Consider the following 1,153,433-nt stretch of genomic DNA (forward strand, 5'->3'; position numbering starts at 1 on the left):
TCCTTCCGTTAGTGTTTCCACTCCGCTGTGATCGCTGTGGATTTTCGTAGAGTGTCTTTATATGTGTAGGAATATGCGCTTTCCCTGTCGGACACCAGCTGTCGCACCGTCATATTAAATTTAGGCAACACGCTCCCGCTCCTTCCACTAGTTTCCACTCCGCTGTGATCGCTGTGGATTTTCGTAGAGTGTCTTTATATGTGTAGGAATATGCGCTTTACCTGTCGGACACCAGCTGTCGCACCGTCATATTAAATTGAGGCAACACACTCCCGCTCCTTCCGTTAGTGTTTCCACTCCGCTGTGATCGCTCTGCATTTTCGTTGAGTCTCTTTGTATGTGTAGGAATATGCACTTTCCCTGTCGGACACCAGCTGTCGCACCGTCATATTAAATTTAGGCAACACGCTCCCGCTCCTTCCACTAGTGTTTCCACTCCGCTGTGATCGCTGTGCATTTTCGTTGAGTCTCTTTGTATGTGTAGGAATATGCGCTTTACCTGTCGGACACCAGCTGTCGCACCGTCATATTAAATTGAGGCAACACGCTCCCGCTCCTTCCGTTAGTGTTTCCACTCCACTGTGATCGCTGTGCATTTTCGTTGAGTCTCTTTGTATGTGTAGGAATATGCGCTTTCCCTGTCGGACACCAGCTGTCGCACCGTCATATTAAATTTAAGCAACACGCTCCCGCTCCTTCCACTAGTGTTTCCACTCCGCTGTGATCGCTGTGCATTTTCGTTGAGTCTCTTTGTATGTGTAGGAATATGCGCTTTACCTGTCGGACACCAGCTGTCGCACCGTCATATTAAATTTAAGCAACACGCTCCCGCTCCTTCAATTAGTGTTTCCACTCCGCTGTGATCGCTCTGGATTTTCGTAGAGTCTCTTTATATGTGTAGGAATATGCGCTTTACCTGTCGGACTCCAGCTGTCGCACCGTCATATTAAATTTAAGCAACACGCTCCCGCTCCTTCCGTTAGTGTTTCCACTCCGCTGTGATCGCTGTGCATTTTCGTTGAGTCTCTTTGTATATGTAGGAATATGCGCTTTCCCTGTCGGACACCAGCTGTCGCACCTTCATATTAAATTTAGGCAACACGCTCCCGCTCCTTCCACTAGTGTTTCCACTCCGCTGTGATCGCTGTGCATTTTCGTTGAGTCTCTTTGTATGTGTAGGAATATGCGCTTTACCTGTCATACACCAGCTGTCGCACCGTCATATTAAATTGAGGCAACACGCTCCCGCTCCTTCCGTTAGTGTTTCCACTCCACTGTGATCGCTGTGCATTTTCGTTGAGTCTCTTTGTATGTGTAGGAATATGCGCTTTCCCTGTCGGACACCCGCTGCCGCACCGTCATATTAAATTTAGGCAACACGCTCCCGCTCCTTCCGTTAGTGTTTCCACTCCGCTGTGATCGCTGTGGATTTTCGTAGAGTGTCTTTATATGTGTAGGAATATGCGCTTTACCTGTCGGACACCAGCTGTCGCACCATCATATTAAATTTAAGCAACACGCTCCCGCTCCTTCCGTTAGTGTTTCCACTCCGCTGTGATCGCTGTGCATTTTCGTTGAGTCTCTTTGTATGTGTAGGAATATGCGCTTTACCTGTCAGACACCAGCTGTCGCACCGTCATATTAAATTTAAGCAACACGCTCCGCTCCTTCCGTTAGTGTTTCCACTCTGCTGTGATCGTTGTGCATTTTCGTTGAGTCTCTTTGTATGTGTAGGAATATGTGGTTTACCTGTCGGACACCAGCTGTCGCACCGTCATATTAAATTTAGGCAACACGCTCCCGCTCCTTCCACTAGTGTTTCCACTCCGCTGTGATCGCTGTGCATTTTCGTTGAGTCTCTTTGTATGTGTAGGAATATGCGCTTTACCTGTCGGACACCAGCTGTCGCACCGTCATATTAAATTGAGGCAACACGCTCCCGCTCCTTCCGTTAGTGTTTCCACTCCACTGTGATCGCTGTGCATTTTCGTTGAGTCTCTTTGTATGTGTAGGAATTTGCGCTTTCCCTGTCGGACACCAGCTGTCGCACCGTCATATTAAATTTAGGCAACACGCTCCCGCTCCTTCCACTAGTTTTTCCACTCCGCTGTGATCGCTGTGGATTTTCGTAGAGTGTCTTTATATGTGTAGGAATATGCGCTTTACCTGTCGGACACCAGCTGTCGCACCGTCATATTAAATTTAAGCAACACGCTCCGCTCCTTCCGTTAGTATTTCCACTCCGCTGCGATCGTTGTGCATTTTCGTTGAGTCTCTTTGTATGTGTAGGAATATGCGCTTTCCCTGTCGGACACCAGCTGTCGCACCGTCATATTAAATTTAGGCAACACGCTCCCGCTCCTTCCACTAGTGTTCCCACTCCGCTGTGATCGCTGTGCATTTTCGTTGAGTCTTTGTATGTGTAGGAATATGCGCTTTCCCTGTCGGACACCAGCTGTCGCACCGTCATATTAAATTTAAGCAACACGCTCCCGCTCCTTCCACTAGTGTTTCCACTCCGCTGTGATCGCTGTGGACTTTTGTAGAGTGTTTATATGTGTAGCAATATGCGCTTTCCCTGTCGGACACCAGCTGTCGCACCGTCATATTAAATTTAGGCAACACGCTCCCGCTCCTTCCACCAGTTTTCACTCCGCTGTGATCGCTGTGGATTTTCGTAGAGTGTCTTTATATGTGTAGGAATATGCGCTTTCCCTGTCGGACACCAGCTGTCGCACGGTCATATTAAATTTAGGCAACACGCTCCCGCTCCTTCCACTAGTGTTTCCACTCCGCTGTGATCGCTGTGGATTTTTGTAGAGTGTTTATATGTGTAGCAATATGCGCTTTCCCTGTCGGACACCAGCTGTCGCACCGTCATATTAAATTTAGGCAACACGCTCCCGCTCCTTCCCTTAGTGTTTCCACTCCGCTGTGATCAATGTGGATTTTCGTTGAGTCTCTTTGTATGTGTAGGAATATGCGCTTTACCTGTCGGACACCAGCTGTCGCACCGTCATATTAAATTTAAGCAACACGCTCCCGCTCCTTCCACTAGTGTATCCACTCTGCTGTGACCGCTGTGGATTTTCGTTGAGTCTCTTTGTATGTGTAGGAATATGCGCTTTACCTGTCGGACACCAGCTGTCGCACCGTCATATTAAATTTAGGCAACACGCTCCCGCTCCTTCCGTTAGTGTTTCCACTCCGCTGTGATCGCTGTGGATTTTCGTAGAGTGTCTTTATATGTGTAGGAATATGCGCTTTACCTGTCGGACACCAGCTGTCGCACCGTCATATTAAATTTAAGCAACACGCTCCCGCTCCTTCCACTAGTGTATCCACTCCGCTGTGACCGCTGTGGATTTTCGTTGAGTCTCTTTGTATGTGTAGGAATATGCGCTTTACCTGTCGGACACCAGCTGTCGCACCGTCATATTAAATTTAGGCAACACGCTCCCGCTCCTTCTACTAGTGTTTCCACTCCGCTGTGATCGCTGTGGATTTTCTTTCGTTGAGTCTCTTTGTATGTGTAGGAATATGCGCTTTCCCTGTCGGACACCAGCTGTCGCACCGTCGTATTAAATTTAAGAAACACGCTCCCGCTCCTTCCGTTACTGTTTCCACTCCGCTGTGATCGCTGTGCATTTTCGTTGAGTCTCTTTGTATGTGTAGGAATATGCGCTTTCCCTGTCGGACACCAGCTGTCGCACCGTCATATTAAATTTAGGCAACACGCTCCCACTCCTTCCACTAGTGTTTCCACTCCACTGTGATCGCTGTGGATTTTCGTAGAGTGTCTTTATATGTGTAGGAATATGCGCTTTACCTGTCGGACACCAGCTGTCGCACCATCATATTAAATTTAAGCAACACGCTCCCGCTCCTTCCACTAGTGTTTCCACTCCGCTGTGATCGCTGTGGATTTTCGTTGAGTCTCTTTGTATGTGTAGGAATATGCGCTTTCCCTGTCGGACACCAGCTGTCGCACCGTCATATTAAATTTAGGCAACACGCTCCCGCTCCTTCCACTAGTTTTTCCACTCCGCTGTGATCGCTCTGGATTTTCGTACAGTCTCTTTATATGTGTAGGAATATGCGCTTTACCTGTCGGACTCCAGCTGTCGCACCGTCATATTAAATTTAAGCAACACGCTCCGCTCCTTCCGTTAGTATTTCCACTCCGCTGCGATCGTTGTGCATTTTCGTTGAGTCTCTTTGTATGTGTAGGAATATGCGCTTTCCCTGTCGGACACCAGCTGTCGCACCGTCATATTAAATTTAGGCAACACGCTCCCGCTCCTTCCACTAGTGTTCCCACTCCGCTGTGATCGCTGTGCATTTTCGTTGAGTCTTTGTATGTGTAGGAATATGCGCTTTCCCTGTCGGACACCAGCTGTCGCACCGTCATATTAAATTTAAGCAACACGCTCCCGCTCCTTCCACTAGTGTTTCCACTCCGCTGTGATCGCTGTGGACTTTTGTAGAGTGTTTATATGTGTAGCAATATGCGCTTTCCCTGTCGGACACCAGCTGTCGCACCGTCATATTAAATTTAGGCAACACGCTCCCGCTCCTTCCACCAGTTTTCACTCCGCTGTGATCGCTGTGGATTTTCGTAGAGTGTCTTTATATGTGTAGGAATATGCGCTTTCCCTGTCGGACACCAGCTGTCGCACGGTCATATTAAATTTAGGCAACACGCTCCCGCTCCTTCCACTAGTGTTTCCACTCCGCTGTGATCGCTGTGGATTTTTGTAGAGTGTTTATATGTGTAGCAATATGCGCTTTCCCTGTCGGACACCAGCTGTCGCACCGTCATATTAAATTTAGGCAACACGCTCCCGCTCCTTCCCTTAGTGTTTCCACTCCGCTGTGATCAATGTGGATTTTCGTTGAGTCTCTTTGTATGTGTAGGAATATGCGCTTTACCTGTCGGACACCAGCTGTCGCACCGTCATATTAAATTTAAGCAACACGCTCCCGCTCCTTCCACTAGTGTATCCACTCTGCTGTGACCGCTGTGGATTTTCGTTGAGTCTCTTTGTATGTGTAGGAATATGCGCTTTACCTGTCGGACACCAGCTGTCGCACCGTCATATTAAATTTAGGCAACACGCTCCCGCTCCTTCCGTTAGTGTTTCCACTCCGCTGTGATCGCTGTGGATTTTCGTAGAGTGTCTTTATATGTGTAGGAATATGCGCTTTACCTGTCGGACACCAGCTGTCGCACCGTCATATTAAATTTAAGCAACACGCTCCCGCTCCTTCCACTAGTGTATCCACTCCGCTGTGACCGCTGTGGATTTTCGTTGAGTCTCTTTGTATGTGTAGGAATATGCGCTTTACCTGTCGGACACCAGCTGTCGCACCGTCATATTAAATTTAGGCAACACGCTCCCGCTCCTTCTACTAGTGTTTCCACTCCGCTGTGATCGCTGTGGATTTTCTTTCGTTGAGTCTCTTTGTATGTGTAGGAATATGCGCTTTCCCTGTCGGACACCAGCTGTCGCACCGTCATATTAAATTTAAGAAACACGCTCCCGCTCCTTCCGTTACTGTTTCCACTCCGCTGTGATCGCTGTGCATTTTCGTTGAGTCTCTTTGTATGTGTAGGAATATGCGCTTTCCCTGTCGGACACCAGCTGTCGCACCGTCATATTAAATTTAGGCAACACGCTCCCACTCCTTCCACTAGTGTTTCCACTCCACTGTGATCGCTGTGGATTTTCGTAGAGTGTCTTTATATGTGTAGGAATATGCGCTTTACCTGTCGGACACCAGCTGTCGCACCATCATATTAAATTTAAGCAACACGCTCCCGCTCCTTCCACTAGTGTTTCCACTCCGCTGTGATCGCTGTGGATTTTCGTTGAGTCTCTTTGTATGTGTAGGAATATGCGCTTTCCCTGTCGGACACCAGCTGTCGCACCGTCATATTAAATTTAGGCAACACGCTCCCGCTCCTTCCACTAGTTTTTCCACTCCGCTGTGATCGCTCTGGATTTTCGTACAGTCTCTTTATATGTGTAGGAATATGCGCTTTACCTGTCGGACTCCAGCTGTCGCACCGTCATATTAAATTTAAGCAACACGCTCCCGCTCCTTCCGTTAGTGTTTCCACTCCGCTGTGATCGCTGTGCATTTTCGTTGAGTCTCTTTGTATGTGTAGGAATATGCGCTTTCCCTGTCGGACACCAGCTGTCGCACCGTCATATTAAATTTTGGCAACACGCTCCCGCTCCTTCCACTAGTGTTTCCACTCCACTGTGATCGCTGTGCATTTTCGTTGAGTCTTTGTATGTGTAGGAATATGCGCTTTCTCTGTCGGACACCAGCTGTCGCACCGTCATATTAAATTTATGCAACACGCTCCCGCTCCTTCCACTAGTGTTCCCACTCCGCTGTGATCGCTGTGCATTTTCGTTGAGTCTCTTTGTATGTGTAGCAATATGCGCTTTACCTGTCGGACACCAGCTGTCGCACCGTCATAATAAATTTAGGCAACACGCTCCCGCTCCTTCCGTTAGTGTTTCCACTCCGCTGTGATCGCTGTGGATTTTCGTAGAGTGTCTTTATATGTGTAGGAATATGCGCTTTCCCTGTCGGACACCAGCTGTCGCACCGTCATATTAAATTTAGGCAACACGCTCCCGCTCCTTCCACTAGTGTTTCCACTCCGCTGTGATCGCTGTGGATTTTTGTAGAGTGTTTATATGTGTAGGAATATGCGCTTTCCCTGTCGGACACCAGCTGTCGCACCGTCATATTAAATTTAGGCAACACGCTCCCGCTCCTTCCACTAGTGTTTCCACTCCGCTGTGATCGCTGTGGATTTTCGTTGAGTCTCTTTGTATGTGTAGGAATATGCGCTTTACCTGTCGGACACCAGCTGTCGCACCGTCATATTAAATTTAAGCAACACGCTCCCGCTCCTTCCACTAGTGTTTCCACTCCGCTGTGATCGCTGTGCATTTTCGTTGAGTCTCTTTGTATGTGTAGGAATATGCGCTTTACCTGTCGGACACCAACTGTCGCACCGTCATATTAAATTTAGGCAACACGCTCCCGCTCCTTCCGTTAGTGTTTCCACTCCGCTGTGATCGCTGTGGATTTTCGTAGAGTGTCTTTATATGTGTAGCAATATGCGCTTTACCTGTCGGACACCAGCTGTCGCCCCGTCATATTAAATTTAGGCAACACGCTCCCGCTCCTTCCACTAGTGTTTCCACTCCGCTGTGATCGCTGTGGATTTTCGTAGAGTGCCTTTATATATGTAGGAATATGCGCTTTACCTGTCGGACACTAGCTGTCGCACCATCATATTAAATTTAGGCAACACGCTCCCGCTCCTTCCGTTAGTGTTTCCACTCCGCTGTGATCGCTGTGCATTTTCGTTTAGTCTCTTTGTATGTGTAGGAATATGCGCTTTACCTGTCGGACACCAGCTGTCGCACCGTCATATTAAATTTAAGCAACACGCTCCGCTCCTTCCGTTAGTGTTTCCACTCCACTGTGATCGCTGTGCATTTTCGTTGAGTCTCTTTGTATGTGTAGGAATATGCGCTTTCCCTGTCGGATACCAGCTGTCGCACCGTCATATTAAATTTAGGCAACACGCTCCCGCTCCTTCCACTAGTTTTTTCACTCCGCTGTGATCGCTGTGGATTTTCGTAGAGTGTCTTTATATGTGTAGGAATATGCGCTTTACCTTTCGGACACCAGCTGTCGCACCGTCATATTAAATTTAAGCAACACGCTCCCGCTCCTTCCGTTAGTGTTTCCACTCCGCTGTGATCGCTGTGGATTTTCGTAGAGTGTCTTTATATGTGTAGGAATATGCGCTTTCCCTGTCGGACACCAGCTGTCGCACCGTCATATTAAATTTAGGCAACACGCTCCCGCTCCTTCCACTAGTTTCCACTCCGCTGTGATCGCTGTGGATTTTCGTAGAGTGTCTTTATATGTGTAGGAATATGCGCTTTACCTGTCGGACACCAGCTGTCGCACCGTCATATTAAATTGAGGCAACACACTCCCGCTCCTTCCGTTAGTGTTTCCACTCCGCTGTGATCGCTCTGCATTTTCGTTGAGTCTCTTTGTATGTGTAGGAATATGCGCTTTCCCTGTCGGACACCAGCTGTCGCACCGTCATATTAAATTTAGGCAACACGCTCCCGCTCCTTCCACTAGTGTTTCCACTCCGCTGTGATCGCTGTGCATTTTCGTTGAGTCTCTTTGTATGTGTAGGAATATGCGCTTTACCTGTCGGACACCAGCTGTCGCACCGTCATATTAAATTGAGGCAACACGCTCCCGCTCCTTCCGTTAGTGTTTCCACTCCACTGTGATCGCTGTGCATTTTCGTTGAGTCTCTTTGTATGTGTAGGAATATGCGCTTTCCCTGTCGGACACCCGCTGTCGCACCGTCATATTAAATTTAGGCAACACGCTCCCGCTCCTTCCGTTAGTGTTTCCACTCCGCTGTGATCGCTGTGGATTTTCGTAGAGTGTCTTTATATGTGTAGGAATATGCGCTTTACCTGTCGGACACCAGCTGTCGCACCATCATATTAAATTTAAGCAACACGCTCCCGCTCCTTCCGTTAGAGTTTCCACTCCGCTGTGATCGCTGTGCATTTTCGTTGAGTCTCTTTGTATGTGTAGGAATATGCGCTTTACCTGTCAGACACCAGCTGTCGCACCGTCATATTAAATTTAAGCAACACGCTCCGCTCCTTCCGTTAGTGTTTCCACTCTGCTGTGATCGTTGTGCATTTTCGTTGAGTCTCTTTGTATGTGTAGGAATATGCGGTTTACCTGTCGGACACCAGCTGTCGCACCGTCATATTAAATTTAGGCAACACGCTCCCGCTCCTTCCACTAGTGTTTCCACTCCGCTGTGATCGCTGTGCATTTTCGTTGAGTCTCTTTGTATGTGTAGGAATATGCGCTTTACCTGTCGGACACCAGCTGTCGCACCGTCATATTAAATTGAGGCAACACGCTCCCGCTCCTTCCGTTAGTGTTTCCACTCCACTGTGATCGCTGTGCATTTTCGTTGAGTCTCTTTGTATGTGTAGGAATATGCGCTTTCCCTGTCGGACACCAGCTGTCGCACCGTCATATTAAATTTAGGCAACACGCTCCCGCTCCTTCCACTAGTTTTTCCACTCCGCTGTGATCGCTGTGGATTTTCGTAGAGTGTCTTTATATGTGTAGGAATATGCGCTTTACCTGTCGGACACCAGCTGTCGCACCGTCATATTAAATTTAAGCAACACGCTCCGCTCCTTCCGTTAGTATTTCCACTCCGCTGCGATCGTTGTGCATTTCCGTTGAGTCTCTTTGTATGTGTAGGAATATGCGCTTTCCCTGTCGGACACCAGCTGTCGCACCGTCATATTAAATTTAGGCAACACGCTCCCGCTCCTTCCACTAGTGTTCCCACTCCGCTGTGATCGCTGTGCATTTTCGTTGAGTCTTTGTATGTGTAGGAATATGCGCTTTCCCTGTCGGACACCAGCTGTCGCACCGTCATATTAAATTTAAGCAACACGCTCCCGCTCCTTCCACTAGTGTTTCCACTCCGCTGTGATCGCTGTGGACTTTTGTAGAGTGTTTATATGTGTAGCAATATGCGCTTTCCCTGTCGGACACCAGCTGTCGCACCGTCATATTAAATTTAGGCAACACGCTCCCGCTCCTTCCACTAGTTTCCACTCCGCTGTGATCGCTGTGGATTTTCGTAGAGTGTCTTTATATGTGTAGGAATATGCGCTTTCCCTGTCGGACACCAGCTGTCGCACCGTCATATTAAATTTAGGCAACACGCTCCCGCTCCTTCCAGTAGTGTTTCCACTCCGCTGTGATCGCTGTGGATTTTTGTAGAGTGTTTATATGTGTAGCAATATGCGCTTTCCCTGTCGGACACCAGCTGTCGCACCGTCATATTAAATTTAGGCAACACGCTCCCGCTCCTTCCCTTAGTGTTTCCACTCCGCTGTGATCAATGTGGATTTTCGTTGAGTCTCTTTGTATGTGTAGGAATATGCGCTTTACCTGTCGGACACCAGCTGTCGCACCGTCATATTAAATTTAAGCAACACGCTCCCGCTCCTTCCACTAGTGTATCCACTCCGCTGTGACCGCTGTGGATTTTCGTTGAGTCTCTTTGTATGTGTAGGAATATGCGCTTTACCTGTCGGACACCAGCTGTCGCACCGTCATATTAAATTTAGGCAACACGCTCCCGCTCCTTCCGTTAGTGTTTCCACTCCGCTGTGATCGCTGTGGATTTTCGTAGAGTGTCTTTATATGTGTAGGAATATGCGCTTTACCTGTCGGACACCAGCTGTCGCACCGTCATATTAAATTTAAGCAACACGCTCCCGCTCCTTCCACTAGTGTATCCACTCCGCTGTGACCGCTGTGGATTTTCGTTGAGTCTCTTTGTATGTGTAGGAATATGCGCTTTACCTGTCGGACACCAGCTGTCGCACCGTCATATTAAATTTAGGCAACACGCTCCCGCTCCTTCTACTAGTGTTTCCACTCCGCTGTGATCGCTGTGGATTTTCTTTCGTTGAGTCTCTTTGTATGTGTAGGAATATGCGCTTTCCCTGTCGGACACCAGCTGTCGCACCGTCATATTAAATTTAAGAAACACGCTCCCGCTACTTCCGTTACTGTTTCCACTCCGCTGTGATCGCTGTGCATTTTCGTTGAGTCTCTTTGTATGTGTAGGAATATGCGCTTTCCCTGTCGGACACCAGCTGTCGCACCGTCATATTAAATTTAGGCTACACGCTCCCACTCCTTCCACTAGTGTTTCCACTCCACTGTGATCGCTGTGGATTTTCGTAGAGTGTCTTTATATGTGTAGGAATATGCGCTTTACCTGTCGGACACCAGCTGTCGCACCGTCATATTAAATTTAAGCAACACGCTCCCGCTCCTTCCACTAGTGTTTCCACTCCGCTGTGATCGCTGTGGATTTTCGTTGAGTCTCTTTGTATGTGTAGGAATATGCGCTTTCCCTGTCGGACACCAGCTGTCGCACCGTCATATTAAATTTAGGCAACACGCTCCCGCTCCTTCCACTAGTTTTTCCACTCCGCTGTGATCGCTGTGGATTTTCGTAGAGTGTCTTTATATGTGTAGGAATATGCGCTTTACCTGTCGGACACCAGCTGTCGCACCGTCATATTAAATTTAAGCAACACGCTCCGCTCCTTCCGTTAGTATTTCCACTCCGCTGCGATCGTTGTGCATTTTCGTTGAGTCTCTTTGTATGTGTAGGAATATGCGCTTTCCCTGTCGGACACCAGCTGTCGCACCGTCATATTAAATTTAGGCAACACGCTCCCGCTCCTTCCACTAGTGTTCCCACTCCGCTGTGATCGCTGTGCATTTTCGTTGAGTCTTTGTATGTGTAGGAATATGCGCTTTCCCTGTCGGACACCAGCTGTCGCACCGTCATATTAAATTTAAGCAACACGCTCCCCCTCCTTCCACTAGTGTTTCCACTCCGCTGTGATCGCTGTGGACTTTTGTAGAGTGTTTATATGTGTAGCAATATGCGCTTTCCCTGTCGGACACCAGCTGTCGCACCGTCATATTAAATTTAGGCAACACGCTCCCGCTCCTTCCACTAGTTTCCACTCCGCTGTGATCGCTGTGGATTTTCGTAGAGTGTCTTTATATGTGTAGGAATATGCGCTTTCCCTGTCGGACACCAGCTGTCGCACCGTCATATTAAATTTAGGCAACACGCTCCCGCTCCTTCCACTAGTGTTTCCACTCCGCTGTGATCGCTGTGGATTTTTGTAGAGTGTTTATATGTGTAGCAATATGCGCTTTCCCTGTCGGACACCAGCTGTCGCACCGTCATATTAAATTTAGGCAACACGCTCCCGCTCCTTCCCTTAGTGTTTCCACTCCGCTGTGATCGCTGTGGATTTTCGTTGAGTCTCTTTGTATGTGTAGGAATATGCGCTTTACCTGTCGGACACCAGCTGTCGCACCGTCATATTAAATTTAAGCAACACGCTCCCGCTCCTTCCACTAGTGTATCCACTCCGCTGTGACCGCTGTGGATTTTCATTGAGTCTCTTTGTATGTGTAGGAATATGCGCTTTACCTGTCGGACACCAGCTGTCGCACCGTCATATTAAATTTAGGCAACACGCTCCCGCTCCTTCCGTTAGTGTTTCCACTCCGCTGTGATCGCTGTGGATTTTCGTAGAGTGTCTTTATATGTGTAGGAATATGCGCTTTACCTGTCGGACACCAGCTGTCGCACCGTCATATTAAATTTAAGCAACACGCTCCCGCTCCTTCCACTAGTGTATCCACTCCGCTGTGACCGCTGTGGATTTTCGTTGAGTCTCTTTGTATGTGTAGGAATATGCGCTTTACCTGTCGGACACCAGCTGTCGCACCGTCATATTAAATTTAGGCAACACGCTCCCGCTCCTTCTACTAGTGTTTCCACTCCGCTGTGATCGCTGTGGATTTTCTTTCGTTGAGTCTCTTTGTATGTGTAGGAATATGCGCTTTCCCTGTCGGACACCAGCTGTCGCACCGTCATATTAAATTTAAGAAACACGCTCCCGCTCCTTCCGTTACTGTTTCCACTCCGCTGTGATCGCTGTGCATTTTCGTTGAGTCTCTTTGTATGTGTAGGAATATGCGCTTTCCCTGTCGGACACCAGCTGTCGCACCGTCATATTAAATTTAGGCAACACGCTCCCACTCCTTCCACTAGTGTTTCCACTCCACTGTGATCGCTGTGGATTTTCGTAGAGTGTCTTTATATGTGTAGGAATATGCGCTTTACCTGTCGGACACCAGCTGTCGCACCGTCATATTAAATTTAAGCAACACGCTCCCGCTCCTTCCACTAGTGTTTCCACTCCGCTGTGATCGCTGTGGATTTTCGTTGAGTCTCTTTGTATGTGTAGGAATATGCGCTTTCCCTGTCGGACACCAGCTGTCGCACCGTCATATTAAATTTAGGCAACACGCTCCCGCTCCTTCCACTAGTTTTTCCACTCCGCTGTGATCGCTGTGGATTTTCGTAGAGTGTCTTTATATGTGTAGGAATATGCGCTTTACCTGTCGGACACCAGCTGTCGCACCGTCATATTAAATTTAAGCAACACGCTCCGCTCCTTCCGTTAGTATTTCCACTCCGCTGCGATCGTTGTGCATTTTCGTTGAGTCTCTTTGTATGTGTAGGAATATGCGCTTTCCCTGTCGGACACCAGCTGTCGCACCGTCATATTAAATTTAGGCAACACGCTCCCGCTCCTTCCACTAGTGTTCCCACTCCGCTGTGATCGCTGTGCATTTTCGTTGAGTCTTTGTATGTGTAGGAATATGCGCTTTCCCTGTCGGACACCAGCTGTCGCACCGTCATATTAAATTTAAGCAACACGCTCCCGCTCCTTCCACTAGTGTTTCCACTCCGCTGTGATCGCTGTGGACTTTTGTAGAGTGTTTATATGTGTAGCAATATGCGCTTTCCCTGTCGGACACCAGCTGTCGCACCGTCATATTAAATTTAGGCAACACGCTCCCGCTCCTTCCACTAGTTTCCACTCCGCTGTGATCGCTGTGGATTTTCGTAGAGTGTCTTTATATGTGTAGGAATATGCGCTTTCCCTGTCGGACACCAGCTGTCGCACCGTCATATTAAATTTAAGCAACACGCTCCCGCTCCTTCCACTAGTGTATCCACTCCGCTGTGACCGCTGTGGATTTTCGTTGAGTCTCTTTGTATGTGTAGGAATATGCGCTTTACCTGTCGGACACCAGCTGTCGCACCGTCATATTAAATTTAGGCAACACGCTCCCGCTCCTTCCGTTAGTGTTTCCACTCCGCTGTGATCGCTGTGGATTTTCGTAGAGTGTCTTTATATGTGTAGGAATATGCGCTTTACCTGTCGGACACCAGCTGTCGCACCGTCATATTAAATTTAAGCAACACGCTCCCGCTCCTTCCACTAGTGTATCCACTCCGCTGTGACCGCTGTGGATTTTCGTTCAGTCTCTTTGTATGTGTAGGAATATGCGCTTTACCTGTCGGACACCAGCTGTCGCACCGTCATATTAAATTTAGGCAACACGCTCCCGCTCCTTCTACTAGTGTTTCCACTCCGCTGTGATCGCTGTGGATTTTCTTTCGTTGAGTCTCTTTGTATGTGTAGGAATATGCGCTTTCCCTGTCGGACACCAGCTGTCGCACCGTCATATTAAATTTAAGAAACACGCTCCCGCTCCTTCCGTTACTGTTTCCACTCCGCTGTGATCGCTGTGCATTTTCGTTGAGTCTCTTTGTATGTGTAGGAATATGCGCTTTCCCTGTCGGACACCAGCTGTCGCACCGTCATATTAAATTTAGGCAAGACGCTCCCACTCCTTCCACTAGTGTTTCCACTCCACTGTGATCGCTGTGGATTTTCGTAGAGTGTCTTTATATGTGTAGGAATATGCGCTTTACCTGTCGGACACCAGCTGTCGCACCGTCATATTAAATTTAAGCAACACGCTCCCGCTCCTTCCACTAGTGTTTCCACTCCGCTGTGATCGCTGTGGATTTTCGTTGAGTCTCTTTGTATGTGTAGGAATATGCGCTTTACCTGTCGGACACCAGCTGTCGCACCGTCATATTAAATTTAAGCAACACGCTCCCGCTCCTTCCACCAGTGTTTCCACTCCGCTGTGATCGCTGTGGATTTTCGTAGAGTGTCTTTATATGTGTAGGAATATGCACTTTACCTGTCGGACACCAGCTGTCGCACCGTCATATTAAATTTAAGCAACACGCTCCCGCTCCTTCCGTTAGTGTTTCCACTCCGCTGTGATCGCTGTGCATTTTCGTTGAGTTTCTTTGTATGTGTAGGAATATGCGCTTTCCCTGTCGGACACCAGCTGTCGCACCGTCATATTAAATTTAGGCAACACGCTCCCGCTCCTTCCACTAGTGTTTCCACTCCGCTGTGATCGCTGTGGATTTTCGTAGAGTCTCTTTATATGTGTAGGAATATGCGCTTTACCTGTCGGACACCAGCTGTCGCACCATCATATTAAATTTAAGCAACACGCTCCCGCTCCTTCCGTTAGTGTTTCCACTCCGCTGTGATCACTGTGCATTTTCGTTGAGTCTCTTTGTATATGTAGGAATATGCGCTTTACCTGTCGGACACCAGCTGTCGCCCCGTCATATCAAATTTAGGCAACACGCTCCCGCTCCTTCCGTTAGTGTTTCCACTCCGCTGTGATCGCTGTGCATTTTCGTTGAGTCTTTTTGCATCTATAGGAATATGCGCTTTCCTTGTGGCACAGCAGCTGTCGCAGCGTGGAGATCAATGTAACGAGCGCGCTAACGGACTTTTTCCTAGTCTTTCGATGCCGCTCTGCGCGCTGCGCACATTCGTTGTGTCTCTTTGCATGTGTAGGAACATGCGCGTTCCATGTGGCACAGTAGGTGCAGCACCGTAGAGATCAATGTAAAGACCGCACCCCTGCTGCTCCCGTTAGTGTTTCGTAGACATTGCGATTCTTGCTGTGCATGTTCGTGACCACATTTTGCATATGAAGAAATATGCACGTTTCTTGTGGCACAGTAGGTGTTGCACCGTCGAGATCAATGTAAGAACCGCGGTCCTGCTGTTTCCGCTAGTCTATCAATGCTGTGGTACTTGCTGTGCATGTTCGTCGTGTGTTTTTGCATGTGTAGGAATATGCGCGTTACATGTCGCATAGCAGAAGTCGCACCATTGCGATCAATGTAACGAGCGCGCTTGCACCCTTTTTGCAAGTTTTACAATGCCGCTCTGCGCGCTGTGCATCTTCGTGGTGTCTCTTTGCATGTGTAGGAATATGCGTGTTCCATGTGGCACAGCAGGTGTAGCACCGTTGAGATCAATGTAAAGACCGCGCTCCTGCTCTTTCCGCTAGTGTTTCGACGTTGCGGTGCTTCTTGTGCATGTTCATGGCGTCTTTTTGCATATGTAGGCATATGCGCTTTCCCTGTGGCACAGAAGGTTTCGCAGCGTGGAGATCAACGTAACGAGGGCGCTCGCACCCTTTCCCCTAGTTTTTTGATGCCGGTCTGCGCGGTGTGCATCTTCGTGCTGTCTCTTTGCATGTGTAGGAATATGGGTATTCCATGTGGCACAGCGGGAGTCGCACCGTTGAGATCAATGTAAAGACCGCGCTCCTGTTCTTTCCGCTAGTGTTTCGACGTTGCGGTGCTTGCTGTGCATGTTATTTACTTATTCAAATATTTATTTGAAATATTTATTTGAATATTTTGAATTATTTATGTTCGTGGCGTCTTTTTGCATATGTAGGCATATGCGCTTTCCCTGTGGCAGAGAAGGTGTCGCAGCGTGGAGATCAACGAAACGAGGGCGCTCGCACCCTTTTTCTTAGTTTTTTGATGCCGCTTTGCGCGCGGTGCATCTTCGTGGTGTCTCTTTGCATGTGTAGGAACACGCGCGTTCCATGTGGCACAGCAGGTGTAGCACCGTAGAGATCAATGTAAAGACCGCGCTCCTGCTCTTTCCGCTAGTGTTTCGACGTTGCGGTGCTTCTTGTGCATGTTCATGGCGTCTTTTTGCATATGTAGGCATATGCGCTTTCCCTGTGGCACAGAAGGTTTCGCAGCGTGGAGATCAACGTAACGAGGGCGCTCGCACCCTTTCCCCTAGTTTTTTGATGCCGGTCTGCGCGGTGTGCATCTTCGTGCTGTCTCTTTGCATGTGTAGGAATATGGGTATTCCATGTGGCACAGCAGGTGTAGCACCGTAGAGATCAATGTAAAGACCGCGCTCCTGCTCTTTCCGCTAGTGTTTCGACGTTGCGGTGCTTGCTGTGCATGTTATTTACTTATTCAAATATTTATTTGAAATATTTATTTGAATATTTTGAATTATTTATGTTCGTGGCGTCTTTTTGCATATGTAGGCATCAGGAACGTAGCCAGGGGGGGGGGGGGCTTATGGGGCTTGAGCCCCCCCCCGAAATTTTTTCGTGCTGTCATGCGCCGCCGACAAAAACAACTCTCGGCGCCGGAAATCATGCTCGATTTTGTCTAGAATGTCCTGAATTCACGTTTCGAAAAGACATTTTAGCGCAAACATTGCGAAATTGGGCTGGATTTCGCGGAAACGCCCATGCATCGGGAGTCACATATCGTAACGCAAGGAGCCCCACCGAGCACAAAACTTCAAGGGCGTTTTGGTGGCGAGCGAGCTGGTCTCGGCATCTCGTGGAGGCCGCGGAATCTACGGAGCGCTTGGATTTCAATTCTGAAACTTTGTGGGTATAAAGTTCTGATAACATTTTGATGCGAAAGGTGCATTCACATTTCCAAAGTCATGCTTTAGATGTTCGATTCCGGAACTTTGTGGGTTTAATGCTGTTGTAAACATTTGACGCCAAAGGTGCATCGACCTTTCTAAAGTCATACAACGGGATACAAGTTGACAAAGCACGCAGCGAGGTCCGATGAGACAAAGCGTTGTGGTGGTTCATTTGTGCCATCTGGTCACAGAAAAGAATATGAATTGTTTTTTCACCTGCGCCAAAGCATCCATGTCAAGACACTAAAGCTACCATTGTAACTAAGTTGTTATTTATTTTGCTACCTAGACTTTTATTCGCGAGGATACATTAGGCCTCTTTCTCATCTTTTTTTTTTTTTGTTCTTGCAACCCGCGGGCTGCCGATCCAGCCAGAGCGCATGCGTTTTTCTCGTGCTGCATCGACAACCGCGCGGCGCACTTGGATGCGCGTTCGTTTTTCTCTGGCCGACTGCAATTTCACCTGGCAGAGTTTTGGACGCTTTCTGGCTAGCAGACGAGAAAAAGAAACAATGCATAGTCGCTCGCCGCCAGCACTGCGGGGACTCGACGGATTGGAACGCGTTCGCTTGTGTGCGCAAGGGAGAATAGCGGGGAGGAAGCGCGCCGCCTTCTGTCCCACGCGATACATTTTGGGAGTGGAGGGAGGGGGGGGGGTGGCTGTGATCTGTGAATCTGTGGCTGCGCAACCTGTTTATTTGCCTTGTTTGACGCATTATATTTAGTGACTTTTTCTTAGGTACGTTGATTTATTGGAGACTTATACGTATATTTAAACATCTTGTTGCGAGGTTTTCTGTATATACCCAGTGAACTTTGTTTCCAGTGCGAATTCTTGCCCTGTATCACGCTGTATCTTCACATTTGTATATTCAATGTATCTTCGCATTTCTAATGTACGAAGGCGAGTCAAATGAAAGTGAGACAAGCCGCCCCGCGCAATAATGGTTCGGTTCATTATTTTCGAGGCATGCACGTAGCACATACAAGTGACATTTACATTTACATACATTTACAAGTGACATGCAGAGGTGAGGTTAAATGTTCTTTAATGTTCTCATACACTGGGTTGAACAGAGTTACGTGACATAATGGACACTCCAAAAGTAGAACAGCTTGGTATCGTGAGGTTTTTGACAAATGAAGATGTTTCCCAAAAAGAAATTATTCGCCATATGGCTGCTGTATGGGTTGAACATTGCGTTTCATTGGCCACTGTGAAGCATTGTTGCAAACTGTTCAAAGAAGGACATGAAAGTTACAGACAATCCATGGCCGGGCCAAAGCCACCGTGCAATCATCCCCAACACAATTGAAAAGGCCGTGGTTGCTCAGTGGCTGTGGTGTTGGGCTGCTGAGCACGAGGTCGCGGGATCGAATCCCGGTCACGGCGGCTGCATTTCGATAGAGGCGAAATGCGAAAACACCCGTGTACTTAGATTTAAGTGCACGTCAAAGAACCCCAGATGAGGGTGAGGACATTTTGTCAGCAATTGTGACCTGGGATGACTCATAGTGCCGCTACTACTAGCCTGAAACACTACGCCAAAGCTTACAGTGGAAGCATTGAATTCACCACTCCCAAGGAAAACAAAGGCCGTCATTTCTGCCGGAAAGAAGTGTTGACTTCTTTTTAGATAGTTAGGGGCCATTATTCATAGAATTTTCTAATCCTGGAGAGACTCTAAATCGTTTCAGATATTGTGAAAGGTCGGATCGGCTGCGTGTCGCAATCAAGAACAAACGAAGTGGAAAATTGAGCATGGGGAACATCTTGCTTCACAACATTGCCCATTCCTACGTCGCTGATGTGGTTAATACAAAACTGGCAAAGTTCAAGTGGGAAACGTTGCAACATTCCTCATGCAGCCCAGACCTGTTGCCTTGCGTCTTCCACATTTGGTAAAATTTGAAAAAGACTGCTCAAGGGAACCAGATTCGTGTCGGAAGATGACGTGTAGTCATTTACAGATTTTTGAGGCAGCAACCCAAGGAGTGTTATGAGACGGGAATTACGCGACTCGTTAGTAGTACAAGTGTCTAAATACTCATGGTAACTACTTTTAAATGAAGTACCCCCGTTTATCATATATTCGCATTGGCTCACTTTCATTTGACTCGCCCTCGTATATTTTGCAGAACTCCTGCTTTTTTACATGTGCTCTCTGTTGCGACTATAATTTCGGAGCAATTGCTCGCAATACACGAGCGGTGACAGCTGCTCCTGCGCAATACATTCTAACAAAGGACAGCGTCATTGAGATTTCCCCCTGATCGTTGCGTATGTACGAAAATGTAAACAAGGTTGTTGAATGACAGATTATATATATATATATATATATATATATATATATATATATAGATCTTTCGACTAATTCTATAAGGAGGAGGCCGAGCTGCAAAGTGAGCCCCCCCCGAACGAAATTTCTGGCTACGCCACTGGTAGGCATATGCGCTTTCCCTGTGGCAGAGAAGGTGTCGCAGCGTGGAGATCAACGAAACGAGGGCGCTCGCACCCTTTTTCTTAGTTTTTTGATGCCGCTTTGCGCGCGGTGCATCTTCGTGGTGTCTCTTTGCGTGTGTAGGAACATGCGCGTTCCATGTGGCACAGCAGGTGTAGCACCGTAGAGATCAATGTAAAGACCGCACTCCTGCTCTTTCCGTTAGTGTTTCGTGGACGTTGCGGTACTTGCTGCGCATGTTCGTGGCCTCTTTTTGTACAGGTAGGATTATGCCCTTTCCCTGTGCCACAGCAGGGGTCGCAGCGTGGAGATCAATGTAACGAGCGTGCTCGCGCCCTCTTTCCTATTATTTTAATGCCGCTTTGCGCGCTGTGCATCTTCATTGTGTCTCTTTGTAGGTGTAGGAATATGCGCGTTCCATGTGGCACAGTAGGTGTCGCAGCGTGGAGGTCAATGTAACCAGCGCGCTCGCGCCCTGTTTCCTAGTCTTTCGATGCCGCTCTGCGCGCTGTGCTTGATGATGATGATGTGCGTGGTTTAGTGGCGCAAGGGCCAGATATGGCCAAAGAGCGCCGAGACAGTGTTAGTGATTTCGCGGCGGAATGATGGGTCCTGTGAAGATGGGACTTGGCTGTAAAGTGGTCTAAATATAGTCGCTGTAAATACGTAAAATCTACGTGCTATAAAATTATGGCGATGACTAATGACGAATATTATGAACATTAAAATCCATCGCAAAAGAATGACGCAGAATAGAAAATATATGAGATGGTAAAAATTCCTGGAGCACTGTTGCCTCGCCGGAGCCCTTGAAACACAAGGGCCTAGAGGCACGTGCTATACGAAAGAACTATCACAGCGGCATCCTCTGAAGACAGGAGACGCTACGAACATGTGGGGCTAACAACATGCAAAACAACATCTTTCAGATAACTTAGGACTGCGTTGGTGTCAAATAGCGGTTCTGGGCCGAGTAACATTACTGGATGAAGTGGAATGTGCTGCCGGTATGCTAAGGGAAAATGTTTCTTTCTTTCAGATTCGGCTTTCCGGCACTCCACGAGGACGTGGAGGACGGTAAGCCTTTCCTCGCATCTACCGCAGATTGGAGGGTCATTTCCGGTGAGTAGGAAATTATGGGTGCCAAATGTGCGTCCTATTCTGAGACGACAGAATAGGAAATCTGTTCGGCGTGATTTTGTTACAGAGGGCCAGAATCCTAAGTTCGGCTTTATCACGTGGAGGTTATTATTTGTTTCCGCGTCCCATATGCGTTGCCAGTTGTTCCGTAGTTTCCTCCGTAAAAAGGGCTTCAGATCTGTGACAGGAACTGCAGCGGTGGGATTAGCAGAATGCGATGCAACTGACGTGGTCATCTGGTCCGCCAGAACATTACCTTGGATGCCCCTATGACCTGGCACCCAGCATATGATGACGTGCTGGTTACCTATATACGCTTTACACAGAACGGAATAGAGTTCAATTATAACAGGATTTTTGTGCTTACAGAACGACATCAAAGACTTCACAACACTTAGGGAGTCCGTATATATAACTAATTTTTTGAGTTTTGATTTCCTTATATGCTTCACGTTCGACAATATTGCGTGGGGCCTCAGCCGTAAAGATACTAGCTTCCGGATGCAGCACGTCGGTTTCCGAGAAGGATGGACCGACGGCGGCATAGGACAGCCCGTCGTGTGACTTCGATGCGCCTGTGTAGAATTCCGTGCAGGAATGTTTATACTGAAGTTCCCGGAAATGCATTTTGATTTCAATCTCTGGAGCGTGCTTTGTAACTTGAGTGAAAGATGTGTCGCATTGTATCAGCTGCCACCCCCAAGGAGGTAGCAGCTTGGCTGGATGCATTAGGCGAAGCTCGAGGAGTGGAACATGCATTTCTTCACTAAGCTCCCTCACACGCAGCGAGAAAGGCTGTCTTACGGAGGGACGATTGCGAAAGAGTGTAGAAGATGTCATGTCGTTCACGGTATTAAAACACGGATGTTGAGGATTAGAGTGGACTTTCAGAAAATATGTTTGGCTGATGTATGTTCTCTGCAGATGAAGTGACCACTCATTCGATTCTGCATAAAACTTTGTATGGTACTCGTTCTGAAAGCGCAAGTGGCCAGTCAAATTCCTAGATGGTGGACTGGGTCTAGCATCTTTAGTGCGCTCGGGGCGGCAGAGTGATAAATCACGGCATCATAGTCTAGTCGTGATCGAATAAGGCTTTTATAGAGATTCATCAAACACTTCCTGTCACTACCCCATGTAGTCTGGGATAGAAGTTTCATTATGTTCATTGTTTTTAGAGATTTTTCTTTAAGATGTTTAATTTGGGGGATGAGGGTGAGTCTGTAGTCAAGCATAACACCTAGAAATTTGTGCTCTTTGTTTACAGGTATCTGTTGTCCACGCAGTTCTATGCAAGGATCTGGGATAAGTCCTCTCGTTCTTGTAAAAAGAACACAAGAGCTTTTGTTAGGATTGATCTTAAATCCATTCTTGTCTGCCCACATTGAGACTTTGTTCAGGCCATGCTGTACTTGTTTCTCGCACGCTGCGAGGTTACAGGACTTGAAAGCCATCTGTATGTCGTCCACGTAGACAGAATAAGAGATTGCCGATGGTAATGAAGCGCGAAGCGTGTTCATCTTCACGATGAAGAGTGTGCAGCTGAGCACGCCTCCTTGGGGTACACCGATTTCTTGCGTAAAAGGACGCGAAAGTACATTACCGACTTTTACCCGGAAGGTACGACTGGACAGATAGCTTTCTATTAGATTTAGCATATTACCATGGATGCCCATTTCTGAGAAATCTCTTAAGATTCCGTAACGCCACGTCGTATCGTACGCCTTCTCCATATCGAGGAATATGGATAAGAAAAACTGTTTATGTATAAATGCGTCCCGGAGATTTCCTTAAACACGTATGAGATGATCGGTTGTGGAGCGCCCTTCTCGGAAGCCGCACTGTTAAGGATCAAGTATTTTGCTCTGTTCAAGGAAATGTATGAGTCGCCGATTTATCATTTTTTAGAACACCTTACAAATGCAACTTGTGAGGGCTATCGGGCGGTAACTTGCCACTGAGGAAGGGTCTTTGCCTTGTTTCAAAACAGGGGCCACGATGGCTTCCTTCCATGCGATTGGAAGGTACCCTGCATCCCAGAGTGTGTTGAAAAGTGTGAGTAGTGTAACTTGCGTATCATTGTGTAAGTTTTTGAGGATTTCATACATGATTCTATCAGATCCTGGTGCGGAGCTCTTGCATGCGCTCAAGGCAGCTTTTAATTCGGCAATGCTAAAAGGACGGTTGTAAGGCTCATTCTCTCGACATTTTCTTGTTAATGGCTTACGTTCTTCTATTTGTTTGTATTTGAGAAAGGATTGTGTATAATTTGTTGGACTTGACACGCTCTCAAAATACTCCCCAAGTGAGTCTGCCTGGTCTTGCAGTGTATCGCCCTGTGTGTTTACCAGAGGGAGTGAATATGTTTCCGCCCTCTAATCCTATTAACCCTGTTCCAGGCTTTGGCCTCATCTCTAAATGAGTTACTACTCGATAAAAACTTGTGCCAACTTTCTCGTCTGGCCTGTCGGCGGGTTCGCCTGCGTTGGGACTTTATTTTTTTAAGGTTGACAAGATTCTCAGCAGTGGGAGAAGCGCGCAGCAACCCTCCCGCCTTGTTCTGATCCTTACGAGTCATCCTACATTCACTGTTCCACCACGGTACACGTCGTTTGCATGCCAAACCAGTCACTTCGGATATGCATTTTGATGCGGCATCTATTATAAATGCTGCAAGATACTCAACAGCGGCATCAATATCTAAAGAAGACATGTCAGCCCATGAGATGCTAGTGAGAGTTCGAAATTTTTCACAGTCGGCTGTGTCTATCTTTCACCTAGGAGCTTGCGGAGGATATTCGTTTTCTTTAGATGTTCTTATCAGTATGGCGAAGTGGTCGCTCCCGTAAGGATTGCTCGCAACTTCCCATTCGAGTTCGGAGTATAGACGGGGAAACTATACTAAGATCAATTGAAGAAAAGGTTGTTTGCTAGAGGGTAATATGTGGGTTCCTTCTTATTCAGCAAGCACGCACCTGAAGAAAAAAGGAACTGTTCAGCAAGACGACCTCGCGCGTCTATACGAGAGTCGCCCCACAGGCAGCTGTGCGCATTGAAATCGCCAAGAACAACATAAGGTTCTGGCAATTCGTCTACAAATGACTGAAATTCGTGTTTGTTTAATTTGTAGTGTGGGGGTACGTAAAGCGAGCAAATGGGGACGAGTTTATTTAGAAGAACAGCTCGCACCACCACTGCTTCAAGGGGCGTTTGTACCTGTGAACGCTGACAGGAAATACTTTTACAAATCAAAATGGCAACGCCGCCTCATGATACGACAGCATCATCGCGATCTTTGCGAAACTTGACATACGATCTGAGAAAGTTTGCATGTTGTGGTTTTAGGTGTGTTTCCTGTAGACACAGCACTTTTGAATTGTGTTTTTGGATAAGCTCTTGCACATTATCAAGGTTCCTAAGAAGACCTCTGACATTCCATTGAATTATTTGAGTATCCATATTGGAGGTCAATAGGTGCTGTGTGTACAGAAACAGAAGTAGTGATTATGGAAATTACAGAGATTAAATTACAGAGCCCTTTCGAGGCCCTGTAACGGGAGTTTTGCCCTTTCTGGAGCGTTCGAGGGAGCCTCGCCGCTCCTTAGGCGCTTGGTGCGCCTTGAGGATTGGTGTTGTGTCCATGGCCTCTAGTGAGGCTCCGGACACGTGCTCTTGCGAGCGAGTTTTCAGAAGGAGTCCCGCCTTGGGAGGGCAAGACCCCTGCACCCACCAGCCCGGAGGTCGATGGGGCACCCTGTGGGATTTGGCTGCGCCGGCTGTTGCCAGCGCTGGAAGTAGCCGGGGAGGTTGGGGCAGCCTCGGCTGCACCCACCTTCGGGGTCGATGGTCCCATCTGCTGTGTTGACAGAGCAGCGCTAGGTGCAACCGCCGCGGGGGCAGATGGCGTAACTGCCGACTCACTGCCTGTGGGTCGGGCAGCCGCCGCAGGCCGTTGTGACGCTGCCCCCTGACGCGCCACATTGGCAAAGGTTTTCTTGGGCAGGTACGATACCCGCCTGCGTGCCTCCTTGAATGAGATATTCTCTTTTACTTTGATCATTACGATTTCTTTTTCTTTCTTCCTGGAGGGGCACGACCGCGAGTATGCGGCGTGCTCCCCGTCACAGTTTACAAGTGGAGAGCGTTCTCACAAGCTTCAGAGGTGTGTTCTTGAGCACTGCATTTTGCACAATTTTGGCGGCCTCGGCAGCTCTGCGAGCTGTGACCGAAGCGCTGGCATTTGAAACATCGGAGTGCGTTTGGCACGTACGGCCTAACACGGAGCTTGATGTACCCGGCCTCGATTGATCCGGGCAAGATACTTGATCCAAAAGTAATTAATAGGTGCTTCTTCTGAATCTCTTTACCATCCCGCCCCATCTTAATTCTTTTGACATTGATAACATTTTGTTCGCTGAAGCCCTCCAGGAGTTCCGCTTCAGTCAGCTCAAGCAAATCATCATCTGACAGAACACCACGGGTGGTGTTCATTGTACGGCGCAGGGTTACTGTTATGGGGGTCTCCCGAAATGACACTAGTTGCGGTAGTTTCTCATACTGTTTCACATCGCGGAGCTCCAAGAGGAGGTCGCCGCTTGCCATCCTCGACACTTTGTAACCTGCACCAAAAATATCAGTTAGGGCCTTTGAAAGAAGGAATAGTGAAAACTTTCGCACTGCTTTGTTTGTCTTTTCGGAACGAATAACGTGGAAGCGGGGAAAGTTCTGGGTTTGGCGTCCCAAAAACTTGAAGACAACTTCGGTGCGCCCTCGTTTCTGAGGGCGATCAGCAACGGAGGGGAAAGAAGTTTCCATGAAAAATATATACATTCGGCAACAGCGCCGACCGCCCACCACGGAGTCCAACGTGGGGACGCGGCAGAGCTTGGATACAAGTCTGCACGACGCCAGTCGTACGCCATCACTATAACCGAATATGGTGTACCCAAGGTTGGATAGCCACACAGGGTTAACCCTTGCCGCCAGGAGAACGGAAGTAAATGGAAAGGAGAAGAAGACAGGAAAGACAGAAAGTGAGAGAGGAAGATGAAGATTCGAGGAGGGAGAGACAGGAAAAGGCGACTGCCGATGTCCTCCAGGTGGGTCAGTCTCGAGGTGCCGCCTATGTGAAGCCGAGGCCGAAGAGGTGTGTTGCCACCGCCGGGGGGCCTTAAAGGTCCAAATACCCAGCATCGGCTCAACCCCCAGGATCCCCTTTTCCCCAGACATGGCTAAGCCGCGCATGGCTACGCGCGGGAGGGTCCAACCCTCGTGTGCTCGGGTACGTGGTGTCGCCACACACCGAACGCCTGCTGACGCAGACGCCCCTGCGGGGGCGCTGTGCATCGACGTGGTGTCTCTTTGCATGTGTAGGAATATGCGCGTTCCATGTGGCACAGTAGGTGTCGCAGCGTGGAGATCAATGGAACCAGCGCGCTCCAGCTCTTTCCGCCAGTGTTTCGAAGTTGCGGTGCTTGCTGTGCATCTTCGTAGTGTCTCTTTGCATGTGTAGGAATATGCGCGTTCCATGTGGAGCAGCGGGAGTCGCACCGTTGAGATCAATGTAACAGCGCGCTCCTGCTCTTTCCGCTAGTGTTTCGAAGTTGAGGTGCTTGCTGTGCATTATCGAGTCGTCTTATTGCATAGGTAGGAATATGCCCTTTCCCTGTGGCACAGTAGGTGTCGCCACGTTAAGATCAATGTAACGAGCACGCTCGCGCCCTCCTTCCTAGTCTTCCGATGCCGCTCTGCGCGCTGTGCATCCTCGTGGTGTCTCTTTGCATGTGTAGGAATATGCGCGTTCCATGTGGCACAGTAGGTGTCGCAGCGTGGAGATCAATGTAACGAGCGCGCTCACGCTCTTTTTCCTAGTCTTTCGATGCCGCTCTGCGCGCTGCGCACCTTCGTGGTTTCTCTTTGCATGTGTAGGAATATGCGCGTTCCATGTGGCACAGTAGGTGTCGCAGCGTGGAGATCAATGTAACGAGCGCGCCCACGCCCTTTTTTCTAGTCTTTCGCTCTGCGCGGTGCGCACCTTCGTGGTGTCTTGTTGCATGGGTAGGAATATGCGTGTTCCATGTGGCACAGTGGGATCGCACCGTTGAGATCAAAGTAACGAGCGCGCTCGCGCCCATTCCCCTATCCTTTTGATGCCGCTCGGCGCGGTGTGCATCTTCGCGGTGTCTGTTTGAAAGTGTAGGAATATGTGCGTTCCATGTGGCACAGTAGGTGTCGCAGCGTGGAGATCAATGTAACAAGCGCGCTCCTGCTCGTTCCGCTAGTGTTTCGAAGTTGCGGTGCTTGCGGTGCATGTTCGTGTCGTCTTTTTGCATAGGTAGGAATATGCCCTTTCCCTGTGGCACAGCAGTTGTCGCAGCGTGAAGATCAATGTAACGAGCGCGCTCGCGCCCTTTTTTCTAGTCTTTCGATTCCGCTTTTCGCGCTGTGCATCTTCATGGTGTCTCTGTGCATGTGTAGGAATATGCGCGTTCCATGTGGCACAATAGGTGCCGCAGCGTGGGGGTCAATGTAACCAGCCCGCTCGCGCCCTGTTTTCTAGTCTTGATGATGATATGTAGTGTTTATTGGCGCAAGGGCTAAGTGTGGCCAAAAAGCGCCAAGGCAGTGGTGATGAGTACTGAATGGACTAATGGCTGATGTGACATGGCTGTAGAGAGGCCTAAAACTGGGAGCTATAAGTTGCATAAAATACACAAGGAATAAAAATATGAGAATGGCTGAAGTAGGGTATGCTGTAAGTATAGGATGTACAGCAATGTTATAATAGTTACATGAATAAAAATGGACAGGTGATTGTTGTTGACAAATAGCACAACAGCCTCAGCTGGTCCCTTGAGTACAAGGGCCTGGAGGCGTGTGCTATAACAAAGGTTGACATCGCAACCGTGGCTTCTCGCAAGAGGCCGTGTTACGAATTTCTTGCACAGAAAACGTGGAGCGTATCAACGTCGTTTAAAAAGGCTAACGTAGATTGCATGTGAAATAGCGGTTCTCTGTCTAGAAACAGTGCCAGGTGAAGTGGTATACACTGTATATATGCTAAGGGGAAGTGTCTTTTCCGCTCGACTTGTGTTTCGCTGCATTCTAGGAAGACATGCTGAACACTGAGTGTCTCCCCACATCTACTACATATTGGGCGTTCTCAGCCAGTCAACAAAAAGCTAGGTGTACCGTAACTGTGCCCTATTCTGAGACGACAGAATCGGACATCACTTCGTCTGGACTTGGTCAGTGATGGCCAGTATCCTAAATGTGGCTTAACTGTGTGGAGTTTATTAAGGATTTCAGCGTCCCATTTATGCTGCCAGTGGTTTCTTAGTTTTTTTCCGTAAGTATAGCTTTAGGTCTGAGACCGGAACGGCTCTGGACATGTTGCAAGCTTTCGTGTCTAAGGAGGTAGCAATTCGGTCTGCCAGGACGTTACCTTCAATACCTCTGTGTCTAGGCACCCAGCATACCGTTACGTGTTGGCCAGAGGCATAAATAGTGCAGAGAGAGTAAAGATCTGCAATTACTGTATTTCTGTGGTTTAAGCATGACATCAATGTTTTCACAACGCTTAATGAGTCTGTGTATATGACCGCCTTACGTAGTTTTAACTGTTTGATGTGTTTTGCAGCCGACCATACTGCATACGCCTCTGCTGTAAATATGCTTGTTTGAGGGTGCAGAAGATCGGACTCAGAAAAGGATGGGCCGACGGCTGCATACGACACGCCAGCATGTGATTTAGATGCATCTGTGTAATATTCTGGACACGAGTATTTGAACTGTAATTCTAGAAAATGCATATGAATGTGGGCCTCTGGAGCGTGCTTTGTTACCTCCACAAATGACGTGTCGCAGTCAATGATGCGCCACAACCACGGCGGAAACGGCTTGGCAGAAGCCATATTAGACGATTTTCATTAATAGGGACATCCATTTCCTCGCTCAACTTTCTCACACGGATCGAGAATGGCTCTTTGGCTGTAGGTTTGTTATGAAAGAGCGTTGAAGATGTCATATTGTTTATGGTGGGATAACAAGGATGATTTTTGTTAGCATGTACTTTCAGAAAATAATTAAGAGTAAAATATGACCGCTGCAGATCGAGCGACCATTCATTAGATTCTACATAGAGGCTTTGAATCGGACTCGTCCTAAAGGCACCGGTGGCGAGGCGGATACCAAGATAATGCACAGGGTCAGCATGTTGAGAGCACTGGGTGTAGCAGAGTGATACACCACAGCACCGTAGTCTAACCGCGATCGTACAAGGCTCCTGTAAAGGTTCATGAGGTATTTCCTGTCGCTTCCCCATGCTGTGTGTGACAGCATTTTTAGGATGTTCATTGTTTTAAGGCATTTAGCTTTCAGATACTTGATATGAGGGATGAAGGTTAGTATTGAGTCAAGTATTATGCCTAAAAATTTATGTTCAGTGTTGAGTGTTATGTGTTGTCCATGCAGCGTAATATCTGGATTTTGTATCAAGCCTCTCTTTCTAGAAAAAAGTACACAGGAGCTTTTGAGGGGGTTTAGCTTGAAGCCATTTCATTTGCCCATTTTGAGACATTGTTCAGTCCGAGTTGAACTTGGCGCTCGCAAACTGCAAGGTTACAAGACTTAAATCCTAATTGCACATCATCCACATATATTGAATAAAACATTGAAGATGGAATGACATTGTGAAGGGAATTCATTTTCACAATGAAGAGTGTGCAACTAAGCACGCCCCCTTGTGGCACGCCAGTCTCTTGAGTGAAGAGCCTGGACAAGGCATTGCCCACTCTAAACGGAATGTGCGGTTAGTCAGGTAGTTTTCTATCATGTTTAACATATTGCCCCGTGCGCCCATTGCAGATAGGTCTCGCAGGATTCCAAATCGCCATGCTGTGTCATAGGCTTTCTCCAAGTCCAGAAATAGAGAGAGAAAAAATTGTTTGTGTATTAAGCCTCTCTAATATTTCCCTCAATGCGAACAAGGTGGTCTATTGTTGACCTACCCTCCCTGAAACCACATTGAAGGGGATCAAGTAGACGGTTGCTTTTCAGGAAATAGATTAGATGCTGATTTACCATTTTTTCATATAATTTACACATGCAGCTCGTTAGTGCTATCGGCCTATAACTATTGGCTAATGCGGGGTCTTTGCCTTGCTTATGAATTGGCATGACAATCGCTTCTTTGCATGAGGATGGAATATGCCCAGATACCCACATGGTGTTGTAAAGAGACAGAAGTGTCTTCACTGTTTCTGGATGCATATTCTGGATCATTGCATACAATATGCGGTCACCACCTGGTGCTGAGTTGCTGCAGGAACTGAGAGAAGCCTTCAGTTCAGCGAGACTAAACGGACGGTTGTACGGTTCATCTGCTGTGCATTTTCGTTCAAGGCGCCCTCGCTCCATACGTTCCTTTAACTTTAGGAAAGTTGGCGCATAGTGTGATGCACTAGAAATATTTTCAGAATGCTTGCCCAGGAAATCTGCTTGATCTTTCATGGTGTCGCCTTGAGCGCTTGCTAAAGGAAGCGGTTGTGTTTCCCTGCCCTTTAATCTGTTCACTCTGTTCCATACCTTACCCTCATCCTTGTACGAATCGATACTACATATGTACCTTTCCCAGCTTTCTCGCTTAGCACGTCGACGTGTTCTCCTGCCCTGTGATTTTGCCTTCTTGAAATTAATGAGGTTCTCCGTAGTTGGAGAGTCACGAAGCAGGCCCCAAGCTTTATTTTGTTTTTTCCGTGCCTCTTTGCATTCTTCATTCCACCAAGGCAGATGACGTAAGTCCGTTAGTTTGTTTGATGCATTTTTCAGCGGCGTCAATAATAAAGCGTGTGAAGTATGCCACAGCATCATCTATGTCTAAAGAGAGCAAATCATCGCGCTGTAAATACGTCATGTTTTCAAAGAGTTCCCAATTCGACGAGTCGATTTTCCATCGGGGAATCTGTGGAGCGGGATCAGCTCGTTTTGTTAAAGTTAAGAGAATAGGGAAGTCGTCACTTCCGTAAGGGTTATTTAGGACCTTCCAATCAAGGTACGTCATTATAGATGGAGAGGCTATGGTTAGGTCTATTGCTGAATATGACTTATGTGTGGTGCTATAAAAAGTGGGTTCTTGTTTATTCAGCAGAACCGCACCGGTACATAAAAGAAAGTCTTCTACAGGACGCCCTCTTGCATCGCAGCGCGAGTCGCCCCAAAGCGTATTATGGGCGTTCAAATCACCAGTTAAAATGAATGGCTCGGGGAGTTGATTGACAAGCGTTTCAAGTTCCCTTAGTTGCACATGATGTTCGGGTGGTACGTAAAGTGAACAGACCGTAACCTGCCTACCGAATAGGATTGCCCTAACTGCTACTGCCTCAAAATTAGTTTGAAGGTGGAGGTGTTGGCAAGCAACTGACCTCTGAGCTATAATAGCCACGCCACCAGACGCGGCATGGCCATCATCGCGATCTTTGCGGAATAATGTGTATTGTGTTAAGAAATTTGTATTGTGTTAAGAAATTTGTATTTGATGTTTTCAAGTGTGTTTCCTGAACGCAGAACAGCCTAGGATTAAACTCATGTATTATTTCCTTGATGTCATCTAAGTTTTTTAGAATGCCACGGGCATTCCAATCGATAATTTGTACAGCCATTTTATTGGGATGAGAAGTGTTCTGGGTTCAGGTGTGTAGTGGTGTATTTTAAGTAACAGGACCGTCGTCTGGCCCTCTTATGGGTTTTTTGGTTGTTTTGGCGACCTCGAGAGAGCCACGCCGGTGTCTCGGCACCAAACGTGCCGGTGTTGTGTCCATTGCCTCCTGGGAGGCAATGGATGCCCGCGCTTGCGGGCTCCTTGTTTGTTTGTCAGACCTCGCCTGGCGAGGCGTGGTCTTGAGGCCCGACGTACCCGGGGTAGCCGGCCTCTCTGTCTTGGTGGGTGCAGCAGATTTGACTACTGCCACCTTGGGGGCGGGGGATGCTACAGCCAACAACTCGCTGTGCGCGGGTTGGGCAGGTGGCGAAGGTCGGTGCGGCACTGCCCCCTGACGCGTCGCATCGGCATACGTTGTGGTATGGAACGGTGAGCACCTTTTACGTACTTCATTGAAAGAGATGTTCTCGTGTACTTTAAGAGTGATAATTTCCTTTTCTTTTTCCAGTTGGGACATGATCGGGAGTATGCTGGATGTTCACCATCACAGTTTACACAGTGAGGTGTCGCTTCACACTTGTCTGAGGCGTGACCTTGAACTCCACATGTCGCACATGTGAGTTTACCACGGCAGCTCTGCGATCCGTGGCCAAATCTTCGACATTGGAAGCATCTTCTTGGATTAGGGATGTATGGTCTGACAGCTATCTTTGTGTATCCGGTTTTTATTGTTTGTGGCAGATCGCAAGTGGCAAAAGTGAGGATCAGGTGCTTTGTTGGAATTTCTTTATTTTCTCTTCGGATAATGATTCGTTTGACGTTAGTTACATTTTGCTCTTTCCAGCCCTCTAACAGCTCTGTTTCGGACAAGTCGATGAGATCTGCATCAGATACTACACCGCGCGCTGTGTTCATAGACCGATGAGGGGAGACGGTTACAGGAATATCTCCAAATGCCACAAGTTTGTTTAGTTTGTCGAGCAGGTCCCCGCTCGACATTTTGGTGACCTTATAGCCTGGGCCAAGTGCATCAGTCAAACCTTTTGCAACAAGGAATGGGGATACGGTTCTAGCTGGTTTTTCCGTTTTTTTGCTGTGAACAACTTGGAATCGGGGAAAAATTTCTTTTGGTTTGAAGAGGCTAAGAATTTCATCGATGCGTCCCCTCTTTTCAGGGTGGCGATCAAGTAGACGTGGAAAACCAGGTGTTCCCATAATATTTCGGTCATTTTCGGCGGCAATGGCGGCCACCCACCACGGAGCCCAATAGGGGGACGCTGTAGCACTTAACGTGTAAGGCTGCAGACGCCAGCCGTGCATTGCTGCTATAACCTAATATAACATACCCAAGGGAGGGCACAAACACAAGGTTAACCCTAGCCACCTAGAAAATTAGGAAGTGACGGAAGAGAATGGATGATAGGACACTAAAAGAAAGAAGATAGGAAAGAAAAAGATTGAAGAGGGGGACAGGAAAAGGCAACTACCGATTTCCCCCGGGAGGGTCAGTCCGGGGGTGCCGTCTATGTGAAGCATAGACCAAAGGGGTGTGTTGCCTCCGCCGGGGAGGCCTTAAAGGTCCAAACACCCAGCATCAGCTCAACCCCCAGGATCCCCCTTTCCCCAGACACGGCTAAGCCGCGCAAGGTTACACGCGGGAGGGTCCAACCCTCGTGTGCTCGGGTACGTGGTGTCGCAACACACCAAACGCCTGCTGACGCAGACGCCCCTTCGGGAGTTTCCTAGTCTTTCGATGCCGCTCTGCGCGCTGCACACCTTCGTGGTGTCCCTTTGCATGTGTCGGAATATGCGTGTTCCATGTGGCACTGCGGGAGTCGCACCGTTGAGATCATGTAATCAGCGCGCTCCTGCTCTTTCGGCTAGTGTTTCGAAGTTGCAGTGCCTGCTGTGCATGTTCGTTGCGTCTTTCTGCATATGTAGGCATATGTGCTTTCTCTGTGGCACAGAAGGTGTCGCAGCGTGGAGATCAACGTAACGAGCGCGCTCGCTCCCTTTCCCTAGTCTGTTATGCCGCTTTGCGCGGGGTGCATCTTCTCGGTGTCTGTTTGCAAGTGTAGGAATATGCGCGTTCCATGTGGCACAGCAGGTGTAGCACCGCAGAGATCAATGTAAAGACCGCACTCCTGCTCTTTCCGTTAGTGTTTCGTAGACGATGCGGTATTGCTGTGCATATTCGTGGCGTCTTTTTGTATAGGTAGGAATACGCCTTTTTCCTGTGCCACAGCAGGTGTCGCAGCGTGGAGATCAATGTAACGAGCGCACTCGCGCCCTTTTTCCTAGTCTTTCGATGGCACTTTGCGTGCTGTGAATCTTCATGGTGCCTCTTTGCATGTGTAGGAACATGCGCGTTCCATGTGGCATAGTAGGTATCGCAGAGTGGAGATCAATGTAACGAGCGCGCTCCTGCTCTTTCCGCTACTGTTTCGAAGTTGCGGTGCTTGCTGTGCATGTTTGTGTCGTCTTTTTGCATAGGTAGGAATATGCTCTTTCCCTGTGGCACAGTAGGCGTGGCAGCGTGGAGGCCAATGTTACCAGTGCGCTGGCGCCCATTTCCCTAGTATTTCGATGCCGGTCTGCGCGCTGTGCATCGTCGTGGTGTCTCTTTGCATGTGTAGGAATATGGGTATTCCATGTGGCACAGCAGGAGTCGCACCGTTCAGATCAATGTAAAGACCGCGCTCCTGCTCTTTCCGCTAGTGTTTCGACGTTTCAGTGCCTGCTGTGCATTTTCGTGGCGTCTTCATGCATATGTAGGCATATGCGCTTTCCCAGTGGCACAGAAGGTGTCGAAGCGTGGAGATCAATGTAACGAGCGCGCTCGCGCCCTTTTTGCTAGTCTTTCGATGCCGCTCTGCGCGCTGCGCACCTTCATGGTGTCTCTTTGCATGTGTAGGAATATGCGTGTTCCATATGGCTCAGCGGGAGTCGCAGCGTTAAGATCAATGTAACGAGTGCGATCGCACCACATTGGCTACCCAAAATCACATTCTTTGCGGGTGCGAGGGCTTACCGCCTCCCAGGTCGCTCCTGCCAGCTCCCTCACAACAGACGTGGGAAGAGCTGCTCAGAACGCCGGATGAAAAAGTACAAAAAGCCCTCGCTGCCTGGGCCGAAAGGGTCGCTCCTCGTGAGGGGCCATTCAAGGACTCGGGCCTGCCAGATCATACCTGAGCAGAGTCTCAATAAAGTTGTTACCACCACCCCACTCCCTTACTCTTTTGATGCCGCTCGGCGCGGTGTGCATGTTCGCGGTGTCTGTTTGCATGTGTAGGAATATGCGCGTTCAATGTGGCACAGTAGGTGTCGACGCGTGGAGATCAATGTAACCAGCGCGCTCCTGCTCCTTCCGCTAGTGTTTCGAAGTTGCGGTGCTCACTCTGCATGTTCGTGTCGTCTTTTTGCATAGGTAGGAATATGCCCTTTCCCTGTGGCACAGCAGGTGTCGCAGCGTGGAGATCAATGCAACGAGCGCGCTCGCGCCCTTTTTCCTAGTCTTTCGATGCCGCACTTCGCACTACGCACCTTCGTGGTGTCTCTTTGCATGTGTAGGAATATGCGCGTTCCATGTGGCACAGGAGGTGTAGCACCGTAGAGATCAATGTAAAGACGGCGCTCCTGCTCTTTCCGCTAGTGTTTCGAAGTTGCAGTGCCGGCTGTGAATGTTCGTGTCGCTTTTTTGCATAGGTAGGAATGTTCCCTTTTCCTCTGGCACAGCAGGTGTCGTAGCGTGGAGATCAATGTAACCAGCGCGCTCACGCCCTTTTTCCTAGTCATTCGATGCCGCTCGGCGCGCTGCGCACCTTCGTGGTGTCTCTTTGCATGTCCAGGAATATGCGCGTTCCATGTGGCAAAGTCGGTGTCGCAGCGTGGAGGTCAATGTAACGAGTGCGCTCACGCCCTTTTTCCTAGTCATTCGATGCCGCTCGGCGCGCTGCGCACCTTCGTGGTGTCTCTTTGCATGTGCAGGAATATGCGCGTTCCATGTGGCAAAGTCGGTGTCGCAGCGTGGAGGTCAATGTAACGAGTGCGCTCACGCCCTTTTTCCTAGTCTTTCGATGCCGCTCGGCGCGCTGCGCACCTTCGTGGTGTCTCTTTGCATGTGCAGGAATATGCGCGTTCCATGTGGCAAAGTCGGTGTCGCAGCGTGGAGGTCAATGTAACGAGTGCGCTCACGCCCTTTTTCCTAGTCATTCGATGCCGCTCGGCGCGCTGCGCACCTTCGTGGTGTCTCTGCATGTGCAGGACTATGTGCGTTCCATGTGGCAAAGTCGGTGTCGCAGCGTGGAGGTCAATGTAACGAGTGCGCTCACGCCCTTTTTCCTAGTCATTCGATGCCGCTCGGCGCGCTGCGCACCTTCGTGGTGTCTCTTTGCATGTGCAGCAATATGCGCGTTCCATGTGGCAAAGTCGGTGTCGCAGCGTGGAGGTCAATGTAACGAGTGCGCTCACGCCCTTTTTCCTAGCCATTCGATGCCGCTCGGCGCGCTGCGCACCTTCGTGGTGTCTCTTTGCATGTGCAGGAATATGCGCGTTCCATGTGGCAAAGTCGGTGTCGCAGCGTGGAGGTCAATGTAACGAGCGCGCTCACGCCCTTTTTCCTAGTCATTCGATGCCGCTCGGCGCGCTGCGCACCTTCGTGGTGTCTCTTTGCATGTGCAGGAATATGCGCGTTCCATGTGGCAAAGTCGGTGTCGCAGCGTGGAGGTCAATGTAACGAGTGCGCTCACGCCCTTTTTCCTAGTCATTCGATGCCGCTCGGCACGCTGCGCACCTTCGTGGTGTCTCTTTGCATGTGCAGGAATATGCGCGTTCCATGTGGCAAAGTCGGTGTAACAGCGTGGAGGTCAATGTAACGAGTGCGCTCACACCCTTTTTCCTAGCCATTCGATGCCGCTCGGCGCGCTGCGCACCTTCGTGGTGTCTCTTTGCATGTGCAGGAATATGCGCGTTCCATGTGGCAAAGTCGGTGTCGCAGCGTGGAGGTCAATGTAACGAGTGCGCTCACGCCCTTTTTCCTAGTCATTCGATGCCGCTCGGCGCGCTGCGCACCTTCGTGGTGTCTCTTTGCACGTGCAGGAATATGCGCGTTCCATGTGGCAAAGTCGGTGTCGCAGCGTGGAGGTCAATGTAACGAGTGCGCTCACGCCCTTTTTCCTAGCCATTCGATGCCGCTCGGCGCGCTGCGCACCTTCGTGGTGTCTCTTTGCATGTGCAGGAATATGCGCGTTCCATGTGGCAAAGTCGGTGTCGCAGCGTGGAGGTCAATGTAAGGAGTGCGCTCACGCCCTTTTTCCTAGCCATTCGATGCCGCTCGGCGCGCTGCGCACCTTCGTGGTGTCTCTTTGCATGTGCAGGAATATGCGCGTTCCATGTGGCAAAGTCGGTGTCGCAGCGTGGAGGTCAATGTAACGAGCGCGCTCACGCCCTTTTTCCTAGTCATTCGATGCCGCTCGGCGCGCTGCGCACCTTCGTGGTGTCTCTTTGCATGTGCAGGAATATGCGCGTTCCATGTGGCAAAGTCGGTGTCGCAGCGTGGAGGTCAATGTAACGAGTGCGCTCACGCCCTTTTTCCTAGTCATTCGATGCCGCTCGGCGCGCTGCGCACCTTCGTGGTGTCTCTTTGCATGTGCAGGAATATGCGCGTTCCATGTGGCAAAGTCGGTGTCGCAGCGTGGAGGTCAATGTAACGAGTGCGCTCACGCCCTTTTTCCTAGTCTTTCGATGCCGCTCGGCGCGCTGCGCACCTTCGTGGTGTCTCTTTGCATGTGCAGGAGTATGCGCGTTCCATGTGGCAAAGTCGGTGTCGCAGCGTGGAGGTCAATGTAAGGAGTGCGCTCACGCCCTTTTTCCTAGCCATTCGATGCCGCTCGGCGCGCTGCGCACCTTCGTGGTGTCTCTTTGCATGTGCAGGAATATGCGCGTTCCATGTGGCAAAGTCGGTGTCGCAGCGTGGAGGTCAATGTAACGAGCGCGCTCACGCCCTTTTTCCTAGTCATTCGATGCCGCTCGGCGCGCTGCGCACCTTCGTGGTGTCTCTTTGCATGTGCAGGAATATGCGCGTTCCATGTGGCAAAGTCGGTGTCGCAGCGTGGAGGTCAATGTAACGAGTGCGCTCACGCCCTTTTTCCTAGTCATTCGATGCCGCTCGGCGCGCTGCGCACCTTCGTGGTGTCTCTTTGCATGTGCAGGAATATGCGCGTTCCATGTGGCAAAGTCGGTGTCGCAGCGTGGAGGTCAATGTAACGAGTGCGCTCACGCCCTTTTTCCTAGTCTTTCGATGCCGCTCGGCGCGCTGCGCACCTTCGTGGTGTCTCTTTGCATGTGCAGGAGTATGCGCGTTCCATGTGGCAAAGTCGGTGTCGCAGCGTGGAGGTCAATGTAACGAGTGCGCTCACGCCCTTTTTCCTAGTCATTCCATGCCGCTCTGCGCGCTGCGCATCTTCATGTTGTCTATTTGCATGTGTTGGAATATGCGCGTTCCATGTGGCAAAGTCGGTGTCGCAGCGTGGAGGTCAATGTAACGAGTGCGCTCACGCCCCTTTTCCTAGTCATTCGATGCCGCTCGGCGCGCTGCGCACCTTCTTGGTGTCTCCTTGCATGTGCAGGAATAAGCGCGTTCCATGTGGCAAAGTCGGTGTCGCAGCGTGGAGGTCAATGTAACGAGTGCGCTCACGCCCTTTTTCCTAGTCATTCGATGCCGCTCGGCGCGCTGCGCACCTTCGTGGTGTCTCTTTGCATGTGCAGGAATATGTGCGTTCCATGTGGCAAAGTCGGTGTCGCAGCGTGGAGGTCAATGTAACGAGTGCGCTCACGCCCCTTTTCCTAGTCATTCGATGCCGCTCGGCGCGCTGCGCACCTTCGTGGTGTCTCTTTGCATGTGCAGGAATATGTGCGTTCCATGTGGCAAAGTCGGTGTCCCAGCGTGGAGGTCAATGTAACGAGTGCGCTCACGCCCTTTTTCCTAGTCATTCGATGCCGCTCGGCGCGCTGCGCACCTTCGTGGTGTCTCTTTGCATGTGCAGGAATATGCGCGTTCCATGTGGCAAAGTCGGTGTCGCAGCGTGGAGGTCAATGTAACGAGTGCGCTCACGCCCTTTTTCCTAGTCTTTCAATGCCGCTCTGCGCGCTGCGCATCTTCATGTTGTCTATTTGCATGTGTTGGAATATGCGCGTTCCATGTGGCAAAGTCGGTGTCGCAGCGTGGAGGTCAATGTAACGAGTGCGCTCACGCCCCTTTTCCTAGTCATTCGATGCCGCTCGGCGCGCTGCGCACCTTCTTGGTGTCTCCTTGCATGTGCAGGAATATGCGCGTTCCATGTGGCAAAGTCGGTGTCGCAGCGTGGAGGTCAATGTAACGAGTGCGCTCACGCCCTTTTTCCTAGTCATTCGATGCCGCTCGGCGCGCTGCGCACCTTCGTGGTGTCTCTTTGCATGTGCAGGAATATGTGCGTTCCATGTGGCAAAGTCGGTGTCGCAGCGTGGAGGTCAATGTAACGAGTGCGCTCACGCCCTTTTTCCTAGTCTTTCAATGCCGCTCTGCGCGCTGCGCATCTTCATGTTGTCTATTTGCATGTGTTGGAATATGCGCGTTCCATGTGGCAAAGTCGGTGTCGCAGCGTGGAGGTCAATGTAACGAGTGCGCTCACGCCCCTTTTCCTAGTCATTCGATGCCGCTCGGCGCGCTGCGCACCTTCTTGGTGTCTCCTTGCATGTGCAGGACTATGCGCGTTCCATGTGGCAAAGTCGGTGTCGCAGCGTGGAGGTCAATGTAACGAGCGCGCTCACGCCCTTTTTCCTAGTCATTCGATGCCGCTCGGCGCGCTGCGCACCTTCGTGGTGTCTCTTTGCATGTGCAGGAATATGCGCGTTCCATGTGGCAAAGTCGGTGTCGCAGCGTGGAGGTCAATGTAACGAGTGCGCTCACGCCCTTTTTCCTAGTCATTCGATGCCGCTCGGCGCGCTGCGCACCTTCGTGGTGTCTCTTTGCATGTGCAGGAATATGCGCGTTCCATGTGGCAAAGTCGGTGTCGCAGCGTGGAGGTCAATGTAACGAGTGCGCTCACGCCCTTTTTCCTAGTCTTTCGATGCCGCTCGGCGCGCTGCGCACCTTCGTGGTGTCTCTTTGCATGTGCAGGAGTATGCGCGTTCCATGTGGCAAAGTCGGTGTCGCAGCGTGGAGGTCAATGTAAGGAGTGCGCTCACGCCCTTTTTCCTAGTCTTTCAATGCCGCTCTGCGCGCTGCGCATCTTCATGTTGTCTATTTGCATGTGTTGGAATATGCGCGTTCCATGTGGCAAAGTCGGTGTCGCAGCGTGGAGGTCAATGTAACGAGTGCGCTCACGCCCCTTTTCCTAGTCATTCGATGCCGCTCGGCGCGCTGCGCACCTTCTTGGTGTCTCCTTGCATGTGCAGGACTATGCGCGTTCCATGTGGCAAAGTCGGTGTCGCAGCGTGGAGGTCAATGTAACGAGTGCGCTCACGCCCTTTTTCCTAGTCATTCGATGCCGCTCGGCGCGCTGCGCACCTTCGTGGTGTCTCTTTGCATGTGCAGGAATATGTGCGTTCCATGTGGCAAAGTCGGTGTCGCAGCGTGGAGGTCAATGTAACGAGTGCGCTCACGCCCCTTTTCCTAGTCATTCGATGCCGCTCGGCGCGCTGCGCACCTTCGTGGTGTCTCTTTGCATGTGCAGGAATATGTGCGTTCCATGTGGCAAAGTCGGTGTCGCAGCGTGGAGGTCAATGTAACGAGTGCGCTCACGCCCTTTTTCCTAGTCTTTCAATGCCGCTCTGCGCGCTGCGCATCTTCATGTTGTCTATTTGCATGTGTTGGAATATGCGCGTTCCATGTGGCAAAGTCGGTGTCGCAGCGTGGAGGTCAATGTAACGAGTGCGCTCACGCCCCTTTTCCTAGTCATTCGATGCCGCTCGGCGCGCTGCGCACCTTCTTGGTGTCTCCTTGCATGTGCAGGAATATGCGCGTTCCATGTGGCAAAGTCGGTGTCGCAGCGTGGAGGTCAATGTAACGAGTGCGCTCACGCCCTTTTTCCTAGTCATTCGATGCCGCTCGGCGCGCTGCGCACCTTCGTGGTGTCTCTTTGCATGTGCAGGAATATGTGCGTTCCATGTGGCAAAGTCGGTGTCGCAGCGTGGAGGTCAATGTAATGAGTGCGCTCACGCCCCTTTTCCTAGTTATTCGATGCCGCTCGGCGCGCTGCGCACCTTCGTGGTGTCTCTTTGCATGTGCAGGAATATGTGCGTTCCATGTGGCAAAGTCGGTGTCGCAGCGTGGAGGTCAATGTAACGAGTGCGCTCACGCCCTTTTTCCTAGTCATTCGATGCCGCTCGGCGCGCTGCGCACCTTCGTGGTGTCTCTTTGCATGTGCAGGAATGTGCGCGTTCCATGTGGCAAAGTCGGTGTCGCAGCGTGGAGGTCAATGTAACGAGTGCGCTCACGCCCTTTTTCCTAGTCTTTCAACGCCGCTCTGCGCGCTGCGCATCTTCATGTTGTCTATTTGCATGTGTTGGAATATGCGCGTTCCATGTGACACAGTAGGTGTCGGAGCGTGGAGGTCAATGTAACCAGCGCTATATTTATTGTAAGCCTCGCTGTCACGCCTTTACCTCCGGCACTCCCTTTACTGAAGCGCAGCACTGTCTCTTTATTGGTGTCATGATGATGATGGTAACGGCAGCAGTAAGGGTGGTTAATGCTTGTCCCTTTGATTCCTGCGAGTTTAGTGGTACAGAATATGGCACGTTCATACAGCTGTGCAAGATTTTACGCTTATGGTGATTTGTTGGAGAGCTAATTCGTCTTGGGACATTTCAATGATGTGCGCCATTGTGGCTTAATAACTAGAGCATTGGTGAGGTTGAAGACTGGTTGTATTGGTATAGAAGCTTGAAGTTGAAATGCACAACAATTCGACGGGACACAAAGAAGAGAAATACACACAGCGGAACGCTCTGCTGTGTGTGTTACTCTTCTTTTTGTGCCGTCGATTTGTTGCGCGATCCAACTTCAAATAGAGCATTGGGCTTCTTTGGTGCAGGACTGAGTAAGTGTGAGCTATTCGACACCATGCCAGTGCCTTACCACACAATTATGGAAGTGTGAATGTTTGCAAACAAAGCTTTGCTTTCAAATTCACCTGCTCATGTAATACAGGCACTTATTGAAGGAAGCGTCATACAAAAATAATGGTGAAATGGATGGCCTTTGAAAATTTGTATGTTGACACTAATGACATAATAGGTGCCACACCAAACTCGACAATTGTACTGGACAGAGCCGTGTGTTTTCTATGTGAAGCAGAAGCTTCCATTACATGCTGTGCAGATAACCAAGCTCAGTTTGTTTATACGTGTTACACAACATTCACTGTAATCTGTTTTTGATTCTAAAGAAGTGCCAAACACTACCTATTTATTCAAGCATGTCATCGAAATATTTGGGCGAGACCTTTTTACAGCCCCTCATAATGGAAGTGTGGCCAGCCAGCTTTGCTTGCGTGCCTTTATAGGTTTCTGTTCCTGATCATTGTGTGTTATCAAGTTGATGAAGTCTATGCAACCAGTGCAAGGCATTACGTGATTCTATAGTCGGATACAACTTTAGGAGGCCATAGAATCTGCACTTCAACGGCAGGTGGACACAAGCCTGCACCAATTTGCACACACTCTACACTGACGTCGTGCCGCTGGACGCACTGATACCCGCTCATTGGAGAGGGACTATTTATTTAGACGTGGAGGCAATCGGCTGCTGCGCTTTGGTCATCTGGGCGGGGCCTCTCCTGTCTTGTGAAGTTGTATCCGACTAGAGGATGCCGCTTTCATACAACACAAAAGGGCAAAGTGTACAATTATTTGGCCTATGAAATGGATACATCACAAGTGAGCTATGCATGGGCTTAAGTTGTGTGGAAATTAGTACATGCAAATGTATGACATTGTTAAAGAATAAGTGGTATCGAACATGCATGTAATGACCCGTCTAAATCGGGGAGTGTTGCATTCATATGCACAGCCCATAGGTGATAGCATTATTAAGCTCATGCCGTTTCCTGTCTTTTCATTGTGAAATACACACACCGTTCATCTTGTGGCTAATCAACACCCGCTGTATTCTTGCACATAGAAAGAACAAACGGCACAATGACGTATATGCTGCAATAGTGTCTTTTTCATTTACACGGTCCAAGAGTGGCACAGGTTGTCTTACGTTTTTGCCCATTTTAAAGAGACATCAAGTGCATGTTACAAGTGTCCCAATATGCACAGCACAATGTTTGCTGCAATAATTTTATTCATGCTCTTGAATAATAAACAAAATAATAAACTGAAAGCTCCTTTAAAAGGTGTGTTCTGGGGGCTCGACTGGAGAGCAGTGAGGGCACTGATCCTACTGTTGCAGAGCAGCCCTCTGGACCTTGCCAGACTCTCAAGAGCACGTGCGTGGCGCTCGCCTAATGCCACCAGGCGGTTGAGTGCCTCCAGCAGCAGAATGTTTTGCTGCAAAAAAAAAGTGGATTGTTGGAATGAATGAAGCGCATATATACCATTATTTACAAATAAAAATGCTCATTGCACTATTGGTACTAAATGCCCTTAACTGTATGCATAACTGTATGCATAATAATACAATTTGTCGGGACAACGTTGCTTTATTTTTCATAACTGGGGTTGTTTTTTTTTTCAGAGCCAATTGTAATGTTTATTAGTGTGCCAGCAGCTGAGGTGTCCTCGCACCTTCACGCGTCTCTACTGTCAGCACCACAAACCTATTTTTGTTCACTGCAAAACCAATGCCGCTTCCTACAATCCCGTCTGATGCGAGCTGATTGCATCCTATGCCTACAAACATCATATTTTTGTCCAATTACGCAATTTTCTACCATCCTCGGCTGCAGTTCTCTCTCCTTGATATCCATTCTGTCACACTCATGTAATCACCTGTTATGAATTGGCAACAAGTGAGTGAAGACGTGCATGGCCTGCCCGCCGATTCCATTTTTTTTTTCTTAATCTAAACTAGCATATCAGTTGCCACGGTTTACTACGCCACTGTCTTCCTGCCTTAATGCTATCTCCAACAATTTTTGTTACTTCGATTTCTGTACAGTCCTCGACTTCTCAAGATTTTATTGTTAAACTCCAGGTTTATGTCCCATATTGCATAACCGGTAGAATGCAATGATTCTAAACATTTTTCAAGGATGTCGGTAACGTGGCGATCACGATTCGGTAATGCCTCCCATGTGCTGTTCAACCCATGACATTTTTGTATATGTTTCCTGCGTTATGTCAGTACCTGCTATTGATATTTCACCTGGATAAAGATACTCTTCCATAGATTCTGCGGGCTGAATGTGACTGGTGAATTTCTGTTATCTCACCAAGTTAGTTGTCACCTTTATCTTTTCCATATTTTCGCGGCCCTAAGTGCATGTAAAAGCACGAACACTCATTGGTTCTCAATGCATTTTTTAAACTGCTGGACATTCAGTTCGTTGCAACGAAAGTGACTTAATCCGTGCACTATTATTCTGCTAAATATGAAACAGTAGAAATATACTTATCTGAAGTTTGTCGATGTCTCCTTCACTGTGTTGGCTACGAGATCCATCGTCGGCACCACCTCCTTGTCGCATCGTAGCTATATCGGCTGTCTTCCTTTTACACACACTATGCGATATTCGTGACGCTCGCAGTCACGCAGAGTGGAGGAACTCAGCGCACTCACAGAAGCAGCACCGGATAAGTTTGTTTAGGATTGCGCAGGGAACAGTAGGTGCGCGTTGCGATCTGTAAAATCGCCGAAGCTATTGACAGTCTTTCGGGGTTCACGGAACGATTGCTCACGAAGGAACAGAACTATCCAAGAAATAGTGGTCATCGTCGAGCCTGATCACTACGTCGCGCACTGTACGAGTTTGTTTACACTGGGCCTCTTCGATGTTTAGCCGCCATGCTCGCCCGGTGAATGTATGTGATGACGCCACCAGAGCGTTCCCTCGTGGTATAATGCGAAGCGTACTAAATTCCAAATTAGTCTAATACACATTCAGTGTACATCTTGTAAGCTTTAAAATACTTTTAAACCACGTTAAACTAACTAATAATATTGTACTAAATCTATATGTTTTATAACTCGCTTGTGCATGTAATGCACCCGGTGGAACAACAAACAAGTGAAAGAAGGCGCGACCATGCAGCGACGGTATGATCACGTGTGCGCCAGTTTGTCGACCGCCCAGAAGGCAACACCCAAGGAATGATAGCCACCCAGAGTGAATCTAGATAAACCAATTAAACTGGAGGCTTGTCGAAAGATAAACTGTGTCTCGGTACCATTTGTGCTTTCATCTAGGGGTGTCGCCAGAGCTCGGGAAGATCCCGAGTTTCGCCAAACTCGGCGCATCCTGCATAGCACCCCTGGATACACATTCATTGCATCTCGATATTTCAATTCTAGACACGGCTATATCTCGAGCGCAGCGTTTGGGGTCGTTTTCTGCGAATAAGACCGTCCAATAATTGTTATGTTCTCTGTATTTAGGATTAAAGAGAGTATCCGTTTTCAGAGGGCAAGGCTAAAAGGCTCATGTGTATCTGTGGGCGAACATTTCTGTAAAACTACGAGGCAACTGCGTAAAAAAACTTATCAATTTTGGAAACGCCAGCAAACAACCCTTCACACTTCGTCACAACAAAATTATCAACAGAAAACCGCATGCCTACTGTGCAGCCATCGATAGCGTCGGCGAAATTTATCCGTCCCTAAATATGTACGCGGCCGTAACTGATTCTACAGTCACTCAGCTGAATGCTTCCTCATAGCCATCTGTTGCACGCCAGAAAGCGCAAGACGTATCCATACTCTTCACTAATGCAGGAAGTGTACTCCACAAACCTGTAGCACTGTCGTCCGCCACTGATTCTTGTTCAGCTGATATTGTTAACATTACTGAACCGTGGCTGTCCGCAAAAATAAGAAGCAGTGAAATATTGAATTGCGAAAACCCTTAATATCTGTACCGATATGACCGCGGCACTCAATCAGGAGAGGGAGTCTTCATAGCTATCAAGCATGCTCTTGTGTCACAAAACATTCCGCTTGTCTTATGATTAGAACTTGTGTGGGTACGAGTGATCCTCGTTAACCGGGAGTTTATTTTCTGTGCCTGTTATAGACCGCCTGCTGCTTCTATTTCTTTTTCTCACGAACGCCATGATGCAATTAATCATCTTATTATTAGATACCCTACGTAACTTTGTTTATGCTTGGAAACTTCAATTTTCCCAATGTTGTGTGGTCGCACGACTCCGTTACTGTTAAACCAAGTTTACCGAACTTTTCCCAATTTTTAAACATCCGTCTCGATTTTCATCTAAACCAACTTGTACACTCCCCCACGCGTTCTACACAGACTTCTGCCAACACACTGGACCTTATTCTTACCACTGCACCCAAGTTGGTTTCTTCCCTAACTTTTCTGCAAGAAATAAGCGACCCTTTAATGATCGATCGCCTTCACTCTTAAAAGCGCACCTTAGCAGTAAGAAGAGCTCAAGGGCCCTATAACGTAAAACTATTCCAATATGTTTTTAGTCCAATCTCCTGACGTCAAATTTGCGTAACCGTCCACGCAAGCATAGGAGGTCACGTTTGTTTGCTTGAAAAACGAATAATATTGACTACACTGAGCGGCTTGTCTTATCTAATTGGTTGACAAGAGGCCAGGAGCATGCTCAAGTGGAGAGGGATTCGATGTGGCCGAGCCAGTGCACTGAAAATAGATAACCGGATGAAGAGGGTGGTGCCGGCGTCTGCGATTGGTCCGCTTTCCTTTACTTAGCTTGCGATGGTTCGTCGACAATCGCGGCGGCATGCAATGGAAGCTTAAGACTGACGCTAAAACGAATATTAAGCACAGAAAAGTGGGCAGCACGAGGCCGTAAACGTGACGAAAGTGCTCGAAAACATTGCACGGCCACGCAAAAACTTTATTACGCCCAAATAAACCCATGCTCTCCGGTAGGTGCCAGTAGCGAGTGCCTGAGCGATCGGCGGCAGCCATATTTTATTCCTTTTGGAACGGGGCAGCCTGTGGCTATTCCGAAGAAAATTAAGTTTTGTTCTGCATATTAATGCATCTTTAAAGCGTACACGTCACTTTGGCGCAGTGAGTCTTTGCGGTTTTGTGACGTCGCGTGAGAGGCAGGTGAGGCAGGTTTCGCCGCGCCAAAAGCTACAAATCGTCTTGATCACTGGTCCCATTATCGCCACATTGTCGATTAATTTTGTTCGGCATCAGCCAATGCCAGACAAACTTTTCTGAGCTATACTCTTCCAGCGTTTCTGGTTTCTATACCCCGAAATTTTGGTCCGTCATCGCTAGTACTAAAAAGGATGTCATGCAGTTATTTCAGTCTGACGTACCTGTTTTGCCTCGCGCGTGCTGCGATACCTTGAACGACACCTTCTCATTTTTTCAGTAGTCGCTTGCAATTGCTGCGCCATTCTTATCCCACGCAAGTGTTCCACCTATGAATCCCATTTGACTGTGTGGGCGTCGGCAATCTTATCAGCAATCTAAAAATTTCTTCGTCTTGTGGCCCTGACTCCATAAACTCAAAAATGCTAAAATGCAATGAATCATTTTCATCGGTTATTTTGGCGAAGATTTTTTACCAGTCTTTACAGGTTTATACCCTGCCCAAAGATTGGAAAGTGGGAAAGGTGGTCCGGGATCATAAATCAGGTGACGTCCATTCCGATAATAATTACCGTCTAATTTCCTTAACATGCATCCGAAGTCAAATGTTGAAGCATATAATTTATTCACATCTTATGAATTTTCTCGAGACCAACTCTTTCTTTACCAATGCGCAGCATGGCTTCAGGAAATTATTTTTCTGTGAAACGCAGCTCCTTTCTTTTACCAACAATTTGTTCAATAACGCGGATCAGAAAATTGACAGCGACTGCGTATTTCTGTACTTCTCGCAAGCTTTCAATTCTCTTTCTCACGATTTACTTACCTTTAAACTTTCCCTTCTTAATATGAACCACAAGGTATTTGAATGGCTAAAGGATTTGCTTTTTAACAGGACCCAGTACGTAACCACTAACGAATTTTGTCCCAGACCTTGTTCCGTAACATCCGTTGTACCACAAGGCTCGGTACTCGGTCCATTGCTTTTTCTAATCTGCATTAGTGACCTTCCTGACTGTATGTCTAATTCAACCATTAGGCTGTTCGCGGACGATTGTGTCATCTATCGCAAAATAACTAACTTTAGTGATTCTGGTAAGATACAGGACGGCCTGCAATACAACTGGTGCAAAAAAGGCTAATGCGGCTTAACACAACTAAATGCAAAAGTATGCGCGTCTACTCTAGCTCTTCCTCTTGTGATGTATTCCCATATTCTAATAACGGTATTACCCGGTCGGTTGTTAACTACTAGAAATATCTCGGCCTGTATATTACTAGCAACCTTTCATGGAATATGCATGTTGCATATGTCGCTAACAAGGCTAACCGAACGTTAGGCTATTTCAGACGAACCTTTGAATCAGCACCAACCTCACTAAAGCTTACTCTTATATATATAAAATACTCGTCCGTCAAAAATTAGAATATGCTTGTGCCATATCGGACCCTGTTCATGCCAATATTGTCATTTCCTTTTAAAACATTCAGAACCGCGCTGCCCGTTTCATTCTCTCAAATTATTCCCGTCATTCCAGCGCACGTCCATCAAAACACTAGATCTACCTGACCTTTCGTTACGTCGCAAGTACTTTCGTCTCTGTCTTTTTCATAGCATATATTACTTCAACCCTTCCCTTAGAGAAACTCTTTTCACCACGCCAAGGTACATCGAGTCTCGCATCGACCATAAACACGAAATTGAAGTGCCATCTTGTCGAACTAACTTGTGCCATTCTTCCTTTTTGCCAAGAACAGCCATTGAATGGAACGGCCTTCCCGCCTCCAGTCCCAATTGGTGACACCACTGACTTCAAGGTCGCCATTCAAAGTGCCCTATAGTTTCATTTTCTATTCTTGCCCTGTACTGCAAATATTGTATATTCTGACCGCATCTTTCTGTTGTGCGTAATAGGCCCTGAAATTTATATAAACTAAATTACAGCTTGTGCTACGCCAGTGAAAACAGATGCATAAGCCACTGGTTGCTCCATACTTCTATGGTGTTCAACTCGCGCTGTAGAAGCAGTTGATTGTTGCTTGAAATTATGCGGTAAACTAGGCTCTGTCATCCGCCTTATCGAAGATTTAAAAAGTTACACTTTGGTGCGAAAGGCGAAGCTTTGATTGTGATGTCAAATTAGTAGATGCCTGCACAAAGTAAGGTTAGTAGTTTTATCAACCGTATTGTAAGCATTGGCTTGATAACTAAATTAACAAGAACCGTGCCGCGCGCGCACAGGTAAACGTGAACACATCTCCCTCGATAATCTCGGAAGCTCGCTGTCAAAACGCTGGAGTGAGGCTTCAGCAGCGAGCGAATTCACCTTTGCGTTGCCTCTCGCTTCAACGCGAACGAAGCATGAAAGCACACGAAGCTGTCCAGACTCGGCTCACCCTGTCCACATCGAAGAACGCTTTGAAGATGAGGCCCGCGCACTTTGTTCACATCGCAGATCGCTTTCAAGATAGGGCGGCGGCGCCATAGGCAGCGGCCGCCGAAGTCTAAGGACAGAATACATGGAGCGAACTTTCACGACGAAGTTCGGGCGGCAGAAAATCTGCCGCGGCGCGACGCCGTATGTTCGTCGGGCTGCGCTACATTCATATGCCGATGTAGTTTAAAGAAAGCGGCGATGCTATGCGTTGTGGCAACACTGGGCAGGTAAACAACTTTCGGCTCCTCCAACTCCGCGGCTCTGTTCTGTGGCTCAACGCGCGCGCGGCCGAAGCAAGCAGACCCGAAAGTAGCGCACGTGAGCTTGTCTAACCATGGCTGTTATTAACTTGTTAAATTCCAGCCGCGCCGCTTTGGATGCCATGACTACGAAAAGCGGGAGACCGGCGTGAACGATAGAGCGGGATCGGGATACACAGACAAGCGGGGAAGCCTAGCCGGAAGTCGGGGCGGATAGTGAGACCTGATTGGCTCGCTTTGGGGCGCCGCTCGTTTGCCGCTTCCGGTATTGTCGCCGCCCGACGAACTTTTCTGCGCCAGCTGGATCGGCGGCGAACGACGTTTTCTCCGCCGCCACGCGTCGCGCGTACGCCGCCGGGCGTTGAACGCCGACTATTCGTCGCATATTCGCTCCATGTATTCTGGCCCTAAACGCCAGCTCGGTCCCTCCCCTCCACCGAGGCCTCGCGCGAAGGAAGATGGCACGCTTCCTCCCTGCTGTCCCCCCTCGCGCGCGAGATTGAACCACGGTCGTCGGGTGACCCTCGCAAGTTTCACTTGCACATACAGCACATGGCGCGCGATGATGATGTTGTCATGCTTGGTCTTTATACGGAACATCGCGGTGACGACGACGGCAGAAGTGCACCTGATGGTTTCATATAATTGCTATAGCAACAAAGCAAATGAAGGGCTAGGCCACTTATGCTGCTCGCGATAACACTTGGGTGACTGGAGTCACGGTGCCCACCACAGTGTAATCTGAAAGGCCAGTAAGAAAGGAGCGGATCTACTTTGTGATTAGTGAATGAAGTATGGGGCTAGAACGTTCGATTATTTGTCGTTCATGAGGTACACGATCAAAGCTTTTATGAAAGCTAATTATGAAAGCAGACTATATTGATGTATGAATGGAAACAATTTTACTTTAAATCCAACAATGTTATGCGACCCGGGCTCAGGTCTCCCATGAGTGTACTTCGAGGCCATGCTTCGTCGCCGCCTGTGGTGCCTGCTGGATGGCCCACTCTTGCCTCTTGAGGTTGGAGCTGCGCAGAGCGGCAGCCCACTTCGATGCAAGAGCTTCCGGCATTACTGGCATATTAGTTGATATAACACGACACTCCAATAACATGTGTGAGAGCGTCACTCTAGTTTCCTGACATAACACGCAAAGAGCACTCGAGTATTGCGCGGGGAAAATGTGCCGCTATGGGGCACCGGACTGAGGAAGGTTTGTGTCTGCAGTTGTCGCCAGACGACTGCCTGGCGACGTTTCAGTCTGGGTTGAGGTGGGGGCAATGTACGCCTGCCTATAGTTGGTAGTGCTTGGTGATATCATGGTATCTGACGAAGCGTTCTCGTGTGTTTCGAACCAGGAGTTCCGAACTCAAAGAGGGGGTCTCAGATTCTGCGCGGCGGGTCAGTTCTCGCGAAGAGCGGCGCGCTACCTCGTTCAAGTTAGGGGGCACTCGTCGGTGCGCGTGGCGACATGCGCTGGGGACCACATGATCGCGGTGCTATCGAAGTGTTGTCGACCAGCTTTCCTTGGGATCCGGAGAGCTTCGGAGAAAATGGACCCCCGCAAGCAGTTACGAAGTGCGGATTGTGAGTTGCTAAGAACTATCTCGAAGAGGGGCTCGGTAAGCGCAAGCGTAATCGCTATCTCTTCCACTGCTTCTGGGTATTCCGTTCTGACACTACACGCATGCGTAAGCCGGGAGCAGGCTATATAGACAATATTGATATATTGTGTGTTCTTGCCCCGTAAATAGCTGCTTGCACCAAGCGAGATTGCGTAACTGAGCCAGTTCTGGACGTTGTACATCTGCCTCGTAGATTGTGATGTAGTCTTAAGTAATGCGTTCATCGTGATGTGGGGTACTATGGTTTTGTTTGTGTGCTACTCTGTCTGTGCTTGCTTCTTTACAAGTGTCTGCTTCCCCAATAAGCTTACTGGGAGTCAGCACCTTTGTATTTCTGTCTGTCTACCCGTAGGGAGCGCTGTGCTTGTTTAGCGATTGATTACCCATGTGCCCAACTCACGATCATTGCCACTAATTGACAGAGCAAAGCTTTTGAACTTTCGAGCTTTCGAAGTTTGGCAGCAGTGCGTGCGGTTTCTACAACGCTCATCAGTCATTTTTCTGTAAAGGTGCACTTTTCGCTCGGCGCGATCCATCGGCTTTTGCGTGGGTGAAACAGCGCAAAAAAGGCGCAGTTTCACCTGACGAAGACATGCGCCGTTTTCGGGGGCTAACTCTGCACTGCTATGCCGCAGGATCAGCTGGTGTACGTGGACGTCCCCGCGCCTGCGTTGTGGCCCACCAAACAACTGGACGCTGCCTATTTATACTGACTACCCTGCGTATTTCCTTCAGTTTGGCAGCAGTGCGTGCGGTCTCTAGAACACTCACCAATCATTTTTTTTGTATAGGTAAGATTCTTATTACCTTTTCAAGTCCTGCCATTGCTGCTGTATGCATTGCTGCCAAACAGGAATACCATTGTTTCCCGTAAACCTTCTGTCATGGCAAGCGGGAAGGATGTGGGTAAAGCATTCGAGGATTTCAAACGTGAAATCCGTGCTGAACTTCGCTTCTTCAAACAGAGTGCGGAACACTGCAGTGAAAGCTGTGAAAGTGTCAATGCGCTCACCTTGGAAATGAAGACTTTACGTGAAGAGCTTGTCGCAACGCTGTATAGCAACGAAAATCTCGCTGGTGAAAATGAACAACTACAGATGGAAATTAAAGAATTGGAGCAGTACTCACGGGCTAACAACCTTGAAATTTAAGGTGTGCCTGATGAGGGAGTGCCTTTTGACACTGTCCAAGAGATTTGCGCAGCCATGGGTGAGCCGTTGGCGCATGATGCTGTTGACATTTGCCAGAGAGTTGGAACAAATAATACTGGCGTAAAGAATATTGTGGTATGTTTTGTGCGGCGGGACAAGCGCAATGCTGTGCTGGCTAAGGCGAAGAAGGCGCACCTGTCTACGGCAGTAACTTGCTTTAGGACAACTGGTCCTATATATGTCAACGAGCACGTTACAAGGCAGGGCAAGCAGCTACTGGGAGCCGGAAATGCAAAAAAAAACGAGAACTAAGATGGAGGTTCGTTTGGACGCATGGCAGCAAAATTTTCCCAAGAAAATCAGAATCATCTGACATGTTAAAGATTGCCTGCCGAGAAGATCTCGATACAATTCAACAATAAAGTTGGCGTTGATATAACGTATTTGTTTTAGAGTATAACCCAACAGAGTTACGGCTGCCATGGCAGAATGTAAATACTACGACACTGAAAACTTCAACGCTGAGGTGTCGTCTACATACTTAAGTGCATTCCATTTTAACGCTCGTAGCATTAAAAATAAAATGAACCGCCTACGCGTGTTTGCGACAGCCTATCGGTAAAATTTGATGCCATATTCTTCTCAGAATCCTGGCTTTCTGCAATCTATATCCCACCAACAATGCCCGGATATAATTATCACGGAATTACGCGGTCTGCTAACCATAGTGGAGGTATATCTCTGTACATCAAAAATCTTATTGCTTGCGTTGTTGTTAATGAACTAACTTCTATTACAGCCACTATAGAGTGTCTAGTAGTAAGAATTAAGAATGTTGCTATTGCAGCAGTTTATAGGCCACCATTGTTTATTTATTTATTTATTTATTTATTTATTTATTGATACATACTGCTGCCCCTTTATGGGGCTATTGCAGGAGTGGGTTAGACAAAAAGAAGTCATACAAAAACGAACAAGTAAACAATAACATATTAAGAATTCACAAGAAATAAGACAGATGGCACAAATGAAACTCAATATAACAGCAACACTGAGAGTCAGTACAAAAAGAGGATAAGTCAGTTAGGACGTAAGTCCGAATTCTTTGAGTTCATGGAAACCTTGCTGCCTAGTGTACACTCAATGCGCACATCCTTTTCAGTAATGTGTGATGTGAACGTCAATATGCTCAGGGGTGACGCATCCAGTTAATATTTTCAAAACATCCTTCGTACTTTTCCCTGCGCAAATCTGATTACGTTACCTACTTGAACTGGAACTAGCGCCACATTTCTTGATATCTGTATCGCCAGCCTTCCTTGCGACCAGCACTTAACTGGCGTTTTCTCCCTTGATATCAGTTATCATCTCCCTATTTTGACGTTTATACTAGTAGCCCCCAAAAAGCACAATAATAACGACAACCCAAGTTATCGCGACATTGACTCCGCTTCGCTCAAGAATGTTTACTCTGATACTGAACTGATAGCATGGGACAATGTTTACACCGAAAGTGATCCCAATCAGGCCTATCGTATCTTTCTCAACAAAATCATAGCCTGCGACGAAAAATATTTCCCTTTGATACATAACACCAAAAGAAGCAAAATAATACGCAAGCCTTGGGTTACAAACTGCTTGCATAAGAGAATAAAAGCGAAAAACAAAATGTACCATAGATTCGTTCAATCACGTGATGTTGTCTTGCTCACAGAATTCAAATCATATCGCAATAAATTAAACGCCGATTTATGAAAAGGCAGAGATCTCCTACTATCAGTCCCTGTTTGCTAAAATATACAACAGTCCAAAACAATTATTATGGCAGGAAATAATTAATTTGTCTAATAACTCTAAGGTTCAGTGTTCAATTAATATTGCAGCTTTTGCTCAAGGCAAGACGGAATTTTACGCCCTAGCAGAAATGAACTAATTTTTGTCCAATGTTGGCGACTACGTGTTCTCCGAATAGCCATAGTGATTGTACTAAAACGCCATTGTTAGCACGTACAAAATTGGCTAATTCAATTATTCTGTCTCTGGTTAGTGCACAGAAAGTCACAAATTTCATTAGCTGAATTAGAAACAACGTCGCCACCGAGTTGCATGGCCTGAGCGGTGTCCCTATTAAGCATGTGGCGTCTATTATAGCCTTACCGCTGACATTCATAATTATTCATATGTCGGAGACTGGTACATTTCCCTCTGACCTTAAACTGGCACGTATAACCCCTGTTCACAAAGGTGAAGCCGTCAGCGATATAGCAAACTGCCGATTGATATCTGCTCTGCCCATCTAGTCCAAACTTTCTGAGAAAGCCATTCATACACGACTCAAAAACTTTCTCACTAAATACCGCATTGTGACTGATTCACAATACGGCTTCCAGAAAGAGAAATCTACTGAAATGGCATTATTACTAATGAAGAATGAAATTCTTAGCAACATTGAAAACAGACTTTTTACAGTGGGTTTACTCATTGATTTAAGGAAATCATTTGATTGCGTAAATCATAATATTCTGCTGTCAGAACTGCATGACTAGGGTATACGTGGCGTCCCGCATGATCTCATAAAGAACTATCTTTACAATTGAAAATGGTGTCTGAAAGTCGATGGCTTGTCATGTCCGACTACTGTGTTAAAATACGGGGTACCTCAGGGGTCGATTCTTAGGTCCTTATTGTTTATACTTTACATCAATGATTATGTGATGTGCCTAATTCTCCAAAACTAGTCATCTATGTTGATGACACTAATATTTTCTTTTGCGCACCAACTTTAGCCCACTTAAACACAATCATAAACAATTACCAAATTAAACTTGAACAGTGGTTCAACTCAAACAGGTCAACGTTAAATATAAAAACACGAAATATGTTATTTTTAAACCTCTGAACCAACATAGTGACTTCGAACTCCCCCTAAACTTTCAAGAAATGGCCCTGCAGCGCGATGCATCTCAAGAATGTTGGGGGGTGTGTTTCGAAGAAACAATGTCTTGTAAGATGCACGTTAATAAGCTCACGATTGAATTAGGCAAAGCAGTGGGTTGCCCCCACAGACTGAGGGAATTAATTCCGATTTGACTACAGAATGCAATATATTTTGCTAATTTTTATTCGCGTCTTTCATATTGCACTTCAGTTTGGTACTACAACGACCACCCACTATAAGAAACTGGAGCGGCTCAAAAAGAATTTACTGAGAATCTTTGAGAACTTTGATGGATACCCGAGCCCACTGGTCTCCTACTCATTAAACCTAATATGTTTAAAGCATCTAAGTTATACGATTATAAACTACATCTTTATATGTATAAAGATAAACTTCCAAACGATACAGAACATTCCCCGTATAACTACAGCATATGTAACAGGCTAATACTAGTGCCGCGTACATGTACAAGTAACCGTAGATCTAGGCAGGATTACTGCATACCAACACTATACAACCTCTTAAGGTCTCACATTAATTTCAGTGCCCCCTCGGCACGTTTAAATCGGAGGAGCGTGATTATTACTTGATGGAGTAATGAACTTGTTCTCATTTCTCCTGGCAGCTACATTTCCTGCAATGTCTAAGCATTCTGTGATACTGTCCACCATGTATGCTGTATCTGTATCAAGCAAGTTCATTTATACTTAACAATGACTCTATGTACTTACAGTTGCCCTAATTTGTGAAATCCACTGCCTGTTGCTCTCTGTAGGACCCCAGGTTCATCTTTAGCTTAAGCTCCGAGGTCCGGTCAAGCTGTCTGCGACAGCTGTTTGCCTGGGGGCCCCCAACTAGTGTGTTGGAAAGAAAGTGGATTCTCGATTCTGGAACTTTACAAAGCGTGCTTGTTTCGCATAGGTAAGTGCAACAGTGATAGCCTAATACAAATATTTTCTGCCTACATTGAAAAGTGTATGTATCGGAAGATAGCATAAAACTTGGCGAGTTGGTATACCATAACTTCATAATAAATGTGCAGTTTATTGTGACCATCGTGTACCAGCGCTTTATGGGGAACTGTTTGCATGATCGCTATGTGTGTATAATAAATTATGGGGTTTTACGTGCCAAAACCACTTTCTGATTATGAGGCACGCCGTAGTGGAGGACTCCGGAAATTTCGACCACCTGGGGTTCTTTAACGTGCACCTAAATCTAAGTACACGGGTGTTTTCGCATTTCGCCCCCATCGAAATGCGGCCGCCGTGGTCGGGATTCGATCCCGCGACCTCGTGCTCAGCAGCCCAACACCATAGCCACTGAGCAACCACGGCGGGTCTATGTGTGTATATGAGAAACTAACTTCGACCACGTGAAGAATACTACTTATTTTGGTTTATAACAAACTCAAGAGTGCGCTGGCTTGAAATACTAAAACGAATACTACGGAGCATAAAAGACTATGCGTACATAGCAGCAATTTTTTTTATACATTGTCATACCTATAAACATGTAAAATAATTAAAAAGCAGTAAAACACAACTCAATTCTCAGTTTGAAGGATGTACTTCTGTTTTGTCGCCGTTGTGCGTACTGTGCTTCCGAATAAACAGGCTCTCAAAATTAGACTCAAATCTCTACTCTTTCACCCGCTGGTCATAATCCGATGATCTAAAAACGCTGCCTTTCTTCAGTCGGGAAATGTTGGCAAATACATCTAATTCTTTTGTGTCGGCCTAACCATCACAATAGGTACGTTATTGTTTAGTGCATTCACGTCCCCAATAAATACAGGAGCGGTTGCCTACTGGAGTACGAGCTAAACTGCAACCTGGTAGAGCTGTACACTCGCTAATGAATAGGTGGCCTTTGGGAACGTGCACCAAAGGAATGGAAAGTGCAGAGAAGCGATAAAAATGAAACTTTACTAGCTTTTTAGCTTTAGTAGGTTTTTTTAGTTTTTTTATTGATAGAAACCCATAGCATACTGATTATTCTGAGTGTAATAATCTTGCATATACGAATAGCCCGGTAAAACGTCTTCAAATATCTCTGTCTTTCTCCATTCAATGGCTGTCTGTAATAAATGAAAACGAGATAAGGACAAATATGATGCAGATATCATGTTCCCTTTGTAATTCTTCCAATAAAGATGCAATCGTTTTGCAAAACATCTTACTGATATCCAGAAATAAGTAGGTATGCGATAGATTCCGAGATCAATTCATAGCTAATTTGAGATATCTGGAATAGCCCTTCTTCCACAATGGTCATAAAATTGGTCTTCATCAACATGATGTTGATTGTTACTAGTAACCCATTTGTGCAAATAAATTACGGGCTTTGGTCAGTGAAACATTTTGTGAGGGGGCTTCACAAAATTTGCTGAAGGGAAGGATTGTAACATTACACAATAAAATGTAACATAGCTTAGCACGAACCAATTGTAAAAAGTACGATGTTCTATAATGTATACCATGCATAGCTCATTTGAAAGAACAGCTTGAAGAGCTGTGCACAGGCTAATTATGTATGTGTATATGTAAGTGTGTATGTATGTATGTATGTATGTATGTATGTATGTATGTATGTATGTATGTATGTATGTATGTATGTATGTATGTATGTATGTATGTATGTATGTATGTATGTATGTATGTAAGGAGATTGAGCAATGTTACAACGTAGACAGAAGAAGCATTCATTTCAATGATTTCGGCCGGTGGCCTAGTCTTAATCAGGTTTGACAAAAAAGTTGCACATAGACCCTGGCAGCAAGGACACCAGACCACATTTCAGTGTTCCCTGAATGTGGTAAGCCTAGCATTTTAACGCAAGATACAGTTGAGACTATTCTAACTTGCAGATCTAAATATAATCACACCGACTTCGACAGCAAGCATTATCGGCAAATAAACGGAACTACCAAGTGAACAAAGAAGGCTACTAGTTACGCTAATAACTTCAAGGCACCCTTAAACGTTCTAGGGTGGTTGCTTGGGCTAGTTGGTAATTCTTGATAAAAAAAAATGACGTACATCGCAGTGTATATCGTCACTCGCAGTCCTTGTCCTTCGCGCTGTACGTCATGTTTTAAAAGTTCCTTTCTTCGAACATTTTGATATAAAACGAATTTTCTTGAAACGGTTCCTCGATTAGATATTCCTTGTACGGCCCGCCAGTGAACACTGCCCCTTTCACTCCACTTCTAATTTCAGTTCTTCGCACCCGTCAACTTGCTTCACGCAGAATTTTTCCCGAAATAGTTTTCAATTTCTCGACGGCACTTTGTCAGTGGGTGGAGGTCGTGTTTCCACATCCCTCTATAAAACGCCGACACATCGTCAACGATATCATCATTTCAATAGACGCCATCCTCACCACTGCAAAACAGGCTGCCCTACACCCAATCTCAATGATACAAAACAGTCTGCACTGCATCCGCACAATTTGAAACACGAGCGAAGGAACGGAAATCCGCTCTTTGACGTGAGAAATATTTCCAATGAATAGTAGACAATCCATTTCCGCGCGCTCGCATTTGACGTCGGCTATGTGTACTGCGAGAATTAGGGAGCAAAAACAGCACGTAATCTCATCCGGTCACATGCACTGCCTGTGCTGCACGAGTCACTGCCATTCACGATGAAAACTTTAACATCTTCAAACAGAGTGGCTGTCTGGCTACTATGTTCCAGTGGCCACCTCATGTAATATATAGAGAAAAAAAAATTGTGACGTTCAGCGTCAGCGTATGGGTGTCATTTCTATATTATTGCTGTCGCAGTTATATGGATACTTCAGGCTCATTTCTGCGGTTGCCGTCGCCTCGATGTTCTGTATAACGTCCAAGGGCGATAACATTGACCCCGCGCGCAGTATGCTGTATGTTCCAGCCTTCGACAGTAAGCCGAGGATAGCGGTTCGATCTTGCGTGTGCAAAAGTAGAAAGCGGGCAGGCAGCGCGCCGTCTTTCATTGCGCACATAGTTCCGAAGGAGAGGAGAGAAGAGGGGGGGGGGGGGGGGGGGGGGGGGGCGTTGGGCTTCGCTAGAAACTGCGTATTCCGCACCGGTGGGTGCATTGTGTTGAAAGCGATCTGCAGAGGGTAGGTCTACCGACATCCTATAGCTGCATGGGCACAGTGTTCTCGCCGCTGAGTTTGCGTTAAAGCGACAGATTACCCGAAGGTCAGTCCACGCGCAATTCTCTTCACCTCCAGGCGCCTCCCTCGCTGCCTTGCTGCGGGGCTTCAAATAGACATTCGGCGATTTCACTACCTGGCCAGTTCCGGTGGCGCGTAAGCGTATATGTTTAGCGGAGGAGGGAAGAGAAAAGTAGAAGGCAGGGAGGTTAACCACAATAACGTCCGGTTGGCTACCCTACACCGGGGGAATGGGAAAGGGGAAAACAAGGATTACAGGGAGAGAGAGAGAGAGAGAGGAGGGAAGGAAAGAAGGAACTTGCGGCGAGTTCGCTGACGCGTGTGGTCTTACAGAAATTGCATTAAAAGTCACAGATGGTGCACAAACCCGTCGTCCTTAAGAAACACAAAAGCGCCTTCACCGCTTTATGGGCCGATGGGCGATGGGGGCGGTGTTCCAGCAGCACTTGCACAGAAAGCGGCCGATTGTCCAGTTTTTGAAAAGCTTTGGCAAGTTCTTCTCTCTCAGGGGTGTATCGTGGACAATCGCACAGCAGGTGGTCGATGTTTTCTTCCGTGCCACAGACCTCGCATGCTCCACTGTCAGTCACTCCAATTAATGTAGAGTATGCCTTTGTGAAGGCAACTCCTAACCAAAGGCTGCAGAGAAGCGGAGCTTCACGTCGAGGAAGTCCGAGTGGAGGTTGGAGTTGCAGGGAGGGGTTTAGTCGATGCAGTCGCGTAAGTCGTAAGTTTGGCGAGTTCCACTCGGTCAGTGCGAGACTGCGTGCCAGGTGTCTAAGCTGCCTTGCAGCGTCAGTCCTCGAAAGCGGAATTGGAACGCTGTGTTCTTTTGATGTGCTGTGCGAGCAGCATTATCGGCACAGTCATTGCCACTGATGCCACAATGACCAGGCACCCATTGAAAAACGACCTCGTGACCTTTTTGTTGGACATCATGGTAAAGTTTCACGACTTCGTATGTCAATTGGTCATGACATCCGTGTCGGAGAACTGACTGCGTGCACTGTAATGCCGGTTTTGAATCGCAGAACACATCCCATTTTCTAGGTCTTTCAGAATCAATGAATTCCAGTGCTCGACGCAGGGCCGTTAGTTCTGCCGCCGTTGAGGTCGTGACATGCGATGTCTTGAACCGCAGTGTCATTCCTCGAGTTGGTATAACCACGGCACCAGAAGAACTGCACGACGTAGTCGATCCATCGGTATAGATGTGCATGTGGTTGCTGTACTTTTCATGCAGAAGAAGTAAGCTCAGCTGTTTTAGAGCAGGGGCCGGTATATCTGTCTTCTTCTGTAGTCCCGGAATCATGATATGTACTTGTGGACGGCTCAAACACCACGGAGGAAATGCTGGATTGGCCGCAGGTGCGTACCCTGAAGCAAACGACGCACGATGTGCACTGACAATACCACTAAATGTCGAGCAGGGCCTTGCAGCAGTGAGGCTCGCCAAGTGATGGGAAGGGGTCCTAGCATAATGCCTGAGATGCATACGCATCGTCTCAACGGTAATGTGCGGCGTGATTGGGTAATCCTGCGCAAAGGCAATGGTTTCGGCCGTTGATGCACTGCGTGGTAAGCCAAGACATATCTTAAGGGCTTGGGCTTGAATACTCTAAATCGTTCGCAGGTTAGTCTTGCAGGTGTTGGATATTGCAGGCAGGCTGTATCGCAGGAATCCAACGAACAACGCCATGTACAGATGTAACATAGCGTGTATAGATACTCCCCAACTTTTTCCTGCAAGGAACCTGAACAGGTGACAGATAGCAGTCAGCCGCTTTTTCACGTAATTGACGTGCGGAGTCCAAGACAGGTCTCTTTCAATTACGACTCCCAAGAATCTGTGACATCTGCTGTATGGTATAAGTAGAAGCACCAATTGTGATAGCGTATAATAGACAGCTATAGGAAGTAAGGAAAGTGGTTTGGACAGACCTATAATCTTGTAAACATTCGATTACTAACTAAATAATTGAGCATGGTGCTACACGAGCAAAGGCGAACGTGAGTGCATATCACTCGATGGTCGCGGACACTCGCTGTTTAAACACTTGCCTGAGGAAGAGTGGCAGCAGCTATGAACGAATTGCCCTTCGTGGTACCTGTGGCTTTAACACGAACTAAGCGGCGAGAACACAGCGCATACGAAGCCATCAGACCTCGCGTCCCTAGACGCAGTACCAATCGCAGATCGCTTTACGAATACTGCCGTGCGGCTGCCCTCAGCCACGTTATACGCAGGCGACAACGAAGTAGAGCGCCCGTTTGCTGCCTTGCTGGCGACAGATGGCGCGATTGCTCCAGCGCAGTCCACCCTTGCACGTGCGATATCGAGCCCATATATTGCTCGGCACATCCTCGCACGCTCAGACTCGCACCCGCAGCATACTGCGCATGACCGCAACGTTATCACAGATGGATTATCTACGCAACAGTGGCGGCGACGACGGCGGAAACTTACCTGGAGTATCCATATATAGCTAGCACATTAAATTTGAGACTTGTTTGTTAGTGCCAGAACCGAAAAGCCCAACGTGCTCACCATTTGTCAACCGTGTGGCAAGCCTTGCTGCAAGGTTTCTAATCAGGTAACACACAGGGCTGAGGTGTGGCATTCAGCCTTTTAAATTGTCTTTATTTATTTTGATAGCACACATTCACCCGAAGCCACCGTAATAGGGAAGGGCGAGGTTACTATACAAAGAATTAACAAATAGCGCTGATGTAAGTCGTATGCTGAGCTCCAATGAATAAGAAATGCGTGATAACAAAATCGAAAAAGAAAGGTAACAAGCGCAAGCTTCAGAGTTGCCGCTTGGAACATCATGCATAAGGCCGCAAAAGAGCTACGTAAAGGATGGCATATTGCCACCTTGTTTTGACGGCGTACAATAGCACGCTGTCAAAAGCGTGACCTCGAAATGTCAATATTTAACGGGGCTAAACAAGTGCCACTGAAAGCACAACAGCGGCGAGCATTATCGGCGATCGTCGAAATCTGATTTTCGAATTAAGCGCGCCGCCTTTTACACACACCACTCGTTGGACATTCAAGCACCATCGCTGGTGTCCACTCGCCTTCAGATTCTACTAGATAATTCGTGTCGAACATACAATCTGCGCATACTGATTACGTAACGTTACGGGAGAACATACCGAACAGATAGACTCAACGATAGCATTCGACTAATTTCCAAATCATGGAGGCGTCTCTTGCGCTAACAAATAACTTTCAATTCTTAGCGGGTGAAATGCGAACCCCAGAAAAACATAAATATGTATATCTACTCGCGCTCGCCACCTTAAAGAAATTCATCATCCTCTTCGAAGAAGGCCGAGCAGGAAAGCTGCGGTGCGTTTTGACTGAATCGACGCATGTATGTATTGTGTGCTAAGGGCCATGGCTTCCGAGCCAGTGGCCAGCTGAGGCACTCAGAGACGACACAGGTAGCATGAGCGATTTGAGAGAGCTTTACTGCCCGAAGTAATAGGTCAACTAAGCTGCTCCTTGGTCGTCGTTGCTCGCACTCCGGCCTCAGGCAGGCTGCACGTGGCACAGGCGTTGCAGCCAGGCCCAGGTGGTGATGATGGCGGCTCAGCAGCGCAGCCATGTGACCGGCGTCCCCACACTGCCTCCTCCCCTGCGGATTGCGGACCTATGTCGAGGAGATCCTCCATGGGCGCTTGTGGCTCAGGTGGAGCAAGTGCCTCCGCACCCGGCAGGTGCTTCTGGAAAAAAAATTCCTCTCGGAGGCGTGGTCCCAATGACTGGAGGAGAGGAACAGTGGCCTCTCCACGGGGCCTGGCTTGGTGGAGAGATCTCACTTGATGAGTGCGCCGGGATATTTCCGGAGTGCGCCATAAGGAGCAGAGTATGCGGGCTTCCTCTGGTGTGTAGAGTGGAGGCTGCTCGGAGGGATATCTTTATTAGGAGAACGCTCCGGAACGACAAGGCAACCAGCTCTGGCGACTCCCCGATGAGCGGCCGTGGCTGCGGCACCCAAGGCAGCCGCGACACCCAACCAAGGAAGCTGTTCGCGTGATCAAGGGCCGTCCAGGTTGCGACGGTGCGGCGGCCACCTGGCAGGGAACGGCGAAAAGGATGGAGGTGGTAGGGAGCACACCATCAGTTGTGGATCCGTGCACACTGGTGGTATTGGGGTGGAGAGTGCAACATCTGAAATATGCGCAGCGCATTGCACGAAATTGCTGGCATGGCAATGCTATTCGGAAACTTCAGAAGTCGAGCTTGACATCTTGCAGCTTCAGTGTTGAATGAGCCAGTAAAGGGGCTCATGAAATTACCGTGAGGCTTAAGAAGGGAGCGAAACATAGCTTTTCAGCTCCGAGACATGCACTGGTCCAACTATGGTGCCGGTTGTGGCGTCTTCCAAGCCGTAAGATAAAGTACCAAGCTTGCGTGAAATTTCAAATGGACCATTCCAACAAGCCGCTAAAGACGCCGAAACACTCTCAGCCGAGTTGCTCAAACGATGCGGATGACGTAATACTAGGTCACCTGGTTCATACCAAACCTCACTGCGGTGCGGGTTATATTGGCGTGTTTACCCCGCCCGAGCATCATTCAATTGCTCACGAGTAGCAGTGACAGTGGTTCTAAGCTTCGTACGTGGTGCATTCACGAAATGACGATTATCGGAATAGGCCAAATATTTTAGTACCGAGGTATGGATTAGTGGAAATGAAATTTTCTTACCAACTTTCAGATGTACAGGTGTAAATCCCGTGGATCTGCTGATCGTGGTACGCGTCGCAAATGCCATTTCCGAAAGCTTAGTGTCCCATTCCGTGTGATCGATGGCATGTGCCTTAGTTAAAACACGTCGGCGAGCTACTTGGTTAGAATTCATGGTAGAGTATCTACGCGCGACTGTACGAGGACGTAGGAAAAAACGGTTACAGAGTGCTTCACTTGCAACTATAGATTTTATTTTCGGACGCATCGATTAATATATACCGTACGAGCGGAAACAAACGTAACAGGAAAAAAGCATTCAGACGTGAATTTCGATAAACCGCACACGTGTGCAAGGCATGGGGAAAACATGTACTGCAGCGGTCACAAAGATAAACCGAAGAATCGTATCTACTTTTCAGATAGCGATACCGAACACTTGCTTACGCACTTTTCCTCTAATTTTGCAATCTCGTAGGGCCATCTCCACAATCTCCCTCGTCATCCTGCTATGAGCCCTATACAGAATGGAAGTACTTTCATACATGAGCTTGCAGGAACAATCTCGGCAATGAATGCCCAAATGACCCGAGATTACCCTACTGACGTTATATGGTCGCTCTTTTAATCTCTTATTGATGCATCTGCCGGTTGGACCAACATACGTTCTTCCGCATGAAAGAAGAATAGCGGCAAAATCGGGGGTGGACGTGGTTTTCTTTGCCCTTGAGCGCCTACAGAAGCTATGCAAAGAGGTTAACACAGAGAATAACAAAGGCACGCATGTTCTACTCTACATCGCAAACAATTTGTAACCTGTACTCATAACGTTGTCTATGCCATTCCACTTTCATGCGGAAGAACGTATGTTAGTCCAACCGGCAGATTTATCAATGACAGATTAAAAGAACGTCGATTCGACGTCACGAGGGTAATCTCGGGTCATTTGGGTTATTCACTGCCGAGATTGTTCCTGCAAGCTCATGTCTGAAAGTATTTCCATTCTGTATAGGGCTCATAGCAGGATGACGAGGGAGATTGTGGAGATGGCCCTACGAGATCGCAAAATTAGAGGAAAAGTGCGTAAGCAAGCCTACGGTATCGCTATCTGAAAAGGAGATACGATACCTCGCTTTATCTTTGTGACCACTGCAGTACATGTTTTCCCCATGCCTTGCACAGTTGTACGGTCTATCGAAATTCACCACAGAATGTTCTTTTTTGCTGCTACGTTTGTTTCCGCTCGTGCGGTATATACTTATCGATGCGTGCGAAAATAATATGTATAATTAAATGTGGAGCGCTGTGTCTGTGCATGTGCCTTAAGCATTTACCTCAGGTTTCTGTTGATGCATTCGCTTATATTAGCCTGCAGATGGTATGACGTTGTCTGTTTGTGTTTGATGCCGAAAGCAGAACATGTCTTCACGAATGTGCGACTCGGTAAGTAACTGGCATTGTCGGTTATCAGTTGCGGTAGGAAACGGAAACGCGAAAAGACATCCAGGAGACAGCGCCAATTGTTCCGTGAAGTGCATGCAATGGGTATAAGTCAACCCACTTCGTAAAGTGCTCAGTAACCACCAATAGGTAGCGGTTGCATAGCGAAGTAAGGGGGAAGGTCCCATTACGTCGGACGCGACGATATCCTGGGGGTTTTGACTAAGAACTGACTGTATGAAGCCCGGTGGCAGACTACCACGTGGTTGTACTTGTTCACAAATTGAACCGCTTCGTGCATATCGTAAAACGTCCTGCCGTATGCCTGGCCAAGTATCAGCCTGACATAATTTATCATAAGTCTTGCTACCAGAACTGTCACCAGCCATATGAGCGTCGTGAAAGAAACTAATGAAGGCTGTTCTGTGACTTTTCGGGATGGCTATGCGAAATGGGGCGTTACCGTCATCCTCGTCAGTTAGTGGTATTTACCGAAGAAGAAGGTAGTCGGCAGTGAGTACATAAGAATTGAAATCACCGCCCAATGGGCATTGAAGCTCCCTCGGACGTCCGCATAAGATCTTAACGTCCAAGTCCTAGAGCAGTCGTCCTGGGGACATCCAGTCGATAACATTCTCGGACTAATGTCTACATCCACTTCTCCTCTTGCGGACATCCTTAGGTCATTCGTGCTGGACATTCGCCAATGTCCCGAGCAGGACTTCGTTCGGACATGAGTGACGAACTGCTCCGTTGTTGAGCATTTCTGCACCTGAACCGGCCTTGAGTTCATTCAAGCTAGCCACAGCTAACTTTGTTCAGTAGAGGCATCAACTTTTGTCGGCGAAATATCAATGAGTACTCAAACATGCAGCATAATATAAACCAAATTCGATCCAGTTCTGCCCACTCATGGGATTTTTTTCTTCTGGTGAAGAGCATACTGGTACCCACGGAGGCAGGTTAGTGGACTGGTTCTAAAGATCGTAAAAGCTACCAAGCTTGTGTGACCGTCTCATTATTGTTACTTGCAGAGCCACAGAAACATTTCTGTGCTTACAGTGTTTGCGCGCTATCAAGCCTATCCTTTTAGGACCATCGCACTCGCCAGATATCGATGTGACCAGAGACCGACTGTCCCATTGTATAGTTGACGTCCATTTACGACGCTTCTCAAATATTATTAATTAACAGCAGCCTCTCATTTGGAAACTTCGGAAATATTTCTATCATCTCTAAAAACGCAGAAAACGCGTCGCAAGCATACCCATTATGCTGCCAGCGCAATTTTTTCTGAAGCTTAGAATACCCTGCATTTTTTTTTCGCGGGAGACTATTTCTTTTTATCGTGCGGGGCATTCTTCTGGCAGTATTTTTCGAAGTGTGTGTTACAAGAAGGCTCAAGAGATGGCGCCACCATCCCGCACGTGCTGGCCGCGCGCCCCTTCTGAATGGGCATTTGCAGCCGACTGTTCGCAGCTCACGCATAAGTGTTTCATGTATCATAGGCTCTGACAATTTCGAGAAGCAAGCGACCAAGCGACGACAAGAAGATTGTGGCGCTCCAAGCTGATAGCTGGTCATCAGACCACCTGCCGAGCTGCCTCATGGCTACAGCTTGATCGCCTTCCATCGCGCAGGCGATCTGCGCCTAAACCCACGCAGACGCGGCTGACATCGCACGCAGCGCCCTCCACTCAGTCGCCTACAACAGGGATCGTCCACAAGCACCGAACGGGATTTGCAGCCGACTGTTCGCAGCTCACGCATTATCGTTTCATGTATCATAGGCTCTGACAATTTCGAGAAGCAAGCAATCAAGCGACGACACGAAGATTGTGGCGCTTCAAGCTGATAGCTGGTCATCGGACCACCTGCCGAGCTTCCTCGTGGCTACAGCTTGATCGCCTTCCATCGCGCAGGCGATCTGCGCCCAAACCCACGCAGACGCGGCTGACATCGCACGCAGCGCCCTCCACTCAGTCGCCTACAAAAGGGATCGTGCACAAGCACCGAACGGGATTTGCAGCCGACTGTTCGCAGCTCACGCATTATTGTTTCATGTATCATAGGCTCTGACAATTACGAGAAGCAAGCGACCAAGCGACGACACGAAGATTGTGGCGCTCCAAGCTCATAGCTGGTCATCGGACCACCTGCCGAGCTGCCTCGTGGCTACAGCTTGATCGCCTTCCATCGCGCAGGCGATCTGCGCCCAAACCCACGCAGACGCGGCTGACATCGCACGCAGCGCCCTCCACTCAGTCGCCTACAACAGGGATCGTCCACAAGCACCGAACGGGATTCGCAGCCGACTGTTCGCAGCTCACGCATTATTGTTTCATGTATCATAGGCTCTGACAATTTCGAGAAGCAAGCGACCAAGCGACGACACGAATATTGTGGCGCTCCAAGCTGATAGCTGGTCATCGGACCACCTGCCGAGCTTCCTCGTGGCTACAGCTTGATCGCCTTCCATCGCGCAGGCGATCTGCGCCCAAACCCACGCAGACGCGGCTGACATCGCACGCAGCGCCCTCCACTCAGTCGCCTACAACAGGGATCGTCCACAAGCACCGAACGGGATTTGCAGCCGACTGTTCGCAGCTCACGCATTTTGTTTGATGTATCATAGGCTCTGACAATTTCGAGAAGCAAGCGATCAAGCGACGACACGAAGATTGTGGCGCTCCAAGCTCATAGCTAGTCATCGGACCACCTGCCGAGCTGCCTCGTGGCTACAGCTTGATCGCCTTCCATCGCGCAGGCGATCTGCGCCCAAACCCACGCAGACGTGGCTGACATCGCACGCAGCGCCCTCCACTCAGTCGCCTACAACAGGGATCGTCCACAAGCACCGGACGGGATTTGCAGCCGACTGTTCGCAGCTCACGCATTATTGTTTCATGTATCATAGGCTCTGACAATTTCGAGAAGCAAGCGACCAAGCGACGACACGAAGATTGTGGCGCTCCAAGCTGATAGCTGGTCATCGGACCACCTGCCGAGCTGCCTCGTGGCTACAGCTTGATCGCCTTCCATCGCGCAGGCGATCTGCGCCCAAACCCACGCAGATGCGGCTGACATCGCACGCAGCGCCCTCCACTCAGTCGCCTACAACAGGGATCGTCCACAAGCACCGAACGGGATTTGCAGCCGACTGTTCGCAGCTCACGCATTATTGTTTGATGTATCATAGGCTCTGACAATTTCGAGAAGCAAGCGATCAAGCGACGACACGAAGTTTGTGGCGCTCCAAGCTGATAGCTGGTCATCGGACCACCTGCCGAGCTGCCTCGTGGCTACAGCTTGAACGCCTTCCATCGCGCAGGCGATCTGCGCCCAAACCCACGCAGACGCGGCTGACATCGCACGCAGCGCCCTCCACTCAGTCGCCTACAAAAGGGATCGTCCACAAGCACCGAACGGGATTTGCAGCCGACTGTTCGCAGCTCACGCATTATTGTTTCATGTATCATAGGTGAGTGGGTTGTGACGAGAGCTTCTTCAACTTCTTTACTGTTTAGGCTACAAATCCAGGGTGTCGTTTGATTCACCATGGGCATTGATCTGTGTACTTACCGTGGGCGGATAGGCCGCTTTGTAGCGCATGCCCATTTTGCCAGTGGCTGTTCGCCAATATGGCTTAGGCCTGCCTTGGCTACTAGTTGCTGGCGCATGGGTGGACGGTGTTCCTTGGTTTTGTTTTCTATTGCACATTTGATACTCTGCGCTGGCGACGTAGAGACCAACCCAGGCCCGGATAAGGTGGACCAAGTTCTCGCGCTTGTTAAAGAGTTAACGTTGTCAAATGAAAAATTTCAGAAAGACACTTCAAAAAAACTAAAGGATATTCAAACGAGCGTCACTCACATCAAAAGGCGACCCAGCGTTGACGAAGAGCGACTGAAAGCAGTCGATAACCTGTGTCATGACGTCACCACCGTTAACTCAGTCATTCAGGAATCGCAAGAGCAGCTGAAGACCATAGAAACTAAACAGTTGGAGCAGGCCAATCTGGTTGTTGATGACCTAAATAACCGTACGCGCGGAAATAACCTAATATTTAAGGGAATCCCGGAAGAACCAAAAGAAACATGGGTTGACATTGAACGCATCATCAACCAGTTTGTGCTAACTAAGCTAGGCTTCAATGCAGGCGAAATAGAGCGAGCCCACTGAATAGGTCGACTTAAAGCAGGTCACATCCGACCGATTGTCGTGAAATTTCTGAGTTTTAAAGACAAGAGCATCATTTTAAGAAATGCTTCCAAATTGAAGGACCTGCAAAAACCACGCGTGTGGATTAAACAAGATTTATCGGCCCGAATGCAGCTCATCAGGAAAACACTCAGAGATTTCGCACGCGAAGTACGTAAGCCTAACGAAAGATATACTGTGGTCTACGATAAACTTCTTCTTGGAAGCAAATGTTACACCTTTGATTCATCTCAAAACAAAGTAACCTACCTTTCAACGCGCAATGAAGCCGAAGTATGTCGGCTGAGTGAGCAACCTACTGTTGGCGCACAAGGGGACGAAACTAACCAGAATGATTGACACAGCCATGCTAGTCAAGGTGATTCATTGTCACTCCTGGTGTGCAACTTTCGAAGCATGTTTCACAAACAAGACCTGCTATGTGCATTTATTGTGGCTTGTTCTGTAGATATTGTTCTTGGGACAGAAACTTGGCTTACACCCGATATTGGGGACAACGAGTTGTCGCTCTCTAGAAACTTTACTATATTTAGAAATGATAGGGTGGGCGCACGGGGAGGCGGTGTTGTAACTGCCGTGAAATCTAATCGATGTGCTCGCGTTGTTGACACGCAGTCAAATATTGAAATTTTGTGGATTTCATTTGAGGTCTGTCCCTCTGTGACTTGCGCATGCGACTCTTACCATCCGCCTGATTCTACTTCTGAATTCATCGAGAGTCTTAATCATTCCCTAACTATAATCCAAGACAAGTATCCAACTTCACCTATAATCCTCGCTGGCGATTTCAACTACCCCACAATAAATTGGCAGACGTGTACGCCCCTAGGTTGCGCAAGGAAGAGCGAATGCAAGGAATTTCTCGATGTTCTTTGTTCATTTGATCTGCATCAAATAGTTTGCAAGCCAACACGTGGAAACGCTATTCTAGATCTAGTCCTCACAACCAAACCGGAAAATATGCTTGTTCACGTCCTTGAATGTATGAGCGACCACAACGTAGTACACTGTGAATACCTTTTACAAAGTAGTAAACCAGAAGAAGCAACGAAATCAATTTACGCTTACTCCCGTGCAAATATCGACGCGATTCTTACAGAGCTGTCATATTTTTCTGTGTGGTTCTTGGAAACCATGGCTTATCGCAATACAAATGATAACTGGCTAGCTATCCGAAGAAAGCTTATTGAACTGAAACAAAAGCACGTTCCCAAAATTGGAATAACGTCATCAACACAGAGCACATGGTTCACGTCCCCAGTGAAGAGAGCAATAAATAAAAAGAAACGCCTTTACTCTAAAGCTAAGTTGTCCCAGTCGGATGGTGGTTGGCAGCGATACCGAGAACAATCAAATAAATGTAAAGCTGAAATTGAATCACCTAAAGACAAGTTTTTTAACGGTGACATCGTCAGTAGGTTAATGAACAATCCGAAAAAGTTTTGGAAAGTAATTAACCCTAAACACTCTTCTCAATCCACTATACCAATCGTTAATAACGGTGTGCTACTCTCACCATCTGAAGCTGCGACTGAATTAAACTCGTTTTTCAGCTCTGTATTCACAAACGAAAATCCAATTCCACCTGACCTTACGTTTCCTTCAATTAACTCATCTATGAATGATCTCATAATTACACCAGAGGGAATGGAATCGGCCATCGATCGACTTTCGAATAACTCAGCGCCAGGTCCAGACGGCATCTGCACAAAGATGCTTAAAATGACTAAACCTATAATATCTCCCGTATTAGCCGCCCTTTTCCAGCAATCAATAAATACAGGAATTGTACCAGATGACTGGAAGGTCGGTCGTATCACTCATATTTACAAATCAGGTGACCGATCAGTGCCCTCAAACTATAGAGCTATATCCTTGACTAGTATTCCATGTAAATTACTTGAGCATATCATATCTTCCGCGGTTATGAAATCTTTATCTGAACATAACTTTTTTTCTAACAATCAGCATGGATTTCAGCAAGAACGCTCTCGTGAAACACATCTTTTTGAACTTATAACTGATCTTCATCAAGCTGTTCACGATTCCATAAAAATCGATGCCATATTTATTGACTTCAAGAAAGCATTCAATAAAGTTCCCCGTTCTCGCTTAATGATGAAACTTAGCCGGCTTAACATACGTGGTAAAATTGTTAATTGGATCTCAAGTTTTTTAACCAATCGCTACCAATTTGTTTCCGTAAATGATCACTTTTCCGCTTTAGCACAAGTTAAATCTGGCGTTCCTCAGGGATCCGTACTTGGCCCGATCTTATTCTTAATTTACATTAATGACACCAGTAACAACCTGACCTCAACAGTTCGGTTGTTTGCAGATGACTGCGTTCTTTACAGACAGATTATCACCTCGGACGACACTAATATTTTACAGGCCGACCTAAACAAAATTTCACTTCGGTGCGAGCAATGGCAAATGGAAATTAATGTTTCTAAAACAAAAACAATGACATTTACCAGAGCCAGTAACGTTCACTAAGTTAATATTTTATGAACAGCATATGCATAGAGAATGTATCTGCATTAAAATATTGGGAGTCCATTTAACTTCTAACCTTACATGGAATGATCACATTGATGAAATATTTTCGAAAGCAAATAAAACACTTGGATTTATTACGAAATTTGTATTTAGCAAATCAGTCAACTAAATTATTAGCTTGCACAGCTCTAGTTTGCTCAAAGATTGAATACGCTTCCACAATATGGAATCGAAATCAGACTTACCTTATAAACAAGCTGGAATCTTTACAAAATAAAGCAGCACGTTTCATCACTAAAACATACTCTAGAACATCCAGCACCACGGCTCTCAAAGAGTCCCTCTAATTACCCTCTCTAGAAACACGACGACTGTTAGCACTGCTTTCTCACTTCCACAGATTGTATCATACCTCGTCATCCTTTACAGCATCCCATATCAAACCCCCACAAAAAATATTCCCCCGCCTCGCCCATCCCTTCAAAGTGTGTCCCATGTTTGCGCGTACGAATCTCCTGCGACAATCACCGCTCTTTCTTGCTATTTATCACTGGAACAAGCTGCCAAAAGAAATTTCTTCTATACGTGATCATGACTCATTTGTAAGTAATTTGAAGCGCAGCTTTACGCATGTTGGGTAAAAGCAGAATTTTATGCCTTTGAAGCATTGTAAGTGTATCTACATGCTTTGTACGGAGTGTTTTTCTTCAACATGTATGCAATTCTCTAACCTTTTTTTCTTTGTATAGTTTCTTGTTGTATTCGGTGATGTTTACCACGGTGTTCTATATTGCCTTTCCCCCCTAATTGTGTTTGAAATATCCTGTTGTTACCCCCCCCCCCTATGTAATGCTCATAAGAGCCTTTAGGGTATCTGAATAATAAAAAAAAAAGCCCTCAGCTCCCACCGTCGCGGCACCCCTCCTCCTCTATGAACTCTGAGCAGACGAAATATCAAGTTGCGTCTGGCTCTCCCGCTCCTCTCTTGCTCGTCGGCCGCCGCCCCGTCTCAAGACACTCTACTCTCTGTACCTCCATGTAACCACACCCATTCCTGTGTACTCCATGTTTAATAAACCCAGTTAACCTCCGTTAACAAAAGTCCAGTGTTCTATCGTCCTCTATACGAGACATACGAGTCCTCTATACGTGTCAGAAGTGGGGTAGTTCTAACGTCAGCCCATCAGCAATGGAGAAGATTCCTGCACCTGCGAAATTCTACTCCAGAGGAAACGCTGCGAAACAATGGCGAGCCTTCAAGCAGAGCTTCACGCTGTACCTCAAAGCAACTAACACAGCCAGATCACCATCTGACCGGCAAGTAGCACTCCTTTTGACCGTCGGTGTTTCTTCACTGCTTGATATCTACAACACTTTGGACTTCGGAGGATCGACTGAGGAAAGACCAAACCCAGAATTTAACTACGGATATGTCATCAGCCTCCTCGACGCGCATTTATTACCGAAGCACAACGAACTGCACTCGCGATACATCTTCCGAACTCGCATGCAACGGGAGGAAGAGCAGTTCGACAGCTTCGTAACAGATTTGAAGCTCAAGGCGCGCGATTGTTGATTCGAAAACGAAAGAGAAAAAGTGATCCGCGACCAGATCGTCTGTGGTATCCATGACGAAAAAGCCCGTGCAGACATTCCCAAGTTAGACGATCCGACCCTAGAGAAGGTTGAAAAGGTGTGTCGAGCACACGAAGCAACGAAAATTCAAATGAAGGCATTTAAAGAGGGTACTCCATCAAGCAGCGAGACAGTGCACGCAGTGAAAAAATTCGTCCATCGCACCAATGCCAACTCGAAAAGCGCGAAAGGAAAACCACAGAAAGCTAACGTACCAAAATGCAGGTATTGCGGTGGTAGCCACGAGCGCAAAAGAGAAACATGCCCAGGTTGGAAGCAAACATGCAGCAAGTGCAAAAAACGAAATCACTTCGCGGCAGTTTGTAAAAGCAGCAAGGTAATTGCTGGCGTGGCAGTAGATAGCGAGGATGAAAACATACTGGCAGTTCAAAGCCACAAACCAGGCTCAGTTCACACGTCTCTGAGAGTGAACGGAACACAAGTAAAGTTTCAAGTGGAAAGCGGTGCAGCTGTTGACGTCATCCCGGCGAGACACGTCAGGCAACAGCAAATACAACCGTGCACAACAACACTGCGAACGTGGAATGGAAGCAAAGTTCACTGTTCAGGCAAGGCGCAACTAGATGTTACAACCGCAAACGGACAGAGACATTCTGTGGCATTCATAGTGGTTAAAGATGACTTCACTCCTCTCATCGGAAGATCGACAGCTGAGAAAATGGGTCTGATAACCATAGACTATAACCTTGTGGCTGGAATCGACGAAATTCCAGAACAAACTTTTACTCATCACATAGTGGAAAAATACCCAGATGTTTTTGGAGACACTCTAGGAACACTTCCGGGAAAAGTACACTTGGTGACCAAGCCAGATACGCTTCCGAAAGCGATAACAAGTTGCAGAGTGCCTGTCAGCATTAAACCGCAATTGGAACAAACATTGGCAAGCCTGGAAAAAAGAGGTGTCATTAAAAGTTTAGCAGAGCCAACGCAGTGGGTGAGCAGATTGGTTGTGGCAACCAAGAAAAATTGTGAAATGCGAATATGCATTGACCCACAAGCACTAAACGAGGCTCTCGAACGAGAACGCCACACATTGCCCATCCTCGATGATGTCCTGCCCGATCTTGCCAAAGCCAAAATCTTCTCAAAACTAGATTTGCGAGAAGGCTACTGGCAATGTTCTCTCGATAATGAGTCAAGTTTTATGACCACATTTCAACCACCAAAAGGTCGTTATCGATGGCTCGGCCTGCCGTTTGGACTCGCGGTAAGCTGCGAAATTTTTCAGAAAAGACTTCAAGTGGCAAGTCCTTCACTTGAAGGACTTAGCGGAGTTCTCTGCGTTGCAGACGACATTCTTGTCTATGGAGTGGGCGAAAATGAAAAAGATGCTGTCAAAGATCATGACAAGAAATTAGAGAGTCTACTCCAGAGATGCCGACAAATCGGAATTCGTCTCAAGAAAGAAAAAACTCAGCTCAGAGCCTCATCAACAGTCTGCCTGGGACACCTGCTGACAAAAGAAGGACTAAAAGTTGATCCAAATAAAGTCAAGGCAATTGACAGAATGCCATAGCCAGTCGTCGTCCAAGGAATACAACGCTTCTGCGGAATGAACAACAATCTCTCCAGATTCTTGCCGAAAATTTCGCGTGTATTGAGCCATTGAGAAAGCTCACTGTCAAGGATACACCATGGCACTTGGGAAAACCGCAAGAAGAAGCATTTCAAAAGGCAAAAGACGCTGTGACAAGAGCTCCAATTCTGGCCTTCTTCGACTCACGAAAGCAGTTAGAAATTCAGTGTGATGCAAGCAATCTTGGACTCGGAGCAGCTCTTCTTCAAGACGGACTGCCAATCTCGTTCGCCAGCAAAGCACTTACACGGGCAGAAAGCCGCTATGCACAAGTTGAAAAGGAAATGTTGGCTATCGTCTTCGCATTAAACAAGTTCTACCAGTACACATTCGGAAGTGAAACAAAGATCAGCGATCACAAGCCGCTACAACCGATCCTGAAGAAACGATTGCATCAAGCTCCAAGACGACTACAAGGCATGATCCTTCAGACGCAAAGATACAACATTGTCATCGAGCACAGACCAGGCAAAGAATTACTTTTGGCTGATGGGATGTCACGTGCGTTCCTTCCCAACGAAAGCAATGAACAAGAACATCAACGTCTTGCACTACCTTCCTGTGAGAAAAGAAACCCTGGAAAAGATTCGGTCTGCGACTGAGAGAGATGAATAACTGCAAAGGTTGAAAGCCATCATCTTGTCAGGTTGGCCACAAGATAAGCGTCAACTACCCCAAGCTACGCGCATGTACTTCACATACAGAGATGAGCTTACAGTTGAAGACAACCTCATTTTCAAGGGATTACGTCTAATCGTACCAATTTCTCTGAGAGGTGAGATCAAAGCAACGCTTCACTCATCACACCTTGGGATTGAGAGCTGTCTAAGACGCGCTCGTGAATGTGTCTTTTGGCCAGGAATGAATGCAGAATTAAAAGACCTCATCGCAGGGTGCGAAGTGTGTCAAAAGCACGCACACTCCCAGCAACGAGAAACTCTCTCCTTACCCAGAACCAAGCTATCCATGGGAGCGAGTTGGATGCGACATTTTCGAATTGAACGGAAATAACTTCTTGATCACAGTGGATTACTACAGCAACTTTGGGGAAGTGGACCAACTGAAATTAATGACCTCCACTCAAGTAATACTCAAACTAAAGTCTCACTTTTCAAGACACGGAATACCAAGAATCCTGATAATTAAGCGACAACGGACCACAATTCACCAGCGAGGAATTCGACAACTTTTCGAAAAGCTGGAACTTCGAACATAAAACGTCAAGCCCAGGATACCCGCGTTCCAATGGAATGGCTGAATCAGCCGTAAAGACGGCAAAAATGTTGCTCAAGAAAGCAGAAGACAGCCACTCAGATCCGCAAATGGCGTTTCTTGATTACAGAAACACTCCGCTGCAAGGACTCAACGCTAGTCCAGTGCAATTATTCATGAGTCGCCGCACTAGAATGACTTTGCCAACACCATCGGAGCTACTGCAACCTAAAGCAGTCGGCGTGAGAGAGAAAAGAAAGGCGAAAAGGCAAAAAGCAACGCTGTACTACAAGAGACAAGCCAAGGATTTGCCGAGCCTAAGCGAAGGTCAAAGTGTCACAGTTCGACCACTGAAAGGCAGCACATGGGTCAAAGGGACAATAACTAGAAGAATTGACGAAAGGTCGTATGAAGTTCAAGTTGGTGAAAGCGTGCTGCGAAGGAACCGAGTATTTATCAGACCACAACCTTCCGCGACTGCCGACAAAAGCCAACAAGAACAGCCCGACACTACACAGCAACCAGAAGAGGATACCAGCGCGACAAATCAGGCAAACCGCACCACCATCAGGCATCAAAGAAACACAACACTTCCTAAGAGGTTCGAGGATTTTGTCGTCGGTTGAAAGGTTATCACCAAAAAAGGAAGGATGTTACAAGAAGGCTCAAGAAATGGCGCCACCATCCTGCAGGTGCTGGCCGCGCGCCCCTTCTGAAACCTCCGCTCCCACCGTCGCGGCACCCCTCCTCCTCTATGAACTCTGAGCAGACGAAATATCAAGTTGCGTCTGGCTCTCCCGCTCCTCTCTTGCTCGTCGGCTGCCGCCCCGTCTCAAGACACTCTACTCTCTGTACCTCCATGTAACCACACCCATTCCTGTGTACTCCATGTTTAATAAACCCTGTTAACCTCCGTTAAGAAAAGTCCAGTGTTCTATCGTCCTCTATACGAGACATAACGAAACAGTGTGGATCGGCAGAATTTCACTGGTGGCATCAACCCTCTTTTGTTTACACTGCTGTTGTGACAGATAACAACACAATAATAATTTCCAGTCATCCGAGGAGGCGCCGTCGAAAACAAGAGACGTTTCGCGCGCAGCGCGATCTAAAAAAAGCGCGGGCGCGACCTTGATTGGAATCGGCGAAAACGTACACCTGTGGGAGGTGCAATCGTTCGCCAGGAGAGAAACGAGCGCCATGTGAGCGCTGGCGTCTAGGATGAAACTTGGCGCGCGAGAAAGGCGCGAAGGCGAGCGTTTCGCGCGTTTATTGTGAGTGCATAGGCGCTATTTTCAGTTGTCACTACGGCTGCGCAAGGTGCTTAAGGCTCTTGTTTCTTTCTCCTGGGCTCCTGGCCGGGTTGGCACCGCAGAAAAGTTAAGCTGAAGCGTGCCTGGACTTTACGCTATACTATGTGTTGTCGGTTTGGTCTACAGTCCACATATGCGCAGTAGTTCGCGTGAGCGGCTTTCTTTTAGTCGCATATATGCAAGGAGGTGCTACTGTACGCGATTGCTTGCGGTCGCATATGTCGCTGGGAGCTGCTACTCACTAATAATACTCTGTAGCGCGCGTAAAGTATGCAGAGAGCTCGCAAGATATTTGCTGAAGAGACAGCAGCGCGGGAGACAAAGAAATCCTTTCAACTTCTCCATTCTCCATGCACAGGGCAGGAGTGTTCTCCGACCAGTCCATCTGTTTTTTCGCAGTCCTTGTGCAAACGGTTGGAAACTGTACCTTGTGTTAACGTGAACGAAATCGTTCAAAAACCCGAGTCGTCAGAATATGACACACTTTCAAAAGACTCCACATTCTGTGACAGCGAATACTCCGGGCGATTGAGATTCGGTGCGGATGGCTTTCGAATTCGTGAGTCAGGTAGCAATGTATCCATATTTAATTTCTATAGTCACACATGATAAAATTGAAAATTTTTATATTAGCTGGTGAGATTGCAAATGTGGCATTTAATACAAGTAATACTTCGGGATCTCCTAAACATGACTACTGGCTTGTAAATGCCTAAACATCCGGCACAGCTGTATAATTGAGCCTTTACCCCACCGTCAAGGCATCTAATTACTAAAGAAATCCTAAAAGTAGCAGCTTTGCAACCTAGGCTAATTTGGAGCAAAATTTTAAAATATGCGCACTGTCAGGTGACTAAGTTTACACTATTCACATTAAACAAACTAGGATCATAGAATAGTGTTTGCAGTCTTTTGCTTCGTAAATTGGTAACTCGTTCCATGGAAGAGTGAGTGAGTAAAGACTTTATTTGAAAACAAGGTATTGACGGATGACCTTCTTGTTAGGCAGCCACGAGTCCATGGAAGAAATATTTTTAATTTTGTTTTGGCGTGGCTGTTGCAGGCGGGTAATTTTTGAGCTCAGAGCCAGGTTTCTTAATTTATTATGTAGCTTTCCTAGTACAAAGTAGGTGTTTTGCCACATTATAGTGGTAACAACATTGATATTTTATTACTGGTCACAGTTTTTGAACTTGTTTAAGCGTGTGTTCTTTCTTCAGATGCGTTATGCCATTGTTGAATTCACCAAAACTGAAGAAGTGGAAGTTGTTACTACAAGTTGGATCTCCGACGACAGGAGTTGTTGGCAAACTCACGCAAAGCCCGAAAAGCTTACTTCAATGGTGAAAAAACCACACCCGGTGGAATGAACGTGGTAACAGTTGGACATTTCTGAAAAAGTGTTATTGGTAGGAGCCATGTATTGGTATGGTGATTTTTTAGAACAAACTGAGAGTCAAAACTTGACCATTGCATTGTCATTTCTTGTTCATCCACATACGATCATGCACGTAAAAAGCTGAATAAATGTTAGTTCACATCGGACCTGAGCAGTGACCCTGACATGGTTCAAAAAAGACGCCCCCGAGCACCATTTATATACGCGGACTCGGATTAAAGTGGCTCGCAACGTTCTCCAAGCTCTGTGAATCAGCTGCGAATCCCAGAGGTTCCCGAAGATTTTCCGCCGAGTGAAGTAAATGTAGTCACTACAGCTTTGTAACGCAAAAAATATAGCTGCTCTAAATTAAATATAATGATTACTTTATTCGTACGATGGTGCCCCTTTAAAGCCTTCTTGTAATTTATGATTGCTTGCTATGCCTAACATCTGTGAATGTGTCCCATGTTTTGTCCATCTATGCAAGAGGTGTCTTTGGGGACAACACTGCCATTCAGGTTCTATGAGCCTGAGTTCATTTGCTGTTTCCAAGGTATTGCTAGAATTTGGAAAAAAAAGGCATGGTCCAAATAATTTAGGTCTCAGCTATGTGATATTTTAGGTGTGAGGATTGCCAGTACCGTTATGTTCCTTAGTCATTACTGAATGTAGTGAAATGTGATAGCGTACTGATCGCCAACTTTTTTTTTCGGGGATTGGACGAGCCTCACCTCACGATTCATTCACGGTAATGAAACAGTGAATGCCTGTGCTCTCTTCATGTCTCGTATTCCATGTGGCATTATGAACTTTTTTTTGCGTGCTCCCGGATGTTAAGGTGAAGAATAAGTGTATTGTAGTGAAATAAGTGTACCATGCTTTTGAAGTACACTGAGGGCTACACCTGGTCCTGCCTACCTTGATGTTTCTAAATATATATTACCGATAGGGGTCCTTAGTAGACATTTTTTATTTCATTTCATATGTGTTTGCCTAGAGTTAGTGGCCATGTTGTGATTCAGAAGGGTTATAGGGATGGGGCGTTTGTGTGGGTGCATAGTGTGCTCTATATGTTGGAGGCGGGTGGAAATTAGCGAAAATTGGTTTGACAAGGGGGTTAGAGCGGTTAGAATGGCGCGTTGTATCTGTTCAGTAAATATAGTTGCGATAGTAGATTTGATCATTTGTTGCACGATGCGACGAATACGTGCATCTAACTCCTCTGACAGAAGGTCTGTGCTCAATGGGGAGGGCTGCGGAGTGGGGGCTGTCTCTGGGAGAGCTGTACCACTCACCTTTAAAGGCGTAGACTGCGTCTGTCGCTGGTTAGGTAGCGCAGGCAAGTTAGGGCCGTCAGCAGCAGGCTTAGGTTTAGGTAGTTGCTGCCACGAAGGACGGCACGGATCGTGTTGATCACATTGTGATTTAGCTGTCTAGCTCTGCCTGAAGTCCACCTTCTGCTTCTTAGCGGGCTTCGGTTTCTGTTTTTGCCGATTTTGACTTGGCTTGCGGTTGTGACTTTGACTCCGGTTGCGACTGCGGCTACGGCTATGGCTGAAGTCGGTGTCGAGTGCCGAATACCGGTTGCTGGTTGGCACGCCGGAGTCTTCTCGAGTAGGCGGTCGTGAGAGGCGTAGGCTGCTTGGTGATTTGGATTCATGCGTGTCGATGGTTTGCGTCGGCGAAGTGCCTCCTCTGCAGCGCGGCGGTGTGGGCAGTTTGCGTCCGTAGCCGGGTAGTCACCCCCGCAGTTGCAGCAGCGCATATCGCACTCGTGAGGAGTTGTTGACAGGTGAGTTCCAAGGCGGAAATGTTGCCCACAAGATCTACAGCACGAATATGTCGAGGAGTTGGCGCAGACATCATATCTGTGTTTCAAGCTGTAACAATGCCAGCACTGAAGGCATTTCGGCTTGGGTGGGTGCAGCCGGTAGACCGCTGAAAACAGGATGGCGCTCTGTGGTATTTCAGGGCCCTCTACCGTGATGGTGACAGACGCCGTCTTGCCAAGTTGCCGAAGAGACGGAATTTTTCGGCCCGGAATAAGGCATTCTTCCCGCACGGCATCTTCACAAAAGGAGAGTGGTACACCATGCAGGATGGCGCGGGCGTTCTGTGGGTCGTTGGCGCAGTACGCACTCACAAGGTGTGATTTTCCGCAGACATCCGCAGACTGTAAGGCGAGTAGTTTGGTGGTGGCGGATGCACGGTACGTGTCGATGGCGATGAGGTTATGAATGGTTCAAATTTTTATGACTGTGTCCTGCCTCTCGAACTTAGCAAGGTGGGCCGCCCGACGAATTTGTAGGCTCAACTCGATTGTTGTTACCGATGAGAGGTTGAAGCTATCGGCCAACCTCACAACTATGGTGGTGGCCTCGTCCTGCCGTGGTGCTGAAGGGGTCACGCACGTGAATTATCCCTGCGAAACGTCACCAAAGTACATGCCCTGTGGGTTCATCGTGGTGGATTGCACAGGCTGCGATGCAGTCGTAGCTGTCGAGGGCGGCGGATCCATGCCGAGCACGGCAGCGGCGGCGGCGGCGAAGCGCCTGCAGTGCGGGGCGGGGTCGGGGGGCCCTGTTCTGGGGCCGGCCGAGGCCACCGATGTTTAGGCGAGGTGCAGTGCGGCGGGCCAAAGTTCGTCCAGCGATGACAGGGAGCTCTCAGAGTTAAGCGGAGCTCTTGTTGCGCACGTCCGTTCGGGGCGAGCACTTAGCGCCGATCTTGAGGGCGAGCAGAAAGAATTCTGCGAGGGTCCAGCATGGTCTGGCTGAGGGCCTGTGTTGTGGCCACCTCTATGTATTCGTAGCGTACTATCGCGTCGGTTGTCCTCCTGCAAACGCGCAGTAGCCGTTGTATTCGTGCCCCCAAAATGCAGGAGCTAAGGCCCGGGATGAGAGGAATGCTTGTAAGTAGGATGTTTTCGTGGTATGTACGGTATTGTTTGGGATGAGTCAGGTATTTTCTACGCCATGTATGTAAAAGCTAACTGCTTTGGTCTGTAGTGCCCCCAATTCACCACTTTGGCAGGTTTCGCCTCTACACGAATTATTCGTATACATATTTATATTTATTTATTGTTACCCTCTGGGCTTACAAGAAGCATTATAGAGGGTAGGGGCTTTCGTAAATCAGTACATATGAAATAAATAGAAGGACAAGTGAATAACATAGTCATATCAAAGAAAATACAGCAACTACAGGTAAATAAGCACAAAAGTAACACACCTGAAAGAAGCACTTAAAAACGAAGCAACAAGAATGGGAAAACGAAAACATGGAATAGAAGCAATGAAAGAAACGATAGAAATAGGTGACAATACGGTAGTGACGCAGTTTTGAAGTAGGTTTATAATTCGTTTGTTAGTGCTCTGCGAAAACGGTCTATACCTGTGATAGCGACCAGTGACGCATGCAGGCGGTTCCACTCAAGACATGTTCTCGGCAAGAATGAGTATAAGTAGGTGACTGTTGGCTGCGCAAGTACGTACATGAACTTTGAAGCGATGATCGACTCGTGCGGAAATATAAGATGCTGGAGTAATGTACTGGGGCTTGAGCTCGTGGTTATGACAGATGTTGTGAAAGAGGGAGAGACGAGATAATTCTCTTCGGGAAGAGAGAAGGGGAACGCGAAGAACAAGTTTCATGTTGGTAACGCTAGCAGTACGATGACCATTGTTAAGAATGAATCGGACCGATCTATTTTTCACACTCAAGGATATTTGTTAGAGAAGCATGCCCGGGGTCCTATATCGAGCATGTGTATTCGAGGTTAGGTCTGAAATAAGTGACGAAGAGTTGTTGTTTTAGTTTCGGTAGAGCTGAAGAAAAGTTACGTCTGAGATAGCCAAGCATGCGGTTAGCTTTCGACATAATGTGTCTTTTCCATGAATGTGGCTTTTTCATATACACTCCGAGATATTTGTAAAAAACTACTGGGTCAAGGGGATATTAATAGGTATGTAAGTGGGGCAGGCTGACTGGTTAAGGGAAATTTTCATTCTTTTGCATTAGGAGTGTTTAGTTCCATTAGCCAAAGCGTGAACCATGCAGTAGTGTTATCGAGATCATGCAGGAGCGGTAAAATATCGTTAGTGCTTTCAATTTTGCGGTGTATAACACAGTCGTTAGCAGATAGACAAATGGAACATGCGATTTGGTTAGGAAGATCAGTGATATGAATTAAAAAAGTAAGGGCGCTGAAACAGAGCCTTGAGGTACCCATGAACCGACCGGAATTTCAGGAGAATCATTACCATTAATGCTCACATATTTTGTACGGTTAGAAACCCTCGAATCCAGTTGGAGACAAGGGGATGAATGTTTAGCTGGCCGAGGTTTTGTAGAAGTAAGTGGTGGTTAAGTCTGTCGAAGGCTTTTGAAATCTGAAGATATACAGTCTACTACAAATCCAGCGTCTAGAAAAGTATGGAGACCGCTACAAAATGTTAACTGCGCTTATGAGAAGGACTTACAGAACCCATGTCGACTGTTATGAAAAATCCTGTTTATTCCAAAATGTTGACAACACAATGTTGACAAGACAAAATGTTGACAAGAAAATGTGTTCAAATATTTTACATAGTACTGATGTCAAGGAAACAGGTCTTATTTGTATGGGTTATGGGTGTCGCCGGACTCATCAAGTGGAACCGCCTTGCGTTTTTTTTTTTCCAATCTCTAGGTAAGGAGCTATCGTTGAGTGATTTTGTAAAGCTCAGGTATAATATAATGTAACTATATTCGGTAGTACCCTGCAAGAATTTGGACATAATGCTATCAATACCGCACGAAGAGTATCTTTTTGGATTGTTCATAATGCGACGGATACCAGATGAGTCGAGTAAAATCGGTCCCATTCGAAAAAAGCTGAATGCTATGAATGGTGGAGAACTGCCAGAGTGAGTGGGACAAAATGAATGGGTGAAAGCGATGTTAAGTATAGACGCACAATGATGGCTTGGGATTATTTCGCCTAATCCAATAGTGAGTGTTATAGCTTGAATGTCGCGGCTTTTCACTACGTTCCAAAAGCATTTCGGATTCATTTTGATTAACGATGGAAGCGTAGTGTTATAGAAATTAAACTTAGTTTCTTTTAAAAGCATTGGGGCAGACTTTTGCTGCGACAGCATAAGCGGACCACTTGTCAGTAGTTGACTGTTTTGCAGCACGGAAAAGTCTGACTTTTTTGTTAGGTAGTCGGTTAAGGTGTCTAGTGTACCACGGCGCATTATATCATTGATAAACCTTACTTAAGATAATTTACTTGTTTAGTGGATGCATTGCTTTACCTTTAAATGATGGCCACAATTCTTGGACTGATGCGTCGGTGTAAGATATAAAAAAGCTGTAGAGGAAGAAACAAAGATGGGTGTTAATAGCGTCAAAGTTAGCTTTAGTATGATCTCTGGTAAGTTTGAAGGGTTTGCTCCTTTTAGCGGTTGGTACAGAGATAGAAAAATGTGTCACGTCGTGATGCTGAGCCCGGGCAAGTGAGTTATGTTGATACAACTGCAAGGCATGACATTAGTATCAAATCTAATAAGGATGATGTCGTGGAAGTAACATGTGTAGGAAGACGGACTAGTTGGGATAAGCTGAAATCCAAACATGTCGTTGGGAGGCTACTAGATTCGGCGGAAGCAGGTTCTGCAAGCGGACATAAATGAGACAATTGCATTGATGGAAAATTCAAATCAAATAGAAGAAAAACTCGTACACCGGGAAATCGGGCTGAAATTTGGCTTAGGAAACCATAAATTGCCTCTCAAGAAGAACTGTTGAAGTTAGGCGGGCGGTAAGAAATTCCAAAAACCATCCTTCTAAAAGAAATGGTTGTACAAAACCACACTATTTCTAAATTGTATGGAATGTTCAAAAGAGCACATTCAAACCATTAATTCATGGCAAGGAGGACACCACCCGTTCTCTCAGAGCGGTCACAACGACATACGGTGAATCTTTTCTCGCAGTGAAAAAGTTCACGGGTTGAAATTTTGTGAGATAGCGAAGTTTCAGTCAGCAAGATTACACGAGCATCTGTATCATTAATTAAGGCGTTTAGACTGCCGCTTTTCAGGATAAGACTGCGAATATTGCCGGAAAGCACAGAAAGCACTGACGGTGTGCCACCTCCCCTCGCACTGTCCTAGCTAGCAGCAGAGTAAGCACGGCCGGAGCGGGTCGCTCTCGGGGATAGGGCATCAGCACTTGGCGAAGTGGTGTCGGATTGTAAGGAAGGTGCTTCGCAGACGAAATTCTCGGAAGCATCATACATGTAGCACTTTTTGTTTGCATATAGCCTTTTGTGCTGCAGTTTGAAAGGCGTTTTTACACCAAGGCCGGATTCCGCGAGTTTCTTACGAGCGTGGCTAGTTGGTGCGGAAAAATCTTCAGTAATGCTGATGCAGCTACCCTGCAGGCAGACCGCTTTGATAACAAGAGTTCTTTTGATTTGAAGCTAGGAAATTTAGCAATAAGTGGCCAATCATTACCTGCTACATATCTGCCTATTCTGTGCGCACGTGCTATGTCTTCAGATGCTAAATGAATGTCCAGCTTTTCACAGGCCATAGCGATAAGTTTTTCTTCAGACTGGCAAGCGTTCTCGTCTGAATTGTCTTATATGCCGTAAAACAGAAAGTTGCCTCGTCGACACCTATCCTCGGCTTCGTCAATGCGGCCTCGTAGCTCAGCCGCCTCTCGATGCACGCAATTTAGCGATTCACGTATGTTAGATAGCTGCTGCAGATTCGGAAAATGGTTAACCCTAGTTTATACACTTTGCAACCGCACAGTGATGTCAGTTACAGCAGCAGAAACTGTCTCGCGGAAAATCTTAAGATCCGCCATTGCCTGTGACATACTGGATTGATTAGATTGGGTTCTAATACAGCGCTCATTTGTCTCTTTGATCATCTGAATTAGTTCGGCAATGGCCTTCTCAGGCCCCGGATTTTCTTCGGTGTCACCGCAAACAAAAGTAGTAAATAACAGAAGGGTTTCAACAATGCTTCTGGGCACGGAAGCACAACCGCAAATGGGTCGTCAGTCTCGTAACATTTACAAGTTAGGAGAAAGGGTTCACCAACCTGCACAACAAAAAAGATGTGCTGTGAGTCCTTCATTCTGCTTGTGCCTCCGTGCCCACTAGCGTGGTCGCAAGCGTAGCGTGGTTTTAAACTGTCCGTTATTGCACATGACAGCGTCGCTGACGCTGGACAGCGTTTCTCGAGGTTCGGGCAAAGAATGACGTCCGAAAGGACGGGCGCTGCGCTCTCCAAGGCACGTGAAGATTCAATGGCGGCGCAGTTGATAACCAGGCGTGTCAATGTCGAGCTCCAATAAGGGATTTGGGCATTAGGAAGCGTTCGATGATCCGGGCCATTGCTTCAAAGGAGGCCCAGAAGCTGCACAACAAAAAAGGATGCGCTTTCAGTCCTTCATTCTGCTTGTGCCTCCGTGCCCATATGTTACTACCAAAATGACACTTGCTTGTAATTAAATTTTTTCAACTCACGTCGTCCGGCGGAGCTTTGTAAGAGAACTACTGCTGCTTACCTGGTGACAGAGCGTTGGATGAATGCAGAAAAAGCCAGCAACGAACATTCATACAGAATAAAATAAACATTTCCTCATTTTTCAAGGCGCCTGCCGTCTTTACGAAATTGCACGTGGCAGATATTCGATGGAGGCTTCTGAAGATCGTTCGCAATCAGTTTTAATAATAAAACGATTTCGCACGAAGATCGCGCGAGGTTGAGCTGTAGAAGCCAACGAAACAAAAAAGAAAGCCGATCAGCACATCATGCGTACCATCTAGCGTTCAAAACACGCGCGTCCAAAACCGAAACCGTAAGTGTGGTTCAGCTATTAACGCTGACGGCTTAGTGCGCTGCAGTCAATTCGGCCGCAGGGCGCTATGGAAGTATCCGCTCTCGTACAATTTCTTTCTCTAGGGTATGGCGATCACTTGGCTGCAGCGTTTACACAGTCCAGCGGGTCGCCTTGCTCGCTGGATATTAACATTGCAAAAATATCATTTTACCATCGAACATAAAACTGGTGCACAAAACAAAATGGCTCACGCACTCTGGCATGCGCCTTTGCCAGAGCCTTCTTCTACCCAGGAGCTACCTTCTCTCGCGCTGCTGCTGCCACAGACCCGCGATGGGGTGGCTGCCTTGGTCATCAGAAAGCGCGTCAGAAGTACTTCAGTTTGGCCTAGTTGGTGTTTATTGCATATCATATTGACCGAAAATAAAGATGGGGACCGCGGAAGAGAACACGAAAACCGCCCGTGTCGATGTTGTGTTCTCTTCCGCTGTGCCCGTGTTTATTTGCGGTCAACATGATATGCAGAAAGCGCCTCGCCGAGGCGCAACAGAAAGACGGCCTCTGCCGGCGCGTCCTCGCAGAGCAAGGTGGCTCTTGTGCGCAAGCGTCTACCGCCCAATCGGCATTTGAACTTCTCTGGACGTCCACTGGACTACCGGTTACGTCCTATCTTGGTCATCCATAGGACGTCCGCAGATCACCTAAGGGCGTACGGCGGACATCCACAGGACTACCAGGCGCATACTAATTGACAGTCCGAGGGGTGTCCCGCGAATGGCTAGAATGGATATACGGATGTTCCACGGACGCAAGAATTTGTTTATGTTTTCATTGCTAAACGTCCGTCAGACATCCGTACGACGAACCGTGGACCATTAAGGGATATCTGCGGGATGTTAATTTTTATTTAAACGAGCTGAATAGTACAGTTAGCGTGAACATTGGCCTTCTGTAGGATCTCTGCTGCAAAGGTGATGCAGTACTGACATGTACCAATGAAAATACAACTTGCACCCATGGAACACAGATTCCAAAGCAAGCTAAGTTTACATAAAATAGAGAGACAATCACTTTCACATATATTTTTATTCATTTCTAGTACAAAAGCTCGATTTAATACAGAGAGACGCTAGTAATGCAAGTGTTACAATTATTCAAACACGTAAAGAACTGGTCACGAGACAAGATACTGCAAACTTATAAGATTCAGAGACAGAATGCATGTGACCGTACTGCATTATAATAAATGTGAATAACTTATTACCACAAACGAAGACAAAGGCTGCAGGTGACAGCTTTTACAGCAGTACATTAAAATTTCCATCCTCCAATTGCTACAAGAGTGAAGTGAGATCACATAATATAAGAACGTGAGAAACTAACAATCCACTGCACCTAGAAGGGTTTGTTAAAAATGCATTTGCTACTTGACCCCTTTTAAGTAATTAATTGACAGTGATTCGTTCTCATGCATAGTATGTATTTATTAGTATTTATGTATGTATTTTGTTGTATTTTATAGTTTTTTACCGTGATTTTGATGATAGTGCCGCTTGCTCAGTTCCCTCCTGAGCGTTGTTTCCTATTCTATTCTTCGTCTATCTTTTCTTCCTCTTTTCCCTCCTTTGCATGATGAAGAGTTCCTCACACTTCGTTTGCCCCCGCCTTATGTAATGCCTCCGCGCCTTTAAGCAGAAGGTGGACTTCAGGCAGAGCTAGACAGCTAAATCACAATGTGATCAACACGATCCGTGCCGTCCTTCGTGGCAGCAACTACCTAAACCTAAGCCTGCTGCTGACGACCCTAACTTGCCTGCGCTACCTAACCAGCGACAGACGCAGTCTACGCCTTTAAAGGTGAGTGGTACAGCTCTCCCAGAGACAGCCCCCACTCCGCAGCCCTCCCCATTGAGCACAGACCTTCTGTCAGAGGAGTTAGATGCACGTATTCGTCGCATCGTGCAACAAATGATCAAATCTACTATCGCAACTATATTTACTGAACAGATACAACGCGCCATTCTAACCGCTCTAACCCCCTTGTCAAACCAATTTTCGCAAATTTCCACCCGCCTCCAACATATAGAGCACACTATGCACCCACACAAACGCCCCATCCCTATAACCCTTCTGAATCACAACATGGCCACTAACTCTAGGCAAACACCTCCGATCCCAACTCCACCATCTCCATCTCTCACGATATGCCAATGGAACTGTCGTGGTTTCAGACGCAAGAAACAACATCTCCTGCAAGATATTGACACGTGTACTTATCTTTATCGGGCAACCATGTTTCACCGCCTAACAAATGTTATCGGACAGCGCGGGACGCGCCTGCATGTATCCGAAGTTTCTGCAAAGTTATCGATGCTTCTATCCGCTGTCCGTTGCCGCCGAACCTTGTGTTATCTGATTTCATCGCGTGACTCGAATGTTGTAGAACTTTGTGGAAGGCACGCGGGTCCAAACGATTAGTCTGGAACATTCGACGACTGCTCTATAAAAGCCGACGCGCTTAACCCGCTGATCAGATTTTCGACGATCGCCGACTGTGTTCGCCGCTTTCGTTGTGCTATAAGTGTAGCCTGTTTTGTGGGCACAGGTTCGCCCAATAAAAGCTAGTTTTGTATTCCACCGTACTGCTTCTTTCGTCACCATCACTACCACGTGGCAATATGATATTCATGAAAACAGAACCGGATATTCATGTCCAGGCATTCTGGACATTCTCCTTCGGAACTTCACAGCAACGCACAAGTGTAACTCAATGGGAAATTTTTTTTTCTAAATTATATTTCAGGATATCGGTCGTGGGTCAAAAAGTTTCACCTGAATACAAGAGGGTAGTCCCTTCTAGCAATATATGCATTTTGGCACTTAGTCGGAACATTGGTGGTGCGTTAAAGCAGTTAAAGCAGGTCAGAGAGGGGCGGTGAAGTCCCACGACAGGAGGAAATATTGTTTTGCACCCTCCCACCAGAGGGCACATTGGCTTGAAGAAGCGCCAAATTTAAACCATAAAGCGACTTATTACAGTTGGCATTGAAAAGGTAAAGGTAGAGGGAGTGTTATGCAGCCTGTTAGCACGCGCAGTTTTATGAGAAGCAGCCGAGATGGTACTGAGTGGTTATGCCAGTGCATGTCTTGAGCGTGCCTGGGTATGGTTCTATGCGCGTGTTCGCTGCGTTTATGAGTGTGCGGGCGTTTGCCTCCGTATTTGCGTTTGCTTGCGCGCGAGTGCGTGTATGCGTGTGTCAGCGTTCGCGAAGCGTGTGAGCGTTCGCGGCGTGTGTGCCTGCCTGCGTGTGTGTGCGCGCGTGCGCGCCCTTGTGGTGCATGCGTGGGCGCGTGTGAACGTGTACGCGTGTCAACGTGTTTTTCGAGTTTCGGCATGCACCATTGCAAACAAATGTGTGCGTGTTTGTGTGCGCATGGATGTCTGTGCGTATGACGGATGGAGAGAGAGTACGTGCGTGTGAGGGAGAGTGCGTTTGTGTGCGATGGAAGCAGAGTGTGTGTGTGTGCGAGGTAGAGAGAGCGTGTGCATGCGCGAGGAAGAGAGAGTGTATGCGTTTGTGTGCGTGACAGGGGAGAGTGTGTGCGCGTGCTACTACCTCCGTATTTGCATATGCTTGCACGCGAGTCTGTGTATGCGTGTGTGAGCGTTCGCGGCGTGTGTGCATGCCTGCATCTGCGTGTTAGCGCATGTGTGCGTGTGCTTGCCTGCTTGCGGCGCATAACGGTGTGTGAATGTGCACGTGTGCGACCGTGCGTGTTGGTGTTTCAGCATGCGTGCCTGCAGACATAAGTGTGCGTGTTTGTGTGCGCATGGAATACTTTGCGTGCGGTGCGTGCGATGAAGAGAGCGTGTGAATGCGCGTGAGGAACAGAGTGTGTGCTTGTGCGAGGGAAAGAGAGTGCGCGTGTGTGTGTGCGAGGGTGTTTGTGTGTTTGTGCATGTGAGCGAACCATATTCCTGCTTACACCTACTCTTCGAAACAAACGCGATATGGAGACCATTAAAACCCGTGTTTAAATCCACGAGACAAGAACAAATGACGCTGCATTTGTAGCATTATCTCTTTCTGAAAGTGAAACCGACAAAAAGAAAAGCACCGGTGACGTCAGTATTACCGCCCTTGGCTGGCACGGTCTGCGGGCCGATCAGTCACGTGATGCGACGTCACGGCCCGCCGTCTGGCGCAGGGCAAATCCACACGGCGGACCACCATAGCAAACGGCAGAGCAGACCAACCAGCTACACTAACGCTTTTTCGCGTTATCATTGTAATTATTCCGGCTCGAGTCCCACGAAGGCGGGAACTGCTCAACGAGGGATACAAAAAAAAAGCCTCCTCGTCACTCCAAGAGGACACGGTGTTTAAAAAAAATATATCTGCTACACGCACGTGTAGGCGGAACGGCGTGCATGAAACGACTGGCTTGACTGGCTTTTGCTGAGCCGAAAACTAGATTGAATTTGGCTGAAGACACTCTGTTGCCGGACAACATACGTTGGCTACGCCAAAATTGCTGCGGTTTGCATGCGGTGCGCCGCCAAAACTGAAGCGGCAAAAGCCTCGGCGATTTGTTGGACCGCAAGGGCCGCGGTCTTGCGCGGGCCAACGGCGGTACGCACGAACTGGTGACGTCCTATCACGTGATGCGCGGACCGCGGTCCAAAAGAGCAATTTGGTCCACCGTGTGGATCGGCCTTAAGAAGCTGCCAAGCAGTTCAACTTCTTTGTTTTGCTTCCGTCGGTGGCAGCGCAATGTCTTGAAGGCAATCACGCGCTAAATCTGCACTGTCATTCAATCGTTCATCGTTTCTGTGACCAAGCACGCTTTCGGCAACACACTTTCGTTGCTACATTGACATTTAAACTTTAAACGGCTTGCCTTCGGAAAAATAATGTGAATAAAAATCAACAGTCGTCTGGCCGCAAGGAACATGCTCAAGGAACCGTGCCATGCATGACAATATCTCAAAAGGCTGGAAGCAGCCGACTGGCTGCTCGGCTGGCATTAGCTCTTACGGGAGCATGCTTAAATAGCATATATTCGCTCAACTACACAACGTCGAAGACAGGCTCCAAACTGCTCATTTGCTTTAGCCACCCAAGATCAATTACTTTAAAGACAATTAACATACATTCGTGAATTACGCACACAACTGCTCAACTTGCTCCCTATCCAGGAGTTACCATCTGAACACTAGAATGATAACAATAATGTCCGGAAGATTTACATTGATATATTTCTAAAAATTTGATGCCGTTAAAAAGACCGCCTGCATATTGATAGTACAGTAGGCATCTAATAGAGCAGGCGCGAATGCTGGGACAGGTTTTCTTGGCGCAATTCAAGTTGATGAAGTTAGAACACATGCATCCAACCGTGCATCTCTGTCTTTACAATGTATTCTCCTACATTGTACAAGAAACGCCTCAGCGCTATTAGGGAGAGCTTATTTGCTCTCCCTAATAGACTTCTGAGCATTCGTAGCATCAGGCGTGGTTTCCTGGCGTCATCAGGAATGAAAGCAGCACATACCTAGGGCCCAAGCAGGTAGACTACCTCCGCCACTAGGTCGGCGTATAATTACAGACAGACAGACAGACAGACAGACAGACAGACAGACAGACAGACAGACAGACAGACAGACAGACAGACAGACAGACAGACAGACAGACAGACAGACAGACAGACAGACAGACAGACAGACAGACAGACAGACAGACAGACAGACAGACAGACAGACAGACAGACAGACAGACAGACAGACAGACAGACAGACAGACAGACAGACAGACAGACAGACAGACAGACAGACAGACAGACAGACAGACAGACAGACAGACAGACAGACAGACAGACAGACAGACAGACAGACAGACAGACAGACAGACAGACAGACAGACAGACAGACAGACAGACAGACAGACAGACAGACAGACAGACAGACAGACAGACAGACAGACAGACAGACAGACAGACAGACAGACAGACAGACAGACAGACAGACAGACAGACAGACAGACAGACAGACAGACAGACAGACAGACAGACAGACAGACAGACAGACAGACAGACAGACAGACAGACAGACAGACAGACAGACAGACAGACAGACAGACAGACAGACAGACAGACAGACAGACAGACAGACAGACAGACAGACAGACAGACAGACAGACAGACAGACAGACAGACAGACAGACAGACAGACAGACAGACAGACAGACAGACAGACAGACAGACAGACAGACAGACAGACAGACAGACAGACAGACAGACAGACAGACAGACAGACAGACAGACAGACAGACAGACAGACAGACAGACAGACAGACAGACAGACAGACAGACAGACAGACAGACAGACAGACAGACAGACAGACAGACAGACAGACAGACAGACAGACAGACAGACAGACAGACAGACAGACAGACAGACAGACAGACAGACAGACAGACAGACAGACAGACAGACAGACAGACAGACAGACAGACAGACAGACAGACAGACAGACAGACAGACAGACAGACTCACTCGAGATGGCTTAATTATAGGCAAATAATGATATCTACGTTAATAACAACTGTCTGGGGGAAACATTGGATAATTTTTTTCCATAGTTCGTAACAGATGGGGCAGTGCGGACCCGATTAGATCTGGGTTGAGACGGAAAATTTCGAAATTTTTTGGATGAGTGCGTTGCTGCAAATATATTGATTGTATAAGGTGAATTATAATAAATCCTTCCGTTTTACGAGCAAAAATGACGATACGATTATGAGGCACGTCGTAGTGGCGGGCTTCCGAATAATTTTGACCACCTGGGCGTGCTTTCAACTTCCACACAATGCACGGTACACTAGACTTCTTGCATTTCGTCACCGTGGAAATACCATCGCCTCGGCTGGCATTCCAACCCACACCCTCGGGCTTAGCGGCGCAACGCCAAAGTCACGGCTTTAGGGTGGCTAGAAATGTGAGGCGTGAAAACCGGCCTCTCCAAACTTGTCTGGATACGCGATCACTTCAAAGTGGCACTGTTGTCGGGGGGGGGAGGGGGGGGGGGGCGACTGGAGAACCGTGAATTTGGGTCCGATTTATCTTGCATGAGTAATTGACAAATCGCGCTGCAGAAGGTCCCCCGACTGATGTATGATGATAACAGTCTGCCACTAGCGGACAATGCATGTGATTTATACACTTGCGAATATTTGTGGCAAGGCAGCGACAAATCCAGGCCATAAGTTTAGCACAGAAAAATCGGGAAGTGTGATCTTTAATGAAAAGACGAAGAATTACATGGTGTCAATTCAAGAGCAAGTCACACGCATAGTAAAACAATGTATATACTTATGCGTATGTAAACGGTGTCCCACGTAACTTGAGCCAAACATTAAAAGTATGCAAATGCAACGTAGCTGAACAGACTCAAGGTAATGTTTGCCATCGCTTGGATATACTCAGATATTTTTTTTTTCTTTCGACCTAATTAGATAATTAGCCTCGATCAATTAATAAACTTCTCGAATATTATAATTAGGTGAAAATTGTCAATGAGAAAATTGTATAGCAAGATGAAATCTCCCGGTCAAGCAAAATATGCAATACCTCATAGCCCCGTAAGGTAGAGGCTACAAACGCTCAGCAAAGTGAAGCGAACAGTGCTTAAATTCTTTCCCAAACACGCATACAACATACAGAACAGCATGTCGAAAAATCCGAAGATCACGGTCTTCCGTGATCTTCCGCCTTAGCGACTACGACAACGTAGTCCCTTAGGACCAATGAAAGTTTCTTGTCTGTCTGTCTGTCTGTCTGTCTGTCTGTCTGTCTGTCTGTCTGTCTGTCTGTCTGTCTGTCTGTCTGTCTGTCTGTCCGTCCGTCCGTCTGTCACTCTGTCTGTCTGTCTGTCTGTCTGTCTGTCTGTCTGTCTGTCTGTCTGTCTGTCTGTCTGTCATCAATAGCTCATAACCCCGTGAGCAATGGCTCATGCCCCAGCAAGCAAGCAAAAATGCAATGACTCATAGTCCCGTAAGGTTCACGGCTACTCACTTTGCGTGAATTAGCTGCGATGACACTACCTCTGTTGTCGGTGATTTCAATGTGTATGTGTGGGTACTTAAAAGGGAGCGGTTACGCCTTCAGTATTGCAGACATATCCCTTGCGATGCCACACTGATCCGGCCCAACCGACCACCCAGCGGCGTACGTGCATCGATTTAACATTATCAAGGAATGTGATTGCAGTTGCGAGTGAAATAATGACGACCCATCAACACAATAAATAAGTTTGTTCCTTTTGTTCAAAATAATGTGTGACCTCCGTCTCCTGTGCTAAACAGCTTCGCTGGTCAACCACCTTCGCGAAGTCGAATGGCTCATGATGTTTTTTACTTTCTCTTTGTGAATGAGGATAGCTATTTATTTATTTATTTTTTATTTATTTAGCAAATACTGCCGGCCTGTATTACAAGCCTTAGGCAGGAGTGGGGTACAGAGATAACAGGAACAAAGAAAACGTACATTGCAACAAAAGAAGCAAACAACGAGACTCGGCTGGAGTGCAAAACACAGTTGAATCAAAAAACAAAAGGCTCGACTCAAAACAAATTGCATGTGTGCCCTATTGTCCATTCAGGGCTTGTAAAAACAAGCTCACCGTTTCAGAACTGACCACGTTTCCAGGCAGATCATTCCATTGAACAATGGTGTGGGGAAAAAATGAGTATTTGAAAACATTTGTTTTGCACGAGATTGCGCCGACTTTTTTGGAATGATAGGAACGCGTAGGGCGGTGGGTAAGGGGCTCAACTAGAATGCCTTCCTCTAGTTTTATTTTATTATGATAATATAAGTAAAATAGTTTTAGTCGTTCGCGGAGACGTCGGAGGTCCAATTGTTCGAGTCCTGCAGTGTTCATCAGGGCTGTTGGGCTGATATTCCAGCTGTAACAATTAAATATAAACCTGACTGCCTTGCGTTGGACATTTTCTAGTTTCACTTTGTTACTCTCAGTCCAGGGATCCCATACTGCCGCAGCATATTCTAATAGCGGTCGTACATAGGTTTTATAGGCTAAAAGCTTTATTTCTTGAGTAGATTGAGCTAGTGTTCTCCTCAAGTAATGCAGTTGTCTTAGGGCTTTTTTTTCGATATACGAGATATGTGCATTCCATCGAAGATCAGAGGTTATGTGAATTCCTAAGTATTTAAAGGTATTTACGACTAAAAGAGGTTTGTTGGCTATGCGATATGTAAAACTTAAGGGATTCTTTTTACGTGTGACAGTCATTGCTACGGTCTTTTTCAAATTCACAGTCATTTGCCACGTCGAGCACCAGTTTTCAATTGTAGGTAGGGAATCGCTTAAAAGAAGTTGATCGTCAGGACTAGAAATTTCTTGATAAATTATACAATCATCAGCGAACAGTCGCAGTTTAACATGTATGTTTTCAGCAATGTCGTTAATGAACACTAGAAAGAAAAGGGGACCTAGGACAGAGCCCTGCGGAATACCGGAATCCACTGGGACCGCATCAGAAAGGACACCATCGACAACTACACTTTGACGCCTGTGCGAAAGATAGGCTTCAATCCACGAGAGAAGGCAATCGTGTTTTAATATGGGTTTTAATTTTAACAATAATTTATGATGTGATACGCGGTCAAACGCCTTCTCGAAATCAAGAAAAATGATATCGACTTGACTTCGCCTATCTAATGCTGCTGCCAGGTCGTGGACAGTTGCAATCAGTTGAGTAATAGTGGAAAGACCGCGACGGAACCCATGCTGTCGGTTATCGATAACGTGATTCTCCTCGAGAAAATTGGTTATGTGTTTACAGATGATGTGTTCTAGCAGCTTTACGGAAGTACACAGAAGAGAAATCGGCCTGTAGGAAGAAGGTGTTGACGGGTTTTGTTCTTTAGGAATCGGAGTAATTTTTGCGAATTTCCAATCTGATGGCAACTCTGAGCGTTTTAGCGACTTCTTAAAAAGTAAGGTTAAGTACCTTGCACACCACTCAGCATAACGGACTAGAAAGGTGTTGTTGGTACAGCGTATGTTATTTTTATTTTTTTTGTAGCGCAAGCCGAACAAGGACAACACACGGGCTGTATGACGTTTCGAGGGTGTATATATAGCGACGAGAACGGGAAATAAATCTGTTGAAAGTTAGCGCTGTGTGTGAGATGTGCCTTTCTGTTGTCCTTGTTCACCTTGCGCTATAACAAAGTAAGATTTCTCTGTCTCTCTTTCTTCGTTTCTTTATTTCTTTCTTTCTTTGTTCTCTCTTTCGTTCTTTCTTTCCTTCCTAGGTTCTTTTTTCCTCTTGTTTCTTCATTCATATTCAGCCATTGCATCTTTGCTTGCTTACGACGCTATGAGCCATTACTTATGCCGTTCTTCTTTCGGGTATGAGCCATTGCTACGAGCCACTTGAGGCGTTCACCTTAATAAACCAATATTTCGTGCGCCAATGTAGCGGTGCAGTTTGGGGCTGCTTCCACCACGGGCGCTAGGTCGGAACTAATGTTTCCATTGAGTGCATACGTATATCTGCATTAATTCTAAAAAAATCACGGTATCTTTTTCTTTATGTGTTAACAACAGACAGTTAAAATATATTCCGCAAAGCACTCATCCCGATACTTCAGTGCTTTTGTTCTAACAAACACGTGCGCGCTACTGTATTTGATACAATGTACTAAAAAAATTTCTATTGATTTCCGCCAGGCAGCTGTTTTAATTCTTAATTACGCCATGAAACCGAGCCTGATGCCACCAACGGTCATATATGTAATCGGGAGCGCGCACAATTTTCTCGCACACCTTCTGAGATGTAACGTAGCGCTGAAGGGCTTCTTGTATAGCGCAGGAGAGTCCATCGTAAAAGCAGAAGTGTACTGTTGGGCGCATGTGCTTAAGTTTATGAACTTGAATTGCGCGAAGAAAACCGTTGAAGCATTCACACCTGCTTCATGTGAAGCGTACTGCACCATGAATATCCAGGCAGTTATTTTTTACCGGCGCCAAACCTTAATAGAGCACTGTAAATCTTGCAGACACTATTGTTATGATTCAAGCACTGAAATTGGTAGCCTCTAGATACGGAGTAAGTTGAGCAGTTTGTTTGCGTAATAAACGAAGGTGCGACAATTAAATTGTCAATAATTGGTCTTAGGCGGCTAACGCACATGAGTAGCTTGGAGGCAGTCCTCGAGATTATCTAGCTGAGCGAATAATTATTAAACATGGTTCTGTTTTAGAAATGTTTTGCAGATAAACTCTGAAAGCATAACTGACGCTGACAAAGAACGTCTTTAAGGGCGACCAGATCGAGCCCAGTCTTTTGCGATAATGTGATCAATCGCATCGCTCCGTGAGTATGTTCCTTGCGGCCAGTCCGCTTTCGATGTACATTTTTTTTTTTTTTGAAATCAAGCAGTTTAAAGCTTTAATCTCAATACAACAGCGAAAGTGTGCCGCCGAAAGCTTGCTTGGTCGAAGAAGGGATGCACGACGCAATGATGGTGCAGATTTAGTGCGTCATCGCCGTCAAGAGGCAAGGAAGATAACGAACGTGAACCGCTCGCAGCTCCTCGCGAGACCATGCCGATGATGATGGTGCCATCGAGACAAAATACAGGGCGGCAATACTGACTGCACAGGCGCTTTCACTACGAAGCTGTGTACCTCTGCCCCGAAATGCATTTGTCGTGCCCAGGGGCAAAAATGTTGGCCGATCCTGGAAGCTGTGGAGCATCGGGCTGTCATGCGGCGGAGGTGAAGCAGGCTTCAAGAGCTCCGCGCATAATAATAATAATAATAATAATAATAATAATAGTAATAATAATAATAATAATAAAGATGCATTGTTTCACGTCGAAGCGTATGCTGGAATCATTTGTGAACCGCACATGGCCTCACGCGCAGAAGGCATTGTCGTATATGTAGAGGAGGAAATGTATGTACAACCATACAACATGACTCGTAAGAGGAGAAGGGCACCGACTGTGGGGTTGTGTGTGCCGTACAAACGAAAGACGGAATGATGATATCCACTGTCTATATATATTCAGGCACACTCAAGTGTGGTAATGAGAAGTTCGTGACTGCGCACATTGCATTGGTTAAAAAAATTAAATTATGGGGTTTTGCGTGCCAAAACCACTTTCTGATTATGAGGCACGCCGTAGTGGAGGACTCCGAAAATTTCGACCATCTGGGGTTCTTTAACGTGCGCCTAAATCTAAGCACACGGGCGTTTTCGCATTTTGCCCCCATCGAAATGCGGCCGCCATGGCCGGGATTCGATGCCTCGACCTCGTGCTCAGCAGCCCAACACCACACATTGCATTGGTTAGCCACGATGACACTACCCTTGTGATCACCATTGGAGACTACAATGTGGGCATTTCAAAACCAGAAAAGAAATGGTTCACTGAGTTTGTGCAAGAAGAATTTGGTTTGAAGTGCTACAACAATCCAAGTAACTCAATTAGGTAACAATGATTGTGCATAGATTCTACTTTGGCCAAGATTCTGTTAAGGTTGTAACCAGACCAACCCGTATATATCACAGTAATCGCAAAGCTATCGTCACTACCATTACCAAATGGTGAAAATAAATACATGACCCCTTGTCTAATCCTGTGCGATGTGCCACAGCTTAGCTGGTCATCCATCTTCACAGAGTGGAATGGCTCCTGATATTTTTTTTTTTCTTTTTGCGTAGGTTTCGCTTTGAGAAAGTGATAATGGCATAATGGCAGTGCCATTCGTTCTTGTCTCTGTAGATATAAATAAGATTCAAGTAAGCTCTATATCCGTGCCGTGCTTGCTTAGTGTCTGTGGAGTTGGGCTGCTAAGCACGAGGTCGCGGGATCAAATCGCGGCCACGGCGGCCGTATTTCGAGGGGGGCGGAATGCGAAAACACCCGTGTACTTAGATTTAGGTGCCAGTTAAAGAGACCCAGGTGGTCGAAATTATTACGGAGTCTCCCTCTACGACGTGCCTCGTAATCAGGTTGTGTTTTTGACACGTAAAAACCCCATATTTTTCATGTCTATATATCATTTGCACACGAGTAGGAGCAAGTAACGAAATTCTAGCTTCTCACACACCCCTATAGACACAAAGAGATATTCACCTCTCTCTCTCTCTCTCTCTCAAGCACACAGACACACAGATAACAAGCACGTTTGCCTCCATGCACATTTTCACGCCCCCACGCATGCACACACGAAGAAAAATGTGCGCACGCACGCACACACACGGAAATGCACGCACACACAAACGCACGTATGCTCGCAGACGCACAAACGCGCTCGTGCGCACGCAGATTCAAATACGGAGACACAAGCACGGGCGAACACACAAACTCAAGCGCACGCGCAAGCACACTGAAGACGTGAACACGCATATACACTTCCTCTCCCTCCCTGCTGCCTCTCAAGACGCTACTGCGGGATGAGGGAACCACACTTGCTCTGCAATTACAGTTCCAACGCCAGCTCTAATAGATCGCCCTTATTGTCTGAATTTCGTGCTTCTTGAAGTCAATACAGCTATGTATTTATCTACACTGGTTACACGAGTGTAGTTAGTGTAGGAAGTCGCCATTTTTTACACGCTGTAGAATAGTTTAGCTTCGCGTACCTACACGAAGTCATTTTTTGTAGTGTAGCATGAAAACCACACTTTCTACACTGAGCTTTTCATAAATGCAAGCAGCGGATGTCAAACAATATTGGTGATATAGCGACGATACTAAATAACCCGCGGTGGTTGCTCAGTGGCTATTGTGTTGGGCTGCTGAGCACGAGGTCGCGGGATCAAATCCCGGCCACGGCGGCCGCATTTCGATGGGGGCGAAATGCGAAAACACCCGTGTACTTAGATTTAGGTGCACGTTAAACAACCTCAGGTGGTCGACATTTCAGGAGTCCCCCACTACGGCGTGTCTCATAATCAGAAAGTGGTTTTGGTACGTAAAACCCTTAATTCAATTTTTAAGGATAGTAAATACTCGCCGCAAAGATCGTAGCGAAGTGCTTGCGTGACCATGCATGTGTCACAGACGGAGGTGAGTTAATCTTTCAAGAAGGTAAAATGATCTTACTCATGGATGCTGCAGGCTGTTTCAGACTGCGCGCTGACTTCGTGAACTGCGCATTCGCCATGTATTTAGCAGCAGTTTGTCTAGATTTGTTCACGACAGAAAAATCGTACACTGGAGTTTAGTTTCAGGGTAGCGTGATGTGGGCAATGCTAGGTCGTCTGCGTCGCCGTGAGTCCCCGATACCAGCCTGTGTGACGGCGATCCCTGCAAGGGGCGATCGCAAGCGGCTACAAGTAAAGCTCGATACGACGCTCCCTTGGGTCTTGCCGCTGCTAACACGTAAGTATACAGCCGGTAAGTGCGAAGTCAGGTGTTTTTCGTCTGCTGATACAGAAGACGACACGCGGCGGTCTGCTGTTATGGGCTACAGCCCGGCGAGCCAAGTGCAGCACACGACGTCATAACTTCTGCCCAGCACTATACTCGTCTACACGAGCCTGCGCGAAGTGAAGGTTAAAAAAGATAGCCCTAATTTTCCCTCTCTCGGGAGGGTGGAAAACAATCTGCTCCTGAAGTGAAATGTGACTTCACCGCCGATGCCTGGCCAAAACATTCCCTTAACGCACCACCGATGTTCCTACTAAGTTCCATAAGCGCATATTTTCTTAGAAGGGGTTGCAATGCCGACAATCGTCTCGTCGCAGTCCCGCGTCGTTTTCCAGGACGTGCAATTTTGATGTCGATGAGTGGTTCCAAATGTGCAAGAGCATCAGTGCCCACAACAGGTGGTACAAAAGTGTTATGCTCGCTCACATAATTTTCTACCTGAAAGGAATACCATGGCTCTGGTTTCGAAACCACAAGGAAGAACTGACGAGCTGGGAGCAATGTAAGCAAAAGCTCCACGAGTTGATCGGGAAACCTGTTGGCCATCAGCGAACTGCGCAAAGGGAACTTGGGTCCCGCGTAGAGGTGTCGACCGAATCATGTGACATACATCCAGGAACTTCTCGTCATATGCAGCAAGGTTGACGAGAGCATGTCAGAAGAAGACAGAGTAAAGCACGTACTGAAGGGCAAAGCAGACGACACTTTTCATCTTTTCGTGCATAAGATTTTTTCCACCTTAGCCTACGTCATTAATGAATGCCGACACATAGAAGAAGCAAAAAGTCGTCGCATCGCGCACCAGTTGATCCGTCTTCGAAATACGGATACTACGTCTTCGTGCGAGGACTTTCGCTCTGCAAATCAGCCGTCAACGCCTGAAAGCCTCGTCCGTATCGTTCGCCGGAAGATCGGAGCCGCGGCACCGGTTGGCTTCCAGACCTCTTCGAACTATTCTCGACTGACGATTTCCCTAGTGCAGTCTGTTGTGCGCGACGAGTTCGCGCACATTGGAATTCAGTCTCTCTGGTCCGTCAAGCGAGCGGACACCTACATTTTCCTACAATCTGTTATTCGCGAAGCCAGCACCCCTGTCGCCCTTCTCGCTACTCAGCGGAATGGCGAACATACGATGATCGGCCGATATGTATCAAGTGCCGGCACGTTGGCCACATTTCCCGCCACTGCCGCAATACCTGGATGTCATGCCAATATCAGTCTGCGCTGCAACCTTACCGCCACTCGCCAGGTACTTGTCTATCACCGCAAGATTCGACAGAGCCATACAACTATTCGCAGGCGTCCTCATCTACACGGCAGAGTCGTTCAGCCTCACCACGACGACCCCTGTCTCGCTCACCCACTATTTGCCGTTTTGCGTCCCCCATTTACCACCACTCTACGTGAAACTGACGGGTCCAGTTTCGAGAGATGACGCTGCTAGAACGACCGGGATTGCAATTGCTCTACTGATTTTGCCGATGGAAAGGAATTTACTTGATGTGACGTAGATGGTGTCCCTGTCGCTCCTCTGCTTGTAACAGGCGCGCCATCTATGTGATGAGCGACCAGCTTCATAGACAGCTCATGTACGCTCTGACACCTGCGGCGCCTTGTCTTGTGCGACTCGCTAGCGTAAGAACAGTGGCCACAATAGGAATGTGTGCCGCTCGCGTTGGTGTCTCTGGTCGCCAAACATCTGTTTTGTTTACTGTTAAGAGTGTCCCCATGACGTTATTTTAGGCCTTGATTTCCTATCCGCTCCCTCCGCCTTTATCTACTGCTCCGCTGGACTTCCCCTTGATTTACTTTCTCCTGACCCTCCCGAGGAAGTTCCCAGCAGGCTCTGCTTTGCTGAGCACATTAGACTCACCCCACAAGCCATAACCTGCGTCCTGATTTATACAGCTTCATCTGTGCCTGATGGTGACTGTGTTGCGTCTCCTCTCGCGGAAGTCCTTCTTGCTCATCACGTTGCTCTTCCGCAAACCTTTGTCAGTATCACCAACAACTCTACCCGCCTTCAGCTCGTCAAATTCGCAATCAGTGACCACGTCCTACCACAAGGCATAGAATTAGGTACGCTGTCTTCCTCCCAAGTTTTCCTGTTTTCAGCCTCAGCTGGCTATATTACGTCGTCTCCCGTTAACTCTACTTCTTTGCCGGCTGTCCTTCCTCAGCTCACAAACGTTTTTGCTCCCGAACTTCCGCCTCACCACGCCAACTACTTATGCCAGCTGCTCTCCGCCGTAACCGGCTTTTTTTTGACACTACGGTTTAGTTCGCGTGATTGCCACCACGTGGCGTACTGACCTTAAACTTTAAAACTTCCCGCGGTGACGCGTGACGACGTCAACAAAACAAAAATAAAATAATTAAAAGCTATCCCTGCGCATTGAACTTCGCCACAATGCTTGTCCCGCCGGCGTTATCAGTGTTCTTGATAAAGCATAGGCGCTCGTCACCTGCAAATTACTCGTCATCCTAAGAGCGTTTAGTCACGACGAGCAATGTTTGATTCCCGGCTTTTGATATGGTGTTTTTCTTGTGGTTCTTTTTTCTCTTCCTTTTTATTTTTATTTTTATTCTGTGGAGTAAATAAGCAAGCCTAACCGTCAGAAGCACTTCGTGGCAGCCTTTCGTCAGTCGGCACGCATTGTTAACGTCCGAACATCGCAGAGCGTCTACTAGAGACGCCATCGTGGACGGATATTGATTTTTACCTATCGAATTCGTTAAGGTACACACAATTATATCACTAGCGACTTTGCAATGCGCACTCATGGACTACCGTCGCAGCTGTAAATCTATATGTGCTTAAGTATTAAGACATATACATGGATATGTTGGTTTTTCACATTGACACAAAAGTCACGATACAAGAATTGAGCAAACTGTCCTTGTGACGTCGCAGGGTGTGAGATCGGGCTAGTTGGTATTCCATGCTGAAGTGACTAGCGCAAGAGTGGACACGGGACACAAAAGCGGGCGACATGGATAAGCGCAAACTTCCAACTGGGCTCTTGTCCTTGTAGCCTCTTTAGTGTCCCCTGTCCACTCTCGTGCTAGTCACTTCAGTCTGTGTCGTCGTCCGTTAGCATGCTATGCATCGATGCTTCCATCCGCTGTCTACACTCTAACAACAGTTTACACCCTTTGGGTTGCCCCTTCTGCCACACAAAGATAATCGTCATCTGCCTTGATGCGTTTCCTTTCTTTATCGCTGCGAGCCCGGAACTTTCCAGTAACGAACGGCACGCGCGTTATCAGCATAGAACAGTTTACACCCTTTGGAGTGCCCCTTCTGATAACGCGCGTGCCGTTCGTCACTGGAAAGTTCCGGGCTGGCAGCAATAAAGAAAGGAAACGCATCAAGGCAGATGACGATTATTTTTGTGTGGCAGAAGGGGCACACTCTTAGAAAAATTTACACCCTTTGGGGCGTATCTTGTCCCACAACGATAATTGTCATCTGTCTTGCCCGCGTTTCCTTTCTTTAACGCTGCGAGCCCGGTACTTCCCAGTCACGAACGGCATGCGCGTTATCAGTGTGACGCAGCATTCTCGACAGGAAAGTAGCGAGCGCCGAGTTTCAAGAAAGGAAACGCAAGCAAGGCAGATGACGATTATTGTTGTGGGACAAATATACACCCCAAAGGGTGCAACCGTTTTAAGAGTGCAAGCCAAAGGGTGTAAACTGTTCGTAGAGTGTATGACTGAACCTTGTGTAAATTGATCGCATGTGTGCGCGACGCGAATGATGTATAACTTTGTGGAAGGCACGCGGGTCCCAGCGATTACACTGCAACATTCGACGACTGATGTTTAACAGCTCGATCGCCGACCGTGTTCGCCGCTATCGTTGTGCTAAAGTGCAGCCTGTTTGTGTGGGCACAGGTTCGCCCAATACAAGTTAGTTTTGTCTTTCGCAGTATTGCTACTGTGCTCTTCAATGTCACCACCACGTGACAATATTTTGTGGGCGAGTGTACACCACACCATTCGTGAGCACTGATGCTGCGCATACAGCTATAGCGGGTGGATGAGCTTGGCGATAGCGCTGTACAATGGCGCTCGTACGTGCGGCGTCATATCTTTTCTAAGCGAAGGACAAAGTTTTTGATGAATAGCGGTACATTTCCAGTATGATAGGCGCACTTGTTTGAAGACCCTCTAAGCAGACTTGAATCATTTTTATAGGGTTCGGAGCCTAGAACGGTAGAAGACTTGAATAGTTCGCTCAGGCGCAGTTCGCGCCTGCTTACTGCGGTGATCCCATTAGGACATTTGATTAGTTTCCTGAATCCGTAGCGCTCGGTCGACATCGCGTAGGAGGAAGTATGCGATCTGAAGGTGGGCGACGACCACCGGAAGTTCGAGTTGTGGCGAGATGACGGTTCCTCAGGTGACCAATAAAGGAACGGGCACTGCTCTTATCTGAGCGACGCTGCAAGGATTGTCGTGCCCCGGGGTGCAATACGAGAAACCATATTCCTCAACTACTCTAGTATTGTCACGTGGTGGTGACGTTGAAGAACACAGTAGCAACAGTGTGAACGACTAAACTAAATTTCATTGGGCGAACCTGTGCCCGCAAAACAGGCTACACTTATAGCACAACGATAGCGGCGAACACAGTAGGCGATCGTCGTAAATCTGATCAGCGGGCCAAGCGCGTCGGCTTTTATACAGCAGTCGTCGAATGTTCCAGACTAATCGTTGGGACCCGCGTGCCTTCCACAAAGTTCTACACCATTCGCGTCACGCGATGAAATCTGATAACACAAGGTTCGACGACAACAGAGAGCCGGATAGAAGCATCGATAACTTTCCAGAAAATTCGGATGCATGCAGGCGCGTCCCACGCTGTGCGGTAACATTTGTTAGGCGGCGAAACGTGGTCGCCCGATAAAGATAAGTACACGTGTCAATACCCCCCTATTAAAAAGCATCGACCCGATGCTGCATACAAACTAAAGTAATAAAGAAAACACCCGTAGCAAAGAAAACAAAATGAGGAAGTTCGGTAGCGTGCGTAAAAGGGTTTCAGACGCACCACGTGGACCACTTCAGATCGTGCGCGGCGCCGCTGTGAATGCGAAATTCCGTCTGGCACGACCTCATAGTCCAGTGCGCCAATACGTCGAATGACCTTGTAGGGTCCGAAATAGCGGCGCAATAGTTTCTCACTCAGTCCTCGTCGGCTTATCGGGGTCCAAACCCAAACGCGGTCGCCGGGCTGGTACTCGACGAAGCGTCGTCGCAGGTTGTAGTGTCGGCTGTCGGTCCTCCGTTGGTTCTTGATCCGTAGGCGGGCGAGCTGTCGGGCTTCTTCGGCGCGCTGGAGGTAGCTAGCGACGTCAACATTCTCTTCGTCAGTGACGTGGGGCAGCATGGCGTCGAGCGTCGTCTTCGGGTTCCTGCCGTAAACCAGCTTAAACGGCGTGATCTGTGTTGTTTCTTGCACCGCCGTGTTGTAAGCGAAGGTTACATACGGCAGCACCGCCTCGCACGCCTTGTGCTCGACGTCGACGTACATTGCTAGCATGTCGGCGAGGGTCTTGTTCAGGCGTTCCGTGAGACCATTGGTCTCCGGATGGTAGGCAGTTGTCCTCCTGTGGCTTGTCTGGCTGTACTGCAGAATGGCTTGGACGAGCTCTGCTGTAAAAGCCGTTCCTCTGTCGGTGATGAGGACTTCTGGGGCACCATGTCGCAGCAGGATGTTTTCGACGAAAAATTTCGCCACGTCGGCTGCGCTGCCTTTTGGTAGAGCTTTAGTTTCAGCAAAGCGGGTGAGGTAGTCCGTCGCCACGACGATCCACTTATTCCCGGATGTTGACATCGGAAACGGCCCCAACAAATCCATCCCAATGTGCTGGAATGGTCGGCGGGAAGGTTCGATCGGCCGTACTAATCCTGCTGGCCTTGTCGGTGGTGTCTTGCGTCGCTGACACTCTCGGCATGTCTTGACGTAATGGGCGACGTCGGCGGTCAGACGCGGCCAGTAATACCTTTCCTGTATTCTCGACAGCGTCCGGGAGAATCCGAGGTGCCCAGCGGTTGGACCGTCGTGTAGGGCGTGCAGTATTTCTGGACGCAGCGCTGACGGTACAACAAGAAGGTAGCTGGCGCGTACTGGTGAGAAGTTCTTCTTCACGAGCAGGTTGTATTGTAGCATGAACGAAGACAATCCCCGCTTAAATGCCCTAGGGACAACGTCGGTGTGCCCTTCCAAATACTCGACTAGGGCTTTTAGCTCCGGCTCTCCTCGTTGCTGTTCGGCGAAGTCTTCCGCGCTTATTATTCCAAGGAAGGCGTCGTCATACTCGTCATCTTGCGGCGGCGGGTCAATGGGGGTGCGTGATAGGAAATCAGCATCTGAGTGTTTTCGTCCAGACTTGTATGTTACAGTGATGTCGTATTCTTGTAGTCTGAGGCTCCACCGTGCCAGCCGTCCTGAAGGGTCCTTTAGGTTAGCTAGCCAACACAACGCGTGATGGTCGCTGACCACTTTGAATGGCCTGCCATATAGGTAAGGGCGAAATTTCGCTGGAGCCCAAACGATGGCGAGGCATTCCTTTTCGGTTGTAGAATAATTGCCTTCCGCTTTTCACAACGACCGGCTAGCGTAAGCTATCACGTGTTCATGTCCATCTTTACTCTGGACTAGGACGGCACCGAGGCCTAGGCTACTGGCGTCAGTGTGGATTTGGGTATCGGCATGCTCGTCGAAGTGCGCAAGTACGGGCGGCGACTGCATGCGTCGTTTTAGTCCTTGAAATGCGTCGGCCTGCGGCGTTTCCCATTTGAACTCGACGTCACATTTAGTTAGCTGTGTCAGCGGCTCAGCGATGCGTGAAAAGTCCTTGACAAATCGCCTGTAGTAGGCACACATGCCAAGAAATCTACGCACTGCCTTCTTGTCGGTGGGCTGCGGGAACTTTGCGATGGCAGCTGTCTTCTGCGGGTCAGGGTGGACTCCAGACTTGCTGATGACGTGGCCTAGGAACGGAAGCTCATCGTAAGCGAAGCGGCACTTTTCTGGTTTCAGAGTGAGCCCTGATTACTTGATGGCCTCTAGTACTGTGGCAAGCCGCCTAAGGTGATCGCCGAAATTTCCGGCGAATACAACGACGTCATCCAAGTAAACGAGACAGGTCTGCCACTTAAATCCTGCTAAAACCGTGTCCATCACGCGCTGGAACGTTGCAGGCGCCGAGCACAGACCAAATGGCATAACCTTGAACTCGTAGAGGCCATCTGGGGTGATAAAGGCGGTCTTTTCGCGATCTCTTTCGTCGACTTCTATTTGCGAATAGCCAGACCTGAGGTCCATCGAGGAGAAGTATTTAGCGTTGCAGAGTCGATCCAATGCGTCGTCTATCCGTGGGAGGGGGTATACGTCCTTCTTCGTGATCTTGTTCAGACGACGATAATTGACGCAGAAACGTAGGGTTCCGTCCTTTTTCTTCACCAGGACAACAGGGGATGCCCACGGGCTTTTCGACTGCTGGATGATGTCGTCGCGCAGCATTTCGTCGACCTGTTCTCTTATAGCTTCGCGTTCTCGCTGCGAAACTCGGTAAGGGCTCTGACGCAGTTGCCGAGCGATCTCCTCGGTGATTATGCTATGCTTGGCGACTGGTGTTTGTCGAATCCTCGATGACGTCGAAAAGCAGCCTTTGTATTGTCGGAGCAGACTTCTGAGCTGCTGTTGCTTAATCACGGGGAGCCTTGGATTAATGTCGTAGTCTGGTTCGGGAATTATGGTCTTCGGGGTAGATGCGGCGGAATCCGAGAGGACAAACGCATTACTGGTTTCCAGAATTTCCTCGATGTAAGCGATCATCGTGCCCTTGTTGATGTGCTTGAACTCCTGGCTGAAATTTGTCAGCAACACTTCAGTTTTCCCTCGGTGCAGTCGAGCATTTCCTCTTGCGACGCAAATTTCACGGCCTAGCAGTAGACGTTGGTCGCCTTTGATGACACCTTCTACATCAGCGGGTATTTCGGTGCCGACCGAAATAACAATGCTGGAGCGAGGCGGGATGCTTACTTGATCTTCGAGCACACTCAAGGCGTGGTGACTACGAGGGCTCTCCGGCGGTATGGCTTTATCTTCCGACAGCGTTATTGACTTCGACTTCAGGTCGATGATTGCGCCGTGTTGGTTCAGGAAGTCGATACCGAGAATGACGTCTCGTGAACACTGTTGGAGGATAACGAAGGTGGCAGGGTAAGTCCGGATATGAATGGTTATTCTGGCCGTGCAGATTCCAGTCGGCGTAATCAGGTGTCCTCCAGCGGTGCGAATTTGAGGGCCTTCCCATGCAGTCTTAACCTTCTTCAACTGGGCGGCGATGTGTCCACTCATGACGGAGTAATCAGCACCTGTGTCCACTAAGGCGGTAATTGCGTGGCCGTCGAGAAGCACGTCGAGGGCGGTGGTTCTTTGTCTGGCGTTGCAGTTAGGTCTTGGCGTCGGATCACGGCTGCGTCGTGTTGAACTGAAGCTGGAACGTCGCGTCGTCAAGTCGTCTTTCGTCGGTGTAGTCTTGGCTTCCTGACTTCGTCGGGACGGCGGCGTGTCGTTATTATGTCGTCGAGATGGTCTCTTCGTCGTCTTCGTCGGCGGCGGAGGATCTTCGTCAGTTCGACGAACAGCAACCGCACCTCCATCGGTTGCTGCTTTTAGTTTTCCGGATATGGGCTCGCAGAGCGGCCCCGGGCTGGGCCGGAGTATGGTCGGCGTTGCGGCGACAGGTAGCGGCCTGGTGACGGCGAACGGGACGGTCGTCGGGAGTTCCACTGAGTGGCGGCTAGGTAATCGGCGATGTCACGTGGGCGCTCCCCAAGCTGTGGACGCGGCGCGTTGACGGCGAACCCTTTCAGTCCCAAGTCGCGGTATGGGCATCGGCGGTACACATGGCCCGCTTCTCCGCAGTGATAGCAGAGAGGGCGGTGGTCGGGGGCTCGTCAAATCTCCGTCTTCCTCACGTAAGTGCGGTGGGCGACGGGTGGGCGTGCTGGTGGCGGCGGCGGCGGACGACGGAATTGCGGCGTTACAGGGCCCTGGCGCGGTCGCGGAGGGGTGCCTCGACGGCGTGCGACGGCGCCGTAGGTCATTGCTTCCGGATTGGGCTGTAGTGATTCTGGTTGCACCTCAGGAACTCCAAGCGATCGGTGCACCTCTTCTTTCACGATGTCGGCGATCGAGGCCACTTGAGGCTGCGACGAAGGCAAGACCTTGCACAGTTCTTCGCGCACAACGACCCTGATGGTCTCGCGGAGATCGTCCGTGGTCAGTGATTGAATTCCTGCGTAGTGGGTAGAACTTGTACGGCGGTTGAATTGCCGGTTCCGCATTTCGAGTGTCTTCTCGATGCTGGTGGCCTCGCGAAGAAACTCTTCTACTGTCTTCGGTGGGCTTCGTATCATTGCGCCGAAAAGTTCTTCCTTCACACCACGCATGAGAAGTCGGACTTTCTTCTCCTCGGGCATATCCGGGTCGGCGTGGCGGAACAGACGGTTAATTTCTTCCGTAAAGATGGCAACGTTCTCGTTAGGTAGCTGCACTCGGGCGTCCAGCATGGCTTCGGCCCTTTCCTTGCGCACGACACTCGTAAAGGTGCGCAGGAAGCCGCTACGGAAGAGGTCCCATGTCGTCAAGGTCGACTCCCGGTTCTCTAACCACGTTCTGGCGGCATCTTCTAAGGCAAAGTATAAATGCCGCAGCTTGTCGTTGGAGTCCAAGTTGTTAAATGTCGCGATTCGCTCGTAGGTCTCCAGCCAGGATTCTGGGTCTTCAGTCGCTGCTCCATGGAAGGGGACGCTGGGGCAGCCATTGGGGTTGTTTTGACCACGATCTTCTTTTGTCGACTCAGGTAGAAGTCCGTGCTCGGGGGGCAGTCCTTGCAGTCTGCGGCTAGCACGCTGGTCTTCGGCGATGTTGGTTTTGTCCTCGGGCTTCGGCCTTGGATCGCGGCTTTGCGGGGGCGTTCGGTACATGAACGCACTGGCACCTCCACCAGATGTCACGTGGTGGTGACGTTGAAGAACACAGTAGCAACAGTGTGAACGACTAAACTAAATTTTATTGGGCGAACCTGTGCCCACAAAACAGGCTACACTTATAGCACAGCGATAGCGGCGAACACAGTAGGCGATCGTCTAAAATGTGATCAGCGGGCCAAGCGCGTTGGTTTTTATACAGCAGTCGTCGAATGTTCCAGACTAATCGTTGGGACCCCCGTGCCTTCCACAATGTTCTACACCATTCGCGTCACGCGATGAAATCTGATAACACAAGGTTTGACGACAACAGACAGCCGGATAGAAGCATCGATAACTTTCTAGAAACTTCGGATGCATGCAGGCGCGTCCCACGCTGTGCGATAACATTTGTTAGGCGGCGAAGCGTGGTCGCCCGATAAAGATAAGTACACGTGTCAGTATTGTGTCACTGGTCGCCCCGAAGGAAGCCACTGGGGGCCGTACACAAATGGTGAGGGATAAATAAGCAAATGTCTGATACCAGTGTTAACTGGCTAATGTTTCGGCGGATTTCAAAGGCACAGCGACCGGATATGCCACGGTTTCAGAAAGAGCCAACGGCATTGGCTCGAATGGTGGTGCACGGGCTGCCCGAAGTGCTTCGGCAGCCTACTATACGATGCCGTGCCCGATTGTTGCAACTAGGCACCCTATAGCCTCGGTCATGCACGAGAGAAGGTGCAGTCAATCAAACTCCTGCCTGAGCAAAGTACACCTCTTATTACCGAGAGGCTGGCCAGACGGTGGCTCGTCTCTTGGAGAATGCCGTCTATACACAACGCATTCATTGGAAAGCTATAGGAAGCTTTGTTACGCGTGATAAACACATTTAATTTTTGGCGATAAGCATTTTGAAGGCTTCGTCGTCTATTTCATTTATTATACGCTTCATTTTAGCCCTCTCGGGCATGGTTCCGTTCACCTGCTTAAAAAAATAGACAACGTCTTCAAAGCGCGAACTTCTCACTGGCTGGCTCTCTTCTTCCGCCAAGGCCTTATTCATTACGAAACTGCCACACAGCAGTGCGGCCGCTGGCCTCTGCGAATGGGATCTTGTAAGCTTTCTGGTTATAAGGTTATTCACGTCACAGTTTCTGTACCGGCCCCTCCTGTCGTACCAATGCGTAGTTTTTCGATGTACTCATTGATGATGCCTTTAAAAATGCAGGTTACTGCTGGCGTTTCGCACCAGAGCAGCTGAAAACCGGTGTCACCGCAGGCGGTTTAACGATGGTGCCATTGGTAATCGCAGCGGGTATAATGCAGCTTCGGAACTTTACAACTGTTGCATTTCTTAAGGTCTTTATTTACAGGGTCCTAATAACGGCAGAGGTAAAGTTCGGTACGGAAGGTTTAGCGGGCGAGCAGCCTGAACCCTCCCTATGCGTAAATGCCCTATGATGCGCTACGCTAGCCAGCGGTTCTTCTTCCTTACATTTGTCCACTGGAGAAAAAGACCCATTTAATTGGTGGCGCTGGTAAGCAAAGTTGTATGGACAGTGTAGAAAGGTTTGCGACTTCAAAAGAAGAGAAAGGGAGAAAAACCAGTGGTGGCACCTGAAGCGTAGTTCTTCAGACAATGTTCCAGTTGATATGGCTGGACGTGACGTATTGGTCGGTCCACTGTTAAGAGAGAACACGCGCCCGCGTGACCCATGCTCCTCGCAGCACCATGTACGGGGAAGCAGCGAAAACCAAGCGCATGCGCGAAACGGTGCAGGGATGCCGCGCGTCGTCTGCTGCCCCCCATCGCTTCGTCCGCGTGGCGTGCGGCTGGCTGACCACAAGTCTTGGGCAGCGATTGCAATGGGCGCGAGCTGAACGATCATAGTTGCACTTGTCTTGCCCGCCATCTGGATGCTCAGAGGATAGAAATGATGAGCTTTCAGAACATCGTAGGCGACATGAAGCGCTGTTTTTCTGGAGGAAGCTTTGCTTTCGGACGTTATCGCACAACCGATTGAAACGCACTCACTTTGTGCGTGGAGCGTGGCGCTTGACTCAACGAGCACGAGTCACAGCGCAGTTTCTTTTGGGCACTGTTCCGCACGTCAGCGATGTATGGTTACGGGGCGTGTAGTCTGTCGAGTTGCTGGCAGATACGAAAAGCCGTGTAAAGCGACCGTTGGGAAATAAGGAAACGTGAACATGTCTATAGTCATTCGAAAGTATCGCTCGTTTCTTCCAAAATGATAATGATGGAGTGACACTAACCTAATGATCAAATACATAAAGAAGACTTTGCAGTTACGGACGGCGTTGTGAATGTGTTTCCGTGCGTGGAATGCTCACGCGAGGCACAGCACAGTGACGTATAACCTTCTCCGAAACTTAGTTCTGCCGCTGCTTATTCGCATTCTACGGTACTGTATAGTAGAAATGAGTGCACTTATGTGCTTTCTACGTCTCATAAGTGGCAGTGCATGAAATGGAACGCTTCTCTTTCAAGCTCGGGACCCTTACGATTTCAGAGCAGGCCGGCATTTGCCGCCGCCCGTGTCGTTTCGCGCTCATTTTTTTGCCGCTGTCCTTACATGGCGCTGCGCAGAGCTACGCGCTCGCGTGTTCTCTTCAACAGGGTATGGGAATGTACACAGGCGAACCAAGACTGGAATGCTCCGTCAACCTGTTCGTTATACGAGGATACATACGAAGATTGATGCTGAGCACCTACAACAATTAGCTGGCCGGCGGTGCTTCGTTACACATTGAAGGCTACCCCAGGCCTCCACCAGTATAATGGGAGTGTTATTCGTAGTTCTACGCAACCGTGGGGCAGGAAGCAACACAATCAGTCTAGGCATGGTGAAATAATAATTTTGTTCCAATAACGACTAATCGTGCATCATTCTATTATTTGTTTCGATGGATTGCTTTCGATGCAAGCATTTTCGTCGATCAATTGATTGTTCGAAATTTTTGCAGGGCACCTTTAGAACGGTTGAAACACAGTTGAGTACGTTTGTAGTATCCTGTTTTCATATTTGAGAGGTAAAACCAAGTTTGAAACACAATGGTATAAACGTTTAAAAAGGAAAATCTTTAGCTTGGTAAAGACTAAATATAGTAGGCACTAGTGAGTTTTGAAAAGATAAACAATGTATGTTAGAAAGTGGCACTTAGTGTGCAATTAAATAAGATACATGGCCCATAGTGAATTCAGGCACACAACAGTTAAACAACAAATAAGGAAAATGGCAAAAGTCAAAGGTGAATTCCAACTGAAGAAAGCTACCAAAATTCTAAGAATTTAGACACCCACTGGCAAATTTCATGTTGCCCTACCCCCAAATTTAACTTTGCCGACCCCACAATTTCTAGTTGGCCCACACACATATTTATGTTGATCCCACCCTCAAATTTAAGTTGCCTCCCTCCCCGATGTTTGATTTGGCCCACCCCCAAATCGAAGTTGGCCCTCCGAAATTTCAAGTTGGGCCACCACCAGATTTCAACTTGGCCCACCCTCAAATTCCAACTTGCCCACTTCCAAAGTTTAGCTGGCCCATCTGCAAAGTTCAAGTTTACCAATCCCAAATGTCAAGTTGACCCACCTTGAAATTTCAGTTGGCGCATCTCTGCTATAACCTTTCCGATGCATTTTCTAAGCATCCCTATGTATCTCTGTGGGTATTCTCTTCTGAATTTAGTTTTGCTTTAAATAGTTCCCTTTCGCTTAAAAGCTACCAATCATCTACAGTTACAATATCGTATTGATTATATGTGTTAATTTTGCAAATTACATATTTTTGTGCACGTACAACGCATTACAGTTTTCGCATCATAGGGTCCCGGAGCTCGCCAAAGAAACTTCCGCTTGAAAAGCTTAAGCTTTATTATGCAAAACATTGCAATACGCACGTGGGGAAAGAAAAAAACACGTGTTTAGGACTTTGAACAACGCGATTTTTTCTGCAGAGCAAAGGCACGTACGTTGGTTGGGATGTTTGTGTGAAACTGACACCTTCTTTGAATGAACATGCAACCAGCGTGCAAAACAGACGCTCGCACGCTGTAGATTTGCCAGAACCGACATGAACTCCATCGCTACGCCAACACACGTGCTCCAAACAGGCGCGCACCTTGGGCCGCGTCATTAGTGGACTGCGCGGCGATCAACGACTCACTTGCTGCGGTGCGGCTTGAGCTGCAAGGGCATGTCTCCGGCCGGCGTGTGCGGCGCGAGGAAATTGAGAGGGCTCGGCATCGCTTGGGACTGAGAGAAACAGTCGTCGGCCGCACAGTCACTGCTCGCGCGCCTGCATTCCAGTATGATTTCAAAATTTCCGCGTCAGTCCTGTCTAAGCCTCGAAAACGATTAATCGAACAGGTCGAATCGATTAAGCCAAATAAAAGAAAGGCGGACATCCATGAATATTATTCGTTTTGCGGGCTACGTTTAATTGATTAATCGATAAATCATTCATCGGTATTACCAACCCTAAATCAATCAGCGCCACCAGCTCGACATCGAGCCACCCGCCGGTCACGCTGGTCAGCGTCACTTGCTTTTCCTTCATACCACACTATTTTCGTTGTATTTGTAGCGTATTTTAATCTGCTATTGCATATTTCAGCTTTCCCTGTTTCTACCTCGACAGAACGGCGTTACCAGCGCCTACGCAGTTGAGCGAAGAGAAACACGAGAACGCGCGTTGGACCTTCTTGTGCCCCCGTGCGTATCTGCACCGAACGCGCTTAGCCAATGCTTGCCAACGACTCCGCATCAACCCCCTTGTAAAAAAATATACCGTGACGGCGGCCCCATGCACGCATTTCTCAGTGAACACACTCGCAGCCTAAGCAAAAAATATTAGCTGCCCTATTAAGGTGTGCGGACACTAATACTAAACGCTCCTTGTGGGCTGTATGAATGCGCTACGTAGACGGTCATTTTGTGAGATAACAGTATGTATCAGTATAGAAAAAAAATCTTACCATAGTGATCTCTAGAGCAGAAGTGTTGTCAGCGAGACTGAAGTTCTTTATGTCAAAAAAATCTACGGTATCGGGCATAGGTGAAACGTTCTTAAGAAAAATAGGCTCAGGCTTGCTATTTGGCGTGGCCAACTTCTTTTGTTCGGCAAGGTATCGTTCTTTCAGAACTAACGGGCGCACAATGAACTTCTTTTCTTTTACAAGAATGTGGGCTCTGACATGCTTTTCGTCTATCGCTGCAGTTAAAAATCCTTGATCATTATACTTGATAGCCGCCCTGAAAAGGAAAAAGAAGGCATTTAGAGTTTATGTGTCCACTACATTAGTGCTACTTAAATAAAGTGTAAAACGCACTAAAATATTCGAGTTCATTCCGCCCTGTGAAGATGGTGACCAGCGGAGCTGTAAACATCGTAGTAAGAAATGTTCGCGATCACTGGAAGGTCGTTTTCAAACCACGATCGGTCAGACACACGACAACTCAAGCCAAGCGTTTTGTCCGCCAAGACTCGGCGTAATCGCGCATCCGCACCACTGCAAGCATTCCGAGCGTGGTACCTCCGCGGTTACGCCGCATTGTTCGCAAAGCAATTATTGCTACGATTAATTACTGCGCGACTAATTCCGTTCGAGCTTGCCGCCTACGGGCAGCCTCCTCGGCACCCTGCTGGCTGGTTCGTGCCGCCAGCCGTTTACGCTCGTGTCTGCAGTCCCGAAATGGGCCTCTTGTGCAGCTTCAACAGGACGCACTACATGCGGCCTCCCCGTACCCGCACACGCAAAATACAACCTGCCTGTTCGGTTCAACGCGCAGGCGCGGAAATGCGGCAGACGACTTATTAGCAACCACCCGTCGCACCAAATGATCGATACGCGGCACGGCCATTACCGCTCCCACGGCGCAGCGAAACCCAGCAGCTGGCTGGGTTAGGAGCTGGGGTACCAGTCAAAACGCGTCCACGTTTCGCGACACCTTGAACGCTACCGATCACCATGAAATCGTTATGGAAGCCCGGTCTACCGTACACCGGAGAACTGAATCCGAAACGTCTGTCCCAGAAAGTACCCGTGAAATTTCGCTCACTTCTTCTCGTCCAACTTACTCGCGTGACTACCTCGCGTTGCCGCACTCTCCGCCTCGCGGCATCCGCCTTCCTCTCGAACCCTCCTAGACCAGCTTAAGAGGAAGCGTTAGCTCGGGCCCAACACCGACGCGGCCTATTCAAATACATCTAAAATGGAAAAACGTTTTTATCAAATAACCCCTGGACCAATTTTAATGAAATTCGCAATATTTAATACAGCAAGTTAAATTCTAGTGACTGCAAGAAGCGGAATTTCGATTTCCTGATTTTTGTTAACATATATTCAAAAATTCTACAGTTTGGAAAAAGTAGAAGTATGAAGTTTACAAAAAAAAAAAAAATAGCGCTGCATCAAGAACAGATATCGGGGTTCTGTAATTCGTTACGTTGTGTACGAGGGTTCTGCAAAAGCTGCATTTCAGTATTACTAAACCTTTTGAGATTGATGTGTAAGATATCAATATTGTCCGCTTTAGATGTACTATTATTTGCAATTTACATAGGTTTAATATCAATTTTCATTCCCGATTTACGCAGTTGTAAACTTGGTAGTTCTGTTTACGGAACATTTTATATTTTTCCCACTTTTTCATCAAAAATTCACAAACTAAATAAAAGATTAGAGAAAAACAGCCACTAGAATCTAGGTTTTTCTTTGAATTACAAGCAATCTCGCCAAATTTGGTGTAGTGATTGCCGAGAAAAACGGATTCTCTCTTTAAATTATTTAGATAGGAGCACCCAAGCTAAAGCTTCTTCTTAAGGCTTGCGCCATAGAATAAAGAACCAACGTTAGAGAAGGGAAACTGTACGTTCCACAGTGATACGGAAGTAAGAACCGGTAGCGCATGGAACACCCGCCGTGGTTGCTCAGTGGCTATTGTGTTAGGCTGCTAAACACGAGGTCGCGGGATTGAATCCCTGCCACGGCGGCCGCATTTCGATGGAGGCGAAATGCGAAAACACCCGTGTACTTAGATTTAGGTGCACGTTAAAGAACCCCAGGTGGTCCACTACGGCGTGCCTCATAATCAGGAAGTGCTTTTGGCCCGTAAAACCTCACAATATATTTTTTTTTAGTGCATGGATCTTACCGGGGGCGAGGGTAGTTGTGATATTTGTAGCCGACGGACGCGCTTTTCCAGGGCTCCGTGGCGGCGACTAAATCAAAAGTCTTTTCTGCATGATTTAAGTTTGCTTCTGCTCCTGATTTGCAGATTTTGTTAGCTTTAATATAATAAGTGGGTAGTTTTCTTTTTTTATCCTTTTTTTCGTGCATGCGATTGTGTTTCGTGTATATTTGGTTTTGCAGGACATTCGGAGCGTCGTTTTGCGCCACATGTTTCTGTATGTGCAACCGAAGGGGACGTTAAACCTTTATAGCTTTAAAAAATGGTTTAGAAGTAGCCAGACTCAGAGCTAATAGTGGTTTTACTGTTGCGCATTCGTATTCGGAATATCGCTTTGTTAAATCAATGAGAGCGTGGCCGCGTGGTTGTACACGTGCGAACATGTGTCGTAGCTAAGTCTGCGCGACATTTTTTTCGTTCTAAAGCTTTCGTGACAATTACTTTGCAGCATTTTAGGGATTTATATACTGTGTGTATCGGCTTTTGCTAGAGGGCTTATGCTCTGGAAGCACTGGTGCTTGCATTAGAAAATGGTAAGAGCAACACATGGCAAGAAATACGGCAAAGCGTTCAGTGTGCGGAGGGTCTTTCAAGGTAGAGAGGACGGATAAGAATGAAGAAAAAATCAAGTCAGTCGGCACACACAGTGATGTCGACGCTACGGTCAAGAAAATGGAGGATTTTCAGCATGAAGTTGTGAAACATTTCGACGAGCTCAAAAATGAGCTAAATATGGAGCGTGATGCACGGAAGGTGGTGGAAAAAATACTTCAAGCAGCCGGGGAAAAGCTGAACAGCGCCGCCATTGTGAATGAGAATGACCGCTACAATGAAACGCAGTCTCCCTACGTGACAGGAGAGGGAGTTTCAGAAAAGCACGTGGAATGCAATCAATGTGAGGAGGGGGTAGCTGGAAAGAGCGGCACCTGCCTTGAGGACTCAACGCAGGACTCAATACCCCTTGTGAAGTGAGAATCATGCGGAAAAGGAAAAAGGGAAGAGGGGAGAGGTATGAGAGAGTGAAATGGTGATTATCGCCCACGAGTCAAACCTGGCTAGGGGTTCAGAAAAAATTGTAGAGAGGGTGAAAAGCAATAAAAGAGCGGCAGTATGGATATTTTCAGGGCGGACACTGGGTTCTGTCATGGAGCGAGCAAAAGCACAGCTCGCCAAAAATGCCTACGTGTGCAACCTTGTCGTAGTAGGATGTAGGCTAAATGATGCCCTAAACAAAAAAGGGAGAGGACTAGCCCTGCGCTTGGCGAAGAGGGCAGACGACTTGCGTGAGCTCTCCCCTCAGTATCGATCATGGTGTTGACGATGCCGGAGGTGCCTTTACGTGAGAGTAACATACAAAGACCCGTAGTGGCTGATAATGAGGCCAAATGGAGAATGAGCTGAGCGAAATGTTTTGAGGTCGTAGAAGTAAATAGGGAATTGAGAAGGTGTGGTGGTTTGCAACGTGACGGGATCTACTTCAATAATAGACTTGGAAGTGAAGTGGGCTGGCGACTTCCTGGTCGGAGGCCATCAGGAGGCCAATGTAGGTAGTAATGAAGAAGACACCCCATGGAAACCTCGGATTAGCATCGCCGTTAATAAGGGAAGAAGGAGGAAAACAAGAAAGAGAGCTCCCCATAAAAATGCAGGGCGACAGAAGAAAGGAAAAGTAGGTAGAGATGGAGGAGCAGTTACATAGAAAACAACTAGAGGTGTATGCGGTTACAGAAACGCACCTTAGGAGGACTGTGGTTTGAAGGGTGCAACAGAACCAAATGGGAAAGAGAAGGGGAGTAGGAATACTCGTTCATCAGGGAGTCTAATGTAAAAGGGTAAATTCAAAATGTCAGGAGTATATTTGGTTATCAGATACAATGAGTGTAAAGAAAACTTGGCTGCCGGTAACGTATTTTTGGACCCGAAATAAATGCACAGAGCAGAATCAAGAGTTAGTCTAACGTCTAAGTGCCGATATTAAGGGTTTCGTGAATGGTACTGAAATTATCCTATAAGGTGACATGAATGACCGCATAGATGATCTAGATGGCTATACCGACAACGACGGGAAATCAATGCTAGATCTGTGTGAGCAACATGACCTCGTTATCGCGAAAAGAGGGCCTAGTGTGAAGGGCAGGTCACGTGGGAAGTAGGGAATCGGAAATCGAACATCGACTACTGCCTGATGACAGAAGGCATACATGATGAGTTAAGAGAAATGTTCATTGACGAGGAAGGATATAGCAGCATAGGGAGTGACCATAAACGCATAATTTTGAGAATGGGATATGTAGTTGGGAAAGAGCGCAAGGTGCTCGGAATGGCCTGTGGAAATTTCAACTCTGAGCAACTAAGTATAATCACAAGGATGGGGGAATAACTTCGCAATTGGCCAAGAAATGAGTGAGAATATAGTGAGCTCCTAAGTGTAATAACGACAGAAATACGAAAAGAGAAGCAGCATGCTCGTTGGAAAGAAAGAAAAAAAAACCCGAAACTCTGGTAGAACAGGGGGATACAAGAAGCGCTCGCTGAACGACAGAAAGCTTCATGAGAGGCCAGGCCGGCAAAAAAAGCGCAGTTGTCGTAGGATGAAGAAGCCAGTAAATGGGAAATATACGCCGAGAAAAAATGTATAGTTCAAACAGTGGCGTAAGCAAAGAGAAAAGGTGAAAGTGAACGTTTGTTGTCAATACGTGAGAAAAAGAAAGTCGCACCTAGAACATTTTGGAACCACATAAACTTATTAAGCAAGACGTCTGGAACAATGCAAGAACTATCCTAGACAAAGACGGAAACAAACTGGAAGTGGACGTGGCATTAAATTACATACGAAAAATATCAGCCGAATCTTTCCAAGGCAATGGCGAGGTTTTGAGGAAAAAAAGAGCATAAGAAGGAAACAAATAGAAAAGGAGCTGGTGCTTACAAATTTCAACTAGTAGACAGCCGAAAAGAAAATTCCAAAGCGCACAGTCACAAGGCTAATGAGGTTCTCATGAGGCTGATTAATAAACTAGGACCGAAAAGTGAGGGAGCTCTGTTGAAAGCAATATAAAAAAGTTTTAAATGTAGGCGAATACCAGACACTTGGTGGTAAAGTAGAATCGACTTAATTTACAAATATAAAGGAGAGAAAGAGAGAATTGACTCATATAGACTGCTGACCATTAGATCAGTAGTAAACAGGATTGTAAGGGAGGCTATTAAATGAAAACTGCAATTAAGGCTAGAGAATAATGGCATTCTGGGAGAACGTAAGAATGGCTTCAGAATAGGCACGCGTCTGCATGAAAACTCGTTTACCCTTACTCAGTCTACTGAAATATCTAGGGTAGAAAGGATACCGTTACATGTGGCCTTTTTAGACATTACAGTAGCGTATGACAACGTAGCAACATTTAGTGGAATTTTCTGGACGAGGAAGGCTTGGATGACGATCGATTACACCTTTTGATAGAGATTTACCTTGAAAATACCGTTTGCGTTGAAAGGGAAGGGATGAGAATAGAGGAGAACGTTGACATCTACAAGAAACTGAGCTGTGGGTGGCCTCATCCCCACTGATGTTTGTGATGTACGTGGTGAGGATGGAGAGGGCACTAGAAGGAAGTAATATCGGGTTTATACTCTCATACAAATAGGTGGGTACAGTGGTAGAGCAGAACCTTCCAGGTTTGTTTCATGCGGAAGACATGTGGAGGACAAGTAAAGTGACATGCAACGTCTGTTAATTATCTGTAGGCAGCAAGGCGAGAACTTAGGTCTGAAATGTAGCGTTAAAAATCAAGCGTTTTCAATGAAAGTGGGAGGTGCAGCTGATCGGCGATATTCTGATGGGACAAGAAGGTCCTGTCCAGCAAATAGGTCGTGCAGCCACTGCCAGTGGCGTCCTGGTATAAGGACACCACCCATTCGACCTCAAGAGCAACGACCTCAATGGTACAATTAAATGTTTTCTCTTCAATGAAAACAGTGAACAGACAGTGTCAATTCAGGGCTAGAAAGCACATCTTGTAAAAGAATATAAATGCCTTGGTATATGGATAAACGAAGGCAATGGATATATAGAAAGACAGGAAAAACTAACAGCAAAGAGAAAGAGAAATGCAGCCATAATGAAGCACAGAGCGCTATGGGGATGCAATAGTTACCAGGTGCTCCAGGGTATGTGGGAGGGTGTAATGGTTCAAAGACTTACTTTTCGAAATGCGCTTGTGTGCTTGAAATCAGGGGTAAAACCAGAACTCTATGGCAACCAAAGGTCAGTGGGACGCCTCGCTTCGGGCGCTCACAAGAAGACTACAAATGAAGATGTGCACGGTGATATGGGTTGGACAAGCTTTGAAGTGAGAGAAGCTCAAAGTAAAATTGATTATGAACAGCCACTCTGGAATATGCAAGAAAGTAATTGAGCTGGGAGAGTTTTCAGGTATTTGTACAGAAAAACATTGATTCACATTGGAGGAAAAGAACTACGAAGCCTACCAGCAAGTATGCGACCTATATGGTGAGCCACATGGCGACAAATAATATTATTACGCGAAGGACGAGTCATGAAGACGAGGATATATTTGCAGGTTATATTTACAACAGAGGTTGCAGCGCTGACCGGTTAGATTCACAGCGCGAGCGCAGTTCGTTATTCTTCCTCTTTTCTCGAGTGATGGCGCCCACGCGCCTCGTTCAAACAGTCAAATACCACACGCCTGTAGCATAATCCCCCGGCGGCAGAAGCGACGTCCCGGAGCGTCTAAATGTCATCACAGGGAGGCTGATACTGCTTCAGTCGTGTAAAGTGCACAATACCACTGAACTGGGAAGAAGATGGGGAGTGAGGGGCAATTTCATAAGTGACGGAAGTCACGGCATGAAGCACTCGGTACTGGCCTGTGTAACGAGACAGCAGTTTTTCTGACAGACCGGCCTGACGCGACGGAGACCATAGAAGCACCAAAGAACCAGGCGGGAAGTGCACGTTTTGGTGTTGCCGGTCGTACAAATGCCTCTGACTCTTTTGGGATTTCAGAATGCGGTCGCGGGCACTTTTCCTTGCGTGGGTACAGCGGGCGATGGACTCAAGTGCATATTCACTAGTCGCGGCCACGTGAACAGGAAGGGTTGTGTCGAGGGGCAGTACTTGTTCTCGGCGGAACAGAAGGAGCTGTGGGGAACAACCGGCTGTGTCGTGGGGCGAGGAATTATAAGCAAATGTGACAAACGGTAGAGCGAGGTCCGAGTCAGTGTGGTCTGAAGAGACATATTTCGCGAGCATGTCTGTGAGAGTGCGATTGAGACGCTCCGTGACGCAATTAGTTTGGGCATGGTATGACGTGGATAGCTTGTGCCTCGTAGCCAAGGACTGCAGGATGTCCGAGATAACTTTTGATAGGAATGTCGGGTCACGGTCTGTGAGAAGTTGTCGCGGAGCTCCATGTAATGAAATCCCGTCGCGTAGAAGAAAATCGGCAACATCTGTAGCGCAGCTTGTAGCAAGCGCTCGCGTGATGGCGTAGCGCGTGGCGTAATCCATGGCTACAGCGATCCAACTGTCTTCAGAGGCAGAAAGAGGAAAAGGGCCAAATCCAAACCAACCCGAAAGAATGGTTCTGCGGGAATGTCGAGTGGTTGAAGATACTCAACAAGGCGCCTCGATGGTGTCTTGCGTTGCTGGCATTTCGCACACGCAGCCACGTATCTTCAAACGAAGCGAGAAAACCCTGTCCAAACGAAGCGTCGGCGGATCCGGTCGTAGGTACGTGACACACCCAGGTGACCGGCAGTGGGGAGGTCATGAAGTTCATGGAGAACAGCCTAGCGAAGTTGTTTTGGGATCACAAGGAGTACTGGAGGGCCGTCGGGGTGAACGTTGTGGCAGTAGAGTAGGCGATCTTGAAGTGTGAATTAGTGAAGGAAACTGTGGGCAAGTGACGATTTTAGGCGGTCAATGATGATACGCAAGGACGGATCACGGTGCTGCTCGTCGGCGACATAGAGCAGTGGAAAGACAGAGAGGACACAGGCTTCGGTGTCAGTATCAGACGTAGATGTATCGTCCCGAGCTTTCCGCAGTGAAGCATAGACACAGCCAGTGAACCGTGAACCCCAGTTTTTATTTGAGCGTCGGTATTTATAGCGCACTCAGTCCGTAAGAGGGGCAGTGCGCTATTGTACATCTGACAGCTGCGTGATGACGGCTTGCGCCCACTTCTAGTGCGCATGCGTGCGATGCGATACATCTTCCCTTCTTACAGACGTCTGGGTCGTTTCAGCGCCCGTAACCGACTTGCTTGGATTTGGATTCATAGGCCAGATGTTCTGGTGGCCTGGATTGCCTTTGCGATCTCCTAGGTAGCGTTGGAGGCGGGATTTGTTGTCTCTCTGTTCCCACGCACTCCAGTGGAGACGCAGGTGGTGGAGCATTTGTGCTGTCATACGACGTGGTATCTTGTTCGTCGTCTGACTCGCTTGCTCCCATGTCGGGACTGCAGCCTTCTTTTGTGGCTAGCAAGTGTTGGCGGTTTCGGCGTAGTGTCTTGTGGCCCGCTGTGCGGACATAGTGGGAGCGTGGTCCAGCTGGTGCCGTTACCTTGGCTTTCTCTTACCATGACGTTCCCTTGACTCGCACGACGTCATTTTGTTGAAGGGGGGGGGGGGCAAGGCATGATGCCTCCGATTTGTTTGCTTGTGCTTCGTTGTATGAACTACTGGTTCCGGTGTGAATTCCGGTAGAAGTGTGCGCAAACTCCTTCCTTGAAGCAGTTCGCCAGGGGACTGCCCGTCTTCAAAGAGGATGGATCTGTAACTAAGCAAACCAAGCCAGAAGTCTTCGGTTGTTTCGGTGGACGTTTTCAATATCCTTTTCATCACCTGCAGACCTTTTTCTGCTAGTCCGTTTGAGCGCGGGAACAGGGGACTTGCAGTCACATGCTGAAAGTTGCACAGCTTAGCCTTTGTGAAACACTTCGCTGGCTGAGGAAATACCGAAAGGAAGTCGCAATAGACAATACTGGCCAAATGGCGTCGCGAACGTGCATATTTTCGATGAATCCCCATCCAGCGAAATTTGATGGAATCCAGCATTGGCATCTAAACGTGAGAAAATTTTCGCACCTATTAGTTGCGCCTCTATGTCCTCTCGACGAGGCATCTGATAGTGCTCACGTTTTAAGCTGTGATTAATTTTCCTCGGATCAAGACATTTCCTTAGCTTGCCGTCTTTTTTGCGCACGATGACTAATGGACTTACCCAGTCTGTTGGGCTGCTAATCTTCCGCACGAACCCCGATCGTTCCATCCGGCCCAATTCTGCACGCAGCGGCAGCTTAAGAGACAGGAGCACTCTTCGCGCTGGCTGGACGATGGGCGTAGCATCTTCGCGAAGCACAATTTTGCATTCCCGATGAAGGCGTCCAGTTCCGTTAAATAGGTGGGAGAACTGCCGGGCTGTTTCTTCGGAGGTGGTTGTGGCTACAGTGTCAACGTTCCGCTGAATTAAACCAAAGCGTTCGCTGGCCGCCAACCCCAGCATGGCCTGATGGTCTTTTTCACCACGAACTGTGCACTTTCCTGCCGGTCAGCAATGACGAGGGGTGCCGAGAACTTAATAATTGGCTCCGTGCTGGATAATTCCGCCGTTGTTCGAGCGCAGCGCCGCGCCATTTGACTGAAGCGTACCGACATTTACCTTGCGATAAACTGGTAGAGGCACGAGGTTCGCTTGGGATCCGGTGTCAACCTTGAATGTAACGTTCCTTTCACCTATTAGGGCTTTCACAAGCCAGTCGCGTCCCGTCGAAACAGTGTTTACGGCTACATCCAAGACGTCTAAGTCATCGTCTCCTCGCTGCACTTAGCCAATATTAGCTCTCCCTCTGTAACACGGGGCCAAATTATTTGGCCTGTTGCACAAACCTTGCCGTATGCCGGGCAACGCCTTGGCGGATGCATTCGGTCGCAACGGGTGCACCTTGCTGGCTGACGTGGCACCCTTTTGCTCGCAGTTACTGAGTCGACTTCAGGTGCTTCCTTTGTCCTAGACCATATCTAGTTTTTTCGAGCTGAGGTTTCGGCTGCTTTGCATAAGGCGAAAGCACCTTTCTCGGATAAATTCTTTTCTCTGAGCATTTTTTCCCGCAGCTTCGGGGAGTTCGTTTCGAAACCGATTTGGTCCCGAACCATGTCATCGGTTAGGGTACCGAAATTACAGACCCTGGCCTGTTTCTTGACTTCTCCTAGAAACTGTTCGAACAGTTCGACCTGTTGCTGCACACGCGTGCGAAACACGTACCTTTCGTGAACTTCGCTTTCCTGCTCGCTGAAATATTCCTGGAATTTGGCTATGACCGATTTGTAGGCCTGTTTCCTTTCCGTCTCAAGGAACAACAAGTTGTTGCAGATCTCTATCGCATTTCCCCGTGTTACGCTTAGAAGGAGTGCAGTTTTTGTCGCTTCCGACTTTGGTTTGTCAGGTGAAGTTGCATCCAAGAAGAGTTCGAACAGCTTCCAACTTTTGCCCGGTGTCACCCGATGTGTTTAATGGTTCCGGAGGCTTGACGCTTTCCATGACTGCTGAAGGGGGATCCAGGACGTCGGTCAGCAACTGGCCACCATTAGTGGAATTCGTTAGGAGCAGGATTCCCCACTTCTGAATCCATGTATCGTCCCAAGCTTTCCGCAGTGAAGCATCGACACAGCCAGTGAACAGTGAACCCCAGTTTTTATTGAGCGTCGTTATTTATAGCGCATTATTAATCTGCAGAAAACTAAAGAAATGTTTAACAGTCTCAGAGGAGAATAGCAGTTTACAATAGGTAGCGAGGCACTGGAAGTGGTAAGGGAATACATCTACTTTGGACAGGTAGTAACCGCGGATCCGGATCATGAGACTGAAATAATCAGAAGAATAAGAATGGCCTCGGGTGCGTTGACAGGAATTCTCAAATCATAAACAGCAGGTTGCCATTATCCCTCAAGAGAATAGTGTATAACAGCTGTGCCTTACTAGTACTCACGTACGGGGCAGAACCCTGGAGGCTTACGAAAAGGGTTCTACTCAAATTGAGCATGACGTGACGAGCTATGGAAAGAAGAATGATGGGTGTAACGTTAAGGGATAAGAAAAGAGCAGATTGGGTGAGGGAACAAACACGAGTTAATGACATCTTAGTTGGAATTTAAAAAAAAAAAGAAATGGGCATGGGCAGGACATGTAATGATGAGGGAAGATAACCAATGGTCATTAAGGGTTACGCACTGGATTCCAAGAGAAGGGAAGCGTAGCAGGGGCCGGCGGAAAGTTAGTTGGGCGGATGAGATTGAGACGTTTTCAGGTACAACATGGCCACAATTAGTACAGGACCGGGGTAGTTGAAGAAGCATGGGAGAGGCCTTTGCCCTGCAGTGGGCGTAATTACTCTGATGATGATGATGATGATGATGGTGATGATGATTTATAGCGCACTCAGTCCGTAAGAGGCGGAGTGCGCTATCGTACATCTGACAGCGGCATGATGACGGCTTGCGCCCACTGCTGGTGCGCATGCGTGCGATGCGGTACAGTAGAGGTCGCCTCTTCGACTGCGTAGCGAGAGGCAATCTGCGTCCTCGTGTTGGCGTCCCGACTTGTAAGTCACTGTGTAGGGATATTCTTGTAGTCGGAAGGCCCAACGACCGAGCCGGCCAGTAGGATCCGTGAGTGACGAAAGTCAACAGAGCGCATGATGGACTGTGAGTGCTGAGAAGGGCTTGGTCATATAAATATGGGCGGAACTTTGAAACAGCCAAGACGAGAGCAAGACATTCGCGCTCGGTAATCGAATAGTTGCGCTCTGCAGTTGTCAGGAGCCGGGAAGCGTAGGTTATAAGACGGTCGCGTCCGTGTTGGCGTTGCGATAAGACGGCGCCGATCCCATAACCACTGGCATTGGTTTGGACCTCTGTAGGTGCGGACGGGTCAAAGTGGGCTAAGACCGGTGGATTGGTGTGAATCATGATAAGGCGTGAAAATGCGGCAGCCTGAGGGCAACCCCACGTAAATACACGTCTTTCTTCAGAAGTTCAGTGAGTGGCCGAGCGATTGCTGCGAAATCTTTCACGAATAGTCGCAAATAAGAACAGGTCCCCACCAAGCGCCGGACGTCTTTGACAGATTGAGGCACAGGAAAAGCCATTACTCGTCGAACCAACTCCGGGTCGGGTTGTACTCCGGAAGCGTCGACGAGATGGCCGAGTACGGTAATCTGGCGGCGCCCGAAGTGGCACTTAGATAAGTTTAATTGGAGCCCAGCCTTGCGGAAGACGTCAAGGATAGCTGCGACGCGCTGTAGGTGCGTCTCTACTGTAGGAGAAAACACAAGGACGTCGTCGAGGTAACAAAGGCAAGTTGACCATTTGAAAGCTTGAAGCTGAGAGTCGATAATCCGTTCGAACGTGGTGGGGGCATTGCATAAACCGAATGGCATAACCCTGAATTTGTTGAGGCCATCTGGAGTGACGAAAGCGGTCTTTTCTTGGTCTTGCTCATCGACGGAATTCGGCCAATAAGCAGATCGATGGTCGATGGACGAAAAGTATTTGGCACCGTGACGAGAATCAAGAGCTTCGTTGATTCGTGGTAAACGGTAAACGTCCTTTTCAGTAATTCGGTTTAGGTGGCGGTAATCAACGCAAAAACGCCACGTGCCATCTTTCTTTTTGACGAGTACCACCGGCGACACCCAAGGACTCGACGAGGGCTCAACAATGCCTCTAGCGAGCATCTTGTTTACTTCTTGCTGAATAACTTGCCGCTCTGCCATGGACACGCGATACCGTCGGCGGTGTATGGGATCAGCATCACGAGTATTTATCCCATGCTTAACAAGGAACGCCAGAACAAGTGGTCGATTGTCAGGGTCAAATATGTCGCGGTAGGAAATAAAAATGTGATATAGGGCTGCTGCTTGGTCAGGTCGGAGGTCCGGAGTGACCATGGGACGTATGGGCCGTCGAGGTTTAAGGCATCCTGCAGGTAATCGGGAGGAACTGGAGACGCGTCGGTTGCAAAAGCAATGACGTGGTTGTCGGTCACTGACCGGAGCGTGGCCACCGCTATTCCCTCAAGTAACACTTGCTTCGTGTGGCATAGAGATGTCGCGCGCCTGGAGGACATCACGAATAAGTGTGACGACGTACCCGCCATCAGGCACGGTTGCTGTTGAGGCCAATTGGACAAAGGTTAAGGATTTTGGAGGTAAGCGAACAAATGCTGTAGTGCAGAGGGTGTTCGGTTGTTCGGGGGGAACGTCTGAGAGAAGATGTAGCTCGAGGCACAGCGTACCGGTGGCACAGTCGATGAGGGCAGAATGCGTCGTCAGAAAGTCGAGCCCGAAGCTTAGGTCGTGAGGGAAACTGGTGAACATGGTGAACAGCACTGGAACTTGGCGACCAGCAATTCCTATGCGTGCAGTGACATACCCCTGACGGCAACAGAGGCGCCATTGGCGACGCGTACGGCTCAAGTGATGGTAGGCTTAAGAACATTTTTGAGGCGTGGACATAGGTTAGCGCTCATTATGGACACTTGGACTCAAGTATCAATGAATGCTGTCAATGCAACACCATCTTCGTCTACTTCAATTAGGTTCGTGTTAGTGAGGAGCGTCAACGGAGTATTTGAACAGGACGAACGTGATGCAGCACTTCCTCCAAGAGCTGCATGGCCTAGTTTTCCGCCCGTGAGGGTCCATTGGTCGGCGACGAATAGCCGCGTGGCTTGGGCGACGGGAACGGGCGGCGCTGAAGGGACGGCGAGCGAACAGAACTACGACATCGACGGATGCGCCAGAGGAAGGAGGCATACGGTGAGGAGGGTAACGGTGCGGGTCGGGATATGGGCGAGGAGACGGGAAAAGGAGCTTGAATACGGCGACGTCCTGGAGGTGCTGCAGTCGTGAGCGACATGGCCAATGCGGTGGCAACGGAAGCAAATGCGCTTGTCGTCCGGAGTTCTTCACTCAGTATGGTCGCGGAATCTGGGAGTGGAATACAGGTCGTCGGAAGGCGTAGCAGTCGGCATCGATCGGGCGTCAGGTCGGGAGACGGAGCAAGCAGCAAGAAAACCTAGGTTTGCAAATTCTTTCCGCATAACTGGCTGAATGAGAGAGATCGCTGGGGCTGGTTGTTCAATGGTGGGGTCAAGTGGGCGTTGATGGAACGGCGCAAGATTTGTGGCCTCGAGCACGCGGTGAACAATGCAAGTGGCGTGGTTATTTAAGGGTGTTGAAGCAGCAAGGTCGAAGGCAAGACGACGTCGCAGCTGTGTTAGGGAGCCGGGAGAACTGTGGAACGAAGCGGCGGCGTTTGGCGAGCTCAAAGTGGCGGCATTCCTTGACAATGACGTCGATGGTGGACACATTCTTCAAAACCAACAAGTTGAACGCGTCTTCCACGATCCCTTTGAGTATGTTGCCAACTTTGTCAATCTCGGCCATTTTCTCGTCGACTTTCCAGCGAAGAGCGAGCACGTCTTGTATGTACGAGACATACGATGCAGTAGAAGAGTGAACTCGGGTATCAAGCTCTTTTCTAGCAGCCAACTGCCGACCGGTGGGATTTCCAAAGAGGTCGCTGAGCTTCTCCTTGAAAGCATCGCAGCTAGAGATCTCGTCCTCGTGTGTCCGGAACCAGACACGAGGAGTCACGGGAATAGGACATTCGCTAGCATAATGGTAGTGTCCCAGCGGTTGTTTCGGCTAACGCGCTCATACAAGCTGAGCCAGTCCTCAACGTCGACGTTATCGTGGCCGGAGAATATGCCAGGATCGCGGGAATTGGTTATCGCAACGTACGTTCTTTTCGGGGTCGCAGGAGTAGAAGCAGACGAGGTGTCATCACTGGGAGTCATTGCGGAAGGCAGGACGGTGTGGCCGCTTCTGAGCACCGTGGCGAGGACGGGGAACGTTCCACCTCCACCACAATGTTACCCGGAGGGCGAGTCAGTAAGACGAGCAACAATTTACAGGTTATATTTACAACAGCTGTTTCTGTGGTGACCGGTTAGATTTACAGCGCGAGCTAAGTTCGTTCTTCCTGCTCTTTTCTCGAGTGATGGCGCCCACGCGCCTCGTTCAAATAATCAAATACCACACGCGTGTAGCAATATCGAGCGGAAAGTAATAGAAGCTGAGATAACCTCATGGGAAGCTGCAATGGAAAAGAAACGTGCTATGAGTAACTACTTAAGAGGAAAAAACGAAATGAGGAAACGAATAATTTGAGAACTCAAAGGGAAGCTCATTACTTTTCGAAGAGAAATCAGGATCTCTACGAACTAGCATTTATAAAGCGAGATATAAGAAGGAGGAAAAGCATGTGCCTGCTGCGGTAAAGCTAGGGAAGCAATGGAGCATATTTTATTAGAATGTCACAAGGTCTGCCCAGCCGTAGATTTAGGCATCTCTGGCCTCTTGAAACCCTTGGGTACAGTGAAAGCAGTGGCAACGAAAATGTATCCACAGTGTAGATTAGTAAGCGGTGATCGGAAGTTTGGTGGAACTAGGGAAATGAAAGATGAAGGCGTGCAAGAACAAAGTTTACATTGGGGTTCAGAAAGTTTGGTTAAGGCAATTCATCGTTCTTTTTCCTTTCTTTCTTGCCTTTTTTCAATATAGCTAGGACATTAGGAAACAATAAGAACTGGGGGATTAGAGTTAATGGAGAATACTTTAGTAACCTGCGATTCACTGATGATATTGTCACGTGGTGGTAACGTAGAAGAACACAGTAGCAATACTGTGAACGAGAAAACTAACTTGTATTGGGCGAACTTGTGCCCACAAAACAGGCTACACTTATAGCACAACGAAAGCGGCGAACACAATCGGCGATCGTCGGAAATCTGATCAGCGGGTCAAGCGCGTCGGCTTTTATAGAGCAGTCGTCAAATGTTCCAGACTAATCGTTCGGACCCGCGTGCCTTCCACAAAGTTCTACACCATTCGCGTCAGGTGATGAAATCAGATAACACAACGTTCGGCGACAACAGACAGCCGGGTAGAAGCATCGATAACTTTCCAGAAACTTCGGATAAATGCAGGCGCGTCCCGCGCTGTGCGATTATATTTGTTAGGTGGCGAAACGTGGTCGCTCGATAAAGATAAGTACACGTGTCAATACCCCCCTCTTAAGAAAGCATCGACCCGATGCTGCATACAAACGAAAGTAATAAAGAAAAACACCCGTAGCAAAGAAAACAACAAAATAAGGAAGTTCGTCAGCGTCCGTAAAAGGGTTTCAGACGCACCACGTGGACCACTTCAGATCGTGCGCGGCGCCGCTGTGAATGCGAAATTCCGTCTGGCACGACCTCATAGTCCAGTGCGCCAATACGTCGAATGACCTTGTAGGGTCCGAAATAGCGGCGCAACAGTTTCTCACTTAGTCCTCGTCGGCGTATCGGTGTCCAAACCCAAACACGGTCACCGGGCTGGTACTCGACGAAGCGTCGTCGGAGGTTGTAGTGTCGGCTGTCGGTCCTCTGTTGGTTCTTGATCCGTAGGCGGGCGAGCTGTCGGGCTTCTTCGGCGCGCTGGAGATAGCTAGCGACGTCAAGATTCTCTTCGTCAGTTACGTGCGGCAGCATGGCGTCAAGCGTCGTCGTCGGGTTCCTGCCGTAGACCAGCTTGAACGGCGTGATCTGTGTTGTTTCTTGCACCGCCCTGTTGTACGCAAATGTTACGTACGGCAGGACCGCGTCCCACGTCTTGTGTTCGACGTCGACGTACATTGCTAGCATGTCGGCGAGGGTCTTGTTCAGGCGCTCCGTGAGACCATTCGTCTGCGGATGGTAGGCAGTTGTCCTCCTGTGGCTTGTCTGGCTGTACTGCAGAATGGCTTGGGTGAGCTCTGCTGTAAAAGCCGTTCCTCTGTCGGTGATGAGGACTTCTGGGGCACCATGTCGCAGCAGGATGTTTTCGACGAAAAATTTCGCCACTTCGGCTGCGCTGCCTTTTGGTAGAGCTTTAGTTTCAGCAAAGCGGGTGAGATAGTCCGTCGCCACGACGATCCACTTATTCCCGGATGTTGACATCGGAAACGGCCCCAACAAATCCATCCCAATCTGCTGGAATGGTTGGCGAGGAGGTTCGATCGGCTGTAGTGATCCTGCTGGTCTTGTCGGTGGTGTCTTGCGTCGTTGACAATCTCGGCAAGTCTTGACGTAACGGGCGACGTCGGCGGTCAGACGCGGCCAGTAATACCTTTCCTGTATTCTCGACAGCGTCCGGGAGAATCCGAGGTGCCCAGCGGTTGGATCGTCGTGTAGGGCGTGCAGTATCTCTGGACGCAGCGCTGACGGTACAACAAGAAGGTAGCTGGCGCGGACTGGTGAGAAGTTCTTCTTCACGAACAGGTTGTTTTGAAGCGTGAACGAAGATAATCCACGCTTAAATGCCCTAGGGACAACGTCGGTGTGCCCTTCCAAATACTCGACGAGGCCTTTTAGCTCCGGGTCCCCTCGTTGTTGTTCGGCGAAGTCTTCCGCGCTTATTATGCCAAGGAAGGCGTCGTCATCCTCGTCATCTTGCGGCGGTGGGTCAATGGGGGCGCGTGATAGGCAATCGGCATCTGAGTGCATTTTTCCGGACTTGTATGTTACAGTGATGTCGTATTCTTGTAGTCTGAGGCTCCACCGCGCCAGCCGTCCTGAAGGGTCCTTTAAGTTAGCTAGCCAACACAACGCGTGATGGTCGCTGACCACTTTGAATGGCCTGCCATAGAGGTAAGGGCGAAATTTCGCCGTAGCCCAAACGATGGCGAGACATTCCTTTTCGGTTGTAGAATAATTGCCTTCCGCTTTCGACAACGGCCGGCTAGCGTAAGCTATCACGTGTTCATGTCCATCTTTTCTCTGGACTAGGACGGCACCGAGGCCTAGGCTACTGGCGTCAGTGTGTATTTCGGTATCGGCGTGCTCGTCGAAGTGCGCAAGTACGGGCGGCGACTGCATGCGTCGTTTGAGTTCTTCAAATGCGTCGGTCTGCGACGTTTCCCACTTGAACTCGACTTCACATTTAGTTAGCTTTGTCAGCGGCTCAGCGATGCGTGAAAAGTCCTTGACAAAGCGCCTATAGTAGGCACACATGCCAAGGAATCTGCGCACTGCCTTCTTGTCGGTTGGCTGCGGGAACTTTGCGATGGCAGCTGTCTTCTGTGGGTCGGGGCGTACTCCTGATTTGCTGATCACGTGGCCCAGGAACAAAAGTTCATCGTAAGCGAAACGGCACTTTTCCGGCTTCAGAGTGAGCCCTTATGACTTGATGGCTTCTAACACTGTCGCAAGCCGCCTAAGGTGATCGTCGAAATTTCCGGCGAAGACAATGACGTCATCCAGGTAAACAAGGCACGTCTGCCACTTCAGTCCGGCTAACACCGTGTCCATAACGCGCTGAAACGTTGCAGGCGCCGAGCACAGTCCGAATGGCATGACCTTGAACTCGTAGAGGCCGTCTGGCGTGATGAAGGCAGTCTTTTCGCGATCTCTCTCGTCGACTTCTATTTGCCAGTAGCCAGACTTGAGGTCCATCGACGAGAAGTATTTAGCGTTGCAGAGCCGATCCAATGCGTCGTCTATCCGTGGAAGGGGGTACACATCCTTCTTCGTGATCTTGTTCAGTCGACGATAATCGACGCAGAAGCGTAGGGTTCCATCCTTTTTCTTTACCAGGACTACAGGAGAGGCCCACGGGCTTTTCGACGGCTGGATGATGTCGTCGCGCAGCATTTCGTCGACTTGTTGCCTAATAGCTTCACGTTCTCGCGTCGAAACTCGGTAAGGGCTCTGGCGTAGTGGTCGAGCGCACTCTTCGGTTATTATGCGATGCTTTGCGACTGGTGTTTGTCGAATCCTCGATGACGTCGAAAAGCAGTCTTTGTATCGTCGAAGCAGAGTTCTGAGCTGTTGCTGCTTAATCACCGGGAGACTTGGATTTATGTCGAAGTCTGGCTCGGGAACTACGGTCGTCGGGGTAGATGCAACAGAATCCGAGAGGACAAAGGCATCGCTGGTTTTCTGAATTTCCTCGATGTATGCGATCGTCGTGCCCTTGTTGATGTGCTTGAACTCCTGGCTGAAGTTTGTCAGCAACACTTTCGTGTTTCCTCCGTGCAGTCGAGCGATCCCTCTTGCGACGCAAATTTCACGGTCGAACAGCAAACGTTGGTCGCCTTCGATGACGCCTTCTACGTCAGCGGGTGTTTCAGTGCCGACGGAAATAATAATGCTGGAGCGCGGCGGGATGCTCACTTGATCTTCGAGCACACTCAAGGCGTGGTCACTACGAGGGCTCTCCGGCGGTGTCGCTTTATCTTCCGACAGCGTTATGGACTTCGACTGCAGGTCGATGATTGCGCCGTGTTGGTTCAGGAAGTCCATACCGAGAATGACGTCTCGTGAACACTGTTGGAGGATAACGAAGGTGGCAGGGTAAGTCCGGTTATGAATGGTTATTCTTGCCGTGCATATTCCAGTCGGCGTGATGAGGTGTCCTCCAGCGGTCCGAATTTGAGGGCCTTCCCATGCAGTCTTAACTTTCCTCAACTGGGCGGCGATGGGTCCACTCATGACGGAGTAATCGGCTCCTGTGTCTACTAAGGCGGTGACTGCATGGCCGTCGAGAAGCACGTCGAGGTCGGTGGTTCTTTGTCTTGCGTTACAGTTAGGTCTTGGCGTCGGATCACGGCTGCGTCGTGTTGAACTGAAGTTGGAACGTCGCGTCGTCAAGTCGTCTTTCATCGGTGTAGTCTTGGCTTCCTGATTTCGTCGGGACGGCGGCGTGTCGTTATGTCGTCGAGGTAGTTTCTTCGGTGTCTTCGTCGGCGGCGGAGGATCTTCGTCAGTTCGACGAACAGCAACCGCACCTCCATCGGTTGCTGCTTTTAGTTTTCCGGATATGGGCTCGCTGACCGGCCCCGGGCTGGGCCAGTGTAGGGTCGGCGCTGCGGCGACAGGTAGCGGCCTGGTGACGGCAAACGGGAAGGTCGTCGAGGGCTCCACTGAGTGGCGGCGAGGTAGTCGGCGATATCGCGAGGTCGTTCGCCAATCTGTGGTCGCGGCGCGTTCACGGCGAACCCTCGGAGTCCCATCTCCCGGTAGGGGCATCGGCGGTAGATGTGCCCGGCTTCTCCGCAGTGATAGCAAAGCGGGCGATGGTCAGGGGCGCGCCAAACGTCAGTCTTCCTTGGAATGCCGCGTGGGGTGACGGGTGGGCGTGCTGGCGGCGGGGTTGGTGGTGGACGACGGAACTGTGTCGTCACTGGGCCCTGCCGTGGGCGCGGAGGGGGAACGTGACGGCGGGCTACAGCGGCGTATGTCATCGCTTGCGGCTGAGGGATCGGCGATTCAGGGGCTACTCCGAGTTGTTGTTGGAGCTCCTCACGTACAGCGTCGGCAATCGAAGCCACTTGAGGCTGCGGTGACGGGAACAGCTTTTGTAGTTCCTCCCGCACGACCGCTCGGATAGTCTCGCGCAGGTCGTCGGTGGCCAGTGACTGAATTCCTGTGTAGTTGGTAGAGTTCGTGCGGCGGTTGAATTGCCGGTTCCGGATTTCGAGTGTCTTCTCGATGCTGGTGGCCTCGTGAAGAAACTCTTCTACGGTCTTCGGTGGACTTCGTATCATTGCGCCGAAAAGTTCTTCCTTCACGCCACGCATGAGAAGGCGGACTTTCTTCTCTTCGGGCATATCCGGGTCGGCGTGGCGGAACAGGCGGTTCATTTCTTCCGCGAATATGGCGACGTTCTCGTTAGGTAGCTGCACTCGGGCGTCCAGCATAGCTTCGGCCCTTTCCTTGCGCACGACGCTTGTAAAGGTGCGCAGGAAGCCGGTACGGAACAGGTCCCATGTTGTCAATGTCGACTCCCTGTTCTCGAACCACGTTCTGGTGGCGTCTTCTAGGGCGAAGTATACATGCCGCAACTTGTCGTCGGAGTCCCAGTTGTTGAAAGTCGCGATTCGCTCGTATGTCTCCAGCCAGGATTCCGGGTCTTCAGTTGCTGCTCCATGGAAGGTCGGTGGGTCCCGAGGTTGTTGCAGGACAACGGGGGTCGCTGGGGCAGCCATTGGGGCTGTCTTGGCCACGAACTTCTTGGTCTTCTCAGGTAGAAGTCCGTGTTCCGGGGGCAGCTGTTGTAGACGACGGCTTACTCGATGGTCCGTGACTACGTTGGTGCTCTCTTTACGGTCCGGGCTCACGGTTTGTCGGGGGCGTCCGGTACATGGACCAAAAGCACCTCCACCAGATGTCACGTGGTGGTGACGTAGAAGAACACAGTAGCAATACTGTGAACGAGAAAACTAACTTTTACTGGGCGAACTTGTGCCCACAAAACAGGCTACACTTATAGCACAACGAAAGCGGCGAACACAGTCGGCGATCGTCGGAAATCTGATCAGCGGGTCAAGCGCGTCGGCTTTTATAGAGCAGTCGTCGAATGTTCCAGACTAATCGTTCGGACCCGCGTGCCTTCCACAAAGTTCTACACCGTTCGCGTCAGGTGATGAAATCAGATAACACAACGTTCGGCGACAACAGACAGCCGGGTAGAAGCATCGATAATTTTCCAGAAACTTCGGATAAATGCAGGCGCGTCCCGCGCTGTGTGATTATATTTGTTAGGTGGCGAAACGTGGTCGCTCGATAAAGATAAGTACACGTGTCAATATTGCCTTGCTTAGTAAATGAGGGGACCGATTGCAATGCATGCTCACTGACCTGGAGAGGCAAAGCAGAAGGGTGGGTCTAAAAATTATTCTGCAGAAAACTAAAGTAATGTTTAACCGTCTCGGAAGACAACAGCAATTTACAATAGGTAGCGAGGTACTGGAAGTGGTAAGGGAATACATCTACTTAGGACAGGTAGTGACTGCGGATCCGGATCATGAGACTGAAATATTCAGAAGAATAAGAATCTGCTGGGGTGCGTTTGACAGGAATTCTGAGATCATGAACAGCAGGTTGTTATTTTCCCTCAAGAGAAAAGTGTATAACAGCTCTGTCTTACCAGTACTCACGTACGAGGCTGAAACCTGGAGGCTTACGAAAAGGGTTCTACTTAAATTGGGGACGACACAACGAGCTATGAAAAGAAGAATGATGGGTGCAAGTTAAAGGATAAGAAAAGAGCAGATTGCGTGAGGGAAAAAACGCGAGTTAATGACATCTTAGTTGAAATCAAGAAAAAAAAATGGGCATGGGCATGACATGTAATGAGGAGGGAAGATAACGGATGGTCATTAAGGGTTACGGACTGGATTCCAAGGGAAGGGAAACGTAGCAGGGGGCGGCAGAAAGTTAGGTGGGCGGATAAGATTAGGAAGTTTGCAGGGACTACATGGCCACAATTAGTGCATGGCCAGGGAAGTTGCAGAAGTATGGTAGAGGCCTTTGGCCTGGAGTGGGCGTAGACAGGCTGATGATGATGAATAGCTTGGTGGCGCAACGCATCACCCACTTGCTGAGGGGACTCTCATAGCATCCATCCATCCATCCATCCATCCATCCATCCATCCATTTATCCATCAATCCATCCATCCATCCATCCATCCATCCATCCATCCATCCATCCATCCATCCATCCATCCATCCATTCATCCATCCATCCATCCATCCATCCATCCATCCACCCATCCATCCATCGAACCATCCGGATACGTGATGTTTGTATCCGGTTGCTCCCTGGCGGATACGAAAACGTAAGTTTTGTGCGCATGGTTGGAGCTTGCTTCTGTTATTAATTTGCAGATTTTTTTAGCCTTTAAATAGTAAGTGACTGGGTTTCTTTTTTCTCCTTTTTCGTGTATGCGATTGTGTTTCGTGTATATAAGGTTTTGCAGGACAGGTGGAGCGTCCTTTCGCGCCACATGCTTCTGCACGTGTAACCAAAGGGGACGTTAAACATTTATAGCTTTAAAAATGATTTCGAAGCGGCGAGACTCAGAACTAATAGTGGTTTTACTGTTGGACATTGGCATTGGCAATATTGCTTTCTTATGTCAATGAGAGCGTGGCCGAGTGGTTGTACACGTGCGAACATGTGTCTCGTAGCTAAGTCTGCGAGGCATATTTTGCTTCTAAAGCTTTCGTGACAATTATGTTGCAGCAGTTTAAGGATTTAAATACTGTGCGTATCGGCGTTTACTAGAGGGCTCGTGCTCCGGAAGCTCTGGTGCTTGCATTAGAAAATGATAAGAGCAACACATGGCAACAAAGACGGCAAAGCGTACAGTGTGCAGTCTTTCAAGGTAGACGAGAGGCCGGATGAGAATGAAGAAAAAATCAAGTCAGTCGGCAGACAGTCCACGTTAGGGTCAAGAAAATGGAGAATTTTCAGCATGAACTTGTGAAACATCACGACGAGCTCAAAAATGAGCTAAATATGGAGCGTGATGCACGGAAGGTAGTGGAAAAAATACTTCAAGCAGCCGGGGGAAAGCTGAACAGGGCAGCCATTGTGAATGAGAATGATCGTTACAATGGAACGCAGTCTCCCTACGTGACAGGAGCGGGAGTGTCAGCAAAGTACGTGGAATGCATGCAATGCGAGGAGGGGGTAGCTGGAAAGAGCGGCACCTGTCTTGAGTTCGCCGCACAAAAAAGCAGGAGCGCAGGGCTCAATTCCCCTTCTCAAGTCCGAATCATGCGGAAAAAGACAAATGGAAGAAGGTTGAGGTAGGATAGAGTGAAATAGTGTTTGTCGCCGACGACGCAAACCTGGCTAGGTTCTCAGAAGCAATTGTGGAGAGGGTGAAAGACGATAAAAGAGCGGTGGTTTGGGTACTTCAAAGGCGGACACTGGGTTCGGTCATGGAGCGAGCAAAAGCAAAGCTCGCGGAAAATACCCATGGACGCAACCTTGTCATAGTAGCAGGCGGGCTAAACGGCGTCCTAAACAGAAAAGGGTCAGGACTTGTCCAGCGCTTGCCGAAGGGACTAGACAACTTGCGCGAGCTGTCCCCTCTGGTGCAGATCGTGGTGTGCACGGTACCGGAGGCTCCTGTATTTGACAGAAGCGTAGACTGCTATCATTATTTCATAAAAATGTCCATAATTCAGCGCCATCAGTTCTCCTTCTTCAAGTTCCCCATTACAGGTCACACCGGCTGTGCAATCAGTTCATTTTCATGCGCATCTACGGAAAGACTAATTCATTTAACTACTTCGCTATTGCAAGAGCCATTCGCCTTTGGAACAATCTTTCTAGCGCCATCGCTTGGCAAAATGGCAAAACGCCATCGCTTATGAGAGTGACTAGGAAAATTTGCGGCATCTTCTAACAACGCCCTTTTCAAACTCTACATAACCTAACGTGTTATTTCTTCTTGATTTTCCGATTATTATTTTGCTAGTATCCCTGGAAGGGGTAGCGCAATATGACGAAGACAGAAGGCAGGAACACAAAGGACAGTGCTGTTCGTCCTTTCTGTCTTCGTCACATTGCGCTACCCCTTGAAGATGTTCAACCTGTACCAACTCGGCCAAATGTCGATCCTGCTATCCCTTAACTACTGTTTTGTTATAGCCATATATGTCCCGCTCGCTCTGTTTTCTTTTGATTATATTTTACTTTGTGAGAGTTTCTTGTTCACTGACCGCTCGTGTTCAAAAGCATTCGCTTTGTCCTGTGTACAATTTTAACAATGCATTACTGTGTGTTAGTGTTTCTCTTACACTCTATGTTTTCTATGTGTGTTCACATATGTGTCCTAATTATTGTATAATCTTTGAGTGTACTCTCCCTCCTTACATAATGCCTCTAGCGGTCTCTAAGGTATGTTTCAATAGATAAATAAAGGAGCTGTAGTCGCTGCTAATGAGGCTATATAGACAATAAGTCGAAAGAAAGGTTTCGAGGTTGTCGAAGTAAGCAGGGAAGTGAGAAAGTGTTGTGGTTGCCAACGAGACAGGATCCACTTCAATTGCAGGCTTGGACGAGTACTGAGCTGGCGACAGGTTACTTTTTTGGGCGGGGCCCACGGATGCTCAGGAGGTCTGAGTACGCAGTAATGAAGAACGTCCTTTAGCGGAACCTCATAACCGTGTCGCCGTCAATAACAAAAAAAATGAGGGAGATAACAGAACTCGCTATGCAATAAGCTACGTAAACATGCAGGGTGGCAGAAGAAAGGAAAAGTGGGTATAGATTGAGGAGCCATTAAATACAGAACAAATAGGGGTTTATGTACATACAGAAACGCACCTTAAAGACTCGGAAGAGCCGCCAGTCAGTGAGATTATGTTTGGGAAGGGTACAACAGAACTAAATCGGAAAGAAAGGGAGAAGGAGACGGAATGCTCATTCATCAGGAAGTCAAATGGAAAAGAGCAAATTCAAAATGTCAAGAGCATCGTTAGTTAATTAGGTACAAGGAGTGGAAAGGAAACTTAGCTGGGGGTGACGTATTTTTGGACCGGAAATTATTGCACAGAGTAGAACCAAGAGTTAGTGGAATGCCTGAGTGCTCATATTAAGGGTTTCGGGAACAATACCTCAATTACATACAAGATATACATTACATACAAGATATACATGGCTACACCGACAATAATGGGAAGTCAATACTAGATTGTTGTGAGCTACATAACCTCCTTATCGGGAAAACAGGGCCTGATTATGACGGGCAGACAACATCGGAAGTGGCAAAGCGGCGGTCGACAATTGATTATTGTCTGACGACAGAAGGAATCGATAACTTGAGAGAAATGGTAATTGACGAGGAAGGGTATAGCAGCATAGGGAGAGACCTTAAACGCATCATATTGAATGTGGGTACGCAGTGGGGAAAGAGAGCGAAGAGCGCAAGATCGCTAGTCCAAATTTGGACACTTAACGAATATGAAATATAGCCACAAGAGTGGAGGAAGAACTTGACAAATGGCGAAGCAAAGAGTGGGAAAGAGTGGGAGCTTCTAAGTGTAATAACGATAGAAATACAGAAAGTGAAGCAACATATTCTTTGGAAAGGAAAAAAAAGAAACCCACAAGCTGGTGGATGAGCCAGGTACGAGAAGCGATCGCCGAACGACAGAAAGCATCGCGAGACCACAGCCAGGCAAGAAAAGCGCAGTCGCCACAGAATGAAGTAGCCAGAAAATAGGAAACATACCGGAAGTAAAAAAATCTATGCTTGAACTACTTGCGCAAACAAAGATAAAAGGTGAACGTGATCGTTGGTCGTCAGAAATGCGTGAGAAAAAGAAGGCTGCTTGTAGGATATTTTGTTGTTCAAGCATGATTGCTTGAACTGTATATGTAGGAATTTAATGATATATTGCCACCCTGCTAAGATCTTGTAAAAGGTCAAAGTATCTATAAATAAATAAATAAATTGCGAGCTATATTTTACCCCTTCATCTTATTCATCTGTATATATTCATCATCATGGCCAGCGTCATCGTCTTCAGCGCGCGAGCTGCGAAATAAATCGTTGCGGCTTAACAGCCGTCTCGCAAGTGGTGGAGGCTGCTTTCGATCCCTTGGTCCTCTACGCCTTCGAGCTTCCCTGGAGCTTCGTTCAGGCCGCCACTTGCTCCGCCATTCCGCCAGCATGCCCCAAAAAGGTCCTCCAGGAGCCTCCGGCGTCACCGTCTCTGCCGCGCCGGCCGTTTATCATGGACCGTCAGCACGCGGCAGCGCGATCCCACCATGTTTGCTGGCCTTCGTAGGGACGACGTTGATGACTGACTGGACAATTATGACCGCGTGAGGAAGTCGAACCGGTGGGATCACATCAACAAGCTTCGCAACGTCGCATTCTGCCTCACTGACGTTGCCAGGACTTGGTTTCTCAACCACGAGAGCACCTTCCCTGACTAGGCAGCATTCAAACACAAGCTTCGGCAGATTTTTGGCGCTCCCACCGTTCGCTCTGAGGTCGCCAAGAAAAAGCTTGATGGACGCACGCAACTTCCCCGCGAAACGTACACCTCTTATATCGAGGACGTCTTCGCCCTTTGTGGCCGTATTGACGCCCTCAAGTGTGCCCTAAGGTCCGAACCTGTGCTTTGTCATTTCGACAACGGCGCACCCACTCTTCTACATACTGACGCCAGCGGACACGGTATCGGTGCTGTTCTTCTGTAACGTCAGCAAAATGCTGAAGAACGTGTGGTTGCATACGCAAGTCGGACGCTAACAGCTGCAGAGAAAAATTATAAGATTACCGAGCAAGAGTGTCTCGCCGTTGTTTGGTCCGTCCAAAAATGTCGGCCTTATCTGCACGGCCGCCACTTTACGGTCGGTACTGACCACCACGCCTTGTGCTGGTTGGCGACGCTAAAGAATTTAACGGGACCTCTCGGCCGTTGGATGCTTCGTTTACAAGAATACGACTTCGACGTCACCTACAAGTCTGCAAAGAAACACCAGGGTGTCGATGCTCTCTCTCGTTGTCCCCTACCACCGTCTTCAAACGCTGCTTCCGTACCACCTTTCGTGAGCAAACCGCAGGGCGCGTCGCCTGCATTCCCTTCGCTCGCTGCTCTCGACCGGCTCCCATCCAGCCATCCTCATAAGTTTGCCTCTAGCCAACGTAATGACTCCTACTGCCACTCCGTTATGGAACGTATTCGCGGATAATCTCGCACACCTTACGGTCGGCTCCGTCGGCAGTTGAAGAACTTGAAGATCACAAATTCGATATTATACCGGTACGTGTTTCATCCCGAAGGACACCGTTGGGTTCCTGTCGTTCCCCGATCACTTCGGGCCCAGATGTTGGGGACCTTTCACGACGATCCCACTGCCGGTCACTTTGGTTTCCACAAAACCTATGAGCTAATTCGCAGCCGCTTCTCTTGGCCTGGACTTGCAACCAGCGTAGCGAAATACGTGGCTTCCTGTTCGCTCTGCCAACACCGCAAACGACTGACATCACCTCCGGCTGGACTGCTCCAACCTGTCTCGTGTCCTGAAGCTCATTTCGCAGTCGTTGGTATCGACCTCTATGGACCGCTACCCTTAACCACAGGCGGTAAACGATGGATCGTCACAGCTGTAGAGCACTTGACACGGTACGCTGAAACAGCCGCACTATCTTCGCGATCCGCACAGGAGGTTGCAGCCTTTTTCTTGGAAGCCATCTTTTTACGGCACAGAGCCTCACGTGTCCTTTTGAGTGACCGCGGCAGGACGTTTCTCGCTAAACTTCTCGACGATGTTCACCGTGCGTCCAATACCATCCATAAAACGACTTTCAGCTACCACCCTCAAACTAATTGTCTCACAGAGCGCTTTCATAGCACGCTGTCCAACATGATGTCTATGTACATCAACCCTGACCACACCAATTGGGATGCCATTCTACCATTCGTCACTTTCGCATAGAGCACGGCCGTCCAACGCACTACGGGGTGCTCGCCCTTTTTCCTTGTGCATGGTCGCCAACCGCTCACTATCCTCGACGTTTCTTTTTTCTGTGTCCCCATGCCTTCGTCCACGTCAGTGTGTGAGCAGTTCGTTTCGCGCATTGCCCGGTGTCGGGAACGTGCCCGCCTCAACACCGACGCCAGTCAACAAGACCGCAAAATTCGCTACGATACATCTCACCGTGTCGTTTCCTTCCACCAAGAAGACGAAGTGTTACTGTGGACCCCAGTTCGCGCTCTTGGATTGTGCGAGAAATTTCAGTCCCGTTTTATCGGGCCCTACATTGTTCGGGAACAGACCTCGGCAGTTAACTATCGTGTCACTCCAGTTGTTCCGCCTTTGGGCGGTTGCTGCCATGCCACAGAGATTGTGCATGTATCGCGTTTAAAGCCTTTCATACGGCGTTGAATTTCTTGCCATAACGAGCGTAACCAGCGGCCAGGTTGGCCGCTTCCACGCGCGGGGGAATTTGCGTGAGCATTATTTTACCCCTTCATCTTCTTCATCTGTATATATTCATCATCATGGCCGGCGTCATCATCTTCAGCGCACGAGCTGCGAAATAAACCGTTGAGGCTGAACAGCTGTCTCGCAAAATAAATAAATAATAAGTATATAAATGAATGAATAAATAAATAAATAAATAAATAACCACACAAAATGATTAAGCAGGATGTCTGGACCAATACAAAAACATATCCCCGACGAAAATGGAAACAAACTGCAGGGGGAGGTGGCATTAAATTACGTCAAAAAAATAACAGCCGAACTTTCCCAAAGCAATGACTATGTTGAAGTTGAGAAAAAAGGGGGCATGAAAGAAAACCAGATGGAATACAGGCTGGTGCTAACAAATTTCAACAAGAAGAAAGCCGAGGAGAAAATTCCGAAGCGCACAGCCAGAGGGCTAGGCGAGGTCCACGTTAGGCTGTATGTCAGATGGTGCCGAGTGTTGTGAACGACAGCGAGAGCAAGGGAGAAGTAAAGGTGTCCACAGCAGAGATTAGTAAGAGGCGATTGGGAGATTGGGGGAAGGAAACTAGGGAAACGACAAAGAACGGACACGCGCAAATGCAAAGGGGGTAAGAAAATTTGGTTTTGGGACTTGATCGTGTTTTTGTTTTTTTTTAATCTAGGTAGGACATTAGGCAGTATGATAGCAAGAGCTTGGTGCGGCAACCCACCGCGCCGTTCTAAAGGCGACGCACATAATATTCATCCATCCATCTATCGACATAGGCAGGAAATCAAGAAGTCAACAACAATACAACAACATAATCTAGACGAAAATAAAAAAAAAAAAAACTGGAAGGGGAGGCGGCAATAAATTACTTCCGAAAATTAACAGCCTAATCTTTCCAATGCATTTCCAATGCAATCACGACGTTGTATTTGATGAAAAATGGGCATGAAATAGATCCAGATGGAAAAATAACTGGTGCTGACAAATTTCAAGTGGGAGAAAGCCGAAGAGAACATTCCTAAGTGTACAGCCACAGGGTTAGACATGGTTTGCCTACAGGCTGATTGTTGAAGTAGGAACAAAAAGTAAGGAAAGTCTGGTGAAAGCAGTGGTAAAAAAACCTTAAAAGATAGAAAAATACCAGATAGTGGGCGACAAATAGAATGAATTTAATTTACAAAGGTAACGGGGGAAAGATAGAATTCACTCATATAGACCGTTGACCATTACATCCGTAATATACAGGTTAGCAATGTAGGCAATAAAATTAAAGCTGTAAGCATGGGCAGTGAATAATGGCACTCTGAGAGGACTTCAGAATTGCTTCCGAATAGGCAGACATTTGGATTATAACTTACTTTTTCTCACTCAGTGTATTGAAATATCAAAAGCAGAAAGTAGACTGCTATATGTGGCCTTTTTAGACATTGCAGGAGCGTATGAGAACGTAGACCGCAACATTTTGTCGGATATTATGGTAGGGGAAGGCTTAGGCGACGATTGTCTACAGTTTTTGAGAGAGGTGCACCTAGAAGATATTGTTTGCGTTGGCTGGGAAGGGATAAGAAGCGAGGAGAAACTTGATATCAACAAGGGACTGAGGCAGGGGTGCCCTTTATCCCCTCTGCTGTTCATTATGTACACGGTGAGGATGGAGAGGGCACTAGAAGGAAGTAATATCGGGTTTTTCTTACAAACAGGCGGTTACAGTAGTAGAGCAGCAGCTTCCGGGTTTGCTTTATGCGGATGACATTGCGCTTGTAGCCATCAAGCCAAGTGATTTGCAACGTCTGACGATTATCTGTGGACAGGAAGGCGAGAATTTAGGTTCGAAATGCCGGGTGAGAAAATCAGGTTTTATTGTATTCAATGAAGAGAGTGAACGGACAGTTGGAATACAGGGCCAGGAAATACGTCTGGTAAAAGAATATAAATATCTTGGTATATGGATAAACGAAGGCAATATATATATACATATATATATATATATATATATATTGCCTTCGAACAGAACGAGGATAGCCCCCTAGAGAAAATACGAGGGAGTTGAACGTGGAGTCCCTCCAGGCGCTGTATAAGTGGAAGCAATTCCGGGTCATCTCGTTGTTGTTGAGCAATTTGTGACGCGCCAACAATACCAAGGAACGGGAAATTATTTTCTTCTGACACAGTTGTCTCGACGGGTGCGCGTGACAAGCAGTCGGCATCGCTGTGTTTCCTCCCGGATCGGTATACGACAGTAATGTCATACTCTTGAAGCCTAAGGCTCCATCTTGCTAGTCGTCCGGATGGATCCTTGAGATTCGCCAGCCAGCAAAGCGAATGGTGGTCGCTGACTGCTCTGAATGGTCTACCATAGAGGTACGGCCGAAATTTACATATTGCCCAAATGACTGCAAGGCACTCTTTCTCGGTTGCGGAGTAGTTTGCCTCTGCTTTCGAGAGCTTGCGGCTGGCATAAGCAATTACTTTCTCCTGGCCGTTATTCCACTGCACCAGTATGGCACCGAGGCCGACGTTACTCGCATCGGTATGAACTTCAGTGTCGGCTGTCGCATCAAAATGGGCAAGGATTGGAGAAGCTTGCAGGCGTTTCCTTAACTCGTCAAAGGCGTCTTGTTGTTCGCTTTTCCACATGAAAGGTTGATCTTCTTTTGTCAGTATTGTAAGGGGCTCAGCAATGTTTGAAAAGTTTTCCACAAATCTTCTGTAGTATGCGCATAAACCCAAGAAACGTCGCACTGACTTTTTGCATGTGGGTGTCGGGAACCTCGCAACAGCTGCTGTCTTTTCGGGATCTGGCCGAACGCCTTCAGCACTGATGACGTGTCCGAGAAACCGAAGTTCATCGAAGCCGAATTGACATTTTTCCGGCTTAATTGTCAAGTCTGCTGCGCGAATAGCTTCTAATACTAGTCGCAGGCGCTCTAGATGTTGGTCAAATGTGGTGGAAAATACGACCACATCATCCAAATACACTAATCATGACTGCCAATTCAATCCTGCAAGCACTGAGTCCATCATTCGCTGGAACGTTGCGGGCGCGGAACAGAGGCAGAATGGAAGTGCTTTAAATTCGTAGTGGCCATCAGGGGTTACGAATGCTGTCTTTTCGCGGTCCTGTTCATCCACCTCTATTTGCCAATATCCAATCTTGAGATCCAGGGAGGAGAAAAACTTTGCACATCGGAGCCGATCTAACGTATCGTCGATACGCGGAAGGGGGTACACATCCCGCTTGGTTACGCTGCTCAGTTTACGGTGGTCGACGCAGAATCGAAGTGTGTTATCTTTTTTCTTAACGAGCATTACCGGAGACGCCCATGGGCTGCTGGAAGGCTGAATAACGTCATCTGAAAGCATCTCCTCTACTTGCTTCTTGATGATCTCCCTTTCTTTTGGTGAAACTCGATACGGGTGTTGGCATACCGGTCTTGCGGCGTCCTCTGTTATGATTCTGTGCTTCGCAACAGACGTGCGCCGTACCTTAGAGAAGCAGTCAGAAAAATCATTTATCAGGGCATATATCTGTTTCTTTTGGGCTTCCGGGAGTCTCGGGTTGACGGTAATTGATTTGTCGACACTGCAGGTTCCTGGCAGGGCAGTTCTGTCGCTTCACAGAACTCGTGGAAATAGGCAATAACTGTTCCTTGTGCGATGTGTTGGAATTCATTACCGAAATTTGTAAGTGCGACATTTGCACGGCCATCGCTTAACTGAACAAGGCCGCGAGCCACGCAAATACCTTTGTTGGAAAGGAGCTCTATGTTTCCATCCGCTATGCCTTCGCGGTCGGAAAATCTTTCGTTCTCCACAAGAACCATTATACTGCAGCGTGGCGGCGCAGTTACGTCATCATCAATGACGCGCAGTGCAGCGAGACGTCGCTCCTCCGATTCTTCCACAGGTATAGCTTGTTTTGTCGAGAAAGATACACTGGACCTACGTAGGTTAATTATGGCGCCGTTAGCTTGTAGAAAATCCATTGCCAATATAAGTTCCCGTGAACATTCTGGCAGTACAATAAAGTCAGAAACGTAAGTGAAGCCTTTTATCGTAAGTCTTGCGATGCATCGACCAAGGGGCGTAATAAGATGACCGCCTGCCGTGCGTATCTGCGGACCAGTCCACTTCGTCACAACTTTTTTAAGGTGCTTCGCCATCTTGAAGCTGACTACCGAATAATCAGCGCCGGTGTCGACTAAGGCTTTCAGCTCGCATCCGTCTATTATCAACCGCAAATCTGACGTAATCGTTTCGTTCCTGCACCTGTAGACTGGAATTGTCTCGTCACCGCACTGGAATCGCGTTGGAGGATCTTCGTAACTCTGGTTATCAGCGGCCTCGCCTCCACAGGTCGCTTGCTTCAGTTTTCCTGGTGTGGGCTTGGTGAACGACGCCTAGGCAATTTTGGAGACGCGCGTGGGCTAGGCGATCGGTAGCGCATGGGCGACGGTGATCGTGGTTGACGTTGACGAGGAGTAACGGGGCTTTGGCGCCACGACAAGTATTCCTCGATCTCCGCTGGCCGTTCACCGTTTCGGCGGCATGGTGCGCTTAAGGGAAAACCCCTTAACCCAACTCGACGGTACGGGCAGAACCTATACAGGTGACCCGCTTCTCCGCAGTGGAAACACAGAGGTCTGCGCTCGTGGTCACGCCAGACGTCACTTTTCCGGGGCCTTTGTTCCACAAAACGAGGTGCACTGCGTGCTAAAGGCTGATAGGCAGCCGGTGGTTCCAGTAGACGAGGTTCACTGCGTACTGTAGGCGAGTAGGGAACGGTCGTCGCAACTGCTCCACCACTGTGTACCGCGGGTTGCCTGAGTACGTCGGCGTACGTTGGGATGCGCCGCGTCGGCTGTGGCTCACGCTCTGGATCCCGTATGACGTTCCTGAGTTCGTCCCGGACAACATCGATGATAGATAGTGCAGCTGGAGCCTGAGGTATCTGCAACTTGTTGAGCACTTCCCTGATCACTGACCGGACAAGCTCCCGCAGGGCTTCCAGGTCGTTTGCCAGGCCTCCAGGGAGGACATGGACAGGTGCGCAGCTTGCCTCACGGTTATATTGCCGAGCCCGCTGTTCCAGCGTCTTTTCGATGATCGTTGCTTCACATCTGAACTCGGCGACCGTGCGCGGTGGGTTGCGGCCGAGAACTGCGAAGAGTTCCTGCTTTACTCCACGCATGAGATGGCGCAGCTTCTTATCTTCACTCATGGTGGGATCAGCACGCTTGAACAGGCGGGACATGTCCTCGATGTACATCGCCACGTTCTCGTTTGTGAGCTGGTTCCTGGTTTGAAGTGCGATTTCAGCCTTTTCTTTACGATCCGTGCTGGCGTACGTCGCTAGCAGTTGTCGTCGAAATTCCTCCCAAGAGGTCAAAGAGGGTTCGTGGTTTTCATACCACGTTTTTGCGAAGTCTTCCAAAGCGAAATATACGTTACGGAGCTTCTGTCTCTCACTCCATTCATTAAAGCTCGCCACTCTCTCGAACAGTTCCAACCAATCTTCCACGTCTTCGAACGAGTGACCATGGAATGTTGGCGGCTTGCGAGGTTGGCTTACGACTAGCTGTGCCGGTGTTACCTGGGTAGTCATTGTGGCGTGGTCCGTTGTGGGAGTTTCTCTTGGCAAGAAGAGAAGAGGGCCGAATTCGGGCGAGTCACCTCGAAGACGGCGGCTGGTCCGCTGGTGTACAGGTGTCAGTTCCACGGGATGGACTCGCGGGTTGTCGGGGCTACGCTGACTTTCGTTCGTGGGGCTTCGACTCATACCCCGCACCTCCACCAGAAATGTAACGATGTTAGTAAAACAAGGATATTTATTAAAGGTGAACCTGTGCCCACAAGTAAATGTAACTGCGGTCGTGAAGAAATCCGCGGCAGTCGCGTTCTCAGACTGGGCTCGAATCGTCTTCCTTTTCTCCTCGCGTGACACCTCGTGCGCGTGGCGCATGCGAGCCGGGTCCAACCGGCTGCCCGTGCCACGAAGATCGCTGCCTGTCGTAACTGACCAACACCACTGTACGGCGTGCACAGTGCCCAATGCAAAGGGCGCGCAACTTGAATGTCACCAAGTTTGTCGTGGCAATATGTATATATATATATATATATATATATATATATATATATATATATATATATATATGGAAGCACAGGAAGAAACTACAGCTGTAAAAGGGAAGAAACAGGCAGCCCCAATGAAGCACAGAGCGCTATGGGCATAAAACAGATACGAGGTGCTCCGGGATATGTGGAAAGGTGTAATGGTTCCAGGACTTACTTTTGGAAATGCAGTTGTTTGCTTGGAATTAGGGGTACAAACAAGACTCGATGGCATTTAAACGTCAGTGGGACACTTCGCATTAAGCGCTCACAGGGAGACCACAAATGAAGCTCTGCAGGTTGATACGGCCTGGACAAGTTTTCAAGCGAGGGAAGCTCACAGTAAAATGGATTATGAAGAATAGCTGAGGAATATGGAAGAAAGTGAATGGACTAGAAGAGTTTTGAGGTACTTGTACAGAAAAAAAAACATTGATCCACAGTGGAGGAATAAACTAGGAAAATTACCCGCAAGTACGCGGCTTGTAGGGGGAGCAACACCGCAACAAAGAACGTGAACGTCAAGCGGAAAGTCACAGATGCTGAAATAATCTCATGGGTGGTGGCAATGGAAAAGAAACCTCCCATGAGTAACCACTTAAGAGGAAAAACGAATTCATGCAAGAAACAATTTATCATAGCTAAACGGGAGTCTACTTTTCGAAGCGAGATCAGCATGCCTGAGAACAAGCACCTATAAAACGATATACAAGAGTGAAAAAGAAGCATGTGCTTGCTGCGGTAAAGCTAGGCAAACGATGGAGCATGTTGTATTAGAATGTGAAGATGTCTGCCCAATGGTAGATTTAAGAATCACTGGCCTCCTTAAAGCCCTTGTGTTCAGCGAGAGCAGGGGGAATGTAAACATGTCCGCAATGGAGATTCGTAAGAGCCTACTGGAAGACTGGTGGAGGCAAAGTAGGGAAACGACAAACAATTTTGCAATAGGGGTTCAGAAACATTAGTTATGGGAATTCATCGGTTTTCTTTCTGTTCTCCTTTTTTATTCCCCACGTCCCGTTCTCCACGTCCCGTTTCAAAGGGGACGCTCGTAACATCGATCCATCCATCCATCCGTACATCCGGCGGAAATGCGTTTTTACTGAAAAATCCAAAATGGCCGCTTTCTAGCGGTAGCGTGCGCAGATACGTGCCGTGCTCGTATTCCTGGCTTTGCGGCTTGCTTGAGTGCCTTGGCTGCCGCGTAGCTGGTGCGTTCTAATTGCCAGGAAAGAGAAGAATCTCTACTCACACCCATACAAACAAGCCACAAGTGAGTGAACAGGACGTGCGACTTTATCGGCAGATGACAAGGAGTGCAGCTTCTCGTACAAGAGCACAAATAAAATTTTCATATTGACATACGCTAAAGCTATTAACACGAGCTCGTAAACAGCTTACTTTCGGCGTTGCACATTATGGCCTGGTAACGAGCGACAACCAGCCGCGCAAGCAGATGGGACTGTGTCCTACCTGTTGGCACCGAAAGTCCTTGTTTAAGATAAGCAACTTGCATTGCGATGCAATCTAGTGACTCGGGCATCTACAGCCGCGGCCAACCCAGCGACTAGGACTACCCTGCATTTTGAAGTTACTTTCTTTCGAACATGGTCAGTTTAATTTGTGGGCATCACCTTCGGCATCCAATTTTTCGGGCTTTTCCACCAACGTGGCTATCAACTTCCTACACTTCAGACCATGTAACCACGTATGCTGGTCTCCGTTCACGCCACATCAAGGTCGATGAAGGCCCACAAGCCCCCGGCTGCAGCAGGGAAGGGCGAACAAATTACGGTGCGTTTTAATTAGGAGCCTCTCTGACTGTGTGGGCTGCAAAAGCAGACTTTTACTTCGAGAGACTGTTTTGCAATGCAACTGACCATGCCGCAACATACGAGAAACATAACACGGCAAGCATGATCAAGTGAGACTCGGCATTCAGTCACCGCATAAGGTTCAGACAATACACCATACATTGGCAAAGATCGACATGACAACAGTAAGCATTCACACACCATGGGTCGCTTGCGGCACATTCAGCCATCCGACTGCAAAGGGCTTGCCTTTCCCGCATACGGCAGTCTGGTAAGGAGCGGCAACCAGCAGCGCCAGCAGATCGGACAGAGCATCCCCCGTGTTTTGCACCATCAGTCGCCGTTGAAGATGAGCAACTCATATTTGCGTGACTAAGGCAGCTGCTACCACACGAACGCAGCGACATGGACTTCCGGCATTTTAGCATTAACTCCTTTCCAACGTGCAAGATTCTTTTTGTTCTTTAGGCGGTCGCTTATGTGTTGCTCACACTTGGTGCCCCAGCTGCTCTCAATGTGGGCATGGTCGGTTTTGTGGGCATCACCATTTTGAAACCACTTTTGCAGGCCTTTACATCCATGTGGCTATAAGCTTCATATACTTCGGAGCACGTAATCACGCATGTAGTCTCAGTTCACGCCAAATCATGGCCGAGGAAGGCCACAAAAACATTTCCACAGGACTGCAGCAGGAAAGGAACGAACGGGGGAACCAATCACGATGCGTGTAAATTCGGAGTCTACGTCACTGTGCGGACTGCAAGAGCAGGTGTTTACCTCGAGAGACTGTTTGCCAATGCACCTTATGAGGCTGTCGCATACCAAAAACACAATACGGCGACCAGGACAAAGTGGGACAGCAGCGAAACCAGATTCTGCAATTAATCATTTCAGTGCAGCATGCGCAAAAACCCAGGCTATCGATCAAGAATAGAAATCTCGAACGAGACCAGGAATATAAAATGGGAATGAGAAAGCTTGCATTCAAGAAAGAGGCCACTACCCTGCAAGCACTGAATGCCAATGACATTAGGAAAAGCCAAATGCTACATACCACACGGTGCAAAGATTGCAAAGAATGCAAGACACACACCAATTCCGCATTAGCTATTTCAGGACAGGAATTGCACATGGCAACGTACAATAGAAAATACTGCTAGAGATATGCTATGCTACTAGACAGTGATAGGTGATAAATAGGAGCAAGGAATCGATTCACATTTATGCTTGGTTAAGGAAGAGGAATAATCTCTAACCAGAATGTTGAATGAAAAAGCTTGTGTTCATTGAAAAAAAGTACTTGGCACCAACGTAACTTGACAAGACCAGGAACCTGTTTAAGGAAGGACAAGCTGACGGAACTCTTTTGGCCAGCGTCGTTCGTGCTTGTTCAGATGTTGCAGGTACATGTGAACACGTAGAATTTTTGTTGTTGAGGTACCTGGATGATTCCGTCAATATCCCTGCTGTTCGAATGATTTCTGAGGCTCTTTTCACTCTTGACACAGTCCTCCGTAGGCTTGATATCTCATCCGAATACTTCTGAGAGAGGTAGAGAGAAATAACGTTTATTTGCAGCCGCAAAAAGAGTCCTGAAGCGTCAAGAATCTTCCTGTCTCTTTGGCTTGCCCTTCCCTTTTCAGCTGGCTGATGCTCCTTGGAGCTCGGCGGTGTCCAGGGCCATGCGGAGGACTTCTCTTTGATCGTCTTCCATCGAGCTGGTAATTAAAGTCTCATAGTATTGTCTATCAGTTTTTCGTTTATTGTATCTAGTACATGTCCACATGTGGATCATGTCCACCTTCGCCTCGCAATGTTTGCAGTTCATGTTTTCAGTGTTACCGTGCCATCTCTTCAGAATTCAGGGGTTGCAGATCACCCCCGCTTGGAGTTGCCTCCATGTTATCTCTTTTTGCTTACTTATTTTTATTCGCCTCTGGCAGTGTTTTCCTTCCCATTCTATAATAAGTGAAAATTTCGCTGTAAGTGTTTTCAGTTTTCAGTTTCGGTTTCGATTTATTATTCTTTAAACACAATGAATTCCTAAGAGACAATATACAGACGAGGGTTCCAAAGTCAAAGGCAGCAACGGGACCCTCGGTTAAAAATATCGATGGAGAGATGCATTAAAGAAAAGCAAACTAACTAAAAGAAACAAACACTATCGCGAAAATACAACATAGAAATGTAAGATAAATAAAAACAAATTGAATGTATGCAAGCTTATAGTGCATAAAAAAGTCAATAGATACAGATGACAAATATAGTGTAATGATTGACGTAAACTTAGTTACACGTATAAAGCAGCCTAAGGGCATGACTAAATGTATGAAAGGATGAAGATTTTATGCTGATGGGTAAAGCATTCCATAGTTTTATAGCAGCAAATGATGGTGTCATTTTTCTATAGTTAGAATGAACCATATGTAGTAGAAAATTGGAGTTACGTGCAAAGGTGGTGTTGTTGTTATTGATGCGGTGCCTGGAATCAATGTATTGGTATGAGAGCTGTTCAGTAAGTAAATTATAAAACATAATTATTAGGTCATAGTTGAACAACTTCGCTACAACAGGGATGTTATTTTCATGAAGTAGTAGAGTAGCACTCGCGACAAACCCACTGTTAGTGATAATGCGTATTGCTTGGTTTTGTAAGTGCTAAATGGACGAGATATTACAGTTATATGTGTTTCCCCACGAAACAATGCGATAATTAATGTGACTGTGAATGACGGCAAAGTATAATGCTAATAATGCGTCTTTAGAGGAATATGTTCTTGACTTGATTATTACTCTAATACCGAAGTTACACTTTTGCTTAACGAAGGCAATGTGTTGAGAAAACTTAAGGTTAGGATCTAATTTGATGCCCAAAAATGATACACAGTCAGCCACGGGACCATCTAGAGTTATCTCAGGCAAGCCAGGCAGTATTCTTTGGCTAGAACGGAAAATACAAAATTGAGTTTTTGAAGGATGGATAATTAAATGATTGGATGAAAACCAAGCGCATATGGTAAAGCTCATTGTTTAGTTCAAGAATTAAGGTTGTTAAAAATGTTTAGTTATTTAATTTATTTATTTATTCAGAATGCCCCTAAAGGCCCTCTCGTAGGAGGGTATTACATAAAGGAGGCGGGTGCAGTAACGCATACAGATATAATAAATGAGTAATAAGTAAAAAAAAAACTAAAAAAACGGGAACTGCTAAACTATAATTACAAAAAATGATAATACAAGGCCAATAAGATTGTCGTAGTACTAATATTAATCAGAAGTGTACAAAAGGAGAATACGAATCACAAGTACACAAAAATGGAGGGTAATTGGTTCATAGAAAACACTCAGCCAGGCCATTATTATATAACAAATCAGGGAACACAACACATGAACTTAAAAGGAAAAGGCAAAACACCGCAATAAAAATAGGAACAATAACTATAAAGATATGCATGTTATTCAGAAGACAAGAAGATTTTTAACGCCATTTGTAGTGTAAAAAAATGGGGGGGGGGACATGACACAAGAAAGGTTTACTCACTTTCATAAATGATTAGAAGTTTCTGAAATTCATTTATGTCGGTGACGGTTGCGATGTTTGATGGCAAGTTATTCCACTCGGTTATGGTGCGCGGTATGAACGATCTGGCATAAGTTACTGAGTGACACCTGAAGGGTTCGATTTTAAAAGAGTGATCATGGCGGGGACGGATGGCAGGGAGTGGCCTAAAGAAGTCCTCGCGAACTGATGCGTGATGGTAAAGTTTATGAAGAAGTGATAAGCGAGCGATATTATGGCGACATGATAACACATGCAGTTCAGCACGATTCTTCAATGAAGTGACGCTTGTGGGACGTGAGTAATCCGGAAAAATAAAACGCACAGCATGGTTCTGCAGGGCTTCGATGTCTTTAATATTGTATTCTTGATCGGGATCCCAAATGGCTGAGTCATATTCTATTTTAGGACGAATTAAAGTAATATAAGCCAGTTTACGTAAGTGTGATGGGGTGTGTTTCAAGTTACGTTTAAGATACCCAAGTGAGCGGTTTGCTGAAGCAAGAGCGACGTTAATATGGCAATGCCAGGACATGTCAGCCTGAAAGTTAGCTCCAAGATATTTTTACGTGGTCGTAAGTCCTACTGAAGTATTATTTAGCAAGTAAGGCGTTGAATGCGAGAAGTATTTTTAGTGAAATACATTAACTTAGTTTTTGAACGATTTAGTGTCATTAGCCACGTTGTGCATCGTTGTCACGTTGTCAAGCATCGAGATAGTAGTGTCCTCTGCGTATAGTGCACAATGTGCCGAGTTAAGACACGTGGGTAAATCATTATTACAAATAGAGAATAGTAAGGGACCTAATATGGAGCCTTGTGGTACACTTTGGTTAATAACTTTAGTATCGGGATAAGTACCTCCTGAAGAAATTGTTTGTTCTCTATCATGCAAGTAACCTTTTAGGAGGTTTCGTAGTGGACCGGTGATTCCCAGGGCTTCTAGCTTAGTAAAACGTATGTTATAATTAATTGTATCAAAAGCTTTAGTGAAGTCCAAGAATACCGAGGCAACGAAGTTACCCGTATCAATTTAGTGACGAATGTAGTCGGTTAGGGATATTACAGCCAAGTTAGTCGAACTGCCAGAGCGAAATCCAGATTGAGAAAACTGCAACAAATTTGTTTAGGTAATTATTTAGGCGCTTACAAAATAACTTCTCAACAACTTTACCAATCGACGATAGAATAGAAATAGGACGGTAGTCAAACACCTCCGTTTTATCACTCTTCTTATGTACAGGAATATTCTTAGCCCTTTTGGCGAAGTGGAAAAAATACCACATTTACAATATTATTAATTATAGTACAAAATGTATCAGAAATAAGCGGTGAAACAAGTTTTATATGAAATCAAGAAATGGTATTTAGGCCACGGCTAGTATTCTTTAGAGCTAATACCATGGAACGTACCTCATCTGCAGTTACGGGAAAGAGAAAAAGAGAATGATTGCACCGATAAATGGGACGAGTTGTAGTCATATGACGACTGCTGTATACATTATAGAAGTAGTCACGGAAAATATTTGCTATGCTAGAGGAATCAGTATGAGTTTTATTGTTGTAGTTTATTTTATCAGCAGTATTACCGGACTTAGGTAGCTTCATGAACGAATTAAGAAGTTGCCATTGTTGTTTTGGAATGTTCTTGTGTATTGTCAATTAATTTTTAATACTTCCGTTTAGACTTCTTTAGCAAGTTATTCATTACAATAATTTTTGTAGCGTCTCGCTACGCGTACATTAAGAGGTTACTTTTTAGTCTTTTTGTATAGGTTTTCTTTTTTTCTCATACTAGTCAGTAAACCTCTCGTTACTCAAGGGTTACCGGAAAAGTTTAATGTTTCTTGCATCTGACGGTAGCGGCGTTAACGCGGAAGGCTTGTAAAAAGATGGAACAAAAATTTTCAAGACTTTGACTGACATCGTGCGGGTAGTTAATTAAAGACCACTCAGTATTTGTTATAGTTTTAACAGAACTATCTCGTTCAAAATTTTAGACAAAGTAGCAAGGCTCGGACTGAGGTATCTCGGCCTGAAAGGAGACGAATATTTGGAAATGGTCTGTGATCTGAGTATCTATGAGACCAGAATTTGGAGTTGGCGCGATGTAGAGCACGTTCAAGAAGCGTGCTGGTACCATGAGTAGAACAGCTAGTAGGAGAGATAATTAATGATTCCAGTGCGAAACCAGCAAGACAGTCTGTATAAGCTGGTACACTTCCGTTGTCGACGTCAAGTTGATGTTAATATCACCGACAATTGGGACTTGCTCATCTTCAAGGGAAATGCTTTTCACAACTATGGAGAGTTCACACAGAAAATCAGGGATAGATGAAGTAGGGGAGCGGTATACACAACCAAGAATAAAACTGTTAAGATTATGAGAATTCAGCTGTGTGTCAGTTTTAATCCATACCGCTTCACAGTGAATTACATTAAGAAAAAGATCAAGCCTACGTTTATATTTAATATGAGGTGAAACAAACATAGCGAAACTACCGTATCGAAACGAAATAGGATGGCAGTATTCGGCTTTGTATGGTCAAAAAGCGTGCAAATTGCTATCCGCATTATTAACCATGTTTTCGATACGCAAATGAATGAAAACGAATGATTAAGTGACTCAGTAAATGCAGTAATGGTGTCGTGGTTCTTGTGCAAAGATCGCGCATGGATATTATTACGATATCATCGAGCGATGCTCAAGGGACGAGCCGCCGCGAGAACGACGACGAAGTGGGTCTGTGCCCTTGGCGCGGGCGAGTGTCGTCCTGGTGATCTGGCTCCAGTGCAAATACACTGTATATAGCCTCTTTCATCTGTGTTTTTCCACACGTAACATTCTGGTGCAGGTCAGAGATCCCCGTCCTCACCACGGAACTCCGGAGTGGTCGGTACATCGAGCTTGTCACCATGCCTCCCGGTGACGAGGCAGCCTCTGCAACGGCTTCGGCTTGCCCTACTGCTCCAATCATCACGGTCGCCCAACATCGCGACCCTGGTGTGTTCTCTGGCCTGGATGGAGATGACGTTGACGAATAGATCAAGCTCTATGAACACGCCAGTGCTAATAACAGGTGGGATCCAGCGATCATGCTCGCCAATGTCATCTTTTGTCTCGGCGGCACCCACGCGTGTGGCACCAAACGCATGACGACGAGATAAACAGTTGGGACAGTTTCAAAGAAAAGCTCCGGGAACTGTTCGGCGACCCCATAAGGCGCATGGCAGCCACGAGAAAGGCTCTTGCGTCTCGTGTTCAGACATCAACAGAGCCGTACGTTTCATACATCCTCGACGTCTTGGCTCTCTGGCGCAAAGCTGACGATACGATGTCTGAAGCAGATAAAGTGTCGCATGTGCTAAAAGGCATCGCCGACGATGCTTTCAATTTGCTTGTTTTCGGTCACGTCTCGACTATCGACGCCATCATCAAAGAATGCCGTCGCCTTGAACAAGCTAAGAGCCGCCGTATCACACATCACATCACGCGGCTACCCAACACTGCTGCTACGTGGACATGTGAGGGTCGACCGCGTCAGACCACCCCCTGTGACGATGTAACCCGTATTGTTCGCCGCGAGCTCGAGGCCGCCTGTTTGCCAGCTTTCTCCGCGACGCCTCCCGATCCCCAGCAACCACGATTGCGCTGATTCAGGCCTTCGTCAGACAGGAATTTGCGAACATGGGTCTCAACTCCGTGTGTTCATCGTCTCCGCCCACCGTTCCCCAGTTCTCTAGCAGCCCTCCTCGTCCTCGGCAGTCCTTTTCTGCCACACCTCACCGCAACCCGTCCGAATTACAGGCCGCAACCCCTGATGACAGGCCGATCTGCTTCCACTGCTGTCGCATCGGCCACGTCGCTCGTCACTGCCGCAACCGATGGCCACCGCCGTCTCGGATATACACCGCCGCTCATTCACGCCCCTCTGGACCTTCTGTTCCCTATGCCACCCGCCATGAACCAATTGCCGCTGATGCTGCTGCCCCGAACCTTCGCTACAGCCGCTCTCCCTCACCTCGATGCCATCAGTCTCGTTCGCCCCAACCCCGTCGCTCCTCTTCGTCGCCTATCGCCTCCCGGATCCAGCCGGAAAACTAGGCGCTGCAGCTTCTGGAGGTGAAGCTGCGTGGTCCACCCTGCCCTCAAATCCTCTGCTCACGTTACACACGAACCAAAACCTTCTTGATGTTGACGTTGATGGCTATCCTGTCACGGCACTCATCGATACAGGTGCGCATCTTTCTATTATGAGTGCTGCCTTCCGACGACGACTGAACAAGCTCCTCACCCCAGCGTCGGCACGCGTCGTCCGCGTTGCGGATGGCAGTACTGTGCCTATCATCCGCATGTTTACGGCACGTGTCAGCATCGCCGCCCGCCACACTCCTGTCCTCTTCACCGTGATTGCTCATTGCCCCCACGACCTCATTCTCGGCCTCGATTTTCTCACCGCTCATTCCGCTCTTATTGACTGCTCTTCCAGTACCCTTCGCCTTGAGTTCCCGATTCTCACCGAACCTACTGACACACCCCAGTGCCACCTACGCCCCACCGCCTTTATTCGCCTACCGCCAAAATCAATAGCCTATATTGAACTCTTGTCTTCCCCCCGAGTCCCTGATGGCGAGTACCTCGTCACTCCTCTGCCCGACATTCCCCTACAGTATGACGTTACCGTGCCTTACAGTATACTTACTATTACTGCGAACCGCACTTTCATGCCTATCTTTAACTTTGGATTGGCAAAGCAAATTCTACCGCAAGGTATTTGCCTTGTCAACGTTGATTGTCTCGGCAACCACCACTTGGCAACTTTATCGACCGATGCTTCTTGCGAGCTTAGGAGGCCCGTCCTGCCACCCTCGGCCGCCGATACCAAGATACAGGAAATGGTTGTGACGGATCTGTCTTCTGCGCAGGCTGAAGACCTTTACCAAGTATTATCGTCCTGCAGAGATATTTTCGACTTCGACGATCGCCCTTTAGGCCAGACGCTCGCGGTCAAGCATCGGATTCTTACTGGCGATGCTACTCCTATTCACAGACGACCGTATCGAGTTTCTGCGTCGGAACGCCGAGTAATTCAAGATGAAGTGAAGAAAATGCTCGATGAAAACATCATTGAGCCTTCATCGAGTCCCTGGGCGTCACGTGTAGTGTTGGTTAAGAAGAAGGATGACAGGTGGCACTTCTGTGTAGACTACCGTCATCTGAACGACATTACTAAGAAGGACGTCTACCTGCTCCCACGTATAGACGACGCCTTTGACTGCCTCCACGGTTCCAGCTATTTCTCTTCCATTAATCTTCGTTCTGGATACTGGCAGATTTCTGTTGACGATATGGACAGAGAAAAAACCGCGTTCATCACACCTGATGGCCTATACCAATTTAAAGCAATGCCGCTTGGATTATGCAACGCCCATACCACCTTTGAGCGTATGATGGACTCCTTGCTCCGTGGTTTCAAATGGTCCACATGTCTCTGCTACCTCGACGACGTCATCGTCTTCTCGCCCACGTTCGACACTCACCTTGAGCGTCTAACAGCTATACTTGATGTACTTCGAAAGGCGAAGCTGCAACTTAACTCGTCGAAATGTCGTTTCGGCCGCCGCCAAATTACTGTTCTGGGCCACCTCGTTGACGCTTCCGGAGTACAGCCTGATCCTGACAAAACTCGCGCTGTCCGAGACTTTCCGGTTCCGAAGACAGCCGCAGACGTTCGAAGTCTTGTAGGGCTATGCTCGTACTTTCGTCGTTTTGTTCAAGATTTTGCCGCAATTGCTAGGCCCCTAACTAATGTTTTGAAGAAAGACGTACCATTCTCGTGGAGTACTGCAGAAGCCGCCGCCTTCTCTCGTCTCGTCACTCTTCTCTCCTCACCACCCATTCTCGCACACTTCGACCCTGGTGCCCCTACGCAATTGCGTACAGACGCCAGCGGTCATGGCGTAGGTGCCGTCTTAGCCCAACGTCAGTGTGGCAAGGATCGCGTTATTGCTTACGCGAGCCGCCTCCTCACACCATCGGAGCGCAACTATTTCATTACGGAACGAGAATACCTTGCTGTAGTCTGGGTGGTTGCGAAGCTCCGTCCTTACCTCTACGGTCGCCCTTTTTCCGTAGTCACTGACCATCATTCTCTCTGGTGGCTCTCAACCCTAAAAGATCGTACAGGCCGGCTTGGTCGATGGGCTTTGAGACTACAAGAATTTTCGTATTCCCTGGTCTACATGTCTGGCTGCCTGCACCAAGACGCTGACAGCTTGTCGGGTTACCCTGTTGACGACCCTGACTCCTCCAATATTACCAGTGCTGCTTGTGTATTCTCTGTGTCGTAGCTGCGTCATTTCGCCTACGAGCAACGTCGTGACGCTTACATCAGAGCACTCATCGACCGTTTTGAACACTCTCCGGCCGACGCCACTCTACGCCTCTCGGTCCTCCGTGACGGTACTCTGTACCGTCGCAACCTTCATCCGGCCGGCTCTGAGTTCCTGCTTGTCATACCTAAACACCTCCGCTCAACCGTTCTTGAAGAGCTCCACGACGCACCAACGGCAGGACACCTCGGCGTATCTCGAACCTATGACCGTGTACGTCGCCATTTTTTCTGGACGGCCCTTGCCCATTCCGTACGATGTTACGTCGCCGCTTGTGAACTTTGCCAATGACGCAAGAAGCCTTCCCAGCCCCCCGTTGGTTACCTGCAGCCGCTCGACATTCCTGCCGAGCCCTTGCATCGTGTCGGCTTAGACCTTCTCGGTCCATTTCCGGAATCTACATCAGGAAACAAGCGGGTTGCTGTTGCGGCGGACTACGCGACCCGCTACGCCGTAACCCGCGCTCCTCCGACCAGTTGCGCAACTGATGTTGCGGACTTCCTCCTGCATGATATGTTGATTCATAGTGCTCCGCGTCAATTGCTAACAGACCGTGGCCGTACGTTCTTAGCCAAAGTCATTGACGACATCATGCGTGCCTGCTCAATACAGCATAAATTTACCACCTGCTACCACCCTCAAACGAGCGGCCTCACTGAGAGTTTGAACCGCACCCTTACAGACATGCTATCTAAATACGTTTCAGACGACCACCGTGACTGGGACCAGGCTCTACCTTACATTACATTTGCGCGTAACTCTTCCCGTCTCGAAACTGCTGGCTTTTCGCCTTTTTATCTCTTGTATGGCCGTCAACCGACACTACCACTGGGATATGAAGAATAGAGATATTAGAATATGTAAGTAGTGGTTTGTCTCCGGGTGGTAACAGCAAAGATATGATGAAAAGTATTTAGGGATGTGTGTGTAATCAGTCCGCAGGACAGGAAATGTATCAGTAGGCTACGCCTGCGCAAAGATGCGAAAATCAGCCTCCTAATTTATTCGGAAGACCCTGCTACCGGTTGTTTTACGGTTATTAATCTGGCAATGTTGAGTCCATAAAAACTGCCAACTGTTCTCTTTTTTCAGTGCAAAGACCTTGCTCAATGAACCTTTGTTATCGACTCTGAGGTGTTCGTTAATGTAAATGGGACTATCTGTACTACCCGAAAAGCCAATCTGGCAGCATCGTAGAGCATATTTGCGATCCTTGCGAAGAAATTAATTCTTCTTTTCACGTGAACAAAAACGAACAATGATGTTCCTGTCCGACATCTTGCTGGCCACACAATAAAGTATGTCAATATCTTCAGAAGAAATTGGGCACTCAATTGCCTCGGCAACCTTCTTGAAGATCGCAGAGCATTCCTCTCCTATGATGATGGAATGCCTTTAATTTCGATGTTATTCATTCCGCTGTATTGCTTCACCTCTGCAATTCTCTTGGTTAAAGCTTGATTCTGAGAAGTTAACGCTTTGTTAGTAGTTACCAGTGCATTGAATGTCGCTTTGAATGTGTCATACTATTCGATCATGAAACGCACGCTTTCGGCTAGAGAAGTAAGGTTGCCAGTTCCCTGATCGTCAAACCTCTTCCCAACCTTGGCAACCATACTGTCGGCAAGTGCATCAAGCTTATTGTTAAGCAGCGATTCCAGATGCTCAATTATTTAGCGAGTTCAGCGTTGATGGGCATCGCAGAAAACATACCAAGAACAAGAGACACGCTTGTGAGCAGCAGCCGCAACAATAACATAGGACCCCTCACAGTGAAAAGTATAAAAACTAACCTGCAGCAAAAATATAGGCTGGTTAGACTGCGTCTTGTTTCGTTGCAACCACTACTCAGTAGTGAAGCCGCTGCCGGGATGGTCCCCTATATATGCCCCTCCAGCCAAGTAAGCGCAGGCGCCGTAGGTCCGAGTCCAGGAAAGCACAGTCAGCCTGCTGAGTGTGCGCAGTATATACTCTGCTAGGTAGCTGGCAGGATGAGGCCTTATTCTTTTTGTTGGGGCTTCCTGGCTGGCGAGACTGCATTGGTGTTCCGGTAGAAAAGTTCTCGGGCCAATGCGCGCGCTTTCTCATTGCCTGGCAAGCCTTCGTGGGCAGGACTTCATATAAGGTTTGCTAATTCATCTGGCGTTGGTCCTTTCTCCAATATGTTGAGTGCCCCTTTGGAGATTCTCCCTGTAGTATAATTCCTGATGGCTGTTTTGGAATCTGACACTACAATTCTGACTCCTTTTTGAGTCAAAGCTTCTCTATGGCCCCCTCCTCTCCAACCTCCATTCTGTTATGCGCGGTTCTTCAGCTCTTTGAGTTTTTACCGTTAGCCTGTGTCGTCACTGAGACGAAACCTGGTCTGCTTTCATATTCAGCTGCATGCGTACAGAAAACGCCTTCCTTTTTATCTAGCGATTTTCCTAATGCCTTAACCCGGACTTTTCTCTTATCCTGGTAGTGAATGGCATGCATGTTCTTCGGGAATGGTCGTATGCGTACGCAGCCTGTGATTTGTGACGGAATGCCTCCCGTGTTTCTTACTCTGTTGTGGCTTTTGTATCCTAGTCTGTCTAGAATCCCCAGACCGCTTTTTCTTCTCATTAGTCTCTGGTGCTGGGAGACTAGTGTGGCTTCGATCAACTCTTATAGGGTGTTTGGAATGCCCATGTTTATTATCATCTGCGTCGATGTGCATGGTGGCAGGTTTAGGGCTGTTTTAAGTCCTTTCCTAATGAAGATTTCTATCTTGTTTTTCTCGGCCCTTGTCAGATAGGGTAGGGTGTTGCGTATGTGATCTTGCCGATCGCGAATGACTGTACTATCCTAATAGGTTAGCGTCCCTCATGCCTGCCTTCTTGTTGGCCAATCTTCTGAAGAGTCGAGATGTTTAGCTTACGCTCATTCGAAGCTTTCTGATCGTTTCCGTATTTCTTTCGTTTTCCTGAATCTGTAGGCCTAGCACTCGTATACCTTTTACGTCTGGAATCGTGTCCCCGTTAACCGCGAGCTTCATCCCTTGGTTAGGGATTTTCTTTCGCATTTTCTGCCGACTGATGAAGAGAACCTTCGACTTTGTAGCTGAACATTTATGTCCGGCCTTTTGTAAGTTCTCTTCAATTCTATTGATCGCATTTTGCAGCGTTTCTTCTATGTGGGCGTCACTGCCTCTATTTATCCATAGGGTGATGTTGTATGTACGATTCCATTTATTAAGCACAAGTAATTTCCCTTATATTGTCCTACTAGGACAGATAAATACCCAAGAAAGTGGATGGGGAAACGGTGCCGTGGTAGCTCAATTGGTCAAGCATCGCACGCGAAATGTGAAGGTTGTGGGTTCGGTTCCCACCTGCGGCAAGTTGTTTTTTCATCCACTTTAATTTCCAATAATTTATCGTTTCATTATTTCATTTATTAAACGCAAGTAATTTCCCCTATGTTTTCCTTGGTGTCCGTGTTTATTGGCTTTCTATGATATGAGTAATAAAAATCGGACCCTGACTACGATCATGCTTTAGAAGCTATTTGCGCTGAGACTTCCCGTCGACGCCTCCTGTGAGTCTTTTCGGTGTGACAAATGTACTGACAATGACATTAGGAAAATGATCGCCTCGAATCTCACTCCTGCGGAGGCTGAACAGCTCTGCAGTCTATTGCTTTCCTACAAGGTTACATTCAAGGTATAGATATAGGCGGTAATCCTCCCATCCATCGGCGATGTTACCGAGTTTCACCTTCGGAGCGTCACATCATCAAAAGAGAAGTCGACAAGACGCTAGCGAAAACATCATTGAGCCATCGTCAAATCCCTAAGCGTCACCTGTCATGCTGGTTAAAAAGAAGGACTGCTCATGGAGATTCTACGTCAATTACCACCACCTCAACCGCATCACGAAGAAGGACGTCTACCCACTACCTCGTATCGATGACGACCTCGATTGCCTATACGGGGCACAGTATTTTTCGTTCATCGACCTACGGTCCGGATGTTGGCAAATCACTGTCGATGATCTAGATCATGGAAAGACCGCCTTTAAAACGCCTGATGGTCTTTACCTCTTCAAAGTTATGCCTTTTGGGCTATGCAACGCTCCGGCTACCTTTGAGCGTATGATGAACTCATTACTCCAATGATTGAAGTGGTCAACTTGTCTCTCCTACCTAGATGATGTTATTGTGTTGTCACCCTCATTCAGCACACACATTGATTGCCTTTAAGTTGTACGTGCCGTTTTTCGCAAGGCCGATCTACAGCTCCACTCCAAGGAATGTAACTTCGTCCATCGGAAGATTACTGTTCGTGGACACCTCGTCAATGGAACTGGAATCCGACCGGACCTAGAGAAAAATCGCGCCATCAAAGAGTTCCCTTTTCGACAGTCCACAAAAGATGTCCGAAGTTTTGTGAGGATTTGCTATTACTTCCGCCGCTTTGCTAAAAATTTCCCCACCATAGCACACCCTCTCACAGATCTCCTGAAGAAAAGTCTGCCGTTCTCATAGGGATTCTCGCTGGCCGCCGCCTTTTCTCGCCTTACTACCATGCTCACCACCCCACCGATTCTAGGACACTTCGCTACTTCAGCTCCCACAGAGGTGCGCACCGATGTCAGTGGCAGCGGAATCGGTGCCGTCGTGGTACAACTTCAACACGGCCATGAACGTGTAATCGCGTACGCTAGCCGTCTTTTGTCAACTGCGGAGCGGAATTAATTACTCTCTTACTGAGCGCGAATGTTTGGACTTTGTGAGGGCAGTAGCGAAGTTCCGCCCCTATTTACACTGCAGGCCCTTTTTTATTCTAACGGACCACCACGCCCTCTGTTGTCTTTCGTCCTTAAAAATCCCACAGCGAGGCTTGCACGATTGCCTTTGCGGCTACCAGAATATTCCTATTCGATGGTGTATAGGTATGGTCACCTATAAAACCACGCCGCCAACTTGTCCCGTTACCTTGTACACACGCCCGCCACGCCGACGCGGACGCTTCCGCAAGTGTTCTTTCCATTTTTCAGCTTTTGGACATGGCCAACGAGCAACTCCATAACGCTACTTTGAGGACCCTCATTGACCGAATGGAATCTGCTCCTACTGATCCATCGTTACGGTGGTTCGTCCTCAACGATGGGATATTATACCGACGCGGTTTTCATCATGACGGTCGTCCCCTTCTGTTTGTCGTTCCCCAACACCTTCGCTCAACCGTGCTTCAGGAGCTTCATGACGCTCCAACTGCTGGACACCTTGGGCCTGCTCGCACTTACGACCGCGTGCGCCACCAATTCTATTGGCCCGGTCTCGCACGCTCCCTACGGCGCTATGTTGTTTGCTATGCTATTTCTTCACGCCATGATACTTTTTCTTACTTTCTCTCCTTTTTCTTACTCTTCGGCCGTGACCCTGTATTACCGTTCGACACTTCACTCCCCTTGATACATGATTCGAGGACCGAGTATGCCCGCGACGCCATCGCCCACGCTCACTATGCGCGCCAGCTTGGCAGTACTCGTTGGTTGCCATCGCAGGAATCTGAACGGCATGCTTACCAATCGCCGCCATCCTGACAGATATTTCTCACCAGGCTATCTCGTGCTACTATGGTCCCCTTGCCGCTCAATGGGGCTCTCCGTGAAACTCTTTCCGTGCTACAAAGGCCGTTACCGCGTTCTACGTCAAGTGACCAATGTCACTTAGGAGATAATCCCCGTGACCACAGTCATGCCACCCAGTTCCACATCACCTGACGCGTACACGTCTCTCGGGGCTTAAGCCTTACTATGCCCTTATCTACGGTCCTGTCAGAAGCACCGGGACAGTGCTTCTTCTGCCGGGGGTCGTGTTACGGTGGGAAAAGACAATGTCGTCGACGGTGAAGACGACGAAGTGGCAACAGCCTCTCTGTATTCTCGTCTGCTGTTTATGTACGCCTTGCAAATAAATCGTGTAAATTGGTTTATGCCCGTTACAATATACACACTAGAAGATATCATAAATCATACTGCAGGTTCCACAAGCAAATGCATGGAAGTCATGAAGCTATTCGAACTGATGCATTCTTTTTCTACACGAATGTGATGCACGGCTTCACTACTGCAAAAATAAATGGCCTCCGGTAAGCCAAACTGAACGGTAAGAACATTTGGAGCCAACAGGTAGGAAATATGCGTGAAATATTATGCGTTCAACTGCTTAACACGTCAAGTTCAGCACTTTTGCTTCAATTTACCAAAGGGTTATTCGATCTTGTGGACGAAAGAAGTGGTCAGTGGACCAGAAAAAAATATATTGATAAGGCTACTCACTCACCCATGGCTACGGCTACAACGAGATGAAAAATGCGACGTGCGTTCCGATATCGATCTCTTTTGTGATTATGTGTAAACGATGGCCTCACAACTAAAAGTTTATTTCGGAAACAGCAACGGAAGGTCCTGCTTACCCATATGTAATGCAGCATCTACTTCGTTAACTTGTCTGCGCCTGTAAGTTAACGGGACGAGTATTACATAACGATTGAAGCAGCGATGTTAAACGACTCACCGGCATTGCCGTCCCCAGTCGCCGCAGAATCGAACTCCCATTTCGATGCAGACCTGTTCCGCGTGGTTCACGACCGGAACGTAGCTTTCGGGCTCACGTCTTCCCTCGCAAGCACGTCACTACACGCCAAGGTAAATAACGCGAGATATTGGAGCGGAATAAACTGCTTTGAGCACAAAATAAGCAACCAGCATAAGTGTACGAACCAATGAAATTGTACCTGCCATGCACGGGAACGACCGCCAAAAATTTAAATCCAGGCCAGAGGTCACGTGGCTGGTCGATGATGCTGAACATTATTTTGCGTTTACAATGGAAGGAATAAAGACAGAGTAGGTACTCAAGAGTACAATGTATCACGAGGAATAATAATTTTGTAGTATTTAGTCATGTAATAAATACGATTAGATTAGTGTCGGAGAAAGTTTGCAGGTTAAAATTCGTCTTACTACGGCGGCTCTAGCCGGAGATATTCTACTCAGGGTGAACGTTTTTTAGTTTGTGCACCATACCTGATTTTTTAACAGCGCCGCGCGGTCGAACTTTTCCGCCCTCTGTGGTCATTTGTTGAACTTGAGAGTGTGCGGGGCCTGCCTGGCCTTTCTGTCGTGACGTCACTTCCTCCTGTCATACGGGCAGAAGCATGGAGGAGGGAAGACTGAGAAGGGGCCATGAAGTCACTCTGGGAAGCTAAGTGAAGCCGGAAGTGGGCGTTGCTGCGCCATCATCTCGGGCCTAACGCCCCTTAAGCTTCGTAAAGTAGCGCCACACGTTGAAGAATGCCGCCTCTTACTCGCGCTCTCTAGCCGAGGCCGAAGCCGCGTCGCTATTGGTCTAATGGGATCGCGTGGCCCCTCGCGCCGACTTCGTTTGTATACAGTCGCGGTTCAGCGCCATTCTCGCTTGAGAAGCGTCTACGGAGTTGCGAGGAGCGCATGTCGGCGCCGTTGCTAGTGTATGCTGTTTCGTTTGAGAACGCTTTGAATTACGTTTTGTGACAAGTGCGACGTCGCTTCACGGCATTTTCAATCACTTTAACCTGCTGCGCCTTCGTATGCCAAAATAGTTACAGGAAAGACAAGAAGCTCTTCTCGATACCGTCCGGTAAGCGCTACGGGTTAGGAAAACATGGTTTCATCGAATTGGGAGGAAACACATCAGACCAATATTCTCCACACGAGGTAGTTGCGAGTCTCGCATAGTATGGTCCTACGCGACGTGTATTGTGTTTATTTATACAGCACGTGGTCGTATTTGGTGCGCTTAATCGTATTGAACGTTAACAGGTTCGAATTCATGGGCATGCGAGGCTGCGTGCGAAAACGTGATTTCGAAACCTTCAATAATTAGTGCCGCGCTTTTGACAAAATTTGAGACTCGAGCGTGAAAACTAATCTTAGGAAAGCAAGTCTGTGCATTTTGTAGTTACTAACTAGCCTTGTGTGAGCGAAATACTTTGTTTGCTTCTTTTGTTCGTGTTGTTCATTGGCGGTAAGAAAGGAAAAGTGTGCGTGCTCTCCCGAAACCGCGTTCTTCGCCAAACGCCAGCATCATAAGTCTTTGAGACGAACGTCTTAACTTATGCCAGCTTTAAAGTGTGTGCATGTTAAGATGCGGGGGTGGAGCACTCGATAGCAAAACATGCGGTCACTCACTCGTTCACTGGCTGGTTTAGTCGTCGTTCGCTCGTTCTTTTAGTCCTGCGCTTAATCGTTTGTTCAACTATAAGCTCGTTCGCCCCCTATGTCTCTCAGGCACATGTAATGGGCCTAAATACGAAAGACTGCGTAATTTCAGTTACCGCGATTTCGGCCGCGTCATATTGCAGCAGTTTTATTGCGCGGTCATCATTTCACTAAAGTCATATCTCGAAAATGCTATTTCGGAGCGAGCGCAACCGTCCTCAATGCATGCACCTTAGGAAAACTCTGATCGCGACAAGTACGTCACTTCGTGAACGGACGAGCAAACGCACGCCGAAATGTTATTCGTGGTGAGTCACTAATCTGAAAAAATAATGCACTTGTTCTAGCCTGAATGAAGTGCTGTTACCAAATTCCCGCGTTGTCAACGAATACTAAAAAACTGGGGTGCTATGCAGGATGCGCAGAGTTTCTCGTTCACCCGAGTCTTACCCGAGTTTGCTCGACGGCAGTCAGTGAAAGGAGACAGCGTGAAACGTGCAAATCTACAGGCAAAACATATGTAGAAAAAACGCCGCGTATGACAACATGAGCGCACCCTGTGCGGCACGCTGCAACCACGTTTCAAGCGCAGAAGGCTGCACAACGAAACGCGCCAGCGCCACGTATTGTTATCAACGTATTATCGCATCTAAGAAATCCCGCGATTGTCACGCTGTCTTTCTGCACACTTGCCGTGGGCCGCTTGCCACACCTTTCCTGTGCGCGTGAAGGGCGTTCCTCCTCTTCGGGGACTATCTTTCTATCCTCTATCGAATGCGAACAGGGTACATGCGGTGACCTTACACCTACACTTTCGCACAAACGAATACGTTAAGATACAACTAATAAAACAACAAGCATTTTTGTTTCTTTAAGTGTCTGTTTTTCGTTTCGAATGCTAGAAATTTCCGATGGCAAACGGAGATCGAGCAAATTATTAAATTTTGCACTTCTTGCCACGACTGGCGACAGTGAGGCGAAAGCTTAGAAGTGGATACATTGAAGAGGGTCGCACGCGCTAGGGAGTTCATACGGTGACAAGTTGCCTAGGGGCGCTGCAGTGCTATTCTTAATAAAGTCAGTCATGACCATTCTTTCTCTATTAGGGGATTGGAAACGCAGCGCCGCGTTACGGTTGTTCATCGTAGGCGCTTCACTAGGCTATTAAGGCCATCCGTTTGACAACAAAAAACGACACACTAGTCATAGATCGGGAGCAACGGCTATCGCTGCAAATTGGGGGTACGTTATTTAAGGGTCCGTAGTGACGCAGTGCAGTGAAAATGTACCAGTTTATCTTTGTGCGCGAAGCCTCTGCGATGCAGTGCGAAGAAGTGCTTGCTTCACAGAGACACAATGCATCGCTTCTGGTTGCTTGCCCAGTGAAGGTGCCACTGAGCGCATGCACGCAGTATTTGAGTGTGTTGTGCACTCCAAGGTGCTTACAGATTACCTCTGCTGGAGCCAGCAGCGGTCGCAGATGCATATTGCAACGACGCCGCAGCAATCGCATTTCGCCAGGTGTGGGCTCTGCACTAACACAACCAGTTTTATTAGTCCAGCGCCTACAGGCTGTCAAAACTGCCAAATGTTCCGTTGAGTGTCGGCCGCTGCTTTTTGCGCTCGCGCTGATGCACTGCGGGTAGGTTCTGGGCGATGCCGATGCGCTGCTTTTCGTGAACTTCCGGTGAAGGGCACCTTGCACCTAGCGGCTCGTCGCGGCAAGTCTCCGGGTTAATGCTGCAGTGGGTAGCTGCGGGGCTGCTTCCAATGCTGCGCCACTTGCAGGCATCCAGTGAAGGACACCCTCATGCCTAGCAATTCCTTACGGTTAGTCTTAGGCTATCTTCAACAGAACAAACAGTTTTATTTCTCCAGCGCCTACTGGCTGTCACCGCTGTCAAATGTTGCATTCAGTGTCTATTGCTTCCTTTGTTACTATCGCTCAAGCACTCTGGGTAGCTTCCGGGTGATGCCGATGTGCTGCCTTTCGTGAACCTTCGGTGAAGGGCACCTTGCGCCTAGCGACTCGTCGCGGCAAGTCTCCGGGTTAATGGCGCAGTTAGTACCTGCAGGACTGCTTCCAATGCTGCGCCGCTTTCAGGCTTCCATTGAAGGACACCTTAGTGCCCAGCAATTTCTTGCGGTGACTCTAAAACTATCTGCAGAACAACAACCAGTTTTATTAGTCCAGCGCCCAGTGGTTGTCACCGCTGCTGAAATGTTCCGTTGTGTGTCGACCACTTACATGTGTACTCTAGCTGATGCACCGTCGGTAGCTTCCGAGTGATTCCGATGCGCTGCCTTTCTTGAACCTTCCGTTAAGGGAACGTTCCACCTAGCGGCTCGTCGCGCCAAGTCTCCGCGGTAATGGCCCAGTGCGTAGCTGCAGGAATGCTTGCAATGCTGAGCCGTTGACAGGCTTCCAGTGAAGGACACCCTCGTTCGTAGCAGTTTCTTGCGGAGAGCCTCAGGCTAGCTGCAGTACAACAACCAGTTTTATTAGACCAGCGCCTAGTGGCTATCACCGCTGCCGAAATGTTCCGTTGCGTGTCGACTGCTTCCTTTTGTACTTTCGCTGAAGCACGGTTGGTAGTTTCCGGGTAATCCCGATGCGCTGCCTTTCGTGAACCTCCGGTGAAGGGCACTTTGCATCTAGTGACTCGTCGGGGCAATTCTACGAGTGAATGGCGCAGTGGCTAGCTGCAGGGCTGCTTTCAATCCTCCGCTGGTTGCAGGCTTACAGTGAAGGACACCTTCGTGTCTGGCAGTTTCTTGCGGTGGGTCTCAGGCTATCTGCAGTACAACAACCTGTTTTATTAGTCCTGCGCCTACTGGTTGATACCGCTGAAAATGTTCCGTTGAATGTCGAGTGAATGTACCTGAATGTTCCTTTTGCGGGGGACTTTTGCGGGGGACTTTGCGGGGGATGTCATAATCCCGACAGTATTCCTCGTATCGCAGGATAAGCGGACTAATCATGTTTGGTTTATTTGTATAATCTAAGCGTGAGCTGCACAGTGTGACGATGTTGTAGAATTTGGGTTGTTGTGAGGATCGGATTCTGAATATGTAGGAAAAAGCTAGTAGCGCTCTGCGATGCTGTAAAGGAGGCTCATTACATTCAACATGTAAGCTCTGGACAGGCGATGTTCTGTACGCACCGCATGCCAGTCGTAGTCCTAGGTTATCAACTGGATCAAGTCATCGGACGTAAGATATCCTGGCTGAACCATATATGATACTACCGTAGTCTAATATGCTACGCACCAAAGTGCGGTAGATGTGTAGCAGGCATTTACGGTCAGAGCCCCAGCGTTTACGGGAGAGGATTTTTTTAGAACATTAAGTGCATTTTTCGCTTTGATTTTAATACTATCGATGTGTGCGAGAAAGTTCAACTTTTTATCAAACACAACACCCAGAAACTTGTGTTCTCATTTTACCGGTATATTGGCTTGCTGTAATTTAAGGATGGGATCTGGGTGTAGGCCTCCTTTTTGTGTAAAGACAACACTAATAGTTTTTATGCGTTGCATATTGCAATCACTCAGTTCAGCCCTTGGGCGCGGCCGGGCAGCCACCATTGGGGGTATGAGCCATCATAGTGGCTCATACCCCTACACTAGAGTTTTATGCGTTGCATATTGCAATCAATCAGTTCAGCCCTTGGGCGCAGCCGGGCAGCCACCATTGACATTTAGCGGAACCACGTGACGTGACGTCACGACAGCCGGAGGAAAAGCTGGGCCCCAACTCGCGTGCAATAAGCAACGTATTCTTGGCTTAACCAAGCTAAGCCTGGCCATTTTTTTTTCACTTGAGAAGCGAAAGCCGTCTTCAGATGCCCACTGCATTAGTTTGTTTAATGTAATTTTACCTACGGGGTAGCCGAGTACCTAAGCCGCTAGTATACTCGGCTCGAAATTGCCGGCTAATCCTCGGTTCCGGAGATTGCAGTTTGAATGGAGGCAAACTGCGAAGACGCCCGTGTGCATCGTAGCGCACGGTAAAAATCGCCAGTTGGGCAAAATTCTCCGTAGACCTCCACTACGGCGTCCGTGGGACGTAACCCCCCCCCCCCCCCCATCCCCGCGGGGGCGTCTGCGTCAGCAGGCGTTTGGTGTATTCCGACACCACGGACCCGACCACATGAGGGTCGGACCCTCCCGCGTGTAGCCGTGCGCGGCTTAGCCGTGTCGGGGGAAAGGGTGATCCTGGAGGTTGAGCGAATATCGGGTGTTCGGACCTTTAGGGCCGCCCGGTGGAGGCAACACACCTCTTTGGCCTCTGCTTCACGCAGACGGCAGCCCCGGACTGACCCACCCGGGGAAATCGGCAGTCGCCTCTTCCTGTCTCTTTCTCCTCGAATCTTCGTCTTTCTCTCTCACTTTCTGCCTTTCCTGTCTTCTTCTCCTTTCCATTTACTTCCTTTTTCCACAGCGGCAAGGGTTAACCTTGTGTGGCTATCCTACCTTGGGTACACCAAATTTGGTCATAGTGATGGCGTAAGACTGGCGTCGTGCAGACTTGTACACAAGCTCTGCCGCTTCCCCTCGTTGGGCTCCGTGGTGGGCGGTCGGCGCTGTTGCCGAGCATGCACATTTTTCTCATGGCAGCGCAAGCCTCTATTCTCTATGATCGGCGTCTGAAGAGATCCCACACCGAAGCAATGTTCCAGTTCTCTTTTCGGAGCAACGCTCCAGCATTTCCCAAGTTCTATGTACTGCACAGGGAAAACAACGTACCAGTGAGAAAGCTCTCTCCATTCATAGTGACCAAGTGTCTAAAAGAAAAAAACCGGACCTACATAGAAAGCCTCAAAAATGTCTAGCGGGGACCTCCTCCAGAACGAAATGGCAAAGATCAAGCGCAAAAGCTCACAGAACTTACCAGTATTGGTAACGCAACAGTGTCAATTTCACCGCACAGAACACTAAATACAAGCAGGGGTGTGATATGAGAGGAAGATTTTATTGGCTTAAGCGACGAAGAACTGCTGGAAGGTTTCCAGGAACGAAATCTTACCAAAGCCCAAAGAATTGTCATCCGCAGGAACGACCAAGAAATTCCCACAATACATGTTATACTCACCTTCGGAAGAAGTGCGATGCCTACCTCGCTGGATGCTGGTTATGTAAAGGTAAATTTTAGACCATATATCCCGAACCCTAGACAATGTTTCAAATGCCAAAGGTTTGGACATGCTTCGCATGCATGTCGAGGACGAACTACTTGTGCTAAGTGCAGCTCCAACAATCATCAAACTGACAATTGCACCTCTTCCCCACTTTGTGTTAACTGCAAGTGAGATCATCCAGCTTATTCGCGGTCCTTCCCTTGCTGGAAAAAAGAAAAAGAAGTTATTGCACTAACTGTTAAAGAAACAATCTCGTTCTTCGAAGCCAAAAAGCGACTGTCGTCGCTTTCGCGACGCAGTTATGCCGATGTGACGAAGGTGGGGGCATCGTCACAGAGGCCTGAGGAGCCCTGCGAGCCCACGCCCTGCGAGCCCATAGTGCCGCCTCCCGCCCCCGTGGTGGAAGCAGCCAGTGCTGCTCCACCAACTTCGCAGGCCCTGCAGACACCAGTCCCGGCTAAGATCAAACTTACCCCAAGGCCCGAGACACGTGTCTCGGCGCCAAACTCTCGGTCCTCCAGCGCCTCAGAGAGAGCGATGGAGGTCGAAACAAGAACCCCGGTGTCATCGACACCGAAGGACAAGCGCTCTCTCGAGCGCGATAAGAGGGACAGAATCCCAATAACCACCCAAAATAAGAAGGCTATAACCTAAGGGTTATAGCTCCGTTGTATCTGCCTTCTTCAGATTCATGTCGCCTAACATATTTCTTGTCGCTCATTCACTCGTTAATATGATTTCTTACCCTTCAATTTTATAATGGCTTTTATGATCCATTGGAATTGTAGAGGTCTCTTACATAACTTAGGTGACATAAAAGACCTGTTATTTAGCTTCCCTCCCGTAGCATTATGCTATTATGGGGCAGTAAAACATCTGACACCAGGGGACAGACACTGTAGATATTATCCTGAAAAACGAAATATGCCATTTAAACAATGGTGCGGCAACTTACTGCTCCCAAAGCACAGGATCTGTGACCTGTCTAGATATCGCGCTGTGCACTCCATGTCTCTTGATCGATATTACATGGAGTCTTATTAACAATCCTTATGGCAGTGAGTACATGCTCGGATTTATTAAAAGAACATCTCCTTTCCCTACAGTATAATTAAAATCACCCCGTTGGAAACTCCATCTGGCAAACTGGCCTCTCTTCAGCGAGGCCAGTCTGGATGACATGTCAGATGATCAAACGATAGACGAAATGAATGAAAAGATTATTACCTCCATACTTGCTGCAGCAGAACAGACGATGCCGCAATCCTCTGGCTTAATAAAGGAAAAAACTAAAACCCTGGTGGACGAGTGAATGCATACAAACTAGAGAAGCACAAAACAAAGCATGGGGTATCTTTCGGCGATACCCAACACAAGATAAGCTCCTATATTTCAAAAAAGCAAAGGCGAACGCCAGGTACACGCGTAGGCAATCCGAAAGACAGTCTAGGTAAACGTATGCATCCTCCATCAATAGCTCAATAACACCCAAAAGAATGTGGGATCAGCTTCGTAAGTTTAGAAGCGAGTACGCTCCTTATACGATCACCATACTCTCATCTCCAGGTACACAAACGATTATACAAGAACAAGCAGAGATATTAGGGCAGCATTTGCATAACATATCAAGCTCACTAAACTACTCCACTGAATTTCAAAAGTATAAACAACAACCAGTTTTATTAGCCCTGCGCCTACTGGCAATCGCCGCTGCCATATATTCCGTTGAGTGGCGAACGCTCCCTTTTGTACTCTCGCTGATGCACTGTGGATAGTTTCCGTATGATGCCGATGCGCTGCCTTTCGTGAACCTCTAGTGAAAGCACCTTGCGCCGAGCGGCTCGTCGCGGCAATTATTCGGGGTAATGGAGCAGCCGGTAGCTGTAGGGCTGCTTCCAATGCTGCGCCGCTTTCAGGCTTCCAGTGAAGGACACCCTCGCTCCTAGCAGTTTCTTGCGGTGACTCTCACGCTGTCTGCAGTACAACAACCAGTTTTATGAGTCCAGCGTCTAGTGGCTGTCGCCGCGGCCGAAATGTTTCGTTGTGTGTCGACCGCTTCCTTTTGTACTCTCGCTGATGCAGGGCGGTTAGATTCCAGGTAATGCCGATGTGCTGCCTTTCGTGAACCTCCGGTGAAGGGAACCTTGCACCTAGTGACTCGTCGCGGCTAGTCTCCTGCGTAATGGCGCAGTCGGTAGCTGCGGTGCTGCTTCAAATGCCACGCCGCTTCCAGGCTTCTACTGAAGGACACCCTCGTTCGTAGCAGTTTCTTGCGGTGAGTCTCACGCTATCTTCAGTACAACAACCAGTTTTATTAGTTACTTATTACTCTCGCTGATGCACGGTTGGTAGCTTCCGGGTGAAGCCGATGCGCTGCCTTTTGTGCACCTCTGGTGAAGAGCGACTTGCACTTAGCGGCTTGTCGCGGCAAATCTCCGGGTTAGTGCGCAGCGGGTAGCTGAAGAGGTACTTCCAATGCTGCGCCGTTTGCAGGCTTCTAGTGACGGGCACCCTCATGCCTAGTAGTTTCTTGTGGTGAGTTTTAGGCTATCTGCAGTACAACAACCAGTTGTATTAGTCCTGCGCCTACTGGGTGATACCGCTGCACAAGTTCCGTTGAGTGTCGACCGCTTCCTTTTGTACTCTCGCTGATGCACTGTTGGTAGCTTCCGGGTGATGCCGAAGCGCTGCCACTCTTGAACCTCCGGTGAAGGGCACCTTGCCCCAAGCGGCTTGTGACGGCTAATGCCCGGGTTAGTGGCGCAGCGCTTAGCAGCAGGGCTGCTTCAAATGCTGCGCCACTTGCAGGCTGGCAGTGAAGGTCACCCTGTTGCCCAGCAGTTTCTTGCGGTGAGGCACAGGCTATCCTCCGTACAACAACCCGTTTTATTATTCCTGTGCCTACTGGCTGTCACCACTGCCAAATGTTCCGTTGAGTGTCGACCGCCTCCTACCGTAATCTCGTGGATGCACTGTGGGTAGATTCCGCGTGATGCCGTCGCGCTGCCTTTTCTGAACCTTCGGTGAAGGACACCTTGCATCTAGTGGCTCGTCCCAGCAAGTGTACAGGTTAATGGCGCAGTGGTTAGCTGCAGGGCTGCTTCCAATGCAACACCGCTTTCAGATTTCAATTAAAGGACACCTTCGTGCCTAGCAGTTTCTTGTGGTGAGTCTCACACTATCTACAGTACAACCACCAGTTTTCTTAGTCATGCGCCTATTGGCTTTCACCACTGCCAAATGTTCCGTTGAGTGTCGACCGCTTTCCTTTTTAATTATTCTAGCTGATGCACTCTGGATAGCTTCCGGGTGATGCCGATGCGCTGCATTTCGTCAACCTCCATTGAAGGGCACCTTGCACCTAGTGGGTCGCCTGGGCAAGTGAATGCTTTAATGGCACAATGAGTAGCGGCAGGGCTGCTTCCAAAGCTGCGCCCCTTGCAGGCTTGCAGTGAAGGACGTACTTGTGCCTAGTAGTTTCTCTCGGTGAGTCTCAGGCTATCTTCAGTAGAACAACCAGTTTTAGTTAGTTAGTTAGTTTGGGTTTAATGGCACAAAGGCAACTAAGGCCATGCTGCGCCAGACACAAGACAAAATGAAACGCTACGTTAGAGCAGGTGAACCTGCATTACATTATAGTTGGTGTAAATGACAAGTATTTTCTAAAATGTCGAACAGGTTAGCAAATGGGACTAGGGGGTGATCTCCTAGTAATAGGGCAGGGTGTAATGGTGTGTGCAAATTATACAGGCTGTGTAAAAACCTCCGTCTAAGTGTGTCCATGTGTGGACATCTTATTAGGATGTGAATGACGGTAAGAGCTTCATTGCATTTTCCGGAACTTGGTGGGTTTTCTTTTCGGAGAAGAAAACTGTGCGTCAGATGTGTGTGCCCAATTCGAAGTCGACACAAGATCACCTCGTAGAACAGCTGCTGGTGACTGCATGATTTCCACTCACCAATTATAGGTTTAATAAGATGTAGCTCATTGCTTAAACAATTGTCCCAATGGCGTTGCCATTTTGATGTCAAGGCCTTCCGAATCGCATTGGCACTGTGTTTATAAGGAAGTGCTCTATTTTGAATGTTTTTGTAAGCTGCCATTGATGTGCATTTATCCGCTGTTTCGTTACACAGTACCCCAACATAGCTTAGTACCCAGAAAAACCTAATTGATCTGCCATATTTGTTTGACGATAATGCGTTCAAGATATCGCCTAACAAGGGTTCGCTTTGGGATTTCATGTGTAGAGCCTTGAGCAAGCTAAATGAATCTGGGTATATGATAGTGTTTTCAAGTTTATCAGCAATGATCTTTTGAACTACCGTCCATATTGCGTACACTTCGGCTGAGTAGACAGAGGCATGCTGAGGTAGTCGAATACTTGTTTCCCAATTTTCTGTTACGGCCCTCTCACCCACGTGTTTTTTCGTTTTAGAGCCATCAGTATAAAATTCCATGTGATCTTTATACTTGTTTTGAAGAACGTGGAATTCTTGTATGATGTGTTCATGTGGTGTGTCTCTTTTCTTTAAACGTGTTAGTGTCCAATCAGCTAACGGCGTGAAATCACATCACGGGGGCAAACGTTCTGGCTGTCTGGCAACCTGGAGGACTTTGCGGGGGATGTCATAATCCCGACAGTATTCCTCGTATCGCAGGATAAGCGGCCTATTCATGTTTGGTTTATTTGTATAATGTAAGCGTGAGCTGCACAGTGTGACGATGTTGTAGAATTTGGCTTGTTGTGAGGATCGGATTCTGAGTATGTAGGAAAAAGTTAGTAGCGCTCTGCGATGCTGTAATGGAGGCTCATTATATTCAACATGTAAGCTCTGGACAGGCGATGTTCTGTAAGCACCGCATGCCAGTCGTAGTCCTAGGTTATCAGCTGGATCAAGTCGTCGGACGTAAGATATTCTGGCTGAACCATATATGATGCTACCGTAATCTAATATGCTACGCGCCAAAGTGCGGTAGATGTGTAGCAGGCATTTACGGTCAGAGCCCCATCGTTTCCGGGAGAGGATTTTTTAGAACATTAAGTGCATTTTTCGCTTTGATTTCAATACTATCGATGTGTGCGAGAAAGTTCAACTTTTTATCAAACACAACACCCAGAAACTTGTGTTCTTATTTTACCGGTGGTGTGGCTTCCTGTAATTTAAGGATGGGATCTGGGTGTAGGCCTCCTTTTTGTGTAAAGACAACACTAATAGCTTTTTCACTTGAGAAGCGAAAGCCGTTTTCAGATGCCCACTGCGTTAGTTTCTTTAACGTAATTTCACCTACGGGGTAGCCGAGTACCTAAGCCGCTAGTATACTCGGCTCCGGAAATTGCAGTTTGAATGGAGGCAAACTGCGAAGACGCCCGTGTTCATCGTAGCGCACGTTAAAAATCCCCAGTTGGGCAATATTCTCCGTAGACCCCCCTCCCCCCCCCCCCCCCCCGTCAGCAGGCGTTTGGTGTGTTCCGACACCACGCACCCGAGCACATGAAGGTCGGACCCTCCCGCGTTTAGCCGTGCGCGGCTTGGCCGTGTCCGGGGAAAGGGGGATCCTGGAGGTTGAGCCAATGCCGGGTGTTCGGACCTTTAAGGCCGCCCGGCGGAGGCGGCCTTAGGGGTCCGTACCGGGGGAAATCGGCAGTCACCTCTTCATGTCTCTTTCTCCTCGAATCTTCGTCTATCTCTCTCACTTTCTGCCTTTCCTGTCTTCTTCTCCTTTCCATTTACTTCCTCTTTCCACGGCGGCAAGGGTTAACCTTGTGTCGCTATCCTACCTTGGGTACACCAAATTTGGTTATAGTGATGGCGTACGACTGGCGTCGTGCAGACTTGTACACAAGCTCTGCCGCGTACCCTCGTTGGGCTCCGTGGTGGGCGGTCGGCGCTGTTGCCGAACATACACGTTTTTCTCATGGCAGCGCAAGCCTCTTTCTCTATGATCGGCGTCTGAAGAGATGCCGCACCGAAGCAACGTTCCAGTTCTCTTTTCGGAGCAACGCTCCAGCATTTCCCAAGTTCTATGTACTGCACAGGGAAAACAACGTACCGGTGAGAAAGCTCTCTCCATCACTAGTGGCCAGTTGTCTAAAATAAAAAGTCGGACCTAGATACAAAGCCTCAAAAATGTCAAGCGGGGACCTTCTCCTAGAACTAAATGAAAAAAAAAATCAAGGTGGGTAGCTGCAGGAATGCTTCCAATGCTGCGCCGCTTGCAGGCTTCCACTGAAGGACCCCCTCGTGCCTAGCAGTTTTTGCGGTGTGTCTCAGGCTATCTGCAGTACAACAACTGTTTTATTAGTCGAGCGCCAACTGTCTTTCACCGCTGTCAAATGTTCTGTTTAGTGTCGACCGTTTGATTTGATCTCTTGCTGATGCACGGTTGGTAGCTTCCGGCTGATGCCGATGCGCTGCCTTTTGTGCATGTCCAGTGAAGGGCACCTTGCGCCTAGCGGCTCGTCGCGGCAAGTCTCCTGGGTAATGGCGCCGTCGGTAGCTGCGGCGCTGCTTCAAATGCGGCGCCGCTTCCAGGCTCCCGGTGCAGGATACCCTCGTTCTTAGCAGTTTTCTGCGGTGAGCCTCCGGCTATGTGCACTACAACAACCCGTTTTATTAGTCATGCGCCCACTGGCTTTCCCCGCCGTCAAATGCTCCGTTGCGTGTCGGCCGCTTCCTTTTGTACTCTCACTGATGCACGGTTGGTAGCTTCTGGGTAATGCAAATGTGCTGCATTTCGTCAGCCTCCGGAGAAGGGCACCTTGCACCTAGTGGCTCGCAAGGGCAAGTGAACGCGTGAATGGCGCAGTGGGTAGCTGCAGGGCTCCTTGCAATGCTGCGCCGCTTGCAGGCTTCCAGTGAAGCATAACCTGTTGCCTAGCAGTTTCATGCTGTGAGTCTCAGGCTATCGCGGTGAGTCTCAGTCCAGCGCCTAGTGGCTGTCACCACGGCCGAAATTTTCCGTTGAGTGTCGATCGCTTCTTTTTGTACTCTCGCTGATTCACGGCTGGTAGCTTCCGCGTGATGCCGATCATCTGCCTTTGGTGGATATCCGGTGAAAGGCATCTTGCACCTAGCGGCTAGTCGCGGCAAGTCTACGGGTGAATGGCGCAGTGGCTAGCTGCAGGGCTGCTTTCAATCCTGCGCCGCTTGCAGGCTTCCGGTGAAGGACACCCTCGTGTCTAGTAGTTTCTTGCGGTGAGTCTCAGGCTATCTGCATTAAAAGAAAAAGTTATATTATTCCAGCTCCTACTGGCTTTCACCGCTGTCAAATGTTCTGTTCAGGGTGGACCGCTTCCTTTTGAAATCTCGCTCATGCACGGTTGGTAGCTTGCGGGTGATGCCGTTGCGCTGCGTTTTGTGCACCTCTAGTGAAGGGCACCTTACACCTAGTGGCAAGTCGCGGCAAGTCTCCGCGGTAATGGCGCAGTTAGCAGCTGCAGGGCTGCTTCCGATGCTGCGCCACTTTCAGGCTTCCAGTGAAGCAGACCCTCGTGCCTATCAGTTTCTTGCGGTGACTCTCAAACTACCTGCAGTACAACAACCAGTTTTATTAGTCCAGCGCCCAGTGGGTGTCAACGCGGCCGAAATGTTCCGTTCTGTGTCGACCACTTTTGTATTCTAGCCGCTGCACTGTCGGTAGCTTCCGGGTGATTCCGAGGCGCTGCCTTTCGTGAACCTTCGGTTAAGGGCACCTTGTATCTAGGGGCTTGTCGCGGCAAGTCTACGGGTTAATGGCGCAGTGGGTAGCTGCCGAGCTGCTTCCAATGCCTAGCCGCGTGTAGGCTTCCAGTGAATGACACCCGCGTGCCTACCAGTTTCTTGCGGTGAGTCCTAGGCTATATTAAGTAAAACAACCAGTTTTATTAGCCCACCGTCTACTGGCTGTCACCGCTGGCAAATGTTCCGTTGAGTGTCGACCACTGCCTTTTGTGCTCTCGCTGATGCACGGTTTATAGCTTTGGGGTGATGCCGATGCGCTGCATTTCGTCAGCCTCCGGTGAAAGGCACCTTGCATCTAGTGGCTCCTAAGATCAAGTCAATGCGTTAATGGCGCAGTGGGTAGCTGCAGGCCTTCTTCCAATTCCACGCCGCTTGCAGGCTTCCAGTGAAGCACACCATCGTGCCTAGCAGTTTCTTGCGGTTAATCTCAGGCTATCTTCAGTGCAACGACCAGTTTTATTAGTCCTGCGCCTACTGGCGGCCGGCGCTGCCAAATGTTCCGTTGAGTGTCGACCGCTTCCTTTTGTACTCTCGGTGATGCACTGGGGCTAGCTTCCAGGTAACGCCGATGCGCTGGCTTGCGTGAACCTCCGGTGAAGGGCACCTTGTACCTAGAGGCTCGTCGTGGCAAGTCTCCTGGTTCATGGCGTACTGAGTAGCTTCAGAGTTGCGTCCAATGCTGAGCCGCCTGCAGGCTTCCAATGAAGGATACCCACGTGCCTAGTAGTTTCTTGCGCTGAGTCTTAGGCTCTCTGCAGTACAACCAGTTTCATTAGTCCTGTGCCTACTGCTTGATACCGCTGCAAATGTTCCGTTGAGTGTCGACCGCTCCCTTTTGTACTCTCGCTGATGCATGGTTGGTAGCTTCCTGGTGATGCCAAAGCGCTGCCTTTCGGGAACCTCCATTGAAGGGCACCTTGCACCTAGGGGGCTTGTCGCGGCAAATCTCCGTGTTAGTGGCGCAGTGGGTAGCTGCAGCGCTGCTTGATATGCTGCGCCGGTTGCAGGCTTCCACTGAAGGACATCCTCGTGCCGAGCAGTTTCTTGCGGTGAGTCTCAGGCTATCTTCAGTACAACAACCAGTTTTATTAGTCCTGCGCCTACTGATCGTCACCGCTGCCAATTGTTCCGTTGAGTGTAGACCGCTTCCTAGTGTAATCTCGCTGATACACGGTTGGTAGTTTCCAGGTGATGCCGGTGCACTGTGATTCGTGAGCCTCGCGTGAAGGGCACCTTGCGCCTAGCGGCTCGTCGCGGCAAGTCTGAGCGTCAGTGGCGCAGTGGTTACCTGCAGGGCTGCTTCCAATGCTGCGCCACTTGCAGGCTTCCAGTGAAGGACACCCTCGTACTTTGCAGTTTCTTGCGGTGACACTCAAACTATTTGCAGTACAACAACCAGTTTTATTTGTCCAGCGCCCAGTGGTGGTCACCGCTGCCGATATGTTCTGTTCTCTGTCGACCACTTACTCGTGTACTCTAACTTATTCCCTCTCGGCAGCTTCCTGGTGATTTCAATGTGCTGCCTTTCCTGAACCTTCAGTTAAGGGCGCCTTGCGCCGCGCGGCTCGTCGCGGCAAGTCTACGGGTTAATGGCGCAGTGGTTAGCTGCGGAGCTGCTTCCAATGCTGAGCCGCTTGCAGGCTTGTAGTGAAGGCCACCCTCGTCCTTAGCAGCTTCTTGCGGTGAGTCTCACGCAATCTGCAATACAACAACCAGTTTTATTAGTCCTGCGCTTACTGGTTGATACCTCTGCAAATATTCGGTTGAGTGTCGACCGCTCCCTTTTGTACTCTCGCTGATGCATGGTTGGTAGCTTCCGGGTGATGCCGATGCACTGCCTTTCGGGAACCTCCGGTGAAGGGCAACTTGCACTTAGCGGCTTGTCGCGGCAAATCTCCGGGTTAGTGGCGCAGTGGGTAGCTTAAGAGTTGCTTCCAATGATGAGCCGCTTGCAGGCTTCCAGTGAAGGGCACCTCAAACAATGTTAAATGTTTCTAAAATGCAGCGCCCCCTGACAGCCCTGCTTTATTGTGTTGCGGCTGCGCCATGCCTAGCGGGCAATATATAAGGGGCCGCAGTAGTCGCGTTTGTTAATAAAGATGTGAGTTCGTTACTACTTGGCGTGCTGACCTGTTTTTTGGGTGGCTGCGCTTCGCTGGCCATACGCAACTGTATCAACTGGCGAAGAGGTGAAAAGGACTTCTACTGCTTCGCGCACTACTTCCGAGCCTGAGTGCTGCTACGATACTGCTACTTCGGATTCTGCTCCTGTGATGGATGCCAGGGACTTCGGCGCTAATGAGACGCATCCCTGTTTTACCGCTACTACTGCTACCGCGACGAGTTCAAGTTACTGCCCATGCTGCTTTTGAAGAACCCCTTCTTGTATACTACTGCAACGACTTACACTACGCACTTCAGGCGCTACTACGGAAAGCGTCGCGTCATGCTGCGACCTATTCCTCGGCATTAGAACGGCTGAGACGCTACGCGGACGCTAACCCTACTTCTAACGCTTCTGCGACGCGTCCACTACGTCCACAAACACCAGGTATGCCGCGCCTGCTCCGTTTCAAGTGAGTCTACGTTCCCGCGCGGTTCGACCACCCGCTTCAACATGCCGAATTTCGGCAGTCTCGAGCCATTCGAGGGCGCAGGAAATGACTGCGCCTGCTATGTGGACCGACTCGAAGCATTTTTCGCGGCGAACGATATCGCCAAAGACAAACGTCCGTATTTATCAGTTGTTGCGGACAGAAGACGTGTGCGTTGCTTCGCAATTTGGTGAAACTCGACAAGCCGAGTGACAAAACGCTCCAACAGATTCTTTTGGTTCTTGGAAACTAGTATTGCCCGAAGCCGTCTGCAGTCGTACAGCGTTTCCGTTTCAACTCCCGCGTTCGCGCGGAAGGCGAATCTATAAGCGAGTTCATTGCAGCGCTGAAAAGCCCCTCTGAGCATCGCAACTTCGGTGCCGAACTAGAAGGCATGATACGCGACCGTATTGTATGTGGTGTGAACAACGCAGGCATTCAAACAAGATTGCTGAAAAAAGCGGACCTCACTTTCCAGGATACCGTGCAGACAGCCCTAGGAATGGAAGCAGGAAAAAATTGGCTAAAGGCTTAGCTTGGTTAAGCCTGGAAGATTGCGAAAGCAATACCCTTGGCTGCGCCTTGGCTCGGCTGATGGTGTGGACGTGGTTGCCCTTTGTTAAACTTATGGCTATACATAATCTGACATAGCGCAAGGCAGCGAGCCGGGGAGATTGCACAAGCTGACCCTAACGGGACCTTTTCGACCCACTGCGTATCGTCAGGCTACGAGGCCGTCACCTGCAATTGCTGCGGGGGTGGACACCTTGCATCTGAATGCAAGTATGTGAAGTCCGTCTGCAATTACTGCCACAAATGGTGTCATCTGGCGAAAGTTTGCAATACGAAACGAAAGGACAGCCAAACCCGAAGCAGCAGTCCTCACGAGCAGCGTTCGCCCACTGCCCGAAGTTCGCAGGCGTCCAGCAACCTCCTTCGCATGCACACTGTAAAACATGAAGATCCCGCAGCAGTTTCGCCTTCAGAAGTCTGCGACATGTCGCATATTAACTACGCCGAACCGCCTCGGCCTTTCACCGTCACCGTTGACGTTTGCGGCAAGCCGCTCCGCATGGAAGTGGACACGGGGGCAAGCGTCTCCGTCAATGCCAAGTCGCGGCTCCTACAGCTTCTGCCTTCGGTTAATGTGCAGCCGTCGCAAGTGTTTCTGCGAAGCTATTCCGGGGAACTGAAAAAGTCGAAGGCAAGGTTGACATCCTTGTGAAGTTTCATGGCAAGGAGGCGGATCTACCCATTTTTCTGACCGAGGACAATTCACCTACTCTGCTAGGACGCAACTGGATGCGCGAGCTCGGCATCGGCCTCTCCAATGTTGACGTAAATATACATGCACTTTCTGACTCCAAACACCTAGTCCAAGACTTTGCAGAGGTGTTCGAAGAAGGTCTTCGTACGTACAAAGGTGCTAAAGCGTCATTATATGTTCCTTCAGATGCCCCACCTCGGTTCTTCAAGCCACGCCTTCTGCCATATGCCTTGACAGATGGAGTCACACAAGATATACAACGATTAAGAAGAGATGGCATCCTTGTTCCAGTGAAAACATCCAGGTGGGCTGCACCTATTGTTCCTGTGGTAAAAAAGGATGGGCGCATCAGAATATGTGGAGACTTTAGTGTCACCATCAACCCAGTAGTGACAGTGGACAAATATCCAATTCCAAGGATTGAGGACCTGTGGACTGTCCTTGCAGGAGGTGAGAAATTCACCAAATTGGATCTGCACGACGCGTATAAGCAAGTAGTACTTGATGAGGCCTCCAGAGAGTGCGTCACAATTTCTACACACATGGGGTTGTTTCAGTACACCCGCTTGCCTTTCGGAGTGCCGTAAGCTCCTGCTATATTTCGACGTGAGACGGAGAACTTGCTGAGAGGACTACCACATCTGGCCGTCTATTTCGACTACATTCTTGTCACAGGTGCTAATGATGCTGAGCATTTGAACAACCTTCATGCTGTGCGTCGCAAGCTTCAAGAATCTGGCCTCAAAGTGAAACTCGAAAAGTGTCAGTTCTTCGTACCACAAGTGGAGTATCTTGGGAACATCATCAGCAAGGAAGGCCTTTCCCGAACGTCGACAAGGTGGCTGCCATTCTGCATGCCCCAATGCCAAAAGACGTCAAAGAACTTCAGAGTTTCTTGGAACTTGTCAATGTTTATCGACGTTTATTGCCTAATCTTTCTGCACTTCCTTCTCCCCTACACTCTCTTCTTTGTGATGAAAAGAAATGGGAGGGGGGGCTGTATCAGCAAGATGCATTCACAGCCTGCAAGCACCTGGTGGCCTCAGCTCCAGTTCTCGTGCATTTCCGCCCTGACACGTCTGTGTGCCTCAGCTGTGACGCATCCCCTTATGGCATAAGTGCAGTTCTGGCTGCAAAGCTGCTGATGGTCGAGAACAATCCATTGCATTTGCCTCACGGAGCTTGTCAAAAGCAGAACAAAATTACAGTCAACTTGACAGGGAGGCCCTCGCACTCGTGTTTGGTGTAGATCGGTTCCACCAGTACTTGTGGGGCTTACCGTTTGAAGCATACACTGACCACAAGCCACTTCTCGGACTGCTGGGTGCCAACAATCCTGTCCCTGTGCAAGCCTCACCAAGATTAGTCACGTGGGCTCTCAAGCTATCTGCGTACAAGTAGGCACTTGTATACAAGCCTGGAAGAGAGCTTGGCCCTGCTGATGCTCTTAGCAGACTGCCACTACCTAACGACAGCACTACACTACCTGCCCCTGCCGAGATTTTCATGTTGGAAGAGGCCTATCCACGACTTCTTTCCCCTGCTGTGGTGGCACGAGCCACCAGGAACGATCCAGTTCTGGGTCACGTTGTGCATTCTGTATTGAAAGGAGAGAGCGTTCCAGCTGGGCCAGAGTGGAACCCTTTCAACACAAGAATCTCAGATCTGAGTCTCCCTGAAGGCTGCCTACTATGGGGGTCACGAGTAGTAATTCCCAAATTTCTACAGGCCTAAGTTCTTGGAGGACTTCACGCCAGTCACCCTGGTATAGAAAAAAGCAAAATGATTGCCAGGAGCCATGTCTGGTGGCCAGGCATAGACAATGACATTGCCTACAGCGTGAAAAGCTGCGCTACGTGCCAGGCTCAACAACGGGCTGCGCAGCCGGTCCCACAGATGCCGTTTCCGCACCGACCCTGGTCACGGCTTCACATTGATTTCGCGGGACCATTTCTAGGACACACGTTCTTAGTCATCGTGAATGCTTTCTCGAAGTGGATAGAAGTTTTCCCTGTGTTATCCACATCTGCAGAAGCTACCATTTCTGCCCTGAGAATTGCATTCGCTTAGCATGGCCTCCCTGACGTAATAGTTTCTGACAATGGCCCTGCGTTTACCAGTGCAAAGTACCTTGAGCTCTTAACTCGAAACGGAATACGCTGCATGCTTGTACCACCGTGTCACCCCGCTTCCATCGGTGCAGCAGAATGATTGGTACAGACTGTTAAGAACAAACTCAAGAAGTCTGGCTCTGGCGACTTCAAGACACATATTTACAGGTTTTTATTTCATTATCGGACAGCCCCACATGAAGTAACTGGTCGAACACCATGTGAGCTCCTAATGGGGAGAATGTTCAAGACTCCGCTGGATGTCCTGCGGCCTAGCCTACAAGCATCGGTGCTAATAAAACAACTGAAACAGAAGTTGAATGCTGACAGAGGGTCCCGGTAGGCTCCATTACTCCAACCAGGAGATAAAGTGTATGCGAGACACTTCCGCACAGGTGCACCATGGGTACCTGCCAGTGTTTCAGACGTCAATCCACCGTCGGTCCAGGTTCTTTGTCAAGACAGTTCGACATGGAGCCGACACAGTGACCACTTGCGCCTGGCGCGGACAGCGCGACTTCGTCCTGCTGGAGCAGAAGTTTCTCCTCAATTGGAGCGACCGCCCATCCATTCTGCAGCTGTCCCGGATGTGCTTCATGAGAGAGAACCAGCCATACATCTCCCAGCTGCCCCCGACATGCTACGTGAGGAACAGTCGCCGGGAAGTTTATCTGGAAGTAACTGGGCCGTGGACAACCCTGTCATGGCTGCACCTTGCACTGCACACTTGCGCCGTAGCACAAGAACTCGAAAACCAGTGGTCAAGTACTCCCAGTAGCATATATCTTAAGAGGGGAGGAGTGACACAATGTTTAAAGTTTCTAAAATGCAGCGCACCCTGACAGCCCGGCTTTATTGTGTTGCTGCTGTGCCATGCCTAGCGGGCAATATATAAGGGGCCGCAGTAGTCGCGTTTTGTCAATAAATATGTGAGTTAGTCACTACTAGGCGTGCTGGCCTGTTTCTTCGGTGGCTGCTTATCGCGGGCCATACGCAATTGTATCGTGCCTAGTAGTTTCTTGCCGTGAGTCTTAGGCTATCTGCAGTACAACAACCAGTTGTATTAGTCCTGCGCCTACTGGGTGATACCGCTGCACAAGTTCCGTTGAGTGTCGACCGCTTCCTTTTGTACTCTCGCTCATGCACGGTTGGTAGCTTCCGGGTGATGCCGAAGCGCTGCTTTTCTGGAACCTCCGGTGAAGGGCACCTTGCCCCAAGCGGCTTGTGAAGGTAAATGTCCGGGTTAGTGGCACAGTGGTTAGCTGCAGGGCTGCTTTAAATGCTGCGCCGATTGCAGGCTGGCAGTGAAGGACACCCTGGTGCCCAGCAGTTTCTTGCGGTGAGGCACAGTCTATCTTCCGTACGACAACCAGTTTGATTAGTCCTGCGCCTACTGGCTCTCATCACTGCCAAATGTTCCGTTGATTGTCGACCGCCTCCTACAATAATCTCGATGATGCACTGTGGGTAGATTGTGCGTGATGCCGTCACGCTGCCTTTCGTCACTACCATCTAGCGGCTCGTCGCGGCAAGTACACAGGTTAACGGCGCCGTGGTTAGCTGGAGGGCTGCTTCCAATGCAACGCCGCTTTCAGACTTCAATTGAAGGACACCTTCGTGCATAGCAGTTTTGCGGTGAGTCTCACACTATCTGCAGTACAACAACCAGTTTGCTTAGTCATGCGCCTACTGGCTTTCACCGCTGCCAAATGTTCCGTTGAGTGTCCGCCGCTTCCTTTTGTAATCTATTTGATGCACGGTTGGTAGCTTCCGGGTGTTGCCGATGCGCTGCATTTCGTCAACCTCCGCTGAAGGGCACCTTGCACTGAGTGGCTCGTCTGGGCAGGTGGTTGCTTTAATGGCGCAGTGGGTAGCTCCATGGCTGCTTCCATTGGTGCGCCGCTTGCAGGCTTGCAGTGAAGGACACCCTCGTGCCTAGCAGTTTCTTGCGGTGAGTCTCAAGCTATCTGCTGCACAACAACCAGTTTTATTAGTCAAGCGCCCCGTGGCTGTCACCGCTGCCGAAATGTTGCGCTGTGTGTCGACCGCTTCCTATTGTACGTTCTCTTAAGCGCGGTTGGTTTCAGGGTCTTGCCGATGCGCTGCATTTCGTGAACCTCCGGTGAAGGGCACATTGCACCCAGCGGCTCGTCGCGGCAAGTCTACTGGTAAAAGACGCAGTGGGTAGCTGCAGGGCTGCTCCCGATGCTGGGCCGCTTGCAGGCTTGCAATGGAGGACACCCTCGTGCCTAGCAGTTTCTTGCGGTGAGTACTAGGCTACCTTAAGTACAACAACCACTTTTATTAGCCCAGCGCCTACTGGCTATCACCGCTGCCCAATGTTCCGTATACTGTCGATCTCTTCCTTTTGTACTCTCGCTGATGCACTGTGGATAGCGTCCGGGTGATGCCGTTGCACTGCCTTTCGTTCACCTCAGGTGAAGGGCACCTTGCCCCTAGCGGCTAGTCGCGGAAAGTCTCCGCGATAATGGCGCAGTGGATAGCTGCAGGGCTGCTTCCAATGCTGCGCCGCTTGCAGGCTTCCACTGAAGGACACCCTCGTGCCTAGCAGTTCTTGCGGTGAGTCTCAGGCTATCTGCACTACAACAACAGTTTTATTAGTCGAGCGCCTACTGGCTTTCACCGCTGCCAAATGTTCCGTTGAGTTTCAACCGATTCCTTTCGTACTCTAGCTGATGCACGCTTGGTAGCTTCCGGGTGATGCCGATGCGCTACATTTCGTGAACCTCCGGCGAAGGGCACCTAGCATCTAGCGGCTAGTCGCGGCAAGTCTGCAGGTTAATGTCGCATTAGGTAGCTGCAGAGCTGCTTCCAATGCTGAGCTGCTTGCAGGCTTTTAGTAAAGGACATCCTGGTGCCTAGCAGTTTCTTGCGGCGAGTCTCAGGCTATCTGCAGTACAACAACCTTTTTATTAGTCATGTGCCTACTGCCTGTCACACCCGCCAAATATTCCGCTGACTAGGGACCCCTTCATTTTGTACTCTCGCCGATGCACTGTGGGTAGATTCTGCGTGATGCCATCACGATGCCCTTCGTGTACCTCCATTCAAAGGCGCCTTGCACCTAGCGGCTCGTCGCGGCGAGTCTCCGGGTTAATGGCGCAGTGGATAGCTGCAGATCTGCTTCCAATGCTGAGCCGCTTGCAGGCTTCCAGTAAAAGGATACTTCACCTCGATGGTCCGAATAAATGTTTTCTCTCTCTCTCTCTCGTGCCTATCAGTTTCTTGCGGTGAGTCTCAGGCTATCTGCAGCACATCAACCACTTTTATTAGTCGTGCGCCTACCGGCTGTCACCACTGCCAAATGTGGTGGCATCGCTGTCTTCGCGACTTCTCTCCCCTTCCTGATCAGTGTAGTACGCGATATATTTCTATGGCTTTAGTTCCATAACATTTATCTCGGAGAACTTTGTAACGTTATTTTTTGTGGGCTAGGATCGCGAAGCCCGCGTTACGATACAAGCCTTGATATTTGGGCAAGCGTAGTGTGTCGTTTAGGGTTTTTTTCAAGAGCTAAACACTTTACTGAACACCCCCCCCCCCCACCAAAAATAATGTACGGAGTATTGTATGGATGGATAGCATAATTGATGGTAGGCGTTCCAATATCAACTATGCATGCAGGTTATTTCTAAAAGAAAAAACAGAACCTATGCTCACGTGCAACACGTGTTCTCATGTAGGCATGACATAACACTTAAAAATACAGGGCTAAAAATTTAAGGCCACGAGCTCATACCAGGTGCATTTGAACGTGCAATACTCTGGAAGAAATTCTGCCTAAATAAGAACAAAAACAAACAAATAAAAGACTGCGCGAGCGGACAAAAATGAAACAGAGATCCAGCAGCAAGAAGAAATTTGAGCATTCGCTTTGGTTAGATAAGCAGTATACTTTGCTACATAGCTTAATATCTCTAACAACAATTTTCCTATAGGTAGCTCATTGTTACTTGTACGCCAACTTACCGAAATAAGCGTTAACCATACAGGCTGCTACTTTTCGATAGGTTGAACTTATATTCTTAACTACAATAAAAGTCCACGTAGATTTTTCTGTTCAATGACCTGTTAGTCTGACTGACGCCGCGACATGATGGCACATAAAAAAGAACCAGCAACACAATCTATTTACGAGTACATGAATATTGGCTGGGTTGCGTTTGGCAGGCCTTCTCAGATCATGAACAGCAGGTTGCTATTATCCCTCAAGAGAAAAGTGTATAACAGCTGTGTCTTGCCAGTACTCACGTACGGGGCAGAAACCTGGAGGCTTACGAAAAGGGTTCTACTTAAATTGAGGACGACGCAACGAGCTATGGAAAGAAGAATGATAGGTGTAACGTTAAGGGATAAGAAAAGAGCAGATTGGGTGAGGGAACAAACGCGCGTTAATTACATCTAAGTTGAAATCAAGAAAAAGAAATGGGCATGGGCAGGACATGTAATGAGGAGGGAAGATAACCGACGGTCATTAAGGGTTACGGACTGGGTTCCAAGGGAAGGGAAGCGTAGCAGGGGGCGGCAGAAAGTTAGGTGGGCTGATGAGATTAAGAAGTTTGCAGGGACGACATGGCCACAATTAGTACATGACCGAGGTTGTTGGAGAAGTATGGGAGAGGCCTTTGCCCTGCAGTGGACGTAACCAGGCTGATTATGATGATGATGATGATGATGATGATGATGATGAATATTTCGGTAGTACGCCTGCTCATTTTCCAATTTCTTCCACAGCATTTCGTTTCGATGTGGTCACACAGTTGAGATAGAGTTTTGAATGGTAGCCGAGGAAAATAAACCTTCGCTTTTAGACCAAGTTTACACAATTGAACCTTCACCTGACACATGATTCACTAAGGGCGAACATGGCAGGGCATCATCATCATCATCGTCGTCATCAGCCTATTATATGTGCACTGCAATACGAACGCCTTTCCCTGAGATCTTCAATTGCCCCAGTCCTGCGCCAACCGATTCGAACTAGCACCCAGAAATTTCCTCATTTTATCGCACCACCTAGTCTTCAGCAGTCCTCTACTGCGCTGCCATTCTCTTGGAACCCATTCTGTGACCCTAATGGTCCAACTGTTATCTAATCTGCGCTTTACATGACCTGCACCTCGCCATTTTTTCTCTTAATGTCTATTACAATATTGTCTATACCCGTTTGCTCTATGATCCAAACCTACTCTTTTTCTGTCTCTTAAAGTTATGCCTAGGATTCTTCGTTCCATCGCTCGTTGCGCGGTCCTTAACTTGTTCTCAAGCTTCTTCGTCAGTCTCCAAGTCTCTGCCCTATATGTCAGCACTGGTAAAATTCACTGATTGTACACATTCCTTTTCAATGATAATGGTTAGCTTCCAGTCAGGAGCTCAAGGTGTCTGCCGTGTGCGACCCAATTGATTTTTATTCTTCTGTGAATTTCTTTCTTATGATCAGGGTTGCAGGTTATTAGTTTGCCTAAGTAAACGTTCTTCTTTACAGACTCCAGATGCTGACTTGCGATCTTGCACTCTTCTAACCTTGCCCGGTTATTTATCATAATATTTGTTCTTCTCGATAATAATCCTCGACCCCACTCTTACACTCTCCCTGTTAAGGCACTCAATCATTTCTTTTAACTCGCCCGCAGTGTTGCTGAATAGAACAATGTTATCGGCAAACCGAAGGTTGCTGAGGTATTCGCCGTCGATCGTTACTCCTAAACCTTCCGAGTTTGATAGCTTGAATACTTATTTCAAGCACGCAGTGAATAGCATTGGAGAGATTGTGTCTCCTTGTCTGCCACTTTCCTTATACGTATCGTTCAACGTTTCTTGTGTAGAGATGAGGTGGCTGTGGAATCTCGGTATATATTTTCCGGGGTATTTACGTAACCGGTCTGTACTCCTTGATTACGCATTGCCTCTATGTCTGCTGGTAGCGCGAGACTATGGCACGCCATAGGCTGGAGCAAACGCGTGTACTTCTCTAGGTCAGGGCCCTGGTGAACAGAAGTCTCGCTGTCGAAATGATAACTTCAGGTTAAAGCTTCACTTGTATTGCCACTCCTACTGCCTCCGGAAAAAAATATGCGAATTAGGAAGGCCACGAGCACTTTCTCGAGAAACACCTTACGTTGATGCCTATAGGTAAAAATAAGCATGAAACCTTCACTGTGACCGTTCAGTATTTATTAGGCTTCTCATTAGCTTAATACATGCTAGAAGCTACTCACGGATTACTATCTCTCGACGATATATCCAGGTAGAGCTTCATTCCAGGTGCCAGAACGCCAGGCATTGGGAAATGAAGGCCACTCTGTAAAAGAGAAGAACATTTATTGAGTGTAGTATTTTCGAAGTAAATTTATTTCTTATACATTTTTCTTCTTCATGGTTCATTATCAATGATTTAGCTGACGAGTGCTCCCTCAGCGCCTCCATAGCTATCGGCTGTTTCTTACAAGTGACGAGGAATGTCCGATTTCTTAATATATCGAAAATACGTTGCTGTCAGCCTTTGCTAGCGATAAGACTAGTCCTTGCCTGAAGACTGCCGATGCAAGGGCCATATTCTCTTTGTTTTGCGTTGGCTTTGTGAGAGCCCTTCATGGACATGTATGTATGTATGTATGTATGTATGTATGTATGTATGTATGTATGTATGTATGTATGTATGTATGTATGTATGTATGTATGTATGTATGTACGTATGTATGTATGTATGTATGTATGTATGTATTGTAGGAGTTGTAGGTCGTAGGGAGGACCTGGCTCTTCGTCGGGATAGGAGTACCGGATTTAGTTGCATATCTACATTAGGATGTTGCAGTACATCAGTCTAGCATGACAGCGAGAGAAAAGCACACTGCTTACGAGCACACTAGCAGCCGACAAACTGCTCCTTGTATACACTCTGTCCTCTCTAGGCCCCTAGGTCAGGGAAAAACGGCAGTTCACCGCCGATTCGTAGCGTCCAACGTCATCGTAGTCGACCCGCCTTTTTCGAGGTGGGTTACACACAATTCCGCACAGCTTTCACTGACCACGCCGTGGAGAGTGGGTTCTCGTGGTCACGGTGCTTGACCCGAGCAGGTGCTTCTTAATTCCCGAGCTGACCTCATACAGCGGCCGCCTCTGCTGTCCATTGTCTCGCGTCTTCAAAGGCTCATGAGAAGGCGCCGCAAAGCATCTTGTTGTAGCGGCGGGTGCCGCCCAAGTACACGAACTGCTAGCAACCAAACAATACCCCGTTTATTGCCACATACAGTCATATATATACACATAGCGACACTGGTGCCTCTGGCGGCAGGTGATCCCCAAACCGGAACCGAAACCTCATATACCACTGCAAAACGTGTCTTTCTGTACTTAGTGTCCATAGCGGTCTGGAGGTCGTCTATTCCTTCATGGCTGTACCCTACGCTGAGGTTCCGATGCTTCTGAGAAACCACTGGCGGCAGGCGAAGTCTCTTCCGGCTCACAGCCGGTCACTGGTGGCATAGGCGGCTGCTTCGCAGCAGCCACAGCTGAAGTTCCGGTTGGCGCTTCTGAAACGGGTCTCTCCAAGGTAGGCGGTGAGCTGCTTTCCCTAGCGGTGTCATTTGTGTCACTCCTTTCCCCCCACCCACAGATAGATGCAGAAGCTCGTGGCATCCTTGACAACTTTGAAGCGTTCCACGTTTTTCCATCATCAAGTTGGAAAGACGATTGCCCCTGCTTTCTTATCACTTTTCTTGGGCGGCTAAAAGCCAGGTCACCTGTAAAAGCAGTTGTTTGTCTGCGTACTCGTACAAGGTCACCAACATTCACTTTGGTTTCCCTTGCGGCCCTGCGAGCGTCTCTGTATAGTTTACTGGATTGCTGCTTTTGTTTCACCCGTTCGCGTAGGCGGTGGAGCTCTGAAGTAGGGTCGGTTGCAAATAGTGCTGACGGATACCCAACGACATCGAGCCGAGTCCTTGGTAGACATCCATGCAGGAGAAGTGCTGGAGCAACTGCAGTTGTGGCATGCGACGTACAACGGTGAATGCGCAAGTATTCTGTTACCGTTTGGCGTAAGGGACGCTGCTCGAGTGTAGCCACTTGAACAAAGCTTTTAAAAACTCTGTTGAATCGTTCTACCTGTCCGTTTGCTTGCGGGTAGTATACGGACGAATGCCGCAAGCGGATGCCGCGATCCTGCAGAAAAGCTTGGAACTCTCGAGATGCAAACTGTGGCCCGTTATCGCAAACAATTTCCTCTGGGTAACGTTCACGTGCGAACACTGACACCAAGAATCCTGTTACTGTGCGTGTTGTGGCTTGGTTGCGAAAGTATACTTCGGGCCACTTAGAAAAGTAGTCGACCAGCGTGATCGCATATCGACAATCGTGTGGTGCTCTCTCATATGGGCCAACAATGTCCATGCCAAGCTTTAGCCACGGTTCCTTTGGTAAGGGGACCGGGTTCAATGGTGCAGCCATAACCTTCGTGCTCTTGTCCGCTACCTGGCATATACTACACGTTTGAATAGCTAGCTCGACTTGCCTGTCCATGGCTGGCCACTAAAAGTTTTCTCGCAGACGTGCAATTCCAGGGTGAGCCTCATGAGCAGCGGTAATTATCCGCGCTGTAAGTGATGCGGGAACCACAAGGCGTTCGCCACGCAAAATCAAATTGTCCACTACTGACAGTTCATCGCGAAGTTTGAGGAAAGGTTGAAGCTCACCCGGCAGAGATTTTTGCGCAGGCCAGGACGATTCAATGTAGGCCTTGGTTGCAGATTGCAGTGTGCTGTCTTCCGACTGGGCCTGTTGAAACTCTTCCCTGGTAATGCAAGAAGATATAAGGGCAACTGATACAGTTTCATCTGGAAAAGTCTCTTCTTCCTGAGGAGGTGACGCAGGGAGACGAGAGAGCGCATCTGCTACTCGATTTTGCGAACCCTTCCGGTACTTTACTGTATAGTTGTACTGCAGTAGGCGCTCCGCCCACCATGCTATCCGCAAAGGACGCCTTCCTGGCCCTTGAGTAGACAGCAATGCGACCAAGGCTTGATGGTCAGTAAGCGACGTGAAATGGCGTCTCCACAAGTAAACATGCCACTTCTCGCACGCCAAAACACACGCAAGCGCTTCGCGTTCTCCTACTGAATATCTCGTCTCTGCAGATGAAAGCGCTCGAGATGCGAAGGCGACAGTGTGTAGTTTCTCTCCCTCCACCTGTTGGAGAACCGCTCCAAGCCCACAGTCTCAAGCGTCAATGGAAACAACAACTGGAAGAGATGCATCGAACATCCGCAGGATTATGTTGGACGCAAGTGCCTCTTTGATCTTTCGAAAACTGGAGTCTACCTCGCCAGACCAAACAAATGGTTGCCCCTTTCAAAGCAGAACGCGCATCGGTTCAACCATATTGACACGTGTACTTATATTTATCGGGCGACCACGTTTCGCCGCCTAACAAATCTTATCGCACCGCGCGGGACGCGCTTGCATGTATCCGAGGTTTCTGGAAAGTTATCGATGCTTCTATCCGCAGTCTGTTGTCGCCGCACCTTGTGTTATCTGATTTATTCGCCTGACGCGAATGGTGTAGAACTTTGTGGAAGGCACGCGGGTCCCAACGATTAGTCTGGAACATTCGACGATTCTGTATAAAAGCCGACGCGCTTGACCCGCTGATCAGATTTCCGACGATCGCCGACTGTGTTCGCCGCTTTCGTTGTGCTATAAGTGTAGCCTGTATTGTGGGCACAGGTTCGCCCAATAAAAGCTAGTTTTGCCTTTCACAGTATTGCTACTGTGTTCTTAACGTCACCACCACGTGACATCTGGTGGAGGTGCTTTTGGTCCATGTACCGGACGCCCCCGACAAGCCGTGATCCAAGCCCGGACCGTAAAGAGAGCACCAACGTAGTCACGGACCATCGAGTAAGCCGTCGTCTACAACAGCTGCCCCCGGAACACGGACTTCTACCTGAGAAGACCAAGAAGATCGTGGCCAAGACAACCCCAATGGCTGCCCCAGCGACCCCGGTTGTCCTGCAACAACCTCGGGACCCACCGACCTTCCATGGAGCAGCAACTGAAGACCCGGAATCCTGGTTGGAGACGTACGAGCGAATCGCGACTTTCAACAACTGGGACTCCGACGACAAGTTGCGGCATGTATACTTCGCCCTAGAAGACGCCGCCAGAACGTGGTTCGAGAACAGGGAGTCGACATTGACAACATGGGACCTGTTCCGTACCGGCTTCCTGCGCACCTTTACAAGCGTCGTGCGCAAGGAAAGGGCCGAAGCTATGCTGGACGCCCGAGTGCAGCTACCTAACGAGAACGTCGCCATATTCACGGAAGAAATGAACCGCCTGTTCCGCCACGCCGACCCGGATATGCCCGAAGAGAAGAAAGTCCGCCTTCTCATGCGTGGCGTGAAGGAAGAACTTTTCGGCGCAATGATACGAAGTCCACCGAAGACCGTAGAAGAGTTTCTTCACGAGGCGACCAGCATCGAGAAGACACTCGAAATGCGGAACCGGCAATTCAACCGCCGCACGAACTCTACCAACTACACAGGAATTCAGTCACTGGCCACCGACGACCTGCGCGAGACTATCCGAGCGGTCGTGCGGGAGGAACTACAAAAGCTGTTCCCGTCACCGCAGCCTCAAGTGGCTTCGATTGCCGACGCCGTACGTGAGGAGCTCCAACAACAACTCGGAGTAGCCCCTGAATCGCCGCAGCCTCAGCCGCAAGCGATGACATACGCCGCTGTAGCCCGCCGTCACGTTCCCCCTCCGCGCCCACGGCAGGGCCCAGTGACGACACAGTTCCGTCGTCCACCACCAACCCCGCCGCCAGCACGCCAACCCGTCACCCCACGCGGCATTCCAAGGAAGACTGACGTTTGGCGCGCCCCTGACCATCGCCCGCTTTGCTATCACTGCGGAGAAGCCGGGCACATCTACCGCCGATGCCCATACCGGGAGATGGGACTCCGAGGGTTCGCCGTGAACGCGCCGCGACCACAGATTGGCGAACGACCTCGCGATATCGCCGACTACCTCGCCGCCACTAAGTGGAGCCCTCGACGACCGTCCCGTTCGCCGTCACCAGGCCGTTACCTGTCGCCGCAGCGCCGACCATACACTGGCCCAGCCCGGGGCCGGTCTGCGAGCCCATATCCGGAAAACTAAAAGCAGCAACCGATGGAGGTGCGGTTGCTGTTCGTCGAACTGACGAAGATCCTCCGCCGCCGACGAAGACGACGAAGCAACCATCTCGACGACCTAATGACGACACGCCGCCGCCCCGACGAAGTCAGGAAGCCACGACTACACCGACGAAAGACGACTTGACGACGCGACGTTCAAGCTTCAGTTCAACACGACGCAGCCGTGATCCGACGCCAAGACCCAACTGCAACGCCAGACAAAGAACCACCGACCTCGACGTGCTTCTCGACGGCCACGCTGTTACCGCCTTAGTGGACACAGGCGCCGATTACTCCGTAATGAGTGGACACATCGCCGCCCAGTTGAAGAAGGTTAAGACCGCATGGGAAGGCCCTCAAATTCGGACCGCTGGAGGACACCTCATCACGCCGACTGGAATATGCACGGCAAGAATAACCATTCATAACCGGACTTACCCTGCCACCTTCGTTATCCTCCAACAGTGTTCACGAGACGTCATTCTCGGTATGGACTTCCTGAACCAACACGGCGCAATCATCGACCTGCAGTCGAAGTCTATAACGCTGTCGGAAGATAAAGCGACACCGCCGGAGAGCCCTCGTAGTCGCCACGCCTTGAGTGTGCTCGAAGATCAAGTGAGCATCCCGCCTCGCTCCAGCATTGTTATTTCGGTCGGCACAGAAACACCCGCTGACGTAGAAGGCGTCATCGAAGGCGACCAACGTCTACTGCTAGACCGTGAAATTTGCGTCGCAAGAGGGATCGCTCGACTGCATGGAGGGAAAACTGAAGTGTTGCTGACAAACTTCAGCCAGGAGTTCAAGCACATCAACAAGGGCACGACGATCGCGTACATCGAGGAAATTCTGGAAACCAGTAATGCGTTTGTACTCTCGGATTCCGCCGCATCAACCCCGACGACGATGGTTCCTGAACCAGACTACGACATTAATCCAAGTCTCCCCGTGATTAAGCAGCAACAGCTCAGAAGTCTGCTCCGACGATACAAAGCCTGCTTTTCGACATCATCGAGGATTCGACAAACACCAGTCGCCAAGCATCGCATAATCACTGAAGAGTGCACTCGACCACTCCGCCAGAGCCCTTACCGAGTTTCGCCGCGAGAACGTGAAGCTATAAGAGAACAAGTCGACGAAATGCTGCGCGACGACATCATCCAGCCGTCGAAAAGCCCGTGGGCATCCCCTGTTGTCCTGGTGAAGAAAAAGGACGGAACCCTACGTTTCTGCGTCGATTATCGTCGTCTGAACAAGATCACGAAGAAGGACGTATACCCCCTCCCACGGATAGACGACGCATTGGATCGGCTGTGCAACGCTAAATACTTCTCGTCGATGGACCTCAAGTCTGGCTATTGGCAAATAGAAGTCGACGAAAGAGATCGCGAAAAGACCGCCTTCATCACCCCGGACGGCCTCTACGAGTTCAAGGTTATGCCTTTCGGACTGTGCTCGGCGCCCGCAACGTTCCAACGGGTGATGGACACGGTTTTAGCAGGTTTGAAGTGGCAGACCTGTCTCGTTTACTTGGATGACGTCGTTGTCTTCGCCGGCAATTTCGACGATCACCTTAGGCGGCTTGCAACAGTACTAGAGGCCATCATGTCATCAGGACTTACTCTGAAGCCGGAAAAGTGCCACTTCGCTTACCAGGAGCTTCTATTTTTAGGCCACGTCATCAGCAAATCTGGAGTCCGCCCCGACCCGCAGAAGACAGCTGCCATCGCAAAGTTCCCGCAGCCCATCGACAAGAAGGCAGTGCGTAGATTCCTTGGCATGTGTGCCTACTACAGGCGCTTTGTCAAGGACTTTTCACGCATCGCGGAGCCGCTAACCCATCTAACCAAATGTGATGTCGAGTTCAAGTGGGAAACGCCGCAGGCCGACGCATTTCAAGAACTCAAACGACGCATGCAGTCGCCGCCCGTACTTGCGCACTTCGACGAGCACGCCGATACCGAAATTCACACTGACGCCAGTAGCCTAGGCCTCGGTGCCGTCCTAGTCCAGAGAAAAGATGGACATGAACACGTGATAGCTTACGCTAGCCGGTCGTTGTCAAAAGCGGAAGGCAATTATTCAACAACCGAAAAGGAATGCCTCGCCATCGTTTGGGCTACAGCGAAATTTCGCCCTTACCTATATGGCAGGCCATTCAAAGTGGTCAGCGACCATCACGCGTTGTGTTGGCTAGCTAACTTAAAGGACCCTTCAGGACGGCTGGCACGGTGGAGCCTCAGACTACAAGAATATGACATCACTGTAACATACAAGTCCGGACGAAAACACTCAGATGCCGATTGCCTATCACGCGCCCCCATTGACCCGCCGCCGCAAGATGACGAGGAAGACGCCTTCCTTGGCATAATAAGCGCCGAAGATTTCGCCGAAAAACAACGAGGGGACCCGGAGCTAAAAGCCCTAGTCGAGTATTTGGAAGGGCATACCGACGTTGTCCCTAGGGCATTTAAGCGTGGATTATCTTCGTTCACGCTTCAAAGCCACCTACTCGTGAAGAAGAACTTCTCACCAGTCCGCGCCAACTACCTTCTTGTTGTTCCGTCGGCGCTGCGTCCAGAAGTACTGCACGCCCTACATGACGATCCGACCGCTGGGCACCTCGGTTTCTCCCGAACGCTATCGAGGATACAAGAAAAGTATTACTGGCCGCACCTAACCGCCGATGTCGCCCGTTACGTCAAGACATGCCGAGATTGTCAGCGACGCAAGACACCACCGACAAGGCCAGCGGGATTACTACAGCCGATCAAGCCTCCTCACCGACCTTTTCAGCAGATCGGGATGGACTTGTTGGGACCGTTTCCGATATCAACTTCCGGAAATAAGTGGATCGTCGTAGCGACGGACTATCTCACCCGCTTCGCTGAAACTAAAGCTCTACCGAAAGGCAGCGCAGCCGAAGTGGCGAAATTTTTCGTCGAGAACATCCTGCTGCGACATGGTGCTCCAGAAGTCCTCATCACCGACAGAGGAACGGCTTTTACAGCAGAGCTCACGCAAGCCATTCTGCAATACAGCCAGACAAGTCACAGGAGGACAACTGCCTACCATCCGCAGACGAATGGTCTAACGGAGCGCCTGAACAAGACCCTCGCCGACATGCTAGCAATGTACGTTGACGTCGAGCACAAGACGTGGGATGCGGTCCTGCCGTACGTAACATTCGCTTATAACACGGCGGTACAAGAAACAACACAGATCACGCCATTTAAGCTGGTTTACGGCAGGAACCCGACGACGACGCTCGACGCCATGCTGCCGCACGTCACTGACGAGGAAAATCTTGACGTCGCTTCCTATCTCCAGCGCGCCGAAGAAGCTCGACAGCTCGCCCGCTTACGTATCAAGAACCAGCAGAGGACCGACAGCCGACACTACAACCTCCGACGACGCTTTGTCGAGTACCAGCCCGGTGACCGTGTTTGGGTTTGGACCCCTATACGCCGACGAGGGCTGAGCGAGAAGCTCTTGCGTCGCTATTTCGGACCGTACAAGATCATCCGACGTATTGGCGCACTGGACTATGAGGTCGTGCCAGACGGCATTTCGCTGTCACAGCGGCGCCGCTCACGACCTGAAATTGTCCACGTTGTGCGACTCAAGCCGTATCACCAGCGTTGACGAAGTTTGGGACTTCGCATAACTGACCTTTGGACTTGATTTCTTTTCGTTGTTTTGTTACTTATGTTTAATAAGTGTCCTTTTGTGTTTCGCTCTCTTATATTTGTAGCATCGGGACGATGCTATTTAAGAGGGGGGTATTGACACGTGTACTTATATTTATCGGGCGACCACGTTTCGCCGCCTAACAAATCTTATCGCACCGCGCGGGACGCGCTTGCATGTATCCGAGGTTTCTGGAAAGTTATCGATGCTTCTATCCGCAGTCTGTTGTCGCCGCACCTTGTGTTATCTGATTTATTCGCCTGACGCGAATGGTGTAGAACTTTGTGGAAGGCACGCGGGTCCCAACGATTAGTCTGGAACATTCGACGATTCTGTATAAAAGCCGACGCGCTTGACCCGCTGATCAGATTTCCGACGATCGCCGACTGTGTTCGCCGCTTTCGTTGTGCTATAAGTGTAGCCTGTATTGTGGGCACAGGTTCGCCCAATAAAAGCTAGTTTTGCCTTTCACAGTATTGCTACTGTGTTCTTAACGTCACCACCACGTGACAATATCGGCAAAATTGGGAACGAACCTAGAGTAGTATTCGACCAGTCCCAGGAACGATCGAAGGGTGGCTGTATTGGTGGGTGCCGGTGTATCCTTGATGGAAGCAACCTTTTCCTCCAGCGGAACAATACCACTTTCTGTGATCTTGTGACCCAAAAATGAAAGTTCCTGCGTATCGAAGGTACATTTGCTGTTCAGTTTGAGTCCTGCGTCTTTAATGCGTTGAAGCACTGCTGCAAGGTTATCTATGTGCTCCTGCCGGCCCCGCCCGAAGACTATTATGTCATCTATGTAAAAGAGCACGCCCTTACATCCTTGCAGGACTTTCGACATCATACTCTGAAATGCAGAAGGCGCGGAAGCCAGTCCGAAGCACACTCGTTTAAAACGAAAGAGGCCTTCGTGAGTTACAAATGCGGTCAAATCGCGACTCGCAGGGTGAAGCACGACCTGGTGGTAAGCTGATGCGAGGTCTAGCTTAGAAAAATTTGTAGCCCCCACTAAACTATGCAATACCTCTTCTGTATGAGGAAGGGGACAGCTGTCTATTACGACAGCTTTGTTTGCTTGTCGAAGGTCTACACTGAGGCGAATACCTCCCTCTTTCTTCTTAACGACCACAATGGGTGACACCCATTCAGATGCCTCCACCCTCTCTATCACGTCCAGGTTTTCCAACCGATGGAGCTCTTCCGAGACCAATGGTCGTAGCGAGAGCGGAAGGCGCCGAAGTTTGAATTGCACTGGCTGCACCGTGGATCGCGTTTTGACGTGATGCACAAAACCTTTCGAGAGGCCAAGGCCTGGATAGAAAAGAGATCCAAACTCGCCAACTAATTCCTTTGGGAGGTTAATATCCTGCACGGCTTTCGTCGGGTCAGGGCGCTGTTCCCTTCGAGAATTAGAAGTTAACGTCGTTTCAAGGCATTGCAGAGATGGCCCATCAATCTGTAGACTGAGGGCCTTGATGGCATCGATACCCAAAAGTGAGGTGCCTTGTTCTACGACGTAGAAAAGAAGGCTTGTTGTGCTAGCTTTGCACGTAACGTCAGCGAAGAAACAGCCACGAACCGGAATTGGCTGTTTTGAATAGTCCAGTAACCGAACAGTCGGGGCAAAAGTACTTGGCCTTCCAAATACTGCTTAAAAAGATCGTGTGCAACAATGGAAACTGACGACCCAGAATCTACAAGGAAAGTTATGCCCGCACGGCCAATCGAAACTGTGACGTGAACAGCGGAGCGAGCGGCCGTCATCACAGCCAGAATGCTCAAAACTTCCTCGCTCGGAGAGTCTTGGCTGTCTACCTCACGCACCGTAGCGGAGCCTCGTTTCTGGCAAACAGAGCGGAAGTGACCCATGACACCGCAATGGTGACAACGCTTGCTTTTGGCTGGACAGCGAACTGATGCTGCATTGTGCTGGGATGAACCGCAGCGGTAACAATGAGACTGGCGGTTGTGCGACCGCTTCGAGCTCTCGTCGGATTCTGGTGTACGCGTAGGCGTATTTACACAAGTATTTATGCGTCCAACATCTACAGAAGGAAATTCTTGCACATCATTGTACGCCTGCTCAAACTGCCTTGCCAGTAGTACTGCTCTAGCGAACGAGAGAGACGATCCTTCAAGCAGAAGACGCGCGCGCAAGCTCCGAGACGAAATACCAGCAACGAACTGGTCACGCAGCGAATCTTCTTCGACAGGAAAAGAGGATGTAGCAGAAAGCTCCCGCAATGCAGTGATGTACTCATTCACTGATTCACCAGCTTGCCGAACTCGCCTACGGAAACGATGCCGTTCGGCAACAACATTGCTTGTTGCCGAAAAATGAGCGTGCAGAGCGGCGACTGCGATATCGTACGACGACACTTCGGGCCTTGTGTCGCCTGTGCCCTTGCTATCTTCCGACGTTTTCTCAGTAGCAGTTTGCTCAGCGAGCTTGACGTTGTCCAACGATGGAAGTGGTAATGTATAAAATATGCGCTGACCTTCTACGCCGAGGCTGTGAAGAAGTAGTGCTTTGCGACGATCCGGCGTGCAGTCAGAGGCTCCCAAGCAAGCAGGTAGTTCTCGAAGATGCGGAACCATTGCGGCCAGGCAACAGCAGGTCGACCAGGCACAGGCAGGAACGGGGGCGGCGGCGCGAGTCCAGAAATGCTCATGGCGCCGGAAAGCAAGCGGCTAAAGTCACGCCCCCCGAAATGATCCCATCCTCGTCGCCAATGTTGTAGCGGCGGGTGCCGCCCAAGTACACGAACTGCTATCAACCAAACAATCGCCCGTTTATTGCCACATACAGTCATATATATACACATAGCGACACTGGTGCCTCTGGCGGCAGGTGATCCCCAAACCGGAACCGAAAGCACATATACAACACATCTGCTTCCAGGAACTCCCCCTGCTTCAGTCGAACCGTGAAGGCGTTGGCGATTTCATTAACGATAGTTGGTCCACCGATCGCGTTTAGTCATAGCGACGCCGAGGGGTGCTGACGCGGCACATCGTCGTCCCTACGAAACGAGTCACTGCGCCAGGTGGTGAAAGCTTCCATGGTCTCTTCGGGGAAGCTCTCCACGGTCGCAGCTGCAGCTGGCTCAGAAAATCTTGGATGTCGGCACCTCTGCACGCCGTTCTTAACAGCTCCTCCATGGGCCGGAAAATCTCGACTGGCCAGTGCTGACAACCACTGGGCAGGAAGAGAATGGCTAACGAGCAAGAATACGGCTTTGCTCTCTGCAATCCCTGCGCACTTGGAATGTTTTAAACCATCTCATAACAACCGGCACAGAAGAGTCGAACCCGGCAACAATATTACTGCGCGTGCAAACGCCCGGAATCAGCTGTTAACCTGCCAGGCTTCCTATGAAAATTTCAATGCAAGCCGCTCAACTGGGAACCAAAAATTTTGAACCCAGAATTTTGTGCCGCCAAAACGAGCGTTCGGGGTCCCCCTGAGTTTAACCAGATCTCACTGTCGTGCTGCACAAGATCAAAAGTTTACGCAGAACTAAACCGAAGGCTCTCAACCACCAATACCCGAACCTAACTTAAGCAGCCTCACTTGACGAACATCCTGTTCTTACCCTATCGCAGTGGCGTACATATCGCACGTACTGGTGCTACTGAACAGTCTGGTCAACTCCATAGGTACGTAATCATATTCGCGCTAGCATTGTGATCCCTTTTCAGAACGCGTACTTGGGTCGTACGCAAACCTTTCATCCAACTTACGTTTCTTCCTCTAGTCCATACCGGACACATTCCTTAAACGAACAACAACACTCTCGTGACTTACGCACTCCGCATAACTATTAAAAAACTGCGTCTTCTCATAACTTGTTCCACGCACGCTTACGAGAGAAGTCAGAACGCGGCCGCCATCAACACACATGAGCAACTCAGTCATAAACCTTCTGCTTCCTTACGTCTTCACAGGACACGAGCTAATGGAACTCAGAACGCTTCTCAGTGCAAATTATGGACTTAGTGAAAAATCTATGCGCTAAACCTTAGAAAATTCTAAAACACTTATATAAAAAAAGAAGGTTAACTAATACACACGCGCGTTACCATAGGCCTCTTACCGATAACCTTGACCTTCAGGTTACCCACAAAAAAAAAAAGAACGCCTATCTACTCATTAATGAACACCTCGCGAAACACAGCTTTACATAAAACGCATCTTTCAAATCTCGGAGCTTCTCAAACAAAACATAACTAAAGCTCATACCTAACATATTGAAAGAAACTAGTCTCAAATCGCGAAAATTTTCTAATGCTCAAAAATAAAACAAAACAAGACGTTTCACTTCTACGGAAGCTGTCTTGGCCTCCCGTTACAAATGTTTACGTCTTACTCATACTTTTGAGCCGTAATCGAGGTGGTCACGGTTCGAAAGCTATTCTGGCTACCCAGGAACAACAAAAGGACTGACACACTATCAGCTCCTTCAAGATACCGTCTCCTGCCAATTTGCGTCCTGACGCCAGGCTTTCATCATGAGCTCGACTGACCACGTCACGACTCCCTACCACCTCTTCTCCTCTTGCCACCTTGCGCTCCTTAGCACTACTTGCTGCACCCCGAAAAGAACGACGGAATGACGAGGAACGTAACTGCCCCGTGCCCTTTGTCCGCGTCCATGCAGAACATGCTTCTCGGTCTCTTTTTGACCGGTGGCTCGAACGTGCTTGATGGTCACACGTCGTCAACGACGACCGCATCTTTCTTTTCCTCGCGCCCTGCCTTTTTGCGTCTGTCGCCGTCTTTGACTGCGCTACATTAGCCACCGCATTCCGATCTTTACGGCGCTTCTTTCTACGGCGCTTTTTCTTCGAATTCCCTTTCATGCCGCCTTCACATGCCTCTAGCTGGCCTGTACACATCTCGTCGGCCCGGATCGCTCTTCTACCCGCACAGTCTGAGTGATTTTGATTTAAATCAACTCTCACTTTGCGACGACTGGAGGACAGCCCAACCCACTCTGGAACAATGCAGCAGTCTTTACTCGAGCTATGCAAGTCGCACTCTTGCGAACTGCCCTCTACTGCATTGCCCCGCTCACGCTGTGCATCGGCACACAGCTCGCCGGTCTTGATCGCTGTCTCACCCGCACAGTCCGAATGATTCCTAACTAAATCATCGCTCTCGTGGCTACCTAGACTGGCGGACAGCTGCACTGATCCCTGAACAATGCAATTGTCTTCCCTTGAGCTACGCAGCTCGCAATCCTGCAAACTGCCCTCAACTGCATCGTCCAGCTGGCACTTCCCTTCGTCAAGCAGATCTGACTCGACATGGGGGCTCGCGTGTGTCGGGTCAGCAGTACTCTCTGCTTCGCTAGCAACCTCACTAACATTACAAGGGGTGACACGCTCGGTGACTGTGCCAATTCATTCACAGCTGCCCTAGCTGCCGCTAGGGTGCTCTGTTTGCACAGCACCTCGTCGCTCTCACTACGGCCCTTAACGGCCTCTGTTGCCACTAAGGCATCGTTAGCTGCTAGCACTTCGAGTTCCTCTATGAACGTGCTGTTAATCTCGCAGGTGCTACGCCTTCTCTCGCCTTTCGAGCAAAATGTGCCATCTATTTCCTTCCGTTTTTGCAGCGTGCTACCTACAGAATTTTCAAGCCGTTGTTGACTTCGTGCTTTTAACTGCTGCAAATCTTGTATCCGCTTGTTCACTGCTGCCATTTCTTTTTCGAGCTCTTGCCGTTTTTGCTCACGTTTACTCTCGCGACCTTGACGTTCTCGCTCTCGCTCTTGGTGCTCTTGCCTAATTGATTCCTGTTCCTGTCTTTTGCTTAGAATTTGTTTATCTAGTTCTTCGATGAGTTTCAAATTATTGCCACTTGGCAAAATAGTTTTACAAATTTCTGCTTCCGTCATGTCCTCCTCTACGCTTACCTCGACCTCTTCGCACAACCACAACAGGTCAGCTCTCGTCAAACACAATAGGACCATGGTCGCAACTTTAAGCTTTGGCTCTGCTGTCACACAATACTTGCTGCGATACCCACGGAAATCAGAATACAAGTAAAAGATCTGCAGCGAATCAGATCTACAAACACAGAGAAATTGAAGCCTGGTAAATGTTACAGCCAAAACCAAACGCTTACCCACTCAAGCAACACAACATCACGAGTCCTTCTCCGCCGTATCCAGTCAGTTGCAAGAGGTGGTCAATCCCAAGTCACCTCCAAATTGATCGGGATATCTCTCGGTCTTTATGTGCCAAAGTCCTTGAGCTCTCATTGCTGTGTGCGAGTCGTAGGCTGATCTCACCGCTGCCATCTAGTTATAAGGGCTGTGGTTAGGGTTGTACTATGTGGTAGCTGGCCCATGCATGCCGTCGTCCAACTTATCCACGCTGAAGACGTTGTTGAAAGGAAGGACTGCTTCTCATTCAGAACGAAGAAAATGGGTTAGTTACATATATTTACATTAAAATATGAGATGCATAAGTCTCGCAAGACCGCAAAGAGGTGCACGAAGCTCCCACCACGAGGCACACAGCCCAAGCATCAAGCACATACCGCTTGTCGAGCACGAGCACGAGCACTCTGCTCACGAGCACCCTCAGCAGCGTCACTGCCGCTGCTTATAAACACTCTGTCATCCCTAGACCACTAGGTCACCGAAGAACGGCAGTTCGCCTCCGATTCGTAGCGTCCAACGTCATCGTAGTCGACCCGCCTCTTTTGAGGTGGGTTACACACAATTCCGCGCAGCTTTCACTGACCACGCCATGGAGAGTGGGTTCTCGTGGTCACGGTGCTTGACCCGAGCTGACCTCGACCCGCGTCTTTGGAGGTGGGTTACACACAATTCCGCGCAGCTTTCACTGACCACGCCGTGGAGAGTGGGTTCTCGTGGTCACGGTGCTTGACCCGAGCAGGTGCTTCTTAATCCCCGAGCTGACCTCGTACAGCAGCCGCCTCGGCTGTCCATTGTCTGGCGTCCTCAAAGGCTCATGAGAAGGCACCGCAAAGCATTGCTTCCAGGAATTCCCCCTGCTTCAGTCCAACCGTGAAGCCGTTGGGGATTTCACTAACAATAGTTGGTCCGCCGATCGCGTTTAGTCATAGCGGCACCGAGGGGGTGTTGTCGCGGCACATCGTCGTCCCTAAGAAACGAGTCACCGCGGCAGGTGGTGAATGGTGAAGGCTTCCTTGGTCTCTTCAGGGAAGCTCGCCACGCTCGCAGCTGCACCTGGCTGAGAAAACTTTGCATGTCGGCACCACTGCACGCCGTTCCTAACAGCATGTATGTATGTATGTATGTATGTATGTATGTATGTATGTATGTATGTATGTATGTATGTATGTATGTATGTATGTATGTGTGTGTGTGTGTGTGTGTTTGTGTGTGTGCGTACGTACGTCACCATTTTCCCACCGACCTGGATCACTGAACCGTTCATGTTCCACATTTTAAAGCATCGGTCTGCTGTGCTGACGGAACAGGTTTTGAAACAAACCGTCGGATCAATCTCACTCGCTCACTATGTGTGATTGTGTGGATATGAGCCGCTTTTTAATGAACCTCTGTCATGGCGGCATGGGTAACTGTAGGCGAGGGGCTAGGTGGATACCACTGTTCAGTTAAACTCTTTGACGCATATGTTGAACCATAGGTATCTGTCAATCGCTCTTTGCTGGCCTCCAATCAAGCATTTTGAAACCAAGTTGGGGCCCTGGATAAGTGCCACTAAGGGTGCGCCGATCTAGAATGACAAAAAAAATTGTTTAAATTTCCACGATTCTGCGGGAAATCGAACTATCCTAACAAATGTTCTTTAAGGACAGCAACTCGACGCGTCAGCTGGCCACACCTCCAAAGTTTTCTGAGTATGGGCCACTTTTAATGCGTTAGCATTCTTCGCGTACTTCACGTACTTTTCCGGGGCTATCTTCACTATGTGCGTTTGAGTCACTATGTGTCACTATGTGCGTTTGAGTATAACCGCTTTTCCGCCTACCTGGCTTATAGGTAGTCCGTGGCCGAATGGGTAACGCATCGGTATTGAGCTAAGAATGGCTGTAGTTGAGCACGTAGTGGAGACGAGTACCAAAAAGGAGACACACTAACACACGGGCCTCCGTGAGCCGATGTCTCTCCTTTTCTGCCCTCGTATTTTTTACGCTCTGAACTACTGCCATTCAAGATGAACAAACAAGGCTATATTGCCACACTTGATAAGGTAAGAGGGTCGAAAACCAGCCATCGGACATACTTGGGTGATTTTCTTTCTGGCCAAGTGTATATATGTGTTGCCCTTCAACGCACATCGTTCACCCTGTCAGTAGCTGACACTGTTTGAAGAAACTATTTGATGGCGGCTTGGAGGGCTGTGTAGGTTCCAGTCTGTCTGTGCTAGCCTTGAACGAACCTCTCTGATGCCAAATCTGGTCATTAGGTATGTGCCATTAGGTATGCACCACTCTTCTATGGATGTATTTGACACCAAATGCGCATCTGGAATGTGCCACTCTACAATGGCTGAAAACATCCCTCAAATTTAAGTGATGTTGAACTGAATCGAACCCACGTAACAAGGGTTCTTGAAGAGCAGCAATTTGATGAATTCGTGGGCTGCATGACTAATGTACTTGGTTAGCCCTGGTTATCAACAATCATCTTTATCGCCGACGCTTCAACCAGCGTCGCTTTCAATACGCTTGGTGTGTAGCCCTGTTCAATGACCCCCACTCCATCTTAGGTCACTGTGTGTGCGGCAAGCGATGGAACTTTCTCTACGATCGCACGCATTAGTGCAGCACGCTATTGATGTCAGAGACCACGAGTACATTTCTTGGCAGCGCAAGAAGCTTGCACACAGTTTCCACAAAGCGGCACAGCAGAGAAGCACCCTGACACGACTTCGACCGAGCGAGGTGGGTCTCCCCCCGCCGCATTAATGACGAGACCTAACCTAGCTCTATAATTCAGACCCATCACGTCAGACGACATTGAAAATGGCCAATCGGATGATCAAAACGAGAAGAACACGTATTCACATCACTGGCTAGGTGACTCGATCACAGTTCCGCGCGGCTTTGCTTTACACGCGAGCAGCCTTATAAGTTATCTCCCGCGCATATGAAATGGAATCAGCCAACAGACAGCTTTATTGTCCAGGAAAGCGGTGGCGCCTCCATAGAACAAGTGGTCTACTCCTCGTGTTTTCTTAAATCATTGTCCGAGTCGGTTGAGGGTGCGCCCATGGAGGTACCAGTGCTTAGTGTTCGCCCACTCCTTTGTGCTTTTCTCGAAATGTGACGTGAATGGCCTCCTCCCCTTTATGACCTGTTTGTAGCCCGTGTCAGCTGAGGAGGTGACAGAGACCGTAGGTTGTTGCTTTCTCGTACAGGAGGGCTATCAGCTCGACAAGTAAAAGCGGGAAGGAACGTTGCCTGGAATTGAGATACCGAATTACAAGCGATCGTAACACCGACGGCTGCATAACAGCGTTCGCAACGCACCGGCGTGTCATGCATTTCTGTGGCTACGCGCTGGCTTTGCGGCCGTGCCGGTAGATATTACCTAGTGTCCTTAGTGAAGCTTTAAGGACGAGCACCACTGCAGTTCACGTCTTATTCATAATCTGTTTTGAGGGTACCACTACGTTGTGTAGCTGTATTAGTTCATCGCTAAGCGCATTACCGCCTACACTTATCGTGATATGAGTTCTGACGAATTTTCCTTGATCACTTGTAAAGTAAACGTATGTCTAGTAGTAAACTATCACCGTCACCATCATGAGTCCACTTACAAGTTCACTGCACGACTAAGCCCTCTCCCAGCTATCTGTAATTACCCCCGTATTGCGCTAGGTGATTCCAAATTGCACCTGAATTTGCTGATTTCATCGGCCAGCGTAATTTTCTGCCGTCCTCGACTGCCCTTCCCATCACTTGGCAGCCGCTCTGTAACTCTTATAGTGCATCGGTTATCGGCCTACATGGCTATTACAACACTCTAAAAACGTTTACACCTTTTGGGTCCTCTCTTCCACATTGCGAGCCCGGTACTGCCTAGTCACGAATGGCTTGCGCATTATCAGCATGGCAGAGCATTCTCGCCAGGAAAGTAGCGAGTGCCGAGTTTTCAAGAGAAGAAACGCAGGCAAGGCAGATGACGATTAGCGCTTGGGAACAAGATAAACCCCAAATGGTGTAAACTTCTTTTAGAGTGAAGGCCTGCCCACCCTAGTGATATATTGGGATATACAGGAAGTTACAATTAAATTACAAAGAACGCGCTTGCGTTCTTGCAATTCCCTTGGACCAAGATCAAGACCAATTCAGGGGACCAAGAACGCGCTTGCGTTCTTGGTCCCCTGAATTCGGGAAAAGAGTTAATGGAGAATACCTTAATAACTTGCGATTCGCTGATGATATTGCCTTGCTTAGTAACTCAGGCGACCAATTGCAATGCATGCTCATTGACCTGGAGAGGCAAAGCAGAAGAGTTGGTCTAAAAATTAATCTGCAGAAAACTAATGTTTGACAGCCTCGGAAGAGAACAACAGTTTACGATAGGTAGCGAGGCACTGGAAGTGGTAAGGGAATACATCTACTTAGGGCAGGTATCGACCGCGGATCCGGATCATGAGATTGAAACAATCAGAAGAATAAGAATGGGCTGGGGTGCACCTGGCAGGCATTCTCAGATAATGAACAGCAGGTTGCCGCTATCCCTCAAGAGAAAAGTGTATAACAGCTGTGTCTTACGAGTACTGACGTACGGGGCAGAAACCTGGAGGCTTACGAAAAGAGTTCTACTTAAGTTGAGGACGACGCAACGAGCTATGGAAAGAAGAATGATAGGTGTAGCGTTAAGGGATAAGAAAAGAGCAGATTGGGTGAGGGCAAACTCGAGTTGATGACATCTTAGTTGAAATCAAGAAAAAGAAATAGGCATGGGCAAGACATGCAATGAAGAGGGAAGATAACCGATGGTCATTAAGGGTTACGGACTGGATTCCAAGGGACGGGAAGCGTAGCAGGGGGAGGCAGAAGGTTAGGTGGGCGGATGAGATTAAGAAGTTTGCAGGGACGACATGGCCACAATTAGTACATGACCGGGGTAGTTGGAGAAGTATGGGAGAGGCGTTGCCCTGCAGTGGGCGTAACAAGGCTGATGATGATGATGATGATGATGATGATGATGAAGCCTCTGCCATATATGTCAGCACTAGTAAAATGCACTGATTGTACACCTTTCTTTTCAATGATAACAGTATACTTCCAGTGAGGAGCAGACACTGTCTGCCCTGTGCGATCCAACCCATTTTTATTCTTCTATGAGTTGCCTTCTCATAATCAGGGTTCCCTGCGAATAATTGACCTACGTAAAGGCACTCGTTTCACAGACTCTAGTAGCAAACTGGTGATCCTGAACTATTGTGCCCTTGCCTGGCTATTCTTCATCGTCTTTGTCTTGTGCATATTAATATTCAAACCCACTCTCACACTCTTTCTGTTAAGGTACTCAATCATTTGTTGTAGCTCGTCTGCAGTGTTGCTGATTAGAACGATGTCATCGGCAAACTGAAGGTTGCTGAGATATTCAGCGTCGATCCGTACTCTTAAGCCTTCCCAGTTTAACAGCTTGAATACTTCTTCCAAGCATGCAGTGAATAGCAATGGAGACATTGTGTCTCCTTGTCTGACGCCTTTTTTATAGGTATCTTCCTATTTCTCTAGAATTAAGGTAGCTGTGGAATCTCTGTAGATATTTTCGAACATTTTTACGTAACTGGTCTGCACTCCTTGATTACGTAATTCCACGGTGACTGCTGGTATCTCTACTGAATCAAATGCCTTTTCGTTATCTATGAGAGCCATCTATAGAAGCTGATTGTCTTCTGGAGATTTCTCGATTACCTGATTATTGACATAAATTTGATCCTTTGTAGAGTATCCCTTCCTGAAGCCAGCCTGCTCACTTGGTTGGCTGAACTCCGGTGTTGCCCTTATTCTATCGCAAATTACCTTGGTGAATATTGCCACCTGGTATTGACGTATAAAGAACACACTAGCAATACTGTAGAAGTCGAAACCAACTTTAGTTCGCGGAACCTGTGCCCACAAAATCAGGCTACACTTAAAGAACAGTGACAGCGGTGAACACAGTCGGCAATTGTGAAAATATGATCAGCGGGTCAAGTGCATCGGCTTTCATACATCAGTCATCGAATCTTCCAGAGTAATCGCTGAGAACGACGTGTCTTCCACAATGTTCTACAGTATTCGCGTCGCGCATACATGCAATTATATTACACAAGGTTCGGTGACAGACAACGAATGGAACCATCGATAACATTCCAGAAACTTCCGATACGTGAAGCTGCATCCCAAGATGTGCGATAACATTGTTAGGTGGTGAAACGTGGTCGCTCGATAAAGATAAGCACGTACACTTGTCAATACCCCCTTGTTAAAAACCACTGGACCCGATGCTGCAAGCAAACGTAAGTAATAAACAAAAACACCCGTAGCAAAGAAACAACAAAATAAGGAAGTTTGTCAGCGTGGGTAAAACGGCTTAAGCTGCACCACGTGGACAACTTTAGATATTGCGTGGCGCCGATGTCAATGCGAAATGCCCTCTGGCACGACCTCATATTCCAGTTCGCCATTACGTCGGATTTCATGCAAGGTCCGAAATAGCGTCGCAATAGTTTCTCACTCAGTCTTTGTCGGCGTATCGGGGTTCAAACCCAAATACGGTCACTGGGCTGGTACTCGATGTAGCGTCGTCGTAGGTTGTAAGGTTGGCTGTTGGTACGCTGCTGGTTGTTGATCCGTAGGCGGGTGAGCTGTCGGGCTTCTTCGGCGTGCTGGAGATAGGTGGCGACATCAAGATTCTCATCGCCGCTGATGTGCATCAGCACGGCGTCGAGAGACATCGTCGGGTTCCTGCCGTAAACCACCTTGAACAGGGTGATCTTTGTTGTTTCTTCCACTACCGTGTTGTTAGCGAAGCTTACGTACGGCAGGACGGCATCCCAGGTCTTGTGTTCGACGTCGATGTACATTGCTAGCATGTAGGCGCGCGTCTTATATAGAGGCTCCGTAAGACCATTCGACTATGGGTGGTAGGCAGTTGTCTTGCTGTGCCTAGCCAGACTGTACTGCAGAATGGCTTGGATGAGCTCCGCTATAAAGGCGGTTCCTTTGTCGGTGATGAGGACTTCTGGGGCGCCATGTCGCAGCAGGATGTTCTCGACGAAAAATTTTGCCACTTCGGCTGCGTTACCTTGGGCAGGTCTCTCGTTTCACCGAAGCGGGTAAAGTTGTCCGCCCGAACGACGATCCACTTATTTCCGTTTGTTGACGTCGAAAAGGGTCCGAACAAATCTATCCCGATCTGCTGAAATGGCAGCAAGGAGGCTAGATCGGCTGTAGTAATCCCGCTGGCCTTATCGGTGGTTTCTTTCTTTCCTGGTCATGTTTTCCTGCACAAGCTGATTAGTTTGTTAGGTGCAGAAAAAACCAGATCAGTGTTACCTCGGCGAGCGATTTTGTTTAAGTTGTGCGACAACCGGTGGATATAAGATATCGCTGTTGGTCTTTTTTTCTAGTGGTTACTACTGCCTTCCGCACGTTCAGAAGTCCCAGATTGCTGCACTTGCTTAAGTATTCCCTCTGCAACTGATGCCAGAACATGATTGGGATAACCTGTTTCATGTAGCTGCAAGGCCTGTTGTCTGAACGCTTCGTCAGTGCAATGATGGCATGATTTAGTAAGTGCGTTAGTAAAACACATTTTCGCAATTCCTCTTGTTACCCGTTTAGAATGGGATGAATGATATGACAACAACGTTTGTTTGTCCTGGGACTGTAGCACCTGCAAATTAGATCATCCCCGAAGGTAAATTTAACATCAAGAATCTTGATCTTTCGTTCTGTGGGCACTTCGAACGTAACTTCTAGTGAACAAAGGCACTCACGTATAATATTACTAACAGCTGAACACTCTGTGTCAGAGTTGTCTAGCTTAACATTGACAAACACTATAACATCATCACCAAATCTAAATATTTAGATTTGCTGATGATTTGCAGAGGAAGATACTTTACCCAAAATTGCTATGCTTGAAGGGATATCCCAAGGCAACTACAAAGTTTGAGGTACCATTTAAGTTAGGCGATACTACAGTTGTGAGAAAAAAGCCATATACTATGTCACGGGAGATGAGAATTTGGCTGAAAGACGAGTTTCAAAAGATGTCGGATGCACAGATAATTCGTCCATCCAGGTCTACATTCGCGTCATGCATCACTATCGCAAGTAAGGAATATGGAAGCCTCCGACTCTGCACGGATTACAGGCAAATTAATAAGCAGACAGAGCTTTTTCGTTTTCCTATGCCACGAATAGACTCTATCATAGACGAGACGGGTGGCTGAAGAGTGTTGTCGGATATTGATTTATGTAAAGGATTTCGGCAAGTTCCACTTTCTGAAGAATACAAGAAATACTCTGCCTTCATAACGCCTTTTGACATCTATGAGTATAATGAATTCCCGTGTTGGCTGAAGAACTCACCCGCTTGGTTCTAGAAGATGATGAATGACATCTGCGACCGTTTCTCTGGAGGTTTTGTAATGTGTAAATCGATGATATATTCATTTACTCTCGCAATGAGGAGGATCCCTCAGAGCATCTGTCTAGTGTACTTCAAGCACTCAGTGATGCGGAGCTCAAGTTTAATGACAAGAAAACTGAGTTTTCCATAGCAAAGTTGTGTTTCTAGGTACAGTATTTGATGTCCAAACCAAGACAACAAAGCAGGAATCAGTCGAACTAATCTCAAAACTGCTGAAACCGTATGACCGACACTCTTTGCCGGTATTTCTCGGCCTTGCGGGGCATTTTCGGGTTGTCATTAGAGGTGATGGCACCAAAACAAAGTGCCTCACAGAAACGACCAAGACGAATGTGTCATTTCGGTGGACAGCATAGCGTGATTTCGTTTATCAAAGCCTCGTGAGCATCTTTTCATCTGACCCAATTCTGACGTTTCGAGACTTCAAGTTGCCCTTCAAGCTGAACACCGGCGCTTCTGATTACGGCACAGGCGCAGTGCTTTACCAGAGGGATACAGAAGCTCCAAGGAGCCGGCAACAAAATGTCATACATTCTCGAAAGCGCAACTGATTTGCACGACTACGGAGAAAGAAGCTTTGGCAGTCCTAATGACCGTGCGCTATTTTAGATCTTACCTGGATGGCAGGAGCTTCACGCTCTTTAGCGATCACAAAGCCTTAGCGTATATCCTTAACCTCGCAGAGCCTAGAGGAAAAATTGCGCGGTGGGTGAGTGAACTCCAGCAGTTTGTGTTCGTGGTCCATTACTGACCTGGAGAACACCTGAAGGATGCAGACGCACTCTCCAGACTTGCGGTAACCCCAGATCAGGAGACTGTCAGCGCAACTCTGCTGTGGGAGGGAACTGAAGAACTGGAGTTCCATGATGGAAAGTTCGTAGTCCCGGAAACAATGGTGCCTCGAATCTGGAGATTTTATCAATACTCCCACGGCTCTGGCGGGCACGACAGGTTCTGGCAAACTTATCGCAAGATTCTCCGGAGTTTCTCGTGGAAACACTTGAGAGACGGCGGCCAGCGGTACGTCCAGTCCTGCCATCAATGTCAAGTCCATAAAGTACCTTCACAGAACAGATGAGATTGTCCTAGCTTGACATTTTGACATACCGTTTGAAGTCATCCAGGTGGATTTTGCAGAGTTTAATAAAAACGCTACAGGAGCAAGAAAAGCACAGTCTTTCCTAGTGGCAATAGACCAGTGCTCTAGAATAGTGGCCGCACGATCGCTTAAGAAAGACGCAAATAGTGTGATTGCCCTTTCGACCTTTGGAGCCCAGAGATGTTTAAGAATAGCAACGTAGTAATATCAGACAATGGACCAGCATTTCTAAGCAAGTGTCTGCAAGAGTGCGCGAAGGAACGAGGAGTTGATTTGCGGCTCTGCGCGCCCTACCATTCTGCAGGAAATGACATGGATGAAAGAATCATACGAGACTGGAAACAGTTTATTTCCATGTGTCTCAGTTTCAAAGGCAGCTGGAAGTGCTGCTTGGAGGCCGCTGTAGCTCATCACAGTAGGTCGCACACTGCGAGTATTAACTGTAGTCCCTATTTCGCAGCAGTTGGAAAGACACCGGTGCTCCCTGCTGAGCAATAGCTTGGTATTGCTGACCACCTGCAATTGTGCGAGAAGCGGAAAACTGCGGATGGCTGCCAGCGACACCACGAAGATATGAAGAGGCAGTTCGACCACTGCCGCACACGCGGATACGCCGTATACAGCTGAACGATTTAGTACTCTTCAGAAAAAGTCGTCCGGGTACGACGCAGGTGTACATGAGACCGTATTGCGTAGTGCAAACTGCAGTGCAAGAAGGTGTTCTCAAGAAAATTGGTTGCGTCGACGATGAGGGCGTACTTGCGTTTGAAACTATTGGGAACGTATTAATGTATGATCCCAGGAGGCATGAGTCTCCAAAGAGGGGGAGTGTACGTGGACGTTGCGAAGAAGTTACAGGGTGTCTTAACGAAGACGACGAAGGGACGGGAGTGGAGAATAAAGAAAACGGCTGACACCATAGCCTATCCCTACCGTGTATTATTACAAGTGATAATGGGACTTATAACGTGAGAAAGACTGAAGAAGCAGTAAAAAAATGGACGCAGGCTGAAATCACCTAGAAGAAATCTTAGCATAGGACAGAACAAGATGTGTGTACTGCAAGATAAGCAGGGCAATATCATATGCAATCTTGAAGGTATGTTAAAGGCAGCGGAAGAATTTTATATTGACCTCTACAGTACCCAGAGAAGTCAGGATAGGTGCAATCGAAACAGTAATGAACAGGATGCAGAATCTCCTTTTATCACTAGCGATAAGGTCAGAAGGGCCTTGCAAGACATGAAACGGGGAAGAGTGGCTTGAGAAGAAGGAATAGCAGTCGATTTAATCGGAGATGGAGGAGACAATGCTTGGATAACTGGTGGCTCTCTATACGAAGTATCTATCGACTGCGAGGGTCCCAGAAACCTTGAAGAATGCCAACATTATACTAATCCACAAAACTGAATACGGTAAAGAATTGAAACATTATATGCCCATTAGCTTACTCCCAGTATTATCTAAAATATTGACACATGTACTTGCTGATCTTTATCGGCTGACCACGTTTCACCGCCTAAGGAATGTTATCGAACAACGTAGGACGCGCCTGCATGTATCGGAAGTTTCTGAAATGTTATTGATGTTTCCATCCGCTGTCTGTCACCGAACCTTGCGTAATTTGAATGCATGTATGCGCGACGCGAATAGTGTAGAAATTTGTGGAAGACACGCGAGTTCCAGCGATTACTCTGGAACATTCGACGATTGATGTATAAAAGCAGACGCACTTGACCCGCTGATAAGAATTTGACACCCCGACTGTCGCCGTTCCTTAGGTGTTGCCTGTTTTTGTGGGCACAGGTTCGCCGAATAAAAGTTAGTTTCGTCTTTCACATGATTGCTAATGTGTTCTTTATACGTCACTACGACGTGACATCTGGTGGAGGTGCTCTTCGTTGATGTACCGGACGCCACCGACACGCCATGATCCAAGCGGGGACCGCAAAGAAAACACCAGCGTAGTCCCGGGCCATCGAGAACGCAGCCGGCTACAACTGCTGCCCCCGGAGCACGGTTTTCTACCTGAGAATACCAAGAAGATTATGGCCACGACTGTTGGCTTCGCGAACAGACGCAAAGAAGTGTGCGTCTTTCACCTTCGACAAGCAACTACCAAAGAGCCCTCATTATCAGGAAGCAGTGGCTTTTATAGACTGCATCGCGAGTGCACCAGTGGCGCTGTAACTGCTGACGCTGCCTAAGCTGGCGAGCTATATTATCATGCATCTTCCTCTCTTATTATTTTTTTTTGTTGAGTGAAGCCACTTTCGTTACGACGCTTGAAATCGATCTGGAGGAACCACATACCTTCCGCTTCGTGTGTGATTGTGACAGGGATCGTTAGAGTGTTGTGCGCTACTTCTGTCATCATTGCCTATTGATGGTGATCCCGCTGTCAGTTGCGTTGTTCCTCGGCTGTCTTCTAAACTAGCCGGAGGCAGCGGGACGAGATGAGTGCGATTTCAGCGTAGAGAAGTTTCCCCGGAATCGACCCAGCGCGATCTGGGCTCGTCAGTGTTTCCTCAAACGACTCCTTCTCTTCGGAGGCCTGCAATCCATACATGTGTTCCTTCGGACAGTTCGGGCAGATCGCACACTCCGTGGCGTCGGTCGTGGTCTCTCTCCTGGCGCTGACGCTGCGACCTCTCGAAAGCTGCCAGTTCTTGCAAGTCTGGTTTCCGAGGCTGGAGGCTTTCGCTGGACGTGGGCAGGGCCGTGCGCAGTCATCTCCTCATGAACTGCTCGGCGGGGCTGTATCCGTTTTTCAGTGGGCTTGTCCTGTAGACCAGAAGAGTTTGATAAGCGTCAGCAGTTTTCTTTAAGGAGCCCTTGATAATTTTCACGGCGGACTCTGCCATTCCGTTGCTCTGATTATAACGAGGGCTAGACGTCACGTGTTGAAAGTTGTACTCTGATGCAAACTTCGAAAATTCAGCGCCGAAGGCTCTTGAGAATTGTGGCCCATAACCAGAAACAACTACTTCCGGAATCCGGTGTCTGGCGAAAATGGATTTGCAGTGGTTTATTACCACTGATGAAGTTAGGTTATTCAGCGCTACGAGCTCCGGGTATCGTGAAAAATAATCCGTGATGATCAACCACCATTTTCCCTCAAGAAAGAATAAATCCATCGCAATGCGTTGCGGTGGCCTATCTGGAAACTTAGTCTGTTGCAGAGGCATCTTTCGGTTGGTGCCCTGCTTGAGGAAGCTGTGGCAGTTCTTAACAAGTGGTTCTTTGTCCGCGTCGATACTTGGCCACCAAACTGAGCTCTTGGAACGTGCCCGGCACTTGTCAATGCCGAAGTGTCCCTCGTGAATTATTTTAAGGACGGGCTGCCATAGTATCGATGGGATCACTATCCGAGAGCCACACATGAGCAGGTTTTTAACAACGGCAATGGTTTGCCTCACATTCCAGTAAGGCTTTGGGTCAACTAAACGTAACAGCGCAAACATCTAAGACAAGCCAGAAAAAGAAAGACACGACGCACACTGGCACTGATTCCGTGTCTGGCGAAAATGGATTTGCAGTGGTTTATTACCACTGATGAAGTCCGGTTGTTCAGCGCTACGAGCTCCGGGTAGTGTACCCGGAGCTCGACAATTCCTTTTGTGGCTCGTCTTAGATGTTTGCGCTGTTACGTTTAGTTCAGAAGTATATACCAACTAGGCCCAAATGAATTGTTCCTGAAATTCCTTTGGGTCAAGCCGGCTTGGTCTCGCCGGCTTGGCCAGACTTTTGTACACAGGTTGATAAGAGCTTCACATACCGGGTCTTGTTCTTGCTCCTGGGCGATAAGCTGTAAACTCGGCGCTGTTACCGGGACTGACGAAGTCACCAATCGCAGATAGCCCTGGATCTCGTCCTCCAGTTCCAGCGATTCCGTTTGTGGAAGAGATGACCGGAAAAGCGCATCCGCCACCCTCAAGTCCCGGCCTAGAACATACACAATGTCATGCGTGTAGCGCATCAAACGCATGCGCATTCTTTGTAGCCTCCGTGTTAGTTCGTCAATTCCTTTTGACTAAAACAAAGATAGGAGTGGTTTGTGATCTCTCTCGAGGCTAAAGCGCTATCCTATGAGATAATCACGGAACTTTTAACTAGCCCACACGAGGGCAAGTCCTTTTCGATTTGGGCGTATCGCCGCTCGGTGGTTGTAAGAGTTCTGGAAGCATAAGAAATCACTCTGAATTGACCGTATTTTTGCCTTTGGCGCAGGACAGCTCCAAGACCGTATGATGAGGCATCTGCTGTGACCACTGTTTACATGTTGGAATCGTCGTTTCCTAGAATAGGGTCCGATGAAAGAAGAATCTTTCACGTCTTGAAGACGGCTTCCTGCGTGGGACCCCACACAAAATCACGTCTTGAGCTCATCATGTACGAAAGAGGCTGAAGGACTTCCGCCATGCGGGGCACAAAGCGGGCCAGATAATTTGCCATGCCCATCACACGCCGTAACTCTGTCTTGGACGTCGGGTGTGGCATTTCTGTCGCCGCGTCAAGCTTTTGCTTATCGGAACGCACTGCGTTGTTCCCGATTGTAAGTCCCAAAAATGAAATCTGCGTGACACTGAATTCGCACTTATCTCTGTTCAAGGTAATGCCTGCTGTGCGGAGGCGGTCCATCACTGCCCGAAGCCACTCGTCATGCTTCTCTTGCGTGGCACCCCAAATAATCACATCGTCCATGTGGCAGACGACTCCCTCCTGTCCTGAAGGAACCTGTCCCGTTCGTCTTAGAAAATGTTTGGGGGCCGACGGAATTCCGAACGGAAGTTGGTTGCAATAAAATCGTCCTAACAGCGCGATAAAAGTTGTGTATTTTTCGCTCCCTTCGCTCAGGGGTATCTGCCAGAAACCCGAGTTCGCGTCGAGTTTCGAAAACGTGCTGGCTCCCCGTAGCATTCCGATGGTGTACTCGACGGCTGGGACGGGATGCCATTCTCGTTGAACGTATCTGTTGAGTTCTGTGAAGTCAACACAGATTCTAACAGCACTTGGGGCTTGGGGGTTTAAGAACGACAGCCATAGGTGCGCACCATGGAGTAGGCTCGGTGACAGGAGAAATGACGCCTAGTGCTTGCAACCGCTCGAGCTCTTGTCTTGTTTTTTCGAGCAAAGGCAGGGGGACTCTACGTGGGGACGACAGCGCGAAAGGCTTTGCTTCCGGATTCAACTTGAGGTCATACTCTTCTTTGAAGGTCCCTAGTCCCTGGAACACTTGTGGAAAATCAGATTAGGGGTCGAGTTTCTTCACTACGTTGATTTGTGGTAGTTCCCAGAGCCTTTCTATCGCTGGTTTCCCAAGAAGAGGGGTCCGGAGGCCTTGAAATACGTACACGTCCTCCCGGCTGCTCGTTCTCGAAAACGTCGTATTCATGGCAGCCATACCAGATATGGCAAGGGATTTACCATCAGGTCCCTGAATCCGGCGCTTTGCTGGTTGAAGTTTAACCGGGGGAAAGATGCGAGTGAAGAGCTCCGCCCGAATGACCGTTTCGTCCGCGCCAGAATCTATTTTAAATACCACATTCGAGAATTCAACAAGAACGGAAACTTCCCACCAGTAAGTGGATGAATGGAATGCAACTCCGAGGAAGCCTGGTTCCTCGGTCCGGTTTTCGACGTTCCTGACAGCTCTGGTTGATCGGCAAACCGCCTCGAAGTGTCCTCTTTTGTTGCACTTTCTGCAGACTGCAGCTTTCGCTCGACAGGACGCTCGACTGTGCCTGTTTCTTCCGCACCAGCCGCATGGTTCGGGAAGGTTGTTTCCACTTTCAGGCGGATGCTCGTTCTTTCGACCTTGTCGCGTACTCCTCTGGGACTGTACTTGGTGACCTTCCTGTTCTCGTACGCGGTGAATCTCTGCCTGCTGTTGGTTGACGGTCTCGTGCTGTCGTGGCACCAACAATGATTTCTGTAGTTTTAGGCCCGGATCGAGTTGCAGAGCTCTCTAGATCGTAAATTCTTGGAGACCCACCACGAGACGATCTCGAATTAAATCCTCCTGCAGCTCCCCGTAGTCGCACGTGGAAGCAAGCGCGTGCATGCACTAACAAAATCATCGACGGATTCGCGGTCTTGTTGCGTTCGGGTGTTAAACTTGACCCTTTCCTAAATGATGTTCCGTCGAGGAACAAATTATGTCTCGTACTCTCGCAGTACAACCTCAAACTAGGCACAAGCTTGAACGTCTTGAAGATATCCTCGGCTTGATGTCCCATTAGATACACCAATGCATCTACTTGACTCTCTTCTGGCTTCCCGTCTAGTCCAGACGCAGTTCGGAAGCGAAGAAATCACTGTTTCCAGGGAGGCCTGTCGTTGGGTGTTACGAAGCTGAAGGGCTCGGGTGGAGCAATTTGAAACAAAGCGATCTTACTTGCTATTTCCTTGTAAGGTACCTGTTGGCGTGTCCGGCGTCTGGCACTGTTTAGTGGGCCCACGGCGTCCTCGTTTCAGGGCTAGTCTGACGTCCGAGAGCCGTGGTGCCTCAGATAGGTGGGCGCCAATTCTGACACCATGTTTGCGTTAGGAAACGACGCAAAGAAGCAAGACCTGTACTGCGATTAGCACGAACAGCGGGGGCTTAAGCGACGACAACCATCGTTTTAGTGTAGAGTTCGACAGCAGACTCCAACTAAAAAAAAAAGAACATCTGGCAGTACGCGTTGATTTCGAGACAGACCTGCACAGCAAACAGCGTGAACAACATGGCCAAATTAACATATGAAGCGCAACTTTCGTGCCTGAGCCCAGCAACGCTTTCAACTACAGCGAAACGAGTGCGCCAAGCAATGTGCGCGACATCATAATAAAGGCTGCCGAACCAGAAGAGCGAACGGTGAGGCTGAGACAACATGAAGCACGGCTTCCGCAGTAGCGAGTGAACGTTTCCAACTACAACCAAGCGGAACGTTATTTAGTTCGAAGAAAGGCTGCAGACACTTGCGCTTCTCACCAAATGTTCCGAAAAAATACGAGGGACTTGTGATGAACGCTCACTTACCTCACAAATGCGCGGGTCCCGCGCATTTTCAAAGTTTGCCTGGCCGTTCCTGTGCTGCTGAATCTTTCGGCGAGCCGCGTTGCTTCTACGGGATGAAACGATGAACAGTCTTTTCCCCTAACCTCCTTGATGGTTGCACCTATAAGCACAATACAGCCTAGGCATCGCCGCAATGCCTAAACGGCGCCAGCGCTAGCGAAACGGTCTCCGCCAAAACTCCGCTGACAGAAACGAACCAAAGCGCGATTTTGATACTCGGGAATCACGCCGTCATCATCTAGCGACCAAAAAAACGCGCGCTATTACTTGACCGCAGCGCTTCTACCAATAAGAGGGTCAAATCTCCGGAGGCGCTGTAGGCGAGAGAGATAGCGACAAAGTTCAGAGGAAGTCGCTACATTTAGGTTTTGTTCAGGGACCTTAGGTGGCAGTAAAACCCCTTGATAATTTAAAAGTAGCGACACTCTTTGAACTCTGCCGCCGCCGCGCGACCTCCTCGCCTCCTCCTCGCCCCCGGCGCGTTCCCCGGCGGCGACGAGTTTTGCCCCCGTTTTCCTGCACGACGATTGGTCTCCCTGCCGTTGCCCTTGGAAACGCGCGGATCTTGAGTTTTGCTTGTGTTTTTCTTTTTCGTTCACGCCATTTTCCTCCTGAGCACGGCTGGCTCGGCGCTTTAGCTCGGCGTAGCGAACGTTATACGCTATGTTTCCTGCTATATGGGCTAGCGCTATGCCGGGCTGTTGCGCATATAAGTGCAGCAAGAAGCCTGAAGATGGTTATGCCGTTTTTATTATACCACAAGGAAAGCGTGACGGCTTGCGCAGGAAGCAGTGGCTGCATGACATTGGCCGAAAGAACTTTGTTCCAACAACAGTGTTGTTTGCGAGCTGAGGCGTCCTTCTTATAGCTCGTAGCAAAACATCCCGTAATGCTGCATTTTTTTTTTCATTCTTCCGGCCTGCTCACCAGCGTTTTTGTTGCGGTTGTCCTCAGTATGCTTAATATTCTGGGGCGGCTCCATCACCTCGCATGTCGCTAACTGTTGTTATTCAGTCGGAAGTGCAGCATTATAGATTCTGCTTTGCGCCCTGAAAAAATTAGTGGCGAGTATACCCGTGGTGTTGCAGGTGATGAGCGTTAGCTAGTCAACATCGAATTTTTTTTTAAGTTTTAAGGCGAAAGCCTTTGGATCTCTATGTTTCAAGGTCGCGTTGTAAACTGGAAGTATCATGTGACCCAAGGAAGGCCAGAGCTGACCCAAAACATGTTCACCCCTGTATAAGAGAATGATAACCCAAGTTAATTAATCATTAGTGATTGACATAAGGTGGATTAGGGAGGATTAAGGTTGATTAGAGTGTGTTGAAGAAGATTAAGGTGGATTAGAGTGCATTAAGAAGGATTAGGGTGGGTGGAGGTGGATTAAGGCGGATTATGGTGGATTAAGGCGAAAGGTTGATGAAAGGGTATTGAGACCGATTACGGTGGATTAGGGTGCATGAACAAGGATTAGGGAGGATTAAGGTGGATAAAAGAAGGTTAAGGTTGATTAATGTGAATTAAGGTGAATTAGGGTTGATAATGAAGGATTAAGGCCGATTGGGACGGATTAGGGTAGATTAAGGTAGATTAGAGGTCATGGAGCTGGATTAGGCTTGATAAAGGTGGATTAGCGTGGATTACGGTAGATTGGGACTATTAAGAAGGATTAAGTTGGATTAAGGTGCATGAATAAGGATTAAGGCGGATGAAGGAAGATTAAGACGGATTATGATGAATAAGGGTTGATAAAGGACGAATAAGACCGTATAGGGTAGGCTAAGGTGCATTAGGGGCGATGGAGTTTGATTAGATTGTATTCAGGTGGATTGGGAGTATTAGGTTGGATTAAGGTGGATTAGAGTGGACTAAGGTGAATTAGGGTTCATTGAGTATTAAGACCGATTAGTCTACCATTATCCTCCTAATGCACATTAATCCACCGAATCCACATTCATCGACCTTTATCCTCCGTCATTCACTTTAATCCACCATAATCCACGAAAGTCCACCTTAATGCACCCTAAGCCACCTTCATCGACCTTAATCTACTCTAACTCTCCTTAATGCACTTTAATCCTCCTTAATAAACCCAAATGCTTCCTCATTCACATTAATCCACCCTAATCCACTACAATCGTATTTAATTCACCTTAATCCACCTGAATCCACATTCATCTACCTTAGTCCACCCTAATCCTCCTTATCGTCCTTCATTCACTTTAGTTCACCCTAGCCCACCATAATACTGCTTAATATAATAATATTCTTTATTTCTCTCTTTCCACATAACACAGAATAATGCACCTTAATCCTTCTTATTCCACCCTAATCCACTATAATCGTCCTTAATGCACCTCAACGCACCTTCATCCACCCTAATATACCTTCATCTACCTTAATCCAACCTAGTCCTACTTTATGCACCCTAATCCACCTTCAGTCACCCTAATGCACCTTCATCGACTTTAATCCACCTTATTCCTTCTTAATACCCCCGAATTCACCTTAATCCAATCACTGATCAATCATTACTTTGCTAATCATGAATCATCTCTTATACGCGGCTGCACATGCTTTGGTTAGCTTTCCGCCTTCCTTCGGTCACGTGATATTTTCTGTAGCTCACAACGGGACCTTGAAACAGAGGTCTAAGGCTTTCGCTTAATAAGCCACACACAAAGGGATGTGTCACAAGCAATAGTAGATCAGACGCACGAATTAAATCATCTGATCACGTGGCAGAAAAATTGTCTGGAGTATAGAACTCTCCTCAAAGCTCCCATTACATCGGTATACCCCGTTCATACGGCTTCAAGAAAAAACCAACCTCCTCATAAACGTTGCCTCCAGCATTATCGATGCTGTTATTAGCATTTCTAAAAATTTTCAACCCTATTGGGGCGCGCAACTGGCCCAAAATAGCACGCCTCAATAGAATCCTGCGGCCCGTCCGCGGGAGCCCAGGAGGAAAAGCGCGCCGTGCGCAGCCAGCGGGCGAGGAGAATCGAGGACGAAAGCACCGTGAGGAGGAGAGCGTCGCTACTTTCAAATTATCAAGGGGCTTTAGGTGGCAGAGGCAATTGGCGCCATCCATCAGGAGGGCGGGGAAGCAACTCCGCCTGCCTTGCACGGCCTCCTAGATCGGCGCGCTTGGCGCGCGCCCTTCCAGGAGGCAGTGTCCTTTCGACTCTTTTCTCTACTCCTGTCCTCTTGCCGTCTCTGTGAGCTCCCTCGCCTTCGACTGTCACCGCGCGGCCGTCGGCATCGCGGCAGCTTAGCCCGTTGCATGGTTATATGTTTCGTATTCTGCTGTTATCGGAAGCGTGCGCTGCTGTGCGTTCACCGGCGGGGGTAGTTTCGTCAGCATAGTAGTCCCTAATATCTGTGTGCTGGTGCTTCACGATGTCTCATCCGTTTCACGACTCGCACTGATCGTGCATTGTGCAGTGGTATACGAATACCTCAAAAACAAGCCATGCTGGCCCGACTACCGTGTGGCGCACTTCGGTGTTGATTCGCTTTTCTGTGGCCCAGTCGCATTTCGCCTGGCAGAGTTTCGGGCGCTTTCTGACTAGCGGACGACAAAAATAAACAATGGTCGTTGGCCGGCATCACGGTGGGGGCTCAACGGATTGCAACGCGTTCACGTGAGTGCAACCTCACCAGAAAGTTTTGTCTCTCCGGTGTATGATACCAAGCAGTATGCGTATGGTTCTCTGTGCAGCAAGCGTCTCGCATTTTATTCGATATTCCTTCGGTAGCCACATTAGGCGCGCAAAGTAGGCATTTGATTGTGGCCAACATGATTTCATTTGCATTTTCTTTTTCATTTCGGTGCCCCGCCTTGTAAAAGAAAACAGACATTGTTGCAGCGCAGCTAATTCTCGCATGGTGAAATTTCGATTTTGTTACTTCTTTTACCGAATGCAATGGGCTACGGGACGCTTCAGTTGCCGGCTACTCTTCTTATATTATTGTGGTGCCAATTGTATGCACACTACTGGCGCATTCCTTCTGTCACCATCACGTTCCGTAAGAAGTCCAAGGGCGACAACATCGGCAACGCGCGCCGCATGCTGTATATGTGAGTGAAGCGTAGGGGGGCGGGGGCGAGCCGACGATTGGTGCTGTTACGTTTCGCCTACGACGCGCGGTATAGCCGGCGTGGATGCAACGGACGCCGGGGCTTCGTTCAAAGCGACGGACATTTTGGCCCGTTCAGCGCCGCCGATACGCCTCCCCGCCAAGCGCGTCCAGGCATGTTTCAATGCCACGTGTCTTCAAGTGTGCGTGTGTGTGTGTGCATGTTGGTGCCCACGCTTGTCAAAGCGCGGCAGCCGGGGAGAGGAGCTCCCCAAGTGTGAAGCGAGGAGGTCTGACCGGCGCCGGCCCGGCGGATGCGTCACTACACTCGTCTCAACCTGTCTCTCAGCGTATCCGTGCCCCGTCACGTGCGCCTCTGACGAGACGTTCCTTCTTGCCCTCAATTGCGAGAGTATAAAAGCAGCTGCCCCCGGACGCCAAGAAAGAGGCTCCGATTTCTTCCGTTGAGTAGCGTGCTCTCCCGTCTCTCCACTTCGGTCGACCTGACCGCCCGCTCTTTTGCGATGCTAGAATAAACAATTTGTTCTGTTACCAGTAGACTCATGCTTTGCCGAGACCTTCGGATGCTTCCATTTGTGCCCCAGGCCGCCAGGCAAACGCTACCCTTGGGGCTTGCGACCCATTTGCAACAGCTCGTGCCAGCGGTGCAATTGCAACAACGGGTGTCAGCGCTGAGATTCCAACAACTGGTGGCAGCGGTGGGATCGCGACAATGGAGGCCAGCAGCGAAGATGTGCGGTTGACTGTATGCTGAGCAGCACAACGACCATCCGGGAGCAGTGCAACGAGCCCTGTGTGATGACTGGTTGCCTGCAGCTGAACGACTGCACTGAATTCTTGGCTGCGAGGTTTGGTGAGTGCGGGACTTTCTTCTTCTGAGTTTTGCCAGGCTTTTGTTAGTGTCAGAAACAGAGCTGGTAATTGTGGTTGTCGTTGCTGCCGGGTTAGTTTGCGGCAAGACAATAGTAGTCAGTAGAGAAAGCAGCATTCAGAGTAGCCATGGATTGGAAGTCGTTGCGCGAACCGAAATTGCTGGAGCTTGCAAGAGAGTTGGGTCTGGATGTCTCAGACAAACTCAGAAAACCAGAACTGCTAAGGGCTATTCTTGAGTTAGAAGCTGAGGATGACGAGCTGTCGGAATGCCTTGAGACCACGAGGAGAGGGAGACGGCAAAAAGACAGGAGCGCGAACTTAAAGAACAGAAAGAGAAACAGGAGCGCGAACTTAAAGAACCGAAAGAGCGAGAGCAACAACACAAAGAAAAAGAGCGCGACCGTCAACACGCCTTGGAAATGAAGCGTCTCGAGATTGAGATGGAACGCGCTCGTAATGGAAGTCAGGCACATGGTGCAGGAGAACGAGTATTGTTCAAAATGACTGGCCTGATGCGGCCGTTTAAGCTTGGAGAGGGCATTGGTTGTTCCTGGTTAACTTTGAGCGAACGTGCGAGAAGCAGGGGTTCTATCGGGAAACGTGGCCACAGCGCTTGCTCACTTCGTTACCCGGCGAGGCGGCCGACGTAGTCGCTCGCTTGAAGAGAGAGGAGGCAGAGGATTTCGACAAAGTGAAATCGAGTCTGCTAAAAAAGTACAGGCTGTCAGCGGAGGCGTTCCGTCGGAAGTTTCGGGAAAATGAGAAAGGCAGAAGTGAGTCATATACAGAGTTTGCCTATAGGCTTATGTCAAACGTGCAGGAGTGGCTCAAAGAAGAGAAAGCGTTTGGTGACCACGAGAAAGTTCTGCAGTGTTTCGGGTTAGAACAGTTTTATAGTCGGTTACCTGAGAACGTGCGGTACTGGGTCTTGGATAGGCCAGACGTTAGTACAGTGGCTAAAGCCGCTGAGCTAGCCGAGGAGTTTGTGACGCGTCGGGCTCGCGGAGCTAAGGACGGTCAAAAGGGTGAATTTGGCTCGAAGTTTGAGAGGCCGAAGTTCACACACATGAGAGCAAGGGGGAACACACGTAGTGCGGATGCGAGTGAAAGCAGTCCGACCGAACCTAAGGAGACGGCGGCAGCCGAAGCCGAACGCAGAAAACGGTTCGAGATGAGGCAAGCGCGCGTGTGTTATACGTGTCAGAAGCCGGGTCACTTTTCGGCGCGGTGTCCAGAAACATAAACAAAAGTCGTGTTTTTGTCGTTATGCAGCACTGACGAGAACATGAAGCTTCTCGAGCCTTACATGCGAGACCTCCTCGTGAACGGGAAAGAGTGCCGAGTGCTTCGCGATTCCGCAGCTACATTGGATGTAGTTCAGCCCTCCTACGTAGAACCCGATATGTTCACGGGCGAGTGCGCATGGATCAAGCAAGCCGTGGAAGCTCATAGCGTGTGTCTGCCCGTAGCAAAAGTGCTTATTGAAGGACCTTTCGGAGCGCTTGAGACGGAGGCCGCAGTGTCATCTATGCTGCCCCCCCAGTACCCGTACCTATTTTCGAACAGGTCCGATCACCTCCTGCGCGAGAAGGGGCTTTTGTTTGGTGAGGCTAGCATTCAGGCCTTAACCAGATCGAAGGTTCGGGAGCTCGCTGCAAAGGCGGTAGTTGCGGGGCCGACGTTGTCGAACAATGAAAACGGGTCAGAGGCGCAGCAAGCTGATATTCAGAGCACGTCCGAACTGAACAAAATTAAGCCTGTAGCGTTGAAGGCACCAGATACTGGAGAGGAAATGCCCGACACGGGAAAGTTGGAAGAGTTATCTGCAGATTTGCTCATCGCACCTACGTCAGACGGACTTAATAGGTTGCTAAAAGTCAGCCGGTCGGCTTTGATAGCCGAGTAAAAAAAGGATGGCAGCCTAGAAAACATACGCTGCAATGTCAAGGAAGATATCGCCAAGAAAAATGCTCATTTTGTGGAAAGAGGTTGGGTCCTGTACCGGAAGTATCTAGACTGTAGGGGAGTGGAGTTCGATCAGCTGATCATGCCTCAGTGCTACCGTCAGGATCTGTTGCGCTTGTCGCATGGGGGTTCGTGGTCCGGACACCTAGGAGTTAAGAAAACTAAGGACCGTCTCTTGCAAGAGTACTATTGGCCAGGGTGTTTTCGGGACGCAGACCACTTTGTGAGGATATGTGACACCTGTCAGCGGGTGGGCAAACCAGGGGACAAATCGAGGGCGCCGTTGAAGTTGGTACCTATCATTACGGAGCCTTTTAGACGGCTCGTTATTGATACAGTGGGACCTCTGCCGGTAACAACCACGGGGCACAGACACATGTTGACTGTGATCTGCCCAGCGACAAAGTTCCCTGAAGCAGTGCCGCTTAAAGAACTCAGCTCAGTTGAGATAGTCAATGCACTACTGTCGATATTTGCGCGAGTTGGTTTTCCTGCGGAAATCCAATCAGATCAGGACACAGTGTTTGCTAGCCCTTTGACGACAGCCTTTCTCGAAAGGTGTGGGGTAAAGCTGTTAGACAGCTGAGTGTACCACAAAATGTCGAATTCCGTTGAGAAGCTCCACTCCGTCATGAAGCGCGTGTTGAGAGCATTGTGGTTTGAACAACAAACTGACTGGGAGCTGTGTCTGCCTGGGATGATGTTTGCATTGAGGACCGCGCCGCATACGGCTACGGGGTTTTCGCCAGCTGAGCTAGTGTACGGTCGCTCGCTGCGTTCTCCGCTTCGCATGCTTCGAGACGGATCACTGCCCTCTCCAATGGCTGCAGACCATCTCTTCCACAAATGGCCGCCTCCTGCGCTGGAGCCTCGCTTTGCAACAATATTCCTTTGAGGTGCGTTACAAAAAGGGGAGTCTCAACGGTAACGCCGATGGCTTAAGTCGAAGCCCCTAACGTAGGAATCAGCCTCAGAGTTGTTTGTTACTGATGTTTTTCTTCCTGAGGCAGGATTTTTAACATATTGCTTTTGTTTAGTGTTTCAAAGTGATGACGTGCTTTCTAGTGCAATTTTCCAATTTGTGGACGCGTTCTGAGTGCTGCTAGACTACTGTAAGGAACTAGGCAGTGGTATAAAAGGGGAAACAGCCTGGCAGGACTTGGTGAGGGTTGTTTCGTGCTTGCTGACTGAGTGGTTGAGTTTCGGCGTAGTTCTAACGCTTGCCGGGAACGAGAACAAAAATGTCAACTCTTCCGAAGTCACTTTGCAGTGTCCTGTGTGAACCTGAACGAGAGAACGAGGCCTTCTCTGTGCGCTGCGCTCAAGAAACGCCGAAGGACGCCGGACTTCGGTCATGAGCATCATCGAGCGACATCCCTCCGGACAGCGGATGCAGTCCCCTGACCATCGGGATCTCCTTCCCCCGGCGGGGCGGTCTGTTACGTTTCGCCTACGACGCGCGGTATAGCCGGCGCGAATGCAACGGATGCCGGGGCTTCGTTCAAAGCGGCGGACATTTTGGCCCGTTCAGCGCCGCCGATAAACCTCCCCGCCAAGCGCGTCCAGGCATATTTCAATGCCACGTGTCTTCAAGTGTGTGTGTGTGTGTGTGTGTGCATGTTGGTGCCCACGCTTGTTAAAGCGCGGCAGCCGGGGAGAGGAGACCCCCAAGTGTGAAGCGAGGAGGTCTGACCGGCGCCGGCCCGGCGGATGCGTCACTACACTCGTCTCAACCTGTCTCTCAGCGTGTCCGTGCCCCGTCACGTGCGCCTCTGACGAGACGTTCCTCTTGCCCTCAACTGCGAGAGTATAAAAGCAGCTGCCCCCGGACGCCAAGAGAGAGGCTCCGATTTCTTCCGTGGAGTAGCGTGCCTCCCATCTCTCCACTTCGGTCGACCTGACCGCCCGCTCTTTTGCGATGCTAGAATAAACAAGTTGTTCTGTTACCAGTCGACTCATGCTTTGCCGGGACCTTCGGATGCTTCCAGTTGTGCCCCAGGCCGCCAGGCCAACGCCACCCTTGGGGCTTGCGACCCATTTGCAACAACTCGTGCCAGCGGTGCAATTGCAACAACGGGTGTCAACGCTGAGATTCCAACAGTGCTCAGTGTTGTGTGCACAAGAGAGGAAAGCGGGGAGCAAGCGCGCCACCTTCCATCGCGCACGATCCATCGGTGGAGGGGAGGGGTGGGGGGCTAGGATTCTGTCATCTGTAAATCTGTGTTTGCGCGACATCTTTATTTGCCTTGTTTGACGGATTATATACAGTGACTTTTTCTTAGATACCTTGATTTATTGGAGACTTATAGGTACATTTAAATATCTTCTTCCGTGGTTTTGTGTATACGTGCAGTGAACTTTGTTTCCAGTGGCACTTTTTTGCTCTTTCTCAAGCCGTATCTTCGCATTTTTATATTCCCTTGTATCTTCGCCTTTCTGGTGTACGAGGGCGAGTCAAATGAAATTGAGACAACCCACTCCGCACAATAACGGTTCGGTTTTTATGTGCCAGGCATGCGCTTAGCACACAGGCATCTCTCATTTACAAAAGTGACAGTCAGGTGTGACGATAAATGTTCTTTAATGCTCTCATACAATGGGTTGAACATGGTTGTGTGACGTAATGGACGCTCCAAAAGGTGTCGTGAGGTTTTCGACTGCTAAAGATGTTCCGCAAAAAAAAAAATGAGTTGCCGTATGACTGCCGTGTACGGTGAACATTGCATTTCATTGGCCATTGTGAAGCGTTGGGGCAAACTTCGAATTCAGCAGCCCCAAAGAAAGCAAATGCTGTCATTTCCGCCGGGAAGGTGTCGTTGACTTTCTTTTTCGGTCGTCAGAGGCCATTACTGATCAAATTTGCTAAATCTGGAGAGGCTATCAATCGTTTCCGATATGGTGAAATGCCGGATCGGCTGCGTGTCACAATCAAGAACAAACGACGTGGAAAATTTACGAATGGGGTCATCTTGCTCCTCGACAACGCCCGTTCCCACGTCGCTGATGTGGTTAACACAAAAGTGGACAAGTTCAAGTGGGAACAACCGCCAAACAGGCCAGATATGTCGCCTTGCAGCTTCTACATTTTGGGGCAATTGAAAAAAAAACAGCCCAAGGGAGCCAGATTCTTGTCGGACGATGTCGTAAAAGAGTCGGTTACAGACTTTGAAGCTGCAGCCCAAGGAGTTTTATGAGACGGGAATGACGCGACTCTAGTCAGTGGGACAAATGTGTAAATGCTGGTGGAGACTAGTTTTAAATAAAGTACTTCGTTTGTCATATATTCGCATTGGCTCACTTTCATTTGACTCACCCTCGTATATTTTGCACAACTCCTGCGTTTTATATGTGCTCTTTTTTGCGACTATAATTTCGGTGCCATACAATACACGACCGGTGACAGCTGCTCCTGCGAAATACATTGGAACAAAGGACAGCGTCATTCAGATTTTTCCTTGGCGGTTGCCTATGTACAAAAATGCAAACAAGGTTCTTGGATGACAAAGTTTCATTAAAATATTTGTCCTAAACTTGTTCATTCAATGGCCTTTACAATTTTTATACCAGCGACATGCACTGCTTTGCTGGTTTCGAACTAATATAGTTCTAAAGTTCATGTGATATTTTATTTACTTATTAAACAGACAAAAAGCTGGAACCACTGATATAAGTTATTTCGGGCACAATTTAGGGACATACGAGTATATTCTTTTATAAAAAGATATATATTGTACTTGTTTGGACATTACGTAGCGTTCAAGAATTCGTTTCCAGCATCCTTGGAAATGGCAAGGCAGTTATTATTCAGCCATTTGATCCCTCCGCAAATTCAATAAGGAGGAGGCCAAGCTGCAACGTGAGCACCCCCCCCCCTCCCCTCGAACGAAATTTCTGGCTACACCACTGCTCTCTAGTTATTGGAATTGGAGGGATAGCTCATGCAGGCGAAGCTTACTCACAGCTGGGTCCCACACTTTTTGGTATTCTGTGGTGACGCAGTGTGCTTCCGTAACCAGACTGCCTGCCATTAAGGCACCGAACAAGTAGTTCTTCACCCACATTACTGATAAATTTTTCCAGTCGATGAATTTCTTTAAGCGTTTTGATATCATAATTATACCATCCACTGTAACCTGGAAAAAAAAAGCATTTCGTTGGATATTCGCCACTATGGCCCTAGTCATGTAAACAAAAAAGCACTTCAGTGTACGTATCTCTGAGGCGCTGTTTATCGCGCATATTATATCTCGCAGCACGAATGCCTCTCCTATAGATGCTCTTCCCGGTGTCATTTCAATCCACCTTCTGCATGGAACTTTCTCATCATATCATTATGTAACAGTATAGAGACACGTATCTTGAAGCATGTATCCTGCACTCCACTTGCAACGCACCAGAGAATTTTCGCGCAAGGTAATCACAACTTTCCTCGTAAACCGAAATTTTGTTTTCCGCAAGGTACATGACAGCTGCAGGCGCACCCGAACCATTCCCAGGAATCTCATAGACGGCTTCCACCAATTAGCACAAACGCTTGTCAAATCCCGGAAAATTGCCGTCATATTGCAAAACGTCACTACAAGTTAGATTGGGCATCGCATTTCCAACTGTGACGCCAGCAGACGTTATATATTAAGAAGGTCGAGTGGCTTGACTGTTCCGTAAGAGACGCTACACACCAGCTGCATAAAGTCGCGTGCGTAAACCGTCGTCTTAAAAAAAAGCTGCCCTTGCTTAATACGATGCTTCATAAGCTAGCAAAGAAGAACAAGCAAATGTTCTCGCACCAATTATTCGCCAGGGCATGAATTTGGACCGCGTCGACAAGGTAATCTGCACAATGTAAACACTGGGTGGGGAGCGGGGCGAGGAGGCACAGCCTAATTGAAGGGAAGCAAATGCTGGGCATAACAAGTTACGAGGAGAACTTCAACTGGACGAAAGTGGCTGAAATACACTTTGTTATCGGGCATGTGACATTCATGCACCGACGCTTGGATTCTGGTACTAAGTGTAAAATTTTACCTTTACCTTTACTTTTTTGCCTGATATTCACACACCACACTGAAATAATGAAGGTACGCTTTTGCAAGAATATTTTCGCGGTCCCATCGATGAGGTGTTCCCCTTTGCCCCTCTTTCAGTTGCAACATGCGCTGCGCAAACTCGAGAGGAAAATGTTTATTCACGCTGAGGCTGTATCATACAAAGATCCGACGTTCTTTCTGATGTGCGTCATAGCTCTGTAATTTCGCTGTGTTGACCTAATATTCATTATTGAGCTCCAAATACCACACCGTTCGAGCGAATTTTATGTCTTACATTACCGCATTTCGTTAAGACACCACTTAATTAGATGACCCACTTCACACAAGTGATTGCTGGCCCAAAGTGTCTTCACAGTGAGCCAAGCATTAGCTTATTGTAACTGCGTTCAAGTCACGTGTAGCATTTAAGAAATTGTGCAGGTTACGAAGCCATAATTGATTCTATGCGAATCGAAGCTTTCGCAGAGCATGCAACTGCATAAATCCGTCCACTTCATTTGTGCGTATTTGTCGTAAAGAAAGTGGCGTGTGTAGCTGCTCTCACATCACACGTGCTACGCAATGTGACATGTAGGCTTGCATATTTGAGCGCCGCAAAAGACGGGGACGCGAGTGCTTGTTCTGGTTTCCTAGTGAAATGGCGCAACCCATTCTGGGGGATTGGCCATGAATCGGGCGGCGAACGACCTGTTATAATTTTTTGGAAATAAATTAGGGTGAAATGAAATAACTTGAATTAGGAAAGAACAGCGCCAGTTGGTGCTGTTCCTTCCTAATTCAAGTATGCGCCATCTAGCCGAAATGAATGTTGTTCTGAAATGAAATAAGTATCTTGCAAATGGTATTTAAAGTGTCTATTGTTACAGGTATGAATAATTAGTTATCTAGATATTTTGTGTGAACATTATAAGTATTTAGAAGAATTCTAACTTGCAAGTAGTTTTGCCTCACGCAGAAAGATCCGGATGGCTCCACAAACGTTCCTGTGGCTGTAACCCACTACGGTAGCCCCAAAGGAAAGATTTGCAGGAAGAGTCAAATTCAAGCCAAGCTTTTGTAAGGGTTCTTCTAAAAACATTTTCCGTTAAATAAAGAAATGGCGGCATGTCACAAAGAAGTGTTGCAGAGATTCATACTCATTGCATAAAAGGCACAAGGGCAATATAGCCAGACCAGACCCGTGGAGGTAAAAGTTCAGTGGGGGGACTCGGCACCGTAGTCTTGTAATCGTTAGTTGAGTTTTTCTAGAGGTGCACCATTTGCTGCTCGAAGGAAAACTGAGATGTGGGAAATCACATGTTGGCAATGAAGATTGCGCGAACTTATTTGTACTAGTATATTTTCTGAATCGCGCCACAGTGATGAAAGCTGACGAAGGTAAAATGGGCATTATAGGATCATTCTGGTATGCTACTACGAGTGTGTCTGCATATTCGTTTAAGGCTAGTCTTTTATGACCTGACACCCGAATTAAACGAACCAGACGTAAGCGTCTTGGGAGAAGCTTTTAATGAATTTGACAGTTTGGGGGCGCTTAGTGAAGAACAGACACGCAACCAGTTAAGAATATGGGTTATCACAGGGATGGCGGTAATTTGCGCAAAGCTGAGAGAATGGCCAGTAATTCCGCCTGAAAGGTAGGCACAAAGTAAGGTAGCCGAATTGAAAAGGACCAATTTAGATTTGTTGATACAATTCCCACACCTGGCTTTTCTTCACAGACGGAAGCATCTGTTGCTATAACGGTCTTTGCATCGAGGCGTGCAAGGTGGTCTTCCAGAATAGTGTTGAGGTATTGATAGGAAAGATGTTCAGCCCTATTTTGGAAAAAAATATAATCAAATTCAATTTTAGCATGTGGAACCGAGGAATTTAGTAAGACCACCTCGCATAGGTGAACGTTTAATCGGTCCAATAGTTTTTGAGCGAAAACAACTTGAGGGAAACGTGAGTGATACCACGGATAGTTAAAACATGAGACCAGTTCATTAACGAAAACATATTGCGATCTCCTCTGTGGTGACCCATATATCTTTAGAAAAGTATGTACTAGCTGTTAGGATATTAAATCTCCCATAGGACGGTACCGGGGCTACAGGAACGTTGTTCAGTCTGCTGCGCAAGAGAAGCCGACCAGGTAGTGCTTACCTCGACGGGCGAAGAAATAGACATCAGTCTGGTTTGCCTAAGTCATTCACCGCGCGATATCCAGCCGCTCGCCAAGAGGGTACGCCAAGACACCAGGAAGGGGACTCTCCAGTGAAACTGTTCGCGGAGTCACAGGGCAAGAATCATCTGCCCTGTTCCAGGGCAAAGGAAACCAGAGGTTGAAAGAGCCGCTAAGAAAATTAGGGGTAACCAGGTACTTCTGGTACGCAGATGACTTCCTTGTCTGCCTACCTGCAAAAAAATTTACTGAGAGCTATAAGGACGGTATGGGTATGGGTATGAACAGCGATGGCGTAGAGCTTTAATCAATATAAGAAAAAAGAAATGGTGCTCTGAAATGGGCGCAAACTTAAGGGCACTGATCTCAGCATGGGTGAGGATGTTGCCCCGGCAGTTATGGACGCCCGCAGCAACTTGTTTCCTTTGCGAAAGCCAAATCTGTGCCATTTTCTTTGAGCCTTAAAACTATTTTCATTGGTTCTAAGCGCTACGTGTTCGATGACGCATCGCAAACAGTGAAATAAATATAGCGGTCATCACATCATCAAAAAACAAGCATCCCCCTCGAACGAAACCTATAGCGCATGTTTCCCTTTCAATGATTTATACTAACATACGAAGCTTCATTCCAAAACGAGAACACATGTCTAACCTCATGCTGTCGTCCAACAGCAACGTTCTTGTACTCGCGGAAACATGGCTTTGTAACGAAATCTATGACTCGGAAGTGTTGGCTGATTTGCCAAACTTCAGCGTCTTTCGAAAAGATCGTGCCGGGACAAGAGGAGGAGGTGCGCTTATTGCCGTTAGCCAACAGTTATCGGGCTCTCCTATTAACATCACATCAGTATTAGGAAACTGTTTATTCTATGCCACGCCACCCCACAGTCTATAATTATAGGGATATGTTACAGGCCCCCTCGCAATGGCGCCAACTTCGCTCGTAATCTAAACAATGCACCAAATGTGGTTTTCTCTCGCTATCCTATTGCCGACCTTCTTCTTTTTGGAGACTTTAACTTACCAGACATTGATTGGCACAACACAGTACCCTCCATAGTAAGCCAAAACGAGGCGAGAGATTTTCTCGACGTTTGCCTCAACTTTAATCTGACACAACTCATATTAGAGCCAACGCGCGTCAGCCAAGACACTGCAAACATATTAGATTTAGTACTGCTCAACCATCCAGACAGTTTGTCGGCCATCACCTTTCTTAGAGAAATTAGTGATCAGAAGGTCACCCATGCTTCTCTGCGCTTTGCTCCAGCTCTGTGGCAGAAGCGGCAGAAACTATACCCTTATACGACAAAGGTAATTATGATGCAAATATGTGAGCATTTACAGAATTTTCTACCTTCCTTCCAAGATAAGTTTCATAACTGCAGCTTCATGAAACTTGGCAGATATTCAAACAAAAAATAAACAACTTAGCGAACCAGTTCATACCCAAAATCACCTTTCGAACGCATGAACAAAAACCATGGTTTAACAATTCGTTAAAGACTAGAAAACAAACAGAAACGCATGTATCGTGGCACAAAATGCAGGATAAACACGTGTGCATGGGAAAAATATTACCCTGCTCAACGCGCATACCTATCAGTGATTCGCAAGGCGAAAGATGCATTCTTTGGTGATGACCTTCGGAAACTTTTCATCAATAACACAAAAAAAATCTGGCACGCGATAAACCATCAAGAAAGGCACAGTGTAACACTTACCAATGAAGGAGTAGAAACAGTCGACGATGTAGAGTGCGCGAACCTTTTTAATGCAGCTGTTGTCTCTGTATTTACAGAAGAGCCTACCACGTCCCCTTTTTCTTTGCGTACTAATGAAACAAGCGTAATGCCAACCATTACATTTTCCCCAGATGGTATCTCATCGTTAATTCACAATCTCAAACTCACATCGTCAGCCGGCGTGGTTAACATTAATTAGAAACTTTTAAAGAATACTAAACATGTCACCGCGGTGTTCCTGTGTTTGCTATTCTCGCAGTCACTTTCAACTGGTGAAATACCACATGACTGGAAGGTGGGGAGGGTTGTTCCCATCCACAAAGTGACAGGAATTGCCCACTTAATTATCGCCCCATTTCATTAACGAGTGTGCCCTATAAGCTCATGGAACACGTCATGTGCACAGAAATCATGAAATTTCTTGACTCGAACAAATACTTTCTTTCTTGACAGCATGGGTTCCGCAAAGGCTTTTCCTGCGAAACACAACTGGCCATTTTCCTGTATGATATTCATAGCAATTTCGATTCTAACCTCCAAACAGACGCGATATTTCTAGATTTAGCAAAAGCGTTCGACAAGGTACCATACCAATGTCTACTACTAAACCTTTCTCTTGCGAACATTCACCCCGACATTTTGCAGTGGATTGAAGCGTTCTTGACAAACCGATCTCGGTTCGTTACAGTTAACAACCGTGCATCTAACCACCTACCAGTGACTTCCGATGTACCACAAGGATCTGTTCTTGGACTCCTACTCTCCTTAATATACATCAATAACCTACCCCTGCACGTGTCTTGCAACGTTTGTTTGTTCGCAGACGACTGCGTCATGTATCGAACAATTCCTAGCACATCTAATCAAGACTTACTTCAGGAGGACATTAACTGTTTACAGCAATCGTGCGACCGGTGGTTAATGGAACTTAATCCTCAGAAATGCAACTTGATGGTATTTTCTCGTCGGCGCGACCCATTTCCTTACCAATACACAATTAATAACATTCCCGTGTGTGCTGCGCAGTCTTACAAGTACTTAGGTGTTACTATATCTAACGACTTATCTTGGCTTATACACGTCAGTAACATCATTTCATCTGCTAACAAATCACTGGGTTTTCTCAAGCGTCAACTGAAACGTGCCCCCAAACATGTTAAACCACTGGCTTACCAGTGTATATTCCGACTGAAAGTGGAATATGCATGCGCCATATGGAATCCACATATCTCATCAACGCACTCGAAGCCGTTCAAAACCGCGCCGCAAGGTTCATCCTTTATAATTATATATATGACTAGAGCATATCTTACTCAAAGAAAAAAATTGAATTTACTTCCCCTTTGTACGCGCCGGCGCACTGGAACCCTTTCACTTTTCCATAAGTTTAATCACAGCTCGCTTAATCAACCACCCTATATCCTCCCCGCAGCCCGAAAATCTCATCGTACACGGCACACTTTTCAAGTGGGCCGCCCTCACATGCGCACTGTCATCGTTTCCGCCTCGTTCTTTTGCCAAGCCGCTACAGATTGGAACAACCTGACCCACCAAATAGCCGCCATCATTTTCCCTGGTACGTTCATGGAGAGTGTCAGTGCGCACTTTTCACAATGAAAAGGACTTGTGTTAACAGATTTATATGCTCGTGCAAATTTAGTTTGTATTATTTAGGTCTATGTATTTGCGCTGACGTATGTAACACTTTAGCTCATGTAGTTTTTTGTTGTTGTCTGCGTGTTCAGTTCTGTATTATGAAAATCATGCGCTAATGTATTCCCACCTCTTATGTAATACCCCTATCAAGGGGTTTTTAAGGTAATAAAATGAAATGAAATGGTAGAGCATCCGCCTCACGCGCAAGAGGACCGTTGCTCAAAACCCGGTGCCATGCCAATTTCCAATAGATTAAATAAAATCCGCGTGTTGATAAAATTGTATAAACAGACCTGGAGTGCGGCCTGGTCCCGGTGTCTAGAACCGGTAACGCACTCCCTCATCAGAGCAGGATTGGCCACCCTGGTGCAGCACTTGACTACAACCTCCTATATATATACAACAAATCAGATTTTTAAAAAAAATTTGGGGTTTTACGGGCCAAAACCACTTTCTGAATATGAGGCACGCCGTAGTGGAGGACTCTGGAAATTTTGCCCATCTGGGTTCTTTAACGTGCACCTAAACATAAGTACACGGGTGTTTTCGCATTTCGCTCCCATCGAAATGCGGCCGCCGTGACCGGGATTCGATCCCGCAACCTCGTGCTCAGCAGCCCAACACCATAGCCACTGAGCAACCACGGCGGGTGACAATCCAGATTGGGTGAGGAACAAGCCGGAGTTAATGACATCTTAGATGAAATCAAGAAAATGAAATTGGCATGGGCAGGGCATGCAATGAGGAGGGAAAATACCCGATGGCCATTAAGGGTTACGGTCTGGATTCCAAGAGAAGTGAAGCGTAGCAGGAGGCAGCAGAAAATTACGTGGGCGGATAAGATTAAAAGTTTCCAGGGATAGCATGCTCACAATTAACACATTAGCGGATTAGTTGGAGAAGTATGGGAGAGGCCTTTGCCCTGCAGTGAGCGTAGCCAGGCTGGCGATGATGATGTAAGGACGAGGCGCTCAGGCTGTTTCACAATCAACAGAGCGGGCTGCAGCTAAGGTGCGAACTGCCGAGCTAGGATACCCTTCAATTTTTAGACTTGAATTTATTTTTCACAAATAGCACAAATGCATGGGCTTGCAAGATGAGAAGCGAAAAAAGAATTTTGCTATATGACTCGGGGCGCTCAAAGCTAGGGAAGAGAAACGTTGCTATTGCGTGCCTTCTGGAGGCTACATGGAAGTCACGAGAACCACTGTGGATATCAGTGTTCGGATGCAGAACGAGCGCCTGAAGAGGAATAAATGCCAGCATCACTTCATCGCTTTCATCATGGATGGTTTGCTGCAAGGAAGCTCTGGTAAACAAGGTCCCAATGAAGATACGAGGGCCAAACCTTTCATAACCATGCCCTTCAAGCACACAGCATCACGCCGACTGAAAAAAGTAGCTGCTAGGTATGATGTTAGAATGATCCTGACGGCAGCGCAAAAGCTAAAGGGATTGTGTGCGAAACTAAAAGCAATAGCCAGAGAAAGGAACACTCGCAATTCATGCACAACAAACCACAACAAAAGAATTATTGACTGTACGACGGGAGCGGTCTACAAGATAACGCTGTCATTTGGGTTTGGAATAGCAGCTTGGGCTTGTTGATTTTCCATCGATGTATTAACAGCGCAAAACATATACGGGACACGAGTCGAGAAGACGACACCACAAGCACTGACTTCAAACAACGCTTATTTGAACGAAACACGGCTTCTTATACCTTTGTTCACACGTGTCACAGCCACCTATTTGCACATCATGTGAAACAGCCACTTCTTGGCAATTAAGATAATGATTGTGCGTGCAAAAGCTCAAGTTCCTTTTTTGTTAGTGACAACGACGGCGTGCTAACGCATTGGTCACAAAGTGTAGCAATCTCTGCTGCCTGAATTATCTCCCGAACCAGCTGGTCATTGTGTTTTTCAGCACTTCACAGCATCTGCATTCTGCGGCACAAGCTTTAGAAGGGCAGTCTCTGACGTGGATACCTAGATTCCTGTTCGCCTGCTCGATGCTAAGTCTATGTTCCTTTAGTCTTTCGTCGGTGCATCTTGAAGTTTGCCCTTGTGGCGAATCCTGTTTCTCGAAGCTCGACCGGCGTTCCTATTGGGTAGCGTGGCGTTGTCGGTGGGCTGCAGGCGTCCGGTAGACCATGGCGACCAGGCGAGGACGAGACGATTTCTAGAGCGAAACTTGCACTTTTTATTCAAAGGTTGGTGAAGGATAAGAGGAAGAGAATGAGAGATGATAATGAGTACATTGCGGGGTCCCTTAAATAGGCCCAATAAAATCGTAGGCGGGATCATGCACACGTCAACGTCACGTGGCATGCACTGAGTCCCCCTTGTTTCTTTTCGGCTCTTCTCACTTTCCTGGGCAATGACCTTGCGTGGCTTGTATCCAAGATCATAGCAAGTGCAACTTGTTCCAGCTTCCTGAGATGCTGCGTAGCTGCGCTGACTCTGAGCTGCGAAGAGGTAGCAGAGCGCGTTAGGCAATGTGCACTGGTCATCGCCGCTACTGCCAAGTGTGAGGAATACGACAGGGAGTTTCCTCATATAGACTGCTCTTGCGTCGCTGAGAAACCGCTGCGGCATATCGCGTACGTTGCTGCCTGAAGACCTTGGGTGGCTTCCATTTAAGATGATAGCACGAGCAACTTCTCCCAGCTTCCTGACATGCTGCGTAGCTGCGCTGACTGTGAACTGCAAAGAGGTAGCAGAGCGCGTCAGGCAATGTGCACTGGTAATCGCTGCTGCTGCCAAATGTGAGGAATACGACAGGGAATTTCCTCAGCTAGCTGGCTCTTGCGACCCTGAGAAGCCACTGCGGCAGATCGCGTGCGTTGCCGACTGAAGACCTTGCGTGTCTTGTATTAAGATAATAGCACACGTGCAACTTGTCCCAGTTTCCTGAGATGCTCCGTAGCGGCGCTGACTGTGAACTGCAAAGAGGTATCAGAGCTCGTTAGGCAATGTACACTGGTAATCGCCGCTACTGCCAAATGTGAGGAATACGAGAGGGAATATCCTCAGCTAGCTGGCTCTTGCGTCCCTGAGAAGCCACTGTGGCAGATCGCGTGCGGTGCCGACTGAAGACCTTGCGTGGCTTGTATCCAAGATGATAGCACGTGCAACTTGTCCCACCTTCCTGAGTTGCTCTGTAGATGGGCTGACTGTGAACTGCAAAGAGGTTGTAGAGCGCGTTAGGCTTAGGCAACGTGCACTGGTCATCGCCGCTACTGCCAAGTGTGACGAATACGACAGGGAATTTCCTCAGATAGCTGGCTCTTGCGTCCCTGAAAAGCCACTGCGGGAGATCGCGTACGTTGCCGACTGAAGACCTTGCGTGGCTTGTATTAAGATGATAGCACACGTGCAACTTGTCTCAGCTTCCTGAGATGCTCCGTAGCTGCGCTGACTGTGAACTGCAAAGAGGTATCAGAGCGCGTTAGGCAATGTGCACTGGTCATCACCGCTACTGCTAAGTGTAAGGAATAGGACAGGGAATTTCCACAGGCAGCTTGCTCTTGCGTCCCTGAGAAGCCACTGCGGCAGGTCACGTGCGTTGCAAACTGAAGATCTTGCGTAGCTTGCGTGCAAGATAACACCACGTACAACTTGTCCCAGCTTCCTGAGATGCTGCGTAGCTGCGCTGACTGTGAACTGCAAAGAGGTAGCAGAGCGCGTCAGGCAATGTGCACTGGTAATCGCTGCTACTGCCAAATGTGAGGAATACGACAGGGAATTTCCTCAGCTAGCTGGCTCTTGCGACCCTGAGAAGCCACTGTGGCAGATCGCGTGCGTTGCCGAATGAAGAACTTGCGTGGCTTGTATTAAGATGATAGCACACGTGCAACTTGTCGCAGCTTCTTGAGATGCTCCGTAGCTGCGCCACCTGTGAACTGCAAAGAAGTATCAGAGCGCGTTAGGCAATGTGCACTGCTCATCGCCGCTACTGCCAAGTGTGAGGAATACGACAGGGAATTTCCTCAGCTAGCTGGCTCTTGCGTCCCTGAGAAGCCACTGTGGCAGATCGCGTGCGTTGCCAACTGTAGATCTTGCGTAGCTTGTGTGCAAGATAACAGCACGTACAACTTGTCCCAGCTTCCTGAGATGCTGCGTAGCTGCGCTGACTGTGAACTGCAAAGAGGTAGCAGAGCGCGTCAGGCAATGTACACTGGTAATCGCCGCTATTGCCAAATGTGAGGAATACGAGAGGGAATTTCCTCAGCTAGCTGGCTCTTGCGTCCCTGAGAAGCCACTGTGGCAGATCGCGTGCGGTGCCGACTGAAGACCTTGCGTGGCTTGTATCCAAGATGATAACACGTGCAACTTGTCCCACCTTCCTGAGTGGCTCTGGAGCTGCGCTGACTGTGAACTGCAAAGAGGTATCAGAGCGCGTTCGGCGATGTGCACTGGTCATCGCCGCTACTGCCAAGGGTGAGGAATACAGCCTGGAATTTCCTCAGCTAGCGGGCTCTTGCGTCCCTGAGAAGCAACTGTGGCAGATCGCGTGCGTTGCCGACTGAAGAACTTGCGTGGCTTGTATTAAGATGATAGCACACGTGCAACTTGTCCCAGCTTCTTGAGATGCTCCGTAGCTGCGCTAACTGTGAACGGCAAAGAGGTATCAGAGCGCGTTAGGCAATGTGCACTGCTCATCGCCGCTACTGCCAAGTGTGAGGAATATGGCAGCGAATTAACTCAGCTAGCTGGCTCTTGCGTCCCTGAGAAGCCACTGTGGCAGATCGCGTGCGCTGCCGACTGAAGGCCTTGCGTGGCTTGTACCCAAGATGATAGCACGTGCAACTTGTCCCTGCTTCCTGAGATGCTCCGTAGCTGCACTGACTGTGGAGCGCGTTAGGCAATGTGCACTGCTCATCGCCGCTACTGCAAAGTGTGAGGAATACGGCAGGGAAATTCCTCAGCTAGCTGGCTCTTGCGTCCCTGAGAAGCCACTGTGGCAGATCGCGTGCGGTGCCGACTGAAGACCTTGCGTGGCTTGTATCCAAGATGATAGCACGTGCAACTTGTCCCACCTTCCTGAGTTGCTCTGTAGATGGGCTGACTGTGAACTGCAAAGAGGTTGTAGAGCGCGTTAGGCTTAGGCAACGTGCACTGGTCATCGCCGCTACTGCCAAGTGTGACGAATACGACAGGGAATTTCCACAGGCAGCTTGCTCTTGCGTCCCTGAGAAGCCACTGCGGCAGGTCACGTGCGTTGCAAACTGAAGATCTTGCGTAGCTTGCGTGCAAGATAACACCACGTACAACTTGTCCCAGCTTCCTGACATGCTGCGTAGCTGCGCTGACTGTGAACTGCAAAGAGGTAGCAGAGCGCGTCAGGCAATGTGCACTGGTAATCGCTGCTACTGCCAAATGTGAGGAATACGACAGGGAATTTCCTCAGCTAGCTGGCTCTTGCGACCCTGAGAAGCCACTGCGGCAGATCGCGTGCGTTGCCGACTGAAGACCTTGCGTGTCTTGTATTAAGATAATAGCACACGTGCAACTTGTCCCAGTTTCCTGAGATGCTCCGTAGCGGCGCTGACTGTGTACTGCAAAGAGGTATCAGAGCTCGTTAGGCAATGTACACTGGTAATCGCCGCTACTGCCAAATGTGAGGAATACGAGAGGGAATTTCCTCAGCTAGCTGGCTCTTGCGTCCCTGAGAAGCCACTGTGGCAGATCGCGTGCGGTGCCGACTGAAGACCTTGCGTGGCTTGTATCCAAGATGATAGCACGTGCAACTTGTCCCACCTTCCTGAGTTGCTCTGTAGATGGGCTGACTGTGAACTGCAAAGAGGTTGTAGAGCGCGTTAGGCTTAGGCAACGTGTACTGGTCATCGCCGCTACTGCCAAGTGTGACGAATACGACAGGGAATTTCCTCAGATAGCTGGCTCTTGCGTCCCTGAAAAGCCACTGCGGGAGATCGCGTACGTTGCCGACTGAAGACCTTGCGTGGCTTGTATTAAGATGATAGCACACGTGCAACTTGTCTCAGCTTCCTGAGATGCTCCGTAGCTGCGCTGACTGTGAACTGCAAAGAGGTATCAGAGCGCGTTAGGCAATGTGCACTGGTCATCACCGCTACTGCTAAGTGTAAGGAATAGGACAGGGAATTTCCACAGGCACCTTGCTCTTGCGTCCCTGAGAAGCCACTGCGGCAGGTCACGTGCGTTGCAAACTGAAGATCTTGCGTAGCTTGCGTGCAAGATAACACCACGTACAACTTGTCCCAGCTTCCTGAGATGCTGCGTAGCTGCGCTGACTGTGAACTGCAAAGAGGTAGCAGAGCGCGTCAGGCAATGTGCACTGGTAATCGCTGCTACTGCCAAATGTGAGGAATACGACAGGGAATTTCCTCAGCTAGCTGGCTCTTGCGACCCTGAGAAGCCACTGTGGCAGATCGCGTGCGTTGCCGAATGAAGAACTTGCGTGGCTTGTATTAAGATGATAGCACACGTGCAACTTGTCGCAGCTTCTTGAGATGCTCCGTAGCTGCGCCACCTGTGAACTGCAAAGAAGTATCAGAGCGCGTTAGGCAATGTGCACTGCTCATCGCCGCTACTGCCAAGTGTGAGGAATACGACAGGGAATTTCCTCAGCTAGCTGGCTCTTGCGTCCCTGAGAAGCCACTGTGGCAGATCGCGTGCGTTGCCAACTGTAGATCTTGCGTAGCTTGTGTGCAAGATAACAGCACGTACAACTTGTCCCAGCTTCCTGAGATGCTGCGTAGCTGCGCTGACTGTGAACTGCAAAGAGGTAGCAGAGCGCATCAGGCAATGTACACTGGTAATCGCCGCTACTGCCAAATGTGAGGAATACGAGAGGGAATTTCCTCAGCTAGCTGGCTCTTGCGTCCCTGAGAAGCCACTGTGGCAGATCGCGTGCGGTGCCGACTGAAGACCTTGCGTGGCTTGTATCCAAGATGATAGCACGTGCAACTTGTCCCACCTTCCTGAGTGGCTCTGGAGCTGCGCTGACTGTGAACTGCAAAGAGGTATCAGAGCGCGTTCGGCGATGTGCACTGGTCATCGCCGCTACTGCCAAGGGTGAGGAATACAGCCTGGAATTTCCTCAGCTAGCGGGCTCTTGCGTCCCTGAGAAGCAACTGTGGCAGATCGCGTGCGTTGCCGACTGAAGAACTTGCGTGGCTTGTATTAAGATGATAGCACACGTGCAACTTGTCCCAGCTTCTTGAGATGCTCCGTAGCTGCGCTAACTGTGAACGGCAAAGAGGTATCAGAGCGCGTTAGGCAATGTGCACTGCTCATCGCCGCTACTGCCAAGTGTGAGGAATATGGCAGCGAATTAACTCAGCTAGCTGGCTCTTGCGTCCCTGAGAAGCCACTGTGGCAGATCGCGTGCGCTGCCGACTGAAGGCCTTGCGTGGCTTGTACCCAAGATGATAGCACGTGCAACTTGTCCCTGCTTCCTGAGATGCTCCGTAGCTGCACTGACTGTGGAGCGCGTTAGGCAATGTGCACTGCTCATCGCCGCTACTGCAAAGTGTGAGGAATACGGCAGGGAAATTCCTCAGCTAGCTGGCTCTTGCGTCCCTGAGAAGCCACTGTGGCAGATCGCGTGCGGTGCCGACTGAAGACCTTGCGTGGCTTGTATCCAAGATGATAGCACGTGCAACTTGTCCCACCTTCCTGAGTTGCTCTGTAGATGGGCTGACTGTGAACTGCAAAGAGGTTGTAGAGCGCGTTAGGCTTAGGCAACGTGCACTGGTCATCGCCGCTACTGCCAAGTGTGACGAATACGACAGGGAATTTCCACAGGCAGCTTGCTCTTGCGTCCCTGAGAAGCCACTGCGGCAGGTCACGTGCGTTGCAAACTGAAGATCTTGCGTAGCTTGCGTGCAAGATAACACCACGTACAACTTGTCCCAGCTTCCTGACATGCTGCGTAGCTGCGCTGACTGTGAACTGCAAAGAGGTAGCAGAGCGCGTCAGGCAATGTGCACTGGTAATCGCTGCTGCTGCCAAATGTGAGGAATACGACAGGGAATTTCCTCAGCTAGCTGGCTCTTGCGACCCTGAGAAGCCACTGCGGCAGATCGCGTGCGTTGCCGACTGAAGACCTTGCGTGTCTTGTATTAAGATAATAGCACACGTGCAACTTGTCCCAGTTTCCTGAGATGCTCCGTAGCGGCGCTGACTGTGAACTGCAAAGAGGTATCAGAGCTCGTTAGGCAATGTACACTGGTAATCGCCGCTACTGCCAAATGTGAGGAATACGAGAGGGAATATCCTCAGCTAGCTGGCTCTTGCGTCCCTGAGAAGCCACTGTGGCAGATCGCGTGCGGTGCCGACTGAAGACCTTGCGTGGCTTGTATCCAAGATGATAGCACGTGCAACTTGTCCCACCTTCCTGAGTTGCTCTGTAGATGGGCTGACTGTGAACTGCAAAGAGGTTGTAGAGCGCGTTAGGCTTAGGCAACGTGCACTGGTCATCGCCGCTACTGCCAAGTGTGACGAATACGACAGGGAATTTCCTCAGATAGCTGGCTCTTGCGTCCCTGAAAAGCCACTGCGGGAGATCGCGTACGTTGCCGACTGAAGACCTTGCGTGGCTTGTATTAAGATGATAGCACACGTGCAACTTGTCTCAGCTTCCTGAGATGCTCCGTAGCTGCGCTGACTGTGAACTGCAAAGAGGTATCAGAGCGCGTTAGGCAATGTGCACTGGTCATCACCGCTACTGCTAAGTGTAAGGAATAGGACAGGGAATTTCCACAGGCAGCTTGCTCTTGCGTCCCTGAGAAGCCACTGCGGCAGGTCACGTGCGTTGCAAACTGAAGATCTTGCGTAGCTTGCGTGCAAGATAACACCACGTACAACTTGTCCCAGCTTCCTGAGATGCTGCGTAGCTGCGCTGACTGTGAACTGCAAAGAGGTAGCAGAGCGCGTCAGGCAATGTGCACTGGTAATCGCTGCTACTGCCAAATGTGAGGAATACGACAGGGAATTTCCTCAGCTAGCTGGCTCTTGCGACCCTGAGAAGCCACTGTGGCAGATCGCGTGCGTTGCCGAATGAAGAACTTGCGTGGCTTGTATTAAGATGATAGCACACGTGCAACTTGTCGCAGCTTCTTGAGATGCTCCGTAGCTGCGCCACCTGTGAACTGCAAAGAAGTATCAGAGCGCGTTAGGCAATGTGCACTGCTCATCGCCGCTACTGCCAAGTGTGAGGAATACGACAGGGAATTTCCTCAGCTAGCTGGCTCTTGCGTCCCTGAGAAGCCACTGTGGCAGATCGCGTGCGTTGCCAACTGTAGATCTTGCGTAGCTTGTGTGCAAGATAACAGCACGTACAACTTGTCCCAGCTTCCTGAGATGCTGCGTAGCTGCGCTGACTGTGAACTGCAAAGAGGTAGCAGAGCGCATCAGGCAATGTACACTGGTAATCGCCGCTACTGCCAAATGTGAGGAATACGAGAGGGAATTTCCTCAGCTAGCTGGCTCTTGCGTCCCTGAGAAGCCACTGTGGCAGATCGCGTGCGGTGCCGACTGAAGACCTTGCGTGGCTTGTATCCAAGATGATAGCACGTGCAACTTGTCCCACCTTCCTGAGTGGCTCTGGAGCTGCGCTGACTGTGAACTGCAAAGAGGTATCAGAGCGCGTTCGGCGATGTGCACTGGTCATCGCCGCTACTGCCAAGGGTGAGGAATACAGCCTGGAATTTCCTCAGCTAGCGGGCTCTTGCGTCCCTGAGAAGCAACTGTGGCAGATCGCGTGCGTTGCCGACTGAAGAACTTGCGTGGCTTGTATTAAGATGATAGCACACGTGCAACTTGTCCCAGCTTCTTGAGATGCTCCGTAGCTGCGCTAACTGTGAACGGCAAAGAGGTATCAGAGCGCGTTAGGCAATGTGCACTGCTCATCGCCGCTACTGCCAAGTGTGAGGAATATGGCAGCGAATTAACTCAGCTAGCTGGCTCTTGCGTCCCTGAGAAGCCACTGTGGCAGATCGCGTGCGCTGCCGACTGAAGGCCTTGCGTGGCTTGTACCCAAGATGATAGCACGTGCAACTTGTCCCTGCTTCCTGAGATGCTCCGTAGCTGCACTGACTGTGGAGCGCGTTAGGCAATGTGCACTGCTCATCGCCGCTACTGCAAAGTGTGAGGAATACGGCAGGGAAATTCCTCAGCTAGCTGGCTCTTGCGTCCCTGAGAAGCCACTGTGGCAGATCGCGTGCGGTGCCGACTGAAGACCTTGCGTGGCTTGTATCCAAGATGATAGCACGTGCAACTTGTCCCACCTTCCTGAGTTGCTCTGTAGATGGGCTGACTGTGAACTGCAAAGAGGTTGTAGAGCGCGTTAGGCTTAGGCAACGTGCACTGGTCATCGCCGCTACTGCCAAGTGTGACGAATACGACAGGGAATTTCCACAGGCAGCTTGCTCTTGCGTCCCTGAGAAGCCACTGCGGCAGGTCACGTGCGTTGCAAACTGAAGATCTTGCGTAGCTTGCGTGCAAGATAACACCACGTACAACTTGTCCCAGCTTCCTGACATGCTGCGTAGCTGCGCTGACTGTGAACTGCAAAGAGGTAGCAGAGCGCGTCAGGCAATGTGCACTGGTAATCGCTGCTACTGCCAAATGTGAGGAATACGACAGGGAATTTCCTCAGCTAGCTGGCTCTTGCGACCCTGAGAAGCCACTGCGGCAGATCGCGTGCGTTGCCGACTGAAGACCTTGCGTGTCTTGTATTAAGATAATAGCACACGTGCAACTTGTCCCAGTTTCCTGAGATGCTCCGTAGCGGCGCTGACTGTGAACTGCAAAGAGGTATCAGAGCTCGTTAGGCAATGTACACTGGTAATCGCCGCTACTGCCAAATGTGAGGAATACGAGAGGGAATTTCCTCAGCTAGCTGGCTCTTGCGTCCCTGAGAAGCCACTGTGGCAGATCGCGTGCGGTGCCGACTGAAGACCTTGCGTGGCTTGTATCCAAGATGATAGCACGTGCAACTTGTCCCACCTTCCTGAGTTGCTCTGTAGATGGGCTGACTGTGAACTGCAAAGAGGTTGTAGAGCGCGTTAGGCTTAGGCAACGTGCACTGGTCATCGCCGCTACTGCCAAGTGTGACGAATACGACAGGGAATTTCCTCAGATAGCTGGCTCTTGCGTCCCTGAAAAGCCACTGCGGGAGATCGCGTACGTTGCCGACTGAAGACCTTGCGTGGCTTGTATTAAGATGATAGCACACGTGCAACTTGTCTCAGCTTCCTGAGATGCTCCGTAGCTGCGCTGACTGTGAACTGCAAAGAGGTATCAGAGCGCGTTAGGCAATGTGCACTGGTCATCACCGCTACTGCTAAGTGTAAGGAATAGGACAGGGAATTTCCACAGGCAGCTTGCTCTTGCGTCCCTGAGAAGCCACTGCGGCAGGTCACGTGCGTTGCAAACTGAAGATCTTGCGTAGCTTGCGTGCAAGATAACACCACGTACAACTTGTCCCAGCTTCCTGAGATGCTGCGTAGCTGCGCTGACTGTGAACTGCAAAGAGGTAGCAGAGCGCGTCAGGCAATGTGCACTGGTAATCGCTGCTACTGCCAAATGTGAGGAATACGACAGGGAATTTCCTCAGCTAGCTGGCTCTTGCGACCCTGAGAAGCCACTGTGGCAGATCGCGTGCGTTGCCGAATGAAGAACTTGCGTGGCTTGTATTAAGATGATAGCACACGTGCAACTTGTCGCAGCTTCTTGAGATGCTCCGTAGCTGCGCCACCTGTGAACTGCAAAGAAGTATCAGAGCGCGTTAGGCAATGTGCACTGCTCATCGCCGCTACTGCCAAGTGTGAGGAATACGACAGGGAATTTCCTCAGCTAGCTGGCTCTTGCGTCCCTGAGAAGCCACTGTGGCAGATCGCGTGCGGTGCCGACTGAAGACCTTGCGTGGCTTGTATCCAAGATGATAGCACGTGCAACTTGTCCCACCTTCCTGAGTTGCTCTGTAGATGGGCTGACTGTGAACTGCAAAGAGGTTGTAGAGCGCGTTAGGCTTAGGCAACGTGCACTGGTCATCGCCGCTACTGCCAAGTGTGACGAATACGACAGGGAATTTCCACAGGCAGCTTGCTCTTGCGTCCCTGAGAAGCCACTGCGGCAGGTCACGTGCGTTGCAAACTGAAGATCTTGCGTAGCTTGTGTGCAAGATAACAGCACGTACAACTTGTCCCAGCTTCCTGAGATGCTGCGTAGCTGCGCTGACTGTGAACTGCAAAGAGGTAGCAGAGCGCGTCAGGCAATGTACACTGGTAATCGCCGCTACTGCCAAATGTGAGGAATACGAGAGGGAATTTCCTCAGCTAGCTGGCTCTTGCGTCCCTGAGAAGCCACTGTGGCAGATCGCGTGCGGTGCCGACTGAAGACCTTGCGTGGCTTGTATCCAAGATGATAGCACGTGCAACTTGTCCCAGCTTCTTGAGATGCTCCGTAGCTGCGCTAACTGTGAACGGCAAAGAGGTATCAGAGCGCGTTAGGCAATGTGCACTGCTCATCGCCGCTACTGCCAAGTGTGAGGAATATGGCAGCGAATTAACTCAGCTAGCTGGCTCTTGCGTCCCTGAGAAGCCACTGTGGCAGATCGCGTGCGCTGCCGACTAAAGGCCTTGCGTGGCTTGTACCCAAGATGATAGCACGTGCAACTTGTCCCTGCTTCCTGAGATGCTCCGTAGCTGCACTGACTGTGGAGCGCGTTAGGCAATGTGCACTGCTCATCGCCGCTACTGCAAAGTGTGAGGAATACGGCAGGGAAATTCCTCAGCTAGCTGGCTCTTGCGTTCTGAGAAGCCACTGTGGCAGATCGCGTGCGGTGCCGACTGAAGACCTTGCGTGGCTTGTATCCAAGATGATAGCACGTGCAACTTGTCCCACCTTCCTGAGTTGCTCTGTAAATGGGCTGACTGTGAACTGCAAAGAGGTTGTAGAGCGCGTTAGGCTTAGGCAACGTGCACTGGTCATCGCCGCTACTGCCAAGTGTGACGAATACGACAGGGAATTTCCTCAGATAGCTGGCTCTTGCGTCCCTGAAAAGCCACTGCGGGAGATCGCGTACGTTGCCGACTGAAGACCTTGCGTGGCTTGTATTAAGATGGTAGCACACGTGCAACTTGTCTCAGCTTCCTGTGATGCTCCGTAGCTGCGCTGACTGTGAACTGCAAAGAGGTATCAGAGCGCGTTAGGCAATGTGCACTGGTCATCACCGCTACTGCTAAGTGTAAGGAATAGGACAGGGAATTTCCATAGGCAGCTTGCTCTTGCGTCCCTGAGAAGCCACTGCGGCAGGTCACGTGCGTTGCAAACTGAAGATCTTGCGTAGCTTGCGTGCAAGATAACACCACGTACAACTTGTCCCAGCTTCCTGAGATGCTGCGTAGCTGCGCTGACTGTGAACTGCAAAGAGGTAGCAGAGCGCGTCAGGCAATGTGCACTGGTAATCGCTGCTACTGCCAAATGTGAGGAATACGACAGGGAATTTCCTCAGCTAGCTGGCTCTTGCGACCCTGAGAAGCCACTGCGGCAGATCGCGTGCGTTGCCGACTGAAGACCTTGCGTGTCTTGTATTAAGATAATAGCACACGTGCAACTTGTCCCAGTTTCCTGAGATGCTCCGTAGCGGCGCTGACTGTGAACTGCAAAGAGGTATCAGAGCTCGTTAGGCAATGTACACTGGTAATCGCCGCTACTGCCAAATGTGAGGAATACGAGAGGGAATTTCCTCAGCTAGCTGGCTCTTGCGTCCCTGAGAAGCCACTGTGGCAGATCGCGTGCGGTGCCGACTGAAGACCTTGCGTGGCTTGTATCCAAGATGATAGCACGTGCAACTTGTCCCACCTTCCTGAGTTGCTCTGTAGATGGGCTGACTGTGAACTGCAAAGAGGTTGTAGAGCGCGTTAGGCTTAGGCAACGTGCACTGGTCATCGCCGCTACTGCCAAGTGTGACGAATACGACAGGGAATTTCCTCAGATAGCTGGCTCTTGCGTCCCTGAAAAGCCACTGCGGGAGATCGCGTACGTTGCCGACTGAAGACCTTGCGTGGCTTGTATTAAGATGATAGCACACGTGCAACTTGTCTCAGCTTCCTGAGATGCTCCGTAGCTGCGCTGACTGTGAACTGCAAAGAGGTATCAGAGCGCGTTAGGCAATGTGCACTGGTCATCACCGCTACTGCTAAGTGTAAGGAATAGGACAGGGAATTTCCACAGGCAGCTTGCTCTTGCGTCCCTGAGAAGCCACTGCGGCAGGTCACGTGCGTTGCAAACTGAAGATCTTGCGTAGCTTGCGTGCAAGATAACACCACGTACAACTTGTCCCAGCTTCCTGAGATGCTGCGTAGCTGCGCTGACTGTGAACTGCAAAGAGGTAGCAGAGCGCGTCAGGCAATGTGCACTGGTAATCGCTGCTACTGCCAAATGTGAGGAATACGACAGGGAATTTCCTCAGCTAGCTGGCTCTTGCGACCCTGAGAAGCCACTGTGGCAGATCGCGTGCGTTGCCGAATGAAGAACTTGCGTGGCTTGTATTAAGATGATAGCACACGTGCAACTTGTCGCAGCTTCTTGAGATGCTCCGTAGCTGCGCCACCTGTGAACTGCAAAGAAGTATCAGAGCGCGTTAGGCAATGTGCACTGCTCATCGCCGCTACTGCCAAGTGTGAGGAATACGACAGGGAATTTCCTCAGCTAGCTGGCTCTTGCGTCCCTGAGAAGCCACTGTGGCAGATCGCGTGCGTTGCCAACTGTAGATCTTGCGTAGCTTGTGTGCAAGATAACAGCACGTACAACTTGTCCCAGCTTCCTGAGATGCTGCGTAGTTGCGCTGACTGTGAACTGCAAAGAGGTAGCAGAGCGCATCAGGCAATGTACACTGGTAATCGCCGCTACTGCCAAATGTGAGGAATACGAGAGGGAATTTCCTCAGCTAGCTGGCTCTTGCGTCCCTGAGAAGCCACTGTGGCAGATCGCGTGCGGTGCCGACTGAAGACCTTGCGTGGCTTGTATCCAAGATGATAGCACGTGCAACTTGTCCCACCTTCCTGAGTGGCTCTGGAGCTGCGCTGACTGTGAACTGCAAATAGGTATCAGAGCGCGTTCGGCGATGTGCACTGGTCATCGCCGCTACTGCCAAGGGTGAGGAATACAGCCTGGAATTTCCTCAGCTAGCGGGCTCTTGCGTCCCTGAGAAGCAACTGTGGCAGATCGCGTGCGTTGCCGACTGAAGAACTTGCGTGGCTTGTATTAAGATGATAGCACACGTGCAACTTGTCCCAGCTTCTTGAGATGCTCCGTAGCTGGGCTAACTGTGAACGGCAAAGAGGTATCAGAGCGCGTTAGGCAATGTGCACTGCTCATCGCCGCTACTGCCAAGTGTGAGGAATATGGCAGCGAATTAACTCAGCTAGCTGGCTCTTGCGTCCCTGAGAAGCCACTGTGGCAGATCGCGTGCGCTGCCGACTGAAGGCCTTGCGTGGCTTGTACCCAAGATGATAGCACGTGCAACTTGTCCCTGCTTCCTGAGATGCTCCGTAGCTGCACTGACTGTGGAGCGCGTTAGGCAATGTGCACTGCTCATCGCCGCTACTGCAAAGTGTGAGGAATACGGCAGGGAAATTCCTCAGCTAGCTGGCTCTTGCGTCCCTGAGAAGCCACTGTGGCAGATCGCGTGCGGTGCCGACTGAAGACCTTGCGTGGCTTGTATCCAAGATGATAGCACGTGCAACTTGTCCCACCTTCCTGAGTTGCTCTGTAGATGGGCTGACTGTGAACTGCAAAGAGGTTGTAGAGCGCGTTAGGCTTAGGCAACGTGCACTGGTCATCGCCGCTACTGCCAAGTGTGACGAATACGACAGGGAATTTCCTCAGATAGCTGGCTCTTGCGTCCCTGAAAAGCCACTGCGGGAGATCGCGTACGTTGCCGACTGAAGACCTTGCGTGGCTTGTATTAAGATGATAGCACACGTGCAACTTGTCTCAGCTTCCTGAGATGCTCCGTAGCTGCGCTGACTGTGAACTGCAAAGAGGTATCAGAGCGCGTTAGGCAATGTGCACTGGTCATCACCGCTACTGCTAAGTGTAAGGAATAGGACAGGGAATTTCCACAGGCAGCTTGCTCTTGCGTCCCTGAGAAGCCACTGCGGCAGGTCACGTGCGTTGCAAACTGAAGATCTTGCGTAGCTTGCGTGCAAGATAACACCACGTACAACTTGTCCCAGCTTCCTGAGATGCTGCGTAGCTGCGCTGACTGTGAACTGCAAAGAGGTAGCAGAGCGCGTCAGGCAATGTGCACTGGTAATCGCTGCTACTGCCAAATGTGAGGAATACGACAGGGAATTTCCTCAGCTAGCTGGCTCTTGCGACCCTGAGAAGCCACTGCGGCAGATCGCGTGCGTTGCCGACTGAAGACCTTGCGTGTCTTGTATTAAGATAATAGCACACGTGCAACTTGTCCCAGTTTCCTGAGATGCTCCGTAGCGGCGCTGACTGTGAACTGCAAAGAGGTATCAGAGCTCGTTAGGCAATGTACACTGGTAATCGCCGCTACTGGCAAATGTGAGGAATACGAGAGGGAATTTCCTCAGCTAGCTGGCTCTTGCGTCCCTGAGAAGCCACTGTGGCAGATCGCGTGCGGTGCCGACTGAAGACCTTGCGTGGCTTGTATCCAAGATGATAGCACGTGCAACTTGTCCCACCTTCCTGAGTTGCTCTGTAGATGGGCTGACTGTGAACTGCAAAGAGGTTGTAGAGCGCGTTAGGCTTAGGCAACGTGCACTGGTCATCGCCGCTACTGCCAAGTGTGACGAATACGACAGGGAATTTCCTCAGATAGCTGGCTCTTGTGTCCCTGAAAAGCCACTGCGGGAGATCGCGTACGTTGCCGACTGAAGACCTTGCGTGGCTTGTATTAAGATGATAGCACACGTGCAACTTGTCTCAGCTTCCTGAGATGCTCCGTAGCTGCGCTGACTGTGAACTGCAAAGAGGTATCAGAGCGCGTTAGGCAATGTGCACTGGTCATCACCGCTACTGCTAAGTGTAAGGAATAGGACAGGGAATTTCCACAGGCAGCTTGCTCTTGCGTCCCTGAGAAGCCACTGCGGCAGGTCACGTGCGTTGCAAACTGAAGATCTTGCGTAGCTTGCGTGCAAGATAACACCACGTACAACTTGTCCCAGCTTCCTGAGATGCTGCGTAGCTGCGCTGACTGTGAACTGCAAAGAGGTAGCAGAGCGCGTCAGGCAATGTGCACTGGTAATCGCTGCTACTGCCAAATGTGAGGAATACGACAGGGAATTTCCTCAGCTAGCTGGCTCTTGCGACCCTGAGAAGCCACTGTGGCAGATCGCGTGCGTTGCCGAATGAAGAACTTGCGTGGCTTGTATTAAGATGATAGCACACGTGCAACTTGTCGCAGCTTCTTGAGATGCTCCGTAGCTGCGCCACCTGTGAACTGCAAAGAAGTATCAGAGCGCGTTAGGCAATGTGCACTGCTCATCGCCGCTACTGCCAAGTGTGAGGAATACGACAGGGAATTTCCTCAGCTAGCTGGCTCTTGCGTCCCTGAGAAGCCACTGTGGCAGATCGCGTGCGTTGCCAACTGTAGATCTTGCGTAGCTTGTGTGCAAGATAACAGCACGTACAACTTGTCCCAGCTTCCTGAGATGCTGCGTAGCTGCGCTGACTGTGAACTGCAAAGAGGTAGCAGAGCGCATCAGGCAATGTACACTGGTAATCGCCGCTACTGCCAAATGTGAGGAATACGAGAGGGAATTTCCTCAGCTAGCTGGCTCTTGCGTCCCTGAGAAGCCACTGTGGCAGATCGCGTGCGGTGCCGACTGAAGACCTTGCGTGGCTTGTATCCAAGATGATAGCACGTGCAACTTGTCCCACCTTCCTGAGTGGCTCTGGAGCTGCGCTGACTGTGAACTGCAAAGAGGTATCAGAGCGCGTTCGGCGATGTGCACTGGTCATCGCCGCTACTGCGAAGGGTGAGGAATACAGCCTGGAATTTCCTCAGCTAGCGGGCTCTTGCGTCCCTGAGAAGCAACTGTGGCAGATCGCGTGCGTTGCCGACTGAAGAACTTGCGTGGCTTGTATTAAGATGATAGCACACGTGCAACTTGTCCCAGCTTCTTGAGATGCTCCGTAGCTGCGCTAACTGTGAACGGCAAAGAGGTATCAGAGCGCGTTAGGCAATGTGCACTGCTCATCGCCGCTACTGCCAAGTGTGAGGAATATGGCAGCGAATTAACTCAGCTAGCTGGCTCTTGCGTCCCTGAGAAGCCACTGTGGCAGATCGCGTGCGCTGCCGACTGAAGGCCTTGCGTGGCTTGTACCCAAGATGATAGCACGTGCAACTTGTCCCTGCTTCCTGAGATGCTCCGTAGCTGCACTGACTGTGGAGCGCGTTAGGCAATGTGCACTGCTCATCGCCGCTACTGCAAAGTGTGAGGAATACGGCAGGGAAATTCCTCAGCTAGCTGGCTCTTGCGTCCCTGAGAAGCCACTGTGGCAGATCGCGTGCGGTGCCGACTGAAGACCTTGCGTGGCTTGTATCCAAGATGATAGCACGTGCAACTTGTCCCACCTTCCTGAGTTGCTCTGTAGATGGGCTGACTGTGAACTGCAAAGAGGTTGTAGAGCGCGTTAGGCTTAGGCAACGTGCACTGGTCATCGCCGCTACTGCCAAGTGTGACGAATACGACAGGGAATTTCCTCAGATAGCTGGCTCTTGCGTCCCTGAAAAGCCACTGCGGGAGATCGCGTACGTTGCCGACTGAAGACCTTGCGTGGCTTGTATTAAGATGATAGCACACGTGCAACTTGTCTCAGCTTCCTGAGATGCTCCGTAGCTGCGCTGACTGTGAACTGCAAAGAGGTATCAGAGCGCGTTAGGCAATGTGCACTGGTCATCACCGCTACTGCTAAGTGTAAGGAATAGGACAGGGAATTTCCACAGGCAGCTTGCTCTTGCGTCCCTGAGAAGCCACTGCGGCAGGTCACGTGCGTTGCAAACTGAAGATCTTGCGTAGCTTGCGTGCAAGATAACACCACGTACAACTTGTCCCAGCTTCCTGAGATGCTGCGCTGACTGTGAACTGCAAAGAGGTAGCAGAGCGCGTCAGGCAATGTGCACTGGTAATCGCTGCTACTGCCAAATGTGAGGAATACGACAGGGAATTTCCTCAGCTAGCTGGCTCTTGCGTCCCTGAGAAGCCACTGTGGCAGATCGCGTGCGTTGCCGAATGAAGAACTTGCGTGGCTTGTATTAAGATGATAGCACACGTGCAACTTGTCGCAGCTTCTTGAGATGCTCCGTAGCTGCGCCACCTGTGAACTGCAAAGAAGTATCAGAGGGCGTTAGGCAATGTGCACTGCTCATCGCCGCTACTGCCAAGTGTGAGGAATACGACAGGGAATTTCCTCAGCTAGCTGGCTCTTGCGTCCCTGAGAAGCCACTGTGGCAGATCGCGTGCGCTGCCGACTGAAGGCCTTGCGTGGCTTGTACCCAAGATGATAGCACGTGCAACTTGTCCCTGCTTCCTGAGAGGCTCCGTAGCTGCACTGACTGTGGAGCGCGTTAGGCAATGTGCACTGCTCATCGCCGCTACTGCAAAGTGTGAGGAATACGGCAGGGAAATTCCTCAGCTAGCTGGCTCTTGCGTCCCTGAGAAGCCACTGTGGCAGATCGCGTACGTTGCCGACTGAAGACCTTGCGTGGCTTGTATCCAGGATGATAGCACGTGGAACTTGTCCCAGCTTCCTGAGATGCTCCGTAGCTGCGCTGACTGTGAACTGCAAAAAGGTAGTAGAGCGCGTTAGGCAATGTGCACTGGTCATCACCGCTACTGCTAAGTGTAAGGAATAGGACAGGGAATTTCCACAGGCAGCTTGCTCTTGCGTCCCTGAGAAGCCACTGCAGCAGGTCACGTGCGTTGCAAACTGAAGATCTTGCGTAGCTTGCGTGCAAGATAACACCACGTACAACTTGTCCCAGCTTCCTGAGATGCTGCGTAGCTGCGCTGACTGTGAACTGCAAAGAGGTAGCAGAGCGCGTCAGGCAATGTGCACTGGTAATCGCTGCTACTGCCAAATGTGAGGAATACGACAGGGAATTTCCTCAGCTAGCTGGCTCTTGCGTCCCTGAGAAGCCACTGTGGCAGATCGCGTGCGTTGCCGAATGAAGAACTTGCGTGGCTTGTATTAAGATGATAGCACACGTGCAACTTGTCGCAGCTTCTTGAGATGCTCCGTAGCTGCGCTAACTGTGAACGGCAAAGAGGTATCAGAGCGCGTTAGGCAATGTGCGCTGCTCATCGCCGCTACTGCCAAGTGTGAGGAATACGGCAGCGAATTAACTCAGCTAGCTGGCTCTTGCGTCCCTGAGAAGCCACTGTGGCAGATCGCGTGCGCTGCCGACTGAAGGCCTTGCGTGGCTTGTACCCAAGATGATAGCATGTGCAACTTGTCCCTGCTTCCTGAGATGCTCCGTAGCTGCACTGACTGTGGAGCGCGTTAGGCAATGTGCACTGCTCATCGCCGCTACTGCAAAGTGTGAGGAATACGGCAGGGAAATTCCTCAGCTAGCTGGCTCTTGCATCCCTGAGAAGCCACTGTGGCAGATCGCGTACGTTGCCGACTGAAGACCTTGCGTGGCTTGTATCCAGGATGATAGCACGTGGAACTTGTCTCAGCTTCCTGAGATGCTCCGTAGCTGCGCTGACTGTCAACTGCAAAGAGGTATCAGAGCGCGTTAGGCAATGTGCACTGGTCATCACCGCTACTGCTAAGTGTAAGGAATAGGACAGGGAATTTCCACAGGCAGCTTGCTCTTGCGTCCCTGAGAAGCCACTGCGGCAGGTCACGTGCGTTGCAAACTGAAGATCTTGCGTAGCTTGCGTGCAAGATAACACCACGTACAACTTGTCCCAGCTTCCTGAGATGCTGCGTAGCTGCGCTGACTGTGAACTGCAAAGAGGTAGCAGAGCGCGTCAGGCAATGTGCACTGGTAATCGCTGCTACTGCCAAATGTGAGGAATACGACAGGGAATTTCCTCAGCTAGCTGGCTCTTGCGTCCCTGAGAAGCCACTGTGGCAGATCGCGTGCGTTGCCGAATGAAGAACTTGCGTGGCTTGTATTAAGATGATAGCACACGTGCAACTTGTCGCAGCTTCTTGAGATGCTCCGTAGCTGCGCCACCTGTGAACTGCAAAGAAGTATCAGAGCGCGTTAGGCAATGTGCACTGCTCATCGCCGCTACTGCCAAGTGTGAGGAATACGACAGGGAATTTCCTCAGCTAGCTGGCTCTTGCGTCCCTGAGAAGCCACTGTGGCAGATCGCGTGCGTTGCCAACTGTAGATCTTGCGTAGCTTGTGTGCAAGATAACAGCACGTAGAACTTGTCCCAGCTTCCTGAGATGCTGCGTAGCTGCGCTGACTGTCAACTGCAAAGAGGTAGCAGAGCGCGTCAGGCAATGTACACTGGTAATCGCCGCTACTGCCAAATGTGAGGAATACGAGAGGGAATTTCCTCAGCTAGCTGGCTCTTGCGTCCCTGAGAAGCCACTGTGGCAGATCGCGTGCGGTGCCGACTGAAGACCTTGCGTGGCTTGTATCCAAGATGATAGCACGTGCAACTTGTCCCACCTTCCTGAGTTGATCTGGAGCTGCGCTGACTGTGAACTGCAAAGAGGTATCAGAGCGCGTTCGGCGATGTGCACTGGTCATCGCCGCTACTGCCAAGGGTGAGGAATACAGCCTGGAATTTCCTCAGCTAGCGGGCTCTTGCGTCCCTGAGAAGCAACTGTGGCAGATCGCGTGCGTTGCCGACTGAAGAACTTGCGTGGCTTGTATTAAGATGATAGCACACGTGCAACTTGTCCCAGCTTCTTGAGATGCTCCGTAGCTGCGCTAACTGTGAACGGCAAAGAGGTATCAGAGCGCGTTAGGCAATGTGCACTGCTCATCGCCGCTACTGCCAAGTGTGAGGAATACGGCAGCGAATTAACTCAGCTAGCTGGCTCTTGCGTCCCTGAGAAGCCACTGTGGCAGATCGCGTGCGCTGCCGACTGAAGGCCTTGCGTGGCTTGTACCCAAGATGATAGCACGTGCAACTTGTCCCTGCTTCCTGAGATGCTCCGTAGCTGCACTGACTGTGGAGCGCGTTAGGCAATGTGCACTGCTCATCGCCGCTACAGCAAAGTGTGAGGAATACGGCAGGGAAATTCGTCAGCTAGCTGGCTCTTGCGTCCCTGAGAAGCCACTGTGGCAGATCGCGTACGTTGCCGACTGAAGACCTTGCGTGGCTTGTACACAAGATGATAGCACGTGCAACTTGTCCCTGCTTCCTGAGATGCTCCGTAGCTGCACTGACTGTGGAGCGCGTTAGGCAATGTGCACTGCTCATCGCCGCTACTGCAAAGTGTGAGGAATACGGCAGGGAAATTCCTTAGCTAGCTGGCTCTTGCGTCCCTGAGAAGCCACTGTGGCAGATCGCGTACGTTGCCGACTGAAGACCTTGCGTGGCTTGTATCCAGGATGATAGCACGTGGAACTTGTCCCAGCTTCCTGAGATGCTCCGTAGCTGCGCTGACTGTGAACTGCAAAAAGCTAGTAGAGCGCGTTAGGCTTAGGCTATGTGCACTGGTCATCGCCGGTACTGCCAAGTGTGAGGAATACGACAGGGAATTTCCTCAGGTAGTTTGTTCTTGCGTCCCTGAGAAGCCACTGCGGCAGATCGCGTGCGTTGCCGACTGAAGCCCTTGCGTGGCTTGTATCCAAGATGATAGCACGTGCAACTTGTCCCTGCTTCCAGAGGTGCTCCGTAGCTGCACTGACTGTGGAGCGCGTTAGGCAATGTGCACTGCTCATGGCCGCTACTGCAAAGTGTGAGGAATGCGGCAGGGAAATTCCTCAGCTAGCTGGCTCTTGCGTCCCTGAGAAGCCACTGTGGCAGATCGCGTGCGTTGCCGACTGAAGACCTTGCGTGGCTTGTATTAAGATGATAGCACACGTGCAACTTGTCTCAGCTTCCTGAGATGCTCCGTAGCTGCGCTGACTGTGAACTGCAAAGAGGCATCAGAGCCCGTTAGGCAATGTGCACTGGTCATCACCGCTACTGCTAAGTGTGAGGAATAGGACAGGGAATTTCCTTAGGCAGCTCGCTCTTCCGTCCCTGAGAAGCCATTGCGGCAGGTCACGTCTGTTGCAAACTGAAGAACTTGCGTAGCTTGCGTGCAAGATAACAGCACGTACAACTTGACCCAGCTTCCTGAGATGTTGCGTAGCTGCGCGAACTGTGAACTGCAAAGAGGTAGCAGAGCGCGTCAGGCAATGTGCACTGGTAATCCCCGCTACTGGCAAATGTGAGGAATACGACAGGGAATTTCCTCAGCTAGCTGGCTCTTGCGTTCCTGAGAAGCCACTGTGGCAGATCGCGTGCGTTGCCGACTGAAGAACTTGTGTGGCTTGTATCCAAGATGATAGCACGTGGAACTTGTCCCAGCTTCCTGAGATACTGCGTAGCTGCGCTGACTGTGAACTGCAAAGAGGTAGCAGAGCGTGTCAGGCAATGTACACTGGTCATCGCCGTTACTGGCAAGTGTGAGGAATACCACAGGCAATTTCCTCAGATAGCTTGCTCTTGCGTCCCTGAGAAGGCACTGCGGCAGATCGCGTGCGTTGCCGGCTGAAGACCTTGCGTGGCTTGTATCCAAGATGATAGCTCGTGGAACTTGTCCCAGCTTCCTGAGGTGCTCCGTAGCTGCGCTGACTGTGAATTGCAAAGAGGTATCAGAGCGCGTTAGGCAATATGTACTTATCATCGCCGCTACTGCCAAATGTGAGGAATACGACAGGCAATTTCCTCAGCTAGCTGGCTCTTGCATCCCTCAGAAGCCACTGTGGCAGATCGCGTGCGTTGCCAACTGTAGATCTTGCGTAGCTTGTGTGCAAGATAACAGCACGTACAACTTCTCCCAGCTTCCTGAGATGCTGCGTAGCTGCGCTGACTGTGAACTGCAAAGAGGTATCAGAGCGCGTTCGGCAATATGCACTGGTCATCGCCGTTACTGGCAAGTGTGAGGAATACGACAGGGAATTTCCTCAGATAGCTGGCTCTTGCGTCCCTGAGAAGCCACTGTGGCAGATCGCGTACCTGTCCGACTGAAGACCTTGCGTGGCTTGTATTCAAGATGATAGCACGTGCAACTTGTCCCACCTTCCTGAGTTGCTCTGGAGCTGCGCTGACTGTGAACTGCAAAGAGGTATCAGAGCGCGTTCGGCGATGTGCACTGGTCATCGCCGCTACTGCCAAGGGTGAGGAATACAGCCTGGAATTTCCTCAGCTAGCGGGCTCTTGCGTCCCTGAGAAGCAACTGTGGCAGATCGCGTGCGTTGCCGACTGAAGAACTTGCGTGGCTTGTATTAAGATGATAGCACACGTGCAACTTGTCCCAGCTTCTTGAGATGCTCCGTAGCTGCGCTAACTGTGAACGGCAAAGAGGTATCAGAGCGCGTTAGGCAATGTGCACTGCTCATCGCCGCTACTGCCAAGTGTGAGGAATACGGCAGCGAATCAACTCACCTAGCTGGCTCTTGCGTCCCTGAGAAGCCACTGCGGCAGATCGCGTGCATTGCCGACTGAAGACCTTGCGTGGCTTGTATCCAAGATGATAGCTCGTGGAACTTGTCCCAGCTTCCTGAGATGCTTCGTAGCTGCGCTGACTGTGAATTGCAAAGAGGTAGCAGAGCGCGTTAGGCAATATGTACTTATCATCGCCGCTACTGCCAAATGTGAGGAATACGACCGGGAATTTCCTCAGCTAGCTGGCTCTTGCGTCCCTGAGAAGCCACTGTGGCAGATCGCGTGCGTTGCCAACTGTAGATCTTGCGTAGCTTGTGTGCAAGATAACAGCACGTACAACTTGTCCCAGCTTCCTGAGATGCTGCGTAGCTGCGCTGACTGTGAACTGCAAAGAGGTAGCAGAGCGCATCAGGCAATCTACACTGGTAATCGCCGCTACTGCCAAATGTGAGCAATACGACAGGGAATTTCCTCAGCTAGCTGGCTCTTGCGTCCCTGAGAAGCCACTGTGGCAGATCGCGTGCGGTGCCGACTGAAGACCTTGCGTGGCTTGTATCCAAGATGATAGCACGTGCAACTTGTCCCACCTTCCTGAGTTGCTCTGTAGCTGCGCTGACTGTGAACTGCAAAGAGGTATCAGAGCGCGTTCGGCGATGTTCACTGGTCATCGCCGCTACTGCCAAGGGTGAGGAATGCACCCTGGAATTTCCTCAGCTAACGGGCTCTTGCGTCCCTGAGAAGCAACTGTGGCAGATCGCGTGCGTTGCCGACTGAAGAACTTGCGTGGCTTGTATTAAGATGATAGCACACATGCAACTTGTCCCAGCTTCTTGAGATGCTCCGTAGCTGCGCTAACTGTGAACGGCGAAGAGGTATCAGAGCGCGTTAGGCAATGTGCACTGCTCATCGCCGCTACTGCCAAGTGTGAGGAATACGGCAGGGAAATTCCTCAGATAGCTGGCTCTTGCGTCCCTGAGAAGCCACTGTGGCAGATCGCGTACCTGTCCGACTGAAGACCTTGCGTGGCTTGTATCCAGGATGATAGCACGTGCAACTTGTCCCAGCTTCCTGAGATGCTCCGTAGCTGCGCTGACTGTCAACTGCAAAGAGGTAGTAGAGCGCGTTAGGCTTAGGCTATGTGCACTGGTCATCGCTGGTAGTGCCAAGTGTGAGGAATACGACAGGGAATTTCCTCAGGTAGCTTGTTCTTGCGTCCCTGAGAAGCCACTGCGGCAGATCGCGTGCGTTGCCGACTGAAGACCTTGCGTGGCTTGTATCCAAGATGATAGCACGTGCAACTTGTCCCAGCTTCCTGAGATGCTCCGTAGCTGCGCTGACTGTGAACTGCAAAGAGGTTGTAAAGCGCGTTAGGCAATGTGCACTGGTCATCACCGTTACTGCTAAGTGTAAGGAATACGACAGGGAATTTCCCCAGGTAGCTTGTTTTTGCGTCCCTGAGAAGCCACTTCGGCAGATCGTGTGCGTTGCCGACTGAAGACCTTGCGTGGCTTCTATCCAAGATGATAGCACGTGCAACTTGTCGCAGCTTCCTGAGATGCTCCGTAGCTGCGCTGACTGTGAACTGCAAAGACGTAGCAGAGTGCGTTAGCCATTGTGCACTGATCATCGCCGCTACTGCAAAGTGTGAGGAATACGGCAGGGAAATTCCTCAGCTAGCTGGCTCTTGCGTCCCTGAGAAGCCACTGTAGCAGATCGCGTGCGTTGCCAACTGTAGATCTTGCGTAGCTTGTGTGCAAGATAACAGCACGTACAACTTGTCCCAGCTTCCTGAGATACTGCGTAGCTGCGCTGACTGTGAACTGCAAAGAGGTAGCAGAGCGTGTCAGGCAATGTACACTGGTCATCGCCGTTACTGGCAAGTGTGAGGAATACCACAGGGAATTTCCTCAGATAGCTTGCTCTTGCGTCCCTGAGAAGGCACTGCGGCAGATCGCGTGCGTTGCCGGCTGAAGACCTTGCGTGGCTTGTATCCAAGATGATAGCTCGTGGAACTTGTCCCAGCTTCCTGAGATGCTCCGTAGCTGCGCTGACTGTGAATTGCAAAGAGGTATCAGAGCGCGTTAGGCAATATGTACTTATCATCGCCGCTACTGCCAAATGTGAGGAATACGACAGGGAATTTCCTCAGCTAGCTGGCTCTTGCGTCCCTCAGAAGCCACTGTGGCAGATCGCGTGCGTTGCCAACTGTAGATCTTGCGTAGCTTGTGTGCAAGATAACAGCACGTACAACTTCTCCCAGCTTCCTGAGATGCTGCGTAGCTGCGCTGACTGTGAACTGCAAAGAGGTAGCAGAGCGCGTCAGGCAATGCACACTGGTCATCGCCGGTACTGCCAAGTGTGAGGAATACGACAGGGAATTTCCTCAGATAGCGGGCTCTTGCGTCCCTGAGAAGCAACTGTGGCAGATCGCGTGCGTTGCCGACTGAAGAACTTGCGTGGCTTGTATTAAGATGATAGCACATGTGCAACTTGTCCCAGCTTCTTGAGATGCTCCGTAGCTGCGCTAACTGTGAACGGCAAAGAGGTATCAGAGCGCGTTAGGCAATGTGCACTGCTCATCGCCGCTACTGCAAAGTGTGAGGAATACGGCAGGGAAATTCCTCAGCTAGCTGGCTCTTGCGTCCCTGAGATGCCACTGTGGCAGATCGCGTACGTTGCCGACTGAAGACCTTGCGTGGCTTGTATCCAGGATGATAGCACGTGCAACTTGTCCCAGCTTCCTGAGATGCTCCGTAGCTGCGCTGACTGTGAACTGCAAATACGTAGCAGAGCTCGTTAGCCATTGTGCACTGGTCATCGCCGCTACTGCCAAGTGTAAGGAATACGACAGGGAACTTTCTCAGGTAGCTTCCTCTTGCGTCCCTGAGAAGCCACTGCGGCAGATCGCGTGCATTGCCGACTGAAGACCTTGCGTGGCTTGTATCCAAGATGATAGCTCGTGGAACTTGTCCCAGCTTCCTGAGATGCTCCGTAGCTGCGCTGACTGTGAATTGCAAATAGGTAGCAGAGCGCGTTAGGCAATATGTACTTATCATCGCCGCTACTGCCAAATGTGAGGAATACGACCGGGAATTTCCTCAGCTAGCTGGCTCTTGCGTCCCTGAGAAGCCACTGTGGCAGATCGCGTGCGTTGCCAACTGTAGATCTTGCGTAGCTTGTGTGCAAGATAACAGCACGTACAACTTGTCCCAGCTTCCTGAGATGCTGCGTATCTGCGCTGACTGTGAACTGCAAAGAGGTAGCAGAGCGCATCAGGCAATCTACACTGGTAATCGCCGCTACTGCCAAATGTGAGCAATACGACAGGGAATTTCCTCAGCTAGCTGGCTCTTGCGTCCCTGAGAAGCCACTGTGGCAGATCGCGTGCGGTGCCGACTGAAGACCTTGCGTGGCTTGTATCCAAGATGATAGCACGTGCAACTTGTCCCACCTTCCTGAGTTGCTCTGTAGCTGCGCTGACTGTGAACTGCAAAGAGGTATCAGAGCGCGTTCGGCGATGTTCACTGGTCACCGCCGCTACTGCCAAGGGTGAGGAATACACCCTGGAATTTCCTCAGCTAGCGGGCTCTTGCGTCCCTGAGAAGCAACTGTGGCAGATCGCGTGCGTTGCCGACTGAAGAACTTGCGTGGCTTGTATTAAGATGATAGCACACGTGCAACTTGTCCCAGCTTCTTGAGATGCTCCGTAGCTGCGCTAACTGTGAACGGCGAAGAGGTATCAGAGCGCGTTAGGCAATGTGCACTGCTCATCGCCGCTACCGCCAAGTGTGAGGAATACGGCAGGGAAATTCCTCAGATAGCTGGCTCTTGCGTCCCTGAGAAGCCACTGTGGCAGATCGCGTACCTGTCCGACTGAAGACCTTGCGTGGCTTGTATCCAGGATGATAGCACGTGCAACTTGTCCCAGCTTCCTGAGATGCTCCGTAGCTGCGCTGACTGTCAACTGCAAAGAGGTAGTAGAGCGCGTTAGGCTTAGGCTATGTGCACTGGTCATCGCTGGTAGTGCCAAGTGTGAGGAATACGACAGGGAATTTCCTCAGGTAGCTTGTTCTTGCGTCCCTGAGAAGCCACTGCGGCAGATCGCGTGCGTTGCCGACTGAAGACCTTGCGTGGCTTGTATCCAAGATGATAGCACGTGCAACTTGTCCCAGCTTCCTGAGATGCTCCGTAGCTGCGCTGACTGTGAACTGCAAAGAGGTTGTAGAGCGCGTTAGGCAATGTGCACTGGTCATCACCGTTACTGCTAAGTGTAAGGAATACGACAGGGAATTTCCCCAGGTAGCTTGTTTTTGCGTCGCTGAGAAGCCACTGCGGCAGATCGTGTGCGTTGCCGACTGAAGGCCTTGCGTGGCTTGTATCCAAAACGATAGCACGTGCAACTTGTCCCAGCTACCTGAGATGCTCCGTAGCTACGCTGACTGTGAATTGCAAAAAGGTATCAGAGCGCGTGAGGCAATGTGCACTTGTCATCGCCGCTACTGCCAAGTGTGAGGAATACGATAGGGAATTTCCTCAGGTAGCTTGTTTTTGCGTCGCTAAGAAGCCAATGCAGCAGATCGCGTGCGTTGCCGACTGAAGTGCTTGCGTGGCTTGTATCCAATGTGATAGCACGTGCAACTTGTCCTAGCTTCCTCAGATGCTTCGTAGCTCCGCTGTATGTGAACTGCAAGGAGGTAGTAGAGCGCGTTAGGCGATGTGCACTGGTCATCGCCGCTACTGTCAATTTGAGGAATACGACAGGGAATTTCCTCATATAGCTTGCTCTTGCGTCCCTGAGAAGGCACTGCGGAAGATCGCGTGCGTTGCCGACTGAAGACGTTGCGTGGCTTGTATCCAAGATGATAGCACGTGCAACTTGTCACAGCTTCCTCAGATGCTGCTAGCTGCGCTGACTGAATTGCAAAGAGGTATCAGAGCGCGTTAGGCAATGTGCACTGGTCATCGCCGCTACTGCCAAGTTTGAGGAATACGACAGGGAATTTCCTCAGCTAGCTTGCTCTTTCGTCCCTGAGAAGCCACTGTGGCAGATCGCGGGCGCTGCCGACTGAAGACCTTGCGTGGCTTGTATCCAATATGATAACACGTGCGATTTGTCCCAGCTTCCTGAGATGCTCCGTAGCTGCGCTCACTGTGAATTGCAAAGAGGTATCAGAGCGCGTTAGGCAATGTGCACTGGTCATCGCCGCTACTGCCAAGTGTGAGGAATACGACAGGGAATTTCCTCAGATAGCTTGCTCTTGCGTCCCTGAGAAGCCACTGCAGCAGATCGCGTTCGTTGCCGACTGAAGACCTTGCGTGGCTTGTATCCAAGATGACAGCACATGCAACTTGTCCCAGCTTCCTGAGATGCTGCGTAGCAGCGCTCACTTTGAACTGCAAAGAGGTAGCAGAGCGCGTCACGCAATGTGCACTGGTAATCGCCGCTACTGCCAAGTGTGAGGCATACGACAGGGAGTTTCCGTTTTATAAACTTATCTTGCGTTCCTGAGAAGCCACTGCGGCAGATCGCGTGAGTTTCCCCCTGAAGACCTTGCGTGGCTTGTATCCAAGGTGATAGCACACGTGGAACTTGTTCCAGCTTCCTGAGATGTTCCGTAGCTGCGCTGACTGTGAACTGCAAAGAGGTATCAGAGCGCTTTAGGCATTGTGCACTGGACATCGCCGCGACTGCCAAGGGTGAGGAATACGACAGGGAATGTCCTCACATAGATTACTCTTGGGTCCGTGAGAAGCCAGTGCGGCAGATCGCGTGTGTTGCCGCCTGCAGACCTTGCGTGGCTTGTACTAAGATAATAGCACACGTGCAACTTGTCCCAGTTTTCTAAGATGCTCCGTAGCTGCGCTGACTGTGAACTGCAAAGAGGTATCAGAGCGCGTTAGGCAATGTGCACTGGTTATCACAGCTACTGCCAAGTGTGCGAAATACGACAGGGAATTTCCTCAGCTAGCTGGCTCTTGCGTCCCAAGAAGCCACTGCGGCAGATCGCATGCGTTGCCGATTTCAGATCTTGCGTGGCTTGTATCCAAGATAATATCACGTGCAACTTGTCGCAGCTTCCTGAGATGCTCCGTAGCTGCGCTGACTGTGAATTGCAAAGTGGTAGCAGAGTGTTTAGGCGATGTGCACTGGTCATCGCCGATACTGCCAAGTGTGAGGAATACGACAGGGAACATCCTCAGCTAGCTGGCTCTTGCGTCCCTTAGAAGCCACTGTGGCAGATCGCGTGCGTTGCCAACTGTAGATCTTGCGTAGCTTGTGTGCAAGATAACAGCACGTAGAACTTGTCCCAGCTTCCTGAGATGCTGCGTAGCTGCGCTGACTGTGAACTGCAAACAGGTAGCAGAGCGCGTCAGGCAATGTACACTGGTAATCGCCGCTACTGCCAAATGTGAGGAATACGACAGGGAATTTCCTCAGCTAGCTGGCTCTTGCGTCCCTGAGAAGCCACTGTGGCAGATCGCGTGCGGTGCCGACTGAAGACCTTGCGTGGCTTGTATCCAAGCTGATAGCACGTGCAACTTGTCCCAGCTTCCTGAGTTGCTCTGTACCTGCGCTGACTGTGAACTGCAAAGAGGTATCAGAGCGCGTTCGGCGATGTGCACTGGCCATCGCCGCTACTGCCAAGGGTGAGGAATACAGCCTGGAGTTTCCTCAGCTAGCGGGCTCTTGCGTCCCTGAGAAGCAACTGTGGCAGATCGCGTGCGTTGCCGACTGAAGCACTTGCGTGGCTTGTATTAAGATGATAGCACACGTGCAACTTGTCCCAGCTTCTTGAGATGCTCCGTAGCTGCGCTAACTGTGAACGGCAAAGAGGTATCAGAGCGCGTTAGCCAATGTGCACTGGTCATCGCCGGTACTGCCAAGTGTGAGGAATACGACAGGGAATTTCCTCAGGTAGCTTGTTCTTGCGTCCCTGAGAAGCCACTGCGGCAGATCGCGTGCGTTGCCAACTGAAGGCCTTGCGTGGCTTGTATCCAAGATGATAGCACGTGCAACTTGTCCCTGCTTCCTGAGATGCTCCGTAGCTGCACTGACTGTGGAGCGCGTTAGGCATTCTGCACTGCTCATCGCCGCTACTGCAAAGTGTGAGGAATACGGCAGGAAATTCCTCAGCTAGCTGGCTCTTGCGTCCCTGAGAAGCCACTGTGGCAGATCGCGTGCGTTGCCGACTGAAGACCTTGCGTGGCTTGTATCCAAGATGATAGCACGTGCAACTTGTCCCAGCTTCCTGAGATGCTCCGTAGCTGCGCTGACAGTGAACTGCAAAGAGGTTGTAGAGCGCGTTAGGCTAAGGCAACGTGCACTGGTCATCGCCGCTACTGCCAAGTGTGACGAATACGACAGGGAATTTCCTCAGATAGCTGGCTCTTGCGTCCCTGAAACGCCACTGCGGGAGATCGCTTGCGTTGCCGACTGAAGACCTTGCGTGGCTTGTATAAAGATGATAGCACACGTGCAACTTGTCTCAGCTTCCTGAGATGCTCCGTAGCTGCGCTGACTGTGAACTGCAAAGAGGTAGTAGAGCGCGTTAGGCTTAGGCTATGTGCACTGGTCATCGCCGGTACTGCCAAGTGTGAGGAATACGACAGGGAATTTCCTCAGGTAGCTTGTTCTTGCGTCCTTGAGAAGCCACTGTGGCAGATCGCGTGCGTTGCCGACTGAAGACCTTGCGTGGCTTGTATCCAAGATGATAGCACGTGCAACTTGTCCCATCTTCCTGAGATGCTCCGTAGCTGCGCTGACTGGGAACTGCAAAGAGGTTGTAGAGCGCGTTAGGCTTAGGCAACGTGCACTGGTCATCGCCGCTACTGCCAAGTGTGACGAATACGATAGGGAATTTCCTCAGATATCTGGCTCTTGCGTCCCTGAAAAGCCACTGCGGGAGATCGCGTACGTTGCCGAGTGAAGACCTTGCGTGGCTTGTATTAAGATGATAGCACACGTGCAACTTGTCTCAGCTTCCTGAGATGCTCCGTAGCTGCGCTGACTGTGAACTGCAAAGAGGTATGAGAGCGCGTTAGGCAATGTGCACTGGTCATCACCGCTACTGCTAAGTGTGAGGAATAGGACAGGGAATTTCCTCAGGCAGCTTGCTCTTGCGTCCCTGAGAAGCCATTGCGGCAGGTCACGTGTGTTGCAAACTGAAGATCTTGCGTAGCTTGCGTGCAAGATAACAGCACGTACAACTTGACCCAGCTTCCTGAGATGCTGCGTAGCTGCGCTGACTGTGAACTGCAAAGAGGTAGCAGAGCGCGTCAGGCAATGTGCACTGGTAATCGCCGCTACTGCCAAATGTGAGGAATACGACAGGGAATTTCCTCAGCTAGCTGGGTCTTGCGTTCCTGAGAAGCCACTGTGGCAGATCGCGTGCGTTGCCGACTGAAGAACTTGCGTGGCTTGTATCCAAGATGATAGCACGTGCAACTTGTCCCAGCTTCCTGAGATGCTCCGTAGCTGCGCTGACTGTGAACTGCAAAGTATCAGAGAGCGTTAGGCAATGTGCACTGCTCATCGCCGCTACTGCCAAGTGTGAGCAATACGACAGGTAATTTCCTCAAATCGCTTGCTCTTGCGTCCCTGAGAAGCCACTTCGGCAGATCGTGTGCGTTGCCGACTGAAGGCCTTGCGTTGCTTGTATCCAAGAAGATAGCACGTGCAACTTGGCCCAGCTTCCTGAGATGCTCCGTAGCACGCTGACTGTGAACTGCAAAGACGTAGCAGAGTGCGTTAGCCATTGTGCACTGCTCATCGCCGCTACTGCAAACTGTGAGGAATACGGCAGGGAAATTCCTCAGCTAGCTGGCTCTTGCGTCCCTGAGAATCCACTGTGGCAGATCGCGTACGTTGCCGACTGAAGACCTTGCGTGGCTTGTATCCAGGATGATAGCACGTGCAACTTGTCCCAGCTTCCTGAGATGCTCCGTAGCTGCGCTGATTGTGAACTGCAAAGAGGTAGTAGAGCGCGTTAGGCTTAGGCTATGTGCACTGGTCATCGCCGGTACTGCCAAGTGTGAGGAATACGACAGGGAATTTCCTCAGGTAGCTTGTTCTTGCGTCCCTGAGAAGCCACTGCCGCAGATCGCGTGCGTTGCCGACTGAAGGCCTTGCGTTGCTTGTATCCAAGAAGATAGCACGTGCAACTTGGCCCAGCTTCCTGAGATGCTCCGTAGCTGCGCTGACTGTGAATTGCAAAGAGGTATCAGAGCGCGTTAGGCAATATGTACTTGTCATCGCCGCTACTGCCAAATGTGAGGAATACGACAGGGCATTTCCTCACCTAGCTGGCTCTTGCGTCCCTGAGAAGCCACTGTAGCAGATCGCGTGCGTTGCGAACTGTAGATCTTGCATAGCTTGTGTGCAAGATAACAGCACGTACAACTTGTCCCAGCTTCCTGAGATGCTGCGTAGCTGCGCTGACTGTGAACTGCAAAGAGGTAGCAGAGCGCGTCAGGCAATGTACACTGGTCATCGCCGTTACTGGCAAGTGTGAGGAATACGACAGGGAATTTCCTCAGATAGCGGGCTCTTGCGTCCCTGAGAAGCAACTGTGGCAGATCGCGTGCGTTGCCGACTGAAGAACTTGCGTGGCTTGTATTAAGATGATAGCACACGTGCAACTTCTCCCAGCTTCTTGAGATGCTCCGTAGCTGCGCTAACTGTGAACGGCAAAGAGGTATCAGAGCGCGTTAGGCAATGTGCACTGCTCGTCGCCGCTACTGCAAATTGTGAGGAATACGGCAGGGAAATTCCTCAGCTAGCTGGCTCTTGCGTCCCTGAGAAGCCACTGTGGCAGATCGCGTACGTTGCCGAGTGAAGACCTTGCGTGGCTTGTATCCAGGATGATAGCACGTGCAACTTGTCCCAGCTTCCTGAGATGCTCCGTAGCTGCGCTGACTGTGAACTGCAAAGAGGTAGTAGAGCGCGTTAGGATTAGGCTATGTGCACTGGTCATCGCCGCTACTGCCAAGTGTGAGAAATACGACAGGGAATTTCCTCAGGTAGCTTGTTCTTGCGTCCCTGAGAAGCCACTGCGGCAGATCGCGTGCGTTGCCGACTGAAGGCCTTGCGTGGCTTGTATCCAAGATGATAGCACGTGCAACTTGTCCCAGCTTCCTGAGATGCTCCGTAGCTGCGCTGACTGTGAACTGCAAAGACGTAGCAGTGCGCGTTAGCCATTGTGCACTGGTCATCGCCGCTACTGCCAAGTGTAAGGAATACGACAGGGAACTTTCTCAGGTAACTTCCTCGTGCGTCCCTGAGAAGTCACTGCGGCAGATCGCGTGCGTTGCCGACTGAAGAACTTGCGTGGCTTGTATGCAAGATGATAGCACGTGCGACTTGTCCCAGCTGCCTGAGATGCTCCGTAGCTGCGCTGACTGTGAACTGCAAAGAGGTATGAGAGCGCGTTAGGCAATGTGCACTGGTCATCGCCGTTACTGGCAAGTGTGAGGAATACGAAAGGGAATTTCCTCAGATAGCTTGCTCTTGCGTCCCCGAGAAGGCACTGCGGCAGATCGCGTGCGTTGCCGACTGAAGACCTTGCGTGGCTTGTAGCCAAGATGATAGCACGTGCGACTTGTCCCAGCTGCCTGAGATGCTCCGTAGCTGCGCTGACTGTGAACTGCAAAGAGGTATCAGAGCGCGTTAGGTAATGTGCACTGGTCATCGCCGTTACTGGCAAGTGTGAGGAATACGACAGGGAATGTCCTCAGGTAGCTCGCTCTTGCGTCCCTGAGAAGGCACTGCGGCAGTGCGCGTGCGTTGCCGACTGAAGACCTTGCGTGGCTTGTATCCAAGATGATAGCACGTGCAACTTGTCCCAGCTTCCTGAGATGCTCCGTAGCTGCGCTGACTGTGAACTGCAAAGAGGTAGTAGAGCGCGTTAGGATTAGGCTATGTGCACTGGTCATCGCCGCTACTGCCAAGTGTGAGAAATACGACAGGGAATTTCCTCAGGTAGCTTGTTCTTGCGTCCCTGAGAAGCCACTGCGGCAGATCGCGTGCGTTGCCGACTGAAGGCCTTGCGTGGCTTGTATCCAAGATAATAGCACGTGCAACATGTCCCAGCTTCCTGAGATGCTCCGTAGCTGCGCTGACTGTGAACTGCAAAGACGTAGCAGTGCGCGTTAGCCATTGTGCACTGGTCATCGCCGCTACTGCCAAGTGTAAGGAATACGACAGGGAACTTTCTCAGGTAACTTCCTCGTGCGTCCCTGAGAAGTCACTGCGGCAGATCGCGTGCGTTGCCGACTGAAGACCTTGCGTGGCTTGTAGCCAAGATGATAGCACGTGCGACTTGTCCCAGCTGCCTGAGATACTCCGTAGCTGCGCTGACTGTGAATTGCAAAGAGGTATCAGAGCGCGTTAGGCAATATGTACTTATCATCGCCGCTACTGCCAAATGAGAGGAATACGACAGGGAATTTCCTCAGCTAGCTGGCTCTTGCGTCCCTGAGAAGCCACTGTGGCAGATCGCGTGCGTTGCCAACTGTAGATCTTGCGTAGCTTGTGTGCAAGATAACAGCACGTACAACTTGTCCCAGCTTCCTGAGATGCTGCGTAGCTGCGCTGACTGTGAACTGCAAAGTGGTAGCAGAGCGCATCAGGCAATGTACACTGGTAATCGCCGCTACTGCCAAATGTGAGCAATACGACAGGGAATTTCCTCAGCTAGCTGGCTCTTGCGTCCCTGAGAAGCCACTGTGGCAGATAGCGTGCTGTGCCGACTGAAGACCTTGCGTGGCTTGTATCCAAGATGATAGCACGTGCAACTTGTCCCACCTTCCTGAGTTCCTCTGTAGCTGCGCTGACTGTGAACTGCAAAGAGGTATCAGAGCGCGTTTGGGCGATGTGCACTGGTCATCGCCGCTACTGCCAAGGGTGAGGAATACAGCCTGGAATTTCCTCAGCTAGCGGGCTCTTGCGTCCCTGAGAAGCAACTGTGGCAGATCGCGTGCGTTGCGGACTGAAGAACTTGCGTGGCTTGTATTAAGATGATAGCACACGTGCAACTTGTCCCAGCTTCTTGAGATGCTCCGTAGCTGCGCTAACTGTGAACGGCAAAGAGGTATCAGAGCGCGTTAGGCAATGTGCACTGCTCATCGCCGCTACTGCAAAGTGTGAGGAATACGGCAGGGAAATTCCTCAGCTGGCTGGCTCTCTCGTCCCTGAGAAGCCACTGTCGCAGATCGCGTACGTTGCCGACTGAAGACTTTGCGTGGCTTGTATCCAGGATGATAGCACGTGCAACTTATCCCAGCTTCCTGAGATGTTCCGTAGCTGCGCTGACTGTGAACTGCAAAGAGGTAGTAGAGCGCGTTAGGCTTAGGCTATGTGCACTGGTCATCGCCGGTACTGCCAAGTGTGAGGAATACGACAGGGAATTTCCTCAGGTAGCTTGTTCTTGCGTCCCTGAGAAGCCACTGCGGCCGATCGCGTGCGTTGCCGACTGAAGGCCTTGCGTGGCTTGTATCCAAGATGATAGCACGTGCAACTTGTCCCAGCTTCCTGAGATGCTCCGTAGCTGCGCTGACTGTGAACTGCAAAGAGGTATCAGAATGCGTTAGGCAATGTGCACTGGTCATCGCCGTTACTGGCAACTGTGAGGAATACGACAGGGAATTTCCTCAGATAGCTTGCTCTTGCGTCCCTGAGAAGGCACTGCGGCAGATCGTGTTCGTTGCCGACTGAAGGCCTTGCGTGGCTTCTATCCAAGATGATAGCTCGTGGAACTTGTCCCAGCTTCCTGAGATGCTCCGTAGCTTCGCTGACTGTGAATTGCGAAGAGGTATCAGAGCGCGTTAGGCAATATGTACTTATCATCGCCGCTACTGCCAAATGTGAGGAATACGACAGGGAATTTTCTCAGCTAGCTGGCTCTCGCGTCCCTGAGAAGCCACTGTGGACGATCGCGTGCGTTGCCAACTGTAGATCTTGCGTAGCTTGTGTGCAAGATAACAGCACGTACAACTTGTCCCAGCTTCCTGAGATGCTGCGTAGCTGCGCTGACTGTGAACTGCAAAGAGGTATCAGAGCGCGTTCGGCGATGTGCACTGGTCATCGCCGCTACTGCCAAGGGTGAGGAATACAGCCTGGAATTTCCTCAGCTAGCGGGCTCTTGCGTCCCTGAGAAGCAACTGTGGCAGATCGCGTGCGTTGCCGACTGAAGAACTTGCGTGGCTTGTATTTAGATGATAGCACACGTGCAACTTGTCCCAGCTTCTTGAGATGCTCCGTAGCTGCGCTAACTGTGAACGGCAAAGAGGTATCAGAGCGCGTTAGGCAATGTGCACTGCTCATCGCCGCTACTGCAAAGTGTGAGGAATACGGCAGGGAAATTCCTCAGATAGCTGGCTCTTGCGTCCCTGAGAAGCCACTGCGGCAGATCGCGTACGTTGCCGACTGAAGACTCTGCGTGGCTTCTATCCAGGATGATAGCACGTGCAACTTGTCCCAGCTTCCTGAGATGCTCCGTAGCTGCGCTGACTGTGAACTGCAAAGAGGTAGTAGAGCGCGTTAGGCTTAGGCTATGTGCGCTGGTCATCGCCGGTACTGCCAAGTGTGAGGAATACGACAGGAAATTTCCTCAGGTAGCTTGTTCTTGCGTCCCTGAGAAGCCACTGCGGCAGATCGCGTGCGTTGCCGACTGAAGGCCTTGCGCGGCTTGTATCCAAGATGATAGCCCGTGGAACTTGTCCCTGCTTCCTCAGATGCTCCGTAGCTGCACTGACTGTGGAGCGCGTTAGGCAATGTGCACTGCTCATCGCCGCTACTGCAAAGTGTGAGGAATACGGCAGGGAAATTCCTCAGCTAGCTGGCTCTTGCGTCCCTAAGAAGCCACTGTGGCAGATCGCGCGCGTTGCCGACTGAAGACCTTGCGTGGCTTGTATCCAAGATTATAGCACGTGCAACTTGTCCCAGCTTCCTGAGATGCTCCGTAGCTGCGCTGACTGTGAACTGCAAAGAGGTTGTAGAGCGCGTTAGGCTTAGGCAACGTGCACTGGTCATTGCCGCTACTGCCAAGCGTGACGAATACGACAGGGAATTTCCTCAGATAGCTGCCTCTTGCGTCCCTGAAAAGCCACTGCGGGAGATCGCGTGCATTGCCGACTGAAGACCTTGCGTGGCTTGTATTAAGATGATAGCACACGTGCAACTTGTCTCAGCTTCCTGAGATGCTCCGTAGCTGCGCTGACTGTGAACTGCAAAGAGGTATCAGAGCGCGTTAGGCAATGTGCACTGGTCATCACCGCTACTGCTAAGTGTGAGGAATAGGACAGGGAATTTCCTCAGGCAGCTTGCTCTTGCGTCCCTGAGAAGCCACTGCGGCAGATCACGTGCGTTGCAAACTGAAGATCTTGCGTAGCTTGCGTGCAAGATAACAGCACGTACAACTTGTCCCAGCTTCCTGAGATGCTGCGTAGCTGCGCTGACTATGAACTGCAAAGAGGTAGCAGAGCGCGTCAGCAAATGTGCACTGGTAATCGCCGCTACTGCCAAGTGTGACGAATCAGGGAATTCCTCAGGCAGCTTGCTCTTTGGTCCCTGAGAAGCCACTGTGGCAGATCGCGGGCGTTGCCGACTGAAGACCTTGCGTGGCTTGTATCCAAGATGATAACACGTGCGACTTGTCCCAGCTTCCTGAGATGCTCCGTAGCTGCGCTCACTGTGAACTGCAAAGAGGTAGCAGAGCGCTTTAGGCACTGCGCACTGGTCATCGCCGCTACCGCCAAGTGTGAGGAATACGATAGCGAATTTCCTCATATAGCTTCCTCTTGCGTCATTGAGAAGCCACTGCGGCAGATCACGTGAGTTTCCGACTGAAGACCTTGCGTGGCTTGAATCCAAGATGAAGGCACGTGCAACTTGTCCCAGCTTCCTGAAATGCTCCTTAGCTGCGCTGACTGTGAACTGCAATGAGGTACCAGAGCGCGTTAGGCACTGTGCACTGGTAATCGCCGCTACTGCCAAGTGTGAGGCATACGACAGGGAGTTTCCGTTTTATAAACTTATCTTGCGTTCCTGAGAAGCCACTGCGGCAGATCGCGTGAGTTTCCCCCTGAAGACCTTGCGTGGCTTGTATCCAAGGTGATAGCACACGTGGAACTTGTTCCAGCTTCCTGAGATGTTCCGTAGCTGCGCTGGCTGTGAACTGCAAAGAGGTATCAGAGCGCTTTAGGCTTTGTGCACTGGACACCGCCGCTACTGCCAAGGGTGAGGAATACGACAGGGAATGTCCTCACATAGATTACTCTTGGGTCCCTGAGAAGCCACTGCGGCAGATCGCGTGTGTTGCCGCCTGCGGACCTTGCGTGGCTTGTACTAAGATAATAGCACACGTGCAACTTGTCCCAGTTTTCTAAGATGCTCCGTAGTTGCGCTGACTGTGAACTGCAAAGAGGTATCAGAGCGCGTTAGGCAATGTGCACTGGTTATCACAGCTACTGCCAAGTGTGCGAAATACGACAGGGAATTTCCTCAGCTAGCTGGCTCTTGCGTCCATGAGAAGCCACTGTGGCAGATCGCGTGCGTTGCCAACTGTAGATCTTGCGTAGCTTGTGTGCAAGATAACAGCAAGTAGAACTTGTCCGAGCTTCCTGAGATGCTGCGTAGCTGCGCTGAATGTGAACTGCAAACAGGTAGCAGAACGTGTCAGGCAATGTACACTGGTAATCGCCGCTACTGCCAAATGTGAGGAATACGACAGGGAATTTCCTCAGCTAGCTGGCTCTTGCGTCCCTGAGAAGCCACTGTGGCAGATCGCGTGCGGTGCCGACTGAAGACCTTGCGTGGCTTGTATCCAAGATGATAGCACGTGCAACTGCAAAGAGGTATCAGAGCGCGTTCGGCGATGTGCACTGGTCATCGCCGCTACTGCCAAAGGTGAGGAATACAGCCTGGAATTTCCTCAGCTAGCGGGCTCTTGCGTCCCTGAAAAGCCACTGCCGGAGATCGCGTGCGTTGCCGACTGAAGACCTTGCGTGGCTTGTATTAAGATGATAGCACACGTGCAACTTGTCTCAGCTTCCTGAGTTGCACCGTAGCTGCGCTGACTGAACTGCAAAGAGGTATCAGAGTGCGTTAGGCAGTGTGCACTGGTGACCGCCGCTACTGCCAAGGGTGAGGAATACGACAGGGTATTTCCTCACATAGATTACTCTTGCGTCACTGAGAAGGCACTGCGGCAGATCGCGTGCGTTGCCGACTGAAGACCTTGCGTGGCTTGTATCCAAGATGATAGCACGTGAAACTTGTCCCAGCTTCCTGAGATGCTCCGTAGCTGCGCTGACTGTGAACTGCAAAGAGGTATCAGAGCGCGTTAGGCAATGTGCACTGGTCATCGCCGCTACTGCCAAGTGTGAGGAATACGACAGGGAATTTCCTCAGATAGCTTGCTCTTGCCTCCCTGAGAAGCCACTGCAGCAGATCGCGTGCGTTTCCGACTGAAGACCTTGCGTGGCTTGTATTAAGATGATAGCACACGTGCAACTTGGCCCAGCTTCCTGAGATGCTCCGTAGCTGCGCTGACTGTGAACTGCAAAGAGGTATCAGAGCTCGTTATGCAATGTGCACTGGTCATCACCGCTACTGCCAAGTGTGAAGGATACGACAGGGAATTTCCTCAGGTAGCTTGTTCTTGCGTCGCTGAGAAGCCACTGCGGCAGATCGCGTGCGTTGCCGACTGACGACCTTGCGTGGCTTTTATCCAAGATGATAGCACGTGCAACTTGTCCCAGCTTCCCGAGATGCTCCGTAGCTGCGCTGACTGTGAATTGCAAAGAGGTATCAGAGCGCGTTAGTCAATGTGCAATTATCGTCGCCGCTACTGTCAAGTGTGAGGAATACGACAGGGAATTTCGTCAGGAAGCTTGCTCTTGCGTCCCAAGAAGCCACTGCGGCAGATCGCATGCGTTCCGATTTCAGATCTTGCGTGGCTTGTATCCAAGATAATATCACGTGCAACTTGTCGCAGCTTCCTGAGATGCTCCGTAGCTGCGCTGACTGTGAATTGCAAAGTGGTAGCAGAGTGTTTAGGCGATGTGCACTGGTCATCGCCGCTCCTGCCAAGTGTGAGGAATACGACAGGGAATTTCCTCAGCTAGCTGGCTCTTGCGTCAATGAGAAGCAACTGTGGCAGATCGCGTGCGTTGCCGACTGAAGAACTTGCGTGCCTTGTATCCAAGATGATAGCACGTGCAACTTGTCGCAGCTTCTTGAGATGCTCCGTAGCTGCGCTAACTGTGAACTGCAAAGAAGTATCAGAGCGCGTTAGGCAATGTGCACTGCTCATCACCGCTACTGCCAAGTGTGAGGAATACGACAGGGAATTTCCTCAGGTAGCTTGTTGTCGCGTCGCTGAGAAGCCACTGCGGCAGATCGCGGGCGTTGCCGACTGAAGGCCTTGCGTGGCTTGTATCCAAGATGATAGCACGTGCAACTTGTCCCTGCTTCCTGAGATGCTCCGTAGCTGCACTGACTGTGGAGCGCGTTAGGCAATTTGCACTGCTCATCGCCGCTACTGCCAAGTGTGAGGAATACGGCAGGGAAATTCCTCAGCTAGCTGGCTCTTGCGTCCCTGAGAAGCCACTGTGGCAGATCGCGTGCGTTGCCGACTGAAGACCTTACGTGGCTTGTATCGAAGATGATAGCACGTGCAACTTGTCCCAGTTTCCTGAGATGCTGCGTAGCTGCACTGACTGTGAACTGCAAAGAGGTTGTAGAGCGCGTTAGGCTTAGGCAACGTGCACTGGTCATCGCCGCTACTGCCAAGTGTGACGAATACGACAGGGAATTTCGTTAGATAGCTGGCTCTTGCGTCCCTGAAAAGCCACTGCGGGAGATCGCGTGCGTTGTCGACTGAAGACCTTGCGTGGCTTGTATTAAGATGATAGCACATGTGCAACTTGTCTCAGCTTCCTGAGATGCTCCGTAGCTGCGCTGACTGTGAACTGCAAAGAGGTATCAGAGCGCGTTAGGCAATGTGCACTGGTGATCACCGCTACTGCTAAGTGTGAGGAATAAGACAGGGAATTTCCTCAGGCAGCTTGCTCTCTCGTCCCTGAGAAGCCACTGCGGCAGGTCACGTGCGTTGCAAACTGAAGATCTTGCGTAGCTTGCGTGCAAGATAACAGCACGTACAACTTGTCCCAGCTTCCTGAGATGCTGCGTAGCTGCGCTGTGAACTGCAAAGAGGTAGCAGAGCGCGTCAGGGAATGTGCACTGGTAATCGCCGCTACTGCAAAATGTAAGGAATACGACAGGGAATTTCCTCAGCTAGCTGGCTCTTGCGTCAATGAGAAGCAACTGTGGCAGATCGCGTGCGTTGCCGACTGAAGAACTTGCGTGGCTTGTATCCAAGATGATAGCACGTGCAACTTGTCGCAGCTTCTTGAGATGCTCCGTAGCTGCGCTAACTGTGAACTGCAAAGAAGTATCAGAGCGCGTTAGGCAATGTGCACTACTCATCACCGCTACTGCCAAGTGTGAGGAATACGACAGGGAATTTCCTCAGGTAGCTTGTTCTCGCGTCGCTGAGAAGCCACTGCGGCAGGTCGCGGGCGTTGCCGACTGAAGGCCTTGCGTGGCTTGTATCCAAGATGATAGCACGTGCAACTTGTCCCTGCTTCCTGAGATGCTCCGTAGCTGCACTGACTGTGGAGCGCGTTAGGCAATGTGCACTGCTCATCGCCGCTACTGCCAAGTGTGAGGAATACGGCAGGGAAATTCCTCAGCTAGCTGGCTCTTGCGTCCCTGAGAAGCCACTGTGGCAGATCGCGTGCGTTGCCGACTGATGACGTTGCGTGGCTTGTATCCAAGATGATAGCACGTGCAACTTGTCCCAGCTTCCTGAGATGCTCCGTAGCTGCACTGACTGTGGAGCGCGCTAGGCAATGTGCACTGCTCATCGCCGCTACTGCAAAGTGTGAGGAATACGGCAGGGAAATTCCTCAGCTAGCTTGCTTTTGCGTCCCTGAGAAGCCACTTCGGCAGATCGTGTGCGTTGCCGACTGAAGGCCTTGCGTTGCTTGTATCCAAGAAGATAGCACGTGCAACTTGGCCCAGCTTCCTGAGATGCTCCGTAGCACGCTGACTGTGAACTGCAAAGACGTAGCAGAGTGCGTTAGCCATTGTGCACTGCTCATCGCCGCTACTGCAAACTGTGAGGAATACGGCAGGGAAATTCCTCAGCTAGCTGGCTCTTGCGTCCCTGAGAATCCACTGTGGCAGATCGCGTACGTTGCCGACTGAAGACCTTGCGTGGCTTGTATCCAGGATGATAGCACGTGCAACTTGTCCCAGCTTCCTGAGATGCTCCGTAGCTGCGCTGATTGTGAACTGCAAAGAGGTAGTAGAGCGCGTTAGGCTTAGGCTATGTGCACTGGTCATCGCCGGTACTGCCAAGTGTGAGGAATACGACAGGGAATTTCCTCAGGTAGCTTGTTCTTGCGTCCCTGAGAAGCCACTGCCGCAGATCGCGTGCGTTGCCGACTGAAGGCCTTGCGTTGCTTGTATCCAAGAAGATAGCACGTGCAACTTGGCCCAGCTTCCTGAGATGCTCCGTAGCTGCGCTGACTGTGAATTGCAAAGAGGTATCAGAGCGCGTTAGGCAATATGTACTTGTCATCGCCGCTACTGCCAAATGTGAGGAATACGACAGGGCATTTCCTCACCTAGCTGGCTCTTGCGTCCCTGAGAAGCCACTGTAGCAGATCGCGTGCGTTGCGAACTGTAGATCTTGCATAGCTTGTGTGCAAGATAACAGCACGTACAACTTGTCCCAGCTTCCTGAGATGCTGCGTAGCTGCGCTGACTGTGAACTGCAAAGAGGTAGCAGAGCGCGTCAGGCAATGTACACTGGTCATCGCCGTTACTGGCAAGTGTGAGGAATACGACAGGGAATTTCCTCAGATAGCGGGCTCTTGCGTCCCTGAGAAGCAACTGTGGCAGATCGCGTGCGTTGCCGACTGAAGAACTTGCGTGGCTTGTATTAAGATGATAGCACACGTGCAACTTCTCCCAGCTTCTTGAGATGCTCCGTAGCTGCGCTAACTGTGAACGGCAAAGAGGTATCAGAGCGCGTTAGGCAATGTGCACTGCTCGTCGCCGCTACTGCAAATTGTGAGGAATACGGCAGGGAAATTCCTCAGCTAGCTGGCTCTTGCGTCCCTGAGAAGCCACTGTGGCAGATCGCGTACGTTGCCGAGTGAAGACCTTGCGTGGCTTGTATCCAGGATGATAGCACGTGCAACTTGTCCCAGCTTCCTGAGATGCTCCGTAGCTGCGCTGACTGTGAACTGCAAAGAGGTAGTAGAGCGCGTTAGGATTAGGCTATGTGCACTGGTCATCGCCGCTACTGCCAAGTGTGAGAAATACGACAGGGAATTTCCTCAGGTAGCTTGTTCTTGCGTCCCTGAGAAGCCACTGCGGCAGATCGCGTGCGTTGCCGACTGAAGGCCTTGCGTGGCTTGTATCCAAGATGATAGCACGTGCAACTTGTCCCAGCTTCCTGAGATGCTCCGTAGCTGCGCTGACTGTGAACTGCAAAGACGTAGCAGTGCGCGTTAGCCATTGTGCACTGGTCATCGCCGCTACTGCCAAGTGTAAGGAATACGACAGGGAACTTTCTCAGGTAACTTCCTCGTGCGTCCCTGAGAAGTCACTGCGGCAGATCGCGTGCGTTGCCGACTGAAGAACTTGCGTGGCTTGTATGCAAGATGATAGCACGTGCGACTTGTCCCAGCTGCCTGAGATGCTCCGTAGCTGCGCTGACTGTGAACTGCAAAGAGGTATGAGAGCGCGTTAGGCAATGTGCACTGGTCATCGCCGTTACTGGCAAGTGTGAGGAATACGAAAGGGAATTTCCTCAGATAGCTTGCTCTTGCGTCCCCGAGAAGGCACTGCGGCAGATCGCGTGCGTTGCCGACTGAAGACCTTGCGTGGCTTGTAGCCAAGATGATAGCACGTGCGACTTGTCCCAGCTGCCTGAGATGCTCCGTAGCTGCGCTGACTGTGAACTGCAAAGAGGTATCAGAGCGCGTTAGGTAATGTGCACTGGTCATCGCCGTTACTGGCAAGTGTGAGGAATACGACAGGGAATGTCCTCAGGTAGCTCGCTCTTGCGTCCCTGAGAAGGCACTGCGGCAGTGCGCGTGCGTTGCCGACTGAAGACCTTGCGTGGCTTGTATCCAAGATGATAGCACGTGCAACTTGTCCCAGCTTCCTGAGATGCTCCGTAGCTGCGCTGACTGTGAACTGCAAAGAGGTAGTAGAGCGCGTTAGGATTAGGCTATGTGCACTGGTCATCGCCGCTACTGCCAAGTGTGAGAAATACGACAGGGAATTTCCTCAGGTAGCTTGTTCTTGCGTCCCTGAGAAGCCACTGCGGCAGATCGCGTGCGTTGCCGACTGAAGGCCTTGCGTGGCTTGTATCCAAGATAATAGCACGTGCAACATGTCCCAGCTTCCTGAGATGCTCCGTAGCTGCGCTGACTGTGAACTGCAAAGACGTAGCAGTGCGCGTTAGCCATTGTGCACTGGTCATCGCCGCTACTGCCAAGTGTAAGGAATACGACAGGGAACTTTCTCAGGTAACTTCCTCGTGCGTCCCTGAGAAGTCACTGCGGCAGATCGCGTGCGTTGCCGACTGAAGACCTTGCGTGGCTTGTAGCCAAGATGATAGCACGTGCGACTTGTCCCAGCTGCCTGAGATGCTCCGTAGCTGCGCTGACTGTGAATTGCAAAGAGGTATCAGAGCGCGTTAGGCAATATGTACTTATCATCGCCGCTACTGCCAAATGAGAGGAATACGACAGGGAATTTCCTCAGCTAGCTGGCTCTTGCGTCCCTGAGAAGCCACTGTGGCAGATCGCGTGCGTTGCCAACTGTAGATCTTGCGTAGCTTGTGTGCAAGATAACAGCACGTACAACTTGTCCCAGCTTCCTGAGATGCTGCGTAGCTGCGCTGACTGTGAACTGCAAAGTGGTAGCAGAGCGCATCAGGCAATGTACACTGGTAATCGCCGCTACTGCCAAATGTGAGCAATACGACAGGGAATTTCCTCAGCTAGCTGGCTCTTGCGTCCCTGAGAAGCCACTGTGGCAGATAGCGTGCTGTGCCGACTGAAGACCTTGCGTGGCTTGTATCCAAGATGATAGCACGTGCAACTTGTCCCACCTTCCTGAGTTCCTCTGTAGCTGCGCTGACTGTGAACTGCAAAGAGGTATCAGAGCGCGTTTGGGCGATGTGCACTGGTCATCGCCGCTACTGCCAAGGGTGAGGAATACAGCCTGGAATTTCCTCAGCTAGCGGGCTCTTGCGTCCCTGAGAAGCAACTGTGGCAGATCGCGTGCGTTGCGGACTGAAGAACTTGCGTGGCTTGTATTAAGATGATAGCACACGTGCAACTTGTCCCAGCTTCTTGAGATGCTCCGTAGCTGCGCTAACTGTGAACGGCAAAGAGGTATCAGAGCGCGTTAGGCAATGTGCACTGCTCATCGCCGCTACTGCAAAGTGTGAGGAATACGGCAGGGAAATTCCTCAGCTGGCTGGCTCTCTCGTCCCTGAGAAGCCACTGTCGCAGATCGCGTACGTTGCCGACTGAAGACTTTGCGTGGCTTGTATCCAGGATGATAGCACGTGCAACTTATCCCAGCTTCCTGAGATGTTCCGTAGCTGCGCTGACTGTGAACTGCAAAGAGGTAGTAGAGCGCGTTAGGCTTAGGCTATGTGCACTGGTCATCGCCGGTACTGCCAAGTGTGAGGAATACGACAGGGAATTTCCTCAGGTAGCTTGTTCTTGCGTCCCTGAGAAGCCACTGCGGCCGATCGCGTGCGTTGCCGACTGAAGGCCTTGCGTGGCTTGTATCCAAGATGATAGCACGTGCAACTTGTCCCAGCTTCCTGAGATGCTCCGTAGCTGCGCTGACTGTGAACTGCAAAGAGGTATCAGAATGCGTTAGGCAATGTGCACTGGTCATCGCCGTTACTGGCAACTGTGAGGAATACGACAGGGAATTTCCTCAGATAGCTTGCTCTTGCGTCCCTGAGAAGGCACTGCGGCAGATCGTGTTCGTTGCCGACTGAAGGCCTTGCGTGGCTTCTATCCAAGATGATAGCTCGTGGAACTTGTCCCAGCTTCCTGAGATGCTCCGTAGCTTCGCTGACTGTGAATTGCGAAGAGGTATCAGAGCGCGTTAGGCAATATGTACTTATCATCGCCGCTACTGCCAAATGTGAGGAATACGACAGGGAATTTTCTCAGCTAGCTGGCTCTCGCGTCCCTGAGAAGCCACTGTGGACGATCGCGTGCGTTGCCAACTGTAGATCTTGCGTAGCTTGTGTGCAAGATAACAGCACGTACAACTTGTCCCAGCTTCCTGAGATGCTGCGTAGCTGCGCTGACTGTGAACTGCAAAGAGGTATCAGAGCGCGTTCGGCGATGTGCACTGGTCATCGCCGCTACTGCCAAGGGTGAGGAATACAGCCTGGAATTTCCTCAGCTAGCGGGCTCTTGCGTCCCTGAGAAGCAACTGTGGCAGATCGCGTGCGTTGCCGACTGAAGAACTTGCGTGGCTTGTATTTAGATGATAGCACACGTGCAACTTGTCCCAGCTTCTTGAGATGCTCCGTAGCTGCGCTAACTGTGAACGGCAAAGAGGTATCAGAGCGCGTTAGGCAATGTGCACTGCTCATCGCCGCTACTGCAAAGTGTGAGGAATACGGCAGGGAAATTCCTCAGATAGCTGGCTCTTGCGTCCCTGAGAAGCCACTGCGGCAGATCGCGTACGTTGCCGACTGAAGACTCTGCGTGGCTTCTATCCAGGATGATAGCACGTGCAACTTGTCCCAGCTTCCTGAGATGCTCCGTAGCTGCGCTGACTGTGAACTGCAAAGAGGTAGTAGAGCGCGTTAGGCTTAGGCTATGTGCGCTGGTCATCGCCGGTACTGCCAAGTGTGAGGAATACGACAGGAAATTTCCTCAGGTAGCTTGTTCTTGCGTCCCTGAGAAGCCACTGCGGCAGATCGCGTGCGTTGCCGACTGAAGGCCTTGCGCGGCTTGTATCCAAGATGATAGCCCGTGGAACTTGTCCCTGCTTCCTCAGATGCTCCGTAGCTGCACTGACTGTGGAGCGCGTTAGGCAATGTGCACTGCTCATCGCCGCTACTGCAAAGTGTGAGGAATACGGCAGGGAAATTCCTCAGCTAGCTGGCTCTTGCGTCCCTAAGAAGCCACTGTGGCAGATCGCGCGCGTTGCCGACTGAAGACCTTGCGTGGCTTGTATCCAAGATTATAGCACGTGCAACTTGTCCCAGCTTCCTGAGATGCTCCGTAGCTGCGCTGACTGTGAACTGCAAAGAGGTTGTAGAGCGCGTTAGGCTTAGGCAACGTGCACTGGTCATTGCCGCTACTGCCAAGCGTGACGAATACGACAGGGAATTTCCTCAGATAGCTGCCTCTTGCGTCCCTGAAAAGCCACTGCGGGAGATCGCGTGCATTGCCGACTGAAGACCTTGCGTGGCTTGTATTAAGATGATAGCACACGTGCAACTTGTCTCAGCTTCCTGAGATGCTCCGTAGCTGCGCTGACTGTGAACTGCAAAGAGGTATCAGAGCGCGTTAGGCAATGTGCACTGGTCATCACCGCTACTGCTAAGTGTGAGGAATAGGACAGGGAATTTCCTCAGGCAGCTTGCTCTTGCGTCCCTGAGAAGCCACTGCGGCAGATCACGTGCGTTGCAAACTGAAGATCTTGCGTAGCTTGCGTGCAAGATAACAGCACGTACAACTTGTCCCAGCTTCCTGAGATGCTGCGTAGCTGCGCTGACTATGAACTGCAAAGAGGTAGCAGAGCGCGTCAGCAAATGTGCACTGGTAATCGCCGCTACTGCCAAGTGTGACGAATCAGGGAATTCCTCAGGCAGCTTGCTCTTTGGTCCCTGAGAAGCCACTGTGGCAGATCGCGGGCGTTGCCGACTGAAGACCTTGCGTGGCTTGTATCCAAGATGATAACACGTGCGACTTGTCCCAGCTTCCTGAGATGCTCCGTAGCTGCGCTCACTGTGAACTGCAAAGAGGTAGCAGAGCGCTTTAGGCACTGCGCACTGGTCATCGCCGCTACCGCCAAGTGTGAGGAATACGATAGCGAATTTCCTCATATAGCTTCCTCTTGCGTCATTGAGAAGCCACTGCGGCAGATCACGTGAGTTTCCGACTGAAGACCTTGCGTGGCTTGAATCCAAGATGAAGGCACGTGCAACTTGTCCCAGCTTCCTGAAATGCTCCTTAGCTGCGCTGACTGTGAACTGCAATGAGGTACCAGAGCGCGTTAGGCACTGTGCACTGGTAATCGCCGCTACTGCCAAGTGTGAGGCATACGACAGGGAGTTTCCGTTTTATAAACTTATCTTGCGTTCCTGAGAAGCCACTGCGGCAGATCGCGTGAGTTTCCCCCTGAAGACCTTGCGTGGCTTGTATCCAAGGTGATAGCACACGTGGAACTTGTTCCAGCTTCCTGAGATGTTCCGTAGCTGCGCTGGCTGTGAACTGCAAAGAGGTATCAGAGCGCTTTAGGCTTTGTGCACTGGACACCGCCGCTACTGCCAAGGGTGAGGAATACGACAGGGAATGTCCTCACATAGATTACTCTTGGGTCCCTGAGAAGCCACTGCGGCAGATCGCGTGTGTTGCCGCCTGCGGACCTTGCGTGGCTTGTACTAAGATAATAGCACACGTGCAACTTGTCCCAGTTTTCTAAGATGCTCCGTAGTTGCGCTGACTGTGAACTGCAAAGAGGTATCAGAGCGCGTTAGGCAATGTGCACTGGTTATCACAGCTACTGCCAAGTGTGCGAAATACGACAGGGAATTTCCTCAGCTAGCTGGCTCTTGCGTCCATGAGAAGCCACTGTGGCAGATCGCGTGCGTTGCCAACTGTAGATCTTGCGTAGCTTGTGTGCAAGATAACAGCAAGTAGAACTTGTCCGAGCTTCCTGAGATGCTGCGTAGCTGCGCTGAATGTGAACTGCAAACAGGTAGCAGAACGTGTCAGGCAATGTACACTGGTAATCGCCGCTACTGCCAAATGTGAGGAATACGACAGGGAATTTCCTCAGCTAGCTGGCTCTTGCGTCCCTGAGAAGCCACTGTGGCAGATCGCGTGCGGTGCCGACTGAAGACCTTGCGTGGCTTGTATCCAAGATGATAGCACGTGCAACTGCAAAGAGGTATCAGAGCGCGTTCGGCGATGTGCACTGGTCATCGCCGCTACTGCCAAAGGTGAGGAATACAGCCTGGAATTTCCTCAGCTAGCGGGCTCTTGCGTCCCTGAAAAGCCACTGCCGGAGATCGCGTGCGTTGCCGACTGAAGACCTTGCGTGGCTTGTATTAAGATGATAGCACACGTGCAACTTGTCTCAGCTTCCTGAGTTGCACCGTAGCTGCGCTGACTGAACTGCAAAGAGGTATCAGAGTGCGTTAGGCAGTGTGCACTGGTGACCGCCGCTACTGCCAAGGGTGAGGAATACGACAGGGTATTTCCTCACATAGATTACTCTTGCGTCACTGAGAAGGCACTGCGGCAGATCGCGTGCGTTGCCGACTGAAGACCTTGCGTGGCTTGTATCCAAGATGATAGCACGTGAAACTTGTCCCAGCTTCCTGAGATGCTCCGTAGCTGCGCTGACTGTGAACTGCAAAGAGGTATCAGAGCGCGTTAGGCAATGTGCACTGGTCATCGCCGCTACTGCCAAGTGTGAGGAATACGACAGGGAATTTCCTCAGATAGCTTGCTCTTGCCTCCCTGAGAAGCCACTGCAGCAGATCGCGTGCGTTTCCGACTGAAGACCTTGCGTGGCTTGTATTAAGATGATAGCACACGTGCAACTTGGCCCAGCTTCCTGAGATGCTCCGTAGCTGCGCTGACTGTGAACTGCAAAGAGGTATCAGAGCTCGTTATGCAATGTGCACTGGTCATCACCGCTACTGCCAAGTGTGAAGGATACGACAGGGAATTTCCTCAGGTAGCTTGTTCTTGCGTCGCTGAGAAGCCACTGCGGCAGATCGCGTGCGTTGCCGACTGACGACCTTGCGTGGCTTTTATCCAAGATGATAGCACGTGCAACTTGTCCCAGCTTCCCGAGATGCTCCGTAGCTGCGCTGACTGTGAATTGCAAAGAGGTATCAGAGCGCGTTAGTCAATGTGCAATTATCGTCGCCGCTACTGTCAAGTGTGAGGAATACGACAGGGAATTTCGTCAGGAAGCTTGCTCTTGCGTCCCAAGAAGCCACTGCGGCAGATCGCATGCGTTCCGATTTCAGATCTTGCGTGGCTTGTATCCAAGATAATATCACGTGCAACTTGTCGCAGCTTCCTGAGATGCTCCGTAGCTGCGCTGACTGTGAATTGCAAAGTGGTAGCAGAGTGTTTAGGCGATGTGCACTGGTCATCGCCGCTCCTGCCAAGTGTGAGGAATACGACAGGGAATTTCCTCAGCTAGCTGGCTCTTGCGTCAATGAGAAGCAACTGTGGCAGATCGCGTGCGTTGCCGACTGAAGAACTTGCGTGCCTTGTATCCAAGATGATAGCACGTGCAACTTGTCGCAGCTTCTTGAGATGCTCCGTAGCTGCGCTAACTGTGAACTGCAAAGAAGTATCAGAGCGCGTTAGGCAATGTGCACTGCTCATCACCGCTACTGCCAAGTGTGAGGAATACGACAGGGAATTTCCTCAGGTAGCTTGTTGTCGCGTCGCTGAGAAGCCACTGCGGCAGATCGCGGGCGTTGCCGACTGAAGGCCTTGCGTGGCTTGTATCCAAGATGATAGCACGTGCAACTTGTCCCTGCTTCCTGAGATGCTCCGTAGCTGCACTGACTGTGGAGCGCGTTAGGCAATTTGCACTGCTCATCGCCGCTACTGCCAAGTGTGAGGAATACGGCAGGGAAATTCCTCAGCTAGCTGGCTCTTGCGTCCCTGAGAAGCCACTGTGGCAGATCGCGTGCGTTGCCGACTGAAGACCTTACGTGGCTTGTATCGAAGATGATAGCCCGTGCAACTTGTCCCAGTTTCCTGAGATGCTGCGTAGCTGCACTGACTGTGAACTGCAAAGAGGTTGTAGAGCGCGTTAGGCTTAGGCAACGTGCACTGGTCATCGCCGCTACTGCCAAGTGTGACGAATACGACAGGGAATTTCGTTAGATAGCTGGCTCTTGCGTCCCTGAAAAGCCACTGCGGGAGATCGCGTGCGTTGTCGACTGAAGACCTTGCGTGGCTTGTATTAAGATGATAGCACATGTGCAACTTGTCTCAGCTTCCTGAGATGCTCCGTAGCTGCGCTGACTGTGAACTGCAAAGAGGTATCAGAGCGCGTTAGGCAATGTGCACTGGTGATCACCGCTACTGCTAAGTGTGAGGAATAAGACAGGGAATTTCCTCAGGCAGCTTGCTCTCTCGTCCCTGAGAAGCCACTGCGGCAGGTCACGTGCGTTGCAAACTGAAGATCTTGCGTAGCTTGCGTGCAAGATAACAGCACGTACAACTTGTCCCAGCTTCCTGAGATGCTGCGTAGCTGCGCTGTGAACTGCAAAGAGGTAGCAGAGCGCGTCAGGGAATGTGCACTGGTAATCGCCGCTACTGCAAAATGTAAGGAATACGACAGGGAATTTCCTCAGCTAGCTGGCTCTTGCGTCAATGAGAAGCAACTGTGGCAGATCGCGTGCGTTGCCGACTGAAGAACTTGCGTGGCTTGTATCCAAGATGATAGCACGTGCAACTTGTCGCAGCTTCTTGAGATGCTCCGTAGCTGCGCTAACTGTGAACTGCAAAGAAGTATCAGAGCGCGTTAGGCAATGTGCACTACTCATCACCGCTACTGCCAAGTGTGAGGAATACGACAGGGAATTTCCTCAGGTAGCTTGTTCTCGCGTCGCTGAGAAGCCACTGCGGCAGGTCGCGGGCGTTGCCGACTGAAGGCCTTGCGTGGCTTGTATCCAAGATGATAGCACGTGCAACTTGTCCCTGCTTCCTGAGATGCTCCGTAGCTGCACTGACTGTGGAGCGCGTTAGGCAATGTGCACTGCTCATCGCCGCTACTGCCAAGTGTGAGGAATACGGCAGGGAAATTCCTCAGCTAGCTGGCTCTTGCGTCCCTGAGAAGCCACTGTGGCAGATCGCGTGCGTTGCCGACTGATGACGTTGCGTGGCTTGTATCCAAGATGATAGCACGTGCAACTTGTCCCAGCTTCCTGAGATGCTCCGTAGCTGCACTGACTGTGGAGCGCGCTAGGCAATGTGCACTGCTCATCGCCGCTACTGCAAAGTGTGAGGAATACGGCAGGGAAATTCCTCAGCTAGCTTGCTTTTGCGTCCCTGTGAAGCCACTGTGGCAGATCGCGTGCGTTGCCGACTAAAGACCTTGCGTGGCTTGTATCCAAGATGATAGCGCGTGCAACTTGTCCTAGCTTCCTGAGATGCTCCGTAGCTGCGCTGACTGTGAACTGCAAAGAGGTTGTAGAGCGCGTTAGGCTTAGGCAACGTGCACTGGTCATCGTCGCTACTGCCAATTGTGACGAATACGACAGGGAATTTCCTCAGATAGCTGGCTCTTGCGTCCCTTAAAAGCCACTGCGGGAGATCGCGTGCGTTGCCGACTGAAGACCTTGCGTGGCTTGTATTAAAGTGATAGCACACGTGCAACTTGTCTCAGCTTCCTGAGATGCTCCGTAGCTGCGCTGACTGTGAACTGCAAAGAGGTATCAGAGCGCGTTAGGCAATTGCACTGGTCATCACCGCTACTGCTAAGTGTGAGGAATAGGACAGGGAATTTCCTCGGGCAGCTTGCTCTTGCGTCCCTGAGAAGCCACTGCGGCAGGTCACGTGCGTTGCAAACTGAAGATCTTGCGTAGCTTGCGTGCAAGATAACAGCACGTACAACTTGACCCAGCTTCCTGAGGTGCTGCGTAGCTGCGCTGACTGTGAACTGCAAAGAGGTAGCAGAGCGCGTCAGGCAATGTGCACTGGTAATCGCCGCTACTGCCAAATGTGAGGAATACGACAGGTAATTTCCTCAAATAGCTTGCTCTTGCGTCCCTGAGAAGCATCTTCGGCAGATCGTGTGCGTTGCCGACTGAAGACCTTGCGTGGCTTGTATCCAAGATGATAGCACGTGCAACTTGTCGCAGCTTCCTGAGATGCTCCGTAGCTGCGCTGACTGTGAACTTCAAAGACGTAGCAGAGTGCGTTAGCCATTGTGCACTGCTCATCGCCGCTACTGCAAACTGTGAGGAATACGGCAGGGAAATTCCTCAGCTAGCTGGCTCTTGCGTCCCTGAGAATCCACTGTGGCAGATCGCGTACGTTGCCGACTGAAGACCTTGCGTGGCTTGTATCCAGGATGATAGCACGTGCAACTTGTCCCAGCTTCCTGAGATGCTCCGCAGCTGCGCTGACTGTGAACTGCAAAGAGGTAGTAGAGCGCGTTAGGCAATATGTACTTATCATCGCCGCTACAGCCAAATGTGAGGAATACGACAGGGCATTTCCTCAGCTAGCTGGCTCTTGCGTCCCTGAGAAGCCACTGTGGCAGATCGCGTGCGGTGCCGACTGAAGACGTTGCGTGGCTTGTATCCAAGATGACAGCACGTGCAACTTGTCCCACCTTCCTGAGTTCCTCTGTAGCTGCGCTGACTGCGAACTGCAAAGAGGTATCAGAGCGCGTTCGGCGATGTGCACTGGTCATCGCCGCTACTGCCAAGGGTGAGGAATACAGCCTGGAATTTCCTCAGCTTGCGGGCTCTTGCGTCCCTGAGAAGCAACTGTGGCAGATCGCGTGCGTTGCCGACTGAAGAACTTACGTGGCTTGTATTAGGATGATAGCACACGTGCAACTTCTCCCAGCTTCTTGAGATGCTCCGTAGCTGCGCTAACTGTGAACGGCAAAGAGGTATCAGAGCGCGTTAGGCAATCTGCACTGCTCATCGCCGCTACTGCAAAGTGTGAGGAATACGGCAGGGAAATTCCTCAGCTAGCTGGCTCTTGCGTCCCTGAGAAGCCACTGTGGCAGATCGCGTACGTTGCCGAATGAAGACCTTGCGTGGCTTGTATCCAGGATGATAGCACGTGCAACTTGTCCCAGCTTCCTGAGATGCTCCGTAGCTGCGCTGACTGTGAACTGCAAAGAGGTAGTAGAGCGCGTTAGGATTAGGCTATGTGCACTGGTCATCGCCGCTACTGCCAAGTGTGAGAAATACGACAGGGAATTTCCTCAGGTAGCTTGTTCTTGCGTCCCTGAGAAGCCACTGCGGCAGATCGCGTGCGTTGCCGACTGAAGGCCTTGCGTGGCTTGTATCCAAGATGATAGCACGTGCAACTTGTCCCAGCTTCCTGAGATGCTCCGTAGCTGCGCTGACTGTGAACTGCAAAGACGTAGCAGTGCGCGTTAGCCATTGTGCACTGGTCATCGCCGCTACTGCCAAGTGTAAGGAATACGACAGGGAACTTTCTCAGGTAGCTTCCTCTTGCGTCCCTGAGAAGTCACTGCGTGAGATCGCGTGCGTTGCCGACTGAAGACCTTGCGTGGCTTGTATCCAAGATGATAGCACGTGCGACTTGTCCCAGCTGCCTGAGATGCTCCGTAGCTGCGCTGACTGTGAACTGCAAAGAGGTATCAGAGCGCGTTAGGCACTGTGCACTGGTCATCGCCGTTACTGGCAAGTGTGAGGAATACGACAGGGAATTTCCTCAGATAGCTTGCTCTAGCGTCCCTGAGAAGGCACTGCGGCAGATCGCGTGCGTTGCCGACTGAAGACCTTGCGTGGCTTGTATCCAAGATGATAGCTCGTGGAACTTGTCCCAGCTTCCTGAGATGCTCCGTAGCGGCGCTGACTGTGAATTGCAAAGAGGTATCAGAGCGCGTTAGGCAATATGTACTTATCATCACCGCTACTGCCAAGTGTGAAGAATACGACAAAGAATTTCCTCAGGTAGCTTGTTTTTGCGTCGCTATGAAGCCAATGCAGCAGATCGTGTGCGTTGCCGACTGAAGACCTTGCGTGGCTTGTATCGAAGATGATAGCACGTGCGACTTGTCCCAGCTGCCTGAGATGCTCCGTAGCTGCGCTGACTGTGAACTGCAAAGAGGTATCAGAGCGCGTTAGGCACTGTGCACTGGTCATCGCCGTTACTGGCAAGTGTGAGGAATACGACAGGGAATTTCCTCAGCTTGCTCTAGCGTCCCTGAGAAGGCACTGCGGCAGATCGCGTGCGTTGCCGACTGAAGACCTTGCGTGGCTTGTATCCAAGATGATAGCTCGTGGAACTTGTCCCAGCTTCCTGAGATGCTCCGTAGCTGCGCTGACTGTGAATTGCAAAGAGGTATCAGAGCGCGTTAGGCAATATGTACTTATCATCACCGCTACTGCCAAGTGTGAAGAATACGACAGAGAATTTCCTCAGGTAGCTTGTTTTTGCGTCGCTATGAAGCCAATGCAGCAGATCGTGTGCGTTGCCGACTGAAGACCTTGCGTGGCTTGTATCCAAGATGATAGCACGTGCGACTTGTCCCAGCTGCCTGAGATGCTCCGTAGCTGCGCTGACTGTGAACTGCAAAGAGGTATCAGAGCGCGTTAGGCACTGTGCACTGGTCATCGCCGTTACTGGCAAGTGTGAGGAATACGACAGGGAATTTCCTCAGATAGCTTGCTCTAGCGTCCCTGAGAAGGCAATGCGGCAGATCGCGTGCGTTGCCGACTGAAGACCTTGCGTGGCTTGTATCCAAGATGATAGCACGTGCAACTTGTCCCAGCTTCCTGAGATGCTGCGTAGCTGCGCTGACTTTGAACTTCAAAGAGGTAGCAGAGCGCGTCAGCCAATGTGCACTGGTAATCGCCGCTACTGCCAAGTGTGACGAATAGGACAGGGAATTTCCTCAGGCAGCTTGCTCTTTCGTCCCTGAGAAGCCACTGTGGCAGATCGCGGGCGTTGCCGACTGAAGACCTTGCGTGGCTTGTATCCAAGATGATAACACGTGCGACTTGTCCCAGCTTCCTGAGATGCTCCGTAGCTGCGCTCACTGTGAACTGCAAAGAGGTAGCAGAGTGCTTTAGGCACTGCGCACTGGTCATCGCCGCTACCGCCAAGTGTGAGGAATACGATAGCGAATTTCCTCATATAGCTTCCTCTTGCGTCCTTGAGAAGCCACTGCGGCAGATCACGTTTGTTTCCGACTGAAGACCTTGCGTGGCTTGAATCCAAGATGAAGGCACGTGCAACTTGTCCCAGCTTCCTGAAATGCTCCTTAGCTGCGCTGACTGTGAACTGCAATGAGGTACCAGAGCGCGTTAGGCACTGTGCACTGGTAATCGCCGCTACTGCCAAGTGTGAGGCATACGACAGGGAGTTTCCGTTTTATAAACTTATCTTGCGTTCCTGAGAAGCCACTGCGGCAGATCGCGTGAGTTTCCCCCTGAAGACCTTGCGTGGCTTGTATCCAAGGTGATAGCACACGTGGAACTTGTTCCAGCTTCCTGAGATGTTCCGTAGCTGCGCTGGCTGTGAACTGCAAAGAGGTATCAGAGCGCTTTAGGCTTTGTGCACTGGACACCGCCGCTACTGCCAAGGGTGAGGAATACGACAGGGAATGTCCTCACATAGATTACTCTTGGGTCCCTCAGAAGCCACTGCGGCAGATCGCGTGTGTTGCCGCCTGCAGACCTTGCGTGGCTTGTACTAAGATAATAGCACACGTGCAACTTGTCCCAGTTTTCTAAGATGCTCCGTAGTTGCGCTGACTGTGAACTGCAAAGAGGTATCAGAGCGCGTTAGGCAATGTGCACTGGTTATCACAGCTACTGCCAAGTGTGCGAAATACGACAGGGAATTTCCTTAGCTAGCTGGCTCTTGCGTCCCTAAGAAGCCACTGTGGCAGATTGCGTGCGTTGCTGACTGAAGACCTTGCGTGGCTTGTATGCAAGATGAGAGCACGTGCAACTTGTCCCAGCTTCCTGAGATGCTCCGTAGCTGCGGTGACTGTGAACTGCAAAGAAGTAGCAGAGCGCGTTAGCCAATGTGCACTGGTAATTGCCGCTACTGTCAAGTGTGAGGTATACGACAGGCAATTTCCTCAGGAAGCTTGCTCTTGCGTCCCAAGAAGCCACTGCGGCAGATCGCATGCGTTGCCGATTTCAGATCTTGCGTGGCTTGTATCCAAGATAATATCACGTGCAACTTGTCGCAGCTTCCTGAGATGCTCCGTAGCTGCGCTGACTGTGAATTGCAAAGTGGTAGCAGAGTGATTAGGCGATGTGCACTGGTCATCGCCGCTACTGCCAAGTGTGAGGAATACGACAGGGAACTTCCTCAGCTAGCTGGCTCTTGCGTCCATGAGAAGCCACTGTGGCAGATCGCGTGCGTTGCCAACTGTAGATCTTGCGTAGCTTGTGCGCAAGATAACAGCAAGTAGAACTTGTCCGAGCTTCCTGAGATGCTGCGTAGCTGCGCTGACTGTGAACTGCAAACAGGTAGCAGAGCGTGTCAGGCAATGTACACTGGTAATCGCCGCTACTGCCAAATGTGAGGAATACGACAGGGAATTTCCTCAGCTAGCTGGCTCTTGCGTCCCTGAGAAGCCACTGTGGCAGATCGCGTGCGGTGCCGACTGAAGACCTTGCGTGGCTTGTATCCAAGATGATAGCACGTGCAACTGCAAAGAGGTATCAGAGCGCGTTCGGCGATGTGCACTGGTCATCGCCGCTACTGCCAAGGGTGAGGAATACAGCCTGGAATTTCCTCAGCTAGCGGGCTCTTGCGTCCCTGAAAAGCCACTGCGGGAGATCGCGTGCGTTGCCGACTGAAGACCTTGCGTGGCTTGTATTAAGATGATAGCACACGTGCAACTTGTCTCAGCTTCCTGAGTTGCACCGTAGCTGCGCTGACTGAACTGCAAAGAGGTATCAGAGTGCGTTAGGCAGTGTGCACTGGTGACCGCCGCTACTGCCAAGGGTGAGGAATACGACAGGGTATTTCCTCACATAGATTACTCTTGCGTCACTGAGAAGCCACTGCAGCAGATCGCGTGCGTTTCCGACTGAAGACCTTGCGTGGCTTGTATTAAGATGATAGCACACGTGCAACTTGGCCCAGCTTCCTGAGATGCTCCGTAGCTGCGCTGACTGTGAACTGCAAAGAGGTATCAGAGCTCGTTATGCAATGTGCACTGGTCATCACCGCTACTGCCAAGTGTGAAGGATACGACAGGCAATTTCCTCAGGTAGCTTGTTCTTACGTCGCTGAGAAGCCACTGCGGCAGATCGCGTGCGTTGCCGATTTCAGATCTTGCGTGGCTTGTATCCAAGATAATATCACGTGCAACTTGTCGCAGCTTCCTGAGATGCTCCGTAGCTGCGCTGACTGTGAATTGCAAAGTGGTAGCAGAGTGTTTAGGCGATGTGCACTGGTCATCGCCGCTCCTGCCAAGTGTGCAGAATACGACAGGGAATTTCCTCAGCTAGCTGGCTCTTGCGTCAATGAGAAGCAACTGTGGCAGATCGCGTGCGTTGCCGACTGAAGAACTTGCGTGCCTTGTATCCAAGATGATAGCACGTGCAACTTGTCCCTGCTTCCTGAGATGCTCCGTAGCTGCACTGACTGTGGAGCGCGTTAGGCAATGTGCACTGCTCATCGCCGCTACTGCCAAGTGTGAGGAATACGGTAGGGAAATTCCTCAGCTAGCTGGCTCTTGCATCCCTGAGAAGCCACTGTGGCAGATTGCGTGCGTTGCCGACTGAAGACCTTGCGTGGCTTGTATCCAAGATGATAGCACGTGCAACTTGTCCCAGCTTCCTGAGATGCTCCGTAGCTGCGCTGACTGTGAACTGCAAAGAGGTTGTAGAGCGCGTTAGGCACTGCGCACTGGTCATCGGTCCTACTGCCAAGTGTAAGGAATACGAGAGGGAGTTTCCTCATATAGACTGCTCTTGTGTAGCTGAGAAGCCGCTGCGGCATATCGCGTGCGTTGCTGCCTGCAGACCTTGGGTGGCTTCCATCCAAGATGATAGCACGTGCAACTTGTCCCAGCTTCCTGAGTTGCACCGTAGCTGCGCTGACTGAACTGCAAAGAGGTATCAGAGTGCGTTAGGCAGTGTGCACTGGTGACCGCCGCTACTGCCAAGGGTGAGGAATACGACAGGGTATTTCCTCACATAGATTACTCTTGCGTCACTGAGAAGGCACTGCGGCAGATCGCGTGCGTTGCCGACTGAAGACCTTGCGTGGCTTGTATCCAAGATGATAGCACGTGAAACTTGTCCCAGCTTCCTGAGATGCTCCGTAGCTGCGCTGACTGTGAACTGCAAAGAGGTATCAGAGCGCGTTAGGCAATGTGCACTGGTCATCGCCGCTACTGCCAAGTGTGAGGAATACGACAGGGAATTTCCTCAGATAGCTCCTCTTGCCTCCCTGAGAAGCCACTGCAGCAGATCGCGTGCGTTTCCGACTGAAGACCTTGCGTAGCTTGTATTAAGATGATAGCACACGTGCAACTTGGCCCATCTTCCTGAGATGCTCCGTAGCTGCGCTGACTGTGAACTGCAAAGAGGTATCAGAGCTCGTTATGCAATGTGCACTGGTCATCACCGCTACTGCCAAGTGTGAAGGATACGACAGGGAATTTCCTCAGGTAGCTTGTTCTTGCGTCGCTGAGAAGCCACTGCGGCAGATCGCGTGCGTTGCCGACTGACGACCTTGCGTGGCTTGTATCCAAGATGATAGCACGAGCAACTTGTCCCAGCTTCCCGAGATGCTCCGTAGCTGCGCTGACTGTGAATTGCAAAGAGGTATCAGAGCGCGTTAGGCAATGTGCAATTATCGTCGCCGCTACTGTCAAGTGTGAGGAATACGACAGGGAATTTCGTCAGGAAGCTTGCTCTTGCGTCCCAAGAAGCCACTGCGGCAGATCGCATGCGTTGCCGATTTCAGATCTTGCGTGGCTTGTATCCAAGATAATATCACGTGCAACTTGTCGCAGCTTCCTGAGATGCTCCGTAGCTGCGCTGACTGTGAATTGCAAAGTGGTAGCAGAGTGTTTAGGCGATGTGCACTGGTCATCGCCGCTCCTGCCAAGTGTGAGGAATACGACAGGGAATTTCCTCAGCTAGCTGGCTCTTGCGTCAATGAGAAGCAACTGTGGCAGATCGCGTGCGTTGCCGACTGAAGAACTTGCGTGCCTTGTATCCAAGATGATAGCACGTGCAACTTGTCGCAGCTTCTTGAGATGCTCCGTAGCTGCGCTAACTGTGAACTGCAAAGAAGTATGAGAGCGCGTTAGGCAATGTGCACTGCTCATCACCGCTACTGCCAAGTGTGAGGAATACGACAGGGAATTTCCTCAGGTAGCTTGTTCTCGCGTCGCTGAGAAGCCACTGCGGCAGATCGCGGGCGTTGCCGACTGAAGGCCTTGCGTGGCTTGTATCCAAGATGATAGCACGTGCAACTTGTCCCTGCTTCCTGAGATGCTCCGTAGCTGCACTGACTGTGGAGCGCGTTAGGCAATGTGCACTGCTCATCGCCGCTACTGCCAAGTGTGAGGAATACGGTAGGGAAATTCCTCAGCTAGCTGGCTCTTGCATCCCTGAGAAGCCACTGTGGCAGATTGCGTGCGTTGCCGACTGAAGACCTTGCGTGGCTTGTATCCAAGATGATAGCACGTGCAACTTGTCCCAGCTTCCTGAGATGCGCCGTAGCTGCGCTGACTGTGAACTGCAAAGAGGTTGTAGAGCGCGTTAGGCACTGCGCACTGGTCATCGGTCCTACTGCCAAGTGTAAGGAATACGAGAGGGAGTTTCCTCATATAGACTGCTCTTGTGTAGCTGAGAAGCCGCTGCGGCATATCGCGTGCGTTGCTGCCTGCAGACCTTGGGTGGCTTCCATCCAAGATGATAGCACGTGCAACTTGTCCCAGCTTCCTGAGTTGCACCGTAGCTGCGCTGACTGAACTGCAAAGAGGTATCAGAGTGCGTTAGGCAGTGTGCACTGGTGACCGCCGCTACTGCCAAGGGTGAGGAATACGACAGGGTATTTCCTCACATAGATTACTCTTGCGTCACTGAGAAGGCACTGCGGCAGATCGCGTGCGTTGCCGACTGAAGACCTTGCGTGGCTTGTATCCAAGATGATAGCACGTGAAACTTGTCCCAGCTTCCTGAGATGCTCCGTAGCTGCGCTGACTGTGAACTGCAAAGAGGTATCAGAGCGCGTTAGGCAATGTGCACTCGTCATCGCCGCTACTGCCAAGTGTGAGGAATACGACAGGGAATTTCCTCAGATAGCTCCTCTTGCCTCCCTGAGAAGCCACTGCAGCAGATCGCGTGCGTTTCCGACTGAAGACCTTGCGTAGCTTGTATTAAGATGATAGCACACGTGCAACTTGTCCCAGCTTCCCGAGATGCTCCGTAGCTGCGCTGACTGTGAATTGCAAAGAGGTATCAGAGCGCGTTAGGCAATGTGCAATTATCGTCGCCGCTACTGTCAAGTGTGAGGAATACGACAGGGAATTTCGTCAGGAAGCTTGCTCTTGCGTCCCAAGAAGCCACTGCGGCAGATCGCATGCGTTGCCGATTTCAGATCTTGCGTGGCTTGTATCCAAGATAATATCACGTGCAACTTGTCGCAGCTTCCTGAGATGCTCCGTAGCTGCGCTGACTGTGAATTGCAAAGTGGTAGCAGAGTGTTTAGGCGATGTGCACTGGTCATCGCCGCTCCTGCCAAGTGTGAGGAATACGACAGGGAATTTCTTCAGCTAGCTGGCTCTTGCGTCAATGAGAAGCAACTGTGGCAGATCGCGTGCGTTGCCGACTGAAGAACTTGCGTGCCTTGTATCCAAGATGATAGCACGTGCAACTTGTCGCAGCTTCTTGAGATGCTCCGTAGCTGCGCTAACTGTGAACTGCAAAGAAGTATGAGAGCGCGTTAGGCAATGTGCACTGCTCATCACCGCTACTGCCAAGTGTGAGGAATACGACAGGGAATTTCCTCAGGTAGCTTGTTCTCGCGTCGCTGAGAAGCCACTGCGGCAGATCGCGGGCGTTGCCGACTGAAGGCCTTGCGTGGCTTGTATCCAAGATGATAGCACGTGCAACTTGTCCCTGCTTCCTGAGATGCTCCGTAGCTGCACTGACTGTGGAGCGCGTTAGGCAATGTGCACTGCTCATCGCCGCTACTGCCAAGTGTGAGGAATACGGTAGGGAAATTCCTCAGCTAGCTGGCTCTTGCATCCCTGAGAAGCCACTGTGGCAGATTGCGTGCGTTGCCGACTGAAGACCTTGCGTGGCTTGTATCCAAGATGATAGCACGTGCAACTTGTCCCAGCTTCCTGAGATGCGCCGTAGCTGCGCTGACTGTGAACTGCAAAGAGGTTGTAGAGCGCGTTAGGCACTGCGCACTGGTCATCGGTCCTACTGCCAAGTGTAAGGAATACGAGAGGGAGTTTCCTCATATAGACTGCTCTTGTGTAGCTGAGAAGCCGCTGCGGCATATCGCGTGCGTTGCTGCCTGCAGACCTTGGGTGGCTTCCATCCAAGATGATAGCACGTGCAACTTGTCCCAGCTTCCTGAGTTGCACCGTAGCTGCGCTGACTGAACTGCAAAGAGGTATCAGAGTGCGTTAGGCAGTGTGCACTGGTGACCGCCGCTACTGCCAAGGGTGAGGAATACGACAGGGTATTTCCTCACATAGATTACTCTTGCGTCACTGAGAAGGCACTGCGGCAGATCGCGTGCGTTGCCGACTGAAGACCTTGCGTGGCTTGTATCCAAGATGATAGCACGTGAAACTTGTCCCAGCTTCCTGAGATGCTCCGTAGCTGCGCTGACTGTGAACTGCAAAGAGGTATCAGAGCGCGTTAGGCAATGTGCACTCGTCATCGCCGCTACTGCCAAGTGTGAGGAATACGACAGGGAATTTCCTCAGATAGCTCCTCTTGCCTCCCTGAGAAGCCACTGCAGCAGATCGCGTGCGTTTCCGACTGAAGACCTTGCGTAGCTTGTATTAAGATGATAGCACACGTGCAACTTGGCCCAGCTTCCTGAGATGCTCCGTAGCTGCGCTGACTGTGAACTGCAAAGAGGTATCAGAGCTCGTTATGCAATGTGCACTGGTCATCACCGCTACTGCCAAGTGTGAAGGATACGACAGGGAATTTCCTCAGGTAGCTTGTTCTTGCGTCGCTGAGAAGCCACTGCGGCAGATCGCGTGCGTTGCCGACTGACGACCTTGCGTGGCTTGTATCCAAGATGATAGCACGTGAAACTTGTCCCAGCTTCCCGAGATGCTCCGTAGCTGCGCTGACTGTGAATTGCAAAGTGGTAGCAGAGTGTTTAGGCGATGTGCACTGGTCATCGCCGCTCCTGCCAAGTGTGAGGAATACGACAGGGAATTTCCTCAGCTAGCTGGCTCTTGCGTCAATGAGAAGCAACTGTGGCAGATCGCGTGCGTTGCCGACTGAAGAACTTGCGTGCCTTGTATCCAAGATGATAGCACGTGCAACTTGTCGCAGCTTCTTGAGATGCTCCGTAGCTGCGCTAACTGTGAACTGCAAAGAAGTATCAGAGCGCGTTAGGCAATGTGCACTGCTCATCACCGCTACTGCCAAGTGTGAGGAATACGACAGGGAATTTCCTCAGGTAGCTTGTTCTCGCGTCGCGGAGAAGCCACTGCGGCAGATCGCGGGCGTTGCCGACTGAAGGCCTTGCGTGGCTTGTATCCAAGATGATAGCACGTGCAACTTGTCCCTGCTTCCTGAGATGCTCCGTAGCTGCACTGACTGTGGAGCGCGTTAGGCAATGTGCACTGCTCATCGCCGCTACTGCCAAGTGTGAGGAATACGGCAGGGAAATTCCTCAGCTAGCTGGCTCTTGCGTCCCTGAGAAGCCACTGTGGCAGATCGCGTGCGTTGCCGACTGAAGACCTTGCGTGGCTTGTATCGAAGATGATAGCACGTGCAACTTGTCCCAGTTTCCTGAGATGCTGCGTAGCTGCACTGACTGTGAACTGCAAAGAGGTTGTAGAGCGCGTTAGGCTTAGGCAACGTGCACTGGTCATCGCCGCTACTGCCAAGTGTGACGAATACGACAGGGAATTTCGTTAGATAGCTGGCCCTTGCGTCCCTGAAAAGCCACTGCGGGAGATCGCGTGCGTTGTCGACTGAAGACCTTGCGTGGCTTGTATTAAGATGATAGCACACGTGCAACTTGTCTCAGCTTCCTGAGATGCTCCGTAGCTATGCTGACTGTGAACTGCAAAGAGGTATCAGAGCGCGTTAGGCAATGTGCACTGGTCATCACCGCTACTGCTAAGTTTGAGGAATAGGACAGGGAATTTCCTCAGGCAGCTTGCTCTTGCGTCCCTGAGAAGCCACTGCGGCAGGTCACGTGCGTTGCAAACTGAAGATCTTGCGTAGCTTGCGTGCAAGATAACAGCACGTACAACTTGTCCCTGCTTCCTGAGATGCTGCGTAGCTGCGCTGTGAACTGCAAAGAGGTAGCAGAGCGCGTCAGGGAATGTGCACTGGTAATCGCCGCTACTGCCAAATGTGAGGAATACGACAGGGAATTTCCTCAGCTAGCTGGCTCTTGCGTAAATGAGAAGCAACTGTGGCAGATCGCGTGCGTTGCCGACTGAAGAACTTGCGTGGCTTGTATCCAAGATGATAGCACGTGCAACTTGTCGCAGCTTCTTGAGATGCTCCGTAGGTGCGCTAACTGTGAACTGCAAAGAAGTATCAGAGCGCGTTAGGAAATGTGCACTACTCATCACCGCTACTGCCAAGTGTAAGGAATACGACAGGGAATTTCCTCAGGTAGCTTGTTCTCGCGTCGCTGAGAAGCCACTGCTTCAGGTCGCGGGCGTTGCCGACTGAAGGCCTTGCGTGGCTTGTATCCAAGATGATAGCACGTGCAACTTGTCCCTGCTTCCTGAGATGCTCCGTAGCTGCACTGACTGTGGAGCGCGTTAGGCAATGTGCACTGCTCATCGCCGCTACTGCCAAGTGTGAGGAATACGGCAGGGAAATTCCTCAGCTAGCTGGCTCTTGCGTCCCTGAGAAGCCACTGTGGCAGATCGCGTGCGTTGCCGACTGATGACGTTGCGTGGCTTGTATCCAAGATGATAGCACGTGCAACTTGTCCCAGCTTCCTGAGATGCTCCGTAGCTGCACTGACTGTGGAGCGCGCTAGGCAATGTGCACTGCTCATCGCCGCTACTGCAAAGTGTGAGGAATACGGCAGGGAAATTCCTCAGCTAGCTTGCTTTTGCGTCCCTGTGAAGCCACTGTGGCAGATCGCGTGCGTTGCCGACTAAAGACCTTGCGTGGCTTGTATCAAAGATGATAGCGCGTGCAACTTGTCCCAGCTTCCTGAGATGCTCCGTAGCTGCGCTGACTGTGAACTGCAAAGAGGTTGTAGAGCGCGTTAGGCTTAGGCAACGTGCACTGGTCATCGCCGCTACTGCCAAGTGTGACGAATACGACAGGGAATTTTCTCAGATAGCTGGCTCTTGCTTCCCTTAAAAGCCACTGCGGGAGATCGCGTGCGTTGCCGACTGAAGACCTTGCGTGGCTTGTATTAAAGTGATAGCACACGTGCAACTTGTCTCAGCTTCCTGATATGCTCCGTAGCTGCGCTGACTGTGAACTGCAAAAAGGTATCAGAGCGCGTTAGGCAATGTGCACTGGTCATCACCGCTACTGCTAAGTGTGAGGAATAGGACAGGGAATTTCCTCGGGCAGCTTGCTCTTGCGTCCCTGAGAAGCCACTGCGGCAGGTCACGTGCGTTGCAAACTGAAGATCTTGCGTAGCTTGCGTGCAAGATAACAGCACGTACAACTTGACCCAGCTTCCTGAGATGCTGCGTAGCTGCGCTGACTGTGAACTGCAAAGAGGTAGCAGAGCGCGTCAGGCAATGTGCACTGGTAATCGCCGCTACTGCCAAATGTGAGGAATACGACAGGGAATTGCCTCAGCTAGCTGGCTCTTGCGTTCCTGAGAAGCATCTTCGGCAGATCGTGTGCGTTGCCGACTGAAGACCTTGCGTGGCTTGTATCCAAGATGATAGCACGTGCAACTTGTCGCAGCTTCCTGAGATGCTCCGTAGCTGCGCTGACTGTGAACTGCAAAGAAGTATCAGAGCGCGTTAGGCAATGTGCACTGCTCATCGCCGCTACTGCCAAGTGTGAGCAATACGACAGGTAATTTCCTCAAATAGCTTGCTCTTGCGTCCCTGAGAAGCATCTTCGGCAGATCGTGTGCGTTGCCGACTGAAGACCTTGCGTGGCTTGTATCCAAGATGATAGCACGTGCAACTTGTCGCAGCTTCCTGAGATGCTCCGTAGCTGCGCTGACTGTGAACTGCAAAGACGTAGCAGAGTGCGTTAGCCATTGTGCACTGCTCATCGCCGCTACTGCAAACTGTGAGGAATACGGCAGGGAAATTCCTCAGCTAGCTGGCACTTGCGTCCCTGAGAATCCACTGTGGCAGATCGCGTACGTTGCCGACTGAAGACCTTGCGTGGCTTCTATCCAGGATGATAGCACGTGCAACTTGTCCCAGCTTCCTGAGATGCTCCGTAGCTGCGCTGACTGTGAACTACAAAGAGGTAGTAGAGCGCGTTAGGCTTAGGCTATGTGCACTGGTCATCGCCGGTACTGCCAAGTGTGAGGAATACGACAGGGAATTTCCTCAGGTAGCTTGTTCTTGCGTCCCTGAGAAGCCGCTGCGGCAGATCGCGTGCGTTGCCGACTGAAGGCCTTGCGTTGCTTGTATCCAAGAAGATAGCACGTGCAACTTGTCCCAGCTTCCTGAGATGCTCCGTAGCTGCGCTGACTGTGAATTGCAAAGAGGTATCAGAGCGCGTTAGGCAATATGTACTTATCATCGCCGCTACAGCCAAATGTGAGGAATACGACAGGGCATTTCCTCAGCTAGCTGGCTCTTGCGTCCCTGAGAAGCCACTGTAGCAGATCGCGTGCGTTGCCAACTGTAGATCTTGCGTAGCTTTTGTGCAAGATAACAGCACGTACAAATTGTCCCAGCTTCCTGAGATGCTGCGTAGCTGCGCTGACTGTGAACTGCAAAGAGGTAGCAGAGCGCGTCAGGGAATGTACACTGGTCATCGCCGTTACTGGCAAGTGTGAGGAATACGACAGGGAATTTCCTCAGATAGCTTGCTCTTGCGTCCCTGAGAAGGCACTGCGGCAGATCGCGTGCGTTGCCGGCTGAAGACCTTGCGTGGCTTGTATCCAAGATGACAGCACGTGCAACTTGTCCCACCTTCCTGAGTTCCTCTGTAGCTGCGCTGACTGCGAACTGCAAAGAGGTATCAGAGCGCGTTCGGCGATGTGCACTGGTCATCGCCGCTGCTGCCAAGGGTGAGGAATACAGCCTGGAATTTCCTCAGCTAGCGGGCTCTTGCGTCCCTGAGAAGCAACTGTGGCAGATCGCGTGCGTTGCCGACTGAAGAACTTGCGTGGCTTGTATTAAGATGATAGCACACGTGCAACTTCTCCCAGCTTCTTGAGATGCTCCGTAGCTGCGCTAACTGTGAACGGCAAACAGGTATCAGAGCGCGTTAGGCAATGTGCACTGCTCATCGCCGCTACTGCAAAGTGTGAGGAATACGGCAGGGAAATTCCTCAGCTAGCTGGCTCTTGCGTCCCTGAGAAGCCACTGTGGCAGATCGCGTACGTTGCCGAGTGAAGACCTTGCGTGGCTTGTATCCAGGATGATAGCACGTGCAACTTGTCCCAGCTTCCTGAGATGCTCCGTAGCTGCGCTGACTGTGAACTGCAAAGAGGTAGTAGAGCGCGTTAGGATTAGGCTATGTGCACTGGTCATCACCGCTACTGCCAAGTGTGAGAAATACGACAGGGAATTTCCTCAGGTAGCTTGTTCTTGCGTCCCTGAGAAGCCACTGCGGCAGATCGCGTGCGTTGCCGACTGAAGGCCTTGCGTGGCTTGTATCCAAGATGATAGCACGTGCAACTTGTCCCAGCTTCCTGAGATGCTCCGTAGCTGCGCTGACTGTGAACTGCAAAGACGTAGCAGTGCGCGTTAGCCATTGTGCACTGGTCGTCGCCGCTACTGCCAAGTGTAAGGAATACGACAGGGAACTTTCTCAGGTAGCTTCCTCTTGCGTCCCTGAGAAGTCACTGCGGCAGATCGCGTGCGTTGCCGACTGAAGACCTTGCGTGGCTTGTATCCAAGATGATAGCACGTGCGACTTGTCCCAGCTGCCTGAGATGCTCCGTAGCTGCGCTGACTGTGAACTGCAAAGAGGTATCAGAGCGCGTTCGGCGATTTGCACTGGTCATCGCCGCTACTGCCAAGGGTGAGGAATACAGCCTGGAATTTCCTCAGCTAGCGGGCTCTTGCGTCCCTGAGAAGCAACTGTGGCAGATCACGTGCGTTGCCGACTGAAGACCTTGAGTGGCTTGTATCCAAGATGATAGCACGTGCAACTTGTCCCAGCTTCCTGAGATGCTGCGTAGCTGCGCTGACTGTGAACTGCAAAGTGGTAGCAGAGCGCATCAGGCAATGTACACTGGTAATCGCCGCTACTGCCAAATGTGAGCAATACGACAGGGAATTTCCTCAGCTAGCTGGCTCTTGCGTCCCTGAGAAGCCACTGTGGCAGATAGCGTGCTGTGCCGACTGAAGACCTTGCGTGGCTTGTATCCAAGATGATAGCACGTGCAACTTGTCCCACCTTCCTGAGTTGCTCTGTAGCTGCGCTGACTGTGAACTGCAAAGAGGTATCAGAGTGCGTTCGGCGATGTGCACTGGTCATCGCCGCTACTGCCAAGGTTGAGGAATACAGCCTGGAATTTCCTCAGCTAGCGGGCTCTTGCGTCCCTGAGAAGCAACTGTGGCAGATCGCGTGCGTTGCCGACTGAAGAACTTGCGTGGCTTGTATTAAGATGATAGCACACGTGCAACTTGTCCCAGCTTCTTGAGATGCTCCGTAGCTGCGCTAACTGTGAACGGCAAAGAGGTATCAGAGCGCGTTAGGCAATGTGCACTGCTCATCGCCGCTACTGCAAAGTGTGAGGAATACGACAGGGCATTTCCTCAGCTAGCTGGCTCTTGCGTCCCTGAGAAGCCACTGTAGCAGATCGCGTGCGTTGCCAACTGTAGATCTTGCGTAGCTTTTGTGCAAGATAACAGCACGTACAAATTGTCCCAGCTTCCTGAGATGCTGCGTAGCTGCGCTGACTGTGAACTGCAAAGAGGTAGCAGAGCGCGTCAGGGAATGTACACTGGTCATCGCCGTTACTGGCAAGTGTGAGGAATACGACAGGGAATTTCCTCAGATAGCTTGCTCTTGCGTCCCTGAGAAGGCACTGCGGCAGATCGCGTGCGTTGCCGGCTGAAGACCTTGCGTGGCTTGTATCCAAGATGACAGCACGTGCAACTTGTCCCACCTTCCTGAGTTCCTCTGTAGCTGCGCTGACTGCGAACTGCAAAGAGGTATCAGAGCGCGTTCGGCGATGTGCACTGGTCATCGCCGCTGCTGCCAAGGGTGAGGAATACAGCCTGGAATTTCCTCAGCTAGCGGGCTCTTGCGTCCCTGAGAAGCAACTGTGGCAGATCGCGTGCGTTGCCGACTGAAGAACTTGCGTGGCTTGTATTAAGATGATAGCACACGTGCAACTTCTCCCAGCTTCTTGAGATGCTCCGTAGCTGCGCTAACTGTGAACGGCAAACAGGTATCAGAGCGCGTTAGGCAATGTGCACTGCTCATCGCCGCTACTGCAAAGTGTGAGGAATACGGCAGGGAAATTCCTCAGCTAGCTGGCTCTTGCGTCCCTGAGAAGCCACTGTGGCAGATCGCGTACGTTGCCGAGTGAAGACCTTGCGTGGCTTGTATCCAGGATGATAGCACGTGCAACTTGTCCCAGCTTCCTGAGATGCTCCGTAGCTGCGCTGACTGTGAACTGCAAAGAGGTAGTAGAGCGCGTTAGGATTAGGCTATGTGCACTGGTCATCACCGCTACTGCCAAGTGTGAGAAATACGACAGGGAATTTCCTCAGGTAGCTTGTTCTTGCGTCCCTGAGAAGCCACTGCGGCAGATCGCGTGCGTTGCCGACTGAAGGCCTTGCGTGGCTTGTATCCAAGATGATAGCACGTGCAACTTGTCCCAGCTTCCTGAGATGCTCCGTAGCTGCGCTGACTGTGAACTGCAAAGACGTAGCAGTGCGCGTTAGCCATTGTGCACTGGTCATCGCCGCTACTGCCAAGTGTAAGGAATACGACAGGGAACTTTCTCAGGTAGCTTCCTCTTGCGTCCCTGAGAAGTCACTGCGGCAGATCGCGTGCGTTGCCGACTGAAGACCTTGCGTGGCTTGTATCCAAGATGATAGCACACGTGCAACTTGTCCCAGCTTCTTGAGATGCTCCGTAGCTGCGCTAACTATGAACGGCAAAGAGGTATCAGAGCGCGTTAGGCAATGTGCACTGCTCATCGCCGCTACTGCAAAGTGTGAGGAATACGGCAGGGAAATTCCTCAGCTAGCTGGCTCTTGCGTCCCTGAGAAGCCACTGTGGCAGATCGCGGGCGTTGCCGACTGAAGACCTTGCGTGGCTTGTATCCAAGATGATAGCACGTGCAACTTGTCCCAGCTTCCTGAGATGCTCCGTAGCTGCGCTGACTGTGAACTGCAAAGAGGTTGTAGAGCGCGTTAGGCTAAGGCAACGTGCACTGGTCATCGCCGCTACTGCCAAGTGTGACGAATACGACAGGGAATTTCCTCAGATAGCGGGCTCTTGCGTCCCTGAAAAGCCACTGCGGGAGATCGCGTGCGTTGCCGAGTGAAGGCCTTGCGTGGCTTGTATTAAGATGATAGCACACGTGCAACTTGTCCCAGCTTCTTGAGATGCTCCGTAGCTGCGCTAACTGTGAACGGCAAAGAGGTATCAGAGCGCGTTAGGCAATGTGCACTGGTCATCGCCGGTACTGCCAAGTGTGAGGAATACGACAGGGAATTTCCTCAGGTAGCTTGTTCTTGCGTCCCTGAGAAGCCACTGCGGCAGATCACGTGCGTTGCCGACTGAAGGCCTTGCGTGGCTTGTATCCAAGATGATAGCACGTGCAACTTGTCCCTGCTTCCTGAGATGCTCCGTAGCTGCACTGACTGTGGAGCGCGTTAGGCATTGTGCACTGCTCATCGCCGCTACTGCAAAGTGTGAGGAATACGGCAGGAAAATTCCTCAGCTATCTGGCTCTTGCGTCCCTGAGAAGCCACTGTGGCAGATCGCGGGCGTTGCCGTCTGAAGACCTTGCGTGGCTTGTATCCAAGATGATAGCACGTGCAACTTGTCCCAGCTTCCTGAGATGCTCCGTAGCTGCGCTGACTGTGAACTGCAAAGAGGTAGTAGAGCGCGTTAGGCTAAGGCAACGTGCACTGGTCATCGCCGCTACTGCCAAGTGTGACGAATACGACAGGGAATTTCCTCAGATAGCGGGCTCTTGCGTCCCTGAAAAGCCACTGCGGGAGATCGCGTGCGTTGCCGACTGAAGGCCTTGCGTGGCTTGTATTAAGATGATAGCACACGTGCAACTTGTCTCAGCTTCCTGAGATGCTCCGTAGCTGCGCTGACTGTGAACTGCAAAGAGGTATCAGAGCGCGTTAGGCAATGTGCACTGGTCATCACCGCTACTGCTAAGTGTGAGGAATAGGACAGGGAATTTCCTCAGGCAGTTTGCTCTTGCGACCCTCATAAGCCACTGTGGCAGGTAGCGCGCGTTGCAAACTGAAGATCGTGCGTAGCTTGCGTGCAAGATAACAGCACGTACAACTTGTCCCAGCTTCCTGAGATGCTGCGTAGCTGCGCTGACTGTGAACTGCAAAGAGGTAGCAGAGCGCGTCAGGCAATGTGCACTGGTAATCGCCGCTACTGCCAAATGTGAGGAATACGACAGGGAATTTCCTCAGCTAGCTGGCTCTTGCGTCCCTGAGAAGCCACTGTGGCAGATCGCGTGCGTTGCTGGCTAAAGAACTTGCGTGGCTTGTATTAAGATGATAGCACACGTGCAACTTGTCGCAGCTTCTTGAGATGCTCCGTAGCTGCGCTAACTGTGAACTACAAAGAAGTATCAGAGCGCGTTAGGCAATGTGCACTGCTCATCGCCGCTACTGCCAAGTGTGAGGAATACGACAGGGAATTTCCTCAGGTAGCTTGTTCTTGCGTCGCTGAGAAGCCACTGCGGCAGATCGCGTGCGTTGCCGACTGAAGACCTTGCGTGGCTTGTATCCAAAATGATAGCACGTGCAACTTGTCCCAGCTTCCTGAGATGCTCCGTAGCTGCGCTGACTGTGAACTGCAAAGAGGTTGTAGAGCGCGTTAGGCTTAGGCTATGTGCACTGGTCATTCGCCGGTACTGCCAAGTGTGAGGAATACGACAGGGAATTTCCTCAGGTAGCTTGTTCTTGCGTCCCTGAGAAGCCACTGCGGCAGATCGCGTGCGTTGCCGACTGAAGGCCTTGCGTGGCTTGTATCCAAGATGATAGCACGTGGAACTTGTCCCTGCTTCCTCAGATGCTCCGTAGCTGCACTGACTGTGGAGCGCGTTAGGCAATGTGCACTGCTCATCGCCGCTACTGCAAAGTGTGAGGAATACGGCAGGGAAATTCCTCAGCTAGCTGGCTCTTGCGTCCCTAAGAAGCCACTGTGGCAGATCGCGTGCGTTGCCGACTGAAGACCTTGCGTGGCTTGTATCCAAGATTATAGCACGTGCAACTTGTCCCAGCTTCCTGAGATGCTCCGTAGCTGCGCTGACTGTGAACTGCAAAGAGGTTGTAGAGCGCGTTAGGCTTAGGCTATGTGCACTGGTCATCGCCGGTACTGCCAAGTGTGAGGCATACGACAGGGAATTTCCTCAGGTAGCTTGTTCTTGCGTCCCTGAGAAGCCACTGCGGCAGATCGCGTGCGTTGCCGACTGAAGGCCTTGCGTGGCTTGTATCCAAGATGATAGCACGTGGAACTTGTCCCTGCTTCCTCAGATGCTCCGTAGCTGCACTGACTGTGGAGCGCGTTAGGCAATGTGCACTGCTCATCGCCGCTACTGCAAAGTGTGAGGAATACGGCAGGGAAATTCCTCAGCTAGCTGGCTCTTGCGTCCCTAAGAAACCACTGTGGCAGATCGCGTGCGTTGCCGACTGAAGACCTTGCGTGGCTTGTATCCAAGATCATAGCACGTGCAACTTGTCCCAGCTTCCTGAGATGCTCCGTAGCTGCGCTGACTGTGAACTGCAAAGAGGTTGTAGAGCGCGTTAGGCTTAGGCAACGTGCACTGGTCATTGCCGCTACTGCCAAGTGTGACGAATACGACAGGGAATTTCCTCAGATAGCTGCCTCTTGCGTCCCTGAAAAGCCACTGCGGGAGATCGCGTGCATTGCCGACTGAAGACCTTGCGTGGCTCTTATTAAGATGATAGCACACGTGCAACTTGTCTCAGCTTCCTGAGATGCTCCGTAGCTGCGCTGACTGTGAACTGCAAAGAGGTATCAGAGCGCGTTAGGCAATGTGCACTGGTCATCACCGCTACTGCTAAGTGTGAGGAATAGGACAGGGAATTTCCTCAGGCAGCTTGCTCTTGCGTCCCTGAGAAGCCACTGCGGCAGGTCACGTGCGTTGCAAACTGAAGATCTTGCGTAGCTTGCATGCAAAATAACAGCACGTACAACTTGTCCCAGCTTCCTGAGATGCTGCGTAGCTGCGCTGACTGTGAACTGCAAAGAGGTAGCAGAGCGGGTCAGGCAATGTGCACTGGTAATCGCCGCTACTGCCAAATGAGAGGAATACCACAGGGAATTTCCTCAGCTAGCTGGCTCTTGCGTCCCTGAGAAGCCACTGTGGCAGATCGCGTGCGTTGCCGACTGAAGACCTTGCGTGGCTTGTATCCAAGATGATAGCACGTGCAACTTGTCCCAGCTTCCTGAGATGCTCCGTAGCTGCGCTGACTGTGAACTGCAAAGAGGTTGTAGAGCGCGTTAGGGTTAGGCAATGTGCACTGGTCATCACCGTTACTGCTAAGTGTGAAGAATACGACAGGGAATTTCCCCAGGTAGCTTGTTCTTGCGTCGCTGAGAAGCCACTGCGGCAGATCGTGTGCGTTGCCGACTGAAGGCCTTGCGTGGCTTGTATCCAAGACGATAGCACGTGCAACTTGTCCCAGCTTCCTGAGATGCTCCGTAGCTGCGCTGACTGTGAATTGCAAAAAGGTATCAGAGCGCGTGAGGCAATGTGCGCTGGTCATCGCCGCTACTGCCAAGTGTAAGAAATACGACAGGGAATTTGCTCATATAGACGGATCTTGCGTTTCTGAGAAGCCACTGCGGCAGAGGGCGTGCGTTTCCGACTGAAGACCTTGCGTGGCTTGTATCCAAGGTGATAGCACACGTGCAACTTGTCCCAGCTTCCTGAGATGCTCCGTAGCTGCGCTCACTGTGAACTGCAAAGAGGTATCAGAGCGCGTTAGGCAATGTGCACTGGTCATCACCGCTACTACCAAGTGTGAAGAATACGACAGAGAATTTCCTCAGGTAGCTTGTTTTTGCGTCGCTATGAAGCCAATGCAGCAGATCGCGTGCGTTGCGGACTGAAGTGCTTGCGTGGCTTGTATCCAATGTGATAGCACGTGCAACTTGTCCTAACTTCCTGAGATGCTCCATAGCTCCGCTGTCTGTGAACTGCAAAGAGGTAGTAGACCACGTTAGGCGATGTGCACTGGTCATCACCGCTACTGGCAATTTGAGGAATACGACAGGGAATTTCCTCATATAGCTTGCTCTTGCGTCCCTGAGAAGCCACTGCGGAAGATCGCGTGCGTTGCCGACTGAAGACCTTGCGTGGCTTGTATCCAAGATGATAGCACGTGCAACTTGTCCCAGCTTCCTGAGATGCTGCGTAGCTGCGCTCACTGTGAACTGCAAAGAGGTAGCAGAGCGCTTTAGGCACTGCGCACTGGTCATCGCCGCTACCGCCAAGTGTGAGGAATACGATAGCGAATTTCCTCATATAGCTTCCTCTTGCGTCCTTGAGAAGCCACTGCGGCAGATCACGTGAGTTTCAGACTGAAGACCTTGCGTGGCTTGAATCCAAGATGATAGCACGTGCAACTTGTCCCAGCTTCCAGAAATCCTCCTTAGCTGCGCTGACTGTGAACCGCAATGAGGTACCAGAGCGCGTTAGGCACTGTGCACTGGTAATCGCCGCTACTGCCAAGTGTGAGGCATACGACAGGGAGTTTCCGTTTTACAAACTTATCTTGCGTCCCCGAGAAGCCACTGCGGCAGATCGCGTGAGTTTCCCCTTGAAGACCTTGCGTGGCTTGTATCCAAGGTGATAGCACACGTGGAACTTGTTCCAGCTTCCTGAGATGTTCCGTAGCTGCGCTGACTGTGAACTGCAAAGAAGTATCAGAGCGCTTTAGGCTTTGTGCACTGGACACCGCCGCTACTGCCAAGGGTGAGGAATACGACAGGGAATGTCCTCACATAGATCACTCTTGGGTCCCTGAGAAGCCACTGCGGCAGATCGCGTGTGTTGCCGCCTGCAGACCTTGCGTGGCTTGTACTAAGATAATAGCACACGTGCAACTTGTCCCAGTTATCTAAGATGCTCCGTAGTTGCGCTGACTGTGAACTGCAAAGAGGTATCAGAGCGCGTTAGGCAATGTGCACTGGTTATCACAGCTACTGCGAAGTGTGCGAAATACGACAGGGAATTTCCTCAGCTAGCTGGCTCTTGCGTCCCTAAGAAGCCACTGTGGCAGATTGCGTGCGTTGCTGACTGAAGACCTTGCGTGGCTTGTATCCAAGATGAGAGCACGTGCAACTTGTCCCAGCTTCCTGAGATGCTCCGTAGCTGCGGTGACTGTGAACTGCAAAGAGGTAGCAGAGCGCGTTAGCCAATGTGCACTGGTAAACGCCACTACTGTCAAGTGTGAGGAATACGACAGGGAATTTCCTGAGGAAGCTTGCTCTTGCGTCCCAAGAAGCCACTGCGGCAGATCGCATGCGTTGCCGATTTCAGATCTTGCGTGGCTTGTATCCAAGATAATATCACGTGCAACTTGTCCGAGCTTCCTGATATGCTGCGTAGCTGCGCTGACTGTGAACTGCAAACAGGTAGCAGAGCGTATCAGGCAATGTACACTGGTAATCGCCGCTACTGCCAAATGTGAGGAATACGACAGGGAATTTCCTCAGCTAGCTGGCTCTTGCGTCCCTGAGAAGCCACTGTGGCAGATCGCGTGCGGTGCCGACTGAAGACCTTGCGTGGCTTGTATCCAAGATGATAGCACGTGCAACTTGTCCCAGCTTCCTGAGTTGCTCTGTAGCTGCGCTGACTGTGAACTGCAAAGAGGTATCAGAGCGCGTTCGGCGATGTGCACTGGTCATCGCCGCTACTGCCAAGGGTGAGGAATACAGCCTGGAATTTCCTCAGCTAGCGGGCTCTTGCGTCCCTGAGAAGCAACTGTGGCAGAACGCGTGCGTTGCCGACTGAAGAACTTGCGTGGCTTGTATTAAGATGATAGCACACGTGCAACTTGTCGCAGCTTCTTGAGATGCTCCGTAGCTGCGCTAACTGTGAACGGCAAAGAGGTATCAGAGCGCGTTAGGCAATGTGCACTGGTCATCGCCGGTACTGCCAAGTGTGAGGAATACGACAGGGAATTTCCTCAGGTAGTTTGTTCTTGCGTCCCTGAGAAGCCACTGCGGCAGATCACGTGCGTTGCCGACTGAAGGCCTTGCGTGGCTTGTATCCAAGATGATAGCACGTGCAACTTGTCCCTGCTTCCTGAGATGCTCCGTAGCTGCAGTGACTGTGGAGCGCGTTAGGCATTGTGCACTGCTCATCGCCGCTACTGCAAAGTGTGAGGAATACGGCAGGAAAATTCCTCAGCTAGCTGGCTGTTGCGTCCCTGAGAAGCCACTGTGGCAGATCGCGTGCGTTGGCGACTAAAGACCTTGCGTGGCTTGTATCCAAGATGATAGCACGTGTAACTTGTCCCAGCTTCCTGAGATGCTCCGTAGCTGCGCTGACTGTGAACTGCAAAGAGGTTGTAGAGCGCGTTAGGCACTGCGCACTGGTCATCGGTCCTACTGCCAAGTGTAAGGAATACGAGAGGGAGTTTCCTCATATAGACTGCTCTTGTGTAGCTGAGAAGCCGCTGCGGCATATCGCGTGCGTTTCTGCCTGCAGACCTTGGGTGGCTTCCATCCAAGATGATAGCACGTGCAACTTGTCCCAGCTTCCTGAGTTGCACCGTAGCTGCGCTGACTGTGAACTGCAAAGAGGTATCAGAATGCGTTAGGCAGTGTGCACTGGTGACCGCCGCTAGTGCCAAGGGTGAGGAATACGACAGGGTATTTCCTCACATAGATTACTCTTGCGTCACTGAGAAGGCACTGCGGCAGATCGCGTGCGTTGCCGACTGAAGACCTTGCGTGGCTTGTATCCAAGATGACAGCACGTGAAACTTGTCCCAGCTTCCTGAGGTGCTCCGTAGCTGCGCTGACTGTGAACTGCAAAGAGGTATCAGAGCGCGTTAGGCAATGTGCTCTGGTCATCGCCGCTACTGCCAAGTGTGAGGAATACGACAGAGAATTTCCTCAGATAGCTTGCTCTTGCCTCCCTGAGAAGCCACTGCAGCAGATCGCGTGCGTTTCCGACTGAAGACCTTGCGTGGCTTGTATTAAGATGATAGCACACCTGCAACTTGGCCCAGCTTCCTGAGATGCTCCGTAGCTGCGCTGACTGTGAATTGCAAAGAGGTATCAGAGCTCGTTATGCAATGTGCACTGGTCATCACCGCTACTGCCAAGTGTGAAGGATACGACAGGGAATTTCCTCAGGCAGCTTGTTCTTGCGTCGCTGAGAAGCCACTGCGGCAGATCGCGTGCGTTGCCGACTGACGACCTTGCGTGGCTTGTATCCAAGATGATAGCACGTGCAACTTGTCCCAGCTTCCCGAGATGCTCCGTAGCTGCGCTGACTGTGAATTGCAAAGAGGTATCAGAGCGCGTTAGGCAATGTGCAATTATCGTCGCCGCTACTGCCAAATCTGAGGAATACGACAGGGAATATCCTCAGCTAGCTGGCTCTTGCGTCCTTGAGAACCCACTGCGCCAGGTCACGTGCGTTGCCGACTGAAGACCTTGCGTGGCTTGTATCCAAGATGATAGCACGTGCGACTTGTCCCAGCTTCCTGAGATGCTCCGTAGCGGCGCTGGCTGTGAACTGCAAAGAGGTATCAGAGCGCGTTAGGCAATTTTCACTGGTATTCGCCGCTACTGTCAAGTGTGAGGAATACGACAGGGAATTTCGTCAGGAAGCTTGCTCTTGCGTCCCAAGAAGCCACTGCGGCAGATCGCATGCGTTGCCGATTTCAGATCTTGCGTGGCTTGTATCCAAGATAATATCACGTGCAACTTGTCGCAGCTTCCTGAGATGCTCCGTAGCTGCGCTGACTGTGAATTGCAAAGTGGTAGCAGAGTGTTTAGGCGATGTGCACTGGTCATCGCCGCTCCTGCCAAGTGTGAGGAATACGACAGGGAATTTCCTCGGCTAGCTGGCTCTTGCGTCAATGAGAAGCAACTGTGGCAGATCGCGTGCGTTGCCGACTGAAGAACTTGCGTGGCTTGTATCCAAGACGATAGCACGTGCAACTTGTCCCAGCTTCCTGAGATGCTCCGTAGCTGCGCTGACTGTGAATTGCAAAAAGGTATCAGAGCGCGTGAGGCAATGTGCGCTGGTCATCGCCGCTACTGCCAAGTGTAAGAAATACGACAGGGAATTTGCTCATATAGACGGATCTTGCGTTTCTGAGAAGCCACTGCGGCAGAGGGCGTGCGTTTCCGACTGAAGACCTTGCGTGGCTTGTATCCAAGGTGATAGCACACGTGCAACTTGTCCCAGCTTCCTGAGATGCTCCGTAGCTGCGCTCACTGTGAACTGCAAAGAGGTATCAGAGCGCGTTAGGCAATGTGCACTGGTCATCACCGCTACTACCAAGTGTGAAGAATACGACAGAGAATTTCCTCAGGTAGCTTGTTTTTGCGTCGCTATGAAGCCAATGCAGCAGATCGCGTGCGTTGCGGACTGAAGTGCTTGCGTGGCTTGTATCCAATGTGATAGCACGTGCAACTTGTCCTAACTTCCTGAGATGCTCCATAGCTCCGCTGTCTGTGAACTGCAAAGAGGTAGTAGACCACGTTAGGCGATGTGCACTGGTCATCACCGCTACTGGCAATTTGAGGAATACGACAGGGAATTTCCTCATATAGCTTGCTCTTGCGTCCCTGAGAAGCCACTGCGGAAGATCGCGTGCGTTGCCGACTGAAGACCTTGCGTGGCTTGTATCCAAGATGATAGCACGTGCAACTTGTCCCAGCTTCCTGAGATGCTGCGTAGCTGCGCTCACTGTGAACTGCAAAGAGGTAGCAGAGCGCTTTAGGCACTGCGCACTGGTCATCGCCGCTACCGCCAAGTGTGAGGAATACGATAGCGAATTTCCTCATATAGCTTCCTCTTGCGTCCTTGAGAAGCCACTGCGGCAGATCACGTGAGTTTCAGACTGAAGACCTTGCGTGGCTTGAATCCAAGATGATAGCACGTGCAACTTGTCCCAGCTTCCAGAAATCCTCCTTAGCTGCGCTGACTGTGAACCGCAATGAGGTACCAGAGCGCGTTAGGCACTGTGCACTGGTAATCGCCGCTACTGCCAAGTGTGAGGCATACGACAGGGAGTTTCCGTTTTACAAACTTATCTTGCGTTCCCGAGAAGCCACTGCGGCAGATCGCGTGAGTTTCCCCTTGAAGACCTTGCGTGGCTTGTATCCAAGGTGATAGCACACGTGGAACTTGTTCCAGCTTCCTGAGATGTTCCGTAGCTGCGCTGACTGTGAACTGCAAAGAAGTATCAGAGCGCTTTAGGCTTTGTGCACTGGACACCGCCGCTACTGCCAAGGGTGAGGAATACGACAGGGAATGTCCTCACATAGATCACTCTTGGGTCCCTGAGAAGCCACTGCGGCAGATCGCGTGTGTTGCCGCCTGCAGACCTTGCGTGGCTTGTACTAAGATAATAGCACACGTGCAACTTGTCCCAGTTATCTAAGATGCTCCGTAGTTGCGCTGACTGTGAACTGCAAAGAGGTATCAGAGCGCGTTAGGCAATGTGCACTGGTTATCACAGCTACTGCGAAGTGTGCGAAATACGACAGGGAATTTCCTCAGCTAGCTGGCTCTTGCGTCCCTAAGAAGCCACTGTGGCAGATTGCGTGCGTTGCTGACTGAAGACCTTGCGTGGCTTGTATCCAAGATGAGAGCACGTGCAACTTGTCCCAGCTTCTTGAGATGCTCCGTAGCTGCGGTGACTGTGAACTGCAAAGAGGTAGCAGAGCGCGTTAGCCAATGTGCACTGGTAAACGCCACTACTGTCAAGTGTGAGGAATACGACAGGGAATTTCCTGAGGAAGCTTGCTCTTGCGTCCCAAGAAGCCACTGCGGCAGATCGCATGCGTTGCCGATTTCAGATCTTGCGTGGCTTGTATCCAAGATAATATCACGTGCAACTTGTCCGAGCTTCCTGATATGCTGCGTAGCTGCGCTGACTGTGAACTGCAAACAGGTAGCAGAGCGTATCAGGCAATGTACACTGGTAATCGCCGCTACTGCCAAATGTGAGGAATACGACAGGGAATTTCCTCAGCTAGCTGGCTCTTGCGTCCCTGAGAAGCCACTGTGGCAGATCGCGTGCGGTGCCGACTGAAGACCTTGCGTGGCTTGTATCCAAGATGATAGCACGTGCAACTTGTCCCAGCTTCCTGAGTTGCTCTGTAGCTGCGCTGACTGTGAACTGCAAAGAGGTATCAGAGCGCGTTCGGCGATGTGCACTGGTCATCGCCGCTACTGCCAAGGGTGAGGAATACAGCCTAGAATTTCCTCAGCTAGCGGGCTCTTGCGTCCCTGAGAAGCAACTGTGGCAGAACGCGTGCGTTGCCGACTGAAGAACTTGCGTGGCTTGTATTAAGATGATAGCACACGTGCAACTTGTCGCAGCTTCTTGAGATGCTCCGTAGCTGCGCTAACTGTGAACGGCAAAGAGGTATCAGAGCGCGTTAGGCAATGTGCACTGGTCATCGCCGGTACTGCCAAGTGTGAGGAATACGACAGGGAATTTCCTCAGGTAGTTTGTTCTTGCGTCCCTGAGAAGCCACTGCGGCAGATCACGTGCGTTGCCGACTGAAGGCCTTGCGTGGCTTGTATCCAAGATGATAGCACGTGCAACTTGTCCCTGCTTCCTGAGATGCTCCGTAGCTGCAGTGACTGTGGAGCGCGTTAGGCATTGTGCACTGCTCATCGCCGCTACTGCAAAGTGTGAGGAATACGGCAGGAAAATTCCTCAGCTAGCTGGCTGTTGCGTCCCTGAGAAGCCACTGTGGCAGATCGCGTGCGTTGGCGACTAAAGACCTTGCGTGGCTTGTATCCAAGATGATAGCACGTGTAACTTGTCCCAGCTTCCTGAGATGCTCCGTAGCTGCGCTGACTGTGAACTGCAAAGAGGTTGTAGAGCGCGTTAGGCACTGCGCACTGGTCATCGGTCCTACTGCCAAGTGTAAGGAATACGAGAGGGAGTTTCCTCATATAGACTGCTCTTGTGTAGCTGAGAAGCCGCTGCGGCATATCGCGTGCGTTTCTGCCTGCAGACCTTGGGTGGCTTCCATCCAAGATGATAGCACGTGCAACTTGTCCCAGCTTCCTGAGTTGCACCGTAGCTGCGCTGACTGTGAACTGCAAAGAGGTATCAGAATGCGTTAGGCAGTGTGCACTGGTGACCGCCGCTAGTGCCAAGGGTGAGGAATACGACAGGGTATTTCCTCACATAGATTACTCTTGCGTCACTGAGAAGGCACTGCGGCAGATCGCGTGCGTTGCCGACTGAAGACCTTGCGTGGCTTGTATCCAAGATGATAGCACGTGAAACTTGTCCCAGCTTCCTGAGGTGCTCCGTAGCTGCGCTGACTGTGAACTGCAAAGAGGTATCAGAGCGCGTTAGGCAATGTGCTCTGGTCATCGCCGCTACTGCCAAGTGTGAGGAATACGACAGAGAATTTCCTCAGATAGCTTGCTCTTGCCTCCCTGAGAAGCCACTGCAGCAGATCGCGTGCGTTTCCGACTGAAGACCTTGCGTGGCTTGTATTAAGATGATAGCACACCTGCAACTTGGCCCAGCTTCCTGAGATGCTCCGTAGCTGCGCTGACTGTGAATTGCAAAGAGGTATCAGAGCTCGTTATGCAATGTGCACTGGTCATCACCGCTACTGCCAAGTGTGAAGGATACGACAGGGAATTTCCTCAGGCAGCTTGTTCTTGCGTCGCTGAGAAGCCACTGCGGCAGATCGCGTGCGTTGCCGACTGACGACCTTGCGTGGCTTGTATCCAAGATGATAGCACGTGCAACTTGTCCCAGCTTCCCGAGATGCTCCGTAGCTGCGCTGACTGTGAATTGCAAAGAGGTATCAGAGCGCGTTAGGCAATGTGCAATTATCGTCGCCGCTACTGCCAAATCTGAGGAATACGACAGGGAATATCCTCAGCTAGCTGGCTCTTGCGTCCTTGAGAACCCACTGCGCCAGGTCACGTGCGTTGCCGACTGAAGACCTTGCGTGGCTTGTATCCAAGATGATAGCACGTGCGACTTGTCCCAGCTTCCTGAGATGCTCCGTAGCGGCGCTGGCTGTGAACTGCAAAGAGGTATCAGAGCGCGTTAGGCAATTTTCACTGGTATTCGCCGCTACTGTCAAGTGTGAGGAATACGACAGGGAATTTCGTCAGGAAGCTTGCTCTTGCGTCCCAAGAAGCCACTGCGGCAGATCGCATGCGTTGCCGATTTCAGATCTTGCGTGGCTTGTATCCAAGATAATATCACGTGCAACTTGTCGCAGCTTCCTGAGATGCTCCGTAGCTGCGCTGACTGTGAATTGCAAAGTGGTAGCAGAGTGTTTAGGCGATGTGCACTGGTCATCGCCGCTCCTGCCAAGTGTGAGGAATACGACAGGGAATTTCCTCGGCTAGCTGGCTCTTGCGTCAATGAGAAGCAACTGTGGCAGATCGCGTGCGTTGCCGACTGAAGAACTTGCGTGGCTTGTATCCAAGATGATAGCACGTGCAACTTGTCCCAGCTTCTTGAGATGCTCCGTAGCTGCGCTGACTGTGAACTGCAAAGAGGTTGTAGAGCGCGTTAGGCACTGCGCACTGGTCATCGGTCCTACTGCCAAGTGTAAGGAATACGAGAGGGAGTTTCCTCATATAGACTGCTCTTGTGTAGCTGAGAAGCCGCTGCGGCATATCGCGTGCGTTTCTGCCTGCAGACCTTGGGTGGCTTGTATCCAAGATGATAGCACGTGCAACTTGTCCCTGCTTCCTGAGATGCTCCGTAGCTGCACTGACTGTGGAGCGCGTTAGGCAATGTGCACTGCTCATCGCCGCTACTGCCAAGTGTGAGGAATACGGCAGGGAAATTCCTCAGCTAGCTGGCTCTTGCGTCCCTGAGAAGCCACTGTGGGAGATCGCGTGCGTTGCCGACTGAAGACCTTGCGTGGCTTGTATTAAGATGATAGCACACGTGCAACTTGTCTCAGCTTCCTGAGATGCTCCGTAGCTGCGCTGACTGTGAACTGCAAAGAGGTATCAGAGCGCGTTAGGCAATGTGCACTGGTCATCACCGCTACTGCTAAGTGTGAGGAATAGGACAGGGAATTTCCTCAGGCAGCTTCCTCTTGCGTCCCTGAGAAGCCACTGCGGCAGGTCACGTGCGTTGCAAACTGAAGATCTTGCGTAGCTTGCGTGCAAGATAACAGCACGTACAACTTGTCCCAGCTTCCTGAGATGGTGCGTAGCTGCGCTGTGAACTGCAATGAGGTAGCAGAGCGCGTCAGGCAATGTGCACTGGTAATCGCCGCTACTGCGAAATGTGAGGAATACGACAGGGAATTTCCTCAGCTAGCTGGCTCTTGCGTCTCTGAGAAGCAACTGTGGCAGATCGCGTGCGTTGCCGACTGAAGAACTTGCGTGGCTTGTATCCAAGATGATAGCACGTGCAACTTGTCGCAGCTTCTTGAGATGCTCCGTAGCTGCGCTAACTGTGAACTGCAAAGAAGTATCAGAGCGCGTTAGGCAATGTGCACTGCTCATCACCGCTACTGCCAAGTGTGAGGAATACGACAGGGAATTTCCTCAGGTAGCTTGGTCTCGCGTCGCTGAGAAGCCACTGCGGCAGATCGCGGGCGTTGCCGACTGAAGGCCTTGCGTGGCTTGTATCCAAGAAATTAGCACGTGCAACTTGTCCCTGCTTCCTGAGATGCTCCGTAGCTGCACTGACTGTGGAGCGCGTTAGGCAATGTGCACTGCTCATCGCCGCTACTGCCAAGTGTGAGGAATACGGCAGGGAAATTCCTCAGCTAGCTGGCTCTTGCGTCCCTGAGAAGCCACTGTGGCAGATCGCGTGCGTGGCCGACTGAAGACCTTGTGTGGCTTGTATCCAAGATGATAGCACGTGCAACTTGTCCCAGCTTCCTGAGATGCTCCGTAGCTGCACTGACTGTGGAGCGCGCTAGGCAATGTGCACTGCTCATCGCCGCTACTGCAAAGTGTGAGGAATACGGCAGGGAAATTCCTCAGCTTGCTTGCTTTTGCGTCCCTGAGAAGCCACTGCGGCAGGTCACGTGCGTTGCAAACTGAAGATCTTGCGTAGCTTGCGTGCAAGATAACAGCACGCAAAACTTGTCCCAGCTTTCTGAGATGCTGCGTAGCTGCGCTGTGAACTGCAAAGAGGTAGCAGAGCGCGTCAGGCAATGTGCACTGGTAATCGCCGCTACTGCCAAATGTGAGGAATACGACAGGAAATTTCCTCAGCTAGCTGGCTCTTGCGTGAATGAGAAGCCACTGCGGCAGATCGCGGGCGTTGCCGACTGAAGGCCTTGCGTGGCTTGTATCCAAGATGATAGCACGTGCAACTTGTCCCAGCTTCCTGAGATGCTCCGTAGCTGCACTGACTGTGGAGCGCGCTAGGCAATGTGCACTGCTCATCGCCGCAACTGCAAAGTGTGAGGAATACGGCAGGGAAATTGCTCAGCTAGCTTACTTTTGCGTCCCTGTGAAGCCACTGTGGCAGATCGCGTGCGTTGCCGACTAAAGACCTTGCGTGGCTTATATCGAAGATGATAGCACGTGCAACTTGTCCCAGCTTCCTGAGATGCTCCGTAGCTGCGCTGACTGTGAACTGCAAAGAGGTTGTAGAGCGCGTTAGGCTTAGGCAACGTGCACTGGTCATCGCCGCTACTGCCAAGTGTGATGAATACGACAGGGAATTTCCTCAGATAGCTGGCTCTTGCGTCCCTGAAAAGCCACTGCGGGAGATCGCGTGCGTTGCCGACTGAAGACCTTGCGTGGCTTGTATTAAGATGATAGCACACGTGCAACTTGTCTCAGCTTCCTTAGATGCTCCGTAGCTGCGCTGACTGTGAACAGCAAAGAGGTATCAGAGCGCGTTAGGCAATGTGCACTGGTCATCACCGCTACTGCTAAGTGTGAGGAATAGGACAGGGAATTTCCTCAGGCAGCTTGCTCTTGCGTCCCTGAGAAGCCACTGCGGCAGGTCACGTGCGTTGCAAACTGAAGATCTTGCGTAGCTTGCGTGCAAGATAACAGCACGCAAAACTTGTCCCAGCTTCCTGAGATGCTGCGTAGCTGCGCTGTGAACTGCAAAGAGGTAGCAGAGCGCGTCAGGCAATGTGCACTGGTAATCGCCGCTACTGCCAAATGTGAGGAATACGACAGGGAATTTCCTCAGCTAGCTGGCTCTTGCGTCAATGAGAAGCCACTGCGGCAGATCGCGGGCGTTGCCGACTGAAGGCCTTGCGTGGCTTGTATCCAAGATGATAGCACGTGCAACTTGTCCCAGCTTCCTGAGATGCTCCGTAGCTGCACTGACTGTGGAGCGCGCTAGGCAATGTGCACTGCTCATCGCCGCAACTGCAAAGTGTGAGGAATACGGCAGGGAAATTGCTCAGCTAGCTTACTTTTGCGTCCCTGTGAAGCCACTGTGGCAGATCGCGTGCGTTGCCGACTAAAGACCTTGCGTGGCTTATATCGAAGATGATAGCACGTGCAACTTGTCCCAGCTTCCTGAGATGCTCCGTAGCTGCGCTGACTGTGAACTGCAAAGAGGTTGTAGAGCGCGTTAGGCTTAGGCAACGTGCACTGGTCATCGCCGCTACTGCCAAGTGTGACGAATACGACAGGGAATTTCCTCACATAGCTGGCTCTTGCGTCCCTGAAAAGCCACTGCGGGAGATCGCGTGCGTTGCCGACTGAAGACCTTGCGTGGCTTGTATTAAGATGATAGCACACGTGCAACTTGTCTCAGCTTCCTTAGATGCTCCGTAGCTGCGCTGACTGTGAACTGCAAAGAGGTATCAGAGCGCGTTAGGCAATGTGCACTGGTCATCACCGCTACTGCTAAGTGTGAGGAATAGGACAGGGAATTTCCTCAGGCAGCTTGCTCTTGCGTCCCTGAGAAGCCACTGCGGCAGGTCACGTGCGTTGCAAACTGAAGATCTTGCGTAGCTTGCGTGCAAGATAACAGCACGTACAACTTGTCCCAGCTTCCTGAGATGCTGCGTAGCTGCGCTGACTGTGAACTGCAAAGAGGTAGCAGAGCGCGTCAGGCAATGTGCACTGGTAATCGCCGCTACTGCCAAATGTGAGGAATACGACAGGGAATTTCCTCAGCTAGCTGGCTCTTGCGTCAATGAGAAGCAACTGTGGCAGATCGCGTGCGTTCCGACTGAAGAACTTGCGTGGCTTGTATCCAAGATGATAGCACGTGCAACTTGTCGCAGCTTCTTGAGATGCTCCGTAGCTGCGCTAACTGTGAACTGCAAAGAAGTATCAGAGCGCGTTAGGCAATGTGCACTGCTCATCACCGCTACTGCCAAGTGTGAGGAATACGACAGGCAATTTCCTCAGGTAGCTTGTTCTCGCGTCGCTGAGAAGCCACTGCGGCAGATCGCGGGCGTTGCCGACTGAAGGCCTTGCGTGGCTTGTATCCAAGATGATAGCACATGCAACTTGTCCCTGCTTCATGAGATGCTCCGTAGCTGCACTGACTGTGGAGCGCGTTAGGCAATGTGCACTGCTCATCGCCGCTACTGCCAAGTGTGAGGAATACGGCAGGGAAATTCCTCAGCTAGCTGGCTCTTGCGTCCCTGAGAAGCCACTGTGGCAGATCGCGTGCGTTGCCGACTGAAGAGCTTGCGTGGCTTATATCGAAGATGATAGCACGTGCAACTTCTCCCAGCTTCCTGAGATGCTCCGTAGCTGCGCTGACTGTGAACTGCAAAGAGGTTGTAGAGCGCGTTAGGGTTAGGCAACGTGCACTGGTCATCGCCGCTACTGCCAAGTGTGACGAATACGACAGGGAATTTCCTCAGATAGCTGGCTCTTGCGTCCCTCAGAAGCCACTGCGGCAGATCGCGTGCGTTGCCGACTGAAGACCTTGCGTGGCTTGTAGTAAGATGATAGCACACGTGCAACTTGTCTCAGCTTCCTGAGATGCTCCGTAGCTGCGCTGACTGTGAACTGCAAAGATGTATCAGAGCGCGTTAGGCAATGTGCACTGGTCGTCACCGCTACTGCTAAGTGTGAAGAATACGACAGGGAGTTTCCCCAGGTAGCTTTTTCTTGCGTCGCTGAGAAGCCACTGCGGCAGATCGCGTGCGTTGCCGACTGAAGGCCTTGCGTGGCTTGTATCCAAGACGATAACACGTTCAACTTGTCCCAGCTTCCTGAGATGCTCCGTAGCTGCGCTTACTGTGAATTGCAAAGAGGTAGCAGAGCGCGTTAGCCATTTTGCACTGGTCATCGCCACTACTGCCAAGTGTGAGGAATACGACAGGGACTTTCCACATATAGCTTGCTCTTGCATCCCTGAGAAGCCACTGCAGCAGCTCACGTGCACTGCCGACTGCATACCTCGCGTAGCTTCTATCCAAGATGATAGCACGTGCAACTTGTCCCACCTTCGTTAGATTCTCCCTAGCTGCGCAGACGGTGAACTAAAAAGAGGCAGCAGAGTACGTTGGGCGATGTGCCCTGGTCATCACCGCTACTGCCAGGTGTCAAATTGCCAAAAAAGAATAAAGGTACGTTGCCTTCATGATAATCTTAAAGTGGACTGTGCAGTACGAAGCTGTAGTTATCAACTTGAAATTATTAACATAAACGAGCGTAGCGTCGTTACCAATCAACTTATATCGATGGTTACACACTCACCCGGCTTCAGCGATCACTTGCATTTTTAATTAGCCTGGCAAATCTACCGTCCCAAAACAGTACTAAAACCATTCGCGATTATAAAAACGGCAAGTACTCCGCTATCAAGTACGAGCTTGATCTTTTTCATTATAGTTTGCTGCGTAATGTTAATTAGTGCTCATTGAAAATAAATTGAATATATTCAACGAAAATAATTCATGATCTTGTCAACAAAGTCATCCCTAAAAGGTCCGTTTTTTCTAATAGCAGTGCTTCGTGGTTTACGAAATCTTTGAAATACCTATGGAAAAGAAAGGAAAAGCCTTTTTTGCACAGCTATAAGTGATGCAAAGCCAGGCTAAATAGCCTGCTTACATAGAAGCAGGTTCGGCCGACTCATCTGCGATGAAGAATAAAAAAATATTTATTTTTGCAATAGTACCTTTACGAACAGGCTCATAAATAATCCAAAAAGCTTCCGGAATGTAGTAAGCCCTAGTGAATTGAAAATTATATCACTTAGCCCGTCTTCCAGTAAGCCTGTACTTGGCAGCACTGCGCTACGATTCTAAATAATTTGTTTATCAACAGTTGCACACCTTCAGGACATGATTACAAGCTTGCAAAGCAATCATGCTGCAATTTGTTTACCTATGGATCACATAAATCTTAACTCTACTGGTATCAAAAAATATAATAAACACTCTCAAGCTTACGTCTTCTTGCGGAATAGACGAAATCTGACTGACTGACTGAATAAACTTTATTGAAACCAGCAAGAGATGGTGGCTGGGCCTAGGCCTCCCACGTGGGGACGTCGAAGTGTTGCCTCTTCGCCGCCTCGCAGGCCTGCTGGGTCGCCCAGAGTTGGTCGTCAAGGTTGGGGCTACGCAGGGCAGCGTGCCATCTCGACGAGAGGGTCGTGGGGTTAGTGTCGGGGTATTGGTGTGTACAATCCGAAAGCATATGTGGAAGTGTGGCTGGCTGTGTCTTGCAGATATGGCACGTGGGATTGGGGTAAATGTCTGGGTAGATCTTGTTGTAAAGTTGTAACGAGGGGTAAGTATTGGTTTGTAGCAGGCGGAAAGTTGTAGCCTGCGCTCGGGATAGTTTGTTGTGTGGGCCGGGGAAGGTTCTACGCTCTAAGTAGAAGGACTTCACAAGATCATTGTAGCGTGTCAGGCGATCCCTGCCGGTGGGGGCAGCCTCCCCTTCTCCCGCGCGGTTAACTAGGCCTCGCGCTAAGGAGTGGGTAACCTCGTTGAGGTTGGGGAGGTGCGGGTAGACGGTGCCTACATGAGCCGGGAACCAGACGAGTGTAACCTGATGGTCGGTTGAGCGGGGCGCTTGTTGCAAGATGCGCAAGGCTTGGTGTGAAATACGGCCGTTGATATAGTTGATAACGGCGGAGCGGGAGTCAGAGACGATGGTATGGCATGTTGGGTCTAGTGTGGCTAGCGCGATGGCCACTTCTTCAGCTTCCTCAGCGTGTGGGGTTACTATGCCGATAGCATAGTGGAGAGAGTCTTCACGCGTGGTGACGGCTGCAAAGCGGATACCGTGGGGATATTCGGCGGCGTCGACGAAACTCACACCGTCGTGGCGAGTAAGGGATTTGGTGAGAACCGTGGCACGTGTTGTGCGACGTGCGTGGTTGTATTCGGGGTGCATGTTTCTGGGGATAGGATCGGCGTGAATCCAAGCTCGTATGGTGGAGGGGATCTGGTGCTTATGGCCGTGTTGATGGTGGTAGGTGATACCGTGCGAGGTGAGGATATGGCGACCCCAGTTGAAAAACACAACAGGAAATTTTCACAGTCTGTCGTATTTTGGGACGTTGTTTCTGTAGTTCTGTTGCCTGTAGTTCTGTTGCTTGTAGTATGACGTCCTGTAGTTCTTGATCAATATTTAATTAAATATTGACAGAGACCTCCTTAAGGCTATGTAAGTTTGTTAGTACAAGAGAAGAAAAATATAAAAGTAAAAAATATGAAAAGAAAAATAATGTCTCCACCTAGGATTCGAACTTGCGACCTCACGATTCCGAACCCGGCATCCTAAAACTGCACCACTCCTGACTTTTTTTTTCTTTCTTTCATGGTATTTATTACAGTAGCAACAACCCGATATTCACCAGTTGTGCATAGTCAGAGAATGGAGAGCACACTGACAGTCACTCAGAGAAAAGGCATCGTGCATACTGTGGGTAGAAATGTGGTTCCACTTTAGAAGGGTGGTAAGGATAGGCACCTCACCAAAATGGGGTACCAGTCCGGCTGGGTATCAAGTTCATCATAAACCTGCTTTAGGTGTAGGGTCATTTGGATGAAATTCACCCTTGTAGGTACAACCGTTTCGGCGTTTCTGTCCATCATTCGCGTTTTCCACAAACTGTGCATTCCGATGAGAAAAAACATATCAAAAGGGGCACTATTATCCGCGGTCGGCAGCAGGTATCGCACAGTATGAGCGTTGATGTCAAAGTCTTTTTGTAAAGTCCGTTGGAGGACATCCCAAAATAGTATGGCGTCAGTGCAGCTAATAAAACAATGTTCAATCGTCTCTGGCACGTCACAAAGGCGACAGTTAACAGAAGAGACAAAGATACCCTTTTTCTGTAGCCATGTTTTAACCGGTATGGTTTCACTATGAAGTTTATAAAAGAACGTTTTGCAGCAAGGGGATACATACATTTTACGAACTCGGTTTAGAACATCGTGACCTGGCCATTGAATGTATAGTGATCGGTAAAATGGAGGCGGAAAAAGCATGCACAATAGATCTTTGTATAACGTTTTACGCGACGCAGAGTACAAGTATTCAGTGGAAAACCGAACTGTCAGGAAACGAATCGCCAAGTAAACTTCTTGCATGAATCCCCACAAGCATAAACGCGAAGAAAAATTCGAAGAAACAATTAAGTCGGGTAACGCATTAACAAGTGTGACTTGCATGAATGACCGAAGTATAGGATGCGATGTATCGCGAAAAAAGAAGAAACGAGACACTATTTGCCGCACATAAAGATGCACTAAACCCAGCCCACCTTCACTAACGGGCCTGAAAATATTGTCTCGCCTCATGGGCTCAAAAGTTGAAGACCATACGAAGGTTGCTAAGATTCGGTGAAAGCGTTGGATGTAGAGCCTGGCACAATGTATAACTTGCAATACATAGTAAATTTTTGTTGCCAAGAACTTATTGCAGGCCTCGGCTTTCCCAAAAATAGAAAGTCGGTGTGGAACGAATGTCTGGGCGTAACTTTGCAGGGCCGAAACTTGTTCTTTCCAATAGTGTGCGCTTAATTTATATGCGTCTAGCGGCACGCCGAGATACTTTGGCGGGACACCGGTCCAATTAACGCCTGCAAACTGTTCTGGTGTATAGCACCATGAGCCAAACCATAAGCCTAAGCTTTTTGCGGAGTTCATTCGTGCTCCTGATACGCTGCCAAATTCCTCTATTGTTGATACTACCTTTTCAACACTCGGCTTATCCGTGCAGAAGAACGCTAAATCATCTGCATAAGCTAAGACTTTTACTTCATGACCCAGTATATTGAAGCCATGGATGTAACTCGACTGAATAACACTTAAGCATAGCGGTTCCAGATAAAGGGCGAATAGTAATGGGGACATAGGGCATCCTTGTTTTACCGAAGAGCAAATGGAAACGGGTTTAGAGAGTTGGCCATTAATAACTAAACGAGTAGTACAACACGTATAACAAAGCTTAACGCCTTTAAGCACAACGGAGCCAACATTGGCATGCTCCAGACGAGTAAATAAATAGGAGTGACTGACACGATCAAAAGCTTTAGCAAGGTCTACCTGGAGCATTGCAAGCTGCTCAGTGGAACCGTAACAGTATTGAAGGAGTGTACGGGCGATATGTATGTTGGTTTGAATGGATCGGCCCCTAATTCCACACGTCTGATGGGAACCAATGAGAATTGACATCGCAAATTGCAATCTATTCGATAAAACTTTTGCAAACATTTTATAATCCACGTTTGACAATGTGATTGGTCGGTAGCTTTCAACAGAACGCAGTTTCTCCTTGTCTGCACTTTTTGGAATTAAAACTGTGTGGGTTTTGCAAAAAGATTGCGGAAGGGCGTCTACCTCTAAACTTGTAATAAAAATGTCCAATAATATGGGGCTGACAATTGGTTTGAAAGCTTTGTAAAATTCACAGGAAAGTCCATCAGGGCCGGGTGTTTTCGACATAGGCAGCTGATCAATAGCTAGTTCAATTTCTTGGATCGTAAGGCTACCACTCATAACTGCACATTCATCATCCTGTAATGGTTTTACAAGAGATACAAAACTCTCTAAAACTTTTGCATCATGATCATCCGGAGGGGCACTAAACAACATAGTGTAGAAAGTTTCGAACTGAGAATTTATGTCATTAGTATTTGTTAGAAGACTACCTTCGGAGTATATTTCCGGAATTACTTTGGAAACAGCGTGACGTCGCTCGTCAAGTAAAGCTTGACGTGTTGGTTGCTCAGATTGCAGAGCGCGCATGTTTCGAGATCGAATTCGCGCACCTCTGTAACGCAGTGCGTCATACTTTTGCAACTCACACTCCTGACATGCTTTTCGAGTGTACATTTTGGCCATGTCAATAGTACGACGTGCTGATGCGCTGATGTTTACATTTGCATTTTAAGAGCCAAGATCCGCTATCCACCGCGTCAAGTGCCGCATCTCTAGAAGAGCAAGAGTGTTCGTACCATCGACAGGTACATCGTGGAGTGCTAGAACATCGATTTTGATGTACGATATCCATATTAAATAAGAAATTCAGAAATATACAACGTTGACTTTTGGGGTTATTACTGGTAGTTTCGACAGTTGTCCCTCGTTCTTTACACTTTTGAGCGCGCATATAATTCGTGTGTTCAATGCAAAATAGCTACATAAACATTCGTGGATGAGAGTTATTTCTGACAGCATACAGGCTTCTCACGGCAGCACTGTACCAGATTAATGAGACCCGAGCGAGACAGCTTTTCACGCAACTTTGTGGAACAACCCAAATCTTCTTTTCCGCTTCGCATAAGCTTGTGAAATATTCCTGGGAAATTAACTAATGTGTCAGTGTAACAGCACATGTAACTCCACAGGCCTATGTGCCACATCTTACCAAAAAAAAAAATGAAACGGATACGCAGCCATTCCCGCAGATGGTATGATTTTTATCAGCGGCCGATCTTGAGGAGGCCGGTAAGGCGTTGCTGGTGCCGCGTCGTCACGGCTCAATTATAACTATTCGCCACGTCGACTTTAATACCGGTGTTGGTGCCATCAGCATTGCCGGCTTCAGAGAAGCGCGATTGAATACCGCGCAAGAGAAAAGTACAGTGTACACCACCGATGCGAAACTAACATACAATTTTAAAGGGCCGCGACGGTAAGCGCTTCTGTTGCGACTTCGGAACTCTTGGCCGTCGCGACCGAATGTTTCTGCTGCGACGTCAGAATTGGTGTCGTAACATCGGAGTCGTTGTCAGGATATAAAGCGGTTGTTCCGACTTCAGAACTCTTGTTGTCGCGACAGAACGTTTCTGTTGCGACTTCATAACTATTGGCCTTCGCGACAGAATGCTTCTGTTGCGACATCAGAATTTCTTTCGTAACGTCAGAAATGTCACTCAATTAAGGAATGTCAAGAACTTCTGTCGTACAACAGAATTTCTGTAGTTGCGACAGGAATTCCTCTTGTCATTTTCAACTGGGCACTACAGAAGCTTATCGCATCGCACAATGTCAGTGCACTCCTGTTGTCATCATTGGGTACATGTTGCGACGATAGGTTTCCGTTGTGGAACAGTTCTCTGTAGTACAACAGAAGTTGGTCGCATTACTTCAGGAACACTTCTGTTGTGACAATTGGGGGCCTGTTGCCACAATAGGTTTCTGTAGTATTTCAGCAGCTCTCTGTAGCACTACAGAAGCTTTTCGGGTTACTTCAGGAACATTTCTGTTGGGACAACAGGGTGCCTGTAGTGATGACAAATTTTTCTGTAGTACTACAAAAATCTGTTGTAGAGCTTCAGCTTTCTGTTGTAACAACAGACATACGACAGACTGTACTTCTGTAGACACAACAAGAAATGTCTGCTGTACATCAGAAAAGTCTGGCGCTCCTTCAGGAATCTGTAGTTACTACAGAAAAATCCTGTTGTACAACAGAAATTTCTGTAGTACTGAACACAACCTCTGTTGTCATTTTCAACTGGGACCCGTCGCTGTGAGAGTGAGCCTCTCCAGTTGAGAGCGACGTTGGGCCTCGATGAGTTCGTCCAGTGTGTTGTGGACGCCTAGTTGAAGGAGGAGGTCAGTGCTGGTGCAACCGGGGCGGCCGAGGGCTTGTTTATAGACACCGCGTATAAGTATGTTGATCTTGGTGTGTGCAGCCTTGTACCAGTTTAGATACGCAGCAACGTAGGTGATGTGGCAAATTACGAATGACTGGATTATTCGGAGCAGATTCTCCTCTTTCATACCCCCACGGCGGTTGGAGGCCCGCTTCAAAAGTCTCATGGTGTTGGCTGTATTCATCTTGATTTTGGCGAGGGCCATGCCATTCGCTCCGTTCGCCTCTATGAGCAAGCCGAGCACACGGATATTGGTTACTAGGGGTATGGGGCTCCTATCCATGAGATGAAGCGCAATGTCTTCGTAATGGCGTTTAGCGGTGGAGTATTTCGGACGGCGGCCACGGAGAGTAGGCCTGTAGAGAAGGAGTTCGGACTTCGCAGGGGAACAGCGAAGCCCCGTGCCTTGGATATAGGTCTCGACTGTTTCAATGGCGGATTGTAGTGCCGTTTCTATTTCGCCGTCACTGCCTTTGTGGGCCCAGATGGTTATATCGTCAGCGTATATGGTGTGGGTGACACCGTACACTTGCTGCAACTCCTTGGCAAGATCGATCATGACAAGATTAAAAAGCATTGGGGAGATAACGGAGCCCTGGGGAATTCCCGCCCTGCCCAAAGTCTGGGCGTCGGAGCGGAGACCCCCACCGAAAGGAAGGCCGTGCGATTAGACAGAAAGTCTATGACGTAATTATAAGCGCGCGCACCGAGATTAAGGCGTGAGATGCGGTCAAGAATGGTGGAATGGGCTATGCTGTCAAATGCTTTTTCGAGATCGAGGCCGAGTACAGCTTTAGTAGTACGTGTTCTATCTTCTAGTATATGGTGCTTAAGTTGTAGCATGACGTCTTGGGTCGACAGGTGGGCCCGGAAGCCAATGACAGAGTGAGGATACGCTGCAGTGTCTTCCAGATGGGTGTTAATTTGCGTGAGGAAGGCATGCTCCATAACCTTTCCCACACATGAGGTTAGTGAGATGGGGCGAAGATGATCGAGGCTAGAAGGTTTGCCAGGTTTCGGAATAAGGATGACCTTTGCTGTTTTCCAGGCCGGCGGAATGGCACCATTACGCCAGCAGTCATTGATATAATCTGTCAGGTGGGTGACGGAGGCATCATCCAGATTACGGAGGGCTTTGTTAGTGACCCCATCGGGCCCAGGGGCAGAACGGCTGTTTAATTTCTGCAGGGCGGCTTGGATCTCAGCGACACTAAAGTCTTCGTCCAGTGGGGGGTTGGGGGCCCCGGTGTACGTGCCGTGAGATTGCACTGGGCCCACGGGGAGATACTTCTTGGTGAGGTAGTCTAATACTTGGGCGCGGCCCTGTTTCTTTCTTTCCGTATAGAGAAGTTTAGTGAGGCGATCTTGTTGGGAAGAGCGGGTGGCTTGACTATCGAGGAGGTGTTTGAGAAGCTTCCAAGAAGAGGGACAATGGATCTGTCCGTCAGCAGTATTGCACAGTTCAGTCCACTGCTGACGGCTCAGAGTGAGGCAATGGGCTTCGATTTCCTTATTAAGGAGGGCTATTTTAGCGCGGAGGCGCCTGTTGAGACGTTGCCCTTTCCAGCGGGATAGGATGGATGTTTAAGCCGCGAGGAGGTGGGCCAGTCTACTGTCCATGCGCTCGACGGGGGCATCGGTGGTAATGGTGTGCGTGGCTGCATTGGTATCGGAGTGGAGATTTCGGGTCCATGCATCAATGTCCGCTATGCGTTCCGCGTGCTGGTCAGCGGATCGATGCTTGCGAAATGCATCCCAGTCGACCCACGTGAACTCACGGGGTTTGGCAGTAACTGCAGCTATCCGAGGGAGAAGTATGGCAATGATGCAATGGTCACTACCGAGATCATGTTGTGTGTTGCTCCATTGGGCGTTGGTGACGTTCTTGGTAAATGTCAGGTCGGGGGTCGTGTCGCGGGAAGTGGAGCTACCGAGGCGTGTGGGAAACGTGGGGTCTGTCATGAAAGTGAGGCCGAGGTCTTGGGAGTCTTTCCAGAGGTTTTGAGCCGCCGTCGTCGAGTAGCCATATCCCCATACCGTGTGGGGGAGATTGATGTCTCCACCGATAACGAGGGGGTTGGTGCCAGCTACGTTAAGGGCCTTCTTGAAGAGGGTGAGAAAACGGCTTCGAACTTTGGCAGAGGGATGGCTGTACAGGTTAAGGAGAAAAATACTTTCCTTACGTCTCCTGGTGGGGATAAGTTCAACGAGAAGGTGTTCGATGTTTCGGTTGTGGAGATTGTGTTCGATGGCGGTGATTCTCTTGTGGACGAAAGTGCAGAGGCGGCGAGAAGCATGTGGCGGGATGAAAGGTTCGTAACCTGGGAGGGTGACCGAATCGATATGGGTTTCCTGAATCATGATGACGTCCGGTTGCCGGGTGACGGTACGAAGGTGTTGACGGATGACTGGCTGTTTGCGGAGATAGCCTCGGCAGTTCCACTGCCAGATAAGTGTATCTCTCTTATTGTGGGCCATGATGGGGATTGGGGGATGCCGTCAGAGGCAGTGCTGGGGTTTGGAGGGTAGGAGGAGAGGGCATGGGGAGAGCTTGTAGGTGGGTTTCAATGTTTGTGACGCGCTGTGCCAGTGCGAGAACGGCGTGTTGCATGGGTTCGACTGCGTTCTGGAGTGTGGTCATCGTGCTTTGAAGTGCGACTAGCATGTCCTTAACCTCTGAGCGCACTTGGCCCGTGGCTTCCTCTTGGAGGGCCCGCTTTTTGGGGGCTGGTGTCAGTGGAGCGTCGTGGCTAGAGGAGTGGGACGCTTCGGCGGGTGGTGTAGGAGCGGGTGTCTTGGATTGTTTAAGATCGCGAACCTCTTGCGAGAGCTTGTGAATTAGGTCGCGCATAATGGCATTTTCTTTTTTGAGGTGAGCTATTTCTGCGTTATCATTGGTGTTGGTGGACTGTGGAGAAAGTGTGCTGCGACCCTCTCGTGAGGCGCCCTTAAGGGCTTCTGCGAAGCTCACCTTGGTAGTAGGAGACTTGGCGGGTGGGGCAGAAGTAGATCTGGATCGGGAACGGCGCTGTCTCGAACGTGAAGGGGTCCGGGAACAATGTTGCCTCGAGCGTGATGGAGTCCGGGATCTGGAGCGGGGCCTGGAGTTCAAGGGCGGGAAGTCGCTTTCTTGAAGGGTGGCTTGCATTGCAGCTCGGCGTTCCCCAATGCGCTTGCGAATAACGTATGGTGTCTTGTAGCGAGCCGTACACGATTTGTCCGCTGTAAGATGAGGGCCGCCGCACAGTGAGCATTTGGGGTTACCAGTGTGATCGGGGGGTGGGTTGCGGACTCCGCAACCTCTGCAGATCTTCTTATTGGGAAAAGGGCAGACATCCATGCGGTGTCCGAGGCGGCCGCATTGGTAGCAAATTTATATTTGCTTGCGGAATAATGAGCACGGGATTAAGGTAGCTCCGTAACGGACCAGATATGGTACGTCGGGGCCACTGAAGGCGATAACAACGGTGGTTGTCGTTCCAATGCGTTTTGCGGCTAGTGCGAGGGGGTTGCGAGTAGTGACGATATTGGCGTTGACTTGCTGTGGGGTATCGGAGAGGGAGATTCCGCGGATGACTCCCTTCGTGGTGTCCTCGGCGGTCGTCTCATACGCGTTAACATCGCGCGTGACCCCATTGACTTGAATGGATTTTATGCAGACATACCGGTCGGCGTTCTGCAGACTTGGCGTAGTGACAACGACAATGTTTTGTTGGGTGTTGGGGCACACCGTGTCTTGTTGAATATCAGCTGGGCTGAGCTGTGCGGCTTGGAGAACGGCTGTAGTCACGGTAGGACTACCAATTTTGGCGATGTTGAGGGCTCCCTTGGGGCGAATGATAATCTTGATTTGGTTGGAAGGTAGCGGAGGCATGCGTCCAGCCTTGAGAACTTGTGCTTTGATTGGTGGCCTGGTCTTGGAACGAGAACGAGTGCGTGAGGTTTGGGTGGAGTCAGTTTGGGGTGAAGAGTCGTCCCTCAGCTTCGCCGGTTGGCGAAGGCGAGTTGTTCGCCAGCCCGTCTCGGCGGCCACTTCGAGGTCCATGCTCGTTGCTGGGGCAGAGAAACTTGATCGGTGATACGGAGCTCGCTCGAGTGCGCGCCGCGCATCCGGCGCCTAGCGTGCGCGCGCGGGGGCGGCGTAGGCGATTCACAAAAACGTTCGCAGCACAGGAAAATGTCCGTAGCACAGGGAAATGGAGTATCCCACCTGAAAATGAGGCGTCTACGGAGTCCTGGTATCTTCACGGATCGACTGGTGTAAAAATTAGGCCACAATTCGCAAGAAAATGCTGCAAAATCATTCACGAACACGGAGCAGAAAAATTATGAAACGCATTGCCATGGCACATCTAGACGAAATCGCGACGAAATTAAAAAAAAAAAAGCTGGTTAGTATTCCTCGATCTTCTTTGAGAGCATTTTTTTCGCAGTCGTACCTGTCTTCATCCTTGCATCATGACTGCAAGAAAGCAAAGATTATTCTGACCCACAAATTTGGCTAAACTCAGGATCCTTTTAACTACAGGCCCACATCAATTACTTTAGTACCTTTCGAAATAATGGAGCACATTATATTTTCTAACCTTGGCATCTTTCTTCAAGAAAATAATTTTTTCTCTAAAAGTCAACATGGCTTTCGCAAATTCTTTTCTTGTGAGACTCTGCTGGTAACTTTTATTAATGACTTACATGTATATCGTGATAGCGGTTTTTGACTCATTGCACATTTTTAGATTTTGTGAAAGCTCGTTACAAGGTTAAATATGTATTGCTACTAAACAAACTAAGCGGAGTAAACATTGACCCAGGAGTACTTAGCTAGACCCCATCGTTCGTTTTGTGTTTTTTCAATTTGTTGTAACTAATGTCTCCCCATCTAACACGGGTCCAGTTGCATCCTGTGTTCCCCAAGGGTCTGTGCTTGGTCCTCTTTTATTTTTACTATATATTAATGATTTCCTGATAATATTTCCTCACAAATGTGTTTATTCGCTGACGCCTGTGTTATATATGAAAAAGTAACTAATGCCTCCTATATAACTACCCTTCAATCTGATTTAAATACCATTCATAATTGGTATCTCAGTTGGTGCATGGAGCTCAATATTATTAAATGCAAATCTATGCGAATTTTTCGTTCTAACACCACTTGCCCTACCTAGACCTTCAATGACTGCCCCCTTGCATATGTTATATGCTACCGTTATCTTGGCATCCATATAACAAGCGATCTTTCTTGGAAGCAGCATGTACAATATCTAATATCTAAACCTAACCGTTCCTTAGGATACTTCAAAATAAATTTTTCACTTGAAGCTGTTTCATTAAAACGGCTGTTGTACACAACTTAACTTCGCCGTCAAATATTATATGCCTTATCCGTTTGAGATCCGCATCAGATCACATTAATTAACGAAATCGAATGATCACAAGATCGCACTGTTCGTTTCATCGTAGCTAAATACCATCGCACTGCTAGTGCTATATTAATGAAGGGTACCCTTCAAATCCCAATATTATCTCTTCGCAGAAAGGAATCACGCATTTCCATTTTTCATAAAATCTACTACCACCGCGCATCTCTTCGCCCCCTTTGGATACACCCTGTGCTTTATTATTGAGCTTGTCCTGATCACAGTACATAAAGTTACGTACCCCGTCCATAGCACCGTCGCTTTCACACAATATTTCCTTTTGAGGACTTCAACCGATTGAAATAATTTACCTGCATCATTAGTAAGCATCCGTCACCCCACTCGTTTTAAGAGTGCACTAATCAACATGAAATAATGTATGGTAGCAAATAGCATAATTACGTGCTTATACGTGGACATTGTCTGCTTGGTAAAGTGTAATCTTTGTGTATATTCATATTATGTAAGTGTCTTTTTTCGGTTATGTATACATCACTAGCTTTTCATATCTATTTTGTTCCCTGCACTGTAAATTCCGAGAACTAATCCTGTATTTTTTACTTTTGCAATGTATTCTCGCCTCTCCCCTCTGCAACGTACAGTTATGTACCTTGAGGGTCTCACAAATAAATAAGCAAATAAACTAAACTAGAAGCCATCTGCTTACGTTATGATCATCAGGTTCTTGTTATCACAGAGACTTGGTTTCATAACGACAGTGATGACGTTAGTATTTGGCCGTCCTCATATCGGGACTTTCGCGGTGGCCGTCCTAGCAGAGGCGGCACTTGTAAAAATTATAAATCACATGTTCTACATTTGCTTGAAATAAACAAACTGTTCGATCCATATGATTGCGCTCTTAGACAAAGCCGTTCTACGACAGACATGTGCACATAAAAGCAAGCATTCGCGGCGCTTTCATACACAACCTTCCCCCTAGTTATTTCTGTCTGTCTTCCTCGACACGCAAAAAAAAAACTGTCCTTCAGCGTGCTGCTATGTAACATCGCGAGACTTCTCAGAAATCGGTATTCCCGGTGAATGATGAACACAACTGAACGCTACTTATCAAATCGCACATTCATCGTTAGAGTTGGTATCGCTCTATCGAAATCATCTACCCAGGAAACTGGGGTATCGCCCGGTTGCATACTTAGCAGTACACATTCTTATTATGAACGGAGTTGAGCAAGGAAATGAACTTTGTGCGTTCATTAAAACCGCTCCGCATGTTTAATTTCTATATTTAAGTGACGTACAGATCGGCTTCAAGTCATGCAAACTCGCGATGTGTGAGCTACACATTCAAATTGGTTTCAACAAAGGGTTTAGGCGAACAGGAGAATTCATAGGCGAACATTTCCTATTCAGCCATTGGCCCATCGTTTTTGGAATACAATGTCCTACACCAGGAAACAAGCATCTTCACTGCAGAGGCTTGTACAGTACAGTCTGCTGGTGAATGAATAAAGAAAACAATTTTCTGAAAGGCTATCATATTCCCAGGCTTTATAAGTATTGAAACATATATAGTATCGCTTGAAGAAGATAAGTCCACTTGTCCAAACGTTGGCCCTTGCTTTCACCTTGCTCTCGTTTTGCTCATTGCCCCTAATGTCAATCAAGAAACACGATGATACTGTACTCACTGAGCTTTATAAAGCCCTCAGAGCTGCTGTATTCAAGGCCTCCGCTATGTACAGAACGAGAAGAAAGGAAACCGAGGGGCCCAATTTTCACACGTCCTCAGAAGCCAACAACAACGACATCAAGGACAAAATAGGGGAACTTGGCTGAATTTCTTTACTGAAATAAAGAAGAGATAAATAAATGAAAACGAAAGTGGATATAGAAACAACTGGCCTGTAAATCTAATACCTAAACGAATGTCGTTTCGCAAGTCCGGTACGGTCGTAGTTGATAAAAAAAGAAGCACACATACAAATAATGCAAACTTATTTGCTCACAGAAAACTTCTCCTTCAGATAATTGATGTCTAATCTAGCTATACTTGTTGAGTCGGGTACAAGGTACGGATTATGAATAAAGGGGGACAGGCAAGAGATAAAGGAGCGCTTTTCTGTCTCTTACCTGTTCCCCTTTCATGTTTTGTACTTTGCGCCAGAAACAGCATATTGAGCAAGCTTACCTGCTTACGTTGCAGCTGTGGGACGACCTTCATCATAGTAAGCACCATCCACACTTTTCAACAGACTGTTGCTCTGACGAAAGCCGTACCACAGCCGAAACCTAAGCAATTAAGCGTCCTCTTACATGAATAATATACCTCATATAATAAGAAGCCAACAAACAAAGACACCAAGAATGACACAGGATAAATTACTTGTGCTTACTAACTGAATTAAAGAAATGATAAGTAATTGGAAATGAAAGTGGATGAAAAAAACAACTTGTCGCAGGTGAGGAACAATCCCAAGTCTTCCCATTACGCGTGCGATGCTTCAGCAATTCAGCTACCGCCCCGACTCTTTCCCATGTACCTTCTGGGGTATTTATGTGTTGCAACTAAAGCTAACCCTGGGAATGTTAGTCAGCGCCACCACTCCCCAACCTTGGCGGCGGATATGCAATATCTTTTCTCCCGCAGGCGTCACGAGCACGTCATCTTTTTGGGTGAAGGCAACTGATTAATAAATCTACACGGGCTACTCGAAGGCATCAATGTTGTCGGGTTCGAGACCCTCGCTTTGTAATTAACGAGAAGAAAGGAGGTTAACCGAAGGATTCAATATTTTATTAATAATAATATAACAAGCGAACAAGCAGGCATGAAGGACGACACAGGGGGAATCACTTGTGCTTACTGAATGAATAAAAGAAATTATGAATTAATGGAAGTGATGGTCCATGAACGAAAATTGTGAGGACGCTTAAGCTTCGCGTTTAAGGGTGGAACGCGATAGCATTTAAAGATCCATCACTGCTCCTCACGCTAGCCGGCAGCTGCAGCGTATATATCGTAACGTTTACGGGGATTTTGAGAAATTACCACAAGAAACACGAGATTTGAAGAAAGGCACAACAAACACTTCGTGTTGGCCCTTTCTTCAAGTCTCGTGTTTTCTTGTGGTAACTTCCCCAAACCATCAACAGCCGACAGGGCTATGTGTGCGGAGAAACGCTCGCGGCGACCGCAATGGACGAAGGCGGGCTGTCCAGTCGACAGCTGGCCCCTTGCGTGGGCCGCGATGTGGCGGAGGCGAGCGCAATCTGGAATTTGTTTCAAGGAAACGGGCGCGCCGCTCCGTGTGCTCCGGGATATTCACGCGCCGGCGCGAGCAAATGGCGGGCGCCATGGCCGTTCTGTGAATGGTAGAAACGCCGGAAAGAGAGTTTCTATGAGTTTTCCAAAACGAAATCATCTTTTCTCGTATAGTGAAATTACAGTCATACGCTATCATATCGGTCGGTTGTGTTTAAGTCGTACTTTAGAATTTTTCTACGTACATTAGCTTGAGAAATACAATTACTTCCGTAATTTTCTTGCGCCATATCCAGGCCCCGGGGTTCGAAAATCTTTTTGCCGAAGTGAATTCTGACGCTGGACGCCTGACGCCGATGACATCGCCGACACGGAATTTTCTGTTACACAGGGCCGTTAACGCTATCGGGTTAACACAACTTGCTGCGGGTTAGCAAGCATCCCACGTCTTCGCATTACGCGTGCGATCATATTATGACATGATCAATAAAATATTGAGCTCTCGGTTAAGCCCCTTTCTTCAAGTTTATATAAATAAATATATATTGTGAGCACGATCCATGACTCATTCTTCTTGATCTCTACACATCATCATCACTTGTGCAAATTCCTCATCTGTAATTATCACCATGAACGGCAAAGCTTTTCTTCTTCGTTGCAGCTCGAGCTCGGCTGGATTATTCGGTTCCTTATAAATGGTGTAGGTGCTTTTCGTTCCCCGCGACCTCTCGCCCTTCTCACTGGAGCGCCGCTCGGGTCGCCGCATACCACCCATTGCCATGCTTGCTCAAGACAATCCGAACACATCCGTTACTACAACTCCAGAATAGCCTTGACCATCCGCCATGACCATCCACAACCGCCACTGTAACCCACCAGTCCTCGTTGGTCTGCGGGAAGATGACGTCGAGGAATGGCTCCAAAACTACAACCTGGCAAGCGACTTCAATAAGTGGTATAACTCACAGAAGTTGCACAATGTCCCTTTCCACCTCATCAATGTCGCGAAAACCTGGCTTTGGAGCCATCAGCCTTATCTCCCCGACTGGGAAGCATTCACGCAGCAACTTCGTCAGATCTTCGGCGCTTCCGCAGTCCGCACTGAGGTCGCCATGAAGAAGTTAGATGAGCGCATCTAGTTTCCCGGGGAATCGTACACATCCTACATTGAGGATGCACTAGCTTTTTACAAACGTGTCAACGCCACCGTATTCCAGGCCGACCGCATACGGCATATTATTAAAGGCCTAAACACCATCGCCTTTAGCGCAGTCGCCATACAAAATCCTGCCACCATCCAAGATGTAATCGCCACTTGCCAGCGCCTAGAGAAACTTCAATCTCTACGGCTACGCAAGGATAATACAGACCTTCTTTGCCTTCAGCAGTAGAATTGTGTGCGATCACACGTGATATCGTTCGGGAGGAACTTCACGGGCGGTACTCTTACTGTGTGCCAGTACCTTGCGTCGCCCCTTATCCGACCGACTTACGCAGAATAATCAAGCATGAAATTATCTCTGCATCGCGTCTAACGTGCGCCGACGGCTCCTGCGCTCGACAGGCGCCAGCATACGCCGACGTCGCGGCTGAACCTCCAGTCACCCCGGCACCTCTGCAAACGCGCCACTATATCCCTGTGGCTTCATTGTCGCCACTAGTGCGTGTACAGCCTTACCGCTCCGCTCCGCTTCGTGCTCGACCCATTTGGTATTGTTGTGGCAACCGTAAAGCCCCTCAATTTTTCAAAAGTAGCGGCATTCTTAGATCTTTCCAGCACCCCGCTCACCCTGGCGCTTCCTCATCCACGTCTCCTGCCTCCCCAGCCACCTCCGCTCCCCCATTGGCCAATCTGTGTCACGTGAAAGCAGGCGCTGCGTTTTTGTATATTTTGTTCTTTTCATAGCGTAGCAGGCGCCGGGCTTTTATATGTTTTTTTTCTTTCCAGCGCGCTCCGACCTCCAATGTTGGGCCTGCGCGACGAAAGTACGGCAGGCGGATCGACGGAATACGTTAGCGTAATAGAATGTGTTAGGGACGAGAACTTAATTACGATGCCGTGCTGCTGCGCCTTCGGTTGCCGCAACAGACACAGCGAGGGCAAAAAGCTTTTTGCTTTGCCATCCGGCGGGCGCAACGCAAAAAGAAAAGTGTGGATTCACGGATTGGGCGGGTTGACTTCGAGGAAGTGGCAAAGAACGCACGGCTTCGTGAAGTAAGTGCCACGGCTCCACACAACCTCTTCTTTTGAGCCTAGTCGACACCTTCCGCTTCGAAAAAGTGTATGTGTTCATGCTCTGCGTGGATTTTAGCGCGTTGAAGTTGACTTTTTTTTTCGAATGTGCTCTCTTAGTTTCACGTAGTTTGGTCTTGCGGTGAAAGTGCACGCATCTGCAGCTGGCCTGTGACATAGAGGCGACGTTATACTTGGAGCTTCACCAGAAGTTAGCACATTCTCGATGCTTTTGCAAGGCTCACTATTACTTATGGATGCAGTCTTTTCGCTTCGAATGTACGCCCGCATGTATTGATTTGGTTTGTGATGATTAACGTTTTTAACGTCCCGAAGTGACTAAAGCTCTGATGGAGGTCGTAGTGCATCGCTCCGGATAACTTTAACTAGGTCGCCAGGGGATGTTTAACGCGCACTTTGATCGTAGAGTCGTACGTATGCCGGTAAATTCTTCGTTGGCGTTCCATAATTCTCGCGCGGGCGCACTAGCGCTGCTTTAAAAGTTGGCGCCTCAGCGCGATTGTATTTCTTCAATATATTTTATTTACTAGTTGTAACGACGTGTTATTATTTCGTACTATTGACGGTGCCTCCAGGGCGCCAAAGCTGCAACAGGAGCACCAAAGCTAGAACCAGGGCTGGATGGGGCTCGCCGAAGCCTGTGCATGCCAAGGGGGTATTAGACCGCGGACAGCCAATTTTGTATGCGAACACTCCCTGCGCCACCTGCTTTATTGTAATGTGACGTGCTCTTCAGGGGCCTCCGTTAGCCTTTACATGTGCCCTCCTGGAGCAATACTTGTAATAAAAAACAATCTATCGTCAAGGTTACCAAAGCACGCCGCAGTGAAAAAAGCGGCCCTTTTACCAGGCATCGCTGACCGCAGGCAGTCGGAATCTCTCACGCGCCGGCCGAACAAAAATATCCTGCAGGTACGTAAATAAGCCTACGAAACCACGTACACATACTTTCACGCTGTCAAGACCTGAAACTTTGGTAATTACGCACGTGTTTGAGCACACCGCGTGCTTGCGTCGTGTTCCAGCAACACGAATTCTCAACGTGCACGCACTTTACGCCTTAAATACGCCTTGAATAATAGTCCTTTTCTCGATTTCTTCCACAATCCCAACACGACATTTTTAAGGCCTGTTACCGACTGACGAAGCAACATCTCTATTAAAAAAACGGCTCCGCCGGGCTCGAACAAGCTTTTCCGCGGATTTCTTCTCGTAGCGTGTTAGCCGTCGTCTGCTACGGCAGGCCCACCACCGGCGGCGCCACCGTCGAGGCCGCGCCGAGCGCAGGAGCAGGGAAGTGAATGGCGCTACTTTGGGAGATTAAGGGGTTTTAGGCTACCGCGGGCATATCTACCGGTTCTGTCGACGGCGTCAAGAGGATAAGCAACGTGGTTATACATCCGAAGAGCGAACAGGCGTCCGTCCAGCAAAGGACTACCAGTGAACCTCCTACCGCTCTTCATTTCACCGGTACCCCTCTCCTCAGTACCATACCAACACGCCTCTGAACTCTCGAGAATCTCGCCGCAGGTCGCCTTCTCCACGTCGTCGTTGGGTATCATCTCTCTGACCTGCTTCTCATGTCTCCAACGCTCACTCGGAAAACTCCGATGCAGTTTTAGGAGGCGTAAAGTGCATCCAGCGGAAGGCCTACAATTTCTCCAGAGCGACCTTCGAACTTTCTGTCAGTGGTTGCGGAAGGTGTGCCCGTCGCAGCTCTCATTTCCACAGGTGCCGCCATTTCGATTATTGGGGCAGATTTTTGTTCCCACCTCCGGAAAGTAATGACGCCTTATTGCGGCCCGTCTCTTCGTGCAGTGAACAACGCTTTTCTTTGTCCCATCGCGCAATGTACAGTCCGAGTGTTCATTTACGGAATTTGAATGAATGAATGTCTTTGTTTCCGATAAAACGAGGTCTATGGTGGGGTTCTGGGTAAAAAGTGGCGGGCAGGCAACTTGACCAGCCCAAAAACCCATGGACTACTATGTCATCACACTGTTTTTGCTGTGTTTCCCGAGCGTTGCCACGAAGTTATGTTAGGATGGAATTTCTTGTCTAGGGCGTCCTCTGCTATCTCTTACCCTGAGCAACTCGTACATATGAATGCCACCGTTTACTCTATTCCTGATTATGAAGAACGTATGCGCTTCATCACCTCTTCCTATAATGTTCTTTGGCCATCACAACAAAAAATTATTAGTGTCAATTCCAGTGGCATACGGAATGGCGACGTTATCATTGTTCCCTATGGTCATACGCTATCTAGAGCAATTCATATTACTCCTGGCCTTGTTCGCTCCTCTCATGGCTCTGCATTCTTCACCCTGTTAAACCAAACTACAGAACCTCGACTGCTGCCCCGTGGACCAAGTGTCACTTGCGCTGTTGATTCACAGCCTAAAGCAGTTTTTGCCATTTCGACTGTGCTACCATAGTCAACGTCGTCGCCACTCACTGCCTGTTCCACACCGCTGTCAGCAACCATAACCCCTGAACTGACCCCTGCCCAGAGTCGCGATATGCTTGCACAATTACACAATTAGAAAAACACCGTTTTTGTTCGACATCAATTCGCCAGCACTCGGTATGCCGGTTGGTGCGACTCATCGCATGCACACTGACGGCTCCCGCATTGTTCACCGGCGGCCATATGGCGTGTCTCATAAGGAGCGCGAAATCATCGAGGAAAATGTATCGGACGCCCTTCGACGGAATATAATACAAAATTCCTCGAGCCCCTGTTCCTCTCCAGCCGAATGTTTATCGGTGTGAATTGCAAAAAAGCATCGATTACAACTTACGCGGGAGATTATTGAAGCTGATATCATAGCAATGGCTAGCAGCACGTGCTTTAGCGCGCCATCTTTGTGCCTATCTCCACAGGAAGTAAGATTTTTTTATCAATTTAACCTTGCGTGACAGATTTGCGCGTTCTGTGACTCATGCTGGTGTAGCCTTCTATCGGTGTGACGTTTTGTGAAGTGTTGTGACGACATGTCCTGATGCTTTTTTGTAGCATGTATTTCGGGCAACTTGCCAGTTGGAACCAGTTGGAAGTCAGCGCTCTGTTCCTTTATCTGGCCGGCTCGGCTCGTTTCTTCCTTTCTGTGTTGCGCTATACCAGTTTTAGAACGCAATACGAACTCGCCCACTCCTTAACCCTAGTGAGCTTGCGCCTCCGCTCCATCAACTCCTCTCAAATAACGCGCCCTTCGTTTGGCCCGCCAATTGTGAAAGTGCCTTTTCCACGCTCAAGCAGGCCCTGACGTCCAACACGGTACTGTGCCACTTTGACCAAAGTGCAGCTACTATCAGTCACACTGACGCAAGCAGTCATGGTCTCGGTGCTGTTCTCCTGCAACGCGACACTACATTGCGTGAACGAGTCGTTGCTCACGCCAGTCGGACGCTGACTGCTGATGAGAAAAATTACGCCATCACCGAACAGGAGGGCCTTGCTGTTCTTTGTGCAGTGCAAACGTTTCCGTCGTACCTCCACGGTCGTCCCTTTACAGTCCTCACCGGCCATAACGCACTGAGCTGGCAATGGTCGCTAAAGAACCTACCGTATCGCCTTGGTCGCTGGGTGATGCGTTTACAAGAGTATGATTTCGATATTACCTGCAGGTCTGGCAACAGTCACCAAGACGCAGATCCTCTATCGCGTTGCGCTTTGCGGAGCAAGAATGACTCAGCATCGCCTAATCGTACTGATGTACAGCCCGATCCTACTTCATCACCCCTGTCCGTCTCAACGCTCGACTGGTTGAAACCCAATCACCAATATGTCCTTGTTTTTCCCCAACATGCCGACCCATACTGCCGAACTATTCTCGACCGCATACAAGCCTCTACGTCACCTCCGAAAGGCCGACTCCATCGATACCATTCTCTTAAGTCACGGAGCTCCGCGCCTTCACCTCAGCGACCCCAGCAGAGCATTCGCCTCGTCTCTTCTCGCCGAAGTTCTGCGTGCCTGAAACACCGCTCACAAGACCACTTCGAGTTACCACTCGCAGACAAACAGCTTGGCAGAGCGTTTTCTTCGTACTCTATCGGATATGTTCGCAATGTACATCAGCCCGGACCACACTAACTGGGATGCAATGGTGCCGTTTGTGACATTTGCTAATACGGCTGTACAACACACCACCGGCTTTTCTCAATTTTTCCTCGTCCTGGACGTCTCGCTCTTTACGGCTCCCGAGTCCTCAGCAACGCCCTTCTCAGAACACTTGTTGTCTCGCCTCGAAGACTGCGTCACGCAGCCTGCATTAACACTGACATCGCTCAGGATGTGGGGAAGCATCGCTACGACTCAACTCACCGTGTTGTCACTATTCCCCTTGTGACGAAGTTCTATGGGCTCCTGTTCGCGTTCCCGGTTTATCCGAAAATTCGCCAGTCATTTTATTGGACCATACATGGTCATTGAGCACACATCTCCGGTTAATTACCGCGTGTCACCCCTTACAGTTACTTCCGACCACCCTTGCCATGGTACACAAATTTTGCATGTACCGCGCTTAAAGCCGTACACTCGGCGCGTTTTATTTAAATGCCGTGCGACGAGGCGTGAGGGAATTAGTGTGAGCGCGACCCATGACTGACCCGACTCTTCTTCTGTACACATCATCATCACTTGTACAAATTCCTCATCTCTATCTTCACCAGCCGCACAGCTGGTGATGATAATTACCAGCTGTGTGGGTATGTGCGCGCGCACACACACACACACACACGCACACTCAAAGGGGTTGCGTAAAACAACAACAGAGGGACTTAGAACAAACTCCAGCGATCAGTAACAGTACTGACAAAATTATAGACAAAAATTCATATTATATCCAACAGCTATCTGAATAGGCATGTTATAGTAGAGTACTTCGTTAATTTGGAAAGACAGAAAGAAAATTTCCAGGTACAGTGCGTATGAAATTTTGTGCTTAACAACGTTAATGAACTTCATAGACGTATAAAAAGATGTGCACCAATAAATGCGTATGGTGATATCATGGCGCTATTTACTTAGTTAGATGCTAGTGAATTTTTTTCTTATAAAATTTTATGACGATAAAACCTGTGAGATCATTCTAGAGGCGAATGCTGCGTGGGTGCGCTGACGAAATAAAAGTGAACATCGTGGCGCCGGAGCGCGTGGAGCTGAGATAATTGTGTGATCTGCGTGAGCTGCAAGATAGGACAAAGCCTGTAACTGTAAACTTATTTGTCAAACAAGCACGAAAACGCGATATCACTGTCGACACTTAAAGATAAAACCTGAAGAACATAATATTTGTCCATTAGCTAAAGTGATAATCATATTTTTGGTAAACAAAACCAGCCGACCTATTCTGAAAAGATCCAACAAGATTCATTAGATTACCCGCCGTGGTTGCTCAGTGTCTATGGTGTTGAGTTCCTGAGCAAGTAGTCGCGGGATGAAATGCCGGCCACGGCGGCCGCATTTCGATGGGGGCGAAATATGAAAACACCCGTGTATTTAGATTTAGGCGCACGTTAAAGAACCCCAGGTGGTGGAAATTTCCTGAGTCCTCCACTACGGCGGGCCTCATAATGAGAAAGTGGTTTTGGCACGTAAAACCCCATAAATTAATTAATTAATTAGATAATTGGGGTACACTGAAGAGATAAGAGCTGCATACTTAACGCCAAACTACGCGACCGCGTGCCATCCCACGAAAGCCCGTGCCGACGCGCCTCACACATTGGCACATGGTACAGGACAAATCGCGCGCCTCGAACGCAGTGCGAACACCGATATCCTAAATTTACCCATGCTAAGAAATAGAGTTGTCTAAAACGGCGACACCCATGGGTCCAGCTTCAGCGTGAATTTTAATGATGGCTACGTTCTCACTGGCGTTGATCGCCAGGAACTATTCAAATGAGCTTTCGCTTTCTCTAAATTCACCTGAATTGTTAGTTTGAGCGCAAAGCGCGTCGAATTTATGAGATCGTTCTGCGATTCCGGCGTCCGTAGGCTTACCGAGACGCTACCGCACAGCAACAACGGGATTGTGGTGGCCGACCGACGCATAGAGAAACAGATCCCGTCTGGAGCGTAGTTCGCCGCTTCGCCGCATAATAATGCAAAAGTAGCGCGGCACTCACTGCAATGGATTTGAGCGGCCCATAACGCCTGGTACTAGTGGCAGACGGGACGCAACAAATAAAGCACGTAGAGTGAAAAGCTGTCATCTGTAGCCATCAATTTGTTCAACGAGGAGATACAGGTCTCTGTTATTGCATGTTTGCGAGTTGCTATGTTGAAGCGCCTACAATGAAAAGCTGAGCGGCTTGGTTAGGGAAGCTCATCTGCGATGGCGAATAAGCGGAGCCCGCACCAAATAGTGGCAGTATTTCTACTTCAGAGAAGATCAAAAAGCACACATATTTCTTCGTTCTGAACTGTTAAAGGGACCCTGAAACGATTTTGACGATTTTCTACAAACGTACTGAGTGGTTAGAGTAGGTCCTTCTGATTATTAATTGACATATCCAAGTGCTCCGCGTAAAGCGTGCAATTTATTATAAGGTTTTAAAAATGCACATCGCTGCCGATCGCAGCAGGCTGCTCGGCGGAATTTTAAGCCGCCCCTACCCATATGACGGAAATCACCCATATGACGACAGTGGGGCGAGCTATCCGATTGGCTGACCAGGGCGCGTGATCGATAATTTTTCCAACATTATGGTAAACAAATGATCTTTGTAATAGTTGGAATGTTAGTTAATTTGTTTTTATAAAAAGAAAGTAACATACAGGGAAGGCACAAGAACAATCTTTCAGTACACTTAAGCACTTCCGGCACACAGCAAGAGCCGTCTGCTTGTGTTACAACGTATTCCATTTTGACGAGAGCTCTGCGGTCAGAGTCGGTCTCAGTCTTTTCGCGAGCACTATGATTTGACTTTGTTGCCTTGTGGACTGAAAACCTAGCGACTGGCAATATGTCAAGCTGCGACATCATGTCCCTCTACAAGGCAGCATACGAGCGAACTGGCTGCTGCGCACCGGACTGCCGCTATCCGATCGACGCCAGGATTTGCACGTTTGTGGCCGTCACTTTAGACCGGGAGATTACTAACGCAATAGCGTTTGGCGACTCCGGTATTAGGGCAAACGCAAGCGCAAGGGGACAGGGTCTGGCCGCCTGACTGCGCCGGGATGAGGCATGAGATGAGCAGAAGGGCAAATGTGAATGGTCTGCACGGTGCAGCCACCTGGTGGCACAGAGCTCAACCATACACAGTAGCAGCAACAAAGTGTATTCTTCTTTGCTGCTGGTGTGTATTTTTCGCAGGAGTGTAATCATCAACACGTTGTTTTTATAAATGTTTAGAATGTTTTACACTTGGTTAGAGCGATATTAGCGCTTTGTTTGACTGGTTAAGCGCTGCGCCAACAAGTGTCTGAACCGTGCTGACCGATCAGGCTGCTCACGTACGTCTACACTAAAGTTCCTTCATCCGCTTGAGTTTATGCCTCCAGTCATTTGCCGAAATGACCAGCTTGCCTGTGATTACCATAATACCGGACAGGTTCGGCGCTACGACAGAATGCTCGCAACGCATGCTACTTCGATAGCTCTTGGCCGACGGCCAAGCGGCTAGCGGAGATGTCTCGCGCGGGAGGGGGCGTGCTCCAAAACAACCGGAAGTGGACAATGTGACGTCACATCGTGACGCAGTACCAGTGAAGGCGGAGCTTAGCGCCGCTCGCTCGGCGAGCGAGTTGAGGAGGAAAAGCATGGCTAGGGAGGAGGGTAACTTCTAATCGCTTGTAGCTCCATTATTACGTAACGCTTCACTTAAATTGTGGTGCGAATGTTCTAGTTAAGCTGTACCCTACGCGCCTACAAAATTTGTCCGAACCGTTTCAAGGGCCCTTTAATCACGGGTGCCTAAAGCAGCATTGTGCTAGCGCCGACAAGAGCAGGACGCTTTTAGAAGCCGTTCCTCAAGCGTGATTTCACGCATGTTGTGGACTCAAAACGCTTACCAGAGATACAAAATCAAGAATGGGGCTGGCAGATGGAATAGCACACTGCGGTATAAATATATAAACAGGAATAAGGAGCCTCAGAAAGGCGGGCCAAAGTTTCGATAGGAGGCGCCATCTTCCTCAAAGACGGCCTCATCATCCTCGGCATGTTAGTTTTAACGGGTTAGTAGAGTGACGTCGCATGCGGCTTTTGTCGGTGCTGGCTCATCGTAAAGGAAGAGACTGTAAAGAAAATGAGCGCTGCCGACTGACGAGGGGACAAGAGCGGGAGAGTGGGAAGGTCAGTGCGCGAGTAACTCTCGCACTGACCGGCTGACCGGCTCTTCTAAAGCTGCAGAAACATGCCGCCAATGCCACTCGTTCCACCAACACCCACCTATGCCCTTCCTTTTCTTTATCTTTTATTTTCGCTGTTGGTTTTTTTTTTCTCGTTTTTATTTTTTCTGCTCGCCTTCCCACTCTCCCGCTCTTGTCCCCCCGTCTTGGGAACTACGCTTACAGACGTCAGGTGACAGCGCTCATTACAGCGTGCAATGTCATTACCTCGCTTTTGTTCCCTCACCCAAACTGCTCGCTTCTCATTCCTTAACGTTATACCAACCATTCTTCTTTCCATAGCTAGTTGCGTCGTCCTCAATTCAAGTAGAACCCTTTTCGTAAGCCTCAATGTTTCTGCCCCGTAGGTGACTACTGGTAAGACACAGCTGTTATACACTTTCCTCTTGAGAGATATTGACAAGCTGCTGTTCATGATCCTAGAATACCTGCCAAACGCACCCCTGTCCATTCTTATTCTTCTGATTATCAGTCTCATGATCCGGATCCGCGATCACTGCATGCCCTAAGTAGATGTATTCCCTTAACACTTCCACTGCCTCACTACCTATCGTATACTGCTGTTCTCTTCCGAGACTGTTAAACATTACTTTAGTTTTCTGCAGATTAATTTTTAGACCCACCCTTCTGCTTTGCCTCTCCAGGTCAGTGAGCACGTATTGCAGTTTGTCCCCTGAGTTACTAAGCAAGGCAATCCGCAAATCGCAAGTCACTAAGGTATTCTCCGTTAACTCTTATCTCCAATTCTTCCCAATCCAGGTTTCTGAATACCTCCTGTAAACACGCTGTGAATAGCATTGGAGAGATCGTATCTCCCTGCCTGACGTCATTCTTTGTTGGCATTTTCTTGCTTTTTTTATCATCATCATCATCATCATCATCATCATCATCAGCCTGATTACGCCCACTGCAGGTCAAAGGCCTCTCCCATACTTCTCCAACTACCCCGGTCATGTACTAATTGTGGCCATGTTGACCCTCCAAACTTCCTAATCTCATCTGCCCACCTAACTTTCTGTCGCCCCCTGCTACGCTTCCCTTCCCTCGGAATCCAGTCCGTAACCCTTAATGAGCATCGGTTATCTTCCCTCCTCATTACATGTCCTGCCCATGCCCATTTCTTTTTCTTGATTTCAACTTAGATGTAATTAACGCGCGTTTGTTCCCTCACCCAATCTGCTCTTTTCTTATCCCTTAACGTTACACCTATCATTCTTCTTTCCATAGCTCGTTGCGTCGTCCTCAATTTAAGTAGAACCCTTTTCGTAAGCCTCCAGGTTTCTGTCCCGTACGTGAGTACTGGCAAGACACAGCTGTTATACACTTTTCTCTTGAGGGATAATGGCAACCTGCTGTTCATGATCTGCGAATGCCTGCCAAACGCACCCCAGCCCATTCTTATTCTTCTGATTATTTCACTCTCATGATCTGGATCAGCAGTCACTACCTGTCCTAAGTAGATGTATTCTCTTACCACTTCCAGTGCCTCGCTACCTATCGTAAACTGCTGTTTCCTTCCGAGACTGTTAAACATTACTTTAGTTTTCTGCAGATTCATTTTTAGTCCCACCCTTCTGCTCTGCCTCTCCAGATCAGTGAGCATGCATTGCAGTTGGTCCCCTGAGTTACTAAGCAAGGCAATATCATCAGCGAAGCGCAAGTTACTAAGGTATTCTCCATTTACTCTTATCCCCAATTCTTCCCAATCCAGGTCTCTGAATACCTCCTGTAAACACGCTGTGAATAGCATTGGAGAGATCGTATCTCCCTGCCTGACGCCTTTCTTTATTGGGATTTTGTTGCTTTCTTTATGGAGGAGTACAGTGGCTGTGGAGCCGCTATAGATATCTTTCAGTATTTTTACATACGGCTCGTCTACACCCTGATTCCGCAATGCCTCCATGACTGCTGAGGTTTCGACTGAATCAAACGCTTTCTCGTAATCAATGAAAGCTATATATAATGGTTGGTTATATTCCGCACACATCTCTATCACCTGATTGATAGTGTGAATATGATCTATTTTTGAGTAGGCTTTACGGAATCCTGCCTGGTCCTTTGGTTAACGGAAGTCTAAGGTGTTCCGGATTCTATTTGCAATTACCTTAGTAAATACTTTGTAGGCAACGGACAGTAAGCTGATCGGTCTATAATTTTTCAAGTCTTTGGCGTCGCCTTTCTTATGGATTATTATTATGTTAGCGTTCTTCCAAGATTCCGGTACGCTCGAGGTCTTGAGGCATTGTGTATAAAGGGTGGCCAGTTTTTCTAGAACAATCTGCTCACCATCCTTCAGCAAATCTCCTGTTACCTGATCCTCCCCAGCTGCCTTCCCCCTTTGCATAGCTCCCAAGGCTTTCTTTACTTCTTCCGGCGTTACTTCTGGGATATCGAATTCCTCTAGATTATTCTCTATTCCATTATCATCGTGGGCGCCACTCGTACTGTATAAATCTCTATAGAACTCCTCAACCACTTGAACTATCTCATCCATATTAGTAATGATATTGCCGGCTTTGTCTCTTAACGCATACATCTGATTCTTGCGAATTCCTAGTTTCTTCTTCACTGCTTTTAGGCTTCCTCCGTTCCTGAGAGCTTGTTCAATTCTATCCATGTTATACTTCCTTATGTCAGCTGTCTTACGCTTGTTGATTAACTTCGAAAGTTCTGCCAGTTCTATTCTAGCTGTAGGGTTAGAGGCTTTCATACATTGGCGTTTCTTGATCAGATCTTTCGTCTCCTGCGATAGCTTACTGGTATCCTGTCTAACGGAGTTATCACCGACTTCTATTGCACACTCCTTAATGATGCCGACAAGATTGTCGTTCATTGCTTCAACACTAAGGTCCTCTTCGTGACTTAAAGCCGAATACCTGTTCTGTAGCTTGATCTGGAATTCCTCTATTTTCCCTCTTAGCGCTAACTCATTGATCGGCTTCTTATGTACCAGTTTCCTCCGTTTCCTCCTTTCTTTATGGAGGACTACAGTGGGTATGGAGCCGCTATAGATATTTCAGTATTTTTACATACGGCTCCGTTTACACCCTGATTCTGTATGCCTCCATGACTGCTGAGGTTTCGACTGAATCAAACGCTTTCTCGTAATAAATGAAAGCTATATATAAGGGTCGGTTATATTCCGCACGTTTCTCTATCACCTGATTGATAGTGTGAATATGGTCTATTGTTGTGTAGCCTTTACGAAATCCTGCCTGGTCCTTTGGTTGACGGAAGTCTAAGGTGTTCCGGATTCTATTTGCAATTACCTTAGTAAATACTTTGTAGGCAACGGACAGTAAGCTGATCGGTCTATAATTTTTCAAGTCTTTGGCGTCGCCTTTCTTATGGATTAGGATTATGTTAGCGTTCTTCCAAGATTCCGGTACGCTCGAGGTCTTGAGGCATTGTGTATACAGGGTGGCCAGTTTTTCTAGAACAATCTGCCCACCATCCTTCAGCAAATCTGCTGTCACCTCATCCTCCCCAGCTGCCTTCCCCCTTTGCATAGCTCCCAAGGCGTTCTCGACTTCTTCCGGCGTTACTCCTGGGATGTCGAATTCCTCTGGACTATTCCCTTTCCCATTATCGTCGTGGGTACCACTGGTACTGTATAAATCTCTATAGAACTCCTCAGCCACTTGAACTATCTCATCCATATTAGTAATTGCATTGCCGGCTTTATCTCTTAACGCATACATCTGATTCTTGCCTATCCCTAGTTTCTTCTTCACTGCTTTGAGGCTTCCTCCGTTCCTGAGAGCATGCTCAATTCTGTCCATATTATACTTCCTTATGCCAGGTCCTTATGCCAGGAAGAGTGCTTTTGAAGCACTATTCTAGTGCTTGAAGGATTTCCGGTAAGTGGGTCAAGTGGTCATGGCTTGTTCTCGAGTACACGATTTTATTATGAACGTAAGCACTGCAGAACTATCCGATACAGTCTTTTAGTACAAAATTCAGCATTTTTTCAAACGAGGCTCCAGAATTTTTCCACCTGTACGGTAAGCTGGTGTACTCGTATGTTAAAAAGTGTAACATATGCTGTCAAATTCTTCATTTCGTCTTGTAATGGAAACTGTCAGTGACCCTTATGTAGGTCTATTCCTGAGAAAAATTCGCAGACAACGGTCTTATGATTGATTTCCTCTATGCGTGGCATTGGAAAAGGGAAGAGTTCCGTTTGAATGCTACTTGATCGGTAGTTCGTGCACAAGCGGAATGATCTGTCTTCTTTGGGTACGTTGGTGATTGGTGAAGGAAACGGTGAACTTGTTGCTTTAATAATACCAGAATCAAGCTTTCCTTGAAGTTCTTGTTTAAGCCTAAGCTTTGTCTCTTGACTTGAGCTGTATGGCTTCTTTCTCACAACTGACACATCTCGTAACTCATATGAAACTTCTAAGCCGTTGTTTGTTGTGGATAAGTGTCTTCACATAATAATTCCAGCAAGTTAGACGCAGCATATTCAGAACAAGACGCAGTTCTTGCCTTTTCAATGGTTGTTCCGTTTCTGCTTTGTTCATCTGTAGTGATCACATCATTCCGCAGTGTATTCATCTTTAAAAGTTTCCTGTCTGGCCTTGATAATAGAAAATCAAACTCAACCACAGACTATACCAAAAATTTTGTCGTTATCTCGTCGTCTCCAAACTGGATCTTTGTCTGGGTCCATCGTTTAAACGCTTACGAGGTTCCATCATAGCTGCAGACTCGAACTGACTTTCCTATGGTAATGTTCACCTCGTGCAGAATTTTTTTTAATTTATGAGGCTGATTGATGAGCCAGTGTCTACGAACGCTGTCATATTCCTGCCATTTACAAGCAGAGGGAGAAAAAAAGCGTGTTAACGAGAAATATAGTATAGTTTGGTTTGATTGGTTCATCATCATTGCAAAGCGACTTCGTAACTGGGTCGTCACATTCAGTCCATAATCTCATTTATGAAATTGCAGTCTCGTATTGAGTCCTACACTTTGCGCTGCTGTGCACTTCTCTCCTAACCGATTTGTCTCTCCCCTGCCCCGTTGTGGGACATATAGTTTCGACAGCAGGCGGTGAGTATTAGAAGGTGACATATCTTGATAAGCAGAGAAGGCCACCTACGTTGGAACGCGACCTGATGCGAACCTGTTGCCGAAATTCACTTCGGGTTCCGAGCATTACATGTGGGACCAGGGAAGACTCGGAAAGCATGGGTTCTGCTACTTTACACAGACGACTGTTTTAACAAAAAGTAACTCAAAAGACCCCATCTCGTTATAAGAGATCACCTGGTCCCTAAATTCATGTTGATTTCCTCCTAATACATAGAGAAAGCTCTTCCTCCATCGTTACCACGGCTGCTTCTTGTGCGTGTAAATGCGAAGGCCGAACCATTCTTTTTTCTTATTACCTCCAATGTACTTCTGCAGGTGATCAGTATCACTACCAGTTATCGTGTTCGCAACCGTACTCGTAGTAGTTCGAACCATGTAGTGCAGCTAGACGTAACATTATCGAATGGCTCAGGTTACACTGTATCATGAGTAGCCAACAAAGACACCGAGTAGCATATTGGGATGACGTCACACCAGCATACGGCAGCAGTGATTGCCGCTGTTCCTCCTCCTTATACTCCCTCTCTAACCGTCTCGCACAACGCCTATATTAATACGCATCAAAGGAATAAACGTTGTCTTGGGCCAGCCACCGCTGTGTTTGGTGCGTGTTCTTCAGTGGCGACGAAGATCGGACGACAACGGGCTGCCCTCTCAGTATGCCATAGCCTTCGCCACCACGGGAGGATATGCCAGCCCGCCGCAGTTTTACGAGACGAGTGACAAGCGGTCAACTTACCAAGTTCGACTGGAGGGCTTCTTTGAAGGCAATGGCGTCACGGTCGACAAGAAGAAGCGGGCCCTGTTGGTCGCAGCACTGACGACCCACACCGTAGATGCACTTAGTGGTCGATGCGCGGCAGACAAGATGAACGAACTTTCTTACGCCCAAATGGTAGCTTTGTAGCAGCAGCACTTCTCGCTGCAGCTGAACGAGTTAGCACAGACTTACAAGTTCTTCACATGCGGACAGCTGTCAGACGAACCTGTCAAAGGTTCCATAGTTGCTATTCGTCAAATAGTGGAAACATGAGATTTTGGCGCAACGTTGAATCCAATGCTCCGAGACCGCATTGTCTGTGGGCTGCAATGCGCAGGAGTGCGTCGACAGTTGCTTGCGAAGCCGCAGCTGACGAGGAGTGAAGCAGAAGGAATCGTGCTATCAGCCAAAATGGCAGAAGTGAACGCGCAGCAGATAATGAGCCACGCCACTGTAGGAAACGTATATGCGATGGGAGGACAGTCTTATCGCTCGCGAATGCGGCCACGAATTATTTCGTGCAACCGCTGCGGAGCGAAAGGGCACAAACGAGAGGATTGCCCGTTCCGTTCGGCAACAAGCTTCGAGTGCAAACAGCGGGGTCACATCGCCCGAGCCTGTTTCAGTCGGGAGAGAGAGTCGGGTGAGGACTGTCGCGTCAGGTACATACCCTATCGTCGCGGGAGGCGTGCACAGCTGTGGGCACGGACGGTATATTCACGTTGGAAGCAGCGGACAGTCATGTCAGCCACGTCAGCATCACGCAGCCAATTGTGCGCCCATTGCATTCTGAGGGCGTTCCAGTGGACATTGTCAGGACGTTCCTGTATGAGGGCGTTCCAGTGGACACTGGTGTCGGTGATAACGTGGCCCACGTCTCAGCACAACAAATATCTATGGTATAAAGTTAGTAAACAGGGATAATGTGCCTCAGAAACGCTGGCCAACGTTTCGATAGGAGGACCTATCTTCGTCAAAGGCGGCCTCATCATCCTCGGCGTGTTAGTTTTAAAGGGTTAGTGCAGTGACGTCACCTTCGGGTGTTGTCGCTGGCAGCTGGTTTTAAAGAGAGAGGCTTCAAAGGAAACGAGCGCTGTCGTCCGACGTCTGTGAGCTTCGTTCCCAAGACGAGGGGACAAGAGCGGGAGAGTGGGAACGCGGGGAGAAAAGAAAAGAAAGAGAAGCAGAGAAAAAAAAGGAAAAAGGAAAAAAAGGGGGCGGAAGCCAGGGCCACACCAAGACAGAAAAAAGGGGGGGGGGGAGAGAAAGGACAAGAAAGAGAAAACCACAATTTTAAGAAGGACGGGGCTTGGGAGCGCGATGTGGATGCGAGAGGTTAGGAAGCATTCATCAGCAAGCAATTAGCAAGCATCGTTGGTGGCATGTTCTTGTGGCATTAGAAGAGCCGGTCAGGCGGTCAGTGCGCGAGTAACACAAAAGACAAAAAAAAATAAAAAACACAAAAAACATGAGTTGAAAGAGTGACTTGAGTAGCGTAGTAGCAATACCTCGAGTAATTTTGAAATAGTTAAGATGGCGACGAGGAGTCTGCGGTGCAATGTATGGGGTGCCTGAAAGGCAGCAGCATGGTCTTTCAAGGGGCATTGCCTCAGTCGCTCAACGTAGGTGTCGTTACGGCGGCATCCAGAAATGGCGATACTCTGGGTTGATACACCGAAAAAGGCATATTGACTTCGGAATGTGTTGATGAGGGGGTTTTAAAAATATATAAAAGAAAGGAAGGGAAAAGAGAAGGGGAGAGGGGACGGAAACCGGAATAACAAACAGGAGGGTGACGTGCACAGAAGCGGGCGGGAGCAATTGTATATGGAAGATGTGGTTCGTACAGTTGATATAGACGTAAAAACCTGAAAGAGTATATTAAATTGAGTAGTAGGCAGGAAAAAAATTTTCGAAATGGAAGAGCAGGTGAAGTTAAGAATTAAGGTTAGCTGGTGGCATAATGTGTTTTGTGTCTTTGTTGATGATATGAGTATTTCAGATTTAAGCTACCGCTTTTAAAGATTCTAAGTTGCCGCGTGTTTAAATTAATTCCTGTCGAGTGTAGGCAATTAAGCTTGTGTATGAGGTATGATTCCGTATGCTTCCTTTCGCGACGGGAACGGAAATTTGTTTGTAGTATATATAGCCTTGCTTTGTCAAATATATGATCATGTTCATTAAAGTGGCTGACTACTGCTTTGGGTAAATTGTGTTTTGTGTCCGCGCGGTGACCGTTGAGTCTTGTATGAATTTGTTGTCCAGTCTCACCTATGTATTGTTTGCTACAAGCGGCGTATTGTAGGCAGTAGACTACGATGCTTGATGTGCAGGTGAAAGCCGAAGTTATCTTGTGTGCGTAATTCGACGCTGTACTTTTTACTGTAGTAGTAGATTGAATATGTTTGCATGTAGAGCACCTGGGGCGGCCACAGGGATTGATTCCCAACGTCCTCTTTCTCTGTAGTTTGGCGTGCACAAGAACATCTTTAAAATTAGTTTTGCGTCTGTAGGCTACTCTGGGAGGGTCGGGAAAAACCTTATTAGGTTCAGGTTGCTGGTGAGAGTTAGGTAGTATTTACTAAGGATGTTATTCACGTTAGGGAGTGCGTTTGAGAATTTAGTAGTAAGAAGTGGCGTTGTTGTTCTTGTGATTCTCGGGCGGGGCTTGAGGACCTCGGCTCGATCAAGTTTGGTTGCAGCGATGTAGGCGGTTTGAAGGTCACTGTTTGGGTGGTTACTGTTTGATAGGGTTTCTTTAAGGTGATCGAGTCTATCTATATATTCTTGGTTTTCAACCCAAATGCGACGTAGTCGTGTAGCTTGGCCTTTAAAGATACCTTGTTTGCAATATCTGGGATGGTGGCTGGTATATTCTAGGTACTGCTGTTTGTCGAAAGGTTTCCTATACAGCGTTGTCTTTAGCTCACTATTGCCAATGTATATTGTTGTGTCCAGAAAGTTTATGCGCTCAGTTAAGGATTCTGATGTGAATTTTATTGTTGGGTGAACAGAGTTTAGAAATGCGATATATTTATCTAGACTCTCTTGACCATATTATGAGTATGTCGTCTATGTAATGTAGGTATGTGTGGAGCTTGGTAGTGCAGCGCGATAGGAAATCTGTTTCTAGAATCCTCATAAATATGTTCGCGTAGGTTGGTGCAAAAGGCGTACTCATACTTGTACCATGTATCTGTAGGTAGTAACTCTCCTCAAATTCGAAGCAGTTATGTGTTAGAACTAATTCAAGGAGAGACAAGTAGACTTCAGTAGAGTGTTGTGCATTGTGTTAAGACAACGTTTGTTTTATTGAAGATAAACCATGAGGGATTGTAATGCTGGTGTACAGCGCCGTGACGTCTAGTGTTGCGAGAATAGTGTTGTGGAGTAGTGTGCCTTTAGAATTAATGTCCTCTATAATTCTCAGCAGGTGGGGTGTATCTTGTACAAATGACTGAAGTGCTTTTGGCAAGTCACCAAGGTAATGTGTTAAGGAATGTGGAGATGCTCTCTGTCGGAGTGTTGTTGTTTGATACTATTAGACGGCCTGGGATAATAGCAGTGTATAGTTCAGCGGATGGAATTTTATGAATTTTTGGAAGGAGGTAATAACACCCGGCAGTTTTGTTGCTTGGTTTAAGAAATTTGTATTCTGACGGTTTTATCAATTCATCAGCCAAAAGTGATTTCAGCCTGTTGGTAATTGTCACTGTGTAGGACAATGTCGGATCGTTATCTAGTTTGCGGTCATGTTCTGGGTTGTTTAGTTGTCTGTAAGCCTCGTGCTTGTACTTTTCTACTGGCCAAATAACTATACTTCCACCCTTATCGGCTTCCTTAATAACAATGTCATTCCAGCAAATAAGATTTGAAATGATATTGCTCTACGACGCAGTTATGTTTTTAGGTCGCTTAGATGTCTTCGATTGGCTTATAATTTCTTTAGTGACAGTTTTAAGGTATATGTGAAGTTCTATGGCTTGTTCTGGTTCGGGAGTCAAGTGGATTGGGCTCTAAGTGGTGTCATCCCGGTGTCTGGTGTGTCTGCGAAAAAGTGTCGGATACGCATTCGTCGGGAGAATTCTGAGAGGTCCTTGTGAAGGTCGAATTCATTTATTGTGTTGTTCGTGGGACAAACGTTTAGGCCCCTGCTGAGTACGCCTATTTCTTTTTTACTTAATGTTTTTCAAATGCCTATAACATTGGAGCGGCTTAATTCTGAGGAAGTTCCTTCCCGTCTGGTACTTCTAAACTCGAGGTGCTTTTTGTCGGCGTGTGGCGGCTGTTTGGCTGGAAGGTTGTTTTCGATTAAAGTTTGCTTTCTTCCTTTGTTTTTGAACCAATTTTCTATACTGTTTTTCTTCGTAATGTTATAAATCCCTTTTCTCATCTGTTGTCAGGTTTATGTTCTGAAGTCTGTGGCTAAATGTTTCGACTTATTCTTCGCAGTGTTCCTTGAGGATATTCAAAAGTGAAAGTGAGGAATTGTGCAATGTTGTTTGCCAGTTTGCACGATGGTGTGGTGGGGCTGTTCCTAGAGCTGGTACAGCCTTCAGTGTTAGGCACTGACACTGAAGGCTGTACCCTTGAAGGCTGAAGACTGAAGGCTATCTATGTCTGCCTTTGTTGCTGTTGTCTGAACTGTTCTGCAAACGGAAGCCGCCGTGGCCGCGAGGATGGGATGAAATCTCAACCAATAGGCTGCAAGCATGTTGCCGATGTGCGCGCACCCCCACACGCATGTCCGCCCTCTCGCTCGCGCCCACTCGCACAGCGATACTGGCATGGCGCCTCCTCTCCCTCTCCTTGCTGCCCTCGCCGGTGGCGCCTCCTCTCTTTGCTCTCCTCGCCGGTTATCACCGCTTTCCTGCGTCTACCACGGACTGCGTCCGGTCAGTCATGACCCACTAAAGGCCTTCTGCCTTATAAAAACAGCATGGCCCAAGCTGCGTGGTTCGCCATGGAAGCTGACTTGCTTCCAGGGAAGGCTTCCCGTTCTTGGATAACTCAAGCTCAAGGTTTAGTGGGGAAACAGGTCGACGGACGGATCCGTGAGAGTCCTCGGTTGAACATGACAGGTGAGCGAGTGCCTTTCGTCACGACGGACGATGTTCACGTACAGCGTTTGGCAACATAATTCGCTGACGTGCTCGCGCCAGGCCTGGCTGTGATCAGGGGTCCGCGGGTACAGTTTGAGACGCGGGAAAACGTGGTACCGAAATTCTGGAAAGCACACGAAGTTCCGTACGTCTTTCATCCAAGAGTAGACGCTGAACTTGACCGCCTTTAGACCGCGGACATTATTGTCCCTGGACCTCATTCTAAGCGGACCGCACCGGTGATGTTGGTAGTAAAGCGCAACGGCCGCATTCGCCTCTGCGGCGATTTTAAACTCACGGTAAAGAAAGCTTGGCACACTGCGCAATATCCGTTGCCCCGGGTGCAAGATATTCTGGCAACATTGAATGGCGGTCAGCTTTTCACCACGACAGATTTTTTGGAGCCTAACAATCAGTTACTTATGGACGAGGAAGCCATGCTACTTACAACTATAAACATGCATAAGGGAGTGTTTAGCTTCACTCGCCTGCCATTTGGAGTGACTTCCGCGCCAGTAGTGTTTCAACGCCGCATGGAAACCATCTTGCAAGGACTTCCTAGAGTTCAGGTCTAGTTAGACGACGTCATTATCGCAGAGAAACACAACAACTGTACCGCACTGCACGAAGTATTGCAGCGGTTTCGGGAAAACGGCATGCGCTCAAATGCGGACAAGTGCAAGTTTCGTCAAGCGCATGCGGATTTACTGGTACATCGATGTAGTGCTCAGGGATGTCAAGCAAAGCCGGAAAACGTGGATGTCATTCTTCAGATGCAGGTGCCACGCAACCTCGCAGAATTAAGTTCGTATCTGGGCATGGTAACATACTCCCAGAAGTTTCTTCCCAGCGCATCTAAGGCCATGGCGCCACTGTATTAGCTGCACCGCAAGGAAGCTAAGTGGGCGTGAGGTCCCAGTCAACAACGGGCGTTCAACAAGGGGAAGGACCTCCTCAAGTCCACTGATTTTCTGGCGCATTCTGACCCAAGCAAGGCTTTTGTCTTGGAATGCAATGCCTGCTCGGATGAGATCGGCGCAGTGCTTTCTCACTATGTCGGCGACGGGGTGCGTCGGCCTATAGGCTTTCGTTCTCAGATACTGGCGGAAGCCGAGCAAAATTATTCACAGCTGGAGCGCGAAGCTCTGTTTGTAGTTTTTGGGGTCTTGAAACTCCGACAATACCTACTCGGTAAGCCGTTCAGACTGTTGACTGACCATACACCGCTTGTGGGACCTTTTCATCCAGATAAGGCTGTCCCAGTGATGGCCGCCGCCCGAATCCAGCGATGAACCTTGCTGATGAGTGCATGCTACTACGTCATCAAATGCCAGTCAGGAAAGGACAACCTTCCAGCAGACGCCCTCGGCCGACTCCCGGCGTCCCCAATGTCTCAGCCAGAGACCCTGGAAGAAACCGGAGTTGTTATGTCTTGCTCATGGAAAACGTCAATGACGGCGTTATATCCGCAAAACAACTAGAAATAAAATAGACCTGATACTCTTCGCGAACACTGGTATCATAGAAGATGTGGATGTGGACATAAGGAAGTATAATAACCATAGAATTGAACATGCTTTCAAGAACGGAGGAAGCCTAAACGCAGTAAAGAAGAAACTAGGAATAGGCAAGAATCAGATATATGCATTAAGGGACAAAGCCGGCAGCATCATTACCAATATGGATGAGATACTTCAAGTGGCTGAGGGGTTCTATAGAGATTTATACAGTACCAGTGGCAGCAAAGACTACAACGGAAGAGAGAATAGTCTAGAGGAATTTGATATCCAACAAGTGACGCCGGAAAAAGTAAAGAAAACCTTGGAGCTATGCAACCGGGGAAGGCAGCTGGGGAGGATCACGTAGCAGCAGATTTGTTGGTGTATGGTGGACAGATTGTTCTACAAAAACTGGCCACCCTGTTTACGCAATGCCTCGTGACCTGGGGCGTACAGGAATCTTGGCAGAACGCCAACGTAATCTAAATCCATAAGAAAGGGGACGCCAAGGACTTGAAAAATTGTAGACCGATCAGCTTAGCGTCCGTTGCCAACAAAGAATTTACTAAGGTAATCCCGAATAGAAACAGGAACACATTAGACTTCTGTCAACCAAAGGACCAGGCAGGATTTTTCACGCTATCAATCAGGTGATAGAGAAATGTGCGGAATATAACCAACCCTTATATATAGCTTTCATTGATTACGAGAAAGCGTTTGATTCAGTCGAAACCTCAGCGGTCATGGAGGCATTACGGAATCAGGGTGTAGACGAGCCGTATGTAAAAATACTTCAGATAGAAAGATATCTATAGCGGCTCCACAGCCACCGTAGTCCTCCATAAAGAAAGCAACAAAATCCCAATAAAGAAAGGCGTCAGGGAGGGAGATACGATCTCTCCAATGCTATTTACAGTGTATTTACAGGAAGTATTCAGAGACCTGGATTCGGAAGAATTTCGGATAAAAGTTAATAGAGAATACCTTAGTAACTTGCGATTCGCTATGATATTGCCTTGCTTAGTAACTAAGGGGACCAATTGCAATGCATGCTCACTGACCTGGAGAGGCAAAGCAGAAGGGTGGATCTAAAGATGAGTCTGCAGAACACTAAATTAATGTTTAACCGTCTCGGAAGAGAACTGCAGTTTACGTTAGGTAGCGAGGCACTGGAAGTAGTAAGGCAATACGTCTACTTAGGGCGGGTCGTGAACGCGGATCCGCGTCATGAGAGTGAAATAATCAGAAGAATAAGAATGGGTGGGGGTGCGTTTGGCAGGCATTCTCAGGTCATGAACAGCATATTGCCGTTATCCCTCAGGAGAAAAGTGTATAACAGCTGTGTCTTACTAGTTCTCACCTACAGGGCAGAAGCCTGGAGGCTTACGAAAACGGTTCTACTTAAATTGAGGACGACGCAGCGAGCTATGGAAAGAACAATTATGGGTGTACCGTGAAGGGCTAAGAAAAGAGCAGGTTGGTTGAGGGAACAAACGCAAGTTGGTGACATCTTAGTTGAACTCAAGGAAAAGAAATGGGAATGGGCAGAACATTTAATGAGGAGGGAAGATAACCGATGGTAATTAAGGGTTACGGACTGGATTCCAACAAAAGGGAAGCGTAGCAGAGGGCGGCAGAAAGTTAGCTGGGTGGATAAGATTACCATGCCCACCTTTGAGTGGGCACGGGAGCAGCTGTCGCGGAATCATGGCTAATGCCTTCGTTTTCTACGCTCCGCAGGCCCTTGTTAACCTGGTGGTCTACTACCTGGTCGCTACGCCGTCCGCCATCCCGCCCTTCGCAGTGTCGCTCACCGAAAGCCCCGCGCAGCACTACCGCTTGCAAGGAGCCCGCGCACTCAACGAATTCATGCCTCGGATCACCAATTTCCCTGGTATCAAGTTGACAAGGTCGACGCTGGAATCAAGTCCCGACCCGTATTTATATGCATGGCCGCCACCTTGTGCTTCCAGTGGGCATGGGAGCAGCCGTCGCGGAAGCATGGCTAATCCCTTCGTTTTCTACGCTCCGCAGGTGTGTAACCGCTTTTCTATCTTCGCTAGAAGGTCGGACGACCCTGCTTGGTAGTGCTCCCATGCCCACGGGAGCTTTGTGAAACTTTGTGCAATTGCTTTGATTCTTCTTTGTTGTTGCTCTGCTGTGGTGACATTGAGACTAACCCTGGTCCAGCCCGCACTCAATCTACTCAAATCGAAAGCGATTCGCAGCACGCGGAGATAGGTGTCATAATGCAGATTCGGAAAAAGACAAATGACAGCATCAAATAACTATCAAAAGATTTTTCATTGGGCCAAGCGACTGCAATAGCCATTATTAAAACAATCAAGTCTAACCAAGAAACATTAGAATCTAGGTTCATTGACGTGCTTGACCGCATTGAAACTCTTCAACTTGAACTCTTGAACTCTAGATCTCCATGAGCCATCACATAGCTGCCGTGCAGGATACTGCCACGCGCCTGACGTCACAGCAAGCTTCAATCCAGAATTGCATAGATGATCCAGAAGATCGGTCCAGACGCGAAAACTTGATAATATATGGTATTACTGACGCACGTGAAGCATGGCAACAAACCGAGCAGAAAGCGCTTGCCGTGTTGTCCACCATGATGGGCAGTAGCATCTCGGGATCCGAGATCGAGCGCCCCCAACGTTTAGGCACTTTCACAGCATAAGGATGTCGGCCTGTTATTATAAAGTTTACTTCTTTTAAAACTAGACAAAATGTGCTGGCATTACGGTCAAAATTGACAGAGGATAGAATGTCAGTTGCCGAAGACTTTTCCGCAGCCACTCGTCATGCTAGAAGAAAGCTGGTTGAATTCGCCAAAGGTTTACCTGGGTCACCGAACTTCCAGCTGCGGCACAAGCTCATTGTTCACAATAAACGCTACGTGTACGACGGAGCCGGCAGCAGCCTTAAAGAGCTAAACCCGCCCATTTCTGGTGATTCAACTAACAGTGTATGGCGACCTTCAGCGCCAAACTTGACTGGCGAAATACCACCATAGGTAAGCGCGAGGGGACATGGTGGTTTGTTGCCGGTACCCAGTGTGTCGTACTGTTGGCAAATGTCAGAAGCGTACTTAATAAGCGTGAGTCACTTGAATCAGTTGTTGACACATGCAATTCATCTATCATTGCGCTTATTGAAACCTGCCTTCACCCAAACATTACTGACAACGAAATGTTTCATGACGCACCTCGCTTCAGCATTTATCGCTGTGACCTTTAATCACGTGTAGGAGGCGGTGTTATGTTGGCTATTTCGCGACATATTCCGTCTTCCTATATTGCTGTTCAAACTAATCTAGAAATTGTGTGGGCGCCGGCTTATATCTCTCATCAAAGCTTTGTGTTTAGGGTTTGCTATCGTCCACCCAACAATTTCTCAAATTTGGCTGCCCATATACATCATGCCATTGATACCATTATTGCACGTCATCCTAACGCTTTCATTTTTCTCCTGGGAGACTTCAACTTTCCCAACATTTCCTGGTTTTCTGAGCCCCCGGCTTTGAAACCGTTTTCATCAGAAAGCTTTGACTTTATTAATATTTGCTCGGTATTTTCTCTTTATCAGCTTGTCTCCCAACCTACTAGGCTTTCGCACAATACGGCAAATACGCTTGACCTTCTTATACTAAGGTACTGCCCTGATATGGTCTCTGGTATATCGTGTCTGCCAGGTATTAGCGATCATTTCGGCGGCAAACCGTGACCAACAAGTGACTGCTTTTACCTTGCTGTTGGCAGGTTGCGTGGCTGCATCCCTATCAGCTTGTGGGAGGATCTTCTGTCTGCAAAGGCTGCTTCGTCTTGGAATACACATCGGCGCATGCGGAATGCTGACCTGCTGCCTGGGACGCTACTAGTCGGCTCTTTGCCGCCACCGATGTCGCTGAAGTCAACGCCCCTCACGTCACGTCCATCTGCGGTTATTTAAACCTCGCTTTCGCCGGGCTTCTCTGCAGTCGGCGGCAAACCGTGACCAGCAAGTGACTGCTTTTACCTTGCTGTCGGCAGGTGAGTCCTTGTATCAGCCTGCTTTTGTATTTTTCTCACGTGTCCACGTTTGCCGCTGACTACAACAAGATGCCGAATATTTGTGCTGTTTGCCTCCTGGTGTTACCTGCAGACGGTGAATGTTTAACGTACTCATTGTGCAAGCGGTGGTATCGTCTTGGCAAAAGTTATTCGGTGTTGCTGAGGGTACCTACACTAAAATGACCTCCGAAAAACGCGAAGCTTGGTCCTGCCAGACATGTAGGCAATCTGGATCCACCAATAGCGACGTTTCGTTCTCACATCAGTTAACAGAAGTCAAGAACAAACTGGATCAGCTTACAACAATTGTAGAAGCACTTGTAGTTACGATGGAAGAACTTCTGGAATTCAAAACCTAGGGAGAAAAGCTGACTGAGTCTGTTGCGGAAATACAGAAGTATATTGAGTTTCTGTCCTCAAAATACGATTCCGTACTTTCGGCGTTGTCAGATAGCCAAGCTGAACATGGCCAGCTTCGTGCCCAGTGCGAGACGTTGTCATCGACAGTTTCTTCTCAGACTGCAGCCCTCCACAGCATGACCACTGAAATCAATGCCCTTGAGCAGTACACCAGATGTAATCTTGAGATACACAGTTTCTCCGTTCAGCATAACGAGGACCTGATATCTGTACTGGGTCAAGTGGCGGAAAAGCTTGACATAGAGTTTGAGCCTTCAGATGTTTCTGTTGCACACAGGCTACCAGCTCGCAAGGATTCCATCCCGGCTATTCTTGTGCAAGCGCAAACTGTAGCAATCAAGCAAAAGTTGCTCGATTCTCGCAGTTGTCTCCCAAGTCTTGTCTTTAATGGAATCGCTCCAAATCCTCGGCTATATTTCAACGACAATCTGACACGCGCTAACCAATATTTATTTCGTCAGGCTCGCCTAAAAGGGAAGGAAAAGGACTACAAGTTTGCCTGGACACGCAACGGAAGGGTGCTGGCCAGAAAAGCTGAGGGTGCTCCTCTCATTCGCATTGATACTGCAATTGACCTCTAAAAGCTCGTGTAAATATGGATGTAGCTAGATCACTGTCGTTTCATACCTTCTCAGACGTTCATAACTTTTTTATTGCTAACACCGTTAATGCCTTCACTGCCACCCATGTTAATATCCGCAGCATCCGTAAACACTGGAATCATTTTTGCGCTTTAACTTAGCCTTTCCTGTCTATCTGTGACGTCTTTGTTTTGACAGAAATTAATGTTCCTGTGGACGCCATGTCTTCTTATTCTACACCAGGTTACAAGTTGTTTTCATACATTCGCACGTTGCGTAAAGGAGGGGGCGTGGTCGTATTTGTGAAAGACAAGTGGTCTGTATCAGAAATACCGCTTTTCTTTTCGCAAGCTGAAGTTGTTGCTCTGCGAATATTCTCATTTGAGACTTCATTGGCTGTTTTGTCTGTGTACCGGCCGCCTTGTTGCAATGTTCGCTTATTCTTATCAGAGCTTGACACAGCACTATCAACCCTATCTCTTGACGAAAACGTGCGTGTGCTAGGCGATATAAACATCCACACCCTCCGCCCCACTCTGCCACCGGTCACCGACTATCTCGATCTATTATCTAAATAGGGATTAGAAGGCATTATACATCAAGCAACGCGTGAAGAATTCCTGTGTGGAAAGTTGGTTAAATCCTGCATTGACCATATTAATGTTCGGTGCTCCGATTATGCGATGCAGGCAGCTGTTGTTGAAACCAAGGTCGCTGATCATTACTTCGTCTGTTGTCGTCTTGTAGAAAATGCCACGCCTTCGAAAGTCAACAGCATGACAAAGGACATTTGCATTGTTGCTCCTAAGCTCTTTGACGAATGCGTCACAAAGCATGACTGGCAGTCCATGTTATATACACTCTCTCCAGCTCATTTATGCAACCTTTTTGTTCAGATTCTCCACAATTACAGAAACAAATGCACCCGGTTTGTAAAAATGAGATTACGTCGAGAAGAGAAGAAATGGCTATCGCCACAAATATTAGCGGCAATTGAGGAAATCTCAGTAAGGTGCCTGGTGGTGGTCCCGTGCAGACGATGATTTCTCGGTGAGCGCATATTTCCCCCTCATCTTTTAAGAGGTTCAATACTTACAAGCATTTGTCTCGCAAACCATATTTATTTCAAGGAAATTTTGCACGTCTCAATTTTTTCTCTCGTCGTATTCGAGTTCTGATTGCCGTGTTATAGTTTGTTAACGAAGCTTTCCCTCAAGTCTAAATATTTTAAGGCAGTTTGTCGGGTGCGTACCATGGCCACGTACGCTTATATCGCCTTCCGTTTCTCTACCACGGGTGCGCTTTAAAACCACGGCGCTGCAGTTTTGCTTCAGAGACTTTCCTTTCCTTCCTTCTTCTCCGCCCTTAAACTGGCTCTCTTAACTACTACACGCAGAGACAAAGCAACAGCGCGCGCATTAGATCCCATAGATGAGATGAATATTTACAATTATTAATAGGGTTATAATTATATTCGAGTGCTGACTGCCGTGCTATCGTTTGTTACCGAAGCTTTCCCTCAAGGCTAAAAATGTTAAGGCAGTTTGTCGTGTGCGTATCATGGCTACGCACGCTTATATCGCCTTCCGTTTCTCTACCACGGGTGCGCTTTAAAACCACGGCGCTGCAGTTTTTGCTTTCCTTTCCTTCCTTCTTCTCCGCCCTTAAAGTGGCTCTCTTAACTACTACACGCAGAAACAAAGCAACAGCGCGCGCATGCAATCCCATAGATGAGAGGAATATATATATATATATATATATATATATATATATATATATATATAGAGAGAGAGAGAGAGAGAGAGAGAGAGAGAACTATCAGTCATAGCTCTCGTAGTATAGCCCTCTGGGCCGTTTCACTTTTTTTTTCTTTTTTCTTTTTCGTTCTTTTTTCTTTCGAAAGTAGTCCTATTAGGGTTATTATAATTACACCAAGGTATTTCGCCCTCGTCAGCAGCAGTCCTTGAGATTGTTATAGTGGCGGCTAGCTTCCCACGCTATGCGTGCCGCCATCGCACCTGGTTAAGCTTCTCCTAGACGCTAGAGTTACACTATGTCCGCGCAACCTTGAGCGATCGGAAAGCGCGTTTTCCCCGCTTGGCCGGCGGAGAAGGGAGGCTTTGTGTCCGGCCCGCAGAGCCCCCCCCCCCATCTCAGTAAGGTGCCTGGTGGTGCTCCCGTGCAGACGATGACCTCTCGGTGAGCGCATATTTCCCCCTCATCTTTTAAGAGGTTCAATACTTACAAGCATTTGTCTCGCAAACCATATTTATTTCAAGGAAATTTTCCACGTCTCAATAATTTCTCTCGTCGTATTCGAGTTCTGATTCCCGTGTTATAGTTTGTTAACGTAGCTTTCCCTCAAGTCTAAATATTTTAGGGCAGTTTTCCTAGTCTCTTAAGCCGCTCGAGTTCGCTCTTCTCCTCGGGCGGACATTTTTCCAAGAAAGTATGCCTTCCAACCACTCTGACTACCGACTACCGCGGACAACATGAGTCCCTTTCCACGTAAGTGTGAGGCTCGGAGCAGGAGCTGTGGCGCTTGAAAGTGACCTAGGGCCTGACGAACCAACCGACTGAGCTATCTTTTCGGGCAACATCGAAGGGTCACGAGTTCAAATCACCTGTTATGTTCCTTTTTTTCGCCCCTTTTTCTTTCTTTTTTTCTTTCTTTTAATGTCTTTTCCTTTATTTTGTCACTGTACGGGAACCCTCCTAAAATAAAAAAAGAAAGAAAGATATATATCTTCAAATATGTATGGCCTCACATGTGCAGATCATAAATACCAGGTTCTCTAGCCGAGTGCCATCCGTGCGGTATAACCGAGCTCAGATTGGTCCACCTCGACTGATCAAATAGGGCACCACTGTATATTAAATGAGGCGTACAACTCCTGCGGGACCCGCCGTGGTTACTCAGTGGCTATGGTGTTAGACTGCTGAGCACGAGGTCGCGGGATCGGATCCCGGCCACGGCGGCCGCATTTCGATGGGGGCGAAATGCGAAAACACCCGTGTACTTAGATTTAGGTGCACGGTAAAGAACCCCAGGTGGTCGAAATTTCCGGAGTCCTCCACTACGGCGTGCCTCATAATCAGAAAGTGGTTTTGTCACGTAAAAGCCCACAATTTATTTTTAAATTTACCTCCTGCGGGGACGGTACAGTATCCGCCTCCCGTGCAAGAGGACCGTGATTCAAATCCCGGACCGCAGAATTCTCCACTGGAAAATACCTGAAAAAAAAAACTACAACCGTGTGTTGAGAATATTGCACAAACAGGCCTGGAGTGCGGCCTGATCCCGGTGACCAGAACCGGTAACGCACTCTCTCACCAGAGCAGGATTGGCCACCCTGGTGCAGTACTTGGCCACAACCTCCTATATGAACACAACAATCAAACCCCGGCCCTCAGTCTCCAGCAGCTGCGAAGCAACTGACCACGGCGGCGGTCAGACCTGCGACGCTGCAGAGGGTGCTAAGAATGCCTGGCTCCGGACAGGCCGCCATTGGAATATGAACCTGGCAACGTTTAACGCTTGAATGTTATCTAGTGAGGCGAGTCTAGCAGTGCTATTGGAGGAATTAGAGGGCAGTAAATGGGATATAATAGGGTTCAGTGAAGTTAGCAGGCCAAAAGAAGCATATACAGTGCTAAAAAGCGGGCACGTCTTGTGCTACTGGGGCTTAGCAGAGAGACGAGAACTAGGAGTCGGATTCCTGATTAATAAGAACATAGCTGGTAACATACAGGAATTCTATAGCATTAACGAGAGGGTGGCATGTCTTGTTGTTAAACTTAAGAAGAGGTACAAAATGAAGGTTATACAGGTCTACGCCCCTACATCTAGTCATGATGACCAGGAAGTCGAAAGCTTCTATGAAGACGTGGAATCGGCGATGGGTAAAGTCAAAACAAAATACAGTATACTGATGGGCGATTTCAATGCCAGGGTAGGCAAGAAGCAGGCCGGAGACAAGTCAGTGGGGGAATATGGCATAGGCTCTAGGAATAGCAGAGGAGAGTTATTAGTAGAGTTTGCAAAACAGAATAATATTCGGATAATGAATACTTTTTTCCGCAAGCGGGTTAGCCGAAAGTGGACATGGAGGAGCCCGAATGGTGAGACTAGAAATGAAATCGACTTTATACTCTGCGCGAACACTGGCATCATACAAGATGTAGACGTGCTCGGCAAGGTGCGCTGCAGTGACCATAGGATGGTAAGAACTCGAATTAGCCTTGACTTGAGGAGGGAACGGAAGAAACTGGTACATAAGAAACCAATCAATGAGTTTGCGGTAAGAGGGAAACTAGAGGAATTCCGGATCAAGCTACAGAACAGGTATTCGGCTTTAACCCAGGAACAAGACCATAGTGTTGAAGCAATGAACGACAATCTTATCGGCATCATTAAGGAGTGCGCAATAGAAGTCGGTGGTAACGCCGTTAAACAGGAAACCAGTAAGCTATCGCAGGAGACGAAAGATCTGATCAAGAAACGTCGATGTATGAAAGCCTGTAACCCTACAGCTCGAATAGCACTGGCAGAACTTTCTAAGTTAATCAACAAGCGTAAGACAGCGGACATAAGGAACTATAATATGGATAAAATTGAACAGGCTCTCAGGATTGGAGGAAGCCTAAAAGCAGTAAAGAAGAAACTAGGAATAGGCAAGAATCAGATGTGTGCGTTAAGAGACAAAGCCGGCAATATCGTTACTAATATGGATGAGATAGTTCAAGCGGCTGAAGAGTTTTATAGAGATTTATACAGTACCAGTAACACCCACGACGATAAGGTGAGATAGAATAGTCTAGACGAACTTGAATTCCCACAAGTAACACCGGAAGAGGTAAAGAACGCCTTGGGAGCTATGCAAAGGGGGAAGGCAGCTGGGGAGGATCAGGTAACAGCAGATTTGTTGAAGGATGGTGGGAACACTGTCCTAGAAAGGTTGGCCGCCCTATATACACAATGCCTCATGACCTCGAACGTACCGGAATCTTGGAAAAACGCTAACATAATCCTAATCCATAAGAAAGAGGACGCCAAAGACTTGAAAAATTATAGACCGATCAGCTTACTGTCCGTTGCCTACAAAGTATTTACTAAGGTAATCGCAAATAGAATCAGGAATACCTTAGACTTCTGTCAACCAAAGGACCAGGCAGGATTCCGTAAAGGCTACTCAACAATAGACCATATTCACACTATCAATCAGCTGATAGAGAAATGTGCGGAATATAACTAACCCTTATATATAGCCTTCATTGATTACGAAAAAGCATTTGATTCAGTCGAAACCTCAGCAGTCATGAAGCCACTACGGAATCAGGGTGTAGATGAGCCATATGTAAAGATACTGGAAGCTATCTATAGCGGTTCCACAGCCACCGTAATCCTCCACAAAGAAAGCAACAAAATCCCAATAAAGGCGTCAGACAGGGAGATACGATATCTCCAATGCTATTCACAGCGTGTTTACAGGAGGTATTCAGTGACCTGGAGTGGGAAGAATTGGGGATAAAAGTTGATGGAGAATACCTTAGCAACTTGCGATTCGCTGATGATATTGCCTTGCTTAGTAACTCAGGAGACCAATTGCAATGCATGCTCACTGACCTGGAGAGGCAAAGCAGAAGGGTGGGTCTGAAAATTAATCTACAGAAAACTAAAGTAATGTTTAACAGTCTCGGAAGAGAACAGCAGTTTACGATAGGTAGCGAGGCACTGGAAGTGGTAAGGGAATACATCTACTTAGGGCAGGTTGTGACCCCGGATCCGGATCATGAGACTGAAATAACCAGAAGAATAAGAATGGGCTGGGGTGCGTTTGGCAGGCATTCTCAAATCATGAACAGCAGGTTGCCACTATCCCTCAAGAGGAAAGTGTATAACAGCTGTGTCTTACCAGTACTCACCTACGGGGCAGAAACCTGGAGGGTTACGAAAAGGGTTCTGCTGAAATTGAGGACGACGCAACGAGCCATGGAAAGAAGAATGATAGGTGTAACGTTAAGGGATAAGAAAAGAGCAGATTGGGTGAGGGAACAAACGCGGGTAAATGATATCTTAGTTGAAATCAAGAAAAAGAAATGGGCATGGGCCGGACATGTAATGAGGAGGGAAGATAACCGATGGTCATTAAGGGTTACGGTCTGGATTCCAAGGGAAGGAAAGCGTAGTAGGGGGCGGCAGAAAGTTAGGTGGGCGGATGACATTAAGACGTTTGCAGGGACAACATGGCCACAATTAGTACATGACCGGGGTAGTTGGAAAAGTATGGGAGAGGCCTTTGCCCTGCAGTGGGCGTAACTAGGCTGATGATGATGATGAAGGAAAAAGACCTTATGTGGGCCAATGCTAAACGGGCTCCAAATTGTTCGGAGCTACTACTGAAATTGAAAACATGTAGAAATCGAGTGAATTCCATGATTTGGCTAGCAAAGCGAAATCATAGGCCCCAAAAATTCAAAGAAGCTCGTTCGGACATGAATAAGATGTGGTCTCTTGCAAATGAATTAAGAGGTAAATTCAAACGTGGTGGTCGCCTGTTACCACTTCAGTCCCATTTTTCTGCAGATGGAGCAACTGTTTCAAATGAATTTATTACATACTTCTCGCAGGTTTCTGGCACTGCTAAACCACACCCTGATCACTGTACTTTCAGGAACAGCGTATACAAATCTGCACACCTTCCTCCTCTATCAGAACTTGATCTCAGATCAATTCTTTTTAACCTAAAGGCTGGTAAATCACCGGGCGTTGATGGCATTTCTGTGGACGAGTTACGCAGAAATGTCGACGCTGTTAAGTATGTGCTGTTATCACTGCTGAATCACATTTTAACCAATGGTATTATACCTACAGAAATGAAAAAGGCCAAAGTCATACCGCTCTTCAAGAGTGGTGCATGAAATAGATACGAAAATGATCGCCCAATTTCAATTGTGCCGTGTATCTCTCAAATATTAGAAAAGCACCTGCTGCAAGTCATGTCGACGTACTTCGATGCCAGTAGCCTTTTTTCAAGTACGCAGTATGGTTTTGTTCCAGGCAGAGGCACACAGGCTCTCCTTGAGGATATTTCAGACATTATAACTTCAGCTTTTGAAGCTAACCAGGTCGTATGTGTCTTTTTCATGATGTTAGCAATGCTTTCGACAGTGTTTGCCATAGTCTTTTGTTATATAAACATTCCTTGATGGGATTTCGTGGGCCTTTCCTAAAACTACTTTCAAACTTTTTGGAGGATAGAACGCAGTTGGTCTCCATTGGCCAGTACCGGAGTAATCCAACTTCAATAAAAGCCGGAGTGCACCAGGGATCTATATTAAGTCCACTTCTTTTCAATCTATATGTGAATGACCTCGCCGCTGCTACCCCTACTTTTAGATTTCAGCACGCAGACGACACAGTTATCTTGTCTCAAGCTCCCCGTTTTTCAGATGCAATCTCCCTTTTACAAGATGCAACGATCAGCGTTATGAACTGGTTCACTAACAATGTCGTTAAAGTAAACGTCTTGAAAACACAGCTTATATGTTTTCATAATCCTTTGAAGAAAGTCAGTTTAAACCTTCCATTACTGGCACACTCTTCATCTTGCTCCCCCTGCACCTGCTCACCGGTTCCATATACTTCAACAGTGAAATACCTCGGCGTTTTCCTCGACAGTGACTTCACATGGAATACGCATCTGGCCCATATATGCTCAAGATTACGTGCAGTTTCAGGTACATTACACAATATCAGGTATGACAAGCCACTCTCCGTTCGTAAAATTGTTTTGCAAGCTCTGGGCTACGGTATGCTAAGCTATGGGATTACGTTGTACGGTCACTGCGCGATTCGATGGAAAAATAGTCAACTCTATCCTTCGATATATTCTGAAAATTATTGGTTATGATTTAGGTTTAACCACCGGCATCGACCTTTTCAACGCCTTAAGGTTGCCAGATTTTAAAGCCCTTCTAGCGGAAACGGCCATCCTGAGGCATTTCTGGTCGCACAAATACAAGGTCGAAAATGTTCCTGCTCGTTGTCTCCGGCCAAAAGACCGTTTTCGGGTCCCTCACTGCTCAACCAAGTACGGTCAGCGCACTCGTAATTACTTCATCCCTTCCTCTCTCGATAAACTACCAGCAAGTGCCTTTCTCGCGAAATCAAAGTATAAATTAAAACAAATTCTTCGTCGCATTAACCTCTAATCCATTACACGGTTGGTTCTTTCACGTGCATTGAAACCCTACATAACTTTAGGGTACTGGAGCAAATACATCAATTTATTTCTTTCATTTTACACATAATGATGTGTGTGAATAGAGCGTGTAAAGAGTACTTTTGTTTTGTTTCAGTGACCTGCTCCTTCAGATGTCATATATATATTCCTGTCTCTTTTTGGTTCCTATTTCGATTGTTTTTTGTTGGCTGTTGTGAATAGGATAATTGATGGTTCTTAAGTGATATACAAACGCCTAATGTATGTTTTCTTGCTTTGTATTAAGAATGCTGGGTTATGTTACTTTTCATCGCAGGATACGTGGTTTGTTTTCATTTTTTGCCTCCTCATTGCTGCTTGTGTTTCTCTTCTGTGTCCGCGCCTGCTAACAATGTTTCTGCATATCTTGTGTTATCCGCGATATTACATTGTGTTAAACGCTTTCTGTCGGCTCCGCCCTTCAAGCCCAATGCGGCTTTGGCAGGCCTATTATGTATTAGTGTTGGCGGAATTCCTGTGTCAATAAAGTATTATTATTATTATTATTATTGTTATTATAACGCTCTGTTTTGAAGCAAAGTATTGTCAGTCGATAAACCGGAGAGTGAGAACGTCCCTTCGTAATTACAGTAAAGCCAATTTTGAAGCTATTAATAACGAACTGTCTACGTTTCTCAACGTTTTCTTAGATGATTTGGAAGCCGTACTATCGAAACTAACTGGAATATGTTTACAACAAAAGTACATGAACTAATCGACAAGCATGTACCTATGCGCACTATTTCTTCGCATTCAAAAGCACTTTGGTATAAATCGAATTTAAAACTACTTCATAACAAAAAAAAGCGGCTCTATCGCTCTGCCAAGCATTCTCCCTCCGAGCAGCGGTGAGATGCATATCTGAAAGCGAATAATGCTTATGTCTCCACACTGAAATGTTCTCGTAATAATTTCCTACAAAATACTCTGCCAGCTATGCTCAGTAATGATCCAAAAAAGTTTTGGCGAACCATTCACCCCGACCGTAAAAGCGAAATCACGTTACTTGACTCTTCTGGCGATGAAATTCCAGTTGCCGACTGCTCTGTGGTATTAAATGATGTATTTTGCCGTAATTTGGTTACAACCTCGTCTACAACACTTCCCAACGTGCAGTATTTTGATTCTCTAACAATAGATCCAGTAATTATTCAACCCCTTGGCATCGAAAAAATTATCGAATCATTGAAAGTGTCCTCAAGCCCAGGAATTGACCTTATCAATGCTAAATTCTTAAAAAGTACCAATATATATTCTAGTATTATGCTATCCAAAATATTCCCACAATAAATTGATGAACCCATACTGCCATCCGACTGGAAAGTCGGAAAGGTGGTCCCAATTCATAAATATGGAAGTAAAAATTGACCCCTGGCCCGATTTCACTAACTAGTATCCCGTATAAAATCCTCGAACATGTTCTATGCACAAACATTGTTTATTTCCTTGATGCCAACTCGTTCTTTTCGAAGGCTCAACATGGTTTCCGCCGATCTCTTTCCTGCGAAACACAGTTGGCTTCTTTTACACACAAGCTACATACAATTCTTGATCGTCGTTCTGTAGCTGACTGTGTCTTCCTAGATTTTGCAAAAGCTTTTGAAAAAGTTTGCCACAGTTTAATTCTCTTTAAATTAAGCAAATTGAACATTGTTAGGAAACCTCTCTCCTGGATCGAATATTTTCTAACCGGACGCTCACAATTCGTGTCTGCTAACAATTGTATTTACCCGTTGAGGCCAGTTCATTCTGGCGTGCCCCAAGGTTCAGTGCTCGGCCCTCTTCTGCCTCTCATTTATATTAATAACCTGCCGTAACGCGTGACCTCTAAAATTCACTTATTCGCCCTCGATTGCGTAGTCTTCCGAGACATTATTGACCAAAATGATGTTACGATCCTTCAAAACGATATCAGCTGTATATCTAACTGGTGTAAAGTCTGGCTGATGGAACTCAACACAACAAAATGTAAGGCATTACGCATCTCCCGTACAACTTCTTGCCCCATTTCCTACTTGCTCGAGAATTCCGCTCTCGAATCAGTAACATCCTATTGCTACTTAGGCGTCCACATAACTTCCTCTCTTTCTTGGGCTCTTCGATTAGCAAAATAATTAGCAATGCAAACCGCTCGATAGGTTACCTCCGGCGCAATTTTTCATCTGCTCCTGTTTCTTTAAAACTCCTCCTTTACAAGTCTTTGATCTGAACTAAACTCGAATATGCCTCTTCAATCTGGGACCTCCGCACTGCTATATTAATTTCTGCCCTCGAGCTAGTCCAAAATAACTCTGTCTGCTCCATTCTAAGAAACTACAGTCGTGCTGCCAGTATCACTTTAATGAAAGAGTCCCTACAGCTTGCGTCACTCTCCTGTCACCACAAGTTTTCTTGTCTATGTCTCTTCCACAAGACATACTACAATCCCGCCCTACAGAACGACCTTATTCTTCCTCCATCATACATTTCCCCTCGTTTCGATCATGCATAAAAGGTGGGAATAATGTCGTGCTTAATGCAAACATGTTATCAGTCATTTGTACCCCGCACCTCACAGGACTGGAACTTCCTTCCTGGAGCAGTCACGTCCACTGTTCACTATTCGCAGTTTCATAATGATTTAACACAAGTGTATTGCAATGTAACTAACCAACTATGTAATTATGTTTGTTATCGGTCAATTGCTTGAATTATCGCAATTATCTCGCAATTATCTCATCGTTTTAGCTAACATTGTATTAGCAGAAGAAGAACCTGTATAGTGTCTCCTTTCCCGTATCTTCCGCTCCCCTCTATAATGCCTCTGGCACCGAGGGTAATGCTAATAAATAAATAAATAAATAAATAAATAAATAAATAAATAAATAAATAAATAAGAAGTTTGCAGGGACAATATGGCTACAATTAGCACACGACTGGAGTAGTCGGAGAAGTATGGGAAATGATTTTGCCCTGCAGTGGGCGCTACCAGGTTGATGATGATTACATACTTTGTTTTTTTTTTTCGCATTTCAGTTGTATTCTATTTCAATTTAGCCCACAGTTGAGGTTCCGCATCCATGTATTGGCAGGGTTAAATGCTTCTTGAATGCTATAATCAAAGAAGAAAATGTCTGTGTCCGTTTTTTGCCGTCCTTATACTTTTCGATGAATCAGAGTATTTTGGACCGCAGCAGGCATCTGAGTGTGCGCGCCCCCAGCACCTGCTCACATCAGAGGATCTCGGAGATCGGCGCACTTCGCAGCTGCGCAAGAGCATGCTACGGCCCTGGGGACTACGCAACGCCGGCGCGAAGTGCGCATTGTTGAAGGAGCTCTTCCTACAGCGCTTGCCGTAGACGACGCGCCTTGTCTTGACCGCTGCGGCAGACTTGACCCTCGACTGCCTCGTCCAGTTCGCTGATCGAATCCACGACGCGACTTCTGTCACCACCATCTCTTCAGCTCCTAAGTCCACAGTCAAGGCCCGTTTAAAGTTCGGGATCTACCAGCTAGCCGTATCCACGTAAGTCCTTCGGCCATCCTTTAGTGAAAAGCACGGCTCCCCTGAACGTGCCATTCACCGTCTTTTTCTCCGGACAGTTCCCGCTCGCGGAATCTTCGAAGCTCTCTTATTTGTTGGTACCATCGCACTTTGCAGCACCGCGCCCGCCAGTACAGGTCGCCATGCCAGTGGTAGGTAAACACACTGCGAGATCACTTACGGTGGCATGTGACCTCGCCTTACAACCCGGCCTCCTTTTCGTTGCTATGGATCACATTTCCGGCTTGCGCTTCCATGTAGACACAGGTGCCGAAGCCAGCGAACTGCCGTCCTCCAAGAGTTACTGCGCTTCTAAGTTATCTGGCCCTACGCTGCGCACGGTGAACTCTACCTCAATCGTCACCTACAGTCTACGGTTCCTCGCTCTCGACTTTGGCTTGCGGCTCACATTCCAGTGGGTCTTCAGCGCAGTGGACGCCCATCAGCCTATTCGTCCTGACCCATTTTGGCCTCTACGTGAGCATGCACCGCCGTCGCCTGATTGAGAGCAAGATATGACTTTACATCGCTGTAGTTCTGTCGGCTTTCGCTCCCACTGGCCTCCGCCACGCTGATTCAACCATGCGCGTACGCTCGAATGTTTGAAGACTTTCCTGAGGTGACGAGGCCCTGCAATTTAAATTAGCCATCCAAGCATAGCGCAACCCGCCACATGATCACGCTTAGTCCACCTGTCACATCTTGTCCGCACCCCGTCTTCATTCAGCGTTTGATCGTTTCTAATTATTATTCACCCTGCATCCTGCAGTTCGGCCTCGCCACTCTATCTGGTGCCCAAGTAAAATTGGGTGACGCGTCCATGCGGCAATAACCGGGCGCTCAACGCTCATACGGTCCACGATAGCTATGAGCGCATGGCACTGGAGTTTCGGCGCCTGGTGGGGGCGAGAAACGTTATCTGGGCAGTACCAACTTGGGTAGTATTGAGCCCTTGCTTTAGCGAAGCACGCTTCTAGCCTGAGTTTTGCGCCGATTTGCACTTTTTTCTGCCCTGTTGCGAGCGCGAGAAGGCTCGCCACTTCTCACAGACCACGCTTTGAGCTGGCCGCAGCCTATAGTTTAACGAAAACGGACTCTCCGTGTGCCGTGCGACGTAATGCCGGAAGCAGAAGGAATCGGCGACGCCGATCCGGAGAGACCTAGCTCAGCCTAGAAAAAGCGTCACCGTCGTTGTTGCTGCGTCGTGGGCTGCCACGAACAGGAAGGCCTGACTCCGAACATCAGATTCTACCGTTTTCCTTTAAGGCCTAACCAAGCGGAGCGTCGGGCGCACTGGATAACTGCAGTTCGTCGCGCTGGGTAAGCGAAACTTCGCGCCATACTGATTGCTTTGCCTATCTTGAAGCTTGCTTGTTTATCTGCGTTGCTGGAATTCGGTCTTTTGCACCTACAGACCCGACTACAAACCATGGGAAGCAGCGCGCAACACCACGATATGCAGTCGCCACTTTGTGAGCAACGGGAAAAGCAATTCGGCCAGTCACCCCGCCTATCTGCCTATACAGACTACAGGTGAAGTCGAACATCTGATTCAGATAATCACTATTAAATGGCAGGCCGACATAGCAGCAGCCATGGATGGGGATTCACGATTAGAGACCCGGCTACAGCGACAATTAACAATTCGACCGGTGCGAAGTGGTGAAGTTCAGGTGTTTGCAAATGACCACAAACGGTCGGGCTGATTCGGTCGCAATTCACTACCTCACTACGAGCAGCACAGGTTAGAGAGATAATGTGCTCATCTTTGACCTCAAGCCAGTTCGTTGAGAAAGCGCAGCCAGGTAGTATTGATTACATCACATCGATTTTTGAGCGCTTTCATTAAAAGCTACATCAAGCGAGCAGCGCGCGAGCTCGCGCTGCAGTGCGATTCTCGCGCACAATACTGCGCGCTCATATGCATTGATTGCATCACTTGTTTATCTTGTGCTAAAGGGACAGATGGTCGCTACTACAGCGCAGGCACTACTTGTCTAGCGGCATGCAGTCAAGAAAGTTTGCAGGAGGCACGCCGTTTCGCGGCATGTCGAAAGACGGCTGCCGTCGCAGCGCGTAGGATCATGCGCTCGAGCAGTTCATACATCGCGGCATGCTGAAAGACCGCTGCCGTCACGGCGCGTACCATCTTGTGCTCGAGCAGTTCCGTACACATGATGTATGCTTATTGCTCCTTTGAATTCATTTATACCAAGCATTTCCTCGAGTTTGTGCGCCTGAATCTTGCAGCGTGCGAACCTTACCTGAAGTTGAACTTCGTAAACGACTCGCCTCGCTTGCGATTGACACAGCGCTAAATCTTCGCCGCTTATTTTTTGAACAGTGCCCACGTATTAGGCGTTGCATAACTTCTTGCGGGTACGCAGCATGCCGCCCCTGAAAGAAATCTTCGGCGCCTGGTATTCGCTGCAAGCCCTGGTACAATAGAACCGAAAGTGGCGAGTCCGTATTGTAAAGGAAGGACGGAAGGAGACTTTATTTTTGAAAAAGAAAAGTAGGCGAGCGTGGCTGGGCCCTTAGTCCAGGGCTCCACTGGCGCGGGCGGCTCCCTGGGCTTGGTCTAGGAGATCCACTTGGCTCTCCTTCCTCTCGTCCGCAAGCCATGCCTCCCACTGCCTATTTAAGATAAGTGGATGTGCAGTTATGTATGGGCTAGTAATATGTGAAGGCCGTTCCAGGTACTCCCATGTGATATGTTGTAGTGTGGGTTTTTTAGAACACCATGGGCAGACGTCCAGAAATCTAGTTTGTAGAAATCTAGTTTATTTTACTGAGTTGATGCATGTTGGGGAAGCTGTTTGAATGCGTCGCCAGCCCCTACTATGCTGTCTGTTAAGGACCTTGTGTGGATGACCGTACTCTCCGAGTTCCTCCCGCTGTTGTAGAAGAATGTCACGAGTGCTTAGAAGAAGTCCCGCGCTCGGCTCGGCCGCGGCTCGGTTGTAGAACCCTCAAGCTATACGGTCCGCCGCAACGTTATCCTCCAAGCTATCGTGAGCCGGACACAATAATGTCGTGGTGTTCTGTCAGAGTTTGTCCCAGAATTCTGCGTACCATTTTGGGTACCATCCCCTTGAGAAACACGCGATACGCTGTCTGCGAGTCGGAGAGTATGACTGCCGATTCGTTTCTGTGTTCCGCGTCTGCAATGGCCACGGCTATTGCAGCCGCTTTGGCCGCACACGTGGCCGAGCTACGACTGTGGCCGTTATGACACGTTGTTTTTGAGCGACTGCTAGCGTGTGAGTCTATCTACTGGCTCTGTTAGCGTCTGTGTAGTACGCGGTAGAACATTTCCCAAAACAATTCCACAAGGATGCAGCTCGTGCTCGTCTTCTACCTGCATGGTACGTTGCGTGCATATTCTTTGGTATCGACGCCACGGTAATATGAGATCTCGTGTCCCTGTCCAGTAACACTGTATCCTCGTCGCAGTACAGCGGTCGTGGCGTGAAGCCAAGCTTTTCTAGAACTGCACGTCACTGGTTCGTTAGAGCCACTCTTTCAGCTATGAGGACCGCGGTCGCGTATTCCTCAAAGATGTTGTAGCTGCCCAATTTCTCAACTTCCGTATTGTAAACGTGCTTTCCGAAGCAGACGACCGCGCTTTGTACTACACAGTTCAGGACAGAGGGCGCTTTTTAGCACCATTTTCGCAGCGCCCCCTGGGCAAAGCAGGAGCCCCATCCCCTTCCAGGCATTCAAGATTTCACAGGCCACTTGGAAGCATGTAAAATCTCTAGTAGACTACACCTTGTCAAGCTCTAGAAGCTAGGAGCCAAGCGCGCGTTTCTGTGCTGTTTATTATTTTTAAATAAAGATCTCGCTTTTTTAAATGTCTTGTGTGCATGCCAGTTAGCAATGCGTGGGAATGTTTTTCACAGTAAAACTTAGCTGTAAGTCCAGCCTTGTCCCGTCTCATTTATTTCACTTGTGCCTGCATTTTTCAACTTTCTCGAAACAGCGTCACCTTAGTATAGAACTGGCCGAGCAAAGGACCCTATTTACCTTTCGTAGACTTCATGCGATAATTAGAGTGTGTTGCTCTTGAACCTTCAGAATACAGATCTTTATACGATTTTTGTACAGTGGCATGAGTCGCGCTTTCATTGTTTATTTTTCTGACACCCTTAAGACGTCTGTGGTACGATTCTTTAAGTCACCAAAACATTCTTGCCTCCACATAATCGCCGTACCCTTTTATATCGATAACATGAAAGCCAATACCAGGGGTCGGATAATCGAAGCATGCAGTGTCAATATAGTAAGGATTAAATTTATCCCAAACCCGCTTTTTTTTCATCAGTATGACTTGAGCTTTTGTTTCCGTTCCGAATATTATGTATACCCTGGTGTTGCCTTCGGTGAATGTCACCCTGGTGCTTAAAAAAACCAAGAGAGCCTCAATTACCAGAAAGGCAAAGTTTGTGAGAAGGGTACACATAAAATCCTCGCCCTCTACATTTCGCTGTGTCCCAAATATCGGTGGGAAAACAAACCAAGGCAACCACCAAGGCAACGATTAGAGATATAAGGATAAGTACCTAACCTTAATGCTTGGTGGCGACAACCAGTTGCGTGTGGACTACGATGTAACATGCTGTCCGCCAGAACAGGCAACTGGCACGTCATAAGCTCTAGCCTCGACTATCGCCACGTTCCTTGGAAGCTATCGCGGAATTGCGCTACAGATGTCATGAGGCAGCGGTAGCCTGTTCCTAAATAAATGAAATGGCCTTATTTGTTACGGCGAAGCAATTTACATCTAGCCTCCGTATACATCCCCCGCATGCGTTTCCAGGAGGGTACCCTGGCGGCTTACATCCGTATTGGGGACACGGTGCGTGGACAGGAATGGGGACGGGTAGGGGAGAGGAGGAAACAGCCTGGCGACGGCGCCTGTGCACGTGGCCTCCGCTTGTGTGGTCACGCGCGTCAAAGGTGCTGGCGCAGCTGCAGCAGTGGTTGCGGCAGATGCATGGCAAGTGCGGTGACCGCAGCAGCGTTTTTTTCGTCGTGTTATGGTGCCATTTAAAAAAATGCTTTCATAATGTATGCAGCCCATGTACGCAGGCTACAGCTTCGCTGGTAATCTGTCCCCACGTAAATGTTGTGGTCTCACGAATTTTTCTGAAGTATAACGCTGAAATAGATGCCAGAGAAAAACGAGCTTGATTAGGCCCTGTTGTGTTGCATCTCCAATTCACCGAATTGTAACTGTATTTCGTGATGCCTATCGGCCTGCGGGCGTCGTCTAAACTCACGTCGTTGGCTTGTGCTTCAACGTATCCTTGGCGCAAGTTCAACGGGGTCTTCTACAGCCAGTTGAAACCCTGAATTGGCGTCCTGGAGATCTACAATACTGGTGCGTTCTTTTCGAAAACGAACTTCGTGACCAGCTCACTTTTCAAGACCTAGGAGCACGGTTCGTCAGATGGCCTGAGAAAAACATCCGGTGAACAGGACCACGTGCTAGTCTTGTACGTAGTGACCACGGTGGAAGAGTAGATAAGAGTCTCGACGACGCCCAAAAACCTCTTCCCCCTCTCCCCCATCCGTGTTTGTACTTTCCACCTCATATTCTCGGGGTGGTACAAGATACGGTCCACAGTTTTTCAGCACGAAAGCATAGAATTCTGTGCTGCGATGGCCGCGAGCACGTTAAAAATGGAGGAATGTATTGAAAAAACAAGATATTGAGCTCCAACAACCACACTATTAGAGGTGTTCCGCTTGAAGGAGAAATGCTTATTTTTCTCCTTTCGTGATTACTGCGGAGCCACAAATGAAAATTTTTGGACGGTACTAGGCTACGATTTCAAAGCTTTTCGAGACAGCCTCGCGGACATATGTGGTAGCATAAAAAGAGAGCTTTCAAGCAGTTCATGGTGACACTGGCTAATAGGCTCTTTGAATGGTGCTTCTCACTGGTATTGCCATCATACTTGTGCCTTTAGTATTTAGAAAATTATTGCAACGCTTAAGAGAGCACAGGCGGACGGCTGGATACATGGTGAACTTGATGGACACAGAGTGGTCACGGTCGTCATTGCAAACCATCGATAAAGCACAAGCTGCTCAATGCGCCAAAGCACCGTGACTGAAGCTCAGGATCCAGCTGTCGCTCTAGCAGCGGCGGCTGGCTTCCGAACCGGCAAATCTCGAGCCATTCTAGCTGATTCTGAAGACGCCTGTTGGCATTTCCTGAACGGCGCTATAAGCCACCGCGCACTCTTCAAAAAAACAGGCGGCGTCACACAAACCACAGCTGATCCAACACAAGGTCCTGTGGGGGTATCGGGACATGCAGGAATAACGGGGAACGAGGAGGCAGACATGGTAGCTCGGTGGAGTACAATCCGAGCAACGGAATAATCCACACTCGATGGTGCACCATTTGTTCCAAACGAACACTCGACCTTAGTGTAACAATGCAGGGCAACCAGGATACGGTATCCTCCCCTATATATACCTTTCACGAGGGTGGACGCCACTGAATGGACACCGCTCCAGACAGGAATGTTGCCCAGATTAATCCTACTCAGTAAAATGTACCCCACAAGATACGAAGCTAACTCGCCCAAAGGGAGGTAAAAAGCGCGCCTTGTATCACACCCCATGGAAATGCGAACTTACAACCGCAGTCCCAAAAATTGTAAATACAAATGCCGATCAATGGCAGGCACTGCTGGCCAGGGACCGCTGCTGGCAGTAAATTCGTCTCGTGCAGTGGGCACGCAGGGCTGCTGAGCCTGTTGGAGCTCCATCCCTGCCAAACCTAATTAAGAGCGTCCACGATGACCCTGGCGGACTACAACAAAAGATTCTATAGAGATCAATAAATGTTCATGATGGTGATGATCAACTGTCATGCTGTCGTATATCTCGCAAGTTTCATGGTACTCTAAATATAAAGTCATGAAAGGATATGGTTATACGAGTTTATGCAGTGATACATGTAACTGCAAGCTTATAAGCAACTTTTCTTCTAACTGCTTGGGTATGGCTTATGCGTCGTGATACGCATGCATGCTTGATTATTTGAACACGCGCAAGAACCGTCCGCGCATAAAAGGAAGCAATTATTCGTAGGAAGGGAAGGTCTTGACGGAGCAATTTCGATTTGCTTTTCTTTACTGTGTTATCTACTGTTTACAAAAACGTTGGCTCTCCCGTTATTGAGAGTATATTTAAGCATGAAATAGCTACCGGAAAAACAGATTGGTTGGAGTAATTATGACGGTTACTCACAACCGTCTCACAACTATCAACGATGCGCCGGACAGGGCCTGGATGGTCACGCAGCGTGTCGCCATCTCTCGAAGGAAGTGGCGCCAAACCCGCGCCGGGAAACTCACGGACCTCTGGTGTTGAAAAGGCAACGCTGTGATCTGCGCCACGCATGTGTATGGTACACTGCATCTGCCTTTTTAACGCGCTATTGGAACTGACAAACCTCAGCATAGTGATAGTTACAGCTTGAGTTATATTATGAACAAACATTAGACACAGCTGGGAAGCGATATCTTTTTGTACGTTGTTTGGGCAGTAACTTGCGTATGTAATGCGGTGCTGTACAAGGATTATGGGGCCAGAGACCATATTTCTTAAAGGGAAGCTGAAGAGGTTTTAGAATTGAAAGAGTTACGGTGGTTTCGAAGGCTCTCGCCGTATAATTCAACTACTGAAGTTATTTTCTCGATTGTGCACGAAGCAGTGCTGCAATCGCCGTTTAAATTTTCGTTGAAGCTTCGCCCTCACCCCGTCGCGCGCCAAGCATAGCGGCGAAAGACTGGGCGCGTAGATCACGTCATTACAGGGGTCACGTGAGCGCTCTATTCGAATCACGCACCCCGCAGATACCTAAAATGACGTCACGATCGTCTTCGCCATCAGAGCCCGTCAATGGCGCGCGGCGTCCCCCACAGACGCTGCGGCTTGTTTTTGCCAAATAAAGCGAGTGGCGGTGATTTATGACCTGTTAAACTATGATTTTCGTATTCAGTGGCTGAAAAACTTTCAATTCGCTGAAATCTGACTTATTTTGAAAAGTACTTCAGTTGCCCGCTAAGTTTTCTGTAGTTGCCTGGATGATCTCGTTTCTTTGTCGCAACAATGCGCGGATGAAGGCTCTGGCTTTTGGCCCAAGGTCATTTGAAGGTCGCTGACAACGGGGGCTAAAAGCATTTTCTGCTTAATAGAAGGTGTTTGCCAGCTTTCCACATTCTTGCACGTGTTGCAGGGGGTGCAGATGAAAGCAAGTATATTTGCGGTGATTAGTTTTTTTGACTAGTGTGTGATGTTACGACCACCAAAAACAAAATAATTCAATACACTGAAGTAAGTGCAATATTCGATTAGCTTTTGAAGTGAGGGTTAATACAAATGCAGTACTAATACAAACTTTGCAACATATTGAATGCTTATTCGTTTTCATGCAGCAGCAGATGGTACATAAGGAAACAGACGAAGCTGTTGAAATGGTGCTTGTTGTGCAATAATGCTGCGAGAACAAATTGATCGTGCTGTGGAATATTCTTTAACACTTAAAATTTGCATGTGTCACTTCGCAAGCTTGATAAGCAGTCGCGTCTATCAGGGGAAGTAACAGTACCTTGAAATGAAGCAATTAATTCATCGGTAAATTACACATCAAAGTAGACACGAACCAGACTAAGTTTTTGCATGAGTAGCGTGGTGTCTGAACGTCGGAAGTGATGCTGTCATGCCCTGGACACAGCATTGTAGCGTATTTGCATATTCTTTAAGTTCATCCGTTAGTCAAGGCACGCCACGCTACAACTATGGTGTTTCCGCATATCGCGAGTTGCTCGTACATAGCATACCAGAAAATTGGAACGACATTCACCGGACATCTCGTGAGTAACACGTGATAGTATTATCAACTGGCAGTGCGTGTAAGCAACCCAAAGGCACGCAAAAGCACGTGATATCGCCACGCTAAGCCATCCAGAGAGAGAGCTTCGCGTGTAGAACAACTTAGCGCGCCAGCAAACGCATGGAAATCGCCGAACCGATTCCGACCTACAAGCTTTTCTGTCTTGGTCGCGTGTCGGCTACGATGGCACGTACCGCCAGCCCAATCCAAGGCCACATTCAATTAGTGGCGCTATTCAGAGCTTGCTCAGCGACATACGTCATTTTCCCAAAAGAAACTGCAAAATAGGCCTCGCTGTTATCGGCACAGTGTTGAGGAAAAATCGCAGCGGTCACTGTGTTGAGTACGACATGCGGTTGGCGGCAGTGGGCGACACCTTCGACTCATGCGACAGAAATTGCGCTTCAACTGCGACGAAGATCGCATCGTGTGAGTTTTAACGACAGACGGATTTTTGAAGGAAGCAGCCTTAAAATTTCTACGCTATAAACATATCATTGCGCGCTATATAAGGGCGCTTTGCAGCGAGGTACGTAAGCACCGAGCCTCAGTTCGCTAGGAGAGGCCTGAAAATGACTCCAACACACGAGCTTTCTTGGCGTCGAAAGAAGGAAGCATGAATAGAGTCGTAATTAGCTAGCTTTGCTGGCGTACCGCCTCGTTGACACGACAGTCTGCTTTTTCACGGTGGTAGTGACATGTTGGCGGTGACAGGTTCCTGTTGCCATGTCTGCAGTGGACTCTGCTCACGACGTATGTCGTGCAGCTGCCCTTTGATTACGCTGCTTGGCCATTTCTGGGGTTCAAAGCTGCTTTTTGTTACCGGGCACAAGTTGCGGGCATGGCGTCGCATCTGCCTTTCTAAAGATCACCTAAGCACATCATCATGGACAGTGTTGCGTCATCGAGTAATGCTGTATATGAGTCGCGCATACCAAAGGGCCAGTATAAAAGCTTCTTCGCTTCTCGTACCACTCCTCCTGTCATGCCATAAAAAAAATCAAAGTCCCTTTCTTAAGGAAAAATGGTTGAACGCGAAGCTTTCCGCCAATGTAAACTGAATCGAAGTCAAAGTCCACAGCCAACGACCACGCAACGAACCCAAGAAATGCTGCGCTAAGCGAGTTCTTTGGCGAGTTGATCCCTTATTGTAGGGATAACAGCAGCGCTAAAAGAACACAAACAAACGAAAGGAACATGCTGAATTACCCGATGCTGTGCTTATGTGATTTGATTGCTTTTTGGCATTGTATATTTTGAACGCTTAATTCGAATTCTGGAAATTTGAATGAACAAGGTTTTACTGTATGTGCTACTGGCTAGAAGCGACAACGGCGAGAAATAGCGTTCTAGAATTTTCTGTACATACCATACTCCAGTAGGGTCTCAATGATGCGAATCCCTCAGGAAGTGCAAGAAATTTCTATGACCAGAAACTCATATCACCCAATAAAACATTATTAAATGGGAAATTGTGCACAGTTCACAAGAGTACACAATTTTAAACAATAAAGAAATATTTCGTCAAGTTGCAGCGCCTTCAGTTAGAACGAGCAGCGACCTAGCATGCAACTCTAGATCCATTTGCCATTCTCTTTCACCACATCGATGCTAAAGTCACCGCACACGGCATCGGCGTACGATGTGTCTTTAAGGTCTTCATCGTTTCTGCCAGGACTGTTTCCGCGTCACAACGAGACGTGTTCGGTCTGGTGTGCACGCAGGCGACCACAAGACAAGTAGGCATCTCGATTGAAAAGCGTCTCCCACACGGCTTCTTCATGCCGTTCCCCATACACGGGATCGGCCTTACGGGCAGGATCGCACTCGCGCTTACGGTCGCGTAAGGCAGCCACTTCTGCTGTGTGCTGCACACGCGGCGTGCCCATGGTGACGGCCGGGAATGCCTTGCGTGAGGCGCGTAATGCGATGTAGATATATACAGTTCGTCTGAACAGCCTTAAGAAAGGGGCTTTCATTTTTCTCTAGATCCTAACATGAGCGCACTTGGCGTCTCTGATAGGCATGGAAGCTCAGTTATTCGCGACAGGAGTGGTTCCCTGCTTAGCAGACGCAACTGGCGCTTCCAGTAAATTTTGTGCGCATGCGCTTCTCTTGGAGAACTAGACGCTTCGTGTCATTTTGTGGCACAGACCGGCCTGCCAGTCGACGCAGGCATGGTTATGAGAATTTAAAGTGTAATGTTCGGCGCAGATGTCATGTTGGCGTTCCTGCAGTGCATTTTCTGCGCTCACGGACAAATCAGTGAAAATAGAAAGCTTCGCTTTAAAAAATGGATGGTAATCTCCGGTAATCTTTGAGCTCTTCGCTCCTACAACCCGCGACGTTATCTGCACATATTTAAAAAAATTAAATTATGGGGTTTTACGTTCCAAAACCAGTTTCTGATTATGAGGCACGCCGTAGGGGAGGACTCCGGAAATTTCGGCCGCCTGGGGTTCTTTAACGTGCACCTAAATCTAAGTACCCGGGTGTTTTCCAATTTCGCCCCCATCGAGATGCGGCCGCCGTGGCCGGGATTCGATCCCGCGACCTTGCGCTCAGCAGCCCAACACCATAGCCACTGAGCAACCACGGCGGGTCGCACATATTTTCAATCTTAAGTAAAGGATGGACAGAACTTCCGAGCACAAAGCAGTGAACACGCGCATATATCTGCATATTTCTCGTACGTAAAAGACGCAACAGTATAAATCAACAATTATGGCGAATGGACATCTATCATAGTGGCATGTCTACTTGTTTGTCTTTTTCCGGTGACCACTTTTCACTGGCTAACAAACGTTAAACATTATCGCTCAACGCAGCACGCGCCTGCATGTATTGCAAGTTTCTCGAACGTTATCAGTGGTTCTACCTACCCTTTGTCTGATGTCACTGAACCTTGTGTGATGTGACTGTATGAGTCTCACGAATTGTGTAGTACTTTCTGGAAGACACGCGGGCACCAGCGGTTACTTTGGAAACAGGTTGACCTGCTTGCCAAATTTTCGGCGATCGCCGACTGCGTTCACCGCTATCACTGTTCTTAGAGTGTAGCCTGTTTTTAGGGCACAGATTCGCACAATAAGATGCTAGTTTCGTCAATCGCAGTTTTGCTGTTTCTTTTCCCGTCACTACAATGTGACATCTGGCGGACGCACTCGAGCGTTCATGCATAAAACGGCCCCGCAATGCTGTGATCCAAGCCGGAACGCCGAAGACAACACCGTACTCGACAATACGTTTCTCATGCAAGGGCGTTTGCATGAGATGACCAAGGGGATCGTTGCCAAGACAACGACCAAAATGGCAGCCCTAACGTCCCCCATCGGTCAACAACCAAGGAAGCCGCCTACCTTCCACGGAGCTTCGTAGCATGATCCGAAAACCTGGCTCGAGACTTTACAAAATATGTGGGCCTCCTACAACTGTACCTCTGAGGATAAGCTGCGTCATGTTTACTTCTCCTTAGAAGATGCCGCGAGGACGTAGTTTGCGAACCGAGAATCCACCCTTAAAACATGGCACTTGCTCCATGGTAACATCTTAAGGACTTTCACAAGCGTTGTCCAGAAAGAGAGGGCTGAAGTTCTATTAGAAGCCCGAGCACAGCTACCAAACGAGAACATTGCCGTCTTTACCGAAGAAATTAGCCACCTAATCCCCCACGCCGACCCCGGAATGTCCGAGGAGAAGAAAACACGCCTACACATTCGGTTGTGTGAAGCAAGAACTTTTCGCCAGAATGATCCCAAACCCCTCGAAGACCATCGAAGACTTTCTTCGCGATGCTTACAGCACCGAAACGAAAGTTCGCCTTCTAATTCGTGGTGTGAAGCAAAAACCTTTCGCCGGCATGATACCAAATCCACCAAAGATCGTCGAAAAGTTTCTTCAGGAGGCCACCAGCTACAAGAAGACTCTGGAAATGCGGAACCGGCAATTCAATTGCCACACAATCCCAGCAAACAACGGAGAAGTTCCATCAACGGACACCGATGACCTGCCCGAGACTATCAGTGCGGTCGTGCGCGAGGAGTGCCAGAAGTTCTTCCCTTCATGAAAACCTCAAGTGGCTTCGATTGCCGACGTCGTACACAAGGAAATCGAACAATCACTTGCAGCCGCAAGTCAGCCGCAAGCTATGACGTATGACCCCGTAGCCCGTCACCACGTTCCTTCTCGCAGCCGCAATAGGGTGCGGTTACACCGGAGTTCCGTCGTCCACTACCGCCGCCGGCAGCACGCAAACCCGTCGCCCGGCGCAGCATTCTAAGAAACACTCACGTTGGGCGTGCAGCCGAGCACGCTCCGCTCTGCTGTCTATGCGGAGAAGACGGCCATATCTACCGCCGATGTCCTTAGCGTGAGAATGGACTGCGGAGTTGGTTGTCAACACACCACGCCGACAGTAACGTGAACGCCCTCATGATATCGCCGACTACCCCGCCTGCTACTGAGCGGATCCCTCGACGGCCGTCCCGTTCGCCGTCTCCAGGCCGCTACTTGTCCCCGCAATGCCCCACGTGCACTGGTCCAGCCCGGGGCCGGTCTGCAAGTTCATATCTGGAAAGCTAAAACCAGCAACCGATGGAGGTGCCGTTGATGTGCGTCCAACTGACTAAGATCCTCCGCCGCCGACGAAGAGATCGAAAAGCCTGCCTGGACGACATAACGAGACCCCGCCACTACTAAGGGGCCTAGAAGCAAAGAATACGCCTACAAAAGATCTGACGACGCGACGTTCAAGCCACGTGCCAACACGATGCAGCCGTGATCTGACACCAAGACCTTGTAGCGCCCACTGACGCCGCTACGCACGGACGCTAAAAATCGGCGCTCTCAGTCGCCACTTCAAAAGCTGAAAATAAACTTGAGCGGTGCGTGCTCAAGCACGGCACGTGCTAATCCGTTCTATGAGCCTGCTACGCTGGTCCTCTGGTTCTCTTCCCTCCGGCTAGAACATGTTCCTAAGCCAGTTGTGTCTGGCGCGAATGACATCTAGGCGGCTTCACCTTTGTCCCGATTGCCTTCAGTCATGTGGTGATACAATCCTTCCCAATATCTGCCGTCCCCGCATCCGAGCCACGCAGCGCCTTGTTAAACAACGCTACGTCTGGCCGAGCATTAACACCGATGTTCGTCAGTGGGCACGGTTGTGCCTCTCATGCCAGACCGCCAAAGTGAGCGACGAAACGAATACTCGCACACAGTCTTTCTTGCCACCTGGCTGTCACATTGACTACGTCCATCTTGACTTCATTGGACCACTTCCTCCCTCTCACTACTGCTTCACCCGTGCGCATTTCGGACATCACTGCAGGAACGGTCACCAAAGTCTTCCTTCGTCTCAGCATCGCTTTAACGCTTCGGCAGCCCCAGCTTCGTAACCACCGATCGCGGCAGGGAATTTTACTGTACCCTGTTCACTTCTTTTATCCGCCTGCTTGGCGCTAAACAGTGCCCAACCACTTCACATCATACCTGTGCCAACGGCGTGGTTAAGTGGCTGTAGCACGAGCTCGCAGCAGCCTTCACTGCGCGCTTTGATAGGAGCAGTCGGTCGGCCACCTTCCTATGGTGCTTCTGAGACTACGCGCTGTCCTTCATCACGACCTTGGCCGAACTCGGCTATGTTTCACCCCTGCGGCTTCCTGGAGACTTACGCCTACAGGAATGGTTTCAGCAGCTGCGACCCGTCTCGCCTCGATCTTCCGGCCACATCATCTTTGTGTATGCGGACCTTGCGTCTCCTACCCACATTTTTCTCAGAAGAGAAGCTGTAAAGACACCTCTTACATCCTTCTGCGATGTTCCGCACCGTGTCCTCCACAGGATGCCAAAGTCCACCACCTTCCTATCAAATTTTCGCGAGGAGCTATTATGATTAGACCACCTCAAACTGGGCTAACTCGAGACGCCTCGCACAGAGTTACCCGCAGATATCGCCGGCGTAACTGTGGATCTGCAGGTAGTCAAGACACCACCGCCTCCACTTGGTCGGCGAGTACATTTCGCCGTTCCATTTTGGCGTGGGACTCTGTGGCGCCCACCGATGCCACTACGCGGGTACGCTAATTATCGGCCCTCTGGGTCGGTACTGCAAAAGATGGCGGAGATAAAGTTGTGCGGCGTGTGTTCAAGCACAGCACGCTCTAGTCCATTCCAATAGCTCCCTACGCTTGTCCTCTGGTTCCCGCGCTCCGCTGCAGCTCCTCAGCTCCCGAAAACCTAACTGCAACGGAGGACAAAGAACCACTGACCTCGACGTGTTTCCCGACGGCTACGCAGTCACTAGTGGCTGGCGTAACTGACTATTCAGAAGCCGACTATTCCGTTATTAGTGGACCCATCGCAAGACAATTGCTCGACTGCAAGGACGAAAAGCGAAGGTGATGGTCACCAACTTCAGCCAGGAGTTCAAGCACATCAAAATCAGCACGACGATTAAAAAACCTCAAGGAATTTGTGGAAACCAGCAATGCGTTTGTCCTCTTGTATTTTGCCGAATCTACCCCGACGGCCATAGTTGCCGCACCAGTCTTCGACATAAATCCAAGCCTCCCCATGAGTAAGCAAAACAGCTCGAATGTTTTCTTCGTGGATATGATTGCTTTTTGACGTCATCGAAGATTCGTCAAGTACCAGTTGCAAAGCATCGCATAATAACCGAAGAAGGTGCTCGACCACTCAGCCAGAGGCGTTATCGAGTGTCAACGCGACAACGAGAAGCTATAGGCTGCAAATCGACGAAATACTCCTTGGCAAATCATCCAGTCGTCGAAAAAGTCGTGTGCACTTCCTGTGGCCTTATTGAAGAGGAAGGATGGAACTTCATGCTTCTGCGTCGATTATCGCTGCTTGAACAATATAACAGAGAAGGACGCATACGCCCTCCCACGGATAGACAACGCATTTTTTATTGTTTTATTATTATTATTATTATTATTTTTTACATATCTTCAAGGTCCGTAGGCGCTACAGAAAGGAGTGGTACATACACAGAAAAAGATGACAGAGCAAACAATAAAGGAATTGTTAGATGGCATTGAGAACAGCCGTCTTGAACCTTGATGCGTCTGTAAACGGCTAAATATAGTCCGGCGTAGCATGAGTGCGCCCAAACGTTGCATCACGTTTGCGAGAACAGCAACAGTCACGACCGATGGTTTTACGCAGTGACGCAGCCAACGTAACGGGACGCGGCCAACGCGCTCCGACGGGTCCGGCGTCTAGCGACGCTCGCCCAAGCGCCGATAACGTCGCACTATAAACGCTCCTTAATAGTGGCAAATGATGCGGGAAGGTGGTTGTAGTCATTACACGTAAGAGGAAAAAACGAGTAATAGTACACGTTCGCACGACAAAATGGCACGGAAACTTTACGAACGTGATCGCTGCGGGATAAATAGTAAGAAGGAGGTGTTAAAAGTTTCTCATTTAATACCGGGTTGTGTTAAATATTATCGAAAAGGCGGAAGCGACTGTATGCGGGACATACTGAAAGATGCGCTTTGTTACGGTACGTCCACACTCGCGACAAAAACGCGCGCGGCGAGCGGTGCTGTCCCGCGCGGCAAGATTCACGAAAAGCGGCAGCAACGCCCGGCAAACGCGCGAATGGGTGCGAGAGCCATTTTTTTTTTTTTGCGGCAGCCACAAGACTAGCACCAATAAGAAGTGAGCCGCGCTGTTGTGGCGCCACCTGTCACATAAGCAAAGAATCACAATCTAGTGGCTCTGAGATTGAACAGTGACATGCGCGCCGTAAAATCTCAGAGGCCATTTCCAGTCATGGGGGATGTTTTTGTTAAGCTTTCCGACACGGCCACCAAGACGTCGACGAAGAAGTCGCCTCGCAACGGAGGCGTTTTTAGAAACCGTTCGCGGATATGCGTGCCTCTATGATAAATCGAACGTCGGACAAGGAGCAGCGCGCCAACCACTGGAACATTATTGGACAGCAGTTTGGCCTGACAGGTGAGTAATTGGTGAAGGCAGGGAAGCAGAGTGTGCGCCTGGCCCTCAGTGTCCCTGTACCGCACCCAAAATTTTTCGTCCGCTTTCTGGCACGTCGGCGTCGCGCAAGTAAAGAACAAATAAGTATTATAGTCATCACAGTCACCAGTAGCTCCTCGTCCGTATCAGACATGCCTCAGTGTGGCCGGCAGTGGCGCACAGAAACAGACACTTCCGATGGAACACGAAATGGACAGAACAGAGAGCACGTTGTCACGAGAAGTATCGAATGGGACGAGACAACGCGGGTCTCTAGGGGCCGTTGCCGCGTGCCGGAAAACGCGACTGTGGACTTGCCCGCACGTGTCTGCCGCGCGGGCGCTTGCCGCTTGCGGCGTGTCGCGCGCGTTTTTGCCGCTAGTGTGGACGTACCTTTAAAGGGTTTCCTTCAGGATTGTTCCGCTAGCATGACGAGAGTGATTACATAGAATGAAGTGGGACGCGCGATTCTGAATGGCTTAGAGGGAGAGGGTTAGTGATGCTTGAGCGAGATCCTAGGTGGCCGAGGCATATTCTGATTTTGAGCGAACAAGTGTTATGTAGAGCGTCAGCATTAAAGATGCAGGAACGGTGTAACAGTTTCTGCGCAGATAACGTAGCGTGCGACTGGCGTTAGAGGTTATAGGTTCGACATGGTGGTGCCACGATAGATCGTCAGTGATATAAAGGCCGAGATACTTGTAGAATTTAACTTGACAGAGTGGGGCGCTATTAAGAAAACACATCCGTGTGTCACTAATGTTCGTGCGGCGTGAAATGCACATATATTCACAGTTATTCAAGTTTAATTTCGTGCTCCATGTCTTGCACCATATGGATAAATTGTTAATGTCTTCTGGAAGTTTAGTGGAATCACCGGCGTCACTAATCTTACGATATATTACGCAGTCATCAGCAAATATAGGTTGATTGAAGATCATTTCACACAGTCAGGGTGGTCTTCTTATAAATTAAGGAGAGCAAAGGCCCGAGGTTAGATCCCTGCGGTACCCCTGATGTAATGGATGAAAAAGCAGAGGAAGCGTTATTCGCAGTAACGTACTGGGTTCGATTAGAAAGAAAGTGCTTAACTCAAGCTGATACTATGGGATCAATGTTAAGCTGATCGAGTTTGAGGTTTAGTAGTGCATGCGTTACAGTATCAAAGGCCTTAGTATACTCCAAGAAAATACAGTCAACGTCAAATTTATTGCCAGTTGCAGCAAAATGATCATTGGTAAAGGAATTCAGCCAGTTGGGTTTGCTGATGTTGAAGAAATGAAAGAATGAATTGGTCTCCAACTTGTCAACAAGGTGAGAGTAAATTATATTATTCTAAAAGTTTGCATGGGATGCTTTACAGTGAAATGGGACACTAGTTCTCGGGACCATGCGCATTGCCTTACTTTGGGACTGGAACCACCGTTCACTTTTCCTGCTGTGGTGGAAGCCGTATCGGCGTGCTTCTAACGACGACCAACCTTGAAGCTTTTTTTAGTAGAAACATGTGCACGCAAAGTGAAATGAATAAATAAGTGATTACTTAAACCAGGTGTGTAAGTAAGTCTGGAAACTAAGTCAAGTGTGGTAGTAAAAATGAGGTCAAAGATTTTAGTGGAAACTGCAGTAGCACGAGTTGGTTCGTCAGCAAGTTGTACGAGGCTGAAATCGAAACAAACTTGAAGAAATTGCGAGCGTTCCGAAGAAGCTATTGTAATAGTTGCCGAACCACTGTACCATGAGATGCTTGGAAAGTTGAAATCTCGCAGCAGAAAAAAAGGCAATGTGCGGTATCAAGTAACAATATTATTTAAGATGTCATGAAGTTTATCACAGAAAGAACGGGGCGCCGTTGGCGGTCTGTAACATGCGCAAAAACTGCAGTCCGTATTGTCCATGGTAATACGCACGCACACAACTTCTAAAGCTGATCTATTGGGACGCTTGAGGAAGGAAACTCTTCAGGAACCGTGATTAAGACACCCCCGCCGAACCAATATCTCGGTCATATTCATAAATAGCACATTTTTTATTGAAGTCGAAAATTTCACTGCTTTGAACTTTTGCAAAAAGCCAAGCTTCAGATAAAAGAACAATGTCGGCATAACACGAATTAATATGAGCTGAGAGGGCCGTTCGCTTGTTGAGCACGCTGCGTGCATTGGTAAATAGAAAAGACACATCGTTAGTGCGGCGGGAACCTAGCTACGCTGATGAAATGACAGTAGCGCTTGAAGCCCCGTTGCGATTACCAGGTAGGCGTGCCTCATGAGGGGAGTCAACTTAACGAACGGTATCAGTGGCTGCGTAGTAGATGTAGCATTTTTTGTCCATTATAACCTTGTTAAACGCAGTGAGAAGGGTTGGCCATTAAATTTTTCGCATTCAATTAGCCTTATTCTTGACAACCATGTTGATCTGCAGAAGTCATCAACCACAGAAATGCCAGCTCTTTTCAGTTTACTTTCTGAGTGAGAACTAACTCCTTCGTTTTAAAAGACGAACGCTTGACGATAACTGGCATGACATGGCAAGAACTTTATTTTAGTCCAGAGAAACTGGGGTCCGAGGGCACAAGCCCCCAGGCTAAGTTGGTGGCTCGGCCCACGTAGGCACCGGTAGGCCAAAGGCTTTCCTGATGTCGTGAGCTCTCCGGACGGCCAGGAGATGATCTTGGAGTACTTCGCTGGATATGCGCCGACTCCAGTCCTCCTCACTATTGAGATCTGAGGCCCTTTTGTTTGGGCACAACCAGAACATATGATCAAATAGACATGGAGTGTGTCCACAACTTTTACATTCCGCGGGATAGTCCTGGTCAATTTTGTTTAGCACAAAAGGTGTGGGATAAGATTTAGTTTGAATCATTCTTAATGTGACTGCCTGAGCTCGGTTGAGCTTCTGATGGGGGGGAGGAAAAGACCTCCAGCCGTCCCTATAGTGTGAGGTGATCTCGTGAAAAGTAGTAAGTGGGTCCTTGTAGGACCCGCAGTCATCCTGCAGCAGTTCCTGATCTGATGTGCGGCATGTGAGATCTCGCACAGCAGAGTGAGCTTGCTCATTAGGATTGCAGCCATTGGGGCTGACCGAGTGGCCCTGATGAGCTCGAAACCAGACTAGGTGTGAGCTATCCAGTTGGTCGTAATTATGAGTATTAATACTGTGTATAAGTAACTTGTGTGCTTCCACTGAGACGAAGCCGGCTGAGTAATTCCTAATAGCTGTACGGGAATCGGAGAAAATCGTGGAGCCTCTCCTCATTGTAATTGCAAGTGCTATGCTTGCTTCTTCGGCGGCATGAATGGAGCTCGTTCTTAGTGACGCCGCGCTTATTAATTTACCGCTCTCATCTACCACGGCAATAGCGTAGCGGTTGCCCGATCCATAACTAGTTGCATCGACAAAAAGAGTTGAACTGTGTTGTTGGTGCAGTTTACCCAGAATGCATTTGGCCCTGGCGGCCCTTCTGCCCTTGTTGTGGACAGGATGAATATTTCTAGGTATGGGGTCTACAACTAATTGTGTCTCCGCCTCCTTGGGTATTTTGAACTTAGAGACGTCTCCTCCTCGAGGCAGTATTCCGGCTTTATCTAGAATTTTGCACCCTGGCTTAGTGTTGGAGAGTCTTGCAATTTGTGACATCGAATGTGCCTCAATAAGCTCATCTATAGTGTTATGAAGTCCTAACTTGTTGAGGAGTTCGGTACTCGTTCCGTGCGGGAGTCCCAGAGCCCTTTTGAGTCCGGAGCGTATAAGTGCGTTTAGCTTAGCCTTCTCTCCTTTCCCCGAGTTCAGGTATGGTGCAATGTGCGTCACATGACTGATGAAAAATGCATGATATGCTCTGATGAGATTGTCCTCCTTGAGGCCTGCATTTCGATTTGAGACCATGCCCAGGAGCTTTAAAGTACTGTTGGCCTGACCTGTGAGATGGTTCAGGGCCGTAGCGTTACAGCTCCTTGCGTCAATGAGAAGACCCAGAATTTTAATTTTCTCTACTCTGGGTATGACACGTCCTGTGTTGTCTGTGATTTTAATTGGCAGAGTTTCTAAAGGCGCAAGGTTTCTGACACCTTAGCTCCCCTGTCTAAAGAGCAGCAGCTCAGATTTACTAGGTGATAGCCTGAGTCCGGTGCCCTTAAGGAAGGATTCTGTGGTGTCTACCGCTGCCTGTAGTGTCAGCTCTAGTGCTGCGAGTGACCGCCTTGGAACCCACACTGTGATATCGTCAGCGTATATGACGTGCCCCAAGCTCGGGATTTTGGACAATTCCTCCGAGAGCCTGTGCATGGCAATGTTAAAGAGGAGGGGGGACAATACTGAAGCTTGTGGTGTGCCGTTGTTGCCTAAATTGTATGGACCGCCTGTGACTATCCCGAGTTTGACCCGAGCTGTCCGATTAGCTAGAAAGGACCTCATATAATTGTAAAAATTGCTTCCCAGGTTCAAGGTTGAGATTTCATGTAGGATATGTTTATGTGCAACCGTATCAAACGCTTTGATAAGGTCCAGACCCAGGAGGCCCTTTACGTTCCTGCTAGGGTCGTCAATAATAGCCCATTTGATCATGAGCATGGCGTCCTGTGTGGATAATGCCTTCCGAAAGCCTATGAGATTGTGCCTGAAAAGCTCCTGGTTTTCTATGTGTTCTATTATCCTGTTATGAATAGCATGTTCGGCTACTTTGCCAATACAGGATGTAAGTGATATGGGCCTGAGGTTCTCCTTTGTTAGTGGTTTGCCGCGCTTCGCTATAAACGTCACCTTGGCCTCCTTCCATTCTGGTGGGACAGTGCCGGATCTCCAGTGACTATTAATTTTGACCGTGATTATGTCTATGGCATCATCGTCCAGGTTTCTCAAAAGTTTATTTGTTATGCCATCCGGACCCGGGGCAGACCTCCCATTTAAATTAAAAAGTACATGCCTTATCTCAGCTGCAGTGAAGTCACTGTGCAAGTCCGGTTGCGATATTCCAGAGTAACGTTCGCTTATTTCTTCTTCGTTTTGATATTTATTTTTAAGTGCCAGGTACTTGTGTGCGAGGTCGTTTGCGACTTCTCTTGCTGTCCGCCCTATAGCTACCTGTTTATTGACGAGTCTGTTTATGGCGAGGTTTGTATTCCTTCTGGAGAGCTTGTCATTAAGTAGGCTCTTCAATAGATTCCATTTGCCTCCTCTGCGCAATCTGCCGTCGGTTTCTGAGCAGGTTTCGTCCCATTGTTGACGTGAAAGTTCAGCCGCGTATGTTTCGATCTCACGATTAACTTGGGCGATCTTGGCTCTAAGTCTTCTATTGAGCCTGTGACTCTTCCATCTGGTTAGAGGGGAATTTTTCGCTTCCAGCATGTGAGCTAGCTTGGAGTCCATTTTTAGGACTTCAATTTCTGTTGAGACTGCTTTAGTAGCTTTCTTAATTGTTGCCTTTAGTTGATCTAAAAGCTCCTCATAAGATTCGTCATCTATGCTGGTTTCCTTACCCAACTTACGAAAGCGATCCCAGTCCACGTACTCATATTTCCTTAGTGGTGGTGGTTGCGTCTGTAAGATGACTTCAATTATGTAATGATCACTTCCTAAATTCTCCTGCAGATTGTCCCATGAGCCTTCAATTCCCCGAAGGATTGTTAGATCCGGGGTTGTATCTCTGGTAGTGGAGGTACCAGTTCTCGTGGGGAAGTTAGCATCTGTAATAAGAGCAAATTTAAATTCACCTGCCGTGGTTGCTAAATTAGTACCCTTGACGTTCTGATGACCATAGCCCCATTCTTTGTTGGGAGCGTTGAAGTCCCCAGCCACTACGAGTGGGGCTGTATCTGCCTTACTGGAAATGCGGCCCAAGAAGGTCGTAAAATCCCTTTTCCTATCTTGCGGAGAGCTATAAACGTGAACTATTTACACGTTAGCTGCTTTTTTGTTCTTCAGGATGAGTTCGATCATTTGTGCTTCTAGACCAACCTTGTACTTAGGAAGCTCGTGAGTTTTATAGGAGGTACCCTTTCGAACCAAAGTCGCTATTCCCCGACCCCCTGGAATGGTCAAGGTTTCGGAGTTGTAACCCGGTAGAGAGATATCCTCCTTAGCTAGTGTTTCCTGTAAGAGAATAACGTGCGGCTTAACTTTTGCCAATCTAATGAGCTGCTGCACGGGAGCCTTGCGCCATCGGAAACTCGCACAATTCCACTGCCATATTTCAATGTTATTCTTGTCGTTTGAAGCCATTATGATACTATTGGTTGACTATACGAACCCCTAGAGTCCGCGATCGGGCTACCGTTCGTGCCTCCGTGGACTGCCGATGCAGCCGCTGCGCTTGCCTTTGCCTTAACTTTAGGCCTTTCTAGTTGACTCACTCGAGCATCTAGATTTGCGATGAGCTCCATGATTTTCGCCAGAGTCCTGTCTATTGTGGCTAACCTTGCGGCTATTCTGACTTTTTTGTGTTTGGGGGGTGCCTCACTCTCTCCCATCTCCTCTACCTCAGAGGTTTCTAAATCTTCCTCCTCTGTTTCGCTAATGGGAACAGGGTGGGGGGCTTTACGTTTAGGTTTGCCGGCCAAGGGTTTTGGAGCCGTTGTCTCCATCTGACTACGGGGTGTTTCGGACCTTTCTTTAAAGGATTTGAAAGCCTCCCTGAGCTCAGACAGTTCTTGCTTTAATTTCCGATTTTCTGATTCTAATGGCAACATTCGGGGATTTGACTCACGTTCCGGCTGTGCTCTACCATTAGTACTCCTAGACCTCGCCCTTGTCGGTTGTCCTGGTTTCCCAAGGCCTCCGTTCTTGACTCGATCGGCCCAGGTTGCTCTTGGGGTCGACTGTGAACGGGACCTCGATCTTGCCGCAGGTCCTCGGGGTTGCGGGTCGACACCAGAAGATTCTCCAGAGCTGGGTTGTCCTCTGGATCGAGAACGCCCCCTGGAGCGGGAGTGCCCTCGTGAGCTGGAGCGTCCTCTCGTGAGAGAGGGCAAGTTGGCGTCATTTTCTTGTATGATCCCTTTGCGCTGGGAATCGTCGCTGTCTTCAATGTCGTCGGCCACCTGTGTGTAGCGTGCTTGCTGTCGTTGGCACCTTCGACGCCTTTGCCTCACAATATAAGGGATCTGGAATCTTCAACTGCATTTTCGGTCCCTAGTTGGGTGTGCGCCACCGCAATTAGCGCACTTGGGATCACAATGATGATCTTCAGGTGGGGAAGTGATTCCACAGCCCCTACACTTTATAACACTTGCCGGATTGGGACACACGTCGAAACTATGTCCGATTTCACCACAGCCGTAGCACACATCTATCTGTCGTCGGTAGAGATAACAGGGCATGAGTACGTTACCACAAATAACGTGGTTTGGCACTCTTTGTCCTTCAAAAAGTACCACCACCGTTGTAGTTTGCTTGATCCGGCGTACCTCGACGAGGCCCGGATTTCGGTGATTGACGAAAAGGGTTTTCAGTTCCGCGTCGCTAATGTCCAGGTCGATACCGCGAACAACACCCTTACATGTATCTTCTCCTGCTGCGGTGTAGGCCGCCACTTCGAAGGGTCCATCCCTCGTATGGATCTTGCGTACATTGGCGTAAGCTCTCGCGTTTACTTCCCGTGGAGTCGATACCACCAAAATGTTTTGACAGCCGTTCGGACAGTACGTGCCCTCCGTCGTGTCTTCCGGCCCTAAGGCTGCCGCCATGGCCAGCGCTCTGGAGAGATGTACCAGGCTGAACTTTTTAACGTCGAGGCCGCCACGGGGGCGGACAATTATCTTGATGTGGTCCCTCGGTAGCATCGGGATCCTAGAGGCGGTAGCGACGCGCTTAAGCACGTTCTGCGAGGTGGCCGTGCGGCGACTACCTTTCCCGCCAATGGTGGTATCCTTTATAGCCACGGATTTTCCGCCAGCGGCTAATGCGCGTCTCCTGCGGCGAGTGATGGCTGTTATCCATCCGATATCTTCCTCCGAGGTGATCTCCATGCCTTCAGCAGCTAAGCCGGAGGCCATGCCTACACTCCGTCTTGCGCGTGAGGCCTAGGCCTACAGTGCGAGTTAGGGGCTGGCACCTTTTCTACGTGGCACGCAGACAACAGTTTGCAAAGAGGCGAAAAATGGACCCACCGGCAAAAACTGGGCATCCACGTAATCCTTGTGATACGGCGCGTCGATCAATGTTTGTGCGCCACATTTTTGCGCCTCCCCTGAGAACCTGACCTCCGCGGCGAGTAGGCGCCCAGGTACGGGGAGTGCTTAACGCCTGCTTCACCTCCGCCGCGGGTCGGCCCTGCAAAGCACCATCTTCGGGATGGGCCCACGTATGGGGAGTGCTTAAGGCTCACTTCAACATTGCCGTGGGTCGGTCCGGCAAAGCACTATCTTCGGTATATGTATAGGGAGTGCTTAACGCTTGCTTCACCTCCGCCGTGGGTAGGGCCGGTATTGCACTATCTTCGTGGTCAACCCACGTATGGCAAGTGCTTAGAGCCTGTTTCACGTCCGTCGTAGGTCGGGCCGGTATGGAACTATCTTCGGGATCGGCCAAGGTATGGGTGTGCTTAACGCCTGCTTCACCTCCGCTGCGGGTCGAGCCGTTATTGCAATATCTTGGGGATCAACCCACGTATGGCGATTGCTTAAAGCCTGCTTGGCGTCCGTCGTGGGTCAGGCCGGTATGGCACTATCTTCGGGACCAGCCAAGGCATGGGTGTGCTTAACGGCTGCTTCACGCTCGCCGCGGTTCGGGTCGAGCCGGTATTGCACTATCTTCGGTATCGGCCCGCGTATGGGGAGTGCTTAACGCCTGCATCACGTCCGCCCCAGGTTGAACCGGTATTGGACTATCTTCGGTATCGGCCCTGGTATGGGGAGTGCTTAACGCCTGCATCACGTCCGCCCCAGGTTGAGCCGGTATTGGACTATCTTAGGGATCGGCCCTGGTATGGGGAGTGCTTTACGCCTGCTTCACCTCCGCTGTGCGTCGATCCGGTATTGCACTACCTTCGGAATCGGCCTACGTTTGGGAAGTTTTTTGCTTACTACAACGACACGAAAATTTTCTTGGTCGGTAGAGGTATAGAACATCGCTCAAAAAGAATATTATTTTCAGAGAGCATGATGATATATTCATGTAGCGCTGCTTACTTGACATTTATTTGTCTTTCCATTTTCTGTCTGCAACAGCACATTGCTCTTGATTTGATGATTGATGTATGGGGTTTTTTGGCGCAAGGGCCAGATATGACCAAAGAGCGCCATACACATGGTGATCGGTTTTCCATGGATTGTTCGTGAAGTGAAGAAATGGATGGATGTGTGTTGTTTACTGGCGCAAGGGCCAGGTGTGGCCAAAGAGCGCCATGACTGATAATGATGTGTTAAGCGCTGATTGGTGAGTCACGATGACGGGGTGTAACATGGCTGTAAAGTGGCCTAAAATTAATCGCTATTGTAGGAGCATAAAACTATATATAGGTATAAAATTATGACAGTGATACGTGGAGTGGTCTCGGGTATAGTACGAGTGACAAGTGATCATGGGGCTAAAATGCATGAATATGGAAATAGCACATATGTCTCCTCAAAGCCTTTGAGCCCAAAGGCTGGGAGGCAGGTGCTTTCTTTTAGTGCAGCTACCGCAGCAGAAACCTCTGTTAAGAGGCTGTGCTACGGATTTCCTGGGGCTATAATATGAAAACTATGTACGGCTTTTAAAAATCGAAACAATGATTGATGTTTAAAGAGAGGTTCCATACCTATAATCATTTGGGGATGAAGTGGAATTTGTTGCCGGTGAGGTAATGGGAAATGCTTTTCTCTATTTGCATCTAATTCTCTGCATTGCATCAGGATGTGAACCACGGTAAGTGGCTCACCACATTTATCACACGTGGGTGGATCACCACCTGACAAGAGGTATGCGTGTGTACTGTATGTGTGTCCTATTCTAAGTCTGCAAAGTGTTACTTCCGTGCGGCGGTTCTTTGATACCGGCGGCCAGTTACCAAGATACGGCTTGATAACATGTAGTTTATTTTCTGTTTGTTTGTCCCACAAGCGCTGCCAGAAATCCCTTAGCTTTTTTCTTATTGAGGGCTTGAGGTCCATTACAGGGACAGTCGTGGAAGTGTCTGCAGCGTTCGTGTGGACGGATGTGGCTAGCTGGTCAGCCAACACGTTTCCTTCAATCTCGCGGTGCCCCGGCACCCAGCATAACACGATATGCTGCCTGGACGCATAGGCGGTGCATAATGCTGAATAGAGAGATACAATTATAGGATTTTGATATTTCTTCACAGTTTTCAATGCGTTTACGACGCTCAAAGAGTCTGTATATATAACTGCCTTTGGGATATTTAGTTCTTTAATGTGTTTAACGGTAGCCAATATGGCGTAGGCCTCTGCTGTAAAGATACTTGTGCTCGTGTGCAGAACACCGGTATCCGAAAACGATGGACCGACTGCTGCGTAAGATACGCCAGAATTACACTTTGATGCGTCTGTAAAGAATTCAGGACAGGAGTATTTGTGTTGTAATTCCAGGAAGTAGTTTCGTATATGCGCGAGAGGAGCGCGCTTTGTAACGGTTATGAAGGATGTATCACACTCTATTTGTTACCACTGCCACGGTGGGGGCCGTATAGCAGGGGACATAAGGTGGTATTCAAGCAGGGGAACCCTTGTTTCTTCAGCTGTGTCTCTAACACGCAGTGAAAAACGTTGTGCGACTGTGGGTCGGTTGCGAAAAAGTTGAGAAGTGTACAAATCATTTATAGTGGAATACGCGGGATGCTCACTGTTTGCGTTCACTCTCAGAAAATACATGAAAGACGAGTATGTTCTCTGCAGATTAAGAGACCACTCATCCGATTCAACGTACAGGCTTTCCACTGGGCTTGTTCTAAAGACGCCTGTGGACAGGCGAATTCCTAAGTGGTGGACGGGGTCTAGCATCTTTAGAGCAGTTGGAGTAGCCGACTGGTAAACTATGGCTCCATAGTCTAGTCGTGTGCGTATAAGGCTTTTATACAAGTTTATGAGGCATTTTCTATCACTGCCCCAGGTTGTGCGTGAGAGAACCTTTAAGATATTCATTGTTTTCTTACATTTGTTTTTAAGATGCTTTGTGTGCTGTATAAATGTTAATTTCGCGTCTAAAATTATGCCTAGAAATTTATGTTCCCTGTTTACAGGCAGACGCGCATCATGCAACACAATTTCAGGATCAGGATGCAGGCCTCTTTTTCTAGAGAAAACGACACAGGTGCTTTTTTGTGGGTTCAGTCTGAACCCGTTCTCATCAGCCCATTTGGAGACCTTGTTAAGACCAAGCTGGACCTGTCGCTCACAGATTGCGAGAGAACTTGACTGAAATCCTATCTGCACAACGTCAACATATGTTGAATAAAAGATGTTATGCGGTATGTGTAGACGGAGAGAATTCATTTTTACTATAAATAGCGTGCAGCTGAGCACCCCGCCCTGCGGCACTCCAGTCTCCTGTACAAATTTCCGTGACAAAACATTGCCCACTCGAACACGGAATGTGCGATTAGCCAGATAACTTTTGATAACATTGAACATATTACCACGTATACCTAAGTGTGAGAGGTCTCTCAATATCCCAAACCGCCACGTAGTATCATAAGCTTTCTCCATATCAAGGAATACAGATAAGAAAAACTGCTTATGGACAAAAGCTTCACGGATACGTGCCTCGATACGTATAAGCTGGTCACTGGTAGATCGACCCTCCCGAAACCCGCACTGGTATGGGTCGAGCAAATTGTTTGATTCGAGGAAGTGTAGTAGGCGACAGTTAATCATTTTTTCGAAAACTTTGCAGAGGCAACTTGTTAATGCTATGGGTCTGTAGCTTGATACAGAGGAAGGATCCTTTCCTTGCTTTAGAATTGGAATTACAATGGCCTCCTTCCAAACAGAGGGGATCTCGCCGGAAAACCATATAACATTGTAAAGGTAAAGGAGGGTTTTCTGTGTTTCGGATGGTAGTTGTTTTAACATGTCATATATTACGCGGTCTGAACCTGGGGCGGATGTATTACAACAGTTAAGTGCTGCCTGCAGTTCTGCTATGCAGAATGGTTCATTGTACGCCGCACTTTTAGCAGATTTTGTTTCTAACTTTTGCTGTTCTATTTGCGTTTTGTACTTTAGGAAGGTTCAGGAGTAGTGTGAGGAGCTCGATATGTATTCAAAGTGTGCTCCAAGAAAGTTGGCTTGATCTTCAAGGCTTTCTCCGTGGCTATTTACTAGAGGTAAGGAATATGTTTGTTGCCCATTAACTTTCTTCACTCTATTCCAGACTTTTCTCTCATCTGTATAAGAGTTGATGCTTGATATAAAGTTTGCCCAACTCTCTCGTCTTGCTTGTCGGCGCGTTCTCCTTGCCTGGGATTTGACATGTTTAAAGTTTTCCAGGTTTTCAGCTGTTGGAGAATCGCGAAATATCGCCCACGCTCTGTTCTGGTTCCTCCGTGCTTGCCTGCATGCATCGTTCCACCAGGGAACACGCCGCTTGGAACCCATGCCGCTCGTTTGTGTAATACATTTACAGGCGGCATCCAGTATAAAAGCTGTAAAATATGCAACAGCGTCATCTATGGTTATACCGGACATCTCAGACCAGGTCATGTGTGTAAGAGTTCGGTACTGTTCCCAATCGGCTGAGTCAACCTTCCACCGAGGGACCTGCGGGGGAAGTTGATCTTGTTTCGGCGTAGTTAGGATTATTGGGAAGTGGTCACTTCCATACGGGTTGTTAAGCACATTCCATTTAAAATAGGGTAAAAGCGTCGGCGATAAAATGCTAAGATCTATGGCAGAGTATGACTTGTTAGCAAGGTTAAAATATGTGGGCTCCTTCGTGTTCAAGAGACATGCTCCGGAGGAAAAAAGCACCTGTTCAATGACGCGACCTCGCGCATCACAGCGTGAATCGCCCCACAAACTACTGTGTGCATTAAAATCACCGAGAATCATATAGGGCTCCGGGAGCTCATCTATTAATGATTCTAAGTCGCGTCTGTGAAGCTGATAATGTGGTGGTATGTACAAAGAGCAGATGGTAATGAGTTTATTTAAAAGTACGGCTCGAACGGCCATGGCCTCAAGGGCCGTTTGGAGCCTCAAATGCTGACACGCTACACTTCTATCAGCAATGATAGCTACACCGCCAGATGATGCGACAGCATCCTCGCGGTCTTTCCGGAAAGTCATGTATTGTCGAAGGAAGTTAGTGTGCTTGGAAGTTAGGTGTGTTTCTTGCACACACAGCACTTTAGGTTTAAACTTACAGAGAATTTCTTGGATGTCTTGTAGGTTTCTTAATAATCCTCTGATATTCCACTGTATGATGTCATCCATGTTAAAAAAATTGTGCTGTGTGTCTCAAGAGAGAGGAGAATGACATTACTTTACAGGGCCTTTGTTAGGCCCTGTGATTGGTGTTTTGTCGTTTTTGGAGCGGTCAAGAGAACCTCGCCGCTCCTTCGGCGCTACCTGCGCCGTTTGGCTTGGACTGGTGTCCATGGCCTCTTGCGAGGCAGGGGACACCCGCTCCAGAGAGCGATGTGTGCGTCGCGTAGACTTCGTCTCAAGCGACGGAGTCTTCGTCGCCACGGGGCCGGAGGTCGACAGGACCCCTGTGGCCTCTGAGGTGCCCTGGCTGCTGCCGGAGCTTGAAGAGGCCACTGGTGTGGACACTTTGAGAGATGGCAGGGCAGCGTTGGCTGCTCCCACCGTAGGGGCGGGTGGCGTTAGCCTCGGCACGCTAGGCGTGGTCCGGGCTGCCGCCAGAGGCCGTTGTGGTGCCGCCCCCCTTTGCACCACTTCAGCGAAAGATGTTTTCAGTGAAAATAACGAAGAGACCCTTTGTCGTGCTTCACGGAATGTTATGTTCTCCTTAAATTTTACTGTAATTATTTCTTTTTCTCTCTTCCAGGCTGGACAAGCTCTGGAGTACGCAGGGTGACTGCCGTCGCAGTTCGCACAATGTGCCTCATCATTATTGCAGTCGTCAGCAGAGTGACCGGTTGCGCCGCACTTTGACACATAAGCTGTCCTCGGCAGCTCTGGGATGCGTGACCAAATCTCTGACATTTGAAGCAACGTCGCGGGTTAGGAATATAGGGTCGAACATGCAGTTTTACACAGCCGGTTTCAAGAGACTCGGGTAAAGTAGTTGAACTGAAAGTGAGTATTAAATGCCTTGTTGGGATTTCGTTGTCATTCCGTCTGATTTTGATGCGCTGCACATGGATTACGCCTTGGTCCTTCCATCCATCCAGGAGTTCTTCTTCATTCAGTGTCATTAGGTCTTCATCTGAAACTACGCCTTTGGCTGTGTTCATAGTTCGATGTGCGCTGACAGAAACAGGGATGTTACCAAATGCTACGAGGTGTGCAAGTCTGTTGTATTGTTCCTTGTCCTTTAGTTCCAGGAGCAGATCCCCACTTGCCATCTTTGTTACTTTGTAGCCAGCTCCAATGGTCTCTTTTAGGCACTTGGCGACGAGAAATGGTGAAATTACTCTAGCTTTAGTAGATAACTGTTCACAGTGAAGTACGTGGAATTTCGGGAAAGTTTCTTTGTTTTTCGGAATGAATAGCGAGGTTGGGTCGGTGCGTACCCTTTTCGAGGCACGATCGGGTGAAAACGGGTTCGAGGATCCCATGGAAAAAAGTAAGTTGTTCGGCAACGGCGTCTGCCACCCACCACGGAGCCCAACAAGGGGACGTGGCAGAACATGTAAACAAGTCTGCACAGCGCCAGCAGTATGCCGTTACTATAACCCAATATGGTATACCCAAGGTAGGACAGCCACACCAGGTTAACCCTTGCCGCCAAGAAAACTCGAAGTGAATGGAAAAGATGAGAAGACAGGAAAGATGAAAAGGGGAAGAGAAAGACGAAGATGAGGGTAGAGAGAGACAGGAAAAGGCGACTGCCTGTTTCCTCCAGGTGGGTCAGTCTGGAGGTGCCGTCTATGAGAAGCAGAGGCCAAAGAGGTGTGTTGCCTCCGCCGGGGGGCCTTAAAGGTCCTAACACCCGGCATCAGCTCAACCCCCAGGATCCCCCTTTCCCCAGACACGGCTAAGCCGCGCACGGCTACACGCGGGAGGGTCCGACCCTCATGTGCTCGGGTCCGTGGTGTCGCAACACACCAAACGCCTGCTGACGCAGACGTCCCTGCGGGGAGCACATTGCTCTTGATGAGGCGAAATGCATGCATGGGAAAAAGCGAAGCCATCTGTGAAAATCACAAGATGTGAGCCTCGCGTGGCGTAATAGATGCACCATACGGCTAATGTACGCTGACTTACGTATAATGAAGATCCGAGCTGAGTACGTCGTTTACAGAACAACCAGGAGCCTCAAAGGTTAGGCAAACGGGAACTTTCCAACACGTGCGCAGCATTATAGAACCATGGACCTGCTGCGCAAGGTGGTATGGGTTGTAGTGATGTATGGGGCGCGGGACGTTACACTGATGCAGTACGCATTTTTTATTTAATATATACATGCATCAGGAGGACTATCAGAGACGCACATATTTAAATTGCGGAACCATTCTGCGCCACTCCGACCGCGGATAATGCTACGCATTTTTTTGATAGTTCATGAAGGTTCGGCTTAATTTGTTTGCGATGCCCGGTGCGGCATAATCAGCGCGCTAATGCTACAGTAGGCAGCGGAGGTAGGACAGTCGCGCGCACATTTGCAATCCGCATTTCTTACCGCGCGACGGCGCATGCTCCCTTCCCTAGCAGATTAGTCTGAAAACGTTTTAGAAAGGTCGCGGGCGGAACGAACAATCTCGGAAGCAAGTCTCCCGAAAAAAGCGCACGCACTGCTGCACGTGCCGTGTACCGCGTTGAAACTCCACCGTAGCACAAACTCGTTGTGGTGCCGAAAACATGCGCATAGCTTACGACTGCAACTCCGCGTTTATAACGGAAATTAGCCAGGAGTTCGCCCGGACAGTGCGCTGAAACGCGCCGTAGCCGCCGTTCTTTGGCCGCAAGAATTTACCCAAAAACTCCAGCTTTACCCAGTGGTGACACTTAAAAAATATCGGGATGACGATCAACTTTTCTAGCAGCGTCAGCTTATCTACCTGGTGGTGGCAGTGCGTGCCTGACTTCATATAGTAGTTTCAGGCGCAGTAACAGTGGTTGCCAACGGATGGCTGACTGTTCAACACCTATTGTGACTCAGACAATTTTATCATGCCAGGCTGAAAACAACACAGCAGACGAGCGCGAGTTGTAGTGCTACGGTCTTTCATGCTAAAGGCACGTACAAAATCATCCGTGCGCGATAGGCCACCCAGCATACAACGCCATAGCTGCAGCACCGTCGCTTGTGTAAAGAAATAATCGAGCTCAAAGTGAATATAAACATGCTCTCGAAACGTAAACTCACCAACTTCAGCCCTCTCAAGCCATGCACATGTCGTTCGAGCCGATGTTGATCCTGCTCAGTGAACGTAACGCCTAGCGGAGGAGTCTGGCTTGTGCTCCGGCTACCGAAGCTCAAGACATGAGCTCAAAACTATGCAATTAGGACGGCGGAAACTGCTTTTATTTTATAGTTCACTTATTGCCTCCCCGGCTTGAGGTCAACATTGCAAATCAAGCGCACAATAAGCACGGTATAAGTGGCGGCACAGCGCTGAGCTGTTCCGTAAAGGTGCCTGTCGCGTTCGCTACGGAGATGGATGTTCTGTGCGTGTTGTTATGTTGACACGTTTCATTAATTGCAGAGATGCACTCTTTTGCGCTACGTCGACCAGGAAACAGGAGACTATGTACTCGGTTCACCAGCGAATTTAAATAAATCGAGATTCAGTGTGTACAAGCTGTTCGCAGTCACTGTTGTTGGGGCTCGACTGCTCATACGCCTCAGGGTGAATCAACGCGGCTCATACGCGCAGGTATTTATGCTTTGTTACGTTTCCAGATTATTTGGTAACAGTGAGGCGCCGTTTCCACAATATATGAAGTTATTAATGATCAATATATAGATATCGATGTAAAGAAATGCACTCTTAGATAAATCTGACCCGGACGGCGGCACTCGAAGGTTTCGTGAATATAAGAATTGTCTAGAGGGCTCTAAAAGCAATACTAAAAGTGAGCTGCAAGTGTCAGAAATTAGCGACAACGAATTCCGTAGCAGCCGCGTCGAGCGACAAAGCTTAGCGTGATTTTCGCGCACACTTAGCACAACAGCGCAGTCAGGCCTCGTGAAGTTGTGACCAATTCCTCCATGAGTGCTGCATGGCTTCTAGGAACAACATTCGGCACAGGAGAAACCATCAATAATTGCTCGCGATCCACTAAAAGCCAGACGCACACTCAACATGGGCGCAGATGCACAGATCAATGGGCCTTGGCCCCTTCCAATACATTTACAAAGGGCAGCAAAGTAAAATTAAAGATGGAAATTAATGCACGATTGGCGATAATCTTATTTCGGGTCCCCTTTAGTCACCTTCTGTACTCACCGATGTGGTGTTTACCAGGGCGTCCTACATTGCCTACTATCCTTTTTTAATATAGGCTTAGGCATTTCTGGCCACGGTTTAACGCCTCCTTTTACATATAGGGTATTGGCAAAGGCGAAAGCGGTCGGGCTGGAAGAATGTTTTGCATCATTCCGCCAATAATTACGGACAATGAGTCGTCTATCACTATAGTCCTGATGACAGCTATCACAATGGGCTTAAACTCAGAATTATCACGCTGTATTTGGAAATGGGCTCTCTGATTTGCCGTGGAATTGTCCAACTAGCTAGGCAAACACCACGCAGCAATAATAATGTTGTTTGTTTTCAAATAGACAACGCTTGATGCCAACAGTACGATAATTAGCACTGACGCACAGGAACAAATTCAAGCACAAGGAATTCGACAGCAGTGTGACCCAATGTGCTGTCGCCGAGCATTACAACCAACAAGGTCATAACTTCGATGAACTGAAACTCTATATGCTGCGCTCAAATTTCCGTTATGCACGAGATACAACGTATTGAGAGAAAAGACGGAGAATGCGGGAGATAAAAATTCAAGACGATGAGCAAAACGTGAACAAGGTGAATGCAGGAGCCAAGGTTTTGACAAGTGGACTTGTCTTCTTCAAGAAGACAAGTCCACTTGTCGAAACGTTGGCTCCTGCATTCACCTTGTTCACGTTTTGCTCAACGTATTGAGAGTCATACCTCATCCAATAAGTTCAGGACATTGCAACCAATGGGCATAAACGTTTCAAGCTATAGACAACAGCACTTCGTTATTTTCCATTGGGTTGCTTAGTGCTTCGTGTTTTTCTTTCCTCTCTTTCAGTTTTTTCTTTTCTTCATATATTCATTCCATGTGAGTATTTTTTCTACAAGCACCATTTTGTGCCGCTTCTTTTATTCTCCCTTTCAGAGAGACGACAGCTCACTGACCACCAGCGGAGCAGCTTATCCTCCCTTTCCGTCATCTAGGCTCCTTCATGACACACACACACACAGAAAAAAAAAAAAAACTACGTCACTCTGACGCACGGCCGTGTCACGGGCCATGTGTCGGACAAGGGGGTATGTCACATGGTATATTTTTCTATTCCTCGGGCATCCACAGTACGCTGAATAAAGTAATATTTAATAGGTAGAAAGTTAGAAAATGTCTAATCAGACGTTTTTCAAAGCGCTCTGCATCTTTCTAACTAGATTTCTGGCAAACTTCGTTGTTTGAGACGCTTGTCGAATAATCTTGACTAATTATCTAATGAAGCAATATACAAAAAAATTCGTGACACACTACGTGCAAAAATAAGCAACATGCATTTGTTCGCGTCGTCTTAGACAACATCGGCATACTTTGAAACTCAAGCTAAATTTAGCTGAAACACGCTGTGTATACTATGACGAGGAAAGCCTAAGCCGTCTTAAAGAAAAAAGTCCACTTGTCGAAACGTTGGCTCCCGCTTTTACCTTGCTCTCGTTTTGCCGATAGCCTCTTTTCGCTTTCACGACACGTACTAGTTTTAGAGTGTAAGCTTTTTTCCTCGAAGTACAACTCCCAAGTCAATCTCTTCGCGCGTTTTACCTTCAGCTGCCGGCGCGCAGGTGTGAAGGTGTGATGTGTCGTCACGTGATTCGGTGCGCAGAGGCGTCTCAGCTACGATCGCTCGAGCATCACCGCTGTCAAACACGTGACTAGGCGAGGCTTTAAAGGGCTAAATATGGTCCCACGTAGCTGAGCGTGCACACATGTTATGACAGTTTGGCGAGAACAACAGCGCCTGCACTTCGACCGATAGTTCGATGCAGTGGAGCTATGGTGCACTGGAATGGGGCAGTGTGTCGTCCGTACAGCAAAACATTGGGTGAATCGGGAAGCTTCTGCAGAGGACGCCGCCAGTACGGCGCTTTGATCGACTGGTGGGCCTAGCGCGCGAAATTTAAACATGTGGTGCAAAACTTTCTGCAGTCATAAAATAAACGCTCTCAAAACAATAAAAATTATTAGAATTCACAAAAAATAAACGCTACAAACTGTTAGGATACATCAATAAAAGCGTCTAAGCTTATATATTCCCAACCACAGATCATGCAGTGTTCCTGGTCGTCTGCTCAGCGCTTGGGTTGCAGAAGACAAGCAAACACTCGTGTACTCATTCCTTTCGGTAAGCAGGCATATGATTTTAATATTTCGAAACAGACGATGGTAACAAGCCCAGAAGGAGCACGCGCACTTGCCTGGTGGGTTGCATGAAATTAATTTCATGTTGCATCAGCCAGAAAGGCGGTCGCCATGTTTCACTGAAGGAAAGAAACAATAAAACGCGCTCACACACACACACACGCACGGACACGCACGGACAAAAAAAGATATTAACAAATCCAGCGCTTCCCGTGCACATAAAGAATCTGCAAACGCAGCAAAGCATCAATGTACCAAGCAATCACAAAAACTACAGCAAGCAATCAGCGAGCTGCATACGTACTTGCATGACCTCTGCGACAGTCATAGCTGTGAATCCCGGAGGCCCTGTGTTGCACCATTATTTTTCTACCTCGCTTATTCAGGGGCTATGCACAACTGGCTCGTATCAGAGCGCAGCAAGATCAATGCTCGAATCAGAAGAGTCTTCAAGCTTGCCCTCGGCCTTCCCATCTGAACGCACACAAAATACCTCCTCAATTTGGGAATTCACAACCCGTTCGAAGAAATCGTTGAAGCCCAAGAATTTTCCCAGTTTGTCAGACTTTCCGGTACCCCAGCGGGCCGAGCCATACTTGGCAAGCTGGGACGTAACCCCACGGTCGTCAGTCTCGACGCTGTGAAGCTGCCTAGCGACGTAAGGTCCAAGATTTACATACACCGGTTGCCACAAAATATGCATCCCACCTACAACAAAGGACGAGGACGAGCCAGGGGTAAAGCTCTGCTCGCCAGTGCCCGCTTGAACAAGGACCGAACATGCTTCGTAGACGCTGCTTCGTATGTTCAAGAAGAGGCCTTCTCCTCAGTGGTCATCGACGGTGATTCTAAAATCCTTAGCTGCGCTACCGTCCGCGCTTCTAATTCCAGCGTTGCAGAGCAGGTTGCTATTGCTCTTGCATTGACGGACAGTGTACATGACACGATTTGTTCTGATTCCAAGGCCGCTGTCAGGGCCTTTCAGATGGGAATGGTGGCTCCCCAGGCCCTACGTATCATCCAAAGTGCCAAAGACATGAAACATCACTCTTTGGCCTGGTTCCCTGCGCACCTTGGAACCATTGAGGGTGCCTCGATCAACCCCAACGAGGAGGCGCACTCGGCTGCACGAGGTTTGACTGACCGTGCGCTGGGCAACGCGTCCTCTCCTGGGCGACCCGAGCCTCTCTGCTCGTACAACAAAATCTGCAAATATAATTATCTGTCAAGAAGACTCCTACCTTCGCCGCACTCCTCGCTGTGCAGGGCCCAGGCAGTCACTCTAAGGCTTCTGCAAACAAGCACTTACCCGAGCCCCGCGGCGCTGCACACAATGTACCCCGAACGGTTCCCAAGCCCGGACTGCCCTCTGTGTGGTGATTATGCGGACTTCGAACATGTCCTGTGGGGCTGCCGCCTCTGCCGGTCCCCCTTTCACTCAAGAGGAAATGATGAAGCTAATTAAGGCCCAGGATCAGACCTCTCAAATCCTGGCAGTCCAGAGGGCTCGCGAGAGGGCCGTCAGGTTTCACCTGATGGTCCCCGAGTGGGCCTAGCGAGGTGACGTGGAGCTTGCTTACGTCTATAGTGGACCGAATAAAGTTGTTTCTCTCTCTCTCTCTTTTGCCAGCAATGACTCTAAGCTGCAGCGACAGCTGGCGCTGCAGTATACCGGCGTGCTCCAGCACCCCCGGTCGTCATCGCAAAAAGAGGCACGTTTTCGTCGCCAGATGACACACTGCCCTATTGCAGTACATCATACTGGCGCGGCCAACGTAACCGAGTGCTGGCAACGCGCTCCGACGCGCACTGCGTCGAGTGACGCTCGCCCGCGCGCCGACAACGTCGCACTGGAACACCGCTTAACAGCTGCTTCGGCGGCACTTGGTGGCTCAGTATCGCCCTGGATGAAGCCCGCGCCCATTCGAGCGCGCCAACCCTTAGCTGCAGGCGACAGGCTGAGTTTCAGCATCCTGCCAATATAGCTCGCCAGGAAGAAGCACAGAAGAACCGTGCATAACCATGCTTAACAGCGCTTTCACTCGTATAACTAGGTTGAACCCCAGCCGCTTTTTATTTTGGGTCTCTAGGAAGACATCGGCCCACGATTCCTAGAATGATTCCCGCTACGGTAATACATACTCTAGGCATAATGTCAAACACTTCTACAACGAAATGACCTGCACAACAAAGAATGGATTTTGACCCGGCCATATTCCTATCCTTCATACGTATTGCGAACGCCTCGACAAAAAAGGCCACTACAGCGAATTTGCCGGCAGAACGAAGGAAGTTAGTTGTTTCCGCCGACGGCTGATTGGTTGCTTTACAACGGGAGGGAGGAAAGAGAAAAAAAGGCGGGGAGGTTAACCAGAATAACGTCTGGTTGGCCACCCTACACCGGGATAATGGGAAATGGGAAAATAAAGAAGACGGGAAGAGAGAGGTGGGAAGGAATGAAGGAAATTAGCGGCGAGTTCACTGACGCGTGTGGTCTAATAGAAATTGCATTAGTAGTCACATGTTACCACAAGCCCGTCTTCCTCAAGAACTAGGGTTACAGAAAAGTCAGTCATTATTGGACCTTGTTTTCCGTGTGCTTACATTATGCATTAGAAATATTGGAAGGCATATCAGACCATGAAATGTTGTCTTTAAACATACAGACCAGTGTGTGCAGTGTAGGGAGACCGTTTCTTCCGGTAAACGTAAAAGACTTTAAAAATGCAGATGACACTACCGTCATCGATTTTTTAGAATTGCAGTTTAGTTACTTCGAGCAGGCATCGAAGTGCGAGTCTGTGAAGCAACTGTGGCAAAGATTTAAAAGTAGCATCGTAACTTGCGTCGAGCGCTTTGTTCCAACTCGTATTAAGAAAACGCGAAAACGAAACCCCTGGATAACACGCAGCATTATCCATATCAAACGGAAAATTAAAAGACTACGAAAGCAGAAAGTGAGAGAGATGGAAGTTGCAGCCATAAAAATTGAGATGAAAGAAGCTCGTGTGAAATCGAAAAAACAGTTCTTTGATCACACGCTTGCCAGCTTATTTAAAAGCTCACCACCCAATTTTTGACGTTACTTCATGTAAAGAAAGGAAAAAATTGAACAGATCGAACATGAAGGAAAAGTCTTGACACGAGTTGAAGACTTAGCTGGCACTTTCAATCGCTTCTTTCAGTCAGTTTATACAACAGACAGAGGTGATAAGATAGGCGAATACATTTATTTATTTATTTATTGTACATAGTTTCAAGGCCGGCAGGCACGACAGGAAGGAGTGGTAAGTACATTATTTGCAGAACGAGAGAAAAATTAAAAAATAACGAAGGAACTATAAGGCACTTTGAATAGCAAGCTTGAAATTGGTGTTGTCACAAATGGTGACTAAGGAGGCGGGAAGGCGGTTCCATGCAGTGGCGGTTCTTGGTAAGAACGAAGAATGGTATAAATTAGTGCGGCAAGATGGCACTTCAACTTTGTGTTGATGATCGATGCGAGATGAGATGTAACTGGGTCTGGTGAAGAGATTTTCTTTCAGGAACGGATTGAGGTAGTATATTTTATGAAAAAGACAAAGGCGAGAATGCTTGCGACGTAGTGAAAGGTCAGGTAGATCTAATGTTTTCTTCATGGATGTTACGCTAGAATGACGTGAATAATTAGAGAGGATAAAGCGCGCTGCACGGTTCTGAATGCTTTCAAGTGAATTAATGAGATTGGAATGAGCAGGGTCCCATATGGCACACGCATATTCTAATTTTGGACGGACGAGCGTTTTGAACATGGTAAGCTTTAGTGAGGTCGGAGCGGATGCAAAGTTACGTCTTAGATAACCTAATGTTCGGTTAGCATTGTTAGTTATATTCAAGATGCATGTTCCACGAAAGATTGTTAGTAATATGCAGGCCAAGATACTTGTAAGAGTTAACAACCCACAGGACAGTACCATTAATAGAATAGGGGGGCGGATCAGAAGGGGTAGAGCGTCAGGAGACACGCATATGTTTGCATTTATTTGTGTTAAGCTGCATTTGCCATTTGTTACACCAATTTGATACACTAACCAGATCATCTTGAAGCTTACTGGAATCATTAATGTTAGTTATTTTGTGGTAGATGACGCAGTCGTCCGCGAACAGCCTAATGGTTGAGTTAGAGATACAGTCAGGAAGGTCATTAATATAGATGAGAAAAAGCAGGGGCCCCAGTGCGAATCCTTGCGGTACACCGGAGGTAACTGAACAAGGTCTAGAGGTATAATCATTAGCGGTTACATACTGGGTCGTGTTAGAGAGAAACTCCTTAATCCATGCAAATACGTTTGGGTCAATATTAAGAAGAGAAAGTTTGAAAATAAGTAAATCATGAGAAACAGAATCAAAAGCTCGCGAGAAGTCCAGAAATACACAATTAGTATCAAGTTGCTGATCTACATTAATAAACAAGTCATTGGTAAAAGACAAGAGTTGGGTCTCACAGGAAAAAAATTTTCTAAATCCATGTTGTGCGTTGTTAAAGAAAGAATTCATCTCGAGGAAATTAATGAGGTGTGAATAAATTATGTGCTCTAATATTTTACTTAGAATGCATGTCAATGAAATTGGTCGATAATTATTGGAGGAATGAGTGTCACCTGATTTATGGACCGGAACCACCTTTCCCACCTTCCATGAACGGCGACGGGAGGACCGCAATGGAATCAGTTATCAGCCATGAAGGTCTTTTACAATTGCTGCTTGAAGTACACGCGAAGAAGGGAAGCCGACCGGATGGTCTAGCAACTGAATTTTTGAAACGATATGCCGAATGGGCTTCCTTTTACCTAGAGATAATATTTGCGAAGTCAGTTGAATCTCATTCACTTCCACAAGACTGGCGCAATGCAATAGTAATCCCTGTTTTTAAAAATGGCAACCGTACGCAAGTAAACAATTACCGACCCATATCGTTGACGTCAGTTTGCTGCAAGGCCCTAGAACACATTGTTACAAAACATATTATCAATTTTCTAGACACTAACGAGTTACTTTGCACAATCCAGCATCGATTTAGGAGCAGTCTTTCTACGGTGATACAGTTAACAGAAACACTCCATGATTTCTACTTGAACATGGATGCACACCTACAAAGAGACGTAATAAGTGTTGATGTTAGGAAAGCTTTCGACAAGGTTTCTCACCGCAAATTGCTTTTTAAGCTCGATAAAATACGAATAGGTAAAGAAGTAATACAATGGATAGAGGCCTATTTATCTATGCGTCAACAGTCTGTAGGGATTAAGGATTGCATTTCAAATCCATTGCGTGTGTACTCTGGGGTTCCCCAAGGTTCTGTTTTGGGAACAATACTGTTTTTCTTGTTAATGATATCGGTGCACTAGTTGAACCGCCTGCTGAAATGAGACTTTTTGCCGATGATTGTTTGATTTATTCCCCAATAGGTTGCGAACGTGACCAAATTAATCTGAACAGACGTTTACAGGCATTAGACGAGTGGTGCTTAAAATGGGACACGGAAATAAACTATAGCCAAACAACATTTACGCATATTCGCTCAAGTAGGAGCGAACTTTCCTTCAAATACCACATCGGAAACCATCCTCTGAATAATGCAGCTTTTTTCAAATAATTAGGAGTCAGTATTATGCACACATTACAATGACATTCACACATTGATAATATATGTTCCAAGGCAAACCAAAAACTATACTTTTTAAAGAAAAAGCTGGAATGCGCTACACGGGACGTGAAATTAACAGACTACAAAACTTTTGTACGACCAGTCTTGGAGTACGCTTGTGTTGTGTGATCCCCTCATCAGAAAGTCCTGAAAGCAAAAATAGAAAGAATACAAAGATTGGCAGTCTGTTCCATAAGCGGAAAATACCGACGCATGGAGTCTGTTACAGCCTTGTTAAAATCTTGTGAACTAGAGCCTCTGGAGGAACGCAGACGTAAGCATAGGCTAAAGTTTCTTTTTAAAATCATGAGTGCTCGAACAAAAATAAACAAGGATCTAAATCTACAACCTCCAGGAAGGGGATGCGATCGTCTCAACAATAGCAGAGCTATTCAACCTTATCTAACACGTACTGATGCCTTTCTGTTCTCCTTTTTTCCTGACGCCATTGAAATGTGGAACAGATTGCCTAATGCAGTTATGACCAACGAGAGCTCTGCCGAATTTTAAAATGCGTTCGATACTTTCTTTTGCGAGGATGTATGCTGAATTTTTACTACGAGCATTTTTGTTGACTTTTCTTTGTATAACTACTGTCCTTTGCTCCGTTTTTTCGCGTTGTTGCTGTTAACTACTACCAAGAGCGCCAGTGAATTTGTATATTCCATAGAAAAAAAATTATCTATCATGTATTCTTGACACATCACGCTCCCTGTAATGACCTCAAGAACGGGGTTGGCAGTATCAAATAAATAAATAAATAAAATAAAAAGCACAAAAGCGCCTTCACTGCTCTAGGGGCCGACGAGAGATGGGGGCGGTGTTCCAGCAGCACCTGCACGGAAAGCGGCCGATTTTCCAGTTTTTGGAGAGCGTTAGCAAGTTCTTGTCTTTCTAGGGCATATCGTGGACAGTGGCACAGCCTGTCGTTGACATCTTCTTCGGTGCCGCAGACCTCGCATGCTGCACTGTCGGTCACTCCACTTAATGCAGAGTGAGCCTTTGTGAAGGCAATACCTAAACAAAGGTGACAGAGAAGCGTAGCTGCACGTCGAGGAAGTCCGAGTGGAGGTGGGAGTTGCAGTGAGGGGTTTAATCGATTCAGTTGTGTAAGTAAGGCGATTTCCACTCGGTCAATGAGAGACTGCGTGTCAGGTGTCGAATCCGCCTCGCCGTGTCGGTCCTCGAAAGCGGTATTGGAACGCTGTGCTCTTCTTGATGAGCCGCGCGAGCAGCGTTATCGGCGGAATCATTGCCACTGATTATACAATGGCCAGGTACCCATTGAAAAACAACCTCGTGACCTTTTTGCTGGATGGGATTGTAAAGTTTCAGGATTTCGGACGTTAATTGTTCATGACATCCGCGTCAGAGAACTTACTGGGCGCACTGTAATGCCGGCTTTGAGTCAGAGAGCACAGCCTATTTTCCAGGTCTTTCAGAATCAATGAATTCCAGTGAATGACGCAAAGCCGTTAGTTCTGCCGCAGTTGAGGAAGTGACATGTGATGTCTTGAACCGCAGTGTTATTGCTCGCGTTGATATAACCACCGCACCACGAGAACTGGACCACGTAGTCGATCCATCGGTATAGATGTGCACGTGGTTGTTGTACTTTTCATGCAAAAAAAGTAAGCACAGCTGTTCTAGAGCAGGGGCCGGTAGATCTGTCTTCTTTATGCCTTGTTTCTGGGATGCTTTACAACGAGCGCCAAGTAAAGCGGGCGCCAACTACACAACGAGCGCCAACTCTGTGGGCCATCCGCAGGCCCACCGGGTTGGGCTCTGCACCAGCACTAACGGTGGCACAAGCGGCGCCAGCGATGAGTGTTCCAATGTAAGTGAGAGTTGTATTCCTGCTTCACGGCTCCGCGAGAATTCCTCAATTGATACGTTGTTTGTGACACAGCCGTTGGTGCGACCACTGGCGAATACGCCGCTGTAATCATAATGTAGCCGTAACTAGTGACCGGCAATGCGTTCAGAGCTATGTGGAGCGGGGAGGACACGAGAGTCAACGAAAACAATATTGACGAAAAGACTAAACAAATGAAGACCGGAAAAGAAGACGATAGGAATATTCGACGATGGACACCTCTATCTTACGTCACTTCCGCGTTTTGCCGCGGAGCCTGCCGTGAACCTCGGTGGCATAAGGTCGGCTGCATTCTTCACAATCAGTCAGACGAAATGCTCACAAGAATGTTCCGACTTATTTCAAGTGACTCTGTTGAGCTCATGACAAATAAATATTTTTTCTTGTTGTATGGGCTCAGCCTCTTGTATTGAAAGTTCTGCGCGTGGTACTTGCAACAAAGTGACTTGCATAACGAAGGATTCTCAAGGTTCGAAGCACTTCGGTTTAGACGCGCTTAATGTGCGGCGAAGCAAACGCGTGAAAAATACACTTCTACGCACTCAACACGGGCGGCGCAAGGTGGAGTGGGCGAGAAAATGGCAGCGTCGAGACTTATCTTGACTAGGAAATCCCAGGGTGGCGACATTCTTTGAAGGCGCGCTTTCCGCGTCGACTGGTTTGGCTCAGCAGTCCTTGCCATCACAATGTTTCGATGCGCACGTCCCGGTTATGATGGTCCCACTCATTGAAAGGATGATACCGCCGCTCCACCCGCACGAGACATGTCTCCGTCATTTTTTTTTACCTAGTCCTCCTTATGGCGCCAGTGGTGAAAACGGAGACGCGTTTTTACAGTGCGTTATCTTCACAATGTGTCTTGGGTTTGCGTCACGCGGAGCAGTAATGATTCTAAAAGTGCTTGGATGATGTTTTTATAGAGAGCCGAAAGAAAATTTGCGGAGACAATTAAGACTACTTGCGTGTGCGATTGCGAAAGCACCATACTCGCTTTGATGACATGTTTTTTTTTTTCTGCGCGCTAAATGTCCACGCAAGATCTTGCCTGCGTTTAAACTGAGCCTTGGTAAGGCCATTTGAAAACACGCCAAGCGTCTCAACGAGGTGGCTTGCCCACTAGGTGTTCATGACTTGAAAGACCGCTCAGCGGTGCTCAGTTGGACAGTAATGCATTTTATTTCACAAACATTTTATACACTCGTTACGCGGTGCCACTTTCTACCCGTTTGTTACATGCCCATCCACGCTGCATGTTTAGTCATCCCAGCGATGTGGCGTGCGGAATGACGCATGCACGCATTCAATCGACTGTAGTGCCGCAAGCAGCATCGGCAAAGTGTGCCCGTCTCACACGACGGTGGCCCGAGTTCGACTACCACCCAGACTGCAATTTAACCCCCGCTCTTTTCAAAGTCATTATTTAATTTGTTTACAGGAACTTCCCCGAGAAATTTGACGTTGATTCGAGTCTTTTTTTATGTGGTTTTGGTCTTTTCCGTGGATAATTTTTGCTACCATCATTCGGTCACGCCGCCGACTAAAACAACGGATTTTACCGTAATGGGGATCTGATGCTTTCGCATTAATAAACCATGCGCGTGCCGTCAAAATAAACGTGGCTATCTCACAGTACTATCGAATTCCTTATGGTCACGTTTATCATTGCCTTCTGACCCGCCGTGGTTGCTCAGTGGCTATGGTGTTGGGCTGCTGAGGACGAGGTCGCGGGATCAAATCCCGGCCCTGGCGGCCACATTTAGATTGGGGCGAAATGCGAAAACACCCGTGTGCTTAGATTTAGCTGCTCGTTAAAGAACCCCAATTGGTCGAAATTTCCGGAGTTCTTCACTACGGCGTGCCTCATAATCAGAAAGTGGTTTTGGCACGTAAATCCCCATAATTAAAAAAAAAGTCATTGCGTGCTTGTTCTTTCTGTCATAATGTTCGTGTAACGGGTTGTGTGAGTGAAACATGTTGACTATTTATTGTTCAGGCAGCGTCATGCCTGAATGCTCATGCTTAGCTTCAAGCCAGTCAGGTTGTTGATTCCGGTGCCAGGCATTCCGAAGAAAGCCCCACTATTATAAATTACACAATACACATCGGCCTTTCTCGCATATACGGGGAATTCGTTGCAACGTCAGTGAGCGGTTTCTCAGGAAATCCCAAAATTCCGAAAGCTAATTGTTGCAGATAGCTGACTCATCTGGCAATGCGCGACCTCTTGGTCGTACCATGCCGAGAAGTTCAGTAAGTGCTTGATGGTCAGTGTAAAGTATGAATTCGGCACATTTCGTAAATGCAGAAATGTTGAACAGCTTTTAAGACAGTCACCGCTTCATTTTTGTAGTATAGTAAATTTTTCAGCATCTTTCAGCGCATAGCTATAGTACCGCACCACGTGGTGTTTTGTTTGGTAGAGTACTCCACCAGTTGCATGGTGTGATGCGCCTGTATCGAGCACAGAAGATAGATAAATGTCTGACATTCGTAAGATGGGGCCCGACAATATCAGTTTTACCAGGTGCGTTCATACTCCTGGTTCCCCGGATAAAGGCACGTCTTTTTGGAAAAAACGTGTGAGGCACCTTGTTCACTGTGAATAAAACACCCCAGAGTGTTCGGCTAGGCCATGAAATACACGCAGCGAGTGTATGTCATAAAGCTTTACGAGCTTCAAAAATTTTATCTACGGATGATTGCTTAGCGCTCTCACTATGTCCACCCAACACCCTTCCAAGAAATACTACTTTCTCTTGAAAAAACACACTTTTCTTCAATTTGACTTTGAGTTGGGCAAGTCTGAAAGCGCGAACAACATTTGAAACATGATTGCAGTGCTCCTTCTTTGCCTTTGATTACATGATGATGTCGCCGATGTACGAAGTTCAAAGTGTGCCAAAGTCAACTTTCACAGTTGTGTCATCCCCTCTTAGATAGAACCTGTTGTGGCACTCTGACGGCACTGAGGTCTTGACTTGTGTATCTTAGATAGAACGCACGTGCCTGTGTGGGTGTGTCTGTGATGTCACTGATTAGTAGCTCTGTATAGCTATATAAGACGGCCACGTAAGTGCCTTGTGGTTCTTTTCTGTTGTATTGCAAGCGGCAATAATCGTGTTCTGGCAAGTAGGCTACTGCGTACTTGAAGACACAACAGTGGCGACGAGGATGGGATCCTCATAGCGGACGATAACCGGGCCACGGTTGAAGCGCTGATCACGGCTCCAGCTGTTTAGGAACCGCAGGTGCCTAGGCGGACTACCACAGCATGGCTTCCTTCAGTCGCTTCGAGCCGTTCACGGAGGAGGGAGGCGAAGACTTCGAATCTTATGTGGAATGCTTTGAACACTACATCTGTGCCACCCAGGTCAGCGACCACTTGAAGGTATCCGCTTTTGTGACGGCGCTTGGAAAACAGGCCTACCGCACATTAAAGAATATGTGGGCCCCAGTGAAGCCCGGAGCCAAAACATACGACGAACTGGTCAGGGCTCTCAAAGGGCACTATTCACCGAACGCTTTGGTGATAGCGGAAAGATTCCGGTTCAATCGTCGGTCGCAGCAAGAAAACAAACCAGTTGCTACGTTTGCATTAGAAATGAAAAGATTGGCTGCATCCTGTGAGTTCGGGCGACTCCTGGATGACGTTTTGCGGGATCGGTTCGTCGCCGGACTGAGAAACGAAACAACATAAGCCGAGCTCCTCAAGAAGCGTTCCAAACTGCTTATGACCTTGCCAAAAGCGGGAAACTCGCTGGCTCCGAAACAAGGAAGGTTCACCCTAAGGACCTCAGCGAGGTGAAGCTGGTCCAGCAACCCCAACAAAGAAAACCCGAGGCCAGCACACGGACAAAAAGGGCAGCGAGCAAGAACACGGAGCGGCAAGCCGAATCAACGGACTGTTTCCGTTGTGGCTCAACGCATACCGTCGCAACCTGCCGCTTTAGCAAATATCGATGCCGTGTCTGCAAAAAGGTGGGACACCTGGAGAGGGTCTGCAGAACGACGCCACGTTCGGTAGACGCCCTTGAAGAGAGCACTGGTTTAGAAGGCTCCGGTGTCTCGGACAGTATAAGTGGTGAGGACGATATTTTGCTTAGTCATATTTTTTCATGTAAGAGTAATGACAGTACATTGTGAAAGTTAGGGTGGCAGGTAGGAATGTCAAAATGCAAGTTGACACAGGAGCATCTGTGTATCGTACCAGAAAATATGTGCCGGCAATATTGGTCTCATTTCCCTCTAGAAAGTTGTACTTTGCGCCTAAAAACGTACAGAGGTGTCCCGCTGGCAATCACAGGCATGTTGACGGTGCGCGTAGAGCACAATGGCCAAACAGCGACCTTGCCTTTAATTGTAGTCCAAACACAACAAATGGGTGACACTTTGTTGTTGGGAGGTGATTGGCTAGAGACTTTGAAGCTGGATTGGACGAGCGTATGTAATATCGGTCTTCATAAATCATAAGGTGCGCGCTACCAAAGAAGTGCCAACGCCAAAAAACAAAAACAAGCTACGCGCCTACTTAGGTTTGTTCAATTCCTATACGAAATTCGTGCCGAACATGTCAGCACTGCTTAAAGCGTTATGACTTGCGAGCGGAGATTGTTAATTGGAAATGGACGGCTTCTACAGAAAAAACGTTCAAAGCATCCAAGGGGTGGCTGCTGAGTGCGTCCGTCTCGCCTAATATGACCCTTCAAAGGAGCTAGGGCTGGTTTGCTACGCGTCCTCGTATGGTTTAGGCGCACTCCTTTTTTACAAGGAGCTGAAGAAAGACTAATCGCTTTTGCGTCTTGCTCTGACTAAAACGGAGCAGGCGTACGCCCAAATCAAAAAAGAAGCCCTGGCTGTCGTGTACGGGCTAAAGAAGTTTCACAAGTACCTTTTCGGGTGGAAATTTGGGATCTACTCCGACCATCAACGCTTAGTGGGGCTATTAAGACACGGTAAGCCAAGTCCTGCTATGTCGGCAGCACCCGTTAAGCGTTGGTCCTTAAAGCTTGCTGCTTATGACTACAAATGGGTTTATCGCAAATCACAGGATATCGGTAATGCTGACGCACTTTCACGCCTGCCGCTTCAGAACACTGGTGACGGGTACACAGATAATGTGTGACGTGTACATTGGTTTTTCTACGCTCGACGAGCTTCCACTCTCGGCAGAAGACATTAGATTGGAAAGAAGCAAAGACAAGCTGTTATCAAAGGTGTTGTTTTACACGCAGGTCGGCTGGCCTTCAAAAGTGTCTGATGACGCTCTGGCACCATATTTTGTCCGACGAAGTGAGCTTTCTGTTGACAGAGAATGCGCGACGTGGGGAAATCGAGTGATAGTGGCAATGTCTCTTCGCGGAAAAGTGCTATCGTTGTTGCAAGGCCACCCTGAATGGGGGCACGTATGAAAATGCTATCAAGAGGCCACGTGTGGTGGCCCCGCCTTACGCAAGAAGTTGAACAAACAGTGAAAGAATGTGTCACATGCCAGTTGACCCAAAATGTGGCACACAAAGTTCCTGTAATGTAAGCGGGGTGTCTAGGCACAGGTGGGAGCGTGTGCACTTAGATATTGCTCATCGTGACCAGCATTGGCTTCTAGTGCTAGTTGTCTCCTATTCAAAGTGGGTTGAAGTGTTTGTCATAGTGAAAAGACAATACAGAAGTGGCGCGCAGTATTTGCTGCGTACGGGTTACTAGAAGAACTGGTAACAGACAATGGCCCGCAGTTTACATCAGCACTTTTCGAGACATTCATGAGACGGAATGGCATTCAGCACACTAAATCGCCAGCTTGTCACCCAGCATCGAATGGCAGCGCGGAGCGTTGTGTACAGACTTTAAAAAAATCTTTTTAAGCAGGTGATGGACGAAGAAAGAAATGGGCAGATGAAGTCTCTCCAGCACCGGATCCACCAATTCCTATTCAACTATAGGAACCCGCCAACGGGGGTCACTGAACACACACCGGCCCAGCTATTCTTATCGTGGAAACCTAGGACAAGGAAAGGAAGGAAAAAGAGAAGGAAAGGCAGGGAGGTTAACCAATTTAGCTTAACCGGTTTGGTACCCTACACATGGGAGAGGGATGGGGGCGATGAAATATGGGGAAGGGGGAGAGAGAGAGCACATAGCACAGCACACACACATCGTCCGTTAGAGTCCATCAATCTGACATGGTACGTGATATCACTGTTACAGCCGCTTGTCCAATCCCGCCTCTTTCAAAAACCGAAGTAGTCCCTTCGTCGCCTTCACCTGCGATGTCTTCTGTCGGCGGCATGTGAAAATGGTGTCGAGGGACAATGGTCTAGCGTCAAGGTGCGCTAGAACGGATGCCAGGGACTGTCGCTGAACATTATATTCAGGACATTTACATAGAATGTGTTCCAGCGTCTCCTCGCAAAGACAGGCATTGGAGAGAGCGTTGTTGGCAATTCCAATGCGAGATTAGTAAGATTTCGTGAAAGCCACCCCTAGCCATAAGCGATAAAGCTGAGTCGCCTCTCTCCGGCGGAGTCCAGTTGGCATATAGAGAGGCATCAAAGAGGGCAGGTGTTATTGACGGTCTGGCTGTTTCGTGTGCACCGTAGAGAGAGCGTGATCTCCTGCGCAAGCACTCGAAGTCTGCTAGCTGCGTCGGATCGTGAAAGCGGCATGGTCTCTTCTTTTGCGTTTGCAAAAGCTGCCCGAGCGGCATTATCGGCGTCTTCGTTTCCAGTGACGCCGCAGTGACTTGGCAGCCACTGAAACGTCACGTGGTGTCCTTTCTCCTGTGATGTATGGAGTAGGCATTTAATATCGAATACCAGCTGTTCGAATGGCCCGCGACGCATAGCTGATAGTACAGATTGTAGGGCTGCCTTTGAGTCTCTGAAGATTGACCATTGTCGAGGTGGCTCCCGATTGACGAAACAAAGTGCAGAGCGAAGAGCAGCTAGTTCAGCCGATGTCGAGGTTGTAGGGTGATCAGTCCTAAAGCTGATGGTAATAGCCTTTGCTGGGACAACCACAGCACCGGACGAACACTGGATGTTTGTGGAACCATCAGTATAAATGTGTTCACTGTCCGCGTTCCTCTCGTGCAGAAGAAGCAGAGACAGTTCTTTCAGCACAGGCCACGACAGTTCAGACTTTTTCCCGAATCCTGGTACACTGAGATGGATTGTGGGGCTGATAAGATACCAAGGGGGTATCAATGGTTTCTATGCAGTGGTGAAGCCCGAGCGAAGTTTGTCTTTGGACTTGATGATAGATTTAGGGAATGATGATTATTGCCTGTCTGAAGGTAGTGTTGCAAGCTGGTGACAGGGGGCACGTGCAAAATGCCTGATGTGCGTTCTCAGTGCTTCCACCGTAATGTGAGTTCGCATTGGATGGTCCCGAGCAATCGCAAGAGTTGCCTCTGTTGACGTGCATCTTGGCAAACCAAGGCAGACTCTGAGCACTTGAGCTTGTGCTGCCTGCTCAACACGAATATTTCTCTTGCAGGTGTTGTTCAGAACAGGTACACTATATCTTAAAAAACCGAGAATGAGAGCTCTATAGAGTTTAAGCATTGCGTCTACTGACATACCACACGTCTTTCCTGTCAAGTATTTAAATAACTGGGAAGTTGCTGTCAGGTACCGTTTCATGTAGGCCACGTGCGGGCTCCAACAGAGGTCTCGGTCAATAATTACGCCAAGGAATCTGTGGGTTCGGATATAGGAAATGGTCCGTCCATTTATTGAGATGACGTAAGGCGTCATCGGTTTGCGAGTAAATGCTACTAGTGCGCATTTTTCTGGCGATATGCTGAGACCCTGTTTACACAAGTAGTTCGCTGTCAAAGTGGCCGCTCTTTGAAGCCGCGCACGTATCTGAGGACGTGTGACTGCCGAAGTCCAGACACAGATGTCGTTAGCGTATATTGAAATTTTGAGGCTAGTTGGCAAGTATTCAGCAAGTCCAACAAGAGCGAGGTTCAATAGCGTCGGGCTACGCCCCTGCTGGTATAGCGTCGAGTAGTTGGGCCATCGTCAGTTAACACATAGAATAATCTTGCAGATTGGTAACTTGCAATCCACAAAAAAACTCGACCACCTAGGCCAACCGTCGCAAGAGCGTCGAGAATGGCCTCATGTAATACGTTATCGTATGCCGCTTGCACATCTAAGAATAAAGCTGCAGATAAACGCTTACGGGACCTTTCGTGCTGGACATATGAAACGAGATCAACTACATTGTCGATGGAAGAGTGGTCACGTCACAAACCAGCCATGGAAATCAGATAAATCTTGTAGTATTCAAGGTACCATTCAGGCGGCCAAGGATCATCCGTTCCATTATCTTTCCTACACAGCTGGCCAGCGCTATTGGGTGGTAAGAGGTGAGTTCTAGTGCTGATATGTCCTGATTTAAGAGCAGCACCACGCGGCTTACTTTCCATTCGTCAGGAACATTTCCCTCCTGCCAAGAGCAGTTGTAACGGCTCAACAATTATATCCGCGCGGACTCTCCAAGATAACAGAAGGCCCGGTATGATATACCATCTCGACCCGGAGATCATGAGCGCCTGCAGAGAGCTAGTGCCGCTTCGAGCTCCTCCATTGTAGAAGGAAGGTCCATGCGGCAATCACGGGAATGGGGGACGTCAGCTCGGGCTGGAGCATCTGGACGAGTCGCTTGGTCTGCGATCCGCGCACAAAAGTCTTCTGCGACATCGATGTCTTGCCGCCCTTGGAAAAGCGCTAGCGCCTTGAATGGAAAACGCCGTTCCGGAAGGCAATGCAGACCTTGCAGCGTTTTCTAAATGTGAGACAGTGGCTTGCGGGGGTCGAGTGTTTGGCAAAACGTTGCCCAACGTTCCGACGCTAATCTATCCATACGACGCTGAACCTTCTTTTGCATCCTCCTGGCTGCCCAAAAGTCATGGATTGATTTTGTACGCCGATATCGACGTTCCGCTTGGCGACGAAGCGCTCGAGGTCGCTCTAATTCTATGTTGAAGTCATTTCGCGTAGAAGAGATTGTCATCATGCGAGTGGAGTTTTGCATCGTAATTTTAATCGTTTGCTCTAACCCAGAGGGTAGGTCCTCGCGGCAGGCATCTTCCATCTCAGATTTGAAGTTGGCCCATCGAATCGTCCGAATGGTATTCCGTGTGCCTGATCTAGACGACAAGCCTTTGATGTTCAGATAGGTGGGAATGTGGTCCCTCCCATGTGTCTCAATGTTTGGAAACCACTTCACACATCTGGCGAGAGAGTTGGAGACGAAAGCAAGGTCAAGGCAGCTGCCGTATGTCACGCCTCGAAGAAAGGTGCAGTTACCATCGTTCAGGAGAGTAAGGCCATAATTGTGGGCGATGCTTGCTAATCTTCGTCCTCTTGCATTTGTCCTTGTACTTCCCCATGCTGGATGGTGTGCATTGAAATCTCCTATGATGACCCATGGGGCGGGACAAACACTCAAGATATCCGCAAATCTTTTGGTATCGAAATTGCTGGAAGGCGATATATGCACGCCTATGAGAGCAAACAAGAGTTTGTTCTTTTTAACTGTGATGCATATATATTGATTGTCGTCGTGGGGCGCAATTGGTTGCAAAACATAGGTGATTTCACGACGAACAAAAACAACAATTTTGCTGCATGCACCATTTGTTGATGGTATGGTATGGTAAAACTTTAATCACCATTTGTTGATGACATGATAAATTCGTATCCTGACAGTCTTATTGGTTTCGACAAGTTTGGCTCACAAATGACGATGAGTGGAAACACATTGGTGTACACAGACTGACGAAAATCTGAAATTCGTGATTTTAGCCCTCTGGCGTTCCACTGGATGACGGACGCTTCCTTAACTTCTTTTGCGGAAGGATGGGGTATGGGTAGCCATTTTTCTAGTTGAGGGATGCAAGCACTGGGATTAAGGCGTCCAGCTCCTTAAGTGCGCTTCGAGCAGACGGTGTCGCCATTTCCACTAAAAGCGCTCGAATGGCCTCCATGAGAGAACGTAGCACCGAAATTACTTGACGGTCTGTTTTAGGTGAATCATCCGTGACTGGAGAAGGATCAGGTGGGGCCTCGACCTTCTGACGCTCCTTAGCAAGAGAGCGGCTCGGTAGCGTAGGCCATTCCTCTAAAGATAGTCTTTTCTGCTTCCTTCGTGGAAGTGGTGGGCCTTTTCGCGGCGCGACTAACTGGCACCGCAGTGGAGTGGGTACTGTCACTTCGCGCATGCGCCTTCTTCGAATACGTACGATGGTGCCGACGTCGACGCCGACACCGGACTACTTCGGCTGCCTCCCTGTGAGCCGGATTGTCTCTGACCATTTGCTTGAGAACCACGCGCTCCCTCTTGATGCGGGGGCAGTCTTTCGACGTGGCCCCGTGAGGGGCGCTACAGTTGAAGTTGAAGTTTATTGAATACTTAGTGCAGATACAAAAATATTGGTATTTAGTACAGAAAAAGGTCCCATAGTGTAAACACTGTAGGGGGACCTTTTATAATGTTAAAAAAAACTAATACTACTTGACAGCAAAAAAGCAGCGAGTTAAAAAAAATACGAAAATGCAAATACAAATGCAAATACATAATGATGCAAAAGAATAATACAATGGAAAGTATAAAACGGTAGGGATAAGGCTTAAGCAGAAGGAAGAAACGAGGCAAACAGTATTAGAAACGACAGAACTGAAGTTGTGTTTTAAAAGACATATTCAATAAACGGAGCTATAGGTTAAACATGAAATTGCGAAGCTGATGTTTGAATGATGATATAGAAAAGGCACATTTAATGTTAAAAGGCAGTGAATTCAAAAGTTTGATTAAAACAAATGCTACTCTTTGTGAACCATAGTTAGTTCGTACCTTAGGGAGTATAAAATTGTTATTGGAGGAAAAGCGCGTAATATTTGAGTTAGTAAGGTGTCGGATAAGAACAAATTTGAGAAGGTTATGGTCTTTAACTGCTTGGTAAGCAAATGTGCAGACATTAAATTTGGTTAGATTGTCAATATTCAGTATGTGCAGTTCCCGGTACAGATCAGTAACATGTGAACGTCGGTTGCTCCAGGTGAGAATGCTAATGGCTTGATTCTGTACATGTTGGAGGGAAGAAAGGTGGCAATGATATGTTTGACCCCATGAAGCAACACAATAATTTAGATGACTGTGAATGAATGCATAATATAAGGTGACCAAAGTAGTCAAGTCAAAGTAACATCTAGCTTTTAGTAATACCCTAATACCATAGGAAGTTTTCCGCTGTAGTTCATTAATATGCAAATTAAATTTTAAGCGGGAATCAAGTTTGATACCAAGGAAGGAACATTGATCTGATAGATGAATAGGATGTGTGTTTACAAAGAGGGGCCTAACTTGCGCGTTATTTATTGACCTGGAATAGAAAATTAAGAACTTACTTTTCGAAGGATTGATCAAAAGCTTATTTTTAGCACACCATGCGCTAACGTTAATAAGTTCAGCGTTAAGGGTTGTTGAAATGTTGCTTAGAGAATTACTCGAACATAAGACAGTCGTGTCGTCAGCATATAAGATGCATTCTGATAATGTGGTTAGACACTGTGGAAGATCATTAATGTATAGTAGAAATAAAAGCGGGCCTAGAATTGAACCTTGCGGAACGCCGATGTTAATTTTTTTAGTAGAATTGGCGCACTTCAGGACCGTGGCACCGCAGGTCTGTTCTGAATGAAGTTCAGCGCAACGGGGACATAGTAGTGAGTTGGGACACACGCCCTTGACGTGTCCTAGCCTGAAACACTGATGGCACTGAAGCGGCTTCTGGATGAATGGTCGAACCGGATGTCGGAAATGTCCGACTTTAACGTGGTATGGCATACAATCCCCCTTGAATATTACTTTTACGCAGTGCGTACTCCCAAGGCTCTGCACTTGCGTAAAGATCGTCCCTTCGTATGCCGGCTTGATGAGGCTAGGTAAGTCATCATTGGGAATGGCAATGTCAATGTCGTAAATCACACCGGCTATGGATGTGTCATGGATCGGGATAAAAGGGCGCATTTTGCTTCCGCCTAGCTCCGTGATTTTTTGAAGTTTTCCAAGCGCACTCGCGTTGTACACGTCTATGACGAGTATATTCTTGCGTGGATTTGTTCTTATGTCTTTAATTTGGTCCGGTACCACACATTCTAGAAAAATGTATAGGGCTTGCCAGTTCAGAAACCGTAGGTTGCTTGACGGTTCTTCCGACATAAAGATGATGACGTGTGGCCACCGCGCAGGCCTTGACTTCATAGTCGTAGTACTCGCAGGAGTTGACGGCGCTGTGTTGGCGATCTTTCTCTTGGCCCTCTTACTCTGGACGGGTATGAAGCCGTCGTCGGATGAGTCGTCTTCCGACATAGAGTACAGCTCGGTGTCCTCGGTGTCGCTGGGGGAGCCAGATATCGAAAGAAAAACTTAAGCGAACAAATCAGTCAGCAAATCAGCGATAAGGTGCGTGGAGAGACTTCGAGGAAGGGGAAGGGGTCCTTGTACAGGGTCTACGACCCGGGGAAGTGGAGTGGTTGAACGGCAAGACAAATAAACGTGTGAGTTCAAGCACTTATGTGGTCGGAATAGGGACCGATGAGCGGTACGTTTATGTTGATAATCTGCGACCACGAACATTCCAGGACTGCTTCCCGCAATCAGTTCATGCGTAATCTCCAAAGCCCGAACCGCCAGCGTGAATCCAAGAGATTGTATCTCGCACGTCTGAAGCTGCACCCCCTGTAAAAGATGGCGGAGCGCAAGGGACTGTTCAGGCGCCGTCTCCGAACACCGAACCGCCAGCATATAGCCAAGACATTGGGTCTCGCAGGTCTCTAGGTGCACACCCTGTAAACGATGAAGGTGCGCGAAAGACGTCTGACACCGATCAAGTAGGTGAGAAGGATTAGCTACCGACAAACATGCCACCCCTCCGGACCCATCGTCTGCAGCGGTGGTGCATCGCCATCTTCCCAACAGGAGCTTCGACGCAGCACCCGGAAAAGATGACCGCCCGACCGCTACTAAGAACACTTCGGGGGACGAAGGGAGTGTTGTCATCACCTCTTAAGTAGAACCTGTAGTGGCACTCTGACGTCACTGAGGTCTTGAATTGTGTATCTTAGATAGAACGCAGGTGCCTGTGTGTGTGTGTCTGTGATGTCACTGATTAGTAGCTCTGTATAGCTATATAAGACGGCCACGTAAGTGCCTTGTGGTTATTTTCCATTGTATTGCAAGCGGCAATAAACATGCGTTCTGGCAAGTAGGCTACTGCGTACTTGAAGACACAACAATCACACCGTCAGCATACCTTCTGAAACCACGCAAGGGAGTCTTTCCATCCAAGCGGTGAGGGGTTGTGCTGAAACAATTCAAAGAGGGTTATAAGCGATGAGTACTCTTACAATTTTTCGCTTGTGGTATCTCGGAAAAGCTATTGCATAGATCTGTTCGTAAAATACAATGGGAACCACCAGTCCTTCAATGAAGTGGTTGATTCTCGGTATTGGATGAGGTATCGATTCAGTTAGACGATTGATACCCCGAAAGTATGTACGGAAGTGGTATTTTCGGTCTTCTGTTGGTCGAATAGCTTCAGGGAAAGCAACTATGGATACACAAGACCTGATTATCCTTGCGGTGAACATTTCTTCCAGTGCTTTCTCAGCCACACCTCGAAAGGAACGACCTGCGGTTTCATCGCCGGTGAATAAGTCCCCATGAATGTAATCGTTAAGATGCCCCTGGTTGAAAATCAGCCTTGATACGTTGCGTTCCTCACGAGGATCTTCTGCTTTTATGTTACCTTCGTCTATTAATTTGTCGTCCCTATAAATGCTTATCCTAAGTTTCTTCATGTCTGGGCGAGACCAAAGTAAATAACAGGTGATCTTAGGAATTGTCATATGGCAATGGTAGTGGAAAGTCCTTGGAAGTCAATAGCCACGCTCAGCCATTCGTTATGCATTGTCACTGTCTCATCATAGACTTAGACCCCAATGTTCTGCAAGCATGCAGACGACCAGCATCCACTCGATTCTAACTTGATGTACCGTAGTAAAGGCGTCTGTTTATTGGAAGGAGCAAACTGAGAAAAGAGCAATGTTTGCCAGCTCTTTGGGAACGACCGATTCGGTAAGGGAAACCATCAGTCAGGAATCATTAGGGGCTAACTTCTGAGAACCAACAGGCAACGCGGCCTGCATATCTCGGCGAACGATGCGCACAATTCTTTCGGACGTGGTCGGTTGAGGTGCGGAACGTTTTTCGCATGATAATGTAGCGGCTGTATTTGGAAGACGGGTGTAGTGACGCACAATTCAATGGCCTTGAGCTTCTTGGAAACGCCAGCATTCACCTATGATGTCGATGCTGGTAAAGTTCTTCCACACTAGTATGTTAAAGGCATCGTCGGCTATGCCGTTCGCTTCATGATTCACCTTTTTTTTTCCTTTGGCAGTCCTTTGCCAACCTTGCGGCAAAGGGCATAAACGTCCCGAATATACCTGACGTATGACTCGGTTGGTGTCAGGGCGTGGGATCCAAGTTACTACTCGTCGTCGTCCAGCTGTCCTACCGAAAAGTTGGCATCCTTGCACTGCATCCCAACTTGATAGCTCGTCATCATGTGCCTGATTCCTACCGTGCCTTTTATGTAGAAGGTCGTAACAGTCCGATCACACCTGCTGTATTCGCTGACGCGCTCGTAAGTCCGCAACCAATCTTCGACGTAAAGTTGCCACAATCCCGGGGCTCAGCCAAGGTAACAATTATCATGGTGGCTACAACGGTGGCCTCCCTTTTTGAAGCCTTTTCGACAGTCGCCATGGTGGTAGTGGCTAGGCTACGTCCGCTCCGGAGCTTTGTATTGCAATAGATGTCCGCACTTCCCAATTCCACAAAAAAGTGGCACGAGGATTAGAGAAACAGGGAAATCTATTTACCGGTTATATGCCAAAGAATGGCAGAGCAGGCAAGTCTCCAGCCTCGTCGTCTTGAGCCCAAGCTCGCGCTCACCTTCTTTAACCTTGCGTTCAGCGCTGTAACAATATGTGCAACTTTTGAACGGATCGCTACTGTAAACGCCAATCAAACTCACCTTCAATTTCTGCCTTTTAACTGATATCTACGTCGCAGCATATATCGCACTGTATTGATCATTGTTTAAGGTAGGCGTCAAATCTAGCAACACTGACTATCTTAGCGCTTTCTGCCTTGCACTTGCTTTGATTGGAATCGCCTTCACGCAGAGATCCGAACCAATACTAATAATCGCAAGTTTGATGCAACATGATGTTGAACATAAATGTTTACTTACGACTGCATTTCTCTTTAATAATTTGCAATATCAGGTAACCCTGCATAACTAAGGAGCCGCCTTGTTGATGTGCATTGACATTTTTCTTTATTTCTCATCAGCTAAAACTTCATGATTAGAAAGTTGCTTTTCACTCTTCGCATCGTTTGTTTATACTGCTCAACCCACCCCCTTCTGCAATACAATCCAGTCCTGATATCGTAAATAAAGAGATAAGTAAATATATAAATAAATGAATAAATACTTTTACTTAAGTCAATAAACTTCAACGCAATTCGTGATGAGGGGTGGTCCCCTCCAACGCTGTAGGCAGTATGTGAATTCTTAAAGCCAAGCAGTTAAACTCAATGATTCACCTTCTGAATCAACTAATCAGTGCCACTCTTGGCCAGGTATTTTGTCTGTACATACAAGTATCTCGTCCTCATTACTGAAATGACAACCAATTGAACCAGCATTTGAAAATAATATGGCAATTGCGAATTATCTCTAAAAAATTCTCATGCGGTAAAATCTCAACAAAAATGCACACTTGAATAAATGCAGTTCATAAATTGTGCTACGAACAGCCATAACTGAGCAATATAATTGGAGATTTTTCGATTCATGCGTGCAGCCACAAGTTCATATGAACAAACGTGTGCGTAATTTAACATTTCCAAGTGTCTATGGCATGTCTCCTACACGTGGATAAGCCAGTTTAATTTTGACATAATTCACACTTTGACTAAGTTATGCTTCGCCCATATCATCATCATCATCATCATCATCATCATCATCATCAGCCTAGTTACGCCCACTGCAGGGCAAAAGCCTCTCCCATACTTCTCCAACTACCCCGGTCATGTACTAATTGTGGCCATGTTGTCCCTGCAAACGTCTTAATGTCATCCACCCACCTAACTTTCTGCCGCCCCCTACTACGCTTTCCTTGCCTTGGAATCTAGTCCGTAACCCTTAATGACCATCGGTTATCTTCCCTCCTCATTACATGTCCGGCCCATGCCCATTTCTTTTTCTTGATTTCAACTAAGATGTCATTTACCCGCGTTTGTTCCCTCACCCAATCTGCTCTTTTCTTATCCCTTAACGTTACACCTATCATTCTTCTTTCCATGGCTCGTTGCGTCGTCCTCAATTTCAGCAGAACCCTTTTCGTAAGCCTCGAGGTTTCTGCCCCGTAGGTGAGTACTGGTAAGACACAGCTGTTATACACTTCCCTCTTGAGGGATAGTGGCAACCTGCTGTTCATGACTTGAGAATGCCTGCCAAACGCCCCCCAGCCCATTCTTATTATTCTGGTTATTTCAGTCTCATGATCCGGATCCGTGGTCACTACCTGCCCTAAGCAGATGTATTCCCTTACCACTTCCAGTGCCTCGCTACCTATCGTAAACTGCTGTTCTCTTCCGAGACTGTTAAACGTTACTTTAGTTTTCTGTAGATTAATTTTCAGACCCACCCTTCTGCTTTGCCTCTCCAGGTCAGTGAGCATGCATTGCAATTGGTCTCCTGAGTTACTAAGCAAGGCAATATCATCAGCGAATCGCAAGTTGCTAAGGTATTCTCCATCAACATTTATCCCCAATTCTTCCCACTTCAGGTCTCTGAATACCTCCTGTAAACACGCTGTGAATAGCATTGGAGATATGGTATCTCCCTGTCTGACGCCTTTCTTTATTGGGATTTTGTTGCTTTCTTTGTGGAGGATTACGGTGGCTGTGGAACCGCTATAGATAGCTTCCAGTATCTTTACATATGGCTCATCTACACCCTGATTCCGTAGTGCCTCCATGACTGCTGAGGTTTCGACTGAATCAAATGCTTTTTCGTAATCAATGAAGGCTATATATAAGGGTTGTTTATATTCCGCACATTTCTCCATCACCTGATTGATAGTGTGAATATGGTCTATTGTTGAGTATCCTTTACGGAATCCTGCCTGGTCCTTTGGTTGACAGAAGTCTAAGGTATTCCTGATTCTATTTGCGATTACCTTAGTAAATACTTTGTAGGCAACGGACAGTAAGCTGATCGGTCTATAATTTTTCAAGTCTTTGGCGTCGCCTTTCTTATGGATTAGGATTATGTTAGCGTTCTTCCAAGATTCCGGTACGCTCGAGGTCTTGAGGCATTGTGTATACAGGGTGGCCAGTTTTTCTAGAACAATCTGCCCACCATCCTTCAGCAAATCTGCTGTCACCTCATCCTCCCCAGCTGCCTTCCCCCTTTGCATAGCTCCCAAGGCGTTCTCGACTTCTTCCGGCGTTACTCCTGGGATGTCGAATTCCTCTGGACTATTCCCTTTCCCATTATCGTCGTGGGTACCACTGGTACTGTATAAATCTCTATAGAACTCTTCAGCCACTTGAACTATCTCATCCATATTAGTAACGATATTGCCGGCTTTGTCTCTTAACGCACACATCTGATTCTTGCCTTTTCCTAGTTTCTTCTGTACTGCTTTTAGGCTTCCTCCGTTCCTGAGAGCCTGTTCAATTCTATCCATATTATAGTTCCTTATGTCCGCTGTCTTACGCTTGTTGATTAACTTAGAAAGTTCTGCCAGTCCTATTCTAGTTGTAGGGTTAGAGGCTTTCATACATTGGCGTTTCTTGATCAGATCTTTCGTCTCCTGCGATAGCTTACTGGTTTCCTGTTTAACGGCGTTACCACCGACTTCTATTGCGCACTCCTTAATGATGCCCATAAGATTGTCGTTCATTGCTTCAACACTATGGTCCTCTTCCTGGGTTAAAGCCGAATACCTGTTCTGTAGCTTGATCCGGAATTCCTCTAGTTTCCCTCTTACCGCTAACTCATTGATTGGTTTCTTATGTACCAGTTTCTTCCGTTCCCTCCTCAAGTCAAGGCTAATTCGAGTTCTCACCATCCTATGGTCACTGCAGCGCACCTTGCCGAGCACGTCTACATCTTGTATGATGCCAGGGTTCGCGCAGAGTATAAAGTCGATTTCATTTCTAGTCTCACCATTCGGGCTCCTCCATGTCCACTTTCGGCTAACCCGCTTGCGGAAAAAGGTATTCATTATCCGCATATTATTCTGTTCTGCAAACTCTACTAATAACTCTCCTCTGCTATTCCTAGAGCCTATGCCATATTCCCCCGCTGACTTGTCTCCGGCCTGCTTCTTGCCTACCCTGGCATTGAAATCCCTGCCTACCCTTGCATTGAAATATATGTTATTAAAACGACAATGTATATAAACAATAGGAACACATGTTGGAGGTCAATATTCTTATGAATGTTTGAAAAATTTTACTGCGTGTTATCATATTACCGCGACAACTTCGTCACATTCAAGTTGCGCGCCCTTCTGTTGGATCCTGTGCACGCCGTACCGTGTTGTTGTTCAGCAACAGGTAGCGATATTCGTGGCACGGGCAGCCGGTTGGACCCGGCTCGCATGTGCCACGCGCACGAGGTGCCACGCGAGAAGGAAGAGGAAGACGGTTCGAGCCCAGTTGGAGAACGCGACTGCCGCGGATTTCTTCACGACCGCAGTGACTTTTACTTGTGGGCACAAGCTCGCCTTTAATAAATATTGTTGCTTTATTAACATCGTTACATTTCTGGTGGAGGTGCGGGGTATGAGTCGAAGCCCCACGAACGGAAGTCAACGTAGCCCCGACCACCAGCGAGTCCATCCCGTGGAACTAACACATGTACACCAGCGGGCCAGCCGTCGTCTTCGAGGTGACTCGCCCGAATTCGGTCCTCTTCTCTTCATGCCAAGGGAAACTCAGGCCACGGACGCCGCCACTAGCCAGGCAACACCGGCACAGCTGGTCGTAACCTCGCAAACCACCAGCATTCCACGGCGACTCTTTCGAAGACGTGGAAGATTGGTTGGAACTATTCGAGAGAGTGGCCAGCTTTAACGAATGGAAGGAGAGACAGAAGCTCCGTAACGAATACTTCACTTTGGAGGACTTCGCAAAAACGTGGTATTAAACCATGAACTCTCCTTGTGCTCTTGGGAGGAATTTCGACGACAACTGTTAGCAACGTACGCCAGCACGGATCGGAAAGAAAAGGCGGAAATTGCACTTCAAGTTAGGAACCAACTGACAAACGAGAACGTGGCGATGTACATCGAGGACATGTCCCGCCTGTTCAAGCGTGCTGATCCAAAGATGAGTGAAGATAAGAAGCTGCGCCATCTCATGCGTGGAGTAAAGCAGGAACTCTTCGCAGTTCTCGTCCGCAACCCACCGCGCACGGTCGCCGAGTTCAGACACGAAGCAACGGCCATCGAAAAGACGCTCGAACAGCGGGCTCGGCAATACAACTGTGAAGCAAGCTGTGCACCATCCCACGTCTTCTCTAGAGGCGTGCTAAACGACCTTGAAGCCCTGCGGGAGCTTGTCCGGTCAGCGATCAGGGAAGAGCTCAACAAGCTGCAGACACCTCAGGCTCCAACTGCGCTATCTATCATCGACGTTGTCCGGGACGAACTGAGGCAGGTCATACGGAATCCAGACCGTGAGCCACAGCCGATGCGGCGCACCCCTACGTACGCCGACGTACTCAGGCAACCCGCGGTTCACAGTAGTGGAGCAGTTGCGACAACCGTTCCGTACCCGCCTACAGTACGCAGTGCACCTCGTCTACTGGAACCACCGGCTGCCTATCAGCCGGTGGTTTTGTGGAACAAAGGCCCCGAAAAAGTAACGCCTGGCGTGACCACGAGCGCAGGCCTCTGTGTTTCCACTACGGAGAAGCGGGTCACCTGCATAGGTTCTGCCCGTACCGTCAAGTTGGTTAAGGGGTTTTCCCTTAAGCGCACCATGCCCCCGAAACGGTGAACGGCCAGCGGAGGTCAAAGAATACTTGTCGACGCGCCAAAGCCACGTTACTCCTCGTCAACATCAACCACGATCACCGTCGCCCATGCGCTACCGATCGCCTAGCCCACGCGCGTCTCCAAGATTGCCCAGGCGTCGTTCACCAAGCCCACACCAGGAAAACTGAAGCAAGCGACTTGTGGAGGTGAGGCCGCTGATAACCAGAGTTACGAAGATCCTCCAACGCGGGTCCAGTGCGATGACGAGATAATTCCAGTATACAGGTGCAGGAACGAAACGATTACGTCAGATTTGCGGTTGATAATTGACGGTTGCGAGCTGAATGCCTTAGTCGACACCGGGGCTGATTATTCGGTATTAAGCTTCAAGATGGCGAAGCACCTGAAAAAAGTTGTGACGAAGTGGACTGGTCCGCAGGTAAGCACGGCAGGCGGTCATCTTATTACGCACCTTGGCCGATGCACCACAAGACTTACGATAAAAGGCTTCACTTACGTTTCTGACTTTATTGTACTGCCAGAATGTTGACGGAAATTATATTGGGAATGAATTTTCTACAAGCTAACGGCGCCATAATTAACCTACGTAGGTCCAGTGTGTCTTTCTCGACAAAAGAAGCTATACCTGTGGAAGAATCGGAGTAGCGACGTCTCGCTGCACTGCGCGTCGTTGATGATGACGTAACTGCGCCGCCACGCTGTAGTATAATGTTTCTTGTAGAGAATGCAAGATTTTCCGACCGCGAAGGCCTAGGAAATGGAAACATAGAGCTCCTTTTCAACAAAGGTATTTGCGTGGCTCGGGGCCTTGTTCAGTTGAGCGATGGCCGTGCAAATGTCGCACTTACGAATTTCGGTAATGAATTCCAACACATCGCACAAGGAACAGCTATTGCCTATTTTCACGAGTTCTGTGTAGCGACCGAATTATGCAGCCTAACTACGTCAACTGCCCTGCCAGGGACCGGCAGTGTCGACAGATCAATTACCGTCAATCCGAGACTCCCGGAAGCCCAAAAGGAACAGATATATGCCCTGATAAAGAATTTTTCTTACTGCGTCTCCACGTCCTCGAAGGTACGGCGCACGTCTGTTGCGAAGCACAGAATCATAACAGAGGACGCCACAAGACCGGTATGCCAGCACCCGTATCGAGTGTCACCAAAAGAAAGGGAGATCATCAAGAAGCAAGTAGAGGAGATGCTTTCAGATGACGTTATTCAGCCTTCCAGCAGTCCATGGGCGTCTCCCGTAGTGCTCGTTAAGAAAAAAGATAACACACTTCGATTCTGCGTCGACTACCGTAAATTAAACAGCGTAACTAAGCGGGATGTATATCCCCTTCCGCGTATCGACGATACGTTAGATCGGCTCCGATGTGCAGTTTTTCTCCTCCCTCGATCTCAAGAGTGGATATTGGCAAATAGAGGTGGATGAGCGGGACCGTGAAAAGATAGCATTCGTAACCCCTGATGGCCTCTACGAAATTAAAGCACTTCCATTCGGCCTCTGTTCCGCGCCTGCAGCGTTCCAGCGAGTGATGGACACTGTGCTCGCAGGATTAAAATGGCAGTCGTGCTTAGTGTATTTGGATGATGTGGTCGTATTTTCCACCACATCTGACCAACATCTAGAGCGCCTGCGACTAGTACTAGGAGCTATCCGCGCAGCAGACTTTACAATTAAGGCGGAAAAATGTCAATTTGGCTTCGAGGAACTTCGGTTTCTCGGACACGTCATGAGTGCTGAAGCCGCCCGGCCAGATCCCGAAAAGACAGTAGCTGTTGCGAGGTTCCCGACACCCACAGACAAAAAGTCAGTGCGACGTTTTTTGGGTTTATGCGCATACTACAGAAGATTTGTAGAAATCTTTTCAAAGATTGCTGAGCCCCTTACAATACTAACAAGAGAAGATCAACCTTTCATGTGGGAAAAGGAACAACAAGACGCCTTTGACGAGTTAAGGAAACGCCTGCAAGCTTCTTCAATCCTTGCCCATTTTGATGAGACAGCCGACACTGAAGTTCATACCGATGCGAGTAACGTCGGCCTCGGTGCCATACTAGTACAGTGGAAGAACGGCCAGGAGAAAGTAATATCTTATGCCAGCCGTAAGCTCTCGAAAGCAGAGGCAAACTACTCAGCAACCGAGAAAGAGTGTCTTGCAGTCATTTGGGCAATATGTAAATTTCGGGCCTACCTCTATGGTAGACCATTCAGAGCAGTTAGTGATCACCATTCGCTCTGCTGGCTGGCGAATCGCAAGGATCCATCCGGACGACTAGCAAGATGGAGCCTTATGCTTCAAGAGTATGATATTACTGTCGTATACCAATCCGGGAGGAAACACAGCGATGGCGACTGCTTGTCACGCGCACCAGTCGAGACTGCTGTGTCAGAAGAAGAGGATTTCCCGTTCCTTGGCATTGTTGACGCGTCACAAATCGCCCAACAACAACGAGATGACCCAGACTTGCTTCCACCTATACAGCGCCTGGAGGGACTAGACCTTCAACTCCCGCGTATTTTCTCTAGAGGACTATCCTCGTTCTGTATGCGAGCAAATGTCCTCTACAAGAGAAACTTCGAGAACAGCGAAACAAACTTTTTACTTGTCGTACCCACAGCTATGCGAGAAGAAATTTTGCATTCGTGTCACGATGAACCGACATCTGGACACATGGGCGTGAGCCGTACATTCGCCAGGATTCGTCTGAAATACTACTGGCCTAAGTTATTAGCATCAGTGCAGCCCTACGTCAAGACTTGTCGCGAGTGTCAAAGGCGCAAGACTCCATCCGTAAAACCGGCAGGCCTTCTCCAGCCATTAGAGCCACCAAAAGCCCCATTCCAACAAGTCGATATGGATCTCCTTGGACCCTTCCCAACATCATCTTTAGGCAAAAAGAAGATAGTTGTGGCCACGGACTACCTGACCCGTTACGCAGAACCTGATTCCCTGTACAATGCAACGGCTGTCGAAGTTGCAAAATTCTTTGTCAACAATATCGTGCTCAGGCATGGCGCTCCAACAGGTGTTATTACCGATCGTGGAACAGCCTTTACTGCGGACCTAATGAAATGCTTGTTGCAAATGACACATACTGATTGTAGGAGAACTACGGCTTACCACCCTCAGACAAGCGGTTTAACTGAACGCCTCAACAGAACACTGACTGACATGCTTTCGATGTATGTCGACGTTGAACGTAGGCTGTGGGACGAAATTGTGCCGTACATCGCCTTCGCATATAATACGGCCGCTCAAGAAGCAACACGAGTCGCTCCCTCTGAACTTGTATTCGACCGAGCAGTAACCACAACTTTGGATGCTATGTTGCCGTTAGACGAAGAAAATAATAACTCATCTGACCTCGATGATTTCTTGCAAAGAGCTGAGGAGATACGACAGATGGCAAGGTACCGAATACGCCGCCAACAACGCATAGACTCCAGCCGGTACAACCAGCGCCGTAGTGAAGCTCATTATGGCCCCGGTGACAAGGTGTGGGTATGGACCCCAGTGCGACGCCGTGGACTGTCTGAAAAGCTTCTATGCCGATACTTCGGCCCTTACGAAATACTTCGTCGTATAAGCGACGTGACTTACGAAGTGAAATCCGCTGGACACGAGAGCCCAAGACGGCGCAACTCTAAGGAAGTTGTGCATGTTGCCCGCATAAAACCCTACCAGGAAAGGTCATGAACAAAAAAAAAAAAACGAAAAAAAAACGTGAGAGCCCACAGCAACCCGTACTTCCTCTCACGCATCGGGCCAATGCGGTAAGGCGGGGGATAATGCCGCGACAACTTGGTCACATTCAAGTTGCGCGCCCTTCTGTTGGACCCTGTGCACGCCGTACCGTGTTGTTGCTCAGCAACAGGCAGCGATCTTCGTGGCACGGGCAGCCGGTTAGACCCGGCTCGCATGTGCCACGCGCACGAGGTGTCACGCGAGAAGGAAGAGGAAGACGGTTCGAGCCCAGTTGGAGAACGCGACTGCCGCGGATTTCTTCACGACCGCAGTGACTTTTACTTGTGGGCACAAGTTCGCCTTTAACAAATATCGTTGCTTTATTAACATCGTTACAATGAAAACAGTATATTTTCACTTTCGGAGGGATAACAAATTTAAATAAAGAGCATGCATCGAAGTTTCCCTTGCTAGCATTATGAAACACTGCTTCATGTTTATTTCTTGCAATTAATTGAGAGTTGATGCGACTCAGACAACAATGTCGGAATTTTACGTATAGGCTACTCACACTGAACAAACTATTTTTTGTCGTATTAGGGAAAACAGGCCACAGACTGTGGCTCACCAACACTACTGGAAAATAATGTGCAGTTTGTGGATCCTTTTCTCGTAATACAGGAGCTCCTTTCACGTAAATAAGTTTCTTGATTCACAGCGTTTGTGCTGAAAGCGGAGTGATAGCCCGCGCTTTCTGTGCAGCCACCGAAGTGATTTCGAAAACTTTCACTGTTTAAGAGTTTACAACTTTCGATGTCATACGCCAGAATATACATAAATATTGCGCTTGGCAGGCCAGCGAAAGCGGCATGCATGTTGTAAAAGTCAAAATTAGCCTCCTGCGTGTTTGTTGCATCGGTGAGGAAAAAAAAAACGGGGATTGACAACTCACTCGAAACGTGATGAGGATAACATTAAAGATCTAGGCCCGCTTGCTGACAAATCCAAGCTAAAAGCTCCCAATCTAGTACCTGTGAGCGAGACAGAAGGGGAGGACGAGATGGCCGAACAGAGAGAAGCCACAGCTACCGCCGGCGATCCTCCTGCCAAAATAAACAGCAGAGGCAAGCTAGCTGCCATAGAAAAGATCCTAGGACGCATGATGCAAATGATCTCCGGGTTGGAGACGAGATTAACTCAACTAGAGAGACCCGAGGCGCAAGCGAAAGGCAGGCTTACAGTGTCGACAGTGCAGAATCAGGCAAACCCGAATCCAGAAGGTGGGACTAAAGGGCTAATTGATCATTCTCAATAGGCAAAATGGCAAACGTGAACAGCAATAATCTTAAAATCTGGCAGTGGAATTGCGCAAGCTTCCAGAGACGAAAGGCCCCATTGGGACAGCTTTTCAGGTCTATTGCAGAAAAGCCGCAAGTTATATTCTTACAGGAAACGCTATGTACAGCAGAAATTTCCCTCTCGGGGTACCCCACGGTAGTATACAGGAGAGAAAAGGGCAGAGATATGGCTACCCTTACCAGAAAGAACATCTCGTTTGTTGACCACGACGTCCCGGCCTACAAAGCGGGCCTCGAGGCCCAGTTAATACAGATCCCACCCAACAGAACAATCAATTTTAACGTTTTCATTCTCAACGTGTGCAGCGCACCATCAGATAGGAAAGGAGACTTCAAAACATTACTAGGCACCACGTCTAGGGCGGCGAGAAGCGTGCCTCGGATGTTGCGTGTGACCTTAACGCACCCAATACGCAATGAGGGTACAGCTGCAAAAGTGCAAAAGGTACGAACTTGGCCTTCAACGCTGCAGGGCTCGGCTTAATACTCGTCACAGACCCAAGGCTCCCCACCAGATCCGGCAATTTGGTCAGTCGAGATACGACCCCCGATCTCCCCTTCCTCCAAGGTATCGAAGGTACGTGGGACAACCTCCAAGAGGGGCTAGGCAGTGACCATTACATACTTGAAATTCTGTTGCTTGTGAAACCCAGACCACCCGCGGGATATGAGTATGTGGACTGGGACCATTTTTCGAAAAATCAGAAATGAAACAGTCCCGCCAGACAAGACGTACGCAGATCTGCTAGAAAATCTGATCATGGCAGTTAAAGGAGCGACTAAAGAAATTATTACGGATCATGAAGTTCCTAAAATGGGCTCGAGACTCTATCACCTTCTGGAAGCCCAACACGTTCTCTCAGCCAGGCGGAAGACCCAAAAGCTTAATCGTAGACTCAGATCGAAAATCGGGCTCCTTAACAAGAACATTAAAACCTTTTCGGCCCAGCTCATCCGGCAACAATGGGTTGAGACGTGTACCGAAACGGACGGGCCTATGCCAAGAGGTAGCAAATGGAGTTTATTGGAAAGTCTCAACGATAAACAGTCTAAGGACACCCTTAGCCTTGCAACGGATAGGCTCATAAAGAAGCAAACCGCAATCGGTCTCACTGACAGGGAATTAGCAAACAACTTAGCACATACTTATCTCGCCCTCGACAAGGACAGGGGGTGCCCGGTAAAGCGTATAAACTGCATCGGACTCTCGGCACCTGATCCAGACGAACCTTTCAGCGTGTCGGAGATCCGGCACGTTCTCTTCAATCTAAATGGCAGGTCAGTCCCGGGACCTGATGGAATCACGAACAAACCCCTCAGAAATCTAGACGATAGGGCAATCCAGATAGTCACGGCCGAAATCAATGAGGTATGGAAAATTGGACAGGTCTCGATAGACTGGCGTACCGCAAAAGTGGTACTCATACCCAAACCAGGAAAACCCCCACATATAAATAATCAGCGGCTTATTTACCCTACATCATGCATCGCCAAGATTGCGGAGCATGCGATACATAACAGGATCACTGAACATATTGAAAACAAGGAGCTCTTTAGACGCAACCTAATCGGCTTTAGACAGGCGTTGTCCACACAGAACGCTATACTTTTGCTTAAGAGAGCGACCTTTGATAACCTTACTCGCGACGTGAGAGGGATCCTGGTACTGGACCTCTCCAAGGCCTTCGAGAGGGTCGCGCATCAACACATCCTGACGGAGATTTCCTCTCTTAACCTGGATCAGCGGTTTTATGATTACACCTAATCTTTCCTCGCGTATGGCAAGGCACACCTCCGACTAGGCACGATCACTGGAGCACATTACGAACTAGGTACATGCGGCACCGCGCAGGGCTCGATCCTCTCCCCACTCTCATTCAATATAGCCATGCACAAACTCTCCACTCGCCTTGCTGCAATCCCGAACGTGGGTCACGCCATTTATGCGGGCGACATCACAATCTGGGCGCCGGGCGGATCGCTAGTCATGCTGGAACACTCGTTACAAGTCGCGTTAGAGGCTACCGAAGATTTTCTTTCAAACACGGGTCTTGAATTCTCCCCCACTAAATCAGAGCTTCTGTTATACCGCCAGTCCAGACAAGGGGTCAGAAACCTTGCGCCTGTGGAAACTCTGCCGATATAAATTCGAGCTAAGAATGAGCATCTCATACCGAGGATGAACTCGGTTAAGATTCTAGGTATACTCATTGATGCCAAGGGCTGTAACTCGACGGCTCTCAACAGGATCAGTGGACAGGCTAGTAATGTCCTAAGACTTGCAGCCCGCGTCTCAAATCGAAGAGGCGGCTTCAAAGAAGACAATTTGCTCAGAGCTTATCAGGCATTCTTCCAGAGACATGTTATCTACATCGCGCCCTACCTTAATTGGGATCAAGCGGAAAATTTCAAGCTCTACTCCGTAATCACAACCAGCCTCAAGCGCGCGCTCGGCCTTCCACAGTCCACAAGCACTGAGAAACTGCTGGAGCTAGGATCCATAATACCATCCATGAGCTAATAGAAGCTCACACAGAGGCTTATATAATGCGACTATCATCCACTATGCCAGGGATCAACATTTTAGAAGAAGCGGGAATCCAACCCAGACATGAACCTGTGACCAAGTTAGCTTGACCCGGGAAACCAGAACTCGCGTCATGTTTGAACCCGTGCAGCGAAACATCCACCCAGTGCATAACGAGGCTAGAAGATTCGCGAGAGACAAGTCCATCTTTAAAAAGATAAATCAGCGGAAACTAGATGCCCTCTTTGTCGATGCTGCCAGATATGACAGTGGGGATAAGTTCGCTGTATCGGGAGCAGACGCGGGAGGCAACATGGTCAATGCAGCGTCTGTTTTCACAAAGTATGCCAATGTGGCGGAGGAGGCGGTGATCGCTCTGGCTTTTCACCGGTGAAAAGTTCCCGCTATTGTCTTCTCGTACTCGTGCACGGTGGTTAGATCCTTCCCGCCCACCTCGTGTCTTAACAGGCGAACAGTGTTTTGAACAAAGCACTTCAAAGAACTAGGCAAAGCGGGGAAGGAGGATACCACGTCTCGTGGTTCCCAGCCCATCTAGATAGCTCAATTAACCCGCTTGTATGTAATCCTAACGAGCAGGCTCACCGGAAAGCACGCGATTTCACGTACCGCTCTGTCGCGGATAGCCAGGCTTGGAACGACGTCAACATCCACAAAGATCCATTATGTACTTTCCACGAGATTGTTTCCCATTTTCGACTAGGCAGAAGGACATTTCCACCCCCTCACCCCAAATTGTACAAACCTCAGGCTACCACACTCAGACTCCTGCAAACCCGTTCGCATCCCACCCCTCGGTCCCTTAACAAGATAAATCCTGAACACTCACAACCGTGCCCCAAATGTGGTCATGACTCCTGCTCTTTTGACCGCATGCTCCTGCTGTACCCAGCCCTTAACGCCTCTCCACCCATCACGAAAGAACAATGGCAGGAATCTCTCAAGAGCAGCAATCTCCACATTAAACTCCAGGCTGTCCAGAGGGCCCTGACATTGCGGCGGGACTTGATCTCTAGGCTCCATCGTAGGCGGAGCCACCGAATTGATCTTCGGGAGCCTTCGGTTTTGGCTCTGCAAGATTTCAGTCACTCAAGACTCAAACGAAGTTCTTGTCATGTCACGTCATGATGAAATTAGGAAATTTGCTGGGCACGTTCAAGCCAGCTACAGCAATGCAGGAGCAATTGGAGATAGCAGAGAATGAATATGGAAATATCCTCTTAATGACGATGACGATAATGATGATGATAGCCTTACACTCCTTCAGGAGGGCATTTGATAAAAGAGGACTACGGTTACATAAGCCGGTTACATTAGACGACAGATAGGGAAAGCAAACAAAACGGACTAGAAAGCGTTCAGAGAAGCATGTGGCGATACAATAAAAAGCATCGAATCTATAACAGACTGGGGGAACATGCTCAAAGAAACACAACGCAAATTCACCAAAGAAATTGAGCGTACGCCGCAGACGCCAGACGTGGACTCTAGACTTCTCAGACTATGGGAAGCCAGAAGGGGGCTCACAAAAAGGTGGAAAAGACAGAAATACAACAGGAAGCTCAAGCTAAAGATCGCGGAAATCACGAAAAAGGCAGAAGAGTACGCGGCGCAGCTATCGAAGCAAAATTGGCAACAATTTAGTGACTCTCTAAACGGAACCTTGAGCACTGCAAAAACATGGCGCATACTCAAGGCACTCCTAGATCCGGCAAAATCAAAGACCGAAAACAACAAAGTCATATACCGACTGGTGCACCAGTACGAGGGAACAGACTCGGAACTATTGGACAAAGTACGCAAAAAGTGCTACGGCGACGGCGACCCAGCAGCCTACACAGAGCGCTACAAAGGAGAAGAAAATAGAAGGCTGGATAGACCCATCACCCGGGAAGAGGTGTACGCGGCGATAAGAAGCGCAACAAAGAACACAGCCGCAGGTGCGGACAAGATCAAAAACGCGCTCATCCGCAACCTCGGAGACCAGCTAGTCGCAAAGCTAACCGAATACCTCAATGGACACTGGCAAGCGGGAACAGTACCAGAAGAATGGAAACACGCGGAAGTCATCATGATCCCTAAACCAGGCAAGAAACTTGAAGTGGAAAACCTCAGACCAATCTCCCTTACATCATGCCTAGGCAAGATCTATGAGAGAGTGGTTATGAGGAGGCTACAAAATCATATGGAAGAAAACGAGCTGTACCCCCACAGCATGTTTGGTTTCAGAGCCAGGCTCTCGACCCAAGATGTACTCCTGCAAATCAGAGAAGAGGTACTGAGCAATATCCCACTCAACGGAGAGCACATCATCATGGCACTGGACCTCAAAGGCGCCTTTGACAACGTAAGCCACGAAGCCATCCTGACAGGACTAGACAACCTAAATTGTGGCATGAAAATACACAGCTACGTCAAGGCATTTTTGTCCAACAGAACAGCAACAATCGGCCTGGGCGAGCTGAGATCCGAAAAGTTCAACACCCCAAACAAAGGCACACCGCAGGGATCGGTCATCTCACCCATCCTGTTCAATGTTGCCATGATTGGACTGGCCCAACAGCTAGACCAAATCGACGGAGTACGCCACGCCATGTACGCCGACGATATCACTGTATGGGTCACCAAAGGCTCACTCAGGGAAAAGGAAGAAATATTACAAGAAGCTGCGACATGCGTAGAGGAATATGTCAAGGCAAGAGGTCTAGCCTGCTCAACGGAGAAGTCCGAGCTCCTAAGAGTATGGCGAGGCAAGAGGAATCGCACCGTCCCAGAGGAAGTAAACATGAAGTTGAACATCCATCTCGAGGGACAGCCAATCCCGGAGAAGACGCTCATCAGGATATTAGGAATGTGGATACAATCGAACCAACGATGTACCCACACCCTAACACTACTTAAAACTGCAGCCAACCAAGTGGCCCGCATGATAACGCGGGTCTCGCGGAAAAGACACGGCATGAAGGAAGCAGACACACTCAAACTGGTCAGAAGCCTGGTGGTCAGCAGAGTGACGTACAGCCTCCCGTACTACCACTGTACGAAGCACGAAATGCAACAAGCGGACGCAATCCTGAGGAAAGCCCTCAAGACGGCGCTCCACCTACCGCAGTCAACATCGACCGATAAACTCCTGGCCCTGGGGCTACACAACAGTCTCGAGGAGCTCCAAGAAGTGCAGATAATCGCGCAAATGCAACGACTAAAGCTATCGGCAACGGGCAGAAGACTCCTGAGCAGATACGGCGGTGAAGCTACCATACAGGAGACACAAAGCACGGAGACGATACCGGACGAATACAGAAACACCATCAAAGTAGCACCGATACCCAGCAATATGGACCCGAACCTACACATGGCACGAAGACAAGCAAGAGCAGAGTATGTACAAAGAACACTGGCAACTAGACACGACACAGTGTACGTAGACGCCGCTACCTACACTCAGGACAGAAACCACAAGAAAAGCAAAGTTGCAACGGTGATCAACTCGGACCTTAAAGAAATCACCAGCGCATCAATTCGGAACTGTACGGTAGTTGAGGCCGAAGAGGCAGCCGTGGCTCTAGCGGCAGCGGAGGGCTACCGATCCAACAGGTCCTTAACCATACTCACAGACTCCCAAGCAGCATGCCGCAACTACCTAAACGGCAGAATCAGCCACAGCGCGCTCCGCATCCTCCGCTCAAGTGGCAACACCGTCAACAACCAGGCCAAACACACGATAGTTTGGGTACCGGGACATACCGACATTACGGGAAATCAGGAGGCGGATAGGATAGCTCGAGGGCACGCAACAAACCGAGCATCCAACAATCCCGACCCCGCTGAGGAACCCGAGCCGGTAGCCCAAAGCTATTCAGCGATATTAAACTACTACAGAGGCATCAGACGAAAATACCCGCCCCCTCACAAACAACTAAATAGAGAAGACGCCGTAGCATGGCGGCAGCTACAAACGGGAACATTCCCGTGCCTAAACATGCTAAGTAAGATCTACCCCACGCAGTACGAGAGCAAGTGCCCATGGTGTGGAGACAAACCAACCCTATACCATACCACATGGGCTTGCCAGAAAATAGATGGGCTAGCCATAATAAAAAACCCGAGTGCGGAACAGTGGGAGAGGATGCTATCCAGCGACATCCTGAAAGTCCAACAAGGACTAGTAAGGCGTGCACGCAGGGCAGCTACCCTCAGCGGAGCCCTGGACTAGGGGAACCGACCCTGGAGAGAAGATGGAAGACTCCATCTGAAGCCGCAAAAATCACTGCAAAATAGAGAAAATAAACGTTTTTCATCATCATCATCCACAAGCAACAAAAAGTCCCAACATATGAAACGCTTGATTCGCCGATGGTAATAGCGTGAAAGATGGATTCAGTCAATAGAAAAAGCACAATTGAAATGGGAACTAAGAAACAGGAAATAGTATGCCCGGCAAGATTTTAGTAAATATTATACGATGATCATCGTGCTACTTTGCTGACGTACAAGGTGGCCATAGCCATATCAGATTATAAATAACCGCAGTGGAAAGTGCCAAAGAAAGAAAGTTACCAACAAAGTCAGACAAGGCAACAAGATGTATATAGAGAGAGTAGATTTTAATGAACAGAAAGGAGGAGAGGTCGGCCTGGAGAGCGTGTCTCTAGCCTGCTACTCCTTACTGGGGAAAGGGGAAGTGGAAAATACAGGGAAAGGTAGGTGGCGGATGATTATGTTATGGTACAATGAGATACTATATACACGTTGTCCTATATGCGGAAGCGCACTGTAGACGCAAGTCACGTAAGAGTAATCATGTCCATGCAAAAAGTAATATTGTCCCAAAAAGTTCTTGCGCAAACACATTTCGTACTGACTGCACGTCTCACAGCTTCTAGAGGCGATCGTCTAGACCAGACTCACCTAAAACGTTCAAAAGTGATTTTAAGGCACATTGGGCACAGTGAACACTCCTCCCCGCGCCCAAAAGCTTTTCTGCTGAAAAGAAGCGGCAGTCCAAGCTGTCAACTGTAGATTTGAGTCTTCATCGTTCGGCCGCATATTGAGGGCACACACAAAGTACGTGAGCTATTGTCTCGAGAGTGTGACAGACGCTACATTGAGGGTCCCGTGCTTGTCCAATCTTGTCAAGGTATCGGTGGGTGTATGCCACACCCAGCCGTAATCGATGAATGAGTGTTTTGTAATCCGGAATTGTAATCCAGCGTCAAGTCTACGAAGGCGCTCTTGTCGATGTTCGGGGTTGTCCGAATGTCGTGCCGTAGAAGTTTTAAGGGAGGTATGGAGCAAGGCGTTAATGTCATACCGGGAAAATGAATTTTTATAATATTTCCGTCAGTGTGCGCCTTTTTTGCTTCCGCGTCAGCCTGTTCGCTTCCAGCTATTCCACAATGGCCGGGAATCCACTGCAGTACGATGGTATGCCCGGAGTGAGACGCCTCAGCAAGTAGAGGTATGATATCATGAACCAGAGGCTATATGCGGTTCCGTCACTCATATAATTGCTGAGGAGTTGCAGTGCTGGTATTGGGTCACAGAACACTGTCCACTTCTCAAGACTCTGTTGCAGTATGCAGCGAACTGCTTCTCGAACTCCGGCCAACTCAGCTGCTGTACACGACGTCCTGTGTCCTATCTTGAATCGTTGTGCGAACCCCTTTTCTGGCACCGTGTAGGCCGCCGCGGAAGAGGTCTGTGTCACAGAACCATCTGTAAAAACATGTTCGTAACATCCATACATGTAAGCAATGTATGATAGCGCGAAATACTTGAGCCCAGCAAGTGGCATCTTCGACTTCTTCGTTATTCCAGGGATTGAGAGTCTCACCGTTGGCTTTGCCATCGTCCAGAGTGGAACTTGGGGTATGTCATACGGTTGGAAGTCCGACGTCAATAAGTCTTGATGCGACAACACGGCTTCTGAGAAGGCAGACACGGACCGTACGCTTGTGACGTTCGTGAGTGGATGATTCCTGTGTCTGGTCAGTAGGTTTAGATGTACTCGCAATGGTTCATGTTGCAGATAAACTCAAGCTGGGCACGCACGTGCCTCTGCAATCGTGCCCCAAGTAAACGCACATCGTGGTAGTCCAAGGCAAATTCTCAGTGCGCGAGCCTGAGCATATTCAAGTGTGCGTACAGCAGTTGTACAAATCCGAGAAAGTACAGGCGCACTGTAGCGGAAGTAGCCAACAAAAAGTGCCTGGTAGAGCTGCAGAAGAGATGACTTGGATGGGCCCCACGATTTTCCAGACATATGTCGAATGATCTGAGTAAAGCTGTCTAGGTGTTTTCTTAATCCAGAGAGGTGCTTCGACCAAGATAAGTCACGGTCGATGATGACTCCGAGAAACTTGTAGTGGGTTACTGAAGGTATAATCTTCCCATCAATCATAACGGGGTAGCAGGCCATTGAATTCCGTGTAAATGCCATGGACGCACTTTTTTGCGGTGAGAGCTCCAGTCCGCGACTGTTTAGGTATGTCGACGTTATTGACACCGCGCGCTGCAGCTTTGTTTGCACTTGCAAGCGCGTTAAGCTCGTGTTCCATATACAGATGTCGTCTGCGTACACAGAGACCGAGGCTGTGCCTGCATGTTCTTTAACCAGTCCAATGAGAACGATATTAAATAAGGTTGGGCTCAATACACCTCCTTGAGGCACTTCACGATAGACGGGGTGGTTCTTTGTTTCACCGTCTGGAGTTGTCATGAATATTGTTCTCTCTTGAAGATAGCTGGCTATCCATTGATGCATACGTCCCCCGACGCCACATTCTTCTAGGGCATTTCAAATTGCATCATGTAGAACGTTGTCAAAAGCACCCTTGATATCTAGAAAGACAGCAGCCGTTAATCGACGGCGACGTTTCTGATGTTCAAAAGTTGTTACTAGGTCAGTGACGCTGTCGATTGACGACCTACCCTTTCGGAAACTTGTCATTGCGTCTTGATATATGTTACGTTTTTCCAAAAACCACTCCAGGCGCGTCAAAACCATGTGTTCCATGGTTTTACCTATGCAACTGGCAAGCGCCAGAGGTCTGTAGGAAAGCATAGCATGGGGTGTCTTGCCTGGTTTCAATAATGCCACGGTTTTGCTCGTCTTCCAGTGTGCAGGCACAGTTCCGGAGGGCCAAGAGAGATTGTATAAAGCTAGGAGCTCTTCAGTCGCTCGAGGGCCTAGATGGCGCAAGGTAGAATAGGTAATGTCATCAGGACAAGGCGCACTTGAGTGTCTTGAAGAGGAAATCGCTGCACGTAGCTCTTGCAGCGTGAATTGGGAGGTCGAGACGATTGTCCGTTGTTGGAGAAGCACACCTGAGCACTGAAGCTATCGATGTTATAGATCCAGAGAGGTGTATGCAGAAATTTTCCGCGATTTCCTTCTGACTGCGCGTCTGGATGATAGCCAAAGCTCGGAAGGCACGCAGCTGTTGTGGAGGAGATGGTAGTGCTCGTACAACATGCCATATTGTGGACAACGGTTTTCTTGGGTCCAGGCTGGTGCAAAAGGACCTCCAACGTTGTCTGTCGAGCTTGTCTAAGTATCTTTGAATTTTCTTTTGCACACGGCGTGCCGTCCTCAAGTCTGATATCAATTTAGTTCGCCTGTATTTCCTCTCGGCGCGATGTCGGACTGCCCGCAGCTCTTCATATATAACGTCAGCGGATGTTCTTGAATTTGATGTTTGGATGATGCGTGTTGTTGCGTGCATTGCTGCTCTAATGCGCTCTTCAATCTCTGTCGGTGAGATTACACAGTTGCAGGATTCTTCTAGCTTGTTCTGAAAAGCATCCCAGTCAGTGCGTCGCGTATGACAACTTGGAAGTCTTGTAAACCATCTCAGTTGTACATAAGTAGGTAGGTGATCACTGCCACACGTTTCAGCATCTGTGCACCAGGCAGCAGAAGACGAATGGCATCTTGAAGCGATAGCTAAATCGACGCAGCTGCTGTACGTTGTGCCACGAAGAAATGTTGGTGAGCCATCGTTCAGGATGTCAAGATCATTGCTGCTTCTGAAGTTAAGAAGTTGTCTTCCTCGAAGATTTGTGATCCTACTACCCCAAGGATGGTGGTGCGCCTTGAAATCACCTACAATAATATCAGGTCCTTGGCAAGAGTCAAGAACAAGTTTCAGGTGTCCAGAGTCAAATCTTCTCCTGGGAGAAATATAGCCACCGATGATCGAGATTATCCGGCGCTTTAGCTTTAGTGTTATAGAGACGTACTCGTTGCTGCTATGCACCGGAACTTGGTTTAGCGAATACGTTAGGTCACATCGCACACATAGTAAAACTTTGCTAGTATTTCCACTTGTCCCAGACGCGAATTGTTCATATCCAGAGAGTCTAAATGGAGATGTCATATTCGGCTCGCATATTACGATAACTGGAAACCGATGCTTGAGCACTCTCTGTTTAAAATCTCCCAGGCGACCCGGTAGACCTCGTGCGTTCCACTGGAATATTACGGAACCACTTATCCTTTCCTGTAGTGACAACCTTGAAGTTGATGATGCCATGGCGTTTATTAGCTTTTATACAGCAGCAAGCACTGGTTCTAGTGCGTCGAGAATTTGCACCGCAGCCTTGGCAATGGGCGTCTTAACTCCGATGAGCAGCATTCGCAAGGAACGAATCAACTGTGTGAGCATTGCCATGATTTGCCCATCCGACGATGAAGGTTCATGTTCCCGCTGGCGTTCCGGCTGCTCTTCTGTATTCCGAGATGGCAGGGAAGGCCATATAGTAGCGTAATTGGTGTTCAGAAGAGTAGACGTGGTTAAAGGTGGCTCTGACGTTTGAGGACTAGCAGGAGCGCGCGACGACTTTTCCTGGAGTACAGGTTGTCCTGTTGTCGATGCTGATCTCCTTCTGCGATTACGTGAGCGCCTCTGGCCGCTTCGTGAGCGCCTTGGTAGCCGCTTCTCTGTGCGTAGATCGATCTCGTACCATTTTCCTTAGCACGGATATTTCAGTCTTTAATTTTGGACAGGCCTTCGACGCTGCCTCGTGCGGCCCATAGCAGTTAGGGCACTTCAAGTCAGAGGCAGCACACGTCAACTCGTCGTGATCACCACCACAGCGCGGACATGTCATCTTGTTCACGCACACAGCACTAACATGCCCGATTTTCTGGCATTTACGGCCCTGCAAGGGCCTAGGGATGTATGGACGGACAGGATGTCGCACATAACCCATTTTTACATGGGTTGGTAAGGCCTCTCCCTCAAAAATGAGTTTTATGCAACTCGACCGTCCAAAACGGTGTATGTCTGTGATATGGACAGCTGAGATTAGCGTTGGGCGATCGTCATTATCAATATCTGTATCAACATCGTAGGTAACACCGGCGGTGGTGCTGCCTCCGTGTACGATGAATGAGCGGACAAGTATATTTCCTAGCTCAGTTACAGCTTTCAAAGCGTCGAGGATGGTTCGTGTAGTCACATGAAGAGTAAGTATGTTTCTTCTGGGATTAATTCAGACCTCTCTGATTTGTCCTGGAGCCAGCCTCTCGAGATAGGCAGTGAGGGTTTGCCTATTGAGGGAATCGAGGTTGCCTGTAGCAGCGACGGGGACGTAGGCGATTGTGCATGCTTGCTGTGTGGGCGGCTTATTGTAGTTAAGCTCACTCACGCTTGATGTCCCACTTCTATACTACTACTATACTACTTCTATACTACTTGCCATCTTCTATAAGCTACAAGTTCAAAACAGTTAATGGTATTAGGACCAACACATGATTGGTTTAGAGAAATAAAATAATTAATGTAAGTACTGCACTATTAATGGATGAGAATATAGAAGAGTACTGAATAGGCTAAAGCCACTAGAGAACGAGATAGTCGAGAGGGCAAAATGCTTGAGGCAGAACTCGAAAATTACCCGGGATGTATTCTGCGAAAATATTCTACGATACGTGAAAAGGAAGGCAATGAGGACGTCGATATCTCGCTAGGTCTGCCTTCTACAGTCCGCACTGGGTGAGCCCTCACCTCACGTGCATACCCTGGGCGGCCGGGTGAGCACGCGGCGTTTCATTTGTTCGCTTGGAGCACGCGAGATGTGACAACAGGAGCAAGGCATGCCAGCGCACGCTGCAGACGCAGCTACGTGCAACGCACGTTCAACTACGCGCAACTACGCTACGTGCAGCTATGCGCTCACGTCTGGCCGCGCTATGTGGTGTGGAACAGTTTTGTCCTCTACGAGCTCGACGAACGTAGAGCAGTCCCATCCCAAACAGCGCAGTGAGCGTGCGCTGGTAGTCTGACCTTACGTTTCTCATGATTCCAGGCTTGCTGAATCTTCAAATCTAACAAAAATTTGCGAGACCTGGCGGCTGCGGCGCCGATAAGCAGTGTGGCCAAAGTTTTGTTCCTATGCTGGCGGGCACGTCCGAGCGTTAGCAGACAGCAAATAGAGGGATTGCGCAAGTACTTGTTAAACTGTGTCAAGAAATTGCCGCAGTAGGAAGAGGCGCACTGATCCGAACACCCTTCTTGATGGACGTCAGCTATTGGCAGCCTCCAATCTGCTATATGTGCAAAAATGACAGCCCCGAAACAGTAATGAGAAGGCTTTCTGTTGAAACGAGTGTTTGAACAAAGTTGTTTTCGCACTACGCTTGCGAATTTCAGGCGTCGAGCACGACTGCAAATTTTTGCCTTAGGTCAGCACAGCAGCGTGTGCGCTCCGCTTACTTTCACCGAGCCCTTAAGACCTCTTAAAGGGACTTCTTGTATCAGAAGCGAGTTTTGTTTATCACTTGCAAAGTGCAACGAGATAGTTTATTTCGTTTTTTTTATTGTTTGAAAAATACAGAATGCTGCAGGACGTGTTTCTTGCTTGTTTCTTTTCGTGTTTGGCACGCTACGCTCGCCGCTATTCTGGTGGAGAGCGCCGAGCATACGACGCAGTTGTGCTCAGCCTAAGGTGGAGCAACGGAACGACATTTAGAACTTTATTTCAACGCTGAAGAGTGAGAGAGCACCTACATGCGCATCGCGAGGTATAAGTGTACTCAAATGATTCAATCGCACGGATCGTTCGAAGTTCACGTACTGGAGGAATAAAAGACCAAGTGCACAGTTCTTGTGCACAAAAGGCCAGGAACCGTGGTTAGGCGAGGGAAGCAATGTTTCAAGTTTCAAGTTTTATTCATCAATGATGTCAGTTTTACAAAGAATTGTATACAGAATTAGCACTACACAGGGAGCCCCAAAGTTAGCAACTGTCAGGCGGACTCCCATACATGAACAAAAAAAAAACGATATACAGATCAAGCATTGGTTACGGTGACTTTACAGACAATTTCATAAAAATAAGGAACAGTGCGAATAAAACAAGAATATAGAGCTGTTTAGTTAGACAAAAATTGCGAAGAAAACTTCTGTAGTGAACAAGTAATGCAAATTTGAAATAGAATAAAAATAGGGGTAATATAACATATAGTGTAATAGCCAAGTGAATTATTATTACAATCACGAAAGTCAGTTGTTAGGATGAAGAGAGTTGCTGCATAAAATACTTCTTGACTTCGTTCTTGAATATATGCTCTGTGGGGAATGATTTAATGGCATGTGGAATTGAATTCCGCAGTTTTATTCCCGCAAATGTGGTAGTGAACTTACCATAGTTTGTGCGCACTTTAGGTAGAAGACGATTATCGAGTTCAGAGAACCTAGTAGCCTTAGTATTTACAAACGTTTCAGCAACAAAACCATCTGTATGTGCAATATTGCGAAATAACTAATAGATCACGATTGTTAACTTGGGCTGAAAGAGCTGATGAAGAGGAAGAATGTTTGAACTGCAATAAAGTGGCGTTGAATTGGATAGGAAATGGCTGAACGTCATGAGACGAAGCGCCTGATTCTGCAGGCGTTGAAGTTGGCTGAGGTGAGTGAGGTATGTGTTACCCTAGGCTGATACGCACTAAGATAAATCGCTGTGAATGCGTGCATGATAAAGGGAATGGATAATGTGCGGCTGAAAATATGAGCGGATTTTGATTATGGCGCGTATTCCAAAAGAAATCGTACGGACAAGTGACTGCGCATAGAGAGCGAATTTCAGATGCTTGTCTAAAACTACGCCAAGAAACTTTGCGCTATCAGATATTGGTATTAAGTTGTTGTCAAGATACACAGATATAGATTTCAAAATTAGTGTCGGGAACGAATGAAAAACCATAAAAATTGTTTTTAGCGGATTGACGCGCAACATGTTCTTTCGACACCAGGAAGTTATGTTAAGCAGATCAACGTTAACGTTTCGCTGTAGTTCGTAGACTTTATTAGGGCAAGAAAAAGTAATCTCTTTTGCATATAATATAGAGTCGGTAGTGGTCAGAACATTAGGTAGGTCATTAATAAATAGTAGAAACTGCAGCGGACCAAGGATCGAGCCTTGATATATGTTCTTAGAAGGTGAGAGTTTGCCGTCAATCTGAACAATCCGTGGTGGGCGGTCGGCGCTGTTGCCGAACAAACAAATTTTCTTATGGCAGCGCAAACTTCTGTCTATGATCGGCGTCTCAAAAGATGCCGCACCGAAGCACCGTTCCTGTTCTCCTTTCGGAGCAACGCCCCGTCATTTCCCAAATACTATGTCGTCCACAGTGAAAATAACATACCAGTAAGAAAGCTATCTCCCTTTCTGGTGGCCATGGGTCTCAAGGACAAAATCGGAACTACATATAAAGCTTCAAAAATGTCTAGTGGGGACCTACTCCTAGAACTAAGCGATAAAAATCAAGCGCAAAAGCTATCGGAACTTACTACTATTGGCGACGCCACAGTGACACTTTCACCGCATAGAACACTCAACACAAGCCGGGGTGTGATATCAGAGGAAGACTTCATTGGCCTGAGCGATGAGGAACTCCTTGAGGGTTTCCAGGAGCAAAACGTAACGAAAGTACAAAGAATAATCATCTGCAGAAATGACCAAGAGATCCCAACAAAACATGTCATACTTACATTTGGAACAAGCGAAATGCCTACCTCTCTGGATGCAGGCTGTGTAAAAGTAAACGTCAGACCATATATCCCGAACCCAAGACGATGTTTCAAGTGTCAAAGGTTCGGACATGCTTCACATGCATGCCGAGGCCAAACAACCTGTGCTAAATGGAGCTCAAATGATCATGAGTCTGAAAACTGCACTTCTTCTCTACATTGTATTAACTGCAAAGGAGACCATCCAGCCTACTCGCGGTCTTGCCCATGCTGGAAAAAAGAAAAAGAAGTAATAACACTAACTGTCAAAGGAAAAATATCGTTCTTTGAAGCCAGAAAGCGGCTATGGAATCTTCCGCGAAGAAGTTACGCCGATGTGACGCAGTCGGGGGCAGCGTCACAAAGGCCTCCGGAATCCTCCGAGCCCACGCGCAGTGGTGCTGCAGCGACTCCTCCCGCCCCCGTGATGGAAGCAGCCGACGCTGCTCCATCCTCCTCCAAGGCCCTGCAAACACCAGTCCCGCAGTGCCCTAAGATGAAGCGAACTTCGAGGCCCGAGGCGCGTGTCTCGGCGCCAAACTCTCGGTCCCCCAGCGCCTCAGAGAGAGCGATGGAGGTCGACTCAAAAACTCCGGTGTCATTGACGCCGAAGGACAAGCGCTCTCTCGAGCGCGGTAAGAGGGACAACATCCCAGTAACCATTCAAAATAAGAAAGCAATAACCTAAAGGTTATCGCTCATTTATATTAGCTTTTTAATCCTTGTCACCTGTAATCCCACCTCTTACTTCTCCGTAGTGCCATTTCTGACCTTTCAATTTCAATATGGCTTTTATTATCCATTGGAATTGTAGAGGCCTTTTACACAACTTAGGTGACATCAAAGACTTGTTAAGTAACTTCTCTCCTGTGGCCTTGTGCTTACAAGAAAGAACCTTAGGTGAAAAGCACAAAAACATTTTAAAAGGATTCACTGTTGTACGGCGCGATCGTACTCAGGCGAACCGGCTTTCGGGTGGCGTAGCTATAGTTCTACGGAACGGCATTGCAGCTAGAGAAGTTACCATTTGTTCAATGTACATTCCACCCGATTCCCATTTTACTGTAGGAGATCTGGAGTTAGTTTTAAACCAGCTACCCAAACCTTTTTTAATAGCAGGTGATTTTAACGCTCATAACATATTATGGGGTAGCAAAACAACTGACACCAGGGGACAAACACTTGAAGATTTTATCCTGACTAACGAAATATGCCTTTTAAACACTGGTGCGCCAACCTACCGCTCCCCAAGCACAGGAGCTATGAGCTGTCTTGATCTGGCGCTGTGCACTCCATCTCTGTTGATCGATTTTAAATGGAGTGTTATTAACAATCCTTATGGTAGTGATCATATGCCCAGCATTATTAAAAACACATCTCCTTTCCCTACAGTACCATTAAGACCACCCCGTTGGAAACTCCATCTAGCAGACTAGCCTCTCTTCAGCGAGAAGGCCAGTCTTGATCACATATCAGACGATCAAACAATAGACGAAATGAATGAAAAGATTATTGCCTCCATACTTGCTGCAGCAGAACAGACGATCCCGCAATCCTCCGCCTTCTTAAGAAAAAAACTAAACCCCTGGTGTACGAATGAATGCCCTCAAACTAAAAAAGCACAAAACAAAGCGTGGGGTATCTTTCGGCGATATCCAACACATGATAACCTCCTGTATTTCAAGAAAGCAAAGGCGAAAGCCAGGTACACGCGTAGGCAAGCCGAAAAACAGTCTTGGGAAACGTATGTATCCTCCATCAATAGCTCAATAACATCCAAAAGAATGTGGGATCAGCTTCGTAAGTTTAGAAGCGAGTACGCTCCTTATACGATCCCCATACTCTCACCTGCAGGTACACAAACGAATTTAAAAGAACAAGCAGATATATTAGGGCAGGATGTCCATAACATACCAAGCTCACTAAACTACTCCACTGAATTTCAAAAGTATAAACAATCAGCAGAAAAACAAAAGCTTCCGACAGCAGGAAGTTCCGAGAAACCATATAATGCCCCCCTAACACTTTCCGAAATTAACAGAGTACTCACTACTGGCAAAAAAACAGCGCCAGGTCCGGACAGAATACATTACACAATGCTCGCACACCTATTTTCAAAAGCAGTTAAGACATTGCTCCGCTTTTTTTACATAATCAGGGATACAGGAAAAATGCCGAATGCGTGGAAAAAAGCCATTATAATCCCTTTCTTGAAAGCTGGAAAGCATCCTACAACAGCTACCAGCTACCGACCTATAGCACTCACAAGCTGTCTCGCCAAGTCCTATGAATCCATTATAAACATCAGATTGGCATACGTCCTCGAAACTCAAAACCTGCTCGATAATCATCAGTGTGGGTACAATTGGATTGGATTGGAGAAACTTTATTTATGCCTGCAGTTGGGCGCTCGCGCGCCCCGACGAGAACCTACGTCATCCTCGAAGTTGCCGTTACCCGGCGCGGGTCTCCGCTCGCCGTTGCCGGCTCGCTGGGTCCGTGCCTTTAGAGCGCCTCGAGGACCTGCTGGACGGCCCAGAGCTGATCGTCTCGGTCGTAGCTCTTTGCGGCTGCCTCGAGCCGCGGTGGGAGTGTTCTTGATTTAGCGTCTTCTGGATATTTAATGCAGTCCCACAAGATGTGCGTGTAGTCTGCAGTCTCCCTCCGGCAGACTCTGCACATATCTGTCGGATATGTCTCGGGGTACATGCGATTCATCAGTTTCGGGCTCGGTAGCAATCCGGTCTGGAGCTGTCTCAGCACTACCGCCTCCGCTCGACTCAGTCTCGGGTGCGGGGGTGGAAGAGTCCTGCGAGCCAAGCGGTAGGCCTTCGCGATTTCATTGTAATCCGTCATGCGGTCCTTAGTTCCGAACCACGTCGGACGGTCTGTCGCCGGGGCGCGGTTGGTTAGCGCTCGCGCCGCGGCGTGTGCCGTCTCATTATGGTTCTCATTGCGTTCCGACGCGTCGCCCGCGTGCGCCGGGAACCACTTGAGTCGTACTTTTCGTTCGTCTAGTTTTACCGCTCGCAGTACGCGCTCAGCCTCCCTGCAGATTTGCCCTTTGGCGAAGTTACGCACCGCCTGTCTTGAGTCACTCAGCACCGTGTGGCATTCTGCGTCGGCGATGGCCAGGGCGATGGCTACCTCCTCCGCTTGCTCCGCTTCGGTGCTTCTCACGCTCGCTGCCGTCCTCGTGGCGCCGGTTGACGCCTCTATGACGACCGCTGCGAAGGCGTTCCGTTGGTATTCGGCCGCGTCCACGTACCGCGCGTGTTCGTCGTTGGCATGCTGGTCGATGAGAGCCTTGGCCCTCGCCGCTCTTCTTCCCTTGTTGAACTCGGGATTCATGTTCTTCGGTATGGGGTCGATTCTGGTCTGGCGTCGGACCTCTTCGGGGACGGGGAGCTTCATCTCCACCTCGTTCGAGCGTCTTCTTCCCAGATCGTCCAGTATCTTCCTCCCGGCTTTGGTCATGGACAGCCGCTCCAGTTGAGAGGTCCGTTGCGCTTCGGCTATTTCTTCGAGCGTATTGTGTAGCCCGAGTTGTAACAAGCGGGCCGTGCTTGCGGACTCGAACAGGCCCCGCGCCGTCTTGTACGCTCTTCTGATGAGCATGTTGATCTTGTTTCGTTCGTGTTGCAGCCATCTGTGGTAGGCTGCAACGTACGCGACGTGGCTGATGACGAAAGATTGGACGAGCCTAATTAGGCTCTCCTCTCTCATGCCAGCCTTTCGGGAAGTGACTCGCTTGAGGAGTCAAATCGCGTTGGCTGCTTTTGCCTTGAGACGGGCGATGGTTTCGCCGTTCCTTCCGTGCTTTTCGATGACCATGCCTAGGATCCTAATTTCGCCGACCTCGGGGATCACGTTGCCGGATTTGGTCACGATTTTGATTTTTTCGCTTTCGCGTTGTCTGGACTTGCCTCTGCTGTATTTGGTAGGTGGGAGTATGAGAAGCTCCGATTTGCTCGGCGAACATCTCAGTCCGGTGCCTTCCAGCTGGTCTTCTATTGCGTCGACGGCGGCTTGCAGCGCGCCCTCGATGTCGGCGTCGCTGCCACCGGTCACCCATATCGCGATATCGTCCGCGTAGATGGTGTGCCTGACGTCTTCGATGCGCCCGAGCTTTTCGGCCACTCCGATCATTACCAGGTTGAACAGCATCGGCGAAATGACCGATCCCTGCGGTGTTCCGGTGCTCCCGAGCTTCTTCTCTTGCGTCTGTAGGTCGCCTGCTCGTAGCTCGACGGTCCTGTCCGTGAGGAAGTCCTTGATGTAGTTGTAGGATCTTTCCCCCATGTTGAGCTTGGAGACTTGGGACAGAATCGCCGAGTGTTTCACCTTATTGAAGGCACTCTGCAGGTCGAGCCCTAGGATGGCTTTGTTGTCGCGGGCGCTGCCACCATCATCGATGATTTGGTGTTTGAGCTGCAGCATCGCGTCCTGCGTGCTGAGATGCTGTCTGAAGCCGATCAAAGTGGCCGGGTACAGCCCTTCTCGTTCCAGGTAGTCTTGCCACCTGTTGAGCAGGACGTGCTCCAGCACCTTGCCCACGCAGGACGTGAGCGAGATGGGCAGGAGGTTATCCGTGTCCGGCGGCTTCCCCGGCTTGGGGATGAGGATGGTCTTGGCTGTATTCCACAGCTTTGGCAGCGCGCCCGCTCTACAGCACTTGTTGTAGTATTTTGCGAGCTTTTCAATCGCGCCGTCATCGAGGTTCTTGAGCGCCTTGTTCGTGACGAGGTCCGGGCCGGCTGCCGACCGGCTGTTGAGGTCGTGCAGGGCCGCGCGTACATCCTCGACGTCGATGTCACGATCGAGCTTCGCGTTAGGCAGGCCGCTGTGCGGCGCGTGTTGTTCGGTAGGTGTAGTCGGCAGGTATTTGTCGTTAATGTGCCTGGTGACTTCATCGACGCCGTGTGCTGAGACCGCCCGATGTATGAGCCTGGCGAGTCTGTCCCTTTGGTGCGACTTGGTCTTCGTTTCGTCGAGCAGGTGCCGCAGTAGGTTCCACGTCTTCCCGCTATGCATCTGCCCGTCTGCCGCGTTGCAGATCTCGTTCCACTGTTGCATGCAGAGAGCGCGGCAGTGATCCTCGATCGCGCGGTTCAGGTCCGCCACCTTCTTTCGCAGTTTGCGGTTAAACCGTTGTTTCTTCCAGCGATTGAGTATCGACTGTTTGGCCTCGATGAGATGCGCAAGCCGGCTGTCTACTTTGTCGATCTCCGCGCCCGTTTCAATCTCTTTGGTCGCGTCGCGTACGCTCTTGGTGATTTCGGCCGTCCACGAGTCGATGTCTTCGATCTCGTCGTCACCGTCGCTCTTCTGCCTTTCGAGACGCCAGAAGTGCGGATACAAGAAAGGCTGCTCTACAACGGATCATCTAGTTCGGCTAGAACACGAGATACGTGCGGCCTTTCTACACAAGCAATATTGTCTCACAGTTTTCTTTGATCTTGAAAAGGCGTACGACACAACATGGAGGTTCGGTATTTTAAGAGATTTAGCGGATTTAGGGATCCGCGGCAGAATGCTTAAATGTCTAGCTGATTTGATGTCCGATCGAACATTCCAGGTGCGTTTAGGAACGGTGCTGTCCAGCGTATTTATTCAGGAAAACGGAGTACCTCAGGAATGCGTATTGAGCACAACATTGTTTGTGGTGAAAATGAACTCGCTCAATAATGTAATTCCATCTTCTATAATGCATTCACTATATGTGGATGATCTTCAAATTCCATGTCGTGCATCGAACATGGCAACCTGCGAACTACAAATTCAAATTACACTAAACAAACTAACGCAGTGGGCACCTGCACACGGCTTTCGCTTCTCAAGTGCAAAAACGATTAGTGTTGTCTTTACACAAAAAAGAGGCCTACAACCAACTCCCATCCTTAAACTACAGGATGCCACACTACCCGTGAAACAAGAACGCAAGTTTCTGGGTGTTCTGTTTGATAAAAAGTTGAACTTTCTCGCACACATCAATAGTATTAAAATCAAAGCGAACAATGCACTTAACATTCTAAAAATCCTCTCCCGGAAACGGTGGGGCTCTGACCGTAAATGCCTGCTACACATCTACCGCACTTTGGTGCGTAGCATATTAGACTGTGGTAGCATTACATATGGTTCAGCCCGACTTTCTTACGTCTGACGACTTGATCCAGTCCATAACATAGGACTACGACTGGCATGCGGTGCTTACAGAACATCACCTATACAGAGCTTACATGTTGAATGTAATGAACCTCCTTTACAGCATCGCAGAGCGCTTCTTTTTCCTGCATACTCAGAATCCGATCCTCACCACAACACATATGCTACAACATCGTCACAAAGTGCAGCTCACGCTTACATTACACAAATAAACCAAACATGATTAGGCCGCTTATCTTGTGATACGACGAATACTGTCGGGATTATGACATCCCTCGGGAAGTCCTCCAGGTTGCCAGAAAGCCAGAATGTTTACCCCCGTGGTGTGATTTCATAGCCTTATGTGATTCGACGCTAACACATCTAAAGAAAAGAGACACACCACATCAACACATTATACAAGAATTCCGCTCTCTTCAAGACAAGTATATAAACTACATAGAATTTTATACTGATGGCTCTAAAACGGAAAACCACGTGGGTGTAGGGGCCGTAACAGAAAATTGGGAAACAAGTATTCGATTACCTCAGCATGCCTCTGTCTACACAGCCGAAGTGTACGCGATATGGACGGTAGTTCAAAAGATCATTGCTGACAAACTTGAAAACACTGTCATATACACAGATTCATTAAGCGTACTGAAGGCTCTACACATGAAATCCCAAAATGAACCGTTGTTGGGCGATATTTTGAATGCAATAACGTCAAACAAATATGGCAGATCAATTAAGTTTTGCTGGGTACCAAGCCATGTTGGAATATTGGGTAACGAAGCGGCGGCTAGATGCGCATCAATGGCAGCGTACAAAAACATTCAAAATACAGCACTTCCATATACAGACAGTGTCAATGCGATTCGGAAGGCCTTGACGTCAAAATGGCAACGCGATTGGGACACTTGTTTGAGCAACAAGCTTCATCTAATTAAACCTTTAATTGGAGAGTGGAAATCATGCAGTCACCAGCAACGATTCTACGAGGTTATCTTGTGTCGACTTCGAATTGGACACACACATCTGACGCACAATTTCCTTCTCCGAAAAGAAAACCCGCCAACTTGCGAAAAATGTAATGAAGCTCTTACAGTCATGCACATCTTAATAACATGTCCACACATCAATACACTTAGACGGAGGTTTTTACACAGCCTGTATAAATTGCACATTCCATTACACGCTGCCCGATTACTAGCAGATGACCCCCTAGTGGCAATCCCTAACCTCTTCGACTATTTAGAAAACGCTGGTTATTTACACCAACTATAATGTAATGCAGGTTTACCTGCCCTAACGTTCCGTTTTATTTTGTCTTGTGACTGGCGCAGCATGGCCTTAGTTGCCTTTGTGCCACAAAACTCAAACTAACTAACTAAATATAATCGACGCAGAAACGTAGGCTTCCGTCCTTTTTCTTCACCAAGACTACAGGAGATGCCCTCGGGCTTTTCGTCGGCTGAATAATGTCGTCACGGAGAATTTCGTGGACCTGTTGCCTAATAGCTTCACGTTCCCGCGTAGAAACTTGGTAAGGGCTCTGGCGGAGTGGTCGAGCGCACTCTTCAATTTTATACGATGATTTGCGGCAGTGTTTGTCGAATCCTCGATGACGTCGAAAAACAGTCTTTGTGTCGTCGTACAAGACTTCTGCTGTGTTGCTGCTTACTCATGGGGAGACTTGGATTTATGTCAAAGTCTGGTTCGAGAACTCGGGTCGTCAGGGTAGATGCGGCACAATCCGAGTAGACAAACGCATTGCTGGTTTCCACAATTTCCCCTGTGTAGGCGATTGTCGCACCTTTGTTGACTTGCTTGAACTCCTGGTCGAAGTTTGTCAGCAACACCTTCGTTTTTCCTCCGTGCAATTCAGCGATCCCTCTTGCGAAGCAAATTTAACGGTCGAGTAGTAGATGTTGATCACCCTCGATGACGCCTTCTACGTCAGCGAGTGTTTCGGTGTCGACGAAAATGATAATGCTGGAGCGCGGTGGGATGCTCACTTGATCTTAGAGCGCACTCTCGAGCGCTCGTGGTGACCACTAGAGCCATCCAGCTGTAACGCTTTATCTTCCGACAGAGTTATCGATTTCGACTTCTGGTTGATGTCTGCGCCGTGTTGGTTTTGGAAGTCCATGCCGAGAATGACGTCTCGGTCACACTGCTGGAGGATAACGAAGGTGGCAGGGTAGGTCCTGCTAACAACGACAATTCTTTCCACGCAGATTCCAGCCAGCGCTACTAGGTATCCTCCAGCTGTCCGAATTTGAGGGCCTTCCTGTGCAGTCTTAACTTTCTTCAACTGGGCTGCGATGGGTCCACTCATGATGAAGTAATCGGCTCATGTGTCTACTAAGGCGGTGACTGCATGGCCGTCGAGCAACACGTCGAGATTGCTGGTTCTTTGCCTTGCGTTACAGTTAGGTCTTGGCGTCGGATCACGGCTGCATCGCGCCGACATGCGGCTGGAACGTCGGGTCGTCTTTCATCGGCGTACTGTTTGCTGCCAGACTTCGTCGGGACGGCGGTGTGTCGTCGTTATGTCGTTGAGATAGTCTCTTCGGCGTCTTCGTCGGCAGCGGAGGATCTTGGTCAGTTCCACGAACAGCGACCGGTTGCTGCATTTAGTTTTCCGGATGTGGCCTGACGGACCGGCCCAGGGCTGGGCCAGTGTATGGTCGTTGTTGCGGCGACAGGTAGCGGCCTGGTGGTGGCGAACGGGATGGTCGTCTAGAGCTCCACTGAGTGGCGGCTAGGTAATCGGCGATGTCACGTGGCCGCTCCCCATTGTGTGGATACGGCGCGTTGACGGCGAACCCTCTCAGTCCGAAGTCATGGTATGGACATCGGCAGTACAAATGGCTGGCTTCTCCGCAGTGATGGCAGAGCGGGCGGTGGTCGGGTGCTTGGCAAATGTCCGTTTTGCTCGCGTAGGTGCACTGGCCGACGGGTGGGCGTGCTGGCGGCGGTGGCGGCTGACGACGGATTCGCGGCGTTACAGGGCCACGGCGCGGTCGCGGAGAGGGACCTTGACGGCGTGCGACGGCCACGTAGGTCATCGCTTCTGGCTGGGGCTGCCGAATATGAAGTTGCACCTCAGTAACTCCGAGCCATGGCTGAACCTCATCTTTCACGACATCACCAGAATTTGCGACGAAGGCATGCCCTTGCGCAGTTCTCCGCGCACAATGGCGTTGATGGTCTCTTGAAGGTCGTCGGAAGCCAGTCCTTGGATGGCGCACTGCGTCGTGAGCCCCTGGCGGTTATATTGCCGGATGCGCATTTCCAGGTTTTTCTAGATACTCGATGCCCCTGCAGAAAACTCAGCTACGGTGGTCAGCGGGTCGCCAATCAGTCCGGTGAAAAGTTATTGCTTTACGCCGCGCATCTGGAAGTGGAGTTTTTTCTTGTCCGACGTTTCCGGGTTGGCGTGCGGGAAAAGACGGGCCATTTTCACCGTGCAGATCGCTATGGTCTCAATTGGAAGCTGTACTCTGGTTGCCAGCAACGCTTGGGCGTGCACTTTAAGCATGACGCTTGTGAACGTTTGCACGAAGCCGGTTCGGAACAGGTCCTACGTCATTAAGGTGGCTTCTCAATTCTGGAAACACGTCCTGGCCGCATCTTCCATTGCGAAATAGACATGTCGCAGCATGTGTCTGCTGTTACAGCTGTTAAATGTAGCGACTCTGTCATAGGTCTCGAGGCAGGTTTCTGGGTCCTCAAATGTGGAACCGCGGAACGTCGGTGGCTCCCTGGGCTGCTGCAGAACTATTGGGGTCGCGGCGGTTGCCATTGGGGCTGTCTTCTTGGTCGTCTCCGGACGATCTTCTGAGACGTTCTTCGTCGTCTCTGGTAGAAAACCGTGTTCCGGGGGCAGCTGCTGCAGCCGGCGGCTTGCTCGATGTTCCGGGACGACGTTGGTGTCGCCTTTGCGGTCCGGGCTTGGATTACGGCTTGTCGGGGGCATCCAGTACATGACCGTAAAGCACCTCCACCAGATGTCACGTAGCAGTGACGGTGACGAAGGCAGCAAAACTGTGATTAATGAAACTAGCGTTTTATTGGGCGAACTCGTGCCCTCAAAAGCAGGCTACACTCAAAGAACAACGATAGCGGCTAACACACTCGGCGATCATCGAAACCTGATCAGCGGGTCAAGCACGTCGGCTTTTATACATCAGTCGTTGAATGTTCCAAAGTAATCGCTGGGACCCGCGTGCCTTCCACAAAGTTCTTCCACAAAGTTGCCTTCCACAAAGTTGATTGCACGCACGCGATCACATTACACAGGGTTCGGTCCCAGACAGCGCATGGAACCATCGATGACATTCCAGAAACTACCGGTACATGCAGACGCCTCCTGGACTGTGCGATTACATTTGTTAGGCGGGGAAACGTGTCGCCCGATATAGGCAAGGAAGTACACGAGCAAATATTCATGTTAACAATTTAGTGAATCTTTATCAAGACGCACATTCTATAATCTATGCTGATGACACCATGTTACTTCCTTCATCTAAAAACTTAGCTGATTTAGTCTGAAAGGGTAATATACTATTGGAAAAATTATATAAATGGTCAGCCGATAAGGGCCTAAGTATTAACTCCTCACAAACTAAAGGAGCGCTATTTCGGGCTAAAGATATGCAGGCCGCATTATAAGAATACCTCATTATTATTTCTGCACTATTGAAGTCGCTGACACTGTAAAATCTCTGGGTGTACACGTTGACCAATCTATGACCTGGAATAATCTGGCAAATTGCTTTGCAGGCAAACTGTCCCAAATTGCTGGTTTGATCTACTCACTGAACTTTCTCCTCGTTTCCATTAAACTGTTGATATATTATTACTGTTTATGAGCCACTTAAACTACGGTTGCCTTGTGTGGGGTACGACCTCTACAACAAACATGAAGAAGTTGTACGTACTACAAAAGAAAGCGGTTAGTGCTATATGTAACAAGCCGTACGATTTCCCATCTGCCTCCTTGCTTCAAGATCTTAAAATTTGGAAAGTTTCCCATCTTATGGTCAATAGACTTACACAGTCAATAGCCCAACTCAACAACCGTAAAGCTCTTTGCACAACCCGATTTCCGGAATACTGGTAAGCACCTCACTCACGCACCCATGACGCGATGACACTGCTTTGTTCGAGACTGCCTAGGCTACTCAAATGAACTTATGACTAATGAAATTGATGTGCTGTCTTGTTCTCCAGTTGGTCTTTTTAACATTTTTTTCACATCTCTAAATGATTTACTTATGTCTTTCTTCATGTCTAAACTATGTCTGATTCAGTTATGGTTCAAATGCCTTTATTTTATGACTAGATGATCAATGATTGGGTATTTGCATAATCACAAATTTTTTATAGTCCCTACGACATATGTTGCTCCACCCTGCTGCTCGGATGTTTCTGGGATCTTGGGACCAGTCAAACTGCCATGAGCAGCATTTTTCCCACTTTCTCACCGCAACACTGTATTGTACTTGTTTTGTGGAAAATAAACATTCATTCATTCATTCATCGTTGTTTCGTTGCTGCTGCATTTCGCTTACCCTTTCTTTTCTTATTATCTTGGTGGGTGATTCAGCAAATCTTTGCTTTGGTTATGTGTACGTCTGGCATTTATATTGTTTGACCATAAATACGACTTGCTACTGAACTGACACTACGTAATTGTCTCTTCATTAAAGGGACAAAGCTAAGGTGACAAATTAGTGCTCGAGAACGTCCACACCATCTGTCTTATCGCGAACTGGGTTTTAGTAATTGAGAAGTTGAGGTAACGGCAGGACACGGTTAGAGACTCCCCCGTGACATTCGAGTACTTGTCCGATGACGAGGGCAACATTCATTATAATTACATCAATAGTGCTCAACCAATTGTGATATAAAGATAATTGTATCGCACCGTAACACGAAAGACAATGCTGCTTGTGCAGTTGTATTTGACTTTTAGAAAAAGGAACTCCTTGACGTTACACTTGATAACGAAGAGGGTGGGCAAAAAGTTTCGTTTTCTCCCCTCTGCGCTAACCGCGCTTTGGCGTTTTAGTATCACGTTGTCACTGAGTGCTCCGCTCATTTGGCTGGCTCGAGAGACTCACACAAACTGCAAGTAAGATAATGCCACGGATGTCGCGCACTTCTCGAACGGTCCACGCCCCGTGACCTTGAGAAGCTGCAACGGACAATGCAGAGCTCTGTCTTGGCTCGGTCTTTCAATGGGCGAGCGCTTGCGTTCAGCGCAGAAACCCGTAGCACCGTCTTTCAGCGCCGCTTCACTCACCGACAACGGCATGCATTGAACGTACGCAACTTCCATTCTCCCCGCTCCGAAGCATCCGAAGTTTGTGAACCTTTATCCGCAATTTTCTCGTAAACCCTATTTTCATGATGCAAAACAAGTGCTGCGATGCTTCTGAAACGTTATTTTCATAGTCCACGTCGACTTTGTATTAGCATTTACTGTGCGTTAGTAGATCCTAATTCTCGATTTTTCTGTGCTAAACTTAAAGCCTAGATTTTTTCGCTGTGTTGCCACGCGTTGTGAGCGTCTGTAGATATCTGGCATTGTCCGCTAGTAGCACTATATCGCCCGCGTAGACCAGTGTAAAGATCTACTGTTGTAACCTTTGCCCATTACGATTTTAAGATAATTCCAACCATAATTCACTGTATTCCAGTCATCTTGCTTTCTTGTCATGACGACAATGACGATTTCTTGGCATCAGTTTTGACCTAGCCTGCTTGAGTTAATTAAGTTTGCTATGCATGCTTTTCATTCTATCATTTTTGTATACAGTTCCCTAATTATTTTTCTCTTCCTCCAAACTTCTGGATGCACTGATCGACGGATCTATTTAATTTGTAAAGGGGTGTTTATTCGGCTCGTAGAGCAGCAGCGACAAAGTCAGAACCAGCAGGTAGGGCGCAGCCAGCGAACTAACTTGGTACGTGCCACGCGATGGCAACGGGGCTTTTCAGCCTGCCGATCTTCTTCGTCACACTCACCCCCGGAATTGAAGAGTAGCCATCCTGGCGGCCTAGGAAGAGGTGGGCGGATCGTAATACTGCTTCAGCCGGTCAATGTGCACAGTCTCTCGCCCCCGACGACGCAGATCGGAAGATGGCGATACGGGTTCGACCGCGTAGTTCACTGGTGATGTTTGTGCAACCACGCGGTAGGGCCCGTGGTACTTCGGGAGGAGCTTGGACGAAAGGCCAGGAGCAGCAACAGGTGGGACCCAAAGCCACATGAGTGATTCGACGGGGAAGGGGTGAAGGGCAGGATTGAGGTCATGGCGTTCTTTTTGGCGGCACTTTTGAGCAGACGTCAAAGAACGGGCCAGTTGTCGGCATTTCTCGGCGTGCTGAGCAACCGCAGAAACAGGTGAGCATTCAGCAGGGTCCGGCCGGTACGGGAGAACCGTATCAATGGCGCTGGAGGGATGGCGGCCGTAAAGCAGAAAGACTGGTTAGAATCGGTAGTGGCTTGAGAGGCAGTGTTATACGCGTAAGTGACGAGCGGAAGTACAAGGTCCCAGTTGGAGCGGTCAGATGCAACATACATTGATAGCATGTCACCAAGAGTTCTGTTGAATCGTTTTGTTAAGCCATTGGTCTGTGGAGTATAAGCTGTAGTAGTGCGGTGAATAATTTGGCATTCAGACAGGAGTGACTGCAGGACATCCGAGAGCAATACGCGGCCCCGATCGCTCAACAGCTCACGAGGTGCGCCATGGCGGAGAACGAAGTTGTTGAGAATGAACGAGGCGATGTCTTTTGCTGATGCGGCAGGCAAGGCGGCGGTTTCAGCATACCGTGTCGAATAATCTACGGCGACAACAATCCATCGGTTGCCAGCGCCAGTAGATGGAAGAGACCCGTATATAGCAATGCCGACACAGGGAAGTGGTTGGAGAGGTGCGCTGGAGAGATGCGAGACACATTTGCGTCGCTGGCAGGCAATGCAGGAGCGTACGTATTTGTGGACGAAGGTGTACATTCCTCGCCAATAATATTGTAGGCGAAGCCGTGTGTAAGTTTTTGACACTCCGCCGTGACCACACTGCGGGTCAGAATGAAAAGCGGAGCAGAACTATTGTCGTAGATGGCGAGGCACTACTAAGAGCCATTTGCGGCCGTCATTGTGGTATTTGCGGCGGTATAAAAGTCCGTCCCGGATTGTGAAATGCAGCGCCTGTCGGCGTAATGCTCGAGGTGCCGAAGTTGCCGGACGATTTGACAAAAAGTCGAGTATCATGACCATCCACGGGTCTTTTCGTTGCTCCGATGCCATGTCCAGGATGTCAAGTGGTGAGACGTCATGTCTATCGGTAGAAGTGCTGCTGTCTGAAGCAACTGGGGAGCGCGAGAGGGCATCGGCGTCAGCGTGTTTGCGTCCAGATACACGGATATCATATTCCTGGATTCGAAGCGCCCACCGAGCGAGGCGGCCCGATGGGTCTTTTAGGTTGGACAACCAGCAAAGAGCGTGATGATCCGTCACCATGTCAAAGCGTCGACCGTAGAGATATGGACGAAATTTTTGAAGAGCGCATACGATAGCTAGGCACTCTTTTTCTGTTACTGACTAATTTGCCTCAGGTTTCGTGAGGGCACGACTGGCATAGGCGACTACGTATCCGGCATTAGTGTTCTTGCGTTGTGCGAGCACGGCACCAAGGCGACACCACTGGCGTCAGTGTGAAGTTCTGTAGGTGCGCTTGGATCAAAATGGCGCAAGATTGGTGGAGACGTGAGTAGGTGACGAAGAGTCGTAAAGGCATCATCAGAGGCTTCCGACCAAGCAGAAAGATCATTGTCGCCTTGGAGAAGTTGGTTTAGTGGTGCAATCACAGTAGCGAAATTGCGAACGAAACGTCGAAAATAAGAGCATAGGCCAATGAAGCTGCGCAATGCTTTCAAGTTAGTCGGCTTCGGAAATTCGGATACGGCGCAAAGTTTAGCAGGATCAGGAAGAATGCCTTCTTTGGAGACAACGTGGCCTAATATAGTCAGTTTTCGAGATGCAAGTCGGCACTTCTTTAAGTTAAGCTCGCGACCAGCATTCCGGAGACAAGTCAAAACTTGATGTAAACGCCGAAGCTGGGTCGCAAAATCAGGGGAAAATACGACAACGTCGTCGAGGTAGCAGAGGCAAGTATGCCACTTCAGGCCGCGTAGGATGCCGTCCATCATGCGTTCGAAGGTGGCGAGCGCATTGCACATACCGAACGGCATTACAGTGAATTCATACAAGCCGTCTGGTGCTACAAACGCGGTTTTCGAACCGTCAGCGTCAGCTATTGGCACCTGCCAGTAGCCAGAGCGGAGATCAAAGCAGGAAAAAAAAACTCAGCTCCTTGCAAACAGTCACGTGCGTTGTCAATACGTGGCAACGGGTGTACATCCTTTCGGGTAATCTTGTTAAGCCTTCGACAATCGACGCAAAATCGTATAGTGCCGTCTTTCTTTTTAACTAGGACGACTGGTGATGCCCAAGGACTACTAGAAGGCTGGATGACACCGCGATTGAGCATATCATTCGCCTGGCCATTGGTAACGCGTCTTTCAGTCGCCGATACTAGGTAGGGACGCTGTCGAATTGGTGCATGGCCCCTAGTGTCGATAGTGTGTGAAACAGTCGTTGTGCGGCCGTGTGATCTTGCTTGGCAGTCAAAGGACGAAGAGAAGCCTTGGAGCAAGTGAAGAAGTTCGTCGCGCTGCGTCGTCGTAAGGTCACTGGCAATAGCTGGCGTAAAAGAACGCGGCAGTGACTGAGGAGGCGATGCCTCGAGAGCAGCAAGATAAGTGGAGTCGTTCATCGCGTCAAATATTGAAGATGAGGTCAGTGGCTCTGCTCTGCCAAGGCTTTCACGGCGGCGTAAAGTAATTGGTTCAGCCGATGGCTTTGAGACGCACATGAGAGAGGCGCCAGCTTTGAACTCGAGGACGGCGAACGGCAGTGGTAGTGAACGGGGGCGAACTAAGAGTTCGGACGGAGCGAAGAGTATTGTGCCGTCATCAACAGATTCGCAAGAGATACTGACAAGAGTGAAAGACCAGGCAGGTATAACGATGTCTTCTGAAACAGCGATTTTGCGACAATGGTACTTATGTTCAGTGATAATATCGATTGAAAACTGAAACAGCTCGATTTCAGCGCGGGCGCCGTCAATGATCGCATGATGTCAGAGAGAAAGTCCCAACCTAATATGACGTCGTGTGAACATGATGGCAACACGATGAATTCTATGATATAGAGGGCCTCCTGAATTGACGACACGAGCAGTGCAGGTGCCGGATGGCTCGACGTGCTGCGCGTTGGCAGTTCGAAGAGACAGTCCAGAAAGCGGCGTCGTCACTTTTCCTATCCTGCGGCAAATACGGGCATCTATAGCTGAAAGTGCAGCGCCGGTGTCGACAAGTGCTAGCGTCAATGTTCCTTCTATTGCGACTTCAATAACGTTCTTCGGGGAAGCGTGAGGCCTTATACATTTCGCTGGCACCGCAGTTCTCGCCTCCTATATTTAGTTTTCCTGGAGCCAAGGGCTCCGCCACCGGTGCATGGGGGAAAGCGAGCGGCGGCGAGGAGACGGTGAACGGCGAGCGGCGGAGAAAGCGGTGTCGACGGCAGAAGGAGATTCAAAGGCGTCCGAATAGTTGCGGCCTTGTTGGAAACGTGGCGCATACGGACGCACATTGTTCGGGACGTTCGGGACGTTCGGCGTAAGCAGGCGACAGTGACGTGCCACGTGTCCAGCACGGCCACAATAAAAACAAATCGGACGGTTGTCTTCCGTGCGCCAATGGTCTTGAGGTCGCGCATAGTGCACCGGTGGACGGACTGGAGGGAATACGGGTGGGCGCAAAGGAGGGCGAAGGGGGCCGTAGGTCTGTGGCGCAGGCCTCATCGCGACTTCAGCGTACGTCAGGGCACCGGCCGTTGGAGCCTGCTGAAGAGAAGGCGAAATGTGGTCGGCTACCTGCTCCTTGATGACAGATTGCAGAGAGGGCGCCAACGGAGTACTCGGCTGGCCGTGTGCATGTGGAATCAAAGAAAGATGACGACCCACCTCTTCGCGGACGAACTCCTTGATCTGTAGCAGCAGCGAAGTGTTATCCGGTGCAGCAGCCAAGCTCGACATTGAAGTGGCCTGAGGTGTAGATGGGCGGGTGGCTACGCGTTGTCTGCGCAGTTCGTCGAAGCTTTGACACAGACTGACGAGTTCAGAGACTGTCGTGGGATTTTTCGCCAACAGCATCTGGAAGGCGTCGTCTTCAATGCCTTTTAAGATATGGCGGATCTTCTCGGCATTAGCCATTGCGACGTCAACGCGGTTGCAGAGGTCGACAACATCTTCTATATAGCTGGTAAATGTCTCCCCGCACTGTTGCGCACGGCCACGCAAACGTTGCTCGGCGCGAAGCTTGCGAACCGCGGGGCGCCCAAATACCTCTGTCACGTTAGTCTTGAAGGCCGTCCACGTCGTCAGATCACGTTCGTGGTAGCGGTGCCACACGCTGGCGACACCGCTCAAATAAAACGACACGTAATTAAGTTTTTTTAGTGTCGTCCCAGTGCCCCGCAGGGGCGTCTGCGTCAGCAGGCGTTTGGTGTGTTCCGACACCACGTATCCGAGCGCATCAGGTTTGGATCCTCCCGCGTGTAGCCGTGCGCGGATTAGCCGTGTCTGGGGAAAGGGGGATCCTGGGGGTTGAGCTGATGCTGGGTGTTTGGACCTTCAAGACCCCGCGGCGGAGGCAGCACACCCCTTTGGCCTCTGCTTCACATAGACGGCACCACCGGACTGACCCACCTGGGGGAAATCGGTAGTTGCCTTTCCCTGTCTCTCTCTCCCTCTAGCCTTTGTCTTTCTCTCACTTTTCATCTTTCCTGTCCCCTTCTCATTTCTTTATTACTTTCGATCTTCCTGGCAGCAAGGGTTAACCTTGTGTGGGTAGCCAACCTGGGTTATGTCATATTTCGTTATAGTGGTAGCGTACAGCCGGCGCTTGTAGGCCTTCTTTTACAGGCCCTGCAGCGTCCCCTTATTGGGCTCCACGGTGGGTGGCTGGCGCTACTGCCGAAAAATACACTCCCACTTATGGCTAGTTCTTTCCCTCCACTATCTTATCGCTCCCTGAAAAGGGGGCGAACCGAAGAAATCTTTGAATCTTTTGGACGCCAAAAAGAAACTTTCCCGCGATTTCATGTCATCCATTCTGAAAAACAAGGAATAGAAGCACGAACAATCTCACCTGTTGTTGTTTCGAGAACCCTAACTCAGGCATGTGGACCAGGTTATAAAGCACAAAGATGGCTAGCGGTGATCTCCTTTTCGAGCTCCGCGACAAAAAGCGACACGAGAAAGTGCCTTTGTTTCATGTGGAGGTGTCCCAGTGACAGTGACCCCGCACCGCACGATGAACACCACCCATGGTGTAGTTTCGGATGATGACCTGATGGAGCTTACGGACGTTGAACTATTAGAAGGCTGGAGCGATCAAAACGTAATCAATGTTAAGAGAATTCTGCTAAGGCGCGATAGAACAGAGATTGAAACAAAACATCCATTTCTTACCTTTGGTTCAAGTGTGCTCCCTGAGGATATTGAGGCAGGATATGTGAAGCTGCGGGTCAGACCATATGTCCCAAACCCTCTGAGGTGTTTTAAATGCCAGCGATTTGGCCACAGCTCATCGAACTGTCGCGGCCGCCAAGCCTGTGCAAAATGCAGTGCTAATGGGCACTCCGCTGAATCGTGTGAGAACACTCTCCACTGCGTGAACTGTGATGGGGAGCATGCCGCGTACTCGCGGTCGTGCCTATCTCGGAAAAAAGAGAAAGAGATTGTAACGATCAAAGTAAAGGAAAATATAAGTTTAAAGGAGACACGCAGGCTCGTATTCTTCGTGCCAAAGAACACCTTTGCCGAAGTGGCGCGTCAGGGGGCAGCGCAACAACGGTCTCCGGCGGCTGACCGTCCCACACCCAGTGAGGCGGCAGTGACGCCATCCGCCCCCCCGGCGGCTGCAGCTAGCGCTGCTACGCCAACCCAGCAGACGGGGCCAACTACCTCCGGGCAGGTGACCTCAAAGGCCTTGTCCAACGTACCTGTTTGGCCTTGACGCCAAACAAAGCGCTCGGAAGAACGCGTGTCCAGCGCCTCGCAAGCGGCAATGGACACAACCACCAGCAAGACGGCGCCACCAGCGCCTAAGGAGCGGCGAGGCACTCTCGATCGCTACAAAAGAGACAGAACTCCCGTCACGGCGCCCGAAAAAGGCCCTTGAGCTAACTCTCGTCTCTTCAACGTACAGCACCCAACACATATAGCATAATAGATACACAAATACTACAATGAAATATGAGAGGACTCCTCCATAGCCTCGACGACATTAGATAACTCCTGCACAAACACAATCCCAAGTTGCTGCGTGTTCAAGAGACACACCTGAAATAAAAGCACACCAACTTTCTAAGGCAATATGCCATTTTCCGCAGAGAGCGTGATGATGCACTCACCTCGTCAGGGGGTGTAGCCATAATAGTCGATACGGGCGTAGCATGTCAGCAAATAAATCTCCGGACCCCCCCTCGAGGCAGTTGCAGTACGAGCTGTGCTATTTGGTAAGCTAATCACGGTTGGTTCGATGTACGTCTCCCCTTCTTGTCAACTTACTAAAACAGAGTTCGAAAGCTTCATCGACGAACTTCCTCCGCCAGTAGTTGGTGATCTCAATGCACATAGCCCCCTGTGGGGTGACACGCGCTCCGATGCGCGTGGGCGCCTGATAGAAAATTTTCTGTTTTCCTCAGGTGCGCGTTTATTGAACAAAAAGGAACTAACGTACTACAATGTTACACACAAAACATACTCGTCCATAGACTTGAGCATAGCTTCGAGCTCATTATTTTCGTACCTGGAGTGGCCTGTTCTGAAGAACCCCTATGGGAGTGACCACTTCCCAATTACATTAAATGTAACAAAACTGGATACATGCTCGCCCCATTTCCCTCGATGGAGCCTCGAATCAGCAGACTAGGAACTATTTTGAGAACTCGCATATTTAGGCGAGGACGACATTTCTGATTTTAATATAGACGATGCTGTGGCATACCTAACTGGTCTTATTATTGACGCTGCAACGAAATGCGTTAAACAATTTAACGGACTGGCAAAGAACCGTCGCATCCCATGGTCGAATGACGAATGTCGAAAAGCACGCAAAAATCAAAACAAAGCTTGGGGATTGCTTCACAATTCTCGACCAGCTGAAAATATATTAATTTTAAACAGGTCAAATCACAATGCAGGAGAACACGTTGACGTGCAAAGAGAGAGAGCTGGGAGCGTTACATATCTCGGATAAATTCTTGCAAAAATGAGGCAAAGGTGTGGAATAGGGTAAATAAACTTAAATGCCGGCAGACGAACCCCCTGTCCTTATTAAGTACCCAAGGAGATGGCCTGGAAGACCATGCGTACTGTCTGGGTGAACACTTTGCCTATATCTCCAGTGCATCTCATTACACGCAATAGTTCTTCAAGTTCAAAAAACGTGCAGAGCGACAGCCCCTTGATAGGAAATGTGGCCATTATGCAGATTACAACCGCCTGTTCAGTTTACCTGAGCTTAAAACTTCTTTTGCATGTTGCAACAGCTCAGCGCCAGGTGGTGACCGTATCATATTTCAAATGATCAAGTCCCTCCACCCTGAAACACAGAAAACACTCCTCTCACTTTACAATGTCATGTGGGCGGCTGGATATATTGCATCTTCTTGGAAAGAAGCTATAATAATACCTGTACTCAAACAAGGTAAGGACCCGTCCTTGCCTAGTAGTTACAGACCTATCGCTTTGACAAGCTGTCTTTGCAAGCGTTTTGAAAAGATGATACACCGGCGCTTAGTATATCTCCTTTAGAGCAACTGACAATTAGATCCTTACCAGTGTGGCTTTAGAGAAGGCAGGTCGAACGCAGACCACCTGGTCAGTATTGAGGCAAATATAAGGGATGCCTTCATACACAAACAGTTTTTCCTCTCCGTATTTTTTGATTTGGAGAAAGCATATGACACCACATGGTGCTTTGGTATTATGCGAGACCTTTCCACTATGGGTATCCGCGGCAGTATGCTGAGTATCATCGAAAGTTACATTTCTAACCGCACATTTCGTGTAAGGGTGGGCTATGCCTTGTCGAGGCCTTTCACCCAGGAAACTGGTGTTCCACAATGTGGTGTGCTAAGCTGCACACTCTTTATTGTGAAAATGAATTCTTTGGGCATGGCTATCCCTCGAACGATGTCATACTCTGTATATGTAGATGATGTGCAGCTTGGTTTTAAGTGATGCAACTTAACTATCTGCGAATGCCATGTCCAGCATGCCTTAAATAAAGTGGCGAAATGGGCTGACGAAAACGGTTTCAGGTTGAGCCCACAGAAAAGTACCTGCGTTCTTTTCACGAATAAGAGAGGTATAGTACCACGTCCTGCTATTGAGCTCTCTGGTAGCAGATTACCTGTAAGCGCCAAACACGAGTTTCTCGGCATCGTACTGGATTCGAAACTGACATTCATCCCGCATATTAAATACTTGAAGGCTAAGTGCCTCAAAACAATGAACTTATTGAAACTTCTTTCAAGTACAACATGGGGCAGTGACAGGAAATGTCTTTTGAACTTGTACAGGTGCCTTGTCGGCTCACGTCTTAACTATGGCGCTATGGTATATCAGTCCGCTACACCAAGTGCTCTAAAGATGTTGGATCCTGTCCATCATTTAGGAATCTGTCTCGCGACCGGAGCCTTCAGGACAAGCCCCGTACAAAGCCTTTATGGAGAAGCAAATGTATGGTCACTCCATTTTCAGAGATCATATAGCATTTTACAAATTTCCTCAAAGTAAATTCTAACCGCGAACACCCCCCTTATTCAAGCATAAACGATATGACCGATGCCATAGTCTTCAATAACCGTCCTGCAGCGAGAAGACCGTTCTCTTTGCGTGCAAGGAACCTCAGTGAGGAAATGGGTGTTCCTGTGCTTGAACATTGTCTTATAGCTCCAGCGAAACTGCTGGCGCCATGGCAGTGGCAGCGGATAGAGTGGGACACATCCTTTGTGTAGGTCACTAAACATGCGCCAGAGACACATATCAAAATGCATTTCTTGGAGCTCGAGTACAAATACTCGTGCACAGAGTTTTACACAGACGCCTCTAAGTCGCATGCTGGGGTGTCCTACGCAGCCATTGGTGCATCCTTCTCGGAATCCTGGTCCATCCTTCCCTAAAAGCCTTGAAGTCGCTCTGTAAACACAGAAACCCCGCGCTTACTGAGCTCTATTCCATTCTCTGTAGAGCGTATATGTCTAACCAGCATGTCATTATATGCTGGGTACCTGGCCATAGAGGCATAGAGGGGAATGTACTAGCTGACGAAATGGCTACATCAATCACCTCGCAAGCTATTATTCCTACGGCTGCTGTCCCTGTCACAGATCTGAAGCCTCTCTTACGGAAGAATCTGCGAAGCCACTGGGAACGCTTGTGGGACGTGGAAACTACGAATAAGCTTCACTAGATGAAGCCAAAGTTAGGTTTCTGGCCCCCAAAAACGAAAACACGACGAACTAATGTCCTGTTCTGTCGACTCAGGATAGGACACACCTATGACACCCACAATTTTTTACTGACCGGAAATGAGCCTTCAACGTATGGTAGATGTGGTGAGAGGCTGACCGTTCTTCACGTCCTGCTGGAGTGTCGGGAATCTGAAGCTGAGAGAAAGAGACATTTTCCCCTTGTATATCGCCAGCACACCCCTCTCCATCCAGCAATGTTTCTTGGTGAAGAACCGTTCTTTGACACCAAAGCAGTTCTGGGTCTCTTGAACGATGTCGAGTTGCAAGTTTTTAGCCCCAGAAATTCATAGCACATCCTCTTTCTAGAGGATGCCGCTGTGATGGTAGTCTTGCATAGCACATGCCTACAGGCCCTTGCATCCCAAGGACTCTGTTAAGGCAGTAGTGCTTATTGCAAAAAGTATATCTGTGAGATATTTCACTAAATCATCATTATTTCACAATGTGTATTTCGTGTCCATTGTACAGCCCATTAACCATTGGCATTGTTTTATCTTGTATAGGTACTGTCTTGTATAGAGCGACTGTCTTTAGGCCCCTTTCCAGCCACCGTAACCGCCACCGGCATGGCGCTCTTCGGCCATATTTGGCCCTGGCGCCACAAAAGACCACAATCATCATCGTCCCAGTCGTTGTGGATGCTCACCGGGTCGTAGTCAGCGAGCCAGTCTTCTACATCATGGTCTTCGGTACCACTGAAGATGGGTGGGTCGCGTTGCCGCAACGGGCCGGGGCAGCGGGTTGTGGTTGTGGTGGTCCTTCTTCCGGCATTATGAAGACGGGCGGCAGTGTCCGATTACGAAGTTCGAGATTCTGGTTGTACCCAGCAGCTCCACCAATCGTAAAGGAGGTTTATTCGGCTTGTAGAGCAGCAGCGACAAACTCAGCACCAGCAGGTAGGGCGCAGCCAGCGAACGAACTGGGTACGTGCCACGCGATGGCAACGGGGCTTTTCAGCCTGCCAACCTTCGTCGTCACAATTTATTTATTTATTTATTTATTTATTTATATATTTATTTATTTATTTATTCATATATTTATTTACTTATTGAGTACCTGCATCGCCTTGGAAGGCATTACAGCAGGGGGGTACATACATATCTACATCAATTGACACTCATTTTAGCACACAAAGCGCGGTAAAACTTTTCATTATATTCTGTGCCAACAATATTTGACAGGAGAGCATTACACTCCCTCGTGGTCCTCTAAAAAAGTGACAACGCAGGTAATTCATGGAGTTTCAAGGCATGGTATCTTCTACGCGAGATATACGACGGTAATGTATTATATTTCTTCCTGTCAGTGCCTGTTTTACAATAGTAAACACTGTGAAAAAATTTGAGTCTGAGGCTCTTTCTTCTGTCCTTTAGATCTTTCCAATGAAGTGTGCGCTTGCCTTCGGTAGTACTGAGGTTTTTGTCGTAATTCCCCAGAACGAATCGAACCACCCTATACTTAATTTTTTCAAGTAACTCGACTAACTGACACGTATAAGGATCCCAGCTGATACAACCGTACTCAAGTACCGAAAGCACGTGAGTAAAATGCAGCCGTTCTTTCAATATACTAGGTAAGTGTCCAAAATTTCGACGCAGGAAGCCCAACTTTTGTGCCGCCTTCGTTCTTACTTATTGTGCATACCTGTTCCACCTTAAATCCGAGCTAAACCAAACTCCGAAACATTTACATTCCGTAACCCTGATTAGAGGAACGCTATTGAATTTGTACTCGTATTTCTTGCATGAATGTTTCCTTGTAAAAGTGATGTTTCAACATTTTGAAACGTTAAGCGACATTTCCCATTTCGCACACCAAGTTGAAAGTTTATCTAAATCACTCTGAAATGCATCAAAATCCCAATCACTCTCAATAAGCCTATATACTACGCAGTCATCTGCAAACATCCTGAAAGATGACGTAATACCACTAGTGATATCAGTTATACATAATAAAAATAACCGGGGCCCGAAGACAGAGGCTTGGGGCACTCCAGAGGTCACTGCAGCAAGATCATAGGCGAATCTGTTGAGAACCACAGACTGTTGTCTATGTGAAAGATATTCAGATATCCATGCAATTACCTTTTTTGCAACTTGTATACGTGTAATTTGCTAATAAGTAGGTCATGAGCCACAGCGTGAACTGCTTTACGAAAATCTAGAAAGATGTAATAAATTATTTACATTTTGTCTATTGCTCCGGCCAAATCGTGAGTCAATTCTACAAGCTGCGAAGTACAAGAAGAACCCTGCCGAAATTCATTTTTGTTTGCATTTAATAGATTATGTTTAACTATATGTGACATAATACAACTATATATAAGGTGTTCCAATATTTTACATGTAATTCTAGTCAATGACACTGGCCTGCAGTTCTCAATGCAGTTTTTAGGCCCACTTTTGTACACAGGCACAACATTTGCCAATTTCCAGTCGGTAGGTACGGCACCCATGTCTAAACATTTTCGGAAAAGACGGCATAAATACGGGCATAATGATTCACAACAACTACTAAGTATTGCTGCAGCTATATTGTCTGGTCCATTTGTCTTTCTGGGAGAAACTTTCGTTAATATGTTGCATACACCTTCCAAAGCAAACTCAACTTCGGGCATTTCTTCTTTGCATAGTGAAAAATCGAGACTTACAACCCGAAACCTGCGATTACTAAATACGGAAGAAAGATAACTGCCAAATGCTTCAACTTTGCGCTGGTCATCATCGAGTACCGTGCCTAAGTATTCACGTGAAGAGGTAGAATTGTCGTTCTGTTCATTACGCCGAATATACTTCCAAAATTGTTTGGGATCTTCTAGCAACTGGTGCCCAAGACGAACAAAATAAGATTCCTTAGCCGATTTGGCTGAGTTCTCAATATCAAACTTTAGCCTCTTTAGTTTGGATAAGTGTTCCAGAGACCTGTGGTTTTTATACTTTAAATATACCCTCCGCACCCTGCGCAGCAAGATGCGCTGTTCCTGCCGAAACCACGGTTTATCTTTATCGCGTTTAGATGAAAGCATCTGAGTCGGAACGAATTTATGTCGAAGATAGAAGAGCTTTTTTTAAAGCTTTCACACAACTGTTCAACGCTCAAATCATCCTTTAATGTGTCAAACGTTGGGAAGTACGAATCTAACGACTGATTTATAGAACAGTAATCAGCCTTACTATACAAGAGCACTTTTCTAGGCAGTTTCTTCACCACTGACACATTTGTAACACTAATGTCAGCAACAAAAATGTTATGGTCACTCAGTCCAGGTAGTGCACGAGCGTCCGATACAATACCAGACCCATTACACAACAGCAAGTCCAAGACATGGGCAGTACCATCGTCACGCGGCGCAATGAGGACATATTGTTCAAACGCATGAGTGTCCAGTCGATCAAAAAACGAGGAGTACAAGCAACCATGAACAGAGTTCCTGGGAACTGCACATGACCAGTCAATTTCAGGTAGGTTAAAGTCCCCTCTGATCAAGACACGGCCATTTTTTAAACACTCCAGAGAGTCAGAAAGTTTGATGAACTGCTCTTACGACGCGCTTGGTCGACGGTAATAGGAGCCAAATACCATGCTTTTTCCATTTACCAGCCGAGTCCTACAAAGAACGGCCTCGATATCAAGTAGTGGGCTTGCCGCATGAACACAATGTATACTACTATTTACAAGAATAAAGACACCTCCACCATGAAACTTTCTATCGCGCCGAAAACACTGATAGCTTGCCGGAAAATTTTCAGAATCAAAAGCCGAAGAATCCAGCCGGGACTCGGTGCCCAACACCACCGTGGGCCGTAGGTTACGTAGCAGACATTGAAATCTGTCAATTTCATTCTTTATGCTCCTGCAATTTATGATTAGAACCCTGAGAGGCAATCCTGTTGTGCGCTTATGCGAAGGACACTGCTGAACTACATCTCCCGTTGCCCTATCGAGCCGAAAGCGCTTTCCACGCGGATAAAGCATATCATGCTTCAAAACAGTCTTGTCCCCTTTCCGTTTGTTCAACTTCGCATAGTTCCATAGTTTCTTTCTTTAGTCCCTGACAGATTGTGAAAAATCTTCAGATATGTTACAACTGGCGCCTTTTAGTTTGCAAGCGTTCAACAGCACCGACTGACGGGATTTATAGGAATAAAATTTTGCTATGACTGGACGTGGCTTCCCTGTCGTATATGTCTCTCTACGATGCGCGCGCTCAGTACTCAGGCCTGTGACGCCAAGCCTGCTTCTGCATAACTCTGCAATTATTTCTTCAGATTCGGCTGCTGTCTCTTTCGGGATAAACCCATCCAATCCGCGGTCGACCAGATTGTTTCTTCTCTGCCTATTCTCGATATCGTCAATCTTTTGGGTGAGAGAAGTCAGTGTAGCACGATCATCCTGTTGTTGGTCTGCTATTGTTGCGACAGCATTTTCTATGCCATCAACATTGCCAATGTTAACTTATAGTGAAAAAATACGAACCTTCAAGTCTGTGACATCTAGGGTCAATTGGTTTTGTTTTTCTTCGATAGAATTTAACTTCGACATCATTTTAATTTGACCAACTAGGAACATTGAAAATTTTGCATCAATTGGCCCTTCGTTAAATTCAATATCCTCGCCACACAGTAATAAAAGCAGCAAATAAAGCGACGAACTACGTAAAACAACAAACTGCCGTGTCGGCTGCCTTCTTTTCAAATGCGACCGAGATGCAAACATATAAAACAGCACTTGGGGTGGAACCGGCCTGGCAGGATACGGTGTCTTGCAAAACGTTTCGAGAGCACCAACCTGCGTAAGCAGTAGCAAACTGGTAAGCACTTCCGACATGCTGCCGGTTCCACGCCCCATCGCCGAAATGCCGTTGCAGACTATTAGTAGCAAAAGGTGGCAGTCAGTGTCACGGAGTGCACATCATTGCATACTTGAGTTACAGAAAACGTCGAATTTGGTAGTGGGAATGCGTACTTGAAGTGTTTCCGAACAGAAGTCAAGCAGTGATCGGCTCGAAGGGCGCACGAGGCACACATCGTCGTGAATGGATGCTAGAGACACCGCTGAAGAAATATCCGCAGGGGTCCTCGGTTGCAAACCGTCACCGTGAAGGGTTGCTGCAAGCACCGCTGCCGAGAAACCGTGCACCCAGACAACCTGCTTAAGCAGTAGGAACCTGGTAAGCGCTTCCGCCATGGTGCCGGCTCCACGCCCCGTGGAACCGGCAGCATGGATGGATGGATGTTATGAGCGTCCCCTTCGGAACGGGGCGGTGGTTTGAGCCACCAAATTCTTGCCATTATACTGCCTATTGAACTGCCTAGGGTAAAAATAAATAAAGAAAAAAAGACAATATGAAATCCCACAACCAAATTTTCTGATCACCTATTGCAAACTTTTCTTTTGTACGTCTCCGTTTTCTGTCATTTCCCTACTTTTATCACACCAATGTTCCAATCGCCTCTTACTAATCTCTATTGCGGACATGTTTAATAATACATGCCTCATCGTTTCCCTAGCTTTCCCGCAGCAAGCACTCCATCTGCCTTACACCGCCACATGTGCTTGCAAAGGATCACGCTGTATGAATTTCTTCCCAGCTTCTTCTTTTATCAATACTGCAAACGGCTCGTGCTTATTTTGACTGCTCACCGGTTGATGTTTCCATCCACTTTAAATCCAAGCGCTTCTAGAAAGGGTACGTTCCTTACGGGTATCACTGGGTGAATTCACTCTCATTCCATCGGGCTGTGACGAGTGGTCTGCGGAATATCGCTACAGCATACGCGTCTCGTCTTCTTGCAAATAGTTGTTCCGGTATATTGTTGTCCTCAGTTGACCTGCTTGGGCGTCAAATTACACAATTAGCCTGCTTGTGACCTCAGCACTGCGGCGCTCCTGCTGGTGAAGGAAGGAAGTGCGAACAGAGTACTAGTCGATCTGCAGACCGACGACGCCACTGATGCAACTGTATATTGCACCGCGTCTCGCCCTTCGTTGAGCGCAAATGCACCAAGGCACCATAAAGGTTCCGGAGCGGATCAGGCATGACATGTGCCTGCTCCCCTAAAGCCGCGCTGCACCTGTGCTCCCCTTTTCACTGTGCGCTTCCACTGTCGTTTTATCACCTGTTCCCTCCACTCTTCACCTGCGTCGGCCTCCTCTCTTATCTATTTCTCTCCCCTTTTTGCGCAGGGTGTATGGCATGGTACATACTCAAGTGCAGATAAGTGTTTATTGGGAATTTCTGCCATACTTCAGCTCTCTCTCGCGCGAGAGCATTACGCGGCAGGGGTATTATTCTTTGTGACAGGCAATTGTGCTGTAGGAATGTGCTAGGAATATGCTGGAACATGCCTGCGCGCGCGCCCTTGCGCTCTGGCTCCGGCACGTGCCTGCCTCGTATGGACTCATGCCGCGGAAACCAGACGTTGTATATGTAAAGCGGTAGTTAGTGCGCTCTCCTCAGAACGCTATGCACAGGACAGAAAATGTTGGCCTTGGAAAAATTTCTACCTGCCGTGTCCGTCAGGACTATGACATATTTCCAGTGCCGTATCGTCGTGGTGGCAAGCTGGCGCTTGCCACCACGCTTAGTTACGCTTACTTGGCGATTGTTCGGCTAACGTGCATCTCGCTGTTATTGTATCGCACCTGTCGTGTAGTGCTTGGCATCTGTATTCAACTCAAATGGTAAAGCAAAGACCGGAAGCCTAAAGACTGGATCAGAGGAGAGAACCCGTACCAGATCTTGACAGGCTCTCTAGCTGTCTCCCGTCCAACAGAATTGTTTGTCTCTTCGTTATAGTCTAGCCAGCCACCTAGTTTTGGTATCATTGTCTTGGATAAATGCTCTAAAGTGTCTTGCCAAACCCAAGAACAGGCGTAGTGAGTGAACGTCAAAAGGTTTCAGGACTTTTACAATGCGCGCCACCGATTCTTACTTTGTGTTCTTTGTAGTGTCATCCAGTACTCCGCCCAAAAAGTTGCTTTGTTCTTGAAAAATTCACTCTTCTTAAAATCGACCTTTAGGTTGGCTTCTGAAAAAGCTGCGAGGATATGAGCCAGGTGTTGCTCATGGAGACGCTTGCTTTTAGAATACACGATAATATTATCTGCGTAGACATTGCAGAAGCACTTAGTTAACGCATTCAGAAACATATTCATCATTTTTTTTAAACCAGCTGGCCGAGTTCTTCCATCCGAAGGGGAAGCGGTTGTATTCCTAGATGTCAAATGGAGTTATGAATGCCGCATACGACTTTGTCTCATCTTGCAGTGGTACGTGTCGAAAGCCTTTACTTAGGTCTATCCTAGAAAACGAAGTACATATACCTGAGTCGTCAATAATGCCGTCTTTTCTTGGCATAGGAGCGGCAATCAGCTGTGTCTGGTTGTTAATTGCTCTGTACCCTTACAAAAATATTTAGTAACATTTTATAAACCGTCTTTAGACAAATATTATTAGAAACTATCGACATTCTATAACCGTCTTTAGACACCGTAACAACTTCCTAGTAACCTCCTACCGACTACTGGCCACCGATATTGAATTGAAAGTATAGATATAAAATGTCAATAGAATTCTTACCGACTGCTTCTTATCTTATGTCGGTAGAAAGTGTCAACTTTGAAGCGACTATTTATTAACCACCTTTATACATCCTAACAACTTCCTAGTAACATCCTGTCGACTATTCGCCACAGACAGATAGTTGACAGGATGTTACTAGGAAGTCGTTAGGATGTATAAAGGTGGTTAATAACTAGTCGCTTCACAGTTTTTAGGAAGTACATAAAAATTTTATTCAGAGGTAATTACTTTTGCAATTATATATTGCAAAAACAACCTTTCATTATCTCTGAATAAAATTTTTATGTACTTCCTAAATTGTGCAGCGACTATTTATTAACCACCTTTATACATCCCAACAACTTGCTAGTAACATCCTGTCAGCTATCTATCTGTGGCGAATAGTGGTTGCCAAGTGGCTAGGTGCGGCATGCAACAGAAGAAGACAGGTTTACATTTCTGCTTCAACACATCAATTTAATATCCCCTGCCTAGTAACGAGGACAAGTTCTCCAGCTGCCCTGGAAGTGCGCTGAAATGTTCCGCTGTGTAGTCTAGAAAAGAGAAGAAAAAAGGCAATATATTGGTTTTGCTACATTGACATTGCAACACACCATGCATCTGTTTCTTAAAAAGGAAGTGCACAAGACAAGTTTTCAACCCTGCGAGCTCTAAACATGTCCACCTTTTTTGTGCAAAATGCTAAAATGCATGAAAAGTGAAGAAAAAGGCAATATATTGGTTTTGCTACAGTGACATTGCAGCACACCATGCATCTGTTTCTTAAAAAGGAAGTGCATAAGAAAAGTTTTCAACCCTGCGAGCTCTAAACATGTCCACCTGTTTTGTGCAAAATGCTAAAATGCATGGAATGGCTCAATTAGTACATTAGAGCTAGGAGCACGATGGATGTGGGTGACATTAACAGATGCGCGACACATAAGCTCTATCATACCAATTCGCATCTACAAACAAAAGCTGTAAATCAACTTCAGTTTAATGAACTTCGATATTCGTACATGGAAGTTTCATGTGTCAATTATCTTAGGAAAGGCAAGGTGCCAGTCAGAACTGTGCTGCAGCTTTGCTTGGGCACAGGTACATAGACGAGTTGACTTTTGTGCAGCACTTAAGAACTACGAAATGATACAAACAACATATAAGCAGTTGAACAGGCATTATGGACGTTCTACAGCAAGATTAGAAAATGCCTTTGCTGTGCAGGCAGACATTGTCAAAGTGAGCTTGTTGCTAAAGATGTTAGCTTTCCATAAGACAGGATGTTATATTATCAGTGCATTCATATGACCAGGGCCTCTATCCCAAAAATACACATGCCAACAGTAATGACAATTTTCTAGTTATGGTGGCAAAGCTTGCATTATAATGTGCTGTTATAATAGGGTTAATAGCTATTTTAGCAGGAAAGAAAGGAGTACACCCTAAGATAGCACTGAAATTGCCATGAGAAGAGTTTTGTTGAAAACTGCACAAAGAATATTAAGATGCTTCTTTGTGCCACACGTACCTAGTATGGCATTGACCTTCTTGGAATCCAACGGATTCCTCTGTGGAAGGCATTTGACAGCCGCCCAAAGAAGGACCTCCCTTCAACCTCTTCTTTTGAAAAAGGAGCTTTAGGGAGGCCCCCCGCGAACTGAAAGCCTGAGTTGTTAGCATCCAGACGCAGCCTCTTCAGCAGGCCCTTTTCAACACATACACCGTCACCGATGTCTACCTGTGAAACAATACAACAAGCACAGATTCATTTTATACACGTTTGATCAAGGAATGGTCAGGAAATAGGGTAAGGTTTGCAAAAACGGAAGTAGCTGCTTCTTGTTGATTCGGTTTAAAGAACAAATCAGCCTTACGTATACCATACATGCATTGTACTGAGCTGTGTGCTTTCACGTAGCACTAGAAAGTATTGGGAACTTGAATGCGAAAGAAAGACATGCATCTGCCTAGATCTAATCAAATGTGTGCCACCCCTTGACACAGAGTGAGATCTGGTGCTGTTCTAGCGATTAGCAGACATTGAAAGCTTCAAGCCTGATTGAATATTAAGCCAAACTGTGCTCGATTAGTGACGCACAAGTGCTTGAGAACTATCAAACAAGATGCAATTGTCTTCAAATACAATTCTGAATTCCTCTTGCAGACATGCAATTTTGAATTTACTGACTGCACTTGGGTGTAAGATTTTGTGTGACAGAGTGAATAAGCCACATACACAAGCAGCATTTTCATAGTTAGCATAGTCTTTAATAGGTACTGATACCTTCAATTTAGAAAGCCCTGTATAGTGGGCCTCATCAAACTAATTTCACAAAAGGTTTGTCAAGGTAGAAGCATATAATTTTAGTCATTAGAAGACAGGTGAAAGGAGTTAATTATTGCAATTACTACTGAAAATTAAATTTTAGACAGCTCATCCCAATGATAAATTGATGCTAGCAGTTTGTACATGCCACATAAGCATTTAGATATCAAAAATAGTGATTAGAGAAAACCTTCGCTTGCAGGTTCATTAGTGCAAGCAGCCATGCCCTCGAAGAGACATAACTTCTTTTTCTGTAGGCAGAAAGAGGCTCGAGTATTTTACTGACACATATATGTGCCCATGCATATATGTTATCTCTGTTGTAAACCTTTCTTTCATGTATATGCAAGGTGTGTTTATAACATCTGATTGTGCACAAAATCAAATGCACAAGAACCTGACAAGAAACTAATCAAACAGAAGAGCAATCCCAGTGACAAGCCATGCTAAACCAACGAGACAGCCACCTCGGAAACAAACCGTATCAAAAATTTCACTGACATGAATTCTGACCTTTGAGCCCCCCCCCCCCCCCATAACGTGTACATGAATGCTATCTACATTTGGGCAATGGGCAACCTTAAACAATAGCTACGCCAACATCAGAACGATGTGGATAAGAAAAGAGTGGCATCAAATGATTTGGCAGAGCATGCAGCAATGACTAAAGACAATAGTGACCTGATGAACTCTAGCATAATCAGCCAGGAAAGAAATTGGAAGCCATGCCTGTACCCGGATTCGCTAGAGATGTAATCAACAGGACACACGCTCATGTGAAACCAAGGTGCCCTCCCCTGTCTAATGCTAAAACGTACTTACATATGCACTTCTACTTTTTTTTGCCCCATTGTGAACAAGGCTTCTATATGGAAGCCGAAATGTACTGCTCTTAATGTTGTATTTGGTTGGTCCATGTCTTTCTTTGTCATGTTTCATACCGACCACACAGGCTTCCGTGAAACTCTTGATGATCAACTTTTGTGCGAAAGCATTGCTTAAGGCACTTTTGCCTAAACCATGTCTTTAGAAGGTAGAACACATTTTTCTAGATGCTCTAGAGCACATTATTCACAGCAAGAAACCCCAATTCGTGGTTCTTAAAAATGCAATTTGGCTAGATTAATATAGAGTCTATATGGAGTATATCAGGCGAAATTACTCAAGCACCCAATTATATTTAACTCAGAGCAGGCTACTTTTAGTACGCTCATTAAACTTAGGGCACTGCACCAAAACATAAAATTAGTGATCAACCAATAGAAATCCTGAAAATGGCAATGCAGTAAAATGAATGCATATTATACATATATATCCTACAACTCGAAAGGTAGCACCAGTTTTGTACACACCTTTGTGAAAGCACACAGAACAGGTGCTTTATCGTCGTGCTGTCCAGCTTCCAGCAGTGCAGCAGGTTCCTGCGGGATGTAGGGAAGCCTCCACAATCCACATAGCCTTCAAAAGAAATGTTTAATTTATTGTGCTGTGAACATGAAAATTTGTGATTTACCAGTGTCATGTAGAATTGCATATAGTTCCTCACACAGCCAGCTGCATGAATTTGCGTCTGGTTGTACAAATGTCTCTTTGTTATATCTCGGGAGCTTACACTGCTATATTGTAACAAGTGAAATTTCAGGAAGGAACGAAATCAGCAGCAACAACAGACTACCAGGACAATCAACAACAAAACTCAAATATGTAGTAAAACATAGAGCATTGGATTTTAAAAAGATATTGAGCACATGAAAAGCTTTTTGAAAGCTAGACCGCGATTTTGTAGCGATGCTATTCCTTTTCGCTATTCGTTAGTAGTCTGACCGACGCCCCAGCCCGTGCTACGTACTGGAAATGCCGGCCGTTAGCGGTGGGGAAGAAGAGTGATATAGAATCGAGGGGTAAGTATCTCTACAAAATCGCAGTCTTTAAATTAACACGCACTGCCGTAACCTACGATTGCAAGAGCTGAAACACCGTTATTAAGATTTGGTTGGTCTGTCTTTCTTAAAGGCCGGCGTCTGGTTGAAATGTCTAGATTAAAAATAAACCTCGTTATTGTAATATCGGCCTATATCCGTTCTGTAACATAGAAGACAAATACGCGAAGACACTCGAGAACATAAATAATACACACAGGTTCTCGCGACGCGGACCTGCAAACCGAACTGTATACATACAAAAATCTTTATACAAGCATCTATCTGCTTAAGCGTCAAACATAGCAATCGTGTGCCAACGCGCGAAGCCCATGATACATCGACGTATATATTACACATGTACTGTACTTGCGGGAATGCGTGTATAGTGAATAACGTCTTGCCAGGAGACTACCGAACGAACAATAACTTTCAGTGTTTTCATAATTGTGTGCCCATTCAGGCATAGCAATCAAGGCGGGTAGCAGAATGCAAGTACGCTGTAACATCAGAGGAAGCTTTCGTGAAATTGCTTGCTAAATGTGCACAGCAACATGGCTAACCTACGATCAGAAAGCGCTTTGCTCTAGCTAGTTACACAACGCTAATTACGTAAATCATAAGCTTCAAGAATGCGCGCAAGCACCAAACTTGCTTACCTTTCAAGACTTGGCAAACGCTCCTTCGTCTAACAGGTACAGAGGCACCGACGTTTCTCTGGCGCAAGCACTGTAGAACTTCCGATGAACTCCAGCTCCACAAAAGCACAACCTTCAACAGTCTTCCATACACAACGATTCGAAGCCCCAGCACCAGAATTTTCACGAGAGCGGCAAGGAAGCTCGGCAGAACAAAGGCAGCTCGGACGGGCGCTGTACTTTGGCACTCACGGTCGACAGTGGCGCATCGCACGAAACACACGGCGAGCTAATGGCGTTACACGAGTCTGGAGGGCTTGCGATGGTTATTGCACACGACAAGGAGCACATTTTGTCTTGGCATTTCTAAAATATAACTCAAATACCGGCTTACTGCAAGGAGCATTCACAATAACCAGCGTGGTATGTCGACCAAACAAATACTGCAGTAGCGCCATTCGGCGGTTTTTTAGAAAAATGCATCTTAAATGAAAAAATTGCGTGTTTTTTCCTAATAACATTTGGTAGGGTCCTTTAATAGATTTGCTGGGTCCAAATGTGTGTACTTTGTGCTTTGTGATACGAAGTTTAAGGAAATGTATATATAATAAAAACGAAGCGGATGTTGCCTTCAAGATTCGCAATTGCTTCAGGTGCATGCAGTTTGCAAAAGCACGGCCTTTGAGAGCGAACTTTGTCACTCAAAGGAAGCCGTAGCTGGGAGGAGGACAGGCATTTAGGCCCCAATCGTTGGGTTTACAGTGCCTCAGTAGGCTTCCTTGTTTATAAAGCATATACAGGGACTTAAGCCGAACCATGAGCGAGCTATACAGACACACGTGGTACGATTCGGCGTCCGATCCGACGTGTTCGGGCATGCGGGATACGACGATTCGGGGCACATGGTGCGTGCATCCCAAAGATTGAGCGGCGCCTAAGCTCCGCCCAGATCCAGATGCCCAGCTTGAGTTCATATCCACGTCGAGAAACGCAATACAAACAACTCTGCAGAACACTGCTTCGCTTTACGCGAACACTGTCGATAAAATTATGGCCCTGCGAGTGACAGAACACTTCTCGACGGCGCGTTGTCCACTGACGGCATAGGTCAGTGGACAACGGTCACTAGGCATAGCTAGGCGGACGCTGCGGCCGACGGCGCTTGCGATCCAGCCCCAGCTCATCGAAGAGTGCTTATTTTTGCCAATGCAATTAACACTGTACACTTAGGTCGACCGTAATTAAATACAATTGGTTTACTCGACGCAGTCGTTGCGAAGGGCAAACGTACAAGCGAAGCGAGCGGCCTCGCTCAGACGGTCGGTGTGTGATGTCTGCCCGCGAAATGCCCTCGCGTCGTGGCTCCCTATCTCGCCAGTAGCTAAGTGCTAGTGTACTATGCGCTGGTTTGCACAACAAGCACGCGTTCGAGTTAATTTTACTGAACTGGTAACTTTTTCATGTCGGGAACAAACTGCAGCAGGCAAGGAAAAAAGAACACTGCGAGAAACCGGCCTGCCAGCGCCGCCTCCGTGGAGGGAACGTCAGAGAACGTCACATGCCAGCCGCGCTGTCATTGGCTACGGCCAGACGACGGGGCGGTTGTCGGACGCGTCGGACGATGAAAATCTGCTTGGTTTGTCGCGCGCGGCGCTTCTGCAAGGGCCGGTTTGATCCGGCGCTTCGGCATGGCAAAACACCTCGATTCGGCCTGCCGTTCCGGCGCGTCGGACGCCGGATCGGACCATGTCTCTCCAGGTTTAGTTGGCGAACATGAGCCGATCAGCGCGCCGTCCGTTCAGCTCCGTCTGCTTGCAATGGTGGATGGCCTACGGGCTTCTTTGACACCTATTGAGCACAAATTCATGATCACCGCTCATATACACGCTTCCTATGGCGGTAGCTGTCGCCTTTTCGAGAATAGGCGCCCTCATCTTGAATTGGTGAGACCATATTTCCTAGCTCTTAGCGCCCTGTATTAGAAGCAATTTTTTTTTCTATGAACATTCTACTATCATCTGTTGCTAGGAAGTTAATTAAAAATTTGGAAAACAGTTACTGTGCAAGAAAAAAAAATTTAAAGCAGCCAGTCTTTGCATATTCATTTATAGTTCAGATGATGTCATCTGTTCATTTTTCACTAAATCATCTTTAACAAATTTCTAGTAACCAGTGTTACTAGACAGTTGATTGAAAATTAAGGAAATTTACACCCGTGCATGAAACAAGACTGTCTTGCACCAGCCATGTTCACTGAATAATTATAACCTTATTTAATAATAATCATGCATGTTTTATAACTTCGGTTATGTACTTTAAGAACACAATTATTTTTATTGACTTCCTATTGAATGGCGTTTCTAAAAAGGTAAAATAGTGTGTCTTAACTTTCTAGTAACTTTCATTTTACATACTGAAGTTAGAAAAGAAGTAACCAACTTTCTTTTGACAAACGTTACTAAAAAGTAAAAGTCAATAGTATGTTACTAAAGTTGATAGGAAGTTGATAAGAGTTCTAAAAAAGGTAAGGAAGCATTTTTGTGTGGGTAGTCTGTGCAGAATCAGACAGTGTCATCTTCCTTGGGTGCTATGGCTGTCGGCGATGCATATGTTGAAATGACGGGTGGATAATGCCTGCGTCCAACATCTTCACAAGCTCTTCTTTCAGCCATGCTTTCTTTTCTCTGGTGAGGTTGTAAAGTTTCTTCCGGACTACAGTTATGTCATGTAATTTAAGCGAAATGTAAAAATTTGTAGTACCTGAAGTATAGCATGCGCAGCAGCATAATTCAGAATATATTGTCACAGTCGGTAAATTGGGAAGAAGAGGACGATGATGGTGACCTTGGGGACGACGAAGAAGAGTTTGGTTTTATCGCTGCTCTACGCTTGTTGGCTCAGCCAGTAAAAGCCATCTGTAAATATACGCACGCTTCTTCCTTTTCGTAAAACATTGGCAGAGGTACGGGGTAATCACTTGCGCAAGACGGACCTCCGCAGCGGACGTAACCAGGCCGTCATGTCATCTGAAGGAGAGAGTTCAACCACAGCCCCGTCGTCACAACCAACGGTCATCCTGGCCCAGCCTCGCGACCCTGGCATGTTTTCCGGGATCGACAACGTTGATGTCGACGACTGGTTGCAGAATTACGAACGGGTCAGCGCACACAACAGGTTGGATAACACGCTGATGCTGGCCAATATAATATTCTACCCCAGGAAAACAGCACGGGTCTGGTTCGAAACGCACGAAGAGATTACGAGTTGGGACCAGTACAAACAGAAGCTTAGTGATTTGTTCGGCAAGCCCGTCGGCCGCCAACATGCTGCGAAGAAGGACCTTGGGACCCGTGTACACACGTCCACTGAATCTTACGTGGCGTATATCCAGGACGTCCTCGCTCTTTGCCGCAAGTGGATTACAATATGGCAGAGGCAGACAAGGTCAGCCACGTTTTAAAAGAAGTTGCGGACGACGCGTTTAATCTGCTCGTTTACAAGAACGTAACAACGGTCAATGAGATCATTAACGAATGTCGCCGCTTGGAAGACGCGAAGAGTCGTCGCATAGTTCAACAGTTTACGCGTCTACCTAATACCGTGGCTTCATCGACGTGCGAAGACATTTGTCCACCGCGTGAGCCCACCTCCGCGAGAAATCGAAGCAGCGTGTCCTGCCACGCCAGTGACGCAGTGCTTTGACGATTCCCGGCCGCTTGTGTCTCTCATTCAGTGGGTAATTCTCCAAGAACCTCTGCTGACCCTTCCTCTGCCAATTCTCTGCTGACCCCTGCCTACTAATCGGAACCTTCTGGACGTGGACGTGGATGGTTTGCCCGTTACAGCACTGATCGACACTGGAGCCCAAATTTCCATCATGAGTGCAGAGCTTCGAACGCGCTTGAAGAAAGTGCTTACTTCCGCTCCGACTCGACTGCTCCAGGTCGCCGACGGTGGAACTCCGGCTGTGCTTGGAATGTGTACTGCTCGCGTCAGTGTCGCCGGTCGCCACAGGTCCGTTTTGTTTATTGTGCTTGAACGTTGCCTTCACAATGTGATCCTCGGACTCGACGTTTTGGCCGCCCATTCTGCTCTGATTGACTGTTCCGCCAGTGTCGTACAACTTGACCTACCACTACCTGTTCCCGTTGACCTTCCTGCTCAAGCTCCAACTCAGCTTTGTTCCGCGGATTTTATACACCTGCCATCTCTTGCAGCAACCTGCATCCCTGTCTTAGCCTGCCCACCTGTACCTGACGGAGACTATGTCCTTACTCTCGCGACTTCAGTCCTGCTTTCTCACAATATCTCCTTCCCGCACACAATCGTTTCTGTTGCGGACAATCAGACATGTCTTCCCATCCTAAATTTCGGACAGTGCCCACAAGTATTTCCTCGAGGCATGTCTCTTGCCACGTTGTCACCGACGCCAGAAGTGCCGTTACGACAAGCGCCATCACGACGTGCACTACGAACCAGGTGTTCTTGTGCTAGTTTGGTATCCAACTCGGCGTGTTGGTCTTTCGGAGAAATTCCTCTCGCGATAATATGGCCCCTACCGCATCCCTCGCTAGGTTACCCCTCTCACATATGAAGTGTCTCCGCTGGATGCCACGGTGCCTTCACCTCTCTCTGACATCATCCACGTCAGCCGTCTCAAACCTTACCTTTCTCAGACCGATGAATCGCACCAATAAGGTGCTTTTTCCGACGGGGGCGATGTCATAGTCGGTAATGTGGGAAGAACAGGACGATGATGGTGGCCTTGGGGACGACGAAGAAGAGTTTAGTTTTATCGCTGCTCTACGCTCGTGTAGCAGCGATAGAACAAGCGTCATCCCAGTGTATGTTAAACTTGAGCAATTTCATATCCGGAGGGGAGGGTAGAAAATCACACTCAATGCCTTCTAAAGAACCAGAGCCAGTATTTCTGCAGTTCCTGAGTGGTACTTAAGCTTTAGGCGCATCCATCCGCAGTGTTCGTTTTCATGGCCTTCGTAGCCTCGCACAACGACTTTTTCCGTTTAAATATGCTCTCTGCTTTGGCTCTGCCTCTTTATATAATTGATACCGAAGCTCCACTGTCCACAAGAACTTGCATTGTCTCATCGCCCACTTCGAGTTGTGTATGCAATAATCTTGATGACACAAGCTGCAGGGCCCCATTTTCTGTAGGAACATCTTTAGAATTTTCTTCTGCTTTTTGCTCTTCATCTATTAGCTATTTGGGTTTCTGTACGGGAGTTATAGGTCTTTCAATAGTCGCGCCAGCGTTAGACCTGACGCCTTCTAACACCGATGGGCGCTTTTTATCCAAGCGGTTGACACTTCGTGCCCCTGAAAATTCTTGTGTAGTTTTCTAGTTTTGCTCAATGCAGGAATGCGTAAATAGCATTAGGAGCTCCAGGAACGCTGCGAGCGTCTTCGGGCCTTGTGCTAGAACCTGTCATTTCAACTCTCTAGGCAAGTTGTGCATGACAAGACCAAGAAGCGATGACAGCGACAGCCCTATTTTACCGAGGCGAAGAAGTCGCTGTTTTTCAAAGAAATCTTCGAGTGGCGTGCTGCACTTGAAACAGTAGGATAGTGCCTCATGCCACAGGTTAACCGGGTTCTTGCTGAAAGTCAGAAGCAAACTCTCCTGCCATTATAAACCAAGATCCATGTGCTTGTTGTGAAAGTCGCCACTCGCGCCGCTTTCTGGTTATCTCACTAAGAAATGGTCGCATGTTGATCACTAGGTCTTCATCAAACAGGCATCCGTTGTACATCGCAGCTTGTCCGCAGAAAATCAGCCACTCTTGTGGACTGTCCAATGAGCCGTCAAACGATTCAGAACATTCTATTTGGGGTGGTTGGTTTGCCCGTTTTGTTAAAGGAGAAGCCAGCGTCTCGATAATAGAGCTTCGCTGCGAAATTTAGTGTTGTTGAATTTATATGGCTCCAAGAACTGTCGTAAACTCGTCGGATGAAGCTTGCCGGGGTATTATAGTTTTTTTAGTGGTGTCCACACCAGTTTGTTGAACAGACGCAGCGGAATATTTACCTTCACTTAATCCAACACCAAATTTTCTGCTGTAGACACTGAGTCTTCCTCCAGAATGAGATTCAGAAGCTCATATATAGTGACGTATTTGGGAAAGTCAATGGCCTCTTCTTCCACTACTGCATATTTCTTGAATACCAGAGTTGGTGCAGCTCTCCACAAAGAAAGTCATCCACATAGTTGTACTTGTCGTTGGTTGCGCGAAATTATGTAAGAATCCCTCCCGTAAGGAGTACTCTTCTTTCGCCATTGCTATTTTGTTCATTCTGCTCTGCTTCCCAAGTCCCCTTACTACAGATTCTGTATTCTCTTCTTCAACTGCCTGTCTACTCTTCATATTTCAAGCAGACGACGAGCGGTCGCTGCAATATGCCAATGTAAACAAATGCGTGGGTAAGGGCTTTGGGCGCTCAGTGGCGTTCTATCATGGAAATTGTGCGGTGTATAAATTGCGCTATAACTGCGGTAAGCAGCGATTCACATCTAATAGGGATTCTATCCTTTTTTTTTTCATGTTGCAGCGTGATGTGCTGCGCTGAGCCCTGGCTCTCCGGGTGGTGAGTCGAATACGAATAGCGACTCAGGGCTATCGGATTGGCCGGAATCGTAGCTGTTACTGTTCTAAAGCTCCGAAAACTACATCGCCCGAAAACATTTTGCTAAGGATCTGGCGCAGTAAGGAATGAGCTCACCATCTGCTCTTCACCGCCTTCTTTCTCCGAGCTGGGGGCATCAGTGTGCTTTGTGTAGCTTCCCTGACCGTGTGTCACTCGTCAGGTCTCACAAAGACGTTCGCTCGGATGATCAGTCAGGTTTCTGTCTCGTACTGGCGCTTTCTTTTTTTGCTTCTCTAGAATTATTTTAGGAATTGTGGAACAATTCTGCTATCAGACATGTTGCAGGGGGGTCCGGGCAATCTAAACATGCCATTACCTTGACAAGGAAAAACAATAATCAGATTCAACGCCATTGCGTCGTTATGAGATAGTTGCCCTTTTGGATTTGTCGTCCTACCGTCATTGTCATGCCGTGATCGTGCACTCTTCGTCCCTGTAGGTTCCTTATATTTGCCTCGTCATGCCCTCATCGTCATGCCCTCATCGTCATGCAGGCAATGACCAAGAGCGCCGAAAGAGCACTCGCGGTGACCCCACTTCTACACCAGCCTTCCTTCCTGGAGCGCATGTGTGGGTCTCGGTTCCTTCCGCTGCACCTGGTCTCTCTTCAAGTCTACTACTGAAGTATGAAGGGCCCTACCGTGTCGGTGAACGCGCATCCTTCATCATCTACGTGATCGAGCCCCTTGAGCCCTCTTCGGACATGCGCCGTCGTGGACGATACATTATCAACGTCGCCCTCAAGCGCCTCAAGCAGTACTATGATCCACGGATAGTGAGGAGCTGTCACGTCACCGGACGGCTCCGTTTTCGTTCCCAGGAGCAATCGTAGCGAAGAAGAGGTATGTTATAGTGGGCCATCCTCGCACGCTTTCTACTGGGTCCCTCCAATCCTCCAGTCCATCCAATCCCTCCAGCTCAGGGAACCCCGCTCTTACTTGGAGTCCGTGCCTTGTTCTAACGGTTGGTCCCAAATGCCAGTGAATAATAAACGCCTTTACACCCTGTATTGCTGTCACGTGCTCTACAAGTGAGCAAGCGTGTGGGTGCGTGCGTGCCTGCGAGCGCGTATCCTTTGCACAGTGCAAATCCCTGCTCTAGATGGCTGGCTATCAGACTCCCTAGCCTAGCAGCCTAAGTCTCTGTTTATCTTTGCGAGCTGTCAGAGTACAGTGTGTCCACTAACAAAAACAACTATTATTATTATTATTATTATTATTATTATTATTATTATTCGCAGTAGTAGTAGTAGTAGTAGTAGTAGTAGTAGTAGTAGTAGCAGTAGTAGCATTTTATTGTGGTCTAAAGCGGTATTATTTTAGTATGAAATATAGCACTTCAGTATAATCGCTTTTTTCCAATACTTTACAGTGTGGCAATTTCTTCAGTGTATGAATTAACAAAGTGCAGCATGCCATTAATTTCTCCTCAGGTGTAATAATGGTTGGCTAGCGTGTCCAGTGCTGTGCAATAAAAAAAATGTGGCACAGCAATTGTTGCACGCCTCAAAGAGCCAATTGGATTTTTAAAGCGCAGCTCCTAGGCGTCCCTTCGTGCGGCGAGCGTCGGGGTCCAAGCCTCGTAACGAAAAGAACGAGCACAGCGAGAAATGAAAGGGCGAACGCGCAGGGCAGCGGGGGACGAAACACAGGGATAGCAAAGGGAGCGCGAATGCGAAAGCGGAGGACGGGGTTTGGCGAAAGGCGTCCGAACAAAACCGTCGTGCTGCGCAAGACCCGCTCTGTGGCGGCGATGGTTACGAGATGGTGCCAGTGTAGCTCGCGTCGTCTATTCACCAATGATGGCGCCGATACCATATACGCAAACAAACCGCTGCATCAGCAGAGGTCTGTCTGCGACGGCTGATGTGAGTCGCTCCCACGCGTCACCCACGCCCTGCCTTTCGCGATCTGCCGATTAGCGAGGCAGTCACGCCAAACTTCGCTGCGTTTGGAACGTGCCATACAAGACAGATTCTCCCCGCCAGCCAAAAAATCGCGAAATGAAAACACATTGGACTGCGATCAAATTTCGCATTGGGGAGTATCGTAACTGTCGGTGAGTTTCTTTTTCTGAATCAAAACAACATAGTATGCTGAAAGTGTATGAATTAAGAAAATAACATGATAATATATTAATTGTGTTGTACGCTGATGACACTAATGTCTTTTTCTCAGGTATTGACCCCTATGCGTTCGAAAGAAAGGCTAACTATTGGTTGACCGGCTTGAGTACATGGTTAAAACTAAACAAGATGCAATTAAATACTAGTAAGACCAAATACATTCTCTTCAGAGCAAAAGGTGTAAAAGCTCCTGACAACCTAAACTTAAACTTTGAAAACACTCAGCTGAAACAGTGCTCGCAAATTCGTTTTCTAGGTGTTCTGTTTCAAGAAAATCTCTCATGGAATTCGCATGTTGATCAGCTTCGAAGTGATCTTTGTCGGGCGGTTGGCATTTTAAACAAATTGAGATATCTCCCGGCGTCCATAAAACGGCAAATATACTATTCATTAATACATTCCCGTTTAAGCTACTGTTCCCTTGTATGGTTAACGACGACAAAAACAAATCGAGATTCCCTCTTTGCAATTCAAAAGCGGGCGTTACGAGCTATTGGGAAAATACAGTTATTGCGCAGCTGCTGGCCCTTGTTTAGGTCTTATGGAATACTAGAAATAAGTAAACTGCACACATACAAATTATGTCTGGAAATATTACGCCAGTACAAACTAGACAAAATAACCTTCGAAACCACCTATCACACTAAACTTAGCACATACGAACTTAGGAAACAATGTATGGAAACACCTCGTGTACGCACTAATTACGGTTTTCAGAGGTTAGGATGGCAAATTCCTGACTTAATTAATCAATACCCTATTATTCTGGATACTGTACGCAACACTCCCTCTATACGTAAATACAAAATGTTAATTAAAGCAATGCTCATAAATGAACCTTAAAGGTGAAAACTGAACGTATACCTATCACTAGTGTGTTTTGTAAATACTGCTATGGTCGAATTGTGTTTTGAAGTATGCTGTTTGTTTTTCCGCCGAAAGCCTGTGTTTTGTAAGGATGTCTTATGTATTGTGTAAAAAAATATTGAATGTGTGTTCTATTATGTAATGCTCTTTCTTGATTTTTGTAGCCTGTGGTGCCGCCTGTCATCCGGGTGGCGTGGCCTCGTCAGGCAAAGTATGCCTTTTGCCACGTCACCCTGGACAACCTTTTCGTTGTCTTAAATAAATTCTGAATGAATGAAATGAATGAAGATGCAGTGAGCTGCCACTGTACATTTCCTGCCTCCACTGTCAACTTCAAATGATACAATGAAGCTGGTAACACCACACAGAGTCTATGACATGCAAACTGAAGTTACATGTTTGATGTGTAAGATAACAGTGTTTTGATTGTGTAGCATCTTTCACTTTTCCTAACATTAATAGGCTAAATAAATAATAAGGCTTCCAAAGCATTTAGAACATGTTTCAACTGCGATTAAAAAACATGATGTTTAATGCTATTTTGGCATTTTGTATGTTAAATGGGTAGTAAATTGCCAGTCACTGTCGTGTTTGTACACTATAGTTTTCTCGTTTATGCTAGCGGGTGCATAAGGACAAAGGTCAGTGTCGTAGGTGAGAGAAGCAAAAATTAATCGGCAATCAATACACGAAAATTACCGTTCTTTATAAAGCCATTCACGCTAGTTCTTCAGGAAGTATTTAGAAAATAGATATTTTTGATGTGGAGAGTTCCAGCAGTAATCTGGAAAAAAAACCACTACGCTGGAATGAAAAAAATTGTCGGCCCAAGCACTCAGTACAGATGGTTAACCAGCGAAGCTGAAACGTGCGGCGCCGGTGTTCATCACTGGCTAAATGTCGACAGTTTATTAAAGTACTTGTCAACTATTGAAAACATCTTCCTGTTAATTAATAAATTAATTATTTATGAAGGACGACGACGAAGGCAGGAGTAGTGACACGAGCGCAATCATGCGGTTGGGCCGAGGGGCGCCAACCAGCCAGCTGAGCAAGAAGACGATGCTAGAGCCAACGCTGATGATGATAGTTATTTGTACACGCGTAACCTATATTTGGGAAAGCAGCCCTTAGCACCTTCGCTGTAACAAATTATATATCTTCGCGCTGTTAGATATTGCCTTAGCATGAATAAGTAGTTCAGTAGTACGAATTGGCAAAAGGCAACTAATGACACCTGTTCTCAAGTTTGTGTATCTTTTCATGATGATCGAAAAATACAGACCTCACATGTTGAAACTACTTACATGGCCTTCACTCAGGGAAAACGTTTCTTACAATTCGCCAGCTGTTCAATGTGAAGGCGACGCGCTACAGTGTTGATGTTTCAAAATAACCTAGAATAATAAATGAGGTGCTCCATGCGCAAGATTAGACAAAAGCAAGAGCCAGAAGGAGACAATCTACGATTGGGTGAACTTGAATATTTTAAGTGTTTTTAAGTGTTTTAAGTGTTTTTAAGGCCGTCAGCGGCAAGCACTTCAGTATACTGATACCATACATTGCTTTTGGCAGGCTCACGGTCGACGCTCCGATACACTTGGAGGGACCGGCTCAATCAATCAATCAATTAATCAATCAATCAGCTTTTATTACATTAAAATAATATACTGCTGTACCCACTAGCAAGGTTACGGACATGTGCACTTGAGGATCCGTTTGGCTCATGCGCTTTTGCGTCCTCCTTCGCTCTGCAAGCTGCCTTCATCACATCACGAGCGCCAGGCCTTGCTCTGCCACCTGGTGTCTCCTCTGTCGCTTAAAAAGCCTGCTCCTTAAACGGAAACTTGTAGTCAGCGGCAAACACTGCAGCATACTTATACCATACTTTGCTGTTGGCAGGTGAGTTTGATACCTTACCTCCCTATTCTTTTGTTGTTTTCCGCTCACTGCAGAGCAATGTCTCATCTATGTGGTTCGTGTTCAAACGCTATACCGGATGATGGGAAATGCCTGACCTGCTGTACTTGTAATACCAGCTTTCACGTAGGAAAGAGTTGCTGTGCGATTGCTGAAGGCACGTTTGCAAAGATCATCATCATCATCAGCCTGGTTATGCCCACTGCAGGGCAAAGGCCTCTTCCATACTTCTCCAACTAGCCCGGTCATGTACTAATTGTGGCCATGTTGTCCCTGCAAACTTCTTAATCTCATCCGCCCACCTAACTTTCTGCCGCCCTCTGCTACGCTTTCCTTCCCTTGGAATCCATTCCGTAACTATTAATGACCATCGGTTATCTTCCCTCCTCATTACGTGTCCTGCCCATGCCCATTTCTTCTTCTTGATTTGAACTAAGATATCATTCACTCGCGTTTGTTCCCTCACCCAATCTGCTCTTTTCTTATCCCTTAACGTTATACCAATCATTCTTCTTTCCATAGCTCGTTGCGTCGTCCTCAATTTAAGTAGAACCCTTTTCGTAAGCCTCCGGGTTTCTGCCCCTTACGTGAGTACTGGTAAGACACAGCTGTTATAAACTTTTCTCTTGAGCGATAATGGCAACCTGCTGTTCATGATCTTAGAATACCTGTCAAACGCACCCCAGCCCATTCTTATTCTTCTCATTATTTCAGTCTCATGATGCGGATCCCCAGTCACTACCTGTCCTAAGTAGATGTATTGCCTTACCACTTCGAGTGCCTCACTACCTATTGTAAACTGCTGTTCCCTTCCGAGACTGTTAAACATTACTTCTGCAGAAAAAATTTTAGACCCACCCTTCGGCTTTGCCTCTCCAGGTCAGTGAGCATGCATTGCAGTTGGTCCCCTGAGTTACTAAGCAAGGCAATATCATCAGCGAATCGCAAGTTACTCGTTACTCGTAAAGATATCGTCCCCGAAACGCGCAACGTGGCACTGTCCCGCTTGAAAAAGCGGCACGGGAAGCCGTTCTTCTGGAGGCGTAGGTCAGGCGGACAGTACTATCGCGCAGCAGTTGAAGTCTGTGAACGCGAGGCTTGAGGAGTTGTGCACAACTGTCAGTGCGCTTGCTCTGAAAGTGGGTGAGCTGTCGACGTTTGGGGAGGCCTGCGCTAGAATTTCAGATGCTGTTGAGGAAATCCAGAGATCTGCAGATTTTTTCTCCGCTACGTATGACTCCGTAACATCCTTTGTTGAATCCACCAAATCAGAAATAACCGAGCTTCGTACCCAGGTTGTCTCTCTGTCGTCGACGGTAACTACCCAGGCGGGGGAACTTGACAGAGCAAACGCAGAGTTGAATTACTTATAACAATACAGTCGCAGATGCAATTTTTTGAATTCACAGCCTTCCAACTAAATCTAAATAAAATTTGACTTCCTTCATTTCCGTACTTGCGGTGAAGTTGAAAATATCCGATTTCAAAGCAGCTGACGTTGCCGCCGTGCACCATTTGCGCAGCGACCTAGAAACAACATTCTCTTCTGCCACACGCGAATAATTTTTGGCTGATAGCCTTACGGTTTCATGTATCGACCACATAAATGTGCGGTCATGTCATCTAATTATTAATTCCACAGTAGTTCAAACAAAACTAGCTGATCACTACTTCGTTTGTGCTTGTCTAACACAGTGATCTGTCACCATTGCTTCTAGCGCCTCCAAGAAAGAAATTTCAATAATTGATCCAACGTTATTTGATACCTAGTCCAACAATATGATTGGCACACTTTTGTGTCAATCGTGCCCTCGTATGAAATTTATGAAAAATTCATTGCCCTTTTCAATGGCTCTAGGAGAGAATCCACTCGAATTATAACAGTTAAACAGCGCAGCGCTAATGATGGCTGGATGTCAGCAGAAATTCTTGCTGCTATAAAAGAAAAAGATATGCTTTGGAGTGTGTCGCCGAGCCCCTAACTGCAAGACATTTCGTTTAAAATTCAAACTTTGCAGAAACAAAGTTGATGCAGCTATTCGCCTCGCTAAGCGCAATCACTTTCGCAACAAGTTTAGGAATGCGCGGTTTGGCAGCCGTAAAACCTGGTCCCGAATAAATAACCTCAGAAGTGTTGGTAAAAAACAACGTAACGATAACTACTTTCTTTCCCGCTTTTCATGTAATGGCCAGAGTATAGCAAATGATTTTAATGATTTCTTTTCCCCAATATCGCGTTTTCCCTGACCTCATCCGGATACATGTACGCTAAAAACAAGTAATCTGCAATCGGCTTATCTACCGTTGCTGACTGATTGCGACCTAATACAATTCTTTTTAGTCCTAAACTTCGTAGGTAGTCCTAAAGTCCGTAGGTACCGATGGCAGCTCCGTCATCGAGCTTCGAAGAAACTACAGCTACATCAGGGACGTTTTGATAGAAATAGTCATATCTTGTCATGTGGCGTTATCCCAGTCAGACTGAAAACGGCAATAATTATACCCCTCTATAAGAAGGGATCTCGAGGCAAAGTTGAAAACTACCACCCTATATCGGGTTTACCTTGCATAACACATTTTAAAGAAGCATGTGCTGCTCACTATCAATAGCTTCCTTGATACTGACAACATGTTATCTCCACGGGAATACGGCTTTATAAAATTCAAAGGCCCTCGGGCACTTTTGGATGATTTTTGCGATTTCCTTAATTTCTGTTTCTAAACGAACCAGGTAGCGTGGGCATTGTTTGTTGATGTAAGCAAGGCATTCAACAGTGGTCTGCCATGACTTATTGTTAGCAAAGCTTTCGATGATGGGATTCCGTGGTTTGTTTCTGTCACTTCTCAATAATTATCTTGGGGACCGGTTCCAGTACGCTTCAGTTCAATACTTTCACAGCAGTTAAGGACATCGCGCTCTTCGTTGGCAACAAAGGATTAACAAACTAATGCGCTCTCTTTAAAAAGTTATAAGTTATGACTTGTGTCTTGAGGGCAACACCGACATTTATAAGGTATTATCAATGGCAGATTTTTCTTCGGTTTTACTGCATGCAATGGCCCTGAGACATTTCTGTGACAATCGTTTTAAAGTACCTTATGTAACTCCCCGTAGCCTTAGACCAAAATGGCGCTATCAAATACCTCTTTGTGCAACAAAATACCGCAAGAGAATGCGCAAATACTATGTTCCTGCGTTGTTTAATTGCTTACCTTGTAACATGCTGCAGCCCACATCAAAATACAAGCTCAAGAAAGCACTAAAACGTGCGGATATGAGCGGTTATATTACATAAAGAAATAGACCTCACTTAGCTCCTCCTGTGCTATGCCTAAAAAGTGGCTTTGGTCAAAAATATGAGAAGAGTTTTTCCATGAAACAAAGGTTTCATGGAGCATTTCTATTCTTTAACCCATTCTGTTTATAATCATGTACTCATTTTGACTGTGCCATGCAAACTAATCGTGTGGCATGGTGATAATTGTACGCGCCAGAGGCGCTTCTCAGTTGAGTTGAGTTGAGTTGTTGTAGGCTACTCGTGGGATTAGCCTTGCAGTTGCTGCCGGCAATTGCTCCACCGTAGCGACGCTTAAAATAAATAAATCACATAATCAGACACAGACCTCACAATTACAAATGGTCACTCCTCAGTTCACCATGTGGAGGCCAAATCCGTGTCCTTTAGGTAATTTAAAAGAAGGCGAGAGACCTCCTTCCTACACAACCGGTTCCCGCGCGGGAAAGCAATGTCCTGAAGAGAACTGTGACGAACTCCTGTCTTCTTGAGGGACCCGAATTACACCCTCCTTTCCGCGTTATACACAGTATAGCACATTATGTAATATTCTATGTCACAGTACACACCACACGTTGAACATAATGGTGATAACGCCAGGCCAGTCTTATACCTCCACAAAGGGGTACGAGCAGAGCCCGTGCGAATGCGGAGCAGTACGGTGGCTTCGTTTCTTTTGAGACCTTTGATCACACATGGCTTGTGAGGTGAGCTCCACAAAGAACTGAAGTGGCACAACACCGTTTCTCTGAAGAGTCTGTTGTCCTCTTGAGGCACTCTTCTCAATGGATTTCCAGACAGCGCTCTATGGGCGAGGCTGTCCGCCATCTCGTTGCCGATGATACCCATGTGCGAGGGCACCCATTGGAAACGTATGGAGAAGCCTTTGATATGGAGATTGTGCACCGAGCGTAAGGAGCTAAGACGTAAGGTATCAGTAGGGAACCCGTGCTCTAACCTTTGTAGGGCAGATTTTGAATCTGTGAGAATGACAACAGGTGGAGGTGTACAAAACAGTAGTTTCTTTAGAGCTGCCTCAATTGCAACGCTTTCAGCCGTTGTGGAGGACACGACTGCAGTGAAGCGAACAGACCAATCACACTTCAAAGAGGGAGTGTGAAAAGCAGCTGCACTAGATCCTTTGACCTTGTCCACAGCCATCAGTAAAGATTTGAAGATGACGTGCATATTCAGTCTCAAGATGTTCCAGTACAAGCGAACGCGTTGCCGCCAGAGGAGAACTCCGCTTAGCGCGTACGTGAGGAATCGTCAACGAACAATCGAGGCTCGCGAATGACCAAGGTGGTTTAAACCTCTTGGTTCGACCTCTAGCGTCAAGACCCAGGTAACCAAGAGTATTTAGTGGCAAGTACGCTCGGGACTCAGATCTCTTTCGAAGGCGCTGTAGAAGGGCTCGGCCGGCTGCCGTCTGTTTGAGGCAGCCAATTTGCATCAATACCCTTTGTGAAGCGACTAGGCTAAGAGGCCTCGATAGAGATTCATAAAATACTGCATTGTTAGGAGCAGTCTGCGGAACGCCAAGAGCCCTTCTTAGGCCCTTTCTGTGCAGAACCTCAAGTCGTTCCAGCTGTAATATCGAGGGGGAAATTAAAGGGAGCTGATACATTATACGACTCGTCACTAGTGCATCGTGTAACCTGATCTATAAAGAAGGGCGATTTCCCCATTGCTCACTTGCAACTCTACGGATCACATTGAGACGCGAAGATATCGATGTCACAACCGAGTCCACAGCTCGTCGCTACTGTAGGGGGTAGTCAATATTGACGCCCAAAAAGCGCTTGTGTTTCAATTGTCGAAGGCAAGATTGATGAAGGTCTATCTTCAGCCGCGCATACGTTCTTCATGCACCTGCAAACATGATGAAGCCAGATTTCTCCACCGAGAGGGTCAACCCAACACCTTGAAGGTAATTTTGAACTGAAAGTAATGCCTGTCGAGCTATCAGAGCTAAACGCTTGTGTTGATATCCGGTTAACCAAAGACAAATGTCGTCCGCGTATATCGACATATGGACATGCCTGCAATGTTTTTGCACTTCAGCGGGAAGACCAGCCATTACAACGTTAAAGAGCGTTGGGGAAAGAACACTTCCCTTAGGTACACCTCGCGATACCGCCCTTTCGGTGCTTGTGGTACTTCCTAACCGCACTTGAATTTTACGATCACTGATAAATGAGTGAATAAATCGCAGAAGATAGCCCTGTACGCCCATGGCCTGCAAACTATTTAGTATTGAGCTCTGAAGGACGCTATCATAAGCCTTTGATACGTCTAGGAAAATAACTAGTGTTGAAAGGCCGAAAACTCTATCATGTTCAATATGGCTTATCAAGTCCAAGACGCTATCTTGCGCGCTTAAACCTGTTCGGAATCCAGTCACGCATGTTGGCAGAGCCCTTCTATCTTCGAGCTACCAAGATAAACGCTTACTTGCCAGCTTCTCCATGAGCTTAGCCACGCATGACGTCAGTGATACAGGACGATACGAGGCCAAGTCTGTCATTTCTTTGCCGGACTTCAGCACTGGGACAACACAAGCCACCTTCCATGAAGGAGGAACGTCGCCTGTCTCCCACACTCGATTGAGATAGCTTAGGAGCATCTTCCGGTGTTCCATAGGTAGGTTCTGCATCATCTGGTTGGTGATGCCGTCTGGACCTGGTGCACATCGACGCCGCAAGCTGCTGAGTGCTGTCTGTAGCTCTCGAAGTGTAAACGGCGTGTCCATCACAGACGTAGCTGTTGCAGGTAGAGCGCATGGATGAATTCCTGAACTTGCACTTACAAATGCATCTGCAAATTCCTCTGCCAAGCACACGAGAGGTTTCTGCTTGCGCAGTGCAAGCGCTTCGAATGGTTTACTAGGACGAGAATCACCAGCAAGACTGCCAATGACTCGCCAAATTCTCGTCATCGGTGAGAAAACCGTCAAGCTAGCGCAGAAGGACGCCCACTGCCACCTACAGAGGTTGTTCGTATGGCGTCGAATGGCTGAGTTAAGCCTATCGAAGGTCGTCTTCAAGGATCTGTCGTCCTTCTTCCGCATCAGTTGCCGCTCCGCCCTTCTGTGCGCTGCGCAAAGGTTCCTGAGTCTTAAATCCGGAGTCGGAAAATGATTAGGCAACTTGACCGCTGCGGTAGCAGCCATGTCACCAGAAATCATCTTGTCTGTCATATCACCAGAAACACATGCAAGTTGCTCCCTGTATTTGTCCCAATTAACAAAATGGCTAATTTTAGAGCCGCGCATATGGAAGTCGGCAGTAAACACTAAAATTGGACAGTGATCACTTCCCATGCGGTCAGGTGCAGTTGACCACTTCACGCGGACGTCAGATGAATGCAAGGTTAGGTCTATAGATATGGCTGAGGCTGGAGGCCGGAAGAAAGTTGGACTTCCGTCAATGGCCACGCACAGGTACAAACTGTCGATAACATCTACAAGTTTGCGTCCGCGGAAATCTGTGTTCCTGTCATCCCAGACAGAGTGATGGGCGCTGAAGTCCCCGCAGATGATTCGGGGCGCTTGGCAACGGTCACAAAGCTGCTGGAGAAACAAGTCCATTGCTACCTTCATCCGCGGAGACACGTATACGGATGCAACAGAAAGAGTTCGGAAGCCGAGCCGTATCCTCACAGCCGCTACCTCAATACTATCGGTGCAAAGATCGGTGACGTTCAATGCCACATCTGGAATCTCTCTTCGTATGTAAAGGGCGGCACTTCCCGCGGGAAATGACTTTATGCTGCCATTCTTATGGGCGACATATCCAGTCAAAGATCTCCCGCTTGGTAGGCCAGCCTCCGAGAGGGCCAATACTGGAACACACGTATCTTCCAGAAATAATTTAAGTTCTGCTAATCGACTTATAATCCCAGCGCAGTTCCCCTGCATAATAAATGGCACTTTCCGGTGATTTTAGTTACACGAGGTTGAAGAAGACTAGACACATTATAAGGTAAAGGTCGCTGCGAAGGTGTTAATCATGGACTCAAAGGAAAGAACGAGCTGTAGAAAGTTCTTCAGGGTGCCAGTCTGCATCGCTTGAACAAATGAACGCAGGACTTCAAACAAAACTGGCAGAAGGTCGGACAGGTCCCGATTTTCGAGCTCCTATTTTGCTGTACGCACTGCCTCACAACTTCAACAAAAGTTGCGGACTGGGACCCACTCTTGGCCACTGCAGCTGGTTTCTTCATCTTTTGAGGCGAGGGAATGTCCTCCATGTTGTCGAGTCTGGCTGTGATCTGGTCACTGAGAAATTGCCGTCTTGCTAGGTTCAGGTCGCTCACTGACGTTGCTTGTTGCCACGCTACGAACTTCTGGCTCTAACGCAGGAGACTCAAGTTCCGAATCTAACGCCGGGAACTCGTCACTTCCAGGTATCCGCTTCTCAGTAGGTTGTGGTTTGGGACCGCTAATGAAGGACACTCGGCGGTGTAGGGCGCTTACACGGAAGGGGCAGCCACCGAAACTCGCTGCATGGTCACCACGACAATTAGCGCAAGCAAAATCTGCCTTGCAGGCTTTGTAATCGTGGGCGCCACCGCATCGTTTGTAACGTTGATCTTTGATGCAAACTTTGGCTACATGTCCAAAGCGTTGGCGCCTAAAGCATCGGGGAGGAGGCTCAACAAATTCTTTGACTGCATGCGTGGTAAAACCGAGGTCAATTTTTTCGGGGCGCACGGTGTTGGGAGCAAACGTTATCACAACAGAGTTAGTAGGTTTCGCTGCCCATTCTTTTTCTTGAGTATCCACCCGGCGCATCAGATGTTTCACGTGCAGAACACCTTGCGGTTTCAAGTAGTCAAGAAGGTCGCTTTCCGAATACCACACTGGTACTCCCCTAATAACACATGTGTTAATCATGTAGGAGTGGGGCAGCCGGGCTTTACCTCTTATGTCACCAATCTGAGAGCACCGGAGAAGAATGTCAACTTGCTCTTCCGTTGCGATATCTAAATAAAGAGCACCTTGCGTTGTGAAGTGGCTGCGAATCGGGGCAGATCCCAGCAGTACTTTAATGGCTTCGAAGAGCCTGACAGCGTTCCGCTCTCGAAAAATCAACACCTATCTGTGTTGGCAAAACTACCACTGGGATTCCAACCGTTCTTTGCTTCCGATGACTCACCACCTTGAAGCCGTCGCTGTCCATTTCCGCCATATCAGCCACTTCCTCGTCAGGGTGAACGATAGTTGTGTCGTCCTCACTGAGCGATGATGACGCACTGGACTGCTTATGGTCCCTGATGTCTGGCAGCTCCACACCTTGCGAGGCCATGGCCGCCTCCGCCACGCTGGCTTCTTTCGGATGGCGCTGTCCCTTTAAAGATGCCGGCGCCGGAGCAGCAGTACTCTTCCCATAAGAACAGTTCCGCCTTAAAGATGCGGCCGTCTTCCAAGGATGTAAATAACTCACTTAATGAATAGCAAAACCTATGCAAAAATTACAGAGCTGAGGTGACAACAGATCGAACAGCGTCGTCTTCCTCTTCTTCCACTTCTCAGTCCTGTATATGTGCATATATGTACATGTATTAAATATGCGTATGATGTGTGTATCAATGTATATATCTACATTTATTGCTTTCCTGTATTTTTTTCTCTCTCTTTATTTTCCCTTAATACTGTAACAGTTTGCATGCTGCCTGTTAAGCTCTGCTTGTCAAGCCCAATGGGGCTTTCGCAGGCCTGTTGAATGTATTAGGCTTTATAGAAATAATACAAGAGTTTATTATTGTTGTTATTCTGAGCGCTACAGTTGTTTCAATTCCTTTTTGCATATTTTCCGAGAAACCACTTTTTCGCGTTTTATTCGTTCACCAGCGAGAATAACTATAATTCGAACAAATATTGTAAATAATACATTGCACAACTATTTCTTACACTGTGCGCTTTGCAGTGCACCTCCGTACATAAAATTGCACGACACCTTTTCATGTGGCTTTTTGCATAATATCGCATGGTCGTGCGGAGCTTATCAAAGTGATTGCACAGGCGCTGATGATGTTGCAGACAGACCACGACGCGGCCACTGAACGTGAGCGTAAGCGCGCATGTCGATGTTTTGTGCACTGCTGTTATTTCGAAGCAAAAAGATGAACAAACCTTTCCCTACCTAAAAATTGGGGTAAGCGAAGCTTGTTCTGCGTGCACCTGATCTTCATCACGGTTAAGTGACCCACCCGTAAAGGTGCCGGACTGCTTCCCGCTCCCTCAGCTCGGAACCTTCTCGTTGCTGTCGGATTGCCTGAGCTGGGACGGCTCTAACGGCTGGGTGGGTGCGCCAGCAGCGAGCCCTTTCACTGGCGAGTTCACGCCACCACTCGTCCTCTTCCTGCCTAACGTGTCCCGTCCGTTTCCCGAGACTAACATTAACGGAAACTCATCAAACCGCCCTTTCCAGTAGCTGCTCTGCACTAGGAGCAGCTAGGTTTTTCCGTGACCACGACAACGCTACTGGTGGGCCAATACGACCTTCCCATGAATAAAGAAACTGTAGCGGAAGGCAAGCATTCAATAAACAGACATGTTTTTTGATGTTCAAGAGTATGCAGGGGAGTAAGTTGGTGTTTGCAGCTTAGTTTAGAGCACGCTGTTTTGGACCATACTTAAAACAATATGGTCTAGGAAAAGGGCGCCGTACTCTAGCCGCGAATTTCGGGAGGTCTGTACGAGGCTGAAGTCACCAGTGCTTCCTCCCACTGAAAACAGAAGCGGCTCAACACGTACGCGTGCCACGCCTCTTGGAAAGCGGAGCATTGTGATGCAAGAAAATATCTGCAAATCGAAATAACATCTTCTGCAAAGGGCAATTTTGACGTGACACTGCGCTTCACACAGATCACGGCAAAGCAAGATGGGCACGCTCGTCAACCTTTGTGTAATTCGCTCGAAGAAGGAGGCACTGAGAGCTCGGGAAACACCTACAAAAGATGACTGCAAGGCCGATTGGGTGATGTGCATATGATGTGACACTGGGACTGAGGTAGAGGATTCGACTTATCTCTTGAGGAAGAAGAAACATTTCAGTAGGCCTGTCGACAATGTGTCAAATTGAGCATCCTTAGAGAGGGGGCGATCTTAATAATGAAGCAAGAGGGTGAGAAAAAAAAAGCTGGTCGAGGCCAACCAGAAGGCAGAGCTGGAGGAGGAGCTTCCGGCCAGAGCGGAAGGGAGCAAACGAAAAGTCTGCTTCGTGAAGAGAGAAGAAGGTGCAGAATGCTTACAGACCGGGCTGCGCTTTTGTAGAGCGCCTCGCAGTCGAAAATCTTGAACAAAGAGGTGAACAACAATGAGACGAGAGTAGAAGGAAAAGAAAAGTTGTCGTCTGCAGAAGCGCACCTGGGAAAGAGCCAATAGATGCGAATTCAGGAGGAGCTAGGGGCGACAAAGTACAGGTAACACTCAGCAAAGCAGGGCGGCATTTACACTCCCCTCAGAGGCGGCTTCAGCTCCCAGGAGTGGCATGGCCAAGCCAGAGAATCAAAACAAAGAATAAAACAACAAGATATGGTACGCTTACAATCCAAAGATAGTCTCGAAGCCTCCAGGATAAGGGTGGGGAAATCCAAAGAAATAGCACAATGAGCGAAACATGACGTGCTTGTCTTTGAAGATAGCCATGCCTACTAGCTGATCGCCCTCTGTTTCACAACCCCATGGAGCAAACAGGGCATTTTCGTACAAAGGAGGATGTGACGCTACAGCAGACTTGCCAAGCAATAGCCGTGAATAAAACTATCTGAACCACGCCAGAGGACATTCTGGTGACCCATGTTGGTCATGGAGATACGGCGATCTGCAACCAGGCTCAAGCTGACTCAACCACAACGTTGGCTCACATCTACAGGCTTGGTTAAAAAAAGACAAGAAGCATCACTTTGTAGTACAAACAGTCCCCGAAATGGCAAAACAACAATCCTGCCTCAGCAGCACATGGAAGACACAGAATGCCAACATGCTGCAGATCTGCACGTAGCTGTGGCCTTGTTGCCTGTTCCAATAGAGCCAGGCAACTTGCCAGGTTCGAGTTTGCAGTTTCATTCGTGCGTTCTGCTAAGTAGCTTATGCTGGTATACCGTGACAATCAGGGTAAGTACCTCTAAACCCCTTTTATAGTCATTATCAGTGTTCACACAGACGTAACGGTTTTCATGAATTAGCAAAACTATAATAAAACATGCCTCACGACCATGTGGTTAATGCATTCATGCATGCATGAGGATACAGGCATGGTGTAAACGTTTTTAGGCTGCAATATGTTTCTACTTACTCTCCGGGCAGGCTGATATGAATTGCAATCACATTTTGACGATTTGGGTGAGTGAAGTTACCACTGGCTGGCTGGTTATTGATGATGAATTCGTACTTATAATCATGACTTACTGCGTCAAAGCCACTCTATGTAAAGCATGTTTCAGTTCCATTGCGTAAAGCATTACAGTGAAGAACTATTTCTCAGTCACATTGTAATGCAGTCAAATGAAAGCAAATAAAATCATTCAGTCTACGTTTCGGCAACTCTGATTTATTTTTTTTACATAAGACAATAATGATATAATGATAATAATAGGAATATACGAAGCTAATACAGGGCAACACACAGGTGAAGGATTAGTAAGAGAGATCGAGTCCAGGATGGGTGTCTCCGCAAACGGACGTTTTGTGGGGTCCGGCACGGCAGATTGTAGCACATGAGTATAGGACATTACAGCGGTTAGCTACGCGCGTGGAAAAGGGGATTCCGGGGTTTAGAGCCATTGCCGCGTTTTTTAAAGGTTAAGTCCCCTCGGCGTGGGGCAAAACACCTCTCATCCCTCGGCCTCAAGTAGACGGCATTTCTGAATTTCTCTATTAGGCGAAAAACAGCGGTCATTTCTTATCCCTCTCCTTGATCCCTTAAGGGGCTGTGGTAATCCGCTACTGAGGCTGAGGACGCTGGTTCAATTGGTGTCATGGTATCCGCATTCTGATACACCATGTGTTGGGCCCTCATACACCACACAGCCCTCATACACCATGTATTGGGTGCACGTTAACGAAATCAGGAGGCAAAAAATATTTCTGAGCCCAACCACCACAGTCTGCCTAATAATGAGATTGTGGTTTTGCCACGTAAGAATCAAGAAGTACAAATAAAATTATATGGAAGTGTAACTTTTTTTCGATTTATAAAGAAACGGAGGTGGTGGCAAGAAAGCAAGTGATGAAATGCTTGTGTTGGCTAACTGCTACAGCTTTGACAACAGCACAGAGCAAGGCAACATGCAAATCGTTAAGAGTGTGTTCACTTGGGTTGGTTGATGCATATTGTAAAACAGCTGAATTCCGAACGCGACACAGGGAGAAGAACTAACTAGACATTGAGCTAACTAGCAAATGCTTATGGGACAAAACGATAATGACGTATTAAGGCACGAGGAAGATTGCACACACAAAAATGGGAAGAACGAATACATCCACGAATCCATATCTTTTGTTGATAAGGTGACGGGAGTGTTTCTCGTGTCAGGATGCTAAATGCTCCAAAAATCAAGTGCGTCCATTGTTCGCGGTACATTGTGAATATTACCGCGATAGCGTTAAGGGCCCAGTGTCGCAAAAAATTTGATGCTCGCATCGGACGTCGCTTGGTGAAGAATCATTCTGAACCACAACCACGCATGCCCTCCGCGTGGCACAGGGCGTTACCTAACTAATTGAATTCCTCAAAGTAAAATACGTCAGAAAAAGCTTGAAGTACGACCTAAACACAACCTAAAGATATGACAGCGTCCGAGTTTAATTTGAATATACCAGAAAATATTAATTCTATTACGCGGAAACTCAAGTAGAAAGCCCTGTTGCGGCTGGCAGGTCCCGCTCGGCTCCATGCAACAGCACCATCCCGCTCGTCTCCACGCATCCACAAGCTCCGGTCGTCGGGAAGCTTGACAAGCAGAGAGGGGTCTTCGAAATATGTCCCGTTCCACTCTTCAAGGGAAAGCTTAAGCGCTACATGTGAGTAGCATTTCATATACGTATGATCATCTTTAGGTACGCCCATATACGCCCGAGTTCGACCCTTTGCAGGACCCCACAGGAACGCGTCTACCTACTTCTGCTATCGCTACTGCAACTTCATCGCAGGTGACGCTACAGAATCCTAAGATACCAGAAAGTTTTCATGGTTACACTTTTGAAGATGTCCAAGATTGGCTGGAGCAATTTGAGCGTGTCGCCAGTTATATTGACTGGGGCTCCCAGCAGAAGCTGGCTAATATCTATTTTGCGCTTCAAGACAGCGCGTGGACGTGAGTGGTGAACCGGGAGAGAAGTTTGACTACATGGGATGCCTTCCGCACCCAGCTGCTAGACACATTCACTAGTAGCGACAGAAGAGACAACGCGAAGCGCCTGCTCGAATCCCGTATTCAAAAACCAAACGAGAGCGTTGCCATGTTTGCAGAAGATATGACCCGCCTTTTCCGCAGAGCAGACACTTAGATGGCGGAAGAAAAGAAGTTACGCTATCTCTTGCGCGGAGTGAAGGAGGAACTGTTTGCCGGACTCGTGAGGAACCAACCGACGACAGTGGCCGAATTCACCAAGAAGGCTACCGCTACAGAACGGGCACTAAAGCAACGGTACCGCCAATATGATCGCACGAACTCACCGGTGAATGCTTCAATTCTACCTGAGAGCTGCGGCACGTCTCTGCCTGAGGTCATCCGGGAGATTGTGCGAGAGGAGATCGGGCAGCTCGGGATTTCTCCTATGGCACCAGCCGTGGCTTCTGTCGCTGATATCGTTCGGGAGGAAGTTCGACAGGCCTTTTCGTCACCCGACCGCCAGGCGGTGCCGCGACGACTAACCTGCGCGGAAGCTGTCTGTCGTCCACCTCCCGTGACTTCGATGCTGCTGACACCGTCAACCACTACGACGCAGCCATCACCGCCACCCCCGACGCCATATTTTCGACAGTCACAGCCGCCGCCAGCTATGCGGTATCGCCGCCAGTCGATCGCTGCGCCTTGGTCTTACGGTGAATCCCCAGTCGGCTACCCGCTTCGAAAGACCGATTTGTGGCCCACCGCTGACCGCTGGCCGCTATGCTTTCATTGCGGCGAAGCAGGACATGTTTATCGCGCGTGCCACTACTGCGCAGCCGGGTATGCAAGGTTTCCCAACAGCAATTACCCTGTGTTTGATGCTGCACGTACCTGCGACATATATATGTATTTATTGTGGGGTTCTCCTCCCGCGCTCTTGAGACAAAGGAACGGCAACACAGTAGTGCAAACAATCACACAGGCATTTATTGCACCTTTCATAGATCAATGCCTGCTAGCGGACTTGGTATACACAAAACATGCCGATGGGCCCGCGACAAATCTAGGAAGTCCGACTCACCGCGACCGGATATCGAGCGAATATGTTCGCCCCATGCTGGATCCCAACGCCGGGTCGTTCGCGCGTACGGTCACGCGAGCGGTGGCGCGTTCGAAGGAGGCCACGCGAGACGTTCTCGCAGAAGCATGGATCGGCGCACGCGAGGGTCGTCGGCGGCGCTGCCGACCCGCAACCTAAGAGGAAGAGCTTTCTCCTTTTCGCGCCCAAGTAACCCCGCCGGTAGGCGGCGTTAGCAGCGCAACAGTCGCACCATCCCTCGTACTGCGCCTCAACCAGACCGACTGCCGCGGGCATCACGCAGGCCACGCGGCAAAGCCGGATCGCAGGAGACGGGAGCTATGCGAGAAAACAAGATATCAGGGGGAGCGTGAGAGTCACGCATCCCCACATCACCACAGTATGTATGTATGTACACATAAACGTGACTTGTGGAGGTGCTGGGTAATCTTTTCCATGCGCTGCAACCAACACAAAATTCCCAACAACGATCGCAGCACCTTCGACGCTGAACTTCGGCGCAGCCGGCGGCAACTAGGACTACCACCCTAACAACACCATCTGTCAGTCCAGTTGAGAATGATGACAACCAATTCAAAGGCTAGCCAAACAGGAGAAAGTCGACTTTGCCTGCTTTCTGGATTTTCAACACGCCGCGAACCCCCAGGTTGTTTCATGGTGATGGTTTCGAGGACTGGCTGGAGCACTACAATGCAGTTGCCAGCGTCAACGAATGGGACGACCCCCGGAAGCTGTAATATGTCTACTTCGCCCTCGAGGAGTCGGTACACACCTGGTTTGAAACCCATAAAGTCAGCTTGGCGACATGACAAGAATTTTGTAGCCAGCTACAAAATCCCTAGAGCAGTTCGGACCGGAAAGAGCGAGTAGAAAGTGCCCTCAATTCCAGGAATGAGAGACCAAATGAGAGTGTTGCCATGTTCGTTGAATACATGTCACGGCTAATAAAGAGAAAATCAGACATGCACCTGTTCATAGCAATGCTACAAATGAAAACCATACGGGTTTCTTTAAAGAAAAGCCTCGCCGTTGAAGGAAAATTTCTCCTGATCCGGGACTCGAAACGGGACCACCGCCTTCCCAGGGCCGCCGCTCACCATCTGAGGCAACCAGGCAACATTCGACTTCGTGCGAAGTCGAATGTCCATACAATTCGAAGCAAAGGCAACAGTTTGACGTAAGAGTTCTTCGGAAACCCGCAAGCTGGAGAGAAGTAAGTAATAAAGGAAAAATCAGGCATCCACCCTTTCGTAGCAAATGCTACAAAGCATGCCCATACGGGTTCCTCGAAAGAAAAGCCTCGTTGTTGAAGAAAAATTCGTCCTGGTCCGGGACTCCAACCCAGGACCACCGCCTTTCCAGGGCCGCCGCTCACCATCCGAGGTAACCAGGTCGCTAGCAGATGGCACTGCGAAGTCGAATCTCACAACAACTCAAAGCAAAGGCAACAGTGTGATGCAATAGTTCTGCGGAAACCCGCAAGGTCGAGAGAAGTGATTAATAAAGGGAAAATCAGGTATCCAACCGTTCGTAGCAAATTCAACAAAAGAATCCCATATGGGTTCCTCCAAAAAAAAAAAAAAAAAAAGCCTCGCACTTTCGGGAGGTCAACGCGTGGTCAATCCTATCTTCCTTGCAGATAACAGCAGCAGATTACTCCTCGCTTCATCGGTCCATATCCCACATGCTCCGCTGGACGACAATAACGTCACAATCCGCCGCCCAACCACCGACAGACCAACTTCCACGACGACATAGTTAACAGCTATAACACTGTTTCTGGCAGTTCCCTTCTTCAGTGGGTGAGACAACAGCGGTGCGGGTATTATGTCGATCCGCTGTCTGTTTATCACGTAATTCGCCAGCTACCTTGGTGCTGCGCGTATCCCTAATATCGCTCTGCACTGTGTGTTTTCATCGTTACCTCGCCGTGTTATGGATGCCACGGGCGGTCAACGCGTGGTCGATATTCCTTACGCAAAAAAAGCGGTAGATTGCTTCACGGTTCATCGCTCCATATCCCGCATGCTCGGCTCGAGGAGAATAACGTCACAATCCACCGCCCAACCACCGATAGACCAAGTTCCACGACGACATGCTTTACGGCTATAAAAGCGTCCGTGTCAGTTCCCTTCTTCACTGGGTGAGACAACAGCAGCGTGGCCAGTATGTTGATACGCTGTCCGTTGTCATGCAGTTCAGCTACCTCGCTGCTGCGCATACCCAATGTCGCTCTGCACTTGGTGTTACAGTTACCTCGTCGTGCCATGGATGTGACGGCTGGTGAAGGCGTGGTGCATCTTATATTGATTGCGGATGAGAGGCATAGAATTCTGATGGCTTCATAGGTCCAAATCCCTGATGCTCCGCAGAAGAAAAATAACTTCACAATCCACCGCCAAACCAGTGACTGACTAAGTTCCATGACGACATCGGCAGTTCCAGCAGTTCCCTTCTTCAGTGGGCGAGGCTGCAGCGTCGTGGGCAGTATGTTGATCCGCTGTCAGTTTATCACGCAGTTCGCCGGCTACCTTACCCCTGCGCATATCCATAATGTCACTCTGCACTCGCTCTTATCATCGTTCCCTCGCCGTCTTATGGATGTGCCAGCTGGTCAACGCGTGGTCGATCCTATATTTCTTGCAGATAACAGCGGCAGATTGCTCTTTGATTCATCGGTCCATATCCCGCATGCTTCACTGGAAGAGAATAACGTCAGAATGCACCGCCCAAGCATGCACAGACCAAGTTCCACAACGACATGGTTTACGGCTATAAAAGCGCCCCCCGCAGTTCTATTCTTCAGTGGGTGAGAGAACAGCGGCGCGGGCACCATGTTGATCCGCAGTCTGTTTATCATGCAGTTCGCCGGCCACCATGCTCATGCGCATATCCCTAATGTCGCCCTCCACTTGGTGTTATCATCGTTCCCTCGCCGTGTCGTAGATGTGCCGTTAGGTAAGAGCGCTCAGTCCTATATTCCTAGCGACTAACAGCGGCAGATTCCTCCTTGCTTCATCGGTCCATATCCCGCATGCTCGGCTCGAGGAGTATAACGTCACAATCCACCGCCCAACCACCGACAGACCAAGGGCGCTATTCTGGACATTCCGCCTTTTTCTTAGGTGCATGACGTAGGCGCGACGCAAACAAAATGGCGCTGGTGGCCCAGTTTTGCTTACGTAACGTGACGCCAACTTAACGTTTCGCCTAAGAAACTGAAATGAAGGCACTGAATGTAGCGTTATCGATAAAGCAAAACAGTTTTCCTCCGCAGTAAAAATAAAGCAGCTATCTCAAAGCGTAGGATTATTCCGTCGAAAACGCTTCTCGCTTCCGTCGTCTGCTGCGTACAAGGCGTCGTCTGCTTCAATAGCTGGAATGCGTGTCGCCGGAAAATGGAATGAGTCATCGCATGTTGGCGCCAACGCGCTTGTTTTCTTGCTTGAAACAACGTACGCGACCTACCAGTGGTGATGCGCGCACGTTCTAGGCCACGTTATCGCTATCTCGTGAAACGCAAGTGACTCAGCCCGACTCGGCTGGCTGAGAAACGGCCGAGTATCACCGATAGCGTTGCGCGCGCCAGAGATATCCACTAGCGCGACGCAAGCGCTGGCGCTGCCATCTCTTGTTCATTTCGCTGGTTACTCGCACCGCGGGAGGAAACTTCAAGGCGCGGCCTTGCGTACATTTCCTTTTATAACTTAGAAAGCGGCCGTTGTCATAACTTTTGATTGTGCGAAAAGGCATTAATCTTGATTACAATACAAATACAGCAGTGAAAAGTGGACAACATTGCCGAAAGTTTGCTATGTTCAACCAATATTATTTCGTATAAACGCGTTCGTTTAAAAAATGATGACCCCAAACTCAAATGCCAACACTACCCGAGAGCGATGCAAATACTATGAGCACGCGTTATGAACAAAAAATTTTCGTGGCGCCAAACGGCGGGGAAAATGTGGCGATACGCATTCTTCTCGGCGGTCATTGCATATGGCTGCTCATTAGCATAATTCGCGCGGCTCGCCGCAGCAAAAATTATGGCGGAAAATCTCAGCAATGGCGGCCCAGCGCAACGTCACGCATCGTCAAAATGACGTTTACGAAACAGTCCTTCCTGTGACGCTCCTCACGAGATATTCCTTCAGCCAATCAGCAAGCTGGCATGGCGCATATCTTGTATCGCCACCACATATTCGCGCAATTGCACATGCATTGCACTGGTTGTGCATGCTACCGCTCACATTCTTTTTGAAGCGCTAACATCGCAATATAGCTGCCAAGGACCCAAAAAATGTCCATAAATTGCAGTCCATAAAATTTGCAGCTCCACGTCACGTTTCGTCATCTTGATGAAAACGCAAAATTGCATTTTGCAATACTTCCGCTTCCCGGCACAAATTTTAAAACACGTGACCTCTCGACAGCCAATCAGAGAGTAAACATGGCGGATAATGGCGGCCGTGCAGCCGCCATTAAGTTCCACGACGACAAGCTTAACAGCTAGAAAACTGTTCCCGGCAGTTCCCATCTTCGGTGGGTGAGACAACAGCGGCGTGCGTAGTCTGTTGATCCGTTGTCTGTTTATCATACAATTCATCGGCTACCATGCTCCTGCGCTTATCAGTAATGCCGCTCTGCGCTGGGTGTTATCATCATTCCATAGCCGTGTCACAGATTTGCAGGCCGCTGAACGCGGGGTCGATCCTATCTTCATTGCGGATAACAGCGACATATTGCCTCTCGCTTCATCGGTTCGTATCCCGCATGCTCCCCTGAGCGAGAATAACGACACAATCCACCGCCAAACCACTCACAGGCCAACATCCACGATGACATGGTTTACAGCTATAAAAAGCATCCCCAGCAGTTCCCTTCTTTAGTGGGGAAGAGCACGGTGGTGCGGGAACCATGTTTATCCGCAGTGTGTTTGTCATGCAGTTCGCCGGCTGCCCTGGTGCTGCATAACCCTAATATCACTCTGCAGTTGATGTTATCATCGTTACCTCGCCGTTGCATGGATGTGCCGTGCTGTCAAGGCGTGGCAAGTCCTATGTTCCTAGCGGATAACAGCGACAGATTGCTCCTCGTTTCATCGGTCTTTATCCCGCATGCTCCACTGGAGGAGAATAACGGCACAATCTATCGCCCAACCACGAACAGACCAAGGCCCGCAAATACATGGTTTGGAGCTATGAAAGCGTCCCCGGCCGTTCCCTTCTTCAGTGTGTGAGACAACAGCGACGTTGGCGGTATGTTGATCCGCATTCTATTTATTCTATTCATTATATTCTATTTATTCGCCGGCTACCATGCTCCTGCGCATATCTCTAATGCCGCTCTGCATTCGTGTTATTATCGTTACCTCATCGTGTCATGGATATGTTGGGCGGTCAACGCTTTGTCGATACTATATTCCTTGCGGATAAGAGAGGCAGATTGCTTCTTGCTTCATCCGTCCATATCCCGCATCCTCCGCTCGAAGAGAATGACGTCACAAACCACCGCCCAACCACCGACAGACCAAGTTCCACGATGACATGGTTTACGGGTAGAAAAGGGTACGCGACAGTTCCCTTCTTCAGTGGGCAAAGCGACAGCGGCGCGGGCACCATGTTGATCCACTGTCTGTTTATCGTGCAGATCGCCGGCTGCCTTGGTGCTGCGCATATTCCTAATGTTACTCTGGACTTGGTGTTATCACCATTACCTCATCGCTGCATGGATGTGTCGGGCGGTCAACGCATGGTTGATACTATCTTGCTTGCGGATAACAGCTGCAGATTGCTCCTAGCTTCATCGGTCCATACCCCATATAACGTCGCAATCAACCGCCCAACCACCGAAAGACCAAGTTCCACGGCGGCCTGGTTTACGGCTATAAAAGCGTACCCAGCAGCTCTCTTCTTCAGTGGGCAAGACAATGGCGGCGCGACCACCATGTTGATCCGCAGTCTGCTTATCATGCGATTTTCCGGCTACCTTGCTGCTTCGTCTATCCCTAATGTCGCTCTACGCTTGGTATTATCATGGTTCCCTCACCGTGTCATGGATATGCCGGGAGGTGAACGCGTGGTCCATCCTATCTTCCTTGCGGATAAGAGTGGCAGATTGCGCCTCGTATTGTCGGCCCATATCCCGCATGCTCCGCTGGAGGAGAATAACGTCACAATCCACCGGCCGACCACCAACAGTCCAAGTTCCATGAGGACATGGCTCGCGGCTATAACAGCGTCCGCGGTAGTTCCCTTCTTCAGTTGGCGAGGCCACAGCAGTGTGGGCACCATGTTGATCTGCTGTCTGTCTATCATGCAGTTCGTCGGCTACGTTGCTGCTGTGCATATCCCAATGACGCTCTGCACCTGGTGTTATTATCGTTCCCTCGCTGTGTCATGGATGTGCCAGGCGGTTCACGCGTGGTCGATCATATCTTCCATGCGGACAACAGCGGCAGATTGCTCCTCGCTTCATCGGGCCATATCCCGCATGCTCCGCTGGACGAGAAGAACGTCACAATCCACCGGCCAACCACCGAAAGACCAATTTGCACGTCTACATGTTTTATGGCTATAAAAGCGTCCCCGGCAGTTCCCTTCTTCAGTTGGCGAGGCAGCGGCGGCGCGGGCATCATGTTTATGCGCTGTCTGTTTATCATGCGGTTCAGCGGCAACCTTGCTGCAGTGGATATCCGATATCTCTCTGTCTCAGCTTGGTGTTATCTTTACCTCGCGGTGTCATGGATGTGCCGGCCGCTCAACGCGTGGTTGGTCCAATATTCCTTCCGAATAACAAAGGCAGATTGCTCCTCGTTTCGTCGGTCCATATCCCGCATGCTCCGCTGGAGGAGAATAACGTTCCTATGGGGGCGCAGCGCAACCCGGACGAAGGACAAGAGGAAGTACACAATACGAGCACAATGGTCGTACTGCGCTCGTATTGTGTACTTCCTCTCGTCCTTCGTTCTGGATGCGCTGTCCACCCATAGGAACATGTTCAATCACCAACTCACCCAGCTTGCAGTGTTAATTCGGAGAATAACTTCACAATCCCCCGCCCAACCACCGACAGAACAAGTTCCACGGCGGCATGGTTTGCGGCTATAGAAGCGTCCCCGGCTGTTCTCTTCTCCAGTGGGCAAGAGAACGGCGGTGCGACCACCATGTTGATCCGCAGTCAGTTACCATGCAGTTCTGCGGCTACCTTGCTGCTGTGTACATCCGTACTGTCACTCTACACTTGGTATAATCATTATTGCCTTGCCTTTCAGAGATGTGCCGGGCGATCAACGCGTGGTCGATCCTATCTTCTTTGCGGATAACAGCGGCAGATTGCTCCTCGGGTCATCGGTACACATCCCGCATGGTCCGCTGAAGGAGAAAAAAATCACAATCCACACTCTAAGAACAGGTTACACCCTTTGGAGTGCCACTTCGGCTACACAACGATAATCGTCATCTGCCTTCATGCGTTTCCTTTCTTTAACGCTGCGAGCCCGGTACTTTCCACTAACGAACGGCATGCGCGTTATCAGCATGATAGCATTTCCTGTCGGCAATGCTATCATGCTGGTAACGCGCATGCCTTTCGTTACTGGAAAGTACCGGGCTCGCAGCGTTAAAGAATGGAAACGCATCAAGGCAGATGCCGATTATGGTTGTGTGGCAGAAGGGGCACTCCAAAGCGTGTAAACTGTTCTTAGAGTGCACCGCCAGCCCACCGACAGGCCAAGTTCCATGACGGCGTGGTTTAGGGCCATAAAAGCGTCCCCGGCAGTTCCCTTCTTCAGTGGGCGAGCAAACAGCGGCAAGGTTACCATGTTGATCCGCAGCCTGTTTATAATGCAGTTCGCCGGCTACCTTGCTGCAGCGCATATCCCAATTGTCTCTCTGCACTTGGTATCATCATGGTTTTTTCGCCGTGTCATGGATATGCCGGGCGGTCAACGCGTGGTTGGTCCTATCTTTCTAGCTGATAACAACGGCAGATTGCTCCTTGCTTCCTTGGTTCATAACCCGCATGCTACGCTGCGGGATAATAACGTCACAATCAACCGCCCAACCACCGACAGACCAAGTTCCCTGAGGACATGGCTCGCGGCTATAAAATTTCCGCGGCACTTCCCCTCTTCAGTTGGCAAGACAACGGCGGCACGGGCACCATGTTGATCCGCAGTCTGTTTATAATGCAATTCGCCGGCTACCATGCTCCTGCGTATATCCCTAATGTCGCTCTGCACTTGGTGTTATCATCGTTACCTTGCCGTGTCATGGATATGCCGGGTGGTCAACGCGTGGTAGATCCTATATTCCTAGCGGATAACAGCAGCAGATTGCTTCTCGCTTCATCGATCCATATCCCGCATGCTCCGCTGGAAAAGAGTGACTTCACAATCCCCCGCCCAACCACCGACAGACCAAGTTCCACGACGACGTGGTTAACGGCAATAAAAGCATCACCAGCAGTTCCCTTCTTCAGTGGGTGGGGCAACAGCGGCGTGGGCAGTATTTTCATCCGCTCTCTGTTTATCATGCAGTTCGCCGGCTACCTTGCTGCTTGGCATATCCCTAATGTCACTCTGCATCGGTGTTATCATCGTTCCCTCGCCGTGTCATGGATTTGCAGGCCGCTGAACGCGTGGTTGATCCTATCTTCATTGCGGATAACAGCAGCATATTGCCCCTCGCTTCATCGGTTCGTATCCCGCATGCTCCACCGGGGGAGAATAACGTCACAATCCACCGCCCAACCACTGACAGGCCAAGATCCACGATGACATGGTTTACAGCTATAAAAAGCATCCCCGGCAGTTCCCTTCTTTAGTGGGGAAGAGCACGGTGGTGCGGGAACCATGTTTATCCGCAGTGTGTTTATCATGCAGTTCGCCGGCTGCCCTGGTGCTGCGCATATTCGTAATGTAACTCTGCACTTGATGTTATCATCGTTACCTCGCCGTTGCCTGTACGTTGCCTGTATTCCTAGCGGATAACAACGGCAGATTGCTTCTCGCTTCATTGGTTCATACCCCGCATGATCCGCTGGAGGAGAATAACGGCACAATGCACTGCCCAACCACAGACAGACCATGTTACACGACGACATGTTTTGCAGCTATAATAGCGTCCCCGGCGCTTCCCTTCTTCAGTGGAGGAGAGAACGGCGGCGCGGGCACCATGTTGATCCGCTGTCTGTGTGTTATGGAGATCGCCGGCTGCCTTGGTGCTGCGCATATCCCTAATGTCACTCTGCACTTGGTGTTATCATCGTTACCTCACCGTGTCATGGATGTGCCAAGCGGTCAAGGCGTGGCCGATCCTATATTCTTTGCGGAAAACAGCGGCAGATCGCTCCTCGTTTCATCGGTCTATATCCCGCATGCTCAACTGGAGGAGAATAACGGCACAATCTACCGCCCAACCACGAACGGACCAAAGCCCGCAGAAACATCGTTTTGAGCTATAAAAGCCTCCCCGGCCGTTCCCTTCTTCCGTGGGTGAGACAACAGCGACGTGGGCAGTATGTTGATCCGCAGTCTATTTATCAAGCAGTTCGCCTGCTACCATGCTCTTGCGCATATCTCTAATGCCGCTCTGCATTGTTATCATCGTTACCTCGTCGCGTCATGAATATGGTGGGGTGTCAACGCGTTGTCGATGCTATATTTCTTTTGGATAACATAGACAGATTGCTTCTTGCTTCATCGGTCTATATCCCACATGCTCCGCGTGAGGAGACTAACGTCACAAACCACCACCCAACCACCGACAGACCAAGTTCCCCGACGTCATGGTTTACGGGTATAAAAGGGTCCGCGACAGTTCCCTTCTTCAGTGGGCGAAGCAACAGCGGCGCGGGCACCATGTTGATCCGCTGTCTATCGTGCAGATCACCGGCTGCCTTGGTGCTGCGCATATTCCTAATGTTTTTTTGCACTTGTTATCACCGTTACCTCACCGCTGCATGGATGTGTCGGGCTGTCAACGCATGGTTGACCCTATCTTGCTTGCGGATAACAGCTGCAGATTGCTCCTAGCTTCATCGATCCTTACGCCGGATTAACGTCGCAATCAACCGCCCAACCACCGAAAGACCAAGTTCCGCGGCGGCATGGTTTACGGCTATAAAAGCGTCCCCGCCAGTTCCCTTCTTCAGTGGTCAAGACAACGGCTGCGTGTTTATTTTATTGATTTATTTATTTGGCACATACTGCTAGCCTTAACAAAGGCTTTGGCAGGAAAGGGCACAATCATAAAAGGGAAATACATCATTCACACAGGGTTCAACGATAATCGTTTACAAGAGGCCTCGGCTTTGGTTTAAAAACAAGCTTATTTATACCCACGTACAGCGATGTAGACAATGCACATTCTTGGTGACAAAAGAACATGATGTAAAACCACATTTCATCATGTAGCAACAAAGATATGGTTAGACAGCTTAGACAAAAAAGAAGCTAGAGCCTATACTCAGATAATCGTTTATTGTGTTTAGTTCTTGAAATTCTAGCGTTAGAGTGTACTAAAAACTTCTTTTTGTCTATTTTTAGGGCGTTCCTCTGGAGAATAAACAGGAATTTCAGTCGGAGATATCTAGCACAATCGCTTATTGGTGGGAGTCCGGCTAAGCGTAGAAGTTCAGTTGGGGAATCATGACGACGGCATTTATTATAAGTGAATCTGGCTGCTTTTCTTTGTACGTTCTCTAACTTCGCTATGGTACATTCAGTGTATGGAAACCAGCATATGGCGCCGTATTCTATAACGGAGCGAATGAGTGACGTGTACGCGAGTAATTCGGTGTTGGGTGAGGCGTATCTGAGGTACCGTTTGAGGGAAAAAAGCGCTCAGAGTGATTTTGTTGCCACGTATGACACGTGTTTGTTCCATTTTAGAACGGAAGGAATAATGATACCTAAATGCTTGTGTTCTTTTACCCTTTGTAGTTCTCTTTGCTGAATTTGGTATGGAAAGGTTAGTGGTGCTTTATTTCTCGTGACTGTCATGCAGACATATTTTTCTGCATTTAGCGTCATCTGCCAGTCCTGACATCATTTTGTTATATATTTAGGGGCGTCATTCAATACAACCTGATCATCCTCGGTCTATTGGTTTATAAATAATGCAGTCATCTGCGAACATGCGTACCGTTGCGTCAATGCCATTTGCTATGTCGTTGATAAAAAGAAGGAAGAGAATGGGAGCTAAAACTGTGCCCTGAGGCTCACCGGATAAAACTTCAACGTAGTCTGAGGATTTACCTTCGAAGTGAACGAATTGTTGACGTCGTGAGAAATATGCTCTTAATCATTTTGTAAGAATACCGTGTCCCAGAATTCCTTACAGCTTATTGATTAGTTTTGGATGCGATACCCGATCAAAAGCTTTTGATAGGTCTAGAAAAATTATGTCTGCCTGTCCTCGCTTATCGATTGTTAATGCTACGTCATGAACAGTCTCTATTAATTGAGTTGTTGTAGACAAATCATTCCTAAATCCATGTTGGTTAGGGTAATTAGAGAATGACTTTCAACAAAAGTTACGATGCGTTTTAATATTAAATACTCAAAAATTTTCCGCGCTGTACAAGTGAGTGAAATAGGACGGAAGTGTGCAGGATTTGTAGCATTACCCGATTTATGTATCGGAATAACTTTTGCAATTTTTCATTCTTGAGGAAGCTCAGAAGTTTGCAACGATTTTGCAAAAATTAGCAATAAGTGTTTGGAAACCCATTCAGCGTACCTTCTGAGAAAAGTATTTGAAATGTTGTCTGGGCCGCTGGATGTCTTGCATCAAGAATAAGTAATAAAGAAAGAATTCCCGCTTCCGTTATATTTAGCTGGCATGGTACTTCACCTATGTCACTTGTCTGTGCGACCTTGTCTGGGATAGTGTTGTTGTCCACTGTGAAAACTGATTGGAAAAATTGATTAAATTCGGTAGCCTTGGTTAAGGCTTCTGTTGGCAATAAGTTGCTCTTCTTCGGAGCCCTATAGAATTGAGATAGTGCCAAAATTAATGAGGGGATTTTTAATGAAGTTATTTAAGGTTTAATCTAAGCACTTTCGTTTAGCCGTTTTCGCTGCTATCTTCAACGCGTGAGAAAGTTCGCGAATTTTTCTTGTACACTTGAAGAAAAAATTCTTTTGTTTCGAAGATTTCTGAGCCTTGAAATTCTGCGTTTTAAATGTATAATCTCTCTTGATATCCATGGGTTCGTTTTGCGTACGGTTTTTATTTTCTTAGCAATACATTTTCTCAGACAGTGCTCAACATTGGCCCTGAAAAACACCCACAGGTTATCAGTTGGCATGCTTCCATCGTGGAAACACCGAAGGAATTCTGGGTAAGATTCTTCTAGGTAGTCAAGAACACTAACGTCATCGGCATTTGTCCAGTCGTATATTTGAGGCTTTTTCTTTCGCGCTCGCGGCCACTTGTGTAATGGTAATGAACATATGGTTGCTTTGTGATCTGCAATGGCATTGACTGTTTCCCAAGATATTGTGTTATCGGGAATATTGTCGCTTAAGAAGGTGAGGTCTGATAGATTGCTGGTTTTCGTGGTTACGCGTGTTGGTGCCTGTATATTCTGCTTGAGGCTAAAGTTAAAGGCAATTTCCAGCAGTGCTTCTGCGTAGGACGGATCGGCAGTTCCGCCGTCAAGCGTTGCCCAGTCTATTGAGGGTACGTTATATTCACCCGTGAGTATAATTTTATGAGTATCCTGAAGATAACGTTGCATGCAATCAGCTAGTGCGTGAAGCATACTGCAATCGGCGTTTGGGGGCCGGTACATAGTTCCGACGAAGAATACAAATTTACCGACAGTAATCTTACACCACAGTGCTTCTAAACCATGTACGTCAGGCATGGGCATCGTTGAAATGTCGTCTCTGACCAAACTTGCAACACCACCACCCCCCCGGTTGCATCTATCTTTGCTCAGGACAGTATAGCCGGGTGGAAAGATACCGCTGCTCGGAATTCGTGACGACAGCCATGTTTCACGGATTGTGACTATTTGCGGAGAGTGCTCTAGAAGAAATGCTTCTAATTCTTCGGTTTTGCTTACAACTCTTCTGGAATTAATGTTCACTATAGTTAGCTTTTCTTGTTGGTGAGCCTGTTCCCGTTTTTTTGCAAAGTTCTGCTTTTTTCGGTTTAATGGTACTTTGTCGCTACTTTCTTCGTCCCAAACGAACACGTCATCATTAACCTTAATTTTATGAAAGATCAATTTGACTTTATCCTTATTTTCTCGATTGGCCTTGCAGCTATGCCATAGTTGTTTCCTAATATTACGCACCCTTAACGGGAAATCTTCGCTGACTGATATGGTGGTACCTTTAAGTTTGGTGCAGTTCTTAAATATTTTAGTTTTATCTTGGGACCACGCCACCGCAGGGGCCACGCCACCGCAGTTGGAATGTCTCGCTCACAGTTTGCGCTCGTACAGGTCCTGTTCGTGGCGTTGCTTGGCCAGTCCTGTTCCACGTCACTGGCACCACTGGCTGGGCCTCGGCTGAGCGAATGCTGCTACCACAACCAGTTCTCAAGCAGCGAGCCTTTTTCTACAAAAAGCGCCCGGGATCCATCAGATGTCGCGCCGCCAAACCTGATTGATGGTCATCCACTCGGCTGGCAACTTGGAACCATGTCAGCTGACCTGCCTGAATATAACCACGCACCCTTCTTCCACACTTCGGGCCACGCCACCGCAGTTGGAATGTCTCGCTCACAGTTTGCGCTCGTACAGGTCCTGTTCGTGGCGTTGCTTGGCCAGTCCTGTTCCACGTCACTGGCACCACTGGCTGGGCCTCGGCTGAGCGAATGCTGCTACCACAACCAGTTCTCAAGCAGCGAGCCTTTTTCTACAAAAAGCGCCCGGGATCCATCAGATGTCGCGCCGCCAAACCTGATTGATGGTCATCCACTCGGCTGGCAACTTGGAACCATGTCAGCTGACCTGCCTGAATATAACCACGCACCCTTCTTCCACACTTCGGGCCACGCCACCGCAGTTGGAATGTCTCGCTCACAGTTTGCGCTCGTACAGGTTAGTTACCTTGAAGCTTCATGTTATCGTAGCAACAATCCTTGTCTCATTGCGGTGTCGTGGCCCCCTGATATGTTGAACGGTATCAAGCGGTTTGCGCGTACAGCACTGTATCTTTTGCGCCTGTTATTGCTAGGCGGAGACATTGAAGTGAACCCTGGTCCAATGACGAAAGCACAAGAAGAAAAACTTGACATGGTATTCAGTGCCGTAGAACGCTTGGAAGCGAGTAATTCTAACTTGTTGGAATCGGTGAACAAAGTGTTACACATACACATTGGACTAAAAAATGATCTTGAAGTACTAACTAAACGCGTACATGAAGTTGAAGGTAAACTTGAGTCACTTTCCTCAGAGAGACCAATCTCAAGCCAAGAAGTTAATCTAGCCAAAATGCAAAATCAAATCCAGGATTTAGAATCAAAATTTGCATCAGGAGTGTCGCCTCAGTCTTGCAGCAGCAGCAGCGAGCGTGATATATCGATGATGCACGATAAAATAGACGATTTGGAAAACCGCTCAAGGCGCTCTAATCTCCTCTTTTATGGCATTCAAGACACGGGTGATTCGGAAGACTGGGAAACGTCCGAGCAAATAGTAACTAAATTCTGCAAAGATCAACTAGGAGTATCAACAGCTTCAATCGCACGTGCGCATCGCCTCGGACGATTTTCAAATGAACGCACTCGACCAATTATTGTGAAGTTTTTCAATGAAAAAGAAATCGAAACAGTGCTTAGTAATGGCCACAAGCTGAAAGATACTAACTTTGGCATTTCTCGTGATTACTCTGAGGCGGTTCGCGATAAAAGACGTAAACTTTGGCAGTTCTCTAAAACCATAAAGAAAGAAAAAGACCGTGTAAGCCTTGTCTTTAACAAACTAAAAATTAACAAGGAAGTATACGTATGGGACACTCAAGCAAATTGTGCGAAGCTCGTTTCCCCGGTTGTGTCTCCAGTTTGACATAGCGCCAACTTTTCAACTTCACCTAAGGTTCCACAAACACCACAAACATTAATAAATAGTACGATTAATACTGAGGACGGTTGCTGCTTTTTATACACTAACATTAGAAGCGTTATGTCTAAAAATGTCGCACTATCTTCACTAATCGACTCAACATCGGCAACAGTAATAGCATTAACTGAAACTTGGTTGAACGATGCTACTCCTAATGAAAACATATTCGTTTGTGAAGCTGATTTTAATATCTTTCGTTGCGATAGGAAAAATCGTCGAGGTGGTGGTGTCCTCCTTGCAATAAACAGACAGTATATTGGAATGCCCGTTGTTATTAGCACTTTCCTTGAATGCGTAGTAACTTGTCTTAAATTCAGATCAAGTAACGTAATTATAGGTGTCTTTTATCGCCCACCGGACCTTACTCATGGGTTCACAGCGGAATTTCATCGCATTTTTACTGAACTTACTCATCGGTTTCCACATTCTAATGTAATCATTTTTGGTGATTTTAATTTCCCAGACATAGCATGGTCCACACTATCAACCTATAGTACACAGTCAGAGTCGCATGCGTTCCTCCAGTGTTGTCTTGATTTCAGCCTAACCCAATTAATTTCAAGCCCGACACGATGTTCTACGCACTCTTCTAATATTCTTGATTTGATCCTAACGAACAATCCAGATATATGTTCTGAAATAACTCAGATTACTGGTCTATCCGATCATGATGTTTTAACTGGTCGCTTTGTTCCTTCACCTATCAAAAGGCAAATTATCAGCAAGCAGATTAGGTGTTACAAAAGAGCTAACTTTGATCGTATTAACAATGAACTATCGCTTTTTTCTATCGACTTTCTGAGAGATTACTTGTCGCGGACAGTAGAAGAAAACTGGTTACTACTTAAAAACGCACTCACTAATCTCATAGATAAATACATCCCGGTCATTTCCATCAAATCCGATAACACTGCTCCTTGGTTTTCGCTGAACCTTCGTCGCCTAAATAACAAGAAAAAAAGATTATTCAGGCAAGCTGACAGAAATCGATTATCTAAATCCTGGCGTCGGTACAAAGCATGTGACGAAGAATACCAAAGTTTACTCAAAACCACGCGCAGACAATTCTATAAACGGGACCTGTCATCGATGTTAACAACTAACCCTCGGCGCTTTTGGCGTGTCATTAATCCCAAGCATAATTCTGACATCGTCCTTACTGATCATGACGGCGCAGCGTTAACTGACACTGATTGTTCCGAACTACTGAACGAAACTTTTTCATCGGTATTCACGCGCGAATGTTTGGAACCGTTAGCCACCATGACTCGCACTGATTCGTTTATGCCGGAAATAATAATTACCGATTCTGGAATTTATTCTCTCCTCACTAATCTTAAGATTTCATCTTCCGCTGATAATACTGGCTTAAATAAAACAATTCTAAAAAATATTGCCCCAAGCATTTTTCCAGTACTGTCCGCCTTATTTTCACAATCACTATCAACAGGCGTTATCCCTCACGAATGGAAGGTGGCTAAGGTAGTGCCATTTTTCAAGTCTGGGGATCGTTCTTCACCGCTTAACTACCGACCGATTTCTTTAACAAGTAACATTTGTAAATTAATCGAACATATCATACATTCCCAGGTCATTAACTACCTTGAAGAACATAACCTCATATTTAAGCAACAGCACGGTTTTCGCAGAGGCTATTCATGTGACACTCAGCTCGCTGGTTTTATTCACGACATACATTCATCAATAGACACCAGAATTCAAGTAGATGCCGTATTCCTAGATTATTCAAAAGCATTCGACCGTGTCCCTCATCGTCGACTTATTCACAAACTTACACAGCTTAACATTGACTCTACTGTTGTAACATGGATAAAAGACTTTCTTTCTAACAGGATGCAATTTACATCGGTTAACAATCACAACTCATCGCTAGTCCCCGTAACATCTGGTGTACCACAGGGAAGTGTGCTTGGGCCCCTACTTTTTCTAATTTATATTAATGATCTACCAGAAGGCATCAAATCCAATATCAGACTATTTGCTGATGATTGCGTCATATATCGTAATATTCACTCTAACTATGATCACGACATTCTTCAATCTGACCTAAACGCAATAAACGCATGGTGTTCAACTTGGCTAATGCCTCTAAATCTTACTAAAACTAAATTCATGTCTTTTACTAATCAGGCGCCCCGAACATCAACATCTTACATCTTAAACAACAGCCTTGTTGAACAAGTTTCCAACTACAAATATCTTGGCGTACACTTAACCCCTAACTTGACGTGGAATAATCACATTAACCATATCCTCGCTTCTGCTAACCGTTCGCTTGGTTTCCTTAAACATAACCTCAAACAAGCTCCCGTACACTTACGCAAATTGGCATACACAACACTAATACGCCCTAAAATAGAGTACGCGTCAGCCATATGGGATCCCCATCAAGCATACCTAATAACTGACTTAGAAACCCTGCAGAACCGTGCTGTACGCTTCATCTTTTCAGATTATTCACGAGAAACAAGTATAACAGCATTAAAAAATCGCGCCGGACTTGAAGCCTTGTCACTTCGCCGTAATATATCTCGTTTAACACTATTCCATAAGCTCTACTATCACGTATCCCTTCATAACGAGTTCATGCGTAAACCCTCAGTCATTTTTCCGCGTCGGGATCATTCTTGCAAAGTTAAATGCATAATGAGTCATTCCCTCGCATTTGGTCAGTCATTCATACCTCGCACCTCGAAAGAATGGAATAATCTGCCATCGCACATTGTCACCGAAACAAATGCCTTAAAATTTACAGATGCTCTACGCAGTACCATGAATACCTAATATATCACGTCTGACTCTGATTTGCAAACATTTTTTTTTTCTTTTTTTATCTTTTTTTTTCTTCTTTTTTTGTTTTTTTTTGTTAATGCGCCGTTAACCAAGCTTCCACGACAGTGTCACATTTTGTACAAACAATTTAGAGTTGCTGTACTGATAACTATCATTATTTTTTGTGTTTGTACGTTGATGCACTGTAATTAATTTTTTCCCTGTTTTGTTTTTCCATTGTATTTACATTACGCACTGTTCACATCACCTATGTAACATTTACCCTATGTAATACCCTCCCTAGAGGGCCTTTAGGGTTGTGAAATAAAAAAATAAATAAATAAATCTCTGGAATCAAGCAGCTTACAAATAGCACCACGTGTTTTGTTTCTTGTTTTGGCCCCAAGGCGGTGAATTCTCTCTACTGCAGAAATTGTGACACCAAGTTTATTTTGAACGAGTTTCACACATATTTCATTTTCAAGGCGCTCGGCAGTCTCCTCTTGTTCTTGATTAATTCCGTAAACGATTAGGTTCGATCGCCTACTTCTGTTTTCGAGGTAGTCAACCTGCCGTGCTAGGCAAGTCACGGTTCGTTCCAATCGGATAATTTTGTCTTCTACGTCACCTACCCTACCCTCGATGTGCGACAGTCCATCCAGTTTGGCGGGAATGGTTGCTAAGGATTGAGAAGTCGCCTTGTTCTCGCTTTTAATGTCGCTAATATCTGCAGGAATTTTGCGTATTTCGTTCATGACTTATTGAATAGCAGGACCAGGATTGCTTTCTATGTCTCCAGACAAGGGTAATAAATCTCTTAACGAAACAGCATACTCGGCAACAAGTCAACACATTTGCCATGGGCACGGCAGCACCACAAGAAACACATTGTTACTACGAAAACATTTCGCGTAATCCTTCCTCACCTGGACGAGAAAGATGAAGTGGTGGTGGATGAAAGACCAAGTGGTTCGTGAGCGCCATGCTCACTGCGGTGCGGGCGTGCCCAATGCCGACGATCGACAAGTTGCTCCATTTATACGCAGTTGGTATCATTACCATCTCGGTTGTGGAAGTGAAGCAGTAGAGTTCGCTCACCCGCCATTCCATCTCGTCGAGGGCTGCGCCGGACAGGGTGCGCATCCGCTGTGTTCCATAGATTTCAGCAAACGGAAGATCAAGCAGCGAAGCCGGGCCGTGATCCTGTTTGCAGACGTTGTGGGGCAACAAAAAACCAAGGACCTGGACGGGAAAGATGAAGTGGTTCGTGAGCGCCATGCTCACTGCGATGCGGCCGCGCCCAAATGTCCCTTATGTCGCTTTGCAATTGGTATTTTCATCGTTCCCTCGCCGTTTCATGGATATGCCGGGCGGTGAACGCGTGGTCCATCCTATCTTCCTTGCGGATAAGAGTGGCAGATCCACCGGCCGACTACCAACAGTCCAAGTTCCTTGAGGACATGCCTCGTGGCTATAAAAGCGACCGCGGTAGTTCCCTACTTCAGTTGGCGAGGCCACAGCGGCGTGGGCACCATGTTCATCCCCTGTCTGTCTAACATGCAGTTCGCCGGCTACGTTGCTGCTGTGCATATCCCAATTGACGCTCTGAACCTGGTGTTGTTATCGTTCCCTCGCTGTGTCATCGATGTGCCTGGCGGTTAACGCGTGGTCGATCATATGTTCCATGCGGATAACAGCGGCAGATTTCTCCTCGCTTCATCGGTCCACATTCCGTATGCTCCGCTGGACGAGAAGAACGCCACAAGCCAGCTGGCCAACAACCGAAAGACCAATTTCCACGTCTACATGTTTTTCGGCTATAAAAGCGTCCCCGGCAGTTCCCTTCTTCAGTTGACGAGGCAACAGCGGCGCGGGCATTATGTTTATCCGCTGTCTATTTAACATGCAGTTCGCCGGCTACCTTGCTGCTGCGCATATCGCAAATGTCTCTCTGCACTTGGTATCATCATCCTTTTCTCGCCGTGTCATGGATATGCCGGGTGGCCAACGCGTGGTTGGTCCTATCTTCATAACGGATAACAACGGCAGATTGCTCCTCGCTTCATTGGTCCATAACCCGCGTGCTCCGCTGGAGGATAATAAAGTCACAATCAACCGCCCAACCAGTGACAGACCAAGTTCCCTGAGTCATGGCTCGCAGCTATAAAAGCGTCTGCGGCAGTTCCCTTCTTCAGTTGGCGAGACAACGGCGGCTCGGCCACCATGCTGATCCGCAGTCTGTTTATAAGGCAGTTCGCCGGCTACCATGCTTCTGCGCATATCCCTAATGTCGCTCTGCGCTTGGTGTTATCATTGTTACCTCGCCGTGTAGTGGATGCGCCGGGCTTTCAACGCGTGGTCGGTGCTATATTCTTTGCGGGTAACAGTGGCAGATTGAGTCATGCTTAATCGGTCCATATCCTCCATGCTCGGCTAGAGGAGGATAACGTCACAATCCTCCGCCCAACCACTCACAGACCAAGTTCCACGACGACATGACTTACGGCTATAAAAGCACGTCCGGCACTTTCGTTTTTCATTGGGCGAAGCAACACCGACAAGGCCACCATGTTGTTCCGCTGTCTCTTTATCATGCAATTCGCCGGCTACCTTGCTGTTGTGCATATGCATAATGGGGCTCTGCACTTCGTGTTATCATCGTTACCTCGCCGTCTCATGCATGTGCCGCGCGGTCAACGCGTGGTCGATCCTATCTTCCTTGCGGGTAACAGCGGCAGATTGCTCCTCGGTTCATCATACCATATCCCGCGTGCTCCGCTGGAAAAGTATAACTTCACAATCCACCGCCCAACCACCGACAGACCAAGTTCCACGACGACATGGTTTACGGCTGTAAAAGGGTCCTCTGCAGTACCCTTTTTTAGTGGGCGAGGCAATAGCGGCAAGGTTACTATGTTGATCTGTTGTCGGTTTACTAAGGGTAAACCCCATGAGCGCGATTTTGTGCGCGACAGCGACGAGCGACGGCTTGGAGCACCGGATCGGCTGTCGCTTGAAGAGATCGCTTGGTCTTGTCGCGCGAGCGTTCGGTTCTGCAAATCTAGAATTCGTCGCTCGTCTCCCGGAAGTGCTATGAGCGACTAGCCAATAACGCGAAGCCGGAACTGGATGTACATCACTGAAGTACCACCGATTGTGCACGGAACGAGCAAACTGACTGAATTTTTATAGTGCAAAGATAAGGACCTACTGGAAGACCTTCACAAATATTTTATGTGGCTTTTTACAGTAAAACACGCCAACTTAAGGTAATAACACACGCGTCACGCTAGTTTCGGCGCCCACACTGCTGCCCTCATACCAGGAGCACTGGAAAGACGTCGCTCGAAGTCATCTCTCGCATGGGGTGCGACTTGTAGGCGACGAGCGAACGCGACAGCCGTCTTCACCACGTCGCCTGTCGCTGTCGCGCGCAAGATATCTTGCATGGGGTTTATACTTTTTGCATTTCGCTGGCTACCTTCCTGCAACGCATATCCCTAATGTCACTCTGCACTTGGTGTTATCATCGTTACCTCGCCGTGTCATGGATGTGCCGGGCGGTCAACGCGTGGTAGATCCTATATTCCTTGCGGATAACACCGGCAGATTGCTCTTCGCTTCATCGGTCCATATCCCGCATTGTCCGCTGGAGGAGATTAACGTGATAACCCACCGCTCAACCACCGAAAGACCAAGTTCCATGACGACATGGTTTATGGCTATGAAAGCGTCCCCAGCAGTTCCCTTCTTCAGTGGGCGAGACAACAGCGGCCCGGGCGCCTTGTTGATCCGCTGTTTGTTTATCACGCAGGTATGTTACCTTTTCCGTTTTCCGTGCATCCGTTCTGATGACCGATGTATGCTGCTATTGATAAACCACCCGAACTCCGAACTCCTAAACGGCCAAAAGAAGCAGGCTTTGGATATTGCTGAAATCAAAATATTTCAATCATTGGTCAACACGAGGTTTGAGGCTTTGGAAGCTCGTGTATCTTCTCTTGCGTCACCCTCAACGCTTAGTGGTGCACAGGTTTCTAATGAGAACCTACACACTGAAGTCCAGGAAATAAATGTCGCTATATCAACTCTCTCATGCATGAGCAACAGTTTACAAAACAGCTCGCGTAGAAACAAGATTATTATACATTGTCTCAGTTTAGGACCCTAACGAGAATAAAAAGCAACTTTCTTCCAACATTGCTAAGTAGTTCCAGGAGACTCTTAGGATCGCATGTTAGCCTATCGAAAGGTGTCATCGATTCGGAAATAATTTCAGAAGTTGGTCACGTCCCGTTATTTTGAGGCTCCTTGATTTTAGGATAAGTTGCTGCTGCTGAAGAATTGCTATAAACTTAAAAGCGGTAGCTTTTGTGTTTCAGAAGAATTCTCTACACAGGTTCGTAATATTCGCTAGAAGCTCTTGGAAGTGTCCTGCTCTCGTAGGGATAGTTGCTCATCTGTCAAACCTGATTTGATCATGTATTTAGGGACAGGGCACGAAACGACTGGAAGAACACATCCAATAGTCTCGTCAGAACATCTGCTGGCTCAACTAAACTTACCGAAACGTTTGCTAGGACCGAATCCTCTTGAATTCACAGTAGTGGAAATGAACTTTCCATTTTAAACATTAATGCAAGAAGCCTTGCCAGCAATTTCTCTAAATTGATTGCTTTGTTCTCATCTTACTCGCCACATATTGTCGGCGTTACTGAGACCTGATACATGATTGTGTGCATGATTCTGAGGTAATCCCCCCTGGTTTCCAAATGGTTCGGCAAGACCAAAAAGTCCGTAGAGGAGGTGGTGTTGCTCCATTTTTTCAATCACACTTTCAATTTTCTGTACTCCTTGCCCCATCTGATACTGAGTCATTGTTGTGTAAAGTCCAACTTCAAAATATGTCTTTGATTATAGGGTTCGTTTACCGTCCGACTGGATCTAATATTGAGCCTTTACACATTCTATGCGAGTTTTTGTATAGTTATACTTCTTCATCCAACGTTATCTGCATGGGCGATATTAATGCTCCTGGTGTTTTTTTGGTCTTCTACGAAAGTAAGCGGGCACGAAGTAGCTATCGGGAAGGGAGTTGGTCCACATTTCATTGTCCTGTACTGTGCACCACATCGTTCAGTATTTCACTCAGAAAACTTCAGTCCTTCATCTTGTTTTCTTGCTTCCTCTCTTTTTAACGCTGGTTACGAATGCGAGGTTATTGATGGAATATCTGACCACAGCGCTGTGTTAAGCATCTTCCTTAAATCCCGCTATATCTACTACACATTTCCTAAATTGAACGGCGCTGATGATTCGGAAATAACAGACGCCCTATGTAAAACTTTTCATGAGTTTGAACTAGCAACTATTTCTAGTGATACTTATACCTTGAAGTTTCTTCGAAGATCTCATCAGAAAATATACCAACTTTTTCATTCTTTCAAAAACAATAATAAGAAACACTGGACTTCCTTGGATGACTAAGGACCGTTTGCATTTATCGCGTCATGTGGCCTGATTAAGTTGATCGAAACACTCTGGTGACTCAAGAAAACTCGTGCAGTTCCATAGCGCTAAAAAGAAGCTGGTTCTGAAATTGTTGCTGCGAATATATGTTATTTCATGGTAACCTTGCTGAAATTACCAATATCTAATAAGCGTAAATTTGAGAAGGTATGCTACCACCCGGGTCATCCTCAGACACGTTAATAATTAACAATGTTGCAGTTTCTGATTCTCAGACAATACCTTCATCTTTTAAAACCTACTTCCACTCTGTCTTTGCGACTAATAATTCTGTAGCCCCTCTTTTTGATTCCGAACCATACCCTACAATCCAATAGATTCCCCGTGCAAACTGTACAATCAATGCCTAACCGACCGCAGACACATGCGCCGTAGCTTGAAGGAGGCGACGTGTAGGCGCCTTCCAACCATAGTGAAAGGCCGCCTTTCAAGGAACGCTTTCTTACGCGTGGCTCAGCACCATTGCAGCGGCCCGTCTGCCCGCTCTGAGGAATCGTCGTTTGAGCGAAGGTCACTGCCTAGGCATCCTTCTTTCATTTGGCGCCTCAGTCTTGGGTGGCGATTCAGTATCAGTTCCACCTCGTTAGGAATAACTTCTCCGATGTGTGAGACAAGCAGTCGAGACCGCGAGTTGTTTAGTCTACCGCCTTGAACAAGCTACTAGTGAATTCCCGCTAAGCGCTAAAAGTTTTTGGTTCTTCCCATTTCCCTTTTTTTTTTCACACTACATTTAGGTATTGTTCAAGTTAGCCGAAAATGTATCGTATATCAAGCCGCGTTCATGGCCGCATGTGTACGGGTGACTACGAAACCATAATGTTGGAACCATTGAGAAATACTACGAATGTCACCTGCGTACGTGTGGTTCCGGAACTACGAAGGTGGAACCGTTAAGAGATCGTTGCATATTGAGTTATCCATCGCGATCGGGAAAACACTTTTATCACCAACAAAATCAAAGAACTTTAGGCTTGTAACATTTACTGGATGAGCTACAATAACTTCTGAAGCGCGCTGCCGATTATATCTACTGAGATGCCCCTTTCCGCTATCGAAGCGAGCGCATCATGCACGTAATTATTATTCGAAATACGAGTAGTTGTATGTGTTCTGTACCGCAGACAAATAAATAGTTGTCGTGCGAAAAGAAGAGAAAATACGATGAGAAAGTTTTCAGAATCACGCATATCATAGGAAAAATAACGTAGCGACAACCAGTAGCAACGTTCAAAACGCAGATCTTTCTTATGTAAAAAAGGACGTAGTGCGCACCCATCTATTTTCTCTACATACGCACTTATTTTAGTTTTCGTGGGTTATCGTTTGTACTCATGAAGGTGACGAGCGCGCATTCGCAACTGTAAATTACAACTATTCCAAGTGCGGCGGTAATAGATACTTCAATATATTCCCCGCAGGAACGGAACAAACAGTGTCTAACCGACTGCAGACGCATGCGCTGTAGCTTGAAGGAGGCGACGTGTAGGCGCTTTCTAACCATATAAAAAGGGCGCCTTCCAAAGAAGCCTTTCTTACGCGCGGCTCCCAATACAAAAATGTCTATTGAAATGTTGTTGGCATATTGTTGATGAATTGGTAATTCAAAACGTTTTTTAACAATGCCTCAACAATTACGAAAGCAGGGAGCAATAATTCAGCAATAAAGTCTCAGGGTAATTCCCCAACAAAAAAATCGCTGACTAAAAGCTGTGACCATATAGTTGAATAGTGTCGAGTAATATTGAGCCATTGTTGAGTAGTTCCTAAGAAGAATCGTTGAGTAAAATGTGTTGATTTACTGTTGAATTATAATGAGTATTATTGAGCCATTGTTGAGTGTTCCGAACAATAAAGTCTTTGTGTAAATGCTCTTAATTTATTGTTGAATAACTTTGTGTCTTATTCAGCAATATTGAGTTTTGAAGTATGTGTGAAAAACAACGAACATCTGTGTTGTGTGTGTCTTTTACACATATATATTGTTTCGTTGATCACTTAATCACCATTGCGTATGTACAGGGTGTTCTTTTATGTTTCTTGAACCATAGACGTATCTACCACGTGGGCAGGGGGACAGGGTCCCCTGCCCACCATTTAGATACGCCTATAGTTCAAATTACGTAACTTGGTCCCTCTCCCACTTCAGAGAGTGGGGAAGGGAATGTGCCCCCTTCACGTTACTACTGGTTGGGCGCCCCCTGTCCTCCCAGTGGATACGTCTCAGGTTCAAGGTACGTGAAACGCCCTGCATATATATATATATATATATATGTATATATATATATATATATATATACATGTATGTATGTATATATTGTAGTGGGAATATGCATGTGGCGCTGTGCGGACTGCCACCGCTGCGGCGCGAGACCCGAGCTCGGGCTGCTGATGCGAATGCCTAGGACTCGCGATCAAGCGCTACTTCAGATCCCGCGTACGAGCTGCAATAAACCTCGTTTCATTTGGTGGAGGTGCTGGGTAGACATCAGAAACTGGAAGTCCAAAGCCGGACGCTACCTACTGCTGCGACCATGCCTGACCAAACCACCCAGGAAGATGCACCACAGCCTCCGGCGGTCATCGTTTCCGGTGTGTTGCGTCAGCGTCATCCTGCCATCTTTAGCGGCACCGATGATCATGACGTGGAGGATTGGTTTTCATCTTACGAACGGGTGAGCCAGCATAACAAGTGGGACGACGTCACCAAGTTGCACAACGTGCTGTTTTACTTAACCGGCGTCGCGAACCTCTGGTTCCGAAACCACGAACACGATTTCGCAACATGGAGCACATTCAAAACAAGTTTCGCAGAAGTGTTCGGGTGCACCGCTGTGCGCAAGCTTAGCGCAGAACAACGCTTAAGGGGGCGTGCGCAACATCACGGTGAAAAGATGTCATTGACCTGTGTAAGCGCGTGAATCCGTCAATGTCAGAACAGGACAAGATAAAACACATTATGAAAGGCATTGATGAGGACGCCTTTCAAATGCTGTTAGCGAAGGATCCGCGTACCGTCGCTGAAGTTATCAATTTGTGCCAAAGTTTTGACGAGCTACGGAAACAACGCATCTCAGCTCGGCGCCCACCGCCTACGGAAGATTCGTTAGCAGCATTCATTATTGGCGACAACCACACAACTTTGCTGACGCAAATAAAAGAATTTGTGCGCGAGGAGGTTGCACGACAGCTCTCGATTTTGCCAACCACGGAGAATCCTTCTCAATGTTTGGCTCCAGCGATCCGATAGATAATTCAAGAGCAAGTGAACGAAGCTCTTCCACCTTCGTGTCAGCCGGCTCCCGTGGCCGCGCCTCGGACGTATGCTGAAGCCGTTGCACGGGCGCCTCGTCTGCCGGGGTTCTCTCTTCCGCCTTCAGCGCCTCACCCGCTGGTGTTCTCTCCTCCGCCTTCGCCTCGCTAGCCGGCGGATCCCTTTTTCAGTGCACAGCAGAAGAGTACAAATCCTTGGCGCACTGCTGACAACCGCCCAATACGCTATGCCTGTGGTACCCCGGGTCATCTTGTGCGCTTCTGCCGCCGGCGCTTGCCGGCCTTCGTGGGCAGCCCGCGACGACCCAGCTCCGACTTCCGACCTTTCCGTATGCCTTCAAGACCACCACTGGAAGTCTACGCTTCTGATGACATACCGGCACCGCAGTCACAGCTCTACGGCACTCGTCGCTCGCCTTCCCCTCGTCGGCGCTCACTCTCACCCATGCATCGTAGACCCAGTGCCAGTACTACTGAGGCGGAAAACTGATTTCGGCAGTTCCTGAGGCACGAACTGCGTCATCGTCGGAACATCAAAGTCCGCGTTTTTCCCCCGCTAACGTTATTGAAAAGTCCGTGGATGGCATCAAATCTCTTGCGCTCGTCGATACAGGTGCTGCTGTATCCGTGATTACTGAGAAGCTTTGTCGTGCATTACAGAAAGTGACCATGAAGCCGTCGGTACCATTGCCTAGAACAGCCAGTGCACAACAAGTACAGCCAGTCCCTACGTGCACTGCCAGGGTGCTGATTCGAGACATCTTGTATGCGATTGATTTCTTTGTGTTAATTTGTTGCTCCCACGATGTGATTCTCGGTTGGGATTTTCTGTCGCGCCATCATGCCGTCATTGGCTGTGCACGTGATGAAGTTCAGTTCTCCGTTCAGTGCGATTGGCCATCTCACGACTTACAATTTCAGGATCTTAGCAGGATCTGTGTAGCTTGAGATACTCACCTTCCTCCTCACAGTGCTGTATTTGTCCATCTTTCATGCGCATCGCTTGTCGAAGCGACGGTCATGTTTACACCCGCTGCCGTCTTCACTCGCCGCCAGCCAATATTGTTGCCTTTCGCCCTCTTCACGGTTCACCATGGTGCTGCAGAAATACTGATTTCAAACCCAAATTCGTACACTTTGGCATTGCACTGTCGCGAGACTATTGGTGCCATCGAGTCCGTGGACGCTGACGTTATTGTGCACTTCCCCATTGCGGACGACGTAGATACTGCAAACGTAATAGCACTGACACCCCATGTGCCATCTAACCGAGTACCACCGAATGTTTTTTGTCGCTCCATTGCCGATGACCTCGAGCCGACACAACGTCAGCAGCTAATAACTCCTTTAAATGATTCTCACGCCTCTTTTGACTGGAACCAAGCATCATTAGGCCGCACAAGTACCGTCTCTCACCACATTGATACGGGACATCACGCACCCTTACGCCAGCGTCCGTACCGCGTGTCATCCACCGAGCGTCGTGTCATCACCGAGGAAGTTGAAGACATGATTGACCGTGGTGTTATCAAGCCATCCTGCAGCCCTTGGTCGTCGCCTTGCCACCGCCGGCCTTCAACTTACCTTGAAAAAGTGCCACTTTGGAGCACGCCAGCTGACCACACTTGGCCATGTCGTTTCCAAAGACGGCGTCCTTCCCGACCCTGATAAACTTCGTGCTGTCACAGAATTTCCGCGGCCGACTACATTGAAAGAGCTCCGAAGTTTTGTCGGCTTTGCTCTACTTTTCGACGCTTTGTGCGCAATTTTTCCTGCATCATCGCTCCCCTGACGAAGCTCCTGGCTGGCCCTGGTGACCTTCGCGATTGGATTCCGGCATGTGACCACGCCTTCACCACTTTGCGTTGTCTGCTTACCTCACCGCCTGTTCTACGCCACTATGACCCGACTGCACCGACCGAAGTTCATACGGCCGCCAGCGGCGTTGGTCGTGGAGCCGTCCTTGCGCAACGCAAGCCTGGCTTTCCGGAATATGTGGTTGCATATGCGAGTCGTCCCCTCACGGCAGAAACCAAATATTCTGTCACAGAAAAAGAATGTTTGGCTATAGTTTGGGCGTTAAACAAATTTAGCCCTTACTTGTATGGCCATCCGTTCGATGTTGTGACAGACCACCGCGCGCTCTGCTGGCTTGCGTCACTGAAAGAACCGTCAGGGCGTCTTGGACGTTAGGCTCTTCGGCTCCAAGAATTTGACATTCGCGTCATCTATCGATCCGGGCGCCAACATTTTGATACAGATGCACTCTGCCGATTGCCCACGCGATCCGACGAAACGCCACCCTCATCCATAGAGTGCCAGGTTGCTACACTTGCTGTTACTGACATGCCGTCTGAACAGAGAAAAGATCCGTGGATTGTCTCTCTCATTGACATTCTTAGCAGTTCTTCAACGTCTACATGCCCTCGAGCCCTTCGTCGCCAAGCCACCCACTTCGTGCTACGGGACGCCATCTTGTACCGCCGAAACTATCAGCCAAACGGTCGCAAATGGCTGCTAGTCATCCCTCGCCATTTGCGTTCCGACGTATGCACGTATTTCCATGCAGACCCACAACAAGCTCATGCTGGCGTCCTGAAAACATACGAGCGGCTCCGCCAGCGGTACTACTGGCGCGGCATGTATTCTTATGTCCGCAAATACATTCGATCATGTGCAGCTTGTCAGCGACGGAAGACATCTTCTCATGCGACAGGCCCTCTGCAACCTTTACCCTGTCCTGCACGCCCTTTTGATCGGGTTGGCATCGACCTTTATGGGCCTCTTCCATGCAGTGCTAACGGAAATCGTTGGATAATTGTCGCCGTAGACCACCTGACCAGATATGCTGAAACTGCTGCACTTGCTTCGGCTGCTGCTCGCGACGTGGCCGCATTCATCTTACGGCATTTCGTCTTACGGCACGGCGCACCGCGAGAACTGCTCAGTGACCGAGGCCGTGTCTTCTTGTCCGAAGTTATTAATGAGCTGCTCGCCGCGTGCCGCACTATTCACCGCACCACTACGGCGTATCACCCACAAACTAACGGTCTAACGGAACGATTCAACCGCACTCTTGGGGACATGCTCACCATGTATGTTGCGTCTGATGATTCCAATTGGGACGATGTCCTCCCTTTTGTGACGTACGCATACAATACCGCCGTTCAGGCTACCACAGGCTTCTCACCATTTTTCCTTCTTTATGGGCGTTAACCATCCACTACCCTCGACACCGTACTACCATATCACCCGGATGCTTCTGAATTCACCCCTCTTTCCGAAGTTGCTCGCCAGGCTGAAGAGTGCCGTCAACTGGCTCGCTCGTTCACGTCGGCTACCCAAGGAATTCAGAAAGATCGCCACGACAACGATCTGCCCACACAGTCCTTCGTCGTGGACTCTCACGTCTGGCTTCGGCTGCCCTTCCACGCTCCAGGCCTTAGCCCAAAGCTTGCTCCGAAATATCAAGGTCCGTACCGGATCGTCGCGTGTACTTCGCCTGTGAATTATGTGGTTGAACCGGTGACGCTATCGTCGGACAAACGCCGCCGTGGCCGCGAGACGGTTCACGTCAGCCGCCTGAAGCCCTACCACTACCCACTTATCGTGTCATCGCCTTAGGTCGCCAGGATGGCTCCTCCGCCGCGGGGGCAATTGTAGTGGGTAATATGCATGTGGCGCTGTGCGGACTGCCACCGCTGCGGCGCGAGACCCGAGCTCGGGCTGCTGATGCGAACGCCCAGGACTCGCGATCCAGCGCTACTTGCGATCCCGCGTACGAGCTGCAATAAACCCCCTTTCAATATATATATATATATATATATATATATATATATATATATATATATATATATATATATATGTGTGTGTGTGTGTGTGTGTGTGTGTGTGTGTGTTTTAAAAGTTTCATTTGAAAAGTTGATGCACTTGTTGAAAAACTCTCTCATTCACAAACGTTTTCTTATTCCGGGTGTCCCAGCTAACCTTAGCCGGAGTTTAAAAGTATCGGAATGCCACGTAGCTAGATAGAACCAAGGTAATCTGGTTTGCTGTCGCTTGGTGATACTCCAATTATTTTTTTATTCCGCCTAATTCGTTAATTAAACTTAGTTATTTATTCGACATCTCAAATATATGTTGGTGGAAAAGTGTCAATAAGAAAATTGTTGAGCGGCACAAAAAACTCCCGATACAGCTTTCTGTTGCTCAACAGGTGCTACATGAGTGTATTTTTTCTAGCGTGAAAGTAGCCCGCGGATGCATGCAAAATTGCCGCGCGACTGGCCGCTTGAGGCACTTTGCGTCTATTCGCGGGCTTCTTCCATGCTCGGCAAAATACTTTTATGTGGCACGCATTGAGCAACAGAAAGCCGTATCGGGAGTTTTTCGTGTCGCTCAACAAGTTGGTCAATTATTTTTAAGTAATTACCTTAAAGTACCTTACCTTAAGTAACAATTTCCGCGACAGACCACATACAAAAGCGAGCAACATGCATTTGGTCGCTTCGTCTTAGAGTGCATCTCAGCAAATTGATAAACTTGACATCAAGTTCGCTGAAACACCCTGTATGTATGCCTATATATATGTGTATATATATATATACACCTAGGAAACACAAATACCCAAGAAAGTCGATGGGGAAACGGTGCCGCAGCAGCTCAATTGGTAAAGCATCGCACGGGTAATGCGAAGGTTGTAGGATCGTTCCCCACCTGCGGCAGGTTTTTCTTTCGTCAACTTTCATTTCGATTAATCTATCGGTTCTTTATTTCATTTATTAGGCACAAGGTAATTCCCCTTTTTCCGTGGTTTCAGTGCTTGTTGGCTTCTTCATATATATATGTGTGTGTGTGTGTGTGTGTGTGTGTGTGTTAGGAAGCGGCATAGCCTCCATGTTAAATATGGGCAAGATGGCGGAGAAAGCTCACAAAATTCAAGTCTGGAATATATCCATGCGAAAACCACGCATTGATTCTGCGCTACGCCGTAGTAAGGGATTCCGGAGTTATTTTGACCACCTGGGTTCCTTTAGCCTGTACCGAACGCGCGGTACCCCCCCCCCCCCCGAGGCGTTTTTGCATTTCACCCCCATCGATATACAGCGGGCGCGGGCGGTAATCGTTCCCGCGCACTTTGGTTAGTAGCACAACGCCTCAGCCTCTACGCAACCACAGCGGGTGCGGCGGAGAAAGTGGTGTACATTCATGTAATTTTTAAAGAGTGCGTTTCACTTAAATGTTACCCCCTAGCGCACAATAGAACAAAATGAATAGACGGGCCGATATCTACGACATGGTGCTCATTTTACATGGTGGCCAAAGTCATTTCTTTGACATAGATGGGGGCTACCCAATGTGCTGGAAACTTCCTTGGCCAATAAGCACAATCTGCGCTGCTATGCTGTTCCGGTGACAAATCGCTTAGCGCAGAAGGACGCCCCCAAATGTTTTAAGAATGGGACGACAGACCTTGTGCAGATTGCCATGATTGCGAACTAACAAGCACAAACGTCATTTCTGTACTTTACTGGTCAATTGTTCAGCTCGCATGGTTGCCGTACGCATTACTTCTTTTTAAATCCAAACGGTGAAAACTCTTGCCGCACACATGGCACGGCGTTTGGGACGTTTGAATTTTGCGCAATTTCCAGCGCACTCCATTAGCTCCGTCCGGTGCGCAGCATCACTGCGATAAAGAAAGCAGGTCATCAAAGAAGCGAAGCAGAAAACTTTCATACACTTGCATATCGCGGCAATTGTCCAGCAATAAGATTATATTACAAAATTTATTGTTAAATGCTACAATTCTTGATGATATCAGCGCGTATTTGTATGGATGTACTTGTATGACTGCTTGTTTGCGCTGTTGACGCTTCAGCGCATTCCCGGAGTTTGTGCACGCCGTTTGCCTGGGAGCTTCCAGTGTTTTCTGCGTTCTTTGTGTGCTTCACTGTGACTTCTTTAGAACATTCCTGCGTGTTGCTCGCTTTTTATGGGCTTGTTGCCTCGAAGATCGCCATGATCACATCCTTCTCAGCGACATTAAAGGTGCTTGTGTGTTTCGAATTGCCCTTGTTCGTCCTTTGCGACGCGGTGAACAAAAGTTCGAAAATGCGTACAGCGCCTGTGCGTGTCTGCCGCACTCCTCTTTTCTCAGTTTTCATTCCTAGTACAATCCTTCCGTTGAGAGAATTGATTATACATCATTTGATTTGCGGTATTGAACATGGAGTTTTGTCCTGGTTTAACTTCAGATTCGGCTTGTGGTGACGTAAGGCAGCTATGTGGCGCCAGCTAAAACAGGGCATGTTTTCGCCACGATGTCTTGTGCGGTGTTCGAGCACATTTTGAGTTAGCCTTATTAATGAGCGCAATAGAATGCGACGTGAAACCATCCGAACTGTACTGTAATCGAAGATATTTCGCTTGCGCCACGTCATCTAGTACATCGCGTGTGAGCGGCCTTGTAGCAACGAGGGGCGGTGGGATGGGGGAAAATGTATTCTGCTGCGCTGTTCGCTTCAGGATCGAATGCACCCACGTTGCTGCAAGGCCACTGACATGCCGCAAGGCCGACATTAACGCCATCAGAAAACACAGAGGAGCTTATCGCGCAATAATAATAAAGAATTTCAAGGGTGTACTTGCGATTCTATGCGATACGTGAGCTACAATAGGGGTAGTGCCACCGAGTGCTGCAAAATCATCGAGTTATACGCCTTGCCAACCGCATGTGTTTCGTTTTCCACCAATTCGCGCCCATTCAACTTTCTTTTTTTTTTTTGATCTTCTCATTTCGACGCCATCGAGTGCTTCGCGAAACGGCTTCGTGTAGGCGCTCTTTGCAATCACGGAAAGGCAGATTTCATGGCATTCCAGGTCCCACTTTACTGGGATAGAACATTCAAAATAATGTAATTTCGTGAAATTGCAGCTTTTCGCATTTCAGTAACTGATTGATTTACCAAAGTTTTAAAATCAGTAAAGGAACGAGATTCCTGGCATATCTGCCGTCTCATCCCACTGTGTTTCAAGGCGGCATGTATACGTTATCGGCAACATAAACATCAATGATTAGCAATGTTTCTTGTGACCATAGAAGTGGCTAGTTCTGTCGAAAAAATATTTTTGCTTTGAATCCGAGCACTATAGAGAGAACAGATTGAAAGGAGAGCGCATCGTTGTGAACTAAATTACGACGCTTTTCCACAAGCTTGGAATAGTGCTTTTTCGATGGAGAAGTTCTGTGAAATACCTTCTTTGAGAGTAAGCAAATCTTCAGTAGCATCAGGTAGACGAGGAATAAAAGAATATAACGCTGTGGTTTTATGATTATTTCACAAGCTCACACTGCCACTGGCGAGAGCAGCCACACTTTCGTGTATTCAATGACTAGTCATTTGTATCCGTACATTTATGTCAGCCAAATGGTCCATGTAGCTCTTTTGAGTGTTGCTTTGGCTGCATGGTGGCTTCACGTTTTAATACTGACCACTTTTTTCAGATTCAGAATGAGCTGAGAGACGCCCCAGCTGGAACGCTAAAGGTGAATTTTTTGGCCATCCATTCTGTAGCGTCACCATGATCAAATACAGTGATGCCGTGAAAATGTATTGCAGGATAGAGAAAAAACAAAATTGCTGATGCAACTGCAAGGCATTTCCTCCAGTGAATAATTGGTGCAGAGTGCCTTCAGAAGCAGACCTGGTGCCTTTAAGCACTCAGCTGAAAGACTGCAACTGCACCGGGACTGGGAGTGAATTTCAGTGTTACTTGGGAACATATTACCGCAGAATGTGCCTTTTTAGTGTATATGCCCGATATAAGGGGCGTTCAGAAACTTAGTGTGCACATTAGTGGTGTGCATGAGTGCACGTTTTTCTAGGTTTACCAGAATAAAGGTAATATTACCTATGTCATACAGCACTGCACTGCTAGCGGTATCACACCAAAACAGCAGCACCCACTGATAAAGTTGGTTGAAGAACGAGCAGTCACTGGGCTTTCTGCATTCCAGGGGCCAAATTCCAAAAAGATTGTTATCGAGCTGGACGGTGTGCCGTGCTGGTCACCACGTGCTGTAGCTTGTGCGGCATGAATCTCCTTGTCATTGTGTCCCTTTAAGATGCAGAAATTTCATCACTGCTCATAAAACAATTGGAAATTGGGAGGTTGAGGGGAAGTGGCAGGGCTCCCCTCTCGAGAAGCCAGTGCATGGCCTCTGCTCTACTTGCAATCCTACCGTAATGATAACCAATGATGCATGTTATACTATTATTCAGCCAAGTGCATTCCTCGTTTTGTGTTAAAGGGACACTAATTACACCCTAAATCAACTTAAAATCAAAGCACATCGTTTTGAGTATCTACTCCTGTTCATCCCTTGGTATTTGGTTGATAATTAGACAAAATAAAGCTCAACGTTCGATTTTCAGAGTATCGCACCAAAGCCTTCATGCTGACGCCTCATTGTAACATCGTCGCTTTCAAGTATTTTTACAAACTTGGGTCGTTTTCGTTCAGTCAAAGTTCCTGACGCTTGTTAATTTGGGTTTTGGGCGTTTTTGGGAATACAATAAAAATGCCGTTATTTGTAAAAGAATTGCTACACGTGAGCAGACACCATCAAAATCCATGACGTGACAGCAAGCTGGTGTGGGAGACTTCAAGGCAGCTTTGCCACCAACCTTTCCTCTTGGGGCTTTTAGTTTACTCAGCCTCTTGTAACGATACGAGTGAATCTCTTGAATTGTAGGAAGGTCATTTGCATATACACCTGAAATTATTTTTCTCTTTAGTGCTTTCATACCGTGGTTGCTTAGTGGCGTTGGTACAGCGCTGCTAAACACAAGGTCACAGGATCAAACAACCACATTTTGACGGAGGTGAAATGCAAAACTACCCGTTTACTGTGCAGCTCGAGGTGGCCAAATTAATCCGGAGTTCGCCACTATAGCGTGCCTCAAGATGAGATTGTCATTTTGGCAGCAGAACGGCAGAATTTAATTACTTAATTTTTTGGGGATCATTTAAGCTGTAGTGTTCATTATCTCTGCAAAATCTCATGCTTGAAGTGTTCTCCATAAAGATTTATAAACACTAGATATAAGTGCCTACTTATTATTTAATTAGTGGTTATACGTGATGACGGAACGGTGGCACTAACGAGACAGACAGAATTGTAATACAGTGAGTGCGGGCACCATGACGCACGTCGAGGAAATGACCGGCGTCTCCCTAGCGGTCCCTGACGTGGACATCAACTGACTGTCCACAAACTTCTGAATTCACTCCATGATCTTGGGCAGCCTGCGCTTTGCTAGTCGATTAATCTAATTGATAAGGTTGTGGTTGGCACATATTACCTTTGTGGCTTGTGTACATTTTATACAGAAGAGTGGAATCTCGCAAATTACTTCTGGAGCACACCAAGAGCACCTGATGTGTAGTGGTAACCTTAGCAACGATCGACAGTCATGTCCCTCTTCCAGCTCATAATGCTGCTTGTCAACACAAGCAGCTGCAGTTGCCCAAGATGGCGTGAAAGAGATTCATTGAATAGTCCGACGGTTCATTATGAACCCACTTCCCTCAACAAAGCAGCCCAATCTCTTCCCATTAGACCATGGGCTACCCATTGACACAAATGGGTTGGAAAATAGGGACAAATACCTGAAAATATGAAGTATCCTTAGAAAGTTAATCACCTTAAATAATACTAGACGTTTTGGATACTTTGGTTTACATAATTTTCTTGTTTGTGCTGGATAAATCATTGTTTTTCTGAACCACGTGCCATCTAGACAGCATAAGAAGCTAGTAAGAAGTAAAGTAAATTTAGCATTCTAGATCTGCATCAACTACTGTTGTGGTTTATTTACAGTAGGGCTGTTGTGTAAATGTGCTTGAAAGGCTTAAAACTGCCTTGCTAACGTTTACTTAAACATGCAGGTTCACATAGGTTGGATGAGTGCACATTGAGAAGGTTATCCTGGCACAGCTTTCGATGGCCTGCCATGGTGGACCAGAAAAGTTTGCAAGGGCCTTGCTTCACAATACGTTCACAGAGAAGGAGTTCATGGGCCATTTGCTCTTTGGAAATCAAACCAAGCGGAAAAAGAGGCTCTTGTCCCCATCAGGGTAAGCGCTGTTATAGGCAACTACCATATATCCTTTCCCATTGCATTTTTACGTTTACATTTTGTATCTAAGATTAGCAACTTGCCATTGGCATAACAAACGGCTTTCAAGTAGCCCGTGTGCAGTTGTGTGCTACAATAGCCTACCATTTGGAATGACTGTTCCTATGATCTTAAGTGCCTAATGCCACCACACTCAAATGCTTCTAATATTTAAATACTGCCTTCACTGCCAGAAGTTGTTGAAGGCTCCACCAGATGAAGTGAGCTGCATTTGCGCATTAGCAGTGCTACATGACTGTCATTGCAATCAACAGTTGTCTGTGAAGCACGCACCAAATATAGTGGCATGGAGGACATGTTTAAGTAGCCTGAAAGCGTTATTCTAATACACGAATTGCGGAGAAGGTATGTTCAAATGGTATTACTTCTCAGTTCGAGGAGCAGCACATTCAGCATATTTCAGCAATCAAAACAACTCTCCAGGTTCTGTAATGCGAAACAATTGTCTCACCAACTTCAACAGACCACATTGAATTAATGTTGCTCCTGTCGTGAAGGAGGTCCATGTGATGGTAGACAGCAAGCAGCCTTTCAGCACAGGGAACATGAGTTGTGTGGCAATTTTCTTTTGGTTGTTTCAATCAAATAACCAACAGGGCAGACTTGCCAGCATCATTGTCAACAGTAATACGCTTAGTGAACGCTTGCACATTCTAAGCACCTAAACTATTAATTAACATCCATTTTATCGCTTTGTGTTCTAAGATATGAAAATAAATATATTTATGTGGCTTTTCCCCATATGCTTAAATGATTTTTGAGAATAGGCCCTTGGCGACTACTGTATAAAGCTTCTTGCAGTCTATCGGACAGGTGCACTACTCCCATTCTGAAATTGTTCTGATTGTTTTCTGCTTCCTTACTTAACTTGCCTGTTTAAAGGGTTATTATGAAACATTGCTAAGTAGACTATGGTCTTAAATTTATAAAAAAAGATGAATGGGCTTTCCTGTCACTCTTGTTTAGACAATGAAGGATCTCATTTTGGGTAAAAATATTTCTCTCTAGTTAGGAGATATATATCTTTCACTGGTGTGCAAATACTCGAAACTTTCGAATTGAATAGTGTTTTATTCGATTTGGTCTGAATGGTCACTATTTGTAAATGCGAATATTATTCCAATATTTCAAAACACCAATGAACCGCCAAAACATAAATGGAGTTCATTATAACGAGGTCGTACTGTATGCCACGCTCTTGCATGTCGAAGTTGCTTTTAAAACTTATTCTAGCTTTTTGTTGTGTTTGCAGGCTTCACGTCTCGCCAATTTCCTGATACCAACGTGTCCTATGCAAAGAACTCTGCCCTCGTTCTCGCATGGGACCAAAAGCCTCTGAAGAGCAAAATTTAGACAGCTCAAACCAAAACCCAAGTGTTGTGTTTTTGTTACTCTGCATTTTTATGTTCGTTTATGTTTATGTTAGTCTCCTGAAGAACTCGATTCTGATTTCTCAAACGAGCGTACAAATGTTGTGCCTTTCTATGCCTTGAGATTTTTTTGTTCATTTTATTTATGTTAATTATACTAGTCTCCTGAGAAACCCACATTGGATTGCTCAATCCGGAACACAAGTGTTGTGATTTTTATATTTCGCTATATTTTTATTTAGTTATTGATATATTTTCAGCGAGGATAGTGTTCCCTTATTATTATATTTTTTAAGTATCTTCAGTCATTTCATGCCAAACCACCCAATCTTGTCAACAACTGTTCTATTATGGCAAACCATTTCAAGTTTCCTTGATATTCAAAAGATACAATGAGAAAATTTTTGAAAAAAAATTTGCTTTGATATATACACCTGAGTCATTCCAGGGCAACCAACCAGCGTTTCTTTTTACCATAACAGATATAGTTGAAAAAATTTTGATGCGTTTGTTGAAGCTCCGAACTCTTTCTCGCCATTTATTTCCCTTCGCAGATATTTTCTAAAATCCTTGGCAAACATTGATTCTTCTTGCCCAGCTAAGTTAGAAGGCACTGATTCATGTTTCTTTTCAAAGGGAAATTCTATGATCCAGATAGTGAGATGGCGGTCATGTCAAGAGACTGAAGTGCTGTGACTGCCAAAATTGCAGAGTTTGAATTTGTTTCTTCGGACGCAGGGAAATACACAAGTCACAATATGAGTAAAGAATCGCAGCCTGGTTGACTTGAGATAGCTGTAAAATATTTGAAGCCTTGGAAGTTCAATTCATCACCTAAAAAACTGTAAAGTTTAAATGTTTCGCAAAATGCTTCGTGGTGAAGTTGAACAAATTAGCTTTGGCAGCCGGTGCAAAACTATATGTCATCCATTATTACATAGCCCGACATGTCTCGTATGCATATGACAAGTTACAAAAAGGTTTTATTTTTTATGCGCGATAAAATATTTATTATAATGTTCATTTGTCGATTACACATACAGCATTAATATCTGAAGCCTTGTCATCTTGCAAGGCAAGATTATTATTATAATTAGCCACAAAAACTAGTAAACAAACTCTGACTGACTTTTTTATCTTTAAGAAGGCAGGTGACGTGAAGCGCCGCAGTCCTGACTCGTATTTTTCTCACATGAACGTGAGAAGTGGTCGCCAACGACATCTGACCACATCACACTGAACACCGCATATATGACTTTTTAGATGAATATCTTTCCTCTCTGAAACAGTGGTAACAAGCAACACCGCAAGAAATGTGTTTATACTAGAGTATAAATTTTGTAAATAGGGATAAGGTGCCTCAGAAAGGCTGGCCAGCGTTTTAATAGGAGGCTCTATCTTTGTCAAAGGCGGCCTCGTCACTTCGGCATGTTAGTTTTGAAGGGTCAGTGCAGTGACGTCGCGTGCGTTCCTCGTCGGTGACTGCTGGTTATAATGGGAGAGATTTCAGAGCTAATGAGCGCTGCCGTCCGACATCTGTGTGCGCCGTTCCCAAGACGAGGGGAGAAGAGCGGGGGAGTGGGAAGGTCGGGAGAAAAAAAAGAAATAAAAGGAGAGAGAAAAAACGGGGGAGGGACACCAAGAGGAGAAAAGGGGGGAGAAAGAACAAGAAAAAAAATAAGGGGGCATGGGAGGGCGTTGGGGAAGCGAGAGGTTAGGGAGCATTCAGAGGTGTTGTTGGCGGCATATTTTTGTGGCATTAGAAGTGCCGATTAGGCGGTCAGTGCCCGAGTAACACAACAGGCAAAAAAAAAAGCACCCTGAGTTGAAAGCGTGACTTTAGTAGCATAGCAGCAATGCGTCGAGTAATTTTGAAGTAGTTATGATGGCGACAAGGAATCTGGAATGCAATGTATGGCGTATGTGGAAGGCAGCGACATGGTCTTTCGGGGGCCGTTAGCCCTAGTAGCTCAACGTAGGTTTCGTTACGGCAGTATACAGAAATGGCAATACCCTGTGTGGCTCAGGCGTCGAAAAGCTATAATAACGTCTGGAGCTTCTGAATGTCTAGGTGGGGGTGTTTCAAAGAGCCTATAATAAAAAACAGATAAAATAGCTAGAATAGCAGCTTGGGCTTGTTGGTTTTCCATCCTGCTAGTAACAGCGCAAAATGTAGACAAGGGACGAGACAAGAAGACACCACAAGCGCTGCGCTTGTGGTGTCTTCTTGTCTCGTCCCTTGTCTACATTTTGCGCTGTTACTAGCAAGATAAAATAGGAGGGGGGGACGGAAACCGGAATAACAAATAGGAGGGTGACATGCGCAGAAGCGGGCGGGGGCCAGTGTATACGTGAAAACGGGGTCGTACAGTTCATATTGACACGTGTACATGTCTTTATCGGGTGACACGTTTCACCTCCTAACAAATGTTACCGCACTGCGCAGGCAGCGCTTGCATGTGTCGGAAGTTTCAGGAATGTTATCGACGATTCCATCCGCTGTCTGTTGTCGCCGAACCTTGTGTAATCTGAGTGCATGCATGCGCGACGCGAATGGCGTAGAACTTTGTGGAAGGCATGCGGGTCCCAGCGATTACTGGTACATTCGACGACTGATCTATAAAAGCCGACTCGCTTGACCCGCTGGTCAGATTTCGACGACCGCCGACAGTGTTCGCCGCTATCGTTGTTCTTTGAGTGCAGCCTGTTTTTGAGGGCACAAGTTCGTCCAATAAAACACTCGTTTCGTTAATCGCAGTTTTGCTGCCTTCTCAACCGTCACTACCACGTGATAATATAAACGTAAAAACATAAAAGAATGTATTAAATTGAGTAGCTCTCAGTAAAAAAATTTCGAAATGGAGGAATAGGTGAGGTTAAGAATGAAGGTTAGCTGGTGGCATATTGTGTTTTGTGTCTTGGTTGATGATATGAGAATTTCAGATTTAAGTTACCGCTTCTAAAGATTCTATGTTGCCACGTGCCAAATTAATTCCCGTCGGGTGTAGGCAGTTAAACATGTGTATGAGGTATGATTCTCTATAATTCCTTTCGCGAGGTGAACGGAAATTTGTTTGTAGTATATAGAGCACTGCTTTACCAAATATATGACCATGGGCATGCACCACGAAGAAATACACTAAGCACCGTACGAGCACCTAGCTTGGGATGGTTTCCACTTAAACCGCAGAGGAATAAAGCTAGTTTCCCAACACATCAACTCCTTTATTAACGACAAGTACAGAAAAACACTCTTTAAATCCTCCTCAAATACCACCCCTACCGATTCTGGCGAGCTTGCCACCGGGAACAACACAACTTCGACAGTCACCTCAAAAACAATCGGAATGCAGACAACGGAATCTGAAACAAGCCACTGCACAAGTGCAACAGTCACCTCAAGAAGGCTCGGAACACAGACAGTGGAATGTGAAAAGAGCCACAAAACACACACTACACCAAAAACGACATCAACCACATTTTAAACAGACACAATCGTAACAGACAACAGAAAATCCACTACCGAAGTTTTCACAAAGACCCCCACACGCCCGCCTGCCCACTCACAAAGTCAAACAGTAACAGAGCTCTAATTAAGCCAGGTATGAGATAATAAACCTGCCGAACAGAAAAACACCCCGCGCAAATCTACGCGCAAGAAGACAAATAAATGACAAATACGAAATCAATAACTCTTAACTGCCACGAAGCATCGAATTCCCACAGGCTAGAAAACTTACAAAAAACATACGAGCTACACCTCCCATCAGAAAACTTTCACAATCTGCACAGAGAAAAATATAATCCCTAAAGGTCTAACAATGAAGGCTGTACCAGCTCTAGGAACATTCCCACCACATCACCACGCAAACTCGCAAAACACCATTGCACAATGCCTAAGTTTCACATTTGAATATCCTCAAGGAACACTGCGAAGAACAAATCCATACCTTTAGCCACATACTTCTGAACATAGCTCTGACACCAGGTGAGGAGAAAGATTTACAGCGTTACTACGAAAAACAGTCTAGAAAACTGGTTCAAAAAGAAAGTAAAAAACTAAACTTTAATCAAAAAACAACCTTCCAGGCAAACAGTCACCGTATGCCGACAAGAGGAACCTCGTGTTTAGAAGTACGAGAGGTGACGGAAGCTTCCACTAAGTTAAACCAATCCAATGTTGTAAACATATCAAAAACATTAACTAAAAAAGAAATAGGTGTACTCAGCAAGGGACTAATCTTTTATCCTACGAACAACACAACAAATGAATTTGAGGTTCACAAGGACCTCTCAGAATTTTCCCGACGAATGAGGATCAGACACTTTTTCGCAGGCACACCAGACACGCGAACAAGACCAGTTAGATCCCAATCCACTTAGTCTCCCGAACAAGAACAAGCCATAGAACTTCACATATACCTTAAAACTGTCACTAAAGAAATTATAAGCCAATCCAAGAGATCTAAGCGAACTTAAAACATAACTGCGTCGGTGAGTCATATCATTTCAAACTTTAGTTGCCGGAATGACATTCTTAGTAAGCAAGCAGATAAGGCTGGAAGTATAGTTACTTGGCAAGTAGAAAAATACAAGCACGAAGCTTACAGACAACTAAATAACTCAGAACAATAACATAAGCTAGACAACGATCCTACATTATCCTGCACATTGACAATTGACAACAGGCTGAAATCCCTTTTGGCTGATAAATTGATAACACTGGCAGAATACAAATTTCTTAAACCAAGCAAAAAAATGCCGGACGTTTCTACCTCCTCCCAAAAATTCGTAAAATTTCATTCACTGAACTATACACCGTTATTATCCCAAGTCGCCCGATAGTATCAAACAACAACACACCGACAGAGAGCACCTCCACATTCCTTAAGCACTTCCTTGGTGACTTGCCAAAATCACTTCCGTCATTTGTGCAAGATATGCCGCACCTGCTGAGAATTATAGAGGACGTTAGTACTAAAGGCACACTACTCCACAACATGATTCTCGCAACACTAGACGTCACAGCCCTGTACACCAACATTCCAATCTGTGATGGTTTATTTTCGGTAAAACAAACGCTGCCTATACCCAATGCAAAACACTCTACTGAAGTCTACTTGTCGCTCCTTGAATTAGTTCTAACACATAACTAATTCGAATTAGAGGAGAGTTACTACCTACAGATACATGGTACAATCATGGGTACGCCTTTTTCACCAACCTACGCGAACATATGTATGGGGATTCTAGAAACAGATTTCCTATCGCGCTGCACTGACAAGCCCCACACATACCCACGATACATAGACGACATATTAATAATATGGGGACATGATCAAGACAGCCTAGATAAATATTTAGCGTTTCTAAGCTCTTTTCATCCAACAATAAAATTCACATCAGTATCCGCAATTGAGCGCATAAACTTTCTGGACAAAAGATATACATTGACAATGGGGAGTTAAAGACAACGCTCTATAGGAAACCTTTCGACAAATAACAGTACCTAGAATATACGAGCCACCATCTGAGACATTGCAAACAAGGCATCTCTAAAGGCCAAGCCACACAACTACTTGCATTTGTGTTCAAAACCACTACTACATAGATAGACTCGATCACCTTACATAAAGCCTATTAAACAGGAACCACCCAAGCAGTGACCTTCAAAAAGCGTACACCGCTGCCAGCAAACTTGATAGAGCCGTAGTCGTCAAGCCCCGCCCGAGGATCACAAGAACAACAACGCCTCTTCTTACTACTATATTCTCAAACGCACTTCCAAACATGAATAACATCCCCAGTAAATACTACCCAAATTCACCAGCAACCAGAAACCTTATAAGATTTTCTCGACCCGCCAAGACTAGCCTACAGACGCAACACTAATTTTAAAGATGTTCTTGTGCATGCCAAACGAAGAACAAAGACGAAGCTGGGAACCTGTCCCTGTGACCACCCCATATGCTTTGCATGCAAACATATTCAATCTACCACTACAGTAAAACGTACAGCGTCAAATTACGCACACAAAGTCCCTTCGACTTTCACCTGCACATCAAGCAACATAGTCTACTGTCTAGAATGCGCCACTTATAGCAAATAATACATAGGTGACACTGGACAACAAATTCATACAAGATTCAACGGTCACCACGCGGACACAAAACACAATTTACCTAAGCCAGTAGCCAGCTACTTTAAAGAACATGGTTATATATTTGTCAAAACAAGGCTCTATATACTACAAACGAATTTCCTTCCACCTCGCGAAAGGAAATATAGGGAATCACACCACGTACGCAAGTTTAACTGCCTACACCCGATGGAAATAATTTGGCACGTGGCAACTTAGAATCTTTGAAAGCGGTAACTTGAATCTGAAATTGTCGTATCATCAACCAAGACACAAAACACATTATGCCACCAGCTAACCTTAATTCTTAACGTCACCTATTCCTCCACTTCCAATTCTTTTTTCCTGAATACTACTCAATTTGATATACTCTTTCATGCTTTCACGTTTAAATCAACTGTACGACCCCGTTTTCTTATGTACACCGGCCCCCGCCCGCTTCTACGCATGTCACCCTCCTATTTGTTAAAGCGCTTTCCGTTCCCCGCCTCCTATATTTTTGTCTGTTTGCTATTATATGTTTTTTGAAACATCCCCACCAACACATTAAGAAGTCCCAGACGTCATTATACTTTTTCGGCGCCTGAGCCACACACGGTATTGTCATTTCTGTATACAGCGGTAACGACACCTACGTTGAGCTACTGGAGCTAAGGGCCCTTGAACGTACATGCCGCTGCCTTCCAGATACCCCATACATTGCATCCCAGACTCCTTGTCGCCATCTTAACTACTTCAAAATTACTCATGGAGCAGGGCAGTAAGTGTCCTGTTGCCTGCACGTCGCATTGCATTGCAGTGAGACATGTTTTATAAAATGATTTGCATGAACAATATCAGCGCTCTTTCTAGATTTTACTGTCTACGAAATAGCAGATATTTCTTTTGTAAACTGCATGAAACATATCATTTGGCACTGCAGGACTCCCTCGTGAATTTAACGCGTATCAATACCTTAAAATATTTTAAGTATATTTTAATATTTTGCCCCAGGCATAAGCCTTCATGCATTAGAGCATGTGTCTCTTCGTAGTAAAATGCAGACCCCAACACCGCTTCTCTGTCTTCTGTTTTGCAGACGAAGCCAACTTGATCATCTGCATTCCCAGCCGGCAAGCTTATGTGCACATCCGAGAACAGCCAGTGCAGACAAAAATTCAGAATAGAATTTTTTTGCATTATAAATAGTGCCTTCTTTTTTAACGTCTCACATGCTTCGCAGACATGTAGAGCTATGTAATAATGTATCATATACTTTTTGGCTAACTACCTAAGCTGATTTTACCTTGAACTTGAAGCTTCTTGCAAAAGATCAGAATATTACTGTTTAATTACAGGCGATCAGGTGAACCTTCAGAGCTTCAAATATTTTTTGCTATACTGTCACCTGGGCTACCATTCCGTATTTATTTTCTGTCTTCTGAATTTTTCGTTACGAAAAAAATGAACGCATTGAAATTTCATTTACTTTTGCTGGTGCCAAAAGCACTCAAAGTATTCATACATTTCAAACATTTACTATTTTGGCAGCCGCATCACTTCCCCGTATTTCCGTGCACAGAATTGGAAGGCCTCGACCAATACAATGTGCGTTTGAAAAAAAAAATGTTGATTTATGTCCTGTAGCCCAGTTGAGCCGAAAGACTAAGCTCACCAATATGGTACAAATTTTTGGCAAAAATAAATTAAATTGGGGAAGGAGTTTTGAACACCAGTAAACATGTGGCAGCGTTTTCATCTACATCTGTGGTGTCGAAAAAACGCTGGTCGATTCGGTATGAAATGACACCCCTGCAAGTGCATCTGCACAATTGTTAAAGTTGTTCAGTAAAAACTGCGTTTTACATAACTTCATAAAATGATTTGTTTTGCTATCTAAAATACATGAGTAAGCAATAATAGATATAAGTTGGCTTAAATCTAAAGTGCAAATAGAACTCTCCGGTAATGGAAGTGATGTATGTCTTTATTTTTTTGTCTTTATTCAGTTATGTCCCATAAAAATAAACGACACGGGAGACCTGCAGTAAAAGCTGTCATGAATGACACCTTGACAGAACCGTAGCCCCCCATACACGGCGCAGTTACATAACGGTATAAATGCATATAATACATGGTCACATTTGAAATTATACATTCCGAGCGTACAGTGTAACGTACACAAAAAATAAGGCAAGGTGCAAATACAAATTAGAAGTTCACTCACATAATATAACAACACAATCAACGATGAAGTAGTCACAAAAGAAATAACATAAATGCTGTTTCACTTATCCAAAAGGACTTCTTCTTGGGCAAGTTGGCGCTTCACTGTCTCCCTTTCTTCTGTCCCTTTTCCAGAAATGTATTTTGCGCCACAAAGTATCGCTAGAAAGTTTCACTTATCCCCAAGAAATTACAGTAATACATACACAATGATGGTAAAGAGAAACAAAACAGACAAGCACACATTGTAAATTGAAAGAGGGAAAACGGGACCATTCTCTAACCATGTACACTGTTAGGGATAACGGGGTAAAGCAAAACTTGGTTTGCAGAAACGAAAAGGTAAGATAGTAACGGCCTAGAATTTGTTAAAGTGCCGTCGAAGTTCTTTGACTGTTATAATTCAAGTTTAACACGTTCATTATTTAATCTATTAAGAAAGATGGTAATTTGTTCTATAGTGTCTGTAGACCATACGTTGTTTTATAAGTTCTCACTTTCCAGGGCATAGTATTACGTGTCAAGCGCGCAGAAGTGTTCTCCTGTAGGTTAGCTAAACTTTTTAAAAAGGAGCTAATATTTACTGTTTCGTTTATAAATGTTTTGCCTAAGATGTAGTCGAACAATTTGGCGATTGGGATTACGCTGTACTTGTCAAAAAGATGCTGTGTGTGAGAGTATCTTTCATGCTTGCATGAAACCAGGTTTCTTTCTAATTATTTCATTATTTTTTGTGGCATTGAACAAAATTGAAATGGAACTCACACAAGGAATAATTTTGTAGTATTCCAGCACGTCACGAATAATTGTTTTTTTTATATAACGATCTGAAGCAGTCAATATCAATAAGTCGCTTGATATGGAATTACCTGCGCAGGATCGCTATCATGGCAGAAAACACAACTTGATCATGCAACAGCAATGGAGCATAATGAACTGCTCCCATAGCATCACTTATTGCGATTGCCATGTTTCGAAAGTAGCTAATGTGTACTGAAATTGGCACACACCATTCAACCAACAAATAATGATTATACAGAGTGATCCTTTTTCAGTCTTACAGATTTTTTTAAGTTGCCTCTGCCAGGTAGCATAATTCTTGTTCTTGAGCTGTATTATTCCAAGGTAGACACTACTAGCACGAGAAATGGAAACACATTCAACTGATTCTCAGAAATTTCCTAATTCACTAATTATATTATGGCACATATTGCAGTTTAAAAATTGTAGGCAGTGAGTTTGAAACACGTATTCACTTCAAATTAATTTCCAGGATGACAGCAGTCTCGAGATTATTCTATAAATGTGATACAAAATACATGGGCATTCCAGTTACTTTTGTGCTTCAATGCATAACAGTGCGTTTGTTGAAAAAAAATTAAGTGAACCAACAGTGCATTTCTACAGCCAGTTTGATGGCATCTCTCTCGTTACTGGCGTCATTCTGGAAATTCATTCTAAGTGCATACACCTTGTAAAATTACCGCTACAATTCATAAAACATTATTAGGAAGTGAGTGTGTGTTAGCTGAATATGCGTCTTGATTTCTGATAAAAGTAATGTTTGGCACTCTGTATCCAGAATTATGTTAGCTGAAACAGCCAGTCTAATAAATTGTATGAAACCTAAATATAACCACCCTGCATATCAATGAGTGCTGTGGGCTCAAGCGAATCGTGCCACGGGTATAGTACCACTGGCTGCCTAATAGAGAAAGCAAGTACTTTTTTTGTGTTCTTATTTACAGTCATGTCAGTCTGCGCGTACATTAATATATATAGTTATTTATTTTTTTAAGATTTACTTCTTTTGGAAAATGGGTTTACTCGAGGGCCATGCTGACTGCATCTGTCAGTATTCAAATTTGTTATGGTGTCAAGCTGCAGGAAGTTTGTACTTTGCAATAGTTTTTAAGAAGTTTATGATGTTGTCAAACTACAAATGGTTGTGCATTTACTCAGATGTTTGGTTACAAAAAAACACTGCACCTGGAAAAATGGTTTTTGTCTGCATATGTTCAGCCCGTTTGATTTCGTGAAGGACCATTCGCTTTAGCAATTGACAGATGGCATAACAGTACTGCTAGCAGCTTTACAATATGGTTTATTACAGGCAATCTAGGAGCATACTTTTGAACCCAGGGTGACCGATGCCTGTAATACCAAAGCGGCTGTATTTAAATTTTACCCTTATCCTCTCACAGCAAACACATCAACGAGAAATCAAAGATAATTATATGCCACACAACATGCAGGTGCAGTAGTTTAAGAAAAGTGCAGTTTTCAACACTGCTAAATGCACAATGGGGCATCAAGGGCTTTCAGCCTAATTTGAGTGTTGACATTCAGCACAGGTGCAACAATATTTCAAAGGACTTTGTATGTTGAGACTCAATAGATCTGCAATAATGCTTCAATGTGCTTTCAACTTGACAAACAATACATTACAATAATCCCTCAATGGATTTTCAATTTAATTTTCAGACGCAACACATTTGCAGCAATGAAAAGCAATGAAAGCACATTTAAATGGGCTTTCAACATTGAAATTCATCATATATTCAACAATACAGTAATTATACTTCGGATTGAAGAGCCCCAATGATGTTTCGATAAAATTTCGCGGGCCAATTATCAACACTTGTCAACAACTTCCTCAAAAATGTTTCAAGATTTCCCAAATGTTGTTTCAAGGTCAGTTGTTGACGTTGAACAATGAGAGTTTTCATTCCTTCATGACATAAATGAATTATGTTACGTTTTGTGCGTATTTTTACACGAAGGACGAGTCAGTAAGAGGAGCAACTATTTACAGGTGGTATGTACAATAGCGGTTGCAGCACTGAGCGGTTAGATTCGCAGGGTGAGCCAAGTTCCTTCTTCCTCCTCTTTTCTCGAGTGATGGCGCCCAGGCCTCGTTCAAACAATTAAATATCACACGCGTGTAGCATAATACCCCGGCAGCAGAAGCGACGTTCCGGGGTGTCTAAATGTCATAATTGGGAGGGTAATACTGCTTCAGTCGTGTAACGTGCACGATATCACTGGACTGGCAAGCAGATGGCTGTCGGGGGCGATCTCGTAGGTGACGGGAGTCACGGAACGAAGCACTCGGTATGGGCCTGTGTAACGAGACAGCATTCTTGGACAGGCCGACCTGACGTGGCGGAGACCATAAAAGCACCAAAGAAGCAGCGGGAACTGCACGTCTCAGTGTGGCCGGTCCTACAAACGCCTTTGGCTCTCTTTGGTTATCACAAGCCGGTCACAGGCAATTTCCCTTGCGTGGGCACCGCGGGCGATAGCGCCAAATGCATATTCACTGGCAGGTGCCGCGTGAACAGGGATGGTCGTTTCGAGGGGCAGTGTTGGTTCTCGGCCGAACAGAAGGAAAAATGCAGAATAACCGGCTGTGACATGGCGCGAGGAATTACAAGCAAATGTGACAAACGTGAGAGCGAGCTCCCAGTCAGTGTGGTCTGAAGAAACATATTTCGCGAGCAAGTCTGTGAGAGTGCGATTGAGACGCTCCGTGAGGCCACTTGTTTGCGGATGGTAAGACGTGGATAGGTTGTGCCACGTCGCACAGGACTGCAGGATGTCTGGGATAACTTTTGAGTGGAACGTCCAGCCACGGTCTGTGAAAAGTTGTCGCGGAGCTCCATGTAATAAAATTACGTTGCGTAGAAGAAAATTGGCGACATCTGTTGCGCAGCTTGTAGGAAGCCCTCAGGTGATGGCGTAGCGCGTGGCGTAATCCGTGGCCACAGCAATCCACCTGGCCCCAGAGGTAGAAAAAGGAAAAGGGCCAAGTAAGCCCAAACCAACCCGAAAGAATGGTTCCGCGGGAACGTGTAGTGGTTGAAGGTACCCAGCAGGGAGCGTCGATGGTGTCTTGCGTCACTGGCATTTCTCACATGCAGCTACGTATCTTCCAACGGAGCGAGCTAGCCCTGGCCAAAAGAAGTGTCGGCGGATCCGGTCGTAGGTACGCAACACACCCAGGTGAGCGGCAGTTGGTAGGCCGTGATGTTCGTGGAGAACAGCCTAGCGAAGGTGTTTAGGGGTCACAAGGAGTATTGTAGGGCCGTCGCGGTAAACGTTGCGGTGGTAGAGTACGCCATCATGAAGTTTGAATAAGCGAAAGGAACTGTCGGCAAGTCACGATTGCAGGCGGTCAACGATGATACGCAAGGACGGGTCACGGCGCTGCTCGTCGGCGACATGGAGCAGTGGAAAAACAGAAAGAACACAGGCGTCGGTGTCAGTATCAGACGTAGAGGTCGCGTCTTCGACTGGGTAGCGAGAGAGGCAATCTGCGTCCTGGTGTTGGCGTCCCGACTTGTAAGTCACTGCGCAGGAATATTCTTGCAGTCCGAGATTCCACTGACCGAACCGGCGAGTGGGATGCTTGAGCAACGAAAGCCAACAGAGCGCATGATGGTTTGTGATTGCTGAGAAAGGCTTGCCATATAAATATGGGCGGAACTTTGAAACAGCCCAGACGAAAGCAGGACATTAGCGCTCGGTAATCGAATAGTTGCGCTCTGCAGTTGTCAGTAGCCGGCTAGCGCAGGCAATAACGCGGAAGTGTCCGTGTTGGCGTTGCGATAAGACGGCGCCGATCCCATAACCACTGGCAACGGTTCGGACCTCTGTTGGCGCGGACGGGTCAAAGTGGGCCAAGACCGGTGGATTGGTGGGAATCGTGATAAGGCGTGAAAATGCGGCAGTCTGAGGAAAGCCCACGACGTGCCCCACGTATAAGGCACGTCTTTCTTCAGAAGTTCAGTGAGTGGTCAAGCGATTGCTGCGAAATCTTTCACAAACCGTCGGAAATAAGAACAAAGACCCACAAAACTCCGGACGTCTTTGACAGATTGAGCTACAGGAAAAGGCGTTACTGTTCGGACCTTCTCCAGGTCTGGTTGCACTCCGGAAGCATCGACGAGATGGCCAAGCTCTGTAATCTGTCGGCGCCTGAAGTGGCACTTCGATGAGTTTAATTGGAGTCCAGCCTTACTGAAGACGTCAAGGATAGCTGCGACGCGCTCAATGTGAGTCTCAAATGTAGGAGAAAGCACAGGGACGTCGTCGAGGTAACAAAGGCAAGTTGACCATTTGAAACTGCAGTGCGGGACGCGAGCGCAGCTGGAAATCTGCAGAAAGAAGCGAGAGATGCGTCTCTGAAGAACAAGCAACAACTGACATTATTTTTGTGTTCGTTCAGCCTCTACGGCTCGGTTGCATACCCTCGCACCACTTCCCTTTCTCACGCACTCCGCGATAATATTTGGTCGAGTCAAAAGGGAAAAGGGTGTCTGGCTGCTGCAGTGCGATCGTGAGGCCGCCACGTCACTTCCCCTCCTAGTGAGTTAGCGAACGTTCATAGGACGATTTCAATTATTCACAAGCCCATATGACGGGGTGCCCTGGAGACTCGTCCACTGCGTGTCCTTGTGACTTGGCGTGGTTGAACGAGTAGAGCCTTGGAGGGTCAGAGATGACGGTGCATGTGAAACTGTGTCTGCTTCTTCAATGTCCGCTGGCTTCAGTCGATCGAGTGATGCCACTTTGAGACGACCACGCACGTCGATAATGAACTGCTTCTCACCTCGCCGCAGCACTCGGAATGGCGCGTTATACGGTGGTTGGAGTGGCCGATGAACTGCGTCGTGGCGCAGAAACACGTGTGTGCACGAAGCGAGTTCTTATGGTACGCACACCGCGCGTGGCGCTGCCCGTCGCGGTGGTGTAGTGCGAAGGTTTGCCATTATGTCTCGTAGCCTAAGTGCGTAGGCTACGGTGGTTGTACAACCGTCTTGAGGGCTGCCCGTGAAGAATTCTCCTGGAAGGCGCAATGTCGTTCCGTAGATGAGTTCGGCCGCGCTGCAGCCGATGTCTCTCTTGACAGCTGTCCGGATTCCCAAGAGACTGAGTGGTAGTGCCTCCATCCAGTTGCGTTCTTCTGCTGCGGCGAGCGCAGATTTGAGGTGGCAGTGGAAACGCTCCACCATGCCGTTGCGAATCGGCTGGTAGGTGGTTGTTCTGATGCGAGAAGCACCAATGAAACGTGTAATGCTGGCGAAAAGTCATGATTCAAACTGCTATCCACGGTCCGTTGTTATTATAGATGGTGCACCGAAACGAGCAACCCAGTGGTGCAAGAAGGCGTGGGCAACCGTGTCAGCTGTGATATCCGCTATAGGTATGGCCTCCGCCCAGCGCGTGAATCTGTCAATGCACGTCATTAAATAGGCATTCTCTTAGCAAGGCTGCAGAGGTCCGACAATGTCGAGGTGTACGTGGTCGAAACGCGCATCTGGGGGCGCGAACGTTGCCGACGGGGTCACAGTATGTCGATGAATTTTGGCACGCTGACATGGTATGCATCCTCTTGCCCAGCAACTCGCGCCTCGGTTGGTACCTGGCCTGATGCACCTTGCTGTGAGCAACTTTTGCGTAGCTTTGATTCCTGGAGCCGATAGCTTGTGAATAGAAAGGAAAATGCGGCGACGTAGTTTGGCAGGCACGAAGGGGCGTGGGTTGCACGTGGAGGTGTCGCAGCGAATGTGGTCGCCTGATGCCGGAATCTGCATCCACTGTAGCTTGAGGACCGTTTTTGTTAGGAGGCTTTTTAGCTCTTCGTCTTCTGGTGTGGTGCTCGCGATAAGCAAGTCGTCCAGGTAGGCGTGACAAAAATTGAGGCCCCGTAGAACACCTTCGATGAACCTTTGTAACGTTTGACCCGCGTTGCGAAGGCCGAATAGCATGCGCAGGAATTCGAATAGACCAAAGGGTGTAGTGATAGCAGTCTTGGGTACGTCTTCCGGTGACACAGGTATTTGGAGGTATGCCCGCACGAGATAAATATTTAAAAAAAAGTTTGGCCCCATGGAGACCTGCCAGTATGTCGTGAATATGTGCCACGGGGTACCTGTTGGGCTTTGTGACACTGTTCAGCGTTCGATAGTCCCCACAAGAACGCCAGTCACCCGATGATCGTTTCGGAACCATGTGGAGGGGTGATGCACAAGGACTGGAAGAAGGTTGGATGATACCCAACTCCAACATATGGTTGAATTTATGTCGTACGACCACCAGTTTCTTAGGCTACAATCGACGTGGTCGAGCGTGAAACGGTGGTCCAGTAGTATTAATGTGGTGAAGCACATCGTGTTTTACTGGGGATCCCACTTGGCGCTGGTGTGTCAAGTCAAAAAATTCGCTCAGTATGGAAGTGAAACGAACAGGGCCTACTGGCTTGATCAGCGTAGGGCTGAGCGGCGTATGTCTTGAAGGCTTGCCTTTTACATCGCTTTGTGACACAGGGTCCTGTAACCTCCTGTTACGCCCGTCGTCGACTAACAGTCCGAAGTGGCACAGGAAATCCGCCCCGATAATAGTGAATTTCACGTCGGCTACTATGAAAATCCATCGTAGCGTTGTCTGCAGGCCCAGGCTGACAGTTAGGGAGCGGTTTCCATACGTGTCGATTGCCGTGTTGTTGACTGCTTGCAAAGACGATGTGTTCGGGCGCTTTCGGACCGCGGGCGATGCTGGAAATACGCTCACTTCGGCGCCTGTGTCGACGAGGAAGCGGAAACTACTGTTACGGTCAGTTAGAAAAAAGACTGATGAGCGACGTTCTTGCATGGCAGAAACGCTGGTCACCCTCAGCGCCTGCCCGGGGCGTTTCCGGAGAGCTCGCAGGGTGGTACGCATTTGCGTGCAGCGTTGCCGAACTTGCGATAGTACCAACGTAGTTTTTGGCGTTTCACAGGCGACTGCGGAGCATTCTGGCTGGTTGACCGTGACGCAGTATGGAGGGTGGCCACGGAATCCACGAGACGCGAGATTTCGTTCTTCATCTCTTGAAACAGCTCATGTGGAGATGGTTCGCTTGTGACGGCCGCGACAGATGTGGGATCTACCACCATGAGCTCGTCGGCTAACTCGGCCAGCTTGGATAGATCGTTCTCATTTGAGGCAGTCATGGCCATTCTGACGTTCGGGGAGATTTTCTGTAGAAATATTTTTCGGAGCAGCAGGCTGTCAAGACCATCCTGCCCAATAATTGCTGCATACGACGCAGCAGCTGGCTTGGCGTCCTGTCGCCGAGGTTGGCGACAGGACGCCTACCTCGCTTGAGGGTCGCTTGAGAGGCCCTCAATATCGCTTGAGGATCGCCTTAAGGGGCCCTCATCCTTCTTCACAGAGTGGAATGGCAACTGAGTTTTCTCTCAAAAACCTAATTTCAGAGGTGTGGCTTCCTCTTAAGTTCCAGGAAGGGGAAGCATTGGGGGCAGATTACCCCAGGTTTAAGAAGTGATTACCGTCTATTCATTATCACTTAGGTGGATGCTCCGCAACTAGTTCACTGGAACCGTTCGTGGCCTACCTTAACCACTTCAGTAGGAAACAAGCTTTGGTCTCAGATTGTTGGTTCATTTGAAAGTATATGCATAGCCGCATGCAAAATCCACGTGCATGGAAGGGATATGTAAACTAGGATGGTGCCTTTCCCAACTGATGGTTTGCTTCATTGCCTTTTTCGTGCACTGCCGCACCTGTACTTACGCTAATGTGGGCTTTCATATTCATCACATCTGATTTTTGTTCACATGTGAAGCCATGCCATACTCTAGTTAAATTGCGCTTTCTACTAGTGACAAGAATTGTTGACGTAATTATGCAAGCTGCTGCTCCGAAGTATATCGTTCGCACCGTAAAGCGGAATGAAAAGCTACCGTATATAACAAGAAATCTGATGCGCAAGATTTTAAAGCCAAGGCTCCTTGCAGTTTTATACTCATTTGTTACACACTATATAATAATGCAAATATTATTTTATTTATTTGGGAGGAATTCTAACGGATCAATCCCACAACACCAAGAAAACACTTTTGTGAGGACGCCACCCAAATAGGAAATATGATATGCCTCTGTACCGCTCTGACACTGGGTGGGATATGGCTGTAGAACGACCACAAAACACGCTTAGAAACAATGGAGTGCAGCCCAAACATAAAAAAAACGTTATGTGAAATATTTATAACCAAAGCTAGTCCTGCGGCCTCACATGAGAATATACGACCCATTTTTAAATGCACTGTTCTTTCACTCAGAAACGTCCTTACGTTGTACAGGACGTTATCAAATGAGCTGCTGTCTTAGAATGTGACACTAAAAAGTTTCTTGCACAATTTACCTACGCTACCAGCCCCATGCTTAGCAGCTCATCTGGTAACTTCATCCATGTAAGTGCACGCGTTTTGTGCTAGAAATTGGCTTGCTGGCCATTATTTGGCGCATATTTCTCTTCGATCGTTGTGTCCATACTTTGTGAGTTTGCCGACGTTGCTTTTATGTTTAACTTTCAATTGTATACTGCATTATTGAAAAGGATATTCCTAAACTGTAATACTGATGAAACTTTAGAGAATACACTTATGTTTTTTTACAAGACATATTGTAAAATCATTGGACATCATTGTAATCTGGTGTGTGTGGGTCAGCTTGTCTCTCAAATTATTATTTAGTTTTTCTTGTGACTGATTAATAAAGATTTTGACCTTTTAAAAAATTTCATTTGAGAACATCGGCCACTGCAGATCCAATTCACCAAGCATAAGTGCAAGAGCTGCTTATGAAGGAATCAAATATTCGCCCAATGTAAGTATTGCGAATCCCTTCTAACGTGACCGTGGCTCTGCATCGTGAGCGCTTTCACACTATTGGGAAGAGCACTAGCACTCTGTTCTGAAGGAGTACAATCTCTCGGTTGGAAGTACAAGCGCTCTGTTTGGGGGCCGTAGAAACGCTCGGTTCAGAGTAGAAGCACACCGGTATGGATCTGGGAGAGTAGTATTGCCCTTGTGGGGAGAGTATTAGAACTCTGTGGCAGAATATTATAGTGGGATACAACTTTAGAAAAAAGGGGACGTTTACTACTCCGAGGCGGAGGCACACGAGCATCCATCAATGGGCGCGCACTCTGGACTAACGTCATGAGCCGGACGGCCGGTGACCTCGTCGACGGAGAAGATGGAGGCCCGCGCTTCGAACTGGGCGAGGTCGCGTCAGCTGTGTGCTTCAGCCCCTCGTCAGAGTGAATTCCAGAACTGTTTGTGATGGTCTGTCATGCCAAAAACATTACAGCGAGCTTACGATGCGGCATTTGTGCCGTGTGCGTTTATTATGAGCCGGGATGCGGCAACGCAACATTTCAGCGGGCATCGCTGGCGCTGCGCTAAGCTTTGTTTTTGCCTGAAAATAGGACCCCGCGGCGACCGCTATGAACACACATCCTGCGTATTTGTTCCATGTTGTTTTATTTCGCTCCCGAGTGAAGTTATGACGAGAAATGTTTTCCAAAGACTGGTGCCTAGTGTTAGCGGCGGGTGTGTTCGTGTACTGTGTCGGTGCGTTTTTCGTCAGACGGGGTGAAGTGATGGAGCAAAACCATTCGCAGGAGAAATCAGAAAAATGTGAGCACATGAAACAAACCTACGAGTGTCTCAACAGAAAATATTTGCACATGAAGCCTTCAACGCAAAGATTTGTCGCCGTCAACTAAGCGGGAACGATCATTGTCAGCAGTGAGACAGCCGAGCGTCTAGCGACGGTGTTCGAGCGTTGAATAGCACCGTCGGTTGATTGCTGTCCACCAGTGCTCACTGCACGCGCAAGCTGTTGAATGCGTGCTGTGATACAGTCACGCATCAGGTGTGTTGCCAGCCCTCGATATGCTTTCCCAGAACACAGCTCCGCGCTGCTTTTCGGTTCTCGTGATATGTTGCAATTGAAAATTCCCAAGACAGTGTTAAGAGAACGGTAAAAAGAAAAAAAAAAAAACATACGAGAACGTAGACACAGCAGCTTGTGAACCCGCTCCTAATACCTGCACCCACGTCTGTATGTAAATGCGTGTGTGTATGTGTTCTTGCGATTGTCAATTTTTTTTCTTTTCCACATTTCTTGATATTTGAGAGTTTCCTAGTTTGCACGTTTGTATGTGAATATGTGCCTGCTTCCATGCGTGATTGCGCTCGCTCTTATTTCCGTGCTTTCATTTTATATTAGCGTTTGTTTCCGCTAGTTTTCTTTTAGCAAAGTCTTTAACTTTTTCATTAACCCATCTCATTCAAAGCACTAACTCCTGTAAACTGCAGGGCTGGCCTCTTTCATCTCATAAAGCCTTTCTCACTGGTCTACCTCGTCTTCTCAATCTGCCTTCTCGCTGTGTTTTTTGTCCTTGCTTTTTGTGTTGTTGCCGCAATGTGATTAGCCAACTTACTGAAAACAAATTTTTATCACTTATGAAGACAGGACGGTTTACAAATACATTTTCTTAAAAGCGTCATGTGGGTTGCAGAGTAACTTTGCCTCTTACCTCTGTTCATGTTTATGAATCAGTGCATGCGGCAGCTCGCCAGAAGTGCACATGAAAGGGTGACATATTGCCAAACAGCACCTTGCTATGTTGTCGCATTTTTCGCGCATTCAGTCTTGGTAAACAGACGGTTTCTTTGCCCATCACATATGTTGGTACAAATTTTCAACACGAATAACATTGTGCGGTGGCATGTCATTTCATGTCTGACGCTTTTACCGTGACAACATCATTCTTGAGTAAATCGAGCCCAGGAAAGCAGTGCCCGGAGACATTTTGCAACTTTCACCATTTATTACTTCACCAATGCCTGAGCCTGGCCGTCGCTATGCTGATGGCTTGTGAAGAAAAAAATTGCCTAAAAAACACATTCAACTTTACGCAGCATTTTTGGTACAAACAATGCTAGCAGAGCTATTCAGCGTGAATAATTGTGCTTACATTCGTGTTACTTGCCCAGTCACGTAAACAAATACAATGGCTACGGCATGACTGCGATATGAAGTGCAGACTGAAAACGGTGCCTTTCAAGTGTGCCCTCGACTACTGCTATTATCAACATAATCATCATCATCATCTACCTGGCTACGCCCACTGCAGGGCCAAGGCCTCTCCCAAACTTCTCCAGCAACCCCGGTCATGCACTAATTGTGGCCATGTCGTCCCTGCAAACTTCTTAATCTAATCCGCCCACCTAACTTTCTGCCACGCCTGCTACGCTTCCCTTCCCTTGGAATCCAGTCCGTAACCTTTAGTGACCATCGGTTATCTTCCCTCCTCATTACATGTCCTGCCCATGCCCATTTCTTTTTCTTGATTTCAACTAAGATGTCATTAACTCGCGTTTGTTCCCTCACCCAATCTGCTCTTTTTTTATCCCTTAAAGTTGCACCCATAAATCTTCTTCCCACAGCTCGTTGCGTCGTGCTCAATTTAAGTATAACCCTTTTCGTAAGCCTTCAGGTTTCTGCCCCGTACGTGAGTACTGGTAATACACAGCTGTTATACACTTTTCTCTTGAGGGATAATGGCGACCTGCTGTTCATTATCTGAGCATGCCTGCCAAACGCACCCCAGCCCATTCTTATTCTTCTGATTATTTCCGTCTCATGATCCGGATCCGCCGTCACTACCTCTCCTAAGTATATGTATTCCCTACCACTTCCAGTACCTCGCTACCTATTGTAAATTGCTGTTCTCTTCCGAGACTGTTAAACATTGCTTTAGTTTTCTGCAGAGTAATTTTTAGACCCACTCTTCTGCTTTGCCGCTCCAGGTCAGTGAGCATGCATTTCAATTGGTCCCCTGAGTTACTAAGCAAGGCAGTATCATCAGCGAATCTCAAGTTACTAAGGTATTCTCCATTAACTCTTATCCCCAATTCTTCCCAATCCAGGTCTCTGAATACCTCCTGTAAACACGCTGTGAATAGCATTAGAGAGATCGTATCTCCCTGCCTCACGCCCTTTTTTATCGGGATTTTGTTGCTTTCTTTATGGAGGACTACGGTGGCTGTGGAGCCGCTATAGATATCCTTCAGTATGTTTAAGTACGGCTCGTCTACACCCCGATTCCATAATGCCTCCATGACTGCTGAGGTTTCGACAGAATCAAACGCTTTCTCGTAATCAATGAAAGCTATATATAAGAGTTGGTTATATCCCCCACATTTCTCTATCACCTGATTGATAGTGTGGATATGGTCTATTGTTGAGTAGCCTTTACGGAATCCTGCCTGGTCCTTTGCTTGACGGAAAGCTAAGGTGTTTCTGATTCTGTTTACGATTACTTTAGTAAATATTTTGCAGCCAGCTGACAGTAAGCTTATCGGACTATAATTTTTCACGTCTTTATCGTCCCCTTTCGTATGAATTAAGATTATGTTAGCGTTCTTCGAAGATTCCGGTACGCTCGAGGTCATGAGGCATTGCGTATACAGGGTGGTCAGTTTCTCTAGAACAGTCTGCCCACCATCCTTCAACAATTCTGCTATCACCTTATCCTCCCCAGCTCCTTTCCCCCTTTGGATAGCTGTCAAGGCTATCTTTACTCCTTCCGGCGTTACTTCTGGGATTCCGAATTCCTCTAGTTTTTATCTCTTCCATTATCGTCGTGGGTGCCACTGGTACTGTATAAATCTGTATAGAACTCCTCAGCCGCTTGAACTATCTCATCCATATTAGTAATGATATTGCCGACTTTGTCTCTTAAAGCATACATCTGATTCTTGCTTATTTCTACTTTCTTCTTCACTGCTTTGAGGCTTCCTCCGTTCCTTTGAGCATGTTCGATTGTTTCCATATTATACTTGCTTATGTCAGCTGTCTTACGCTTGTTGATTAACTTCGAAAGTTCTGCCAGTTCTATTCTAGCTGTAGGGTTAGAGGCTTTCATACATCGGCGTTTTTTGATCAGATCTTTTGTCTCCTGCGATAGCTTACTGGTATCCTGTCTAGCGGAGTTACCACCGACTTATATTGCACACTCCTTAATGATGCCCACAAGATTGTCGTTCATTGCTTCAACACTAAGGACCTTTTCCTGAGTTAAAGCCGAATACCTGTTCTGTAGCTTGATCTAGAATTCCTCTATTTTCCCTCTTACCGCTAAGTCATTGATCGGCTTCTTATGTACCAGTTTCTTCCGTTTTCTCCTCAGGTCTAGGCTAATGCGAGTTCTTACCATCCTATGGTCACTGCAGCGCACCTTGCTGAGCACGTCCACATCTTGTGTGACGCCAGGGTTAGCGCAGAGTATGATGTCTATTTCTTTCTAGTCTCGCCGTTCGGGCTCCTCCACGTCCACTTTCGGCTATCCCGCTTGCGGAAGAAGGCGTTCATTATCCGCATATTATTCTGTTCCGCAAGCTCTACTAATAACTCTCCCCTGCTATTCCTAGTGCCTATGCCATATTCCCTCACTGCCTTGTCTGCAGCCTTCTTCTTGCCTACCTTGGCATTGAAGTCGTCCATCAGCGTAGTGTATTTTCTTTTCACTCTGCCCATCGCCGATTCCACGTCTTCATAGAAGCTTTCGACTTTGGTCATCATGACTGGATGTAAGGGCGTAGACCTGTACAATCTTCATTTGGTACCTCTTATTAAGTTTCACAACAAGACCTGCCACTCTCTCGTTAATGCTATAGAATTCCTATATGGTGGCAGCTATATTCGTATTAATCAGGAATCCGACTCCTAGTTCTCGTCTCACCGCTAAGCCCCGGTAGCACAGGACGTGCCCGCCTTTTAGCAATGTGTATGCTTCTTTTAGCCTCCTAACTTCACTGAGCCCTCTTATATCCCATTTACTGCCCTCTAATTCCTCCAATAGTACTGCTAGACTAGCCTCACTAGATAACGTTCTAGCGTTGCGAGGTTCGTTATCCAATGGCGGCCTGTCCGGAAGCAGGGATTTTTAGCACCCTCTGCTGCGTCGCAGGTCCGACCACCATCGTGGTTAGTTGCTTCGCAGCTGCTGAGGACTGAGGGCCGGGGTTCCATTGTTGTGTTGATATAGAAGCCTTTGGCCAAGTACTGCACCAGGGTGGCCAATCCGCACTGATGAGGGAGTGCGTTAGCGGTTCCAGTCACTGGGATCAGGCCACACTCCAGGCCTGTTTGTAGAATTTTATCAACACGCGGGGTTTTTTTTTAATCCGTTGAGAAATTGCTCGGCACCGGGATTCAAACCACGGACCTATTGCACGCGAGGCCGGTGTTTTACCTCTACGCCACCACTGCACCTACTGCTATTAATAGCTACCCAAATGAGTTTTCTAGAACTCAGTTAGCTAATGATATTTTATAATTGTTCTTTTATTTGCATTACTTGCCTCGGCCAGGAGGAGGAGGGAAAGAGATAAAGAATTAATAGCCTGGGCCAGATAACCAAAATAAACAATGCAACAACATGAACGTGCTTTTGCATGCAAGCAGCAAACAGTGGCTGTCTTTTTCGCGTTGATTACTGCCGTTTCATCAACAATGGCTACAGCATGACTCCGCTTTGTCGTGCAGACTGCTATTGGTGCCTTTCAAGCATGCCCTCGACTGCTGCTATTAATAGCTACCTGAGTGAGTATTTTGGGCCACACTAAGCTAATGATGCATGATAATTGTTCTCTTATGCGCAATACTTGCCTGAGCCAGATAAACAAAATAAAGAATGCCACACCATGAATGTGCGTTTGCATGCCAGCTGCTAAAAGTGGCAGTCCATTTCGCGTTGACTTCTGCTGTTTTACCTACAATGCTATAACATGGCTGAGCCTTGAAGTGTAGACAAGAAAGGTGCCTTTCAAGCATGCCACCCCCCCCCCCCCCGAGTGCTTCTATTGCACAAAAGTGCCCATCAAGCTCAACGGTGGTTGACCAAAGTAGTTTTCTCGGCCTCGCTAAGCTAATGATGTTTGACAATTGTTCTCTTATTCGCATGCCTGACCCAGATAACCAAAATATTGCAACCACATAATTATGCTTTAGCATGCAAACTGCCAACAGTGGCTGTCAATTTCGCATTCACTACTGCTGTTTCACCTACAATGGCTACGCTGCGCTTTGGAATGCAAACTGCTAAAAGTGCCTTTCAAGCGTGCCGCGACTACTGTTATTTCATCACAGGGCTTGTCATGCTCGATGGTGGCCGCCCAAATTAGTTTTCTGAGCCTCCTGAACTTGGCATTATTCATCTCAATAGGCTGGAAAAAACAGTAGGGGCACCACAACTACATGGAAGCTGGCCGCCTAACAGGGGCATGTCGCTCTCCATTGCGCTTATTTGTTCGAGTGGCTTGATGAAATTTACAATGACTGTGCGGTGGAGTAAACCGAGCCGACGGTGGGTTTCTGTTATTGCCTGGCTGCATGTATTGGTCTATACGGGAATTTAAAGCTTTACTACGGCTCCAACACGACTGCTATTGTTTTCCTTTCGAAACGCAGGCTGCCAACATTGGCGGCCAATTTCGCCTCGGCTTCTGCTACTTCACCATAGGGCCCGTCAACTCGAAAATGGCTGCCCTAGTGAGCACTCTGGGCCTCACTAAGCAAATTATCTTTTACAACTTTTCTCTTATTTGCATGATTTGCCTGAGCCGGATAACCAAAATAAACAATGCAACCAGATGAATGTGGTTTGGCGTGCGGGCTGCTAACAGTGGCTGTCAATTTCGCGTTGGCTACTGCATTTTCGTGTCAAGCTGGACAGTGGCTGCCCGAATGAGCCTTTTGGGCCCCACATAGTTATTCAGGGTTATTAACTGTATTTGCATTTGAACGCGTTTCTATGGCACTACTTATATTGAGCACGATCTGTGCACGACGTTGCTTTTTCAGAATTGAGCTTCCATTACAAGGAATATCTCACTAAATGAACTGCTTGTTTAATTGAGAGGTCATGGGAGCATGGGTGGCTGCTGCAAACCCACCGGCAAAGTTTTGGTAGCCCTAATAAGGGCTGGTATTTCGTTAATAAGAAGCTGTTATGCTTCGTGGAGTGGTTCGATGCTGGACAGCTCGCAGTCGGCGTCGCTTTCTTCACTGTCATCTTCACCCACTTGGATGACGATGGGTTGGGTGTGGTCACTCCCAGACTTGTCAAGCCTGAACTCTGCCTCCAGGTCCATCACGTCGTGGACCATCACGCCACTAACTGGTTAATTTTTTCCCTCTAGACGTCTTCGACCGTGGACAGCTTGAAGTCTCTGTTGTCCGCAGCGATGCCATTTTCACGTTTGCCCACACGAGCTCGATAGGATTAAATTCACAGTGGTACGGTGGCAGGCTGAGTACAATGCAACCCCTCTTTCAGCTGCATTGTCTACGATGTACCTCAGAAAGTGTGGCTTTACAGATGCGACCAACTCAAACAACAGATTTTGCACCATCCTTTCACGGTAGGTGACGCCTTTGCTTTTGATCCGCTCCTGTATTTTTCCTCTTTCCAAGCTGTCGTCGGCAATTTCTCTCCTCGCCGGGTATGGTAAGGTGCATTGTCCATAACAAGGACGCTGCCTGCTGGCAACTTCTGCAGAACGTCATTACACCATCGCTCGTAGCGATTGCCATCCCTTTCTTTGTGGTAGTCGCCTGCTTTTCGGCCTCGGAATACATCTAAGCAGCCATCGACGAAGCCATCCTCGCTGCCGATGTGCGTCATAGTCAGGCGCTGGCCTTTTCCAGAAGGTTGTTTCAGACCCGTCGACAGGCCATTTGCTCGAGCGTACAGGCGTCCGCGCTTCTGCACCGTGGTGTCTGTCCACACGATCGACCGAGTGTGTCCCGCCGTCACCCATGCCTCGTCCAGGAAAAAGATATTTCGGCCTTCCACGCGGCAGCGCTCCACGTCACGAAGGTAGCGATTCCGTCATTCAGCGATGTCATCCCGGTCGATAAGCAGCGAATTGCGGCTGCTCTTCTCGTGCTTCAATCTGATCTTCACAAGCAGGCGAGGCACAGTACACCGCTTCAGTGATGGGAGATCCATACGCTTCGAGAACTCGTTATCTTCTCGACCGCCGGTATCGTTGCAGTGAAGGAAATCGTGCACTCTGTTAAGAACGGCCTGCTGAGGTGCAAGTTTTGCCAGCCAGTTGCGACAACGGCGTCAAACTTTTCCTGGAAGGCCGCCGCAACCCTCTAGCCACGGCGTCACTAAGTCGACTGTGTCCGGAGGACAATACGCACGTCCTCGACTCTCCGTCGCAGGAGCTGATATGAGTTCGACGAAACAGGCTTTGTGCCGGAACACGACACCACCTACCCGGTCTGCCGCGAGCGGGAGAGTCCCCGAGGGAACGTAGTTCGAGGCCCCTTCCCACGCGCCGTTCAAGACGCAAGACAATGGGCAACCGGCCGCGCTGAGGGGGTCAGCTCGGGGAATAAAAGACACCTTTCCTGACGTAAGCCCCGAGTTCTACGACGTCCGTCTGGCCTCGGTTGGGGACCGTGAACCAGGCGTAAAGAAGTGTGTGTGTGAGTGTGTGTGTGTTCCGCCCGCAGAGAGGCGACTCGTTTACGAGGACCAGTCGAACGTTTCCCTCACCTTGGGATAGAGGGAGGACGAACTGTTTATAAACCGCTGTTGTGCGGCTGCTCAGTGTACTTTTCTCTCGCAGTCATGCTAGACTGATGAACTGCAACGTCCTGATGTAGATACTGTAAATAAACCCATATTCCTCGTTCTTGATGAGAAGCAGTCCTTCCCTTCAACAGCATCCTCAGCGTGGATAAGTTGGACGACGGCATGGGCCAGCTACCATCTAATTCATGCCCGACTCCAATCTTGACAACTGGTTACGAGCGATGGGATTGAGCCCCCAATCCTGACAACACATAACCTCAGTGCTCACAACGTGAAGCTGTCGTACTTCATCCCGCGTCTTCTTTCCTCCGCATTTTGTAGGCGCTTTCGCGAGGGCGTCGACAGTTTGCCACCCGAAATATGCGACGTTCTGACCTCCCTCCATACCTTGAACACTACGCTTTCGCTGACACCGAGCATCTCGGTGACAAGCTTGGTCGTGGCCTCCGCGCTGCATTCAGACTCCCGGTTACGCCAATACGTGTAGCAGTGGAGGATCATGTTGCGTGAATCGCTATTCACGATATGGTCACTCGTTCTTCCTGTCGAGGCTCCTTGGTGGTGTGGACATCGAGGCGACACAAGGTTCGTTCGGCAACAAAGTCCGAAGTCAGCTTGCTGGGCTCCACCGCGGAGAACTCGCACGCAATGCCTTGCGCGAACTGACGAGGTTGCAGGCTTGCAAAAAAAAATAATAATAATCAAGAGGAAAACATTGTGAAGACACGAAACCAAAAAATATATATTTTATGCTATTTAAAACCAAGAGTATATATTTAAAACGATGAATGAAGCATTTTTGTACCTTCCTGCCTCGACCGTATTCCCGCCCCAGGTTTGTAATGGTTGCGATAAATGCATTGTTTTATATAATTACTTTTTCAATAGCAACTGATTCATTTTAAGCTTGGAAAAACAGTAGTAGATACGCCGTGTACACGTGAACAAGCGCAAAAGCCATGCAGAGCTGCTCTTTCTACTTTTGTCACTTGCAATGAAGCTAAAGAGCAGACGACGGGCAGCGCTGTAGAAGGCACGGGATTATTTTTCTGTCGCTATCCGGCATGCGCTGTAGCACATGAGAGCCCTACTAAACCAATCATCAAAATACAAAATCTTTATTTATACTGTAAATTACCCGCTTGATGAGCACGATTTTCGAGGCGCGGCTATTTTAATCGCGGAGGTAATCGGCTGTCGCGCTTCGGTCATCTGGGCGGGGCCTCCCCTTTTTTCCAAAGTTGTATCAGACTATAGCAATCTCGCGGTGGAGTGACACAACTCTGTCAGGGGGAGTGGTCCTAATCTGTCTGAAATGGGGTAGATGTACTCTCTAAAAGGGAGTGAAATATGGGACAAGCAGATATTCCCCTGAAGGAAGTTCCCAGAACTCTGTTTTTACAGTGTAGGTTTTCTCGAAATCCTCCGAGAGTATAGGACACTGTTGATTCGGTTACGCCTTGTGGGAGGTGGTAATGCGCAGTTGTTCCAGCACTGTGCCTACCGCTTTGTCAGGTTTCCTCCTGCTATTGTGGAATTCATTCGCATTTATTTAGAAGTGTACCGCGGCACACTTGCTGCTGCACTTTGCAGGGGCCGGAGCCTTCTCAACCTCCAGTCAGCATCTTTTCTTCCGTCACCCCCATATTTCTCGTGGAGAAATAAAAGTTCCTTTGATCGATTGATTGATTGTCGGTCCTTCATTGCAATTTTCCATGTACCATCTTCATTGGAAGTTTGAACTGAGTGCGGCAGCTTCATGTGGCTTTATATATAACATGCTGCCTGTACGGAAAAGCGTGCCCTGAGGGCAGCCGTGGAAGAGAATTAAAATTGCACGATATGATGTTCGTCCCACAATTGTCTGGCATAGAACATCTTGTTCAACATATCCTTCGGACATCCAGAGGAATCGATTTAGGATTTATTTGATTAGATCTCAGAACTTTAATACTTTTGGATTTCCAAAGAATGCTTTAAGACGTCGCGAAATTAATGTCCTCGCGGTATCCACTGGACGTCCTAACTGAGACTTTGACGTTTGAATCTAATCGGGATGTCCATAGAGTATTCGTGGTCCAATGGGTTCACATGGCATCTAGCGCCACAGCCGACGACGTGAAAAAGACAGCGCTCGCAGGGCTCATGGCACTTGTGTTGTGCCCTGTCAACAGGCTTCTGTACGAAAATAATGAACTACAAAAGCACAGATTGGCAGTCATAGAGGCATTTCGTAAGCAAGGAGTGCAGGATGATAACGTAAATATCTTGGAAAGTATCTACGGAGATTCCACAGCTACTTTAACTCTCCACAAGAAAAGTAGGACGATGCCTATAAAGAAAGGCGTCAGACAAGCAGACACGATCTCTACAATGCTATTCAATGCGTGCTTGGAAGAAATATTCAAGCTATTAGACTGGGAAGGCTTAGGAGTAAGGATCAAAGGCGAATATCACAGCAACCTTCGATTTGCAGATGGCATTGTCCTGTTCAGCAACACTGGTGACGGGGCACAACAAATGACTGGGGACCTTAAAAGAGAGAGTAATTATAATGGGGTTGAAGATTAATATGCAGAAGAAAAAGATAATGAACAATAGCCGGGCCAGGGAACAAGATTTCAGGATCGCCAGCCTCTAAGGTCTGTTAAAGAGTACGTTTACTAGGTCAACTAATCACAGGGAACCCTGATCGTGCGAAGGAAATTCACAGAAGAAAAATTGGGTTGCAGCGCATTCGGCAGACAGTGTCGGATCCTGGCTGGAGTCTTACCGTTATCATTAAAAAGAACGGCGTACTATCAATGCGTTCTACCAGCGCTGACATCTGGGGCAATAGTTTGGAGACTGACAAAGAAGCTTGAAGGCAAGGACCGCGCAAAGACCGATGGAACGAAGAATGTTAGACATAAAGTTAAAAGACAAGAAGAGAGCGGTGTGGATCAGAGAGGAAACCGGGATGGCCCATATTCTAATTTAGACTGAAAGAAAGAAATTCACCTGGGCAGGTGATGTAAATGATAGGTTGGATACCCGGTGGACCATTACGGTTTCAGAATGGGGGCCAAGAGAAGGGAAGCGCAGTCGACGACAGCAGAAGACTAGATAGGGAGATGAAATAAAGAAAGTCGCAGGTGCTAGGCGGAATAGGTTGATTCCGGACAGGGGTAATTGGAGATCGCAGGGTCCTGCAGCGGGCATAACATAGGCCGATGTCGAATAACCTATTTTCCTTACCTTCATCAATGAGGAACCGCTTTTTCACTCCAACAATCGGCAGTGCCGACCACAACAGGCTGGGTGGGCGTCGTCTGTTTCTATGAAGTGGTCCAAGCAGAGGCCGTAGGCGTTGTACATCTGCTCGCACGTCAGCCCCGCCAGGACTCCCCATTTAGCGTAACTTCACCCTACGTCACGTCTGACAGATAGGCAAAATGCAGCATTGTGTTGATTAAAGAACCCGTAAACATGAAACTAAAATCACTTCACAATTCACGAAAGTCGCTTCACTCGCTGCTCCTAGCGCGCTTCTTCACGCCAGCGTTTTGAAAGCGAGTGTCCGCCGTCATCGAGTGTGATGTGCTCATGTTTGCCTGTGCGCGCTATCATGCTTGCTCATTTATTTAGTAAATAATTCTTGACATGCTTATAGGGCCAATCAACTAATATCCTTACTTCGTATGGGTGCCTAATAATTTGCTATTGCAATCGGTGCTTAGTCTTCCGGTAAAAACTGCGCTTTTTATAGAGAATATATTAGCAGCGACACTGAACAGTAGCTTAATGTGTGCGCTATGGAACAGATCGGTGTTGTAATACAAGAATTTTTGCCCAGAATATGGTAATTACTCAGCATCTGGGTCCTCTGTGAAGTGATGGGCTTCATGATTGCCGGAATTTGAAGAAAAATTCCTTTCTTCGCTTCACTTGGCAGCAGCAGCCGTGGCAACAAGGACACACCACTGAGCAGTACTTTTTTGGTTACGCAGATCGGAGCACAGTAATCGGCAAGCGTTGATTTCTACCGCCGTTGTGCTGATAAGCATACGGCTATCTTGGCACGTGGACTTCACGCCCACCATCCCCGCCAGTCGGTATCACCGTGGCCACCTGGTGACATCTCGCAACGCTAGCACTGAACTGGACCGCTCCGTGGCGCCGCCAGCACTACAAAAAAGGGATCCGTTTGGTCCTGCGCTTCACTTGGCAGCAGCAGCCGTGGCAACAAGGGCACACCACTGAGCAGCACTTTTTTGGTTACGCAGGTTAGTCTTCTGTTTTATACGGCATTTACAATTTTGTTCTTAACTTTTGTCGCGCCTGCTGCTGCCAAGGTTACTCCCGCGGTTTTTTAGCAATGCCCAGTAATGCAGAACTTGCTCGCGATATTGACGCCCTTCGGAAAGAAATCGCAGAAATGCGTGAAAGTTTGCGCATGATGAACCACCTGTACGAAGAATCGAGGGGAAAATGTGACGCTGTGAATGCAGAGAACAAAACACTCGCAAAGGAAAACGAAAAGCTGGCTAGAAGGGTAGCGGACCTCGAGCAGTATTCTCGTACAAACAATGTCGAGATCCGGGGCGTGCCGTCCACACAGGGCGAGAGTTGTGTCGCTGTTCTCCAAAAAATCGGCGACAAGATTGGCTGCCCTGTGGCACCATCTGACATAGACATTGTTCACCGCGTCCCTGCGAAGAAGGATAAACATATAATTTCACGCTTTTGTTCCCGCACTAAGAAGGCTGATTTCATAAATAAGGCCCGAAAAGCACGACTAAACACTACTACTCTCGGCTTCCCTCCATCTGCAGAGGCGAAGGTCTTTATTAACGACCACTTAACACAAGACAACAAACGTCTGTTTGCTCAAGCCCTCGAACTAAAAAAGCAGCACAACTGGAAATTTCTATGGACGGACAACTGCCGCATCAAAGCACGAAAGACAGAAGGAGGCCGCGTGTACGTTATTTCTAGCACACGCGACCTTTCGCTAATCGCCTCGTAGCTGTCCAAGCCTTCCGTTTTTACATCTAATCAAATAAATATTCTAAACAATGTATTTTTCTGCAGAAGAACTAAAACGTTCTCTAAATAACAACAGGCTCACCCATAAATCCCTGATACACTTCAACATACGTAGCCTCTCAAAGAACTATGATAACATGATAGATTTCTTTTCTAATCTAAATAACCCTTTCACTATCATTTGCCTCTGAGAAGTATGGTTGACAAACGCTGATAGCAAGCTATTTGGTATACCCGGATACACAATGGAAGTATGTGTCCGTAAGGATGTTCGGTATGGTGGTTCAGCAATTCTTGTCCAAGATAACCATCCATATCACCGTCGCCATGATCTATCTTTCTCTTGCCCTAACGTTGAATCTGTATTTTTGGAATTCGATAAAACTTTTCTTTCAGCTAACAGTAGAAACACAATAATTGGATCAGTATACCGTTCCCCATCATCTTGCTCTGCAAACTTTTGTTCTCAACTAGATGCTATCTTGAACATGATTACAAACGAAAACAAGAATGTTGTCATCCTCGGTGACATAAACATAGATATTACTAGCCCCAATGATAGTCACTGCTCTAATTATACCAACTGCTATGCGGCATATGGCCTAGATTCATTAATAACCGTACCCACAAGATGCCCTCCGTCCGGATCTCTCTTTAATAGATCATTTATTATCAAACTTACACCTAGAGCACTGTGCTGGCGTAGTCACTGTTCCCATAACAGACCACTATCCCATATTCGTTCTAGTAAAGTCTATTAACACACCGTACCAACGAAACATAAAAACGGCAAGCTTTCACACCACTAAGTTCATTAGTCAAATTGCTGAAATCGACTGGAACCCGATTCTTTCTATAAGAGACCCAATCCTGGCATTCGAACAATTTAACAACAAAGTTAAAAGCGTGTACTCGCAATGTACTAGCCTAACACAAAATACTCACTGGTTCTCCGCCCCTAGAAACCCATGGATAACAGGATCCCTCTTAAAGAGTATTAAAAAACGTGATAACCTCCATAAAAAGTTAAAACGCCAACCTTTTAATGTAACTTTAAAGTCGCGGTACATAACTTATTCTAACACACTTACCAGACTCTTGAAAGAAGCCAAGCGTTCCTACTTTGAGAAAACGATTGTTAAACACACAAATAACACCCGCAAAACCTGGGATACCATTAGGTCCTTTCTTCATCTGTCTTCACCAAACCACGCACTGAACCAACTTAATACAGGAACAAGGATAGTAACGGAAGCCACTGATATCGCAAATGAATTCAATACTTTTTTCTGTCCTACACATGATCATTCACTAGACAGTATACCACAGCCAGTACTCAGGCAAACCCCTTATTCATTTTACTTGTTCGCTACATCACCCAAAGAAGTATCCGACTCAATCGCTAGTTTACGAACTACAGGTCCTGGCCTTGATAATTTACAACCTTCTAAAATCAAATTAGTATCATCTCATATCGCCGATGTACTCGCGCACATTGTTAACTGCATGTTCATAACAGGCGTTTTCCCCGATGAATTAAAACACGGTAAAATAACTCCTATATTAAAAAAAAAGGTAACAAAGAATTAATTTCAAACTACCGTCCTATCTGCATGCTATCTTTTTTTAGCAAAGTCATTGAGAAACTACTTGTAACCCGCTTAACAAACTACTTTCACAAATTTAATCTTCTCTCGCCTGAATAACACGGGTTTCGTAAAGGTTATTCGACTGAAACAGCTATAGCATCATTCACTGACAAAATAAAACATGCCCTTGACAACTCCCATATTGTTGGTTCAGTTTTCATTGACTTCAGTAAAGCATTTGACACCGTCTGTCATAACATCCTTTCTTACAAGTTAGAAGCTCTGGGCATTCGTGGCCCAGCTCTTACGCTCATCCGCAGTTATTTGACTAACAGAACTCAAGTTGTAAATTTCGGAGGTTCACTTTCACGTACTAAACCAGTCACTAAGGGTGTCGCACAAGGCTCACTTTTAGGCCCTTTACTTTTCCTAGTGTACATTAATGATCTTCCTCACTGTTTAACCAGTACTTCATCTATTCTATATGCTGACGACACGACTATATTTACTAATAGCAAATGCATAGATACTGTAATAAAACGACTAAATTCTGACCTAAGCAACTTATCTGCGTGGTGCACAAGTAACAAACTTCAGATCAACCCTTCGAAAACTCAGTTTATGCTTTTTCATACACATAAACGCGTCATCGCTCCCGCGCAACCGCTCGTCTTACAAACTCATGTTCTCTCACCTGCACATGAAGTTGTCTTCCTTGGCGTCAAACTTGACCCCCAACTTAAATTTAACTTGCATGCTGACATGGTTTAAAAAAAAATTGCCTTTGGAATAAGAGTACTAATCCTAACGCGCTCGTATTTTCCAGAAAACGTCAGAACTTCACTTTATCCCGCATTTATTCACTGTCACTTACAATACTGCATCTCAGTTTGGGGAAACACATATTGCTCGCACATAATACATCCACAACATTTACAAAATCAAGCCTTGAGGATCATTAATTTCTCTAGTTACATGTCACATGCTGTACCAATTTTCAGTTCCTTAAAAATACTGCCGTTACGTTACATGCTCCAGCTCAATTTGGTTTTACTAATATACCGCACACTAAATCATGAAATAAGTTTAGATGCATTTATTAACTCTGCTCTCACCAACACTAACAATACAAGATTTTCCTCTAGCAACAATTTTTTACTTCCTCGAATAAACACTAATTATGGAATGTTTACTTCCCTTTTTACGGCAATTAAATACTGGAACAATCTACCACCCCATATTAAAGCCTGCCGCACAACATTAACATTCAGGAGAGAGACGAAGAAATATTTACTAACGACACTACTGGCTACTGATTCATTACTATAAGTATATATTGTGTACAAATCTATTTCCCAGTTTTCAATGGTTCTGTACTTACCTATTGTATCGACAGCCTTTATTTATTGGTTATTCTATATATTCCTTTGTCTTCTTTTTTCTCCTCTCTTAGGCATTTCAAATTTTTTGTCGCATAGTCTATATAACATTTGTACTTTGCGTATTGTAAGCATATATTTATTTCTAATTATCTGTTACATTAACCCCGTGTTCTTTGACATGTGTCATTCCTATGTTCCATAACGTGTCAAATACTACATATTTATTTATTCATACGCTGTATCGTTTTCATTTGCTTGTTTTGAACTTCAATTATTGTAAGCAACCTTTTGTATTTGTTTATTTTTTCATTTAACTTCGCGTTTTCTGATGTCTGTCGCTGCTATGTTGGATGGATGGATGGATGCAGAACTTTAATAAGGTCCTGAGGTACGCGACTCAGCGCGCTGCGGGCCGCTCCCACGTTGGGACAGTCAGGCCTTGCCCGACCGCCGCATCGTGGGCCCTCTGGACAGCCCATAGTTGCGCCCCGGCATCGGGGCTCTTGATTGCGGAGCGCCACTTGTCTTCATTGATTTGTTCTGTGCCTCGTAACGAGGGGCAACGCCAGAGCATATGGTCTAGGCTAGCGATGTCATTGCAGTGCCTGCAAGAACTAGTGGCATAGGTGTCGGGATAAATTTTGTGAAATAAAGCCGGGTTGGGATATGAGCCTGTTTGCAATAATCTGAGGGTCAATGCCTGCGCTCTGTTTAACTTCTTGTGTGGAACGGGAAAGTCTCTCCTGCCGAGATAAAAGTGCTGCGCAATTTCGTTGTATGTGGTCGGTTGATCTCTGTTCTCCACCACTGCGGGCCGGCGTTGGAGTTCTCCATGGTCGCGGAAAGCGAGACCTCGCGCCTTGGAGTGGGCCAGCTCGTTGAGGTTTGTGGGGCCTCCCATGATGGATCCCATGTGAGCGGGGAACCACGTGAGAGTGTGGGTGGCGATGCTTTTGCCGTCGAGGATGCGACAGGCTTCCTTACACACGGCGCCAACGCTGAAGGCGCAGATGGCTGCCCTGGAGTCGCTAAAGACATTGGCATGTCCGTCGTCCAGGAGGGCCAAGGCAATGGCCACTTGCTCGGCCGCATGCGACGACGTGCTTCGTACCGAAGCGGCGTTAACGGTCGAACCCCTGTGGTTGATTGACACTACCGCGAAATTGTTGCTGTTGCCATACTGGGCCGCGTCAACGAAGCAGCAGCCGCCAGGGAGTTCTGTTGCGCGGCGTAGGAGCGCCACCGCTCTGGCCTTCCTTCTTTGTACGTTGCGCTGGGGATGCATATTGCGCGGGGCGGGCGATATGATGATGTTATCTTTCTGCTCTTTTGGAAGGCCCCGGTACGCGTTTTCGACAGTGGCCGGGGGGATGCCCATCTCAGTTAGGAGTCGTCTGCCCGCCCTGGTGCCGGAGAGCCTGAGAATCTGTGCCCTTTCTTGTGCTTCTGCAATCTCTTCCAGGGTATTATGAATACCCAACTGCAGGAGTCGGTCGGTGCGTGTGTAGTTTGGTCGTCCGAGCGCGCTCTTGATCCCCCTCCTTATCATGGCATTTAGCTTGTCTCGCTCGGCCCTCTTCCAGACGTGCATGGCCGCTACGTACGTAAAATGGCACAGCAAGAAAGCGTGTACTAGCCTTAACAGATTCTCTTCGCTCAGGCCTCTCCTTCTGTTAGCTACCCGCCTGATTAGACCGATGACGCTATCCGTCTTTTTAGCTAGTTTGTGAATGGTGATGCTATTCGTGCCCGCCCCTTCGAGTGTCATTCCCAAGATTCGAATGGACGCGACTTTGGGAATGGGATCTCCGCAATTGGTGTAGAGATTAATGTCAATTTCAGTGGGGGGTTTCCAGTTCTGCGGCTTGCGGCCCTTTCTACTTGGGCTGTAGAGAAGGAGCTCCGATTTCATTGGGGAGCACCGGAGTCCCGTGTCGGTTAGAAAGCGCTCTGTAGTGTCCACAGCTTCCTGGAGAGTGGCTTCGACTTGTCCGTCACTGCCACCTGCGCACCAGACAGTGATGTCGTCCGCGTAGATCGTGTGACCGATGCCCTGGACCTGGCCTAGATACCTTGAGAGGTCGACCATTGCGATGTTGAAGAGGAGTGGTGAGATGACTGACCCCTGGGGGGTGCCTCTTCTGCTCAGCTCCATTTTCTCCGATTCCAAATCTCCAGCCTTGAGGATGGCGCATCGGTCGCTCAAGATCTGACGAAGGCATGGAAGGACGAGCCCAGGTCGAGCTTGGAGATGGCGTCGAGGACGAACTCGTGACGGATGTTATCAAAGGCCTTCTCCAGGTCCAAACCAAGGATGGCTCTCGTGTCCCGAGTGCAGCGTTCCAGGATTTGGATCTTGATAAGCTTCATGGCGTCCTGGGTGGAGAGGCCTGGCCTGAAGCCTATCATGTTGTGAGGGAAAAGGTCGTTGGACTCGATATACTCCGCAATTCTGTTATGGATGGCGTGCTCGGCCACCTTTCCTACACATGACGTCAGTGAGATTGGGCGGAGGTTGTCCAGGCTCGGCGGTTTACCGGGCTTTGGGATTAGTATGACCTTCGCCAACTTCCATTCTTCAGGTACAATTCCCTGCTCCCAAATCCGATTTATCTCATCTGTAAGAAACTCGATCGATGCGTCCTCTAGGTTTCTGAGAGCCTTGTTGTTAATGTGATCCGGGCCGGGTGCTGACCTACCATTGAGGTCGTGTAGGGCGCGGCGGATTTCACTGATTTTGAAAGGCTCGTCCAGCGCGGAGTTCGGCTTCCCTTTGTATACTGGGTATGCCGCCTCATCGGCCACAGTTTTGAGCGGCAGGTACTTCTTAGCCAAGATCTCCAGCATGTCCTTTTCCGAAGACGACTTCTTGGCTTCGTGGAGTGCTTTAGCGAGGACAGTTCTCTGGTTTGACTTGGTGCCGGAGTCGTCGAGCAAGTGTTTGAGAAGATTCCACTTCCCTCCCGTGCGCATCTGCCCGTCGATTGAATTGCAAATTTCGTCCCATTGCTGCCTAGACAGGGCTTGGCAGTGCTCGTCGATCTGCTTGTTGATCTCGGCTATCTTTTTTCTGAGCTTGCGATTCAAGCGTTGGCTTTTCCACCTCTCGAGAAGTGATTGCTTAGCCTCGAGAAGGTGTGCTAGCCTGCTATCCATTTTGTCTCTCTGTAGATCCGTCTCTATGTTTTTGGTGGTGGAGCAGACATCTTGCCGAATTAGTGCGCACCACTGGACGAGAGTCTCCGGCTTTTCTCCACGGGCGGCGGGAGCCTTGCGAACCTCACGGAATTTGTCCCAGTCAGGCACCGAGAACGCCTTCTTTCTTTTCTGCTCCACTTGTAAGCTGGTGACCGTGATGTAGTGATCACTACCGAGGTCTATGAGCAGATTCGACCACATGGCTGAGACAGCGTTTTTAACAAAGGCGAGATCCGGAACAGAGTTCCTGGTCGAGGAGGTGCCCCGTCTGGTGGGAAAGGCTGGGTCCGTCAATAGAGAGTCCCGCATCTCCCGCCTCCTGCCACAAACTTCTACCCTTGACCGTGTCGTGCGTGTAGTTCCACGCGTGAAAGGGGGCGTTGAAATCGCCGGCCACAACCAGGGGAGAGTTTCCGGCGAGTTTCGTTGCCATAGTGATGATGGTTTTGAAACGTTGTCTGTGATCGCTCGGGCTGCTATATACGTTAAGTATAAAAATGCTAGAGATATTGGATTGGCTTGGGATGACTTCTACTAGGGAGGTCTCCGTCTTGCTAGGCCGGACCCCTAGATCGTGTGCGACAAAAGTGAACTTGCTGCTGACTAATGTGCAGGTTCCTCTGCCATCCCCACGGAGAGCAAGAGCTTTGTATCCCTGGAGTGAAACCTGATCAGTCATCGTTTCTTGCAATAATATAACATGTGGCTTTTCTTTGTGAGAGCGAACAAACTGCTGCAGGGTGCATTTTTTATGGCGGAGTCCCCTGCAGTTCCACTGCCAAATCCTAAATTGTGTGTGTGGCGCCATCCTTGCTGTATAGAGCGCCTTCCGGCGTTGCTACTAGGGTCTCGAGGGAGGTGGTTCTATTAATCGGTCCGGAAATGTGCAGTGGTGGCGGCGTAGGTACCAACGCGCCATCCGTGAAGTAAACGGGACGTACGTGGGTTGACGTCCTGATGTCCATTTCCTGCACCTTGGACTCTATTTCTGGCATTCTGTTTTCTAAGCTTTGAATTTTGACATTTTGCGCGTCTAACTTCTGATCCACGACCAAGAGTCGCTGATCCACTGCAGATAGTCGTTCGGTAATCTTCTTGATCTCGTAGCAGATTGAATTCAACATTTCTCTGACTTCGGACTTGGCTTTAGCCGGTACATTTTCGGGCATGCTGGGAACGGCCTTTCTTTTGGCTGGGTTGCCTGAGTGGCTCGCATCAACGACCATGGGAACATCTGCAGTTAGGGGAGAGGGGGTCCCCGAGAGGGATGAACTAGCGACTGGAACGGCGTGAGGTCCCCGAGGGGTTTGGGGAGAGGGGGTCGCCGAAGGGATTCCTGAGGGGGTTGAACTAGGGACTGGGACGTGGTGAGGTTGATTAACCTTTCTGAGCTCTGCTATTTCGGCTCGCATTAACTCAATTATGCTGCGCATCTCGGCATTTTCTTTCCTAAGCTGAGCTATTTCAGACGAACCATGCTCTGGCGCCGCACCCCCAGTTACCTTTACGGCAGTTCTCCCTCCACTCCGCACTCTGTCTGCCCAAGTGGCACCTTGTTTCCCAGCACCGGCTGGCTCCTCGAATCGGACCCTGTTCTGTGGGCCCCGGGAGTGGCTTCCCGATCTGGAGCGGCCCCGGGACCTGGACCTGGAACGGCTCCTGGACCTGGACCGGGAACAGCTCCTGGGCCTGGACCGGGAACAGCTCCTGGACCTCGAGCGGCTTCTCGAGGGGGAGCGCCTGCTCGAAGGTCTAGCCGGTTCGCTGTCGGCGCTTGTCTGCGCTGGTGGCGGGTCTCGCTTCCTGGATTCCGCATTTCTTTCCCTTCTCCTCCGCCGAACGATGTACGGAAGTTGGAATCTTTGCTTGCAAATCTTGTCCGCTGTGGCGTGCGGGCCCCCGCAGAGGCTGCAACTAGGCGCGCAGGTGTGGTTGCCGTCGGGGTTGTTGGCCCCACATTTCCTGCATAGCTTGTCCTCCAGCGCTGGGCAGACGTCAGCTCTGTGGCCTAGTCTACTACAGGCATAGCAGCAGTCGTGCTGCCTGAGGTACAGGGAGCACTTGACTAGCGCCGAGCCGTAGAATACGAAGTTGGGGACCTTGTAGCCGTCGAAAACGATGACTACCGTTTCAGTATTCTTGATTCGCTTGGCTCCCAGGGCTAACGGATTTCTCTCGCTGAGAATGCTTCTGTCCAGGTCGGCCTGGCTCTCCGACACATCAATTTGACGTATGACACCCTTACACGTGGCGTGCGGCGCGGCTTCGTAAGTGCTGAGTTCGTACTGTTTGATGCCCAGGGTGATGCAATTCATTTTTAGATAAGCATCTGCGTTATCGCGAGACGCGGTGCTGAGGACGATAATATTTTGTGTTGCGTTGGGGCAGACGATGTCATGGCTAGCTTGCTCGGACGTGAGTCCTGCCGCGGCGGCGACGGCCCGACCCAGCCGAGCGGAGCCCGTTTTCTGAACATCCAGACCACCCCTGGGGCGGGCGATAATCTTCCAGTGTTCCTTCGGGAGCTGAGGCATTCGCGACGACTTGATGATCTTGTGCTTTAGGCTAATGGGCTTTCTGCTGCCATGGAGACGCTCGCGGTGCCCCTGGCTGCTTGCCGCTTCACGGGTGCTGTCGCGACGAGAGACGCGCAGGGCATTTTTCTTGACAGCGGCGGAGCGCCAGCCGTGCTCCTCACCAAATTCTTCCGGCTGAAGATCGTCTCCATCCATTACAACAACCATTCCCTCTGCCATGACGAGGCGGGACTAACCCTGCCCGGCGAGCGCTGGTTAGGCCTTGCCGTCAGACTGAAGGGACGTGGCGTCACGGAAGAGAAGCAGCTCGAAAAACCAACGAAAAGGCCACCCACCGTAGAAAAGTTGGTATCTGTGGGTTCCTCTCTTCCTTATGCATCCGTTGGTGCAGAAATCATAGGGATTGAGATGAATTTCTCAACGAAAATATCGAGGAAAGCAGGAGCCGGTGTGGGCACGACCGTACTACTCGGCGTCTTCTTCTTCCTCCCGCTGCTATGTTGCTAAAATGTATTAATTCATGCAATGTTAAATTACTAATAGGAGGTCCCCCTGACAGTTCTTGTAACTCCGGGACCTCCTTCTGTACTAATGATGAATGACGAAATAAAAGTGCCTTGTCATTGAAAAAAAAAATTGTCCGTAGATGACATGCTTATATTACCGTCGCAAGTGGCCCTCGCGGTCGATAAAAACGAGCAGCGGTTCAGGTAGTCGGCAAAATCTAACGGAGCGACAACACAAGGAAAAAAACGTTGACCTTGCACGCGTGCCTGTGTGAACTACCTGTGGCCTGGCACGATTTCGGACCTTTACCTGTAGTTCATAACAGCTTCAGGTTGGCGAAATCGCGTCGCCTGCTAATAAAGAAACACATTATATGTAATTAATTACTGAAAAAAAACTAATTTAATGACATTAAGCGCTACCGTGTAAGAAATTAATTCCTTAAATTACAATACTGCCAGGAAATCTAATTGGCTATAAGTAATTATTTAAACGGTGGGCTTAGATTTAGGGGCGCGTTAAAGAACCCCAGGTGGTGCGAATTTCCGGAGTCCCCCACATGGCGTGCCTCAACATCAGATCGTGGTTCTGACGCGCAAAACCCGATAATTTAATTTTTCTTTTGATTATCTAAATTTACAGGTATTTCCTTATGTACGAATTTGGCTGTATATTTTTATGCCTTAGGTCTCCCTAAAGAAGAAGAGAAAGCTCAAAACATACCAGTTTCACGCAACCTTGCTACAACTTGCTCTTTATCTTCTATTGCGAAACTGTTCTTTAATCCTCCGTCTGCCGTTTTTTTTTTCCTGACTGCTAAAAAAAAACCGCGTTTTCATTTATTGTGCGATACCTGATGAAATCCAGCCATCCGGCAGCGAAGCCTGCCCAGCACGCGCCTTCCGCACTGACAGTGACACCAGCGCCAGGTCATGAGTGTAAACGAACAAGGGCAATTTTCTTTTTGGCGGCACAGTAGAAGTTTGCAAATTGGAAAGCTCTAAAATGTAGAGCAAGATCACGGCGACATCCCAACTACGGTACGACAACTTATGCCTGATAACTATATGATGACGGCGCATTGACAACGATGACATAACAGTCACACAACCACTATTGGAAGACGACAACATAATCACGGTGTAAAGACGGACTCCCCAACCTTTATGATGAAACAAAATAATATCCAGGAACTTAAGCAAACTCGCAAAATTCTGAGATTAAAGTTTCTTTTTCAATTGAAATACAACCATCTCGCATTAGACCATGTTCCGTGCATCCAACCTCTGATGCCACGACTGACTGGAAATCGTCTTGCTGAATCTATAACACATTCAAGTTTTGATTTTTTTCAAGAACGATTACAGAATGGAACGCTTTGCAGCTATGTATGCTTCAGAACAGTGACTCATTCGACGCATTGACGTGATAATGTGAAGCGCTTTTCTTGTTTGTTTTCTTGCAAAGGACTGTTTTTCCTAAAGTTGCAATGTTCATAATTGTTTTCACGGCCATAAGGTGCTAATTTATGTGTCATCTTTATGTATATATCATCTTTTTCTCTCTCTCTTCATCATTTATGATGATTTCTGTTTGATGTTTTTACCAGTGCTTGTGTAAACCCTTTTGATACTCCTCCTGCATGGGCCCTAGCTTGGGCCTGCAGTGTTTTGTAAATAAATAAATAATCAATGACAAAGAAGCAATGCGGCTGGTGTTACGATGAAGGCGCTATGATGACGACAGCATTGCGACAATTGGATGGCAATGATTGTACGGCGATCATTGCATCAGCGCGAGGGCATAATGAGAATCGGTTAACGAAGCTGCATCGATGTCACCCGCGACCGCGACCGCGACCCACGAGCACTTAACTAGTGACCTAATGAAGTAAACTATTTGGGTCACTATGATTGAATCAGCAGGCTAGATAGCTGGACTGAAGACGCCTTAAGTAGAACAAGAAAGCCAATAACAATAAAAGCAAGCTCTCATGAGACGATTTATCACCTTTGCGTTACCCAAGAAACCACTGAAGTTAGCTGCTTAACTGCTAAGCTGTCATGACTCGAACGCAACGCCTGAAGTGTGTTCGTTATAAAAAAATGGTAACAATCTCGCCTAGAAGGTGAAACAGTGGTTGGAATTGCAAATTATTAGACAGTTACACGAAGTAATGTCAGTCGTTTTATTAGCTGCATGAACTCCCTTCCGTTTCAACGCGAACTTGCCGCGCGAGAGCCCGCGCACACGAAGCCATCAGCTATCTCAGGTCAGCTAGCCTTCGGACCCATCGTAGATTGCCTCCACGCGCGCGGCCGCCGCAGCCGGAGAGCAAATGCCCACTAACCCTCCCCGTCATCCCCCTCCCCGCTCTGCCCCTACGGCTCTTAAGAAAACGGGCCTCGCGACCTTCCTCCTTTGCAAACGTGAGAAGCCATCACCTTCGGCTCGCCCTAGCAAGCTTTCGCATGAACCTACAGCATAAGGCAAGCGGCCGCGACATTATCATACGTGGGCTATATATTGACACGTGTACTTATCTTTATCGGGCAACCACGTTTCACCGCTTAACAAATGTAATCGCACAGCGTGGGACGCGTCTGCATGTATCCGAAGTTTCTGGAAAGTTATGGATGCTTCTATCCGCTGTTTGCTGTCGCCGAACCTTATGTTATCTGATTTCATCACCTGACCCGAATGGTGTAGAACTTTGTGGAAGGCACGCGGGTCCGAACGATTAGTCTGGAACATTCGACGACTGTTCTTTAAAAGCCGACGCGCTTGACCCGCTGATCAGATTTTCGACGATCGCCGAATGTGTTCGCCGCTCTCGTTGTGCTGTAAGTGTAGCCTGTTTTGTGGGCACAGGTTCGCCCAATAAAATCTAGTTTTGCCTTTCACAGTATTGCCACTGTCTTCTTAACGTCACCACCACGTGACAATATGAAACATTACAACGAGGACAACGGCGGAAATGTTCCTTGAATGTCATTGTGATTGCAATTGAAATACAATTATTTGTGCTTCTAAATGCGTTACACATTGGACACCGTATCCCACACAGCAGGCTGACAAATTATGATCGCACAATGGAAGTTTGTTGCTCTGAGATAACGATTTTGAACCTAAAATCCTGAACTTTAGGTTAGCGAGCAAGTAATAACTGGATAAATATTTCCGATAAGAAAACACAATTTCTGCGGATAAGCTACTACTTTTCTATAGCCTACGGTTTCACATCTCCTTACTTCCAAAGAGTGGCCTAAACCTTTCTAAAAACCCATTGGCATCATATTGCAAATTCTTTTGAATATGTTTAGCCTCTTTTTGATGTGACTACGAAAAAATTCCCCATGTTTAAAAGCCACGTGCACCGCAATTTCAGTATAAATGGCTTAGTTATATCCTTTTCAGCTTTTGCAATACTTAATTAGATCCAAACGTTTCCGTCATCATCTACGGTAAAAACGTTCTTGTTTAATACGTTACAAATACCGCGATTTGACATGAAAATGTAAGAATAAGTCTGCACATGCAATGCTCCAATTTAATCGCAGCGTTTTAGCAAATAAAAGCGATTTTTACCGTAGGAAACATTAAAAGGGCTACTTTATTTACTTGAAGATATTGCTTTCCGCACAGCGACAATAACAGGTTACTTTTTTCACGTTAGTAAAATAGGAGTACGTAAGAAGAACCGACTTGAAAAGTGACGATTTGCCTGAGGTGTCCTTCGGTCTCCGGTGGATATTCCAGGCTATAGGCCGCCACGGCTTACGAAGTCGTGTGGGGCACCTCGCTGTGCGGCTCTGTTTGCGGGAGCAGAATGTAGGAGATTTCCGTCACTACGGCAGCTGCCGCTATAGCGCTTTCACCTGTAATATACTTGACAGGTGAAAAGGAAACCTCCTTTCTTGCGTAAATCTTCAGAAATGCCGAAATGCTTAACAAACGACACACTCCCCGCCACAGCTCATGCTGCACTGTGTCGAAATCCTACATCAATCTAAAGCGATATTTACCACCGAGCTTTCTTGACAATAACCTGCCCTAGTCTGTGGCTACGCAATTATCGCAAGATATCGCAATTCTTCCTCATTTAGATTACGCCATGACGCAGAAATTGGGCAAATGTACAATAATATTTGAACTAAATAATCGGGTTGCGGGAAAAATAAGATCAATGAGGAATACTGTTTCATTCGCATTAGATTAGATAATGGGCTACTTGAACCTGTTCAATATTTATTTATTGAGGGATATGACAGATAAGACAACGAAATTGCATTGAAATAAATGAATGTGTGTGGCAGCTCTTGCAAATGGTTTTAGAAATCAAAGCTTTACTGTAGGTTTTACACAAAAGCTGAGACGGTTGGACAGCGAAGCTGTAAACCCCACTCATTACGACATGGCTGAATATTTTCGCATGGCGACATCACATGTACCCCTCTAACTATCAGGCAAAGGCGTTTCCCAGCCAGCGACTTGTATTGCGGAGATACTTCATACATCTCCAAAACGTGCGCTAGAGGCAAGCGAAATGCGCCTAAACACTTCGAATTCGTTCCGTTAAAGTTTCCAACTCTGTTTTGGTGGTACTTGCGACGTTCGGCAGCATTTTCTGCTTGACTGAACTCTTCGTCATCTCGGCGGGCATGGCGCTCGTTTTCTCTGGCAACAACTGTGCGGTCCTGCGAGTGTAGTGACGTCACTTCTGCTGCTTGTACGTTTTCTTTCGAAGCGGCTTACACAACCTTTACTTTTACCACGAAACGCAGATGGTGTGCTTCGCATTGTCCGCAGGTGCCTTATCATCCATCACAAGGTGTTGATGCTTAACTTTTATGCTTATTCTTATCATGCGGAGCACTGTGGAGAATATACGTGATTTCAAAGCTGACATAGGCTTTTCGCTTATCATCGCGGCATTGGGTTTTCTGTCTACGACATGAAAGAAACTATTACTCAGTAGAGGTGTACAGCTTCGCAGTAGAAAGAGAGGCGGGTAGCCGAACACGCGAACCTGACAAGCGCAGCCAGCCTCGCTCACTTCGATGGTGTGTCTGGCGCATGCATGTGGCTCATCTGGCATGGCATTAGCTTGTTGCTGGGGTCACAAGTTATAAGTTCATTTGCATGGAAAACTCTTTTGTTTTAACGGGCGAGAATAAACAAAAGATAAAAGAATACCTGTTAACTTCATTTCGGAATCTTTTTTCCGATGCTCGCAGCTGCTAACGGACGAAATTAATACTAGCGTGACGTATTTCATCTTGCCAGTTTTTGCCTGCTATCGACGAACCATGCTTATACCGTCGACTTCTGTGCGCCCGAGGGCTGCCGGGCGAGGGACGCGGCGATGTGAATGTTGGCAGATGCGGTGCAAGAATCAACAAGGCTCGGCGAAACGACCTGCGTGCACATCTGCCATATCGACATGTCCTGATCGTCGCACGGAGCGGGCCTGGTCAACGCGCCAACCACATGCGTTTTCACATATCGTTCGGCACTGCACGGCTGCAGAAATGTGCTTCCGTGACGTTTCACTTACCCGCACTGTAAGCAAGAAATTAGCCAAGGGGGGAGTCCTATCGGCTTGTCAGCCGAAAGATCTTCCATGCCCCAATAGTTTACTCCCTTATAGCGGAGTGAAGACGGCACATGTCGTCAATATACTCCCGTTGCTAGGCAACGGAGTTTAAAAAAACTCAGTATCCTTCCACTCTGTGAAGAAGGATGACCAGCGAAGCTGTGTATGTGGTCCTCTTAATGGCGAACTGCACCTCCGCCGCGTGTCGGCCCCGCATTGCACTATCTCCGGAATCCGCCCACGTACGGGGAGAGCTTAAAGGGAAGCTGAAACGGTTTTCAATTTCCATGAATTGTTGGGGTTGGGAAGAACAGACCTAATAATTGACGGTTCTGAATATTTTTTTCTTCGTTTTGTTAAAATAAGGGGCGGAAATCCCCCCCGCGGGTACCAACGTTACGTTGGCGGGTACGCCCGCGTCGTTTCCCGGAGCGCCGGGAGAGGAGCTAGCCGGAGGAGAGAACCGCTGAGAGTGACGTCATTCTCGGCGAGAGTGCTGCCGGACCGGCGTGCTGGCATGTTCTGGCATGCTTCTTTCCGTCCTGCGCTTTACTAAACGACGCCACGAGAGATCTGCCGCCGCTGACGTTTGTTTCATGCTGCGATTTTCTTGAACTGTGCTTCCTTTCTGTGCTGCGTGAGTGCCTACAGCCAAGGGCGCCCAACATATCTTCATTCTGTGCAGCATTCGGCTGTGCGAACACAGGCGGGCGAGACGATGAGGTGTTTCACATGTTCCCGAACGACAAGAAGCTTGCAGCGCAGTGGGTCCGTGCGGTGAGGAGGGATAATCTCGTGCCGACGAAATCAACTGTGCTGTACTCGGACCATTTCCGCGACAGTGATTATCATCGGAGCTTGACAACGATGCGGGCAATCGGTATTCCAATTAAATCGGCGTGACTGAAGCCCGGCGTTGTTCCATCTATATTCTCCCGCAAGAGAAACACCTCGCCACCTCCAAGAGCGGCCTTCGCCAAGAGGCGCTCACTTCTGAAAAAAAAAAGAGGGAATTTACCCATAGAAACAATCCGTGTACTTACACGGATGTTAAAACGTTGTTTTAAATCAATTTGATTTGCGTTATTTTTTAATTGCAGCCCGTCGCGGCAGCTTCACGAGCATACTCGCGCGAGCAAACGCCGCTGGCACGCTGCGAAGCATAGACGGAATCGCGGGGAGTAATAAATTTTGGTGACCGGACTTCTTGCGTAGCTTTCACATCGTTGCATCTGAGGTATGAAATAGAGTACAGGCTTGAATAGCGACATTCGACGTACGGTTGCAGTTACCGTAAAGTTACCATGTTTACCATACGACGCTGCTAAAACTGCACAATATCTGTATGTCAACACTAGCATGCAGCACGCATACTGATTCTTGATCGAGCCGCAATCGTAATGTCGTCGAACCATAGTATGCATAATGCACACATAATCCCTCTGGCCCTCTCTGGATGTGTATGATAAGCAAGTTCAATGACTGTACCTCGCAGCACTGTATGTGCGCGCTTTGAAACGCGGCACTTATGTTCGCGATCCTGTATCAACACGCAAAACACTACGGAACTTTACACAAGCAGCGGTAAGGTGTTTCACATTGCGGAATTGAACCCGCGTTTACAATCTAACGAGAAGTTAGTGCTTCGGCATTCTTCCAGCAGCAAGTTTCCAGTGACACTATAGCGCGTTTTTTCTCCCGTCATTGGAATGTGCCACCACATGAAAAAAAGATACGTACCAGCTAAGATTTCTAACACGCGAGATGGTGCACACATCGCTCTCGCTGTTGGCGCACTCAACATCGTCGTTGCCGCCGTTAACGCCATCGTTTTCTGTATCGGCCGTCGGTTCAAACATGTACGGCGAAAATACAAGCTGTCCGAGATAGCGAGAACGTCCCATAATGCTTACAACTGAGCTGTGAAGCCAGAGCAGAACGGTGTGCTACGTTTTGAAACGGCGACGCCGACCGGCGATCCCCATGAAGGACGTCACAGCGGTCCCGACCAATCACGGGCAACAGCGGCGTTCGCGCGATGCCCTGAGGCTCTGGTGCACGTTTAAAAATGAGCCGCTGGCGTTTGTCTCCGCCCTTTTTAAAGAACATATTCGTGTTGAGTGGACTCAAAACTGTACAATGTCACCAGGAAATATTTTTTTCCCTAAAAGTGTTTCAGCTTCCCTTTAACGCCTGCTTCACCTCCACCGCGGGTCGGCCTGGCATTGCAGTATCTTCGGGATCGGCACACGTGTCGGGAGCGCGCAACGTCTGCTTCACCTCCGCCGCGGGTAGGGCCCGTATTGCATATCTTAGGGGTCGGCCGGAGCATTGGAAGTGATTAAGGCCAGCTTCACCTGCGCCGCGGGTCGATCAGTATTGCACCATCTTCGGAATCGGCCCACGCAAAGGGAGTGCTCAACTCGTGCTTCGACTCCGCCTCGGGTCGGCCCGAAATTTCACTGTCTTCGGGATCGGCACACGTGTATGGAGTACTTAACGCCTGCATCACCTCCGCCGCGGGTCGAGCCCGTATCGCACTATCTTCGGTTTCGGCACACGTGTAGGGAGTGCTTAACACCTGCTTCACCTCCACCGCGGGTGGGGCCCGTATTGCAATATGTTCGGGATCTGTCTACACATTGGTAGTTTTTAACGCCTGCTTCAACTGCGCCGCGGGTCGGGCTCGTTTTGCACTATCTTCGGGATCGGTCCACGCATTGGGAGTGCTCAAGTAGTGCGTCGATTCCACCTCGGGTCGGCCCGGCATTGCACTATCTTCGGGATCGGCCCACTTATGGGGAGTTCTTAACGCCCGCCTCACTTCCACCGCAGGTTGAAGTTGAAGTTTATTTTTCTCCATCAACAGCACAGTGTGTTTACACAGAACAGTTGTGGCGTGGAATGTTGGAAAAAAGCTGCGCTGATGCAGCTTGATTAGCCCCACCTCCCATTCGTACAAGGCAGCAGAACGACAGCACAGCAAACTTCATACAGTCTTAACGTATGATAGAAAAATAAACGAAATAAATAAATAAAAGTTGTACGATAATTGTTAAGTAGACATAATTATATGCGCCCTTGGGTGCCTAAAAGTACATCAATCATTCACTCACAAAAAACCAAAAGCAATGACAAGAAAATTATTGCAACGTACCATAACAGTAAGACATACTGTAAACAGAAAGCAGTAATTTATTTCGACAGAATTTTTCTAGGCTTGTAGCGGAATATGTGAACATGTTAAATAGCTCCTTTCCTGAAGAGAAATGCAAGTGATCTTCTGTAAGCTTGAAAGTAGTGAGTATGTGTGGAATGGTGAATTTTAACATTTGGAGACCGTAATTGGTTCGTGTTCGGGGAATGTGCCAGTGTGCAGAATTTCTGATGGGACGCAATGAAATGTTCGGCAATAAATGCGGTAAACCTATTAAGTTTAGGCTATTTCTTCAAATTTCAGACCTCAACGACAACAACAATTGGTGTTCATAGGCAACACTGAATTCTAAAACCTTAAACTTCATAAATAAATGAGATGTATGATCTCTACAGCATAAATGTGCAATAGCCCACAAAGCACACTTCTGAAGTTTATATACCTTTTTCTTTGATGTTTGAGTTCCAGATGCCCATACCAACTGGCAGTAGCGTAGGAGGGAACTAAAAATTGCATTAAAAATATGAAGTCTCTGGGGAAACGGCAGAAACGACTGACACCTCCTTAGCATACCTAGGGCTTTTTCTTAGCTTAAGACTTAATTCTTCAATGTGAGAATCCCACAGCATATGTTGATGAAAGATAATACCTAATGTTTTGACAGTCTCTGAAAGTCCTATTTCAAAATTATTTAGTAGCAGTTTATGCGATTACTTGCAAGCCGTTCCTTTCTCGCGGAAAAGAACGGCCTTGGTTTTAGAGCTGTTGATTTGTAACGAATTACGACAAGACCATTCGGGTAATATGTGTAAAGTTTCATTAGCTGCTTGAATCAACTCATCTAGGTTTGCTCCTGTAAAAAATAATGTCGTGTCATCTGCATAGATAATGTATGTTATTGATCGATCTATGTGCACCATATCATTAACATAAAGGGTAAATAAAAGAGGGCCTATTATACTTCCCTGCGGTACACCACGTTTGATTTTTGGGGCATAGATAATTCCCCATTTGTTGACACACACTGGTACCGATCGCCAAGATAGCTCCTTATTAAGTAAAGTGTAATGCCTCTGATGTCATAATAGGGCAATTTTTCTTACCATGTTTGGTGATCGATCCTATCAACGCTTTTGTAAGATCTACCAATACGCCTTGTGGGAGCTTTCTTGCTTTAATGTTGCCGAGTATGACCTCTTTCTGATCTAGAAGTGCTGTCTTTGTCGATACACCTGACCTGAAGCCATATTGTGCCGCTGTAATCGCAGAAATGCATGTCAAAAATTTTTGATATTCTAGTGAAAATAATTTTTTCAAGAGGTTTCGAAAATATTGGCAATACCGATATTGGTCGTAATTACTCATTTCGTTTTTGTCGCCACTTTTGTAAAGTACCGCAACCTTGGACTTTTTCATACGCTGAGGGAACAGACCTGAGTTTAAAACAAGATTATATGTACGGGTCAAACAAGGTACTAATAAATCGATGACAAAAATAACCGGTTCCACTTTTATGCCATCACTGTCTTCGCTTTTACTTTTTTATGTTTCATGAAAACATTAGTTACCTCAGGTTATTCTCTGGGACAACTAAATATCGAGGGTGTTATTGGCGTGGGTAAATCACGTAACGCATTGCCATCGTGAGTACTGTCCCATAAAGAACTAAAGTGACGAATAAATTTGTTGGTCAACGCTTTTCCCTTAAATACATGTTTGTCAACTTTAATTTCGTTCATGCGGGGCACTTGTTTACGTGTAAATATAATTGTGTTTAGGGTTTTCCACATTTGTTTGCTGTCTATGATGCCGTCGAAGATCTTACAATCGGCGGTCAAAACAGCCACTTTAACGTCATGGGTCGAGGAATCTCGTCCGGCGCCAGATCTTCGACTGCTACAGCTTTGGGCACAGCGTCGCCAAGCAGAGGTTTATGCCAGCCGACACCGAGATTCCGTGGAGGCTCAACTTCGCCACCGTCAGCTGACAGCTGCAGCTAGACGCCACGAACGCCGCCTCTCACGGCAACGCTGGTTGGCCTGGTGTTCTTCGCTAGGTCCAACCACCAGCGCCACCTAAATTTGGAGAACGTTCCGAGCAATGGAAGTTGGTGGGCGCTCTCCTGACCCGGGTTCCAGCGCGTGCCTCACGTCTGGCAAAACCGCAGACGTATTTGCATTTGACATAGCGCAGGCATTATTTCCTGGTTATGATACGCAGCCACCTGTGGTCTCCGGCCCATTTACACTCCCGCCGGGTGCAGGGGCACTACCATCAGCTCACGCTATCGCTCGGATGCAGTCTCCGTTCACGGTAGCTGAATATCTCGCTACAATAGACCAAGCCAAATTGAAGACTGCCCCGGGTCCTGACGGCGTGACCTATGAGGAGTTTAAAAACCTAGAAGAAACCACCTTGGAAGACGTTCTTAGCACGTTAAACGCTGCATGGCTGTCAGGAGAAGTACCGGAGCCCTGGCTGCATGCAGCTATAATGGCCATCCCAAAGCCCGGCAAACCTCAAGACAACATATCAAATCTTAGACCAATTTCTCTTATGTGTACATTATGGAAATTGTTGGAACGCATGGTGGCTAGCCGTCTCCAGTGGTGGCTAGACGTACATCACTGGTATCATCCGCCGCAAGTTGGCTTCCGCCCCCACCTTGGTGCAGAAGACAGCCTAGGTCACTTGTCCTCTATGGTTTTGATTGGTGGCCGATCGACCCGAGTGAGGTACGTGCTCGGCATGGATGTGCACAAAGCATACGACCACGTCAGCCGCGCAGCCCTCGTTGAAGTGCTACGCTGGATTCACTTACCCGCCCACGTATGCAAGTTTATTCACACCTTTCTTACATCTCGTAAATTCGCCATCCGCATCAACAAGGAGAATGTGGGATCCTTCCGGCCACATCGCGGTGTACCGCAAGGGTCAGTGCTGGCCCCCATATTTTTCAACATTAGCCTCCTACCCTTGGCATGGCGATTGGGGGACATTGCTGACCTGCAAGCACTCATTTATGCGGATGACATCACAGTCTGGACCGTCCACCCGTCTCTCCAAATTCAAGCCACAAGTTTGCAGCTCGCTCTTACAATTACAGATCAATGGTGTTCTTTTCTGGGACTCACGTTGTCGCCTCAAAAGACGGCTCTGCTTCAGGTCGCGAATGCGCGCGGCCGCCGTGCGTTTAACACCACCCCTATCGTCCTTCTCTTGCACGGAAGCAGAATTCCAATCGTCAACTCACTCCGAGTCCTCGGCCTGGACATGTACGATTCCGGCTCCGCCGACCGCTGGATTCGCACAGCACGTCAGAAGACATCCCAAATGCTGCAACTCATCCGTAGGATTTCTCAAAAGTCAGGTGGTGCCACAACCACCATCGCCCTCCTCCTCATACGTACTGTGCTACAGCCAAGGCTGATATACCAAGCCCAGTTTCATCACATGCCACGAGCAGAGTGGGACCGCTTGGAATCTATCAATCGAGCAGCAATGCGGGTTATTACGGGCCTCCCACAAATTACGCCCATTCACGCACTCCAGACCGAAGTGCAATTAAGTACGCTAGACAAACTGGTCCGCCAGCGTCGCCAAGTTCGTTCCGCAAAGTGCCATAATATCCCTGAAGCTGCAGCTCTTGAGAAGTATATGGCAGACGGTTCAGTGATGCCCCGCGATTCCGGCTCGCCACGACCACCATGGTTTTATCAGCAAGTTACGGACAATCGGCCTCTGACTCGCATACACACACGATCCATTGGCCACCTTAGAGAGTCGAGTATAATAGACAATAGCTCATCAGCTACGAGTGCAAGCTCTTCGTGCAGACATGTAGCGTATGTCAACGCTAGTGTGAGCGATGATCACATCACCACGGCTATCGCTTGTCCGGAAACATTGTCAGAAATCGCAACCTGCTCGTATGCTTGTTCCCCTGCCTGGCCGTTGACACAGGCGGAGCTCTCGGCAATCCGAGACGCAATATCCATCCTCTGTCCGCTGCTTCCGCCGTCTAGTAGACACATTGACATCTTCACCGATTCCTCAGCTGCCATCCGTTGTCTGCGGCGTGTTCTGAATTCCGACGTTTTAAAACAGGAGATTCAGGACACAGTGGAGAAAGTATCCGTTACAGTACGTGCACAATGGATACGTCGCAATTCACATCCCACACAAGCCTTAGTGAATGCAGCGAGCCATAACAAACCTTCGCGTCCACTTCAACTGGCCCCCAGCTCTCCGGAGACAAGGCTCCTCACAGAAAAAGAACACCTTCCGCGCGCCACGCGAGCACTCCCCCCACCGTGTGGCACCGACCTCCCTGGCGGCCTAGCGCCCTGGGAAGAGGTCTTCTTATGAAGGTTACCCCTCCGTCTCACCCTCAACCCTGCGGTAACCTGGTCGTGGACGGCACAGTACCGTGCCTCCATCAGCGATTCCTGCCCCGTCTGTCCCGCTCCTGTCTGCGAGGTGGACACTGGGCACCTCCTCTGGACTTGCCCTTCTCTACATGCCCTCCGCCAGAAACACCTGCTCCCAGGTCGGCCGCCGGATGTAGAAAGTTGGATCTTGGGGCCCCACCCCCAGACTTTGCTGGACTACATCCGCGAATCCGGAGTGTATCTACATGTTTAAATATTTCTTTATGCCAGAAGGCACGCTGTCGCAAATACAAAAAAAAGATAGTAAAGTAATAATTACGTTTGGCTTGTCTTAATATCTTGGCAAGATTGTTTATGTAAGTCTTAAACATTTTTCGTGCATCTAAATCGCGATTTTTCAAGAACACCTGGTACAGCCTGTTTTTTGTACGTGTCATTTTTAGGTGACTTATTCTTATCCAAGGTTTACGTGCACGTTTTGGCTTCATTTCTTTGTAAGGGAAACATCGGTTACCGAGACAGGAAAAAATTTCAATGAAACGCTCTTATGCAGTTTCAGCCGAAGAGCACGAAAGAACCTTGTTCCAAACAGTCGTGACGAGTTCATCTCGGAACGGAGACAGTTCAACCATGTTGATATCCTGATATATTATTTTCGCAGTGATGTCTTTTGCCGTATGAGACGTCTCAGTGACTAAATAAATGGGCAAATGGTCGCTAAAGGTCAGATTAATGGTACCAGAAAATAGGTCATCAAGTGATGGGTTGGTAATGAAAAGGTCTATAAGTGTTGCGCTGTTTGCTGTAATACGTGTAGGGGCGGTTATTATATTAGACAAAAAATGTGAATCGAGTATTGGAGACAATTCACTTTGCTTAGCAGATTTAACCAACATGTCGATGTTTACCTCCTCAAATTAAAGTGTATTGATTTGCATCAACAAACGATAAAACACCATCTAGACACGAAAAAGTCACTCAAATTACCATCAAGTGGTCTATACACCACAGCAAACAGAAATTTGTCGCATTTTAAACAAATAATTTCAATATCAGCTGTGGATCATGAAGGATTATCTTGGTAGTCGCAGCTAATACACAAGTTTACAAACATGCAAACACTGACACCCCTTTTCGATTTCCTATTCAAATAAGCAGCCCTGTACCCGTCCAAATCTATATTGTCATGATCATTGCACCATGTCTCAGCTAGCATTATAACTGAGAAAGGAAACACAAATTCGTGTAAAAACATACAAAATCCTCATATTTTGGACGTGCTCACTGCATATTCAAATGCATAAAAGTTAAAGGCGATTTACGTCTTCCCACAATATCGCACATCACAGTGGTCGCACTGGTACAGGATACACTCATTGATGATTTGTATGGCTTGGCATATAAGCACATACAGTTGGATTTACACGCAATATTATGTAAACATGACACTGCAATAAAGACCTGTATTTATATATAGCATACTGCGAAGTTGAGAACCGACAAACGAAGGATATGGCTTTAACAACAAGTTTCATCAGCAGTGACAGAAAATGAAACCATGATTTTTCCTGACGCATGTCACGAAACAAGTAGACATACAAAGCATCCAGACAAAAGAAAACGGGCCAGGTAAAGAATGGTACTTCGAAAGTTAGAACATAGAACATTGCACTATCTTCGGGATCGGCCCACATATGGGGAGTGCTTAACGCCGGCTTCACCTCCGCCGCCGGTCGGGCCGGTATTGCACATCTTCGGGATGGGCCCACGTGTGGTGAGTGCTTAACGCGTGCTTCGACTCCGCCATGGTTTAGCCCGGCATTGCACTATCTCTGCGTTCAAGCCACGTCAGCTACTACGCCAACAACGACTTGAAAATTTCCTTGGATGCTACAGGTATACAGCTTCGCTGTAAAAACTACATGACCAAATTATGCTCCCCACGGAGTTTCAGGTCAGGTGGTTTAAAACTCTCCATGGGAGTTTTAAATACCATTTTTAGGCGACGTGCGTGTAAGCGCGCGCCCATGTGGAACTTGTGAAGCTCCAACTGCGTTTGCATGTTATCTCATGTCAGCGTTTTCTGACAACGAATCATCGGTGTACCGCCCAGCTGCAATGACCGATTAGTGTTTTGTGTGACCGTTTTACGGTTGTCTCCACCGCACGAACACACTGCACATCTTCCGTTGGTTGTGCGCTTAAAATCCGCCAGAACGTTTCCGGTGACCCAGGAAACGCCAGTGCAACAAGAGTCGGCTCGGCGGCGCTACAGAAATGGATCGCCCGAACTGCCTTCGCTTCTTCGTTACGCAGTTCACCCCACATTCCTGGCCCAATCTGCTCGCTGTTCTCGGAGTGCTGTCCGCCTGCACATCATCGACAGTCCTCTTGCTTGTGCTTCCCTCTGCGCATGCCCATACCGACATGGAACAACCGCTGCAAGATCAAGCTTGGACAGCCAAGTACGAGCCTCCGCCTGCAATTACGGATATTTTGCCACCGCTGCATTATCTTCATAACCCCTGGACACCGTCATCGCTGTCTGCGGCAATCGCCGTGCCCTCCCCTGGATTCGGCTACAGAAGGCCCGACCAAACCATCGTAGCGCTTAGTAGGCTCGGCGGCGCTACAGAAATGTATCGCCCTAACTGCCTTCGTTTCTTCATTACGCAGGTAATGAATTGTCACAGCTTTTACGCCAAGCGCTCCAACAACCATTGTCTGTTTGTGCTGCTGGGCCCACGGCGATCTATAGCTATGTTTTACGAGTGTCCCCACATGTTGTTGAAACTGCTATTACTGGCCGGGGATGTGGAATCTAATCCCGGTCATCCCCCCTCCTCTGCTGCTGACAATTCCAATGATATACTTGCCGCGCTTACAGTTTTGCAATCCGGGCAGTCGACAATCCTTGTGCAGCTAGGCTCTATCAAGTCCACTCTTGAGGAGCATGAGAAAGCATTTGCGCACCTTAACACTAGGCTTGCGAAGATTGAGATAGATTTCCAGTCTATTTCAAATGTAAGATCCCAAATTGACAGTATACAAAGAATTACCGCCAACTGCTCATCTCAAGTATCTGCTTTGACTGCCCGAATGGATGACCTTGAAAACATGTCTCGCCGAAGCAATTTGGTGTTCTACGGGCTCAAAGATGCGGAAAACGAAAGCTGGAGTTATTCTGAAAAACTAATAATTGATCACTGCCAGGAGAACCTGAATTTAACCATCGAAAGCAATAACATCGAGCGAGCGCATCGTCTAGGCACATTCAAAAGAGGAAAGCACCGCTCAATCATAGTTAAATTTCTGGAGTTCAAGGACAAAGAACGCGTTTTATCATCATCTTATAAGCTTAAAGCGGCTGATTACGCAATCAGCGAAGAATTCTCCCCAAACACTCGACTCGCCCGTAAACGCCTCATTGAATTTGCGAAAACTCACCACATCCCCTACAAGCTCCGTACATCTTTGATCACACCGCTGAGAAAGTGCTCGAACGTAAATCATAATAGCTACCATTTCCCCCCAGCAGTAACGTACGGTCCAAAAACGATCATCTGTCCCTTTTTTACACTAACATTCGCAGTATGATACCCAAGCGTGATTCCTTATGTAGTCTTATCAGCTCATCATCCAGTAACGTCGTTCTGCTGACTGAAACATGGCTAACTTCATCAATATTAGGTTCCGAAATACTACCCGAACTTCCTGACTTCGATATATTCAGAAAAGACAGACCTGATGGCTGCCGTGGCGGTGGTGTTCTTGTCGCTGCCAAGTGCCTTCTAAATTGTTCAGTTGCTAACGTAGTAACCTCGTTGGAAATGATTTGGGTGTGCTGTCATGCTTCATCCCCTCGCGCACTCATCGGTATATGCTATCGACCGCCTGATACAGACAGTTCCTTCATAACGCTCTTTCATGACACGCTCGATTCGCTAATCTCATCTTACCCACGCACCCCCATTTTGTTTTTCGGCGATTTCAACTTTCCGTCCATAGATTGGAATGCTATGTCCCGCACCCTAACAAAAAGTCAGGCATCTAGTGAATTCCTACACACGTTCTAAACTATCGGCCTGTCTAAAATTGTTTCTGAGCCCACCCGCACGACTGCCCGTACATCAAACATTCGTGACCTTATTTTGACCACTCACCTTGACGAATTCTGTGCTGCTTCGTACATTACGGGCCTTAGTAACCACGTTGTACTTCACACTACCTTTTCTACCAGCGTTACCAAAAGTCCTAAATCCAAAAAAGTACTAAGGCTGTACGACGAAGGAGACTACAATAGCATAAATCGTGACCTCCTTGTTTTCCATAACCATTTTACTTCTACCTACCACTTACGTTCTTCCGAGTCGAACTGGTCTCTCTTCAAGTCAGAAATGCTGCGTTTGATTCGACTTTACATCCCTACCATCAGCATAACAAAGCGAAAACGTTCTTCGTGGTTTAATGTTACACTAAAGCGTTCACATAAGAAAAAGCGCCTGTTCCGTTCTGCCAAGTTATCTAACACCAAATGTGCCTGGAACAAATACCATACCACTGCCAAGCAATATTCCGATCTAGCTACCCAAACTAAGCTCCGTTTTTTTTTTCACTACGCTCCCTGAAATGCTACAAAGCAACCCTAAGCTCTCTGGAAAACAATCATCCCCGATGTTGATACTACTATTTCGCTAATTGACAGCACTGGCTCACCAGTAGGCGTATCCGACGTACCCCATGTCTTGAACCATGCATTCTCTTCAGTTTTTTACCAATGAAACAACTCGTGATTTCACTGATCCTGCGCCTTTGCCGCATCACCCGCCGTGGTTGCTCAGTGGCTATGATGTTGGGCTGCTGAGCACGAGGTCGCGGCATAGAGTCCCGGCCACGGCGGCCGCATTTCGATGGGGGCGAAATGCGAAAACACCCGTGTACTTAGATTTAGGTGCACGTTAAAGAACCCCAGGTGGTCGAAATTTCCGGAGTTCTCCACTACGGCGTGCCTCATAATCAGAAAGTGGTTTTGGCGCGCAAAACCCCATAATTTTTTTTGCCGTATCCACCAATGGACGGCATCACCTTCAACGCACATGGTATTGTTAATATTATCGACGCACTAAAATTTTCATCTTCCTGCGGTATAGACAGAAATAATTCCAAAGTCTTAAAGAATACTAAACATGTTTGCAGTCATATTCTTTCCCTCATTTTTCAACAGTCGCTTGGTACAGGCTCAGTTCCACATGACTGGCGAATTGGGAAGGTCATTCCAGTTTTCAAGAAAGGTGACAGATCATCCCCAGGTAATTACCGACCCATTTCGCTAACCAGTGTATGCTCTAAGATCACGGAACACGTCATTTACTCTAACGTTGCCACATTTCTAACTTCGGCCAACTTTTTTCATCCAAACCAACGCGGATTCCGGAAAGACCACTCATGCGAAACCCAATTAGCTTTGTTCCTGCATGACATTCATTCCTATCTTGGCGGCAATATCCCAACTGATGCGATATTTCTAGATTTCGAGAAAGTTTTCGATAAAGTACCCCATTCCCGCCTTTTACTTAAAATGTCTCAGTTAAACATTCATCCTAGTGTCTTGAACTGGATTCAGAGCTTTTTAACTGACCGCATGCAATTTGTTTCCGCTAATGGCTTCTCATCATCCTACTCATACGTTCTTTCAGGAGTGCCTCAAGGCACAGTTCTTGGCCCCTTGCTCTTTCTAATATACATTAACGACTTGCCTTCCACAGTAGCATCTAGTATACGCCTTTTCGCGGATGATTGCGTACTCTACCGCCCCATAACTAACGCGGAGGATGCTTACATCCTCAAAAATGACCTGGATAACATACAGCAGTGGTGCACTAGGTGGCTAATGTCCCTAAATACTACAAAGACCGTACAAATTTCTTTTCACCGCCGCCGAAATTAAACTCTGCCTACTTATAAAATTAACGATACTGCTATTATTTCCACTAGCTTTTTTAGTATCTTGACATTAACTTAGCTAGTGACTTATCATGGTCTTGCCACATTAACCACATAATAAATTCATCTAATCCAGCAGTTGGGTATCTCCGTCGTAACCTGCGCATCATATCTTCTCCCTTAAAATTACTAGCTTAAAAAACATTTGTGCGACCTAAACTTGAATACGCTTGCGCAATATTTGACCCCCATCAGTCTAACCTTATCTCAGCCCTTGAATCTGTTCAGAATCGTGCCACTCACTTTATTCTTTCAAACTACTCGTGATACTATAGCATATCCGCCTTGAAGTTGCAACTAAAACTTCCTTCTCTCGCTTCCCGTCGCCAAATTTCACGTCTCTGCCTTTATCACGGGTTTTTCCAGTGTTCGCCCCGTCACAGCAAGCTCATGCTACCAGTACGTCGAACAGCGTCATCCCGCATCGTTCCCGAACAACTACATTTAGAAATCATTTTTTGTCCACACAGCTCGCGACTGGAATGACCTGCGACTTAGCACTAATCCCTGATCCAGCCCATTTCGAGACTGTCATTGAGGAAGCCATGTCATCGTCATGATTCTCAAGTAACATTCATTGTTAACCGCCGTTCTTGCCCCCACCCCTCATGCAATGTCCCGCCAGGGACCCTTGAGGTTCTAATAAATAAAAAAAAGTACCAGAAGCCTTCGCAAGGCATGTTTTGGCTGTGATATACGGTCACTCAATCTGCGAAATTGCGCAATTTGTGCATTGGGCGCGAAACAAGTCAAATCAAATCAAATCATATTTTATTCTCCAGCAAGTATCTGGATGGTCACCTGGGCTAAAAGCTGTACGAACAGCTTGACGAAGGCCCAGGAAACCATTACATGGCAGCAGCAGACAGAACGAAATAACAATAGCAATACAGAAGTAGTCATCAATAAAAAGAAACAGAAAAGAACAGAAAATAAATTATACAGCGTATGCATGAGAGCCACACAAGAGAAATAAGCGAACAGAATGTATCAATAATGAACTGAAAGGGGGAAAAAGTACAGCAATAACAAAGAAGTTTTCTTAAACGACATATGAAAGAAATACGGATTACATGTGCACAAAGTATGTTCGCAGTTGTTTTCGACTAAATCCAGCAGTATGTTTACGTTTATTGAGAAAAAAATGGCAGATTGTGGGCCGAGGACTGCAGTTTGTACTCGGTTCTAAACTATGGTAAGGACCAAGTGCCAGTACAAGGAGTGTTAACTATTGGTGTACGATATTCAAGGGAAGCAAGTTGTGTCAGGAAATTACTCATACCTGTGGAAGAAAAGTATGTTATTTGTAACAAACGAAATTCATATATATTATCTACACGGATCAAATTGAATGATGCTATTGCGGCATTAACACTCGACGTTGGTTCAATGTTAACGACAACGCGAATAATTTTCCTCTGCAATACAAGAAGCTTGTTCATATTTCTTTTAGTTGTTGTTGCCCATACCAGTGTACAATAGTTATTGTGAGAAAAAACTAGGGCGTAATATATTTGTAGTTCAGCGCTTGTGGGAAGAATTGTGCGGCAGCGTGAGATTACACTTGTAACTGCGGACAGTTTTCTGGAGATGTAAACAGCATGAGCGTGCGATTTTAGATGGGCAGGAAAATACAGATCGAGAACCTTGTGCTCGGTGACTATTTCTATATGCTGGTCGTGAAAAATGAATGAATTCACCGGAGGAACTGCTTTTTTTTTAGCGCGAAAAATAACTGCTTTGGATTTAGTTGGGTTTACTTTGATTTGATTTACTCTAGTCCACACTTATAGTTTAGTAAGGATATCACTGCATTTTAGCTCTAGTGTGCTAATAATACTCCCCGAAATATGTAAGGTGCTATCATCAGCATGGGTTACAAATTTTACTGTGGTGTCGATATTTACGATATCATTGATAAAAGTATTAAATAAAAGGGGTCCCAATATACTTCCTTGTGGCACGCCACATGCAATTGGTAAGAATGATGATTTTTGGTTGTTAATACACACACACTGGTACCTATTTTCTAAGTAGGATTTAACTCAAGCCAAGGCTGTACCATGAATTCCATATGATCAAAGCTTACTAATGAGAATACTGTGATCAATGGAGTGAAATGCTTTAGTAAAATCGAGGAAAATTCCGGCTGTCAGTAAATTATTATTAATATTTTCCAAAATTATTTCCTTCAGGGCTAACAAGGCGGCTTCAGTCGACCGCCCCTTCCTAAAACCATAATGTGAGTTTGTCAAAATACTGTGCTTACCATAAAAGTTTGTGATGCGAGAAAGAATAATTTTTTCTAATCCCTTCGAAAAAACTGGGAGGACGGAAATGGGATGGTAATTAGACGCAAGGTTGTGATTACGCCTTTGTACAATTCAGATACCCTTGCACATTTCATGGAAGTTGCAAGGGCAGACGTGAGCGATTCTAATGCATACTTAGCAGGTTTAATTTCAATATCGTTTGTATCTAATGATCTACTGTTATTTACGCTCATGAATGTGCTGTATATTTCATTTTCATCTGTAGGAGCAAAATATATGCTTTCAGCACAGCTATAAGCTAGGGTAACTGTATCCAAGGGAGTACTAATCGGTCTTGCAGCGTTTACAAAATAATGATTGAAGTATTCAGCTATGTCGCGATTTCCAAGTTCACGGCCATTAATAGTTATCTTTCTGGGAATTGAACGCGAGTCATCCCGTCCAAGGACATTGCTTATAATTTCCATGCAGCACCAGGTCGTTGCCTATTTATATCTGCAAACAGTTTCTGGTAATATGCAGTCTTCGCACGTTTAATCTCCGCATTTACTTGATTCCTTGTTTTCTTAAATTCCTTCAGTGCGGCTTCGGAACGTGAACGAAGAAAATCATGATAAAGGCGGTTTTTCGTTGTAATCAATTTGAGGTGTTCCCGGTTTATCCATGTTTTTTTCGTTTTCTTTGATGACTTAAGTGTGATCAATGGGAAGTGCTTTGCGTACTTGTCCTTAAAGATTTTAATAAATTCCCCATACGCATTATTCGGATTTGTTTTGTTCAGAACCATTCACCAATCACAGGCCGATAAATTTTGTTTGAACATTTCCAAAGTGTCCTGCCCGATGGATTGAATTATAATGGGTTCTTTGAGCTCCCTTGTTTGAGAGCAGTTCGTCTGATAGGTCATAAATGCAGGGCAATGGTCACTTATGTCAGATGTTAGAGTGCCACAGGTATGAGCTTTGGTGTTAATATTTGTCAAAATAAAGTCGAGTGCGGATTGAGTAGTGACTGTAACTCGCGTAGATGTTTCGATTAGGTTTAGAAAACCGGAGGAATGCGACACAGTGTTAAATTGTCGAGTAGTGTTGGTATCGTCAAGTATATTTATGTTAAAATCACCACCGCAGAAAAGGCGGAAGTTGTGGCTGCATACATAGTCCAGCAATGACTCAACAAACTCTATGAAAGATTTTATGTTACCTGCTGAAGGACGATATACAACACAGATGGATTCATTTTTGCATTGTACGGTGAGTATTTCGAAGTCGGAGGTTACTTTGCTGAAGTCAGGCACGATTTCACAGTTCTTGTGCACCTTAACATGAACTGCAACACCACCGCCTCGTCTGCCAGTACGATTTAAAAAAGAAATTCTTATAACCTGGTAATCTTAACATATTACATCCGTCGTGATACCAAGTCTCTCACAGCATCACGATACTAAATTTCAACCCAAAATCATCCAGAAATGAGGTAAGAACATCTTTTCCACTCACAGACCCTGCATTAATATGCAGAACAGATTCGCAAGATTTTGCAGGAGGGTCAACATCTTTAGGAGGAATGAATTCTTGGTACTTCACAGAAGAATCCATGATGTGCTAGTTAATCAGCGTTATTATCGGAAACAAGTCCTATTCCGACTGACAAAATATCCTTCAAGATCATTTTCAGTCGTGGTACAACTGTCGACAGCAGTTCACGAAGTCACCGGGAAATGACAACACAAAGTGCGCGTCCACCGTCGCGGCAACGTGTACCAATCGAAACAGACAACAACAGCCGTCGTTGAGGTTTCACCAGCAAGCAGCAGACTTGGGCCACGGCGATCTGCGTCGCGTTCGGGAGACACCTGCTTTGCGCACGATCCGCCGTGCGTCGGAATGATTGACATGGTGATTCGGGCGGTATACGAACGAGCCCCCGCCCGGACGACCGGAATACTTCACTGCCAAGAAGTTGCAAACAGACGTCCGTGCTCAGCGCTCCTTCGTTTTATGTAAACGATGTTGCTAAAGCCAGGTGAAAGTGTGCGGTAAACTTTCGGCAATGGAGTGCAGCCTAAGGATCCTCTTGCAGCTGCTCATATCGTTGGAAGTCACTAGGCTTAAAACCTCTATTCATTAAGACAACTAACGTCTGTACAATTTTGTCGTGTCTAAATGAAAATGCAATTGGTTTCCTTGACACTGTTCACAGCGATGAGCAAACACATCCGCTAGCCAAGCAACTACCACGACTCACGATCGCTGTCCTGCCCACCGTTTCATCGGGCGAGGAGGATAGGGCGCGCGGAGAGCCTTTCCTCCTCTCTGGCTTGGGCGATCCGGCGCGGCGTTGCTTGAAAGTATTGCTGTCGCGTGCTGCGGAACGATTTCGAGATGTTTTAGATGGTGCTTTGTGAAATTTATGCCATGTCCGTTCATATAAGGTCGACGGGAAAGCCGTTCGGTGCATCGATAACTACAGTAGGCGGAAGTATGTCTTGGGGGCGCAAAAATGTGACGCACATAATCAGCCGTGGTGTACGGACATTATCAGTCGCGATGCGTGTAGGTGTTGTGAACCATTTTGCTTATATCGGCTTTAATTCAACGAAGAAAACCGGTGTCTGTGTATTACCAGCATTAAATGGTAAATCAGCTCAGTCTGATCGCTTGGCGTAGGGAGTAAAACGTAAAACATTCTCGTGCACGGCCAACATAAGGCAGCCACGAAACATCTAAGCGGCAGGCGCTATCAAATATTTATGTTGCACCGGCATCGTTCTTGCGCATTTCAAGTCTAGTAGCCGTCAAATTACCATATGTCTAAGCTAGCATTCCTGCATGAGGCCGATGGCGCTGCTCAACACAGCGATCACTGCGGTTGGTGAACCAGCCCGATACATATGCAAGCTGTGCGCTTCGGCATTGCCTTTTTGGCCCGTATACAGCCATAATATATGAGATAGATCGCCTAAAAATAATGCGATGCCTATTCTTGAGGACAAAATTTCCCTAATACGTGTGAGTGCGTCGTAGAGAACGGAACGAACACAGCCGAAAAAAAAATTCGGTGATCATCCTCTTTCACGAAAAAGCAAGAAAAAACGCGCTAACGCCGCAATACGGCCTCGCATAGTCACGCCGCACAACGTTTATAAATATATAACCGCTGATGCCGTATGCTTGAACCATGCTGTATATAGAACAAACATATCTGTAATCCAGGACCTACCACTGCTTAGGATGCTCGCGCAGTTCGTAAACCGTCTCTTTGCAGCACAAGCTTAATTCAGACTATAAGATATGCTGCTATTACTTGCCAAAACTATTTTATTCAGGGGCGGAAACCTCATCCATCGAACCAAGTAGTCACGCTATGTAACTTACAGAAAATAGTTTAAACGCTTGTCAAAGTATAACATCACAGCTCCTATCGTAGCAGAACGGTACCCACGCTGTTACGATCGTCGCGTATGTTTCATGGCTCCTTAACCGCAGCTTAGAAATAGAGGATAATACTGCAATAAGGTCACGTTAGTGATTGGAACAATCAGAAATACAAAACTGATCACCGAGGCTGATTGTAGGCTCAGATATGCGCGCACACATCGCGCTGCGTGTTCCGTCCCACCTCAACGCCAGCAGAAATTTCGGCCATGACGCCTTAAACCACTTCAGCACGTCTCACAGAACGTTTCCCACGTAGAAGACGCACGTCATTCTAAAGAGACCGCACGACCACGAAAACAAACGCCATAACCTACCGCCGAGCGTATACCTGCCATGCAAAAGACCGCTTTCACCCAAGCCAGTATGGCGCTGCTCATAGGCGGCGCCACTGCGTTCACAACATGGCGGCGCCTACGAAAAAACGGTCTATACCGAGTCAACTTTTAACGTGGATCTCGAGTTGCGACTAAAATATTAAACGTCGGGCCTCAGGGACGTGCCGGCCACTTTTGTAACACTGGGGCATTTCGGAGCTCACTATCTATAAAGATCGAGGTGGTCTTTCACTTTACTTCAATTCATTACCTTAAAGGCCCCCAGGATTGGGCGTATTACATAAGGGGTGGGTAGCAAATAAAAGAAATTAAATACAGAAGGAAAAGACGTTTAGATACAAGTTTGCTCACCATTTATTGTGTTAGTTATACAGTTCAACAACGTGGATGGGCCAGTGATCGGCCAGGGAAGGCCGTTCGAGTCCGAGCCTGAGCGTGGAAAGAACGATGAGGCAGAAGTGGCAGTTTGCGCACGTGGCCGGGCGACTAGAAGGGGATGACCAATGCGCAGTGAAATGCGTGAGGAGGACTGATGTAGGGCGGGTAATTAAGTCAGCTGTAAAAGAACTTATGGAATAAGTGCATAGTAGCGATACGACGCCGACAAGCCAGGGTTGTTAGGCCGGATTCTGCTTTTAACGATGATACACTGGCATTATACGAATAGCATGAATGAATGAATCTTGTGGCACTACTATGTACAAATTCTAGACAGGTAGATATTTTTGGTTAGGGCTCCAGACGGCGGAGGCATATTCCCCCTTAGAGCGTACGAGTGACTTGTAGGCAAGCAATTTTTGGTTTGGTAGCGCTTGACGTGGATGGCGTTTTAAGAATCCAAGGTTTGTGTTAGTAGATAATATCACTCTAGTGACATGCGCGTTCCAGCTTAGATCGTTGCGCAACTGTCGTCTAGGTATTTAAAAGACTGTTAATGCTATCGTGACATGCGAGTTTGTATAAGGGAACACGAGAGGATTACGTTTACGATGAAATGGCATGAGTTTGCATTTATGGGCATTCAGTTCGATCAGCCATCGATTACACCAGTCCTAGACTGACTGTGCTTTAGATGACAGAGTCATGAGCGAAGATACGGATGTTAGAGGAGACGTGTGTTGGTAGGTTGTTATTATATATTAAAAATGGAAGGGGACCAAGGACTGACCCTAGCGAGATGCCTCATTTTACTGGAACAGACCTAGAGGCTTGATTATTAACGTGAAGAAATTGGGTACGGTTTGCCAGAAATTATTTTATCCATTGCAGTTTGTTGTGATGTAAGTTTAACCAAAAATGATTTAGTTGCAAGCGCTTGCGAGGAACCTTGCCGAAGGCTTTTGCGAAATCTAGGAAGATTGCGTCAACTTGAAGGTCAGAATGAAGGGTCATGTGAAAGTCATGGACAAAAATAGCTAATTGTGTTTCGCTAGATGGGTTCTTACGCAATGCGTGTTGAGAAGAATGAAAGAAATTAAGAGTCAAGAAAATTCTTTATGCAAGAATAGATTACATGTTCCATGATTTGGCATGGCACGTTTGTTAAGAGTTGGCGTGGTAATTAAGGGGTGATTCTTTGTTACCTGATTTGAAGACCATAACGACCTTTCAAACCTTCCAATCGCTGGGTATGCTACCTGTGGGAAGCGATTGTGTGAACTGTGATGATAAATACTCTGAAGAAGCATGCCGAGTGATTTTTAAAAGTTTGCTCCTGATTTCGACAGTACCTGCAGAAGAGGACATCTTAACATTTTCAATGATACAGATGAGGCCGTGTGCAGCGAATGTGACTGGTGGCATGAGCGATCTTGGATGGACAGTTGGGACAGATGATGACATATCAGTTTCTTTTGCGAAGACGAACTAGAATGCAGTGTTAAATATATTTGCACATTCAACGTCGCTCGCTTCCGCGCCAAGTGTATTGCTAAGTGTGATGATAGGCGCATGATGAGGGTTTAGAACTTAACAAAGCTTTCTGGGTTATTGGTTAGGATCTTCGGCAGGTCAGTTTGAAAAAATGCAAGTTTGGCAACACAAATGGGCTGCAAATACTGTCGCGTTTATTGATAGACCATTTCTAAACGAGGCCGTTAAAATACCAGTGGTCGATGGGGCAGCGCCCAAAGACAAAGACGCGAGCTCGTGAGCCAGCCCGTCCTCGTCTTCTTCTGGGACCAAGTGGCCCAAGCGCGTGGCGTAGGCTCCTCCCAGAAGAGCATCAAAGCGATGCTAAAAAAAGCGCTGACGGGCAGAAAGACTTGTCCCAGGACAAACGCAATGGTCCGAGCAGCATGACTAACACGGTGTGCGACATGGTTTTAAGCGCACGGCATGCCCAATCTCGGGCCACAGTTGTCCGCGACGTGCTGGCTGGGTGCCATGCTGAAGAATTTCATGGTTGAAGCCACTCACTCGCTGAAACACTCTATAAGAGCCGAAGTACCGACGAACAAGCTTTTCTCAGAGGCCTTTAGGGCGAACTAGGGTAGAAACAAACACTTGGTCACCCGGTTGGTGTATCACATCTGATGGAAGCGCATTCACTATCTACATGCACGATTGCCACCTGCATATACCTGCGCTTCACTGTTACTAACCCTTTCCACGATCGCCTATAAATAACGACGCATAATAAACGAGATCGTGATTTCTTTCTCGACAACCCAGCTGTCCAGTCTGTTCGTTGCACACGCGAGCGAAACATGGCGTCAGAAGTGGGATACAAGGCTACCAGCTCAAGCGAATGGTACCTGGGATAGGTGAACGTGAGAAACAATGAAATGCAGCACCTGAAGCGACCAGAACCGCTACGTCTGAAAGCGGGTGGCGGAAGGAACTGGAAGCGGTTTCGTCAGCAGTTCAATTTTTTTCTGCAAGCGAGGGTATGCAAAGCCAATCCAAGGTCGGAAGCAGCGAAGGCGGCCCCCTTCATCAGCGTGGTGGGGAAGAAAGCCCTGGACGTTTTTAACAATTTTGTGTCCAGCGGAGAAGAGAACAAGGAATACTTAAAAGATGTAAAATTGCCAATTTCGTACAATACTGCACGGAGCACCACAATGAAATCCACGAGCGATACGTTTTCCGTTCTCGTAGTCAAGGTGAGGCGGAGCCTTTTGAGCAGTTTTTGCGCGAATTGAAAAACAAGCGCAGCACTGCAACTTGGGCACCATGGCAGACGATATGGTACGGTACCGAATTGTGTTTGGAACAAACTCGCCAAGGCTTCGAGCTAGGATGCTCAGCTTCAAAACCCTGAACTTGGAAAAGGTGGTCATCCTATGCAAAGCGGCTTAAACATGAACTCGTCAGAACGAATTCTGGGAGAAAACAAAGAAAAACTCGACATGAACGCTGTCACAGCCAGCAAGAGCACTCCTAGAGGGTACAGGCACGACCTAAAATGCAACCGCCGCAACCGAAGGCATGCCGTGAGACGCTGCTCAGCTTACGACAGTCTGTTACTCGTGTAATGGGCGAACCACTTCACGTCTTGTTGCTTCAAGAAAGCGCGCGTATACGAAGTGCAGCATCAGAACGACGACTTGGAAGTACAGATTGAGGCCAGCAGCAGTGCAAGCAGAGAACGAGACTGGCGTGTGTGTGTGTGTGTGAAGTGATTTTAGGAAAGGAAACGGAAGAGATGAGTGCAGCGCCGTAACTGTCTCTCACAGGAGGACACCTCAACAGCACTGCACGGGGAAGGGGGAATGGGAAGAAAAAGATGAAGGAGAGAAAGACAGGTCGAACGTGGCAAGGGGAAGAAAAAAAAATGTGAGTGCGGGGCTCAGAGCCGCGCTCTCAAGTGCGTCGCATTGCAGTAGTCTAGCAGTGCCGAAAGAGCGTGCTTCACGATGGACGAGTGGGCTGCAGGGAATAGCAGCGCGGTCGCCGTATCGTAAGTCAGTCCCAGTCGCCGATAGACTGTACACAAGTCTGTGCGCTCCGCATCGAAGGCAGGGCAGCGAAGTAGCAAATGGTCGAGCGTCTCCAAATCGGCGCAGTTGCTGCACGCGGGGTCGCCAATTCCCTGTAGCCTGTGCGTTCTAGCAGCCGTCCAGTAGCAGCCGACGCGCAGGCGAAGCAGGAAAGAGCGGTCCGCCCGGGAGAAGCCAACGCGGGGGAGGAGTCGAAGTGACGCACCCGCGGCGACGCGCTGGTCCGGATGCTGCGCACGGAGCGTTCGCAGAATGGTTGCTTTGGCCACGTCAAAGCCGCTGACCGAGGTAGCGAGGGGGAAGCGCAGGGAGTGAGCCTGCTTTGCGAGAGCGTCCGCGGCTTCGTTCCCTAGCAGGCCGATGTGCGCTGGAACCCATTGCAACGCCAAATCGCAGCCCTGGCTGACGAGATGGCGGAGCTTTGAGCCGACGCGCTGCACCAACGGAGGTCCAAGGTAATCCTTCGCCAGCATACACAGTGCCGCGCGCGAGTCCGAAAGGATCGCGGCAGAAACAACACTGCGCTGTTGAAGCAGGAGATCAGCGGCTAGGTCGATCGCCGCAAGCTCGGCCACCGTCGACGACCACACAACACGAAGGCGGCATTGCCGTGTAGCGCAAATATCCGGCGCCGTGCACGCTGCAGCACCAGAACCATCACTCGCCACGGAGCCGTCGGTGCAAACGAGCAGCCGGCCCCCTAGGCTCTCGTGCAGCAGTGCGGCCGTTTCCTGCTGCATAGCACAAACAGCTGTTCGACGCTTGGACTTGACGCCTGGCACCGTGGTGTTTACATCGAGAGACTGGCGTGTGAACACGTGCATTGACGGCAAGTACGCCATATTTTAGGCGGGCACATGATCGCAGGCAAGCGTTTGGCCACTTTCAATATTTCGCAAGCTCCAGGTGATCAGTCTGATGCCCAGTTGCGCAGTTCCTAGATCCTATGGGGGCAACATGATCAAGCATGTCAGGAAGTTTTCAGCACCCGTCAAAATTGGCGACGGCAAGGCGTGCGCAAGCTTTTTCATGGTAAAGAAGGACCGCAGTGATATCTTCAGCTTGGAAAGCAGTGAGAAGCTAGGAATCGTACAGCGCCCTGTTGACTGCGTGACTAGGAGCAACACCGAAGCAATTGTGAAGGAGTACCCACGTCGTTTCCATGGAACAGGGCGCGCCCCGCGTGAATAGAAGATCACGCTGCACAAGGATGCCATGCCAGTTGTCCAGCTAGCTGGAAGACTGCCCCTGTCCCTGCGAGAGCCTCTGTGTACTAAACTAGAAAGAATAGAAAAGGTATCATCCAGAAGGTCAGCAGCTACAGGTTGGGTGAGTCCCCTTGTCATTGTACTAAAGAAAGACGGCAAATTGTGAGTCTGCATGGACCCAAGACGCATCGACGAAAACATCAAGAGGGAGCACTACCACATGCCGCGCAGAGAGGATATTGAGGCAGACCTAGCAGGCACGAAGTATTTCTCACGTCCCGACGCAAATGTGGGATTTCATCAAATTGCATTAGACGAACAATCACCGAAGATATGCACATTCGCGACGCCCTTCGGCCGCTATCGCTTTCTTCGACTACCGTTCGGTACAGCTTCGGCTTGCGAAGTGTTACAAAAAGCATTTAACGAGGTTTTTGATGGCCTGCCCGGTGTACGCGTGTACCTAGACGATGTGTCAATCTGATGAGGTACCAGAGCCGAATACGATGAGGCTGCGCAGAGCATTAGAAGCAGCTGCAAAAGCAGGCCCTACCTTCAATGCATGCAAGTGTCGCTTTGGCCTGCAAGAAGTTCTGTTCTTGGGTGACATCATCCACGACAAGGGCATTAGGCCGAATCCTGATCTCGTTCTCGGTCTTTTAAAGAATGCCAAAACCTCAGGACAAATTGGCGGTTCAAAGACTACTGGGAGTTGTTAACTATTTATGCAAGTACCTACCGTTACTGTCGCAGCCTACGTCTACTTTACGTTCCCTCATCAAACAAGGCGTCATCTTTGACTGGACACGAAGACACGAAAACGAATGACAGGCTATATGTCGTGATTTAAGTAATGCACCATGGCTTGCTATATTTAATCCGAGTCTGGAGACAGAAGTAACTGCTGATGCCTCTCTGCATGGTGTTGGTGCGGCGCTCCTGCAACGTCGTAGGAAATGCTGGCAGCCGGTCGCCTACGCATCAAGAGCTTTGACAGAATTGGAGCAAAGATATTCACAGATTGAAAAGGAGGCGTTGGCTTTAGCTTTCGGTTGCAAAAAGTTCAATCGTTTTCTGTATGACCGCCCCCTCATCCTCGAGAGTGGCCCCAGTCCACTCATAAACAAATTAAAGAAAGGCATAAGTGATATGCCACCCAGAGTGCAACAATATTTCTTCAGATTGATGAAATATGATCAATCGCTAATATTTATTCTTGGCAAACGAAAAGCCCTTGCTGATATGCTGTCTCGATCACCTGTTCCTGGACTCAAGGCAGCTGCAGACACGAGTGACATCGAGATCCATGCCATCACGCTCGTATGAGTACTCGTAAATTAAACGACAGTCAGAAAACTTGCACAGGAAACCGCTCTCGGTCCACATCTTCTGGCGATGAATGAATCATATGAGGCTGGGTCATCCGACAACGAAGATATGACCGACAACCAGACCCCATTTCAAATTGGGGCGTCATCTACTACTGCCCGTGGTAGCTCAACAGCCGTTGCCTCAACCATTGCGACAAAGCCAACGACAGACGCGGAAGCCAGAGCGTCTGGGTTATGACCAGCAGTTCCAGCAGTAGAGCCAGCGGCATTAATGACGTCATGTAATTACTATTTGGAAGGAGGATGTATCATATCTGATGAAAGCACATGAATTATCTACATGCACGACTGCCATGTGCATATACCTGCCCCTCACTGTTACTAATCCCCCTGGCGTGTGGCAAGTCCTACATAGAGCAGACTGGACGGTGCCTAAATAATCGAGCCAGGGAGCATGTACAAAAGTTAACGAAAGATGAATTGGCGCACTTAGCTGCGCACTGCAATGCCTGTCGCTGTGCACCTCTTTTTGAGGAAATAAAGATCCTGGGGAGAAGCCATGACCAGACTGCACGTGAACTGATGGAGGCTTACCACATAAAAAAGAAAGGCCAAGATTGTGTTAGCGATATCTCCATTAGGTTGTTTCAAGCGGAAATAGATTTTTTTGATAATTGGTTGCCACGCTAAGCTAATGTGCATTCTTGTTTGCTGCGATCTGCGCATGTTCTTTCTGCCTATAGATGCCCACTGGCTGCTATGAATAAAACAGTTGAAAGTTTACCGCCCGTGCTGTTTATGTGTTTTCTTCCTCTGTCCCCGTCTTTTTTGCGGTCAATATGATTTGCAGTAAATACCAGCTAGGCCAAACTGAAGTTCTTCTGAACCCTTTCCACCTTCGACTATAAATAACGACGCAGAATAACCGAGTTCGTAATTTGTTTCTTGGCAACCCAGCTGTCCAGCCTGTTCGTTGCACACGCGAACGAAACAGTTGGTAGTCAACTTGTCCGCGGCGGAGGTTGCACTGCCGCGCGTCAATACACTGCTGCTTCCTCGACACACTCCTAAAGACTCTCGACGTCTTCATCAAGACTGTCAGAATTGTCACATGGTAACATGGCTTCTGCCATCGTCTGAACTTTCCGACCGTAAACAAGAGAAAACGGCATGAAGCGTGTGGTCTCTTGCGTAGCGGTATTGTACGCAAACGTGACGTACGGTAGTACCTTGTCCCACTTCTTATGCTGCACGTCTATGTACATCGACAACATGTCGGTCGCCGTTTTGTTAAGTCTTTTCTTCAAGCCATTTGCTTGCGGATGATAGCCAGGCGTCCTTAGGTGCGTGGTGTAACTCAATTGAAGAACTTATTCAAGCAGTCTTGCTGTAAACGCCGCACCTCGATCTGTGATGACACACGTTGGGGCGCTATGACGTAGCAGGATGTTCTCTACAGAAAACTGTGCAACCTCAGGAGCTGTGCCTTTAGGAAGAGCTTTTATTTCACCATAGCGGGTTAAATAGTCTGTGGCGATGATGATCCACTTGTTTGCGGAAGTAGACAACAGAAACGGGCCCAGGAGGTTTATGCCGACTTGAATGTACGGCCTTCGAGGTGGCTCGATAGGATTCTGCAATCCCGCAGGTTTCCGATTCGGTGACTTTCGGGGTTGGCATTCACGGCAGGCTTGGACGTATCTTTTCACTCAGTAGGCGAGTTTCGGCAAGCAGTACAATTTCGGTACCCTACCAAGGGCTCCGGTGAAACCCAAGTGGCTGGACACAGGCTCATCGTGGCATGCGAGCAGGATTTCATCACGAAGCTTTGCTGGTAAGCCCAAGAGATTGGTTTTGTTGCTGGTAGTATAATTATTCTTGTATAAGATTCCCTATCGCAAACAAAACGATGACAATCCACGAGCAATTTGTCGCGGCAGACGTACGTGGCGGCCTTCTAGGTGTTCAATGATAGGTCGCAATTCGCAGTCTGCTCGCTGCTGTGTAGATAAGTCTGCCTCGCTTATGGCGCCGAGAAAAGCGCTGTCATCTTTGATGTGTTGATGGGCAGGTTCAACAGGCGCTCGCGACAATGTGTCGCCATCTTCGCGTCTAAGGCCTGACTTTGTACACGATGGTCATGTCGTATTCCTGCAGGCGCAAGCTCCACCGTGCCAGTCATCCAGAAGGATTTCTTAGGTTTGCCAGCCAGCATAATGAGTGATAATCAATCACGTCCCGAAATTGCCGGCCATAGAGATCAGGCAGGAACTTTGTAGTGTCCATACGACGGCAAGACACTCTTTCTCTGTGGTAGTGTAATTGGACTCAGGTCGCGATAGGTCGCGAGTGGCGTAAGCTATGACCCTTTCGCCATTCTCCGGCCGCTGTACGAGCACCGCCCGTAGACCGAGGTTACTGGCGTTAGTATGAATTTCTGTTTCGGCTTCCTGGCCGAGATGCCCAAGAACAGGGGCACCGCCATGCCAGATGGTGTCAAAGATCAGTGAAAGCCGCTTCCTGTTCGGAAGCTCGACATGAACGGCGTGTCGTCTCTACTGAGACGAGTAAGGGGTCCGGCAATTTTAGAAAAATTGCGTTTAAAGGGCCGGTAGTATGCGCGCAGTCTCAGGAAATGTCGAACGCTTTTCTGGTCGGTAGGAGGCGGAAAAGCAGCTACATCGGAAGTTTTCTCGGGATCGGGACTGAAGTCTTCCGCGCTCAGGACATGCCCAAGGAACTTCAGTTCTTCCTAACCGAAAGGACGCTTCGGAGGTATAAGGTGAGGTTGGCTGATGGGATAGCCTCAAGCACTTGCAGCAATCTCCTTAAGATGTCCGGAAAAGCTATCTGAAAATGCGACCACATCATGCAGGTAGACGAGGCAGGTTTCCCATTTGAGGTCGGCTAGCACAGTGTCCATCATCCGTTGGAAAGTTACCGGAGCAGAGCAGAACCCGAACAGAAGTACTCGGAACTCGTAAAGTCCATCCGGGGAGAGAAAGGCTGTTTTCTCCCGGTAGTGCTCGTCGGCCTCAATCTGCCAGTACCCACTTTTCAAGTGAAGGGAGGAAAAATACTTGGCTTGCCGTAGCCGGTCGAGAGAGTCATCTATGCGCGGCAACGAAAAGACGTCTTTCCTTGTGACGTAGTTCAGTTTTCTGTAATTAACACAGAAGCGGAGAGTACTGTCTTTCTTCTTTAACAGGACAACCAGTAACCACCACGGAATATTCGAAGGTTGCATGACGCCATCGTCAATCATCTCCTTGACTTGTTGTTGAATTCCTTCGGATTCTTTCTCTTGAACACGATACTGACCCTGGTGAATGGGACATGCATCGGCGCAAGTAATTGTCCTGTGCTGCATGATTTGCGTCTGACTGACTCGAGCGAAGCAGTCCTTGAATTCCCACAACAGTCCTCGCAGTGCCTCCTTACTCTCCTCCGACAGCTCGTTGTCGATGTCGGTATTTGTAGCACTTTCTTCATCGCTGCCGCTTTCCTCACAACCGAAACACTCAATGACGTTCTCCAAACCTTCAGCGTAAGCGACGGCAGTGCCACGCAAGAGGTGTCGGTGTTGATTTGTGAAGTTGGTGATCAAGACGTCAGCTCGGCCATCCCTATCCTCAATGATTTCCTGAGCAACGCTAATTCCGAGGGTAAGTAGAAGGGAGACGTAGAACAGAGTGCACTCTGCGAGCACTTCGCATGTGCCCTCGGATGTTACCGTAATCGTTACGCTAGCATGAGGTGGTATCGTGACGTTGTCGTCGGAAATTCGAAGAGCGGCTCTACGGCGGCATGCGCCTCGTGTCGCCGATTTCTTTGTAGAGAACAATGTACACCGTCAACAAAGGTCGATGATGGCGCCATACTCTCGAAGAAAGTCGATTCCAAGAATCAATTCACGGTAGCATTCTCGGAGAAGTGCACACACCAAGTGCTTTGACGACATGTCCGCCAGCGGTTCGTACGTACTCCCCTGTCCAAGGCGTAACAACTTTCTTTAAACTGCCTGCCAGTTTTCCGCCGATAATCGAGTAGCCAGCGCCAGTGTCTGTTAAAGCAATAACATTTCGACCGTCGATCAGCACTGGTATGTTAATTGAAAAGTGGTATTCAGCCTGAGACCGGTGTCGTCAAGTCCCCGTCGGTGTGAGGTCGCGTCGATTGGAGGTCTTGCGCATGTCGAGTGTCAGCGGCCTCGCTTCGAAAGGTCGCTGACGTTAGTTTTCGAGGCGAGGGCTCGGAGATCGTCCTCGCGACATCCGATTTGTACCTCTCAAATAGAATGGTCGTGGTGACGGCGATCGCGATGGCACCTTGATGATGGTGGCGCACGCTGCCGGTCAATAATATCTTCAATCTCAGGTGGCCGTTGTTAAAACAGAGTCGGGGTGAATTAACAGGAGCCCCCTGGTGTCTCAGGTGCCGGTACTGGCACTCTCGGTAGACATGACCCGCTTCGTCACAGTGGTAACATAGCGGTCGTCGGTAGGGCATGCAACAAATGTCCGATTTATGTACGGCTGGTCGAGCCTCTCCAAAATTAGGAACCGCCTGCGCTGATTGAAGCATGGCATACAGCAGGCAGCGGTGCTGGTACAAGGATAGGGTGCCCGAATGCGTCGGCATAAGTCGCACGCTGGTGTTCGCTCACGGTAGGAGGTATCGCCCGTGACGTGACGGTAACTCTTAAAACGTCAGCGTATGTTGTGCATCGTGGTTCCTTTGAAGTTGTGAACGCCTGAAGTGGTGGAGGGGCCTGAAGTGATGCTTCGTAACGTGGTACGCCGAGCGCATGCCGCACTTCGTCACGCATGATGCTAGCTATTAAGTTGGCTGAAGGCTGCTGCACGTGATGGAGCTGTCGTAGCTCATCGAGGACTATCGATTAAATAATCTCCCGAAGTGACTCGACGTTCGTCGTAAGAGCTCCTAGTCTACTGGTAGCAGAAGAGAGATTCACTTGTCGATCATACTGGTGTGAGCGCTGCTGCAGCGTCTCCTCCATGGTGACGGCTTCAGTGAGAAACTCTGCAACCGTTTAGGGTGGGCTACGAACGAGTCCACCAGAAAGCTACTCTTTCACGCCTTGCACCAAGGAACGCAGCTTCTTGTCTTCAGATATGGTACGGTCAGCTCGCCTGAAGAGACGCACCATGTCTTCCACGTACGTAGCCACACTCTGACTAGCTCGTGAGACAGCCCGTCCTTGTGTTCTTCTGAAACAAGTGGCCCAAGCACGTGGAAATATGTTGATTCGGCCTCGTAGTATTTATTCCATGCGCATGCGCTTGGGATTCGTTTGCTGCACGGAAAAGTCGTTTCTTTTTGTTCTCAAGTGCTTTCAAGGATTTTGCAAACCGTGGTTTGTTATGATTGGCACGAAATGTATTAGTGGGAATGAATTTGGTTGTCAGTTTGGTGATTTTGGCTTTAAAGGTAAGCCACTTGTCCTCAAGTGAGCGGTCGTGAAAACCACTTTTGAAGTCTGGAAAAAAAGCGAGAAATTAGTTGTTGATTCCATTGTAATTGCCTTTGTCGTAAATGCGAATCGTTTTGTGTAATGTTAGCGCAATTCCGGGATGAACGTGGAAGTAGCGTGTAGAGTTTTGTTTTCGCTAACTTCGCGGAGATATGTAAGATTTGATAAACCTTCAGGGTGGTTAGTTATTATAAGGACCAAGATGTTTGACGAATCACGTACCACGCGTATGGGTTCTTCTATTAACTGGGCGAGATTGAAAGTTTGGCAGACTTCGAGGAAGTTACGTCATTCCTTTATTGCTTGTTGGTGTTAAGTTCTGCCATGCAGTAGACGGGAAGTTAAAATCGCCAAAAAGAAGAACCAATGCACCAAGCAAACACTGCTGTCAGCCGACGTCTCGTCATGGCATAAACTAAGTCAGCATATATAACTAGAACACGCAGAATCACGTAACCATGACCGCCATAACCGGAGGTGAGGAATAGTGTAACCTAGTACCTCACGTGACCAAAGATATATGCTGTGCTGAATGAAATCTAGATAAATTTATGCCATCATAAACTGACCTAATCTTACTAAACCTAGAAAATTAGGGCTAAGCTATCATAACATCGTCTTTACACGTGTGACAGTGGGCCTGTACGTATTGATCCTCCCTAGCTTATAGAACACCCACCAAAGAACACCCTACCAAAGCTCCTTCAAAATATCAACTGCTATACCATACCTAACGGAATCATGTATAAGGCAGTGACCATGTTACCATTACCCATTCATTTGACGTAATATTCACTGATTGATTTTCCTTGCCACACACAAAGTACAAAACAATTGCACATGAAATGTGGTTGGAAAAGTGGGAAAAAAGCTGCATACATGTAGCTTGACTGGCCCCACCTCCCAGTACCGAGCAGCGGGCACTTTACCATAAGTAAATCTTACAAGCACACAGGGACTGTTCGAGTTTCGACACTTCCTCTTTAAACAACAGCGGTCACTTCAGCAGAAGTAAATAAAAGATTCTAAGAAAACCAGCAGTAATATTAGTTAAATAATGCACATTGGATGGAAACTACTGCTTTATGTAACCAAATTACCTAAACTGCAAAATAATAGCAACAATTATCCAATAAGTACGTACAAGTCATTTCTCGCAAGTACACGCAAATTTTAAAACGTCAGATCGAAATTATCTAGAACCAGTGGTGCACTAAACTGCATCATCTGAAAACCGTAGTTCGTGCGAAATCTTGGTACATGCCAAAGTTATGTGTGCCGCAAGGAGCGTAAAGAAGTTTTATATTGCAAGCTCGAAAGTTGTCCCAGATTGTGTGCATCCTTACGTATTTCGCATTTAAAGGCAGACAGTAGCTTAAATTCACATAACTTCTCTAATTTTAATATTTTGAGTTTAGTAGTAAGCAACGGATATATATGCGCATCATATGATTGCTTGGCAATCGCTCCTAGAGCATTTTTCTGCATTATAATAAGCTTATACAGAGCTTTCTTAGCGCTATTCCCCCCCACGAGATGACAGTAACACAAATGCGATTCAAACAAAGCACTGTGTACCAAACGGTGCAGGAAGACTGGGAGAAAATACATACACTTTCATAGCATGCCCAACGCTTTCGAAAGTTTAGTTAGTAGGTGGTCAGTGTGATGGCCCCATGGTCCCAAAGCATAAATTCGTTAAAATTACTTCCAGGAATTTAGCTACAGGAGAGATTTCAATGGCAGAGCGATCTGGGTGCAGGACGTTACCGAGGTTACACGGTACGGATTTCAGGCGGAATGAAGCAGCTTTGTTTAAAAAGAGTTTATTAATAGTGAGGCCCATCGCGGGCAGCCGTACCAGCAGCGTGTCCCTCTGGCCACGCTGATACTGTTTTACGTGCATGCGTTATCATCATATCAAGCCTGATTCTACAAGCCGTCTGCATTCGCACCGACATTCCCGTCGCTGCTGACAGCCTGCGGCGAGCCCCCAGCGACCACTGCCCCACCCATTCTGACTGCCTTATAATCGGACGCATCCTGGAACGCCTCGCACATCGCGGGCAGCCGGGGCAGAAGCGCGTCCCTCCGGCCGCGCTGATACTGTTTTACGTCCACGCGTCACCATCATATCCAGCCTGATCCTGCAAGTGGTCTGCATTCGCACCGACATGCCCGTCGCTGCTGATAGCCTGCGGTTTTGTAGAGCAAACTCAATGTTTGTTCTTGGCTTAATAAACTGAGGTGGTGGAGGTGTCTGTCGCGGAACGCATTTTAAGAGAAGCGCGTTTCAGCACGCAGAAGTCAGTTGCTGACGTCCCTACGGGCAAACGCTCTAAAGAAAATGTTGTACCCTACATGGAGGGGATATCACATAATTTGAAAAAGATGCGCCAAAAGGCTCATGTAATAGTTGTCTTGTCTGCTCCCAACAAGCTTGTCAAACTTTGAAAGTTGACAGATCCAAATGCCGTCCCGTCCGATAAGTGCCCTAAGCATCGCCGCAAAAAGTTCGTCGAGTGTGTTCATCGTGTGGTTTACAAACTCCCGCTTTCATATGGCAAGTATTAAATCGGGCAAACTGGGCGTTGCCTCAATGATTGGTTTGCGAACACTGTAACAACGTAAAAAATGGCACCGGTGGGTTCTTGGTGATTCATTGTCGCGATCGTGGCTGCAAACATATCGAGGACGATTGCACAATTTTGTCCAGTGGCAGCACGCAGCCCATCCATGAAATAACTGAAGCGCAGATGATAGGAAAATTGGGCGATAAGTGTGTTAGTTTCCCTTCACTGGCTCTCACTGAAAAAGAACTATATTTCTTGAGGCGGCATCACATGACTCATACCTATGTTACACGAATGCGCAGTTCGTTTTGTTCATGTAAACGCATGCGCAGTCTATGCTGCTTCACATATATAAGCTCATTCAGTGGGACAATAAATTTATTGAAAGTTTGCGCTTGATGTGTGTTCTTCTTCTCTTACGGCCGTGTATTCTCTATTGCGCAATAATATTTCAGACATGGAATACCAATTTTTGCATATTAGTCCAGCTAAGCCCTTGTTATTTCCTTTGATTCCAAAATGTACACTTTACCTTACAAATATTTAGTCGGTAACATTCCTTTGAAAAAAGCGAGTAGTCCGCGCGACATAGAAATATTGGTTGACTACCGACTAAGTCTCGAAGAATATGCTTCCAGCATCGTTAATGCATACTACAGAAAATTAGGCCTCATATCAAGAATGCCAAAAAATTTAGAAATGTAAACAGCATTGTTCTGCTGCATTCTTTTGTCTGCCGGAAGTGGCAGTTCTGTTCTATGGAACTGTATTAATTGAAGCAATACAGCAAAAATTGAATGTGTTTAGACAGGTTTGAAACGTATCATGCAGAAGCAATTTCTGGGACCGCGTGCATTTTCTGCCTGCGCATCTTTAATATCAGACCCCTAGATATCAAGCGAAAATATCGTGAATGCTTATTGTATAACGTAATTCACAACCACTTCTCCTGTCCGCGGCTCCTGTCACCCGTAACATTCTGCGTACCTCACTCAAGCTTGCGCAGTCCCAGCATTTTCTACCTGAATTCTTCCTGTCCCAATAATGCTAGAACAAGTATTGTAAGACAACAAAATACCATGCAAGAAAATATCGCTACTATTTGCTTGTTATCTGGCTTCTGCCTTTGAATTTTTTTTCTATTTGTACCACTCTTCTTTAACATGCACTGCTTTGTTTTTCAGATTTCCGTTCTTTGTGGGACACAACTGCAAGAAAACTAAGGCATACAGCTGGTCGTGGGCAGATGCAGAAAATAAATAAAAATAGATAAATAAATAAATAAACAAATACCTAAACAGGCGAGCGAACGCGTTGAGCTACAGAAATAGAATAGTGATGTTGCTGGTGTTGTGTGGGCCGGGGTGAACGCCGTTTTCAAGCGCCAGAACTTCTCTCGTCCACGAGGTCCGACAACGCAGTCGGCGCAGGCATGCAGTTCATGCATTCAGCACATAAAGCTGTCGAGGTAGATCCAAGAAGCCAAATCCTAGTGAAAGATAAAATCAATAAAATACGTGCTGAGTGATGAACGCGCCCAAAGACGTTTCAGAGCAGCTCTCGGAGCAGCAAATTCGGCCGTTTGGAGCAGCTTCGGAGCATTAACTGTGCGCTTCTTATTAGTAAATACATGTTTTGGAGCACCTTCATAAACGTCAATATCAGTAAAATACAGGCATATGGAAAAAAAAAGGCGTTCCTCGTTTAACTTTGCAGATCACTATTGGGTTACGCCAGATCAGTTATGCGGAAGTCCGCAAGACGAGCAAAATTTATCACAGAGAAAGAGTGTCAGCCACCTGACTGCAGCATGAAGCTGCAAAGGAAGCCCGTGCAGGTTACTCAGAAATCAACACGAAATTACATACCGGATGTGCCAAAGAAATGTGGCCAAGAAAACGTAGGCTAGAGTTTTCTGTGAGCAGCGCCTACTGTATGCTGCAAGGCTTGTTTTAATGCTAGCCGCCATCAGCGAAAACTTACATAATATATATATATATATATATATATATATATATATATATATATATATATATATCCTGCACTTGAAGAAATCTCGTGTGACCTCGAAGAATTGTTCACTGAAGTGACGGCCTTACATGAGAATCTACAAGACCTCATAATTGGAGACAGTTCTCGTTCACAGCCTGAGTCCTCTCCCACAACCAAGAAACTGGTGTCTCCCATTGGTGTAATCAACCTTCGTGTAATTGTCGTATACTTCGCTGTTAATACTGCTTCGCCTTTCTGACAAACAGCAGCCTCTCTCTCTGTATTCTTTTTTTTCTTTTTTTGAGTCCGAGTATAAGCGCTACTGCGCATGACTGCTGCTGATTTGGATTTGTAGTGAATCCCGCTTGGCCTCATTTCGGTTACTGAGTGAATTATACAGGGTACCGCAACTATCATGCCCCAAGACTTAAAGAAAGACCAGTTGCGTTACTCGAAGAAAATCTAGGGAGAATTGTTTCCAGTGCAGTGGAGCAGCCGCCAGTAGTTCTTTTTTTCCTGAAATTTATTTCGACAACTTCAATTGATGATCTAATTCGAGAAATACTGTCTTTATTATCAAAGTGTCAAAGAGGCATTTGTAGGCACTTCCAAATGACATCTAAATGCTGTGTTTTCAGCGACGTACTAATGCCGTGCAATTTTTTCCGACGAATACTTCTCACGATACATGAAAAATACCACGTGTCTGTGATGGGGGACCATCCGCATCATAAAGCAGCGCCCTCAAGTAAACTAAATAACAGCAACTGCATTCCATCTCACAAACCCGAAGAGGGAGCGCATCACCTTGATAATGATCAAAGCGTAGCAGTTTGGGCGAGCTGGTATTTCATGACATTTTTAGGCTTGTCAAAAAATTAGATTATGGGGTTTTATGTGCCAAAACCACTTTCTGACTATGAGACACGCCGCAGTGAGGGACTCGGGATATTTCGACCACATGGGTTTGCTTAACGTGCACCTAAATCTATATACACGAGTGTTTTCACATTTCGCCCCCATCGAAATGCGACCGCGATTCGATCCCGCGACCTCGTGCTTAGCATCTCAACACCACAGCCACCAAGCAACCACGGCGGCTTTTTTGAGGCTAGTAGCGCAGCTCAGAATGAGCGAAAATCAAGGTGAAAGGGGTAATGAAAAGGAAAGGAGAACAGAGTGAGTGCTGGCAAACAAACCTGTTCTCCGTTCACCCTGTTCTCCGTTCCCTTTTCATTACCCCTTTCACCTTGCTTTTTGCTTCTGAGCTGTGCTACAAGCCTAAAAATGTTTGATATTGGTACGGAAGGGCACTAACAGCAGGTTTCGCGGCATCGCAGCTATTTCTTCCTCTCTACGTCACACTCATTATCTGTCTCCCAAGGTTGAGTGATCTCAGTGATAACAAAAGCTCCTTGATAATGCGGCCCAAACGCCTCTATGACCACGCACGAAACGCGAGAAGCAATGTAATAGACATAAGCATGGTTTCAAAATCCCGGCTTTGCTCGCACCACATCGGCAGAGTGCCCGCGCAGCTATACTTCGCACCGGAAATTTGCTTCGTACAAAAGTCAAATTAAAGTGACGGTTTTACCTTTCATGGGAGTGTATACCTGCTAAAAACAGGCTCGTGTCAAAAAATAAAAGCGAGATCAACAGATCGGGAAGTGACCCACGTGTAGAAAAAACGCAACACCAATGTGTTCAATAAAATAAATAACCACTTCTAAATGAGCGCAATTGGTCATTCTGCACCAAAAAAACAACAAAAAGCATATCAGATTTCAGTGTGCCCATTATCAGTGAATCCGTCAGCGCCCTTGAACACCAGCTGCTACCTAGAGGACGTGTACGAATAGGTGTGCTTTTGCAGCTACTATGTACTGAGTGCGCTTTATCACATCTTCAGTGGCTTTCTTGATGACCGACACTGGAATTCTACGGCAGACATCCGTTATCCTTGCCTTGAGCTAACCGGACGTCTGTCTAGATCGTGTGAGCCTGGTGTTTCACATAACGGCAACGAAAGAAATCGAGCGGAGAGAGGTCAGGTGACCCAGCCGGCCAATTTACAGGTCCCCGCCTCCAAATCTATAGCGCATGAAAAGTCGCATCCAACCAGTTTCGTGCTCGGCTGCTGCTGTGTGCTGGCACCTCATCTTGCTGAAACTAAAGGAGTGGAAGGAGTGACAGTGGCACTTCGCTGGGAAAGTGATCCACTACTCCTTCAAGGATTTCGTCCACGTAACGCTGTCCAGTCAGTGTGTGATCGAGAAAGATGGGACCGATAGCGCCGGCGTAAATTCCCAACCAAACATTGAGGGACCACTGGTACTGGTGCCACTTGCGCTTTACCCAGTGTAGATTGGAGTCAGTCCGATAGCGTGCATTATGCAAATTTACCTAGGCATTTCATCGAAAATTGGCTTCATCTGCGCACATGATGTTGCTCAAGAAGTCCGGTTATTCATCGCCTTTTGTGAGGACTGAATATGAGAAATCAAGACGATTCTACAGGTCCCTATCTTCCGAGCATTGTCGCTGGCTCAGGTTGTACGGATGAAAGGCCGTCGTTTAGAATCCTACAAACTGAAGACAAAGATTGGTACCTGGATGGCCATGTCCCACACGCTAGCATGTGGGTTTGAGGCCATAATTGCTAGGACATCTGTGCGTAGGCTAGGACTCAAAGATGTAGTCCTACAGCGCTGTTCCTCGAAGCTGTCGGTGCGTCTAAGGTTTTATCACTTCTGATGATAGTCGACACGTTTGCTCTACCGTTTGCTATACACTTCCATGACTGATATATATTTGCGGCCTTCCTCTTGTTGTCCTTTGCAGCTCCCAAGGCAAGGATTATTTTTACCTTCTGCTCATTAGAGAAAGGCACGGCGACTGCGATGAAGCAAAAGGCACATTTAGACATTTGCACTGACGTTGTCAAATAGCTTTTGTGGTGATAGGTATTGGGGCCGAAAAAACCATCCCTGCACTTTATCTACGCTAAGTCTGCAGCTATCACAGCTTCTTTCCAAACAACACCAAACTCGGCGCGTTACTTCGGCCGAGGCACGGCACGTAAAGCACTAGCTCGATCACAATGTTTTATAGCAAAGCTGTATATGGCTAGCCGATTTGTCCATCCGGCGGTCTGTCGCCTGTCGCCGGAAATTCCTCCGGGGCAACTCAATGCGAATGCACGTAAAAAAAAAAAGTGAGAGTGGCGTGCGATTGGCTGCGCCAGCTGTGGCGTCGTTGTTCTCCGTCGCAGCCGAGCGGGCGCGTAGCAGTTTCTCTCCCCTTCCGACGTGGGTAGGCCACACGTCATACGTACTCCTGCAGAGCAGGCAGCTTTCGATCACCAACGCCGCAAGCAGACCTGGGAGCGCGCTCATCTACGCCGTCCCTTTGCTGCAGCCCGGGCAGAAGGACAAGCTCGTGCAGCCGAGTGCTAGCAGCAACTCCGTACCGAGGTTCCGGCAGCATACCAAGCCATCGTTGAATGAACCGTCCCCTTTAACCCAGTGATAAACACCGGGCAGGTACGTTTCATCTACGCTGGTTAACCATCTGTACGGAATGCTTGGGAGGCAATTTTTTTTTCCGTCATTTGGCTCTGGCTAACTCAGAAGGAGCCTGGTCGAGGGCGCTGTTTTATGATGCGGGTGGGAGCGCAGTCACGTGAAATTCTTCATATTTCGCAGGATTTATTTATCAGGGTGAAATAATTTGTACACATCTAGTGCGTCGCTGAAAATACTGCATTTAGACGTCCTCTGTGCCTAGAAATCTAAAAAAAAAATTATGGGGTTTTACGTGCCAAAACCACTTTCTGATTATGAGGCACGCCATAGTGGGACATTGGAAATTTGGACCACCTGGGGTTCTTTAACGTGCACCTAAATCTAAGTACACGGGTGTTTTCGCATTTCGCCCCCATCGAAATGCGGCCGCCGTGGCCGGGATTCGATCCGCCGACCTCGTGCTCAGCAGCCCAACACCATAGCCACAGAGCAACCACGGCGGGTGTGCCTAGAAATCTCTCATTAACAATATGATTACCATGGTAGTACGTATCGTGTTAAATAAATAATTACAATTACCTAATTAAATATCAGTAACGAAAAAATTCCTGGTAGCTACTCCACTGTGCTGCAAACAATAAGCACTACGTTTTATTCGACTAACACATTGCTTGTTTTATTCTTGGTTCACGATAGTTGATTGGGACAACATACATATATTTGTTACCTCTCAGTGCAAGTGACGAGGTTTACATCCATAGTAAATGTAAATTATTAGAAGCTTTTTTTTAGTGAGTCGTTTGCCTTGCTTACTGAAAGGGGAAGCAATACTGAGACACATATGATTCACGTGCATTTCATACGCCGTTGACAAAAGACTGCCTAAGGTGTCAATAAAATCTAGTTTTTTTTCTCATGGTAGAAAAGCACGCAAAGCATTTTGAAGCGAAGTTAACATACAGTAACATATAGTCGTCTTACAGGCACAAGCTATTCATACCTTTAAAAAAATTTTAATTGGCTACCTCCTTTTCTTTCAAAATATCAAACTTTGTCTTTGTATATATTTGAATATATTGTATATGTCCATGGTATTTACAATGGAAATTTAAAACAATGTTGACGTGTGAAATTACGCAAGAGGCAGCCGCTGGCGGTACTTCTAATGCATTTGTTCTCCTATTGTCAGAATTTGCAAAAATAAAGCACAGTATGAACTAAAATTTGTGCAAGTCCGCGTCAAAAATGGCCCAGTAAGCTATTAGCCACAATAAAATTTTAACTTAAAAGGTCTAAAAAAATTATGGGGTTTAACGTGTCCAAAACAACTTTCTGATTATGTGGCACGCTGTAGTGGGGGACTCCGGAAATTTGGACCACCTTGGGTTCTTTAACGTGCACCTAAATCTAAGTACAGAAGTGTTTTCGCATTTCGGCCCCATCGAAATGCGGCCGCCGTGACCGGGATTCGATCCCGCGGCATCGTGCTCAGCAGCCCAACACCATAGCCACTGAGCAACCACGGCGAGTAACTTAAAAGGTGTATTCAAGTCAAAAGAAACATGAAATGATGTGGGTGACAAAACTCTCGCAATGACAGGTTAGGTGGGGGGAAGGGGTAGGCTTCGGTGACACCGGCGGATGAGACTCAGCCCCTCACCCCCGGAAAACTCCGGAGGAGACCCGGGCCGTCTGCACGAATCCTAGGTTATTTTAACGCGACAGCGTTAAGGAGCTCGTGTCGCTGAAAAGCCGGTGTCGTCGGCGTCGGCGGCGTTGGCCGTGAGCCATAAATCCCAGCAGGCACTTCATGAATAAAAGACAACTTGCAAGATGGGCTGGGTGGGAATCGAACCAGGGTCTCTGGAGTGTGAGACGGAGACGGTACCACTGAGCCACGAGTTTTTTTTTTCTTTAAAGCCTGACTTTAACAAAGAAAGAACAGCAATAGCAATACACAAAACAATACATAAAAAATACAATGAACACGTAGTATTGACATACACAGCCTGGTAGGGGGCGGGCAACGCCACATTAAAATTCATTTAGAGCCATCAATGGCTCCACCCTTGACAGCCACTCGGGGGTATCGCCACCGGCCTTCAAAATCTCAACAAACCGATGCACAGTTTCACGGAAATAAATTCGCGTAGGTCGTGCATCGGGATCACAGTAGTATCCTGCCATTCGAGAGCGCCAAATACTGTGGAGGCCAATTAACATTATTAAATCAAACGGAAAACCATCCTCGTTAGTAATGGGTAGATACCGTATTCCATGAGGGTCGAGGGGGAATTGTTTCTTTAACGTTCTTTGTAGTACGTCCCAAAAAAATACCCCTCCCCAACAATGAAGAAAAACGTGATCTATCGTTTCTGGCTGTTTGCAGATAAGACGGTGAGATCCCCAGGGAAGAAATAAGCTCTTTTCCTGTAAAAACATTTTTACTGGCAACGTTCCAGTGTGTAACTTAAAAAAAAGGTTTTTAACCCCTGGCGCAACTTGCATTTTTTTTACTCTGTTTAACTCGTCCCTACCAGGGCCTCCACTGTACAAGGCTCTGTACATTGGCTCCGGCAGAACAACGTCACACAAATCTTTGTACAAATTTTTCTTTTTGACAGTATATAAATATTCATTTGAAGACCTCGTTGCAAGGAATCGTACACTTGCGACAACTTCTCTAAAATATCCAAAAATGCCTCCCATGAGTGTTTCGGTTGAAACAACAAAGTCTGGCAACGCGCGCCCGAGCCTTACTTGGCATGCGGTGCGCAAAAAAGGATCGCTGACGTCGCGAAGGAAAAGAAACCTGTTGACAATCTTGCGCAAAAAGAGGTGTCCCAGGCCCAATCCACCATTCTTGACTCCTCTGAACAAATTTGTTCGGCTGCACCTTTCCCATTGCGCATCCCACACGAAAATGGCGAAAATTCGATGCAGCTTCTGTACATTGAGCCTTGCACAATGTAACACCTGCATTACATACCACAGCCTACTAATAAAGAACAGATTGCACACGGTGGCTCTAGCAAAAATCAATAAGTTCGTTCCTTTCCACCTTTCCGCCTTTCCACGTGTATCATGCGTCTGCGCTGTCCAATATGTCGCGCTATCACGGTAGCATTCTAGAGGTACTCCCAAATATTTCGTTGGGGTCGTAACCCAGGACACGTTTGCAAAGCGGTCGGGCGTCGATTGCCATTCTCCGTGCCAGAGCCCTAGTGATTTTGCTAAGTTCACTCTGCTGCCTGTGACTTGGCAGAAGTTCTCTACACATTTAATAGCCTCAGTTACACCTTCCCTACTGGTTGAAAAAACCGCCACATCATCCGCATATGCCAACAGCTTGACTTCCGCTGCTTGCAACCGAAAGCCGGGAATTGTCTGTTTTTTCACGATGTTTAAGCACATCGCCTCTATGTATATGCAAAACAAAAGAGGGCTGAGGGGACAACCCTGGCGTAACGACCGCTGCACGCTAATTGGGGCCCCCAGACTCTGGTTAACGATCAATCTCGTCGTGCAGTTCCGATACGCCAGGGCGACACCCTCGCGAATAACAGAACCAACGTTAACATGGTCTAGTATGCAAAGCAAAATTTTGTGCGCGACACAGTCGAAAGCTTTTTCAAGGTCTAGTTGCAAGATGGCCACGCGGCTATTTGTAATATCGCAGCACTCCAGCACGCATCTTGCTGTGTGAATATTAGTCGTAATAGATCGTCCCTTAATCCCGCACGTTTGATACGGTCCAACGATTTCCTGGATTACTGACTGTAATCTTCGCGCTAAAACTTTCATATAAATTTTCTAATCCACATTTGTGAGTGCGATTGGCCTGTACGCTGTTACTTGTCGTAACTTCTCTGCTTCGTCAGCTTTGGAGATTAAGACAGTGGGTGATCTTGCATAAGACGGAGGCAATTCGTTAATTTCGTAAGCTTCATTAAACACTACCGTCAATATTGGCACGATTCCACGCTTAAAAGCTTTGTAAAACGCCGCGCTTAACCCGTCCGGTTCTGGCGATTTACCAGGATTTAAATTGTCTATCGCCGTTTCTACCTCTGATTCGGTTATTGGCAGCTCTAACCTATCCTTCTGATCATTGTTGAGTCGCGGGAGTGCCCCAAGGAACTTATCCTTAAACGTGTTCGTGTCGGCAACATGTAAAGCGAACAACGCCTGATGGTACTGAAAAAAAGCACGCTTAATATGTTTGTTATCATCCGATAAGACGCCTCCCCATTCTATGTTGTCTATGTGATTTCGACGAGCGTGGGCTTTTTCAATTCCGAGCGCTCGTTTAGACGGCGTCTCCCCAGCAGCTACATGTTCCGCTCTCACCCGGACCAACGCACCACGATAACGCTCCTCTTCTATCACTTCAACTTTTTGTTTCGTTTTCCTAGTGTCATCGATCCATTTACCAGGCGCTTCGCATTCTTTCTCGAGCAGTTTTGCAAGCATAGACCTTAGATTACGGTCATTTAGTTTCTCCTCGTACGCCATAGAACAAGACCGCTCTATTGCTTTTATTTTAAGTTGTTCCTTACAAAGCTCCCACTGTTGCCATGTTTTCAGTTCTTTATTCGGCTCTACTTTGCCGATTTCTTCAATTACCGCACGGTTGAAAGCATCGTCTTTAATCAACTTGTTATTTATCTTCCACAGTTCCCAGCTAAAAGCACTGCCACGTTTTTGTGCCCCAATCCCGCACTCTACTAAACAGTGGTCTGAGAAAGACACCGGCACTACTTGATAACTGTTGCATTTTGTAATCACGTCCAGCGTTACATAAATGCGGTCCAGACGGGCATGACTTGCAAGCTGGAAATGTGTGTACTTCACACCACCCGCGCCTTGCATACACTCCGCCACATCCTCAAGGTTCCATTTGTCTATGATTTGCGACAGTACCTCAGTACTTGCGTCCCTGAACCGCCGATCACTAGTCTTACCGCAAGCACTCAGGACGCAGTTGAAGTCGCCCATCATAATCAGCTGTTTATCGAAACTGAGACGCTGCTCAACGCTTCTAAAGAAATCGACCCTTTCATCCACAACATTTGGTGCGTACAAACATAAAACACGCCATTCTGTATCGCTGAGTGTGAAATCGACAGCAACGCACCGACCTAACAAGCACGAGAAATCGGCGTGCACGACCAAAGCCGGTGACTTCTTAATAAAAAGGACACAACTAGCAGATGTGCCGATGGCATGGCTTACAATAGCATAGAATCTAGACGTGAAACGTCGCACCATGCTCCCGGTCTCTTCCTCACCGTCAGCTTTTGTTTCCTGCACGGCCAATATATCAATGTCGTGCTCCGTTAAAAGCCGATACACCTGACTTTGCTTTTTCTTTCCTGCCAGGCCCCTGACACTAAGTGTAGCTACCTTCAACGGAGATGCAGGAGCCATTTTCGCAAGGAAGTGAAAAGGCCGAGAGCATGGTGCTTACCCTCCGCGTCTAGCGCGTGGCTAGACGCCATCGTTGATGCCGGAGCCACCCTGTGCAGGCTCCGAACCTTGCAGCGTAGGTGCTGTATCGCCAGTTCGCCTCTCAGACGAAACGTTAGGTCGCTACCGGAGACTGGCCCGCCTGGCTTGAGTTGTTTTTGCAGGCGGCTCCTCGATGCTGGTGGCTGCCACCTTATCCCCTTCGTTGCCGGTTTGGCCATAAGGGCGCTTGGCTGGCGCGGAGACGCCGACTGCGCGGCCACCGCTCAGGTCCGCGTTCGGCGAGCTGTTCGCTGGTTCGCCGACCTTGGGTGCCGGAACGCTCTTCCCATTCTCCGACGCCTTCGCCCGAGACGCAGGTAATTCCTTCTCATCGGGGTGCGTCTCTCCGTTGCTTGACGTGCTTGTGTCACCACTGGCAAGCCCCGACGGGTCGGTCATTCCTGCTGGCTTGCCCACTTCCTCGGCTCCTTTCGCTGCCTCTTCCGCCTCGTCGACGTCCATCAGCAGCTCCGTCGACTTGTATTGCGATGCCGGCTCCGTAGTCACCGCATATGTGCGGACGCAATCGCTGTCGACGTGACTATAGCGTCTGCATTTTGAGCACCGTGGCACCTTGCATTCACGTCGAACGTGGCCCGTACCACGGCAGCGTAGGCACTGCATAGGCCGCCCAGGCGCCACCACAAGGGCCAACTCTCCTGCAACGCGTAGCTGGTGAGGTAGATCATCGACCTTCAAACCGGGTTACAGCTTCAGGAGCACGGTCCTCGTTGTGGACCCTTTCTCCTTGACGCCTGAGACACGCCAACGCTCCCGGGTCACTTCAGATACGTTGCCGTAAGCAGCGAGAGCCGTCCGAATGTCGTCGTCCGCCACGCCGTGCAACATCCAGTGCAGCCGTAGTTTCACCTGTTGGTCATCTGGATCAAAGATAATGCAGTGGCGTCCTTTTACTTCCAGTTCCTTGAGAGCGGCCAGCTTCTTAGTTGCTTCGATGCTGTTGAGAATCACCGCCCAAACATGGTTGATTTGGTACGCCCCCAACGCCACCACGTCGGGAAGCGCACCAGCGTTGGCTAGGGCGTCGCGGAAATCCTCAACCCTGTAGGGCCTAACTCGTACGTCGCCGTGCAAAAAAACGGTGTTAACTACAACACGTCCGGTGGGCAATGTAGGCAAAATGATGTCGTAGTCCTGACCGTCATTGTCTTCAATCCTGTTTCCGCGGCTTGCAGAGGCCGCTGTCGCCGCTCCGCTGGAGCACATGATTCCGCGTCCGCACCGAACGGTAGCCGGAAGAAGAATGACTGAGCCACGAGTTCGATGCTTCAAAGCGGTACAAAAGCGCCTCTAGTGAACGCGGTGTTGCCTTAGAAACGAGCTGTTTTTAAAAAAGGCTCAGGCGTGCGTCGCTTGCTCAGGCGCACATTTCGTTGTCGCGCCGAACGCTGCGTTGCTCGACGCTCACCGCGTCCGATGCAGGGCGCGTAGTCGCTGCGCCGTGGCGCGTCTTACACCCCTTGGCGGGTCGACGGGAAAGCTGTCGCGTTCCACTCTTGAAGGCGAAGCTTAAGCGTCCTCCAATTTTTATTGCTGTTGTCGGTCATTTGTCAACGTCGTCCACAACATCGTCAATGACGTCTCATCGATAAGGTAAATCTATAAATTTAGCTAAACAGATGTATTCATGCACGACAGACTAGACATATTCACAGTGGTCACTGTGTGCAACACCAATTAAGGTGCAGTGAATGCTGTTCACGTAGTGCTCTCTAGTAATTCTTAAGTCTCGGCGACTTTCAGTCGAGATAGCAGAATACCGCAGAATAAATGCAAGGTTACGTACTGGTCATTGCACGTTTGCCAATATTTCGCATGGCTTGCCTCGGGAAAGCTGAACGATATATTTGAAAACTGCTAAGGGATAAAAATGGTCGCTGGATTTTCGGTCTGCGTCGTCGACGGATACCTTGCATAAGCTCGATTATGTGGGCCCATTCGTGGTTCCGCTGCAGGCGCCATAAAGCCGATGTGAAACACCAACCGATATCTCGTGCATCGATTGATGATTTATTAAGATTCTCGGACTCAATCTGTACAAGTCACGTCGTGAACATCGTGCAGCGAACGCGATTTCGGAGGGTTGCAGTTTCGCCAAACGCTTAATTACGATCACAAGTTGGCCGCTAAATTTGACTAAATATTAAGCTTTACATCCTTGGATTGCGTAGTGCGGCCGCAAGGGCCTGATATTGTGTAGTGTGGCCTGAAAGAAAATAGTGTATCCTGCATGCAAACATCCGTGTCAATTGCGGTTTCCATTCGACATGTGTGACCAAGAAGTATCATGAAAGCAAGCAAATCGTTTGCCGGCGTGCTGCACTATTATCCCGGGACGTAGTGAACGTACGAAATAGATTTAGACAGCCACACGCAAGGCGTTCGCCCATTTATCAATGCATATGTACCAACAGGGCTAAAAAGTTAATTCTAAAATATATAACGAAAGTTGTAAGCTACACGCTGAGTAGACTGTCCGACCATATTGAAGCTGCGCGGCTTTCCTTCCCGACTGTCCCATCAAATGAGCGCCAGTTCAAATTATCCTTAACTGGGCCGCATATACGCAAACGTGTAACACCTTTCTAAAACATTCCTAATGCATTGTATAGAAGAAAAGGGTTGTCATTTTCTTGTAGCCTAGTTACAGTTATGCCGCCCAACACACCCACACTCCAAAGACGTCGATGCTGAAATGCTTTGCTGAAGCTTGGATTGTAGGGCTAAGCGCCAGCCAACCCATGTCCATACCTATGTGGTTGCCACCAAACACGCACATCATGCTAAATTTGGAAACTTGATTCGAAATTAGTGTTGTGGCGCAGGTTGGCGCAGCTCGATGGTTTAGGGCAAAATGGCGCTCTTGGCGCAGCACTTCCATCCCTAGGCGCTGTATCATTTCAAGGCGGACAAAAACGTTTAGGTGTAGAACAACTATGGCAAAGCCGCTGTTGTCAAGTGTTGTAGATCCTGGGTTAATCAAATTGTTGATCGCGTCAGGAATTCTTCAGTCCACGGGGTGAGTCCACGCATGCAGTCGGCACATACATGGTAGAGTGTATAAGCGGGACTGGACGAGGAGGTAGTGCACGCACTCAGTCGACGGAGGAAGGTGCGAAGGTGCATATAAGAAGGGGAATGCACGTGCAATATGTCCATGAAAGACTTGCGCTGTATCACTGCAAGGCGTTTAGCTGCAGAAACAGGACGCTGAAGCAGCTGCTTTCAACTCTTGTAGGGCCGGGGTGAACGCCGTCTTCAAACGCGCCACGACTTCTGCAGTCTACGTGGCCGGCCCACGCAGTCGACCCACACGGGCAGTCCAGCCATTCAGAGGATGCGGAAAACTGCGAGGCTCGATCCAAGAACGCAGATTCACGTGGAATATTAGGTCGATGAATGGCTTGCGCTACATCACTGCAAGGCGGACAAAAGCGTTTAGCTGCAGAAATGCAAAATCAAAATGGGCGTTGACAGATGAAGTACCACACGTGGTATAAAGGTTACAAACAGGGATAAGGTGCCCCAGAAAGGCGGGCCAACGTTTTGATATTAGAATCTATTTTCGTCAAATGCGGCCTTGTCATTCTCAGCAGGTTAGTCTTAACGAGTTAGTGGAGTTACATCAGGCACGGTCGTTCTAGATGGCGGGTGGCTGTAAAGAAAGAGACTGGACAGAAAAGGAGCGCTGTCGTTTGACGTTTCTAGGCGTGGATTCTAAGACGGGGGCAGAAGATCGGGAGAACGGGAAGGCGGCGTAAAAAAAAAAGAAAATAAAAAGCATGAACAGTGGGGTGTTGGGGGCGCTAAAGGCTAGGGAGCATTCAGAGGTGTCGTAGGCGACGTGCGTTTGTGGTTTAAGTGGAGCCAGTCAGCCGGTCACTGTGGGAGTAACAGAAAAACGTGAGTTGACAGACTGACTTCAGTGTGTGTGTGAAGTGATTTTAAAGAGAATGGAAGAGATAAGTGCAATGCCGTAACTGTCTCTCACAGGAGGACACCTCAACAGCACTGCACGGGGAAAGGGGTGTGGGGAGAAAAAGATGAAGAGAGGAAAGGAGAAGGCGGGAGGGGCCCACCCTCGTGTGCTCGGGTACGTGGTGTCGCAACGCACCAAACGCCTGCTGACGCAGGCGCCCCTGCGGGGACTTCAGTAGCTTAGTAGCAATGCGTCGGGTAATTTTGAAGATCTTCACATGGCGACACGGTGTCTAGGGCCAATGAATAGGGTAGTTGGAAGGCTTGGTCTTTCAAGCGAGCTTAGTTGTTCGGCATAGGCGTCCTCACGGCGGCATACGCAAGTGGCGCCAACCTGTGTGGTCAAGGCACCCAAAACGGTGTGCTTGCGTCTTTGCGATGTGTCGGTGCGGGTCTTCAAAACAAAAAGAAATTAGAAAAAAAAATACCAGGAGGAAATAAAACAAAATGGAGAAACAAATATAACGATAGCATCAATAAACTGGAGAGGTTGGTGTACATGGAAAAAGGGCTCTTATGGTTGACTTATGCGTAAAGCGTGGAAGGGATATGATAAATTGATTGTTAGGGCGAGGCAGGAAAGATATGGAAATGGAGGAATAGGCGAGATTGAGCTATTAATATCATAGTTTCAGGTTTAGCTTACAGCTTTTAGCAATTCTAAGCGATTACCAATTACAGCTTTTAGCAATTCTTTTAGCGATTCGAATCCCCGTCAGGTGTAGGCACGGCATTGGAAATTTTGTATGAGGTATGATTCTTAGTATTTCCTCTTGCGAGGTAAAGGGAAATTTGTAGTATATCTAGCCTTGCTTTATCGAATAGTTGGTCATGCTTATTGAAGTGGCTGGCTACAGCTTTATGTAATTGTGTTTTACATCTTCGCAATGATTTAGTATATGTGTCTAGTACGAATAGGTTGTCCAGCCTCACGTATATATTGTTTTTACAAGCGGCAACTTCTAGACCGTAGACTACGTTGCTTCACGTGCATGTTACACTCGAAGTTAGCTTGTGGGAGCAATCCAACACTGTACTTTTCACTGTAGTAGTAGATTGAATATGTTTCCATGTAGAGCACCTCCCCTGGGGCAGCCACAGGGTCCGGATCGTCACTTGGTCTGTGTCCTTACTTTGAGATGTACAAGAATGTCCTTGAAATTAGTGTTGCGTCTGTAGGCTCCTGTGGGGAGGGTGGGGGTGGGGGGGGTGTCATGAAATTTCTGGTTGCTGGTGAAAATTGGATAATATTTACTAAGAATGCTGTTTACACCTGGTAGTTCGTTTGAGAATTTAGTAGTAAGAAGATTCGTTGTTCTTGTGACCTTAGGGCGGGGTTCGAGGTTACCTCGGCTAGATCAGTTTCGCTCGCGTTGGTGTAGGCTTTTTGAAGGGAGTGTTCTGGTGGTTCCTGCTAGATAGGGTTTCTTTAAGGTGATCGAGCATAGTCATGTTTTTCATCGGAAATGCGACGTAGTCGGTGGCTTGACATTTAAAGTAGCCTTTTTTGCAACCTCTGTAATGCAGTCTTGTACATTGACGCGTGTACTAGTTTATCTTGATCGGGTGACCACCTTTCACCGCCTCACAAATGTTATCGCCCAACGCAGGACGCGCCTGCATGTATCGGAAATTCCTGGATTGTTATCGATGGTTCCATCCGATGTCTGTCACTGAACCTTGTGTAATGTTATTGCATGTATGCGCGACGCGAGTAGCGTATAACTTCGTGGAAGACACGCGGGTCCCAGTGATTTCTCTGGAACATTCGAGGACTGATGTATAAAAGCCGACGTGCTTGACCCGCATATCAGATTTTCTGCGATCGCCGGCTGTGTTCGCCGCTCTCGTTGAGCATTGAGTGTAGCCTCTTCTTTATGGGCACCCCGCAGGGGCGTCTGCGTCAGCAGGCGTTTGGTGTGTTGCGACACCACGGACCCGAGCACACGAGGGTTGGACCCTCCGGCGTGTAGCCGTGCGCGGCTTAGCCGTGTCCGGGGAAAGGGGGATCCTGGGGGTTGAGCCGATGCCGGGTGTTTGGACCTTTAAGGCCCCCCGGCGGAGGCAACACACCTCTTTGGCCTCTGCTTCACGTAGACGGCACCCCCGGACTGACCCACCCGGGCGAAATCGGCAGTTGCCTTTTCCTGTCCTCCTCTCCAATCTTCGTCTTTCTCTCTCGCCTTTTTCATCTTTCCTGTCTTCTCATCATTTCTCCTCACTTCCTAGTTTCCCGGCGGCAAGGGTTAACCTTGTGTAGCTAGCCAGCCTTGGTTATGCTGTATTTAGTTATAGCAGCGATGTACGGCTGGCGTTGGCAGGGTTTCTCCAGCAGGAACTTCTGTCACGTCCCCCTGTTGGGCTCCATGGTGGGTGGTCGGCATCGCGGCCGAAAACCCAACTGTACCTATGCAAAACGCGTTTCCTAAAGTACCTGATCGCCCTCAGAAACGAGGGCGCACCCAAGAAGTATTTCAGTTTTTCGGACGCCAAGTCGACAATTTTCCTCGTTTTCATGTGATCCACACAGAAAAACCAGCTAAACAAGTCCGAACAATCTCCCCCTTCCTTGTATCTAAGACCCTTACCGAAGTTTTTGGCCCAGTTTATAAGGCGTCGAGGATGGCTAGCGGTGACCTCCTCTTGGAGCTCCGCGATCTGAAACAATTTGAGAAACTGCCAAAACTAGTATCATTTGGGGAGACCTAAGTAGTAGTAACCCCGCACCGCACGATGAATACCACCCGCGGCGTTTTCTCGGACGATGATTTGCTGGAGCTCACTGAGGCTGAACTCTTGGAGGGCTTCAGTGAACAAAATGTCATAAATGTCAAAAGAATCAAGATAAGGCGCGAGGGTAAAGAAATTGCGACCAAGCACCCAATTATCACCTTCAATTCAAGTGTCCTGCCCGAATCAATCGAGGCCGGGTACATCAAGCTCCGTGTAAGACCGTATGTGCCAAATCCCTTGAGATGTTTCAAATGCCAACGTTTTGGCCACAGCTCGCAGAGCTGCCGAGGCCGCCAAACATGTGCGAAATGCAGTGCCCTTAAACACGCCACTGAAGAATGTAAGAACTCTCTACACTGTGTAAACTGTGATGGGGATCACGCCGCGTACTCACGGTCGTGCCCCTCCTGGAAGAAGGAAAAAGAAATTGCAACCATAAAAGTAAAAGAGAATATAACGTTCAAAGAGGCACGAAGGCGGGTAGCATACCTGCCAAAGAAAAGCTTTGCCGAAGTGGCGCGCCAGGGGGCAGCGTCACAACGGCCTCCGGCGGCTGTCCGACCCACAAGCAGTGAGTCGGCAGTCACGCCATCTGCCCCCGCGACGGTTGCAGCTAGCGCTGCTCCGTCAACCGAGGAGAAGGAACCATCGACCCCGAAGGTGGGCGCAGCCGAGGCTGCCTCAACTTCCCAGGTCCCTTCCTGCGCTGGCAACGGCCGGCGTAGCCAAATCCCTCTGGGAGCCCCATCGACCTCCGGGCTGGTGGGCGCAGGGGTCTTGCCCTCCAAGGCGGGACTCCCTCTGAAAACTTCCCGCTCGCAAGAGCACGTGTCCGGCGCCTCACTAGAGGCAATGGACACTACACCCATCCTCAAGGCGCACCAAGCGCCTAAAGAGCGGCGAGGCTCCCTCGAACGCTCCAAAAAGAACAAAACCCCTATTACAGGGCCTCGAAAGGGTTCTGTAATCTAAGGCATCCCGTCCGTTTCCGTAAGCACAGCACCAATTTATTTTAAATATGGATACACAAATCATTCAATGGAACATTAGAGGTCTCCTTACAAAACCTTGATGATTTGCAAGAACTCATCCATAAACATAATCCAAAAGTGCTGTGTTTACAGGAAACACATTTAAAATCCAGACACGCAAACTTTCTCCGTACGTATGTTACGTTTCGCAAAGATCGCGATGATGCCGTCGCATCATCGGGTGGTGTTGCGATTCTCACTCATAAAAGTATAGCATGTCAACCTTTACAGCTTCGAACGCCCCTTGAAGCAGTGGCGATGCGAGTTGTTCTACTAAACAAACTCATCACTATTTGCTCGCTTTATATACCCCCACATTACAAATTAACTAAACATGAATTTCAGTCCTTTATAGATGAACTGCCAGAACCCTATGTTGTTCTTGGCGACTTCAATGCGCACAGCTCCCTGTGGGGCGACTCTCGTATAGATGCGCGAGGTCGTCTTGTTGAACAGTTCCTTTTTTCTTGTGGTGCGTGCCTTTTGAATAAGAAGGAACCCACATATTACTCTCTAGCAAACCGATCCTTTTCGTCAATATATCTTAGTATAGTCTCCCCGTCTCTACTGCTTGAACTCGAATGGGAAGTTGCCAACAATCCTTATGGCAGCGACCACTTCCCTATACTGCTAAGATCACCTAAAGAAAACGAATATCCACCACACGCTCCTAGGTGGAAGATTGAGACGGCTGACTGGGAGAAATTTCCATCTCTTACTAGTATCTCATGGGCTGACATGTCTTCGTTAGAAATTGATGCTGCAGTGGAGTTTTTCACAGCCTTCATAATAGATGCCGCATCTAAATGCATATCACAAGTAAATGGCCTCTCGTGCAAACGGCGCGTCCCGTGGTGGACCGACGATTGTAGGATCGCACGTAAAAAACAAAACAAAGCGTGGGGGTTGCTACGCGCCTCCCCCACTGCGGAGAATCTCATCAATTTTAAGAAAGTAAAATCACAAGGCAGGCGAACCCGCCGACAGGCCAGAAGAGACAGTTGGCAGAAGTTTTTAACGGGTATAAACACGTATACAGATGAGGCCAAAGTCTGGAACAGGGTAAATAGCATAAGAGGGCGACAAACATACTCCCTCCCTTTGGTAAACACACAAGGCGATACACTGCAAGACCAGGCTGATGCTCTCGGTGAACACTTCGAGCACGTGTCTCGCTCCAGTCACTATTCAGAGAACTTCCTTAAATATAAAGAAATAGAAGAACTCAAGCCTCTGAATCGGAAATGCACGCCAAACGATCCTTATAATCGCCCTTTTACGATTGCCGAACTTAAAGCCTCCTTGTCAGTATGTCGGAGCTCTGCACCGGGCCCCGATAGAATCATGTATGATATGCTTAAACACCTGCAATCCGACGCACAAATCACGCTACTTACACTTTTCAATGCTATCTGGGCTGCTGGTTATCTCCCATCGAAGTGGAAGGAGGCTATTGTGATCCCTATATTGACGCATGGTAAAGACACGTCATTGCTCACTAGCTACCGTCCCATAGCGCTTACAAGCTGCCTCTGTAAGCTTTTCGAAAAAATGATCAATCGCCGTCTGATACATCTCCTAGAGTCTAGTAAAATGCTTGACCCATTTCAATGCGGTTTTAGGGAAGGGCGATCTACAACCGACCATCTCGTGCGCATCGAAGCGAGCATTCGCGATGCCTTCGTACACAAACAATCTTTCTTATCTGTATGTCTGGATATGGAAAAAGCATACGACACAACCTGGCGGTACGGAATCCTGCGCGACGTTTCGGTGCTGGGCATCCGCGGCAATATGTTAACTATCATAGAGAGCTACCTAGAGAACCGTACATTTCGGGTGAAAATAGGTCCTGCACTGTCGCGTACATTCATACAGGAAACTGGGGTACCCCAGGGTGGCGTACTCAGCTGCACGCTCTTTGTCGTAAAGATGAAAACGCTTCGGGAATCATTACCACCAGCTATTTTTTACTCCGTCTATGTAGACGATATACAAATAGGCTTCAAATCCTGCAACCTCACATTCTGCGAGAGACAGGTACAGCAGGCCTTAAACAGGGTGTCCATGTGGGCAGACCAAAATGGATTTAAAATCAACCCCCAGAAAAGTTCCTGCGTTCTCTTCACAAGAAAGAGAGGCCTAGTCCCAGATCCTTTTCTAGAGCTGGGCGGACAACAAATTCCTTTTAACAAAGAGCACAAATTTCTAGGTGTTATACTTGACTCCAAACTTACCTTCATTCCACACCTAAAATATCTAAAAACAAAATGTCTAAAAACAATGAACCTACTTAAAATCCTATCCCACACAACTTGGGGTAGCGACAGGAAATGCCTGTTGAATCTTTACAGGAGCCTAGTTCGATCAGGAATAGACTATGGTGCCGTAGTATATCCCTCTGCCGCCCCGAGTGCACTAAAGATGTTAGACCCCGTTCACCATCTGGGAATCCGCCTGGCCACTGGCGCATTTAGAACAAGTCCTGTTGAAAGTCTGTATGCCGAGTCCGATGAGTGGTCACTCCATTTTCGGAGAACATACATCAGCTTTAACTACTTCCTGAAAGTGCGCTCTAATAAGGAACATCCGTGTTTCACAACCGTTAACGAATTGTCGTGTGAAACACTTTTTCGTAATAGACCCTCTTTGAGATTACCTTTCTCAATACGTGTAAGAGAACTTGGCGAAGAAATGGACGTCCCATTTCTAGAACATCGCCTAATGCCTGCTGTTAAGCTAATACCGCCCTGGCAGTGGCAGGTGATAGAATGTGACGTATCGTTTCTAAAGGTCACAAAGCACGCTCCTGAGCTTGAAATTATCATGCATTTCCGGGAGCTTCAATTGAAGTACTCCTGCTCCGAGTTTTACACAGACGCATCAAAATCACATGCTGGCGTATCCTACGCCGCTGTTGGGCCCTCTTTTACTGAATCTGACGTGTTGAACCCCATAACAAGTATCTTCACTGCAGAGTCTACGCAGTACTGTGTGCAGTAAAACATATAAAGAAACTGAAACTGGACAAAGCCATCATATTCACAGACTCGTTAAGCCTTGTAAAAGCACTCATTTCTTCTCAAAAGCATACTAATCCTGTCTGCAATGAACTCTACTCACTCTTATGTAACATCTACTTATCACATAGGCATGTAGTAATATGCTGGGTTCCTGGCCATAGAGGAATCGAGGGAAATGTGCTTGCCGACGAGATCGCCAAATCAATAGCATCGCAAGGTATTCCTTCTGCTGCTGTCCCTGCCACAGACATGAAGCCTTTTCTAAGACACAAACTCCGAAGCCACTGGCAACGCTTGTGGGATACAGAAACAAGTAATAAGCTTCACCTAATTAAGCCGAAGCTAGGTCCCTGGCACCCAACTACGAAAATACGAAAAACAGATGTCCTATTCACTAGACTGAGAATAGGACACACATTTGGCACTCACAACTTTCTCTTGTCCGGTAATGAGCCTCCAACCTGCGGCAGATGTGGCGATCGGCTGACCATCCTCCATGTCTTGCTGGAGTGCAGGAAAGCCGAAAGAGACAGGAGGAAACATTTCTCGTTTGCATACCGCCATTGTATTCCCCTGCATCCGGCTATGTTTCTTGGTGAAGAACCGCTTTTTAAGACCACAGCAGTCCTCGCTTTCTTAAAAGATGTTGTACTACATGTTATAGGCCCATTCATTTCGTAGCGCGTCCTCTTTCCGTAGGACATCGCTAGGATAGATTCTCTGTATAGCACATGCCTCTCGGCCCTTGCGTTTCAAGGGCTCTGGCGAGGCAGTAGAGCTTTTAGGCAATTTTAGCATCTCGCATATTTTATATAATGCATCATTATTTCTTAATGCATTTTAGTGATCATAGTACACGTCATTAATCATTGCCATAATTTTATTACGTGTAATTTTTATGCAATTTGCACCAACTCTTTTAGGCCCCTTTACAGCCACCTCTCATTAAATTCACAAAACCCACCAGACCACGACATATTCAATACCACTAGCATGGCGCTCTTTGGCCACACCTGGCCCTTGCGCCATTAAACCACAAACATCATCATTCTTTATGGGCACAGGTTTGCCCAATAAAGTTAGTTTCGCAATTCATAGTTTTGTTGCTGTGTCCTCAATCGTCTGTACCAGATGAGAATATTCTAGGTGGTTTTGTGTATCAAATGGTTTCCTATAGAATGTCTTTTGCGTCCCATTGCCAATATACAGAGTGTCCCACATACCTTGAGCAAAGAAGTAAAATATGAAATGCGTGTCGGAAGCGAGTAGAACCGGGCGCATACTATTCGCAATAGCGTATAGTAGCTCAGACAATCGTTTGTTTTCTTAACTCACAAATTAAGTAAGTTTAATTACCCAACTTTTTCATTATTGCCTGAGAACCCCATGTATGATACGCAGATGTGTAGAGCACCTTCAGAAACCACCGATGGAGCTGTTTATTTTAGGATACGTCTCACGTAGTCCTTTCGTGCAGGTCACAAAGAAAGCCCGCGAAATATGAAAAAGGCCACGTGACGGAGCTCTTGCGCAGTGGTATCGTGCTGCTTCAAGCATGCGTTGGGTGAACAAGGTCGACTCCCGCTAGATGACGTCCAAAATGCATGCTGCTTAGAGTCACTGGAAAAAATTACCACATTCCACTGAAAATTACCACTGGAATTACCACTGGAAAGTACCACATTCGTTTCCCCGCGCCGCCGACGCGTTCATTGGCCCAACCGTACCACGTGACTTTGGGGTGTGATATATCTTCCAAGCGCCGGGCGGACCGGCTGAGTTAGAGCGCAGGCAGCGCAGGTTCCCTACGTTTTTTGTGTTCGATTGGCGCGCTCGCGTTTGACTGCAAGGAAATCATGCCTGCCTACTGCGCCTTCCGATGCAGCAACCGAACTGAGACTGGAAAGATGTTTTTCTAGATTCCGACCGGGAAAGATGACCGAGAGCGTCGTTCTGCGCGGTTACACAGAATCGACCGGGAGAACTTCAAGCCTACAAAAAACACCCGCGTGTGCGAGGTACAAGTACACCTTGCTTGTGCTTTTCGGCACTGTTTTAGAAGATACTTAAGCGAAGTGCACGCTGTGTTTGCGATATGCTACGAAAATAGGAATTCATTGCAGGGATCGTTCGCGTCTTGTGTCGTTTGACGCGGGTACGCGTGTACGCGTTTGTTGCTCAACACACGCGGTTATTCCGTGCCCGTGGCATGCGAAGGCACACTTGTCGCGCGAGAATTCCGCGTCCTCACGTGCACCAGGTACTCGCATGATTTCTCCGCGCACGTGAGCGCGCTCTCGCCTCGAGTCACTCGACCCATGTGGCACTTGTTTTTCGCAGATGGTGACGATCGCAGTCAATAAAAACATGGTCAATACGAGGCCCATGATACTTCCTTTTTTCCACTTATCCATTGCTCATTTATACATGCGCATTTGGAGCTTGAAACCAATGGCCAGGTGATACAACACATGCTTCAAATTTTGAGCTTGTATACCGTGCACATGCAATGAACCGAAGTCAGCATACATATTATGTTTTATGTTGAAATGCTACGGTGCATACCCAAATAATGTTGTGCTTGAGGCGTAACAAGAAATAAAAAACAACAGAACACTCAGAAGCTTTAATTTCACTCTGTCACTGTGCATGTTACATCAACTGCTCTAAAAGCACAAGAATCTTATACATCGCCTATGTAGCTAAGAAAAAAAAGTGCTGGGTCACCAGCGGGCGTTCCTGCTTTTTTTTTTTTTACACAAGTAGCAAATCTTGGCAGTCTAAGAAAACAGTCATAAATAAGTTGAGAAGAGTAGCCGCGTTCATAAATCGCAATGTAGCAAACTCTCGCTCATTATCAGTGCACAGAAGTACATATACGTTGCTGTAATCACAAAAATGGCTCATATTGGCCTTCCACAAAATTTATAGCGCAAAATGGTCATTGAAGTTGGCCTGCTGTGCACAGATCGTCTCACGATATCACGGCTAAACACCGGTGCGCACATGGCAGTCGCAGTGTGTCGTGCGTGTACGGCCGAAAAAGTCGCGCGGCAGAATCGAGAACGTGCAGTATCCGTTTACACACTAAATTAAGTGTATCCGATTAAGCTTGTGAAATTATACAATGAACGTACGTGCTTGTGACACTGTGAGGTGTTAGTTCCGTTCTGCTTGGAAACATTCAATAGAAGCCGATGGCGGTCCACGGTGTTCATGCCCAAAAGCACAAGCTTGCCTCTTTCCGGCTCGAAGTGACGAAATGTATCCTTCGAAACTCGCTTCGCGGAAGAAAAAAAAAACGCGCGCATAAGCTCCTGATAGCAGCGCTAAGCTGCTGCCCACAATCGTAGCACAGTTCCAGCAGTAAACACGATCGGCGTGCTAAACAACCACCGGCTGCATTACTTCGCACAAATTTACATTTTATTTTCGTTCTTGGCGACCATTACCTCCGGGCACAAAGTATTTGTACTTCAGTAAACACTCAACCCGATTTGTCACCGAATATCAAGTTCTTCCAACACGGAGACCTTCCCGCGACGCAGTCGGCTTGGAAGGTATATGGCGGTGGCGGTCATACAAGTATTCCATACATGAGTAAAAATTTTCTACAACAGTGTACATTACACCTTGCTTCCCTAATGCACAAATGTATTCAAGCCAGTATTTGATTAGTTTAGTATTCTAAATGTTTTCTGTGTGATTTAGTTTCTTTACAGGAACTTACTGTACAGCATCAGCAAGCAGTCTAATTTAAGATTTATGCGTCCTGTAAAAGGTGTGCTTTGCCGCTAGAATTGATAAAACATGGGCCGAGGCTTCCATACGAGGACAAACTTCAATTTCGCTCTACCGCCATCAGCACTTGGCTGGCGCTTGCAAAATGAATCACATCAAGTAGCTTGTGCCAGACTGTTTTTTAAACTTGTTGTGAGGAGATCACAAAATGATCTGTGGAGGCGCCAGCGTCTGAGATATAGATTGCGCTGCAACATATGTGCGTGTAGAACAGGCATGATGCTGAGGGTTCCAGCAGTTTGCAGAGGTGCTTTTAAAATTTTGTCATAACTGCAATTTTACCTGTCCTGTATTTTATCACCTATTTCAATAATATCATTGGAGGTCTTATCAGAATTTAGCAATCTATTTGCCCTGGCCCATTAGCCTGCCACATTTGCCTTTTCACTAGGTGGGCAATTATTCAGCATGGACCATTACTTGAATACACCTTTTTGTGTGCAGTGGCTTCTCAGTTGCCAGTCAACATAGATGCTCAGAATTACCTGAGGCTATAGATGCACTGATGAATTTGCCACCTATACGAATCTCTTCGCACTTTCTCACGCAAACAGCATGTTAACACTTCCAAGTCAGTGGGCAGTGTTATCATTTGATTACATCATGAGATACTTTCAATTTTGTATGACAGATCATCCAAGGTGTTGCGTCATTTGTGTGAGGTATTGCCCTAAGCCAATTAGGGTCACATGAAAATATATCAACAAAAGTGATTGGTCCAGCTAGGAGTGTTGCTTTGGAACTCTACTTTATCACCAGTCCTCCTTTGCATGCTACCTGCTTACTCTGTACTGTGTCATGTTTAAGTTTGAAAGAAAGGCAACAGCTAGGCAGCGCAAAATGCCCCAAACTTGCTTTTAGTTGAACAATATAAAACGCCATATAACTTTTTAATTAAGTTAGTACATCATTTACCTGCACAGTGAATTACTGTTTCAAACTGATTATATTTGGCAGGAAGCTTCTCAGACTTGTTTGACAGGTTGATAAGTGGCTTTTTGCCACAAAACACCATATAATAATTTAAAGGCTGACTTTGACTCTGCTATGCAACTTAATGGCTATATGCCAGGAACAAGGTCTCCGAGTTGTGGCGCTGGCTAACACTCCCAGGGTTCTGCTAGGACGCATAAATACCCAAGAAAGTGGATGGGAAAACGACGCCGCTGTAGCTCAATTGGTAGAGCATAGCAAGCGAAATGCGAAGGTTGTGGGTTCGGTTCCCACCTGCGGCAAGGTGTTTTTTCACCCACTTTAATTTCCATTAATTTATCGTTTCTTTATTTAATTTATTAGGTACAAGTAATTTCCCCTATGTTGTCCTTGGTGTCAGTGTTTGTTGGCTTCTTATGATAGGAAATATACTAGTCATTTTAAACATCATCGCACACATACCTTAAGATACCTGTAATTTAAGAGAAAGGAGTGCTTAAATTTATTTTTAATGTGAGTCAAACTTCTTACTTAGCACATATTGCTAATTGAAGTTCCAATTTCAACATTCCCATTTCCTCCCTTGCCCTTTTTTTTCCTATTCTGTGCAGGTATTGCTTGCCTATGTCTACAAGAACCGTCACGTGTGGCCTGTGACAGCAAGCTTTTGTGGGCAGCCAGTGCTCTCCTACGAAGGCTGGCCTACTCTGGCAGCGGCGGCAATCATCTTCGAGATTTATCCATGATCACCTTTGCTGCTATTTATCACTCTTGTTAATTACACTTTCTGCATCTTTTCTAATTTATTAGGTAATAAAGTATGAGTATGTGACATGGTGTGAAGTTGATGTTGATGTCTTGCTGCATTTTCGCTTGCAATCACCTTTTATGCATGAAAAGCTCATCGTACAGTTTATGAAAAAAAATAACAGCATATTATGATTTATCTTTCAGTTCTGGTAACATGCAGCGTACAAGGAATTCTCTAATGGATGGTATGCCGAGGAACTGGCCGTTATTTCTGAGTGATGCTGTGCAAGCATGTGGACTTACCTTACAAGAGGCACCCACAAAGTAAGTTACAATTTACTTTTAAATGAAGCATGGACATCAGAGAAAATATATTTATATTGCTAGTTGGAGTGGTTCGCAGAGTGTTTTTCCAGATGTGTACTATCCTTTATTTCTTAACTCATTGCAGCACAGTGGCTATTGTGCCCCCTGTAGCTGAAACCAGGATGTAATGTTTGCCTGAACTGCAGCATCACTGACAAAATTTTGCTTTGCTAGAAACTATTTCAATTTGGTGGAGACCCAGCAGGGCGAAGTTTTGTCAATAATGACTTGTTTCACGCAGAGATGTTCTTGTTTAGGTCAATGAGTGAACATTAGAATTATATCAGCATACAATACAGATCTTGTTTTATTTGCAAAATAATTCTGACAAGCGGCATTCAATTGATTGGTCTAATTAAAAAGCACAAATTGACCAATGAGGCTGTACTACACTATTCCCATGGTTCACATCTGGAAAAACTACCTCTGCATCACTCTATCCGACAACATAAACTTTTTTTCTGATGTCCATGCCGCGTTTAAAATAAATTGTAACTGTGGGCGAACGTCGTGTTACTGTAACAGCTGCCGCAAAAATTTGAGGGAATGTCTAATAAAAGTCTTCAGTTGTTCTTGTCAAGCTGTCCATTAGCCAACTTTTAGCGTAACGTTAGCAGAGCTTACTGAAGTACTTCTAGACGTCCACGGCTACAAAATGCCTTGATCAAGACAACTACTAGGCTTTTGAATTAGCCGTTCAAGACGTCTTTTAGACATCAAATAGCTGCTTGCGTGTTTCGTGGGTTTTCAAGCACAGTGGCCGCGCTCGGCCTAGTGGCGCAGTTAGCGAAAAGCAGCTCGGCTGTGTGCTGCAGTTAGTTTCGCGTGTACTGAATCTTATGGTATCTTGGACTGGTCGCCTCCATCCCCCGAAGCAGAGTCGGGCAGATCCGGCGTTCCCCGAGCTCAGAGGTAGAGGACCAGCGCGCAAGCCGAACGTGCGACTCGCTCTCGGAGGAGGAAATGGTAGATGTGAAACCACGTGACTACTGCCAACGTCCAATGTTTCGCCTATCAAAAGCTCCCGGCGCTGTCGAGAAAACCGGCGGACGCGCCGGCGGCACGAGCGTTCGTCGAGACGCCAGCATGCAGTGGCCTAGGTTGCCTAGGTTACGGTGGGCTGGTTACGCGGCGCTGCGATGACGTTTCAATCTCGACGACTGCTCCGACGACAGGGCTCGAAGTGCCTCAGAGCGCTCGAAGATGGAGGCGACCAATGGAGAAGAACCAGCCGAACGCAGGGCGCGCACCCTCTTTCAACCAGCCGAAGACAACGCCGCTCGCGAGAGCGCTCCAGAGCGCTCAGAGGCGACCAGCCGAAGATGGCATTAGTGGTAGAAGTTCGTGACGCATTCTCTGATCCCAAAAAGTATTGCAATTCATTTGGTAACTTTTTGGGATATATTTAGGCGTGCTCGCCGCGCCTGGGGTTGTGAAGCTGTTAGCAAAAAAGCAAGCCAGCCATAGTGAGTTAGGTTTGCGTGTACTGAATTTTAGTGCGACAAGTTTGTGACGCATTTTATAGCCCTGCAACAACATATACCTTACTTCGGTACTCACGCTTGTCGAAAACGCGACGAGCGATTGCCGAGAGTGATAACACGGGAGTGTTGCTTGCGCCGGCAGGACGCGTAAAAGATAACACGGAGGAGCTCAAGAACTTGACATTTATGTATTCTATGCGACTGAAAACAGGCTTTGCACCCATGAACTTGTCTTGAGTACGACTAGAAGGCATTCTGCGAGGGTGTAACATGGTCTGGCTGAGCCTATGTTGTAGCCACCTCTGTGTACTTGACGTACCATCACGTCGACTGAGGCAAAGTTGTTTTGGAAACACGCAGTCACCCATGTATTTGTTCCTTAAAGTGCAGGAAATAATGCCCGTGAAGGGAGGGATGCTTGCAAATCGGATGTTTTCTTCACATCTTATGGCATTGTTTGAGAGGAGTCATTGCTGCGAAATGTACGTAAAACTGAATTTATCTGTAGTGCCGCTCATTCCCCAATTACGCACGTTTCGCCTCTACACGCAATACTCCTGTTAGGTCAAAATACGAAAAAGACATATGCTTGTAATTTACTTTCTTTCAGCTCATGGCATCCGGTGGAGCTTCGTACGGCAACGACTGCTCCTTACCTGGTGCCACAACTTTGGATGAATACAGAAGAAGCCCGAAACGAGTATTTATATACAGCAAAATAAACATTTCATCATTTCAGAAAACGCCTTTGGTTTTCTCTATGAAATTGCACCTGACAGATTCGGCGCAGTCTTGTAACGGTCGTTCGCAATCATTTCTACTAAATAATAAAACGATTCCACGCCAAGGCCACGTGGGGTTCAGTAGAAGCGAAAAAAAAATGGCGCGCCGAGCAGCGGAGCCGGCGCGGCGTGTACCAACTGGTTTTCAAAACGCGCGCAGCCAAAACCGGACGGAGTTAATACCATCCGCTTGGTGTGCTACCGTCAATTCAGACGCTGGGCTCTATGGGAGTGTCCGCTCTTGTTGAAATTTCTTTCCATATGAATGTACTATCGCGCTCAGCATGAGCTGCAGCGCGCGAGCGCGTGGCCGTGCTCGCGCGGTAAAGCTCGGCATGCCTGCACAGTGGCCCCGACAGTGGCCTGTTCTCGAGCTATCTGGAGAGGGTTCAGCTGTTCCAGCAAGCTCGCATCACCTCCACTTGCATGCTTTCCCCTTCACCCTCGTTTAGACCAGTTTTGATAAGAATTGCGAAAATGATAGCTGTAGGCGTCGCTCGACGCTCAATCTTCGTAATCGGGCCCGCGTCGGTCCGCACAGTGGGTGTTATCTGGTGTGTGAGATTAATAAAAAGGAATACGTTCGTCAGCTCGCAAAATGTCCCAGGTGCCCAACAGTGACCGAATGCGGATAGTTCTGCTGTCGTTAAAACACTATACCCAAGGCCAAATAGCTGAAATGACTGGGAGGTCAAATAAGACTGTGAACCACAACACCCAGGCTTACAGGGATAAAGACCGCATCACCGACGCTCCATATAAAGGTGCGTGCACCCTCAAGCAACGACTGCAGCTCAGGACAAGAGTATTCTTGAAGCCGCGCGGGCCAGCCCCTTCAGCACCGCCAAGGAGATAGCCGCTGGTGTGTCTGGGAGCGAGTCTACCGTAAAACGCAGGCTGGCGGAAGGAAATCTGAAGAGCCATGTGGCGGCACAGAAGCCGCTCCTCTCAGACGCAAACAAGACGGCCCGACTTATATTGGCAAGTGAACACGCCGACTGGACCACCGACGACTGGGAAATGGTAATATCTTCCGACGAGTCAACGTTCACAACGCGCTCGGATCAAAAGCAAAGAGTGTGGCGCCCTGCCAATGCGCGGCACGATCCACGTTACGTGCAGAAAGTGGCATCAGGCGGCCGCACTGCGGTCAGTGTGTGGGCAGCTGTGTCCCGAGAGGGACTTCGTGTCTTGCATCGTATTGACGGACACCTGACATCAGCAAGGCATTGTGACATACTTGAATATATCATGATTTCTTAAGCGTTGGATGGCCTGTTTCCCGAAGGGGATTTCCTCTTACAACACGATCTTTCACCTGTGCACACCGCAAATGTTGTTCAGGAGCTCCTTAACGAACGAGGAGTGCGGTGTCTACAGTGGGTGCCCAAAGGAGCCGACCTCAACATTATTGAAAATGTATGGGGTACAATGAAAGACGCGCTCTGCAAAAGAGGACTGCACAGACCATCAGCTGATCATCTATCGAGCGTCGTAGAAGCGGAATGGATGCGCCTCCAGAATGAAGCTGATTTCATGGGGAATCTGTACGCATCGCTTCCGTCGAGGATGCGGGAAGTCATCGCCGTTCAAGGGGCCATGAGCCGGTACTAAGGCGCGACGAACGCTTATTTTTTTTCCCTTTCTGGGTGTTCATTGTGTGGTAGTTTGTGATTTCCTTTTGTTTTCAAAATGAAGTTATTTGTGTTAATAGCTCGCTGTATTGTATTTGCTTCATGCTCTATATATGCTTTGCAGTTCCAGTATACTTGCTTATTAGGTATTTCTTCACAATTCGTTAGCTTTTGTTTTCGTACGCAATTCATGCGTTTGTTCCTGCTTTCAATGTGATTTTAACGCAAACGGTATGCATTATTCATATTGTATTATATATTCCTTTTAGCAGGAGCTTGTATTTTGTGGTAGTTTGCTTTATTGCTCAATTTACTCAATGAAGAAATATTACTATTTTCGATGCTATATCTTTCATAACTTTTTTGACTACCAAATGATGCTTCTCCCATTCTCTGACTATAGCTGAAAAAGTCTGTCGCACAAAAGTAAAAGAAACAGAAGTGACAGAGCTTTGTTTTCACTCAAATATCGAAAATTTATTTTTTTAAGGCGAAAGCCTTACGTGCTCCTTTTTCAACGGAAGCTGTCAGCAGCAGCAGATGTGTACAGAAAAACTGCTCTTTAAAAATCGGCATAACGTCAACGGTTATTGGTCATAAGTTATAGCAGTATATACACGTGATTACTTGTAATCCACTCTAACCTCTTACTACACCTCTCGTTCCACATTAATCGACTTCTTAATTCATCTCAGGTGTTAGCATTCACAGCACGCAAGCTGTCTTAGTGCGAACCAAATTTTTTTTTCATTCGGTCTGAATATATCTGACTGATCAGACGACTTTTTCATGCCAGTGCACATTGAAAAACCTCAGGTGGTCGAAATTTCCGGAGCCCTCGACTGCGGCATCTATCATAGCCTGAGTCGCTTTGGGACGCTAAACCCCATAAACCAAACCAAACCACATGACTTTTCGGAAAGGCAATTAAGTACCCTAGACAAAAATAACAAGCACACGACCTTGCGTATACGTATCCAGAAAAAGTATCCTCTGGATGAGCTGACCGGAAATTAGTGTACTCTGGCAATACCGGTAATGCTCGGCGAAAAAGTGCACTCTAAAATTTCGGGACCATTTAATGTGTCTTATGAAGGCGTGATGGGTTCTGGAGCTATCATACAGGGTGGTAAGTTTATGAAGACGACGCATGGCCCCAGGAGTTGCGGCAAATGAACAAAGTAGGCTGATCCGGCCAAATGTGAAATGTTGCTAGTACGGAGAACGATGGTGGCAGCAATGGCAACGCGTTGCAGCGTTAGTGCCGGGGCTATGCTAACACTGTGTCGAAAGCAATGCATGGCCCACGTCGTGGCTGCTTCCACTTTTACGCTTGACGCTGAGGCGCATAATCAGTGCTAAAATCATCTCTGAACGCGCAGCCTTACTTGGACGAAGAAAGCGCTCAGTCTTTGATAACCTTCGCACGCCACGTCTGGTCGGTGGCAAAAGTGCTGCATGATCTTGCAGTTTCTGCTTCAGCGAAAACGAAGTGAACAAGGAACAGATAAGGTGTACTTCAGATAAACTGGGACGAGGGGTTCCAGCGCGCTTGCTGGAACAGCTACAGCCTCTACAAATAGAAAACACGGCACAATCGGCGCGACTGTAAAACCTTGCAGAGCGCTCGGCCACGCGCTCGCGTGGTGTAGGTGATACTGAGCGCGGTAGTACGCATTGCTACCGAAGGGTTGGCCAGCTTTTCAGGGCCACCTTGTTCTCTTTACAACCTTTCTACTACGTAGCTGCAGAAATGGAATGCGGAAGCTGGTGATGTCAAGTGATGCATAGGGCCGGTGTGGAGGCCTTTTCCAAGCGCGCCAGGAAGTCTGTCATCCGCAGGGTTGGTCGACGCAGTCGACGCACTAGAATGCTGTAACTGCTGCTTTCAAGTGGTATAGTGCCTGGCGGAAAGCCGTTATCAATCGCGCCCGGAATCAAAGCTCTGCTACAACGAGCTAAGCATCCAATGCCTCTCGACGACCAGGCTGCTCCGAAAGTTGCGCCTAGTCGCCCGTAGCTAAACGCCGTCCCTGGTGCAAGAAAACTACCTGTATTTGCGGCTTTGTTTTGCACTGATATTCGGAGTATTTTACTGAACCTTGATTCTTTGAGCGACCTAACTGACAATACAGAAAGCAAAATACCTGCATTAACTCAAGCATGGTTGCATCCTTCCCTTAATGATTCCGAAATCGCTTCTTGCGTGCCACGCTTCGACAACTTTCGGTACGACTGCGTCAACTCACAAGCTTCCCACCCACGCCTGATTATCAGCACGTGCTACCGACCTCCGGACGCTGACGTTTCCTTCGTCATCCAAGTCCGTGATGCTTCTCTGCCCGTATCGTACCCCCGCACAGCGCTACTCTATCTCAGCGATCTCAATTTTCCCTCAATAACGTCCAATGATCTCGCCCTCACGGCGACGAAACATTCAATCGAAAGCGATTTTATTACCACGTGCCTCACTTTTAACTTACCTCACCTTGTCACGCAGACTACAAGAAAAAGCGCACCTTAATCCAACGTACTAGGTCTTATGCTCGCAACCAATACCGATCACATTCCGCCATTAACGCATTTACATTGCCTCAGTGATCACGAAGTACTTTAAAGTAGGTAGACCCAGTGATCTAGCACGCACTGAAATGCTAAAAACTTGAACACTCTACGATAAATGTGACTATGGCGCCATTAACAAGGAATTAAACTTTTTTCTAGATTTCATTAATTACATTTACCAGCGCTCAGTCGAGTCGAACTGGTCTCTATACCAAATTAAAAGAAATAGTTGATTTATACGTGTCCATCATCACCGTAACAGAACTTCAAGCTTCACCCCGGTTTAATAACTCTTTAAAACGACTAAAAACCAAAAAGAAATCCCTATTTCGTTCGGAAAAACAATCTAACACACTTTCTGGATGCAGTAGGTATCGCACCATTGAAAAGGCATTTGATTCTCTGGACGACAAGGCTAAACGTCCCTTCCTATTGTCCACATTACTGGCTATGCTTCAGAACAATGCTAAACAATTCTGGAAAGTTATGAACCCTGAACCTTCTCAGCCTGTATCACTCTGTAAAACCTCAACTTTCTCGTGCGAAACGAGGGAGCCGCTAAAATACTAAACTCTACTTTCTTTTCCGTGTTTACTGAGGATCCCGTAGACCAACTCCCAGATTATCCCCACACTGCTCACCATAGGACGCCTAGTGCATCATTTGAAGCTAACGGCATAACAAAAATCATTGAGTGCCGAAACTAACATCGTCAGCTGGAATATATTGTATCAATGCAAAGTTTCTAAAGAATACAAAACATATTTTTAGTGCTCTTTTATCCCACGTTTTCTAAGAATCCCTGGTGACCGGAAATGTTCCTGATGAATGAACGGTTGACAATATAATCCCTATGCACATAAATGGCCGCAAATCTTCGCGAAAAAACCACGGCCCTGTATCCATTACAAGTGTCCCTTATAAAATGATGGATCACTTAATTAATTGACACATCATAAAATTTCTATTATCTGTAAATTAATTTCACCACTGCCAACAAGGATTCCTAAAAGATCGCTCGTTCTCTACCCAACGAGCCCTGTTCATTAACGATACCAGCTCTAGCGTAGATGCTGGCGTACCCGTCGACGCGCTCGTTTTAGACTTTGAGAGCACTTTTGACAAAGTTGCTCACCAGCGCCGTCTACTGAAATTCTCGCATTTAAACCTTAACCCCCACGCTGTCAACTGCGTGCGTGACTTCCTTACTAATCGTCAACAGTTCGTTTAGGGTAACAACCGTGCGTCTCTAAACACGGTGGTTGTCTCAGGCGTGTCCCAGGGCACGGTTCTGGGTTCCTTACTTTTCTTAACTTTTATAAACCATCTTTGCATCAATATCTTCTCTAAGATTATTTCATTCGCCGCCCACTATGTTATTTACCGCATCATCATTAACAGCCTTGACTTTACCAAATTCCAAAATGATCTGCATCATGTCGAAAAATGGTGCGACAGGTGGGTGAAGCCCTATAACACAAAGAAAACTGCACTCATTCCTTTCCAGAATCAGTCCTCGTATGTCACAACATGTTATGCGAATTGGAATTCCCCAAATATCTTACACTTATATAGATATCTCGGTCTCTGCTTATGGCGTGATCTTACGTGGTAGTTAACCTCACAATAATCCTAACCGCACCCTCGCTTATTTATGGCGTCACTTGCATCACATGCTTCCTCTGCACAAATATTTGCTTACCAAGCACAGGTACAACCTAAACTCGAGTACGCCAGCGCAGTTTGAAACGCCCATCAGATTAACCTTTCAAACAAGTTGAAATCAGACCAAAATCGTGCAGCAATGTTCATTTATTCAGAAGACTCATATCTAGCTAACGTAACAGCGTAAAGATAATAAGCCAACCTTCTCAGTCTTGAATGCCGCCACAAAATTTCGAGGCTTCTCACTTTTCACGAATTTTATCACTCGTCGATTAACCTTGCCGTTATCACTCCCGCTCACCGACTATCGCTTCGCATCACTCACCAAAAACCCGTTCATCCTTCACGTGCCCATACTTGTGCATATAAGAATTCGTTTTTCGTCCAAGCGGCAAAAGATTGGAACAAGTGGCCCGTAGATGCTGTAAACAGCACCGACCCTGACAAATATAAAGTGATTCTGGGGGACATCATAAAATACGGTTATTCCTTGCTCGCCCTTTCCATGTTGTAACGCGCTACGTTGCAATATATATGAATACATCGAGCGAATGAATACATTTTTATTGGTCTAAATATCACAGGTGTCCACATTCACTTATTTTACTTGTACATGTGTTGTATTTAGGGCTTGTTTGAATTTGTTGTTCATAGTTATTTTGCAACCTTGTAATTAGCGTCCGCTCTTGTTGAATAGTATAGTACACTTGAGCATTCCTCATATAAAACCCCGGATAAAGGTAAATAAATAAATAAATAAATAAATAAATAAATAAATCGCTGGGTTGGTCCACGCAGTCGCCGCTCGCAAGCAGTGCACGCATTCAAAGGATGCAGAAATCTGTGCTGGTGGATCGAAGAACGCAAATAAGCGTGAAAGAATAAGCTTGATAGGTGGCAGGGTCCAGCGTGAACGCTATTTTTAAACGCCCCAATATTTCCGCAGTCCACGGGGATCGCCCGCTCAGTCCGCACACGAAGGAAGTCCCCGCATTAAGTGGATGCAGAAAGCAGCGGTGGTCGACACAAGAAGGCAAATCCAAATGACAAGTAACGTCGATAAACGACTTGCACTGTGTCATTCCAAGACGGACAGAAGCGTTCAGCTGCCGAAAAAATAAACCCGAAGGTGCTGCTGGTAAGTGGGGTAGGGAAATGGTAAACGCTGATTTCAAGTGCGCCACGAATCTGCAGGCCACGCAGCAGGGGCACGTGGGCACTCCAAGAGAATGCAGAAATCTGCGGTGGTGGATCCAAGAACGCAAATCCGCCTGCAAGATTACATCGTTGAGGGGCTTGCGCTGTATCCTTGCAGGCGAATAAAACAATTTAGCTGCAGTAACCTAATGCTATATTTTCTGCTGGAAAGTGGCGTAGGGCCAAAGTCAATGCCGTTTCTAAGCACGCAAGGAATTCTGTAACCCATGAGATCGGTCCAACCAGTCGACGCAGTAGAATTCTGAAGCTGCCGCGGCTAAGTAGCGTAGAGCATGGACGGATGCCGTTTCCAACCAATCCACGCGTGCGGCAGTTCACTGGGCTGATCGACGCAGTCAGTGCACGGATGCAGTCCACGCATACAATGGTTGCAGAAATCTGTGTTGGTCGCTATAAGAACGGCAAGCCACATGGTAGATTACGTGGAGAAATGGCTTGCGCTGTATCAATAAAAGGCGAACAAAATTGTTTAGCTGGAGTTACTGAATCCTGTAGCTGCTGCTGTAAAGCTTTTACGGCAAGGATGAACAGCATTCTCAAGCGCTCCAGGAATTCTGTGGTCCACGGGGTAGGTGCACGCCGTCAGCGCTCATAGGAAGTGCAATCATTCAGGGTGTGCAGAACGCTGTGGTTCACTGTAAAACATTTCCTTCATTATACGGAGAATTGCAGGTAAAAATACGGAAAGTGTGCCATATTTCAAAAATACGGCAAAATCTGCGTTAATACACGGCAAGTTCGCTCCGTTTTAAGCTTTACGGACATTTCACTGTAATCATATAGCGGCTATACACTGCTTTGCACGAAACAGACAGAATTCCGTATTTTTGTTATGCGAACATCCTTATTATTGTAAGAAAATTTAAGCTGTGTGAATGAGCGCTCGTACTCACAAAGTTTCAGCTAACAATATTTTAATGAACACGCAAACTGTACGCATTATGAAGATACGTACAAAATGTGAGAGCTAGCCTTCTACTAAAAGCTGCAATAACATATCGTACAAATATGTATATACCCATCTATTCCAGTCGCAGTTTGCCGCGCATACGGGCCTTGTAACGCTGATCATATGCGCAAATATATGCGTGTTCTTGCAATGTTCTCAAATGAAGCGCTTTGTAGGTAATGATACATCATATATATTTAAGTGAACGAAGAGCCGTGGGCGAGCGTGCATACGTAAACAAGCTTGCGGCACTCAGGTGCTGGTGCACTGGGAATGAGATTGGTGCTCTACGCCGAAAATTGTGCGCACTATAACTCAATACCGAAACGAAGCGAGTGGTATAACGACCGTAACTCCCTTTACATTTAGCAACAAATGGTCTCGAAGGGTACTGGCGGTCTATAGATCCAATTACAACGGTCGGATGAAATTTTCGAATCCGGGAAGCAATTAACCCAAGTGTGAAAGGTCTTTGCTGAACTGCAATGTAGCTAGTTTAACTCATTCCCATAATATTTACAAAATATCTCGTCTCTATCAATAACAGCCCATTCATTGAGACAAATCGATTACGCATAATCTTCACTGTTCATGTGCTAATTCTTGCGGTAAGATGTAATCACAAACATTTGGCGCTTCATCTTAATAGAAGACCGGTAAGCGTAGTCGTTCTTGTACGGCACAATAAAGAATGCGAACATACACCGACATGTGTGCAAACTACTGGAAGATGACTGAAGATGAAAGACCTAGTACCGTGCTAGTACTGTGTGAACTGTCAAAAAAGAAGGAAAAAAGAGACGGACAGAAAGAATGCCCAGTGCCGAGATGTAAGGATTCAAGCTTTATTTCTTTTTGACCCAGAACGCAACACCATTAGTTCCATGTGCCTTATCCATGGGTTTATCCACTCTTTATTTACCTGTTCATTAGATACACCAACAAGCCCAAATTACCACTATACTAGAGCTTATTGCCGTATCACAGTGCACTGCTTTGCACTTCATTGCAGCACACGGGTTTGCTATCCCTAGCAGCGAATGGTTTGGTTGACCTCCCTGCCTTTCTGCTTCTTGCATTTTCTCTCCCTTTGTACAAAACGCACTAACTTGTGGGAGAGAAAGCGTTCTCCTCTTTTATAATTAAACTATTTGTCAAGCAATTATTTTGCTGTTCTACTAGAGCACAAATGCTAAAACGAAACCGATTGTGTTCTGTTCTCCGCGCTTACACTGTGCGGCACCAGGAGGCAGCGCGCGCTGTGCTTCCGATGCTTCCGTTAGGAGGGATAGATGAAGCTGCACATGTGTAGTCAGCCGGCATTTATCGTGTCGTGTTGTAAAAGTTGTTAATTTGCTGTAAATATCTCTTGATTTGTACTCAAAAGTGAAGCAAGACCCCAAGGAAGAGAGACTAGCGCATCGGGAGCGAAGAACAGAAACAATGGATGGTTACGGTGCTCGGGCCTTGGCACATTCGAATTGGCAAAGTTTCGAATTTGTCGCTGTGTGGTGTACGCTTGTGCGCTCGTCATTTGCCGCCATCGCGCGCGGATATTTGCGCTGAATATCCTTCACTTCTTGTACAAAACTCTGCACGCTGCGGCATCGAAGAACTTGTCCTCTGTTGGGGTGCACGTATGCGGCTGGACACGCGATAGCCTGCTTGTTCTCAACGGCTGTTCCACAGCCTGCGCGCGCACGTAACTTGCTCATGAGGCAAGCCCATTTTAATCTTATTTGGTTTGCATAACGTAGGTGTTCAAATGATGTGCGGTAAGCTGGTGTGGCGAACAGAAATATTGTTTCAAAAGACCACTATGCAACGTCTTAGGGCAGAAATGACGCATGAATGGGGAAAAGAATCACCGTATCTTTTCAGGTCAATTCCAGTGGTAGCGCTCCGTGGCGTAGCCAGAAATTTCTTTCGGGGGGGGAGGCTCATGTTGCAGCTGGGCCTCCTCCTTAAGAGGAGCGTTAGCTCGCGTGCTGCTATTTAAATATATGTAGAAGGGTAATTCGTTTTTCCTCGCAACAACTGCACCAAATTTGACCATGTTTGGTGAATTTAAAACAAAAGCTTGAATTCTAGTGACTGTTGGCTTTGAATTTTTCATTTAGGCGGTCAATTATTTATTAGAAATTGGCCAAAATAGGAAATTTTCAGAAAACGGAATTATCAAGTTTAAAACTCAGTAACTCAACAATGAAAAATGATAGCACAATTCTGTGAATTGCATCTAATAGTACATCTACAGCGGAGAAAATAGATATTTTAAACATGAATCTAAAAAAAATTTGTATTATGGAAATACGACTTTCGCAGAACCCATTGTAGACAATGTAACCAATTAACGCAAGATACAAATTGACACACCAAATTTGTCCGCATTGACTTTCATAATAGTTGCCAATTACAGAACCAAGATATCTGTTCTTGGTACATAGCTATTATTTTGCTAACGTCGGGCTTCTATTTTTTCTAAATTTCAAATTTTTCAAAATATTTATACAAGATTCAGACCGTAAATCGAAATTCCCTTTCCAACAGACACTATAATTTACCTTCTCTCTCAAATGCAGCAAAGTTCGATAAAAGCGATTAGCAGGATTATCTCAGAAAAGCGTTTCTGCGTTTTACATGTATTTGAATAGGCCGCGTCAGATTGGGCCCCAGCTAAAGCTTCCTCTTAAACAATTTGTCGAGGTATCAAATGCATTAATCATAACTGCATTACCATTGTCAGAAAGGCTGTAAACGAATTCTTGAACGCTACGCGCTGTTAAAACAAGTAAAATGTGTATTTTGTCATGAAAGAATATTATAGTATGTGCCAAAAATTGTGGCCAAAGTAACTGATATCAATGCTTCCATGTTTTTGTCTATTTAATAAGTAAAGAAAATATCACACGAACTTTAGAACTATCTCAATTCGAAACCAGGAAAGCAGCGCATACCGCTGATATGAAAAATGAAAAGGCCATGAAATGAACAAGTTCAGGACAAATATGTGAATGAAACTTAGTCGTTCAAGAACCGTGTTTGCATTCTTGTATATATGCAATGGCCAGTGAAAAATCTCCATGACGCTGTCATTTGTTCCAATGCATTATGCAGGAGTAGCTGTAACCGGTTGTGAATCGTGAGTAATTGCACCGAAATTATAGTCGCAACAGAGAGCACGTATAAAAAGCAGGAGTTCTGCAAGCTATACGAGGGCGAGTCAAATGAATGTGAGTGAATGCGAATATATGACAAACGGGTATTTTATTAAAAAGTAGTCTTCATGAGAATTTGGACATTTGCCCCATTGACTAACGAGTCGCGCGATTCCCGTCTCATGAAACTCCTTAGGTTGCTGCTTCAAAAAGTCTGTAACTGACTCTTTCACGTCATCGTCCGGCACGAATCTAGTTCCGTTGAGCTGCTTTTCGGTTGCCCCAAAATGTGGAAGTCGCAAGGGGGATAGGTCTGAGCTGTATGACGGATGTTGCAGGGTTTCCCACTTGAACTTTGCCAGTTTTGTATTAACCACATCAGCGACGTTGGGACGGGCATTATCGTGGGACAAGATTACCCAATTCGTCAATTTTCCAGGTAGTTTATTCTTGATTGCGACGTTTCACAAAATCAGAAACAATTGATAGCCTCTCAGGATTGAGCAAGTTCTATCAGTAATGGCCCCTGACGATCGAAAAAAGAAAGCCAATAACACCTTTCCGGCGAAAATTACGGCCTTTACGTTCTATGGCCATGCTAAATTCGAATGTTTTCACTGTAAGCTTTGTCGTCTTTGTCGTGTGTAAGACCCGTAGTAGTGGCACCATGGTTCGTCCCCGATCACAATAGCAAACAAGAAATAATCATCCTCATTGTGATACCGGATCAGATTAGTCAAAGCAGCGCCAAACTACTCCGTCTTCTGGCGGTGGACCAAAATGTTGGGCATCAATTGCGCACACAAGAGCCGATAACCCAGTTCATCATGAATTATGGCGTGAACCCAGCCGTGATTGATTTCCACACGCTCTGCCAGTTCATCGATGCTTGTCCTCCATTCTTGTCTCATCAGCTCATCAACCTTTGAAATTGTGGGGGATATGATGGCACGATGGCTTTGGCCCGGTCTTGGAATGTCTTTGCAATTTTCCCATTCTTCTTTGAACCGTTTGCTAACACGCTTTACAGTGGCCAATGAAATGCAAGGTTCAACATACACGGCAACCATACGGCGATTTATTTCTTTTCGGGAAACACCTTTAGCTGTCAAAAATTTCGCGACACCACGCTATTCAACTTTTGGGGTGTCCTTTATGTCAAGCAACCATGTTCAACCCAGTGTATGAGAGCATTAAAGAAAATTTAATCTCACACATGCGTACCGCTTTTGTAAATGAGAGATGCCTCTCTGCTTCGCGCATGCCTCGCAGATAATGAACCGAACCATTATTGCGACTCGCATTCGTGCTTTAGAAATGCGAAGATACAATGGGATATACAAATGCGAAGATACAGCTTGATAAAGGGCAAAAAGTGTGACTGGAAACAAAGTTCACTGCACGTATAAACGAAACCTCGCAACAAGATATTTAAATATACGTATAAGTCTCCAATAAATCTACGTATCTAAGAAAAATTCGCTGTATATAATGCGTCAAACAAGGCAAATAAACATGTTGCGCGATCACAGATTCACAGAATCCTAGATTCCGCCCCAATTCCATCCATTCCCCGCGATGTATCGCGCGCGACGGAAGGCGGCGCGCTTGCTCCCCGCTTTTCTCCTTTGCGCACACACGACTGAGCCACTATCATCGGCTCAGCCATTTCACCCCCCCCCTCCTCTACGCTTTCACTCGCACATACCGCATGCGGCACGTGGTCACGATGTTATCACCCTTTGACTTTATACGAAACATGAGGGTGATGGCAACGGCAGGAATGCGCCTGGAGTGTTCATATAATTGCTATCGCAGCAATATAGTAAGAGTATCTGGCAACTAAAGCGTCCCGTGGCTCATTACTTTCCACAAAAGAAGAAGTAACAAAATCGAACTTTCACCATGCCACAATTCGCTGCGCCGCAACAATGCATTGTTTTTCTGCCTGTGGGGCGGGGGCACCGAAATGAAAAAAAAAACGCATAGGAAAGTATGTTGGCCACAATCGAATGCCTACTTTGGGCACCTAATGTGGCTATGGAAGGAATATTGAAGAAAACATGAGACGCTTGGTCCACTGACAACCAACCATACGCATACTGCTCGGTATCCTACACCGGCGAGCCAGGACTTGCCGTAGAAGTTCTGCAAAAGTTAACGCGGTGCAATCCGTCCAGTCCCCACAATGATGGTGGCGAGCGACCATTGTTTCTTTTTCTCGTCTGCTAGCCAGAAAGTGTACAAAACTCTGCCAGGCGAAAATGCACTCGGCCGGAGAAAACCGAACGCGCACCGAAGTGCGCCGCGCGGTGGTCGGGGCCACGCGAGAAAAACGTATGCGCTCTGGCTGGCTCTGGCAGCCCGCGGGTATGGTAGCGAGAACAAAAAAGAAAGTTGAAGAGGCTCAATGTGTCCTCGCGAATAAAAGTCAAAGTAGAAAAAATGAATATGAACGTAGCTGCCTTGACTGGCTTTAGTGTTTTGACATGGATGTTTTGGCGTAGGTTAAAAAAAATGTTGGTATTTTTTTATGTGACATGCCGGCACAAATGAACCACCACAACGCTTCATCTCATTGAACCTCGCTGCGTGCTTTGTCATCTTGTCTGCTAGTGTGTTGATTTGACTCGTCTCGTTGTGTGTTCCCATGCAAGACTTTAGAAAAGTCAATGGACCTTTGGCGTCAAATGTTTATAACAACATTCCGCAATTCAAAATCTAAAGCACGACTTTGGAAATGTGAATGCACCTTTCACATCAAAAGTTTATGAGATATATACCCATAAATTTTCGGAATTGACATCCATGCGCTCCATAGATTCCGCGGCCCCAGCGAGATGCCGCGGCGAGCTCGCTCGCCATCAAACCGCCCTTGAAACTTTGTGGTCATATGGGGCTGCTTGGCGCTATGCGACTCTCGGTGCATGGGCATTGCCCCCGAAATCGAGCGCGAGTTCGCTATCTTCGCGGTTAAATGTCTTTTGAAGCGTCAAAAAGACATTCTAGACAAAATCCAGAATGATTTTTGGAGCCGGGGCTTGCTTTCGTCGGCGGTGCATGGACAGCACAAAAAGATTTAGGCGGGGGGCGGGCTGACGCCCCATAAGCCCCTCCCCCCTGGCTACGCCCCTGGTAGCGCTATCGGCTCGATCACAATTTCCGTGTGGCACTTCTAACCTCTTGCACACTCGCGTTAAAAGCGTAGAATAAAACTGCGTTCAGTGGCGCACTTGTATTGACGCTTGTATTGGCTTGAGAGCATACTGTATCCGATACAAGAACTTCTGTTAGAATACGGAAATAAATATTCGGGGCGATAGCAGTGCCTCACTACGTGTGATAGTCACAAAAAAAAAAATGTTCTTTGCTCTGGCTGCTCTGCTGTCTTTCCTTGGTGCAACTTCTTGCAGCGCAGCAAGACGTGTTGCTTCGAATGATGTCTCGCTAGTCAAGGCATTCGTGTCAGCAAGCAAGCAGTAAACGGTGTATAAGTGCGAAAAAAGTTTGGACATACAAGAGAAGCGAATGGTATCATCATAGACTCTATTTTACGAATAATTCAGTTGTATTACTAAAGCGGAGAGTGGATATGCGTGAAAGTCAGATTGTATTGATACTCAGCAAAAACAAGGTAACTCATCATTACTAATTAATCCTTTTATTTTCCTGAAAGGAAGTTGCTGTTCTTCTGCTGGAGCTGAGAAGAGGCCTGCTGCCTGCAATGGGTCCACCTCTCTCAAGTTATCGCAGTACTGTAACTCTCAAAGTGAGTGGATTTTTTTTTCTGTCTTAGCTATTTGCTACCTGAATCATGACCATCTACTTAGCTGTGTAGGTGATCACAGTTAGTGACATGCAATGGGTCCACCTCTCTCAAGTTATCGCAGTATTGTAGCTCTCAAATTGAGTGCATTTTTTTTTCTCTTAGCTATTTGCTACCTGAATCATGACCATCTACTTCCATCTACTTAGCTGTGTAGGTGATCACAGTTAGTGACATTGGAGTGCTGGTGGACAAGCACTCCTTGATTATTGCAACGCATATGACAGAGTGCAGCTGTGGTAGTATGCGAAGGTGTTAATATATAAGCGAAATTAGGTTCTTTGAGTCAATACGTTAATATATTGATGTCATTGGATTGTAGTCTAGCAGGCAAAAATGCTGAACAAGGAGAATTAATCTTACTTGGCACTTGGTAAGATGTGCAAGCAATTCAGGCTGTTATACATGAAATGGGACATTTGTAGATGCCTTCTACAATGCTGCAGTCCTGAATAGCTTCAGAGTTAAGTGATACCACTATAATTTCTCGGTAAAGCATGTAGCACGGTTTAGCATTGGGGTAGGCTGGCATCAACAGACGAGTACTTACTGTGAAGTTCAAATGAGGTGTTGCTGTTAGGCCGACTATATATAATCTATGCTGTAGTTCTAATCTTGTATGAGGCAGACATAGCTTAACCACTTGGTTAAACAATAGTGATGTAATATCTATGTATACAAGTATTACCCGCTCATTTCTGCCATTTTGACATTGGCAGAAATGCATGGGTAATACTTGTACACATATACACTGCATAACTATTGTTTAACTAAGTGGTGCCCCTGCATGCTAAAATTTACAGGGCTATTATTAAGTAATGTCAACTTTTGTTACAGCATTAGGGCACCTTTTAAATTATTACAGATTACCACCATTGTATACCATCATAGTGTGATATTTGCACTAAATGTATTTGACTTCGTCTATAAAACCCTGCAGAGTGGTGCCTCATAAAAATTTATCATATTAAACATGTCATGTAGCTTACCAATTTGCATGAATATAATGCAAGACTTTTTTTCGATAGTTTCTGGCCTCGGAATGCGCTTCACGTTATATTCTTGTTTGCAACAAGACTATAATGCAGTTTTCGCTCCTTATATATTGTGGCACTTCAAACTGCGGCGAGCTAAACCACTGGGCAGCAATACTGGAATCGCTACTGCATGTGGAGCTGTCTTTAAACACGCACAAAAAATACATAATTACTTTCTTCAGCGCAAAACAACGGCCACAAGAAAGATGACGGGAGAAGGCGCTACTCTCATCTGACATCACTTTATTGCGTCACTCCTTTATAGACAGCAGAATCTAGAAGAGCATGCGCAGTGAACATCAGGTGCAGGAACCACCAACATCCGATCCCAAGAGCGCACTCATGCGACAGAATCCAAGAAACCATATTGAGCACTGTACAAGGTTTAAGGTACACTAATGCACTGTCACCCCAAATGACTGTATGAAGAAAGCTTCCGATAACTCTCGGGCTGTGGTATCACAGCTCTTTTTCTACATTGTAGTATCACGAAACATGGCGAACATGAGCGATCCATACCAACAGGCACAGGTTCCCATTTGGCTCAACATATTAAAATATGGAAGTGCAAAAGCCAAGTGTCGGGATACTAGAATATTGAAAAAAGTGCTGTGATACCACCACCCGAGAGTTATCGGAAGCTTTCTTCATAGAGTCATTGGGGTCGCAGTGCATTAGTGTGCCTTCTTTAACCTTGTGCAGTGCTGAATATGTTTTTTTTTTTTAGATTCCGTCGCATGAGTGCGCTCTTGTGATCGGATGTTGGTGGTTCCTGCACATGGTGCTCCCTGCGCATGTTCTAAATTCTGCTGCCTATAAAGGAGTGCCGCCATAAAGTGATTTCAGTTGAGAGTAGCGCCTTGTGCTGTCGTCTTTCTTGTGTCCGTTGTTTCGCTCGAAAGTATTTATGGATTTCCACCAACTAGCCCGCGAACGCATTGTGCTGAACACAAGGAAACGCGGCTTTGCCTTGTTTGACTGTGTTGCGGGCACTTCTGAAGTGCTGTCTGTCCAATAACCTTGAGATGTCATTGAAGTGCCGTCCACTTCTATCCGTTGCTTTCTGTTTCATTGTGGCCTCGCATCACATTATAATCATATTGTGTATGTTCTTTTTCTAAAGAACATACACATTATGTAGATCTTGGGAGCCTGGGCTCACAGTTCATTAGCCCAGAACGCAGTTCGAGCGCTTTTGCACTACCTGAAGGCAACAGACTTGAGTGCCCGACTATAGACATCCTACACCTAACTTTTCTTTCTCTTTCACTCCCCATTCCCCTCCCCACGTGTAGGGCAGCAAAATGGACTCAGTCCGGTTAACCTCCTCGCATTTCCTTCCCTTCTCTTTCTTCTTTTTCTAAGAGACTCATATTCCTATCCTTGTGTTATATTTGCTGTCGCATTATTTATGTGCAAATGACCAGTGCTTCAAGTTCCATTTTATCGCAAAGTAAACTACTGGTACCTAAACACTTCTGCATATCAGAAAACCAAAGCCGATCTGCCGAACAGTACCAAGCAGCAGCCTTAGTGCAGTGTCAAGTAGCCAGACTTTATTGGTCATGCAGAGGCGCACAGCGTACCTATTTATTACTTGCTGAACAATTAGGCTTTGTCAAAACTTCATATTTATGTAGCTGCAACCACATGCTATTGTCCATTGCCCCTGCCCTGAGTAAATGTGGGAGATTATCACGGCAATTCTTTTTCAAACTTTCTTTTTCCTTATTGCAGTGGGATTACTGCACGTGTAAGTAGGAAACGGATCACATAGGCAATCAAAAGCCAACAATGTGTAAACTTGCAACATTGATTGTACGGTTTGATGACTCAGAATAAGCAGAAATATACCATAAACTATTGACAATTAACTTTTTCTTGACACAAGGCTAGAGCATACAGTAAGCATACGGCATGCTGATATGGTGTCACATAAATTTAAATTAAAATTTAGTGTAGCTTTTCCAGCGTATGCTTCTATTGTTGCATTATATCAGCGGGATGGTAACGTTTCGCATATCTAGCAACTAGACTGTATATATACAGTAGTAAATATGTGCGAACTGTAGTTTTTTATTGATTTCATAGAATGTGTAGAAAAATAAAGCCATACAATCAACGCACAGCGATTTGTCTTTCGCTGCACATGTTGCAGGTTGAAAAAAGTAAGGTAGAAGCTGTTGCCAAGGTTCCGACCAGAAAGGAAAGCCAGTATAAAATGGTCTACACCACTGATCTCTACTACAGGGGAATGGACAGCACATCGAGCGCCCTCGGTTGGAGCCAACCTTGTCCCGGAAGTTGGTGCTTCCCAACTTTGCATCAGCACTTCGTCTGCGCGGGTGTTTGGCATTTCTTCCCCTAACATGCCTGTTTGATGTGCCATAAACTACCCAAGCAGGCCAGCGCAGTGTTTCGAGGTGTCCAGAATTTTTCCATTTGAGTGTCCATAGTGTCGCTAACATAAGTGACGTGTAATGGAAACACTGGTAAATGTGAAAAAACTTGATGTAAGTGAACACTATCGTATACGCGTTCAAATTGTCATAAAAACGCTTACGAGACACGCAGAGACACCTGCTAAAATGCGGAAAACGACAAAGAAAATTTTTTTACGGCAGAAATATTATCTGATCGCACGCACTAGTTAGTCCACCATACGCCCTGCTTCCAAGACAAGCGACTGCCCGACACCGCATTTGCACTGGTTTCACCTGCATCCGGTGCGGCGTGTTGCATCCAGCAGAACATAGAAATCAGTAGTGCAAAGCGTTTTCTGTCCCTTTTCTCGACGCCAACTGGACACATGGTTAACTGTTTCCAAAGCAGAAAAACAGAGGGAAAGGGCTCTGAACACATTGCATTTTAAAGTGGCTGGCACTGGGTAACGCAAGTACTGTGGCATAGTAGATTTGCACCAGGCAACCTAGGAATCCAAAAAGACTGCTGGTTACTTGCAAATGGCCAACGTATTGTTAGCATGTTGAAGTTCTTTTTTTATTCTCATCGCTTATTTAGCTAGTGGAAACAGCTTTCACAACTGGAGAAGAAGCTTTGGAAGCATGAAACACTTCACAAAACCAGCTTCAATATATCGTGTGTCTGCATCACATAATTTTATGGCTGCATGAGTGAACCCTCTAGTTAACATGTAAGAGTGTTCAAGATGTTTGCAGTGCATTATCCACTTTATCTACAGGTCAACCCTATCTTGAGACTTCAGCTGATGTTGCGTTTAGAGAAATGATGGCCGACAGCCAGCTTTTGAGAATGGAGACTGAGCTCGACAGATTAAATGCCAGAACAAGTCGTTGGATATTTCAGATCGAGAATCTTCAAATGCCAGTTCATGTAGTGGTGTTAATATTCTGCTCAAAGTTATTGATTATTACGTTCATATGCTGCCCAAGCATTGCTGTAACAACTTCACTTGTAGTACATAGAAAGCGTGTACTCGACGTAAGCTGGTGGCTTTTTTCTGCATTTCAAAATACTGGCTTCTTGTCCAGTTGAGATTTTATATTTTCCATTATTTATTAGGTGTTGTGTCCTGTTTTCTTTTCCTGCAGCTTCTTAGTTAAACAACTGAATAGTGAACACAACTTGACCTTTTTGCTTAACTTTCTAGATTACACACCCTTGATGCAAAACAATTTTACTTCAGAACTGCTTGTACCTTACTGAAAGAATCACTTGAAGCAGCCATAGCCACCAATAACACGCAAGAGATGATTATGAAAATTATTATATTGTTTTTTGATCTACAGGGTGACTAACTATTGTGCACCAAGATTTAGAAATATGTAAATGCGATGTAAGTAGACAGAACGAAGTTAATGTTGTTTGCCATCCGTTGGAGATACTCGGATAATTTTTTGCGTTCTGCCTAATGTGATAATAATTCTTAATTAGTTAATAAACATCTCAAATAATTAAATGAGAAGTGTAAATGAAAAGTTGTAGAGCAATATGAAAGCCTCCCGATACACTGTTCTGTTACTCATTGTGTGCTACATAAAAGTGTTTTTCCAAGGAATAAGCCTGCGAATACACGTATAGTGTCCCTAGTGGCCAGTCACTTGGCAATTTTGTGATGCAAAGCCCCGAATGCAACCTAAATGGTTTTTTTAAAGAAAAAAGACTTAGCTCAGAAAATTATCCTTCTTTATGCAGTCTGTGGAGACAATGTTTCTTAGACCTGGTCATGGCCCTCAAGGAAGATGCCGACGCCACAGGCAGTTCCTCCAGTGACCGTGAAAATATCCCCTGGGGCACAAGTCTAATTTGGCACCCCCACCTTTCTCCTGCAGACTTCTGTTTACTTAGCTAACCAGGTGGGTCAAAGATGGCAAAGGGAAAAAGAATGAACAGTTTCAAACATAGAACTTGCTCAAGCTCAATGCATTTTTAGTGTGAAGTTTTTTCCTTATTTATCAAAAAACTGGTAATAGGTACATAATATGGTCTTTATGCGGACACCACTTTCCTGCAGAGAATTAGCAGTAAAAAAAAGCAGCTTATGAAGGCTTGAATATTGGCCAGGGTGATGTGGCATAGATATGATAATGATAGTGAATGTTTCTGGTGAAGGTAGTGGTAGTAGAGTGAATAATTAAAGAGTTTATATATAGATTAAAAGACATTTCGTTCCAATGCCAGAATTTTAAATCATCCCAAATAATTCCTCTGTTTCATAGTCTATGCACATCGAGTGAGAGTGCTTCTTGATGCTTGCTTCTTGCTGGCATCTTTCTTCTGCATAGTTCACCTGTTTAAATTCTCTGTTTCTCCCGTACAAGCAACTTTACATTCATCATCAGAAACCTTGTAGATCAGTTCCAGAAACTTGCTGATAAGATTAGAGGGCGGCGTGCATCCCAGACTTAGATATGCATTCTGGAGCCCCGTATCTTGTAAATGTTAGAAATACTCCTGCTAAGCAAGCTCTTGGTGTCATACAAGGTTATTTGCGAATACGAATTTGCACAAATTGGGAAAACAGTCAATATAAAACATGTCAAGCGATATCGCTGACAATGCACACACATTCCAACTGAACTAAATACAAACGAACGTAGCACCAAGTGAAAGAATCATTGGCATGATGCCATTCTTTCAGTGGAATAAAATCTGTTCTGCATTGTAAATCTGGAATCTTTTATAATTCAGGCTACTAAACACCTCATGAGGGTTGCGACGTCAAATAGACATGTTGTATTTATTCCCCATTTTTTTTACTTTAAGACCCGACAATGCTTAAACAGCAGTGAAAGAACTAAGATGACAGTACCTAATACATTATATTGCTCCAGAAATCAGTTGATCGGCCAATCGCAGCATTCGACACAAACAATTTTTGACAGCAAATGTGATACAGAAGGCACATAACACTTAGGGTGGTGCTATTCACTTTGGGAACGAAGCGCATAATGTACGTGTTCTGGCCCTAAATGTCATTACCTTTAAACAACAAAAAGGTAGGGCATTTGCGGTTTGCAAAACTGCGTGGAGGTTTTTACTGTGTGCAGTTAAAATTAGAAACATTCACAGCTGATACCAAATGCATTCTCCACAGCTTTAGGCTATACAGGTGCACTACTTTACACAGAACACACTATTTACCTCGTCACGGCCCAGGTGGTAATTCAGCTTCTTCAAAGGTGTTTCATTGAATGGGATGGCATATTGCGCTTCACTTATTTGCAGAATATTGCAGTTCAATTGTGTCATATGAGATAAATCCATTAGAGAGCTTAAACTTGCCCTAAATGTATTACAGCTGTGTACTGGTAAACTGGCAGCAGCCTGCAGTGCTTGTGGAAAAACAATTGTAACTGCCATATTTTATGTAACTGCTAGTGCACAGGCATTGGTAACAGCAATGGTTAGGGTACACTTGTTTCTTCTACTTGGGGTATGCATCCTCCACCAGAAAATAGCTTTTTTCGTGTTCCTCTTCTACCACATTGTAATGTGAAATGGGGTGCAATTTGTAGGGTATATTCTTGCATAAACTTCATAAGCATTTTTCCTTTTCTGTGCCACACATCATTGTTGCTACGACTGTAAAAGCAGGGTGCCTGTTTACAGCACCCGCAGAGAACAGTCTGTGATTCTTTAGCAAACAGTAAGGATTATGAATAATCGAATAATATTTAGTAATTTCCAACAAATTTAGCACTCTTTGCCTTCCACTGTGGTGTTTTTCAAGCTTAAATGTTGGCACAAAGTTTGACCGCAGGATGTCAATTTGTGCGAAAGAGTGCACTTGTGCGCATAACACCTCATCGGCAGCATTCTGCTGCACAGAATGTCATGAGCTTTCGTATGCATTGGTCACTATCTCACAAACCGGCTGCTTCTTTGTTAGTTGGAATGTAGCCTTAATGGAAAGCACGTGAGCATGGTCACCGAAAAGCACGTGAGCACATCTGGTCTACCGAAAAAGAACTCAGTAAACGAATACGAACTCCACAAAGATATAACAGAATGTTCACGACGCATGCGCATCAAGGAATTGATCAAGATCAAAGAAACAATATATCGGCGAAACAGGACAACCAATGAACGTCAGATTAAACGGACATCGCGCGGACACAGCTAAAAAGCTTCCCAAAGCCGTCACCGACCATTTCAACCAACCAGGTCATAACTTTGATGAACTTAAACTCTACATCGTAGTCCAATTTCCATTCTGAACGAGAAAGAAAATACAGAGAATCATACCTTATCGATGAATTCAAGACATTGCAACCAATAGGCATAAACGTTTCAAAGGGGGCTTTAGAATCTATTCGCTATGCTAAACTTCAAGCTATAGGCAACAACACTTAGTTTGATTTCTTGGCGTAACCCCCCCCCCCCCTCCCGCTTTTTTCCTTTCCTTTCCTTTCCTTTTTGTTTTGTCAGCCGGCGTGTCAGACGCCCTTGACACGCCGGCTAATGCGCGTGCATTGACAGACCGGGGTGGCGGGGGGGGGGGGGGGGGGGTGCCCTGGCTTTGACCTTGTACACAGCGTTCGTTTACTCTCAATTCGACACGCTAACACATTTTCCCTCGTTTCCGCATCCTCCCACCTCACACCCTCTCCCCTTTAGAAGAACCCCACCTATATATACTGTGGCGAGGAAAGCATACGTCGCCTTGAAGAAGGCAAGTCCACTTGTCGAAACGTTGGCTCCTGCATTCACCTTGTTCACATTTTGCTCATCGTCCTATGATAAAGGCATACCATATATGACCCTTGTCTGGCAGGCAGTGCAATTATTCTTGTCGTTTTTGTAGAAAACGTACTTTTCTGCCAATTTTCTGCACTCACGCACAAATTGAATATGCCTTAATCAGTGCTGAAGATACAACCATGACGACTTCTTTTCCGGCTATCTCTTGAGTTTATAGCTTAAGCCGTGCACAGTTGGCATTAATTTTGTGTAGAGCGCGGGAACGGTGGCCTCCAGAGCGCTCAGGAACCAGGCGGCAACGTCTAACCGTGGTTGCTGGGTCCAAACTTGTTCAGCAGCTACCGTTGGACGTTGGGCCCAGCGGCTAGTCCGATATCGCTGGCTACCTCGTGGGCGCCCCGGAGGTCGCCGTTCGCGCGCTCTACACAAGGGTGACGACGACTGTACATAAAGCATAACAGCAACCTTTTTTTTCTTTTCTACTAAATGTCTTCTTCTTCATGAACGTTGCCTTTGAAGTGTCGCGTCTTCTTTAGCAGCCTTTGGGCGATCGCTGTAAGCAGGCGTTTTGGATAGCCAGTGTTATTGAACCTGGTTACCTGGTGCATGAAGCTTTCTTCAGTTACATGATGACTTCTTTTTGGGCGGCTTCATGAGAAGCCTACAAAGACCCCAAAGAGAACATATGGGCAATTACTTGTACTTACCAATTGAAATAAATAAATGATAAATTAATAGCAATGAAAGGGGATGAAAAAACGACTTGCCGCTGGTGGCGAACGATCGCACATCTTCGCATCACGCGTGCGATGCTCTCGCACGCTTAATGCGAAGACGTGGGATTGTTCCCCACTTGCGGCAAGTTGTTTGTTCATCAACTTTCGTTCCTATAATTTTTAATTTCTTCTGTTCAATTAGTATGTATAAGTAATTTGCCCTATTTTGTCCTTCCTGTCTTTGTTTGTTTGCTTCTATCGATATGATTAATAAACATTCGGGCCCCTCGGGCCCCTTTGTTCTCGTTTTGGGTGGCTCGTAGCACCGTGGTCATGATGGCTCGTTTGGCATTCTTAGAATGGTCTGAGTCGTATGGCAGTAGCCCATTGCATGAACGGGTCTCGTACTTTCAGCAGGTGTGTTGCTTTTCAAAGGTGAGGGCTAAATTAATGACAAATAATATTTAGTTGCTAGTCGAGTGTGTACCGTCTACCCTATTGGTCCGTGTCAGTTCTTTCTGCTGTAAGCAATTCGCACTATGTGTAACCAGTGAGCTTATGAAAGCACGAAGAAGTCAAGTACCCTTTCCATAAATGATGGTCCCGCACGGGCGCCCTTTATTTGGGTTTTAGATAAACGGGACATCGGAGAGACAGATGAGGTTTCGTCTTTACAGAATATGGCAATTTTTCTAATCCGAGCGCCTCCAATTCATTGATAGCTTCCCTTTTCAACTTTCCCTGTTGCTGCTCAGCTCGCCAAAAATAATGACGGCATCCCGAGCCTTCTCGAGGTACACTTCCGAGGGAAGGACACAGAAGCCGTTTTCTTGTTTGGTACGTGGTGTTTCAGATGGGCATAGCTAAGCGAGCAGCCTGCCTTGTCTCAATTGACACAAATAAAATAAAATTCACTTCTTCATTCAACTGATGTTGATGTCGATGGACGGCCGTCGAGAAGGAGAAGCAATACACTATCAATACACATATATATACACATACTTATATATGCACTGCGATACGTCGTCTTCATTCTTTTCGCCAGGCACATATATTGGTGCTTGAAGCAGCCTGCAGCTCTCAATCAAGACGACGGGGACCTCCCCGAGAAGGAGTGCATTGGAAGCAGGCGACACGAAGGCAATCGGAGGAGTATATGACAGTGGTGAAGAAGCTGACGCGATACCACCAATCAAGAACTTGCTCCAAGTGACCGTATTGCACCGGAGACAGTCCTCCAAAGCAGTACTTTTTTGCTATTTTCGCAATTACAAGGCATGCAGTTTATTCAGCCATTAAATTTTCGATTTCTGTTCTCTAGTAGGATGGGTTTAACGACAGCGAGTCGCGGGAAATTCCGGGAAATTATGTTCTTCGCAGTGCAGATGCTGTGGTTGTAGATTTCTTGGGCGAGGTCAAACAAGGCCCAGCCAACGCGCCTGAACACCTTGTCGTCCAAGCCAATCACGAATTTGCGAACCTGCGTTCCAAATAATATTGAGATGTGTGTAAATGAAGAGGTTTTTGGTTACAGCAACGCGCAGAATTCATATTTATCCCGTATTCGCCTGAGAACTTGACCTAACCTTAACCTAACCTCTGCACACAAATATCAGCAAAGAGCTCCACATGGCCTACCAAGTATTCGACATCTCCCGGTTGAAAATACTAAAGATTTAGCAACTCACAGTACGAGCTGCATGCAAGTTTTAAGTCTTAATAATTATTGTTAAACCGCCAGACAAACTTTGGCAAGCAGTTATGAAACACTAGCAAGCTATGGACTGCTTCTCTGCAATGAATAGGTATTCGAACCTATCAACAGATGATGATCAACCGTATGGTTGCTTTCAGGGTGTTAAGGACTGAAGGTGGTCTATGCTCGCGTTTTTTTGCTAGCTTTCGCCCCGTATGATGATGGCGATGGCTTATTGGCATCCCTTTTGAACCGGGGCCGTGAAAAATAATCAACTAGCTTGCTTGATTTATTCAGGTATGCTATACTTGTTATTCATTCTGGTATTTTTGTATACATGTCCCTTTTTTCCTCAATATTTCAATATCTATCTTTCACGCCTACCTATGTTTGTAACGGATCCAGTAATATCGATCTCTTCCCTCGTTTTTTTTTTCACCGATAATCTAGGCGTCTCTTGCTTATATCAACTGCTCACTGACTGATTTTTCCGTTCATTCTACATCCAAGCGCTTCTCAAAGGTGCACGTTACCTAATGGGTGTCCCTGGGTGAATACCTTCGCATTCCTTTAGGATGTGCATAGAATGGCATCTGCGAACGTTAGCGTTGGTGCCATTAGTCATTTCCAAATTCCACGCAGCACCTCATACTTATTGTAGCCCCACAGTGTTATGTGTTTTATTATTGCGGCATTCCGCTTACCCTTTATGTTCAGATTCTCTTGGTTGGTGCTTGACTACGCCTTTCTTTCGTTTATGTATATACAAAAATATCTACGAGAGCGAATCAGAAAGTCCTTGCGTCTATATTTATGAGCCAAAATAAGGTACATACACGTAATTACATATATACGTACAACTCTACGTACCTTACCCTATTTATCCATATAATCCCCACAGTGGTTGATACCATTTCTCCCATCGCAGCACTAAATTTGAGATGTCACTGTGGTAGAACGCGTCCGCCCTACTTTGGAAGCACCGTCGGACTGCTGTCTTGTCTTCATCGCTGGATGTATCTGGCTATACTGTCAAACTTCTTCAGCGGACAGAAAACGTGGAAATCACTAGGGACGAGGCCCGGACAGTATGCTGGGCGGTCTAGATTCTCCCACTCAAAGGACCGGAGCTTGTCGGCGGTTCTGAATACCGTGGACGTGTGAAGCTATTTTCAACTAACACCAAGCAGCCCCGCACTGGGAAGCTAACTGGCCGATAAGGCCGGGCCGGTCCAAGAAAAGCCCACCGCTGGGAATGGTTGTGGTACCTTCGCATTTATAGCCGTAATGTGGCTAAAAAAACACGGACAAAGTCACTGATTCGCGCTCGTATGGCTTGACAACGGAGCGTTCGTTTGCCAAGGCTGGCTGCGTGACGTATTGATCTCTCCTAACTTTTTCATTTCTTCATGAAGGCAAAGCCAAGGAAGCTTTTAAACATCCTTGGGCAACGCAGCGCATCAAACGCTTCCGGCGCCACGCCACAGCTCTGCGAGCGCAGTATGCCGCCGCAAATTGCATTTTCCAGAATTGAATTCTATGTTGCCCTGTACCTGACTTTTGAACTTCGCTATTGCGAATGACAAACAAAACTCCAGTGCACTAGAAGTTACCGCTTGAAGGACACTGAGAACTAACATTAGGAATGTCTCGGAAGCAATATTTTTTTGTGTAACCTCTTTGGGAAATATCTAGCGTATGTAATGCGGTCCTGTACAAAGGGCGGGGATCTCGTTTTATTCTCGCAACTTGCTCAGCTGTTCTCGTTTCGCTGCCCGGATAACGTCTCTAGCTTTTGCCTCAAGGTTACATGAAGGTCGCCGACAACGGGAGCTAAAAGCATTTTATGCTCAAACAGCTTTAAGGCACGCCAACAATTTTTATTTTCTTGTTTACTTTGAAGTGAGTTATTTCGCTTGACACGCGCGACACGAGCTACACATGCGTATACTTTGCTTGGATGTTCAGCGCATCTACTTTACTTTTTCGACTCGGTCCTCATGCCATAAGGTGAATAATGAAGTTCAATTAATTCACCCAAACTCTCGCCTTTTAGAAACAATCACTTGGGATTAAGGTTTTTATTGAGAATACCTAAACGTAATCAATGATACTGCTGCAACATGCAGGGTGAGCACAACCTGCGCCTAGATATTTCTGTATTTTTATGCCTCGTTTATCATTGATCGCCTCGGTCATATTTGACGTTCTGGCAGTGTGCAGAGCGCACGCCAGCGAAAGCGACATTTAGGAGAGACGCTCTGGTTAGTATCGCCCCTGACTGAGGTGCGAAATCATAGCAGAATCAGTGCGGGCCTAAATACGCACCAATACATTGGTGACGAGCGATTTTGATTTCCTTGAGCTTGCAGTCCACGTCCTGTGTTATCATTCGAACCGTTTAGTGCACTGTTCTTATTTGAGCAAAGAAGACCAAGTCGTCAAATCTCTACAGCTATACACTCGCGCGTACTGGCAACGAATGTTATTCCGAATCACAGCAACACTGATTGCACACTCGCCTTCATTTCGATTGTCTTCGGCGTCTCGAAGGTGAACAGCGCGGTTCCAACGAAGCCGAGCGCGGTCATGGTGTCGACGTCCTCCTGCTCATTGGCGAGCTTCTCGAAGCAGTACTCGTGGAAGAACAGCAGCTCACTCCTCACGCACTTCTCGCCGAATTTGACGGGCCCCTTCACGGCTTTTTCCATTTCAAACATCACTAAAGACAGCGTGGAAGACAGTGCCACCTCGATCGTCTTCTCGCCCTCGAGCCCGAACTCAAGGAACTTGAACATCTGCTCCTGGGTGGGAAAAGTTTCGTTGCCGCTGTGACTGGCTGTAGAGGTCTAGGCTAATTTCTGAAAACTGTTTTTCGCTTATAACAGTTTCATTGCTTGTAAAGCTTTAGAAAAAATGTATATTTTTGAAGAATAAGATATAATTTCTACTACGGTAATTGATTTTTCATCGAGCTAGGCTAAACTTAAAAACGAATGCAAAAATGAATTCGTGCGCATTTGTATACACCTAACAGCATGGAAAGACTTGCTGTTGCTGATGGGTGCGTGCTAATTCTTCACGCTGAATAGTTTAACGCGACAGCGTTAAGTGCCCCGTGTCGCAGAAAATACTGCGTTGGCGTCGATGTCTGCGTCGGCCTCCGCTGCCAAGAGAAGCGTGCCGAACCACGCAGACCTTGCGCGCGGCACGTATGCGTCACTGAATTGTTGAATTTCTCAATGTTAGATGCGTCAGAAAATTTTTAAACTATGACTTACACGCAACCTAAAGATATGCTAGCGTTGCATTGTAATTTGAATATACGAGAAAACATAATTCTCTTACGCGCAAACCCCTTTTCCAGTTCCTGTTTGAGATCTGTCTTGGTAGGACAGCGCGACTCGCTCGGTTCCTTCCAGCCCCATAAAAAGAAAATGGAAAGCCAGTTCCACGCACTGAAAGCTGTCAAAATAGCAAAGCTGGTGGTCGTTTGTGCAACTAGAAATCGTTGTTAGAACGATTTTTATGAGTCTTTTGTCTCGTTGTCGTGGTTTTGCTAGATTCGAGTTTGGCTCCCTTTTGCGCACACTCTTCTGTTGTTGCGCACACTCTTCCGTGACGTTGTGATCAAAGCACAATCACGCAATGCGGATACACGTTGCAACTTTGGTCGCACTGATGGTTGACGAATTCTCTCTTGAACCGCCCATCGGCACCCTCCGTGGGAGGAATCTCTCTGCGTCGACTTCTCTGCTCGGCCTCCTACTCTCGAAGTTGGGGATAAGCTTGCCTCGGCTGGCGTCCGGCTTCGGTTGCCTTTTCATGAAAGAGAGGTAGGCTTGCCTCCACCGGTTGCTTGGCTTGCGCTTTCCGCTCCCAATCGTCAGCGCTTGCGCCTGCCCTCCGCTGGCGCTTTGCTTGCACTTCTCGCTCTCGAAACTCGGGATTTGCACGACGTCGGTGCTGCCGCTCTCACGCGAGCTCCGACATTTACTGTGCGCTTGTTCGGCCTCTGTGTTAACGCAAAGGCGTTACGGAGCCCGTGTCGCAGCAAATCCGGTGCCACGCTAGCGTTCAGCGTCTGGCGTAGGCCGTTCCTTCGATGACGAAATTTTCGAATGCCATATACCCAGGCGTTCAACGTGACGCAAGAAATTGACTGAATCAATTGGATTTCTCAAGCTAAAGTACGCAGAAAAATCGTTAACTACCATTGCACATAGGCTAAATAAGTAATAGCTCAAGAATTGTAATTTTAGTCTATGAGAAAACGTAGTTATGTTACGCGAAAACTAAAAAAACCTTCACAAACAAAAGCTTGCCGCGGCCTTCACAGAGCGGCCGCAGCGCCCGCCATACTGCGCGTGCCGGCGCGATGGCTAGGAGACGCGCCCGGGGAACGTTCGCTTCAGACGTGCGATGCATCGGCTCCGCCGATTCTCGCCCGGTGCCACGGAACTTCATGGTACCCCACCAAATTTTTTATCATCGGATCAAGTAAGTCACCCGGCGCACGTGCACATCAATTTCATATAGGTGGGCCGATTTTTGGAAACTTTAGAGCAGTTTTTCACACCGCCATGTGGGCGTCGCCGATGCCCGGCGGCGTGGAGACTACTCGCCGAGGCAACATGGCCGCCTCTGCGCTAACCCAGCGTGGCTACGACCCGGACGTGATGTCCTGGACGATGGTTCCGATGATCGAGGAGCCAAATTCTGCGATTCCTTCGAATATTCGAAGCCAAGCTCTCCTCAACAGCAGCTGCTCGCCGCTTTCAAGAGAAAGCCAAGATGGAGGCACCCGCCACCGCCCCGGCCTCCGGCATCCCGGCCGGCAAGATGCAGCCTGCTGCCTCGCGCTCTGCGGGAAACAAGGGCAAGGTCTTCGCGAAGTGGAAGCCTCGTCCGCTAGTAAAACCCAACCCAGACGACTACGTCATCGTTGTAAAGCCATGTGAGCATATCTCATTGCATGAAGCCTTCTCCGACAATCGCTACGGGACCTCCTTCACGGCTTACCTCGTGTCTGAGCGGGCGGAGACCACATCGATTTTCCCTTCGAGAGAACAAAATATGATCGTGATCCACACCCCGGACCTCGCGTCGGCAGACCGAGTGATCGGGAATTTTTCTGTCGACACCGAACGCGTAGCGGTCCCGCCAAACGGATACCTACAGCAAGATGGCGGAAACGTTTGCCACGGTGTCATCGTGGTGTGCAACTCAGACACGACGGAGACACTTCAGCAAAAGTTGCGTTGGAGAGCAGGCACCATTGTTGAGGTGAGAAAATTTGGCACATCAAACAAAGCGCGTGTTACCTTCGCCGGAAAGGACAAACCGCGCTTTGTTCACTAGGACAACATGGTGGTGCCCATCCAACCTTACTACCGTACAATCCCGGCCAGAGGCAAGTGCGGTGCCGTCGGCCATAGGATGGAGGCATGGCCAAACCTGAGTCAGGACACCTACGGCCTGTGCGGGGAACTGATTTCACTCGTGGAGGGGGTGCGGACCCCTCACGAATGCGTGCCCAAGTGTTCAGTGTGCGGTGGTAGACACGTCCCAAACTCCCGCGAGTGTACTGCAAAGTTCCGGAACACCAAGATGGCCACCCAAAAGGGTGTCAAGACAAAAATGGCGGCAAAGAAAAAAGCGCTGCCACCTTCAGTTTCCCGGTGAATCACCGCACCGGGACGTCACCAAGACCGACAAGCAAGCTCGCCCTGCTGGAGGAGCCGGAAAGCAGCCGACAACTCCACCGCCACCACACGGCGAGGCCGGGGCCTTGGACAATGCCGTGAAAAACGTAAAACAGGATGCGGCGCGGGCAGGGCTGCTTCCTCCTCCGCTCCCTCTACTCCTCCTTCGGCGCACAGCGCCAAACGAAACATGATCGCGGCTCTCCAGGCAGAAAATGAGATCCTGCTAAATAAAATTACAGCACTCGAAGCAAAATTGACGCAACCCCTCTCTACCCCCGCAGTAGAAGTAATGGAAAATCAGACAGAAGCGCCGGCGGAGACACCAAGCGCGGTAGCCGCTCTCGAGGCCCGTATGAATGCCCGGATCAACGCACTCGAGGCCCGTATAGGCAACCGGATTAGTGCTCTTGAAACACACATCTCCGCGGCCATGAATGCCGCGATCGCCAAATTTACAGAGACCATTCCCTCTCTCATAACTCAACATATCGCGCAAACCTCTCGCACCACCCGGTGAGCCGAGCCAATTAAAGACGTGTCCGGCCAGTACCAAAAAATGTTTCGACGACAACTCGATTTCGATGACGAAGACAGTTGCTCACTATCAGGAATGGAGGATGCTCCCCTCCCCGTGAGTGCTGGCACTGAAGCATCGTTTTCGCAACCCCCTAACAATCTTAGCGATCATGGCGGGCACCCCAAGACTCAGGAAATGCCCCCGATCCAAATTGGCCATCCCCATCCTAATTACCCAGCGGAACTGTCGAGGTTTCAAGGCTCACGCCAAGCGGGCTATCCTACGATTTTTCCTCACAACATTGGAGCACCTTCCTGCTGTGGTAGCCCTCCAGGAGCCAGGGAGCAGCGCCACACTTACAACTTACACCACGTTTCAGCAGGACCTCCTCTCCTGTATCTGCGTGCATAAAAATTACATGGCCAACTTCGTTGACCTTGACCTCAAAATAGAATTCTCGTACGTGATGGTGACCCTCCTTCCACTACGAAAACAGGACCCACCACTACACGTTCTTAACATTCATTGTTCCCCTAGACTAGCCAACATCACTTTCGCAGACCTTTTTAGCCACGCCTTAAAGACTGCGGGCAGGGATCCCCTAGTGATCATGGGCAATTTCACCGCCCCCAGCCCAGTTTGGGGATACGCGCCTGAAGAGAAACATGGACGTAAGCTGGCAGAACTTCTGTCCACGCTGGGCCTTACTCTCCACACCGAATCTGCCCACCCGGCTCGCGTGGGTAACTCCGTGACCCGGTACACGTGTCCGGACCTTACCCTCACCAAAAACATTCAATATGTAGACTGGGTCAACACAGACGAAACCCTCGGTAACGACCACTGCATACTCAATACGACTATTCGCACCCATCCATTGGCAAGACCTTTCGCACAGGCAAAGTTACCCGATTGGACCAAATTCTGACAAACATACACCAACTCGACCCCCATTCAGGAGCAAGGGTACCATGTCTGGTTCCAGCAATCGCTCTCCACCCTTCGTTCCACGGAAACCCAAATTCAACTCACAGAGGTGACCCTGGAGGTGGACAACCACCTTCTTCACCTCTGGAAGGCCCGGCACAGCCTCGTCCGTCGATGGCGCCGGCAAAAACACGGTCGGAAACTCCAACTCAAATGAAATTCACCAACACGAGAATAAAAGAAAAAGTACTTTCTATGCGCGCACAGCTGAAAGAAAAGGATATTTCTATCTGCGAAGATTTTTCGCCCGCCACCCGTCACGTCCGTAAAAAACTAATTGAGTACGTGCATAAAAACAGTAACATATTGTAGTAACAATAGTAACATATTGTTACTACATATTTAACATATTTAGTAACATATTGACTATGTTACTAAAAACGCTAATAGCATGCTTGGTTACTTACGCCGTAATTTTAGCTCTGCCCCTTCTTCCCTGAAGCTAACTCTTTATAAAACTTTAGTTCGCTCCAAATTGGAGTATGCTTCAGCCATTTGGGATCCGACTCAGTCTTCATTAGTTTCTACTCTTGAAAGTATTCAAAATCGAAGTGCACGCTTTGTATTATCTAATTATTCTCGCTATGCAAGTATTTCTTCAATGAAACGAACTCTTAACTTACCTGATCTTTCGTCACGCCGCAAATCTTCCCGTCTCTCCCTTTTTCACAAAGTTTTTCACTTAAACCCCCTGTTAAAAGAGACCCTTCTTGCCCCTCCGTCTTATATTTCTGCCCGCACTGACCACAGCCTTAAAATCGGGGTGCCATTGTGCCGTACTAACCGGTACAGTGACTCATTCATCCCCAGGACGAGCACGGACTGGAATCGCCTTCCCGCCTCAATCGCACTCATCACCGACCCTACTAACTTCAAGACCGCCGTTCAAAATGCCTTTTGTTAGTATTTTTGTTAATACTTTTTTGTTTGTATTTTTTTACTGCATTACTTCTTGTTTTGACTCCACTCCTTTCTGTAACGCCTTCGGGCCTTGAAAGTACGTGAAATAAATAAATAAATAAATAAATAAATAAAAGCCAGCGCCAACCATGCCCTTTCCAGTTAAGGTACACCAAACTAATAATGAATAAAAAACAGTTCGTCTATGACCCGGCAACAGACACCGTCAACGAGCATGCGCCATATGAACCACGTGATAACGGCGGGCATGCAAAGTCCCAGCACGTGCCCAGTTAGGAAAACGTGAGGGGATGTGGACGCGAATCATGCATCGTATCTGTTTTCTTTAGAAACATTCAAAGCGTCATGAGTAAGCGCACTTCCTTAGCACCTGCCTTGGAGACTTGCAACGCCGACGTTTTTGTGCTTGCCGAAACGTGGCTACATTCACAGGTTCAAGATAACGAAATCCTTCAAACCGCACACCATGTTTCACTGTATCGTCGTGACCGTACAATGCGTCAGGGAGGCGGCGTGCTCTTAGCCATTTCTAAAGATTTCCCATCTCAGTGTATTCGTGTCAATACTGAACTCGAAACGGTTTGGGCCATCATTGAAATAAATCACCAGAAGATAATCATTGGTGTTTGTTACCGCTCCCCAACTTATTCATCTAATTTCGTAAATGAGATGCATGATATCATTAATATTGTTACATCTCTTCATCCCACATTACCTTTATTTTTGCTTTGCGATTTTAATCTACCGAACATAATATGGAATACTGAACCTCCAACTTTACACTCTTCTTCTTCATTAGCCAATGAGTTCTTGGACGTGTGCTCTGTCTTTTCACTTTGACAACTGGTTACTCAACCCACACGCACTACCGAATCCGTTGAGAACACACTTGACCTTGTATTATCATCGCGGCCTGACCTAGTTTCCGACATCACCTATTTACCCGGCTTGAGCGACCATTCAGCACTTTCGTTTGACATAATTATTTTGCGGCCAAAAACCGATAAAAAATTCAAATCTTTTCGAGACTACGTGAAACGAAATTTTGAAGCCATCAACGCCGAATTATGTGCTTTTCTAGACGTATTTATAAACAACTTCGACAGCCGTACCGCTCAGACCAACTGGAATACGTTTGCTGCAAGAATTGCTGAACAAACAAACAAATACATCCCACTGCGCACCATTGCATGTAATCTAAACGCCCCATGGTACAACATCCGTCTCAAGCGTCTGTTTAATAAAAAGAAACGCCTGCACAAATTAGCCAAACGTTCACCTAGCGTAAACCGCTGGACCAAATACAAAGTGGCGGCAGATGAGTATGTAGCCGCACTTAAAAAAGTCAAAGATCACTTCCTTGGCAATACCTTGCCTTTAATGCTTAAAACCGACACCAAGAAATTCTGGCGCGTCATTAACCCCAACGCGGACGACATGATAACCTTAATCGACAGCTCTGGAAATGTTATTCCAACTAATCAATGTGCGTCCGCGCTTAATGATGTTTTCATGCACAACGTTTCATAAACTACAGACATTACTCTTCCATCCACGCACGACTACGATTACCAAGCAATGTTTCCCATAATGATTGAACCAGCAGGCATCGTACCAATTATCTCATCTTTAAAACTATCTTCGGCTCCAGGACACGGTTTAGTAAACGCGAAATTTTTGAAAAGCACTAGCAGTTACTCTTCAATTTTCCTAGCAATGATATTCCAACAGTCGCTAGATAAGGGTTCTTTGCCTGATGAATGGAAGATTGGGAAGGTGATCCCACTCCATAAGTCGGGTGACAAGCATTCTCCATATAACTACCGCCCTATCTCGCTCACTTCCATTTCATGTACGATGTTAGAAGATATACTTGCCTCTATTCTTGCTAGCTTTCTTGAAACTAACTTTTTTTTTCACCATCGCAACATGGCTTCCGCAAGACATATTCATGTGAAACACAACTAGTTTTGTTTACGCATAAGCTAAACGTCATTCTTGACCGCTCTTCAACTGCCGATTGTATATTTTTAGACTTTTCGAAAGCGCTTCACAAAGTGTGCCATAACCTTCTAATGTTTAAGCTGCATCGAATTAACATTGATTCCAGACTGCTTGCATGGCTTGAGTGCTTTCCTTCTAACGGTTCACAGTTTCTCTTTGCTTATGACTCAAGAGAGAGAGAATAAACTTTTTTAATCGGTGAATGAAGCTTTGGAGAGGCGTCCTCATTCCAGGATGCCTTGAGCTCGGGCCGCGTCCTGGGCCCTCGCAATCAGCCGTTGCTGATCCTCGAGGTCGGAGCTGGCCAAGGCTCTCTCCCAAAGCTCGTTAGTGGGGTAAGGGTCCGGAGGATTTAATGGAGCCGCTCTGCAACCCCCTACTATGTGCCTGAGAACCCGGGCTCTGCGCAGAAGCGGCATTGCGGAGAGAATTTTGTAGGGTCTATGAGGTGATTTCTGGTTGGGTGGGGGAATGTATTAACCTGTAGAGCTCGGAGGCATCGCTCCTGCTCTCTAGGTAGTGACTTATGTGGGGGTGCGTATGTTCTGCGGGTGAGCTTGTAGTGTTGTGTGATGTCTTGGTAAGAGACTAGAGGGTGCATGCGCTCGGGTTCAGATTCCTCGGCGTCGGCTCGGTGGGTCAGATCTCGAGCCACGTGGTTGGCGACCTCGTTGCCAGGAATGCCTTGATGAGCTGGCGCCCAGATGATCATGACTGATCTCGTTGGCGGCTTTTGATTGATGATCCGGGGCGTAGTGGTATGAATTCTGCCGCTAGCAAAGTTGCGGCACGCCTGTTGGGAGTCGGTCACTATGACTTCAACCTCTGTTTGGGAGAGCGCGAGGGCTATGGCCGCTTCCTCGGCTTGGAGGGGATTGTTTCGTGTGAGTGAAATGCTGCTCCGATGTTCTGTGTTGACGACTACGGTGGCTGTTGTGGCTGCGTGTCTGGAGTAAGAAGCCGCGTCCGTGTAGGCTGTAGAGGGTAAAGTCCCGTATCGCTTGTGTATGGCCGTATCGCTTGTGTATGGGTGCATATTGCGAGGTAGAGGACGTACGGTGATGTTTCTCCGGATGGCATGGGGTAAGCTCACAGTCTCAGGTGGCGGATGGCTCAGAGGGGCAGAGAGCCCCCGGCGTAAGAGAATGGACCTCCCTGCTTCCGTAACCGCCAGCCTTGTTCGTTGACTGGATAAATGTGCCTCGATCAGCTCCTCGGCCGTGTTGTGCACACCTAGTCGTAGTAGGCGTTCTGTGGAAGTACTGGTTGGCAGGCCCATCGCCTGCTTATATGCCTTTCTGATCATTGTGTTGATTTTCTTCAGTTCCGTCTCGTTGAGTAGTGCGTATGGAATAGCGTAAGTTATTCGAGACACGACGAAGGCTTGGACAAGCCGAAGCGTGTCCGCCTCCCCCATGCCTCTTGTCTTGGTTGTTATTCGCCGGATCATGTGCGTAACTTGGGCTGTTGTATTTTTAAGCTTTTGAATTAATATTGTATTGGTGCGATCCGACTGGAAAACCATTCCCAATATTTTTACGCTCTGAGACGGAACGATGGTGTGTCCCTCCAGTTGTATGTTGATAGTGGGCGAGTCGGATGTGTGCTTCTTTCGAGGTGAGACCAGGAGTAGCTCCGACTTTTGGGGGGCGCAGCTGAGCCCGCATGACTTAGCATAGTCGCTCACCACGTCTGCAGCTTCCTGCAAGCGGTTCTCCATTTCCCCTATGGACCCTGTGGACGACCAGATGGTAATGTCGTCGGCATATAGGCCATGCCGGATCCCTGGGATGTTATCGAGGAGCGGCGGTAGGCCTATTAGGGCGATATTGAAAAGGAGAGGGGATAACACTGCGCCCTGTGGTGTGCCGCGCCCGCCCAGTAGGAAGGGGTTTGTGGCTTTGTCCCCGACCTTTAGGATGGCTTTTCTATCTGAGAGGAAATCTCTGATATAGGAGTACGTCCTGGCCCCACAGCCCAGCGCGTTTAGCCTCTGTAAGACTGCTGTGTGCTTGACGTTATCGAACGCCCCTTTAAGATCTAAGGCGAGGATAGCTGTGGGGGAGTTGCGTGTCGCTGGTACAATCACCTCCTCTTTCAGCTGAAGTAGGATGTCTTGAGTTGAGAGGTGTGGACGGAATCCTATCATCGTTGTTGGAAGTTTCCCCGAATCCTCCAGGAATGGCTGTAGCCGGTTGAGAACGATGTGCTCTAGGAGCTTTCCTACACATGAAGTGAGGGAGATCGGTCGTAGGTTCTCAATGGCTGGTGGCTTGCCTGGCTTCGGTATCAGACGAACCTCGGCTATTTTCCAGTCCTCGGGAAGGTTTCCTGTCCTCCATACTTCGTTAAGATGAGCGGTAAGCTCTACTAGCGAGGGGCTGTCAAGATTTACAAGTGCCTTATTGGTAATTTCGTCCATTCCCGGGGCTGTGTGGCGTCTCAAGCCCATTATCGCCGCTGTTACCTCATGTAGATGAATGTCCTCATCTAGGAGCTCGTTAGGGGTGCCGGTGTAGGGTGGCAGAGGCTCCGATGTCTGTGTGGGGAAGTACTGGGCTTTGAGAGTCAAAAGGAGGTCCGCCTCGTTTCCAGGAAATTGGTGAATTACTCGAGCCATATTGTGGTGGGATTCCGTTTTGCTGCTGGCCGGGTTGATTAAATACCTCAATAACTTCCACGTCTTGGAAGTACTCAGTCTTCCTCTCAAGCTGTCGCAGAGGGATAGCCAATTCTCTCGGCATAGCGTGGTAGCGTATTCCGCAGCCTCTTGTGTGAGTAGTGCTATTCGCCTCTTGAGCTTGCGATTTAATCTTTGCCTTTTCCAACGCTTCAGCAGGCTACGCCGGGCTTCCCACATGTGGAGCAAGCGAGCGTCGATGCTTGGAGTGGTGGTGGATGTTTCAAGCATTTTGGTGTGCGCCTTCACATCCTGGTGAAGCTGAGTGATCCACTCCTTAATTGACTGAAGCTGTTGGCTCTGGTCGTTCGCAGCTCTTTCTTCTCTTATCTCCCGCAGCTTGGTCCAATCCGTGAGGCGAGCCGTGCCTATCCTGGCTTTGTATTCGAGACCATGGAGAGTGGTGGCTAGCAGCGCGTGGTCGCTGCCTAGGTATTCCTCCAGATTGGTCCAGCAAGCTTGGGGGATACTTCTGGTGAGGGTTAAGTCGGGGTTCGTGTCTCTTTGCACACTTGTGCCGAGCCTCGTGCTATTCCTTGGATCGTTGACGAGCGTGAGATCCAGGTCCTCAATAACTTTGTGAAGCATGTTTCCCCTGGGGTTGGTGTACGTATAACCCCAGAGGGGGTGGGCTGCATTAAAGTCGCCCACAATTAGAAGCGGATGGTTGCCTGCTGCGTGCGTGGCTTGCTCTAAAACCAGTTTGAGGACCGATGGCGCGCTTTTCGGCCGACAGTAGACGTTTAGAACAAACATGGGACCCTTTTTCTTTGTCGCCTGTGGGATAATTTCGAGCAGAATGGCAAGCGGTTCGGATTGCTGGAGGTGGTGTTGAACGGCCACTAGCTTTTTACTGACCAGGGTATGAAGGCTGCTCCCTGTATCGGTGCCATAAGTGACGTATCTGGGTAGGCGGACGTGTGTGTTCGTTTCTTGCAGTGCGATGATTTCAGGTGGTCTTGTTGATGTAGCGATGTATTGTATCAGTGATCCATACTTGTTCTTGTAGCCCCGGCAATTCCACTGCCACACCGTGGTTTCGCCTGGGGAGCCCCCGCGCTTACTGCATATATGTTGGGGCGGAGCCATCTTGGTTATCAAGGGGTGGTGATGCGTGCACAAGATGGGGTTCTGGGGAGCCCAGAGAATCTGGCAATTCTGGTAGGGTCTGATGAGCTGTTTTCTTGGGGCGCCGGCTTTGACGAGCTTCCAGTGCTAGTATGCGTTCCTCTAGTCTCATGATGCGTTCCGCCAACTGAGTGTTAGAGTGTTGTTGTTGAGTTGCGAATTGTTGTTGTTGTGCCGCTGACTGTTGTATAGCTGTGAGTTGTTGCTGCATAGTAGCTTGTAGGGATGTCTGAAGGCTCTGAATAGCTTTTGCTACTACCTCTTCTACCTTCTGGAGAGTGGCATATTGGACGGGTATGACTCCCTGCGGTGCAGTGGGCTGCGCGGTTGCTCGTTGCGGTGTCGGATTTGAAGTGACTGTGTGAGCTTGCTGCTCTTCCCGTTTCCGCTTCTCCGGGGGTGGGGTTGAAGTGTTTTGTGTAGGGGTAGTGCTATTTCTTCCAAGCAATTCATCTTTAAGTGCTACGAATTCTGCGTGTACGCTAGTGATTTCTGATTTGAGTTTTGCGTTTTCTTCAGTGAGACGCCTAATCTGGGCATGTGCCTGTGCCAGTTCTGTGTCAAGAGTGGGGGACGAGCTTTGGGAGAAACAACCTGTGCCCAGCTCACCTGCTGCGTGACCTGCGCTGCTCCCTTGCTTCCCCTCCTGCCGCTTGCGGAACGACCACGGCTCGAGGTCCTGCCATGGGATGGCGTCCGTCGTCGCGATGAGGTCCTTCGCCTGGAACCGGAACCGGAACGCGGCCTGGAACTGCTCCTCCCCTGGACAGCTCCGCGTCGTTTCGGGGACCGCGACTTGCGGGATGCTGAGTGCTCGCCACGTGGCCTCGGAGACGAGGAGTCTGCTCTCGGGGTCTGCTGCGGTTTCCGGCGGTTGACGGGCGGCAGGAACCTGTTGGGGCAGGTTTTCGCTGCTGTCGGGTGATTCCCGCCGCACAGAGAGCACCGAGGGTGGCACTCGTGCTGCTCCGTTGCTAGCGAAGTGCCGCACTCTCTGCACTTGGGTGTGGCGGGGGGCCGCGGGCAGACGTCCTCTCTGTGGCCTGTCTCGTTGCAGGTTCGGCAATGCGGCACGGTTCTCTTGTAGAGGTAGCACCGCAGAAGAAGGCCGGAAAATTCGATGTAATATGGTAGTTTTTCGCAAGAATGTGATCACCATGGTGGTTGTGTTTCCCAGTCTTCTACATGTTAGCGCCTCGTATCCGGGAGATTCAATGCGTTTAAGTAACATTTCGGGCGTGGTGTCGTGATCAATGTTGTATATAACCCCTTTGCAAGAGTTATCGGGGGAAATTCCGTATGATGCAATATCATATGTTGTTGCATCAATTGTGATTTTTTGCATCTTGCTTAGTGCTGAGGCCGTAGCTTCTGAGGCAGTGCTCAGAACAAGGATGTTTCGGTCTTCGTCGATGCGCATTTTGAATCCGGTGGCGCCGATTTGTAGCTTTGCCTCATTTGTAATGGCGTCTACTAACTTCCCTGGGCTCACCTTGTTGAGCTGCAGGCCGTTCCGTGGACGAACCGCCAACTTGTAATCATCGGCAGGAAGGGGGGGTTGTCGGGGCTTGCGCATCGCCGGTCGGCTGTGGCGTAGAACGGGCTTCGGTGGCGTTCGGGAAAGTTGGGGCGTGGTCGAGCGTGTCTGCAGCCGACGGCGACGGGCACGACTGGTAACATTGATCCAAGGCTCACTGTCTTCGTTCTCCTCAGCAGCCCGAAGAACTCCTTGGGATTCGCGAATTTCCATGTCCTCGTCCTCCGGGGCCCCGGTAGACGATTGGTGGGCTTTGTCGGCGTCGGCATTGAGGAGCGCGTTCGCCATCTGCAGCGGTGCGGCGGCCGAAGCCTTTGCTAGGCCTCGCCACTAGCGAAGTACGTTTAGCGGGGCGGCCCCGCTTCGAAACTTGATGTGGCCGTAAAATGCAAAATATAGCACTTACACCCTCAAGTTTGGTGTTGACGTGCTCTGGCTGACTTCAGGCACACGATGATGACGTAGAATCTGGATGTGGAGGTGATTTCGCCGAAAATGTAGCTTCTGTGCGGAGCAGATGTAGAGCCCATCCGACCCGTCGCCACACTTCGTCGTCTTTTTTCGCTTATGACTCAAACTCTCAACCGAGCAGAGTACAGTCCGGCGTACCTCAAGGGTCGGTACTTGGTCTCCTCCTTTTTTTAATTTACATAAATGATCTACCCTCTTGTGTTTCCTCTAACATTCACTTATTCGCCGATGATTGCGTAATCTTCAGTGAAATAATATGTGACACTGATATATCTTCTCTTCAATCCGACCTTAACGCTATTCCTACTTGGTGCCAATCATGGTCAATGGAATTAAATAATAAAAAATGTAAATTTATGCGCGTGTCCAGAACTTCTAACCAGCTTCCTTCTTACTGCGTTAATAATCTCCCCTTAGACCCTGTTTCCTCCTAGAAATATCTTGGTGGCCATATTACTAGAAACCTCTCGTGGTCCATGCACGCTTCTTACGTAATTAAAAATGCTAACCGCATGCTGGGATACCTAAAACGCAATTTCACTATGTAGAAAATTCGAAATGGCTTCCCTGAAATTAATGTTATACAAGTCACTAGTCCGCTCAAAACCTGAGTGCGCCGGAGCAGTTTGGGATCCCTTTCAGAAAAACCTAATTCACTCTTTAGAAATGGTACAAAATAACTCTGCTCGTTTCATTTTTTCTAATTATAACCGAACTGCAAGCACATCTGTAATGAAATTAGACCTTGATTTGCCATCTTTAGCCTCTCGCCGTAAAGGCCTTAGACTTTCACTTTTTCATAAGATATTTCATCGTCCTTCACTTCGCGTTGAACTTATCTCCCCTCCTCAATGCATTTCATCAAGGTTAGATCACAATAACTAAGTTGGAATTTCATTATGCCAAACCAATGTCATGTCTCATTCATTCCTACCGCGTACATCTGCCGAGTGGAATCGCCTACCAGCCCCAACCGCTACTATTGTTGACAATCAGCATTTCACGGCAGTATTAGATAGCATTGTATAAAAAGGAGCATTTCATTCGTGTTTTTGTACTACCAATTGTATCACTATTTTTTTGTATTACCGGAACACTGTATTACTGCACTGCATGCACCGTATTTAATTTTATTGACCAGCACTCCAGGAACAGTCAGATAACATTGTATAACCGAGAACCATCTATTTCCGTACTATTAACCATTTTGCTGCACTGTACTTTTTTTTCCTCTGTATTCGATGTAACCACTCCCCTCTTTATTGCCTATGGCCCTGATGGTACACGAAATAAATAAATGATTAAACCGGCAGAGAACATAGGGTAAAAGATCGACAGCATTGTTCTGTGGGTTTCAATATGTAAATGTTTGATCATTTCACATAATATTCTGTCACACCCTGGAGCTGCCTTGTTACAGCAATTCGATGAGGCCTGAAACTCCACTAGAGTAAATGGACGATTGTATACGTCATTGTATGTGGCTTTCCCACCCAGAGGCAGTCGTTCTGCTTGTCGCTCGTATTTCAGAAATGTATCTCTGTATTATGAAGTTGTCGAAATGTGCTCGAAATGTCCTCCTAGACAATCTGCCTGGTGCTCAAGAGTGTCTCTTTGTTTATTTAACTAACGTATAGGATGAGTTTCGCGGCTATTTATTTTGTTCACCCTCTTCCGGGCTTTTCTTTCGCCTGTGTAAGAAGTGATGGTAGTCATGTATTTTCCCAACTTTCCCGTTTAGCGTGGCGGCGTGTTCTTCTGCCTTGTGACTTATTCGCTTTGCAGTTAATTAGGTTCTCTGTGGTTGGATAGTTATGTACGAGATTCCAAGCCCTGTGTCACTTTTTCCGCGTTTGCTTACACTTTTCGTTCCACAATGAAATATGTCGTTTCGATGGCGACCCGTTTAATTTAGGAATGCATGGTGACGCAGCATCATTTACAAACGCTGTTATGTAATCTACCGCATATTCTAGACAAAATACACAGATATCATTCCAGGCCATGTGTGTCAGTTCGCTCAGCGTCATCCCGTCGGCTGAATCGACTTTCCATCGGGAAGCATGTGCAGGGCACTCATGTTGTTTTGTGAGGCTTAAAACTACAAGGAAGTGATGACTTCCATAAGTGTTAATAATCACATCCCACTCCAGATATGGCAGAACTGTACTGGACACTATGGTTAGGTCTATGGAAGAAAATGTTTTGTGCGTAGGGCTGCATAATGTTGGATTTCTTTTTAAGAAAGCAGGCACTTGAAGAGAATAGGACGTTTTCTATCAGCCGTCCTCTCGTATCACAGCGAGTGTCACCCCACACTGTTCCATACGCGTTTAGATCCCCAGCGACTATGTAACAGTGAGAGAGCTCATCAATAACGCTTTGAAATGACTTTCCAAAGAGTTGATAACTTGGGGGTATGTATACTGAGGTTATGGTGACTATTTTATTGAACAGCATTGCTTCGATCGCAACTGCCTCAAGAGAAGTTCGCAGCAATATCTTGATTTGGGCCAGTTGGTTCATCTTGACGGTCTTCATAAAAAGCGCTAAGACGAAGAGAAACTCGAAGGAACACATACGACAGGACTGGCGTGGCTTACAACTGGCGTTTATTACAAACGGTCATCTATTTATGCTCTGCGCATCATGTACATCATGCACTCATTATCATAAACACAAAGATTGAAATGAATCATATCATGCACACGTACGGAAAGCAGGCGACAAGTGCGTCAGCTGTACATCTTTGAGTTTGCAAGAAGCGACGTTTCTGTCGAGATATCTAGATACTTGAACTGATTGACCATACAATCGTACGTATGATATCATTCATTCCAATCTCTGTGTGTATGATAATGAGTGCATGATGCACGTGATGCGCAGAGTATCAATAGATGACCGTTTGTAATAAACGCCAGTTGGAAGTAGTGCCAGTCCTGTCGTATGTGTTCCTTTGGCTTTGTCTTCGTCTTTAGCGCTTTTTTGTGCAAACCATCACGAGTTCGCAGTTTGAGTTGACGACAGGGAACACCCCTGTCGGCTGTTATACACTCGAAGAAAAAAAACGGACCAAAAGTGAGTCACAGCAACTTGACTCTTTTTTTTCTTTCCTAAGACTCATTTTTTGTGTGAGTAGAGTCAGAAAAATAATGAGTCAGTTGACACCAATGGCTTGTGAAGAGTCGCCGTACAAGATCGCGACTTAGTAATTCTAAATCTGTCTTGGTGCCAGAAAGATTATAATGCAGGAGAATTACCAGATAATTTCTTTTGGTTTATACGTGCTTCTGGCTTAGGCGGACCCTTAGGGCTTGTGTCCTGGTTTTAATGCAGTGTCTCACTCTCTCCTTCTTGTCATGTTCTGCAATGACTTCTAACTCTAAATGTTCATTTTCTTTGACCATGTCTGTTGAAATCACCTAGATGGTTTTTGTGGTAAGGAAGACCTGGACTTGTCACACTGGATTCTGGCCATAAGTAAACCTAAAAAAAGTATTGGCTACTAAGCTGAGCCCAGCAATGAGATAAGTTCCGTAGACGCGCTGAACAGTGTCCATTGTAAATGTAGTTCCGCGACGTAAAATTTCATTTTGAAGATTTAAATTCCAAAACCAAGATATTATTATGAAGGACGCGGCAATAGGGAAATGCAGATTCACTTTTAGCAGTTCGGATTATTTAACATGCGCAAAATGCATGGTATACGAACGTTTTCGTATTCTGCCCCCATTAGAATCCGGTTGCCGCGGTTGTGAGTGACCCTGTGACCTCGAACTCAGCAGCACAACATCAAAGCCACTAGGCGTTCCACGACGAGAGTGAAACATTAGCGCACGGAACACTGCTTTTGAGCCTCTTTAGAAATATAAAAACAAAAATGTAGTAGCTTCACCCGAAAGGCGATGCTTTGATAGCCATAGCAATGTATTAGACAACTACAAAAAGCAAGGTTCGTAGTTTCATCGGATGCATAATTTGTAGTAAACATTCGGTTACTAATTAAATTAGCAAGCACGGGGTCACGCGCGCACTTGTAAACGTGAACGGATCTTACTCAAATACAACGAACCCTCGCAGTCACAGCGTTGGCGTGAAGGGCGCGAACAGAGGTGACCGCATGTTACTGATACCTCTTCCTCCAACGCGTCTCCGAAAGTTTAAATTGTAGAAGAGAACGCTATTGGGCTGGTTGGTTCATATTTGGGCTAGAATATGAGAGAACGAATGTATTGTTGATTGTAATAACTTCATACGTGCATGCAATCTTCATGGCCTTGTTCAGGTGGCTAAACTCTTGTGTGAAGTTTGACACCATTACCTTCACTTTTCCTCCATTTAGCTGAAGAATACCTCTTGCGACAGCGATTGCACGGTTTAGTAGTAGGTGTTCGTCAACCTCGACGATGGCTTCCATGTATCCGGCTGCTTCCGCACCGACGGTATACAAAATGATTCTCAAGGCAGATTGCTGCTAACCTCGTCTTGAAGCAGACTCGAGGCGCGGTGGCATGGAGGGCTCTCCAGCGGTATCGCCTGGTCTGTGAGCAGCGTAACGGATTTGGACTTCTGGTCGATGATCGCGCTGCATTGTCTCAGGAATCCCATGCCCAGAATGACGTCTCATGAGCGTTGTCGTAGGATTACGAATGTCGCAGTCTGGCCATGAACAGCAAATTCTTGCTGGGCACATTCCTGTTGGCGTAATAACCTGTCCTCCAACCACCCTGATTTTGTGCCTTCCCATGAAGTTTTAACTTTCGTAAACTGGGCGGTGGAGGATCCACTGATGACAGAATACACGGCTTCTGTGATGGCTATAGCGCGGACTACGCAACCGTCCAGAAACACGTCACGTTCGGAGGCCCTTTGTGATGCATTGTATTTAAGTCGTGGCTTTGTATCATGGCTGTTACGTCTCGTCGTCAGGTCTTGTCTCGGCGATGTTTTGTTATGCTAGCAGGTTTCGTCTGGATGGTAGCGTGCCGTTGCTGCACTGTCGGGATGATACTTGCAGCGGTGTCGCCTTCGGTGGAAGATACTCAGATTTTCGACGAACAGCAACCACGCCTCTATTGACTGCTGTTTTTAGTTTTCCGGATCAAGAATAAAGGACCAACCATGGTTTGGGCCAGTGTACGGTCAGTGCTGCGACGAGTGGTAGCGCCCTGGCAGCAGTGAACTATCAGATGGTCGAGGTCTCCACAGAGTGGCAGTGACGTAATCAGCGATCTCAGGAGGTCATTCGCCAATCTGTGGACGCGGGGCGTTGAAAGCGAACTTCCGTTGTCCTGTTTCGCGGTATAGCCAGCAGCCCTAGACATGTCCCGGTTTTCCGCAGTGGCAGCAGAGCGGGCGGTGGTTTAGTGCACGCCAAACGTTCGTCTTTCTTTGGGCGTTGCGTGGGCTTACAGACAGACGGTTTGGCAGCAGTACCAGAAGCTGGCGGCGGAAGTAGAAGTCGAACTTGACGGCGGCCAATGGCGGCGTAGAACATAACTTAAGGTGGGAGTTGCGGCAATGCGGAAATTCCTGCAACTTCATTGACCGCTTAAGTTGTTCCTTGACTATGCCATGTCATCGATCAAAGCCTCCTCAAATTGCGACCTAGGGCACAATTTCTGCTGCTCTTTCCGTACGACCACTATAATTGTCTCGCACTGGTAGCAGGTCCCTAGCACTCAAACTTAAGTGTACTTTGTTGCCAGCGCACAGTGGTTCTATTGCCTGGCGTGCATTTCAAGCGTAGTCTCAATTGTTGTGGCCATCGAAACGAATCAGCGATGGTGTTGAGCGAGTTTCATGCGAATTCTCACAATAGCTGTTCTTTCACACCTCTGCAGCAGAAACCGAGCTTCCTTTTATGCAGAGATGTCGGAGTTGGCGTGGCGGAACAGGTAAATCATCTACTCACTAAATATCACGATGTTCTCGTTTAGTAGCTGTAGACGGGTTTCCAAAAGAATTTCGGCCCTTTCCTAGCGTATGATAGCCGTGAAGGTCTTCAGCAAGTTCTTATGAAATAGTTCCCAAGTCTCTTGGGTGGCCTCTGTTCTAGAACCAGGCCCCAGCAGCGTAATGCAAAGTAGACATAGCACAACTTGTCCTCGCTTTTCCAGTTGTTGAACGTCGAGGTCCCCTCGTATCTCTCCAGCCAGGTTTTAGGGTTTTCAAACGATGTTCAGAAGGTACGTAGCTCCACGTGGGTTTTCAGAACGTTGGCTGCAGGCGAAGCTTATTTTGTAATCTTCATAGATGACTTCTCCATGATCTTCCTGGTTGTCTCACGTAGAATTTAGTGATACGGGGGCAAGTTTTGTAGCCTGCGGCTACCTCGATGGTCTCGGATGCCATTTCTGTTGCCTTCAAGGTTTGGGCTTCGCCGAGGCATTCGGTATATGAACGCAACATCAGCTCAAGCTGTTGTGACGGTGAACTAGAGTAGCACAACAGAAGTCGCGGAAATAAGTATTTATTTTGCGAAGCTTTAGTGTGCCGAGCCCAGCAGGAAACACTCCGAACAATGAGGGCGACGAGCACCGATCATCGCTCAATCGCCGAAGTGTGACCTGCTGCTCAATCGCATCAAATTTCACACGTGGCTCGTTGAAGGTTCCGGTGCGATTGCCGATGCTGTCCTAACTATTAGCGTCGCAGATAGAATCAAGGATAGGATTCGACTAAGTTACAAATCACGTAGACGCGTGTTGCCCTGTCGATAACAATTGGTTGTTAGCGGGTGAAATGCAGTCTCGAGAAAAAGTATACAAATGTACACGGTGTCCGTATAATTATCGCGCAATATAAACGCTCGCTCTTTCACGCAAATACTGTGGCGAGTCATTTTTACTTTACTGCAGTTATTGTAGTCCATAAGCAGCGCACATAAATAAATAATTTTTTCCCAGCGATTTCCCAGCCTTTCACCAATGATATCACAAGCGACCTTTATTCCGTGTCACAATGTGAGCCCAACTACACATGCTTCTCTGCTTGTGCCCTGTTACGAGCCCTTCAGATGAAGCCCACATGTCTCTCATATGAATTGTTTGAACATTATGTACACTATGATTGAATGTGTGGTTTTTATTGGCGCAAGGGCCAGGTATGGCCAAAGAGCGCCATGCAAGTGTTGGTGATTTCGCAGTGGAGTGATGGGTTCTATGAAGTTGATGTGACGTGGCTGTAAAGGGGCCTAAAATACAGTCACTGTAAAGTGCGTAAAATGTACGTGTAATAAAATTATGGTGATGACAAATGACGTGTACTATGAGCACTAAGGTACATTGCAAAATAATGATACCACTTAAAATATGCATAAGATTCTAAAATTCACTATAGCACCATGACCTCGTTAGAGCCCTTGAGACACAAGGGCCTGGGGGCATAGGCTATATAAAACAACTATCACAGCGGCATCCTCTGGAAAGAGGATGTGCTACGAATTTATTGGGCTCAAAACATGTAGGACAACCTCATTTAAAAAATTGAGGACTACATTGGTGTTGAAAAATGGCTCCTTACCAAGAAACATAACTGGGTGAAGAGGTACGCAATAACGATGTGCAAGTGGAAAATGTTTGTTCCTTTCAGATTCGGCTTTGCGACACTGCAAGAGGACGTGGAGGACGGTCAGCCTCTCACCACATCGACCACAGGTTGGCGGTTCATTTCCGGTAAGCATAAAATTGTGAGTACCAAATGTGTGCCCTATTCTTAGGCGGCAGAATACGACATCTGTTGGCAGTGATTTTGTTTGAGAGGGCCAAATACCTAACTGTGGCTTTATAACGTGCAGTTTATTATTTATTTCGGCATTCCACATGCGTTGCCAGTGTTGTCGCAGTTTCTTGCACAAGAAAGGCTTCAGGTCTGTGACGGGGACAGCAGCTGTAGGAAAAGTGTTTAGAGATGTGAGTGATGTGGCCATTTTATCAGCCAGTACATTCCCCTCGATAACTCTATGGCCAGGTATCCAGCATATTACTACATGTATATGTGATAGATAAATACTGCGTAGGAGGGAGTAAGATTCAATGAAAACAGGATTTTTAAGCTTTTGTAATGAAATTAGCGCCTTTACGAGACTTAGCGAGTCTGTGTATACAATTGCTCTGTCGAGTATCAATTTCTGTATATGTTTTACTGCAGACAGTACTGCACAGGCTTCTCCAGTGAAGATACTTTTTTACGGGTTCAATAAGTCAGATTTAGAAAGAGAGGGACCAAAATATGCATAAGATACACCACCATGTGATTTTGACGCGTCAGTGTAGAATTCGGAGCAGCTGTACTTCGATTGAAGTTCACAGAAATGCATAGTGATTTCGAGGTCAGGTGCGTGCTTTGTGACCTCTACAAAGGATACGTCACCGTCTATCACCTGCCACTCCCAGGGCGGTAATAGCTTAGCTGGAGGCATTAGGCGATGTTCGAGAACAGGGACATCCATTTCCGTGCAAAGTTCTCTTGCACGCAGTGAGAAAGGAAGCCTCATAGAGGGTTTATTATGAAAAAGTGTTTCACACGTCAAGTCGTTAACAGTTTTGAAACACGGATGTTCCTTATGGGAGCGCACATTGAGAAAATAGGTAAAGCTGATGTACGTTCTCTGAAAATGTAGTGACCACTCGTCTGACTCTGCATATAGACTTTCGACGGGGCTTGTTCTAAATGCGCCAGTGGCCAGGCTGATACCCAGATGATGAACGGGGTCTAACATCTTTAGCGCGTTCGGTGCGGCAGAGTGATAAACCACAGCCCCATAGTCCAGTCATGATCGAACTAGGCTCCTGTAAAGATTCAACAGGCACCTCCTGTCGCTACCCCATGTAGTGTGGGATGGAACCTTAAGTAAGTTCATGGTTTTTAGAGATTTTTCTTTAAGACAATTTATGTGTGAATTGAAAGTGAGCCTGGAGTCAAGAATAACACCTAGAAATTTGTGCCTTTTGTTGAAGGGAATTTGTTGTCCACCCAGTTCTACACAGGGATCGGGTACCAGGCCTCTCTTTCTTGTGAAGAGAACACAAGAACTTTTGTGCGCGTTCACCTTAAATCCATTTTGGTCTGCCCATTTTGACACCTTGTTTAAGCCATGCTGTACCTGTCTTTCGCATACATTGAGGTTGCAGGATTTGAAGCCTATTTGTACATCATCTACGTATACGGAATAAAAAATGGCCGGTGGCAGTAAAGCACGTAGTGTGTTCATCTTAACGATAAAGAGAGTGCAGCTGAGCACGCCTCCTTGGGATACACCAGTTTCCTGCGTAAAAAGACGTGACAGTGCATTACCGACTTTTACACGGAAGGTACGATTGGACAAATAGCTTTCAATTATTTTCAACATATTTCCACAGATGCCCATTCCCGACAAGTCTCGCAAGATCCCGTAACGCCATGTTGTGTCATATGCTTTCTCCATATCGAGTAATATCAAGAGAAAATACTGCTTGTGTACAAGTGCATCGCGGATATATGCTTCGATGCGCACAAGATGATCGGTTGTCCACCGCCCTTGTCTGAAGCCACGCTGATAGGGATCGAGCATATTGTTGAGTTCAAGGAAATGTACGAGTCTGCGATTAATCATTTGTTCAAAAAGCTTACACAGACAATTTGTAAAAGCTATCGGACGATAACTTGCTGCCAAGGAAGGGTCTTTTCCCTACTTCAAAACAGGAACCACAATTGCTTTTTTCCTTGTAGATGGGAGGTATTCCGCAGCGCAAATAGTGTTGAAAAGTGTGAGTAGTGTAACTTTTGTGTCAGTATGTAAGTTTCTGATCATGTCATACGTGACTCTGTCAGGTTCCGGTGCAGTGCTTTTGCATGTGTTCAAGGCAGCGCTCAACTCAGCAATACTGAAAGGCCGGTTATAGGTTTCATTCTGTCTGGATTTTCGTATGATTTGCTTACATTCTTCTATTGTTTATATTTGAGAAAGGATTGGGAATAATGGATTCAGCTCGACACAGGCTCAAAGTGCTCCCCAAGTGAATCTGCCTGGTCTTGCAGGGTATCGCCTTGTGTATTTACCAAAGGGGGGAGTATGTTTGTCGCCCTCTTATCCTATTAACCCTGTTCCAGACTTTGGCCTCACCTGCATACGAGTTGATACCCGATAAAAACTTCTGCCAACTCTCTCTTCTGGCCTGTCGGCAGGTTCGCCTGCCTTGGGATTTTACTATGTTAAAGTTGATAAGATTCTCCGCACTGGGGGAGGCGCGTAGCAACCCCCACGCTTTGTTTTGTTTCTTACGAGCGATCCTACAATCGTCGTTCCACCACGGGACATGCCGTTTCCATGCCAAGCCATTTACTTCTGTTATGCATTTAGATGCGGCATCTATTATGAAGGCTGCAAAATACTCCACAGCAGCATCAATTTCTAACGAGGACATGTCATCCCATGAGATACTAGTGAGAGCTCGGAATTTCTCCCACTCAGCTGTATCAATCTTCCACCTAGGAGCCTGTGGTGGATATTCGTTTTCTTTAGGTGTTCTTAGCGGTATGGGAAAGTGGTCACTTCCATAAGGATTGTTGGTAACTTCCCATTTGAGTTCAGGCAGTATAGTCGGGGACACTATGCTAAGATATATTGAAGAACAGGTTCTGTTTGCAAGAGAGTAATATGTGGGTTCCTCCTTATTCAACAAGCCCACACCAGAAGAAAAAAGGAACTGTTCAACAAGGCGTCCTCGCCCATCTATACGAGAATCGCCTCACAGGTAAGTGTGTGCATTGAAATCGCGAAGAACAACATAGGGTTCTGGCAATTCATATATAAAGGACTGAAATTCATGTTTGCTTAGTTTGTAATGTGCAGGTATCTAAAGCGAGCAAATAGTGATAAGTTTGTTTAGCAGAACAACTCGAACCGCCAATGCTTCAAGGGCCGTAAAGCTGTAAACGTTGACATGCTATGCTTTTTTGAATTACAATTGCAACACCGCCCGATGATGCGATTGCATCATCGCGATCTTTGCAAAAAGTAACATACTGTCGAAGAAAGTTTGTGTATTTTGGTTCTAAGTGTGTTTCCCCTAAACACAGCACTTTTGGATTGTGTTTGTGGATCAGTTCTTGCACAGAATTAAGGTTTCTAAGGAGAGCTCTGACATTCCATTGAATAATTTGTGTATCCATATTGGAAGTAAATAGGTGCTGTGTGTACGGAAACGGAAGTGATGCCTTATATTACAGAGCTCTTTCGAGGCCCTGTAATCGCGGTTTTGCCCTTTCTGAAGCGTTTGAGCGAACCTCGCCGCTTCTTACGCGCTTGGCGCGCCGTGGGGATCGGTGTAGTGTCCATTGCCTCTTATGAGGCGCCGGACACGTGTTCTTGCGAGCGAGAAGTCACGAGACAGAGTCCCGCCTTGGAGGGCAAGACCCCTGCGCCCAATAGCCTGGAGGTCGATGGGGCTCCCTGAGGGATTTGACTGCGCCGGCTGTTGACAGCGCTGGAAGGGGCCAGGTAGGTTGGGGCAGCCTCGGCTGCGCTCACCTTCCGGGTCCATGGCCCCGTCTGCTGGGTTGGCGTAGCAGCGCTAGCTGCAGCCGCCGGGGAGGGGAGGGGGCGGATGGCGTCACTGCTGCCTCACTGGGTGTGGGTCGCACAGTGGCCTTAGACCGTTGTGGTGCTGCCCCCTGACGCGTCACATCAGCAAAGGTGTTCTTTGGCAGGGAGGATTCCCGCCTGCGTGCCTCCTTGAAACTTATATTTTCGTTTACTTTGATCGTTACAATCTCTTTCTCTTTCTTCCCAGATGGGCACGACCGCGACTACGCGGCGTGCTCTCCATCACAGTTCACACAGTGGAGAGTGTTTTCACCCGATTCAGCGGAGTGCTCATGAGCACCGCATTTTGCACAAGTTTGCCGGCCGCCGCAGTTCGATGAGCTGTGGCCAAATCGCTGGCATTTAAAACATCTCAGAGGGTTAGAGACATATGGTCCGACCCGGAGCTTCACATAACCTGTCTCAATACTCTCAGGCAGCACACTTGAACCAAAGGTAAGAATTATATGTTTTCTTTTAACCTCTTTTCCATCGCGCCTTAGCAGAATTCTCTTAACATTGATTACGTTTTGATCGCTCCAGCGTTCTAATAGTTCAACGTCTTGTACGCTCCATCAGGTCATCATCCGAAGCTACACCACGGGTGGTGTTCATCGTGGGGTGCGGGGTCACTGTCACTGGGACATCTCCAAATGATACAAGGTTAGGCAGTTTCTCGTGTTGCTTTTCGTCGCGGAGCTCCAAAAGGAGATCACCGCTAGCCATCTTTGATGCTTTATAACCTTGTCCAAATGCCTGAGTTATGGTTTTCGAAACAACAAAAGGTTCGTGCTTGTTTCTCTTGTTTTTGAGAATGGATGACATGAAATCGCGGGAAGGTTTCTTTCTTGGCGTCCAAAACATTCAAAGATTTCTTCGGTGCGCCCCCTTTTCAGGGAGCGATCAGATAGTGGAGGGAAAGAACTAGCCATAAGTGGGAGTGTATTTTTCGGCAGTAGCGCCAGCCACCCACCATGGAGCCCAACAGGGGGACGCTGCAGGGCCTGTAAAACAGGGCCTACAAAGGCCAGCTGTACGCTACCACTATAACCAAATATGACATAACCCATGTTGGCTACTCACACAAGGTTAACCCTAGCTGCCAGGAAGATCGGAAGTAATGAAGAAATGAGAAGGAGACAGGAAAGATGGAAAGTGACAAAAAGACGAAGGTTGGAGGGAGAGAGAGATAGGAAAAGGCAACTACCGATTTCCCACGGGTGGGTCAGTCCGGGGGTGTCGTCTACGTGAAGCCGAGGCCAAAGGGGTGCGTTGCCGCTGCCGAGGGGCCATAAAGGTCCAAACACCCGGCATTGGCTCAACCCCCAGGATCCCCTTTTCCCCGGACACGGCTAAGCCGCGCACGGTTAGACGCGGGAGGGTCCAACTCTCGTGTCCTCGGGTGCGTGGTGCCGCAAAACACCAAACGCCTGCTGACGCAGACGCCCCTGCGGGGATCAGGTACACTACATCTTCTTATTGATATATGTGTGCAATAGGTAACCACTCGTCTTTTTCTGTCAGGCTTTATCTTCACTTATGTCTGGTTGCTGTGCCCTGTTACCTTTCTTCTGTCATTAGAGGTTATTACCAGAGTGTTTCTCTAGCTTTTATCAGTTGTTCCGTCAGCTGCACGTTGTCTGCTGACGCATTTACGGAGTTGATTGGGCTCCTGTAAGTTCACTGGACGGCTCTAATTTATTCTAACCAGCTAGCCATCAAGGTCACGGTTGTTGTAGTTTGATGTGGCCCCTGAAACCGGATGCCCTAGACCGTTTTGATCTTCAGCCAATATCCTTCCACAGTGGACATTTTGCGCCATAGTGCCATAACCACTGCCAACACAGTGAGGCAAACTTCAGAGCTGAGCCCCTAAGGGAAGCGTGGAAATGATAGGCAAAATAAAAGTTGATGAGAAACAACTTGCCGGAGGTAGAATCGCAACCACTGCATAACGCATACGCTGCCTAATTCTGCTGTGATGCTGACAGTTCCCACAGACACACCCTTGCGCATTTATGCATGTGTACAGTATTCAAACCTTTGAGTGTCAGCCAGCGCCACTTAAATCCATGGCGGTGCATATAAAAACCCTTGTTAGCGATGGACTCACGTAAAAATTTAGCTCTATGAGCAAGTACCTCAATAATAAATATCACCTCGTATGCTATCTGTAGGTATTAAGCCTGCCGGAGTCGAGTGAACGACTCGAGGGGAAACCGAGAGGTCCGATTTTTTTTTTAATCACAACTAAATTACACCAAGAAATAATAAAGCCAAATGGAACATAGATAATTCATTGTAGTTTTGATTGAAATGTACAAATGTTACTATAATCATGTTAGTGGAGTCTTGGGTTAGTTCAGCCTCGAAAGAATTCCCTGATAATGCGCTTTGATTATTTATTTGTGCATGGCGGCCTGACTTTCAGGGCGGCAACATCTAAACTCAAATTTTTCATTGTGGTTTCATGTCTTGCTTCGTTTACAAGGGCTTATCACAGGATAGTGTAGCCCTTGTCTCTTTCGGTAGCCTTTCGCGGGATTGAGTCCCGGCCACGGCGGCCGCATTTTGATGGGGGCGAAATTCTAGAACACCCGTGTACGTAGATTTAGGTGCACGTTAAGGAACCCCAGGTGGTCAATATTTCCGGAGTCCTCCACTACGGCGTGCGTCATATCAGAAAGTGGCTTTGACACGTAAAACCACATAATTTAATTTTAAATTTTTCTTTCGGTAGCCTTGATGTTTCTGCGCAAGCATATGCCTCTTGGCATTTGTATAAATTTGCTTGTTCTAGCAATAAACTTTGTTGGAAGTCTGCGCTTGTCCTGCCTCGTTTCTTTTTCCTATTCACCCATGCGCTGTACATTTTCGATCATGCATTACGAACACTTTCACACTTGGAAATCTGTTGCTCACTGGCATGGTTCTAAGAACAGGACGCTTTGTTCCTTTCGAGGAACAATATTTGTTCCCATTATTCATAAGTGAGACTGAAGTCCATATCCACATGGGCCCTTCTGTGGAACTTATTTGTCCTGCTTTGCTACACTTGCGACCTACTCTCGAATAAGTGTCAAATTACTGCTTCCATGAACTTTTCGCAACTCGCACATTTCCGCAAGACTGATATGCGAGGCTCTGAAGAACAATATATCTAACTGAAATAGGCTGCCAAGAGATCAATCAGCAATACCTATTCGTCATGCTGATTATGAAGAATGAAATATTTATCAATATATATATATTGACACGTGTGCTTATCTTTATCGGCCGACCACGTTTCGCCGCTTAACAACTGTAATCGCACAGCGAGGGACGCGCCTGCATGTATCCGACGTTTCTGGAAAGTTATCGATGCTTCTAGCCGGCTGTCTGTTGTCGCCGAACCTTGTGTTATCTGATTTCATCGCGTGACTCGAATGTTGTAGAACTTTGTGGAAGGCATGCGGGTCCCAACGATTAGTCTGGAACATTCGATGACTGCTCTATAAAAGCCGACGCGCTTGACCCGCTGATCAGATTTTCGACGATCGCCGACAGTGTTCGCCGCTATCGTTGTGCTATAAGTGTAGCCTGTTTTTGTGGGCACAGGTTCGCCCAATAAAAGTTAGGTTTGTTCTTCACAGTATTGCTACTGTGTTCTTGAACGTCACCACCACGTGACAATATATATATGTATATATATATATATATATATATATATATATATATATATATATATATCTCAAGGGAAAGGTCTGCAGGTCCGGTGCATAGATAGATGAACAAACGAAGGAGCACACTTACGAAAATTCCATTTTTAATGTTGTAACGTTTCGGCCGTGGCACGGCCTTCGTCAGAATTCTGACGAAGGCCGTGTATTCTGACGAAGGCCGTGCCACGGCCGAAACGTTACAACATTAAAAATGGAATTTTCGTAAGTGTGCTCCTTCGTTTGTTCAAGTATATATATATATATATATATATATATATATATATATATATAGGGAACATATAGCTTTACCATGCTAAATGGGAGCGAAATGTCCTATTCCGGGTTTATATTCTAATGCCACGTTCTTGCCATGGAAAGAAGACGGGCTACCTTGCAAAAGCAACGCGAGCGTCACATTTCATGCAACACCCTTTCCGTGTAAATGGAAAGGCAGAGTGAAATTAATAACCGCGCTACTTTGTCACAGCAATAATGACAAATAGGGTTGGGCAAAATAAGTAACCCATTGTGTGGCAGTGTGCAAAACATCTTGGAAATAGAAGAGACTAGAATGTCCAATAAGGGAAGATAGCAAGAAGCGTTACATACAAGAGCTGGTCCAGCCGGTTTCTGCAGGGCGTTGGCCGACCAAGAGCTCACGGGCACGGTCGTGCACGAAATATTCCCCATCGAGAAGGAGTTGTGCGTCACGAAAATGACCAGGGTGACCCTGCAATGATGATGTGCAGCGAAAAAAAGAGTTGCAGTTTCACCTGAAAGGCGAAGCACCACTTGAGATAGCGAATTAGTAGACAGCTAGGCGAAGTAAGGACAGTAGTTTTATCGGCCGTGTAAACTTGTAGACATTCGCTTACTAACTAAATTAGCATTGATATAATATGTAGGCGCGACTAAACGAGTGCGTAGAAATAAAAACGACTCACAGAGACAACGCTGTCTCTGTGTGCCTGCTTCTTTCTACGCACTCGTTCATTCGCGCTTGCACATTCATCATGCATTCAAACCAACTAGCCCTCCAACATATTTTACCTAAATTAACAAGCACGGTATCACGCGCGCACAGGCAAACACAAATACATCTCACTTTATGAGCGTGGAAATTCGCTGTGAAGATGCTGAAGTGGGGAAGCGTGGCAGCAGCAGCGATCCGACATTCGTACATATCTTGATTCAACGCAAACGAAACGTCGAAAGCAGAGGGCAAACGAAGTTACCGGCACTACGTGCATTCTGCATGCATCGCAGATCGTTTTAAGATGAGGCCCGCGCGGGCGCACTTTGGACACGTCGCAGATCGCCTTCAATATGCGACAATCGAGAAAGAAATTGAACAAGAGGCGACACTCGGGCAAAATGTCACGCCTAGTGTTAATCCCATTCGTTAGCTGGCGCGAGCATAGGGAAAATGAAGACTGCGAAACGAACTTAGAGAACGTTTTATTTTTTTATTCTTGCCCGCTAAAACTGAAAAGTATTGCATAAAAGTGAACTTATACTGCGCGACTTATTTTTATTTCGTCACCTAGCAGCAAGCAAGCGGCATGCGAGACCCGCCATATGCATGCGCCATACTCCAGGGTGAAGGTCTTCTTGTGTCCCTGAAGCCGGCCCGAAACGCGACCAGTCCACCTTTAGGTGTTTGTGGCGGGTTGTTGGGCATAGTGCCGACGCCTTCGTTCACTACTGCATTGCCGCCTGTCTTCTGCTTGCTTAAGCTGCGAGCCGCGTGGTGGTTCGGTGCTTTACCTGACTGACGCAAGACTGACGCAACACAGACTCGACTGCTTCGCCCACCACTTGAATTCCTTCACTCAACCTCGGCGCGCGTTTGCCACGCCGACTATGTGCCCATATTCGGAAAACTGCGCATCAGACGCAAAAAAATCGAGACGACTGAAGCTACCGCTTGCCTATCAGGTGAGGGGCTATTTCCCATCATCCCGTTACTCTAAATTTTTTTATGACTAGGCTTCAAAATTGTTACGTGACGCTCCCTCCTAGGATTTTCCTCCCTCCATGGCTACCGAGGTTACTTCGGGGTACCAGCGTGTGTGGTGGGCATTACTGCTGCTGCAAGTGGCGATGGCGAGCGACTACGGGTAAGGCTCGATGTCGTGCGACGCTAAACGGGCCGTGCGGCGACGATGGCTACGACATGGCGCCATAGTAGCGCGCGTCGCCTGTATGGAAACAAAGCGCTGCTTGAACGTAGCTGTCTCCGGTAGCTGCTGTGAATCGCGCCCACGCGTCACCCATGCGTCACTCACGCGCTGCCTATCTCGATGCCCCAATTAATGAGGCAGTTGCGCCACACTGCGCTCCGCTACTTACAGCGTTCTCTTCCTAATATAAGCGGCGCTCTTACACGATCTTAATACCAAATATTGACACAGGAAATGAAACCACGTATGGAGCTGCGCTGAAATGGCGCACTAGGGGTTATCGTAATCGTCGGTGAATTCTTTTAGCGCTGCTTTCCCAGCTGTTCGGCTATGAACCAACTCGTCCAGATCAAAGTTCTGGTTGCAACAGATGGCTCCTCGGATGATGTATTAGGGCGACCTAGGGCTAGTAGCGGTCAGTGCAAGGGACTCGCAGAGACGTTCGAATATAAGTGACAGCGCAGCGACACATCTTGACCTGAGAGTTAACGCAGGAAAATCAGAAAATATGATCTTTAATTAAAAGGCGAGTAATTACGTGGCGTCACTTCAACAGCCGCTGATATCCTAGTCAGGCAGTATAAGCACTTGACAGTATACATAAACAGATAACTAAGAAAAGACTTCTTAAACGTCCTCTGAGGTAACCTGTCGATGACGGCAAGCAAAATGCAGAAATTATGAAGCATATGAAGCAATTTGGGAGCATAATAAATATGAAGTGGTGCAAGGAATTAGCAAAACAGTAGTTGTGCAGTGCTAACGTTCGCAAATGCGATTATGTGCCTAAAATGTGAGATTCTGGCTGGGTATAAAGTTATTGAAAGGTCGACGGGCTGATCGGCACTGGGGGCCCGTTGTAAAATAACCAGTCAGGCCGCGCACAGTGACAGAAATTGAGCTTATTTTGAAGCAAGAGAACTGCAGAAAAATAGTTTTAAAGAAAAATAAGAGTTCGGGAGTCTGCGTGAAAATAAATGGGCAGCTAAAGTGCCGAACTATACACGGCCCCAGACCTGGACCCCCAATTCGGGCAGAGGTCGTGAAATTGGCGACCATATAAAGGTAACCGAAAGTGTGAATAGGCAACATGAAGTCATCAAAAAAGAAAAAAAAAAGGTCAGAGAAGCAGAGACGGTGAATTAAACTCAATTCATGTAAAAAAAGAGAAGATCATGGAGATGTTGAAATACAAGACCGAAATCAGGAGGAAAAATTAGTGCGACAATACAAAAGGCAGTGCGTTGCTAGCTGAGGTCGAAGTTTGCTGCATTAGGATAAAAACATACGGGAGTAAATGTTCGCAACAGCATGAGGCATGAGTCTGCTGCGGGAAATAAATGGAGACAACTTACCATATTCGAACTGAATATGGAATAGCGAGACCCGTAGGTATCGTTCATCTTCTAGAAGCGCTGTTATTTAAAACGGATTAAAGCATTAAGGGGTCAGCTGTCTAGATAAGGAAGACACGTTTAAAATATAAGGTAAAGAAAAGCCTACAAGGTATCATTCACGCGGGTTACTGTCAATTTTGTAATTAATAATTAACAGGTACGACAATTAATTTCACTTCAACACGCAAAACGTTGTAGCAACCTTCCAGAAATAGCTTGAAATGTTTGAGGTTCTCTATGCATAGGCGCCGACGACGAGGGGACTCCGCGGCCCGAGCCTCCTCCGGTCCTTCCAGGGAGCGGCTCTGCACCGCAACCCCCTCCCCCCCCCCCCCGCTGATGCCGAAGCCTACCGACCCTCCCCTAAAGTGTGATTACCGTAATTTCGTCAACCACATAATGCGAAGTTTCCTTTGACTTGGCTCGACCTTTTCACTTAAAATTTTCTGGCGGCTAATGGATTACTGCAACATTGTTGACGCGTACGTGCATGAATTTCAATTGATGCTTTCGCTTTATTTCTGCGAATCCTGATTTGCTGACTTCAACATTGTTTTAAAAAACTTGCGCTGTAAACACCACGAACATACACGATATATATATATATATATATATATATATATAATCACTTAACAATTGTTTCTATAGGTTGGGATGGCCTAATGAATATGTAGGTTCACCTCTCTTCAGATTGCTTTGTGTGTTTTTCTGATGCTACAAAATCCGGTACGCTTCAGTGACCCCTTCGGCAGAGTTTATTATCAGCGGCGTGTGAAATACACGTGCATGATATTCGTCTCAATATTGATTCTCTATCCACTAACCAGCGATAACAACTCATGAAAGAAAAGACGCTTCCAGCAATTTCCGAAATTTAGTAGGGATGCAAACACGTCACATATACAGGGTGCCCCAGTTAACTATCTGACCAAGATTTAAAAGAAAAGCAATTCTTTACTCGAACAATACCTAGTACACATTGTTTCCAGTGAAGTGGAGTAGCTGCATGTAATTTTTTCGTTACTGATATTTAATTTGGCAATTGTAATTAATTATTTAACTCGTGACGTACTATCCTTGTTATCAAACTGTCAATGAGGCGTTTGAAGGCACATACAAGGCACATCAAATTGCGGTATGTTCAGCAACGTACCAATTACGTACAATTTTTCTTTCGACTGATAAATAAACGCCGCGAAATATGAAGAATACCACTTCACTGCGTTCCCACCTGCATCACAAAGCAGCGTCCTCGAATAAACTGCCCCTGAGTTAGCCAGAACGAAATAAAGTAAATAAAGAAAAAAAGATCCTGATCGGGCAAGTGCCTTATCCAACGTGCCTCGGCGGAAGTAACACGTGGCGTTTGGTGTTAGTTGGAAACAATCTGTGATAGTTGTTGCCTTAGCGTATACAAAGGGCACGGATGGTTCTTTCTTTCTTTTTGCCACAAAGCCTATAACTATAAGAGGGAATTGACAACAAATTGACAAGTGAAAATGTTTAAAAGTGCGTTTTGTTTCGTCCAAGTCGCCATGTCTTTCTGCAATGAGCAGAATGTAAAAATAATCATTGCCTTCGGATCTCTAAATGGCGACAAGAGGAAGGGGGCAAATATACATCAGTCATGGAAGTGTGGTGGGAGACGAAACGCCTAGAATATCATAAGAAATGATGAAAACATGACACAAACCGCCATCTTCAAGAAAGGGCGACGGAGAAGGCCATGTTTGAGTTTTTCCTTGCAGCGGCTCGGTGTGTGCGCGGCCCCGTTTCATCAATTCCTCTTTAAATAAACGCACCCCATCTTAGCAATACATATATATATATATACTGGTTTGGAAGTAAGATGCCGCTTAAGAGCTTGAAAAGCCGACTCGCAGTCGCTAGTCCACGTGAAAGAGGCACCGGTAACTAGCAGCTTGTGTAGAGGAGCTGCTATTGCTGCGATGTTGCGTATAAATCTACAAAAATATGACGCCAAGCCGAGAAAACTACGCAGATATTTCTGTTGCTAGGGCCGAGGAAACTGAAGCACGGCACTAATCTTTTCGGGGTCAGGCTGGATGCCATCTTTTGAGACGACGTGAAGCAATACCTTTATTGTTTTGCTTGCAAATTTGTATTTTTTTGTATTGATCTGGAGACCAGCATTCGCAAGGCACTTGAGAACTTCGTCTAATCGATGAAGATGTTGGCTGAAGTCAGACGAAAAGATGACAATATCGTCCAGATAACAGAGGCATGTCTTCCATTTGAGACCACGAAGTACGTTGTCTATCATGCGCTCAAATGTGGCAGGAGCATTACAAAGGCCAAAAGGCATCACGTTAAATTCATAAAGGCCATCCGGTGTAGCGAATGCGGTCTTATCTTTGTCAGTTTGGTTCATCGGAATTTGCCAATATCCTGATCGTCCTGATCGAAGATCAAGGCTGGTGAAATACTCCGCCCCTTGTAGTGTGTCCAAAGCGTCGTCAATTCGAGGTATTGGATATACGTCCTTGCGTGTGATCTTATTGAGCGCTCGATAATCCACGCAGAAGCGAACTGAGCCATCTTTTTTTCTTTACCAGGACCACGGGAGACGCCCATGGGCTAGATGAAGGTCGTATTATCTTCCGCGCAAGCATGTCAGCAACCTGTTGTTCAATGACCTTTCGTTCGGACGGCGATACGCGATAGGGGCGTCGTCGTATTATAGCAGAACCATCAGTTTCAATGCGGTGTGTAGCCGCAGGAGTTTGGCTCAACACAGGGGAACAGCTATCGATCAGGCTTTGTGTTTTGCCAAGACCACCGTTAAGGCTTCGGACTGCGCGGCTGTTAGGTCAGAACCAAGAACGGCTGGAGGAGGGAAATAATAAACCAAACCTGAGGTTATTGCTGTCGATGAAGAAGGGCAAAGTGTGGCTAGAGAGATAGGTTGAGTGTCGGCGAGGGTTGCCACAGTCATCCCTTTGGGCAGCATGACAGGATCTGGGGTCGTGTTGCAAGCAGACAGAAGGGAGCGGCCGCGTGAAAACCGGACGAGACAGGTGGCAATGAGAATTCCGCGAGAAGTACAGCGGGAAGAAGGGGCGACTAGGGCGTCTCCGTCGGCGATCTGACTGGATGTTATGGCTACGACGTCTTCGTGACCAGGACGCAGGACGTAGTCTGCAGCGATGGCCAAGTTCACGCATGAAGGTGAACAGTCCGCAACAGGTTCAAGCTCTGTATCCGTGAAGTGGACAACTTCCTCTCTACATGAAATGACGGCTGAAGCAGAATGTAGGAAGTCCCAACCCAGTATAAGTTCATGGATACACGTTGGAAGTATGATAAACTCGATGTGGTGGCGTATGCCGTCGATGAGAACACGAGCAGTACACTGTCTGTCAGGGTGAATGAATGCATTATTAGCACCACGCAAAATAGGTCCAAGATAAGGCGTTTTTACTTTACGGAGCCGGGAACACAGATCACTCCGAAGAACAGAAACGGCGGCACCGGTATCGATGAGAGCTGACGCGGGAACACCTTCGACAGTCACATAAAGCATGTTGGCCGGGCGAACAGGAGGAATTTTTGAAGACCGATAAGAAGCAGTTTCCCCTCCAAAAACTGCAACAGTTAGTTTTCCGAGTGCTGGTCGACAAAATGGGAAGTGGGGCGAAGCGGTGATGTAGAGCGCCGGTAAGGGGATGGAGAACGACGTCTGGCCGAACGGGAACTATGAGGCAGATTGGGAGCAGCTGGTGGAGACGGAGAGCGCTGTAGCGGGAACGAGTACGGTCTGGGATAGTAGTCGTCTGATCAGCGAGTGCGGTCTCTTTCGTGCTCAGCATAGCCTCGCCTTTCGTCCTGCTGGCGCCGGCGGCAGAAGCGAGATATGTGGCCGCGTATACCACAGTAAAAACAAACCGGACGAGGTGGACGCCACTGAGGGTACGATGGCTATCGAAACAATGCAAGTGCTCTGGTTCCCATCGAAGCCAAATGGTCATAGGAAACGCCAGTAGGCACGGAAGTCACGGTAGGGGTGGGTAGCGAAACATTATCCGCGTAGGTAGGTGTGGAGCGCGCTACCGGAGGAAGATACGTCGTGGGTGTAGTCATCGCTGTCAGCTCCTGCTTTACGACCTCGCACAAGTCGAAGGTGGGGGTTGGGGCGCAGGCAGCAGGTGGACGCCTTAGGTCTTGTAGTTGAAGCTCTTCGCGGATGATGGTGCGGATAAGACCACGTAGATCTGGAGAATGGGGAACCTGAGGATCGCTGCTGTCATGTGGAAGACGAATAGACTGCAGCTCGTCGAGGCGTTGACACGTTGAAGTGATGTTTTGGACAGAAGCCGGATTTTGCACGGTTAAAGCGTTGAACGCGACAGGCCCAATGCCTTTTAAGATGTGGCGAACGCGTTCGGCTTCCGCCATGCTAGCATTCGCATGGCGGCACAGAGCCAAGACATCCTCTATGTATGAGGTGTAAGACTCTTGGGGAAGTTGGCGGCGCGTTCCCAGCTTCTATTTGGCGACTTCTGCACGGCCAGACGAGGAAGCGAAGATTTTCCGCAGCTTCGAGGTAAACGTGGACCAATCCGCGATGTCGGATTCGTGGTTGAAATACCACGTCTTTGCAACACCGGTCAAGTAGAAGGCGACTTGCCTCAATTTCTGGGTGTCGTTGCACTTGTTGCAAGAACTCACGCGGTCGTAGTGGTCGATCCAATCGTCTACGTCATCACCGCGGAGTCCAGGAAAGAGGGCGCCGCAGGCGGGGTCATCTGTGTGGTAGGGTTAGAGGCGCCGGAAGGGCCGAGGTTGGAAGTGTCCACTGTTGTAGGGGTAGCTGGGTGCAGGCGGCGACCGGAACGGAGCTTCAGGGAGGACGGGAACGCGAGAGGACGTCGGGATCTTGACGTACCTCCACCACTTTATAATATCGAGACCGATCAAGTTGTCCAGCGCTGTTTATTCCAAAAAAGGCAACGCCCCCAGCTCACGCGCGAAGAAGTAGAAGAACAGGGAAGATGATGATGGCTATGTACAAATGAAAACGACGAAGTACGTTAATAGTGCTTACAATATATATATATATATATATATATATATAACATACTGCAGGCCACAGAAAGGGCCCAAGCAGGAGGGGCATTGAGAGCATATAAGAAATCTAGGATTGACAATTACAAAGGCAAATGTTCAATAGGACAGAGCAATAACACAATTCAACAAGATGTAAAACGCAGCGGGAAATAAGCAAATAAAAGCTACGAAAAAAAGCAACAAGCAAATCGGCAGCTGTTTGGAAGGAGTATGTAATTTATTGGTATATCTACATACTTTATTATATAGAAAGAACGCACAAAAAGAACAAAACAAACTTAACATCTTCATTGTTCAATTGCGCAAATACTGAATAGATTTGCTATCGGCAAATTTGTTACAGTCTGATATGTTTCGGGGAAAGGAATGCTTGAATAGGTTAATCCTCGTGAAATAAGGGGTTAAAGATTCAGCATGTCTATGCCTTGTACGGCGTGCTACAAGTGATTTTAAAAATGAGTGTGGGCTAATAGAGGAATGGTTGCTTTTCAGAAAGAAAAGGAATTTGAGTCTGGTGAATTCTGCTTCGTAATTGCAATGTTTGAATGTTGGGTATTAGCATTAGGGTGTTTAGAGAGTCAGGTGAGCGGTATTTGGAAAAAAAATTATCTTACCGCTTTCCGCTGTACTATTTCTAAGGCATTAGTGTTATTTTGAGTGAATGGACCCCACACAATGCATGCATATTCTAGTTTATGACGGATGAGCATATAATGATATAATAACCTGTTAATCGAGTGTTAGGGGGCGCCTGTTTAAATTTATGTCTCAGAAAGCAAAATTCGGACAGGCCGACTTACAAATGTTGGAAACATCCGTGTTCCAGCATTAGTTGTTAGTTATTGTGACACCTAGATATTTGTATTGTGAACTTGTCATAGAGGTTTTGAAGCAATGAATTAAGGAAAGAAAAAATTTTTAATTTTCCTGCTAATTTTCATGAAAACTGTTTTGTTAGCATTTAGTTCTACATTCCACTTACGACACCAGGATACTATGTTTGAAGGTTAGAAACAAGCGCTATGTGGTCCTCATTGAAAGTTATTTCATTAAACAGCCCACAGTCATCCGCAAACAATCTGATTTGCACGGGCGCTGTCATTATGTTTACAATGTCATTAATATGTATTAGAAATAATAAGGGTCCTAATACGCTGCCCTGTGGCACACGTGAAGTTACAGGCAGTTCAACTGAAAAATTACTGTCAAATTCGACGAACTTCTTACGGTTGGTTATGAACATAGTTATCTAATTAATTAGGAACGTTTGCAGGTTAATCAGTTTGACTTTTTTGATTAGCTGCGAGTGTGAAACCAGGTAAAATGCTTTCCTGAAAACGAGAAAATTGCATCAATTTGCCCAGCCTTGTCAAGAGCATTTGCGAAGTTGAGAACGATGGTTGTATATTGGGTAACAGTAACGTTTACGAAAGACATGCTGGCAGTTAGATTTTTATCAGTAACGAAGTTGTTAATATCTGTAGCTATAGTAGGCTCTATTAGTTTGCAGCAAGAAGACGTCAGTGATATCGGACGATAATTTTTTATAAGTGAAGTATCAATTTCTTTGGTACAGGCACGACACTTGCCTCTAAACAGTCGCTAGGAAAGACTGCAGAGGACAATGAAGCATGAAAAATATTAACTAAAAAGAGGGACAATTTTTCTGAGCATCTGTGGAAGAAAGCATTCGGTTTACAATCCGGTCCAGGTGAGGATTTAGTTTTCATATTAGGCAGCATGGAAAGTACGCCTGGTTACGTCAATATCTTCATAAAATCACGCTTCAGTTATCACAACTACATGAGGGGTGCATCATAAAATCGCCTCTAGTCGGTAACTATTATTAACAACAGTGCGCACATTTATATTGAGAAGTCTCAGCTCTTTGCATCTTGTTAAACTAAGTCAGTTTTCATTAGTAGTGGCTTGACGGCTCCTAATATTTATTCTCGTGTTTTGGACGTTATCCGAGATAGTTTATCGTCTGCACGCTGTTCATCTTCATTAAACTGACTTTCTTCCCTGCTGTTTTACCGATTTGGCACTATCCCCAAGAAGGTTGGGGCTCTTCAATGTGATACGTAAATAATCATTTTTAACAAATATTGCAGTTTCTTTTAGTATTTAGGCATTCTTGAGAATTAGCTGTTTTTTCTTTCAAGTTCCGAAAGTAAATATTTCCTGCTCTCTCTTTACCTGGTTTACCCAGACGGTGAATTGTGCCGATTGAATTGCACGTAATGTCGAGCTTCCTGAGGAACACATCTTCTATTACTTCATATTTTAGTACAGGATCTGTCTCATCTGCTTGCTCCTGAATACCGAAACAACCACGTTTGATCGCCTACTTTTGTCCTCCAAATCTATATCTTTGCTTCTAGACATTTATGTGAACGTTCTAGCGCGTCAACGCGTGCAACTCGTTTTTCTAGTTCAGAAAAACTAGCGACCAATTCAGCAATGAGCTTTTCCACATTATTATGCTGTGATCAAGTGCTGCCACATCAGCAGCTAACTTATTTTGTCCGGAACACCATTCTTTTTGTAAAGCTTCAGTGGTAGGACCGGGGTTTGATTCTATGTCACCGTATATGAGAAGCAGGCAATGCAGAACACATCACGAGGAATGGTACACAACCATTGTGGGCACGGCAAAACCAAAAGACCGCGACGATCACTTTTAGTTGTGCTGCGGTGGACACTAACCTACACAAGACAGAAGAACGACCTGTAGGGCCACATGCTCGTTGACAGTCCACCGTGGCCACTGAAAGAGTACTTCCGTTGATGGTGCCTTAAAAGCTGTCCTGAAGTGGTCACGTCATGTGCCGGCTGTGTCTGCGCATTGACTACCAGAAACGCCGGTGCTAACATATTCCACCGGTGCTAACATGTGGGTCGGAAACTTGGAGATTGACAAAGAACTTGACAACAAGTTAAGGACCGCGCAAAGAGCGATGTAACGAAGAATTATAGGCGTAACAATAAGACACAAGAAGAGAGTGGTGTGGATAAGAGAGCAGACGGCGATAGCCGATATTCCAATTGATTCAAAGAAAAAAAAAGAGCTGGGCAGGCCATGTAAGGCGTAGGTTAGATAACCGGTAAACCATTAGGGTTACAGAATGGGGGCCAAGAGAAGGGAAGCACAGCCGGGGACGACAGAAAACAAGGTGAGGCTATGAAATTAGTAAATTGGCAAGCACTAGTTGCAATCGGTTGGCGCAGGACAAGGGTTATTGGCGATCGCAGAGAGAGAGAGGCCTTCGTCCTGTAGTGGACATAAAATAGGCTGATGATGATAGCGAAAATCCTCCAATATCTTTTTTTTCTTTTTCAGTACAATATATGCTTATAAAGTCTGATCCCGGTATTGTTTTTTTTTATTCACTTATCATATATATGCACCAAACTCCGTAAAATAATCTGTTTATTGTATTGCATCAGTGTTTCTAGATCGGTGTGCCAGGAAACTTTGGGTTCACTCGTTGGGCTACAGTGTACCTAGGTACAGCACTGGAACATTTTTTCACTGTTTATGCATATGTCATCAACGTGTAAATAGGGGATTGAAGTGCGTTCAAAATTGTTATGATATGTGCAGCCCACAAGAGTTGAACCTTTTTCAGTTGCTAAGATTTCCGAATTTACGACCAATTTCTGTTCAAAGAGTGGTACCCAAACATTTCTGGACAGATACATCTAAAGTTCCCACTGTGTTTTGCCGTCCTTTATGTCATAGACCCGCTTTTTGCAGCGAAGCTGCTCATGGCTAGCCAATTCGTCCATGCGTTCGTTCATCTGACGGCCACCTGCGCGCCAAGAACTTATCCGGCGCAACCCCACGTGCATGCGCGAAGAAATAGAAAAAGAGGCGCGCGATTAGCAAACGCCGCCTAGTAGCACAAGCCTAGTTTTCCCCGATTCATGACGTCACGCTACCTGCCCCGAAATTTTTACTCACAAGGCTAGCATGATGAAAGCGGTGACGTCAAAATCACTGCTGCCTACACGGAGGAATCCCCATTAGATTCTATGGCGGTCGCGACAGGTATATGACATGGCGCCAACAGTGACGTTGTTGCTTTCCGTCGCAGCCGAGCGTACGCGAAGCAGTTTATATCCGGCTCCGAAATGGGTACGCCACGCGTCATACGTACTCCTGAGGAGCAGGCAGCTTTCGATTAACAACGCCGCGGGTAGAACCGGCAAGGCTGAGCTCATCCACGTCGTGCCGGTGCTGCAACCAGGGCAGAAGAACAGGTTCGTGCAGCCGAGCGCAAGCAGCATCTGCGTTCCGAGAATCCAGCAGCCTACCAAGCCGTGGTTTAATGAACCGTCGGGATTAACCCAGTGATCAACACCGGGGCCGCACCTTTCAGCTGGGCTGGTTAACCATCTGTACGGAGTGCTTGGACGGTGATTGTTCGGTTATTTGCAGGCGCACGGGATTTCGTAGGGATACACGAGCCAATTATGTTCGCGACATATCCAGTGCTCTTCCCTCTGAAATTACGTATTGAGAACCTGTACGCGACATTCGCAAGAACACAAAGTAAGTCTACGTGGAAGGATTATGGGCGCCATATTTTCTGCGTGATTATGAAACGTGTCTTCGGTTTCTACCTGTTTCTTTGCCTTGTATTTTATCGTCTGCTAATAGCTTTCAATGTCGCTCTTATTTTTCTTTATTTGTCTAAAATAGTAAGTTTTTGTTGCTGACTTGTTGGTAATGGTTATGTTTCACTTGACAAGCCACTTTGATGACTTAGGCGCACGGGAGTTCTGTAATTGTACCTGCAAAATTTGTTGTAAAATTAATAATATTTATTATTATTATTATAAGTATTATTATTATTATTATTATTATTATTATTATTATTATTTCGTCGATCATCTCTGATGCGTTTGTATGTTGTTCATCAGTTGTAATTTGACAGATTTCTCGGGCTACCGAAGGCTTTTCCCGCTTGATTGGCAAGATTCGAAATCACCGATGCCTGCCGACTCTCCTAGCTGGTTTCCACGTCTGTATCCCGCTCTTCTGGCAACATTTACCCGGTACTGCAGTATAAAACCCCCACCTGCTCGGCTCACTTCGCAGTGGGCAGCGATACGTTTTCGCACTAATACCCAACCCAAGGCCTCCCGAGCACTGGGAGGTCTTGCTGTCTAACTTTAAGCCTCTTGACCAGCAACAGCTGGTCACTTGGGTCCGAGCTACTAGTTACCGTGCCGGCGTGGAACCGGCACGGCAACAGCGGTGCCACACACGGTGTTTTGACGGTTCTTCCAGGTTAGCGGTTTCCATTGCCCGAGGCTTCTACTTGGCGGAAGGCAGGCTTTTGCAGTTCATCAGCGGACAGTTCAGCTTCGACAGCAATTTGAACCGATGCTGACCGGGAAGGTACAGACGCGGCCTCGGAGTTGATGGGTGTATGTTGTTCAACTCAGTTCTCAGAATGTTCAATACCAGTTTATGAAATGTGCCAAGACTACGAGCTCATCCCCGAGCTACATAAGTGACACGTCTGCAGTGTGTCGTTGGGACGTGGAACCGGTGCAGGATCAGCGATGCCGCTCACGCTGTAGAAAAATTATGCAAACACAGGCAAAAGTCTAGATGTCGTTTCTGTCCATTACGACGTTGCCACTTCTATTTTCTTTTGCTGGTTTGGCACGGAAACGTTGAAAATAACCCGGCACCCACAACTCAGGAAAAAATTGCAGCGGCTGCTTGACGGGCAGGGCTACATAAAGACGATCCTTACTGCTATCGAGGTAACATACAGAATAAGCATGCTATAGGTGACCTTACATGACGCACTACATCATGGGGAGCAATGTCATAAAACTTATATCAGTTTTGCGCTACCGTCAGTGAGTGCAAGAACGGATGTGACGGCCAGCGTCGATTAAATATGTCCTGGTCAGCCAAGGTCGACAGTCTAGAAAACCAGAGTCCACGTTAAAATTTGGGTTTCCATTGCGTCAATGAAAGTGTTCAACCCGGAAAGAGTGCTGATTCCGAGCGAGAAATTTTTGAACTGTGTGAATCTAAGTTGGACTTACGTATTCTGTCAACTGAATCTGCGCACCGCCTTGGAAGATTTTCGAGTGGTAAGAATCATCTTCTGGTAGCAAGTGTGCCACATACGAAGAAAAACAGTTAACAATAGAGGAGACCAGAAAGTTGAAAATTAGCCAGTTTGCTATATGTAAACATTTTCGAATGTAGTATGTGCGCAAGGAAACAACTGTGGGATTTTAGGAAATCACATAGGAAGGATGGCGGTAAAGTTATCCTGCGGTCAACTCTTTGTTGCTCAATAGCACAAAATATGTCTGTTAAGCCGGTTATCTCTCACACATGCCGAAATGGCGGCGTGACGCACTAAATATACAAGGAATTTCTCGGATCTCTCTCTGCACGCAAGCAGACCGTGCGTGAACCACTCAGGCTTGGAGTGGCGCCTGACAAAGGCAAAAACAAATTCTGAGAGCGACTGCCGCTATACTACTCTAGAGGCAACCAAATTAGGAAGGCCCACTAAGCATGAGCAAAGGCTCTCTCTCAACAGCATGACAAATGGCATCCCTGGTGCACTATCCGGCCACTACGTCGCTCCTAACACCTACAATTAACCCATGGCCCTCAGTTCCCAGCGGGTGGGGAGCACCAGACCAAGGTGGCGGCAAGACCTGCGACACGTCAGAGTGTGCTTAGAACATCTGGAACGGGAGAGGCCGCCACTGGAAACTGAACCTGGCAACACTCAACACACGAACCCCCTCGAGTGAAGCTAGCTCAGCAGGACTCTGAGGAATTACCAGGCATTGCGTGCGATATAATTGGCCTTAGTACGATTAGAAGAACTGGTGAGGCTTCTACAGTGCTCAGTAACGGCCACGGGCTCTGCTACAGAAGACTTCCAGAAGAGACAATGCAGGGCATGCTATCTAATCTATAAGGACATAGCGGGCAACAGTGATGAATTCTACAACAATAATGGCAGATTAGCTGATGCCTTTCGCCATCAAATATATACTGGCGGAACAGTGAAGTTCTCCAGACGGCTCAAGGGCCACAAACTTAACGTAAACGATGACAGTCACACGACGAAGGTCATTGGCGAGCATGCGCAAAAACGTAATCGCAAGATTGACTGGGAAAACTCCACTGCTGTCGCCAAGGAAAAGAACATGGCTTCCCGGTGACTGTTAGAAAAGCTAATCATTCAGTCGACTGTAGCTTCGATGAACCAAACAACCGGAACTTTATCTGCCATTTAAGCACACTCGTGACGTCTCGTGCGGACTACATTACCGACGACAATTATCTTTCCAACTTAGTGAACAAGACAGCCGTAAGCAATTCCGCAACGTCGGATATTTCATCAGACTTGGTCAGTGACCGTTATTCTCTTCAGCATTAAAGAGAAGGCAACAGCAGTCGTAATAAAGCTCAACAGGAAGTATAGAATAAAGTTAGTACATGCCTACGCTCGATCCTCCAGTCACGATGATAAAAATAAAGAACAGGTTCATGAAAACATTGAATTAGTGATCAGAAAAGTGCGCACTCCGCATACTGCAGTCATGGGCGACTACAATGCAAAAGTGTGGAAAAACAGGCTAGCGAACAAAGTTGCAACTACGCCATCGATTCTAGGAACACTAGAAGAGAGGTGGTGGTAGAATTCGTGAAAAGAATAAGCACCGAATAATGAATACTTTTTCAGGAAGCATAGTAACAAGAAAGGGACTTGGAAAAGCCTTAATGCAGACACAAGAATTGAAATAGATGTCATACTCTCTGCCGATCCCAGTATAGTGCTGGACGTAGAAGTGTTAGGTATTGCCAAGGGGGTGCGATAATCACAGGTTAGTCAGGTCTAGAATTAACCTCAATTTGAAGAGAAAAAGAGTAAAATTGGTAAAGAAAAAGCAGGGTCAACCTAGACGCAGTAAGGGTGAAAGCAGACCAATTCAGGCTGGCACTTGCAAACAAGTATACAGCCTTCGAATAGATAGATGATGACATAGAGGAATGAATGAAAACCTACCTAGGCTGGTTTGAGAAATAGTAATTGAAGTGGGAGGTAAGGCGCCAAGGCCACCAGTAGGCAATTTCTCCCGACGACCTAATAAAGAAACGACAAAACATCAAAGTGTTCCATTCAAGCGATTCAATGGAATTCTCGGAGCTGTGAAACTTATCAACATAAAGTAAGGGGTATTCAAAATTATAACACCAGAAAGACTGAGGAAGCAGTAGAGCATAGACGCAGCATAAAATCAGTGAGAAGAATAGTTGGCATATCACACGCCAAGATGTATGTACTGAAAGATAATCATGCTAATATTGCCAGCAATTTATTTATTTATTTATTCAAAAGAACCTTACAGGCCCTATGGCAGGGCATAAAGTAAGGGGGGCATATTAAACAGTAAAGGTATAAAAATACAAATTTCCAGCATAATCAGTGCTATAAAAAGATTACTGTGTTACACAATATTGAAGGCACTAGGAATACAAAGCAATATCTGAAGGCACACGAACACTTGCTACAGTTAACAGAGCAAAGCAATACCGTTTATGAAAATGATATACAACATGGCAAAAATGCACGATAACATACACTAGATTGCTCACTCGTTAACGGTATTAAATGGGAAAAGCATGAGTAACTGAGAGCGGAACGTGTCGGGATTAGATATGGAGGCTATGTTATCGGGGAGGTCATTCCAGAGACGAATGGCACGTGGTAGGGCAGATGAATTAAATGCATTTGTTTTACCGTATATGCGCATGAAACTGAATTGATTATGTAATCTGCGTGAAAAAGAGTGGGGTGTTTGTAGTTGTAACCGGGTTCGTTTATTAGTGTAAATATATTTGTGGAATAAGCAGAGAAGAGCGATGTTGCGGCGGATATCTAAAGGCGGCAACAATAGGTCTAGTTTAATTTGTGTAATGCTTGAGTTTATGCTGTAGTTACGGGATATGAACCGGGCAGCTCTGTTTTGTATCATTTCCGTCATATTTATTAGATAATTTTGATGAGGAGACCAAATTGGGGAGGCGAATTCTAACTGTGGCAAAATGAATGTTTGGAAAGCGAGTTTTCGAATGTTTGGCGGGGAATTTCGCAAGTTGCGTCGTAGATAGCCAAGAGAACGTGATGCTTTCGCGCATGTAGAAGTGATGTGTGGGGCCCATGAAAGATTACCTGTAAGAACAACACCAAGGTACTTATATGATGAAGTGTGGGTAAGTATAGTGTTATTAAGATGATACGAATATTTAGAATTTACACATTTTCGGCTGAAGCACATCACCTCGCACTTTGTAAAGTTTAGTGTCATGAGCCATTTGTTACACCAGTTAGCGATAAGGTTAAGATCTGCTTGAAGTTTCAAGTGATCGTCAGTCGTGTGAATAGGACGGTAGATTATGCAGCCATCAGCAAAAACGCGCATGCAGGAAGTAATCTGGGTGGGTAAGTCGTTAATGTAGATTAAGAAGAGTAAGGGGCCGAGGACGCTGCCTTGTGGCACACCAGAGCTAACAGAAGAAGACTGGGAAGAGAAATTGTTAACGACAGTAAACTGTTTTCGAAAAGAAAGAAAATTACGAATCCAGGATAATGTTAAAGAGTCAAGTCGTAGAGCAGATAATTTAGAAATTAGGCGACAGTGGTGCACGCGGTCAAAAGCTTTAGAGAAGTCAAGAAAGATACAGTCAGTTTGAAGGTTGCACTCTATGTTAAAGTGCAAGTCAGTCGTTAGTTCAAACAATTGCGTGTTACAAGAAAATCCCTTCCTAAAACCATGCTGATTAGAAAAAAAAGAAATTGTGAGCTTCTAGGTGGCTGCACACGTGGGAAGTGATTATGTGCTCGAGCACTTTGCAACATATGCAGGTTAAAGATATGGGCCGATAGTTGTCAGGTGTATGAACATCTCCAGATTTGTGAATTGGTATTCTTTTTCCTATTAACCAATCGGTTTGTAACTTTCCAGATGCTAGGGATTGTTGAAAAATATGGCATAAGATCTTGCTTGAGGCAGCGATGGTGTTTTTTTAAAATCTTAGAATTAATGTTGTCAATGCCGGCGGAAGTAGATATTTTGAGGTTACTAATGAGTAATTTAACGCCTTCAACAGTGATATCGATTAGTTCCATGTATGCGGCATCAAGTTCCGGAAAAGTTGGAACATTGGAAAAGTCCTCCTGAGTGAAAACAGATGAAAAAAACGTGTTGAATACGGTGGGGCAATCGGCGCTAGAAATAGGTATGTTTTCTGTTCCGTGCAAAGTTATGGTGTTAGTATCTCTGTCGGAGATATGGTTTGCCAAAATTTTTTGGGATTGGAAGTTAGCAGCGATGGTAGGTCTTGAGAGTAATATTTATCTTTGGCGGAAGATATCGCTGAGCAGTAATTGTTTAAACTGTCTTTGTATATCTGCCAAGCCTCAGCAGTGCGCACGCGTTTAGCATTGTTATAAGAACGCTTCTTTCAATTCCTTAGTTTGCGAAGTGACTTGTTGAACCAAGGACTGGATTTGTCGTTAGTTATGTAGACTATCGGGACGCAACGGTATACTAATGCTGTTAATTTGTCCCGGAAGAGCACCCAGTTGTCGTTTACGGATCGACAATGAAATGAAGGTAGTAGCACTTGGCGAAAAAATTCTTCTAGTTGGGAGTTAATCTCATCGTAACTTGCTCTGTTATAATCGCGAATTTGTTTAGTTGTTGTGCCAGACACGGGTTTCGGGATGCTAACAGCTAGTTGGATGAGGTTATGATCACTAAAGCCACTCATATTTGGAATGGAAGTAATTGTGTCAGGAGCGTTTGTGAAAGCCAAGTCCAAGATATTGGAAGCGCGTGTAGGGGCCTTCACTATTTGGAACAGGTTAAAATCTAACGTTAGATTGATTAGTTGCAGAGACGCGTTACATGAAGATGACTCATGTTCCCAATCGATAAGCGGAAAATTGAAATCACCAAGAAGATAAACGTGGTTGGATGGACACAGCTGGAGCGCTTTAGTGACACTGTCCCGCAAGTCACTCAAAAAGGAATGGTTGCAATCTGGTGCCCGGTAACAGGCGCCAATTAGTACAGCACTGGAGGACACAGAAAAAGCAGCCCACACAATCTCGAGAGATGACCCTGAATCGATAAAATATGAATGAAGGGTTTTTTCAATGAAGGCTATTTCAAAGATATAGTAAATGTAGCAGAATAATTTTATGCTGACCTGTGCAGTACCAAGAGCTACCATGCTAGCTCCATTCGAAGTAGTAATGAACAGGATATAGAGGCTCCTCTTATAACAAGCAATGAAATTAGGACGACTTTGCATGTCATGGCCCAGGGAAACACAGCAGGAGAAGATGGGATAGCAGTCGATTTAATCAAAGATTGAGGAGATGTCATGTTTGAGAAGCTTGCGGCCCTTTATGCGCAATGCCTGACGACTTCAATTGTACCAGAGAACTGGAATAATGTCCACATTATATTAATTCACAAGGAGGGAGACGTTAAAGAACGGAAAGTTATAGCGCCATTACGTTGCTTTCACTATTGTGAAAACAATTCACCACGATAATTCCCAACAGAATAAGAGCAACCCTTCAGTCAACCCAGAGAACAGTCTGGCTTCAGAAAGGGATATTCTACAATAGTTCACATTCATTTCATGAAACAGGTAATTGAGAGGTCTGTGGAGTACAATAAACATTCCATATTTGTTGACAACTAATCCAAAGCAGTTTCGAAGAGCAGTAAAGCCAAAGAGTGGAACAGCCATATGCCTCGCTGATGCATCTGTTGATCCAATTCCAAAGCATCCCTTTGCTTCAATACTGAACGAAACTTCCGCTCACTCTTTCTCTCGACTCTAAGATTATTCTTTATCCGTGCACACACGATTTTAATTATTTTCGTGGGGATTCCATCACGTTTGAAATTGCCGGTCTAGTGGCTGTCATGAATAAGTTGTAACGGTCGTCCTCATGTGGCATTGACACAATTACCTCAAAATTCCTTCAGAATACCAACCAATATATTTATATCATATTAGGTTGCATTTTTACTAAATCGATTTATCCTGATAGCTATCTGCCAAAAAAGTGGAAAACAACAAAGGTAATTCCTATTCGTAATTCCAGCGATAGGCATAACCCCCTTAACTTTCGCCCTATTTCTCTCAGGTTCGTTCCTTGTAAACTAATGGTGCACATTTAGTACCCATCTCGGTACTTTCTTGGACTCAAATAACTTCTCCCACAGCTCCGAACATGGCTTTCGTAAGTTCTTTTCATGTGAGACGCAACTACTCATATTCACTAATAATTTGTATGTTGCCCTTGACACAGGCGTACCAAATGACTGCATCTTCCTAAACTTTGCGAAAGCATTCGATAAGGTTATTCACCAGCTGCTTATAATAGAACTACACCGCTTACGTATTTACCCGCTATTGCATCAGTGGCTAGAAGAATTTCTTTCTAACTCTACACAGTTTATTTCCTATATGAACCTCCTATATGAACACAACAATCAAACCCCGGCCCTCAGTCCCCAGCAGCGGCGAAGCAACTGACCACGGCGGCGGTCAGACCTGCGACGCTGCAGAGGTTGCTAAGAATCCCTGGCTCCGGACAGGCCGCCATTGGAATATGAACCTGGCAACGTTTAACGTTAGAACGTTATCTAGTGAGGCGAGTCTAGCAGTGCTATTGGAAGAATTAGAGGGCAGTAAATGGGATGTAATAGGGCTCAGTGAAGTTACGAGGCCAAAAGAAGCATATACAGTGCTCAGAAGCGGGCACGTCCTGTGCTACCGGGGCTTAGCGGAGAGACGAGAACTAGGAGTCGGATTCCTGATTAATAAGAATATAGCTGGTAACATACAGGAATTCTATAGCATTAACGAGAGGGTGGCATGTCTTGTTCTGAAACTTAATAAGAGGTACAAAATGAAGGTTGTACAGGTCTACGCTCCTACATCCAGTCATGATGACCAGGAAGTCGAAAGCTTCTATGAAGACGTGGAATCAGCGATGGGTAGAGTGAAAACAAAATACACTATACTGATGGGCGATTTCAATGCCAAGGTAGGCAAGAAGCAGGCTGGAGGCAAGGCAGTGGGGGAATACGGCATAGGCACTAGGAATAGCAGGGGAGAGTTATTAGTAGAGTTTGCGGAACAGAATAATATGCGGATAATGAATACCTTCTTCCGCAAGCGGGATAGTCGAAAGTGGACGTGGAGGAGCCCGAACGGCGAGACTAGAAACGAAATAGACTTCATACTCTGCGCTAACCCTGGCGTCATACAAGATGTGGATGTGCTCGGTAAGGTGCGCTGCAGTGACCACAGGATGGTAAGAACTCGAATTAGCCTAGACTTCAGGAGGGAACGGAAGAAACTGGTACATAAGAAGCCGTTCAATGAGTTAGCGGTAAGAGGGAAAATAGAGGGATTCCAGATCAAGCTACAGAACAGGTATTCGGCTTTGACTCAGGAAGAGGACCTTAGTGTTGAAGCAATGAACGACAATCTTGTGGGCATCATTAAGGAGTGTGCAATATGAAAGCCTGAAATGTATGAAATGTATGAAATGAAAAATGAAATGTATGAAATGTATGAAATGTGTGAAATGTATGAAAGCCTCTAACCCTTCAGCTAGAACTGGCAGAACTTTCGAAGTTAGTCAACAAGCGTAAGACAGCTGACATAAGGAAGTAAAATATGGATAGAATTGAACAAGCTCTCAGGAACGGAGGAAGCCTAAAAGCAGAGAAGAAGAAACTAGGAATTGGCAAGAATCAGATGTATGCGTTAAGAGACAAAGCCGGCAATATCATTACTAATATGGATGAGATAGTTCAAGTGGCTGAGGAGTTCTATAGAGATTTATACAGTACGAGTGGAACCCACGATGATAATGGAAGAGAGAACAGTCTAGAGGAATTCGAAATACCACAAGTAACGCCGGAAGAAGTAAGGAAAGCCTTGGGAGCTATGCAAAGGGGGAAGGCAGCTGGGGAGGATCAGGTAACAGCAGATTTGTTGAAGGATGGTGGGCAGATTGTTCTAGAAAAACTGGCCACCCTGTATACGCAATGCCTCATGACCTCGAGCGTACCGGAATCTTGGAAGAACGCTAACATAATCCTAATCCATAAGAAAGGGGACGCCAAAGACTTGAAAAATTATAGACCGATCAGCTTACTGTCCGTTGCCTACAAAGTATTTACTAAGGTAATTGCAAATAGAATCAGGAACACCTTAGACTTCCGTCAACCAAAGGACCAGGCAGGATTCCGTAAAGGCTACTCAACAATAGATCATATTCACACTATCAATCAGGTGATAGAGAAATGTGCGGAATATAACCAACCATTATATGTAGCTTTCATTGATTATGAGAAAGCGTTTGATTCAGTCGAAACCTCAGCAGTCATGGAGGCACTGCGGAATCAGGGTGTAGACGAGCCGTACGTAAAAATACTGAAAGATATCTATAGCGGCTCCACAGCCACTGTAGTCCTCCATAAAGACAGCAACAAAATCCCTATAAAGAAAGGCGTCAGGCAGGGAGATGAGATATCTCCAATGCTATTCACAGCATGTTTACAGGAGGTATTCAGAGGCCTGGATTGGGAAGAATTGGGGATAAGAGTAAATGGAGAATACCTTAGTAACTTGCGCTTCGCTGATGATATTGCCTTGCTTAGTAACTCAGGGGACCAACTGCAATGCATGCTCACTGACCTGGAGAGGCGGAGCAGAAGGGTGTGACTAAATTTTATCTGCAAAAAACTAAAGTAATGTTTAACAGTCTCGGAAGGGAACAGCAGTTTACGATAGGTAGCGAGGCACTGGAAGTGGTAAGGGAATACATCTACTTAGGACAGGTAGTGACTGCTGATCCGGATCATGAGAGTGAAATAATCAGAAGAATAAGAATGGGCTGGGGTGCGTTTGGCAGGCATTCTGAGATCGTGAACAGCAGGTTGCCATTATCCCTCAAGAGAAAAGTTTATAACAGCTGTGTCTTACCAGTACTCACGTACGGGGCAGAAACCTGGAGGCTTACGGAAAGGGTTCTACTTAAATTGAGGACGACGCAACGAGCTATGGAAAGAAGAATGATAGTACACGTGTAACATTAAGGGATAAGAAAAGAGCAGATTGGGTGAGGGAACAAACGTGCATTAATGACATCTTAGTTGAAATCAAGAAAAAGAAATGGGCATGGGCAGGACATGTAATGAGGAGGGAAGATAACCGATGGTCATTAAGGGTTACGGACTGGATTCCGAGGGAAGGGACGCGTAGCAGGGGGCGACAGAAAGTTAGGTGGGCAGATGCAATTAGGAAGTTTGGAGGGTCAACATGGCCACAATTAGTACATGACCGGGGCAGTTGGAGAAGAATGGGAGAGGCCTTTGCCCTGCAGTGGGCGTAACCAGGCTGATGATGATGATGACAGTTCATTTCCACTAATGATAGCGATTCTCCTAAGGTACCTGTGCGTTCAGGCATTCCCCAGGGTGGTATTCTAGACGCGCGCAGGGGCGTCTGCGTCAGCAGGCGTGTGGTGTGTTTTGACACCACGTATGTGAGCACACGAGGATTGGGCTATCCTGCGTCAACACGAGCGCGGCTTCGCCGGGTCCGGCGAGAAGCGGATCCTGGGGTCGAGCCAATGCCGGGTGTTGGGACCTTCACGGCCCTTCAGCGGTGGCAACGCACCTCTTTGGCCACGGTTTCACGTAGACTGACCCACCCGGAGGGAATCGGTTAGTTCCCTTTTCCTATCTTCTTCTCTAACTTCGTGATTCTCTTACTTTCGATCTTTCCTGTCTTCTCTTGGCTTCCTTTCACTTACACTTTTTCCAGGCATCAAGTGTTAACCTTGTGTGGGATAGTCAACCTTCGTAATAACATATTTCGTTATAGTAGTGTCCTACAGCTCGTGCATGCAGGACAGGTCTTTTCGCGGTCCTGCAGCGTCCTTTTGTTTGGAACCATGGAGGGTGGCTGGCGATGCTCCAGAAATTCCGCATAGATCGATGACAAGTTCTTTTCCCCTATTTGCTGATTACCCTCTCAAGCGACGGTGCACCGAAGAAGTATTGAGGTTCTTTGGTCGCCAGAGTGAAAATATTTCCAAATTTCATTCACACTCCGAGAAAACGGGAATGATATTTTCTGGATTCGAAATCAATAAGAGAAGTCTAGGCCGAGGTTATGTAGAGTTTCCAAATTGCAAGTGTAGATCTCCGTCTGGCAATCAGAGATAAGATTCAGTATAAAAGGCTGCCGAATGTTGTTTCTTTTGGGGGCGCTCCAGTAAATCTGACCCCTCATCGTACCAGTCGTGGTGTCGTATCTGATAGTCACTTGATTGATCTGGCAGAGGCTGAACTACTTGAAGGCTGGAGTGACCCGAATGTGGTCAATGTAAAACAAATCAAAATGAGGAGCGCTGGTAAAGAAATACAGAATGAGCATCTTTTATCGTCACATTCGATTCAAGCGTTGTGCCCAAACAATCGAGGCAGGCTATGTGAAGATCAGGGTCATGCCGTATACCCGAAACTTCGATCCGATGCTTTAAATGTCAAAGGTTCGGCCACAGTTCTCAGAAATGCCGGGGCCCGCTAACCTGTGCCAAATGTAGCGACAATGAACATCCGTTCGAGTGATGCGAGAACAGTCCACACTGTGTGAATTGTAAAGGGGATCAATAAAGCTTCAACTGGGGCTAGTTGGTATAGCATCGTTCTACTTGCTGCGCTATATACTACCAGCATGTGCGGCTGTTCTATTTCGAGCGGATCTGCAGAATATTCAGTAGTGTGCTCTCAAGCTGTTCATCGATGAAGCTCTGCCTGGACTGTGTGCCATATATTTTTGGACGTGAACGTGGGGGTGAACTGGTAAACATCAGTGGAACTGTGCCTGGACTCTGTGGCAAATATTTTTGGATGTGGAAGTGTGGGCGAACTGGCTAAAAATTGGCTCTGGGCTACATGTGTTAAACCTTTTTCTCATTCACAGTGCTTTTTTTGCTTTAGGAGACTGGAGATGTGCGCAAAGTGTGGCAAGACAGTGGGCTAATTAATGTATTTGCTGGTTTGCAAATTATTTTTTGCAACTTTGTTTTTGCCAGAGTGGTACAAATGTGCCTCTTGTACGGGGTTTTTTAGAGAAACCAATTACTATTCATTATGACCATTGCTTCTTTTGTTACACAAATGCAGCTTCCAGTGCATTCCAATTTATTTTCATGTTTATGTAAGTTTCTAATATGACGCTTGCATATTCATTTCTCACGTTCTGGAGTGGCAAGATGCAGCATTACTCAGTCTCATCGTTCACCGTACAACAGTAGTGCTTACTTGTTACACTGACTCCCCCGTTTAAGTATTCTGTACTAGATTCACTTCATTTTTTTTGTACAGTCCTTTTTTTCGCCATTACCTTCTGTGATATATACTAAAGGCAATATTTCCAATTTCGCATTGTTCCCATTGTTTGATTTTTGTCACAGGATTGTTTTATGACGGTATGCGGTGGTACTTCTTATTGTGCTCTTTTCAAGCTTCTAGCTGATTGGTATCATTGCTTGGTGAGGCAGTTACCATCCGATTCAAGCTCTTGCGTTTTTCAGTCTACTTCTTCCATTCGCTCCGATGTCACTTCTGGATAACTCTAGTCCATCTAATAGCCCGTGCTCTTTACTATGATGAATGAGAAACTTTAGTACACTCCATGTTTTTCTGTTCATTTTTGTATTTCTACTTGGAATTTTGTTCATGTACTAGTGAATGCTCACTTTCGAGTTCATTACAAATTCTTTCTGCGATTTTTGTGATTGTTGATGTACTTTTACTTCTATTTGCATTTCTCACACATTTTGCTTGAACCTTGCATAAGCATTACATTTTAATAAAGTGTTTTTTCTTGGTCACAATTTTCTCATTTCATGCACTCTCGGCATGAATGCCTTGGTCTGGCCGCCTGCCAAGACGTGACCACTTGTTCTTTGCAGGATGTCATTCGCATTTTGGTTGTAAGCATCGTAGCTTACTAAAGGCGGTATTAAGGATTCATTATTCCTAGCAGGTTCATTTTCATGTGACTTGGTAGAGGATGCGCCGGCCATGCGGGCAACGGTGCTTGGCACTGCGCCATGGCTCTTACAGTCATCACCGACGCTTCTCCTCATCCGGGGCGCGATTGGAGATCGTTGTTAGAAACACTCGTTCAGTTTCACCTCACGCGATTGGCCTAGGCCGTGCCGACGGGTGCGGCTGAAGACTTCGGCGCGTTATAGGCCAGTCGCGTGAGGCGAAACTGAACGCACGTTTTGAACAACGATGTCCGATCGCGCCCCTGGCACCCGCGAAAATTCGCTTCAGATTATCGTAAACCTTTCAAGACCACTTCTAGACCAGCTTTTTGATAACGTCCTAAAAACTTTTAGAAATTGGTTACGAATAGTTTTGGAAAAGGGATTATTTGTGTCTTTCCCAATCCTATTTCTAGACCAGCTTTTCGAATACGTTTTGCAGACCTGTTCTAGATCGTCTCAAGAGAGTAATTAGGCCGGACATTAGCAGACATATACGACGTTTTCCCAACGAAGTTCTCTCGTTCGTGTCTTCTTTAACCCGTTTTTATCGCCTTGGATAAACGCCACGAAAACGTTACGTATCTCTTTTGTGCTACCTGGGATGAGACATCCACCCAATCGTAGAAATTGCTACAAAGGAAACCCACACGGGTTCCTCGAAATAAAATCCTCGTAGTTACGGGTTCCGGACCCTCAGAATGATGATGATGTGTGGTGATTGATGGCGCAAGGGCCAGTATGGCCAAAGAGCGCCAAGCCAATGGTAATGAAATGAATGTGAAGCGATAAACTACGAGCAATGGTCGTAACAGGGCTGTAAAGGGGCCTAAAAGACAGTCGCTGTAAAATGTGTAAAAGCTACATGTAATAAAACTATGACAATGACTATGAAGCGTGCCATTGACGCGAAAGAAGCATTGTGCAAGAATGACAATGTGCTAAAATTGGTGATTTCGATAAAAAATTCCAAAAAGCACTACTGCCCTAACAGTGTCCTTGAAGCGCAAGGACCTGAAGGTATGTGCGGTCTCGAACTGCTATCACAGCAGTATCCTCTAGAGAGAGGATGTGCTACGATACTATTGGGCTATTAACATGCAGAACCACATCATTCAAAAAACCTAGGACAGCTTTGGTCGTAAAAAGGGGTTCTTTACCAAGAAACATGCCGGGATGGAGAGGGATACAATACCGCTATGCTAGAGGAAAATGTTTCCTTCTTTCTCATTCGGCTTCTCGACACTCCTCAAGGACGTGCAGGACGGTGAGCCTTTTACCACATCTACCACATGTAGGAGGTCCGTTGCCAGTAAACAGAAAATTGTGAGTACCATATGTGTGTCCTATTCTGAGTGTACAGAATAAGACATCAGTCCGTCTTGTTTTTGTAACGGGGGGCCAGAAACCTATCCTTGGCTTATTCAAATGCAGCTTATTATTTGTTTCAATGTCCCACATGCGTTGCCAGTAGCTTCGAAGTTTCGGCCGCAAAAAAGGCTTGAGGTCTGTGGCAGAAATAGTAGTGGTGGTATTACAAGCTTGAGGTGTAACTGATGTGGCCATTTGGTCGGCCAGCAGATTACCTTCAATGCATCTGAGACCAGGGACCCAGCATATTGTTACATCCCTACGAGACGAATAAATATTACACAAAAATAGTAAAGCTCAATTAAAACATTATTTTTGTGTTTTCATAAGGGCACCAGTGCTTTTACAACTCTTAACGAGTCCGTGAATATTATCGCTTTCTCTATTTTTATTTCTTTATGTGTTTTACCGCCGACAGTACTGCATCGGCTTCTGCAGTAAACATGCTTGTATGGGTGTTCAGTACACCTGCTTCAGAGAAAGAAGGTCCAACTGCCGCGTAAGACACACCATCATGCGATTTTGACGCATCGGTGTAGAATTCCGGACAACAGTTCTTCAATTGGAGTTCATGGAAATGTATTCGTATTTCGAGCTCTGGTGCGTACTTTGTAACTCTTACAAAAGATTTTCACATTCAATTTCCTGCCAATCCCAAGGCGGTAGCACCTTCGCTGGAGGCATCAAGCGGTGTTCGAAGAGTGGAAGATCCATTTTCACGCTAAGCTCCCTCACACGGAGTGAGAAAGGCTGTCTCACAGAGGGTCGATAACAAAAAAGTGCAATACATGTCGAATCGTTAATAGTTTCACAACACGGATGTTCGGGATTAGAGTGCACTTTAAGGAAATATGTAAAGCTGGTGTAAGATCTCTGCAGATTGTCTGACCACTTATTCGATTCTACATAAAAGCTTTCAATGGGGCTTTCAATGGGCCTGTGGCCAGACGAATACCCAGGTGGTGGACGGGATCCAGCATCTTTAGTGCACTCGGGGCGGCATAGTTGTATACTATGGCGCCATAGTCTAACCTTGATGGAATGAGGCTCGTATAAATGTTCATTATACACTTCCTGTCGCTAACCCATGTTGTGTGTGATAGTATATTGAGTAAGTTCATTGTTTTTAGACATTTAGCTTTGAGATATCTTATGTGTGCGATTAAAGTAAGCTTAGAGTCAAGTATTATACCTACAAATTTGTGTTCTTTCTTAACAGCTATTTCTTGTCCACACAGTTCTACACCAGGATCTGGGAGCAGGCCTTTCTTTCTTGTGAAGAGAACACAAGATCTTTTGTGGTGGTTGATTTTCAATCCGTTTTGTTCTGCCCACTTGGACAACTTGTTTAAGCCCTGCTGTACCTGTCCCTCAGACACAGTGAGGTTGCAGGATTTCAAGCCTATTTGCATATCGTCTACGTAGATGGAACAAAAAATGGCTGGTGGCAGTAAAGCACGAAGTGTTTTCCCCTTAACGAGAAAGAGAGTGCAACTGAGTACGCCTCCCTGGGGTACACCAGTTTCCTGTGTGAATGTACGTGACAGTGCATTACCTATTTTCACCCGAAATGTACGGTGTTGTAGATAGCTTTCGATAATGTTTAACATATTGCCGCGGATGCCCAGCGCCGACAGCTCGCGCAATATTCCGTACCGCCAAGTTGTATCGTACGCCTTTTCCATGTCAACAAATACGGATAGGAAGGATTGTTTATGCACGAAAGGATCGCGAATGTTTTATTCGGTGCGCATGAGATGGTCGGTTGTCGATCGCCCTTCCCTGAAGCCACATTGAACTGGGTCAAGCATATTGCTGGACTCTAGAAAATATACGAGAGGGCGATTGATCATTTTTTCAAAAAGCTTCCAGACAGCTCTTAAACACTATGGGACGGTAACTGGTCAGCAATGATCTATCTTTACCGTGCTTCAAAACAGGGGTCACAATAGCTTCTTTCCATTTAGATGGGAGGTACCCGGCAGCCCATATTGCGTTGAGAAGTGCGAGAAGCGTTATTTGAGTATCGTTGTCGAGATGTTTAGGCATGTCGCACATGATCCTGTCCGGTCCAGGTGTAGAGCTCTGACATGCAGCCAAAGCAGCTGTCAACTCGGCAATGTTAAAGGGCAGGTTATGTAATACGTTCTGTCTGCATTTGCGGTTGATGGCCTCGCGTTCTGCTATTTGTTTGTGCTTTAAGAATGCCCTTGAATAATGATTTGAGCTGGAAATCCGCTCAAAATGTCCCCCGAGCGCGTTAGCTTCATCTTCTAAGCTATTGCCTTCATCGTTTACTAGGGGCAACAGATGAATTTCTTGTCCCTTTAGCCTTTTTTCGCCCATTCCACACTTTAACTTCTCGAGTATATGCATTTATAGCTGACAGGAACCTCTGCCAGCTTGCTCTCTTTGCGTGTCTTCGCGTTCGTCTTCCCTGGGATTTAATCTGTTTAAATTCTACTAACTTTTCGGCCGTAGGGCATTCACGTAGTTTGCCCCAAGCTTTATTTTGCCTCCTCCGTGCCTCTCTACAATCGTTATTCCACCAGCGGACCCGTCTTTTCAACGAAGGTCCATTTGTCTGAGGGATGAATTTCTTCGCTGCATAAATGATAAGAGCGTTAAAATATGATACCGCATCATCTATGTTAAAATTACTTTTAAAATCTGGTGGAACAGACTGGTAAATGTGAAAATCTGGTAGATGTGGAACAGACAATTACTAATTTATTAAAAAGAATGGCCGGAACTGACACTGCCTCAAGGGGCGTGTTAAGGGCGACGGGCAGGCAAGCGACAGATTTGAGGGCTACTATTGCTACACCGCCAGAGGCGGTAGCCTCGTCGCGGTCATTCCGAAAGATAGCATAATTACGGAAGAAATTAGTGTTTGTAGGTTTCAGATGTGTCTCTTGAGCACACAGCATCTTTGGACTATGTTTGTGCAGGAGTTCTCTAATATCGTCGAGGTTATGGAGAAGTCCTCTAACATTCCATTGTAGTTTTTGTGTACCTATTATGCTATATATGTTGGCTGCTGTGTGTTTAGGAGATGAGGACTAGCTCACGGGCCTTTTGATGGCTCCGTGACGGGAGTTGGCAGTATCGCCTCTGGCGAGGCGCTGGACACGCGCTCTTCCGAGCGATTTGTTTGGCGTGAAGGCCTCGGCACGTTGGACGAGGCCTTTGAGGTCACTTCCCGGAGGTAGATGACCCCTTCTGCTGGGATGGCGTAGCAGAGCTAGCTAGTACCGCCGGGAGGGGGGGGGGCGGATGGCGTCACTGCCGTCTCACTGGGTGTGAGTCGGACAGCCGCCGCAGACCGTTGTGGCGCTGCCCCCTGACGCGCCACTTCGGCAAATGTGTTCTTGGGCAGGTAGGATACCCGACTGCGTGCCTCCTTGAAACTTATATTTTACTTTACTTTTATCGTCACAAGTTCTTTTTTTCTTTTTTCCAGGATGGGCACGACCGCGAGTATGCGGCGTGCTCCCCTTCACAGTTTACACAATGGAAAGTGTTCTCGTAAGCTTCAGAAGTATGTTCATGGGCGCTGCACTTCGCACAGGTTTGACAGCCTCGGCAGCTGTACGAACTGTGGCTGAAACGTTGGCATTTGAAACATCTAAGCGGATTGGGCGGATATGGTCTAACACGAAGCTTGATGTACCCTGCCGTGATTGACTCGCGCAGGACACTTGATCCGAAGGTGATTACCAAGTGCTTGGTTTGGATTTCTTTGGCATCTCGCCTCATCTTAATTCTTTTGACATTGATTACATTCTGTTCAGAGAAGCCCTCCAAGAGTTCAGTCTCAGTGAGCTCCAGCAAGCCATCGTCCGACACAACGCCACGGGTGGTGTTCGCAGTATGGTGCGGGGTTACTGTTAGTTGGGTCTCCCCAAATGACACTAGTTTCGGCAGTTTCTCGTATTGCTTCTTATTGCGGAGTTCCAGCAGAAGATCGCTTGCCATCCTGGTCGCCTTATAACCAGCTCCAGAACATCAGTCAATGTCTTCGATACAAGGAAAGGTGAAATGATGCGCACTGGTTTCCCAGGTTTTTCCGAATGAACTACATGGAAACGTGCGAAGCTGTGGACTTGGCGTCCGTAAAACTGAAAAACTTCATCGGTGCGCCCTCTTTTCTGAGGGCGATCAGGGAGTTGAGGAAAGGAGCTAGCCATAAAGATATGTGATATTTCGGCGGTAACACCAGCCACCCACTGTGGAGTCCTACAAGGGGACGCTGCAGGACTTGTGAAACACGGCCTGAAAACGCCAGCTGTACATTACCACTATAACCAAATATGAAATAACCTAGGTTGGCTATTCACACAAGATTAACCCTTGCTGCCTAGAAAAATTGGAAGTAAAAGGAAGCCAGAAGAAAACAGGAGAGGTGGAATGTAAGGAAAAGAGGAAGGTTGTAGGGAAAGAGAGACAGGAAAAGGCAACAACCGATTTCCCCCGGCTGGGTCAGCCCGGGGGTGCCGTCTATGTGAAGCAGAGGCCGAAGAGGTGTGTTGCCTCCGCCGGGGGGCCGTAAAGGTCCAAACACCCGGCATCGGATCAACCCCCAGGATCCCCCTTTCCCCAGACACGGCTAATCCGCCAACGGTTAGACACGGGAGGGTCTAACCCCCATTAGCTCGGGGACGTGGTGTCGCAACACACTAAACGCCTGCTGACGCAGACACCCCTGCGCGGCTGACCCTCAGAGGCTTTCCCTCGCACATACAGCGTACGGCGTTCGGCGAAGATGTTATCGAGTTTGGAATTTATACGGAACATCATGGCGGCGACGACGGCAGAAATTCGCTCGTAGTGTCCGTATATTTCCTATAGCATTAAGAGCATTTCATCTGTCTAGCTACCTGTTCATGTCGGATAATGTGAGACTTTTTTCTGTAAACTGACCCTTTTCAACAAATGTTCGAATTCTTCAAGTTTTCTTTCGGGGAACCCGTATGTGTTTCCTTTGTAGCAATTGCAATGATTGGGTGCATCTCACATTTTCTCTTGTTTAAAAGGAAAATGTTTTATCATTATTTTCTCTAAGATCGGTCAACCTATAACAGGAAGAAGCTAAAAAAATCATGGCAGAAATGAATAAGGTCATTCACGTAGCCAAGATTGACTTTAGGAAATCTATCCAGTTGAGAATGAAAGATGACTCCATTCATTTGGGAAGCACCTGAAAACAAATGACAAAGAGGCAACATTATTTGGGCCACTTGTCACTAGAAGTGGTGTCGTTTTTGATGATAAAACGAAAGCGAAATGCTTTATTCTGTATTTTGCTTCCTTGCTTTCTAATGTGATACCCAGCACTGATGACCATAGAAGTACCTCGCGAGAAGTGATAGCCCCAGTAGGTGATTCCGATAACGTCGTTGTCAGCACACGTGACATAGAACGTTGCTTTTAAAACTGAATACTGCTAAAGGTGGATGACTTGTTTGTTTCACAAGTCACTTTCTTAGTTTGTTCTCAGTCCAAAGCTCCTTTCTTGAAAAGAATTTTTTTCAGAAGTCACTGGCAGTAGCTTAACTGTACAATAATTGGAAGTGCAGTACCAGTTAATAAATTAGTTCGCCCCATAGGGACGTAGTTAATTATCGTCTGATTTCTTTAACCTGTTCCGTGCAAATGTTAGAGCATGTTTTGTACTCAAGTATTATAATGAAGTATTAAACTGAAGTATACTCAAGTTGCAGAACAGGTATTCGGCTTTAACTCAGGAAGATGACCTTAGTATTGAAACAGTGAACGCCAATCTTATGGATATCATTGAGGAGTGTGCAATAGAAGTCGGTGGTAGCTCCGTCTCACAGGATGCCAGTAAGCTGCCGCAGGAGACGAAACATCTGATCAAGAAACGCCAATGTATGAAAGCCTCTAACCCTACAGCTAGAATAGAACTGGCAGAACTTTCGAAGTTAATCAACAAGCGTCAGACAGCTGACATAAGGAAGTATAATATGGATATAATTGAACGGGCTCTCAGGAACAGAGGAAGCTATAAAGCAGTGAAGAAAAAACTAGGCATTGGCAATAATCAGATGTATGCATTAATAGACAAAGCCGGCATTATCATTACTAATACGGATGAGATAGTTCAAGTGGCTGAGGAGTTCTATAGAGATTTATACAGTAACAGTGGCACCCACGACGATAATGGAAGAGAGAATAGTCTAGAGGAATTTGAAATCCCTCAAGTAAATTCGGAAAAAGTAAAGAAAGCCTTGGGAGATATGCAAAGGGGGAAGGCAGCTGTGGACCATGAGGTAACAGCAGATTTGTTGAAGGATGGTGGGCAGATTGTTCTAGAAAAACTGGTCGCCCTGTATACGCAATGCCTCATGACCTCAAGCCTACCGGCATCTTGGAAGAACGCTAACATAATCCTAATCCATAAGAAAGCGGGCGCCAAAGACTTGAAAAATTAGAGACCGATCAGCTTACTGTCCGTTGCCTACAACGTATTTACAAAGGTAATTACAAATAGGATCAGGGACACCTTAGACTTCTGTCAACCAAAGGACCAGGCAGGATTCCGTAAAAGCTACTCAACAATAGACCATATTGTCACGTGGTGGTGACGTTAAGAACACAGTAGCAATACTGTGAAGGCAAAACTAGATATTATTGGGCAAACCTGTGCCCACAAAACAGCCTACAATTATAGCACAACGAAAGCGGCGAACACAGTCGGCGATCGTCGGAAATCTGATCAGCGGGTCAAGCGCGTCGGCTTTTATAGAGCAGTCGTCGAATGTTCCAGACTAATCGTAGGGACCCGCGTGCCTTCCACAAAGTTCTACACCATTCGCGTCACGCGATGAAATCTGATAACACAAGGTTCGGCGACAACAGACAGCCGGATAGAACCATCGATAACTTTCCAGAAACTTCGGATGCATGCAGGCGCGTCCCGCGCTGTGCGATTACAGTTGTTAAGCGGCGAAACGTGGTCGGCCGATAAAGATAAGCACACGCGTCAATACCCCCCTCTTAAATAGCATCGACCCGATGCTGCAAACAAACGAAGTTAATAAACAAAAGCACTCGTAGCAAAGAAAAGAACAAAAATGACGAAGTTCGACAGCGTCCGTAAAAGGGTTTAAGGCGTACCACGTGGACCACTTCAGATCGTGCGCGGCGCCGCTGTGAATGCGAAATGCCGTCTGGCACGACCTCATAGTCCAGAGCGCCAATACGTCGGATGACCTTGTAGGGTCCGAAATAGCGTCGGAGTAGTTTCTCACTGAGTCCTCGTCGGCGTATCGGGGTCCAGACCCAAACGCGGTCGCCAGGCTGGTACTCGACGAAGCGTCGTCGGAGGTTGTAGTGTCGGCTGTCGGTACGCTGCTGGGTCTTGATCCGTAGGCGGGCGAGCTGTCGGGCTTCTTCGGCGCGCTGGAGATAGGTAGCGACGTCAACATTCTCTTCGTCAGTTACGTGCGGCAGGATCGGGTTCCTGCCGTAAACCAGCTTAAACGGCGTGATCTGTGTTGTTTCTTGCACCGCCGTGTTGTACGCAAAGGTTACGTACGGCAGGATCGCGTCCCACGCCTTGTGTTCGACGTCGACGTACATTGCAAGCATGTCGGCGAGGGTCTTCTTCAGGCGCTCCTTGAGACCATTCGTCTGCGGATGGTAGGCAGTTGTCCTCCTGTGGCTTGTCTGGCTGTACTGCAGAATGGCTTGGGTGAGCTCTGCTGTAAAAGCCGTTCCTCTGTCGGTGATGAGGACTTCTGGGGCACCATGTCGCAGCAGGATGCCCTCGACGAAAAATTTCGCCACTTTGGCTGCGCTGCCTTTTGGTAGAGCTTTAGTTTCAGCAAAGCGGGTGAGATAGTCCGTCGCCACGACGATCCACTTATTCCCGGATGTTGATATCGGAAACGGCCCCAACAAATCAATCCCAATCTGCTGGAATGGTCGGCGAGGAGGTTCGATCGGTTGTAGTAATCCTGCTGGCCTTGTCGGTGGTGTCTTGCGTCGTTGACAGTCTCGGCATGTCTTGACGTAACGGGCGACGTCGGCGGTCAGACGCGGCCAGTAATACCTTTCCTGTATTCTCGACAGCGTCCGGGAGAATCCGAGGTGCCCAGCGGTTGGATCGTCGTGTAGGGCGTGCAGTATTTCTGGACGCAGCGCTGACGGTACAAGAAGAAGGTAGCTGGCGCGGACTGGTGAGAAGTTCTTCTTGAAGAGCAGGTTGCTTTGTAGCGTGAACGACGACAACCCGCGCTTAAATGCCCTAGGGACAACGTCGGTGTTTCCTTCCAAATACTCGACGCGGCCTTTTAGCTCCGGGTCTGCTCGTTGCTGTTTAGTGAAGTCTTCCGCGCTTATTATCCCAAGGAAGGCGTCGTCGTCCTCGTCGTCTTGCGGCGGGGGATCGATGGGGGCGCGCGATAAGCAGTCGGCGCCGGAGTGTTTTCTTCCGGACTTGTATATTACCGTGACGTCATATTCTTGTAGTCTGAGGCTCCACCGCGCCAGCCGTCCTGAAGGGTCCTTTAAGTTAGCTAGCCAACACAATGCATGATGGTCACTGACGACTTTGAATGGCCTCCCATAGAGGTAAGGGCGGAATTTAGCTATAGCCCAAATGATGGCGAGGCATTCCTTTTCAGTCGTAGAATAGTTGCTTTCCGCTTTTGACAGCGACCGGCTAGCATACGATATCACCCTTTCAAGTCCTTCTTTCCTCTGGACTAGGACGGCACCGAGGCCTAGGCTACTGGCGTCAGTGTGGATTTCGGTATCGACGTTCTCGTCGAAGTGTGCAAGTACCGGCGGCGACTGCATGCGTCGTTTGAGTTCTTGAAATGCCTTGGCCTGCGGCGTTTCCCACTTGAACGCGACATCACATTTGGTTAGATGTGTTAGCGGCTCCGCGATGCGTGAGAAGTCCTTGACAAAGCGCCTATAGTAGGCACACATGCCAAGGAATCTGCGCACTGCCTTCTTGTCGGTTGGCTGCGGGAACTTTGCGATGGCAGCTGTCTTCTGTGGATCGGGGCGTACTCCTGATTTGCTGATCACGTGGCCTAGGAACAAAAGCTCATTGTAAGCGAAGCGGCACTTTTCCGGCTTCAGAGTGAGCCCTGATGACTTGATGGCTTCTAACACTGTCGCAAGCCGCCTAAGGTGATCGTCGAAATTTCCGGCGAAGACAACGACGTCATCCAGATAAACAAGGCACGTCTGCCACTTCAGTCCGGCTAACACCGTGTCCATGACGCGCTGAAACGTTGCAGGCGCTGAGCACAGTCCGAATTGCATGACCTTGAACTCGTAGAGGCCGTCTGGCGTGATGAAGGCAGTCTTTTCGCGATCTCTCTCATCGACTTCTATTTGCCAGTAGCCAGACTTGAGGTCCATCGACGAGAAGTATTTAGCGTTGCAGAGCCGATCCAATGCGTCGTCTATCCGTGGAAGGGGGTACACATCCTTCTTCGTGATCTTGTTCAGTCGACGATAGTCGACGCAGAAGCGTAGGGTTCCGTCCTTTTTCTTTACCACGACTACAGGAGAAGCCCACGGGCTTTTCGACGGCTGGATGATGTCGTCGCGCAGCATTTCGTCGACTTGTTGCCTAATAGCTTCACGTTCTCGCGTCGAAACTCGGTAAGGGCTCTGGCGGAGTGGTCGAGCGCTCTCTTCGGTTATTATGCGATGCTTTGCAACTGGTGTTTGTCGAATCCTCGATGACGTCGAGAAGCAGTCTTTGTATCGTCGGAGAAGACTTCTGATCTGTTGCTGCTTACTCATAGGAAGACTTGGATTCACGTCGAAGTCTTGTTCGGGGACAATGCTCATCGGGGTAGATCCGGCTGAATCCGAGAGGACAAAGGCATTGCTGGTTTCCACAATTTCCTCGATGTATGCGATTGTCGTGCCCTTGTTTATGTGCTTGAACTCTTGGCTGAAGTTGGTTAGCATAACTTCCACTTGCCCTCCGTGGAGTCGAGCGATCCCTCTTGCGACGCAAATTTCACGGTCTAGCAGTAGACGTTGGTCGCCTTCGATGACGCCTTCTACGTCAGCGGGTGTTTCGGTGCTGACCGAAATAACAATGCTGCAGCGAGGCGGGATGCTCACTTGATCTTCGAGCACACTCAAGGCGTGATGACTACGAGGGCTCTCCGGCGGCATTGCTTTATCTTCCGACAGCGTTACTGACTTCGACTTCAGGTTGATGATTGCGCCATGTTGGTCCAGGAAGTCCATACCGAGAATGACGACTCGTGAACACTTTTGGAGGACAACGAAGGTGGCAGGGTAAATCCGGTCATGAACGGTAATTCTTGCCGTGCACATCCCAGTCGGCGTAATCAGGTGTCCTCCAGCGGTGCGAATTTGAGGGCCTTCCCATGCAGTCTTAACTTTCCTCAACTGGGCGGCGATGGGTCCACTCATGACGGAGTAATCGGCTCCTGTATCTACTAAGGCGGTGACTGCGTGGCCGTCGAGAAGCACGTCGAGGTCGGTGGTTCTTTGTCTTGCGTTACAGTTAGGTCTCGGCGTCGGATCACGGCTGCGTCGTGTTGAACTGAAGCTTGAACGTCGCGTCGTCAAGTCGTCTTTCCTCGGTGTAGTCTTGGCTTCCTGACTTCGTCGGGACGGCGGCGTGTCGTCATTAGGTCGTGGAGATGGTTTCTTCGTCGTCTTCGTCGGCGGCGGAGGATCTTCGTCACTTCGACGAACAGCAACCGCACCTCCATCGGTTGCTGCTTTTAGTTTTCCGGATACGGGCTCGCTGACCGGCCCCGGGCTGGGCCAGTGTATGGTCGGCGCTGCGGCGACAGGTAGCGGCCTGGTGATGGCGAACGCGACGGTCGTCGAGAGCTCCACTGAGTAGCGGCGAGGTAGTCTGCGATATCGCGGGGGCGTTCACCTTGCTGCGGGCGCGGAGCGTTAACGGCGAATCCTCGCAGTCCCAGGTCGCGGTATGGGCATCGGCGGTACACATGGCCGGCTTCCCCGCAGTGGTAGCAGAGCGGGCGGTGGTCAGGAGCGCGCCAAACGTCTGTCTTCCTCGCGTAGGTGCGCTGGGCGACGGGTGGGCGTGCTGGCGGCGGCGGCGGCGGACGACGGAATTGCGTCGTTGCAGGGCCCTGGCGTGGTCCCGGAGGGGGACCTTGACGGCGTGCGACGGCGGCGTAAGTCATCGTTTCTGGCTGGGGCTGCGGTAATTGAGGTTGCACCTCAGGAACCCCAAGCGATCGCTGAACCTCATCTTTCACGATGTCAGCGATCGAAGCTACTTGAGGCTGCGACGAAGGCAGGACCTTGCGCAGTTCTTCGCGCCCAATGGCCCTGATGGTCTCTTGAAGGTCGTCCGAACCCAGTTCCTGGATGGCATACTGCGGCGTGTGCCCCTGGCGGTTATATTGCCGGGTGCGCATCTCCAGAGTTTTCTCGATTGTCGATGCCTCTGCAGGAAACTCAGCCACAGTCTTCGGTGGGTTACGAATAAGTCCGGCGAAAAGGTCTGGCTTGACGCCGCGCATCAGGAAGCGAACTTTTTTCTCCTCCGACATTTCCGGGTCGGCGTGCCGGAAAAGACGGGCCATCTCCTCCGTGAAGATCGCGATCGTCTCGTTTGGCAGCTGCACTCTGGTTTCTAGTAGAGCTTGGGCTCGCTCTTTTCGCACGACGCTTGTAAACGTGTGCAAGAAGCCGCTTCGGAAAAGGTCCCACGTCGTTAAGGTGGCTTCCCGATTCTCGAACCACGTCCTGGCGGTGTCTTCCAATGCGAAATAGACATGCCGCAGCTTGTCGTCGCTGTCCCAACTGTTAAACTTAGCGACCCTCTCATACGTTTCGAGCCAGGTTTCCGGGTCCTCGAATGTTGATCCGCGGAACGTCGGAGGTTCCCTGGGCTGCTGCAGCACGATGGGGGACGCTGGGGCTGCCATTGGGGTTGCCTTGTCCACAATCTTCTTGGTCTTCTCAGGTAGAAGTCCGTGCTGCGGGGGCAGCTGTTGAAGACGGCGGCTTGCTCGATGCTCCGGGACTACGTTGGTGTTCTCTTTGCGGACCGGGCTTGGATCACGGCTTGTCGGGGGCGTCCGGTACATGAACGAAAAGCACCTCCACCAGATGTCACGTGGTGGTGACGTTAAGAACACAGTAGCAATACTGTGAAGGCAAAACTAGATTTTATTGGGCGAACCTGTGCCCACAAAACAGGCTACACTTATAGCACAACGAAAGCGGCGAACACAGTCGGCGATCGTCGGAAATCTGATCAGCGGGTCAAGCGCGTCGGCTTTTATAGAGCAGTCGTCGAATGTTCCAGACTAATCGTAGGGACCCGCGTGCCTTCCACAAAGTTCTACACCATTCGCGTCACGCGATGAAATCTGATAACACAAGGTTCGGCGACAACAGACAGCCGGATAGAAGCATCGATAACTTTCCAGAAACTTCGGATGCATGCAGGCGCGTCCCGCGCTGTGCGATTACAGTTGTTGAGCGGCGAAACGTGGTCGGCCGATAAAGATAAGCACACGCGTCAATATTCACACTATCAATCACGTGATCGAGAAATGTGCGGAATATAACCAACCCTTTTATATAGCTTTCATTGATTACGAGAAAGCGTTTGATTCAGTCGAAACCTCAGCAGTCATGGAGGCATTACGGAATCAGGGTGTAGATGAGCCGTATGTAAAAATACTGAAAGATATCTATTGCGGCTCCACAGCCACCGTAGTCCTCCATAAAGAAAGCAACAAAATCCCAATAAAGAAAGGCGTCAGGCAGGGAGATACGATTTCTCCAATGCTATTATTCACAGCGTGTTTACAGGAGCTATTCAGAGACTTGGATTGGGAAGAATTGGGGATAAGAGTTAATGGAGAATTCCTTAGTAACTTGCGATTCGCTGATGAGATTGCCTGGCTTAGTAACTCAGGGGACCAATTGCAATGCATGATCACTGACCTGGAAAGCCAAAACAGGAGGGTGGGTCTGAAAATTATTCTGCAGAAAACTAAAGTAATATTTAACAGTCTCGGAAGAGAACAGCAGTTTACTATAGGTAGTGAGGCACTCGAAGGGGTAAGGGAATACATCTACTTAGGGCAGCTGGTGACAGCGGATCCGGATCATGAGACAGAAATAATCAGAAGAATGAGAATGGGCTGGGGTGCGTTTCGCAGGCATTCACAGATCTTGAACAGCAGGTTGCCATTATCCCTCAAGAGAAAAGTGTAACAGTTGTTTCTTACAAGTACTCACCTACGGGGCTGAAACCTGGATGCTTACGAAAAGGGTTCTACCTAAACTGAGGACGGCGCAACGAGGTATGGAAAGAAGAACGATGGTTATAACGTTAAGGGGGGGGGGGATATGAAGGGAGCAGATTGGGTGAGGGAACAAACGCGAGTTAGTGACATCTTAGTTGAAATCAAGAAAAAGAAATGGGCATGGGCAGGGCATGTAATGAGGAGGGAAGATAACGGATGGTCATTAAGGGTTACGGACTGGATACCAAGAGAAGGGAAGCGTAGCAGGGCGCGGCAGAAAGTTAGGTGGGCGGATGAGATTAAGAAGTTTGCACGGACAACATGGCCACAATTAGTACATAGCCGGGGTAGTTGGAGAAGTATGGGAGAGGCCTTTGCCCTGCAGTGGGCGTAACCAGGCTGATGATGATGATTGTGTTCCCATTATTCCCTGTTTAATCCCTCACAACATGACCATGCTTTCACTTGGATGTCTGTCAGTTCTGAAATAATCATAAGCCATTCCACTCAGTGAAGGTGGATGACCAGCGAAGCTGTTAAGCAGTGCACGGAGGTGACACAGAATTTTGACGAAAGGGCAACAAATTTATTGTTGTGATTGGTGGTGACCGTTACGATAGGTACGCACGCACATTCTCGTATCACCTTTGTTATTAAATGCGTAAGCATCCTATGCCGACCGTGTCCGTCACGTAAAGCAATGAATGGCCCATAGGCCCGTAAGCTAGCTAAAAAATTATCTACCTGAGAGTCTACTGATCATGGGGCCTATTGATAACTAATATACAGAAAATGAATATCGAAGCGATGAAACCTATATGCTTTTGCAAGGGATGAAGCAATTTTGCATCAAATTTGGGAGCTGAGGTTTTGCACACGCAAATTTCTTGATGGACACGAAAAATCCATGCAACCCGAGGCGTAAACAGCTTCGCTGTAAAATGAGATGCTTGTGGGTGAATCCAATCATTTTATAGCGTTAGAATGATATGGAGAATCTGGGTACATTTCTGTGGCTACCGTCACCGTGTTCTGTGTAAAGTGCAAGGACGATAACATCGTCGCCGCTCCCCGTATGCTGTATGTGGGAATGAAAGCGTGCCGTCGTCGGTTTATTCCCGCGAGCCCAAGGGAGGAAACCGGATGTTAAGCGTGCCGTGTTCTGTCGCGCGCAAGGCATCGGGGTAAGGGGAGAGGGTTCTATTTTGCCCAGTGCTCTTGGCAGCGCGGGCCTTATGTTAAAAGCAATCTGTGACGCTTTTCCTGCTGAATTCGCGTTGAAACGAGAGGCAGTGCGAAGGTGAATTCGCTTCATGCTGCTGCCGGACTTCCTCATTCCTGCGTTTCGACAGCGAGCATGCACGGTGATCGAGTGAGATGTGTGCATGTTTTCTTGTGCTGGCTTTACACCGTGCTTGCCAATTTAATGAGTAAGCGAACGTCCACAAGTTTATACGGACGATAAACTACTATCCTTGCTTCGTATAGCTCTCTCCTAATTTCGGATCACAATCGATGCCTCGCGTTTCGGGCGAAGCTGTGACTGTTTTGTTGTCATTGCCTTTTAGCTCGCCGATCCTGTCTGGCATCGTCACACAAGCCTCTGTGTGGGCTTTAACAGGACCTATATTTTATGCACCGCAGTGCGATCTGACAATAAAGAATATTAGTATTATTAAATTGGTAATATTTAGATGAACACTATTCAGCAACATCAATTACCAGTACGAGCGCTGAAGCGCAAGCACAATAGGTCTTGGAAACTCAACCAACACTCTCAAGTCACTGTCGTGTGTACTCTATCTCAGGACACATTATAGCTCTCTGAAAGTTTTTTATTGCTATCTTACGATAGCATCGCGCGAAGTAAGTAACAATATTGAAGGAAATGCAAATCAACTCAACCGGTCAGCATGAAATGTTGTCAAAACGCTCACTTCATGTCCCTCACTGTCTGGAAGAGGTCCTTGGCCAGGTTCTTCTGAGTGGACAGCAGCTTTCCATCATCCAGAACTCGCACTCCAAGGAAGAGGGTGGCGTTGGGGACGCGCTGCTGAATGCCCGCGAGGGCCTGCGCCAGGAGTCCGCTCTTCAGAGTGAGGCAATTTGACTAATAAACTTGGCACACCGCAACCAAAATGATAAGCCAATTAATTTGAATTTGTGGCATGCCGTGTGCCGCAGAGACCTAAGGCAACTTTCTGAGGCCGCTTCCTTACCAAAAAAAAAAACCAAAATACAGCAGACATCTATGTGACTGTAACATCACAGCCCATTTCCTTAGAAGCAATTTCATTAACTACATCAATTGGCTGAAATCAAACCACACATCTTAAAACGTTGATACCATATTGCTCGCTGATTTGAAATGTTGTGCTGGTATAACCCTTTCGGGCACAATTGTGAAAACATTTTATCCGTGGCCGTACTTTGCTAACAAACTTTTTACTTTCATTGCACATCAGCCATTATCTCTCTTCAATCTTGAGTAAATTTCATCTTGGTAGCTTTTGAAGTTTTTAGATATAGCCAGCTAATCTCAGTGCCGTCCTTCAAACGGATACACACATTACGCTCTTGCATAAGCAATGCGCTTATGCACAAATTATTTAAAACAAAATCCATAATTATTTCCCAAGGTTTAAACTTCGCCTACTCATCCTCCATAAATTTTCTCTTAGCTTCACCTAATTTAAACAAGCGGCTCGTTTAGCTTCCAGAGACCTCGAAATAGCCAGAAATGAGTATCCCGTTTTCATCCACAAAGAAAACTGAAACTTCCTCTGCTGCTGAAGTGGCGCCCATCGCCACCGAGTAAAAGGTCGCTGCCTCATACAGTTCTTCTACGTAAACAAACCAAGGCACCTGACAAGTTTTTTGTCTAAAGAGTGGCTCCAGCGTCATTACTCGTTTGACAGCTGTTGATCCCTTGTGTCCATCTTCATCGGATTATTTTTCTTGTTAAACTTCATAGGGAGACATGTGCTCTTACCGCAATTTTGTTGAATGCTTCAGTTATAGTCGCTACAGCGCGACACACGCGGACAAAAATCAAAAGAGGGGACACAATACGGCAGGCACTATTGAGTGAAAGCACCCTTTTGCTGTTTAGACACCACGAAAAGCCCCCGCGGGAATTCATGGAGGCTTATCACATTAGAGAGAAACACTCGGTATGTGTTAGCCAGCCTTGCATAGCGATAGCGAGTTTGTCTCGTTGGAATTCATAGTACTTTAGGTAACAGCGTAAAAGCAACACGGACAAAAATGTCGATGTCGTATTGTGTCCCCTTCTATCCCTTCTGTCCGTGGCTGTCGCTCTGCAGCTGCCATACAGCTTCACCGATTCGCCCAATTTTCCATCTTGTTGCTTCCGTTATAGCTGGCTTGTAGATTATTGTTTCCTTTTCTGTCCGAGAAATCATTTTCAGAATGCTGTAAGCGCAATTTCTACGAATACGCTGCCTTTGTTCCTTGACCACCCAAGTGACTGAATTGCTCTGAGGTACTCATGCGCATCATGATGTCGCAGTTTCGATTTCCAGGCGCGACGGCTACATTCTAAATCAGCGCCGAATCCAAAAAATGCTCCTTTAAATTTGTTGCACGGAAAATAACCCAAGGCGGCCGAAATTAAACGTTATCTCGCAATTGCCGCGTCTCTTACAGCGTGCATGTTGCGTTGATGCACTGAACCTGATGATCTTTGCGAAATTTGACATTACTTACTCATTTTTTCTATTCTTTCCTCCAACTCATCGTGTCCTCTGAACAAAAATTCTATTTGAGGGTAACAATACATCGGAAAACCAAGTAATTTTACACTGTATCTGATTTTATGATGCTATTGCATCTTTATTGCGTATTTTACGTGCACGTAGCAGTTTGCGTAGTAGAGTTTGCAGAACAAAATAATTTGCGGATAATGAACACGTTCTTCCGCAAGCAGGATAACCGAAAGTGGACGTGGCGGAGCCCTAACGGCGAGACAAGAAATGAAATACACTTCCTACTCTGGCGCTAACCCTGACATCATACAAGACGTGGACGTGCTTGGTAAGGTGCGCTGCAGTGACTACAGGATGGTAAGATCTCGAATTAGCCTAGCCTTGAGAAGGAAACGGAAGAAACTGGGGCATAAGAAGCCGACGAACCAGTTAGTGGTAAGAGGGAAAATAGTGGAATTGCGGATCAAGCTACAGAAAAGTAATTCGGCTTTAACTGACGAAGTATTGAAGCGATGAACGACAATCTTATGGGCATCATTAGGGAGTGTGCCATAGAAGTCAGTGGTTACTTCGTTAGACAGGATACAGGTAAGCTATCGCAGGAGAAAAAAGATCTGATCAAGAAACGCCAATGTATGAAAGCCTCTAACCCTACAGCTAGAATAGAACTGGCAGAACTTTCGAAGTTAATCAACATGCGTAAGATAGCTCACATAAGGAAGTATAATATGGATAGAATTGAACATGCTCTGAGGAACGAAGGAAGCCTAAAAGCAGTGAAGAAGGAACTAGGAATAGGCAAGAATCAGTTGTATGTTTTAACAGACAAGGCCGGCAATATCATTGCTAATATGGATAAGATAGTTTAAATGGCTAAAGTGTTCTATAGAGATTTGAACAGTACCACTGGCACCCACGACGATAATAGAAAAGGAATAAGCTTCAGGAATTTGACATCCCAGCAGTAACGTCGGAAGAAGTAAAGAAAGCCGTCGGAGCTATGCAAAGGGGGAAGGCACCTGGGAGGACGAGGTAGCAGCAGACTTGTTGAAGAATGGTGGCCAGATTGTTCTAGAAAAACTGGCCACCCTGTATACGCAATGCCTCATGACCTCGAGCGTACCGGAATCTTGGAAGAGCGCCAATATAATCCTAATCCATAAGAAAGGGGACGCTAAAGACTGCAAAAATTACAGACCGATCAGCTTATTGTCCGTTGCCTACAAAGTATTTACCAAGGTAATCGCAAATAGAATCAGGAACACCTTAGACTCATGTCAACCAAAGGACCAGGCAGGATTTCGTAAAGACAACTCAACAATAGACCATACTAAATTATCAATCAGGTGATAGAGAAATATGCTGAATATAACCAACCCTTATATACAGCTTTCATTGACTTTTATTGATTACGAGAAAGCGCTTGATTCAGAAACCTCAGCAGTCATGCAGGCATTACGGAATCAGGGTGTAGACGAGCCGTATGTAAAAATACTGAAAGATATCTATAGTGGCGCCGCAGCCACAGTAGTCCTCCATAATAAAAGCAACAATAATAACAATAAAGAACGGCGTCAGGCAGGGACATAGGATCTCTCCAATCCTATTCACAGCGTGTTTACAGGAGGCATTCAGAGACCTGCATTGGGAAGATTTGGAGATAAGAGTTAATGGAAAATACCTTAGTAACTTGCGATTCGCGGATGATATTGCCTTGCTTAGTAACTCAGGGGACCAATTGCGATGCAAAGCAGAAGGGTGGGTAATAAAGTAATATTTACCAGTCTCAGAAGAGAACAGTAGTTTACTATAGGTAGTGTGGCACTGGAAGTGGTGAGGGAATACATATACTTAGGGCGGCTGGTAACCGCAGATCCGGGTCATGAGACAGAAATAATCAGAAGAATGAGAATGGGCTGGGGTACGGTCCGCAGGCATTCTCAGATCTTGAACAGCAGGTTGCCATTATCCCTCAAGAGAAAAGTGTAACAGTTGTTTCTTACAAGTACTCACCTACGGGGCAGAAACCTGGAGGCTTACGAAAAGGGTTCTACTTAAATTGAGAACGGCGCAACGAGGTATGGAAAGAAGAACGATGGTTGTAGCGTTAAGGAGGGGGGAATAAGCAGAGAGCAGATTGGGTGAGGGAACAAACGCGAGTTAGTGACATCTTAGTTGAAATCAAGAAAAAGAAATGGGCATGGGCAGGGCATGTAATAAGGAGGGAAGATAGCGGATGGTCATTAAGGGTTACGGACTGGATACCAAGAGAAGGGAAGAGTAGCAGGGCGCGGCAGAAAGTTAGGTGGGTGGATGAGATTAAGAAATTTGCAGGGACAACATGACCACAATTAGCCCAAGACCTTGGTAGTTGGAGAAGTATAGCAGAGGTATAGTAGAGGCCTTTGCCCTGCAGTGGGCGTAGCCAGGCTGATCATGATGATGATTACGTCCACATTTATTGTCCTTATTCGCGAGAAACTTTCTTGTACGCGCGTCTGTTCATCAAGCTTTCTTAGTCTGTCTCTCGTTCATGTTTCTACGGCGCCTTATACTGTGTAGAACGTTTTCCTCGCAAACAACGTGCTTTCCCTTTGTTCTCCCGTCTTTAAGATGACGCACGCGCAGAGTGTGAAGGAACACATTCAGTAAACGGCCGTCACGAGGCACCGATCGATTCTCGCCGCGCCCTTTGCCCTCGTTACACTGACTGCAGACGTACGGCAGCAACCACTGCATCAACGTACCTGGTACCACTTGATCAGTGCGGGCTCGTGTTTTAGGTCCATAATTTTCTTCTCAAGCCCCATGGTGCCAAACACAGTGAAACCGCTGGCGTTAAACGCTTCTAGCGCATTTTGCAGGAACCTGTCATTGACCGACGAATTTGCCGTCAACTGCACCGGTAGAGCTAACGGTGAGTAGCTCACGCCGAAGCGGATAAACTTGCTGCCCCTCTGAAGACGGGCGACCTGCACAAGACGTAACGACTCCTTAGAGAAACGTCGCACTCAGAAAGTAACGGGCAAAATCATATCTCAGTAAATCGATCACTTTATTCTAATATGATTGGAGATACACAATCAGCCACAACAGGGATGCTACAGGGCGACAACAAAAAGTCATTAAGCCCTTCGCTAAGGCTTTCATCCCTCTTCAGAAAGGAGCAGCAGTGTTCGCAAAAAAAAAAAAAAAAAAAACTAATGTTACGCAATCTGAAACGCTGTAGTAAATCTTGCGGTGATTGCACATTACACGCGCGTGTACTGTAGAATCAGGGGAGACTACAGAAAAGGAAGAGGCAATTATTTCATTGTGGCACAGAGTTTAGCGACACACACTGAGTGGTGGATCTGCAGGCTGTCGTAATTAGCGCGTGCGCAAGTCAAAATGTGCAATACATCGCGTTCACTGCACGGGCGGCAATGCCGCGTTAAATATTCCGACTCTGTCACGAAGGAACTGTTATTTTTCCGGCCAGTGCAACGTCGCTTAAGTCTATTCTACATCTCAGAGTCTGCTTGTAATTTAAACGCATGAAAAATGTGCTTTTATGTCAATCGCGTGGACTGCCTACATTTATCCGCACAGGTTTTTTATGCAGCCTATATATACCTGAATAAGTTCGCGTCAATTATGGTACACCATACAAGAAAGCAATAAGTTCATGCGGATGAAAATGGATAATTGTATGAAGTGTGTAATGCTTTTTGGGAAGAGAAATCATAATCTTGATAAAGCGCCTAAAGTGCGGGCAAGTTTAGCATCCACAACCTCAGTCTGTCTATTCCATAGCATATGGTCACGGTGTACCAGAAGGAAGCGTGCTCGGACTATTACTTTTTCTGATCTATATTAATCACCTGCCATCCGAAACAACGTCATCTATTCGCTTGTTCGCAGACGATTGTGTGATCTATCCTAAATTCTGCTCACCTTACGATCACCTCGCTCTCCAACGAGATCTTCACCGTATTACTAACTGGTTCTCTCCTTGGAAACTGACCGTAAACACTGATAAATGCAAACTAATAACACTCACCCTCAACAAGACATTAACCGCTTTGGATTACTAACTGGATAACAACACCGTCACACGCACCAACTCGTACAAATACCTCGGCATTCTCTTTACACCTAACCTGTCATGGTCTGCGCATATTGAAAAAATAAGTGCTAAGGCCTCACGTACGGTCGGTTATCTTAAACGTAACCTGCGCGTTGCTCTGCCTTCACCAGACATACGGCCTATCAGACATTCGTAAGGTCACAACTGGAATTCGCAGCCCCTACCTGGTCACCTCATCAAGATTACCTAATCGCGACTCTCCAGTCAGTCCAAACAAGCGCCCGCTTCATTTTCAGGGATAACCACCGCGACTCTGTACCTATCTTTCTCCCAGTGATCTTTTTAATCACGAAGAACCATAGCATTGCTTTGTCTGTTTCACAAAGTAGTCCATTGCACGCGCCCGTCCACCCTGCCACTCACTCGTCCATCTCGTACATATATTATTAGCTGATTTTTTTTTTTGCCTCTAAATAATAGTTGGGTGGTTATCTTTTTCTTTCCTTTTTTTGTCTCTCGTATTTTGGGTGCGCGGGCGTGCTTCGTGTACATTTGGTTCTGCAGGATGATTAGAGTGTCCTTTCGTGCCACGGGTGCTCCAACACGTGCAGCGGGTGAGAGGTTCAGTGTTTGTAGTCTTTAAATGGTAGCTTGGAAGTGCCAAAACAAATAGCCATTAGTGGTTTTACTGTGCGTGTTTTGGTAGGAAAGTGAGAGCGTGGTCGCGTGGTTGAGCTCGTGGGAGAGCGCGTCATACCTTCTGTCTCCGCGGCCTTGATTTCTTTTGAAACAGCGCTGAGGGTTGCTTTGTGGCATTTCGAGCGCTTAGATCCTGTGCGTATCAGTTTTCGTGAAAAGGTACTTGCCCTGCATTGATATAGTGTTAGATTATTTGCATCACTGGTAGCATTAATATGGTATTATAGTATTCGCAAAAAGCCGTGCAATACTTGGCGATAAAGCAGGGAACGCAGGCCGTGCGCGGGGGGTGCCTCAAGGCAGATGAGGAGACGGATGAGAATAGAGAGGGCCATCGAATCAACCGGCACCCAATGTGATGTCGATATTACGCTGAAGAAAATGGAGGCTTTCCATGAAGAGCTGTTCAAACAAGTGCAAAAGCTCAAACATGAGCTAAACAGGGAGCGTGATGCACGGACGCTAGTTGAAAAGAGGCGATGCAGCCGAGCAAAAGCTGAACAGGGCCGCCATTGAGAACAAAAATGTGCGCGACAATGGAAGGCAGACCCCCGACGCGACAGGCGAGGGAGTGTACGTGGAATGCATGACGCGTGATGAAGGCTTAACTGGAAACAATGGCACCTACCTTGAGGTCACCACGCGGAAAAAGCAGAAGCCCAGGTGACAATGCCCCTTGTCGAGTCCGCATCACGCGGAAAAGGACAAAAGGAAGTAGGGGGCGAGGTAGGAGAGACTGAAACGGTGATTATCGCCGGCGACTCAAACCTGGCAGAGTGCTCAAAAGCAATTGTGAAGAGGGTGAAAGGCGGTAAAAGAGTGGCGGTACGGACATTTCCAGGGCGGACACTGGGTTCTGTCATGGAGCGAGCAAAAGAAAAGCTCGCAGAAAATGCCCACGTGCGCAACCTTGTCATAGTAGCAGGTGGGCTAAATGACGTCCTAAACAGGAAAGGGACTGGACTAGCTCCGCGCTTGGCGAAGGGGGTGGACGACTTGCGCGAGCTATCGCCACAGGTGCAGATCGTGGTGTGCACGGTGCTGGAGGTGCCTGTACGTGACAGTCACGTACAAAGAGCCGTAGTGGCTGCTAATAAGGCAATATGGAAAATGAGCCGAGAGAAAGGCTTTGAGGTTGTCGAAGCAAACAGGAAAGTGAGAAGGTGTGGTGGTTTTAAACAAGACGGGATCCACTTCAATTCCAGGCTGGCACGACAAGTGGGCTGGCGACTTGGTGGTCGCGCTGTTGCTTTTTTAGGGGGCCCGCGGGTGCTCAGGAGGCCACAGTAGGTAGTAATGAAGAAGGTCCCCTAGGGGAACATCAGAAGAGCATCGCCGTCGATAACAGAAAGAGGAGAAAAGCAAGAGAAAGAGCTCGCCATGCAATTGGCTACATAAACATGCAGGGCGGCAGAAGAAAGGAAAAGTGAGCAGAGGTTGAGGAGCAGTTAAATAGAGAACAAATAGGGGTGTATGCGGTTACAGAAACGCAGCGTAGAGACATAGAAGAGCCGCCAGTTATTGAGACTTATGTTTGGGAAGGGTGCAACAAAACAAAGTCAGAAAGAAAGGGAGGGGGAGTCGGAATGCTCATCTATCAGGGAGCCAAATGGAAAAGAGTAAATTCAAAATGTCAAGAGCATCCTTAGTTACCAGGTACAATGAGTTGTAAAAAAAAAACTTGGCTGGGCGTTACGCACTTGAGGACCGGAAATGATTGCACAGAGAAGAATAAAGAGTTAGTGGAATGCATAAGCGCTGATATTAAGGGTTTCGGGAATGGTGCTGAAATTGTCCTATTAGGTGACATCAATGCCCACATGCAGGATTTACATGGCTATACCGACAACAACGGGTAGTCAATGCTAGACCTTTGTGACCTCGTTATCGTGAACACAGGGCCTAAGTGCGAAGGGCAGATGACGAGGGAAGTGGGAAACCGGCGATTGACCATAGATTACTGTCTGATGACAGAAGGAATTGATGATAAGTTGAGAGAAATGGTCATTGATGAGGAGGGGCATAGCAGTTTTGGGAGTGACCATAAACGCATCATTTTGAAAATGGGATATGTAGTTGAGAAAGAGAACACGGAGCGCAAAATGGCCAGTCCAAATTTGAACGCTGAACAAATAGCAAACATACTCACTAGAGTCCAGGAAAAACATTGCAGATGGCCAAGTAAAGAGTGGGAATATTGAGAGCATCCAAGTGTAATAACGACAGAAATACGGAAAGAGAAACAACACGTTCGTTGGAAAGGAAGAAAGAAACCGAAAAGCTGGTGGAACAGGGAGATACGACAAGCGGTCGCCGAACGACAGAAAGCATCTCGAGAGCACAGGTAGGCAAAGAAGGCGCAGTTGCCACAGGATGAAGTAACCAGTAAATGGGAAATATACCGGGAGAAAAAGTCTGTGGTTCAAATACTGGTGCAAGCAAAATTAAAAGGTGAAAGTTAACGTTGGTTGTCAGAAATACATAAGAAAAAGAAGGCCGCACCTAGATTATTTTGGAATCACATAACATTTTTAGGCAGGAACTCAACAACAATACAACAACATATCCTAGACGAAGATGAAAACAGACTGGAAGGAGAAGCGGCAATAAATTACATCCAAAAAGTAACAGCCGAATCTCTCCAAGGCAAGGACGAGGTTGTACTTGAAGAAAAAAAGAGCATGAAAGAGACCCAAGTGGAAAAGGAGCTGGTGCTGACAAATTTAGACTGGAAGAAAGCGGAAGAGAAAATTCCTAAACGCACAGCCACAGGGCTAGACGAGGTTCTCGTTAGGCTGATAAATGAATTCGGACCAAAAAGTAAGGAAGCTCTGGTGAAAGCAGTGGAAAAAAACTTTAAAAAATAGACGAATACTAGACAGTTGACGACAAAGTAGAATGAATTTAATTTATAAAGGTAGGGGGGAGAAAGACAGAATTCACTCGTATAGACCGTTGATCATTACATCGGGTATATACCGGCTAGCAATGCAGGCAATCAAATTAAAGCTTCAAGCATGGGCAGAGAATAATGGCATTTTGGGAGAGCTTCAGAATGGCTTTAGAATAGGTAGGCGTTTGGATGATAACTTGTTTGTTCTTACTAAGTGTATTGAAATATCAAAAGCAGTAAGCAGACCGTTGTATGTGGCCTTTTTGGACATTACAGGAGCCTACGACAACGTAGACTGCAACATTTTGTGGGATAGTCTGGAAGGGGAAGGCGTAGGTAACGATTGTCTGCAGCTTTTGAGAGCGATTTACCTAGAAAATACCGTTTGCGTTGAATGGGAAGGGATGAGGAGCGAGGAGAAAGTTCACATCAACAAGGGACTGAGGCAGGGGTGCCCTTTATCTCCGCTGCTGTTTCTGATGTACATGGTGAGGATGGAGAGAGCGCTAGAAGGAAGTAGTATCGGGTTTAATCTCTCATACAAACAGGCGGGTACAGTAATAGAGCAGCAGCTCCCAGGTATATTCTGTGCGGAAGACATTCTGTTGCTAGCTAACAAGCAAAGTGATTTGCAAGGTCTGGTTTTTATCTGTGGGCAAGAAGGCAACAATTTAAGTTTGAAATTACTGTTAGAGAATGAGGTGTTATGTTATTCGATGAAAACAGTGAAGCGACAGTGGAGATACTAGGTCAGGAAATACCTCGGGTAATAGAATATAAATGCATTAGTATACGGACAACGAAGGCAATATATTTATGGAAAGACAGGAAAAAACAATAGTGAAAGGGAAGAGAAATGCAGCCATAATGAAGCACAGAGCGCTATGGGGATACAATAGGTACGATGTCCTCCGAGGTATGTGGAAAGTTGTAATGGTTCCAGGAATTACTTTTGTAAATGCGGTTGTTTGCTTTAAATCAGGGGTACAATCAGGACTCGATGGGAACCAAAGGTCAGTGGGTGGCCTCGCATTGCGCGCTCACGGGAAGACTACAAATGAAGCTGTGCAGCGTGATATGGGCTGAACTGGTTTTGAAGTTAGGAAAGCTCGCAGTAAAATTGAGTATGAAGAACAACTGAGGAATATGGAAGAATGTAAATGGGCTGGTAGAGCGTTCGGGTATCTGTACAGGAAAAACATTGATTGACAGTGGAGCAAGAGAACTAGGAAGCTTACCAGCAAGTATGCGGCCTGTAGGGTGGGCAACACAGCAACAAAGATGTTCAAGCAGAAAATCAGAGAGGCTCAAATAATCTCATGGGTGGCGGCAATGGAAAAGAAACCTGCCGTGATTAACTACTTAAGAGGAAAAAACGAAATCAGGAAAGAAACAATTTATGATAACTGAAAGGGAAGCTCATTACTTTTCGAAGCGATATTGGGATGCCTTAGAACACGCACCTATAAAGCGAGATATAAGACGGCAGAAGAAGCCTGTGCTTGCTGCGGTAAAGCTTTGGAGACTATGGAGTATGTTTTATAGGAATGTGAAGACGTCTACCCAGCGGTCGATTTAGGCACCACTGGCCTCCTTGAAACCCTTGGATTCAGCGATAGCAGTGGAAAAGTAAACATGTCCGCAGTAGGCATTAGTAAGAGGCGATTAGACGATTGGTGGAATAAAAGTAGGGAAACGACAAAAAACGGAGACGTACAAAAGCACAGTTCGAAATAGGGGATCAGAAAATTTGGGTGTGGTAGTTCATAGTGTTTTTTTTCTTTATTTAGGGCTTTTTTTTTCCTTTTTTATTGTTTAACCTGTCTAGGACATTAGACAGTATAATAGCAAGGGCTTGGTGGCACAACCCACCACCCCGTTCGAAAGGGGACGTTCATAACATCCATCCTGTAAGTAATATCGGTTTTAATCTCTCATACAAACAGGCGTGTACGGTAGTAGAGCAGCAGCTTTCAGGTTTATTTTAGGCGGGCGATATTGTGTTGGTAGCTAAAAAGCAAAGTGATTTGCAACGTCTGGCTAATATCTGTAGATGGGAAGGCAACAATGTAGGCTTGAAATTTAGTGTTAGAAAACCAGGTGTTATGGTATTCAATGAAAACAGTGAACAGACAGTGGCGATACAGGGCCAGGAAATACCTCGGGTAACAGAATATAGATACCTTGGTATATGGATAAACGAAGGCAATAGACATATGGAAACATAGAAAAAAAACAATAACAGTGAACGGGAAGAGAAATGCAGCTATAATGTAGCACAGGGCGTTATATGGATACGATAGGTACGAGGTGCTCCAAGGTATGTGGCAAGGTGTAATGGTTCGAGTACTTATGAGGATAGCAATAGGAACTGGTTGGTACGGCATATCTTATTTTGTTATAGCGCAAGCTTGACAAGGACAATAAAAGGCACATCTGACACACACATAGAACTGTGTGTCAGATGTGCCTTCTGTTGTCCTAGTCAAGCTACAACAAAATAAGATATTCAGGATTTACTTTTGGAAATGCGGTTGTTTGCTCTAAATCTTGGGTACAATCCGGACACGATGTGAACCAAAGGTCAGTGGGTCGCCTCGCATTGGCGCTCACGGGAAGACTACAAATGAAGCTGTGCAGAGTGATATGGGCTAGACTAGTTTTGAAGTGAGGGATGTTCGCAGTAAAACTGAGTATGAAGAACAACTGAGGAATATGAAAGAAAGTTAATGGGCTGGGAGAGTGTTGAGGTATGTGTACAGAAAATACATTGATTCCCAGTGCAGGAAGAGAACTAGGAAGCCTACCAGCAAGTATGCGGCCTTTAAGGTGGGCAACATCACAACAAAGAACGTCAAGCGGAAAGTCAGAGAGGCCGAAATATTCTCGTGGGTGGCGGTATTGGAAAGTATACCTTCCATGAGTAACTACTTAAGATAAAAAACGATATCAGGAAAGATCAAAAGGAGGCTCATTACTTTTCGAAGCGAGATCGGGATGCCTTAGAACACGCACCTATAAAGCGAGGTATAAGAAAGAAGAAGCATGTGCTTGCTGCGGTAAAGCTAGGGGAACTATGGAGCTTGTTTTATTAGAATGGGAATACGTCTACCCAGCGGTCGATTTAGGCGCCACTGGCCTCCTTGAAGCCCTTGGGTTCAGCAAGAGCAGTGGAAAAGTAAGCATGTCCGCAGTGGGGATTATCAAGAGGCGATTGGAGGATTGGTGGAATAAAAGCAGGGAAACGACAAAAAATGGAGACGTACAAAAGCACAGTACCCAATAGGGGATCAGAAAAATTGGTTGTGGGAGTTCATATTGTTTTTTTTTTATTATTTAACCTAGGTAGGACACTATGCAGTATATTAGCAGGAGCTTGGTGGCGCAACCCACTGCCCCGTTCCAAAGGGGACGCTCATAACATCCATTCATCCATCCATCCATCCTGTGAGAGTGGCTTGAGATCGTGTGGCGGATGGACGTGCTTTTTATGGCTCCGTGGCGGCGATGAAATCACAAGTTCTTGCGCATGCTTTCAGTTTGCTTCTGTTTTTGGGTTGCTGATTTTTTTAACCTTTAAATAATAAGTAAGCAGCTTTCTTTTTTTTCGTCTCTCTTTTTTTCGTGTGCGCGAGCGTGTTTCGTATACATTTGGTTTCGGAGGATTGTCAGAGCATCCTTTCGCGCCACGTGCTTCAACACATGCAACCGGATGGGACGGTAAGTCTCTATAGCCTTTAAATTGTTGCTTGGTAGTGGTAAGACTAATACTTATTAGTGGTTTTACAGTGTGTGTTTTCGTAAGAAGAGAGAGAGTGTGGCTGTGTTGTTGAACGCGTGCAAAAACGTGTAATAGCTTGTCTCTGCGCTATTGATCGCTTTTTAAATCTTGGTTAGAATTCCTTTGCGACATTTTAAGGATTTAGATCCTGTGCCTATCGGTTTTTGCGAGCACGTGCTCTGCATTATTATAGTATTTGCATTAGCAAAAGCCGTGCAAGACATGGCAAGCAAGCCGGGAAAGCGGGCAGTGTGCGGGAGATCCCTCAAGGCAGATGAGGGGACGGATGAGAATGGAGAGGGAAATGAGTGGATCGGCACACACTGTGATGTCGATGCTCGGCTGAAGAAAATCAAGGCTTTCCAAGAAGAGCCTGTCAAGCAGATTGAGGAGCTGAAAAATGAGCTAAATAAGGAGCGCGATGGACAGAAGGTAGTGGAAAAAAGACTTAAAGCAGCCGAGGCATAGCTGAACAGAGCCGCCATTGTGAACGAGAATGGTCATGACAATGGAACTCAGCCCCCTGACTTGACAGGTGAGGGAGTGCCAGCAAAGTACGTGGAATACTTGCAACGTGGTCAGAGGTTAGCTTGAATGAGCGGCACCTACCTTGAGGCCGTCACAAGAAAAATGCAGGAACACAGGGGTCCACGCCCTTTGTCGAGTATGAATCACGCGGAAAAGGACAAAGGGAAGGCGGGAGAGGTAGGAGAGAGTGAAATGGCGATTATCGCCGGTGACTCGAACCTGGCTAGGTGCTCAGAAACAAATATACAGAGGGTAAAAGGCAATAAAAGAGTGGCGATAGGGACATTTCCAAGGTGGACACCGGGTTCTGTCATGGGGCGAGCAAACGCAAAGCTCGTAGAAAATGCCCTCGTGCGCAACCTTGTCATAGTAACAGGTGGGCTAAATGACGTCCTAAACAGGAATGGGACAGGACTAGCCTAGTGCTTGGCGAAGGGGTGGAGGACATGCGCGAGCTGTCCCCTCAGGTGCAGGTTATGGTGTACAGTGTCGTCCACTCTTAGTCAGAATGCCACTCCGTGCTGCCGGCGCTCCGCGGGGCGCCTCTGTCGGGCGCCGGAGAAACTATTGCGCGGGCCCGGTGACTCTACCTTGGTGCAGTTCGCTAACCGCTTTGCTTTTGCCATGCAGATGGTCGTCTATAGTATCTACAACCTGCTGCTCCCTGTTCTGGCATGTGCATCCTCGAGTGCGTCGTCAGTGCAGGCTTCCCCTTGTCACGAAGACGGAGCGGCCACGTGCAATCCTTTGCCTGGTTTCCACATATCGCCATCTCCATCTGCCTCACCGTTTGCATGCCACCTACCGGTCCTGGAGCCAACTTAGAAAGATTCATCGCCATCGACAGCCCTACCAGCTATAAAGCAACAACCACCGTCGACGCAGCTCTGTGGGCCCGGTGACTATACCTTGGTGCAGTTCGCTAACCGCTTTGCTTTTGCCATGCAGATGGTCGTCTATCGTATCTACAACCTGCTGCTCCCTGTTCTGGCATGCGCATCCTCGAGTGCGTCGTCAGTGCAGGCTTCCCCTTGTCACGAAGACGGAGCGGCCACGTGCAATCCTTCGCCTGGTTTCCACATATCACCATCTCCATCTGCCGCACCGTTTGCATGCCACCTACCGGTCCTGGAGCCAACTTGGAAAGATTCATCGCCATCGACAGCCCTACCAGCTATAAAGCAACAACCACCGTCGACGCAGCTCTGTGGGCCCGGTGACTGTACCTTGGTGCAGTTCGCTAACCGCTTTGCTTTTGCCATGCAGGTTAGTCAAACATATGCACTTTTTGCGAAAAAAATCAAGCAATTATCTTCTGGTACAGCTCCCGAGCCCACGGTGCTGCGTCGCGATTGCCACTGAATGCATTTCTGTCATCCGTCTGCTATTAATCATATCTGGTGACGTCGAGACTAACCCTGGTCCTGCCAGCCTTGACGTTGTACTGGCCGAATTGCAGAAACTAGCCGCCGGCCAAACAACACTTGTGCAGGAGCTAAAGGGCCTGAAACTGCAGCTGACCACCACAGACAAAACAATCAGTGACCTGAATAAGCGCATGACCGACTTAGAGGCCCATTATCAGGCTCTCATGCCTCTACGCCAAGACATAGAAATACTGCAGACAACATCAACTGAAACAACTCGCCTAGTCACAGCATTAGAGGCCCGTTTCGACGACGCCGAAAACCGATCTCGCCGCAATAACCTGATCTTCCACGGAATTACTGACCCCAATACAAATGAGACATTTACTAAGTCTGAAGAACTAATAATCCAGATCTGCCGTAATCATTTACAAACCGACATCAACCCCACAGATACAGAACGGGCACATCGCTTAGGAAAACACACCAAAGATCGAAATCGTCCAATAATAGTAAAATTCGCACATTGGAAAACGAAAGACGCCCTTCTGTCATAAGGCCGAATGCTGAAAGGAACTAATTATAGTGTAGGTGAAGATTTCTCTCGCCTGACTCAGAAAGCACGCAAGGCCCTTTTGCATTTCGCCAAATCTAAATCACTTGCATATTCTCTAAGCTATAAAACTTTGTACATTGGTCCTAAACGATATGTTTTTGATGAATCATCTAACGCTGTAAAAGAAATTGTGTAGCAATCATCCCGTCCTCTACAAAAAAAGAATCAACCAGAACTTGCACCTAGAAAAGATCTTTCGTTTTCCGCAGTCTTTACTAACGCACGTAGTTATCTTCCAAAGCGCGAGCTTATATTTAACATCATATCATCAACAGGCAGCAACTTGCTCATTCTAACAGAAACCTGGCTACACAATGACATCACTGATGCCGAAGTTTTGGCCGAGCTGCCCGACTTCCATGTTTATCGAACTGACCGCGTAGGCACAAGGGGCGGTGGCGTTCTTGTAGCAGTTCACCGGCAACTTTTGTGTTCATTTATTAACATCGCATCAAAACTCGAAATACTATGGCTACTATATCGCACATCACCACTTACAGTGCTGCTGGGGGTTTGCTACAGGCCTCCACATGCCACTCCTGAATTCTGTGGGGAGCTCAATAACAATTTAATACAACTAACGACCATCTACCCTAATGTCTCCATCTTACTTTTCGGGGACTTTAATTTCCCAAACATAGACTGGAGCAACTTAACATATTCTTCAATAGTAGGTCCCCCAGAGACAAGGAATTTCATTGACATTTGTTTGAACTTTAATCTAACACAATTAGTTTCGGAGCCAACGCGTGTCACACCAGAATCCGCAACCATTCTGGACCTCATCCTGACTAATGATCCCAGTACCCTCTCATCAATTACACACCTTCGAGGAATTAGTGACCATAAAGTCATTCATGCTACTTTCTCTTTTCCTGTAACACCAAATAAGACACATAAGAAAACTATAAGGCTTTACGAAAAGGGTGACTATGACGCAATTAACCGCGAACTTGAGACCTTCTTCCCCACGTTTGAAGCCGCGTATCGCAATCGGTCAATATTCCATAACTGGTCGATGTTTAAGGATAAGTTAACAGATTTGGCTAACAAATATATTCCTAAAGTTCACATTCACCCCAATAATCAAAAACCTTGGTTTACTAACGCCTTAAAAAAACTAGAAAATAAAAAGAAACGTCTTTACCGAGTGGCTAAATATAACGGGAACTCGCATCGATGGGAAATCTACTACAAAGCTGAAAACGAATATCTGATTGCAATCCGCAGCGCAAAGCGTTCCTTTTATGGCACTACACTCCCAAATTTGCTGCGCACTAACCCAAGACAATTTTGGCAAGTAATAAATCCTCATCCTGTTCACACTATTACGCTCACCAATGACTCACACGAGACAATTACCGATACTGAATGCGCTGACACTTTTAATTCCGCATTTGCAACAGTATTTACGAAAGAAATTGAAACAAACATTTCTTTACCTTTGTGCAACATTGAAGGTCACATGCCATGCATCACATTTTGTGCTGACGGAATTTCATCCATAATCCAGAAGACTACGCTATCATCGTCATTTGGCATTGATGAAATTAACTCTAATCTTCTAAGAAACACAAGACACATGGCTGCATCATACTTGTCCTTACTGTTCTCACAGTCACTCTCTTCAGGAAACATGCCGGGTGATTGGAAAGTGGGAAGGGTCATTCGAGTCTACAAAACCGGTAACAGGAATTCTCCATTAAATTATCGACCCATCTCGCTAACAAGCGTGCCGTGCAAAATCATGGAACATGTCATCTACTCTCAAATCATTGCCTTCTTGGACAGTAATAACTTTTTTCACCCTTCACAACTTGGTTTTCGCAAAGGCTTTTCTTGCGAAACTCAATTAGCTATTTTCGTTCATGACTTGCATACTAACCTTGACATCAATGTACAAACTCACGCAATCTTTTTAGATTTTGCAAAGGCATTTGATAAAGTATCCGACCAACGTTTGCTACTAAAACTTCAACTGTTGAACTTGGACCCTAACGTTCTAATCTGGATAAATGAATTTTTGTCTAATCGCACACAAATGGTTTTTATCAACGGTAACCTATCAAGTCCCCTCCCAGTAACCTCTGGCGTGCCGCAAGGATCTGTTCTTGGTCCCCTGTTATATTTAATATATATTAATGATTTACCTCAGTGTGTCTCCTGTAATATACGCATGTTTGCAGACGACTGCGTCATCTACCGCTCTATCAATAACTCATCTGACCATACTGCACTCCAAAATGATCTTAACAGTGTTTTAGAATGGTGCAACAATTCGCTGATGACCCTTAACGCCAAGAAATGTAAATTCGTGTCCTTCTCCCGCCGTCGCAGCCCTTCCTTCTTCCCATATGAAATTAATACCACGCCATTAGAATCAGTACAATCCTATAAATATCTAGGTGTAACCCTGTCTCACGATTTGTCTTGGCGCGCACATGTCACTAGCATTATCTCGCAGCTAACAAAACCTTAGGTTTTCTAAAACGGAACCTACGGCAGGTCCCATCAGATTTAAAATTACTAGCCTATAAGTCACTTCTCAGGCCGAAACTGGAATACGCGTCAGCTATCTGGAACCCGCATCAAGCATATCTCACCGACGCATTAGAATCAGTTCAAAATCGTGCTGTTAGATTCATTCATACCTCATATTCATATGACGTCAGCGTTTCATCACTGATATCAGAATCCGGCTTGTCAATACTTTCATGTCGACGTCGCATTTCCAGTCTTTCCCTGTACCACAAGTTCTTCTTTTCCTCCCTTAATCAAGAGCCTTACATCACAGCAGCAGCACGCATATCTCATCGCACCAGCCATCCACTTCAAGTGGCACGCCCACGTGCACGGACAACCACCTTCGCAGCCTCCTTTTTCTTCCGTACCGCCACAGACTGGAATGGCCTTCCCGCCAACATCGCTAATACGACTTGTCCATCTTCGTTCACCGAACTTGTAACCGACCATTTTTTTAAATAATTATTTCTGACGATGTTTTGCTATCTTATAAAAACCCACCCCCTATGTAATGCCCCTACCGGGGACCTTTAAGTAATAAACTGAACTGAACTGAACTGAACTGCACTGAGAGCCGCAGGCGGGGCTTCGCGCGTCGTCTGCTACAGTGCGCCCTGTATTGCGGTGAAGTGGACTTCAAATTTGCACTGCTTCCGCAGAACGCCGATCGGAGAAACGTTTCTGAATAAACAAAAGACTGCTGAGAAGCCGATCAGCTGCTTTTATCCCGTTGCAGCAACCGTAGCAAAGTTTCCTGCGTGCCTGGTGAAGTTGAAACACACAAATAAGCATGCCGGGGAGGAAACGCGCGCCGCGTAATATTCGAAGCTTTATCCTACTGCTGCAGCACTACGATCCGCCATTTTTTTTTAATTTTTGGCGTCTTGTTGAGTAGCTGGTAATAAGTGTTAGCAGACGACTGCTGTTGTCTGCTGAAATCTCGGCGCAACGAAAATTAATCCGAGCGGAATAGTAATGGTGGAGGTGGAGCTACATTTTCAGTCTCCTATTTTACCTTGCCGCGGATAGAGGTAGACGGCCAGGTAGACTCATCAGCGTTTGAAAGCAATCCCTAAGGTTTACCAGGACCTAAGCCTTCAGCTTTGCAAGGTTTTAAGTAGTTGCTGAGAGGATATTTATTAAGGCGATAGCGTTTAATTGTTCCTACTAGCGTCCGTTCGTTACATTTCAGGTCACGTGACCTTAATATCACGTGACATCACGGTGCAGCGCGTCGTGATGTCACATGATCCCTCTGCCACGCTTGCGCCAGCTGTGCTTCTCATCTGTCACGAAATGAATTCAAGCGTGGCAAATTCAACTCAGTGGAATGAGTCGCAAACGGCTTTCGCCTTCCCACAGTTAATAAACATATATCTGCCTCCAACGAATTTTACTGTTCACAGGTGGCCGTAGAAAAATATGCCGTACTGTGTTCCCGCTAAGTTCCAAGTATGTGGCTGGCGTATTGAAGCAGGACATATTGAATCAGGTAGGTCGACAATTTAGCCAGGCGCCTTTCAATCTGCCTCTAACACTTCCATCGGGGCTTTCGGATGAGCGCTAAAAGCATAACCTTTCCTTCGGTTTAACGTGACAGTGCAACTCCCCGGTTGCAAAATTTCTATGACGAAGGTTATCTAAAGACGTAAACCGTCAAGTCACCCAACTGTCTGCCGCCGAGTGCAACTGCTTTCGTGCGTCATTCGGCGATTAAGACTACAAGAACGTTGCCGTATCACCACTGCGGCCCAAAATGTGATTCCCGACTGTCTAGACCGAGAGCGCAGGCACGTCTGGTCGCTTCAATGTTTTCTGCTTGAGGGCCGCACTAAACCGAAATGTCGAGAGTGCCGGAGGACGAAAGACCTGTAGGTTTCTGTATCAGAGAATGCTCACTGCGATAAAGAATACTCAGAGGTGTGTAGTACTGCAGCTACGACTACTCTGGAACGAGTCTTCGACTCTACTCAACAACGACCTTTCCGCAACATTCTTAAACTTCGATCCTATTGTATGGGCAACTAATATTCACCATTGGTAAACGAGTACTCCCATCTTGTGTGATCTTGGGGGACTCAATATCGACGCTGAATAGGCATGGAAAACTGCGGAGATTTTGTCTGAGTCTAATATGAACACTGTAGCAAGGTACTCGCGCAATTACAAAAACAAAAAACAGGCAAAGGTAAATACCAGTATGCTTTACTTCGCAGATATGCACAAAAAGCAACAACATAAGAAGTTTATTAAGAACATGAAAACGAAACAAGTTCCCGAATACAGTTCTTTTGTAAGCTCAGAAGAAAAAGGAATGGCAAAAAAAGACCAACATAAATAACGCAGTCTGGAACCGACGGTCACGCGAGGCGCGCTACCTTGCAGCCCGTCTCGACGCAAGCGCGACGCTAAGTCGTACCCTTCATGGCCTAGTAGCGCGTAACATCACCGCCGGCATCTACGACAGCTCTCATCCGGCCAGCAAGGGAGTTGTAGAGCGACGTGCAGAGGTCAACATTGGCCCTTAATGTTTCCCAATGCTCTCGCACTACTCTCCACAATTGGCCTGCCGACAAACCATGCAGGTTTTGACCCGACAACGCAACTTTAATGTTCCCCCACAGGTTCTCGCTGATGTCGAGGTCTGGTGATTGTGGAGGCCAATCTATCACGACAATTTCCCGGTTCTGCAAATACGAGGCAACCCTCTTGGATTTGTGTATTGGGGAGCGGTCGTGTTGAAGAAGGAAGTCCATGTCAGGGAACGGGCCGTCTAACAGAAATGGCAAAGCCACATCGTCCAGTATAGAGCAGTAGCCCTCCGACGTGAATCGTGCGGGTATTCGGACTAGAGGTCCAAGGCCATCTTTCGTCACGGCGCCCCATACAGTCACAGAACTCCTCCCACTTGCGGCAACTCGTTGTTGAATTCCGGCATATACCTGCAAGAAAGATGGAGTGCAGGTACTATATTTTTGTTTGCTTTGTTGCCGTGAAGAAAACACTGTTCTAGTGTCGTAGAAGAAGTAATTGTCTTTTGTTACAACGCACTTGTTTTATGTAATAGCATGTCAATTTGTTATATGCATACATTTGTTATGAGAAATATACACCAGCCATCCGAAACCGTGTTTCAAGGAAGGGATGCTTCTGAAGGCATGCTATGTATTAATTTTGTTGAGTCTGCAAACGGAACTTGCATTCCTACCAGCTAAGACAATTACCACAAGCAAATGAAAAAAGTAATGGCTTGGCTGCTTTTTTAGCGACACCGTCTTTGCGTCAATCGGCTGCGCTGTCAAGTTGCTGAGAAACAATGAAAAAAAAAAAATTGAGAATTGACGTGCATTTAAACAGTTATTTTATTGAAGGTGTCATTAGGAAACTTGGCAAATATCAATTCTGAATGCTGCCTACACGCTTTAACCTGCACATATGCATTCTTGACCTGTAGTTTAGCGTGAGCACCTTGTGCACGGAAAAGTATTGCCCTACAAGCAGTGCACAATGCACGACACAAATTTTTTTACACTGCCCGCAATGAACGCTTGTTGATAAGACAGTGGTCAAAATCGGAACTGGTTGCGCGCAACTGTATTCAAGATTTAAGTCATGTATTCAAGTTTGTTTTTACTAGCTTTATACACATACACCTAAGCCGGACACATCGATCAGTCCTTGCCCGATGCGGTTACAAAAAAATGAGCTGTGGCGCATTTGAAAACTATATTACGCAAAGTATACACATTCATCAGAACGCTAAATTGCAAGCTGAATAATGCTCCTAAAACGTTTTTCAAAGTTTCCACCCATTAATTTATAAGAAAGGTATAGGAACAAAACCACATACCTCGTGTTGATGGGGCGCCAGACTCGAGATCTTTGGTCTCATCTAGTGGGAAAAGTCGACTTGTCTGTGAAGACGACGCTCTTCCAGTTCTCAACCGACCAATCCGCATGGTCTTGGGCAAACTGCAGGCGTTTCGCCTTGTTTTGAGCACGCAGCAATGGCTTCTGTGCAGCAGTTCTGCTCTTAAGTCCAGCTTCGTAAAGGCGGCGCTTGATTGTAGTGGCAGAAACATGTTTCCAACCCAGCTCCACTTGCAGCTCCCGTACAGATATCTTTGGGTTATCCACCACGGCAGCTACTAGCTGTCTATCTTCTTGATCTGTTGTCACTCTGTGACGAGGCTGCCGAGGGGCATCCTGAAGCCTGCCTTCATTCCAGTGTGCATTAATTATTCTATTCACTGTTCCGATTGCACGATTGGTTTCTGCTGCAATTCGTTTCTGCGAATAGCCCCTGAGACTTAAGTCGACAATCAGCCGCCTTTCGCCCTCCGGCACTCTCGACATTTCGGTTTAGTGCGGCCCACAAGCAGAAAACATTGAAGCAACCAGACGTGCCTGCGCTCTCGGTCTAGACAGTCGGGAATCACATTTTGGGCTGCAGTGGTGATACGGCAACGTTCTTGTAGTTTTAATCGCCGAATGACTCGCGAAAGTAGTTGCACTCGGCGGCAGACGCTGACTTGACGGTTTACGTCTATAGATAAACTTCGTCATAGAAATTTCGCAACCGGGAAGTTGCAGCGTCACGGTAAACCGAAGGAAAGGTTATGCTTTTAGCGCTCATCCGAAAGCCCTGATGGAAGTGTTAGAGGCAGATTGAAAAGCGGCTGACTAAATTGTCCACATACCCAATTCAAGATGTCCTGCTTCAATACGCGAGCCACATACTTGGAACTTAACGGGAACACAGTCCGGCATATTTTCCTACGGCCACCTGTGAACTGTAAAATTCGTTGGAGGCACTTAGATGTTCATTAACTGCGGGAAGGCGAAAGCCGTTTGTGACTCATTCCACTGAGTTGAATTTGCCGCGCTTGAATTCATTTCGTGACAGATGAGAAGCGCAGCTGGCGCAAGCGTGACAGAGGCATCATGTGACATCACGACGCGCTGCACCGTGATGTCACGTGATATTAAGGTCACGTGACCTAAAATGTAACGAACGGACGCTAGTAGGAACAATTAAACGCTATCGCCTTAATAAATATTCTCTCAGCAACTACTTAAAACCTTGCAAAGCTGAAGACTTAGGTCCTGGTAAACCTTAGGGATTGTTTTCAAACGCTGATGAGTCTACCTGGCCGTCTACCTCTATCTGCGGCAAGGTAAAATAGGAGACTGAAAATGTAGCTCCACCTCCACTATTACTATTCCGCTCCGATTAATTTTCGTTCCGCCGAGATTTCAGCAGACAACAGCAGTCGTCTGCTAACGCTTATTACCAGCTACTCAGCAAGACGCCAAAAATTTAAGAAATTGGCGGATCGTAGTGCTGCAGCAGTAGTATAAAGCTTCGAATATTACGCGGCGCGCATTTCCTCCCCGGCATGCTTATTTGTGTGTTTCAACTTCACCAGGCACGCAGGAAACTTTGCTACGGTTGCTGCAACGGGATAAAAGCAGCTGATAGGCTTCTCAGCAGTCTTTTGTTTATTCAGAAACGTTTCTCCAATCGGCGTTCTGCGGAGGCAGTGCAAATTTGAAGCCTACTTCCCTGCAATACAGGGCGCACTGTAGCAGACGACGCGCGAAGCCCCGACTGCGGCTCTCACTGCACCTGCGCAATAGTTTCTCCGGCGCCCGACAGAGGCGCCCCGCGGAACGCCGGCAGCACGGAGCGGCATTCTGACTAAGAGTGGACGACACTGCGCATGGTGCCGGAGGCGCCTGTACGTGACAGTCAGGTACAAAGAGCCGTAGTGGCTGCTAATGAGGCGAGATAGAAAGTTAGCCGATAGAAGGGCTTCGAGGTTGTCGAAGTAAACAGGGAAGTGAGAAGGTTTGGTGGTTTTCAACGAGACGGGATCGACTTCAATTACAGGCTTGCATGAGAAGTGGGACTGCGACTTGCTCGTCACGCTGTTGTTTTTTAGGGGGCGCACGGGCGCTAAGGAGGCCAGAGTAGGTAGTAATGAAGGTCCCCTAAGGGAACCTCAGAATAGCATCGCCGGCAATAACAGAAATAGAAGGGGAGCTCGCAATGAAATAGCCTACATAAACATGTAGTGCGCAGAAGGAAAAGTGGGCAGACATTGAGGAGCAGTTAAATAGAGAACAAATAGGGGTGCATGCGGTTACAGAAACGCACTTTAGAGACTCAGAAGACCCTCCAGTGATTTATAATTATGTTTGAGAAGGGTGCAACAGAAATAAGTGGGAAAGAAAGGGAGGGGGATCCGGAATGCTCGTCCATAAGCGCACCAAATGGAAAAGAGTAAATTCAATATATCAAGAGCATCGTTGGTTATCAGGTACAATGAGTGGAAAAAAAAAACTTGGCTGGACATTACGTATGTGTGCACTAGAAATAATTGTCCAGAGAAGAATAAAGAGTTCGTGGAATGCATAAGTGCGGATATTTAGGGTTTCGGGAATGATGCTGAAATTATCGTATTAGATAACATGAATGCCCACATACACTCTAAAACCAGTTAGCGTTTTGCCGGAGTGAAGCTGCCGATTTACTCTGCAAAGCGTTGTTTTACTTTTGGAAAATGTCGGGTGGAGTGTAAGGCATTGTTAACTCCGTCACCAAGAAGAGATTGAAATGTGCTTTTCATTCTGCCCTTCTAAGAGAGAGCAGAATGTCCGTTCTACTCTTGCGGCAATAGTGAACAAAACGTAGCGTAATCTTTTGCTTCAACTGTAGAAGGCTAGCCCTGAACATGGCAATGTATCAGTCACGCACGCTGAGCAAAGAACGCAACGTTTTGCTTCTATGAGAACAGGCAGCCACAGTTCAAAGGAACGCGGAGCGAGCGCTCTACTTTATCAGTCGGAGTTGCTCCACCGCGCGCGCTCAACATCGCGGAACAGCACAGCACCAGAGAAAGGTGATCCGTCCAGCGAGCAGCAACGAAGGCTATCCAAAGGAGGTCGTGTGTCAGCCATCTCGCGCTGCTGCGAAAACACGACAGTCGTTCGTCATTCATTGGATATAAGAACAAATCCTCCACGGTAAGTGAATTATAACTTAGGTGCACATTCTACGTATATGACATGCTATCGCCAGGAAGTCTTCGCGGTGCTTAGCCGACGCAATTCACAAGGGACTGAACAAGGGCGTTGTATTTCTCTATGTCAATCGAAAAACCAGTCGTCGCGATAACTCCATATGATTTCATCACTTGCCGCTATCCGTTAGAGGTTTGAAAATCGCAAACGCTGCCAGAACAATGGTATATTCAATAAGACGTGATGCGAGAGAGCGCTTAAAATGGTTTGTTCACCAGCCCATGACTCCGAGCCTATACAGAGCGTGCTTAGCGTGCGTTTTGTGTGTTTGAATTTATTCAGTTTGGTAGTGTACTGTGTACGGAACGCTACTGAAATAAGAGGTCACATAACCGAAGGCGTCATTTTGCTGGCGGCATGCTTTCTTTCCAAATAAGCCGCGTGTGCGCTTGACGGTGTCTCGCCTATCGGTAATCTGCGACCACTGAAGTTACGTGCAGCGCCAGAGCTAGTTAGAGACTTTGCCGCAGGCATCCATCTACATGCTGCAACAGGTCAAGTGGACGCGTTATCTTGAACTTACGAAAAACGCATGAAGAATTCATGTTTTATGCTGAATAAAGTATAAACCCCATATTCGCGGTCTTGCGCGCGACAGCTACAAGTGCCGCGATGGAGATGGCTGTCACGTTCGTTCGTGGCCTACGAAACGTACGCCGTGCAAGCGACAATCTTGAGCGACGTCTCACCGGCGTTGCCGGTGTAAGGGCTGCAAATACACGTGGGAACTGGCGTGACGGGTGCTTTAGTAATTTAAGTTGATGTATATTACTCTGAAATGTAGCATAAAATATTTCCGAAGGGTTTGCAGTAGGTTCTTATATTTGCACGTATAAAAATTCAATCGTTTGCTCATTCCGCGCGACAATCAGTAGTATTTGAGCGATGTACAGTACATCGAGTACTGGCTTCACGCCATTGGCTAGTTGCTCATAACACTTCCGGGAGACGATCGACAAATTCTAGATTTCTAGAACCGAGGGATCTGTTCAAGTGATAGCCCGTTTTGTCGCTCGAAGCCGTCGCTCATCGCCGTCGCGCAATATATCGCTGTCACTGGGTTTAGCCCTAAGACTGAACTGCTTTTGCTCATGTATTGAAATGGTGTGATTATATGTCTGATTTTATGTCCACTTCTCTACTCTTGTGTCCTGTCTGCACGCCTCACCTCTTTTCTGCATAATGATTTTATGTCTCCTGTTGCGGTTTTCGAGCGCGGTGCGAATCTGAAAGGGTGCTTACGTCTACGAACTCGGTGAATCGCCAAGCAGGGAGTTATACATCGGCATCGAATATAACGGCTGCTGTGTGGAATTACAATTGCAGGGGCGCTTTGCATACGCTTATTGTTTTGTACATGCCTGTGCATTTGCTAATATGAGTTGGCGTTTCATAGTTATGTCATATGAACAGCTAAATCACCCATCCTCTGGGGGTTACAAGCGTAATGTGTGCATCATGCTACTGCGTGGCAGATCAAAATGTGTTTATCGCTTTAATATTTTTAGTGGAGAAATAAAGCATCAAAACAAAGCGTAGCTTTAATTCTGTGTTACCAGTCGTCTGTCGTACACAAAACAATGAGTTCGTCTAATAAAACGAATAACTGCTGTCTAACTGCAACTTTTACATGCCTTCAAGAATGTAAAATGCTAGATTTCAAACTGCAGCAGTAGTAGAGTCTGTCAAAAATGACCTCCATTGCGCACCTCATAAATAAAAATAAATTCATGCCTTTTAGTAAGCTTCGATGCAGGCCGCAGTTAACTTTCTTCTTATTATTGAAATGTGGGTAAAATTGCCATAACAAGCCTTGTTGCCCTTTCTTATGGGCACACCCAGTCGTATCCATTGAACTGGAGGATCATATTTTCATCCCTACAGAGCATCATGTTTGCAGATATGATCCTCAAATTATGGCTTGAGCAGTGGCACAACCAGAGATGGCGCTGGGGGCACACTGGGCACGTGCTTAGGATGCGTCACAAGTGGTGTTTACGACAGCAGAATAATGACAGTCTTATGACATCTGACAATGACAAATATTCTATTTTTTAGCAGGAGCACATCAACATTGGAGGTGAACGAGGATGAACTGTCAGCTATTTCTTTTTTGTTTAAATCTAAAAGTTGAAGTTAGTTCAGCAGTTGACAGTTGCAGTCATTTATATGTTCCGCATGCATTTCAGTAGGAAGACTAAGAGTTAAGACTTTCTTTTAGTGCCATGACCTTGAGTGTCATGATGTTGTTTTGCACCATGCCCTCGTGTTGACTTTTGCACACAATATCTTTCAGGCACCCGCCTTATATAACGCAAGAAGGCAGCTGCAAGGACAGAAGGATGTCAAAGAGCCAGCCCAGCACGACTCCACATAATGCAGAGGAGCGCACGCCAAAGAATAAAAATACATTGCCATACAATTTGGACGAGAAAACTAGAATGTGGGTGTATTGCGTGTACCATTTGACTAAATGTCAACAAAATCAATATACAGTATGCCACACCAAGATGAAAATTCTCACGTGGTCTAGGCAGTCATCTTAACATGGTATATTTATACAATGTCTCTGATTGAAAAGTCAAAATCGAGTATGCTCTCTGAAGACAAACACTTAGGAGCAAGACTCATTGCAAAGCTAGAAATGGGTTAAAAAACTCATTAGTTTTCTGAGAAGTGACTGCTTTTTGTCTAGCCTCTCAATATTATTACGATATTATCGGTAGATACCCGAGAGATGAGCCGCCGCGAGAACGACGACGAAGTGGGTCTGTGTCCTTGGAGCGAGTGAATGTCGGCGATTTTCTGTTCAACGAAGACTATGTCTAGAAATCCTTCTTCAAAATTTAGGATTGCCTTTAAACAGCACTACTATTCTCTCTCTTGGAGCAACAGTATTGGGCTATAGCCACAGGAACGTATGCCTAGCCATTTATGATTTTCTATCTGGCACAAAAAGAATGCTTTGTTAACAGTTCTTAGTTTCAAGAATTGATTGATCTTTACTTTAGTTTGGAAAATTCAAAAAGTAAAGGCACAAATTCAAACTTTAAATTTTACTATTATTATCCATAATTTACCTTACTCAGGTTTAAGTGCATCCACCTTTCTTTCTTTTTTTTTCTTTTTTTTTTTAACCATTCTTATCACCGCAAGGCTTACTACAGTATTGATCAATACTTAATTTCATGTATTCACATTTTATTGTGCATCTTGGATTATTTTTTTTCCTCTGTTATTTATTATCCAATTTATTTTATATATTGAATCATATTACCACCCGATTCGTGGCCTATCCCCCACAGTGGGTTTGTGCCATTTGTTGAGGATTCATCATCATCATCATCATCGTCGGCCTGGTGCTCTGGCTCCAGTCCAGTGTAAATAGCCTGTAAATAGCCTCTTTCGTCTGTGTCTTTCTACACGTAACATTCTGGTGGAGGTCAGCGATCCCCGTCCTCGCCACGGAACTCCGGAGTGGTCGGTACATCGAGCTTGTCACCGTGCCTCCCGGTGACGAGCCCGCCTCTGCAACGGCTTCGGCTGGGTCGACTGCTCCAATCGTCACGGTTTCCCAACATCGCGACCCTGGTGTGTTCTCTGGCCTGGAGGGACAGGACGTTGACGGATGGATCAGCCTATATGAACATGCCAGCGCTAATAACAGGTGGGACCCAACAATTATGCTCGCCAATGTCATCTTCTATCTTGGCGGCACCCCACGCGTTTGGCACCAAACGCATGACGACGGGATAACCAGTTGGGACACTTTCAAAGAAAAGCTACGGGAGCTGTTCGGCGACCCCACTGGCCGCAAGGTTGCCGCGAGAAAGGCTCTTGCGTCTCGTGTTCAGACATCTACAGAGCCGTACGTTTCATGCATCTTCGACGTCTTGGCTCTATGTCGCAAAGCTCACGATGTTATGTCTGAATCAGATAAAGTGTCCCATGTTCTAAAAGGAATCGCCGACGACGCTTTCTATTTGCTTGTTTTCTGCGACGTCTTGACAATCGACGCATCATTAAAGAATGCCGTCGCCTTGAACAAGTCAAGAGCCGCCGTATCACGCACCACATCACACGGCTACCCAACACCGCTGCTACCTCGACGACGTCATCGTCTTCTCGCCCACGTTCGACACTCACCTTGAGCGTCTCACAAGTGTACTTGATGTATTTCGAAAGGCGAAGCTGCAACTTAACTCGTCGAAATGTCGTTTCGGCCACCGCCAAATTACTGTTCTGGGCCACCTCGTTGCTGCTTCCGGAGTACAGCCTGATCCCAACAAAACTCGCGCTGTCCGAGACTTTCCGGTTCTGAAGACAACCGCAGACGTTCGAAGTTTTGTCGGGCTATGCTCGTACTTTCGTCGTTTTGTTCAAGATTATGCGCCAATTGCTAGACCCCTCACTAATCTTTTGAAGAAACGCGTACAATTCTCGTGGCGTATTGCAGAAGCGGCCGCCTTCTCTCGTCTCGTCACTCTCCTCTCCTCACCACCCATTCTCGCCCACTTCGACCCTGATGCCCCTACAGAATTGCGTACAGATGCCAGCGGTCATGGCGTAGGTGCCGTCTTAGCCCAGCGTCAGCGTGGCAAGCATCACGTTATTGCTTATGCAAGCCGCCTCCTCACACCATCGGAGCGCAACTATTCCATTACGGAACGAGAATGCCTTGCTATAGTCTGGGCGGTTGCGAAGTTCCGTTCTTATCTCTACGGTCACCCTTTTTCCGTAGTCACTGACCATCATGCTCTCTGCTGGCTCTCATCCCTAAAAGATCCTACAGGCCGGCTTGGTCGACGGGATTTGAGACTACAAGAATTTTCGCATTCTGTGGTCGACAAGTCTGGCCGCCTGCACCAAGAGGCTGATAGTTTGTCGCGTTACCCTGTTGACGACTCTGACTCCTCCAATATTGCCAGTGCTTCTTGCGTATTCTCTGTGTCGCAGCTGCTTCATTTCGCCGACGAGCAACGTCGTGACGGCAACATCAGAGGACTCATCGAACGTTTTGAACACTCTCCGGCCGATGCTGCTCTACGCCTCTTTGTCCTCCGCGAAGGTACTCTGTACCGTCGTAACCTTCATCCGAACGGCTCTGAGTTCCTACTTGTCACAACTAAACACCTCCGCTCAACCGTTCTAGAAGAGCTGCACGACGCACCAACGGCAGGACACCTCGGCGTATCTCGAACCTAAGACCGTGTACGTCGCCGTCTTTTCTGGCCGGGCTTTGCCCGTTGCGTACGACGTTACGTCGCCGCTTGTGAATTTTGCCAACGACGCAAGAAGCCTTCCTAACCCCCCGCTGGTTACCTGCAGCCGCTCGACATCCCTGCCAAGTCCTTCCATCGTGCTGGCTTAGACCTTCTCGGCCCATTTCCGGAATCTACATTAGGAAACAAGTGGGTTGCAGTCGCGGCTGGCTACTTGACCCGCTACGCCGTAACCCGCGCTCTTCCGACCAGTTGCGCAACTGACGTTGCGGACTTCCTTCTACATGATATAATTTTATGCATGGTGCTCCGCGTTAATTGCTAACAGACCATGGCCGCACGTTTTTGGCGAAAGTCATTGACGACGTCATGTGGGCCTGCTCCATTCAGCATAAATTTACTACCTCCTACAACCCTCAACCGAACGGCCTCACTGAGCGTTTGAACCGCACCTTTACAGACATGCTATCCAAATACGTTTCAGACGAACACCGTGATTGAGACCGGGCTCTTCCCTCCATTACCTTTGCATACAACTCTTCCCGTCTCGAAACTGCTGGCTTTTCCCCGTTTTACCTCTTGCATGGCCGCGAACCGACGCTACTACTAGACACCATGCTACCGTCCACCACAGCTTCAACTAGCGCTTATGCACGTGATGCAATCGCCCGTGCTGACCATGCTCGTCAACTTGCGCGCGTTCGTCTACAAGTCTCTCAAGACAAACAGAAGCGACGCTATGACCTCCGTCACCGTGATGTCCATTTTGCGCCCGGCACCCTCGTGTTGCTTTGGTCACCATCGCGTAAAGTTGGCCTTTGTGAGAAACTGCTTTCCTGCTATACAGGCCTATATCGCGTGCTCCACCAAGTGAACGATGTCGCCTATGAAATTGTTCTAGCCACGCCCACTACGTCCTCCGGTGTGACAGCCAGTAACATTGTCCACGTCACATGACTCAAGCCCTACAACTCTCCACGTGCCTTGGATATTTAAAAGCACCGTGACGGCGCTTTTGCCGCCGGCAGGTAGTATTACGATATTATCGGTAGATACTCGAGAGACGAGCCGCCACGAGAACGACGACGAGATGGTTCTGTGCCCTTGGCGCGAGTGAATGTCAGCCTGGTGCTCTGGCTCCGGTCCAGTGTAAATAGCCAGTAAATAGCCTTATTCGTCTGTGTCTTTATACATGCAACAATATATACAATAATGCGGTAAAAAATAGCGGTTCAAGGAAATTGCATATTTGCTTAGTGACATGATATATACTTGCAATGAGCACGCTGCTTATGTTCACTATAAATATAAAAAGCAGCAGCTCATGCTTGGTTAGGTGGTTACATACATTTAACAGCTTTAATAGCTTACATTCAACAGCATGTGAATGCGAGGATGCAAATACTAACCATTGTGATTCTGTATTTGAAATGCTGACATGGAAGCAGACAGACCTTCATGTCTTCCCTTTTATCTATGTTTTGCTCCTGATTTTAGAAGTATGACTTCATTTTAGGTTGCAGAAAGGGGAAGCATTGGGGGAAGAGAATACCGTGTTTAAGAAGTCACTATCGTTTACGTGCATGCTCATCAAACCAGTTCATTAGAACTGCACGTGCCTCCCGAAGCGAAAGCAAGGAGCAATTAAGGCCTTTAAGTGCTGTGTGCACCGTGGTGCCCACCTTACGTCTTAGAAGCCGGAGAGTAACTTGCAATTGAAAATTGTTATTAAATGTAAAAGTGGGGTTTCTCCTGTGAAATAGTCATACGATAGCTTCTGGCAGGTATTTGATGTATTGATTAGGGTGACTCAATCTACTTGCCAACCAAGTATGCTAGTAGAGGTAGAAATGCGTTCAATGCAAAGAACTGAGAGCATCTGAGTAGAACACTTGTTCATCAATTGGCGGATGTGAACATATAGCGTAAAGCGAAAGCCCTTTAGTTTCATGGCTTCTGTACACAAATTTTATAAGGCAAAATAATAATAAAGCATTTTTGCACATGGTACATTTCCGGACTTGAGATGGAGTGCACAGTGAAGGGATGTAATAATCTTCCCAGACACATATGTGCTTGTTTTGAGACGTAGATTCTGTGAAGTGAGAATTTTTCTTACTTTAGCGCATCTTAACCACTTCGGTAGGAAAAAAAGCTTTGGTTTCAGGTAGTTGGTTCATTGTGCAAGTATATGCATAATCACATGCAAAATCCACGTGCATGGAAAAGACATGTGAAACAGGATGGTGCCATTCGCAATTTATGTTTTGCTTCTTTGTCTTTTTTGTGCACTTCCCTGCCTTTAATTATGCTGACGTCGCCTTTGATGCATAGTATTTATCACATCTAATTCTTGGTCCATATCTGAAGCCATGCTACACTTTACTTAGATTGCATATTCCGCGAGTCAGAATAATTGATCATGCAATTATGCAAAGTGTTCCTGAGAAGTATAGCATTCTTACCGTAATGGGAATGAAAAGCTACCGTATAGTTGATGCGCAAGATTTTAATGCCATATTCCTCACAGTTTCATACTCATTTGATACACACTAGATAATATTGTAAATTTAATGTTATTTATTTGTGAGAAAGTGTAATGTATCTATCCTGAAAGCACCAGGAAACTGCTTTCGTAAGAAGGCCAACCAAATAGGAAATATTATACGCCTCTGTACTACTTTCAGACTGGGCAGGATATTGCTGCAGAACCAAGACAAGACACGCTCTAAAGACAATTGGGTGCAGCCCATACATGAATACCTTAATGTGAAATATCAACAAAACTAGCTAGACCTGCGGCCTCACGTGAGAATATCCAACACATTACTAAATGCACCGTACTCTCAGTCAGGAACATCCATACGCTGCACAGGACGTTATCAAATGAGCTGCTGTCTTAGAATATGGCACACAAAAAAGTTTCTTCAACCGTTTTTCTACATTACCAGCCCCATACTTAGCAGCTCATCTGGTAACCTCTGCGATATAAGTGCACACGTTTGGTGCCAGAAATGCCTTTGCTGGCCAGTAAAGTGGCCCATATTTCTCTTCGGTGATAGTGTCAATACTTCGTGAATTCGCAGACGTTTGTTCTATGTTGAATTTTCCATTGTATACTTTATTTTTGAAAAGAAGGGGCCACTTGAAATTAAAGGATATTTCTGCACTGATGAAACTGATGAAATTTTAGCTGATATACTTATGTTTTATTACAACATGTGTTCTAAAGTTCACGGGCATCATTGTAATGTGATTTTATGTTTGTCAGTATGTTTCTCAAATTATTCAGTTTGTCTTGTGACTGATCAATAAAGATTTTGACCTTTTAACAGAGCGAATGCTTCATTTGAGTAACTCGGCGACTACAGATTACATCCCACTGACCAAGCATAAGTGCTGGAGCTGCTCATGAAAGAATCAAATATTCCCCACATGTAAATATAGCGAATCACTTCAAACATGACCACTGATCTACATCATGGTTTCACACTATTGGGAAGAGTACTAGCACTCTGTTCTGAAGGATTACAAGCACTCTGTTTGGGGAAGTAGAAACACTCGGTTTGGAGGAGTAGAAGCACTCAGTCTGGAGGATTGCGATTACCCGTGTGGGGAGACTACTACCACTCACTTGCGGTAGAGTAACAAAACTTTGTCAGGAGGAGTTGATCTACTCTCCCTCAAAGAGGATCGATCTACTCTCGAAAAGAGTGAAATATGGGACAAGCAGATACTCCCTCAAAGAGAGTGCCCGGAACCCTCTTTGTTTTAGAGTATGCAGAATTTAGATGGCTATACCGACAACCACGAGAAGTCAATGGTAGACCTTTGTGAGCAACCTAACCTCGTTATCGTGAATACAGGTCCTAAATGTGAAGGGCAGATCCCGTGGTAAGTGGCAAACCAGCAATCGACACTTGATTACTGCCTCATGACAAAAGGAATTGATGAAATGTTGAGAGAAATGGTGATGATGAGGAAGGATATAGGCAGCATAGGGAGTGACCATAGTCGCATCATATTGAAAATGGGATATGTAGTTGGGAAAGAGAGCAATGAGTGCAAAATGGCCAGTCGAAATTTGAACTCCGAGCAAATAAATAGAGTTACGAGAGTCGAGGAAGAACGTTGCCAATGGCCAAGTAAAGAGTGGCAATATAGTGAGATTCTAAGTATAATAACGACAGAAATGCTGAAAGAGAAACAACATGTTCGTTGGAAAGGAAAAAAGAAACCGAAAAAAAAAAGCTGGTGGAACACGGAGATACGGAAAGCGCTCGCCGAACGACAGAAAGCATCCCGAGAGCACAGGCAGGCAAAGAAGGCGCAGTTGCCGCAGGAGGAAGTAACCAGGAAATGGGAAACATACCGGGAGACAGAAGTATATGGCTCAAATACTGGTGCAAACAAAGATAAAAGGTGAAAGTGAACGTTGGTTGTCAGAAATACGGCAGAAAAAGAAGGCCGCAACTCGAATATTTTGCAACAAAATAATATTATTAGGCGGGAACTCAAGAAGAAAACAACAACATATCCTACATGAAGATGGAATCAAACTGGAAGGGGAAGCGGTAATAAATTAACAACAACATATCCTAGACGAAGATGGAAACGAACCGGAAGGGGAAGCGGCAATAAATAAGATCCGAAAAATAACAGCCGAATCTTTCCAAGGCAATGACGAAGTTGTTTTTCAGGAAAAAAAGATCATGAAAGAGAGCCAAGTGGAAAAGGAGCTGGTGCTGACAAATTTCAACTAGAAGAAAGCCAAATAGAAAATTCCTAAGTGTACAGCCACAGGGCTAGATGAGGTTCCCGTTAGCCTGATTAATCAACTAGGACTAAAAAAGTAAGGAAGCTCTGGCGAAAACAGCTTAAAAAACTTTAAAAGATAGACGAATACCAGACAGTTGGCGACAAAGTAGAATGAGTTTAATTTCTAAAGGTAAGGAGGAGAAAGACAGAATTCACTCGTATAGACCGTTGACCCTTGCATCGGTAATATGCAGGCTAGCAACGCAGGCAATCAAATTAAAGCTGCAAGCTTGGGCAGAGAATAATTGCATTTTGGGAGAACTTCAGAATGGCTTCAAAATAACTTATTTAACAAATAACAATTCCAATTCCAAATAACAAATAACTTATTTGTTCTTACTCAGAGTATTGAAATATTAAGAGTAGAAAGCAGGCCGTTATTAGGGGCCGTTTTCGACACTACATGAGCCAATGAAAAGGTAGGCCGCAACATTTTGTGGGATATTTTTGAAGGGGAAGGCATAGGTAACGATTGTCTACAGCTTTTGAAAGAGATTTACCTAGAAAATACCATTTGCGTTTAATGGCAAGGGCTGAGCAGCGAGGAGAAAGTTCATATGAACATGGGACTGAGGCGTGGGTGCCCTTTATCCCTACTGCTGTTGATGATGTACATGGTGAGGATGGAGAGGGCGCTAGAAAGAAGTAATATCGAGTTTAATCTCTCATACGGAGAGGCGGGTACACTAGTAGAGCAGCAGCTTTCACATTTATTTTATGCTGACGACATCGTGTAGCTAGCTAACAAGCAAAGTGATTTGCAACGTCTGGCTAATATCTGTGGATACGAAGACAATTATTTAGGTTTGCAATTTAGTGTTAGAAAGTAAGATGTTATGGTGTTCAATGAAAACAGTGAATAGACAGTGGCAATACTGGGCCACGAAATACCTCGGGTAAGAAAATACAAATACCTCGGTATATGGATAAACTAAGGCAATAGATGTATGGAAACACCAGAAAAAACAACAGTGAAGGCGAAATTATTGCGGCCATAATGAAGAATAGAGCGCTATGGGGATACAATAGGTACGAAGTGCTCCGGGGTATGTGGAAAGGTGTAATGGTTCCAGGACTTACTTTTGGAAATGCGGTTGTTTGCTTTAAATCAGGGGTACAATCAGAACTCGATGGGACGCAAAGGTCAGTGGGACGCCTCGCATTAGGCGCACACAGGAAGACTACAAATGAAGCTGTGCAGGGTGATGTGGGCTGGACTAATTTTGAAGTGAGGGAAGCTCGCAGTAAAATTGATAATGAAGAGCGACTGATGTATATGGAAGAAAGTTAGGAAAGTTAACAGTGTTGAGATATCTGTTGAGAAGAACATTTATTCATAGTGGAGGAAAAGAACTAGGAAGCTTACCAACAGTATGCGGACTGTAGGGTGGGCAACACAGCAACAAATAACGTCAAGCGGAAAGTCAGAGAGGGTGAAATAATCTCACGGGTGGCGACAATGGAAAAGAAAGCTGCCACCACTAACCATGTGGGAGGAAGAAACGAATCAGGAAAGAAACAATTTATGATAACTCAAAGGGAAGCTCATTACTTTGTGAAGCAAGATCGGGAAGCCTTAGAACACGTACCTACAAAGCGAGACATAAGAGCGAAGAATAAGCATGTGCTTGCTGCGGCAAAGTAGGGAAACGATGGAGCATGTTTTATTAGAATGTGAAGACGTCTGCCCAGTGGTCAATTCAGAAGCTGCTGTCCTACTCGATGCCCTTTGGTTCAGCGAGAGCAGTGTAAAAGTAAACGTGTCAGAAAACTTGGTTGGGAAATTGGAAAATCAAAAAGGGGTCAGAAAATTTGGTTGTGGAGTTCGTTGTGGTCGTTTTTTCTTCTTTTTTTTCTTTTTTTTATCCTACGTTGGATATTAGGCAGTACAATAGCAAGAGCTTGGTTGCGCCACCCACCGCCCCATTCCAAAGGGGATGCTCATCACATCCATACACCATCGATTCCTCTAAAAGCATGCACGTATGTATCGCCAAATAGGGTGACGTCAGTGTCGCCTAGCAACCTTCTGGGTAGTTATTCTTGAGCGGTTCCATGTGGCGAACGCGTATTGTGCGCGCGGAAGAGGAGCAACACGTCCTTCTAGAAGAACGATGGGACTTGTCACATCAGACGCTTTACTGAAATCAAGTAAATGTAGGTAAGTTTGATTACATTTAATCATACGTAAAGCAAGATCGTGTAATACTTCTGTTAGATGAGTGACTGTCGATAAACCTCTTCTAAAACAGTGTGGAACATCTACTATAGTATGTTCTTCGAAATATGCGGTTAAGTGTTTGAGAATAATGTGTTCCAAAATTGTACATGATGTGCTGGTAAGTGAAATTGGTCTGTAGTTAGATGGTAGGTTAGTATCGCCTAACTTATGAATCGGTACAATTTTAGCAATTTTGCAACCTTCAGGTATGTCTGACGTCGAAAGTGACTTGCAGTAAATAAGGCCAAGATATTTACTGGTATATTCAGTATATCTTTTCAAGAACTCGTTGGAAATGTCATCGAGACCATTTGCTTTCTTCACGTCTAACTTAAGTAACTGCTTAAATATTCCGGAGTCATTTATTGTTAATGTGTTAATAGTGGGGAATGATCACGGTGGCAAATATAGAATTATATCGTTACTCGTTGAAGGCTCAATGATGTTTTTATGGAGAATTTTGTTGACTTCATCTTGAATTACTCGGCGTCCCGACACAGAAACTTGATACGGTCGTCGGTGAATAGGCGCAGCATCGCCAGTAAAAATGCGATGCTTGACAGCGAGCGTCTGGCCTAAAGGGCGATCGTCGAAGTCGAAAATATCGCGGTAGGACGATAATACTTCGCAAAGGTCTTCAGCCTGCATAGAGGACAGGTCCGTCGCAACCATTTTCTTTATGTTGGTATCGACGCCCGAGGCTCGCGCGAGGGGCATGCTAAGCTCGCGAGAACCATCGGTCGATAACGCTACCACGTATTGGTCGCCGAGACAATCAATGGTGGCAAGGCAAATACCTTGCGGTAGAATTTGCTTTGCCAGTCCAAAGTTACAGACAAGCGTGCGAGTGTGGTTCGCAGTAATTGTAAGTATAATGTGAGGCGCGGTGACGTCATACTGTATTGGGATGTCGGGCAGAGGAGTGACGAGGTACTCGCCGTCAGGAACTGGTGGGAAAGACAACAGTTCAATGTAGGCTATGGACTTTGGCGGCAGGCGAAGAAAGCCGGTGGAGCGTAAGCGGCAGTGGGGTGCGTCAGAAGGTTCTGCGAGCATCGGCAACTCAAGGCGAAGGGTACTGGAAGAGCAGTGAATAAGAGCAGAATGGGTGGAGAGGAAATCGAGGCCGAGAATAAGGTCGTTGGGGCAATGAGCAATTACGGCGAAGAGGACAGGAGTGGGGCGGACGATGATGCTGCCGATAATAGGCACAGTACCGCCATCCGCAACGCGGACGACGCGTGCCGACGCTGGGGTGAGGACCTTGTTCAGTCGTCGTCGGATGGCAGCACTCATAATAGAAAGATGTGCTCCTGTATGGATGAGTGCCGTGACAGGGTAGCCGTCAACGTCAAGAAGGTTTCGGTTAGTAAGTAACATGAGCAGAGGATTTGAGGGCAGGGTCGACAACGCAGCTTCACCTCCAGAAGCTGCAGTGCCTAGTTTTCCGGCTGGGTCCGGGAGACGATAGGCGGCGAAGAGAAGCAGCGGGGTTGTGGCAAACGAGACTGGTGGCGTCGAGGTGAGTCCGAGCGGCTGTAGCGAAGGCTCGGAGCAGGGACATCAGCGGTAGTGGGTTCATGGTGGGTGGCATAGGGTACAGAAGGTCCAAAGGTGCGGGAATAAGTGCATGGCGGCGTAAGTCCGAGGAGGTGGTGGCCATCGGTTGCGGCAGTGACGGGCGACGTGGCCGATGCGACAGCAGTGGAAGCAGATCGGCCTGTAATCAGGGGTACGCTATTCGGGCGGGTTGCGGCGAGATGTGGCAGAGAAGGACTGCCGGGGACGAGGAGGGCCGCTAAATAACTGGGGAACGCTGGGTCGAGACGTGGAACACACGGTGTTCAGACCCATGTTTTCATATTCCTGTCGGACGACGGCCCAAATCATCGCAATGGTGGTTGCTGGCGGATCGCGAGTCGTCGTGGAGAAGGCTGGCGAACAGGCGGCCTCGAGTTCGCGGCGAATACGGGTGACGTTGTCACAGGTGGTGGTCGGACGCTGTCGACCCTCACATGTCGACATAGCAGCAGTGTTGGGTAACCGCGCAATGTGGTTTGAGATACGGCGGCTCTTAGCCTGTTCAAGGCGACGGCGTTCTTTTATAATGGCGTCGATAGTCGAGATGTTGCCGAAAACAAGCAAACTGAAAGCGTCGTTGGGGATGCCTTTTAGCACATGTGCCACTTTATCTGCTTCGGACATATCGTCAGCTTTACGACATAGAGTCAAGACGTCGAGGATTTAGGAAAACGTATGGCTCTGTAGATGACTGCACACGAGACGCAAGAGCTTTTCTCGCAGCAGCCTTGCGCCCAATGGGGTCGCCGAACAGTTCCCGTAGCTTTTCTTTGAAACTGTCCCAACTGGTTATTTCGTCATCATGCGTTTGGTGCCACACGCGTGGGGTGCCGCGGAGATAAAAGATGACATTGCTGAGCATAATCGTTGGGTCTCACTTGTTATTAGCGCTGGCATGTTCATAGAGCTTGATCCAGTCATCGACATTCTGTCCCTCCAGGCCAGAGAACACACCTGGGTCACGATGTGGGGAAACCGTGACGATTGGAGCTGTCGGACAAGCCGAAGCCGTTGCAGAGGCGGGCTCGTCACCGGGAGGCATGGTGACAAGCTCGGTGTGCCGACCACTTCGCAGTTCCGTGGTGAGGACGGGGATCGCTGACCTCCACCAGAAATGTTACGTGTGGAAAGACACAGACGAAAGATACTATTTACACGCTCTTTACAATGGAGCCAGGCAGCCAGGCAGACATTTGCTCTTGCCAAGGGCGCCGACCAACTTCTTCGTCATTCTCGTGGCGGCTCGTCTCTTGAGCATCGCTCAATGATGTCGTAATAATATATTAGAATCAATGCAAAATCGTGCCGCTAGATTCATCACTTTGCATGTACACCCGTGAAGAAAGGGCCAGTGCGATCAAATCATCTCTAGGACTCGAACCATTGGTGTTGCGTCGGAAAATGGCAAAACTGTGCCTTTTCCAGCGACGTTATTATAGCGTCCCCGAAGTGGAAGGCAGGCTTCTAATCCCACCAACCCGTACATCTCGTCGCTTTTTAACTCTTGCAGCATCCACCGCCTCCATGGTTCAACATTTTGCTTTAATCAATCGTTTTTGCCTAGCGTCATTATAGAGCGGAACAATTTACCAGACACAGTTATCAAGCGCATTATCTTCAAGCAGCTGCTTACTGATCACCTTAAACACTAACCTTATAATGACCGTACTGTACCTTCATTCTTTTGCGATTCCTGTCTCACATTGCGACTGTTCTGCTGATTTGCTTTTGCATTCTGTTGAGTGTGCCTCTTGGCTTTCTTTAAATAGGAATCCACAGGCTGAGTTTTGTAAGAAATTGTAACCAAATCGTTGTTTCTATCCTTATCTTCTGTAACCCCCCTTATGTAATACCCCGACAGGGTTCGTTAAGGAACAGGAAATGATGATGATGATGATGAATTCGTGTAATTTGTTAGTTATGTGTTCGATAAGTTGAGTTAACTTGAGTTTGTCGGTGGCGTGGAGGAGTTCCGATTTTTTTGTGTACTTTGACCCTTCTTTTTCATGTTACGCCGCAAGTGTTTTATTCTGCGCGTGACGTGAATTATATCGCGTTATCCAAGAATTCTTTTTAGCTTTTTTACTTTTTTCGCTATGTAATGACGCATGCAGTGCGAGACTATACGCTTTAAATGAAGCCCGAGATCATTAACGTGAACAATAAATATAGAGCACCGTGCCGTTACCTACATAAGTGTTTCCCCCGTTCCACCTGTTGCACACAGTGACTTCAACGTATCCACTAATCTGGATGTCCTGCTCTCGCATAACGTCCCTTTTCCTCATACCGTCATTACCATTTTGAACAACACGTCCTGCCTTCCGCTTGTGAACTTTGGACTCTACACCAGTACTCCCGCGCGGAATATCCCTGGCGCAAATAACGCCAGCCAGGGTCTACCACATTTCGGCTTTACCTTGTGGCAGCTCCTCGTGTTCAACTCTTCCTTCGCCCCCTGTCTCTTCACACTTGAATGTCCTAACAAAAATGATTGTTCCCAATGTTCCGCCCCAGCGTGCTTAAGAACTACGTAGCCTCCTTGTCTCATATAGGGACATATTCGACCTTGGAGAGCACCCTCTAGGACGAACATCTGTCGTTAAACATCGAATAAACACTGGTGATGCGAGCCCGATCCATCAGCGACCCTACCGCGTCTCGCCTACTGAGCGACATGTCATCCAACATGAATTTGACAAGATGTTTGCTCGAAACATAATCGAACCTTCTTGCAGCCCATGGGCATCGCCTGTTGTAGCATTTAAAAACAAGGACAACATTTGGCGATTTCGCGTCGATTATTGACAGCTCAACAAGCTAACAAAGAAAGGCGTCTATCCGCTACCACGCACTGTCGATGCCCTAGATTACCTGCATGACACACAATATTTTTGTCCATCGACCTTCGCTCCGGCTACTGGCAAATTGCCGTCGATGACATGGACCGCGAGAAGAGAGCTTTTATTACTCCCGATGGCCTGTATCAGTTCTAAGTGATGCTTTTCGGTTTATGTAATGCCCCGGCCACATTTGAACGAATGATGGACGCCCTCCTACATGGTTTCAAATGGTCCATCTGCCTGGACCTACCTGGACGACGTGATCGTTTTTTCGCCGACTTTTGCGAGACACCTTCAACGCCTATCCCGAGACTATCTGTTTTCCGTCAGGCGGCGCTACAACAAAATTCGTCCAAGTGCCACTTCGGTCGTCGGGAAATTTCTGTGCTCGGGCATCTCGTCGATTATTCTGGTGTATGCCCTGATCACGATAAAACATGGGCAGTGAAAGACTTTCCCGTGCCAACATGTGCCAAGGATGTTCACAGCTTCTTAGCCTTTGCTCCTGCTTCCGTTGGTTTGTCCAAAATTTTGCGAATGTTGCGCGCCCTCTTAATCAGCTCCTCAAGAAAGACGCTGCGTTCATTTGGGGCCCTGAGTTAGATGTTGCTTTCACCGAACTGATTGGGCTGCTTACGTCCCCGCCCATTCTCGCTCACTTTGATGCGTCAGCTCCACCAGAAATCCGTACCGATGCCAGTGGCCACGGCAGTGGCGTTATCGTTTCACAGAAACAAGGGCGAGAAAGGTGTTATTGCCTACGCCAGCCGCCTTCTCTCCTCTGCTGAGCGCAACTATTCCATCACTGAACGCTAGTGTCTGGCTCTCGTTTGGGCAGTGGGTAAATTTCGCCCTTATTTGTACGGCTGCCAATTCATAGTCATCACTGATCACCACGCTCTGTGTTGGCTTTCGTTCCTCAAAGATCCTTCAGGGCTTCAGGGCGCCTTGGCCGCTGGGCTCTGCGCCTTCAAGAATAGAACTATTCAGCTGTATACAAGACCGGCCGGTTAGATCAAGACGAGGACTGCTTGTCGCGCCATCCTGTCAACCCTCCTGACGTTTTTCCGACCAGCGTACCTGTTACCGTTCTCACTCTGGCTGCTTTTCGTGATATTGAAGCCGAACAACGCCGGGACGCCTCCTCACAAGACCTCGTGAAACGGCTCACTTCAACGACGCCCGATCCTTCCCGTCGCATGTTTGAACTCCACAATGGTATATTGTACCGCTTTAACATGCGCCCGGATGGCCCTGCCCGACTCTTCGTTGTGCCTGAGCATCTGCGTCAGACTGTTCTCGCCCAGCTTCCTGATGTACCGACTGCAGGTCAGCTTGGCGTGTCACGGACCTATGACCGCGTTCCTCGGCGCTTCTGTTGGCCTGGTCTATACCATGACGTCTGCCGTTATGTCGCTGCGTGTGACCTTTGTCAACAACGCGAAAAGCCGACCACACTCCCTGCTGGTCGCCTTCAACCACTTGAGGTACCATCAGAACCATTCTTCCTTGTAGGTGTTGATCTTTTATGCCCTTTTCCTACGTCTGCTACGGGAAACAAGTGGCTTGTTGTAGCAACAGACTACGCCACCCGATATGCAATCACATGGGCTCTTCCGACAAGCTGTGCAGCCGATGTCGCCACCTTCCTCCTAGAAAACGTCATCCTTCACCACTGCGCCCCTCGACAGCTCCTCACCGACCGAGGCCGCTAGTTTCTTTCTAAAGTTGTCAATGACATTCTACACTCGTGCACGACTAAACACAAACTTGCTACTGCTTCCCATCCACAAACGAACGCACTAACTGAGCGTCTTAACGGCACCCATACTGACATGCTGTCCATGTATGTCTCCACTGACCATCGCCACTGGGACGTTGCGCTGCCGTTCGTTACTTTCGCCTATAATTCGTCTCGCCATGATACCGCAGGCTTCCCTCCATTCTTCCTCTTGTTTGGCCGCAACCCCACGCTACCTTTCGACACCGATCTGCCTGCTAGTCTGAATCCCACATTCGAGTAGGCCCGTGAAGCCATGCTCAAAGCACAAGAAGCACGCCATATTGCCCGGCACGGACATGTGGAGTCGCAGGACAATCAGCGGCGCTCATATGACGCCCGCCATCCTGACGTCCATTGCACACCGGGCACCCTGGTTCTCCTTTGGTCGCCGTCGCGACGCGTTGGCCTCTCGGAGAAGTTACTTTCACGCTACTCTGGCCCTTACCGTGTCGTGCGTAAGGTGACTGACGTCACGTACGAAATCGCCCCTCGTGAGCCAACCGTGGCTCATCATCGCTCCGATGTGGTCCATGTCGCGCGTCTTAATTTGATTCACTCGCCTGCCTCCTAACCAGCACATAGGCGTTGCTTCCGCCGCCGGGGGTAATGTGTCACACTGACGAAGATGTCAGCTTGGTAGGAAGAAGACGACGCTCTGGACTTCGCACGCTGTCTACCATCTTGTAAGATTATTCTAAATATCCTGTAAATATATACATATATATATATATATATATATATATATATATATATATATAAATATATATATATTGTAATGAAGAAGATGAGCCCAAGGACAAGGCCAGCCAGATCGTCTGTTCCGTGCCTGCAGTGGAACCAGTGGGCCAGCCGGATCGCCAGTGCTTAGCACGAGCGTGAGCTGTTCGGGCAACCAGCTGTTCCAGCTCCGCGTGACCTTCCTTCTCGATTACGAACAGACGCTACCAACTGAACTGTTCAAACACTCCATTACAATTGGTGGAAGGTGCGAGGTATTCAAGAACATCTACACCCTGGAACTCCGGTCTCGGACTCTGCCTCCCGCCATGCCTGCCTCTCCCCAGCCCACGTCCCCGCGACCCTCTGTTGCCTGCTCTGGCGCTGTGCCGCAATGCCATCCAGCGGTTTTCAGCGGTGCGGATGAGCAGGACGTCAATGACTGGTTGTCTACATACGAACGGGTGAGCTTGCACAATCGATGGGACGATACCGCCAAGTTAAATGCCGTCATCTTCTACCTTGCGTGAGTGGCTCACCTATGGTTTAAAAATCACGAAGCCGACTTTCAGTCCTGGTCCGCGTTCAAGGCCAGTTTCGCTGAAGTTTTCGGTCACCCCGCCGTCCACAAGTTGCGCGCCGAGCAGCGGTTACGAGAGTGAGCGCAACAACCCGGTGAAACATTCACCTGTTACATCGAATAGGTTCTCGACCTGTGCAAACGTGTGGATGCTTCTATGCCCGAAAATGAGAAATTGAAGCACATTTTGAAGGGCATCGCCGATGACATTTTTCAATTGTTGATCGCCAAGAGTCCGCGCACCGTAGCAGAGCTCATAAACTTGTGCCAAAGCTACGACGAGTTGAGAAGGCAGCGCGATTTGACCAGGCGCCCCTCAGTGGCTGGCGAGGCCCTCTCTTCAATGAGCGTCCTCCCTGATCGCTCCCCCCTGCTCACACAAATCCAAGCTTTCGTGCGGGAGGAAATTGCACGTCAGCTCTCTCTAATGCCCTTCGCTGAGCTACCGCAACAGCAGCCGCTGCCGTCAAAGGCTCCTACACAGCTCGCCCCTACGCTCCGGCGGGTTATTGAAGAGCAAGTTGCTGAGGCTCTACCTATGCAGCATCAGCAGTACCCTGTCGCCGCGCCACCTACTTACGCATCCGTCGCCGCGCAGCCTCCTCGTCAACCAATCGTTGCGCTACATCCACGGCCGCTACCACCCGTTCGTCATCCCGCTCATCAACCTGCTGCTGTGTTTGCTAATCCTTGGCGCACACAAGACAACATGGCCCATATGTTATGCCTGCGGTATTCCTGGCCATGTTGCACGACTCTGCCACCGCCGCATGCTGCACTCTGATGGGTTGGTGCAGTCGCCTCCCTGCGCCAACGTGCAACCTTTCAAGACACTTATTTTAGTCGGCAGTCGAACAGGCCACCAGCCGAGCGCCCGGTCCTTACACGTCGTTCGCCGTCCCCTCGTCGGCGCTCGTTATCCCCCATGCGTCGGCGCCCTTCGCCCACGCAAGAGGAAAACTAAGCGCCGCAGTTCAGGAGGCAAGAACTGCGTCGCCATCGATCTGTACAAGTCCTCCATGTCACCTTCGAACGTTGTCGACCTCACTGTGGCCGGCCTCCCTACCGTTACGCTAATTGATAGTGGAGCAGCCGTGTCTGTCCTAAACGAGCGCCTCTGTCGCACCTTACGAAAAGTCACGACGCCACTTTCTGGGTTTTCTCTTCGCATAGCAAGCGCCCAGCCAGTGCAGCCTTCAGCAGCACGCACAGCTAGAGTTGTTATTCAGGGCGTTCTCTATATTGTGGAGTTAGTGGTTCTTCAGTCGTGCTCTCACGACGTGATACTTGGGTGGGACTTTCTTTCGCGAAATAACGCCGTCATCAATTGTGCACGGGCTGAAGTCGAATTATCGCGTCTGTGTGACGTGCCCCTCGTCGGCGCCACATCTCTTCCCGCTAAGCTAGTCCTTCGGGAAGACATCGCCATACCGCCGTACTCGTCTGCCGTTGTTCCCGTTTTCTGGGGTGCTGTCTCTGAAGGCACTGTCCTCTTCACTCCTTCGGAACTCTCCATAACCCGCAAAGATGTTCCCCTCTCTTTCGCCACACTTGATATTTCAGCCGGTCTCAGTGCCATCGTTGTCTGCAATCCGCTTCCTACAGCCCTGACGGCTCTTTGCGGTGAAGCACTTGGCCATGCTCAGCCTCTTGATGACATGTTTATAACCGACGTGCCGGATGCTTCGTATACAGAGCTCACTGACTTCTGTGCACTTTCCACTTCTGCTCCGCCATCACCTGACTTATTCACACCTTTCATTGCCGATGACCTTACTTCCGAGCAGCGCTCGCAGCTTCTTCACCTGCTTGCCCAGTTCCGTTCTTCTTTTGATGTCGCTCAGCCTACTCTGGGTCGCACGTCAACCGTCAGCCACCACATCGACACTGGCTCCAACGCGCCATTGCGGCAGCGCCCGTACCGCGTATCCGTCAAGGAACGTCAGGTGATCAGTGAGCACGTGGACGACATGCTTCAGCGCGGCGTCATTCGAACCACCGGTGATGCCCGTGGGCATCACCGGTGGTTCTCGCCAAAAAAAGGTGGTTCTATTCGGTTCTGCGTCGATTATCGCCGTCTTAATAAGATAACGCGAAAGGACGTGTACCCTCTACGACGCATTGAGGACGCTCTGGACAGCTTGCAAGGCGCTGAATTTTTTTCTCCGTTGGATTTACGTTCGGGCTACTGGCAGGTCTCGATGTCAGCAGTTGATCGCGCTAAAACTGCATTCATTACTCCGGATGGTTTATACGAATTTAATGGGATGCCATTTGGCCTATGCAATGCGCCTGCTACGTTTGAACGAATGATGGACAATATCTTGCGCGGTCTCAAATGGAGCACGTGTTTGTGCTACCCGACGACATCGTTGTGTTCGCCCCTGATTTCAGCACGCATCTTCTTCGCCTTAGGCAAGTGTTGACGTGCTTGACCAACGCAGGCCTGCAACTGAACCTGAAAAACTGCCAGTTCGCCGTGCGCAAGCTCATGATTCTAGGTCACGTCGTATCACAAGACGGCATTTGCCCCGACTCATCAAAACTTCGCGCTGTGACAGGGTTTCCGAAACCTAAGACACTCAAAGAACTCCGCGCCTTCATCGGCCTCTGTTCTTACTTGAGACGCTTTGTTCGCAATTTTGCCTCAATTCTATCACCTTTGACACAACTCTTAAGTGGCGCCAAAGAACTATCCTCCTGGTCTCCTTCTTGCGACACCGCGTTCTTGACCTTACGCCGTCTCCGGACGTCTCCGCATATACTGTGACACTACGACCCCACCGCCCCAACTGAAGTGCATACCGATGCCAGTGGTATTGGCCTTGGCGCTGCCCTTGCGCAGCGCAAGTCTGGCTACTCCGAGTACGTCGTTGCTTACGCCAGTCGTGCGCTGACCAAAGCGGAACGCAATTACAGCGTCACAGAAAAAGAATGCCTGGCCATCGTTTGGGCACTCGGGAAGTTTCGCCCCTATTTATACGGCAGGCCTTTCAATGTGGTTACTGACCATCACGCCTTCTGTTGGTTCTCCTCTTTAAAAGACCCGTCTGGACGCCTTGCCCGCTGGGCTCTGCGCAATCAAGAATACGACATACACGTAATATACCGCTCAGGTCGCAAGCACACTGACGCCGACGCTCTTTCCCGCTCTCCGCTGCCAGCCGACACGGCCTCCCACTCCACCATTGAGGCGGTATGCTCGGTCGACATCGCCACTTGCGCATCAGAACAGCGCAAATATCCTTGGGTGGCCTCTTTCCTGGATCTCCTATCTGGCTCGCCTGCATTTTCCAACTCCCGCTCCCTGCGTCGCCAGGCTGCCCACTTTGCTGTCCGGGATAACCTCTTGTATCGACGCAACTACCAGCCGCAAGTCGCAAGTGGTCGCAAGTGGCTCCTGGTTATCCCTAAGACTGCGTTCCGACATGTGCGCGTCTTTCCATACTGACCCACAATGTGCACACGCAGGCGTTTTGAAGACGTATGACCGCCTGCGGTAACGTGGCTACTGGCGAGGAATGTTTACTTTTTGTCCAAAAGTTTCTCCGCTCGTGCCCGCAATGCCAACGCCGCAAATCTCCGCCTGATCCAGCCCACGGTTTATTACAGCCGCTTCCGTGCCCTGCTTGTGCCTTCGAACGTGTGAGAATTGACCTCTACGGGCCGCTACCGCTAACACCCGCTGGCAAACGATGGATTTTTGTCGCAGTCGATCACCTTACACGCTATGTTGAAACCGCTGCTCTACCGGCAGCGACCGCCAGTGACGTTGCATCCTTTCTGCTCCATCGTTTCATTTTTCGTCATGGCCCACATCTGGAGCTGCTGAGTGATAGAGGCCGTGTGTTTTTGTCGCAGGTGGTTGAAGCACTGCTTCCTCAATGCTGCATAGTTCACCGGACCACCGCGGCGTACCATCCTCAAACTAACAGGCTTACGGAGCGTTTCAATCGCACCCTAGGTTATATGCTCGCCATGTGTGTTTCATCGGAGCATACAAACTGGGACATCATCCTCCCATTTGTCACGTACGCATATAATACGGCTACACAAAGTACTACAGGATTTTCTCCATAATTTCTTCTCTACGGTCGCGATCCTTCCCATACCATCGGTACGGTTTTGCCTTATACACCAGACGCGTCAGAGTGTGCTCCCATTTCAGCCGTCGCCTGATACGCCAAGGAATGCCGTCAATTAGCCCGAAAGTTCACCTCCGCCGACCAACAACGACAAAAAGCCAATCGTGATGGCGACGCTACGAATCCGAACTTCGCTCCCGGCACACTTGTCTTGCTGTCCGTGCCTGCTACCACGCCTGGACTTTCGACAAAACTTCTCTCGCGGTATGATGGACCATACCGCATCGTCGAACGCATCTCTCCGGTCAACTATGTCATAGAGCCGCTTACGCCGACATCCGACAAGCGCCGCCGTGGACGGGATGTTGATCACGTTCACCACCTGAAACAATTCTATGACCCGCTCGCCTTCACGTCGTAAGTCGCCAGGATGGCTCCGCTTTTGCACCGGGGGTAATTGTAATGAAGAAGAAGAGCACAAGGACAACGCCAGCCAGATCGTCTTTTCCGTGCCTGCAGTGCAACCAGTGGGCCAGCCGGATCGGCAGTGCTTAGCACGAGCGTGAGCCGTTCGGGCAACCAGCTGTTCCTGCTCTGCGTGACCTTCCTTCTCGACTATGAACACACGCTACCAACTGAACTGTTCAAACACTCCATTACAATATATATATATATATATATATATATATATATATATATATATATATATATATATATATATATTGCCACGTGTCTCCAAAAAGGACTGGCGACGTTTCATGGGGACAGCTGGCTTCTGAAAAACAACGGCGACGGGAACAGGCTTGTAAGAGATCTCGGACGATCGTACCGCTGGCATACAGTTCTAGGAGTTGTCGGACGATCTCGCCGCTGCCACAATTCTTAAGGGTTGAAGGTCGTAGAGAGGAACTTAAGGGGAACCAGCTGAACAGGGTTTATTTACAGTATTCACATTTTAAACACGGGATGCATTTACACAGTCTAGCGTGACTCCGAAATGGAAGCCGCAAAACGAAGCATACAGCATACATCTTACGAGCACACAGCTCAAGAGTACATTGACGAACACAGAGCACGACGACGAGCACACCTAGCAGCCGACAACAGCCGCTTATAAGTACTTCGTGTTCCCTAGATCCCTGGGTGATGCAAAAACGTTCGACGTCATCGCAGGCGGACCCTTTTTGAGGGAAGGGGGGAGGGCGTCAACGCAGTCGACCCGCCGCTTGCCCATTATCTTGAGTCTTGAAAGGCGCGTTGGTTCCCCGAGCTGACCCTGCAGCGTGACCGCCGGTTGTCCTTTGTCCGGCGCCTCTAAATTCCAGAGCTGCCTTTCTCCTGTAGTCGCCGTTTGCCCGAACGAGGCGCATGGTGGGTTGACGCCGCCGTAGTCGAGTTCTCCAAAAGTAGTCCATGGTTGGTTAGCGCTGTCGTTCTCGCTGGTTCTCTGAAGGGCGCCACCACCACGGATCTATCGAAGCACCTGCAGCGGGCTGAGATAGTTTTGAAGAGCAGTACCCCTGCAGGCTGATCCTAACAGCTCCTCCATGGCCCGGAAAATCTCGCCTGGCCAGTGCTGCCAACCGCTGGGCAAGAAGAGAATGGCTGGCGAGCAAGAAGATGGCTTTGCTCTCTGCAACCCCTGCGCACTTGCAATGCCTTCAACCATCTCAAAACAACTGGCACAGAAGAGTCGATCCCGGCAACAGAACACCACTCCACGTGCAAACGCCCGGAATCAGCTGTTAACCCACCAGGCTTCCTAACAAAATTTTCCATGCAAGCCACTCAACTAGGAATCCCAAATTTTGCCCCAAAATTTCGTGCCGCCAAAGCGAGCGTTCACGTTCTCCCTGAGTTCGACCAAACTTGACCGTCGTGCTGCACAAGAGTAAAAGTTTACGCAGAACTAAACCGATGGCTCTCAAATACCAATACCCAAGCATAACTTAAGCAGCCTAACTTCACGAACAGCCTGTTCTTACCCTATCGCAGTGGCGTACTTATCTCACGTACTGTTGCCACTGAACAGTCTGGTCAACTCTACAGGTACGTAATCACAATCGCGCTAGCTTTGTTGTCACTTTTCTGAACGCGCTCTTGCATCATACTCAATGTTTTTATACCGCTTACTCACATTTGTTTTAGTCCACACAGGACACGTTCCTTAAACGAACAACGAAACTTGCTTAACTTACGCAACACAGAGGAACCTTTAAACAAATCTGTCTTCTTATAACTAGCTCCACGCACGCTAACTGGAGGAGTCAGAACACGGCTGCCCTCAACACACACGAACAACCCACTCATAAATCTGCTTCCTTTCGTCCACACAGGACACGCGCTAATGGAACTAAGAGCTCTTCTCAGTGCAAATTACGCCCTTACTGAAAACCTACGCGCTTAACTTTAGAAAACTCAAAAAACACTTATAAAAAAAAGAAGGTTAGCTAATACTTCAGAACATTTAACTGCTGGGCTAGTTGGTGATTTTGCATGCTGAAAAGATTTTGCGCCAAAAAACAACACACACAAGAAAGACGACGACACCATGGGCGCCATGGGCGCCATAACACCACGGGCACCACGAGCGCCCGTGGTGTCGTCATCTTTCTTGTGTGTGTTGTTTTCTGGCGCACAATCTTCTCAGTTAACTAATACGCATGCGCGTTACCATAGGCCTCTCAATGATAACCTTGACCTTCAGGTTACTCACATACACACAAAAAAAAAGAAATCCTATCTACTCAATAATGAACACCTCGCGAAACTACATCTTTACGCAAAACACCTCTTTCAAACCTCGGAGCTTTTCAAACGAAAAGATAAACAAAGTTCATACCTTACATACTGAAAGAAACTCTAGCCTTAAATTGCGAAAATTTCCAAGTGCTCAAAAATAAAACAAATGACCACGTTTCCCTTCTACGGAAGCTCTCTTGGCCTCCCGTTTCAAACGTTTTCGACTGACTCATACTTTTGAGCCGTACTCGAGGTGGTCTCGGTTCGAAAGCTACTCTGGCTACCGAGGAACAACAAAAGGGCTGACACACTATCAGCTCCTCCAAGACGTTGCAGTCCTTGTCCAATTTGCGTTGTGGCGCCACGCTTTCATCACGAGCTCGACTGACCGCGTCGCGACTCCCTACCACCGCGTCTCGTCTTGCCACCTTGCGCTCTTTCGCACTACATGCCGCACTCCGAAAAGAACGACGGAACGACGAGGAACGTAATTGCCCCATGCCCTTTGTCCGCGTCCGTGCAGAACATGCTTCTCGGTCTCTTTTGGACCGGTGGCTCGAACGTGTTGGATGCGTCAACATCGTCAACGACGACCGCACCTTTCTTTTCCTCGCGCCCTGGCTTTTTGCGTCTTTCGCCGTCTTTGGCTGCGCTATTTTATTTGCCGCTTTCTGATCTTTACGGCGCTTCTTTCTGCGGCGCTTTCTCTTTGTACTCACTTTCATGCCGCCCTCTCGCGCCTCGTGCTGGCCGGTACACATCTCGTCGGCCCGCATCGGTCTCTTACCCGCAAAATTGAAGTGACTTTAATTTAAATATACTCTTTCTCTGCCTCGACTGGCGGACAGCTCAACCGACTCTGGAGCAATGCAGCAGGCTTTACTCGAGTTATGCAACTCGCACTCCTGCGAACTGCCCTCCACTGCATTGTCCAGCTCCCGCTGTGCGTCAGCACACAGCCCGTCGGTGTCTATCGCTGTCTCACTCGCACAGTCCGAATGATTCTTAACTAAATCACCCCTCTCTTGGCTGCTTAGACTGGCGGAGAGCTGCACCGACCCCTGAACAATGCAGTTGTCTTCTCTTGAGCTACGCAGCTCGCAATCCTGAGAACTACCCTCAACTGCATCGTCCAGCTCGCACTTCGGCACGCAGATCTGACTCGACATGGGTGCTCGCGTCTGTCGGGTCCGCAGTATTCTGTACCTCGCTAACGACCTCGTTACCACGAGATGCGACGCACAGGCGGTGACTGTGCCAATTCATTCACAGCTGGCCTAGCTATCTCTACAGTGTTCTGTTGGCACAGCACCTTGTCGCTCTCACTATGGCCTTTAACGGCCTCTGTTGCGAATAAGGCCTCGTTAGCTGCTAGCACTTTGAGTTCACCTATGAACGTGCTGCTAATCTCACAGGTACTACTACTTATCTCGGCTTTCGATTGAAATCTGGTATCGATTTCCTCCCACTTTCGCTGCGTCCAGCCTACAGATTTCTCAAGCCACTGTTGACTTCGTGCGTTTAATTGCTGCAAATTTTGTATCTGTTTGTTCACTGCTGCCATCTCTTTTTCAAGCTTTTGCCGTTTTTGCTCACGCTCTTGGCGTTCTTGCCTGATTGATTCCCGCTCCTCTCTCTTACTTAGAATTCGTTTGCCCATTTATTCTATGAATTTCAAATAATTGACACTTTGCAAAATGGTCTTACGAATCTCTGCTTCCGGCAAGTCCTCCTCTACTTCTACCTCGATCTCTTCACACAACCACAACAGGTCAGCTCTCGTCAAACACATTAGGACCATGGTCGCTACTTTAAGCTTTCGCTCTGCTGTCACAGAATACTTGCTGCGATACCCACGCAAATCAGAATACAAGTAAAAAGATCCCCAGCGAGTCAAATCTACAAACACAGAGAAATTGAAGCCTGGTAAATCTTACAGCCAAAACCAAACGCTTACCCACTGACACAGCACCATATCACCAGTCCTTCTCCGCCGTATCCAGTCAGTTGCAAGAGGTGGTCAATCTCAAGTCGCCTCCAACTTGATCGCGATACCGGTCGGTCACCTTTTGCCAACGTCCGTGAGCTGCCGTTGCTGTCGCCGAGTGGCAGCCCAATCTACGAGCCGTAGGCCGATCTCACCGCTGCCATCCAGATGTAAGATTTGTCGGAAGATCCCACCGTTGGCATACAGTTGTAGGAGTAGTCGGACGATCTCGCCGCTGCCACCATTTGTAAGCGTTGAAGGTCGTAGAGAGGAACTTGGGAGGAACTAGGTGAACAAGGTTTACTTACAGTATTTACATTTGAAACATGGGATACATTTACACAGTCTAGCGTGACTTCCAAATGGAGCCCGCAAAACGAAGCAAATAGCATACATCTCACAAGCACGCAGCTGACGAGTACATTGACAAGCACAGAGCACGACGACGAGCACCCGCTCATAAGCACTTCGTGTTCCCTAGAGCTAGGCGAGGCAAAAACGTTCGACATCATCGCAGCCGGCCCCCTTTTGAGGGAAGGGGGGAGGGGGTTTACACACACACGTACGCACAGCTTTCACTGCCGATTCGCAGCGTCAAACGTCAACACAGTCGACCCGCCGCTTGCCCATTATCTTGAGTCTTGAAAGGCGCGTTGGTTCCCCGAGCTGACCCCCGCAGCGTGGCCGCCGGTTGTCCCTTTTCCGGCGCCTCTAAATTCCAGAGCTGCCTTTCTCCTGTAGTCGCCGATTCCCCGAACGAGGCGCATGGTGGATTAACGCCGCCGTAGTCAAGTTCTCCAAAGGTAGTTCATGGTTGGTTAGCGCTGTCGTTCTCGCTGGTTCTCTGAAGGGCGCCACCACCGCGGATCGATCGAAGCACCTACAGCGCGCGGAGATAGTTTTGCAGAGCAGCCCCCCTGCAGGCCGATACTAACAGGCTATAGCGCGGGCCGGGAGTAGCACGTGCATTTCTTCCTTCTTGGCCTTGCTGCCTCTTTTGCACGGTCCCCACTAGTGCAGGTGGCATTTCCCCCCTTCCTCGAAAAGAGAATTGGCACGATGGTTAAGAAACGTTGTAAAGACAACAAAATTGGATGGGGCTTAGCTAAGGTTAAGCCTGGATATCTTGAAGCAAAATGGTTCGATGATGCTTATGGTTATGCTTCCGGTTTATCTTATGGATATGCTTATGGTTTAAGTTATGGATATGCTTACGGTTTAGCTTATGGTTATGCTTTATGATCTAGCCTACGGTTATGCTTACGGTTTCACTTAAGAATATGCTTTGGTTAGCTTATGATTATGCTATACGTGCGCCTTGTGTAGTTATTCAAATTGCTTATCAATGATATATACCATAAGTTAGGCAGGATTATTAAACTTCTTTATTCATTATTGTTGGGCACATTGTCTTGCAATTTCTGTACACAGCTCTCTGTATCGGTAGCATCACTCTCTTATCCTTCCATGTTGACTGCGCACGCCCATTCTCTTGCAAGCGGGTACATAGTCGGCCTCCGCGATAAAGACGCGCTTGCGGCGAGCGTCCAACGATGACGCATAGCGCGCGGCAGTGGCCACCTGCGCCGACTCCGAACACGCTTACGGAGACAATTCCGACATACCCCGGCTCGGGCGAAGCATGGTGTTGACAAGCCTAGTGAAGCTTTTCGCTTCAAAATGTTGTCAAGGCAGATGCTGGCACAATGAGCATAGTGACCGCCAGAGGAAAGACACAAGTACAGCAGAGGTTAAACGTGACGTGCAAATTCTAAAGAAACAGATGTAACCGCATTAGCTGCACATATGAGCGCAAATATAAAAAAAATCAATAAATAAAGAAAAGGTAATCAGGAACGCGCCACATATAGCTTCATGCGGACTTCATGCGGACTTCATATGGCTTCATGCGTCAATGATGTCAGGACTAGGTTGTCGTCTACGCCGTGTGTGAGCTGCACTGTCCGGAGCGACTTCGTCGTTCATGTCACAATGCGGTGAGGCACTTTGTATGGGCCAAAATACCGGCTGACCAACTTTTCACTAAGGCCACAGCATCGAACGGGAGTCCACATACACAATTGGTCGCGGGGGTTGCAGCATACTTGTCTGCGGCGGATGTTATAACACCGTGCATCTCCGTGCTGCTGCTCACCGATGTGAAGCCGCGCAAGCTGGCGAGCTTCGTCAGCGCGCTGGACAAATTCGGCGTCAGTAGTTAGGCGCTCGTCATCTGAACTTCGCGGCCGTAAAGGAGACGAAATGGTGTAGAGCGCCTCATTTCTTGTAGGGCGGTATTATACGCGAAGGTCATGTGAGCCAAGATATGATCCCACGTTTTGTGCTGGACGTCGATGTAGATAATGTCCGTGATGGTCTTACTTAAGCGCTCCGTAAGTCAGTTGGACTGCGTATGGCAAGCAGTAGTCTTTCGATGCCTAGTGTTGCTCAGCTGAAAAAGTTAGCCCATTAGCTGAGCTGTGAAAGCCGTCCCTCGGTCTGTGATTACAGTGGACGGCGCACCATGACGCAAAACATTGTGGTGCATGAAGAACTGCGCTACCTCAGAAGCCGCGGCTCGTGGTAGCGCCTCTGTCTCGCCATAGCGGGTTAAATAGCCAGCTGCGATAATCACCCACTTGTTGCCGTCGGTTGACAAAGAAAAAAAGTCCATCAATGTCCAAGCCAACTTGGTCGAATGGCTTATCATGTGGTTCGATGGGTTGAAATAACCAGGCGGGCTTTATGGGCGGTGACTTTCGACGCTGACATTGGCGGCAGCCTTCAACGTAGTGTTTGACGCTTCGCGAAAGCCCGGGCTAGTAATACTTCTCGCCTACTCTGGCAAGCGTCCGTGAGGAGCCTAAGTGGCCAGATGTGGGCTCGTCATGGCAAGCGAAAAAAATGTCGTCCCACAAGTCTTTTGGAACCACCGGGAGGTAGCCTCGGTTATTTGAACGTGCGTTTTTCTTGTAAAGCACGTTGTCTCGCAGACAGAAGGAGGTCAGTACGCGACTTAGATGGCGTAGAATGGCTGTTGGCCGGCCCTCTAAGTGATCCATGATATGTGGAATTTCAGCACCGCCACGCTACAGTGACGTCAGTCGGATGACAAGTCGGATGACTTGATGAATATCAAGTCGGATGTAGTAATGGCAGCCAGCAAGCCGTCATCGTCCCCTGACTCTCGACTGACAGATTCAGTTAATGCGCCCGACAGTGTGTTAGCGTCTTCGTGCTTGCGGCCGGACTTGTAAACGACAGTGACGTCAAATTCCTGTAGCCGCAAGCTTCACCTTGCCAGTCGTCCTGAAAGATCGCGTATGCTTGACAACCAACATAGGGCATGGTGGTAACCTACCACTTTGAAAGGGCAGCCGTGAAGATAAGGGCGAAACTTCGTGGTCGCCCACACAACCGCGAGACACTCTTTTTCTGGTGTAGAGCAGCGCGCCTGAGCACGGGACCGCGAGTGGCTAGCATAAGCTATTACTCTTTCATTGCCGTCTTGATGTTGGACGAGTACTGCGCCAAGACCGATGTTGCTGGCGTCATTATGTACCTCGGTATGGGAGTCTTGCGCTGGAGATTGAGGTACAGCAGCGGCGCCTGGTGGCGGCGAGAAACGTTATCTGGGTAGCACCATCTTGGGTAGTATTGAGCCCTGGCTGTGGCGAAGCACGTTTCTAGCCCGAGTTTTGCGTCGATTCGCACTTTCTTCTGCCCTGTTGCGAGTTCGAAAAGGCTCGTCACTTCTCACAGACCACGCCGACCACGCTGCGAGCTGGCCGCAGCCTTTAGTTTCATGAAAACGGACACTCCGAGTGCCGTGGGACATATTGCTGGAAACAGAAGGAATCGGTGACGTCTATCCCGAGAGACCTAGCTCAGCCTCGAAAAAGCGTCCCTGTCGTTACTGATGCGTCGTGGGCTGCCATGAACAAGAAGACCTGAAGCCCAACAACATATTTTACTGTTTTCCTTCAAGTTCTCACGAAACGGAGCATCGGGCGTGCTGGATAACTGCAGTTCATCGCGCTTGGTAAGCGAAACTTCACGCCATGCTAACTGCTTTCCCTGTCTTGAAGCTTGTTTAAGTAGCTGCGTTCTAAAATTTCGTCCTTTGCAAGTACAGTCCCGACGGCAGACCGACATAGCAACAGGCAAGGCTGGTGATTCACGATTCGAGACCCGGCCACAGCAACTATTAACAATTCGACCGGTGGGAAGTGGTGAAGTGACCAGGCGTGTGCAAATGACCACAAATGGTCGGGCTGATTCGGTGGCAATTCACTACCCCACTACGAGCAGCAGAGGTTAGAGACCTAAATGTGCTCATCCTTAACCTCAAGCCAGCACGTTGAGGCAGTGCAGCAAGGTAGTATTGATTGCAGCACATCGATGTTCGAGCGCTGCCATCAAAAGCTACATCAAGCGAGCAGCGCACGAGGTCGCGCTGCAGCGCGATTCGCACGTGCGTTACTGCGAGCATTGCATCAGTTATTTATCAGTTGCTAAAGGAACAGATGGCCACTACTACAGCGCAGGCATAACTACTTGTCTAGCGTCATGCAGTCAACAAAGATTGCAGGAGGCCCGCCGTTTCGCGGCATATCGAAAGACCGCTGCCGTCGCGACGCGTAAGATCATGCGCTCGAGCAGTTCGCAAATAGCGGCATGCTGAAAGACCGCTGTCCCGGAGCGTACTGTCGTGAGCTCGAGCAGTTCCGTACGCATGATGTCTGCTTATCGCTGCTGTGAATTCATTTATAGCAGCCATTTCCTCGCGTTTGTGCGCCTGAATCTAGCAGCGTGCAAGCCTTACCCTAAGTTCAACTTCGTACGCGACCCGCTTCATTTGTGATTGACACCGCGCTAAAAGTTATTTCTTGAACGACGCTTATTGAACGACGCTAAACCTTATTTCTTGAACGACGTTTATTTCTTGAACGACGTACACATATGCGGCGTTGAATAATTTCTTGCCGTTACGCAGTGTGCCACCCCTGAAAAAATCTACGGCGCCCGACATTCGCTGCAAGCCGTGTTACAATACAAGCGAAAGTGGCGGGTCGATATTGTAAATTTGCTTTCTGAAGCAGACGACTGCGCTTGGTACTACCCAGTTCAGGACAGAGGGCGGTATTTAGCATCATTTTCGCAGCGCCCCCTGGGCAATGCAGGAGCCCCATCAGCGTCGTCGTCAAAATTTGCCAGGACGGGTGCTGATTGCATGCGTTGTCGTAGTTCAGTGAAGCCTGTTGTTCATTTGTGCAGGAAAATGGCGTGTCATCCCTTGTAAGGCGAGTCAGGGGTTCCGCTATCTGCGAGAAATTGTCAATGAAACGGCGATAATACGCACACAAACCTAGGAAACCCCACACGGTCTTGTCGGCCGCTGGAGGAAAAGCGGTTACCGCGGCAAGCTTGCCGGGATCGGGTCAGACTCCTCTAGCGCTTAAGACGCGTCCGAGAAACTTGAGCTCTTCATAGCCAAAGTGGCACTTTTCTAGTTTAAGCGTGGGATCAGCCGATCGGATCGCTTCTCGAACATTTGAAGATGTTGCTCAAATGTTTCAGAAAAGACTACTGCGTCATTGAAATACACGAGACAAGTCTGCCACTTCAGTCCAGCGAAAACTGTATCCATCATTCTTTGAAACGTAGCTGTAGCAGAATATAAGGCTAAACGGAGCACTCGAAATTCATAGAGGCCGTCGGGAGTCATAAAGGCAGTTTTCTCGCGGTCTCTTTCGTCTACCTAAATCTACCGGTATCCGCTTTTCAAATCGAGTGACAAAAAATAGTGGGCGCGCCGCAGTCTGTCTAACGAATCGTCGATATGTGGCAGTGGGTACACGTCCTATTTAGTTGCGCTGTTAAACTTCCGGTAGTCGACGCAGAAGCGTAGTGTTTCGTCTTTCTTTTTGACAAGAACGACAGGAGACGACCATGAGCTGTTGGAAGGCTCGATAACGCCGTTTCAAGCATCTCTTTTCCTTGCTTTGTATAGCCCCTTGGTTAAAAAAAGAAACATAATGTTGGGGCAAACCCGCATCACCTTGAAGGTGGTGCTTTTCTTTGCGTACAAATCGCTTCGCGTTTTTTCGGCCACATGCGGTAGGGCTGCCGGCGTATCGGGCGTGCGTTGTCGCATGTGATGGTCCTGTGCTTTGTTAATAAGTCTGGCGAACCTTAGATGAAATCGCGAAACATGCCCTCAATTCAAGGTAGAGATCGTGCAGTGCTGCCTGGTCATCTTGCGATAGCTCTCAAATAATATCCATGTTACCCAGTGATTTGTCAACCATCCCCAGTGCTTCAGAGGCTAAACATTCAGCCACGTTCTCTATTTCGTCGGCAAACGCAGTCGAAGTACCGCGGAAAAGGTGTCGATGCTCGTTACTTAGGTTGATGACAAGCAACTGAGAACGGCCATCATAAGCTGGAGCACACTCCTAGCCGCACAAACATCTTGCGACAGAATATGTAATAAGTTATTTTCTGCTATCACTTCACCTTCGCGCATTCAACCGCACATAAGTGTGACGAGGACACTGGCTCGTGGAGGAAGCGTAACACTTTCGGCGGAAATACGAAGTGCGTCGCCACATCGGTTGTCGTCGTACCTGTCGATTGCTCGATCGGCTGAGAAAGTGACTACACCTCCCCGTAGGTCAATAACAGCGCCGTATGTTTGGCGGAAAGTCAACCCCGAGAATGACGTCACGGTAACATTCGCGTAGGACAAGGCAGCTGGCCACGAATGTAGATCCTCGAATTCGAACTCTAGTCATGCAGGTTCCCAGCGGAGTAACGACGTGACCTCCAGCCGTCCAAATCTGCGAGTCATATGCCAAGTAGTAATTACTTCAGACATATCGCCACCTTCCTGCTTATAATTGAAAGTCCGCACCGGTGCGCACTAAAGCGCTAACCGCGTAACCGTCGATTACCACATGTATGTCGGGCAAATGCTGGTCATTCCGTTGAGCTGCAGCTGGCATCGGATCGGCGCCCGTCCTTGTTCGCGTCGATCGGAGGTCTTCAGCGCATCGGCTGCCAGCGGCCTCACCCCCGGAGGTCACCGTAGTTGTCGGGGACATTGAGATCGTGCGCTCGAATATCACTGGGGCGGTGGTGAAAATCGCCTTGGCGACGGCGAGCGTGACTGTCGACTGGTAGGCGGTGGCGTGCGCAGCCAGATAATGCTCAATATCCTGTGGTCGTTGCGCAGGTCGGGGTGGCGGCGGGTAGGCGGAAAAGTCCCGCAACCCGAGGCGTCGGTATTGGCACTGGCGGTACAAATGATCTGATTTACCGCAATGGAAGCACAGAGGATGGAGGTCCGGAGTGCGCCACAAATCCGAGAGCCACTTCCGAGGGGTTGCGTCGATATCGGCGTAATGCGCTGGCTGCTCCGGCTGTAGAACCACATCAGGAGCGGCAGGTGGAAACGCTGGAGGCGTGCGTCGTTCTGCGATGTATGGTACCTGTTGGGCTGGCGAAAGCGCAACCGGATGAGCGACGTGAGCCAACAGCGGGGATGACGAACAGGGAGTCTCAGTGCTTCTGCGTAGGTCGCACGGCGGTGTTCATTCGGTGGACCGGTGGGGGTGTTCAATCAGAAGAAAGCTGGACCGGAGTGCTTGGTGTACTTCATCTTTTACCACATTGGCAATGGAGCTCACCGTAGCTTGTGACACGCTGTAGATCTTCTGCAATTCTTTCAGCACAATGGTGAATGAGTTCTCGGAGGTTGTCACTGTCGCTTCCCGTCACTGTGAAAATATCGGAAGTGGTTGTTGCGTTCACTTGCCGTTCGTAGAAGTTCGACCCCTGCTGGAGCATCTCCATACTTACAGCCTCCGATAAAAATTCGGCGACAGTCTTCGGAGGGCTCCGCGCAAAACCAGGGAAGAGCTCCTCCTTCAGTCCTCGCATCAGGTGACGCAACTTCTTGCCTGCGGTCATTGCAAGGTCTGCTCTTCTGAGGAGGAGCGTCATGTCTTCGACGAACGTGGTGACACTTTCATTGGGAAGCTGGACGCGGGCCTGGATCGCTCGTTCTGCCCATTCGCGGCGATCAGCGCTCGCGTAGGTGTCTAGCAGCTGACGGCAGAACTCAGGCGACGATGTCAGTTGATCCCCATGGTTTTGGAACCGCGTACGCGCGCCGTCATCCAGGCAAAAATAGACATTTCCACGTTCAGTGGGGTCGTCCGGTTCATCGTACTCGGCCACGCGCTCAAAGTCGGACATCCAATCTTCCATGTCTTCGAATACGTCGCCATGCAACGACTTTGGGACCCGTGGATGCTGAAGTGTGTGCCGGGTCGTCATCGCGCTGTGCATACCAGTCGAAGTGGTTGCAATGGCTGTGTCTGTGGCTTCTGGAGGCAGTCCCCTGATCCTGCAACCGGCCCGATGATCGGGAGTTTCTATTGGCACTGGGCTGGTGGTCCGCTCCCAGGAGGGGTCTGTAGCATGAGTGAGAAATACCCCGCGCCTCCACCAGTTTGTCACGTGTCTCCAAAAAGAACTGGCGACATTTAATGGCGACAGCTGGCTGCTGAGAAAAAATGGCGACGGGATCAGGCTATCGAACGGGCCTGGGGTAGCAGGCGCACATCTTCCTTGGCCTTCCTGGCTCTTCTTTTGCACTGTCCCTAGTACTACAGGTGGCTATATACACATATTGTAACGGATACGAAAGGCGCGGACAAGAAGAGAGGAGAAGACGAAGAGAACGAAGAGTTTGAGAGGCCGGACTGCGCTACGATCACGCTACGATCATCATCCATTGCCTGTAAATAAAACCATTTCTTCGCAACTCTTCGTAACAGTTGTGGTGGTGGTGCTGGGTAATCGACACCCGAAGACGGAGACTGAAGCAGACGTTCTTCGACGGAGCCGTCGCCTTGCTGGACTCCCACCGAATCTACCGGAGTTGAATATGTCCCACGACGGAGACGAACAACGGCCCATTCCAACAGCTGCGCCGAAAAACTCCGTTCTACAACTGAGAGATGCGCGTCCCTTCGCCGGAAGACCGGACGAAAACGTCGAGGAATAGCTCATCCATTATCACCGGGTGAGTGCCGCCAACAAGTGGAACAGCGCTTCTCAGCTTTCGAACGTCGTGTTCTTTCTAACGGATACTGCGTTGTTGTGGTTCAACAATCACGAGGAAACGTTTACAACATAGGGAAGATTTGTTTCCGAAATCAAAGAGCATTCGGCGACTCCGCGACGAAAAATAAAAGGGCAGAACAGACGCTACTGCAACGTGCGCAAGTAGCAGGTGAAACCTGCACGACCTACATTGAGGCGGTAATAAAACTGTGTAGGATGGTGGACTCTGGAATGTCTGAGGAAGACAAAGTCGGGCACATAGTGAAAGGAATTGCCGAAGACGTTTATAAATTCCTCATCGCAAAAGACAACCTTGCTTCCGTCGCTTACATCATTCGGCACTGTCGTACTTTCGAGCAACTGAAGACGAGGCGCATCACGCCGAAGTTTGGCAGGCTAGCCAATGTGACGACAGTTGCAAGCGTGGACAGCAACCAGCGCCTCGATATGGCATCAACGATCGGACAAATAGTTCGGGAAGAGCTCAGCCTGCACGCGCAAGTGACACATCCAGGCACTCATAGCTTCCGCCTACCACCAGATTTCCAGCCAAACGTGGCATCCTTCTCCCCGTATCCTAAGGCGAGGGGCACTGAGGATTATGAACTCGCGCACCGACAGCAGCCACGTCTCTACGACAGAGGCCCTACTTACGACGCTCGGCCACAACGAGAGCCCGCGTTTTTACCCCCGAGGCCCTGTGACTTGTGTCAGGCCGCGACAAGAACAGCACCGAACCTACTACCACGACGTGACTTATGAACGATATAACGGATTTCAGCGAGCAGCAGAGACACTTTATCCACATGACAACGAACTTTCTCGCCGCCCGCAGCAGCCCGGCCTCTCAAGCTCTTCGTTCTCTCCGTCTTCTCTTCTCTCTTCTAGTCCGCGACTTTCGTATCCGTTACATATATATATATATATATATACATATATATATATACAGCTATATATATATACATATATATATATGTATATATATATATAAATATATACATATATATATATACAGTCGAACCTCGATATATCGAACAGCGCAGTGATCGCAAAATAGTTCGATATAGCCAGAATTCGATATATAAAATCACGTAGAAAACGCGTCAAAAACTAGCACAAATCAATCAATGAACCAATCGTGGCGCAATAGATACTCACATGAAGCTTCAAACAAAGTATTTATTTTGTTTGCTGAAAGTACTGAAGCAGCGTAGCCTACTTCATAATGGCAACCGCGTGCTTGACCACGGCGTCCTCAACATAGTCCAGACGGTTACGCTCGAGCCGCCCATCGCCGCAAGCCGCACCGCACGCTTGCGGTCGCACGAAAAATTGCACGTATCCAGCACTTGTGCACAAATTACCGTTTACACTGTGTGCACAGTGTATACCTTACACATCGTAAACCGAAATGTGTGCACAAGTGTTTGATACGTGCAATATTTCGTGCGACCGCAAGCGTGCGGTGCGGCTTGCGGCGATGGGCGGCTCGAGCAAACTCCGCCACTGTTCCGGTGCTGTCGTCACCGCCAACGAAGTCCTCAATGCACATGCTGTGTGGCTCAGCACCGACAAAGCGCTCCAACTGGCTCCACGGCCGCCTCGATCACGCGCGCGGAGTAATCGAGGCGGCTTGCCCCGCCGTGCGCGCGTGATCGAGGCGGCCGTACTGGCTCCAAGCCGCCGCGTGTGTACGCCGCTACGTTCAAATGGCGCCCTCGGCGCAACCGATGTGGGCTGCTGTCGTACGCAGCCGTCCGGAATAGGGTGCCTCGATGTCCTCCTCGCCCGCCGCCCCGGGCGAGGAGGACATCGAAGCACCCTAGTCCGGAACGCCCATCGCGCCGCCGCTATCTTCGAGAGTGTTGCGGGAAAGCTCGCCTCCTGTCAACAGGGCGCACTTGGTCTGGGGCGGCGGAGTTCGATATATCCATTTTACATCCGGCGCCGTTCGAAATAAAAAATTAAAAATGCATGCGATTTTCCACGTGATATAGAAAGTGTTCGATATACGCAATTATTCGATATATCCGTGTTCGATATATCGAGGTTTGACTGTATATATATATATATATATATATATATATATATATATATATATTCCCACCGTGTCTATCCCATCAGTTCCTGATGGCGAGTGCCTCGTCACTCGTCTGCCCGACATCCCAATACAGTATGACGTCACCGTGCCTCACAATATACTTACTATTACTGCGAACCACACTCGCATGCCTGTCTGTAACTTTGCATTGGCAAAGCAAATTCTACCGCAAGGTATTTGCCTTGCGACGATTGATTGTCTCAGCGACCAATACGTGGCAGCGTTATCGACCGATGGTTCTCGCGAGCCTAGCATGCCCCTCGCGCCAGCCTCGGGCGTCAATCCCAACATAAAGAAATGGTTGTGACGGACCTGTCCTCTACGCCGGCTGGAAACCTTTGCGAGGTATTATCGTCCTACCGCGATATTTTCGACTTCGACGATCGCCCTTTAGGCCAGACGCTCGCGGTCAAGCATCGGATTCTTATGGCGACGCTGCGCCTATTCACCGACAACCGTATCAAGTTTCTGTGTCGGAACGCCGAGTAATTCAATATGAAGTAAACAAAATGCTCAATAAAAACATCATTGAGCCTGGGCGTCACCTGTGGTGTTGGTTAAGAAGAAGAACGGCATGTGGCGCTTCTGTGTAGACTACCGCCATCTGAACAGCATTCCAAAGAAGTACGTCTACCCGCTCCTACGTATACTGCCTGACTGACTACCTGCATTGTTCCAGCTAATTCTCGCCTATTGATCTTTGTTCGGGATATTCACACATTGCTGTTGACGATATGGACAGAGAAAAAAACCGCGTTCGTCACACCTGATGGCCTATACCAATTTAAAGTAATGCCGTTTTGATTATGCAACGCCCCTGCCACCTTTGAGCGTGTGATGGACTCCTTGCTCCAAGGTTTCAAATGGTCCACATGCCTCTGCTACCTCGAGGACGTCATCGTCTTCTCGTCAATGGTCGACACTCACCTTGAGCGTCTCACAACTATGCTTGATGTATTTCGAAAGGCAAAGCTGCAACAAAACTCGTCCAAATGTCGTTTTGGCCACCGACAAATTACCCTTCTCGGCCATCTCATTGACGCTTCCGGAGGACAGCCTGATCCCGACAAACCTCGCGCTGTCCGAGAGTTTCCGGTTCCGAAGACAGCCGCAGACGCTCGAAGTTTTGTAGGGCTGTGCTCGTACTTTCGTAGTTTTGTTCCAGATTTTGCGACAATTGCTACGCCCCTAACTAGTCTTTTGAAGAAAGACGTACAATTCTCGTGGGGTACTGCCGAAGCCGCCGCCTTCTTTCGTCTCGTCACTCTTCTAACCTCACCACCTATTCTCGCCCACTTCGACCCTGATGCCCCTACAGAATTGCGTACAGATGCCAGCGGTCATGGCATAGGTGCCTTCTTAGCCCAGCGTCAGCGTGGCAAGGATCGCGTTATTGCTTAAGCGAGCCGCCTCCTAGTACCATCCGAGCGAAACTATTCCATTACGGAACGCGAATGCCTTGCTGTTGTCTGGGCGCTTGCGAAGTTCCGTCCTTTTCTTTACGGTCGCCCTTTTTCCGTCGTCACTGACCAGCATGCTCTCTGCTGGCTCTCATCGCTAAAAGATCCTACAGGCCGGCTTGGTTGATGGGGTTTGAGGCTACAGGAATTTTCATATTCCGTGGTGTAGAAGTCTGGCCGCCTGCACCAAGACGCTGATAGTTTGTCGCGTTACCCTGTTGACGACTCTGACTCCTCCAATATTGCCAGTGCTTCTTGCGTATTTTCTGCATCCCAGCTGCTTCATTTCGCCGACGAGCAACGCCGTGACGCCTACATCAGAGCACTCGTCGACCGATTTGAACACTCTCCGGCCGATGCTGCTCTACGCCTCTTTATCCTCCGCAAAGGTACTCCGTACCGTCGTAACCTTCATCCGGACGGCTCTGAGTTCCTACTTGTAATACCTAAACACCTCCGCTCCACCGCTCTGGAAGAGCTTCACGACGCACCAACGGCAGAACACCTCGGCGTATCTCGAACCTATCACCGTGTACGTCGCCGTTTTTTCTGGCCGGGCCTTGTCCGTTGCGTACGATGTTACGTCGCCGCTTGTGAACTTTGCCAACGACGCAGGAAGCCTTCCCAGCCGCCCGCTGGTTACCTGGAGCCGCTCGGCATCCCTGCCGAGCCCTTCCATCGTGTTGGCTTAGACCTTCCTGGCCCATTTCCGGAATCTACACCAGGAAACAAGTGGGTTGCAGTCGCGGCGGACTATGCGACCCGCTACGCCGTAACCCGTGCTCTTCCGACCAGTTGCGCAACTGATGTTGCGGACTTCCTCCTGCATGATATCATTTGATGCATGGTGCTCCGCGTCAACTGCTTACAGACCGCGGCCGCACCTTTTTGGCCAAAGTCATTGACGACATCATGCCTGCCTGCTCAATACAGCATAAATTTACCACCTCCTACGACCTCCAAACGAACGCCCTCACTGATCGTTTGAACCGCACCCTTACAGGCATGCTATCCAAATACGTTTCAGACGACCACCGTGACTGGGACCTGGCTCTACCTTACATCACCTTTGCATACAACTCTTCCCGTCTCGAAACTGCTGGCTTTTCCCCGTTTTACCTCTTGCATGGCCGCGAACCGACGCTACTACTAGACACCATGCTACCGTCCACCACAGCTTCAACTAGCGCTTATGCACGTGATGCAATCGCCAGTGCTGACCATGCTCGTCAACTTGCGCGCGTTCGTCTACAAGTCTCTCAAGACAAACAGAAGCGACGCTATGACCTCCGTCACCGTGATGTCCATTTTGCGCCCGGCACCCTCGTGTTGCTTTGGTCACCATCGCGTAAAGTTGGCCTTTGTGAGAAACTGCTTTCCTGCTATACAGGCCTATATCGCGTGCTCCACCAAGTGAACGATGTCGCCTATGAAATTGTTCTAGCCACGCCCACTACGTCCTCCGGTGTGACAGCCAGTAACATTGTCCACGTCACATGACTCAAGCCCTACAACTCTCCGTGCACCTTGTATATTTAACAGCACCGTGACGGTGCTATTGCCGCCAGAGGGTAATATTACGATATCATCGAGCGATGCTCAAGAGACGAGCCGCCGCGAGAACGAAGAAAAGGTTGGTCGGTGCCCTTGGCACGAGCGAGTGTCAGCCTGGCTGCCTGGCTCCAGTGTAAATAGCGTGTAAATAGCGTGTCAATAGCATACTTCGCCTGTGTCTTTCCACATGTAACAATATATATATATATATATATATATATTGTTACATGTGGAAAGACACAGGCGAAGTATGCTATTGACACGCTATTTACACGCTATTTACACTGGAGCCAGGCAGCCAGGCTGACACTCGCTCGTGCCAAGGGCACCGACCAACCTTTTCTTCGTTCTCGCGGCGGCTCGTCTCTTGAGCATCGCTCGATGATATCGTAATATTACCCTCTGGCGGCAATAGCACCGTCACGGTGCTGTTAAATATACAAGGTGCACGGAGAGTTGTAGGGCTTGAGTCATGTGACGTGGACAATGTTACTGGCTGTCACACCGGAGGACGTAGTGGGCGTGGCTAGAACAATTTCATATATATATATATATATATATATATATATATATATATATATATATATACATAATACCGCACCAGTGGCGCAGAGGTAGACCATCCGCCTCGCATGCAAGAGGACCATTGTTGGAATCCCAGCGCCGCGCAGTTTTTCACCAGAGTAAACAAAATCCGCGTGTTGATAAAATTGCTTAAACAGGCCTGGAGTGCGGCCGTACCCCGATGACCAGGACCGGTAATGCACTTCCTCACCAGAGCAGGATTGTCCACGCTGGTGCAGTACTTGGCCACAACCTCCTGTATGATCACAACAACCAAACCCCCGCCCTCAGTCCCCAGCAGCTGCGAATCAACTAGTCATGGTGGCGGTCAGACCTGTGACGCAGCACAGAGTGCTAAGAATCTCTGAGCCCGCGTAGGCCGCCATTGGAATCAGAACCTGGCAAAGTTTAACGCTAGAACTTCACTTATTGAGGCGAGCCTAGCAGTGCTATAGGAGGAATTAGAGGGCAGTAAATGGAATATAATAGGGCTCAGGGAGGTTAGGAGGACAAAATAAGCATATACAGTGCTAAAAAGCGGGTTCAACTACCTGTTCCTCAATTGGGATGTTTTCTCGGTGGTTGTAGCCTCGGAAGCGAATTCAGCAACTGTCTTGAGCACGTTGCGCATCAAGCCGGGCAAGAACACTTGCTTGACACGTACCTTTCATTAGGAACCGAGCTCTTTTCTCTTCTGGCATGTCGGGGTCGGCGTGTCTGAACAAGCGAGTCACCTACTCCGTGAAGATTGCGATGCTCTCGTTGGGAAGTTGGCCCGCCGTCGTTGCTCAGTGGCTATGGTGTTGGGCTGCTGAGCACGAAGTCGCGGGATCGAATGCCGGCCACGGCGGCCGCATTTCGATGGGGGTGAAATGCGAAAACACCGGTGCGCTTAGATTTAGGTGCACGTTGAAGAACCCCAGGTGATCAAAATTTCAGGAGTCCTCCACTACGGCGTGCCTCATAATCAGAAAGTGGTTTTGGCACGTAAAACCCCATAATTTAATTTTGGGGGGGGGGGGGGAAGTTGCACTTGGGCTTCCAGCAGAGCTTCGGCTTTATCCTTGCGCACGACACTCGTAAAGGTCTGCAAGAAGCCATTGCGGATTAGGTCCCATGTTGTCATGGTCGGTTGTCAAACCACATTCTGACAGTGTCTTAGGCGAAGTATGCATGACGCAGCTTGCCATCGGACTTCCAGCTGCTGGAGGTGGTGATTCTTCCGTAAGTCTCCACCAGGTTTGTGGATCTTCAGTTGATAATCCATGGAAGGTCGGTGGTTCATTGGGCTGTTATAGCACGATGCGGGACGCTGGTGCTGCCATTGGGGTTGACTTGGTGACAATCTTCGTGGTCGTTTCAGATAAAAGCCCGTGCGCCATGGGCAGTCCTTGCAGCCTGCGGCTACCTCGCGGGTTCTTGGCGACGTTGCTGTTGTCTTCCGCGTTCGGGCTTGGGCCACGGCTTTGTGGGGGCGTCCGGTACATGAAGGCAAAACACCTTCACCGGATGTTGCTTTGTAGTGACGGTAAAGAACATATTAGCGAAACTGTGAACGTCGGAACTAACTTTTATTGGGCGAACAGTGAGCGATCATCGAAATATGATCTGCGGGTCAAGCGCGTCGGTTTTTATATTTGAGCCGGACGGTCTTGAGGGCTAGTTGGTTCATACTTGAAGGTAGGATAAAACTGCGCGAAAAACGAGGTCAACTAGAGAAACACACAATGCACCACGAGAGCAGACTGCCAATTTTTTTTTTTATGAATTCAGGGTATAGGCTATTTCAAGCAGGATCCCCGGCACATGACCACATGGTCACTCACACTTGTACAGATAACATAATTCTGCAGCCTAACCGTAACACAGTTTCTACCGAATAAACATGAGGGAAAAAGACCGAACTAATTCGTTGTGCGCACAAACATTGAGCGATCAAAAAATGAAGACGGCCCACGTCATAACAGTAACCGAAGTTTAGGCAATAAGTGAGGGAATGAAAAAGTGCGATGGGACCTGTAAAACGTGATTACAACAAGGTCAACACTAGTGACGGAAAAAGGACCAAAGATAACGAAGTTTACGTAATAATAAGACAACAATTAACTGAAGTAAACTCGAAGCGGGAACTCCTTGGTCCTTTTCCTTGATCGTCCTTTTCCTTGATGCGAAAACCTTCTAGAAGCTCACGGGCTATCTTATTCTTGCTTCTGCCTAGGATCTTAATTTTATTGAACAGTGGTTTACATCATTTAGATGCAATCCAATGAGTGGGCAAGTGTGCTCCTTCTCTTTTCCTAATCGGCAATGCATGCTCTCCTGCGCGTTCATTCAAGCAGCGCTCGGTTTGCGAGGTTAATGTAGAACGGGTAATTAAAGAAAAAGAGAAACCCCCAAGACATGCCAGACGCAAGAAAATATTTCACAGTAATCCTTTGATTTCGCTGTCCTGTGGGTGGTGGACCAAACAGGTCGTTGCATAAACGGCATCAATCACGTCCTGCATCGCAGCAACTCGAAGTGTCGGCCAGATTCGCAAGTATGGAAGTTTGTGGGAAAACACCCAGAGCAGAGTTCCCAGAAAAAATTAGCCTTTTTTATTCACAAGAAAGGAGACATGTGCACGCCATTGCAGCTGCTGCACAATACGCATCTATGATAAAAGGCCGGCGGCGTGTTCCCTGCTTTTCCCTTTGTTATTTTCTACGAATGTAATAAAACTCAAGGAGAGCACTTGTAGCACTTAGCTACGTTTGGGTGGATGTCTCATTTTCCCTTTAATAAAGCTCAAAGAGAGAAGCAATAAATTATTAATGTTGCTAGGCAGCGCAATGTGTGCGACGCTACTTTCGCTGTACTTCGCCAGAATGTCATCTCATAGTCATATCATGCTTATGACACATAAAACCGAGACTTTTTGAACAAGCACGTAGGTCAAGTGGTCGAGCCATGCCGCATACGTGATTGCGGTACCAACGTGCGTAAACGAACTTTCAAGTGTTCTGCCTCGAGAATTATCACATCTCAGTAAATATATACCGAGAGTTGGCACACATCCCTAATACTGGCCCTGCCTTCCCTTTAGCATCACATAACTTTTAGTCTTATTTATTTCCTACACAGCCGACATTTCAGTTTGTAGTCGGCTTTTCAGCTTTCTTCCTCCGCCCTACCTCAGCCTGCAAAGTTCTATCAGAGATGTTATCATTCAGCAACAAAAAAAAAAAAGAATGCAAAAACCGCACTGGAGTTGTCCAAGCATGCGTAAGCACACTGCCAAATAACAAATGTCCCACTCCCAAATTTAAGTTGGCCCACACCGAAACTTGGAGTTGGCCAGCCTCGAAATTTCTGGCCCACCCCAAAATATTAGTTGGCTCACTGCTGCTATAGGATTCCCCATGTATTTTCCATGGAGCCACATGTATCCCTACGGAAATGCGTAAATCTAATCATATCAGTAATCTCTCAATTTTTATTTTTGGGGGCATTCAATTCACTGTTACCGCTTATAATGCTACGCAATCGATACAGTTTCACTATTATAACGATTAAATGCCATAACTTCGCAAATTACTCATTTTGGGGCAGATACAAGTGACGAAAAAAACTCCGCGCGGCAGACACACTTTTGCTGGGATACTTTCCAAATAAAGTTTAGGCATTTAGAAGGCGTTGATGAAGCAAGTCATGAAGCCCTACCTTCTGAAACATGAGGTAGGACAGATTTCCTGTAGTGGATATTGATGTTGAATCGTTGAGGTCGACATATACGTGGGTATAGATGACAATCTCGCAAAGTTCCTCGTTGATTGGTATCATGGTGGCGTCATATCCCGCACGGCCGATTGTGCATACCGTGTATCCGTAGCCCGTAGAGGCTGCATAGAGCACATGTTGAAATAACCAATGATTACTACCTTTGTAAGCAGCTAAACCTCGAGGTAACCTGCGACTAGAAAACAAATGAGCGATAGCGGCAGCCAAGAAAGCTTTTATGGGCGCGTGTGCAGCACTTTCAAAAAACGATTATTCAGTGATTTTTTTAACGCATGCTCGAGTTTGAGTTAGAGTTCGTTGTCCATTGATCATTGGCTTGTGGGATATAGACATGGAGTGCAATGTGCGTGTACCAAGAGGTTCCTTGGTAATACTACGGTAACGGAACTTATTCTTTATAACATACGTATTAAAAGCAACGCAGAAGCATTTGCGAAAGACATGAAAGGTACATCTGTCATTTCCATGTAGTTGAAAGTATTTTGCCATGAAAAGAACAATTGAAAAAGAAGAATAAATGGGTAAAATTGTACCTTTGTGTCACGCAAAAAAAATTCAAAGGAAGAAAAATGTACAGGGCCCGTATACCCTAAAACTAGTCCAGTGCGATTGTATCCCGAATGCCTGACGTCAATAATACGTAGCCGGCGACAAGAGCATTGAGCAGTGACCCACAGACGTTGTTTGAACGGCCCAATAAAACTATCCGATTGTTTACACTAAAGTCCCTTGATAATGTCAAAGTACCGCCACTGTTTGAACTCTACTGCGGTCGCGCGATCTCCTCGCCTCCTCCTCGACCCCCCTCCCCCCCCCCCCCCCCTTGCGCGCCTATTCAGCGGGAACCGGTTTCACGCCCGTTTTTCTGCATGATGATTGGTCTCCCTGCCGTTGGCCTTGGAAACACGCTGATCTTGCGTTTTGAAAGGTGCAATGTGGGCTTCTTGGTAACGCATATTGATAGGTGTACGGTAGCGCGATTAAAAGACAGGACAAAAGAAAACACACATAGCGCTAACTTCCAACAATGCTTATTATTCATATTTTCACATGGTGGCTACAAAAAAGAAGCTAATGAAGCAATAACAGCTGTGTTTAATGAACACAAAGAAATTTAACTGGCGGAATTTAAGAGCAGAGACGTCGCGATGTGCCCGGACATGAACCTAAATAAATAATTGAAAGAAATAGAAAAATGCAAGAATAATAGTATCAATGTATTTTTTTGCGCGAAACCGCACAATGAAGGTATCCCGTTCAGGATAATAGCATCGGAGAAACGCACGTGGCAGAAGTCTATTGCAGTCTATCTATTACACAAGCTCAGCCTACTTGACATAAAAGATCCGTTCATCACGAAAAATTCCGAGGCAGTTTTAGCCTTCCTAGAGGCCACCTGTAACGCGGGACTAAAGGGCTTTCCAGCAGATGTGAAGGACCTGTTTTATTCTTTGCCGGAAAATGAATTGCTGTGTTCTGTGATGTATAGATGAATTTGGGGCCGTAAGATTTAGTACGAACGCGGGTACAACCATTGAATATTTTTCATAACATTTAGGCTTGTACATGAAGTCAACATTTGTGCAAGGAAATGACGTTCCGTGCCTTCCAAAAAAAGGGCTCTGTATAAGATCGTGCTTAGCACCTGTTTTAAGCAACCTATACTTAGCTAAGCTAGACAGAGACCTGTATTCACGCGTCAATGAGATAAAAGCTGTTAACATATCTAGATTTTTTTTTTATTTTTTGGTGTTTGTTAATGTTACACTAGACAACACTGAACGAGAAGAAAGGGAGGTTACCCGAGAGGCCTGATTTTTATTAGTGATATCATAAGAAGTAAAAAAACTCAGACACCATGGATAACATAGGGGTAATTACTTGTCTTCAATAAATGAAATAAAGAAGCGGTAAATTAATGGAAATGAAAGTGGATGAAAAAAAACTTGCGCCACCACTCACAGACCTTGGCGGCGGACGCGGAACGTCGTTTCTGCCGCAGGTGTTACGAGAACGCGATCTTTTTGGGTGAAGGCAAGTGGTATATGAACCCACACATGCTACCTGAAGGCATCAATGTTGCCGGATTCGAGACCCTCCTCATGTAACGAACGACAAGAAAGGGAGGTTAACCAATGGGCCCGATTTTTATTAGTCATATCATAACAAGTCAACAAACGCTGACATCAAGGACAACATAGGGGAAATTACTTGTGCGTAATAAATGAAATAAAGAAACGGTAAATTCATGGAAATGAAAGTGGATGAAGAAACAACTTGCCGCAGGTGGGGAATGATCCCACAACCTTCGCTATTCACGTGCGATGCTCTACCAATTGAGCAACCAAGCATGCTCTACCAATTGAGTGTCACTAGCACAGATAATCAAAATGGTTGAAAATAGGCCGAAATTAATAATGCTGCAGGAATCTCTAGCCGATGAGATCGGGCTATCCGGCTTTATGTCGGTCTGCAAGGGCAAGGAACCGGGCAGAGGAATTGCCACCCTAATTTACAAGAAAATTCCCTACATAGAGCATGATTTAATATTGCGGGGAGTAAAATTGAATACTGATTCATAGAAATGGTCCTAAAAAGACACAGATGTAATGCACAAAGCTTGTTCTGCCTCAGTATATACAGCAGTCCCAGGGAGATGAGATAGACCTTCACAGCGATTTTTAATAAGGCCATGGAGGTAGCCAAACTGCACCCCTCATAATAGGAGGGGACTTCAAACGCTCCCCACCAATCTTGGTGCTACCACTGAAGTAGAAAGAAAGAGGAAGGAATCTGGCATCTCGCCACAGATTTAGGCCTCTCTCTTATCGCGGACCCAGCCTATCCAAATAGGTGTGGCACTTCCGCGTGTAGAAACACTACCCCACACTTATGCATCACTTATAACTTACCTAGGGCCGAGTGGATCAACTCTGGCGCGGATCTAGGCAGCGACCATTATATACTGCACATAATGGTGGAAACCACGGGGGTGGAGCTGAAGCATTTCGCTTACATAGACTGGGGCCAATTCAGAAAAATCAGAAAGGACAGAGCAGACACAGATGGAAAGGGCACGTCAGACTACCAAAGTAGGTGGCTCAGCTAAGGGAGGACTTGAATGCGGCAACTAAGGCTTAGAGACAGAGGAAGAGGTCGAACAAAATGACAGTAGAGCGGCGCATTTGATCGAAGCCAAGCAATCGATTTTACAACGGTGAAAATCACAACGCTTAAACAGAAGACTTAAACAGAAAACAAGAGAAACAGAAGCTGAATAGGGATATTGAGAAGCACGCACAATATTTGCAGAAACAAAAATGAGATGAGCTGTATAAATGTGTAGATGGAAGGGTCAAATTTGGAGACACTTGCAGTGTGCTCAGGCACCTGCAAAATGAAAACGGCGCTAAATCGTATACACGTATGGCAGTGGCGAAGCTGGTACACCAGGAAAGTCAAACTGCAAGCGTAGAGAGCATAATGGAACGACTGGCAGCTCAATACCTGCCTTCAGGAAAGAGGATCAGGATGTAAGTTGCCCCAATTACTCAGGGGTAGAATGCAACTATATGGATCAGGAATTCACGAAAGTGAGGTACGCACAGTACTGTATGATTTGAATAGTACGTTAGCAGCAGGCCTGCCCGGCATCTGGCATCATTTGGACGACGAATCAATAAAATATATGATTACATACATTAGTGAAATATGGAAAGATCGGGTATACGCAGAAGACTGGAGGACGGCGACTACTATCTTAATACCAAATCCGGACGAACAACTCAACTTGGATAACATAAGGCCAATTTCGTTAACATCATGCCTAGGAAAGACAATGGGACAGGACATATTGACGAGGTTAATGAACTATATGGAGAACAATGACATCCTACCGTATAATCTGATTGGTTTTAGACCAGGCTTGTGCACACAAGAAGCCATGTTGTTCAATCAAACATCAGCTGCTATTAGCCAAACCAACGAACACTCGAGCTTTCTTTGCATTGGATGTCGCAAAAGCTTGTGACAGAATTAAGCATGAAGACATACTCGAAGTTGTTTCCGAACTGGGATTGGGCTGAAACCTCCATGAAGTTGAAAAAATCTTTCTTGGCAATTGTTCAGGTCACCTTAAATTTGGGGATATTAAATCAAAGAAGATGGATCTCGGTGACAGGGGGACCCCAGAAGGGTCGGTCTTGTCACCTATACTTTTCAACCTGGCCATGTCAAAAGTGGCAAAGGAATTAAAAGAGATAGAGCGCACTTTACTATTTATGCAGACGACCGCTGAAGGAAGTATAGGACAGGCAGAGAGAAGACTTCAGAAGAGCATTTATGAGGTAGAGTTCATTTTAGAAGACATGGGACTGAAATGCTCTGCTGATAAGTCTGAGCTCCTAGTACTGAATAACAGGAGAAGGGGTAGGAAACCGAGGGGAGGTGCTCCCGTGGAAGAACCCAGGTTAGTACTAGGCTCGAAGGCAGGCGAATCCACTAAGCGAGTAGAATCAATTAGAGTCTTTGCGTTATTCCTGGAGGCAAGCAGGGGAAACTGAAGAAAAAAATGGCTGTGGCTTAGCTAAGGTTAAGCCCAGGATGCGAAGCATACTAGCCTTTATTTTAGTTGTTGAACCACTGTTTAGCCTGGTGAACTGCTGTTGCTTGGCTATATTTGGTTCGGCTAGAGTGAGGAAACAACTCATGCGTTACTCTGCTTCGCCTTCAAGAGTGGAACGCGACAGCGTTCCCGTCGACCCGCCAAGGGGTGTAAGACAATGGGCTACGGCGCTGTCACTACGCGCCCCGCATTGGACGCGGTGAGCGTCGAGCAACGCAGCGTTCGGCGCGGCAACGAAATGTGCGCCTGAGCAAGCGCCGCACGCCTGAGCCCCAGAAACAGCTCGTTTCTAAGGCAACACCGCATTCACTAGAGGCGCTTTTGTACCGCTTTGAAGCATCGTACTCGTGGCTCAGTGGTAGCGTCTCCGTCTCACACTCCCACCACCCATTCCCACCCAGCCCATCTTGCAAGAGTTGAGCCAAAGCCAACTAGAAACAAGCGCAGCTGCTTATATACCGCCGCGACGGCGCGAGTTGGAGCCCAGTTTCTCCTCTGTCGTGACGTCACGGTGTCACGTGGTCAGCCTTGAAGGCGACGCCGCGAGCGACGGCGCGAGTTAGAGCCCCGTTTCTCCTCTGTCGTGACGTCACGGTGTCATGTGGTATGGCATGGGGTCACTAAAGGTAATTGAAGGCGACACCGCCGCGCCTGAGGAGCTCAGTTGAGCTCTAGTAATAAGCTTCGCATAAAATACAACACATCACAAGCAAGACTGAGGAAGTAATAAGATTGCTAAGGAGAATCACTAACAGAACCAGAGGGCTCTGAGAGGAGAGCGCCATGAATCTGGTCCACGCTTTCGCCTAGTGTCACTTCTCATATGTAGCTGCGATGCTCAGTTGGACACAGACAGAGCTTAACAAGTTGAACAGAATAATTGAAAGGCTTGTCAAAACAACTGTGGGGTTACCGATTAACACGCAGGATGATAAATTAATGAAACTGGGGCTCCACAACACAATAGCCGAGATAATTCAAGCCCAGCAAATTGCCCACAGAGAAAGGCGCTCTGGAACAAGGTCAGCTAGAGCCAATACTCGATGAGGTAAGGTGGTGCCCAACCGTGTCCAAAATTTCAGGGGAAGTACAGCAGAACTATAACATAGCATAGGACAAGTAATCAACGCGACTCCTTTCCCCAGAAATATGCACCCGGCGCGCAACCTGGAAAGACAAATGCAAGGGGCAAAGCTCTCCTGCAAGAGATAGAACACAACAAAGAACACGCGGCTTTTGTAGATGCTGATTGGGTCAGAGGAAAGAAAACCTTTGCGAGTAGTAGATGCAGATGGCCTCACTCAGGATGCTATCACAGTCATGACTAAAGACACAACCGTCGCGCAAAAAGTAGCGATAGCATTGGCTTCAAGGAATAATAAGTGGACGCGAATTTATAGTGACTCTAAGATGGCTATTGAACACTTTACCAAAGGCTTTGTAAACAAAAGCGCTGCCCAGCTGATTGGTGAGATGGACAGCCAAGGGATCTTAATCCGCTCGTTTCCTGCACACGTGGGGTCTGTCGATCCATCTCGGAAAAATTTAAGCGAGATGGCTAACCCAGCTGCACGAGGACTTACTATTCGTTCACAACACGCGACCAGGACCATAATATTATACAGGAGGAGAACAGGGACAATTACTACATATAGTGAAATCACAAAGCATTGCATGAACAGAAGGGAATTTCCTGTGCCACACGCTAAGCTGAATAGAGCTCAAGCAGTGACTCTGAGATTGTTACAGACAAGAGCATATCCGTGTCCAAACATTATTAACAAGCTATATCCAGAACGAGAAGTACCAATCAATTGCGAGAAGTGTAATGGCATCATTACTCTGGATCATATGCTTTGGCAGTGTCATGTGTCTTTCACAGACTGTGACAAGGAAAGGGACTGGTGGCTACGACTCTTCACAGCGGAGTTCTTTTAGATTAAGAACAGACTGTCCAGAAGGCCCACGATATGGCGGTAAGGTTAAACCTTAATGTACCGACATGGGAGTGGCCTGCATCAACCTAAGGGTGGAACTTGAGGACGTCAATAAAGTCCATCATACCATACCATACAAGTCCTCATGACAGAGCATGAAATTGTGTCAACGTAGTCAAATACGTATTTATTTATTTACACACAGCTCTGAATCCAGCATTATTTCGGAAGAAGTGAGAATAAAAGAACAAAAAAGCAAGTAGTGTAAATCCATGGCCTACACACAGACCAAACATACAAACATTTTAGAAATTTGCATCAAATATACCACTGCTTGCACAATATTAGTTTCGAGTAATGTAATAATAATAATAATACTTTATTGATGAGTTAACTATAATACAATGCAAGAGTCGGGACCGCCAAAGCCGAAGTGGGATTGAATGGCAGTGCCTGGCAGACAGCGACAGAGCCATCAGTAAAATATTAGTTTGTAGACAACAGTGAAAACAAACATACAGACACACACACACATATGACAGGATTCCGATCACGCATTAATTTGTCTAAGAGCCTTTCTGAGACCATATTTCGTCTTCACTTCTTGTAGGCTTTGGGGAAGTAAATTAAGCATTGCTGCGAGATAATAGTTACGAAGTCTTCGACCGTATCTCGTCTTACAGCGGGGTGTAACATCAGGATTCTTTGGTCTCAGGCAACGAACAGGCAGATAAGGAATTTTATACTAGCTTATCCAAAAATGCTTTAAGACAACAGTTTTTAGCAGCAAAGAATTGAAATCAGGTAAAGACAAAGTTTTGAACACATCCGATTCGTGGGAGACATCATACGCAACAGGCTTCAGAATACCACGAAGGGCGGAATTGACCCGGTTTACGAAATGTTGAGCGCCATGACCATATGTAGATATCCTATACCGGATTACACTGAAGCATAAGGCATGTCTACAAGCTTTCGGACAGACGATGGCATGTAAAATTTAATATTACACAAAAGACAAATGTGAAATCTTACTCAACTTAGAAATATGAGAATCGCCAAGAAACCAACGGTTTAAAATTGTTCGAAATGCTTGCCTTCCGCCGAAACACACCAAACGAACCGCTCTTGCATCGAGTCGACCACTCTGCGCAACATTTCCGGGTCGATGCTTCCACAGGCGGTAACTATACTCCTTTTCATGTCGTTGACAACGGTAGGCTCAACTGCGTAAACGCGATCTTTCATGTAGCCCCACAAAAAGAATTCCAGTGGAGAGAGATAGGAGATCTCGGCGGCCAAACATCTCTCCTTCGCGTCAAATCCACTGCCGTGAAAAGTTATTTTAACCACTACTTTGCAGTGCAAGAGAAATGTAGAGTCGGGCAGACTTTTCACGAGTCTTGTGTTGAAGTGGAAAGACTCGGCTTTTCTTCCTCCTCTTTCATATCCGGACTTGGCCACTGGTCCACACCAAAACAACCCTTTAGCTTCTTACTGCTGAATTCGTTTTGGTTTTCTCAAATCTATATTTGGGCTACCCATTGCGAGGTCTCGCGCTTAATCAAAGAATGAATCAATGAAATGAATCAATTCTCAAAGAGCATGTGCAGTCCAGCCAAAAGCAGGGGCAGGAATCCGCCTTGTGCTCCTGCATTGAAGGTGAATAACACGTACCATAATGTCGAATGTGCTTTAGTAAGCTTCCCTGTAATATGAATTTGTAATGTACAAAGAAGTGTCGATGAAGCTTACCACGAACAGATGCACTTGCAAATTATGTCACAATTGAAAATAATGAGCACAGTGTAAACCTATGTGCCCTTTCCACTCTTAGTATGCTTTACTGCACAATGCTTATTTACACCCCTGTATTGCGGTGTGTCAAGCTACAAAAGAAACGTTGCATAATTAGGCTTTTTACGATTATTTTTCTCGCAATACACTAATATTTTGCGGTGAAGCCTAAGCAATGTACTGCGGTAAAGCATATTAAAAGTGAAAAGGGGCCACTGTCACTGGACATAATAAGAGTTCTTTAATTATACACTCTCGCACCCGCCGCCTCTCAGGTCGCCTAAGTGGACACACTATGCTGGCTGATAGCAGCCCCCTCCCACTTTGAGTATGCTTCACCGCGTAACTAAAATGTACTGCGGCAAAGAAGCCGTACATTTGTATTGAGTGAATAAACAAATAGTTTTTACAACAGCACAGAAATAAACGCGCATCATGCATCAGTCTACCACACGGAAGAGCGTCGTAAACAAACACACAGCTGATTCACACAGGCCGTGTAGCCCACTTATCAGTCGTAAAGGGTATTATGAGTAATTCAAAATTTCAGACACAGATATGTGTTTATGTTTACGTTCGCACTCCTTGCGCAATAAGACTCCCAGAACTTCCACAATAGAAAGTAATTTACAACACACAAACGCAAAGAACACAGACATATGTCTCGTTTTCAACTCGGCCGTCATGCAAATGACATATAGCGCGGAAAAACGTGAACATGCTGTGTGTTAGCGTCGTAAACTTCATACTAGGCAAGGAGCTAGCACACCACAATCCCGCGACAGCCGCTAATGAGACCAAAACGGGAGCACATGTCTGTGAACGCGCAAACGGAGCCCCTAAGCCACTCTGCTCCTCCGCCACCCCCGCTGCACGGCTGCACCACTCGTTTCAAGCACAGCACACCAAACACACATTCAGCGTTCAACAGTGGGCGGTCGACGCAGTTGCATTTACATGACTTGCAGCGAGCAAAACATCCCTCGATGTCCGTTAAGCAAAGTCGGACACGGCGACGCCACATTGCGGTTCGCTGCCAAGGCGCTAGGACACTTCATTATTTCAATTGTCACCACCACCGGGTCCTCAAGAAAGCACGGGTCACACAACGCAGATTCTGTACTGCCAGAGCTCACCGAGGCCAAAGCCGCACTGCCGCACCGCCACTACTCACGGTTTTGCGCCAAGTAACACAGAACCTGCAACCAACACACAAGCAACGCATGTACAATCACATGAGCAATGTTGAACGACGCGCGGTCCAGAGAACGATCACGCCGAGGACGAACACGCCACGGCGTCGCTCGGCGCCTGCATCGCGCCTTCTCAAAAATCCCTAAACGATGCAGTCCCGAGGCACCTAGGATCAGGTCACGTGAGGGATTTTTGTACGACAAATAGACGCACGCAAAGAGTGGACACTCCCATAGGCGCATGCGGCCGATTTGGTCTCTCAGCGCACCTAGCGGTATCGGCGAAACGCACCTCGGAGGCCCTAGTTTCAGTTTCTTTTCTTCCTTCTTTTTGTTTGTGACCGATAACGTTGCTTAAATCGAGTGATTTCATGGAAGTGCTGGTGCCACCGTTTATATTTTATGACGACGTGACCACGAGCGCGCAAAGGTGTTTCACTTCATGTTGGTTTCATTTAAATTCATATTTGTTGTTTCAAGCTTAAACTTAGCGCAACAATCATGCCAACTGTGGGGGAAGCAGAGCTTTACGCTTATGATATTGTACGTCTAGTAACTCAGGCCAGAAGGTGTATCGTCAACAAATGTGTCATGTTCCTTAAATATAAATCAACTTGCTGCACAGTCAAGAACACGAAAATAGCAGACAATTCATTGCAGCAGAGGTAAGAGGCAGATACACGAAAACGGGAAGAGACTGCGAAATGCAAGTAATACCGCTACCACACGGCGCATATTTAAACACGATCAAGCCCAATCTTATTTGAATTTCTCGGTCGTGATTGGTTCTTCTGCGCAAGCTGCGCGATGGAGCCATCGGCTGTTGAGAATTTCGACCCGGATCGGACTTGATCGCGATCCTAAGTGGTCGTGTGACACCGCTATATTTAAGAATAGTGGAAAATAATGGCGTGATAGCAATTACTTTACACAAGCAATTGACGTAGAAGACGTGTTGCAACTATCAAAATAATGAAAAGAAAAAGACTTCACATACACGCCAGCAATTAATTTGCTCAAAATGGGATTGTTTTAGAAGGAAAAAGAAATATGACGCTTTTCCTTGTACTTTTGCGAAGGAGGGTAAATTGGTGTAGCAAATTATGTGACTGGTTGCGTGTCGAAATAAAATGGCTGCAAAAATAATTGAGCATGCACCAACATCCCCATCTCGAATGTCTAAGCCAGTGTGTCCGTCATTAAACAGCTGCAATTAAGCACTTTGTGTTGGGGGTCTTGACCTGCTGTCTTCGAAGCCTTGCAATCGCCTTCTGATACTTGGAATTTCGCATGATTTTCTTTGGATGTACGGTGTATTTTGAGAAAATGGCGGAGGTTCCCGCAATACGTAGAATGACAGACAGAATACTGGAGGTAAGCAGTACTGGAGGCTTCAAAGCTATTGATTGTAGACGCTACGTTCCTTCGTATAAGCAATACTGGAGCCTGCGAAGTATTGTAATGGAGATGCTGCGTTCCTTCATGTAATGCGTAATTTCTTTGGTTCAGAAAGCACTGTTATAAATGCCAAGAAACAGGGAACTTTCTACGGTAATGACTCCATACACAATTAAAATATGAAAACACGTATCTTCAGCCCAATGCCGAGCAGCTAACAACATTCGAACGCACATAGCCTGCTACATGGGTTGAGAGAGAGCGCATTATTGCCACACTGCAAATATTGCACGTGTACCATTTTATAAATAGCTACATTTCTTTTGCCAAAATAGAGCACCATACTTTTTAAGCAGTCGCTGCGCGTAAAGCTCTCTGACCGAACGGCATGTGTTCATAGGCCGCGTTTCTTAACCAACCATTTTATTTTATTTTCGAACTTCGTCATTGTATCGGACGTGCCTTGCAGCTCGGACGCTGCCGCGTCGCTGTTATTGCTAGCATCACCACTCTTTCCAGCGCATAAAAAAATGAATGCGAAATGAAAGACAGCGTAGCAAAATGGGCAGCAGCTGTTCGTGGCTGCAGGGCCGCCGTCACTCCTTCATGCGGCTTATACCCCTGTCACATGGAAAGATTTAATGTCATTCGAATCGAATGGCATTGGATGCATCGAATGCGATGCGGTCTCTTGCGGTGCTACACAGTAAAATATAATGGCATTCGCAAATGATAGCAATGACGATCTGGAACAAAATTTGTAAAATTCAAATAAATATTGTGCCTCTCAAACGCGTTTAAGAACCTTTGCGAGTACTTTTAAAACGGACGAAAACATTCCGGTGCCAATTATCCGCATCTAAAAGCACTTCGATCAACAAATCCAATATGGCTGATCGCCGCAACAGACTCCTGATGCAAATACTAATGGCGCTTGAGAACAGCCCGTTGTGAAAATATCATCGCGGCAAAGATAATTATTGCTTTTTGTAAGTTTAAAGAAATATCGTCTGATTTTGCTGATGCACGCATTATTTTTTCGCGTTGCGTGTCGCTGTTGTCTATATGGGGTCTAGAGTATACTTTCTGTTCGAAATCGAATGCGAATGAGTTCCCCTAACTCCTTCGATGGCAAATGTCGTTCCATTCGAATGACATTAAATTTTCCCGTGTGAATCCCGATTAGTGGGATTATATGCGAATGCCATTCGATTCGAATGGCACTAACCCCCGTATTCAGAAATACATCCTAACTTGAAGCTCATGCTTGGCTGGATATAAATGACGCCTGGTGTGAACGCACCCGAGACGCTCACTGCGTTTTTTTAAGTGCGTTCACGACAGGCGTCATTTAAATCAAGTCAAGCATGGGCTTCAAGTTCATACGCATTTCTAAATACGGGGGTAAATCTTCCCGTGTGGCAGGGGTATAACAGTGACATAACGAAATGCGAAGAGAATAAGTCACTAACAGCGCGCAAAAGAACATGCTGTGGCCATACCATGAAACGGCGACGAAGCAGACGCTGGCAGAACCCAACAACGATCCTCAGGTACACTTTACGTTAAGAGCCCTGCGCCGCGGTCTGACTAGGCTTTGCACGTGTTGGGTCGCGCCCAGTGGTCGTGCCGCCTGTCAAGCTGCCAGTCGCAAACAAAGCCGCATTTTCCTTGACGTGCTCTGCCACCTAGCGGAATCGGCGAGGCTCTATAGCTCGGCCGCCAAACGGCTCGAGTGTGCACTCTTGTCGTTTACTATGTTACTCTATGATCGGACCATAAATGGGCATAGCCGTCTCATGCTAACACCTGCAAGCACCCGGCGCCAACTTGTCGCGACGGCAGACGGGGAGAAGGGGTGGGCGTCCGAAGGAAGGGTAGGCGCACACGCGCGCACGCACACGCACGGCTCTCATGACTGCCAACAGTCTTGTCTCGGCGACTCGTCGGCACCGCCCTAAAGCCGAGGGGCCTTATTCCTTACTCTTCCCGGCCCTTTGGCGCCGTCTGCAAAGGTTTTCGCATGCCTGATTTTGAATGTCTCTGCGCTTTGCGCTCGCGCTGACTGTTGCCACATAAGCCAAGCGTAATATTAGCTATAGTGGTAATTAATGTCCATGTTGAATAGTGTCTGTGAACAATTTTTTTTAAACCTCTGCCGGGATTTTGGCTGAATAACCTTAACGCATCATCGCGCATCCTGTCATTCTATTTTTCGTGATTTCTATTTTTCAATCATACCAAACGTACTGCTACTAATAATTTCATGTATTGTTTCTGCTAGTGTTTTAGTGTTTTCCATTGTATGAATTACTCGAACGGGATTCTTTTGTATTTATATGCATGTCCTCCCTCCAACGATCTCTTGTAAGATAGGCAGTATTCCTAAAAGAATAAATAAACGCTGTGCGACTTCTATTCGCCTGCTTGAGCGCATTCAATCCACGCTCTTTTCGCTGCAGGAAAGGAAATATTTTTCCACCCTTAGCACGCGTAGCAACGAGGATTCAACGCCAGAGCCATTTGCACAATAAATGCTGAGAATACGAAAAAACTATAAACTACAGCAATGTTGTACGTGCAAGTTTCGCAGGGCTGGATAAAGTGACCTGGCTTCAAATCACTTCGGGCTAGCAACAGACAGCAAACACATAGTGACAAAAGACAAGAAACGAACAAACGCTAATATTCTGCCTAAGTGCAATAAAATCACTTGCTTCGGGCAGATTAACAGCGCTCTCTCATTGTTGCTCAAGTATTACACAATATCAAATACGATAAAAGCACATGCGCAAACTGCAGAACTTATTTAATGTCTCAGCTCGCGCAACTTTATGGAAGCTGCTCTACGCCTCCCGAGCGCGAGAACAGGGAGGGCGAGTGTCAAGTGACGAGAAGAAGCCCGCAAGGCGTTCTCGGGATGAGGAGATATGTCCCTACGGTTAGTTTTTTCAGTCCTCAAGAAACTAGTTCATTGGAACATTTTGCTGATTTTATTTCAGTTTGCTACCTAAGAAGTTTTGTGCGGAAATATCAGAAACGTGGTGTACAGCCCAAAATACATGTAATCCTACAATTTACACCGGTAGGCACGTCGAACTGAGCACAATGGAATCCGTTGGCTTTCTTGTTTGTGCTATCATTTGAGACTATTCTTGTGGTTCTGCCAAACGTCATTATATTTGAGAAGTAGCACTGCTAAGCTTGAGGAAACGGGTTCGATTCCCGGCCGCGGCGGCCACATTTCGATGGGCGCAGGAATGCCAGAACCCAGGGGTTCGAAGTTAATCCGGAGTCCGCCGCTGCGGCATGCCTCTTAATCACATAGTAGTATTGGAAAGTGAAAACCCGGAAATTATTATCCGAGATGTTATCTGAATCATGCGTAATGCATTACCGTAAATGCGAAATTTTAATATATCCCCCCCAGCTAGCCGCCTCTTATGCTACGCCTACGATCACCGGAAAATTATATCGTCGAGTTCCAGCGTCGTGCTCACCAGCCTGAGTCGTAAAGATGGCTATTTTTTTTTCGCGGGGCCACAGAATATCCGGTGTCGGCATTGTCGGCGTCTGTTGGCCGTGAGTGAAAATTCCCGGTAATGCCAATATATAGAAAGACGTTAACCTGAAAATAAAATTGCGGGCCGGGGATTCCATCCCAAGTACTATGGCTTCCGAGAACGACACGTTAGCCCATTCAGCCACTGTCTTTTTCTTCGTTGTTCAATTCAGCCACTGTTGATCGATGGTGTGCACGCTCTTAAACGGGATTTTATATGAAGAAATTCCGACGCGACATATTGCACGTGCCTTCAATGCTGCGTCCACTTCCTCTTCGTAGGGTCCCGCTTATAACAGCCTCCCATGATTTCCGATGCGAACGTAGCACGTTTACGCTGTCGCGTTCCACTCTTAATGGGAACGCTAAACGTCTTCAGTTGTTGTGCTAGCTGCGATATACTCACCCACGTTAATACTCACGTCTACGCTCGCTCACTCACTCACTTTTGTATTCACGTCCACTAAAACTCACGAGCACTTACTCACATTCATACCGTCACTCACACTCCTATTCAGAGTCACGTCAACTCACAAGCACTCACTCACATTTACACTCACCCGCACTCAATGCCTCAGGTTCACGCTCACCTCCTCTCACACACGTTCACACTCACCTGCACTCATACATGTTCACGCTCACCTCCATTCCCTCATTCACGTTCACACTCACCTGCACTCGCTTTCATTGGCACTCACTCACGTTCACTCTCACACTCAAAGCACTCAGCCAAGTTCACACTCACCTCCACTTACACTCACTGGCTCTCGCTCGCACTCACACTCACCTACGCCCACACTCATTGACAATCACTCGCACTCGCACTCACCTCCACTCATACTCACTGACACTCACTCGCACGCACCTCCACTTACACTCAGTGGCTCTCGCTCGCACTCACACTCACCTACGCTCACACTCTTGACAATCACTCGCACTCGCACTCACCGCCCCTCACACTCACTGACACTCACACTCACTGACGCTCGCTCACACTCGCACTCACTTCCGCTCACACTCACTGGCACTCACTCACACTCATCTCCACTTACACTCACTGGCACTCAGTCGCACACGCACTCACCTCCACTCATACTCACTGGCACTCACTCACAATCGCACTCACCTCCACCCACACTCACTGGCTGGCACTCACCTCCGCCCACACTCACGGGCACTCACTCACACTCGCAATCACCTCCGCTCACACTCACTGGCACTCAGTCGCACTCGCACTCACCTCCACTAACACTCACTGGCACACACTCACACTCGCACTCACCTCCGCTCACACTGACTGGCACTCGCACTCGCACTAACCTCCACTCACACTCACTGGTACTCAATCGCACTGGCAATCACCTCCACCCACACTCACTGGCACTCACTCACACTCGCACTCACCTCCGCTCACACTCGCTCTCACTTCCGCTCCCACCCACTGGCACTCACACTCGCACTGACCTCCACTCACACTCACTGGCACTCAGTCGCACTGGCATTCACCTCTGCCCACACTCACAGGCACTCACACTCGAACTCACCTCCGTTCACTCACTGGCACTCAGTCGTACTAGCACTAACCTCCGCCTACATTCACTGGCACTCACTCCCACTCGCACGCACCTTCACTCACACTCACTGGCACCCAGTCGCACTCACCTTCGCCTACACTCACTGACCCTGACAATCGCAGTCACCTCCACTCCCACTCACTGACACTCAGTCGCACTCGCAGTCACCTCCACTCACACTCACTGGCCCTCACTCGCACTCGCTCTCACTTCCGCTCACACTCACTGGCACTCACACTCACTGGCACTCAGTCGCACTCGCACTCACCTCCACTAACACTCACTGGCACACACTCACACTCGCACTCACCTCCGCTCACACTCACTCGCACTCACGCCTTGGAAATGAGTGCAAGTGAGTGTGAGTGAGTGTGAGTGAGTGCTCTCAAGACTAAGTGCGCGGGCCTATGCAAGCTGCACACGAGTAAACGGTGAAGGCTAGCGCTATATTCTCAAGCGCATACCGCACTGTTAGTGCTCAAGGGCCTAGCGCACGTGGGATGATACATAGATGACGTCATTGTGTCTGAAAAAACTTCACCGAGTGCCAAAAGACGTTGGAACTAGTCCTGTGGTGCCTTAATTATTACAACGCGACTCTGAAAGAAGTGTCGTTTTTTCTTCAGAACACCGTGCCTTATCTCGGTCACACTGTGTGCGCTGACGGTATCTATCCCTCGGACGAAAAGATAAAGGCGGTCACGGAAGCGCCAGAGCCCACTTGCCAAACGGAGCTAAAGGCTTATCTAGGCATGTCAAACTTTTACGCAATGTTTTTAAGCAACATTGCCTGCGTGGCGGAACCATTGTGTTGTCTGTTGAAAAAAGGCGAAAGTGGTCTTGGACACGGGAGTGTAGGCAAGCTTTTGCTGCTACGAAGAAGTTGCTTGTCAAGAGTACTGTGCTCACGTTTTTACAACGTAGCGAAACTAATTGCTCTATCGTGTGATGCTTCGTCGTATGGGTTGGGTGCTGTTATTGTTCGTGAGGCTGCAGAGGGAAAAGAAAGGCCAATGGCGCTTGCGTCTAGTACACTTACATCAGCTGAGAACTATGCTCACGGTGAACTGGAAGCATTAGAACTGATGTTCGGGTTTAAAAAATTTCACTGCTACTTGTATGAAAGGGCGTTTACCCTTTATACAGATCATCAGCCACTGCTCGGAATATTAGGCCAAGACAAATCTGTGCCTACACTTGCCGCCGCTCGAATGCAAAGATGGGCGATTCCGTTGGCATCGTACAGGTATAAACTAAGATATCGGAAAGGAAGAAACGTTGAAGTGGCCGATGCCCTGTCCAGGCTACCACGGCTTATTGTAGCGGCCGACGAGCCTCTCCAGTGTCTCATGCTTTTTGACAGCGTGCCACTAAAATCGGATGACGTGGCTAAAGCTACCAGACGCGATCCCACCTTGTTTGGCGTGACGCACTTCATTCTAAATGGCTGGCCTTCGCAGAGCTCCGAAGAGTTCAGACAATTTTATCCACGTCGCGATGAGCTATCAGTAGAGCAAGAATGCATAACATGGGGATCAAGGCTGATCATACCCGATAAGCTTCGGCTAATGGTCTTGCATCAATTGCACGAAGACGACCCGAGAGCTTGCCGCATGAAAGCGCTAGCACGAAGCGCCGTGTGGTGGCCGAGCCTCGACCTTTAGATTGAGAGCTACGTTCGACAGTGTCGGGTGTGTCAGGCCGTTCAGAACGTGGATTCACCGGTTTCCTTGCAGTCATAGAATTATCCCACAAAACTGCGGCAACGCGTGCACGTCGACTATGCTGTAAAATGCTGCCAGGCGTAGTTAGTCCTCGTCGACGTGTTCTCGAAATGGATCGAGGTCTCGCCTGTATCACCCGCCATTGCTAACAAAATCATTCAGAAATTACGTTGTGTGTTTACCGCTTACGGTATACCAGAGGTACTGGTGAGTGATAATGGACGCCAGTTCATTTCTGAATAGTTCTCAATGTTCTTGAATGTGAACGGTGTAAGGCATGTTAAGACGCCGCCGTATCATGCGGCTTCTAACGGAGCGGCCGAGCGTTTAGTGCAGACAACCAAACAAACCCTCTTGAAGAAGTTATTACATGACGAACTTAGCTACAACTCGTATTCCTTCGTCGAGTGTTTGGACAGCTCTCTTATGATTTGTCGGAATAATCCACACAGTACCACTGGCCAGGACCCGGCAGAATTGTTTTCGAAAGGACAGCCACGGGTGAAGCTCTCTTCGCTAAAACCAGGTTTTACGCGCTGCATGCGGGAGCAGCAACAGCGCATGAAAGAACACATTGATGTGCCACGTGGGATTCCTCGATGTTTCGCTGTGGGGGACGCTATGAGGGTGAAAACTGTGCGAGCTGAAACAGGGCCATGGGACGATGGTGCCGCGACGCAGGTTGTTAGTCCAGTTGCCTATCTAGTGAAATTATCGCAGGCGGCAGATTTGCGCATGCGGGCCGCATCAGAGCCCGCTACGCAAGATCGGGTTCCTCAAGCTTCCCGCGAGTACAAACTGCTCCTACAGCTTCGCAAGACACATCCGTCTGTTCCGATGTCCAGCCGCCGTGTCACCTCTCACGGTTCCAGGTGCGACAGAGCCTGCAAATCATAATCTACCGGTATATGAATCGCCCACCACGCTCAGATAGTTGCCCCCGGCTCTTCGAACCAGCCAGACCCTGCATCTACAGCGAAGCTGCAAATTGTTCGTCGTAGTGCACGTGTGCGACATCCCCCGAACAGATACCAAACCAGTGACTTTCGGAATTAATCTAAGAGGGAAGAAGTGTTATAGCGTGACGTCGCATGTCACTGCGCAGCCGGTGTGCGCATTCCTTTTGTACGGATCGCGTGATCCGTTGTCTATATAAGGACACTGTCAAATAAACGATCGTCCTTTTGCTTGTTGGGATGCTGCTTGTCCACTTTCCACTTTGTTGCACCCAATTGGGTTTTATATACTTGTACTTTCTGGAACTGTTTTATATATATATATATATATATATATATATATATATATATATATATATATATATATATCTTTTTCACCTGGTCACGGTGGCCTTTTGTGCGACGCTTTTCTATGTTGGGAAAGTTTCGAATTGTGCCCGGCGGCTGGCAGCTACGGCTACGGCTGCGGCATTAGCTGCATAGGTCGCATGACTACTGATGCTAGAGGCGGGACTATAGCAATTTTAAGACAATAAAAAGATTCGGTTTTATAATTAATGATACACCAATTTCTGTCTACGTGTGCATCTGTCCGTGTGAGCGTTTTGAAATCCTGCTTTCTGCTGCAGTGCGCAATACAGCGAAGCTTGCGCTTCTTTAGCACCGCATGATAATGTGAGTACATGAAGTGACGTTCCCTGTCTGCTGTGTTTTCTAGAACTGCCTGGCTATTTTGACATTTTTCAGAGTGTACTAGCTTTGCATTTTGTTTGACAAGGGCTTGATTATGCACATGTTGGTGTGGGAGAAAATGATAAGCGTTTGGTATCTAAACTGTGACGTGACTACACTTGCATTCACTCCGACGAAGGCCGGTCCTCCGGCGTTAACGTGAGTAAAACATACGTCATAATGTTGTTTTTTTTTCTTTTTTTCTCTTATCACTGTGGGTATGGCGCAAAACCCCTCGATTTGCAGGCACTATATATATATATATATATATATATATATATATATATATATATATATATATATATATTTATATATGTATATTATATATATATATATATATATATATAGTGACACAATATCATTTAAAATTACGCGCGCCAGCCGCCCCCTGAGTCCGTCCAGTTGTTTACTGCTACCTGCGTAAGATAGCGGCAGTGAAGCGGGCAACACGGGCTCGCAAGGCACGCGCAATCGGAGCAACGTGTTATCAGCGCGGGACACGAGCGAAGAAGCAGAGGTGCGGTTCTCTTGCGAAAAGACTGTGGACGTTCTAGCGAGGCTCTCATTTAGCTCTTTGTCTGGCACAAGTTCGCCCTAGGTAATATGATTAAAGCACCGTCCCTCATCTGTGGGTTACAAATCTGGTGGAGGTGCGGGGTATGATTTCAAGCCCTTCTCGAGTCAGAGAAAGGAGCCCGGACTCACGGCAACTTGGACCCATCGAATTGACTCCTGTTAACCAATGCAGCAGTCATCGCCTACGTGGTGAGCCCCCCGAGTTTTACCCTTTGCCGGATTCTATCGGAGCGTCAGCATCTGCTAGCGGAAACGCTACCGAGATGACAACTCAAACCACGCCAACTCACATGATAGTCAACTCGCCAATGACGCCAGAGCCTCTCCACGGCGAGACATTTGAAGACGCAGAGGACTGGCTGGAACGCTTTGAGCTCGTCACTGAGTTCAATGGATGGAATGGAGAGCGCTAGCTACGAAACGATTATTTCGCGTTAGACGACACCGCGCGAACGTGGTTTGAAAACCACTAAGCCACATTTGTGTCGTGGGATGCTTTTTGACGGGAGTTGCTGGCAACTTACCCGAGTACCGACCGCTGAGAGGGGGCCGAAGCTGCCTTGCAAGCAAGAAACCAGCGTACCAACGAAAACGTGGCCATGTATGTAGAAGACATGTCCCGACTATTCCTCTGAGCTGATCCGAATATGAGCGAGGACAAGAAACTACGCCATCTAATGCGGGGCGTAAAACAGGAACTGATCGCATCGTTGGTTCGGAGCCCGCCGCGCACCGTCGCTGAGTTTCGTTCAGAGGCGACAACAATGGAAAGCACGTTGCAACAACGATCAAGGATGTACAACGGGGAGATGAACATCACCTCTGCAGACGCAGTTCCAGCCGTCTTCGGAAACAGCGTGGAGGTCTTACGAGAGATCGTGAAATCTGTAGTGCGAGAAGAGCTTCAGAGGCTTCAGCTTGACCAGAACGCTCCAACGCCCTCCTCGCTGGCAGACCTGGTTTGTGGAGAGGTCAGACAAGTGGTCCGGGAACCACAGCTCAGTGCGCAGCCCCAAGCGCCACTACTGCGCAATTCGAACGTCTCATATGCCGATGTGCTGCGGCAAACTCCCGGACGTGCTGACGTCGCAGCCACTTCCTCTATGCAGCGTAGCTCGATGCCTCGAACTACGCTGCCACCACCCGAGAGAAGATTCAGGAAGGCTGATGTATGGCGCACTCCTGACCGAATACCCCTCTGCTACCACTGTAGTCAGGCTGACCACCTGTACCGGATGTGCCACTATCCCCAGGCAGGGTTTTGTGGTTTTCCGGTGAACGCACCTTGCCCTCGAAATCGTGAGGGTCCACTTGAAATCGAAGAGTACCTGGCCATTCGTCAAAGCTCCCCATACGCCTACCAGCAACAGCAACCTCGATCAACAGCGCCGTTAAGACATCGGTCACCGAGCCCCCGCCCGTCTTGAAGCTCCCCAAGACGCCGTTCGCAGAGCCTGCTTCGGGAAAACTAGAGTCAGCGACCTCGGGAGGTAAGATCGCTGCCGACGCAAAAAGAGAAGAACTTCCATCGATGACTCAGAGCAACGACGAGGGACTCAGAAACCAGTGCCGTAGGAGCGACGATGCTTCCGATTTACGTGTGTTGACGGTTATGAGGTGAACGCCTTAGTTGATACAGGTGCAGATTACTCGGTAATAAGTAGTGCCCTTGCCAGAATACTGAACAAAGTGCTGACTCCTTGGAAAGGGCCACAATATATATATATATATATATATATATATATATATATATATATATATATATATATATATATATATATATATATATATGTGTGTGTGTGTGTGTGTGTGTGTGTGTGTGTGTGTGTGTGTGTGTGTGTGTGTGTTTCAATCAAGTGGTAGTGACTGTGACGAACAGAGTAGCCAAACTGTAAGTGGCGCAACTAAATCTTTGTTGGGCGAACGAGTTGCCTCAAACGCAAATTGCATTAAAGCACAACGATAACTGCGAGCACAGTCAGCGATAGTCGGAAGTCTAATCAGCGGGTCAAGCTCGTCGGATCTTATACATCAGCCGTCGCATGTTCCAGAGTAATCGCTGGCATCCGCGTGTCTTCCACAAAGTTCTACGCCATTCGCGTCGCGCATACTCGCAATCAGATTACACAAGGTTCGGAGACAGACAGCGGATCGAACCATCGCTAGCATTTGAGAAAATTCCGATGCATGCAGGCTCGTGCTGAGCTGTGCGATAACATTCGTTATGCGGTGAACCGTGGTCGCCCGATGAAGGTAAACAAGTACACGTGTCCATACCCCACTCTTAAAAAAGCATTCTGTAGGAGTCCACCTAGTGGACTTTCCATTTCGGCCGCTGGTGCTGTGATGCAGCTGTACGAGAGAGGAGCAGACGAGTGGCCCTAGCCAATTGGCAGTGGCCGAAATGGACAGTCCACTAGATGGACATTACAGAATACCGCCCCTGGTCTTTTGTTCGACATCGACGTAGATGGCAAGCATGTCGGCGAGGGTCTTATTCAGGCGCTGCGTAAGACCATTCGTCTGTGGGTGGTAGGCAGTTGTCCTCCTTTCCCGTGTATGACTTTACTGCAGAATGGCTTGGGTGAGCTCCGCTGTAAAGGTCGTTCCTCTGTTGGTGATGAGGACTTCTGGGCCGGCATGTTGCAGTAGGATGTTCTCGACCAAGAATTTAGCAACCTCGGCTGCGCTACCTTTCGGCAGAGGTCTCGTTTCAGCGAAGCGGGTGAGGTAGTCCATCGCCACAACGATCCACTTATTTCCGGTTGTTGATGTTGGAAAGGGTCCCAACAAATCCATCCCGATCTGCTTAAATGGTCGGCAAGGAGGCTCGATCGGCTGTAGTAATCCCGCTGGCCTTGTCGGCGGTGTCTTGCGTCGTTGCCAGTCTCAGCATGTCTTGACGTAACGGCGACGTCGGTGATCACGCATGGCCAGTAATACCTTTCCTGTATCCTCGATAGCATGCGGGAGAATCCGAGGTATCCGACGGTCGGATCGTCATGCAGGGCATGCAGTATTTCTGAACGCAGCGCTAAGGGAACAACAAGAAGGGCGTTAGCGTGGACTGGTCAGAAGTTTTTCTTTACTAGGAGGTTGTTTTGGAGCGAGAACGAAGACAATCTTCGCTTAAATACCCTAGGAACAACGTCCGTGTGCACTTCGAAATACTCGACGGGGATATTTAGCCCGGGGTCTGCTTGTTGCTGTTCAGCGAAGTCTTCCGCGCTTATTATTCCAAGCAAGGCGCCGTCATTCTCGTCACCCTGTGGCGGCGGGTCAATGGGGGCGCGTGATAGGTAATCGGCATAGGAATGTTTTCGTGCGGACTTGTACGTTACAGTGATGTACGCTTGCACACTGGGGCTCCACCGTGTCAGCTGTCCTGTAGGATCCTTTGAATTCGCTAGCCAACAGAACGCGTGATGGTCGCCGCCATATAGACAAGGGCGAAATTTCTTTGGAGCCGAAACAATGGCGAGGCATTCCTTTTCGGTCGTAGAATAATTGTCTTCCGCTTTTAACAGCGACCAGCTAGCCTAAGCTATCACCAGTTGAAGTCCATTTCTACTCTGGACTAGAACGGCACCGTGGCCTAGGCTACTGGCGTCAGTATGGATTTCTGTATCGGCGTACTCGTCGAAGTGCACATGTACCGGCGGCGACTGCATGCGTCGTTTGAGTTCTTCAAATGCGTCGGCCTGCGGTGTTTCCCACTTGAACTCGACATGGCATTTAGTTAGATGTGTCAACGGCTGAGCGATGCGTGAAAAGTCATTGATAAAGTGCCTGTAGTAAGCACACATGCCAAGGAATCTACGCACTGCCTTCTTGTCGATGGCCTGCTGGAACATTGCGATGGCGGCTGTCTTCTGTGGGTCGGGGCGCACTCCAGATTTTATGAAGACGCGGCCCTGAAACAGAAGCTGGTCGTAAGCGAACCGGCTCTTTTCCTGCTTCAGAGTGAGCCCTGATGACTTGGTGGCCTCTATTACTTTCGCAGGCCACCTAAGGTGATCGTCGAAATTTCCGGCGAAGACGATGAAGTAAACAAGACAGGTCTGCCACTTCAACCCTGCTAACACTGTGTCCATGATGCGCTGGAAGGTTGGAGGCGATGAGCACAGTCCGAATGGCATGACCTTGAACTCGTAGAGGCCCTCTGGCGTGATGAAGGCGGTCTTTTCGCGATCACTGTCATCGACTTCTATTTCCCAGTAGCCAGATTTGAGATTCATCGACGAAAAATATTTAGCGTTGCAGAGCCGACCCAACGCGTCGTCTATCTGTGGGAGGGGTATACGTCTTCTTAGTGGTCTTGTAACGCCGTTATTTCTTCGTCGTCTATGGTGACGGGAATGGTCGACCTTACTACCTCTCGTAAGGTGTTTGACTCCATCTCCAACGAGTGGGCTTGGCAGCAGCACCTCAGGCACAATGCTCAAGAACCCATTTTGCTTCTTTGCGCAGGTTTTGACCCTCTTGCTGCCCGCACAACTGCTTTATCTCGGTGAAGGATTCGCCCGATCTCACTCTTACCAAGCAAATGACGTTGGCGTCGAGCATCCACCACGAGCTGATTTTTGCTTGATCACGACTTCCATCAACGTGTCTGCGCCTGCGCTGTCGACGGTGACGTCACATCGCGGAGACACCATGCCCTATATAAGAAGCTTCCCATCGCCGGTTGCAACCAGTGGGCTTGGCAGCAGCACCTCAGGCACAATGCTCAAGAACCCATTTTGCTTCATTGCGCAGGTTAGTAACTACTTATCGGCCTACTGCTATCGTAGCGACAACCACTTTTTGTTGCTGCTGCCCAGCCCACTACCTATAAAAAGTGATTGTGCATACCTTTTTTCTTCCCAAGACGATCTTTTAAAATGCGGTGATATTGAATCGAACCCAGGCCCAGACATGACTGAAAGGGAAATGCTCCAGCAGATTCTATTAGGTCAAAGTTCCCTGAAATCATCTGTCAGTGACATTCTTGCAAAACAGGGCTCTTTTGAGAAAAAAAATAGATGGTTTGACCGAGAGAATAAAACATTTGGAAGAAGAGGTGGCAACTATCAAGACCGTAAAAGCAGAAGTAGAGCATGTGATGTCAACTATTAATAAACTGGAAGCCACTGTATCACACCTGTTAACTAAAACTGACGACTTGGAAAATCGAAGCCGTAGGAATAACTTACTTATTTACGACATAAAAGAAGAGGAAAGGGAAACAGAAACGGAACTTACGGACAAAATAACAAAGGACATTCTTAGCGAAAAACTTGGAGTTTCGATAAAGACCATGCAAAGATGTCATCGAATAGGTAGGAAATCAAACAGGAATCGTCCTGTCATCATAAATCTACATTACTACCGAGAGAAGACTTTAATAATGAAGGCATGCCCGAAATTGAAAGGTTCCGAATATTCTATCAGCGAAGACTACTCGAAAAGAATTCGTGATGTCAGAAAGAAATTATGGGAAAGCGCATCACAGGAAAAGGTTAATGGTGCTAACGTTAAACTGGTTTTTGATAAGTTAAGCATTAACGGTGATATGTTTGGATGGGATAATGCTAAAAACAAACGGTATAAAATCCCGAAGAACCATAAATGACACCACAAAGAGACCAGCCCTGCATTCAAAATCTTAAACATAAACTGTCGTAGCGTCGTCAATAAAGCTGCGGAACTTGAGGGCATGCTGTTCTCGCATGATGCAGACGTTGCCATGCTTACAGAGACGTGGTTGAGCAGCGAAATATTTGACAGTGAGTTTGCTCCTAAGGGCTATAAGGTATTTCGGGGTGACCGCGACAGAAGAGGTGGAGGAGTGGCCATTTTGTACAAATCATCAATGCAACTTTTTAGTATGCCCGATGCGCAAGATATTGAAGCTGTCTTCTGCAAAGCGTACATTAACAAGGTCCGCTTCATCCTTGGTGTTTTTTATAGGCCTCCAAACTCTTCTGCTGCGGTGCTTGAAAACTTAAGGGAATATATGCACTGCCATGTAAAATCAGATGACAGAATACTACTGGCAGGGGACTTTAATTTGCCAAACATTGATGGGCACACCTTTTCATTGCATTCTGCTCACAGTATTGATAACACAATCTTTGATATTGTATTCACGTTTGACTTACTGCAAATGGCAAATAATTTCACGAGAGTACAGGGAGCCGAAGGCTCAATTCTGGACCTATTTTTTGTAAGTGGCGCCATCCGAAATGCGATAACCTGTGAAGTCACAAACGGGATTTCTGATCACAAAGCTGTCTTGTTGAGCTTGTCAAATGTCTACCCTGATCACAAGAACGGTGTTCATTTGTTTCCCAATTTTTCTCGTGCTGATGATGAATCTATTCTGGATATGCTTGCATTCTACTTTGATGACTTCAGAAACGGTACTTGCAATGTAAATGACTTGTGGCTTTCTTTTAGGGGAATCGTCTCTGAATGCATCCAACGATTCGTTCCCACAATCGCAAAATCTTCTGTACACCGTAACCCATGGATTTCTCGCGAGACGTTACGCGTACAGCGAAGGCTTAAAAGGTTAAAAGTGAAAGCAAGAACAAATGTAACCTTAAAATCTTTTGTAGAAGGCACTTCAGAACAAATAAAACATAAAATAATTTGCGACAAAGAAAAATATTACGGAACGATCCTGCCTTCGTTTATTAAAACGTCTCCCGAGAGATTCTGGCGCCAAATCACATCTAAATCTGCTTCTACCAGTGGGTTCATGATAGACGGCAAATGTGTAAGTGATGAGATTGTCATTTGTTCTGCTTTTAACAAGTTCTTCCAGTCGGTATTTACCAAAGATAATGGTTCCCTTCCCAACTTTTCTATATCGCTTCCTGTTATATCTGACGTTGTCATTTCTGAGAGCAGCGTTTTTAATTTGCTATTGAACGTTGATACTAAAAAGTCACCAGGACCAGATAAAATACCAAACGCGTTTTTAAAGCGTTATGCGGAATGGTGTGCTAAGTACCTGTATGTCGTATTCGCCAGATCTTTACGCGATAGTTCCCTACCGGATGACTGGAGGACGGCCGAAACCAAACCTTTACATAAATCCGGGAAAAAAACACACATAGACAATTACCGACCAGTATCTCTTACATCTACATCATGCAAAATTTTAGAGCATATAATTCATAAACATATATTGGGTTTCTTAGAAGAGCACACGGTACTTACAGATGTCCAACATGGTTTCAGGCATAGGTTTTCTACATGTACTCAGTTAGTTGAGACTGTTCACGATCTCGCACAGGCAATTAATGGAGGGAAGCAAACAGATATTGTGTTCATAGATTTTCGTAAAGCATTTGACAAGGTATCACATAACAAATTAATCCATAAATTAGGGTATTATATAAAAAATGAGCAGATACTTACATGAATCAGAGCCTATCTTACTAACAAGCACCAATTTGTCACCTTAAATAATACTTCTTCGAACAATACAGAGGTTGCGTCTGGAGTCCCCCAGGGATCAGTTTTGGGACCACTTTTATTTCTATTATTTATAAATGACATAGTCGCAGAACTTTCAGTTTCCGTGAAACTTTACGCAGATGACTGTATTTTGTATGAAAAGATATCTTCTGTTGATGATCAGGTGCGTCTAAATAATGACCTGGCAAAGGTCACTACTTGGTGCGAACAATGGCAGATGTCTATTAATTTTGAAAAAACAGTTTTTATGAGAATCACACATAAGAAAGAACCTCTTCAATTTGCATATAATGATGACAACGTATCTCTATCAGAGGTAAGAGAGTACAAATATTTGGGCCTATTGATAACCAATGAGCTTTCCTGGACGAAGCACATAGATACTGTTGTTGCGAATTCTTTGCGTAAACTGTTTTTCTTGAGGCGCTCACTGAAATCATCTACGTCTGATGTTCGTTTACTGGCGTACAATTCCTACATTCATCCGTTGTTGGAATATGCCGTAATTTTTTGGGACCCATTCACTTTAACCAATATTAAAAAACTGGAACGTGTACAGCACAAGGTAGTTAGGTTTGTTTTTAGTTCATATGGCCGCGCGTCTGTTGGTGAGCTCGTAAGGCGCAGTGGATTACCCCCGGTGACTGTGCGCAACCGTCTATGTCGATTAAAGTTCCTCTTTCAACTTGTAAACGACCATTATAAGGTTAACACTTCCAAGTTCTTTTTTTACTCATCAGGTTATAACACGAGACGAAGGCATGCTTTATCGATAACCCCCATCAACGCACGGAATAACTGTTTCAAATATTCTTTTTTTCCTAGGACAATACCAGACCGGAATAATCTTAATTCTCATATTGTTACCCAGAATTCCTTATCTATGTTTTAAAAATGCTTGCAAATGTTATGCATTTGTCTGCGTTATCTGCTTGTATGATTTTTTTTTCTTGTATGTTATGTATTCTTCACCAATGTCTGAAAATGCCTGCATATGTGATGGATTTGTATGGGCTTACATGCTTGTATATTTCTATGTATACCCACCCTGCTATGATCTGATTTCAGATCGCAGTATCTATAAATAAATAAATAAATAAATCTGTACGTCTGCGTCGTTCTGTGTTCGTTATCGTCGTAGTGGAGCATCTTGCGTACCGTCGTCTTCAGCAGCCTCACCTCCGGAGGTCGCTGAACTCAGTTTTCCCGACCCACCGGACTAGGCGAGCGGCGTCTCAGAGCGCCGCAAGTAAAGGCTTGGCTTGGTGATTGTGACCTGTAACGAGCAGGAGACGACGAATGGGGCTCCTGCCATCGCTGATCAACATTGGGACGATTCGCGACGAAACGCTCTATTTGCGGCGGCCGCTCACCAGGTCGTGGACGAGGTGCATTCGGCGAGAATCCACGCAGCCCCACATGACGATAAGGACACATTCTGTAGATATGTCCGGCTTCGTCACAATGAAAAGAAAGGGGCTTGTAGTCTGTGGCGCGCCAGACGTCGCTCTTCCTTGTCCTTGCTTCGGCGATGTGCGGTGGGCTGCGAGGCGGCCTGAAGCTTACGTCGATTTGTTCAGTGGGGTGTACCATGCTGCATGCACTTGAGGGTGGTGAATGGCGTACTGCTTCAGCGTAACTCATTTCGGCGTGCGGTCTCTGCTGTGGTGCCTCATACTCTCCAGGAATATGGACGCCGGACCTGGGCGCGCACCAATTCCGCAATGGAAAGTTGTCCCACAGGGGCACTGGTCGTCTGCATCTTCTGCAGTTCCTTCTTGACGACAGCCCTGATGAGTTCTCGCAAGGCGCTAACGTCGTTACCGAGGCTAACGGCAGAGAGCTCCCTTGAAATCATGGCATCGCGGTTGTTTTGCCTGGCCCGCTGTTGAAGGGCCTTTGCCATAGTAGTGGCTTCGTCATGGAACTCTGCAAGTGTCGTCGGCGGATTTCGAATGAGGCCAGCAAAGATTTCCTCTTTGACGCCGCGCATGAGATGGCGCACCTTCTTTGTTTCAGTAGTAGAAGGATCCGCACGTCTGAAAAGCCGATTCATGTCTTCTACGTACGCCGTCACTCGCTCATTCGGGCCTTGAATTCTTGCCTCCAACGCCAACGCCGCCCTTTCCTTCTTATCCGCCCTGGCAAAGGCATTGAGGAACTGCCTACGAAATTCTTCCCATGACGTCAGTGTCGCCTCTTGGTTCTGAAACCATGTTTTGCCGGAATCGTCAAGAGCGAAATACACGTAGCGTAGCTTACGCTCGTGGTTCCAGTAGTTTAGGTTGGCAACCCGGTCAAAAGGGTCAAGCCAGTCGTCGGCGTCGTCCTCTGAAGCACTTCCGTGGAACTGATTCGGCGTCCGGATGTGATTGATGACAACGTGCGATGCTGCAGGAGTGGCAGGAGGTGGTTGGTTCATCATTCTAGTTCGTTCGCATAGCAGACCACGCTGTGGCTGGAGTCCCTAAAGACGTCGGCTGGCACGTACATGCACAGGGGTAAGCTCGGCTGAACTACTCGCCGGGCTTAGGTCTGGGGTACGCTCCGGAGATCTTAACATCGACCGTACCCCGCACGTCCACCAGAAATGTCACCCAGCTATTACAACTAAAACCGTTTACCACCGACAGATTGGAAACAAAACGTCTGCCTTAAGCGATGGCTGGTCCTCGGAGAGCACGTGCGCAACCACGAACTTCGTCGTTCTCGCCTTAAGGGTCCCGTGTCATGACGTGCAAACTTATTTCGCGTCAATATTAAGCGATGCTTTGCGACTGGTGTTGCGACTGGTGTTGTTGCGACCGCCGACGCAAGCATCGGGTGGTCACACCAATCAACACATCAATCAAACGCGCTCCTCGTTCACAGGAGGTCACTTTTGCTTGCTTGGAAAACGAAAAACATTGCCTATACTGAGAGGCTCGTTTTATCTAAATGGCTGGCAAAGAGGCAAGGAGCACGCTTAAGTGGAGAGAGATTCAATAGAGCCGAGCCACTGCACTGAAAATAGATAACTGGATGAAGAGGGTGGTGCCGCTGCCTGCGATTGGTCCGCTTTCCCTACTTATCTTGCGGTGGCTGGTCGAAAACTGCGGCGGCATGAAACCGAAGGTTAAGAATGACGCTAAAACGGATCCTCAGCAAGCAAGAGTTAGCAGAATGAGGTCGGAAACGCGCCGAACGTGCTCGAAAACGTTACACAGTCACGCAAGAAGTTTTATTACACGCAAATAAACCCATGCTCTCCGGTAGGTGCGATTAGCCAGTGCCTGAGCGATCGACGGCAGCCATCTTTTATTCCTTTTGGAACGAGGTAGGCTGCGGCTATTCAGAAGAAAATTCAGTTTTGTTCGGCATATTAATGCACCTTTAACGTGTACACGCCACTTTGACGCGGTGAGTTTTGCAGTTTTGTGACATCGCGTGACAGGCAGGTGAAGTGTGTGCGGACCAAAATCTCTTGACCAATAGCCGAGGGATAATGGCGAAAAGGCGTCGAATCAGAAATAGAAATAACTATTTTTCTTTTGTTCGGCCAAAGCATGCATAATCAGTAGGTACACATGATATCATATGGGGAGCTATTGCGGTTTTCGTGACGTCCCGTGACAGACAGGTGAAGTGGGGGTGATCCAAAAAGGTTTTTGCCCAATCGCGGAGGGCTGATTGCAGAATTGGAATAGAAAAGTTTGGAATAGTTTTACGTTACAGCGCCCTTGAATTTATGTCGAAGTCTGGTTCGGGAACTGTGGTCGTCGGGGTACATGCGGCATAATCCGAGAGGACAAACGCATTGCTGGTTTGCAGAATTTCCTCGATGCATGCGATCGCCGTGCCCTTGTTGATGTACTTGGACTCCTGGCTGAAGTTTGTCCGCGACACCTTCGTTTTTTCTCCGTGCAGTCTAGCGATCCCTCTTGCAACACCAATTTCACGGTCGAATAGTAGACGCTGGTCACCCTCGATAAAGCCTTCTTCGTCTGCAGATGTTTTGTTGTCGATGGCAATGACAATGCTGGAGCGGGGCGGGATTCTGACTTGATCTTCGAGCACACTCAAGCGTGGTGACTACAACAGCTCTCCAGCGGTATCGCTTAATCTTCCGACAACGTTATCGACTTTGAATTCAGGTTGATGATTGCGCCGTGTTAGTTCAGGAAGTCCATGCCAAGAATGACGTCTCGTGGACACTGTTGGAGGATAACGAAGGTGGCAGGGTATGTTCTGTCTTGAACTGTAATTCTTAGAGTGCAGATTCCAGTCGGCGTTATTAGGTGTCTTCCAGCGGTCCGACTTTGAGGAGCTTCCCATACAGTTATAAACTCCTTCAACTGGGCGGTGATCGGTCCACTTATGACGGAGTAGTCGGATCCTGCGTCCACTAAGGCAGTAACTGCGTACCCGTCGAAAAGCAAATCGAGATCGGTGGTTCTTTGTCTTGCGTTCCAGTTAGGTCTTGGCGTCGGACCACTGCTGCGTCCTGTTGAACTGAAGCTGGCACGTCGCGTCGCCAAGTCGCCTGTTATCATTGTATCCTTGACTTTATGGCTTCGTCGGGATGGCGGCGTCTCGTTGATATATCGTCGAAATCGCCTTCGTTGGCAGCGGAGAATCTTCGTCAATTCGACGAACAGCAACCGCATCTCCATTGATTGCTGCTTTTAGTTTTCCGGATATGGGCTCGTAGACCGGCCCCGGGTTGGGCCAGTGTATGGTCATCGTTGCGCCGACAGGTGACGGCGAACGTGATGGTCGCCAAGGGCTCCACTAAGTAGCGGCGAGACAGTCGGCGATATGTCAAAGTCGTTCGCCAAGCTTTGGTCGCGGCACGTTAACGGCGAGCTCTCGGAGTCCCAGTTCCTGGTAAGGGCGTCGTCGGTATACGTGACCCGCTTCTCCGCAGTGGTAGCAGAGTTCACGGGGGCCAGGAGCACGCCAGACGTCTGTCTTCCTCGGGTAGGTTCACTGGAGGAGGGGTGGGTGAGCTGGCGGTGGCGGACGGCGTAACTCCGTCGTTATTGCGCGCTGGCGTGGGTGCGGAGGGTTAATTTGACGGCGGGTGACGGCGGCGTAGGTCATCGGTTCAGGCTTGGGCTGGGGTGATTCCGGCTTACCTTCTGCAAGTTCCAGTGACTGCTGGAATTCTTCGCTCACGACGTCAGCGATCGAGGTAACCTGAGGCTGCAGGACCTTGGGAACATCCTCTGAAGTTCCTCTCGCACGACCACTCTAGTGGTCTTGCGTAGGTTGCCCGTGCCCAATGATTGAACTTCGGCGTAATTTGCTGGGCTTGCGTCGCGGTGGAACTGCCGGTTCCTCATTTCCAGAGTTTTCCCGATGCTTGTGGCCTCATGATGAAACTCTTCGATGTTCTTCGGTTGATTTCGTATCATTGCGGCGTAATGCTCTTGCTTGACGCCACGCATGATTAGGCGCAGCTTTTCCTCCTCGCACATTGCGGGGTTGGCCTGGCGGAAGAGGCCCGCCATCTCCTCGGTGAAGATCGCAATGTTTTCGTTGGGTAGTTCTGCTCGGCCTTCTAGCATAGCTTGGGCTCTATCTTTGCGCACGACGCTCGTAAAGATACGCAGGGAGCCGCTACGCAACAGGTCCCACGTTGTCAGGGTCAACTCCCCGTTCTCAAACCACGTTCTGGCAGCGTCTTCTAAGGCGAAGTATACATGCCGCAGCTTGTCATCGGAGTCCCAGTTGAAAGTTGCGATTGCTTCATACGTCTCCAGCGAGGTTTCTGGGTCTTGAAAGAATGATCCGAGGTTATTGCAGCAGAATGGGGGACGTTGTGGCAGCCATCGGGCTATCTGACTTCTGCTTGATCCCGCTGGTCTTCTCGGGAAGAGGTCGGTATTCAGGTAGCAGTCGTTGCTGCCTACACTAGCTCGCTGGTCCTTGGCGACATTGGTGTCGTCGTCGGTTTTCGGGCTTGGATTGCGGCTTTGCGGGGGTGTGCGGTAGATGAACGCACCAGCAACTTCACCAGATGTCACGTGGTAGTGACTTTGACGAGCACAGTAACAATACTTTTAAATGGTAGAACTAAATCTTTATTGGGCGAACTTGTGCGCTCGAAACCAAGTTACAGCTAATGCGCCAAGATTGCGGCGAACAGTCAGTGATCGTCGGAAATCTGATCAGCGGGTCAAGCGCGTCAGCTTTATACATCAGTCGTCGATTATTCCAGAGTAATCGCTGGGACCCGCGTGTCTTCCACAAGGTTCTACACCATTCTCGTCACGTATACACTAACAAAATCATACACGCATACAGTCAGTTTACGCAAGGTGACAGATAGCGGATGGAACCACCAATAACCTTCCAGAAACTTCCGATACGTGCAGGCGGGTCCTGCGCTGTGCGATGAGACGGTATATATATATATATATATATATATATATATATATATATATATATATATATATATATATATATATAGAAAGAGAGAGAGAGAGAGAGTGTGTGTGTGTTACGGGGTTACAAACACTCAGACGTATATTTGCAGGATATTTAGAATAATCTGACAAGATGGTAGACAATGCGCGAAGTCCAGAGCGTCGTCTTCTTCCTACCAAGCTGACATCTTCGTCAGTGTGACACATGACCCCCGGCGGCGGAAGCACCGCCTATGTGCTGGTTAGGAGGCAGGCGAGTGAATCAAATTAAGACGCGCGACATGGACCACATCGGAGCGATGATGAGCCACGGTTGGCTCAAGAGGGGCGATTTCGTACGTGACGTCAGTTACCTTACGCACGACACGGTAAGGGCCAGAGTAGCGTGAAAGTAACTTCTCCGAGAGGCCAACGCGTCGCGACGGCGACCAAAGGAGAACCAGGGTGCCCGGTGTGCAATGGACGTCAGGATGGCGGGCGCCATATGAGCGCCGCTGATTGTCCTGCGACTCCACAAGTCGGCGCCGGGCAATATGGTGTGCTTCTTGTGATTTGAGCATGGCTTCACTGGCGTACTCGGATGTGGGATTCAGACTAGCAGGCAGATCGGTGTCGAAAGGTAGCGTGGGGTCGCCGCCAAACAAGAGGAAGAATGGAGGGAAGCCTGCGGTATCATGGCGAGACGAATCATAGGCGAAAATAACGAACGGCAGCGCAACGTCCCAGTGGCGATGGTCAGCGGAGACATACAGGGACAGCATGTCAGTAAGGATGCGGTTGAGGCACTCGGTTAGACCGTTCGTTTGTGAATGGTAAGCAGTAGCAAGTTTGTGTTTAGTCGCGCACGAGCGCGGAATGCCGTTGACAACTTTAGAAAGAAAGTAGCGGCCGCGGTCGGTGAGGAGCTGTCTAGGGGCGCCGTGGTGAAGGATGACGTTCTCTAGGAGGAAGTCGGCGACATCGGTTGCACAGCTTGTCGGAAGAGCCCGTGTGATTGCATATCGGGTGGCGTAGTCTGCTGCTACAGCAATCCACTTGTTTCCCGAAACAGACGTAGGAAAAGGGCCTACAACATCAACACCTACACGGAAGAATTGTTCTGATGGTGCGTCAAGTGGTTGAAAGCGACCAGCCGAGAGTGTGGTCGGCTTTTTGCGCCGTTGACAAAGGTCACATGCAACGACGTAACGGCAGACGTCACGGTACAGACCAGGCCAACAGAAGCGCCGAGGAACCCGGTCATAGGTCCGTGACAGGCCAAGGTGACCGGCAGTCGGAACATCATGAAGCTGGGGGAGAAGAGTCTGACGCAGAAGCTCAAGCACTACAACGAGTTGGGCAGGGCCGCCCGGGAGCATGTTAGAGCGGTACAATATACCATCTTGGCGTTCAAACATGCGAAGGGAAGGATCGGGCGTCGTTGAAATGAGCCGTTGAACAAGGTCTTGTGAGGAAGCGTCCCGACGTTGTTCGGCTCCAATATCGCGAAAAGCAGCCAGAGAGAGAACGGTGACAGGTATGCCGGCCACAGAAACGTCAGGAGGGTCGACAGGATGGCGCGACAAGCAGTCCGCAACTACATGTAACCGGCTGCTCTTGTATACAACTGAATAGTTGTTTTTTGAAGGTGCAGAGCCCAGCGGCCAAGGCGCCCTGAAGGATCTTTGAGGGACGAAAGCCAACACAGAGCGTGGTGATCAGTGGTGACTGTGAATTGGTGGCCGTACAAGTAGGGCCGGAATTTAGCCACTGCCCAAACGAGAGCCAGACACTCGCGTTCGGTGATGGAATAATTGCGCTCAGCGGAGGAACGAAGGCGGCTGGCGTAGGCAATAACACGTTCTCGCCCTTGTTGTTTCTATGCCAAGATAGCGCCAATGCCGCGGCCACTGGCATCAGTACGGACTTCTGTTGGAGCTGACGCATCAAACTGATCGAGAATGGGCGGGGACGTAAGCAGCCCACTCAGCTCGGTGAAAGCACCAGCTTGCTCAGGGCCCCAAATGAATACGGCGTCTTTGTTAAGGAGCTGAGTGAGAGTGCGTGCAACCCTCGCAAAATTTCGGACAAACCGACGGAAGTAGGAGCAAAGGCCCAAGAAGCTGCGAACATCCTTGGCACATTTTGGCACGGGAGAGTCTTTCACTGCCCGTATTTTATCGGAGTCAGGGCGTACACAAGAAGAATCGACATGTCCGAGCACAGAGATTTCCCGATGACCCAAGTGGCACTTGGACGAATTTAATTGTAGCCCCGCGTGACGGAAAACAGATAGGATCGTCGATAGACGTTCGAGGTGTGTCGCAAAAGTCGGAGAAAAACCGATCACGTCGTGCAGGTAACAGAGGCAGATGGACCATTTGAAACCATGTAGGAGGGCGTCCATCATTCGTTCAAATGTGGCCGGGGCATTGCATCAACCGAAAAGCATCACTTTGAACTGATACAAACCATCGCGAGTAATAAGTGCTGTCTTCTCGCGGTCCGTGCCGTCGACGGCAATTTACCAGTAGCCAGAGCGAAGGTCGATGGACGAAAAATATTGTGCTCCATGCAGGCAATCCTGGGCATCGTAAACGCATGGTAGCGGATCGACGTACCTCTTGGTTACCTTGTTGAGGTGTCTATTATCCACGCAAAAACGCCAACTGTTGTCCTTCTTTTTAACTAGTACAACAGGGGATGCCCATTAACTGCAAGAAGTTTCGATGATGTCGCGAGAAAGCATCCGGTCAACTTCATGTTGGATTATTTGTCGCTCAGTAGGTGAGACGCGGTAGGGTCGCCGATGGATCGGGCTCGCGTCACCGGTGTTTATTCGATGTTTTGCGACACATGTTTGTCCTAGAGGGTGCTCTCCAAGATCGAATATATCCCATTATGAGGCAAGGAGGCAACGTAGTTCCTTAGCAAACTGGGGAGGAAGGTCGGGAGCAATCATTTTCGTTAGGGCATTCAATTCTGAAGGGACAGGGGCCGAAGCAAGAGTTGAACACGAGGAGCTGTTACAAGTTAAAGCTGAAATGTTGTAGTCTCTGGCCGGCGTTATTTGCGCCAGGGATATTCCGCGCGGGAGTACTTGTGTACAAAGTCCAAAGTTCACAAGTGGAAGGCAGGACGCGTTGTCCGAAATGGTAATGACGGTGTGAGGAAAAGCGACGTTATGCGAGAGCAGGAGATCCGGATTAGGGGATACGATGAAGTCACCGTCTGGTATAGGTAGAACGGGGGAGACACCTATGTAGGTAACGGCACGGTGCGGGAGGCGAATATGCTCTGTGGAACATAGCCGTATCGGAGCACTATCGGGAAGGTCAATAGCAGCAGGTAGAGCGAGTTGCACAACACCAGCAGAACAGGCTATCAAAGCAGAATGTGTAGACAGAAAGTCAATGCCCAGAATGAGGTCGTGAGGGCAGTGCTCTAGAACATAAAATAAAACAGAAGTGTAATGTCCGACGACACTCACGCGAGCCGGACACATGCCAATAATGGCTGGTGTTCCACCGTCGGCGACTTGGACCACAGGCGACGGGCCGGAGTAAGGAATTTCTTGAGACGATTCCGAAGCTGAGCATTCATCACAGATATGTGCGCGCCAGTGTCAATCCGAGCCGCACCAGGTACACCATCCACGTTCACTTTAATGAGGTTCGGATGTGTGGGCAAGGTCAGAAGAGGATTTTTGCGTCGGGTCGGTTTGGCAGCATCACCTCCAGGTCCTGCACCCGTTAGTTTTCCGGAAGGGTGCGCCGGAAGGAGCTAGGGGACGGTGATCGGCGAGGCGGGGTTGATTGGGAGAAGCGGCGACGTGGCGAAAGAGAGCGGCTGGAGCGGGTAGGCAGAGAAGTGTCGCCAGAATGTACTGGAGGCGTTTGCGGGGGGAACCGAGGAGCACCATAAGGGCCGCGGGATGGGAGGTAGGGCCAGGGGGTCGAAATCCACGAAGATCGGCAGTGACGTGAAATATGGCTGATACAGCCACAAGTGAAGCATATAGGCTTGTCGTCTGTAGTGCGCTATTCGGCCGGATTGCGATAACGCGTTGGGGCATTCAGGCTGCGGGTGCGTATGACAGTACTGGACGTTGTGTAGTCAGGTCGATTAACTGAGCAGACGTTGGTCAAGCCAATGTTGGCCAATTCCGGGCGCACGACGGACTGTATCAGTGAGACGGTCGCCTGGCATTTGGCGGGGCCATGGGTTGGGGTTGTTACAGAAGATGCGGCTTTTATTTCACGTCGGGTGATATGTAGGACGTCATCAGAGCGATCGGGGGTGGGCGGACTGCGGAGGTCTTCGCAGGTGGACGTAGCATCCGTGTTGGGAAGGCGGGGAAATGGCTGGGCAATGCGGCGACTCTTGGCTTCTTCAAACCACCGGCATTCGGTAATAATGGCTTGCACAGTGGAAGAATACTTGAAAACAAGGAGGCGGAAGGCATCATCTGCTATGCCCTTAATGACGTGTGCAACTTTATCAGGTTCGGACATCTTCGGATCCACTTTGCGGCAGAGAGCGAGCATGTCCTGGATATACGTGAGGTAGGATTCAGTGCACGTCTGGACACACGAAGCGAGGTCTTTTTGGGCGGCGCGCTGACTTCCAATAGGCTTGCCAAACAAATCTTTCAGCTTTTGCTTACAAATGTCCCAGCTGGTAAGTTCCTCCTCGTGGGTCTGAAACCAGACGCGTGTCGTGACCGCGAGGTAAAATATCAAATTAGCGAGCATGATGGTCTGATCCCAGTGGTTGCTGGAGCTCTCCCGCTCATATAATTGAAGCCAGTCTCCAACATCAGTGTCGTCGGTGCCAGAAAAGGTTCCTGGGTCGCAGGGTTGTACTAGAATGACCGTGGGCGTGGGTGCTGCCGGGACCGAAGCATCCTCGCCTTGTGCTGCCATTGCAGATGCCGCCTAGGAGCGCCCGCTGCGTAAATACGTCTTGATAATGATCCCGCAACCTCCACCAAAAACGCTACGGGGTTAAAAACAGTCAGACGTATATTTACAGGATATTTGCAATAATTGTAGCGGCTGACAAGATGGTAGACAGTGCGCGAAGTCCCGAGCGTCGTCGTCTTCCGACCAAGCTGACATCTTCGTCAGTGTGTCACAATATATATATATATATATATATATATATATATATATATATATATATATATATATATATATATATATATATATATATATATATATATGCCCTTCTGTGGTTACAACGTCGCGCGCGTCGGTGGTGGCGGCGCTGCTGCAGCAGTGGTTGCGGCAATGCATGGGAAGAGCGGTCACTGCGGCGGCGCTTGTGTCGGCATCGTTTGGAGCCCTATGCAAAACTTTGTGATTTCATAATGTATGCAGCCATTATGTAGCCGATGTATGCAGCCTACACAGCGTCGCTGGTGATCCCCCCCGAAATGAATGCTGCCGCCCTTCGAATATGCCACAATGAAAGCTCGACAGCTTGCGCAGGAAGCAATGGCTGCACAACATTGGCCGAAAGAATTGTGTTGTTTGGCCGAAAGAACGGTGGCCGAAAGAACGGTGTTGTTTGCGAAGTAAGGCACCTTTATTATTGCTCGTGTCAACGCAAACGCTCAAGCTGAATTTTTTTTTAATTCTTGCGGCCGACTTATGAGCGTTTTCGCTGCGACAACTTGCACGGTGCATAAAGATACGTTGTCCTCATTATGCTGAATAGTCCATCACCTCGCGCGTCGTCAACTCTTATTCAGTCAGAAATGCAGCACTATAGGTTCTACTTTCCCCTTTCGACAATTATGTGCAATCGCAATTTTCGGTATTGTTAGGATCCATTGCCTGTTTTACTGAAAACCGGAATAACTACTTATAGAGGAGTTTTCCTTCCAGCTTACTTCGATGTGTGTGTCAGTCACTTGGTTACAGTGAATGCCGGCCCTGAGTAAATTAATGACAAGTATAGACGTGGTATTGCGGGGATGAGCGCAAGCCAGTTGACATTGCATTTTTTTCGTTCTTGAATTTATATTAAATCGGGCTGCCAGGCACTAATGAGCGCGTGACGATTATTATTTGGGTTTCTCGGGGTTACAGACAATGTGCAGAGAGTGTTCATATTTTCGCGAAAGCTTGCTTCCACTGAACTTTCGCAACCATCCTACTCAGTTTAGGGACCACAGCGCAAATGCTACATTTATGCTGTGACAAAAAACACACGGACGATACACTCCAGACTAATTCATTATAAGATGGCACGCTGAATACAACACCTGTGATGCACACGATTGCAAAGGCAAGAAAAGCCAAACACGCAGGAACGTGCCACAAGCAATATTTGATAAGATGCACAAAGCATCTTCTATAGTGGCAAAAACATGTTTGGAGTGTGCAACTGGCCTCAAAGCTCCTTTTACATCATACGGCTTTAAGAAGAAAGCAACCTCCTCATATACTTTGGAAACATTGGTTGCGCTATTGCAGACGATCACAAGAAAGAAGACGGGACCTTGTGATTGGCTAAAATAGCGCATCCCAATCTTTCCAAATACAATGAACCAACTTGCCCAACAACGCATCCTGCTAAACTCCTCATATACGTTAGCTTCAGCATTCTCGATGCTCTTATCACTATTTTCAATATCTTGCACACTACTGCGGCGTACAACTGAGCCCGAAATCATGCGCCTCCATCGAATGCTGCGGCCTGTCAGTGGGAGCGAGGGAGAAAAAACGTACCGCGCGCAACACGCACAGTCGGCGCGCGAGGAAAATCGAGGAGGAAAGCGGCGAAAGGAGGACAGTGTCGCTACCTTCAAATTACCAAGGGGTTTTAGTAATGTAGAGGAATTCCGTATTATTGGTCTACCTCTCCACTGCTCCTTGTCTAATCGTTCCCTAGTTGTTTGTGTAAATTATCATTACGCTACTGATAAAAAGGGGAAATGAGATGTCCAGTCAAACGTAGCTAAGGGCTACAAAGGAAACCCATAAGGATTCCTCGAAAGAATAGTCTCGCAGTTGAAGAAAAATTCGTCCTCTTCCGGGACTCGAACCCGGGACCACCGCCTTTCCGGCGCAGTCGCTCTACCATCTGAGCTAAGCAGGCGGCTAGCGGATGGCAGGGCGAAGTCAAATTTGTCAGCTGGAGGCAAAGGCAAGAGTTCGAGCTCTTGCCTTTAATTGCGCTTCTTGATTTAATTATTGTGGTTCTACTTCTGCACGCCCTGTGCTTGACATATTTGAATGGGGTTTATTTTTCAGGAATAGCAGCAATGTACTTTACCATACCTTGAACATAAGCTTATGCACTTTCCCCGCGACCGCTGTCGTATAGCAGTGGGGTTTCCTTGCCGTCCCACGTCACCTGCCCCCCCTCTTCTATGGGAACTGCCTCTTCTGCTCCCTCCTCTCTACAGTTCTACCTACGTCACCCCTGGACTAGCACGTTACACTCTTAAAAATGTTTGCACCCTTTGGTTTGTAAACATTGTAAACATGACGGTGCAGACGAAGGTATGCAGCTCAGCGCCGCACACAGTCGTACACAATGAGCTGTGCGCCCTCTCCCTCCATTTGACACGGTGGAGTCCAAACTAGTTTCTCACGTTTCTTCTCTGACTCGCTCCTGTCATGTATATATACATTCTGAACGACCCACTGATGCCATGTACCAGACAACAACAACAACAACAACAACAGCACTGGCGGCAGGGGCAGCAGCAGCAGCAGCAACAGCGGCAGCAGCGGCGACACCAGTGGGAAAGTCAAAGGCAGAGGCAAAGAAAGCTTCGTTTTGAAAATAATTGATGTACGAGCTGCACCTTACGTGATACTGTCACAAAACTTACAAGCGTTTTGCGAAGCTCCAACTAATAATAAGTGCAAAATAACTAAGTTTCGTCGTCTAATATGCTCTATAAGGCGCAGATGAAATAACTACAATATTCTTTTTGTTACTTAGTTGAAAACTTGACAGCAATTTTTTTTTAAACATTCGGATTTTGGGGGTTTTGTCAAGAATTTGACACCGACAGAAAAATATGCTGTTTGCCATCACCAGCTTGTCCTTTCTTCTTTTAAAGGCAACAAATCTCGTCGAAGTCGGTTCACAATATCTCGCGAAACACAATCGCGGTTTCCATGGCTGGAGCTCTAGCGCTAAGGCCTGCTCTGATTGAGGGGCCTATTATATGGGGCTGATAATGTTTCATATGACCAAGATAGTGTTTCATATGACCGATACAAGATCTCCTTGCGTTTTCGAAAACCTGATGCATAGAAATAAGTTCACTGATCTGCAAGCCACGTGTGACAGCGAATTTACCCTTTGAGTTTGTAAAACGTATGCAATACTCTTAACGTAGGCGGTCATTTAGATGCTCGTTGAGCGTTATGCCTAAGTTGCTTCCAGTGTTGCGGAGTTGCCACACTGCAATTGTAATGACTCCGGAATCATTCCACATTCTCGCGACCCCTGAATGGAATGGAAATGGAATGGCGGCAACGCTTCGAGAAATGGAATGGGAATGGAATTACGTCTTTTTCGGAAAATAGAGCGCTTTTTCGTCTACGCGCTGTCTTTTGTCAAAGTATCCCGAAAAACCAATCAGGCAGCGTTAAAACATGAGTAAGTCAAAGCCTCGAACTTAGTCGTAAAACAGGATTTTCAATATGGCTTGGCTGATTACAAGCACGATACATTGATAAGCAACGCGCCTACTACAATTCTGTCCTTATAGGCTGACTTGCTCCGAAGTCTGTCTTGATTCTTCGCTTAACCGCGGCTCTATGCCGTTGTTATATCCTTCGCGCGGAACTACGGCAGCGGCATACTCGCCCTCTTTATGCCTTGTGATTTCCAGATACCTCAGCCGCGCCTTCGCCCCGGCCGCCTGCTGTCTCGCCACCCTTCACTTCTTCGGTTTTCTTCTGTCGCCATTGCGGACTCGGACGCATATTCGAAACAGTGCTTTTTGAAGTTGTGATGTGTATTGATGCTTGCGCGATGCTTGTGTTCAGTGCAAGTGCTCGCATAAAAGCTTGCGCGCCGTCTCAATTCGTATTTATCCGCCCCCCTTTCCCCCCCCCAGAAAAAAAAAAAAACTTTTGCAATACTGTCCCCCGTCTCGGATGCCTTGTCCGAAACTCTCTCGAGCAAGATTTGCAGGCCAGCGCCACACGCAGTCGTACACGATGAGCTGTGCGCCCTCTCCCACCACACACACAGAGAGAGACAGAATAAAGTTTTGAAGGCGTTGGTTTGGGCAGCCAGTCGAAATAGGATCGGGTAACTAAGGCCACGGCAGCGCCCCCCCGAGCCCCGACGCGACGATTCAGGCCGAAGCAAAGCTACGTGAGCTAGCTAGCTCTGTTCTAGGGAAGGTAAAGGGATGGCGGGGGGGGGGGGGGGAGGTCCGGGTGGCTCTGCTGCCGCGCTGAGGCCTGTTGGTGGCTGGAGAAGCGCAACGGTTCATTTAGTAGCTCCCTCATACTGTGAATGCTATATATTGCTTCGAAGCATCGCCCTCGGCTTTCTGTGCTGCCACCTCAACCCTTCTTTCCAGCCTTCTATTGCAAATAAAAAGCTGGTGCACAACGCACGACCACACTGGCTCTTGTCCCCAACGGCTCACGAACCCATTAAGTTCGGTGTCATGGCACATTGTAAACAATGTTTTTAATTACCCGCAGAGAAAACAAGCCGCACGCTGCAAGCTTTGCTCCTAAATTCTACATGCTGCAGTCGGAGTTACATCTAATTAGATTCGGTGCCTAAATAGAAAACACAAACGTCAGTTTAGAAGAGTTAACTGCTGGGCTAGTTGGTGATCTTGCATACTGAAAAGATTTTTCGCCAAAAAGCAACACACACAAGAAAGACGACGACACCGCGGGCGCTACGTCAACTGTTTAATGAGGGCGAAAGCACTCGACATATATAGCTCTCCAAAGCACCGCGCATGCGTACAAGGCAACATGGAGTACAAAGTTTTATCAGAGTAGGCGCGATAGAAACGTCAGCTCAGCCTCGTAAAGAAACACCGATGTATACCTAACCCAGTTCGGACCCGCTTTCTTGATGTAGAAGGATTCCAACGTTTCACGTTGGGGCGTTGTGTGAACGACCGGCTTAGGGAACATGCAAAAGGTATAAAAAATAATGAAGGTGAGGGACTTGTGGATCACTGCAGGGCTTGCACCGATTGTTTTTCACGGTTCCGCGATGCGAGGATTTTGGGTAGAGGCAGGCACCAGGCATCGCCTGCAACATTGAAAGCTTTCTACATCAAGAAAGCGGGTCCGAACTGTGTTAGTGACACATCTGTTTTTCTTCACGAGGCTGAGCTGAAGTTTCTATCGCGCCTACTCTGATAAAGCTTTGCACTTCATGTTGCCTTGTACGCATGCGCGGTGTATTGGAGGGCTATATATGTCGAGCGCTTTCACCCTCATTAATTGAAGTGCGCCCGTGGTGTCGCCGTCTTTCTTGCGTGTGTTGTTTTTGGCACAAAATGTTTTCAGTATACAAACGTCTGCACACGCATCAAGAGAAAGGGCTGGCAAGCCAGCCAAACGTCGGCCTTCACCGGTGGGTGTAGCTCTGTGCCTGTTCATTGAAAATCTGCCCTTGATGACGCCATAATCAACATGATTTGCACCGACATGGAGCCCTTTCGGGTTGTCGAGAGGGTGAGATTCAAACAATTCGTAGCGATGGGTTTGACAATATTATAAGCCGCCTTTCATCAAAGTAAGTGCTCTGTATGCTTTCAGATTCAGGTCGTCGTCCCCGGCTACAAGTTGCCATCGCGGGATGACCTCAGTGAGAAGTGCCTGCCCGCGAACGAATCAGCGCTGCAGAGCAAACTAGCATTGTCTTTGGCGGAAGCGGAGTACGTCACCGTCGCGCTAGATGTGTGCACATCGGCGTCTATGGAGCGCTTCCTGGCTGCCGAAGCAACATTCATGGGCAGTGACTTCACGGCTCACACGCACCTCCCGAGTTTCACTACGGGGACACACATAGCTGCTTGGATCCACTGGGAGTATGACGCAACGTGGGTGCAGTGGAACATCGCTGACAAGGTGAAATATGTATTTTCGTACAATTTCGGCTCCGTTAAGTGTTTTTATTTCATCTGTAGCCAGGCCAGCGGTTGGGCGAACAACGCGTTTATTGCGTTTGCGGAAGTTACATATATAGTGAAGCCAACGTGACCTAACAGATCACGGGATTAGTGGTGCGCCGTGACGACTGCAGATTCAGCCGTGCTACATCTCTCCTTTACTGGGAGACAAATTAATTATGTCTTTCAGGTTGTGGGACGAGTGGTCTTCTTTGGAACCTTCTCCGGGAGCCTTGGCTAGACTATCTTCGCGATGGATCGGAAAGTCCCGCAGGTGTTCTCTTGTGCGTCTGGTTTCTCGACCACCTTCCGTTCTCAGGATCGCTGAACGGGGCGTGTTGCCTGGCGTCAAAAGAAAAGCAGGCGACCAGGTTCGCTGGAGGATGTCGTATGTAGTGACTGGTTGACCTGGAGAGAGGGGTGGTAGGTGCCTCGTTCCGTGGTTATAATAGACCTTCTGGCGTTGACGGATCTCCTGGAGCCGGCTGTGAACGGCTTTGCTTGATACTGCCTCTGGTACTAGGTGACTTTAGAATATCACCTCGGGGGGTGTTGCGCCATTCGAGCAATGCCATATGAAAGTCAACTCGGTTATGTGGACATTTCTTTAGAAGCTTTTTGGCCTCTTTTACTGCTCTTTCCGTCATACCATAAGAGCGGGGATGATACGGACTTGACGTAACATGGGCAACACCTAGCTGCTGCAGGAAATCTTTGAAAAGCCGGCTGGTGAACGGTGGTCCATCATCATTGCAGAGCTTAAGCGGTAAACCATGTGTGGAGAAAAGCTCTGCGCACCATGACGCCAGAGCGCTAGCAGTGCTTTGATGGAGTTCGCGGATCTCCGAAAACAAAGAATAAAAGTCCACAATTACCGCAAATTCACGACCCTCATGGAAGAACAGGTCCATGCCAACGAATTCCCAGGGCAGCTTTGGGATGTCCTGGTAGTAAAGAGGCATTTTAGCGTTTCGCGGCTGGTATTCCTGGCAGACAGTGCAATTTTTGCGAAACTGCTCTAGCTCATGCGACATATTTGGCCAGTACATGACGTCTCTTGCCCGTTCCTTCATCTTTACCGCTCCCGGGAGCGCAGCGTGAAGCAGCAGCATAATTTCTCGCTTTTTTCAATATGGGATGACTACCTTGTTGTTGCGAAAAACAAGGCCATCTTGCGCGTGCAGCTCTTCTTTGTAGGACAAGTACGGACGCACATTTTCGGGTACTTCGCTTCTTTTGGCCAGCTTGTTTCGGCGTAACCTCGAAGCTTGACGAGAGCAGGATCTTCATTGCCGGGCGCAAGAAGATCCCTCAGGCGCTGTTGCGAAGCTGAAATGTAATCAAGCACATTTACTTGAAATTGCTCAGTTTCTTCTTGCAAGAGTTGCTTGCTAGGCAATCTAGATAAGGTGCCACCCAAAACAGCTGTTTCCCTGGCTTGTCGATCAGCTTAATAGGATATCGCTGCAAAGTCAAACGCATGCGCTGTAGGCGAAGTGGACACTGATGTAGTGGTTTGCAGGATATCGGCACCAAGGGGCGGTGATCAGTTTCGACAGTTACGCTTTGCTGGCCGAAGATGCAATCATGAATCTTGATGCAGCCATACTTAATTACCAATGTTTCTTTCTCAATTTGTGCGTAGCGTTGCTGCGCCTCTGTTAGTGAGCGTGACGAGAAAGCGACGGGGCGGCCGTCTTGAATAAGCACTGCACCAACTCCCATTAGGCTCGGGTCGTCCGAAAGGGTCACCGGCTTAGTTGCATCGAAAAAGGAAAGGATTGGTGCGTTAACTAAGCTCTCACGCAGCAATTCATAACTTCGTTGCTGAGCCTCGGTCCGAACCCCGGCAATGTCCTTGCGCAGCAATGTTCTCCGCGGTGCAATCACGACGGACATGTTAGGAATGAAAAGTTGTACATAATACATCATGCCTAGAAAGACTTGGAGTTCCTTACTGTTCTTTGGCTCTTTCATTTCCAGTATGTCGTTAACTCGACCAGGGTCCAGGCGGGGGCCTTCTGTGCTAAGGATGTGACCTAGGTAGCGGACTTCGGGCTGCAAAAAGGTGCAGTTCTTGAGGTTTAGCTTGAGGTTGTTTTCGAGACAGCGTGCCAACAAAAGCGACAGGTGGTGGTCATGCTCCTCCTTCGTGCGGCCCCAAAGTAGTACGACATCCATTACCACGGCTACGCACGGTAAACCTTCCAGCAAGCGATGCATAACTGCTTGGAAGATTTCTGGAGCTGACGCAGTGCCGAAGGGCATTCGAAGAAACCAATATCGGCCATACGGCGTGCTCATTGTAAATGGTTTAGAGCTTGATTCAGAAAGTTTAATTTGCCACAATCCTGACGCTGCGTCGAGTGTTGAGAAGTACTTAACACCGGACAGTTGCGAGGCTGCGTCTTCTAGGGTTGGCATCAGGTAATGTTCGCGCAGCAGCACTTTATTAAGCGCTGTAGGGTCCAGGCAAATTCTAACCTTGTCCTTCTTAACAACTGTAACCATATGGCTAGACCGCTCCGTAGGCTCGGTTACCTTTGTTATGACGCCTTGTGCTTCCATATGCTGTAGCTCAGCCATGACTTTGTCCTGAAGAGCAACAGGAACTCTTTTTGCTGGAATGACGACGCCCGCCGAGTCTGGCTTGAGCTTCATGTCGTACTCGAAATCTTTTAGCTGCCCGAGTCCCTCGAAGACGTCTGCAAAAGGCTGCGCTGGCGGGTAAAGTTCATGCTGTAGGTTTTGAATACAGTATATGGAGCCGAGACTTTCACCTGCTGCACCACTCAAAGTGGCAGGGACGTCTTGTTCGACAATAAAAAAATGTTTGTTCCTTGGTTCTGTCATTTGGTGAAAGTATCAATTGGACTTTCGCATGCGCGGCTGTTGTGTGGCCAAAAAATGCTGTGACCTGGACATTGCAGGCTTGTTGAGGCTTTTTTGGCAGCTTTGCAACGTCGCTTCTTGAAATGACACACCAATTGGCGCCTGTGTCGAGCTTGCACGTGATGGGAAGGCCCTCAATGTAGACCGTTGCGCTCCAGTAATCGGTGGTTATCGCACCGATAGTCAACGTTTGCAAAAAAATTCGTCGTCTTCGGCTCGTAACCCAGGCATTTGTTGGTTGGCACTGCGCGGAAAGTTCGATGACTTGCATGCTCGAGCGAAATGGTTCAGGCTTCCACACTTCCGGCATGTTTTTCCTTTTGCTAGGCACGTGTCACTGCGGTGCATTTGAGCCCCATATTTGTAGCAAACGCTTTTTCTTGTTGCTACCGCGTTTACTATGGTGCCTTCGCTGGCGTCCGTAGCTTCATTTATCCCACGAAAGTGCTCTTTGCCTTGTTCTTGCGCGCCCGAAATGTCGACTGTCTTTCGGTACGTCGGGTTTTCGGCGAGCAGCCTTTGCTGTAGGCTCTTATCCTGAGTGCCCAAAGTGATTCTGCTACGCAACATGCGGTCTTCAAGGTCCCCAATTTCACATTTCTTCGCTAACACACGCAGCTCTGTTAGCCACTCGTTAAACGTCTCGGCTTCTTTTTGGTTCCTTCAACCAAAACGAAATTCTTGGAATGTTAAGTTCGTTGCAGGCTTGTAATGCTCCTCAAATTTCTTAATCAGAACTTCAACGTCATTCCTGTCTTCCGCTTCCTCGAACTTGAAGGTACTGTACGACCTCCTAGCCTCTTCGCCTATGGTAACTAGCAACGTGGCTGCTTGAACGTGTTTTGGCTGCTTCTTCAATTGCGTAGCAGTCGAAAACAGTAGAAACTCACTTTTCCCAGTTTTCCAGGCAATCCAAGGGTCGTGCGATGCATTCATAGGCTTCGGGGGCGGTAGTAACGCGGACGCCATCGACATATCGGCTAGGCTCCGCTGCCACCATGTAACCAGGCTAGCGGTTGGGCGAACAACGCGTTTATTGCGGTTGCGCAAGTTACATATATAGTGAAGCCAATGTGACGTAACAGGTCACGAGATTACTGGTGCGCTGTGACGACTGCAGATTCAGCCGTGCTACATCATTTCCCAGATCCCTCGCGTGCTGATAGATAACGCTTCAGCAATTATAAAGGCATTTGCATTTACTAGGTGGGAGAATGAAGAAGACGACAATTTCGACGACTGTCCGCAACGCAAGGAGCTTTCGAGCCAGTTCCACGAGTTTTCCATTTGGCTGCAGCTTGTCTTAAAAGACGCCATTCGGTCGGCAGGTATGCGCATATTGTTTTCATCTTATGTTCGCTGATACGTCGTGCACTTATTACTATATTAATCAACAATTGTTTGCGCCCAGCTTTGTTAAATAGTTTGCCATGAATGCATGGACAAAGAATGTATGACTCTAATAATTGCAGTTTGAAAAGTAAGGGTAGACAACTGTGCTTATTACAGTTTCAGTGCTTTAAAGATTTATTATGCAACTAACCCCTGCTCATGTTAAGCCAAATTTTGAAGCGTGCTTCGCTTTTTCATCTTGAGGATTCGTGGTGTATTTGCTGCCATGGCCGAGGTTACTCGCTCTGCCTCCCATCAAATAGTGGCTGCGAATCATTTTTCTGCCGCAGGCCAGGCATCAAGCTTACGTGAATTCGAGGTCTGCACTCACCTCGTCAATCAACCGTTCTGAAAAACCTCTAAAGACAAACAAAACTTACACATCATGTAAAGAAAGCCTACGGTGTGCCGAAGTTACATTTTAAAAGATTTGGATTTGGATGATTCCTAGTCTGAGCTATTTTCGTCTGGTATTTTGTGCTCCTTGCTATATTTCTCCTTTCGTGATCTCCTTCTCCTAATTTTTTTCTTTGATTACACTCCCTGCCAGGGAATATGAAATCCTGCGTGCGTCACTACTTCTGGCGCTCTGCCTGTAAACATCGTTGCCTGGCATATAAGACCAGTCAGCGAGGCGGCAGTCTGCTGCTAGTATGTTTATTTCAATTACGAAGCCGATATCATAATGATAACGCCAGCCGTAGTGCCGTAGCGATGTCACTACGTGCACGACATTTATTCCTAAAGAACAGGAATGTGCCGCCTGTGCTAATGCATAGGCTGCATTCAATTTAGTGCAATCAATGTGCACTCAATGTATCGTAGGGCCGAAGAAAATGGCTGTGTCTGTACTCACTTTATTTTGTCTAATGCCGTCTTGAAGAGTGCCAGAGGGTCGTCGAGTGCAGTAGCGTACGATAACATATATCATCATTCTCTTTCTGAAACTCTATTGCATAGCATGTTTGCCCTTGGCGCCACCTGTGCTTGCAGTGGCAATATTCACTAATTGTCGGCCTCACTTTATTTTAGGGCCCACATGCAGAAGAATTCGTAAAAAAATGCAGCGCCATCGTTGCATGTATACGCAAGAGCACCGCAGACACGGAAGCACAGTTGAATGTGGCCGGTCTGCATATATGGGGGGGGGGGGGGATATCACAACGCGCGACGAGGTAGAACTTGAAGCTGCGAATGATGAGAAAGCTCGCCACCACCTTTTCGAGTCCTTCAGGCCTCACAAAAACTCTGTACGCGTGCAGGAAGGCTAAACTGTCTCAATATGCATTGAGGCTGGCGACAGACTTGATTGAGCTCGTCTCCTCTGTAGAGGAAGCCACGAAGTTGCTGCAGAGAAGGAACCAGGCAGCCGGCATTTTGGTTCCCGCATTGCGAAATATCGAAGTTTCCCTTGCGGAAATCTTAAGCAGAGGCACACTTCTTTGCAAAGAGGCGGCTAAAGGCCTACAGCGTAGCCTGGTGAAGCGGTTCGCAAGCACGTGAACTGCCTTTTCTTTTGTGGGTGCCCTCCTAGACCTACGGTTTAAGTCTTCTCGGTGTTCAGCTGCAACAGCCCAGCCGATGCGTTCTGCAATAGGAGGCATATTGTGTAAGTGCAGGACCGCGACAGCACTGTCGCGAATGCAGACTTTGAAGCAGGGCCAAGTAAACTGATCTTTATAAAACAGGCGAAATGAAAATGCCCACCAAGACAATATGCATGGTTTCAATGTAGGGGGAAATTTCTCTTTACCTTACAGAGGTAACTTGCGCAGACACGGTTAAGCCTCTTACCTATTAGAAAACAAAAACTAGCCGCTTTCCCTCGCTTTCTCGCCTCGCAAGGGCGTTTTTAGTGTGAATGAGACGTCAGCAGACGTGGAACGCGTGTTTTCTACGGAATCCCTGATAATGACAGCGAATGCGAAATCGGTTGTGAAGCACCTCTTTCGGGCAGCTCACGTTTCTGATGGGCAACATATAGTTGGGTAGAAGGCAATTGTTTTATCTCACTTTTCCTGTCTGTTTTTAGAACTAACGGTTGAAGTAGCTGTCATTTACACTACGGGTTTTCAAAATTGAACGGCGCAGCGCCCATTTTGCTCATGACATTTTACTGCAACATTGAGATGAATAACACCAAAACTAACCTTTTCTTTTGCACCTTGCACTGCTTGCGACCTTTATAGCAGCATTTAAAAAATCACGACGAAGCCTAAGAAAGAATACGCTATAGCGTAATTTTAGCATTAAGACATTTAGGCGGAAACAACATTGGAACATCGCAAGCCGTTAGAAGATGCTTACCATGCAAATACTATAGGTAGCGGTAGAACTGCCCCAATGGGTATTAGTAGGGTGGTTGTACTGCACGAGACACGTCACCAAGCTACTATTCCCCTCGACTTGGGAACGAATATTGCGTATTTTGCAGTTCTTGACGCGTAGATGACATCATCTTTATGGCGCGCTCATCGGCAACCCGATAAAACTGCCGAGGTGTATTTCCTACGTTCAGGAACTACAGGAGCGAATTTGAACTGCCCGGCCATTCCGGGAGTGGGAATGGGCTAAGTTTTTTTGTAATTCTGAGAAATTGAATGGAATGGCATTGCGGCAAGTTCCAATTCCACGGAATGGAATGGGGGTGCGCATTCCGCAACACTGGTGGCTTCCGCAACCTGCGCTGCCGCCCTCTCGTTTAATGTTTCATGTGCCGAAAATGGAGGAAGCAAAACATTTGTAATGAAAAAAACGTTGCACTCCCGAAACTGCATTGCTCTTCTACCAATCATCTGTAACAAAAGCCGCGGCACCATAGGAGCCTCTAAATCAATAAAGAACGAACATCGCTGTTTATTGATTTAGGTGCTCTAGTGTCCTTATCCAATTCGCGTTTACAGAAAATTTTTCATACGTTCAGTAAGTGGCTTGGCTCACAATTTGAAAGAGATCGACGGTCGAACCGATGCTATGTGGCTTACTTATCATGATTAACATTTACGTTTTGTTTAAATTTACCTTAAACCAAATCTCAAATTTTATCGGTGGAATAGAGCGGGCTCGGGGTTTGGCTTTACATATACTGAGGGATAGCGCCTCACGATATGCTATGGCAGGGGGTTTTCTCTTCCTCATGCCAGCCACACCCCGTTTTGCCAGCGTCATCACGTCGTTGACAAGTGATACAATTGTTCTACTCGATACAGAGAAGTCAACCTGGCGGATAGAACGCCGGCATACCGCTTGCTTCAGCTGTTGCGGCATCGGCAAATGTGCGGTCCCACCATGACAACAGTAGTGCCTGCTTAGAGAGCCCGAGCTGAGGTCTTGCCTGAGCACTGCAGGAATATATACGCTCAGCCTCATCGCCGCCCAACAACTTATCTGCAGATTTGCTGAGCGTGGCGCCCCGCACCAGTGCTGTGCGAACTGCCCTCAAAGCTGTGTTGCTGGCTCCCGTGCGGACGGACCTGTCGTTGTCTGTGGGCCGCGACTCGCTTTAAAGCCGATCGCGCATCTGCGTGCCATATTAATATTTGAAGTAAACCATCGCTGTAGTAGCGTTCACAACGAAACAATAAAATACGGCGTTTGGCGACGTCGTAGTGCACAGCTATCACTTTAAAATCAACTGTCCTTTAAGCATTCCGTGCCAACCTCTTTCTTATTCAACACCGCTCGCATTGCAACGAACCGCCACAGGACTTCGCTTGCCTTCAACGAAGCAACAGCAGAAACATACATACTCATAGGATAACCAAGGCGACAGCTACCACTTTGAAATTCTTTAAAAATTTCTGGATACAGTTTGACAAGTAATACAGTTTAAGTTTAAGCAATAATTGCAACTCATGCCATGCCAAATCACGCAATTATCTAGCACTTTCTCTTCAGCAAATGTGACAAAAGCGTAAGAATTCAGAATTCACACGGAAGAAACAAAGCGTGTGGGATAAAGAAAAATGTAAGCGATCGAAACATCATGCGTCCAAGTAGCACCCGCTCCGTCATGGCTTGAAGCATCGGCCGCTTCACGACGCGAGGTTTTCCGCCTCCCCAAAAACGGGCGTGGTTCCTACGTGGGGCTTTTTCCTTTCCCCTTAGTCACTATCATTAGCCACATCTAGGTCAAAATCACTCTTAGTAGCAGTAGTAGCAGCAGCATTGGAGGCGGCAGCAGCAGTAGTAGTATTAGTTCTAGCAGTAGTAGCTCCTTAACCGCAACGGCTTGAAACAAAATGGCAAACCTTTGCTCAACTCTTCGAAGCATATTCAGATGCACTGTAGAAGGATACTATGCAGAGGTACACGGTTTCAATTATGCAACTACAGGTTTTGTCGCTCAACTGGATCCAAACGCCAGCCGATTTATTCACACCGCCACAAAATTTAATCCAAGTTGAACGTCATGCAAGAACCTTCGAATGCAGAGGCAAGCGACAGTTCGTGAAAGTGTTCGTCTATAGCTGCCACAGTAGCAATGGTTATTTTCGTGGTCAATAATTCTTCCTGAAACTTATGGGTTGTATGAACCTGACAGCGCCAAACTTGCACAATCACTATTACTAGTCGCTCTCGGTGTCTGTCATATTGCTTACCTAACTGCGTTTTATAGACACGTTTAGCCTACGTAGTGGCGACGTGGCCAAAAAAGGAAATCACAGCAAAAAGTTACCTGTAACCACTTGTGACTGAGATTCACCCCTTCATTATTATCACAGTTGAATCGCCCTTTAATTTACCTTTCATTTGATATCTGTACAGTTAAGATTTGCAAATAGTCGAGAACACTGACGTGAACGTAATCACCAGTGATCACCAGTATTTCGGCCCTGTGTGTCATATATTTAGAAAAATGAACGTGAATGAAATTTATTTTTAGAAATGACAATGAATAAATTGAGCCTACCACAGTCATACTAAACAAAGTGATTCGTGATCACTAGTGTCTCAATCCTGCCATCTCCTAATATAATATTTGAATTAATGTTATCATGACTTTTCATTTTATGTCTGTGACGCTATGCTTCTCAAGAGTACCAGCATATGAAAGTACAGTTATCACCAGTGATCACTAGTGACTTGTATCATCAAATAACATTTGCAATCAAAATACTCAAGTAATCACGTTTTAATTGATACCAATCACGACGTGCACAAATCAAGGCTACCATTGTCGTAATAAGGAAAGTGATTTGTGATCAATAGTGACTCCGTCCTATATACCATCTCCTGAATATTATATTTGAACCATCGTTTCTATTACTTTTGATATCTGTTTCCTATAATGTACAAAATTGGAGAACATCTAATTAGAGCGTATCATTAGTGATCATTAATAACAGGATGTAATAGGTCAGCAGCGGTAATGAAATGTTCATTTAATGACTTTTGCATTCATACCAATAAGGCTACCACTGTTATGCTAAACAACGTGATCCGTAACCACTAGTAACTCAGTCCTACCTCTTTTGTGGTATCTTCGGCTGGTCGCCTCACGCCCCCGAATCTGTGTCGGGCCGATACGGCATGCCACGAACAAGCACCCATGTGGAACGTGTGACTCGCTCTCGGAGGAGGAAATGGCAGATGCATAAACCATGGGACTACTGCCGATGTTGGTTTCTATCCAAAGCACCCGGCCCTGCCGGGAAAACCGGTGGACGAGCGGAGACCGCCAGCATGCAGTGCTCACAGACAACTTTCTCTGGCAAAGAAGGGAAAGCTACGGGGGCTGAGCATATGTTTTACTGCGCCAAGTAGTCCGCCAGCGTTTGACAAGGCTTTTGGTTGCCCGGAACACACCCTCAATTGTTGTAACTTCCTCGTACGACGGTTTCGCGTTTGCCCAGACGCGGAAAGGAAAAGCCCCAAAATAAGTAAACGTTTAGATTCAGTGGTGTGTTTCCTCTTATTTAACTGGTGCTAATGAGGTGTCATTGTTTTGCTACCCCGCCTTAAACTAACGTGGTTGAACGCGGGACTCTTTTCGGAAGGGTTCTCACTTGTGCGCGCTTTGCCTCCATATCTTTCCCTTCATTGCCACAGAAAGTTGTCCGCGAGCTTTTCTTTAGGTTGCCTAGCTCATGGTGGACGCTGTGCTTTGATCACGTTGCGGGAAAGGCTTCAGTCTTGACGACTTCCCCGACAGCTGGGCTGGGAGCCCCTCAGAGGGCTCGAAGATGTAGCAGAGTGATCGAAAGGATCAGCCGAACGGCAAGGCGCGCACCCTCTTTCAACCAGCCAAAGACGACGCCGCTCGGCAGAGTGATCTAGGGCGCTTCTAAACGCCCAGCCAAAGATGAGATTAGCTATCATAACTTAGTCACTATCTCAGACTGCATTTCATTTGCATGACGCAATACTATACGATAGTCGATCTCGGCGTTATTAGCATTCCTAACCAAAATGTCACACTCTCGCCGTAAAGGCGAAGCATCGATTACGATCGCAAATTGGTACAGAACTACACAGGGTAACAATATATACTAGTGCTATCGGGCGCATAAACTCGTAAATATTCCCTTGATAACTCAATTAACAAGCATGGTGCCACGAGCGCACAGGCAAACAGAATTACATGTCACCAGATGAGCTCAACACTCGCTGTCAAAACCTTGGCTTGAGGAAGAGCGGCAGGAGCAAGCGAATAGACTCTCGTCTGCCTCTCTCTTAAACAGGGACTAAGCGGCGAGAGCACCGCGCACACGAAGCTATTACGAACTCCCTACGCCCCTATGTTCATCGGAGATCGTTTTCAAGGTAGGGTTCGCGCGGTCGCGCAAAACCGCGTCCTAAACGCAGCCGTTGCAGAAGCCCCCTTGCGCGCTCGAGATGAAGTCGAGACTCTCACGCGCTGTCTCTCGCGCCTACAGCATACAGTGCGCGGCAACGGTATTATCGCGCTTGAACTTTAGCGCAACGACACGCCGATGGCGACGACGACGGTAGAAGGGCGTCTCGAGTGTCCATATAATAGCAATAAACTGCTAATTTATTATGGTGTATGTGACAACAATGAAGACATGCACGAATCAGTTCTGCCATTGTACCGGTAAAATAAAAGATTCGTTATCGAAGCTGACTTCATCATACTAGTTCTAGCAGGCTTCATTATTGAATCACTGGTTTTATGGCATTCATTCGATATTCATGATATTCATTGTGCGCAAAACCGAGAGGCCTCGGCATAGCGTGTTAGTAACTAGCGATCGCTAATGACTGTAGTCGTGTTAGTTTGCTGTATTGTTTGATTAGTTATATCATTGCTTACTGTGGTAGAGCAGCACGTTATGCCGCATGTGTACTGGGAGGGCTAACTGCCATGATTCATGTGACGTCACATAGCGATATATATATATATATATATATATATATATATATATATATATATATATATATATATATATATATATATATATATATGTACGCCGGCGCTGAATGAACTTATTGCATTCCCGGTTTGGCTGCGTGGTGACGTTATAACAACCGGCAACGAGAGTCTTACTTGCATACGTAAGTGACGACCTTAGGCCTGCGCGGGTGGACAGGCACGAACGGAAGCAAGCGAGGGGAGCATTCCTCCTGCTTCAAGGCGCTGTGCGTGCTCCCGGAGTACGGCACCGCCCACCGAACACCCCTGCTGAAGACGTGCTCTGCCACAAGGAACGACAACGGGTCTTGGAGCTGGCAGCACGTCCAAGCAAGGAAACGCCAAACCAATGAATAACGAATATATGTACTTCTGTCGAAATGCCGCCACTGGGAAAGATGTGCGAGTTCGAACCGAAAACGCAAAACTTGGAGTCGTAGTTAGAGCGTTTTGAACATTTCTTAACGGCTAATGATATCGTCGACGCAAAGCACCTTCCCGTCTTTTTGACAGTCATAGGACCAGTGGCTTTCGAAGTACTGAGAAGTCTTGTTGTGCCGGTAGCCCCGGGAGAAAAGTCGTACGCAGAAGTTAAACGCCTCCTGAAGGAGCACTACAGCCCCAAGAGTTCCGTAATAGCAGAACGATGCAAGTTCAACCGGCGCGTACAACAGGAGGGCGAAAGCGTTGAAGGGTTCATCGTGGAACTTAAACATATAGTCAGAAATTGTGGTTACGGTGACTTTTTGCAAGACGCCCTCCGAGATAGGCTGGTTGCTGGCATAGGAAACGAAGAGACCCAGAGCTGACCTTTGATGGCGCTTGCAAAATCACCCTGGATAAAGAACTAGCGGCGCGAACAACTCAACAACTGAGGTCAAGAGAACAAGAGGCACCCGTGCTAGTCGTGAAAAGCCGACCACGCCAGTATCCCAAGCATGTGGAAGCCCGCAAGAACGAAAAATGCGCAAGATGCTGCAGGGGACACTCGTCGCAAAAATGTTGGTACAAAAACTTTATTTCTCGCAAGTTTTCGGCTGTAGGTCATTTGAAAAGCATGTGCCCAGTTGCTAGAGCGACGCCAAAAAACATGCATGCGCTCGAGTGTTCTGATGAGGACTCGCAGCAGGAACTGCACCATGTCATTAACACCAACCTATCATCTTATGAAGTCAGTGTGGAAAGTGAAAGGCGTGCACTATATATGAAAACTGACACGGGAGCGGCTGTCACAATTGTCCCGGAGCAAGTGTACCTGTCTGAATTTCCACACATAAAATGTGAACCATGCAAAATCTCGCTTCGCACGTATACTGGGGAGCAAATACAGCTAAAAGGGCAGAGTGTTGCAGTTGTTAAGTACAACAATCAGTGCATGAATCTGCCAGTCATTGTTGTAAAAGACAACGGGAGGAAGTCGCCTCTACTAATGGGGCGAAATTGGCTAGAACATTTGAAGCTTGACTGGCTAGAAATCAGCCAGATTGCAATTGAAGACAGAGTTGCGGAGCTAAAACAGAAGTACCCTTCCGTGTTTTCTAAAAATCTGGGGACAATACAAAACTTTGAAGCAAAGATTGTTATGAAACCGGGTACAGTTCCTGTATTTTGCCGTGGTAGACCAGTTCCGTTTGCATTACAGGAAAGAGTTGAGCGGCAGCTGTGAGAACGTGTGGAAACGGGCATGCTGCGTCCTCTAATGCGAAGTGACTGGGCTATGCCACTGGTCACAATTGTGAAGGAAAACGGCCGTGTCCGGTTATGTGGGGATTAGAAGATTACAGGAAACCCCTCTCTCAAAACAGATTATTGCCCCCTACCCATACCAGATTATTTGTACACTGCCTTAGCAGGAGGAAAGGTGTTCAGTGTATTAGACCTTTCTTCGGCGTACCAGCAGCTGCCACTCACTCCGGAGTCACGACCATTTTTGACAGTGAACACTAGTCTTGGTTTGTTCGAATTTCAGCGGCTTCCTTACAGAGTGGCAAGGGAACCCGCTATCTTTCAGGCAATGATGGACGAGGTACTTCATGGCATCCCACATGTAGACTGTTATATTGACCACGTTATCGTCACAGGGACAGATATCGGCGACTGTCAGGAGGCACTAGAAAGTGTCTTGCAACGCCTCATTGAATACAACATCACGCTTAACCTGGATAAATTAATGCCGTTTTTTCCAAAAATCGGTTACAGACTTGGGTCACACAGTGACTGAGCAAGGCATTTACCCTACCGACACAAAGAGCGCAATCTTACAAGCCCCCGAGCCGACTACAGTTACAGAGCCTAAGGTGTACTTGGAAATGTGGAATTTTTACTGAAAGTTTCTCAAGAACCCTTCGACAGTAGCAGAGCCAATTTATCGGCTACTTAGAAAAGAAAAACTAATGGTCGTGGATAAAGGAGTGCAGCAACCTATTTAAATATACGAAGCACTTGCTAACAAACGGCAAGGTGTCACATTCCATGACGTCAAGAAACCGCTTGCAATGTTTTGCGATGCATCGTCATATGGCTTAGGAGCCGTTACCTTTCACAAGACGGCTGAGGGTGAAGAAAAGCCAATTGCTTTTGCTTCGCGTACACTGTCGGAAGCAGAAAAAAAAATACGCGCAGCGTTAACGTGAGGCCCTGGCGTTAATCTTTGGCCTAACGAAACTTCACAGGTACCTGTACGGCCGAGAATTCACTATATATACAGACCACTAGCCACTACTCGGGATACAAGGGCACGATAAGCGTGTCCCGACTATCGCTGCCACGCGTATGCAAAGCTAGGCTTTACCTTCGCAGGGCACAGGTACCGGTTGAAATTTAGGAAAGGACCCCACCCAGGACCGGTGAACGACGAGCCATCAGATTGCATGTCAATATTTCAGTGTCTCCCGCTGACTGCAGAGGAGATTGCAAGGATCTCGAAGCGAAGCTTAACTCTATGCCGCGTGGCACAATATACGGTAAACGGGTAACCTAGACAGCAGGCAGATTAATCCAAATCTTAATATGTTCGCTGCGATGAGCTGTCACTATAGCAGGGCTGCGTGACGTGGGGCGTAAGAGTCGTGGGGCGTAAGAGTCGTGGGGCGTAAGAGTCGTAATTCCGGAGCTGCTGAGGGACCGTGTGCTAAACATGCTGCACGAAGAGTACCCTGGCACCAGCCGCATGAAAATGCTAGCGAGGAGTTTTGTATGGTGGCCAGGAATCGATTTGACATTTGAACAGTACGTTCAGAGGTGCAAAATTTGACGAGCAGTTCAGCCAGCTTCTCGGCCGGTTCCTCTTCACCCTTGGCAATGCCCCGTGCAGTGTTGGTCTTTTCTCAAAATGTACGCGTACACGTAGATTTTGCACAGAAGGGTACGAACGTGTTCCTGGTATCGCTCGACTCATTATCGCAATGGATCGAACTATATATGGCCGATGTCGTCAACCTCTGCACAAAAAAATTGGAAAAACTTCGGGGTGCTTTTGCCGCTTATGGCTTGCCCGAAGTATCGGTGAGTGACAACGGGCCACGGTTCACCTCAGAGGAGTTTGCAGAATTTATGTGCACCAACGGTGTAAAACACGTTCGTATTCCTCCTTATCACGCAGCGTCCAATGGTGCTGCAGAACGAACAGTACAAACCGTGAGAAAGGCTTTACTGCAACAGGTGCTCGAGCGTGAGGCCTCGGGTAAGCAGCCGACAGTACAGGAAAGTTATGATAGTTTTCTCATGGCCTACCGGAACACACCAAACAGTGTGACAAGCAAATCACCAGATGAACTATTTTTGAGGCGCCAGCCACGCATAAATCTGTCACTGCTCAAGCCTGATTTTCAAAATCCATGCAAGACAAACAAGGAAAACTGACAGAGCAGCGCCATTTGTTTCGTGGGCAAGAGCGCAGCTTCGTGGTGGGGGACCGAGTGTTCGTGAAAACTGTGCGTGGTCAACGTGTTTCCTGGGAAGAAGGTGTGTTGTGATCTAAGTTCTCAGTGCTGTGACATATATGGTGAAAGTGCGCGGTCAAATCCGATTCACACAGGCAGATCACCTGCGTTCTGGACATGCTCACCCCGGCGAGACGCCCTCGCACGTGGCGGTGGGTGTGAAACAAACGCCACCGGAAGAGCTACCGGCAGACGACCGCACTCCGACACCAAGACAACTGCAGGCAGACCAGAATGGTCCCAGTTCCCCTGGGACCATCCTGGACCACAATCGCAGAACACTAGAGCACGATGAATCAGTACACCCACCCACAAAGCAGCCTATACCGCAAGACTTGGCGGAGTCGCCCGTGCCAGCGGCGCCAGCTGCACCCAACTCGAAGGAACAGCCGCCACTACTCGGGGTGCTCGTGTGCGCCGGTCACTGGACTGGTTTCGATCTGAGGACTTTAAGTAATTTCCTCTTAATTAGTTATGTGGTAATGTGAAATTGTTAATCACGCAGTACCTAATCTTATTAGGTGTTACTCTAGACGATGAGCAAAACGTGAACAAGGTGAATGCAGGAGCCAACGTTTCGACAAGTGGACTTGGCTTCTTCAAGGCGACGTACGCTTTCCTCGCCACAGTATATATAGGTGGGGTTCTTCTAAAGGGGAGAGGGGGTGAGGCGAGAGGGTGCGGAAACGAGGGAAGCTGTGTTAGCGTGTCGAACTGAGAGTAAAGGAACACTGTGCACAAGGCCAAAGCCAGAACCAGCGCCATCCCCCCCCCCCCCCCCCCCCCGTTCTGTCAACGCACGCGTGGTAGCGGGCGTGTCAAGGGCGTCTGACACGCCGGCTGAAAAAAAGAAGGGGGGGGGGGGGGCGGATGCCCCTAGAAATCAAACTAAGTGTTGTTGCCTATAGATTGAAGTTTAGCATAGCGAATAGATTCTAAATGTCCCTTTGAAACGTTTCTGCTTATTGCATGCAATGTCTTGAACTTATGGATAAGGTATGATTCTCTGTATTTTCTTTCTCGTTCAGTACGGAAATGTGACTGTAAGATGTAGACTTTAAGTTCACCAAAGTTATGACCTGGTTGGTTGAAATGCTCGGCGACGGCTTTGGGAAGCTTTTTAGCTGTGTCCGCGCGATGTCCGTTTAATCTGACGTTCATTGGTTGTCCTGTTTCACCGATATATTGTTTCTAGCAGAAAGAACATTCAAGCATATAACTCGCATCCGAACTTGTAGAAGTGAAGCTAGATTTGACTTCATATGTATAACTATTTGCGGTGCTTTTAATTTTAATGTCACTTTGAAGGTGCCTGCAGGTTTTGCACCTAGGGCGACAACATGCTTTTATTACGGGGGAGTGCTGTTGGCTGACTTTTGCGCGCACTAACATGCGTTTATAGTTCCTGTTTCGGCGACAGGTAACCCTAGGTACATCCGGGAACGCTTTTCGCAGACGCTCGTTACTTGACAATATTGGGTGGTATTTTCTTAGGATGTTGGTTGTGTTTCGGAGTGCATTAGAATATTTTGTTATAAAGACCGGTGGTCCGTCAGATTCTAGTATGGGCTGTCTCTTCGGCAATTCCGACTGTCTCTCCAATCTTGACGCGGCAGCATAAGCTCCATCGAGGGCAACTTGGGGATAGTTCCTTTCTGCTAGCATTGTTTTAAGGCCATTTAGGTGGTGGACATAATCGTGGTCTTCGCTGCAGATTCTTCTTATACGTTTCGATTGTCCGACAAAAATTCCTTGCTTGCAATGTCGCGGGTGATGACTGTTGTAGTCTACATATTGCTGGCTATCTGTAGGCTTCCGGTAAAGTGTCGTTCTCAGTTTTCCGTTTTCTATGTAGACCGTCGCGTTCAGGTAGCTGATCTGACTAGAAGAGTGGTAAGGAGGAAATTTAATACTCGCTTGAAAGCGACTGAAATGGCTAATTAAGTCGGTTAAGGCGCTTGTGCCGTGTTCCCATATTATAAGTATGTCGCCAATGTAACGAAGATAGGTGCGGGGTTTTAAAGGGTAGGATTTCAGCAGGTCTGCTTCAAGCTGTCCCATGAAAATGTTCGCATACGTGGGAGCGAATGGCGTACCCAAGCTAGTGCCGAAAATTTCCAGGTAGTGAATAGAATCGAATTCGATATAGTTGAACGTGAGAACTAACCTAAGGAGCGATAAGTAAACTTCAGGAGCGTGCGCTTGGGGATTGATCGCGAGGGATCTAGAAATGGCTTCGATTCCTTCACTCATGGGAATGTTGGTGTAAAGGGCAGAAACATCCAAAGTGACTAGAATAGCGCGGTCGGAAAGGATTTGGTTGGCGTTGATGCCGTCGATAATTCGAAAGAAGTGCGGCGTGTCTTGAACGAAAGATGGGAAGGTGGTGGGTATGTTTGACAGGCGGTGATTTAAGAATTTAGATAGTGACTCAGTAGGTGTGTTGTTATTAGACACAATAGGCCGACCTGGGACTTCTGCTGTAAATATTTCTTCGACCGGAACATTATGTATTTTAGGAAGAAGATAAAAGCGGCCTGTTTTTTTGTTCTTAGGCATCATGAAGCGATATTCAGATTGCGTGATTAGTTCCCGGGACAAGAGCTCCGCTATTGTGTTTATCAGAATAATGCTGTAATCTGAAGTTGGGCTCGAGTCGAGTTTTCTGTAATGGGTGTGGTTGCTTAGTTGTTTAGAGGCCTCATTCTTGTACTTTTCTATAGGCCAGATTACGACACTGCCGCCTTTGTCTGCTGGGTTTATTAGAATATCATTCCTTTTCGCAAGTTCTTTAAGGATCTGGTGTTGAGCGGGGATCAAATTTTTGCGTTGGCGCCGATGCCGCGTTGACTCCAGAATTTCCTTTGATATCAGTTTTATGTATAAATCGAGGTCTGGGCACTGTTCGGTTTCCGGTGTCCACGTGACAGGCGGTCAAAGAGTGTCTCTATCTTCTTTTCCTACATCTGGTCTATCGAAAAAGAACTCCTTGATGCGCATGCGTCTTGAAAACTCTGTTATATCTTTGTGGAGTTCGTATTCGTTTACTGCGTTGTTCGTCGGACAAAACGTTAGACCACGTTTCAGGACATCAACTGTTTCGGGGCTTAGACTCTGGAATATGTCTACTACATTGCTGCAGTGCTCTGGATGCTCACCTGTAAGCCCGTTAGGCGCCAGCCCAATTCTGCCCCGTTTCAGATGAGATTTAATAAGCTTTTTACTGGTAGGCAATCCTTCCTGTACGACCCAACGAGTGACTGCGTCAAGCAAATCAATCACGCACTCCCTGGTGGCGCGGCCACAGCTGTCAGTTCAGGCAGTCCTCTTGCTACGTAGGAACACGCGAGGGGTAGCAGCGTTGTTTCATCAGTATATGTCCCAGAACTTCTCGCTAACGTAAGTGTGATAAACAAGCCCGAAGCAATTAAATCTCTCGTCGACAACTGCGGTGCCAGTATAATCACTCTAACTGAAACGTGGTTGCATCTTCAGGTGTACGACTGTGAAATTTTTGACGTATCCCGCTTTCATATCTTCCGTTGTGATCGCATGGCTGGACACGGCGGAGGTGCACTGCTTGCCATGTCGAAATCTTTGCCTTTTCATCACGTTACCTTCCACAGCAACCTAGAAGTAGTGTGTGCCTGAGTTGACCTAGGCCATCGAAAATTGATTTTCGCTGTTATCGCCCTCCCTATTACCCGTCTTCTTTCACTGCAGAGCTTCATGACGCACTAAACACACTTTTTTGTGCTGCATCCAAAAGCACCCGTTATATTAATGGGGGACTTTAACTTCCCGAATTTAATTTGGAACGCTGATCCACCTGCTTGCTATCCATATTCTTCAAAGTGTAATGAATTTCTTCATCTTTGTTCTTTATTTTCTTTAACTCAGCTGGTATCTGAACCAACAAGAATTTCAAAGGGTACTGCCAATATCTTAGACTTGATATTATGCTCTCATCCTGACCTTATTACGAATGTTTCATGTATACCTGGTGTAAGCGACCATCTAGTTCTTTCATTTAACGTTACGTCACCTCTGTCAAAGCCGGCTGTTAAAAAAAAGTTAATATAAGACTACGACAAGGCAAGCTTTAACGATATAAACTTGGAATTATCTAACTTCCTTGACCTCTTTTTAAGTAACTTCGATGATCGCACGGTAGACAATAACTGGATCATATTCAATAACAAAGTACATGAAATAACTAATCAGTTTATTCCGTCGCGTATAATATCGTCGAATCCTAGGGCGCCTTGGTTTAATTCCCACCTAGAGAGGCTTTGTAACAATGAAAAGCTCCTGTACCGCATCGCAAAAAGAAAAGTCGCTTTGCATCTAAGTGGGACGCTTACAAGGTCGCCAACGAAGCCTACATAGCAACTAAAAAACTCGCTAAACGTATGTTTCAAGAACTTACTTTGCCTACAATACTTACAGAAGACCCGAAAAAGTTTTGACGCATCACAAACCCTTCCAAAGATGATACAATAACCTTAGCTGATTCTAGTGAATCAAAAATACCCGACGCTGAATGTCCCCGAATCCTAAACTCCGTATTCTGCAGTAATTTCGTTCAATGTCCTGATCCTGTGCTTGCCACCCTAAATAGCTGCAATTACCCGGCTATGGATTTTATTAGGATCGAGCCTCTTAGTGTAGAAAATGTAATTAAAAATCTATAGATGTTATCAAGCCCAGGCCCAGACCTAGTTACCGCAAAGCTTTTGAGAAACACTTCTATTGTCTCATCTTTATTACTTTCAAAAATATTCCAGCAATCTTTGGACACCGATCAGCTCCCTGCAGACTGGAAAATCGGGAGGGTGGTTCCACTTCACAAGTCCGGCAACAAATGCTCACCTCATAACTACCGCCCCATTTCCCTCACTAGCATTCCTTGTAAAGTACTTGAACATATCTTGTTTTCTCATTTAGTTAAGCACTTAGACGATAACTCATTCTTCACACGCGCACAGCCGGTTTCCGCAAACATTTGTCTTGTGAAACACAACTGCTTTCGTTCACTCACGATCTTCATCTTATTCTTGACAAGGGTTCGTGCGCAGACTGTGTTTTCTTCGACTTTGAAAAGGCTTTGGACAAGGTACGTCACAAACTACTCATTTTTAAGCTTAGTAAACTAAATATTGACCCTAATCGGTTTGCATGGCTAGAGCATTTTCTTCTTAATCGATCCCAGTTCGTTGCATTTAATATCCACTTCTCTACGTTTAACCCTGTTGAATCTGGCGTTCCTCAAGGATCAGTGCTAGGCCCTCTCCTTTTTTTAATTTATACTAACGACTTACCCAACGAAATTCCTTCTAACATTTATCTCTTTGTCGACGATTGCGTTATTCTTCGTGAAACTTCGGACGCCGCTGATACTAACATGCTGCAAAACGACATTAACGCTGTCTGTAACTGGTGCGACTTCTGGTTAATGAAACTAAACCCATGCAAGTGCAAAACCATGCGTGTAACCCGCTGTGAGCTTCCTCTTCTGACCTATTACCTCAACAATACTGCCATGGAAGCAGTTAAATCCTACAAATACCTAGGTGTCCATTTAACCTCTAGTCTTTCCTGGTCTTCGACAGCCTAATCAATAAAAGTAATCGCATGTTAGGTTATATCTGTCGAAACTTCTCTACCACTCCATCATCATAAAAGTAAATTTTTTACAAAGCGCTAATTAGGAGTAAAATAGAATACGCTTCATCAATTTGGGACCCATATGCTGAGACACTAATCCAGTCTCTCGAAAGTGTTCAAAATAATGCCTCGCGCTTCATCCTAAGCAATTATAACCGCACTAGCATAACTTCTATGAAAAACATTCTCCAACTTCCACCACTTTCTCCTCGTAGAAAATGCTCTCGCCTGGCTCTGTTTCATAAAATATACTTCCATAATTCATATGTACGCGATAATCTTATTTCATCCCCGACCACATTTCTCCTCGCATTGATCACCATCACAAAGTTGGAGTTCTGCAGTGTTGCACTAGAGCTTCTCACGAGTATTTTCTTCCTAGGACGTGTCAAGAATGGAACCACCTTCCCGCCGCGTTGATTGCTATTGAAGATCAGGCGCGATTTCGTACGGCCATAATCAACACCATCGCTTCGGGCTTCACATGTCTATGACTACATCACTTGCTGCCTTCTTTGTTTTCTTTGTTATGTAACTTTTTCTTACCCCACTCCCCTCTGTAATACCTTGTGGTCTTGAGGCTATAATAAATTAAATGAAATGAAATAAAATAAACAACATCCTAAGAAAATACCACCCAATATTATCAAGTAACGAGCGTCTGCGAAAAGCGTTCCTAGATGTACCTATGGTTACCTATCACCGAAACATGAACTTTAAAGACATGTTAGTACACGCAAAAGTCAACCAACAGTATTCCCCTGTAATAAAAGCATGTTGTCGCCCTAGGTGCAAAAGCTGCAGCACCTTCAAAGGGACGTTAAAATTAAAAGCACCGCAAATAGTTATACACATGAAGTCAAATCTAGCTTCACTTGTACAAGTTCGGATGTGATTTATATGCTTGAATGTTCTTTCTGCTAGAAACAATATATCGGTGAAACAGGACAATCAATGAACGTCAGATTAAACGGATATTCCGCGGACACAGCTAAAAAGCTTCCGAAAGCTGCCGCGGAGCATTTCAACCAACCAGGTCATAACTTTGATGAACTTAAACTCTACATCTTACAGTCAAATTTCCGTACTGAACGAGAAAGAAAATACAGAGAATCATACCTTATCCATAAGTTCAAGACATGGCAACCAATAGGCAGAAACGTTTCAAAGGGAGATTTAGAATCTATTCGCTATGCTAAACTTCAATCTATAGGCAACAACACTTAGTTTGATTTCTTGGGGCATCCGCCCCCCCCCCCCCCTTCTTTTTTTCAGCCGGCGTGTCAGACGCCCTTGACACGCCCGCTACCACGCGTGCGTTGACAGAACGGGGGGGGGGGGGGGATGGCGCTGGTTCTGGCTTTGGCCTTGTGCACAGTGTTCCTTTACTCTCAGTTCGACACGCTAACACACCTTCCCTTGTTTCCGCACCCTCCCGCCGCACACCCTCTCCCCTTTAGAAGAACCTCACCTATGCACCAGAACACCGTGAATTCAAAGCGCGCCGCCATATTGATGAGCGCCCGTCGCGCCATCTATCCCAAGCGCCGCGAAGTAGCAGGCCTGGGCTGCCACGCCGGGAGATTCGACCCAGCGCGAAAGCGAAACTTGGGCTTTTTAGCTGGGCGGAAGGCGTGTTTCGCGTTTTTTCTAGCCTGTCATTTTCGCTGTCTCGATTCAATCAAACTTCAAGACCTCATGCAAGTCCGCAATGGCCACACTGAGTGAGGTGCAGACTGCAGAAGCGAATACATCGGGTAACCACGTAAGCACGTAACCTGTGAAGGATTTTACAGCACTGTGTTGGTGCCACATTTTATTAAAGCACGCAGAACATTGTCCTCTGCACTTTCAGTTTGGTCTTGTTTGTCATGGTCACTACTGGGTTGGCCGCGTTTGGCAACCAACTGGCGAGGTCGTTTGACTGCCTGATTAGCAGACGCCTGCCCTTCACCACCTGCGCATTGAAAACAATATATGTATGTTATAGTAAGAAGGGCTGTAGTTCTTTCCCATGCCATCACTGTTGCGAAGACATAATGTCCTCTCAAAATGGAATAGAAAATGCACCAGGCCAATTGTATCGTGCAACCCCTTAAGAGTACAACATTAAGAACACAAGCCTACAGTGCTCGAACAAGCAGCATGTGATGCTAAACCTGCACTCATTGGAAAATGAGGAACTACAGTAGTTATAATGTTCAACTACATGTGCAGTCAAAGTCCATATAACAGGGCGAGCATGACGGATGCAGGTTTTGTACAGTTGCACAAACCATGACAGGGCACATAAAATTACCATCCCTACTTAAAGCTGCATCATCAGGGAAGCCTTTGGTACAAGACAACAACCGCACCTGCATTCCAAAAAATTAGCCCCACCAACTGCAGCTACCTGGTATCAGACCTGTTTCGCTTGTGCGAGGCCATATCGGATTGTTAGCGCTCCCTTCGAAAACAGTAAAAGAAACTGGTGAGAACGAGCAAAATTTTGTTACAAAATACAACAATAATTAGGCACCTTATTTTCCTCGCCTTATGAACGGAAAAATTTTGCGATTTGCCCTGCATAACAGCCCGCACGCAGTTTAGAGCTCAGGATGCTCAAATGAATTCGTTACGAATGACACCTGCAACACCAGCTCGTAAAGACAGGCGCGCTGCAAGAACGCCTTCGGCGACGAGCAGTCGTTGTTTACGTTTTTGTCGACGCATGCTACGTGACGAGCAGACTTCGTTTTACTTTCATTAGCAATAACGCTCACCAGCACGGCAACATACTATCGTTTACAACTTGTCGTTCACGCTTAATGGTCATGCCGTGCAGCAGCTGCAAGTATCGCTAACCGCAAACTCAACTGTTCCGCTTAACCGTCGGGAGCTCTGCCTGAATGAAAACACGAAAAGGCTTGCCTTCTTGTTATAGCCAAGGTGAAGCACCGGCGCGGGATTCTGCTCTGTGGGCTTGTCCAGAAAGTGCTCGGAGCAAACCTGCGTGTTACACATATTACGTTCGTAGGGCGTAAAGTTGAACGTGGCACCAAAATATACACAGATCGAATACTCACTCGTGCATTTTCACTGGGTTGGTAGTTCTTCCTATTCACTGCAGCTATCCACCGGTGGCGCAGCTTGTCATTCATCGTTGCGGATGGAAATCGGTGCAGGCTGAAAACACCGCCCCGGCACGATTCCCTACGTGTATTGTGCTCTTCGCAAACAGCGCTAAGCAACCTGCTCCTTTTCCGCTGGTTATTTTGGCATTCAAACACGACGCAACGGTGCCCAGATGACTTCTTGTACTTTGGATTCGCGTGAACGGGCACATTTCCGCACTTTGGAGTCCTAGAGCTAGCGCTAGCCATGTCTGCTGGTCGCCGGCGAACACGCTTTGGCAGCCCAGAACAAAATGGCGCTGGTCGACCGGGCAATCCGGGTGCGAGAGTATGCGTTCGATTAGCCTGGGTGCGAGGCTAGCGTGTTCTGGTCTATATATACTGTGGCGAGGAAAGCGTACGTCGCCTTGAAAAAGACAAGTCCACTTGTCGAAACGCTGGCTCCTGCATTCACCTTGTTCACGTTTTGCTCATCGTCTTGAATTTCCATCTCCCGCATTCCCCGTGTTTTCCTAGCTGTTGCTCTAGTTAGCTAACCCATGTATTTAATTGAGCGGGAAGGAGCTGTGATAGCGTAGCACGTCGTGCCGCATGTGTACTGTGCGGGCTAGCTGCCACGATCCATGTGACGTCACATAGCGATATATATATTTACGCCGGCACTGAAGAAGCAGATTACGTTCCCGGTTTGGCTGCACGATGACGTTATAACACTAACTAATTCTGAGTAGTTACTGATTGGCTTTCATGAGTTAAGCGAAAACCTAATGTGAATGTTTTTAAACATTAAATAAGACGTTTGACCATACGTCGGAACTTTATATTAAATACCGCGCGCAGCAGGGCTTACTGCTGCGATGTCACTCCATTAAGCCATTCTATCCGCTGCTTCTTGCAGAATCTGCCGGTGTGATCTGTCCTTCAACGTCATACAAGCACCTTCGAGTCTACGAGTTTTAACAAGATCTACGAGCCCTTCACCGTTAGTTAAAAGAAGGGCGAATCTTTTGCCCCTCCACTTCTGCTTCGCCGTATAAAGGCGGGAAAAAACCGTCCTACGAAAAAATTTCAGCCAGCGGAATAAAACGAAACTGGACCAGCATAAGCCGCAAGAGTGCAATGGCCGGCGCCATATATATATATATATATATATATATATATATATATATATATAATGTCATGCACATATCTATCATATAGCTATATATACATATCGCTTGCTATTCCATTTCTGCCACCAGCCCTCCACTACCGGGCACTCGGAGCTGCAGGCGAGAACGGATTTTTATGTGGCCGTATAACGCACGCAAACCTTTACGGTATGTCCACGACATCGCTCTGCCAACTCTTCTTAGCTGAGGACCTGTTTTATCAGAACTTCAAAGCGATTGCGTTAAAGAGCCCGTGTCGCAGAAAATCCAGCGTCAGCGCCAGGCGTCGGGTGCCGCCTCGGTAAAAGATTTTGAATCCACGCATAACGAGGTCGTCCCTATGACACAAAGAATTCACTGAACAATTGAATTTCTCAAGGTAAAGTACGTGGAAAATTGTAAACAACGACGTGCGCGCAACTTAGAGACACCATAGCTCTGGGATTATAATGTGACTATACGAGAAAACATAATTTTGTTATGCGAAAACTCAAAGAAATCCCTTCACATACACAAACCGGCCGCGGCGTTCACAGAACGGCCGTGGCGCCCGCCGTTTCGCGCGCGCCGGCGCGATGGGTGGGTGGGGTGTCGCGGAGTGGCGCGCCCGGGTGCCTACAGTAACTGCATCTGGCGCTCGCCTCCGCCGCATCGCAGACCACGCAAGCGGCCGTGGCTGTACCACAAAGCTGGCCGTCGTGCATAGCGTTCGCAGCAAGCGTTTCCAGGTAAACATTACGGTGACATACGCTCCAGTTGCGGGGAAGTGTGAGAGGCAGTAAGGGATCTTTGAATGCTATCGCGTTCCCCTCTTAAAGGCGAAGCTTCTGCGTCCGTCAACTTTTATATTCCCCGTTGCATGCCGGCCATGCTTTCAGACCAGTCTCCGCAAGCTAGGCAAGGGGAAGCAGGCCAATCGCAGACAGCGGAATCTATCTTCAATCGGTTATCTGCCTCCACTGCTTTAGCTCGGCCCCACTGAAACCTTGTCTACTTCTGATGCTACTTACTTCTTGTGAGTGATTGCGATAAGCAAAAATTGTCAAGGTAGGCAATGCTAATAGTTTCAAAGCAAACAAGATTGACCTAATAATGATTACAGCGTTAGATTGGGCTGTTCCAACCACGCTGCAGACCACTGTCCGACATATCCGTCAGTGGCTACATACGTTTCACGTAAGGAAATGGCTCTAAAATCAAAAGGCAATAGATTTTAGTCATACGGCCACAGATTAGGCAAGTTTATACTAATAGATAGACAATTTCTGGCGAAAACCATAATTTTTTACTCCGGCTACCAATCTCTGACGTCCCTTTGTTCGATTTACGTGCTGGAGACACTCTTGGTTCGTTTATTTAGAGTAGGGCCTACTTGTGTAGCACCACACAATAAACACCAGCCTGGAACCGCATTCACAAAAACAATCCTACGCTTATGCTTCGCCTAATTTCTTAAGCTGGAATTATCAGAGCCAGTAGGAACACCATGCGCCTACGAGACACTTACGTTGGCTATATTACATTCCAGTGAAATGAGATTAAACTACTTGCGCAGGTTCTTTGAGGATATCAACATTATCATTATCAACATAACCCTATATTTATGCGCAATGCATTCGTTGAAGGCCTTTGCCATCGATCTCAATTTACCGAGGTGTTGCGCTAGGTGATCTGAACTTGCGCATTGCCATTTGTAAATTTCATCAAGCCACATAGTTTACTGCCCTCCTCAAGTCCGCTTTTCTTTCCATGGCACACATTCTGTAACTCTAATGGTCAACCGGTTATCTGCCCAACGCATTACATGGCATGCCCAGCTCCATTTCTTTCCCCTAATATCCACTTGATTGTTGTTTATTGCCGTTTCCTCTCTGATCGTCGCGCTCTTAACCTTACGCCTAACATTGTTGGTTGCATCACTGTCTCATCATCATCATCATCAGCCTAGTTACGCCCACTGCAGGGCAAAGGCCTCTCCCATACTTTTCCAACTACCCCGGTCATGTACTAATTGTGGCCATGTTGTCCCTGCAAACGTCTTAATGTCATTCGCCCACCTAACTTTCTGCCGCCCCCTGCTACGCTTCCCTTCCCTTGGAATCCAGTCCGTAAGTCTTAGTGACCATCGGTTATCTTCCCTCCTCATTACATGTCCGGCCCATGCCAATTTCTTTTTCTTGATTTCAACTAAGATGTCGTTTACCCGCGTTTGTTGCCTCACCCAATCTGCTCTTTTCTTATCCCTTAACGTTACACCCATCATTCTTCTTTCCATAGCTCGTTGCGTCGTCCTCAATTTCAGCAGAACCCTTTTCGTAAGCCTCCAGGTTTCTACCCCATATGTGAGTACTGGTAACACACAGCTGTTGTACACTTTCCTTTTGAGGGATAGTGGCAACCTGCTGTTCATGATTTGAGAATGCCTGCCAAACGCACCCCAACCCATTCTTATTCTTCTGGTTATTTCAGTCTCATGATCCCGATCCGTGGTCACTACCTGCCCTAAGTAGATGTATTCCCTTACCACTTCCAGTGCTTCGCTACCTATCGTAAACTGCTGTTCTCCTCCGAGACTGTTAAACAATACTTTAGTTTTCTGCAGATTAATTTTCAGACCCACCCTTCTGCTTTGCCTCTCCAGGTCAGTGAGCATGCATTGCAATTGGTCTCCTGAGTTACTAAGCAAGACAATATCATCAGCGAATCGCAAGTTGCTAAGGTATTCTCCATCAACTTTTATCCCCAATTCTTCCCACTCCAGGCCTCTGAATACCTCCTGTAAACATGCTGTGAATAGCATTGGAGATATCGTATCTCCCTGTCTGACGCCTTTCTTTATAGGGATTTTGTTGCTTTCTTTGTGGAGGACTACGGTGGCTGTGGAGCCGCTATAGATATCTTCCAGTATTTTTACATACGGCTCATCTACACCCTGATTCCGTAATGCCTCCATGACTGCTGAGGTTTCGACTGAATCAAACGCTTTCTCGTAATCAATGAAAGCTATATATAAGGGTTGGTTATATTCTGCACATTTCTCTATCACTTGATTGATAGTGTGAATATGGTCTATTGTTGAGTAGCCTTTACGGAATCCTGCCTGGTCCTTTGGTTGACAGAAGTCTAAGGTGTTCCTGATTCTATTTGCGATTACCTTAGTAAATACTTTGTAGGCAACGGACAGTAAGCTGATCGGTCTATAATTTTTCAAGTCTTTGGCGTCCCCTTTCTTATGGATTAGGATTATGTTAGCGTTCTTCCAATATTCCGGTACGCTCGAGGTTATGAGGCATTGCGTATACAGGGTGGCCAGTTTCTCTAGAACAATCTGACCACCATCCTTCAAAAAATCTGCTGTTACCTGATCCTCCCCAGCTGCCTTCCCCGTTTGCATAGCTCCTAAGGCTTTCTTTACTTCTTCTGGCGTTACCTGTGGGATTTCGAATTCCTCTAGGCTATTCTCTCTTCCACTATCGTCGTGGGTGCCCCTGGTACTGTATAAATCTCTATAGAACTCCTCAGCCACTTGAGCTATCTCATCCCTATTAGTAACGATATTGCCGGCTTTGTCTCTTAACGCACACATCTGATTCTTGCCTATTCCTAGTTTCTTCTTCACTGTTTTTAGGCTTCCTCCGTTCCTGAGAGCCTGTTCAATTCTATCCATATTATAGTTCCTGATGTCCGCTGTCTTACGCTTGTTGATTAACTTAGAAAGTTCTGCCAGTTCTATTCTAGCTGTAGGATTAGAGGCTTTCATACAACACTGTCACTGGCTTTCATACAGCACTGTCTACGCGGTGTTTAATCTGTTCTCGAGCTTCTTTGTTAACAGCCATATTTCAGCCCCATCTGTCAGCAACGACAAAATGCTATGACACTACATATTTCTTTGCAACAACTATGCTATATTCCCTGTTGGAGGGAGGAGTAGATTTTGATGGAGAGAAAGGAGGAGAGGTCGGCCTGGAGAGCGTGTCTCTAGCCTGCTACTCCTCACTGGGGAATGGGGAAGTGTAAAATACAGGGGATTTGTGAATGCCAGCCGTATGCACTTCAACACCATTTTATTCTTCTGTAAACCTCCTTTTGATGATCAGGGTCCCCGGTGAGCAATTTAGCTATATTAACATACTCCTGTCAGACTTACAGGTTGGCCAATGATAATAAAATCTAGCTCCTTTACCATCCGCGAAACACAGAACCTCTTAAAAACTTCTTGAAACGGCTACAAACGGCTATAGACGTCTTGGTCTACGATAAGGCTGAAAATAGAATTTCTAAGCATAACCTCAGCACATGGAATATGCTAGTATATATTCTATCTGCGGCAAAACCCACTAGTGTCACTAGAGTCTGTTTTGGTAAACACATTCAGAATGTCTAACTCAAGAACTTTTCTAGATCTTTTTGTCTAAAAGTGCATAAAATGCCAAACGACGTGTTAAAGTGCGGTTATCGTCGGCCGTCGGCGTTAGCGAATAAAAAACGCCACAGGCAAATCGAACTCGTTCGAAGCAACATAAGTTAATTGGCTTTAATATTACATAATTTCACACCAGAACTTCAACAATCAAGCACGTGTTATTGTTTTCCATACGGGGCGCGCACACGACGCCTGGAAACCATTCTATGCTCGCGCCGCAGGTATACTGACAGCAGCAGGAGCGAAACGCCAGCGTTGCACAGCCGTGTGACAGAGCCACCGCGCTGCCATCACGTCGGCGGCACAATCCAAATTTGTCAGACATCTCATTCTGTGCTGGAAACACTGGGCGGCAGGAAGTTTGAAAAAAACGGCCACTTCCGCCCGCCATGTCCCGGTCGTGGGTTCGTTATGCCAGTTGTGCGTCATTCTAAGCCGTTCTGTACATTTGTACTGAATATTAACTGCAGTCATTGAGCTGTGCTGATGCTGTTTGCCGTGTGTTTTGCATCAGTGCTTCGTGACGTCGGCTGTATTGCGTGTTTTCGCCGACGGCTTACTACCACAATGGCGGGATCTGCGTTCGCCGCCTTCGTGTCTCGGTGCGTCTTTGTACGTCGCACGTTCAGATAGCACTTTTTCCGGTAAGTGAAATACATTGCACTTCGTTTTTCGTCACCAATGTAAAAATTTTAGGTGTTACCCGCGACAATTCTTGATATATGGGCTCTTCTTCCCTGCGAGTTTTCGCCATTACTTTTATACGAGGGTTCTGCTTGTGTTCAGCCGTTCAGAACTACCGCGCTCCACAACTTCCGCAACACCAGTCAGAACTTTGCCCTGCTTTGTTAGTCTTTGTGGTTGACGTAGCACGAACCAACCGAAAGGAGTGCATTCGAAGACGACGCGCTGGCTGTAATGCTGAACCAGGCTGAACTCGCCCTATTTTGTGTCCTTTTGTTCTTACGTGTGCACGCGTGTGTGTCAGTGACTATGCAGTTTGTAGCGTTCCCACTTTATAGCAAAGCAAAGATATAACTGCAATGTTTACTTCATCCATACAATTCCAAATTAAATCGTCTGCTGATGTACAAAGTTCACTTGTGTTTTGCTCTAAATAGGCAGCAAAACCTTTAACCTAGTAGGCGCTTCATCTGGGAGTGAAATCACGACAGCTTGGCATTTATTAATGAATAACTCTGACTGGGTCACCTTATTTGTAATTGCAAATCTGCCTTTCAACGGACTTGATGCTATCTTATTTTGTTCCTTTCACTCTATAGACGGCTGGACATCCTTCTGGTACCTTGGCGCTAGCTGGATGACTGGACCTCATCATGATCAGTGTAAGCAAATGTACTGTACCCTCTCTGGTCGTCCCAGTGATTTTTATATGGGTTAAGGCCTGGGAGCGCTTCGTGCTAAAATGGCTGGTTGGTGTCTCACAAACGGGCATTCTTTTGCAGTGGTCCATTATAAGCTGCCACTATTGTAACCAATTTCTCAGTGCCAGTGTACATACACAGTTCTACTAATAATTAGTTTCCCTAAGCCTTACAATATGTACCTGTAGGTAGTCATTGCTATGTAAGAACTCAAAAATTAACTCTGCTGTGTCATACAAGTATTCCACACATAAGTAAAAATTTGCTACAACAGTGTACATTACACCTTGCTTCCTTAATGCACAAATGTATTCAAGCCAATATTTGATTAGTTTGGTATTCTAAATGTTTTCAGTGTGATTTAGTTCTTTACAGGAATTTGCTGTACAGCATCAGTAAGCAGTCTAATTTAAGATTTATGTGTGCTGTAAAAGGTGTGCTTTGCCGCTAGAATTGATAAAACATGGGCCGAGGCGTTCATACAAGGACAAACAGCAATTTCGCTCTACCACCATCAGCACTTGGCTGGTGCTTGCAAAATGAATCACATAGGGTAGCTTGTGCCAGACTGTTTTTTAACCTTATTGTGAGGAGATCACAAAGTTATGTGTGGAGGCGCCTGTGTCTGAGATATAGATTGCGCTGCAACATGTGCGTGTAGAACAGGCATAATGCTGAGGGTTCCAGCAGTTTGCAGATGTGCTTTTAAAATTTCCTCAGAACTGCAATTTTACCTGTGCTGTTTCTTATCACCTATTTCAATAATATCATTGGAGGCGTTATCAGAATTTAGCAATCTATTTGCCCTGGCCCCATTAGCCTGCCACATTTGCCTTTTCGCTAGGTGGGCATTTATTCAGCATGGACCATTACTTGAATGCACCTTTTTGTGTGCAGTGGCTTCTCAATTGCAAGTCAACATAGATGCTCAGAATTACCTGAGGCTATAGATGCACTGATGAATTAGCCGCCTATACAAATCACTTTGTACTTTCTTGCCAAACAGCAGGTTAACACTTCGAAGACAGTGGGCAATGTTATCGTTTGATCACATCATGAGATACTTTCAATTCTGTATGACGCATCATCCAAGGTGTTGCATCATTTGTGTGAGGTATTGCCCTAAACCAATTAGGGTCACATGAAAATATATCAACAAAAGTGATCGATCCAGCTAGGAGTGTTGCTTTGGAACACTACTTTATCACCAGTCCTCCTTTGCATGCTGCCTGCTTACTCTACTATGTCATGTTTAAGTTTGAAAGAAAGGCAACAGCTAGGCAGCACAAGATGCCAAACTTGCTTTTAGTTCAACAATATAAAACGCTATTTAACTTTTTAATTAAGTTAGTACATCATTTACCTGCACAATGAATTACTGTTTTAAATTGATTATATTTTGCAGGAAGCTTTTCAGACTTGTTTGATAGGTTGATAAGTGGCTTTTTAGCCACAAAACACCATATAATAATTTAAAGGCTGACTTCGACTTTGCTATGCAACTTAATGACTATATGCCAGGAACAACATCTCTGAGTTGTGGCGCTGGCTAACACTCCCAGGGTTCTACTAGAACACATAAATACCCGAGAAAGTGGATGGGAAAATGACGCCGCTGTAGCTCAATTGGTAGAGCATAGCACGCGAAATGCGAAGGTTGTGGGTTCGGTTCCCACCTGCGGCAAGGTGTTTTTTCATCCACTTTCATTTCCATTAATTTATCGTTTCTTTATTTTGTTTATTAAGCACAAGTAATTTCCGCTATGTTGTCAGTGTTTGTTGGCTTCTTATGATAGGGAATATACTAGTCATTTTAAACATCATCGCATACATACCTTAAGATACCCGTAATTTAAGAGAAAGGAATGCTTAAATTTATTTTTAATGTGAGCCAAACTTCCTACTTAGCACATATTGCTGATGGAAGTTCCAATTTCAGCATTCCCATTTCCTCCCTCGCCTTTTTTTCCTCTTCTGTGCAGGTATTGCTTGCCTATCTCTACAAGAACCGTCAAGCGTGGCCTGTGACAGCAAGCTTTTGTGGGCAGCAAGTGCTCTCCTACGAAGGCTGGCCTACTCTGGCAGCAACGGCAATCATCTTCAAGATTTATCCATGATCACCTTTGCTGCTATTTCTCACTCTTGTTAATTACACTTCCTGCATCTTTTCTAATTAATTAGGTAATAAAGTATGAGTATGTGACATGGTGTGAAGTTGATGTCTTGCTGCATTTTCACTTGCAATCATCTTTTATGCATGAAACACCCATCGTACAGTTTATGAAAAGAAATAACAGCATATTATGATTTATCTTTCAGTTCTGGTAACATGCAATGTACAAGGAATTCACTAATGGATGGTATGCCGAAGAATTGGCCATTATTTCTGCGTGATGCTGTGCATGCATGTGGCGTTACCTTACAAGAGGCACCCACAAAGTAAGTTACAAGTTACTTTTAAATGAAGCATGGACATCAGAAAAAATATAATTATATTTCTAGTTAGAGTGGTTTGCAGAGTGTTTTTCCAGATGTGTACTATCCTTTATTTCTTAGCTCATTGTAGCACAGTGTTGTTTCGTATATTGGTGTACGGCTATTGTGCCCCCTGTAGCTGAAACCAGGATGTAATTTTTGCCTGAACTGCAGCATCACTGACAAAATTTTTCTTTGCTAGAAACTATTTCAATTTGGCAGAGACCCAGCAGGGCGAAGTTTTGTCAGTAATGACGTGTTTCACGCAGAGATGTTCTTGTTTAGGTCAATGGGTGAATATTCGTAATATATCAGCATACAATACAGATCTTGTTTTATTTGCAAAATAATTCTGACAGGCGGCATTCAATTGATTGGTATAATTAAAAAGCAGTAATTGACCAATGAGGCTGTACTACACTATTCCCATGGTTCACATCTGGAAAAACTATCTGTGCATCACTCTATCCGACAACATAATCTTTTTTTTCTGGTGTCCATGCCTCGTTTAAAATAAATTGTAACTGTGGGCAAACATCGTGTTACTCTAACAGCTGCCGCAAAAATTTTAGGGAACGTCTAATAAAAGTCATCAGTTGTTCTTGTCTAGCTGTCCATTAGCCAACGTTTAGCGTAACGTTAGCAGGGCTTACTGAAGTACAGGAGAGCACGTTGTTGGGCGAGTCGGTCGTACATACTTAAGGAAGGGAACTTAAGTATGTACGACCGACTCGCCCAACAACGTGCTCTCCTGAACTACGTTTCTTCTGCAGTGGGCCCTTTCTTTTGTGTTTCCCCGTCAAACTGTAATGTACCTACTTTGATAAGCTCCATTGTGTCTGCGACCTGCCGTGCCCGTTTTTTCGGCTATTGCCTCAAAAAGAATTTAGTACCGATAGAATTCACAGCTCTTTTTGGCCACGTGTTACCATCTGTTGGTCATTTAAAGCGCCTCTGCAAGATATTGAGATCGGAGCTATGGCGCCAAATCAGGCTTTTAAATCACTGGCTGCGGTTGCTCGCCTTTAGCACAGACTCCGAGTTGATAGGTGAAGCCAGTTTACAGTCCTATCGACGACAGACTTCCCAAGCGGTCGAATTTTGGTGGGAGTGCCTTTTGCTGCGGCTTCCGAAGGGCAGGCCTAGAGAAAAAAGTCTTGGCTGTGCGATTTCTCTGCTGGCCGACACGGTACTACCACCCAAAGTAGCCGATGTGCTAAAGAAAGGACCTAAGTTCAGCATGGAGCCTAATGTGCCAGCGCACGAGTTGCTGTCATTGAATCGAAAAGTGGCGCGCAAAACTGGTGAAGAGGACCGTGAAAGGTGTCTTCTTGATGGGGTCGAGTGCCTGCTGCGTACGGCCACCAAGCCTCAAGTGTCTGCGTGCCTAAGACATTCAACTGTGGAAAGGGACGCCGAAGAAGTCGTCTCTTTCTTCAAGGAACAACAGCTGATGCTTCTACAGGCGGACAAGGAGGGAGGATTTGCCGTGCTACCAAAGGGGATGTTTCACGACAAAGCCGTTGAGGCCGTCGGAAGGAACTTTGTCACCAAAAACGTGAAGACTTCCAAGGTAAAGGCTCAAGCCATAGGACTGTGCAAGGACTTGGCTCTAGATAGACTTTCAAGAGCTGTTAACAACTGTAAGCGCAATAGCCTAGAACTGTTTTTTACCGTGAAGACGCACAAAGATGACAAGCCGTTCCGGTGTATTGTGAGTGAAAGGGATACGTGGCAACGAGAGATTAGCTCTTTTCTCCAAAAGTGTTTAAGGAATTTAGTTATACAAGACCCTTTTGTTGTGAAGAATTCAGGTGATGTGGTTTCTTTCCTACAGGGTTCCTCATCTTTAGGTTACGCTGTCTCTTTTGACATAGAAAACCTGTTCTTTTCTATACCGCATGAGGACCTATTTTGTGCAGTTAGGTCTTGCATCGACGAAAATGGTGTAGTAGATTTTCAGAATACTAGCGGCCTAACCGTGGACAATTTCATGAAGCTACTAGAATTTTATCTTGAGTCCACTTTTGTAACTTTTGACAACCGTTTTCATGTTCAACGTCAGGGCATTTGCATCGGGTCTTGTGTGGCACCGGTACTGGCTAACATTTTCCTGGCCAGCATTGATCGTGATCTGGTGTGTTATTTGGACGACAAGATAGTTCTGAGAGTTTTTAGATACGTGGATGACTATTTGGTGAATTTTAAGAAGCAACCCGGTTTGACGCACACGGTTACCGTGCAAGAGACCTTATCTGTCTTTAAACGACACGGGAGGGGTCTAACCTTCACCCACGAATTACCTGAACAAGATAGATTGCAGTTTTTAGATATTAACATCACTTTAACACCAGATCACACGTGTTGGATGTACTCACCACGAGCCCGGAAAGACCTGTTGCCTTTTGAGTCCGCTCATTCTAAGACGGTAAAACGCGCCATTGTTATGCTGTGCCTGAAGGAAGCTCTGCAGAAATCATGTGATCACCTGGTAAAGGACAGCCTCAACAATCAGATTGGCAGGTTACAGAAGGCTGGTTTTCCCGTTTCCGTCGTGGCTGCTGTGGCAGAGAAGCTTCTGCAAGGCTTGAAACCTAGAACACCTCGAGAAGGTGGCGGTCAACCGAAGACCAGACCGGCGGTTCTCCCCTATATTCATAGGGTCTCCCACAACCTAAAGAATGTAGCCAAGCGCTACGGTGTGCCGGTGGTATTTTCTGCCCCGCGCAAGTTGGCCTCTTTGTGCCCCCGGATTGTCTCCGGCGAGGAATGCGTGCGAGACTGCACGAAACGTCACGCCACCCAGTTTGTCAGGTGTTCGGTCGGGGCTGTGTATGAAATTCCCCTTACATGTGGAAAAGTTTACATTGGCCAGACGGGCCGATGTATAAATGAACGACTAAGGGAACACAAGCTTTCTATGCTTAACGGAAAAGGGTCAAATTTGGCCTTACATTGCGGCGCATGCCCTTTGGCTACGCCTGATAAAGCATGCCAGCCTTTGCTGGCTAGAACCAAAATCTTAAGGCGCAGTCATAACCAGGTAGCACGTGAACTCGCAGAGGCTTTTTACATTGATAAGTCAGGTGATGAATGCGTAAGCGACTCTAGTATCAATTTGTATAAGAAAGAGAGAACGTTCTTGGCATGTGCGCTTAGGCAATGATTGCGTAAGAATCTGGGTATATATATATTCATGTTCCTTCTGAATAAAATCAGTCGCGAGTTTGCGCCCGTCCATGTCATTACTCGTCCGTGTCTTTTTTTAGCGCAGTTCCCTTCCTTTCTGAAGTACTTCTAGACGTCCATGGCTATAAAATGTCTTGATCAAGACAGCTACTAGGCTTTTGAATTAGCCGTTCAAGACATCTTTTAGACATCAAATAGCTGCTCGCGTGTTTCGTGGGCAGGCAAGGGTACTGCGAATTTTAACCAACTTTCGTGAAAATCGAGACGTTCACATTATATTGGCACCCGCACACCCCTCCCTTCCCGAGATCAGAATAACGCACAACCTCGCTCGGGTACTGACGGGCCAGTCAGGTGACACGCAAATGGTGGGTACGGAGAAAGACCGGATGACAAGCTTTAATGACATCACCAAACACTATAAATTTCGAAGGGCCCATTTCCCCCAGGCACACTCCTCCCTGAGAAGACGACAAGCGGCGGCACGGCGCCTGTTACAAACAGTGGCCTACCACCGCTACTACCCGAACCTTTATACGGATAGATGTAGATTCTGTCGTGAAAGGGCTTACCTAGAACGAAAGGTTTGGGCCTGTCCTCGGACACCCACACAGAGTGAAATACACAAAACCAGAGAGCATTGGGAGACAGCGTTGCTGAGCTCTGCACTGGAAGACTACCTTAAGGCAATCCAGCAGGCTGAAGATGCAAACAGGCCCCAAGGGCTCGAGGCCGTCATCTAGGTAGAGAGACGTAGGTCTCAAATCTGCTGTCCTAAAGTAAAGTTTATTCCTCTTCCTCCCTTACCAGGCTATTGAATATTACCTTTGTCTTCAGCATATTAGCTTGCAGCGTTATTCTTACATCTTCTCCGTTAAGGTCCTCAATCATTTGTTGCAATTCAAGCCGTGTGTTGCTAAGCAGGACAAGGTTACCTGGGAACCTAAAGCTGTTGATATTATTGACCTGCATGACCGGGGCTTCTACACGCGCTATCGCATCCCTGCCAAATGGCGCACACATCAAAGACGCGTCTGTTTCTTTTGTGGACGGCTGCGCCACATCTCTGGCCAATGACGAAGTTCCTGGCCAGCCCATTGTCGACCAAGCTTTGCCACCTACCAACGCTCCCCACTGCATTCTCACACGCCTGCATCATCCACCGAGCTTCAGGATGCACCTGAGAACGCTCGAGCCACTGCAACTAACCGTTCACCACAAGCACACTGTCGCCGCTCTGCTTCTCTCCTGCTGCATCGCTCCCCATCCCCAGTTTACCGCCGCCGCTCTCCGACGGGAAACTAACTCGGGAAGCTGCTAAAGGTGGCGCTGCTCTAGCACCCTGACGTGAAATTCTTGTTTCGACCCTGCCTACTGACTGCAACCTTCTGGACGTGGATGACGTGGTTTGCCCGTTACAGACACTAAAGCGCAAATTTCCATTACGAGTGCAGACCTTCGAACGCGCCTAGCAGAATGCTCACTCCAGCTCTAACTCATGGGCTACTGGTGGCCAACGGTGGAAATGCGGCTGTGCTTTGAATGTGTGTTGTGCGTGTCAGTTTCACAAGCCGCCACACGTCCGTTTTGTTTAGTGTGCTCAAACGCTGCCCTCACAATGTGATCCTCTTGCTTAACATTCGTAGTGCCCATTCTGGGAAGGCTTGCGAGTAAGGGTCGACGGTATGCTGATGACATTATTCTATTCAGCAAGACTGAAGACGACTTACAACGAATGATTGAGGACCTCAGCAGAGAGAGCGCAAGAGTGGGGTTGAAGATTAATATTCAGAAGACAAAGATAACGATGAATAGCTGGGCAAGGGAACAAGAGTTCAGTATCACCAGTCAGCCTCTACAGTCTGTGAAGGAGTACGTTTACTTAGGTCAATTAATCACAGGGAACCCCGATCATGAGAAGGAAGTTAATAGAAGAATAGAAGCGAAGGAATAGAAGAATAGAACAAGTGTCTGTAAAGTGCCACAAGCTTTTGAAGCATAATTTCTCCATCTTTCAATAAATAAACTGTTAGTCCATCTTCCCACGCCGCTTTTCTCCGGGACATGTTTATCAAGGCTCGTCTAACTATATGGCTAATTATATAAGTAGACTCTGTATCCTGTTCATCGTTACTTCCCATGAAGGTAGCATGGTTTCTCTGGGTTCAGGTCTGTGCAGAGTTTCTCGAATGAATTTGCTATATTATAGAAATTACCCAGCTTGTCTTTCACTGCATACATCTTTTATTGTCTTCTGGGAAATTTTCTTTTTAAAGATTTCATGCAACGGTCATTTTTTACTGTTTCATCAACCTTTCCGACATTAAAATTTCGAATATCGCATACTTTCGTGTTTATGAGCTTTTACAGTTGAGTAAATTTATCTTGTCTTTTGCGTTAGACACTTTCATGCTTTGTCATTACATTATTAAGCCCTTTGTTACTTAGGACAGCTTATCTACTGATTGCCTCCAAATTCAATAGCTACTATCGAGAGCAGCCTAGTTGCGGGTCCATCCATTATATCTGCGTGGACTTCATGTTCCTCTTACAAAGCTACGTATTTATTTGTAAGCTCCAGCCTCAGTTCATCTGCATTTAATCTTCTTGCGGCTAAGTTGGCCTGTTTCTTCTTCACTAATCTCGGTTCTTTCTCTTTTTAAGTTGACAGCAATATAAATCTCAATAACATGCGATAACTGCCGTTTACCCTGCCTAACACTCCTACATTCCGCACTATATTGGGATCGGCACATATTATGAAATGTATTCTATTTCTTGTTTCCCCATTAGCACTTTGCCAGGTCCACTATCTGTATTTGCGCTGCCTGAAAAAAATATTAATTTAGAGTTAATTCCCCTCTGCAATTTCCGCCATCTCCTCTCTAGTATTCCTGGAATTCCACCTCACAAAGTGGTTTACCTCGTACTTACAATGCCGTCAGCAGTACGTTCAAATAAACGCGTATAGGTCCAGTCTTCAATCGGTGTTATCTGTAGTACCTCAGGGAGGTGTCCTAGGATCTCTTCTATTTCTTATTTCCATTAATGACCGGAAACACCACATTTCTGTTCCAATAAGACTATGCGCTTACGACTGTGTTGTTTATAATAACATAGAACCTTTCAGTGACCAAATTAAATTGCAATGCAACTTTGAAAACATTATGAAATGGTGTTCTGACTGGCAAATTGTTATAAATCCAACTATATTAGTAAGCATGTTAATTACAAAAAAAAAAGAAGATCCTGCAATTTCCTTATAGTATGCATGGCAACAAGCTTAATAAGGTAGATGAGCACAAATATTTGGGATTATTATTTCGAAGTAACTTAAGCTGGAATAGACATGTAGAGGAAGTAAGTAAGATGGCGAATAATGCGCTTGGGAGCCTAAGGCGAAATTTACGCAGAGCAACCTCTGAAGTTTAAAACTTGGCTTATAGAACACTGGTCAGACCAATCATTGAGTCCGCGAAAATTGCCTGGAGTCCTTAAACAGAGAAAAACCGTAAGAAACTGGAAAGGATTCAGAGGTTAGCTTGTCGATTCACCTTCAACAAATATTGTCGACTTCACTCCCCTTCAAAACTTTGTCAGCTTGCAAATCTTTCCAATTTAGAATTATGGACTAAGTATGATAGACTGAAGTTCCTGTTCCTTATTATCCATAATGAAATAAAAATTAATAGGACGAACTATTTTGAAATTTCTACCAATGAATCGTCTAGACATCGCCACAGCATGTGTATTCCTCCTCCCGTAACCCGTAATTAAACATTTAAATATAGCTTCTTTCCCAGAACGATAAAATAGTGGAACATGCTTCCCGATTTCGTAGTTCAGTCTGCCTCTTTTAATAATTTTCGGAGTAATTTGCATGCCGTTATTTATTCCGAGAGCGCGGTGCGTTAATTACCTGACTTTGTGAATCACCTGATTTTATGATTTTCTTATTATCTGTGTATGTTCTTCTTTACCGTGCATCAAGGAATATTGATTGGCTTTTCTGCTTGCTCTATTACAATGTATATGCAATGCAATTTCTTTTTTGTATGTTGTATTCAGATGTATTGGACGCCCTGCCTGAATCAGATGTGTTGACATTGCTTGTCCTATTATTTTTTCTCCACTCCTGTAATGGCCCTAAAGAAAGAGCTGACAGTATCAATAAAGAAGAAGAAGAATTATTCCCGTAATTGACAATCGCTTTTTATAGAGCCTGCTTTTCCCACACTTTTCATTTGAAGCCGCCCGTGACTGCGCTATACTAAGCTTGCCCCTTTCGAATTGCTAATTCATTATCTTGATAAACGTGTTCTATTTCTTCATCATCACGTATGGAAGATGGAGAATAGGCTTGTACTACTTTTAAATTGTATGTCCTATTTAGCTTTGTTGTGATGGAGGATACCCTCTCTTGAATGCTGCAGAATTCATCGATGCTGCCCTCTGTGTCCTTATGGATAAGAAATTGTGCTCCTTACATTCTCCATTATCTGGAACACTTCTTTACCAGAGTACGTTGCCGTTAGTCAATAGTACTGTATAAGCCTCGCCGGCTCTTGCCTCACTAAGGACAATGATATCACAAAAAATGCCTGATAATTCCTCAAAGATCCTTGCGAAGTGAGCTTTAATCTAGTGATTCAAGTGTTAAACGTTGCCAGGTTCAGTTTTAAGTGGCGACCTTTCCGGATCTAAAGAAATGTTCAGTATATATGTTCGTTCAAATGAAAACTTGTTACTCTGCGCCCAGGTATTGTCTTTCTTTGTCCCTTGGTTAGGAATCCTGAAAAAATTCGGAACTATGCAAGTATTCATACACTGGCAGTGCGTTAACTCAGCTCGTGAGTTATAACATTACTCATAAATTCATAAAATAGTATATTGTCCATCATAATGCCATAAATATTTTTGTTAGTTTTTATACCCTTGGAAATTCAGACTCCTTCAGTGCAGGTAGTGAAATATCCTGAACAAATCGTTCTCGACGCACTTACGAGTACCGCGTGAACGGCAAGTAGGCCGACAGTGGAAAGCAACGTGCGGCTAAATACATTTAGTATTACAGTTTCATTGAAGCGTATCGTGGCCACCGATGCAATAATCAGCCTTCCATTGATGCAGGTACGCCAGCGTTTATGCGTTTTTTGTTTCTTAGGCCCCAAGAGACATTGCAGGGAAGATGTTCAGTTCAAAGTCGGAGATCTCTAAAAGGCAATTTAATTTTTTTCTAACTTTATGCAATACTTACTTAAATAGCGTTTTCTAACTTTTCAACACCTTCATCGTGAGCCGATTTTATGTCCACTGCAGGACTAAGGCGATCTCCGATTGCCCCTGTCCTGCGCCGAGCGATTCCAAACAGCGCCCGCTAATTTCGTCGTCCCACCCGGTCTTCTGCCGTCCTCTACTGCAATTCCCTTCTCTTGGTACCTATTCTGTAACTCTAATCGTCCAACGGTTATCAAACCTGAGCGTTACATGACCTGCCCAGCTCCATTTTTTTCTCTTAGTGTCAATTAGAATAACGACTACACGCGTTTGCTCTCTGATCCAAACCGCTCTCATTCTATCTCTTAACGTTATGCCTAGCATTCTTTGTTTCATGGCTCTTTGCGCGGTCCTTAACTTCTCAAGCTTCTCTGGCAGTCTCCAAGTCTCTGCCCCTTCTAAAATTTGGCAATGTGTTTCATCATCTATGCAGTGCTTGACATATTTTTAATAGAAGCCCCCTAGTCTTCAGTTGGTGGCTAAACACTCGAAGTAACAGTTTTTTTGCAAGTTCTTCATCCCCGTTGACTACTGCGCAGTAAATCTGCCCTAAAATATTTTAGCGCATTGCACTGTTCCCGAAAACTTGCCTCTTTCATGTGTTAAGCTCTTGATGGAAGCAAACTTTTTTTGCAAGAAAAACTTGCATAATGGGTACCATTTTGCTGATTTTTTCACCCTATCATAATTGAAGAATGGTGAATAATTGAGGAATACAGCTTTCGTTATGTTACCTCTATTCATTCGCGTTACGATATTTTGTGGGCTCTCATAATTAAGGGACTGGGACCAAATATGTGGAGGTTTTCATCCGTAAGTTGTGTTTTTCACAGGCGACAAAAGGGATATTTCTGTCCCTGTATATCAACGACAGATGGCGTTCTTTTTCTTAACCCCATAATATAATTTAGTCTTCAGCGGCGCCCTCTTTCAATACTGGCATTGCCGGGTTGGCGTTCAAAAAATAATTAAACTGGTAATAATTCCATCTTCGTTCATTACTGGGTGGACTGCGATGACTACTCAGCCATCTAGTGTCCTACCTGCTGAAAGAATGAACAGTGCAAAAAGCGCCATCGCATGGCCTTAATGTTACTTGTAAAAAAATTGCTTCCAATAATACAGATAACTTGCTGTAGTACATTGTACAACACCATCCATTTGCTTTCATAACATAATATTTAACACAGTATGAAGATTTGCGTGGACAGAAACATTGCCATAAGTAATAGAAGTTACACTCAACGGTATCAAGTCGTTCTATAGAGTGACAAAGGTTACTCACGTGTCCGCGTCGTGGTGGTCGGAGTGGTGATTTTCACGGTGCTCTTAGTCGTCGGCTGAGTAGCGGGCGGCGTCGGCGGCGCACGCGTTGTATCGTTGGCTGCGCGCGCAAATGGAAGGATTGCGGTCTTCGTGGGCGAAAGTCGCAGCACTCGTGACAAGCGGCTCCGCGTCTGCAGCTTAAGGCCGACAACTTGTCTCATTTGCAGAGTTACCGCGAACTAATTGCTGGACGTGTTGGCGTGCCATTCCTGAGGCGAGCAGCGTGAAGAAAGGGCTAGGAAGGCAATCGCGGTGCTGCGTTCCTTGCCTTCTTTTAAAGTCCCGCGGCTCGCATCATCAATGCTGGATTACGAAGTCATTTTGTATTTCACTGCGCTGTCGTAAGAGTAGCCAGTCCTGGGAAATTTTATTCAGGATTGGTAATAGGAGTGTAACCACCAAAGTTTACACAGATGTTTCTCATCTTCTGACCGAATCTCCTGTTCTAATCATCTTAAGCCGTCGTATAGCTGCCAGTACACAAGACGGACGAGCTTTCCGCACGACAAATTGATGCAAGTTTCAAGCCTACAGTAGCTAAACGGCGCATTTAGCATCTGCGCTTTTCCTGGTATGTGACAAACGGTATACTGGCTCTCTCCCTTTCCCTCGTAGTAGGCTCTAAATTCGGAATGAAGCACGGAGCATTAAATCTGATGATGAATACCTCTTAACACAGGCACTCCGGAAGAGCCAAACTCACACCTTACGCGCAACGCCTGTCAATATGTATTCGTGTGCGAGATAAGTTCCGCAGCGGTTGCATAGGTGCCGCAGCGGTGGCGTAGAGGTAGAGCATCCGCCTCAGGTGCAAAGATGACCGTGGTTCGAATCCCGGTGCCGCGCAATTTTCCACGGGGTTAAAAAAAATAACAGCGTGTCGATAAAGTTGCATAAACAGGCATGGAGCGCGGCCTGATCCCGGTGACCCGAACCGGTAAGGCACTCCCTCACAAAAGAAGGATTGGCCACCCTGGTGCAGTACTTGGCGACAACAACCTCCTATACAACAATCAAACCCCGGCCCTCAGTCCCCAGCAGCTGCGAAGCAACTGACCACGGCGGCGGTGAGACCGGCGACGCAGAAGAGGGTGCTAAGGAATCCCTGGTTCCGGACAGGCCACCATTGGAATCTGAACCTGGCAACGTTTAACGCTAGCACATTATTTAGTGAGTCGGGTCTAGCAGTACTATTGTAGGAAATAGAGGGCAGTAAATGGGATATAATAGGGCTAAGTGAGGTTAGGAGGTCAAAATAAGCATATACAGTGCCAAAAACCGGGCACGTCCTGTGCTACCGGGGCTGAGTGGAGAGACGAGAACAAGAAGTCGGATTCCTGATTAATAAGGATATAGCTGGTAACATAGAGCAGCTTTATGACATTAACGAGAGGGTGGCATGTGCATTTTATTTCGAGCTGTACATAGCTTATGAATGATCTGCTTCACAGCCGTATGTCGCACTTCAGTTGGGAATGCATTAATGCAAATTTTTGCTCCACGTGTTCCAGCGTTGTCACGTCCACTGTCTCTCATGCGGATTGCTCGGCTTTAGCAGACAACGCCTTGATTCACAACAGACGTAGGACCAAATGGATTTTATTTCGAGCCGTCAATAGCTTATGAATTCTCTGTTACACATCAGTACGTGTGAATTGAAGTTGCAACGCATTAACGACATTTTTGTTTGCTTCAAGTCTGCCGGCATTGCCATTCCACTTTCTCCTGTGTAGAAATGCTCTGTTAGCCATTTTACACTCATCTTCGCTCGCGCGAGCAAGTGGAACAGCCAAAAAACTCATATTTCTAAGGCGCCTATGTGTAGGTGTTTAGTGACTAATTTAAGGTGTCACCACAAAGGTGTCCTCCAATTCTTAGCTACAAGGTTCCAGTAAATTTATAGAAACTGAAGCTAAAGACAGGTATGTGTGTCTATGAGGCCTGGTAGACGTCTCCTAAGAAACGTTGTATTTTCATCAGAATTGAATGTACGATTTTGCGAGTGGTCAAAATGTAAAGAAAGCGTTTACGGATTGTCGAAGCAAGGTGTCGCTCGTGCTGGTCGCTAATAGTATTATCTGTCACCTATGCAGCTCATTTGTGCCTTGGGCGATGCGGCATTCAATGCAGGACACGCTTGCCTTTAGCATGTGGCATCACCTGCAATGGAGCCCAACAAGCCGCGATTTATTTCTGCACGTGATGTGCAGAACACTATCGTTTTCACTAGAAAAAATATCTAAAATTTAGCTGACAATCGAAATAGCACACAAACCAACATAGCCACGTACTAGAAATAGCGCGAAAAAGAAGCAGATTGTATGTGAGGAAAACCACGAAAGGAAGAAAGCGACCGGAAAGTTGATCCCGCGCTCTTCTTTGGTCGTTGTGCCTTCACGTCTTTCTTCAGTCAAAATCCAAACAGATTGGCTCAGTTTCTACTTCTGCTCAAAGACACAGAAGCCAAGAGCTATGCATCTTCTTGTGCGATCTAATTACAGGGCAATGGCGGTTAAGCAAGACTAGATTGACAGGCCCCGCCCTGACTTGTTTTTGCAGCATGTATTGTATTTACCACCGCAATTATGGAAACCCAGTGAAGCAACCAAGAAACCGTGCGCGAGGCTTCTTAAGCAGACCATAAATTGCATAACACACCGCTCAATATTCTTTTATAAATATATGGATTTATACAGGCATATTAGGGAAGGAGGGGCATGATCCGATGATGCCGAATCTCCTCATATCATCATTATCACAATTCTCTGTGCCCATTTGAAATTACTGGTTATCGGTGACCTAGAGCTTGTTGTCTTACCCTAGTAAGTTGTTTCACCAGCGCATACCTTTTTCTGTGGACGGAGGCTTTCTGGAAGCGGTCGATGGCGAGGATGGATTACCAGATGCGTAATGAGCCTCCTTTGTCTCGCCCGCATCGCTTTCTTCCTCGGCACCGCGCTCTGCAAGGTGAGAGACGCAATTTCTCAGAAAGGAGTGCTTGAACTGGGTCACACCTCCTGACTTTGAGGGCTTGGTCCGATTACGTAGACGCTACTGAGATTTGTGTCGCTTCCATAACTATCTGCAGGAGGCCATGGTTTGGCGCCCGCAGAAGGCATCTCCACTTTTAGTGGCGCAAAGCGTAGCCTGCGGAATCTCATTGGTGCGCCCGTGCGAGTTTGAAGGACACCCTTTGAGCCAGGTATTTCCCAGTAAGCACATTTCTCTTATATGATGCATTTTTAATACTATTCCTTTCGATATTCTTTTCATTATTATTTTTGACGTATTACTTTTCACGGAGTTGACGTAAGGCCCGGCATATATTTAGCTCTATGTATGCTACATGCCAGGCCATGCTATACGCCATGTGGTTTCACTCCCCGATAACAGCAGCGACAGAGCGGCCCCAAGGAACGTCCGGTCACGGGCCTCACGATCATCAGTCTGCTGCGCCCGAATACAAAGCGTGTTTTAAAGTTCTTCCACTGTGCGGAAAGTCTATTTTAAAGTTTTGAAATAACAGACATGAGCGTTACGCCTTAATATTAATGCATAAAATTTCTCGTATACCTTGCGGTAATGTTGACTTGCAAAATTGTCGTTATGTACAGAGGAAAAGCGTTGAAAATCTGCAGGCTTAGATTTTAACTCGCTGCTCCTACTCAATATCGCGGCCAATGCTTTTTTTGCTCGCTAGATTTAGCGGGCTACGTCGGTGAGCAAAAGCGGAAGTCGTCCATGGCCTATGCTTGTAAACGGTGAAACGATCTATACATGCGGGCCATATTGCTACACTGTTCTATTGCTAACGTTGTCCGTACCAGGTTTTACATTCTTGAATAAATTATTCCTCAAAATATGGAGACTTAGCGCCCACGAACAAATGTCATGAAACAAGAACACTCACTGCGCATGCCTCCTATGTTAAATATTCTCAAACTATAAGTATTCAAAGTGCCGAAAGCTATCAGAGCACAAGCCTCATTTCTCTGCCAGGGGGGCAGCGTATTGACGCCTGTGCGATGTCACTGCAAGCCCTACACGGCGTGTTGAAGCTTTTCAGGGTCCCAGAAATTTCGGCACACCCGCGTATATCGCGTCTGTGTCCGTCGAGCACAGCTGAAACAACGTCCGAGAAGTGTCTTTGCACCACCATCAGTGATTCGCCCACGGAGCAAAAGTGCCCATTTGTTCATCCGGTAATTGCTACAGTACACATCAGTCGTGATGACCGTCATGAAAAATGCTATTTGTGTGCCTATTTCGGAGAACGCTGAAAGAAGCGGCATTTTTTTTTCATCCAAAATGCGTGCCAGGCTCTTTATTTCACGCATTATTAGAGTGTCCATGTTTTTTTATAACAGCTCACCAGAGTAATAACACTTGACGGAAGCTTCGCAGTCAGTATCCTTCTAACATACGGATCTGTAATGTTCTCGCCAAATACCAAGTTTGCTATTCCGTGTAACATTCAATGTCTGCCATAGCAAAGTACTAAGGGAATGTTACGTTTTAAGCGAAGCACTTTTAAAACTATTGCAAAGTGACATTTTAGACGTGATTTTCTGCAAAATTTATTGACACACATGCCACACCTCTGCATTGCAAAAGTAGTAAATTCCTTTAGAAGAGTTAAGTTCTGGGCTAGTTAGTGATTCATACTGAAAAGAACTTGCGCCAAAAAAAACCACAAACACAAGAAAGACGACGACACCACGGGCGCTACTTCAACTGTTTAATGAGGGTGAAAGCACTCGACATATATAGCCCTCCACAACACCGCGCATGCGTACAAGGCAACATGGAGTACAAGGTTTCATCGGAGTAGGCGTGATAGAAACTTCAGCTCAGCATCGTAAAGAAAAACCGACGTATCACTAACACAGTTCGGACCCGCTTGCTTGATGTGGAAGGCTTCCAATGTTTCACGTGATGTCTGATGCTTGCCTCTACCCAAAATCCTCGCATCGCGGAATCGTGGTAAACAATTGGTGCAAGCCCTGCAGTGATCCACAAGTCGCTCACCTTCATTATTCTTCATTGCTTTTGCATGTTCCGTAAGTCGGTCGTTGACACAACGCCCCGTCTGTCCAATGTAGGATTTCCCGCAGGACAGAGGAATTTCATATACCACGTTTGTGGCACACTTTACGAAACGCTGACCATGTTTCTTCTGACAGCCAGGCATTTGGCTTTCGCTAGTTATGCGACGGCTTAGCTGGGCAAGCTTTTGGGGAGCGGAGAAAACCACCGGTACATTATACCGGTTCGCCACTTTTTTCAGGCTGTGCGTGACTTTATGCATGTATGGGACCACTATAGGCCACTTTTTTTTCTTCGGCTCAACCCTACTTACCCCCGCCTTCAACTTCTTCAAAAGTGTTTCTGCCACAGGGACCAAGACCGACTCAGGGAAGCCAGCTGCAACGAGCCTGCCCAATTGGTTGTCAAAACTTGCTTGCATCTCATGGACACACGACTTCCGGAGCGAAGACTCTAGGCAGTGGTTCGCAATGCCTCTTTTCACTACCTTTGAGTGGGCCGAATTGTACGGCAAGAGCCCTTTTTGCGCACGAGGGGAGTAAGCCCAACAAATGTGCCCATCTGAAAACTTTAACTGTAAATCTAAAAACTGAAGCAAACCATTATGCGGTAACTCATAAGTAAAACAAAGCCCTTTCCCCAGGTTTATATACAGATTCGTTTATATATATTTATATACAGTTCATTTATATACAGATTGGCTACATGTTATCTGCTGTGCCCAGTACCCGGAATGGATTGCTCTAAGGCGTTTCTATTACCTTAGAAGCGAAACTGCCCGTATGACTGAGATATGGTGGAATTGGAATTTGAAATTCATTCTTAGAGCCATGGGAAAGCCAAAAGCGCAGGACCGTGTAAATGGAAATCTTACAGTTATGGGACGTGCCTCCATTCTTTCCAACATTTCAAATGTTCTTCAAAAAGGTCCTAAGTTTGGACTTGAGCCATTGGTCCCACCGCACGAACTGATGGCCTTAAACAGGGCTATGACGAAGAAGGCCCCACAAGAAGATCGGGAGCGCTGCCTTTTGGACGGAGTGAACTGCCTTGCCAAGAGTGTCACGCGGACTGAACAGAACTGCTCTAAAGACCCTTTACGTTTTCTAGTTAATTTCTTCAAGGATAATGATCTCTGCCTTTTGCAGGCAGATAAGATAGGCGGCTTCGTAGTATTGCCTAGAACCATGTATAGAGAGAAAGCAGCACAGGCGGTGAACAAAAACTTCGTGATTGTGAAAAAAGCTCAAACGAGAATTAAGAGCAAAGCGATTGACCTTTGTAAGCGCCTAGATCTGCAAGGACTAGCTAAAGATATAACTAAGAGTGAGAGGGGGGCGTTAAATGTTTTCTTTTCCGTTAAAATGCGTAAACCCGAAGCTCCCTTCCGTACCGTTGTGAGTGAAGCTGGTACCTGGCAACATTGCGTGAGTAAGTTCCTTCAGAAAAGTTTGAATACCCTAGTAATAAATGATCCCTTTCTTACAAAAAGTTCAGGGGAAGTAGCCCATTTTTTTGAAGAAAAGAATGACATAGATTATGCTTTTTCTGTTGATGTAGAAGACCTTTTTTATTCAGTGCCCTATCCAGACCTGTATGCCTCTGTTAAAGATTGCATAGACGAGAGCGGCCCGGTGGCTTTCCAAAATGCTGCTGGTATCACTGTTGATAACTTTTTAGTCCTTTTAGAATTTTATCTCCGAAGTACTTTTATCTTGTTTGACGAGCAACCTTACCTGCAGAAGAAAGGCATATGCATAGGCTCTTGCATAGCCCCTGTACTTTGCAATATCTTTTTATCATCTATCGATCGCTCTTTACACGATCGTTTTAACCATTTTATTAATGACAAAGTCCTTAAAGTGTTTCGCTACATGGACGACTTTTTAGTGGTTTTAAACAAGCAGTGCTCCGTTTCGAATGAGGCTACAGTGAGCAGTGTTTTAGATGATTTTAGAAACCTGGGGAAAGGGCTTTGTTTTAGTTATGAGTTACCGCATAATGGTTTGCTTCAGTTTTTAGATTTACAGTTAAAGTTTTCAGATGGGCACATTTGTTGGGCTTACTCCCCTCGTGCGCAAAAAGGGCTCTTGCCGTACAATTCGGCCCACTCAAAGGTAGTGAAAAGAGGCATTGCGAACCACTGCCTAGAGTCTTCGCTCCGGAAGTCGTGTGTCCATGAGATGCAAGCAAGTTTTGACAACCAATTGGGCAGGCTCGTTGCAGCTGGCTTCCCTGAGTCGGTCTTGGCCCCTGTGGCAGAAACGCTTTTGAAGAAGTTGAAGGCTGGGGTAAGTAGGGTAGAGCCGAAGAAAAAAGAGTGGCCTATAGTGGTCCCATACATCCATAAAGTCACGCACAGCCTGAAAAAAGTGGCTAACCGGTATAATGTACCGGTGGTTTTCTCCGCTCCCCAAAAGCTTGCCCAGCTAAGCCGTCGCATAACTAGCGAAAGCCAAATGCCTGGCTGTCAGAAGAAACATGGTCAGCGTTTCGTAAAGTGTGCCACAAACGTGGTATATGAAATTCCTCTGTCCTGCGGGAAATCCTACATTGGACAGACGGGGCGTTGTGTCAACGACCGACTTAGGGAACATGCAAAAGCTATAAAGAATAATGAAGGTGAGCGACTTGTGGATCACTGCAGGGCTTGCACCAATTGTTTACCACGATTCCGCGATGCGAGGATTTTGGGTAGAGGCAATCATCAGACATCACGTGAAACATTGGAAGCCTTCCACATCAAGCAAGCGGGTCCGAACTGTGTTAGTGATACGTCGGTTTTTATTTACGATGCTGAGCTGAAGTTTCTATCAAGCCTACTCCGATGAAACCTTGTACTCCATGTTGCCTTGTACGCATGCGCGGTGTTGTGCAGGGCTATATATTTGTCGAGTGCTGTCACCCTCATTAAACAGTTGAAGTAGCGCCCGTGGTGTCGTCGTCTTTCTTGTGTTTGTGGTTTTTTTTGGCGCAAAATCTTTTCAGTAAATTCCTTCTCCTCTACATAACTTGCGATATCCGAGGCAGAAATTTATCAGTTTCAAAACAGGAACTGCAGTTTCAGCGTGAAAGCAGAAAGCAGCCGAACTATCTATGAGAAAGTGCAAGACCGTTGCGAGAACGCACTAAGTGAGCGAATTCCCGCGCCAGCCACAGGGAGCGGCCTCCGGGGCCGTGGAGCCACCAGACAGAGGGCGCCCCTTCAGCTTCTAACCGCCACTGAAGTACAATTACGCTGACTCAGGTGGCAACAGCACTAAGGAGAAAATAATGGCACGTAGAAAAAACGACACTTGCCGTGCATAGGAGGCAAGCACAACAACTACGAAAAACGTCCTTTTTCTGTGTGCCATGAGTCTGTCCTTGTCTTTAACGCCGTTTCTGTCTGACTAGGAAGGACCAAAATCACGCACTTGGTTTCCCCGAATAGCGCACCACACGTGATCGAGAAGCTTCTTATTCGCACTGGTGTGCCGCGAATACGCAATAAATGCCGCTCACGGCTGCTGAAGGTCAAGTATATTCCCAGCAGGAGAAGCAGGAGAAGCAGCAGGCAGACGAACCCCAGGAACATCGCGCGCTTTCTGTTCTCCTCGTCCTGTCGCTCGCTGAAGAAAAAGCGCGGTAAACGTGAAAGTTCTCAGGGCACCCATATTACTGCTCAATAACTGCTTCTACGAGTTTTTAGTCTTGCGCTTCTTTTGTTTGTCGCTTTGTCCATGAAATATGGAGTCACGAAATGCTTTTGATAGTTGTTCTAGACAATAGAGCGGACCACCATGCTGGTTGGTAAGGCAGCGCAGAACCTTAGAAACATTATGAAGAAAACAGAACGGAAACAAACTGCGTTAGCTGTGTCGTTTCCTTCCTTTCGTCCTTAATCACTTAGGCGCATTTACACGCCAACAATGCTGAACTATCTCGCCCAACTATCTTTGTTGGCTAACTCACAAATGGGCACATCTACACAGAGCGTAGCTGACCTTTCAAGTTAATTGTAGCATTTCCGTTCAGCAAAACACAGAATTCTAGGACAAGCACGAAAAGCTGCTAAACTTCAGCGTAACTGGGTGGTTGCCCCGTCATTTAGGGCAAGCAAGATAAACATAAAAATTAATTTCAGAGAAAAATTTATCTTTGTGACATGTCACAATTAAATTTAACAAGAAAAGGCAAAAACAAATGCTACAGAAAAACGACAAGCACATCAAGTATTATTGTTACCGCTTTACAGAAGCATTAACATAATGCGGCTAACCTGAAATTTATGAAGCAAAAATATCTCCACTTGAATATTGTTAAGTGGAAACAAACTAGGCAGAAACTATTTACACGGTATATTTACAAGATTCATAAGCATTGGCCATGATGGGAGCCAGACCACTAAACACAAAATCGACGTTTCAGCCGAAATGCAAAGCATCGACTGCGATAGCAACTTAGTAGACATGTATATGAAGTAAGGACAGTAGTTTATCGGCCGTGTAAACTTGGAAACAGTCGCTTGCTAACTGAATTGGAAAGCATTGTGTCAGCTCGCACAAGCAAACGTGAACGTACTGCCCTTTGTGACCACCAGTGGCGCAGCCAGAAATTTAGTCCGGGGCGGCGGGGTCTCACGTTGAAGCTGGGCCTCTTCGTTATAGACTTTGCCTAGGGATCAACTACATGAATAATAACTGCATTGCCATTGGTACAGATGCTGAAACAAATTCTTGAACGCTACGCACTGCGAAGACGCGTAAAATGTGCATTTTTCATAAAAGCATATACTCGTATTTCCCGAATATTGTGCCCGAAATAACCGGTATCAACGCTTCCATTATTTTGTCTGTTTAATAAGTGAAGAAAATATCCCACAGCCTTTCGAGCTATATAAGTTTGAAGCCAGCAAGACAGTGCATGCTTTTGATATAAAAAAGACAAACGTCATGAATTGAAAAAGTTGAGGACAAATATTTTAATTAAATTTTGTCATTCAAGAAAGTTGTTTACATTTTTGTACAACTGCAACGGCCAGGGAAAAATCTCAACGACGCTGTCTTTTGTTCCAATGTATTGTGCAAGAGCAGCTGTCACCGGTCGCGTATTGTGAGTAATTTGCACCTAAATTATAGCCGCAACAGAGAGAACACTAAAGAGCAGGAGCTCTGGAAAATATACGAGGGCGAGTCAAATGAAATTGAGCCAATGCGAATATATGTCAAACGGCGTACTTTATTTAAAAGTAGTCTCCATGACCAATTAAGCAGCTGACTAACAAGTCGACACTGACATTAGACACTGACTAACGAGTCGTGTGATTCCCGAATCGTAAAACTGTTTGGGATGCTGCTTCAAAAAGTCTGTAACTGCCTCTTCATGACATCATCCGACATAACTCTGGTTCCCTTGAAATATTTTCTTCAATTCCACCAAATTGTGGAAGTCGCAAGGCGAAAAGTCTGGCCTATAGGGCGGATGTTGCAGCGTTTCCCACTTGAACTTTGCCAGTTTTGTGTTAACCACACAAGGGCGTGGGGACGGGCATTGTCGTGGAGCAAGATGACCCCATCCGTCAATTTTCCACGTTGTTTGTTCATTCATGATAGCGACACGTTGCCGATTCGGCGTTTCCCAATATCGGAAACGATTGGTAGTCTTTCCAGGTTTAGCAAATTTGATCAGTAATGCCCATGACGATCGAACAAAAAGTCAACAACACCTTTCCGGCGGAAATAAGCCTTTGCTTCCTTTGCGGTGGCGAATTCGAATGTTTACATTCTAAGCTTTGCTGTCGTGTTTCAGGCTCGTTGTAGTGGTACCTTGATTCATGCGCGGTCACAACTGCAGACAAGAAGTCCTCATCCTCATTGTGATACTGGACCAGATGAGTCACGGCAGCGCCGAACTTCACCGTCTTCGGGCAGCGGTTGCAAATCTTGGGCATCCATTGCGCAGAGAAGAGGCGATAACCGAGATGTTTATGAATTTTGGCGTGCACCAAACCGTGGATGTTCGCGTTTTTTGCAAGTTCATCGATGCTTATCCTCCGTTCTAGTCTAATCAGCTCAAAATTTTGCAATGGTTTGCGACTATTCGCACGGTGTTTTTGGTGCGGCCTTGACTCGTCTTTGCCACTTTCACGTCCTTCTTTGAACTGTTTGCTCCAATGTTTCACAGTGGCTAATGTTCAACGTAAAAGGCAGCCATACGGCTATTAATTTCTTTTTGGGAAATACCTTCAGCTGTCAAAAACCTCAAGACACCATGCTGTTCAAGCTTTCGGAGCGTCCATTTTGTCATGCATCCATGTTCAATCCAGTGTATCAGAGCATTAAAGAACATTTATCCTCACACCTGTGTGTCACCTTTGTAAATGAGAGATGCTTGTGTGCTACCCGCATGCCGCGCAGATAATAAGCTGAACCATTCTTGCGTGGGAGCGGTTGGCTCACTTTCATTTGACTCACCCTCGTACATTATAAATGCGAAAATACAATTAAATATACAAATGCAAAAATACAGCTTGATAAAGAAAAAGAAGTGTCCGTGGAAACAAAGTTCACTGCACGTATAACAAAATCTTGCAGTAAGATATTCAGTCATACGTATTAGCCTCCAATAAGTCTACGAAAAAAAAATAAGTCTCAGAAAAAGCTGTATATAATGCGTAAAATACGGCAAATAAACATCTCGCGCAATCGCATATTCACAGATCACAGAATCCTAAGTCTCCCCCCTTCCTCCACTCTCTCTGACGCGTCGCGCGCGGCGGAAGGCGGCGCGCTTCCTCCCCGCTTCACTCCCTTGCGCACACAAGACTGAGTCACAACTGTCAGCTCATCCATGCCACCCCACCCCCTACGCTTTTACTCGCACATACAGCATGCAGCACGCGGTCACGATTTTATCGCCCATGGACATTATAAGGGGACACGAGGGAGAAGGCGACCGCAGGAATGCGCCTGGAGTGTCCATATTGGCACGCGGTAGTTACGCTCAAAGCCGAGAATAAAGAAGTGTGCGTCGTAGCTGCTTCAGAAACGAACAGTAAAGCCCGTTCACTTGGAACTGACTCGACTTTTCCTCTCGCGACAAACTGGTGGAGGTGCGGGGTACGCATCCACCGTATGCCTACTGGTCCTGAATCAGAAGCTACCGACGCCAGTACCTCGGGGATGGCAGAAATCCATCGAAGCAGCCCTCGCCTCCAAGGTCTTCCACCACAATACAGTCCCCTGGCAAGCTCCGCGAGGAAGGTGTCAACAACAACCATAAGCGAAACCGAGGGGACACCAAATGCTGCTGTAACATGCATCGTCAACACGCCTCGCACGCCTAACCCGTTCCACGGTGACGTCTTTGCGGACGTTGAAGACTGGTTGGACCATTTCGACCAGGTCGCCGCCTTTAACGACTGGAACGATTGCCGCAAGCTGACGAACGTCTACTTTTCCTTTTTAGAAGCGGCAAGAGTATGGTACGAGAACCACGAAGGCTCATTTACCAGCTGGAAGGAGTTTTACGGACTGCTTCGCGACGCCTTCAGCACCCCCGAAAGGAAAGAAAGAGCCGAAGAGGCACTGTCTTGGAGGTTCCAAATGCTTAACGAAAATGTCGCCATGTTCATCGAAGACATGACGCGATTGTTCCGTGGGGCCGACCCACTAATGCCAGAAGACAAGAAGGTGCGTCTGTTAATGCGAGGCGTAAAAGAACAGCTCTTCACAGGCCTCGTGCGCAATCCTCCTACAACACTGTCTCAGTTCGTTCGTGAGGCAACAGTCATGGAACGTATGCTTTGGCAGCGGCTCTCGCAGTATGAGCGCCAGACCACCATGACTGCTGCATGCTCTGTCGTACCTGCAAATGATGACAAGGAGTGCCTTACCGAACTAATACGGCAAATTGTTCGAGAAGAACTGCAGAAGTCTTATGCATTGGCTCCGGCACCTCCGAGTGCCGCGGCTCTTACGGACCTCATTCGGGAGGAAATGTTGTTCATCCCTCGCCAACAACACGTACCGAACCCCCCCCCCCCCCCCCCCCTTTCTCGTACGCGGATGCTCTTCGTGTTTGCACGCCGTCGACGGGCCGTTTCTCCCAGCCGCCTGCTGGGATTCCTTGATGCTTCCCAAGTCCAATCTACCGCACGAATCTGCAAGCAGCCTTTTATCTTGGTCCGCACAAGTCTACAGTATGGCACGCTCCCGACAACAGTCTATTGTGCTACCACTGTGGGTAGGCTGGTCACATGTATCGCGACTGCCAGTACCGACAGAATGGTCTGCGGGAATACCATCCGGACGCCCGTTGCGCGCCCTATGGCGAACGCCCGTACGAAATCAAGGAATAATTAGCAAATAATCGGCTTACTCCGGCCCCACCGCGAAGACAGTCGCGGTCTCCATCACCTCGTCGGTACGCGTGACCAAACCGAGTTCGACCTGCCTTTGATTCCGCTGGAGTCAACGGTGGAAGCCCGCGCCGGGGAAACTGAAAACGGAGACCGGGTGAGGCCGCTGTCATGCGAACCGTGAAATATCCTCCGCCGACGCCGCCCTCTCTCCACGTACCGCTGACGCCTTGATTCTAAACTGCCAAAATACCTTCTGTTGCTATTGCTGCTTGCATCGACCGTTATAGGGTAACTGCACTTGTCGATACGGGAGGTGATTACTCGGTTATGAGTTCCTCGTTGGCCACTCAGCTACTCAAGGTGCTGACAGCGTGGGAAGGCCCACATCTCATTACGACTGGAGGACACCTCGTGTCACCCATTGGACGATGCAGCGCCAGACTTGCAATTTCTACTTCGACTTTCGTAGCGTCTTACTGTGCGCTGCCCAAGTGTTCTCGGCTGGTAATTCAGGCATGGATTTTCTCCAGGAATATGGGGGCGATGATTAATCTGCGTAACTTGTTCGTGACTTTTTTAAACTATGTTTCGTCGGATTTGAGTGTGCAGGATCAACATCACCGCGCAGTTTTACGCGTCGTCGATGACTGCGTGACCTCACCGCCTCGATGTAACACCTTCGTCCTCGTTGAATACCCCCAAGGACAGGCATCGCAGAAGGTAACCTCACCATTTTGCTGGATCGAGAAGCCGGCGTCGCACGAGGTCTCGTGGAGCTCCAAAACAGCCAAAGCACGATCCTAGTTGCCAACTTCAGTGGTGAATACAATCACTTTGCGAGGCATACCGCCATCGCCCAGTTCGAAACGGTGGGCGAGTCCAACGCCTCTGCTTCGGTAACGACAATCTCGATTCCGGAACCAAGCGATGTGGACTTGACCAGTCACATCAACGTCAACCCACAGCTAGACCAACCCGAAAAGGAGAGGCTCCTCACTCTGCTATCGTCATTTAGCGACTGTTTCGCTACAACGTTGAAGGCCAAACACTCCTTTAGCTAAACACAGAATCATCACTGAACCGACCGTCCAATCTGTTCGCCAACACGCTTATCGCGGGTCGCAGAGAGAACAGGATGCTATTTGTCATCAAGTTAAACAAATGCTAGACGATGATGTCATTCAACCATCGACAAGTCCTTGGGCTTCACCTGTTGTATTAGTTAAGAAGAAAGATGGTTCACTACTATGCGGTGTCGATTATCACAAATTGAACAAGATCACAAAAAAAGACGTTTACCCACTTGCTCCGATTGAAGACTCTATGGATCGCTTGCGACATGCCCGTTACTTTTCTTCAATGGATCTACGTAGTGGGTACTGGCAGACTGAAGTTGATGAACGGGACCAGGAAATAACGGCGTTTGTAACACCCGAAGGTCTCTATCAATTTAGGGTCCTCCCTTTTGGATTGTTTAAAACGACAGAAAGCTGAGCTAATTGGTAAAGATTCATTATGCAAAAAAAGAAGTGAGGCGTGCAGACATCAACGCCGACTATCAACTGAAGAGAGCACTGAGGCGAAAAAAAAAGAAGTCACAAAACTCATCTCCGCAAGCTCAGGAATGGTAACACCCCGTGTCAGTCGGGTACACGTGCTGGTGTACGTGAGAGATAACTGTTAAGGCACCTAATCTCTTCCTTATGTAAAGTAATTGAAGGCTGACTCACGCACGCACTTCCACCATTATATATATGCCACGCCTCAACCATAAGACGCATATCTTCATTCTTATGCCTGTACAATATCGCGCATTCATCTAACTCTGGCGTGCAGTAACAATCTTGGCAATGTAGCGAAAGATTAGAAGGCGATCCACCGGTTAACGACCTTTTATGTTTATTGTACAGGCACAAGAATGAAGATACACGTGTTATGGTAGAGGCATGTCATATCTATAATGGTGGAAGTGCGTGCGTGAGTCAGCCTTCAATTACTTTACATAAAGAAGATATTACGTGCCTTAAGAGTTATCGCTCACGTAGACCGGCACGAGTACCCGACTGACACGTGGTGTTACCATTCCTGAGCTTGCGCAGATGAGTTTTGTGTCTTCTTTCTTTTTTCGCCTCAGTGCTCCCTTCAGTTGATAGTCAGCGTTCGTCTTGTCCACTTCTCTACTCTTGTGTCCTGTCTGCACGCCTCACTTCTTTTTTGGATTGTGTTCAGCTTCGGCCACATTTCAACGCATGATGGACACAGTTTTATCTGACCTCTAGTGGCACTCGTGTTTAGTCTACTTAGACGATGTAGTTGTTGTTTTTTACCACGTTTGAACAACGCATCCAGCGGCTTGAGGCGGTTCTTCAAGCCATCCGCACCGCCGGCCTGTCTCTGAAGCCCGACAAATGTTACTTTGCCTACAAGGAGCTTAAATTTTTAGGTCATATTGTCAGCAGCACCGGTGTGCGCCCTGACCCTGACAAAGCCATCGCATACAAAGTACGATGTCCGCCAATTTTTAGGGCTTTGTGCGTATTACCGCCATTTTGTGCCCAATTTTTGTGAGATTGCCGCATCTTTGCAACGACTCATAAAAATGACGTCACATTTGTTTGGGGCCCGGCACAATCCGACGCCTTCCACGACCTTCAGCTGCGTCTACAGACACCGCCGATCCTTCCTCACTTTGACACCAAGGCCGACCCAGAAGTGCATACTGATGCTAGTAACGTAGGTCTCGGAGTGACACTCGTATACAGTTTCAAGCTGGTGTTGAGTGCGTTATAGCGTATGCCAGCCCAACGTCGTCTGCTGCTGAAAAAAAAACTACTCAGCGATTGAAAAGGAATGTCTGGCAATCGTATGGGCTATCCAGAAGTTCCGGCCATACTTTTACGGACGCCCCTTCCGCGTCGTCAGCGACCACCACTCTCTCTGCTGGCTGGCGAATCTCAAGGATCCTCAGGCAGTCTCGAAAGATGAAGCCTTTGGTTGCAGGAATTTGATGTGACAATCGTCTATAACTCTGGCCAGAAACACGTGGATGCCGACTGTCTCTCCCGCGCCCCCGTTGAACCCCCAGCACTAGATATTGACGACGATTCTGGTTTTCTTTGTACTCTTCCGTCCTTGAACCTAGCTCAACAGCAACGCCAACATTCCGGGCTCCAGCCCTTGATTGAATACCTTGAACCAAGCCGCCCACTGCCCCCGCGGCAGTTCGCGCGTCACTTGTCCTCTTTCTGCTTACGCGGCGACATCCTATACAAATGGAACTTTGACCCTACGGCAACCGTTGCCCTGCTCGTTGTTCCCCCTTCTCTCAGCGACGACGTTCTACGTGCATGCCACGACGAACCAACGTCCGGGCATCTTGGTTTCAGGCGTACTCTGGCAAGGATCAAGCAGAAGTACTACTGGCGAAAGCTCACAAATACCGTGAAGCAGTACGTCAGAAGTTGTCGAGATTGCCAGCGTCGCAAAGTTCGACCACTGAAACCAGCCGGTCTCCTTCAGCCTGTATGACCTCCTTGCTCACCTTTTCTGCAAGTCGGGATGGATTTACTTGGCCCATTTCCAAGTTTTCGGCTGATAGCCGCTGGATCGTTGTCGCCGCCGATTACCTCAGTCGATACTGCGAAACACAAGCCGTTCAGTGGGCTACTGCTTCAGATGTAGCCAACTTCTGTGTCAAAAATATCGTCGTTCGACATTGTGCTCCCGCTGTCGTCATCCCAGACTATGGTACGGCCTTCACTGTCCAGTGTGTGAGATATTCTGCAGCTGAGTGGAACAACGCACCGTACGGCAACTGCGCATCACTCGCAGACTTACCGGTTAACTGAGCGTCTCAGCAAAACGATTGCCGATATGCATTCTATGTATGTCGCCACGCATCACAAAAATAGGGACGAACTGCTCCCGTAGGTGACATTCGCGTATAACACTTCGCTTCAAGAAACCACCGGGTTTCGTCCTTTTCATCTGATCTACGGACGCGACGTCACCACTATGCTCGACATGATGCTCCTACCAACTTCGTCTCCACCTACAACACCAGATACAGACGCCTTTGTTCAGCGTGCCGAAGCAGTGCGGCACCTTGCACGGCAACGAATTCTATATACCGACAAAGTCAAGATGCTCGTCGATAAAACATAAGCTGTCGAGGCGTCACATACAACCTGGGAGATATCGTATGGGTTTGGACTCCTATACGTCAACGAGGCCGTTCAGGAAAATTATTGCACCGATACTTTGGACCCTACATAGTTTTGCATCGTCTAAGTCCTGACAACTACGAAGTTATTCCAGCCGAAACTTCGCACTATTCCCGTAAACCACGTTCCTATGACATTGTTCACGTTACCAGGATGAAGTCTTACCCCTCGCGCTGACTCTCATCCACAAACTTTGTGGTTCGGCCCCTGTCGTCACGTCCGCTCTCCTTCTCATTTGTTTTATTTTCTCCTTGTGGCATTTAACATCTCCCCAAGTTTTCTTTTTGGTGGGGGGGAGGCCTAACTTTCGTCTAGTCGCATGGAGAATTAGTCTCTGTTCTATTTGTTTTTTTTTTTCTTGGAGGAAGGGGTAATGGCACGCGCTAGTTACGCTAGGAGCCGAGGATGAAGAAGTGTGCGTGGTAACTGCTGCAGAAACGAACAGTAAACGGCCGTTCGCTTGGAACTGACTGCTTGACGTTTCCTATCGCGACAATATAATTGTGATCGCAATACTATAATAAGGCTATCCTTCAACTGTAGAGCCCTGCGGCCTCTTATTTTCCGTAAGAGAAGTAGCAAAATCAAACTTTCACCGTTCGGCAATTCGCTGCGCCGAAACAATGTCTTTTTTTCTTTTGCGGGGCGGGGGCATGGGGATGAAAAAAACCCGAAGGGAAGCATGTTGGCCACAATCGAAGGCCTACTTTGGGCACCTAATGTGGCTACCGAAGGAATGTCAAAGAAAACGTGAGAGACTTGGTCCACAGAGCCACATATTGCTCGATGTCCTACACCGGCAAGACAAGGCTTTCCAGAAAGGTTGTGCAGCGAACGCGTTGCAATCTGTCGAGTCCCAGCAATGATATAGGCGAGCGACCATTCTTTCTTTTTCTCGTCTGCTAGCCGTAAAGCGTCTAAATGTGCGCCAGGTGAAAATCCACTCGGCCAGAGTAAAACGAAGCCGCACCAAAGTGCACCGCGTGGTGGTCGCGGCAACACGACAAAAACGTACGGGTTTTGACTGGCTCTGGCAGCCCGCGGGTAGCGAGAACGAGAAAATTGAAGAGGCCTAATGTGTCTTCACGAATAAAAGTCGAAGTACAAAGAATAAGGATGTAGTTACCTTTGCTGACTTAGTGCCTTCACATGGATGCATTGGCGCAGATGAAAAAAAAATTGTTCTTTTCAGTGACATGACGGCACAAATGATCCACCACAATGCTTCGTCTCATCGGACCTGGCTGCGTGCTTTGTAAATATGCCTGATAGTTTGTAGATTTGCCTTGTCTCGTTGTATGGTCCGACGTACGACTTTAGAAAAGTCAATGCAGCTTTGGCGTCAAATGTTTCCACAACATTAAACCCACAATGTTCCGGAATTGAAAATCTAAAGCACGAATTTGGAAATGTCAATGCACCTTTCGCATCTAAAGTTTATAACAGCTATATATCCATAAAGCTTACGAATTGAAATCCATGCGCTCCGTAGATTCCGCGGCCTCTGCGACATGCCCCGACGAGCCAACTCGCCATGAAAACGCGCTTGAAACTTTGCGCTTGCATTGGGCTCCAGGCGTTATGCGACTCCAGGTGCATCGGCGTTGTCACGAAATCCTGCTCGAGTTCGCAATGTTCGCGCTGAAATGTCTTTTCCATCGTGAAAAAGACATTCTAGACAAAATCCAGAATGATTTCCGGCACCGGGTGTTGTTTTGGTCGGCGGTGCATGACAGCACAAACCAATTTTGGAGGGGGGAAAGAAGTCCCATAAGCCCCCCCCCCCCCCCCTCTCGCTACGGCCCTTGTGAGCACGGGCACTCGCTACAAAAACGCTGGTGCGAGCAAGTGCGGCAGCAGCAGCGCGTAAAGTGACCTTAGTGCGGAGTATCCCTTCAGCTCAAGAACACAGCGCGCACCAAAGTATAAGCCGTCTTGACATTTCCTCTCAAGACACGGCGGTCGGTCAAAGTGCTCACTTGTGGCGCACTCCCCGCTTTTCTTGACATTGAGCCACGATGGTCAGTTCCCCTTGCGCCTGGTCCCGAAACACGTTGTTACGGCCGGAACACAACACCACCGCATAGAGAAAGGAACACAAGAGCGATCACTCCCCGAGAGCCTAGCGGCCCAATTGACTGCAGCGCACCAAGCCGTGGGCGTTAATACCTGAACCACACCTCCGGTTTCGGTTTTGTGTGCGCGGCTTTTGAATACTAGCTGGCACGCGTCGCGCCGGGTCAGCTGGTTTTTTTTTTTTTCAACGGCGCGTGGTCTTTGCGTGAAATCGTTTTATTAATAAGTAAAATTGATTGCGAACGATCTTCTCGAGCCTCCATCGAATATGTGCCACGTGCAATTTGATAAAGACGCAAGACGCCTTGTGAAATGAGATCTTTATTTCATTCTTTATAAATGCTCGTTGCGGGCTTTTTGTGCATTCACCCAACGTTGTGGCATCAGGTAAGCAGCAGTAGTTTCCGTAGCAAGCTCCACCAGGCGACGTCAGGTGAAAAAATTAAATTACAAGCAAGTGTTATTTTGGTATTAAGATGCAAGAATAATGCGTGTAGAGGCGAAGCGTGCGAAAGTGGTGAATGGGCGGCTATAGAAACAAAAGCAGTTCGTATTTACGCACACGGCGTAGAAAATACACGGCTCATCCAAAACCATATCGTGCATACCACAAAACATTCTAACTCCAAGCATTCCCCTCTTCCCTGCCCTTATTTCCTGCACTTTAATAGCAAGAATGCACGGGTTACGGCGCCTTTCGCGAACTTGGCTACAACCGACGCGATAGTACGCTACGAATACACAGAGGTGGCCACAACACAGGCTCTCAACCAGACCACGCTGGACGCTCACAGAATTCCTTCTACTCGCACTCAAGACAAATGCGGGTGCCGTTCAGAAGGCAGACTTTTCGAGTTACAAGTTCCTGGCGTTTGAGCTCCTTGGCGTTATCTTTAGCGCGTTCTGCTGGCGCAAGCAACGCAATCCCGTTTTATCACTCTTGGCAATTGCTCGTCGCGTTTTCGAGAAGCGCGAGTCCGAAAGAGGGCTTAAATTGTTGCCGGGACATAAAAATTGCCACAAACTTGTCGCAGTAAGATTCAGTATACGCGCGGAACTCTGTCACCACGGCCGAGCTGCTTTCGCTGCGTCACGACAGGAGCGGCGAGCGGGCCTCATAAGTAACAAAAAAGTACAAAAAAAATTTTCATCAATGTTGGGCGTCAGAGGAAGCGCCATGAACTTGTCAATGCATCAAAACGCGAAACTGAGCGCCCCAGCCGAGCTGCTTTTCGCTAACCACGTCACAGCGCCAGGCGCGCCCACTGCGCTCGAAGGTACCCCGAAAAGTGAAGTAATTAGTTACAATACTTTTGGCAATCAGAGAAAGCGCCAAAACTTGTCGCAGTAAAGTTCAGTGCACGCGAAACTGCGTCCCAGCAACCTGTGCGACTAGCGTGCACAAAAATTACGGAAATTAGTTAATATTGGGGCGCATAGAAAGCGTCGCAAACATCTCCCAGTACGATTAATTAATTCAAATTAACTCCGCCACGACGGTCACGCTGTTTTTCCTTAACTGCGTGACAAGTCCAGCCTACGTGCCGGATAGTAACCCTAACTGTGTGAAGTGCGTCGCAGACTGTCGAACAAAGTTTCTCACCTTGCCGTAGTCCAATAGTGCCGTGTTGCCATATCGAAGTTCAGAAGGAACGCGACAATTCGCCAGGAGGCTACCAAACCAGGCTAAATCCTAAAATAGAAAAACAGGCAGACGGGTGCCCCAACAAGCCAATGCTCAGATGCGCGGCCGGTCTCTCTCGCTTCGGGGGTGTGTCTGACGAATGACGCAAGCATCGGGCTCGTCATTCGCCGATTTGCCTGTCCCTAGGCTACGGGAGTAAGCCGCAAATGTTAGTTCAACTTATACGCAGGTATTTTTACTTTCACCGCGAAGGAACAAAAAAAAAATGAAACAATTTCTGTTAATCTCATTTCACATTGTTTTTCTTTTTTCGATGCTCGCTGCAGCAAACGGTCGGCGGTAGTACTATAGCTCGACCTATTTCCAATTTTCGCCGAGTGTCCGCACTCGTTATATTCCTTTCTCTATGACCGCCTCTTCGCTCCCTCCCATCGCACCACGGCCTTTCTCGCGACGGAAGGCGGCTCGTTTGCTGCCCCGCCAGATTATGCGGCAACCGTCCGCTTCCCTCGCGTGCTTTGACTCGCACATACAGGATACGACGCGGCTACAGCGTTATCGCGCTTGGACGGTATACGGAACAACGCGGTGATGGCAACGAAAAAAATGCGCCCGCACTGGCCATATAATTGCTGTCGCAATAAAACGCAAGACACGTCCTTGTTTTGATCCAGAGGCATTTGACTGTGACGTAGCACAACTCGGCGACAGCAGAAACACCGTCTCGGCGGGTTTAAGGACCTACAGCCACGGAAGACTAGCAAACCTTGAGCAGCAAAACGTGGACGTTGTCACGAGACAATGGGTAGAAGGCATTGCGAGACTGCGGATTCGATATTGTACATGACGTCAGTAACTCGTCGATGGACGCGGCATAGGCCGGTGTATTCACACCTTTTCAAGAAGCCCTACGCGATGAGATGGGGATCAATATTTAAATCTGAGGTGTCAATATGCTCGTTACTACAAATAAAACCGCACATTATGTGAGTAGTTAAGCGCACAAGCAATTTAAGAAAAAAGTCTTCTATTTCTGAACGGATAAGTTTTTTTGTCTATATTATCACACTAATTCATTTATTTAGTTATCTAAAAGGGCAGCTATGCGCGATTTTAACCGAGTTGTCGCTTTTATGACATGCCCTTGAAAAAATGAGCCAGCCAATCGGGTTTGTATTTCTGAGTTTGTAAAGTTTGTCGGATGGCTGTGTTGAGGTACATAATGCAAGGAAGATGTTTTTCGACTTGCTTAGGCTCTGCCTATAATGTTTGCCATAGATTAAAGCCACATAACAGCGGTAAATTATGCATGTTATATTTAAAACATAGCTCAACTGAGCATTGTGTGCTACGCTACCTGTATGATAATACACATATTCCGCAAGCTCTCACATAAAGTAGTTCCCCTTGAAGGATAAACTAGTTTTGGTTAAGTGCAAATAGAGCGTTATAAAGCAATAGCTTAGTATTTGCAGGCAGACCTTAACGGAGCCTATAGTAATCACGCCAAAGGCTTGCGATAGACCCCACGCGCATACACGCTGTCCCACCTTAAGTGCTCTGCGAAAATTACTACCAGTGCTTAAACCTCATTGATATGAGTTATGTGTTCAGCCCATAAATATAAATGAAGTGTTTCGTGTCTTTAAATTTTGAAAAGTCGCGAGTGACACCGATTTTGTTTTGGCGATAACTTCAGGTGAGTTGACTACACTCCATGTGCGCGAATCTTGAAGTGTTGTAAGTGAAAGAGCCCGCGAAGAAGGTGGTGCGCTTGCACATGTGCTTGAGTCAACGACGAGAAAAATATTCAGCTGTGCATGCGCTTCGTGCACTGTTCATGCACTCATGTACTGTTTCTCGTCTCTGGAAAATCGCCAGTCATCCAGGTGTATAAATGTGGCAACAAACATACGCTTTCTAACTACAGGCGAATTCCTTTAGTTAACACATACTGTAAGTTATTAGCGCATATCGTTCGTAAACATATCATCAGGTTTTTAGCTGATAATAGCATTATCTCTCACTGGCAACATGGATTCCGCGCTGACCACTCAACGGTCACGCCGCTCATGGAGTTCACTCATGACACTGCACTGGCACTAAACTCTCGTGGACAGATAGATAACATCTTTACAGATTATGCGAAAGCATTTCGTACAGTCTGTCACATAAGACTTCTCGTTAAACTACGCTCGGTTATTGAAAACGACAGAATACTTGAGTGGCTCACTAGCTATTTGGATTCGAGGCTTCAGATTGTTTCTTTTAAAAATGCTCACTCGTCGTCAGCAAGTGTTACTTCAGGTGTTCCCCAGGGTTCGGTCCTAGGTTGACTACTATTCATTATATATATTAAGGATGAGGCCGAAGTCGTTAGTAAAACCGGGGTGAAGCTTCGTATGTATGGTGATGATTGTGGGCTTTATGCAAACGTTAGTAGAAATTCAAGGCCAACTCGAATTAAATAGCGTTTTTGCTCCATATTGCCGCTAAAGCCGTTACTGGCTAATGTCTATTAAATTAAAGAAAACAGTGTCGACTTTTTCTCATAAAAAGAGATCCTTTGTATTTTTATTACACTAACGGAAAGAAATACCTTGAGTGCGTCAAGGAATTTAGGTATCTTAGAGTAACTTTCACGACTAGCTTAAAATGGCACAAGCACTTTGATCTCACCTGTTCAAATGCGCTTCAATAGCTTGGTTACGTCAAACGCAGGCTGAAAAATTGCACTGAAGATTGCAAACTCGCGACCTACAATATGCTATTTCGACCGATCCTTGAATACGCCTTTATAATTCGCTTCCCTCACTATCAATGCGACATAGATAAACTTGAAGCTGTACTAAAAATAGCCATACGATTTATATACAGCAGGTATATACGATCGCCATTTCTCACCCGCATCGCATGCTCAGCTATTATCCCTACCATCGCTGGCTCAGCCACGCACTTGTGATCATCTTATCATGCTTCACAACATGGTCAGCTCTTCTGTTCAATCTGCGTTCCGATATCTTTCGTCACCAGCTCATTGCGAAGAACAAGGCGCACTGATTCGATGAACATTGTCCCGTTTGTCCTGAACTGCTTTAAATTTTCTTTCCTTCCGTCAACAATTGAATTGTAGAGCAAGCTAGGATGGATCCGTTAGGCGACTATCTACCGAACAATTTTCTGCAGAAGTGAACAAATATGTACCGTGATAATATTTGTCAGACTTCTTAACTTTGATCTACATTCTTTAAACCAGTTTTGTCTCTTTTGTGTGCCCATTCAACCTGTTATATATTGTGTAAATGTGTTCTTGTATCTTCTAGATTGTGTATTGACCCACCCCTGCTATGTCTCGTATGGAAACAGCCATATTTGTAAATAATATAAATAAATAAATGTTTCTCTCTCTCTCTCTCTCTGTCTATATATATATATATTGCGAGACAGCTGTGAAGCCTCGACGGTTTCTATTGCAGGTCGCACGCTGAAGACGATGACGCTGGCCATGATGCTGACTATATAGAGATGAAGAAGATGAAGGGGTAATATAGTGCTCTCACAATTTCGCCCGCGCGTGGAAGTGGCCAACTGGCCCGCTGGTTTGGGTGGCAAACGCCGTATGAAAGGCTTTAAACGCGAAACATGCAGAATCTCTGTGGCACAGCAGCGGCCGTCCAAAGGCCAAACAACTGGAGTGAAACGATAGTTAACTGACGGAGTCTTGTTTCAGAACCATGTAGTGCCCGATAAGACGGGACTGAAATTTCTCGCACTAGCCAGGAGCGCGAACTGAGGTTCACAGTAACACTTCGTCGCCAGGGTCGAAGGAAACGACACGGTGTGATGCATCATAGCGAGTTTTGCGGTCTAATTGATTGGCGTCGGTGTTGAGGCGGGCACGTTGGCGACACCGGACAATGTGCGAAACGAACTGATGTGGACGAGGGCACGGGGACATCGAATAAAGAAACGTCGAGGATAGGGATCAGTTGACGGCCATACACAAGGAAAAAGGGAGAGTTCCCCGTAGGGTGTTCGACGGCCGTGTTGTATGCGATAGTGACGAATGGTAGAATGACATCCCAATTGGTGTAGTCAGGGTTGATGTACATTGATATCATGTGGGACAGCGTGCGATGAAAGCGCTCTGTGAGACCATTAGTTTGAGGGTGGTAGCTGGAAGTCGTTTTATGGATGGTATTGGATGCACGGAGAACATCGTAGAGAGATTTAGACAGAAAGGTCCTGCCTTAAAAGATGGCCTTAAAAAAATGGCTTCCAAGAAAAAGGCTGCAACCTCCTCTGCGGATCCCGAAGATAGTGCGGCTGTTTGAGCGTACTGTGTCAAGTGGTCTACAGCTGTAACGATACATTGTTTACCGCCAGTGGTTAAGGGTAGCGGTTCATAAAGGTTGATACCAACGACTGCGAAAGGATCTTCAGGACACAGGACAGGTTAGAGCAGTCCAGACGGAGGTGAGGTCAGTCGTTTGCGGTGGGCAGAGCCAACAGGAAGCCACGTATTTCGCTATGCTGGTTGCAAGTCCAGGCCAAGAGAAGCGGCTGCGAATTCGCTCATAGGTTTTATGGAAACCAAAGTGACCGGCAGTGGGATTGTCGTTAAAGGTCTCCAGTATCTGGGCCCGAAGTGATCGGGGAATGACAGGAACCCAACAGTGTCCTTTGGGATGAAACACGTGCCGGTAGAAGACCGAATTTTCGATCTTGAAGTGCAACTGCTGACGGAGCCGAGCGAAAGGTGTGCGAGACGATCCGTGAATACGTTCCACAATGGAGTGGCAGCAGGAGTAATTTCTTTGGCAAGAGGCAAGCGTATAAGAATTGCTGGATGGGAGCCGGTCGAGAGCTGCAAGTGAAGGGAATGCAGGCGACGCGTTCTGTGGTTTCCGCAGGGAAGGTGGTAAGCAAGCAGTGTTTGAGGACGATGGTAGGGGACAACGAGAGAGAGAGCGCATCCGCATCCTGGTGTTTCTTTCCAGACTTGTAGGTGACGTCGAAGTCGTAATCTTGTAAACGAATTATCCAACGGCCGAGACGTCCAGTAAATTCTTTAGCGTCGCCAACCAGCACAAGGCGTGGTGATCAGTAACGACCGTAAAGTGGCGGCCGTGCGTCTTCATCGTTATTTCGGTTCCTTGTCCTTCTATGCGCTGTAAGTGATGTTTGAAACAATGGAATACCAACAAGCTCGTACCCAAACCTTGTGCAGATAAGGCCGAAATTGTTGGACGGACCAAACAATGGCGAGACGCTCTTGCTCGGTAATGGGCTAAATTTTTCTCTGCAGCTCTTAGCGCGCGACTTGCGCAGGCAAACACGTTCTTCGGAATTTTGCTGGCGTAGGAGAATAGCGCCGATACCGTTGCCGCTCGCATTAATATGTAGTAGAGTGGGTGCGGTGCAGTGGAAATCACAAAGCACAGGTTCGGACGTGAAGACGTGCTTGAGGGCCTCAAAGGCATTTTGGAATTCGTCCGACCATACGTAGGGAGCTCCAGAAGGAAGGAGTTGATGGAGCGGCGCCACAATGGTGGCAAAGTTACATATTGTCGCAGTACAACGCGGACTGTAGACAGGGAGATGTTCAAGAGCCGTAGGACAACTTGTTCAAATACAAAACCGGCCAGAGACACGTCTTCTTCGTCCTCGCCGAATCCCACTGACCCACTAGACGAAATCCGTTAATGTCTCTATCTTCGTTGTCATCTGCATAGAAGAATAGACGCACGCGTCATTTGTCCCCCCCTAAGAGAGCATCGTCCCGATGCTAGACCAGAAGTGTCCCTTGCGAATTTAAGGGTCTCTCGCATAGTTATTCGCTCACATACGGCTTCATGCGGACAACGTGCACAAGTTCAGGACGGTGCGTGCGGCGCCGCGTACAATTGGGACTATCGGAGACGACCTCGTACGTGACGTCAGTGAGTCGGCGCAATACTCGATATGGTCCGAAGTATCGCCTTAACAGCTTCTCGGAGAGGCCTCGTTTTCGTATGGGTGTCCAAACCCACACTCTGTCGCCGACGTCATAGATTACTATTCGACGGTGAAGGTCATAGCGCCCTGCGTCGTAGTCTTGCTGCTGGCAGATCCGCAAGCGCGCGAGTTGCCGAGCCTCTTCTGCGCGTTGCGTAAACACAACGGCGTCCGTATCAGTGTCGGCAAAGTCATGTGGAAGCATAGCATCCAACATCGTTTGTACATCCCGCCCATGAAGAAGGGTGTGAACGGAGTCATGCGCGTTGTCTCTTGTTTCGCCGTGTTATATGCAAAGGTGATATACGATAGGATGTCGTCCCAATTTTTTATGTTCAACATCCACGTACATGGAGAGCATGTCTTCAATTGTTTTGTTTAGGCGTTCTGTTAATCCGTTGGTTTGTGGATGGTAGGCGGTTGATTTCCGATGCGCCGTTCCACTTAGCAGCAAAACGTGATCTAAAAGCGCAGCAGTGAATGCGGTTCCTCGGTCTGTTATTACGACGGTTGGTGCGCCGGGTCGCCCCACAATGTGCTCAATGAAAAAGCGCGCCACCTCTTCCGCTGTGCTTCTCCGGATTGCCTTTGTTTCAGCGTAACGTGTGAGATAGTCGGTTGCTACGATAACAAAGTGATTCCCGGCAGTAGAAGTAGGAAGCGGACCCAATATATCCATTCCTATTTGGTCAAATGGTCTTCGAGGAACCTGGACGGGTTGCAGGAGGCCGGCTGGATTCGACGGAGGCGACTTGCGCCTCTGGCAGTCGAGGCAAGTGCGGACGTGTTGTTTCACGGTGGTGTTAAGTCCCGGCCAGTAGTACCTCTGCTTCACTCTGGCTAACGCTCTCGTGTAGCCTAAGTGATCAGAAGTCACCTCATTGTGACAGGCTTGAAGTACTTCCGTACGAAGAGCTGCAGGAATGACGAGCAGATAGGGGGACCCGGTCGAAGAAAAGTTTCTTTTGTAGAGGACTTTGGCACGCAAACAAAACGACAACAGGCCTCTTGCGAAAACTCTAATTGGTTTCACAGATCTGGCCTCTAAGCAATTGATGAGCTCAAGCAACTCAGGGTCGTCCCTTTGTTGTTGGGGGATGGTGGATGTGTCCAGGACACAAAGAAATGCCGAGTCTTCTTCGGGTGGAGCAGACGACTCTATCGGCGATCGAGACAGGCAGTCAGCATCCGTGTGTCGTTTCCCCGACTTGTACTTGACAGTCATGTCAAACTTTTGCAGCCGTAGGCTCCAACGCGCCAGTCGTCCCGAAGGGTCTTTAAGGTTTGTCAACCAACACAGTGAATGGTGGTCGCTGATAGCTGTGAAGTCGCGGCCATACAAATATGGGCGAAATTTCATAACAGCCCATACTACGGCGAGGCATTCCATCTCAGTTGTGGAGTAATTGGCCTCTGTGCGTGAGAGGCCAATTCCATAATCCATAAGAAAGGGGACGCCAAAGACTTGAAAAATTATAGACCGATCAGCTTACTGTCCGTTGCCTACAAAATCGCAAATAGAATCAGGAACACCTTAGACTTCTGTCAAGCAAAGGACCAGGCAGGATTCCGTAAAGGCTACTCAACAATAGACCATATTCACAATATAAATCAGGTGATAGAGAAATGTGCGGAATATAACCAACCCTTATATATAGCCTTCATTGATTACGAAAAAGCATTTGATTCAGTCGAAACCTCAGCAGTCATGGAGGCACTACGGAATCAGGGTGTAGATGAACCATATGTAAAGATACTGGAAGCTATCTATAGCGGTTCCACAGCCACCATAATCCTCCTCAAAGAAAGCAACAAAATTCCAATAAAGAAAGGCGTCAGACAGGGAGATACGATATCTCCAATGCTATTCACAGCGTGTTTACAGGAGGTATTCAGAGACCTGGAGTGGGAAGAATTGGGGATAAAAGTTAATGGAGAATACCTTAGCAACTTGCGATTCGCTGATGATATTGCCTTGCTTAGTAACTCAGGAGACCAATTGCAATGCATGCTCACTGACCTGGAGAGGCAAAGCAGAAGGGTGGGTCTAAAAATTAATCTGCAGAAAACTGAAGTAATGTTTAACAGTCTCGGAAGAGAACAGCAATTTACAATAGGCAGCGAGGCACTGGAAGTCGTAAGGGAATACATCTACTTAGGGCAGGTAGTGACGGCGGATCCGGATCATGACACGGAAATAATCAAAAGAATAAGAATGGGCTGGGGTGCGTTTGGCAGGCATTCTCAGATCATGAACAGCAGGTTGCCATTATCCCTCAAGAGAAAAGTGTATAATAGCTGTGTCTTACCAGTACTCACCTACGGGGCAGAAACCTGGAGGCTTACGAAAAGGGTTCTACTCAAATTGAGGACGACGCAACGAGCTATGGAAAGAAGAATGATAGGTGTAACGTTAAGCGATAAGAAAAGAGCAGATTGGGTGAGGGAACAAACGCGAGGTAATGACATCTTAGTTGAAATCAAGAAAACGAAATGGGCATGGGCAGGACATGTAATGAGGAGGGATGATAACCGATGGTCATTCAGGGTTACGGACTGGATCCCAAGGGAAGGGAAGCGTAGCAGGGGGCGGCAGAAAGTTAGGTGGGCGGATGAGATTAAGAAGTTTGCAGGGACAGCATGGCCGCAAATAGTACATGACCGGCGTTGTTGGAGAAGTATGGGAGAGGCCTTTGCCCTGCAGTGGGCGTAACCAGGCTGATGATGATGATGATGTGCGTGAAAGTGTTCTGCTTGCATAGGCAAGTACTCTTTCTGTGCCCTCCTGCTACTGCACAAGAACAGCTCCCAAGCCAACATTGTTGGCATCAGTGTGGAGCATTGTAGGAGCGGTCTCATCAAAGTGAGCAAGCACTGGAGGTGTCTGGAGACGTTCCCACAAGTCAGTGAATGCACCTTGCTCTTCGTCGCCCCATACAAAAGCAACGGCGTCTCTCGTCAGGCGAGTTAACGGCAACGCAATGCGAGCAAAGTCCACAATAAACCGGCTGTAATAGGCACAGAGGCCCAGAAAGCGCCTGACAGCCTTTTTATCGATTCGTAGTGGAAACTGTGCTACGGGCGCAATTTTTTCAGGATCTGGGCGAACACCTGCGTAGCTGACGACGTGACCGAGAAACTGTAGTTCCCCGAAGCCAAAGTGGCACTTCTCCGGCTTCAGGGTGAGGCCGGCGGACCAGATGGACTGCAGAACCGCTTCAAGCCGTTGGAGGTGTTCTTCAAAAGTTGCGGAGAACACCATGACGTCGTCCAGGTACAGTAAGCATGTTTTCCACTTCAGACCCGAAAGCACAGTGTCCATGAGGCGTTGGAATGTAGCAGGGGAGAGCACAAGCCGAAAGGCAAGACTTTAAATTCGTATAGGCCGTCTGGCGTCACAAAAGCAGTTTTTTCATGGTCTCTCGGATCTACCTCGATTTGCCAATATCCGCTTTTTAAGTCCATTGAAGAGTAGTAACGCGCGTGACGAAGCCTGTGGAGTGAATCATCTATACGGGGAAGCGGGTACACGTCTTTCTTTGTCACTTGATTTAGTTTTCGGTAGTCCGCGCAGAAACGCAAGCTGCCGTCTTTTTCTTAACTAGAACTACAGGAGATGCCCAGGGACTCGTTGATGGTTGAATCACGTCGTCTTCCAGCATTTTTTTCACTTGTTGTATGGCTTCACGTTCTCTGGTAGCCACACGATAAGGACTTTGGTGAATTGGTCTTGCCGTATCCTCTGTAATTATCCGATGCTTCGTTAGAGGCCTACGTCCGATGCTGGACGTCGACGCAAAGCAGTCATTGAACTTCGACAACAGCGTGAGAAGGCGCTCTCGTTCGTGCTGCGACAAAGCAGTGCTGACGTCGAGTGCAGAAGCTGGGCCTTGCGTAGGTGCTTCTTCGAGTAGCGAACAGCAGCCTCGAACATCCGCAACACCATCAAAATAAACCACAGCCGTGGCCTTTGGAAGGTACCGTCGCTCTGTGCTAAAATTGGTTAGTAATAAGTTAGCGCGCCCGTCGGTGACATTTACGATTCCTCGTGCGACCGAGATACCGTGAGTAAGCAACAACGTGGTTATTTGGTCGGCAACTTCCTCGCAATGAAACGGTGTGTCACATGCTACCGTAACAAGGGTGCATGATCGAGGTGGGATGACGACGTCGTCTTCTGCTAGACGAAAGGAGTTGCGTTGCGGCGATAAGCAATGGACTAAACCAGGGCTCTTATAAAACGTCACCATGCGGTCCGGAATGTTAATTACGGCGCCGTATTCTTTAAGGAAATCCATTCCAATAATCAAATCCTTACAGCACACAGGAAGAACGATGAAAGTGGCCACAAAAGAAGAATCCCGGATGCTAATTCTAGCAATACATCTTCCAATAGGCATCAGTAATTGCCCGCCTGCCGTCCTTATGTGGGGTCCCGTCCATGGCGTCTTTACTTCCTTCAGACGGAGGACGAGTTCCTGACTCATTATAGAGAAGTCGGCACCAGTGTCGACTAACGCTGGTGCCGACGCACCAGTGTCGATCGCACCAGTGTCGATCCACCAAAACATCGATGTCGGCGCTCCCAATTTCTTCGTTGTCGGGGTTTATCGGCTTCACGTCGTTCTGCGGCGAGAGTGTCGGGGGCTTTTTATTGTCTTGCGGTGGGCCTGCAACCTTACCCCCAGAGGTCGCCGCCTTCAGTTTCCCCGGCGTGGGCTGGGCGACCTTCGTCCTCGGAGGTCAGCAAAAGTGCGTCCAGTAGGGGAAGGCATCTGACGTGGCGGGGTTGGCGAGGGCGACCGACGGCCGAAATCTGACTGAACATGCGGCACAGATTCGTCATTCGGGTGCGCTATTGGAGATCCCTGAAAAGCAGTTTCGTCGCGACGTAGCATGGAGTCGTCAGTTGCACGTCGACCATAGGACCACGGACGAAAAGGTCGAAATGATGTGTCGCGATGCCAGCAATGACGCGAAATGTGGCCGACGCCTCCGCAGTGAAAACAGAGTGGGCGCCTATCGACGGTGCGCCATGTGTCGGTTCTCCGAAATTGCGGCCGTCCCGTAGTGTCGTTTTGCGGCGTTGGACAAGGCGCTGTGGACGGCGGCTGGTGGTATGACTGTAGATGCGTGACGGGTGCGCGCCTCGAAACCCCCTCTTGCGGCGGCGACCAAGGAGCGACTGTCGGAGGCTGGTGGTACGGCGGTGTGGTTGTAACGGGTGGTGGACATCGGACAGCGGCTGCGTAGGTCATGGGACGCTGGTGATCTTGCAGATCGGCTGCCGGTAACACCTGCCTGATTCCGTCACGCACCACTCAGGCGATTGACGCTACGGGTCTATCCACTGTCGGTGTCAGAATCTTTTGATTTTCTTCTCTGACGAGTTCTCTGATCAATTCCCGCAAAGGGTTCTGATACTCACCAGTCACTGCGGCGGCATTGATTGTGGTGCTGGTGGACAGTCGATCGTACTGTCTGCATCTCTGATGAAGGGCCCGTTCAATAGCCGTAGCCTCTTTGATAAAGTCAGTGACGGTGACTGGTGGATTCCGCACAAGTCCCGTGAACAACTGCTCTTTTACACCTCGCATGAGGTAGCGCAACTTTCTTTCGTCAGTCATGTTCGGGTCGGCTCTACGAAAGAGGCGGCCCATGTCCTCGGCGAACATTATTACCGACTCATTAGGTTGTTGTACACGTAGCTCCATCATCTGCTGGGCACAGCCGCGTCGGTCGGCACTCGCAAAAGTATCTGTGATTTTCTGGCGAAAGTCATTCCATGTCGTTAGGCTAGCTTCGCGGTTTTCGTACCAAGTACGGCCGCTGTCGTCAAGGGCGAAATAGACGTGGGAGAGCTTTTGCTGCTCAGTCCACTGATTAATCTGTGCGACGCGTTAATAATTGTCAAGCCAGTCTTCAATGCCTTCGAAGACTGCTCCGCGATAGCGTTCGGGAACCAGAGGGTGCAGAACGGTTACTTGCTGTGGACTGGAAAACCGGCTGCTTTGGGGTGCTTGCGTTGGGCTGGTTTCAGCCATTGCGAGATGTGTGGAGCTCCTAGAGAGAGGTGGTTGAAGCGGGGAGAACTCCGGGGCAAGGCCTAGCAGTCGACGACTAAAGCGATGCACGGGTGTTGAAACTGGTGATAACGCGTCCGGGCTAGAGGAACGACTCCCAGAAGGACTCCTGAGCATCAGGCGCGGTCAGTACCCCGCACCTCCACCCGTGTCGCAGTACAACGCGGACTGTAGACAGGGAGACGTTCAAGAGCCTTAGGACAACTTGTTCAAATACAAAACAGGCCAGAGACACGTCTTCTTCGTCCTCGCCGAATTCCACTGACCCACTAGACGAAATCGGTTAATGTCCCTATCTTCGTTGTCGTCTGCATAGAAGAATAGACGCACGCGTCAATATGAAGCGCCGGGAATACGAAACTAAGACAATGAAGCTACGCAAGTATTTGGCGCGTTCGGGTATGGGGAAGCGGAGGACAGCGGTAATCTTGTTGGGGTCGGGTCGAAAGCCCTCCTAGCTGACAAAGTGTCCAAGTACTGTAATGGTTTTGTTGGCGAAGTGGTACATTTTTTATTCAGCTGAAGGTCAGCAGCTGAAAGGCATGTCAGGACTTCGTCGACGCGCTGCAAGTGCTGATGGAAGGTCGACGAAATATGATGATGTCGTCAAGGTAGCATTAGAAAGTCTTCCACTGTAGACCCAGTAGTAGGGCGTCAATCATCTGCTCAAATGTGACGGGAGCATTCCGTTCAATTCGTAAAGTCTATCAAGTGTGGCAAAGGCGGTTTTTTTCCTTGTCTGCTTCGTGCATGGGTATCTACCAATATCCGGAGCGTAGATCAAAGCCGGAGAAATACTCCGAGCCTTGTAATGAATATAACGCCTCATCGATTCGGGGCAGTGGATAGACATCCTTGCGGGTTATTTGGTTCAAGGCACGGTAGTCTACGCAAAATCGCACTGAGCCGTCTTTCTTACCTACCAAAACGACAGGTGATGACCAAGGACTTCAGGAAAGGCGGATTTTGTTACGTTTCAACATGTCGGCAACGTGGGTGTCGATGATTTGGCGTCCCCCGGAAGAAACGCGATATGGCCGCCGGCGCACGATGCAAGCTCCATGTGTGTGTATGCGATGAGCCATCGCAGAAGTCTGTCCCAGAAGAGGACAGTGGACGTCGAAGGAATCTTTATGCTTGGATAACAACGCCAATAACTCGCCCGTCGGCTGTGGCGTTAGATCGGAGCTGATGGTACCAGCGAGAACAGAAGCAGGGTCCGGATCTATAGCTGTGTGTGGTTGTGAAACAGCAGTTGTCGAGGTAAGCACACAGAGAGGTTGAGTATTCAAGACGCACATGAGAACGGCCCCTTTAGGAAGCAGGACTGGCTCAGTGGTTGTGTTGAGTACAGCCAAATTGGCCGGGCCGTTCGTGAAGCGAACAAGGCCGGGTGCCACAGCAATCCCTTTGCATAGGCAACGGGCTGACGGGACAACTAAAACGTCACTATCGGTGATGTCAGAGTTAACTACAAGGAGTTGTTCGCGGCCAGGTGGCACCATACAATCGTCAGCAGTTCGTAAGCGAAGGCGCGGTTCGCGCACGTCGACGAAATTGTCGGTCTCGGTCAAATTAACGAGGCGTTGACGACATGAGATGAAAGCACACGCCGAAGCGAGAAAGTCCTACCCTAGTATAAGCATGTGAGCAAAAGAAGTCAACACTGCTGACTAGATATGGTGGCGTATCCCGTCGATTGAAATTCGAACAGTGCATTGCGCCAATGGCCGAATCACAACATTATTTGCAACACAAAGAAAAGCTCCATTGTACGGTGTAGAAACTTTGCGTAGACGAGAGCACAAGCCCGCGTGAATAATAGAAATAGCTGCTCCCGTATCAATCAAAGCTACACACACGAATAATGTATTGGCCGGGCACGCTGGAGGAATTGCAGTCTGGGCGAGCCCTGCAGATTTCCCTCGAAAAACTGCACCCTCTAGTTTTCCGGTCGGTAGTCAGGAGTGCGGGTGGCCGGTTGCAGGGATGGTGTCGAGCGTCGGAGAGGGAGGGCGAGCCCTGGATGGTAGTTGCGAGGCGCTTCGCGAGGTGGAGTAAGTCAGCGTGGGGAAAGACGGCGCTGGTAGGGAATCGGTGGAAGCAACGGGTCTCTCTCATAAATATTGTAGCCACGACGTTCGTGCTGTTGTCGTATTCGGCAAAAACGCGATATGTGGCAGCGGATATCGCAATAATAACAAATAGGGCGGGGCGTAGGCCGGGTAGTGTAAAATGCTGTGACAGGTGGGCGTAGTGCTAGAGTCGCCAGAGGGTTGGGAGCAGTAGCAAGAGCAAGAGGCGCTATCCGAACGAACCCTGGTTGCACAGTCTCAACTTGAAAATACGAGGTCGACGGCGAAGGAGAGGCACAGCTCGCACTGCAGGTAATGGAGGACAGCTCCCCTTTGATGATGTCACGCAGGCCAGGAACTGAAGGTGGAGGCTGGAGAATTGGCGGACTGAGCAGGCCACAAGCTTAGAGCTCTTCGCGTATAAGAGTCCTAATCAATATACGCAGGTCCGTATCCGAGGAAGGAGGCGCGTCACCGGCGACTGGTTGTAAACGGATGGCCTGTAGTGCGTCCAGGTGTTGGCAAGCCATGATAACATCTTTAACGCTATTTGGATTCTTGATCGCCAGTGCGTTGAACGCCACGTGGGCAATGGCCTTTAGGATATGACGAACAAGTTCAGATTCCGTCATGGTGGAGTTTTCTCTTTTTTTTCTTGGCGACCTCAGAGCGGACGTTGGGGGCACCACATATCTTCCGAAGCTTGTGTTTGGATGCCGCCCAGTCAGGCAAGGTACGCTCGTGGTTAAGAAACCAAGTTCTGTCAACGTCAGTGAGGTAGAATGCGACGTTGCGAAGCTTGTGCATACCATCCCACAAGTTAGACTCACTCACGTGGTCATAATTTTCCAACCAGTCGTCAACGTCGTCACTACGAAGGCACGCGAACATGGTGGGAGCGCGCTGCCGCCTGCTGACGGTCAATGAAGGAAAGGCCGGTGGAGGCAGAGACGGGGAATCCGGAGGCGCCTGGAGGATCTGCGTGGGGCATGGTGGCGGTAAGGCGGAGCAAGCGGTGGCCTGAACAAAGCTCCAGGGAAACTCGAAGGCGTCGAGGACCAAGGGATCGAGAGCAGCCTCCGCCACTATTGAGACAGCTGTTAAACCTCGAATGTTTATTTTGCAGGACGCGCGCAGAAAACGATGACGCTGGCCATGATGATGAGTATATACATATGAAGAAGATGGAGGGACTATATAATGCTCACAGTATATATATATATATATATATATATATATATATATATATATATATATACGTGTGTGTGTGTGTGTGTGTGTGAGAAAGGAAAAATAATTGGCATCCACTCGAATTGTAGCACGAAGCTTCAAAGCAAACCCATAAAATTCTCTCAGAAAGAAATCCTCGCAGTTGAAGAAAAATCCCTCCTGGTTCGGGGCTCGGACCTTTCGGGGGCGGTCCCATGCCCTGTGCTATGCTCAATGCGCACCTCTCAGTCAGAACTTTGAATCCCAACACCTATACATTTCTTTTTGTTTTTTTCTTCTCTTCTTGCACTTCTTATTGTGTTACGTTTCTTTTCGGGCCTCGCCCCTATTGGCATCGTCCTCTCTTTCAAATTTGGTTTTGTTGAATAATAACTCATTTTATTTTGCATTTTTGTTATTCTTGATTACTGTCCGATTTCTATTTGCTAAAGGTTGCCTCCAGCGGGACATGCCGGTCTCTTAGTGATAAACCTTTGCCCCTTTATGTGTGTGTGGTCACGTAGCTTTCATTTTTGTATTCTCATTCCTTTCCCCGTGTCATTTCGATGCCTTTCGCTTGATGGAGACCTTATTGTAGCAAATACTATAAAGTATTTGCTACAAAACTAATGCCACCCTTTTCGGTCATGGCAACCCGGTAGCCAGCATATGCTGACCTGGCGGTCATCTTCGCTTACTGTCATACCTTGTTATAAAAAAAATTAAATTACGCGGTTTTACGTGCCAAAACCACGATCTGATTATGAGCCATGCCGTAGTGGGGGAGTCCGGAAATGTCTGCCACCTAAGCTTCTTTAACGTTCACCTAAATTAAGTAAACGGGTGTTTTCGCACTACCCGGGACCACATCGAAATACGGCCGCCATGGCCGGGATTCGAACCCGCGACCTCGTGCTTAGCAGCCGAACACCATTGCCATAAGCAACCGCGGCGGGTATACCTTGTTATGCAGGATACTTTCAAGCAAATACCATCGAAACCACCAGTGGACCAGGCGCAGCCTAAAGTATCATGAATGCATTCCACATCATTATCATCATCATCGCTATTTGGCGGCTGGGCACATCTGCCTCCAGATTTTCATTGTTTACATTCCACTTGTCATTCATACACAATAAACACTCTACGCGTGGAACTTAGGACACTAGGAATTACCGTGCTTAATCTTTTTTGTTCTAACTGATTCTTTAAATCTTGAAAGTATGCGCGTTTGGTACTACTTCTTTACCACTGTTCATTTTCTATTGTGTGGTTCATGGCCCTTATTGCAATTGTGGGAGTGGGCTTTTCCCTCCATTTATTTAGTTTATTTTTACCCTCACTGAGGGAACCAGACTTCGAAATGGGGTGGTCGCTCTGCCATCTGAGCCAATGACAGGGCTGGCTGATCACAGAGTGAGGGCGAATCAATCGACGGTCGAGTGTCAATTAATTCGCCCTCGTTTTGTACTCAAGTGCGGAAAAAAGATGCCACAGCAAGCGAAGGAATTTCTAGACAAGGAAAAACACGAGCACTGGGACTGTATGGGTTACGAGTAAAAAGTGGTTTATCTCTCCGAGCAAATATGAATGAAACAGTGCAGCTAGAAAATTGAGTACCTGTCAGGCATTTACATTTCTTAAGCATAACATTCTGTTAACCTCATCATTAGGCTTTATTAGCCAGTGAGTGGCTTGTCAGCCATCGGGTGAGTACCTGATGGCAAAGCAATTGCGGGTTCTGGCCCCACCTGTGCACACTATCATAAGCACATTGGCACATTATGTGGTCCCCGCCAACCATCGGCAGCAGGCTACCTCCCTAATCCACATTAGCGACCAGGAAATAGCATTAATGTTGGACTGTAACGAAAATTGATTACGAGGGTCAGAAATCGGGCGCTACAAGACACAACATCAGCGAATAGCCTCAAGATATGTTGCCAGGTAGGTCGTTAATATATCTCAGAAAATGTAGAGGTCCTAGTTACTACATAGAGGTACGCCTAAGGTCACTGACACTGTAAAATAATCACGCCCGTTCGCCGAAACATACTGCTATTTACTTCTTATGAAGCACTTTGATCAGCCTAGAACTTAGGGATCTATAATTCTGTCAAGTTAAAAAACAGCAGGTCATGCATAGTCACCGGCACAGTCAATGGTTTTGTACAAGTCCAATAATACAGAATCTATGGTTATGGCGTCATCAATAGCAAGGTGCAGGTCATTAGATAGCGACAACATCGCCGGAACATTTTAAAACCCTGTTAGTTATCTGTACACAAGCAATCATACTCAAGGAAAGCTATGAATATCGCGCTCTGCTTTGCGAATATTATCGTGGAGTGCCCCAGAGCAGAATGCAACACAACTCTTTCGACAGATGTGGTGGCGCACGCGGTCTCAAAGAGGCTTCCCGAGCTTCACGTAGAAAGCTACATTGGCACTTTGACATTCAGGCACAAATTTGTGGTGCACAATTCTATGGAAGACAAGAAGCACAATCAACAGGACTGATATTTGTTTTCCTTTACTGCGCTTCTCTTGGTCTTTCTTATTTTTCATTCCTTGCTCTGCGGCTTCAGCTCGATGTGGAAGTCGTAAATTAATGTTTCGTTACCGGTGATAACCTATCCCAAGAACTCAGCGCTGTCGTCGGAAGTTTTGCTATCAATGCAACATACCTTCTAGCGCAACGTTCGCTCAAAAGTAAACAGTTTCGACAGAGTGCTAGCGCAAACATTCTTCATTTCGAAATTTTCAGGCAAAATAGGGCGAACGGACGACTTTCCTAAACTAAGCGAGTCACAGTGTGAACACAGTGACAACTGTGTTGTAACGACATTATTTTAAGAGTCATTCGGCGGACACTGAGCGCAAGAGAACGCACAAGATCGATGTCTTCGCACGAGGCCGTTAGGCGTCCTAATCTTGGATCCTCTTTTGGGTCTACGCCACCTTCCCGAAAACGATGGACCCACTTTAAGGTCCCTTGAAGGTACATTCCCTCAGTGCATGTTTTCATGAGCGTTTTGCAATATGCGATGGTTTATTACGCCATTCTACCAATTACGTGTTCTTTATCTCTTTTTTTTATTGCGAAGCAATACTACTTTAGGTCGCACTTCAGCCCGTTCCGTGGCGAGGCGGTGGTAGGCACCATTGACCTTTAGCGTGACCTCGCTGCGTGACGTCAGACCACGTGACCTAGAGTGACGTCACACCAGCTGTGTAAAAACGGGGCCCCATCTCACGCCGTCGCGAGGCGAGGCGGTAGCCACCAACGGCGGCCCAACTCCTCCCGCTCCTCTCACCAGGGGCGTTACGGTCAGTGTGACGTCACACCAGCTGTGTAAAAACGGGGCCCCATCTCACGCCATCGCGAGGCGAGGCGCTAGCCAACAACGGTGGCCTAACTCCCACTCCTCTCACCAGGGGCGCTACTATTGCTTCGCAATCACCAGGCTTAACCAAGCTAAGCGACGGCCGCTTTTTTTTGTCTCCATTTAGACAAATGCTAAAAATAGCTCGTCCAAAAGGTGCACGCGAAAAATTCTGGCTTGACGAGCTGCAGTGCGGTTCACACTAGCGTTTACCCGGGTACTTTCGAGTGGAGAGAGCTGTGTTTCTGCGCCCTCTCCCAGTTTATTGCGAACTCACTTTCCGGTAACGCAGCAAAAGCTGCAGCCGTCGGCCGTCTCAAACAAAAGTATGCGCAGTTATGCGCCTATTCTCCGAGAGCAGAGCGAGCTCCCAGGGGGCCTGCTCAATTATGCAGTCCCTCACTGTCCGCCAACCATCTACAAATTCCGGTCTCACTAGAACACAGAGAAGAGCGCATGACAGTGACGTCTTTCAGCTGTCGCGACTGCCGCGAAAGCGCCGTGAGCGGCAGTCACTCTCCTCGCTGCCGTCGTCTGCTTAGCAACTCGTACATAGCCGCCAACCCAGCGAGTTCATTAGCGTCGCCTCCAAACTGGTGCTGTCCCAGGGGCCACGTCACCGACACAGTATTAAAGCTTGCAAAGTGGAATCGCAGCCTTAGCGCATAGAACGTCTTCGCAAAGCGCACTTTACGCCCTGATTTCGCTCTTCGTGCGCCTTAATCGCTACATTTAGGCTTGCTCATTGCCACTGATATTCAAGGGAAATTTCCACACCGACATAAGTAAACTGGCGGTCGTGAACGTCATTCTTCATGCTCAAATCTCCCGCACACGGGGGAAAATGAGAGGTGCTCCGAACGCGCGTCCGCACTTGGGTGAGCCAGCGGCCACTTTGTGGATCGATGTTATGAGCGTCCCTTTGGAACGTGGTGGTGGGTTGCGCCACCAAGGTCTTGCTTTATACTGCCTCATGTCTTACCTAGGTTAAAAAAGAAAGAAAAATAACATTATGCGCTCCCAGAACAAAATTTTTTCAACCCCTATTGCGAACTTTGCTTTTGTACGTCTGCGTTTTTTGTCGTTTCCCATCGCCCCTTACTAATCCCTATTGCGGACATGTTTACTTTTTCACTGCTCTCGCTGAACCTAAGGGCTTGAAGGAGGCGAGGGGTGCCCAAATCTACTGCTAGGCAGACGTCTTCACATTCTACTAAAACATGCTTCATCGTTTCCCTAGCTTTATCGGAGCAAGCATACAGACACGTGTACTTGTTTGTCTATATCAGGCGTTCCGTTTCAACGCCTAACAACTGTTATCGCACAGCGCAGGACGCGCCTGCATGAATCAGACGTTTCTGGAAGGTTATCGATGGTTCCATCCGCTGTCTGTGACCGAACCTTGTGTAATCTGATCGCGTGTGTGCGCGACGCGAATGATGTAGAACTTTGTGGAAGCCACGCGGGTCCCAGCGATTACTCTGGAACATTCGACGACTGATCTATAAAAGCCGACGCGCTTGACCCACTGATGAGATTTTCGACAATCGCCCACCGTGTTCGCCGCTATCGATGTGCTATAAGTGTAGCCTATTTTTGTGGGCACAGGTTCGCCCAACAAAAGTTTGTTTTGTCTTTCACAGTATTTCTACTGTGTTCTTCAACGTCACCACCACGTGATATCTGGTGAAGATGCTTCTGCGTTCATGTACCGAACGCCCCCGCAAAGCCGTGATCCAAGCCCGAAGCCCGAGGACAAAACAAACATCGCCCACGACCAGCGTGCTAGCCTCCAACCGCAAGGACTGCACCCAGAGCACGGGTTTCTGCCTGAGACGACAAAGAAGATTGTGGCCAAGACAACCCCAATGGCTGCGTCAGCGTACCCCGTTATCCTGCAATAACCTCGGGACCCATCGACCTTTCATGGAGCAGCTACCGAAGACCCGGAATCCTGGCTGGAGACCTACAAACGAATCACGACTTTCAACAACTGGGACTCTGACGACAAGCTGCGGCATGTATACTTCGCATTAGAAGGCGCCGCCAGAACGTGGTTTGAGAACCGGGAGTAGACCATGACAACATGGGACCTGTTCCGTAGCGGCTTCCTGCGCACCTTTACGGGCGCCGTGCGCAAGGAAAGGGCCGAAGCTATGCTGGACGCCCGAGTGCAGCTACCTAACGAGAACGTTGCCATCTTTACGGAACAAATTAGCCGTCTGTTCCGCCATGCCGACCCGAATATGTCCGAGGAGAAGAAAGTCCGCCTACTGATGCGTGGAGTAAAAGAGCAACTTTTCGCCGGAATAGTACGAAGCCCACCGAAGACTGTCGACCAGTTCCTTCGCGAGGCCACTAACATCGAAAAGACACTGGAAATGCGGAACCGCCAATTCAACCGCTGCACCAACTCGACAAGCTACGCCGGAGTTCAGTCACTGGCCATTGACGACCTGCGCGAGACTATCCGAGTGGTCGTGCGGGAGGAGCCACAGAAGCTGTTCCAGTCATCACAGCCTCAAGTGGCTTCGATTGCCGACGCCGTAGGTGAGGAGCTCCAACAACAACTCGAAGTAGTCCCTAAATCACCGCCGCCTCAGCCGCAAGCGATGACATACGCCACTGTAGCCCGCCGTCACGTTCCCCCTACGCGCCCACGGCAGGGCCCAGTGACGACAAAATTGCGTCGTCCACCACCACCCCCGCCGACAGCACGCCAACCCATCACCCCACGCGGCATTCCAAGGAAGACTGCTGGAGCGCGCCTGACCACCGTCCGCTTTGCTATTACTGCGGAAAAGCCGGGCACCTCTACCGCCGATGCCCATACTGGGAGATGGGACCTCGCGATATCGTCGACTACCTCGCCGGCACTCTGTAACCCTCGACGACTGTCCCGCTCACCGTCGCCAGGCCACTATTTGTCAGCGCAGCGCCGACCACACACCGGCCCAGCGCGGGGCCGCTCTGCGAGCTCATATCCGGAAAACTAAAAGCAGCAACCGATGGAGGTGCGGTTGCTGCTCGTCGAACTGATAAAGACAACCAAGTACACGTGTCATTATTGGAGGCCATCATGTCATCAGGGCTCACTCTGAAGCTGGAAAAGTGCAGCTTCGCTTACGATGAGCTTCTGTTTCTAGGCCACGTCATCAGTAAATCTGGAGTACGCCCGGACCCACAGAAGACAGCTACCATCGCAAAGTTCCCGCAGCCAATGAACAAGAAGGCAGTGCGCAGATTCTTTGGCATGTGTTCCTATTATAGTCGCTCTGTCAAGGACTTTTCACGCATCGCGGAGCCGCTAACACATCTAACTATATGTGATGTCGAATTCAAGTGGGAAACGCCGCAGGCCGACGTATATCAAGAACTCAAGCGACGGATGCAGTTGCCGCCGGTACTTGCACACTTTGACGAGCACACCAATACCGAAATCCACACTGACGCCAGTGGCCTAGGCCTCGGTGCCGTCCTAGTCCAGAGGAAAGACGGACTTGAACGGGTGATATCTTACGCTAGCCGGCCGCTGTCAAAAGCCGAAGGCAATTAATTCTACGACTGAAAAGGAATGCCTCACCATCATTTGGGCTACAGAAAAATTCCGCCCTTACCTCTATGGCTGGCCATTCAAAGTCGTCAGCTACCATAAGGCGTTGTGTTGGCTAGCTAACATAAAGGATCCTTCAGGACGGCTGGCGCGGTGGAGCCTGAGACTTCAATAATACGACGACACGGTAATATACAAGTGCGGAAGAAAACACTCTGACGCCGACTGCTTATCACGCGCCCCCATCGATCCCCCGCCGCAAGACGACGAGGACGGCGACGTCTTCCTTGGAACAATAAGCGCGGAAGACTTCACTTAACAGCAACGAGCAGACCCGGAGCTAAAAGGCATCGTCGAGTATTTGGAAGAGAACACTGACGTTGTCCCTATGGCATTTAAACGCAGGTTGTCGTCGTTCGCGCTACAAAAGCACCTGCTCGTGAAGAAGAACTTCTCACCAGTCCGCACCAGCTACCTTGTTGCACAGTCAGCGCTGCGTCCAGAATTACTGCACGCCCTACACGACTGTCCAACCGCTGGCACCTCGGATTCTCCCTGACGCTGTCGAAGATACAGGAAAAGTATTACTGGCCGTGCCTGACCGCCGACGTCACCCGTTACGTCAACTGACAGCGACGCAAGACACCACCGACAAGGCCAGCGGGATTACTACAGCCGATCAAGCTTCCTTACCGACCTTTTCAACAGATCGGGATGGACTTACTGGGACCGTTTCCAACATCAACTTCCTGAAATAGGTGGATCGTCCTGGCGACGGACTATCTCCCCCGCTTCGCTGAAACTAAATCGCTACTGAAAGGCAACGCAGCTGAAGTGGCGAAATTTTTCGTCGAGAACAACCTGCTACGACATGGTGCTCCACAAGTCCTCATCACCGACCGAGGAACGGCTTTTACAGCAGAGCACACCCAAGCCATTCTGCAATACAGCCAGAGAAGCCACAGGAGGACAACTGCCTAACATCCGCAGAGGAATGGTCTCACGGAGCGCCAGAACAAGACCCAGTCAACATATTGTAATTTTGGGCCCGAGAGAGACGATTAGACGACGCGCAATCAGAGGCTGCTACTGTAAACCTCAAGACACGAGGCCGGCTGCTGCACTCTGCTGCTCACGTTTCAAATGCTGGAGAGGTCCAAAGCTGTTTTGCTGAAAGGCCTGATGCTCACAACCTCACCATGGATGAAATGCTTGATATATTTATTTTTTATAAATTTATTCACTCGGTATACCTACATCGCCTGCACTGCATTATCGTAGGGGGGCTAATATAATGGGGGGGGGGGCACAATGAAAAAATGTTCAGCAATATCAAAAGAATACATCACTAAATGCAACATTGTCTAAGCCCTGAAATTCGCAATGGCGGAAGGCAAACTAACATAGTATACGGTAACATCTAAAAAAAATAATAAGCATCGCATTCGACTTCCATATGCTGGGCCCAAAGTGAATATTGCAGCGCATCTTTTAAATTAATATGTTGCGATGAGTATGCGACATTTCAGCAAACAAAGAAGGTCTGGCAGCAGCAAGTCGCGCAACTTGAGAAAGCGCGCTAAGCATGCGAGCTGCATGCACTGTTCTACCAGCTGAGAGGTCATATGTGAAAGCTCTTGGTGCAAACAGCCAACCGTCGAGTGATGGAATGAAGGCACATCTTCCGCGCGTCAAACAAATCCTGCAAGTCAAAAAATCAAATGCTCCAGCTTGGCCACAAAATGGATCTACATATACGTCAACAGGAATCGGCGAACCTACGTTTGTATACCACCTCAGCTGCCGGCGGGAAATATAGTCACATGCTATGACATACTTCCTCGCACACCAGTTTCACTCACCTGAAAAGCGAAACTTACCTGTTTGCTACACATATGGCAATCAACATCACAGATTTTGCGAAATACATCGAGAAAAGCATGCATATGTGACCTGATCGCTGTGACTCTTTCTTAGAAGGCACGAAGACTGAAGCTGCAGCGTGTGAAAAGCCCGCATGAGGGCGCACAAAGCACCGACGTAAAAAAAGTGACAGCCGAGTGCCCAGCGTTTGCCGTCTGCAACGCGCAAAGTACGCAGAAGCACACGGCGTCTTCAAACTCCGCACGCATCTTTTTAAGACGTCCGTCGTCTGCTAACTGCTTGCGCTTGCGCGAGGAAAAATCTGCTGACAGCTCTGAGAGTCCGCTGCCAACTTGCCGTCCGTGGAAAACTAACGCGATTCTGGCAGCTCTCGGAGTGGTGGTCGGAGCTTCCGAAGCTGTTACTCTGTGACTAATCATTGAAGAGGCCAACTGAGACAAACGTAGCAAATATATATATATATATATATATATATATATATATATATATATATATATATATATATATGTAGTAGGACCGAGGCAACCACGCTGCGACGAATCCTTTTTATTCTATAAAGGAAACGCGCCAGCTCATGCGCGGCGAAACAGATCAGGGATCATCATGCCTGTATACATATGAAAATGATCAAGTATGTTAATAGTGCTTACACTAGTTTTCCGCGTCATGGAATTAGCCAGCCTGGTCGCAGTTAAGAGCACATCTAAACTGGGAGTTAGGGGCTTCTTTGGCGAGACGCGAAAAATTTCTCAATTCGGGCGACGGCGGTCAGTGACGGAGTGTTCGGGGATGACGGATAGATCACTGCAGAAGTATGTTGCACGATGGTGTGTGGGCCAATGTACTGCTGCAGGTTGTCCCTACATACGCCTGGAGTGCGGAATGGAGTACAAAGCAGGACTTGGCCTATAGGGTAGAAACTGATGTCGCAGCGTTTGTTGTCGCAGCGACGTTTCCTCTCAAGTTTGGTAGCTAGTGTACTTCGCCGGGCAATTTGATGGCAATGCTTGGCAATGATGGCAATGCGTTGTTTCCTGTTACGCAGTGTTTTTATTTATTTATTTATTTATTTATTTATTTATTCATTTATTCATTACACTCAGGGCTTACAAGAAACATTATAGAGGGGAGGGGCTTTAGTATATAAGTACATATAAAATAAATATCGTTATAAAGTTATATCGAGAAGAATATACAGCAACTATAGGTAAATGAGCACAAAAGTAAAGCAGCAATGAAAGAAACAATAGCAATAGGTGACAACGCCGTAGTGACGTAGTTTTGAAGTAGGTTTGTAATTCGGTTGTTAGTGCTCTGCGAAAACCATCTGAATCTGTGAGAGCGAGTAGTGACGCGGGCAGGCGGTTCCACTTGAGACATGTTCTTGGCAAGAATGAATATGAGTAGGTCACTGTGCGCGGCGCAGGTACCTGAATTTTGATGCGAAGATCGACACGTGCGGAAAAATAAGATGCTGGTGTAATGTACAGGGACTGGAGCTCGTGGTCATGATAGTAGATTTTGTGGAAGAGGGAGAGACGAGATAATTTTCTTCGAGAACAGCGAAGGGGAATGCTAAGAGCAGGTTTCATGCTAGTAACGCTACCGTTAGGATGATAATTGTTAAGAATGCATCAGGCTGATCGAGTTTGCACACTTTCAAGGACATTTATTAGAGTAGCATGCCCAGGATCCCTTATCGAGCGTGCGTATTCGAGGTTAGGTCTGATAAGTGACGTGGAATTGTTGTTTCAGTTTCAGTGGAACTAAAGGAAAGTTACGTATGAGATAGCCAAGAATGCGGTTACCTTTCGACGTAGTGTATTCAATGTCTTTCCCATGAAATATTGCTAGTAATATGCACACCTGAGATATTTGTAAAAAACTACTGGATCAAGAGGGGTATTCTTAAATACGTAGGCGGGCAAAGCTGACTGGTTACGGGAAATTCTCGTTGTTTTGCGTTTCGAAGTGCTTAGTTCCGTTTTCCAAAGCGCGCACCATGCAGTAGTATTACTGAGATCATGCTGGAGTGTTAAAGTATCGTTAGTGCTTTCAATCTTGCGGTATGTAAAACAGTCGTCAGCAAATAGAGAAACTGTACTTGATATTTGGTTACGAAGAACATTTATATAGATTAAAAAAAAGTAAGGGCGCTAAAAGAGAGCCTTGTGGTACCCCTGAACCAACCGTAACTTCAGAAGCATCATTATCATTTGTGCTCACATATTGTGTACGGTTAGAATAAAACTCTTGAGTCCAGTTGAAGACCAGGGGATCAATGTTTAGCTGGCTGAGTTTCAGCATAAGTGGTGGTTAACTCTGTCGAAGGCTTTTGCAAAATCTCAAAAATAAAGTCTAATATAAAGCCAGCGCCTAGAAAAGTATGGCGAAGTTATAAGCGAATGCGATGTACGGTAGAATGACATCCTAATTTCTATGTTCCACGTCTACGTACATACTCAGTATGTCGAATGTCGGTGACAGTCTTGTTCAAGTGTTCTGTCAGGCCGTTCGGTGGCGGGTGATAGGGTGTGGCCTTTCAGTGAGCCTATTTGAGATAGAAAGTTCAATTCTAGTGACTGCTCTAAGCGGAATTTTTATTCAGAGCCTGAATGTTTTCAAAGCAATTATGAATTATTGGTAAATAAAAAAAAACAGAAGCACGAAGTATACAAATTTGTAGCTGTGCACATCGACATTCTGTAAACTCCATTCATTAGAGCAGCCAAAGCGAACAAGTTCGATATGTTGAGTTACATCTTACATGAATCGTTACATTGTTTACAAGGCTTTCGCAAAAGGGTTATTTACAAATTAGTGGTCTACTTGAACGCCATGTTCATTACATAAATTGTGTACGCTGCAGATGTGCCATTAGGTGCAATTTACAAAATTGTGATATCATTTCCGATTGCTGCGCTACATAGTTGTAAACTTGATCTGTTTTCTGAAAGTTAGAGATTTTTGTAAATTTTTATTAAAAGTTGCGGACCTCAATGATAAATTTACCACCATTACTCACTAGATTTTAACTTCTTTTAAGGCAACAAGCCTCACGAATTTCGCGCAGTGGTTGCCGAGAAAAACGGTTTCTCCTTTATCATGTATTCCGAAAGGAGGAAGCGAGCTAAAGCTTCCTTTTTACGTTGTCGCGTTAAAAAGGCAACGCGATCGGCTTCGTTCTTCATTTATTGCGATATGTGGACACTCCAGGCGTCTTTCCGCCATCCTTGTTGACTTGGGCGGGATCATCATGATGTGCAAGAGCGATAACTTGGTGGCGACGCGCCATGTGCTGTACGCGCCAGTGAATGCGTGCGAAGGTAGGAGGTTAAAGAAACCCTGTTCCAGTGCAGGGAGCCAAGTGAAGCCATCGCGTCGCCATCTTGTAGTGTGCGCCCATATTATGTTGTTCGGGTATATCTTGCAATGCGCGGGGCTGTCTGCATCCCAAAATGTGCTAACGCGCTCGAGCGTTTTTAGGAAAGTTGACGTGCAAGCAATTGTCATGTTAGCATTAACCTTCTGATTTAAATGAGGGTGCAGATTAGCATCGCCGTGCTGTAAAGGAAAATTTTATATTTCAGGCTAAACGAAAATGGCCGCCACCAAAGTTACGAGACCCTCCATGCAATGAGGATGTTAAAGCGACGGCAACACTTCAGGATAATGAAGACAATAATGAATACTTATATTTCTTGTATGTACTGTTATTCTTATGCTAAATTTCCAGTTTTTAATTGTTTTTGTCATGAAAGCTTTCATGGCTGATCAATTTCTACAATGTAATAAAGAAGGCGAATAAACGTTCATTATTGCGCGAATTGATCTCTACATTGCGGGGCTGCCTAACAATGCCGATAAAATAGAAAAATGCCCCAATACGCCCATACCTGCGATCCGGAGACCTACAATATAGTCCTTATAGTCCACAGTGTTGCACTTGAAAATTTTTTAAGCAATTCAACACGGCTGAAAAAGAGCGCTGCGAAACTCTTGGCAGGCCACTTCTCGCGCAAGATGGCCGCCGCCGGCTTAACCCGAGCCCAGAGGCGACTCCAGCAGGTTTTCTTTAACCTCCTTCGGGCGACTCGACGACGATGGCTCGATTACGCGAGCGTACACGGGGAGCAAGCGCGCCGTCTTCCATCACGCGGCGCAAGGCACCGCGACGAAGGTGCTCTGACGTTGGCTGCGTGTGGCGCGGCTGAGGGCGGCAGTGCAAGCTCTATTTATAGCGGAGACGTGCGCTCGCCAAGTGGGGGCAGAGGGGGTCAGTTAGTGCGCTTTACCTCTTCCAATGCGGCGGCCGTGCGGTCCTATTTTGGAGGCAATTCACGATGGGTGGGAAGGGTTGTTAGTAGACCTGAGATGGCTCATGGCTTCGTGTGCCCTGTGTTCTCGAGCGGCTAGTTCACGTCGAAGCGAGAGACCGCACCAAGGTGAATTCGCTCATTGCTGCTGCCGCTCTTCCTCGCACCAGTGTTTTGACAAGGAGTATCTGCGGTCATCGGGTGACAGGTGTTCACGTTTGCCTCTAGGTGCCTGACACGATGCTTGTTCATGTAATTAGTGAGCGAATTAGAATTCGTTAGAAGCGAATGAAGTCAATAAAACTACTATGATTACTTCATAAATCATCATCGTCATTATCATGATTGGCATATTTTATGTCCCTTGCAGGATGAAGGCCTCTCCCTGCGATCTCCAATTTCCTCTGGCCTGCGCCAACCGATTCCAATTAGCACGCGCAAATTTCCTAATTTCGTCGCACCACGTAGTCTTCTACGGTCCTCTACTGCGATTCCCTTCTCTTGGTACCCATTCGGCCACGGAAATGGTACAACGGTTATCTAATCTGCGCTTCACATGATCTGTTCTGCACCATTTTTTCTCTTAATGTCTATTAGAATGTTGTCTATACCCGTTTGCTCTCTGATCCAAACCGCTCTCATTCTGTCTCTTAAAGCTATGCCTAGCATTCTTCATTCCATCGCTCTTTGCGCGGTCCTTAACTTGTTCTCAAGCTTCTTTGTCAGTCTCCAAGTGTCTGCCCCATATGTCAGCAGCGGTAAAATGCACTGATTGTATACCTTCCTTTTCAATAACAACGGTAAGCTTCCAGTCAGGAGCTCACGATGTCTGCCGTATGCGATCCAACCCGTTCTTGTTCTTCTGTGAATTTCCTTCTCATGGTCAGGGTTCCCTGTGATTAGTTGACCTAGTTAAACGTACTCCTCCAGAGACTCTAGAGGCTACTTGCGATCTTGCGATCTTGTTTCCTTACCCGGTTAATTATCATTATCTTTTTCTTCTGCATATTAATCTTCAGCCCCACTCTTACACAATCCCTGTTAAGGTCCTTGTCACTCACTTGTAACTCGTCTGCAGTGTTGCTGACTAGAACAATGTCATTGGCAAACCGAAGGATGCTGAAGTCTTTCTGTCTCTTAAAGTTATGCCTAGCATTCTTCATTCCATTCCTCTTTGCGCGGCCTTACTCCTCAACCTGCGCATTACGATCCTTGCTCCTAAACCTTCCCAGTTTAATAGTTTGAATGCTTATTCCAAGCACGCATTGAATAGCATTGGAGGGATTGTCTCTCCCTGTGTAAACCCTTTCTTTATTGGTATCTTCCTCCTTTTGTTGTGTAGTATTATGGCAGCTGTAGAAACTTTGTAGATATTTTCCGCGGTATGTACAGTCCTGGTCAAAAAACTTGAACCCGCTGCGAACGGCCGGGGAGCTGCTGCGCTCCGCTGTCGCGGAGCAGCCACCGTGTACGCGCGCTGCTGCTTGCTTGCGCCGAGGATAAAGAGGGCGAGGGAAGCATGTTTCTTACTGTCAAGCGCCGTTTGATTACAGCGCTCGTGAAAAACTAGTGTGGCGAGCGCGGTGAGAATGCGACGGTGGCGAAGCAGAAGCCACCCGACTAGCTGCACTCTTAAGCAAAATTACACCCTCTTGCCACACAACGATAATGGTTATCTGTCTTGTCCGCATTTCGTTTCTGTAACGCGGCGACCCCGGTACTTCCCAGTAACAAGCGGCATGCGCATTATCAGCATTACATAGCATTCCCGACAGGAAACTCGCGCGTGCGGCGTTTTCAAGAAAGGAAACGCAAGCAAGGCAGATGGCGATTATTGTTGTGTGGCAGAGATACACCCCAAAGGGTGTAACTTTGCTTAGGAGTGTACACTCTAAAAACAGTTGCACCCTTTGAGGTGTATATTTGCCACACAACAATAATCGTCATCTGTCTTGTCCGCATTTCCTTTCTTTAGCGCGGCGAGCCCGGTACTTCCCAGTAACGAACGGCATGCGCGTTATCAGCATGACATAGCATTCCGGGCAGGAAAGTAACGAGCGCAGCGTTTTCAAGAAAAGAAATGCGGGCAAGACATGATGATTATCGTTGTGCGGCAAATACACACTCCAAAGGGTGTAAACTTTTCTTAGAGTGTAGCATGCCGTTTGCAGCGTACACTCTTAAGTACAGTTTACATCCTTTGGAGTGCCCCTCCTGCCACGCAAAAATAATCGTCATCTGCCTTGATGCGTTTCCTTTCTTTAACGCTGCGAGCCCGGTACTTTACACTAACGAACGGCATGCGCGTTATCAGCATGATAGCATTTCCTGTCGGAAATGCTATCATGCTGATAGCATTGCCGACATTCTCTTGGCTTTCAGATTCCGGAAAAAAAAACATTTAGTGAGAGTGTTTGTTAAAGCGGACACAACACAAAATTTATGAACTGGTGCTAAACCGTACGCGTCCCACAGCAAGCTGACAAAACTTGAGAGCGTTCTTGTGCTGTTCAAATTTTGCATTATAATATTTTTATACCAAGTTTGTGCCGTACAGATCGCGGCAGCACTCACTCGTGACGAAATGAAATCGCACCCTCAGCAATGTCATCCTTGGAGTAATGGCGACCAATCTCGAAGATCATGCTCTTGAGGGACCTGCCGTGGTTGCTCAGTGGCTATTGTGTTAGGCTGCTGAGCACGAGGTTGCGGGATCGAATTCCGGCCACGGCGGCCGCATTTCGATGGGGGCAAAATGCGAAAACACTCGTGTACTTAGATTTAGGTGCACGTTAAAGAACCCCAGGTGGTCCAAATTTCCGGAGTTTTCCACTACGGCATGCCTCATAATCAGGAAGTGGTTTTGGCACGTAAAACCCCATCATTTATTTTTAGATAGTTTATGAAGGCTTCCTCTGTATTGTGCGGCTTTTATCATGCGAGTGAGAAAACTGCGACCACAATTGAATGGAGACGTCTTTGCTGCACCGAATGTTGCCAGACGTCCAGTCTGTAGTTTCAGACTGTTTCGGAGCAGACGACACAGCGGCAGCACCTCGGTTTCTGACGGCACACAACTGCGCCAAAATGACGGTAGCTATCGGTGGTAGGCGCCTGGAGACAACGATTGCAAATTGACAACTTGAGTATAACTGCGCGCTCACAGCGTGGTTCTTGGGCGCGTTCCCATTTCTTTCCCAGTGATATACGCGGAATGGTTCGACGACACTGTCATGACCACTGAAAGCGTGATGTACTGTATTCACTTTTTAATGGTATCATGCACATATGACATAAATACGTGTATGCGCAGATACATGCAACCATGCGTTTCAATACACGGCAGTTTACGGCAAGAACACCGTAGTCGAGCGATGTGTGAAGCAATCGCAGCCTTTTTTTATCGCATATACCAAAGTGAAGGAAGCATCACGTTTTACCAATGTATCCTGTCAAGCAGTCCAGAGTGGTGTGAAGGATGCAAAAGGGTTTCATGTTTCACTTTCAATAAGAGTAGCCACTGGCTCTCGAACATCGAGAAAGGGAGCCAAATCGGCCTTTGAGTCTGAGTGGTGCGGCAACAGCAGTGGCCTGAGAACTGTGGCGGTGGGGTGCGCTTTCAAGACGAAGGCAGAGTAATGCACGCAGATAAATGAACGGGAGCGTTTCTAACAACTGAGATTTATTGAACCTTCCATTTCAACATGCCCCGCGGCATTCAAGTGAGGATTTCGGAGGTTCGCTGACAACGAAAATTACAATAATTGTATAAAAATAGCTGGCCGATATTTTCAGTGTGAAGAGCAATATCAATCCGGCGAAAATTGCTTTCATTGACATTCTTTTATCAACGACCGCAGTTCTTTTTTGTCACTGCTGATGGTCAAGAGAGGCCCCAGTCCGGAGGCTTAGGGCGTCGGGGAACATAGTTTGAACAGCTTGAGGTCATGCGAGAATTATTTGCTAGGAACGTTTTAAAATGCCTTCAGCAATATCTTTCTGTTTTTCTGTGGCGTAAGACTCCTAAACATATCCACCCGTAATCACAACATTGTCACGTAGTAGTGACTGAAGAAAGCAGTCAAACTGAGAAAGACGAAAGTAGCGTTTTATTGGCGAACGTGTGCCCTCAAAAACAGGCTACACTCAAAGAACGGCAACAGCGGCGAACACAGTCGGCGATCGTCGAAAATCTGATCAGTGGGTCAAGTGCGTCGGCTTTTATAGATCAGTCGTGGAATGTTCCAGAGTAACCGCTGGGACCCGCGTGTCTTCCACAAAGTTCTGCACTATTCGCGTCGCGCATACATGCAATCAGATTGCACAAGTTGCGGTGAAAGACAGTGGACGCGTAACCATCGATAACATTCCAGAAACTTCTTTTACATGCAGGCGCGTCCTGCGCTGTGCGATAACATTTGCTAGGCGATGAGAAGTGGTCACCCAATAAAGATAAAGAAGTACAAGTGTCAATATGTTCTTACACTGCAAGTACCGAAAGCGGCATGCTAATGCCGACCAGTGCTTATGAACGAAAATCTTAGTGAGTTGCGCTGCTGAATATCTTCTAAATAGCTGTTCCTGTACTTGGCTTGCTTCGCTAGTCACCCGCGCAAGCGTTGTCAAAAGGAGAACAAACTTACACTGGGTCGCCAGAATATTCTATCAAAAGTTGCGTTGAAGGCAATAGTCTAACCTATAATTTTCTCGCCCGTTCATTGTGCGCCCGTAAAGTGCTGCATTGCGAGCATGTTCAAGCACGGCCGCTTCGCAGAATTGCATTGTTGCATATCTGCGCCATCGCTCTGTGAAAAAGGAATGACCTAAGTGGATTTTATGTTACTTCACCCCATTCGCGAGTTACCGATGTAAGGTTTAGTGTATATTTCACTATATTGCGCCCTTTCGCTTTGTCGTAGCTATGGGCGAGCAACTCGATCATGAGTTCAATTTAGCTTTATTCAACGTCTGTCAGATGTTTGGAGCATGGACAAAAAGCTTGGCTTGACTGGGTGCATGCACCATAGCATGGCATACAGTGGGATGAATTCCATACAAAAAGCTCAGAAGAAAATTAACCTGCAGGAAGTGCAAAAACTACAGAAAATACAAAAACAGTGCAAACAGGCAAATATGTGCATAAAGAAAATCCATGAATATACAGAAACATCCTGGGGAATTCACTGGATCAGAAACGAGGGAAAAAAAGGTACAGAAAATACAAGTAGCATTTCAACAAAAAAATAGAACACCGGAGAGTTATACATATGTGTTGCGTAGCTGATTGGAAGAGATCAATTCTATATCCATGCCATGTTTGGCCAACTCATTTAACGAGGTCGTTAATGTGCACTTTAACATTCGCTTACCGTAGGTCGTGTAGCACCGTAGCACGTATCAACTTTCCATGTTTCGGGATAGCGTGTGTTGTATGCAGGGGAATTTTTTCGCAACTTCGCCAGTGATTTGAGAAGGTTATTTTTCTCGTTTGTTTCCAGTTTATGTTGTCGAAGTAGTCCAAAATTGTATAGAAATTCTACGTTTACAAGCTTAAGCTTGTTAAACATGTTCTGTGTGTGACTTAGGTAGACTTAGGTAAGGAGCTTTAAAAACAAGGCGTATTGCACGCTTCTGAAGTCAAAGAAGTTTCTTTATATTTTATTTGGTTGTTGTTCCCCGAACTAGCGCACCATAGTTTAGCGTAAAAGAGAATAGAGCATTGACAAAATATTGTTAATAGAAAGAGGGAACGTAAAGCAATGTCGACGCGTAAGGCCCAGTACTTTGGACATTTTTTTCGTTAGGTAATTGATGTGAGCATCCCAAGACAAATTTTTGGAGAAAATCACGCCAAGGGTTTTAATACTTTCTACAACTTCTATTTCTAAATCGTTTAGCAGTAGCCATGGGATTTCGCAGAACTTGTTTCGTGGATGAAACCAAACTGCTTTGGTTTTACGAATGTTTAGCTTTATTTCAGTATTGGTAGCCCACAAGTGAATGCGATGGAGTGTTTCATTTGCGCGAAAAGATAGGCATGCGACATCCGAGCCGGTAAGAAATAGGCTAGTATCGTCAGCGTATAATATATACTTAGCGATATGATCAATGTTAACAATATCGTTAATGTAAAGAACAAAGAGAAAAGGACCCAAAATGCTTCCTTGTGGAACACCTAAATTAACTGGTTTGACTAAAGAGGAGTGACCATTAACGATGACAAACTGTGACCGATTATGTAGATATGATGAAATGAGTGACAGAGCTTTTCGTCGAATGCCACAGTGCTCCAATTTTTCATAAGTATGCTGTGAATAATATGATGCACCGTATGCACCGAAATGCACACGCTGCAAATCAACATTTGTAATAAAGGGATCAAGAAGAGTTTGTTGTTGTTGTCTGCCTCGTTGGTAAAGTTATTACATTTTGGCAATTGTGTATATCTAAGAGAGACTCAAAGGCAGCTTCATTATGGTTATCTGCAAGTAAATAATATTAAGATCACCGCCTAAAATTATTTGACATTTATAATAGTTAACGAATTTCAGGAGTGAATCTAAAAAGCTGAACAAGGAGGAAATGACACCGCGAGGCGGCCGATAGCAGACGCAGAATAAAAATTTCCGTGATTTGAGAATAAGTGTTTCATAATGAGGAGTAGAACAACAATATTCAGATAGTACTTCGCAATGCTCTTCACTTGAGGCCAATATGTACCCGCCTCCACCACGCTCCTGATAGCGGTTTGCAAAGTCAGACTTGTTTCCATGAATTTCAAACACATCCTCTTCGCAATTAAGCCACGTTACCGTAAACATCCCGATATCAAAGATAATTTTAACCTCACTAAAGAAACATTCAACGTCGTCGTACTTATTGAGACCTGATCTCAAGTTGAAACGGACAAAGTTACAGCACTGCTGAAATTCAGTCACCATTAAGTCGCTTAGCTGTCTCAGTTTTGCGGCTTAATTTGTCGACGAAACCATCACGGACAAGAAAAACAACACTTCTGGTCAAGCATTTGCTCAATGGAAACACATATTGACCAGAATGTCCTCGCCACTATTAACGCGCATGATCGACCACGTCATGTCTGCCAATTCATGAAAAAGGTTATCTGCATTTTCGTCACCAAAACGATAAAGAACATCGAATATGTGACTTCACAGTGCACTGACTCTCTCATTTCATTGATTGTACCCGATATCAACAACAGGACAGCTTGTGAAACTGTCCTCAGGTTTGAATGCATCCACGATAACAGTCGTTGGAAAGTGCCGATTTCATATCTATTAGAGAATGTTTCAACAAAAGTAAATGTAAAAATATTGCGAGGTTTACGTCTCGGTCTGCGTCTTCGTGTTTGATTTAGTGCTGCCTGAGTGGCTTCAGCAGTTTCTGTTATAACTTTGCTTTTGTTACTAATGTGGCGCCGTAATCCGTTGTCTTCGTATTGCCCCATTTTAAAGTGTACTCGATAAGCATGCGGAGCTGTTCATTGGACCTTTTCCAGAACGTACTCCTGCCTTATGGCAAGTGTCTCTGACCCATCCGACTTTTTCGCAAAGATCTTCCCATCACGGCACCATACGTATTTCCACCCATTTTCGCGCTTGTTAGACGAAGCCATTCCAAGGAGACGTTTTAGTGTTGGGCATAAGCGTTCATTTACGTAGACAGGCGACGCTGATTCATTGCCAAAGTCGCTGTTCTTAAGACGCAGTTTTCTTGCCTTCCCAAGCAGGGCATGTCGCTTCTGTCGTCGCGTGAACTGTACAATAATGCAGCTGACTTATTTCTAGCGTGAACACGGTGACGAGCCTCAATATCGCCTGGTGCAACGATCACTGCGGAAAGCTGTCCAAGTTTGCAAACAAGAGCCGTTACGTCCTCGTTGGGGCTTTCCGCGATACCTTTAGTTTCGATATCTTTTGCCGTGTCTTAGGTCAGCGTGCCTAGTTCCGTATCTTAGTTACGTGTCTAGGCCAGCGCGCACGTTAGTCACATGCTGTGCAGAATTTGTGTAAGAGAATATACAAGCCCGAAAAAAAAAGCGTGAGCCCTCCCACCCGCCGGCAGTCTCGTGCCCTAGCAATGGCAGTGTTGCAGTACTTCCCATGTGAACGCTGGAAGTTAGCTACGCAAACCGTCGGAAAGTACCTTTTTTTTTCCTCTGTTAGGTTGCACCGCAAGATACTTACGTTGACGGCCCTAATTAAAGAAGAAAAGATTCGAAAAACATTAAAGGTATTTTGAATGAAGCTCGAATAAAAACGTATTGCAGCAATTTATTTGCTGCCTGTGCCCATGCCCGGAACAATTTCAAGCACGCAGACCCGCTCCCGTGTCTAAGCTGCCTTTATATTAAGCCAGTGAGCACGACTGCACGGGTTCAGTTATCGTTCCGTGTGGCCACATCCTGAAGGAAGTTGAATGTAAGAACGTTGCGCGATTGGTGACGCTCAAGAACCCGAAGTGGAATCAATACGGAGACTTAAAAATCGAAATTCATGCTGTTACTTGTGACAATCACGATCTGATTATGAAGCATGCCATAATCAACCAGAATATCTTCGATTACATGGAGTTCTCCAACGTGTACCTAGCGCACGAACATTTTGGCGGGGCGCCCTAATTGAAATACGACCGCCGCAGCGGGGACCAAACCAGCCATCTCGTGCTCTACGGAGAGTACAGCTTTCTTCATGTGCTGCCTGGGACGTTAACTGAGGTAAATCACTTTGCGCATGCCTTCGACTGCACTGATATCTTTGTCTAATTGCCGCGTCACACGAGAAAAAGATATAACAAATTGAATGTAAGGACTGGAAGTTCAGACAGATTGAAAAGCGGTTGCATGCGTTGGAGCCTACCATTATTGGGGAACGCAAACACAAACGAAACATGATAAAGAAGATAGGACAAGCTTGTGCTGTCTGCTTTCTGTTGTTTTGTTTGTGGTTGCGTTGCGCAAGAATGAACTGGAAGTTCAATGTCACAAGGGCGCACAGTTCCCGCAGCAATGCTAAAGGTGTGACAAAAATTGTTGCATACAAAGTGATCGCTGACTCAGCTATTGCTTCAAAAACTACCTAGCCACGTACGCGACAAACAGCGCTGAGAGCTGCTAGCTGCTAGAGACGCTGCTAGCTATCGGTAGTGGCCATGCACTTTTCTCATTGAGGTATTCACCTTAATTTTAAATGAAGTTAGAGTTATAATTACAGATAGGTTACTAAAGCGACATATGCAGTTGTGCAAGCAAAGATGTCATCCTGAACAAATACAATAACTCTAACGCTTTTATTCGCATAAGCCTCACGTGATACATACGTATATCACGTCCAACAATGTAATTATGTGCAAAAGACAGTGGTAATAATTTTGCTACAGCGGCTTTCCTTAAAAGATTTACGATACCTACAATTATTCGAGCTCGTTCTGAGCAAACAATAATAGCATCAAAGCCAGAATACAAAGGTAACGTAGAGCACGCTCGCTCTCTCGTCAACCACATTAAGGCCGTGAGGAATCGTGGAGCACACTGTACTGCCTCGTATGCTGATGGAGAGGATCTTGCCCTCCAATTATCATTTCTGAAGCAACCGCCGCTCTCCTGCTTTGAAAGGCCTGCTATCGAAGAGCGACGCTAAAAGAAGACGTAGTTTCGTTTATTACTTTGCACCAACATCATTTTGTGCACATTGTTGCCGTAAATTGTCATGCCACTGTGTAACATTTGACTTTGTTTACAATCCATACATGGCAAGGGCTTGGCCACCTACGCACCAACATTGTCTCAACTCTAGTGGTCGTAATTGTTTCAAAAATGCAGCTGAAACATGTTTACTTTAGAGTTGTCGTATGCACGCGTCTTTAGTTCTACCCAAAGTTCTTTTTGTAACTCGCTAAGGTGTCGACAGTAGTTCCAGTTATTTATTAAAGTCTGCTTTCATGCACAACGGAATCTGCAGCGGGCCCACGTATTTCCGTGTTTTCAAAGCAGCATTTTACCTGCACCACAGCAACGGTACATTTGCCCCAAGTTGACAAAAAAACGGCCGCGTGGGCTGTGTGATTAATCCGTATGCTTGGATTAATCCCTGAATGAAGCCGTGTTGACACTTCGTGAAAATGAAGCCTGAATCATTACGCCAAGTCATCCGTGTATTTTCTGTTGTTTTCAACTTTAGTGTTTTAGCAAACCGCTGCAATGTAATTTAACATACCACAAGACTGAAGCAGTGCAGTACAGGATTTTCAAGCTGCTTCGTCACATCGTGTGTTTCAAATGATTTTGAAAATAAAATAAAAGTGTAACCCCAAGAGTTTGGCGTACTCACCTGGCTCAATACTTGACAGTGAACTAGCTGTTAAAAAAGACAGGAAAAAGAAACGGCTCAATATTGCTTTTTTTATGGTATTGAAAACATAAAAAGGACAGAGTAGCAGAAACACTTCCCACGAACAATAAATCACGGGGGCTGTTATATAAAGTGATCACTTTCTTCTTTCATTTCATGTATTTCATGTGCGAGCAAGCGACAGACGTCAAAGTGCCTCGAGCAGCCAGTCGCGCGGCAATTTTTCATGCATTTGTGGGAGTCTTTGACGCTCGGTAAAACAGTTTTATATAGCACACATACAGTAACAGAAAGCTGTATCGGGAGCTTTTCCTGTCGCTCTACAATTTTCTCACTGACACTGTCAGTCGAAATATAATTGAGGAGCTATATAAATTCTAATGAAGCAGACGCGCCCCTGCGTATGTGCCGTCCGAAGAGGAAGACGAAGGGCCGTGCCGTGATTGCGAGCGAGCCCCGTGCTACGGACAGCCCTTGCAGTGCTTTCATTTATCTAGCACCCCACACCATTGTGGACAATAAACCTCATCGCATTTGGTGGAGGTTGCTGAGATCCTTCGCCTCGTCCTGGAGCTCCGCACTCGAACCCTGCCAACAAGATCGCCTAGCACAATGCCTTATCCCGCCACCTCGTTGCCTGCACCCCCGGCTGCCACTGTCACCTGCGCCGGCGTCCCTCGTCAACGCGACCCACCCATTTTCAGTGGGACCGCCGAACACGAGGTGAAAGACTGGCTGTCATCGTACGAACGTGTAAGTGCCCATAACAGATGGGATGACCAGTCTAAGCTGACCCACGTGCCTTTCTACCTAGCCGACGTAGCCAAACTTTGGTTTTTCAACCACGAATCAGACTTTACGAGCTGGTCCGCGTTTAAGACTCTGTTTGCTGAAGTCTTTGATCGCCCAGCTGTGCGTAAGCTACGCACTCAACAGCGTCTACGCCAGCGCGCACAGCAGCCTGGAGAGACAATCCCCAGCTACATCGAGGATGTTCTCGATTTGTGCAAGCGGGTAAATCCCAGGATGTCAGAGGATGACAAGATTAAACACATCCTCAAGGGCATCGAGGACAGCGCATTCCAGATGTTGCTGGCCAAAAGCCCAACTAGCGTATCAGTCCTCATTAACCTCTGCCAGAGCTTTGACGATCTGCGCCGCCAACGTTCCATCGCCCGCAAGAACATTCAGCACGCCGATTCCGTCTCGAGCATCGCGGTTTCTACCGAAATAACCAACTCGACCCTCTCGCAGCATATTAAAGATTTTATTCGTGAAGAGGTGGCCAGGCAGCTCTCGCTGCTCCCTCACAGCGACGCACCTACGGCAGCTTTGCCTCCAACGCTGCAGCAAGCCATCCGAACTCAGATATCTGAAGCGCTTCCTGCAGCTCCTACAACACCCCTACCCAATCCTGTGAGTGTGCCGCTGGCCCATACCACCTTTGCCACTCGCCCTACGTCGCTGCCGCTCAGTTATGCAGCCGTGGTTGCGCGGCCACCTGCACAGATAGCTTCCTTTTCATCGCCCATGCATCCGGCTTCATTTCCAGTTGCCCGACCGTCACCACAGTTTTTGCGTCCCACCGAGACGTGGCGCACTCAAGACAACCGGCCTATCTGCTTCGACTGCGGCATTGCTGGTCATGTAGCGCGCTTCTGTCGCCGCCGCGCCCCAACTGAGCGCACCAGCTTTGACACGCCCAGCTACGCGCCACAATACGCCGCCCCACCTCCATTTTCACCGCGACGTCTCGACACTGATCGCCGGTCGGAAACTCGGCGCTCTCCTTCCCCTCGTCGGCGTTCGATTTCGCCCCTGCGACGTCGAGTTCCCACTGAAGAGGGAAACTGACTGCTGCAGTTCCTGAGGCAAGAACTGCAAATACATCGACGTTCTCAAGACCTCAATCTTCGCCGCAAAATGTTATTAGCGTTTTTGTAGAGCGAGTACCCGCAGTCGCACTAGTCGATACCGGAGCAGCCGTTTCCGTCATTCACGAGAGCCTTTGCCGCAAGCTACGAAAAGTGACTACAGTTCGCTCTGGCCTGGTGCTCGCCACTGCCAGCGCGCAGCGAATTCACCCTTCAGCTGTATGCACGGCCCGTGTCGTCATCAACGACGTTCTGTACATTATCGAGTGTTTCATGCTACCATCTTGCTCTCACGACCTCATCCTTGGTTGGGATTTCCTGTCACGTCATCATGCTGTCATTGACTGTTCGCGTGCAGAAGTGTCGCTTTTACCACTATGTGAATCACTGCCGACCAGCTCTCCTCACTTTGCCGACAAACTCACTGTTGATGCCGACACAACCATACCTCCTGAGTCGTCGATGGCTGTCGTCTTGTCGTCTGATGCCACATCTGACGCCACTGTAGTGTTCACGCCGTCCGATGTGTTTGCTCAACGCAAGGGAATTGTTCTTCCGTTTTCCGTGCTTACTGTAACATCTGGGTCAATTGTGATGCTGGTCACCAACTACTGCCAGTACCCGATCAGCCTACTGCGTGGAGAGACCGTAGGATACTTCCAGGCGGCTGACTACGTCGACGACCTCGATGTTCCTACCGACTCCCTCCGTCATGTTGACGCCGTCGCTTCGGTGTCCGGCTTATCACCTTCAGTGGTTTTTCACAACGCCATCGACCCTGCTCTTTCCCCACCTCATCGCCGCCAACTTCTCGCTCTCCTTCACCAGTTTGTCAACTCCTTCGACTGTAATCAGACGTCACTGGGCCGTGCCACCAGTGTTTCTCACACCATCGAAACCCGTTCCCACTCCCCCTTGCGACAGCGCCCGTATCGTGTCTCCGCCGAAGAGCGCCGACTCATGACGGAGCAAGTGGACGACCTGCTCAAACGTAGAGTCATCCGTCCCTCTCAAAGTCCTTTGTCTTCACCTGTCGTATTGGTAAGAAAAAAAGATGGCTCCATTCGCTTTTGTGTCGACTACAGACGCCTAAACAAGATAATGAGAAAACACGTTTATCCACTGCCTCGAATCGATGACGCTCTCGATTGTTTACAAGGCGCAGAATACTTCAGTTCCTTGGATCTGCGCCCCGGGTACTGGCAAGTTCCAATGGCCGAGCCTGACCGTCCGAAAACCGCATTCGTTACACCCGATGGCCTCTACGAGTTTAACGTCATGCCCTTCAGGCTGTGCAACGTGCCTGCTACTTTTGAGCGTATGATCGACACCATCCTTCGCGGTGACAAATGGAAGACCTGTTTATGTTACCTAGACGACATCGTCGTTTTCTCAACCGATTTTCCGACACACCTCGCTCGCCTGCATGACATTCTGACCTGTCTCGCATCTGCCGGCCTACAGCTTAACCTCAAGAAGTGCCGTTTTGCTGCAAGAAAACTAATCATATTGGGTCACGTTATCTCAAAAGACGGCGTCCTCCCAGACCCAGACAAGCTCCGCGCCGTTGCCGACTTTCCAACGCCCACGTCTATCAAAACCCTCAGAAGTTTTATTGGATTATGTTCCTATTTTCGTCGCTTCGTACGCAATTTCGCATCCATCATGGCACCTTTGACAAGTTTACTTTCCGCCAGTAACGGCATAGCAGCGTGGTCACCTGAATGTGATGCAGCGTTTCGCCAGTTGCGCCACTTGTTGACCTCACCACCGATTCTTCTCCACTACGACCTTGATGCTCCCACGGAAGTCCATACTGACGCCAGCGGAGTTGGCCTTGGTGCGGTCTTAGCGCAACGGAAAGCTGGCTATGATGAATACGTCGTCGCTTATGCGAGCCGTACTATAAAGAAAGCAGAATTAAATTACTCCGTCACAGAAAAAGAGTGCCTAGCGATCATCTGGGCACTAAGCAAGTTTCGCCCATACCTTTACGGCCGTTCTTTCGCCGTTGTTACTGACCACCATGCACTTTGTTGGCTTTCTTCCTTGAAAGACCCGACTGGACGCTTGGGACGTTGGGCGCTTCGCTTGCAAGAGTACGACATCCGCGTCATGTACCACTCCGGTCGCAAGAACTCCGACGCTGATGCGCTCTCTCGCTCTCCACTGACGCCTGATTTGGCGTCTTTGTCAGCTTCCTCGTCCAACCTGTCACCGTTCGCCATCATTGACATGCTCATAGAGCAGCGGAAGGACCCAACCCTTGCAAAGTTACTTGACTATCTTGCCGCTCCGTCTGACGTCCCTTCGATACGAGCACTGCGTCACCAAGCAACCCACTTTTACGTGCGGGACAACATTCTAGATCGTCGCAACTACATGCCCGACGGACGCAAATGGCTCTTCGCTATACCTCATCATATGCGCTCTGACGTCTGCACGTCTTTTCACTGTGATCCCCTAAGTGCCCATGCCGGCGTCCTCAAAACTTACACAAGGTTGCGTCAGCGTTATTATTGGACAGGCATGTGCAACTTTGTGCAAAAGTTCATTCAGTCTTGCACTACATGCCAACAAGGCAAGACACCTACCCAGCGTTTCACAGGACCGTTGCAGCCGCTACCATGCCCGTCTCGTCCGTTCGACCGCGTCGGCATCGACCTCTACGGCCCGTTTCCATGCAGCGGGCGTGGAAATCGGTGGATTATTGTCGGCGTAGATCACCTTACTCGCTACGCTGAGACAGCAGCTCTGCCAGCAGCGACCGCCCGTGACGTTGGTTTTTTTCATTCTTCGCAATTTTGTTCTTCGCCACGGTGCTCCTCGAGAATTACTGAGTGATAGGGGTCGTGTCTTCCTGTCGGAGGGTATCCAAGCCCTTCTCGCTGAGTGCAGGATAATTCATCGCAAATCGACCGCGTACCATCCCCAGACCAACGGTCTGACCGAGCGCTTCAATCGCACACTTGGCGACATGTTGCGGATGTATATTTCATCCGACCACTCCAACTGGGACACCGTACTTCCCTTTGTTACGTTCGCGTATAACACCGCGACGGAAGCGACCACCGGCTTTTCCCCCTTTTTCCTTGTGTATGGCCGTGAGCCTTCATGCCCTTTGGACACCATACTGCCGTACCAACCTGACGCTACAGAGTATACTCCGCTTTCCGAAGTCGCCAAATATGCTGAAGATTGCCATCAGCTCGCACGTACCCTGACTAGTGAAACTCAAGAACGTCAAAAGACCAGACATGACCGTGATCGTCAACCACCGCACAACTTTGCTCCTGGTTCGCTTGTTTGGCTTTGGATACCAGCCCACATTCCTGGCCTTTCTTCCAAACTCCTGGCCCGTTGTCACGGTCCGTACCGTATCATCGAGGCCACTTCACCGGTAAACTACATCGTCGAGCCGCTCACCGTGTCACCAGACCTGCGTCGTCGTGGGCGCGAGACAGTACATGTCAACCGCCTGAAACTGTATTACGACCCGCTCATCTTTTCCGCGCCCTGAGTCACCAGGATGGCTACGCTTCGCTCCCAAGGCATTGTAATGAAGCAGACGCGCCCCTGCGTATGTGCCGTATGAAGAGGAAGACGAAGGGCCGTGCCGTGATCGCGAGCGAGCCCCGTGCTACGGACAGCCCTTGCAGTGCTTTGACTTATCTAGCGTTCCACACAGTTGTGAACGACAATAAACCTCATCGCAAAATAATTAATACTAATTACTTAATTAGGCGGAATGAAAAAAAAACATTTTGAGTATCTCCAAGCGACGGCAAACAACATTACTTTGGTTCTGTCTAGCTACGTGGCATTCGCATACTTTTTAGTCTCTGGCTAAAATTAGCTGGGACATCCGGTTATAATGCAACCGCAAATACGTATGCACAAAATGTTTGCTTGGAAACTTCTTAACTCAGATCAGCTGTATTTCATTTGAATGAAATATCTGTTAGTATCTGAAGTTTTTTTTTTCTTTCTTGCTCAAAGCGTTATATTTTCATTCCGAAACAACTTATAGGGTTTGTTTAGCTGCCTAAAATAAAAGCTCTTTATACGCGGCGCTGTCAGCGGTCTTCGCTTGTCGCTTTACCAATTGGTGGGAGTCGCTGCTCTGCTTGACGGCCACCTACCGGGTCGCCATCTAATACAAGAACGTCAATAAAAAGCTTCCGCATGATGGCGCAAATGCCGCTGTGGAGTCTTACCTTGACCGTAGACGTATAATGCACTTTTTGGCACCGACGCAACGAAAAACAAAAAAAGAATGAAGAAAACGTCGGTTCCGCTCAGACGTTCGCGCGCTTGTTTTTATCGAGGCGTCGCGAGTGCCCCCACGCGACTCCACTCCGCCAACAGGGAAGCGCGGACCTCATCGCCTGCCTTCGCTGGAGGGCTCTGCCTTTGATTTGATTCAGGTGGCTTAGCGGCAGCAGTATCAGCCTGAGAAGCGAAGTTCAGCCAGCGTTTGTATTTTCGCACGGTGATTTTCGATAGCAGTATTTTGTATCTTAAGGTACACGAAACACCCTTTCATGCATCGGAAACACACATACTGATACCCGTCTTTCCAGACTTATCATGCTACAGGTAAAAGATGCATCAAGGGTATCTAAGATAGTACCTAGATACATGTATCTTCGATAATACCTAGGACTGCCGAGCACATGCTTGCACACGGGATTATATTCAAGTGCTAGCAATTATATTTACCCTCCAATTGCAAGTTCATCAGTTCATCGCCAATAATCAATGCATCAAATAAAGAAACTTTATTTCACGTTCTGAATTTAGTGCCTGGAAAGATAGCCGTTAAATAAGTCCACGCATATTTAGGACAACAGGCACCTAGACATTTGTTCGGACCAGTATTGAATGACTCCGCTGTTTTAGCTGCTGTGTTGTCACTGTAATTTTTCAGTAGCACATCGTCTGTAGTTTGCATCCATCAATACAACACTCAGCACGTGTATTTGCCTAGTGCATGCAGAAAAAAAAAGACGCTGTTGTTTGGGTACCTCACAATGGAAAAATTGCGCATCTGAGATGTAGTCTGGTTTTGTCACCTGTCGGTAACTGTACTTCCAAGCTAACGAGGTAAACCAACATTTCTAACTCTTCATTTCTGTTTTCAGCAATGCGAGCCAAATAAGTCCATACGATGACATTTAGGCAAAAGCGATAAAGCTAACGGGCAAAACTTCCTTTTGATGTCCTGAAAATAGAAACGCAGCTCACCGCATTGCACGGGAAGCCAGGTTTCCTAATTGATGCCAAGATAAGCGTTCACCATCCGCGCCTCCCCTCCAATCTGTGGAAGTAGCTGTACAGCGAAGCTGTTGCGAACGTTGCAGACCGCCACCACAAGCGACGTACGTCACGCCTGCACGCACCTATCCGGAAATGCAGATTGCATGCTCATTCCTGTGGGCACTCCACCTAGCGCAAGCGCGTTATTGAACTAATTGAATTTTCCAAAGCAAAATTCGTCAGAAGATTCGTAAAACATGATTTACGCACAGCCTACAGACACGATTGCATCGGATTGTAATTAGCCTTTAAACATAATTGTGTTACGCGGAAACTCAAGTGCAAAGCCTTCGAGCTGCCATTTGTTCGTTATAAATGCAAATGCGCAAGCGGACACGAACAATCCCAACTAACTAGAGGCCGACAGCTTCACTGCAAAACGAGCACCCCCCCGGAGGCTCCTAGTAAAAGAATACGAGGCGCTGACATGGGCACGTAGATTGTTGTCCTTGCCGGTTGTCACTTTGTCGTTAACGCTAAACTCCAAAACGAACACTTTCTTTTTCGCTTCTACAAGCATATTCAATTAATAATCGCTGGCAAGTGAGGGCTTGGTCTTTTCATTCTGGTTTCCATGATTCCGTCGTCTACAACAACGCTTTCCCAAAATTACGATTGCCTATGACTTTCATCGTACATCGAACTTTATCCAATTTTTTATTTCCTACACCGAACCGCAAAGCAAAGGCATCACACTAATTTCCCGATTCCTTGAGAATGAAGAGAGACTACAATTTTTGCTATTTTGAACATCCCTACTTGCGCTCTTGCGAGCTTCAAAAATGTAGAAAAAGAGAAATAAACAGAGCTTCGCGATAGCATTGACATCACTCTCCGGTATATTATAGCTCTGAGTTCTCATGTACTTTACCTTCAGAGAAGGAGCTCATGGAACTAGCTTCGATACCTGAAAAGAGAAACACAAGACTTGTACGAATGAACGTCCTGAGCCGCACTGCCCGTACGACTAGAAAAACATGTCTCTTGTGAATATAAAACAAGCTTCAAACACAAATTTGGGCCTGACGATCGTGCCACGAGCCCATGACTGGCATCTGTGACACCTCACTTGAAATCGGCCTAGTCGCCGTGAGACGCCAACTCGTTCCCAAAGGAATTGGCAGTTTCGTCCGATGAAGGAAGCGCCTACTGCAATACCAAGGCTCAGCGCATTGCGCTTCAACCCCTCAGGTGGTGTTCTAGCATGATCATCATCATCATCATTCCCCTCGTCATCAGCCTATTTTTATGTCTTCTGCAGGACGAACACATCACACAGCGATATTCAATTACCTGTGCCTTGAGTTTGCTGATTCCAACTTGCGCCTGCAAATTTCCTTATTTAATAACCCCACGTAATTTCCTGCTATCCTCGACTGATTCTATAAATCTAATGGCCCACCGCTTATCTACCATACGCATTACTTGGCCTGCCCAGCTCCATTTTTTTTCTCTTTAATGTCAACTAGAATATCCGGCTATCCTCGTTTGCTCTCTGATACACACCGCTCTCTTCCGGCATCTAACGTAGCGCCTAATAGTTTTCCTTCCGTCGCTCTTTGCATCGTTCTTTACCCTCTTCTCTACTTTTTGCCAACGTCCAAGTTCCTGCCCCATATGTTAACTACAAGTCAACGATTCTAAATTTTTTTCTGAATGACAGTTTCGAAAAACAGTTCAGGAGACAGTTCAGAAAAAGAAAAACGCGCAAAAATACCGGGAGAAAGAAAAGAGAGAGGGGGGATGAAAACAAACACGAAAAAGGATAGCAGTTTCGTCCGAAAAGAGGAGCATGGATCGCTATAGCAAATTAGTAGACAGTTACACAAAGTAACTTTTGTCAGCCGTATAAACTTGGAAACATTCACTTGCTAACTGAATTATTCATATGGTGTCAGCGCGCACAGGCATAGATAAACACATTACACTCGCTGTCAAAACGTTCGCGTGAGCAAATGCAGTATCATCAGCGACAGAAGCGACTTGGGTGCTATGCATCGCTTCGTCTAGAACCGTGGCGAGAAACAGCACGCACAAAGCAATGAGCCGTCTGCAGATCGCTTTCGAGATACGGCGACCGCCACTCAAAGTATGCAGTTGCTGGCAGAGTAGAAGCCTGCCGCGCTGCCAGCCCACAATGTACCGTTTCTCCGCCAGACTGAGCCTTGATTATACGCCCGGTCGCGAGTTACGCCGCAGCAACCCAAAGCAGCCACCCCCCTTCCCTTCCTCCCGCCTGTCACCCCACGGCCTTTCACGAGAGGCGCGTTTCCTATCCGCTGTTTTGTCTCGCACGCGCCAGATTAAGCCGCTATCGTCGGCTTCCACCACGTGCTCTTACTCGCGCATACGGCACACGCTTGCCCGGCGATGGTTATCCTTGGACTTTATGCCGAACGTCACGGTGAGGCCGACGGTGACGGCAAAAAAATACGGCTGGAGTGTCCATGTAATTGCCGTAGCAATAACGTATAAAAGGCATGTGGGAGAAAGCCGAGGGCCAAAGATTTCTCGTTGGCACCGGGGTTATTCACGGCGCATTCGCCACTCCCCTCATCAATTGGCAGTATACAGGTCGTTGAGACGGTCCCCGTTACACGAGCTTTTACGTTATCACGAACACGCAAGCCAATTTGTGGTGTCCTCATCAAATTGTGTAGAATATCTAAAAACAAATGGTAGGCGGCCCCAATCTTTGGCGTAGGCGCCTCAGTGGTACTCGCACCTCCGCATTGGTATCTGTTAGGCTACGCGAGTGAACGTCTTTCCGCTGGAACGATATGCGGGCGAGGAGCGAGCACAGCGCGCGCCACCTGGCGGGGCGTAGCCCCATAGCGAGCGACGCACGAAGCGCACCTTAGGCACCCTTTCCGGGGCTGACGTCAGAGCATGTAATGAATGGGTGCGACAGAGAAAATCTGGGGGCGTGTGGTCCTTGAATATCTGACGGTGCCTAGGCACTACGGTGGAGAAGTTTCTTTGCGCGTGTTGAGCGCGTTACCGGCAGGCAACCAAAGGCGAAAGGCATGCCGGCAGTGTGAAGTGGGGCGGAGTTTGTTTACGCTCGGACGCTGGCTGCTGGCGCGGTGAAACAGGGGAAGCAGCGGGCACTGACGCCCTATTTGGTAATTGCTGTGTCTAAAGGTACGTCGGACAGACTATCTCGCGCGTGCGGCATTGGTGCTGAGTCAGTCATGCCGGGATATAAATTTGTCGCGTCTTACGGCACTCTAGCTTCAAAAAAGAGGAAGAACAACACTTGATTTTCCCGAGGGAGCAATAGGGGCCGTGCTAGAAGCCGGGTCTGCTATCCCGGACGCTTCAGGAACATTTTTGAGTGGCCCGTATGAGTCTAATGAGCGCACAGCGCCTTAGCAACTACCCTTGAACGCGATTACCCGATTATCGTGATTACCCGATTATCGCTGACATGCGTTGCATGCAAACTAATGGAACACAAGATATAATCCCAAGTCACCAGTCATCTCGATAATAGTTCTTTCTTTTTCCGCAAGCAGCACGGCTTTCGCCCCGGGTTATTATGTGAAACACAATTATTCGAATTCACTACAGACCTTCACTTCAACTTGGATTCGTCTTTTCAGACCGACGTCATTTACATCGATTTTTCAAAGGCATTTGACCGTGTTGCTCATCGTCGTCTCATGGCCAAACTCAGCTGTCTTAATCTTGACCCGCTTACCTTGTCATGGATCAAAATCTTTCTAACAGCACGATCTCAGTTCACAGTTATTGGTGGTAAGCTTTCAACAGCAGCCCAAGTAGTATCCGGCGTCCTCAGGGATCAGTTCTTGGCCCGCTTCTCTTTCTTATCTTCATAAATGACTTGCCATCTGCAATAACGTCATCTATTCGCCTCTTTGATGATGATTGCGTTGTATATCGTCCCATCTCAAACAGTAGTGATCAATCATTACTACAACGCGACCTAAACCTAATCCAAACGTGGTGCTCACGCTGGTTGATGGAGCCTAATGCCTCAAAGGGCAAATGCATGGTTGTTTGGCGCAAAAAAACTAATCTTATTTTTCAGTATTCCCTTAATTCGACAGCTTTATCACATGCTAGCTCTTCCCGATATCTAGGCATCCTCATTAGCAGTAAACTGACATGGTCAGAGCATATCCCTAATGTTGTAACTGATACCTCAAGGTCGCTAGGTTACTTAAAAAGAACACTAAGTCTGTCCCCCTCGGAAATCAGGAAAATAGCCTACGAAACCTTCATTAGGAGGAAACTCGAATATGCCTCTCCCATTTGGAGCCCTTACCAAGATTATTTAATTACCTCTCTCGAGTCGGTCCAAAATCGTGCTGCCCGATTTATTTCATCAAACTATAATACACACGTCAGCGTAAACCACATTAAATCAACTCTTGAACCACACCCTTTAGCAGCAATACGCAGAATCTGACTTCTCAGCCTGTTCCATAACCTATATCACAACTTTTCTAACCTGCATGGTACACTGTTACTGCCACCCGTTCGAACTTCTCGCCGCCTGTTCAACTCTAACAGCATCCAACGCCTTCATGGTTCGACTCTTGCATTCAATAAATCGTTTCTTCCCGCAGCCATTGAAGACGGGAATTGCCTTCCCGAAGCAGTTGCTCTTGAGAGAAATCCAGAAAAATTCAGGCAGTCCTTAACTGAGCTTTTTGTTAAATAACTTGAACTACGAACTGAGATTCTTGTTAAATAACTTGAACTACGCACTTTTGTTTTCTCACACCATTTTTACGATACAGGCGTTGTCTAATTGGTTTACATTATGCTTTGTATACTTTGTCTTGTATTTCAATGTCCATTTAGGTGTCAATCTTTTATTACAAACTATGTCTTCGTCTGTTACCTTATTCCTAATTACTTGCCCCATCCCATCCTTCTATGGAAGGATGTGTGTTTTACCTTTTTTTTTGTCTTGTGTTTTCTACTGCTCTTTATTGTATCCTTGTGTGCGCGCTCTGTACTTGTAACATAGTTGATTCATTGTTATATAGCATTCGCTCCTTTATGTTTTTTCAATACTGTTTCCCCCCCCCCCCCCCATATGTAATGCCCTGTTAAGGGTTCTTAAGGGTTAATAAATGATGATGATATCACGCCGTGCCGATTATTGTATTTGCGGCTAGGCCACATTAAGTTACCTTCTGTAAGGTTAGGTTACCGTTAGGTTACGTTGGGTTACTTTAGGCTAGGTTTACGTTACCTTATGCTAGGTTAGCGTGAAAGCCGTCAGGGTGGCGCGCAGCGTATTCTCGCAACAGACACGTCGTGAGCATTATAGTGTTTTTTAGATAGTTTTAGTTTATCGTTTGAAACCGAACGTAAACGCATTACGTACGTAAAAAATTGCGTGGTCCACACTGCCCATGCCCTGAATGTTATTGGGTTTCTGCGGTTTACGTGTGCAATGATAACGTACGTTAATTGACAAGTTTAACGTTCGTAATGTTTACGAACTCTAAGAAATAGCGTTGTCGAGCATGGTGGCACCCATGGCGCCCGCTTCATCGTGAATTCTAGTGAAAGCCACGCTGTCACTCTCGTTCATCACCTGTAACTATTGAAATCAGCTTTCGCTTCCTCTAAACTCACCTCACACGCTCGTTATGAGCGCATAGTGCGTCCAATTTTTTAGATGGTTCGGCAATTCTGGCGTCCGTAGGTCTCAACGAGACGCGTGCGCACAGCAACAACAGCACGGTTGCTAATGAATTGCCTTGGCTTGGATACGTTTGGCCCGAGGCACCAGACGGCGCCCTGTCTTCTAACGTATTCCTTGCGTTTCCGTTACCGCGCGTTAAACTAAACGTCTTGAAGGGATGCGCCCCGTAACGTGCCACAAAGATGTTTGCGGGACGTTACGGTGCGCAAACATCTTTTGTATGCAAACTGTCTTTTGTCTCAGCCTCGTTAGGTTAGGTTAACGTTAAGTTTGCATAAAACACGTTAGGGGACGAGGCGTATTCTCAGAGTGGTTGCAGGGGCGTCCAGCTTTACCGGCGTCCTTTCAGGTAGTCGCATTCAACCACGGTTGCTAAGGCAACGCCTTCTAGGTACTCAATATATGCCGTTCGGCCTCTTCCATGGTATCCACTGCTCCCACGGAAACATCTGCGATGTTATCACCTGTTTCACCGCGCCAGCAGCCAGCGTCGGAGCGTGAACTCGACCCCACTCCCCAATGCCGGCACGCCCAAGGACAAACGCATACAACATGCGCTAAGAAACTCCTCCGTAGGGCCTAAGCAGAGCCATATATTCAACGAGCAAAATGCCCCCCCATTCTCTCTCTCGCACCTGCTCTCACTCGCGAATGCGCGCAGACGTCCACACAATATGAAACAAAGTTTTTCACAACAAATAGATAGGCTCGAGAAGACTAGTTATCCTGTGCATTTATTATCACTAACCTGCCAAAAGCTCTTAAAATGGGTAAAAAGCCCGCTAACAAACAAGAAAAAATGTTTGCTGTAGTGCCCTGTGTACACAGATTATCCCATGGTTTACGGAACATGGCCAATAGATATGACGTCGATACAGTTTTCTCGGCCCCCGCAAGTTGTCTATCATCTGCCCTATGATAAATGGGCCTGTCTGATTTTCCCTTTATTCACTACTTCTCTCCACCTTGCGGGTTTCCGCAGAACTACTACGTCAGATAAATAGGAAACTTCAACAGGGTGGCAAAAAGAAATGATGATTGCGGCGTTAGACATGTGTCCCCTTTTGTGCCTTGCAACACTGGTATAGTTGATCAGATTCCTCTCAAGTTCGGGAAGACTTAAATTGGACGGAGCTGCTGATGCATTACTATTAAACTAACAGAACACATTCACTTAACCTAATGCCTCACATCTAGCGTCAGATTGTTGCAATTGTGGTTGTAAACCTTTGTTTGAAGACACGAAAATTCTTTCAAGACACAAATGCCAAACCACACGGGAAATAATCGAGGCATTCCACATTAAAAGATTAGAAGAGACTTGCGTTAGCCATGCATTTTTTTCTCTGTCAGAATGCGAATAACAGTATCTTCACAACCCGTGTGTTAATCTGAAGTAGTGTCTTTTTGTTGTTTTCTTTGACTTCTCTACTTCCTGATGTGTTTAACTGACGTCTTCATACCTTGTCATGTTCTTATGCTGCGGTTTTTTGCAATCACCTATATATATATATATATATATATATACACTGGTGGCACAGCATTCTTTTTTCGCCTTGCCAGTAGATAAAGCCTCAGCACCTGTACATCATCACCTGTACCTGCTCGTAAGGGTGCCATAAGATCAGGCAGCAAACACAGATACCACGTAGCAAAATTTTCAGAGTGCATTGTGCTAGTCGAGGTGTGTAATTTGTTCTTTAGTTCGGCAGCACTGCCAGTAACAACTATTCATTGCAGCTCCTAAATTTCAACCACATCAACAAAATAGGTTAGGACAGTTCCCTCGGTACGGTGGCAGATGCTCAGCTGCAGGCTTTCTGGAACCATGCATTATCTTCAGACAGTGCCAGTACAGCCCGTAGCACATCTTTCAAGCACTCCAGACAAGTACACCTATTACATTGTACACAGAGCATCTGGTGTCCATTTACCTAGAGAAGCAAGGTAGCCCATAGAACAAGTTTTGTGACAGGCATGCCGGACACTTTGTCCCCTGAAATGCAAATGCCATTTGGTACTTCAGTGCCTGTAGTGTCATTTACATCTAAATGAATATTGAATACATAGTAGTAACATGAATACGACAAAAAAAGCCATCAGCCATCAACTGCGCGGCAAATCTGGGTGCACGCTATTCTCTTATCAATTATACCTGTAGGCATTGTTACCAATGTGCTCCCAAAATGTATGAGGCATTAGTCATTGCAGAGCTGTAAGGACGTGACAATCCCACTATGATTATGTTCTTGAGGCTTTTTTCTCCACCTTCAATCTTTTGAAACGTGTTTATTGTAGTCATGAAAACAAAAATGCTACAACTGGCATGTGGTAAGTTTTGCGTCTTATTTCCCTTCAGCCCATTGAAACGAGCCACGATGACAAATTCAAATGCTGTTACCTCATCAGACATTCAAATTTCTTAAGCACTAACCAAACCAGATAGGCATTAGAGTGAGCATCACTTAAATACATTACACTGGTTTAAAAGTTATTGCACCACTTTGTTCCAGGTAAAAATGTTAGAAACATCAAAAATGTTCAGATTCTACGGCCAACCGTGAAAAATAAATAAGAAAATCATTAATTCTTAAAAGGGTTCAGAAGCTTTGCAACTCGCAGACTTGGTCATGGAGACGCTGATAGATGAGCAGCATTCCACTGAGACGAGGATATTGACGGCTTCGCATGGAAGTCTGCGAGACACTGAAGAGTAGTTCTTGGTCCACATGAAGGAGGTTGCTTGCACACACGTCTGGGCCACCATACTGAATGCATGGTGTTAAGGGAACTTTTTTTCCCTGCATTGTGGTAAAAAAGCATGGTTAAGTTTAGACGATATTTATTATGCAAAAAAAAAAAGAGGCGAGACGTGCAGACAGGACACAAGAGTAGAGAAGTGGACAACACGAACGTGAAAAACACGAAAAGTTTCACGAAATTGTTTTAATGCATAAAATTTTTGTACTATGTGTCATTCATTATGAGGGTTCATAACCGCAACGCACTTCATATATAAGCAGGTGGAATTATCAACTTGGTCAGTTGTACAAGCTCGTTTGAGGCAAGAAATCGAGCTTCACAATGACGGTCTCAACATCCTTGATTGAAAAAGGAACACCTCAAATGACACGCAGTCCTGTGAGTGGAAATTGCACGGTTCAAGAAAAACAAATTAAAGCTAGCTCCCCATCCTGACAAAATAATAAGCACCTGTTACTGCAAAAAGATAAATCATTGATAGGTTTTAATAGCACAAGGGCATCTTTGGCCAAAGAGCGCCAAGTCTATACTGCAAAAGATAAACTTAGGGCATCTTTACAAAGCAAATATATGAAGTTAACTGATGCCTCTCTGCACTACAGTTGCTTTGCTCTAGCCTGAAGTCATTTTAATGCATGCACACGCACATACACATGCTACACACCGTGTAACAGCTGCTGAATTAAAACTGGGTAGCAACGAAGTCGCAACCTTTAACCCTTGACCTCGAGCTGTACTAGTGACTGGAGGTAGTGCCAATATCGCCAATGGCGAGTCGCACTCTTTCTGCCCGATGTTATGCTGCTGATTGTCAAAGGTGAGTTACAATCGGTATTGAGGGAAAGCTGCCCTCAAGAGAAGCTTTTATTTTTGTGTTCCAGAGACCAATGAAGCAATATATTTTGAGAATGAGAATGACACTGAAGAAATGAGTGCATAAAAAGTTTGGAAAATTTGGTACATTTTTCCGGAACTAACTGGGGGGTTAACGGGTAAAGCGGCAATCCAGAAACTAGAACAAGTTTTGACATGTTTGCTACCAGTGTATGCTAGAAAACATGTTGGCATTCTGTAGTTTTGTCCAACAATGCAAAAGGGATTCTTAATAACTAAAGAAATAATTGGAAAGGTATCATGAAGTATATTTCCTGAATGTAATGCAGGGGCCGTATTCTGTAGCGGTTCGCTTTGGAACCGGTTCCTTTTGGCTGTTGCCATTGGTCGGCGCTTCGCTGTCGTCATCCCTGGTGGGCGGGACGACAAATTTTGTTGACGTCACACAAGTTGTCAATCATCTGGAAATGAACCGGTTCCCTGCTACGAGAGGAACCGCGGAGGAGTGTTTCGCTCGAGGGTCGCGCGCGGTGGCGAGCATGATGTCGAGGGTTGCTAGGGCAACCGTGGCTGCCGGCTAGACTCGCGCCAGCTGACGAGCCGGCACCTAGACGAGACGAGACGAGACAGAGACGGCAATGACGGCTCCGTTGGTTGTGCTGCTGGCGAGCGCCGAAAGACAACGCCGCGACGAGAGGCAACGACGCGACGCGTTCGGCATGGCCGAAGAAGAGTTTCGCAGGCATTTTAGGCTCTCCAAAGACATAGTGCGACGTCTTTGCGATGAGGTGGAAGAACATCTCGGACCTGAAAGATTTCGTGGTGTCGACACTACGATGAAAGTGCTGTGCGCGCTGCGGTTTTTTGCCACCGGGAGCTTTCAACAGTGCGTCGGGAATGAAGAAGCGATTGCACTGTCGCAGCCTTCGGTCAGCCGGATCATTACAGCCGTCGCCAAGGCCATTACGGTTGTGGGCAAAGAAAAAGGATGGGTTAGATTCCCATCCACGGCGCAACAGAAAGCCGCCGTCAGCTGCTGGCCCAACACATACGACGCCTTTGCTAGGTAGGGGTGCTCCTCGACAAATGAAACGAGTATTTCGCGCTGCCTCGCTCAAACGTGAGGACCCAGCCGCCTGTTCTTGCGCGACGACATTGTTTCGGTTTCGGCGCGCGAACAAGTCCAAAACGTATACAAAGCGAGGCAAGTTGTTTGCATAACGTATGGCACATCACCTAGCGACTAAATAAGAAAAGAACACACATAAAATTACAACTCCCAGTAGCCGTCTGCGCCGCAAGCTCACATTTATTACTGAAAATATATTTGCAAGTGTTCTATACAAACCAATGTTTTTTTATCAAACCAGCAACATCCTTCAATTGCTATACCGTCCCCCAAGTACAAACAAAAATGATGACGTGATCTTCCGGCAGACCGCCGCTCGTTGATTGGTTCCCCTCACGCCGGCCCGTTCCACTCTTTCTCCGAGTGACGTTATCCAGACGTAACAGCCAAAAGGAACCGGTTCCAAAGCGAACCGCTACAGAATACGGCCCCAGAATCACTCAACTTCTGTTACTATATAAACTCCACTCGATTCAACTACACTTTTGAACTGGTTCTGGAGGTGCTGCATTTCACTACTCGTTCCACCAGTTCAACATGGCCGCAACTGCACGTTGTGATTTGTTTTACTTAATGCGGGCTTTGTACAGGCGAGTTCACAGCATTTCCTGCACTTGGCTGACAGGTAGTGCATGTTTACGCAGCAGGTGTGGTGCCGCTTCTGCACGAGCGAGGTGCAGAAATCATAGTTTCATACAATTATTATTAGAGAGAATTCTGATGCTAGTGTCTACAGCAGATGAAACAAGAACGGTTGTACCAGCATGGGAATTATGGGATCTACATGGATTTGCCTAAACTTCGTCTGTTTGGCTTCAAACGGTTCTGTGACTTTGTAAACTAGTCATTTTCAACATACTGTGTAATAAATAAATTATCATCATTAGAACCGTCCGACGACAGGATTCGAGCACAGAAACTCTAGAACAGAAGTCTGATATGGAAACCATTAAGCCACGGAGGCACGTAACGACAAGCGAGTGCAACGCCCTGATGAATTTATCGCGGGCATACCAGTGCCTTGAGACACTGGGCGCGTTTCGATTTGGCCACCTGGACAAGCTCAGTCGTTGCAATTAATAGTAATTATGCGTGTTGGCGGCGTCTTCTGCACTTCGAAGAGTATAGACTGCGCTGAAATTTACAATAAGATTTATATAGCGTATAATATACAAAGCCACAAGAACGTCTGAATTCACAAGCACGAAGCTTAGACAAATCCATGTGCTTCCCATCATTCCCATGATGGTACAACGACTGCAGCTCCTGAGTTCCCTCTAGAAATTACTGTAAGAAAGTTTATGGCAGGAATAACCGAAGTGCCTGGCATTTTGTTCTGGAGTAATAAACTAACTTTTGCTGTCCCATAAATCTTACTGGTCATTAATTCCAAGTTTTAGTGCAGTCACATGTCTAGTAGGCAATTGTGGTATTTTGCGTAAACATAGCAAATCCAACTGTGATGAAAGTTCACTCTGGTAAATTGCTTATGATTGAGTAACATAGACTACTGAAGCAATCTCTGGAAGGCTAGTGAAGTAATTTTCTTATTAGCAGCCTTTAAACAGCATTCGAGCATATGACAAATGCACGTCAGATATGCAGATCATATTTCCTTGACTAAGCAAGAAGCGATGATTCATGTTCCACGAGGCTACTTCAATCAAAGCAGTATTGGTGCTCTCTAAAACCAATGCAGATGATACAAATATTTTTCAGGGGCAACAGTTATGCCTGAAATCATGTTAGATTAGGTTTTTAAACACATGGTCAGACCATGTTAGAAGTGGTTAATAAAATCCTCCTACTTATTAAACTAGTCATACCTCTGTACGCAAAGGTTCCTGTACATTAGGTCCCATGCTATATTATCATCTTTGGTATTTTGCGTAAACATAGCAAATCCAACTGTGATGAAAGTTCACTCTGATAAATTGGTTATGATCGAGTAGCATAGACTACTGAAACAATCTCTGGAAGGCTAGTTAAGTAATTTTCTTATTAGCAGCCTTTAAACAGCATTCGAGCATATGACACCTTAACTTAGTAATACAGATGTTGTGATAAGATTTCTTTGAGACGCTGTATAAGGTGAATTCATTATTTTTCAAATGAAGCTCCTGTTCTTCCCAACGAGAAGAAAGGATACAGAGGGCCAAAATGTTTCTTAATCACAGCTAGAAGATGCCAGGGAAGGCACGTGGAAACTTATTTGTAATTTTCTACTTAAATGTAGAAATGGTAAAGGGAAATCAAAATGGTTAAAAAAACAACAACCAGCCATAGGTCGAGAACGAACCTACAGCCTTTGCATTAGGCATGCGATGCACTAACCACTGTGCTACCAAGGCAGCATTCAACCGTCCACAATGGCGCCTCAGATTGTCGACGCTCGAACGCGGCGGTAGTACCACAGTGTTTAGTATATCACATGCGTATTGTGAACATTATGGGTCCGTTCCCCACCGACAGGTGGATGTATTTTCATCCACTTTCATTTCCCTTGAATTTATCATTTCTATACTTCATATAAAAAACTTAAAACGTGTTCCTGTATGCTTTCCTTGGCCTCATTATCTGCTGGCTTCTTCCAGTTCTGTTACTTCCAACACTTATACATATTCTCATCTGGTAAGTAAACAGTTTTTTCATGATGCTGGAATGCAATATAAAACATTATTGCAGGGCCGTGTTACGTAGAAAGCCTTACATTGCCCAGGCAAGGTGTATTAATGCCAATCTGAAAAAAAAAATCCCACTCTAGACAGAAATGGTGTGTACTGCTGTGTGCAGCAGGGTTTAAAGAAAACAACTTGTTCAGAAATAAAGCCAGCAAACAACGAGAAAATATGAAAACTAGATGAAAATTTGCGTAGTTGCATGTTAAAAATTTAGCACAGCAACAGATGAAGACATAAAGAAGGAAGCGCGAGGATGGTTTATTTTGGAAACACGAGGTAATATACTTGAAAGATGCATATGAGCTTACAAGTGGAGAAATATTGTTTATGTAGCAGCTAAACAACGAATAGGCCTAGAACACACTGATACAAGGTGTCGACCATGTAAATCTTATCGTGCCCTTAAGTCAAACAAACATGGCTTTCTCATGATTCGCAACGCATGGCTGGCTCACACAGCTTAGCCGCTTCTGTATATGCCTTGTAAGTACCCGGTGGTCTGTGTGACTTGTGCATGCTTTAAATATGTACAAGTGCCACGTAGCTGGACAGAACCAAGGTAATGTCGTTTGCCATCGTTTTGAGCAAGTGAAATCAATTTTTGCATTTTTCCGAATTAGGTACTCAGTTATTAACGATTATTTAACTGCTAAAATATTATATTCAAAGCAAAAGTGTCAGTGCGAAAATAGTAGAGCATCCTGAAAAATTCCCAATGCAGCTTTCTACTGCTCAATAGGTGCAATACAATTTTTTTTCAAGCTTCAAAGAAGCCTGTGAATGCATGCAAGTGCCGTGCAACTAACCACTCGTGCACCTGAACACCATTTCGCTCCTCCTTTCACGCTTGAAAAAAACTTTTTGAAAAGAATATTTTAGAGATTCATTAATTATTATTGACTATGTTTTAGGCAAAATGCATGAAATAGTGTGACTGCCAGCTCCATTTTCGGCGACATGAATTGACTCCATTTTCATGTCCAAATCCAGCTATACATGGTGCGAGTTTTGAGCTGGCTCTGTTTTTAGGCTGGTTTTGAGTAATTGTAATAATGGAGTCTACAGCCTAAAAAGAAATTGGTACATAAACGGTCGCTGTCAGTATTCCATACTCCTTTAACTTAGTGCAAAGTGCATGTGAGCCAAGAAGTTGGTATTTCTAAGCAGTATTTCTCATCCTGACTTGATGTTCTAGCCCAGTTACTATGAAGCCATGCTGCTCAGTCATGCTGGTCACAGCTTCAATCAAGGCCATGGCAGCTTACCTCCAATGGGGGTAAAATACAATAACGCTTATGCACTTAGATTCAGGTATACATCAAAGAAGGCCATGTGCCCAACACTTAAGGTTGTGACTGAGATGTAAAAGCCCAGAACTTAATTTTAATATCTAAAGGTGTTTTAATAGGAGCAGGACATCATCTTGAGCTTTTACTGCACTGCCATGGCACCAAGAAGCTCTAACTAAATAAGAACAATTTCTTAGACAATGTCCATATCTTGCAAACATTTACAAACCCTTATCTGCATGCACCTCTTTTGCTGATATATTTAGTTCCGTATGCCAAGGTGGGTTAGGATGCTAGACTATCTTTCAAACCTGTTTTTTTTTACCGCCTTAACGTTGTTGGTTATGTTGCATCTCATTGTGTGTCGAACGCACATTTCAGTGCACCAATTTCTTCAGAAAGTGCACTCCTCGTTATATATTTGTGCATGCAAAAAGGGTTCCGAAGAACTGCTTCCTGAAGCTCTGTATAACAAGCAAAAAACAATTTTTTGTAGGCTGCACAAAGAGAAAGGATTGTTTTGTAAATATGTTATTTAGTTCTTAAAAAAAGGCAGCTGTGAGTATTCCGTTCCAAAGGGAAAATTGCCCCTACCTGGCTCTGCTTCCTTTTCCGATGTTGATGGTCCGTTCGGGGGCACTCAACTGACAGGCTGCACTTTGGCCATGTCGGGTGTGCTGTCAGCAGGCTCAAGGTCGATCGATATCCTCACCAAAAGTCCAGTCCAAGCTCTATAAAAGAAACATCTCATCATTTTGCTATCAGTTTTGTTATCTTGCGTGTTTCACACACGGCCGTCAGTGAAATATTCCGTCACTTGGATACTGAAAAAAATTCAAGCATTTTCTGGCAGCCAAGCTGAATACACAATAAATGGCGAACATTAAAGAGCAAAGACAGTTCTCACATTAGATCAAGTACAGCAGAAATGTCAATAAATTAGTCTGTTGGCTTTGAATGCAAGAAACGTAAAAACAGGAACTTGCAGCCACGCCACTTTGAATTTCCCGCGTTTGCTACACCTCACAACAAGTTTGGCATCGTCCGGTACTCGGGGATAATAATCGCTTAAAATTAGGATGAACGAGCGTCGCCATAAATTAACCATTTAATTAACCGGGCAATATTTGCGCATAAAACAACTCACGTAGCGAAGCTACTGTAAAATTTCCGATGACGCATCAGCGGGCGGTGCGGTTTGGGCGAGCAATTCAAGAAGGAATACGAGTTTCACTTGTTTCAAGCCTACTAAGCTAAGATAGAATTTGAGTTTTCTACAAAACTATACTGGATATTTACGCTACGAATAAAATGGTGGAAATTTTGTTACGTCACATTGCGTACGTATGAAAGTGAGGAAATCGCTTTTATTGTATTCTGCCCAGGAGTGGCATGTAGCAGCTACCACTCTCATGCAACAAAATCATGAAAGTGGTACTCGCGGCACGGAAGACAAACACATACAGCGCCAATGTTGCGCCCCTTGGAGTTGGAACTAAGCACGATCAAGCCAGTAGTTTTCTAGCCTTCATAACGCCATAAACACGACCAAACATCGAGCGAAACAACTGTCTGCTCTCCAAAATTATTACCGCTTCCATTTACATACCTATCGCTGCCACAAGCAAAAGTCAATGAGCTAGCTGTCCACAAGCCGCAGATTAGACTGACAGCAACATATTACGGTAACGTAAAACAATTTCCACGCTGACTTAGCAGCCGCAGTCTGCGCTAAGTGCCACAGCTCTCGTTTGCCGCTCGAAATCCACACCATGATGACGGGCACTGCATCTTTCACATGAAATATTGCACGCTTTGCTCCGGAGCTCATTAGGAGGGGGAAACGCATTTGCACGTACCTGAAATCCGCATGCCGGAAACCCGTCGACGTTTCCGAGAACGGGGCACACCGCCATACACCCGTACGTCGGCTTGACTTGGATGTGAGGCACTTCTATCAAATATTTCACATGCGACATGTCTCACACCGATTGCGCGAACACGAGAAAATGCCGCAGGTCGCAATGCGACGCCGTGCAGCCGTGCATCTACCGATGAGCTGCGTGCGCGGACTTGCACAAAAACAAAACGTTAGGCGCGAGAAGATGGCGGCTCTAGTTGCGGAGACAAAGCGAACGAAGCCATGAAGCGCGAATGAATGTTGCCAACTGTTGGTTCCGCGTTATGCCAGCGGTGGTCGCTTTAGTGGCGTGTGTTGCGGCTGTCTGATTTTTTATTTCTTTTCCCCAAGCAGTATAGTTAAGATCAGTTCTTTGTTTACATTTTTTTACTGTGTCGTTTGGCATTATCGTTTTGTATTTTTATGCTATCGAGCAGCCAATTATGGCCTCCCAGGTTCGCGCGCGCCAGCTCCGCGTGCAAATCTCGGAGGCCATAAGACAGCGCGTTGGGAAATGCCATTCTTGTCGTTGTTAACGTTTCATCCTCGTTTCTTCAACTGAGATAGAAGTGTAGCGCCCCTTTTCCCCGGGGTGGGGAGGGGGCGATCAAGACGGCATCGCACAGCGGGGGGCGGGGGAGTAGGTTGGCGTTGATTTTTATCCCGAAATTCACGAAACCTGCAATTTTTTTATAACGTAAGCATTTCTATAGTTATCCAACAAGAAAAACCATCCGTCCGTCAATCCGTACCGCACGATATGTTTCAATATAGAACCCGCAGCAGCGAGTGAATTCACCTTCGTGCTAGCTCTCGCTTCAACGCGACCGAAGCGGAGAGAACACTGCGCTCACGAAGCTCTCAGCTCATGCCGCACTATGCGCTTTTCGCAGACCACTTTCAAGATAGGTGTACGCGCGTCTGTTTTCAAAGCGAAGTAAAGGTGAGAACACAGCGCGTGAAGTTTTCAGCAGTGGGCACACTCTGTCCACAATGCAGTTCGCTTTCAAGATACGGTTCGCGCGGCCGTGCCACAAGCAGCCGCCGCCGGAGAACGGTTGATAATGGTTCGACGCGGATGAGGAGGGCTAAAGAGCGATAACAGCTCAAAACGAACGGAACGTCGCCAGCGCGCCTGGCCCCGTCACCTGCAGTACTTTGCTTGCGCCGCCGACCAGAGCAGCTCGTGTCGCCGCAGCGCTGTCGCTTATACTTGTCGGATCAAGTCTCATAAAATTGATAACGACACGGACTGCGTGTAGATGAGGAAGAGTCACAATGCTTACGCACACTTAGACAAATCCGAGAGGAGTTCCTGTGTGATTTTTTTTTACCGGAAATGTGCAGTCAGCGGTGGGACCCAGAGTTGACAATGCCTGTAAGAGGGGTGCCAAGCTTCTTTTTTTGTGTGAGTCTTGCCCAGCTCCCAATGATCTGCTCAAGCTAAGACTTGCTGATGGCTGTATGTGCTTTTTTTTTATTGTCGCATGCCCTCAAACCGCCACGAGTCCTACAGTGTAATGACATTAGAGCAGTATTCACGTCCAAAGAAAAATGCAGCCGGTAATTGGGCTGCCTAAGGCTTGCGGCCCGGCGGCAGCTGCCCTCCCCTCCCCCGTTTCCGCTGACAAGTTAGGGGGAGGGGTCTAGAGCAATCTTACACCCCCCTCCCCACAGTGGAGTAGCCAGAAAATTTTTCGTGTGCGGGGGGGGGGTTCCAACTGACCGTGGAGGGGAAGGAGCGGGGCCATTGATATAGTAGCAAAAAATTTACTGTTAGTGAGCGTTACATGTGCCCGGCGTGCCCCACTTGGCTACGCCGCTGCTCGCCCCCCCCCCACCCCCCCCGCCATCGATGCAAGTCGAGCTATCAGAACGTGCATGACAGGCATGCATGACATAGCATGCATGACTATAAAAAAATTATGAAAAAATAACTATAAGCTATAACTATAAAAAAATTGCAGGTTTCGCGAATTTCGGGATAAAGACCAACACCAACTTACTCCCTCACATTCCATCACATTATCATCAGCTTATTTTGATGTACATCGCAGGACGAAAGCTTCTCCAGCGATCTCCAATAGCCCTGTCTTGTGCTAACTGGTTCCACGTGTCTTCAAGTTTCCTTATTCCATCCCGTCCGCCTTATTCTCTGTCGTGCTCGACTGCGCTTCCCATCTCTTAGCACCCATTCTGCAACTCCAATAGACCAGCAGTTCTCTCCGTTACGCACTGCAATGTCTCCCCAGCACGACTTCTTCCTCTTAATGTCAACCACAATGTCACCGCTCCTGATGACAGCATGACTTCCACTCCCCAACTATGGGTTTCGTGAGATGTAGCTTGTTGTCGGCACAACGGTTCCATTCGCGTTGCCATTTTACCGTTAAGGCTTTTCTAAATGCGCGGATGCTATCTTTACATGGGAGTGTTGTGTTTGTAATGTCTTTGTGTGCTGCCATCAATGCATATCTATCAGCTGCTTCGTTACCCAGTATCCCAACATGGCTTGGGATACCGGTTAACGGCATGGCTTCGTTAAAAGCCACCATGTTTAAGATGTCTCCAATCAGGGGTTCACACTCAGATTTCAGATGTAGTGCCTTCAGCGTGCTTAAAGAATCTGTGTATATGACTGCATTTGTGTGTTTATCAGCGCTAATTTTTTGAACAGCCCATATAGCGAAAACTTCGGCCGTGAAAACAGAGGCGTGTTGTGGCAATCGAATACTTTTTTCCCAATTTTCCGTTATGACCCCCACACCCACGTGTTCTATCGTTTTGGAGTCATCAGTGTAATACTGCACGTTATTTTGACATTTGTCCTTAAGTTCACGGAATTCTTGTGTAATGGGGGGTGTTCGCGTGGAGTGTCTTTCTGCCTTAAATGTGTCAACGTCCAGTCACATAACGGTTCAAAATCATACCACGTGGGCAAACGCTGTGGCTTTCTGGCAACCTCGAGGACTTCGCAAGGAATGTCATAATCCCGGACATATCCCTCATATCGCAGGACAAGCGGTTTGATCTTGTTCGATTTATTAGTATAGTGTAGGCGTGAGTTGCATTGTGTGATGATGTTGCAGCATATGTCTTGTGGTGATAACTGAATTCTTAGTACGTAGGAAAAAGTGAGTAATGCTCTGCGCTGCTGTAAGGACGGTTCATTACACTCAACGTATAAACATTGAATAGGTGAAGTTTTGTAGGCACCACTTGCCAGTCGCAGTCCAAGGTTATGTAATCGATCAAGTCATTGGATGTAACTGTCTGGCTGAGCCGTAAACAATAGAGCCGTAGTCTAAAAGGCTGCGGACAATACAACGATAAATACGTAAATAACACGCTCGGTTGAAACCTCAGTGCTTATGAGATAAAACTTTCAGGATATTCAATGCTTTATTTGCCTTAATCTTTAGTGTTTTAATGTGGGGTAGGAAGTTCAGTTTTTGGTCAAAGATTACTCCCAAGAATTTATATTCTTGATTTACCGGCAGCTCGATATCATTCAATTTTACATCCGGGTCTAAGTACAACCCTCGTTTTTGCGAAAAAAGCACTGTAACAGTTTTCTGAGTAGAGAAGCGGAAGCCATTTTTTTCAGCCCACTCCATTAGTTTATTTATTGTTATCTGGAACTGTCTTTCACATGTTCGTAAGTTTGAGGCGCGGCATGCTATTTGCAGATCATAGACATATATGGAGTTCCTCGTTGGCGTATCGGAGTCCGGACCCAAACAAATTCACCGGACTGGTATTCCACTTACCACTGCAGAAGATTGTAGTGCCGGCTTTCAGTCCTCTACTGGTTCTTGGTTTGCAAGTGGCCGAGCTGTTCGACGCGCTGGAGATAGCGGCAACGTCAAGATTCGCCTCGTCCGTGACGTGCGGCAGCATGGCGTCGAGCGTCGTCGTCATGTTCCTGCCGTAAACCAGCTTAAATGGCGTGATCTGTGTCGTTTCTTGCACCGCCGTGTTGTAAGCGAATGTTACGTACGGCAGGACCGCGTCCCACGTCGTGTGCTCGACGTCGACGTACATTGCTAGCATGTCGGCGAGGGTCTGCCTGAGGAGCTCCTTGAGACCATTGGTCTGATAGTCGTAGGCAGTTGTCTTCCTGTGGCTCTTCTGGCTGTATTGCAGAATGGCTTGGATGAGCCCTGCTGAAAACGCGGTTCCCTCTGTCGGTGATGAGGACTTTTGGGGAACCATGTCGCAGCAGGATGTTCTCGACGAAAAATTCGCCTACTTTAGCTGCCGTGCCTTTGGGCAGGGCTATCGGTTCGTTTCGTTAGTAGGTAAGGTGGTGGGTGGCCACGACAATCCCCCTCTTTCCGGATGTTGACATTGGAAAGGGTCCCAAAAGATTCATCCCGATCTGCTGAAATGGTCGGTGAAGAGGCTCCATCAACTGTAGTAATCCCACTAGCCTTGCCGCTAGTATCTTGCGCCACTGGCAGTATCGCAATGTCTTGAGTTAACGGGCCACGTCGGCGGTCACGCGCGGCCAACACTACTTCTCGTATTCTTGCTATAGCGTACGGGAAAAACCGAGGTGCCCGGCTGTCTGATCGCCGCGCAGGGCGTGCAGGATTTCTGGCCGGAGGGCTGCGGGCCCAAGGCGAAGGTATTTGACACCGCCTGGGGGGAAGTTGTTTTATTTACAAGGACGTCGTTGTGTGAAGAAAATGAAGACGGTCTACACCGATATACCCTAGTGTCAATGTCGGTGTTGGCTTCTCAATACTCCACAGTGCGTCATAGCTCCGGGTCTGCTCGCTGCTGCTCCGTGAAGTCGTCTGCTGTTATTGTTCCTAGGAAAACGTCGTCATCCAGCTTGTCTTGCCGTGACGATCAATAGGGGCATGCGACAGACAGTCGGTGTCAGAATGCTTCCTTCCGGACTTATACACTTCGGTGATGTATAAAACTCCATCGTGATGTGAAACTCCATCGTGCTAGGCGATCTGAAGGATCGTTTAGGTTTGCCAGCCAACCACTGGTCGCTTACCACTGTGAAGTGCCTACCCTATATGTAAGTTCGAAATTTCATCGTAGCCCAAGCGATTGCAAGGCATTCTTTCTCCGTCAGAGAATAATTAGCTTCCGCTTCGGGCAGTGACCGGCTAGCATAAGCTATTAGTCTTTCAGCTCCGTCCTTCCACTGAACAAGCACGGCGCCGAGGCCCATGCTACTTGTGTCGGTGTAGAATTTCATCTCGGCGCCTTGTAGAAGTGTGAAAGTACCGGTGGTGACTGGATGTTCCGTTTAAGCTCTTGGAAGGCTTCGGCTTGGGGCGCTTCCCACTTTAATATGCCGTCAGGTTTAGTGAGGGAAGTTAATGGCTCGGCGATGCGCGAAAAGTTCTTGACGACGCGTCTGTAATAGGCACACAAGCAAATAAATATGCGCACTCCCCTCTTCTCGGTGGGCTGTGCGAAGCTAGCAATGGCACGTCTTCTGCGGATCAGGGCGGCCTGCAGACCTGCTTATGATGTGCCCTAGCAACAGAAGTTCTTCGGAAGCGAAACGGCAGTTTTCGTGCTTCAGGGTAAGTCTGGATCACTTGATCGCCTGAAATACTGTCTCAAGCCGCCTAAGGTGATTCTGTAAATTCCCTGAGATGACGACGAGGTCATCGAAGTAGACAAGACAGGTCTGCCACTTCAACCCTACTTACGCCTTGTCCATCACGCGCTGGAACGTTGCAGGCGCCGAGCACAATCCGAATAGCATGACCTTAAATTCATAGAGGCCGTGTGGCGTGATGAAGACGGTCTTCTCTCGATCCCTTTCGCCGACTTCAATTTGCAAGTAACCAGTCTTGAGATCCATCAACGACAAGTAATTAGCATTGCAGAGCCGATCTGGAAAGGAACCAAGAAAGAAATGTTTATTTGATTGTGTATCTTTACAAAAAACGGTGCCAAGAGCAAAAGGCATTGAGGCCTGAGAGGCTGCTGCTCCGGTAGAACTTCGGCATCAGCGAATAAGTTGCATCTCGCCCAAAAGCATATGCAACATCATCATTGTAGGATATTATAACAGAACAAAGAACACTGTTAGCTAACATATTACAATGACAAACGCATATTAGAATTGAAAGTAATCGCTCTTTTTTCACAAGTGAGATAACAGTACTATATTACGTACACTCAATATATACATATCAAAATAAATTACAAATTGTCAACATAATATTCAGGACGAATTCAATACTAACTAGCATTGTGCAGGTTTCAGGCCCTTAAACAGCGTCAAGGACTTATAAAATATGATAAGTATCAAGGAACAGAAATTAGCTATCTAGTAATTACAGCACACTCCGAATATATCATGGGAAGTAATAACAGTCAGTTATATTTGATTTCCTTGTTAATCAACAAGAATTTGAAAGATTTCTCAGTAAGCATAATGCATTCTGTAGTTTTTAAACGCTTCAGCCATGCCGAGATTTGATAAGTTACGTGTTGTCATCGTATCATCGTATTAGTATCATTAGTTAGTATCATCGGCGTACATGATTAATCGTTGGAAAAATGGAATTGGAGCAAGAGCATTAACATAAAGCTTAAATATTAGTGGCCTAATGGATACCTTTAGGGAACATCACTTTGAATTTTTAGTTTCGGTTAATTTAGAATACTGACTGAAACCTACTGGTATCTATTTATCAGGTAGCTTTGTAATAATTTTAGTGCAACATTGCATATTCCGTAATCATGTATCATCGTTAGTATCATCGGCGTACATGATTAATCGTTGGAAAAATGGAATTGGAGCAAGAGCATTAACATAAACCTTAAATATTAGTGGCCTAATGTAGACCTTTAGGGAACATCACTTTGAATTTTTAGTCTCGGGTGCTTTAGAATACTGACTGAAACCTACTGGTATCTATTTATCAGGTAGCTTTGTAATAATTTTAGTGCAACAATGCATATTCCGCAATCATGTAGTTTAGCTAAAATCACGTCATGATTCACCGAATCAGAAACTTTCCCTAAATCTATGAATAGCCCAATAGTGTATAGCCTTTGTCCAAAGTTTTCTATGACTACATGCTTAAGATTAAGTAGTGCCTGCTCGCAAGGTCTTCTTTTCCGAAAACCATACTACGCTTCACACATTAAATTTCTTTAGCCATGAAGTCTTCAACGCAAATATTTATTACGGTTTCAAAAACTTTCCACAAAAAGGGAAGTACTTGGACTGGTTGAAAAATATTGGCACTGCGACATGTTCCCCTTTATGAATTGGGCATACTGTAGCTATATTAAGCACATAAGTAAATACACCATATTGAAATAATGAGTCAGCAATGTGAACTACATGAATATAAATTGTCTGGTAAACGTTTGACTCGAACTAAGAAGATATTGACACGTGGACTTCTTTATCTTTTTCGGGTGACCGCATTTCACCGTCTAAAAGATGTTATCGCTCAGAGTGGGACGCACCCGCATGTGTTGGATGTTTCTCGAATGTTATCGATGTTTCTACCAGTTTTCTGTCGGCAACGAAGCTTGCGTAATTGCACTGCATATGCGACGCACCTTGGGTAGAACTTATTGGAAGACACGCGGGCCTCAGTGCCCCCTCTAGAAACTTCGATGACCCATGTATTAAAGGCGACCCGCTTGACCGCCAAATCAGGGACCCTATAACGTAAAACTATTCCAATGTGTTTTTATTCCATTCTCCTAACGTCACGTTTGCGTAACCGCCGACGCAAGCATCGAGCGGTCACCCCCAGGGTTGTCTGAACAGACCAATGAAACGCTCTCCTCGTTCATAGGAGGTCACTTTTGTTCGCTTGAAAAACGAATAACCTTGCCTACACTGAGCGACTTCTCTTATCTAATTGGCTGACAAGAGGTGAGGAGCACGCTCAAGTGGAGAGGGATTCGATGGAGCCAAGCCACTGCACTCAATATCAATACCCGGATCAAGAGGGTGGTGCCTGCATCTGAGATTGGTCCGCTTTCCCTTACATATATTGTGGTGGCTGGTCGAAAATCGTGGCGACATGCAACGGAAGCTTAAGAATGACGCTGAAACGGATCCTCAGCAAAGAAGACTTGGCAGAACGAGGTCGTAAACGTACCGAAAGTGCTCGGAAACGTTACACGACCACGCAAAAAAAATTTTATACGCAAATGAACCCATGCTCTCCGTCAGGTGCGAGTCGCCAGTGCCTGAGCTATCGGCGGCTGCCATCTTTTATTCCTTTCGGAACGGGGCAGCCTGCGGCTATTGAGAAGAAAATTCAGTTTTGTTCGGCAAATTAATGCATCTTTAACGCGCACACGTCACATTGACGCGGTCAGTTTTTGCGGTTTTGCGATGTCGCGTAACAGGCAGGTGAAGTGGGTGTAGCCCGAAAACCTGTGACCTATAGCCGAGGACTAATGGCGAAAAGGGGTCGAATCAGAAATAAATATTTTTTTTTCGGTCCAATCATGCATGATCAATGTGTACACGTTATATCAGATGGGGAGCCATCACGGTTTTCGTGACATCGCGTGACAGACAGGTGAAGTGGGCGTGGTCCAAAAAAGCTTTTGACCGATCGCGGTGGGTTGATTGCAGAATTGGAATAGAAAAGTTTGGAATAGTTTTACGCTATAGCGCCCTAGATTTCGACATACGGCGACCGTTTTCGGTGCTAGCGCTGTGCTTTAGGCGTAGCCTGTTTTTGTTTGCACAAGTTCGCCCAATAACAGTTAGTTTCGTCATTCACAGTATTGCTACTGTGTTCTTTACCGTCACTACTACGTGACGTCTGGTGGAGGGGCTTTGCATTTATGTGCCGGGCGCCCCCACAAAGCCGTGACCGAAGCTCGATTGCGGAAGACAACGCCAATGTCGCCAAGAACCATCGAGGTAGCTGCAGGCTGCAAGGACTGCCCCCGGAGCACGTACTTTTGCTGGAAAATACCAGGAAGTGCACGGCCACACGAGCACCTACAATGACTGCCCCCGTGCCGCCAACACAGTTCGTGCTGCAGCAGATTGGGCGCGGATTGGGTTAGTTTTATTTATTTTTTTTTTTACCAAAGAACATGCTGGTGAAGAACTTTTCGCCAGCCCACGCAAGCTAACGTCTCGTCGTGGCTGTCGCACCCCGATCAGAAGTCCTGCACGATGATAAGACAGCCTGGAACCTCGGGTTTTCCCGTACGCTCGCAAGAATACAAGAGAACTTATATTTGCCACAACGCCAGACACTAACCACTATAGGATCAGGGCTGCCTAGAAGCCAGGTGGCGTCGAGGAGGGCAGACGTGCCGTAAGCGCACAGCCACAGGGCTAGACGAGGTTCCCATTAGGCTGATAAATGAAGTAGGACCAAAAAGTAAAGAAGTTCTCGTGAAAGTAGTGGAAAAACTTTAAAAGATAGTTGGCGAGAAAGTAGAATGAATTTAATTTATAAAGGTAAGGGGGACAAATATAGAATTCACTTATACAGACCGGCGACCATTACATCGGTAATGTACAGGCTAGCAATGCAGGCAATCATATTAAAGCTGCAAGCACCGTGAGAAAATAATGGCATTTTGGGAGAACTTCAGAATGGCTTCAGAATAAGTGTTTGGACGATAACTTAGTTCTTCTTACTCACTGTATTGGAATATCAAGCGTAGGAAGCATACCGGTATATGTTGCCTTTTTAGACATTACAGGGGCATATGACAACCTAGACCATAAGATTTTGTGAGATATTCTGCAAGGGGAAGCATTAGGTGATCATTGTCTACAGCTTTTGAGATAGCTGTTCTTAGAAAATACCATTTGAGTTGAATGAGAAAGGATGAGGACTGAGGAGAAAGTTTCTATCAACAAGCGACTGAGGCAGGGCTGCCCTTTATCCCCACTGCTGTTTAGGATGTACATGGTGAGGATGGAATGGGCGCTAGAAGGAAGTAATATTGGGTATAATTTCTAATACAGATAGGCGGGTACAGTAGTAGAGCAACAGCTTCAAGGTTTTTTTTTTTTATGCGGACGACATTGTGCTGCTAGCTAACGAGCAAAGTGAGTGATTTGCAACGTCTGGCTAATATCTGTGGACAGGAAGGCGAGAATATAGGTTTGACATTTTTGTGTTAGAAAATCAGGTGTTATGGTAGTCAATGAAAACAGTGAACAGACAGTGGCAATACAGGGCCCGGAAATGCCTCGGTTAAGAAAACATAAATACCTTGGTATATGAATAAGCGAAGGCATTTATGGACCTCTGCCGACACTTATGTCGACACTTATGTCGACTGTCGATATTTATGGACCTCTGCCAACCACATCAGATGGCAATCGCTGGGTAATCGTGGCCATCGACCATCTTACGCGCTATGCGGAAACTTCCCCTTTGTCCAGCGCTTCTGCACGTGACGTCGCCTGGTTTCTCCTGCGCCACATCATCCTTCGCCACGGAGCTCCCAAGGAATTATTCAGTGATAGAGGCCGCGTCTTCCTCTCCGACGTCATCGAGGCTCTCCTCAAAGAATGCCGCATCATTCATCACACCATTACTGCGTATCATCCGCAGACTAATGGCATGACCGAGCGCTTTAATCGCACTCTTGGTGACATGCTGGCCATGTACGTTGCATCCGACCAAACCAAATGGGACCATTTTCTGCCTTTTGTGACCTACGCTTACGACACCGCCACGCAGACTACCACGAAATTTTCGCCCTTCTTTCTCCTGTACGGACGCGAACCTTTTTCCACAATGCATACTATCCTTCCGTACCGCCCTGACTCCACGGCAACAACTACCCTATCAGAAGCTGCTGCACACGCAGAAGAGTGTCGCAAGCTTTCCAGTATATTTACGTCAGAAGACCAGCAACGCCAGAAGCACCATCGCGAAAGTTCCAGTGCTCGTGTATCATATGCTCCTGGCTCGCTAGTGTGGCTTTGGGTTCCAGCCTCTACCACTGGACTGTCCCCGAAACTCGCGTCGAAGTACCAAGCCCCATACCGCGTGATCAACCAAACGTCTCCAGTCAACTATATTGTGGAACCCCTCGAGCTACCTTTGGATCATCGCCGTCGTGGACGCGAAATTGTGCATGCCCAGCGTCTCAAGCCCTACTATGATCCGCCTGTGCTGTCCTACCCGTAGGTCGCCGGGACGGCTTCCTTTTCCGCGGGGAGGTAACTGTACTGTAAAATAGGGAGCAGTGCGGCTGTGGCTGGGAGAGAGACAACGACGACGAGAAAGAACAACCTTGTGTCGGTGCTCGGTCGGCTACACTACCTCTCGCTGGGCCAACGTTCTAGTCGCGAACGCTGACTGCTCAAAGTGCTTCGCGACAATATATATATATATATATATATATATATATATATATATATATATATATATATATATATATATAGAGAGAGAGAGAGAGAGAGAGAGACGCATACCTACTACTTTTTATCCGGTGACCTCATTTCATCAACACAAGTGTTCAACGTAATCGTTCGACGCACGATACGCCTGCATGTATCGGAAGTTTCTCGAATGTTATCGGTAGTTTTATCTGTTGTCTATTGTCACTGAACGTTGTGTTATCCGACTGTATACGCGACAGAAATTGTGTAGTACTTTTAGGAAGGCACGCGGGCACCTGCGATTACTTTGCAACATTCGAGGAGTCATGTATAAAAGCTGACGTGCTTGACCCGCAGATCATATTCCGACGATTGCCGACTGTGCTCGCCGCTGTCATTGTGTTTTGAGTGTAGCCTGTTTTTCTGGACACAAGTTGGCCCAAAAAACCGTTCCTTACGTGGTTCGCTGTTTTACCGTCACTACTAGGTGACATCTGGTGAAGATGCTTAGCGTTGATCTAACGCGCGCTGCCGCGAAGCCCGAATGCCGAAGACATCACCAACGTCGCCAAGGACCAGTGAGATAGCCGGAGGCTGCAAGCACTGCCAACAGAGCTCGGACTTTTACCTGAGACGACAAGGAGGATCGTCGCCAAGTCACAAACATTAATGGAAGCTTCAGCGTCCCCCATCGTGCTTCAACGACCGAGGGAGCCACCTGCCTTCGGTAGAGGTTCCTCGTACGAACCAGAAAGCTGGCTTAGGAGTTTCGAAAGGATCTGAGCCGTCAGTAACTAGACCTCTGGGTATAAGCTGCACCATGTGGACATCTCTCCGAGACAAGTTTCCTCTCGTGACATCGGCTCCGCACTTAGGGAGCATTCCACGCCGATCGCCAGACACCACCACGCCAAATCACCAGCCCCGAAATCGCGAAGGTGAGTGTTTCATTTCATGGGAACTTTCGAGGCGAACGACCACCCCAGGTAGGGCCATCCAGAATTACTCGACCCTGTCGAGCCGCCGCCACACTAAGCCTTGCGCCGCCTGGCGCCAGGCCGCCCTCGGAGCTCCCTCCCTGCATGAGCGACCATGCCCATGGAGGTGACGGTGGCCGGGACTGGCCTGAACCCTGGCGACTACGACTCCTGGGACTACATTCACGTCCTTAAGGCACAAGAAGCATGCAGGAGCTTCCTGGCTAAAGATCCGCGGCCAGAACGCCGCCAATTCCCACCAGAACACCCTGCACAGGTGACCGCGTCGGCAACGAACGCCATCGCGCCGCAAACTAACGCGTCCGCTCCTCAACCGACAGCAGCACAGCTACAAGAACTCCGCGCAGCTGCCTACAAGATGCGACAAATGTCAACGCTGCCGCGAGGCCGATATAAGGTGGGTTTCTAATCACGAGGACGACTCTCTCTGCCGCAAACGATATCGACGGCGCTCCTCACAGTCATGGCCCAGGCCGCCGGCATCACCAATGCGTCCCAAAATCCTCTGCACCTCAGAACTCATCCCAGCAATAACACGTGCTCCCTCTCCACGGAAGACCAAGCACTTGCACTCATGCTAGTGAAGATCATAAGCATTACGCACGAGAATAAAGCGTACGATATGACCGCCTACATCGTTCTTCCGGGTGGGTCATCTAAAGGAGTCATCACAAACGCATTCTGGAATGAGACGCCAAAAGACATCATTGCAGACCTTATCCGTCGGGACCATCACGCGGATATCATCGACGCACGACGAATGGGCCTCTCCAGGTCCAACCTCGTCACTTTCAGCCAACCAGTCGTTCCAGGTCAATATTTATATGGAGGAGGACTCCACATCTCCACCCCGCATATAGTCAAACTGGAGACATGCACCCACTGTCGGAAGGTCGGCCATCGTACAGACGACTGCGCTGAAACCATAACCCATAGGTGCCTGAAATGTGGCACAAACCACCCCAATGATGCCTTGCAAGCTTGCATACCCTCATGCATCATTTGCAATAGCTCTCAGCCAAGCGGGGACCCAACCTGCAAGTATCGCCACCCCATCCGCCAACGAAAGAAAACAGTGCGCCTCAAGAATGGGCGAATGTCACGAGACCCTATCAAGGAATCATCGGACCGATAACGAGACCGCTCCCCCAGCAGACCAAGACACCACCACGCAGGAGGAAAGCCAACACAAAAGCCCCACGCGCATCGGCACCAGTGTGCAACTGGACACCAGTCCGGACCTCACACTGAGCCATGACATTCAAAACTTGACATGGGAACTCACCACACAAACTATGGGAAGTGATCATTACCCCATTCTGATCACACTTCCCTCTCACGCACCGTGCAAGATCACCCGCACACGTTCACACATAAAATGGGATGACCTTCGCATCACGCGCGGGGACCTTCCCAGCACGCCCGTTCAAGATATCGATGGATGGGTTCAGACCCTCCTCTCAGATCTGGCTACATATACACAATACACTTACACACCTCTGCACATACAAGAAATGGACCGCAGACTAGCACACTTGTGGGAGGCACAAAACAGTCTCCAAACCAGATGAAAGCACTAGAAGCACTAGAAGCACAACCGAAAACTATGGAAACGGGTCGTGGCCCTTCAAACTCAACTAAACTTTCATGCCTGCATCATTAGCCGCGACAAATGGGCGCAAATATGCAACGGAATGTCCCGTAATATTAGCAGCAAACAACCGTTGAAGCTCCTCCGCCACCTCATCGATCCCGCTCATTCCAGTTTAGCTACGCAACAACACATCAACCAGCTTATTCACAATACAGTACTCACACCAACAGAACTAATCCATCAGCTCAAAACTACTCATACTGCACCGGGCACTAACATCCCCCTCACAGCCTACGCAGGTACGCGCAACCCAGGCCTCGATGAAGACACCACAGAGCCGGAACTCCGCTCCACCATAAAAGCACTTCGCCCCTCCTCGGCACCGGGTGCCGCAAAATCATCAACACAATAACACGCACCCCAGACGATGCATCCATCACGCAGATCACAGAATATTTAAATAAATGCTGACAGACAGGGACTCTCCCCCAATCATGGCGACACGTAAAATTTTCACCCTAAACTTAATAAACCTGCCTGAATTGCTAACCTTAGACCCATCTGCCTCACGTCTTGCCTCGGCAAACTTCTAGAACACATAGCACTGTACCGACTTACAGCCCACGTGACCGAGCGCTACCTGTACCCCCACAGTATGATTGGTTTCCGTCCCCACCTATCTGCACAAGACGCTATGCTGCAACCTACGCACAATGTCCTCGACCCCACTTTCCCAGCCCACACTGAACCCATTCTCGCCTTAGACCTCCTGAAGGCATTTGACAATATACACCATGCTGGATATAGTGGCATAGTGACCTCACTTTCCCCATTAAACATTGGACATAAAATGTAATCTTACACCAACCGCACTGCGGAGCTTACTATCGACCCCACTCCTTATCCTCTTACATACTTCAAGGGGTGGGTGCAACACAAGGCTGGGTACTATCACTTCCATTCAATGCCACCCTCATCCCCCTAGCTACTTCTCTAGACCGCATACCGCACCTCCGACACACTCTATATGCCGATGACATCACCCTGAGGACAACAACGGGCAGCGATGGGCAAATACAAGACACACTCCAACAGGCAGCCACACACACACAACAGCAGTCTCGCTCTATAGGGCTCAGTTGCTCCACAACCAAATCCGAACTCCTAATCATGCGTCCCAAACCCTGCACCCTCCCTACAACGCCCATCAACACAGATATAGAGGGACAATCCGTACCGGAGGTAAGCGTCAAGCAGAAACATAGGCTCCACTTGCAAAACACGGAAACAATAGTGTCACTATCAAAAAACTGAAAAACAAAACAACCGCACTAGCACATTTTATCCGGCGTGTCTCCAGCAAACATCATGGGCTTAAAGAACACGAAATCTGCGGTCCCATACATGCGTCCGTACTGAGCCGCTTTCTGTATACTATCCCCTATCTCAAACTAGAGCGCGGGAAAACAGACACCTCACAAGCCCTTCTTAGTAAAGCTTGCGAAACCGCTCTCCATCTTCCTCCTCACACACAAACCTCTATACTCCTAGAGCTAGGGCTTCACAACACAACACACCAGCTCGTTACAGCCCACCGACAGGATCGATACCTAAGGCTCACTAAAACGCCTACGATAGACACATACTAGATAGACTTCACACTCGAATACCCGCCAATCGTCGCCAGCTCCTCACCCTCCCGACAGGCATACGCTCAAACCTCCCCATAAAACCTCTCCCGCGCAACTCACAACCCGACTGCCACGCCGCACGCAGAGCGGCCCAAGCACGCGCCCTCCACAAATGCTACGGGTGCGAAAAGTCTGCGGTGTGGGAGTATGCGGCTTGCGCAGGTACGGCTGCTGCGATGGCTGTTGTGGACTACATGGACTATCTGCTCATCTCCGCCCCCCTCCCAACTACCTCCACTTCAGAATCAGCAGAAGAGCCTGCAATAGCCGCTGCCGCTGCCCACACTGAAGCCCGGTACACCCTCTCTGACTCCAAAACCGCAATACTAAATTTTCCTAGAGGCAACATTCACGAGACTGCCTATACTATTTTACAATCCCTTTTTGCAGAACTACACCGCCGGGTGGAGCTAATCTGGGTGCCGGCGCACGCAGGAAATGCTGGCAACGAGCGCGCAAATGTCCACGCCCGAGGAATAATAAAACGGGTGGCGGCGGAATCGGACCAGGACTACTCGACAGATCGCGTGCATAACTTCACCGAGGTGACGCAGGCCTATAGGGCCGAACGCCAGCTCTACCCCGCACCCCACCAATCCCTTACCCACCACCACCACATCCTGTGGCGCAACCTGCAGACCTGCACACTCCCCACCCCCTATCTCTTATCCCGCATCCACCCGGTTGCCTTCACCCCAGCTTGCTGCTTGTGCCCCACCCTCCCACCACTAGCCTATCACACATCTTTATGGAGCGCCCGGCTGATTCTCCCCCGCCGTGCTCCGAGCTCTCCGTATGAGAGGAATGGGAGGCCACACTGCGCGCGACGGGCCCGGATGGATGGATGTTAAGAGCGCCCCCTTTGGAACGGGGCGGTGGGTTGCGCCACTAAGCTCTTGCTATTATACTGCCTAATGTCCTACCTAGGTTAAACAATAAAAAAAGCACTATAAACTCCCACAACCAAATTTTCTGGTCCCCTATTGTGAACTGTTGTTTTCTATGTCTCCCTTTTTTGTCGTTTCCCTACGTTTCTTCCGCCAATCCTCCAATCCCCTCTTACTAATCCCTATTGCAGACATGTTTAGTTTTCCACTGCCCTCGCTGAACCCAAGAACTTCAAGGAGGCCAGTTGTGCCTAAATCGACCGCTGTGTAGACGTCTTCACAATCTAATAAAACATGCTCCATAATTTCAGTAGCTTTACCACACCAAGCACATGCTCCTTGTTCCTTCTTATATCTCGCTTCATAGGTGCGTGCTCTAAGGCATCCTGACCTCGCTTCAAAAATTAATGAGCTTCCCTTTAAGTTATCATAAATTGTTTCATTCCTCCTTTGGCTTTTTTCCTATAAGTAGTTACTCATGGCAGGTTTTTTTTTTTTCATTGCCGCCACCCATGAGATTATCTCAGCCTCTCTGACTTTCCGCTTGACGTTCTTCGTTCATGTGTTGCCCACCCTACAGGCCGCATACTTGGTGGTAAGCTTCATAGTTCTTTTCCTCCACTGTAAATCAATGCTTTTCCTGTAGAAATACCTCAACACTCTCCAGCCCATTTACTTTCTTCCATATTCCTCAGTCGTTCTTCATAATCAATGTTACTGCGAGCTTCCTTCGCTTCGAAACTTGTCTAGCCCATATCACCTTGTACAGCTTCATTTATTAGTCTTCCCGTGAGCGCCTAATACGAGGCGACCCGCTGGCCTTTGGTTCCCGTGGAGTCCTGATTGTACCCCCGATTTCAACCAAACAAGGCCACTTCACGATGTAAGTCTTGGAACCATTAGACCTTTCCATATACCTCTGAGGACCTCGTACCTATTGTATCCCGATAGTGTGCTGTGCTTTATTATGGCTGCATTTCTTTTCCGCTTTACTGTTGTTGTTTTTATCTGTGTTTTCATATATATATATATATATATATATATATTGCCTTCGTTTATCCATATACCTAGGTATATATATTTTCTTAACCGAGGCATTTCCGGGCCCTGTATTGCCACTGTCTGTTCACTGTTTTCATTGACTACCATAACACCTGATTTTCTAACACAAAAATGTCAAACCTATATTGTCGCCTTCCTGTCCATAGATATTAGCCAGACGTTGCAAATCATTCACTTTGCTTCTTAGCTAGCAACACAATGTCGTCCGCATAAAAAAAAAAAACTTGAAGCTGTTGCTCTACTACTGTACCCGCCTATCTGTATTAGAAATTACACCCAATATTACTTACTTCTAGCGCATGTTCCATGATAAGTGACTCGTTACTGTTAAGTAACGTTACTTATCGTTAACGTTAACGTTAACGCAAGCATCGTTACTCGATGCTTGCGTCGGCGGTTACGAAAACTTGACGTTAGGAGAATGGAATAAAAACATATTGGAATAGTTTTACGTTATAGGGCCCCAGATTTGCCGGTCAAGCGGGTCGCCTTTAAAACATGGGTCATCGAAGTTTCTAGAGGAGTCACTGTGGCCCGCGTGTCTTCCAATAAGTTCTACCCAAGGTGCGTCGCATACGCAGTGCAATTACGCAAGCTTCGTTGCCGACAGAAAACTGGTAGAAACATTGATAACATTCGAGAAACATCCAACACATGCGGCTGCGTCCCACTCTGAGCGATAACATCTTTTAGACGGTGAAATGTGGTCACCCGAAAAAGATAAAGAAGTCCACGTGTCAATATCTTCTTAGTTCGAGTCAAACGTTTAACAGAGAATTTATATTCATGTAGTTCATATTGCTCACTCATTATTTCAATATGGTCTATTTACTTATGTGCTTAATATAGCTACAGTATGCTCAATTCATAAACGGGGAACATGTCGCAGTGCCAATAATTTTCAACCAGTCCAAATACTTCCCTTTTTGTGGAAAGTTTTTGAAACAGTCATAAATATTTGCGTTGAAGACTTCATGGCTAAAGAAATTTAATGTGTGAAGCGTAGTATGGTTTTCGGAAAAGAAGACCTTGCGAGCAGGCACTACTTAATCTTAAGCATGTAGTCATAGAAAGCTTTGGACAAAGGCTATACATTATTGGGCTATTCATAGATTTAAGGAGAGTTTTTGATTCGGTGAATCATGACGTGATTTTAGCTAAGCTACATGATTGCGGAATATGCAATGTTGCATTAAAATTATTACAAAGCAACCTGATAAATAGATACCAGTAGGTTTCAGTCAATATTCTAAAGTAACCGAGACTAAAAATTCAAAGTGATGTTCCCTAAAGGTGTCCATTAGGCCACTAATATTTAAGCTTTTTGTTAATGTTCTTGCTCCAATTCAATTTTTCCAACGATTAATCATGTACGCCGATGATACTAATGTGTATTTTTCTTTGTGGACATAACGATGACAGAGTTGCAAAGTTGAATTATTACATATTTAGAATGGCTATCGAATTGGTTACACATCAATGAGCAACAGTTTAATATTAATAAAACAAAGTACATATTATTTGCGCCAGTTAACGAACCGCGTTATTCAAAAATTACAGTTCAATTCTATGGTGCTGACTGGAACAGGTACAAGATCACAAGTTTTTTGGTGTGTGGTTAAGAGACGACCAATCATGGAATACCCATGTTATTAACCTGAAAACCAGGTCCCCCGAATACTGGCATGTGCCGCATGTGCGTTCAACTTGTGGTAACCAAATGACTTGTTACACTCTGCCCGCTCTGCTGAATAATCTGATTTGCGTCCATCGATGTACCCAATTGTTCTGGCAGAGAACTATATAATATATATTGCCCCGAGAATTGGATTTAACCATTCTTTTTCTTTGTAAGAGTTTTTGTATCTATATATCTATATTGTTTGTTTTTCCCGAGCTGTTTCATGTGCGAGGCCAATTGTTTAAGTGAGATCTATGTACTACATGTCATTACTCTTTCCTTTCTCCCTTTTCATTGTTCCTCCTGCCTGTCTTTTTCTTCTTATCTTTTTTTATCGTTCCTTGCTGTCTGCTGCCTTTTGACCTTCTGGTTATTAGGCCCAGTCAAGTTGCTTCTGTAGCAACTTTTTTTCCTAATGCCTCGGCAATTTGTACCACTTGTTCCTATGAAGAAAGGTATTATTATTATTATTGTTGTTATTATAATTATTATTACAGCTCAGCTTAGCAAAATTAGAGGTTGTTGCTTTAAAATAAGTCACATTATACGTGTTTGTTGAATGAACGTCCCACATTAATTTACTCTAGGTTTTCGTACTGTATATTAGTATGGTACACTACATCTACGCAGAATTAAACAAAGCTTATTATATTATAAAAAGAGTGTGCTGCGATTTTTCGAAAATTGTCGAGGAAGGCCACAACACTTGAGCACAGAGCCTTTGTTTATCGAGCATGAACTACTAAATGCCTCCCAGGTTTATTAATACAAGGTGTTAGGATATATAAAAACTAGTGACCTTCTTGATGTTTACGGAACACAATCGAAAAATGAGTACGTATGAAAGCCATTCAGGTTACGCGGACGAGCAGCAATTATGGCAGACAACACGTAACTTTTCGAATCTCGGCATGGCTGAAGAGTCTAGAAACTACAGAATGCATTATGCTTACTTCCCATGATTGATTCGGAGTGTGCTGTAATTACTAGATAGCTAATTTCTGTTCCTTAATATTTTATAAGTCTTTGACGCTGTTTAAGGGCCTGAAATCTGCACAATGCTAGTTAGTATTGAATTCATCCTGGATATTATATTGACAATTTGTAATTTATTTTGATATGTATATATTGAGTGTACGTAATATAGTACTGTTATCTCACTTGTGAAAAAACAGCGATTACTTTCAATCCTAATATACATTTGTCATTGTAATAAGTTAGCTGACAGTGTTCTTTGTTCTGTTATAATATCCTACAATGACGATATTGCATATAAGTTTGGGCTAGATGCAACTTATTCGCTGTTGCCGAAATTTTACCGGAGCAGCAGCCTGTCAGGCCTCAATGCCTTTTGCTCTTGGCACCGTTTTTTGCAAAGATACACACTCAAATAAACATTTCTTTCTTGGTTCCTTTCCAGATCGGCTCTGCAAATGCTAAGCACTTGTCGTTGATGGATCTCAAGACTGGTTATTTGCAAATTGAAGCCGGCGAAAGGGATCGAGAGAAGACCCTCTTCATAACGCCACACGGCCTCTATGAGTTTGAGGTCATCCCATTCGGATTGTGCTCGGCGCCTGCAACGTTCCAGCGCGTGATGGACAAGGCGTTAGTAGGGTTGAAGTGGCAGACCCGTCTTGTCTACTTCGATGACCTCGTCGTCATCTCAGGGAACTTACAGAATCACCTTGGGCGGCTTGAAGCACTTACCCTGAAGCACGAAAACTGCCGTTTCGCTTACGAAGAACTTCTGTTGCTAGGGCACGTCATAAGCAGGTCTGCAGTCCGCCCTGATCCGCAGAAGACGTGCCATTGCTAGCTTTGCACAGCCCATCGAGAAGAGGGGAGTGCGCATATTTATTTGCTTGTGTGCCTATTACAGACGCTTCGTCAAGAACTTTTCGCGCATCGCCGAGCCATTAACTTCCCTCACTAAACCTGACGGCATTTTAAAGTGGGAAGCGCCCCAAGCCGAAGCCTTCCAAGAGCTTAAACGGAACATCCAGTCACCACCGGTGCTTTCACACTTCTATAAGGCGCCGAGATGAAATTCTACACCGACACAAGTAGCATGGGCCTCGGCGCCGTGCTGGTTCAATGGAAGGACGGAGTTGAAAGACTAATAGCTTATGCTAGCCGGTCGCTGCCGAAGCGGAAGCTAATTATTCTCTGACGGAGAAAGAATGCCTTGCAATCGCTTGGACTACGATGAAATTTGGAACTTACATATAGGGTAGGCACTTCACAGTGGTAAGCGACCAGTGGTTGGCTGGCAAACCTAAACGATCCTTCAGATCGCCTAGCACGATGGAGTTTCACATCACGATGGAGTTTTATACATCACCGAAGTGTATAAGTCCGGAAGGAAGCATTCTGACACCGACTGTCTGTCACACGCCCCTATTGATCGTCACGGCAAGACAAGCTGGATGACGACGTTTTCCTAGGAACAATAACAGCAGACGACTTCACGGAGCAGCAGCGAGCAGACCCGGAGTTATGACGCACTGTGGAGTATTGAGAAGCCAACACCGACATTGACACTAGGGTATATCGGTGTAGACCGTCTTCATTTTCTTCACACAACGACGTCCTTGTAAATAAAACAACTTCCCCCCAGGCGGTGTCAAATACCTTCGCCTTGGGCCCGCAGCCCTCCGGCCAGAAATCCTGCACGCCCTGCACGGCGATCACACAGCCGGGCACCTCGGTTTTTCCCGTACGCTATAGCAAGAATACGAGAAGTAGTGTTGGCCGCGCGTGACCGCCGACGTGGCCCGTTAACTCAAGACATTGCGATACTGCCAGTGACGCAAGATACTAGCGGCAAGGCTAGTGGAATTACTACAGTTGATGGAGCCTCTTCACTGACCGTTTCAGCAGATCGGGATGAATCTTTTGGGACCCTTTCCAATGTCAACATCCGGAAAGAGGGTGATCGTCGTGGCCACCCACCACCTTACCTACTAACGAAACGAACGGATAGCCCTGCCCAAAGGCACGGCAGCTAAAGTCGGCAAATTTTTCGTCGAGAACATCCTGCTGCGACATGGTTCCCCAAAAGTCCTCATCACCGACAGAGGAACCGTCTTTTCAGCAGGGCTCTTCCAAGCCATTCTGCAATACAGCCAGAAGAGTCACAGGAAGACGACTGCCTACGACTATCAGACCAATTGTCTCGAGGAGCTCCTCAGCCAGACCCTCGCCGACATGCTAGCAATGTAATGTACGTCGACGTCGAGCACACGACGTGGGACGCGGTCCTGCCGTACGTAACATTCGCTTACAACACGGCGGTGCAAGAAACAATACAGATCACGCCATTTAAGCTGGTTTACGGCAGGAACACGACGACGACGCTCGACGCCATGCTGCCGCACGTCACCGACGAGGCGAATCTTGACGTCGCTGCCTATCTCCAGCGCGTCGAACAGCTCGGCCACTTACAAACCAAGAACCAGTAGAGGACTGAAAGCCGGCACTACAATCTTCGACAGTGGTAAGTGGAATACCAATCCGGTGAATGTGTTTTGGTCTGGAATCCGATACGCCAACGAGGACTCAACGAGAGACTGTTACGACGCTATTTCGGACCTTACAAGGTCATCCGCCGTATTGGCGAACTGGACTATGAGAGCTTGCCAGACGGCATTTCGCAATCACAGCGGCGACGCGCACGACCTAAAGTAGCTCACATCGTGCATCTTAAGCCTTTCTACGCCAGCTGATAAACTTAGGAACTTCATTTCGTTGCTCTTTGTTATACCTAGTTTCGTTCCTACTTTCGTATCTCCTTGTAGTATCGGGATGATGCTTTTTAAGAGGAGCGCATTGACATGTCTACTTATTTATCGTTTCCTAGGGGAGTGCATTTCACCCACTAACTTGATGTTACCAAAGAGCGAAAGACGAGCCCGCATGGTTAGGGATGACTGCCATCTTATCGATGATTGTGCGCGTTGTCTGTTGGCACAAAACCATACAGTAACATAATAACGTAAACAGTGGACACTCCCATAGGCACCTGGGGCCGATTTTTGCTCTCAGCGCAGCTGGCGGAATCTGCGAAACGCAGCAGGATCCAAGATGGTCGCGCAGCCGTCGCATCTCGGAGACCTTAATTTCAGTTTTGTTTCTACTGTTTTGTGTGACCCAGAACGTTGCTTAAATCCAGTGATTTCACGGAGGCGTTTGTGCCGCTGTTTATATATTGTGACGACGTGACGACGAGCGCGCAAAGGTTTTTCACTTCGTGTTAGTTTCATTTAAATTCATATTTGCTGTTTCAAGCTGTAACTTAGCGCAACAATCATGGTGTTACGTTTCGCCTACAACGCGCGGTAATGCCGGCGCGGATGCAACGGACGCCGGGGCTTCGTTCAAAGCGGCGGACATTTTGGCACGTGCGACGCCGCCGCAACGCCTCCCCGCCAAGCGTGTCCAGGCGTGTTTCAGTGCCACGTGTCTTCGTGTGTGCGTGTGTGTGTGTGTGCCCCCGCTTGTCAAAGCGCGGCAGCCGGGTAGCGGAGCTCCCCAAGTGAGGGTTGGCGATGCGTCACTACACTCGGTTCAGCAGGTCTCTCGGCTCGACCGTGCGCGCCGTCGTGGGCTCATGCTCCGCCGTCCCGTGACCTTCATCCCGTGACCTTCATCCCGTGACCTTCCCTTTTGGACCGCGACGCCGAGAGTATAAGAGCAGCTGCCCCCGGACGCCAGGAGGGAGGCTCCGATTTGTACTGTTGAGTTACGTGCTCTCCCGTCTCTCCACTTCGGTCGACCTGACCGGCCGCTCTTTTGCTATGTTAGAATAAACAAGTTGTTCTGTTACCAGTCTTCTCTTGCTTTGCCGGGACCTTCGGATGCTTCCAGTGCCACAGGCCGCCAGGCCAACGCTACCCTTGGGGCTTGCGACCCATTGGCAATATCGGGCGTCAGCACCGAGACCCCAACAACTCGTGCCAGCGGTGCGATTCCTACATCTGGTTGCCAGCGGTGAGATCGCGACAACGGAGGCCAGCAGCGAAGAGATGCGGTTGAATGTATGCTGAGCAGCACAACGACCATCCGGGAGCAGCGCAACGAGCCCTGTGTGATGACTGGTTGCCTGCAGCGGAACGACTGCGCTGAAGTCTTGGCTGCAAGGTTTGGTGAGTGCGGGACTTTCTTCTTCTGAGTTTTGCCAGGCTTTTGTTAGTGTTAGAAACAGAGCTGGTAATTGTGGTTGTCGTTGCTACCGGGTTAGTTTGCGGCAAGGCAATAGTAGGCAGTAGAGAAAGCAGCATTCAGAGCAGCCATGGATTTGAAGTCGTTGCGCAAACCGATATTGCTGGAGCTTGCAAGAGAGTTGGGTCTGGATGTCTCAGACAAACTCAGAAAACCAGAACTGCTAAGGGCTATTCTTGAGTTAGAAGCTGAGGATGACGAGCTGTCGGAATTCCTTGAGACCATTGAGGAGAGGGAGCGTGAACTTAAAGAGCAAAAAGAGAAACAGGAGCGCTAACTTAAAGAACAAAAAGAGAAAGAAAAAGAAGAGCGCGACCGTCAACACGCGTTGGAAATGAAGCGTCTCGAGTTAGAGATGGAACGCGCTCGTAATGGAAGTCAGGCACACGGTGCAGGAGAACGAGTATTGTTCAAAATGACTGACCTGATGCGGCCGTTTAAGCTTTGAGAGGACATTGGTTTGTTCCTGGTTAACTTTGAGCGAACGTGCGAGAAGCAGGGGTTCTCTCGGGAAACGTGGCCACAGCGCTTGCTCACTTTGCTACCCGGCGAGGCGGCCGACGTAGTCGCTCGCTTGGAGAGAGAGGAGGCAGAGGATTTCGACAAAGTGAAATCGAGTCTGCTAAAAAAGTACCGGCTGTCAGCGGAGGCGTTCCGTCGGAAGTTTCGGGAAAATGAGAAAGGCAGAAGTGAGTCATATACAGAGTTTGCCTACAGGCTTATGTCAAACATGCAGGAGTGGCTCAAAGAAGAGAAAGCGTTTGGTGACCACGAGAAAGTTCTGCAGTGTTTCGGGCTAGAACAGTTTTATAGTCGGTTACCTGAGAACGTGCGGTACTGGGTCTTGGATAGGCCAGACGTTAGTACGGTGGCTAGAGCCGCTGAGTTAGCCGAGGAGTTTGTGACGCGTCGGGCTCGCGGAGCTAAGGACGGTCAAAAGGGTGAATTTGGCTCCAAGTTTGAGAGGCCGAAGTTCACACCCATGAGAGCAAAGGGGGATACACGTAGTGCGGATGCGAGTGAAAGCAGTCCGACCGAACGTAAGGAGACGGCGGCAACCGAAGCCGAACGCAGAAAGCGGTTCGAGACGAGGCAAGCGCGCGTTTGTTATACGTGCCAGAAGCCGGGTCACTTTTCGGCGCAGTGTCCAGAAACAAAAACACAAGTCGTGTTTTTGTCTTTATGCAGCACTGACGAGAACTTGAAGCTTCTCGAGCCTTACATGCGAGACCTCCTCGTGAACGGGAAAGAGTGCCGAGTGCTTCGCGATTCCGCAGCTACAATGGATGTAGTTCACCCCTCTTACGTAGAACCCGATATGTTCACGGGCGAGTGCGCATGGATCAAGCAAGCAGTGGAAGCTCATAGCGTGTGTCTGCCGGTAGCAAAAGTGCTTATTGAAGGACCTTTCGGAGCACTTGAGACGGAGGCCGCAGTGTCATCTATGCTGCCCCCCCAGTACCCGTACCTATTTTCGAACAGGTCCGATCACCTCCTGCGCGAGAAGGGGCTTTTGTTTGGTGAGGCTAGCGTTCAGGCCTTAACCAGATCGAAGGTTCGGGAGCTCGCTGCAAAGGCGGTAGTTGCGGGGCCGACGTTGTTGAACGATGAGAAAGGGTCAGAGGCGCAGCAAGCTGGTATTCAGAGCACGCCCGAACTGAATAAAATTGAGCCTGTAGCGTTAAAGGCACCAGATACTGGAGAGGAAAATCCCGACACGCGAAAGTTAGAAGAGCTGTCTCCAGATTTGCTCATCGCGCCTACGTCAGACGGACTTAACAGGTTGCTAAAAGTCAGCCGGTCGGCTTTGATAGCCGAGCAAAAGAAGGATGGCAGCCTAGAAAACATACGCTGCATTATCAAGGAAGGTATCGCCAAGAAAAATGCTCGCTTTGTGGAAAGAGGTGGGGTCCTGTACCGGAAGTATCTAGACCGCAGGGGAGTGGAGTTTGATCAGCTGATCGTGCCTCAATGCTATCGTCAGGATCTGTTGCGCTTGTCACATGGGGGTTCGTGGTCCGGACACCTAGGAGTTAAGAAAACTAAGGACCGTCTCTTGCAGGAGTACTATTGGCCAGGGTGTTTTCGGGACGCAGACCACTTTGTGAAGACATGCGACACCTGTCAGCGGGTGGGCAAGCCAGGGGACAAATCGAGGGCGCCGTTGAAGTTGGTACCTATCATTACGGAGCCTTTTAGACGGCTCGTTATTGATACAGTGGGACCTCTGCCGGTAACAGCCACGGGGTACCGACACATTTTGACTGTGATCTGCCCAGCGACAAAGTTCCCTGAAGCAGTGCCGCTTAAAGAACTCAGCTCAGTTGAGATAGTCAATGCACTACTGTCCATATTTGCGCGAGTTGGTTTTCCTGCAGAAATCCAGTCAGATCAGGGTACAGTGTTTACTAGCGCTTTGACGACAGCCTTTCTCGAGAGGTGCGGGGTAAGGCTGTTACACAGCTCAGTGCACCACCCCCAGTCGAATTCCGTTGAGAAGCTCCACTCCGTCATGAAGCGCGTGTTGAGAGCATTGTGTTTTGAACATCAAACTGACTGGGAGCTGTGTCTGCCTGGAGTGATGTTTGCTTTAAGAACCGCGCCGCATGCGGCTACGGGGTTCTCGCCAGCTGAGCTGGTGTACGGTCGCGCGCTGCGATCTCCGCTTCGCATGCTTCGAGAATCATGGGAAGGCAGGGGCGACGACCCAGTCGTGGTAGAGTACGTGCTTAAGCTCCTCGAACGCTTAAGAAGGGCACAGGAGTTGTCAGGTGAAGCAATGGCAGAGGCCCAGCAGAGGGCCAAGGTTTATTATGATCGGACAGCCAGGGCCCGTCGTTTTGAGGTGGGCGATGAGGTCATGATATTGCGCACATCGCTAAAGAACAAACTCGACGTGCAGTGGGAGGGCCCAGCACGGATTGTTCAAAAACTGTCGGACGTTAACTACGTGGTGAGTGTGCCAGGAAAGCGGAAAGCACAGCAAGTTTACCACTGTAATCTGCTCAAACCCTATAAGCAACGGGAAGCAGTGGTGTGCATGATGGTAAACGTGCCCGAAGAGCTTCCGGTCGAGCTTCCGGGACTAGGCTCAGTGACAAACAGGAAAGACACCGATCAAGTCATTAGTGACTTAATAAGTAAAGCATCGCTGTCGCCTGAGCAGAAAACAGAACTACACCAGCTCTTACAAGAGTTTCAAGGTCTGTTCTCTGAGAGGCCTGGTAGGACTTCTGTCCTTACTCATGACATAGAACTTACCTCCCCAGAGCCAGTACGATCCAAGGCGTACCGGGTGTCACCCCGCCAGAGCGATATTATGGAGGCTGAGGTAAAGAAAATGCTACAGCTCGGTGTTATTGAAGCGGGTGAGAGTGATTATACCTCCCCTTTGATTTTAGTTGAGGTACCGGGCAAGGAACCTCGTCCTTGCGTCGACTACCGCAGGCTTAATTCCATCACTAAGGATCAAATTTATCCGATCCCTAACATCGAGGAGCGCCTTGAGAGAGTGAGTAGCGCTCAGTTTATTTCCACCCTAGATCTTGTCAGGGGTTATTGGCAGGTTCCACTTACAGAAGAGGCTAGTAGGTATGCGGCGTTCATTTCACCAATGGGGACATTCCGTCCTAAAGTTTTGAGTTTTGGTTTGAAGAACGCGCCATACTGCTTTTCAAGCCTCATGGATAAAGTGTTGCGGGGACAGCAAGAATTCGCTTTACCGTATCTAGACGACGTAGCGATATTCTCCGCATCCTGGCCTGAACATATGGCGCACTTGCGGGCAGTGCTAACCCGCCTGCGCGATGCGGGCTTGACAGTCAAGGCTCCCAAGTGCCAGTTAGCACAGGCCGAGGTTGTCTACCTCGGACACGTGATTGGTCGGGGTCGACGCCGCCCCTCTGAAATAAAGGTGGCCGCTGTGCGAGACTTCCCGCAACCGCGTACGAAGACCGATATTCGGTCGTTCTTAGGTGTCGCCGGCTACTATCAGAGGTACATCCCCAGGTACTCTGATATCGCGGCTCCCTTGACGGATGCTCTAAGAAAGACAGAGCCGCAAACAGTCGTCTGGGACGAGACAAAGGAAAGAGCTTTTAGCGCCCTAAAGAGCGCCCTAACAAGCCAGCCTGTGCTACGATCGCCCGACTACACAAAAGGGTTCGTTGTTCAGTGTGATGCTAGTGAGCGAGGCATGGGCGTTGTACTGTGCCAACGGGAAAATGGAGAAGTAGAACACCCCGTCCTGTATGCTAGTCGTAAGCTGACCAGTCGTGAGCAGGCGTATAGCGCCACCGAGAAAGAGTGTGCGTGTATCGTGTGGGCCGTTCAGAAATTGTCATGTTACCTAGCTGGCTCGAGGTTTATCATTGAGACGGATCACTGCCCTCTCCAATGGCTGCAGACCATCTCTCCCAAAAATGGCCGCCTCCTGCGCTGGAGCCTCGCTTTGCAACAATATTCCTTTGAGGTGCGTTACAAAAAGGGGAGTCTCAACGGTAACGCCGATGGCTTAAGTCGAAGCCCCTAACGTGGGAATCAGCCTCAAAATTGCTTGTTACTGATGTTTTTCTTCCTGAGGCAGGATTTTTAACCTATTGCTTTTGTGTAGTGTTTCAAAGTGATGATGTGCTTTTTAGTGCAATTTTTCCGATTTGTGGACGCGTTCTGAGTGCTGCTAGACTACTGTAAGGAACTAGGCAGTAGTATAAAAGGGGAAAGAGCCTGGCATGGCTTAGTGAGGGTTGTGCCGTGCTTGTTGACTGAGCGGCTGAGTTTCGGCGCAGTTCTAACGCTTGCCGGGAACGAGAACAAAAATGTCAACTCTCCCGAAGTCACTTTGCAGTGTCCTGTGTGCACCTGAACGTGAGAACGAGGCCTTCTCTGTGCGCTGCGCTCAAGAAACGCCAAAGGACGCCCGACTTCGGTTATGAGCATCATCGAGCGACATCCCTCCGGACAGCGGATGCAGTCCCCTGACCATCGGGATCTCCTTCCCCCGGCGGGGCGGTCTGTTACGTTTCGCCTACAACGCGCGGTAATGCCGGCGCGGATGCAACGGACGCCGGGGCTTCGTTCAAAGCGGCGGACATTTTGGCACGTGCGACGCCGCCGCAACGCCTCCCCGCCAAGCGTGTCCAGGCGTGTTTCAGTGCCACGTGTCTTCGTGTGTGCGTGTGTGTGTGTGTGCCCCCGCTTGTCAAAGCGCGGCAGCCGGGGAGCGGAGCTCCCCAAGTGAGGGTTGGCGATGCGTCACTACACTCGGTTCAGCAGGTCTCTCGGCTCGACCGTGCGCGCCGTCGTGGGCTCATGCTCCGCCGTCCCGTGACCTTCATCCCGTGACCTTCATCCCGTGACCTTCATCCCGTGACCTTCCCTTTTGGACCGCGACGCCGAGAGTATAAGAGCAGCTGCCCCCGGACGCCAGGAGGGAGGCTCCGATTTGTACTGTTGAGTTACGTGCTCTCCCGTCTCTCCACTTCGGTCGACCTGACCGGCCGCTCTTTTGCTATGTTAGAATAAACAAGTTGTTCTGTTACCAGTCTTCTCTTGCTTTGCCGGGACCTTCGGATGCTTCCAGTGCCACAGGCCGCCAGGCCAACGCTACCCTTGGGGCTTGCGACCCATTGGCAATATCGGGCGTCAGCACCGAGACCCCAACAACTCGTGCCAGCGGTGCGATTCCTACAATGGCAACTGTTCGGGAAGTAGACATCTATCGCTTATGATATCGTGCGTCTAGTAACTCACGCCAAAAGGGGTATCGTAAACAAATGTGTGATGTTCCTTAAATATAAATCAACTTGCTGTACAGTCAAGAAAACGAAAATAGCAGACAATTTACTGCAGCAAGATTGTAAGAGGCAGGTACACGAAAATGGGAAGAAACTGCGAAATGCAAGTAATACGTGTGTCACACGGCGCACTTTTTAACACGATCAAGCACCAATCCGATTTGAATTTCTAGGTCGCGATTAGATCTTTCGCGTGAGCTGCGCGATGGCGCCAATAGCAGTTGAGAATTCAGATCCGGATCGAATTTTAACGCGATCGAAAGTGGTCGTGTGACACCGGTATAATGAAAAATTGCCTGGAATTAACGGCGTGATGGCAATAACTTCGCACAAGCAAAACACATAGAAGACGTGTTGCAACTATCTAGATAACAAAAAAAGTGCACATACACGCCAGCAATTATTCGATCAAAATATGATTGCTCTAGACGGAAGAAAATGACGTTTTTTTCTTGTACATCGGTGAAGGAGAGTGAATTGGGGTAGTAAAATTATGTGAGTGGTTGTGTGCCGAAATAAAATGGCTGCAAAAATAATTGAGCACTCACCAACATCTTCATCTCGAATGTGTAAGCCAGTCTGTCCATCATTAAACAGCTGCAATCAAGCATTTTGTGTTTGGGGTCGTCACCTACTGTCTTCGAAGTTTTGAAATTTCCTTCTGTTACTTAAAATTTTGCCCTTGAGTATGCATGATGTCTTTTGGCTGTACAGTCTATATTGAGGAAATGGTGGAAGTTCCTGCAAGACGTAGAATGACAGAGAGAAGGTCAGCAATACTGGAGGCTTCAAAGCTATTGAATGTAGACGCTACGTTCCTTCGTATAAGCAATACTGGAGCCTGCAAAGCTTTATAATGGAGATGCTGCGTTGCTTCATGTAATGCGTATTTTTTTTTTGTTAAGGAAGCACTGTTGTAAATGCTAAGAAACAAGGAACTTTCTACGATAACGACTCCATACACAATTAAAACATGAAAACACTATATTCAGCCCAATGCAGAACAGCTAACACCGCTCGAGCGCACAGAGCTTGCTAGAGAGGTTGAGAGAGAGCGCATCAATGCCATACTGCAAATATTGCACGTGTACCGCTCTAGAAATAGCTACATTTCTTTTGTAAAAGTAGCGCGCCAAGCTTTCTTAGCAGTCACTGGGCGTGAAATAAAGCTATCTGCCCTGAACGGCATGTGTTCATAGGCCGCATTACGAACCATTTTCTTTTATTTTCTAACATCGTCATTGTATCGAGCGTGCCTCGCAGCTCGCACGCTGCCGCGTCGCTGTTATCGCTAGCATCACCGTTCATTGCCGCGCATAAAAAAATAATGCGGAATGAAAGTCAGCGTAGCAAAATGGGCAGCAGCTGTTCATTGCTGAAAGGCCGCCGTCACTCGTTCGTGCGGCTAACAGTGACATAACGAAATGCGAAGAGAATAAGTGGTCAACGACGCGCAAAGGTCCTTGCTGTGGCCTTACCATGAAACGGTGACGACGCAGGCGCTGGCAGAAAACCGCACAACGATCCTCAGGTGCACTTTACAGAAAGAGCCCGGCGGCGTGGCCTGACTAGGCTTCGCACGTGTTGGGTCGTGCCCAGGCGTCGTGCCGCCTGTCAAGCTGCTAGCCGCAGCCACAGCCGCATTTTTCTTGATGTGCTTTGCCACCTAGCGGAATCGGCGAAGCGCCATAGCTCCCTCGCAAAACGGCTCGATTGTCCACTCTTGTCGTTTACTATGACCGAACCTCGTGTAATCTGATCGTAGACGTGACGCGAATAGCGTTGTGCTTCCTGGAGGATACGCGGGCACCAGCGATGACTCTGGAACCGTCGATCAATCGTGTATAAAAACCGACGCGCTTGACTTGCAGGCCAGGTATCGACGATCGCCGACTGTGTTCGTCGCTATCGCTGTGCTTTGAGTGTAGCCTGTTTTCATGGGCCCAGGTATCGCCTAATAAAACTTAGTTTCGTCATTTTCAGTTTTGCTGCTGTGTTCTTTACCGTCACTACTACTTGAAAATATCGTGAGAAACACAAGCGAAATGGCCGTGGCGCACGAATATTAGACTGATCACAGAGTACTAATGCCGGAAAAGGAATAGGAATAGATTGAAATATATTTATATTATAGCGACCCAGATTAGCCCCCCCAGATATCAGCATAAAATAAAAGCGCTTCCCGCCGGGCTGCGCTATCAGTGCACTAGGTCTTCTCGAACGCTATCGCCTGTATTGAATGCAGAACGGAGAACCGGGTGCTTCGCGGCGATTGAAAAAAGCCCGAAGAAAGTAGCCTGCAGCGGGTCTGTGCTTGCCTAAATTACTATGTTCTTGAAGTCGTCTCACAGCTTCAAAATTAAACGGACAACGGAAGGCCATTTGGGTCTGTCGGTCTATATGTATGTTATCGTTTTCGGGCCTTTTGCCTAAATATGCCAAACCGACATTCCTAAATTTTTATCACAAAGAGCCACGAAAAAAATAAAGCATTGTAGCTGTAGTGTTGAAGGTAGTTGAAAAGGAACTCAATAGTACGCGGAGTCTGCCACTATATTATGTAGCTCAACGCAAACAGGCTGGCAAAAGTATTCACAACAGGAAGTTGAGTAAGTAAGGAGACCAAGTTGGTCGCAAAGCAGTGGTCACTAGCGAGGGCTTTGTTCTAAATCAAATTGTCCTAGATGACCAACTCGCATGTCGATTTCAGTGGGTCGTCGGTTCGGAAAGCAAAAATTCTTGCCTACTGGACGTAAACGACATGTCTCCGATACTGTCCGTCTTTTTGTGCCAGTTAATCACGAACAACCGTACCGGTTCAGTGCGAAAGCAGCCGCGAACTTCTCCAAATACGAGACCTGTCGGTGCGGTATAAAAACAGGTTGCACATTTCCCCGTGAACACATGTCATCGCGAGTCGCTGTCATTCGTGCTATCTGTATCAATCACCGGCGTAGGGCTTAGAAGGGCTTAGGAGCAAACCAGATGATGTCATCGTATCTAGGCAATGCGCACTTACTAGTAAGAGTTTGGAGATAATGGCATCATCAACCGAAAATTAATTTCTTTTCATACCGCTCGGAAAAATTATATTGCTTCGATATATTGCATCGCTGAAACACAAGCACGTATTATGTGACGCTTATTTTCAATCCGTATGTACAAGCTGGAGAAAAAGAATCATTTTGAGGCACCATTAGTCTTAAGGCGTTTGCCCTCAAGTGAATATTTATTGCCAATTGCACGAATAATAAGAGCTATGCTTACCTTCCATGGTGGAATGCTTGCTTCTGTGCTTCTTCTTGCCGTGGAACGTGGCAGCTCACGATAATGATGATTATTCCCTTAACAATGGCACAAAACTACTATATGGGGTACCCACAAAATCCTTGGTAGAGGGTCGCTTTCAAACGTGGGGAGCACTTGTTTCGTATTACAAAACGCGACATTACCAACCTTTCCGGCGATGGATCCCATTACCCTAGACCCAGCAGGTATCCGAGCCGGAATTTTCAAGATACAGCGGTCATCATCATGTGGTATTGACGGTAATAATTCCAAGTTTCTGCAAAACGCTGCAGAATACAGCTCCATCATACTTACCTTTATTTTTACTAAATAACTTAACGACAGTGCCCTACCTATTGATTGGAAAACCGGTAAGGTGACGCCGCTTTTTAAATCGGGAAACCCACATCACCCTTTGAATTACAGACCCATCTCATTAACTTCGGTACCCTACAAAATTGTTGAGCACATCATTTTCACTCACGTTGTAAACTTTCTTTAATCAAACAATTTTTTAGCGCTTATCAGCACCGTTTCAGAAAATATTTTTTTGTGAAACACAACTAATAACATTCACTAATGACTTGCATGCGTTCTTGGACTCGGGTTTTGCGACGGACTGTATATATTTAGACTTTACTAAAGCCTTTGATAAAATTAATCACCAGTTACTTATCTATAAGCTAAGCCTTCTAAATATTGACCCTTTAATATTCAAATGGATTTGCAGCTTTCTTTGTAATCGTACCCAAAATGTAACCATCAATGACAATGATTCACCAGAGGTGCCAGTAGAATCGGGTGTACTTCAAGGCTCTGTGTTAGCGCCTTTACCCTTCCTCTTTTATATTAACGACCTGCCTAATCAAATCACTAGCTCTATTTGTTCGTTTGCCGACGATTGCATAATTTACCGAAAAATAACTAATGATTCTGATATGGTTACATTACAATCAGACCTTGATAACGTTACAACCTGGTGCTCCCGCTTGCACATGAATCTTAACACTTCAAAATGTAAATTCATGATAATCTCACGCAGCCAAGTATCTTTTTATAACTACCATCTTAACAACATCCCACTTGAATCAGTATCTTGTTATAAATACCTCGGAGTGCACATTACAAATAATCTCTCATGGAAACGACATATCGAACACATTACATCAAAAGCTAACCGCATGCTGGGCTATCTTAAACGAAATTTTTCACTCGCACCTTCTTCCCTGAAAAAACAGTTATATGTCACCTACATTCGGCCTAATCTAGAGTATGCATCCTCAATATGGGACCCTCATCAATTAACAATAATTAACAGCTTAGAAGCTGTGCAGAATCGGTCCATTCGTTTTATTCTTAACAATTACCACCGCACAGCAAGCGTAACTAGCATTAGACTTGCCCTCAACATATATCTCCTTTCCAAACGCAGAAAAATCGCTCGCCTTTGTCTGTTCCATAAAATATACCGCTTAATTCCTACACTCAAGTCACGCTTTATCGAACCAGCCTCTTTTACTTCTGCACGCTTGGACCATCGTCAGAAGGTGAACATCCCATTCCACAAAACGTCTACCTGTGGTAATTCATTTCTTCCAAAATCATGCCACGAATGGAATCACCTACCGGATCCACTAGTCTATATAACTAACACAGATAACTTCCGTAAGGCACCTACTAATATTATCTAGCATGCCTTGATGTGAATGTATAACGAAGCAATTCCGTTTTCTCCTGATCAGTATTGTTTATAAGTTTTCTTTTTTATTATCTACCTAATCTTTGGAATCAACTTGCAATCGGATCTAACATGGCATCATCACATCAACGTTACTCTTGCATCTGCTAACCGTACTTTCGGAATCATGAAACACAGACTAAAGCAAGCGCCTTCACACCTAAAGAAACTCGCGTACACGACGTTAATCAGGCCTAAAATTGAATATGCGTGTGCCATCTGGGACCCGAGCCAAGACTACATTATACGTAATATTGAATCCCTGCAAAGCCGTGCTGCTCGCTTCATTTTTTCAGATTTTTCTCCTCACTCCAGTGTTACATCTTTAAAAATTCGTGCCTAACTGCCTCCGCTATCACTACGACGGAAACACGCCCGCCTATCTCTCTTTCACAAAATTTATCATCATGATCGTTTGCGCGACGACTTCTTTCAGTCACCCCCTGTCATTTTCCCTCGCCGTGATCACCCCTGCAAAGTCAAACGCCCAGCTTGCCACTCGGCCCATTACGCACAATCATTCATCCCCAAAACCATATCTGACTGGAATAACCTACCATCTGATATTGCCACTGAAGTTAACAACTACCAATTTCATCAAATGCTGTGGACTCATATCAGAATTTGACGTCTCTGTGCGTCTTTGGTGCTAGCTATTTTTTTTTTTCAGGGCTAATTTAATACCTTTGCATCTTGTTGGACATCGTATTGCAGTTTTTTCTGTTTTTGTGTTATCCTTGAACCCCCGGTATTTCAATTTTCACACTTCATTCTTATGTTTATTCGAACTTTAATCCACTTCCAATATTGGTGTATGCGTATTTCGTGGTGTTCTTACTATGTTTGCTGAATTGTTTATTCTTATTTTTTTTAGTGTGTTTCGTGTGCCCCCCCTATGTAATACCCTCTCCTAGAGGGCCTTTAGGGTATTTGAATAAATAAATAAATAAATACATCTACAAACAGTGTGTTTTGTATTATGCTTTATTTTCTATCATTCTGTGCTTATTGTCTCACTCTAACTTGTCCTTTATACCATGTATTTATATTTAGTCTGTGTTACCGAAGTTTTTCGTTTTTCTTTGTATAAATATTTTTTTACCGTAATATGATTTTTTTGTGTCGCTTTTGTGTTATTTTAACATAGTACCATATGCATTGTCATCTGATTAGTGTTCGTGTTTTCCTTTCTCCTTTCTTGCATACGTATCTGTATTTATTAGGCCCTCCCCTCTCTGATGCTTCATTGTAAGCCCTGAGGGTACTATATATAAATAAATAAATACTGCTGTAGAACATTACTGCTGAGTGAAAGCTGCGAACGCAATCATAACCTGATTCATAATACCACTAAAACAGAAAATCATTGATGTCGCAGCCAAATTACAAATTTGTCGGCGCCTCCACCTCAAACAATTCGACCAACAACTCGTTTCTACAAATGAACCTTATTGCTCCTTCCTCAATCCAATTTTTCGAGATGCGCTGCGACGTTAATGCAATTTTCCACCCTTCCTGTGAAGGGTGTGTAATTCGTGACATGTTTTCCATGCTATGATGCTTATCATAAAGAGTGGTTCATATAACCAGTGACTCTAGTTGGTATCAAATCATTTCATTGAAGAGAAGCACGACACAGAAGTTTTGAATTGAGGTGCCACGCATAGACTCTACGGTGGTACATGGTGCGAGAAACACTGCACGGGCGCTGTGTTGTCTCGGAACGAGTGGCATATTCAGCTCCCCCCGTGTTATCCGTGTCCCTTGGCGCTGTTACCAAAAGTACGATGTCAACTTGCTCGTACGATGCTGCCCAGATGCTGCGGTGCTTTAGTGTGGCTCTGCACGCCTTGCCTTAGTTGTACGCTTGACAAATATTTGCATGGTGTTTATTTTTCAACAATTTAAGGAACGCATCGTACCTTACTTTAAATTTCATTTATCTATTTCGTCCGCAGCAGTTGTCGTGTCTAATAGTAGCTAAGGCGCTTCAGTTGGGGGGGGGGGTGCATCCAGGAACCCTAGTAATAGCGTTTCTTCGCCTTCCCACGTCGCCTTTTCCCTGTCCCGCCCTCCGCTCATGAATACAGTTTTCGAGCGTAGTGTCAAGGCTGTTATCCCCTCGTTTCGTCGCTGCGTCTATTCTACCCACTCTCTGCAGTGCTTTTGCGCGGTCACCCATAACTAGAGCGTTCGAAAGGACAGCAGCATGGTCACCACATGGCAGTGGTGACCACGCTGTTTGGCGTTCAATAAAGGTTACTGCTTCTGTTTATTACAGATCGCCGCTTCAATCGCAGCTGCATTCCGATGCTTTGGACAGAAGCGGTCTTCGTCACGTGCATCGCCGTGGTCAGCGAATGCACGGAAGACGTACTTTTACAGCGAAGCTCTATACCTTTAACGTCCAAGGAAATTTTCGTGTCGTTGTGCTAAGCAAAAAGTCCCCATATGTGGGCCGATCCCGGAGATTGTGCAATGCCTGGCCGACCCGCAGCGGAGGTGAAGCATGCTTTAAGCACTCCCCATACGTGGGCCGCGCCCCAAGAAAGTGCAATGGCGGGCCGACTCGCGGCGGAGGTGAAGCAGGCGTTAAGCACTACCCATACGTGGGTTGATCCCGAAGATAGTGCGATGCCGGGTCGACACGCGGCGGAGGTGCACTTCGCCTTAGGGTCCCAGATACACAGATTCGCAGGTCATCCTTCTTCACAGAGTGGAAGAGAACTTAGATTTTTTGAACTGGCTGCCACCAGGAGGCTTGGTGCCCATCATTAGCACTAGGAAATATCTCGGCATCTTGCGATACCGGCTTTGCTATAAAAGCCGACTGCCAGCCACCCGTCCTTTCACTTGGCAGTGCTGACCACGCTGCTCGACGCTCAACTAAATATTACTGCTTGTTTTTACTGCAGGTTAGTGCCCATTGTGCATATACATTTACATTTCTATTTATACAGTTTGTATTTGCTTGATTCGTGCACCAGTTTCTGTATGTTAGGATTGCCGATATGGCTAAGGAACTCGCAAAGCTGAAGGAGGAGATAAGGGCTGAATTGCTCAAAGAAATTAAACAAGAAGTCAAAGCTTTCAATGACGCTTTGGAAGGTGACCTCAGGAACGAGGTCATCGGCGTGCTCAATGAGCGATGCCAAATGATAACAGCGTTGACTTTGAGCATGAGTCAAATGAGCCAAAAGCTTGATTTTCAAAGAATGCAAGTCAGGCAAAGCGAACTACGCGCTCAATGTGCTGCGCAGGAAAGAAAAAGCAGCAGAACTTGAAAGCCGACTCATGGATTCGGAGCAGCACTCCCGAAAAGATAAACTGGAAATACAGGGTGTTGTGAAGAAAGAAAATGAGGACCGTGCGACTATTTTGTTTGATATAGGCACTGCAATTCATGAGCCAATCAGTTCATCTTGTGTTGAGTGTTGTCACCGTGTTCCAATTCGCAACCCAGATTATGATGGTGATCAGGAAAACGTTTTATTGAAAGAAAAAGGTGAGGGGAGTTAGGAGAATGGTGGTCAGATTCTTATTTGGGAATTCCGTTGGCTAAGGCCGCCGCCCTAGCTCTTTCCACTAGGGCTCGCTCGTCCTCGAGGGTTGAGCTGGACAGGGCTGCGCCCCATCCTTCGCACGTTGGCTATTGTATAGTTTCTAAGGCACTATTAGCCTGACAGGCCCATACCATATGGTACAAATCTGCTTTCTGCCCGCAGAATTTGCACTCGGCCGAAAAGGATTGCGGCTCAATAGCATGTAGTTTAAATGGGTTATTAAATGACATGGTTTGTAATCTTCGTAAATGAGATTCTTGTGATTTATCTTATCCCTTGGTCGGGCATGGGTATTTTCGTCGCGATAAGCGCAAGTGCTGTAATACATCTGCACCAGGGGCGTAGGCAGGGGGGGGGGGGGGGTATTATGGGGCTTCAGCCCCCCTCCCCCGAAATTTTTTCGTGCTGTCCATGCGCCGCCGGCCAAAAGACCCCCCCGTGCTGGATATCATGCTCGATTTTGTCTGGAATGTCCTTTTCACACTCGAAAAAACATTTTAGCGCAACCATAGCGAAATAGGGCTGGATTTCGCGGCAACGCCCACGCACCCGGAGTCACATATCGTAACGCAAGGAGCTCCATCTGAGAACAAAGTTCCAAAGGCGTGGCGGGCGGGCTCGTTGCGGCATCTCGCTGAGACCGCGGAATCGGGAGTGCTTGGATTTCAATTCTGACACTTTATGGGTATAAAGTTCTAATAAACTTTTGATGCGAAAGGTGCATTGATATTTCCATAGTCGTGCTTTAGATTTTCAATTCCGGAACTTAATGTTGTTATAAACATTTGACGCCAAAGGTCCATTGACTTTTCGAAAGTCTTAGATCGGAACATACAACGAGACAAGCCAAATCAGCACACTGTCAGACAAGCTGACAAAGCACGCAGCGAGATACAATGAGACGAAGCGTTGTGGTGGCTCATTTGTGCCGTCATGTCGCATAAAAAAATATCAACATTTTTTTTCACCTACGCCAAATCATCCGTGTCAAGACACTAAAGCCAGCCAAGGTAACTACGTTCTTATTTATTTTTTCTACTTTGACTTTTATTTGTGAGGACACATTGAGCCTCTTCATTTTTTTTTTATTCTCGCTACCCTACCCGCCGGCTGCCATAGCCAGCCAGAGCGCATGCGTTTTTCTTGTGTTGCCTCGAAACCACCGCGCGGCGTAGTTCGGTGCGCGTGTGATTTTCTCTGGTCGAGTGAATTCTCACCTGGCAGAGTTTTGGACGCCTTCTGGCTAGCAGACGAGAAAAAGAAACCATGGTCGCTGACAGCCATCACTGTGAAGACATGGCGGATTGCACCGTGTTCGCTTGAGCGCAACCTCTGCGGAAAGTCTTGTCTCACCGGTGTAAAATACCGAGCACTATGCGTATGGTTCTCAGTGGACCAATCGTCTCACGTTTTCTTCGATATTCATTCGGTAGCCACATTAGGTGGCCAAAGTAGGCATTGGATTTTGGCCAATATACTCCATTTCGCGTTCTCTTTTTTTTTTTTTTTCGTATCGTGGCCCCCGCCCCACTGAAGGGGAAAAAAAAAGATACATTGTTGCGGCGCAGCGAATTACCGCATGGTGACAGTTTGTTACTTCTTTTGCGGAAAGTAATCAGCCACTGCACGCTTCGGTTGCCGAATACTATTATTATTGTGATAGCTGTTATATGAAGACTCCAGGCGCATTCCTGCTGTCGCCGTCGTCCTCGTGTTTCGTATGAAGTCTCAGGGCAATACCGTCGTGACCGCGCGCCGCATGCTGTATGTGCGAGTGAAATAGTAAGGGAGGTGGAATGGGTGAGCCGATGATGGTCGCTCTGTCTTGTGTGCGCAATGGAGAAAAGCTGAGAGCAAGCGCGCCGCCTTCCGTCGCACGCGATAGATCGGATGGAGTGGATGGAATGTGGGCGGGATCTAGGATTCTGTGAATCTGTGATTGCGCTAGATGTTTATTTGCCTTGTTCGTCGCATTATATACAGTGACTTTTTCTTAGACACGTAGATTTATTGGATACTTATACGTGTATTTAAATATCTTGTTGCGAGGTCCTGTGTATACGTTCAGTGAACTTTCTTTCCAATGACACCTTTTTTGCCCTTTATCAAGCATTTGTATATTCCATTGTATCTTCGCATTTCTAATGAACGATGGCGAGTTAGATGAAAGTGAGCCTACCTACCCCGCGCAATAATGGTTCGGTTCATTATCTGCGAGGCATGCGCGTAGCACACGGGCATTTTTCATTTACAGAAGTGACACAAAGATGTGAGGGTAAATGTTCTTTAATGCTCTCATACGCTGGATTGAACATGGTTGCTTGACGTAATGGACACTTCAGAAGTTGAGCAGCGGGGTGCCGTGAATGTTTTGACAGCTGAAGGTGTTTCCCAAAAGGAAATTATTCACCGTATGGCTGCCGTGTACGTTTAACATTGCATTTCATTGGCCACTATGAAGCCTTGGAGCAAACGGTTGAAAAAGGACGTGAAAGTTGCAAAGACGATCCAAGACCGGGCCAAAGCTATCGTGCAATCACCCCCAACGCGAAGTGCAACAGTTGATGAGCTGATGAGACAAGGGATGATAAACATCGATGAACTGGCAGAGCGTGTGAACATCAGTCGCGGTTCAGTTCACACCATAATTCATGAACATCTCGCTCATCGGCTCTTGTGTGCGCAATGGATGCCCAAGATAACCACCGCCAGAAGAAGGTTCTGCGCTGCCTTGACCTATCTGATCCGGTATCACAATGAGGGTGGCGACTTCTTGCCTGCAATTGTGATCGGGAACGAACCATGGTGCCACAACTACGAGCCTGAACCACGACGGCAAAGCGTAAAGTGGAAACATTCTTATTCACCGCCCCCAAAGAAAGCAAAGGCCGTCATTTCCACCGGAAAGGTGTTGTTTACTATTTTTTTTTCGGTCATCAGGGGCCATTACTGATAGAATTTTCTAAAGCCGGAGAGACTATTAATCGTTTCCGATATTGTGAAACGCCGGATCGGCTGCGTGTTGCAATCAAGAACAAACGACGTGGAAAATTGACGAATGAAGTCATCTTGTTCCAAGACCTGGCTATGGTGTTGGGCTGCTCAGCACGAGCTCGCGGAATCGAATCCCGGCCATGGTGGCCGCATTCTTATGGGGCGAAATGCGCAAACGCCCGTGTACTGAGATTTATGTGCACGTTAAAGAACTCCAGGTGGTCGAAAATTCCGGAGTCCTCCACTACGGCGCCCCTCATAATCAGATAGTGGTTTTGACACGTAGAAGGCCATAATTTAATTATTAATTTTTCCACTATGCCCATCCCCACGTCGCTGATGTGGTTAATCCAAAACTGGCAAAGTTCAAGTGGGAAACGCTACAACATCCGCCATTCAGCTAAGACCTGTCGCCTTGCGACTTCCACATTTTGGGGCAAATGAAAAAACAGCTTAAGGGTAACAAATTCATGTCGGGCGATGACGTGAAAGAGTCAGTTGCAGATTTGTTGAAGCAGCAACCTAAGGTGTTTTATCAGACGGGAATCACCCGACTCGTTAGTCAATGGGATAAATGTCTAAATGCTCATGGAGACTACTTTTAAATTAAGTACCCCGTTTGTCATATATTTGCATTGGCTCACTTTCATTTGACTCGCCCTCGTATATTTTGCAGGACGGCTTTATATAGGTGCTCTCTGTTGGGACCATACTTTCGGTGCAATTACTCACGATACACGACTGGTGACAGCGGCTCCTGCGTAATACATTGGAATAAATGACAGCGTCATTGAGAATTTGCATTGGCCGTTGCGTATGTACAAAAATGTAAACAAGGTTGTTGAATGACAAAGTGTCATTAAGATATTTGTCCTCAACTTGTTCATTTCATGGCCTTTACATTTTTCATGTGAGTGGCATGCGCTGCTGTGCTGGTTTCGAACTGATATAATTCTAAGGATGGTGTGATATTTTCTTATTAAATAGACATGGAAGGATTGTGCGGTAACCCATGAACATGACAAGCAAGCTATGTCCTTCACTACGCATGTGCGCACTCTTTCTGTCACACCTTCCCTCTCCCCTTTTCTTTATATTTCCGAGCTTGAATAAACCCGGCGTTCTTCGGCTGGAACGACTGTCTCGTTCACTACGGGAGGGGCGTTGCCTGCACCCGTCAACCACCGTAACACTTTGATACCACTTATTTTGAGCACAATTTCTGGCACATACGAGTATATCTTTTTATTAAAAAATACATATATTACTTGTTTTGACAGTGCGTATCGTTCAAGAATTCGTTTACAGCATCTTTGGCAATGGCAATGCAGTTATTATTGATGTATTTGACCTCTCGACAAATTGTTTAAGAGGAAGCTTTAGCTCAAGCCCAACTCCGACGCGGCCTATTTAAGTAAATGTAAAACACAGAAACGCTTTTCTGGGATAACCCCTGGATCACTTCTAATGGAATTTGTTGAATTTGAGAAAGTTAACTTCTAGTATCTGTTGGAAGCGGAAGTTTGATTTAGGGCCTGAATTTTGTTAAAAATATTTTGAAAATTGTGAAAGTGCGAAAAAAATAGAAGCACGACGTTTACACACTGAAAGCTCTTCATCAAAAAGAGATGTTGCGGTTCTTCAAACGGTATCTATTATAAGAGTCAAAGCGGACAAATTCGGTATGTCAATTTGTATCTTACGTGAACTAGTTACGTGGTGCACAAGGGTTCTGCAAAAGCCGTATTTCGATAATGCTAAATTGTGTGAAATTCATTTGTAACATATCAATTTTGTCAGCTGTAGATGTACTATTATATGCGATTCACAGAATTGTGATATTATTTTTCATTTTCGAGCTAGAGTTTTAAACAAGATAGTTTCGTTTTCTGAAAATTTGATATTTGTGCCAATTTTTTATAAAAAATTGACAACCTAAATGAAAAACTCGAAACCAGAAGACAGCAGAATTTAACTTTTTCTTTTAAATGAAACAAACCTCATCAAATTTTGTGCTGTGATTGCCGAGAAAAACTAATTCGCCTTCGACATGTATTTAGATAAGAGCATCCGAGATAAAGCTTCCTCTTAAAAAGGAGGCCAATGTGCAACGTGAGCCCCCCCCCTGAACAAAATTTCTGGCTACGCCACTGATCTGCACAAGTTATTAATGGCACTGGGAAGTCCGAGCCTTCATGGAGGGAGGAGGAGGGACCCTGGGGGAGAAAAGCTCGGGCTGCAGTGTGTTCACACTCAGTTCCCTCTACACCTTGGTGACCTGGCACCCATATCAGCTCTTTGCGCGAAGCGAAGACCCCAGATTGAGGATCCTGCAAGCTAGCGGTACAATTCGGCCCCGCGTGTAATTTCTATGTGCAGTTAGCGAGTCTGTAATTATGTATTCGGAACTAGGATGTGAAACCACCATGGTGATCGCCACCTCTTCCAATTCTGCGATTTCCCCGTGCCGAACAGAAAGTCCATTGACCGTCTGCCCCAGATAAAACGCAGATAAAACAAAAAGCGTCGTTCAGTTTAAAACTAGAGCTGAATGCGGCGACGCCTTAAAAAACTCAAAGAAAACAAGAATCACAAAGAGAGACGTAGGATTAGAATCTACGTGTCCCGTTTATCTGAACGAACATTTCTGCACAGCGCTAGAGAAGCCGCTTGGCAAAGGAAATATGAACATAAATGGAACTCTGCGTCGACCAGAAACGGGAAAATCTTTGTAAGGGACAATGATACGACTGATGCTGTGCACATATAGGAATAACGTGATCTTACTAGGTATACATCTGTTGTTTCTGAGGCTACAGGGAACACTCGTTAAAAGTTGCCATATAATATCTCGATTGCATTCTTACCCCATCGTTTATAGTTACAAACTTACTCCAGCATTCCCGTTCTTCACTTGAATGCTCGATCTGCAGCCAATAAACAAGAAATTATTAGTAATGTTTTAGCCCTTTACTGCACCTTGTTGCATATATGCAACATACCGATAAACGGCCATAAAAGCAAAACCTAATTTCAGTTGGTTCCTCCTGTACATGATGTTGCATTTCTACAACAATAGTTTGAAAAACGTACCTTCATTTTCTGCCCTCTGTGTTCATTCTGCGCAACTATTACCAAACAAACATGGTGGACGCTGCTCGCGCCAGCACGTGGCTATACAGGTAAGTTTTGCCAGTTATAAATGCCTTTCTGAACGGAATAGCCTGTGAAAAAAAATGTTAAGCTGTGTAGTACACATTCCTAATCGTTTAGATGGCAAAAAACATTTTTTTCTCGCAATAGTTTGCTTCTCACGACGGAAAGCTACTACGTTGCGTATTTGCAACAACGTGCTCACTGGGTTTGTTTTTTGTTCTCGAACTAGAAATGGATCCTAAACGCTTTTATTGCCGAGCAATTCCATCAGATAGCCAAGACAGTGAACTTTCCGGTAGTAACGACGACCCCGAGTGTAAGTCTGTTTGTATTTATCGTGTGTGAAATGTGTTGCCTGGTGGAATGCCCGAATTTTTTTTATCAGCATGTGTGTGCGCGCGCGCTGCTGTCTCGCATCGTTACGACTTCACCCTTACATCTGTTCTCCTGCGTTTTAAATTTTTGGTTATAAACCGAAGACACCAGGCATAGTGGTTCCGTCTTCTTTTAATATACAGAGGCACCGTGTCTTGTCTATCTGGATTTCGCTTTGTTTTACCGCTTATTTTATTCCCTGTATATCGCTGTATGTTTGGGCTGCAGATGTTCAACCTGATCTCTAAAAGCTAAGTGACAGCACAAGCGAGTCGAGTGCATGCTCCGACGAGGACGAAAGTACAGCAAATGGCACAACACCTGACCACCGCTTTATACAAGCTAGGAGAAGGATCATTTGGAAGAAGGACAATCTAGTGAGAGATCCGGAGACAGTTCAGTTCTCCGGACAAAGCGAACTTCAAGAGTACATTTCACAACTAGAGACACCATTCCAATACTTCAAGTTTTTCTTCCACGGCTCACTGAATTGGCTAATTGCAGATCAGAGCAATTTGTATGCGCTCCAGAAAGACGTGAGTCAGGCCCTTTGTACCACCGCAGAAGTGTTGTACCACCGGAAGCGTTTATTCGGACGTGCCGCATGTTGATGTCGATCACTCAAATGAGGAACTCGAGGTGCTACTGGAGTGCAGAAACCAGGGTTAGCCAAGTGGCTGACAACTTTCCTGTGAGTCGCTTTGAAAAACTGAAGCATAACACCCACTTCATTGACAATAGTACTCTCGGCCCAAAGGACGCGCCAGGAAGAGATCGGCATACGAAAGTGCGTCCTCTCATTGATACCATCAATGATCAGGTGTCGCTTGTGCCTCTTGAAGAGCATCTGTCTATTGATGGACAGATCATACCCTTCAAAGGTAGAAGTTCCCTCAAGCAGTACTGTCCCAAGAAGCCCATAAAATGGGATTACAATGTTTTCGTGCTCTCCGGTGTAAGCGGCTTCTCCTACAAATTGGAGGTGTATACCAGACAGGAGAACTCGGCGCAAAGACTTTCAGGAGAGCCTGACTGTGGAGCGAGTAAAAATGTTGTTCGCTTGAGTAGAATGATTCCGAGAGGCGTATGCCACAAAGTGTACTTCGACAACTATTTCAACTCGCACGTGTACCCAACTGACACCTGGTGATACCATTGCTGAGCTTGCGCAGATGAGTTTTGTGTCTTCTTTCTTTTTTCGCCTCAGTGCTCCCTTCAGTGGATAGTCGACGTTCGTGTTGTCCACTTCTCTACTCTTGTGTCCTGTCTGCTCGCCTCACCTCTTTTTTGCATAATGAATCCTTACCAACTAGCTCAGCTTTCTGTCATTCTTATATTTCAACTGCCCAAGTTTGCAGGTGTACCTAGAAAAATACTCTGTACACTGCATTGGTACTGTGCGGACAAACCGGGTCCCTGCAGTGAGCCTGCCTAGCGAGCAGGAAATGAAAAAAAAAAGAAGAGGACATTTTGAAGAGAGGGTTGCAGTTGTGGATGGAATTGAACTGTCATGCACAAGGTAGCAAGATACCCGAGCAGTGACTTTGCTCTCCTCCTTTATTGGAACACAGCCTGCTACAAGTGCATCAAGTGCATAATCGCCAAAAAAAAAAGAGCAGAGTGAGATACAATGCCCTGCAGTGATCACCATCTACAACAAAAACATGGGAGGCGTCGACCTTTTGAACTCCGTCATCTCCATTTACCGTCCCTACCTGTAACTGCTTGGTTGCTTTACAAGAGGAACATCATGAAAAAACGCGATCAGCACACTAAAAGGCTATTTCCGTTGGCTGAGTTCAAGATGGACCTGGCTGCATCACTCTGCAAGGCTGGGAAGACGGCGCTGAAAAAGCGAGGAAGGCCTAGCAATGAGTCAATAGAACAAGCCTGTGATGAGAAGAAAAAAAAAAGGGACCATCAACTCCAACTCAAGATGTCAGGCTAGGCCATGCATTATTTCTCATCTAGGAAGTTTTGTCTCAGTGCTCATTATTTTCATGTCTTTCCTTAGGTTGGTCACTGGGTTCTTTGGAACAAGAAGCGGCAGCGCTGCCAGCTTCCTGGCTGCACAGGAATCTCCATGAACTACTGCGTTAAGTGTGGAGTGCATCTCTGTTCCACAAAGAAGTGCAATTGTTTTTTGTGTACCACACTACAAAATGAGTCCACCGTTTCTCCTTACTTACGGATTACATCTCAAGGTATAGAAGCAACCTTTTCAAGCAAGCAAGTGAAATAGCCTTCTATTGTACGATGTGTTGCCCCTTGCTGATTGTCATGTAAATAAATGTTACAGTTTTAAACACAATAAGCCGGGCTTTCCTCAACTTTTTCTTTATGTGCACGTTGTTGCAAATATGAAACGTACCCTTTTTCTGCCAATACAATCTGTAAAAGTCCACTGAAGATATTCTTTTTGTTAGTACAGCTATTGTTATGGTCCCTGCAACGACATTAATTATTTTATGGCAAAAGAAAAAATTGTGCAGTAGAGGGTTAAGTTTGTTTTCTTTTAAGTTCGATATTATTATGCTAACTGAAACATGGTCTCATGACGGCAGTGCTCGGCTGTCAACTTGAATTGATAGTCGAGGAGGGGGTCTAACAATCTATGTCGCGTCGGGATGGAAATCTGAAAAGTATCAGGATTTTGTAAAACAGCGTGCGAACATAACATTTTATCGCTTAAACGTTGCTATATTTTCAGTCGTATATCGCCCGCCAAAGGGAAACATTTCTGGTTTTCGGAATTTCTTTGAAAATTTACTGAAATATGTTGCCGCTAAAAATTTCGGCTTGTCTGCGGGGGAGACACTAACGTAAATGTTCTTCTTGAATATACTGCTGCCAAACTACATTTTAGTAATAGACTTAGCTGTGCGGGATTTGTCAACATAATTAGTACACCGACTCGTGTTCCATTGTCTTCGTCTAGATGTCTTGACATTCTTATCACGAATATTGACACTGTGGTAGAGCATACTGAAACAGTGACGTCCGACGTCAGTGATCATTGTCCTGTGTTGATGACATATCGTATCACGGTGAGAAAAAGTCATTCTAAGTCAAATTTGTGTGCTATACAGGATAGGCACTGCAATTCTAAGGAATTACGTCGTCTACTCCGTAAAAAGCTAAGGTGCCATAGGAAGTTCAAGAAAACAGAATCATCGGAGGGGTACGAAAAATTTAGTGTCTTGCTAAGCCAGGTGAAATGCGCAATGCGTAGAGACAGTGATGCATACGTCAAGTCTGTCGAAGAGTGCATAAAATTATATCCAAAACGTTTCTGGTCCTATGTAAAATGTTACAGTTCTGAGCGGGCTGAGATTAATGTCATAAATCATCCATCTCGTGGCAATCTTAGAAACTGTGATAATATCGCCAATGCATTCGCTGAACATTTTTCCTTAGTTTTCCTAAATACGGCGCATGCTCGTAGCTCTGGTGACTGTGTGGATAGCTTCAGTGACAACTTCAGCATTTCAAATTTTACAGAACACGATGTCGCGGCGGCCATGAATAGGTTGAAACCAAAGCATTATCTTGCTTACGACAGCATACTAAGTTTCTTTATGAATGGGTGTTGTTCTATTTTCGTTCCTGTCCTTACGCACATCTTTAATCTTTCTTTGCGCACAAGTGTCTTTGCTTCTCGCAAGAAGGCAATAGTTGCGCCATTTCATAAAAGTGGCAGCATGAGCGACGTCAAAAATTAGCGCCCCGTGTCACTCATGTCTCCGTTTGCAAAAGTGTTTGAAATAGCTATTTCATTTCATTTATTTTCACCCTAAAGGCCCGGAAAAATTACATAAGGGAGGGCTTTAATCCTTGTAACAATGTTAGAACAAATGTACAGAACAGTAAAAAAATAACATTAAACAAATACAAGCCAGGAACAATTGTGATAAAAAAAAGGGACATCGTGTTATAGGAAGGGTAGGTGGGATCGGTAATGAAACAGTGTGGTTATTTAATATTTCGCGGAACGTTTTACGGACAGTGCATGACACGATATCTTCTGGGAGATGATTCCAATGGGTTAGAGCGTCGGGGAAGAATGAAGTGATCATGATAGATGATCGGGTGTTAATGTTTGCTATGGGACGACTGTGGCTTAAGCGAGAGGATGTACATAAGGGTGGATTTAACAGGGAATGCCTGGAGTGTGGATGGTAATAAAAGGTGTGAAACAAGCAGAGACGAGAGATGATCCGATGGGAAGCAAGTGATGGCAGTTCAAGTGTACGTTTTAGTGCGGTTATGCTGGTATCACGAGAGTAATTGAAAGTTATAAACCGAGCAGCGCGATTTTGTATTGCTTCTATGTCATAGGTAAGATATTGACACGTGTACTCATATTTATCGGGCGACCACGTTTCGCCGCCTAACAAATGTTATCGCACAGCGCGGGACGCGCCTGCATGTATCCGAAGTTTCTGGAAAGTTATCGATGCTTATATCCGCTCTCTGTTGTCGCCGAACTTTATGTTATCTGATTTCATCGCCTGACGCGAATAGTGTAGAACTTTGCGGAAGGCACGCGGGTCCGAACGATTAGTCTGGAACATTCGACGACTGCTCTATAAAAGCCGACGCTCTTGACCCGCTGATCAGATTTTCGACGATCGCCGACTGTGTTCGCCGCTGTCGCCATTCTTTGAGTGTAGCCTGTCTTTGAGGGCACGAGTTCGCCCAATAAAACGCTAGTTTCGTCTTTCGCAGTTGGGCTGCTTTCTTCACCGTCACTACCACGTGACAATATGATTGGGAAGGGTGCCAGATAGATGACGCATATTTTAACTGCGGACGTACGAATGTTAGATATGCTAGATTTTTTATTTCTGGTGATGTGTCTTTCAGGTTGCGTTTTAAATATCCATCTTTACACATCTGTCGTTTTTATTTAGGCATAACATTGATGTATACCAACATTTCTTCGTTCATGTTAGGTCTGTGGAAACAAACCTTGTTTTTTTTCTTGATGTGGCAGGACCCGCTGTTGCCAACCGAAGGCAACAGCGGGTCCATGTACTTGACTTCATGAGAAGTCCAAGTCCATGTACCATGTACTTGGACTTCTCGGAAGCATTTGATGTTGTGTCTCATGATCTTCTTATCCATAAACTCTTGAGTTACGGCGTCAGTACTAGCCTATGCACGCTTATTAAAGACTACGTCTCGACTTGGTTAAATTATGTTCACGTTGGTGCTAAGTACTCTGTGCCTTATAAATCAACTTCCCGTGTTCCGCAAGGGTCGATCTTAGGACCATTATTTTTCAATATCTTTGTTAATAACCTAGAAGAGTGTTTGCGTTATTGACGTGTCCTTTTATACGCTGATCATATTAAACTTTACCGTGAAATAGAATCGGAGCAGGATTGTGAACTATTACAGGAAGGTGTTAATTCTGTTGCGGAGTGGCGTGCTTCCAACTTTTTGCGCATTAATCCAACTATGACATTTGTTGTTTCCTTTAATCGCAATAAGTGCCCTTTAATACACCAATACTCACTTGACAACATTTCTTTGAAGAGAGCGAGTTGTACGCACGACTTAGGAATATGCATTGACTCCCGACTAACCTTCGAAGAACATGTTTCAAGCATCGTTAATCTATCCTACAGCAAGTTAGGCCGCATATCAGGATGACTAAAAGGTTTACGAATGTGACCTGCGTTATTCTCTTGTATTCTTCTTTTGTCCGCTCGACGTAAGAGTTTGTTTGTTTCTCTTGTACGGAACTGTATTATTTGAGCAATGCTACAAAAATTGAATGTGTTCAGCGACGCTTCATTCGTATCCTGTACCATCTATTTCTCGGTGATTTTTATGCCTACGAGCGAGTACTGCGCATACTTCTTAACAACCCTAGAAATAAGGCGGAAATCACTGATTTTTGTATCCACTTTTCCTGTCCGCAGTTACTCAGTCAGCTGTAGTGTTCTGCGTGCCTCGCCCTAACCTGCGTAATCCTAGCATTTTCCACGTGAATTTCTCTTGCATCTCTAACGCTGTCACACGTCTTGTAACATAACATCACTTGCGTGATGATCTCCATATATTCAGTTCTACTATTTTCCCATTATCTGACTTCTGTCTGTGAATAATTCCATTGTTTTGCACTTTGTACTACTGTTGTTTAAGATATCCTGTTTTGTTTTTCAGTTTTATGTTGATTATGTAACACAAGTGCACAAATATTAGGGCGTAAAGCTGTTCTTGGGCACTTTAAGAAAAAATAAGAAATAAATAAATTAAGAAGTGAATAACAGATAGAAACAGTTTCTACAATATGCCTGTGGAAGCTGCCTACAGCCAATCTTGCTGCACATCTACCATGGCCACATCCTCAACCACTGGCCCTCATCCCACCCTGGCTGGCGCCATCGTCAACGACAATCGTCTTGGTTCCTGCTGTAAAGCTGGCGCACTGATCCGCATCGCCCTGTGGGCTTGGTAGCTGTGCCACAAACGAGTCATCTAACCCTTTGCGTTTCGCCATGCAGGTTGGTCCATCGTACAGTTTATAGGCTAAAAATAACTGTCATCACGCATTGGTACAGCTGCTGAACCCGCAGTGTTTGATTTGTAGTTGTTGCGAATGTGTCGCGGTCGTCCGTGACCTCTTATTGCTCGCGGGTCATATTGAGACTAACTCCGCTCCCGAAATGGCAACTATTCCTGCAGAGCTCAAGAAATTGGCCATTGGTCAGTCTAAACTACAAACAGAGGTACAAGACATGAAAGCTCAACTCAGTACACGGCTGACTAGTGTCGAGACCAACTGTCGGCGTACTGAGTCTAAGCGACGGCAGCTGGAAGCATTACAGATAGACACCCTAAATACTGCTAATTGAACGTTTCAACTGGAAAGCCGTTTTGATGACGCTGAGAACCAGTTCAGACGCAATAATTTGTTGTTCTACTCTATTCCCGATACTAACCCAAAGGAATCCTTCGCGAGTTCTGAAGAAATAGTCATTCGCCGTTGCTAATGTCGTTGAATACGTGAATTTCACATTAGATCCCCAATTAATTGAATGCACACATCGACTGGGCAGACACACCCAAGATCGACAGCGTACAATTATTGTTAAATTCAATTCTTACAAAACTAAAGAAGCGATTTTTTTCTAATGGCCATAAATTAAAAGGTACTCCTTATGGCATTAGCGAAGACTACTCCCGCCAGGTCCAAAATGCGCGGAGGCATCTTATAACCTTTCCAAAAAACAAATCTAGCCCTTATTCACTTCATTAGAAAACATTGCACATCAACTCCAAGCGATATGTCTTTGACGAGTCATCTCAAAGTGTCCAAGAAATAACACAGCTATCACGCCATCAAAAACTGCCTCACTGTGTTACACCTGCCGCTCGTTCAATTCTGTCATTTTCAGTTATCTACACTAACATACGAAGTATCCTTACAAAACGTGATAATATATCAAATCTTGTCTCATCATCCGAAGGCCACCTGCTCATACTAACCGAAACATGGCCCTCAGACGACGTTCCTGATACTGAAATATTAGAAGACCTGCCTAACTTTGAACTAATTCGCAAAGATCAGCAAGGACGCAGAGGCATCCTCATAGCCATTAAAAAAGAACTATCGTTTTCCACCGTTCACATGAGCTCGGACTTAGAAATATTATTAATCCTCTGTCGTGCCCAGCCTGAACTACTACTTGTAGGTGCATGCTACCGCCCCCCCCCCTGCAGTTCTGGAGATTTTCCCAGAAAACTGAATGAAATCCTAAGCTTACTAGTCAAAAAATACCCTAAGGCGCACATTCTGCTATTCGGGGACTTCAATTATCCATACATTGATTGGTCTAACCCTCAAATAACTACCAGTAGCACTGAATCCAAAGAGTTCATTAATGTCTGTCTTAATTATAACCTATCACAATTGGTAACTGAACCAACGCGTGTCACACATGATAATGCCAAAATTCTAGACCTTGTACTGCCTTCAAATCCTGAAACACTATCGTCTCTCACTTACTGTAACGAAATAAGTGACCACAAAGTAATTCATGCTACAATCACCTGATTCCTGACCCTGTGCCATATTATATTAAAAAAAAACAATCCGCCTTTACGACAAACGCAATTACCCGGCAATAAATAATGAATTAGAAGAATTCTACGTGGAATTCAAAACGGCCTTTCAACATCAATCTGTTCAAGAAAATTGGTATCTTTTTCAGGAAAAACTGGTACCCTTAACTGAAAAATACATACCAACATAATCGATTCAAGCTAAGCGTCAGAAATCATGGTTCACAAAAAAATCTGAAAACACTCGAGAATACGAAAAAGCGCCTATTTCGACAAGCTAAACAAAACCCCAACACTCGTGGAACAAGTACTATGAAGCAGAATGCATTTATCTCTCAGCAATCCGCTCACGCAAATACAATTTCATTTCGACCTGGCTAACATGATAAGTGAAAATCATAAGAAATTTTGGCAAATCATTAACCGGCTGCCATCACGCACTGACTCCTTACCGAAGGAGCAGGGTGAAATCTTATCAGACTCGGACATTGCTGACGCATTTAATACAGCCTTTTCTTCAGTGTTCACTAAAGAACCAAACACTCCCTTACCTACGTTTCTTGCGCCGTCTATACCTACAATGCCTGCTATCACTTTCTCGATACATGGAATTTAAAATATAATTGATAATGTTAAACTTTCATCATCCGCAGGGCTCAATGAAATCACATCCACGTTTAAAAAAAACTAAGTTCATCTCTGCGGCATGCCTAAACATTGTTGTTTTCACAGTCATTGTCTTCTGGAAACCTCCCGAAAGAGTGGAAACTGAGCAAGGTCGTTCCAGTCTATAAATCGGGCAATAAAAGTTCGCCTTTGAGCTACCGCCCCACTTTCATCATGTCAGTGCCCTGTAAGATAATTGAACATGTTATATACACCCATATAATTAACTTCCTTGATACTAACGATTTCTTTGACCAATCCCAGCACGGATTCCGCTAGGGACTAACCTGCGAAACACAATTGCCTATTTTTCTTCACGATCACTCAAATCTCGATATTAACACACAAACTGACGGAATTTTCCTCGAATTTGCCACAGCATTCGACAATGTAGCTCACCAACAACTGCTTCTAAAGCTTTCACGGTCAAACCTACATCCTATAGAGAACATCCATGGAGAGAACATTTCCTCACTAATCGCATGCAGTCGGTGTACGTCAATAACAATACGTCTGAGCCCCTACCCTTAACGTCAGGCGTCCCTCAGGGCTCTGTACTAGGCCTCCTACTATTTTCAATATACAGTAATGATCAATCATTACACGTGACATGCAAAATCTGCATGTACGCTGATGATTGGGTCATTTACTGCTCAGTTACTAACAATAATGATCAAATCGTCCTTCAGGAAGACATTTTAAACAATACTCAAAATTGGTGTCGATGTTGGTTAATGGTCCTAAACCCTACTAAATGTAAAGCAATGTCGTTCTCTCGCCGTTCAACCCCTTGGTATTTCGATACGAAATCAGTAATGAGCAAATTCCGTGTGCAAACAATTATAAGTACCTGGGTGTTACCGTCTAAAATGATCTGGACTGGTGTGTGCATGTGACTAACGTTATCTCTTGAGCTAACAAATCACTTGGGTAACTACGACGTCACTTTAAAAACGCACCGCAGCATGTGAAACTATTAGCTTATAAGACACTAACCCTTATGAAAATGGTTATGTCCTTTATGTTTACTGTATGTTTCCCGCAGTTCACATGAGGAAATGTCCTTTATGTTTCCTCCATGTTGAAATTTGGCCACTGCTTTTATGTTTCCTTCATATGTCCTCCCTTTATGTATCCCTTATGTTACCGTACTTTGTTTCCTCCATGTTGAAATTTGGCCACTGCTTTTATGTTTCCTCCATGTGTCCTCCCTTTATGTATCCCTTATGTTAACGTACTTTATGTTTCCTCCATGTTGAAATTTGGCCACTGCTTTTATGTTTCCTTCGTGTGTCCTACCTTTATGCATCCTTTATGTGACCGCAGTGACTAAATCCTGTATTTTACGTACACATGCATAGATGAAGAGTTCCGTGTACAATTTTATATTTATAAACTTTTCCTGAGTTAAAACGTTTTGCATTGGTTTTCAATGTAAGGTTACTGTTCCCTACATGATGCAGCGCACGGATTGAAACTCTGCTATGGCACAGAAATTCATGCCAATTTGTTCTAAAATTACAAACTAATGAGACTTCATAGATTATGTCAGTATAACACTTGGAGTACCACTGTACGTTCCTCACTGCAGTGCTGCTGTTCTAGTTATGTCTTTGTTACTAATATAAAATGTAATGTTTGGATAGAAAGATCAGGTTGGATCAGTGCTTGCACTTATAAAAGAAAGTTTTGACTATACTTTGCAAAGGTTTGTCTGAAACTACGAACAGTTTATTGGACTATCTGGATGTTACTTCAATTTGCCAGGTCTGCTCAGAACAGACCTCTGGAATGTGGTGCTTCGGTGAGAGCTCACAAGGCACCTGAAAAACAAAACAAAATTCAATGTTTTTCACTTATTCAAAAATATTCATATAGCCTGGCCTGTATGCACACAGCTAAAAAACATGGAGCAGTCAAAAACTGATCATAACAACATCAGGGCAACACAGAAGGTTTTAACTAATTGTTGTTTGAAACAGACTGAGCTGCCAGTCCACTCGGGTATTAAATTGCTCACAAATTCTTTTAAACATTTCTGCAGCAGCTGCTAAGTAGTACATGACCTATAGGAGTAGGCAACTGGCCAACAAATCTTTGTTTGCCTGCTTGTAAAGATGTCTCGTAGTTATATATCACGTGGTTACACTGTTATAAGGTAAAATTCAGGCGGGAATAAAACCAGCCGCAAACATCAGACTACCTGGGAAATTATCACCAAAACTTCAATATCTAGTAAATCAAATGAACAATCGATTACGAAGGGTATCAAACCTAGACCGCGATTTTGTAGCGATCCCTTTTCCGATGCTACTCCTTTTGCTCACTGATCTGACCGACATTCCGCTATCGTTATTAACTAGAACAGCCAGCCGTGGAAGGTGGGTTATAAGAGTGGCAAACATCGAGCGCAAAGCATCGCAAGAAAATCGCATCCCTTATTAGGCAGCGCTACAAGCCACTGTCTTTAACAATCGCAGGAACTCGCATCCTGTTCTTCGGATGAAAATATTAATGAAAACGAGCGTCTGATCAACATGCCTCGATTAAAAAAAAAATTTCGCTGTTGTAATGTCGGTCTATATTTGCCCTACAATATGAAAGACAAATACACGAGCACGTCGAAGAACACAAACAATGCAGACAAGTTATCGCGAAGCTGGACTCCAATCTGAACACTATCAATAAAGTAATCTTCACACAAGCTAATATCTGTTCAAGTGTCAAACATCGCATTTGCCTGCCAACTCGCGGTGCCCGTGACACACCGACATGCATTACACACGTAACTTGCGGAAATTCATATCTACGGAAGAATTTCTTGCCGGGAAACTACCGAGAAAACAGTAACTTTCAGCGTTTACGTAAATATTTGCCCATTAAGTCCCAACAATCAGCGGTGGTAGCACATCACTCCATAAAGCAAGTAAGCGGTAAAAAATCATACATTTCACGGAAACTCCCCTCGTGAAACGCTTTGCTAAATGTGCATAGCAACATGGTCAGCGTACGCTCAGAAAGTGTTCTGTTGTCGTTCCACAAAGCTTACTACATGAACCAAAAGCTGCGAGAATGCGCGCAAGCGTCAGACCTGCTTACCTTCAATGTGGTCAGCAAACGGCTTCTTCGTCTCGCAGGCACCACGCGACGACGCTCCCTCCGGCGCGAACACTGTCGAATTGCCGATGAACACCAGCGCACGAAAGCACAACTTTCAACAAATTCTTCCACGCACCATAATTCGAAGCCACAGTATCAGGTATTCCACGAGCGAACGCGGACAGGCGAGAACAAAGGCAGCTCGGACGGGCGCTGTAGTACACAAGACACTGGCGTATCACAGGAAACATCAGGCGAACTAATGGCGTTACACGAGTCCAGAGGTTTCCTAATGGTTAATGCATACGGTACGGATCACAGTTTGTTTAGGCATTTCGAAAATATGATTAAATTACCGTGTAACTGCAACGAGCACCCTCACCGCTCACAGCAACACAACGTGGCCTGGCTCACCGTCAACCGTTACGCTGCGGCAGCGCCGCACTGCGGTTGAAAAGTGAATTTAGCCTCCGAGATCTACATTTCCTTTTAGGGCGTGCATTTTGGAAAAGCACGGCCTTCGAGATTTTAAAAAAATGTCGTTGCTGGAAGGAAGGCTGGTATTTAAACACAAATTATTGACTTTAAAGTGTCTTGGTGCGCTGCCTTGTTTTTTTAAAGTATGTGCAGAGATTTTAGACGAACTATGCGCGAACTTTTGCCGGCGGACACGAGCCAATCAGCGCGCACCATGTGCAGCTCCGTCGCTTGGGATGGCGCACGGTGTGCGGGCAGCCGGGATAGCTCTGACACCCACCGATCAGAAATTCGGAATAGCCACACATATGCACGCTTCTTATGGCGCCCAGTGGTGTGTTTTTCAGAATGTCAGGCCTTATCTTGAATAGGTGGAAGCATATTTCCTCGTAGCGTAAGGAATAAAGGCGACAAAATGTGGCGATGGTTGGCTTGCAGCGGCAGCGGAACTTCGGCCAAAGTGAAACAGGCGCACTGCTTGCATGCTCGCGTAATCAAATACGGCCATACTCCGCACACAACTTTCATACTCAGCCAACTCACCATTATAAATTGTCTAATTGTACGCCCAAGCAAGCATTTACGGGATCCGCGCTGCCCTACTTCTACGCGTGCTAGTATCGACACAGCAGTTACTCGTACTTGTGGTCAGCGAGAAAGCGACACGGACAAAAGGAAGAAACACAACAACACGGCGCTGTTTCTTCGGAGTGTTTGTTCCTTGTTTCCGCGTTGCTTTTGCGCTGTTGCTAAGGGTACGATGAATCGTAACCAACTCGTCCACTTTGCTATCTCGCTACAGCAATCACACGCAGTTTTGAAAAGAAAGGCACTTTTAGCATCAACCACCGGTTCTGCATTGGTTAGTGACCAAACTTTTGTGTATAATCTGTGTGAGTAGTAGAGAAAAGGTATCATGACAAGGCCGAGGGCTGAAAAAAAAATAACGTAGAAAAAGCAACATGTCAAAAAGTGCTTCGAAGACCACGGTTTTGAGGTGGAGCAGTGGCAGCGTCTCCCAATGTTCGAGCTTGTTTTTTTCAGCTTAGAGCATCATAAACGTTATAGATATTCAATTTCACTGCATTCTTTCGAACTAGGCGTTCTGAAAGCTAGCGGCAGCTCCAGTTGAGCTTTGGAGGTGGCTGCGCTTGCATTTCCCGCTGATGGCTGCAAAGAAATCTTACGAGCGTAATATAGAGACAATCGTAATGTACGTATTAGATATTTATGTGTAGTGAGGCTATCATGAAACAAATATAACACCGCGAACAGCTACTTAAATGGTTGTATAATCATATACGCTCACAGCAAAGCGGCGGATTGGCCGCGGAGGCGTCCGCCTCTTTTGCGGTTCATGTAGCGCAAGCCATCGAACACTGCGCGTCGTGCCACCGCGTCTCCAGCCGCCGCGCAATTGTTATTTCTCGTCAGGGATTATTCGCTGCATGAGGCTTTGATGTACGTATGTACTGTTGATGGCGCGTGGTGATCAATACGGCCAAGATATATAGGGAGGGGGAGGCAGGCGCAGCCCCAATGTTTTTCTTTTTTGCTTTGATACGCCAGTAGTTAAAGTTAATACATCTTTCAGGTAGACGACCTATCTGTAGCATGTGTAAAAAGATAACACTGGGCGCACTCTATGTTACCTGGATGTGCACTCGAGGGAGTACACAGCCAGGTAACATAGCGCTCATATATATATATATATATATATATATATATATATATATATATATATATATATATATATATAGAAGCCAGATATGTAAATTAAGTAGATTATTTCCCAATTTGGAGGCGAAGCGGAGCATCTGCAAGACGCCTGCTAGGAGAACCGTCTTAAACATTCAATCAACTATATTTGATAGCCTAGCTGGCACAAAACTTTCATGAAAGTCTTGCATATTAGGTTAAATACTGCAGATTTCTGCATCTGACTTCCTACTGGAGAATAGCAGGTTGAAAAGTAAGAAATACTTTATATATTAAGAGAATGCATAGCATAAATCATTTGTATACACCATCCTATTTCATGGCATGCTCACTTTTCCGCACTATATAGCCACAATTAGTGCCGGTCGGTATGTCTAGTGTGAGGGGGGCAAGCAGTGCCTTTTCCCTGAATCTGGTAGTGACTAACATACAGTACAGATAGCTCTAACTGTACTATTTGCAAAAGATGCTCACTGCGCACATTCTGTTACCTACATGTGCACTCAAGTGCACATGTAGGTAACATATAAAGAGTGCATGCACCATATATAGATTAATGCTCTATGTTACCTACGTGTGCACTGAAGTGCACACCTAGGTAACATCCCACCGTAAACACAAAGGGCACATCCTACAATAATTATAATAAGGGTTGTTTTCTTGGGGCAAAGGAAAGGATAAGTCAAGATTTAGTACTTACAATGACTCTGCAGAGTGTATCAATGGCTGTCACACAGTACAGATATATCTGCCTGTATTATATGTACAGACAGTTGTTATGTGCACTCTATGTCACCTACATGTGCACTCAAGTGTACACTCAGGTAGCACATAGTACACACCCAGTTAACATCCGGCCGTAAACATAAAGGACACATCCTAGAGGCATAATAAAGGTCACTTCCTGGAGGTATACGTTAGGATGAGTAAACATGTGGTACACACAAAGTTGGCGTCCCGGAGGTCACACAAAGGACAAGGAATCATAAAGGTCACATAGGGCACAAGAAGGAAACATAAAGGAAACATAAATGCAATGACCATATTCATAGGGGAATACGACCCAAACTAGAATACGCCTCAGCCATTTGGAACCTTCGCCAGACTTTCCTCATTACCGCCCTTGAGGCATTTCAGAATCGGGCGATCCGGTTCATTCACGCTGCTTTTTCATACGATGTCAACGTAATTTCGTTAAAAACGGAATCTGGCATACCAACCCTTTCCCACCGCCGTTTAATTGCAAGCTTATCGTTAATTCACAAATTCTACCACATCATACTCAATCAAGCACCATATATCTTGCCACAATCACGCATATCCCATCGCATAGGACATTCCTCAAACGTAGCTCATACACGTGCGCGTGCTATCATTTTTGCATCTTACTTTTTTCCCTCGAACACCCAAAGACTCGAATGGCCTTGCGCACAACATCGTTTCTATACCCAGCTCATCTGCCTTGACAGAATAAATTGCCTGGCATTATGCCTCGCAACATTTTGATATTCTTTGTTTCTCATATTCTTTGTAACCAACCCCTTATGTAATACCCTGAAGAGGGGTCTTTAAGGAAATAAAGTGAAAGTGAAAGGCAAACAGGGATAATTTTTAGTGCAGTGTTTGAAATTATGACTGGCCTTTCCTATACGAAATAAATGATGCAAATGTCGCGTATCCCAAGTTTATTTCTGCGTTTATACAAATCTACAGCACACATTTCTTTTTCAAAAAAAAATAAGCAAACCAAAAAGAAAACCCAGAATTGCAGAGGAACTTTTGAAAATAATAAAATGTAAACATAAGCTATACCATAGGTTTCTTACTACACGCTCGTCTGAAACGCTGACACTGTTTAGAAAGCACAGAAACAAACTAGATACGGAACTTAGACGCGCCGAGAATGCTTATCGTGAGCGTCTGTTTACTTACGCCACTAGCAAACGTTTTAATAACTTGTGGACAGTGGCGTAGCCAGAAATTTCGTTCGGGGGGGGGGGGGGGGGGGCTCACTTTGCAGCTCGGCCTACTCCTTATAGGTACTGTCGAGCGATCAAATACATTGAGCATTAATATTAAGTGCGTTGCCATTGCCAAAGCTGCTGCAAACGAATTCTTGAAAGCTACACACTGTCAACACAAGTTAAATATGTATTTTTTCATAAGAGAATATACACGTACACCCGGCCACAAAATATTACGGACCATGAAATCTGACAAAGAGCTGAATATCTCCGTAACCTCACAACGCAGACTGGTATTTTCATCTAGAACCTCGACTAGAATATGCTAACAACATTGCCGCATACAAATTTACTGGCTATTGCTACAGGCTAGTCAGGAATTAAGCGTTTTCTGAGATCCTGCGGTCCGTAAACTTTTGTGGCCGGGTGTACGTCTCAAAAATTGCGCCCAAACTAATTGATATCAATGCTTCCACGTTTTCTTTATATTCAGTAAGTAAAGCTAATATCAGACGAACTTTAGAACTATATCAGTTTGAAACCAGCAAAGCAGCGCATGCCGCTGATATGAAAAATGTCAAGGCCATGAAATGAACAAGTTGAGGACAAATATTTTTATAAAACTTTGTTAGCCTCCTTGCCTTTCTCGAAATGTAAACAAGGTTCTTGAATGACAGAGAGAGACAGAGCAAGAGAGAGACAGCTCTGTCTGTCATTCAAGAACCTTGTTTACATTTTTGCACGTATGCAACGACCAGGGAAAAATCTCAATGATGATGTCCTTTGTAAGAATGTATTGCGCAGGAGCAGCTGTCACCGGTCGTGTATTGTAATTGCTCTGAAATTATGGTCGCAACGGAGAGCATTATCAAAAGCAGGATTTCTGCAAAATATACGACGGTGAGTCAAATGAAAGTGAGTCAATGCGAATATATGACAAACGGGGTACCTTTTTAAAGAAATAGTCTCCATGAGCATTTAGACATATGTCCCACTGACTAACAAGTCGCATAATTCCTGTCTCATAAAGTGCCTTGAGTTGCTGCTTCAAAAAGTCTGCGACTGACTCTTTCACGTCATTGTCCGACACAAATCTGGTTCCCTTGAGCTATTCTTTCGAATGCTCCAAAATGTCGGAGTCGCAAGGCGGCAGGTCTGGGCTGCATGGCAGATGTTGCAGCGTTTCCCACTTGAAGTTTGCCAGTTTTGTATTCACCACACCAGCGACGTGGGGACGGGCATTGTCGTGGAGCAAGAGGTCCCCATTCATCAATTTTCCACGTTGGTTGTTCTTCATTGTGACACGCAGCCGATCCGACGTTTCACAATATCGGAAACGATTGATAGTCTCTTCAGGTTTAGCAAATTCGATCAATAATGGCCCCTGGTGACCGAAAAAAAAAGTCAGCAGCACTTTTCCGGCAGCAATGACGGCTTTTACTTTTCTTGGGGGTGGTGAATTCAAATGTTTGCACTGTAAGATTTGCCGTCGTATTCCAGGCTCGTATTAGTGGCACCATGATTCGTGCCCGGTGACAATAGCAGACAAAAAGTCGTCACGCACATCGTGATACAGGGTTAGGTGAGTCAAGGCAGCGCCGAACCTCTCCGTCTTCCGGCGGTGGTTCAAAATCTCTACCATCCATAGCGCACACTAGAGCCGACAACCGAGATATTCATGAATTATACTCGTAGAAAAAGGTACACCCTTTGGGGTGTATATCTGCCACAGAACAATAATCATCATCTGCCTAGCTTGCGTTTCCTTTCTTGAAAAGGCCGCCCCCGCTACTTTCCCATGGGGAATGCTATGTCATGGTAATAACGCGCATACCGTTCTGTACTGCGAAGTACAGGGCTCGCAGCGTTAAAGAAAAGAAATGCGGACAAGACAGATGACGTTTATTGTTTTGTGGTAAGATACGACTCAAAGGGTGTAATTTTGTTTGAGAGTGTATGGTGAGACCCGAATCGTGACTCCTATTCACACACCCTGCCAATTCATCGTTGCTGATCCTCCGTTCTTGTCTAATCAGCCTTTGCAACTGTGTTGGGGGTGACTGAGCGGTGGCTTTGTCCCGGTCTTAAGGATCGTCTTTGCAACTTTCTCGTCCTTTTTTGATTCGTATGCTCTAACGCTTCACAGTGGCCAATGAAATGCAATGTTCAACGTACGCGGCAGCCATACGACGACGAATTTCTTTTTGGGAAACATCTTCATCTGTCAGAAACCTCGCGACACCCCGCTGTTAAACTTTTGCAGTGTCCATTATGTCACGCAACCATGTTCAACCCAGTGTATGAGAGCATTAAAGAACCTTGATCCTCACACCTGCGTGTCACTTTTGTAAATTGTAGGTGCCTCTGTGCCACGCGCATGCCTCGCGGATAATGAACCGAGCCATTACTGCGCAGGGGGGGTTGGTTCACTGTCATTTGACTCACGTTCGCATTAGAAATACGAAGGTACAATGCAAGTTTCCAATAAATCTCCGTATCTAAGAAAAAGTCACTATGTATGATGCGCCAAACAAGGCCAATAAACATGTTGCGCAACCACACATTCACAGATCACAGCCCCCTACCACTCCCCTCTCCGCCCCGCGACGGAAGGCGGCGCGCTCCATCCCCGATTTTCTCCCTTGCGCACACAAGACTGAGCCACCATTGTTGGCTCACCCATGCCGCCTTTGTGCCCCTTTACGCTTTCACTCGCACATACAGTATGCGGAGTGCGGTCGCGATGTTATCACCCTTGGACGTCATACGGAACATGAAGGCGACGGCAGAAATGCGCCTGGAGTGTCTATATAACTGCTATCGCAATATAATAAGAGCACCCGGCTACTGAAGCGTCCCGTGGCCCTTTACCCTCCGCAAAAGAAGTAACGAAATCGAACTTTCACCATGCGGCAATTCACTGCGCCACAACAATGTATTTTTTTTTTGCTTTTGTGGGGCGGGGGCACCGAAATGAAAAAACGCAAGGGCAAGTATGTTGGCAACGACCTAATGTCTACTTTGGGCACCTCATGCGACTACCGAAGGAATATCGAAGAAAGCGTGGGACGCTTGGCCCCCGGGGCATTACCGTACGCATACTCCTACACTGGCGAGACAAGACTTTCCGGACAGATGGCGCTCAAGCGAACGCGTCGCAATCCGTCTAGTCCCAACAGTGATGGCAGCGAGTGACCAGTAGTTGTGTCTTTTACTCGTCTGCTAGCATGAAAGCGTCCAAAACTCTGCCAGGCAAAAATCCACTCGGTCAGACAAACGAATGTGCCCCAACGTGCGCCACGCAGTGGTCGGAGACACACGAGAAAAACGCATGCGCTCTGGCGGGCTCTGGAAGCCCGCGGCTAGCGAGAACAAGAAAATTGAAGAGGCTCAATGGACAGGCCGCCATTGGAATATGAACCTGGCAACATTTAACGCTAGAACGTTATCTAGTGAGGCGAGTCTAGCAGTGCTATTGGAGGAATTAGAGGGCAGCAAATGGGATATAATAGGGCTCAGGGAACTTAGGAGGCCAAAAGAAGCATATACAGTGCTAAAAAGCGGGAACGTCCTGTGCTACCGAGGCTTAGCGGAGAAAGGAGAACTAGGAGTCGGATACGTGATTACTAAGAATATAGCTGGTAACATACAGGAATTCTATAGCATTAACGAGAGGGTAGCAGGTCTTGTTGTGAAACCTAAGAGGTACAAAATGAAGGTTGTACAGGTCTACGCCCCTACATCCAGTCATGATGACCAGGAAGTCGAAAGCTCCTATGAAGACGTGGAATCGGCGTTGGGTAAAGTCAAAGCAAAATACAATATACTGATGGGCGACTTCAATGCCAAGGTAGGCAAGAAGCAGGCTGGAGACAAGGCAGGGGGGGAATATGGCATAGGCACTAGGAATAGCAGGGGAGAGTTATTACTAGAGTTTGCGGAACAGAATAATATGCGGATAATGAATACCTTCTTCCGCAAGCGGGATAGCCGAAAGTGGACGTGGAGAAGCCCGAACGGCAAGACTAGAAATGAAATAGACTTCATACTCTGCGCTAACGCTGGCATCATACAAGATGTGGATGTGCTCGGCAAGGTGCGCTGCAGTGACCATAAGATGGTAAAAACTCGAATTAGCCTAGACCTGAGGAGGGAACGGAAGAAACTGGTACATAAGAAGCCGATCAATGAGTTAGCGGTAAGATGGAAAATAGAGGAATTCCAGATGAAGCTACAAAACTGGTATTCGGCTTTAACTCAGGAAGAGGACCTTAGTGTTGAAGCAATGAACGACAATCTTGTGGGCATCACTAAGGAGTGTGAAAGAGAATTCGGTGGTAACTCCGCTAGACAGGATACTTGTAAGCTATCGCAGGAGACGAAAGATCTGATCAAGAAATGACAATGTATGAAAGCCTCTAACCCTACAGCTAGAACAGAACTGGCAGAACCATCGAAGTTAATCAACAAGCGTAAGACAGCTGACACAAGGAAGTACAATATGGATAGAATTGAACATGCTCTCTGGAACGGAGGAAGCCTAAAGAATTGAAATTTAAGCCCTCCTGAAATTTTAACCCTCGTGAAATTTAAGCGCTCCCTAGATTCCGCGGCCTGCGCGATATGTCGCGACAAGCCCGCTCGCCATTAAAACGCCTTTGAAACTTTGTGCTCCGATGGAGCTCCTTGGGCGTTACGATATGTGACTCCCGGTGCATTGGCGTTGCCGCGAAATCCAGCCCAATTGCGCCATGTTCGCGCTAAAATCGCTTTTCGAGCGTAAAAAGGACATTTTAGGCGAAATCGAGCATGATTTCTGGCGCCGGTGGTTGTTTTAGTCGGCGGCGCATGACAGCACGAAAAAATTTCGGGGGGGCTGAAGCCCCATAAGCCCCCCCCCCCCCTGGCTACACCCCTGCTTGTGGAGCGTTATCAATAAGGTTCTGGGCCGCGAAAAGCGTTCTACATCACCAGGCAAGCTAATCTACAATAAAAAGGAAATCTCAGGTTTAGCGCTTGCAACCTTTTCCATAAGTGCTTTGCAAGTATTACCGTGCCACAGCAAACTCGGTCTGATAAGTCGCCGTGTGTTTCCGTTTCGAACAGTTTATTTTTAAATCCCGCTAGTGAATCTGAAGCATTTAGCACTTTTATGAACCTTCAAAATAATAAAGTTATTGACATGATGGTAGAGTACTTGAACCTATTAACTATGTTTTACAGGACATCATTCCAGCTTTAACGCATATCTTTAATCTAGCGTTACAGCCTGGGGTGTTCCCAGAAAAAAAAAGGAAAAGGAGTAGGGTAACTGCACTTCTTCAAGGAGGCAACTGAAACGACGTGTCAAATTACAGACCCATCCCAATCAAACGATTAGAAAAGATTTTTTCACGCGTGTGAAATTTTTTCGGCAGACAAAACATTGTATCTCTTGCTCAGATCAGCTTTCGTAAAGACAGTCCTACAGAAACTGCTTTGCTGACACTCAAGGAACCTGTACTAAAAAACGTGGAAACAAATATCTACACATTGGCACTATTCGTTTATTTCAGCAAGGCGTTTGATTGTATATATTATGAAAATTTGCTATGAAAATTATCACATAATGGCGTTAGAGGTGCTCCAGTAACATTATTTGAGTCTTATCTTACTGATCGAAAACAATCAGTCTGCATAAAACAGGAAAAGTCAAGTTTGGTTCCTTTACTAAATGGTGTTCGACAAAGGAGCGTACTAGGTCCTATGCATTTTAACCTCTACAATAACGACATTACTAATATTGATACAACTTTAACGTTTCTCGTATATGCCGATCACACTACTCTTCGTATTTCTGGTTCCAGTTCACAAGAATTAATGAAAGTATGTGATTGTCGACTTACTAATCTATCTGAATTGTCAGTCGCTAATTGCCTAAAGTAAACCTCACGAAAACTAAAGTATTATTATTTCAAGGAAAAAAATAAACTTCTTATCAGTAATCAAACTTTAGTGTGTGCTTGTAAAGAACTGCAAACTGTTGATGAACATAATATATTAGGCGTGACTTTTTCTTCGCACTCTACTTGGGATAAACATATTGAAAATATCTTCAAAAACTGCCCACCATCACAGGTGTTTTGTATCGACGTCGGTGTCTTCTTCCACCCAAAGGAAAACTTAGCATTTATTATGCTGTATTTTCTTCCAATTTAAATTACTGTAGCTTATCGTGGGTGACTCCAGGAAAGTCGAATAATTTGAAAATCCTTTGTTTGCCAAAGAAAAGGATTCGGCACATTGACAACATAGGTTTTCTGGACATAACGCGGCTAGCTTTCTTAAAGCATAAATTTATCAACATAAAATATTCGTACACTTTTCGCCTTCTAAATTCCTGTTACTCCTCAAATACTGGCTTCAAAAATTTCCTAGGGCCTACTGCATCTTTGACACCAAAATTCCTTCCTAGAAATACGAGAAACAGTGATTAATGGGATGTTCCGTCGATTCGTAATAATATAGCCTAGTCATAGCAACATAATCTACCATACATTTTATATAAATATCAACGTACATATACTTCCTTATCCAAGGAACTTCGAATGCATTTTGTAAGCATGTGATCACTGATTGTTTATCGTTTTTGAGAGCCAAATGTGTTACCGGTTTTTTGACCCATAGACGAATACTTTTCTGCATTCTGGTGTATCGAGTATATTTTCTTTTAGTCTGTATCATCCACTCTCCATTTCAGAGCGAATTGTGTTAGCTTTTTAGTAACCCTTCAACACATGTATTTCATTTTTGTAAAATATAAAATATGTTTTTTTTTGCAGTCTCTATATTTTCGGTTTTGTTATTGTGCATTTATGTAAGTAATTAATTTATTCTGAGTTTAACAATATTACGATTTTTATGGCTTCTAATGGACCATCGGTCCAGTCAGACTGTTTTTCAAAGAGCTTTTAGCCTTTGGGGTCCACCACAACTCTTGTATTTCTGGAAATAAATCTGTATTGTACTGTGTGGTATTGTATTGCATTGTGGCGACTCCCAGGGGGCTCCAGAAGGCATTGTGCACTTTGTACGCAACGCAAAGGTCCAAATGAGTTTCTCGCGTTGCCTTTCTTCTCTACCACGCTCCTGTAATCTCTACGCACGCTCTGTAGCACCTCCCGACGCGGCGTGCAAGGAAGCAGCAGCAGCAGCAGTGGAGAAGTCGAAGGAAGAGGCAAAGGAGGCTTTGTTTAAAAAAAGAGAAAAAGGTAAAAGAGATGTATGCAATAGAATAAAATACATGTGCTTCATACCTGACTACATCAAGATGCTAGGTGACTATTTGTTAAGGCGGAAGCTTGGTCGAGTTGATGATTCAATATCGCCATGTTTGCACAGCACAAAAGACGGGGACTGAAAGAAGAACACAACACAGGCGCTGACTTCAACAAGTTTATGCAAGAGTTGTTTTTTCATTACTTTCGCTCATGTATATGATTATGGCGATTTCGCTAATAAAGATCAGTTGATGTCAGCGCCTGTGTTGTGTTCTTTCTTAAGTGTTTTTTGCCCTCTGCAAACATGTCGACTATTTGTCCCCGCCCTGTTTCAAAACGGCAGGCCAGTAAATCATCATCAGCAGCAGAGCCCGTTGGTCGCATGACGCATTCGCGTTTCGGAGATGATGCGTCAGCATAGCCCGTTTCGAGAGCGGAAATAGGTTGTGTGGCTATATTGATTCAGTGCCTACCCTTAGATCGTTAGATTGGTTCTGCCGAATTTTAATACGCATTAAAAGAGAGAGATAATTTATTAGAAAGGCAGAAAGATTGGGCAAAACTAGCATGCTCGGGCCTACTACTGAAAAGTTTCCACTAGATGTATCACGCAGGTTTGGTTGTAGTATACATTTCTAGTAGAGACTGGGCCAACTTGTTTTTGAATATAAATTCAGCGGAACCATCTCACGATGGCTATTGACGGTAATGCGTTTAGCACTGAATCAATATAGCGACACAGCGTATTGCCTCCGTTGAAACGAGCGAAGTGTGAGGCGCGTAATACAGCTGTACTTCTCTTTCGCGCTTCCATAAGAACACTCGGTGCCGTCTAGCATCGCCGTCGCGAAGCCTGCACCTGACCTCCAAAATGCGTGGCTCTCTGCGCATGCGAACGCAGATAAAACGCGCCGTGGTGCAACCGCTCTCCTTTCTCGCACTTTTTTTTTGAAGCACAGTCCGCCATTTGGTGACACCGCTGAGAAATTCGCGCCTGGCCTCCGAGGAGCGTGGGGCTCCGGTGCGTGTGCAAAAGCTGGGAATTGTCTCCTTGGTTGCCACACACCCGCTGTGTCACACGACCAAAGTTGGCGCGAGATTCGTTGCCCAGCTGTCCATATCCAGCCGGCTAAAATATGAGGTTGCTGTCCCTTTAGAACGCGTGTGATATAGGTTCGATTTCGCCGAGCATCTGAGCAAGTTAAAATATCTATTTCATACTTCAGCATTCTTAGGGTACTTTACGCACTGCCCCGTGGCAATATATGCATGTATTTATGCGTATATTTGTACGTTTCAAGGGCGTAGCAAGGGAGGGGGGAGGGGGGGGGGGCTTATGGGACTATTGTTCCTCCCAAAATTTTTTCATGCTGTTATGCACCGCCGACCAAAACGACCCCCGGTGCAGGAAATCATTCTTGACTTTGTCTAGAAAGTCTTTCTCGCGCTCGAAAAAAAAACATTTCAATGTGAACATTGCAAACTCTGGTTGGATTTCGCGGCAACGCCCATGCACCGCGGGTCACATAACGCAAGGAGCCCAATCCGAGCACAAAGTTTCAAAGACACATTGATGGCAAGCGAGCTTGTAGCGAATGAATTTCAATTCCAATATTTTATGGGTACGAAGTTCTTATAATCTTTTGATGCGAAAAGTGCTTTGACATTCCCAAAGTCGTGCTTTGGATTTTCATGTGGGGATTTTTGTGCGCCTAATATTGCTATCAACATTTGACGCCAAAGGTGCATCTGCTTTTCTGAAGTCGTACTTTGGACCATACAGCGAGACAAGACAAATCAACACACTGTTAGACAAGCTGACAAAGCATGCAGCGAGGTCTGATGAGACGAAGCGTTGTGCTGGTTCATTTGTGCCATCATGTCACAGAAAAGAATATCAACACTTCACCTGCGCCAAAACACCCATGTCAGGACACTAAAGCCAGCAAAGGTAACTACGTTATCATTCATTTTTCAACTCTGACTGGCGAGGACACATTGAGCCTCTTCAATGTGCTTGTTCTCGCTACCCGCGGGCTGCTAGAACTAGCGAGAGCGCATGCCTTTTTGTCGTGTTGCCGCGACCATCGCGCGGTGCCCTTCGGCGCGCGTTCCTTTTTGCGTAGCCGAGTGGATTTTCGCCTGACAGACCTTAGGACCCTTTCTGGATAAGACGAGCAAAAGAAACAACGGTCGCTTGCCGCCAACACTGTGGGGAATCGATGGATTTGCCTTGCGTTCGCTTGAGCGCGACCTCTCCAGAAAGTGGTCTCTCGCCGGTGTAGGATACCTAGAAGTATGCGCATGGGTCTCTGTGGACCAATCGCCTCAGGTTTTCTTCGATATTTCTTCAGTCGCCACATTAGGCGCCCAACGTAGGCATTCTATTGTGGCCAACGTCCTTTCCATCGCGTTTTTTTTTTATTTATTTTGGTGCTCCGGCCCCACAAAAGAAAGAATGACATTATTGCGGCGCAGCAAATTGCCGCTTGGTGAAAGTTAGATTTTGTTACTTCCTCCAAAGACTTCTATGCGCTTTTTGCATAATGCTTGTTATCATTTGGTGTTTTCGTTCATCTGGTTACACAATGCAGTAGTTTCCATCCTATATGTATCATAGAACAAATATTGCTGCTGTTAGTTTTTGTTAGCATATTTTATTTACTACTGCTAATGTCCGCTATTCTTTAACAAACAAGTATCGAAACTCTAACAGTCTCTGTGCCCTTGTATTATTTACTTCTGCTAAAGTGCCCGCGGCTGGGTATTGGGAGGGGGGGGGCTGGTCAAGCTACATGTATGCTGCTTTTTTCCCACTTTCTTAACCTCATCTCATGTGCAATTTTTTTGTACTTTCTGCGTGGTAAAATAGAATTAATCAATGAAGCAATCAATAAATAAATCTTCTTTTGCGGAAAATAATGGGCCACGGAACGGTTCAGTCGCCGGATACTCTCATTATATTATTGCGATAGCAATTATACGGACACTGCAGGCGCATTCCTGTTGTCACCGTCGCACTCATGTTCCGTATAAAGTCCTATGCGATGACATCGTGACCGCGTGTGGCATGCTCTATGTGCGAGTGAAATCGTCAAAGGAGGGGGAAGGGGAGTGCCACGGGTTCGCCGACGATGGTGGCTAAGTCTAGTGTGCGCAAAGGAGAGAAGCGGGGAGGACGCCTTCCGTCGCGCGTGATACGTCAGGGAGAGTGGAGGGAAGGGGGGGGTGGGGGGCTTAGGATTCAGCAATCTGTGAATCTGTGATTGCGCAAGATGTTTACTTGCTTTGTTTGACGCATTATATGCAGTGACTTTCTCTTAGAAACGTACATTTTTGGAGATTTATACCGGTGTTTAAAAACCTTTTTGCGAGGTTTCGTGTATAGCTGCAGTGAACTTTGTTTGCATTTACACATTCTTGCCCTTTATCAAGCTGCATCTTCGGATTTCTGATAAACCTCACGCAATAACGGTTCGGTTCATTATCTGCGAGGCACGCGTGCAGCACAGAGACATCTCTCATTTACAAAAATGACACGTAGGTGTGAGGGTAAATGTTCTTTATTGCACATATGCACTGGGTCGAACATGGTTGCATGACATAATAGACACTCCAAAAGTTGAATAGCGTGGAGTCGTAAGGTTGTTGGCAGCTGTAGGTGTTTCTCAAAAAGAAATTAGTCACCGTACCACTGCCACGTGCATTGAACATTGCATTTCATTGGCCACAGTGAAGCGTTGGAGCAAACGGTCCAAAGTAGGACGTTAAAGTTGCAAAGACGATCCAAGACCGGGCCAAAGCAACCGTGCAATCACCCCCAACACTATCGCAACGGTTGATAAGTTGATTAGGCAAGAACGGAGGATACGCATCGATGAACGGGCAGAGCATGTGAAAATCAGTCACGGCTCGGTTCCCACGTTAATTCATGAAAATCTCGGTTATCGGCTTTTGGTGCGCAATGGTTCCAAGATTTTGAACCACTGCCAGAAGACGGAGTGGTTTGGAGGTGCCTTGACTCATCCGATCCGGTATCACAGTGAGGGTGACGACTTCTTGTCTGCAGTCGTCACCGGGGACGAATCGTGGTGCAGCTATTACGAGCCCGAAACACGACGGCGCTTACAGTGGAAACATTCGAAGTCACTACCCCCAAAGAAAGCAAAGGCCGTCATTTCCGCCGAAAAGGAGTTGTTGACTTTTTTTTTTTCGATCATCATGGGGCATTACTGATCGAATTCGCTAAACCTGGGGAGACTACCAATCGTTTCCGATATTGTGAAACGTCGGATCGGCTGCGTGTCGCAATCAAGAACAAACTACGTGGAAAAGTGGCGAGTGGGGTCATCTTACACCACAACAATGCCCGTCCCCACGTCATCGACGCGGTTAACACAAAGCTGGCAAAGTTTAAGTGGGGAACGCTGCAACATCTGGCATACAGCCGAGACCTGTCGCCTAGTGACTTCCACATGTTGGGGTAGTGGAGAAAACAGCTCAAGAGAACCAGACTGGTTTCGGACGATGGCGTGAAAGAGTCCGTTACAGACTTTTGAATCAGCAACCCAAGAATATATATGGCACGGGAATTACGCTACTTAGTCAGCGGGACACATTTCTAAATGCTCATTTAGACTACTTTTAAATAAAGTACCCCCTTTGTCATATGTTCGCTTTGGCTCACTTTCATTTGACTCGCCCTCGAATATTTTGCAGAACTCCTGCTTTTTATATGTGCTCTCTGTTGCGACTCGACTACAATTTGGCTTCAATCGCTTCCAGTACGCGACCGGTGACAGCTGCTCCTGCGCAATACATTGGAAGAACGGACAGCCTCATCGAGATTGTTCCCTGGCCACTGCACATGTTCCAAAATCTAAACAACGTTCTTGAATGACGAAGTTTCATTAAATTATTTTCCGTGAACATGTTCATTTCATGGCCTTTACATTATTCATATTAGCGGCATGCACTGCTTTGCTGGTTTCGAACTGATATAGTTCAAAAGTTCATGTGATATTTTTGTTTATTTAATGAATAGAAAAAGAAAACATGGAAACATTGATATCAGTTACTGCGGGCACAATTGTTGAGACATACGAGTGTATCCGTTTATGAAAAGGTATACATTTTACTTGTCTGGTGCGTAGCGTTCAAAAATTCGTTGGCAGCATCTTTGGTAATCGCAACGCAGTTATTCATGCATTTGATCCCTCGACAAATTCTATTAGGAGGATGCCGAGCTGCAACTTTCAACATGGCTCAAAACGAACCATGCAACCAACTTGGATCCCTGAGTGATGTGTGCAAACATGCGTGCATACGTGCCGCTCTTCATCGAACTTGTGTCACGTGGACCACAGTAGACGCAGGACTAACTGTACGAATAAAGTCGTTGACACCGAGTACAGGATCTGTGCCAGTCGGTCTATGGTGTTCGAAAATGAACACCTGCGTTGCCAACTTGAGTCTCTGGGCATGCACCTCTGGGGAAAGTGAAGGAAAGGATCTCTTAATTTATTGTATGATGAGCTGAATGAAACCCGAGTCGCAAGGGTTCCTCAAGGACAGCAACCCGACACATTAGCAGGCTGCGCCACAGATAAAACGGGTGTGTGCCACTTCCAGTGAACGCCTTTGCCGCTCAATTGTAAATACCATTTTCGATAGTTTTTGTGACACTTTTGATAGTTTCATAGCTAAACGTGATAAAAACGTGATGGTATCGATAGTGCAATTGATAGTAATACTACTTTTAGTCTATTTAAACTAACAATAGTGTCGTAGCGCCTAGGGGCGCTGCAAGCGCGGGGACGGTAAGGCCGCCGCCCTCATCGGGCACCTTAGCACCGAAAGAAATAAAGTTGGGCGGCGCCTTCTTGCGGCGCGAGCACGGCACACGCTCAAAGAGCCTAGTCCTCTTGCCTTGGTGCAACCCCTCGGTTCGTGAAATTGGTGACCCAGACGTGAAGATAACCGACCCCAGCAACCTACCGCCCTCAGGCAACCTTCCACCTGGCGCTAGCACGCGCCGGCAGGCCGTGATAATCAGAGCACCAACGAGGACCAGCTCAGCATAGCTAGCTACCAACCCCCACCAGCAGACTTGGACCAGCAAGAAGAAGAGTGGCGCCAACTCAAGCTCGGTTTGTGGCCTTACGGCCCGCACAAACCTATGGTGCGGTTCGCGCAGGTGACCACAACAGCAGATGTAAATGACGTCTCGTCGCAGCTCTGGTGGTACCTGCTTTTCAAGCGAGAAATTCCCACCGACGTATTCTCTCGTCTTGACCTTCCACCGCCAGACCAGAACATGTACTAGGGTCTCAATAACGCCTTCGTTCAACAATTTGGCCTACCAGTTCCCCATCAACTGCGCTGCACGCCACGCTCTCCTTAAACGGCTGACGCTTCTGAAGGGGGGACTTGACCTACGACGTCCTCTTCGCCATCGGCGCCTGGTGAGAGCTGCGCCAGTGCTCGTAAATCTTCCGTCCACACCATACGAGCCACTGTAGGGAGACAATACGGCAACTGCGCCTGCTGCGCCTCTTGTGGTCCAGGACGACAAACAAGCCCCCGCCCCGTTGCTCGCCCCATCAACTACACAACCGGTGAGGCCACTACTTCTCAGAAACGAAAATTTTTCACCCACGCCCGAGCCTACCAAAGCGTCGGCGTGCACTCCACCGGAGGTACAGGACGTCGCCAGTCCAAGCCGTGGAGGCCGTACAGCTGTGAGCCGTGTCTTAGCGGTTGGCGAGACGGGTATCAGTGCGCCTGTTCCGAGTGAGATCTTTCTGCTACACTGTGGTGAGACTGGTATGCCTGCTATCATGTGCACTGCACCACTGCACGTGCACTAGGGGCGGGGAAGAAGACGAGGGTTCTACGGCAAGGACATAGCACAGCTAGGAAGAGATAAAACGTGATCACGGAGAGCAATAGAACAGCCCTTGTCTTGCGCCACCGCCCATAGTACACGTGCAGTGTTTGGGCTTACACACCCCAGAGACACTACCTTGATGTTTGCCCACCGAGATGCCGCCTCGACTTTCGGTACTTGTTGTCGGAGAACTCCTACCCGGCGCAGCGAACAGCCCCGCTGTTTCCCTACCTTTCGTCGCTGTATCCCTTTTCCACAGGGGCCAGGCAAGCCGCTGTTATCACGCCACTGTTATCAAGTGCCGAATATCGATCAACCCCATACTTTTATTTATTTATTTATTTATTTGAACATACTGTTGTAATCTCAGCGCTGACGCCCGTTGTTGCAAATGGGTCGCAAGCCCCAAGGGTAGCGTTGGCCTGGCGGCCTGGGGCACAACTGGAAGCATCCGAAGGTCCCGGCAAATCATGAGTCGACTGGTAACAGAACAACTTGTTTATTCTAGCATCGCAAAAGAGCGGGCGGTCAGACCGAAGTGGAGAGACGGGAGAGCACGTAACTCAACGGAAGAAATCGGAGCCTCTCTCTAGGCGTCCGGGGGCAGCTGCTCTTATACTCTCGGAGTCGAGGGCAAGAGGAAGGCCTCGTGACGAGGCCACGTGACGGCGGGGCACGGACAGGCTGAGAGAAACGTTGAGACGAGTGTAGTGACGCATCTGCCAAGCCGGCGCCGGTCAGACCTCCTCGCTTCACACTTGGGGAGCTCCTCTCCCCGGCTGCTGCGCTTTGACAAGCGTGGGCACACACACACACACACGCACACACGAAGACACGTGGCACTGAAACACGCCTGGACGCGCTTGGCGGGGAGGCTTTTCGGTAGCTCCGAACGGGCCGAAATGTCCGCCGCTTTGAACGAAGCCCCGGCGTCCGTTGCATCCGCGCCGGCTATACCGCGCGTCGTAGGCGAAACGTAACAGACCGCCCCGCCGGATGAAGGAGATCCCGATGGTCAGGGGACTGCATCCGCTGTCCGGAGGGATGTCGCTCGATGATGCTTATAACCGAAGTCGGTCGTCCCTCGGCGTTTCTTGAGCGCAGCGCACAGAGAAGGCCTCGTTCTCACGTTCAGGTTCACACAGGACACTGCAAAGTGACTTCGGGAGAGTTGCCATTTTTGTTCTCGTTCCCGGCAAGCGTTAGAACTGCGCCGAAACTCAGCCGCTCAGTCAACAAGCACGGCACAACCCTCACTAAGCCATGCCAGGCTCTTTCCCCTTTTATACTACTGCCTAGTTCCTTACAGTAGTCTAGCAGCACTCAGAACGCGTCCACAAATCGGAAAATCGCGCTAGAAAGCACATCATCACTTTGAAACACTACACAAAAGCAATATGTTAAAAATCCTGCCTCAGGAAGAAAAACATCAGTAACAAACAATTTTGAGGCTGATTCCCACGTTAGGGGCTTCGACTTAAGCCATCGGCGTTACCGTTGAGACTCCCCTTTTTGTAACGCACCTTAAAGGAATATTGTTGCAAAGCGAGGCTCCAGCGCAGGAGGCGGCCATTTTTGGGAGAGATGGTCTGCAGCCATTGGAGAGGGCAGCGATCCGTCTCAATGATAAACCTCGAGCCGGCTAGGTAGCATGACAATTTCTGAACGGCCCACACGATACACGCACTCTTTCTCGGTGGCGCTGTACGCCTGCTCACGACTGGTCAGCTTACGACTAGCATACAGGACGGGGTGTTCCACTCCTCCATTTTCCCGTTGGCACAGTACAACGCCCATGCCTCGCTCACTAGCATCGCACTGAACAACGAACCCTTTTGTGTAGTCTGGCGATCGTAGCACAGGCTGGCTTGTTAGGGCGCTCTTTAGGGCGCTAAAAGCTCTTTCCTTTGTCTCGTCCCAGACGACTGTTTGCGGCTCTGTCTTTCTGAGAGCATCCGTCAGGGGAGCCGCGATATCAGAGTACCTGGGGATGTACCTCTGATAGTAGCCGGCGACACCTAAGAACGACCGAATATCGGTCTTCGTGCGCGGTTGCGGGAAGTCTCGCACAGCGGCCACCTTTATTTCAGAGGGGCGGCGACGACCCCGTCCAATCACGTGACCGAGGTAGACAACCTCGGCCTGTGCTAACTGGCACTTGGGAGCCTTGACTGTCAAGCCCGCTTCGCGCAGGCGGGTTAGCACTGCCCGCAAGTGGGCCATATGCTCAGGCCAGGATGCAGAGAATATCGCTACGTCGTCTAGATACGGTAAAGCGAATTCTTGCTGTCCCCGCAACACTTTATCCATGAGGCTTGAAAAGCAGTATGGCGCGTTCTTCAAACCAAAACTCAACACTTTAGGACGGAATGTTCCCATTGGTGAAATGAACGCCGCATACCTACTAGCCTCTTCTGTAAGTGGAACCTGCCAATAACCCCTGACAAGATCTAGGGTGGAAATAAACTGAGCACTGCTAACTTTCTCAAGGCGCTCCTCGATGTTAGGGATCGGATAAATTTGATCCTTAGTGATGGAATTAAGAATGCGGTAGTCGACGCAAGGACGAGGTTCCTTGCCCGGTACCTCAACTAAAATCAAAGGGGAGGTATAATCACTCTCACCCGCCTCAATAACACCGAGCTGTAGCATTTTCTTTACCTCAGCCTCCATAATATCGCTCTGGCGAGGTGACACCCGGTACGCCTTGGATCGTACAGGCTCTGGGGAGGTAAGTTCTATGTCATGCGTAAGGACAGAAGTCCTACCAGGCCTCTCAGAGAACAGGCCTTGAAACTCTAGTAAGAGCTGGTGTAGTTCGGTTTTCTGCTCAGGCGACAGCGATGCTTTACTGATTAAGTCACTAATGACTTGATCGGTGTCTTTCCTGTTCGTCACTGAGCCTAGTCCCGGAAGCTCGACCGGAAGCTCTTCGGGAACATTTACCATCATGCACACCACTGCTTCCCGTTGTTTATAGGGTTTGAGCAGATTACAGTGGTAAACTTGCTGTGCTTTCCGCTTTCCTGGCAGACTCACCACGTAGTTAACGTCCGACAGTTTTGAACAATCCGTGCTGGGCCCTCCCACTGCACGTCGAGTTCGTTCTTTAGCGACGTGCGCAATATCATGACCTCATCGCCCACCTCAAAAGGACGGGCCCTGGCTGTCCGATCATAATAAACCTTGGCCCTCTGCTGGGCCTTTGCCATTGCTTCACCTGACAACTCCTGTGCCCTTCTTAAGCGTTCGAGGAGCCTAAGCACGTACTCCACCACGACTGGGTCGTCGCCCCTGCCTTCCCACGATTCTCGAAGCATGCGAAGCGGAGACCGCAACGAGCGACCGTACACCAGCTCAGCTGGCGAAAACCCCGTGGCCGCATGCGGCGCGGTCCGTAATGCAAACATCACCCCAGGCAGACACAGCTCCCGAGTCAGTTTGATGTTCAAAACACAATGCTCTCAACACGCGCTTCATGACGGAGTGGAGCTTCTCAACGGAATTCGGCTGGGGGTGGTGCACTGAACTGTGTAACAGCTTTACCCCGCACTTTTCGAGAAAGGCTGTCGTCAAAGCGCTAGTAAACACTGTGCCCTGATCTGATTGGATTTCCGCAGCAAAACCAACTCGCGCAAATATGGACAGTAGTGCATTGACTATCTCAACTGAGCTGAGTTCTTTAAGCGGCACTGCTTCAGGGAACTTTGTCGCTGGGCAGATCACAGTCAAAATGTGTCTGTACCCCGTGGCTGTTACCGGCAGAGGTCCCACTGTATCAATAACGAGCCGTCTAAAAGGCTCCGCAATGATAGCTACCAACTTCAACAGCGCCCTCGATTTGTCCCCTGGTTTGCCCACCCGCTGACAGGTGTCACATGTCTTCACAAAGTGGTGTGCGTCCCGAAAACACCCTGGCCAATAGTACTCTTGCAAGAGACGGTCCTTAGTTTTCTTAACTCCTAGGTGTCCGGACCACGAACCCCCATGCGACAAGCGCAACAGATCCTGACGATAGCATTGAGGCACGATCAGCTGATCGAACTCCACTCCCCTGCGGTCTAGATACTTCCGGTACAGGACCCCAGCTCTTTCCACAAAGCGAGCATTTTTCTTGGCGATACCTTCCTTGACAATGCAGCGTATGTTTTCTAGGCTGCCATCCTTCTTTTGCTCGGCTATCAAAGCCGACCGGCTGACTTTTAGCAACCTATTAAGTCCATCTGACGTAGGCGCGATGAGCAAATCTGCAGATAGCTCTTCTAACTTTCCCGCATCGGGAATTTCCTCTCCAGTATCTGGTGCCTTTAACGCTACAGGCTCAATTTTATTCACTTCGGGCGTGCTCTGAATATCAGCTTGCTGCGCCTCTGACCCTTTTTCATTGTTCGACAACGTCGGCCCCGCAACTACCGCCTTTGCAGCGAGCTCCCGAACCTTCGATCTGGTTAAGGCCTGAACGCTAGCCTCACCAAACAAAAGCCCCTTCTCGCGCAGGAGGTGATCGGACCTGTTCGAAAATAGGTACGGGTACTGGGGGGCAGCATAGATGACACTGCGGCCTCCGTCTCAAGCGCTCCGAAAGGTCCTTCAATAAGCACTTTTGCTACGGGCAGACACACGCTATGAGCTTCCACGGCTTGCTTGATCCATGCGCACTCTCCCGTGAACATATCGGGTTCTACGTAAGAAGGGTGAACTACATCCATCGTAGCTGCGGAATCGCGAAGCACTCGGCACTCTTTCCCGTTCACGAGGAGGTCTCGCATGTAAGGCTCGAGAAGCTTCATGTTCTCGTCAGTGCTGCATAATGACAAAAACACGACTTTTGTTTTTGTTTCTGGACACTGCGCCGAAAAGTGACCCGGCTTCTGACACGTATAACAAACGCGCACTTGCATCGTCTCGAACCGCTTTCTGCGTTCGGCTTCGGCTGCAGCCGTCTCCTTACGTTCGGTCGGACACTGCGCCGAAAAGTGACCCGGCTTCTGGCACGTATAACACACGCGCGCTTGCCTCGTCTCGAACCGCTTTCTGCGTTCGGCTTCGGCTGCCGCCGTCTCCTTACGTTCGGTCGGACTGCTTTCAGTCGCATCCGCACTACGTGTGTCCCCCTTTGCTCTCATGGGCGTGAACTTCGGCCTCTCAAACTTGGAGCCAAATTCACCCTTTTGACCGTCCTTAGCTCCACGAGCCCGACGCGTCACAAACTCCTCGGCTAGCTCAGCGGCTCTAGCCACCGTACTAACGTCTGGCCTATCCAAGACCCAGTACCGCACGTTCTCAGGTAACCGACTATAAAACTGTTCGAGCCCGAAACACTGCAGAACTTTCTCGTGGTCACCAAACGCTTTCTCTTCTTTGAGCCACTCCTGCATGTTTGACATAAGCCTGTAGGCAAACTCTGTATATGACTCACTTTTACCTTTCTCATTTTCCCGAAACTTCCGACGTAACGCCTCCGCTGACAGCCTGTACTTTTTTAGCAGACTCGATTTCACTTTGTCGAAATCCTCTGCCTCATCTCTATTCAAGCGAGCGACTACGTCGGCCGCCTCGCCGGGTAACAAAGTGAGCAAGCGCTGTGGCCACGTTTCCCGAGAGAACCCCTGCTTCTCGCACGTTTGCTCAAAGTTAACCAGGAACAAACCAATGTCCTCTCCAAGCTTAAACGGCCGCATCAGGTCAGTCATTTTGAACAATACTCGTTCTCCTGCACCGTGTGCCTGACTTCCATTACGAGCGCGTACCATCTCTACCTCGAGACGCTTCATTTCCAAAGCGTGTTGACGGTCGCGCTCTCTTTCTTTCTCTTGTTGCTCTCGTTCTATCTGTTCTTTACGTTCACGCTCTTCTTTTTCTTTCTGTTCTTTTCGTTCACGCTCATCTTTCTCTTTCTGTTCTTTAAGTTCACGCTCCTGTCTCTCTTTCTGTTCTTTAAGTTCGCGCTCCTGTCTTTTTGCCCTCTCCTCAATGGTCTCAAGGCATTCCGACAGCTCGTCATCCTCAGCTTCTAACTCAAGAATAGCCCTCAGCAGTTCTGGTTTTCTGAGTTTGTCTGAGACATCCAGACCCAACTCTCTTGCAAGCTCCAGCAATTTCGGTTTGCGCAACGACTTCAAATCCATGGCTGCTCTGAATGCTGCTTTCTCTACTGCCTACTATTGTATTGCCGCAAACTAACCCGGCAGCAACGACAACCACAATTACCAGCTCTGTTTCTGACACTAACAAAAGCCTGGCAAAACTCAGAAGAAGAAAGTCCCGCACTCACCAAACCTCGCAGCCAAGAATTCAGCGCAGTCGTTCCGCTGCAGGCAACCAGTCATCACACAGGGCTCGTTACACTGCTCCCGGATGGTCGTTGTGCTGCTCAGCATACAGTCAACCGCATATCTTCGCTGCTGGCCTCCGTTGTCGCGATCTCACCGCTGGCAGACAGTTGTTGTAATCTCAGCGCTGACGCCCGTTGTTGCAAATGGGTCGCAAGCCCCAAGGGTAGCGTTGGCCTGGCGGCCTGGGGCACAACTGGAAGCATCCGAAGGTCCCGGCAAAGCATGAGTCGACTGGTAACAGAACAACTTGTTTATTCTAGCATCGCAAAAGAGCGGGTGGTCAGACCGAAGTGGAGAGACGGGAGAGCACGTAACTCAACGGAAGAAATCGGAGCCTCTCTCTAGGCGTCCGGGTGCAGCTGCTCTTATACTCTCGGAGTCGAGGGCAAGAGGAAGGCTTCGTGACGAGGCCACGTGACGGCGGGGCACGGACAGGCTGAGAGACACGTTGAGACGAGTGTAGTGACGCATCCGCCAAGCCGGCGCCTGTCAGACCTCCTCGCTTCACACTTGGGGAGCTCCTCTCCCCGGCTGCTGCGCTTTGACAAGCGTGGGCACACACACACACACACGCACACACGAAGACACGTGGCACTGAAACACGCCTGGACGCGCTTGGCGGGGAGGCTTTACGGCAGTTCCGAACGGGCCGAAATGTCCGCCGCTTTGAACGAAGCCCCGGCGTCCGTTGCATCCGCGCAGGCTATACCACGCGTCGTAGGCGAAACGTAACAATACCATCAGCCTTTTACAGGGCAAGATGGGAATGAGTACAATAACGTATTACATGTTATACAACAATAAACATTAAACACACAGCAGTGCATATGATGATCATCATCATCAGCCTGGTTACGCCCACTGCAGGGCAAAGGCCTCTCCTATACTTCTCCAACAACCCCGGTCTTGTACTAATTGTGGCCATGTCGTCCCTGCAAAGTTCTTAATCTCATCCGCCCACCTAACGTTCTGCTACCCCCTGCTACGCTTCTCTTCCCTTGGAATCCAGTCCGTAACCCTTAATTACCATCGGTTATCTTCCCTCCTCATTACACGTCCTGCCCATGCCCATTTCTTTTTCTTGATTTCAACTAAGATGTCATTAATTCGCGTTTGTTCCCTCACCCAATCTGTTCTTTTCTTATCCCTTAACGTTACACCCATCATTTTTCTTTCCATAGCTCATCGTGTGGTCCTCAATTTGTGTAGAACCCTTTTCGTACGCCTCCAGGATTCTGCCCCGTAGGTGAGTACTGGTAAGACACAGCTCAACATATGATCAGGTATACACAAACAATATTAAGAACAATTCATGACACTTGTTGCATCAGCTTCTGGTAGTTAGTAGAGCACTATAGGGTAACAAAAATCGAAATCACACGCAACCAAAAAGAGTATTGTTTAAGTTGGGTCCGAGACGGCTCGTAGTCTGCCGCGCTTACCACTCTCTCTGGCAGTTTATTCCATTCTCTCGCAGTATGCAAAAAGAAAGAATATTTAAAACAATCCTTAGAAATTCTACCTTCTTTCACGTACTTGAATGTTTCTTCCTTACTACCCGCGACGCTGTCTCGGTTATGTAGCGTTCCTTGTTTACCAGCACCATATGATTCATGATGATGTAAACAAAAGGCTCAGCCTTTTCTGTTTTCTTCTCATTTTAAGTAAAGGAAGGCTTGCCTTTTCATAAAGCGATGACATCGAGTCTTGTCTTCGATATTTGGAAAAAATGAAGCGCAAGGCACGCCGTTGGCACACCTTCTAATTTTAGTGCGTTCTTTTGGTCGTACGGATCCCAGACTTTGCACGCCTATTCCATTATAGGATGTGTAGTGTAGTGACTTTTGAAGAAGAGGAAGAGAGAAGTGCAGTGCCGTAACTGTCTCTCAGAGGAGAACACCTTACACTCTTAAAATTTTCACACCCTTATGGGTGTAATGCGGGTGTATCTATCTTTTCACCCTTGTAAACACCCTTGAAACACCCTTTTTTAACGGAAAAGGGTGTTCAACGAGAAAACACCCGTGAAACACCCCAGCCTTTTTAATTTACACCCTAATTATAAGGGAGTAAGGGAACAAGCTTACAGTATATGATAAATGAACATTGCCAGTTAACGCGTTGATATTGGCTATACATGAAACGCGCGCTACGTGCGCTTGAATCAGGTAGCTGGAATGATTAGATCGGGGCATCTAGGCAGCCGCGTACAGACTCCGAACAGCGGTCAAAAATGAAGTTTCCCACGAATGTTGATATCGAATGGATGACACTAACGCGCAGACTTTGTATAGCCAGATATCTGAAAAAGGCTTCATATGATCAATGGCAAAATATTTACAATAATATCACTGAATACTTAAAGGTGTGCAACCAGTTAGACTGGGAATGGTTAGGAGTGAGGTCTAACGGTAACTAGCTCACCAACTTACGGTTTGTACATGACATTGGCATACTCAGCAACGCTACAGACTATTTGCAACAAACGCTTGAGGACCTTGGCGAAAAAAGTGTAAGAGTCTGATTGAAAGTTAATATGCAGAAGAGAAAAGTAATGTTCCGCAGCGTGGCGAGAGAACGAATGTCATGGTCGGCAGTCAGCCTCTAGAACCTACGCAGAAATACGTTTATTGAGGTTAATTACTCGCAGGGGCCTCTGATCAAGGAAATTAACAAAAATAAAAATTAGCTGGAGAGCTTACGGCAGGCATTACTAAATCATGAAAAGGGGGCTTACTGCTAATTATTGTTTTCTAGCGTTACTAACGCATGGGGCCGAAACTTGGAAGTTACCAAAGAAGCTTGGGAATTCGTTGAGGACCGCGCAACGAGCGATGGAATGAAAAATATTAGGCATGACGATAATAGACTGGAAGACAGCGATGTGGATTAGAGAGCGAACGGGGATAGCAGACATTCTGGTTTACATAAAGATGAAGAGGTCGTGCTGGGGAGACATTGCAATGCGTAAGAGAGAGAACTGCTGGTCTATTGGAGTTGCAGGATGGGTGCTAAGGGAAGGTAAGCACAGTCGAGGACGGCAGAAAATAATGTGGACATGATGGAATTAGGAAACTTGAAGACACGTGGAACCTGTTAGCACAAGACAGGGGTATTGGTGATCGCTGGAGAAACTTTCCTCCTGCAATGGACATCAAAATAAGCTGATGATGATGTGACGACATCTATGCCAGCTTCGCGGCTTGTCATTCGTGTTATGTCATGCATGCGTGTCATGCACGTTCTGATAGCTCGATTTGCGTCGATAGCGGGGGGGGGGGGGGGCGAGTAGCGGCGTAGCCAAGTGGGGCACGCTGGGCACTTGTCACGCTCACTAACAGTAAATTTTTTGCTGCAATGGCAATGGCCCCGCTTCTTCCCCCTCCACGGTCAATTGGGACCCCCCCGCCTCCGATCACACGAAAAATTTTCTGACTACGCCACTGTGGGGAGGGGGTGTGTAAGATTGCTCTAGACCCCTCCCCCTAACTTGTCAATAGAAACGGGGGAGGGGAGGGCAGCTGCCGCCGGGACGCATAACTTAGCTTGAGCAGATGTTTGGGAGCTGGGCAAGACTCTTATACAAAGAAAAGCTTGGCACCCGTCTTACATGCATTGTCAACTGTGGATCACCGCTGACTGCACATTTGCGATAAAAAAATCACACAGGAACTCCTCTGGGATTTGTCTGAGTATACGTAAGCATTGTGACTCTTCCTCATCTAAACGCCGTCCATGTGGTTATCAATGTTATGAGACTTGATCCGACGAGTATAACCGACAGCGCTGCGGCGACACGAACTGCTGTGGTCGGCGGCGCCAAGTCAATGGCGCAAGCAAAGTACTGCAGGTGGCGGGGCCAGGTGCGCTGGTGACGTTCCGTTCGTTTTGAGCCATTATCGCTCTTTAGCACTTCTCATCCGCGTCGAACCATTATCAAAGGTTCTCCGGCGGCGGCGGCTGCTTGTGGATCGGCCGCGCGAACCGTATCTCGAAAGCGAACTGCAATGTGGACAGAGTGTGCCCACTGCTGAAAACTTCACGCGCTGTGTTCTCACCGTTTACTTCGCTTTGAAAACAGACGCGCGTACACCTATCTTGAAAGTGATCTGCGAAAAGAGCATAGTGCGGCATGAGCTGAGAGCTTCGTGAGCGCTGTGTTCTCGCCGCTTCGGTCGCGTTGAAGCGAGAGATAGCACGAAGGTGAATTCACTCGCTGTTGCGGGTTCTATCTTGAAAGGTATCGTGCGGTATGGACTGACGGACGGATGGTTTTTATTTGTGGGTAAGTATAGAAATGCTTACGTTATAAAAAAAAAAAAAACGCAGGGTTCGCGGATGTCGCGATAACAACCAACTCCGCCTTGATCGCCTCCTCCCCACCCCGGGAAAAGGGACACTACGCTTCTATCTCAGTTGAAGAAACGATGATGAAACGTTAACAACGACAAGAACGGCATCTTCTAACGCGTTGTCTTATGGCCTCCGAGATTTGCGCTCGAAGCTGGCGCGCGCGAACCTGGGGGGCCATAATTGGCTGCTTAATAGCATAAAAAGACAAAAAGATAATACCAAACGACACAGTAAAAAATACAAACAAAGAACTGATCTTAGCTATACTGCTTGGGGAAAACAAATAAAAAATTAGATAGCCGCAACACACGCCACTAAAGCCACCACCGACAGAAGCGTTTCCCCGCAGGCTGGCTGTACCCGGTTTGGAGGCAAACCGGATGTGACGTGTGCCAGTGGCGTACTCCCTGCCCCCAGATAGGTACTTGTACGCCTAGGAAAAGACGCTGCTAGGTGCTGCTGCTAAATCGCTGTGGTTTCTGCCAGCCACATGCGGCCATTGCCGGCTCACGAAGGTTCGTTCGCGTGGTCTTGTTACGCCTCGCTGGATCGTGTTCAGTCATGCCGTCCTTGCGCGGCGTGATTGTCGGTGAGTCAGGTTAAATTCTTAAATAGGTCGCGCCTTCGCCTAATTGAGTCTATAAAAGCCTGCACATTCAGTTTTGCTAGCTGCAATGCAGTGCGGCTGGCGTGAGCTGTCTCCACGATGCGCTTCGGGCGTGTCGATTTCGCCGTTCTTTATGTTGGCGTTAACGACCTTGAAAGCAACATGGATCTACAAGAAATGTGCGACATCAAGGTAAGTCTACTGAAATCACAAATTTGAAACAATAAGCGCTAATAGTTGTTTTCTTTTAAATTTTAGGCCTTGATTGTTCAACGAGACGGCCCCCGTCGTGCTGGTTTTCAAGGTGCTCCCTCGCTGCCTAGAAGATGCTGATGCGGAATAGAAAATGCAAAAACGTCGCTCGCTCAACCGCAAATTGACGGCTACGCTGAAGCGCATGCCGTGTCTGCGGAATTTGAACCCCGAGGTATGGACCCCCTTTTTCCAGCGGCATGCCGTTACATACCGTCAGGAACACGCTTGGCTTTTTTCCGACTCGGTAAAAAATTTTTCACTTTTTCTCGCTTCTCGCTGCGGAAGAAATGCGGACCGTTTGTCGTAGTTGTGTCTCCATTACAGGGTGGCATTACTGCGGTGAATAAAGCGTAGATGTGTAGATGTGTTTCTGAATCATGTTAAGCACATTTTTTCGTCCATTTCTTTGTCAAACAACGCGATAGAGCGATTGCGCAGATTGTTTACTTCCCTTTCTACAATGTTTAGTTTATTCTGTCGCCTTCCTTCAAACCACCACAGCGGCAAATGGACTTTTTTTATCGAAATTCCGCGTTTTCATAATAGCTGAATTTTGGTGCGGTTAGGTGTCTAAATTTCTCGTACCCACAGCTACCAAAACAGTTGATCAAATTATTAGCATCGCAAACAAATCGCATTCCTACATATGCGAGCTGCTACATATGAGCCCTCAAGAATTTTCAAGAAGCATCTTTTTTCTAAGAACCCTTGCGATATTGGAAAGCCCTGATTGAGGATTCTCATACAAAGCATGCTCAGTAAGTATAATGAAAACATGCACAAACAATGTATAATGTACTGGGTACTCTGGCTGCTTCTAATCACATTACAGGTGACCACGAGTAGGTAGAAACGGGCCTTGAGGCTGTATAGTGGGACGTAATATTCCCACTTTTCGCTATTACTCAATCGTAGTCAGCTTTGAGATTTTACGTTATGTAAAAAATGCTTCATAAAAAAAAGCACTTGTAATGTCTCGGACACAAAGCGGCCTGTTCTCTGCTTGCGTCTATGAAAGGGTTAAGATGCACACACTGTTCAAAGGTCGCATTGAGAACTGAGTTGCAAGCGCTACTATGCTCCGCAAGCAGCAGGATACTAAAAGGAGGAATGAGCAACACCGTACTGCCTTCATTTCTTCAAACCCTCCAACAAAGCTTGAACAAGAAATGCACGCGAGGGTGTCACTACAGACAGCTGCGGCAACACTGACGCATGCGCGAGAATATAAAATGAGGTGCAGCTGTGCGGTGCACGCTGCCATGATGTTCGAATTACAGTTTCCCCCTTGCGAAACTACCGGAAAGGACATATTGCATCCATCGGTGTTAATATATTTTCTAGCATATTTTCTTGTTTTCGGCCAACATACACATCCCCGTTAAATCAAATAGATCACTGTAGATGGCGGCCACAAGCATATTACAAGGACTGTGAATTGGAAGCTGTTAGCTACCTGTGGCACAAAGTCATGCAAGGGTACACGTAGTCTTTGTGTGCACATTGACTTCCATGTTTTACCAATTTGACTGGCTCCTATTGCACTCCGGCTGAATAGCAATAACACACAGGCCACTTTACGTTCGAGCTACTCGAAAGCTTGCATTAGTGAAAAACATCTAAACTTTTTCTGGTACAGCCGTGCGTTGTTCGAAGTGTCTCAATGCATTGCAGTGATTGAACAGGCACATATTGGCTGTACCACTTGGATTTCAGCATGCATGCGTTGGCTGGACAAAAAATTCTACCATATTTTACCTCCAAACTTTTGCTCACGATTGGAAAGCGCTGTTTCTGTTGTAAATAGATGTGGCTTGCACACAAGGTATGTGCATGCTAAGTGTCTTGGTAAAGAAAAGTAAAGGTATGCTGCATGAACAGAAGGTGCTGCAGCCACATAACCTGACCTTTGATCTTCATTATGCTCACAGATTGAAGGGATGGAACTAAGTGCGTGTCATTTAGATGCTTGATTTCAGCCAGTCAAATTTGCCAACATGGGGATTCAAACCACTGGTGTCCATCTGCTGTTGGGCTGAACTCTCAATTTAGTGAGACTACTAACTACTGCGTTCATTGGTGCTGACCGATATCAAGTCCGTTGTAGCTCGGCATTACTGTATTCTCTCACCAAAATGCTAGAGAACCACTTGAGATCCTTCGATGTCAGCATCCTCATAATCAGTGGGCACCCCATAAGAAAAATAGGTCAACTTTGGCTGGTATCCTTGCAAGTGTGAGAAGGCTAGGCCACAGAAACTTGTCTTTCTGATTTGTGCACTATTCAGCCACGTTAAAATGTGGGGAGCCTAGACATCTAAAAGACGAGGAGCAAGCAAATTGAATGCAGCTACCAAGCAAAAAATGTGGAAGCGTAAGCTGTTGATTTTTTACTCTAAAGGCACGTTCACACCAAAGACGGAGCGGCTAAACCGGGCAAAGCTCTTGGCCAGGGGATAAAAGTAGGCGTTAAACGAGGCGGCAAGCCCGGTCGCTTGCGGACCACTTTTCCCGCCCGCCAGAGCTGTACGATTTGCCGCGGCCAATCAGAACACCAGACGACGCTGGCGTGTGCTGCGCGATAAGGATGGACGACCGGTGCCACGAGACGGCGACAAGTGCGCCACGAAAAGGTTAGATGCTCCGCCTCGGCGGTGCGGGCAGCCAGGCAAGCCGTCCAGTATACAGGGTGTTTCAGCTAACTAGTGCCGAGGCACAAAGAAACAACTAGGCCTGCAGTACTCAAATACAATCAATTCAGTAGACTACCCTGTTGAGCAACTTTAATACTTACGGCTCATTGAGAAACATCTAACTGCTTTATTTTTATGAAGATAGCTGCTGTGGTTATTTTTTCAGGACAAAAGAAAGTGCACAAAATCGAAAAAAGTACCATGCAACTATGCACTTTTTAGCAGTGACGAACAAATGAACAATGCGGCATGCAGACAGGATGTAAAAAATATGCAGATCCGACACACTGTGAAAATTATGTTAGCAGCTTTCTTTGCTGCTTGCGTTCATTGATGGCATTTGGCAGTGATATGTTAAATGTTACCTTGCATGCACCACTTGTGTTCGTAGTACACAGAGCTCATAGGCAGACGTGCGCTCCGATGCTCAAGGTGGTGTTGTGCACCATCCATATCCGGTGAGAGTAGTGGCACTGTCATTCCCTCACACGGCGCATCGCATGGCGGGTGAGGTAGAGAAATCCGTTTATTGAATCCTTAGGAGAAATAGTTGCTGCCATGTCCTGTGCCCGACAGAGCAGCGCCTGCTGGCCACACAGGCTTCTGTCATGCAGCATGGCCTCCCAGTGTTGTAGTGTAGGGACATTGAAGTTTTGATGCTGGACCACCACTTGCATACTGTCCTTTTGACGCCGTGGTGCTGTATTGCAGCTTTGCATCTGCACATCCTGTCTCAATTGTTGGCATGGACACACTTGCCATGTTTATTTTTTCAGAAATAGCATAAACATGCCATACCACACCTTGAACTATCATTAAAATATTTTTAGTTTGCCACCACAACTGTCACCATGTCTAGATGTAGTATTTTTCTTTTAAAGAGACTCTATACGAAGGATGCTTTCTGATGGCATCTTTACCTTCTCGTATGATCATTCAGCGAGCACAAAGGGCTGCAGCTTCTGCAATGCTTTTGTCTATTCCTTCCAGGCACACTACTGTCAATGTATCATTAGCGCTGAAATAGAATACCACCCGTTGCTCAAAGCAGCTTCAATATAGATTCCAATCGGAAGAATAGGCAGACTTGTAGCAGTATACAACTTCCTATGGCCATAAAAGGCAAGCTAGCATAGTGGGGCATCTCAATGCTTGTATAAGCATTCAACTGCATGTATCTCCAAATAACTAAGCTCAAGCAGACACTGCCAAAATTCGTGCTTCTCATGGTGAGTCGGTGCGGGAACTTGAAGGTGTCGCTTTTCCTTCATTTTTGTGTCTCTTATGGTTTTGCTAAGGCTCTTGCCACAGCAAAATTCCTCTTGTGGTATTTTAGAAGGGTAATTTAATAATCACCTAGGCGATGTCATTTCCTTCATTTGGTTGCACTGTGTGCATCAGTGCAATAAATGGGTCAAATGGCTTAATACGAAATGTCGCCAGGCCATTTTGGCACGACACTTGTGGATAACATTTTGGTGTGGCTTGGGCGAGACTGAAAGAGAGAAATTGACACATACAAGCACAAAGGCCAGGCACTGTTCCCTTGTGGCCTGCACAACCACTAGAATAGCAGCTAGTCTTATCAATTCATACTGAGTATCACAAAGTGTAACATTGCAAGAACTGTAGCTTGGTTGATGAGACAAGGCATCTATAGCTGTAGCTGAAACATGTGGTGTGATCAACATGTACAAGGTTACAATACTCTACACCCTTTTTGTATTTAAGTTTTTAACTTTGCCCACAATCTGATTACAGCTTTCCAGAGTTCCTTGGAAAATCCTCCCATGCACCTGCCATGTACATTGCCCTCCTCCTCGATGTGGCGTGCAAGATGGCAGCAGCAGCTGTGGGAACAGTTGAAGAGGCGAAGAAAGGTCCACTTTATAATAGGTTGTATGTAAATAAAACTGATCGACCTCAACCGATTCGGCTTCCACTTTTGTCAAGACAATTGTCAGCAAAGCAATGGAGCAATTTCAGTAGGGCGATAGTAATAAATAGTGCATAGAAATTCTTGGAAGCCCCGTCAGCTTTCTTGCTGTTAACAAGCTGTCTTGGTGAGGTGGTTTAGGCAGGGAATGCCAATTCATGAGGGATGGTCATGGCCACCATGTTCAATGTATGTGCAGCATTAATAAGTTCTCTAGACCAAGTGCACTAATGTCACATGATACATTTTCAAACCTCGCACGCTTTCTTTGGGGCTGAGAAAATTAATGAAGCATGAAACTCGGCATGTTGCAGTTTTCAATTAACCATCACTGCATTTGTCCATTCTTGAAACAAATTTTATTGTACCAAATGCATACAGAATGAATTTGTGGAATATCCAAAGTACATTTTGCTTGTGTTGGTCAAGCAGCTGGCAGAACAAAACCACAAAGTTCCAAAGCAGAAAGGTAACACTTCTTTTGAAGTACACAACTGGCGAAACAGTGTTGCTAACACACGAGTGCAGAACTTGCCGCCGATTAAAAAAAAGGGAGCTGCTACACACCATTTCGTTCCTTGACCATTTATTTTTTCTTTTGTGGCTGATTTTTAAAAAGCCTTGCTATAGCAAATGCAAGGACATCAGAAAATCAATGCACAACAGATATTGGTGCAATGGTGTAAAGTAATGAAGATATAATTTTGCATGCACAATATTTAGTCTGAAATAGAGGGATACAGCACAAACGTTACTCTTCAATCCCAATAAAAAATATGGAACTCGTGGGCTACACGAGGGCTACGGATAAATCTTGAGGGCCTCGGATTCTGTAATGTGCAGCTATACTTAAGTACACAAGCATTTTTGGATTCTGCCTCTACCTGGGTGCAGCTTTGTGACCTGGAATGAAAAGCCACAGCCATCGAGCTGCTGCAGTGGCGACATCACAGTAAAAGGTAATAGCGAAAAATTAAAACAATAATATGGCCATGCAACTTGCACATCAGATAGGTCACCTGAAGCTTCTATTTCCAATTTTTCTGGTGTTGCATAGGACAAAAATTTTGAAAAGTGATAGCGTACGATTTTCATACATTAGCAATTATGCATATCTAGTTTTTTTTTTAACCATGCAGGTATTTAGCAAAAAGTTTGGAGCACAGAGAGCCTGTCGCTCTTGCAAAGGAGTTTCTAGGTGAGGAGGACACACTTTATTGCTAATGCGAGTTTCAGAAAATTAATTTTGAAAAATTCAGTCACTTTTTTATTAGTAACTTGGCGGCAGCCTTCTAAATGGCATATTTGGAGGCAGTCACATGCGAACGCACACCCTTTCTTTTTCGAAATCTCGAAAATTGCACTTATTTTGAAATATTCATTATCGCGCTCAATTGAGTACAATCAAAACTTGGTGCATCCTGCTCCACATCAGGCGGCAGTGCCCTGTCAAGAAGTGTGGGACAAAGCTTAAATGATAGCCTGACACGGCACACTGATGCACATGCTTGCCAGGCAAAGTGTGTCGCATCAGCTGCTACAATGACCGGCCAAGATGTTGTTTCAGACTTTCTCGAGCCTGTTGTCGGGTGTGTTTCCATCTGATGAGGTAGCGGGACCTTCTTTTCTGCGCTCCCAGCACACTCGGTTCCAATATTGCCTCGATTTACCAGTGAAATTCAATGATGAATATCTTGAATTAGGTGCAACTTTCAAGATTTGTAAGAAATGAGAGTGCTATAAAATGTGACTGCCTCCAAGTTTGTGGAGTTCCAAAATAGAGGAATTCCTCTGCAAGAATGCCACATTTGCTGCGCTCATAACTTTAAAACAAGAAAATCTGTATGGTAATAAAAGACACCCTGTACATATACAGTGTGCATTGGAGCATTTCATGCAACCAATATTCAAGCACCTTCTGTCTACAAAGAATTCATAAAGCAAATTTATGCTTGGAATCAGTTACGAGCACTGGAAATGCAAACACTGTGACGAACCCTGGTCACATGCCAGGCATTGTGTTGCTGCTCTCTGCGTAGGGCCTATGAATAAAAACCACCTTCAACATTACACAGTAAGCTACCAATTGCTATGTGTAGGAAGACTTAGTTCTTCAAATGCAGTTATGACCTAGACATTCTAAAGCTTTTCTGATAATGTACTTTTAGTGAACAAGTACCCCAAACTTGAACAACTCTGAAGCTATAATGCCATTATTATCTGAAAGATGCACTACACATTTTTTTAACGCAGTAAGGAAACATTCATAATCGACAATGCCACCATAGACATGAGAGTCATATAATATTGCACTGCGTGCAGCAAGGATAGCACAATCTCGCACAAAAGATTAGTCTCTCCCGCAGACTTTGAGGGCTTCTTTATTATGTCTCACTTATGATGCCGTGACATGGTACGAAACCATGATGACGTAACTTATGATCATGAGTTACTCTTGAATGAAAGCTTATGCACACATGCATATTCCTGCATTGTAACTCTGGAGTGCACTTACAGTAAGGACACTGTGAAAAGAAGAAAAGGCCAACAGCAAGAACCAGGCAGCGCAGTGCTGTTTGCACCTTCTCGGCTGTTGTCGGTTTAAGTCACCTTCACTGCAGCAGAGTCACGTTATGCGGCGAAGCATATTTGGCCTCATGGAGTGAAGCATATCTGAAGTTAAAGGGGACACTGTTACGGTGCCCCTGCTGGTGCTTATGGTTACCCGACACTATCAGCTTAAGTACTCGTACTGTGATCTCTTCATGCATTTGGACAACACCAATCGCCATGTGAAAACCTCTGTTCACTACTAATCTTGCTAAGAGCCTAAATTGTTTCCAAACAACAAATTTCACCAAGTGGCAAACTTGGCAATGCTTCTGGAACCTCTTTCTAAAGTACTTTAATACTACCAGGATGCTTCAATGTCAAACTGGATTAAAAACCTGGGATGAGATTGCGCAAGCTTCTAGCTTTCTGACTGTTTGCTTCACCTTATACATCAGTGAGTAGGCAGTGTTCAATAGGCGCTCCCGCTTCACCAAGCAGACGACCGCTGACGAAAGCACGGTGAAGGCGAATAATGAGAGCGCAAGCAAACATTCAGAATGCAAGATCTCGCCCTTGGATTTAGAGAAAGGAAGGATAATTTCAATACCAAGGAACACCAACACTGGGCAACATTCATGTACCAGCTTTGTCAGTTTTTTGATGCTCCCACTACTTGTGCTGAGGTCGCGAGAAAAGCCCAGAGAGAGTATACAATTCGAGAATCATGTACCTCTTACATTGTGGATGTCCTTGCACTGTGCTAACGCATGAACACCAGCACGTCTCAAAATGATCGAATGAGACATATTAAAGGCACAAACACTGTTACCTTATACGTCCTTGGTATGCAGAACCCCAGCACCTCCACTACTACTAAGGAACCGCTTTATTCTTGCCGAGCTAGAGCTATGGCGAGGAAGAAGCGACACACACTACGTACGGATAAGGAAGATGAAGGAAAGTCACATTGCGCTCACAATATCGCTAACGTGGTAGTTTCCCAAAGGAAGCGGTCACACCACTGCGTATAAAGTGTATGCACAGGGATTCTCATATGTCTTCCCTGTCCAAGGGACTGGTGGCAAGCACCACAAAGCAGCACTGGTCAGGTGCATTCCAATTAAATTCTTAAGAATTGAGAAAAGGCCGATTCAACACAAAGCAACGACCTGACACCCTTGCCAACAAACATGTTGAACTGGCATTAGGTTTTTGCTTTTCTCTTCTTTCTTCTTCTCCGCCCTTAAACTGGCTCTCTTAACTGTACTACACGCAGAGACAAAGAAACAGCGCGCGCATGCAATCCCATAGATGAGATGAACATATATATATATATATATATAGAAAACTATCAGTCATAGCTCTCGTAGTAAAGCCCTCTGGGCCGTTTCCTTTTTTTTTCGAAAGTAGTCCTATTAGGGTTATTATAATTACACGAAGGTATTTCGCCCTCATCAGCAGCAGTCCTTGGTATAGTTATTCTGGCGGCTAGCTTCCCACGCTATGCGTGGCGCCATCGCACCTGGTTAAGCTTTTCCTAGACGCTAGAGTTATGCTTTGTCCACGCAACCTTGAGCGATCGGAAAGCGCGTTTCCCCCTCTTGGCCGGCGGAGAAGGGAGGCTTCGTTCCGGCCGCGAAGCTCTCCACATCTCTGTAAGGTGCCTTGTGGATGTCTCGTGCTGAAGATGCCCTCTCGGTGAGCGCATATTTCACCCCTCATCTTTTAAGAGGTTCAATACATACAAGCATTTGTCTAGCAAACCAGATTTTTTTCAAGGGAATTTTCCACGTCTCAGTAATTTCTCTCGTCGTATTCGAGTGCTGATTGCCGTGTTATAGTTTGTTAACGAAGCTTTCCCTCAAGTCTAAATGATTTAAGGCAGTTTTCCTAGCCTCTAAAGCCGCTCGAGTTCACTCTTCTCCTTGAGCGGCCATTTTTCCTAGAAAGTATGCCTTCCAACTACTCCGCCCTTAAACTGGCTCTCAACTACTACACGCAGAGACAAAGCAACAGCGCGCGCATTAGATCCCATAGATGAGATGAATATTTACAATTAGTATTAGGGTTATAATTATATTCGAGTGCTGATTGCCGTGCTATCGTCTGCTAACGAAGCTTTCCCTCAAGTCTAAATATTTTAAGGCAGTTTGTCGTGTGCGTATCATGGCTACGCACGCTTATATCGCATTCCGTTTCTCTACCACGGGTGCGCTTTAAAACCACGGCGCTGCAGTTTTTGCTTTTCTCTTCTTTCTTCTTCTCCGCCCTTAAACTGGCTCTCTTAACTGTACTACACGCAGAGACAAAGAAACAGCGCGCGCATTAGATCCCATAGATGAGATGAATATTTACAATTATTATTAGAGTTATAATTATATTCGAAGGCTGATTGCCGTGCTATCGTTTGCTAACGAAGCTTTCCCTCAAGTCTAAATATTTTAAGGCAGTTTGTCGTGTGCGTATCATGGCTACGCACGCTTATATCGCATTCCGTTTCTCTACCACGGGTGCGCTTTAAAACCACGGCGCTGAATTTTTTGCTTTTCTCTTCTTTCTTCTTATCCGCCCTTAAACTGGCTCTCTTAACTGTACTACACGCAGAGACAAAGAAACAGCGCGCGCATGCGATCCCATAGATGAGATGAATATATATATATATATATATATATATAGAAAACTATCAGTCATAGCTCTCGTAGTATAGCCCTCTGGGCCGTTTCCTTTTTTTTTCGAAAGTAGTCCTATTAGGGTTATTATAATTACACGAAGGTATTTCGCCCTCATCAGCAGCAGTGCTTGGTATAGTTATTCTGGCGGCTAGCTTCCCACGCTATGCGTGCCGCCATCGCACCTGGTTAAACTTTTCCTAGACGCTAGAGTTATGCTTTGTCCACGCAACCTTGAGCGATCGGAAAGCGCGTTTCCCCCTCTTGGCCGGCGGAGAAGGGAGGCTTCGTTCTGGCCGCGAAGCTCTCCACATCTCTGTAAGGTGCCTTGTGGATGTCTCGTGCTGAAGATGCCCTCTCGGTGAGCGCATATTTCACCCCTCATCTTTTAAGAGGTTCAATACATACAAGCATTTGTCTAGCAAACCAGATTTTTTTCAATGGAATTTTCCACGTCTCAGTAATTTCTCTCATCGTATTCGAGTGCTGATTGCCGTGTTATAGTTTGTTAACGAAGCTTTCCCTCAAGTCTAAATATTTTAAGGCAGTTTTCCTAGCCTCTAAAGCCGCTCGAGTTCACTCTTCTCCTTGAGCGGCCATTTTTCCTAGAAAGTATGCGTTCCAACTACTCCGCCCTTAAACTGGCTCTCTCAACTACTACACGCAGAGACAAAGCAACAGCGCACGCATTAGATCCCATAGATGAGATGAATATTTACAATTAGTATTAGGGTTATAATTATATTCGAGTGCTGATTGCCGTGCTATCGTCTGCTAACGAAGCTTTCCCTCAAGTCTAAATATTTTAAGGCAGTTTGTCGTGTGCGTATCATGGCTACGCACGCTTATATCGCATTCCGTTTCTCTACCACGGGTGCGCTTTAAAACCACGGCGCTGCAGTTTTTGCTTTTCTCTTCTTTCTTCTTCTCCGCCCTTAAACTGGCTCTCTTAACTGTACTACACGCAGAGACAAAGAAACAGCGCGCGCATTAGATCCCATAGATGAGATGAATATTTACAATTATTATTAGAGTTATAATTATATTCGAGGGCTGATTGCCGTGCTATCGTTTGCTAACGAAGCTTTCCCTCAAGTCTAAATATTTTAAGGCAGTTTGTCGTGTGCGTATCATGGCTACGCACGCTTATATCGCATTCCGTTTCTCTACCACGGGTGCGCTTTAAAACCACGGCGCTGCAGTTTTTGCTTTTCTCTTCTTTCTTCTTCTCCGCCCTTGAACTGGCTCTCTTAACTGTACTACACGCAGAGACAAAGAAACAGCGCGCGCATGCGATCCCATAGATGAGATGAATATATATATATATATATATATATATATATATATATAGAAAACTATCAGTCATAGCTCTCGTAGTATAGCCCTCTGGGCCGTTTCCTTTCTTTTCGAAAGTAGTCCTATTAGGGTTATTATAATTACACGAAGGTATTTCGCCCTCATCAGCAGCAGTCCTTGGTATAGTTATTCTGGCGGCTAGCTTCCCACGCTATGCGTGCCGCCATCGCACCTGGTTAAGCTTTTCCTAGACGCTAGAGTTATGCTTTGTCCACGCAACCTTGAGCGATCGGAAAGCGCGTTTCCCCCTCTTGGCCGGCGGAGAAGGGAGGCTTCGTTCCGGCCGCGAAGCTCTCCACATCTCTGTAAGGTGCCTTGTGAATGTCTCGTGCTGAAGATGCCCTCTCGGTGAGCGCATATTTCACCCCTCATCTTTTAAGAGGTTCAATACATACAAGCATCTGTCTAGCAAACCAGATTTTTTTCAAGGGAATTTTCCACGTCTCAGTAATTTCTCTCATCGTATTCGAGTGCTGATTGCCGTGTTATAGTTTGTTAACGAAGCTTTCCCTCAAGTCTAAATATTTTAAGGCAGTTTTCCTAGCCTCTAAAGCCGCTCGAGTTCACTCTTCTCCTTGAGCGGCCATTTTTCCTAGAAAGTATGCCTTCCAACTACTCCGCCCTTAAACTGGCTCTCTCAACTACTACACGCAGAGACAAAGCAACAGCGCGCGCATTAGATCCCATAGATGAGATGAGTATTTACAATTAGTATTAGGGTTATAATTATATTCGAGTGCTGATTGCCGTGCTATCGTCTGCTAACGAAGCTTTCCCTCAAGTCTAAATATTTTAAGGCAGTTTGTCGTGTGCGTATCATGGCTACGCACGCTTATATCGCATTCCATTTCTCTACCACGGGTGCGCTTTAAAACCACGGCGCTGCAGTTTTTGCTTTTCTCTTCTTTCTTCTTCTCCGCCCTTAAACTGGCTCTCTTAACTGTACTACACGCAGAGACAAAGAAACAGCGCGCGCGTTAGATCCCATAGATGAGATGAATATTTACAATTATTATTAGTTATAATTATATTCGAGGGCTGATTGCCGTGCTATCGTTTGCTAACGAAGCTTTCCCTCAAGTCTAAATATTTTAAGGCAGTTTGTCGTGTGCGTATCATGGCTACGCACGCTTATATCGCATTCCGTTTCTCTACCACGGGTGCGCTTTAAAACCACGGCGCTGCAGTTTTTGCTTTTCTCTTCTTTCTTCTTCTCCGCCCTTAAACTGCCTCTCTTAACTGTACTACACGCAGAGACAAAGAAACAGCGCGCGCATGCGATCCCATAGATGAGATGAATATATGTATATATATATATATATATATATATATATATATATATATAGAAAACTATCAGTCATAGCTCTCGTAGTATAGCCCTCTGGGCCGTTTCCTTTTTTTTCGAAAGTAGTCCTATTAGGGTTATTATAATTACACGAAGGTATTTCGCCCTCATCAGCAGCAGGCCTTGGTATAGTTATTCTGGCGGCTAGCTTCCCACGCTACGCGTGCCGCCATCGCACCTGGTTAAGCTTTTCCTAGACGCTAGAGTTATGCTTTGTCCACGCAACCTTGAGCGATCGGAAAGCGCGTTTCCCCCTCTTGGAAGGCGGAGAAGGGAGGCTTCGTTCCGGCGCGAAGCTCTCCACATCTCTGTAAGGTGCCTTGTGGATGTCTCGTGCTGAAGATGCCCTCTCGGTGAGCGCATATTTCACCCCTCATCTTTTAAGAGGTTCAATACATACAAGCATTTGTCTAGCAAACCAGATTTTTTTCAAGGGAATTTTCCACGTCTCAGTAATTTCTCTCGTCGTATTCGAGTGCTGATTGCCGTGTTATAGTTTGTTAACGAAGCTTTCCCTCAAGTCTAAATATTTTAAGGCAGTTTTCCTAGCCTCTAAAGCCGCTCGAGTTCACTCTTCTCCTTGAGCGGCCATTTTTCCTAGAAAGTATGCCTTCCAACTACTCCGCCCTTAAACTGGCTCGCTCAACTACTACACGCAGAGACAAAGCAACAGCGCACGCATTAGATCCCATAGATGAGATGAATATTTACAATTAGTATTAGGGTTATAATTATATTCGAGTGCTGATAGCCGTGCTATCGTCTGCTAACGAAGCTTTCCCTCAAGTCTAAATATTTTAAGGCACTTTGTCGTGTGCGTATCATGGCTACGCACGCTTATATCGCATTCCGTTTCTCTACCACGGGTGCGCTTTAAAACCACGGCGCTGCAGTTTTTGCTTTTCTCTTCTTTCTTCTTCTCCGCCCTTAAACTGGCTCTCTTAACTGTACTACACGCAGAGACAAAGAAACAGCGCGCGCATTAGATCCCATAGATGAGATGAATATTTACAATTATTATTAGAGTTATAATTATATTCGAGGGCTGATTGCCGTGCTATCGTTTGCTAACGAAGCTTTCCCTCAAGTCTAAATATTTTAAGGCAGTTTGTCGTGTGCGTATCATGGCTACGCACGCTTATATCGCATTCCGTTTCTCTACCACGGGTGCGCTTTAAAACCACGGCGCTGCAGTTTTTGCTTTTCTCTTCTTTCTTCTTCTCCGCCCTTGAACTGGCTCTCTTAACTGTACTACACGCAGAGACAAAGAAACAGCGCGCGCATGCGATCCCATAGATGAGATGAATATATATATATATATATATATATATATATAGAAAACTATCAGTCATAGCTCTCGTAGTATAGCCCTCTGGGCCGTTTCCTTTCTTTTCGAAAGTAGTCCTATTAGGGTTATTATAATTACACGAAGGTATTTCGCCCTCATCAGCAGCAGTCCTTGGTATAGTTATTCTGGCGGCTAGCTTCCCACGCTATGCGTGCCGCCATCGCACCTGGTTAAGCTTTTCCTAGACGCTAGAGTTATGCTTTGTCCACGCAACCTTGAGCGATCGGAAAGCGCGTTTCCCCCTCTTGGCCGGCGGAGAAGGGAGGCTTCGTTCCGGCCGCGAAGCTCTCCACATCTCTGTAAGGTGCCTTGTGAATGTCTCGTGCTGAAGATGCCCTCTCGGTGAGCGCATATTTCACCCCTCATCTTTTAAGAGGTTCAATACATACAAGCATCTGTCTAGCAAACCAGATTTTTTTCAAGGGAATTTTCCACGTCTCAGTAATTTCTCTCGTCGTATTCGAGTGCTGATTGCCGTGTTATAGTTTGTTAACGAAGCTTTCCCTCAAGTCTAAATATTTTAAGGCAGTTTTCCTAGCCTCTAAAGCCGCTCGAGTTCACTCTTCTCCTTGAGCGGCCATTTTTCCTAGAAAGTATGCCTTCCAACTACTCCGCCCTTAAACTGGCTCTCTCAACTACTACACGCAGAGACAAAGCAACAGCGCGCGCATTAGATCCCATAGATGAGATGAGTATTTACAATTAGTATTAGGGTTATAATTATATTCGAGTGCTGATTGCCGTGCTATCGTCTGCTAACGAAGCTTTCCCTCAAGTCTAAATATTTTAAGGCAGTTTGTCGTGTGCGTATCATGGCTACGCACGCTTATATCGCATTCCATTTCTCTACCACGGGTGCGCTTTAAAACCACGGCGCTGCAGTTTTTGCTTTTCTCTTCTTTCTTCTTCTCCGCCCTTAAACTGGCTCTCTTAACTGTACTACACGCAGAGACAAAGAAACAGCGCGCGCGTTAGATCCCATAGATGAGATGAATATTTACAATTATTATTAGTTATAATTATATTCGAGGGCTGATTGCCGTGCTATCGTTTGCTAACGAAGCTTTCCCTCAAGTCTAAATATTTTAAGGCAGTTTGTCGTGTGCGTATCATGGCTACGCACGCTTATATCGCATTCCGTTTCTCTACCACGGGTGCGCTTTAAAACCACGGCGCTGCAGTTTTTGCTTTTCTCTTCTTTCTTCTTCTCCGCCCTTAAACTGCCTCTCTTAACTGTACTACACGCAGAGACAAAGAAACAGCGCGCGCATGCGATCCCATAGATGAGATGAATATATGTATATATATATATATATATATATATATAGAAAACTATCAGTCATAGCTCTCGTAGTATAGCCCTCTGGGCCGTTTCCTTTTTTTTTCGAAAGTAGTCCTATTCGGGTTATTATAATTACACGAAGGTATTTCGCCCTCATCAGCAGCAGTCCTTGGTATAGTTATTCTGGCGGCTAGCTTCCCACGCTACGCGTGCCGCCATCGCACCTGGTTAAGCTTTTCCTAGACGCTAGAGTTATGCTTTGTCCACGCAACCTTGAGCGATCGGAAAGCGCGTTTCCCCCTCTTGGAAGGCGGAGAAGGGAGGCTTCGTTCCGGCGCGAAGCTCTCCACATCTCTGTAAGGTGCCTTGTGGATGTCTCGTGCTGAAGATGCCCTCTCGGTGAGCGCATATTTCACCCCTCATCTTTTAAGAGGTTCAATACATACAAGCATTTGTCTAGCAAACCAGATTTTTTTCAAGGGAATTTTCCACGTCTCAGTAATTTCTCTCGTCGTATTCGAGTGCTGATTGCCGTGTTATAGTTTGTTAACGAAGCTTTCCCTCAAGTCTAAATATTTTAAGGCAGTTTTCCTAGCCTCTAAAGCCGCTCGAGTTCACTCTTCTCCTTGAGCGGCCATTTTTCCTAGAAAGTATGCCTTCCAGCTACTCCGCCCTTAAACTGGCTCGCTCAACTACTACACGCAGAGACAAAGCAACAGCGCACGCATTAGATCCCATAGATGAGATGAATATTTACAATTAGTATTAGGGTTATAATTATATTCGAGTGCTGATAGCCGTGCTATCGTCTGCTAACGAAGCTTTCCCTCAAGTCTAAATATTTTAAGGCAGTTTGTCGTGTGCGTATCATGGCTACGCACGCTTATATCGCATTCCGTTTCTCTACCACGGGTGCGCTTTAAAACCACGGCGCTGCAGTTTTTGCTTTTCTCTTCTTTCTTCTTCTCCGCCCTTAAACTGGCTCTCTTAACTGTACTACACGCAGAGACAAAGAAACAGCGCGCGCATTAGATCCCATAGATGAGATGAATATTTACAATTAATATTAGAGTTATAATTATATTCGAGGGCTGATTGCCGTGCTATCGTTTGCTAACGAAGCTTTCCCTCAAGTCTAAATATTTTAAGGCAGTTTGTCGTGTGCGTATCATGGCTACGCACGCTTATATCGCATTCCGTTTCTCTACCACGGGTGCGCTTTAAAACCAGGGCGCTGCAGTTTTTGCTTTTCTCTTCTTTCTTCTTCTCCGCCCTTAAACTGGCTCTCTTAACTGTACTACACGCAGAGACAAAGAAACAGCGCGCGCGTTAGATCCCATAGATGAGATGAATATTTACAATTATTATTAGTTATAATTATATTCGAGGGCTGATTGCCGTGCTATCGTTTGCTAACGAAGCTTTCCCTCAAGTCTAAATATTTTAAGGCAGTTTGTCGTGTGCGTATCATGGCTACGCACGCTTATATCGCATTCCGTTTCTCTACCACGGGTGCGCTTTAAAACCACGGCGCTGCAGTTTTTGCTTTTCTCTTCTTTCTTCTTCTCCGCCCTTAAACTGGCTCTCTTAACTGTACTACACGCAGAGACAAAGAAACAGCGCGCGCATGCGATCCCATAGATGAGATGAATATATATATATTGATACAAGGCAGAAACATTTAAACAACGCGCGCAGGTTCGTGCGCCCCCTCAAGATGACAACGGAGTATTGAAGGAAAAGGACGAAGTAATGGCACGTGTTTTCGCCGCACGCACTCGCATCGCAGGTGGCCGTTGTCGGCGTCTACAAGAAGAAGACGAGGTGAAGCGACGCTCGAGAGAGAAGAAGAAGGCCTTCCTGATCTCCCGTTTAGAACGCCGCAGTGTTTTTTTATTTACCCCAGGGCACAAGTTCGCCCACAATAAATAGTTGTATCTGGGTTTCCTTAACTGTCCGTTACAATTCTGGTGGAGGTGCGGGGTAATGATTTCCAGCCCAATTCGAGTTGGAGAAAGCAGCCCGGAACCACGCCATCTCAGACCCAACGAGCTTACGACCGTCCACCAGCGCACGAGCCGTCGCCTACGTGGTGAGCCGCCCGAGTTTCCTCTTTTGCCGGAGCAGACTATAACAGCAGCAGCAGACAATACAGAAATGACATCTCAGACAGCCTCAACCCGCATCGTGGTTGATCAGCCGCGAACGCCCGAGCCTTTTCACGGCGACACCTTCGAAGACGCCGAGGACTGGTTGGAAGGCTTCGAGCGCGTCGCTGACTACAACGGATGGGACGAAAACCGGAAGCTCCGCAACGTTTACTTCGCGTTGCAAGACTGTGCGCGAACGTGGTTCGAAAACCACGAAGCTGTCCTCCGGTCGTGGGATGACTTCCGACGGTAGCTGTTGGCCACGTATCCGAGCACAGACCGCCGGGAAAGAGCTGAAGCCGCTTTGCAAGCAAGAAGCCAGCGAAACAACGAAAGCGTGGCAATGTATCTCGAAGATATGTCCCGCTTATTCCGCCGAGCCGACCCGAGCATGAGCGAGGACAAGAAGCTTCGGCACCTGATGCGCGGCGTGAAGCAGGAGCTTTTTGCTGGTTTGGTTCGCAGCCCTCCACGCACCGTCGCCGAATTCCGCTCCGAGGCGACAACTATGGAAAGGACTCTTCAACAGCGTGCGAGACTCTACAACCGCGATATGAACATCGCCTCTGTGGATGCGATGCCGGTAATGTTCGGGAACAGCGTCGAGGTCTTACGAGAACTCATAAGGTCTGTGGTTCGAGAAGAGCTCCAGAGGCAACAGCGGAACAACGGCCCCACAGAGGTCTCTTCGTTAGCAGAAGTGGTTCGCGAAGAAGTGAGACAAGCCGTCCGCGAACAGCACCCACCAGCACAGCCGCAAGCGTCGTCACCGGTACGGCCGACGGTATCGTACGCCGAGGTACTCAGAGGATCTCCAGGACGTACCTTCGTCGCGGCAACTGCGCATGTACCTGAACCTCGGTTCTTGCCGTCTCCGCCGGAGACGAGATACCGGAAAGCTGACATATGGCGCACTCCTGATAGAATCCCGCTGTGCTACCACTGCGGCGAAGCTGGTCATCTCTACAGGATGTGCGAATACCGCAGAGCGGGACTTCGGGGGTTTTCCATAAACGCTCCTTGCCCAAGAAACGGTGAACGCCCTTTCGAGATCCAGGAGTATTTGTCAACGCGCCAAAGCCCGCAGACTTCACAGCAACACGAACCTCGGTCAACAGTGCCGCTGAGGTATCGATCACCGAGCCCGCGTCCATCCTCAAGCTCCCCAAGGCGACGCCCCCAAAGCCCACGTCGGGAAAACTAATGCCGGCGACCTGTGGAGGTGAGGCCGCTGTCGACGCACGAACGGAGCCTCCAGCGCTGATTCTGAAATATAACGACGGACGCGAGAGCAGTTGCGAAAAGAGTGACGTAGCTTCCGATTTATGTGTGTTTATAGACGGCTGCGAAATTACTGCTTTAGTAGACACAGGCGCAGACCATTCCGTTATGAGCAAAGTACTTGCCAGAAGACTGAAAAAAGTGCTGACTCCTTGGAGAGGACCGCAAATTCGAACCGCCGGTGGACACCTTATCAACCCGGTGGGCAGGTGCACTTCTAGAATCGGAATACGCGGCTTTACATACGTCGCCAGTTTCATTGTGCTATCAGAATGCTCAAGGGATGTAATTATTGGAATGGACTTTTTGCAGGCGAACGGTGCAGTTATCAACTTGCAGGAATCCTGTGTGTCGTTCTCAACGAAGCACGCCATCGCGACGTTCGAGAGTGAAGAACGATTCGATGCGCTTCAGATTATAGACGACGACGTCACGATACCCCCAAGATCCAGCATAGCTGTCGCCGTAAGAAGCACCGTATTCAGCGACTATGAAGGAATAGCCGACAGTAACACTGGGCTCTTACTCGAAAAAGGGATCTGTAAGGCAAGGGGCCTTGTTCGGCTGCGTGACGGGTGTTCAAATGTCTTCCTGACTAATTTTGGAAATGAAGTTCAGCATGTTGCGAAGGGAACCGTCATTGCCCGCCTTAACGATTATGAACAAATTACGGATTTGAGCTCTTCCGATGGTGCACTACTGGAGTCTGACAACGTAGACTCCATACTCGCATCCGTCCACATCGAAGCAGCACTATCACCGAGCCAGAAGCAGCAAATAGAGAACCTTGTACGAGAATTCGCCTCATGTTTCTCAACGACATCGAAAGTCCAGAGAACATCCATCGCCAGACACCGCATCATTGTCGACGAAGCTGTGAGGCCCATTTGCCAGCATCCCTACCGAGTGTCACCGAAGGAGAGAGAGGTCATCAGCAAACAAGTCGAAGAAATGCTTCGAGACGACGTAATTCAACCATCAACCAGCCCATGGGCTTCGCCTGTAGTGCTGGTAAAGAAAAAGGATCAGACCTTGCGCTTCTGCGTTGATTATCGGAAGCTAAACGTCGTCACAAAGCGGGATGTCTATTCACTTCCGAGGATCGATGACACCCTCGATAGACTACGGGATGCGAAATTCTTTTCCTCTCTCGACCTCAAAAGCGGATACTGGCAAATAGAAGTGGACGAACGGGATCGTGAGAAGACAGCATTCGTGACACCAGACGGACTATACGAATTCAAGGTACTTCCGTTCGGCCTCTGTTCCGCACCTGCCACCTTTCAGCGGATGATGGACACTGTGCTCTCCGGGTTAAAGTGGCAGTCCTGTCTGGTTTATCTCGACGATGTCGTGATTTTTTCTACCACCTTTGCTCAGCATGTGGAACGACTAAGGACTGTGCTCAAAGCTATTAGTTCAGCAGGGCTGACGATAAAGCCACAAAAATGTCACTTCGGCTTCCATGAGCTCCTTTTCCTCGGCCATGTGATTAGCTCCGAAGGCATCCGTCCTGACCCTGAGAAGACCGCAGCAGTAGAAAAGTTTCCTAGACCAACCAACAAAAAGGCCATTAGGCGATTCCTAGGACTTTGTGCCTATTACAGACGTTTCGTCAAAAACTTTTCGAAGATTGCCGAGCCGTTAACGCGATTAACGAAAGAAGATATGCCTTTCGTATGGCACAGTGAACAAGAAGATGCGTTCAATGAGCTGCGACGGCGACTTCAAAACCACCCGGTCCTTGCGCACTTTGATGAGGAAGCGGAAACAGACATCCACACAGACGCCAGCAATTTAGGACTTGGTGCCGTCCTCGTTCAATGGCAAAACGGAGAGGAACGAGTGATTGCATACGCTAGCCGCACTCTTTCGAGGGCTGAAACCAACTATTCAGCCACCGAAAAAGAATGCCTCGCAGTAATATGGGCCATAGGAAAATTCCGACCATACTTATACGGTAGACCGTTCCGAGCAATCAGTGACTATCACTCATTGTGCTGGCTTGCAAACCTGAAAGATCCGTCTGGACGACTTGCTAGATGGAGTCTGAGGCTGCAGGAATACGACATAACGGTCGTGTACAAGTCAGGTCGCAAGCACAGTGACGCTGATTGTTTATCACGTGCTCCGGTCGAATCTGCTCCTGTGAAAGATAGAGACGAATTTTCGTTTCTTGGAGCCGTGACCACATCTGAGATGGCCAAACACCAGCAGTCTGACGCCGAGTTGCTTCTACTCATCAGACACCTCGAGGGACACCACGTCCATGTTCCGCGAGTTTTCTGCCGGGGATTGTCATCGTATGTGATGAGAAATGGCGTCCTGTACAAAAGAAATTTTGAGCACAGCACAGAGAAATTTCTACTCGTTGTTCCTTCAGCTTTGCGATCGGAAATCTTAGAAGCCTGTCACGATGACCCATCAGCAGGACACCTCGGAGTGAGCAGAACCTTCGCCCGAATTCATGCTAAATACTACTGGCCAAAGCCATTGAATTCAGTGCAGCATTATGTACGAACATGTCGGGATTGCCAAAGACGCAAAACGCCTCCATTAAAACCCGAGAATTGTAACGGACAGTTAAGGAAACCCAGATACAATTATTTATTGTGGGCGAACTTGTGCCCTGGGGTAAATAAAAAAACACTGCCGCGTTCTAAACGGGAGATCAGGAAGGCCTTCTTCTTCTCTCTCGAGCGTCGCTTCACCTCGTCTTCTTCTTGTAGACGCCGACAACGGCCACCTGCGATGCGAGTGCGTGCGGCGAAAACACGTGCCATTACTTCGTCCTTTTCCTTCAATACTCCGTTGTCGTCTTGAGGGGGCGCACGAACCTGCGCGCGTTGTTTAAATGTTTCTGCCTTGTATCAATATATATATATATAGAAAACTATCAGTCATAGCTCTCGTAGTATAGCCCTCTGGGCCGTTTCCTTTTTTTTCGAAAGTAGTCCTATTAGGGTTATTATAATTACACGAAGGTATTTCGCCCTCATCAGCAGCAGTCCTTGGTATAGTTATTCTGGCGGCTAGCTTCCCACGCTACGCGTGCCGCCATCGCACCTGGTTAAGCTTTTCCTAGACGCTAGAGTTATGCTTTGTCCACGCAACCTTGAGCGATCGGAAAGCGCGTTTCCCCCTCTTGGAAGGCGGAGAAGGGAGGCTTCGTTCCGGCCGTGAAGCTCTCCACATCTCTGTAAGGTGCCTTGTGGATGTCTCGTGCTGAAGATGCCCTCTCGGTGAGCGCATATTTCACCCCTCATCTTTTAAGAGGTTCAATACATACAAGCATTTGTCTAGCAAACCAGATTTTTTTCAAGGGAATTTTCCACGTCTCAGTAATTTCTCTCGTCGTATTCGAGTGCTGATTGCCATGTTATAGTTTGTTAACGAAGCTTTCCCTCAAGTCTAAATATTTTAAGGCAGTTTTCCTAGCCTCTAAAGCCGCTCGAGTTCACTCTTCTCCTTGAGCGGCCATTTTTCCTAGAAAGTATGCCTTCCAACTACTCCGCCCTTAAACTGGCTCTCTCAACTACTACACGCAGAGACAAAGCAACAGCGCGCGCATTAGATCCCATAGATGAGATGAATATTTACAATTAGTATTAGGGTTATAATTATATTCGAGTGCTGATTGCCGTGCTATCGTCTGCTAACGAAGCTTTCCCTCAAGTCTAAATATTTTAAGGCAGTTTGTCGTGTGCGTATCATGGCTACGCACGCTTATATCGCATTCCGTTTCTCTACCACGGGTGCGCTTTAAAACCACGGCGCTGCAGTTTTTGCTTTTCTCTTCTTTCTTCTTCTCCGCCCTTAAACTGGCTCTCTTAACTGTACTACACGCAGAGACAAAGAAACAGCGCGCGCATTAGATCCCATAGATGAGATGAATATTTACAATTATTATTAGAGTTATAATTATATTCGAGGGCTGATTGCCGTGCTATCGTTTGCTAACGAAGCTTTCCCTCAAGTCTGAATATTTTAAGGCAGTTTGTCGTGTGCGTATCATGGCTACGCTCGCTTATATCGCATTCCGTTTCTCTACCACGGGTGCGCTTTAAAACCACGGCGCTGCAGTTTTTGCTTTTCTCTTCTTTCTTCTTCTCCGCCCTTAAACTGGCTCTCTTAACTTTACTACACGCAGAGACAAAGAAACAGCGCGCGCATGCGATCCCATAGATGAGATGAATATATATATATATATATATATATATATATATATATATATATATATATATATATATATATATATATATATATATATAGAAAACTATCAGTCATAGCTCTCGTAGTATAGCCCTCTGGGCCGTTTCCTTTTTTTTCGAAAGTAGTCCTATTAGGGTTATTATAATTACACGAAGGTATTTCGCCCTCATCAGCAGCAGTCCTTGGTATAGTTATTCTGGCGGCTAGCTTCCCACGCTATGCGTGCCGCCATCGCACCTGGTTAAGCTTTTCCTAGACGCTAGAGTTATGCTTTGTCCACGCAACCTTGAGCGATCGGAAAGCGCGTTTCCCCCTCTTGGCCGGCGGAGAAGGGAGGCTTCGTTCCGGCCGGGAAGCTCTCCACATCTCTGTAAGGCGCCTTGTGGATGTCTCGTGCTGAAGATGCCCTCTCGGTGAGCGCATATTTCACCCCTCACCTTTTAAGAGGTTCAATACATACAAGCATTTGTCTAGCAAACCAGATTTTTTTCAAGGGAATTTATCACGTCTCAGTAATTTCTCTCGTCGTATTCGAGTGCTGATTGCCGTGTTATAGTTTGTTAACGAAGCTTTCCCTCAAGTCTAAATATTTTAAGGCAGTTTTCCTAGCCTCTAAAGCCGCTCGAGCTCACTCTTCTCCTTGAGCGGCCATTTTTCCTAGAAAGTATGCCTTCCAACTACTCCGCCCTTAAACTGGCTCTCTCAACTACTACACGCAAAGACAAAGCAACAGCGCGCGCATTAGATCCCATAGATGAGATGAATATTTACAATTAGTATTAGGGTTATAATTATATTCGAGTGCTGATTGCCGTGCTATCGTCTGTTAACGAAGCTTTCCCTCAAGTCTAAATATTTTAAGGCAGTTTGTCGTGTGCGTATCATGGCTACGCACGCTTATATCGCATTCCGTTTCTCTACCACGGGTGCACTTTAAAACCACGGCGCTGCAGTTTTTGCTTTACTCTTCTTTCTTCTTCTCCGCCCTTAAACTGGCTCTCTTAACTGTACTACACGCAGAGACAAACAAAACAGCGCGCGCATTAGATCCCATAGATGAGATGAATATTTACAATTATTATTAGAGTTATAATTATATTCGAGGGCTGATTGCCGTGCTATCGTTTGCTAACGAAGCTTTCCCTCAAGTCTAAATATTTTAAGGCAGTTTGTCGTGTGCGTATCATGGCTACGCACGCTTATATCGCATTCCGTTTCTCTACCACGGGTGCGCTTTAAAACCACGGCGCTGCAGTTCTTGCTTTTCTCTTCTTTCTACTTCTCCGCCCTTAAACTGGCTCTCTTAACTGTACTACACGCAGAGACAAAGAAACAGCGCGCGCATTAGATCCCATAGATGAGATGAATATTTACAATTATTATTAGTTATAATTATATTCGAGGGCTGATTGCCGTGCTATCGTTTGCTAACGAAGCTTTCCCTCAAGTCTAAATATTTTAAGGCAGTTTGTCGTGTGCGTATCATGGCTACGCACGCTTATATCGCATTCCGTTTCTCTACCACGGGTGCGCTTTAAAACCACGGCGCTGCAGTTTTTGCTTTTCTCTTCTTTCTTCTTCTCCGCCCTTAAACTGGCTCTCTTAACTGTACTACACGCAGAGACAAAGAAACAGCGCGCGCATGCGATCCCATAGATGAGATGAATATATATATATATATATATATATAGAAAACTATCAGTCATAGCTCTCGTAGTATAGCCCTCTGGGCCGTTTCCTTTTTTTTCGAAAGTAGTCCTATTAGGGTTATTATAATTACACGAAGGTATTTCGCCCTCATCAGCAGCAGTCCTTGGTATAGTTATTCTGGCGGCTAGCTTCCCACGCTACGCGTGCCGCCATCGCACCTGGTTAAGCTTTTCCTAGACGCTTGAGTTATGCTTTGTCCACGCAACCTTGAGCGATCGGAAAGCGCGTTTCCCCCTCTTGGAAGGCGGAGAAGGGAGGCTTCGTTCCGGCCGCGAAGCTCTCCACATCTCTGCAAGGTGCCTTGTGGATGTCTCGTGCTGAAGATGCCCTCTCGGTGAGCGCATATTTCACCCCTCATCTTTTAAGAGGTTCAATACATACAAGCATTTGTCTAGCAAACCAGATTTTTTTCAAGGGAATTTTCCACGTCTCAGTAATTTCTCTCGTCGTATTCGAGTGCTGATTGCCGTGTTATAGTTTGTTAACGAAGCTTTCCCTCAAGTCTAAATATTTTAAGGCAGTTTTCCTAGCCTCTAAAGCCGCTCGAGTTCACTCTTGTCCTTGAGCGGCCATTTTTCCTAGAAAGTATGCCTTCCAACTACTCCGCCCTTAAACTGGCTCTCTCAACTACTACACGCAGAGACAAAGCAACAGCGCGCGCATTAGATCCCATAGATGAGATGAATATTTACAATTATTATTAGAGTTATAATTATATTCGAGGGCTGATTGCCGTGCTATCGTTTGCTAACGAAGCTTTCCCTCAAGTCTAAATATTTTAAGGCAGTTTGTCGTGTGCGTATCATGGCTACGCACGCTTATATCGCATTCCGTTTCTCTACCACGGGTGCGCTTTAAAACCACGGCGCTGCAGTTTTTGCTTTACTCTTCTTTCTTCTTCTCCGCCCTTAAACTGGCTCTCTTAACTGTACTACACGCAGAGACAAACAAAACAGCGCGCGCATTAGATCCCATAGATGAGATGAATATTTACAATTATTATTAGAGTTATAATTATATTCGAGGGCTGATTGCCGTGCTATCGTTTGCTAACGAAGCTTTCCCTCAAGTCTAAATATTTTAAGGGAGTTTGTCGTGTGCGTATCATGGCTACGCACGCTTATATCGCATTCCGTTTCTCTACCACGGGTGCGCTTTAAAACCACGGCGCTGCAGTTTTTGCTTTTCTCTTCTTTCTTCTTCTCCGCCCTTAAACTGGCTCTCTTAACTGTACTACACGCAGAGACAAAGAAACAGCGCGCGCATTAGATCCCATAGATGAGATGAATATTTACAATTATTATTAGTTATAATTATATTCGAGGGCTGATTGCCGTGCTATCGTTTGCTAACGAAGCTTTCCCTCAAGTCTAAATATTTTAAGGCAGTTTGTCGTGTGCGTATCATGGCTACGCACGCTTATATCGCATTCCGTTTCTCTACCACGGGTGCGCTTTAAAACCACGGCGCTGCAGTTTTTGCTTTTCTCTTCTTTCTTCTTCTCCGCCCTTAAACTGGCTCTCTTAACTGCACTACACGCAGAGACAAAGAAACAGCGCGCGCATGCGATCCCATAGATGAGATGAGAATATATATATATATATATATAGAAAACTATCAGTCATAGCTCTCGTTGTATAGCCCTCTGGGCCGTTTCCTTTTTTTTCGAAAGTAGTCCTATTAGGGTTATTATAATTACACGAAGGTATTTCGCCCTCATCAGCAGCAGTCCTTGGTATTGTTATTCTGGCGGCTAGCTTCCCACGCTACGCGTGCCGCCATCGCACCTGGTTAAGCTTTTCCTAGACGCTAGAGTTATGCTTTGTCCACGCAACCTTGAGCGATCGGAAAGCGCGTTTCCCCCTCTTGGAAGGCGGAGAAGGGAGGCTTCGTTCCGGCCGTGAAGCTCTCCACATCTCTGTAAGGTGCCTTGTGGATGTCTCGTGCTGAAGATGCCCTCTCGGTGAGCGCATATTTCACCCCTCATCTTTTAAGAGGTTCAATACATACAAGCATTTGTCTAGCAAACCAGATTTTTTTCAAGGGAATTTTCCACGTCTCAGTAATTTCTCTCGTCGTATTCGAGTGCTGATTGCCGTGTTATAGTTTGTTAACGAAGCTTTCCCTCAAGTCTAAATATTTTAAGGCAGTTTTCCTAGCCTCTAAAGCCGCTCGAGTTCACTCTTCTCCTTGAGCGGCCATTTTTCCTAGAAAGTATGCCTTCCAACTACTCCGCCCTTAAACTGGCTCTCTCAACTACTACACGCAGAGACAAAGCAACAGCGCGCGCATTAGATCCCATAGATGAGATGAATATTTACAATTAGTATTAGGGTTATAATTATATTCGAGTGCTGATTGCCGTGCTATCGTCTGCTAACGAAGCTTTCCCTCAAGTCTAAATATTTTAAGGCAGTTTGTCGTGTGCGTATCATGGCTACGCACGCTTATATCGCATTCCGTTTCTCTACCACGGGTGCGCTTTAAAACCACGGCGCTGCAGTTTTTGCTTTTCTCTTCTTTCTTCTTCTCCGCCCTTAAACTGGCTCTCTTAACTGTACTACACGCAGAGACAAAGAAACAGCGCGCGCATTAGATCCCATAGAGGAGATGAATATTTACAATTATTATTAGAGTTATAATTATATTCGAGGGCTGATTGCCGTGCTATCGTTTGCTAACGAAGCTTTCCCTCAAGTCTAAATATTTTAAGGCAGTTTGTCGTGTGCGTATCATGGCTACGCTCGCTTATATCGCATTCCGTTTCTCTACCACGGGTGCGCTTTAAAACCACGGCGCTGCAGTTTTTGCTTTTCTCTTCTTTCTTCTTCTCCGCCCTTAAACTGGCTCTCTTAACTTTACTACACGCAGAGACAAAGAAACAGCGCGCGCATGCGATCCCATAGATGAGATGAATATATATATATATATATATATATATATATATATATATATATAGAAAACTATCAGTCATAGCTCTCGTAGTATAGCCCTCTGGGCCGTTTCCTTTTTTTTCGAAAGTAGTCCTATTAGGGTTATTATAATTACACGAAGGTATTTCGCCCTCATCAGCAGCAGTCCTTGGTATAGTTATTCTGGCGGCTAGCTTCCCACGCTACGCGTGCCGCCATCGCACCTGGTTAAGCTTTTCCTAGACGCTTGAGTTATGCTTTGTCCACGCAACCTTGAGCGATCGGAAAGCGCGTTTCCCCCTCTTGGAAGGCGGAGAAGGGAGGCTTCGTTCCGGCCGCGAAGCTCTCCACATCTCTGTAAGGTGCCTTGTGGATGTCTCGTGCTGAAGATGCCCTCTCGGTGAGCGCATATTTCACCCCTCATCTTTTAAGAGGTTCAATACATACAAGCATTTGTCTAGCAAACCAGATTTTTTTCAAGGGAATTTTCCACGTCTCAGTAATTTCTCTCGTCGTATTCGAGTGCTGATTGCCATGTTATAGTTTGTTAACGAAGCTTTCCCTCAAGTCTAAATATTTTAAGGCAGTTTTCCTAGCCTCTAAAGCCGCTCGAGTTCACTCTTGTCCTTGAGCGGCCATTTTTCCTAGAAAGTATGCCTTCCAACTACTCCGCCCTTAAACTGGCTCTCTCAACTACTACACGCAGAGACAAAGCAACAGCGCGCGCATTAGATCCCATAGATGAGATGAATATTTACAATTATTATTAGAGTTATAATTATATTCGAGGGCTGATTGCCGTGCTATCGTTTGCTAACGAAGCTTTCCCTCAAGTCTAAATATTTTAAGGCAGTTTGTCGTGTGCGTATCATGGCTACGCACGCTTATATCGCATTCCGTTTCTCTACCACGGGTGCGCTTTAAAACCACGGCGCTGCAGTTTTTGCTTTTCTCTTCTTTCTTCTTCTCCGCCCTTAAACTGGCTCTCTTAACTGTACTACACGCAGAGACAAAGAAACCGCGCGCGCATTAGATCCCATAGATGAGATGAATATTTACAATTATTATTAGTTATAATTATATTCGAGGGCTGATTGCCGTGCTATCGTTTGCTAACGAAGCTTTCCCTCAAGTCTAAATATTTTAAGGCAGTTTGTCGTGTGCGTATCATGGCTACGCACGCTTATATCGCATTCCGTTTCTCTACCACGGGTGCGCTTTAAAACCACGGCGCTGCAGTTTTTGCTTTTCTCTTCTTTCTTCTTCTCCGCCCTTAAACTGGCTCTCTTAACTGTACTACACGCAGAGACAAAGAAACAGCGCGCGCATGCGATCCCATAGATGAGATGAATATATATATATATATATATATATATATATATAGAAAACTATCAGTCATAGCTCTCGTAGTATAGCCCTCTGGGCCGTTTCCTTTTTTTTCGAAAGTAGTCCTATTAGGGTTATTATAATTACACGAAGGTATTTCGCCCTCATCAGCAGCAGTCCTTGGTATAGTTATTCTGGCGGCTAGCTTCCCACGCTACGCGTGCCGCCATCGCACCTGGTTAAGCTTTTCCTAGACGCTAGAGTTATGCTTTGTCCACGCAACCTTGAGCGATCGGAAAGCGCGTTTCCCCCTCTTGGAAGGCGGAGAAGGGAGGCTTCGTTCCGGCCGCGAAGCTCTCCACATCTCTGTAAGGTGCCTTGTGGATGTCTCGTGCTGAAGATGCCCTCTCGGTGAGCGCATATTTCACCCCTCATCTTTTAAGAGGTTCAATACATACAAGCATTTGTCTAGCAAACCAGATTTTTTTCAAGGGAATTTTCCACGTCTCAGTAATTTCTCTCGTCGTATTCGAGTGCTGATTGCCGTGTTATCGTTTGTTAACGAAGCTTTCCCTCAAGTCTAAATATTTTAAGGCAGTTTTCCTAGCCTCTAAAGCCGCTCGAGTTCACTCTTCTCCTTGAGCGGCCATTTTTCCTAGAAAGTATGCCTTCCAACTACTCCGCCCTTAAACTGGCTCTCTCAACTACTACACGCAGAGACAAAGCAACAGCGCGCGCATTAGATCCCATAGATGAGATGAATATTTACAATTATTATTAGAGTTATAATTATATTCGAGGGCTGATTGCCGTGCTATCGTTTGCTAACGAAGCTTTCCCTCAAGTCTAAATATTTTAAGGCAGTTTGTCGTGTGCGTATCATGGCTACGCACGCTTATATCGCATTCCGTTTCTCTACCACGGGTGCGCTTTAAAACCACGGCGCTGCAGTTTTTGCTTTACTCTTCTTTCTTCTTCTCCGCCCTTAAACTGGCTCTCTTAACTGTACTACACGCAGAGACAAACAAAACAGCGCGCGCATTAGATCCCATAGATGAGATGAATATTTACAATTATTATTAGAGTTATAATTTTATTCGAGGGCTGATTGCCGTGCTATCGTTTGCTAACGAAGCTTTCCCTCAAGTCTAAATATTTTAAGGCAGTTTGTCGTGTGCGTATCATGGCTACGCACGCTTATATCGCATTCCGTTTCTCTACCACGGGTGCGCTTTAAAACCACGGCGCTGCAGTTTTTGCTTTTCTCTTGTTTCTTCTTCTCCGCCCTTAAACTGGCTCTCTTAACTGTACTACACGCAGAGACAAAGAAACCGCGCGCGCATTAGATCCCATAGATGAGATGAATATTTACAATTATTATTAGTTATAATTATATTCGAGGGCTGATTGCCGTGCTATCGTTTGCTAACGAAGCTTTCCCTCAAGTCTAAATATTTTAAGGCAGTTTGTCGTGTGCGTATCATGGCTACGCACGCTTATATCGCATTCCGTTTCTCTACCACGGGTGCGCTTTAAAACCACGGCGCTGCAGTTTTTGCTTTTCTCTTCTTTCTTCTTCTCCGCCCTTAAACTGGCTCTCTTAACTGTACTACACGCAGAGACAAAGAAACAGCGCGCGCTTGCGATCCCATAGATGAGATGAATATATATATATATATATATATATATATAGAAAACTATCAGTCATAGCTCTCGTAGTATAGCCCTCTGGGCCGTTTCCTTTTTTTTCGAAAGTAGTCCTATTAGGGTTATTATAATTACACGAAGGTATTTCGCCCTCATCAGCAGCAGTCCTTGGTATAGTTATTCTGGCGGCTAGCTTCCCACGCTACGCGTGCCGCCATCGCACCTGGTTAAGCTTTTCCTAGGCGCTAGAGTTATGCTTTGTCCACGCAACCTTGAGCGATCGGAAAGCGCGTTTCCCCCTCTTGGAAGGCGGAGAAGGGAGGCTTCGTTCCGGCCGCGAAGCTCTCCACATCTCTGTAAGGTGCCTTGTGGATGTCTCGTGCTGAAGATGCCCTCTCGGTGAGCGCATATTTCACCCCTCATCTTTTAAGAGGTTCAATACATACAAGCATTTGTCTAGCAAACCAGATTTTTTTCAAGGGAATTTTCCACGTCTCAGTAATTTCTCTCGTCGTATTCGAGTGCTGATTGCCGTGTTATCGTTTGTTAACGAAGCTTTCCCTCAAGTCTAAATATTTTAAGGCAGTTTTCCTAGCCTCTAAAGCCGCTCGAGTTCACTCTTCTCCTTGAGCGGCCATTTTTCCTAGAAAGTATGCCTTCCAACTACTCCGCCCTTAAACTGGCTCTCTCAACTACTACACGCAGAGACAAAGCAACAGCGCGCGCATTAGATCCCATAGATGAGATGAATATTTACAATTATTATTAGAGTTATAATTATATTCGAGGGCTGATTGCCGTGCTATCGTTTGCTAACGAAGCTTTCCCTCAAGTCTAAATATTTTAAGGCAGTTTGTCGTGTGCGTATCATGGCTACGCACGCTTATATCGCATTCCGTTTCTCTACCACGGGTGCGCTTTAAAACCACGGCGCTGCAGTTTTTGCTTTACTCTTCTTTCTTCTTCTCCGCCCTTAAACTGGCTCTCTTAACTGTACTACACGCAGAGACAAACAAAACAGCGCGCGCATTAGATCCCATAGATGAGATGAATATTTACAATTATTATTAGAGTTATAATTATATTCGAGGGCTGATTGCCGTGCTATCGTTTGCTAACGAAGCTTTCCCTCAAGTCTAAATATTTTAAGGCAGTTTGTCGTGTGCGTATCATGGCTACGCACGCTTATATCGCATTCCGTTTCTCTACCACGGGTGCGCTTTAAAACCACGGCGCTGCAGTTTTTGCTTTTCTCTTCTTTCTTCTTCTCCGCCCTTAAACTGGCTCTCCTAACTGTACTACACGCAGAGACAAAGAAACAGCGCGCGCATTAGATCCCATAGATGAGATGAATATTTACAATTATTATTAGTTATAATTATATTCGAGGGCTGATTGCCGTGCTATCGTTTGCTAACGAAGCTTTCCCTCAAGTCTAAATATTTTAAGGCAGTTTGTCGTGTGCGTATCATGGCTACGCACGCTTATATCGCATTCCGTTTCTCTACCACGGGTGCGCTTTAAAACCACGGCGCTGCAGTTTTTGCTTTTCTCTTCTTTCTTCTTCTCCGCCCTTAAACTGGCTCTCTTAACTGTACTACACGCAGAGACAAAGAAACAGCGCGCGCATGCGATCCCATAGATGAGATGAATATATATATATATATATATATATATAGAAAACTATCAGTCATAGCTCTCGTAGTATAGCCCTCTGGGCCGTTTCCTTTTTTTTCGAAAGTAGTCCTATTAGGGTTATTATAATTACACGAAGGTATTTCGCCCTCATCAGCAGCAGTCCTTGGTATAGTTATTCTGGCGGCTAGCTTCCCACGCTATGCGTGCCGCCATCGCACCTGGTTAAGCTTTTCCTAGACGCTAGAGTTATGCTTTGTCCACGCAACCTTGAGCGATCGGAAAGCGCGTTTTCCCCTCTTGGCCGGCGGAGAAGGGAGGCTTCGTTCCGGCCGCGAAGCTCTCCACATCTCTGTAAGGTGCCTTGTGGATGTCTCGTGCTGAAGATGCCCTCTCGGTGAGCGCATATTTCACCCCTCATCTTTTAAGAGGTTCAATACATACAAGCATTTGTCTAGCAAACCAGATTTTTTTCAAGGGAATTTTCCACGTCTCAGTAATTTCTCTCGTCGTATTCGAGTGCTGATTGCCGTGTTATAGTTTGTTAACGAAGCTTTCCCTCAAGTCTAAATATTTTAAGGCAGTTTTCCTAGCCTCTAAAGCCGCTCGAGTTCACTCTTCTCCTTGAGCGGCCATTTTTCCTAGAAAGTATGCCTTCCAACTACTCCGCCCTTAAACTGGCTCTCTCAACTACTACACGCAGAGACAAAGCAACAGCGCGCGCATTAGATCCCATAGATGAGATGAATATTTACAATTAGTATTAGGGTTATAATTATATTCGAGTGCTGATTGCCGTGCTATCGTCTGCTAACGAAGCTTTCCCTCAAGTCTAAATATTTTAAGGCAGTTTGTCGTGTGCGTATCATGGCTACGCACGCTTATATCGCATTCCGTTTCTCTACCACGGGTGCGCTTTAAAATCACGGCGCTGCAGTTTTTGCTTTTCTCTTCTTTCTTCTTCTCCGCCCTTAAACTGGCTCTCTTAACTGTACTACACGCAGAGACAAAGAAACAGCGCGCGCATTAGATCCCATAGATGAGATGAATATTTACAATTATTATTAGAGTTATAATTATATTCGAGGGCTGATTGCCGTGCTATCGTTTGCTAACGAAGCTTTCCCTCAAGTCTAAATATTTTAAGGCAGTTTGTCGTGTGCGTATCATGGCTACGCACGCTTATATCGCATTCCGTTTCTCTACCACGGGTGCGCTTTAAAACCACGGCGCTGCAGTTTTTGCTTTTCTCTTCTTTCTTCTTCTCCGCCCTTAAACTGGCTCTCTTAGCTGTACTACACGCAGAGACAAAGAAACAGCGCGCGCATGCGATCCCATAGATGAGATGAATACATATATATATATATATATATAGAAAACTATCAGTCATAGCTCTCGTAGTATAGCCCTCTGGGCCGTTTCCTTTTTTTCGAAAGTAGTCCTATTAGGGTTATTATAATTACACGAAGGTATTTCGCCCTCATCAGCAGCAGTCCTTGGTATAGTTATTCTGGCGGCTAGCTTCCCACGCTACGCGTGCCGCCATCGCACCTGGTTAAGCTTTTCCTAGACGCTAGAGTTATGCTTTGTCCACGCAACCTTGAGCGATCGGAAAGCGCGTTTCCCCCTCTTGGAAGGCGGAGAAGGGAGGCTTCGTTCCGGCCGCGAAGCTCTCCACATCTCTGTAAGGTGCCTTGTGGATGTCTCGTGCTGAAGATGCCCTCTCGGTGAGCGCATATTTCACCCCTCATCTTTTAAGAGGTTCAATACATACAAGCATTTGTCTAGCAAACCAGATTTTTTTCAAGGGAATTTTCCACGTCTCAGTAATTTCTCTCGTCGTATTCGAGTGCTGATTGCCCTGTTATAGTTTGTTAACGAAGCTTTCCCTCAAGTCTAAATATTTTAAGGCAGTTTTCCTAGCCTCTAAAGCCGCTCGAGTTCACTCTTCTCCTTGAGCGGCCATTTTTCCTAGAAAGTATGCCTTCCAACTACTCCGCCCTTAAACTGGCTCTCTCAACTACTACACGCAGAGACAAAGCAACAGCGCGCGCATTAGATTCCATAGATGAGATGAATATTTACAATTAGTATTAGGGTTATAATTATATTCGAGTGCTGATTGCCGTGCTATCGTCTGCTAACGAAGCTTTCCCTCAAGTCTAAATATTTTAAGGCAGTTTGTCGTGTGCGTATCATGGCTACGCACGCTTATATCGCATTCCGTTTCTCTACCACGGGTGCGCTTTAAAACCACGGCGCTGCAGTTTTTGCTTTTCTCTTCTTTCTTCTTCTCCGCCCTTAAACTGGCTCTCTTAACTGTACTACACGCAGAGACAAAGAAACAGCGCGCGCATGCGATCCCATAGATGAGATGAATATATATATATATATATATATATATATATATATATATATATATATATATATATATATATATATATAGAAAACTATCAGTCATAGCTCGCGTAGTATAGCCCTCTGGGCCGTTTCCTTTTTTTTCGAAAGTAGTCCTATTAGGGTTATTATAATTACACGAAGGTATTTCGCCCTCATCAGCAGCAGTCCTTGGTATAGTTATTCT

The 1,153,433-nt window shown here is 47.7% G+C and overlaps 3 protein-coding genes, 3 long non-coding RNA genes and 1 pseudogene across 19 annotated transcripts; 3 read left to right on the forward strand and 4 right to left on the reverse strand.

Moving 5' to 3' along the window:
• Window positions 1-57,193: 57,193 nt before the first annotated feature.
• LOC129384481 (uncharacterized) lies at window positions 57,194-621,618 on the reverse strand. 13 transcript variants are annotated; one of them, XR_011890217.1, is made up of 8 exons: window positions 620,458-620,718; window positions 593,294-593,543; window positions 534,422-534,549; window positions 395,210-395,414; window positions 239,392-239,565; window positions 197,038-197,120; window positions 116,774-117,050; window positions 57,194-57,368 (listed from the first exon to the last, which is right to left on the reverse strand). XR_011890217.1 is itself a non-coding variant. In XM_072284393.1 (8 exons), the coding sequence occupies exon 1, from the start codon at window positions 612,003-612,005 to the stop codon at window positions 611,025-611,027; it is 981 nt and encodes a 326-aa protein (XP_072140494.1). In that variant the 5' UTR covers window positions 612,006-612,010; the 3' UTR covers window positions 57,194-57,368; window positions 84,762-84,817; window positions 116,774-117,050; window positions 197,038-197,120; window positions 239,392-239,565; window positions 395,210-395,414; window positions 534,422-534,549; window positions 610,627-611,024. The 13 variants fall into 13 exon arrangements, 7 of the variants coding, with proteins under 7 accessions (XP_072140494.1, XP_072140493.1, XP_072140495.1 ...); XR_011890219.1 differs by lacking the exon at window positions 620,458-620,718 and adding an exon at window positions 605,866-606,132; XM_072284393.1 differs by lacking the exons at window positions 593,294-593,543; window positions 620,458-620,718 and adding exons at window positions 84,762-84,817; window positions 610,627-612,010.
• LOC126529596 (uncharacterized) lies at window positions 438,466-440,451 on the forward strand. Its single transcript, XM_050177114.1, is given in 3 exon segments — window positions 438,466-438,907; window positions 438,910-439,275; window positions 440,426-440,451. Coding segments are annotated over 3 exon segments (834 nt in total).
• A 93,069-nt stretch (window positions 621,619-714,687) lies between the features above and the next one.
• On the reverse strand, window positions 714,688-787,419 carry LOC126529674 (uncharacterized). Its single transcript, XM_055069890.2, has 3 exons — window positions 786,839-787,419; window positions 744,022-744,142; window positions 714,688-714,996 (listed from the first exon to the last, which is right to left on the reverse strand). The coding sequence occupies exons 1-3, from the start codon at window positions 786,841-786,843 to the stop codon at window positions 714,688-714,690; spliced, it is 435 nt and encodes a 144-aa protein (XP_054925865.1). The 5' UTR covers window positions 786,844-787,419.
• Window positions 787,420-949,619: 162,200 nt separating this feature from the next.
• LOC129384437 (uncharacterized) lies at window positions 949,620-956,686 on the reverse strand. The gene is made up of 3 exons (XR_008612156.2): window positions 956,587-956,686; window positions 950,883-950,996; window positions 949,620-950,196 (listed from the first exon to the last, which is right to left on the reverse strand). It is a non-coding gene; the product is annotated as an uncharacterized lncRNA (long non-coding RNA).
• Window positions 956,687-1,044,142: 87,456 nt separating this feature from the next.
• Window positions 1,044,143-1,079,337, forward strand: LOC140213358 (uncharacterized; annotated as a pseudogene).
• A 39,306-nt stretch (window positions 1,079,338-1,118,643) lies between these two features.
• On the forward strand, window positions 1,118,644-1,123,414 carry LOC126529679 (uncharacterized). 2 transcript variants are annotated; one of them, XR_008612157.2, is made up of 3 exons: window positions 1,118,644-1,118,731; window positions 1,118,798-1,118,966; window positions 1,123,249-1,123,414. It is a non-coding gene; the product is annotated as an uncharacterized lncRNA (long non-coding RNA). The 2 variants fall into 2 exon arrangements; XR_007599285.2 differs by lacking the exon at window positions 1,118,644-1,118,731 and having other exon boundaries at window positions 1,118,747-1,118,966.
• A 345-nt stretch (window positions 1,123,415-1,123,759) lies between these two features.
• On the reverse strand, window positions 1,123,760-1,126,845 carry LOC129384438 (uncharacterized). The gene is made up of 2 exons (XR_008612158.1): window positions 1,126,806-1,126,845; window positions 1,123,760-1,124,326 (listed from the first exon to the last, which is right to left on the reverse strand). It is a non-coding gene; the product is annotated as an uncharacterized lncRNA (long non-coding RNA).
• Between the last annotated feature and the right edge of the window lie 26,588 nt (window positions 1,126,846-1,153,433).

The sequence above is a fragment of the Dermacentor andersoni genome, chromosome 9 (genome assembly GCF_023375885.2).
Source record: "Dermacentor andersoni chromosome 9, qqDerAnde1_hic_scaffold, whole genome shotgun sequence".
Taxonomy (NCBI): domain Eukaryota; kingdom Metazoa; phylum Arthropoda; class Arachnida; order Ixodida; family Ixodidae; genus Dermacentor; species Dermacentor andersoni.

Excerpts from the sequence above, each read along its gene's own strand:
- LOC129384481 (XM_055069969.1), bottom strand. The coding sequence starts at position 612,005 with ATGGGCATCCCCCCGGCCACTGTCGAAAACGCGTACCGGGGCCTTCCA.
- LOC126529674 (XM_055069890.2), bottom strand. Across the intron at positions 714,997-744,021 it reads AACCGGCTGGACCAGCTCTT|GAGCAGATGTTCAAGTTCCT; the intron begins GTATGTAACGCT and ends TTTCCCACCCAG.